The sequence below is a fragment of the Chionomys nivalis genome, chromosome 5, assembly GCF_950005125.1.
Source record: "Chionomys nivalis chromosome 5, mChiNiv1.1, whole genome shotgun sequence".
NCBI classification, from domain to species: domain Eukaryota; kingdom Metazoa; phylum Chordata; class Mammalia; order Rodentia; family Cricetidae; genus Chionomys; species Chionomys nivalis.
Genome location: NC_080090.1, coordinates 61786788 through 62832596, shown reverse-complemented (window position 1 = coordinate 62832596; position 1045809 = coordinate 61786788). Strand labels below are relative to the sequence as shown.

Sequence of the window (1045809 nt, the reverse complement as noted above, 5' to 3'; positions counted from 1 at the left end):
AGAAACCTTCCTACATGCCTTTAATCCCAGCCCTAGAAAGGATTATAAAATGGGAGGAGACTGTTCACAGTCTCAGTCTTATTCTGAGATTCCTGGAGGCAGGATCACCATTTTCGAACTGAGGTCGAGGTAAGAGCCAATGACTAGCTATTTTGCCTTTCTGACCTTCAGGTTGAACCCAATTTCTCTCTCTGAGTTTTTATTAATTGTGCTTCAGGTAAACATAAATATTTAGAAGGCAGAAGACAGTTTGACAGTGTTTACCAAAACAACAGTATTATTAAATTCCTACCTAGTACCTATGATTTCACCAGTTGTGGGATTTGACTGTATTTGCAATATGAGGCATGAATTCCCTCCTATGAAGTAGGTTTTAAAAAGTGGTCTATTATCCCCTATACCATTCATGCCAATATTGTACCAGTATGCACATCTGGCCTACCATGCTTGTATGCAGCATATAATATAGCATGAATTTTAGTTGGTCTTAATAATAAAAACTCAGAGTCAGATAAAGGGGTTAATATTGAAGATCAGAGAAGCAGAGCAGCCAGCCACTAGAGAGTTCTCTTACCTCTACCAATGCTCAGACTGAAGGGGCGATCCTGTCCTTAGTCTGTATCTCTAGACTGCATCTGTGTTCACCAAACCTCAGACTGTAATGAGCTCCTGTCTCCTCCCGCCTTGTATTTATCTCTCCACCCAATCATATCACTATTTTTACCTTCCTAGTGTCTGGATTAAAGGCATGGGATCCCACATGCTGGGATAACCTTTGGGTGAACTCTGTTTCTCTTTTAAACAGATTTAATCTTGTGTAGGTCAGGGGGCCCTTGAACTAACAGAGATCCCTCTGCCTCTGTCTCCTGAGTCCTGGGAATAAAGTTGTGTGCCACCACTCCCTGGCCTCTAGTGACTTAGCTCTGCACTCTGATCTACAGGCAAGTTTTATTTGTTAAAACACACACACACACACATTACTAGAATCCAGTGCTGGATAAGACCACTTCTCCTCTAGTGATCTACTTAGAACCTTTCCACACTAAGAAGCCAGCAGTAGGGGAAGTTTTCAGATCAGTTGTAATTTAATTTCTCTGCGTCCTACAACCAAAGTGTGTTCTGTTTATACTCAAGGTTTTCCAGATTGAATGAACACATAGACACACACACATACCTCCATACAATTATCTATCTATCTATCTTCTATCTATATGGATTTATTATTAAATAATAGTACAGTTGAAATAGTTTGACAACAGTTTCATGCACCCCAAAACTGAAGAACCCAGTAGTTGTTCAGAAGCTGGCTACTGCAGCAGTTTCAGTCTGCCACCAAAAGTTTGGAAGGTTCTTGAAGAACCATTGGTATCAATACATATTGGAAATCAGAAAAGCTGGTTGTAATATCACTGAAAGAATCAACAGCAACCACCACAGGGTAAATTAACTTGACAACAAAAAAAGTAAGTCACACAATCTTTATTCTTCCTTTTTTTTTTTTTTTTTAAATCTAGGATGGTACCACCAAAAGGTGCTGCAATCATTTGGGATGGATCTTCTCACATCAATCAAGGCAATCAGTGGAATCCTCATAGACATACCCGCAGGCTAACCTACTGCAGAAAATTCCTCAATGATGCATCCTGTTAAAGGGATTCAAAGTTGAAAGGATGGCAACTTCTACCCATGCAGGGCCTCTCTTGAAGCATTTTTTAAACTATAGTTTTAATTACCTTACAAAGTAGTGGATTTTCACAAGGCTTCCCAGAATTAGTTTTGGCTAATCATCTTCCATACCCCTCTCTTGGCCAATCTGTTTTTACTTATTTATTTGTAGTAAGAGGTACTGTGGCTAGACTTGGTCTTGTGAGCTGCTTGGGAAAGTTATGGAACTCTTAAGAAGTAGTGACTTCCTGGAAGAAACGAGTCGCTTGAGGTGGGCCTTGAGGGTTTTTATCCTGTCCTACTTCCTGTTCTTATTCTTCCTGAATGTGGATGCCATGTGACTGGGCAGCTCCTACTCCTATTCCCTGGCTTTCCTCACCATGATAGAATGGTCCTCTTGAACTGTGAGCCAGAATAAACCTTCCTTTAACTTGATTTAGTTGGTCATTTTGTTGCCATCATGTGGAAAATACCTAATAAAAGGGGCAGCAGTGAAAATCAGAGTAGGGGATCGTAGATGTCAGCCCTCCATCATGATGTGTCTTAGATACCAGACCTGACATTCTTTTCTAGAGCTGATGAACATCCCGTAGCAGAAACTGAGAAGAGGAGACATTATCAAAGTTCTTGGTACCTACAGGAACTGAGAGGATTAGTGCTGTCTTGCCCTTATCTAGAGGATCCGTGCTTCTTTTCCTACCCGAGGTAGAGTGAAAATTTGACCGGATATTGTGACGGAATTATCATATACATTCTGCAGGGCCAGTGTAGACACAGCAGCATGTAGTAGGAGATTTCTTCTGCACTTTACAGAGGGCAAGGCTGTAGCCCCCACAGTTCAGTGTTCAGGAACTGGGGGTGGGGTTCAGTCTCTCTATCAGACCTACTCTTATCTCTCTTCTGCATAGCCTTGCCCTTTCTGTTGATCCTTCACCCTGTTTCTCAAAAATTCTAAGTTCATGTTAGAGTTTGAGCTTTATCACCATCTTTTATCTTTCATCTTCCGTGTTTTAATCTCTTACCTTGGTAGCTCTGATCATTTTGTTTTCTAATCAGTTGACTTCTGCTGCCTCCGTTCTTTATTCCTACCTTTGTATGAAATGGTACTTGAGATGTTAAACCTTAGTTTTAACTTTTTCCTCATCCAGTTCTTCTTAAGTTATCCGCAACTTGTTTTAAAGCTTTCTGGCTTTGTGTTTATTTTTAACTCCACATTAGCATTTTTAAAAGCTCCCTTTGCTCTCCCACTATCTTCTTGTGTTTTAGTTGTTGCCTTATCTTTCATACGCTCTGCCATGAGTGGGGTCAAGGGGTACTGGAGGGATGGATGGGTACAGGGAGAACCCATCTCCAAAGGGGAAATTGAGATCTTCTCACACCCAGTTGCCCCATCTATGTATGTTTTCCATTTCTCTCAATGGAATTCTTAGCAGGGTTGAAGATGACTTTGCAAAGAATCTTGCTCCAGGAGACTTGGGAAGTGACTTATGGCTAGAATCTCCTAAGAATTCGAGTCCTGCTGTTCAGGCAGCCTGTTTTATTTTAGTGAGTGCTAGTTACAGCTCACATTACACACATCTTTGAGAAAGCCGTGTGTTGAAATACACAGTCTGCAAAGTTTACCTTGGTCTGTGACCAAATCATCTATCTAGTGTTCTTCCCTCGGCAGGCTGAATAGGGAACAAAGAGCTATGTCCCAAGAAGTCCTTGGGCCTGTCTAGGTAAGGAGTCGGGTAGGCAGAATGGAGAGGGCAGGGGAGGGAGTCTGCTAGCTACATCTGTCCCTTTACTTCCTGGAGGAGCTTGTGGGAAGAACCTATCTGAATATGTATATTACAATGCCACCTCTTTTCTTGTCATGAGAACCAAGAGATGCTGTCTATAGTAGAGATGATTATAGATATAATTTCTTAATGGGGCCAGATACACTCCCCGAGAGGTCCTTTCTAGTCAAGCTTTTTCTTTCTTCAGGTCTACACTCTCCCAAGAGGCCTGCCAGAGGTTGGTGTCTATGGATCCATTCACTTTCTGATTTGATAGATTCCCCAGCTTCCAGTGCCTCCCAATCTCCTGAAACCTACAGTGTTTAATGCTAGTATGGTTGAGGGTAGAGAGGTTTAATACTCTGCTTGAATATTCTTTTTTTTTGGTTTATTCAAAAAATTTATTGAACAGCTAAGGATACAAAGGTATTAAAACATGGTAAGAGATGAGGCATATGCACAAGTGTAGAAAGCAGTAAAGTTCTCTGCATCACAAGAGTGAAAGAAAAATGCTTTAGGAAAACAAGAGATTGCTTCCAGCGTGCAAGGGTGAATGGATGGCCAATCAGGAAAGGGGATTGAGATTAAATAGAAGACTTCAGTCTGGATTGTTGATGGTACTCAGTATGGACTATATTTGTTTCTCCTTTTCCTCTTTCCCCATCTTTGGGCTTAATTTACCAGTAGTGCCCAGGAATGTTCAATGCGCTTTTTCTATACTTGCTTGCATTTTTTGCCTTAAGGTCTTCTACAGAACTAGGTCCTTTTGGTGTTGTAGGGGTTTTTTCCTGTTTTTTGAAGGACTCTTGACCCTTTGATCTTGGTGTTGATGGTTTTAAGTCTTTTCCATTTTGGTTTGATTTTTGTGCATTTTTGGCTGGGGTATCTCGTACAGATTTCTTTTTTTTTTTTTTCGTACAGATTTCTTAACTGGAACTTTTTCTTCAGCTTCCTCATCATCAAAATCATCATCGTCATCATCTTCATCATCCTCATTATCCTCATCATCTTCATTATCATCCTCATCAAGTTTTACTTTTTTCTGTGGAACCTTGTTGCCACCTCCAGGAGCAGATCGCTTTCCAGCCATACTCAGCAGCTTTACATCCTCCTCATCTTCATCTTCTGACTCTGCATCTTCCTCTACAGCTACTAGATGCTGTCCACTAATGTGCACAGGCCCAGAACCGCACTTCAATCTCAAGACCACAGGAGGTATTACTTCAAATCCCCCAAGAGAAACTGTTGGTTGTACAGACATTTTCAAAGTTGCCAGTGTTACTTTAATTGGACTGCCTTCATAGTTCATTGCTTCTGCCTCTACGATGTGTAATTCGTCTTTTGCCCCAGCACCTAAACTAACCGTTCTTAGAGATAACTGGTGCTCATTCTCATCATTATCCACCTTAAAGTGATAATCTTTGTCGGCTTTTAGTTCACAACCGAAAAGGTAGTTCTGAGGCCTTAGAGGGCTCATGTCCATGTCCATGGAGTCTTCCATGAGGTGAAGGCACGTTCTTCGGTGGCAGAGAAGTCGGACGGAGGGTTCTGCCTGCTGCTCATCAGAAGAGGCACACAGGACGGAATTGGGCCAGGGACCTCTGCTTGAATATTCAAGGACAAGCAGGATGACTGAACCCCCTAACAAGTGCACACTAGTACCTCCTTCTTGTCACCTAAGCCAGTGGACCAGGGACATCCAACTTGAGGGATACTATATTTTTCATTTAGTTTGACAACTGCAACACATCAAAATGGGATTCTTTGTAGCAGCAGCTGGCAGAATTTTAGGATCCATTATATGCAGACTTTGGCTATTGAGGTGCAAGGAGGCCAAACAGTGTGTGAGGTTTAATACCTGTCTTTTGGGAACCTTATAACATAGCTAGTAATACAAGAACTATGAATAAAATAGTAACACAATTCAACTCACAAGATCCTTGCCTCCTGAGACACCCCCCGCTCCTTCATTTCACTAAAAAGCCACTCATGCTCGGGTAAGGATTCTAGGGGACTTTTTCTCAAGATAATCTGCCTTTCCTGACTTAGCTATCCCCCTCACTGAATCTCCAGCCTTTCTTGGCCATAGTTTTTGTCTTTTGCAATTTTTTCTTATTCTAATTATTTCTTTAGACGGCGAGCTACTGAACACGAGAGATGTGGCGAGTTCCCTGCTTTATTGCTAGAGAGGGCATGGATGCTTAACAAATCTTTAATTAATGACTCAGTGCACAATAGAGATAACATATGCTACATACTAAACACATAAAAGCAAATCCTGGAGGCATTTAAGGGGAAATAATGTGAATGCTTCATGGCCATGCAGAAGATCTGTAAAACTGGCAACATAGGAGTGACCTGGCAGTCTTAGGTGTCTGCTGAAGGCCCTTCCGCATCTCTTTCAGTATTATGTTGTCATAGAAGGTATGGGGGTTCTTGATCACAGAAAGTTGATGTGGGCTTGTTAACGTTCATCTGAAAGAGGCAGTGCTGTGTGCCTCTGTCTGCATCTCTGTGTCTCTTTCTTTTTCTGCATGTCCGTGTCTTCGTGTGTCAGTAGTAGCTGGACCAGTTGACTGCTTTCAGCCAATATCTTTTGCCATTTTCAGAAAGCAACCACAGGCAGCTGCCTATGAGCAACAGACAGGAGTGAATTATCACAATTCCCCAGCTTACACTTAGATAAAAGAGCCCTGACATATATGTAGATATGTGTGTGGAAATAGTGAGTGCAAATGACATAGAGAAACTTTCATAAACAAGCACAGTATAAAAGAGAAACCACCACCACAACAAAACATCAGGGGACAGCTAGGTCAGACTGCATAAACTGGCCACACTGAGGAGAGTGAGAGGATTGCCTAGAGCAAGCAGGACTCAGGAAGCCACAGTGCTATCTTATGTATATTACTTTTTAACTTCAACTATATTGAAGTCCATACCACATGGGTCCCTTGGAATCTAAAACAGGCCCTACTATAGTTCGGGTCTTGGGTGTCCCCTAGAAGCCCAATGTAGAAGGCTTTATCTCCAGAGTGATGCTCCTGGAAAGTGGTTGGTTGTAGTGGGCTGTGGGCAGGCCTGTTTTTCATCCTGCCCAGCTCCCGCATGGTTAGCTTTATACCCGAAATAACAACATATAAACTGTATTCATATAAACACTGCCTGGCCCATTATATCTAGCCTCTTATTGGCTAACTCTCATATCTTGATTAACCCATTTCTAATAATGTGTGTAGCACCACAAAGGGGTGGCTTACTGGGAAAGATTGAGCATGTCTGACCTGGTGGCTGGCTCCATGGCGGCTGACCCAGAGAGGAGAGGCATGGCGATTGCCTGACTTCCCTCTTCCTCCCAGCATTCTGTTCTGTCTACTCCATCCACCTAAGGGCTGGCCTATCAAATGGCCAAGGCAGTTTCTTTATTAACCAATGAAATCAACACAAAACAGAAGACCCTCCCACATCATTTCAATTGGTCCTTCAAGGAAGAGGAGGCCAGTCCTTGTGTCATAGAGGACTTGCCCTTGAAGGGAAATTTGCAACCCCAGGACTATTCTCTTCTTCTTCTTTGTTGTTTGTTTTGTTTTGTTTTTGCCATGAGGTTCGAAGTTTGCTTCACAGAGACTCTCTGCCATTGCTAACAGGCACTCTCTCACTAGCCAGTCATGAACAGGAAACTAAAACCACTGTCCAGCCTAACCTTCTCTCTTGATAAATTAATTCCCTCAAGCATTTCGTGATAATGACAGAAATCTGTCTAGCACTGGCACACAATATGCTTACCTCTGAAGAGAAAACGTGTGTGGCTACTCCACAGGGAAAAAGGCACAATATGAGCATCTGGTGGGGCTCACGCTGAGGAAGACCCCAGGCACAGTCCTAAATAGAAGGACGTTTTATTATGTGGGTTGTGGATAGGATTGGACAAAGGCTTTTTGCATGTCAGGCAGCTGCTCTGACACTGATCTGAGTTTTAAAGAAGACTAGGGACTGTGGTTCTGTGGAAGTAGGGAAAAGCATAGGGGGAAGGCAATTTCATGATTTCCATCCCAGACTCATTGCCTGGGGACCTTTAAGAACCATCAGTAGAAGGAGCACAGAAGAAATTCACTGCATATGGCTCCACTCCCAACTGCTGGACCTTGGGAGAAATCATTTGACTTCTACCTTATCTTATTCATCTTAAGAGGCTATTCCAGCCCTAATTGGCCTATGATTTTCAATAGTACTTTGATAAGAAAATGTGTAATGGAAGACATAAATTAATGATATGCTAAATTACACTATTGATGGCAATAATAGCTAAGATTTGTACATTGCTTTATACTTCGCAAAGTGTTTTTGCATGCATTATTTAAGTTGATCTTACTAAAGCCACTGAGATAAATATAATTAATGTATTCATGTTTTATGAACGAGGAAACAGCGACATAGAGCCTTGTCCTAAGGCCACCAGAGGAGAATGTTGTACAGCAAACATTCAGTCCCCCGCCCCCAACATCCTTGACCTCTTTGCTATGTGAGGACTTAAGGGCTACTTTGCTTATAACCAGCTCTGAATTCTTTCTGTGTTTGAGACAGGATTAGAGTTTTTATTTCCCAGATAATATTGTCCAGGACATTTCTTTAGTATTTGGTCTACTCCTTCATCCAACATTAATGATCAGTCACCCACCATGGGCAAGCATAAGGGCAGACACAGGGGTGAATGCCATGTGGACTTTGCTAAGGACACAGTGGAAAGAAGTAAGAACCATATACAACAATGCCCTGTGATGGTCACTCTCACTGTCAATTGATGAGGTCTAGAAGCGCATGACACCACCCTCTGAGCTGTGGGGTCCTAGACCGAAAGTGAAGTGAGAACAAGCATCTCTTCCCGATTCCTGAGTGGAGATGTGCTCAGGTTGCCTTGACTTCCCCCACCATGATGGGCTATAATTTTGGTTTCTGGGCCAACATAAACCTGTTTCTTTTATCAGGGTTTCCTCTCATAGCACCAGGAAAAGATGCTAACTCCTATCTCTGAAGCATAAGGGCAAGAGCATTGTGAAATCTTAAGTGTCTGTGGCTGTTTCATTTGGGGCTGGCATCATCTCGTTTCATTCCTGTATTTAACCTCCGTCAAGCAGATCAAAGGCAATCCTGGGCCAAGGCTCCAACTTCATGCTGCCAGACCGTTAGACTCAGAACACACTCATCCCTATCAGCATCTACAGAGTCATAACGTTCCTTTTCTGCTCATTCACTTAATGTGTACCACATGCATTCTATACGTCTTCTGCAGAAGCACCGTAATGGATACACAATCTTATCAAGCGAGTACCACAGGCAACATTTGTTATCCATTTGCAGCACTAGATCTCAACATGGTAGGCAGTCAATAAACGTTTGTTTGATTGATTAAGATTCCCAGATGGAGAATCCACATGGTTGGGAGGTACCAGAATGAATCTCCTACAAGTTCTTCCATTAAACAAGGAAAGAAAATTCAAGAGCACTATTAGTGCTTCCTTAGAGGGTTTCCATTTGATAAATGAAGTCAGTCTTCAGGCTTACCCTGTGATCCCTCAATCACAGGCTCTGAAGGCTTTAGCAACTGTGTGCCAAGTATACCTGCCCCCTGCTCTTGGGACAAACAGAATAACTGGACTCTTCAAAGTTGTCTTGTGCAATATATCTAGCTACCATGGAGAAGATGTTAAAAAGAATTTTTTTTTTTTTACAAAGATAAACATTCATTGCCGTTATTTTTACCTGCATCCTGTTTCTGGCTGTACTGCTTCCTTCTGAAGGGGCCTTGGCACATATGTTGCTTGTGAGTGCCAGTTTTCCCATCTGTAAAATAATCCCATCCTTGATCCTCCACTCACTGGGGTGTTTGGAAGCCCAGGGAGATAATGTCTGTGCTGTGCATGCTGGGTCTGGACAAAAAGCACTGTACAAGTAAAGACAGTCCCTCCTATTTATAGTGTACACAGTATCAGAAGCGTGTTTCATGCCCTGTCCCCTTTCTTGTCATTCCTAACCCCAAAGTCTCCCCTCTGCTTGTACCCAGAAGCACAATGGTTCAGATCTACCTGTAGTTGGCTTAATTGCCCAGACCCCTGTGAAATCTCATCTAGTTTCGCAGCCTGCCTTTCAGGACTTTGCAAGCTCTTCTCTTTATTGAGAAAAAGACATCACTCAGAATGGCAATTCGTGGATTCTTTTATTAGGTCAGCCTTTTCCTGAAGGGTCTCCTTGTCCCTTAAGCCATCTCCTCATCTAAAACTCACTTCACACTGTGATAGCTGGATGCAGAGACTCTCTTGCTTGGTTGCCTTGGCAACAATTTCTGTTTGCTTAGAGTGAAGTTTACTGTTTGGTTGTCATTGTTTTCCCCGCTGCCTCCTAGTACAAGAGTGGTAAATAAACTCTGAGGATGAGGCCAAAGAAAGGCAGTGGTCCAGAGTGACAGGAGCGGAAAGGGAAGGCCAGCGCACAGAACCTCTGCAAAGGCTGCCGTTGGGTCTTTGGTACCGGCAAAACAATGGATTATCTACCATAAGAAAGCTCTTACAATCTAGACACAATTTTCCATAATGATTTACAGGCAAATAAACATGACAAAGCACTCCCTGTGAGGACTGCCTGGGCTACAGTATCTTCTCAACCTAGGCCAAGCGGCCACACCCAGACTACTTCCCTTTTCCTCAGTGAGCATAGATGTTGTGTATTCACTGACATTTTCTGAGAATTCGCAGCACATTCTGGAACAAACTGTCCTAGGTGTTGTATGTATCCTATGTATCCTTAAGGAGCCAACATGATTCAAAACAGTTCAGGTAATCTTAGCACTCTTTGATTTGTATCTTTTCCCTGAGTTTGAAAGATTGGAGTGTTCTGACCTCGATCAGCTCCTAGGGCACAGCCCCTACACATGTGATTGTTTATTCTTTGTGCTGCATCCTAGTATAACTCACATCAGAGGGGAGATGATTTTGTTTGCACATCAACTACAATTTTTAAAAGGTTACATCATAGTTTTTCTTTGCCACTTCGTTCACCAAGTCTTTGTTGGACTCTTGATTATTTTTTGAGTGTTGTGAGAGGCACTAGAGTTTGCTAGAGAAGAAGGCAGTAGAAAATCTTTGCCCTCATGCATGCTTTCTTTCTCTTTGTCCTGTAGTCAATATAGGGCTCACATGAGTGCTTTCGGTGTTAGCAGAAACTAGACAGAGGCTACAGAGTTGCCACATTCAAGATTTACTCTAAATTATGCTATGGCCAGATAGGGCCTTTAGATGCCATTATTTTCAACCATTCATTTAAAGTGCCAGTTTCTCTTTTAAACATTCTATGAGGTAGTCACTACCTGCCATTGATCCTTCTGCCCTCCCTTGTGATCTAGCAACAGCTTTAATTCCAGAACATTCTTCAAGTCTGAGTCTGCCCACCCACATCTCTTGCTCTATAATGGTCTCTGAGCTGTTATTCCTGCTTCCATTCTTTTCTCCGTTTCTAATCCATTCTCCACACTGCTGACAGAGTGATCTTTTAAAAATGCAAATTGGATGATGTCTTCCGCACTTAACACCCTCCAAAGGCTACTCTGCACTTGGATTAAAACCATAACTCTCTACCCTCCCCTATAAATCCCTGACAAGCTTTACCCCACCCCCACCTCCCTGGCCTTACCTCCTTGACATCACAGGGGCAAAAAAGTTTGCTTATTCCGGTTACTGCTCCAACTACCACAAGCACACTAAGAACTCAGTTCCTTGGTAACAACCCTTTGTCCAATGTGTTCATGTTTTTTTATAAAAAGTGTCTTGCAGACTAGTCATCTGTAAACAATAATTGAATTTTTAAAAGCTAACGGTTTAGGGATGTAATGGTGGAGCACTTATGTAGCTCATGCAATGTCCTGGGTTCAATTCACAGTGCAGACAAAAAATAATTAGCATCCTAAGCCTCCTTACTATAATGGTCTCTACTGTCCATAGTATTTTAAGTATTTGTTTAGAGTCTGTTTCTAGACAAAAGCACTCACAATTCATTTAACCTTTTGACCTATGCTGGTTTTCAAATACTTTTCTCTCTTGTTTTCTTTTCTCTCAAAAAAAAAAAATTTACCTGTTTATCTAATTTCCTCTAAAAACATAGTGATTGGTTTAGTTATATATCACAGGCAGCTAGGAAATGCAGGAAGAGTCGATTAACAGAAAACATTTGGCTGGTGAGAAGGAAACTTGATCCAATGTTATAAAATGTTCATTGACCATTTACATGAAACTAGTTTAATGTCTGACCAATTAAACCCAATTAAAGGCTCTGTTCGGCCACGCCAAGAACACCTTCCACTGGATTGTATGCAATGAACCCACTGGATATTAGTAAGAGGAGTTTGCAGTGGATTCTGTGTTGTTGACTTTTCCTAGTGTGAGCTGGTGCTCAATAAATATGGTATCAAAATAATTATAATAAAATTATGCAAAAATATAAGAGCAGGTAATTAATGAAGAAGTATTTGAACTGTCAGTCGTGTCTTGAGCCCTAAAGGGAAAAAATAATAACCTGACAATATAAGTGAAATATGAGATCAACCAATTAATTAGTGGAATAATTTAATCTGATGCTCTGAAAGTAGGCCAATTAAAATGCACTGTTGCTATTTAACATTGATTAAGCAAGGTGCTAGATTCTGAACACAGTTTGAAAATAGACCTTATTCCTACCCTCAGGGAACTTAAAGCTAATTTGAGCAGCTGTCTATAAAAGGACAAAGGAACAGAAGGTGTGGTGTTGATTCATTTTCTGAAGCTCCTCTCTGAGGGCTGGGAAAGAGTAGGGAAGGGCTGTTCTCACTCTGGTTCCGTTCCACCCTTCTCAGCTCATTTGTGAGCTTTGTGTCTCTCAACTTTAGTGGTGTGTGTGTGTGTGGGGGGGGTCAAGCTAGGGCAGAAGAAATGATTAGAAAAAGAAAACCAACTTCCCTGAAATAAGAACTTTTCTACATTTGAGCTACTTGATGGGAAGGAAAATCCCAGCTATCATTAGGGTCATCAATAATTTGTTAGAAATAATTCATCATTTGCAAATGAAACCACAACAATAACAATAAGTACAAAACCAATCAAAACTGTCTTGCTTTCCAGTACACTTAAGGGAATGCCTGTACCCACTCTCAAACTTAATGATGATACAAGGATACATCTCAAAGCATCCCATTAACTGCTCATTTGACTTGGAGGAATTATGACCCCTGACATAAATAACAACAATCGAAATGCAGTTATAACTTGCAAAAATGTTCCTTAACCTCCCATCAGCCTTCTCCTTGTGAACTAATTAAGTTTTGTGGTCTCTGTTTCATCATCCATGTTCCCAATGCTTCCTGGGGTTTTGGTCAATGTGCTGATGCCTTAACTGTGTCCCTGAAAAGAACCCATTTCACTAGAACGAAATGCAGAAGAGAAACCTCCCTGTTTCTCTCTTCTGGATTTGATGTAAGTTGCTGGGGTGACCTTTGAGCTGCGTGGCTAAAAGTTTGAGTGGGCTGCATTGAGATTTCCTCTCTGTGATCTTGAGAGAGACCCTTAAAGCTCATAGAGAAGATGCTAGGGAGAACTGATTCTCTACAGGCACCAAGAAATTTCACAGGAGACTCTCAAGTCTCAGCACAGAGAAGCATCTTGCTTTCATTAGCATACTTGGTCATGTAAAAGGCCAAGTTAAGGATGGAGAGATGGCTCAGCATTTAAGAGCACTTGCTGCTCTTGATGAGGACCCGGGTTCAGTTCTCAGCACACTCATGGTGGCTTACAACTGTCTGTAATTCTAACTCCATGGGATCTGATGTTCTCCCCAGGTCTCTGCCAATACCAGGAAAGATAAAATGCACATAAGACATTTGAGAAAATACTTATATACATAAAATGAAAGCAACTCTTTTTTTTTATAGGGCAAACTAGATTACCATTTGTCAAAGCATGTTGTGGGATATATTGACACACTAGATTAAAGAGCTGGGTGTGGTGGTACACATCTGTAATCACAACATTAGGGGGGTTGAGGCATGAGGATCCTGAATTTGAGACTAGTCTGAGCTTCACTGTGAGAACCTGTCTCATAAAACTAAATAGAGTAAATAAATAAAACACTACTTCTGTGTTAATAACAAGATGCTAAATTATTGCGTCTAATCTCAAAAAACTATCAAACTCACCTACTAAAACTATTAATTGCTGCAAAGCAACAATGGTAATATTTGTCTTATACTTGAGTATCCATGACTCTAGGCTCACAAATGTTTCTCCCTAAACCAATCGCCCATCCTATAATTTGACTTGATGATGACACTAATAAAAACAATGAGTATTGTAGTTTCGCTTATCCATAGAGGGCGCCTTCCCTTTCAACCCCTTAGAGGATGCTTTAAACTGCACTCTAGATATAGTACAGTGCTGTGCGCTTCCTATTTGTCTTGCAGCATTGCCATATTGTACAGTTTCTCTCTACTTCAATGGTTTCAATAAACCTTGAGTGGTTTCAATAAGCCTTCAATGGTTTCAATAAACCTTCAATGGTTTCAATAAACCTTCAATGGTTTATACCCTAATACTACTTTTGCATATCTGTTTTTGATCAATCTCTATTCAATCAACAGTTAGTTGAACACAAGCATTCCAATAGCCATAATAGATCTGATTACTGAAACTGAAAATTAGTGGCTAAAGAGTGGGGAGCCAATAATTGTGGACATGGTAGACAAAGGGATTAATTATTTCCTAGACTGGTATAGCAGAATGATGTGAGATTGATATTATATTGGTCATAGCAACGATAAATTGAAAATATATTGTTTCTTCTAAAATGTTCTACTTAGTATTTTCAGACCTTGTTTGACTATGTATATTTGAAACATGATTCAAGAGTACCACTGTCATTAAGCTCTTTCAAAGCTAAATTCTCCCCATGTGTATTATTTCCTTCCATCGTGTGACCAAATACCTGACAAGAGCAACTTAAGAGTGGCAGACTTTCTTTTGGCTTACAGTTTAAGGAGACACAATTTAAGTCTGTCTCGGAAGGGAAGGCATGGTAGCAAGAGCATAAAGCAGTTGGCCCCATTGCCTCTACAATCAGGAAGCAGGAAGAAATGAATGCTAAAGTTCAGGTTGCTTCCTCCCATTTTTAAGTAATGGTGTATTGGTACTGTAAAGAGATGCACACATGTTTGCATGTGCATGTGAGGGTGAAAGGTAGATATTTGGAATCCTCATTCTCTATCTTATCTCTTGACATAGGATCTCCCAATAAACCTGGAGCTCACCAATTCATCCAGACTAGCTAGCTGGCCATCAACCCTGAGAACTCCAGCTGTCTCTAACTGCCCAGCACACTGAGATTATAGGTATGTGCTGCCATGCTCAGCTCTTCGTGTAGATTCCTGGCATCTCAACTCAGGTCTCTGTGCCTGCACAGCAGGCACTTAATGGTTTCACCAGCCCCTCAGTTTGCTCTGTTGTTTTGTTCAGTCTTTTACCCCAGCCGTTGGAATGCCACCACCCGCATTCAGCGTTGATCTCCTTTCCAGATGTATTTCCTGGGTGTTTCTAATCCAGTCAAGCTGGCCATAGAAACTAATCATTCTACCATGTGTTATTTTAAGAAACCCTCACAACCTACAGGGTAGGCCCTAAATTCAGACTCTATAGCAATAAATTGAACTCTAAAATGTAATGAAGTAATTGGCTCAAGTCTGTCTGGTATGAATTTGCTGGTAGGGTTCCTCTACGCTCTACTGTCTCCTTGGTGATAATGTCAGAGTATAAAGGCTACAGCGATTGCTTGGACATCTTCCTGAAGTCACATTAGTTCACACAGCCATTGTCTGCACTGGCTTTATCTTTCTTTTCACATATTGTATATATTTATGATATTATAACAATTTGCTGAAACTTGGGGTGTTGGTATTTCCATGGTGACCACTCTTCCCTGTCTGCACTCACATCTGTGCTGAGGCAATCACCTAATTAACTGGGTTCACTTATTTACCATATTCTATTACTTTCCTTGTCAGCTCAGTCTGAATAACAATGTGTGCCCCCACCTCTGCTGGAAAAGAAGAAATATAGGGAAGAAATGGAGTAGGTTTTTCTTTTTTCTTTTTTTCTTTTTTTTCTTTTTCTTTTTTTCTTTTTTTCTTTTTTTTGACAGTTGCAATGTATCACTTTCTTTGTCCTGAGGGCTAAAACAATATTTGAAATTGCAGCAAATTGGGATCCCTGGGCCAAATCCATCTTTCTCTGTAGAGCCTTTTCCTCCTTCTTAGAATTCTGTGGGGTCTCTCATTGTAGCGTTGCTAATCCACTGCCTGGTTCCTTCAAGTAAAACATACAGAAAACTCTCTTGAACTCCAGTCCCTAGCTCAGCAACTGTGGACCAAAGAGCATTAGGGAAACTGATTTTTTATTTGCCACTTCTGACTTTAATATTTACTACTTGAATGGGAAGGTCTAAGGCACCAATGACAAGGGACATGAATGTAATTTTCTGTGTCTTATGGGCTAGAATGAGAACATTGTTTTGATGTGTGAGTAAGGAAATAGTTTTGCATACACTGACCAAGACCTTTTCCCTTGGGTTTAACCTTGATTCCTTTGGCCATGTTAACCTAGGATATTCTAGGGGTTAAAGACAAGGCTTGCTTAATTATCATGGTACAGTCAGTTACCCACAGGAGTCAGGTCAGAAGCCTGTCCTCCTAACTCCTGCTCATCCTCTCTTGTTCTCACCATACTTAGGCTCTGAGCTAAATGACTGAGCTCAATGGCTTTAAAATGTATTTTTCCTAACTCTATTTTTTCCTAATATAAGCAAACATCAAAGGAAATAGGGGATGGTCTGGAATAGCCGGCACACCTGTCCACAGAGCAAGTGATAGAAAACTCAAGAGGAGCATGCAATTGGCTTGAGGAAGAGCCAAGGGCATCATGTTGACTGACATGGGCACACTCCTCCATGATATGGAGAGTTTCATAGACAGGGAAGCAGAGTAACATGGGAATTGCTTCAATCATGCAAGAACCCCCCCCTCTCTGTACACAGAACCCCAGCATTCACAAGGCAGGTCAGTTGTTTAAAGGGCCAAATTCCACCTGGTCCCTTTAACATTGATTCTTGAAATGCATATTCACCCAACTAATAGAAAGCTTGGTCTCTGCAAATGGAATTTACTCCAAAGTGTAAGGGTCTCTAAGTTGTTCAAAAAGTTTAAAAACCTTATATATAGCCTGTTGATTGATAATAGAAGTTCTAAAAAGTAGATGTCAGCGGAGAGGGCCGTTAAAATGCAGATGGTACAAGCGCCACCTGCAGCCTGACTCTCTGTCATTGATTATGATCGCTGTTGCCTTGTAAAGGCTGAGGTGGCTGGAGAAGACTCAGTACAGCCTCGATTCTTTGGTGTGGTAGTAGGGAAGGGGAAGACTCTAAGTCAGATGTTTATCACCAGAACAATGCGTGAGGTTGAATGATGCTTTTGTTATTATTAAATAAAGCTTCATTATTTTAAAACTATGCTTGACTGTATATGTAGGCCTTGATGTGGTCATTTGTCTCTGACTTTATCTTTACCTTTTCACTTTTTATTTTTGTGGTGCTCACCCGCCCACTCTTGTAGCTTTTTTCCTTAATGTAATTCCAAGAATGAAGCTTAAAAATAACGTGAAGGCTGTTGATTGCCAAGGAAGGCAGTCGCCTCTGCTTCTCTTATCTTAGAGACATGTTAATAAAACACCAGTGAGCTTTTTCATCTTCAATAACCAGCAAGAAATGTATAAATTAAAGAAATTGATTCCATGTCAGATAGGTAATATAAAATGGCGATACCATTATTATATTAAAATTTATATAGTTTAAATACATAATATATAACATATAAGATGTTTTTATTTAAAATATACATTATTTGGAAAACTTAGCTACATACTTTAAAAAATTGGATGCTAACTTTTAAAGGGCCTATAATGATAGTCCCTATGGTATATTTCAGAAGGTTAATTTTCTCCTCAGACTGTGGTAATCTGAACAAGAATATCTTAATATGACTCAGATGCTCACAGACAACTTCCATGTATTGAAAATTGGGTCTGAAATAGGATTCTGGACTGTCATTTTCATAAATTAGATGAATGCTATGCATGTAACTCCATTTTTAATAATTTTAAATCTAAATGAAAAATAAAACCTCAATGAATTTTTTCCATTAAAAAAGACATTGCTTATCTTCATCTGATTGCTTCACTTCAGCCCTCAGGCTTCACCCAGGCATCATGTCTTGACATTAGCCATATTGCTGTCCTTCCTTAATGCATTTTCTAGAGACAACAAAACAAAGCATATAGACGGGATAAGGCCAGATGTTGTCATGTGGAAACATGTAATTGCCTGGAAAGTCTCATCTTGTTTTTTAAAAAAACATCATAATTATTCTTTATAAAATTCAGAAAACTTGCTTTTATGCTTTTTTATTAGTATTTTAACTTTTGATAAAGGTCAAATGTTTATTTGTGAGGTTTGGGCTGAAATCACAGAACTGCTAAGTGGAAGATGAGTATCTCATGTTCTCCAAGGTAGACCTGGCTTCAGTCACTATGGAAATCAAACAAGGATGAATATAAAGAAGATATTACTTCTTGAAGAAGACATTTATACAAGGTGAACTTGAAGTGTTTGCTTTAACTCCATAGATGATTATTTCACTAAATGAAATGGCCAGAAAGCCTTTAAATTATGTACATTTTGTTGTAACCTCCTTGGGTAGCCTTCTCTAAAGAAAATTGAATTCTTCATACCTCCTGGGTACATGTGCTTTTGGATGCATGGCCTCAACGACATAAAACAAATTTCTGTATTATGTGCATATGTAATGCACATACTATCCACATTAAATCAAATTTATATTTGATTGTAGACTTCATATGATTTTTGCTTGAATATTCATTACAATTACTCTGGCAGATTTTAAACACACACACTTTTTTTTCAGTGTTTTTTCCCTTTTCTATTTTGGAAGATTATTTATTTGGTTGAGGTCACAAATAGTTTTATTTGAGGTCTGTATAAAGCCTGGGGATCCTGCTAGGTACCTTGTCAGACATTAACAGGCTTGGAGACTCTGTAGGATGGACATCTTCCTCATATTCAGCTTTGGATCCCCACTCCTGTTTCCCTGGTAACACACTAATTTTAAGGAAAGAGGAGGAGCCACAATTTCCTCTTCTTAATTGAAATATGATGAGAAAGGATGGAAGAAGAATTGTGTTTTTTCCCCTCTTTAGGGTTTCAAACACCACATGAAGGGGAGGAAAGGGAAGGGGCAAAGCTTTGTTGAAAACCATGGAGGATGGCTACTGTTGCCTGATAAATCACAGCTGGTTTATAAAGCATTTTTTTCTGAAGTTATTTTAATCTACTCTATTACATGATTTTTGGATCAAGGAATGGATTCTGAGTTGTGTCTCTGGCCCTAGAAAAAGATATGGTATTCTACAGTGCCCCAAATATTGTATATGATTACAAAAATATGCTATTATCCCTTCCCTTAAGACTTAACCAAGTGGATCAAAACTTCCTCAGGAAAGTTTTCAGTTCGAGAAACTTCCAGAAGTAGGATATAGGGCTAGGGATACTGCCTGTGAGTAAAGGTGCCATCAAGCCTGACGACCTGAGTTGGATCCCCAGGACCCACATAGTGGAAGGAGAGAACCAACTTACAGAAGTTTACTTTTCTCTGACTGCCAAACATGCACCATGGCCTGCAAGTAAGCATACACACACACACCTAAGCACCACCACCACCATCAATCGACCAATTAAATAAAAATTGTAATTCAAAAAAACCTTTTAAAAAGAATCATGGTACATCTGATGCTATGTTAAGAAGATGAGAAGGCTGGGCGGTGGTGGTGCAAATGCCTTTAATCCCAGTTAGGGAGGCAGAGGCAGGTGGATCTCTGTGAGTTCAAGGCCAGTCTGGTCTACAAGAGCTAGTTCCAGGACAGACCCCAAAGCTACAGAGAAACCCTATATTAAAAACCAAAATACATAAATAAATAAAACAAAAACAAATCCAAGATGAGAGGAATAGCTATTCCTTTAGATGTGTATGAGATACATACATACACCAGAAGCCTCTCACTTGACAGTTGCTTACAGATCCTTGCTGCTATGCCAGCCTGCATTCTGATGCTGCCCCTTTCTGACTCACTTTTTTAAGACACTGGTCCAAATCCTAAGACTGCCTAATCTGTTAACTCCAGGCATTTTCTTTCTCTTTCTCTGAAGACTCTCTCCCACCACATACAAGCAACTATTACAAGACTTCTGCTGCTTAGCCAGCCTGCTTTCTAGACTTCTACCTCCGAAAGCATGACATTGTCTTCCTCTTTTCCATCCTCTTCTTCTTGGCATCTCTACAGTCTCCAACTCACTTGTTCTGTTGTTTGTTTCTGCTCAGACTTTAATGTAATTGTCTCTGTGTTTTCTTCTGTCTATTTTAAATTATTTCATCTATAAGACTAAGAACCTATAAAAGAGACCTTTTGTTCTATGGCCACATCTATTCACTAAGCCTGAAGATTTCCATTTCTTTCCTGTTGGAGGAGAGAAGAATGATTCATACTGATGAAGCTGAATCACTTCTTCTATGCCTTCAATATTAGCCCTGGGGCCCAGAACAATCACATGGAGTCCACCATGGGATAGTAGAACTGAATTTGGTGGAAATATAAAGTGAGAATACCATGCTTTTGAACACCTCTGAGAAGTCATTTCTCAGAGGCAATCACACTTAAAATGAGCATCATGGGTGAATAGGGATTAACTAGATGTAAAGGGGTAGGTAGAGTTGACATTTCAAACAGAGAAATAGCTTTGGCAAAAACCCAACTGTCTCTAAGATGTGTCCTATGAAATATCTATACTTCTCTCAAAGACATTAGAGACTATGACATTCTTTTTTTTAATCCTCTTTTAAAATCAGTTTTTAGCTACAATATAGTTGCATTACCTCCCCCTGTACTTTCCTCCCTCCAACCTATCCCATGTTCCCTTTTACTTCATTCCCTTTCAAACTGATAGGATTACGTTACTTAATTATTGTTGTATCTAAATATATACATATATTCATAAATGTATAAATACAACCTTCTGAGTCTATTTAATATGGTTTTTGTGTACATGATCTCAAGGGTGATCACTTTTTATTAGATAACCAGTTAGTGGGCTCATGTCTGGGATAGACTAATTCTCCTCTCTCACAAGCCACTTTTGCCTGTAATTCTTCATCTACTGATGGGATCCCATGAAATTTCCACCTTCTGTGTTTGCATGTCTAAGTCTGTGTAAGATAGTGTTTCCTTCAAATGAAGGGAAGCTGCATTCACGATTCCACAACAGCATGGCTGCCTACAAAAGACCTGAGCAGTGATAGTATGGTGCTAATTTTAAGTGACAAGTGGACTGGGTTAAGGACATTCATGACTATAAGGCATCGTTTCTGATTATTATAGATAATTATGGGATTAGCATTTGAATCCATGGAATGAGTATAAAAAAACACTCTGTCACCTGTCAACTGTCCGGAAGCCTGGATAGAACAGATAGGCTTATAAAGGCAGAATCCTTCCTCCCTTCTAGAGCTGGGACACTTTTCTTCTGTCCCTTGAACATTGAACTCCAGAACTTGTTAATCACAAAGGCTGCGTTTCCTGATGAGTCACTTCTCATATCTGTGTCTATATAAATCTCTAGTGATATCTATGTCCACCTGCCTATTGATATCTATTAGTATATCCATATTCTTTTCAATTGTTTTTATTTCCTCTGGAGAACTCTAATGACTGGAGAGACTGGGTCAATTTTTTTCTTCCTAACTTCTTAGTTGTCTCTTTGCCACCTGTTATTTACTCCTGTAAATTACATGAAATTGGATGGAAGCCTCCAGGATCAGTCTTCTTTCATTCTTCTCCCTTTCTTTCTGTACTTTTCTATAAATTATAGGGTTTTTCACAGTTTCTTCCCATCACTCTGTGTAGAGCTCTCTCGTCAACCTCCAGGGTCAAACTCTCTTCTAAACCCAATGTTGTCCCCCTACCCTTTGAATCTCTAAACTAAACACATCAGTTCTTCCAAGATACTGGCTCTTTGTTCTGCTCCTTATGAAGGCTGATACCAAAAGACTTTTCTTGAAGGCTTTAGGTTTATGACTGTGAAGTCCTGCTTGCATTTTTTTCTCATTTGACCCATCTCACTGACTGTCTCACTTCTAACTACCTTTGGTTTTCCACTTCATTTCCAGTGAAATGGCTTTAGAGCTAGTCCCTCAACCCCTGTTCTCACCATCATAGACTAAAATTACAGAGTGCCCTTCGCCAGCCTCAGCGTTTCTCCTTGAAGACATAGAAACACCTGCTATCTGACAAAGAAGATTCCCAATGTTCAAGTGGCCTCTTACCATCCTTTTTTCTAGTGTTAAATCAGATACTTTTGTATGCATTTTGTCCCATTACAGTAGACTCATCTGCTTTCCACAGATACTCAGGACTTTGGAGCTCTGCTTCTTTGACTAGAAGCCATTGATTTCTCATTTAAAAAAATATATATATCAGAACTTACCCTTTAAGGCTCATGCTTAGGCTATCACCCTTTGCAGAGCCTCATCTTGGCTAGGACTCCTGCCTCCCATCATTCTACCTGCTTCTCTGCAAGTTATTAAAAAGGATTTTCTCTCTTCTGAATTAACACTTAATTTCTTAATTAGCCAACTTTTCTGTATTTCTATTTATAATCACATGTCACTTTCTCCATAGCTCTCAGGGCAATTACTGCACTTTGCATTGATTCCAGAGATGTTTCTTCATAAATATCCAGTGGATGAATGAGCACAGTCTTTATGGATTTTCTTCCTCTAACAAGTGTGCTTTCATATCTCAAAGTCAATTGAAAGAATATTACACATGGGGTGAATTTATGTTTGCTTGCAACAAGTTGTTTTCAAAGATAATTTGAAAGGGTGCTTATTTTTAGTGTGGAATTGCTGTTCATTATATAACTATAAAAAGATAAATGAAGCTGAAAGATAGGATCGTTTTTATGATATCTTCTTGTAGGATATTTGAGTCAAAATTCTGTATAATCAAGCAAAGGACATGCCATAGTCAACTCATAGCAATGACAACAACAATAATAATTTAATAATTGTATATTATTAAATTGAGGACCAAATATGTCCCAGATACTATTCCATACAATATACAGTCATTCTACCCTCACATTTTACAGTCACAAATTGAGGTTCAGAGAGATTAACTTCAATTATCTAAGTGCTCAAGCTTAATATTTGAAATTCATGCTTCAATTTTATTTCTCTAGATCAGAATGTACTCACTTCTGTACTTGCAAAGTATTTCCAGTTACTCACACTTTGTGTGATTCCAGGAGCCTCTAGTCTCCCTCTTTAACCTATTCCACTTTTGGACTGCCCACAATTTGACCTGTTTGTACATTCACTGTAGAATCCTAACGTTCCCCTTCCCAGACTTGGTGATCTTTGTTCCCAGAGATGCTAGAGGATGAAGTCATCAGCATACAGCTGAGAAGTCAGGGATTTTCCTCATGGTGACCCACTGTATGGTACTGCCCAGCAGTGCCTCCATGGGAAAGTACTGTGTATTTGCACAGCTCTGCCTGATCCCGGTGAACTAGGCATGGCTTCTGTTATTGATGTTGTCAATGTTGATTGGTACAATTCAAAGAAAACAATTGTCAGAAATTCTGCATTGTGTAGGACAAATGCCTGCATTTATCTGCTGTGATAATGGAAATAGGATTAGAGCCACTTCCTGAAATTGTGGAAGAATGTGGAGTTTAGAACCTAGCGATAGTGCTGAAGAGCCAGGTGAATTCCTAGTGTCAGGTTCCACGTTTGTGTGATGGGTGGGCGACGTGAGTGGGAGAGGCAGTAACTCCTGTTCAAAAGAAAGAGATGAAGACTGGAGGATACCCATGCCCAACAGGTGCCATCATTCTTATAATTAATATCCCAAGAAATTTCTTACCTCGAACAGAAGGAAGTCTTGGGACTACTATAACGCAATAGCACAATCCGGATGGCTTAAAACAACACAACTGGCTGTCACCCAGCACCTGCGCTGACAGGGTCACGCTGCCTTCCTTCTTACACAGACACTTGTCTTTGGATGTTCAGAGCCCAGTGGGACAGCTCAGAATGTTCTCCTCACCTCTGCATCCTTCACAATGATCCATCTTTCAAACCAAAGGGCATTGACGGGTTCTGAGGATTATAATGTGGACGTATTCAGAGGAGAAGGGAAATTCAGCCCAGTATTGCCCTGGAGGGTTGAGTAAGAGTTTGTGTTTGAACTCTCATTTTGGTTTCATATTCTCCCCTCTGGCTGTCAGTGTGGTCACTGCGCCATCCCATCTGTAAATGTTTTTGTACATTTCTACCTGCTCAAAGTCAGGAGGAGGAAGGCTGAGGAACTTAAGAGAAACTGCCTGAAATAATGGGAGAGGCAGGAGATGCGAATGTGGAAAGAACCTTGGTTCTACAGACAACATTGTCCCAATTCACAGTGCAAGACAAGACAGGTTACTTCACTATGGCCTATACAGAGATAATATTGGACCAGCTCAGGAGCTTTAAATTGATTGTAAGATGAATACAGCCTGTCCAAATGTTTCATTTGCGTTTCCTTTTAAAAATGCTAAATATTTAAAATTGGCAGATAACAAGTAAGTATATCCCTCCTTAAACATCGGATGCAGGAGCTACTGGACCCCTAGTGTCTTCAGATAACAGTGGGTTTTAGGGCAAGTGACCAATACTGATCGACTACAAATCCCCACAGGTCACAATCACCCATCTCAGCTATTGCATTATGGCCTGGAGGCTGGCTGTCAGCAGCCTTTTGTCATTGCACACTCCCAGTGGAAGAGAATTATTTGTGTCCCTGTGTCTGTGAGTAGCCTGACCCAGGTGAATGACATTTTCTACACCTGGTTGGATTCTTTCACTCACATGACTGGCTTGAGCCCTTAGAATTTGACTTTTGTGACCTTGAATCAAAACTTTAAGATCTCTGCACATCTCTGTGGATGCAGATTATCTAGCTGCCAGAAGGAAAGAATGGGGAGGGTGGCATATTGAAGACAGAAGCAACCCGAGGCTGCCAAAACTCTTCTTATGCCCATCCCCTCACATGGAACCATCCAGTTCCCGAATGTGTTATTGGGAATCCAGAATTTAGAAGGCAGGGTTCTGGCCACCCTCCTGCTTCTGTTCCCATCTTCTTCAGTCTCCAGATTCCCACCCTCATCTTTGTCTACTCTGCTTCAGAACATCCCACCCTTCAGTTCCTGTCACCAGGGCCCCTTCCTGCAGGTTTTGGCAGCATCCCCATAGTGCTTATGCCAGCAGCTTCCTGTCTTCCCAGACTGCCCTCTCTTTCCTGCACGATTTGTGATTTAGTTCTCCAGAGCTCTTTTAGAGGCCTGTCTACAAAGGAAGAAAACGAGAGGGCTAGGTAGCATACTGTCTTCAATCTGCTTCCTCTCAGAAGGGGTCTAAGCTACCTTTTTTTCTGCTGTAATCTGACAGAGAAAATAGTCTCTCTCTCTCTCTCTCTCTCTCTCTCTCTCTCTCTCTCTCTCTCTCTCTCTCTCTCTCTCTCTGTCTGTCTCAGTGGGAGCTTCCTATGGCATGTGCCCATTGCTTAGGGCCAAATTTGCCTTGATTTTCTTCAGGGAACCTGCCCACACCAATGCCCCTAGGCCCTGACCTTATTGTGACATGTGCATTGTGTACATTGTTCTCCTCTTCTCCTCGCCCAAGTCTCAAAGGGTGCAGAGTGATGCTGTCCATCTCTCCTTTTCTCTAACATTTTTTTTTCCTTTGGAGACAGGGTTTCTCTTTGTAACAGCCCTAGCTGTACTGGAACTCACTCTGTAGACCAGGCAGGCTTCAAACCCACAGAGATCCACTTGCCTCTGCCTCCTGAGTGCTGGGATTAAAGGCACCACACAGTCACCCCTAACAATTTACAGGGACTTAAAGCTCATCTGGGAGACACATAGCACTGCAATTAGTTGGCTGAAAAAATGCTAGTAGAGGGATAAGGTCTCTCACAAGCATAGGCTGCAACTCTTATTTTTATTTGGATATCTATTTCTATTTATTTTTTGGTGTTCCTGAACTTTCTTATTGGGCATCAAGCCAAGACACTTGGTTTGCTTGTTTGTTTGATTTTTAAATATATAGTCTACTGAAATTGATCTTCCTTTGTACCTTCAGCTTGTGAAGTTCAATTCAGCAAATGGCTGGTGGCATCTCCTTGGTGCCCTGGCTGCACTTATTATATTGTTTTGAGACAATAAAGCCTGGACTAACACCTGCTTTATAGTGAGGGTACACAGGAGCAGTGGGGAATCTTGCACAGCTCCGAGAGTGGGCAGAGGGAAGGGTGACATCCAGAGAAGCAGGCAGAAGTTGAAGCAGCGAAGGGTGAGGGGGGCAGGAAGTGATGCTCCCTCTAGTGATGATGTCACTCAGAAGGCTTTGAAAGATACTAAGGATGGGGGCTATTTGCCCTTCTTACACACACACACACATACACACACACAAACACACACATCTCTCTTTCCCTCTCTTATTTTCTTTATGACAGTCTCTCTATGTAGCTGAAGCTGGCTTTAAACCTGTGATAATCTTGTCTAAGCTTCCAATGCTTGGGAATTCAAACACAGGACATAGTGCCCATATCCAGACCTTGTTCATAAATATTCCTGTCAGGAATGGTCATTTCAAATTATGCCCTGTTATTCCTGTTTTTTTTTTTTCTTTTTTGGTCTCCACATTAGTGATGCCACAGTTAACCCAACTGCTTAACCCAGAAGTTCAGATCCCTCCCAGTGACTGCCACTTGCCTGTCTCCCCTGCCTGCTCTAGTCCCTTTTAAGTGTCAGCTCGGGTCCCACATCTACCTACCCTGGTCTGCTTTCTTTTTCACAGACTCTTCCTGACTAGTATTTCTCCTTTACATCCTGACTGGTATTTCTAATATTTCTCTTTTGTATCGCTCCTTTTTTTTTTTCTGCTACAGTTGCCAATCTGATTGCATTGCAAATCTCTCTGCTATCTTTAAAAATGACTTTCCAGCTTCCTACCCAATAAAATTCCAGTCTTTACCTTGCACAGTATATATGGTATCCTAAGTTTTTCTACTCTGTGATGCGTACAGTAAACCTTTGTATCCATAGCTTTACTTTACATGGGTTCAGTTATCTGCTACAACACATGATCTAAAAATGTTAACAAAAAGCTCCCTGACAAAAACAATCTATACTTTTTAAATTCTCCCTTGTGGCAAAGCCTGGCCTCATCCCTCTGTCTCATCCACTCCCCCTGATCCAGAGTAACCCCATGTTATCTGCCTCACAGCCTTTGAGCACATCATCAACTTCCAAATGTCTGCTGTTTGTGAAGTCTCACCTAAGTCTTTCTATTTGGTCCAGTGCAGGGTACTGGACCCCATCCACAGCATTTCCAGCATTTCCTATTGGCTGATAATTACCTGTACATTAACCATTTGCATGCAAGTCTGATTCTACTCCACTGGGGAAATGAGGGAAGAGCCAGGAGTTCATTTATTTTATTTTCTCTTGGGTTCAGCAAGTTGCCTAGAGCATAGTAGGCTTTCATCCAATGTGCTCATTGGCCAGGAAAATATTTCCGTGGTTTCTACTGTGGTATGTAATAGTTAAGGTCCTGGAGCATAGAAGTGAAAAATTATGGGAAAAAATTCTCTCCACTCTTGGAGTTTACATTGTGGCTAAGGGGTCAGAGAATAAATGAGTTAAAATGTAAGGAAATTTACCATAGCTACATATTGATAAATTCCAAGAGAGAGACAGAAGTCTACCAAGAGGAAAGGGTTGCAGAATATGTATGGAATGAATGAGCTGTTTCTTCCCCTAGGGGGCTTTATAAAATTCCAGGATAAGGAAAAAGAGGAATGCCCTTAATATGAATAAATTTTGGAGAAATTCAGAGATCTAGACCCCACACATTAAATTAGATTCAGTTTTGATCCATTCAGTGATATGACATCTTAAAAACCTATGGTCTATGAGTAAAGTATCCAAGCAGATGTTTACCTATATATAAAAAAGAAATGATTTTGTAAACTGATTTCATTGTCAAATTCTTACATTTTATACCTGACTCCTGGCATCTGAACCTGCACATTGCTTTCTGTCCGTAGGACTACATGTTTTGTTAGCTTTATTCTACTCTTTCATGAACTCTTGGGACCTATTCATTATAGGATCTTTCTCTGTCTCAGATAAAGTCCTATGATCTGTTATGGGGATAACAGATAAAAGATAGCTCAGGACCCAGGTAATGTGGCTTGTGTTGGGCTCTTTCCAGCATTAAACACACAGAATCATACACTTTCATGTACTCCGTTCACTAGAAAACACACCCCCATTCACTCATACACATACAGCCACACTTTACTCACATGTGCACACACTCTTACTCATGCACACTCACATACTCACTTCTCATATACCTACTGCGGTGGTTTGAAAGAAAATGGTCCCCAAGGGGAGTGACCTATCAGCAGGTGTGGCCTCGTTGGAGGAAGTGTGTCTCTGAGAGGTGGGCTTTGAGGTCTCTTTTTTCAAGCTTCCCTCAGTGTGACAGTCAGTCAACTTCTTGTTGCCTGCAAGATGCAGCACTCTTGGCTCCAGCACCATGGCTGCCTGCACGCTGCCATGCTCCTCTTCATGATCATAATGGCTGAACCTCTGAAACTGTAAACGAGCCACCCTCGATTAAATGTTTTCTTTATAAGAGTTGCCATGGTTATGGTGTCTCTTCACAGCAATGGTAAACTCTAAGATGCAGACACTCGTTTACTCACACACACTGTCACCCCTCTCTTTCATTCACATACACATGCACTCATACCCTCACACATACTAGTATCACACACACACACTCACATGTATGATGATCTCACATACACATATTCTCATTCATTTCTTACACAACAAACACTCTTGCATTGACTCATTTATATTCAGTAACATACTCAGAGTCATGCATACCTCTAATAGCATATTCTCTCAAACTTCATGAACAGCTCACTCATTCTCGTAAACAATAATGCATCCTTCTAATAGTGCCTTGCTGATACCTGGTTCTGTGGTCAGCCTTTGCAGAAAAACAACTGAGGCAGCCCCATCCCCAAAGCCAGCCTTTGCAACCATACTATCCTTCCTTGGACATTCTAGAAGGTATTGACTTAAGGACTGATCTTGGCTCAGAGATAAGTTTATCCAAAGTCGCTTTTAGGCTGTGTGTGCTTTCATTGCCTAGAAATCCAAGCCTTCTTCCTATGTGAACCACTGTGATGGGCTGAATGTTGCCAGTCACACCGCAAAACTCACATACTGAAATTTTAAGCCTGAATGCCTCCAAATGTGGCCTTATCTGGAAACAGGGCCCTTAGAGAGATGGTTAGAAGAAAATAAGGTCACACACACACACACACACACACACACACACACACACACACACATATATATATATATGAACCCTAATTCATTAAGAGTATTGTCCTCATAAGAAGAGACTAGACCCTGAATGAGAAGCTACAGATAGTTGATGACTTCTGAACAATGGGGGCAGTTTTCTTTAGGGAATGTAGGCTTAGGACTATGCCCCAGCGGATGGTCCCACACCCAGAAATATGAGGGTAGCACAGGCTGGACTAAATGGGTTATTAAAAAACAAGGACAAGAGGATATGAAATGGGATGTAGGGTGAGTTGGTAGGGTGGATCTGGGTAGAGCTGGGGGGGGAACTTAGGGCTAAATATTATCAAAATATGTTGTATGACATTCTTCAAGAATTAATAAAATATCTAAACAAACAAATAAAATAAATGAGAAAGAAGGAGAGAGTGGGAGGAGGACCGGGACATAAAGAACAGGTAAGCTAAGGCACAGGACACAAGAGTCCTTAGGAGGAACAGACCTTACTAACTCCTTCAGTTTGGGTTTCTTGCCTCCCAAATAGAAAGAAAATGGATTTATTTTGTTATACCACACATACAAGTCTGTGATGTCTTGTTATGGCTACCCAATACAGCTGCCTGATACTATGGCATTTATTTCTCTTTTCTCAAGTGTGGCTATTTGCCCTAATGCACAGACTTTGCCCCTCTCTTCTCTCAAAGCATCCCTGCTTTCTGTAACTATAGTATCTCACAGTGGCAGAACCCCCAGGCGAGTGGTTCATAGAACATATTCCCACTGGCACACTCTAAGGACTCTGGAGAATGACCATACTCTCTTACCTAGGGATGACTTTGTTCTACCTAGGGATGACTCTGTTCTCGCTGGATGGAGTATCCATTTTCAGGGTCACCCTTCATGTCTAGTGTCTTACTCATTGGGAGTGAGCAGCTCTTCAACTCTAAAAGGGCAAGAGCTTGTCTTTCCTCCCTCCCTCCCTCCCTTCCTCTTTTTTTTTTTTTTTTTTTTTAGGAGGAGGGTTTTTCTATGTACCAAGAATGGCTTAAAACTCACTGTCCTCCTCCCTATAGCCTCTGGGGTGCTGAAGCCACTCCTGAGAAAAGTACTCCCTCCTCCTCCCTCTCCTCTTTTTTTTCCTCCTCTCCTCCTCTTCCCCATCCTCCACATTCTCTGGTGCTAGAGGTTGAACCCAGAGCCCTGCACATGCTGGACAAGGTGTGAGCCTCATCTCCAAGCCAAGAGTCTTTTCAGTCCGACCAAGTGCCTTGTCTTTGATTACCTAGTGAATTTTTTGCATTGTTAGAGGTGCTATTGTCTGGTCAACTGAAAAACGAAATTACTCCAAATCAGAGAATTAATTAAAATAATTCTTACTATCATCACCAGGATCAAAATGGCGTTGATAGGTAAGATTGTTTTGCTCCCTCTGTGTGAAAGAGCCTTTTTCCCCCTTTCCATTATTTTTAAGCCTCAGTAAGTAGAAAAGTAGCAGGGCATTTCTGAAGAGGGCTGGTAAATTAAAAAAGAATGATAATTCATTATTCAATAATCAACTTCAACTGTGAAAGCAACACATTCTGCAGAGAACACAGAGCTGTGGGGGAAACACAAAGTCAGACCCTGCCCAGTGCATACCCTTTGGGGGTGAATCCTCTCCACAGAGACCTTATTAAGAGGAGAAAGATGGGGAGCCAGCATGGGGTACCACTTTTGCAGCCTCTCCACCTTTGTACAGAACATTAGCATGCAGAGCCGTTGTGCTATCAGCCTGTATTCGCATCTCTCCAAACTCCACTCCCAGATTAAAAATTACTGTCTAATTATCTGCCTGAAGGTTCCAGAATGGGGGCCCCTCTGCTAGGGCCTTCAAGTGTAGAAAAGGAGGACGTCTTTGAAAGAGGACAAACATACAGTGTAGCTTCTGTGTTGCTGGCTTGTCCTTCCTCTGTGCTCTCCCAGTAGGTAGACTCCTAAGACTGTCCTCTAGATTCCCAGCCCCTGCTATACACACCTCTCCCAGTCAGCCTGGGGAACATTAATGAGGGTGCCGCTGTGAGGGGATTTTCCAAGCACAGCTGAGAGCCGGCCAAATCAGACAACTTTAAGGGAATATCCTGGTTGAGACTGACCTGATCTGGTGCGTCTTTAAGTGAGACTAGACTCTTCCTGAAGATTTCAAAGTGAGAGGGGATTGAAGCCAGGGAAAATCTCCATGGCTGGCATAGAAGAGAGAGATCTTACATCGTAAGAAACAGGAGTGCGCCTAGGGTCTTATAGTTCCAACTACAGCCTACAAGGGAGCAGGGACCTCAGTCCTTCACTGTAAAGAACTGAATTCTGCCCCAACCATATGGGCACAAAAGAAGTGCAGGCAATCTAGGAATGAAAGCAGGCTGCCCAATATCCTGACTTTGGCTTGGAAAACTCTAAGGAAGGAACCTAGCTCTGACATGTCCAGACTTGGACTGCACAACTATGACTTGATAACCAGTTTTTTTTTTCCCTTTCCGTTGAGTTGTTTTTCTGTCTTGCTATAGTAAGCTGTTGGAGTTTGTGTGGATCCCTACAGCCATCTACAGAAGATCTAGGCCTTACACATAATCTGTATGGCAAAATGTTTCCTGGTGTGTAGCTTTCCTCTGGTTAACCCATGCTGGAAGGCCCCTGAAAGCAGCAACTGGGATGCCTTAGCTTTGAAATGGAGTACTATGGAGTGGTTGAGAGCACTGGAGTCAAATGGCATCCCTGCTACCTTGGACACAGCCGTCTGTAACTTCACTTTCTCTATTTCTAAGATAAACCTAATGACATCTATGTCTTGAAACTGTTCTGAGCACTAAGCGAAACAATCCACAGAAAGGATTTGGTACTTTACCCTGTCATGGAGTACACGATGAAAAACTTGCTATTTTCTTTCAGTCCACAAACACAGTGAGAAGCAACTTTGTGTGACTTGTGCCTGGTTAGGTTCTATATGATGTTCTCAGGGCCAATCCTATCTTACAATCTAGTTCTCAACACACCTTGGGTGATATTCATTGCATAGAAAAGTTCAGTGCCTGAGTGACTGAGAAAAGTTCTTAATGCTGAGAAGCATTAAAAAGTGAACTCTGAGCAGGTCTGGGTTCCCCAAGAGGCACCATGAGAGAATCTGGAAACTCTTTCTGCAAATTCAAATACATCATAGAAACTCCTGCTACAATAACAGGACAGAAGGAAGAATCATTCCTGGTCTTATTTGCTAATATGAACCATGGGAGACCCTAACTTAAATGCACGCCCCCAGGCAGGTGGAGGACCTGATGGGTATATACTTCATATGCACCCACATTATGGCTCTGTCAAATTATCTGTTTTGTGCATCAAAAATATCTCAAAATGAAGATCCTCAGATCATCAAGACAGTCTTTGAAGATTTTGTTGGTCAGGAATTAGTGTTGCCTGTTTATTCTGCTTTGTTATGCTTACTGACCTTGGTGGTCTCCAGATAGCATATGGGCTGTTCTGGAAATGTTCAAGACAGCTTTACTTTGCAGTCTGTCAAAAGTCAAGTCTACAGCCCAAGGCTCCTAGACATAACATTTCAGGAGACAAGGAAATAAAAATGGTTAGTTAGTTTGTACCTGGACCCTCAAACAAATTTGATACCACTTTGTATCTCAAATTCTAGTTGGTCTTAAGTAATCAAAACCCAGTCAGGTTGGGAGGTGGTGGCCACACCTTTAATTCTGGCACTGGGGAGGCAGAAGCCAGCAGATTTCTCTGAGTTTTGGGTCATCCTGGTCTACTTCCAGGTCAGGCTCCAAGGCTACAGAGAAACTCTGCCTCAAAACAACAGCAACAACAACAAAAAAGTCAGAGATAGAGGTTAAAGGTGATGATCAGAGAAACAGACAGTTGAGAGACCTTTTGCCTTTACAAATGCTCAGACCGAAGGGTCAATCCTCAGACTCCTAGATTCCATACTCCAGTCAATTTCTGTCTCTTCCCCTTTATATTACTCTCTCTACTCAACTATATCACTCCTGTCTCCTCCTCCCTCATGCTTGGATTAAAGGTGTGTGATTCCCAAACTCTGGGATTAAAGGTGTGAGCCACCACCACCTGGATCTGTTTCTGGATTAATCTTGTGTAGCCCAGGGTCTTGAGTTCTTGAGGTCCTGAGGTTAAAGGTGTGTGCCACCACTCACTGGCCTCTAGTGGCTTAGCTTTGTACTCTGATCTTCAGGCAAGCTTTATGTATTAAAATACAATTAAAACATCACTACACAATTTCCCTCATAGTGTATGAGACAAAATAATTATGAAGTCCACTCAGTCAAGAAGGTGGGTCACAGACCCACTTCTCAATGAGAAGAACGCTGTAGTATGTGTAATACCCCCCCCCCACCAGAGGCTAAGCAGAGTTGAGGAATATGGTTGTGCTTTGGAATATTCAATAGCTAAGGTCTCCAGTCTGGACAGTTTTGGGGTCTCTCAGTGTAGTAGGAGACCACTTGCTCATTTCCCAGCTGCCCAGACTCCCAAAATAACCACACAGAATTGTATTAATTAAATCACTGCTTGGCCCATTAGCTCTAGCTTCTTATTGGCTAACTCTTACACATTAATTTAGCCCATCTCCATTAATCTGTGTATCGCCATGTGGCAGTGGCTTACCGGTAAAGTTTTGGCATGTCTATCTCTGGCGATGGCTTCTTGGCTTCTCATTCTGCCCTTCTTTCTCCCAGCATTCAGTTTAGTTTTCCCTGCCCAGCTCTGTTCTACCCTATCAGGCCAAGCCAGTTTCTTTATTAGCCAATGGTATTCATAGCATACAGAAGGGAATCCCATATCATCCTAGCATAGAACTCAAAACACATTTTCTGGGATGGCAGCAGTTCGTGCCTGTCACATCTTCTTCCTTGTTTCACTTGCAGTCTGTTAAAAACTATACCGAGTATGTTTAGCTTGTTTGCCAACTCTTGCTCCCAAATAATCTTCCATAACACATTGCCTATCTGCACTGTGATTATGTTGACAGTTTCTAAGCTCCGACCTGGGAAGAACAAGGAAGTTAACAACTCAATCTAGCTGTTCAAACAGATGTGAAAACTGAGAATTGGAGAGATTAAGAGATAAGACAGAAGTACCATAGCTAGTTACTGGAAGAACCAAAGAGACTTTTAGGCTTCTTTCTTTTAATTTATCTAGTCTTCCCCAGGGAAGAGCACACCAACTGGTTATTGAAGATCAAATGGTCAGTCACGAAAATATACATATAAGTAGCATTATGCAGACTATATATTTATGTTGTATTTATGTATTTTTATATGTGTGTGTGTGCATACATACATGTGTGTAGGTAACAACTAGTGAATAAAAGAAGTCATGAATTTGAAATAGAACAAGAAGGCATATGTGGGAAGGTTTAGAGTTAGGAAAAAGTAGGGGGAAATGACGTAATTATAATATCAGAAATAAGTAAATAGTAAAAAAAGACTGTATTTTGAAATGTTATTTTTCTAGTTAGAAGTTCTATGAGATGTTTGGGAGAACAAGTAAGTCATAGCAGGACTGAAATATGCTTGGTTCCTCAGACCTCAGAGCACACCTACCCCAGGCTGGCTGGTGTCCAGCTTGTAGGTGGAGACCAATCTTGCTGGTCACTGGAAAAATCAAGTGCAATCTGTTGCTCCTACTAGGACCAGTTCCTAGAGGAGAAAATACATGGAGCTCTGAAGGAAGGACAAAGATGTGTGGAGGGTTGGATGTGAGTGTGCACAAGATGGGCTGGGATGGCAATGTTTCCCACTAGGAAAAGCAATCCGAGCAAAGGGCAATGGGATCACTGGGCGTCTTAGCCAGTGGTGTTACTGAAGGAAGATTCTCCCTTTGCTGAGGTTCTCAGGGCACCTTTTACAGACTAGTAGTTTCTTATATAACCCATGCTTTCTCGCATCTTCACACCTATACATATGCTCTGCCTTCTGTCTGGGGTATCCTCTCCCCAAAAGCTCTGCTAGAAACTTTAAACATGACCTGCCTTGATGAGATTGCCCAGGAATCAGAAGACACATGATCCAGGCTTTCTTTGGTTCACTTAAAAATATTACATTTATTTGTTAATTTGTGTACTTTGATTTACATGTGTGTGTCACAGCGTAAGTGTGGAAGTCCACAGGTAACTTTCAGAAATAAATTATTGGCTACTACTGTGTGGAACTCAGGGGTTGAACACAGGTCGGCCATACTTGGCAGTGAGCATCGTTTCCACTGAGCCATCTCAATGGCCCACTCACGCACCTGTTTTTTATTGTGTGTAAATAATATGACCTCAAACCTCCTAGTGTGCTTGCTGTAAGTAGTAACTATTTTTTATACACCTCTTTTTAATGTGTATTATCCAACTGTGTTATAGTAGTTTATTTTGATGTCAGTTCCTTGCTCAATTGGAGGCTACCTGATAGCTCATATTCCAAAGCACAGCACTGTAAATGTTTAAAATAAGTATTTGAGAAGGAATGCATGGGTTTATGAAAGGGACTATGTCTGCAGTGACCTATAATATGTTCCTTCTGAGGTTGGGGTAGGGGCTGGATGAGTCTATCTGTAACATTTTCTTTATTACTGTCTCAGATGAATTGGGATTAATTCAAATAGTAACCAAAATGAACTGAAAATATTGGGAGGGGGACTTAAATGGCAAAATTTCTTTAAAGAGTAGGATGGGCATAATATTGCATATGGTTCCTCCCAAAGCCGGTCTATGAAACTGTTATGTGAGTTATATTCATACCACTCCTTCCTGAGGTCCTAGACCATATAGTCTGGCTTTTTATAAAGGAAAACTTACAAAATCAGCAGTTGGCTTTTAATAATTTGGTTCATAAAGCATTTGAGAATCTTTGCTTAATATATAATTTATACTTTGGAGGAATATAATTACAAACTTTGACCAGGATTCCATGGAATATGCCTTGGCAGCCCCAGCCCCTGTTCTTGTGACAGTTATTTGCTTCATAGTAATTGACACTATCTCATCATAATCTCCTTCCACATATCAAATTTTTTTTGTATTGATTCCTGACTTTGGTCCGTGTAATGCAAGCTTTTAGTAAATCCACTCTGACCTTTTTCCAATTGTGATGCAGATTGTGGTTTTTTCCAATAGTTCTCCTAGGACTGACCAATTGTTTAATGCTGATATAGATCTGGTCTCCCAGAGGAATGAGTTTTCTAGGCAAAAGAAGGATGCGCTACTTGTCTGTCAGCAGGGAGGAAGGGTATCTGACGACTGGTACAGCCCTCCAGAGCTGCCTATCACTGCAGCCATGCCGCTATCATCATGCTGGTCTGGCTAAAAATAACTAGTAGTGAGGAGAGTGCGGGACTTGTATTGGTATCAAAGTTAAATTCCATAGTGTGTTTGAGCTTTAAACAGAGCCCAGAGACCCCCTGTTTGTGGTTTCTTTGCAGGCTCATTGGGCAAGGAACTTGGGTGATGTGTGGAAGGACTATAGCAGAAAATGAGACTTTGCATCTCTTATTAGCTGTGCATCTCTTTTTATGCTTCTGTAGCTTTGATTATTTAAGATCTAGTCCAATTTCTTCACCTATTGGATTCAACAGCGGAAGGGGGTTATCTACAAAATATGTCATTCAATTAGTAGGTGGCTGCGTTGACTGTAGAAACCCAAGAACTTCCACTAAAGACAAAGATGTAGCATGTATTCATATAAGACATTTTTTATAATTTACATAATAAAGACAAGAGCCTGGAATAGCGGTAACATATTAAGGTTTTCTGCTATACTTGAATTTCATATCCTGAAATTTAGGGTATATCCCTCCTGACTTCAATCTCAGTGTTCTCTATGAATTAGGGATAATATGACACTTGTCTTGCCCTCTTATATGTCATTTAACCTGGCTACAACTGATTGAAGTCGGGGTTGACTGGAAGCAAAATTGGACCCCATGCTATTGCGAGTCTACTTGCAATGTCATACCTTTGGTTGGAGGAAGAACTTGAAAATAGAGATACAGCCAGGCTCTGAGTACTTTATTTGGTCTCTATGGTGAATATGTTCCTCACAATTTGTGCTTTTGAATCCTAAATGGGAGATGTTTAAGCAACAAAGATTCTAGCTGAAGAATAAAGTAATACAATTCTATAAAGGATTTAGGGGAGTGACTTCTCTTTCTTTTTCACTTCCTTGCCTTTGTCGCTTCTGCCATGTTCTAATCACAGTTAGAAAGTTTTGTCAGATAGTAACACCTTGATCCAAAGTGTCTCAGACTCTAGAACTGCAAGCAAATTTACTGTTTATTATAAATTGTCTAGTTTCATGCATTCTCTTATAACAATGCAAAGACAGGCTAAAACATCTCCCACTTCAAATAGATTTTGTGAGATTCTTCAACAAGGAATTGGCATGGGGAATGGGTGTAGAGTAATGGTTAGTACCTATGCTTTCTTCAAGAGCTCATGTGACTAACACATGCTAATCCCTCTGCAGCTTCCAAAAGGATGGATTCTAGTTGCATTTTAGAAAAATGCAAAGAAGTGTGGCCAATGACACTAGTTATATGAAGGCTCTTCCCCCATACCTCTCTCTTCACTAGGACTGTATAAATGGAACAAATGCACTCTATATAACAGCAAACCTAGAAATCATTGGACGTAGTATTAAGGGGAAGTCAGGCAGTAAAGAATGGAAAGGAATAAAGTAGAAAAGGCATGAGGGGAGGAACTGATTGACAGTATATGTCTGTAGTGTTCCAGAGATCAAGGGGGCAGGGGTCTGAGAGTGAAACACAGCTTAAAGTTTATACCTATGTTGTTTATGAGCTGAGAATTTTTTCCATTTTATGCTTTTTCTTTTATTTATTTATTTATTTTTATTGTACTTGTTTATAATTTTCCTTATATTATATTCTTATATAATATAGAATATTCTCATATTCTTATTATTTATAGCCTTCTTTTTATCTTAGACAAAAAAGGGGGAAATGTAGTGATAGTTATTAGTGTTTTAATAATTAAAGATTGCCTGAAGATCAGAGTTCAAAACAGCCATACTAATCAGCCATACAGGCCAGTCAGTGGTGACACACACACCTTTAATTCCAGCAGCCACACTAGTTAGCCATACAGACCAGGCAGTGGGGGCCAAAACCTGTAATCCCAGTAGCCACATTAGTCATACAGGTTCAGTGGTAGCGGTGCACACCTTTAATCCCAACACCAGAAAGTTTGCTAGATGTTAATATTTAGTTATCAATAAGCAGCTGAATGTTGGTAAATGTTTGAAAGTGAGAGTAGCTAAAGCTTGCTAGACAAATGATGGCTCTATTTCAGAAAGCATATGTAGTGTAAAGCATTGTGGTATGAATAATAAAAACTGAGGGAGAGAGAGAATTTGGACTTCAAGCTGAGGATCAGAAAAACAAAGAAGCCAGCCACTAGCTGTTACCTCTACTTCAGACCAAGATGGGTGATCCTGCCTCCACAAATCCTCAGACTGAAACTGAGAGTACAATCTGTCTCCTCCAAGTTTTTCCATTTTAACGTTTGTGTGTGTGTGTGTGTGTGTGTGCGTGTGTGTATGCCCATAAGAAAATTCAGCAAAATTTAAATATACAACATTCATATATAAAGTTTTCTGCTCTATCAGAGCCATGCACACTGGCTTTCCTCTGAGGAGACTTTCAGTCTATAGTGGCAGATTGAGCAATTGCAACACAGACCATATGGTCCCCAGAGACGAAAATATTTACTGTGAATCTAGCCTCCACTAACAGATTATCTCCTGACCTCTGCTCTAGACAGTACCCCAGACATTGCTGTGTAAATCCCATTTAGCTTCTGAAACTTCTCCCAGGAGGAGGCACTTAGCAACTATTTAACACAACTTCTCCCTTCTGATCTGTCTAGGGCCAGTGATACAAAAACAGGTGCAGAAACACCCTTCCTGTCATTTCTCAGCTCTGCTTTGCCCCTCAGCGACCTGCACAGCCCCTGCACATCATATTGCTCCTTTTGGAAGCCAGCCTATGAGTTGAACAAAACATACATGAGCATTCATTTGAGCAGTCAAATGGGGACTGCATCCAAATTTTTGAAATATCATAGAAAAAAATGTTATATATGGAAATATGTGTGAAATGTGTTACAATGATTTCCATATCTCTCAAACTATACGCAGCACAAGCCATGTTTAGATAATTGAATGGGTATTAATCACAGTGTGATGTACAATATTATTAAACTTCACAATAATGAATGTTTCATATCACATGACTTCAATAGACTGGCTAAGTAATGGAATACATTTCTATCACTGCATTGAACATTGCTCTAGTTGACATAGCACATATCCCAGGAAGCACATACGACAAATTCATAGATGCACATTTTACCCAAAGGTATTTTTTTATCCTGTTCGCACTTCTGAAATGACTCTTGGACAAGAAACTAACATTAGCCAGACTAGAATTGTCTTTATTCCCACTACTTTCTACCAACTAGATCATTTTAATTAGGATCCTATGAGTTGGCATGTACACATACACACACACACACACACACACACACACACACACTTTTTGGTGGGGTCCGTGTGCTTACTTCTACATGACTGGTTGTATCCTTATTTATTCCCCAAGGAACTTGTTACATAATCCAAGCCAGGTTTTTAGCCCAGGGGAGTCTGGTTCAGTTGGAAGGACAGAAATTGAAAAGTGAGACAAAGCAATAAAATAGTTCTAAGACAGCCTAAAGAAGCTGCCTGAAGAGGTTGCAGGGGGCGGAGCATCCGGTCACTGAGAAAAGAAGAGGTGTGAGCAACTTAGGAAATAAAATCACTCCAGTGTTCCAATGTGGGTCTCTGTCTCTATCTCCATCCTTCGCCAGATGAAGGTTCTATGGTGATATGCAAGATATTCATCAGTATGGCTATAGGGTAGGGCCATTTCAGGTTCCCTATCCTCAGCTGCCCAAGGAACTAACTGGGGACATCGCCCTGGGCACCTGGGAGCTCCTCTAGGTTCAAGTCTCTTGCCATCTCTAAAATGGCTCCCTTAATTAAGATATATACTTCCCTGCTCCCATATCCACCCTTCCTTTATCCCAACCATCCCATTTCCCCAAGTTCTCCCCATCCTCCCCTTCTCACTTTTCTCTCCCCATCTCCCCTTACCCCCATCCCACCCCACCCCCAAGATCCCAATTTTTTGCCCTGCAATACATTGGAACACCAGAATGAGCTCCCAAGGTCCAAATGAGGAGCAGAAGGAGGGAGAACATGAGCAAGGAAGTCAGGACCATGAGGGGTGCACCCACCCACTGAGACAGTGGGGCTGATCTATTGGGAGCTCACCAAGACCAGCTGGACTGGGACTGAAAAAGCATGGGATAAAACCAGAATCTCTGAACATGGCCTACAATGAGGGCTGATGAGAAGCCAAGGACAATAGCACTGGGTTTTGATCCTACTTCATGTTCTGGCTTTGTGGGAGCCTAACCAGTTTGAATGCTCACCTTCCTAGACCTGGATGGAGGGGGAAGGACCTTGGACTTTCCACAGGGCAGGGAACCCTAACTGCTCTGCAGACTGGAGAGGGAGGGGGAGAGGAGTGGGGGGAGGGGGAAAGGAGTGGGAGGAGGAGGAGGGAAATGGGAGGCTGGGAGGAGGCACAAATTTTTTTTCAATAAAAAAATATAAAGAAAGAAAGAAAGAAAGAAAGAAAGAAAGAAAGAAAGAAAGAAAGAAAGAAAGAAAGGAAGAAAGAAAGAAAGAAAATAGAATCACAAAAATGCCTCCCTTGGATGAGAAAGGGAGATAGAAGAGATGGCAAATCGGTGCATTTGGAAAGAATGGGGCAAAGAAAGGCTGCCGGGATAGCTGTGGTTTGATGAACGTGGGATAATTGTGTGGCTCTGGTTTCTCTTTCAAGTTGGAGTCTGGGAGAACCATTGCAAACTAGAGTGTGTGCAAGAAGGTGGGTAGGCGGTGGAGAAAGAGCTTGTGAAGGAACATTCAAGCGAAGGCAAGAGAGAGAGCTAGGTTTGTATGCATGTACTGTGTGGGTGTTGCGAAGAAAAGAAAATAGAAGGGCAGGGCAACTGGGAAGGCCTCAATTGCTTGCTTCCTGTTTCTGTAGCCTTACCATAGCATCGTTTCCCCATCAGACTTTTTAATGGGCCATTGAGGTGAGCGTGTGGCTCTGTGCCATGTCAGGAGTGATTGTATCGAGGTGGACAGCCCTGGGGCTCCGCTTCTCCCCTGCAGTTCATCATGTCTGAATTAAAAAGGGAATTGTTTGGACAAGCCTGTTAAGTGAATGTTTTTCCAGCATTAGGAGGAGAGCTTAAGGAGCTCCCATTGGATGGAAACGGCATCTAAACCACCTCAGGCTGTGCTGGGAGGAAAATTTATGTAACAGCATTCACATAGCATCTCTCCTTTGCTTCTTTGGTTTCCTGCATTTAGATTGGTCCAAGGCATCTGCCCAAACCTCTGCTGTGGTTAAATGCACCCTGCATTCCTTTGCTAAACTGTCCACAGTGTGCAAGCTCTAATCAGGAGGTTCTGAGTGAGCATATGCTTCTCTCTCTCTCTCTCTCTCTCTCTCTCTCTCTCTCTGTGTGTGTGTGTGTGTGTGTGTGTGTGTGCATGCAAATGTTTACGATGCAAATAGAGAAGCCTAGTTAATGAGACTTCTTAGTAGCAATCACTATGAGAATGACTTTAAAAAAAATAATATGTTCCAGGTTTGCAATTGCTTATTTTTTTTCTAATGTATTTAGGAACTACACCAAACCACAGGAATCTCAACTTCTGGGATAGAGATTCCCAGTTATTCTATCTCAGGTTTGTTTCTAACCAAAAGCACCAGTCAAAAGAGAAGCATAGGGACCTGGGTATGCTTCCATTTCACAGGAAACAGAGTCGTGTCTTAAATACTGAACTGAGAAATAAGAAGACAGCTAGGAAAGGAGGCGAGACTAAGTTTCTCAACCGACTTGGGCAAAGTACTGGGATTCTTTTCTAACCCCTAGCCATCTTTTGTGAGGTTGTCTGCACAAACCAGCAGCAGGGAGGCCACAAGCTGCTGGAGAGAAATCTGCTCCACCAGTAGGGAAGGTAGGGCCAAGGAGGAGAGCAGTCATTGTCATGGCCAAAAGCATCCCTGGGTTCTGCCTGCCCCATTAACTCTCCAGAGGGAGGGCTGCTGCCTCAGCCAGTGCAGGTGTGAACACTCAAGCCATTGCTTGGAAAATTGGGCCCTGGAGGCAGGAGTTGCCAGCTGCTCAGTGATGGGCTCCGGTGCACTCCAAGTCCAGGCTTCACCCGGCATCTTTACCTGCTCCCTTTTCCAGCAGTGTGCTCAGCGCCCCGCTGCCGCCCTCTCCTTCCAACGCTTTGCAGTTTCCCATGTAATTTGCTTGTAACAAGCCTCATAAAGTTTCATCGCGCTTGCTAGGACTGCAGACCAGACAGACAAGTGGAATGAGCTGCTGTTTCTAGCAGGGAAGCATTAGGGTTCGTGTGCATCCCAGAGGGAACCGCTTGTCTAGGCTTTCTCAGAAATGGGAGGCAATTTGTCAGCCTTTGGACTTTCAAAGTAACATGCTAACAATGGGACATGGTGTCCTCTTCTTTGAATTCTATGGCTCACACGTCACTGGCATTCCCCAGCTCTCAGTCCTAGTGCTGGTAAATCATCAGAAAATAAAACTCTGGCTGTCATCTTGTCCTCTTGAACTGCTGGGCCCCACCAGTTTTTCAGACCTCTTCAGTCACTCTCTGTGCTTCCAACCTCCTGAATCCCTTCCTTGCCATGCTCACCATCCACCACCCCTTTCTTCTTTTCCTAGACTCTTTCTTATAGGTCCTCCCCCACCTCAGCATCCTTTGCACTTTGCTGTGTCTCTGCCATATGGATTATTTGCTTGGCATCTTGGTACATAGGCAGATGGACAGAGACCTGAGCAATGGAGCCGGCAATTTCCCCAGGTGAACTAAAAAGCCTAGTGCTTGATTCTTCCAATCCACCCAAGGTGCTTATCAATGTAATAAATATGTATAGCTCCATTATGTACCAATGCCTTGTTAGCACTGGGGCTAGATCTACTGAATTTCTTGCAATTCCTTGCCACAGCCATAATATTAGCACCTTTTTTTGACAAATAATATTATTGATGACTTCACTTGGTGGCTTATTATGTAATACCTCATATATTCTTTCAAGCAAATGCCTCTCTATTGCCTACCTGTTGGGGGAGTCCTCTTGTTCATTCCCGGTTGCTCTGACCTGAAATAACCATACAGAAATTGTATTAATTAAATCACTGCTTAGCCTATTAGCTCTAACTTCTTATTGGCTAGTGCTTACATCTTAATTTAACCCATTTCTATTAACCTGTATATCACCATGTGGCTGTGGCTTACCAGCAAGTTTCTGGCATGTCTGTCTGTTGCAGACAATTACATGGCTTCTCCCTGACTCTGCCTTCTTTCTCTCAGCATTCAGTTTAGTTTTCCCCTATTGCAGGCCAATGCATATTCTTTATTCATTAACCAATAAAAGCAACACATATACAGAAGGACTTCCCACACCATTTCCCCCTTTTCTGTTTAATTAAAAAAAAGATTTTAACTTTAACATAGTAAAATTACATACAACAAAACAGGTATCAAGCAAGAATTAAAACCTAACTAACATGACTACAAGCTTTACTATTATAGATGGCTCTCTATTAACCTATATTTCTTAATTATACATTACATTTTTAATGAACTGCACAAACACAATACCTTAATCAAGATCAGAAAAATACATATAGCAAAATTGACCTTAAATTTGTATCAATTGACCAAGATTCATACCAATGCAAATCTTTAGAGCATCTACCTTCTCTGTATTGTTCATTATGTTAAGAGTTTGCTTCAAAAACCCAAACTCCACAACATGAGGCTGGGCAATAGGCATATGTGGGCTGCCTCATGTTGTGGAGTTGTGAATGGACAGGAAGCTCATTTTTTAAATTGTTAGAACTAAGGCTTTTCCCTTGACATCATGTCTCAAAGTTCTCTGAGCTTTGGAATCACCTAGGAAATCTAGACATAATGAGGTCTGGGTTCCTTTTATGAGGGTTTTTATTCAATTGATACAGTGTGGCTTGGGGTCAAGATATTATCTAACTTTCTTCAAGTCATTATAAGACACAACAAAGGGGTGCTCTCTAGGGCACTTGTATACTGTCTTCTGCTGTTCTTGTGATGGCTTAAACATGAAGAAACCCAGATTCCTCTGTAATGCTGAACAACTGGGTCTCCTACATTCTCAATGTAGTGTGGAAAGCTTGGCATACTGATAGTATTTTATTTTTTAAGTTTTATTTTATAAAGCATTCTCTGCCCTAGGAAATTTTTTCTCCATTTTAGAACTTTCTACTTTGTAAACTACATATAGATACTAGGTTGCCTTCCAGAAGCCTTCTCTCCTTTCAAAGCCCAAATCTAGAAGACAAGCTTTGCCAAGCAGCAGGCATTCCATTGCCACCCCCTCCAACCTCCCAATCTGAAGGACTCAGACAGCAGATCTCACAGCCTTCAAAGGGAGATGCACACACCTACTCCCCATATATGCAGTGGCTGATATTAGTTATAATAGATGCAAAGTATTTGTCTTAGTTACTTTTGTTTTGCTATGATAAGACACAGTGACCTAAACAACTTAGAAAATTAAGTGTTTAGTTTGTGGGCTTATGGTTTTAGATGGCTAGAGTCCAAGATGTTGGAGCAAAGGAGTGGATACAGGAACAGTTGAAAGTTCACTGGTATTAGACAGAGAAAGAATACTGGGAATGGTGCAAGTCTTTGGTGTTAGACTTTTGAAATTTTGGAGCCACCCTGATTAACACACCTCGTCCAACAAGGCGGTACCCACTAATCCTTCCCCAACAGTTCTCCTTCTGGGACTAAGCATTCAAACATATGAGCTACATGGGGGCCATTTTTATTTAAACCACTACAACATCATTGGTAAACAAGGCATCTCATTCCAAATATCTTGGATGTAGTAAAATGTAAGGTATATTATCCCCACCTTTCACAATGCAGTTTGGAGAAAGAGAGAATAATTCAGTGTGTGATATATACTTTTGAGATTGACCATCCATTCAACCACGCATCCAATGAATCAGTTCAGTTGATATTTACTGAGCTCTTTTGTGTAGAGGCTGACACCAAGAACAGAGGTGGATAGAGCATAACCTCTGCCTGAAGAGATTTCAGTATAATGGGGCAGAAAGACCAGATGGATGAATGGGTGGACGAATGGAGGGATGAATGGAAAATAATCCATACACATGTGGACCGTTGTGATAGAGTACAGAGTGGAAGTTTCTCCCCAGTTGATGAGTAAGAAATGAGATGACTAGGGAGTGTTTTGGCAAGAAACTATGGTGACGAGTCAGGTTTGAGGCAAGGATTGGCCAGACAGATGAGCATGGGAGGTGCTATAGTACTCCCACAGACCTGCAGGTGATGTCGTGGCTGCAGAGTGGGAGTCAGAAAAGGCTTCATGGAACACTCAGAGAGGCCTGACCTTAAGTTTGGTTATTTCTCCTAGCCCTACTTTCAGGGAGGTGACTGTCCAGCTTTGCTAGATTGTCCTTTCTACCACTAGCCATTTGGACTGGGGGAGGGATGGCTTCAAAACAGCTGTCCAGACACTAGGTCAGATGCCAGGTGGCATGCTCCTATCTCCTTTAAAGACATTCCTGGGCCGAAGGTTCAAGAATGATTCCCCCATATTGTTGAACTTGTCGATAATAATGGCAATAATAATAATAATGGAAAAAGGGATGGTTTCCAGTGAACTGTTATACATCTTTGATAGCTATTGTTACAAACCCACTAATACCTTTTTAAACAAGAAGGACTCTCCATGAAAAAACAATAGAAAGAAAATAAAACCCATGTTCCTAGAGGCACCTGCCATCTGCCAGACTGGCTCTCTTTGGATGTCAGAGATGATCATGGATGAAATGTCCCATATGGGTTACTCCTTAAAATCCCCAGTTATTCTTCCACATGACCCTGCATCTCCAACAGTCATTTATTTTCCTGCATCTCTTTGCCAAAACCCACTCTAGAGATGGGGTCAGAAAAGACCCCCATGGAATATACCTATTTACTTTTTTTGACCTCATTACTGGCACCTCTGGAATTCCTAAGTTTTGTTTGCTGAAGGGTTCTGAGTGCTCACAAAGCTGATTTGCAGAGGCTCTGGGAATGCTATGGCCCACCTAGGATTAGATATTGCTGCCTCACTTCAGGATGTTTCTTTATAATGAGCACTCTGTTGAGAATTTTGGCAAAATAAAAGATTGCGTATTGTTTTTATGCACTTGCCTTATGTCCAATACAATGGAGACTTCAACTTCCATCACAACATGGTCATTTCCATTGTGGGAGATGGAAAAGGTGATTGAGCAGGGTTGAAGTTTATGACTGAGAAGAACCAGGTTCATGAAAATGGCAAAGACTTCCCAGACTTCCATGTCTCAGGACAGCAGGTAAAAGTACCCTATTTTCACAGGTGGGATAATTTCAATAATTTGCCCAAAATTACAAGGTTGGTAGTGGCGGTATGGCTTGCCTCAGGACTGTGCATATAGGGCAGCCTCCTAAATAATATCTGAGGATTTGAAATTCCATGTGCAAATTTAGCTGGGAAAAGAGAGGGACTCTCCTGATTAATTTGAGAGAGTGATTGATGAGGGATGTAAAATTTGATAAAGGGAATATTCAGTCACATTTGCAATGTGCTTTTCTTCCCTATGAAGCCTGTGTCAGCTCTTATCTCTTTGGCTGGAAGGACCAGTGAAATGAACAGAGCAGAGTTTTTTTGTAGATTTTTTTAGGTTAGGAAGCTGCAGCTAGGCAAGTAAGTCTCTTTAATGAATTAGTGATAGACTACCGGAAGAACCTAGGCTCCTGGCATCTCCATAAAAAGCCTTAACACTACATTTGTGCTTTGCAAGAGTCGACATGCTGCAAAATCAGTACAGATTGCCAGATGCCACCCCAAATCTACCATGCCAACATTTCTGAAAACAGACGATGGGAACTGGATTTTTGTACAAAACCATCTAGTGATTTTTCCTGGCAGTGTTTGTGATCCCTGGTACTAACTCTGTGTATGTAGGCATTTTGATTGTGTGGGTTACATGACCCACTTTCCCTCCATAAACTTTCTCTAGTCACTTGGTATTTTCCAGTCTAAAATAATGGTAGAAGAGGGAATTAAAAATGCCTCCCCCCAGCCGAGCGGTGGTGGCGCACGCCTTTAATCCCAGCACCCGGGAGGCAGAGACAGGCGGATCTCTGTGAGTTCGAGGCCAGCCTGGTCTACAAGAGCTAGTTCCAGGACAGGAACCAAAAGCTATGAGAAACCCTGTCTCGAAAATCAAAAAAAAAAAAAAGAAAAAAAAAAAAGAAAAAAGAAAAAAAAAAGCTCCCCCCCCCCCATTTTCTCTCAGTTCTATTACGCTTCATTATTAGGGGCTATTTTGGTATTCATTTATAGCTTTTCTTAACTCTGATTTTATTTATTTTCTTATCTTTAGTTATAAGATTATATCATCACCATTTCTTATGTATTAACAGTCCCTGTTATTTGAAGAGAATTCTATTTTTCTTCAGAATCCTCCACTGTCAGCAGAATGCTCTGTCCTCTTAGCATGATGGCCAGGGAATTATTTTAGACTACAGCAGTCCAGAGCTGCAGACCCCAAGGTAACATCACAGAGAAAATCCAAAGATTTCTTCCCTTCCCCTTCATGGCATATTTTGACTAAATAGGGTTAAAGATTCACATTGATTTCACTGAAGAATGGAAGTATCCATTTTCAATTTTTCCCTGTTGGCCTACAGCACAAAGATACCCCCTAAACTAAGAGTCAGCAAGCAAACACCCACCAAAGTCGAGCTTTTGAAATCACTGGTCAGGGTACACTGAGGATGCTGATCATTGACATCTTCGGCTTCTTTACTCATCACTGAATGGAGACAGCCTCTTGTGCTATGGAGCAAAGGCTGGTAGCAACCTCTTGCTTCCCCACCCTGTACCCTTGTCAGTTAACAAGAAAAAGCTGCTTTTCTTCCCCTGGTCTTTACCTCCTCCCCTCAAAACAAACACACAAACGGCCTTGTGACTTTAGGGATTTTTCCAAATCCCTGGGGATACTTTGGCAATGCTTCATCTGTTTATTTTCTCATGAGGAAACAGATCATAGAAATCTTCTGGAAAAATCCGAATGAAACCATTGGAAAGATGAGGTGAGGCATAGAGAAAGGGATGGAGATCTTTGACAGAATGTCTCTCCAGGCACCCCTACTGGGCGTCTTTGAAAGTCTATAAATATGTGGCCAGACGAGATTTAATCTTCAACCAAATTCAGTTTTTAAATACGGTCAACAAAACAAGTTATGGGCTAGTATTTATTATGTTTGGGTTATCTCTGTCTCTTTGTGTTTCTCTTCTTTCTTTGTAGCCAAAAAGAAAACGAGAAACCTACACATTTTGAAACAGAAAAATTAAAATCAAATCAAACCACTGAAGAAGGAGCTGAAGTCCTGTCCCTGCACAAGGTAGAAGCACTCAACAAAAAGACCTCAGCCATAGTACAGAGAGCACTGCTGTGAACATGTAAGATAGGCACACAGAGGAAGTATCTATGGGCAGGAAATATGTGCAGGCATGGTGTTTTATGACCAGTAGATGGCAAGTTTGTCTGGAAAGGCTGCTACAGATGTGAATAAATGCCACACACAATAGAAGGTCTTTGTCATTGCTGCTATTGTTGTTTCTAAACGAGCATTTCCTTACCCTAGGATTGGGACTGCCAGTGCATAAAATCTACAAAGAAAAACAAGTCATGCCTGGAAAAGGTATCAATAGCCATACCTTCTTCTGGCCAAGAATATGAGGGCTATAAGGAAGACACGCCAGAGACAGCCAAACCTGTTCTCTCATGGCCAGAAAACAAGTGTGGTTTGCAGGTGCCTTGGCCGGTGGCAGGCATTGACTCAGAGCTGTCCGTGTCTATTTTACTCACATACACTCTCTGATGGCAATAATCAAATATTCCTTCTTCTGCCCTTTCCTGCCTTGAGCGTGTATACCCAGGAGAGAGTCTAGGCATGCTTACTGGTTGAACAGAGCAGATATCCCTCCTACCATGGCAAGCCTCCTGAACTTGAAGATTCCCAAATAGACCTTCCACCTTGAAAGTCCTTTTTGTAAACTATGGTTAAACTCTCTTGACAGAAAAAGCTGGATATTTCAAAGGCAGTTTCTTCAAATTAAGATATTAATCAAAATCATCTAATCTACATTGCCTAGATTGTCAAATTCTATCTGGAAAACATAAGGAGAGTTTGTGGATTCCTTACATTGTAAATTGATGAGATATGATTCTCTATGGCCCCAGTGTATGTCCATATATGCATGTTTTAATGGAAATATGCTCAGGAGGGCTCCCCAAAGGCTGGCTTAACAACAAGGCATCTTTCTTGTCTGTCTCATTTCCTTTTGTGTCTTTCCTACTTCTCCCTCGTCTTTCTTCTTTACCTTCCACATTCTTGTTCAGAAGCTCATTCTCCCTGCTTAGACCTGACCTTTCCATTCCCAAGTATTGATCTCGCAAAGATTAACATTATACCTGAGCTTCTCCAAGCCTATCTTGAAATAAAGTGTTGATGGCTGTCAATGGCAGTTGATGTCCTTTCCAGATGGCATTTCTTTTTGAGTGGCTTTTTCTAATGTTTAGAATCTGTAGGACCATCAGTTGGGGATGCCAAGTGTGGGTCTAAGCCTCCACAGGCCCAATTCTAGTCATGGGTAGGAGGTCTTGTTTCTACAAGTCCCGAATTACAAGAATGCTCCTGTAGAAAGTGGTCCCTGTGTGCCATCCTTTCTTTCAAACCCAATTCATCAGTTGTGCCTGTGGCAATAGAGCTATGAGTTCAGTTCATCCCTGTAGAGAATCTAAAGACTGCACTCCATTTCCTCCAAAATGTCCACTAGTTCAGGTGATGCACAAGTGGATATGGTTGGTCACAAAACAGGACAGAGCTGACAGTGTTGCCCAGGACAGAGAAGAGGTCAGTGTGGATGACTATTCTGGAAGGCTAAGTCTGAAGTTAGCAAGAGAAAGGAAAAATGTTCCAAGCATAAGTAAAAACCAGAGCTAACCTAAAGCATTGCTAGGAGCCATCTCTAAGTTCTAAACGAGAGGCAGCCTTCTGAATGTTGCTTTTTTTTCCTCTTAAGGTCCTACAATTATGGTGGAAAATGCAGTTTGCGTACTCACAGGTGGTCAGTGGACAGTAGCAGTGGCATGAAAACCTGGTTCTGTAGATCCTTCACATGTAAATCTGGCCAACATTGGAAATGAATTGTTTTCAAGCATTGGCATGGCCATAGTCAAGTGCTTAATCCTTGGTGGGTCAAACACCTTTGCCCGTTCCACTCCTGTGTTTGCACTCACCTTGGGACAGCCATTCTCATCTGGTCATAGAAACCCTAAAAGAACACTAAAGGATTTTGGGAAGTCTGTAAAAAATGCTGGAGTGGAACAATGGCCTTTATCTTAATCATCTCAGGGACTTTGAGGCAGTATGGCATGCAATAGCTAAAGGCTTGATACGGTGTGGTATGCATTGGCTAAGGGCTTGGTGCAATATGGTATGCAAGAGCTAAGGGCTTGGTGCAGTATGGTATGCATTGGCTAAGGGCTTGGTGATGTGTGACATTCACAGCTAAGAACTTGGGGAAGTATAGAATTCACAGCTAAGGATTTGGTGCAGTATAGAATTCACAGCTAAGGGCTTTAGGGCAGTGTAGATTTCACAGCTAAGGGCTTTGGGGCAGTATAGAAGTCACAGCTAAGGGCTTTGGGGCAGTATAGAATTCATAGCTAAGGGCTTTGGGGCAGTATAGAATTTACAGCTAAGGGCTTTAGAGAAATATGGCGTTCACAGGTGTACGTCAGCAGCAGTGGTGTACTGCCTGGCTAAAACCCCAGTTCCAGCCCTTCACTGTTGAATTTGAATGAGTTACAGCAATACCTTCATGCCTTGCTTTTAATTTGTATTTTAAAACTAGAGGTGTTTGGGGCTAAAGCGACAGCTTAGAGATTAAAAGCTCTGGCTGATCTTCCGGAAGACCCTGCTCAGTTCCCAGCACCCACATGGCAGTGTACACTATCTGTAGCTCCAGTCCCAAGGATCCATCCTGGCCTTTGTGTGCATGTACCTGCATGTATGTGCTGCAGACATAAATACAGGCAAAAACCCATACATGTAAGTTAAGTAATGAAAGAATTAAAAAAAGAAACAAAAACTAGGAGTGATGGTGATGACAGTGTTCTCACAGGGCTGTCTGTTACAGAATAAATGAGATAATGCATGTTTGAAAGCAAGAGGAGTGTTCAGGTATGGCTTGAACACATATTAAATATCAAATTATGGTGGTAGTTATGCTCACAGTCATTCATGACAGATCTTGAAGGGAGCTCAGTTAAATATCATAAACTTACAAAAAAAAGAAGGAATCTGAATTTTCAAGACAAAAAGTCATCTGTTGGAGTTTACTGACTAGTAAGGTGGGTCTTTGTACCTCAAACCTCAACTCACAAAGGAAACATTTATCTTTCTTTTTTCTTTTCTTTTCTTTCTTTCTTTCTTTCTTTCTTTCTTTCTTTCTTTCTTTTTTTTTTTTTTTTGAAAAACCATCTCATGTAATCCAGAATGGCTTTAAACTCACAATGCAGCTGAGGTTAGCCTTGAACTGCCAACCTTCCTGTCTCTGCCACCCAACTACTAAAATCATAGTTATTTGCCACCGCACCCAGGTGGCATTTACATTCCTGTGTTGACTTCCCTGTTAGGGTAGCACGTTTGCTCACAGCACCTCAAAACAGCTTTCAGGCTTACCTCAAACGTGGGCGTCCCCCCCCACCCCGGAACAATTCTTGGTGAGCCCTGGGAAGAGGTGCTCCTGTCATGAGGTGAGGCAAGGGCTCAAGGAGGGCGCCTCCTAACAGTGAGCTGATGAATAGAAGGACCTCGGTGCTGTGGCAATGCAACGTTCCGTTATTAATTTGATGGCGTGTTAAATTAGCCATTTTTATGAGTAGCACAGGGAGTTCCTTCAGGGGTAGTTGCACTCACTGCTCAGGTCCCCAAAGACTGTAAGAGGATGCCTGGTCCTCTTTGCTGATGGGGAGCTAATGACTGCAGCGGGACACTAGGTTGACTGCAGTTCTTCTCTCCGGAACGATTCAGTCTGGCCTATAGGAAAGGATGCATCCTTATCTCAAGAGACTCTAAACCTCCCTTTCTCCTCTTCCTTAATTAGCCTACCTTCTACTTGGAGGTGTCCCCTTAGCTGGTGTGGGTGCCTGTGGGGACGTCGATTCCTTTAGAAATTCTGCTTTTCTGGAAGCGAGAGGGAGAAAAATATTTCAGTGGAATTCCACTATGGGAGATGGTACGTGTTGTCTGATAAATCATTGAGCCTGGTAGATGGGGCAGAAAATTTATGTTCTACTAAATAAGAGCCTGAGGTTAGGGACAGAAGTGCTTGGGAAAATAGAGAAATGGAAGAATAACTTTAGGGAATTTGCCAGGGGGCCCACGGCAGAACTGAGAAGAGGGCTCTGGCTAGTTGTAATTCTTTTCAGTTCTGCCATGGTGTGTATGGGGAAAAGTTGGTTTTCCTTGGGGCTCTTCGGTTAAATGTATTAACTAAACTTTCTCTAAAAAACAACAAACAAACAAAAACACTGAATGGTCCAATATTGACTTATAATCTGGTGAACTCAAAAAGATATTCTTCATGGTTGAGGAGAAAAAGGGAAGAAGCAAGTTTAAACAAAGATGGGGTGAGGCCATTACACAGTGCTAGTCCCCTTCGGTATCTACAATGCTTGGCCCTCTGTAGGATGGGTTCGTCCTTAGGCATTTCTAATTTCAGAAGCATTTGTCTCTTTTCCTCTTACTACATAGGTGTCATGGACTCAGTCATGCTTATGCAAATTCATTAGTCGATGCCTGGATCCCTAATGTGATGTTGTTTTGAGTTGGAATCCTTTTTGTGGTAATTAAGTTATGTGAGTTCGTAAGGGTGGAACCATAATCAAAGAGGGCAAGGGGAAGAGACAGACACCAGAACTCTCTGAGTCTTTACTCATACTTTGAAAAGCAAAACAGACAAATCATAATCAAATGAAAACAACCTGTAAGCTAAGAAGGAAGGCCCTACTGTAAACTGCCATGGTATCCTGTTTTCCCTGTGGACTTTAGCTTCCTGACTTCAGATCAGCAAGAGTGCACACATCTATAATCAAGACATCCAGTCTGGGGTATATCCATTTTGATTGCATACACAGTGAAGTGTACTGCCCCGTTGAAGGAATTCTCTCTTCCTCACAGTTGGGCAGATGATTTTTTTCCTAAATATTTTTCACTGTAAGAATTCTGTCTAAGCTGGTGCCCACTAGCATTCAGCAGAGGCACTTCCTTGTGTAAAAGTGTTTGACTAGTGGACAGAGATGTTTATCAAGTGTACCCCACATTTGCATCCAATGGAGGGCTACAGGGTGGACAGCAGCCAGCAGAGGACAGAGGTCCAGGCAGTTCCAAATGCACAGAGCAGACAGCAGCAGGGGAGGATGTGGAGGAAGGGGGCAGCTGTTGCTTTCTCATGCTTATGATCCAAGAGCCCATTCACAGCAGTGGCTGAAGAGTCAAGGTCTCAGGCTGCTGAGCTATTTTACAGTTCTCTTTTTTTCCTGGTTACTTGGGATCTTTCACATTCAGAGAGAGCGTGGTCTCCCCTCGAAGACCCTTCACCTGATTAAGCCAGGATAATCCATCCAGGATAATTTTCCCTTTGATTAGCTGGAAATCAACTGATTTGGAACTTAAATTACATCTGTACAATCCTTCACAGTAGTGCCTTCACTAGTGTTTGATTGGATAATTGAGAGGTACATGTACATATATGACAAATGACTGAAAAGCCCCTGGATACTCTAATACCCCTAAGCCTTCAAAGTCCTTTCAAGACAGGGACATACCAGAAGGGGGATTTGGGGATATCATTGGGGCTAGCCAATTTGACATATCACAAAGCCACCACACCATGAAATAATTCTGCTTTACTGTCATGGTTTTATTCCATAAAATATCTGGGGTCGGCCTGTCGAAACCAGAACAACAGTAACAACACTCCCCTGTGACACCCACAGAAAGACCTCCAGGCATCAGAAAATCGCATCCTCCCTTTCTTGCTATCTCTGTTGTTCTTGGGCTTATATTTATCTAGTCACCCTGTCAATCTTGGGTTCTGTTCACTGAAATGCCTAGAAAGGAGGAAAGGATTAAACTTATCTTGTGTCTTGCTTTGTTTGCTGTGATTCTTTCAACTATACTCTGGGACTGAATCTTTGCTTTACCATCCATGAGCTGTGGGAAGCTGGAAAAATCACTTGTTTTGTCCAATGCTCATGGAATAATTTCCCCCAAAGCCTCACTCCGCAGACTACACGAACAAATATAAAGTAACCTATGTTACCATCATGTCACAGGCTTTTGATAAATGATGGTGCGTTCTAGAAAGAGGGTTGTTTGTTTGTCTGTTTGTTTATTTATTTGGGTATAGACAGGTGTGGGTGGAAGTCAGAGGACAGATGGACAGTTCTCTCTGGCCATCATGTGGTTCCCTGGAACTGAACTCGGGTCATCAGCTTGACAGAAAGCCCCTCTGCCCTCTCAGCCATTTTACCAGCCCAATGACTCTACATCTCAATTGTTAGCAACATCAGTATCAACATCAATATCATTCACATCCCTTTGTCAAACTCTTTAAAGACAATTCCAGAATAAATTCTTTGTCCAGATCTAAAGTTACCCCAAATTAGAATTTATATTAACTGATGTGCTCTTCACCCCAAGTTTCCAGCTATTTTAAGATGTTTATTGAGGGAGCCTTCTGATATCTGCTCTTCATCATTTTCTGAGAAAGATTGCCTACAGCATTAGCAGCAGTAATGATAAATATAACAATGGTTAAAGAAAAAACCCACAAAATCTCAATGGGTGCTGAAGAAACCAATGACAATCTGAACGGCAGGAGAGAAAGATTCTTCTTCCCAATTAATGGGAAGCCAAGTCTAATTTGCTACCCGCATGGCACTTTTGAACCTGTCAAGGAGAAAAGAAACCAGTGGTGCTTCGTCTTGTCACTAGTCTTCATGGGGACGGCTGAGTAAAGCAAACGAAAATAGCATTCATTAAGGGAAAAAATAGAAAGCCCATGCCAGTTCCTATGTTCTTAAATGGAAATAGAGTCCATCACTGCCAGCAAGAGGTGGCTCAACGGGCCTTAGACCTGTGCACTCTGCAGATGCTGGAGAGTGAAGGTTTTCATAAACTCTCTTGAAAAGTTTAAATTGGAATGCATGGGCTCCTCCCGGGACTCATGAGTCAAGCGACATTCAAGACATCAGCAGACTTGTCTACTTCAGAATTCGAAGCCTGAAAAAATGCTCTAACATTGCAGGTGAATTCCAAGTAAATAACATGAAGATTTCCAAGTGAGGCTTTCTTGGATATCAAGAACAACAATAAAAATATTCATACAATCTAGCGTTATCACACTCCCTTGCAGATACACACACAGATCAAAACCAGAATGAAACAACTGTATAAACTTTAAAAAAAAATTAAATTATTTTCGTTTTTTATTTTAGGCGTACGTACATCTGTAAGTTTTATGTGTGCCTGGTTGGTGCCTGCAGAAGCCACAAAAGGGAGTTTGGGCCTCTGCAACTTCTGGAGTTACAGAAGGTTGTGGGCTGCAATTGAACTGGGAGTTGTGTTGGGAGTTGAACCTGGAGACTCTAGAAGAGCAGGGAGTGCTCTTAGTCCCACTTAGTCTTCTCTCCAGCCCACAAGCACCTTCCTGAGAATGGCTAGCTATAATCTGCAATGGTCTCCTGTTTGACTCACTTTGTGCTTTGCTTGCAATTAGGTACAGAGTCACTAGATGGCAGTACATCGCAGTTAAGCACAAAGCTAAAAGCAGGTGGAAGCTAAAGGAGGTGATAAATATACCTGAGGGCCCAGTACTGGAGATGCAGAGGCAGGATGACTGACTATGGGTTTGAGACCAGCTTTGACTGTATAGCAAGACCTAGTCTCAAATACACGTAAAACAGGCAGACAGACAGACAGAGGATAGCTTATTTACTTAACTTATATTTTGCAAACTTCTTATGTGCCTGGAACGTTCCAAGATGAAACCACTTGCATACTAGAACTTTTGCCTTAAGTGAAAATAAACATCTTTATTGCCACTTTCATATAGAAACCTTATGCTATCAACTTCTAATTTATTGATGATGCTCCTAATCAGAAAGAGCAAGCTCTTATAGATCGTTTCTCACAAATTATAGTAATCGAATTCTCATCTTATCCTCATTCCTTGATTAAAATTACCTCCTTCCTTTGTTGGGAACATTAATCCCATCACTGTGTGCTCTCCTGTACCGGGACATGGTGTTAGCCATGTTTGCCACAGGAGCCACTCTGGGGACTTTTCTTTGCTTTCAGGGTCCCAGGGGATTGTCTATCTTCACCCAGTTATTAGCATTGGATTTGGAATTGTGTGCTGTGGTACTGGACCAGCCATATGTCCTGTCTCTGCCCTCTCTCATCCCACCTTCAGCTCCATCTCAGATGAGCAGATGGGATTAATTAACCAGAGGCAAGGTTAATTCTTGGGCACTGGGGTGCCAAGAAATCCTCTTATCTCTGTGGGGATATTTCTTTTTAGGCCCTGTCTTAGTTTCTTTTTCTTGTTGCTTTAAGAAAATATCTTGACAGAAGCAAATTAAAGGGGAAATGGTTGATCTCAGCTCACAGGTCCATCACTGTGGGGAAGTCACCATGGCAGGAACTCCAGACAGCTGATTCTATCCCATTCATAGCCCAGGAGCAGAGACCGGAAGGAACGCTAGCCTTCAGTCTCCTCTCTCCCTTTCATGCAATTCAGGACTCATGCCCATGAAATGGTGCCATCAACAGTGGCTGATGTTCCCACCTCAGTTAAGATAATCAGGGCCATCCTCCAGAGGCATGCCCAGAGGCCTTTCTCCCAGGTGACTCTGGGAGAGTCTGTCAAGACAACAACACCAAAGGACTTCACACAGGATTTCAACTGAAGAGACTTTCTGCTCTGAGAACACCTGGAGCACAGGGTTCAGCAAGTTCTATTCTGAGCTGCGGAAGAAAGGAGTTGAAGAAAGACAGCGTCCTGGGTCTTGCCCACACATCTAGTTATTTGTGTCTGGAAACCCAACTTTTTTTTTTTTGAAATAATGGGGCAGCTTTCATTTGTCATTTAATACGCTGGGTCTCACTCTGCTCATTCTGAAGTCTCTGTCTTTCCCTGCTGCAGGCTAGGATGACACCAAAGAAGCGGCAGTCATGTGACAGAGCCTTGAGACCACATCCCTGGTATTTACAGGACTAGTCTCTGCCAGCCTCTTGTCTTCCCTCTCAGAAGTCCTTCAAGTTTCTGCCTTTCTGATCAATACTTTATTTGTGATCAGTGATTCGGGTTGCCTCTGGCAACAGTGCCTGCTTAAGCATACCGTCAGGCATGCCTTCTCCTTTTAAGAATTGTTTTCTATAGCCTGTGTCTGTTACCACACAACACTCTGTGGTAGCACTGATACTGAGGCTTAATGGGTACTAATAAATGAGAGACTGAAAGTGATTGTGTCAGGCACAACAGTCCCTAGAGAGACATTTTATTGAATCTAAGCATCCTTTATAGAATTAGTGCTCTCTCTCTCTCTCTCTCTCTCTCTCTCTCTCTCTCTCTCTCACTGTGTGTTGTTTGTGTAGGTGTGTATGTGCAAATGCGTACATCATTGGTTTAATACATGAGACAATATTTATGTTGCCTCTGTCTTCTACAGTATATAACATAATGAACCTGTACCTCAGCTTATAAGATACAAGAATGCGATTAAAATTAAGCCAGAATAAGAGAAGATTGCCCAGTATATTTGTCTTGCTACATTTTTCCTTTCTTTAGAAGTAGAGTACATACTAACTCAACTAGTAGTTGGGTTTTCCTAGCCTACCTGGTCATCACTAGATAGAACAGATGGGCCTATTTGTGTAGCAAGTCAAAATATCCCACACTTCCTCCTTATGTTACCGGACTTGCAAGGTCTATCCAAGGAAGTTAGTGTATGAAGAATACTTTTCATGAAGCCTAGAAAATGCTACTCGATTCTCTTCAGGAGGAAAGGCCAAAGAAAATGCTCCAAAGGAAGTATTTTCTAATTTGAAACACTATTTATCCTAGAGAGCTGCTTCTTTTATTTTCAAAGGCCCTTTACATTTCTCTTATGTAGAATGAATATACATACGACTATACATGTATATATGTATATAGCCATATGTTTATTAATGAAAGGATATGGATACATTCTGAGAAATTTTATCCTTAGAAATGTATCCAATTTTGTCTCTGTGTAACCAAGGTGAGTGTACCTACACAAGCCTACGAACTAGAGATCGGTCACTCAGTGTGATCAAGAATACAGGGAACATAAGTGTGTGTACTGTTTACAGAACATGTTTTCCATTGAAAGAGTATAAGCTAAAACCATGATAAAAGTACACAGCGGTAAACACATAAACCAATGACACAGACATTTGATATCTTTGGCAAGATAGCTGTACACAACCATATACATGATGTTTCCACATAATTGGCAGTGCAATAAGATTCTTATGTGAAAATCATTAGAGACATCTGAGTCGCTACATTACAGTGTTATGATGGCCATGGAATTACTAGGCAACAGACATTTTTCAGCTCCATTATAATCTTACAGGGTCACCATAATATATCTGGCTCATTGTTGACTGAAGAATAATTATACGGTGAATGCTGGCTGTCTACGAATGAGTCACCAAAGTAAATCATCCATTCACTTGAGACACAATTTTAGAAAAGCCAGAAAATGAACTACCTCTAGTTTCTTGTTTCGTTTTACCTAGGAATAACTTTGAACTACCAGGGGTCTCACTGGGCAAGGTTATTGGGACTGAGAGCCAACTCTCATGAGCATTTCTAAAGATTTTCTTTGTCTATTGTACTTGTCCTAGCCAGAACTTGTAAGACAGAGTACCACTGAAATGTGTGCTTTTATGAAAACTCCTACAACACTGTGATGCAATTTCATTTTTAAAGCCCCAAGAGACAACATGAAATTTATCCTATGACTATGGGTAAAAAACTCCTGGTGACCAACCAGACAGATGAGATTATTTCTAATAAAACATAAATGTAATGCTTTAATGGTCTCATGTAGTGTTTTCATGACTTTTAAAATCCTTCAAGGTATATAGATATTAACTTTTTAATGCAAAATAAAACCACAAAAGAAAAATGCTAGTAGAAAATGATTCCCAGATTGGAGATGTTAAGAGACAGTGGTATAGACTCCCTTGAGACAAAAGGAGGCTGAGTTACAAAAAATAAAATTGATTGTAGAGAGGAGGAAGTAGTAAAATGGGAATGACCTGAGATAGATTTGAATGGACAGGACTGGTAACTAAAATGGTCACTGGGTTTTACTAGACTCCAGATTCAGTCTGCGCTGAAGACTACTGCAGGGGAGAGAGAGGAGGAGATGAAGCTAAATGTGCAGGAGCCAGCAAGTATACTTGCTGGCCTGCAAATGGAAAGACCTGGCGCTGCCAATAAACTGTGATCAGGAGCCAACTGCTTAACAAGTGAACTAGAGGAGAATAATACTCATTGAACCATTTTCATTATTAGCCACAGAACTATCCCATGCTTTAAAACCAGAGCTAATCTCCTTTGGTAGAAAAATGTTAACTTCATTGGTTAATCAAAGCATTTCTTGAGGACTTACTGTGTACAAGGTATTATCCTAGATACTAGAGATTGATGGAGGTGGGTCATCTTTTTATCTGTTGTTTTATTGGTTAAGTAATAAACTGTCTTGGCCTCTGATAGGGTAGAATTTAGATAGGTGGAGTAAACAAAAGAGAATGCTGGGAGAAAGGAGCCGAGTCAAGGAGTCGCCATGATTTTCCCACTCTAGACAGACGCAGGTTAAGATCTTTTCTGGTAAGCCAACTCGTTATGCTACACAAAATATTAGAAATGGGTTAGATCAATATGTAAGAGCTAGCCAATAAGAGACTGGAACTAATGGGCCAGGCAGTGATTAAAAAAATACAGTTTTTATGTAATTATTTCAGGACATAAGCTAGCCATGCGGGCGGCTGGGTGCCGGGGACGCAGCCCCGCCGCTTCTTATTACAACCGAGTGGCGCCCAGCGTGGTAATAATTTGCTTTGGTATGGATTTGAAGGTCAATTTTGTTATATGTATATGCATATTTCTAATCTTGACTAAGGTATTGTGATTGTATAGTTCATTTAAAAATGTAATGTATATAGGTTGTTAATGGATAATCATCAATAATAATCAAGCTTGTAGTCATGTTAGTTAAATTTTCTAGATGTGCATAGATATATTTCAGCTAGATAGGCATTCTTCATATCTTTCAAAGACTGCAGAATATGGCATTTAATGTTTTAATAACTTAGGGCTTTTCATGATAATGAGACACGTCTGCTCCTGGCAGCACCAATCTACTTCAAGAGGAAGATGGGCACCGAAGAGGCTCCTTAAGGAGTTTGATAGCCATTTGGGCAAGAAACTGCTCTTGCCTGGACTGTTACATAAACTGGACACAGAGAACCCGCAAAAAGAGGACTGCTGAACTTGCCTAAAGGTGAGATGGCTTTTCGGGGTTCCTGACTCCTAAAAGAGTCTGCGAGACATTCTGCAGGACACAGCAAAAAATGACTAAACTGTCTTTAAAATTTCCTGCTTGATGAAAATGTCTGCTGGATACTATGGGCCTAAAGGCTAAAGATGGATGCCCCAACAGTACAAAAAAACTTTGGGTGATTGTCCAGGCAATGAGATGTCTCTGTCATTTCTAGAGTTTTGGATCTCTTGTTTACTTAGGTAATATTATATCCTTCTGGAGTCTTTGATAGAGTTAAAGAATGGATAGATAGTTATAGTTTTCCTTAGTAATGATAAAAGATAAAATAGATCTAAATATTGTAACTGTAATTCTTGCTTGATAACTGTTAACGCCTTTCTTTTTTGTTTAAACAGAAAAAGGGGAAATGATGGAGGTGGGTCATCTTTCTATCTGTTGTTTCATTGGTTAAGTAATAAACTGCCTTGGCCTCTGATAGGGTAGAATTTAGATAGGCGGAGTAAACAAAAGAGAATGCTGGGAGAAAGGAGCCAAGTCAAGGAGTCGTCATGATTCTCCCACTCCAGACAGACGCAGGTTAAGATCTTCCCTGGTAAGCCAACTCGTTATGCTACACAAAATATTAGAAATGGGTTAGATCAATATGTAAGAGCTAGCCAATAAGAGACTGGAACTAATGGGCCAGGCAGTGATTAAAAAAATACAGTTTCCATGTAATTATTTCAGGACATAAGCTAGCCATGCGGGCGGCTGGGTGCCGGGGACACAGCCCCGCCGCTCTTATTACTACAAGAGATATGGTCAGGACCATGACAAAATCCTTATCTCCAAATGACATTCATTGTAGAGGGAAATGCTGCCCACTATCATATAGTAAAGAGAGAACTGCAATAAGGATGTATACCATGAATGATTGCGTATAGATAACAAAGTAGAGGATATGATTGGGGTAATGCAGCATAAATGGGTCCCATCTAGAAGAAATGGTCAGGGAAGACCTCTCTGAGGAGATCATATATAAATTGGAATAGAATGGTAAAGAAACATTGAAGAATTGCAAGGCTGGGGATGAAATTTATGAAGGCCCGGTGAAGGCATCTGGTGAAACAGTGTGGCATGCTCTAGAAACTGCTCGTAGGTAGCCTATGTAGACACGCAAGTCATACCAGTGCAGTATGAGAGATAGCCTACAGTCAGAGATGAAAAGTCAACTTTATTGCTGAGAGTCAAAACAAACTAAAGGGAACGGCAGATGTCTTTGGGCAAATGGGTTTTTCCTCTCCAATGGGAGCTGTATCTGAAGTTTGGCAGCCACATGGAGAGGCAGTGAATGCATCCTCTCAGTGAGCAAACTGTCACTCAAAGGAAGATAAAGAGGAGACTGATCTACATGCACTCACGTTCTTGCTTCCAATACGACCTGAAATTCCCCATCATGGGACTCATTCTACTCCCCCAGGAAGGTGACGCAAACAGTGGCCCCATCACTGGGAAACTTGACGCCAAGACGTTCCAAAATAGCTCCCTGGGATTGTGCCTGGCTGCGTGTTAGAACAACAAAGAGCAGAAGGAATGGGAAAGATAGAGCAGTGGGATGGAAGCCATCTTGTCTCTGATGGGAGAAATCTCCTGAAATCCTCACTAGCACTTTCCCCCTTTGGATAGCTTCTAAGTTACTGTTCTATTGCTGTGAGTACCCGTCATGACCAAAGCAACCCATAGAAGAAGAATTTAATTGGGGGCTTGCTTACAGTTTCAGAAAATTAGTTCACGAACATCTTGTCAAAAAGTGTGGAGCCAGGCAGGCATGGTGCTAGAGCAATAGCTATGAGATATGTCTGACCCGTAGTTTTCAGACACTTGGGGGACTGGGCCTGGAGTGGGTATTTGAAACCTTAATGTCCATCCCTGGTGACAAACATCCTCCCACAAGGCTATACTTCCTAATTCTTCCCAAACAGTTCCAATTAACTCTGAATCAAGCATCCAAACATATGGGGGCTTTCTCATTCAGACCACTGCTGATGCAGACAACAAACAGTATCCAGTACTCGTCAGTGATTTTGACAGAGATGGATGAAGTAGAGTTTGGGTCACAGTTGGACCAGATTGGATTTACAAGGGGAAATGACATCCACTCAGGGTCTAAGCTAGTGTCTTAGCAACTCCCTAGGCACTATGAAAACCTTAACAGCTTTTTTCTATATCTATACCTCACATCTGGATCTATTACAGAAATGAACATCTTGTTCACTTCCTGATTCATAAGGATGAGAATCAAGTAGTTGTGGTGTTCAGATCAATGAGAAAAGTTATCTAGCCTCCATTTCACTTGGAAACTCTATCATCCTTCCCTAAATAGTGTTGTTGCTGAGAAAAACCTTACATAGGAAGACAGGAAGGAAGGCAGTCCCACTATGGGTAAAAACAGTCCCTGGGCCATTGGGAAAGAATCTGGGCTCACATAATGAAGCCTTGCTTATCCTGGTGTCTCCATCCCCAGAGCTCTATTATAGTGATTATAGGTTTTTTTTTTCTTTTTTTTTGGATTGTGTCCAGCAGAAGTGGGATTTCCCAGGCCAGACAAGCTGCAGCCCACTGATGGATGAGTTTCAAACCAGGCAGTCTAGCTACCATACTCTGGTAAGTGGTCTGAAGGAATTGAATTTGTCCAGTTACAAACAATTGGTTAAGGGGTTGAAAGATAGCTTAGTGGTTAAGGGCACTAAATGCCCTTCTAGATACCCAGGTTCTATTCCCAGCATTCACAAGGTAGTTCACAGTTATCTGTAACTCTAACCCTAGGGCATCTGACACCCTTTCCTGGCCTCCCCAGGGGATTTAACACCTTCTTCTGGCCTCTATCAGCACCCGAAATGCAGAACATCCATATCCATAAAGAAAATGAATAAATGATCTTTAAGGCACTGTTTAATACACACTAGCTAATGCCTTCAGAAGGATATTTATAATTCTTTTAAAAATTATTTCAATTTTGACTGGGTTTGCATAGTTCAATAGATTCAAAGAGTTCTATGTATTTTGCAATGAAATCCTTAATACTCTATCTCAAGCCTAGGTTCATACTCCCCACAGGCAATCACGTTCAATTATTTTAATCTTTCCTTTGGCAGTTACCTCAATAATTTTAAGTGGCATGCTTACACAGCTAGTTTTTCAATTTTAGGCATAATCTATTGATTACCCCACTAGCATTTGGCCATCTGATACACACACACACACACACACACACACACACACACACTCCTTCAGTCTCATTAATCACAATTTCTTTAGAGGTGGCTGTGCCTTGCTTTTGTTATTTTGAGAGTGAATGTAATAGGCTCACACTGCTGGGTCACAAGGAATACTGCTTTGGGTTTTCTAATTCAGTTTTTCATAAAGTTAGTTAATAATTTGCCTATTATTTCTTTTCCTTTAGCCAAGCAACTTTCTCAAAGTCACCTGCTCTCTCTATGTTCTCAGCACATCAGCGAATATACTGGTCTTCAGTCTCCTTGTCAAAGTCCTTCCCAGGGCCTTTATGTCTGTGGCCCAATGAGAGCATTGCTGAGGTCAGCTTCCCAGTCCTGCTCAGGGAGCTTCCTTTGTGGTCCTTGGGGTCCCTTACACTGACCTTTATTTTGGATTTCCTAATTTTCTAGACTTCATTTCTCCTTCCTTATCAATTTACTCCCAGGTCTTCCAGTAGTTTTCCAAAAAAGGGTGCATGAGTTGGTACTGAATTTCAGATAACCTCTGTATCTCCTCCTGGTAGACAGATCAGAGAAATACTTACCATCCTTCCGTTGTCTTCTCATGCATTGCTGAGAATGTGGGTTTGTTTGAAGCCCAGCAGTTTTTCAATGCTTTCTTTTCCCTTAGAGAAAACATTTGGCTTTTCCTCCGTTTCCGGCATCCACACACTTACTGCTACTGTATCCATGACTCATTACTCATTCATAATACTGTACAGATACAAAGTGTTTTGATTCTAGCAACTGGGAGCTATCAGGTTCTGAAATTTTTCTCTAAATTTTGTCTTAATATTTTTCTCTCCATGTATTTTCTGGTACTTTGGAGGGGGTTGTATTGTTCTTTATTTTTTAAAAATATATTCTTTCTTAGTTTCTCTGTGAACTACTTTCTCACTCTCTTTTTTTTTTCAGGAGTACGTCATCTGTCATTGTAGTTTTCACTCTGAATGTTTTCTTTTTGTGGTCTCTCTGTTTTGGAAAAGGAAAGCTTGTGTGGTGGTTGAGGTTGCATTCTGAGGGAGTAGCTTCCTTTGGTACAAACTGGAGCATCAATGTCTCTCTTCCTCTGTGACATTCAACATTATACTTAATCTCTATGGAGCTCAGTTTTCTAACTATAAAATGGGGATAATTGCTGTGCTCACTTTATATGGGCTTGTTCTATGGTCTCTAATAGTTTGATGGGTCTCGGGGCAGAGCCTTGCACGTACGAGTGGGCAGTCACATTAGCTGTGATTGTTATGTAGGCAATATCTTCTTTCATCTTTCTGAAGACGATAATTACAGAGTTTCTCTTGAAAATATTTTTCTCTTTTCTTCTTTGTCTCTGTACTTTTTGTTGTCTGTAGTTAGCTACTTGTTTGGGGCTCTTTTTTCCATGCTAAAGGCCTCCTGAAATAATTCACGCTAGAGTAAACAGTGAAAACATTTTTTTTGCGGTCTTATTTTGTTTGAGTTCAGGTTCTCATTCACATTCCAGGCTGCTTTGAACTCCCTGTATAGCTGAGGCTCACCTTGAACCTGATCCTGCTGCCCATAATTCCCAAGTACCCCTGCTCTCCTTCCAGGTATGGACCACAATAGCTCACAGTGAAAGTTAAAAGACTGGATGCTCCATGTTTGCCCCTGGCTTACTGGCAAATGGTTTCACTAAGAGTATTTTGTTTGCATTTTGGTGTAGTGTCTCAACACTGTAGATTTACTGCCTAAGGCTACAAACCTGGTAGCCAGAGTTCTTAGGGAGGGGTGGAGCAGGGGTAAGAGGTCCTGGAGTCCAGGACATCAACCCCACACAAACCCTCTGTTCAACAAATACTCCTGCTGCTCAATCTAGAGTTCTTCCTGCACTTCTTGTCTGATTTTCTACCAGGGTTTAGGCTGGCAACCACATGGGCCTGCAAACTTCTGTGCTTCATATAGATGTTTAACTGATCTTGTTTTCATCTCTACCTATACTCTCTTATTTAGGAGTATTTGTATTGCTCAGCCCTTTCTGGGCTTCTGAGGTACTGACCTGCTTCCTTCTAGACTTTTCCCCACTTCAAATTTCGGTTTGAGTGCTAATGCATGCTAAGTTCATTTCAAATTTGTTCATCTTCTTCTAGCGCCAGAATTCTGTATTCCTCTTTCATTTTTAATTTGTTCTTAAAAATTCCCACTCTTTTTATTTCTATTTGTTGGTGGATGCTGTGTTACCCATGGTCAGGGTCTGGGCCAAGTGCCTCCAGATTCATGTCCTCTTATTTAAAGAATTGAATTAAAGACTCACACAGATTGTAATGTAATAAGAAAATTTTATTCCGAACAAAATAGCACAGATCAGAAACAAATACATCATCAAGAGTGAGCCACATACGTGAGACTATTCAAAGGCCCTGATTATTGCTTGGGGCTTCCTTTTATGAGGTTCAAGAGAATGAGGAGTTTGGTTTCTAAGGAGACACTCCTAGCTCGGGTGTACCCATGTAGTATGGGTAGTTCTGTTTTGATTGATAAGTAGGAATGTGTAAGATTTTGCTTATTTTGTTTGTTTCTTCCCATCATTCATATGGTTTAATCATATGTAGTAGGAGGTTGCTTGTTCCTTCCTGGGCGCTCAGATCTGAAATAATCACACAGAAACTATATTATTTAAAATACTACTTGGCCAATGACTTTAGAAGACTCCTAGCAAGCTCTTACATATTAAATGAACCTATTTCTATTATTTTATACTTTACCATGAGGCTCATGACCTACCAGCAAGGTTCCAGCTCGTCTCTTTCCAGCAGCAGCTACATGGTATCTCACTGACTCTGCCTTCTTTCTCCCAGCATTCAGTTTAGTTTTCCCTACCTACCTCTATTCTGTCCTGCGCAGGCCCACTACAGTTTTTTTATTCATTAACCAATAAAAGCAACATATATACAAAAGGATTTTCCACACCAATCATATATGTGCCAAATTAGACATAGGTATAAGAAGGAAAATGGGAGATTATCCCCATAAGTTCACTCAAAGTACAGTTTGCCTTATTGTTGATGAACACAAAACAATTTCAGGTTGGACTGGTGCATCTCTCTTTTTTTTTTTTTTTTTTTTGGATATGTTCTGTGACATATAGGGTGTTGTCAAAGAACTGGTAGAGGAAGTGATTTGTTTTCATTATTTAAATCACGTTTACATACAGCTGACTGTGGAAAGGGGTCCAAGGCTGCTTACAGGTTGTTAGGTGCAGTGTTTGGTTGGAGAGAGTTGTATGCACACACTACAGGCAGGTAATGGTTGAGGTGGCCAAGTCATTGTTAGAAGAGAGTATGTGTATAGACAATGCCAAGTGAAGTTGTTGCTAATAATCTATTCCCTTTGCCCACTGGCCTCTTTCTGTTTGTTTATGTTCGTTTTAGCTTTGAAAGAAGAGCTTGCCATGTAGCCTAGGTTAGTCTAGAGTTCTCTGTGTAAATCTCGCTGGTCTCAAACTTACAGCAGGCTCTCTATGTCAGCATCTCTTGTGTAGGGTTCCAGCCACCATACTCAGTTTTGTTTGTTTGCAGTGCTGAAGACAGAATGCAAGGCCTCTTGGGTGCTATGTAAGCATATTGCTAACTGAACCACACCCAACTGCACATAGGTAGCTATTAAAGAAATCCCTTGTTGTATTGGTTAGTTTTTTGTTTTGTTTTGTTTTTGTTTGTTTGTTTTTGCCAACTTGACACAAACTTTGGGAAGAGGGAACCTTAACTAAGGAATCATCACCATCCCAGTGCCTGTAGGCTCTGTGGGGTATTTTCTTGATTAAAGATTGATGGAGAGAGAGCATCACATACTATGGGTCTTGCCACTTCTTGGCAGGTGGTCTTCGGTAGTATAAAAAAGCAGGCTGAGCAAGCCATGAGGAACAAACCTGTAAGAATCATCCCTCTGTGCTCTCTGTTTCAACCTCTGAGTCCTGCTCTCTGCTGTGCTGGAGTCCCTGCCCTGACTCCTCAGTGATGGACTGTAACGTGAAGTGCAAGCCAGAGAATTCCTTTCCTCTCCCAGGTTGCATCTGGTCAGGGTGTTTTTATCACAGCCATAGGAAGCAAACCAGAATAGTTGTCATTTCTAGGATTTGGGGGAGATGCAGGATGCCTTTAATCTGCCACGTTTTACGACATAGTTCTCTCTGGCTTTTCCAGAACTTCTGAGTTCTCTGTGTGGTGAGCCATAGATAATGGAGACCACAATCCAGGTAATTAATAAAGAGAAAGTGCTCTGGCAGGGTCAGCAGTCACAGTCCTGAACTTGGGGCTAGAGAGGTACTTCCTTGATCTACCAGCAGGTTCTTAGTGTGTGACTGCCAGCCAGGGAGGTGAGCAGGGTAGTTTCCCATGATCCTCCAAGGGCTGAACACTATTGGGTAGCTGAATTTTATTTAATTTTCTCCCAGGTGGAAATTTCAAATCTTGATGCTTCGTTTGAGGTTAAGGCATTCCAAACTGTAAGACTCTACACACACACAGAGGATGGTTATATTTTAGCCACTCCTCCTTTATGGCTCCCTTATATATCTGGATCCATTTACTTCACAGTGTCCAACAGATAAGGGCTTAAATTTATATTATTCTGGCCTTCTTCTCCAGCTTCTAAGCATACATTTCTCCATCCTTTACTACTGAAAGGAACATTGGTAATGGCACATAGTAGGTGTTCATTAAAATGTTGACTGAACTGAAGACGCAGAGCTACCTGGCCCTGGGATTGAACCCACCAGTCTTGATCTCTTCAGTTGCTAATTCTAGCCAGCTACACGCCATTAAGATAAGTCACTTCTGTAGCTGTGATGGTCCATTCTTTGCAGGCTCTGCACAGCCATAGGCTGACAATTGCTACATATATACATACAACTACCTTACATATCCACAGGCAGACCTGAGAAATGATGCCCCCAATAAGCGAGATTCTAGGCCCTATTACCATCTCTTGGGCCATGTGTTTAGCATCTTATATTTAATAAATAGAGCAGCAGAATCTGATTATACTGGGCCTGGTTCAACTCGATTGCCAGGGAAATAGAGTTAGAACCCTGAATTGTTTTTATGAATTGCAATGGGCAATTGGAATGCTTGTTCCATATGGCGCTGACTCTGTCTATAGACTGCACAGCCCATTCCCCATCAGATGGTCCCATTTGGGGTCAGTGATGATTGTGGGGAACAATGTGCGGAGGCAGGTGATCCCCAAGAGGGTCCATTAGATTTCAATCCTTTCTCCTCGATTGCTGCCCCACTGCAGACCAATGGGCTCTGGCACTGCTGGCCTAGCAGGCTCACATTTTTAATCGGCACACTGGTGTTCATAGGGCTGCCTCTATCTAGGGCTTTGGAAGGCAGAAACAAAGGCTGGAAGAGGATAAATGCCTCATATGAAGGTTAGTGGAGATTGTTTTCATGCTTCCAGAGGCAGAGGCGAGTTCTTTTATCTGCACCAGTTCACCTGCTTCCAGCTGTCATGGTTGCGAGCAGCATCCTCAAAGCTACCTTGTGCCCAGCCAGGCGGGAGGGGTCGCCTGCCGCTCAGCTTTCCGAGAGACATTTCCCCTCCCCTGACCACCCTGCCAACTCCCAAGAATACATCCTCCTTCCTCATCTCTGTTCCCTGGGTAGTGTTTGCTCTCCTCTGCTCCAGTGAGAGTAGGCGGCTCCCTCTCCCATCAGTTCATGGAAATTATAGAAACTTCCTTAAAGCTGTTCCTTGTGGCTCCCGGGTTCAGCCATTAAAAAGCAGCTCCTGCACTCTGGGGAAGAAGGTGGACTGTGTAAGCCTGAGGTCACTGAAAAAAATAGACTCCATTTAGATCCCCAGAACAGACACACACCTCGGGCAGCGCCCCTTGCTGAGGCTTTTGTGAATGCTTTGAGAGTCCGTTACAGGGAGGCTGGCTTTGGCACATTATGAATATCAATAGCTTCCCATGGCATTCTTCCTATCATAAAGCAGCATTCATACAATATTCACCAGTGTGGCGGAGACAATGAGTCGGCTCTCTCTGCGGCCCCTTTCCCTTCCTTGTCAAGAGGAATCAGCTCAGCGAGGAGCGTGGGCAGCCTAGCTTGAAGTAATTATTGCGAAACTGGGACTCTTGAACCGGCCCTCGGTGTTTGGGGCATGTGCGGTACTGCGCATGTGCCTCACGTGTCTTTCAAAGGTTCTGTCTTCTCTAAACGTACTTTCCATCATAGGGTTATCTTTTTGTGTCATGTTCTAAGTTTCTTTTCCAAGAATTATAGCCAGAATAACCTATAAAGGGACTTCTGAAATGTCATTGTGACCTCTTTGTTCAATGTCTAGGACATTGGTCCTTTGCCCTTTATAGAAAAACCACACACCGACCAGCTTGGATTGACAAATGCTCAGAAATCACAGAGCCTTCTTATTTATAGATGAAATTAAACTCTTTTGCTTGAGTGGTAAAGCCTTGATGGCCTACATCAGGCAAAAGGCAATAAAACAGACCAAGTACTCATCACTAGCTGCCTGTTCACGTGAAAGAGGTGTGTACCAATAATAACAATAGCAACAAGTAGGTATTAGGGAAGGGAGGCTGGAAATGAGGCTTGTAATAGCATGAGTCACTCCCATTAATGTACTTCCATGGCTCCAGCAGAACAAGGTGACGTGTTCCCGCCTGGATGGGAAGCCTGCTTGACCCTGGATCCTCTCCTATGTGGTCCTCAATTCGACACAGTTGCATGGTGAGGGTGAAGCCTCCTGGCAGGTGAAAGGAGGGGCAGAAGTCTCCTTACCACCAACCCATTCTTGTCTCTTGGACTAATGAATGAGTTTTGCCACTACAGCCAAGAGGTCATTATTCAGGTCTTGGTCATTTTACAAGGGCTGTCTGGTGTATAGACTTCTTGTCCAGATGGGTCTCATTCCCTGTGGAGAAGCCTGGAGGTATTCTAGTACAGTTTAGCATGTAGAGATTTACAGATGTTTTTTGGCAACATGGTAGTGGCTGGGACTAGCCAATGTAATTCCGGTAGTAGATCACAAATCAACTCTGTAAACACAAGCATGGTTTTCAGCTTTCTCTTATTTTGCTTCATTGTATGCTTTTCAGCTTTCCTCTTTTGTTATCCACTGACTTGAGGAAAATGTGCTTTAAATACTCTCTCTGTCTCATTGATGCTATAGGGATGCCAGAACAGGCTTTCAGCTTCTGGTTGGTCAGAACATTAGCAGAGAGCGTCTTTGTCCCCAAATCAACAGCATCAGCCCTAATAATTAGTAAAGAATTTCCCTTAGGCATCATTTTCCAAAGTAGATGCATGTATGTGAATTCTATTTTGCTATTAATGAGTCTTATGAGGGAAATATTGTTGGGGCCAAGCATGTTTGGGGAATGTTGTGATAAACAACTTGATTCTCAATCTCACTATTTTTCACTTCCTGTGGCTGCCGTTAAGACATATCAACCAGCTCTCTGTTTAATGCGGGGCTGGGAACATGGGTCAGCTGGTAGAAAGCTTGCCCAGACCTCACAAAGCTCCAAGTTCAATCCCCACCACCGTGTAAAAAAAAACATGATAACACATGCCTGTAATACCAGTATATGGAATGATTAGGAGACCCAAGAATTCAAGATCATCCTCCGCTACATGAGACTCACTTAGGCTACATGAGATCTTGTCTCAAAAATTCTTTCACAGTCAGGAAGGTCAGAAGGTTGAAACCAGCTTCATGTGCTTAAGTTGATGTGTGGGCAGGGCTGTGATCTCTCTGGGAGTTCCAGAGAACAACCCATTCTTCGCTTTTTTCCAAAGAAGAGGTTGTTTTGGTAGATGTCAACATTTTATAACATAGGGCCGCATCATACTGATCTTCAAGGACAGCCAGCATCTTTCCAGTCTCTATCTGTTACATTTTCTCTTTTCTTCCCTTCTGTCTGTACGAAAGTTCCTGCATGTGGTTTGGATCAGAGATGTCCACAGGGACGAGTATTGATTGCTTGGTGCAGTGGTGATCTGGGGTGATTGGATCATGAGGACTCTCGCCTCATCACCATGATAATCCACCGATGGATTAATGTCTGAATGGACCATCTCGACATAATGGAAGCTCTAATGTGGAGGGTCTGGCTGAAGGAACTAGGTCACTGGGACCATGCTCAATGATGAATTGTGGAGGTTGATCAATCCAGCTGCCCATATCCACATGGATTTGGAGTTTATTGCACCAATAAAAGTGACACTTTACTCTGGAGACGTTACCACCTAGCTGAAACATCAAAAACTATCAGAAATCTCACAGGATCACTTACACCACCTTCAATAGATGAAATCTCTCTAAGGAATGGTAAAATTAGGATAATATTAGGGATGTCAAACATTGGATCTGATTTCTGGCTCCCCTACATGTAAAGTAGGTAACCCCAGAGAAATAGTTTAACCTTTCCAAGAATCAGTTTCCTCATCTATGAAATAAGATATCCAGGAGCCCTACCTCATTGGGCTGTATGAAGGGTGCATGCAAAGTGGTTTTTTAAAAGGAGAACATTATATGACCTGGGGATTACTTTCATTCTGTGAACCCAAGTTAAAACAAAACAAAAAATCAACCCCTTTGGCTCACTATGGGTTTGGTGATAGATGGTTGTCTTTCTATTGAGAATCAAGTTGGTAATGCTCAGAAATGGCCCAGAGAAACACACTTGAGCTTTCTTCCCCACGGCTATGCTGCCTTACAGAGGTGTAGCGCATGTCCACTGAAGGTACCATGGATGAACTCCCCTCCAGCTCTCTGCACCCCTACTGATTTCTTCTCATAGTCATAAGACCTGGGCCTGAAGGGATCCTGATCTAGACCAGTTCACAAATGTTCATCTACGGCACAGCAGAGGGTCTCTTACATAAAAAGGAGCTGGGTATTCATCAGACTAGGTTGCTGGGCACCACCCTGGGGATTCAGCAAATTTGAGCTGGCACTGGGGAGTTAACATTTAACGTGGTTTTCTGGGTTGTATTATATAGTCAGTCCCTATACTGATCTAACTTCTGATGTCTTATACGACATATCACACCAAATGTGCTTTTTTATTAAAACAAAACAACAAAGCTCCCTGGAATTCTCTATGGAGAAGCGCTAGGTGCAGGGTGGTTTCCCAAGATGGCAGTGCTTCCAAGAACCTTGTTTGGACGGTTGCTGCTTGTACAAATATTTACTATTCACATACTTCTAATATGCAGTGTGCGTTCTCAGGTGCTCACTTGTCTTAACTGTCCCTCTCATTGAAAAACCTCTATCCCTCCTTTTTCTTTGGGTCAGTAGGGATTGGTATGGCTGGCCTTTCTGCCTTCCTGATGGCTTTTTGTCTTATGCTTTTTGTTTCCCAAAGACTATCTCAAAAGTCAGAGAAAAGATTTTCTTCCCTTAAATATGAAGAACTGGACATCTCAAAATCATAGACCATGCAGTTGGAAGGGGCCTGAGGGTCCCTAGTCCTCAGAAGTACAAGAAAGCATCACCTATTTTCTTCAATAAAAATAAAACTAGAGCTTTAAACCCTGAATGATTTTCTGAATTGCAAGACGCAAGTCTCTGTCTTCCATCTCCTTATTTCTTAAGTAATGTTTATTCAGAAAATCTTACTTTAAAATAATACATAGAGATATAAACGAAAGCAATGTTTTCCTACTTCAGAAATGCCACCCTTCATATATTCGCCTGCCTCGCTTGAGGAATGGCCTGGATTTGCTTTTCTTTTCTTTTTTTTTTCATTCTTTTTTGGCAGAGCTCATAATTACTTATTGACATCTGATATTCGCCAGTGTACACTTATAAATAAATATTACAAAGCTCCAAAGCAAGCCAGCCAATATCTACTAAGTGGCAGATGAGTAAAATGTTTACTCTACTTTTTTTTCCCCTGCTGCATTAGACCTCACTTTTTTTTTCAGAGCCTCTGGCCTGAACCCTGCTTCTGTGTCTCACTGCATTCCTCTGTCTGTGGCTCCCCAGTCCTTTGTCTTCAGGAGTCAGGTCCCTGGACAGTTCGGAAAGCGACTTTGTGTTCTTCGGGAGTGTGGGTACAGCCGCTGGGCATCCTGTTGCCCCTTGTCCTCTTGAATTCTACTCTTGGTATCCAAGAATGCTGGTGACCTATAGCAAGTCACTTACTGCCTGTGGTGGACTCACAGCTCTGATCAGTAGTCAGGAAACAGGACTGAGCCCAGAGTTTAAGGCTTCACTGAAAACAAAACTCTACCCTGTCTTTCTGTGCTCTTTCCCCCTCAATAAAGATCCTGCTTTCTTTAACTCATACTTGTCTGGAAATCAAAGAAGGGATGTGCGCTACCAGGGAAGGCCTCAAAGAGAGCATATGGGGACTCCTGTTCTCAGAGATTACGGGAATAGGATTAACAGGGTCTTCATGAGAGCAAAGGAGAGTCAGAAAGGGCAGGAGGACCTTAGCGTGTGTGTGTGTGTGTGTGTGTGTGAGAGAGAGAGAGAGAGAGAGAGAGAGAGAGAGAGAGAGATAGAGAGATAGAGAGAGAGAGAGGGAGAGAAAGAGGGAGGGAGGGAGGGAGGGAGGGAGGGAGGGAAGGAGGGAGGGAGGGAGGGAGGGAGGGTAGACCCAAGCAAAAAAGACTTTATTTGATGAGGTTGGTGGTCAATTTTATTCTTTCTCTTTTAAATTGCCGATACTTTCAAAACCAATTAATATCATGAATTTTCATTGCGTTGGTTGCAAATGTAAACATCCAAACCAGCCCCTTATGCTGTAAGTAGCTGGATGTAGAGCTCAGAGTATACCAAGATACTAACTGCTGGTGTGGGAAGAGGACGATGATGAAGTGCAGGACGTTCTGATTTCCCCTTTTCTACTCTATCACCAGAGAGTCCAAATAACTAGGAAAGTAGTTTATCTATCTGGTGTACAAATATTCAGCATCTAGGTCTGTCTCTCTACTAATTTAAATTGCTCTCCTGTCTCTCATCCTCCCAGCCCAGTGCCTGCCTGTTGGCTCCCCATTGCTTCTCTAACCCCAGGAGACCCTGGATTAGGGAGCTTTGTGCTCTATTTGCAAAACTAGGAACATGGGACTAGCCTAGGAGATCTGACACTTGCTGTTTGTCCCTAGATCATTCAAAGAACATTTGCATATTTCCCAAGGAGACAAGTCAGGAAGTCACCAGTGTCAGCTGCCACCTGCACCCGCCCAGGATAACTGGAGTGGAAGGACAAGTCTCATTGTGTCTCAGCTTCAGATTTATTCTGAAGCTGGGGAATAGGGGTGGAAGGGGAAAGTGCAGGGCAAAGGGAAGACAGATGAATGGCTAATGGAGGCTGAAGCTGCAGGATGAGAGAGAGTCCACACTAGACAGAGAGACCTATGGATTGATAGATTGAAGCAAGGATGTAAATGGCATAGTTTATTTAAGCTGTTTAGAGTCCCTCCTTGTTATCTACCCATCTGTTTATCTATCTGTCTTGAGAAGGGACTGGTAAGAAAGAAAATGGATGCCTTGAATATGCCTAAACCGGGACTGGTAGCCTTCTGGCATGCCAGATTTCAGGACAGTCAAGAACCTTGGAATAAGGACACATGACAGGCATTTCCCCGGGGGATTTTCGGCTTTTCCTGTGCTCCAAATAAAAGCTTGACTGGTGTCAGGACAGAGAAGATTACTCAGACATCAGCGAGCCTGTTCACCTGCCTCCCTGCTCCAGACCCCACCTCCAACCATCTGCAGCTGTGGTTGTTCGCCCCGCCCCCACCAGGTGGACAGCTGCCAATCTGCAGAGAGAGCAGGGCCCGGTACGAGCATATATTTTTATCTCCAAGACTTGTTTTAAATTCTAGTCAGGCTTCCAGTCTTGCAACAACAACAGGAGAAAGGAAGAGAAGGGAGGGAGAAGGAAAGGGAGGGAGGGAGAGAAGAGAGAGAGAGAGAGAGAGAGAGAGAGAGAGAGAGAGAGAGAGAGAGAGAGAGAGAGAGAGAATGCTCCTTCTGTTCTTGAAGGCTGAAGGCTGTCAGGTCTGCTTTATTGACAGCCTGGTCTCCAGATCCAGGAAGCCCAAGAGGACACGAAAGGCAGAGGAGAGGATCTTGGGTTGCGAGGTTGTGGCTGATTGCTACACAGTTATATAAGGTGCTGCCCTCAGTATCCCGGATGAATATAGACCCTGGAATAATTCAGCACACTTAAGAGTGGCATACAGGGTATGCTGGGGCATGTCCTCTGTGCAGTGAATCATCCTTCCTGGATAAAAAGGGGCAATAGGGTAGAAAGTCTGCTGTGCCATAGGGATGTCAGGCTGATGCCTCAGATGACCCTCCTCCATTGGAATTGGAGAAATTCCTTAGATTAGGGGATGAAGGGCAGAGAGATGAAGATAAAGATGTTCAGAGGCTTCCAGAGCTTGGGCCAGGTGCAGTGGAAGAGGGTTTCCAGCATCTGCACTTGCACACTAAGACTGCAGTAGACAGTAGACTCAAAGTAGCTGGCAGGTTTTCTGGGACACAGTGAGTCTCTCTCTTTCCGATCCACACATGCTGGCTTCCATGACCCTCCTCTCTCTCTCTCTCTCTCTCTCTCTCTCTCTCTGCTTTCTTCCTGCTAGTCTGAGATTCCCAGGTAAGAGATTTGTATGACTTTCAAAATAAATAACCTTGCAGGCAAATTGGAAGACAGCTGAGCTTAAGTCCACACCTGCCCCACGACTCATCATGTGACCTTGAATCCAACCTTCATTTCTTCTTTTTATGTGATCCCGAGTACTCAATCTTATCTCTCTGAGAAGAATATAATCTTGATTCCAGAAATCAAGCAGAGTGGTGCATATGGAACCTAGACACCCTACCCTTCTTGATTTCCCTTTATGTCCTTAACAGCCAGGACACAAAAGTCACCTCTAGTAGGTAGTCAGCAATTCTCACACCGAAGGAAGGAAGTCCAGGAATGGAGGAAGCAGGGAAGTGAAGTTTCTGTTTGCTCACAGACCACCTGGTCCCGACCACAGAACTATAGAATCAGAACCTCTCCTGGGGGAGCTGGAAATACACCTAGTAACTCCTGTCTCAAAATTGGGAAACTTTTTATCTAAGTAGAAAGACAGAGAGCACATAGTGTCTTGTGATAGTTTCAGGTGTAGGCTGTATATCATTACTGAATCCCTGGCATGAAAGAAAGTGTCTGACAAGCCAGGAGCCAATGCACAGGATAAACTGAGTGTTCCCTTGTGAATGACATATAGAGAGGATGTGGGTGCTGAAGACTCACTAATGAATACAGCATTATCCTTAACTCCCCCCCCCCCCAAAAAAAAAACGGCACAAAGATAATTTTAAGACATTGCTAAGCACAGCCATGGACTTCCAGGCAGGACATTTTGTAACATGGAAGACCATCCAAAGAGGTAGAACCTGAAGAGATGGGGTGAGCTAGACAAGCCAGACATTTAAGACACGTAATTCATATTGGCCTTCCCTCCTCCTCAAGTTTTGCCCCATAACTCCTGGCCTGCTTTACCTAGAACTTGCTGGAAGAGAAAAGATAAGAGAAAGGATTAGGGCCAGCTTTTAGAAGTTATCAGGTCTGAAGAGGTGAACAGGGAGAGTCTTCTGGGTAATTCTTAGGGAGAAAGGCATTTCAACGAGATGGGAAACATAAGTGAAGCAGAAGAACTAGAAACAATGTGTGCTTGAAGATTTATTCATACTTAGAGATGCCGAGAGTATAAAATTAAAAGTAGAGGGTTGGGAAATGTGGGGAGAGCAGAAAGGAAGTGTGGAAACACTGAGGAGTCATCTTAAAGACTCTGGAGCGTGTTCATCTGGCTGTGGGAAAGAGGAAGGTGATATGGACAATCAGTCCCCCAAGCAGAACACATTGGCTGATCCCTGGACAGCAGAGAATTCAAATTATATACATTGTGACTCACAAATGCAAGCTCTGTGTGTCATTTTGCAATTTGTAATAGCCCCATTAAAAAGATAAAAAGGAAAAATATATTTTTAATGTTATATTGTTTTGAATGCAGCATATCTAAAATGCCTGCATTAAAAGCATTTTAAATATAATCAGTATGACACATAACTTATTTATTGTCCTAAGTCTTTAAAATCCATTGTGTTATCTATGATTACAGCATATTTTAATTGGTTTAGTGACACTCCAAGTACCCATGGCCACTTGTGGCTAATAGCTATGACATTGAACACTGCATGGGTAAAAGAGAATTCAGAGGCTAAAATGGCGGCTGGTGTACATACATATGTATAAATGAGTATGGAGTGTGTGAGTGTGTGTGTGTAGGAACGGTGAAACATTTCTAATCCAGGGTATTGGTAATAAAGAGAAGAAGAAACATTTTCAAATGGTCAAGTATTCCATTGATTCTTCTTGTCTGAGATCAGTATACAGCATTTCCCTTCTTGGTTGATGTTTCCTTTCTTCAAGCTCACGTATAAGACAAAGCTAATCTAGGCTGGCTGGGGTTGAGCATTCGACAGTGTTCTCTCCATTACCCATGCTGTTTGCTCTCCTCAGAAAGAAGAACTTACCTTCAGCTAGGATGAGGTTGTGTTTAAAGTGCAAGGCACAGGCTATGGGCACTAAAGGGAGTGACGCACAGCAGCCCCACTGTTCTTGCCCAGGTGACTCTCTGATACCATGCAAGTGATGGGAAATGAGAACCTGACTGCCCTGGGGAACAAGGGGCAATGTGTGGAGCCTGTCAGGAGAGGCAGAACAGGAGAACTGCTGGCATTCCGGGCAGCAGCCACTCTTGACTATCAGCAGCCAGCAGTTGGCAGAAGCTTCAGATGATTGAGAATCGAACAGTTTAATTGGAGGGCCATAAACATCATGCTGTGCCAGGCTGGTATGTCTAAGTGCAAGGATGTCTTCCCAGAGCCCACGTTCCTTGATGTGCCCCTTCACATGGGGAGTGCCCCTAGCCAAACTCCAGGGTTCAGATCAGCAATTTCTGTTTCTTGGAAGAAAAAAAAAACCTATGCATTTCCAAGCAGATACCTGGCAAGCTTTGCAGTGTGCATCCCTTAGACTGAGGAGAGAGGCAGGGAGCAGGTGGGGAGGGTAGATAAGTCTCCTCTGCCCTATGTGAAGTCTTGTGGAAGTGACCAAAGAGTAACACAGAGGCAACAAATCTTACCCGAGTCAAGGGTCTCTGATCACAAGAAGTCCTGGCTGGCCTATCTGTTAAGCTCACCAAGGTGACTTTCAAATGGAAATTTGTTTATTTTTGAAATGATTATTCTGGATGGCTGAAGTTGCTGTATAGATGTAGAGAAGCTACAGAGTAATCAAGTAATGAGTGCCCAGAGCCAGAGAGAAGCAGAGCACTTGATGGTTCCCTTGGGTTTCCTCTGACTCACAGCCATTTGCTGCCTCTGTGTTAGTGTAAGCCAAATGCTGCACCAGACAACCCTGAATTCTACAGAAGTGACATTACAAGTGATCGTTTCCATCCCAGACTGGTGTGCAAGGATAGCTCTCTTCCAAGCAGAGATCCAAGGACCCTTATACCTTCTATATCATGCCTTTGACCTTGACTGACATTCATTTCTTAGCTCTTTCCTGGCTTCTCCAAGAGAGCAAGGTGAACAGCATGTGTGAGAGTCCATGATGTAGATCTGGAAGGGGCTGGAAAATCACATTTGCTCAGTTTTTTTGTCCAGAGCTCAGGCGCATGGTCCTAACTAACTCCAGAGGGCAAATGGAGATTTCCTATGTGCCAAAGAGAAACAGAGAGACGGTTTTGTTGAACTTTTGTCACCGTCATTCTCCGATTTTCTCCCTCCCTAGTGAGAAGAGGGTAGACTTTATGTCTTAGGACTTGACCCTGGAGGTGAAAGAGTCAGGAGACTACAAGACAGGGCAACAGTAATTAGAAGATAATGTCTGAAAGTCCCAAAGTGATTAATCATCAGGACAATGTCATAATCAAACTTGTAATGTCAAGAAAAAAATTTTCTTCTCTTGTATTACAGACATATTTAACCAGTTTGCCTCATGCATAACAAGTATAGCTTCCATACTGCCAACAGAACGGACTCTAGATTAATCTTACCAACCTGATTAGCCACTAGATTTTCCATTATGGCTCCTACTTGCTTGCTAAGTTAAGGTGTCATTTAAAGTGGTACCACAGTAGAAGAGTGCCTTGTTTTTGCTTTTAGAAGTAACTTTGCATATCCAGAACAAGCAGCACTATCTTCAGATTTATAAAGACTAGTGTGTGAGGAACCGTGAACCACAAGCAACAATACAGGTGGAAGGATAATAGAAATGACCGTCATGTTCATCCCTCTGACAAATACCTGACAAAAACTTAAAAGGGGAAAATAAACTTGTATTTGGCTTATAAATTCAGAATTTAAAGCCATAGTCCCTTGACCCTCTTTTTAGCAGGAGTAGCTAGCTGATGGTTACCTTGTAAAAACCAGGATGCAGACTTGGAGGGAAAGAAGGGGTTGGGGGTGATAAAAAGGATCCAGAAGAAAATATGCTCTTCAAAGCCATTCTTTCTAATGACCTACTTCAGCCAGGCCCAAGCACATTTATGAAGTCCGTTGTTTTATAATTCAAATCCCTCTCAATAGTGCTAGCAGTAGAGCAGCCATCCATACAAGAGCCTGTTGGGAACTACTTCCTATGCAAACCATTGAACTCTACCCCGGCTCCCCAAATGTTCATGCTAGTCTCAGTCCAGCAATGCATTCAGGCCATATGCTGATTATTATCATTATTGCTATTATTGCCACTGGAAACAAACTAGAGTCCCCTGGAAAGAGTCAATCTCAGCTGGGGAATTGCCTCTATCAGACTGGTCTAGAGGTATGTCTGTGAGGTATTTTCTTGATTGTTAATTGGTCTAGGAGGATCTTGGCCATTGTGGGCAGTGTCCTCCCCAGGTAAATGGGCCCAGGGTGTATAAGAATGGTAGATGAGCAAGCCAGGGGTAAGAAACCAGTAAACAGAATTCCTTCAAAGTCTGTGTTTCAGGTCTTGCCTTGAGTTCCTGCCTTGGCTTCTCTTGATGACAGACTAATTTGTAAGCCAAGTAAACCTTTCCTCCCTAAGCTGCTTTCGGCCACAGTGTTTTATTACAGTAACAAAGAAGCCAGCTAGAACAGTCCATTTCCAAGACCCCATGCTCTTAAGAGCTTCAACATTCTTCAAAATGTCAAGTCCAGAGTCTTTTTTTTTTTTTTTTGAGAATCAATTCAAACCCATACCTGTAAGCTGAAAAAAGGAGGGGTGTTAAAAAGGAGGAACCGAACCTAGTATGGCAAGCATTAAATCTTGTAGTTTCATGTCTGCCATCAGGAAAATTTGGAGCTTCCAAAGGCCTGGGCAAGCTCATCTCTACTGCCTTTCTGGTAGTGCCTGCACGCATTTTCTCTTCCAGACTAACTCTATTCATTGTGTGTGATTTGAAACAGCAGACATTCTAGTTCCCTGGCATCTCTAACTTCCCAGGGTCTCTGGTGCAGCACTCGTTTCAGGCTTAGCTTCATATAGAACCTATTCAGGAGCTGCTCACAGGAAATCTGACCCTATGGCATGTTAACTGCTTGCCAAGGTCTTCCATTAAAACCTGGGTGGAGGCCCCTGCAGCCTTGTAACACTTGCATTCTCTGTGTCTGAAAACCAAGCCGACTGTGTGTGATGCCGGGATTTGCTATCAGCTCATGCGGTAGCTAGACTCACTTTGGCCACTGACACAGTAACCCCTGAGCCCGGACAACTGGGCATGGTGGAACAAATCCTGGGAGCCCAGGTGTCCCTGTGGTGCTCTCTTCTCAAGGGAAAGGCCTCCACGTTAGTATATGCTTTTACTTCCTGGAGCCTGTGATGGCAGAAGGGTCTGGCCAGCTTCTAAGATGCTCTGGAGTCATATACCTTACTGTCCTGTCTCGGGGAACATCCAAAGCACAACAGACAATATGACCCATGTGGCTGAGGCAGAAGGGTGCCCTCTCCATGTCTGACACAGACACCCCTACCTTTCTGGAAGACCAACTGTTTACAGTCCATACTAGCATCTTACTAGAAATTGCCCTCGGTCGCAGTGAACTGGCTCCTCCAGAGGCACAGCTCCGCTTAAGGAGGCAGCCCTTACCAATGACTGCCTGACTGGTGGTATGAAAGCCCTCATCTCATTTGAGGACAACTCTAAAGGACTGACCATTCAGGCTCCATCACTGACCACAGACAGAGACAGCTCATGTCTTAGTTACAAACTCTGGACAAGTTAATTTCTCCTTCAACTTAAACCTGTCTTTGTGTGAATTTCTTTGCATGTAAATTTCCTTCTAAGAAATTCTTGATGCAAAAGTGGTTTTACCAACCTCATCATTAAAATGGAATTTTGTGCATGTGTGAATAGCTGGCTATCCATTGCTGCAGGAGGTGGAGGAGAGAAGCCTTTGTGTTGTATCAGTGCTAGAGTGAAATGCTAGGACATCATTAGGCCATCATTAGCATTTTACCAATGGTAGACTGATCTGAAACAGTGCTACCTGTGCCTGAAAGACACATAAGAAAAGATTATTATTAATATGGAGCTTGGTGATTTGTAGGAGATAAACAATGGTGGGCTAGAATGATTAATTCCCATTTTAAAGCAAAATGTGCAATTCAAGAGGCCTCCTCAGCAGCACTTAAGGAAACTCTAATACACTATCACCAAATATCAAAAAACCAGTAAGCTAGGCTCACCTAATCAGGAGAGTGTCTTTGTATAGGATTGAATCTTTGGCTTCAGTAAGCCTCTTCTGCCAGGTACATAGCCCTAATAGAAAAAGACAAGATTTGAAATGGGGTTGCAGCTAAGAGCTTTGATTGGCTGGGCTTTCACAAGTCCCTTCCACATCCTCTCTTCACTGTTAGAAGAATGTGGTAAACCACTTACTTAAAGAGAGAGCAGAAGCCACACACTGTTCGAGTCAACTTTTGCTTGCTTCAGGATCTATTTAGACTTAATTTGCTGATAGTTAGTCAACAAGAAAGAACAAATCACAGGACAACCAGTCTAGTGGCGTGCTGAATTCTGATGTGGAATGAGCAGTCATGTACCAAAGAACCTGCAGAGCAGAGATACTGCTAGGAGCTGGTAGTATATGAGACCAAATTCTGGAGTGATAGAGCAGGATGGGCAGAACACGAGATTAGATAGTTAGGAGTGTAGCATGAATTTAATTGGCTTTAATAATAAAAACCCAGAGTCAGATATTAAGGGGTGAGAGCTGACAGATCAGTGAAGCAGAGCATGCAAGTACTAGTTCTCCCCTCTCCATAATCCTCAGAACCAAGGGCCAAGATCCTGTCTCTACAAGTCCTCAGACTGCATGCCTTGAGCTTAGATCCGTGCTACATAGGAGTTTCTTTATACCAGGATAGTCTCTTTGGATATGATTTGATACCATAATCTAAAATTGGGAAATGCTACCAGCAAGTCACTGAAAGGTATCTTAGAATCCTCAAAATATATATTCACATGAAGATGTACCAGTACTGCCACAGAGGATGGTGATAGAAAAGAGCAAATGGTTCCAAGATGTTGAGCAGATGAAACATAAGACGAGAAACCTCACCAGATAGCCTATGACAGAGTCTGAGGAAGGGGAATTCCCAGTGTCAAAACAATGAGGAACGCATTGGAGAGAAGGACCAGCTCATTGGGGACTCTGCTCTTTAGAACAGAGCTGATGACAGAAAAGACTGATAATAGCAATTAACCCAATTTGAGAAAGCCCATAATAAAGATCTAAAGCTATAGACAGTGACACTTGGTTCTCAGAATCAACAGGATCACGACTGTGGCAATGAAGCCCTGTAAGGTCAGAAATTAGAGCACATCAAAGTTCAAATAGCATTTCCATAGGCCTGGTCGAGTGCTCTCTGACTTTCAAAGGCATCATTGGAGTTTGTTGTTGCCAGAAAAGTTTTAAATGAGCAGTCAAAGGAAATACTTTACAGTCTACAGAAGCGAGAGATGTCAAGAGTGTAGGAGAAGTCTTAAAGAATCTCTCAAATTAAAGTCCATATAACTTTGTAAGGTGTCCAGAATTGAGTCAGTTCTTACCCCTAGGATCCTGGAAGCAGAAGGAGACACTGATTTCAAATGAAAAGAAACTGTGCAAGTCCGAAGCAATTGTAGTCAGATGAAAGTCCTCCAGTCCTTCAAAAGGCAAAGCCCTTTTCTCAAGTGATAATAACATTTGGGAAAAGGAGTGCCAAGACTTCTGAAGGGTTGTTGGATATTGTGACAGAATTGATGATAATACTCAACTAGGGAGCCAATTTACATAATGCCCTATTAGAATAGGGCTGTGTAGGGCTATGGAATAAATGTAAACCTGGAATCTTAGATCTGCCTCCCAGTACATTCACTGTACTTATCCTATCTGATAGGTCATCCTATCTGATTGGCATAGTTGAATAGTTACTGGAACTTAGTGGAAATCTTCACATTGTGGGTAATAAAATAGTAGAGATGGCATGGAAGCCACTGAATCTTCGCTCCTACTCAAGAAGATAGTAGGTAAAAAGTCCTACCTGATTTATTTAGTTATTTTTGAAATATAGGGAAATCCTAGAGAAATGTGCTGATTGCCAGGATATAAAGAACGCAAAGGTGAAGGTTCCATTCAAACTGGACCATACAAAAAGAAAATGTATCACAACTGAATGAATCACTGCTTGAACAAATAGTGGCCCTAATTGCAGCTACTGTGCCAGAAGTGTTTCCCCTAAAATGGATTGATGACAGACTTCAGCATATACCAACAGGGGAGCTGCTGAATAAATTCATTTCCATCTCTATCAGAGAGATGGGCCAGAAGTAGTTCACGATTAGGTGAGCTGTAGGAGAGCACACAATAGTGTGAACTGGAGAAGGGTATTGCAACTGTAAATAGCAGAAGAGAGCACACAATAGTGTGATCTGGAGAAGGGTATTGCAACTTTAACACACAATAGTGTGAACTGGAAAAGAGGATTGCAATTCTTAGGGTAATAGTTTTTCCCTGTTATAACATTGCTGTAAAATCAACAGAGAGCCTGGTATTCCACAGCTGACAATTACTGTCCATTGCTGACAGTGCTGTGCTAAGAGGACCATAATAATAAGTTACAAATATTTTATAAGTCTTATGAAAATATGTATGCTCTAGAAGGTGGACATTGGGTCTTCAGCCTCAGCACACTAATGATTTTTTCAGTAGTGCTAGAGCACTCCAGCAATCCCTTCCAACATAACCTACACAGGATCGTATCTTATATCTCCCAATATGGATACAACAGCACAAAAATAATGATATTTTCAGATCCTGGGAGTCATGATGAATATACTGTGTTAGACATTACTATGGTAACCCATTTTCTAATAAACACAAAAAGCTGGAGGCTGGGGGAAAGGGAGGAAAGAGCTCAGTAGAATGACCAGGCTGTGGGCAAATGGTCAGGAACCTTGTGCCACATTATCAAGGAGAACCAACAGTACTGAAGGCATTTGTGTCTACCATATTTCTCATTGTTGTGACAGGATGCCTGGCAAGGCAACCAAAGGAAGAATTTATTGTGGTTCAGAGTTTGATGGTTCCTTCCATCACTGTAGAGCAAGCTTGGCAGGAATGTGAAGAAGCTAATAAGTTACATTGTGTCTGCCATCAAGAAACAGAGAGGTGAATGCTGCTGCTGCTTTATTTGCTTTCTCCTCTTTGTTTAGTACAAAGCTCCAGTCTGTATGATGGTACCTCTCATAGTAGGGGTGTGTTTTCCTATCTCAATTACACCTGTCTGGAAAAGCTTACAGAGATATGCCTAGAGATCTGTATCTTGGGTGATTTTAAACTAGCATCAAGTTTATAATCAACACCTCACAGCATCTATGGTAGGAAAAGATAATTGTTCTAGTTTGTTGTTGCTATGATAAATGCCATGGCCAAGGGCAACTTATGGATAAAAGGGTTTATGGCTATCTTTTACTTTTTAGTCTATCGTTGGGAAAAACCAAGGCAAGAATTCAAGGTGAGAACACGTTGTTAAACCTGTTGCTTGGAACTAACTAGAGACCACAATGGAATGTTACTGACTCTTCTTAATTTTCTTTTTTTCTAAATAGAGATGAGTTTTATATTTTAAATTGTTTTTATTGAGCTATATATTTTTCTCCACTCCTCTCCCTTCTTCTCCCCCTTTCTACCCTCTCCCATGATCCCCATACTCCTAATTTACTCTGGAGATCTTGTCTTTTTCTGCTTCCCGTGTAGATTAGATTCATGTATGTGTCTCTTGTTGTCTAGGTTCTCTGGAATTGTGAACTGTAGGCTGGTTTTTTTTTTTTTGCTTTATGTCTAAAAGACATTTATGAGTGAGTACATATTATATTTGTATTTCTGGATCACATCACTCAATGTGATGTTTTCTAGATCCATGCATTTGTCTGCAAATTTTAAAATGCCATTATTGTTTTTCACTGTGTAGTACTCCACTGTGTAAATGTACCACATTTTCCTTTTCCATTCTTTGGTGAAGGGTCATTTAAGTTGTTTCCAGGTTCTGGCCATGACAAATATTGTTGTTATGAACAAAGTTGAGTACATGACCTTGAATCAAATGAACCTAAGGAACAAGCTAGTGTAGCTATCCTAATATCTAACAAAGCAGACTTCAAGCTAAAATCAGTCGAAAGAGACAACGAAGGACATTTCATATTAGTCACAGGAAAAACCCATCAAGAGGAAATTTTAATACTCAACATCTATGCCCCCAATACAAGGGCATCCTCATATGTAAAAAGAAAACTACTAAAGCTTAAATCACACATTAAACCCAACACACTAATAGTGGGAGGCTTCAACACCCCACTCTCACCAGTGGACAGGTCTGCCATACAGAAAATTAACAGAGAAATAAGGGAACTAACAGATGTTATGACTCAAATGGACTTAATAGACACCTATAGAATATTCCATCCAAACATAAAAGAATATACCTTCTTCTCAGCACCTCATGGAACCTTCTCAAAAATTGACCACATACTAGGTAACAAAGCAAACCTCAACAGATACAAAAAAAAAGAAAAGAAAAGAAAGAAAGAAAGAAAGAAAGAAAGAAAGAAAGAAAGAACCCTAACCCTGTGTATCTTATTGGATCATCATGGCTTAAAGTTAGAATTCAACAGCAACACTAATTTCAAAAAGCTCCCACACATGGAAACTAATTTTCTTTTGTAACCCAGGTCCACTACAGTGCTTAGGAGTGGCATCACCCTCCATGATCTGAGTCCTCCTCCATCAGGCAGCAATCAAGAAAATGCTCTATAGATATTTCCACCAGCCAATCTGCTTGTGGCAGTTTCTCATTTGAATTCCCTCTTCCCAGGTATATGAAGCTGACAGCCAAAATTAGCTATGACAATTATGCCTAGAGTTTATATAAAATCCAGTAGAATTTCATTTAGAACACTTGTCAAAAATTGTCTACAAATTCATGTAGAACATTTGTCTTTTGAAGAAACCCCATGCTATTAAGAGAAAATAATTATTCATCAACTCTTAAAGTGCTACTGGACCTTGGCAAACACAGTGTTTCTGGCTATGAAACTATGAGCAACCTGCACTGCCTATTATTTGGTGATTTAAGTAAAAGCTACCGAATTATAAAGTGCACCAATCCACTCTAACATAGGCATGGTATATCCAAGATTGGACACAGTCAGGGCTAGAGAGCACAAGCAAGCTAAACAAGCAGGTAACACAGAATCCTATGCTATCTGTCACTAAAGTCCCTAACATTTTTCCTGTGGATCTAATCAACAGCTTAATGAGAAGACTTTAATGCCTAACTAACAGAGAAGTAAAATGGTCAAGCTTTACTTAAGGGTTTTTGATAGACTGTGATAAGTAAAACTTCTTTCTATTGGTCAAAGGTCTTATATGGGGTATAATTGGTCATCCACTTTGTGTAGAAAGAGCAGTGACCTAAGATAAAAATATACATGAATTTATAATACTGGTTAATACCCTGTCCTGTTAAGGACCCAGAAGGAGGATGACTCAATGATCAAAACATGAGAAATTCTGGGAAAGAGGCTTGTGAATGGAACTATGAAGCAAACAGGAAATGTCAAGATGTTTCAACTACATGTTAATGCTACCGAAGAGCGTCTTCCATAGAAGAGGCACTAAACCAAGAGGCAGAATGACTTGGTCAGCTAAAGAAAGCCAGTCTCTTTCACTGGCCTCCTTGGCACAAGGAATATGTAGACCAAATAGCCACAAGTGCAAGTATGGAAGTTGTGCACAGGTCTCATTTACTAAAATTGATCTAATCACTGCTGCCCCACAGTGTGGTCTTTCAAGACAGTCAAGAAAATTGAAGCTGTGTACAGCCTTTGAACAAGCACTGTGGATTATCGAGTAGTTTCACAATATTCTATATTAATTCTTGGAAACTTTCTGTGCATTCACACAATCCTGGCAGTGATTTTTCTATGATTATCTGACCCCCATAATAAAAAAATTTTCTCCTAGTAAATGCTTCTAGTGAAAGACTCAGAATGAAAACTCCTCCCTACTCTGACTCAAGGACAAAAGCATAATAGCTAAAAATGGGATTCCACAAAATAAAGAGGAGGGGAACGGTGTGTATGTATAAATGAAATATTGGATATATAAAATTATAACAAAATGAGTCTAATGAACAAGAAATAGCAACTTCAACAAGGTTGCTGGACATAAGATCAGCACACAAAAGTCATCTATAGTTCTATACACAAACAAAATACCTGAACTGCCTTAATTTTTCATAGAAACTGATAAGCTGAACCTAAAATATATTTTGAAATGTAAGTGACCCAAAATATTTAAAACACCTCGATAGAAAGAAAAACAGTCAGGGGCTCTAAAATTCTATATTCCAGAATATATTAAGTGCTACAACAGTAGCGAGTGTTCTGGCAAGAAGATAGACACATAGATCCATGAGGTAGAATTCATCATCCAGAAATCAAGCCATAACTTTATGCTCAGTCACTTTTGACATTTGTGCCCAGAAAATTCCATGGGAAAATTTTAATAAATGACACTGATAAAGCTGTATATCTCTATGCAAAATAATGAAGTTGACTCCTAGCTTATATTCTACAATGAAAGTATACACAAATAAATCAGAAGCTTGGAATAGATAGTCAAAACTATATTATTAGAAGAAAACATAGGCACATATTTGGTGACTGTGAATAAGGAACACATTTTCTAGAAATGAAGACAAATAACAGTTTGATTAGTAGGTAAATGGGTTTCATCAAAATTTAAAGCTTTTGTTCTCTAAATAGCAGCATTAAGAAAACAAAAATCTTATTCATTTAATAGGGAAAATATTTGTTAATCACGTATCTGATAAGGGAATCATATGTGGAGTACATAAAGAGCTCTTAAATTGAAACGTACTTAATTGCCTTTTTAAAATGGGAAAAATGTCTTGAAAGAAGAAAATGGTTAATAAGCACACACACACTCAGCATCATTAACCCTCAGGGAAATGCAAGGAAGACCTGCAATGAGTTACCTCTTGACATCCACTGGCATGGCTACATGAAAAGACAGAAGCCGGGGTTAGAAGGAATGTGCTGTGAGAGCATGAAAGGATGCAGATGCTTTGGAGCACAGTCTTACAGGTCCTCAAACTGTTAAACATGAAGATATCATGGTACCCAGCAAATCCACTTCAAGTATGTAGTCAGAAGAACTGAAATCCAATTTTGACACAAAAACATGTACATAATATTCATGGCAGAATTATATGCTAATAACCCAAAATGCAGAAAGCACCTAAATACCTGATGAATGAGTAAACAAAAAAATGCTACAACTGTTTAATGGATTATTATTTGATCTTACAAAGGAGTGACATTCTAATGTGTGTTACAACATAGATAAACATTGAAAATACTATACTAACTGAATGAAATCAGTCACAAAAGACCACATTTGTGTGAGTCCATTTACATGAAAATTTCTGAATAGAAAATTCCATTCAGATAGATTAAATGTTGGTTACCTAGGGTTGGGATTGAGCAGGAGTAGAGAGTGGCTGCTAATGTGTGTTGGTTGATCTTGATTGTCAGCTTGATTAAATTAAGAAGAAATTAGATTAGTAACGCTTGTGTGTGGGTATGTCTACAGGGGGACTTCCAGGGAGTATTAACTAAAGGGCAGAGACCTAGCCTTAATTGTGAGGCAAGCCACCTCATCTGTCTTGGTGAGCATTACCTGTCAACTTGACACAACTTAGAATTTCCTGGGAAGAGAATTATGTAGGTCAGACTGGCCTGTGGGACACCCTTGTGAGGAGATTGCCTTGGTTTTTAATTGATGCAGGAGGGCAAATCTGACTGTGGGTGGTACCATTCCCTAGGCAGATGGTCCTGAACTATATAAGAAAGTTAGGTAAGCATTTGCTGCCAGCAAGCAAGCTACATCTTCCATAGTTCCTGATGCATTTCATTAGTTGTGAACTGAATTCCTTGGTTGGTGGTGAAACTGTGTGGAATAGCAAGGAGGCCTGCTTTGAGATCCTGCTTTAAGAGTTCCTGTCTTGACTTTCTTCATAATGGGAAGTGACCTGGAATTGTAAGTCAAATAGATTTTTTTCTCCCTCAAGACTGCTTTTAGTTGGGGGTATTTGTCACTGTATCAGCTTTGGAAATAGAATAACACCCAGTGTGGTGAGGAACCTGGGCGGAATAAAAGGAAAAAGGAGAAAGGCAGGGAGTGTAGGCAGAATCTCTCCTAACTGCCTGGCTACCATGGGGTGAGCTACTCTGGCCTGTCACACCCTCCTTGCCGTGATGAACGGAAACTTCTGAAACCTTGAGCCCAAATGATCAGTTCTTCTCAGCTGGTTTGCTCATAGTATGCGGAAAACCGAGAAGTACTGCCGTGCTCAGCGTTTCTCCCTTGGGAGATAGAAATGTTCTGGAGGTAGTAGGTGAGGATCTGTGTACACTTTTCAAATAAAAATCATAAAACCACACACCTTTAGAAGATGAACTCTGTGAGTTATACGTGACTGAAACTGCTTTTACTGAGAGTGAAATGAAGATATGGATTCAGGAGCTTAGTGATGGAATGCAAATTCTCAGCAGACTTTCATTGTGTTGCTGAATACTATCCAGGGTGTATGTTTCACCCACTTGTTACCCAAGACCATCCAAAGTGGTCCAGCACCTCAAAGACTGAATGCTGAAGGAGATCCCCCAGCATCCACCACCTAGTACAATTCTCTCTACCGTTCTGTCTACCTGTATCTTGTGCTTTCACTATGACTGGAATAAACTCTGCTTCTCTCCTGTCTGTGCCTAGGAACCTTATAGCAGAACTGCTGCACCCTGGCTCCCATCACATAATTCAGCCAGGAATTGACTGCAATTTGGTGCTTGTGAGAAGTGCACTTAAGATGCATCATTGGAAGGAGGCAGTCTAATGGACATGTTAATTACCCATTCTCTTAGGGACTCCAAGCTCTATCATTGAAATAAGTTATATCATCAGAACAATGTCCCTGGGCCACATGACCTGGCTGGGCACAGACATTTTGGTGATGATTTATGCTGTAATACTATATTCGCTGCTTTTAGAGAAGGTCTATACAAGAAATAGCCATTTGAATGGCTTATTTGTGTCTTCTGAAACTGTAATAGGAGAGTTTTTCCATTATATTATCCAACGACCTTTATGTAAAGGCCCAGATGATAAACCCCTCTCTGTTTCCAGGAAGAAGTTTGCTTAGCAAGCGAGTCACATGAGTCCTCCATCAGTTTGTTTTTTCCTTTTCCATTCCTTACCCCCTTTCCCCTTCCTTCCTTTCAGTAATAGATACCATCTAACACAATAAAAACGATCCAAATGTATTGGGCATGTGTTATGAATCTGTCAATCATGTTTCCTGTCATTTGACTGACCATCACCATAACCTATGAATACACAGCTATTGCCCGTCTTTTATTTCTGTACAAGCTGAGGCTGCAGGAGAATGAATGATGTATCCAACTTTGCACACCTGTACAAGGCGCAGCTGGAACTGTCTGACTCTGGAAAGCAAGGTTCGTCCAGCTCCTGCCTTCCTGGAATTGCGAGTTTCTCCCCCACCTTCCTGAGTTTCATTCCCTCAGTCATCTGCAGACTTTTGAATTAAGGAAGTGTACACACTAAATCCATGTTTGCTTTATTTCCCACAGCTCCTAGCTGAAAATGCTCAATAAATAATCTTGATTGATTCGTTCTTCCAAGTTCTGGGAGCCTTGAAAGAATGACCCTTCATAAATCTTGGCCGTTGTTTCTATTAATGATGCAAGAGTGGTAATCGCGCAGGTTGGAGCTGAGAAGGACAGAACTGAAAGTAAGAATAATTCATTTCCTATTTCAGATTAGGTGCCTCGGAGGCTCTGGGTATATTCTAAGGCCTGGGGGCCTCTGGGTGCTCGCATATCGCTAGTGCGAGTTCAATCATCTCGTCTGATGTATGTTTCCATCAGTGATGGGTACTCCCCGGCCCTCTCCTCAGAAGATTGACTCTGATGGGCTTGGAGAAAAGACCTTTACTCAGTCAGCATGACTCAGCCAGTCCTTGGGGCTGCTTATCTGTAAACACACATTCATAAAGCAAGTCAGCTTGGAGACCTCAGAAGTTTCATTTATTCAAGTTCCCTTTGTTTCCTGTCACCTCACCCCCTGTCTCCTATTGGTGTATATAGGTCAGTTGTCAAGCTCTTAAACGGAGGAGAAATGAAGGGCCAGGAGAACACCAAGATTTTCACCCGTAAGCTTAGACCCAAAGGTGATGGATTCTTTTATTAGTTCCTGCATTTCCCCAGAGCCTTCTGGTTTAAATTCCTGAATATGACAGGGAAATGAGACACGCTTTCTGAAAGCATCCTTGGGAGTGTGATTCCTGGAGCAGCAGCAGCCTCACCCTGGGAGTTTGTTAGAAATGCAGAGTCCAAGCCCATGCCCTGTGAACCAGGATTTTGGGGGGAAGTGAAGAGCAAGAAGAGTCAGTTTCACACCACTGCTCTCTTTGCTTTTGTCCTTTTGGTTGTTTTTCAAGACAAGGTTTCACTGTGTAAGAGTCTGGCTGTCCTGGAACTTGCTGTGTAGACCTTGCTGGCCTTGAACTCACTGAGATCTGCCTGCCTCTGCTTCCCAGGTACTGGGATTGTGCCACCACCGTCTGGCTCACACCACTACACCCTTGAGGGTGCTCCTGTGAAAATGACTTACGTGTTTCTTGGTGAATGGAAGTGTACCAATGTGGTGCCTGCAGAGGGGCTCTCTACTGTGCTTTCTGTTTTCTAAAAAGGGATCAGGTGAAATAACTGGTGACCTGGGCCACTGCTCCTGTAGTTGATAGAAGAGTAGCAACTATTTTGTGAGTGTTTCTTTAAGGAGGTAGTTTTTAATTTTTCTGTGTTCTGACAATACTCCACACACTTCTACTGGAGAGTGACCCACTCTTGTTGAGTGTCCTCCATCACATGCACAACCTTATAAACATGTTCTGTAGGGTCTTGACAACCTGGCAATTAACATAGAGAGGACCTGTCAGTGATGACTAGACTAGACACTGTGGTTGAGATTGCGTTTAGGTGATTTGGGGGGATGTGTCTTCTTGAAATTTAAAGAGTGTAGAGCAAAACAATATTGGGAGATGTGGTTATTTGAAAGAAGATGGCCCCTAAAGGGAGTGGCATTATTGAGGGATGTGGCCTTGTCAGAGGAAGTGTGCCACTGTGGGGGCGGGCTTTGAGGTTTCCTATGCTCAGGATACCACCCAGTGAGTCAGCTCACTTCATGTTCCCTGTAAGCCAAAATGTAGCCAGCACCATGTCTGTCTGCACGCTGCCATGCTCTCTCCACAATGATGGTAATGGACAGAAACTCTGAAACTGTAAGTAAGTCACCCCAATTAAGTGCTTTCTTTATAAGAGTTGCTGTGGTTGTGATGTCTCTTCAGAGCAATAAAAACCCTAACTAAGACAGGAGATAAATGTTCAGGTAAAGAAAGTAGATGCAATGCAGTTGGGCTGTAGCCAAGAAGATGAAAATGAAGATCATTCAGATTGTAAACGTGGGTCCAAGATACAAATGCAGATTGGCTTGACTCAGAGGCTACGGAGTCTGCTGTGCTCACTGTTCTTCACACTGGCAAAGGATAACTTAGAAGAACCCTCAGAACCTGTATGGATAACTCTCTCTTCCAAGGGGGAGCAAGCTGAATGCTACAGATGTAAAAAAAATCTTAGCTTAATCACAGGACTGACTGGTGGCAGAACCATAGTGAAAAGTCAGAAGTAGTATATGTTCTGACAGACAACCATACCTTTCCAGCCCATCTGTCTTCTTTCTCAAGTGTAATGCTCATCTAAAGAGAATCGAACCTTTCCAGGAGTGTAGGCTCTCCTGGTGTCATTGGTTAAACACCAAAACCACTTGGTGCTTACTTTTTGTACTAAAGATAGCCTGCACTAGGGTATCACTTCATTGCTCTTCTCTGCTACTGTCCAAATCCAGTCCACACTGACAGTTCAAGGCTTTCATAAGCTAGTGGCTACCAATGCTTCTAGCATTCAAAAGAAAGATTTTGTGCAGACCCCAGAAGACTTCAGTGATAGTCAAAAATCTATAATTGATAATCAAGACTCATAGGGGCTCACAGAAACTGAAGCAACAGACACAGTCTGTGTATGACTTTGAACTAGATCCTCTGCATATACTATATGGTTGTGGAGCTTTGGGTTCTTATGGAACTCCCAAAGATGGGAATGAGGGTGTCTCTGACTCTTTTGCCGGCACCTGGGACCCTTTTCCTCCTACTGGGTTGCCATGTCCAGCCATGATATGAGGGTTTGTTCCCAGTCTTAGTGCATCTTGTTAGGCCAGTTTTGGTGGATATTCCTGGGAGGTCTGCTGTTTTTTATTTGAAGGGAAACAGAGAAGAAGTTGATCTGGGGGAGGTGGGGGTGCTGGGAGGAGTGGGTGGAGGGGAAAATACTGTCAGGATGTAATGTATGTAAGAAGAATAAAAGTTAAAAAAACTGTTTTAGATAGTTTACAGAAAATATAACTATCAAGAAATTATGGGCAAGATAATGTGATTACACACAGTGAGCTGATATGGCCATCAGGAGACTAGCATGGCCATTGCTCTGTCTATGTCCTTCATGGACACATGTCTACTCCATGTTTAATGTTTCCTAGGAATAAAATTCTGTTATTTATTCTTAGGACCAACAACAGGGAATGCCACTGAGGTACTACCATCTCTTAATGGTCTTTTTAGAATATTGTTTCCTTTGTCTGTTTCCACACGCCCAAGTCCTGAACTGGGCCTTGCTCACCCCTAAGACTTGGATGCCATTTACTGGCAGGGAGAAGCCAAGGAGGGACAGACGAGACAGCTGTGTCTAGCTCTGCTGACAGATACAAACTAGGCAGGCTCTTTACTCTCTCCAGTTCCCTTAGCCTCTTCCTCTTTATGTCACTAATGAATATATTAGGCTGGCAGTCCCCTACAAAGCTCCCCGTTCCAGCAGTACAGTCCTCTATCTTTCCATTGCCTAATTTGTAGGACTTACTTCTCCCAAGGGATATTTTAGCTTCCATGCAGAGCATAATGACAAAAGAAGACTTCTCTTAAAATTCAGGACAAACCTACCTGATGAAATTACAGACTTTAGGGCAGAACATCATGTAGGCAGAATATTCTGTCTGCTCGCAAGGCAGCTCTGCCTATCATGAACCACTGTTTTCATACTTTTGAAAGGAAGCCAAGAACAAGATCTGAATGATATGTGATACCCAGGATTGTGAGTTCATTTATGTTTTAGGCAGTTCATCACTGAGTACATTTATGGAGTACAGTATTATATTATTAGCAGCAGGTATTAAATATATTATTTAGTATTAGAGGTATTAGTCTCAAGCATTAGGGAAGATTAGCATTTGATGTATTAGTTCTTTGAGGTTACAATTAAGACTTGAATTCCTGACTTATTATCCAGTGCATGGTAGTAGCTGAATTATGGTTTAGTTTTAATTCCACAATGAGTTCACCAACATTGACAACCCAGTACTAATTAATGACAATTCTTTATTTGCAAATGTGTCTGAGAATAGGTAGCTCACATGTTTGGTTAATCATAGAATTTACAGGTGAAAACTTCAACATGGGCATTCCTTCGTTAATGAATTTCACAGCCTAGTGTTATGAAAAACTCTATGCTTAACTAAGCTTCAACCCTTTAAAGCTTCCTCTTAAGCAGTGGTTCTCAACCTTCTGAATGTTATGACCAATTAATATGGCTCCCAACCATGAAATTATTTCATTGCTACTTCGTAACTGTAACTCTGTTACCACTATGAATCATAATGTAAGTATCTGATATGCAGGACATTTAGTGTGTGACCCCCTCACAAAGGGGTCAAGACCCACAGATTGAGAACCACTGCTCTTAAGGGCCTTGGCCTACCCACTAAGTATGTCCCTTTCTTATTTCTTTCTGGATTCTGGGAGCAAAATTTTTGGTCTGCTGCTTTAACCCAAGCTCTTCTTCACTAGGCACTCCATGGCACTTCATCACAGTCCCAAAACAAAAGATTAGGCAAAGTATTAAAATGTCTACTGCCATATTTAATGTTCTTCCAGATTTCAATTATTGTTTCTCACACCTGAAGTCAAAGGGGCACTAATGCATTCAGTACACTCACCCTCACAGATAAAGCTTTCCACAGACAAGGAACGAACTCTCTGGAATAGATAACTACATTCCTAAAACCACAGCATCTCACACTATCAGACTTCCTAGAGATTCATCTCTCAAATAAGAATATCCTAGATGTCCTTCCTCTCTCAAATAAGAACATCCCTTCTGCCAACACTGTAGCCCATTTTGATCTCTGATTCAGGGACCCAGGCCTGAGGTTTCTTTGCCCTCAGCACACTGGTGGGATTGACCCAAGGGGTCAGTCTCTGTGTGCTGACTCACTTCCTACGGAGGCAATCATGTTCCGCTGCCAGGGCTCCACGCTGCTAACTTTATGTACAGTAGATTCCCAATTTCCCTCTTCCTACTCTGAGTTTTGCTATGCACAGCGGCTGACAATTTGCCACATAAAAAGTGTGCCCGTAATTTATGAGTGGAAGTTTCTGTCCACCCACTCCTCCAGCATGGAGACAGGATCATTTCGAGTGCTAAAAGCAGACTCCACTGCCTGCCTTACACCTCGCATAAAGCCCATCTTAGGCATATATCAAAGTCTTCCTGACATTTGCAACCCTCTTCTCCCCAAGCGTCCCCTCCTCTGGTACTTCTCAGCACTCCCATCGACGGAGATGTCATCTGCTTGTTCTGTTTCCCACAGCTGAGAAGCCTGGTATAAACCCCACTTAGCAAGCAACGGTTTGAACTAGGACTAGCTCGCCTAGAGCTGTTTTCACCCTCAATCCTCCCAGCACTCTGGGTTTAAAGCCTTCAGGGAGGTTGTGACTCAGGCCACTTACCTGCCATGGATTTGTTGTTGCTGTTGTCATTGATTAAAGGAAACATCAAATTCTTCTATACGCAACAATGGGCATACAAGACTCTTGGGTAGATGGGACCATTTTATTGTTGCGTCCCCTCTCGTTTTCCACTAAGATGTACCACAGCTACAGACTGAGATATTTAGTATCTCTGTGATTTGCTCTGAATAAAATTAAAGCTGTCATACTTACATATTGCACTTAGAACATAAACCATGTGGACAGAGAAGTGGTTGTCTGCATAATATGCTATGAAGTGGTCCCTTGCTGTTGTAAGGGAGGCTAAGCTGAGATGCATGTGTTGTCTGTCTGGTACATGTAGGTTGGGGAAGTGGCAGACAGAATGGAGAAGATGAATATCACATTTGTATCTTTGTCAATATCCTTAAAGAATGATCCCAGACCATATAATACATAGAACATGAGAGAGTCTCCTGCTGCCCCTAGGGACGGTGACAACAGAGCCTCTCTCAGCAGGTTCTGGGACTGCAGCTGCTTCTGAGTAGAAACTGCCAATCCTCTGACATGGATATCCTGTGCTGACTCTCTAAGGAAGTTCTGCTCCATTTTCATTTAATGTTTCTCCCTCCCTCTCCCCCTCCCCCTTTCTCTCTCTCTCTCTTACACACACACACACACACACACACACACACACACACACATTTCATACCTGAGTTAACACAGGCACAAATTAACACATACATACACTAATCAGCCAGCCTCCCACATCAATGTACATCATCTGTGGATACTCCTTTCAGACACAGGATGATGATGATAATAATACTGATAAACATTCACTCAATCCAAGGAACTATGTTTCTCTTTTCTCTCTCATTTTCCCACTAAAAAGGGTCTTTAAAATTCATTAAGTCAAGTAAAATTTTACTCAGAGGTTCATATGACTGGAGCAGGTTGACAAGAAAAACAATCACAAAATAAATATTTTTTGTTTTGTTGTTTTTTAAAAAAGAACATTTCCATATACATCATCTCTAACTTGACAAAACTGCTTCCTTGGACAGACAGGTGCTGTGGGAAGAGGGCTCTGGATGAACTGTGAGGGGCTCTTGGAACAAGTCAAAACTGTGAAACTGGGGGGGGGGCAAGAAAGTGAGGGAGCTGGCAGGAGGAAGAAGTGAGGGAGTGAGCAAGGAGGCTGTGGCCTGCCCTTAGTGTTGGCTCCTCTGCCGTAGCACTGCACACACTTTCTGAAGAAGTGGCATGGAAAGCCATCAGCCCATGGCCCCCCAGGGTGCAGGAAGGCAGTGTACAAAAAGTAAGAACCGATGCAGGGAGTCACAGAACAACAACATTTTAAGAAATCTGGTTAAAAAGAATACAAAAGTGACTCCACAGAGGGGAGGTCTCCCGCCCCTCCCACTCTTGTCCCCTCTTGCTGTCTTGGATGACAAAAATCACCTTGAAGCATTTTCACTTCGTTTCTTGTATGGTTTAGCTGGTTCTTTTTATCTCTTCCTTGGCTCTTCTTCAAATGCATTTGTTTTAGAGAGCACCAACTTTACAGACCCGAGGCTGCTGAGCTGTGGCCTCCTTGTGAGTCGGGGCGGGGAGGGGGTGTTGTATGCACTTGTGCACGTGTGCGGTGGCTGTTTCATTGTCTCTCGCCTGCTTCAGTTCAAGCCTTGAGCTCCCATCTCCCAGGTGCTGAAAGTCCCATAAAAGCACCCTGTTGGCACTGAGGTGAGGGCTCGGATTATCTTTGCACCCTGAATGTGTGGATCAACTCTCTGACCAGTGCTGGGGTAGTTCCCCCATTAGCTACAGAGTTTGCCTGTCTCATATTCGACAGGATTTGGCAGCTTGGAATTGAAAGCTCTCAGGGAGGATTGGATCCTGCCCACCTCGTTGTTGGCCAGCTTGAGCCTATGCCGGAGCAAGCAGGAGAAAAGGTCCAGTCGGACTTTGCCAGGTGGAGAGAGTTGATTGACCCGGTCTCTGAGCTCAATGAGTTGTAAGAGGGCAGAGTCCTGGGAACCTTGCGTATATGGGTAATCTAGCTGGAGAATTAGGTCTCGGATAGCATCCGGATCAAAGGGCAGGCTGTAGCCAAAGACCTGCAAGGTGTTGATTTTCATGTAGCCCAAGTTCTTGGAGGGATCCGTCATCTCCAGGGGCTCATAGTAGATTGTCTCGTTGGAGCTGTCATCCAGGGACTTGATTCGGCTCCTTAGGTAAACATGGACTGTTTCAAAGAAAGTCTTCCACCTGTTTCCCAATGTGATTGTCCAGTTTTGGCACTGGGCAGCTGCATCCACGTTAGTCCTTTCCCAGTCAGGAAAGTTGCCCTCATTGACAGGCATGAACCAGCTCTCGGAGTGGCTGCCCCCGAAGGGGTTGACGTAGATGGCCATGACAGGCTCCAGGGTGCTGTTCTTAGTGAGACAGATCTGCAGGGACAAGGCTAACATGACATGCACCAGCCCGGGCTTGTATTTGTTGCTCTTCAGAGTCAGCAGCATCCGCTTCCTCCAGGAAGGGTCAAACCAGCTGCCGAGGCGCATGTCGTTGCTGATGAAGATGGAGTGGACCTCAATGCGGCTGTCTCGCTTCTGCAGCAGGTACTTCAGCTCTAAGTCCTGCAGGTCTGTCTCCAGTCCCAGGAAGTTCTCCAGGGACTCAGCTACCTCGGGACGGCACAGTCCTTGGGCCAGCACATAGCCAGGGTTGCAGCTCCCGCAGCGAGTACTATTGTCTGAAGCACAGTGGGCGCACGCAGACCCTTCACCCAAGGCACATGGGATGGGGCCCTGGCAGGAAGATTGGTCATAGGGACAGGTGCAGCTGTGGCTCTGTTCCAGGAAGGTCCCGGGGAGGGTGCTTTCTCCACAGTAGAGAAGGGATTGGATTCGGTTCCACCAGAAAGACAGGGACCTAGAAGAGACAAAAGAAAGAAGTAAGAGGCAAAGGAAACTGCATCCCCTGTCTCCCTAGGAGTATCAGGACACCGACTAACAGATGGAGTGGAGGGGGCAGGGGCAAGGGAAAGATCACAGCAACAGGTTCCCTGAGTGGTGAAGACCTCGGAGCTCCACCAACTCAGTTAAGCCTGGAACTCTCTCTAGTGGACCAGCCAGGAAGATTTGACATCAGGCTTGTCCTGGAAACAGTCAGGCTAATTTCTTTCAAAACTGGAGGTTTTTCAGTGTCTTGAATCAAATCTAGTCTTTTAGTTTTCTCTGTAGCATAGATCTTTAACAGTTCACGGTCTTGCCAAGTTCATACCCAGCTGAAGGTCTCTCCTTTTCTGTTTTATCTTTCTTACAGGAAGACTTGAATTTTTTTTTTTTTTTTTGTGGGTTACTTTGGATTTCAACTTTTAACTACCTCTTCAAATTGGTTCTTTCCGATGTCTCCTTCAAAGGACGACTCCAGTCACTGTCTCATCACTGTGTTCTGATTTCACCTGTGGCAACTATCTGTATAAAATTGCTATTGGTTTATTGAGCGCTTATTCATAGCTGGCTTCCCTGGAAGTACAGCGAGAACAGGGGTTCTGTGCTGTCCACAAACACATTCTCACAGAGCAAGCTTGTTTCTTGTTCATGAGGGGCATTGAAAAATTAGTTGCTAAAAACAAAACAAAAACAAACAAAAACAAACCATTTTACTAACTCCTGCCAGTCTGTCTTCTCCACTCCTGCTTCCCGCCTTCCCTGAGGCTCAATTAGTGACATGGCTGGGCCTTTGCGACAGTAGCCACACTGCCCAGAGTCCTGTCTCACTACATATGCCAGGCATTCCTATCGTTTCCTGCATAAGCTGTCCAATACTTCTTAGGAGGTTTTCCTCTCCAGCCTCTGCCTCTTGGGAACTATCTCCTTTTTTAGGTTTTTATTCTTTTTTTAATTTATGTCCTTTTGATTGGTGTTCTACTTTCATCAGTTTCAGTGGCTAATAAGTCAGGATTTTAAATTTTTTATGTCTCTACATGTTTGCTAAATCTTTCCTTGTCACCCGTGTCCTCTATAGCTAAATAGCAGGGCATGGAATATAGGTTTATTACATTTTTAATGAAGGCATGTATGTATGAGTGAATAAGTAAGTGGATTCCTATCACAGTATACTCTTCTAGTCCCATTGGGAGAGGCCAGGCCTCAGCTTTCTTCCCACCTATGACTCAGACAAGTGATGAGAGCCACTTGTTTGAAACAATCGAGTGTGTTTATTTCTCATTATTTGCAGTTGGTATATGGGCTTGAACTCAAGCCTTTCCCTCACTAGAAGAATTACAAAACTGGAAAAGAATAAGTGAGAATTGGGGTGTTACTAGAATAGTATTTGAATCTACTATCATTTACATAAAAGTTACACAGGCTCCCTTAACTTCTTCAGACACAATGGATGATTGACTATGACAAAGGAGAGGGGCCAAGATCACAGAACCAGAATGGCTGAATGTGTCACCACTTTCTGTTCTTCTGTGTTGACCACAGCATCCTTCTTGGCTTTGGCAGCTCTGGCAGGAGGTGCTGTGCTCTGGATCTGAAGCCCGGGTACTCACCTCTCCTTGGGCAGGCGGAAACGGGGCTGCCGATGGCAGCGCTTGCAGAGATTGAAGAGGCGGCGGACAATCCGGTGCATCTTCTTTAACAGGACTTTCAGGCTGGCTCCCAGCTGTTGGTAGCGGTGCTGGACATTAGTGTCCATGAGCCAGTACTGGGAGATGGCTGTGGAGTTCAGGAATCGGTCACTGGGCAGCCTCTTCAGCAGGGCCTGGAATTCTTCTGTGGGCAAAAATACAAGATCTGAGCAGAAGCTATGGGAAGCCCTGGGAACACATATGGCTGGTTCCTTAGTCCCAGGGGCCCCTCAGAATCGTTGCATAAGAAACAGGCCTCACATCCACTGTACTAGCTTTGTAAATTACATATGGCATTATTGAAAAGTAATTAACATATCATAAAATGTAGCTCTAGTATTCTTTTCTTAAGAATTCATTCGTTTTTCAATTTTGGTTCTCGTGTGTGTGTGTGTGTACTCACTACATGTGTGTAGGGCCTATAGAGAACAGAAGAAGGAGGTAGGTCTCCTAGAGCTGTAATTTGAGGTGGTTGTGAATGATCCAACATGGTTTCAAGGACCAACGCAGGTCCTCTGGGAGAGCAGTGCATGCTCTTAACTACTGAGCCATCTCTCCAGCCCCAACTTCGGAGGGTTTTTTGTTTTGTTTTGCTTTGCTTTGCTTTGTTTTTTGTTCTTTGTTTTATTTTTATTTTATTTTATTTTTGAGACAGGTTTTCTCTGTGTAACAGTCCTAACAGCTATCCTGGAACTAACCCTTGTAAGCCAGACTGGCCTTGAACTCACATAGATCTGCCTGCTTCTGCCTGCTAAGTGCTGGGATTAAAGGCGTGCGACACCACTGCCCGACTCTTGTTTTTTGTTCTTATTCCAGTAAATCTTTGATTTTCAAAACAGATCTCTGCCACTTCTTGAATGGCTAGATATCCTGCTTTTACTCATAGCCTTGGGGTGTGTCTCTTTCCTTTTCTTTTCCTTGTAATTTACTCATGGAACTGCCTTCTTTTCTCATATAACATATCCTAATTGCTGTTTCTGTCATCTACTCCTCCCACCTCATCTCCTCCTCCCCTCTCATCCTGACCCACTTCCTTCCTTTCTCTCTTTGACCAAATTTCTTCAACAATACCAGGACTCTCCAGCAGAAGGTAAACAGGCTCAATGACAGGCAAATGTTGGCACAGAGAAGGTACTCTACCCAGTTCAGAAATCTTAGAAACATTTAATCTCTGTGCCTAGCCTCTCCCTCCACAGCCTACTCTCTGATTCTCTGACACAGTCTTGCTCTCTTGGGCTCCTGGTCACATAGGTATTCTTCCTTGTAGCTAATATAGAAACAACATGATATCTGCCTCCAAGCTCCAAATCTGCAGTCTTTTGAGGGTCCTGGGTATGGTTTGCTTTTTGAACTCATGCTCAGGTCTCTCTTCTCTGCTTTGCCTTGGGACCTGTCACCACCTCCCCACCTGGCAGAGGTCTATGACACTCTCACTTCTTCACCTGTAGAATCTCATAAAAGCAAAAGTTGTATTGTAGAACACATAGTACTACTACTAGCCCAATGCATCAGGCTGGGGACTAGAACTTGATTTTTTTTGAAATAGCTCCTTGCATTGACCTATTGCTATCACTCTTTTAAAGACGAGGGTATTATAGCATCGAAGAACTGGATGGTTAAACCAAAGCAAGAAAGTTAGTCAGTAATAGGGCAAGAAGCAAAACTATCCCTGCAGACCCTGGGTCTTTAGTTGACATTGATAATTAGTTATGTCAGCAAGAAACAACAGTTGGTCTGATTTCCACTGGGTACCAACATGACCATTTTATAGACTTCATATCTTCAGCAAATATTTATCAGGTGCAAGCATTGTGTTAGACACCGTGAAATCAGTAGTCAGAAGGACAGACAATAGTATTTCTTTGTACTCTCAATGATATTTATCTTAGCTTATTAAGGCCTTCACACAAACATCTAAGTTAGGCACTGTGATTATTTGCATGAAGAACAACACACCACTTAAGACTCTTGGTGACATATAATTATTCTTTCCTCGGACGTTTACAAACATAGTAAGTTGGGATCCACGTCAGATTCCTCATGTCCTGGGCCCTGGAAGCCTTTAGTCTTCGATGGGGAACAATTCTGAGCTAGTTGTCTTGCTTACCTGACTCTTCAAACTGCCTGTTGTGAGTGGCCCAGGAGTCTTGAATCTGCAGCAGGCTGTCTTCCATGGACTGAATGTCAGCATCAGGACAGTTGCATTCTGGGAAAGTGGGGCTGCACTTGCACCAGCAGTCATTCTCCCTGCAGACAAGTTCACCCTCAGAGCTGCAAGTGATGTAGCTAAGTGCTGCCGCCACAAACCGCTCACGCAGGTGTTCAGGAAGCAGCACCTGCAGGCCTGGGGAAAGCGTGAATCAAGGCATCACTGAGCAGAAGCAGCGGGACTCAGTTTCTCACACCCAAGGCTAGGGGAATCCAAACAGGGGTTTTGCTGACTGGTCCTGAGGCTGGTCACCCCCGGGTCGGATCCTGCTGAGCTGGTTGGAAGAGAGGGCTTTTCTACCCCTATGACAGATGGGGGAGGATCTGAATATGCAGATGAGGAACATCAAAGCCCAAGGCTTAGCCAAACTCCTCACATCAGCCAAATTGAGAGCGTGCATATCCTAAGAACAGCTTAGTGGCTGCTCATCAGCATTTCTAGGAGAGAAACAGGAAGATGTTTCAGATAAAATAAGAGCTTAAGGCCCTCCTGGGGGAGAAAGCGAGGCTTGAGGAGCTTGCTCTGCCTCTCCTAGCCATTCTTCTTAGAGTTTCCCCAATGTTGGCAGTAGACATGCTCAGACATTACTAAATGCTAACCTTCCTGGGCCTCGCAGTCCAGTCTGGATAGCTGAGAATGTTCTGGTTATGAGATAGGGATAGTTACTCTAGGTATACAGTGACCAGGTACTAAACTGATTACTTTCTATCTATAGTTGGTAGTGGCTCTCAGGGTCATCTCTATCCTAAAGGGTTGTTGCTGTTGTTTTATTTTGTCCCCTAAAACAATCTGGGCTCACATTCCTTATACTGTTACTGGTGGATCCTGATCTTCCTGCCTCTGCCCCGCCAAGGGCTGGGATTATCAGTGTGTGTCACCATGCCTAATTTCATTTTGAGGATTTTTTTGAAATGAGAAAATAAAAGCCAAAAGGCCACTGTGACCCACTGAAGTCGCAGCCCTAGTGTCAACCACAACCCTCGTTTCACCCGGTGATACTGCATACTTGGCTATGGCTGCCTACCCAGTATAATTTGACTCTTGTTTTTTGTTGTTGTTTGCTTTTTTTTCTGTTTTTGTTGTTTTGTTTCTGTTTTTTGGACACAGGGTTTCTCTGTCGTAGCCCTGACTGTACTAGAACTCGCTCTGCAGTTCAGGCTGACTTCGAAATCACAGTGATCAACCTGCTTCGACCTCCTGAGTGCTGGGATTAAAGGCCTGTACCATCACTGCCCAACTAATTTAACAGTTAAGAAAATATAAATGAAGGAGGGTAGACTGCGCCTCGAGATTGATCAGGCCATCAGGCCATCAGGCCCAGACACACACTGGCTTCAAGCCACAGGTAAGGTGACTGTTGGAAGCTTGCAAAGAGTGAAGAAAAGATAGTTATGGATTAAGGATGGATTTAGTGTAGGTCGGATCTTCAGGAGACTCTTCCAGCAGGGATATTGTTAGACTTTCTTCCAGGAGAATGAGAAGCCCCTTTCCTCAAATGCATGCTTTTGATTTCCACATCCATGACTTTGTCCTTGGCAGAAAAATCAGAATACTCACAGTGTGCATCCCAGCCTCAGAGGACCTCACACTGTACCTTGAAGTTGTCAGCAGCTCGGATATTTTCTGTTCTCACTTGAGGCCCACCTCCTACTCTCTCTGGCTACTAGATGTCCCTTTCCTGATTCTGTGCCCACATGGCCCTCGACAGTCCCCGCTCAGCACATACATGCCATCCACATGCTTGCTTTCAACGCAGCCTCTTCCAGTAATCTCCTTCCACCTCCCCACTGCCTCCCGCCTCTTCACCAGAACACTTCCCGTGGCTGTAAAGTAAGCGCCCTGAGCAATGTCTGTGTGAGTGATGGGCTCTAAAATTAAACAGCACAAACTATTCCAAATGAACCAGCAGGCATTGTGAACTTCACTCACCGCTGATTTCCAGACACAAATCCAGCTTGTACAGGGACAGGAGAAGAGAGATATCAGTTGTGTCGGGTATCTATTACTAGGTGTTTCACTCCTCTTATTGTATGTTTGTTAATTCCTAAAGCAAGATTAGTTGTCTCTGGCTCAGATTGCTTGAGATTTGTAATCGTAACTTCTGGGTGAGGGCTATTGATTTTGTGAGGCTGGGATTGTAATATCTTAAACGGAGGCTAATTCAGTTAGTGCTTAGGAAGAACGAAGTCTTCTGCTGCTGAATCTGTTTGCATAGCTCTTCTCTTAAAACATCTGAGAAACAGGTGGAATTAGATGTCTCTACTTCTCCCCCATTCTTTGGGCCTACAACAGTGGTTTTTGCTTTTTCTCTCTCCACTTTGCCCTTGCTGTCTCCAGTCCAAATGTTCCTGTTCATTCTTCTTAAATGCTGCTCCTGGCTTCGAGGTTCTTGGTTCTCATGGAAAAAGCACAGACAATGGAAAGCAAGCGACTCCTCTGCTGTGGTTACAGACCAGTGGACCCAAAGTTTGACCTAGAGGGAGTCTTATTAGTGAAGCCACAATTACTATGCAAAGGCTACTGGTTCCTTAGTGTGTCTTCCAGAACCAAAACCATCATTGGACTAGTTTACAAGGTTGTGTGTCTGATTCCTACAGGATCAGGTTTTGAAAAGGAACACATTGGAAGTTACTTAGATATTAAGTGGCAGGAGCAATGGATCATGGGTGTGGGGCTAGTCCTCTGATGTTCCTCATGCTCCCCCCCCCAAAAAAATACTGATGGAAAGTTGCTGCATGCAGGTCCTAAGATTTGTGAAGTTTCTTGTCTTAAGGAGGACTTAGCTGAGGCAGATAGGCATAAACTTAATGACCCAGACTCTACTTGTTAGGAACTGTGTACTCATTTCTATTCAAAATGCAATTGGCAGCCTAGGTCTTTTATCTGCACCTAGCAGATATATAGCAACACACCTAGCAAGTGTTAGCAACCTAGAACCCCCACCTGCAAAGAACTGCACGCACACCCTACAGTGAATGATGGAGTGCGTTTTCTTCCTCTTCACAGCCATCAAAGTTGCATTCTATTCAATTGTACTCCACTGTACCCAGGTATGAAGCTGGGGAAACCATGTGGCCTAGACTGGTTTTGAGCATATGTGTAATAAGGCAAAACTGTGTACCTAAGTGAATATTTAGGGAGAATCCATTACTTACTATCCTTTGCCTATGCATAATTGGATGCACATTTGATAAAAATCACATGTGTTATGGGAAGGAACATGCACAGTAGAAAAAATGGTTATGAGATTTAATCTGTGTATCTAAGTAGATAACCATCCAAACCATGTCCCTAATAACCAGCTCCTCCTAAAGGAAGGCTCATACAATAATGTGGGTCCTTGAGTACCTTCACGTATGAAGCCTGCTACCAATTCTGACGGTGTATTTCCGATTGGTGCTATTGATTTGCTTTGAATAAAGTTATTTTGCTCATTTGGTAAAATGTGAGTCCTTATTTCAGTACTCGAATACACCCATCCCAGACCCTGACCTACTCAAATGAGAAAATCAGATCTTTCCTTTCTTGGCAGGGATCCAGGCTTTCCACCAGGCCTTAGCAGCGGGAAGCTACCATGCAGCTGCTTACCCAGTAACTGTACTTTGTTCTCTGGACTCTGAACCAGGACAGAGCTGACTGAATCCAGGTTGTCATAGTTGCTGCAGCCCAGTGGACCAGTCCTGGTCTCTGTGACCTAGAGAAGAAGGGACAAGATATGGACTCAGAAAACAAGAGAAAGGTTTTTCTTTGCCCTGTCCTTCGAGCCATCCATGTGGAGACCCTGGATGTCCTACTCCTGACCAAAGAAACTGCATTTGTCTACCCTAGGAATGCAGAGTGACTTTGTTTCCATGTCCCAAGTCAGTGAACATTGTTTCTATGTGGCCGGTGATAAAAAGCTGCATGTGGTCACTAGGGCCTTTGAGAGGGGAGCCAACAAATGTGTAGCCAGGAAGTGGGGTATGGAGTGAGACCTTCAAGTTGGTGTCTGCCAGCTTGAAGGAGGCAAGGTGCCAGAGGTGGTTCCTGTGAGCCTGTGGGTGAGCCAGTTACATCTACTTGATGAGGTGCTCACAGGTTTGGGGGATCCCGAAGATGAAAAGCACAAGAGAAATATGAATGGTTATGAGTATTATTATTAGTATTAAACATTTAAGTCCACTTCAGCATCGAGATGTCCTTAGAGAAAATCAGCTATGGGATTACTGCATATTTCAGTAAGTATATTAAATATACATAAACTCTTACAGCCACATAGTATTCCAAACACCGTATTTTAAAATATTATAAAGTTGGCCCATCAGTTTTCCCTGATGTTTAAAGTATAAGATGAAAAATGGGGAGCTTTAAGTTCACTGAAATAATTATGTAATAAGAATGATGGGGACCCGAGGCCCTTTCTTCTCAAGAGCTCAAAGCCCTTGCCAACAATCAATCAACCAATCAAGGAGTATTTATTGAGCAGCCCCTGTTCAATTCTGCGCAATTCATCAAACATTCATAGAGTGCCTTCCTGGAGCTCTTGTGGGGCTCTACCTGGTACTGCTGACCTCCCTGTAGCTGCAGGCACCTGGGCACGGGAGCTGCAGTTTCGCATCCTTTCCTAAGAGGATGTGAGTCCCACCTGGTTCCCACGCTGGAGTCTCTGCAGAGGCAAGCTCACAGTTATTTTGCTTGCCATGATGTCACCAGCGGCTAGTGCAGTGCCTGGAATGTCGTAAGAAAGCAGTGAACCTGAGGATGTGTGAGATAAGTGTTCTAGTCTTTTCAGGAAGATAGGCGCAATGATGTGTAAGTTACACAATGAGCCATTTGAGGAGGTGGGGCAGGTAGATTACAAATGACAGAAAGATATCCGAGTTGTGACCAAAGGATGTGTCACAGGAAGCACATTCCCAGGCAGAGGGAGAACTAAAAGAACAGGGGAAACATCACTGACTCTTTAAAGATAAGTAGGGAGCAGAGAGTAGAGGAGTTAGGGAAATATGTTGTAAGAAGAAAAATTCAAAGAGAAAGAAAGTGGGATCTGCAGCACAGGCTTCAAAGTATATAGGTATGGGCCTGTCTCCTTAAGGAACCCAAAATGAACGGGACATCACAGAGGGACTCCTGTCTGCCTAAGCTTAGAAAATGCACAGAGAATAAAGCTGTCAAGTGGGAGATGGGACGATACCACAAACACTGGGAAAGGAGTCAGGGCTGATCTTGGGAGTTTAAATCAGCCTTGGAAAGTGAGTAGGGATTCAAGGGAACTTGTGAAAGTGTCTGGAAAAGAACAAAGAAGCAGCATCAGAAACAGTGTCTGAGAGCCAGCAAGACGCAGTCCAAAGGAGGACCAGGACCAGGACCACACCAGATGTAGGGTGATTCTCCAATGAAGCAAAATGCCAACGGTGATTTTAGGACCCAATCCACCCTCCCATTTTCCCAATAGAAAAACACAGTCCAGAGCATAGAGTGGCTCTGGATGACGAAATATTCCTAAAGATTGATTGATGATTGATTGATTTTGAGATAGGGTCTTACTGCTAGGCTGGCCTGTAAGTTATGATATGGCTCAGCCTGTCCTCATAACAATCCTCCTGCCTCACCCTCCTAAGTATCAGGATCACAGAACTGAGCCCATAATAATTAATTAGTTTAAATCAACATTGGAGCTTTCAGACTCTAGATCTGTGTCATTTCAATTCCTAGAAAACAGGTCAAAGGGTTGACACCACAAAAATGTCACCACTTTCTAGACAATAGTCTAAAGAGATCAGTTCATCTAATATGCTAGTGATCTGCTCTCCTCAGAAGTCTAACACTGGGAAAAAACAAAACAAAACAAAATGCAATGATGGGAAGTTAGTACTACTATCTGCTAGAGAAAGTCTCACTCAGCCCCTGTGCCTCCTCCCGGCACTTCTCACCACGCCCTCTAAACCTCTCTTTCCCATGGGCTGGGCCTCCATGTCCCCAGCTTCTCTTCCTAATATAAGTCAGCCATTTTGTCTATGCGCCCTCTTGGTCCATGCTCCCTCTTAGTTTTCTTGACCTCTTGCTGCTTGTGATCTCTTGGCCCTTAGCTTCCCCTACCCCCTTTCTCTCTTTCCCTCATTCTCCCCTCCCCACAATCTCGTTCAGTCTGCTGGCCTGGTTCAGTCTGGGCTCTTCCAGATGCCTCTGGCTGTTTTCTTTCTCATATCTACAATAAACCTTCTCAGACGCATCCAGGAGCCATCATGTCCTCAATTTTTCATTCACTATCTTTCTATAAGAGATTAAGAAAACAAGGTCTAGATAAGTTAAATGAGCAGCTCACTATTGCATGTATTTTACCCTAGGGGCTAGGATGAATTCAATACATTCCTGCAGTGCTTTATTCAGTTAGTGGCAACTCACAGATGAATGTCACAGTTCCTGTCTGTATGGCACTTGGAAACTTATGTTTCTAGAATCCCCGTGTTCTGGTGGATCTTCTTGGGCTGGCCTCTTTTCCCACGTGGACACTGTACACTGAATACGTCTTAGTGATCAGACTAGAATGGGAAGACAGAGCCAGGCTTACTTCAGGGCCAAGTCTCTCTTTTTGTAGTACTCCCCGTAAGAAGAGCCATGGCTAAGAACCAGCATGATTTAGTGGGACCTGTGTGAACGGATTGGGCTGAATGGCAGGTACAAGTGGATGCTATATCATTGAGAAACTAGTTTGTTCCTACCGCACGGTAAGCTGGCCACCAGTGTTGCTAAGTTGTATTCCGGATTTTCCATCTACCCACTCCTGAGTGGGTGACCCACCAACTAGCTTCAGACAGGGAGTGAGATAACAAGCTGTGTATAGGGAAGGACAGGCTAGGCCAGGGAATAGCCACAACAGAGGCATTCCTGTTCTTTTTGACTCCCAAGCCTTTTCCTACCCAGTACTCATCCATCTCCTTCCCACCATCATTTCTCCGTACTGAGGCTGACTGTAATCTTGTAATTTTTCCCCTCTTTCTCTGCTTGTTCAAATGCCAGTTCCGCAAGAAGACAATCAGTCAGGTAGGCCTCTGAGAAGAGGATCTTCCTTTTGTTGATTGTGGTGCAGGATGAGAAAAATGAGGAAATACCCTAGCATCGTACCCATGTCCTGATAGAGCGGAGAGTAGTAAGCCAGATCTTCATGAGGAAGGCTCGTTCAGACTTCACGAGATACCAAAGTCACTATTATTTTTATTTCTATTCTGTTCTGATACCACCCCCCCCCCCCATGGATAGGTGATGAGGTAGGAAGAAGAAAGGGACCTGGAAAGAGTCTCGAGTAGACACTGTCAGGAACTGACCTGGGTGAGCAGTACAGACTGATATACAGCCCTGTTCCCACACATGTGGTGGAGCCCTGTCTCTGAGGGCGAGTCAAGACAGTGCTGCAGATTTCTCTGCAGAGGGTCAGGCAGTTCCGGGAGGTTATTAAAAGGGCCCGTAGAGGTAACAGAAAGTGCAGTTCACTCAAGTGCACACATTTCAAAGAGTGCCTCAGATAAGCTTTCAGAAGAGGAAAATAATTGTGTGCTAATTGGTCTGTTGACAGAGACCATCCTGTCTTCAGAAAGCCCTGATGTCTCCCAGGTTCATTAGCGCATCCAATTTTCCATAATACCAGACTGTGAAAACCATCATTCCAGTGAGCCTATACTCCTCCCCCTTCTCTCCCTTCCAGATTGTTACTGCCCTACCTGGGGGAAGGGGGGGCACCTGTGATGCTAACAGCGGAGGAAAATGGGCCTCTAATGGTGAGCGATGGGGCTGAGCACGGAGAGCCCAGCGATGGTGTGTGTGCTTTAAAAGGCTTCGAAGTGAATCAGGGGCCGCAGACTGCTGCAGCTTTACCAACGCTTATTTTTTCCCCTTAGGATGGGCTATGATAAACTCCCTTTTTCTGCCTAGGGTCTGGCTGGCTTCTGACTGTCTTTGTTCAGTCATCTCACGGGCTTTTCAACCCCTCCACACCAGGTCCTTCCACAGCCTGTTCCCAAAGAGGTGAATTAAGTATAGCTATGAAAAAAGCCCTATCTCGTCTTTGTGGTGCTGATCCCTTCTAGGAAGTTATAGACAGTTGTATATGCATATAACCTTTTATGGTTTTCCTGTGGGTTGGATCATGTGGTGTCACCCCAACGTGACAGCAGAGTAGACAGGGACGGCGATCATCATCTTTACCATCAGGTAGAACATGAGTGTTGTAACTAATTGGCAGAGATGCCAGCCTTGCTAGCCAGTAGGCTTCCAGAGAATTTCTGGTGCTTTTGCCCTTACGTTGCCACAAGAAAAGGTCTGAAGGATCTGGCGGGATTGGGGGAGAGGAAGAATAGTTGTGGTTAGGGCAAAATGTGTTGAATTATCTGGAAATTGTTCAGAGTTTTAAAAGCAGAAGTAGTCATATTAGCTAAAAGTCCTGTGGGCAGGTGAGTTAAGGGACTGGTGACTTGGATTACGGAGGGGACAAATGGAGTTCCTCAAGGTCATAGACACAGCAAGCATGGGGCTGAAACCCAATTCCCGAGTACTCTTGCTCCACTTGGCTTGTTTGCCTCTAAGCTGTGTAGCCCAATTTCACCTCTCAAGCGTTTTATTGAACATCCTGCCCCATGCCAGATGCTGTAAAGGGACTTGGAGCGACGTGCATTCTGCAGAGTCCCTTCTGCTTAAAGACCTACTGTCACAGTGGGTATGGGGAGGAGGGAAACAGGCATGCAAACAGACAGAATGTAATGTGGCTAGTCCTACCTCGAAAGTGTGTGCCGAGCAGGGCAAGCCTTACGGCACAGAGTAATGTTTTCTTGTTCTCAAAGGAACGAACCAGAGCAGGAAGGGCACCTGTTTCTCCACGTTAACGCAAAGGAGTTATAAGGAAGAGTGAAAAGTAACCACAGGTTCGCTTCAGGCAGATGTGCTAGAGGATGCTTCTTTCATGAAGGCAGAGCAGGGCTCTCCTCTCACCCCATCCATCCCCACCCAGTGATACAGTAATGAATGGGATGGAGCCCAGCAAGACTTCTGCTAAGGCAGGCTCAGTAGAAGAAAGCAGATGGCAAGTGATATTGCACAGAGGACTGTTAGCTCTGAGGATGAGCTACAGGGCGCATCCTGGCTGCTGAACTATCCTATATGGGTCTATAAGCATTAATCATTTAGAGAGAAGGTAGACTCCACTGATGGCAATACTGCAGATCAAACCCAAGCAGGTGAACAGAGCTGTGAGAAGGGATACCAACCCAGCCCTTTGATCCTTAGTCTAGCAAAATGTCCTTGAAATCTATATGCCTCGCTGAAGTCTGGGAAGGGTGGAGATGGGAGAAAATATAAAACCATTCCTTTTTATACATAGTTTTCTGAGTTGTATCCTCCGTGCAGAACCCACTGTACTCCCAGAGAAAACCTTAGGTCAGGCAGTGCAGTGGGGATTGAATATTCATTTCACAGTCAGTGGGTCCTTGGAAGGGTTCCCAAAGAAGGTTTCCAAGGATAGTGGTCCCTCCTCTGAGGAGACAGGCAGTGGCTGTAACTCTGGGACCATCCACAGGGATTATAAGAGATAGGGCTTTAATACTGACCTGTCTTCCACTCCTCTATCGTAGACTTCACGGATATGTCTAGGAATCCATGCAGCGACTCTACCAACACTGCTGGGTGTATGAGTTGAATGTCAACTTTAAACTAGTTCTTTTTTTCTGAAAATAACTGAGAGTTATGTGAAGCTCCAAACAGTAAAAGGATCTGATTGTCAATAATTATAAAATTCAGCTAATTAATATCTAAGGATTAAGCCCATTCTTCTAGATATCAGGAATGAGGACTTGACCACAAATGAGGGTGTGGTCCCTGTACTGATGGCAGATAAAATAGAAACAGTAGTGGTTTAGAGACAGACAGAGAGACTTTACTCATTTGTTCATTTCTTCCTCCCTTCGTCATACGACATTTGTTTACTCATGACCGACAAGGTTGCAAGCTCTGTACTCGTCTAGGAAATGAAGGCTGAGTGAGACCCAGTTTCTCCTATAAGGCTCTCTGAGTTTCCTGTGTCCGTAATCACATTGGCTAGCACCTGTGGTTCAAATGACAAGCTCAGTAATGGAGGCACGCACTTGGAACCTTGAGGAGGAGCACTTCACTATGTTGGGAGTCAGGAAAAGCTTCACAGGAGGTCAGTTTTCTCAACTGAGCAAAGAGGGGAAGGAAGAGCCACTTGAGTCCACAGCCAGGCTCTGGGAATACAATAGAGAGCAAGTGGCAGGAAGGGATATATGAGAGGATAGCATGTTTTGATAACATTTGGTATTTGGGTGCGCCTGGGTTACATGATGTGAGTGGAAGGTAAAAAGCAGTTGGGCAGAGAGAGGACTGTTTAGAGATGAAAGTAGGAAGACAGCAGGAGCAGAACGTCAATGATTTTTTCTTAAGAACAATCAGCCCTTTCAAGCACCAACTGTGTTCTGCTCTGGGCAAACTGTCCATTTTCTTATTGAATATCACAGACTTTCTTCAAGGTTGAAAACTCTTCCAGTTATGTAATAGTTTTAGAGAGAGAGGAAAATGAAGTCCGAAGAAATTTGGTAACCTGTGCAACACCCAATCCGCACGCAGTGGTAGGACTTGAACTCTTGGAGAGGAGAATATAAAAGCATTATGGACGAAAATCAGGTACACATTGACAAGGACTTGGATTAGTGGACCAGAATTGGGGATGAAGGGAATTCACAGGCAAGGAGCAATGGTAGTGATGGATCAGCGGATCTAAGTTAGGGTGTGAGGGGAATGGGCTACTAGAAGGGAATGAGATCCTTGAACTGTTGATAAAGTGCCTGTCTGTCATTTCCTAGTAAGAATTTTGGGCTTCTTTTCCAAGCGTGACACAGCTCATACGAGACTGAGGGATGAGGGAAATCCTCCAAAGTTCTAATATCTTGGTAAAACTCTCTCCAGGCTACTTAGAGTCCCTTTCCATCACTTCGAGCTGCACTAGACACCAGCTTCATAAATGAACCTTTTCTTCTGCTAATGGAAACTCATCCCCCCTCTCCCAGATGTTCCCTCCCTCCAAACACCATACTCCTGTAATCTGCTACTTTTTCTCCAGTTAATTTCCACCATGCTCCCTGTGAGTCATGACGAGTCCTCAGCGACATCTCTCTAACCCCAAGCTCTTCTTAAGAGCCCACTTTACCTGTTTTGATTTAGCTCAGCTTCGCTTCCCCAGGGAGGGTTTCCTCTGCAGCCTTCTCTAGTGGCGGCTGCTTTCTTTCTCCCATCTCATACTCTTGAGCATGGAAGCGAGGCAGCTCCCTCACTGCAGCTCTTGCTTATTGTCAGGCTATCTCTGGCTCCTGGGAGCCAGGATCATGGTGCAATGCACCTCACTAGCCACCCCTTGATATTTATTTTCTTGCTATGCTTTTTGGCTCACTGAGCATTTATAGTAGTTGAACTTACTATTGTTACTAGCAGAAGTCTGTACCATTCTTACTGACTTCTGCATCCCATCTATAATACATATAATCATTTAACCTTTGCTTCTCTTAGATGCTTGGCTGCCTGGCCTTACCTCCTCACAGCTGTAACCTCATCTTTGTCACCACACCCACATTATGTCCTAGACTTTATCACAAGTTGCATTTCTTCTCTTACTGCAATACAAAAATCACATCATGCTTCCTCTGTCTCTACCCTGTAACATATCAGTTCTCAACCTGGGGTTTGAACAGCCCTTTCAACAGGGGTTGCATATCAGATATTCTGCATATCAGATACTTACAATAAGATTCATAACCATAACAAAATTAGTTATGAAGTAGCAATGAAAAATGGTTAGGAGTCACCACCTATAAGGGACTGTATTAAATGGTCACAACATTAGGAAGGTTGGGAACTATTTATCATCAAACTTAGACTTTCTATCTTGGGACTTGACCTACTTTTTATCATTCTTAGCTTCTTTTTTTTTTTTTCAGTGGTTGACTTAGAATCCTGAATCTACATTGTGTTCCTTGGTATATAATCTTAACTCCTTTGCCTTTTTCTTCTACCTTGTCCACACATGCACCTTGGTTAAATCCAACTGTCCATCTAGTGCATGCCTGCTGGTAGGTAGAACAATAAATGGAGCTGATAAAATGCACCCAACTATAGTGGCTCACGACATACTGTATTGCTGTGTGATAACCCTTCTAGATGCTGTGAGTGTGTGTTACTCTCATGGGTTGATATAAAAGCTGCTTTGGCCTATAGCAAAGCAGAATAAAGCTAGGTGGGGATGTCTATAGACCATTTTGATTTTATACTTAGAATTTTAAAACTTCAGAATTCCCCCAAAGTGTTATTACTCATCCATTAACATAGGACCCTTAGTAGAAATGTCCTACAGGATAATTTGAGCAGGGGGATTGGAGATTACAGCTATTGACATCACAGTAACTATGGGTCCCTTAAAGACATGCATGGGATCATGAGATTCTGTCATGATCTTGCTGGAATTCCTCCCTTGCCTTGTGCTAACATTTCTTTTTTGTGGCCATGCCAAGCAGCTCCAGCCTACTTCAGAACCTCATCTTGTGTAGTGTCTTCACAGTTCACTTCTCTGTCCTCACAGGACTCTCTCTGCACTTCAAAGGCTACTAAACTACTTCCTGACTCGGGGGGGGGGGGGGGGGCTTAGAACGAAGCATTTGGTTTGTTTTGGGTTGGTTTTTTTTTTTGTTTTTTTGTTTTGTTTTGTTTTGTTTTGTTTTGTTTTGTTTTGTTTTGTTTTGTTTAATTGAAACAGCCTTCCTCAGTCCTACGCAATCAGTCAATCATGGTTCAGGTCTCAAGCTCCCAGGACAAACCTTAAAGTGCTCCTCCTGAGCAACCTAACTAATGCTAGTTGCTCTCTCGCCAACCCTAGAAAACATAGACCTTGTCTTTAAATAGCTATCTGACATCTTCTCCTACTGAGTAGCTCAACCCCGGTAGGATGCAGTCACGCCTCTCTTTGACAACAGCAAATCAGTCTGCAGACTAGATGTTCCTTCAGAGGATGGGTGATGCGGCCCTTTGTAAGGCCTAGCTGAGATACCACCAGAAAGCAACTACTTCCCCTTGCTCAGTGTGGTCTGGCTGACCTGGAGCTAGTTGAGGATTCGGCTTCCCCTTTACCTTAATAGCCCCTGTGGCTATCTGGATATGGTGCAGTCTGCGCAGTGTGCTTTCTCTGTCAATGAAGTAGGAAGCCGCCAGCTGGTGCAGGGTTTCCAGGGACACAGCAGAGCTGTTCCCACTGCCCCCAACCACAGGGACACCTCCTGATGTTTCTGATTTTCTGCTCAGTTTCCTCTTGTCCACAAAAATGGTCAGGGACTCTTCCCCTATAACAAAAACATGAGCTTATTAGTGAGGTTGTCAGCTCCAACATCCCCGGCCATTAAGAACCTGTAGCCCTCGGGCAGGGCAGAGTGAGCTCAAAGAGAACACTGCCCCTGCTGCGGGCCTCTCCCCATCATTTCCACTCTGAGAGCTCTTTCCTCAGACTGTGCACAGGGTCACAGGCCTCCCTGCCTGGGAAGCCCTCCTTTGCCTAGCTCTTAAAACTTCCTAAAGCTCACTCCTCAGCAGCGTCTCCATTTAACATCCTTTATTGATCTGCATCACAGGCAATCTGCCTCCAAGGGGGAGACACAATTCTCCCCTCTCAAGTTGTTTATGAGAAGCCACATGGCTATTATTACTTCCAGGGAAAGGGCAAAAGCTTTGAGGCTCTGCCTCCTCCCTCTCCATCAAACACCCTCCCCCCCCACCACCACCACTACCACAGACCGGCAGCTGGCCCCAACCCCGGGGGAGCTGCATTTTTGTCCACTGCACACTTGACTAAATGTTATGATAAACCCTGCTTTCTTCTTCCCATAACTGGGAGAACTCTGCATCTTCAGGTCTTGTGATTCTGTCCAGAGTCCTGGCTCCATTGTGCACAGTCTGGTCCCCACCCCCATCCTACCAGAGGGAGAGCCACCAAATTGTTGGAATTGTGGTTTGGCTGCTCACCAGTTTATACAATAAGGGAGGAGGGGGTCAGTGAAGCAGTGAACATCTATTTCTGTGCCTATAGATCTGACATTTGTAGCCACAGTAAGAAGTGAAGTCCCTGGGTTAACTAGCTAGTCAAAATAAAAGTAGGAGCGCCCCCTGCTGGTAGATGCTTCGTAGACACCTGTATGTGCCCTCCCATCTCCTTCCTTACCCCTTACCCCCCTCCCCTCATGATGCCGCTTTTAAGAAAACAGAAATGTTCTAGGGTGGTTTCGGGTGCAGAGAATACACTGTTCTCCAATACACCAAGAAAAAATAGTTCTCCAGCAATAATAAGCCAAAAAGGAAAAAAAGATGCAGGGAGAATGATATTCAACAGATCATAAAAGCTATTTTCCGCAGTGGAACAGCCAGTTGGCTGGGACCGAGAATGCTGCTTACCTCCGAGAGTGGCAGAAAGTAAGAAATGGGTGCCGTACTTTTTGATGAGGTTTTCAGTAACCTGTTGCAGGTTGGGTCTCCTTCCGAGGAGGCGGATGTTGCGGACAAACTCTGGGGCGAGAGGCAGGGGCAAACTGAAGAAGTCTTTCCTTTCTAGGGCCAAGTTGTTCACTTTCCATCGGGCAAACTCCCTGCAGGGAAAGCCACCATATCTCAGAACAAGAAGTATGAAGCCTGAAATAGATAAGGTCATTTCTCCCCTTGAGGCCTCCCTCCTCAATATCCTTCTCGTAGGGTAGAGATTTCCAGCCTGAAAAGCTGATCTCCTCCAGAGCATCTCCCGCCCAGGTTTCCCACCCGACAGTGGTAGCTAAGTGTCTTCCCAAGGTAGTCGCCACGCCTCACAGAGAAGCGGAAGCAGCACCGGGCAGTGATCTGCAGAGGACTGATCGGGTCACAGCTGTTATACAGCTGGTGAGTTATACCATCCATTTTACTTCAGTTGCTCACTGCTGAAAACTGGGAAGCAGGTCTAGAGTTTTACTGTTTGGGACCCAGATCCCTTCACACCCCCCTTGGAGAGAATTACATTCCCCTACTTGTTTATGTGGTTCATATATATTGATAACCACATCAGAAATTAAAACTGAGAAGATTCAAGTTATCTCTCCAATATTACACTTGAAATTAACAGTAATAAAACCATTACATATAACCGAATCAATGCATTTCATGACAGTAGCTCTATATATTGAAACAAAGCAAATCTGACAGGAAGAGCATATTGCTTTGTGACTTTGTAAATCTTCCATATCTGCTTGACAGGATAGTTTCATTCTCATGTTTGTTTCTGCATCCAGAGTGTCATCATAATTGTGGACTCTTATGCTTGGAACCAAACTAAACTAAAGAGATGGCTGTTTCTTAAAAGTTACTTATAGAATGGTGCCTGAAGCCATATCGATAAACATTGTATTCTACTGCATTGAAAGCCAAAGTTTTATATTGTGTTTTGAACAGATCTTTCTGCCACACGTGATCAGGTAACAGCACACACTAGCCATCCTGGAAACATCTGTTCACTGAGATACACAGCTCTTTTAACCTCCTGGCACTTCATTCTAGAGTACTGAAACACCAGACTAGTAAATACTACCACCAAGTCCATCAGAAATATCTTTAAATATCAGGAAGCTGACTAGCTCATAATAATGATTATATTTTTTCTGGAACTTGAACTTTATGTGAAAACTAAAATTTTATTTTTGCTAATAAATAACATGTTTTTCTAGTTTTCATTTTTGCTAATAAATATCATCAGTTTAAAAGCTAGCTTGCTTTTTTTTTTTCAGAACGTGTCTGCCAAACACTTAAGTCTAAATAACTATAGCTTGTCTGGTGTTCTTGCTTTCAAGAAAAATAGGATTCTAGGAAGAAAGTTGCTTGCTCAGCCTGCAGCTCAACCACATGTGTGTTTTCCCTTGAGCTCACCGAGGTTCTTTAGTGGCCTCAGACATGCACTATGTCTGCTGCCCATCCCATCACATGAACATTAAAAAGACATGTCTCCAAGGTCAGCATTTAACACTATTGTTAAACTGTACTACTTTAGGACATTCTCAAGTGAGGCTGGCATATTCTGTCTCGCTTCCTCTTTCTGTTTGTGTGTAGGGCTGTCTGTTTAGTTCATTTGTATTATAATGAATGGCACATGATTACCAGATAGATACATTTGGGACAAGTATTTTCGTTCAAATTAACATATCAGTTTTTTTTTTTTCCCGCTCTCCAACTTTGAGAGCAAATGTCACAAGGGTCCCGAAAGGACCAAGAAGACCACATTTTAAGTAGCCTGTTTCAAAAGATGTCTGGGTTTCCTTATGGACACTTTCAGAAAAAAAAAACAAAAAAAACAAAAGAAACAGCTTTCCTGTCTCAGAAAACAGTAAGATATAAAGTCTTCACAGATCCCTTACCCATCCCAATCCTGCTCACTGTGAAAGTACATAACCTTGGTCTAACCTTCACTTCAAAGCCAAGAAGTGCGAGTGATGGACCTTCAGGAAATAAAATAGGTAAAAATAAATCAATGAAAAGCCATGCCTAATCTAAGCATGTAGAAGTCTCCCCCACCCCATCTAACTCAAGAGGCGCAGACATAGAGGAGGAGCGTATGTCAACCATCACTAGCCGAACAAAGAAAAATGGTGACTAATAATTCATGGCTTCAACTTAGTCTTTCAAATTTCTCATTGTGTGGCTTTATTTATTGAACGAGGCAAGTTAATAATAATATATCACCAGTTATTTCTTTTGTGCAGGAAATGCTAAACTTTAATTAAAGTACAGGGTATTTGTCAAAAGCATTTGCTATCCCAAATCCCACTGCAGGGTAGAGAACAGTTGCCTGATCTCATTTGTAGATGGCTGGATGGGAACCAGTATCCTCTCATTGGCTAGAGGATAATTACACTGATGAATCATAAAACCAGATTACTAAAAACAGAAACAAAATATAATCAAAAGAAAACCCCTAGGGTCGTCAAACCCAAGCTTTCTGCCTTGGGATGAGTTACACGTAGGCTGCATTAACTAATACTTTCTATCATGTATTGGCCCTAGATTTCAGGGTGAAGAGGAGACATTCTTCCATCTTCCACGATTTCTTACAACGGACCATGCCCATCACTTTCCTGGCCATCTCACCCAGGAGGCCTTCTTTCACTCTGCCTCCCATTTATGCCACCAGACTCATTACCACTGATATTATCTATTTTCTCTCCTTCTCCTCCCATTAGAACACAAACTCTGCCAGGGTAGGATTTTCTTCCCTGCTATTAACTGTCTCCAACAGTAGAGCCATCTTAACCATTCTTACAAGAGAATAACTGTATATCTTCAGCAAGGTTTTGTTGGGTAATTGAAGGAGACATTTCCCATGACCTTTAATATCATAGCTTTCCCATTCCACCAGTTTTCAAATTAATAGAAAATTTACTAAAAGATAATTATAAGAATATCACCTAGGAAGCAACAAGCAATTAGTGATTGATCTGATATGAAATGAAACATTTAAAATGTGCATGTATCAGGAAGTTAAGTTTTGTTTATAAAAGTATATGAGCATAATTTTGGACACTTAAAAATATAAATCAAACCAGGTATGATGGCCAATATCTGTAATCTCAATATTTAGAAGGCAGAGGAGGAAGATTGCTACAACCAGCGTGGTCTACCTAGGCCAGTCAGGATTACATAGACATAGACCCTGTCTCGAATAAAAAAACAAAACACTGCCAGAAAATTCTTTTGATTTTTCCTTTTATACTGTTTGAGTGCTCACACACTCTCTGCAGCAGACATGGACAACTCATGACTGTCCATTATCATCATTCAAAGCCCAGTGCATGAAAAAATCTCTCAGTTGAGACCCTTGTGCTTTACACTCAGATATTAATGATCAATATCCCCATTCCTCTACAGTGAATCCAGTCATTTCTACCACTCATTGTGTTAAAGATTGACCAAAAGAAAAACAAGCTCAGAGTTCTGCGCTTTTGCTCAGTTTGACATCAGCCGTGGAAAGTCTGTTTGATGCAAGTCAATAGCTAAAGACTATTCCACTTAAACGAGAAAACTGAAGCTCAGAAAGCTTAGTAATTGCCTAATGTCACACCACTAGAGAGCTGTGTTCTTTTATGCTGTTAGAAGTGGAGGAAAAGTTTGAGTATCATCTGCCTAGCTTCTCCAGATTATGATATATACTGAAGCAGGAGGATTACCACGGATTCCAGGGCAGGATAGGCGACAGTGTCGGATCTAGTCTCGAAAAGATGGGGAAAAAAGAAGAGGAGAGGGGTGGGAGAGAGGAGAGAGGGAGGGAAAGAGGCAGAAAAGAAAAGGAAGGAGGAGAAAAGAATGAAGGAAGTTGGGGGAGGGGATACTCTCTTTAGAGTCCCTGAGGCTGCTCGAAGCAGGGTAAATCAAGGAGTCCTGCTGTCTTAGCACATGACCTGCTGTTCTAAAGACTGAGAAAGCCTTCAACATATCTGCGATTCATTTGTGGCGGACCCATCTTCCAGCAGGCACCTTGGCTGAGGAGAACCTTGAAACAAAGATGTCATAGTTTTACCTAAAGGAATATAACCAGCTGGTAGCAGAACCTGAGCAAAAAGTTAGCACACTAAGCTTCCCAGCGTCATGTTGGTAATAGCAAAAAGTGAAACCCAGAAGTGTTAAGGGAGTAGCTTGGATGGAGTCACACAATTAGAGGGAGGAGAAGCTTAACCCTCAGTGCCAGTGGATAAGGTCAACACCACACTGCTTTCGAGAACTTTGTCTTCCTATGTGTCCCTGAAGTATGTATTCATGGCACTCCAATCCTTTCAGAAAGTTAGCTGTCTTCTAACGAAAACAGTGTCATTACTCAGAGCATTCCATTTCTTTAATTATCTACACAAAACACGAGTTTACTATATATTCAATATAGCGTACCTTTTATACAACGACAAAGCCTTTTCTGGATTTGCAGAAGAAATTGAGATTAAGAAGGAAATCAAGCTCACATACAAAGCATCATGGGAAGAATCCCAGACGAAGACTGGAGTCCAAGTTTCAGGGGTGCTCAGGAAATCATAACACAGAACAACAAATGACCTAGAAAAGTGACTGGCACTGTCTTAGAAAGCATTTTACGAGCAAACAATAAAAAATGATGTATAATATTTCATGAGCTCTTACCATGTGCTAAGCATTCCAAGTACCTTACAAGGGTTATCTATAAAATATCCCTATAAAGAGGAAAACAATTGTTTTCATCTTGTGGGTAGTGAAATGGAGGCAGGCTCTTTTAATTTACCCAGCTGGTAACGGCCAGCAGGTGGCAGAGTCAGAGCTGGAACATGGCTTGTTTAGACAGGACATTGCTTGACCACTGTGATCTTGTACCTCTGCCGGAGGAAAGCAAAGGGGTGGCCCTAAAACTGTGAGGGGAAGTATGGAGAGAGGAGGAGGAAGAGAGAGGTTTGCTGGAGAAATGATGTGTAAACGGTGTGTGTGTGTTTGTGACAAAATGTGAAGCCTTTTCCCGGAGAAGCTCCCTAGGTGAGCAATTTATTGAATGGAAACACATTAGCAAAACAGAGAAAACCAGCAAAAGTCGAGTCTGCTCCTGCAGTGGTGCATTGCTATGTCTTGGATGTTGCTTGGACCCATAGGGTTTGTTTGCTTGTCTTTTAACATGGTAGTCAGTTGGCAATGTTAAGCCGGGCGGTGGTGGCGCACGCCTGTAATCCCAGCACTCGGGAGGCAGAGGCAGGCGGATCTCTGTGAGTTCGAGGCCAGCCTGGTCTACAAAGGGAGTTCCAGGACAGGCTCCAAAGCTACAGAGAAACCCTGTCTTGAAAAACCACAAAAAAAAAAAAAAAAAAAGAAGTAATGGGAACTTTAAGAAGTGCGGGGTGGGGGAGGATAGTTCTCATGGGACTATGGGGAGTAGTCTGGGAAGTCTATAATGCAAAAGAATGTTCCTAGTCCCCCCTCCCCTTGACTGTCCCTTCTTATTTTGTTCAGTGATCTCTCCCTATTGGGTTAAGTTCCACCATGATACCATCCACCATGCAATGCAGTCACGTGGATCCCTACAAATTGCCAACAGCACCACACCCTTTGTGGTCCCTAACTGTGAACTCTATTAGCCTCCCTCCGTTGTGAAGCAGTCAGCGGCAGATGGCTTGTTATACTAATGGAATACTGACTAACACAGTACTAACTTAGAATTAGGTGCTAACTGCACAAAGTTCGGGTGCTAAGGCTTCAACCATGCACTTCCACTCCAGTCAGCTTCTTCCCAGACCTTGGGGGCCTTTATTGTTACAGCATATCTGCGTGACATCTGTGAAGAGAGTTTGAGCCAGATAGTAGTACTATAGGTTCGATAAGCACATTTAGATGCGGGTTCTTTTCAGCTTCTAAAAGCCTCAGAAGACAATACTGGACGGCAGCCTAAGCTAGCCAAAGAGTAAGTGTTCATTTCCAATTTTTCATTTAGCAGGGTTTTTTTTTTCCCAGTAATAAAATAATCAAGGCTTTTTTTTCCCCAAGAAAAGAATGTTTTCTATATATCAATTATATTAACACACAGTGCCTCAATTAAGTCATCATCTTTGTTTCAATTAAGACATCAAGTAAATCTCCATTTCAATTTAGCCATTTCTCCTAAAATCTTCTCCCACTGCGTCTGTTACATAGTAAACAGCCTGGGAAAGCAAACATTTCAGACAGCACTGTTAGTGCTATGGAAAGTTCTTTAGAACAGCAGAGGCCACTGCAGAAAAGCTTCCTGGTTTGAGCCAAAGGATGAACAGAGTTCTTGAAGACAGACTTCAAGAAAAAGGCATTCATATGCATTTCAAAAGCGTGCTTCAGTAGATGGTTATTATCGGTAGACGCTCTCTGTATTTTCCATCATTCGTTAGTGCAATCAGGACTACCTCTAAGTAAACAATATCTGTCCAAGTGCCAACTAATAGAAACATACAATCATCAATAACAATTAAGATAAAACTTATGAAAGGTGAACTCCGGATGGGAAGATGGCGTCAGTGTGTCATAACAGACACACATACCATGCACAGCTATGTGTTCAGACATATTTAGATATAAAGAAAAAAGAGAGGGATTCTAAAGTTATCACTGTTATTACTTTTGTCTGCTTCGCACTAATGACCTAGATTGCCAATAAATGATGGCCTACCCTCCCAGTTGTACAGTGATGATTGGACACGAGGGTAGGGAAACTTCCAGTCATGCCAACTTCAGGCAACAGAAGCTTCAGAAGGGATTGGACTGCGTCAGCTCTGAACCACCTCTGCCTTTTGAACCCTAAGGAGGTCGCCATTGATAATGTTAAATGACTACAGGCTGTTCTAATTCAAAAATTGTAAATAGAAAGTGGTGTCTCCAAGTTGTCACTGTTCTACAGCACTGTGTCCTGTGCGACACAAGGTCAACAACACATCTGCCAGCAAGAGCCTCCCTGCAGGGTCTCAAAGCGTCAGAAGATGAAAGATGCAGAGAGAGCACAGCTGGGGTCTTCCACCCAGGTGCTGTTTCCACTTAAGCACCACTTTTCAGGCTTGTAAACTGAGAGCATTGATCCAGCCCCGTGAAGAGCCATTCATTATGAAGGTTTCCTACTTGTGAAGTCCTAAGCGAGAGACATTTAAAAATAGAATGTATTGGATGGATAGGTGGGTAGGTAGGTAGCAAGATAGATGATAGATAGATAGATAGATAGATAGATAGATAGATAGATAGATGCATATATAATACATATATGCAAATAGAAAGATGGTAGATAAATGACAGATAAATAATAGAAGATAGGCAGGTGATAGATAGATAGATAGATAGAGAAACAGATGATAGACAGATAGACAGATGACAGATAGATAGATAGATAGATAGATAGATAGATAGATAGATAGATAGATAGATGATAGATGTTTAAAAGTTGAAATCTAGTAATAATGAATAGTAGTCTAAACTGTACATAGCTGTACTGAGACTTTATGCTAAGAACTACATTTTTTTTACTACTGATTTTCTAATGAATCTTTATCTTTCCACCTTTATTGGGAAAATATGCTCATCACATTACCACAGTTATCGATCTGGTTGTCATCTGAAAGTCACGTTCCACATATTCTGAGCTGGCACATCTCTGTGTGTGCATTCAGCACGGCACCCCTGCAGGCTTGGCAGCATCCTAGCCTAGAGTCAGTGCACCCCTGTGTGCTAGGAGCCATTTGTTCCTCCCGAGTAAGACTCAAGGAATCATCGCTGTTTCCAGCACAATCAACCAATCATCACCTGCTTACTCAGGCAACAGTTCTCAGAATAGGACTGGGACTCCCTGAGAGGTGGGGACTTAAGACAGCTGTAGAGCCCAGGATGCGTACCACCAAGCACCATCTTGTAGCTTGAAAATGTCCCACACAAAGGGGCTTAAATAATCACTATTGCTCCTTTCCATTTTGGACCCTGATAGTCTGTTTTCAGTAACCTCTCTTTGGGGAGGCATCGCCTAACTTCGATGCTCAAAGGGACTACTATGTTGTCAAGGGACTAAATTATTATTCTCCAAGTAGTTGCTATGAAATGGACCCTGATCATAAAAAAAAAATGTGCCTGGATTTCCTTGAAAAATGGAGAAAGATACAGAATAGGTTGCTGAATAAACTATTTAAGGACTTTGGAACAATGAAGAGGACTTAAGCCAAAATGAATGAATTTTGTCATCTTCCATGACTTTTATTAGTCTACTTAAACTGTCAACCAATGATTCTTCAGAATATTTCTCACATCTCAGCTGGTTCTGGATAAATGTAAATATTGGGTTCTCTTAGCTCACCTTTTGCTTAGAGAGATGTTTCTCTGGACAGTTTAAAGCTTGCCGGTTGGACATAGGAGGCTCAGTAAGAACCACTGAGTATTGCATCATTGACTTTCCCAAAGAGTTTCTGAGTAAGGCCTTCTCTTATTCCATTTCTATACCAATGTCCCGCATACCCAGGGTTCAATATGCCGTGTAGAAATACTATCATTTTTCTTTTTCCATAGGATCACAGTTTTAAGCTCAGAAAACTCACAGGAATGTATAGTTGGTTTTTTGTTTGGTTTTGTTTTGTTTTTACACTTTGGAGGCCCACCAGCCAGCTCCCAAATAATCACATGGAGGTTTATTCTTTCTTATTAATGCCTGGCCCTAGTTTGGCTTATTTCTAGTCAGCTTTTCATAAATTAAATTATCATGTCTAACCTTTGCCTCTGGGAATTTGTCTTTCTCTATTCTATATACCTTTCTCTAATTCTTACTCTGTGGCTTGATGTATATCCGGGTGACTGGCCACTTCTTTAATCAGTTCTTCATCTTCTCTTCCCAAATTTCTCTTCCTATTTATTCTCTTTGTCTGCAAGCCCTGCCTATCCTTTCTCTTCTCTAGCTATTGGCCATTTAGTTCTTTATTAGACAAATCAGAGGTTTTAGACAGGCAAAATAACACTGCTTCACAGAGTTAAACAAAGGCAGTATAAAAGAATGCAACACATATTTGCATCATTAAACATATATTCCACAGTTTAAACAAATGTAACATATCTTCAACTAATATTCCACCACAGAAATAGTCAAACCCAGCAAGGGCTTTGAGGGATTCCAGTTGTTCACCTCAGAGACTTGGCTAAGAATGTTTTAGATTCTCAAGATCAATATTTTAAGGGCATTGAGATCTATAAGTGTTTTGGCTCCTATACAGAGCAAAATACTTCTAGGCATATCATATCATCAAAAGATTTCTAGTTCAACAACAGATTACTATAATGTTCTTGGCTATTAGAGTTTATACTGCTATAATGAATGAGACATGATTAATCCAAGTCATAAAAAGAAATGATAATAACAATCGTAATTTCTTATATGGGTATAGTGAAATCTCTTAGTATTTTTCTTAAACTGCAAACAATTTTCATGAATGTTTAGCTGGTTTATTATAAAAACCTTGGAGGGGATAAAGGGGGTATTATTAATCAACTATTAACCTTTTACAAGTTAACAAGTAAGGACACTGGAAACTGAGAAAAGTGATTGGCCCCAAGTCTCCATCGATTAGCAGTTGAATTTGACTAGCTTCTGGGTCATGCTACTAATGATTTTATGTCTTTGGTGCCTGGCCTCAAACTCAGGTTCCAAACTCCACCATTGTCATCCTACCTAGACAATCCTTCTTGGTTCACTATTTTATATAGGAGGGATCCCTGGGCAATAAAGCTTTTATTTTGAAATCATTGGGTTAAATATGACCTCAGCCCCTACAACCTTGAAAGTACAAAAGCCGACATGAGGGTTGTACTTCCTTGATGTTCTAGTGCCCTGTCCTCACTGTCTGGAAGAACTCAAGAAGCCTGGCATGGAGGGAATTTAGCAGCCTGCTGTGCTCTCAAACAACGGCCCGTAAACAATGATTGGCCAATTTCATTCTAATCTTTTCAATTTTGCTCTAATTAAAATCAAGCTGCAGCTTTCAAACAGTTTAATTAAGGCTGATTGGAAGAGGTGGGGAAGGGAGAGTCAAGCTTAGAGGAGGAGGAAGAGATCACTGTTTGGTGAGTCACGCTGCCCTTTAGAGCTTGGAATGTGAAAAGGGCACCAGGCATGGCATGTCTGTGGAGTCAACACGAAATGCAATAGATTCTTTGCAGTGAAGGGTCAGTGAAATATAAGACCAAAAGGGACTGAACAGGATAGCGAATGCTGTTCAGGCCCAGAAACCCCATCTTTGCCTTGACCACTGAGCCTGCTCTTCTAAAGCTCGTCTGTTTACATGTGGGGAAAATGACCCTCCTCCTTATGGCTCCCCTCTTGTCGTGCTTGTTTCTCAGCAAGCCCACAGTCCATCCTAGTCTTCTCCCCAGCAGACTTCATCCTCAGCTTCCCATTAGCCATTTCACTTCAAGATAATTCCCACAGGCTGGAGTTCCTTCCAGTAGTCTTAAAATTTACTCATATTGAAATGAGGTAGGCCGTCTGCTATTGAGGTGCATTTGCTTTTCATACAGGATCTTTTTCTTTGGCCAACTATTAGTTCTTATAAGAATATACATATCTCTAGCCCTTGATGATTAACTTTTACTTCTTGCATTCAACATTGTCAATGCATTTCTTTCTAAACACCCTCAGATTGGTGTGTTCCGAGACAGCAAGAGTTCACTGGAGGCAGGTGACAGTACACTGACTGTGTCATCACCTTCATCTTCGCTCACATGCTCTTCATGAACATTAGCATGGGTCCAGTCTTCACTGGGCTTCTATGCCACCAGGAATGGGACTGGATGTTTTACATGCTTTAAAACCTTCGTGGAGATCGTACAAACGTCAGTATAGTAGACTGAGTCCTCAATCATGCCTGTTTTAGGTCCTCAATATATGACTCAGTAGAACCATTCATTTCTCAGGGTAGAACTTATTTCTCAGCCCCATATATTCAGACTGTGGTTGTATTACTTTGCTTTGGGAAAAAGAATGAAGGCATAAGAGACAGTGTGATCATTCCTGGATGATTCCTCAAGAGCCATTATCTATCATCTCTCTCTCAGCTACTCCTCTATCCTCTCTAGGAAAAATCACACTCTCAGGGTATTCTTCTAGTTCTGTTCTTTAAGCTTTGACCCTAAAATAAGCACCATTAGGAGACAGACCTAATGACTCCTTGCCCATCTTAAGCATGAGGCAAAGCTCTTGCAGTTGATACATACACATGATCTGAAGAAATGATCATTTTAACCTACTGAATATTGTTCTATTTTATATGCATAATAGTAGTAATTATTAAATAATACATATGAAGCATTTCAGTTCTATTTCATATCTGGACTAGCAGATAAGAATTTCAGTGTCTTTATCAAGGACACACAGTTTGCCAAGTGATGAAGTCTCTGTTCTTTCTAGTCTCCACCTTCCCATTATTCTTTCGCTTGACCACTGTATCATTTCTAAGGATAACTCATTATTGTATAACAGTGTCACTGAGAAATAAGTTCTGTCCTTATATGTGAGTGATTCTACTGAGCCATATCATTTTGTGTATCATTTCTAAAGATAAAGGCATGGATATGTAGCAGGGACTTTGTGATCACCCAGCACCCTATATCACCTTAAAGATCTAGCCTTTTTGTCATGAGACACACTGAAGGAAGGTCACCTATATCCTAATTTGTGAAGCCGACACTTTCAACATAAATTTGGGACTCTACATTCTACTTTCTTACATTCTACCCTTTGTGGAAGAGATTATAAATTTGCGCTATAGGCTATTTCCACTTTCTGTCTTGCACTCAGAGATGGCCAAGCCTCCCTGCTCCCCACACCCATGAGTTTCTCTTCATGCTTAGCTTTGTAACTGAATTCTACACAATAGATGGTCAGCACAGGCCTAGAGGACAAAACTCCTGTTCAGTTCTTTATGTGTTCTCTTTCCTCATCTACAAGGATCCAGAAGAAGGCTGGATGTCAGGCCTCAAGGAATGGCAAAGACGCTCAGGTCAAGAGTCTCAGCCCAGATTTGAAGTCCTCAAGCAATCTGTTTGAATCCTTCCTATAAATTATATTTTGGTGTGAATGAGCAGAAAAGGGTAGACTATCATGCTGTCAAGATTTGTGAGACTATTTGTTTCAACACTTAGCCTGCTCCATCTAATACTACCTGAATTATATCAGCCTGATTTTCCAACCAGGTGAAATATTGTCAAACTAGCATGGGCGGGTCTGGTTTTGGTGACTTGTATTATGTGTGCAGTCTGCATGGCCAAGCAGGTGGACCTTCACTTCTCAGCTCATCGGTTCTCTCTTCTAGCTTTTTGGATATACGTGGAAAATGGCATTGGTCTTGCGGCTCTGATGTGTGGGCTACTGGATCTTGTTGGGGAAGGTCTCCACAGTGAGAGCACCATAGCCATGAAGGATTTATTTTAAACTGTCCTATAACTATAAAATCAAAAGATTAACTCAGTCTACAGTTAAAGAGAGTAGTGCATAGATTTGAAGTGATAAATTTGATTTATGCTTGGATTTCCATACAGTAAAACAAGTTTGACAGCGGGAAACTACCTCTCCTCTCTTTGCTCTTTCTAAGAAAACCTCTCCACATTTCTCCTCACACATTTGTTTAGATTTACCACTCTGGTATTTTCCATATTTACCTCCCTCACACACATACACAAATACTAATCATCTATCTTGAAGTACAACAAATCTAATTTTAGTAATCTCTGAGTAATTAAAGTATTGCTATTCTACCAGATTTACTGTTGAGAAAATGAAGCTCAGGCATGCCAAAGCCACTTATACAATGCTACGCATCTATCAGAGCTGCAGCAGAAATTCAGGCAGCCTATTCGAGAGCCTAGAGTTTCCACCACTTCTGTAGGCTGCATCTAATTCAGTCCCACATGATCCAACTGCTACTGAATGGTTTTTGTCCTCTTTTTCTGTCTTTCTATGGTGTAGACATGGTGCTGAAAGAAGAAGGTGATATAAGATGTGTTCTTTGCCCAAAAGATCTCACAGACAAGTGACAAAAAAAAAAAAAAAAAAAGATAAGCACACAAAATTGTGAGGTCTATAACAGAAATAAGAAGGAGATGGGGAGTCTTGATAGAAGTAACCAACCCTCTGGCAAGAGTCAAAGTGGATTTGTTTGGAGGGTGTGCAGGAACTCAGCAGAAGATATGGCAATAGCTTTGCAGGAAAAGGACATGAGACACAGAAAGACATGTTGTCAAATAAGCCTCCTGTGCCTGGGTGGATCTCTAGCTATGCATTAGGGCTAGAGCAATGGGAATGAGAACTCTGGCTTGAATTTAGTACTTATTGACTATTGGTAGAAGAAGGAGTAGATGAAACTGAACCTGAACTTTATCCTTTGGGTCAGAGGGACCAATTGACAAGATAGAGTTCAGATGAAGACAAAAATGCAAGTGATCAGTGTTGAATCCAGGAGAAGGGAGAAGGCTGAAGCCGTATAGTTTGGACGGGGCAAGGTTAGAGCAGCGGCAGTCTCAGCAGTGGCATGGCTGCTCCTGTGAGGAAGGACCATAGGAGACACAGAAGTGCCGTAGGACAAGTTTTCTTCTGGTCATCGGTTTACCATTGAGATTAAGCCCAGGCATACAAAGTCAGAGCAAACTCGATGCAGGTGGGGATATTAGAGAAGCTGGAAAACAAAAGTCAGAACATTTTCCCTACATTGAACTTGAATAAAAACTTTCTAGATTCTTTCCTCATTTCTTTTCATATTTCCAACTCTGGCAGCTGTGATATTTCAGCTCCTAAGATACGACCCTGTGTCCAGATGTGTGCCTGTGACCTGGAGCCAGTGCTGCTCACCATCCAGAACTACAGAGAATGCTTGAAGAAGAGAAGTTGACTGTCAGAAGCTCTAACGTGGGCAACAAATACTGATCTGTGACAGTTTTAAGAACTCCGAAACAGCAAACAAGGATAGTCCCAGGGAACTAGAATTGGCTTAAAGAGGGAATCTTGTCAAAATAAATTCCATTTGTTTTCTTTAGGAAGAGAGATAAAACTTGTAGTGTTGAGGTAAAATAAACAAGAATGGTTTAGGAGAGGATGTGTGTGTTGGGAGAGGGAGGAGAAGACAGGAACCTCTGGGGGCGTGCTGAGAGCTGTGAGGAACATGGAATGTCTTAGGCTTAGCCCAGAGAAGAGAACACAGAGTCAAGAGCAGTCAGTGACATTACAGGGAGAAAAACAGATTCCATTTCAGAAAGATCTTCATAGCGTCTGAGAACTGAAGCAGGAGGATGGCCATGAGTTTGAGTTTCAGCATTGGCTTGATAGTGAGTTTCCCTCTACCTGGGCTGTGGAGTAGGGATCTCTCTGAGAAAGACAAGAGGAGGAAGAGAAAAGGATATTTAAAAAGAGAGAGGAAGGGTGGGGGAAACAGAAAAGAGAAAGGAAAGGAGGAAGGGAGAGAGAACATCATTATTTTTGGTTTTTTTTTTTTTTTTTTTTTTTTTTTAAGCTCCTGCTCAATGGAAATGGGCTTCGGTAAATCCCTGGGCTGGGAACTGCTCCAGCCAAGCCGTTTAACCACCATTGTGAGACTGTAGAACTGGTTGTCCGTGCTAGTTGGGAAATGAGTGATTTTGGAGTTTCCTTCTAATTCAGACATCCAAGTATTACTTAGTTCTTGTGGTGAGCTATTTCATGTCATCAGACTTCCTTGCTCACCCAGACACTCTCTGTGCACATTTGGCTCCTCGTCTCAGGCTCATAATCCCCATAGTCCTCAGTTCTAAGCTTCTGCTCTGGCTGTGACATTCAAGTGCCAGAATGCAAATGGCTTTTTTAGTTCTTGCAGAAACCAAAAACCATATTGTCAGCCTCAAGCCACTTTTTTTTCCTACAAAGTCACACATGCACGCGATTATTTCATGAACCAGGCCTACTCTGAAAGATTCTTACAGCCTCCTTACCTCCCCATGCCCCCTTAATCAAATTCATAATTTAGAATAAAGTAAGTTTGGTTTCCCTGCCAAAGTTTACCTCTGTTACTAATAAACCAATGATGTAGCCCATGGCAAGGGATCATTAGGTGTTTACACGCCTCTATGCATCCACAAGAAGTCATTCCCCAAAGAACGTTCTTTCCTGTCCTTCCTTCGTCACTAGCACGTCCCAGCTGAGACCCAGGCTCTCCTGACACACTAGGAAAATGAGAATACTCCCAGGCCCTGAGGTTGTAATGAACGCTCTGCCTGCACAGTGTTCTTCCCCTCAGAGCCTCCTGCCCAGGGAGTGAGACGTGGTGTCACTGGCATGAAAAGTTTGTTTTCTGCAGAGCTGGAGGAGAATAGGTAAATCTCTGGTTTGGGGGAGAGCCTGGTAGGAACGGGGTGATGGAATCATGGCACAGCAATGCCGCACATTATAAAACAGGCACAGGACTCCCAACCTAGGCCCCTCTCACTCTCCCATCTAACAGTACAGGGTAGTGTGGAAGTGATGTCAAGCAGGACTGTCTGAGCACATACTAGAAACCTTGTCTGTACCTAATAAAAAAAAAAAAAAACTTTTAAACCAAATTTGCAATTTCCCAAACAACAGAATATTTGCAGTATTGCAAGTTTCCTTTGGTTTTCTATAGATAGCCCTTGAAATACGAGATGCTTCCAAATGGACATGTATATTTGTAAATCAGTGTCTACCTGCTCCTAAAAGTTAGGACCAGGAATTTACTCAAATTTACTTACCATTGAATTTTTATAAGCCATTGCCAGTCAAGAAATAAGATATTGTATCTGGGAAATGACATTAAGGGCCCCTCCAGTAGAGGATCCGGTTTACAGAAATCCGATTTACACTGTATCCCGTGTGGAAAAATACAGTGGTGCGAAGCTCACACATACAGAACTTGCCGTGGGGAGACTGTTTCAGGAGAACCCAGCGTGGCTTCCTCTAGCTTGGAGTTCTCCAGTGCCTGAGTGCAGATGGGGAATTCTGGTGGAAAGTGAGGATTGCAGGAACTCAGGGTAGGACAAGCCACCTTACAGCCCTTGAGGCCTGTCTTCACTATGTCAAGAATCTACTGGGATGCTAACGGGAAGAGAGACTATATGTAGACATGGAAGAAGGCGGGGCATCATTTCTCTGGGAATATTAAGTATCCCTAGCTCAGATGATTTTTTTTAAACTGCACAATGATCATTGAATAGTCATGCCTCCTATGAGTACTGAAACTTCCTGGTGGCTGTGAGACAGCCTTTGAAGTTCAAGATCTTCACCCATTGTATGGGTGTACAAAGAGCACACCCTCATAGAATTCTTATTAGAAGGTTTTTAAGTAATGGATGTTGAATGTTGAGCTAGGGAGATGACTTGGTGGGTAAGAGTACCTGCTGGCTACACGGTGTGAGGAACTGAATTCAGATCTCAGCAACCACAGCAAATGTCAGGTGTGACTGCAAGTTTCTTGCATGTGACCCCAGAGCTGGAAGGTGACGAAAACAGGAAGATTATTGAGGATTCTTAGCCACCACCAGTTCAAAAAAAGAGTCATCTCCTGATAGAGTGGGAGATTGTATCTCAGGGAATAAGGCAGAAGGCAAGCAAAGATGCTCGATAGCTCTGGTCACAAGTGTGTGTAAACCCCACATGTAATGTGTACACCACACATGCATGCACAAATGTTGAATGTTTATATCAGCTCTTATTTATGAATACCATTAATATTAGTGAAGAGAGCATTCCTTGCTTTCTTTCTCTATGTTAAAAAAGAGTGCTAGGCTAGAGACAGAGCTCAGGCATTAAGGGCACTTTCTGTTCTTGCAGAAGGGCTAGAGTTGGGTTCCCAGCACCCATATTGTGGGGCACTCAACCACCTGTGACTGCTGTCCCAGAGGATCTGATGTCCTCTTATGGCCTCTGCAGGCACACATGTGTACACAGACAGAGGAGACAGAGACATGACTCATACACGTGCCTTTAAATTAAAAATAGATCTTTAAAACTGAGAAATAAAAATATTCAACCAGTTATGGTGGTCCTTGCAGAACCAGCAATTTTCTTTGCTCCTCACCCATTGCTTCCCACAGTAAGATCAGGAGACTGGAGAAATTCTGGGTGATCCTTGCGTAGCACAGGCTATGCAGTAAGCAATCTGCTCACCGATGCCTGCTGTCTTTGGGACACTCCAGCCTCCAGCAGTAGACAACCCTCTGACTCTCTCCCCCTCCTCACAGGCCACTCACATGCCCTCCTATATATGTCACTCATTGAGACCAGCTCCATTTCCCTTAAGAATGGGTCAACCCGTCAGCTGAATAAGTTAGTTCCAATTGTTTTTAGCTTATGACAGGGATGAGATGGGAAGTTAGAACCCCCCTCCATCTCACTCTGATGTCTAAACCTTGATCTACAAACTTGCCTTCTCCATCTTGTAGTATGTTCAGCTGTTTCTGATCCTGCAGAGGAAGCTGGGCAATTGACGCTGGAGTCAAACGCCTCTCACAGGCTCACAGGGGTCTTTTAGTGCACCACAGACCTTAGCCACACTGAACGGCTTTCATTTAGTGACCTTCCTGGAGGGCTGATCTCCCTGTGCTTGGACTGTACCCTCCCTCCATCCCCCCAGCATTTGTGACGTCAGCTCACTTAGATACTAAACAGGTGCCTCATGTTCAAAGGCCTTGTTGCGGGCCATTCTCCGTTCCAAGCTCTGTGTACTGAAATAATTTTCTGGTGGGAGATGTGGGAAGCTCTGAGATGGGAGAAACGCAGCAGATGCTGAATAAAGAAACAACAAAAAAAATGAGAATCTCTGACCCAGAAAAAGCTCATCTCTTGAAAGATGAAAAAAAAAAGAAAGAGAAGAAAAAGGAACACGTGACTAGCCAGTGTCCCTGTCTGCTTGTGTCTGTGTCGTGACAGTTTCTGGAGGCACTCTTCCTCCCTGCTCTAGAGTATCTGTAAGTAACAATTCATTCATGAATAAAATTAATTATTTCTTGAAGCAAAGATTTAATCTTTTCTCTGCCTGACTGACTCAAGATCTCTCTACTAAATCTTGTCTGAAAACGTAAGTGAGCCTGATCTCCCTCCTTGGCCACCCTGGTAGCTTTCCTCTCTTTGGTGTGTGTATGAGCAGTAGGCACTATAAATGCTAGACAAGAGTGCGGAGTCCAGATGACAATCGCGGTACTAGCACTTGACTTTCATCCTTTTTGAAACGGGGTCTCTTGTTGTTTCCTACCATAGACAGCAGGCTATGATCCAGGAGCTCCTGAGGGTTCTCCTGACTCCTATTTTCCCATGGAAGCTTTGGCATAGCAGAAACACCACTGAGCCCAGCTTTATGTATGTTCTGGGGAGTCATAGTCAAGACGTCCTCATGCTCCTATGGCAAGCACTTTACCACAGAACACTCTCTCCTCCCAAGTCTCCCCTCATTTCTTGCACATTTTCATTTTCATATTTTTTCTCTACTCTTAACTCAACTTGGATATGACCCTAAAAGGGATGGGTGTGTTTTGGATAACAGTCATTATGTTCTGGGAGGACTTGGGCCTGGCTTTCTAACTCAGTACCCATGAACCAGGTCTCTCTACCAGTCGTTCCGTGTTGTCTTCCTCTTAGATCTTGAGGAGCTATGTCTCAGTGTGTTTTCCAGTGTCTATTCTGTTACTCAAACTGCTCCTGATTCTCTAGAAATCGTTAAGATCCTATTTCTCTCTCTTTTGTACCCTGTTATAGTGCCTAGGATGCTTTTGACAAGAGATGCTCCATAGGTATTTGGGTAAAGACCTCATGAGCAAATGCGTGATGTGACAAGATTGCTTTCATCCATGCTTTAAGCACAAATGATGCTAGTTTTGCAGTTGAACACCTAGCATTATAGAACTTTAAAGAACTACTTGCTATTTTCTCACCAGGTAAGTACTGACAAACCATTTTTTCAAAGCAGAAACAGGAAGAATTTCATTTGGCATTATCTTCCTTGTTCACAGAAGTACTTTTAGTTTGTTTAATATACCCCCAATGTTATAAAATGGCTTGCCCCTACTTCTGAGAAATCTTTAAAATTGCACCCTATAAGAAAGCAGTGTCAAAAAGATACTTTGAGCATTTTTGAAGCAAATATGTAAGAACAAGAAGAGGAGGGCCATAGTCTTAGATGTCTTGACATTCATAGTTGCCACATGGGATTGGCTACCTGAGACCTAACCACTTGCACTCCCCAGGGTCTGTAACCCCACCCCATCAGTTCTCCCCTGCAGTTTCTCCAGCCCCCCACCAGGGATTGTCTAAGCATTCCATTTTACCAGTCCCCAAACCTATGCATGCCAAATAAAATCGAGCACTCTCTCCAAATGAACTCACCTAGAAATTCAATCCAGTCAAAAACTATGTCCCCTTATTTCATGGTTTGTTATTTCATGAAATCCAGTGAAACACTAAGCAGAGCTGTCTCTCTAAAATGTCTGTTGAAATACCAGTTGCTCTCCTCTGAACTTCGGGTTGTGTCTTTATAGTCTTGCTCCAAGAGAACAGTACACATTTTCAATTAGTCCTCAAATTTCAGGACTTTATATGGGTGTGCAATGCAGGTGTGGTAGGTTTTCACAACAGCAGACAGGAGTTTGCAAAAGAAGAACATGCTGAGGCTCAACTTCTAGACATTTCCAGAATAAAATTCCTTGATGTGCCAAAATGCCTTATGTTTTTTTTTTTTTTTTTTTTTTTTTTTGGTTTTTCGAGACAGGGTTTCTCTGTGGCTTTGGAGCCTGTCCTGGAACTAGCTCTGTAGACCAGGCTGGTCTCGAACTCACAGAGATCCGCCTGCCTCTGCCTCCCGAGTGCTGGGATTAAAGGCGTGCGCCACCATCGCCCGGCCAAAATGCCTTATGTTGTGTCTACAATCTAGATTAACATTGGTGTTGGAATGGTTATTCAGTTAGTCACCACCCCACTTTTAGTTACTGCAACTTCTAAACCATTTTGTTCAGTCTTTTCCTATGTCCTCATTCCTCTCATCTGAGAGTGTGTCTGTAACCATGACTGCAAACTCATCTTTGCCATATGCCTCAAACTGTGATCAGGGTTGAATCACAACACTAATTGATGGATATCCCTTTCCATCTTCTGTCTCAACAAGCTCCATGTAACCAAAATGTAAACCCAGTAATGATTTTGGAGATCAATCAGTTTTCTTGGGTTCTGGTCTTTTTCCAGAAATTTCTTTCTTGCCTATTTATGCTCCTGAGGCCATGGCTCCTTTGGGAGTCCTGTAGCAGCACGATAACACAAGCTTTCTCTATCTCACTTGCTGTAATGAAAGCCTAAGAAATCACTGGGATGGACCTAAGCAGACTGAGGTTGCCTTTGGTTGCCATTTATTTATGTGGATCGTGATCTCTTAATTGGCGATGGTGCCTCTCCCAAGGTTCGCTGTTTATCCAAATCAGTATTTGCTAGTCGCCGCGACGTGGTCTGGTTGATAAATCAGCTCTGGTGCTCCTCCTGTGATTGCATCCACAGCTGCTCTCTGCTCCTCACCTCCCCATCTCCCAGGAGACGCCCACAGGCTGCTCTGAGGCCCTGCAGCTTTCCTGCTTCTAAAGTTTTATTCCAAGCTGCTACAACTATTCTTATTAGTCCATGTGTCTTGGTACTAATGACTCCTAAATTTAACCTCCCTCAACTGCTATTCCCTTCCATTTGTAACAGTTTCTGTTCATACTCTCCACTGCAGATGCACCGTGAGGGACAGTGACCGTTTCTCCTCATCTATCCTAGTCATCCTTGCCCTTGGTTTTTTTTCGGGGATTGTGGAGGCCCAAAAATGTGAGCATATCTCCTCCTTGTCTGATGTTCAGTTTCAGCTTCCTCGAAGTTGTGAAGTTGTTGCCATTCCACTCTGACCCAAGGTCAGAGAGTTGGCACTTCCTTCTATTCCTTCAATGTTATTGTCTGTTTCTATCTCAAACAAAGGTCCCACCTAGATTTAGGTCAGAGAGTTCTGCTCTCTCAAGGTTATTGTCAACAGGTGTGGCTAATATCCAGACCTTATATTTCAGGTATAGATATGTTTCTACCTCAAACAAAAGTTTAAGAATCCAACTAAGTTCCTACTCCCTTAGGGAGATAGCAATGGATTCCACCCAGGGACTGGTTTGCCTACAGAATATTTTGGTCTAGGGTGTGAGCGTTACTTGTTTTGTTCTTGCAACAGAATGTTTAAGAATGTAGCCCACAACCTTCAACTGGTATGCTTATTTTCTTGTATCCTGTTAATGCAGTTTTCTATCTTACTCCTACCTTTTGGGGTCGGGGTATTTTAAGTAAATGGAAATTAAACGCAGGTGATTTTAGTTTTCACTGGAACTTTCTTCCAGGACTATCCTATGTTTTCTGTTTTATTATTTTCATTCGTGGCTTCATTGTCTTTACTACTTTTCTAATTTCCATGCCCCTACCCTAGTAAGTGGTATTTTTGTCAAAGCTGGTCTCTGACAGGGGATAAGGTGTTTGTATGCAAGCCCAAATTGGCCTTAAACTTGTGATCCTCCTGCCTCAGCCTCATGATTCTGGGATTACAGGGTGTGCCACCAGGCTAGGCTCTACAGCATGGTTATGGTCATTCTTGTTCTCTCAGCTCCACACACTGAGTGTGAACCGTGCTGTACTCCTCAAGCTTCGAGGCCGATTTGAAGCTTATTCAAATGCCAATTCTGATCCTGTGGGTCTGGGGAGAGACTCGAGGGGTCTGTCTTTTTAATAAACTGTCAGGAGATGCCAATGGGTCTAATCCACAAACAACACATTCAGATATGTAAATCAAATACTTGGTCCTTTCTGTCACCTTTTATTACCAGATCCCCCTTTGCATGCTGTTTGATTCCAAGCAGATTGTGTTTTTTCAGGGTTATCACTGTGCTTCCTGCTGGAAAGTTCCTGTCTTGTTCATTGTCACAACTACCACATGCTTGACTGCTACCTCTGTGTATCCTACATGAACTTGGTTTTGAGCTGTTTTCTTCTGAGAGTCTAGAAATTTGTGGAATTCTTCCAGAATACAATGTTCTCATCCGTCAATGCAATTATTTGTTTAATGGCTTGTTTTCTTTTCATCCCAGGCTTCCAATGTAACCTAGACCATTCCTGTTAAAAAAGAGTTAGGTGTGTGCAGAGGGGGTAAGGCCAACAGTCTGGGTTCACACCTGGCTTTGCTTTTCTCCCAACCATCATATTATGTTCAGTGTTCTGCATGATTTCCAACTTTCTCAATTTTAATATATTCTTTCTTAGTTTTAAGTGTTTTATCATAGAGGCTTGGATTTTTTCCAATCCCATGATTATCTCTCTATTAAAACTTTAATACAAAAAGAAATTAAAGAAAAAAAACTAGACTTCTCATTACTTTGATTTGTAGAAGAGAGAGAGAATGGAACATTACTGCTAGAGGGTTTCGAGAAACCATATTTACATTTGCATCATCTCAATTTAGGGGCCTGATTAGGTTGTGTGTTATGATGAAGATGCACTTAGCAGTCAACGGGAAGTGGCGTGGGCTAGAGTAATGAGCAGGAGACTTCAAGCCAGGAGCCCCAGTGCTATTTCTGGCTGTGAGTGGCTACCTCTCTGACCTTGAACAACTCTATCTCAATGCCAAAGACCCTAATAGGCTCGTTCTGCCTTATAGCACGGCTGTGAGACGTTAGGCACTTAAGTGTTTACTATAGAGGGACTATAAAGTGAGTCAAAGGTGAGGGCAGTTGGGGGGTCACAAATGGAACTAGAGACAGAATCTCTGTTCCTACAGTTGGTCTAAGAAGTCTTTCGAGAGATGGTGTCTAAGAAGTGGGACAATGGTTCAGATCATGTTTCTACGGGAGAAACAAATGCTGAGAGGTTAGTCAGTAGATTTTAAAGCTTTTAGGGAAAATACCAAGACCATCTTATCATTTATGAAGGCTTAACTGGATAGCACACACTCTTTTCCTAGCTGAACCACACCCAGGATCAGGGAGCTTGCAGTGCTCAGCCTCGGGAGGACATACCCGAGGATTGGTGCTCTGCTACCCCTGACTGCGGGAGCAAGACCTAAGCCTGTGATGTTTTAAAGTAGGCCAAAAGTCGCCTGCTCCCTCTAGCAGTCCTTGTGGTCAGTAAGAGTATTGTGAGAGGCGTCAATTGTTCTTCATTTGAGAGTCTCCCTCCTAAAGGATTAGATTGAGGGGTAAAGAGTAAAGTGCTTTAAAATAACAAACAGAGGAATTCTTCCATTTTGCATAGGTTTCCGCAGACTTCGTAACAATCACAGCTATGGTTCCTATCACATTTTACCATTTTTGCCCAGACTAATACTTACCGAAAACAACCTAATATCAATAAGTGATATTTATTAACCACTAGTTCAAGTACCTTGAATCAGCTAGCTTATTTAATTATATATCAGTCTTTAAGGTAGATACTGTTATTGCCTTCACTTTACAAATAATGATACTGGGAAATAAGGCCATTAATTACTTCACCTAACATTATATAGCTGGTAAATTTCAGTTCCACAACTAGAACCCAGGGCGTCTTGCTCTAGAGTCTTAACCCTTAAGCACCTATACTATAAATGCAATGTAACAGAATAAGCACCTTTCTCTGGAAGTCCATGAGTAGTGAGACTGAAATTATTCTGGAATGATTAGTGATCTCCTCAAATTGAGAGTTTAGTCTGATAGTTGACTAAGGGGTCAGGCGGGTTACTAGTAGGCTCTTGCTGCTCAAGCATCCGCAGCTAGCTGGCAAGGAAGGCCTCCGTTTTTGTGGTTGAGACAGTTGCCAAGCAACTCCACACCTTGCCTTCCAACCCCCTAGGGAAATCTTATTCCTTGCTATCAATTGATTCTCTCTTTATATAGAGAGCATAGACGGATACCACCTGATTTCAACATACCAAAAGCTCCCTTAAAGGATAAAATGAAAGACTCATTTTTCTTGAGACACAATAATTTTCCACAAAGCCTTTCTGACATTCTCTGTCAACTCTTTTCTTTTCAGCCCCTTTGAATAGTAGGGGAGAAATTTGGGTCCCCTACTAAAATTTTGGTGTATATTTTCCTGGTTTCCTGTGATCTGCTTTAGTCAGCATAAGCAAGGTCCTGAATTTTCCAGAGGCAATTGCTGTGGGATCCAAAAATAAGAGGGATAAAAAAGAATTCCCAATGGGATAATATAGAGTCCTACCAACATCTACAAAGGCAACATTGTTGCTTAGTCACTGAAGCCAAATCTCCCAGAAGGCTCCAGGAGCCGGGGTGTGTGACCATTCTTCTCTAGCCCCCTCCCTCGAAGGGTCACAAGTCAGAATGCTGCATTCCTTTTGGAATGACCAGTTACTGTTTCCCCAAGTACAAGTTCATGTGCAATAACTGACCCCAGAAAAACTGACCAGCACAAGTGTAAGAGCTTGTCACATTAAATGACCAGAAAACCATTACTACCTGATAGAGGGTTAATGGTGCAGAAGAGATTAGAGGCACTCCCCATGGAGCAGTTCTGAGCTGCTACCCAGGCATTAACTGGCTGCTAAGATATCCATACTTGGGTCTGGGGCTTAGAGATGGGGGAAGAAGATTCTTGGTAGATACCAAGAAGAGAAAAGGGAAGCAAACAAACAATGGCCTAGTCCTTCTCTTCCCCGTAGCTCTGTGAAGTTCATAGTGATATTAGGATTCCTGACTTGACTTTGATTCCAATACACTCAATAGAAATTATTTTTCTGAATAGAGTGCTTCAGTGAGGCTTGAATACACCAGATCACGGAAGATAAATTAGATCTCATTTTACTGGACTGGATGAATTCTCTGCCAAAATGAAGTTTTGTTTTTTTGTAATATGGATAAAAGATCCCCCCCCCCAATTTGCTTTATAGAAAATTTGTGGGGACATGTGCCTAGAGTCTTACATACTTATTTAAGGTTGAGTTAATGTTATCTCTGGTTCTTCTACTATTCTGTTTTTGTCTGAGCAGGTGTTAATTCAACCACCCCGAGCCTAAGTTATTTACTCTCTCCCTCAGTGATTTGGTGTGAATCTCTGCTATATTCATAGAAGAAATAAAGGACTAATCCCACTTAAACAAGGAATGTGAGCTGCAGTCTCTTCCAGAATCAGGCTGGCCTAAGAACAGTGCATAATTATGGCCAGCGAAGAGAGTTTGAAAAGTCCTGGTGTACCAGCATCTCAGCTGTCTGCTCTTGTTCCGTTGGTCTGTATCCAACTTTGAGAGTTGTAAACCACGTGATTGGGCCCCAGAAGCTTCTGTTCTCTTCCTACACCACAATCCCCCTATCCCTTGTTTCTCATACTCCATATTAGCCTAAACATGCTACAAAGTCTTGATAAATGTTAAAAAGAAAAAAAATCCCAGGAAAGTGATAACAAGTATTTCAAATTCTGTTCTGTAAACTCAGACTGTTGCATCTGACTATTTGGAAGCTAACCCTGTATGCTTGCTGCAAGTTGTATGACTCCTCTGGACCTCAGTTTCCTTATCACTAGAAATCGGGGGAATACTTAAAAGGAGATGACCCTCTTAAGTCAGGGAGGGGGCAGAGGTGAGGGTTCATGAGATGCTTCTGTCAACAGAGGCACTGATGACTTGAGTCCCACCCTGGATCGCACAAGGTGGCAGGAGAAAACTGAATCCTGGGAATGGTCCTCTGATTGCCACGTGAGCCTGAATCCTGGGAATGGTCCTCTGATTGCCACGTGAGCCTGAATCCTGGGAATGGTCCCATGATTGCCACGTGAGCACCATTTTATGTGTGAGGCTGGCCACACACACACACACACCCATGCATACACGCACACATGCATGTACAGAGAGAGAATTATAAAAACACAATCCAATTAATTAAGTGAAATTTTAAGTGCTAAGTCTAAAAGTATATTCATAGAACTAGAAACGCGTATGTCTAAAACGTGAGCAAATGTCTAGGTGCTAAAGCATGAATGATCTTCTGTTTCTGTTTCCCTTTTTGCTTTTCCATATTTTCTTCCTATCAATCTGCATTAAAACTGGTCTAGAAACTGAGTGTGGTGGCTCATACCTTTAATCCCAGCACTCAGAAGGCAGGGTTTGAGGCCAGCCCGGTCTACAAAGTGAGTTCATGAACAGCCAGAGAGACCCTGTTTTGAAAAACCTACATAAACAACAAACTAATTTAGAAAATAAATGTTTTTAAGTAGAGAGAGAAAAAAATAAGTGAAGCTCCCAAATGGCTGATGATGCTTGTAATGCTGAAAAGATCAGCAAGGAGAAAGAGAGAGAGAGGGCAGAGGGGCAAGGATGCCAAAGTGCAAAGGGAAATTTGAAACCAGAGATGTGCTTGTGTGAGCCCTAGCCTTGTCTGGTCAGTAGGTTGAGGAGCTTTCAACTTTTGCAGTGTGGTCTAGCACCCAGGAATGTGTGTTATTTCCACATCTTATGGACCAACTAGACACACCCATTTGCCTTTCACGTGGGATTGTTCCTAGAGACCAGCCTCTTCCCACGGCCAAAGTTAGTGGAGAATTTGTGTTGTCAAGGGTGAAGGTAAGTTTGACCCTAAGGCTGCAGGCTCCCCAGATCCCTGAGGCAATAGGGAAACTTTCCTTCCTTCATTTGCATGACTAAGTAATTACAACTCATAAAAGTCCCTAACCCATTAGTTAAAACAGGGCCCAGTATTTGACTCTGACCCACTGCAGCCTGGGCCACAGGCTGTCTGCAAGCCTTCTGATTTGTCCTCAATTTATAAGCAGAACAATCTATAAATAGAAACTGTTTTTCTAAGTCCCCAGGAGGCACCAGCAGGTTTTCTAGCTTGTGTGTGTTTTCTAAAAAAAAAAAAAAAAAAAAAAAAACGAAAAAGAACCAAACAAGTAAACAAAACAAAACATGGCACAGGTTTATTTCCCTGCCCAATGCCAATGTTTCTCCATATTTCACTTCTAGTTCAGCTTGAGAGCATTCTGATCAGTTTGAAGTTCAGGTGGTGCTCCATAGGTGCACACAGGTGCTCCGTAGGTGAGCTCCACTCACCTGTAGATCCTGTACCTGGTGGTGAACCCCTGCCGGTAACGCTCCATAAAATCAGCATACTCCTGGGCTCGGTGGAAGGGGCCTCGGTCTGTGAGCAGCCAGTCCAGGGGAGCCTGGGCAGCCGAGGAGGCATGCTGTTCCGGGACCACAGCGGCCACGGTAGCCGAGGCAGCCAGCACCCACCCGGGTACGCCAAGTGCTAGCAGGACTGCCCATGGGGCGGCCTCCGGCCAAAGCCCTCTAAACTGAGAGCTGCGCTGCCACCTCATGCTTCTCCCAGGCGGTTAGTGTCTTCATTCTCTCGCCACGCTCTCCCACTCCGTGCTGCTCCTCCAGGGCTCCAAACTAGAAAAGTACAAAGAGAGATGTGAGGTGGGTACGGGACCATATCCCATCTGAGAGCATCATACATAACTAGACGGTGAAATCCTCCCTGGTGATGGAACGCAACCGATGACCTAAGACGTTGACTGAGCGTTCAGTATGTATGATTTTATTTCTTTAAACACAAACTTAGGAAGAAACACCATGTCAGCATCTTACGGATGAGAAGAGGGGCCTCAGATTAAGACGGTGACTTCTGTCCTCACAGCTATGAAGAAGAAAGAACAGTTTGAGCTCAGAGGGTATGAATCCCAGCTCCATTCTTACCTGGGCTCCCTAAGTATCATCTGTCTCCCAGACATGTTCACCACATATTTCTGTGATTGTCTCATGGACTACGTGCTGCCTTCTGAAGCTTGGCACCAGGCTAGGAGCAGCCTTATGCTTTAAATGGAGGATTGTGGGAGAGAATAGTACTTTTACCCCTTGCTGCTCTGAAGCTGAGAAAACCTGAGCAAATCACTCTTTTCTCTGGATCCAAGATGGGTTCTAGAGAGAAACAATTGACTATGCAATAGCTAATACTCTTCTGAGATTGAACATCCAATCTATTCTTTGTTTGAAGGTGGTCCAGGGATAGAGTTGGAATGGGAGATCAGAGGAGAGTCCCACACAAGGAGTCCATGGGATGCCTTCTCTCCTCCCCAGGCAAGAGAGCCCCTCAGGAGTCACTCTGTGTCTCTTTCTTTCATCCTAGCTCAGCTACCAAGAATATGGAGCATGCCTGCAGACATCCTTCTTGAAGGAGTGAGTGAGGGTATTCCCTGCTTTCTCTGGGTTGGAGGATGCCAACAAGAAGGATGCTTCTGTCTTTCTTCATTCCTGGCTGCCTTGTGAGTCAGCACAGGCTTTGATTTCCAGGGTCTGCACTTTTTCTAAGGACAACTCGTCACCTTTATCAACCTCTAGATGCAAGGAATCATTCAGTACTGCCGGGTTTCCTGGAACTGCCGCCGTTTCTCCAATCTTTAATTTCTAGCCTGTGCTGTCACAGCTCTGTGCCTGTCTGCTCGCCAACAAAACTTCAGCGCGTGCCAGAACGACTTCCGACGCCCAGTACCTGTAATTCATAGCTTGATGATTGCCGCTGGCTGCCGAAACCCAGAGATAGGATGCCTGGCGGTGAGGCAGACATGGTAATTTTTTTTTTGTTTTTTTTTTTTTTTGTTTTTCGAGACAGGGTTTCTCTCTCCCGCAAGGGCAGGCAAAGAGGGCTTCATTACTCCATGCTCCCTTCCAGAGTCACCCCCAGGGCCTCTCTGGAATGTGTCAGCTCACTAAAGGGTCTGTTGGAGGTAAATGAGAATCCTGGAATTCCCAGCTCCAGAGTTATGCTGAGTCTGAGGTATAGAGGCCTCAGCACGGGTACAGGATGCTTTTCAGTGTCCCTGTATATAAGGACGGAAGGACAGAGGAAAGCCTGAGAATCTGGGCACTCAGATCTCCTTCTCCCTGGCAGCTGTTGATTTGAAGTTGGGTGCTGAAAGATACTCAGAAGCTGCCCCCACTATTAAAGTTTCTTATGTAGGCATTATAATTAAAAAGTTATATTATGATGGGAACCAGAGGAGTTAAGCTAGAAATATAGGCAAAATGTAAACACCCATCTGTCTTCTTGCCAAAGAATGTTACACTGTTTGGCGAGCCAGTGTAGGGGTAAGAGACTGTCCCCACTTAACTAGCCAGGGGACATACTTGTCCTTTCAGATCTTAAAACATGATAACCTTCCCATAATTAAAATAGTGATGCTAGTTCACAAAACTAGACAGGCTAACCAATGAAACAAGAGAGCTGAGTAATAACTCTTACACAGCAGTTAGTATATAAAAAACAAAGCCACCAGAGACTAATTGGGTAAAAAATGGAATATTTTGTATATAACATTGAGAACTTAGCGCCAGATGGATTAAAAAGTTAACTATAAAAAAGTAGAACCATAGAAGGAAAATCTCCAAGTGTTCAAGTTTTTTATAAGCTCCCATTACCAGGAAGAAAAGTGATTTAAAACTAAACAGAGGAATCATCCTCGCATGTGGCAATTTTTACACTGAAACAATTTGATGAGGAGGCCCAAAATATTTCTCATTTAATCATTCACATATTCATCCATTGAAGAAACATAAATGAGAACCCACAAGTGCCAGACATTATGCTAAGAACTGACAATGCACGAGCAGGTGCATATTGCCTTACCTGAAGCTCTACCATTAGTGATTTATTCCTTTTATAAAATATTGCTGTATTTCTTAAAGATGAACTGGTGGAGGGGTGAGAGGTTTGTTCATTTGGGAAACTGTGGTTCCTTGACAAAGGATTCCAACGCAATACACACAGTAAGGTAGAAGTTCACAACCACGGGTGGAAAGACACTCGGGAACCAGAGTTCTAGAGTGACTCCCCCAAAGCCCTATGCACTTCTGTGTAAGCCTTCTGTAATTCTGTTCCCTTGAGTGTGGGCAGGGCCTTGGAGTAAGATAAACCATTGGGCTCTATTAGTTGACTTTGAGTTAAAAAAGCAGATGAATGGAAAAGTTGAAAGTCCAGAAAGTCACTTAGATGATGGGTGCAAAGAAAGGCTTGTGAATTACTGTGAACAATATCCTAAGTGGGTCCGACCTAGTTGGGTGAGGCTTTAGCAAAAAAGAGTGATATAGATTGACCAAAAACAGAGCAAATGAACATTCTGTGAACTGCTTATTAATGTCATAGCAAGTAGCCAAAAATGACAACCCCCAGCCAGCAACTAGGAAGAAAGTGGGAGCTTCTATCATATAACTGTAAGGAAACAAACACTACGGTAGAAAAGGGCTTTGCACCCCATGAAGATCTGTTTCCATGTCCAGCACATTGATTTCAGACTGGTAAAAACTGGAGCAAAGGACCAATTACCTTATACCCACGCTTTTGAGTCACAAGGACTGTGAGCCAGGGCTGGAGAGACAGCCCAGACAGTGAAGTGCTTATATTGTAAGTACAAGGACCCGAGTGGTGTCCTTACAACCCGCTTAAAACAGCCACACAGAAAACCTAGAGCAGTAATGTGTGCTTGTAATCGGAGCACTGGGGGACAGGTGGATCCCTGGGGCTAGCTGGCAGGACAGCCTATTTCACATATTTCTGTGAAAGACCCTGTCTCAAGAGAAAAGAAAAAGAAAGAAAAGAAGGAAGAAAGGAGAAAGAAAGGAAGAAATAGAGGTGGAGGATGCCTGTTCTCTGTCCTCCACACACATGTGCAGACATGTGCATACATGTAGCAGTGTGAGCTGACAAATTTGTAGTGCTTTAGATGATGTTTGTTACACAGCAGTAGGAAAACAAAGCAAACACAAGCAGCTCCAGCAACTTCTAAGGATCTGGTGCTTCATGCTCCATAGAGCAAACCAAGAGGTTATGGGAGAAGAGGCCACCCTGGCAGCTTCTAGAACAGAGTAATATTAGTTGTCTTCCCCGACTGTGCCCTTACACTGTACCCTCCCTTGCCAAGTACACTGGTTCATCTAAGGCCATGTGTAAGTTTTCATCACCCTATCGAATGTATCGAATTAGCGCTTCTCAAACATGTGATGCAACAGATTCCATGTCCTTCAGCAAGGAGTCACTGTGAGATTGTGACAGGGTACAGCCTGGCCTAGCCACTTGACCTCTTGACAAGACTGGCTGCTGTGTATCCTATGCCATGATAGCCACCACCTCACCTGCCACATGAGGGTTTCCTAAGGACAGGTGAGCAACTACTGGAAAAAGTGTTTGGAGGAATCAGCCTGTGTTAAGCATGCTTCTTGTCATCGCTGTTTGTAATTATGCCTTTTCAGTGCTCACAATGAGCTGGAACCTGCCTGTTACAAGAATATCAGCTCGGGAATCAAATGATTTTGATTGCTGGGCCCTGTATGCTGAGCGCAGCAAGAATGCCTGAATTCAGGGCTTGCCGTTCCTCAGAAAAACCTGGCCTGGGAATCACATACTTTCCACTTCAGTGGTTTTTCTGGGGGATCTGAAGACTTTTTGACTATAAAGTCTCTTTTTAAGAAAGAAGATAGATCCTTAAGCAGGTTCCAAAACTTCCTCAAAAAAAAAAAAGGCAAGATAATTACTGCGTTGACAGTTGTATGAAAATCAGACTTTTGATGGGGAGCAGCTTTTTGGCCACTTCCTGTTTATTCTTCGCACTGATACCACTGGAGATTTTGTAACAGCAATCTGTCAAGCAAATCTGGACCGTGTAAATTCACAGTATCTGGTTCATCATTAATAAGTAGGAAGATGTAACAATTAGCGGCTTTCCCATCATGCTTTCTGCTTTCACCTGTCCAAAAGCTGACTGTGGGAGCAGATCTCCATGTTGCCTGTGAGGATGGTGACACAGGGGCCGTGCTGGCCCTTCATGAAAAGTGTTATGGATTTACCTGAGAAAATGAATAATTTTCTTTTTCTCCACACTTAAGGCCACTGTATACCCAGAACAGATACATTGGCTATGCATCAAAAGTTTAACAACCTGTAAGTTTTTCTTGGCTGAGCACATAAGCTCAAATCTGTCCTCCACCATCATGAATTAAATGCGTTGCAGTTCTGTCAATAGAGAAAATCGGGTAGAAGATGAGGTCACCTGAGAAGTGGGTGGTGCCATCTTCAAAATGTAAGACTCAGGTCACCACCACTCTGAGACTGTTACCTAGCTGGAAAGGCTCGGGTCTCTTTTGAGTTCTCTTGCCTTCAGCCACCATATCTGCTTGGCATTTCAGAAGAAGGTACACTCGTGATTTGTGGCACAGGCTGCTAATGTAAAGTCTTGGCAAATGAAGCAGACACAGGAAATGAATGAGAATTAGTGTGGGGCTGAGCACTCACCTGGGGTATGCGAGGCTCTGTGCTCAATCCTTAGCATTAAAAAGTGAACTATAAAAGACGGTTACTGAAGAGGAGGGCCTGCATCCTGGAGGGGTTAAGTGTATAGTTAAGCTATAGGTATAAGGGTAGTATTTTGACTAATACAACTGTAATGTTAAACAATTAGTAAATACCATACAAATTAGTTAATATGCATGTGATCACTACTGCGTATGAAGCATGAATAATAAAATTATCTCTTTAAGCAGAGGAGAAGAGGGAGGCTAAGAGCGGCTCCATGCAGTGTGAAGGGTGGCATGCTTCAGTCGCAGATCTAAGTCTGTGTGACTGTAACTGCACCAGTCCCATGACTTACAGTTATGCAAAGTACTTGCTTGTCACTTACAAGATATTGCCTGTAGGCAAGGCCCTTTCCTGTGGGAGCCCCACTTTAGCCATCAGTAAGATGATTTAGGAGCCAAGACAATCCGCAGAATACTGTTCCACATTGAAGTTCCGTAATCCTATGCAAATAGAGGGGGCACAAGCACAAGGAAGCCATGGTGCAGAGAGAGTAAAGCAGAAGAAAGATGAGGTATGAAGCAGAAAGTCTTGCCAGCTAGAGCAGTGACATTTCATAAAGTGATTAGTCAGTGACATTAAATAAGTTTTCAAGCCATTTAAGTGGTTAATTGGCCAACTCTGTTGAGGAGTTGTTTGCTTGAATAAATCCGAGGGTGTCAGTGCTAAAAAAAAAAAAAATCACGGAAGTGTTGTTTGTTCTTGTCATCCACAACATGTTGATGCAAAAACCTGTTTATCCTAGAAAGGAAGGGTAGACAGAAGTGACAGAACATTCCTACAGCCAGGGCCGCATGGAGGTAGGATGTTCTTGGCTCCCACAAAGGACTGGGTCCTTTCCTCTGTTGGGCCAACCATTGCTGTTTTCCCCAGAGGGTCAGCACAGACCATAAAGGTCTCCAGCTGTTCTTTATAGAACTCCAGTAGCTCCAGCATCCCTTCATTTGAATCCAGGCAGGTGTGATGTGGTGTCTTTTGCCACTTTCCTCCCTGGGCTCTGTGACACAGTCTCCACCTTCAACCCTAGGACTGGCATGAACCAAGGAAACTATATACATCTCCCACCAGTTAGACAGCAACTTCCAAAATGGGGATGAAGATATCCTCACTGCATAAAATCAGGTCAACAATATTAATAACTATTTATGCAGAGAGGAGCTAATCATAATTACTGTTTACTAAATGCTCTTACATTAATTCGAGACCTTTAAGAGGGGAGGCTGAGAGAGGCAAAGGGGCTCTCCGGAGGCTACTCTACAGAAGGCTACTCTATCAAAATCCAGATATTGTCACTTGGAGGCCTACAGCTCGCCTCTCCTTATTCTGCCTCACCCCTGTCTATCCAGCAGCCAATGGGTTATAAGCAATGTCTACACGTAAGAGCTGTACTTAGGGATGGGGAAAATCTGGTGAACACGGCAGATCCAGCTCTTCACTAGCCAGGAACGAAACACCAGACTTGAGGCTAGTGTCCTGAGCTTTCTAAGTCATCCCACAAACACAGCGGATGTGCGGATCATCCCAGTGACAAGTCCTTGTAGGCTTTATCCCATTCAGGCCCTGGATTCATAAACCTCTCTCTGGGACAACTAGCCCTTCATTAGTCAAGGACAGAGTCATCTGTCACTTACTAAGGCTTCATACTCATCTCCTGGGAGTCCTTGTCTCTTTCCTTGGTCCAGACAAGCTGACAGGCTGACCTGCAGCCTCTCATGGTAAAGCTGGGGTCGGAGAGTGTAGAGCAGGGAGGGCTCCTGAGCACTGCATCCTGTCCTGAGACCGAGAAGGCTCGCCAGAACAGATGGCGGCAGCCCTGCTAATCAAGTGGGTCTTATAATGAGGCGTTGTATGTTTTGAACCTTTAATCTCTGTACAGAACCCTTTTACTTCTCATTCAAGAAATCCTAGCAACTCCTATTGCCCCCTACAAACCAATCTGCCCTCTTCCTACAGGTTCTGAGACATCTCTGGGAGCCATTTCATAAAGGACTGGCTCCCAGAGCAGACTTCAAGAAAAAGAAACTGGAAGCTGGTCATGGTAGCATACACCTTCCACCCCAGCACTTAGGAGGCAGAAATAGGCAGATTTCTGTGACTATGAGGCTGTACCTGGTTTATATATGGAGTGCCAGGCCATTCAGGGCTACATAATAAGATCCTGTCTCAAAAAACAGAAAATCATTATAATATAGCAATGATACTTCATAAGGTTATGAAGACCTTAAAAGATTTGGAGACCTTAAAAGATATGACCTCTGGTGCGAGTGTGGTGATGGGGGAGCACACACTTATTTTTTACTATTGTATCACAATAGTAATACTAGTGTGAGAAACAGTTCATATACACCCTTTCACTAAATATGGCTTTGTTGTTGTTCAGTTGCTAGGTTTCTGGTTGTTCACAAGTGAGAAAATAGCACAGAGAAGCAGTCTTCTAAACTTTGTGTCTGCATCCCTCAGACTCAGAGGCGCCCCTCCCACAGTGCCTCACAGCTCTTACAGCAGAGGTCTTGAGTCTCAATCCAGGGAAGTAGTGCCCTCATTCTGAAGTTCCTCGAACCTGAAACTCTAGCTCTGTGCCCTGCCGCTGTGCTACTGCTGCCTGGCTTCCCTGTCAACAACTGTCTGTCATGCCTTGCAGACCCATTTCCTCCAAGGAGCTTCTTCAAGCGAGGGTCAGTGCTGATTACACACTTACTTGGCCTTTCTTCTGACCCAGCGACTGAGCAGCCAAGGCTGCTACACTCTACTCTCTATGTCTAAGGACAATGTGAGGAGTTTGAGGCACAGACTATCAATAGGGAAGGAAGTGCTGAGGGGCAGGGAATAACCATCAGCTGTAGTTCATTGCGTTTCAGCTTGGAAGCCCCTTCATCTGGCTCAGCTGATTAGAAGTCTGGCTACAGGAGGGGAAGGAATGCCTCCAGGCCCGACTGTTGGTTTAGGGATACCCAGGTCCAGTGCTGAAAACAGAGCTCGTTCTGCTCCTGCCTCACCTCTGTTAGAGATGAAGTGACGTCTTCCAAGTCTAAAGGCGTTGCAGCCCAGAGCTGTCACTAGAATCCCTCCATATGGGTTCAGTTATTGTTACTATGGATTGAGTGCTGGTCTAAACATGTGTCCTACATTAACTCAACCAAAGTTCACAAATCCGTGCAAGACTGGTGCTGGTTGGGAAGACCTCTGACCTAACAATGGCACAAATTACAGTGTTTGACTTTTCCGTGGTGCCGAGCAGCAGCAGCGAGGGGCAGCTTCCACTCAGATGCGTGATCACGGGAGGGAGCCGTCCATATCTACCCTGAACTTCGCTGGCAAGTTGTGATGTTCCTTTATTAGACATTCACATGTTACATTCATTTTCAATAATTTCAATTTACAGCAAGCTTATCTGAACATAATTCCATCAAAAGTGTTACATACATTTTACAGGGGAGAAAATTCAGAAGCTCAGTAAGTTTCTTCCAATTGAGTCCTACTGCTCTCTCGGTGACTATTGATGTAAAAGCTACAGTCTCCATACAGCAGCTGGAGATACAGGAGGTCAGACTAGACACCTGTAGGTCAAAGTCACTAAAACAGTTCTCCAAGCCAAGGGATAATCTAAACTCTGCAAGGGCAAAATCAGAGGAAGCTATCACTGCCCTTCCAGCTTGACTACAAAACTCAACACCTCCTGCTTCTTTGAAGCTGTTAATTTCTCTACAGATGGCCTCTCTGCATGGCCTCTGAGAGGATGGTGGTAATTCAGGTAGGGTTTCTCCAAAACAGTGGTTCTCAACCTTCCTAATGCTATGACCCTTTAGCACAGCTTCTCATGTTGTAGTGACCCCCCAACCATAAAATTATTTCACTGCTACTTTATAACTGTAATTTTGCTGTTATGAATTATTATATAAGTATCTGATATGCAGGATATCTGAATGTGACCCGTGTAGGGGTCATGACCCATAGGTTGAGAACCACTGCTCAAAAAACTTAAGGTCAAAGGTTGGAGAGATGGGTGAGCGGTTAAGAGCACTTTCAGCTTTGGCAGACTCTCCAGATCTTGGTCTCAGCACGCTATATCAGAAGACACACAATTGCCTCTAACCCCAGTTTCAAGGAACCCAATGCACTCTAGCCTCTACAGGAACTGAATACCCATAGTACACAGTAACTCATGCGTGAACATACACTTATACATACACATACACATTCATTAAAAAATACATTTTTCATTCATGCTCATTTCCCTAAGCCCAACTGAATATATACCTATCTTCCTGTTTCAGGTCCAATCTCAGCAAGGCTATGCAAGGAACAAGGGACTTACAATTCATGCTGGGCCCTATGTCTCCAGTTATATGTTCCTCTACTTCACATGTAGACAGTCTTCCAAGAACTGCCCACCCCCATGCCTCATTCTGAGCATCACTGGAGTTTGTCTCCTTGTATTCTGGTCAAAGGTTTAGGCTATTGTGACCAAAACTCCTGGAACAATGCCCTTTGACTCCACTCCTCCCTCTAGGCATATCCAACGACCTTCCCAGTATCCAATATGACTTTTCTACCCACCTCACACTTTTGCCAACTGTTGACTCCATATTTCAAGGAGAAGCACAGCCCCACTCTCTGTTTTTCCTTCCACAAGTGTAGATCCCATTGCTTAAGCCCCTCTTGATTTTCAGCAGAGCTTCTGGATACACACAGAGTAGCTGGAGGTCTGCAGAGCCAAAATAAACTCCAGCCAGGCACACAGAAATCTCTCATCACTATGTGGGTTGCAGTACTGAGGTGGGGCTGATATCAATTCTGACCTTCAGTCCTCAGTGCATCTCTCGCTATTGGCTTTCTGCCAGGCCTGTCATTGAATCTGAACTCTTAGCCCAGGACCTGCCCTACTTGGGCCTTGGCACGGACCAGAATGTAAAATGATAATGCCCTGAGCTGTGCCAAACAACACAGAGCTCTGAGATGCTAGAGATGCAGATGTGACCAGCAAACACATTGTTTCCGGAACTGTGTTTGTAAATATATGAGTTGCCTGACAGCTTGCAGAATTAAATATAGATGCTACATCACAAACTCGTGCTAAAATAAACTATATGCCGCTCAATGAATGTCAATAAGTACACCGAGGAAGAATCATTATCTCTTTTGGTAGCAGAGTCCAAGAAACCCATATAAGTCCTTTCCCTCTTCCTTCCACCTCCACCTTTCTCTTTTATTCCCTCACCCACCACCTTCACCTTCTCTCCACTTTCCCCTTTCCGACTGGTACTGATGTAAGGGGAGCTGTGGAGCGGGATGAATGGGAAAAGAGAATGCAATCAGTAAGCTTGCTGCAGAAGGAGGAGTGAATGTGGTAGCCAGGATGAATGAACTTGGAGTTTACTAGGAAGACTGGCGCCTTGCAGTTGAGGTACCCAAGTCTGAAGCAATGTCCTGGGTACCCCTGGTAATTCACCAACACCCACAGATGGGAAGTAGGTCTATCCATGCAGCAGTGTGAATCCCCTCTTTAATTCTTGAGCCAGACTCTTTTCTTTCCTTAGATAGGCATTTACAGACAACCAGATCTTATGTCTGAGCCCACCTGCTAAATAAGTAATAAGTTAACTGGAAATGGCTGTTCATACACGAAAATCAGTATCCCAGAAGAATTTCCAAGGGGTCTCATTCAGTAGTCAGTTGCAAAGGCTTATTGCTGTGCAATCTTGGGTGTGGATGAAAAAACCAAAAACAAACAAGACGAGCAAGCAAACACACAAATAAACACCTCTTCTTTGCCCAGATCCAGAAGACCCTGCTCTAGGCATTGGATCAAAAAGAAGAGTGTTTTCTATTTAAGACAACTTCTAAATTGTCCTGAGGATTTGTGCCAGCCATTTTGAATTTATGTAATTACTATGCCATTTCTATATTATTTGTTCGTTGTATTAGCTGTCAGTTTCTTTTTAAAAAAATTAGTTTGTGTGTGTGTGTGTGTGTGTGTGTGTGTATTCGAGTGCAGGTACACATGTGCTGTAGTGAACCTGTGGCATGTGGAGGGCAAAGGACAGCTCTGGGGAGTCAGCTCTCTCCTTCTACCATGGGTTCCCAGGATCAGATTGGGGTCACTAGACTGAAACAGCAGGTGGTTTGTTGTTGTTGTTGTTTTTAAACCAGCTGAACCATTTTAGTTCTTAAACATCAAATTCCTTTCCCATCAAAATGTGAAGCAAAGACTTAGACACATTGCAGCGATTTGGGCACTGCCTAGTGGCCCTTGAGCAAAACTGTTTAAGAGTCCCCAGTGGAGAACTGAAGTAATTCTGAAGAAATTTAACTTGGTTCTGACTCAGGCTGCTACAGCTTCGCTAAACTGTTGTGACAAGTGAGACCCTTTGTAAAATGTGGCATTCATCTTCCAATTTCCTTCTGTTTAGGGAAGTTAGGAAATATCGACCATCCATCCAACTAATACTTCTTTTGTTATAATTATTTCTGTTATCTTTTGTGATTGGTAAGTGGATCATTTACCCTTTCCCTCTCCTCCCTCCAAACCCTCCCTTATAATCCCCCTTGCTCTTTTTCAAATTCATGGCCTCTTTTGGCTCAGTTGTTAAAGGCTAGGCTCAAACCCAAATGATAATAAATGTTTTTTTAATGGAGAACATTCCATTTAGGGAGAATGTAAAACCAAAAGCAGAGGGAGGCAGCAAGGGCCAAGAGGCAGTGCTTCTGCAGAAGTTCTTGGAAAGAAGGCTGCAAATCCCTCCTGTAGCTGCCTTTGTCAAGTTCTATTGCCCTAAATCCTGTCAGGGAGCTGTACACTAAGGATTTGGACTTCTCACAACTCAATGATACTCAAGGCGTTCGCTTTCTGAACAAAAACTCAGATTCTCTTTTGCCTCATCGTAAATTATTTCTGTGAGTGTTGGTCCAAATCTCTGGAGAAAATTCATGAAGTAATTGATTAGGAATTTTAATGTACATTCAAAGATCATGTTTCTCAAATCTGTTGAAAACAAAATTTATGTAAGAAAAAGCCAGCCAATCCCTTACTCCGGTTGTTCTCAACTGAGGAGAGGGGACGGGAGTTTCCTTTCCTAGGGGCCTCGGGTGATGCTTTTGTTGGACTAGATGGAAAGGGTGTGTCTCATGCAGTGGGCTAAAAACACTGATTTATGTCAATGAATTCCAATGAGCCTGAACTCTGAAGTATTTCTGAAAAAATGTGAGGCCAACTTTTAAAGGAACTTTATTCCTACCTGCCAAGGGCCTAGTTTCTGATGTCCATGTCTTTGAATTCCACCTTTTCCCATTGCTACCTTAAGGCCTCTAGTTACCTGCTCAAAAGGTCCTCGATATCAGCAACAAAGATAATGAAAAAAAAATCTTCTTACTGAATACTTACTGTCTACTAGAAACTATGTGAAACAATTTTTTTTCATCGAGGTTTGATTAACCGTTGGGGAAAGTGAGCTACTTAAATAGCTAGACTTTTTTTTTTTAAACAACTTGCTTCCCTCTTTCATTTTATTATCCTAAGTCAGTCCGTCATTGGGCTGTTGGGAGGACAAGGACAACTCATACAGAATCTATCTAAAGCCACATGAATATAGTTGATTGAGGCAGAATCCCAGAGGAATAGCAACCTTATTACACACCATGGGGGTTAGATATACAGAAGAATATTGAAGAAGCAAGAGTCAATTTCTTTGACCAAAGAAGAGTGATGACTAGGGGATGGATGAAAGCTACAGAAGACTTATCGTTGAGTCTTTGGATTGCAGGTATGAGACCTAGCTTTAAATATATATAGGAAAATAGAGGTGTGGATAGATTGACAGATGAACTGATAGTTAGATATGTCAAATTGTACATGTATTTGTTTATGGATGAAATATAATATGATACTCTGGATTTGATTTTGGAATAGAAAGAAAGATGTTAGTCGAAAAACTTGTGAAATCTGGAACAGCTTGTACCAATGATAATGTTAATTTCCTTGGTTTTATTTTTATTTTGTCCTATTTTATCTTTGAGACATGATGGGCTCAAATTTGCTGTGTAGTTGAGGAGGATCTTGAATTTTTGACCCTCTTGTTTCTGCTTCCTGAGTGCTGGGGAACTTCCCGAGTTCAATTGTATTATGGCTGTACAATAGCGGAAGCTGGGTGGGGCACAGAAGACCCCTATGCTTTTTCTAACTTTTCTATGAGTCTAAACATTTTCTAAAATAGATTTCTTTGTTTTAGATTAAGGCACACATACACATTCATTTCTTGCCTTTAGAGCACCCTACCACACTCACTGGTTTCAAACTCCTGGTTTCTACGTGCTCTCTCTCCACTAAAAGGGATTAGAGGTCTCTGGAGAAGAGGATGAAGTGGTTAACGTATAGGAGGAGCCTGCAGCACTGCTTTGTGGTAGAAATGGTGGTGTGCTGGTACATTTTTAAGCAACCAGATCTGGAGGGAAAAAGTCGTTATGACATTTGCCAGTTTCCGTGATGTAAATACTCTTTTCCCATGCTTGATCCCAAGCTACCAACTGGATATGAAAGGCTTGCACATTTCCTGAAAAATAAGCCACACATTCTTTTTAAGTCATAGCTCCTGCACAAGCATGAGAAGCAAATTCTCAAAGAATAATAGGCACATGTCAAAATAACACAGAACTACCTTGAGAAGCCTGCTCCCATGACCTCCAGGACAAGATACGCGCAGGTGAAGGAGGTATAAGACCACGCTGTCTCCCGATCATCTATCTCATCTATCTTGTTGGTCAGTTTGTATGTAGAATGTAGAGATAGATAGGTAGACATGTAGATAGGTAGGTAGGTGGGAGATAGGTAAATAGTAGATGAAGAGGAGAAATATTTTTTATTTAATTTGCCAAATAAAAGATGAAGAAAAATACTGGATATAGAAAATCACTTTGTGAGCCGGGCGGTGGTGGCGCACGCCTTTAATCCCAGCACTTGGGAGGCAGAGGCAGGCAGATCTCTGAGAGTTTGAAGTCAGCCTGGTCTATAAGAGCTAGTTCTGAGTCAGGCACCAAAGCTACAGAGAAACAAGGGCAGTGCTAAGCCAAATTTATGAAAGTTGATCAGGTTGCTGGTGAGACGTTTTATAATTTTAAATTATCTCCCTCAGAGTCTAGACAGCAGTCACCATCACACTCCAGGGGTCAAAGTTTACATTATCAGTAATAAGACAAACACCTTGGGCCACCTGATAGGAGTCAATGAGATCATAGAGCCACCATGACATATTCTGACTAAGATACCTTTAAGAGGAATACTTAGACGTTTTTCATCTTGCTGCTTTAAGCATACAGACTTTGAATGGAGGGTGGTTCCGCAAAGTGAAGGATCAAATGTCCTGACTCCTGACCTTCAACATCCATTACCAGGTTAACCCAGCCCCCTTAAATTATGATGACCTCTGCTTCAGGACTGAGGTAGATAAATGTGGTACACAGCGGGGTGTCATCACTAGGCAAAGCTTCTTATGACGGGGAAGCCTCAGACAGATGTTAATTAGTTAGTTATTTTTATTATACAGGTCAGAACGAGGGGACAGGAAACATTGCTTCACAAATCTCTGTGACTTTTAAGCAAGTCTGAGTTATTTTCAATTCTTTCCTATATCGACAATAAGATGTACTACTCTCTTCCAGCTATCTTCACACAACTACATGTCAGAATGAACCAGAACATACCAACAAAAGGCTCGAACTCTCTAAAGGAAAATACTGTAAATGAATTTATGTGAATAGTTGTTATCAAATGCTGAAATTAGGGTTATTTTCTGTGATTTTGTATATTCCCACATTTCAAAGAGAAAAAAATACATTCTCTTTTATGATCAGAAGCAGGAATTTTTTCTAATTAAGAAAATAAAGGCGAGACAAGGATTCAGAGCGCTTGTCTGTCCTCATTTTGTCGTCTGTGGCACTCTTGGCAAGATGTGAGGCTAGCTGATCACACTGGAGAATCTCGGCCACCAACCTGAGCAGCTGCTCAGACAATCTTCCTCTGCAACCATTGTAGCAATCTCACACTTGTTTGCTCTACTTGTGTGAAGCAGATCTGTCTGGGTCTAGTGTAAACAAACAGAGACACTCCATCACACTCATTCACAAATATCTCTCCCTCGGCTAACACTGGGCCCCCACTGCCTTGATGTTCCGCCAACTCTACAGCCCTGAGCTTAGTCAGTCCTTGGCCGGGAGGCGCGTGGGGATACCCAGGCAGATCCTGGAAATGACACTGGTGACTCAGCAGGACACAGCTTCTGTTTCCTTCGTCCATCCCTACTCTGTACTAATGAGCTGCCCGGAGGCTATGGCTGCCCTCCTGACATCCCAGCTGGTGTGCTGGGCCATGGGAGCAATTACACATATGCCTTCTGTGCTTGTAGTCCCCAGAAATTTCAATTAAAGATGCTCTCAATTTTTTCCCTTTCTTTCTTCCTTCCCTTTTTTTTTTTTAATGTCTTCACTTAGAGCACACATTTCTACTACAGGCCACAGCATAAGGGAATTGTAGTTTCCTTGCACAACACTAGGAGGCATCACTCATGCTGTAGTCTATGTGACTGGCATTTGGTATTGCTGAGATGCACAGAACCTTTAAGTACACACAAGGGGCTCAATCACTTCCTTTCTTCTATCTCTCAGTCCTGAAAGTGGTAACACAGCTGTCTCTTGGTGAGGTAGTACATTTGCAAAGAAAAGGAAGCAAATACATTATAAAGAAATAATAAAGGTAAATTTGTCTGACCATGTACATATCTGGATGCCATTAGTACACCCCAAAAGTAGAGTCTCCTGAGGAAAGAGTTTGCTGGATTTGAACCTATGATGGTATAATGTAATAGTGGAAGAGGTGCCTTAGAGTAATATATGGTATCCTGACTTTAGCAACAAGGTACCACTTTTTTGAAGAGAAGTTAGCAACATTTGTCACCACTGGAGGGAGAGAGAATGGGGAGGAGTAATTAGCAGAATTCGTAAAATACTTACCTTTCCTTCAATTCTCATCTGTTGGATTCCCTCCCAATACAACCCCCCCCTCTCTCTTTCTCTCTCTCTCTCTCCCCAATTACCTCTGTATATTTCTCTTGAATTTACACTTATGTACCACTCTCTGCCACCCATCCTGCATCCCATAAACACCATGAAGCTCGACTTCCCTGAAACCAGTGGCCACTCCCTCATCGTCAAACCAGGGAGCTGTTTTACTATCTGTGGATAGTGTTCACTGAAAAATACGACTTACTTGGGAATGTGAGTCACCAGGCTTCATTCTTACTGCTTTAAATACACTGGGTCTTTTGATCTTTAATACAATTAAGGGCAATGTTTTCCAAAGTTGTTTTATTTTTATGATGAAATTGAGCTGCTCAGGGGAGGAGTCAGTTACCCTGAATATCAGTACTTTATCACCAGGGTGGACTATCTGGACCAAGAACCCAGATGGTATCCAATAGGTTTTATTCTCCTCAGTCCGCTTCTCCCAAGTCATTCTATGTTTCCGCAGCTCTTCTTGCATCTATAGTTCTGCCTTCTCTTGCCTCTCTCTCCAAATCCAGCATCCTTATGCACTTGATAGCCTTATGTCTGTCTGTATTGGAAGTCTGTTCTAAGTTAGTCCTGGAAATACCCTTGAGGGAGCAGGAAAATGAAAGCACCCCATAAAAACTGAATATTTCAGAGAAACATGGACACCATATCTGCAAGCTACACCTGACCAGGAAAGTTACCCTGTTTTGGAGTTCAGTGTGTGATTTTTAAGGAGTCAGATTATATAGCCAATTGACAGTAGATTTGGAATCATATTCTGTGCAAATCTTCTTTACTATAGCACAGGAACTCTTGCTTGAACACCATTTTCTCAAAAAAAAAAAAAAAGAAGAAGATTCTGATTTCTAACAAATACGAAAGAGACTTATCACTCACACAGAACTTCCACATGTCCACGCTCATGTACCTGTGCATTGTAGCCGTATTTATTGCCAGAGCTTCGCTTTCCCCCTTAAATGCTTCTTCATTTACCCTCCACCTTCTTCTTTAGACTCGAAGGTACCTCACAGTCTGTCCACACACAATCTTGTTTTCTTCTAAGTCCTTAGCCCCTTGGGCTCTGGGTAATATCTCTCTTCTTCTTTAGGGGCTATTTGCAGCAGGATATGAAGGCCATTAGTCAATCAATAACTCTTTATTTAGAAAAGGGGTGGGGAGGCAGGAACCTGGAGTTTTTAATTCAGATCTAGCAACTCCTGGGGCATTATTGGGAGCTGTCTAAAAATAAGCCTTTGAAAAGCATGATGCTGCAACCGTTGGAACTTTATAGCTTCCGAGCCATAAACAAGAGCAGTTTGCTGCAGTGGGAGCATTCACTGAATTCCCCTTCTCCTGTGGTTGTTGTGTCTTCCTCTAACTCTCTAACATCACAGGTATTAACTATTGCTTTGGGCTCTTTGTTTCTTTTGTTCCTGCCTCTTTTCTCTTTTCTCCACATGTCTCTTAGATATGGATTGAATTTCCAACCATCTGTGTTTCTATCCTTCACACCAAATATATCCACCAGTGTATGAAGCCCTGTATTAAAAGTCAATGCAGGCACACTGGGCATCTGTAATATGCCTTTTCTCTTGCCTGTTTACAAAAATGTTCCCTCAAGAGTCAGCATATGACCAAAGGCCTTTGTGCTTCCTATCAACTTTGGAGGACTTTGCATTGCTGTTTTACTACCCTTGGCCCAATTGTCTCCAATAGACAAGAGCAACACTGTTCTTCTGGCAAGTGTGTGAGCAAGGCAAGGGTTGTGACAGCATAGCTTTAAGGCCAATGTTACAGAATCTGAAATAATGTATGCAAGATTCAATTGTATGACATCAGGATTCTGCATCTACTTTCGTTTAGCAGGGCTACAATTATTTTGACTGTGAACATGAAGAGATAGTTACAAAGATGGTTGCTGACTGGTATTAGAAAAGGAATAATATCACAGCTTTCTATTTTCAAAGCACCTACTATTCTATTTCGAAGCATCATAACTCATTGCTGTTTAACAAATCACCCAAAGTCCCAGCAGCTGGAAACAATGGGAAAGGCTTACTATCTTTTTCACACCATCTTTGGGGTGGGGACTTTTGGAGTTCCTGGCTCTAGGTCTCTCATGGGATTGTAGTCCTGATGGGGTATAGCCATCTGAAATTTGATTGGGAAGGAAGGATTGCTGGATGAGGTGACACGGGTGCACTGTGGGAGCTGCAGTGACATTCAGGATCTAGCCTTGAAGTCATACTCCATCATTTCTGTTCCGTTTATTGTTTACAGAAACAAGTGATGTTCTGTTTCAAAGGGAACCACACAAAGGTGTGAGCATCAGAGAGTAAGCATCACTGAAGGACATCTTAAAGGCTAGCTACCATATATGGGGGTGATGTTATCAAGGGAAATATTTACCTGTCTCTCTGGTCACTGAGGGATGATTGTACTGAGTCTGGAGAAACTGACCTCATCTGTTCTGCTCATTCTAGACTTCTTTCTCTTTGACAGCTGTCTGCAAAAGGATGCGCACTCTTCCTTCTCTCTGTCATTCACCAAACAGCACAGAAAGCTCTGCCTCTGCTCTGCCATAAAAGGTCTCCAGGGTTTCAACAGGAAGCGTCATCTGTCTGGTCCTGATTTTGTTCTAGATCTAGGTCACACTCTGTGCTTGTTCTTTTTGGAGATGGAGCTCATCTTTACTTGTGTCTCATTTCTCGGGTGCATCTCCAATGTAGAGATGAAGAAGGGGCTGGTATTTGTTCAACTCCAGCATTACAAAATCTATTTATATTTTATTAAGTGATCTTTATAATAGGGGAAAGTTCAAAAAAACCTAAATGTCAAATAATATATGACTTGAGCGCATTATAGTATAGCCATACTATTCAGTACAATGCAATCATTTAAAGAATAGTCAATGATACAGAAAATCATCGAGGATATATGCATTTCAAGATACAGGTTATAAAACAGCATGTGTGCTATTATTATATTAAAAGTAATGAATATGTAACAAATCTCTCACCACTAAAAGCTGTATATATGTTTAGAAAAGTACTCTAATAGAAAAAAAAACACATTACACACTTATTACTTGTAATTCTTGTCATCAGCAAGTATATGAAGTAATTAAAATTCCCTTTATCTCACTTAATCTGTTTCCTCCAGATTTTCAATATTTCGCAGTCATTTCATTTTTTTTATGAGGCAAACATTCCACATCTTTGTTGAGGTTCAATTAAAAGTAGCTGGAGCTCCCTAGCACGCTTTATTACGGAGGGAGTCACATATTTTAGTAGCTGCTGCTCAACTGTATGAGTATATTTCCCATCATTGACTATCATCTCTAATTTGAAACTTTTTTTCTCCTGTCTTCTTGCCCAATATTTGCTGGTGTGTGTGTGTGGTCTGGTTTCTCTATGGCTACTTCTTACAGTCTCATACTGTATCAAATCAATAAGCGTTGCTCTTTCTTAGGGTTCTGCTCTTGTCACTCACTGTAACTTCTATCCTTAGACTTCTCCCACACCCATGACTTCAGAATGCAGTCAGAGTGTATGAATGCATGCTTTTAGCCCTGGCCTTTCTCCTGCTCTCAAATGAATTCTGTGTTACTTGATTGGGTGCCTGAAGTGGACATCTCAAATCATCTTCAAATTTAACATACCCCAACTCAGCTTCATGACATCAAGTGGTTTCCTGTCATAGTGAAGGGCAAACTAATCCATCTGTTCTTAAGGTTCTAAATCTTATGAATAGATCTGAACTATTTAGAAATATTTTTAAATATTTCCTTTCTTGGACCCTTCCCCATCAAACATTGTGGTTTTGAACATCCAGGACTGGGGTCTTGAGTAAGTATCTTTTTAAAGCTCCCTGATGTTTCTTAACAACTGGCACTGTTGAGTGCCGCTGATCTACTTCTTTGACAGAGACCCATTAATATTTCTGATATCTCCTTCCTCCTTGCCCCTTAAGTGCAGCTCATCACCAAGGTCCATCAATTTTTAACTTTAAAATGTTGCTCATATATGTCTACAATTCTACATACTTGTCTTACCTTATGCTGAACTCCTATTTCTCATCAAGACTTTGAGTGTGTTCTCTGTTCATCGGATCAGATCCAGGTCAGCCTCCTTGCTCCTTCTGCCACTGATTCCCTCTGAGGTGACCTCCCAAATTACTTGATCCTATTTTAGTTCCCTGTCCTTGAGTAACAAGTAAGACCTGTGACTTGCTTCTAACCAACACCGTATGACACAGATAACAAATGTCACTTACAATTACATTGCATACTCTAAGCCTCCATTTTAGCAGACTTGAGAGACAGAGACTCTTGCTTGTCTTGAAAAAGGCAACAACTTGGCACTGAATATCTGTGCCGAAGGTGATGTAACTTGTAATTGTAAGTGGACTCTAGGAGTCAAGGGAAGCCTCTGGCTGATAGTCTGGAAGAAGATGGAAACCTCAGAACTGTAACTAAAGGTTATAAATTCTGCCAATAACCTGAAAGAACTTGGACATGATTCTTCCCTAGCCCAGCTTTCAAGAGGAAATGAAACCTAGGCCATATACTGTGATTGCAGATAGCCCTGTGAGCGTTTGAGCAAAGATCTAGCTAAACCATGGACTCCTGACCCACAGAAACTACAAGATAATTAATGTGTGTTGGTTCAAGTCACTGTAAGTTCGGTGATTTGTTAAGCAGCTGTAAGAAGAATAATCCCCGCACCTATCAGTCATCTAATGACTGCCCACCACTGTATACACATTTATAAAAATCATTACAATGAATCCAGAGTTATGAACGGCCTCCCACTTGCTTGCTTCTCCAGCCTCGTATAGTTTACCTTGCTCTGCAAATCACCCACACAGATCTTCTTTAGGGGCCTCAGTGCTGACATTATCAATGTTCTGTTGTGTCGTTTGTCTCTTACTCAACCCACGGCTCTTAGTCCCAGAATCACTTCCTTAAGAAAGCCTTCCTTGAATCTCTCTGTCAGGGTTAAATTCTCAATTACAGCCTTTGACAATATATCTCTTTTACTCGTGGAGCTTGTTCATTGTGATTTTACATATCTGTTTGGATCACTGTTCTGTCAAAATCTGTCTTCCCTACTAGTTCTGTGAGTTGCAGAAAAGCTGCAACTTTATCTGCTTTGGCTCATCATTTTATTCTTAGGCCTTTAAATATTGACTAGTATATTAACAATGTCCCCAATTGTTTTATATCAGTGGAAAATAATTGGGTGTGGTTCATACTTCTTAGTACATACAAACTGGATGCCATCCCCTCCTAGCACATCCCAATTAGAACAGGGATATACAGTTGATCTCCAGTTCAGAATCAAGCGTAAAGCACCAGACAGAGTCTAGATGTTAGGAAATACTTCTTCTATCAGGCATTCAACATGTGCTGCTCTTCAGGCAAAGCGCTTCTAGTGATTACCGACTATATGTGAAACAGCACATTCTCATCTAGACTGCCGTGAGAACAATGCAAAACCTTTGACTTCCAAAGACAAGTAAATTCATCTCACAGCCTCATGGGGATACTGGAGAAGCAGTCTACCTTCTCTTTATTAAATAAACAGTCCCTTATGATACAACTGATGAATGTGAAATTGCCTGAAGAATCCTATCCAAGCCTATCCTAATTAAAAGAGACATTAGGAGAAAATAAACCACAGGCATAGATGTAGCATCATGAGTTTAGCTTTCTGCTTCTCCTGGATATCCACGTTCTATTCAACATCTTTTATTCTATGTGGCACTGTAAATGTCCTTTTTTTTATCCCATACTTATTCCACAAAATGTTGAGTAATTGCTCTTTGTTAAACACTAATTAACTATATCTTTATCCTATAATGCTTAAATTTTAGTAGAGAGTCCACAGAGAAAACATATCAGTAACTAAACGTGACTGCATCCAGTGGAAGCCATGAAAAGCAATACAGGGTAAAGAGACAGACGTCAGTGGGAGAGGGTGCTGTTATACAGAACGCTTAGCTACAAGTTATATTTGAGCAAAGATGTGAGGCGAGTGCGGAAGAGTCCCAAGAGGGGAGTTCAGTCGGAGGATCAGAATATGGCAACTCAAGGTAGGAATGAGTGCAAGGGGTACCACCTGCTCTGCTTGTCTCAAGAAGAACAGAGACCAGAGCACTGACAGGGAAAGTTGGAGTAGATAAGGTCATTTACTTAGAGGTGACCAGAATTTCTCAAGCGATGACCCCATAAGAATTTTAAGTTTGTGTCTAATCTGAGTGTGACATTGTGTAATAGAAGGCTGTCTCTGGCTGTTATTTTTGTGAGCAGATTCTAAGATGTCTGGAATGAAAATAGAAACCAGTTGCTGGTTCAGAACATTGGGTCAGACAAAAGCTGATGGTGTCGGGAACCGGCATGGCCGCTGGAAAGATGGGAAAGTGGAGTCACCACAGACGTTAGACACTGAGCCACTGGTGTCTGCTCAGAGAGTGCAGCCAGAGAAAGTGGTGAGGGCACGCTCTAGAGTTAGGTGATTTTTTTTTTTTTAAGGAGACATTTTTTTTTTCTCACCCTGCTTTTATAAGATATGAAAAAACTTCTCAGGACATGCCTGAATCTTAAATTTCTCAACCTAAATACAATTTTAAAATTAGAATGCTAAGAAGTTCTTTGCAGCCTGCAAATGCTCGCTGCCTTTTACATCTCTTCTGAAGAAGGCGGGGCAGGGCTTCATCTGTGCCAGGCTGGACTCCACCTGAATACAAAGGAGATCCACATCAGATGCTGTGAGTTACTAAATATGGGCATGAATCCTTAAAATAGCCTCTGTTCCAGCCTACCTGGGCACATGGGGGAGGTCTCAGCCCATCACACCTCATCTCTGAGACTTGAGCCTCAAAGAAGATGACCAAACACCAGCAGATAAGTATTCTCTATGTTAGTTTCGTGCTGGGCAACCTTGCCCTTAGCAAGTCACACTGAAAGTGCTCCGTGTCGGTGACCAAAGTTGGGAAGCCAAACCTACCACCCTACTACAAATAGGTCATTGATTTTCTTCAAATCTGGCCTACAATTCTTCTCCCTAAGAGAATTATCATGCTGCCAAGTCTAGAGGTTTCTAATTACAGTACTGGGGAGCAATAAGGCAGAATAAGGTGAAAGACCTTCCACTATTGCCCCGCCCCTGCCACCACATCCTCTTCCTTCAGTGAGCAAAACATCTCTAAGGATTATTTTTTTCCTTTCCTAAAATATTACCCCAGGGACAAAAATAGAATGCAACATCTATGTGAAGTTTGTTCAGTGTGTATCTACGAGGCCACATTTCTCTTCAGTATTGGTGGGAAGAGATCAGATACAAGGCGTGCCTCAGAGGAGAGGAAATAAAAATAAAACAGTCTTTCTTTCTTTTGTCTTTCATAAACCCGGAGTCCTAATTGCAAAATTCAAAGGGCATCTTGCAAGCCGACCCCCATCTTCCAGCAGCATGTGGTGCTGATGCAACTCTCTCTCTCTCTCTCTCTCTCTCTCTCTTTTTTTCTGAAACATATTGTTTTTATGTGTGGAGTTGTTGGGATGGGGAGAGATGCCTCCTCCATACACCCTCTGGTACCAGACACAGCACAAGGATGGTCTCAGTTCTTTTGTTCCTGAAGAAGAAGATGTGAGCAGGCAGCGCAGGTGAGAGAGAAAGCGACCATAGAAAGCAAATGCACACTCCAGATTGAAGGGCAGACACAGCTGAGCAGCGAGGGCCAAGGTCTGCCTCCTGTTGTTTAAACCACCTCATCGCCGGTGTTTGGGAATGACAGCCTGAGCAGACCAATACACATTTCCCCGGATTCCTTTAAGGGCAGCTTTGCACAGGAGGAGACCAGCAGAGAGGATGATTATTTGACACGGATTGGTCATAACCCAGGGGAAGAAAGAGAGTACACAATAGGAGAGAGGAAAGAGAGAACATGAATCTATCAGAGTGAATAGGATGGGGAAGGAGGAGGAGGGGAGTGTGAGCCCAGAGAGTGAGACAAGAACTAAAACAACCTTTCCACCATGTCTGTCCTCTCTCCCACCCTCCCCAACTCTTTCCATGCTCTCCTCCAAGGAATAGGTAGAGATAGATTTTTTTTTATTATTCTTATTGATTTTTATTGAGCTCTACATTTTTCTCTGCTCCACTCTCTGCCTCTCCCTTCCCCTTCAACTCTACCCCAAGGTCCCCATGCTCCCAATTTACTCAGGAGATCTTGTCTCTTTCTACTTCCCATGTAGATTAGATCTATGTATGTCTCTCTTAGTGTCGGCATTGTGAGATGGACATTCTTTACCCCCAATTCAGTCTGTTAAAATTACAACAATTAGATGCAGGGATATGTAGAGAGATGTAGCTACCCACAAAGTAGAGAAGTTTAGCAGTGGAAAGGGCAGGGATAACTTGCCCTTGATCGTTACTGGAAGTTCCGAGAGAGCTGACAATAACCTGCTGCAACTGACTTTGTTCTTTTTCCCAGACTCTCATCTTCCCTTTTATCCAGTCAGCTTGGCTACCTCACACTCAGCTGCAACCACTTTTATTGACTTCTCGGTGTCCCTAGAACTAACATTTGTTTTAACCCCAGCTCACCTGTGTCAGGAAGACCTGGAAAGACCATGAAGGGTGAAAGAAATGCTTCCTTGGGATTCTGGACTCCTCCGCGTCATTTCTTTGTCTAATCCTTGTCTGCCATCTGCCTTCTTCTGTCTGTCAATCATTTGAATGGGGCTAGACACCAGTCAAGCATATTCAGGTTTGCTCCCTTCTTCCCAAGGTTTATGAAATCACACAGTACTCTCTGTGACCCATTCAGCAATAGCTCCCAATTTTACATCTCAAACTAAGGGCTGTGCTCACATCTGAGCTCCAGAGCTGCATGCACATGAACCAGCATTATTGAATTTGCTGAAAAATTAAATAGCACCACATGCTCATTGCAATAAGTAAAACAATACAGAGGCTTAGGGGAGCTGCAATTATTTCTTCTTTTCCTCTCTGGTTTCACTAGGCTAAGTAAGGAATGTTAAGCATTTAATAAGTGTCTTTAAGCAACTGCTCCATGCACAGGAATGTGGATGTCTGCCTGCATATAATATATATGTAAACAAGCCTATGCAAATTTCCATAGGCATCACAATCCCAACACATCTTAGATCTAGAACCAAGCTTCTGTTATTTTAGTTCATTTTCTTTGCTTTGAACCTGGATCATGCTACAGCTTGGTAATTTATCAGTCTTATCTCCTCCTAAACAATATCATTGTATTCATATCCAGATTTTACCCCTTATAGCTGTTGTTCTAAAATGCAAATCTGATCTGTTTAACAATCTTCACTGGCTTCATTCGTACGATAAGTTTAGATCCTTTTTCTGTGCATAAGAGGGCTTCAAAAGCTGACTTCAATGTCTCGCTTAGTTCTTGTCTCACTCTCTCGGCTCACACTCCCCTCCTCCTCCTTCTCCATCCTATTCACTCTGATAGATCCATGTTCTCTCTTTCCTCTCTCCTATTGTGTACTCTCTTCCTTCCCCTGGGTTATGACCAATCAGTGTCAAACAATCATGTTCTCTGCAGTCTCCTGCTGTGCAAAGCTGCCCTTAGAAGAATCAAGGAAAATGTGTATTGGTCTGCCCAGACTGCCATTCCGAAATACTGTAAACTGGGTGGTTTAAACAACAGAACTAATTTTTTCACTCAGCTAATGATGAAGAAGTTCAAGGTCAGGATGCTCTTGGTCTCTGAAAGTTTACTTTTTACACAGGGCTGCTCATGGTGTCTCCTTCATATCACACAGAGGGAATAAAATTGATTCTTGTTTCTCTTCTTTGTCTTTCTCTGTGTCTGTTTATTTGTCTGTCTGTCTGTCTGACTGTCTATCATCTGTTTAGCTGTCTATTTGTCTACCTGCGTCTATTCATCATTTATCTGTCTATCTATCTATCTATCTGTCTGTCTGTCTGTCTGTCTGTCTATCATCTATCTATCCATCCATCTATCATCTATCTATCTGTCTATTTATCTATCTATCTCCTCTCTATTAGATTATGGATCCACCTTTCTGATCTCACTATTAATTATCTCCCAAAGATCCTAACTCCCAATACCTTTTGTGATAGTTATAATGTCAACCTGACAGGATCTAGAATCATCTAAAAGACAAAATCCTTCAGGCTCATCTGTGAAGGAGCTCCTACATTGCATCCATTCAGGTGGGAATTCCCACTCTAAACATGAGTGGCAGCATTCCATGGGCTGGGGTCCCAGATTGATTGAAAAGGGGAAAGTAAGCAAGGTGTCAGCGTTTATTTCTGCTCAGACTGTGGATATACTGTGACTAACTGCCTCACATTCCTGTTGCCATGCCTTCTCTGCCATGGTTGGCTCTACTCTCAAAAAGCGAGTCAAAATATCTTCCTTCCTCATGTTGTTTCCTGACAGATTTATTATCACAGCAGCAGGAAGATAGCTAGTGTACCTCTCATTGTGAGGTGAAGCTCCAGCATATGAACTGGGGAGGGGGAGGAAGGTCAATTCTATTATCTTCATCACGGTTCCTTCTCCTCTCCCAGAACAGATTTAAGAGTGGAGATTCCGAGACCCGCTACTCTAATTCGAATCCTCCTTCCACTGTTTAGTCCTTGAGTGATTTTGAGCAGATCACTTCAACAATTTGCTTTAGCTTTGCTTTTTGAGGGGATTTCAATGGTGTGTTCGCATCACAAGCAACACAAGGCCTTATTAAAATTCTGAAGACTACCTAAGGGCTTCCCAGTCAACAAGTCTGTGTTGAGACCTGAGAATTTACATTTCAAACAAGTTCCCAGGTGGTGGCGATGCTGTTGCTAGAGTGGCCCACCTTCAGAGAACCTTTTTCCTATGGAAAAATACCGGTATTCATTTCCTACATCTGTCATTGGAATGGTTACATGACTGTCAGGGCACAGTGCTCTGGGCAGGGGCTGACTCTGCCATTAATAATTGTAGAGTAAGTGTTGGGTATCATTATTATTCTCTGCCTGGAAAAATATTGCACATTTATCAACACTTACCTTAACTTCCAGTTTTCTGGAACAGGCTTCTGATATTCCCTGGGAGAGTTTTCAGCCTCTTTCCTACTGTCTCCTTACCCTATAAATCTCACCAGTATAGTCATAACTTTGCAACTTATATGCACACGTGCGTGTTCCGCTGGCTGAGCTTTAGGAGGAGAACTCCGTTTTTTATATTATATTTATGGAGCAGGCGGGGAGGGGGGTGCACAGTGGTGAATGGCTGCCCAGTGAACATATGTTGAATGAGGGAATGAGAGTACATGCAGGGCTGGCTAGACACATACCGACACCGTGACTGTCGTTTACATTTCTAGCTTGAGATGTTCCCTTTGAAACTATGCCAACACATCGGCCGGTCCTTAGACCAATCAATACAGAATCCCCATACCCAGGGCCTGAAGGGCACTAGAAGGATCAAAGTTCCTTAGGTGACTTTAAAATGTATGTGTGCGGGAATACTGAGCTGGGGAAATGCTAGCCATTAAAATGTGCGTCCCATTCAGCTTTATCAGTTGTGCTCTTCTTGACCATGAATTTGTTTCTCTTATCCCACTATAAATTGCCAGCTTCAAGCAGTTTCGTAAAGGGGTAAATAGAGAAATTAGCATTTGTAGAGCACTTTACAGTTTTCAAAGCACTTTGCTACTCGGTGTGTCATCAAAATCTTAAAATAACCCAGTGAGGAAGGTATCATTCTTTCCAGATGCTGTGAGGGAACAGCTCGGAGAGGGGGTCCACCCAGCCCTTTGCAAAGAAGCGACAGATCAGCAAAATGCCATCTGCCAGGCTTTTGTGCTCCTGGCCTCCCTGTTGTTGACAGTACTACCTACAGGCCTTGGATGCTCTTCTAGGACGTGGGCCCTGGATGTTCCCCTCCACTTGGCTCTCAGCATGCCTGGCTCCATGGCTGGTCGATGACTTCTCTTTTGCCCTTTGGCATCCAAGATTGGCTTGGCTCTTTGCCAGATGCTTTTCAGGAATGGATTCTCTCCTGCCTTGTGGGTGTTGGTGTTGATTTGATTTCATTTAAGCTTAGGGGAATTAAGTTACTTTCTTACAGCCACAAAGCCAGTGAATGGCAGGCCTGGGATTCAGACCCAGATGGAGAAAGGAACCACACAAGGGATCTAATGCTCTGAGACAGAGTGGATGCAGAAGAGGAAGAAAGACTCCGGAAAGGAAAGGAGAGCAAAGGGCTCGCATGTCACCCTTTTCAAGTCAGCCTGGGGCCACCACTGAGCTGTGGCCACAATCAGAAACAGTACATCAGGAAATGTTCTAGAATTGGAGCATCCAAAAGGAAAACTGTTTCTCAAAAGAGTCCCACAGATATACTGTTTTATTCTTGGGCTAAGCCAATGACTCAATAATACTTTTGGAAGTTCCTCCAAAACCAGAAACATATTTCTATAAATATAATTAATGATAGAAAATATTTGTCCTTTGATGAAATAATTTATGTTTAGATAAGAAATCATTTGGGACCAAACAGGATTAGTATAAAAGGGGACCGAATAGACGAGAAGGGCTTTTTTAGGAACTCCCTGAGCTGAAGAGTTTTCAGGGGAACCAAATATGCCAGTTTAAGACTGTATAGCCATAGGCCTGTCTATTTCTCTTGTCAAATAGTCTATTATCAATTGTTATTTGATAAAACAACTTGTTGAATAAGTGTAAATTGTTTTTATAATGCCCATAAGGTGAATTCTTAAAAACAAAGAAAAAAAGTTCAAAACTCCTTTTGAATGTCTTCCAAGAAAATGTCAAGTCCTTCCATGGCATTAGAAACTATTGCAAGGCACCAGCTAGTGCAAAGCATGACATGTGTAATTTGCATGCATGCACACATATTCACATCATGCAAGTACACACAGCATTGCCACTTTACACTACTATGTTTTTGTCCATATGCAACTATGTATGAGATGCTCTTACATCTAAGGAAAGAGAATTAAATATTCTTAGTCATGGGTAGCTGTTCAGGAAAAAGAAAAATGAAGGCTTATTAAAATCTAAAGGGGACAGCAAGAGATTAGATATGCTGAACGGTTAGATACAAGGTTTTTCCTGCAAATTACAAATGCATCTCATCCCTATTACTGACAGTAGGCAGATGAGTGATTCTTGTCTTTTCTAGTAATGTCATTCATTAAAACCAAATGTCCTTTTGAGGTTGAGTCTAGGACATCTCACAGCCCTAAATCTAGACTTGGGTACTCATGAAACACCTTAGTAGGGAAAATAGCATCTTTATCTCTCCCCTTTTGAAATTTAGATGAAAAAGCGTGAAAGGGAAATATCTTACTTAGGAGAGGGATTGGGACTAATAACATCTCATAGAGAAATATTTTAGGGTATTGAATGGAACATAAAATGTGCTTTTCCACATCTTACTGAAAAATGATGTTTGGAAAAACACACACACAAAATAAACATTAAACTTCATCTGCTTGTATACATTGAATAATGGTAAAAGATATAGTCTGTCAGTGTTATTGCCTTCTGCATGGAACAAATGATTACACAGGCAAACGTCTTGTGAGCATCATTAGCATCTTCTTTAAGTATCAATATTTTCTCTAGTATTAATTCCAGCATATCCATGATAATAGGTAAAAGTTGAGAGACATGATCTTGGACACAAGAGAGATGGATTCTAGTCGGAACTTTCGCCAATAATTAAATGTGTGGCCCTGAGCAAGTCATTTCTCTAAGCAAGTTTCTATCTGAACTTCAGTTCAATCAAGTGAATCTGAGTGAAAGGTGATGTCTGGGTCTCTGACACCATGGGCTCTGTAAATAGTGTCACCATGTGATGGGAAAGACCAGAGTAAAGCCACATTATTCTGCAAGAGCCCTTGGGGGTCTCTGCCATGAGGGTCTGTGCTGAGAATTCAGGGTACCCATTGGACACAGTCGACTTTGCTCTGTTGAGTTCTAACTGAGGGATGCTTTAGTGAGCATGGCTCAGGTTCAGAAGAGGGCACACATTTATTTCCTTCTTTATGTGAGGAGAGACAAATAAAAATTACGTTGAATAGCCCAACAAGAGGAAAGCAAGAATTTCATGCAGTTATCTGGTTCCTGAAGGTTCTTCTAATTGAATTACCACTGATGCCTGTTGGGCATTCCTGGCCATGTCCCCTGTAATTCCTCTGTGTATACTATAAATGCTGTTAATGTAAGGCCGATATTTGCTTTCAATATGATAACACAGATGATTCTATCTAATTGTCTCCCTAACCCCTCCCCCTCACAGACTGGGAAATGGCTTGAAATTGCTCAAATCCAGTCACTTATTACTCTGATCAAAACTGCTTTGGAAACCTAACCATGCCATTGGAGAGATTCAGGCCCTTCTCACCCATGCTATGGTTCTGGCTTCAGCCTATGAGATTGGTAAAAATGAACAATGATATTAAAAGCCCCATCACTTAGACAAACAAAGGAATGGTAGACAAAACCCCACCTCATTTCTTATGATTTTGCAGATGCAACATATCATGCTTCAGAGCTCAGGGAATTTCCTACCTACAAAGCCTCTCTACCCATGTAGGTAGCAGTTTGTTATTGTTGGGCATTCACATCTAGTGCGATAGGCTCATCCTACCGCCCATGCAACTTGGTTTCTATTTTTGGTCAAACCTTAGTTTTCCTTAACTTATTTAATCTTGAATATTTCTAAATCTAGTTTTTTGTTTTGTTTTGTTTTTCAGAGTATATTCTGATCTATTTTATGTTTTCAATTACTTGATAAGACATTCATCCTTGCATGTAGGCTGAACAAGGTAAAACCTGATCTATTTTGCCATTGTTCATGGCTACAATGGGTTACTCATGGGAAGGCATGGGGAAAATAAGTTTTAACTGTTCCTCAAATTTCATTTGCTCATGTTCTCATACACCACTATAAATAACGCAAAGTTGAACATAAGGTCTGGCCATTGGTCAGTGGTCATAATAAAAGTTGAAACTCAGTTGTATGAGGGATATGAGTGATGTTATTAATAAGACTAGAGCTAATATGGGTTCTGTTCCTTTCCAGAAACCAATAAATACACACAGGCAATGCAGCAACATGGATGGGGAGAGATAAGTTAGACTGGGTTTGGGAAAAGAAAGCTTTTACAGTTGGTCTCTGTAGTGTTACCTTTATTTCTGCAAATAATTTCCTTTCAGGACAGTACAGAATTGCAAGGTCCATTCATCCACTACAGAAAAACCCATCCATCTCCAGAGAAGTGAACCTCCACCTATACACTAAGAAGTGCGACCTGCCAAGTAAAGAGCCTATGTTCCTTGTCTATGCTGAAAAAAAAAAATCCATCTTCAAGGAATTCCAAATCACAACAGTCTTAACTTTGGCAGTTTGGTGAAGATTCTGAGGATTCAAAGACAGGAAGTAATAAGAGGAAATGAAGTTTGCAGGAGACTCTGATTATGTCTGCTGATGGTAGAGCAATTATTGGCATATTCGCTCCATTGTGAACATGAACATCATGCTCAAAAGTTGTTTCCCATTATTTTCATTACCCCAATTGATTGATGCCACTTTAAAAGCTATTTGGAAAAAATATGGTCCTTCACTGTAATCTTTTATCCTTTAATGTAAAGTTAAAACATGATATATGTTATAGAAAATGCTAGAAGAATGATATAATTAATTTCTATAACATCAAGTGATTTGATATTTGTAAATAGATCTCATCATTGAGCATTTGCAGCTTAAAACGTGAGGCTGAAAATTTGCAAAGGTTTGCTGCGTCCAGTGTGGGTGTTTTGTGTATACATGGGCAGTAAACAACGTATGAATCATATGATCAAGATTTGGGGGACTGATAGCTCATCGAGTCCTATGGTGCTGTTGTAGTTTGTTCTCATCCTCATATTTCCAGGGATTATATGTATGTAGTCTTAAGTAATACATTCTTCAGAGGACTAGAAGTAAGAGGCAGAGTTGGTCACTAAAAAGCCTTCCCAGCCCAAACCTGGTGAGCCTTAGAAAATTCAACCCAGAAATGGTCTTTGGGCAAATTATCACTTTTTCCATCAAGACACAAGTTTCAACAGGGCCTTCTAGCACCAAGATTTGGAGATTTATAAAGTACTGTTTTGTGAGTGAGAAGCCAATTGACTCAGCAATGCTTTCCTGAGCAGGAAAATGGTTTCTGGATCTTAATGGTTTCTGGACACTCCAGAGCCTTATGAAGGTGTTGGAGTAATTCTCTTGGCTGAGAAGGGGGATGGTGAGCTTTAATGCATTCATTTAAGAAGCTATGCTAAGAACAACTAGTATTTGTGAGCCGGGCAACAATGTGATGGGCAGAATTACTTCATTTAATCCTTACTATAACACACAAGGAAGACAGGATGATTATCTACATTCTCTACATGAGGAGCTTTCAATATATTAAGATGACTCAGCCATGATTCCAGAGCTAGTCAAGTTCAGGTGTAAAACCAGGCAATTTGACCTTAGAGTCTGTTCTTGTCAACTTATCATCTGGCCCTGTGTCTAGATCCACGTGGCATTCTGAGACCCCAAAGTTTACTTTCCATTTGTGAAATGAAGGTCCAGCAAAAGAGGAATTAACAGAAGGGGCCACTCTGCCTATAGCTGCTTCAAATGGGGATCTCCATGACTTTCTTTACCAATTCCCACCAGTGGAGAAAGGAGAGGAGCAAGCTTAGAGCCTGCCAACCTTGGCAGATGGTATGTAGGCTGCTTTGGAGACGGGAAGAGGGAGATTTTTGCTGGCTGACAAAGAACAAGGGAGAGAGATGAGAGAGAACTGTGACACAAGCAGAAAGAGCTGCACTTGAAATATATGTGGAAGAGAAAAAGAACGAGGGACAGAGACTGTTCTAGGCGACAGATGGGTAAATAGACTTGAAAAGACATTTTCTAAATGTCACATCACTTCAGTCTAGTGAGGAGAAGTGAGTGAGGAAAGACAAAACCAGAAAGAAGAGGAACAAGATCCTTTCCATGCTGTTTTCGCAGTGTGTCAATAGGGAGGTTGGAGAGCGGTTTCAGGGGTGGAGTTAAGGACTAACTAGATTCTGAAGGGAACCCACCCTAGTCATGCTAATTTGGAGGCAGCTGAGTAAAGCAGAAGTGATGAGGACTTTCTGAGGATGCTGCAGCTTTACCAGGTCCTACCCTTTGTCAGCTGAGTTCCAAGAAAGAGGGTAATAAGGTATGATGGGATTTCTGTTCAGTGGGCTCACATCCATGTAACAGCTCCAAGTAACATCCATGTTACCAAGCTCTAAGGACCATCTGAAATCTTATCTGAGAGCACTCGGGAGATATGATTAGTGCCCTACATAGTATTCTCTTTTCTCTTCCCCTCACAAACCTATCTTAAATTATTTATGCACATGACTTAAAGTTAAGATGGTTTATTCATGAGTTTGCCTTAGGAGACAGGAGATAGACAACCTGCTTTTGTGAGGGTCTCTCTGGAGAGTGACAGCAGTACAATGTGTTACTCCATCAGGCTCTTTCAGGACAAAACATCTCAATGTAGAGAGGCCTCTGTTTAAAATAATGATCAATGTTCCCTGGTTCCCAGTGGAGAAGCATTTATATAGAAGTGACCACTAGGGGTAAAAGATCAAAAGATTCCTCAGCATCAGACAGGGAGGGTGTGTGTGCAGGAGGAACGGTTAGTATCTCTGATTGTTCGGACCTGTAACTAGCTGGAAGGCAATTGACCATCCCAGAGCTAATTTGCCACTGTTGACTGGAGATCCTCTCTAGAAGAGCGTGTCAGCCAAATGAATCATACTGTCACCTCCCTATGACAGTCAAGGCACATGGATTTGGCCAGAGGAGAGATGTTCTGAAATCGATGCTGGGACATTGGTTGCTGACAGATTCAGTGACCTGAAGGACCATGTTGATAAACAGGGCTCACATTTCGGTTGACTGACTAGCAAAAGGATTTGATTGTATTATTTTAAAAAGTCAAAATCTTCCTTTTTGTTAGCATCTTTCCTAATAGTCTTCCATGATTTCTTTGGATCTGAGGTCAAATCTACCTAGAACTATGGTTTCCTTTAAAGCCAAGTTTCAACTGCAATTTAGAACTACATGAAGATATTTGAAATATTTTGTCGGTTTTAGGGCTATAGAAAAAGATCATTTGTTTCTCTCCATCACCTTCCCACATTTTGCCCCTTTTCCTTTCTTCCAGAACCTTTTGGAACTGCAGATTTTCCTACAGTTAGTGTGCACTTTGACTTGGGTTAGCATCGTTGAAAATAGCAAGCAAGCACAGCCTAAAGAAGGTGAGTGTTCTGTGAAAGCGGGCATGTGAACAGGGTGTTTTGCTCTAAATGTAGAGACTGTAGTTTTTGCTTTTAAATAATAACCTCCAGGAAAGATAGGTGAATTTACTTCCTGTAAACAATGAGTTTTTAACCTACATGCAGCACCAAGTCGGGAGCTCTGTGAGCGAACAGAAATGGAAGAGACAATACATGCTTTAAGCTCCCAAGGAGCTCGAAGTGAAACAGAAGGAGAAAGCTTCAGAAGGTAAGAGGCAGTCCACGAGAGGAATAGACATCACAGACAAGCATGGGCAGCCATTAGACAAAATCCACCAATTTTCCACTGTGTGGAAATTCAGATAACCAAATGGTTTGATTTCCAAACTTCTAGTCTTTGTACAAATGTCACCTTGTTGAGAACCAACCTAATTATAATAGAATCTTGCAGTACTCTTTGGAGCTCTAGTCTTTTCTGCTATATTGTTATCAAAGAATCTATTACCTTCTAATAACAAAAGTTATGTACTACATGTTCTGTTTATTGTCTGTCTTCCTACCACTGTCAACGTATAAGCTTCAACAGGACAGGAATTGTATTTTCATCTGCTTTGTTCGTATCTATTTTCCTAGCTCTGGGAGCCTCAGAGGAACTCAGTATGTAATTTTTGTTTTTATTATATAAACTTGGATTGAACAATATAGAATAAATATAGATATAGAGCTGAATAAGTCATGGTACTTGCTGTAAGGAACTTAGCAAATGATACTGACTACAAAGACACTAGTAATGACAGGGGTCATAGTTACTATTAATCAAACAAGAGCCAATCATTGTACTGCACTTACCCCACCTTCTAATTTAATTTTCACAATAACCCTCAGAGGAAGATGTTATTTCTGCTTTATTAATGAGAAAATGGGGTCTCAGAGTATGGATATTATATGTATATTACACACACACACATATATGTATTGTTGGTTCCAGGTTTTATATATATATATATATATTATTGATCCCAGGTAACAGAATTATAGTACTTTCTTGGAACTTTAACCTAAGACTCTTAGGATCCATGGACTGATTTTTAAATCTTTTTAATTATTTAACAAAACATATATTCTAGTAAAAAATGATTCTGCTAGTCCCTAAATATCCATCACTCAGCTTCAAGCAACAGTGATAAATCTGTGGCGAGCCCGGCACTCAGAGTTCACAGTTTTTACCACTTACAATGATCCATTGAGGATAATAGAAAACTGATCTTCCATGAGCGGAAAGAAGATAAAACCATGCACGAGAGATGTTGGGGAGCTCTTGTGAGGCTGAAGTCTCTCCCCCCCCCCTTTTTTGTGAGATGATGCTTTATGTTTCACATGAAACGGAGAGGAATGACAGGTTCTGTCCTCACCATGTCTGACTCTGAGTTCAGCACATGGAAGTGAGTCTCTTTCCAAAGGGAAACAGAAGGAGAACTCATCTGGGTATGTCTGCCTGTTTAGTTTGTGACAGAAGTGTCTGCTTGGTTTCTTCAATACCAGGGAGCTCCCAGACCAGAGAAACAAGTTCACAGTGGGAGACAAAGTAGCCAAGACAAGATCACATGTCTCTAACTGGACTTAGGAGTTGATAGCTGATGGTGGGCCAGCCAATCAGAAGTGCTGTAAACAGTTTCTATTAAAGTGTCAATTCAACGTATCCTGGCATGTGAAACTGTTGATCTAGAGGAACCACATAACTTGGGTGCAGCCATGCCGTGCTGAGAAGACTGATTCTCCAAAGACTCAAAGATTTAGCTGTTGAAACCTTTCTCTGAAGCCCCATCCTTGGAAAGTCAGTCATCTCTGTTTGCCACGCTGGAATACCTCCTGCAGTGACTGAGAATGGAGGGCCAGGTTGCTGTTGTTTTTATCAAGGTGCCAGGAGGATGACTAGATCATCCACTCAGTTTGGGATGTCATAGGCACAGGATTCTGTACCTAATAGCCCTCCATGAATCATCCGTGTCAGGTTGTTTTACTGAGCATACTTTGTGTTTAAGTGCAGCAAAATCTTTCAGAGGTTTCAAGGGTCATTATAATAATTTCTCTGATGGATGAAGGGCCACGATCACAGGTCTTCTGTCCAGAAGTATTGGGATGTCATGGTTCCTGGACAGGTTCTATCTGCCAGGAACTGTCATTCCTCGGTGGCCATAATTTCCAGGACCTTGCTCCCAGAAGAGCTGCCTGATAAAACAGTTAACAGAATAGGCTTTCCAGAGAGAACTCCCCATGTCCAAGTCCCACTGTGTCATTTGATAACTTCATGATCATTGGCATAGTATTAACCTTTCTGTGTCTTAGTTCCCTCTCATTGAAATGGGAATAATAAGAGTCTGACTCATTGTTCTGAGAATGAAGTGAGTTAATTCATAATTAAAAAGAGAGGATGGTGCCGGTAAATATCAAGCTCTTAACAAATCATGGCTGCTTACACAAACCCTTCTCCAGGCTATCCTTCATGGCTAGAGAATCTCCCAACTCCACATTCCCTCCTTAAAGTCAGTGGAGTAATACAGCTGACTTGCACTACCGCTCTTGTCCTGTAGGGGTTCCCTACTACTTTCCACATCAAATTCCTCAAGAGGTGTTTGGCAATAAACAAATGAAGGTTCTAAGATATACATGCAAGTATGTATACAGATATGTATGAACTATTTAGTTAATCAAGCCCCTTTCTTGTGGACAGCCATCCTTGGAGTGTGTCTGAGAAATGGTTGTTTGGGACACAATGACGTTCTTCCAACTTTTCTAACCGTGGAACCCTTCCCCATATGACATCTATTAACCAGCTGAGGGACCCTCAGTCTACTAACTAGAACCTGGGTGCAATTTTATCCAGCTAATCTAAAAAGGTGCTTTTCAACGTGTAGCCTTCCCATCATGAGCGTGTTACAATGTAGCTTTCTGCAATTCACATAAGACCTACGGAATCAGGGTCCTTGGAGAAAGCACCGAAGATGCTGCATTTTAATAAGCTCCCTGGGTGCACATTAAAATTTGAGAGCTTCTGCCTTGCAGGAAAACCTTCCCAAATTTTACACTTCTATAAATTTGAAGCTCTGAATATTGAATCCCCTCCATGGAAAGGACGCTAGATCGCTTTTCAGGAAGTCACTTTCACGAAAATGGGCGTGGTGAGATAAATAGTGAGATTTGTGCAATTTTTATTTTGTTCTGTTAATTTTGTAAATAAAGACGTCTTCCTAGTGACTGGTGTTGTGCCAGGAGGGAAGGGATAAGAAGGCAGACAAGCCTCAACTCCTGCCTTCAGAGTGCTTTGTCTGTAAATAGGTAACACACTGCTTAGCCCCTCACCTTCAGATCACTGTGGGGCATTGACAGAAGTCACCTTCATGATCAGGTCCACCAGGGGACAAGGGACTTACTCTGGAAGGCAAAATGCATCAGGAAAAAGTTCTCTCCTATTTGGTCTAGTCACAAATGAGCTACCAAGATATCGGCTTTCTCTGTTTTTTTGATATCTCGAGGAGGGAGGGAAAGCACAGTGGAGGACCAGAGGAAAGAGTCCAACAAAGAAAAGGATGAGAAATAAAGCTGAAAGGAAAGAAAACTTAATAACTAATGAGTTATGGGAAGAAAGAAAACCGACTGCTGACTCTGTTCACTTTAAGGTGAGAAATAACAGGATTAACGTGTCAAACTGCTGAGTCCTGAAGCCTGGCCATAAACCTCCAAGCTCTTTGCCTCAGTTTTTTTCTGCACTCACTAATTAAATCCTGTCTTGAAATATATACAATACAATAAAATAAAAGTTTTGAGTCCAGAAAACTAGACTGGACACCATCAGCCCATAAGGGGTTGGGCTTCTGACCAACGCACAGATTTATGTAGAACTACAGGAAGATCCCAAAGCACACTTAAAGCCGTGTCTAGGAGCCAAATATTGTACATTTTTCCAACAACAGAAATGACCAGAAAAAGGTCAGAAGCCCAAACCAGAGGTTCTAACCAATTTCACATCCCTTTCATTTGCTTCCCCTCTCTAGCCCGTAGCTTCATGAACTGTGTAATGTCTGGCACAGAAAGCTTGCTGTGTAGGTAGACTCCTCTCTCTTCTCACTCAGTTCATGAAAACACGGTGTCTGTGTTTCACTTCTGGTAGATGGTATTTTTATAACTTAATGTCTGACTCAGGTACCCGAGGCCACCATGAGTCCCTTTTCTGTATCCTTCCTCACTCTTACGCAGGGTAGGTTTGCCATAAACTAAGAATTTCACTGATGAAAACCCAGCAGATATTCTGGCCCTGTGTTCTTCTGTTGTTTGCCTGAGCAAAATCTATCATTACTCGATATGCATATGGCATATGTCAACTGTTTTAAAATTAGCCAATTTTCCTAAGCATAAAAATGGATTTTTGTCATATCACATGAACTGTATATCACAAAAACAAACCAGGTTTTGTTATGGCTTCTTTTTCCCCCTTTCCAAAATGCATTAAGTCTTTCTAACTCACTGCCAAATCCATTTCACTCACTGCATTTGTGAGATACATTTAAAGAAACCAAGCAGAGGGCAAAAATGATCTCATACAGTGCCATCATCTGGAGAGAAATCCAGTTCATTACCAAACCAACCACGCCTAGGAGGCTGGACTGCTGGTGAATCTTCTTAGTGATCAATAAATACAGCATTTGCATGCTGTTCTGCATGGAAACTTAAGATAGGAAAAAATCATAAAAATAAAAGTAGGATTAGGAACAGAGCTGTCACAGAGTGGGCATTCTTCAAACACTAGATATTATAGTATTAATTCTGCAATATTTCATGCTCTAAGCAATCCTGGGCTGTGAATTTTGCTACATCCATTTTATAGTTGTGTACACTGAGGCTTGTGAGGTAAAGGAGCTGGGCAAGAAAACATGATCATCGTCTAACAGAGGCTGCCCCAAATGTATTCTCCGGTTAGTGGTACCTGAGCCTCTTTTCCCATTGATAAAGGGCTTTCCCACAAGTAAATGAAATCTCATAAAGCATCTAGTTGAGACACTACCAGCGGTGTCAGCTCTTGCACCCCAGCTCTCTTCTCCTGATGAGGGTTGTGTAGATAGGTGTTGTCTTTAAGGAGTGTGTGTTGCAGAAGGTCTCTGTTGAGCAATTCTGTACAAGCATCCATGCAATGCCTTGAAATATTGCTAGAAGTGGCTATTATCCAGACAACCGTCTGTGCATTTTGAGGGGCTTGCAATACTTCTGGAAGGGGAAAAACGTGGGTCTTTCCCTCGGCCTAAAAAATCTGTGAATTTCTCCCTTGAAATGCTCCAGTGTTAACTGGGAGGGCAGCACATTAAGTCATTATCAGTCACTAATGCTTTAGTACAAATGAGTTCATCAGGATACTGCGAGGTGTGACAGGGCCAGAGGGAAACTATCGTCTTGATGGAGGTGGTAGGGAGGTGCTAAGAAGGGCAGCCTCTGGGTAGCCAAGGGGCTCAGCAGGAGCTGAGAAGGATGCTGCCTGGTGGGCACTAAAGAGCATGACTCAGGCAGGCAGGGAAGATAGGACCAAATCAACTTAGTTTTGGACAGGTTTGTTTTCACAAATGTAGCCAGCATTTCCCACTCCTCTAATACCCCCACACATGCACATGCACACACATGTGCCAGGCTCTGCCTTCTGAGCTTGCCAGAAGTGTACTTCATTTAAGGACAGCCACGTCTTCTAGATAAGCAAGAACCTTTCTTCCCTGCTTGGAGGCCAGGGGGGCTTGTAACACTGGCTTTTGCCTCTAGGGGTCTCCAGAGCCCTGAGGCTTCAGGAGAATGCTGACCTTACTCAGTGATTCCTGAGTCTCAAATCCCAAAGGACAAAGATTGCGGAAGAGGCACGGTGCTCAGGAAGCCTCTAAGGACCTATCACCCCACAGGAGCGCTGCTCATCACCTGCGCCCGTTCTTTGTCTGACAACATATTTATAGTATGCTAAGTGGCCCGATACAGCGAAGGGAGGCAGGAATGAGATGCCCCTGCTGTTCTTACCCACCTAGCGTTTCTATATCTCAAGGGGATTGCAAGGACTTCTCTGGCTCCTCACCCCACATCCTCGAATTAACTCAACTCCCAGGGCTACGAAGACTGAAGCTTCACTGGAATCTGTGCTCTCAGCCAGACCACCTCCGGTTCAGCACGGTGCACCCTGCACGAAGCTCCCAAGTGAGGAATGGAGCTGGATACCCTCAAACCACAACAGCCACTGGGCCTTGACCCTGATGAACAGGCTGCCCCTGGGCTAGGGGACCAAGAAGGAAAAGGCCAAGGCAGGGAATCCACAGCATGGATCTGTGAGGATAAGAATGCCTTGTGGAAACAAAAAGGTGAGGTGCAATCTCACTCCTGAAGCATGCTGGTCTACAGTAAGCAACTTGGAGGTAGGCTAATACTGTTTCCATCCCATAAAGAATCTTTAGGGGTTAGTGACCAAAGTCAGACACGCTAATCCATTCCACCCACCATTAAAATCCCAACCTTGCCAGGCATGGTGGGGGTGCCAGGCATACCTTTAATCTCAGCGCTTGGGGAAGCAGAGACTTGGGAGGATCTCTTTGAGCCCACCCTGGTCTACATAACAAATTCCAGGCCGGACTAGTCAGAGATACACACTGAGATCCCGTCTGAAAATCAACAAGCAGAAATTCCCAGTATCATTTTTCTCCTGCTGGTGAGGTTTCAGATCAGTGTCAAACAACTCTCCTTACTTGATTCTTCTCAGTTTCAAATTGAAAGCAGTGAGATGAACTTCCTGGGGTGGAGGGAGGAGGGTTGAAATCGAAGGAGACTGCACATGTATCGTAGTTAGTGTCTGGTACAGTTCCTGGCACACAGCAGGTGTTTATTCATAGACATTGAATTCCATGCATTTTCAATCATTGAGAATAAGAGAGAGCAGTAATTTGTCCTAGTCTCGCTGAATGTCACAGATGTGTCTGAGCTGGCAAAGGTCTAACATTTTATGATCCATTTTAATATGTCACCTATTATTTTAAACAAATGGCAAGTCTTGCTTTTTGAAGGATTTCTATAGTGCATGCTTTTCCATGTATTTTAAGGCATCTTTAAAGCTCCAAGGAGGTGCCTTGGGCAGAACTCTTGACAGAGGAAAGAAGCATGGGATGATCCAGCTCGGGGCACCCAGACCTGCTCCCGCTAGAGCCTTGCACATGTATACGCTGCATGTGTTAGGATTCTAGATAAAGGTTTGTTAATGAAAGTCCTCTGCTTTCCCAAAAGGTTAAAAATCTTTTGTAGTGCAGGAAACCTTTTCCCAAGCCCAAGGATACTCTTCTCTAATTTTGTTTTGAAAGCCTTGATCTTTTGAAAAAAACTGATACACACCTGTGTTCAGAAATGGTGGCACTTGAAATATTCAGCCTGCTGCACTAATTGCACGGTCTGTATAAAGCTTTGCGCTAGAAACTCTTGGTCTGGGTTTCTGTTTTGGTTTGTTTTGTCTGCTTTTGTACCCCCAGTGGTCCCATTTAGGTCTTCTTCTTACCATACATCAGCCCTGGTGGCCTGCTCCTGGGAATCCCTTGAGAGTCTAAGAGAATGCTTCCGTTCCACTTATAAAACAGCAGTTCAGATATTTGAGTAGCTCCTCTTACCTTGACCACCGAGATATTCTTTCTCTAGGACACAACTCAAGACAATGATACATTGCAAAATCTAATGTTTGAGCAAATGGCTTTTACATCTGATAGATTAAAGGTCATGTGAATTCTACCTCATCCAAGCTGGGAGGCCTTCAATGGGTTATTTAATCCTGGGAACTTCAATTGTCTTATCAGTAAACAGAAAATAACCCATTTTAGACGGTTTGTCATGTGATTAGAGGAGAAATTGACTGGAAAGCAATAGCTTGGGAGTTGGTACTTGGCAATGATTCTTAGGGAATACCTGGTTCCCTTCCCCCAGCAGAAGCTGAAGGTAGTACCAACTCTTAGCAGCCATGCCTGGGTCCCAGCTTTGCCCTCCGTGGAAGCTGGCATCTTACGAGTGCTCATATTTGGAGACACGGAAACAGTAGCGACGGTTTTCTGAATGTTTATTTCGAGGCAGGGACTTCGTGGCTATTTTCCATGCCTTGTCTCTGGTACTCAGGAGATGTTATCATTTCTATTTGTTAGGTGGGGATATTTGTAGCTTCATAAAGCTTATATAATCAAACTGATGTCACATAGCTGGCCAGGAACCAAAACAAGACTGAAGCTGGTCTGACCCGGAACCCAGAGTCTCTCCTCCCCTGACATCCTTCAGAGCTTCCCACTACATAAAGCAGAAAGCCTGGCGCAGTAATTAGAACCTGAATCTGAATGCTAGTTCCTTTGCACTTTCCTTTTTTCCTTTCCTTGATTTCAGTCTACAAAATAGGAACATCATGCATTTCATGAGGTAAGAATAAAAATTGAGAGATATTACAACCAAAAATTTTTGGACATTTCTTTTTACCATTTTAAGATGCATCTTAAATATTTATGAACCTGTTCAAACTAACTTGTACCTGCTCTCCATATCATTTCTTAAACTTTTAATTATAAAAATATCCCAAAGGGCCGGGCAGTGATGGCGCACGCCTTTAATCCCAGCATTCGGGAGGCAGAGGCAGGTGGATCTCTGTGTGTTCGAGGCCAGCCTGGTCTACAAGAGCTAGTTCCAGGACAGAAACCAAAAGCTACGGAGAAACCCTGAGAAACCCTGTCTCGAAAAAAAAAAAATCCCAAAGGAAAAAAAAAAACAAATACATAGATATATGGTATGGGCATGTGTGAAGATAAAAATCATGACCAAGCTGTCACTCAGCAATCTGCCTTCCCCTCTGCATGCCCCTCCTGGATCAAATTCCCATTTCTCCTCTAGTCTAATTCACTTTACGTCTCATTGAAAAGATATTTTGCATTTTCCCTTTTGCTTATATCTCTGGGTTGTCTCCAGCCTTTGTTGTACCTGTCACTTTACTAACGTTCTGAGTGAAACTTGGTTCACAGGACAGAAGTAAAATCAAGTGGTTTGTCAAAGCCATGGTGTGTGCATGTGTGTCTATGTGCACACACGAGCACGCATGCACTCATGCTCATATGTCATCTCTTTCTACCCTTGTCAAGAGCAGCAAGTTGTACACTCTATGAACCATGCCTTCACCCAAATTAACAGGAGGAAAAAATGGGCCCATGGAGGGGAGGCTGGAAGCATCTGGATGATTCACTACTCCCAAGATTACCTAGACTGAATCTGGCACTTCCAGGGTGAGGGTTGAGCCACATCAACAGGAACTCCAGTAACCCCAGTTTCTTCCTTTGATGCCAACTCACCCCTATCCTCAACCCAAATGCATCTTTATCTATCTTCCCAGAATACTACCCTGGTCGTGCTCTCCTATAATATTCTATTTTTTTCTCTTCCATTATCACTATCTGAAATTGTCTCATTTGTTTTTTTACCTATATGGTTATTTTTTCTGAAAACCATACTAAACCTATAGACTCAGAACCTAAACTTTGTGGAATACCAGCTCCCAAACATACTAACTGTGTGACCTTGAACTAGTGGGATGTTTTCTCTTTCTCTTTAAAAATTTTTTTTTGTATTTTTATTTATGTGTATGCATGTGTTTGTCTTTGCATATGTGTGTCATGTGTGTGCAGATGAACAAAGAGGACAGGAGAGGGTGTTAGATTTTCTGGTGCTGGAGTTACAAGCAGTTGTGAGCTGCCCAACATGGGTGCTGGGAACCAAGCTCAGGCCCTCTGGAAGAATAGCACACACTCTTAAACACAGAGTCATCTCTCCAGCCCTGGTCATCTCACTTCTCTGAAATTCCAATGGTGTGGGAAGTCCTTCTGTATATGTGTTGTTTTTATTGGTTAATGAATAAAGAAGTTGCTGTGGCTTGTTATAGGGCAGAGTAGAGCTAAGTGGGAAAACTAAACTGAATGCTGGGAGAAATAAGGTGGAGTCAATGAGAAGCCATGTAGTTACCACAGGAGACAGATGCCTCCACCAGAGCCTGCTAAAATTTTGCCAGTAGACCATGACCTCATGATGATGCACAGATTAATGGAGATGGGTTAGTTTAGGATATAGGAGCTAGCTAGAAATATGCTTAAGCTATTGACTAAACAGTATTGCAAATAATATAGTTTCTGTATAATTATTTCAGGTCTGAGCGTCTGAGAAAATGAACAAGCAGCCTCCGCCAACATTCCAATTTATTTTATAAGACAGAAAGGATAAACTTAGTGTAGAGGACCACTGTGATAAGTAAATGAGTTGATGCATAAAAGTCTTCAGTTCAGGGTCTGACACATAAAGGCTATAAAAGTGTTAACCATTATCAGCAATGCCCATATGAGCCTTAGTGCCACAATTTCCTTCAAGAATGGAGGTGCCTAGACGACAAGGCTTTGGTGACTGCTGGCCTCTGCTCAATCTATTATGCTGGAGGACAGGGCTTGCTTTCCAACAATATGCTCCCTGTATTCAATACTTCCCAAGAACTGTGTCTTAAAACCCCCATCTCAACCCCACTGTCCGAGTCACAGTACTAAATCATTACATTGTTGTGAATATAGTAAGAGAGAAGATTGGAGCAAGAGGTGTAGGAGTGTAGAGGAAGAGGCAATTAATTCTGTCCCAGAGTCTCAGAGAAGCCTTCACAGAGGAGACAACACCCCTCAGGAAGCAGAGGGAGGGCACTGCCAGAGAAGAAGATGACACTCTAAGAGCCAGAGTGCTGGGGCTCCACTGCAGGCTGCAGTGAAAAGGGTCAGATGAGGGGGCCACAGAGAGGCCAAGGACTAGCTCACGAAGGAGCTCTGTTTGTCAGGCTAAGAAATTTGGTTTTCATTCTGGTGCTCGTGGGGAGCCCAGGAGAATTGCAATGATCAGAGAGGCATAATCAAATTTACCATGTTGAAATATCACTCTGGCTGCAAGGAGGAAACAGACCTGGCCAGCCCTCTAGGCAAGAAAGGGAGAGCAAACGTAGGACCGTCCAGGCAAGAAGAGATGAGCATCTGACTTCAGAGTAGAAGGAGGGGTGACAAGGAGTACGGGGCTTCCAGAAATCACTAGAAGCACACCTTTCCCAGGGTTGCTGATAGATTGGATGTAGGAAGAGAGCAGTGTGAGAGAAAATAAAGGGTCAGTGTAATTCATCTTTTCATTTTGAGAGGGTTGTTGTTGTGGTGGTGGTGTGTGTGGTGTTGTAGGTATATGTGTATGTGGTGTGTACATGGAAGTGTAGGGGTATGCAGGCCCATGTGTTTACATGCAAAGGCTCAGAATAGGATGTCTAATATCTTCCTTCATTGCTCCCTGCCTTGTTGCCTTGAGACAGGATCTCTCACTCAACCAGAAGCTTATCATTTCAGACAGGCTGGCTGGTTTGTGAGGCCTCCACATTTACCTGCCTCCATTCCTTAATAGTGCATTTATAGATGTAAGTAGCTATGCTGGGTTGGTTTTGAAAGTTTGTTTTTGACATGGGTGCTGGGGATTTGAACTCAGGTCCTCAAACTTGCAAAGCAAGCTCTCTTACCCAAAGAAGCATCTCCCTAGCTGTTGTTTTGTGAAGCAGAGTCTTGCTAGCCTTCGCTGGCCTGAAGATCATTGTGTAGAAAAGGTTGGCCTTGAATTTCCATTGACCTTTTTGCCTCCCTATCTCCAGTGCCAGAATTACAGACGTGTTCCATTAAGTCCTGCTCCATATTTCTTTATCGTGTCTCTGGAGGTCTAACTGTGTCATTTACTGAAGCAGATATCCGAGGAAAGAAATGCCTATGAGTCTAGTTTGGGGTACTCAAACCATGAGGGTATCAAGCCAGAGATCTTTAGCAGGTAATGGGCATAACATTCGTTGAATGTCTACAATGTACTGGAGCTATATTTGGTATTCTGCCCTATTTCATATTGAGAACAAACCCCTAAGAAGGGGACACAATTGTGTTTATAGGTGCTGAGACAAGGCTGTGAGAGATAGTAATGTCTCTTTCATGTGGTTCATATTTAAGAACTGCCAGCAAGACTGAACAAATAACATATAAAGAGAAGGAGTAGAAAATAGAGTCATAAGGGTAATTTAAAGATAGATCATGGAAAACATAGGAAGAAGATAATATTTACCCTTGGGGTGTTGTGTGAATCAGGTGAAATATAGCTTGGGAAAACATTTTCACAATTGATAGATATGACAAGTTCTAGGCATGTCTAAACCTTATCTCAGTGACTAACAATGCCAACATAATATTGATGAAGGGGTTCTAGTATTCTAATCTGGTAATTAACAAATAAAATTTGATCCTTGTGTCTTCCCATTTTAATTGATAGTTTAATAAATAATCTTTAAAACATAGCAGTGGCTCTTTCCCTACTACACTAAAATACATTTGTTTCGAAAAAATGAAAAAGTCATGGGAGGAGAGGTCGTGTGGTATAGAGATAACAGAAAAGGGGACACTTTGGAAGAGACCCTGAAGGTCACTCAGCTATTTCTACTGCCACCACTTTAGAAGAAAAAGGAAGACGAAAAAGAAAAAGGCTGAAACCATGAGGCTTCTCACCAACTCGCTCTGGGTATGTGAGCTGAGAGCTGCATTGATTTGCAAAGGCTTCTGGGGGCTGAGTCACAGTAAGCTAGGTCCCTCCTCAAATAAATATAGGCCATGTAAGCTATTTGTGTTCCTTGCTTTTTACATTTCAGAAATACATGCCCACAGGCTCCCTCTGGGCTGCTCTTGACCTCTCCCTCCATGTTCTCTTTCTTTTTATGTCTCTGGCTCCTCCTGTCTCAAGTTTTGCCCTTCCCCCTCCCCCATTAACCTGCCACTGCTCCGCAGGGCCTGGCCTGCACAGTCTAAAAAAAATGCAAGGCCTGCCACAGAAAAATCTAGCTTTCTGGTATCTATATTAAAACTAAAAGAAATGAGCAAAACTAACAGGATTTTATTTAACCCAACATATCTGAAATGTTATATCATTTTAACCTAAAGTCAGTATAAAACTAGTGATATTTTTACATTGCTTTTGTTTGTACATGTGGGGTGTTTGCTCTTTGAAACAGGGTCTCCTACATCACTTTCAGGTCTCCTACTTTCTATATAGTAGAGGATGACCTTGAACTTCTGTCCCCCCTGCTTCCACCCTCTAAGTAGTAAGATTGAGAGGTGTGTATCACTGTGTCTGGTTTATGTGGTGCCAGGAATAAAAATCAGGGCTTTGGGCATGCTAGGCAAGCAATATTGCAATATTAACAACTAAGTCACGTACCCAGTCCCTTCTATGATGTTTTTTCAAAAGTAAATCTTTATAATCCAAGGTGTATTTTGCAATCCCAACATACCTTTCAAGAGCTCCTGAGCTACCTGTAGAGTTCTTTGGTAGATTTTTGCCTGTAATGGGTCCTCACTTTACCCAATTCAGCAACCCAAGTGTTTTAGCATTGCAAGGGAGTTTCAGAAAAATAAATGATGGGACTGGACCAGCCATTGAAGATCACAGGCTGTGGTGATGGTGTTCTACATTCCTCTGTATATCAGAGAGATAATTTGAAGAAAATCAACCTGCACCAGCATGTTCAGAGAAGACTAACCCACTGCAGCCTTCATAGCTGAGCCTTCTGACACTTCCCTTACAAACACAACAGGGTTTCCTCCAAAACTAGGAACCACATATTATGTGTCTTAGGCTCTACCTCAACCCCAAAACTTTCACTGGATGCTTCTGCAAGTAAACAGAGAAGATGCCTACTCACAGTCCAGCTACATGGTCATTGGCACAAGGATGCTGCTGATAGACAGACAAAGATGACAGCAGAGTTAAGAGTAGGGTCTTCAAGACAGAGAATGTCTCTTAAGATCTGATCCCTGATTGCACTCCTGGGTCAAAGTACAAAAAGAGACAGGGCTCCTAGAGAATTTTCTCCAGACCACACAGATGGTACGGTGTGAATTGTGGCAAGCCATTCCCTTCTCATTCCCAGTAGAGGCTCTCTATTCTAGGAATAGAGCCATTCATGCAGTGACATGCAGCCTGCATGATGCTCCAAACCAAGAGCAGACCAAGATTGCTGTGCTTGTGTCCTCTCACAAGACCTGTGCTGTTCTTGATCTTTTCTCTGGGAGAGAGGCCTTTTACTACGTGTGTATGTCTAGCTGGCTGTAGCCTTCTCCAGGTAGACAGCAGCAGCCCTTAGACTCCTCTTGGCATTGCTCAGGCTGACACCATGCCTCTCCCCCTTCCTCGCTCTGCTGAACAATCACAGGACCTCATGGTACAGCTGCAGGCAGTACCACTCCCCACTCCCTCCTGCTTTTTTGTGGTCTCCTCCTTTGTGACTGCCACAGCATATGTTTTATTAAAAGAGGAAGAGAAGAGGAGACAAGAGGTTATGTACATGGGCATGCTCAAGAATTTTAAGATTGAAAATCTTCTGCTCAATGCTAAATGCCTAAGGGCTTTGGCATTTTGCCGGCTCCAAGTAAACCCCAAGAGGAACATTTGGGTGGGGAAATAGGAATTGGAGGAAAATCAAAGCTCTCTCTTAAGAGATTCTGATTCTAAAATATAAGATTTTTCTCGTGTTCTCTTGAAATGTGCTTTCTCCACCATCCTTATTCAAATTTTCGGATGGGAAGTGAATGGGATCTCTGACATCAAGTAACAGTTTTCCCGTTGTGTAAGGATTAGAACAGAGTGTGGTTGGGAGGTCAGGTAACAGTTTTGATGCCTAATGAGATACCCAACTTCACAGCCCTCTGGGGGGGTCTTGGACCAACTTCTTGTAGGCTATACATGTTTAATATAATTGCCCCAGATATGTAGGACTTCCAGATTTCAAAAGGAGATGTGGCCCCAAAGAACCATGCAAACCATGACATTTCCAGCCTCTTACCTGTGCCACGGTGAGTTTCTCTACCAACTGGAACCCTTCATCCCCTCTGCCTGCCCAAAAATATTCCCCTCCAACTCTTGAAGCTCAATTCTAATTCTCCTTTCTTGGAATACTGATAGCTCTTATTATCAGTGCAGATCAATTGTCGATTAATAAGGTCAGGCTTTTGACTTCTTTTGTATTGAGCTTCTGTTTAGAGCTTACACCGTCATTTACCTCTGCCCAGACATAGGCCCGTTTTCCCAAGTAGACTACAAAATTACGGAAGACAAAGTTTTCGAAGGTTTTTGTCCCTCACTACCCAGACATACTGCCAGAGAAGGAGCCCCAGATGACACCACAGCCTCCCAGCCTTGGAAAGTATAAAGTAACCAAGTCAGAGCCCAGTCACTGAGATGAGACTATGCATTAGAGGAATCCCATAGGGACTGAGGCTGGCGAAGGAGCAGTAAGACCCAGACCCATCCATAACTTCCCCTACTGCTGTGTGACTGAGGAAAGACACATCTCCTCTTAGTGTGATCTGCTCTCCTCTTTCCAAACAGGATGCTGAAACCATTTAGCTCTGCATCTTAGACAAATGAGACAATAAGCCGTATGAGAATTAATTAGAGGACTTCTGTAAATCCTCCCAGCTCTTTGGGAAAGGAGGCCTTTATAAAATGGATGCAAAGACTTATTATTTGGGGGAAAGAATTGAGCCTCCAGAAAGAATACCATACTGCGTTTGTTTCAACACCAGTCAGGAACCTGAACACTGAACATTCCAGTCAACAGAAAGTGCCCACACATCTCCAGTGCCTTCAGATTACCTCTTGTTTGTGAGTGGAGAGGGATTCTGGAAAACCCTCTCAGAGGGATATATCTTAGGTGGTGCTCCCCAGGTGCTAACCTGTACCTTGGGGAAGGGGATCAGGAGGAACTGATGACGCAGGGATGTTCTATGCCCTATGGCTTAGCTCAGTAAACAACCTGTCAGGAGGCCAAATATGAACACTCAGAAGAGGATCCTGTCCTCAAGATCAAGAAGAAGAGAAGATGTTTCCTGTCCTCAACACCAGGCCAGCATAAGGAGGACAGATAGGGTCCTTTGGTCCTCCCCAGATTTTCCTTCCTTGATCTTCCTTGTTTCCACACTAGCACACACCACTCCATTCTGGGAGGAGAAAGTCAGCTCCATTTTTTGGTGAGGAGAGAGAAGTGAGAGTCAAGAATGCTACTGCCTTCCCCATGGCTACAGCCCAGCCAGCTGTCAACCCCTTTAAAACCAGCTGCTTCCCAGCACTGAAGACTCTGGGCAGATGTCTGCTCTCTTACCCTCAACACAGTAACTATGCTCTGCATCTTTGCAAATCCTCTCCTATTCCTCACAGAAGCCAAGCATGCACCTTTCCCCAAAGGAGGTGGCAGCTATGGTGCTGGTAAGATAGGATCACAGTGGCAGCATTGCTTGGTCATGCCCTCAGTGCTACAGAGCAGCTCAGTCCAGGTGAGAATGAAGTCCAGAGGGCCATGTCACAAACAAATAACATGCACACACTGTGTAAAACCAAGAGGGAAAGCACCAACTCCAGCATCACTTCAGCTGGTGCCTGATGTCATCAGACTGCCCCCCAGGGGATTTAGTAGAATTCTTTTGCTGCCTGGTTAATACTGGCACTGCCTATCTTCTAAGAGCGTGGACATGGGGTGAGGAAATGAATGGCAACAGCATGTACATGTTTAGGAAAAAAAACTGGGGAGATATATTTGACTCATAGCATACATTTAATTCTTCTGATTGGCCTAGGCTAACATACCACTGTCCCCGTGGAATAAGGTCGGATTATCTTTTATAATTGTTATTCTCTTAGCACATATGTGCCCACTCAAAGCAACCTACTCCCAGGACAGGGGAAAAGACACATGTGCTTCTTTACAGAGAGGTCTTCTCAACCATGTTACAGTGCATCCAGGTGATTGTTAGTTAATATTTGACTTTAGTCTATATACCCTGCCTGGATAAATATGTACCACGTAGAAGGACTGCTTGGTGAAAAGAGAACTCCTCTGGGCTAGCACATCAGTTCATAAGTTCAGCCTCCTGCTGGGCAGGAACACTTCAGGCATCCAAGGCCTGGGCAGGGGCTCGGCAGGCATGCTTAGTGTTTCTGTGAGCAGCTAGCTTCCTGCATTTCCTGCATACAGCTGTGAAAACGCACACACACACATGCCCCACAGCAACATTCAACCGTGTATGAACAGAGAGAGCAATCTGATAGATGGCATCAGCAGACCCTTCCCTCCAGCACAGCAGCACCCCCCCTCCAGTGTCTCCAGGGCACTAAGAGGATCGACCCAATCCATAGGGGCTTCTGCTATAACACTCAAGAGAAAGTATGGGGTTCACTCTTAGGAATTAGTTTTTGTCCCTGGTTACATGTTCATGGAAGAAACAGACTGGCCTCTCAATCATGCCACAGGGCTTTACGAACATGTGAACACAGATGTATTGTGCAACGCAATATCAGGTCTTTAGGGTCCTCTCCCAAACACGGTAAACCTCGTGCAGTTCTCTCCAGCATCACTAGGCAAGCAAAAGTCCTTGTCATTCTCTGCAATTATGGAGCCCGAATGAATTTTCCAAAGCTAATGGGAGTTGCACTAACTTTGAGGACTCAAACCAGGCAAAACCAATATAGGTCAGGCAGAGTGCCCAAGCTCTGTGAAGCCATGCGACACCAGGAGGCAAAACCGGAGTCAGCTTAAACCCAAAGTCCACTGCTAAGCTCCACCTGACAGAAACTAAGGGACGGAATGGGAATTATTCCTTTTGCTCGCAATTGCCAGACACCAGACAAGAGGGTTGGATGAGGACTCATCAAAATTACAACGAAAGGGGATACAGAAAATCCACGGCCCGGCGCCCCTGCACTGTTACCTTGAATCCTTGCAAAAGCCCTTCTTGCTGTATCAGCTGCTCCCCAAACCACCAAGGACTGCGAGGAGGCTCCTAAAAGATGCCCGATTTTTGTGCAACATCTCCAGTGGCAGCCTTCCAAAGTTTTTACTTCATGATTTCTTGTAGATCTTTCTCCTTTGGGGAAATGCGAAGCCTCCCCCCTCAGCTTGAGAGAGGGAACGGATGTCTCTTTTCAAATTCTCCTGCTCTGGGCTTTGCTGTTGCCGCCGCCGCCGCCGCCGCCGCCAACGTCGCCCTGGCGGTTAGACCACTAGCCTGCTGCCTTGCCGCGGAGCGGCGAGCATCCCAGGAACCCACAGCATCTGTGAAGTGGGATCAGTGCTAGGCTGGGTCGCACGCGGCGTGGGAGAGGTGAGGAAAGTGGGAAGGCAACTGAGGAGTTCCCTGTCCCTCGACCGAGGTGAAACCAAGATCTTGCCCTTTTTTTCCAACTCTAAAGAGACTCACCCGCCCTGTCATCCGAAATCTGTGCCTTGCACATGAGCAGAAACCGTTCCTCGGGCGTCTGGGCTCCTTCGGCTGCCTGAGGACCTGCCGGTGTCCTCGGAGCGCGCGGCAGGTGCATTTCCCAAGTCCTTCCGAATCCTCCGAGCTCAGCGGAGGAACTGCGGGATGAGCCGCGAACCGCTGGGCAGGCAGGTGGATTCCATGCTAAGGCTGCAGCTCGGCGCGTCCCCACTCTGACTCCGCGCTCCGTACCTAACCAGTGTCACCTGCAGACTCAGACACCAGATGAGTGTCTTAAGATAACAATGCTGCCCTGCCTGCCTCTCTCGTTCTTTTTTATGCACGTAGGTTAGCAGCCAATAGAACTCTGCGCCTCACTCTCTAGAGACGCCCATTGGCTGAGCAGCCTGGCAGGGGGAGGGTTCTGAGGCCTACCGGCAATCTCCTTTGGCAGGCTGGGGTACCAGCTCTGTTAACCCTCCCAGCTTTGCAGCAGTGACTTTTTCCCCCCTTTTCTTTCTTGCTTTCTTGTCCCCCCGCCCCTCCGGCGAGGATAAGGAAGAATTGGATAAATTCACGGCTGCATGTAAGGTTGGAAGTGAGGGTTAAAAAGTGTCAAAAAGCTGAGGAACAGGAAATAGACGGGGAACTAATTACATTTTCTTTAATCTTCTGGGTTACAATAATTTTGTCCCAGCCCATTTTGTTTGCTTGCTTAACCAGAACTCTCAGAGATGGGGACCCATTTGATCCATTTTCCTTCTAATTTGAGGTTTCATTTGGTTGTTCTGTTTTTCAAGCCTCCTGAATTACTTAATTAGAAGTGTACCCCCAAGTGAGAAATAGCGCGCGCGCCTACACACACACACACACACACACACACATCAAAGATACATGGGAAAGAGGGTGGCTAAAGACCGCGAGATTCTATAAGATGGCTAGGCAGAGTCTTAGAATCGCTGGACAGCTAAATTGAGACGCCTCACGCCCCCACCTCAGAACTGTTGGGACAACGGCAAAAAGAACTTGAGGAATCTGAGGGAGACATTTAAAATACCCTGAATGAGAGAGAGAGAGAGAGAGAGAGAGAGAGAGAGAGAGAGAGAGAGAGAGAGAGAGAGAGAGAGAGAGAGAGAATTGTTTTGCCTGTGATGTTTTCCTCCTGTGTGTCTCCTTTCACTGCAGTGGCTGTCAGGAAAAGGACTCGGTTTTTAAAGGAAGACTAGAGAAAGGAGAACAGGACTGTGCTTGTTTCTGTGAAGCAGGTGCTGTTGCTGAGCCTGTGTGAATCTGGGGTGGGGGTGGGGGCCTTGAGGGAGGGAGAAAGGAAGAGAAAGGAGGAAAGAATGAGGGATAGAAATATTAACTTTGAGTTGAAGGGTGTGAATAACATATTTTTGATATTCTAATAAACGTGTGAAACTGAAATACATTCTACTAACTGGTGAACTACACTAAATTTTGGCAAGAGCAGGGAAGAGTCATTGTTGAAGAAACAGCCACTTCAACATAAGAGCTGGAAGTTGAAACTGGCAAGGGGATGTGGGGGGATTCCCATTAAGTCGTGTGATGTGGGACTATATAGAGGGTAGTGGGAAAGAGAGAGAAGGGTCTGGATTTAGTTTCCTTGTGTTAAGAGCCACAGTAGAGGTCATTTTGTAAAAAAATGGAAAAAATTCAGAGTCCAGAGGTTTAATTGTGCCAAAGCAGTACATATTTGGGTTAGCTAAAAAGTGTCCATTAGCTAGATGTTCCGAATGAGTGAGGAAAGCTGAGAAATTGCATCTTGCCTGCAAACACTCATTCCTACATTCCTGATCCCCACTTGCTTCCTCTTCTGCATCCTAGGCAAGTTATTCTTCCTTCGTGCTGCAGGTGTCTAAGCTATAAAACATACCAGAGAATGGTGGTCCTGTGGAGTCCCCAGATCTTCAAATAGGAGAAAATATCTTACTAAAATGCTGAGGCTCTAACTGCTTCTGCAATGCAGAGCTGGTTGTCCCTGAGATTCCTAGAGACAGGGCCCACTGAACCTGTCCCAAGTAGGAACACAATAGAGGTCAGGGTTCTTGTGAAATGTTTTGCAGAAGAGATAAAGTGGATGAATGGTTGAATAGCTGTAACTCAAGTCACTGGAAAGAACAAAGTGCTAGAAACTCTGGGGGTGGGGGCATTGGCGCTGATCACATGAAAATAAAGGAACTTGGCTGTGTTTTTCTTCTGTGGTGTCTTAAACCACCCAATGATATTTTAATGACAAAAACACACATTAAAAACTCAACATGAGTTCATCTGAAGAATGTATATGCATTGATGTAGCCATTGTTCACATCATTTCCAACATTACAAGAAACAAACAATTGCTTCTTCTTAGTCAAAATCTTATACCCACCCAAAGAGAAATGGTAGCCTATTGCTCATTCCCAAAGGATGGTACTTGCTCTTAGATTCTGAAAATATAAAGTATTAGTGAGTAGAGTGGTCTGTGCCTTATATTTTTCACTCATTATTGTCCTTGATACAGGAAGCTGATGACTATCTGAGCTGGTTCCATATTTTAATCTATTATTATTAATGAACTTGCTCAGAATATTCCCATGTTTCGCTGATGGCACACACACATTATCATTTCTTCTGGGTAAACGTCAAGGAATATAAATCACTAAATTTACTCTTTACACTTACAATGGAGACACTTATGTGACGATTCAAAAGTCTACTTTCTGTCTGAAACAGTTACATACATAGTGACAATGGTGAAGGTATCACCATTAACTGATAACTAAATGTCTGAATGTGTGAGGCCCTTCACATATATAATCTCATTTCTTTTTCATGACCACCATACAAATTAAGCATTATTATTAGTTATCATTTTTATTAGTGTTATTGTTGTTTAAATGCTACAAAGAAACACATTGACTACAAGACACTGAATTCAGCATCTGCACTGAATATGGCTATGCATTTGTGTGTGTGTTTGTGTTCAGTGAACAGAGCTAAGAGAACAGGAAGTTTTGAAATTTCTCACTTCAACACAAGGCTGTAGGTTTATCTGAGGAGTTCAGACAACCTGAGGAATGGAGAGTACTGTATATTGTGTGAACAGAAGAGCACAGGAGGAGTGAAAATGGGAAATAGGCTTTATTTTCATTGGTGTGTATATGTGTGAACACATATTTGGGGGAGATGATCAAGGAATGAGATATAGCACAGTGAACAACAATCAAGGGGGATAAATAGTGTAAGAAATGGAAAATTCTTTAAATTTCCAAAGTACAGAAATTTGCAGAAAAGCTACAAAGGAAGAAAGAGTTCACGAATTTCCAGTAACTGGGTGCTTAGGTACAGAACTGGCTGATAAGAAAAGCAATCAAAAAGGCATTAAAGGAGTGAAAAGAGGCCACTGACATTTAAATATAGAACAGTGGACCTCAGGAGAAAATCCAAGCTTACAACTAACAAAACATGGTATTTTGTAGTTTTAAATAGTATAAATACTTGCATATATGTTGTCTATGGCATGGGATGTGAATACAGACACTTGAGCTTATTCTTTTCATAAAAAGCTAAAGACACACTTGGTTCAAATTCCCTCTCAAAGGAGAATATGAGGGAGGGAGGCCTTGAGACACATCTGTTGTGTTGCTATAGCATGTTGCCTCTACATGACAGTGAGGACGGAGACACACCCACATCTCCTCAGCCCACTGAAATGTAAAGCACTGCACAGGAGTCTGGTTTCTGTGAACTGCAATTTCTGTTCTCATCTCTAGGTATGAGATTGCATCCATGTGTATGGGAGCTAAGGCAAAATATGTTGTCCTTTTGTTCCTATAGCCTCTATTGATAAACTTCTTAAAAAGAAATCAAGATGTCAACATCTAACACTCCCAACTACAACACTGTAAGAAGACTCCATAGTAACTTATGGGAAGCCAACCCTACGGTGCTTCACTTGTGCTTTCTAACACAATACTTGCTCTTTTCAAAATCAAGAAGACTTAAAAAATTATAATAGGTTTCATACTATTCAAAAGTAGGCAGTTATTCTTTTGGGCCATGCTCTGATGAATGCTCAGGAAAGGATGGGTGCTTGGTGTTTGCTGAATGACTGCTGCTGTGTATGAAATATTGTTTTGTTTTAGTTGTACATATTTTTTTTAAAGATTGACCTCATCAAGCACTTGACTATTCTTTTGATCTTAGTTTCTTCATCTGTTGATGCATTTCTCTATGCTGGGGGAGAGGAAAAGATTTCATGGAGTCTGTACATCCTTCATCTCTCTTAGGGGCAGTAATGAAGATGGTTGGAAAGCCCACTAACTGATATATCTTTCACTAGTTCCCATTGATACGTGCTAATATACCTTTGCACTGATTTTTGGATACGTCAAGTTTAATCACAAGACATGCATCAATTTATGAATTCTTTTCTTTTTCTTTTTTCCTTTCATTCCTTAGTTGTGACCTTAAAAACATGTTGATTCAACTAGATTGAACTATTGAGTTAGATCAATCTTGTAGAATGCGGGCACATGTTTTGTCATTTAAAGGAAACACATTTGCATGTGTCAGTAGGTTACACCATGTAGATTGGGACAGCAATTGTTGCAAAGGTGGGATCCATATGAGAAGGTGATGAATTCCATTTCTAGAGTAGGAACTGAGCTAAGCACAGTCTTCGAGCCTCAGTGTTTGAATCCACACTGCACAGGTGTATGCCATACAGCATTTAATGGCAGCTGCCTGCTTTAGTGGAAGCAGAACTTACATTAACTCTGTCTGGGTGGTGGTGCTCTTGTTTGTAAGAATACTGTGTGTGTGGGGGGGTATTAAACATCTGCCCTGTTTTTCTGACAGAGCTTGGATTGATCTCCATCACAACCTGCGATATTCTTTTATTGCTTTCCCAGTGATTAGTGCTGCTGAGAAACTTTAATCTTGCATATCCTCTCTGCTCTATTCTATTTACTGGTTTTTAAATTAAATGCTTAATGTTTCTTTGAGCTAAGTCTGCTCTCCCTATCAATCACAGGATCACCATCATTTTTTATTACTTGTTTTACATAACGTTTGTGACAGAAACGAAATGCACGAGTAGCAAGTGAAAGTTCTATTTTGCTTAACAGTATGAGTTACATTGACTTCTTTCTCTGTTGTTCATCTTTTCTCGATTGCTCTTTCTTTATCAATATTACGAATGCTATCTTTAAATATTCTTCAGGGTTCACATTGGGTCAAAATGTATACGTGTGCATTTATTTCAACACCCTCTTAAATACAACAGACAAATCCAAGTAAGAAATTGTTTTTTCGAGGAAGAAACAGAAGAAGAAGAAGAAGAAGAAGAAGAAGAAGAAGAAGAAGAAGAAGAAGAAGAAGAAGAAGAAGAAAGAAGGGAAGCTACACTCACAAAACCCCAAAGACTGTATCTTTTTTTTTATCTAGAATAACACTCCTCGCCCCCCTTCACCTGCTTTGAAGAAGAGCCCTTTAAGGTGTGTGCCAGTGTGTGTCTTTTCCCAAGCCATTTGGGTGCTGCTGCCACAGGAGATATTTTTGCATTACAAAGACGCAGTTCTAAAAATGCAGAGCAGGTAGTTAAGAACCTGGGGGATGGAAAAGGCAGGAGCATCATCAGCCAGCTGGGGGGATGACCTGATTCCCTAGAATCCCCAGTCCTCTTCTTCTTTCCTCCCAACATCCTTCCTTCCCTTTTTCTCATCCCCCCCCCCCCCAACCTTCCTTTTCCCTTCCCCAGATAAGCAGCTCCGGGAAACAAAGAGCTGGGTTCTCCAGACCTCAGCGTTGGAACCTAGGGCTCTTTGAGAAGCATCTCATTTGGGGACCAGGGCTCTCGAGCTCTGTGTCCCCTCCCCAACCTCCCCCGCCTCCCTTGCTTGCTCGCTGCTCCCTCCCTGCTCGCTGCCTCCCCCATCATAGCAGCGCTGGGAGGAAGGCGGCCAGGGCTCAAGATGGCTTTAGCCAGGCTCTGCGCCCTGTTCGCCTGCTGCTGGGGGCCGGCTGCGGTGCTGGCCACAGCTGCCGGCGACGCGGATCCATCCAAGGAGCTGGAGTGCAAGCTCAAGAGCATCACTGTGTCGGCGCTGCCCTTCCTGCGCGAGAACGACCTGAGCATCATGCACAGTCCCTCGGCCTCCGAACCCAAGCTCCTCTTCTCTGTGCGCAATGACTTCCCGGGAGAAATGGTCGTAGTGGACGACCTAGAGAACACGGAGCTACCCTACTTCGTGCTGGGTGAGTCCCTGGAGAGGTCGAAGAGGCCGGAGGAGGCGCTGGACCGGCGCCCCCACCCCCCACTCGGCCCGCTCCACACATCCACTTGCTGCCGCCGCCTCCCTTCCCCCACACTACCTCCCTGGATCCGCCCCACTGCTGGACCTCTCTCCACACCCACTTGCAGGCCGGCACTTCGGCTTTAGTGCACCTGATGTCTCCCCAAATCCGATCGATCCGGAGACCCGACCCCCCTTCTCAGCTGCCTTGCCCCAAAAGAACAGGTTGCTGGAGTGTCTCTGAAACCTTCCTTAGCCTTGAGCTGGGAGTTTTCATTCAGGAACACATCAGTACAGCATCAGTTTCCAGTCCAACTCTCATAGGCCTCTCTCCCTGCTTACATGCCACATGCTTAGCTCTTGGCTTCACACGTTTGGGCACCTATAGTCACCCACCGCTATCTCCAGGCCTTAGGAATAGGAATTCTGTGGTCACCTTGCCAACACGTGAGTGCCTCACTGGAAGGGTTGATCATCCCTCATCCAAAAGCCTCCATCTGTCACCAGGGCTTTGATAGCCTTCCTTCCAAACAAGTTTCTTATGTGGCTGGAGTTCATCTTGGGAAGTTGTACTTCCATGCCTTAATCTTAACAACCTCCTTTTTCAGGCCCCTCCACATCTCCATGATGCTTTCACGTCTCTTGTTTAAGGAAATGGCCCAACTGTGTGGCCCAACTATTGCTATTGCTCTCCTCTGTTCTTGAAACTTCCTTAGGTGCAGATATCCGTGCACACAGAGCAGCTTCCCTCGGCAAGAGGCTTTTCTTGCCTTTGTTTGCAACTTTCCCATCCCTTTCTCCTAATTTCCTAACAGTCACCAAATCCCTTCAGATGCTGACTGAATTTTATGCCGCTTCGACTCCACCCTGTTTGTTTTCATTACCAGAATCTTGCAAAGCATCATAGGCTCATGTGACTTAGACAACATTTCCCTACTCCATCTGAAACTCTGTGTCTCTCCATGCTGCCCCCACCCAACTGTGCAGTCCATTTCTCCAGAATACAATATATGTAGTCTTACGATATGCTTCACATATTATAACTTTGTTCAGGAAAGGAGACAAGGATAACCATAATTCAGTCTCTAGATGCAGGAGGCAGGGGGGGGGGGGGGAGAGACCATGTCCAGAATGCTATTACATTTACTTAACATCCTGCAAACTCAAGTTCACTTTGCATGAATATGGTTCCCCACTGGCCATGTGTAGGTTGAAGCCGTAGGAGAAATTATAAGCTCTCTCCCTACCCTTCTTGCACAAAGATTCATCTTTATACCCAGAGCACTTAGGGAGTAGGTGAGGAAACCCTGGTTCCTCAACTCCAATGGAAAAGTAATTGAAAAAATTGCCTGGTCCTATGAAAAGTTCATTTACAGTTCCTGGAGTGCAACTCAGTTAATTCCATTGTAGCCAACCTACACACCTGAATGGGTTATTTTATTTTATTTTTTGCAGGAAAAATACCAATAACATAATAAAGACTGGGGGCTGGCTAGAAACAGAAACAGCGTGAATATGCTACTTGTTACGGCATTCAATTTGTGGAGTTTAGTGGATGTAAAGTTCGTGTTGAAGTCATGCTGATGGGCAAATACAATCTGTTCGTGATGCTTTGTAAAAGTGAATGTGGAGAATTATGTTTGTAAAGGGGTTGTTTGGGGTTCTGCGTGCAGTATTTACTGTTCATAAAGTTGGACATATGTGGATGAAAAGGGGAGGAGGTACTCAGAACTCCACTTCTCTTTTTGAAAAATCCCAAACCTGGGGCTGTGTACTGTGATATTCCCACATGAGCCCGATGTCCAAAACTCAGATGGTCAAGAATGAGTTTTCTGTGCCTTTGTACTGTAGCTGCCCACTGCAGTGCCCTGTTGGCGTTGCTATGGTAACTTACTGCACTAAGGCACAGGCACTTTCACTTCAGAACCAGAAAGTACAGGATTGTTCTCCAACCTCTTGGTCACCCAAATAGGCTCAGAGCCAGTGATTTGCTGGTGTCTGCCCCTTTTGGCCTGGGATTCCCAAAGGAATAGCATCTAAGAGAGAAGAATGGGAGGAGTTCGAATTCATGGAGGATGGACTGAAGAGCACATACATGTTCTTAAGGCTATGTTTTGTGGTCCCGACTGCTACAACTGAAGACGCACAGCAAGGGGCATAATAATCGGTGGTAGGTCTCTTCTCCCACGTCTCAGGAAGCAACTCTCCACCAGCCAGTAGTTCTGGGAATTCACGAAGTTTTTACTTCTTTGCTCTTTTTGCTACTATCAGGACCCAGAAGCTGACTAAAACATGCCTGGCCCATGTGCTCTCTAGTTAACAGGAACACAGACACTTGTGTGTTTGGATGGATGTCGAGAAACATAGGAATGCTGAGATTGTCTGAGAGATGAGCAGGCTCCGTGGAGGACGGACTTAGCAACACCTTGGCCAAAATCAGGTCCTGTCACTCATATAAAAAAATGAGAATAAATAACAAAAACAAATGTTGGCTTTTTTCCCCCCTGAGGATCAAATCAGACGTTTCTCATCCCAAATAAGGATCTTCCAAAAGTGATCTTGCCGCCAGCTTTTCAGGCCCCTTATCCTTTCAAATCAGCTGCAGTTTTCAGGATTCTTTTCAGATTTTGTACATGCCTCCTCCCTGGAGGGCTCTTTGTCCCCTGCCCATAGCTGTCCACTCATATGAATGTCACACTCATGTTACCTTTTTGTGAAGCTGTCCCTAGCACCTCCACAGACCACTGAAGCTGGAACACTTTGGTATCTCTTTGCAAAGACTAAAAATATATATATGTGTGTGTGTGTGTGTGTGTAATATATATATATATGTGTGTGTATACACATATATATGTATATATATGTGTGTGTATATATATTTATGTGTATGTATATATATATATGTGAATGGGATAAAAGGTATATTTATATTTGACTTGGCTTTGTCTAGGATAACTGAAAGTTCATGTGGAAAGGTTAAGATGATAATGGTGACCATGAATACATGGATATAGGAATGGCCTGGCTATGAATGGAGATTAGCTTGACTAGAGTGGGGCCTCCATAGAGGAACGCTGGGAAATGCATGTGGTTCTTAAGAGTAGGGCATGGCTTTCCACAGGTCAGGCAGGGAGGGTTGACTTGACACAGAAAGCAGTGATGCGTGGCTGCAGAGACTATCTCAGCTATCAGCCTGTCCATTTTACTTGTAATATCATCTCTTGTGATAGGGTAGAAGGAATCCTTGTCTCCTGTTCTTTGAGGTAGAAGTTCCAGACTACGGCACAAGGGTAAGATGGCACTTTAACTTATATCTACTTCAGCTCTCCAAAGCTTTGGATTGAAATATTTAAATTCAGCTCCTGTCATCTCTAGCTTTCCTGCCTTCCCGCAAATATGAATTTTATTGTGAATGATTGTCTTCCCTATGGTACTTGTCAGGCAACTCCAAGCCAGATAATCTACACCTCCGCTTTCAGGTGTGTTGTGAAGATTTTCTCAAGTATTGCAAAACAACTGTAATTTCTAACTAAAAATATTTGGGCATATAAGCCATAGTATCCTCTTGGGGGAATTCAAAGGTTTACTAAATTAATATCTCAACTGAAAATTCTTGTCTCGTCTTTCATAACAGAAGATATTCCTGCTTTGGGAGCACATTTGAATTTGGGATGGAGCTAATGTGAGGAGGGACGTCCAGCTTTGCTGTGCCGTGCATAGATGTGTTTATCACTCCCAAGGACATCTGAAGAGGATGTTCCTCTTCTCCAAACCCAACCCTTGAGCCTTTGCATGTACAGACCTTAGTGATAGAGCTAGTCCATATGCTTTTGTGTTTTGCAACAGCTGTTGTGGATTTCATAGAAGAAAGTATTCCTAAGGATAAATCAGTTAGCCTGGAGAGGTGTAGTAAGGCCCCACATACAAGATGCTGTCAAAAGTGTCTGGAGCAGTCCAGTGTGGTGGTTAAAAGAACCGGCTATGAAGGCAGGTCTGGTATCAGCCTCCGACATGCCACCCTTTCTAACAATAGAGAAAAGTGAAGATCATTGGAGATAAAGAGATTGCTCAGGGCCCCATTGTTAATCACGGATTGATCTGTCACTTAAACTTAGGACAGGTAATATGACATTCAGGCTTTTATCTATACCTTCTGCTGTATGCTTTAATTTTTTTTCAAAAATCTGTTCTTTTACACAGTTAGATAAAGGACTTCTGGCAATGAATAGGATAGAGAAAACACATTTCTCCTGCTTTGTACGGAGAAATCTTTTGTGTGTAAATGTCTTTTACGCAGCTTTATCCATTCAGTGAATCCTTACACAAGCCTTGATGCAGAAGGCGAACTCCATCAAGAAGCACCCAAGAAGTTTTATTTAGCTATGAAGAATTTGGTAGTCCTCATTTACAACCCTTTACTACTTGGAGGTATTTTATGGCATCCAGAGGTATGATGAACCTGCTGGGTGATGATGATGATAATATGTTTAATACTCTAAGTGCCCCCCTGAAAATGCAAATTAAGAATATGATAGGGGGGCACAAGGCCATGCAGAAACCCTGTGTGTATGGCTCCGGTTGGAAGCTTCTGATCTTTGTTATATGATCTTGTGCTTAGAATCCACTATCAGAGTCAAGTGAGCTATCCCGTAGTGAGTTACTAGCTTCATATACAACACTGGACAGCATTTCCTCCTTATATGTGGGCTTCGGATTAGCGGGAAGCAATTGAAATACTTCAGTGTCCCCAACTTGTTTTCACAGCTCTCTCCATCCTCCCCTGAAAGCGAAACTTTAAAACGTATTTCCTATATGTCTCTCGCTCTTCTGTACAGTGAACTTTAGGTTAACAATGAGCAAATTTATAGAGCGGCGACCTCATCTGAGACACGGTGGCATGAATGATGGCAATCTGAAGCTGGAATTTTCAGCACTTAAACAACACACACTTGCAGAACGTGCTAATTTATAGTATTGAGAGGGTTATTATTTACTGTTTCTCCACAGAAATGTAGATTTTTACATCAAAGGGGTTTTGAATGCAGGAATGATGAATTATACGATGCTTCAAGTGTTCTTCAAGATGTGCTGATACAGCTTAAATTCAAGACATTGGTGCTCATGAAAGAAAAATAAATACCAGCTTAATTTTTTTATTCCTCTTTGGAAGGAAGATTGAGTTCTTGTTTTATAAAGCAAAGTCATACACATACATATGAATGTACACACACACATTCCCTCCCTTGCTTCCTCCCTCTGTTGCTTTTTTCTTTTATTTCCCCCTCTCCTAGCTTTAAATATAATTGAACTTAAATGTCTAGGAGTTTCTCAGAGAAATGCCAGTTTATGAGGACAGAAATTTCAGTGAAGACATGTCAAATTTTAATTTCTTCACTTTTATACCATGTCCAGATAGATGCCTACAGACTGTACAGAAGTTCTATTTTAATCAAGTTAATCACCCAGGACAAGTTAGCCTATGACAGTTTCTAATGCATTACAATGACATCTATCACCATATTACTTTTATTACAAATAAGATAAACCTTAAAACCTTTATAAGAAAATCAAAATATCTGCTTGGACATTCATGAGGATTCTTTTCAAGGAACAAAATTCAAAAAAATTAAATTATTACAGATGGAAATCTAAACTAATGCTCTAACTCTTATCCAAGCAGGGTTGAAAATGTGCCCACCCAAAGTCCAAACCATTTCACAGCTAGCTATGTAGCATACAGCACAGAAAGTCTTCGGTTCATACGTAGGAACACTTGCAACAATGCTGCTGGTAACAGAAAAATCCGCACACACCATTAGACGAAAACTGGAAGTAAATATGGTGATACCTTCATCTAGTATGATATGATCTAGTCATTCTGTGTGAGGAAAGGTAAAGATGTGGTCAAATGTTCATGCAAAGAAAACACATAAAAAACAAAAGAAAAGTGGAGTCTCCTCTAGTATGAAAGATCTTAATGAGAAGGGGAAGAAAAAAGGGGAGTTTGAAGATGATGGCAGGACTTGATTTGGGGTTTTGTTTTGTTGTTTAGTTTTGAAAAACATGCTTCAGTGTTTAGAACAATTTTACATATATGAACATGCACTCCCTCCTCCTGTTAACCTTTATATTAGTATGGTTTTTTTTTTTTTTTTTTTTTTTTTTTTTTTTTTTTGTCACAGTTGAAGGACCTGCTTTTGCATTTCAGATCCCATCCACAACACTACATTGCATTTAGTTGTCCTGTTTCCTCAGATTTCTCTTATCAATGGTGGGTTCTCAGATTTGTTCTTAATGACCTTGACAGTGTAAGACTATTGCTCAGATATTTGTAGAATGTTCTTCCATTGGTATTGGCCTGGTCTTGCCCCAGTAATTAGAAGAGATGTGGGATTTGAGGATGAAGGTCTATCTTGTCATTTCTATCATACAATACCAACGTGACTGCTCACAGGTACTATTGATCTTGATGACCTGCTGTGAGGTCCCCTCTGTAAAGATTCACTTTTCTTCCCATTCTATACTTTACTCCAGCAGAACACATTGCTCACAGACCACACTGTGCTACCTATGGTCCACTTGTTGTATAGGCTTAGTATATAATTAGTATAAATTATTTAGAATCATTCTATATAAGAGAATTGTATTTTCTGTTTATTTATTTATTCAATTATTCATTCATAACAAATGCACTCATAAATTTTTATTTTATACTTGGGGTTTTAATTCAATACTATTGTATTGATTTTATTGTTCCAATTGCTTGTTCTAGCTTTACCTAAAAGGGAATTCTTTCAGTAGGCTTCTGGGTATCTCACATACTCCTGTTAGTGTGGAGTTTTGTTTTGAAGACTTTTTTACTTTTAGCCTATGTAAGTTTTTCTAGGTTTATTTATTCAGCCTATTCCACACCCTTACCTGACATAGTTCTGTTTCTCAGGAGCCCTGATTCTTTGTTCGAAAATGGTATTAGAAACCAAGATCTAGGCACCAGGAATTATTTTATGCACTGCACGGGTATCGTTGTTTCTACTCTGTCAACTGCTAGAACAAAGGAACAGGATGTGTGTGCTGACTCATACACACATGTATTCAGTGTTTCTGCATCTGTAGGTGTATTAAACTAAGCATCAGTTGATGCTGATGACTCTAACTCCATTCCACTCTCTGTACTAATAATGGCCTCACAAATCGTTCTACACTTCCCCTCCTGATTATCTCACTTCAATAATGAGAAACCTGGTTCTGATCATCTACCATGCAGTTATTTAAAATTTCCATTCCAGTGTGAAGCTTATAGAGGTTACCAGAACTTGCCTATCTTGACCCCCATGGGAAACGACTTCAGCAGCTGGAGCACAGTTTAGGGCACGGTTCCTTTTGCTTTAGTCTTAACCACTACCTATTTCCAAATTTGCTTGGGTCAGCACTTACCCCTCACTGCCTTCGGGGATACTGTTCATATATCTATCTTTGTTAGAGCTAGTATCTTTGCCACATTCTTCAGCCTATCTTAGGGTCCTCAAACCTCCTAAATGATTTCTTTTATTTTAATTTTATGGCATTTGAGTTGGCTCTTTGCACTCTAAAGTTACATGTCTTGATAGACGCAAATGTAAATGCCTCTTGTGTTTCTATTATGTGGTGATATATCCATGATTATGGGATTATACAAAATAATTTGATTAGCTTACAAAATACCTCAGCCTTTCTTCTTCCCATTGTTACTTCATTACCACCAGACTCTGGGCGGAACAGACTGGCTCTTCAGTTGAATCCAGGTGTATTTGTCTTCAGTGTCTTTCTTTGTCTCATAATTTTTCTTTGCATGTTCAGGAAGTTCTCTTGACTCCTAGAGGTGTTGATATGTTTGGCACACACATTTATTATCCTGGCAGGATTCTTGCCCTGATCCTGTGTGCTTACAACAGACAACAGGGCTAACAGTGATTCAGGAAACACTATTGCCTCCAAGTTTTGTCAAATAATTTTTTTATAGTACCCATTCCCTTGATGTCTGCCAACAGCATCCTTCTTGTAGATTTGTACAAAAGTGGTCAAAAGAACATGTCATATTTGTTAGACAGCTTAGTGAACATATATTGAGCATCTCCTTTAAAAAAAAATATCTTCAGCTGGGCAATGGTGGCACACACCTTTAATACCAGCACTTGAGAGGCAGAGGCAGGAGGATTTCCATGAGTTCCAGGGCAGCCTGGTGCACAAGAGCTAGTTCCAGGACAGCTAGGACTGTTACACAGAGAAACTCTGTCTCAAACAACAACAACAACAAAATGTCTTTGTTTTGTCAAGAAAGTGGTTCTGGCTGAAGGCTGCATACAAGGTTTTGTGTATTTACTTTCTTTTTGATTATTTGTGTTTATTTTTTGTGACCTCAATGCATAGGTTTATGTTAACAATATTCTCCAATTTATAGCTTAGTTTTATCTCAGGTGTATGTAAGCGACTCTCCTTCCAGGGGTTTATTAATTTATCTGGGCATTCATTTCACTTCATTTTGTTCCTAAATCCTAGTCACTCTTCCCCACAAAAAATATCTATTCTATATGTGTGGGTACATACCTGTGTGCAGAAGCTCAGGTGCTCCATGCAATATCATACTTGTGGGGGTCACAGGACAGCTTATGGAAATCATTTCTTTCCTACCACCTTGTGGGATCAAGGAGTTGGATTCAGCTCCTCAGACCTGTTTGCAAGTACCTCTACCTGCCAAGCCACTTAGCTGTTCCATAACTATCTATACAGTTTTATTTTTTATTTGTTTATTTATTTATTTATTTATTCATAGCCCATGTAGCTTGGAATGGTCTTGATTTTTTTTGATTTTTACTTTTTATTTTTTTTAATTAAATACACATTTAGTATATATCTTAGTGCCAAAACATATTTGCTTGACTTTGGAAAACATATGGTATTTCTTATGTGCCTGATGTAAATTAAGCATTGGCTTCAGGAACAGAGAGCACGCACAATCAATAGAGTTGGGCTAAAAACTATCCCACAGCTAATTCTCCAGCAGTGACTGGGGGAGGGGGTGAGCAACACCATCAATGCTATAGTGAGACACAGACACACAGGTCCATACAGGTGTTCCTTCTCAGTGACTAAGGTCACAACTAAGGTCCATACAGGTGTTCCTTCTCGGTGACTAAGGTCACAACTAAGGTCCATACAGGTGTTCCTTCTCGGTGACTAAGGTCACAACTAAGGTCCATACAGGTGTTCCTTCTCGGTGACTAAGGTCACAACTAAGGTCCATACAGGTGTTCCTTCTTGGTGACTAAGGTCACAACTAAGGTCCATACAGGTGTTCCTTCTTGGTGACTAAGGTCACAACTAAGGTCCATACAGGTGTTCCTTCTCAGTGACTAAGGTCACAGCTAAGGTCTATACAGGTATTCCTTCTCGGTGACTAAGGTCACAACTAAGGTCTATACAGGTGTTCCTTCTTGGTGACTAAGGTCTATGGATTTCTCTCATCTTCCACTTGTCTTAATATTTCAATTAAAGTTTATGTCACTTCGTTGGGATGTTTTATTATTATACACGTCTGTGAAAGGAAGATGGAATGGAAAGAGGCAGAATTCCCTGAAATCACAGAGCTAGTCAGATGTGCAGGTAGAATTAGACCCACACCCACAGATCTTGACCCATACCTGCATTTGAAAGTCGTTGACCCCTAGCTTCACCAACAGATAGCACGCGGGTGCTTCCTGAGTTGTCTGTTTAGGATTTGTATGTCATCTGTAGAGAGTGACCTATTGTCACAAGATGATAAGAAGAGTTAAATCAGCTAACAGAGAAGAGCACTTTGTCCAGACCTAAGTCACTGACAATAGATCAGTGTTAGTTCTCATATCCATTTCATCTCCCTGAATGACTTTATGGTTATGGAGTTCTGGTGGGTGTATGAACATAGAGACCAAGTAGCCAGATTAACAGTGTCTGGTATCAGTTAAGCACTGACTGTGTCAAGGTTCTGTGCTAGGTCTTGAACTTCTTACAAGCCTGCATCTACCTCATATGTACTTGCACTGTGGGTGTGCTTGACCACTCTCCTTTTTTATGTTCTCAGCACTATATTTATTAAGATTCAGCTGTGTTGTATGATTTTAGACCATTTCTGTCTAACAGTGTCTTCAGAAATAATGCTATTGTTTTATATATGCCTTATCCAGTTTGGTTAATCCTAATAGTATGTACCTCTTGAGAACTTCAAATGTGGGTAGCACAACAGAGTGACTAAATTTTAATTTTTAACATTTAATTTGCTAACTCTCAAATAAGTTTCTACATATACAACTTATCATATCTAGCAGTGCATATACAGAACACTGGTACCATCGTTCAAAGGATTTACAGATGCTGTAGAACACTCTGTTGTGGATATTGGCCACATTTTACCAATGATGGCTGACACCCAGATTGCCTTCTGCTGTCCACCGCTGAACACAATGTTGCAATTATCACCTCTGTGCCTATTTCCTATAGTATTTTTTGGGAAATTTTTATGTACCTTAATATGAGGAGAATTTCTGGTTCATAAAGATGATAAATATTTCACAAGTTTGTGCTTGAGTGGTTTATACCAGTCTGCACTCTCCTCAGCAATATATGAAGGTCTCTATATCTGTTCTGTATCTGTTATCATTACACAGTTCTGTAATAACTGTCACTCCACTAGACTGGCATTCCATTGCTAATCAGTTTGCATATTATTAATATTCAGATGCTTGGTAGAATATTGCTTTGTCTATAATATGAATTGTAAATATTTTACATGACTTTGTGTATTTTGCCTTTTATTGTATTTGTTTCGTTTGTTTGTTTTTGTGTGTGTGGGGTCTCATATAGCCTAGGCTGGCCTTTGTCTCCCAGGTTTTGGATTGATAAACTTCATCACCATTGCAGACCTTATCTTTTCATTTTGTTTCTGGGTTTTTAGAAAGATTTTAAAGTTATAAAATTAAAGCTATTAATTATTTCTTTTGGATTCTATTCTTTTTCCATGTCTTAGCTGGGAACGTTTTGTACACGTTAAGATTATAAAAGGATTCCTAAATTTTCTTTTAATACATAATGGTTATACTTTAAATTTAAATATGTGATAGATATTGAGCTTATTCTGGTATGTAGTATGACCTATAACCTTGTCCAGATGTGCTATGGTGAAGTAATGTTAGTTGTCCCTATAGTTAAGCAGATGTCTGTACCAGTCATTAAACAGCGACAGGTTTCCTTCTGGTTTGAGATGTCACCTTTACTATATACTCATTTGATAATTAGGTTAAATTGAATAAAAATTAGCATATTGCAGAAGAGTTGATTGCTTTTTTCCTTCATAAAGAGTGTTTTTAAAATTAATTTTTTTGATATTTATAGAGCTAATGATAGGATTTTTCTCTTTAGATTTTTTTGAGAAGTGAATTATATACATAGATTTCCTCATTTTGAATTGCTCTTGCATTTCTAAAACAGTCTTCACCTGGTAATAATTAATTGTTCCTTGAATATGAAATTGGATTTTGTTTGATAATGTTTCGTGGAGAGTACATCACATCACTAATTCTAAGTGAGGCTATTCTTAGGTTTTCTGACTGTGTAGCCTTTGTCAGAATTTAGTAGCAATTTTACATTTGCTCCATAAAAGTAATTGCTTCTTTTTTCAAGAACAATTTAAACAGCATTGAAATGATCTATGGTGCCTAAATCATTGCCTGGTGATAGGATGATTATAATGACCAAATTGTGAGTTAGTGACTTTGTTGGTGAGATAATGAACATGTAAGTAAGAGGTCTAAGTCAAAGGATGCTGGGATATATGAAGGGGTCATTGAACTTCCTGGTTTGGATGAGAAATTATTAGCTATAGCTTAAGAATCAAATAGTAGAAAGGATAAATCCAGAAGTCGGTCAAAGGATGGGAATGAATACATACTTTGGTGCCCATGTTTAAAGTGACAACACATAGTTGAAGGGACAGAAGATTAAACATGTACACCCTGGTAGAACCTAGTGAAATTTGTTTTTTATGCTTCTAGACTGCAGGTAAGATTGACATATCGTCTAGTTTCCTTGAGACTCTATTTTCACTGTAATCTGTATTCACTGTAATCTTCTGGCACACTGAAAGTCTGTACACTGTCTGTCTGTGGTCCTGACTGTGGCTTTGGATTTCCCTGCTTTTCTCTGAGAGTTGCTTTTTATCTACATATAAGTTACATTTGATTCATTCTTTAACCCATTTATTTTCTCTTCCTCTCTTTTCTGTGTCCTCCCTTTCCAGAGTTTCCTGAGTGGCTAAAATGGTGAATCTTGATTTCTAAATTGGCCTAGGAAATTAATAAAGCATGCATGAGTGTCTGTGTGTTTTCGGAGCTTACAGGATCATGGATATTGAGGCCTATGACCCAATCAATGGCTTGTTTCTTTGATGGGGTCAGAATTTAAGTGGACTGTTGTGAGATGGTGGAACTGTTAAAGGTGAGGTCTAGTTGCAAGAAGTACATTGGTGGGATATGCCTTTGAAGGCTGCATTTTATTCATTACTCCTTCTTATTATGTATTCCTCTTTGGTTCCTGGCTTACACTAGATGAGCAGCTTTTGTCCACCATATTTTCTTCCATATGTCTCTGCCTTGCCATGGTCCTAAAGCAATGGAGTGAACTATGTACTTAAACCACTGGAATTGTGACTGAATAAGCCCTTTTTCAACTTGTGTCTCTCATATATTTGTCATGGGACCAAGAGTACGATCAGCACAGTGACTGTTTTTTTAATCCTAGCACCAACCTGGGATATACTCTGATGGGACATCTTGCCAAAGGGCAGGGCATGTCTCCTCTGTACACTTCTCAGGTGTATCATGGGATGGATGGTTACTTCCTTTGCCACTCCATTGCATCTTTCACAGCATACATTCTCAGCATCAGGACCATGCATGGGCTCCAGAGTTCACGGAATGTAAAGTGAATATGCAAATATAAATTCTAAACATGGAGTTACTTCTTAAGTGAGATTTTTAAATGGGCCTGATAGTCTAGCTTTCTAAAAAAAAAAAAAAAAAAAAAAAAAAAAAAACAAAAAAAACCGAGGCTGTGTAAAAATAACTTAGAGGAGAAAAGATTACAGACCCTCAGGTAACAGTTCTAGGTCAGTGTTTAAGTTTGGATGGATTTTTTGCTTTTATCAATTGCTCAGAATCCTAAGACCCCTCCATCCTCTTCCTTTGCTCTCCTGCAGGCCAGAATCCTCTTCTTCCGCAAGGCAATTCAAGAATGAATGAATTTGCTGGAAGGGGAGGGCAGGTGTTTTCAGGATAACACTTCTGAAGAAAGTGAGGAAGTGTTGCACACATCCTTTCTACCTCCATAGCACACCTGGAAATGCAATGTTAGCTAGTGACTACATACTAGACTTAATTCAACAAGACAAAGGAAGGAGATGATGGGGGGGTGGAAAGGGGATATATTTTTTTGTAAACACTGCACATAAGGACACCACCAAAACAAAGAAGCAACCCTTAGCACACATACAATTCTGCTATCCTTACAAAACACACTTATTTGGGGGAGTTCACCCCTTCGGTTCTGTCACGTTCTGTCTCCCTTGCGGCCTCACTCATCAGCATCCACTACTCACCAGAGTTTGACACTGGTCCTAGTTTCTCTTTCAGTCTGTCTCTTGTCTTTATACAAGCTGTATTAGCTGTGCTGACCCAGCTTAACAAATCGTTCCTGAAAGGACAAGGTGGTAAATATTTTCAATCTTAGGCCACTTTGTCTCTACCACCACTCAATAGATCCTCATAGTGGAAGGGTATCCATAGATAGCAGGTAAATATAAAAGGTAAACGAATGACTGTGGCTATGTTCCATTAAAATTGTATTTAGAAAAACCAACAAAAGCACCACACATTATAGCTGTCCAGTCTTTCATGTAGACAGTACATCTAATGTCCCACTTATAATTCTCTGATGCTCCATATGGCACAGTTCCACATTCAGTTTCACATTATGTATACACATGACTGGTCCCACTCTTTTGATCCATATGTGTGTCTAGCTCTGATACTCTGCTGTGTCACAATTCCTGTTCCAGCCTTTCTTCTGCTCTCCTTCCACTCTGCCCCTCATTTGGTTCTTAGAAATTCAACAGTTCATTGACCACCTTGTATTTCCCATGTGCATTTGAATGCTCTGACGCCATCATTTCTTAATAAACAGTTTATCACTATATTCAGTTGTCTTGTTTGTCTTACTATAAAGCATCTGTGGCTCACATGAGCATATGAGAATCATCTCCCAAAATCTATGGGCATTTCTTCCAAGTCCAGAGCCAATGCTAGGTTTTGTATATGATTGTTCTTATTTGTGTGGATTCGAGGCATTATAATATGACTTCTGATCTCAGTTTGTTTCGAAAAGTTGCTTGTTAATAGTTTATTGACCTTGATGAACTTTCTCTCACATTTCACTAAGTGACTATGTCAGATTTTTGGTAAAATCATTAAGCTCACAGCTTAGTTACTATGTTTTTACACTTGCTAAGATCTTGTTTTATACTGCACCTAAAGTTTTATTAGGCACAAATGACCTTTGATTTCTCTGTAACTCCAACCTCTAAATGTATAAATTCTGTTTTCATTATTTCTCCCCCAATTTCTAGTACTTTCTGAGCAGATATTGAGTCCCATATGTGATGCTTGACTCTGACAATATAATCAGAAATAAAGGAGACATAACCCCGTCACAAAAGCAAGAATTCCATCTCTCTAGGGCCTCACTGTTTTTGCCATTCCTTTTTTCTAGATTTCCACTCTTTCCCCCCAGTCCCTCCTTTCTCTTATAAATATCCTCAGGTCTCTTTAACTACCCGCCTGTGTATACTCCTGGCCAGCATCGGTCTCCTAACGCCAACTCCAACACACTTCCACCCTCATCCTAGTAGCCCTTCACACTGTTGCTCTTCCTTGACGTGACAGGTATGGGTTTAATTGTTCATTGATAATAAGATAATTGCAACAGCTTCAGGCATCACATCATGTGGGACAATATTCAGAGGAAGAGTCAAGATTGATTTTGGTTCTTCTTTTGAAAGAAAGAGGCTGCATTTTCCCAGTAGACTGTGGAAGCCACTCCTTGCTACTTTTTGGTCTAGTAAATAGAACAGAACTGTGCCCGCATCCTTTGGATCAGCTTCTCTTCAGAATGATGCAGTAGCTAAGTCATCTCTGAAATAAATCAGGATCCATTCTGGAGCGGAAGTCACACTCTCAGGTAAAGTGGCTACCTCAAGATTACTCCTCCAACTCTGTCATTTGTGTCTTAACCTTGAATTGCTTCCATTCTTCTCTGTGTGGGGGAGTGGGATGGGGGATGCACATATGTTTGTGGTGTGTGAGTGCACATGTATAGTGTACTTCTGTATCTTAGGTGTGACCTCTTTCTCAAAACTTTCTGAGGCTCCTTGCTCTTCATGGCACTCCATGTCCACCTCTTTAGGAATGTTCTGTTTCTAAAATTGTCCTCTCCCTCTGATCACTCCATGAAGAGTCAGGCTTCTTACAGGAAGATAGTTTCTTAGCCGCGCACAGTGGTTCCTAAGTATGGTACTAGTGCTACTCAGGGCTTGATAAACAGTTCCAGGCCTTCCCTGACTTTATAGTGAGATGTTTTCTGAACAAACACCCAGGCAAACGCATTCTTAATGATCTCCGCACCCAGCTTCCAGCATGGTGCTCGTGTGGCCTGAAGTAGGTCGGTGTATCTGATCCTGGTTCCACTGATTGTCACCAGGCTAAGTCCAGAGAGGCCTCATGTCTAGTTCATAGAATCTCATAGGAATATGCCAGCCTCCCAGAGCTCTGGATGACCCTTTCCAGAAGCTCTTTGAAGTGAAATTGTTTCATCATAGTGTTAAGATATCACTGTGTTGTTTTTGTTGTTGTTGTTGTTGTTTTTCTGGGTTGATATTTATATTGATTGATGTGGTTGGAACCCCGGGGAAAGCTGCAGACACCTTAGCAGGAGGAAGAACAATCACATCAGCGGTTGTCGTAGGCGTTGTGTTTATCACCGTAGGCGTTGTGTTTATCACCGTACTCACTGCATAGATCCGGTGCTCTCTTAGGGATGACCGAAGTGAAGCAGCATAAACAATTGGTTTGTTAAGCATCGACCCTTGTGTGCTTGGCCTCTGCTAGCCTTCAAATGGAAACTGCGTATTTGCTACAATCTGCAGTGTGCTTCTGAGTCACGATCTGAGCTATCTGCCTTGCTCTCGTCACAGGTTTTATCTGAAGGAAAAGTAGACAGGCAAATTGTAGCTTTTCAAATGTATTTACCAAAGTTTTCCTTAAAAATGGATAAAAAGGGGCTTGGTTAAATAGCAAACACTAATGGTTTGGTTACCACTGCTCAGTTTCAGACTTTCAAGTGAACCATTAGGGTATTATAAACATGTGTGAAGGCCACAGTGACATCACAGGTTCCCTACACTGAAAGACTTTCCTGATGGAACCAGAAATATTACAGTGAGAATTAGTGAAGTGTTAACATGAAACAGGCTGACATTCAGAAAATCTATATAATAAGTATATTCTGCTCTTTTCCAAGGATTGCTTTGAAAGCATGCATGAATAAAGAAAGTATGTTCAGATTTCAAAATTGATGGTGGATTTTATATCAAGTGTGTATAGAAAGTTCAACTTCTGCTTTCAGCTCCCACACAGCCCCTCCCCACAAATTACTTTTTTAGCTTTGAAGTAGTTATCAAGGAAAAATAACCACAATCATTTATGATTTCACATCTGTTTTAAGCAGGATTATCTTTATAAAATTCAACCAAAATAACTTGGTGCTGTGTTTAGTACAGGAGCCGAGATGAGAATCCAACTGACTTCTACTAAGACACCATTTAAGGATTTTTTAAAAATGTATTTATATGTCTGTGTGTATGAGCACATGCATGTGGTTGCCTGTGGAGAGCAGAAGAGGGTATCAGATTCTCGGAATTGTTGCAAGTGGTTGTGAGCTGTCTGGTGCGGGTGCTGGGAACTGAACTCTAGAATCAAGAGCATCAAGAGTTATCTCTCCGGCTCCTAAGGCAGCACTTAAAAGCTTTGCAAAAATATGTTAGAAACTGCTATTTTAACAAAGCTTTGCTTTATAAATGTAATGATCGTTTGTAGAATCTATGGGTAATTTTGGCGTGTAGCAGGGTTGCTATTATTTTTTAGTGGAGCAGTGGATTTTTTTTTAACATATCATAGTTACGTCTTCACATATGGTACGCCTTGGTAGACACAGTCCACATGAACAGACACTCCCGGTGGGCCCTGTGAGATTAGGACTGGAAAGGATTGTAGAGACCGAGACTGTGAGAACTCCTGACCTGGTGCACAATGTCTTTCATGAGAATGCTACAGCACTTGGCTGACATCTTTAGTGTCACACTTCCCACGGATACGTGACTGTATGTGTTAGTATTTCCCAGCCTCTGAACCTAGTGTGCATGCATAGCGTCTGGTCAATGAGCAGAAGACTGATTGACTGACTGAATGGATGAATGAATGCCTGCCATCTCATTCTACTTCTAGTTCGGAACTTTTTATCTTTATTTTTTTTTTTCTTACTGAAGTATATGAGATTCCTGTGGTTCCTTTGGGGGTCCCCAATAATGTCTACCCACCACATATGCCATGCTTAGCTCAACCTCTTTCAGTCACGTGAGAATGTCCGTGGGACAGAAAGGAAAGGTGATTGGTTAAGAGTCTCAGCATCTGGGAACTTGAAGGGGCATTCAGAGGTACTTCTGGGTAGTCCCTTTCGTTGGGACTTTGGGGATACAGTGAGGCTGGAAGGCACACTATTATGGTTACCTAAAGGTCACCAGGGAGACCAGCTGAGAGACTGACATTTAAAGCAACTTTGGCTTATTTCCCTGGGGCCCTGATATTAAAGGAGATGGTGATGATTACTGTTCTCAGCTCCTGGAAGAGTTGGAGCTCTGCTAGAACAGGCACTCAAAATCCCAGGTATTTGTACCTTCATCCATCACCAGAGAAACAGTGGGAGAACAGATTCTTCCGGGACTAAATGTTACTCTAGAGATTAATCTGGTTCTTAAGTGTCAGGCTAGAGCTAGGCAAACCTGAGGACTGGACACTTAGAGATGGGGGATTTAAAATGTAAGGTGTTCTGAAGATCATAGATAGAACTTCCAAAACTTTTTAGTGACACACCTTTAGAAGTAATGAGTAAATGACAGGCTTCTTCATCCCACCGATTATCCCTAGGGTGGGTGGAGAAGAAATTCCTTACAAATTCGGAATCTGTAACATCCTCAGAAGGTGCAGCATAGCCTTGGGGAAATACTTTTCTAGTCTGGACCATTACTGTTGGGAAGGGATGAGGTCCCACTGAGCCCCGTGGTTTCCATAAATGAAGAAAGATATTACTGTAAATTTCCCAGCATTTGGAGACCGTCACTTCTTGACTGGATCAGATTGTAAGATATGGTGATTGGCGTCTAGGCCAGTGAGCCAGCTCTAAAAAGTATGGAGTTAAACTTGATTTCGAGTTAGCCTTATGTACTCAGGCAGCTTGACATAGAGATCCTATTCCTGAATTTCCTATGACGTCATCAACACAAGATAGAAATTGAAAACATAGTATCGTAATGAGCATACTTTTCACAGGGACTTGATAGAGTAGTAATAAACCATATGGCAAATGAATGGAAACGTTTACCTGTTTGTTTGTTCACTACTGGGTTGCCTAATAACTGCATCTCATTATTTTGAAGTGATGTTAGGCTTTCAGAAAGCTGCAACACACTACAGAGTATCACTAGGTATACCTATGTGTCTTTTATTCACCTCGTCTTCACATCTTGCCTACCTGTTTTATTACAATAATACTAAGTTGCCACAGGTATGAGAATACTTTAAATGGTATTCAGAGTATCTTTAAAAATATAACATTTAAACATATGTTAGAGAATACATATTATAAAAACAATAGGCCTAGTTACTTACTGATACACTCTTGCATTCTTATGAAGCTGAGACAAAAGGATGGTTTCTTTGAAGCCGGCCTGGACCACATTTTAAGGACCCAACTAGATTGACTAACAATATCAAGTCTATCATTTCATTGATTTTGTGTGTGTGTGTGTGTGTGTGTGCATGATACTAGAATTCAGTTTAAGAAAAAAAATAATTTAATGTATATTTTAATGGAAATGACTAATATTCGCCATGGCTAAATTTAATTATAAAAGTATTATCTGAATGACTGGTATTTTGGAGTTCTGTGTTGAAAGATATGCATGATTTAGATATTTGAAGAACGTACTTCCTAACCCCTTTCTACCTTGGAAGCAGCTCCCACGATGGATGCTTCCAGGACGATGGCTTCCCAGAACAGGCTTTTTGCTTCAGGGTAACACTTCCAAGTGATTTGCATTCTCCATCTAATAGGAGGATGGTGGTCAAACCTAGAATAATGTCCCTGCACACGGCCTGACTTCCCTGTAATTCTCACATTAGAATGTGGATTGATGATTATGGTGCTGATGATGGAAGTTAATGTTCTTCCAAAGACTGGACATTGACAACAACTTGGAAATGTTCATACTAGAGGGAGATTCAAGAGGGAAACGTAAATTATCCAGTTAATGGATTTTCCCCAATATAAATGCAAAAACTGCTTTAGTCTCCAAGTCACCATGTAAATCATGCTGCCTCACGGCAGTTTTACATCCTCTGAGTTCTATGCAGAGATGATTACTAAGAACACTGGAGCAGGATAACTGTGAGAACCGTGGATACCCACAGGGCCGTGCAGAAGTCTGGGAAGACTCTGCGGAAGTTGGAAGGGAATTTGCTGACATCCATCTTCTGAAGTTCACTGTTTTCTGTTCCCTCAGGAGTCAAAGTCACTTTAAATAATGTGTGCCTTGGCCGTGTGAGGTTCCCCTGCCTCAGAAATCTTGATTCACTGTGTGTGTCCTCACTGTTAGTGAATGTGAGCTTGGTGAGACATAGTGTTTCAGTCCTGGTCTCCCCAGTTTGATTGTCTCTAGAGAAGTAAGGAACTTCCAAGCCTAAATAATGACTCACAGAGCAAAAAAAAAAAAAAAAAAAAAAAAAAAGTTTTGGGTATTGTGGAATATGCTATGGGAATTGTTATTTTCTCCTCTTTTCTTGCTGAATTTGTGAATTCCCTGTACAGCATAGCATCATGGCAATCCTCCTGCCTCACTGCCTCCCAAGTGCTGCAGTTACAGGCATGAACTATCACTCCAAGCTTATTTTTTTTTTTGCTCCTTAAGCAGTGTTTGTTAATGAAGGTGTACTTAGTCCACCCAATTTTCAGATCCTCTTGGATTTGTCAATATATTTTTTATATGGAATCTTGATTGTGAAGAGTGGTGGTGATGTGTGTCTGACCAGGAGCCGCATTTGCTAGTCTTCTTGTGTTTCTTGTTTATATTGCCTGGATGTCCAATAAAGCCACATCTCAGGTGTTCTGAATTATTTTGCTTAGGTCCTGAGGCTCCCTGGAATAGCAGGATAAATACAATTTGCTTATAGCATCTGTGGCCTTCACATCCACAGTTTAGTCTACCCCAGATTGAAAACACTGAACACACATATCTGTACCAAACATGTATAAACATTTTTCCTTTGTCCTAGCCTTTAAACACTATCCTATAGCATAGTTATATTTTAATATTGTAATACCACTTGCACTCTTTAAGGCATTTTAAGTGATCAAGAATAATTTGAAGCATCTAGGAGGGTACGAGCAGGTTATATACAATGCCATGACACTTTTTAAAGGAACATGGGCAACTTCAAAGTGCTGTCTCTTCATGGATTCTGGAACCAACCTCCACAGATGCTGATGAGCAACTATATGCAATTTTATAAACATTACATCTATAAACTCTAGCTAACTTGGTGTTCGCCGCTGGCTTCTTGTTTATTTTTTTATTATTCCTCTATTTGTTGGATTTGCATACCATATAACAACTGCTGGTACTACAGGCATATTTTTAAAATATGTAATAGCAAAAATATGATAGCAATTTGATTATGGAGCTACATGTTGACCATCTTGTGTAGAATTTGAAAATTTGCTGGCAATTTGCAATTATTATTTTTATTGCCTCAAATAACAGTAAGCACAGAATAAATATGGCCAAAGGAGCCATCTTAGAGGATAGCTACATAGCCATTACAGCTGTGGTTCATAGTATAATGTTAATAACAGTTTTTATATTCAGGTAAAGACCAATGCCTCCTAGATGTGCGAGGGGCATTTATTCATGCTGAGAGAGAAGGCAGGACGTGTAGGAAGTACTTCATTTCATGTGGACTTTAGTCTGACACTTAACTACCCACTTGAGCAAGTTCATACAGCTACTTGAGATTGCGTAGCACAGAGCTCTGCCTTAGCTTTTGTGCCAGGATGGCATTTGCAAAAAATAGTTATTGTTGAGATCAAATGTACCTAATGAGTATCACTTTTCTCTTCTAACCAGCTTCAGAACTAACAAAAAGGCAGTGACATGAGCCAGCAGGTGGAAATGAACACACCACATTTTCCTGATAAAGCTAGGATACAAGGCCTTGATAGGGTCAAAAGGTTTGCTTAACATTTTGTCAAAATCAACTTCACCTCTACAGGTGTCAGGCCTGCTGGGAAACAGAGCTGGTGTTCACCCTTTACAAACTGCAGAGGCAGAATGGAGAAGCCTGTCCTTTAGGAGTGTAGACATTAAGAACAGAGAGGAGCAGGAGGGATGTGGGTGTGACTGACTCATCTTCTCCCCCACAGCCACCAATCAGATAGATTTCTCTTCTTCCCACAATGACCTTAATGGTACAGAGGTCCGTGGTGATACCAGTGCATCCAGAATAAGGAAGGCTCCACACAGGCTCAATGCTAACCCCTCCATGTGCAGGGTCCTAGGCTGAGTGCCATAGGTCCACGACTCACACAATCACTCCTACAATATTAGAAAGGTAAGTGTATTTTATTACTGTGTGAACTAAGGTTCATATGGTAAGCAGTTTCACCAAGAACACACAGCTAGCAAAGTGATGAGTAAAACTCAACTTCAGTCTGACTGACCCCCAAACCTCTGATGACCAGAGAAGAGTTGTGATCCTACAGGTCTTTGGATTTTTAGCCTTTACTTCCCCTTTCCATGTGATTGAATGTAATACCTTTTATTTTTATTTTTTTATTTTTATTTCATCATCTCCTTGAGAGGAAGACCCTTCTTGGCTTAGACGAGCAGACATACAAGGAATAGACAGTAAATTACACTTGACCAACACACAGTGGCATAACCAAATGAATCTAAATGTGGATGAAGTATAAGCACTTACCATAGAGATAACAGAGTGCACCCTGGATTTTGCCCAGACTATCTTTGTCTGTGAACCGCTAGGTGACAGATTATCTTTATTTTCTGTAAAGTGGTATAACAAGTCATATTATATTTAGAAGACTATTTCTTCCATTTATGTATCCATAAAACATTATATGATATTTCCTGTATGCCAGGAAAGTCGTAGACAAATTGGGGAATGTTCTGGTGGGACAGATGACACTGGTCATATGGTCCAGGACCACAATATCCTGCATATACCCATAAATGGAAAGCCACAAGATTATAATGTTTGGGGAGCCATGGTGGCTTCCAAGAAGAACCAGTTTTCATCACTGTAACATTCGTTTTACAAACACATGTTCACTGAATGGTGATATTCAGTATGGTGATAGACTCCACTCATCCATCCATGCATCCATGCATCCATCCATCCATGCATCCATGCATCCATCCATCCATCTATCCATCCTTCTAATCTTATATACATTTGATTCTCTGGTTGAGTTGTTATGGGTCTATATTTTAATATTCTATCTGATTGGGGTCAATTAGACACATTTTCTAGGTCAAAATGGTGGTGTTTGGGGGATGTTTTCACTCATTTCATAATAAAATGTCTTACCTTGTAGGTGATAACTAACCATAGACCTGCTACTGGACTTCCACTGTAGTCTGCCACTTTTAAAATCAGAATAGCAATTGCATTAGATGAATCCTTAAGCCCACCAGCACTTTGTATTTATTCCTAAGAGACTTTGTGACTTCTAATGCTGTCAGTCACTGCTTCGCATCTCAATTGTTTTAGGACTCTGTGGTACCCAAGAGCTCTGCGATTTGAGCTTCTGCTCACAACCTGTCTGCTCTCGTCCTGACTTGCTTTGCAACATGTCATTCTTTCTGGATCCTATGAAGTTCACAGGGAGTCCTTCTCTCTCATAAAGCCTCATCCACCATAATTGTCCTATCGTGTATTTGTCACCCCCTAAAACCTTCTGTTTCTGTTCTTGAATTTGCATAGTTTTATAATACTTAGCTTTTCATTTTGTCCCAAACTATACAGTCTTATAGAGTAGATACTGTTCCTTCTGTGTTTTTTGTAAGAGAACTTGCTCCTGCTAGAGCCCAGAACAGTATTATGCTCATCTCAGAAACTCAGTGGATAGTCACAGAAGAAATTAATGAGATTCACAAAATCCTGAGCTCTGTCTTGTTAACTTGTACCAGAAACGGCTTCCCAGTGGACTCTTCTTTCCTTCCTTGCTTTTCTCCATAACGGGGTGGAAAGAACAAAGGTTTTAGTGTCAGAGAATCTGCAACTTATTTTAAGCAGCCAGAGCCACCCAACTTCCATGTGAAGCGCTCTAACTTGAGTTTCTCCGTCTGCATAGGAGAGATAGCACTTTGTCCATAGACTGCAGGAAAGTGGCTTTGCAGGAAGCTGAGACAGGGTTTGGCAGCAAGAACATGTCCCTTCTTGCTCCTCTCTTGGCCTCCACTCAGGTTGCTTCCTCTCTTCTGCTTCCTCTCAGGTAGTTCCCAAGTGCCCTTTCTTTGTAGTTCAGTAATACCCTGATTAATGACGGTTTTTGAAGGAAGCCCAGCTTGGTGCAAACAGACTCACAAAAACCCCCTCTAAATCTTCTGAAGCGGAGCTGTCCGAGTGTATTAGCATGACAAAACCTCCTCAGGACACAGCTATTTGTCCAGTCCAGTTGAAGGTGGAGCCATGTTGGCTCAGCAAAATGACCAACTGTTCTAAATATATCTCTCCCACTTCAGCCTCTTCTCTTTGTAGCCTTTTTTCCCCCATTGCTTTGCCTCAGCACCCAGAGATTCCTCAATGGCTTCTTGTCCACCCTCACCACAAAAACTGGAGGATCTCATCACAGGAATGCTTTTTCACTCGCAGACTGTGGTTGAATGTGAATGAGTTTTAGCCTGCATAGTACCCACCCGGCACTTATATGTTAAGCCTTTTATTTCTGTGGGGAAATAAGAAGATTTATCCCCGTGATAAGTGATATCAGCATAAGAAGCAGAGAGATTGTATAGGGCAGGGAAATTCTACAGTCCCAATCTGCTCACTCTAAAGCTGACCTTGAATGGCAGCCAGATTTATTTAGGCTTTCTTAAGGTGAGAGGGTATATTAGCTCAGAAGGTTCAGCTGTCTCTTTCTTAATGGCTGGATTCCTTGCTCCCCTGGGACTTGTTGATCTGGGCTTGGTTTCTGAAGCTGGTTTTGGTTGCTGAGAGGTAAAATGACTACTCTGTCATCAGTAGCCCCTTGCAGCCTTTGGAGGACTCTGTTTTTGTCTTTGGCACCTTGAAGGCCCTTTTCCTCCTTGAGTGCTGGTCTCTTATCCTCACTCTAAAGTTTATCCTCATCATTTTCTCTTCTAAGACCTATAGATGCATGCTTTATGTTTCCCAATATACTAGATGCTTTTTTAAAGTTAACATTTCATTTCTAGGCATTCCATCCTATAAAAATCACCATAAATCACAGCAAACAGGCATTTTAGAGAGAACATTTATGTAAGACACAGAAGACCCAGGTTCAGTTCGACTTCACAGCAATTAGTCCTAAATGTTTACTAGACATAGCTTTGGGTATTTGTTATCCAAAGGCAAGCCTGAGCCTTCATTGACCTTCATGATTTGTGTTTCAACTCTGACTCAGGGTGACTGTGATTTTGGACAAGTCCATTTGTCCCTATGGACTTTGTGTATGATGCTGACACGGGGGTGGACACATCTTCTGCTGGCCATTTATGGATCTGTTTGGCTATGTAGCCTCTAGGAACTAGCCCTTCAAAGTAACATTTCCATTCTATAATTATTTTTCCTATCAGGGGTCTCCGAACTATTTTTCTCTTTTGCCTCATATCATTTCCATTTAGTTCACAATGCCTATGACTGAGAAAAAGCCTGTAAACATTCTATCAAGTGTGATTTTTCTAAACTAGGACCTATGATCTTTAGTAAGAGATGTTGCTGTATTAGAGGCAGCCTATTCTGCTTGGTTTCTCCCTTTGTGATCACGGTTTCTTCAGTTCTGCCTTGAGTCTTTCTTCTTTCTTCACCAATCCCATGGCTGGCATAGACTATCAACACATCTTTGCTCATTTCACCAATTTATGGAATTGTTTGGTTCTTGTGTTATGGAGCCAAATCTTCATAGCTCCAGAACCAGAGCTTAGATTAACAGTTCTCAGGAATGGAAGAAATCCAGGCTATGCTTTCCAAGGTGCCAACACCAGTACTTTCAAACTTGGGGGCAGCGGTAGTCAACCAGGTGATTTTTTTTTTGCCACCCACTCTACAGGCAAAGAATGTTTAGCAATGGTTAAGACATATATTGTAATGAACATCTAATAAGTAGACCAGCAATGGGTTGAACATCTTTAAATGCTCAGCTACTACAATAAAGAATGATTAGGTCTAAAACATGAAACAGTGCGAGATTGGGAAATCCTGGTCTAAGCATTTTTTTTAACCTTCAAAATAGAAACCTGAATGTTCATATCCATTCTACAGGATGTAGCATGGTTTTGCATGCCAAACAAAGATCTTATTATGATTTGACTAACCCCTAGGCAGGCGAAGATAGTCATGGTTCAGAACAGAATTTAGTTGTGTTGACATCTCACAGGCAAACCCTAGAAAATAAACAGATTGATCAAATCTCCAGTGCTGGTTTATATGATACATTGATACAGAGAATATTCTAAGGGGATATTTAGTCAAATGCCATAAAAAAGCCTTAGGACCTGGAAGCTGTCTAGTTGAGCTAAGTTCAAAATAGGTTGTTCCACATGAGAAGAGCCACGAAAACTCTAGCAATGACTCCTGAGGCCTTGCCTGATTGGTCTGTGCTGGGAGACAAGACTGAGTAGATACAACACTGAAAGAAGATGGAACTGAGTTTGGGGACAAACTTTAGCTATGTCACATCTTCTTCACAGCAATGGTGATGCTTCCTTTGGAAGTCACCGAGTCTCACATTCTCTTTGCTTTGTTTTATAATTCTCAAGTTAGAAATTCTCCATAGACCCTGGAAGAAATATTCTAGAACAACGCTGGTAAAACTTTAATGTGCTATGAATCACCTGCATATCCTGTGAAGAAAGCACTGTCTCCTTAGGTCCTTATGGGTGCGGTACCAAGATGTAGCATTTCTGACAAGCCGTAGGTGTTAGCTATGCCCTTGGGCCATGTGCATATCTTGAATGACAAAGTTTTCAAATGTTTAAGCCAAAAAGTATTCTTGAGGCCATTTAGCCCAAGCCTGTGTTTCATAAGGGGTGAATGGCTGCAGTCACAGGCAAAGCTTGGTGAGTTGACAGCCAGAATTGGTTCATCTCTACCCCCACCCTGACACCATACCCCACCCTCCATACCCCTCCATACTGCTCTGTGGCTTTTGGGAGTTTACACAGTGTTGATGGCCTGTGTCTTTCTCTTTCTGACAGTAAATGGACTGTGATACTTTTGAACTTTGTAGCTGGAGCAGGCCTTCTCCTCAAAGCTCCTGTCATTTGAATGTCAATAGCTACTGTACAACATGGCAGCATGGTTCATTGCTGTATGACGCCTTTAAGAAATGAACTTGAGTAATGCCTGAGGCTTGGATGGGTAGACCAAAGGCTGCCAGAAACTGGAGTTGGAGTACTGGTAGGATAGTCAGGTGCCATCTTTGTTTGATGAATGAATCCCTTTGAAAGGTCTTTCATCTTGGTTACGGATGAATTTCAAGACCCTTCTATTTTATTTAGGGCACTCTCAATGGGATGAGAGGCACAGAATTAATGGAAACTGTCATTCCTCATTGCTGAGAAACCAGGCAACAAAGCAAAAGTAGTGTCCCGTGGCAGCAGGCACAACTACCTACCTCCCCCGACCCTATGTTTAGCAAAAGTTCTTAGAATCCCATGAACAACACGTCTTCAATATTGTATTCAAAGACCGCAAGGAAAAGGAGGAAGGAGAAAGAGGAGACCTGTGCCTTCATTACCTCGACCAATTCATTATTCATCTGCTACAGTGCCTTCCCTGGCCTCTTGCTCCTCATCAGATTATTGCTATAACTAACTTCTTATAGGATGGTTATTAATGCATTTTTGCCACTTCTTTGCATTCTGTTGCAACATTTGACAAGGTTATTTTTTAAAACTTTGAGAGAAAAAAAAATCAATGTTTTAAGCTATAAAGACCCATTGTTTTTCACTGGAGTTTTCTTTGAAGATTTGTGTAGTCTTGGGACAATAAATTTTCTCCATATTCCTTTAAAGCATTAAATAGGATAGCTCTTCTCACTGTTCTTTGAATCATAGTAAGAGAGAAAAAGCAGCTTAGAGTTTGGCAGTCACTCCTGTGTGTGTGTGTGTGTGTGTGTGTGTGTGTGTGTGTGTGTAGCAGAGGGCGTGAGATGGGGGCTGTGAGTGTCGCTGGCTTAAATCAAGAACAAAAATCCAGAACCCTTGTGATTCTTCACTAGTGTGGTGAGGTTGATTCCAGAGTATATTAGGGCAGAGCTCCAGGGGTGGGAGACCAGCGTCCTCTAACAAGATCAGCACTGGGAGAGCTGATTAGGCCCCTGTGATGGAGCAGGAGTGGGTAATGAGTGGTGCAGAGGTCAGCTAGGTGCTGCTTCTTTGTGGGCCCGTGTTTCAGAAGCAAGGAGGCACTCAGTGAAATGAAAATGTAACCCACTTAGTGTTGATGAAATGACATTCTTAACGTCTGCAATCCATTACTAATCTGCGCATCTCAGGCTCCTTGGAAGCGCCGAGGCCAGCTGCGTACAAGGCATGATGAATTCTGCAGGTGTTAGCACAACAGATTGCGACTTGGGGATCCAGAGATCCGTGCCCTCTTTCCTGCCTCTGTTACGTCAGATAAATAAATGTATCCAGCACACACTCCTTGAGTGACTAATGTGCCCAAGCCGTGGTCCTAGGTAGGGAAGTTTAATCTCCTTGACATCTGATGTAAACATTAGCTGAATAAGTCAGAGCGTGAAGGAATATGAGTCAAGGCAGATGCATCGTGCTCCTACTCACAGAGCTTTCTTAAGCACAGTCTGCAGCAATTTAGATGTGTCCAAGGATCTTGCTTTTCCTTTTCTACTTCAAAACTAAAAATGAGCCGGAGTTACACAAGACTACCCTATGAACTTTACAGCCCCATCTTTTCTCATCTGTTTGTACACAGTAGAAACGATTACCTACAAATTACTGGTAGATGTTTAAGTGGAAAATCATTCTATTAGCTGGGTAGTAGGTGCTATAATAGCTTTAGTCTTTGATCTGATGGTATTAAATGTGCAAGCATTATTACTGAAAAGATACAGCCCCATCTCTGCCCTATCATTATGCTTTGGCCATTTTAATCCATCACTAGTTGTAGAGATGAAAGAGGCAAAGTGGGGTATTGGAATGCCATTCTAGCCCACCTGGCACAGGGACTTCGCATGAAAAAAAATGATTTCAACCTTTTAAAAATAAAATTTTCAGTTTTCTAAAGCGACATGATGCTGTGGAAGGGAAAAAGCTTGGGCAGTGCGTCAGGATAGAACTTGCTTTAAGTTCCATCATGGGCGGTCGTTACCCATTTTCTCTGAGCCCAATTTTTCTTTTGACCATCGGGAATTGAGAAAGAACATTCCTGCAGACATTGCTTAGTATTTCTTCTTATTCTGGTTATTCTTGGGTTGCTGCTTACTGACATCTTTGCAGAAACCTTAATTGGACACGATCCATCAAGATAAGTAACAACATCTGGGCACGACTCCGGGGTGTAAGAACCACTCTGAACGCTGTCTTCAAAAGGCTAAGTGAAACTATTTCTCCTGGAAAATAACCGCCTAAGCAAAGCCCTCCAGAAAGGGAGACTACCATCCTAGAACGATCACCCTTTTCTTTTTACCCCCTTCTCACTCTGGGTATGAATACCCATTCACACCCATGATTCTGCTTGGGAGCTGCATGAGCAAATGTGTGATTTCAGGTCTTCACTGAACAGCTTTGTTAGCTTCACACCTGCTAAACACAGGCTCTCTGCTGAGCAAGTTGGAGAAGCATACATCAAGGCAGGTACTAGGCGGCTCACAAGGCAGGTACTAGGCGGCTCGCAGAGGACTGCAGGAGTTTTGTTTATCTCAGGGTCTTCAGAGCCTGTGCCAGCTAGGGCCAAGCATGCATTTAGGCCTTGGTAGATTCAGGAATACTGTTTCTAGATTTCCATTGGGGTGCTACGTGGAAACTGTGACCTCGGTGCACAAATGAGAACCTGATGCTGATCTACAAATACTTTCTCCTGAGGGATAGGCTTAGGAGATATAAAGAATAAAACAGCATAAAACATAAAACATGTAGGCCTTAACCCGACAATCAAAGTCATGGACGTGGACGCCAGCTGCCATCACTCCTATCTGGTGACTTTGTTCGCTTTTTAGCCACCTCTACTTGGTAATTATCAAGTGCAAATAGAAGATTAGAAGATACTTGTGGGGAACTTGAAAGTGAAAGATAGTATCATCCCCATGAGTAGTGTATAAATGTGTGTGTATATATATGTATATATATATATATATACTCATATGTGATATTCATGTATGTATATGTGTGTGGATATATTTATGTGGAGGCCAGAGGTTAATATCAGATGTCTTTATCATTCTCTACCATATATATATATATATATATATATAGTATAATATAAAGTTTCTATCATATATATCTATATATTACGATGTGATATATGCATATGTATATATTTTCTCACTGAACCTGGAGCTCATCAATTCAGCACAAGTAACTATGCCGCAAGCTCTAAGAATCCTATTGTCTCTGCTTCCCTGGCCCTAGCAGTGCAAGGATTGCATGCTTGGCTTTTACATGACTGCTGGTGACCTGAAATCAAGAGCTCATGCTTGTGAGCCAATCACTTTCCAACCGAGCCAGCTCCTCTGCCTGGATGTTCTCAGTCAAGAGAAGAAGCACATTTTCTGTTTATGGGAAAAGAGTTGATTAGATTGGGGTTTGCTTTTTTATTTGCATGATTTTAGAAATACAATACTTTCCCACCTCCTAAAATCATAAATATTTGTACAAAAAATAAACAATAATATTTTTCTTCTTTTACTATTAGTTGTAACTACTTGAAATATTGTGGTATACAAAAATTAAAATATTGTTCTCACTTAAAACATTAATGTGGATAAATCCCCATATTGCCAGCACCTAAAAACAATGTCCCTTTATGAACTCTGGAAAAGTGGAATATGGGTACATACAGGTTTACTGCTAACTGCTCAGGGCTTTACAGAGTTAGGAAGCAGCATAATCTCTCAAAACTTATGAAGAAGATTTGCTTCACTGCCCCTGTCCAATAGAATAACAGTATTACTCCAACATGGGAATGTAATGTTCTACATGGTACTGCCATTTCTATTTCTCTACAATTGTAGCCAATGCTGTAGTGAACATCTTTGGTGCTGCAAACTTTTCTTTCTCTTAAATCTCTGGTTGTTTTCTTAAAACAGATTCCCAGAAGTACACTTACATACCCTATTTTAAAAAGTTATGATCGTTGTTTAAGTTCTTGGAACATATGGCCAAATGGCTTTCCAGAAAGGTAGTATTAATTTATATTTCCAGAGAAGTAGATGAACATATTTTGCTCCACCACAGGCAGACAGGAAACAAACATGGTAGCAAGGACCATTTACACAGCTCTATCCACCTGGAAGGACGGACAAGAAGAGCTTCAGGTGACTGGAGGGGAGGTATTTTTAATAGGGTCGAAAAGTCAAGGGTGTCATGCACTTTAATTAAAAAATCCAATAGGTGCACACTGAATCTCAGAATATAGGAGAAAAGCTTTAGAAAACTGAAAGGTAAAGCTTTCGTCTACTCCAGGGACCTAACAGCCAGCAACTGCAAACCTCAGAGAGAATGCTGCATGCCAAGAGCTAACAGTAACCTTGTCTGCCTTCACCACTCAATGTCAAGCACTTTAACATGGACCAGGCTCACACCAAACTCTCTAGGTGACACTAATCCCTGATTTAATTACCCTTGGCAGCCTGTGATGGACCTTAACAGGCTAGGGTCCCTAATGAGCTGCATCCCAGGGTTTTCGAACCTTGACTTGAAGGGTGTGGCCCTTACCTTGGCTAACTCTGTTAGGTGCATAAACCCTGCTTCCAGCTCGGAGACTGCAGTGCAAGGAGCAGGGCAGCATCCTGTGGCTTGCAGCGTGATGTTTCTGAGTGGGGAGCTGACGCTGAAACTTCTGGCACTATATCATTTTAAAAAGGGACCATGGAGACAATTTAAGAGTGTCAGCATGTCGTATCATCTTCTCTGCATACAGAGAGTGTTCTGGGGACACGGGTTATTTTTGTTGTGGGCTTTAAAGTCTCCTACTGATTTTTGCTGTGGCTGGAGTGAGGATGTATCTCCAACTGCTCTGGAGTGAGGGCCTGACCTTTTAATTAAGATTACACAGGACTATAAGAGCAACGTCTGATTTCACCTCATTTAAGATTGCTCCATTGAAAAAGAAGCTTTACAGGAAGGAACCACTGGAAAAGAAGTCAAAGAAATTTGAAAAACCAAGTTTATGAGCTAAAGTTTTCCCATGAATGAGATGCTATTCACAGATTCTATGACCTTGAGACAAAGCAATTCACCTTTTTATGAGCCTGTTTCATCTTCTGTGAAGTTCAATGGTGACACCACAGGGTCCTTGGTACCATTCAAAGATGGCATGGCACAGCTAACGCATCCTTGTGTACCGTGAATGTGATTCTCTCTTTCTCTTGCTTGCTTGCTCTCTTGCTCTCTCTCCCCCATTTCCCTCTGTCTTGCTGTTGCTGTTTTTCTGTTTATTATATATTTTTTCTGATTAGCTTTTCTCTGTGGAACATTTAGTTTGACTACTTCCAGACCTGGGAGCCGATGTCTAGGTTGACTTTGCAACAATCTTCACCTCTTCTTTTCACGCCTGGCTAACAGTGTCCTAGATCCGTGTTCCCGACTTGGAGATTACTCCAACTTGTGTAACCGCAAAACTTGTACATGTCTGGCTCTTACATTCTCAGCCCTTACACATGGTTTCCGGGAATTCTGACACTGTCAAAAACTATTTAGGCTTGCTCCCAGGTTATGATTAATCCCACTGGGTCTGGGAATGGATCTCGTTTGATAGACCGCATTCTTAGTGTATGTGGTATCCTGGGTTTGACCCCCAGAATTCCATAAACCTGCCATACTGATATGTGAGAGGCAATGTGGGACACATGAGACTCTGGATGGGGGGAGAGATTAATTTCTCTAGTTGTGAAATGAGGCATGATCCCTTAGTTATCTGAAGATGACATTCTTCTTAGAGCTCCTTGACATCTCTGACAGCTTTCGACAATCAGAGGCTTATTCCTCTTTCTTCTTAGATTAGTTGCACTTCTGTTTTGATTATTTATCATATCCACATTTCATGTCTTCCTCTCCTAGAATCCCCAGAGCAGAAGAACGTGGTTGCTCTACCTGGAGGTTAGTGCTGATCACAGACACACATGACTCCAGCAGTCTGTGCTACCAAGTTTTCATTCATCCCATAGAATGAAGCGGCTCTACCTTAGGTGCCCCCAAAGGGGAATAGTTTTCTGAACCTTTCGGATTCCAAGAACCTCAAACTGTTGAGATTACAGGAAAGAGAGATGGGTTGGAGGAGTAGCATCAAAGTCCCTAAGATGTTTCTTCTAGATTTATAACTGGGGAGTCGGTTACAGAACCTCATATTTGGTGCATATGCTCCTGAAGAGTCGTGCACCAACTTCAAAAACAGCAGTGGGTGTTAGATCTTCAAACTAAGGAAAATAATGTTTTTAAGATTGTGCTCTTGCTTTAAAGTAACTCATTCAGCTTTAAAAACAATCATATGTGGACAATTTGAGAGTGGCAAACTTAACTCTAAGGGTTTCTTAGTTCCTAGAATTTTGAGTCATTTTAACCAGTATGAAATATGGTTTGCAATCTTTGAACTTAGCCACCAAACGTCTACGGGCGTAGGATATGTCAGGGACATAATGAGAAAATCTGGGAGGAGTATAGCCTACAGATCTAAGGCATAATTTCCAAAGAGGCTTATGAAAAATAGAGAAATGGAGACTCTTTTGTTTTCATTTTTATTCAGTTCTTCCAAGTTATGAATCCTCTTTAGAAATATGTTATTTGCTAAAATTCATCTAGTAGTAGGTAAAATAATAAAATTATACAAGTAAAAACTTATATTTCCCACAGGGTTGTAATTAAGAAAAAAGTGAATCCCTTGAAAAAAATCTGCTATTATATTGAAGCCTACATTTGAATTATTATTATTTTATTTTATTAGACTGTGGTGACTGCTATACTAGGGCATTACAAGCTACTGTTTGTAGAGAAATCACATCTCTCTAGCATAAAGGTCATTTTCCCTTGGTGCATAAGTTGACATGAAAAATTACATCTACAGCTAACATTTATGTTTTGAATCATACGCGTACAGGATGCTGTTGACCTGACAAACTGTTTAAATAAATCATCAAAATGGGATGCCATCTATCCAGCACTTTTGAAGGAACTTGAAGTAGAATTGTAAAACCATAGGCCAAATATATCAGACACCCCAGGCTGGAGAAACTCATTTGATCGCTTATGCAAGTGTGCAAGGCAGCCGGGATACAGAATGGCTCTCTGGGCCTTCAGATCACTCCAGATCACTGATCACTCTTCGGTCCTTCTGCTTCAGGGGAGAGGTGAAATTCTCACAGAAAGAAGGACATTTGAATGCATGTGCATCTCAAACCATACTCAGAGTGGAAGGATCGGATAGTGGTTAGAGTCTGGACTTCATACCCACACAGACACAAAGGACGAAGTGTGCAAGGACTCCTTGATCACGCAGAAAGTCTGAGTGAGGGTAGAGGGCTGGAACACTGTGGCATAGATGATGAACTGGTTTAGATGGTGAAGAGAATAAATGGGTACTTCTTGGAATAAGACTCATTAACTATGAGGTCTTATGGAAACCACCACTTCATATATTTTTAATTTAACATTTTAATATTTCTGTAGGAGAGAGAATAATGAAATTCCTTTAGTGTGCCATTGACATTAAACTCTTCTACATATAGTCATGTTGAGCCAATAGAAATCAATTTTGTTACTCTAGAGAAAGTTAAATGAGAGTTGAAGGATATTTTTCTTTAGCAAAAATAAAATAAAATAAAACTTCCCCTTTTAAAATCAGATAAGCACTAGGTTTTTTTTTTTCTGTCTGTTACAGTATTTGCTCACTCTAGAATATTCCATGGTTCATGTTCTTTATTTGGCATGAAGCATATGCTGGCTTGAGACTGTTATTTACCCTTTTCCATGTATTTATACCTTGAATCATCAGTAATATTGACACATTCCTTCTGGGATTGCAAGAACCAGAGAGACCACTAGCTTCTCAACAAAATTTTGGTGACATTTTGATGTTTATTTTAGCTCAGGTTTGTAGTGATATTTCATTTGTCTTTTTAATAAATAAAGCTTGCCTGAAGACCAGAGAGTAAAACAGCCCCACTGGTCAGCTCTACAGGCCAGGAGATGGTGACACGCAACTTTAATTCCAATAGCCACACTAGTTTGCCATAGAAACCGGTGTAGTGGTGCACGCCTTTAATCCCAGCTAAAGGGAGAAATATAAGATGGGAGAAGACAGTTCTCAGACACAGGAATTCTGAGGATTCCCAGAGGCGATATCACCATTTCGGACTGAGGTAGAGGTAAGAGCCAGTGACTGTTTTGTTTCTCTGACCTTCCGGTTGAAACCTGGTATCTGTCTCTGGATTTTTATTAATCATGCTACACAGGTTTCTTGGAAAACAGAACTTGAGGCAAGGATTTGCTCTCACTGCTACAACCCCAAAGCAAGGACTTTAAGAGTGAAGAGAAACACATCCACAAGAGAAGAGCAGAATTTGAGCCTAGCTAACAACAGTGGCCACTGTTTCTGGATAACATCAAAAAGACTGAACAGGTCACTTAGCATGTACACTTAGTCTGTAATACAGACATTTTTAGATAGGACTAAGTTCCTAGAGATTTGGAGTAAAGAGAAAGACGTTTGCTTTTCTTCTGCTCCCTCCCTTCTTCCTGTTTCCTTTGGTTCTTACTATCTCCTTGGCTCTTCTGGATCATGTCATTTTACCTTGCAGGACCACTCAACAAGCCATATCTTAAGCTCTAAAGCACATTCCTAGGCAGAAATGCCATGATGGTTCATGTCAAGAAAACTTGAGCAAATAGTCTCAGAGTTGGGTCTTAGGTCAAGGGAATGAGATCATTCATATAAGTAAGATATCTCTGAAGAGATAATATTGACAATTATGATGGTGGTAGTAGGGATGATGACAATGATTTAAAGCAAGCAAGTAAGAAAACAAGCAAACAAACAAATAAATAATTCTACCAGTAAGCACCAAAGAAGGCCAATAGGGATCAACAAACAGGGGCTGGGATGTATGTAGATTAGGAGGCATATTGCTTGCCTAGTGTACACTAAGCCCTAGGTTCGATCCCTAGGACTGCACAAACGAAGGTTACCTCTAATTCCAGTGCTTGTGATGTAGAGACAAGAGGATAAGAAGCTCAAGATCATTTTCAGCTACATTATGAGTTTGAGGCCAGACTAAGCCATATGAAACTTGGTCAAAAAAAATGGGAGCAAATTTTAATGTAAGGATTGGATATAACTTGCTTGTAATAACTTGAAGTACTAGTAATAAGGGGCATACATTAGAGCATAAAAAGAGAGAATTAATTTAGGAGGAATGAAAAGGATCATTATTACTAAATATAGCAGGTAATAAACATGTGAAAAATTACCCTTAGACGTGATACTGGCAGAAAATACAAATTGGTTGAAGATTAATTTAGGTAAATTGTATTTTATGGAGCCATAAGCAGCTGCCATGAGATAACTAAGAGTATTTTGGGTACCAATTACTCTTTTAAGATTAAGGTCACAGAAGACCATAATGTCCACCAGCTATATGTTTGGTATCATTTTCAGTGACTGAAAGTTGCTCTGAATTGATTGATCATTGGTCTGAGGCAGTGCAGAGTCTTTTTGCATCCCTTTATTTATCATTAATACCCACAGTTCTTTCAGGGACTCCCCTCACCATGCCCAGGAAGGGAGGGAGCTGGGAATGTGTCAGAATTATTGTCACCACTTCTAGGTAAGCACCCAGCATTCCTAGGAAGAGATGATGTTCACATTAAGGACCACTCTGCCTCTGTCAATATTCAGTCTGTTAGCATTTAATTCCCCTCTGCAAACCAGGGAGGAATTAGATGGGCAATCAATCCACTTGATCTCTGCCTAGTCATTTGAAACACAAATATAAAATACATTAGTTTCATCACACTCATTCTGAACTCTAGTTCTTTGCCTAAATTAATCTCTGTTCTTGGATTCTCTCCTCTGTGTGTTTATCCAATCCATCCTCTGAAAGACTTAGGCCAATTCTCATCTCTCCATAAAGTCTTTACCCACTTCATTCTTTGTGGCCCTTTGCAGCTTTAAATCACTTGGCATTTATTGTTTTGCCATCAATATTCAGCTGTGTGCTGTGTTGAATTGGTTGCTAATTACTTTGTACATAGATGATGTCATCCTAACTCAATTTAAAACCCTGTTATGATCAGGAGTGAGATCTCACAGCCTGCTCACACTCTCAGCATCCAGTACCATGGCAGGCAGGCAGGCAGGCAGGCAGGCAGGCAGGCAGTCAGGCACTGAGTTGATGCTTGCTGAACACATCCTGAGTAATAAGCTTGCTTGTGATCGGAGCACAAGGGTTGGCATCACCCCGGCATGGCATAGCAGGCAGCTCTCTGTATTTCCAAGTGAAAATGCTTCCTCATTGCTTTGGGATAATGAAAGCAGTCCTTAATTTTCACCGAGAGTAATAAAAGTTATTGCACCTTTTAGTGGTGCTAACTTAACACCCTCCCCCCTCCTTCTCTATCTAAACATGCTGGTGAATCCTAAAGACTTCTTAATTGATAATAAAGAAAACTTAATCTCCCACCTGATTTAAAAAAGGCAATTTGGCAGCCATAGCTTTTTCCTTTGTTCCTCTGGACAGTGGCTTCTATGGTAGCTGTTAGTGAAAGGCTTTAGGCAATTTATATCAGATACAGAAATTCATCATTGCTAAGTTCATCCTCACTAAACCCGAAGGTGATACTCTCTTTAGCTAAAGCAATAACGGGCAGGCTCACACCTTCACTAAAGTTCTATTAGGGCTTCAGGGACCCTTGTTTTTTTTCCCCCCTCTGCTGATAAATTTGAGGGAAGAGTTTATGTGTAGTGGAGTGACACAGGCAAGTCTCTGGAAGAGTTGTTGGGGTCTTTTGGTCTCATATACACTATTGAACTTCTCTCAATCTCAGTTTAATTATCTTTCCAGTGCTTCTTATAAAGATGAAATGAAATGAAAATATTAATATGTAAAGTGTTTTGGCAAATGAGACTAGTAGGTGCTTTGTTGACAGGTTAAGAATCCTATTCGGTATTCTGAATTCTGGTCCTTGCTTCAAGCCTAGCACTGGAGAGGATGCTGAATTAGCACTTAATGCTTCTTAGAAGGAGAACCCTAGTCCTGATGGTAGGAAAAGACAAGGGCTCGGTGGGGAAGCAGCTCCCAAAGCCATTCGATATTCAGATGTGTGCCTGAAAGGCTTCCTCGAAACCTTCTCTATCAGAGAACAAGATTAACTGTCCTTAAATCAAACCTTTTACACAGCGTACCTGGTCCCTCCTAGGCAATATGGAAATAGACTTACCATTGTGGAATTTAATTCTGTTTCCTTTCCTCACTTTGCTGATGAGCCACTGAATTCTGCTTCACTGTCAATACTGAGCCTTCCCAAAAGCTTGGCCCTGCCAATTCTTTGCTGTGCCCTTGGCCAAGATGTAATTGGTTCATAGAGCCACGGTGGAGAAGATGCAGCTTGAAGTCACAGCTGCAGCAAGTAGAGAATGTCTTCTTTTAAGAACTGGGCATGCCAGCACAAAAAAGGATGATGCCTGTGTTCCCCTGGGGACCACTGGGCCTAGAGTAGGGAGCTGAAGTAGCCCACCTGCTGTTCTATCATGCATAGTCTGCCATCACCATCTTTGGGACCTTCAGTTAAGTTTGTGTGCTTTGGAGACTTGGTTGCCTGCCTCATCAGTGAAAAGGGGAAAAATCTACCTGCCCCATCTCCTCCATAGGCTCTGATGAAGCACAGATTTTTTTTTTAAAAAGAAAATGAATCATAAAAGGCATTAGATAGTAATTGGGTTTTAATTGTCATCAACAGGTGAAAATATTTCTTAGTTTGTTTTCCATAATTCTGAGAAAATGCCTTGGTTTTTAAAAGCAGTTTCAGTGAGAAAGGGTTGAATTGGCTCAGAATTCCAGGCTGTAGTTCATCCTTGCAAAGAAGTCAGAGAAGCAGGGACTTGAAGCAGCAGGTCATATCATATTCACAATCAAGAGCAGGAAGCAATGAACTAATACCTGCATGCTAGTACTGAGCCCCCTATCTCCACTCTTCTTCTTCAGCTCAGAATTCCTAGGAATGGTGTTACCCACAGCTGGCTTGTCTTCAGGTCTCACTTAACACAATCCCCCACAGACATGCCCACAGCTAGCCTAATCTACATAATCCTTTATCAAAAATCCCTTCGAAGGTGATTTCAGATTGTATCAAGTGACAATTATAAGGAGTCATCACAAGGTCCACTATGATGGCTCAGTTGTTAATGACACTTGCTGGCAAACTTGAAGACCTGAATTCAATCCCTGGGACCCTCAAGGTGGAAGGAGAGAGCCAGTTACTATCTCTAACCTCCTTATGCATGCTGTGCCTTGTACACAGGCCTCTGGCCTGCACGTGCACAGATTACATGCATACACATTCATAAGTAAAATAAATAAATAAACCCCAAGATGGTAACAATGTTCAATGTTATTGCTATTATTTCATGATATCCCGCCGTTTTTAAATGTGTACATGCAAGTGTGAGGGTATGCTTGTGTGTATTTGTACATATGGAGGTCAGATGTAAACCTTGGGTGTTGCCCTCAGAAACACTGTCCACTTCCTTTGAGACAGCGTTTCTCATTGGCCTGGAGCTCACCAATTAGGCTAGACTGGCTAGTGATTGCATCCCAGGGTTACTCCTGTCTTTGCCTCCCCAGCACTGACACTGCAGAGCATGCCACTGACCTGGCATTTTGTTGAGTCCTGGGGCTCCAACTGAAGTTCTCAGTTTTTGGGGCAAGTGCCGTACTGACTAAGATAACTAACTCTTCAGTCCTCCCAATTGTTTTTTTTTTTTTTTTTAAATAAATCCCTTGAGGTGTTTGTTGTTGTTCTTATTGTTCAAATTCCATCCCTATTTCTTGTTGACAGATGGAACGACAGTGTTCTATTCACTAGGGGGTTGCATGGGACCACTAGTGATGAATGCGTTGTAGGCAACACGCATTGGTTTCCTTGACTCCCTCCCTGTGTTTCTTCACTCCTAACTGGCAAGTGACACTGTGGTAAAACCTGCTTGTGGCTTCCAGTGAGGAAGGCAGGAGCAGCTGTGCTGGCATCCTCTGGAGGGCTGAGAGATGCCCTGGTCTTGGAGCTGGAGAATGGTACTTCAGTCAAAATAATCCCTAGAGAGAAAGAGATTGAGGGCTCCGGAAGGGGCAGTGCAGGAGTGATCTGATCCCAGCTCACCAGCTCAAGGACTCTTTTCTCTCAGTCTTTTCCGTAATTTATTGCAAGCAGTTGAGAAGACCTTTTAGATCCTGAATATTTCTGCCTCCAGTTCTTTGAAATAGGGAGAATGATTCCGGTCACCCCCCTTTTGGTAAGTCAGTGAGTCTGATGTGTTAGGTAATGTCTGGACAGAATGCTGTCCACTGTGAGGTAAGCAGTATGGAGTGGCCAGATGGGAAAACTGGGCAGTGATGTACCGAGCCGGGCCTCCAGAGTGGGTGTTAGTTCCAGGCTCTGAGCTGATTTTGGTGTTGTGGAACAATGCTAGGTGGGAGAAGGAAGAGAGAATGGAAGCGGCGCCGATCTTACTCCTTCACAATGTCTTGCATCAAGCACTTTTGACCTTGCGAGTTCAAACTCTGTCCTGCTGCCACCATCCAGCAGCAATCAAATATATTGTCTGAGTTGTCACTGCTCGGCTCCAGTGTCCCCAGGTAGCGCAGCTAATCAGGTTGACAGAAAGCAAAGACATTTTGTTGCGGGTGGCATCATGCTCTGCCTCTTGAAGAGAAGGAAAGACGGGGTTCATGTCACTTCTGATCCATGTCATCTCTGGTCATCCATGTTAACCTATAGGGTTTTCCCTCAGTCACTCAGCAGCATAGGGTTGACCTTCACTGTTACCTTATTGCATCTCATTTTCAAACCCCTTTCTCAAGAGAATAGGATTTGGCAACTAACAGTAGGGTTCATACCAATTATTCTTTTAACCCCATAACTCCAAAGTGCTCCAGATAGCCACAGCATTTTCTCCTTTCCACATTTATGCATTCTGCCTGAGCCAAGAGATGAAGCTGCCAGTTTTGCACTAAGTGGGTCAGGAGGGCTTCTCTTTTCTTGCGTCTTCTATCACCCTGCCTACCACAGCCCCTGACTGGCATGTTGCCATCAACTCAGCTGCCATCAGTGCTCCCATAGCTTAGGCTCTTGGTCCTGGGAACCTCAAATCCTGGCTAAACCTCTATCCTGCAAGCACCACAAATCTAAGATATGTGAGAGGAACGTAACAAGTAAACTCCACATAGGTCAATCTTCAGCAAGTCACGAAATTTAATATGGGAGCCCAAGGAAGGTTAGAGGGAGAGAAGAGAGGGGTGGTAGGAATGTGACTTTCAGGGGCTCACTTCTTGTGTGCACCAGGATGTTCCATCCCCTAATGTTTGCTCTAAACCTCATAAGGTGCAAAAAGGATACATAGTCATTATCTCTGCCCTTTATTTAAAAAGAGAAACCTCAGGTTCTTGATTGTAGCTTCTTCACCAAAGCACAGTCATCAACAGACAGACTTTTGCTCTAAAGTCACTTCTTTCCCAGATGAGATTGTTTGTTTGTTTTGTGTGTGTGTGTGTGTGTGTGTGTGCCTGCTGGCAAGCCACTTGAATGTTGCTCTGGACCCATCCTTGCATTTCCCTTCTGAGCAAACAGAAAATGGACTCTGTGTGTCACTTGTTCAAGGTCAAAGAGCTGATAAGAGGAGTAAGACTTTCTTCCTCATTTATGCTATGCCCTTCCTATAAGGCAGCCAGCACTCCCGGTCAGCCTTGATAGGACGCTGATGTTTGGGGATCCTGCCTCTGCGGTTTTTAAACTGCGAAGCCTTTAATTGTCTTCATAGAGTGCACATGTGCTTTACATGATGTTTGTGCACATGTGCTTTACATGATGTTTGTGCACATGTGCTTTACATGATGTTTGTGCACATGTGCTTTACATGATGCTTGTGGACATGTGCTTTACATGATGTTTGTGCACATGTGTTTTACATGATGTTTGTGGACATGTGCTTTACATGATGTTTGTGTACATGTGCTTTACATGATGTTTGTGCACATGTGCTTTACATGATGTTTGTGCACATGTGGTTTACATAATGTTTGTGCACATGTGCTTTACATGATGCTTGTGGACATGTGCTTTACATGATGTTTGTGCACATGTGTTTTACATGATGTTTGTGGACATGTGCTTTACATGATGTTTGTGGACATGTGCTTTACATGATGTTTGTGTACATTGTGCTTGACATGATGTTTGTGGCAAGAAAACAGCAGTGGAAGCCGAAGCCGATTAAAACAAAAACCAGCCCTGACTGGTGGAGCGTTTAGTCCACATCCTGGTTTCCCTGAGCTGACATTGCTCCGTGCTGTTGAGCAGCGCCCACTTCCTAGCTCCACCAGCACACAGTCTAAGCCACGTGTGATGGGATGAGCAGAAGAGACAGTGGCGCTGAATGAGTGAGGCTCAGTTCTGAAGTGGGGAGGCAAAGCCTCGCTGCGGATCCCTACCGGAGGGAAGGACTGTCTCCATGGGGCATAGCCTGAGTCTTGTTATCTGGTGGGCATCCCTTTTCTCGTGACTGAATGTGCCACCTGGATTTTTCCCATAGAACTCCAGCATTAATAGTAAAGCTGAGGCAAATATCAGCTTTGTCAGGAAGACGGAAACAGGCTGCATGAGTGAGATAGGACGGGTGAAAACTCATTACGGAAGAAAGTGCCGTCTTTCTTCAATGGAGGGCCCTCCTTGTGTCTGGGAGTCATGAATATTGCATCAAAAGAATAAGCTTATTTAAGCGAAGGGAAAAGAAACGAAGAAGCTGGGAGAATTAAATAACTCTAGGGAACTAGCCTCGGGAAAGGCTTTTCAGTTTGATTGTGGAAGTGAGTTACTGTCAGGTTTTGCCCTGGAATTTTAGCTTTGTGTGAATCAAGATCAAGAGAACCCTCTTGGGTTGCCTGAAGTCAGGAGAAAGCCTTTAGTGGTGATATGGTAGGCAGGGGTCCCCCCAAATCAGTGGGGCTTCTCCATCAACCTCCTCACTTTTTTTTATACTATTTTTATGTTAAAGCTTGCCAGTGATGCAGGGAAACGGGAGAACGCTTTCAGGGGAGTATTGTCGTAGCTCGGCATTTTAATATGGGTGCTCCTTGAATTAAAATTGACTTAGGTCCTGAAAAATCCACCCTAAGTTGGAAGTATCATAATTTGAAAATGCATTTAATACATCAGAACAGCACAGACAAGCAAGACAACACACAGTCCTTTTCTGCATGTGGAGGGAGAATCTATTGTTTTCCTTCATAATCTAAGGGCTGAGTGACAGCTATGGCTCATGGCTGGAACAGCATCACAGAGAGTTTTGTGCCATCTCCCACTAGCCTAAGGAAAGATGAGAATTCAAAATCTGAAGTGTCATTTCCTTCGACTGCATATTGTCTTCGCATTCTTACAAAATTAAAAAAAATCACAAGTTGGACTTGCGTAAATTGGGGACAATTTGTGTTTGAATGAAATATCAAGCAGTCATTTAACAAGCATGTTTTTTAGGGCCTGTCTGGTGTGGCTCATACCCAGGAGCTTTGTAGCACTCCCAAGCATGTGCTACATTGCTGTTGATTTTTTGTGCATAGCAGAGCAAATGACCACTAGCAAAATGCTGTTGCTAAGAATGAGGAAGGGGCAGTTGGCTGCATTCTTTATCAGATCCTGACACAGACCCTATGGGGGATTCTGTGACATGACACTGACTTTCCTGTGCGGAGATGTAGAGTGCTTGCAGTCTTCTTCCCAAACCTGCTTTTGTCAGACTAAGTGAATGCCTTTGCCTATATGCTGTCGTCAAGGAGAGGGAGGATGCTATGATGGTTAATATGGATTGTCATCCTTAAAGGTCTAAGAGTCAGCCAGGAGACACACCTCTAGCTGGGTCTGTAAGGGAGTTCCTCCACTGAGTTAAGTTAGGTAGGAAGACTCACCCTAAATGCTGATGGCACCGTCCACGGGCTGCAGTCCTGGCTTGAATTAAAGAGAGAAAGTAAGGTGAGCACCAGTGTTCATCGCTCCCTGCTCACTGAATGTAGGCACAGTGCAGCCACCTCATACACCTACTGCCATGCTATCCCTGCCATGATGGGCGATACCTTCAAACTGTGAGTCAAAATAAACCCTTCCTTCCTTACACTGCTTTTGCATGCACCAGGGAGGGGTTGTTTAACGGCAGCACCAAGAAAAATAAGTAATACATATGTCATCAAATATACTTGGGGCAGTTTTATGTGATGCTGAGAGTGAGGTAGAGAGGAAGAAAGAGCAATGTCACCGGCAGAACCAAAACCAAACAACAAAAAAAGGCAAAACTGGAAAGGGAGAGGAAGGAAACACAGAGGCATTAGACATAGCCCAAAACAAAACCTACACCGCTCCGTGTGGGCAAATCCATTCCAGGCATGGCATGGAGTTCCAAGAGAGCTGACTTCTGAGACTTAGCCCATTTCAACGTTCAAGTTCCTGGAAACGAAGAGAGACTTGGGAGGAAAGAAAGAAAGAAGGAGGAGGAACCAAAATATCCTTCAAATTTCTGCAGCTTCTTTTGAGTTGAGCAGGGCTCTTTAGCCAGAGCCTCCATCCAGAACCTTGTTACCATGGCAACCTACTTGCAGCCTACAAGGCTGTGACAGCCTACTCTGGAGTTAGTGCTGCTGAACCAGAAAATGTTACAGAAGAAGTTCAGTTTCCTGGTTTATTAACATGAAAAATATACATAAAGAGCTCAGGAGTAATCTGTGGATTCACTAGCAAATGCTGTTTTTCCCCCTTGGTAATAAAGAAAGATTCTGTGCATTTATTAACTATCTGCCTGACATCAGTAATGTGTTTTTTCTGGGGATTCTGGAGCGCATATGACAGAGTCCTTGGCATTTATGAATCTATGTCTGCAGTGGGGTTTTGATGAAATAACCCCGGGCAAAGGAACAAGGCACCGTGCCCTAAGATCTCACCACAGTGGATATGTGCAGTGCTTGGTGAACATAAAAGAGGGTGTTAGGAAGTCTTCCCAGGAAAGACGGCATCCAAGCACTAGCAAAGAGGACTGAGTAGGAGTTTCCGGGGTGGAGACTATAAGGAAAGAGGAATTCCTGTGGGGATAACTTCTACCCAGCAGAAAAGATACCCAATTATGCACTTTGTTCCGATATGTTTGTGGTTTTCTCTACCCAGCATATTTGGCTCTACCTTCAACCTTTACCCCCAGCTTCCAAAGGCTCTGCCTTCAGTGGTACTATGTTCACTTGATCTCAGGTTTGTGGACTGGTAACACTTTCCAAGCCTTAGTGGGCCTTAACCACTACATCTGCTTTGGGGCCAAATGCATTTCGAACACGGTGTGGAAATGTAATTTAAACATGGTGGTACGGGCGCCAGAGAGTGGTAGGGACTGATTTTTAAAGACAGCTTGTAATTAAATATTTTTCAAAAGACTTTTCTTTGGAGTACTTCCACCTTAAAAATCCCACCCCATTCATCTGCCTTTCCGTGAAATGACTTTTTAAAGGAGGGAGACACCTTCCCTGAACTCCCCGCCTCCATCAGGCTCCAAAGGATGCAGTGATTTGCATCCTGACACCAAGAATATAAAGATAAATTACTTCATTGAGAGCACTGGAGAGCAAGGCCCACCTCTGAAATGTTCGGCAGAGCCCCCTAGGATCAATGCCAGTCATCCGTACACTCTCCGTGCATATTAATTGGTGATAATTGGAAAATAACACCCATCATCCTTAAAGAAGAAAATCATTGAAACTGATTGAGAACTTTCATGCAGACTATATTTTTATCACTTAGATCCACTAAAGACTCAGACTGTCAACATCACAACTGACACTACTACTAATACAATAGTGGTATAGCTACCTATATTTAGTCATTCATTCATTCCTTCATTCTTTCAACAGTTGTATTGAACCGTGGTAGACATAAAGATAAAGAACAAATTCTGCTTTCGAGAATCTTACAAATGACTCTATATAGAAGAGAGGTCAGAGATGCATAGAGAAGCATCACACAAAGCAGAGTGATTATTAAGATAAATCAACATGTTGTAGGAACACAGAGAAGTCATTCATTTTGGTGAATGTCCAGAAAAGAAAAGCTGTACATACGAAGTAATATTTATATAGAATTTCAGAGAACAATGAGCATTTCTTTAGCTACTGAAGGGAAAATGTAGTCATAATTAACAAGGTCTACAATATCATGGAATAAAGGATAACAAGTATTTATTTGGGGGGGAACTCACAATAAGAGTCGAGAGCCATGGTTGTCAGTGGGCACTGGAAGCTGCAAACTAAACTCTGACCACCACCCAAGAGAGCGAGCTTGCATTTTGTCTGCATTTTTTAGTCCACACACCGCATCTCAGACCACGCTCTAATGAGCTGATACCCAAAAAAAGCTATTGACTGAATGAATTCTCATGGCAAGACTTGAAGAAAGGCTGGGGTAAAGGTTGGGTATCTTTGAGTGGCCTGGAGAATGGTCAAGGTCCAATGAGGGCTACAGTAGGCATTTTGGAATATTCTTAATGCCTTGCTAAGCAATTTGAACTTTGCTTGGAGGTAGGAGATGTTCAAAGTTGTTTAAAGGAGTTTGTATGATTATAGTTATTATATATACTCCTACTCAAGTATAATTTTCTGTAGCTGGGGGCTTTTGCCTACTTCATTCACTCCTGTATCTCAAGACTATTACCCCAATGACTAGCATGCAGTAGATTTTAATAGATAACTGCTGTGTGGGATTCCAGTGGGGGCTTTAGAATTGATTTCTGGTGATAATGTGAGATTAAGGAATCAGGAAGACTATCACAGTAGCTCAGGAGATTGCCTGAAGGTGGAGGTAGGGGTGACTGAAGACAGGAAAGGAAGACAGGTAGACAAAAGGGCAGAGATGTATGCTGGATGCCCTGATCCCTGATGAGTGTATATGGGACCCAGCATCCAATGTGCTTGTGAAAGTGAACAAGTCTCTGGCTGTCACTGACTCAAAACAGTGCCACAATGGAGCTGCAATAGAAAAGGTACTAAAAGGAAGAAAGTGGCTTTGCTTTGAGAAAGTCTAATTTGGGAAATTCATTTGGTTACTTACTTAAAGTAGAAATTGAGGAGATCTCTTTCGCGTGCCTCATTGAGACAGAAAGACTCAGTTCAGGATGTGGGAGTTAGCAGGGTGAAAGTAATCATTAAGATGAGGGGAGTGGGATGGACTGAGTGTCCTTGGGGAGTAAATGGCAAGATCACGAGGTCAGAAGGAAGAATCTGGGTAAGGCATGTATTTAATGGAAAACAAAATAGAAGCCTGAAAATGATAGGAGTGCTGGCTAGGTTTATGTCAACTTGACATGAGCTAGTTATCTGAAAGGAGAGAACTGCAATTGAGAAAATGCCTCCATAAAATCCAGCTACATTTTTTTTGATTAGAGATTGATGGGGAGGGCCCTTGGGGGGGCACCACTAGGCTGGTGGTCCTGGGTTTTATAAGAACACAGACTGAGTAAGCCAATAAGCAGCACCCCTCTGTGACTTCTGCATCAGCTCCGCATCCAGGTTCCTTTCCCGTTTGAATTCCTGACCTGACTTCCTTCAATGATGGACTACAATGTGGAAGCGTAAGGCAAATAAACCCTTTCCTTCTCAACGTGGTTCTGGTCATGGTGTTTCAACACTGTGATAGTGGCCAGAACTAAGACAATAGAAAAATCAGGGCAAAAGTTGGGACCTCAGTAGGTCAAAGGAGGAATTCTCTCATTTTAGATGTGACCAGAAGAATTGAGTTCAGCCAGAAGCAAGACAGGGTGAAGGCTGTCAGAGCCACTGTGTTGGGAGGCAGGTCACACTTGTAGTTTTGTTAGAATGAAGAGGCAGAAAGCATGAGGAATTACAAGTGTTGAATGAGAGAAAAGAACCTAATGTGAACTACATTTTTTAAGCAACTTGGGAAAAACAGAGGAAGAGTTAACTCAAGGGAGATCACAGTTGAAAAATGTAAACGTTTTTCATTTCATGGAGGAAAGAAAAGGGTATGTGTGTGAGATAACAGGAAGTGGTTGCATAAAGACTAATGGTGCACTCAGTTTTTCTGTAATAGAGCAAATAGTATTTGACACTGAGAAAAAGGGTCTTAGCTGAAACTTGCTTTTATCTGCATAAGGCAACACATTCAGGCACATTTATTTATTTATTTATTTTTCAGGCACATTTTTAACACACAGTGTCACACACAGTCAATCAAGATGATATCTAGTCTCACTAACATTGACCATTCTTGCAGCTTTATTTTGCCTGGGCTGTGATGTTATGAGGTCACAGAGGTAGCAAGAGTATGGAATATCTACACATGTTTCACAATTTGTCTTGGGGATGGCTGTGCAGCCCCAAGGTGAAGTCATATTAGAAAGAGGGGGAACACCATTGCTCTAAAATTCACATTTTATGAAAATGTTTGGGATCCTAGATGCTGAGGTCTGTTAGTTGGTGACTGGAAGTTCTCCATAGTTCTCCAGACGGTTCTCATGACAATTCATCATATCCACACTTTCCCATATTATAAAATGAAGTAAGTGTAGTAAGACGTTAAGGGAAAATGGAAGCTGTACTCTTTGTGTAGTGTCATGCAAGTTTTGTAGATTAAAGGCCACACAGAAATAGCTGCACAGAAGGGAAAGGATGCTGTGTTCCAGGATGTCTCAGAGTAGTTACCTATGGTGGTGAGATCATAGAATGCTGTGATTTCTTCTTCATATTTCTACATGTTTGTAAAGTGTATAACAATTCATAATTATCTTTATCAACATAAAACCTGGACTTAAATATTGCAACAGTAAAATTGTCCATATATTCTCTTGTACTGGTCTTTCTAGTGAGTAGAGTTTGGGGGCCTCATTTTCTAACTCCTGGAGGTTGAGTCTGTGTTTCCATCAAATACCTGAATTGCCTTTGGGAACCATTTTCTCTTCTAGATACCTCCTTGGGCTGAGATGGGTGATGGTGTGTCCCTCATTAGTTAGGCAAAGGAGAGGTTCCCTCTTTCTACTCCCCCTCCCTTTCTTTCTCTTCCTTCCTTGTTCCTACACCCACTGCTTCTGCTCCTGACTCCTAACCCTTTCGTTCTCCTTCTCTGGTTGTCATTGCTTCTGCTGATGCTCTATTTTGTGTATCATTAGTGAAAGGCACAAAGAATGAAGATAGGCAAAGCTCTTATTTTTGACTGTTGGTCTCCAAATCTTGATCTTAAATTTCATTTTAAAAGATTATATCTTGGTGATAATGAAAGTGTTTGCATCTTGACCATGGTGATGCATATACAAACCTGTGCATGAGTGTGTTCATGTGTGTGTGCTCACATGCGTGCACGTGCACACACACAGAGGAATTATTAGTAAAATGGTTGGATTTGTTGGTGTCTGTATCTCAGTTATAATATTGAACTATAATTTTACAAGATACAGAAAGAAAACTGGGTAAAGGGTATATTATGCTAATAAATTACTTATGGTAAATGCATATGAGTCCACTATAATTTTTAAACAAATGATGTTTAACTAAAGCACACACACACACACACACAAATCACACATACACACACACCAATGAAACAAAATAAAAACGAAAACCAGGATCCATTCACGTTATGTAAGAGCAATTGCCCATTTGGCTTTGATGGTAAAAATAGAATATTTAAAAACATCTATTATGGAATTATTATGTATTAGGCATTAGGGAAACTAGGTTCTTTGTATTTATTATTCCTTTTTAATCAATTCAGTAGCCCTCTGATAGGTATTATCATTGCCCTTGTTTGGATACTTAAGAAAATGGAGGCTCAAAAAGTTAAATAATTTACTTACGCCCACACAACTGGTAATTGCAGAATGAAGATGCAACCAGGCAGGTTGATTCCAGAATATGCATGTGTCAGCACATGACACACCTCTGTGTGCTGCCACATGTCATATTTTCCTTGGACAATGTAGCTCTGATGGGTACAGGTATTTTTACTCCTCCCTGACATCATTTTTTCACATTAATCATTGAAATTGTTTTAAATTTGTTTTCTCTAGTTAATGTTGTTCACATCCTGCTAAAATAAGACATAGAGATGTACCTCTTATTTTAGGAGACCACGGGTACTGTATTAAAATACATTTTATGAACCAGATGGTGGTGGTCCATGCCTTTAATCCCAGAACTCGAAAGGCAGAGGCAGGAGAATCTCTGTCTGAGGCCAGCCTGGTCTACAAGAGTTAGTTCCAGAACAGACTCCAAAGCTACAGAGAAACTCTCTCTCGACAAATCAACATATGTATAAATGATTATAAATATAGCATGTAGCTAATCTTAAGTCTATTCACCTCTCACTAGCTTAATGTTACTACGGTAGGTAAACTCACCATTATTACTATTTTCTTTTCTGAGCTATAATCGTCCCTGCTTACATAATTTGTATATCTTCCTATGAGTCATCGTTTACCTGGTTTGTATTTATAAGACTTACATTCTTATAAGGACCAGTTGAGCTTTCTTTTGGTGGGAGGCTCCTTCCCCACTTATTGTTTATTGCAGTTAGTTAGGGCTTGTCTATAGGATCTGTTCATCCAAGGCATTTCCTCTAACTTCAGTGAATCTTGTGACCCAGTTGAAAGACAGAGGACTGAAAACTACTAAGCTCTGTAAAACTCGGGTTTTAGAACAGGGGAACAGGTGCATGGGCATCATGTGGTCAGACCAGAGGGTTCAGACCAATGGCTGTCCTGGAGAGAGGAGACTGAAATAGTGAAAACCGAAATAAGTGTGCTCCTGTCTTAGCATGTCAACAAGTGTGCTCCCATCCTAGCATGTCAACAAGTGTGCTCCCGTCCTAGCATGTCAACAAGCGTGCTCCCGTCCTAGCACGTCAACAAGTGTGCTCCTGTCCTAGCATGTCAACAAGCGTGCTCCTGTCCTAGCATGTCAACAAGCGTGCTCCCGTCCTAGTGTGTCCATAGGAAGCAAATGGCAACAAAAGGCAAGGAGAAGAACAAGAGTGAGCCAATGGGATGATAGCACTGGATGGTAGTTTCTCCATAGCTCTTGTCATTTATGCTGTCTGTACAAAGTGAGCAGCTCCAGGATATGGACAACAACAGGTACCATCCAGATGGCTCTGATCCTAGGTTTCTAGACGACTTTAATCATGTAACTTGAAATTCTTACTAGAGGTGATATATTTCATTCTGGGGAGCAGTGTGGAAGCTGGAAACCACCTGAGATGTTCTGGATTGGAGCAAGCACAGTGGTTATGAGTTGCTGGCTCCCATGGTGAATTGACTGCCCTCATGCTGTTCCAAGCCTGCATTCCTTGAGATACTGAGGCAGTTTGAAGGCAAGATGCCAATCTCCTGCAGAGAGGGCTGGAAAGTCAGTAGGGTTGCTGACCTCATGCAGGTCTGCTGGGCACATGCTAACATGTCTTTTCCTGGAAACTTTGTTCAGGGATGGGAGAGAATTGGTTGGCTAGTTAAAGTTAGCACTACAAAGATGGTCTTGCAGGCAAAATCAAAGAGAATCTTTGCAACCAGTCACAGGGGAGAAAGGTCATTGTGGAGGGAGGAGCAGGAGATGATGTGGAAATAAAATAATGAGAAGAGCACCGGGCATGATAACAGGCAGACTCAAAGAAGTGGGGAGAGAAAAGGACTATTGGCTGCCCTGGGACTGTCTAAGCTGTGTGAAATGTGCAGATAAAATGAAGGATGGGCATCTTATTACAATTGGTATGTACACTGCATGCTTCTCTCTGCTAACTCCTTTTCTATACTAAACCCTTAAACTTGAGGGCTTTAGGGATGTGAGAAGAAGAAAGAGAGAGAGAGAGAGAGAAAGAGAGAGAGAGAGAGAAAGAGAGAGAGAGAGATGGCTATTTTGGTGGCAGCAAAATCCACTCAGTGTGGCACTATTGATTGGGAACAGGAAGCTTGACTTGAAATTGTTTCCCCCATCAGACCTCATTACTCACATCTTCCTTTGAGCGTGTCCCTATCTAATTGCTGCCTAGGTATCACGCTACACAACATGGATGAGAATGCAGTGTCCTTATGAACCTCCTGCCTGATTAATAACCTGGTCTCAACCAGGTGCTTGGAGGAGACACGGTAGGTAGGAGAGAGCAGTCCCGAAAACAGCTGGTGTGTGTGCCATCCGTACACCCCCTCATTCTTTGATGAGATGGATTCTTTCCACAAAAGCCACTGTCAGCTGCAAAAACATGGTAACAAGTAATTTTTTTTCTGCTGAAATAAAGCAATTACTGCAGAGTACGCAAACACCTAAGTGACCCCAATGGAAACCAGAGCAATTTTCTTTGAAGCTGCTTTCCAGTGAAACAGCACAGCATTCCCCAAAGCTGAATTCCAGACATTGAGGCGGGTTTCTTGCCTTCCAGAGAAGGAGACTGTCTGATAACTTGGAGAAGGAGTGAAGGGGATCTCTGGGTGGGAAGATGGGGAAGGAGTGGGTCAAAGGCCAGCTGGAGTACTGGAACCCTACAAAGGATTCCCAAACACCTCGGCTTCAAATTCCTGCAAATGGCCATCTCCTGTTCGTGCTGAAAGCTGCTGAGCCCTGTGGCCTCCCTGAAAGGTGTGCTCATGATCCCTTAAGGGCATCTGCTTCCTCGATGGTGACAGGACAAATCGGATTTCCACCTCACAGCAAGCAGTTGCGCTAGAGTCCGCTATGTCTCCAGCAGTTGTCTAAACGTCAGCAAAATTGAGACAAGGGCTTGAGATTACTCACGTGGTAGGAATACCATGACAGCTAATCCTGACTGTCACCTTCCTTGTATCACTAAGAGATGCCTGCCTATACATGCAGCTCAGTGAGTAGAGTGCTCGCCTATCGTGCACAGAGCCCAGGCTTTGACTCCCAGTACTGCATCCACTATCAACTAGGCAAAGTGGCTCTTGCCTGTCATCCTAGCATCTATGAGATTGAGACAGAAAAATCAGAGACTCAAGACTATCCAGTGCTATACAGGGAGTTCGAGACCAGTGTGGATTACATGAGACCCTATCTCAAAACGAAAATCAAAACAAATGCCTAGGAGATTAATGAAGCACACCTTTGGGTTGTGACTATGAGGGTGTCCCCAGATACAGCTAGGTTCTTAGAAGTCTGAATTCATAACATGACAGCTTTATTGGAAGATAGTAAGTGTGGAAGATGGGGCCCAGTTGGAGGAAGTAGATTTCCAGGCGCACATCCTTGGCGGTCATGTCACACCTTGGTCTTTTCCATGATCTCCCCTTTTTTCTGCTTCCTGACCACCACATCATAAACTGTCCTAACTTGCCCTGCCTGCCCTACCCTGTCCTTCACGCCATGTTGGGTGAACACTTCTGAAACTCTGAACCAAAATAAATAGTCGTTCCCTCCAAGTCATTGGTGCTACAATTATGCAAAGGTAACTATTACATGTACCTACATTTGAGATCAATCTAGATTTAAACCTTGGCTCCATTATTTAATAGTGTCAATCAAAAATTCTCAGTTTCCTGAGAATAGGTTTCTCTATTTTCATCTCATAACACCAGAGCTGATGTGAATTAGATAATGGAGTCAAGGTCCAGGCAAAAAGAGAAGCTTAATGAAGTTTAGTTTCTCTATCATTAAGCCATCTTGCTAGAGGGCCTTTGAATTAAATACTCTACCCCTGTCCCCAAAGAACAAGCTTTTGTAGAAATCAGTGTTTCCAAGAGTTATAGAAGGGCTACACAGAATTTCGCTTTACTCAATTGACCTTACCTCTCTTAAACTCAACTAGGCCTTCAGAGAAATATTTTTCTAAAATTATATCTGCTTCATAATTCAAAGCAAGACACTGGCTTATTTCTGAGTTGATTGAGCTCTTGTTAGAGGTATTCTGGAATCAGATTGTTTCCACTTTTTTTCTTCTTCAATGCAGAACATGACCAACTTCCTGAACTGTGAGTTTGAATGGTTGTGGATCCTGATTTTGGCTCTACTATTTACTGATATGTGGTTGGGGGCGTTGACTCAATCTCTCTGACTCTTGATTGTGTTATTTGGAAAATGGAGCTGATGAATCTGTGTTGTGGGTCATTGGTAAATTAAGTGAAAAGTTATGAAGGTATGGGCATGGGCTAGGTGCTCCATACATGATTATTTGATTCCTTCTTGCATCTAGAAATAACTTCAAGAATTTCCTGGGATAATTAGATTAATATTTATTCTAGAGCATCACTGGATAACTCAGATTTGCATAATTTGGGCACACACGTAACATTTGTCTATTATTCATTGGTTTTATACTTAAGGCTAATGTTATAACAGATACTCCAGTCAATATTCCAACAATATAAAGGTTTTCAGATGTATTTTAATGTGGTAATTGAAATGTTATCTGCTTTTACATTTAGGAAGTCATTCTAACTGACCTTTGTTTGATATTTTTTGATCTTTATAACTTCTTTTATAAAGCTTCTTATGGGTTTTCTGGTGTGGGAGATCTTTCTGTCTATGTGTTGCTTTTATTGGTTAATGACTAAACAAATTTGCTTGGCAATGATAGGGCAGAGAAAAGATAGGTGGGAAAAACTAAACTGAATGCTGAGAGAAAGAAGGCAAAGTTAGAGAGAAGCCATATTACCCTGCCAGAGACAGACACTGGAATTTTACCAAGTAAGCCACAGCTTCATGGCAATACACAGATTAATGAAGATCGGTTAATTTAAGATAAGAGTTGGCCAGAAATAAACTTAAGCTATTGGCCAGGCAGTATTACAAATAATATGGTTTCTGTGTGGTTATTTCTGGGTCTGGGTGGCCAGGAAACAAACAAGCAGCCTCCTACTACAAATTGGTGCTCCAACATGTGCTTGCTAAATCCACATAAAACCTGAGAAAGTTTGGAAAGGAATTCTAGACATACACACAAAAAGTTTAGCCACATTTTTTAAGCTTGCAGCTTGCCGCAGCTCCCTTAAGAGAGGTCTTTCTGATTCAGCAGTACCAAAACAACAACAACAACAACAAAGCCCACATGGTTTCAAACCAGTGGTTTCCTGGTTTGTCAGGATGAACTGCTCTGGCTGTTTTGGGAGGTTCAGCTATGGAACACTTGAAATGGGTTTTGTGGGCCCAGGTGCTTGTATGCCTGCTTGGGGCTAGGAGGAAGGTAGCTGAGACCATGCCCACAGCTCAGCACTCCCCCACCCACCCTAACCTGGGCAGGCAGCAGGATCAGGTCTTCTAGGTGTGTAGGAGTACACAGGCAGGAGAGCATGGTGGATTCCCACCACCATACACAGAGATATTTCCAGGCCATGCAATGCTCTGTATGCTATATTTAGCTATTACTCAGATAAAAAGGGTTTATGTGCTGCATGCTTATTCTCAGAGTTAAAGTGCTGGGCGCACCTTCCACCTGGCAGTACCAGAGCTGGTAATAATGGTATGCCCTCATATTAAAAGGTGGAGAGAGGTGGGCCAACTTCCAGAATCACTGAAACCAAGCTACTTACCAATTTAGAGGTGCTCCTGGTCAGAAAATAATTACGGATATGTAATATATGTAATAAAAACAGATTCAGACAGATATGGACCTCTAAATGGGTCACAATGTTGGATAAATATATGTAGGCTTGGGGGAGAAAAGAAAAAAGTATAAACAGTTATGAAAGGAAGTAAATGGTTTATTAAAAAAACAAAGTTTTTTAAAGAGACAGAGTACAGACAGTCATAGATTAAAAGGAGTAAAGAAAAATAAGCCATGTAAAATTCACAGAGGATTATGTATACTGTTGTTTTTTCTTTGAATTTTTTGGCTGTTAAAGAACTACATAATGAGAGACATTTCATTGTATGGACTGCTAAGTTAAACCAACATAAAGGTATCTTTACTTCAAAATTTGACTCTAATGATATGTTGCTTTGGAGAAGAGGTTCTGCTTCTGTTTCCATAGAAGATGAGAACCTGTGGTTTAATTCCAGACTAATGTGATTTGATGGACCAAGACCCCCAAAAGTTTCTGTGAACATGCCCAAAAATGCTTTGCCCAACAAACAGCAGAAAGGAGTTTGGAGAGAACTATACCCATATTCCCAAATATTGTTTATAAATGTTTGTTTACATTTAAAGGGGGATATGCTATAGAGATTTGCATTGGTATGGATCTTAGTTTATTGATAAAAACTTAAGGTCAATTTTTGTTATATGTATATTTTTGCTCTTGATTAAGTTATTGTGTTTGTGCAGCTCATTTTAAAATGTAATGTATAATTAATAAATACAGGTTAATAGATAATTATTGTAGTCATATTAGTTAGGTTTTCCAAATATATAGAAATACATCTACTCTGACAGCACCAATTACTTCAAAAGGAAGATGGGCTTGGGCTCCTTATGAAGTTTTTTTAGTCATTTGTGCAAGAAACTGCTCTTGTCTGGACTGCTTGATGAACTGGACATGCAAAAAGCACAGAGAAATGGCTGCTAAACTGGCCTAAAGGTGAGACAGTCCTTCAGGGTTTCTGTTTCATGAAAGATTCTGCCAGACATTCTGCAGGACACAGAAGAAAGTGACTGACAAACTTCCATTATAGGTGCAATTGTCTTTGAAATTTTCTGCTTCATGGAAAAGTTTGCCAGATACTATGGGCCTATAGGCTGAAGATGAATGACATAATGTTACAAAAGAACTTTGGGTGACTGTCCAGGCAGCAAGATGTCTCTGTCAACTCTAGAGTTTAGGAAGTTGCTTATAATGTACTTTCTGTTTACTTATGTAATATTATATCCTTCTGGAGTTTTTGATGGATATGAAGAAAATATAGTTATAGTTTTCCTTAGCAATGATAAAAGATAAGGTAGATATAAATGTTGTAACTGTAATTCTTGCTTGATACCTGTTTGGTTATATGTAATTTTACTATGTTAAAGTTAAAACCTTCCATTTTTTATTTAAACAGAAAAGGGAAAATGGTGTGGGAGGTCCTTCTGTCTATGTGTTGCTTTTGGTGGTTAATGAATAAAGAAACTGGCTTGGTCTGATAGGGCAGAGTAGAGATAGGTGGGGAAAACAAAACTGAACAGTGGGAGGAAGAAGGAAAAGTTAGAGAAAAGCCATGTAGCCCCACCAGAGACAGATGCTGGAACTTTACCCTGTAAGCCACAGCCTTGTGGTAATACACAGAATAATGGAGCTGGGTTAATTTAAGATAAGAGTTAACCAGAAATACACTTAAGCTATTGGCCAAACAGTATTTCAAATAATATAGTTTCCGTGTGGTTATTTTAGGCCTGACCGGCCAAGAAACAAACAAGCAGCCTCTTACGATAGTTTTTTTCTCTGTCTACATCTTATTATGGCCTTTGGCCAAAAGTAATAAAATTCTGACCTAGTCAAGTTCCTACTGATAATTTTTCCTTATGTCATATGTAGCTTGTTCATACTTATACATTGCCTCTGAGTTCTCAAAAGAATATGCTTTGGTGAGAAGGGATCAAACACTAAGAACTTTTCCTGGAAAAATAAGTTAGGGTAAATGGGAGAGGAAACGGTAAGTGGGGAAAGAATAAGAAGCAAATATTTAGATGCACAAGAGGAGAAAGGCCTCCAGCTTTGTGGAGGTGAAAAGCCAATGAGCTCGAGAAACTTTGCTGGGCCTTTTATTCTAATTTATTGAAAAAAGAAAGATGAGAGTTCCTCCCAGAACAGTAACTCAGCAGAAACAATTGCGTACTATTATGAGAGCCAAGACCCAAGAGAGACTGTCCCGCCTACTTTCTTCATCCTCATGCATGTTTCCACCTAGTTCCTCAGATAAGAACAATGTGTGAGGGAGGTATGAGGAGAATATTCTGCCGTCTCTTGATTCCAATCAGCATTCTAGTTTTGAACAGTTCCTAGTCAGAGAATGTGTCTTGAAATCTCATCTCAGTTCTGTGTTTCTTGTTCAGCACTTAATTTTATAGCTATTACCCTACCAAGGGCTGGATTTTAAAAGTACCAGCCTGGGGCATTCATGCAGTTGATGCAGTGTGTTGTTTGTCTTTTCCAGTGTTTGGGCATGTGTGTGAAAGTGTGATTTCTCCCCTTTAAACTGCTTTCAAGGTTTTATAAGATTCTTCAAACATCTAACAGTTTGTCACAAGGGTGACATCACTCATAAACCCATTCCCAGAAAGTATTTATATTCATACACTATTCCTTGGGCAAAAGTGTTTCCTGCATTTACCAGCTGATTTCCCACTTACTTTAAGTTGATTCTTTTTATTTGCGATATCATATTTGAAAGACCAATACTAATAATTGAAAGTGTTTCAGTTATCTCTATTCTTGATCTTAGTTTTATCAAGTTATGGGGCCTGAACATACATACAATAGATACATACCCTGAACATACATATATCTTCAAAGACATATACACAGTGTATATCAGATGTACCCTCTTCTTAAGGGTAAATACTATTCCATTGCATGTAACAATCACATTTTGTTTGCTTGTTCATCTTAAGAAGATAGAATTTGGGCTCCTTGCACCCTTGGTCATTGTGAATAGTGGTTGGAATAAGCTAACTGAGGTACATAAAAGAGAACAAAATGGCTTGGAAGGCAGAGAGAGTAAAAGTAAATCCATTGCAGGACAGGACAGACTTCAGTGCATATCAATCTATCCCTGTGTTCTAGATTCTATTTGAGAGGACCCAAACAGTCTTTATATAAATGATTCGTTCCCAGGTCGTGTTATTGGGTGTTTCTAGAGTCTTTGGGAAGTGGAACATTGCAGAAGGACCTTACATTGTTGAGAAAATGCCCATAAAGGAAAAGCTTCCATTATTTCTCTACTCCTTGCCTGAGATATGAGCAATTGCCACTACACATGTCCCTGCCTTGATGTGCCCCATCAGTCACTCTCACCCCAGTGAATTAATATAAGCATCATGATTTTGAGCCTCCAAAACTGTATAATAATTAAATTTCTTCTATTTATAAGTTAGTTGCGTCAGATATTCTATTGTAGTACCATGATTCTGAACAACACTAAAATCCATGTATAAATATGTGTGCAAGATTTAAAAAACATCTGAATTTCAGGTACAGCTTTAGCAGTTGCAGGTATTTAGATAGTAATGAAATCAAAGGAATGAATAAGATTGACTAGAGAAAACAGGCAGAATAAAAGGCAAGGGCTTTTTTCCGAGACCTAAAGAGCTCCAGTTTTGTGGCTTAGTAGAAGAAAATCAGCCAAAAAAGGAGGACAGAAACCATACAGTAAAATAGAAATGAGTACAATAAAGTGTGTAGTTATTCATTTCCATAGAAAACCTGGAAGAGAAAAGGAATACACTTAATTTATGTGTGTATTTGTATATACATATATATTTGCATACATGCATGCACACATATTTGCTCGCATTTGTGTTTGTGTGTGTGTGCACGTGTATACATTCACATACATACAACGATATGAGTGTCCTCAATGCTACTGAATTATACATAGCAGAAGTCAGCGGTATATTTTATGATATATGCACTTTACTACAGTAGAAAAAGGAAAGTTAGGGACTATGTTAAGAGATTGCACAGAATATAATGTGCCAAACCCAGAAAACGAAACACTCAACGATTGGAATGTTCTGAAAGGTCAAAGACCTGGAACAAGGCTATGACAACAAACAGAGAAGACTTAAGGGATAAAAATGAGTTTTAGAAAATACGTGAATAAAGTCAGGCCGATCTCTATGAGTTCGAGGCCAGCCTGGTCTATAAGATCTAGTTCTAGGACAGGCTCCAAAGCAACAGGGAAATCCCATCTCAATAAACAAAACAAAACAAAGACAAAAACAGAGAGAAAATAAGTGAAGAATACTACCTTTGACCCCAGCTCTCAAGTCAAGAGCTTCAGTGTATTTGAGTTTTTCTACCCTGTGTAGTCAGATGTGCTTGCATGTGTGCACTGCTAAAGGAATCCTTTTGGTCCTGATTTACAAGAAGAAGTTAGCTGAGGGAGACCTTTTCATGTCTTCTAGCTGCAAGGAAGGTTTTACACAGAGGGCAGGACTTTCTGGGGACCTTAAATGCTGGGTAAGTTAGAATACTTGAGAGTTGGATGTTAAATATAAGACTGTATGAAAAGACTCAAAGAAGTATGGTGGGAATGGCCTTGGTGGATGAGTAGTCATGATGCGTGGGCAGCTGCAGGAAAGCATCCTGTCTGATTGGTCTGGTCATGTTGACTGCTCATTGCATTGGACCTTCTGGAGTGGCATGTGTCACAGGCCATCTGCTAAAGGCATGCAGTGTAGTTAAACTGCTAGGTATACCTGAGATTCTGTGAGAATAGGGAGGAAAAATGATCAGATACAATTTTGGAAGTTTCTGGAAATGGAAGTTATGCAAAGAGAAGGGAAAACTGAACAAACAGTTGACCACGAAATGATGAATCTTACAGGGAAACCAGTGACATTTGATCAACTTACCCTTGATGGGGAAATGAAGGCAAGTGAAGGAAGGCGTCTTCTCTTCTAAGGCTGTTTCATGGATGAAGTCCAGTTGAGCATCAATGAGAATTGCTATTAACAATGCAAATAGCTGTTGAACCAAATGACACAGTCTGTAATGTCTCCTATTTAGGAGGCTGGGGCAGCGGGATTGCACACTCAGTGTTAGCCTGGAGTTCTGAGTAAATTCAAGACCAGCCTCAACAGTAAGCCCCTGTTTCAAAATTTGACAGAAGTCTGGAGATAAGATTCCAATATTAGGGTGCATGCGCAGTCCTATATTCATTTCTCAATACTGCAATCGAAACAAAACAAGTGATACATCATATAGATAATCTAGATGAAATTATATGAAAATTGAGTAGGGTTCCCAGTGTTGAAATTTAGGATCACATTACCAATAAAAAGGGAACTTCAGGTTTAGAACACATTTCCTATATTGGCTAGAATAGTCCCTTGGTCAAATTTATTGTAACTCTTGTGTGTGTGTGTGTGTTTCTTGCATGTCTCCTCTTCAACAACATGCTACTATGTTTCACTCTCCTTTCATTCTATGAATAAATAATTTTGTCTAAATCCATCAGTCAGTGTCCCTACAAACAGGTAATATACTTCTATTGCGTGTCATGGGGAAGTTTATGGAGGGACTATTAAAAAGACACCGGAAATCATAGTGTAACATATAAGGGATTAGACAGAAGGTGCTGCAGCCATCTTTAGGCCTGAGGGCAAAGGGGAAGGAGTTACTGAAATGCAAAGGCAGCAGGGGCCTTCAGAGAGAGAGAGCTGTGCTGTCCTTATGAGATATACCCAACCTGAGCCCAACCCACGAGATATCCCACTCTGTTATTCTGAAGCTCTCCTAAAACCTATTCAGAGTAAGCCAGATACCCAAGGAGCCATGCAGAATTCATAGGGCATCTTCCTTGAAAACTGAACAACATCATGGGAGAAGCGGATATTGGATCTGGAGCAGCAAGGAGAATGCCTGTGGGATTCCATGCAGTTCCCAGCTTGGCGGTTTCCACGTTCATCCTGAGTGGAATTTAAACTTTAATTTTCCATTTTCCTTGTTTTGATTTTATAACTAATGTGAACTTACTCATTCATTTAAATTTTTAAACAGCATGTATTTCATTGCTGGGCACGGCCTGCTTGTCTCAGCTTGAGCTATGGGTCATCTCTCAGAACCTCTCCTTGCACAACGTCCCCAGGAACCACCCATTTCCCATGCTGATTGGAGATCTGTACCTCTAGGGAGAGTCTTTACCTCTGACATGCTTCCAGGTGATGCCTATGCAGCTGGCCCACTGGCTGCCTTTGAAGAGCAAGGTCCTGAAAGTTGAAAGTGGTCATTAGATGGACTGCCAGCTGCCCCAAATTAGATAGGCGAGGCAGTGTGAGAGTCCCCCCACACACACACACTGCAAGGCTGACCATCTGTTACTTCATTATTTCTTGGCTTCACCACTAGATCCTAGGATTCAGGTGTGCTGGGCACTTCTCCGAGCCTCAAAATTCCTGCCTTCTATGTTTGATTTCATGCTGCTCTTCTCTCTGGATTTGTGAAGGAACGATGACTGCCAATTACCACGATTATCTTCTGGGAACAGTGGCCGATAAGTCCTGCTATCTGCCTCACCATTGCTGCCATGTGTTTGAACATCATTTCGCTTGATGCTTACCTGCGCCAGACAAGCTGATGATGTTTTGGCAAGCGGATCATTGAGTTTCAGGAAGTGGGGAGTTTATAATCATGGAGTGTGCTTCTCTTTAACCATGTAGACTCACATTTGAGAGGTCAAATTAGTGTATCTGTGTCCCTGTTGTTCAATAACAAAACTGTGGAATAACACAAAGAAAGTGACCTTTCAACCAGAACTCAAGCACCTGCAAATTTCGGGGGGGGGGGGACATCTACAGAAGGAGGATGAGCGTGTGTTTCCTTGAAGCTGTGCCAGTCAGCTATGGCAGAACTCTGAAAGCCAAGACCTGGGGAAGTTACGATGCAGGTGGGGAGACAGACTGTCTTTGTGATGATCATAGATACCACTGAACATAGGGTCTATAGGCAGAGACAGCAATCTGGCCAATGGAGTTGAGAATATTGGACGATGAAGAAGAGAAGAAGAATGTAGCTGATGAATTTTTGTCTTAAGCAACTAGGAAGAACAACATTTAAGATTAGAGGGGCTGGGGAGATGGCTCAGTGGTAAGAGTGCTTTGTGTTCAAGCACGAGGACCTGAATCAGGATCCCATCACCCACTTACAGAAGTCTAGTGTGGTCATGTACGCTCCTAGCTTTAGCACTATAGGGGATGGGTGCAGAAGGATCATGGGAATTTACTTACCACCCCTAGCTCCAGGTTCAGTGAGGGGTCGTGTCTCAGGGAATCAGGTAGAGAGTGATAGAGCAGAGTGTACAACATCCTTCTCTGGCCTCCAGTCCTGCATGCACAAGTTCAGGCACCAGTAAAGTCCTATGTGCACATACCATACACGTGCACATTCACAAACACATCAGCATACTCAGATACTTAAGATTAAAAAAAGAAATTGCTCCTTAAAAAGAAATCGCTCCTTTAATCTATATAATACATAAAACTATTTATGGGGTGCTTACAATATGGCCAGTTCTCTCCACATATCCTTCAGATCATCACACCTTCTGTGAAAAATGGCACAATGATGAAGAACACGGACTCTAAATAAGAATTCAATCTGGGGTGTGCCAATTCTGGAAACAGGGCCGGGAAGCTCTTGGTTGTACATGCTTCATACAGCGGAATGACTCAACAATCTCCTAGAGGTGTCTTCATGAATAGAACTGATCAATGAAAATTGCTGAGAACAATGCTAGAACATGCCACATTTTCAATCACTGCTCACAGTAATTATTATTATCATCTAATCAAGGTCTAGTTCCTGCATAAATATTTGGTTTACCCCACAAAGCTGCGTTGTTGTATCCAGCTTGGTGAAGATTTAGTTAACAATGGGATGGCCGACTTCCTTCTGCTGGGTGTATGTATGTAGCTTAACAGTGTTGAAATACATGCTGGATATTTCCCCATTATGTTCCCAGCACAATAAGCATCTGTCTTGAAAGGCATGCGGGAGACATGGTCTGGTAAGGCAGACATGGTAAGGCAGAGTGAGTCTTTCAGTACTCTGAGGGGAAAGGGAAGGCACAGTTAACGAGAAGGAAATCCATGCTTTTAATGACACACCAAGACACTATGTTTGTGCACAGTTCTCCTTAGAGAATAGAAAGAAACTAAGCCTTCTTAGGGAACCATTTGTCCTTGAATCTGGAAGGCGTTTCAGGTGAGTTCTGCGAGTCTCAAAAGGTAATTATTACCGAGTATCCAGTGTTACATCAAGTATTGGCTAAATCCCGCACAAGCATATTATTTAATCCTCTCTCAGTCTTTTGTGGTAGCTGAGTGTTGTCACATAATCCCCCATCAGTGAGGAAATGATGGGCCCAGCATTCCTACGTGACTCATGGTGCTCAAGAGCAAATGATGAAGCCGAGAGAGAACCATTGCTTTCCTCCTCAGCCAGTGAGTCTCCATTTTGTCTCTAAGTCTGGGCTCAGCTAAGCAGTCATAGAACAATAACATTGTGAGGAGAAACTCATTTCCAGATGATACTTGATGGAAGGTTGTGGTGATCAAGAAGGGATCAAGATAATGCTCAGAGAAGTCCGCCTGCACAGTTATAAAGCTGCGAAGGCTTGGGTTTCACCTCATCCAAATCTTTTCATCTGTAATATGAGGGAGGGTTTAGACCTCAAGGTCACCTGCACTTATTGTCTAAGCCAAGACAAGAACCCACTTCGAGACTGGCAGTCACGTCTACTGCTTTCTCCGAAGTGCCATTGCTAAAGCTAGGATTGAAAGTCTATTGTGGCCTTTCAGCAGGAAATAGTTAAACTGGGAAAATCGTGCTTGCTAATTATTGAAATCACTAACGGATGCAGAGACGCTGTTTGCTTGGTGAACATATGTGGAGAATATTAATCGCCAGCATATATTACTGGAGCTCCTCCTTACAGAGCTCTGCATCACAACGTAAACATGCAGCGCCCAAAAAAGCATGGCTGTGCCTTAATAGCAGTATGAATAAATTATTAAGGACTTTAATTTTCTGGAGTAATTTTATTAGCTTGATTTTTTTTAATCAATCCTTCTGTGGGCCTGTAATTAAAAGAATGTGTAGCAGCTTTTCATCCAGAAACTTTAGGAAATTACTAAAGAATGGTCACAGTTTAGACTAAAGTATATTTTCTGAGGACTGGGGTATAACTTGGTTGGTAGAGTGTCTGTATGTTAGGCATGATTCCCCAGGTTTGATCTATTGTCCTATATAAAATTCACTGTAGTGGTTCAAATATGCATTCCCAGCACCTGAGAAGCAGGAGCAGGATAATCAAAAGTATGAGGTCATCCTGAGTGACCAGCTTTAGGAAGAGAGAAAGACAGAGGAACTAAGGGCAGAGACGGAGTTTCAAGAAAGAAAGGGGAAGTTCTGTTTATTGAGGGACTCCTAATTGCTAAGAATTACTTTCAGTGGAGCAAACACTCTATTTGTAGTTGCTTAAATATCTAACAAACTTCTGGGGCCACCTGCATTAGAACATCGGCGGATACTGCCCCAAGAAGAACGCTGTATCAGTCACATCTAACAGAACCCTGGTGCATGGTAGGCAATCCACCAGTGCTTATTGAGTGCTGCCGCTCTCAAGGACATACTCTGCAATTCCAAAGCAGCACCATGGTTTGGATTTCCTACTGAATTGGCCCAAGGATCTGCTTAGAACTAATATACACTGTGGGTAACTGATGAGGGACCAGAGGACCCAGTTTAATGATCAAGGGCTCTCGTGTCAGCCAGACCTATATTTTAGTGATGGCTGTGTCGCCGGCTGTCTTAGGCAAGTTACTTTGTCACTTTGACCCTTATTTCTTTAAAAAATGATAATATGTGCTTTACAGGGTCTGGTTTGAGAAGTGTGTGATAAATATGTAAAACGACCTAACTCGGGGTCTGAGAGGCTGATTTTATTATCCACTTCTGCTTGACACCAGATGGAAGCCTTGGAGTGGAGAGTCACAAGATTGCATGCCAGCTATTAAGTTTGATTTATCTATTGTTTTTCCATATTTGCATAATCACTGGGTATCTTGGTAGCAGTATGTCCTAGTCTCCAGTCTCTGTTAAATCTAGTTTTAGATCAGAGGATATCGGCTTCTCCGTTGCTGCAGTCTCTCTCGGGTGTGACTTTAGAATATTCTGCCAACGCCCCACCTTTCAAGCCCTGTCAAAGAGACTCTACAAGACAAATATCTGTCCTGTCCCTGTGTTTGCAAAATCCTGGCTGAGTGTAGGTCTCCTCTACTTTGGCCAATTCACTGCAAGTTTTCTTTTCTTCTTAATTCAAGATCCATTCAATGCCTAAATATAGCATCACATTATCTGTTGGCCTTTGCATATCATTCGGAGTCAGGGAGTTACTCTCAGGCCTTCTTTATTAGGAACTGTGCACAGGTGAGGCCTGTAAAGCCCAAGGCCAGCCTGGTCCAGGACGCTGATGAGCACTGGGGGCCAGAGATATTTCATGGTGCTTTTTCAGCAATAAAGATTTTTAAGACGTGGGTGGGATCTTCTCATGGAGTCTCATGGCAGGAAGGCATTTTCATCCTTTTGTGTTATGGGGAAACTGAGTGGTGGGAAGCCAAAAGCTTATTTTTATTTTTATTTTTTTTATTTTTATCTTATAGGTAGGTATGTTTTACCTCTATGTATGTATGTGCACCACATGCATGCTTGGTGCCCTTGAAGTTGGACAAAAAAAGGTAATCTGAGTTTCTGGGACTGGATTTACAGTTGGTTGTGAGCCACCAGATATGGGTGCTAGGAACTCAACCTGGGCCCTCTGGAAGAACAGCCAGGGCTTTTGACTGCTGAGCCATCTTTCCAGTCCCTCAAACTTTCAAGACATAGCAACAACCCTTCTTCTGGGTTCAGCTTTGGAGGAAACCTATTCCTAGTATGAATTATGACCACTCAGGCAACACATGTGCCTTTCCAGTTTCTCTGATGCCTTTGGGGACCACAGGTTATTTTATTTTGTTTTCTCCCTAACTAAATATTGACCAGTTACATAGTGTTATGGATGAAGAGCGGGAGTTTGAGAGTTGATTCGACTCTTTAGAATGCTGCTTGTTCTTTTGAAGGACCAGGGTTTGATTCCCAGCATCTACAGGGCTGCTCACAAACACCTGTAACTCCAGACTCAGGCCATCTGATACCTTTCTCTGGCCTCTGTGGACACTACACACATGTGGTGCACAGACATACATGTAAGCAAAATACCCACACACATTAAATAAAATACAGAATTAGAGGGAGATAAGAGTGAAAAATGATTTTCCCTTGGGACTAAGAGAAGTCAGGCATGTTGAAAGTAGACAATTACAGCCTGGTTTTGGAGGTCTTTCATAGAGCACTCTTTAGAAAACTGGACTGAGTTGAGAACATGGCTTGGTCCATTGATGATAAATCCCACACTTCTACATATACACTGGCTCAGCTGTTGAAAACATTTGTTGTTTGGGAAAGATGCTGCTTTCTTTTCTGTGGCATTAGGAATACTCATAATGTTTACTGGCAAATAAAGCTGTTTTGGTGAATACCATCAACCTTGGTAGGAGAGTGTGTGGCAGACTTGAATAACCCCCAACTCGGCTTTCAATCCTTCTTCCCTTATTTAGTAACACTATAACTTATCCTAACGTTGTCTCTTGTCCCATAAACTGAGGCTACTCTACTAGTATATACCATGGAAAACTATTGTGAAGATTATATAAATGTTTGACGGTATTGTCAGCTCTTAAGAGATGTTTTAAAAGTCAATTCCCCTTCCGTTCCGCCTTTATTGAATCTTGAGGCAGGTTTCCATGTTCTTTCACAAGACCTTACAAAGGACAAATACCAATTAGTCCATGGCCCCAAATGATGTATGTTCCCGAATGTCTCTGATTGCTCCTTCTAATTAGTGGGACCTGTTTCAGGTACTGAACATTGCCAGCAATCTATTTGAAAATGACAGACATGAACCCACTCATTATCCTAATAGGTCCATTTTTAGTACATAAAAACTGAGACCTGATCTTGCCTGGGGCACAAAGAAGTGAGCACCTTGGTTCCTGCAGAAGAATGTGACATTTAATACATTGTGTTCTCATTTATGAGTCGGTGACCAGTTTCATAATCAAGGAAGAGAGAGTACCGGGACAGGAAGGGAAAGGCTGCCTGTGGGGGTTTTCAGTCTTTGCCATGGCAACAGGGTCGCTCTCCTACTAACTGATATCACTTACTGCTGTATTTCCAGAGGAAACATTTTTTTAGGACTTCAATTTTTTAAAATGTCATGTGCATACATTCATATAAATTCACACTTCATAAGCTTCGAGCTCAGTGGCTTTTACTAAAGGGCTCAAGTCAAGAAACTAAATCACTGGAATTGGTGAGATCCCTGCCGACCTGACTTCCATCCCCAGAATGCATATCAAGGTGGAAAGAGAGACCTAAGCAACTTTATGAAACTGTCTTCTAATCTCCACATGCATGCTTTCACACACAGGTCCACATGCACACATCATGCCCATGGCATAAACTCTTCTTCTTCTTCTTCTTCTTCTTCTTCTTCTTCTTCTTCTTCTTCTTCTTCTTCTTCTTCTTCTTCTTCTTCTTCTTCTTCTTCTTCTTCTTCTTCTTCTTCTCTCTCCTCCTCCTCCTCCTCCTCCTCCTCCTCCTCCTCCTCCTCCTTCTCCTCCTTCTCCTCCTCCTCCTTCTCCTCCCCCCTCCTCCTCCCCCTCCTCCCCCCCCTCCTCCTCTTCCTCCTTATCATTGCTTTAAAAAACAAGGCTATCAGTGCCTTTCCTCAGATCATTCTTGAGATTCCTTCTAGGGACCACTTCCAAGGTATCCACTGACTAAATTTTACTACCATAGATAATTTAATTAGGTTGCAAGTTCATATTCAGTGTGAACTTTATGGGGAGCTTGGCTTCTTTGACCTATGGCTCACGTAGGAATGTGTTCCTTACCGGAAACAGCTGTGCATGACCGCTGGAATGATACTTCACTCTGTGTACCCTACTGCAGATGACCAGTGTTTCCTGTCTGGGCTTGTTTTAACCAGGACTTCTGGGAACCTTCAGAAGTCTTTTGATCTAATATCTAAATACATTTAGTTAACTCTATACCAATAAGTGGGATGCGGGCTTGTGTGGGTACAAAGTTTTTTGTAGACACTGCCATAAACCTCACGAAGTCTAGGTAGTCATGTTTTTAAAGGAGAAAGTCCTGTTTGTGGTAACACCATGAAAAGACCCCAAACCAAGTTGTCATGAGGAATGTAGACATGGAGGTGTCTGCCTCAAGTGGTCCTCTATGTACCATTCCAGTGGACTTTCAACACTCACCCAGGTTCTATTCCTGTAGTTAGTATTCCTCAACCAATGCTAGGACTTTCTTCTCATAATCTCCTGAAGGCAAAGCAGTGCCTATGGAGGTGTCAGCCTTTCTCTGGATGTCAAAGCCTCAGATTGTTAACTTTTGTCCTACAAAAAAGATCCACTTTTTAAAATTGTCCAGCAGGGAATCAGGGTGGCTGTGGAAGAATTCCGCTCATACACGGTTTCTAAGCTATCTTTATCCTGCTTGTTCTGTTCTCAAAATGTAATACTAGGAGCTGTCACTTGTCTTAACCATTTTAATGAATGATATTTAGTTGCCCAAGGCTTATTTTAAGCAGAGTACATGGACTAATTTTTTTAATACAGAGAGAGATAGAAAGGAATAGATGCCTTGCCTTAACAAAGCGCTACTGAATGCCAGCTAACTGACCTCATTTTTTCTGTTTCCAGTACAGTGAAATTTCATTATCATCATCATCTGCCTTAACTAACTTTTATTATCTACCCATAAAGCACTGAAGGAGTCCATACCACAGTGCAGTGTGGTGGAACATGTGATAGAATTAGAATTAGGTGCTTGGAAATGAGGCCTGCCTGCCAATTAATTCCTAACTCTGTGTATTAGTCAGGGTTCTTTCAGGGAACAGAACTGATAGAATGAATATACATGTATATATTTATGCAATTCTAATAAATGAATATGTATGCCTTTCTAATTAATCTCATATTTAAATAAATCCAACATATATTTATTTAAATATGATGTATATGTTATACATGTATTATATGTATTTTATATTATATAACATATATTATATTATATGCAATTTGAGATATAAAATATGGCATATACTTAAATAGCTTACAGGTTATGGCCCAGCTAGCCCAACAATTGCTGTTTACCAATGGAAGTTCCAAGAATCCAGGAGCTGTTCAGTCCATAATGTTGGATGTCTCAGCTGGCCTTCAGTATATGCCAGAGTTCCCCAAAGATAGACTCTAATACCAGTGAAGGAATGGTCTTGCCAAAGAGAGTGGGAATAGAAGGGCAAGGAGAGCGAACTTCCTTCTTCCATGTCCTTTATATAGGCTGCCAACAGAAGGTGTAGCCCAGATTAAAGGTGTGTCTCCCACCATAAAAAATCCAGATTAAAAGTGTGTTTTCCCACTTCAAATGACTTAATCAAGAAAAAGTCTCTCACGGGTACGCCCAGCACTTGAATTTTAGTTACTCCAGATGTAGTCAAGTTTAGGTTAACATCCGAGAAAAGCATTCACGCTCTGAATCCATCATGAGTTCAGTTTAGTTTAGTGTTCATAACTTTACAAAGGAGAGGTTAAAGTTTCTGCTTTGATGTAAAAGTCTTTTGTTTTAAAATCTAAGCAAATTTTTTCCTGTATCTGAACATAAGATTTCCCTTTACAGTTTATAAAGGCAGGTGTAAGTGTCTCTGAGTTTTATGACCTACCTACATAAACAAATGGGAAAGTGTCTCCTAAGTGAATTAAGGCAAATGACAAAATGTCTCACACTTCCCTTGAGATTGGCCTTGCTCTATTTGTGAAAGAGGAAAGTGGAGGCATGGTAAGAAAAACCAGCGAGGCAAAATATTGACTTTTCCAGACCTCAGATATATTCTTAGCTTTTTACTGTTAATATTAATGTTTATTCATTCAGAAAATCCATTAAGCAACATCTATATGTCAGGCACTTATGCTAAGAAATATGGTAGCAGAAATCCTCAGTGAGTAAAAGTCTGTGGTTGTCTCTGTGTCTAAAAGATACAAGTGAACCAATATTGTATATGATTTTCCTTCCCCATGCATCAACAAAAGGAAAATAGTATGTGTTCACTGTAAAAAATTTTACTTGATTTTTTAACAACCTACAAAGATCATAAAATATAAGCTAGAACTTTCAAGAAAGATTACATGTTGATTTGTTCTTTTGCCTGCCTGTTTTCCCAGGAATATAATTATACCAGAAAAATCCTGGTAAGAAAGATGTTTTCAGAGGAAAAAGGGAGTACATAAAATCAGCTTTGGAGTTCTCTGGCATAACACTTCTTGATTAATTTTTAATTATAGAAGCATAAGAGATTATATCAAGTGTGTTGAGAATAGATATTGCTTAATGAGAATGTAGAGAATGTATGTTCTTCCACATTAAGATGTATGATTCACAGATTAAAGAGGGCCTTTTATGAAAGGGCACTTGGTCCTTCAGTGGGAGAAGCCTTCTGAGTTGAAATGACTGCTAACAGTGGCTTTGATTTGTTGCCCAAAGTGCACTTACAGGCTCATTTCACATTCATAGAAGTGATCTGGGCTCCTTCGTGACCTCTAAGAACCTAAATCAGACCAGGTCACTTAAGTGATCAGGGATGAGTAGATAGCCAGTTAGCCAGAGGTCATGGGAAGGGCATACTCATTTTTACTTTCTTCAAGCTCTGTACAGGGACTGCATTTCTTATAGTGGGCCAGGTGGAGTGAAGGAACAGAGAAGAATCAATTTTAAGAGATTATAGTCAATGATCTGGTCCTAAACCACTCCTCTATTTTGTTCTTCTATCCCTCTTCTGGATCCCAGATTTTCTTACTTCTTTTGCCAAGCCCCACCTCCTTATTCTTTAAGAACTGTCTCACATACCCTTCCCAGTTTTGAAAAGCCACACATACTGTGAATAGAAACTATGTGGCTGATTAAAGGGGCTCCCCACATGTCCCAGGGATATAAATGTTCATAAATAAGAAGAGCTGACAAACAGTCCTTGATAAGCTATGTCAGGCATTGTTTCATTTAATTTAACCTCCAGATCAAAGCTTTGGAATAAGTATATCTATTGCTATGATGATTTTTTTCTACTCACAGCCTGCTGTCCTTTACTATGTGAGGTCCCCCACACCAAAAGCCAATGCTTTGTCTCTCCAGGCACAAACTTGGTGCCTAACAATACAATAAATTCTGACATTAACTACGAGAAGCTAGCTTCCAAACTCAAAGCACCCCAAACTGTCTCTACTTTGCAGGCCAATTTCAGATCTTACCACCATCTTCTTGATTGGCCAGGAGTGGAAGACTTCTCACGGCCTCCTACTCAGGTTCAATAACTTTCTAGGATTCCACATAGAACTCAAAAAGCCACTTACATTTCTGATTACTATAAAGGATACAGCACAATAAAAATGATAAGCCAAAGGGACAAGAGCTAAGGCACAGAGAATGGGGAGCAAAGCTTCTGTGCCCTTTCCAGTTGCTCCTCTCTGCCAGTGTTTGCCAACCTAGGGCTCTGAATTCTGCCCTAGGTATTGGCATGGAGGTTCCATTGCATAAACAGGGATGACTAAATCATTGGCCACTGATGATTAATTCAGTCTCCAGTTCTCATCTTACTGGAGCTTTGTGGAGGAACTGAGGTCCCAGCCATTCAGTTACCTGTTTAGCTCCTCTGACCCATTCTGAAGCTCTCTGGGGTTCCATGCATAATTTCTTAGCAAAACACAGGTATGTTTGAAAGCATGAGTAAAAACAACAAAATGTTCCTTTCACCCCCTAATCAGTCAAGAAATTATAAGTGCCTTAGGACCCAGGGACAAAGGCAAAAGATGCACCGTTTCGTATAACAGTATACTTGTACTGTCACGGCAGCTACTGTGACATGTATAGATGGTGACATTTATACTTGGATTCACTAAATGAGTTGTATAGAGACCTGTAGATGGTAGAGTCTAAATCAGGTTCTAAGTCCGGAGTGTGTATGTGAGCTGGACATGTAAGGTTGAACCAGGTGGAAGAAAATAACGAGAGCACCCCTAAAAATGCACAGCATCTTCTTGGCAGGTGTAACTATGGATGAAATGATATAGGTTGAATAAACTTCATGGAAGCTGTGTCAAGTTAGGGGTAGAAATGAAGAAATAATTTGAAATCTCTGTGAGGGTTGGTGTGAACTGTATTTGTGACTTAGTCTATTTGGGTTGCTGTACCAAAATGTCATGTGCTAGATGACTTCTATACAACATAGATTTAGAAATTCCAAAATTAGGATATCTGTAAATTTGGTGTTTGCTGAGGGTCCATTTCCTGATTCATAGATATTTGCCTCTCACTGTGCTGATGTATGGCTACTTCTTGTTGTAAGCTTAGACTATGGAAAGGGGTCAGGGCAGCCTGTGCTAACCTCATTCCCGTGTTCCCACCCTGCCAACTAAGGGTTCCAACTCCGAGTCCTGATATCATCATTGTTGAGTGAGTTTCAGAGTATGAACTTGGGAGACATGAGCACTTAAACCACTGCAGCCTCTGTCTAGAAATTACCTGTAGAGGACCTGGGTGTTGAAGCAGACTTTGGATTTCTTGTATTCCTTTGTTTAAAAGGTTTCCAAATTGTCTTTCAAAGCTAACACCCCAAGAGAACATAAGAGTGTAAAAGGCCTTTTGTGGCAGACTAACCTTCAAGAAGGAGCAAGGAATAAAAGCCCAAAGCTTGTTCTTCTTCCAGAAGACTTTTTTTTATTAAAAATTTCTGCCTCCTCCCACCTCCCTTTTCCACCCCCCTCCCCCCACTCTTCCGCCCCTCCCCTCCCCTCCCCCTCCCTCTCCAGTCCAAAGAGCAGTCAGGGTTCCCTGCCTTGTGGGAAGTCCAAGGTCCTCCATGCTCCATCCAGGTCTAGGAAGGTGAGCATCCAAACAGGCTAGGCTCCCACAAAGCCAGTACATGCAGTAGGATCAAAATCCGGAAGACTTTTGAGGTGGGGAAATTTAGGGTTCCTCGTGATTCTCTACTAGCTTCAAGGCATACCAAAATCCTCCCCTAGCCTGCACCTTTTTTCCCTCTGCAAAACAACAACGACAACAACAACAAAAACCTTTGGGGATTTTTGAAAAGTATCCAATCTGTCATTTAGGGAAGAACAGCCATATTAACGATGGAAAATCTTACACTGTCTCTGTCTAAGCTCTTTCTCCATTTTGTCTTCAAAACATTACAAAGCTACAGTAACCAAAACAGTATGATACAATAAAATATGAGAATAGATCAATAGAGCAGAACAGAAAGCCCAGCTATAAACTCATTATCTGGTCAAATTATTTTCAACAAAGTTGCCAAAAAGTAATAGAATAGTCAGCAAATGGTGTTAGAAAAACCAGATAGCACTTATAAATAGATCCTTATGTTATATAAAAAAATGAACTAAAGATAAATTAAAGAGTAAACTGTAAGACTTGGAAATCAGAGGAGAAACTGCATGCTGGTGACAGCTTCCTAGTTATGACATCAGAAACATCAAACGAAACAACTTATGTTCATCAAAGGAAAAACCAACAGTGTGAAGTTTATCAAATTGGGACACTTGTGTGTAAGCTATTAACTTGATAAAGGGCTACTGTAAAAATATTTAAGGATGTGTGTGTGTGAGTGTGTGAGTGTGTGTATGTGTACGTATGTGTTTGTGATAGGCAGGATTTCCTTCTGTAGCCGATGCTGGCCTTGAACTTAAGTGCTCAGGAGATGGAGACAGAGAGATCCTGGGTCTTGCTGCTTGGTCAGTCAATCTGAATTGGTGAATGTTACTTAGCATATCCTGTGTCAAAAAATGAGTGCTTTAAAAAGACAGCCAACATTGACTTCCAGCATGCTCATATATGAATGTGTGTCTCTCCACATACATGGCAAAGTGGGAAGCAATTGAAAAGCACCCCACATTCATTTATGGCCTTTACCTGCATGAATACTAATAATACTCAAGGACATAGGAATAGGCACACACACATACATACATACATATATGCACAACAAATATAACCTAGCAATTCTATTTCTAGATATTTACTTACTATTTTTAAATATTCATTTATCCTTTATGTTGAAGGCATGTGCTTGTGAAAGTCAGAGGTCAATTGAGGGACAAGTTCCCTTCTTCCACCATGTGAGTTCTGGGGATCCAACTCAGTCATCCAGCTGGGCAAGCTCTCTTACCTGCTAAATCATATTGCTGCCAGTACTTCGGGATATTTATCTTAAAAATTGTAGGTAGTTCCCTGAAAAAAAATATGTATTCTCTTTTTCATTGTGTTGTCCTGTGTAATGGCAAATTCAAGTAAGTGTTCACTGATTGGGAAATGGACAAAGAAAAATGTAGTAGATAAATGCAATGTAATATTATTTAGTCATGTGTCACAACATGGACAGATCTTGAGGACACTGATGAAGGAATTTAAGTCAATCACAGAGGGCAAATACTGCATGAGTCTACTTATCTAATGTATCTAAAGTAGTTAAGTCACAGATGCTGAAAGTGGAATGCCAGTTTGCTGAAGCTCCAAGAGAGACAAACAGAAAATTGCTCAGTGAATGCAAGGCCCACATCATGTAAGATGGAAAGGGTCTGGAGAGTAATCTTCTGTACAGTAATTGTATATATAGTTAACATGATGTTCAAGAAGGAGCTGAGAGTCCTACATTTTGATCTGCAGACAACAGGAAGTAAACTGAGATACTGAGCATGACTTGAGCATATATAAGGTCTCAAAGTCCATCCCTGCTGTGACACACTTCCTCCAAGACCATACCTACCCCCAGTAAAGCCACACCTTCTAATAGTTCCATTCCATATAAGCTTATAGGGGCCAATTATATTCAAAGTACCACAAGTACCAAATAAAATCTTGTTCAATAAAAAAAGAACACTGCACAAAAAGTTGTTAAGAGGGTAGAGTATATGCTGTGTGGGGATTTTTGTTAAAAGAGTATGCCAGGCATGGTGGCGCACAACTATAATCTCAACATTTTGGGAGGCAGAGGCAGAAAGATCATGAGTTCTTGGTCAGTCTTAGATATATCAGGAGACCTGTCTCAAAAACTAAACAAACGAACAAACAAAAAACAAAAACAACAAAACAAAATCTCAAATCTGCAGCATTGAGAAGGCGAAGAGAACCAGACAGTCATGATTATGTAGATCTGACCTGGGCAAGCCCAGGGCTGGCAGCTGGAGAAAGAGCAATTGGATTATATTTGGGGATTGTTCAGGCACACAGGCTTCTCTTTATTTAAGATTTCCCTGTGCACATTTTTAGCGCATTATATTTCCCTAAGAGGCATCATGATACGGTGATTAAAACCATACAGTTTGGTATCAAGTAGATCTGTGTTTGAGTCCTGGCTCCTCTGATTATAAATTGATAATTTTTCTGGCTTCTCTGAGCTTTGATGATCTCATTTTTGCAGTAAAGAAAAATAACCATTTCAACTGAAAAGCTTAAATGGGATAACCTGTGTAGCAATCTTGGATGATAATGGTGAAGGTTATTTTTTATACACAGAAGCCATCCTGGTACTTGAGGCTGAAATGATTATCACTGTTATAGAAGTTGCTTGTAATTTCAGGCAAGGACATTTCCATAAGACAGGCTAGCTAGGGCATCAATGTCACCACCAGTATTTGGATGTAGATCTACACTGAAAAGGTAAACCTTAAAAACTACAATATATAACTAAATGCAAGACTTACCAGTTCCAGGTACCTGTATCTGTGTGCATGCTGTGTGCATGTATGTGCCTGTGCACATGTGTGTGTACTACTCCCTCATGATTGAAAATCATTTATTTTATGCAAATAAGAAAATGCTGAATTTATGAAAAAAAGATTGAACCGTTTCCTTGCCTTGGTTGATTTTTATTTAATCTTCACATAAAAATATACTCCTCATGCCATTTTGTGACTCTTCCAGGCCCTGGTCAGAGCAGAAGGCCCCCTTTGGAGTGTCTATCATAAGGGTGGGAATAGAGTCTTTCCTCTTCTCTATCATTGCTTTCTGGGCTGACTCTTTGGCAAAAAGCAGTGGCACTTGAGCCATTACCTCTTTAGACAGTGGTTCTTTTCCTCCTGGTCTACTAAATGAGAACAATATAATTGCTTGTGAAACTTGCAATTCATAGACGTTGGCAACAGTAGCATTGTTGGAAATAATTAATAGATGATTTCATTCTTAAATCATCAGGGGAAACCCTGCCTATGACAAAAATGTCATTGTTTTGGTGACTCTGAGGTGATGGATGTCACATATAGTCTCTTAGCACTGAGGGCTAAAGTAAGTAACTTTTGGACTTCAGCGAGTTTGGCAAGGTCTTTCATACTAGTGTTCCAGACAAACACAAGGAGGGCCACAACAGCAAGTCCAGCTAAGTAGATTCATAAGGGATTGAAATTTGAAAATGGAGTCTACTTATATTTTTAATTTACTCGGTCAATCAGTTAGTAAGCAAATACATTCAAACCATAACCATATGTCAGACCTTGTCTACTAGAAATGTACTAGCAACCAAAGAAGATGAAGCCACTGCCTTTGTGAGCTTCAAAGCCCAGTGTCACACAGAGTCCCTTAGTCTTTTGTTCGACATTGCTAAGACTGATTTCTGAAACAGTTTATAAAGTTGCAGCAATAATGGCAGTGTGCTATTAGCATAAGCACAGACATACACAAATGGAATAAAATTGGAAGTCCAGAAATAAACCTTACATTAATAGACAGTTCATTTTTGACAGGAGTGCCAAGGCAATTCAATGGGTGTAAAATAGTCTTTTCAGCAAGTGATTCTGGGACAAGTGCAAAATTGTCTATCATACACAAATCGTGAAGCTGGACCCTTGCTTTGTATTATGCATAAAAACTGAACAGATCAAATACCTATAGACAAGAGCTAAAATTATAAAACCATTAGAAGGAAATGTAGGTAGAATTTTCATGATCTTGGATTTGGTGATGAGTCCTGACTGTGCTGTCAAAAGTACAAACAGAAACAACAATACATCCAAAAATCATGAAGTCCACTTTGTGTTGGCCAACCACTGCTGCACATGCAGGCTGCCTTAGGTTGGGGTTGTGTCACCCCATTGTCCCTACTGAAAAAAACAACAATTTTCCTTCCTCAAGCATGAAGAGATTGGGAACTGGCAGAATTTGCTGGAGAAAAAATAAGATGAACAAAATTTATTGTATGAATATTTTTTATAAAACGAATTGGGACAACAACAAAATACACAAGCAACAGGCAAAGTCTAGACAAGTTTAGATTTCAACATTTGAGACATTTGTATTTCAAAGAATACCACCAGGAAGTAAAAATAGAACCCATGGAATAATAGAAAATATTTGTGAATCTTGTATCTGATCAAGGGTTGGTAATATAAACAAGCATTCTTGCAATTTAACAACAAAAGACAAATAATCCAATTAAAATTTGGGCAAAGATTTCTGTAACCATGTCTCAGTGGCAGATAGTCAAAGAATCAATACACATAAAAATATACAACAGGGGTAGTCATCAGAAAATGAAAATCAAACCACTTCATAGCTGCCAGGGTGACTCCAATGAGAAATGCAAACAACGATAGGTTCTGTGGAAGATAAGCTGAATCAAAGCCCTCACACATGAGTGACAGAAACTTGGAGACCAGTCTGTCAGTTTTTCAAAAGGTTAAATAGAGCCAGGCGGTGGTGGCGCACGCCTTTAATCCCAGCACTTGGGAGGCAGAGGCAGGCGGATCTCTGTGAGTTCGAGACCAGCCTGGTCTACAAGAGCTAGTTCCAGGACAGGCTCCAAAACCACAGAGAAACCCTGTCTCGAAAAACCAAAAAAAAAAAAAAAGTTAAATAGAATACTCACACAACAAGCCATTTAATTCAGATATGTACCCCAAAGAACTAAAAGTGTTTGTTCACATGAAACAATATATATATATATATATATATATACACACACATACACACATACATACATACATATATGTGTGCATGTATCTAGATCCTAGAGCTTTAGGCCTATATATGTATATTTTACATGTAACAACATCATTCTTTATATAAGAAAGAGACACAACCGAGCAACAACCAACAGTCATAATCTATTTCTAGATTATGCCGTTATTATATCGAAAACCAAGTGCTAATGTGTGCTACAGAGTAGATGTACCTTTAAAAACACTACACTAAATGAAAGGAAGACCAAGAGGGTACATGTTGTGTGATTATGATCTGTGCATAAAAGGCAAAGGTGCACACACAGGAAATGAATTACTAGTTACCCGGGATGGGCTGAGAGGAATGAGACCGTTAATGGGGATAAAGAAGAGGGAAATAGGAGGTGAAGAGTGGGATATTCATACACTCTACAGAGAAACCAGAGCAGTATTCTGGAACTAGACATAAATGATAACTGCACAGTGTTGCTTATCATCCAGTTGATTCTACATCTCATAAGAGGCAATTTATAGCATGTGACATGTCAATAAAAGGAGTGTGCATCAGAGCATAGGTGGCATGAAGCTGGCAAAGGCAATATTTGCATTAGATGCAAACATGGCAGTCGGTGTGCAGAAGACGTGTGGCTGATTGAAAAGATGGGCTGAATCCGACAGCATAAAATGTAGTCAGAATAAACAGAGACTCCCCAAACTGCATTCAATAAAAACAACAAATAACTGCTCTATTAACATAGTTCCTGGCTTTCCAGGGATCCTGAAGTGAGTCAATAGACTATCACAGTCTGAAAGGTTAATATGATGTTTGCAGCACTAATGGATGTATAGGTACTCCAATAAGGAATAAACAATTTGGGGGGAGTTAGTCGAGGGACACTCATAATTATGAGGTCAGTTCTGGTTGCTGTGTTGAGAAGCATCTAGATCAGTGTGTGAATCTAGTTCAAAAACATACTATATTTGTCTTTTTTTTTTCAAGGTCTATTCCCTGCCCCCATTTGGAGGCATTTCCTTTCGGCCACCAGTCCTGTTGCTTCTATATTACCTCATTATAATATAACCAACTCCCCCATGCGAGCTTTCCACTTGCCGTTTGTAAGCATTTAGTTTATCCCCCCCAACTGCACCCTCCCTCCCAACTGCACCCTTTCCAGGGAATGACATCTTTGAAATCAATGGTCGAGGAACTCCAAAGTGTGAAAGGATAAGAATCAATTGAATTAACTGTGTCTGGTAACACAAAGGTCTTGGAGTCACAAGAGCTAACATTAAGTATTTGAAAGTTTCCCGAAGCTGTGGGAAAGGGATAATGAATATGAGATTTGTGCATCAAGACCTCAGAGAAGAGGTTCTGTGAGTCAATGCAGCGAGCCTTTCTACCTAACTTCCTTTGACACATAGTCTTCTGCCCAAGATGAAAACCCAGCTGCTTTTTATTAGCACAGTGCTCAGGGCCAGTTCTGTGGAATTAACCCAAGGTGGATATCGTAGGTCTATGATCTTTCTAGCATTTTCTGGTTTTGAGACTTCATCACGATACTATGTCAAGCAGCAGTCTGATGACTCATTTATCCATTAGCTACAGTGACTCTAATGTGCTGAACACATAATAACATCCCATAGACCTGTTCAGATGCTTGCTTGCTAAAAGTGATTCTAAGAATACTAACAACCAAGTGATATTTTTAAAATTAATAATAAAAATTAATGATGCAATGAATATAAACTATGTATGATATACTAGATGTTTGACTAATGTTAGCGATCATTTCTATTAGAGAAGAGGGAATGCAAATGAATACAGCAAACATGCAAACATCCTTAGATGATTACCAGAATCCTATTCTGTTTGCATGTACATGTGTGTGTTACTGATTGTTGAGTTTGTGAGCCCTATTGTCTTAGAATATTATCATATGATAATTTGTGGATCATTGACTAGAGAGTAGTTTAAAACCAGCCTGAGCTACATGAAGAAATTTTGTCCATAAACAAACACTGTTCTATTGTTTCATTTCTTAAAATAAGCATGTTATAGTTTTAGGAAAACAATATGTATAATAGCTCTTCACAGAATCATCTCTCAGTAAAGTGGAAGTTTTTTCCAAGTAATTAAAATGGTGTTTCTTTGCTGGTGGATATTACAAAACCACAAACTTATCCCTTGTTAATATCCTGCCTTCTTACCATCATTGGCAAGGACAATGGCCACACTCAAGAAAGTTTCTGTCTCCTTTAATCCCAGCACTTGGGAGGCAGAGGCAGGCGGATCTCTGTGAGTTCGAGACCAGCCTGGTCTACAAGAGCTAGTTCCAGGACAGGCTCCAAAACCACAGAGAAACCCTGTCTCGAAAAACCAAAAAAAAAAAAAAAAAAAAAAAAAAAAAAAAAGAAAGTTTGTGTCAAATGTTACAACCCCTTCAAGTCCCTCCATATTTTGGGTTTATTTATCTGCTTCTCAAGATGAAGAAAAGTGCCTCTGTTTTCATTTTTGTGGGATGAAGAAGAAGAGAAAACTTGCCTGGGGCATAGGGATATGGCTCAGTTGTTAGAGTGTTTGCCTAGCATGACCCTGACCCTGGGTTCAATCCTCAGCACCGCATAAAACTGGTTGTAATAGTACTTGCTCATAATCCCATGAGGAGGTGTGAGAAGTTCAAGGTCATCCACGGCTATATAGTGAGTCTTAGGCAAGCCTGGGCTAAGCGAGACAGGAGGGGGCGGATTGATACTTAGAGGTGAATATTATTTGACTCTGGCAGCAGAAGTTGGCTTTGGTTTTCATTACCAGTGGTGGAAGTGGCAGGCAGACATCTCCGTGTGTCCTAAGAAGACTTCTGTTCTCTCTATGTGCCTGAGCAGATTTTCACTCCAATTCTGTCACAGTCAAGGGGGTCATTGCCTTGTCAAAACCCTGGCCTTTAGGCGTGTATTAAACTGAAACTCTCAGGCATGTGAGGTAGGTTTCTCATCACTCTTACCTGAGTAGCAGGTATAAAAGGGTTAGGGGATACTACCTTACAGGTACCTTCATTAATTCAGAACTCTTTCCAAACACTTAATCAAACCACGGGACCAGAGCCCCACACTGCTGGTGTGGAAATACAGCCATCACCTGAAGGAACCAATACCCCATGTAAGCCAACCACACTCAGAGACCCCTGAAGTCCAAACTGCAGTCTGTGAGATGAAAATTAAGGCTGCCTCTGACAGCAGCAGCAGGGACACACTTTATTTTTTCTTTTTTTCAGAGAAATGTAATTACCAGAGAAGGAGCTGGCCTCACAAGTGGGGATTAACACCCCCCAGTTCCTATAAACACCTTAGGCTCCCCCAAATGCTTTCAGCAAGATTTGGAGTTTTATGCTTCCATCCAAAAGTTGGCTCGGTGTGAAGCATGGCCGAGGACTTGCAGACCACAGGGACATTGATTCACAGCAACAAGGAGAAAGGATTTACGGGTATTTCTTGTAAACCTAGGCAGCCTGGGGGCAGAGGTGGGGATTAGAGGAGATTCACAAAGTATGAAGGTTGTAAAAGAGGCTGTGGTCACCTCTGAATAATAAATAATGTCCGGAGTCTTGCTGAAGGGGCAGAAATCAGCATATGGCTTGCTGAGTGCCTTGCTGAGGATAGCTAGCTATTCATAGCCAGCATCGCAGTTAGGACACTGGTTTCAGTTCCCAAGAGCACTGCTGAAAGACAAGTTCTTCATATAGTTACCTCTGCTGCGCAGCTCTTATTGGGAGTCTGGAAATGGAGGATTTTTGTTTCAGTGTGCTAGGCCTGGCAGCTATGTAAATAACTTCTCCTTCCTTTGGTGCTGAGTTCTTCATGAGTGGCATAATGACACTAGACCACCTTATATTGGTCCCCTTTTTCATCACTCTGAGCAAATACACAACAAGGAGCAATTAATGGGAATAAGGGCTTATGTTGGCTTTCGGTTTGAGACCCTACAGATAGAGAGACATCGCCATCATGACTGGGGAGTGTGGTGGGCGTGATTGGTCATACTTCATCACAAGAAACAAAGAAAGGTGGATGCTCGTGCTTGTCAGGCCCCTCCCTTTGCTCCTTTTATTCACACCAGACCACAGCCTATGAGATGGTGCCACCCACAGTTAGGGTAAGTCTTCTAACTTACGTTAAACCTCTCTAGAAGACACATCCCACATGTCCTCTAGATAAAAATCCAGTCAAACGGATAATAAATAATAACCTACACAAATTATGTTCTCCGGGATCCAAAGGATTCACCAATACCCTTCACTCTCTGGAAGGAAAGGAAAGGGTGGGTAATGATGGGACTAAAGGACCATTACCCCTGCTGGAATCAAAGACCACTTCTTTTATCTTGATCAACATAGTAAGCATCTCTCTTGAGTATTTCTTGTTAGAAAAAGTTGAAGATAGATGCATTTTAAGTTCTTTTCAACTATGCTATTTTATACCCTAGTAATAACATTGGCAACTTGACAAGCAGAACGCACAGAGCACATATATTAGTTATCATAAAGGTATCTAACAATCATATCCTCAAAATAATACATTTTATTCTTATTAAAATATTTATTCTTCTGAAACAATATAAAATTTCTAAATAATTTTTTAAAAAAAAATTGAAATCATTCGGAATTCTACCTTTGAGTGGCAGACTACAAGCATTAGTAAGCTGAACTCATATTGGCATGTTTAAAAGTTTAAAAAATAGTTTTGACTTGGTCAACTGAGTGGTACATTCCTCTAATTCCAAGACCTTGGGTTTTAGGCCAGCCTGGAACATACAGTGAGACCCTGTCTGTAAACAAGCAAATGGCTTAACTTTGTGAGTGCTTTGCTGTTATCAAATGTTCTTTGAACTTATGATGACTAATAGTTGATACTATTCCACCATATGCCCACAGAATCAATTATCAATCTGTTCTATGCATCTAAATGAATTCCAACTTTTGCTCATTCAATTTGAAGAATATTCTTAGAATAATTCATTTCCATAGTATGTGTGTGCCTGTATGTGTTTAAAATTTAATTATTGATATTGTTGTTGGATTAATTTGCTTGTTGAGTTTTAGATCATTGTTGTTTTTCCCCCTTTTTCAAAATTTTGGTTTATGATTAAATTTAGTTGGTAAGAGAAGGAAAATAAAAAGTAGAGATAGGGATTGTTTAGAAGGATTCAAAGTTATCAGATGGTGTCCAAGAAAGAAAGACAGACATTGAAGAGAGAGTACTTTTGATACTATAAAATATCGGGACATTGTACAGTCCAGTAATATTTAGGAAATCTTGCATAATATCAAATCATTTGCTTAAAATTTTCATTTTCCAAGAGCCATGAAATGCTGAAAATTGGCTATCTCTACCTATATAGTTATAGATAAATATAGCTATAGAAATAGATCCTCAAATTTGAGTGATTGGATAAGAACTATATGTATGAAATATGGAAGTACATACCTGCGATCCCACTTGGTAGGCCAGGGCAGGAGGTTGTGAGCCTAGTCATCTCTCCAGCCCTAGACCAGGGCAGGAGGAGAGAGAGAGACAGAGACAGAGACAGAGAGAGACAGAGAGAAGGAGGGAGGGAGGGAACAAGAGAGAGAGAGAACAAGAGAGAGAACAAGAGAGAGAGAGAAAGATCCTGTCTTAAACAACAAATCAACATAGTAAAGAAAATCAGAACCTAATGAATAATATATCCACCTGCTCTCTGAATTTTACCCCATCGCCAACTAACCCAATAGATTTGAACAAGTAGGGATCCTGATGAAGTAAGAAACTCACGAAAATTCTGGCCTTACTACTGAAGAAAGAGGAGAAAGTCAGGGAAGCTCACCTTCCTTTCATGCCTCCAGTATGTCTAGCACTGAGCTACAGAGGCTCCTTCTTGGCCTGCTCTCCCAGCTTTCCTGGGAGACAGGGTTTCTCCTTGCTGCTTTCTCTGCATTCTGAAGGCTGGGGATCTGAAGCTGAATCCATAAAGAGACCTGTCTAAGGATCATACGGCTATTAAGTGACAAAGTGAGATTTGGATTCATGCTGCATAGGTTCAGAAAATATGATTTTATCAAAGACCAAATGCTTCTACTCATCTGTATTTGAATAAAAAGAAAGAAAAATGCGTTATTACCCAAGACGTGTATGATAAACCAGAAGATAAGCAGAATACAAGGACACTTGTCAGGTTTAAAAAGAGGAATAAAACCTCAGTCCCCAAGGCATCATTTTATTTTTAAGATCTACTCCAACATACATAAGCAAGAACATTTCCTTATTATGTCTGAGATGTCCAGTAGCTAGAGAAATTCTTTTGTCTGAACAAAGACTCAATGACTAAGAGATGAAGGTCCAGAAATGATAATCAGCCTGTTGCATAGCATATAGGTAGTTAGGAAAAGTCATGCATTAAGAACCAAGATCATCTTTACTCAAATAAGACACATACTTGTAACTTCTACCATACTGTTTGGCACAAACTCCCATCGGTCATGCAATAAATGTTGTTCCATGTCCTGACCTTCTGTTATCCCTTCACCCCTCTACAGTCAAGCCTCTATTCATTCACCAATCATTCGCTGTGCTCAAGACATGCTTCCAAGGAGCTCCCAGCCCAGCTAGACATTCGCATTATCTACACCAGTGTTCTTCTACCCACACACTATATTACCTGGGGCAGAAGCAAAGACGAGTGGGCTTAGCAGTGAAGGCATGGATGAATACAGAAACTGAATTCACAGGCTCAAGTTTTGAACAGGTGGACGATTAATGAAAGGGAAAAAAAAGAAAGACACACGGAAAGTTAAAATTGAGGTCAGATGTATTTTTGGAGAAGATGGCGAGACTAACTTTTAGCATTATTTTAGAGCAAAGTGGAAGAAGCAGTGGAGAGGCCTGGATTAAAAGGCACCGTAACAGTACAAATTCTTTGGAGGTGGCGAACAAAGAGAGTATCAAGAGCACAGAATAAGAGCTAAGTGTGGGCAGAAGCGGAGCCACTCCCTTCTGACACGGAAAGGATACAAAACGAGACGTGAAGATACGAAAAATCTTAAACCACAGATGCTAACAGAACTCGTCTTTTCTATAGGTAGAAGTGTATTGGGAGAATAGTTTTGATCTTGAAGACAGCACCTGGGAACAGATTGTGCAAATTGGAGATTCTGGAGGAGGGTGAAAGCAGGGCTCACTGTAAGGCACCTCTGCCCGAGGATTTCCACAAACTCTTGGTACTCATGTAAGAGCCTTCTGTCTGGTGCAAGGATTTGGGTCCCACGATTGCAGGGAATCACTAGACAGTTCTCTTGCCTTTGTTTAGTATGACTGTTTGCCAACTTTCATCCCAGCTGGAGCTGTACCATCCTTAAGTACCTACCTGACGGGATTTCCTAAGGACAGCCACCATGAGAAGTTAACCTCTGTTTACTGGGGGGCCAGAGCAGTACTGTGTTTAGAATCAGAGGCAATGTATACAGTGCTCCAGCAGGAGAGGAGACATGCATTTGCAGGTGTTCTGAGGATCCTCCAGACAAAGCACTTTCCATCTTCATAGAAGGCAATACCAAAGGTACGGGTTTAAATCATGCAAGGGAAAATTAATTCTGAAAAGCAAAGACTGTCTGAGTGAGTCGGTGTAAATGTGTGGTGGAGAACAATTTAGAGGGGAGCGTAGAGCATCCATCTGTCTTCAGAGTCCTGCAGTCTTTGTGGTGAGAGGCAGGAGTACTTCCTGCAGGGGTGTGGTCCAGGGGGTGGGTGGATGTGCTTCTGCATTTAAAGTACAGTCTTGGAGTCCTGACCTCAGGGGTTCCTCACTAAGTGTAGTTGTCCACCTTGGGGGCTGGGCTGATAATGTAGGATTAGGGGTAGTTTGTTGAATCCCACTGCCTTCCATGGAAAAAACAAGAAGGTATGGGATATCTCTGTAGTTTGCTTGATTCATAAAGGCTCGAAGGTAATTATTCCAGAGACTAAAATCCTAATGCCTTGTCTCCACGTGGCACAGAGGATGCTCTAGGTAGCACAGTTTCTTCCCATTTCTACTCCACACTTGGAGCCCTTGGATTCTGATACCTAAAATCAACTCTTTCATTTTGAAAGATGAGATAAGGCATTTTATCCTCATGAAAGCAGATGGCTTGATTCATATAGAGAGTAAAGAATGACGCCTTGGGGCTTACAGACTATCCCCTTCAAAATTTTGAAAATCCTGAGAGCTGTCATGTCCTAATATTGGGTAGTTTTCGAAAGAGGACAATAGCTTGCTGGTGCTGAGTTTGTGTGTGATGAGCAATGAATTTTATAGTCTGCCTGGACAACCAGAAACATATGGCCCCAGACTCACATAATAAGGAAAATATACTGATCCATGGCTTGCTGCTGTCACCAGGTCACTAAACCTATTTCTTCAGATATAAAATGAGACTATCTTGCCTCTTGGTACAAATGTAATAAAATCTAGTAACGCAGCCATGAAAATAAGCACTGGCCCATAACCCAAGGGCTTAAGAAGTCAAGGCTAATGAGAAACGGGCAGTATACAAAAGCAATTGAATCTCCTGTCCTTTATCTTGGGTTTAATACAAATTTAGATGTATTTTCTCCAGAGACTATCTACATGTGACTGATTGGAGGAAGGATGTAGAGAAGTAGGAAATATGCACCGATAAGTGACACACATGTAAAACAGTAAAAAGGGAGAGGGCCAATGAGAGCGTTATGGCCCTAATAACTTCCGAGGTCTCCTAGCAAGTAATGAGATGCCGATACCCTGGACACAGTCTGCAGCAGTGGAGGTCCCTCCAGGATTGAAAGGGAGCCAGGAGTATTTCATGCAAAACCCTGGTGTTATTTTTCTGGCCTGTATTAAAAACATTTCCTCTGAACAACTGAGGTGTGGGACAGAAGTCCTTGCTATTGTGGCTCCTTTGAAGGCATGAGAAAGGCCACATCCTGGCATGGAGAGCTGCCCTGGTTCTCTTTTGCCTTTTCTTCTCCTGTAAAGTCCCCCTGCTGTACTCTTTGTGTGAGTGTCCTTATGACAGAAAGATCAAGGGGCCACTTCAGAGGAACTTAAGCTTCAAACTGCTTTTTCCAAAAATAACAAAGGTGGAAGGGAAGAAAAAGGCTGTGCAAGCGAGAGCCCATCCCAATTTATGAAAACACACTGAATGAGACATTTGTAGGTGAATGGAGCCGAAGAGAAAACAGCGCATCCTCTCCTTTAATCAAAGGAGAGAATGAGGACCAAGGAAACCTGCCCGATAAAGATCATGTTGGTTCAGCTGTTATTCTTGATTTCTAAATGTTATATAGTACACACCTGTGGGTAAATTCATCTAGTCCCTTGACTTCAAGTCACATAACTTGCATATACCTTGAGATAAGAGCTTTACCACATGCTCTGATCTATCTGTTTAGATGCCCAGGGGATAGTCTACCTGGATGTCCAACATGCAATTCAATATCAGCATATCCAAATCTCCACTTCTGCGCCTGAACCTCTGCTTCCTTGGTGGGTGAAAGGTGTAACCTACACCCTTCCCTTTTGGGTCCAATCCACATGCCTTCCCTTCCTGACAGCACACATGCACATGCCTTGACTTAATCTGCTGGTTCTTTCTTTCCAACTCCTACCTTTACCTTCTGCTTTCTATCGGCCAACACCATGCTTATTCTTAGCCGGACTCATCTGTACATTCTCACTCATGTTTCAGGATATTTGCACACTGTGTGATGGTGTATTGCTGTGATTATTGTAACAAAACACTGAACAGTTAATAGCTAGGCGGGGGTATAAGTGGGACTTCCAGGCAGAGAGAGAAATGAAGAGGAAGAATCTAGGGGTGTGAAGAGGCACAGAGAGGAAACAGGAGCCGCCATGTGGAAGAGAGGTAATGCAACATGGTAGTCTATAGAATAATGAAAATATGGGTTAATTTAAGTTATAAGAGCTAGTGGAACAAACCTAAGCCATTCATAATCAATACTGTCTCCATGTCATTATTTGGGAGTTAGCTGGTGGGACAGAAAAGGGCTTATTACATGCTCATTCATACCTTTTTTATGTACTTAAAAAAATCAAAATTCCAGCCTCATTTTGAGTTCCCTTTCTCTAAGCCCTGAAGTCAAGTTTCTTAGCACACATTTTGTTTTGTGTAATATGGACTCCAACATGTATTCTGTCTTCATACAGCCTAGCAACTACTGTCTCAGTGTTTCTCTGGGGGCTTTGCTTTAACTTTGGCACAGTGGTTATGCCTTAATCTATTGCTATTTTAGCCAGTAATTTCAATTCCTCCATTACATGACTGGTTCTCTGGAAGCAGCCGGGACAGTCAGGCTGCAGTCTGGTGGGAATTCTGTTCCCACAGACACCAGCTCTGTTGCTGCCACTAAAGGTAGCTTTAACTAAATCTCTATCACACTATTTATAATTAAGATTCAAAATTCAAAGGGTGGGATGAACACATACTACCTCAGAGAGGTTGAGTAGCAACTAGCTGACCTTCTCTCTTTGCTGGCATCTCCCCAAAAGCATGTTTTTCTGCTCTGCCAAAACAAAAACAAATAAACAAACAAAAAAAGCCACACCACTCAAAATCCTGCCCTGATACTTCTGGTGCATCTCTATCTCTCCCAGATGCCCTCTGATGCTCTATGATTACTTTTTGTCAACTAGTTGCTAACTCAGCCTCCTGATCCAAGGTTAATTTTATTTAATTAATGCAAAAGCAAACTTGAGGTTCACACTATGATTCAATATCACCCAACATTCCCCCCCTTTTGTCTAAATAAAAGGGAAAGTTTTTAACTCTAATGCAATAAAACTATATACAATAAGAACAATTATCAAGTAAGGATTACCTTCACAATGTCCAGTACATTTGTATTGGGCAAATTCAGGAAAACTATGCTATTATCTATCCTATCTTGATGAGTCCAAAATTTGGTACCTAATCCACTTTGTAGCCTAACTTGTTTTACCAACCCAAAACTATCTTTTTCGACCTCCAAAACATTTTTTTAAACAATTTAAGCCTTTATGTCTTTCCACCTTATACATTTTATACCTCTTTTGTGAGTTTCATTTCTGAATTTGGTAGCAAGGAAAACTGTAATTGTAACTCTCTCATCTTCAGCCCTGTTACAGATCCAAGAAGGATATAATATTACCTGAATGAAAAGGAAATGCAGAGCAAACAACTTCCAAATGTATAGAAATGACAGAGCAGCTGGCTGCCTGGATAGTTGCCCAAGGTACCTCTGTAATGTTGGTGCATCCATCTTTGGCCGACAGGTTGCGAATATCTGACAAACTTTTCTGTAAAGCGAGAATTTTGAAGGACTTTTCTTTTCTTGGCAAAGTTCAGCAGGGGCCTTATTTTGTATTGTGCTCATCCAATTTGGACAGCATCCTGTCAGCAGTTGAGGCAAGGGCAGTTTCTTGCCCAGTGGCTAACTTTGCCACAATAAAAACAAGCTCCGTATGGAGGTTCTTTAATGCCCATCATATTTTTTAAATAAATTGGTGCTGCCAGGAGCAGATGTGTCTCACTGTCATGAAAAGCCTAGGTTATTAAAACATCCTAAATGCCATATTCTATAGGTATCTGAAGTGTCTCAGGATCACCTATATATCTAAAATATATGTTTAACCTTGAAAACATACCTGATATGACCACAAGTTTGATTATTATAGGTAACTAACATCTAGTCTGTATTTCTAAATTACACATTACATTTTTATTTTTTTATTTTTTTATTATTTTTATTCTTTTTTAATTAAAATTTCCACCTGTCCCCGTTTCCCATTTCCCTCCCCCTCCTCCCAAATATTGCCCCCTCCCCCCACTCCCCTTTCCCTATCCCCACTCCTCTTCTCCTACATTACATTTTTAAATGAGCTACATAGCTACAATTCCTTAATGAAGAATAGAAAGATATATACAGTAAAACAAAAACAACCTTAAATTCATATCAGTATATCAAAATATATACCAATGTAAAATATTTGAGATTAATTGCTTTTTAATTTGAAGTAGACTCAACAATCTACTCTTTTATTCTATTCTTTCTGTATCCCCCCTTTTATTTTCAGAAAGAGATTGTTGAATCCAACCTTTTTTGCTTAGTTTCCTCCCTTATGATGACCAGTAACAATTTGGAGTCAACCCCCATAAACAATGACAAATATTTAGAACCCACTCATTGACCAGAAATCACCCACCCCAGCTCTTGGGAACATTGTAATTGTACTCTTACAATTAATTCCTGTTGTCTCAGGCAACAGCATCTTCTAGGAACCCTGAGAAAATTTAGATAATGATCAAGACCTGGAAAAATTAGCTGTAACATTTGTTGTTGAGTGTGTGTGTAATAAGACAATTCAGGGCTTATCTGAAGTACTGACTGGAGTAGTCTGTGTTTCTGGATCATCTCAGTGAACCAGCATTGTCCTGAGCAGTTTGTAGTTCAAAGCTTGTAGTTTGTTTGTCTTTTGTTCCATATCTTTGGGTGGTGTTTGTCAGCTGAATAGTGTTACCATATTCTGGTGGAATCATCACTGTGGGGCCCCATCATCCTTTTGGAGACTTCAGTGGTCACTATTAGGAATGGTCACAGTTCATTGCAGAAAACTTAAACATTTTAAATATCATATGCATCAGATCTCATACAGCTTAAAGGACCACAGTCTTAACTTAATTTCTAGTTACCAACTTCTGTCTCAAGCCCAAAATCATAGAGGAAGCTAGATTAAGCCTATTTCTAGAATTAGTTACTACACTATATGACCATTAATATCATGACAGAAAGTTTAATCTTAAAAATTTAGAGATAATATTTATATCTTAAGTTCAAAAGAATAAAAATAAAAACCAGGATTCTAAATTAGTGACAATAGAATAGTTTATTGATTTGGGTTGTCTTCTGTTCCATATCAGATAGATGGCTTTTCTGACATGAGACAGAGATTTTGGATTTTCCTTTAACAAGCATGCTTGGTTTTAAAGAAGGAAAGAGCCATGTTTCAGCTTCAAAGCCAGCTTTAACTTTTAATTGAATTGGGACCAGAAAAAGACAATTTATCTTCTATGTTTATAGAAAGCAGCAGCAAAATAAATAAATAAATAAATAAATAAATAAATAAATAAATAAAAACTTGGAAAGATTTGTGCAATTTCATGCTTTTATAAATGTGCTATACTATTGGGTCAAATTTACTCTTTTTTTTTTTTTTTCTAAGACAGAGTTTCTCTGTAGCTTTGGAGCCTGTCCTGGAACTAGCTCTTGTAGACCAGACTGGCCTCAAACTCACAGAAATTTACCTGCCTCTGCCTTCTGAGTGCTGGGATTAAAGGTGTGTGCTACCACTGCCCAGCTAAAATTTACTCTTTTTTTTTTTTTTTGAGACATTTTTCTCTGGAGGATTTTTTTCTTCTTCATCTTCAGATGTCTCATTCATCTAGTGGTCTTCAGATTCCTTAGTTAAATACTTTTATTCTCCCAGAAAGAAAAAAAAAACTCTTTCCCTACTCTAATTTTGGGGAATATATATATTAAGAAAAATGTTTTTTGGCAACAGAAAAAGTATTATCTTTTAATAAAATTATTTTATTTTTGTTTTTTTCATACCTGATCACATGAAAGGTATTTATTAGTCTTGGAAGTGAGTTTGGACTGAATGACCAAATTTTTTTGATGAACTACCACCTCTTCTAATCAAGAGTTCTCTCCTGCTTGAATGTAATATTTATCAATCTTAAAGGTATCCATAGCTTTTCTTCTCTTGTGGAAACAAATGCAGAATCTCTTCCTCAACCTAACACATATCCAGGTTTCTATTCTGAGGTCAACACATCTTTAAAATATATAGGCTAACTTAACTTAGCAGTTTCTTTTCTATTATTCAATGTCTCTTCATATCTGTTGCTCCCTTTCATTAGCATTTAAAACTTTAAAGTCAATAAAGCACTGTGTAATCTATGTCTGGCGGTCTTTATTACCCTTTTCTGTTTATTAAGCATATTCTTTAACATGCAATTAGATCTTTCTGTAACTGTTTGTCCTGTAGGAGTTTGTAGTAAACCTGTAACATAATGTGCAATAAAACTTTCATTTTACTAGAAACATATGCTGAAACATTGTCAATCTTACTTTGTAATAAGTCATAACAGCCATGACTTCTATTAAATGTGTAATTATAGGGTCAGCCTTTTCAGAACTTTAAGCAGTAGTTGCCCATTGAAATCCTAAATATGTCTCAATGATGTGGTGAACATATTTTAATTTTCCAAACTCTGAAAAATGAAACATATCCACTTGCCAAATTTCATTTTTGAATACTTTTTGGGTTATTTCTTGCATTTTATGAAGTTTGATTTTACAATAAATAAGTAGGACATTTCCTTATAATTTCTTTGACTTGTTGCCAAGTGATAGAAAAATCTTTCTTTAGATCTTTACTATTAACATGGCATTTCTTAAGAAATTCTGAGGTGTCCAGCATATTTCCTACCAATAGCTTGTCAATTTCATCATTACTTTGTGGTAAAGAGCCTGGTAGTCCTATATGGAATCTGATATGTGTTATATATAAAGTATGATTTTTATTTCTGATTACTTGTTGTAGTTAAATAAATAACAAAGTTAATTCTTAATTATTTGGTATAAGTTTACTGGTTTCAATATGTTAAACAACTTTTTCTGCATATTGAGAGTCAGCAACTATATTAAGATGGTCTGAAAATGTATAATGCCATGAAGAATAGCTTATTTTCCTGATTTCTGAACTAAATAATAAGGGTGGTAAGCCAATTTACTTAATTTTATTTTCCTAACTTATAACCTGCCTTTCCTGATTTATTTGCATCAGTATAGAATGTTAGGGGCTCCAAAAATTCGTGTTCCCCTTATTATATGAGGGAGAATCCAATAAGTTTTTTTTTTTTTTTTTTTTTTTTTTTTTTTTTATGAACTGAAGTCTTTTGCTTTTCAGGTATTTGTTCCTAATCTATCCCAAGAAATTACTTCAAGCTGTTTGCCAATGTTCATTTTCTCTCATAATGAGACAATTTCAGCTTTAGTAAAAGGTACCATAATTTCTGCTAGGCCTATTCCTGCCAATTAATGAAGTCTCAATTTTCCTTTCAGAATCAATACAGAAACATTTTCTATATAGGTCTTAAATTTTTCACTCTGTTTGTGAGGTAAAAATGTCTACTCCAAGATATTATCTTCTCTCTAAATAAGAATTCCTGTACTAGTAGAAAGTAAAATAACCAGAATACAATCAAGCTCTAGATTTAAGTGATCCACATGTGCATCCTATAATTTCTTTTCTACCAGAGCAAATTTTCTCTCAACCTCAGCTGATAGTTTTTTTGACTATTTAAGTCCTTATCATCATATAAAGTTTAAAATATATTACTTAGTTCTTGAGTTGTTAATCTGATTGTGAACCTTAGCCAATTAATATCGCTCAGCAATTTTTGAAAATCTTTAAGAGTTCATAATTGATCTTACTGGAGTTGTACTTTTTGTGGTGTGGTTGAATTTTCTACAAACCTATCTAATACCCTAAATAATTAATAGAATCTGTTATTTGTGTTTTTTTTCAGGAGCAATTTGTAATCCCCAACAAGCAAAATTCTCTGTACTTCGTCAAACATTATTTTTCTAAAATATATGTGTCTGAATCAGTAAATAAGATATCATTCATATAATGGGAAATTATAGATTGGGCAAACTGTTTATGAACTAGTACACAATATTAACATAAGATGGGGCTATTTAACATTCTTTGTAGAAGAATTTTCCGGTTGTACCTTTTAACAATCTGGGAATTATCATAAGTAGTCACTCTGAAGGAAAAATAATTCTCTATCGTGTTCTTGTAAAGGTATAGCAAAAAAAAAATAATCTTTTAAATCAATCACTACAATAGGTCATCCCTTAGGCAATAAAGAAGGTAAGGGAATTCCAGAATGTTAAGAGCCCATTGGCTGAATCACACTATTTATGGCTCTTAAATCTGTTAACATTCTCCATTTTACAGATTTTTTTTCTTTTTCTTTTTTTCGAGACAGGGTTTCTCTGTGGTTTTGGAGCCTGTCCTGGAACTAGCTCTTGTAGACTAGGCTGGTCTCGAACTCACAGAGAACCGCCTGCCTCTGCCTCCCAAGTGCTACAGATTATTTTTTTATAATAAGAAATATAGAAGAATTCCAAGTACTGGTCAATTAATTCTTCTATATGTTGAACATTTAACTGTTTCTGTACCAGCTGTTCTAATGCTTGTATTTTTTCTGATGTCAAAGCTCATTTTTCCATCCATACATAGTTCATAGTTAACCATTTTAAAGATAGGGCTGTTGGTACCTTTGAAGGATTAGTAGCTTTATGCCCTGCTTATGTACAATCAGAACAGTTGGTAGCCTTTAAATATTTTTCTCAGAAGTATATAATTACTTTACAATTTGTTTCTGACATTGGAGGAATGTTAATCTGTGTTTTTATTGCTACAACAAATCACCTCCCCATAAATTCATTGCTTTTAAACCACATATGATTTTAATTTTCCTATATGTCCTTTTGGTCCTATACACATGACTCATTTTATACTTTGTTTTACCTGAGATAGAGTTCCAGTCCCTAGAAGCTGAACATTTATCTCCTGAAGAGATCAATCTGAATGCTGTTGTGTAATATTATTTTCAGATGTGTTACCTTTGTCTATTCTGTGGAACATTTGTCTAATGACACAAAGATGTATTGTTTTCTTTTATGTTGCATTTGTTTAACTCTGTGATGTTGTGTTACTTTGCCAGTCTAAAACACCTGATTGGTTTAATAAAGTACTGCATGGCCAATAGTGAAGCAGGAGAAAGGATATGTGGGGCTGGAAGACAGAGAGAATAAATAGAAAGTAAAATCTTGGAAAAGAAGACCAAGGAGCAGGAAAAGAAATGAGAGAAGGACACAAGGAACCAGTCACCCAGCCACACAATTAGCCATGGAGTAAAAGTAAGATATACAGAAGTAAGGAAAGGAAATGCCCAGAGACAAAAAGTAGATTGGATAATTTAAGAAAAGCTGATTAGAAATAAGCCAAGCTAAGGCCAGGCCAAGCATTCCTAAGGAAAAAAAAATAAGCCTCCGTGTATTTATTTGGAATCTCGGTGGTGGGCCCCCAAAGAATAAAGAGCCAAAGTGTAAAAAAGTAAAAATCAACCAACAATAGGGTGTCAAGATTTTGGTAAAATTTTTACTTCTGTACCTTTGTCTACCAAACCTTTAATTTCAATATCATTTATTTGTACTTTTAGTTTGGTCTTTGATCATTTATAGAAGTTTGCCAAAATATTGCCTTAGAGTATCTTCTGATAGTATACTGAAGCTATTCTATCATCCTGAGCTGTATGGCTTTGAACATTAGGCATTAAGTCTTTTAATTGTTTGGTGGAATAATTTCCTCAATGCTAATATGGAATGCTTGAACCAAATTTGGCATCGGGCCTTAAAGAGGCCCCCTAAGGCATTTCCCAGTGACAAAGGATTGCTTTGTCTATCCCATGTTGATCTGCATTCATTAGTCCAATGCTGGCCTTTACCATACCTTCTGCATATTCCAGAAAGCTGGGACTTTTGTTTGGATTAGCTCTAGAAAAAACATTGTTCCCAGGAACACCTTGTCTGCAATTCCTTTTTATCTGGCCTAGTTTACTAGTTAATTTACTAGTTAAAATATCCAACTTTTTGATTTTTCTTAAAATTTTTAGAAATCACTTCTATCCAAGTATCATTAGTGTGACATCCAATATCAGCTGTATTTATCTGTGGGTGCTGATCTTGCCTTTAAAGACCTAATCACTCTTTTGAATGCTGAGCTAACATTTTCAAAAGCCAAAGATTCAATTAATATTTGTCTGACTTCTGGATATGTATTACTCTATTTATAGATATAAATTAAATCTTTGTAAAAAAATTACTGAAAGCTTCTTTGGGGCCTCGTATAATTTTACTAAATGAGTCAGTCCTCTTTCCTGATTCTTCAACACTGTCCCAAGCATTCAAAGCTACTCTAATTCAAAGCTGCTCTATAGAGTAGAACCAAGATGTGATCATCAAATATTGACTGTATTTGTAAATCAGCATACTGGCCCTCACTGAGGAGCTAGTCTTGGGAAATTTCCTTACCTCTTACCCTACTCTGTTGATCTATGATCCTAGCTTCCTCTCTTCACCATGTTTTCCATTGTAACTGAGAACCAGATTCCAATATTTCTGTAACTAAATCTTTCCAGTCTTGTGTAATACTGTTCTTAGTTGCCCATTAATTTAACATCTACTTCACATAGGGTGCATACCATATGAAAAGACTTCTTCCTTAAATCTCTTCAAATCTAACATTTCTACAGGATTCCAATTAACATCTGCATACACTTGTGGTACCTACCATCTGGTAGTCATTCTTACATAGTAACTGGATAAATTAAGATTGGTTTTCTGATAACCTTAAGCTGCTCCTCTTTAGTTTCATAATGCAGTGGTGTGGTAGGTTCTGCTCTCAATCCTCTGATTGTGTCTGGGTATTTTTCTTATCTTCATGAGTAGATCTTTCTAAAGCTTGTATCCTTTCATTAGTAAATCCTTCTAACATTTGTATCTTATCAGTCAAATATTTCTTAGTCTTTCTAAAGCTTATATCTTACCACTATCAAGTTTTTGTAAAGCTTCTACTTATCAATAGTAAGTTCTTCGAAGGGTTGTATCTTACAGTATAATTATCATATTTGGCACATTTTAAAAACTACTTTCTTAAGGAAAAATATTAATTATCAAACTGATAATAATTATGATCAAATTATTTCAATCCCAACTAAGACATTTATCCCCTCATTTAAATTTGCCATTTTCAAATTATCCATAGTATCACTATACAGGGTCCTAGCACCCTGCATTGTGATGTTCCCCATTCTATTTATTTATTTATTTATTCATTCATTCATTCATTCATTCATTCATTTATTTATTTATTTATTTATTATAGATTTCTGCCTCTTCTCCGCCACTGCTTCCCATTTCCCTCCCCCTCCCCCAATCAACTCCCCCTCCTTCAGCAGCCCAAAGAGCAGTCAGGGTTCCCTGTCTTGTGGGAAGTCCAAGGATCTCCCACCTCCTTCCAGGTCTAGTAAGGTGAGCATCCAAACAGCCTAGGCTCCCAGAAAGCCAGCATGTGCAGTAGGATCAAAACCCAGTGCCATTGTTTTTGATTTCTCAGCAGCCCTCATTGTCCGCTATGTTCAGCGAGTCCTGTTTTATCCCATGCTTTTTTTTAGACCCAGTCCAGCTGGCCTTGGTGAGTTCCCGATAGACCATCCCCATTGTCTCAGTGTGTGGGTACACCCCTTGCGGTCCTGAGTTCCTTGCTCGTGCTCTCTCTCCTTCTGCTCCTCATTTGGGCCTTGGGATTTCAGTCCGGTGCTCCAATGTGGGTCTCTGTCTCTGTCTCCTTTCCTTGCCTGATGAAGGTTAATATCCAGGATAATTATATGTTTTTCTTTGGGTTCACCAAGAGATGCCCTATCATACAAAAAAGTATATGCTCAGCTATGTTCATAGCAGCATTGTTTGTAATAGCCAGAACCTGGAAGCAACCTAGATGCCCTTCAATGGAAGAATGGATGCAGAAAGTATGGAATATATACATATTAGAGTACTACTCAGCAGTAAAAAACAATGACTTCTTGAATTTTACATGCAAATGGACAGAAATAGAAAACACTATCCTGAGTGAGGTAAGCCACACCCAAAAAGAGGAACATGGGATGTACTCACTCATAATGGGTTTCTAGCCATAAATAAAGGACATTGAGCCTATAATTCGTGATCCTAGAGAAACTAAATAAGAAGGTGAACCCAAAGAAAAACATATAGATGTTCCCCATTCTTAATGTGTGAAAGATTTTTCTTTTTAATATGTTTCAACTCTCTCCTAAAGGATGTCCCAAGTATCTCACAAAATCTCCTGACTTCACAATTTGTGCATTGTGGTGATATTTTGTTTGTGCTCTAACAAATAAAGCTTGTCTGAAGATCAAAATGGATCTTCTAGTGATGGAGCTAGCCACTAGTTAGCTATAGAGGTCAGGCAATAGTGGCACACACTTCTATTCCTACAGACAGACACCAGCTCTGTTGCTGTCACTAAAGATAGTTTTAACTAAATCTCTATTTAGAAATAAGACTTGGGATTCAAAGGCTGGGGTGGAAAACTGCTAGCTCAGAGAGGTTGAGCAGCAACTAGCTCACCTTCTTTCCTTGCTGGCATCTCCCCAAAAGCACATCCTTCTGTTCCACCAAAACAAAGAAAGGTCACACCACTCAAAATCCCTCTCAATTACTTCTGGTGTACCTCTCTATTGCCTCCAAATGCCTCCTAATGCTCTTGCCAGCTAGTTGCTAACAGCCTCCTGACTCAAAGTTATTTTACGTTAATTAATGCAAATGCAAATTCAGAGTTCGTAGTGCGATCAAATATCCCCCAACTGAGGGAAGTACTCCTCTTAATATATGACTGTGCTTCTTAGTCAAGAGTATGGCTGGAGTGCAGTCACTCATAATATCCCAGTATGAACCCATTTCCCTTTGCTTCTTGTGAACAGTACCTTTTTTTTTTAAGCCTTCTTTATGTCTTTTTCTTAGGGGAAACTGATCACCCTCCCCTCCTACTCTTCCTCCATTCTGTGTACATTCTTGACATAGGCCTTTGTTGCATTTATAATGAAGATTTTTTACTTGCTCAATCTTAAACATAAATTCTTTCTGGACAGACTTATCATGTCTGCAACTGTCATGCTTGATGTAGAATAGGACTCATGAAAAAATGTTTTCAAAACAATGAATGAATGAAAGTTGACAGTGCACATCAGTAACCAAGCAAGGAGTCATCTTTGTTCCAGCTCACATTTTTACTACTTTACCCCACTGGAGAAAGTCCATTTATTACGTCATTTTTGTTTGTTTTACAAAATATATCCTATTATCAGAGTGAAATTTTAGCAAGCACAAAAAAATTAAGAGTAAGAGTGGGTCTCTGGTGTGTAGAATTTATTATTTCTGTCTTCTGACTCAGTTGTATTTCATTTTCCAAAGACAAAATACAGAAAAGCACATGTGCTTGTCATTATCTATAGTTTACAAATGAAGCATCAGAGGCTCCTAGGTTAGCTAAGTGGCCTGGACGCACAGAGCTAGCAAACATCAGGGTTGAGAATCTAACCATGTCTGTCTGACTCTTAAAACTTGTCCTCTTTCCCCTTCACTGAACTTTCTTCCTGATTTCCCTAGGGACACAGAAAAGAATTAGGGACATAAAATCTCAACAAGTTTCACAAAAGACAGTAAGTAGTCTGTGATTTGGCCTGAAAGAGGTAGAATCTGTGAACTCCAGCCTGAATCCTGAAGCATGCTGTGGTTTTGAGAAAAGCAATTAACTTCTTATTTTTAAAATTTACTTTTATTACTGGATATGGCATTCTCAGGCACTTTTCATGAATTAAATGAAAAGAGTCACCATACTGTGCCATTTGCTATAGAAATCACTAGTGCTTAAAGTGCGCTTATTTCTACAAGCAACAAGTATCGGTCTAAAGGAAATAAGGAAATTGGCCTAATCAAAATCAAAATAGTAGGTAAACATTTGATTCTTGTTTTATGTAACTTTGAACAATCTTTGCTAATGTGTTTAAGTCTACTTTCATGTTTAGTAGTATTGAAAAAGCATTGAGGAACAAAGAGATGTTTTGTTGGTCTTGGGGAAGAGGGAGAGGAAACCTGAGTTTTGATTAACCAAGTTGATTTTCCCTTAGTTTAATATGTTTTAAAAGTTGGTATTTTATTGCTTGAGCATTGAATATGTAGATTTCAAAGCATCCATTGGATTGTAGCAGTTACTGATTGTTGACAGAACTTAAAATTTGATGTTCCTTTAAACAATGCAGAACATCTAAAATTAAATACACTGGGCACAGGAATTTCTCTAGGTTGCTTCTAAGTTAACCCTTCATGTAACCTTGAAGAAAGTAGTTGTTATATTTTAAAATATAACAACATTTAAACAGGGGTATGAAATTATACTATTGAATATTTGAAAAATGATGAAAGAATCTGTATATATGTAGTACATATGTCCTCAAGTTTTATGATGCCTGGGATATTGGATTTGATCTACAGATACCCTGAGACCATTCTTGATGATGTAGCAGAAAAAAACATAGAGAAGGGGGACATTAAAAGACACATGGGAAAGTGGAGACTGAGATTGGGTTTTCCTTTTCCTTAAATTTGTAACACTTTTTTTTTCTAAGCAGAGTTCCAAATTTTTAATATTTTTAAAAAAATATAGAAAGATTTAATTTCAATACTTACAGGCTAAAGTCTTAAATGAGAAAAAAAAGTTTAATTCTTTTATAATTACTCTTAGGATTGAGCAATGAGCAGTGTAAAAGACACCTGACATGGGCCAGGGCCTGCCTTCACCAATGGCTCCACACCCTAGGCCTTTTTCTGAGACCTGGGAAGGGTCATCGTGTTTTTTACTCCAATACTCTCTCAGACATTCAATCCAGTTCCCTTGTTTTATGTGAAACCTAACCTCTGTAAACCTAATATGATTTAGCCCTGCTTTCATTTCCTGAATCTTTGTGCTGCTTTTTCTTCCTGGATCTCATGCTCAATGCTGCCAGTTTCTCTGTCCCTGCAGGTGCAGACAAATTAGCATAAAGAGTAAGTTGCGAAATTGGAGAATAACAAATTTGATTTCAAAAGCCATTTCAGATTGAAGTCCATTTGGTGGCATTAGGAGCAAAACTAATAAACAAACCAGATTTTTTTCTCCTACTCAAATTGATTTTTTTTTTACATGACAGTGTCCCTTTAGGAATAGAATAGTTTATCAACTCCTGATTTTAGCTGTCATGTACCATGGTTTCTTTTGCCTCTTTTCTCATTATTGCTGACTGTTGTGTGGGTTAGCAAAGGAAAATCATTTCTTTAATAATAAAAGAAAATGCATTGGCTTTCCAGTGTCACTCTTGTCTGCTTGCTTTTATGACCTTAGAGATGTAGCATATTGTGGTATGATATTTCCACTGTCATAAGTCCCATTTTACAGATGGGAAAAAATATAAAAGGACAACAGGGCTGTGCACAGACTTCAAAGAATACAGCCGTGAAGAGATCTGGAGTCTGATTTACTGACTCAGAATCTAAACACACTTCTTAAGTGACTTCTTTCATCTAGAGTGACGAGTATTCATCAGGTATTTGGAATGGGAAATTCCTCTGCAAACTCTGGGAATGAATTCCGATGCTTCCACCGGGCTTGTGCTCACAGGGCAGTTCCCAGCTGTGTCCAGACAGTTCTGGGGAAGTGCTGGACCTGTGTTAGGATTGTTCTAGGCCTATCATGGGCCTATGCTGGTGTTGTGTTGGACCCATGGTGGACCTGTGCTGGACCCGTGATGGGTTTGTGACAGGCTTGTGCCAGGCCTGTGCAGGGCTTATACTGGGACTGTACTGGGCCTACATTAGGCCTCTTCTGGGTCTGTACTTGGCTTGTATCAGGCCTGTGTCAGACCTGTAATGGACCTATGCTGAACCTGTGTCAGGCCTGTGCCTGTACTGGGCCTGTTCAAAGGCTGTGTTGGACCTATTCTGGGCCATTGTAGCAGACTTTTTCTTGTGTGCCACCAATCAACTCCCAAATCATGACCCAGACTTAGTATTATTAATTATAAATGCTTAGCCTTATTTTATGTTTGTCCTACAAGGTCTTATAACTTATTTTAACCTGCTTCTTTTTATCTACATCTTGCCTTGGGGCTTTTTACCTTTCCTTCATTCTGTATGTCCTACTGTATATCTGTCTGTCTGGCAACAGCCTGACTGGCATCTCCCTCTCTTTCTTCCTCATGCTCTTGTCTTTCTCTCGTGAACCCAGATTCTTCTTCCTACTTATTCTCTCTGTCTGCCAGCCCCATCTATCCCTCTACCTAGCTACTGACCATTTAGTTTTTGAATAGACCAATCAATTGCCTTAGGCAGGCTAAGCAAGTACATCTTTACATTTAAATAAATGCAGCATAAAAAAATATAGCACATCTTTGCCTAAACTATGTTAAACATGTAGTCCACAACAGGCCTCTCCTGGGCCTGTGTTGTGCCCGCACTGGTCCTATACTGAGCTATATCAGGCCTGTACTGGATCTGTTCTGGGCCTTTGCTGGGCCTATATTGGTCCTGTGTTGTGCCTGTGCAGGACCTGTACAAGGTCTGTGCTGGGCCTTTACTGGGCCTATATATTGTGCCTATTCTTGGCCTATATTGTACCTGTTCTAGGCCTGTATTGGTTTTGTTCTTGACCCGTATTGATCCTGCACTGGCTGTTGTGATCAGTATATCTCTTAAGGGGAACATTCCACATCTTCAGAAAAGTGTCCATATTTTAGTGGAGTGGCTCCTGTAATTCCAAGTCAGCATCTCATTCATGTTTCTGGTTTCTGGAAATCCTTTCACAACGTACAGGTTCTGTTGCAGACATTGAACACACAAGAGTGAAGACCCAGGTGCCAAGGGCCTGTTAAGTTTCCAAGCAATGAGCTCTAGGACTGTAAAGTGTAGTTGGTTGGATTTTTGTTTGTTTGTTTGTTTGTCTTTGCTCTTTGGAGGCCGGCCAGTCAGCTCCCAAATAAATATGCACACAAGACTTATTCTTATTTAAGAATGTCCAGCTTTAGCTTGGATTGTTTATAGCCAACTTCTCTTAAATTATTTCATCTACCTTTTGACTCTGGGTTTTTATCTTTCTCTATTCTGTATACGGTTCTTTATTTTTCATACCGTGGCTTTCTGTGCAGCTGGGTGACTGGCCCCGGAGTCCTCCTCTCCTCCTTCTACTCCCCCTTCTTCTCTCTCCTTCTATTTATTCTTTCTGCCCGCCAGCCCCACCTATCCTCTTCTGCCTAGCTATTGGCTGTTCAGCTCTTTATTAGACCAATCAAGCATTTGGACAGGCAAAGTAACACAGCTTCACAAAGTTAAACAAATGCAACAAAAATGAATGCAACACATCTTTGCGTCTACAAACCAATATTCCACAACGTAAAAGAATATAACACCTCTTTAACTAATATTCCACAACAGTGCAGGCTCTGTAATAGACCATGGGGGTAGCCCCTTGCTGACTTACTGTCCTCCAATCCTTCCACATACCCACTCCTTTTCTCCCGACTTATTACCAGCACTTCCTTTCATGCCCTGAAGATTTCTCTATGTCAGCATTCTGGCGTACTCATGTTTCTCTATTTCCCCATCTTTCCAGCTTTAAGTGGCCCTTATGGCCCAGGCTCCCCATCTGTGCTTTTACTATGCATCTCTGGTGAGTTCTGCTTCTGCTGATTTATGCCTGATTTGTCCCATATTCTGTATTTCAAATTCCTAAGAGTGAGAATCTGATTAGCTCATCTTTTTGTGGCCAGCCATGCATCAGGTCATGGCACCATCTGTAGTTGGGTTACCTTGAGCAAGGAATCCACTGCTAGAGGGGTCAGAGAAAGGGCTCAGCAATGATTGACCGTCAGAGGAGCAGATGGCTCTCACCACAAGACAGTGAACTCGCATAAGGATAGACTCATCCAGTGCAGGGGTCTACCCATCTTTTCCTAACGCCGCCTAACTCTTCCCCATCCTGAAGTCATCTGGCAGCCTACAAGGCATGACTGGAAATTAACTTCTAGGACCCGAAATGCTTTTCAAGGTCAGAAAAGGAAAATAAAATCATTAAAGTGACCATGACTGCTGGATGCTGTGTTCAGAACTTTGCAAGTATCACTTCATTTCCTCCTCACAACCATCTCGTAAAACAAATACTGTAATCTTTAGTAGGTTTAAATCACACAAATATGGCCAAGCAAAAATTGTTTGAAGTAGAAAGGTTGGTGTTTAAGCAAGGTCTTTCTTACTCTTACAAAATAAACTCTCCTGGTAACTATTATCTTACACTAATATTGTCTTTACCTGTGTGGAATTTGATTGGCCTTGGATTTGCAATGGTCTACCACCCCAGAGCATTGCTGGGATAGTAGGAATCATTTTGTGGTTGTAAAGACTTTTCCACACCCATGGTAAAGGACACTTTGATGTCGGCATTATGGAGGTGTGGCGCTTCCATGAGTGGCTGCATCTTTAGTAGACATGAGCAATATTCCATGCAGGAGCCTTCCGTGGCTTCTATTAACACAGATCCGTCATTAATATGACAGATATGCACACCTGCAGACTTAATTGCTTCCATTTTCTCAAGTCACTGATAGGTTTATGGCCTGCCTCAATTCCAGTAAAACTAAAGCAATCTAGACTGGGGGGAAAAAGTCTCACTCCAATCAATCTCCTGAGCACAGCCAGTCTCCAACCTGATGGCAGGCTTTCTTTCTAGACAGGATAATTAAAGATGAAGAGCCAGTTACTTTTAAAATTCCTTCATCTTGGTTTTATCATTGGTAGCACAACCTCAGGAAACTTGAGACAGGAAACAGGTTTCCTTGCCTCATTCTTCTTGCAACTGACCTTCCATACAGGAAAAAGTATGCCGATTCTTTCTTTCTGGTTGCATCTCTAGAGACTGAGGCAGTACATGTTGGTGGGTTATTTCTGTGTTTGTGTGAGAGAGACATTTCCTATTGCAGTTTAGGGTCTCTCCCTTCAGAAGGAAAGTTCCAGAAAAGAGAAAACCAACAGTTATATTGGAAACTTTATTCTCCCACATCTGGGAAGCCCAACGATAACACAGAGTGGGTTGCTGGTGTTTCCTAAATGTCTGAGGAAAACCCTGTCCAAGAAAGCAAAGCTCTCTGGAGGAGTGCTTTGAATGAATGGACCCCTTTAAACAATCATTTAAAACCATCAAGGACTTAAACAAATCTATTAAGCTGTTAGATGACTATGCATGAAACAATGGTTGCTAAGTAGAAATTAATTGACAACAGTGTTTATCACCTCTAGGCATCTAATAAATCTTCTCAAGATATGGGCAAATAGTGCCAGTCTGAACACCCAACATTCTCTTATTCTTGTGAATGAGGGAAATGAGAAATGTAAATGATAGGATAAATTTTTCCAATTTTTACTGAAGAATCCATGAAATTTCAACAAATGTGTTAATATCTGACATAGAAGTATATGTGGCAATAATGATTGCTCTTAAGAATATCCCAAATCAAGAAAAGTTAATTACTAGTCCTGCATAAAGTACACTCAGGAATTTCAAAGGGCTTTAGAGGTAAATATGGGAGAAGTAAAGAGCTCACCTTTTACAGCAGATGACTCTGCCTGCCTCTGTTGATAGAAGGCCATTGAAATTGATAACTGACAATGCAGAGCAAAATATGCAAATATTTGAAACCCAATCAAGATGAACATGAGAGTAAGGAATGGGGGGTGGGGGGTGCTACCAGTGGGGATTTGAAGAGGAAATAAGTCTGAGTCATTGGTGATCTGTACCACAAATACTCATCAAGGGTGTCTACTTAGGTTTTCAAAATTATTCTTTTGACATCCATCCTCCTTAAATAATAAGTTACTGTGTGCATTCTTTTATCATTGCTCTGACAAAATACTTCACAAAAGCAACTTAAGAAAGAAGGCTTTACCTGGCCCACAGTTTCAGGATATGGTCCATTGCAATAAGATTTCTTTCTACCACTTGCTTCCCACACAGAGACTGATTATTAATTATGAAAGCTTGGCCTTAGCTTGGGATTGTTCTCAAGTAGCTCTTATAATTTTATCCATTTATATTAATCTACATTCTGCCATGTGATGTTACCCCATCTCTTTATTGACCATCCCATTTCCTCTGCATATTGGTTGCCACTCTACCTTTCTTCTTTGCATAGTTTCTTCTGTCTCCTGAATGTCCTGCCTAACCTCTTCCTGCCTAGCTATTGGCATTCAGCTCTTTATTTATTCAAACTAATCAGAAGGCACCTTGGCAAAGATATATCTTCACAGTGTAAGCAAATATTCCACAACAGTCCATCATGGCCAGTCACAAGCCCATGAGGCAAGCAGTTACATTGCATCTGCCCTGAAGACTCAGAGAGACCAATGCTAGTACTCTACTGTCTAAACGTCTTCCCATGTATTGTCTGGAAGCTTATCCTATCAGATAATGCCCCCAACACTCACAGGGAGCCTCTCTTTCCTCATGTAAACTCTTCTGGAAACCCCCTAACAAATACATCCGGAGATGCATCTGTTAGGTGATGAATGGCAAATTCAGTTGACAGTGGAGATCAACCATCACAATTCTGTATCTATGGGCATGGTACTTCTGGTTTTGAAAACAATTTAACTGCCAACCCTTAGCAACTTGATGCTACTTTGTATACTAACATGTCAGGTTGATGGAGACAGACTGTGAGACTATCAGATTCATCTGTGTGAGAAGGAAGAGAATGGTAGGTAGTATCACGCGATTCTCTTGTGTAACCATCATTAAGTTAACACTCTTCTGGACAAAGGCTTTCTGGAGTTCTGAAGTAGAAAAGATCTCTGCCATACCTCTGGTGACTTGGGACCATTGTCTAGAGTTCATTAAAACCATGGTCTGGAAATATCAACTCAATGCCCAAAAGGGAAAACAAAATACCAGTATGAAGGTGGGAAACACACAAGTACTCTATGTTTTGGAAAACCATACTGACTGTTTGCTACCCCAGGAATAAAGCAAGTTATTGTCAGCATCACTGAGGAAGTGCTTTGAAGATTTTCTGTGTGCATATTCATTTAGTAGCACCCTGAAGTGTATGCTTCTATTACTGCCACTTTTTAATGATAGAGAAACTGAGGCACAATGACTTCAGAGGTTCTACATGGAGAAACCTTACCTCAGACTCTTCTTTTCCATCATTAGAATCCTTCCTACTTCTGCAGCTTCTGATGCCTTCTTCTACTTCAGATCCACGGCTGACAGAGAAAGTGTGCCAAGGAGGCTGCTATGGTCATAGGAAGTAGTTTGGCTCAATGGACCTGGAGTCCAAAGCCTAGCTCACAGTTCATACAGCAGCCAAGCATGGGCAAAAACAATATGAATAAGAAAGATTAAGAACAGAATGTGACAGGGTTTATTACAGAATGTGACCTTGCCCTCTGTGTGGTCAACTGATAGAAGTCAAAACTTATTTGAAACTCAAGAACAAAGAGTCTGGCAAGGATGCAAGGAAGTGTACCTCCATTCTGCAGTTATTATTCCTAGGGGACTCATTTCCCAGGGTGGAGTATAATCAAAAGAGAGAGAGGGGTATGATAAACAAACCAAAAAGACACGGGATGCTTTATCAATGAAAGAGGCAGTGTTGCTGGGAAACAGAGCTTGACCTCAGCTTCAGGGTTGAAATGAGGGAAGATGAGTGTCAGAGGAGGCAGGGGACCACCCTCCCGGATGTGCCTTTCATCCATCGGATGGGAAGGAAACAGAGAAGCTGTCAGTGGTGTGTAGTTGCCTTTCAGTTCTTATCTCTGTGCCCTGTCCTGAACCTAATGATCCACTCATTTTAGCTGCCTTTCTTTTGTTCACACTCAGTCTTGTTTGATGAAATTCGCAGCTGTTTTCCTTTAAAGTGTGCTCTTCGACCGTAGAAATGGAAAAGCAGATACTTTTTGCTTTTAGTCTGGCAAACTTAAATGGCAGAGTTTTGAGAACAGCCTCAGATGAATGGAAAGGAGCTCTCAGGAAATGTTTATGAAAATGTAAGCATATTCAAACACACACACCACAGATAGTGACCAGGACTACCTGAGGGTGGAAGAACAAAGTGTATCTGAGAGACAGAGTCACAGCTGAATGCGACGTGGACAAAGACATTTGTGACAGTGGGAGCCAGCTGGGTGAAGCCAAGCTCCCTTTCATGTGCACTAAACACATTCTTCTTGGCTTTCAAACAGAGATTTGAGTCTTACTAGCCAGATATTTGGAGAACATTCTAACAGGTACTTTATGCATTCAATAGGGGTTACATTGCTCTCTTGATATCTCTCATATCAGAGGCTCACTCATATCTCCTCATTTAACACATACAGTTCTTGTCCTAGCCACCATTTCCCACTGCCAGGCCTGTAATGGGTGGGGTTTTGTTTGTTTGTTTGTTTTGTGGAGTGCTCGGAGAAAGAGGCTGAGACTAGGCAGTGCCCACTCTAAGTTACTTCTCATTGTAGAAAACAGTGGCATTCTGGCTAAGCCTTGCCCTGAAAGACTTTAAAAAGTGTGCTTATTCTTTATTTATTGTATGTGTACAAGTGGATGTCACAGGATACCTTTTGGAAGGTGAGATGCTCACTCCATCACGTGTGTTTCAGGGACAGAACTCCAGTCGCCAGGCTTGACAGTCGGTAGGTTACTCACTTAGCCTTCTCACCTGTTCAAGGCTTCATTCTTTGTACAGGGAAGAAGGTTTTTACAATAGACACAAGAGAGACTATTCGGAAGCTTTTGGGGGGAAGCCCAAAGCAGCTATGGCTACCTCTCTGGGGTAAAGAGAAGAGGGGCAGACTGGCAATGGGCAGAGGTAGCTCCCTGGAGTAGGCAGAATAGCAGGATCGGGGACAAACCTCATGGGTTATAAAGAACTGGTGACTGTAGAATAAGGGAAGAAATGCTAAGAACTGGAACAAGGTGGAAGATTAGGATAGCAGGGGAGGGGGCTTGTGGGCCTGTGGCTTTGGTAAGCATCATAGGTCCATGTCAGTAGGGAAGCAGATCTTCTGACAGATAGAGACCCATTTCACAGGCTCTTGAGGAATGATGGGAGTGAGCAGCAGCAGTCCATATGCATTTATGTATAAGAGATGATCTGAGAATTAACTTGAGTACTTGAGATTGAAATAAAGGAATCTGCCTTGGTCAGCAGTGAAGAAACATTGAGACTACTGGGAAACTCCAGTCAATAAAAACATTGTAACTCAAAACTTTATTGTTATTCAGTAATTTCTGGCTTGGAAATGCACAAAAGTGTCTGTGTATATTTCTGACATAGGGCCTTAAGATTAAGCAGTCAATATGGAGAGGGAACCCATACGGAGTAGGTTGTGACTTTCCCAGCCAGGCCTCACACCATTCACAGACCAGGTTGCCTTGAGTCCTTCTAAATCATCCACCCAGGAAGCACTAGACATTTAGATCAACGATTTCCATGGGGACATGTCTCTCAGGTCATTTACAGGTCATCTTGACCCTTTCCTCAGAGAGGCACTTACGCAAATCAGCCTGCAGAACTGGGCCAAGACAATGTCAAGAGTCTTTAGAACAGAAACTGCAAGCACTGACTAAGCAGATCTGATCCTCCACAGGGGCCAGGCATGGTGAAATCACATCCAATTGGCACACCATTTGCATATTAGTATGAAGTTAGTAGCAAAATTTTGGTCTCCGCTCTGCAGCCCCTACTTTTCAATACCTGAGTGTTTGCTACTGATGTGTCTTCTGAATATCCAGTTCTATTTTTTTTTTTCTGAAGTGCAAGAACCAGGCCTATGGTGTCAAGGGTAAACATGTGTTGTTTTGGTAGGCAGTCCAATTGAATGGGTAAGGGGTGTGCTGTGAGCTGGAAGACAAGGTTCCAGTCCTGTCATCCCATCCCATTAACTCTCTTCTTTGAGATGGTTGAGCCTCCTCTATGGATTCCTGGCTTCTAGTTCTATCAAACCCATCCCTCAGTCAGTTTATAAAGAGGGACTTATAAGAAGGGCTTTGTAAACTATAAGACAAAAGCCACAGTTATGGAGCTGAGTCTTCATGGCTTTCCTTTGGTCCTTTACTCTCTCAGTGAATAACACAACGATGGCACCTGATACAATGACAGCATCTCATGGCAAATGGAGATGGCAGGAGGGTAACACTGGAGAACGTGGCGTGAGAAGAGGCTTTCCCCCGCCTTTCCATAGAGGACAATGGTGCAGAGAGGAGAGCCCAGAGAAGCAAATGTGCCCAAACTGTGGATGCCAGCAGGCAACACTCATGTTCATGAAAGGAAGCTCATGTGGCTGGGGGAAGGAGATGAAAAGCCTCATTTCCAAAGAGAAGATGAGAACGGAATGTCTGTTGAGTGCAAAGGATCTTGGGATTTACAGTAAGAGGAGACTAGGCCAATAAGTCTTCGGAGTGGGACCTAGCATAAGACCAAAAGGACTCAACTGTTACTTGAACAGTCTCATTTCTGGTCTACTCCTCCCACTACCATGCTTCATCCACTTGGGAGGATATGCCCTTATTTTATTTTATTTTATTTTATTTTATTTTATTTTATTTTGAGACAGGGTCTCACCATGTAACCTTGGCTGAATCTCACTATGTAGACCAGGTTGGCTTCAAAATGCCGGAGATCTGCCTGCCTCTGTCTCCTGAGTACAGGGATTAAAAGTGGGTACCACAATACCCAGGAGGACCTTCACAATTAAGTCAGGATCATGTTGTCAAGTACCTGACATTCAACTCACTGCAATCTTACATGCCAGTTTTCAGTGGGCACTGATACCAGGGCATCCTTAGACACAAGTCCAATAACTGGGTCTTAAAGCAATGATAATATTGTTTGACTTCTGTCAGACACACAGAAAAAGTATTCCTTTTTCTAAATAGCACTTCCAGGAATGTGCCATTGCAACCTGGCCTATGTTCCTTAGTGGGAACTCAAGTTAGTCACAGACTTACAGTTTCTGGACTTATTAAGACTTTGAAGGCCCTGGAACCATTTAAAGGTACCACTTGTCTAATTCTGTCAAAGCTTATTGCTCAATTTTAATATTTCTATGAAAGGCACCAGTGATCACAACTATGATGATGGTGGTCTTTGTTGTCTGTTCAATGCCAGAAACTGCTAAACACCTGGTTTGCTTGTATCCTGAGACTGGGATTTGTAAAGCAAGAACCAGAATGATATTGAAAAGTGGCCTTAAAATCAGGAGATCTTGATTTTACCTTCTCCCCATTCCAGTGCCTACTAACTGAGTACATCTGGTATAGTGGGCTAACTTCTCTGGAACTCAAGTTCTTCACCTGTAAAGTAGGGAGATAAAATCTCACATTGAAGGGTCATCGAGGATTAAGACACGCATGAATACAGAGAGAGCTGTTCAGCACAGCCAACACCTGATAGGGATTTCATCACTTGTGGAGTTGAGTCATGGACAGTCAGAACAGAAATATAATTGAATGAGAACTAATTAGAAAGGGAAATGAATCAAGATAACTTAGCACAAGCAAGACACCTTTCCATACACTACTTAGAGATGATATTTTTCATCATCAACTCCCCTTTTCCAGCCACATTTTTTAAGAGAATTTTTTTCATTTATTTATTAACCCAGCTGCCGTTTCCCTTCCTCCTTTTCTCCAAGACCCCCCCTCCTTCTTTCTCTACCCCCTAATCCACTCCCCCTCCATTTTTGTTCAGGAAAGGGAGGCCCCCCATGAATACCAACAAAACATGGCATATCAAGTTTCAGTAAGACAAGTATTTCCCCGTTTATTAAGGCTGGGCAAGGCAACCCAGTATGAGTAATAGGATCTCAAAAGCCTATAAAAGAATCAGAGACAGTCCCTGTTCCCTCTGTTAGGAGTCACATAAGAGGACCAGGCTACACACTGTAACTTATATATAGAGGGCCTAGGTCAGTCCCGTGCAGGCTTCTTGGTTGTTGGCTCAGTCTCTGTGAGCCCAGGTGAGTTGATTCTGTGAGTTTTATTGTGGTGTCCTTGACCCCTCTGGCTCTTTAGTCCTTCCTCCTCTTCTTCTGACAGATTCCCTGAGCTCCATCTGATGTTTGGCTCTGAGTCTGCATCTGTTTCCATCAGTTGCTGGATGGAGCCTCTGAAGCCACAGAGACCTTGAAACAATCCGTGATATGAGAATTACAGCAGATACTAAAGACTTTGTTAGCAAATGTTCAGGAGCATCGGAGGGAGGGATTTGGGTACACAGGCTCTTGGTGAGTCTAGTGGGAAGTTTCCTTATAATTACCTTGCAACAAGTGTTCTGGGTTTCCAAAACCCAGGTGTCCTTATTGCTCCCAGTGCCACACAGCAGAGGAGCAACCCCCCACTCCCAAGACCCGTAAAGCTCAAATTAGAATTCCAGTGGAGAAACCTCAGGCTTCAAATGACTTAGTCTTCCCACAATGTATGAAACGATCTATAAATACATATTTTAACATCATGGAGTTTAAATATTATTACACATCTTACTTGATGTCAGATTTTGTTAAATGCATGTCGTTATCTCAATTTACAAAGGTCAGCCATGTGGCAGTGGAGAATAGAGCTAGATGTAAGTTTTAAAAAAAATCCCTTTTACCAGTACATCTGCAGCTCAGATAACCCAGTCCTTTTCAAAGAGCTTTGGGCTTTCTTTTCCCCCTTTTCAAATGAGATTTTAATGAGTATCATGTGGATAAACTCTTTACCGAGGTTTGAAAAGATCCAGAGAAACACTGTGGTAGGAACAAGTAAACCATTTTGGATGAAATCACAAGCCATTTGAATGCTTCTCATCTCTCTGGTTGTGTCAGAACCCTTTGGCTGCATCTTTCCCCCACAGGAATGTTTTTGTCTCCATGGCTAGGTAAACAGAATGTGCGTGAGGTTGCTCAATTGCTATTCATGCCAGCACCGAGTAGCATAGAGTGACCTACTTCCTGTAGCATCCATAGAAAGCTTCAGTGCTTTTCGTGGAAGCTGATTTAAAAAGCCACCCTCTGCTTCCCACAGCTCCCACCCACAACTATCCTCCGAGTTGGCATTCTGTGGACTACCCAGGCCCCCTATTTTCTTCCTTTTTCCATCTTTACTTCTGCATTGATTCATTTTATTCTTCCTTTGTCCATTCCTGGAAAAGAAATGGGTAGGTGGGCCGCTTTAAAGGAAGTTAACATTTCAGAGTTTTAGAGTATAGCATTTTCAGAGAATATCAGTTAGGGGTGTTAAGGCAGGTCAGGTGATGTTTTATCTAGCCTCTCTGCATATACATAATGTACTGAAGGTTAGTACCTGGCTGAAAGCCATTTGGAATGTGGAAGAGTCCCCGTGAGGGATCCTAGACTGAAATTAGACACTTCAGTCAACCCTTACTCTTTAGAAAGACAGACTTGATTGACACACAACTAAACCAAAGGCCACGAAGAAAGTCTAATTTGAAAATCTCTTGAGATTATTATCCAGTTGTCTTGCAGAAATGTAGCTAGCCTGCATCTGACTTGGTTCTGACTATCACCAAGTGTTGTGCTTGATTTTTGTAACATCATTGAGAGGTCAGAACTAGAGAGATCGTGGAGACTTCCGTCCCATCACCTGAGGACAAGGCCTATGAGATCCATAGAATTCATACCCTTGTCCAGTGGTCTGTGTGCCTTGTGATCCCATGTCTCATCCCCAGGCCAATGATCTACTGAGACCTTGTTTATTTCATGTGTGGTGAATGCCACTAAGCTGAAAACACAGACATTCAATGAGCTTCATCTAGTCATGGGTGAATTTGTGACTCCAAATCTCAGGAAATCAAGAGGGTTCTGGTTACCTGAGAAGAGAAATTCCTGTGTTTCTATTGGTAGCTGTCTGACGCTTTAAGCTGTCTTGATCTGAAGCTTTGCTTCAGATAGTGCTATAGCCATTGATGAAGTTTATTTGGAGGGAGAGGATCGAGAACAGGATAATAGAAAACATCTCTGTGGTGCCAGTGAATTGAATGCAGAAACAACAATAGGAGCTACATTCCTAACTAGTCTATGGACATCTTCACAAAAGAATTCTCTGGCTCTGGGATCTCACATTTTGTCCTCTTAGCTAAGCATTAGCAGGCACACACTCCATGCAAAGCATCAGCGCTCCTGGCATCTGGACTGAATTCAGGCCCAGCAGAGTGAGCAGTCTTATATGGTTCTCGGTCTCGGATGTGGGATCATTCCACATCAGAACTCCAAAGCAGCTGGTCCCTGTGGTGAGAGAGAGGTGCGCAGTACCTCAGCCCAGCTCAGCCCAAGGCCGGTCTCATCGCCTCGCGTCTCTTCACTTTGTCCTTTCTCTCTGCTTCCGTCTCCTCTGTCTGCCCCTCATCTTCCTTCACAGATGGCCAAGACACTAATGTGCTGCTGTCATTATGTTTATGAAACAAGTTGAGGTCTTTAGAGGCTGCTGTTCCAGAGACATTAAAGCCTGGTATCACGTTTGATACCAGGGTGGAGATTTGCAAGATAATTAGTGATCCCTGACTGTTATTAACCCCTGACTTAAGCAGGCGATTTCCTTACAAAGGTGTTGAAAGTTAATACCACGGTTAATAGTTTCAGTCAGAAGACCATAATGAAACCATGTGGAAAACTAGACCTACCATCAATATCTTTCAAGCACCAAAAGTAGGGAATGGAAAAGGAAAGTTAAAAAAAAAGGAATAAAAGGAAAGTAAAACGAAGTAGACTAGGTCTGTCATAGGCCCAGCTTTCCTAATATTTTTAATAGTTACTATCAGAAAGACAAGACACAACTGTTACATTTCGAGTTAGCTGGTTGGTTAACACTATTAATGATCTGACCTCAATATTATTTTATTTTTGTTTGCGTGTGCATATCTCTGGAGGTTAGGTATTGGATTTTCTCTTCTATCAAACTCTGCCTATTCCTCTGAGACAGTCTTCTGACCTGAAGCTCAGTGGGATTTTTGCTTTTGATGGTGAGCAAGCCTTTGTGATCCTACTGTTCCTGTACTCCCCTAGTGCTGGGATATAGGCCTGTGCCCACACTTGACTTTTGACAGTGGTGCTATGGTGATGATGCTTAGCAGCAAGTGCTGTGACCTACTGCATCACCTTCCCCCCGAAATTAATTTTTGTCACACAAGGAAACTCACAATGGCCCCTGGGATAACATATAGTGGAGGTGGAGCTCAGTTTTATTTTCAGAGACGTTCTCTTTTACATGAAATTATTTCACAAATAACATAAAGGCATTTGTAATGTCATAAAAAATAACCAATAAATCTAAGTAAGTGGGAGATGCCCCCATCCTCTGCCAGCAAGGACCTTGCTTAGTGGTGCATGCTACTACTGTTCCTTCAGTGGAGTTGACTCTTCCCTCATCTATTCTTGGGGGAGTCCCTCAGAAAGCATTTTAGATTTGTTTTCAAGAAAAGGTTGTGTGAAGACGAAACTAAGTTTGAAAATCTAAACAAGGCCTTTCAACAGGAAGAATGGCTGCCAGGGGTGTCAACATGAACCTTGAAAGATGACAGGATCAGTTCAGCAGGTGCCCTCCACATGAGGCCAAGCATGGACAAGTTAATGCCACCTCCTGCCTTGACCTCAGCAACCACACCACCTCATTACTACTCAGCAGAACTCAGCCGGAAACTCAGGCTTGCTAGCACTGAAAAGGGGTCCCAAGACACCCAGACTGTTCTAACATACTCTAAGCAATTTACCGAATTAAATGCTCCTTAAGAATTTTCCCAATTAAATTTATACTCCAATTGGAATTGTCTAGTTCATTGAAGGAGGGCATGACGGATCTGGTGCTCAGGAGAAGATTCTGATACTGACTTGATGTTTCTTGACAACTCAGATCAGGTCCTCTCAGCATGAGGACATGCACGAAGAAGGAAAAAGGCATGTGGAGAGTGAGGGCATGTTGTAACGCCAGGGGAACAATTTCTGCAACAAAGTTTTGAGTGTCCTGATGTAACCCCACAAAGAGACGACAAACTCTCAGCCCACAAGCTATCATTAGAGCAATGACTAAGGCTCATTAAAAGTGATATCATCTCACTCTGCCTTTTCCAACCCAAACTTTTCTCTCCTAGAACTTTCCCTGCCCAATGTCCCACCAGTACAGTTCTCTGGGGACATGCAGCATCAGTGGTCTCTCATAGGAACCAGATGTTTGCAGCAGTGTGATGAGGGTCTTCCTCAACAGACTGGGGTACAATGTGATGTTGGATGTATATCTTGAAGTCTTCTCAACCCATGTGGTTCAGATCTGAGAAGAGGTTTGACATTATTGGTGACATTAAATTTAACATGCTTTCTGGTGCCCATGTGATCATCAAAGTTATCAAGGACTCTTGAAGGTCATCTACATGGGTGCATCTTCCCAGAGACGAGGAAGCTCAGAGTTAGGAAGCTTGCTCAAAGTTCCTCAGATCATGGCCAGTCCTCCTGAGTCCCACTTCTCTATCTAGTCACTGAAGAACGCCATTCTCATTCCGAGTCTTGTTGATCATTAACTTGGTTCATGTTTCTGCCTAATAGAATTGGGAATCACTTTTCCCTCGCTGTGAACTCCTTAGGATGGCATTCAAGACTCTTACAAGTGCCATTAATCTGGATTCTGAGAGTAGGTCCTCAGAGGTTCTCCTCCATATCCCACACCCCTGCAGCTTAACTAGACCTCCTGTGATTCTGACCACGTGCATCATCCTTCTGTTCTCTTGCACATACTGTGGCCTTCAGCTACAAGTATCTTCCACTGTTTTCTTACTTCCCATCAGTGTTTACCCAGCCAAGTCTCACCCAACACGCAGCATTGCTGTCACTTAGCCCTGGCCCTATCTGAAATTTCTTCCTCTTGGAGAGTAGAAATACATGGTTTGATTTCTAACCATGACAAACATAATGTGCTCTTGGAATATTTGTTGTATACAAGAAGGAGTGGCGCTCTGCTTTCTTCGTATTGCAGGATTTGGGGAGATAATGAAGACATGAGGTTTGTAGGAACAAGGATAAACATGGAGAGAGATGGGACAGCCTTCCCTTTCTGGAGACCTCAGCCCTACTGTGTATTGAAAGGATCAGTGCTTGTGAGAACTACGGGACCTGTGACATCTGGAAATAACCATAAAGGGTTCTATTGGCATTTGTTTCATTTAGTAAATTGCCGCAAAGGTCCTGAGTGAGCCTCAGTGGCAATCTTCTGAGGCTTTGGATTGGAGTAACCATTTTATCACCTCCCCAGTAATATTCTTGGAGTCTCAAGACTGGCTTGGATTATAGTTCTTCTTGGGGGAGGGGCATTCACCAGCGTGTTTATGTTAATGTTCCAAGCTCAGATTTCAATCTTAATGGTGAAGAAGTTGGCAGAGCGTTTACTATGTCCTATTTGGTCTTTCATCAGCTGATCGAGCCAGATATAGCGTAAATATAAATACATTGCTAGTTTACCATTTGAGCTCTTTTATGTCAGATCCTATGAGGAGAGGGGAGAATGCCAAGTAAGAAATTATCATCTCGTAATTATCTTGAAACTAAGAATTGATAAATGCTCACGGCAGACATGGTGCCCTCTTTCCTTCCCCCCTTGCCCACCACAGTGAGCCAAGTCTGTGCAGAATCATGATATCACCATTCCCAGGAATGGGAATGTTTAACCCACAGAAGGGTTTAGAGGGTTAGCCTGGAAGCCACTGCCAGACTGTGCTAGCCTCACTGCCCCCATGGAGCGCTTTGTCAGAGTCCGTGCTGCTCCTCTTCTTTCTTTGCTACTACCATGCATAGTGCCGTGAAAAGCAACACCTGCCTCTTCATTGAAATATAGTAGCTGTTCATAGGTATAAAGTTTTTTGTGAGCTGATGAAGATGTTCTAGAATTAGACAGTGGGTGAGGGTTATACAACACGATGAATATACAAAATCTCACTAAATTAAAAGGTGACTTTATGGCATTTATATTGTATCTCAGTTTAAAAATAAGTCATGCAATACTGAGATCTGGAACAAAAGATTAGATTATTATAGCTGCTAAGGTCCTAAAACACCACATGGCCTTTGTCCTTTGTACTTTAGGGTATTCTCTTTCTTTGTGTATGTGTGTGTGTGTGTGTGTGTGTGCGCGCGCGCACGTGCACGCATACATGTGTGTGTATGTGTGTCTACATATTCTGAGGTCATGTTGTCTGCTTTGTGAAGGGAGTAGAGGGCATCTAATGGTTTCTCTGTCCCTGTCCTGTGTCAGGTTGGGTGACTTTGGTCCAGGTACTTCCTTATCTTTGCTAACTTGGTTAAAGCAGAGGTAATGAGTCTGACCTACTTGATGAAGATCTGCTGGGAAGCAAAATCTAGTTTGTGAAGTGATTTAAAGGGACAGGTGCTACGTCCTTTTGAATAGTTATAGAAGGGGCTGAGTGGCATCCAGACATCTGGGATAAATCTTAGACTAGGTGGAGATGGTTCTTGAAAAGAAGCTGGGCTTGATTACACCATAAATGCACTGGTGGGAAGTGGAATACTGATGGTTTTTATCTCTGCTGAGATAAATATAGACTTTGGTTCCCTGTGCAGTGGTCAACCAAGGGCTTGGGGAGGATATGTTTGTAGGGGAGGGTGCATTTGTATGGAGTTTTCTAGTATGTTGATAGATGAGAAAGTGTGAGTGGTGCCTGCAGGATGTACAGCCATGTTCCTGCAAGAGTCATTGATTATTGGGCCTGCACTCAATTTGTTGGACTCTTGCTGGTTTAAATGCTTACCTTCAGAGATGCATTCAAGGGTGTCTCCTCAATTCTGAATGTGGAAGACTCTTTAGAGGAATGGTGGATGTGGGAAACCAGTATTCCCACTCCCGGAAACAAATGCAGAAATGCCTTCTGAAACCCCAGTCTGAAATTCAAATCTTTTCTTCTCCATCTCTTTGCCTTCTAAATCTCCCTGAATTCTAGGCCAATCGTATGCAAGATCTCACATGATATACCAGCCTGACAGATGACAGAGCCTTTTAGGCAACAGAAAAGAAGGGCCAAGCATGAAGGGGGATTCTTTGTCGGCAGCTCTCCCTCACAATCTCAATGTACTCTTCTCCCTGGGGGGTGTACTGTTGAATGAGGGAGGCCATCATACCAGTGCCTTTCAGGGGTAGGCCAATGACTTGTGTCCCATACAGAACCTCAGTGACCTGCAGAGAAGACAAATGAATATGTCTGTTCCTTCCCCTTATCCTCCTTCGTTGGTTGCCTTTCCCTTTCCGATTAACCATGAGGCATCCTTTTCCTCAGAGAAGACCATTTCTTTATCTCCTTGCATGTTTTTCTGAGGTCAATTCCTCCACTCACAGTCCCACAAGGATTCATTATGCATATTCAGTCATGGCGGACTGCTTTAAAACATTGTGAAGGTCATCGCTTCAATTAGAACCTGAGTGCCTATCACAGGGCATGGTGCATAGTGCATGTCTGGTCTGTGACTATTAAATGAGTGGCTAAATCAATAAATAATATCAGTTCTTCCATAAATAGTCAAGGATAATTATAAATTCTATACATATTTAAAATTGCTTTCCTCTTTGTGGTTGTGATACTTGATGAGAAAATATTCTAAATGTGTCTATTAAATCTTTTTTATATCTATGTCATAATTTTTGGCTAAAGCTAATAAATTTTGAGAGAAGAAGCATGCCTTTTAAAAATGAAATTTTATAAAGTAATGATTTGTTAAAGTGTGTGTAGCAGAACACTGGTCCTCCTTTGGGGTTGTAGTAGTTGTTAAGGGGAACATGGTCTGAAGGTTAAGCAAAATCCTGGAAAAGGTAGATTAATCCATTTTCTCTATTATAAGATGCCTGATGTGATATCGCATAGGACTAAGAGAAAAGAGGGTATGTACCCAGGGTGTTCCTGCAGCAGGAGGTCGCTTTTTTGTTCCGGGCTGCTCAGCCCTGAAATAACCACACAGAAATTATATTATTTACAATACTGTTTGGCCAATAGCTTAAGCATATTTCTGGATAAGTCTTATATTTTCAATTAACCCATGTCCATTAACCTGTCTATCACCACGAGGCTGTGGCTTACCTGCCTCTGCTGTCTTTGGTGGGGCTGTATGGCTTCTCACTGACTCCACCTTCTTTCTCCCAGCATTCAGTTTACTTTTCCCCACCTAGGTAAGTTCTGCCTTGCTATAGGCCCAAGCAGTTTTTTTATTCATTAACCAATAAAAGCAGCACATAGTCAGAAGGACTTCCTACATCACCATAGCCTGTGCTACAGTAGAGAAGGCAACAGAGTTTGTAGGTGTTTTTCTATTGATGATAGCCTAGCTTTCATCCAAATCCCTGAGAAGTGAATGGGTGTTTATACCTGTGATCAGGGCCCAATTCACACCACTTTCTTCACACATCACATCTGCTTTGCAAAACTGAAGAGACAAACAAAAAAGAGTGAAAACACTTCTTTTCCTGTCATGAGAAGTGATCAAACATCTCCCATGGACTATGCAGCCTATGCATATGGCTTCAAAAACATGCCAGCAGCCCCAGTGGCTCTCCGTAACCTCCCAGGACTGCTCCATAAATGCCGGTTCTCTGCACAATAATTACTGACTCTCTCCTTGGTAGATTCATGGGCATCTAGGAGTAATTGCTGCAGAGCTCACACGTCCAGATTTACAAGAGGCAAACAACCTTGTATTTACCCCCGGGGATTATCAGGTGTTCATACTGTGCAATGTAAAGGATGCTATTGATCACAGAACGAGGGGGAGAACTTGAATTTTCACCTCAGTATTTATCTCACTGGGTGAGAGTCTGGCTCACTAGATTTATCATAGAAAGACCTGTGGGGGATAATTCTCCTCTTCTCTAGATCTCTTGTCCTCCTTGAGTTTCATAAGCAGCAATAAGTCTACCTGCAGTAAGAACCCTTTGTTGTCTGCAGACAGAATTGGTTTGTTGGTACCAGCAACCAGGACTATGGAGTCTTGATCTAGTACAAAATCTCACCCTGTAATTTTGGTGGTTTTTCTCCTCTAGAGATCTCAGGGAATACGGAGGACATCCCTCTGGTGCGCTGGAGGCAGCAATGGCTGGAGAACGGTACTTTGCTTTTTCACATCCATCACCAAGATGGCGCTCCAAGTCTTCCTGGACAAGACCCAACAGAAGAACCCCAACATGAGTCAGCAGAAGAGGAACTGAGGATCCTGCATATCTCAGTCATGGTAAGCGCAGGCTAGCCCCAGCCTTCTGGTCACACATAGCTTATGCTTACCTTGATATTAAGAGTCTTGGTGTCAGCACTATATTCGTAGGTTTCTTGCTGTGATAACAAAATATTGTAGGTGACGACTTACAAAGAAGCCTGCAGTTCTGGAGGTCAGGGGCAGGTATCTGTGTCAGTTCTTCTCTGGTGAGGACCTTCTCTGCTCTATCATAATGTGACAGATAGCTATGACAGGGACAAGTGTGGAAGTGGTCATGTCTTAAACATGTTGAAAGCCAGAGAGGCACTATAGTTCCCTCCTAAGGCATTCTGCTGATCAATAGGGGACTTTCCAGAGGATTTACCACCCCCCAATATTGACATTCTAGAGACCATGCTTCCAACCTAAGAGTCTTTCAGAGAAAGGGGACATTTATACCAACACAATAGATGTGGTTGTTTAAAATACAAATCATTGAACATGCTGATATGTAAACTTCTCATTTGTGGAGAATGCATCCACGTGGGCCATCAAAGTTGTAGTTATTTCTTTTTTCTTTATCTATTTAAAATTATTTTCACTTTATATACCCCAGTTTCCCCTCCCATACCTTTTTGCACCCCGACCTCCCCACATCCCAGTCCCCATCCACTCTGCAGAGGGGGTAAGGCCTCCCTTGGAGAGTCAATGAAGTCTGGCATACCAAACTGAGGCAGGACCAGGCCCCCAGACCCCTGGTATCAAGACTGAGTAAGGTATCCCACTATAGGGAATGGGCTTCAAAAAATAGGTCATGTACCTGGTCCCATTTCCAGCCCCCCTCCCAACAGAGGAGGACCTAATTTGGTCCATGCGGGTTCTCCATTAGTCCAGAGTTGGTGAGCTCCCATTAGTTTAGTCAACTGCCTCTGTGGTTTTCCCCATCATAATCTTGACCATGCCTTACTCATATGATCCCTCCTCTCTCTTTAACTGAACTCCAGGAGCTCAGTCCAGTCCTTTTCTGTAGATCACAGTTGAATCCATTTCTACAGCATCATTTTCCAACTGTCCTTCCTATGGAGGAGCATTTTGGTTTCTTGTTTGTTTGTTTGGTTTTGGTTTTTCACAGACTCTTTTGTATAACAGTCCTGGCTGTCCTGGAACTTGATTTGTAGACCAGGCTGGCCTTAAACACACTGAGACCCTCCTGCTTCTGCTTTGCCTCCCAAGTGTGGGGATTAAAGGTGTCTGTCACCACCGTCCAGTGATGGAGAAGCTTTTTCAAACCTGAGGTATTATCAGAAAGTCTTAGAAAAGAATTATTCAGTTAATATACTGGAATAAATTAAAATACTTACCCCATGAAGGTTTGTTGGATGATTGACTCTCTCAACTGTTTGTTACTACCAAATCTTCTGTCTTTTTCTCCCAACCACAAGAAATCAGCACCCTGGTTTCTCTTATCCATAATAAAGGGTATGCTAATAGATACTCTATATCCCAGTTCCAAAACTTCATCACCATCATCATGTCTATATGGAAATGTAAAGTCTCAAGAACATGGTAAAATTCTTCTTAGAGTACTAGGAACCTGAATTTAGGAACAACAATAAAAATAAATGCTTATAATGACAGGTTGTGAGGGGTGAGGGGTTTGGGGTAATATTTCATTTACTGGTGAATGCTTAGCAATAGAAGAATGTTTTTCACATGGCTAATGCATCATCAATATTTGTGCAGCAAATGTTACATTTTAAGTGGAGACAGAAAATGCCCATTTTATTCGACATGAATGTATTGGTGAGCCAATGCATTATCTGTTTATAAGAGGTTCTGAGAGTCGGTTGACATGTGACTGATTATACATGGGCTATGTGCTTAGGATCCTGCTATCTCAGTGCTAATATGCTCATATTAGCCCGGCCTAGGTCTTGGTCTAGTTTTAATTGTTCTCTTGCTCTGGTCTCATTACGTATTATTTAGTTCTACCCAGCACCACGTTAGCCTGACCTAGTGCAGAGAGCAGGGTAAGTTCTGCATGTTTTGTTACTGACGGCAACCATGAAAAAATTGGTACATTTTATATAGCTTGAAAATCTCCATTATCCAAAATTTAGGATGAAAAATTTCCCCATAAAAAACCTGGCCTATCTATATTAACCTAGTCATTCAAGTAGGCACTTGCACAGACAGACTCGATGTATACACATCTGACTGAACTTTTGTCTACTTAAAATAGCCATGAAGCTTCACTTTGGATTTTATGCTTTCATAATCAATTCCATTTTATGCCCATATCTACCCAGAAAACAAAGAAGAAATTTGTGGTAGAGTAAAAACAATAAAAGCAAATAGTTTCATATCCCCTTTTTATAACTCATCTCCCTGCATTCTGTCCATTGCAAGTTCTTTACAATAAAGTGAGTCTTATTTTTTAAGATACTGGTTTAAAATTTCTCAGAATATAAATCTTTCATTCCTTCTTCAGTCAGTGTCCTCATAGATAACTGGCATGATAGGTTACCTTCATGGACCAAGGCATGTTGTTTAAACTACAGGAAATGAGAAGCTCCAATGTCCAGGTAAGGCCATAAAGGAAGTGGGAGAAAGGAAGCTACTCTACCTCACAATTGAAATTAATCAGTCGACTCATGGTGGAGAGGAGTTATGGACCCTTAATCTAAATCTCTATGTTATGTCAGGGAAAGTCATCTTCTTCAGTGTGGTTATGGCTTCCAGAGAGTGGTGAGATCAAGCAGGCACCCTGTTAGTCAGGGACTACATCACCTTCACGTTTATAATACCATTTTCTTCCATCAACCCAGCTCCCCCTGACCTGTGCTCATAAGTGATTTTAGTTCTGTTTCTGTTTGATTCAAGTCAGTCACAAAGGGCTTGTCTTTGTCATACCAAAATTTTTAAAAATGCCAAGTAAAGAAAACCATATAAAACTTCAAGGATGAACATTTGGTGTGATTATGTCAGAACATCAGCCCCTGACTACCAGAGATTCAGACAGAGGCTATGTGAGAAGGGGCGTTTGGCAGGGGAAAGGATACAGGATAAAGAACTGGCCCAACGCAGCGTGCAGCTTGCTCTAGAGGCTGTGGCCACACAGTCAGTGCAGCTAGGCCCCTACCATCTATCCTTAGAATGCAGCATTCTAACCAGTGCTCCAGAATGCAACAATATGTGTGCATGCATGTTCATCAGTGGCTTTAAAGAGAGAAAGATGCTGATCAAGAATGCTTCAGGACTTTAGGTAATACATTGTGCTGTAGAAATCCCTGTGAGCTGCACTCCACAGTTAATGTCTCTGCTGAGAGCCCTGAGTGGGAATTAGGGGGCAGTTGACACTGGAATGAAGAAGAAACATCAGCCCCAGAGCTAGCTTTCAGATCTTTTTGATAATAAGTTTCTAGTTACACAATGTGGCCATCAGTCACCCATAATGTTCCAAATAAAATGGGTATTTCCTTCAGCTTCCTTTCCGTTTACTATATCTCCTTTTTAGGCAGGCTGGAGGAGTTGGAGGTACAAAGGGTACATGGGAAGGATGAGGCTGGCAAATGTGGTGCTTCCTTGAGCTTAGCCTTTTGGGTGTGGTCTGATCTCATCCCCATAAATACTTAAAAAGTCTTTGACCAAAAAAAAAATAAATAAATAAATAAAATAAAATAAAATAAAATCTTTCTTGGTCCATATCAAAAAAAAAATAAAAATAAAGTCTTTGACCTCAGCCTGGGAGTGGGATTTCAGAGTGCACAGTAGATAGCTGCCTTCCTGTCCAGCCGTGTGGGAAATAGCTCCTCAGTGGAGCTTACAGCACGCCTGTCCTCCCTGCTCTGCCCCTTTCCCATTCCACACACCACACCCCCCCACACACACACCACATACCACACACCACACACGCACACACCACACCCCCCCACACACACCACATACCACACACCACACACGCACACACCACACACGCACACACCACACACCATACCCCACACACCACACACGCACACAACACATACCACATACCACACACCACACACACACACGCACACATCACACATCCACACACCATACCCCACACACCCACATACCACACACCACACACCCATATACCACACACCCACACACCAATACACCACACACACAAATACACACCACACACACCCACATACCCACACACCCACATACCCACGCACACCCACACACCAAACACCCCCACACCACACACCCACATACCCCCACACCCCTCACACCACACACCGCACACCCACAACACCCACATACCACACACCACACACACATACCACACACGCACACACCACACGCCACACACCACACATGCACACACCACACACCACACACCCACACACGCTACCTTGCCATCCTCAGGCTGCTTCTCCAGAAACAGTTTCAAAGCCTGAAGTTGAGGATCTGCCCTCAGTTCAGGAATCAAGCCTGAGGGTATCCTGTTTGAAGAAGTCATTCCGAGAATCTCTGATGGCCTCTTCTGAAGAGACCGGGGATGGGTAGTTGTATTTTATTCACTTTATACCATAGCCTTTAGTGGTAACGTCGGCAGCTATGGGAGGCGTCTGAAGTAGTGGCCTGATAAATGTCAGAAGATAGTAAAACCTTTTGGCCAGTCATAGTTTTTGGACAGTGATCTGCACATGCATGATATCACCCCAGATCTCCTAGACAATAACAATACCAGAGCTATTTTTTATGAGCTCTAGTGATCATTAATGATGCACTTTTCAGACTGGTTCAAAATAGAATCATTTGGGAAAAAAAACTAATGCTATTATCAAAATATGAATATGCCCCACTTTTTATCTCCCATTAAGAAGTTTTATATTTAACAGTTTGGCAGGTAGTCCTAAATATTCCCAGAGTGTATGGAGGGAATGAGGGTTTGTGAACACCTGAATTTACATTTCTTCGTCTGTAGCCACTCTTTCCTCAGGTGTGCTGCCTTCATGCAGGGGCTGGTGCTACTGTCATATTTTGCTTTCACTACGTTTCATTTTAGACACAACATGTAAGGAATGATAGGCTGTCTAATAAAGGTATCTTTCGGTATCCTTCCGAGATGACATGAACGAGAACGTGCAAGTTGTCTCTCCTACTGTGCCATATATGAATCTGTCATCGGCTAAATCATAGGGCTTGAGCAAAACCAATACTCCAGCCAGGCGCTTGGCAATTTAAAACTTTGAAAAAGTTTCATTTTTCTTTCAATCACATCCTAAAATTTTTGAATTAGTTTTTCAAAAGAGTCACCATTTCTTCCTTGCGTTCAATAATTGGATTTCTCTTCTGAAATCTTACATTATTGCTTTGAGGGTCAAAGGATATATTTTAACCTCCTGCATGATTCAAACTGGCTGAAGAGATTTATTCCAAAATTTACAGCATAATTGACACTTAGAACCATGACAGCACAGAAGCATTAACTTTTGCAAACTCCTGAACAAGTGGTAACAGAATTGATGAATCAAAACTGAGTGTGAATTGTAAACCAAAAGAAAAAAAAAAAACCTTCAGCAACAAGGCAAATTGTTTATTCCACAGAAGACTAGATTTTGACACAATTTACATCAGATAGTCAGAAACTGTGCAAATTTAGATTTCTGCATGGTTCTTCTACTGATTTGTTGTACGATGCCCATTTTTCTTTTTAGAGTATGTAAAAAATATCTAATGGTGCATAATAGAATGTAAATGTATTGTCTCTATATTTCATGGTTGTAATTAAGGATAACAATGTTAATAGATTTCCTAAATGCACATAGATTGGTTAAATTTTTCACAACAACCAGCCTTCAGTTTTGTCTGTCTATCTGTCTATTGTCTGTGTAGTTTTTATTGGGTTAACTCCTACTGGAAGAGAATGTCTTTTGAACATTAGCTTTCTTGAGCACAATTTAAAATTTTGTGCCTGTGGTAAAATGTCTTTGGGTTTCTATGTGTCCTTCTGAATAGTCTATGGACAAGCCAGTCTGATGGAGGTGGGTCATTTTCTATCTGTTGTTTCATTGGTTAAGTAATAAAGAAACTGCCTTGGCCCCTTTAATAGGACAGAAAATTAGGTAGGCGGAGTAGACAGAACAGAATGCTGGGAGAAAGAAGCTGAGTCAGGGAGTCGCCATGATTCTCCCACTCCAGACAGACGCAGGTTAAGATCTTTCCTGGTAAGCCAGCTCGTGGTACTACACAGAATATTAGAAATGGGTTAGATCAATATGTAAGAGCTAGCCAATAAGAGACTGGAACTAATGGGCCAGGCAGTGATTAAAAGAATACAGTTTCCGTGTAATTATTTCGGGGCATAAGCTAGCCATGTGGGCGGCCGGGTGCGGGGGACGCAGCCCCGCCGCTCCTATTACAACAGAGTGGCACCCAACGTGCTAATGTTCCCAAATATGATTTATAAATGTTCTTTTACATTTAAAGGGGGATATGATATAGATATGAATAATTTGCTTTGGTGTGGATTTGAAGGTCAATTTTGTTATATGTATATGCATATTTCTAATCTTGATTAAGGTATTGTGACTATATAGTTCATTTAAAAATGTAATGTATATAGGTTGTTAATGGATAATCATCGATAATTGTCAAGCTTTTAGTCATGTTAGTTAGATTTTCTAGATGTGCATAGATATATTTCAGCTAGATAGGCATTCTTCAAATCTTTCAAAGACTACAGAATATGGCATTTAATGTTTTAATAATTTAGGGCTTTTTATGACAATGAGACACGTCTGCTCCTGGCAGCACCAATCTACTTCAAGAGGATGGTGGGCATTGAAGAGGCTCCTTATGGAGTTTGATAGCCATTTGGGCAAGAAACTGCTCTTGCCTGGACTGTTGCATAAACTGGACACAGAGAACCTTCAGAGAGAGGACTACTAAACTTGCCTAAAGGTGAGATGGTCTTTCGGGGTTCCTGACTCATAAAAGAGTCTGCAAGACATTCTGCAGGACACAGCAAAAAGTGACTGAACTGTCTTTGAAATTTCCTGCTTGATGAAAATGTCTGCTGGAAACTATGGGCCTGTAGGCTGAAGATGGATGCCCCAACGGTACAAAAAAACTTTGGTGACTGTCCAGGCAGCAAGATGTCTCTGTCATTTCTAGAGTTTTCTTATTTCTTGTTTACTTAGGTAATATTATATCCTTCTGGAGTCTTTGATGGAATTAAAAAATGGATAGATAGTTATAGTTTTCCTTAGTTATGATAAGAGATAAAATAGATATAAATATTGTAACTGTAATTCTTACTTGATAACTATTTTGTTATATGTAATCTTACTATGTTAAAATAAAAGCCATTTTTTGTTTAAACAGAAAAAGGGGAAATGATGGAGGTGGGTCATTTTCTATCTGTTGTTTCATTGGTTAAGTAATAAAGAAACTGCCTTGGCCCCTTTAATAGGACAGAAAATTAGGTAGGCGGAGTAGACAGAACAGAATGCTGGGAGAAAGAAGCTGAGTCAGGGAGTCGCCATGATTCTCCCACTCCAGACAGACGCAGGTTAAGATCTTTCCTGGTAAGCCAGCTCGTGGTACTACACAGAATATTAGAAATGGGTTAGATCAATATGTAAGAGCTAGCCAATAAGAGACTGGAACTAATGGGCCAGGCAGTGATTAAAAGAATACAGTTTCCGTGTAATTATTTCGGGGCATAAGCTAGCCATGCGGGCTGCTGGGTGCCGGGGACACAGCCCTGCCGCTCATATTACAACACCAGTCAGTCAGGGGTAAGCGCTGTCCAGGACCACTGTCCCTAGGTGTGTGAAATCAAGTATCCTCAGGTTCCTGTAGAAGCTGCCTGTCAGAATTCTCAGAGGCCTACAACCAACCCTTAACCCTGGGAGCATCACTTAACTGAAGGAGCAGAGTTCTCTTTTGAGAAAAATATCATAAATATCAAATCTGGGGTACAAAAAAAAACCCTGCTGGTACTACTAGAAAGTTCTGGAGTCTGTTAAATAGAGAAGGACATTTAAGAGAGGTCCATTCTGGAGAAGCAACCTTTGGGTCCCGTTAGTCCAAAACCTTCCCAGAGCCACCAGTGGATGGATCCTCTTTACAGGACTGCACAATGGCATTGTTTTGAGAGTCTCCATCCTAGCTCTTACTGTTCTTCTCAAGGCCATACAGTTATTCGACCATCATATGTCACTATGTTTGAAGATTGGGTTCTTTCATTTCTAGAACACAGGCACCTGGGATATAGGAGAATGGTCTCAAATGTGGAAATCATTGCCTTCAGGACCTTCAGGTATTGGCAGTGGCTGCTTGTTCATTCCCAGCTTCTCAGACCCCTGAAATAATCACACAGAAACTAAATTATTTGCAATACTGTTTGACCAATAGCTTAAGCATATTCTGGCTAACTCATATCTTAAATTAACCCATTTCTATTAATCTGTGTATTGCCATGTTTCTGAGGCTTACTGGCAAGATTCTGGTGCATCTGTCTCCTGTGGATGGCTACATGGCTTCTCAATGACTCTGCCTACTCTCTCCTCCTCTATCTACTTGAAACTCCCACCTTGTCCCATTCTGCCAAGCTACTTGCTGAAACAGCTTTATTTATTAACAAAAAAAAAAAAAAAGCAAAACATAGACAGAAAGACTACCCATAAATGGGCATGAGAGACAGGGCTGGATGCTTTTTTTTGTACCTTTGCCTTTAGCAAATTTACTGTAAAAATGTATTAGCAAATTCATTAATCAAAGTCATTTTACAGGTTTATGGTCAACCAATATTATTTTCGTCATTCAAATCAGGAGGCCCTATTTAAACAAGGCCAATCTTTTGATCTTCAAAAAACAAATGGAAATGCTTAGGTATGCATTATACCGCTGGGAAGGAAAGGACTGGAATAGCAAGTCAAAAACTCAACAGTCAGATCCTGTTTCATTTGCTTGCCATTCAAGGCTTCTGAGAAGTGTCTGGACTGACTTCCCGGTCATACCTGCCTCTGTCAGTGGCATCACTAGATGTTTTCCCTTCCATTAACAATATGGCAGGCAGTTTCTAAAGTAGTCAACAAACTCTCTAAAACAAATGTCTTTGCTCTGTTTGTTTGGAAGCCGGTTATGCAAAAACCTAAGAGGTACCAGGGTTCACAGAGAGTGTGGTCCAGACCTCAGTGAAGTTTGTCTTGCAGACTTCCCTCACCTGTCACCATGGAATGGTTCTTCTCCTGCCAAGAAGCGTTGGGCTCAGGTATGTGAGCTCCTTTGCAGATTCAGGGACTCATCCTTCCTGTTCCTACGCTGTCCTTCTCTGTGTCCCTTGTACTGGCAGAACTGGGCTACACTACACCTGCTCTTGATTTAAAGCTGGAGGCAGAGGCTTCTAATGCTGATTTTACTACTTCAGGAAAGACTTGCTGACCTTTCTGGAGGTTTCACTATTTCATCTGTAAGATGACTGCATCGGTGAGACTTTCTAGCATTAGAAAGTGGAGCTTCCCTTAGACTCTATCTGTGACAGAGTTTCCCTGCAGGCCTTCATATGGAGATGGGAGAGAACACTCTCCTGACTTTTTAAAACAATAGATTTTCCAAAGGCAGATTTCCACGGAGGGAAGCTGGAAGGTTGAAGCCCGGCTCCTTCACAACCGTTTCTACTGCTTTGTTCTATATGTTAGGTCACTCTCTGTTGCAGTTTTCTACATTCTGATGACTTTACATGTCTGAAGTTCCCTTTGCTCATCAAGGCACCTCATTGGTGACCTCTTCAGACACAGGTTTTCCGACTTTGTTTCCACTGTTTTCCTTTGCTCTAATTATAGCTCCTGGGAGTGAAGGGGGGGGGGGGTAGGCGGATCTCACCAGTTACCATAGTTCTTCTTCGTTCAAAGGTTTCATGTCATGTTAACCCATAGGTAGATGTAATCATGTTCTTCCATGTCTGCTGTGGTTAAGGAGGAGTGGACTTAGTGACACATTCCTGATCCTGGCACAGCTTGGAAATTATAAATATAAATATATATGTATATGCATACATACATACATAACAATGCTTTCACTGTTTATTTATTTGGCATGGTAAGCACACTAAGATCTTACTTGATGAGCTGTGAGGGGCATCAAAAGGTATTATAGGCACCATCACCATCACCAACTATCATCATTACCATCACTGTCTTCCAAATCTGGATTTGCCATTTGCTACATGCCAAGTATTATTTTAAATGATTTCCATGTATAAATATTTATCTCCTATTTTCAACACAACATTACACAATAAAAATGGTAACTTTCTGGTTTACCAGAATATGTGAGTAAGGAAAGGCAGGCTAAGTGTCTTATCTACTTCAACAGCTATTAATTTACTGATCCTGAATTTGAATTTGCATAGTTGACAGAGTCTATGCTCTATGTGAGCACATGTGTGTCTTTGCTGGTGTGTGCATTTGTGTGTGTGGATTAACACAGACAACATGCATATGGAGGTAAGTAGACAACCTTAGCATGTTGGTTCTCACTGTCCTCCTTGGCCTATCTTATGTTTGTCTGCAGATATACGGGCTAACAGGGCCATGCACTTCTGGGATGCCTTTGTCTTTGTCTCCCATGTCCCATTAGAAGCAGAGACATTTGTGCTATGTACCCAACATTTGCATGGATACTGGAAATTCCAACTCAGGCCCTCATATTTGTGAGGCACTTTTACCCAATAAGCGTCTCACTAGCCTTATAGTCTATGCTTGCAGAAGCACCCAATTCAGCTCTGTCCTAAAGGAAGTATTCAACCTGTATTTAGTATTTAAACATGTTCATTAGCAGCTTGTGTAGTTTTGTGGTCCTTTGTACTTTGTCATATTGAGTCTATGAGCACTAGGACCTACTGCCATGGGAGAGCACAGCTTTCTGAGGCTACACCAGGCAGCTGACCTCAGAAACTCAGATTCCGTTCAGCTCCACTAAACCCACCTGCTAACCTTGGCTCTTATACTGCACTGCCTCACAGCTGGCTTTGGACTTCTTGGCAGGGAAAGAAGAGACTGGTTGGGGAATTCCAACTCTGACATTGTTAAAGCTGTGTAGCGATAGACTCAGGTTTCTCCATATATATAATATCAGACTTTTGCGGGGAAGTTTTAGGAATCAGAAAGATCTCTTTCTAAGCGTTGCTGGCTTGCCAAAGATTTAAATAAATCATTGACTCATTCTCTCATTCCAATATTGATTCTTTCATTTAACAATATTTTTATGCTTCAGACTTTTTTTAGATAAAAAGTAGATAGAAATTGAATATGACAAGGTCCTGGTTTTACAGAACTTGAATCATTTTATTAATACTTGACATTTGAGGATGGCCCTGGGCAGACCTGACAGCCAGGTGAACCTTTCATTGTTTGTTTCTTCTCTCAGTTTTGCTGTATGTCCTAAACTTCAGCGAGACCCACCAGCTTCTCTATCTTTCCAGACACCAATGTAAATAAAAAATGGGTTAACTTCACAAAGATTTTGCTGCCTTTTTTACCATCTGGAATGTAGCTCACTTGACACAGAAACTGACAATAAACCTTCGAGTATTTGGTTTCCCCACATCCCTGAAGGTCCTTTCGAGAGCAGGAGTTGTATTCTTTATGGCGTTTAAGTCTCTTGCAGAAGACCATTGCTTGGTTCACAGAATGCATATGGATGCTTACAACCACCCGTGACTTTAGTTTCAGGCCATCCGAGGCTCTCTGCCTTCCTGGGGCACAAGTGTACATGTGGTGTGCATAAACTCTTACAAGCACACAAACACATATTCATAAAGTAAACCAACTTTAAAGCCAATGTTCAAAATAACAGTTGGTGCTTCCTTAGCCCTTGTTTGCTATCCACAGAATTTCACAAGAGCATTTTTTTGCTTAACAGCAATAATTTTCTGAAGAAATTTTGTGAAATAGGTGAAAATTACTCTGCGTTCCAGAGGTAAACACCAAGACTTAGGGAAAAGCCACATACACTTTGAGAAATGAAGGGAAGATTCAGGGTGCTTGTATTCAGATTCATTTTTGCTGCAAGATTCCTTGAGAGGCTAGCTTCAGGGCTGGCCTGGCATGTCCATATATCCAAGGTGTAAGGGAGTTTTATTTCTTTTGGCTAGCACAGCAGGAATTCTATACCTGATGAAGATTAGGAAGGTACATACGGCACTGAGCAAATCACCAATGTAGTATGATCTCCGAGTTACTTCAAAAGGTGAAGAGTAGCGCCGGACAGTGAGATCCGGGCTTCAAACCAAGACTGGGGCTGGCTATGAGAAAGCACTAGTCCTTGAGAAGCCTAATAGGCCTCTAAGTTCTACAGCACTGAATTTCAGTGACGTAGTTTATGCCAAGGGCTTCAACTATAAGAGAGACGGATTCAAACCATAATTCTATTACTTGCTAGATTTTCTAGTGACATTGTTGAAATTGCTTTATCTTTTAAAACTCTCTTTAGGGAAGGGATGGTAATAGATATTCTCAAGGGGCTGTTTTGATGATTACATAGGGGATTCTCAAAAAGCACTTCCTACAGTGCAAGGACTATTGGAAATGCCCAGTAAATATCAGCTAGGTAAACTCTCGGCATACTATGCAAACTGCCTGTAACAATTCTGTGTGCAAGTTGTTACCCAGGAGGCCACTACCTCAGGGAGCCATAAAAGCAGCTGGGTTCATAGCCACTCCCTCCAGAAGTCCTGGAGGATCTGTGCTTAGGGAAAAGATTGAGGCAATTAGGGCCATGAAGGCAACAGAATTGGTCGATTACAAACTATGGCATGTGTTCATGGATATCCAGGCCCTGATAGTCCTCTGCTTCATTGTTTACGTTTCCTAGCAGGTGTCCTAGCAGGTATCCTATGGTTTAGGCTGATAATCTCATCTCCAACTTGCCTAGAACTACTTCATTAGTGCACTTAATTTTTAATCAAGCCAAGTGATGTCATTATGGGAATTCCTTTTCTACCCAGGTATCCATGCATACGAAGGTTGTTATTCCTTCCATGCCCAATCAGGAGAAGAAGGCATACAATATGGCAATACTCATGGCTAACATTGTGGAAAAACTCAGAAATTTTGACTCCTGCTACTGTTGTCTCTCTCCAGACAATTCTGCTGCTTCCTCTTCCTTAGCCTATCAATCAATCAATTTGAGGATTTTCTTATAGACTTGAAGTAGCCTTTAAATCTGCTTGTAAACCCAAACTCTTGGGCTCTTCCTAGACACATAACAGACTTGAATATAGAAAATGGAGCCAGCTATAAATCCAGAGAGAGAACCCTTGCAGGGATAAATATTATCTAAGCTATGGGTCGTAGAAGGCAGTTGGTAAGCCTTTTCAGCTCTGAGGGCATGTAAGCTATCTCATCTGCTCAACTCTTGCCAAAGTACTTCCTAAACTACCATACAGAATAGATAAATAGATTGGCATGACTTTTTTTTCCAACAAAACTTTATTTACTAAAGCAAGCAGTGAGCCACATTAGGAACATAGGCTACAGTGCGTGAATTTGATCAAAGACATTCTCATCTTGTCTTTAGAACCCAAAGAGACTAAAATCTAACAACCTGTGGGGTAAGTGCTAAAGTTCCATCTTCACTGTGAAGAAATGACAACTCACTAGTTTAGTCAGTTCCCCATAAATTTATTTTAATTATTACTTAAGACATAGATTATTCTTGTGAGAAATTTAAGGCCATGTAGTAGTCACGAATTTAGAGGACCTCCAAGCTCCTTACTTATTCCTGTGAGATACTGGTGGATTCAGTCAAGACACACGTTGGTACGAATGGTACAATAAGCAGGATATTCAGTATATGAACACTACAATAGTATATACAGGGTATTCATTATATTCTATTTTTATTCTGCCTGGTTTCAACTTTGGTCCACGCAGTTGATGTTTATGAAATGTCAGGATATGTGGAAACACTCCTTCGGAGCAAAACACCATAAGGGTGTAACAATGAAAGTAGAACTATGCTCCCAAACACGATGTTATGATGAAGTAGTCTCGTGTGGGAAATGGTACAGGATGCTTTCAAAATCTACTGGTTTCTTGCATCCTCGCTGAGGCTCAGGGTAGACAAAGGCTTTCACACTTTGCCTGATAACATCAACTTCCCAGTACCAGCTGACATTTACTAGATGTCTTGCTTTTCTGAGACGATGATGTCAGTAGCTCCTCCTGAAGTCATGGAGGGAGCTGGTAGGGGCAGGTACTTTTAGTTGCTGCCATGCTATTTCTGACTCCTTCCACCCTGATACCTCTACCACCGAGGCTGACATCCTCAAATAGCCAGAGATGAGTCAAGTCGCTGACTAACTTGGCATGAATCAGATGTCGATTTGTCGATGCTGTACTGTGGCTGAAAGAACCAAGTGTTTTATTGAGTAGTAATTGGAACCTGCTAGTTCTCTTAGCCTCGGGGTCCCCAAACCCACATTTGGGACTTGTGGTGGCCTGTACTATAAACTCAAATACCATAAAGAAGTCAGGGAAGGATGGAAGGTGTGCATGGAAGATATAAGGGAGTTGCACATTCATTTTCTCCTGTGCTGTATCTTATCCAAGCTGCTGAAAGGAACTCAGACATACAAAAATTTGAGATTTGTAAGAGTGGACTTGTTAGGGTCTGGCATTTGTTGCTTTAGACACATTCTTTCAGAGTGCGCTAAGCTGTTGTACAGAACCAAACTGGAAGACTCTGTAGCCCAATAGTGATGTCAAAGCAGCCATCTTTTATTCACTTGCCTTTTTCTAAATGCCATACAGTGTACATATCCAAGTCACCAGTCCTGGATTTCAGACGGCTATGTTGGTCACAATTCTTCTCAATGTTAGGGCTCAGAGCCAAACTGTAACATTTGAGGCCTACATCCATGTAAGGCCTATTCCCTCTCCTTGGATACTACCTATGGTGAGGATAGGGAAATATCACCCCATCCAATGTGGGGCTGTGCTGGAAGCTTCCATGAGTACAGACCCAGCTCTTCTAGCATAACCTGTATTAGACTTGAATGACCTCAATGATGAGAAGAAACAGGTCGGTATGTCAAGCAGCTTGAGGTTAAGGCCAAAGAAATCCAAGATGAGGCTTAGTATCCCTTTTTATCAGCAGCCCCTGAAATTTAGGCAGGCCCCTCTGGGTTTTCATCTGAAAATGTGAACTTTGGTTGATACACGTTATGAAAACTAGAAGATTTTTAATGCCGTATTTTAATGTATTTTGTATAAACATTTTCCAAGTATTTTAATTTAAATTGACTGATATTTCAAGCTTAAGCTTATTTCATTCTTTATCTGAGATAAAATACCAATAAAAGCACAGGTTTGATGGTCTGGTTAATCATTTCCATGCAAATTAGAAATGATCTTTTATAACATTAATGATGAAATTAAAATGTTTTGCACTTTTACCAGACCTTGGTGTGCCAGGTACTAGGAACACACCGTTGGGCATTGTCCTCTGCCTTGGGATTTTCAGGTCAGATGACCTTGCGAGTAGCCTCAGGCTATCATATCCTGGTAGTAGGAAAGCGAAGGATGTGAGAGACACAGAAGTCCCTAGTTGGCATACTTGAAAGTAGTCTATGAAGAAATTTTCATCCCCTACAGCAACTTGGCTCCCCTTTTCCCATTCATGAACACGAGCAGCTTGGCTCTCCTTTTCCCATTCATGAACATGAAACAATAGTGTATGAGGAACTGAAATGGCGGGGTTGCATGGCTATGGGTGAGGTGGAAGGTAAAACAGTCTCTCTGGGAGGGAGGCAATTCTTCACTCTGTCTTTGGGAGAGGCTTGGTGACTGTGGTCTTTCCCCAGAGCATAGAGAAGTCTCTAGGCAAGTGTCAGTTCCTCACAGCCTCTCAACGGTCTCCGTAGAAGTTCCTCCAAGTTTTCTCACGGAAGTCCTCTGGATGGAGCAATCCTGGGACCCCCCCAAAGAAACAGATGATGGGGAAATCTCTCAGTCTCAGTTTCAGGGGACCCAGTAAAGAGGAAAATCTTGGGGGAGGTGGTGATCTTCGGAAGGAAAAGGGGGTAATTTGGGAATGTGGACTCAGACTTATGGAATAGCAGTGTCTGTTTCTGGTGGGTGGGAAGTTTCTAGACTCTCTTTCCAGGGACCCTCTATTTCTCGTTACAAATTCTGGAAAACACAGCCAAGATGGTCAGTCATGCATCCTAGGACATTCTAGGACATGACATTTCTTCTTCCTACTCCCTGTCCCCACTAGTCAAGAGGCATAGCAAGATTTTTTTTTTTTTTTGCCTGTTTGATCAAACTTGATGTTGCTGTTTATTTTCACCCCAACCATCTGATGGACAAAGCTAGACTAAGAAGTGGCCCTCTAAGCTCTTCCGTGGAGTACTGGAAGCACATCCTAAGGGCTGACTTTTGCATTCATATATTTTTTTTTTTTTTTGGTAAGGAGAACCTTACCCAGTTAGTACCATTCCAGGCCACTAGAGTTAGAGAAAGAAAAGCCCAAAGGACAAAGATGGTTATTTCATCTGAAAATCATCTACACAAATAAACAGTGCTTCCCCATTGCTCAGGGACTACTTCCTATTGATGTTTAGCCATCCAGGATTCCCCTTTCTGTGCCCACTGACTTCCTGTCCATGTGCCCATAATGGCTAATGGAGCCTCCTGTCTGCCCGTCTTTCACTTATCATGTTTTCCAGATGTTTCTAGAATCTCCCCCTTCTTTCCCTCTTTCCTACAGGTAGAAACCTTCATCTCTCCCTTGGGACAAAGCAAGGTCATTTGTTTCCTCCCTCTGACCTGTGTGGAAAATGTCCCTCTCCTCACCATGGTTCATAAACCCCAGCTCAAACAACATTCTCCTCAGGGCAAAACACCTTACAGAGTTCCCTCAGCTCAGAAGCTGAAGTCCAAGGATGGCTAGCCTTTCACAGCCTGACCACCTCCCTTCATAGCCACTTGTAATCTTTACCCTAGCCACCCTGAGTAGCTCACTCTGGCTTCCTGGACCTCCTGGCTGTTTAATACTCTCATGTTTTAGCCAGTGACAGCCTTTTGGCTCGCAATGATTTTTGTCCCTGAGTGGGGTCACTTCTCACTCTCTAAATTTCTCCTCACCTCTTGAATTACTCTAGGAAACTGTCCCTAACTCTCTCTTTTTCTCTGGGCTATGCTCACTCATGATAGACATTTCCTCATAGCTCTTATCTCTGCATGAAGATGTCTCTCATGAGAAGGTGCTCTTCCCTGGGAGGCATTATGCCTTCTGTATCTTAATTGAGCACCTGACCACCTAGCAAGAGACCACAAAGGACTTTGGTAAAGAGTGCACACTTGTGTGAGAAAGGCTGAATGAGTCTGACCATAAAAAACTAAAATTCAGAGAAACTGGATTGCTGAATGACTGAATTGCTGGTGCCTAGCCAGGGACTTCCTCTGTGCTAAGAGACCTTCAAAGGGATGATTTCATAATTCCTGCCTTCTTCTTTGGGTACTTGTGGCTTTCTTTCCTCATTGCACTCATGGAACTAGAACCTTAAGTAAAGACTGTTCCTCACACCAGAAGTGGGTCTCCATGAGGGCATATCTCCTCCATATTGTACGTATAATGTATCTCATGTAAATAAACATAGCGTTATCATCATAATTGAGTATAGGGATAACTTGTTTTATATAATACCTGCATACATGTATTTTAATTGATACAGAAATAAGTGACTAAAGGGTTTTCTGATGAGGACTCAGTTCTGGATAAGTCCTGGTGAGATCACATGATGTTATGTATTAAAGAGGCTCCCTCCAGACTCTGGCTGTCTGGAGAGTTCCTTGTCCAGCCTTTGGGGGGGGGGACAGCAATTCCTGGTCTCCTTGTCCTCTGCAGCTCTTTTCACACTTCTGCAGTCTGCAGCCACGGTGTCATGAAACCTGCTATGGCCCAATCAATTGTTAAGATGTGAAAAGGACATTTGATCCTAACAATAAGTAAAGTGTTGAAGTTTGTGACTGGCTTCTGTTTCCCATTAGAGTGGTGAATGACCTATAATAAGGTAAAGTTCCCACTCAACTCACATTCCACTGTGCTCTCTTAACTGAAAAAGAGAGAAAATACAGTATTATAGCAGCTACAAAGAGCATGAAACTTCCAGTGCCGCTGTGAGGTCTACCTAGCTTGTGACCCTCATCTGTCATAGTATATGGTGGCAGAGAAAACTGCTGGGCCTGACAGCATTTGGCCCTCTGCAAGCCAGACTTACTCCTTTCAGCTCCAGAATGGAGCTAGCAAGTCTCTCCAGTCACTGTAGAAACCAAAGCACGAGTATAACTAATTTTACAGAAATAAATACACATGATGTACTGATTTTAAAAATGAGAATTAGACCTTTAGTTTCTAAGAAAAGGGTCATTTAGAAAAGAAACTGTCCCTTTTACAATACATGTGATACAGGCTTCCATGGATAATTGGGTGCTAAATAGATATTAAAATTTTTGATGACAAATTTCTTTGACCTCTCTGGTGATGAGACTATTCACACAGAGCACCACAGACTGGGGCAGGAACAGTACGATTTGAATGCATGTCAATTAGTTTCACAGGGGAAAAAAATTGTGTCCACTGAGCGAGCCCTCAGCCGGCTCACAACTGCTTGCCAGTGGCACCAAGACGCATGTGCCAGAGTGAGGCTGGAGAAAGATAAAGTATTGAGCTTTCTGAAAGCACAATCCTCTTCCTAAACTGAGCATTGAATCCATGCGCCTGCTATTTGAACATCTTGTAGGTGAGAAAACTCTCGTCATACTCTAGCTGGTCCCTTCCCAGGAGGATGGAGAGACAAATTTGTGACCCTATGAGCCAGCCCAAGAGTCAGCGGGCTACTTGCCACAACGACAGGTACCCAGATGAGCGGACAAATGGTGCGGCAGGAAGGCTACTTGTGTTTTCTCAACCTCATAGAGACAATGGGGATCAGTTAACCAAACAGCTGTGCTCACCAGAGGCCTGCCCTGTGATGGATACTCTTCTAAAACAAGAGTTCTAGAAGGCATTTCAAAAGCGGTTCCTGCTTGCCAGTCAAGTCAGCACTATGATGTGAGGAACTCCAAATTATGGGTTCAGGATTTATTAATTAAATATATATATATATTATATTTTATATATATTTCAGAAGTTGGGAAATAACATTCTAGAGAGAAGAAGGACTTGTACTGGGTCTTCACAAAGTGGGAGGTGCTTAGGCCAATAGGAGGGAATGACAGTTTGGGTACAAAATCATGCTAGGAAATGCCAGGACAGACAAAGGGCAAAGTCTCAGAGATGGGCATAGATAATGACCCCAGACCCCATTATCCTCTCCCTCTTTCTCTCTCTGTTTCTCTCTTTTTCTTTCTCTATCTCTGTCTTTGTGTCGCTCTCTCTTTCTCATTGTCTCTCTGTATCTGTCTGCATCTGTCTCCCTCTCACACACACATACACATAAGTGTAATGTATTAAGAATAAAAGAAAAGAATAAGCCACAATTATTTAAAAAAGAAAAGAAAACTGAAGCTTCGTGAACACTGTGATCTAAATTAAAATTAATTCATGATGACACTACACATTGGCTGGGAATGGTGAGCTCAGGGTCGCCTGCCCCAGACACAGAATTAAACATTGGCCTGGCAGATGAGCTTCGTCTCATCAGTTGCCTTGGAAGCGAGAGTCTCTGCTGCTTTTTCTGTCATGTGATCAGCTCTGGCTGGATCAGGTTGACCCACGAATTCGCTCTGCATGATTGAGTCACTGATCAGTAAATTAAAATCCGACAAACAATGGCACAGTTGAGCCTTTTGTTGCCTCCCATGAGGGAGAGGGGGAAGAGCCAGGGCTCAGTTTCAAACTTCCCTTTGCCCTGGCCCATCTTTAGCTGGTAAGCATCAGGCTTATGCCCAAGGTCCTGATGTATGTAGCGGGCATCTGGCTGGGAACAAAGTGAGCCTCAGTCAGCTGGTGAAGAAAAGAAGCTTCTGTGGCAAGTTCTCTACCTCACTCCATCACCACTCCACCCCAGTCTAAATATCCACATCCACGAGAGGAAGCCTAAAAACCAAAAGGACAAAGTTGGCAGCAAGTGGCAAGGGTGGATGGGATACCAGGGAAGGAGGAGGCATGTTAGGGCAGTGGGGATTTATGTTTTGTTGTTATTTTTTCGCATTAATGATGAGAAGGGTTTGAAGACTTGGTTAATGACTTTGTAATTAGCTGAGGAAGATATGCGGCTGGTCCTGGAGCCGGTGGGTTAGCGAAGCCTGCTCTAGTGAGGATGTCAGCCTCTCGCTCGGATTGCCTTTACAAACCAATCTTCTTCTCCAGAGTTTGTGCTTGATTAGCTCCAGAGAAAAACTGAACATAAGACATTCTTTAAAGAGAGAAATAAGAACTGTGCCAGTTAGTACACAGCCCCAGAGGGGTACCTTTCCCTGTCAACCTCTTGCCTCCTCTACTCATGCTTAGAGCCTTAGGTGAAGGCTTGGAAGGGATCTTGGCACAAAATTCTCGGATTGTGACTGGGTGCCAGCATGTCCCCTAAGCCCTAAATTACCTCTCTCCTACCTTTGTTACAGTCTTCCATTCTATTGTGCATCTTTCCGGGAGGACAGGACTGAGCCCCAGCTGGATTGTGAAAAGGGATATGACAGTAAAGACTCGTTGTTCTCTCTAGGGTTTGGATTAAAACTGGGGGCTTGTGATTAAAGTTTAGAATGTTCTGGGTCAAATAACTTACAAGTTGGAAGCACCTCATGACCAGCAGTTAATGGCTTGTGTTGGGAGTGAGCGTTGCTATCCTTTGGATCCATACTGGATAGTTGTTACTGTCAGGTTGATACAACCCATAGTTACCCAGGAAGGAATTTCCATTGAGGAATTGCCCAGATCAGATTGGCCCGGGGCCATGTCTATGAGAAATCATTGTGATTGTTGATTAAAGTGGGAAGACCCAGCCAATGGTGAAAGAAACCATTCCTCAAAAAGCTGGCCCTGGCCTGTATACACATAGCTAACGGGGAGCAAACCACAGACCAAGCCTGTGAGCAGCATTTCTCTCTTGTTTCTGCTTCAGTTCCCACCTGAGCTCTTGACCTGACTTTTCTCTATGATCTGGAAGGGAACACCAAATAACCCCTCTCCTCCTCCGTCAAGGTGCTCTCCGTCATGATCGTGATGTTCACCATCGCAAATGAAAGTAAACTAGAACAGGGTCCTAATGCAAATTGTGACATTGAGGGTTTGGCTTTTATCCTCTGTGTCTACATCACTTGGAACTTGGAGGTTGTGTGGGGGGTGGTATCTGACAATAATGTAATTCCTAGTTTCCATCCATCTCTGTTGTACTGTAATACCATGCAATGGTCTACTGTTCCATGTAGGTCTCTAATTGCAGAATAAGAATTTACAGACAATAGAGACTCAAGTCTGTGTGCATGTATATTATGCCCTCAAGGAAATGGCTGAGTCTTTCTATCCTTGGATTTTTGAAGAGAGTTAATCTCTCTCTCTCTCTCTCTTTCTCTCTCTCCCCTCTCTCTTTTATGTGCGGATGTGAGCATGGATGTGCATAGCATGGATACTGAGATCAGAAGATAACTTTGGGTGTTGATCCTTAAGAGTTTCTATTTTGTGTTTGAAACAGCAAGTCTCATTGTCCTGGAACTTCTCCATGGCACCAGGATAGCAGGCGTTAGGGTTTCTTGGGATCGACCTGTCAGACATGTAGGCTTCCAGGGATCTAGCTCTCTCCTCCAAACATCTTGCCCTAGCTGGAATTATAGACATTACCTACTATATCCAGCTTTTTTTATGTGAGTTCTGGGCATCTGAATTCAAGTCCTATTGGGAAGCAAGCACTTTTCTCACTGAACTTTCTCCCAGCTTCATCACACTTTGAATACATCTGTCCCAGAACTCTTGATATCAATCTGCTCCCTCTATGTAAAGTGACCACCCTTGGTACAATTGAAATATTACTCTGTTATGTATTTATTCAGCCCAATGGTCAAACTTCACTGAAGGATATGGTGACATTTTGTTCAAGCAATATTGATAGTACCAAGTATTGACATGTGGAAATATTTGCTTGTATAGCCCCAAAGATTAGATGCCAAGGCAAGATAGTCAAGGGCTTAATTTAATGAAGAGAGAGTTGGACGACTAGGGCCCTTGCTATTGTGGAAGGTCTTTCCTCTTCTACATGGTCCTGTAGCTATATTGTTAAGGTGAGTGGTTAGGTTAGGTATTGGTTTGACTTTGTTTCTCCTGATAAACTTGTAGAAATTACTTAACTCTTTTAATCTTCTGTTTCTTCATTTGAAAAAAGTCAATAATTTTCAGTTCTGTTTATTGGTAATATTCAATCAAATAGTGAGTGAATTAAGCGTTGAGTCTGGCACATGGTAAGAATTTAACAAATACTATTATTACTATTAACTCCTTTTCTCCATCATACCACTAGTATGGGAAGATGACAGTATGTCCTTCTAATCACAAAACAAGACAGAAACTCAAAGAAGAATGAAGTACACTCAGTGAAGTTGTGATAAAACAATAAGAAGTATAAGAAAGGGTTTCTCCTTGAGGTTGTCATGAAACAAACCATCAGCTATGTAGACTCTTCTGTGTCACTGAATAATCTTTAATAAGAGAAGAACAGGGTCAGGGGGCTCTGAATAACCTAACTAGACCCTGGCACAGGAGACCTCATAACATCCATGATGATCAAGTTGTACCCTACCTGTGGGTCATGAAAATGACAAAGGCTGGACCCCATCTGAAAGGCCTTCCACCTATACCTTTTCTAGTCTCTCTGGGAAGCACAGTTTTGAATTTTTATGTTGGAAAAAATCAGATCTTTGGAGTTATAACTGGCTTCTCTAGTAACACTAAAGATTACAGACCAAATTCATGGAAATTTTAGCTTCAATTCTCAGCTGATGGTGTCACAGGCTGTTTTCTTCTGAAGTCGCTGGGATCCCCAGGTTATACTTTGCATATGGTCTGCCTCAATGTCTGGGTTTTAAAGCTACTGGTTAGTTTTTATCAGCCCCAGCCATTGCCCCCATAGCCATCCACTCTCTGAGGCTTTCTTTCCTCCCCTTGAACTGAGCTGCCTCACTTTAGAAGAAATAGAAGAAAAATATCAAATAATTCCATCTGATTGAAAGGAAAGAAGAATTCTAATAGTCATTACCAAAAAGTATCCACTGCCTCTTCTGTTACTTGTTCAATAATTCCTGTAATGTTGGGCCCTAATGGAGGAGATTATTATCATGATTTTATTTCATCAAGATCACCTAGTGCGTGGAAACAGGGAGGAAAGCGGAAAGGAGCATAGCCAAGAATAGGCATTGGGCATTAGCCAGCTGGAGATGTTTATTTATTGGCTTCATGCTTGGCTAGTGAAGTTTAGAAGGGCTGGTGCTCACAGCCCAGGGAGAAAGCCTGTCTCACGCTGCTCTGCCCATGGGCTGCTGAGACAGCGACCTGGAGTGCTTTTGCTTCTATGTGGATCTTTTAATCTCCCAGATTGGCTGTCATGCATAATACACACATTTATGCATGGGTGTGTGCACACAGCCACACAAATAGGTTCTATGCAGAGCTGTCCTTTTAATACCTGACACTGATTAGGGGTCACATCCATAATGACTGCCTCAATTGTATCATCGCTCATAAAATTGTTGAGTTTAAATCCAGGGGGATGTCAGGATGTCTCTGCCCGATTCCTCTCTGCCTATCTAGACATCGAGGCCAGTCATGGGGATGAGGGAGTCCACTGAGGTGGCCTTGGAGCTTAGAACAGAGCTGTGGTAAACTATTGCTTTTTCATCCTGGTCCACTCAGCCCCGCTCACTTTAGTAGCATTCTCATTAAGGCACAGGCAGGGAACTGAAGCTATTGAGGATCAGGAGCAGTTTAAGAAGAAATGCACCCCCACACACACACTGTGTTGCAGTTCAATGGCAAAGTCAGAGGTCTGAGTCAAGAAAACTCTCAGGAACCAAAAACGCTTCTCTAAAAAAAGAATTAAAGGAGGATACCCCTAAATAATCCAGGCTGACTCCTGCACACTAGTGTCCAGCCACTGCCCCTATTGGCTCCAGGATCTCATTAGATTAACCTCCTGAGTCTCATCAAGGACTTATAGACAAACATTCTAGATTCCAGAGGAAAGAGAGTGATCAAAGATAACTGTCTTGAAACTTTTAGACCTAGGAAAACAAAAATGAAGGAAACAAGAAAGAAGTTATAATGTGAAGTTGCCTTAGAGAAAAATCTGACCATAATCTCACTAAGTTAGAGGGGCCCTTAAGGATCACCCTGCCTACCTAGAAGGCTCTTCATGTCAGAGTCAGTCTTTTGTTTATGGGAGGTTTCTATTCTCTACCTTTGCCGGACAAATAGCATTTTCATGAGGCAGGATCTTCAGAACATTCCATCTCTTCCCTGAGAACTGGCTGCTGGGGACTAGAAGAGTGAGTAAGGGAATCTAGGGGTACCAAGGCAGCAAGCACCAGCAAAAGCTCCGTTTAGAGGCTAGCCAGGTGTGATGAAGCTTCCTTCTGTGGGGGAGTTGTACAATTCATGCCAGAAGACTCAGAACACATAACTCTTAATTAATATGGTGGCCCATGGCAACTGGAAAGCATTTCCAGGAGATTAAAAGCCCCAGAAAGGCCCCAAGAGAAGGTGATGTTCCTAATAACTTATAAATTGAACTTGCTGCTTAATATGTTTAAAGTGTTTCACTTGTCATCCACTTGGGAAGGAAATAGGCAAGGGATAATGGATTTCTCTTCACCAAGCACCACAGGAGAGAAAATCTGTCAGAGAAGATAACCAAGGGGTTTTCTTTCTAGATTGGGTAGCTTCCTCTGGCAGTAAAGGGATTCTCAAGGTCAAGAATATGCTACCATCCTAATGACATTAATTGACTTAAAAGATCTGACTTACCTTTGGGAAGGGAGATGTCTGTTTGTCAGCACTAAATGGAGTTGATGGTTGCTTCTGAATCAACATTATATCCTTGGTCTGTGGTTTTGGTTAATGGTTAGGAAGACATGACCAAGTTCTTTCTACCCTCTTAACTTCACATTATTTCCAGTTAGTCATGGGTCATGATTAGAACTGTCAAACAACTGATAACAAGAATTACTCCATTCCCTTTAGTTACCCCATGTTATAGAGGAAGGCAGATATCAGATTCAATGAGGCCATGATGTTACAGAGTGTTGTACAATGGGGGCAGAATTGTTATTTTATTGGGAACTATATTTGCTTGTTTTCTTGTTGCTATGGTCAAATATCTCACAAAGAATAGCTAAAGGGAAGAAGGCTTAATTTTGGTTTAGATTTCAAGGGGTCCAGTCTCCCATAGTAGAAAAGACTTGACAGCAGACGCTTGAAGCAAATGGTCACATTGCATCCTCAAACAGGAAGCAGGGGATGTATTGGAGGTGGTGGGCATATCAATATTAGTGCTTAGCTTGCATCCCCAGACTGTGGGGTGCTGCCATTCACGTTCAGGTTTGGTTTTCCTTCCCCATTTAAACCTTTCTGGAAATGCCCTTATAGACACACTAAGAGGTGTGTTTCCATGGTTATTCTAAGTCTAATCGAGTTAACAGATAAGTTTAATTATTACAGAGATCTTGATGCTAGTAATTTAGGCCAATTTTCTAGTTGACTAACAAAGCACAAGATCAGAAAGGCATTGAAACCATCTATCTAACTAACCATCCATCTATCTATCTATCTATCTATCTATCTATCTATCTATCTATCCATCCATCCATCCATCCATCCATCCATCCATCCATCCATCCATCCATCTATCCATCTATCTCATATTTGTCTGTCTATATCTGTCTGTCTGTCTATCTATCTATCTACCTACCTATCATCTTCTATTACCTATCTATCTGTTATCTAGCTATCATCTATCTATCATCTGTCATCTATCATTTATTTGTTTATTACCTATTGATTCCATCCATTCATTATCTGTCTGTCTGTCTGTCTGTCTGTCTGTCTATCATCTAAGCCATTCATTTGTTATCCTGGAAGTCTGATTCTGGATTAGAATGTGATTAGATGGCCCATGGACTTGCTAAATTTTCTCCTCTTGTCTGGTTCCTAGAAAAGCCAAAGGCAGATATGAGTTATTGTTGTCATATAAGAGTTATGTCACATAACAGTTATGAGTTATTGTTGGCCCTGATCTCCAGGCATTGTTAAGGAAAAACAGAGGACTAAATGTTCCTGTCTAATTCTTAATTTCTTCATCACTATCTAATTCCATTAGGGATGTAATTTGTGTCCAGTTGCCTTGAGGGATAATTAGCGATGTCTCAGATTCACTGTACTGTTACCACTCCACTGAGCTTTGAAATGCTAGCTGATTGATTGGCCATGGTCTCTTGACAGATGGTCACTAGAAACAAAATCTCAGCTTTTCCTCTTTTCTGCCAATGGCTCACACAACCCAGGTGATGCCCTGAAACTTCTGTGACATTTCATAGATCCAGACCTTTTTATTTTATGATTTATTGATCATGTGACACTGACCAGTGAAGGGTTTCACTGGCCTCTAGGTTCTCAGAGCCTCATTTCTTGTATAGCATATCTTTGCCTTTGTTGTTCCTTTTGTTCTAAAACTCTCTAGCTGTTTTTAGGACCCATAATCAGCCTGACTTTCTTTTATGCTTCCATTTACTTTTATTAGTTTGATTTTGTTCCCTGACTAAAATGTAAACTCCATTAGATTAGGAGCCCTACCTGTATTATTTCTTTAACAGTAATAACAGAAACCACTAGAAACACACATCCACAGAGCAGGTCTAGCAAACATCTATTGAATAGCTTAATAACAAATAAACGAGTTTCCTAAGTAGTCGGCTTGTATGAATTTAGCTTATAGGCACGTAGATATCTATGTATTGCAATGTACTACTCAAAGTTGATGAGCCCCATCTTCCTCTCTCTCTCTCTCTCTCTCTCTCTCTCTCTCTCTCTCTCTCTCTCTCTGTCTGTCTTCCCCCTTTCTCCGCTCATTTCTTCATTCTATAAGCAGTTATTGACTTTCTGCCTTATGCCAGGTACTGAAATCAACTTTAGAGCTATAAGAAATATGCCAGACATGACCACGACTTTCATTAAGTCTATACTAGATTAGAGGAGATGGACAAGCCAGTCAAAGGCGAAAGTACTTGTGGCTAATGTGGAAAGGTCTGTGGACAGAGCATTGATGCTGAACTGACTTTGAGAGTCAACTGAGGTGGGGGGCAGGAGCCAAGACCTAGGGTAAATACAGAGGGGGGTCTTGTGATTGAAGTAGAGAGTTAGGATGGACTCAAAATGGAGAGCTGACTAAAATTTTTCTGATTTGGGTAATTACCATCAATATTATAGAAAACACTGTTACGTAAAAATTATAAAATGTACAAAGTATTTGACAAACTTTACATTTCTCTCTCAGGTGAGGACCACAAATGTCAGTTTCATAATAGAATAAAGGTTTTTTTTCATTTATTTGATCTCTATTAAATCCAGTAGAAAGAAATGATTTATTGATTTTTAAAAGAAAAATATGTTTTTAAATGCCACTTATTTGCAAGATGTTTGTGAATAGATGCAGAGTCCACATATAGTTCCAGTATGATTGTATTTACAAACAACCATTCTGAGAAGAATCAATCAACTGCTCAGAAGCCTCATGGAAAGATAATAAAGTGCAAAATAATGCTATACCATGAAGTCGGTTGTTACTTATTTCCAGTGCTCAAAGTCTGCAACTTATTGTTCATCAACTGAATACAGATGCTTCCTAAGGTTTTGTTTTGGGTTTTCAATGCCATAAAATCTGAAGCGAAAACAAATACATTCTGAGCAGAGTGACTGAGTCCAGAAACACAAAGCTAGCCAAAGCTTTCCTTTCAAACTCCTGTACTTTCCCTGAATCTGGCTTTCTCTGAAGCCAGGTTGGAGAGTGTGTTCTTGCCCAGACTGTAGGTGGAAGTCTATCTAGACTCAGATGTCAGAGGGAGTTTGTTCGACACAAAATACTTTCATTTGCAGGAAGATAATAACCTTCGTCTTGCTTTTCTTCCTCATTTTATTAGCAGGAAATCCTCAGATGCCCTTGACCTAAGGTTTGAGTCATTTTTATATGCCACCTCTTTGAGAATCTTTGAAATAAATATCCTAAGACATCTGTGACTTCAGGTGTTAACTTTTCCATGTAGGTAGGAGAGCTAAAAATAACAGATATTCCAATGACCTGAACTTGTATGGGAATATAATGTAACTAAAGAGGCCAGTGGACTTCCAAGTTCTCATTGTGGAAGGACAGTTTATTTAGTTTTCTAGACATATGCCTTAATCTAATACAACAATCAGTTCTTTTTATTATGAAGGGGCTTTATACTTCTACTTGGTAGCTGACCATTGAATACAGCATGTAAGGACTTCAGACGAATTTATGCATAGTGTGCTTGTTATTATTGTCACAAAATCTTATTATGTAACACTACATACAAATACTGCATGACATTACATCTTGCATATTATTGTTTACATAATAATCTACAGTTAATTAGTAAGTCACAGCAAAGTGTTATAATACTTGTCACCAATTTGGGTTATGGGAGCAAAGAAATCATAGAAGAACTCGAGGCCTGAGAATCCTTTCCCCTATACTTGGAGCAAATTTGCCCCTGATGGCTGGAGCTTATCACTGGTAACCAGTTACTAGAGAGGACATCAGGAGTCACAACGTCTCCACAGAGGTAACGGTCTACTGAAGCAAGACTAGAGACACAAAATAGATAGATTTCAGACAAATTAAAATTAAATTTAAACAAATTAACACCTTGTTCCTTGCTTTCTACAAGTTATATGTTTTAGAAAAATAAATCAAAGATACTTTTGGTTGAGTGTCTGGACTCTAGTATATGGGAAGTTAATTATTATACTCGAACCTAAGAAATGGCCTCATGAGAAGAGCAGTTCGAGGATCTGCCGTCACCCACTCAGCTCCATCACTGTTTTTACTTCTCTGGACTTTGGCTTGCTCATCAGATGAATGGGTCGAACCTAGAGATTTTCAATGGGTCACTAAACTAAAAGACAACATGTATTTCTTTGTTAAAATTTAGTTAAATTTGAGAATCTAACAGCACTTTGCTGGCATGTGGTGACAGGTGCTATGAATAATCTTATTTAAATTCATTTATTATTTAAACAATCATATAAAATGTGCGAGGGCTGTGGGTTTGTTGCTGTCTGTGCTTCTACCAAACACAATAATCTTATATCTGGGTTCTTAGTAGTTACTTGGGAAACAGTCCCTTGTAATGATGCTTTTCAGACCTCTGGTCAGCTAGATATGTACTTGGGCTAGTTTCTTGTTTTCAGTTTGTGAAGTGAGGATGGATCTAGACACAGGCATCCACTTGTTTCTGTTCCATCCTTTGAACTTATGAGGGGTCAGAGAGCTTAAGTGTCCACGGGCACAGCTCATCATAGTGACTGCAGCCTAGGGATCTATCAGCTCTGGGGATGTAGTCTGGGATGTTGTACTCTATTGAGATAGCTTACAAGATAAAGAGCTTTCTGCACAAGAATGAAGACCTGAGTTCATGCCTGGCACCCACCGAGAATTCAGGCACTATGGTTCTCTATGGTGAGATTCTGTGACCCGACCCAGCATAGGGCAGGGCAAAGATAGAAGCATCCTGCGGGTTATCTATCCCAACAGTCTAGCAGAAACAAGAGCTTCAGGTTCAGTGATAGAGCCTATCTCAAAAATAAGGTGAGTGTCAAAAATGGAAGACACCCAGCATTGACTTCTGGCCTCCGCACATGCGTGCCGGCCGTGCACACATCCTGCTCCCCCGTACAAAGAACACAGGCTCTGAATTAGTCACTGGGGCTCCATCCTAGTCCTTCTAACCACACATTACATGACCTTGAACAAGTTATTTGACCTTCATGCCTCATTTTTTTTTCAAACAACAGTCAAGAAACTCTACCTCTGAGAGATAAAACTGTAGAGTTTTTTGAACAACTGTCTGATACCCAGCAAACACCCATTAATGAACAGCTGCTATTGTTTTATTATTGTGTGATATAGCAATGAATCTATGGGCTGGATTTTACTGTAACCCTGTTGTGACCATCTGTATGCATAATTAGTAAGGAAGGGTGGAGGAGCTCAGAAGGAACTGAGTGTGAGAGAGAAAGATGGTGGGTGTTTAAACCATTCCTCGGGGATTGATGTTTATGTCGCTTTTATGGCTCTTTAGGGAATAAAATTACCTCTGGCTTTCAGTGGCCTAATTCAATGTCTGACAACTTCTCTCAGTCGGGAAGTTATTCCTTCCGTGTGGCTTAATTACCTATTGTTACAGCTTCAGTTTGGGGTGAGAGAAAGGATAGCCCATCTGACTGTGCCATGAAGATGATTGACAGCTCTGCTGAAAACTACTGGGTCATACAGAGATGCTTACCATCAGTGGATTGCTTCAGGGCTTGGGTCTGTACAGTTGAGTAGAGTGTCCTCTAGGCAGGTTCTTTGATGTGTCCGGTAGTCACACAGTATGGAAAGCAGAGCAGGTAGCAGTTAGTAGGATCTCGAGTACTTGGTTTTGTACATCTATCCTGTGCAACTAGAACATGTCTACTCTGTCTGCATTTGCATGAGAGACTGCATCAGAAGAATGCATCCTCAAGACAAAGCAAGGAAAACTTGAAACTTGAAAAATTACATCCCCAACTAGCCTCAGGTCTTGGTCTGTTACTTAACAACGGACTCTACTGTGTGTTTTGCTACCTCCTCATGTGGCCTTTTTGAACACGGTAGTGTGTATGTGTGTGTACTTATATGCATATATGTAGGCAGATGGTGAGAAATTGAGGACAGCCAGTAAGATATGCTGGGAAACTGTACTCATAAATCCAGGAAAATAATCATTGTAAAACTGGAGAAAAGGGGGAACTTTGCATTTGTTTGGGGGAATATTCTTAAGCCATCTTCACATGGGTGGGCCCATAGGAAATGATAGGGACTTTTTAGCTCTATGAGATCCAGTAGGTTGACCGTGACTGGAACCAAGGTCAGGAGGAGAACCACTTGGTACACCTTTACTTAATGAAGTAGATTTGAAGGGATATTAACCTAAATAAAGGGGTGAGTGTGACTGGGTGCGGGAGGTTGATGTCTGTGGAGTGCTGTAGAGGAAAGAGCATGGGAGGTTCCTTCACCTCTTCAAACCCCACCTTGGGCTTGTCGCCCTGACAAGCTTGTTCAGCTCACTGAACACTGTATCCCGAATCCTCATCTCCAGTAGACAGCTAGTACTGCCCTGACTTGTAAGGACTGGCCTCTGAGGTGGTGGCCTCTGGAGTTTGGAAGGCTCATCAGGAACTCTTCCACCAACCTGACTCTAGGGTATAGTACCGGCCCTTTCTTCCAGGGGAGCAAACAAAACTGCATTCCTGCTGACTCCCTGCCCCGTATCATGTGCAAACCAGCAGGGTTTCTTCCCATAGCTCGTGATTAACTCTGGTGGGGGTAGACATGTCAATGGTTTTCCCTGTTAGGCCAGTTATTTTGGTGGAGACAGTTAAGGTCCCTCTGAGCTTGGTCCTGATGCTGCGGGATGTATTGTGCTGCACGCTTTACATTATTCCTTTGCTCAATTCTTAGCATCCACCATGAGCAGTTTCGTGGCAGCTTCATTGTACAGACAAGGAATCTGAGTTTTGGCATGGATAGGACTCATTGATTCATGGGTTCATTGTGAGACTCCATCTAAGATTGATTGTTTGGATATGAGATGAAACTCGATGCTGCTAAAAAAAAAAAAAAAAAAAAAAAAAAAAAAAAAAAAAGCCCCAAATCAGCTTTATGTGTAGCACATCTACAAAAACAAAACAAAACAAAACAAAAAAAACAAACAAAAACAAAACCTTTTTCCCCACGTCTCTAACTGAAAACCCAAAATCTCCATCTTCTCCAGCCTCTATCTCAAATACTTGCTAAGCCAGATGCAACTAGACTCATTGAAATGATGTACTAACCACACAGTTCCATTCTTCTCCCTCGTTAAACGCCAGTGTCCGCATGTTTTGTTGCTGAGGGATGCTTACTATAAGTGCTCAGTACATTTGATTGCATGAATTAATGAATGAGTGATAGACAGAGTTAGCAGATGCAGCAATAACACTGCAGAGTGCTCACCTCTCTTTGTGGAACTATCCGATGTCCTGTCTTTTCAGGGGGGCATGATCGCTTTGCTACTATCCATCTTGTGCCTGGTGATGATCCTGTATACTCGCAGGCGCTGGTGCAAGCGTCGCCGGGTGCCCCAGCCCCAGAAGAGTGCCAGTGCAGAGGCAGCCAATGAGATCCACTACATTCCGTCTGTGCTGATAGGCGGCCACGGGCGAGAAAGTTTGCGCAATGCCCGAGTGCAGGGTCACAACTCCAGTGGCACCCTGAGCATCCGGGAGACACCTATCCTGGATGGCTATGAGTATGACATCACAGACCTGCGTCACCATCTGCAGAGGGAGTGCATGAATGGAGGGGAGGACTTTGCCAGCCAGGTTACACGCACCTTGGACTCCCTTCAGGGCTGCAATGAGAAGTCTGGGATGGACCTCACACCAGGTAGGAATGGGGGAAGGGGTCGGCTCATTTAGTCCTTGTTCAGGTAGGCCAGCAAGCAGCTAACTAACAGATGTTATGTAGCAAAATGTACTGATGCCTTTCCTCAAGTGGGCGAAAATAACCTTTTGTATAGACTCCACCCCACCTGAGGAGCTATTAGCAATTAATGGCTCCTGGGAGAAGAAGAGCCAGTTTTCTTCATGAGTGTGAATCTGGTTGGTTGTTTTGCTCCTGTGGACAGTCCTACACTTATATGCATCTAAGCAAGCACCAACTGGACTTAATAAAAATTTCTATTAAGAGGACATTAAGTATGTGGGAGGACATAGGAGGAGTAGGAATGGGACATGCGGAGTGGGTCTGATCAAAATACATTGTACACATTTGTGAAATCCTCAGACTTACTAAAAAAAACACCTTGTTTTCTTAGACAACTGAGCTGGTTTTCTAATCCATAAAATAAGAAGTATAGTATTAGCGTAAGTTGGGTCCACTTCCTCTTCCACCCAGTACTGGGAGCAGAGAGATGCCTTTAGGTGTGGTAGAAGTGGTCTAGGGCCTCTAAGTGTATACTGGGAAGCCCCCTAGGAAGTGAGGCGGTGGCCTGGGAAACTAACCTGCCTTGACTTCTTTGTATATCACATATTTGCACAGACAACTTAATTCTTTAGTGATATAGAGGATCTTCAGCTACCAATTTCTTGTTTCCTTTTGTTTTTTTCTCTGTCTCCTAAGATGTGGGGCCTTGAGTCTTCTAATTACATGACTTTGCCCTGCTTCTGTGGTCTCTACACAGGATGCATTTTCTTCCAAAGAAAATGGAAGACTGCAATCAAAGCATCAGATCTTAGATGCTAGACATATCTATGGAGACAGTGGCTAGAAGAGCCTTGGCCCTAACCCAATAGAACAAGATCAGGGTCAAAAACATGCAGAGAGGGAGGAACAGTCTTTTATGATAGCCCACGTCTCTCCCTTTCAAACTGCTATGAATCAGTACATCTTGAAAGGGAACGCCTCACTAGTGATCCTTCAAGGCACTGCCCAGTACCTTCCTCTTTGAGGAAGACACATTTGATACTGCATACTGCTAAGGATGCACAGACTCTGGGAGAGGCGGCAAAGGTTAACATCACATAGTGGGACATGGAAATTCTACTTGGCATCTAGAAGATGACCTGTATCAATAATCATTTCTTACTACAACTTAAAGTCTGAGAACTTCAATTTCTGAGAACTTTGAAGTCTGAGACTAGAAAGGAGGAGTCTCCAACATGTATGATATTCCCCATAGCGCTGGGCAGAGTACCAAGGGCGTGGACTCAACATATGGTACTTGGGGGTTCAAATCTAAACTCCTTTAGGGAGCAGACAGACCACACAGATGTATGCAGTAGCTAGAGTTCAGTCATGAAGGAACAGTGAAGACCGAGATGAAAGAGGGGCCACCTTCTGCCTGAAGGCACATAGATTCTCTTTCTGCTAAAACCCTGTGCTGGTCAGAAGAAAAACCCTGCATTCTACATTTAGCCAAAGGCTGGCAAGCAGTGACATTATCAATACGGAATGAACTCAATTGGATTTCCAATTGTAATCCTCTTACTTCACTCCTCCCTTAACGCTGTAGCCCCTAGAAAGCAGAGAGGAGTGTCTTAGCTACCACCTGCCTCTCACTTTCTATGTTCCTTGTGTCAGTGCCCTGGGCCCATCTACTCAGCTCACGTGGGTTTTCTCACTTTCTTTCATGCTTTGCCTGTTCTCTTAAGGTTTTCTTCCCCCTTTGTCTTGACTTTTCCTTATATAGGAAGTGACAATGCCAAGCTGTCCCTGATGAACAAGTATAAAGATAATATCATAGCCACGAGCCCCGTGGATTCCAACCACCAGCAAGCCACTCTGCTCTCCCACACCTCCAGTAGCCAAAGAAAGAGGATCAACAACAAAGCAAGAGGTAGCCGTGTCCAGTTCTAACTGTCAAGGATGTGTTCCAAACTGTGGGTAGAGGCAAGGTCATTGAATCAGCTCCACATACTGCCACACATAGCTACAAAGGCACAGTCTTCTGGAGGCCAAATAAAAGCTACCTGCCACAAAATGTAAGAGTGGAGATCTTTTGATTAAACATCTTAATGAACATTAGTAGTTCCTAGGATCTAACTGAACAAGTGTGCAAAGATGTGTGTAAATGGTTGTTTACCACATTTAAACAAGCCGAAAATTGGAAAAGGTTTCGATGCCTACCAAGAGGGAACTGGTTAACTATCTGGCACATCTGCCTAATGTCCAGTGACTTAGCATGCAGCCATTTAAAATGACCGTATAGATCTTTATTTGTTAATATGGAAAGTTGCCCGCCCATCTACTCAATGGAGAAAATGAGATTATGATGAAGATATGGCACAATTCCATTCCAAGGGGAGATTAAAAGCTCTTTACCTGTTTCAGTATCAGAAAAAGAATGAGAATATATAGGTATATATTTATCAAATGATCAAAGTATTTGTCTATGATTTAGAGGGCTTGAAGGAATGTTCCCTGCTCGCATGGCTATTTACCATATTTATTCTTTTTGTATATATGTACATATTATGGAATCAGTGAAAACTCAGAGATAAAAATGTCTTTCTTGCTCTGATGTAATTCTGGTCTCCTGTTAACCTGAACAAAACATTTCCCTTCTTTTCTTCTCCACCCTTGACCTCTCCAAGTTCTTTTTGACAAGGAGATGTCAGACAAGCCCCTCATCACAGAACCATGTTCTGTGTGGAGACTGGAGTGCCATCAATTGCTCTCAAAACTGCTTGCTTCTCCAACCTAGACACTGAGAAGCCCTAGCCCCTCAGCTGCCTCTCCTAGATTGTCCATGGACCACTTTCATTTTTATTGACTTTCCAATTAGACCTCACCCTATGACTCTGCATTGCAAAAAGAGAAAATGTCTACTCTGATTCTCTATCCATTTCAGCTGGTTCCGCCTTCTTGAACCCTGAGGGGGACTCTGGCACTGAGGCAGAAAATGACCCGCAGCTGACCTTTTATACCGACCCCTCTCGGAGCCGGAGGCGCAGTCGAGGTAGGAATGATGGAGGGGGTGTGAGCGTGGTGCAGGTGGGGAAGGTGAGGACCATAGAGGGCTCTGTGCACTTGAGCCAGCATCACCAGGAAGAAGGCTTGGATTGCAGCAGGTGCTTGCTCCCAGGAAGAAAGAAGAGCCTAGAGTCCAGTGAGAGCGAGAATCATCTCTCCCAGATAATGGCACTCTCAAACAAGTTTCCAAGTTGTTTGAAAGGCTGTTTCTTGGTCAGAAGACTCTCAATTCCTTCTGGAAGACTCGGCAGTCATGTTTTGCTATTCAGAGAGACAAATAAAGTGGGTGAAGTTTGTTAAATGAGTAATCGGTGTACTCCTCATCAAGTCAGCTGCATTGGTCTTGGGATCAAGCTGGGATAGAAGGGCACAGCCAGTAAAGGAATTATCTAGGAGTTTTCTTTAACCTTTAAGTCTTTACTCAGTAGAATCTTGAGACCTAAGCTTCCAGACCCCTCATTTCTCCTGGCACAAGTTAAGGAAACTGATTTGTTCTTCTCATTGGCTTAGTTGTGCTTCTGTGCAGTCGCTGTATATTGCTGCAGACTCATCCTTAGTGACCTCAGAGATGACTCTCGGTGCTGTAGGCATCACTGTCCACTCCTCCTGGTGTTGCCATTACCTCTGAGTGCACTCTACAGCTGAACAACAATGAACCTCAGTTTCTACTTGCTATATGGTGTTGCATAAGGACACAGCTCCTCTGAGCATCCCTTCTCGCACAGACTGAATGACTTACTAGTAACTCATACATATGGCTTCTGTGAGAATTACATCCTTTATTTATTTTGGCAACTGATAAAGTACATGAAATCACCATTGCTACTTGCAGATCTTTCCCAATGTAGTCTACAGCTTTTATAGAACCCCATCTTGGACATATATTGAACAGACTCCCCTTGAGATACTGTGGAGAATACATAAATGGCATCAACAGTGTCCACTTTGTGTGGACAGACTCAGTAGCATTTCCAGCCAATACTTATTTAGTAGCTTTCAGAACATACACATTTTGTCTGAGTCCTACCTCTATTCAAACTCTCTTCACACAGAATACATTCTTCCCAGAAACCGCAAGAAAGAAGGCGTTTTCATTCTGTATTCCAAAGTCTGTAGGCTTCCCAATCTTTAACGTTTGAATTTTTCTTCCTATTTTTTTTTTTTCTGAAGAGCCAGTGGGGCTCTTAATTGTCTACCTGTAAATGTTTCCTTTTCCCTGAAGTGGGAGTGCAGGTGACAGTATCTCTGTCTCCCTTGATCCTCAAAACATTTTATAGAACAGACACACTGTATCAAAGTAGGCGTGTCTTACTCCACTAAAGACTTACTGGAGAAGCTCCTGGTGATGAGTTAGTTTCTTTACAGCATAAAATGATTTGTTTCTTTAAATTCCAAGCCTTTGTAATGCATCAACTATCTACTGCTATTAACTAAACTATAAGTGGCTCAGGGGCGGAGCAGTCCTAATTATTTTTTCAAAGTGCCTACTAAAGGATTTTACCTATAATGCATGTGTGTAAATGCCTGCTTAATTGGACTGGATACATCAATCAGACCAACAAATGCATCTTCTAACCTACCTCCTCTGGGTCAGCCTTTGTGATAGGTAGTGGAAACAAGAAAACATGGCACAATGATAAGGCTTCCTATAATAATATAAATAAATAAAATGAGTACTCAGAAGCGATAACACTTAATTCCACGTGGCAGCAATAGGAGGCAATAAAGAAGAATTAGAACTGAAATATAGGCAGTGCATAGGATGTCTTGAAAAAGAAGTCTTGGGTAAGAGCATTTCAGTAGAGGAATGCAGTACATAAAAAGCTTGGAGGACTCAAAGAAATGTGGTTGTCAAGGAAGTGAGGGAGATGGCAGCTCTAGCCAAGGTATAAACATAAACATAGAGGGAAGGTAGGGGTGAAGCCAGAGAAGAAGCTAACTACCAAAGCAAAGACCTGACAGGCTATTGCAATTGCGCTTGCTTCTGCAAATGAATAGAAAACCGTTGGAAAATTCAAAGGCAGGTAGGGATGCTAGATTGTGGGTTGATGATGCACACAGAGGAAAGGGACAAAAATATCTGTTTTAAGTTATTGCAATCACGGGAGAGCAGTGGCAAGTGCCTGCAAACAGGGATGACATTGTGTGCTAAGAGCTGTAACAGCAGGGTGCACTGAGGGCTACAGGAGCAGGGATGAGTGAGAATCTGTTCTTGAAGGTTTCAGGGAAGTGTTTTCGGGAAGTTATTGTTTGAACTGAGTCTGGAAGGGTAGGTGTGGACTGGGATGACAAGGTGACAAAATGGCCTTCTGTGGAAAGGAGATAATATGAGCAGAGTCACTGACATGGAAGGGATGGTCTGGTGAGAAAGCTGAGAAACAGCTTTACTATGATAAAGTCTAGGGTGCATGCTTGTGGGTGGTATAGAAAAGGAAGCTGAAAGATTGGCAGAATCCAGGAAACTGTGACCCTGTTGTGACGTCAAGTCTTGGACTGCTGTGTTAGCTTGTCAGTTGTACTATGTGGAGGTCTCCTCTTGAGGCAATAGAGATGCTAGCTGAGAGCCAGGGGTGTGTCTATGAGGGGGAGAGAGATACTCCCCAGAATCCTAAGGTAAGATGAGAGAATGGATATGAAAGTTTAAACAAAATGAAGACACACGCGCACACACACAAACACACACACAATTAAAGGCCTTGGCAGTGAGAAAGTGTGTCCTGTGAGCAGGCTGGGAGAGAGCTGGGCATAATGGAGTTGTTTGAATTGAGAACTGGACAATGGAAATAGGACAGGAAGCTGGGTTTTGAGAAACGTGACAGGTATAGTTTGGGATATGTGGTATTTCGGTGCCAGAAGGTATTGGCTATTGGTGGATCTGCTTCTGAGTCTGGGCTGGGTGGATCTTTAAATTTGAAGAAATGGACTCCACGCTGAAAAGATCCCAGTGTGAATAGCACCTTTCCAACTCACAAGAACCAGAGGTTATTCTCAGCCTCTGCATTTCATCCTCCCAAGAGCCTTCTCCAGTCCCTCGGGAGAGCCCACACACTGATAGATGGGTGGTCTGGAAACCCACACTCATCCCTGTGTTTCCTGAGAGCAGCAGTTTCAAAGGCTCTGTCCTTTATAGAGAGTTGGCTCTGAATTCACTCTGCAGCCTCTTATGACAGCTACTTCATGAAGCCTCAATTGTTATTCAATGATGTGAGCCCTGTAGAACTCTGAGCACAGGTACCTGACACATAATGACCATTTCGTAAGTGTTAGCTGTCACAATTAGGGCCTCTACTTGAGACTTATTTCCCTCTTCTGCAAAGTAGATAGTCCCTCTCCAGGCTCACAGGTGTGTATTATGAACAGACAAGGATTTACCAGAAAATAATGTACAAAGAAACTTAGCACAGTTTCCTCCCCTAACTGGACTTACATTACTATTAATAATAAATATTAACATAAATAAGAAAATTCCAGGAAAAACTATACATTCCATTGCCTTGCTTTCTTACCCTCCCACATGTATCCTGCCTCCAAGTGCCACCCCCTTCATCATCCCTCTGCTTGCCACCACTTCATCCAAGAGCAAGAGAAAATCCAGTCCCCTCAAATGAGCAAAGTAAGCTCTTCCATTTCCATTCCTTCCAGTGGTGTCTGGATGGAGGAGAGGATTCTGGTGTGAGAGCATCATTGCACACCATAGAAGTGGGGGAATTTCCTTCTGGAAGCCCGGGTTTACACTGTGGGAGCCAGGCCTTAGAGCACCCTCTACAAACAGCAACTGGATTGCACTACAGTGATTAAACTATTTTGCCTCCAAGAATTTTGAACTCAGCCAGGGAAGCAGAGGGAGAGATGTCCTCTTTGTGCCCTCTTGTGAGCCTGACCCAGTCATATTAGAGAGAATCTGCACTCAGCTCACCACTGCTGACCTTGAAAGCCACCAGGTGGCCAAGTTCACTTTCTCTTCAACAGGTGATGTCCCCAATGAAGCTTCCTGAAGTCACATAGCAGAGATATTTTCAGATGGCTGGGAGTTAGGTTAGCCAGACACGCTTGTTTGCCAGTAGAAGGCCGAGTCAGACCGTCAGTGCCGGGATTTTTACCACCGTGTCCTGTTTTTGTCTTGTTTTCAGTGGGCTCTCCCCGAAGTCCTGTGAATAAGACCACCCTGACCCTGATCAGCGTCACCAGCTGTGTGATTGGCCTCGTGTGCCCCTCTCACGTCAACTGTCCTCTTGTTGTCAAAATCACCCTTCATGTCCCCGAGCACCTGATCGCTGATGGTGAGCTCATTCCTCCGAGAAGGTGACAGCTTCTTCAGTTGGCAGTTTTCAGGCTGGGCAGAGGACAGACCAAACAAGGGCCACTGTCATGGGGAAGAGGGATGTGCTCCAAACAGGAAGGAAGTGGATACAGTTAGATTGTCCACCGATGACCCAAGAAATTGAGCTAATAACAAACTGAATGGGTCATCTCCGTTTCTCTACAACCATAGAAATGCAAAGCACACTGGCTACAGGTGGATAGATGCCACAGTCCTTTAGTGCTCGAGGAAGGAAAAGCTAACTAGAGGAGTCAAGGTGTATAAGGCTCAGCCATGCTTTGGTTTGCTTTGCCCAGGTGAGAGATTCTGAGAGTCCCTGAGTCATTTAAACCCAAAGCACCTAATTGACTTGTTAATGTCTGTTCTCTGGTTGCTGCGAGGCTGGAAACAGGTGGGGACATTCACAGCATCCGAGGACCTGCTATTTCAGGGCATGCCACGACAGACAGTGGGTCACTGTTACCTGACCCAGGGCCAATGCCTTGTGGCTAAGTCTGATGGAGCCATGCCACGGTCACCACAGAGCCACTCTATCCCTCTATCCCTGAGGAACACTCCAGCAATATGGGACGAGGCGCAGTAATAGGGGAGGATATAGCTGGAAGGTTTAATGTCTCTGGCCTCCCAGCAGTCATTGTGACAGCAGAACCTCCATCTGCCAATCCCTCGCACTAGTACTAATGGTAGGCAAGGACTGGTGAGTGTAATGGTCGTGGGTTAGACACGCTCATCTCTGATGACTTGCGCCCTATGTATTGTGTGTGCATCCGCAGACACGTTTCTTCTCTGTCACCCTGTAGGGAGCCGCTTCATCCTGCTGGAGGGAAGCCAGCTGGATGCCAGTGACTGGCTGAACCCTGCCCAAGTGATTCTCTTCTCGCAGCAGAACTCCAGTGGGCCCTGGGCCATGGACCTCTGTGCCCGGCGGCTCCTGGACCCTTGTGAACACCAATGTGACCCCGAAACTGGTAGGCGGGAGCACCGGGAAGCGGGTAACTGTCAGAGAGAGCATGCCTTTTGCAATCACTCCCTTGAAACTCAAATCATTTCTCTCAATTCCACTGCCCCCTTTCCATTTCATGAGTAGACCGCCCATGGATATCACCATGTGTTGAGCCACTGAGCGTAAAAACCTGCAATATTCTGGCAGGAGCCTGGACAAGATCTTAATTGCAGCCTTATTTTGGAAAAGACAGTTTGGAACAACCTCCATTGCCCATTTTGTCATTATCTACCTACTGGGACTAGCCATTTTATAATTGCAAAATTAATTCATGTTTATTATAAAAATAGTATAGAATGAAATTATAATCATCTGTATTTCTGTCTCCTAGATAAATCACTTTAAAACTTTTTATGTCCTTTCTTTCCATCACTAGCCAATGCATATTTTTAAAAAGATTTCCTGGAAGCATAGGAAGTCTAGCTGAGTTTTCCTGAATTTGTATCCTTAATATTCCATCATATGAGTTTTCCATAATCATAATCCTCAGTAACATTTTAATGGCCATTTGCTGTTGCATTGGGCATTTGTATCCCAGCTCATTTAAACAGTCTCATTACTTTAAAGTTAGAAGGCTCTCAATTTTTTGTTTTTATAAGTACTATTAAAACAAACCTCTCCACAAGGAAATGTAGGGCACATGGGACTTTATTTTTCTTCCAATGAATCTTAGAGATAGATCACTGCACAAAGGCTGTAGACGTGTTTAAGTGTGTTACTCCATCAAGCAAGACGGGGTAGTTCTGAGTAAGGCTCAGATTCAGGTGGTGTGAAGTGCGGCTGTGCCTTACCCAAGGAGCATGTGTGCTCGGGAGTCTGGGTCTCTATGCCAGAAAGATGTACACTTGCATGGCGGGAAAGGGTTTACTCTTCTGGTTATCGTGACAGAATATCTAACAGAAGCAACTTAGAGGAGAGAGGATCTATTTTGGTTTGTAGTTGAAGGGAACACAGTCCATTATGACAGGGAAGGCTTGGTATATGAGGTTTTGCCTGTGATGGAGGGGAGTGGTGGCGAGGCTAATTATATTTCTACCAGGAACAAGCTCTCACTGGAAGTGGAGCTAGCCTAGAACTTTTAAACCTCTTCTCTTATGGCCCTACACCTGCCAGCTAAACTTCCTGTCCAAAAGTTTCCGCAGCCTTCCACTGCCACCAACTGGGGACCGTGTATTTAAACACAGAAGCCTATAGACAAAATTTCACATGTAAACCATAATAAGAGGTTCATAAAGAGTGGCCTCTACACAAAGACCATTTTCAGGAACTAGAGTATCAACAGGTAGAATTTCCCTGGAGAAGTGGTATAATACTATGGAATAAAGGAAGGAGTCATGAGCTAAATCCTCAAGATCTTTGTCTACCATGTGTAACTCTGGGAGAGGCAGGGTGTTCAGCAAGGACTTTCTACAGATGTGGCCCAAGATACACAATGTGCATTTTTGGTACTTTATTATTAAATCTCTCTGAGAAAATATCAGGTAACTGTGACATCTAAAGTTCATGTTCTTAGGTTTTAAACTTATTTTACGTGGGCCCATGACAGAGATTCTAGGTCCCCATATGGAGGAGAAAGTACAGCACTTTCAACAGCTGATGTCTAAGACGGTGCTTACTCGCCGATCCTCCTACGCTGTCAAGGCAAACACCAAACCAAACAGATGGGCTGTGCACCGTGCCCAAAAGCTAACGTGCTTGGAAGAAATTAAAAAGAGCTTGTCTCAGAGGTGGGAACTCTCCATGAAGCAGAGCTGGCCTCTGGTACCCTTGTTCTCCAGCTGGTTAGGATTAGGAGGATTCGGGACAATCTTGGCTGTTAAACTCACTTCTGAGAGCAACGAGAACTTCAGAGAACCTTGCATGCTTCCTTTTTGCCTTGAAAGGAAATAAAAGGCCCAATGTTACACATGGAAAGGAGGGGACTGGGTGTTCTATGCTTGGGAGGGTTGGACACCAGCCACCTTCTTACCTTACCTAATGTTTGATTATCTGGGCCTAATTTGCCCAAAGTCCCTTTGCTACCTACAAGGAGAGTTTGTCTTGACCTTTCATGCAACCAAGCAGAAATAAGGTTATCGAAGGTAACATAATATGTCCAGATATGCCCACTCCAATAAGTATGTCATTCAGCTCTTTAGGAGTAACCTGTACTAAGCATTCATTTCTGATGGGTGTGCCAGGAAGTTGTTGTCTGTACCAAGGACGTCTTCCTGTCTACCCTTCAGCCCCTTCCAGATGTCGAAATTCTAATCCTTCCTACAAAATGACTTTGGGAAGCCCCTCCCTGCAAATGGTTTCCTGGTATCTGTGATAACCAATGAATTCCCAACTAAAAAGTCACAAGGGTACTAAAAATAGGAACCCAAGGCCTGCAGCAAAGCTAAGGTAGGACATCTCCATTTGGTGAGGCAGCTGAGAAACGATGCTGTGGAGCCTCTCGTTTTGATTAACGCTGGAATTGGAAAACCCCCTCCCGTGCTGCCTCTCTCTGCACATAGAATGATGTGGTCATCCCACACGCTCATCACTAAGAAACTTTATCGCCTCCCACACTCCATCCTAGAGCCTTTCTCCAAAGAGCTGAGTGTGAGAATTGGCTCCAAGTCAAGTCGACGTTATTTTTTGCAATCCTCCAGCTAGCTTACTTGGAAATGTCAGAGTGTTGGGACATGTGCTTTCCCAGCCGAGCTGAGGGGTCTGCCCATATGGATTCATAGGGCTGTGCAAATGCACTTGTGTATTTTTTTCACGCAGACACACGTACCCATAAACACACAAGCACACAAACACAGATGCTCAGGCACTGGGAAGGAGCACCCTTTGGTGCCTGGAGCTCCCCTTAGGCAGCCTTCCTAAAAGTGTCCCAAATCTACATGTGTATTTAGACATCATCTGCACAGGACTCCACAACACCAGGTGTGAGGGACAGAAACGTGGACTCACTCCACCAGATGCCCACATCCCCCTTCCCACAATCTGTAGGTGTGTAATGTTGCACGCCAAAGGAAGGTAAAATGGTAAATAGAACTGAGGTTGCCTCAGTTACAAAGGCAAGATTACCCTAGATTATCTGGGTGTCCCAATTAAATGACAATACTTCTCCAAAGTAGAAGGGAGAACAGGTCAAAGTACCATGATGAAAGAATGGTTCATCAAGGTATTGTAGACTTTGAAGATGAAGGACAAGTCATGAACCAGGTGTGCACGTAGCCCTTAGCAAGGGGAGAAGCAAGGAAGCAGATTCTTGCTCATAGCCTCTAGAAAGGAGCATAACTCTGTAGAGACTTACTCTGAAGGCACTTTGATCTTAGCCCCAGAGAACCCATATTAGTCCCCTCTGCCCTATACAGGCCTGACACAATGAATTGATATTGCTTTAGACACTTGAGTTTGAGATGGGGTACAAATACACCAAAGGAAGAACAAAAGAGCTAAAGGAGGGAAATGGGTTACGTTCCCCCTTCCTATATCCCCATCATGATCTCAGAACTCCTAAAGATGGGGGGGGGGCCTACGAAAGTACCAGGGCTATAGGAAACTTGCTGAATTATTTCAGTTCCAGCCTTCCTCTCCACTTACATTCTGACACCGTCTTACATGAGAGGGGCAGAGCTCAGAGACCAGCCTAGACAATAGTAAACTGTCACTGGCAAATGTTCTAATCATCCCAGACCTGGTTATGCACAGGTGAGCTTGAGAAAGTAGAGACAAGATGTTTGTGCCTGCCACCTGCAACTTCTCTGAGGACCGTGATCCTCTTCTAGCTGATACCAACTTTGACAGGTCAGTCCTAGGACCCGGGTACGAGAAGATCTAGGATGCTTTTAAGTTCGGTTCAGACTGCTGAGGACTTCACACAACAGACTGTGGTCCATCTCCCCGCCGCTTTGTAATGACAGGTGGGAAATTATCGTGGCAAGAAATCATGCTAGGCAGTGTTTATCAAGAGCTCATCATGTTGTCACCAAGCTTAGACAATCAAAACTCCTTCACAGTACTACAAAGTGACAGTATTTTTATCCTCACTTTAGAGTGGTGTTGCCCAACTGGCTTAACCACTGCCTAGTTAATAGCTCAGCTGAACTATAAGCTCAGGGTACACGCTATACCAGAATTCACAAATCTGGCCATTTTACGATGTTTCTCCTAATATTGCCCTTCTGGAAGGGAACCTAGATGGATTCTTAGGATTCTTCTCTTTCCTTCTGAGTGGCTGATGAGGCCTTTTGCAAACTGCCAGTCTTCTTGTCCACCCTGCCAGACTGGCCTCTCAGGAGCATCTCTGAGATAGTGACAAAGCCTTAAGGCTGTGGAGTGTGGTGTCTACTGGCTCCGATCTTAGGCTGACGTTTCCTATGAGTTCTAAGGGGAACACTTTGCAGTTGTTTGTTTTCAATTTGTCTGCTGGCGGCTGACTACCTAGCTGCATCGGCTTCCTCCCTGCTTGTTCCAAGCCTCTGCTCTGCCATGTGCACAGCAGCCAAGGCCGAGACACCTGCTTCACTTCTCAGCCACAGCAGTTCTGGCCACAGCCTCCATTGCCTTTTTTAAGCTTTGCAGTCTTTATTATTTATTTTAAATGTGTGCAAGGAGCACAGGCATACATGAAAACTCAAACTTGGCTGTTTTAGTATCTATCTAATATGTCTTCCCCAAATCCCTAGTTTCCCAGATTTTTCTATGGCCTATGGCCGACACGAACAGGTCAAAATGTATCACGCTGCTGAGGGGCACCGGCCAGGTTTCCAGACAACTCAGCCTCAGCTTCTTTGATTGTTTTGAGCCACTGTGTTCCCCCACCTCTGCACCCCATCTCTCTCTGTCTCAGGCATTTTTTAACCCAGTTAATCAGGAGAGCTCAGCCCCCATTTTGTTGCTATAACCTAGAGTGTACACTCATTCCCAGTTCATGTCTGTAGCTCCATCAAAACCTCATCTTCCTTCAGGGGGAACTTCAGCATGTTCCGAGTCTTCTCTCTCAGTTTCCTGGGGGTTGTTCAACCCTGGGCCTGCCCCTTTCCTGCTAACGCCCAGTGGTGGGGGATTATTAGGCAATTTGGTGTTATCCATGTCCAGACGAACATTTCTCTTTTTAGATAAGGGACAGCCAGTCCTATTTAATAAAAGCTAACCACTACTTGAAGCAGTGTAATGACTCAGGGCTTCTGGCCTTAATTTGGTTTTATAATAAAACAAACTGTGGTGAACACAGTCAACCCAAGGAACCCTTGCTTCAAGGCCTTTCTTAATTCTTAGATGAGGTTGTGTGACTCAGTTCTTCAACTGTAAAATGAGCAAAGGTTCTTCCTGTTCACCATGAAAGGCAGCTCAAGGTGTTTGTCCCCAAGGAACCAAGCAAAAGTAGGTATGGCTGTCTCTATCTTCTGCGCCAACATCTTGCAGTGGGCTTTCTTCCCTGACAGTGCTATCCACAGAATAGCTTCTGCAGCCGTTGTGATGTGTTACACTCTCCTTGCTGGGCACTTTTCCGTGGCCATGACATGTCTCTCTGTTGGATTCCTATGTACACCGCCACAGCGTCCGCGCCTCATGTGTTCCCTGCCATCTGTCACAGCAGATGCGGAGACTGTAACACTTCGGCTTAGGAGGGCATCCAACACCCTTGTGGGGTCTTTAAAATTCACAGCTAACAGTCGGAGTCTGTGCTTACACGAAACCCCTCTTAAAGTCAAGATTTAGCAGTTGGTTTCCATAGTAACTTTCCTCATCAAGACTGAACTCCTTGAAGTATAGATGGCCAAACTGGATTGAGGAGGAATAAAGAAGAGGGAAGTTTAGTGGATTCTAGAAATGAGGATCTGTTGAGAGGCAGATCTTGGAATATCCCCAAACTCTAGCCTGGTATGTTTGAAAATTCCCGATTCCCTGACTTTGGGTGGCATATGCCATTATGTGGAGAAAAGCTTTATCTGTTGTCAGCAGTATGTCCCCACATGGTAATAAGTGATGGAAGCCTCATGTGGAGATAATGACCACGAAAGCAATTTGAGAAGGTAAATGTACTACACAAATGGTAGGTATTTACGTCATTAGGAAAATAGGTCTCTGCTTGAACTTGGAGTTGTTACTGAATTTATTTTTACATGTTTTGTGGTAACCAAATACCAAATGTAGAAGAAGCTACTCCTTTATCGTTAATCCTTAATTCTAGACAAGGTGTCCAGCCTAGAGTATTCTTGTTCTACGTTTTTGTTTTTGAGTCAGAGTCTCTTACAGCCGGGGCTGGCCTTCAAATCACTCTATAGCTGAGGATGACCTTGAGCTTTTGAATCTCCTGCCTCTCCCTCCCTCGTGCTGGGATGACAGGCATTCTCTACCATGTCTAGTTTGTGTGATGCCCGGAATGAAACACAAGGTCTCGTGCATGTTGAACAAGTATTTGACCAATGAGCTGCATCCCCAGCTCCAGTTGAGACCATTCTGGAAATCAGATGTTGTGCTCAACACTCTCTTATGGTTACATCCTGTTTACTACTAACATTCTATTCAGGTCTAATTGGCAACAAGGACAATCAAAAGAGTGTATTTCCCACAGGAAAAAATTTGAGATTTCAACCTGTTAATTGATTATATATATAATCTTTATATTTGGGGGTGTTGTTATCTATAAATCAATTAAATTTTTAGTTGCTTTTTTCTTTCTGTGTATGTATGATATATCCTGTGTGTGCGCATGTATGCAGGTATGTCTTTGGGTGTGCATGTAGAGTCTGGAGATCCACTTCAGCTATCTTCTTTTAATGCTGTCTATACTTTTTTTTTAGTTGACACAGGGTCTCTAACTGAATCTGGAGTTTACCCCTTCTGGTAGAGTTCTCCAGTCTCACCTGTCTCCACCTAAGACCTACGGTTACAAGTACACAATGTTGTGCTGACTTATATATGGGTGCAGGGGATCCAAACTCAGGTCCTTATAGTTGAGCAATACAGACTCTACCGCTGAGCCGCATACTTAGGCTAAACATTTTAATGATTTAACTTTGAACCGTAATTTGATGGTTAGAATTGATTGCCAGCTTCACAAGACCTTCATACTTATGGAAGCATGTCTAGAGGGGTTATTTACAGTAACTTAGGTGAGAAGACCTGTCCTATATATAACAGTTACTGTCCCATGGGCTAGAGTCCCAGACTGCATACAAAGGGTGAAGACAGTGAGGACCAACATTTATCGTCCTTTGCTTCCTGCAGATGGCACCCTTCCTGCCACTGTGACGGACTGTACAAATGAGCCAAAGTCACCCAAAAATTGCCTTTGCCTAAAGTTTGTCACAACACAGGACAAGTCATTAATGCCCATAGTACCTATGAAAAGCCTACCTGTTTGAGGAGATTAACCTTATTCTTGCCCTGTATACTTTGCAGTTTAGGGTTTGTACTTTCTTTGAAATTCTTAAGGTATAAAGTCTAATTCTCTTATTATTTTGCCCTAGTACCTGCTTTTTTTTCTTTTTATTGTTTATTTATTTATTAAAGATTTCTGCCTTCTCCCCGCCACCACCTCCCATTTCCCTCCCCCTCCCCCATCAAGTCCCCCTCCCTCATCATCCCTAAGAGTAATCCGGGTTCCCTGCCCTGTGGGAAGTCCAAGGACCACCCACCTCCATCCAGGTCTAGTAAGGTGAGCATCCAAACTGCCTAGGCTCCCACAAAGCCAGTACGTGCAGTAGGATCAAAAACCCATTGCCAATGTTCTTGAGTTCTCAGTAGTCCTCATTGTCCATTATGTTCAGCAAGTCCCGTTTTATCCCATGCGTTTTCAGACCCAGGCCAGCTGGCCTTGGTGAGTTCCTGATAGAACATCCCCATTGTCTCAGTGTGTGGGTGCACCCCTCGCGGTCCTAAGTTCCTTGCTCCTGCTCTGTCTCCTGCTCATGATTTGGACCTTGAGATTTCAGTTCGGTGCTCCAATGTGGGTCTTTGTCTCTGTCTCCTTTCATCGCCTAAATGTTTTTCTTTGGGTTCACCTTCTTAATTAGCTTCTCTAGGACCACGCATAATAGGCTCAACGTCCCCTATTCATGGCTAGAAATCAAATATGAGTGAGTACATCCCATGTTCCTCTTTTTGGGTCTGGCTCACCTCACTCAGGATAGTGTTTTATACCTTTAAGATACCATCTTACACCTGTCAGAATGGCTAAAATAAAAAACACCAATGATAGCCTTTGCTGGAGAGGTTGTGGAGAAAAGGGTACACTGATCCATTGCTGGTGGGAATGCAAACTTGTGCAACCACTTTGGAAAACAGTGTGGCGGTTTCTCAGGAATTTCGGGATCCACCTACCCCTGGACCCAGCAATACCACTCTTGGGAATATACCCAAGAAATGCCCTAACATACAACAAAAGTATATGCTCAACTATGTTCATAGCAGCATTGTTTGTAATAGCCAGAACCTGGAAACAACCTAGATGCCCTTCAATAGAAGAATGGATGAAGAAAGTATGGAATATATACATATTAGAGTACTACTCAGCAGTAAAAAACAATGACTTCCTGAATTTTGCAGGCAAATGGACGGAAGTACCTGCTTTTTAAATCTTATTTTTCTTTCCTTTTATCAAAAGGTGGCCATTGTTGGCAGGTTTTTGTTATCACTAGCCACCCAATTTCAAGCCATATTTTCTGATGTTTCACTTTAATTTCCATGGTCATTTGTAGCTATAACCCAGTACCAGGGAAGGTAATAAATTTGGACCCAAAGTGGATCAGTAGGTTCCAATATAGCCTGTGATACTAAAGTCAGAATGTGTTGTACATGAAACAATGTACTGATCTTTAATACTCCTTAGATTTATCTAAAATTAAGAAGTTACCCATTTTCATTAGTCCACCAGTTGAGTGTTTTGGGGATGGGGGTCAAGTAACTATTATTTGGTATAGAGGCCCTGGGAGGCAATAGCTTCTAGTTTATCTCAAAATGCATGAGCTAAATTCTTTTTTTTTTTTTTTTTTTTTTTTTTTTTTTGATTTTCGAGACAGGGTTTCTCCGTAGCTTTTTGGTTCCTGTCCTGGAACTAGCTCTTGTAGACCAGGCTGGCCTCGAACTCCCAGAAATCCGCCTGCCTCTGCCTCCCGAGTGCTGGGACTAAAGGCTTGTGCCACTACCGCCCGGCATGAGCTAAATTCTTATACAAAAATTATCTTGCTCATACTGTTCAGACTCTTCTCCTCTAATATCAAATACATTCTGTTTTTTATTAAGTTTTATCTTCATAAAGAGGAAATAGCATTTAAAGCTGCTATTTTATTTATATCCATCTTGTTTCTCTTCCTTGAGAGATAAATAAACTGTATGTATATTGTCTCCTCAGGACTTGGTACCTTTGTAAATTTGTTATTTCCTAATTTCAGGAAATCACATTTTGTTATTTCACTGGTTATAAATTAAATAACCAGTCATTAGAAGATTAAAAGCAAATGCTTTAGTGTAACAAGTCACAGTGGCTCAGAGATAAGTACCGTCATATACAAAAACAGTCACATCAGGAAGCAATGGCTGCTGTCTTTAGGACTGGTACTCAACAGAACTATGGGTGCCAATCCTTTGGGAGGTCTCACGTTTGCTTCTTATTAACTGGATAAACGTCATGCAACCCTGCCTTGGCAAGGGTGAAACCCACAAAAAGGTAATCTTGTATGCAATTCCAGAAGCCTATTGGACCTCTTGGTATGCAAAAATAAAACTAACAACAACAATAACAACAACAAAACCTCCCTAAAACGAATGATGAGGAAGAGCAGGAAGATCCTGAGCTATGTAGGGTGTAGGTGATACTTGTTTACTACCTTCAAAAGATAACCAGGCATTTTTCACTAGAAAATGTAATTCCCACCAAAACAGAAGAGAAAAATTGCAACCTCCTTTATATGCCATGGCAGTTCTGTGGACTCAAAGCATGGCATGATGACAGTATCTCAAGTGACATCGTCATAGATTCATTTTTAAGAGGCTTACAAGTCTCATACCTTGTCCAAGGTGTGACTTCCCTTATCAGCATAATATAGTAACAACACTTAAGTTTCAGATTCTTAGAAAGACTTCACATGTGGAGACTTTAAACATGTACCCATCACTTGCTGATTGCCGTGTTATTAAGAAGACAAACATAAAATGTCCCCTTCCTCAAAGACGTGATGAACTTTGTGCATGCAGCACCTTCACACAAGTGTTTTGCAGATGTTAAGATCTCTCGAAGAATAAAATCATCATGCATTAGAAAATGGGGAGATTCGTTCATGAGAGCAGTGGCGAGGGGCATGTGTGACGCAGTGGGCTGCATTATATCACTTATGCTATTAACGAAGTCGGGACTTAATCTGATCATTTCAGATTGATTTTCTCAAGCATCGACACAGTAGTTGATTGGCGTGTGTTTCTCTTTTCTTCCTACCCTGATGCTAAGGGGAATGTCTGTGCTACGAAGGTTACATGAAGGATCCTGTCCACAAGCATCTTTGCATTCGGAACGAATGGGGAACAAACCAGGGGTAAGTGAGACAGCAAGTCCGCAGTTTCTATGTCACTGCTTTCTCTCGCAGGCACGATGGGAGGAACTGTGCACAAAGAAGTAGACTTCATGGGTGCTTGAATTCTGAACAGTCTGTAGTAAAAATGTCACTGTGCCTTTCCATAGTCATGTCATGCTGATGACGTCCATGCCATACATTACTCCATTTGTGAGTCAGGAGATGCTGCCTCTCACTCGCAGCCCTGCAGCCTCCAGCTGGGATCTGAAAATGAAACTGCCTTTCTCTTGCTTTCCACTCCACCTCCATCCACGAGAATTCCACAGGCAGAACTTAGCTGGTGATTTTGTTGGAGACGCGTGAAGCCATACAGATTCTGCTGTAGTTCTCTTGGAGCTTGATGAGTCCTTTGAGAGACTAACAGGCCAGCACTGTCAGCAGGCGTGACATATGAGACTCAGGAAGTGCTCTGTGCTGACGAAGAGTATTTGTGCCTGATCCCCAGTTGCCATTTCTTTTTATGACTTTTACGTTCTTGCAACTACATGTGACTGGGGAAACGTAGCTACTTTATCTATTGCCTATTATTATTATTATTATTATTTTGACTGTTTTTATTGTAATAAAACATAAATGTCATAAATTTACCAAGTTAATAGGTTTTAAGTCTATGATACAATGAAATTAAGTAAACATATATCATTAGAGAACCATCACCAATGTATGCCTTGTATTGTCACTTTTAAAAGGAATTTTTGTGACTTGTTTTGAATTCTGAGAGTTTGCTTTCTGCAGTTGGCAAATTGTGGCAAGGATCAATAAATGCTAACTATTAATAGCAATCAGTGGACTAGAGAAAATCAGATGGAATATCGAGGCAAAACTAGTTGGTAAGTTATTTCCTAGACTGAAAATCCCATGTTTTCAGCCTGACAAAGTGAAAAAAAAATTAACCAATGTCATTGCTGACATTCCCGTAGAGACTCTCACTCCTGGGTCCATGATCAACCCCTTCTATGTGATTCTGATGAACCAAACCTAGACTTGCCTGTGTAATTCTGACTTTCAAAGCAATAAATATGGTGACAAATGGGTGAGAGTTTGGAGAAGAGCAATAAAAGTGATTGAGGAGGCCGAGGGAGAGATTTATGATAAGGGGAGAGAAGAACTCAACTCCGATGACTTAGCCAGCCAATGACGAGTCAAGGTTTGATAGATGCCCATAGACATGGAAGAGGCCAAATGTTCAGGAACTGAGTGAAGTTGAGGGATAAGAACAAGTCAATGAAGTTAGGAAAAGAAAATCTGAGTCACAGGTCCGAAAAGCTAGGGAAGTCAACATAGTCTTATGTTCGTGAGAATAACAATTCTTGTGTTAGTGAGAATAAAGAATGACTTGATGGGAATGGAATCTGTGCTCTCAGCAGATAGGCAGCCCACAGGATTTTAAAGGAAAGTGTTTGGTGAGAGAGTAGAGGGCTTGGCTAATAGATGTCAAGTCAGGTATGAATATAGAACGACAGTCACTATTTAAATTCTTCATTGCTCCCTGACTCTCATCGCTGCCGAGTGGTTGGCACAGTTGCTGTGGAGCCAGCCCTTTAGCTTATGTGATGGCCGAGAATCTCAGCTGACCACAATTCTTACAGAGGAAAATGTTGTAAAAGGTGATGGATAACCACCTCTCTATCTCATAGCCTGCAATCTTGCCACTGAAGAAAACAACTACAAAATATCATTTCACGTTTGCTCTAAATGATCCAGCCTAGCCCTCTGCAGTGATTGGATTTGGTGGTTAATCGCTCAAGCCTCCCCGTCCCTAGCCTTGCAGACAAAGCGTGTGAGGATGGGCCTGACTTCACTTGGTAATTGCAAAGCCTTTGTTATTCCCTGTGGCTGGATGTAGAGACAGTCTTAGGATGCAGACAAGAGCCCCGGGGGAAATGGTAGAGGTCCCAGCACTGGTGTCATTTGGAACAAGACAGACTAAAGCACTGAGCTGCAGACTGACAAGAACATTAGCCCCAGGAAATAGACAAAGACACCCAATCTGTCATTTCCATCTCTAATTTCCATTATTCTATGATCTTCACTGTCTATGAGGTCTCATTGTGGACACTAATAAAATCATAGAATAACTATTAGGAGAAAAGAGAGGAGTGAGTATCTTGAGGACATTGGAACAGAAGTGATAAGCAGCTTGAATTTATATTTATAAAACAATGCCAGACAAATGGATGCATTTTTTTCTGCTGAAATAAAAAGATAAGTGAAAAGTAGAAGATGCCATGCATCATGATTTAAATCAGGGTACCGAACTAATGCCGTGTTTCTTTAGATGATTTTCCAAAAATTATTTGAGATTGGTTTGAATATAAAGAATGCCACTTGAGTTGAAAACTGACAGATTTCCAAATAATGATACATATTGGAGCGCTATGGGAAAAAAATCAATGATAAAGCTTATTTTCCTGGAGTTTTTATTTAATGTTCTAGATAGTGAAGGTGAGTAGCCAATATAAGGGGCACTGATATTTCCCTGCAAACATTCTGATGGGATCTATGTTAAGACTGACGTAGGTTCATTCTAGACAGAGAAACCAAATCCAGGTCTGGTAATAGTCTTTAGTGAGAAATTAAGGTTGCTATGCCAGGGGAAAGTGGCAGAAAGGCATTTGTGCCTTTCAGACAAGGGAGAATGTCGATAAAGGACATTCACAAAAAAAGTTTCAAATGGATGCTTCTGTAAAGCAGAGATGTCGCAGCTGAAACTTTATACAGCTGCAGGCTGCCTCTAATTCATACAGTTTTGTGTGTGTGTGTGTAAATATGTAGTGCCCATATGATAGTACAGTGTGTTAGTATGTGTGCACGAATGACCATTTGTTTATAGAGTGGCTCTCTTGTCTCTGTGTTCTACCATTTACTCTTCAGTTTAATCATATCTTCAGCAAATGTTCACCTCATTACTCTTCAGGTCTGCCTAGGAACAAGGTGGAGCGTATGTTCTGGGAGAACTAACAGTCCACATAGGAAGATGGGCATATAGTGAACAATTGCAAAGGTCAATGAAAGCATCCTTAAGGGGTGACTTAGGTAAGGTTGAAGAACTGGAATAGAGTTTCATGGAGAAGCCAGATTTTTTATCTGTTCTGTTTGATAGGTAGGGACATGAAGATCTTGAATTTCCAGGAATGGTAGAGAAGTAGCTCCATTTAGTTTAAAAGAGGTCTTGCTTACTGAAGCTTCAGGCACTACAACCCATTTACAGGATCCTAGACTTGTTAATAGAGGGTAGGTCCTTAAAGGAGTTGTGTATCCTCTTCCTACACAAGAAATTTGAGAACCCTTTATGATGAACTCAAATAACTGTACACACACACACAAATACACAAGCTCAAAACCTATTGATATCGTCTGCATTTTATTTATCTAGATTCTTCAAGAAAAAATATATTCCTGAAACTGTCCCAAAGACAAACAGAAAAGAATATCCAAGAATTAGAAAAGGCCTATTGTCTAAAGTCTATTAATGACTTGCATTGCAATAATCCTGGTGTCTTAGTCCTGCCAGCAATGCCCAGGAAATAGCTAACAAGTTGGGATGTTCATGTATTTATCTTCTCAGTAAAGTCAGCTGCTTTAGCTTGCACAGGTGAAGAGGTCCAGGTGAAAGAGTATAGGATCGTAGAATTCATTGCATAAGAAGAAAGTTTTCACTAAAAATAAAAATTCAGGAATATGTAAACAAAGTTGTGGATGACAGATTTCTAATGGTTTATTCAAAAAACATGGGGTGTTTGAGGTTATGTCCTTGGCCTTTGATGCTGGCAACAAAATCAAACATTCCTGTGTTAACACTCTGTATCAGTCAACCACGAGGGAGAGAACCCCGGGTTGAGGTGTCCTAACCAGTGCATAGTTACTGTGTCTTTTGTCTGTCCTGTGGGAATTTCCAGGTAACTCCTTGCCCTCCCGTAACCGTGGCTGCATGACACAGCTAGCGCCTCTTAGTCTGCATTTGATAGTTGTTTGCCAGGACAGCAAAGACAAATTGAAAATGTTCACAGACGAGAAATGAAAACAATAAATGAGAGTGGAAGAAACAGGAGAGATTGATTTACATGAGAATATCAGAGGAGAAAAGAGACACCCAAATTTATTTAGATACTTCGGAGTTATTAAGAAAGACCATAATAATGGCTTTTTGTTAAATTAAAAGTGTACTCAAGGGCCTCTAGATACATCTTTCAGAACACCACAATTAGATTAAATTCATGCTTTTGGAGATTCCTGGTAAATAATAGTCTGATTACTTATTCTGGCATCTCAGCTGCAGAGGGCAACACCAAGGAGATTCTCCAATAGAGAAATATAAACTAGCATTGGGCTTTAACGCTGAAGGGTAAAGACAGAGTGATAACTCATGAGGTGGGGCAAGGCCTGCAAGAGAAATGAGCAGGTGTTTTCCCGAGGATTTAAAAGCTGTTGTCAGGCATGACCCTGGTGGCAGAGTGCCTCCTCTCCCCATGGCTGCCTAGCGAGATGATACCTCTCACAGGACATCCTCAGATACTGACTCAATAACTCATATATGGTCCACACTGCCTTGAGATGGCCTCGTCATTGTCCCAGGTGCTTACGTTCTTCCGTTTCTGCAATGAATTCATTCTTATTTATCCAGTGGTTACTGCTTAGGCAGGAAATCCAATCTGATACAGACCAATGTCCTACAAAACCCCCACAAAATCCAGTGTGTGTGTGTGTCTGTGTGTGTGTGTCTGTGTGTGTGTGTACTTGTATGGATACATTTTATGTTCATATACACATGTGTGTACTTTCACGAGAAGGACAAAGATTGACATTTCTTTCTTAACACATTATTGTTTGAGATGGGGGCCTGTCACTGGAGGTCACCCACTGGTTGGCCAGCAAATCCTGGGGATCCACCTGTCTCCACTTCTCTGAAGCCAGGATTATAGATGTGCTCCCTAAAGGCCAGCCTTTGAGATAGGTTCTGTGGAGCTGAATCCAGGCACTCATGCCCTCAGTGTGCCGTGTCCTAAACAGTTTGTATAAAACCTCTCCACAGCTAGGCTAGAGGCCACTGTGTAGTTGTAAGTTCTTCCCGGGTTTGGGGCTCTGTCTGAATTTCTTTGATCAGCTATGAAACTCTTTGGAAAAGCCTTAGGTAAGAGTTATAGACCCTGATAACATAACATTTCCTGAACTTGGGGAACCTATTTCTAGCCCACCATCTGGTCTTTTTTTACCCCACTCCCTTGCTTATTTCTATGTCACCAAGGTCATTTACCTTCCCCCAACCCTGCAGATAAAACACACAGCACAGCCACCAGCTGCTGCCTTATCTTCAGTGCCCCCCTTCTGCCCTTCAGTCCAGACCTCATTGTCTGTGCCCAGTTCCTGTCACTGGCATGCCATTCACAAATGGGATTATTTTCCCATTAGCTTCTCGCCCCCATCTCTAACCGTTGTCACTAATTCCTAACAAAGGTTTCAATTAATTTAATTGACCATTTATTTGTTTTTCTTTTTTTCCCTCCCTTTCTGTTTTTGTTTGGCTTTGCCTTATCACTTGCCTCTGTCTGCCCTTCTTCCTTCAGGAGTCACAGCAATGCTGCTGCCATTCCCTCCTCATTTCAGAGCTAGAATAGCAGAGGGAAGCTCTTGGAATGAAGCCTAAACCTCCTGGTCCCTTCTCATCAGAAGCTGCCTGCAACCTGATTCCACTGGCAATCTGCAGGCCACCCCTCCCTGAATGAGCAAGCCAGAACTTGAAACTGGTCGTCCATGCCAGAATCTTCTCTATGGCTTAGTCGGCATATTCCCCCAAGCACCAGATGGTTTTGAAAACTCGGGACCTCACTCTTAAGGATTTTCTCAACTGAAAACACCTTTTATTTGACCAATTTTCATGGAAACTATTTGGTCAGTCACCTGAGTTTAGAGAGGTCCTTTGTCCTCTGCAGACAGACTTTCCAGGGCATCTGTGACAAACAGTATGTGCGTCTAATCTGCACAAAGGCCCCTTGTTAGCTGCTGCTGACTCTCGTGTCATTTTGGATAAAATCCTTGACTCCCTTCTTAGAAACAACACTCATAACCCTCTTGGTCACTTATAGATGACCTTAGAGCAAGATGTGACCAAGTGAGTGGCTCCTGCATACCTGTGCAGTCCATGGAGCAAGTACTCATGTATCATTTTGGAGCCCCATTTTTGACTTCTCCATTTCATGATTTCAATTTCATTGGTCTTGAAGAAGGTCCTGAGTCTATACATTATCTCTGTTGTTGTTTTGGTTTGGTTTTTAACAGGGATGTAATGTGTGTGTGTGTGTCTATGTGTGTTTGTGTGTGTTTCTGTGTGTGTGTGTGTCTGTGTATAAATATGGGTGCACATGCTTTTGTATGTGGAGCCCAGAGGACAACCTAGGATGTTATCTTCAAGAATACTGTCCCACTTCTTTGAGGCAGAATCCCTCACTGGCCTGGAGCCCTACTTAGTTTAGGCTAAACTGAATGGCTGGTAAACAAACTCCAGGGATCCTCGGGTCTCTATTCTCCAAGTGCTGGAACTAGAAGCACGAGCATTACAGCTAACGTTTTCATGTGGCTTCTGGGAATCAAACTCGGATCCCTCAGCTGGCAAGGCCATGCTTTATCAACTGGGCTGTCTCCTCAGCCTCTGAGTATGTAGTTTTGACACGTTCCCTCAAAAGACAGGGAAGCACAGCCAAAGTTAAGAAAACTTCCTAGGCAAGCAGCTTCCAGGTCCTCTGGTGAATGGGGACATCCTCTTCTCAACAGTCCATGCTTTTCCAGAGAAAAGAAAAGTGTGTTTGTGACTAAAAAGTTATTTTCATTTGCTGATTGGGAAGTGGAGAGCCCCAGAGGTGGAACAACTTATCTTAGACCACATAATTGGTGTCCGAGCTGTACAGCAACAACTGACTAGTGGAGATAAATCAATTGGATAAATATTTAAGAGAGAGGAATGAAAAGTGTGTAATATTCCAAGAGTCGGTTATTAGCGCTAGGTGGGTGGCAGACTTGCTTGTATTCATTTCCCTTCCCTAGGCAAGCAAACTCATCTTCATCGCCAGCTCTCCCCATTTGAGTGACAGGCGTCCACCTACAGCGCTGCCTACCCTCCACAGGAGGGGTGACACTCTGCTAGACTTCTGTCTCTGCCGAGTCCAGTCAAGGCACCATGAGACTTATTTTAAACAGTGCTGGAGGCGGGAATACTCATATTTCCTCCAACATGACCACCAGGGTGAAAAAAAATCAACCTCAATTTACCCTCCCATCTGCTCAAGAATGGAAGATAAATTGTTTCAATTTTATAGAAATGAATGTTTTATGTCTTGCCTATGCTTTCCAGCGAGTGTCCTGAATTCATATATTCTATTGAATGCATGGATGTTTTCCACTAAAAATGCTCCCTGAGTCCTCCGTTTCTGCGGGTTCCAGTTTCAGAATACCAGGCGGGTGAATGCTGTGATTTTTCTTCCCTTGGGGATTTGAGCTATTTATCTTTTTTTTTTTAATCAATAGAAAAAGAAATTCACTCATTATCTTCTGCTTAGAGAAACCCGCCATTACCATTTGTGTGTATTTCCTCCAATTTCATTTTCGGTGCATCAAAAGTTCTCGCTGCCACCTCCTTCCATCTGCATATTCTTTGTTCTTTCTCATAGTTTAACAATGAGTGTGCCTAACCTTTATAATCACAAAATGCAGGGAAGAGACTCAGCAGACTTCTACAACTAATCCTGTAGTGTGTTCTTTTTCTCAGACTTTTCCATAAGGTAGTTGGTCTCAATGTCTAATGGAATAGTCTCAGTTTTAACCTGTTTTAGTGGGCTAGAAGAAATACATGGCTTTTGAGTCTAGCAGTCAGGCCAAGAGTTTAGTACACACACCTCTGCAAGTCAGATTAATAACAGCAAGTAGTGTCTTACACATTCACGATAACATTTGGTGTACTACTTCAATTCTTCAAATGCTGAACAATTCTTCATGCAATGCTAATTAATTCATATCATTTATTGCATGTAAGACTATTGTGTAAAACTGTATCACCATGAGAGGCTGGAGAGATGGCTTAGTAAGTACAAGGACCTGAGTTCAAATCCAGCACTCACAAGGCACCTGGGCATGGCCATGTGTGTAGAGGATACAAACAGGATCCTCGGGGCTTACTGGCTGTCATACGATCTTCAGGTTCAGTGAGAGACCTATTTCAAAGAAATAAGACAGAGAATGATGGAGCAGGACACAAACATCACTCTCTGGTCTCCATAAACACCTGCGCACATTTTTTTACATATACCACGTACTTACACTCACACACACACACCTTCTTAAAATAGAAATCAATAAGCTCTGTGTGTGTGTGTGTGTGTGTGCGATATCTTAACAAAAGTCCTGCTTAATGTTTTTTAAGATATGGACAATTAGTGATATTTATACCACCTACAATTTCTGTGAAAACAATTTCCATAAAAGTAATCTTAAGGTTTATTCTTCCTAGACAAGTAGTTTTGATTCTTGCTCGGCCGCTCATGCTATAATCATTTTTCTAAGCTTTAAATGGTACATATAATTTTAAAAAATAGAAGATAAACATTTTGTCACAGCATAGCTAGTTTTGTGCTGAATCTTTTGTTTTGCTTCATATAAAAGAAGTGCATATGGCAGGAAAAAACTCTTAAAAATCAGCAAAAAGTAAAAAACAACAACAACAACAACAACAACAAAAATCCAGGTCACCTAAAATTCCTAAAATTTTATCCCCTGCAGTAAAGCAGTAAGCACACACACCCCAAAAAGTGTTTGTGTATATGTGTGTGTGTGTTATTGTTTGGAACTCAGTAGCCCATTGGTCAGCATCACTGAGGGATGAACAGAACACCTTGAACACTCATGCCCACATCCATGTTGTTTTCATCATATCATAGAGGAGTTCAATAACTGGAATCCCCTTTCCCTTCCCAGGTAGTGGTATTTTTATTCTTTTATTTAAAAATAAGAAATCAAGGTTTAACTCCATTGGTGAGCTCAGAGCAACAATACGAACAAATCTCCCACAACCCCTAGTTTAAGAACCTTTCCACAGGTTTTCCTCACTGAGATTAGTATGTTGACTTAAGGAGATGCAGCTAGAGCCAAGCTTGTCCCTTGTGCTTGGCTTTTGGACTTAAGACCTTTGCATTCTGGAGTCCCCAGACTTCTGTTGTAGAGGACCGTGACACCGCTGCATAAAACCTGAGGTTACATCAGCCCAATTAGCTCTAAAGTCACAAGTCTCCCATGGGGCTTCCCGGCACTGGTTCTTAGCATGACGTCATCCGCCCATCCATGCTGATATACAGCAAGTCCTCTTTTCTCTATAACCATGGGAAAATACTGGCTTGAAGAGGAGCCAGAGCTCTCTACTGTGAGACAGTCACCAGAGGGGACACCTTCGTCAGCTCTGGGAAATACCTATCTGAAGCTGAGTTGATGTGACCAGTGAACCATCCTACCTCCACATGCCTGCTGTTAAAGCATTGCGTCCTCCGCCCTTGCGGGCACAGGAGCCACACTTGTGATGATCACATTCATAGTAATCAAGTGGCCTCCACATGATCCTGGCAACCACCCTTCTAAGTACTTGTATTTGTTGCTTTTCCTGTAGTGGTGGCGACTCCATTTTTACTCTGATTCACCACTGGAAAGTATGGTCCCTTGCAGTGGAAATGTCAAAGCATAAGGTTACTGGTTGCATAGCACCCACATGTGGAAAGCAGAGAGAGATAAATGCTAGTGCTCAGCCAGCTTTCTCCTTTTTAATGCATCTTGGGACCCCGGTCCATAGGATGGCACCACTGTCATTCAAGATCGTCTTCCCACCTCAGTTAACGAAGTCTCTAAAATCCTTCAGTTACTTGTTCATCTCCTAGGTCATACTAGATCATGTGAAGTTGCCTATCCATACTAATACACTAGTAGAGGAGATTTAGTTCTTCCTTCAAAACTTTAAGCTAAGATTTTTGTCCACATTTTATAAGCAAGAATATAAAACCACATTTCCTACAGAAGACTTTGTTTGGTCAAAGACTTCAAGGGCAGTCGTTCCCAACAGTCTTAAGATGAAAGCAGGGATGAGGCTGAAATTTAGCTTTAGATTTCCAAAGACAGAGAGAGACTTCAAGAGTTGAGAGTAGTTTCAAACAGTAAGTCTGTGTTCTGAGTTGAGACTTTTTCAGAATGACATAACATCCTACAGAGGGTAACAAGTCACTAGAGGGACCTTGCTGGAGGCCTAAGCACAGTAAGTGCTGTTGGCTTCTGTCCAATTCAGGTAAAATGGCTCTTCAGCTAGATATATACTGAGGGCCCCTAGGCTGTGACTCTCTGTGGGGACAGGCATTTTTTGCTGAGTATTTTTGTGCTATTGTTAGTGTAAAATCATGGCCAGCATCCAGCCACAGTGACTCATCTTTGCAGAGGGCATGGCCAGCTATAGCAGGACTCCATCCAAAGGTCCACAGTTGCCCACTCCTGACACAAAGGAGAGCGAATGGAACGCTGGATCTGGTCTTTGCTATGGACAGTGTTCATAGCCCTTGCCCAGGGAGTCAGGAATGAGTAATGTGTTGTTCACATCTGAAAGACAGGCTTACCCATTTTACCCAGGTTACCTGCCTAGGGACCAGGCCATCTGGGACATACCCAGTTTTCTCTCTTGGATATTCTTAACGGACTCAACTCAGTTTTGCTCAAGCTATTTCCTGTCAACCAGCAAACTGCTTACGTCCTACCTACTTCGGTTAATATTTACTCACCCATTTTATTATTTTACTTTATGTGCTGGGAATTGAACTCAGAACTTCTTGCATGCTAGGCAAGTGCCTACCACTGAGCCCCATCCACAGCTCACACCCGTTCATATTTAACCTTTATGGGAGAGAGTATAATATACCAGAAGAAGCAGAGTTTGACAGACATAAGCTCAAGTCTTTCTTGTACTTAAAAGACCTTGGCTTTTGGCTAATTTTATGACTTTTATGAGCCTTGATTTCATTGTCTCTCCCAATAAAATAATAGTATCAATTTAATAAAGTTATCATAAGGATTATTGAGAAAACCCATATAAGATATGTTGCCCTCAGTGATCTTTATAAATACGTAAATTCTGGATCAGCCTACAGTGACTGTCCTCACCAATCCTGGTTAGCATTAGTTGTGACCTATTTTGTCCTTCTACGGCCTTTCACCAAATGATGCAATTTTAATGTCAAATGGGCAGGTGAGGCTAGCCAAATCTACCCCCAGAGTGTAAATTACACAATGGGAAAAATATTTTCTCGTGTATCATTGCATTGTCATATCCTAACATATGACAGGAGCATAGGAGGAACGCAGTCAATTTTTGCTAAATAAGTGAAAAGTGTGCCCGTCGTACGAAGTCCTCCCTGGGCAAAGGCAGTGACCGAGTTAGGATTATCAAGTTTTCATGTGGTTTGGGAAAGACATCATCAGACCTCTGTTTTCTAAAGGTAGCTACAGGTCTTATGTAAAACCTTATTAAATTTTAGCTTCCCTCAAGGAAGTGGTGAGTCACGTATCTAATTTTAGGGACAAGAGCAGGAGTGTATCAGCTGGATCACTGACAAATGCAGAAACTTCGAGGCAGAAGCCCACCTCAAGGTCATATTATCCAATGTGCCACTCTGTCTAGACGCCCTTCCAGCGGTCTTTGTAGCAGATGGGCTTCCCCCCACGGTCTGAACATTATTAGTGACGGGTACAATGGGATCTGACGAGGCAGCACATCCTATTGTCGCAATATGGATTCTTAAACAGATCTTTGAGCTGAATAAAAACGCATTTCCATGTGACTTTCACCTGTTCGGTCAGTTTTGTCCTTTATAATAAAAAGGAATGCACTTCCTTCCTTCTGTGCTTCACAGCCAATTCCTGTGGTAGCTTGATGTAGATTACAAAAATATGCTGAACTTTTGTCCAGTATAGGGTGGGTGCCTGAGAACAAATAACGTTGTCGGGTGTGGGCTGGCTGGATCTTAATTTTCGTGGTGTTTCAGATCATTGTGTACAGATAACTGCTTCCAAACTTTTCCCTCTCAAAATGCCCTAAATCTTCCAACTGTTCTCTCTCTTCCTCCGTGTGTGTGTGTGTGTGTGTGTGTGTGTGTGTGTGTGTGAGAGAGAGAGAGAGAGAGAGAGAACATGTGTATGTGGAGGCCAGAGTTCTGTATCAAGTGTTTTCCTCATTCTCTACCTTATTTATTTTTTTTACTCAGTCTCTCACTGAAACTGAAGTTCAGTAATTCTGCTAGGCTGGGTCCAGCTGGTGAGCATTAGGGAATGGGACTGTCTCTGCATCACCTGTGATGAGATTATAGATGTGCACTTGCTTTAAAACAAATCAGTTAGATTAGATTAGTTAGCAGTATATTCTTTAGTTTCTTTTTGAACTATAATTTTTATTCTTTGAAATTATATTATTACAGTATCCCAATTTCCTCTCCTATCCAATCTCTTCTATGTGACCTCCCACCCTGGTCTCTCTCAAATTCGTGAAATTCATGGCTTCTTTTTGCTATCTATTTTTAAATATATACTACAGTCCCTAAAATATTACTTCCATGAATATATTTTTAGGACTGACAGTTGGTATTGGATAACCAATAGAAGGACTCTTCCCCAGAGGAAACCATTTCTCAGCGTTCCTTCATTGCCTGCAGCTCTTTGTCTAGGCTTGAGGCCACCAACTGGAGTTTTCCCTGCTAGGTCCTGAGAGTGTTTGGAGCTGGGGGAAAAAAATCACCTGATGGAAATCTTGACTTTAACATAAAGAATTAAGCTGCTTCAGATGTCAACAAAGTACATTTGAAGAAATTGCAGTGCCCCTCGGTCCCTACAAGCAAGGAAGGGAGACCCTGTGTCAGGTGCAGCCTTCACAATGATGAACTATTCTGGTCGTTTATGCCTGGCCCCTGGTTTAGGATAACAGGCCATGTTTACTAAGTACTTCCTTGGTTACAGGCATTATGGGTAAGTGCTGTATGACTAAGCACACTAATTCCTCAGCAAGTTTCACAAGTGAGGAAGCTGGGACACAAGGGGACACATAACTAGCATGAGATCCCACGACAGGAGTGGAAGGAGGTGGGATGACCTCAGAAGTCTGGCCACAGGCTCTCCGTGAGGTCTGAGAATGACTGTGACCACCATGGAAGCATTCAGATAGGTTTCTCTCAGCAGCTCCTCCCAAAGTAGGCCCAGCATCCTTTGCAGCCCTAGGGAACCATATGGTCACACACCTTCACTTTTTTTCCAAGGCCAGCTCAAATAACTGCTCTACCATAAAACCTTCCCAGATCTGTGGTTGGAAGCTACCTCCATATTTGTTTGATCCAGGCTTGTGGCTTGTGTCCTGTGCTATCTTGTCTTGACGTCCTATTAATACAGCTTTTGGAACAAGGGCCAATTTTTGAAACTCTTTCTCAGCTATACTCAATGGGTGTTCAATAAAAAAGTAATGGTTTCTAGTGAGATTTCTAATATATGAGACACAGACTCACAGGACAGATGTTTATGTAAGGGTCATGAGGAGGGTCTGTCTTGACTTTCCTTGTAACACATCACTTTCTACTAGGGATTTCTTCTTTTCTACCCATCCTTTAATGATCCAGAAGCCCTCTGTGATCTAGTTCATTTCAGAGACAGGAAGCTTTAATCTATATAAAACTGAGTGAGAACATAAGAATTAAGATTCTACCAATCATCTGGGTCCAATTCCTGGCTCTACCCCTTATTAACTACTTTCTTCCCTTGAGCAAATCCTAGAGCTCTCTGCCTCTCCACTTCCTCTCCTATGAATTAGAGTCATTAATAGTAACTATTACACAGAGGCCCATTTAGAAGTGACGTCATCACTTAGTATTCACAGATGACTGGCTCCAGTAACCACTCCCAAACTCAAAACCCAAGAAGGCTTATGTTTCTGTTGCATTTGTGTTTGCCCTACGTACATCTTCTTATATTCTTTAAACTAAAACTAGCTTTCTTATAATAACTAAATACATTGTAAACACTCAGCCAACAGTTCTCTGCTCGTGTTGATTAGGAAACAGTGAGGAGGAAGAAGAGTCTGTGATGGTTCAGTACAGATGAAATTTTTTTCAGGTTGCAGAACCCGAAAGTTCACTGTAAATGGCAGAATCCTGGAAGGCAAATGTATATGACTCCTGTAGATGGTTGGTAACACCAGTGACAATAAACTTAGATGGTTCTTTTTTTCAGAATGAAGGGCTTTGGCTGGCAATAGATACAACACTTGGTAGGGAAATGGTTTTTAAAAAAGAGAGGCCTTGCTTCCACTGTTCAAAACATTTGAATTCCAGCTACTGTTTAACAGTCCATGGGCAGCCTGGGTTTAATTTAGTTTGGTGTTTTAACTTTTTTTTGCCCTCTGCTAGCCTCAAAGACACTCCTGTTCTTCAAAGCCTTGTATCATTCTTGCCCAAATTGTGCTTTGCACTGGGCAGGGGAGGGTGTTGTTGGACACAATATCCTAAACGTGGGCCTCTTGCCTAATTATTCTGCAGTCAGATGTTCCATGGAAGCCCCCTGCAAGGCAGATGCCCTCTTTGAAGTCATTAGTCTTCACAGCAGGGAGGGTACATCATCAAAGACTCTGTTTCCCAGAACCCCCTGCTGCACTCTTGTGCACGAGAGCATTGGGTGGGGAGGGGGAAGAGAGGAGCCTACACATTCATTAAGTCTACTGTTTTCTGGGCCCTGAATCACACAAATCCTTTAAACTGAAGCTCAGAGAGAAGGTTGATGATGCTATCTCAGAATTTCTCCCTATTCTTGCTATCTTCAACCAGTTTAGAAATTAAATTGACAATGGCCTGGAATATAAAAAGTAGGGCTTGGCTGGGGTTTGAATTGGTAACCTAAGGCACTGGCAGATGGGAGATAGGGGTTAACAAGAAAAAGAAATGCTTCCGAAGATGTAGATACTGAAAATGTGATTGATAATCACTATAAGCTGTGATGCTGGAAAACACCTCCCCCCCCCTCACACACACACACAGAGAGAGAGAGAGAGAGAGAGAGAGAGAGAGAGAGAGAGAGAGAGAGAGAGAGAGGATTAGTAGGATCCTAGTCTGCTTTTTGTTTTTAGCTTTATTGTTATTGTGTTTTGGTCGTTCTTGTTTATGATGTTCTTCTTTTTTATTCCTTGTTTGTTTGTTTACTGTTGTTTTGGTTCCCTTTTTTCTATGACTCTGAGTTTTATTTTTTATTTGTTGGGGACCTAGAGAGCATTTTTACTTCTAACTTCCCATTTCTTAAACCCCTTTGAAACTCTTTGACTATTGTGAATAAAATGATGCTTAACCCAATTACTTTTCTAAGACCATGTTTTAAATTTCTTCACAAATTTGGGCATTAGATTTCAGTGATGATATCTGAGGGCTCGAATCAAGCCAACCTACCCCGCTCTTTCTTTGGAAGGCACATGGTACTACTCTATCATAGACTTCTTAAGAGAAAGAGATTGGCATGGAGTCTGGGATGCCCACTCTAAGTTTATAGCATGGAGAACACCCCTAATCCCATGTGTTTATGCCATGGATCTCTCACATGTGTGTATAGGCTGATCCATATGACCACAGCTGTCCAAGAAGGAGCTTTTTCTCTCCTTGTGTCATTTGACAGGCTGTTATCTGGCTCCCACCTCCTTAATTATTCCCCATGTCCTTCCTCTGCAGGTGCCAAAAAGATTTATCATAAAGACCTACCCATTTTACACTCTGCCTCAAATTCACCAGTTGTCTCTACAGAAAAAAATGTGAAGCTGTCAAAGATGAGTTACAGATTTTTCTGTCCAAGCCCCTGTCAAGCTCTCCATCCTTTTTACTCCAATCACTCCCTGCCTCAGATGCTGTGGCAGCGAGTCTTTTGCAGAAGCTGTTTATGTCCCATGCTATGGGCACATCTTTACTACTTCTATAGGCAGATGTGTAGTGTTTTGGGAGTCTTCTCTTACTTCTCTCCATCTGGATACTCAAGCATCTTATTATCGTTTAAGTCTATATTGAAATGACCCTTTCCTCAGTGCTCACCAATGTTATCCAGTCTTGAAGAAGGCCTCTCCCTCTCCTGTTATTCTGCTATTCACATTAGTATCTGTGTTATTGGTTTCAAATGATAATTACAATAATCTGGCAACTATGATGATCTATGTGTCTATCTCCCCGTGCCTCTGCTATACAAAATTGCAAGTTCAGGGTTATGTAATTTTTCTTTTTATAACTCTGTGGTGTTTGCTGTCACATTCTTTACTGATTGTTGGAGGAGGGCCCTCTTGTTTGTCCCGGCTGCACAGAACCGAAATAACCACACAGAAATTGTATTGATTAAATCACTGCTTGGCCCATTCACTCTAACTTCTTATTGGCTAACTCTTATATCTTAATTTAAACCATTTCTATTAGTACATGTATCACCACGAGGTCATGGCCTACCAACAAAGTTCTACCACATCTATCTCTGGTGGCAGATCCATGGTGTCTCCTGACTCCACCCTTCTTTCTCCCAGCATTCAGTCCCATCTTTCCTGCCTACCTAAGTTCTGTCCTATCAACAGGCCAAAGCAGTTTCTTTATTCATTAACCAATCAAAGCAACACATAGATAGAAGGACCTCTCACACCATTTCCTTTTTTCTGTTTAAACAAAAAGGAAGGCTTTAACATAGTAAAATTCTAGCAAGAATTACAGTTATAATATTTATATCTACTTTATCTTTTATCATAACTAAGGAAAACTATAACTATAAATTCTTCACTCCATCAAAGACTCCAGAAGGATATAATATTACCTAAGTAAACAGGAAGTGCTTTTAAACACCTTCCAAAACTCTAGAATTGACAGAGATATCTCTCTGCCTGGACAGTCACCCAAAGTTCTTCTGTACCATAGGAGCATCCAATCTTCAACCTACAGGCTCATAGTATCCAAGAAGCAGGAAATTTCAAAGACAGGTCTGCCTATATTGCAGTTTGCCAGCCATTTTCTTCTTTATTCTGCAGAATGTCTCACAGACTCTTTCATGAAGCAGGAACCCCGAAGGATCATCTCACCTTTAGGCAAGTTCAGCAGTCATTTCTCTGTGGGTTCTGCATATCCACTTTTTACAGCATACCATGAAGCAGTTCAGGCAAGAGCAGTTTCTTGCCCAAATGGCTAACAAACTCCATAAGGAACCTCTTCTATGCCCATCTTTCTCTCGAGGTATATTGGTGCTGCCAGGAACAGATGTGTCTCACTGTCATGAAAAGTCCTAAGTTCTTAAACATTTTAAATACCATATTCTGTAGTCTTTGAGAGGTTTGAAGAATGCCTATCCATCTGAGATATATCTCTATACATCTAGAAAATCTAACTAACATAACTACAATTTTGACTATTATAGATGGTTATCTATTAACCTATATTACATTTTTAAATGAGCTACACAAACACAATACCCTATCCAAGATCAGAAATACATATACATATAACAAAATTGACCTTAAATTTGTATCAATAAACCAAGACTCATACCAATGAAAATTATTCATATCTATATCATATCCACTTAAAATGTAAACAGACATTTATAGACAATATTTGGGAATATGGGCGTAGTTTCATCCATACTGCTTCCTGGCACCAAATAGATGTTCATGGAGTGAATAAATGAATGGCTTCACTTGAGGTTAAGCATGCAAGTTCTAGCAAACCTTTGTATGATAACTAGTGTTTAATCCCTTTGTCACCTAAGGAGAAATCAGGGCTTTATGGTATGGCATTCTTTTATCAGTTAACTCATGTCTCTTCCAAGTGTCACTAAAATAGAATGTAACTATTGCTTATTCACTTAAAAAGTTCTGACTGGTGTCTCAGGTATTGTCTTGGGTAATTGGGAGAAAGAGATGGATATTAATAACTAACCATCATCTGGGGCTTATGGTATATGGTAGACCCTGTTCAAAGCTCTTAATTCACTTAGTCTCTACAACAAACTTGTAAGTAGGTGCTGTCAAGGTCCATCTGCATTTTTTAACTGGGTAAATTATTCTCAATTAATATTGGGGATACATCCCAATATATTTATTACATGCAGAAAGCACCATAGGTCAAAATATATTTAACCTCAATACTCAGGAAAATAAAATGGGAATGTTTTGAATGTAAGGTAAGCCTGGACTATATAATTAAACCCTGTAATCCTCCACATAGCCAAACATTCACTTAATACTCATGACCCTATGAGCTTAGTAGCACATCCCTGGAGAGTATTGCTTAGTCACCTGACAACTGTGTGGCTTGACTGGAGGCTTTGACTTTGTCATCATCACTAGAGAAAATCATATTTGGCATTACTACCTGGGTAAAAACTCAAAACTCAAACTTCCAAGTATATTTTCTACTCGTTGCATGCAATATCTAACCCCCCATACACTCATGTGCACTGTTAACCATCCTTTAAATGGAAAACTACTGTATGAAGTTGTCTTCCCCTAATGACCCTAGAAATGACTTATATATGAAGATGTGATTCCAGAGCAACAAACGTGAGAGCAAAGCAGCTAAGGTTGGCAAGAAGGAAAATCAAAAGCAAGGTGATACATTAGCTATCTAGCCAAAACCTCAGATGAAAATCATTTCGGATATATGCTCTGTAGTAAACACAGGCTTTTTAATGTATTTTTATGTTTAACAATATAGCATATAATGAGTCATTTATAAACAATAGAAGTCTACTTAACTCTAGAGGCTGGGAAGTCCCAGGGTGTTAGCATCTGGCAATGGCTACATGTAACATGACAGCGGAGGAGGCAACTACAAATAAGATAGCACAGATAAGCCAAATCACTTTTACAGGAAGCTGGCTATAGAGCAGTTCTTCTCAACCTGCGGATGGTGATCCCCCCTTGGGGACTCAACGCTTTCACAGGGGCCACCTAAGACTGTCAGAAAACACATATATTTACACTATGATCCATAACAGTAGTAAAATTAGTTGTGAAGTAGCAATGAAGATAATGTTATGGTCACCACAACATGAGAAACTGTATTAAAGGAAGGCTGAGAACCACTGCTCTCGATATAACTTACCCATTTCCTGTATAATACTCATACATAAGTCAAATATGTTTAGGTAGATAGACTCAATTCTGTTAAAATATAGATGAAGTTTCAGAATAAATTTTAAACCACAGCATGCCATCCCTGATCCTCACAAACCCGTGTTTTTCTTACCCACTAATAGATTCATTTCACCTGATAGCCCCAAATTCTCAATTCTTCCCAAAATAAAGTTCAAAGTCCAAAGTGCAGAGTTTCCTTTAAGCTAAATGTAGAAAACGCATAAGCATTATTCATCCTGAAGCACATTCCTTCTGGCTGTGAGCCCGTGATTTCAAATTTTTTGCTTCCAGAATTCAGTGGCAGGATAGGAACAGAGTTGGCATTTCTGTTCGAAAAGAAAGCAATAGGCAAGAAAATGGGATAACTGGTTCCAAGGAATCCTGAAACCTAACAGGGAAAACATTGAACCTTAGAGCAGAAAGGTGTCCTTTAACGCCATGTTTTACAACCGGACACCCTGGACTTGCCTCCTCACCTTCTCACAGTTCTGTCTAAGCCCTACTTCTCCAGGGTTGGCGTCTCATTCCTGTGGCCTCTCCTAGGCTGGCATTTCATGCTGGTATCTTTACCATTCTGGGGGTTTGAGTGTGGTCCCATCTCAACAGTTTCACTATGCAGGAGCTCCTTGCGGTGGCTCTACTTATTTGGCAAGTGTTTGTCAGGACATCCTCCCTGTCAGCATGCTTTGATTCTTACCTGGGATAACTACGTTCCTCTTGCTCTTACATCCTGAGAGCTTAAAGACCTATGAACATGTGCATTTTGCCAAGGTCTGCCAGTTCTATCTTCTAGACAACAGCCAGAGTGATACAGGTCAGTTGGTTCCTGGGGTCAGTGAAGCTGTGGCTTAGGAACACTGTGCCAGATTGGAGAGCACAGGAGGCTTCAGGCATTGAGCCCATAGAAGATCTCTAGATCATTTCTCCATCAACCATTCTATACTTCTAGATCTGTGGGCCTGTTAGGTCTATCTAGATCAGGTGGGGGGCTCTCAGTGCTTTAATCTCTTTGTCCTTGGACTTCCTTTATTTGGGGGCAGGTTTGCAGCACCAGTATTTTCTCCCATACATTTTGTTTAAAACTATCGCAAATCAGGTTCCAAATTCTACTAATCTGATTACATTTTAATTATACATCTTTAAAATATCTTTCTGTTCTTGATCTCACTATATGTGGCTAAAGTAACCATATTAAAGTAGCAGGTTGAATGCCTGAGAACCACGTATCCTGGTTTATCACTCCTAATTTTGCTTTTCATAAAGTTCCATCTGGGACATAGACACAGCTTTCTCAAGTTCTTGGCAAAGATGGCCTTCACACCATTTTTCCATAGCTTACCACCAGCCCCCTGCAGAGACCTTGTTCTGTTTGGATGTAGTTGACTCCACAGAGGCTCATGTGCTTGGAATTTTACCCCACTGTTGCAGCGCTGAAGTAGTGAAACTTTTTGGAGGTAGGAATTGTTGGGAGGTGGTCAGGTATTAAGGAAAGGAATCTTGCTGGTCTTTCAGGTTGACTATGACCTAAAAAGAGTAGGCTGTCATAGTGTGAGCCTCCCATGCATTTCTGTCTCTTCGGGACTAGTGCACATCTCGTAAGAATGACCTTCACTGTCTTGATCAACAATCCAGTCACAACTATTGAGTGACCTCCAATAGACTTTACTACAACTTTTATCTTACAAGTCCTCCTTCATCAGAATCACAACTAATATTGCAAGCAGGCAAGCATGGGGCTGCTCTGCATAGTCGTCACAATTCATCTGTGTTTTTACATTGTCTGTGTCCAAAGTCCCTTATTTCAAATGTTTAGTATATCAACGCCTGTTCTGTTCTTAGTCACTTTTCCACTGCCTTGACCGAATACCATAGACTACGTCACTTGTAAACCATGGAAGGTGTTTTTAGTTCTGGAACTGAGAAATCTAAAAACATATGCTAGCATCTGGAGTGGGACTATAGACTGTATCAGAGAGGAGGACAAGTGACCACATATGCTACAGCGAGAGAAGCAAAGCCAAGTCATATTTATAAAAACTCTTCTTACGATAACTTACCCATTCCTATAAGAAGATAAACGACCTTCATGAGCTAAGCCAGTGGTTCTCAACCCATGGGGTCTCGACCCCCTTGACAAACCTCTGTCTCTACAAAATATTTACAATATGGTTCACCAGAGTAGAAAAATTACAACTATGGAGTAAGAATAAAAATGGTTTTGTGGTTGGGGGCCACCACAGCATGAGGGACTGTATTAACATGTCACAGTTTTAGGAAGGTTGAGAACCACTGAGCTCAACACTTCTAAAGACCCCACTGTGTATAACCATCACAAAGATAAATACATTTCAACTTCAGTTTTGTAGGGAGTGTGGAAGCCATGGTAGAAGACTTGTGGAAATACGTACTTCTGAACAGTCCCACGCTTGGTAAAGGGTTGGCAGGAAGGGGGTGCTGATTAGTTTTTTTTTCTTGCCAGTCCCCTAAATTCATAGGAATTGTTAAATTCAAGTCCCGTGCACATCAGAGTACATGAAGCTGAGGTGTGTTCTCTCTCTCTCTCTCTCTCTCTCTCTCTGTATATATCTGGCTCTGTATTTCTGTATTTTTTTTCTCTCTGTATCTCTTCATCTCGTGATATCTCTCTTTTTCCTACACATAGACAGAGACCCCACACACGCATCTCACTTGTACATGAGTCTCTGACAGGGATCAGTCTCAAGTGAGGAAGTGAAGAATCTCTTCACACCTATGGGAAAATCCACAGTTGCCCCAGATCCAGGCATAACGTGCATAAAGTACAAGTTTATGAAACTTGGATACAGGGAAGTTGTGAAACCAATGAATGGATGAGCTGAATAAATTAGTATGAAGGAAACACCTGAACAGGGATATATATATATATATATATATATATATATATATATATATATGAATAGATACAATAGTCTTGCTGCACCCCATATACATTTAATAGAGCCCTAACACAGATGGAGAAAGGCTCAGCCTATGACAAATGGATCTAGAATCTAATAAAACCCCTATCAGCTTAGCTTGGGCCACTGGAGTCTATATCTGTAACACAGATACAGCTAAGTGTTGTAGAAGATGCATTTCTGGACAGAGAATGTCCTGGGGTAGCTACGAGATTTGGGGTGGGGAAAATGGAGCTTTGAATATAGATCATCCTGTTCCCAGTTACCTCTAAGTCATCCTACAAAACTTTTCCAGAATCCTCATTTTTATTCTGTCACCGCTGTCACAGTTTGAAAGACTCTTCCCTGGAGCACGACAGCACTTACACATGGCCGAATGGGAGCTCAGGCCGTTAGTCTTGTCGTTCTCTTCACAGGACTCTAAATATCTTACTGACGTGGACTATTCCTTTTTGGTTCTGGGCTATGCATGTGATACAGCCCTCTTGGTTGGTCATAGAGAGCAAGTGCTTGTACTGCTCTTCTTCAATTACTGGAACAAAATGTTGAGCTGGGTATTGTGGCTTATTCTTGTCATTCTACACGAGAGGCAGGGAGAGGAGGATTACTGTGAATCAACCCATGGCCAACCTGGGCTACAGAGACAACTGCCAAAGAAAACCCTTTCCTGCCCACACAGCTTAAAGAACATTGAGGAAGGGGAGAGAGGGTAAAGACTGTAGCGTCCAAAGGCTGAGGAAGAATGCTGCCCAATTGTCTTCTGGGCACTGTACTCATAAAGTCTCAGATAGCTGTGGTTGTCTGCCCAAAATGTCAACATCCCATCGTGGAGACAGGTGCTCACAACGGCCTGGACTTAGGTGAGAACATCTGTCAGTTGAGGATCGCTAGAGTAGAGATTGCCAGTTTTCTTCAGGGAAGTGGCCCCTGCTAGGTGGCCCATGCTACAGCGGGTGGCTCTACACTCATGAGCTTTGAACGGCACTCACTGGGTCTAATGAGTTTTTAAAAAGGAGGAAATGGAGTTGGGAGGGAGACGTGGCTGGAGGTGATCTAGAAGTTCAAAAAGGAGTGTGAGTAGATATGATCTGAATGCATTGTGTAAATGTACATAATTTTCAAAGAATAAGTAAGAAGAAACAAAAAAGAAAACAAAATCAGCAAACTAGATGACTTGAACATACACCAGAAATTATTTGTTCACAGTTTGAGAGGCCACAAGACCCAGGTTGGAGTGCTTTTTCAGTTAGCCATGTCTGACTTCCAGATGGATACACTCTCCTTGTCTTTACGGGGTAAGGAGCTGCGGGACCTCCCTTCCACTTCTTATAAGGACACCTGTCCTGATGAATAAGAGTTCCACCCTAATGTCCTCTTTCGTTTCGTCACCTCTTAACAAGCCCTTGCTATAGTATAACACAAAGAGACTTTGGGCTTTAGCATCTGAATTTTAGGTGAGGCACAATTCTTCCCACGGCAGTGCTGGGTAAGCATTAAATCAGAATAAACAACAGAGCCCATGGCTGCCTTGCTTCCGAAGGGTATAGTAACAGGAGTCTCTTTACCCTTCTGAGATATGCCCCCTTTAGCAGCCTCTACCCAAGTAACACTCAGGATAGACTGCAGGTGATCTCCATCTCTCAAGAGAGATAACAAATCCCAACGGGGCAGAAAGGGAGGTAGGTGTTTCTCTTGCTCATTGATCATGTACAAACCACTGGAGGGCTTTCTCATCTTCCTCTAGCCTGTTTCTTCATGTCAGTAGGCACACTGGACCCGTGGTGGGAGTCTCTAATGATATTCAAGGCAGAATTCTCATTCAAGATAGTTCTTTTAAAAATTTTTCATATATATATATATATGTGTGTATGTGTGTACATTATATTTGACACACTATATATAAAACCACACACACTATATATATGTAAGCACACATACGACAAAAATATATAAACACACATTATATTCATTATATGAAATATACAAGTAAAAACATATACATATACATATGCATACATACAGGCACACACACACATACCCCTTCAAGGCAGGGTGGCAGCCAGGACTTGACTTCTGAAATTTGTTCTGTGTCCTTGAGACCCATATTTTTAACACTATGGGGAAGGAAATGAAACTGGATGAGCTCAACGTTAATTCTGTCCCTTAGGTACAACTCCTATGCTGGGAAATATCGCCATTAGTAGCAAAAATAGCTGTTATTTGTTGGAGGCCTACTCTATCCATAGAAATAATTTTACCCATACTTTGCTTACATCCGTGATTCTCAACTTGTGGGTTATGACCCTTTGGGAGTTGAATGATCCTAACGCAGGGCTCACCCACGATCATCAAGAATCACAGATATTACATTGTGATTCATAACAGTAGAAAAATTACAACTATGGAGTAGCAATGAAAATAATTTTATGGTTGGGGGTCACCACAACATGAAGAACTGTATTAAGGGGTCACAGCATTAGGAAGGTTGAGAACCACTGTCTTACATCATTCCCTACACATGGGACACAACTGCCATTTTATAGGGCCATTGAGAGGTATTTTAGATTGTCAACCAAACAGCAGTGTCTGTCAGATGCTATATAGACTCTTGTGAATTTATGGCTATTGCTTTCTTTCTAATGGCTACTAAGTTGTAGATATAAATACTAACAGTAAATGAAACTTGTAAATATTTTCTTCAGCCTGAGGAAGCTGTGAAAATTGGAGAGTCACCTTGGAGAATCTCTTTTTACTTCTTGGAGCCCCTAAGAAGAGGAGTATTATCTCCAGAACTTTCCCCTGGGGTTGTCACCATCCGAAGGTCAAATAAATTATTACATGGCTCATAAAAGCACCTGAAGCCAAGACCTGAGCACAAGACTGGGAGGCTTTGAAACCCATCCCCCAGTGAGCTGCTCTTCTTCAGACTTAAGAAAGATCAGGTCTTAAGACTGCCAGAGCTAAAACAGGCTTCACACTAATCCAGCTGGTCGCACAGCTGATTAATGCTGAATTATCTGGGATCAGGTCCCCTGATGCCTGCTTGTGCATTTATTTCCCCTTCAATGAACTTTCTTTTCCCAGCTGCGGACAACCACTCATAATGGCTTCTACAGCTTTCACAGTCAGATGTAGAAATGTTTTATTACCTGAAGTACAGAAGAATGAGGGACGTCAGGAAAGAGTACCAACTAATTATAGGAGGACAGGCATTAGTTTACAGGGAGAGATGAAAAGAACAAACCATACTTACGAGATGTGTCCATGCTCTAGTAATAGCTGTATGATAGCAATGTCATGAGACAGGGCAGAAATATTTCTAAAGTAGCTACAGCCAGGAAATGGAATGAAAAAAAAAAACAAAAACAAAAATGCAGGCTGAGAATGTGAAGTTGATGTTTATTAGATGATGTGGGAAGTATGGCTGATGGATAAGGTCCTATGTAACATACCTAGGGTTGGGGGATGGGGACAGCTGATCTCTGGGAATTTTCCTAAGTCATTTCCATAGGCAGCTTCTGTAGCTCTTTAACCACCCGGCCCTTCACAGTCTTCTTTACTCTTGTTCTTCCCTATTCATTATGGCTACTTCAATCTCCTCTTTCTGTGTTTTCTTTTCCCTCTGCATTTTGCTGCCACCACCTCCTCACACTCACTCTTGGTTTCCTTTATCCCTCTGACTCTTCCTCCTCATCTTCCTCTTCCTGGGGTCTTTCTTGGTCCCTGGTCTATTCTGTGCCTCTGTTCTTCCACTCGCTCCCTCCAAAATAGAAGGTGAAATTTGCCACTCTGACAAAGAGAACAAAAGCTGAAAGTCCCTGCCAAAGTTACAAGGACAGCATTTTCTCTTTTTAGGGGATTTTAATTTTAAAATGAAAAAAGAAAAACAAAATCCATCCTCCTCCTCCTCCTCCTCCTCCTCCTTCCCTACCCCCTGCTGTGCTAGACCCACTGTGAGCCCCAGGGGAAGGCTGGGAGCATCCACAGAGGGACAGCCAGATAAAAAGCTTCTCCTTGGTTTAGATCACTTCTGCACCCATGTTCCCTCCCATCCTCGGCTCCTTTTGACTGTGTTTGTCGGGGATCCAGGCAGAAAATGGTAGCATTAGCATTTTTAATAAAGGAAACTGGAGGAAAGGGAGGCAGTTCAAGAAAGCTGAAGGAGGGAAGGAAGCCCAGATCCACTGACAGTCAACACTCCCTTTCAGAGCCAGAGAGAGCTCAAGGTGGGGGCAGGGGGAGGCAAGCGAGAGAAGCAGGAGTTTGGGGAAAGGATTCAGGCTGATATAATTGGAGTTTTGAGCACAGGCAGAAACAGTTGGGAGGTGGGAAATTGCTGTGCTGGATTGAGTTTGGCTCAACTTGATACTGAGGCCCAGCATTGTGAAGTGTTTTCTAATTTAGCCCATTTTCTCTGTCTTCCTGGAATGAGCCATTATTCGTCCATTACTGGCAGAAATCATGATCCAGGCTAACCCCTTCTTTTCTTCTCCCCTCTTCCTCTTCTCTGTCACTCTATAGGAAAGCAGAAGAAATACACTAGAGGCAGGGGACCACGTGTGCCCTTTATTTAAAAAGAGAAAGTGACCTGCAGAGACCTGGCGTGGCTGGCCCTCTCTTCCCCCTTCCACTTTTCAGAGGTTACCAATGCAAAACTTTAATGGAGCTGCTAGGCTTGTGTTTTGTGTGTTTGGCCATTGTACCTTTGCAGGATGAAGCTTAATTGGCTCTTTTCCTACCACTGAAAGAGACGAAAAATATCGCCATGCAGAGGTTACTGTTCTCCAAAGAAAGTGGCAGTGATTAGATCTAATGCCTTTGACAGCTGGATAAAAAGTTGCTAAATAAGAATAAATTGAATGCCTAAGTCTGGAGTTGTTCAGAAGGTAACACAAACCGCAAACACCAAAATGAACCATCCTGTCACACACAGAATTCTTCCATCACACTTAATAACCCTGTGTGAGGCAGAAGAGTGGCAAATGTATTTCACTTTCTTAAACTCCATTCTGCCAGAGATCAGGACAAGTCAAAACTGGGTGAACGGTAAATACTCTCTTTTATTTCTTCTTTGACCTGGGTTTCAGCCTATTAAATACTTAAGACCTCTTCCCTGGCGCAGTGCCAACTGGGTAATTGCAGACATCCCATACACTTAGACTTGATGCTAATCCCATTGTGCAAAGCCCTGCAGCTTTAACAAGAGAGGGACTGCCACAGTCAGTGTGCCTTACACGTGGAACAGATCATTTTAGCCTCATTTGAACAGACAATAGAATGTGCATGTTTGTATAAATACTTAGTTTCATCTCGCCTATAATCCTAGTACTGAATTTGGATATTTTTTTTATCAGAGAGCTACTCTGCCTGCCCTTGCTCTTGCAGTGATGACCTGGTGCAGGTACTAAGCATATAAATGTTAAAAAAAAAATACAACTTAAAAAAATATGTAAGAACCTTAAATCAGAATACTTTTTTTTAAAAAAGTAGGGAGCAACAAATAGCTCTTAGGTTCCATCAAGGAATAAATACCACCTCTGAGCTCAGGATCCAAAAGTAGAATTAGCATCAGTTGGATACTTTGAAGCACATTTAGGTTTGGATAGGGTGTGGGTTTAGACCCAGAGCCAAGTTTCTTTGAAGGAGTGAGAAATTCATTTGGAAGTTTCTTTGTTACTATATCTAGGGCTACAGATGTATTTTTTTTCTCATTTCTATTAATTTGCATATGTACCTTGACCTCCTTCCATTCCTATAGCAATGCAGGTTTACACATTTGAGGATCAGAAGGTACCTGTTTTCCATGACATACTCTGCATCTCCTTTCTTCTCCTAGAGGCTTCGCAGGGTCATCGGCTTCCTTCCATTACCAGACTACATTATTTCCCCGATGTTCTCCTTCATCCCAGAGTCTTGACTCTAGTCCATATGCTTGTTGCCAAAGGGTTGTCTGCAATCATCATCTCTCTTCTTATTTTTATGCCACCATCTCTAACTGCCTCTGGATATCTCTTCGTGGATTTGCTATAAGTATCTAAAATTAACCTGTCCAGAATGCAACATGAAGTCTACTCCCACATGGCTCTCTGCTCCAACTCTCATCATCCTGGCCGGTATAAACAGTGTCATCTACCCTGCCTTCTCCCAGATGGGAAATCTGGGGATAAGTCCTCCTTATTCCCCCCCAGATACCCTACCCACCTTCTCATTCACATTACTCACCAGATCATATTGGAAATGTCTCTGGAGACTAGTTGCTTCTTTTCTTTGCCAAGTTGATGCCCCCCTCCTTGCCCCAAGACAATACTCAAGTATCCTTAGACATTAGTAATGTCTTTCTAACTGCCCTCATGGTTATTGCACACACCTCTGAAAGAGAAGAGGGAAGGAGGCTGTAAGGGGATCTCATCTGGGAAGTGGAGGTGTTTCTGGTAGGGCAGAGTGGCAGGGGTAAGCTGTGGAATGTGCACACTTCTTCAGGGAAGGTCGATGATTGTGTTGTGTGATCTCACCGGAAAGGCAAGAGGGCAAGGAGAGAAAAAGAAAAAGTTTGGATTCCAAGCTAGTAGCTTGGATTGTATCAAATGGGAACTGGGAAGCCGAAAGAGCTGGGTATTAGGTGGTTGATGATCGGATAAGAGGAGCGGATTTAGATAGGTGTCTCTTAACTACTGGCCTCAGGCCAAATCTGATTTCCCATCTGTTTTTATAAAGTTGTCCCATTAACACACTGATACCCACTCATTTAGGTACTATCTAGGCTGCTTCCATGATACAGTGTCAATGTCATGTGGCTGTAACACACATTACAGGACCTACAAAGCTAACTGCATTCATGGTGGACCTTTTAACAGAAAAGGCTTGGCAACCCCTGCATCATATGAGAACCTCTCAACCTCAGAACTACTGGTATCTGTTATGGGGATATCTTGTCATTGGTATGATGTACTCCAATGCCCCGGCATTCATTCACTAGGTATATGTAGCAGCCAACATCCAAGCTGTGATGATCAAAAGTGTCCGCAGGCTCCCCAAGTCAGGAGAAGCCTAGATACCACCCCTTGTGCTCTCTCTCTCTCTCTCTCTCTCTCTCTCTCTCTCTCTCCCTCTCCCTCTCCCTCTCCCTCTCCCTCTCCCTCTCCCTCTCCCTCTCCCTCTCTCTCTCTCTCTCTCTCTCTCTCTCTCTCTCTCTCTCTCTCACACACACACACACACACACACACACGGAATCAATGTAGGTATCTGTTGACACAGGGGAATGACAGGCATAAAGATAACAGCATGTCCACAGTGCTGCCCATGTCCCTGCCCCTGGGGGTCATGTTACATGCTTTAACTTCTTCAATTTTGTCCACAATCCTATGAGGCAGATGCTGTCCCATCATTACTTTCCAATGAGGTTAACATGGTTATAATTGTACACACAAGGGAATGAGACAAGGAGCTAATATTTTCTCAAGGTCAGCTGGCAAACGAGTCAAATCTATGTTCTCAACTCTCTACCTAACATATGTGTCCGCGAAACTCTCCTGATTGACGACAGAGGGAATTTGATGTGCTTTTGATGGTGCAGTGGCTATGAAGCTATAGAAAATAAGACACTGTGGGCTAACCTCTTCTCCCCATTTCAGAACCATTTCTGTTTTATTCTAACCACAGAGAGCTAGAGCATCTCACTAGGTGCTACCCTATGCATACCTCTATTCCTGTCCTGTAACAGTCAGATATAATGTGGGTTGCTAAGATGGTTGCTTTTCTCTGTGTTAATGTTGCTTATTGATTTACCAAAATTTAAAAGTAGTGACCTCTAATGCTCCTTCCTACCATGAAGTGTATTAGAACTCTTTTCTGGCATAGAGCCAGCTTAATTTTCTACCTGGACTTTAACATCACTTCTGGCGTCTTCCTGGTTAGTTTCTGTCCAGCAAGTATGTGTATTGTGAAGGGAAGTAAGAGCAAGATGAACCTGGAAGACAACCATAAAGGGAGACACTCCTTGGGGGGGGGGGCAAGAGAGTGAATGTGGGAATCAGCTTCAGAGGCAGACCTACCAGGGCTCAGCCACCACCACAACTGACCTGTCATTCCCTTTCTCTGCTCACAACCTTCGGAACTTAACGGGGATTTCTTGTGAGTAGTAGGGATGACTGGTCACCTCTACAGCAAGAAAATGCTCCATTTTTTCCCTTTGAAAAATAACCTGGACAGGAGAGAGAGCAAAATAGCAAGGACTAAAGATTATGGTTTGAAAATAAGTTTATCCATGAGGTAGAGAGCAAGGATCTAGTAGGGCTAATGGGGCCAGAAGGACAAAATAGAGTGCTTCACGCATGTTCAGAGGAAGGTATTCAGTACTGGACACAGGAAGCAGGTGTAGTTGAGGGAATGAAGCTTGCACGCTGTTGTGGAATATTATTTGACTGTGCAAAGATGTGTTACATTTGTTAATGCTGCATTTGTTTAATAATGTAAGGATGTGTGTTTAATTATGTGAAGATGAGTTGCATTTGTTTTACCTTGCTGCCTAAGGCACCTGATCGGTCTAATAAGAAGCTGACCATCCAAGAGCTGGGCAGAAGAGGGATAGGTGAGGATGGCAGGCAGAGAATAAATAGGAGGACTCTAGGCTCCAAAGAAAAAGAACTAGAGAGAACAGGGAAAAAATGAGGGAAGCCCTTGGAGCCAGCCAGGCAGCCTCACTGGAGGAAGCCTGAAAGCCACCAGACAATCACTGAAACAAGCCCGAAAGTAAAATATACAGAAAGAAAAAGGGAAAAAGCCTGATACAAAAGGTAGGTGAAGAGACACAGGTTAATTTAAGTTAAAAGAGCTAGTCAGAAATGAGCCTGAGCTAGGCCAAGCATTCATAACTAACAAGAAGTCTCCATGTCATGATTTGCGAGCTGGTTGGTCTCCCCTCCCCCCCAGTCAAAAAAAAAATTACCTGGTAGAGTTCACCTGTTGCTTTGGCTTTGGGCTAGTATCTAAGGCATCAAGGCGCCCACTTCCTTTGTAACAACAAGCTACAAATATGTGTGTGTGTGTGGGGGGGATAATGGAAGCTCAATCTTGTTGTTCAGACCTTCCCGATTCGCTCATTCTAGCCCAGAGTCCTTGTTTGATCAGCCTAACTTCTTTTTAACAGTACAGTGACTGCTAAGAGCAGGGAACAGAGAGAAGGAAGACAAAACTTCAGTGACCTTGAGGACTGAAATGGTGGGAAAATAGAATGGGTATGGGAACAGGTACAGAGCAGAGCAGTGGGTGGCTAGCAGGGCTAAGGTTATAGCAGTGCTCAGAGAGACCATCAATAGTGGGGGGAAGAGCAAAGAGGGGGTGGGGACACATGCTGAGCTGACACAGGTAAGTGGAGACGGATCTGGTGTCTCTGAATTTTTTTTCCTTGCCCTAGCATAGACTATCTGTGCTATCTAGATCTTATTTGGCTTGAGAAAAGGGAACATGGAAGAGTTGATATAATCAGAACAGGCAAGTCTCCCATGGATGGACAGGTGTGTGCAGAAAAAAAGCCATCGTATTTGAAGAAGAAGATGAGTACTTGCAGGAGACAGAGGCAGCGAGCTGCTTCTTCACGTGGCCTAACGCAGGGTGTAAGGAGGAATGAGAGAGGCATGGGTGAAGGCGGTAAGTCAGGCTGCAGGGGCAAACTTGCATAGGGGCAATTCCTGCAGAGTTCAGTCAAGAGCATGCGTGGTGAGGAGCATGAGCACAGATTCGGCACTGAAAGAGAAATGAACAGTAACTGGTACCTCGGTGGGGGAGTGGGGGTGGGGTGGGGGGATCTTGGAGCTAGGATGGGTTTCAAAATTGTTTCTAATGGTGCCAGACAACTAGACCTTTGCCTTCGCCTTTGCCTCCCACATTGACTTCTCATTGAATGTGAAATTCTCTGAGAAGCAGGTCACTGCTAGGCTAAGCAACTCTCTTCTGCTAAAGGCAAGCCACAGAGATAGTGTGGTGGTATTCAGTCTCCTGTCATACTCCTAGCCTGAGAATACTGAGGATGCGGACGGTGTGTCTGTGGTAGTCCAGAGTCCAAGAACAGAATGGTCCAGTAAGAATATGTGTGTTCTCATTACTCCTTGGCTTATGTGCCAAAATTTGAGGCATGCGAGTCTCATCTGACTGCAGATGAGGACATGTTATACAGACTCAATAGGATCTGTGTGTACAGGAGTGGGCTGAGGAGATGGTGTCACGGAGGCCTGTGTGAATCTCATTTAGAATGTACCAGTCTGACCAATTATAGACTTCGTGATATAAGCATAGGGAATTCAGTGACAGGCTGGAGAGTACACAGGTGAGAGGATGGTTAGTTATAGGAGCCCTTGGAGATGTGTAGACTAGAGAAGAAGTAGAAGGAAGTATTCAAACAAATGTAGCAAGAGCATGAGGCTGGCTGGCTTTGCCCCAGAAAGGAAAGCTGACACTCATGAGAATGGTGCATATTTCAGCTGAGATGCTTTTAAACGAGCCAGGCACAGTGGCACACACTTGCAATCCCAGCACTGTCTCGAAGAAAAGAAGGGAAGAATGCTAAACACCATAACACCGTCTCAAAATAGAATGCTTTGCACCAGGAAGCACGGTCTCCCGCCCTTTGGCACTGAGAATGAAGCTCACATTGGGTGCACGTGGCAGTGGGTTCGTCATGAGACATGTATGAGCTATGTCCAACCTCGCGACAGTGCGACACGACATTGTCATCTGCAAAGTTCGTGCTTGAGAACCACACACGAGGACTACAGAAAAGATCACGAAAAGTCTTGCAATATTTTAAGCAGGCTTCTGATTTGCGCTGGGTTGCATCTGTAGCTGTCCTTGGCTGCAAGCAGCCCACGGGCTGCATGTTGGACATGCCTGCCAGAAGTCTAAGCTTTAGCACTGTATGATCTCACAGAGAAATCCAGGCTTCCTTTGGAGACTATAATAATCTCAACACTCCCCCAAAGAGCCCAGTCTCTGAACGTTTTCTGTGTGATGGCGCCCTGTTCGCCTGATAAAGCAACGACTTTGCTTTCCAGTGGTTGTAATGGAGGCAAAGTCTGTCCATCCCTTCGGAGTGGTACTTACCATCCCCTGTCACTCAAATCGGAGAGCGAGAAAAATCCAAAGCCAGTCACTTCAGAATGGCACTTTCAAACTGTTCCATTCTTGTTACTGTCTGTCCTGAACAATGACAGCCTCTGCTTTTTGTTGCTGGCTACTGAACCCGTGGTGTGGAGAGAGAGAGAGTAAGGCCCTGTGTTGGAGGATGCTAAAAGCCCATAGAAATGGCAAAGCACTCCCAGTGTCCGTGAGGCAGGAGGGCAGGCTCTGCCACCGCTGTCTCTTTCTCTGTCTTGCCTCTGGCTGGGCTGTTACAATTGCTGCACTTCCACAAATCTCCGCTCTCAGTCAGTCAGCTTGACAGAATGGATTAGGCTCCAGCCAGAACATTCGACAGGAGCACAGCCCAACGGTGGCAATCCCAGCAGCTGTCATTTGTAGGAGTGAAATGGAGACTGGTGGGAGATGTGTGAGGGACAGCCACGGGGATCTGAAACCTTTTATTAGTCCGGAAACCTGAAGCTGCCCACCACTGCGCCCAAGTCCAAGGTCAGAGTAAATACTTTCTAAGTTTCAGAAAGAGAGGGAGAAGGAGAGAGAGAGAAAGAGAAACAGAGAGAGACAGAGAGCACTGCACAGGGAGACTGTGGTGTGAGAGGCAGAAAACAAATGTTGAGGTGATGGGCAAGTTGCCTTCAGGGGGAAAGAAAGGTCTCTACAAGAAAGCATCCCCAAACCCCCAAACAGAAAAAGTTAAGACGAGAACAACTTAGTATGTGTGAGCTTTAACTATGTCTGTGACCATTCTTCAAAGGAAAGATAAGGGCAGCAAGTGCAGAATGAGTTAATGCTGCCAAAAGGATTAAGTGGAATAAAAATGTGTTTACTAATATACAAGGGAAAGGCAACACTTGAGGAAAATAGGCCCACAAATAAGTAAAAGGGATTGAAATCTGCTGCCAGTTTAACAAGACGAGAAGTCTGAATTATGTTTTCCTATCTGCCTTTTACATGAAAAATAACAAGAAGACACCAGTGGGGGTGACAGGGACAGCACAGGGAGTCCTCTGGGCTCTGCACAACTCGCAGGTGACCTGAGCTGAATCCTGAACTTGGCATGCATGCTGTTCACTGTCCTGCCTCTGTCCGGCCTCACCCCAGGCCCTGGTCTCCCAGGACCCCCATACATCTATCCTGTTGATCCGTATACTTTGGCCAACCTAACCCCATCATCAATCATCCTCAAGTTTGTCCCCTGAGGGGGTTGGAGCCCTCCTTTGATCATTAGAAGTCATACCCTAGCATCATCACTGCTGTCTTCCTCCCCATTAGGAACACTGGGCAAGTCCATTCTGTTTTCCAGTCTAGCCACGTTCAGGGGATCCCACCTTAGTGCTCACCTTTGGATTTCTTTTCCTGTCCATGTCTTCACCCTCCCTGCCTCCTCCCCCATTGCCTACTTCCCTGGGTTTTGCATAAATACATGCATACATACTCAACCCACAAACTCCTCAAGGCCCAGACCTTACTTCTCCAAGTGTACCTGGTTCCATGCTTGAAGTTGATTGACTATTCTTAACTTCACTTTAAAATCTTGGGGAAATGAAAATAAGTCTGTGTCTACACCTCTTCTAGGGCACACTAAGTCAGACATTTCCGGGTGTGTCAGGATCCCAGGTAGTTTAGGAGCCAGTGATTCATTGTTAAAGCCACTAATACTGTGATCCTTAAACTACCCTCCTGTATCAGCAGGGTCAATAGGACTGCAGACCTTACTAGAAATGCAGGTTCTTTAGCTCACTTCCAACCTACTGACTCAGAAGTTCTGAGGTGGGAGCCCCAAATTTCCACTTTAATAAGCCCTTCGGGTGACCTGGATGCATGCTGAAATTAGAAATTCACTACTTGACTAGAGGCTTGCCAAGAAGCAGTCACTGAATTGAAGTATTCAGCCCAATTCCTCTGACCCTTATGGAGCAGGGCCTCATTACTTCAAGAATTAGTGCCATTAATAAAGCCACACCTTTGGGATCTTGCTGTCTGTCTTCCTACATCTTTCCACACAGGCCCCACCTAAGTCGCAGGGCTTTTCTGTGTCTAAGGAAATTCAGAGGCGCTAACACGTGCTTATCCTACCACTGAGCCTTGGGGCGTGGCCCGTTTAGAGTTTTCCTTTTCTGACCAGATGGGGTACACTCGGTCCTCTTCGTCTGTTCTGCTCACCTGCCCTTTCCAGTCTCGCCTTTGTTGGCTGCCTCTTTTGTTATTATCATACCTTTCAATTTTCTAGATCACAATTTGAGACCTTTTTGATTTACCACAACGTAAGCCCAGATCTTCACTTTCTGTCTCTCACTAACTCATTGCTATCAACTTCAAAAAAAAATTTTCAAACTCCACCTATCAGAATCTGAACTCTTAATTGGAGCATGTTGCGCCTTTGAATCCCCCAACAAAGAGGACCAAGCCGCCACACCCTCGGGCTCCCTCCAGAAACCTGATCACCCAGGCTCCTCCCTCTTCCCCATTCTCAAGATTCATCCATCACCCATTCTATAGATTCTACTTCCTCAACATCAAGCTGAGTTGAACTACCCCCTTCTTCTCTGCTCCCTCTCTCAGCACCCCCACTTGAGCCTCCAACGGTTCCTCTCTACTTCTCAATCAGGCTTCCTTTTGCCTGTATTTTATAACCAGTATTTTTCGCTAGAAACAAATCTAGCTCCCTATGCTTGAACCACAAACTACTCACTACTGCTGGGCCCACCGTGATGGCAACATCGTGGCTGCTGAGGAAATCTCTGTAACTACCTAGAATGCTTTCTCCCTGTCTATAATGCATCACTCCAACACACTTGAAACAAACTAATTGAAGATTATCCTTCAATTTGGAATCCCTGCCCTTCTTCTGCAAAGCATTCTGTGACCCTGTTCCCAGTAGTTGCTTTTCTTCTTTGTGGCTGTCACTTCCCAAAAATCTCTCCACTGAATACACTTTACCTTGTATGTGAACTCTCTGAAGGTTCTGTGAGAAAGTGCCACAAACTGGGTATCTTAAAACAACAGAAGTGTTTTAGAGTGGCAGAGCCATGCTACCTCATGAAGGGTCCCTCCTGCTTCTCCCAGCTTCTGGGGAAGGCACTCTTTGCCTTCAAAAGGCTTACTCATTTTAGTCATTGCCTTCATCATTGCATAACTGGACATCTCTTGATGTGTGTCCATGTCTTTATATAGTACCAAGTTCTTGTATGGCAGGGGGCTCACTTTATACGAATCTCACCATCTCTCACCCAATCACATCCACAGAGACCTCACTTCCAAGTAAGTTTGTGTTCTAAGCTATAGCAGGTATACAAATTTCAACACAGCATATCTTTCAGCTTTGGAACCCCGGAGCTCTCCATGGTCTCCCCAGATTCTGTTTGTTCCATCCCACCCTCCCCAAACTCCACACCTGAACATGCTTTCTCATTGTCCACTGGGTAACTTTCCCTTTACCGACTCCATTGCTCCCTCAACCAACCCAGGCCACGTTTCTATATTTTTAAAGTATATTTGCGGTAACCCCCAAATCTTTGTTCCCTTTATCTTCTGCTACCTCTGTCTGGCATATCTCAAGCATGGTCTGCAGTGACTTTCTTCTTATTCCTCTGCTCTGGAACTTTCTAGAGCTAAGCAAACCCTGTAGAAGTGAGCCATCTGTATTCAGTCTAAGTGTATGCAGAAGCTCACACCAGTTTTACAGAGTTATTTCTTACCATGTGGCAAAAATCCTTCCGGTCTCCTCTGGCATTGTGTTATGCTCCTGTTCCTCAACTTCCCCTAGTCTCAGATCTAACACCCTGGTCGGAGTTCCTTCATCTCCTTTTCACTTTTGGCTCTCCTTCTCTTCACCCTCCCCTACTCAACTATGTGTTCAGGGTGATGAATAGTTCTCTTCACCAGCTGGATTCTTCAACCTCTTCATTTCTGTAGCCATTTTTGTATCTTCTGTTATTCCCAGTCATCCTCTAACCCTTATCCAAATGTCAGATGAGTCCTTGATCATTTAATACTTCCCCAGGTTACTTTCATTACCTTTATTTCCTAAGGAAAATGCACACATCTATTGGTTTTGTCTTTTTAATCAGTTTCTTGATGAATCATGTTGACGCTGGAGTTAAAATGCTTCCTGAAACTTAACACTCAAATTGTAATCTGTTTTCTTTTTGCTCCATACCCCACATTCATAAAAAATGCTCTATTATCACAATTTACAATCACTCAAATAATTAAGTGTAGTTTTTCTTTCTGTATTCTCCCCTCACCAACTCCAGGGACTTTGACTGTGTACTAAGTTTCACTACAGGCCACAGCCACAACGATGGATAGACACTGAGGTGGCTGCACTCCAATGATTAAGAATATAGTTGTACTGGCTGGTTTTGTGTGTCAACTTGACAAAAACTAGAGTTATCGGGGAAGAAGGGGCCTCAGTTGAGGAAATGCTTCCATAAAATCAAACTGTAAAGCATGTTCTCCATTACTGATTAGTGGGGGAGGGCCCAGCCCATGGTGGGTGGTGCCATCCCTGAGCTGGTGGTCCTGGGTTCTGTAAGAAGGCAGAATGAGCAAGCCATGGGAAGCAAGCCAGTAAGCAGCTCCCCTCTATGGCCTCGGTTTGAGTTCCTGTCCTGACTTTCTCCAGCAATGAATGGCAGTATGCAAGAGTAAAACAAACCCTTGCCCCACAACTTGCTGTTTGGTCATGGTGTTTTGTTGCAGCAATAGAAACCCTAACTAAGATAAGTGTGAAATCACTAGAGATCAAACAAACAAAACTAAAAATACCATAAGGACTCACAGTGAAAACTACAGGGAATTTTATAGACAAGGAGGAGATAGGGAGGAAACAGCTGACTTGAAGTTTGGGAGTCAGGACACTGAGTGGTGAGATACGCCAGCCAGGCCAGGGATGACCGGAGCTTTCCAAACCTGGAAGGGGCTGGAGAAAAACAACATGAACCTCTCTAGGAACTGTAAGCTACCATGGTAGGAGATAAAAGTGAGAGGTAAGGTTGGCCAGTGGGCAGGATGACATCTTGCAGGAACCCAAATGATTTGAGTATCAATTTAAAGAAGGGAAGTTCTGCAATCTCCCAGCCCAGAGCTTAGTTTTTGCCAAATCACGGAGGCTCTTCTTTACTGACCATGGCCCTTTCGGGCACCTCGCTTAGCTCACTAAACCCTGAAACAATACTCGACTGCCCTTGTCTCTGTTACTTCCCTGTCATAAGAGCACAAAGCCCATATCAGCAGCTGAATATATTTGAATGAACAAATAAATGATCTTTTCTCATTTCTCTTCTCCATGAATTTTGGCAATATAGTCTCCCTGAAGTTCAGTGAGCTTGACTGCAAAATGGGAGCATGGAGTGACTAGTTACCATATTTTGTTGTGACTATGTCCTCTCTTCTGTGGCTTTTATTTTCAACACCAGACTCCACCTCTGCTCTTGCCTCTCTGGTCTGTTTTTTCTACTTTTCTAGCTACGTGCTGCTCTATTCTATGCCTGTGCCCCACAAAGTCATCCTCTGGAACTATTGACTTTAGCCACGGCAGAATCTCTGTCCTGGAGACCACCTTAAACTAGCCCTATTCCTCAGTTGCTGCCTTGAGCAATCTCGGAGACAGAGACTATGCCCTGGGAGGCAAGGTCTCTCTTAGAGTCACATCTATCACCAAGTTCATCCATATTTTTCATCTTGGTTGCACAATGTCAGCGATTACTTTATATCTGAGTTTTAATCCATGTGTCCTGCTTTCCGAGATGCAGAGTCCTCTGCTCAGAATCTGTTCTAGCACTCTACTTGTCTCAAAAGTAGAGATTCACTTTCTGGTACCATCACCATATACCTGTATAATTTACTCCCCCACCTCTTAACGGCACCTATGTTACATTGATGACTGCTCCCTTAGTTGCTTCTGGTGCCCCTTCATGTCTTTGTCCTCACTGTTCCTTCTGTAGCACGTCATCTCTCCTCTCTGTACCACAAATATCTAGGTTCAGCTCATTCTCCAAAGTGTACCTAAACCGGCTCTTCCTGCATGAGTCTTTTCGTTTTCTATGACCTTTGAACTGGATATAATCGTTTCTTCCTCTGAGCCCATTCGCTACCATTTCACTTAGAGTATCTCATTCTTCCAAGGATCTGAGTGCTGTTCTAACCTCATTAACCCTGCCAGTTTGCCCATCTCCTCTGTTCTCTTGCTGAACAGGGTGGCAGGAATTCTCAAAAGCTATAGAATGGGCTCTGACTTCCTGGAGTCGAGACTAGAACCCTGGCTCAATCACATTAGCTGCAAGTTTGGGCTAATGTTATGTAGCTTTCCTCAGCCTAACTTTCACCATACATTAAGTGGGACCAACACAGTAGCTGTTCTCTATGGCTCTTAATGAGAGCTGATATAATAAATGTGAAGCACTTGCTCAGTGATTATTAGTTACCACACAATAAATCGTGGCTTTTGCTTGTTCATTCATAACAGTTGACAAACTAAATGCCATGGTTTGTTTACTTGTCATCTTTATCCCATCGGACCATGATCCAGGACAAGGGCCCGGCCTTTTATCTGTGCCCCAGAAATCTCCACAGTGACTGCTCATCAGAGGTACATAATAGATGCTTGGGGAATGATTTAGTGCATTAATGAAGTCCTCGATGGCAAATAATGCCTATTAATCATTTCAATGTCCCTTGACAATGTTTAGCAAAGTGTTTTTACGTGGCAATTGGTTAATTAATATTTTCAAGTAAATAAATAAATGAACAAATGGATGAACAGTTCAATTAAAAGCAAAGCTTGCTAAATATATATTGAATTGAAATAAATTGGTAGATAGGGGAGGACTTTGGGAAAATAGTAAAATACAAATTATGTTCCTTGACAGATATTTTATTCCTTTCTCGCTTATTTACATGATTAACCACAGTAACACAGTGATCTGTGCCTCCCACTGTAAATTTTGTGCCCTTATTCATCTACCTTCTCTTCAGGTAGTACTATTTACTTGCCTAACTTCCCACAGGAACTTAATACATGCATCTGTGGAGAAGTAGAAAGCCCCAGGTCTGTGGCTTCTCTCATACTAGGAGGTCACATTCTGCCACGGGTAGATGTTGAACCATTTTACTTGTATCGCAGTGAATTTATGCAGACCCATTGCCAAGTTCTTATCTTGTTCATTTGTGATTAAAGTTGGATGTCAGGGACACACAGCAGACTATGTAGAGAAAGCGAGACTAACAAGCTTTTAGAAAGATTGAACTTGAGACCCTGGTTGCATTAGCCCAGAATACAAACCTATTGAGCCTCTAGATGCAGAATCCATGGACAAAAGGTGGGAGCAAACTTTAATTCAGAAAATGACAACAGCTCTACTTCAGGCATTGTCCTGAAATTTCTACTTATTCATTCATTTGATCTTCTTACAGTTCCCTGAGAAATAGTTTTTGACTATTATCATCTGTCCACAAAAATGGGGGAGTCCTGGAAGGGCAAAATTTCTACTTGTATCAGGTTTCTGTGGCTGGCAAACTGTGGCTGCCAAGGTTCTCAAATCTAGACCTTGGATTTGAATAGCGTTTGTCTTACTCCAGAGCCCCAGACAACGCAGGGGCTATATCGCAAGACCTTTAAGGGTGGCTTTTCTGAATGACTGTAGGCCTGATGGTGGTCTGCAAAGAGCCTGCACCTAGCTGGCTATGCTTTGCATTAATGCATTCTTATTTACAGCACTTGCCAAGAGGGGAAGAGAAAAACAGCTCAGCAGTTCTAAATCCCACCAGTTATCCAGCCGCCAAGCCCCACAAGAAATAGCATATCTGTGCAATATGAATCATGTGAGTTCTGTGACTGTATGTGTGACTTAGGTCACATCTGTATGGCTGTATGTAAACAAATGCACTTGTGGATGTGTTCATACATGTAGAACAACATCAGTTTTGTATACTGCTGTGTGGTGGTTTGATCAAGGACCATAGACTCATATATATATGAATGTTTGGCTCATTAGACAGTGGCATAGTTGACAGGGATCAGGAGGTGTGGCCTTATTAGAGGAGGTGTGTCACTAAGGGATAGTAGGCATTGGGGTTTCAGATGTTCAAGTCCGATGTCTCTCTCCCTCCTGCTGCCTGCAGATCTAGATGTAGAACTCTCAGTTCCTCCAGCACTATGCTTGCCTGCATGCTGCCATGCGTCCTGCCATGCTGATAATGGGTCTCTGAAACTATAACTAAGTCCCAATTAAACGCTTTCCTTAATGAGAATTGTCATGGTCATGGTGTCTCTTCACAGCAATGAACACTGACTAAGACATACTGAATTAATGGATATATTGATCTACAGAAATCAAAATGTATGACAGGTTTTTATAAAAAATAATCTATATTACATATGACAGTAACAAGATTTGGGATATCTTAGTTTACCAATCAAGAACTCAATATGCGCTCCTCCTCAGTATCATTCATTATCAATATCATATAAATGAGTTTCATTGAGTTCTCAGGATGCAATATTATTTCTGCTTTAATGGCAGTTATATTTTGTAAAACACCAATATATAAAGGTTGGCTGAAAGATCAGTAATTCTCTGAAGTGCCTACTTTAGAATCATCTGCTTTACTTTCCAAAATAATTGTATCTGGCCCAACCCTAGATGTGTAGAATAAGAGAACCCAAAATTTGGAATCCTTACAGTTATATCAGGGTAAATCTGATGTACCCTAAAGTTTGGTAAATGTTTTGGTAAGTGTCACTTTTGAGTGTCGTAGAGATAAAGGAGATTCTGTGTTCATGTGGGGGAGAGAATATTTCAAAAGGACCTGAGAAATAAGTGATTGCAATACTATTGTGCCATCTGACCTTTTCCTAGAAAAGACAGACCAAGGAAAATGGGCATGTTCCTGTGGATTGAAGACAACTTCTGCTCAAATGGATGGTCTCCACTTAGAGAGCCACACCAACGGTTATTCATCATTCCTGGATTTAGACCCAAGGCCATGTTTATACATTTTCTCCTGTAGTTTTCATTTCATGATAGTGAGGATGAAGAGAACAGCCATGGCAGCAAGTAGAGCATGTGGTACATGATAACCCTCACCTCTGCCCCTTACTATCTATCTACACAACCATGAGCAACTGAGTGAACCTTACTAGATCTGCTTGCCTCTGCATAGTGGCTACACAGCTGAGATGCTTGCTCTGTAGGAGGCTGTGAGATTTACATGGATGCCTCTGAGTGTGGTGCTTGCCTGACACATGATAAGTATTCAATAAATAGCAGCTAGTATTACCAGCCTCTTCTGACTCATTCAAGACTATTTTTTTCTCCCTTTGCCTTAAACAATTCTGAATCCCAAAATATTCAAGAGAACTTCAAGGCCAACTTTCCCCATCTGAGGACACAAGAACTTAGCCTCTGCCTTATATGATGTTTCTTAACTCAAAGATCATGTCGAATTTCTCCCTGCAAGTCAAGTGCTAGGAATCAAAGCAGTAGTGTCTTCTGTGTTGTTGGAGCTCACTTCCTATGTTCTCCAACTTGCTATTTTTGAACAAAAATAAACCAAGAGTGAATTTTAATTTTGTTCATGTGTATATTTTTGTTTATTGCTACCTTGGTGGGGAGGGAGAGATCAAAGTTGGATCCCAGGATCCCAAAAATCTAAGGGGTAAAGTAAATTTTCTTCCGTGCTGCATTTTCAAAATCATTTTATATACTTCCAAAAATGTCTTCTGGGAAAACCTCATTTTAAGGGGTGGAAGACGACTCAGGGGGCAATGTGTCTGCTCTGCAAGCTTGGTGATCTGAGCTCAGATCCCCAGAGTCCACACAAATGCCTGATGCATGGCAGGGACATCTGTGATCCCAGTGCTTCTGAGACGAGAAGGACGGGGAGATAGCTTTCCAGAAGCTTCTGGGTGGACTAGTTTTGTGCATTCAGCAGTGAGCAGGTGAACGAGAGGCACCTTGTTTAATCCAGGTGGAAGATGAGGACCGACTCCTGAGGATTTCCTCTTATTCCTATATTAGTGTTGTGACGCACGTGTGCCTGTGGTCTCACATAGGGCACACACATGCACACGCATCATTCACACAATGCAAAGATTCAAAATTTCGTTTTAACATTTACAACCATAATTTTAACCATAATACTTAAAATTTATTTATCCCAGAGTTATAGGAAGTTACTTGCACATCTTTGAAGGAAATCCGTTCACAGTGTGCGGTTGATGACATAGGCGCTATTATGGAGGAGACAATCAAGTCACACTCAGGCAGGGATGTGGCAGTTTCTCACTGCTCCATCTTTAAATAAAATAATTTATGTAAAGCATATTCATGTTCACACATAAAATATAGAATGGAAACTACTGCAAAAAGTTGAATTAAAATTAAACCCCAGATTCTTAATGATTTGAAATTTATTTATGAATGCTTCATTCATCAATATCAATGGTACAGAAGAAGACAGTGGGGGCTCTGTGGTGTTCTTTCTTTGCTTGAGGTCATAGGACCTGGAGAGAGTTTGGATTATAGGCTCCATTTGGGGCTTCTGCCTTAAGTCCATTGCCTGTACAATGCCAAGGGTGAACTGATATGCCTGGCAGTCAGAAACATAAACTTCCTATGCCTCAATATCATCAGGAGGCCAAGCAATAGTCAAAGAATGGGCAATGGGTGGGTGTGATGGGGGGAGTTTTGAATCTGAGTGCCTTTTTTTTATTTTTGGCTCGGTTGCATAGAGAGAGGATATTAGCTAGAGGATGAAGGGTCAAGTGTCAGAGGTTCAGGGAGAAAGAAAGTGTTAACTAGTGGTCTAGAGAGAGGGAAGTTGAATGGACAAAGTTAATGTAACTTGAGCAGTGGGAAGTATTCAGAGCACACTGGAAGTTAGCAGGCAGGGATTTACAATGAAACCAACAGTATGTTTGCCAGCTGCTTTCTCTTGTGTGACATTGAAATGGAGCCACATGATCATGGGTTTAACCAGTGTTGAAGGGTTGCAGAAAAGTGTGTGGAGGCAATGTAGGGATGTTGGGACTGAGGTCAACATGACAAGGAAGTGTTGCAGTAACTAATGACAGAATTTAGTCTTAGTTTATAGAAATAGAGTATATGGTATGATATGGGTGGAGGTCAGGGAAATGGTGGATGAAAGGACTCTCTAAATCAGGACAGTAGAATATTGTCAGACGTTAGAAATGAGGCAAGAAGGCAAAGGATGAGGATTGGATACTGGAATTTTTGAACGCAAAACCAGTGGTGGATTTCAGAGATTGACAAGTAAGGATGTGATTGTGGGAACAAAGGCAACAGACAAGATCACTGGGGAGGTGTCTCGAATGTTGTCCTAGTTAAGGTTTCTATGATGGTACACCATGACCAAAATCAACTTGGGGAGGAAAGGGTTTTGTTTTGTTTTGCTTGTTTGTTTGTTTCGTTTTGTTTTGGCTTGAATGTCCACATCATAATTCCTTTATTGAAGGAAGTCAGGACAGAAACTCAAACAAGGCTGGAGCCTGGAGGCAGGAGCTGATGCAGAGGCCACAGAGGGGTGCTGCTTACTGGCTTGCTCAACATGGCTTCCTCAGTCTGCTTTCCTGTAGAAACAAGAACCAGCAGACCAGGAGTAGTATCACCTGCAATAGGCTGGGCCCTCTTCATCAATTAATAATTAAGAAAATTCTCTACAGCCTGTATCCCAATCTTGTAGAGGCATTTTTCTTAATAGAAGCTGCCTCCTCTCTGATACGCTAGCTTGTGTCAAGTTGACATAAAACTAGCCAGCATAAGCACTGAAAGGACCACCTTAGTGAATACTGAGATAACTAAAAATAATAGAAACCTTGGCCAGAACAAAGATCCAGACTGTGAGGGACGACAGGAAGTGGGAGGTGGTGTGGCATGGCTGTAGCGAGGTGGAGAGGTGGGTAGAATGGCCTGATTTGAAGTAATGGACTCTCTAAAGTCATGGAGTTAACAGTTGATGAAACCTGGCTCTAAAACTCCTTAGTCTAGCTGCTGAGCCAAGCTCCTAACTACTTTGCTAGTTACTGATAACCATGTTATTTTACATATCAAAACTAATAATTAATGTGTTTACCTGTGAATAAACATTGAACAATGGTTGTAGTCTCGTGAACATTTAATTTTATAGCCCATGAGATTTACATGTTATAAGATAACAAGTTTATAAATCATACCATCATCACAATTTATTTTTATATATGAAATTAGAAAAGCATTCTTTATTCACCAAATGGAAATGTGAACTATAATGGATCGCAAATAGTACTATTAAGTTTATTCTACGTAGCCGGGCGGTGGTGGCGCACGCCTTTAATCCCAGCACTCGGGAGGCAGAGGCAGGTGGATCTCTGTGAGTTCGAGACCATCCGGGTCTACAAGAGTTAGTTCCAGGACAGGAACCAAAGCCACAGAGAAACCCTGTCTTGAAAAACAAAAAAAAAAAAAAACAAAAAAAAACAAAAAAAAAATTTATTCTACGTGTCATAAGCTGTACAAAAGATGTGTTTCTTGACAACCAAGCACTAACGTGTCCCACACAAATCGATTCCTTGCTAATACGGTAAGGTTTTATCCACGTATTTTATTTTTTCCATCAAAATATTCTAACACTCACTAAATTCAACAACCATTGCATTTGCTGACCTTGCTGACTAGTACCATCAATCCATGACTACTAACTTCAAATGGGCTCTGAAATTGTCCAGTGACTGACATCTGTACATTTCGTAGATGCTTAGACAAGGTTGTGAAAATCCAGTGATGTATTGAGGTCATGCAGTTCAATAACTATCTCACTCAGGACTAAGGCCAGGTCTGTCCAACACTCAATCATTTGTGTGATGTGGTGGCCACCAAGGACATAACAGCTATCATGACCTTTACAGATGGTGAGGGTGACATGTTATCTGAGTCCTTAATACATTTATTATTGTTTTAGATTCTGTGAAGAAAAAACCTTGAATTTTAGGAACTTGTTCTTAATCTAAATATAAATAGTATACAATATACTGTATAGTATTAGTCATCTACAGCACACAATGATGACAGTTGGGGTGCACTATTTACTAGTTCAAACACTGTTAGTACTCCCTAATGGTACAAATTAAGCATAACATAACTTGGGGAAAGGCAGGATTCTAGGTACAAAGTATCTGCAAAGACCCTGAGGCTATAATGGATCACATACATACTTTGGGTGCTATTAACCATTATTATCTTTATTACTTTGGATGATGACTCTAATCTACCCACCATTCCCTTTTGATGCCCTTCACAATAAAGTCCATCATCTGATATTCTAGCAAAGGCTTTGATCTCTGCTTCCAGTGCCCTGTTTCTATTCAATAGAAAATCTGAGTCAGCACTCAGACATATAAAGGGTCCCACACTAATCCCTTTGTGCAATAGTCCCCACACATAGCAGACTGGTCATACAGGGTTTCTTCTTACTCATTTCCATCCTACTTACACAGGAGAGGAAATATCAAAGTAACCAGAAACAAGGCCAAACAGCCAGTCAAGTTCACAGCCAACTCACCTGTGGCCCAACACATCCTTGGGACTGGGAGGGAGGGGGCTGGGGAGGGCGGAGATAGAATTGTGAACAGAAGCTGAAAGCTGAGAAGGTGTCAGTGCTGAAAGAAGAGCAAATAGGCTGTGGATATTGCCTAATACCTAAAGAGAAAAAGAAAGGCATCAAAAAGATGCTAATATTTTTGCATTGCGTACTTCCGTGTATACCCTTCTGGCTACCATGCCACCATTCCAGTGAGTTCTGTGGCGGCTCACTTTCTGCTCCTGTCTGAAGCAATGACTCTAAGACAGTTTGCAGAGTTGTCCTGAGCAGGCCTACATGGAGGCCATCTGAGGCTGCTTAGATGGGAGGGGAAGGTTTTAGGGCCTTCATTTGTCAGCATAAAAATCATGCAACAAGTTAAAAAAGAAAGTTACATTCTGACTTTGGATTCTGCCCATTTTCCTGACCCAAGACAATGCAGGTGTATCGCCCAGCGCAGCACAAAGAATGGTTGCACAGCCAAGAGGAAACAAGAGATTAAGCGCTCCTTCTATGGCAGGTCATGAATCATATGCGGTCTGACACTCCCTGTAGGTTCCAAGATGGTATAGTACACAGTCCTGCTGGAGGCATCGGAAGAGTAGAAACTGAGGTTAAAATGTTTGGTTTGATTAACAGTGCCCACAGTCTCCCAACTTTCACCCTGAAGAACCAATATGACTTGTAACCTGCTTAGATGCCTGTGTCCTGGACCACAGTCTGATCGAGCGGCCTAGGATATGCCAAGCAATTGTTCTATAGTTATCAGTTCAATAATGACAGAGAACACATGCTCTTCAGAGAATACGGAGACTTGAGCTGTGGCTGCTGAAGGCATCCCCACCCTCTGTACTTTAGCAATGCGGGGAAGACAAAGTTCATGGTGTGAACAGTAAAGAAAGGAGAGGGACATTTCTAGCAGCCTGTGTACCTCTGGCTTCCAGCCTCAAGAGGCAGCTCTGCTCTGAGCTGGGATGGGCTTGCTTGCGTTGAGACCAGCACATTTTTACTTTTTCAAAATTCCTCAAGGAGGTCTAACAACAGAAACCTTTCCATTTGGGGTTGGTCCCAGATCTTCAGCTTCAGAGTATTTTTGGTTTTTATATCTACTTCCTCTTCACTTCCTGCTATTCTTGAATCACGATGTAGCCACCCCAATGCTGTAAGCCAAGATCCCCATTATTCCAGGCCTTGCCAAACATGCAGCCTTCTCTTCTCTGGATGGCTCAGCCAGTATGAAGCCTGCTTCCTGTAACTCCACCCTTCTTCCCTGTTAACACTTTCTACCGTTTATCTAAACAAACACGTGCTTGTTCAGAGATAGATTCCTTGAAGGGCAAGAATTTTCTTATTTTATTTCCCTTGCTTAGCACCACATTTAACACACAATAGACCTCCAGAAATATTTGGTAAATGAATCAAATTAGAATCCCTATCTTTGGCAGATCATCCCTGATTAATGGGGAAAAAAATAAAAATGTTTCTCTTTTTCCTTTGCTAGTAAGATCTGCAGCTCCCTGAAATGTTTAGCAATTTTAAGATGTTCTCTTCCCTGTGTCTTGGTGATTAGTGTCAATACTGAGTAGTTAGCTCCCCTAGGTATGGGATCGGGGACAGGGACTTGGATTTCCCATGCTCACAACGTCTCCTCTCCTACAAACTCAAATGTGTCTGCAATCTGAGTTATAGCCTGTGCTGGCATCACATTGTACCTTAAGGCAAGACACGCCTTCCTATATGACAGTGGTTTCCAACCTTCCTAATACTGCAACCCTTTCATATCATTCCTCATGTTGTGGTGACCCCCATCCATAAAATTATTTTGTTGCTGCCTTAGAGCTGTAATTTTGCCACTGTTATAAATCGTAATGTAAATAAATATCTGATATACAGAATGTCTGATATGCCACCCAGTGGGCTCATGATCCACATGTTCTGTTGAGAACCCTGCACTATATATTGAGAAATCACTCCTTATTAGAAGATTTACATTTGATCCAGGTAATTAGCAAATTCAACATATTTAATAACAGATTCTATGACACTCATTCAATGCTAGGCACTGTTCAGAGCATGTAATTATATGAACTAGTTCCTCCTCGTAGCAACCTTGCCAGGCAGACACAGTTACTGCCTTTGGCCTCATTTCATAGATGAGAACGTAAGAATACAGAAAGACTAAGAAACTTGTCCAGGGCCATTATAGGGATTGCCGGTGTCCTGGAATTCACATCAGTCAGACTCCCTCCAGAACCTATGTCCCAAACACTCTACCCTCCTGCCCATACATGTGAAGTGTATCCATATACTGCATATCTGACTCCGCCTTGTATGAGCTGCTTTTGCTTTTGAATGAGTCAAGAGTTTGAGGCCTCTTCTACTTTCACTGAGAAACATACAGATACCTGCTCAAGTGTCTCCAAGCTCACTGATTCATTGCCTGTGTCTTGAAGATAGACCTGTGTGTGTGTGTGTGTGTGTGTGAGAGAGAGAGAGAGAGAGAGAGAGAGAGAGAGAGAGAGAGAGAAAGAGAGAGTGAGAGAGAGAGAGAGAGAGAGAGAGATAGAGAGATCCTATGCAATTTGTATTCCCATTGTAATCAAATCAGTCCTGCCATTTGCCTCCTCAAAATGTATTTTCAAACAACTTAGGAACCATGCCAAGAATCCCTTCAATCCCAGATTGTAACAGTTTTGAACCTAGAGATAACTTGAAGGTGAAATGTGTGTTACCTAAAATTATTAAAAATAATAAGTGAAGATGATACTGCCCCCAAAGAAAAGACGAAATAAGCATGTCTCTTTTTCTTTATTTTTAATTGTTCTAGTGTTTAGAATCAGTTGAGTCATTTTCTCATAAATTTGGATATTTTACTGAATGATTCATATTTTGTATTGCTCAGGAGACATCACTTAATGTTCAACCAAACAAAAGCAAATTCAAATGCTACTCTGTATCCATATATGATGAAAGGAACAAGCACATAGATGACATCTGGTGGGGGAGTTGTTGCTTTGGTGAGGGGGCTGTTCACATTACAGTATTTGGATACTTTTGAAAACTTGGAGATTTCTAAATTGAATCCTAGGAAGAAAGTATTTATAAATAGTAAGCATAAAAATTAGCACATTTGTACTGTCTTATCCCTTATATAGGCCTAATAGCCAATACTTCCTCTTGTTGCAGAGCACGGACTCTCCTGAAGCTTTCATAGTTTAACTAATTGGGTTAAGTTGGTGGTTCCTAATTTGATTTAGCCCAACACCCCATCTGATAGCAACCATTTAAAAGATCTCTTGTACTGTTCATAAATAATACAAGCTGTGCATACAAAATTCCACAAGTAAATAGAATGTGTCAGTGGTAATTAAGTGAGAAATAGCCAAGTCATTTGTAGTGGTATAATAACTGCTTGTAACATGTAAATATTGTATTATGGCACAAAAAAGTGCCACTACAGATATTTGTACATAATGCAATTTACTTTGTGTGAGGCATAATAGATCTGTGATTTATAATAAAAGCAGTGGAGACTGATGAAGATATGCTGTATTGCATTTAAGTATAATGGTATACTTCAGTAATTCTGACATTTCAGAGGCAGAGGCAGGAGGATCAAGATGTTGAAGTTACCTTCAGCTATGAAGTGAGTTTAAGGCCAGCCTAGGCTACATTAAACCCTATCTCAAAAAAATAACAAAACAAAATAAGCTCAAACCAATATCTGTTGTATTGATGAATCAGTGATTATACAATGTATAATTTCCCCTCGATCTTCATAATAGCTATGCACCTGAGACGTAGTAAAGCTGTACAGGCTACCTTGTGTTTATATAAAAATGGAGTTAGTATTTGGGCTCAGATTTATAAAGTTTTTAAACACTTGAACAAATGGCCTTATCATATTCAAAATCTTGCAAGACACGGGGACATTTTGTGCTGTGCAGAACAATCCTGGGCACTGCAGTATTTCAGCTATTCTATTGCTACCATTTAAATGCCAGTGCTGTTCAGCTACCAATGTGTCACTCGAGAAGAATCCTTTACATGTCCCTCAATTCTGTCTCCCCGATGATAAGCCTTGCACTGGCAACCAGAGCATTAATGACTAATACTAGATTTAGCCCCAAATAATAATTATAACATATTCTCTGATTTTTGTAGACCTCAGGAAACAAGGAATGGCCAAAATAAAAGCTTAGTAATTGGATTAATTATGAGACTATTCCATAATTATGCCCCATAATTGAAAGAATAAGTTCACCTAGTGTACACAACAGCTCAGTACTTAGCTAAAGTTCTAGGCTTTACTCAGACTTGTTGGAATGAATAGTTCATTTGGAGTTTCCATGGATAAACTAGTAAAAAGATACACATTGTTTAAAAGAGATCTTTTTCTACTTTCTAGAATGCTTGCAGTACCCAGATGTTTGCTAGCAGGGAGGAGTTGATAGTTACTTGAAAAGAACTAATTACTTCAGTTTGTATGAGCGGCATTAAAAATATTTGGATACATTTGGAATATCTCAAACACTAAGGATCCTCATCATTTTGAGTAGGGAGACTCTGACCTATGATCCTTGACTTAAAAATTTGCTAAATTTTCATAAGGGTCTGTAAAGTTGTTGTTATTATCTATCTATCTATCTATCTAACTAGCTATCATCTACTTTGCAAATAAGGAGGTTGAGTCAACAAGGCAAACTATCTGCCTTACTCAAACGGTTGGCTCAGTAGCAGAGCAGGCTTTGAATACAGAAATGCCTAGTTTCAAAGAATTTGACTTTTTTAAGATATCATGTCCCCCATCTGTCTTCAGTAAGGCAGACATAGGTTTTTATGAATGTACTATAGAAAGATTGTAAATTATGTCTGAGTCCCATCTTACTGTGTATAGCAGCAATGTCATGTCTTATCAATTTCTGCTTTGTTGGTAATTCAGTTATTTTTTTAATACTAACTTTGTCCTTGGTCCCTTTCCTGGGTTCAAGGTTGTACATGCACTCACATGTATGAGCTTCTTGAGGGCAAGGAATATGTGCTCTTCATCTTTGGGTCTTTGGAACCTAGCAGAGTAGCTGAGTGGACTTTAATTGAATAATGTTTCTCCTTTTAGGCCTTGGCCTTACACAATATTTCAGCGAGGCTTTGACCTGGTGTTGGGAGAGCAGCCTTCTGATAAAATATTCAGGTAAGTTCACATCCAGGGATGTGCTTTTATATGTCTATAAGTCCCGGTGCTCCTTGGCCCACTGACCATTTCTAGGGTTAAACACAGGAAACACTTGGGTTTGTTCTGTCTACTTAGAACAAATATGTTTGACCCAAATCATACCCAGGGACAACATGGAGGGCTGTAAAGTCAGACAGGTTCTGTTTGGGTCCAATTCCATTCCTTGCCAGCTCAGTGAGCTTCAGTAATGTGTTGAAACTCTCAGAGCCTCCAGTCTCCCCGTTTGTTAAATAGGGCTGCAATATATGCCTGGCTAGATTAGAGTGAGGGATATATGAGATAATACAGGGAAAGTCCCCAGCACAGAATCTGGCACAGCACAGGCAATTAATGTCAGGTTCTGCCTTTCCTCTTTACATCTAATTTGCACATTCCTTATAGAGTCTTGAGTTGTTCAAAATTAATCTCTCCCGCCCCTGCCTCCCTCTATTCTAAACCCTACCTTATTATTATTTTCTTTTATCTATTACCCTCCTGATCAAATTTGATGATTCTAACCCCTCCCAATTTCTACCTGCATATCTGGTAATAGCACACATTACAAAGGCTCACGAGCAAAGGGGAAATTTGGGTGCCAGCCATGAACTATTGAATTTTCGTAAAATTTAATTCGCACCAGGCCCTTTCTGGAACATAAGCTTATTTCCAATCTAAGATTTTATTGTTCATTCCCGTAGTCAGTTTGTCCTTCCCTCAGCATGCATTTCCATGTACTTACTCAGAGCCAGAGCCTGTGCTTGGCCTGCTAGCACGGTCTTTGTCTTATTCCTGAGCAAGCCCACTTTTGGAGGACGTGGACAGACATTCACAGGTGGATGTTGTCAAAGAATGAGCTCAGTTACTGAATGACTTTGCTGGAAAGAAGCTGAGCGGTGGAGAACAGGTGGAGAGCTTGCTTTCCTTGTTCCTGTAGTCATGCGGTTGCCTGAGACTCACTTATTTCTAACTTCTCGAACCCGTTTCCCTATCAGTCACACCTTGCTTTGCTGTTGACTTTTGCCCCTGCACCACCCTCTTGAGCCCACTAGCACACACGTGTGCTGTTCCTCCTCGTGACTTAGGATGGACACAGCTGTAGTTCATATTTACATGATCACTTCCTCAAATGGCCTCTGCTTGCCCGTCAGTCTCCTGAATGTCTTTCTTAGAACAGGTTGGGTAAAGTTAACGATGCTGGCTGTAGGCTGCACTTGAAATACTTGTAGTCTAATAGAAATCAGCAATATTCCTTATACTTAAATTTTCTAACAATGATTTTTATTTGGATGACTTTTTCCCTATTTTCTTGATGTTCAACTGCCAGGATCATTGAAGGTTTCTCTCTCTTTCTTTCTTTCTTTCTTTCTTTCTTTCTTTCTTTCTTTCTTTCGTTCTTTCTTCTTTCTTTCTTTCTTTCTTTCTTTCTTTCTTTTCTTTGTTCTTTTTTCCTTTTTTAAAAAAAAAAACAACCACCACCACAACAACAAAACCAAGGTGATAGGGAATCATGAGAAATTTTGTTGATAGCATAAATAAGTTCTCTGTTTCCTACAAATTGTAACTTAATAGAAAAAAAAAAGGTTTTGGTCAAATCTCTGTAAAAGTAGAACTTGCATATGAAAATATGTTTCATCTCCACAAGCATCATTTTTTCCAAGCCTGTTGGCTGACAGGCGAATGTGATAGCCATACACTATTACAGAGGGAGCAGGTGTGGTGTTTAATCCATAACTTCACCGCCTCAGGAGCCAGTGTGGTGATCAATATGCTATTAACAATTTTGGTACCTAATATGACAATAACTCTTTTCTCAAATGAATACCATGGGTTGCGCTTCGTGTATTTGGGACACTTTTAAATTAAAGTCACTCTGGCATCTAAGTCAACCATTTACCAATGGAAATTCTGAGAAAAGTTTGATCTGGTCAGTGATGAAAATTGGTTATTTATTTGCTGTTGTACTGATTCATGATTTTTATCATGAATCAGTTCCAAGCCACTGCATATTTCTCTAGCATGTGGAATAGCTTTCAAATCTTTTTACCACTGAATGTTAACAGTCAGCTATGAAATAAGCTGCTCTTCTCCTGTGGAATTTTCCTTTCATGGTCAAATATGGCTTCTACTCTATCCAATTCACTGCATCCAGTATTTTCTCAAACTTTATCTTTCAGCCAGATTGCATCTTTCCCTCCTAATATAAACATTGAACATTTCCATGGTCCACACCAGGTTTCCAGATCTGTCGTCTCTTGAACATCCATCATTCCAAAGCACTATTTCAGATGTTGTAGGTATGACCTTGATGGGCTTGATGAAGGAAGTCCCTGTCCTTAAGTTTGCAGACTTGCCCAAGAGGTGGTCTTTTATCTGTGGCCCTATGTGATAATCCCTAGGCTTTGTAAAGACTAATGCACCCAGCACAAACCAACTCAAAAGTACTTGGACTTGTACCCAGGGAATGAATACTTTCCAAAGACATTATGGAAAATTTTATCTACATACATGATTGATAAACACTGCTATAAAGCTTCTGTACTGTTTCACAATGAATGACTATGGTAGTTCATTGTCAATTAATTTACCTCAGATTTATTTTTAACTTGGCATTTTTCTTTTGAATGAGATGGTTACCTTCTTGAAGAAAGAAATGGTTCCATAGATTGGTTTATACATTTGATATAGTCTTGAAGATTTGGCAGGTAAGTATAGAGGGTCATTTTAGGTATCTCCCGAGCCCTTGAAATTAGACAAGAAAAGGCTATGGGTGGTGAACTCAACTTTGAAAAACAGCAATCCCAAGCTAGATGCAAAAGGGCACTGGTTCACTCAGCTGTGCTTTTTTACCAAAGACAAAGACATTCTTATGATACCCCATTGTGAAGATCCACCCATTCCACTGGACTCTCTGGTGCCAAGTATGAGTGCAGGATACGTGTGTGTGTGTGTGTGTGTGTGTGTGTCTATGACCTTCCCTTCAAGTGTTTACCTTGATCCCTGAGAAAAATATTTTGCCCTAGAAAAACCTGGCCTGGGGAAGAGTGAAGACACCAGGTCAAGAGCTCTCATGTTTTCCCACATTCCATTTTGCACCAGGCTAGAGAGACCACAGAATTACTCTGTCCAGTACTGACTAATGAATGTTTGCCTCTGGACAGAAATTTCTAGCCAGGCTTCAATGGGATTGTGCAGCAAAGAGCTGAGTCCTCAACAGCAGTAGTCACCATCAGCTGTCTCTAAAGAAGGCCCAACGTGGGAGAGCATTCCAGATGCTCGCTCAAGCTTCCCTTGGGTGGTGTTTTTAAAGGCATCCCTGACAAATTTGCATGAATGAGGGACAGATGAGACTTCAGGACACAGATTTTTTTCTAACAGTTTAGACTATATTTGGTTTTTGGAGTTGTTCAGTAGATTTTGTGTATGAAAGAAAGTTTTAGAATTTCATAAGCACCAGCCAGCATGGGCTTTCAAGTCTCAGGGATCCATATTTGACCAACTCCATATTTCTTTTCTATAAAGGTTGACCTTTCAGAGGTCACTGATATCCTTATGGTATTAGACAGTGGATTTGTAAACCGGGGCCAAAGAAATCACTGGAGAAGGCCTTCGTGAGGATAAATGAGTAACTCTGCCAACTGCCTGTCCTTTTGAGTTCTCAATAAGTGTTAGATTCATACCACATCTAACTGGCCTTCCGTTATAGGGTTTCACCTTGACTCTACCAAGACTGAAGGAGACTACATTGCTTTACTTGCTAACTAATATAGTTATTTTCTCATGAAAACTACATCATGGTTGTTAGATCCATCCATACTCAAACTTTAGCTCACATTCTGTTTGCCATGAATAATTAGCTTCGCCAATGTATTCATTAAATTTGTACCTCCTGGGTATGTCACCCAGATGCCATTGAAAATGAAGGAAACAAAATATTCTGTTGGTTAGTTAGTAGCTATTTATTGGGTGACATTTTTGGTCTGGGAATTCTGTTAAATGCCCTCTGCTACCCAAGAATGCACATTCTCCTTAGAGACGATGAACCCAGAAAAAGGACAGGCACAATTCAATACATGAATTGCAGAGATTATGTAATGTGGAAAACAGAATGTCACTTGCTTGGCCTCAGTGTGGAAGACCAAGCTTCTGGAAGGACCTTCTGGAAGGTTTTGTAACTGTAAATGAGTGTTTAAGTGAGTCAGCTGAGATGAAGAAAAGAGGACATAAAATCCAGAAATAAATAATAATAGAAGCAAGAGTATTGTGATTAAAAGTGTAGAAGGATGTTAGGAACCATAGTCATATGACATGGAGGGGGCAGAAGTATGAAGCAGGGAAGATGGGATCAGAATGACAACTTCAAAACTTTGAACTTTGCATGCATGGGAATATGTCAAATAGTTCCAGTTGGCATAAGTTATAGATGGCTTTTTCTTAGGACCACTGTGAGATGGTTGGGCAGGAATTCCATAAAAATAACTAACCATCTCAAATGTACTAGAACTGACAACTATTTCCTAAAACCTGTTACGTTACCCAAGTAAAAGTATAATTTTAACCAAAATAGAAAACAATGGTCAATGTCCAATGAACCACAGAATCCTGATACCATTCAAACTTGTGGTAATTTTCTGAAACAGTACATGTTAATGTTGTCCTTGTTCAAGCTGACTAGTATAAGTGAACACCTCAAGAATGTCCTCTATGACATCATACAGTCTGAAGATTATTGTTGTGGGATATTGGTACACTGTGTGAAGATATATTGCTATAATTTGTTTAATAAAGAGTTAAATGGTTAATAGCTAGGCAGGAAGAAGTTAGGTGAGATTCCCAGGGACAGAGAGGACTCTGGGAGAAGAGAGGTGGGGAGACACTAGGAGTTGCAGAGAAGGCAGGACATGCAGGAGGAAAGGTAACAGCCACAAGACATGTAGCAGAATGTAGATTAATATAAATGAGTTAACACAAGTTATACGAGCCAGTTAGGAACAAACCTAAGCTAAGGCCAAGGTTTCATAATTAATAAAAGTTTCTGTGTAATTATTTGGAGCAGGTGGGACAGAGAAAGTCTCTTTACATACTTTCTTGTACCAAGTGTCAGCTGCTCAAGTGCTTGGCTATATATAGCAGGACTTTAAAATAGCCATGCCTTTCTTTGTATGCTGGCCCTACCTGAGACTACTTTCTCAGGCCCTATGTGGATATTGAGCCCTGGTGTGGGAGAATTGTCTGTATTTTCTCAACCATCTTTTAAATAAATGCTGATTGGCCAGGCAGGAAGTATAGGTGGGTCAAGCAGACAAGAAGTAGAGGCGGGGCAATGAGAACAGGAGAATTCTGGGAAGAAGGAAGCTCATTCCCTCCAGTCCTGCCCAGACCACTAAAGAAGTAGGATGTGACCTGCCCTGCTGAAAAAGGCACTGAGCCATGTGGGTAACATAGATAAGAATAATGGGTAATATAAGCTACAAGAGTTAATAAGTAGCCTGAGCTAATGGGCCAATTAGTTTTATAACAATGTAGACTCTCTGTGTGAATTTCATTGGGGGCTTACTGGCTGGGGGAACCCGGCAGGACAGAAACCCCAACAAGCAGCCCCTCATGTTATAGAACCCTACATTGGGTGCCATATATAAGGGGTCCTTTTCTCTCCCACCAGCTCCCAAATAATGACACAGAGACTTTTTATTAATTATGAAAGCATGGTCTGTATCTTAGGCTTGTTCTTAGCTATTTCTTTTTTAAAAAGACTTTATTTATTATGTATACATATATACATACATATATATATATATATATATATATATATTCTCAGTATTCTATCTGCATGTATGCCTGCAGGCCAGAAGAGGGCACCAGGTCTCATTACAGATGGTTGTGAGCCACCATGTGGTTGCTGGGAATTGAACTCAGGACCTTTGGAAGAGCAGGCAATGAATGCTCTTAACCACTGAGCCATCTCTCCAGCCCTTAGTTATTTCTTATAACTTAAGTTAACCCATTATATTAATCAATGTTCTGCCACATGGCTCATGATTGTTACCTCTCCTCCTGTACATCCTGTTTGCTCTGAATCTCCTGGTGTCTCCACACTTCTCTTCTTCCAGAGTCTTCACTCTCCTTAGAAGTCCCACCTAACCTCTTACTGCCTGGCTACTGACCATTCAGTTATTTATTAAATCAACCACAGAAATATACTTTCCCACACTGTAAAATATTCCACAACAGGTCATATATTAAAATCCACATTTAATTTTAAGTCCCAGATTCAGTGCACCTTGAAAAAAAATCATTCCTGGATCAACCTGTTATTACTATATTACCAGACGTGTGTGTGTGTGTGTGTGTGTGTGTGTGTGTGAGAGAGAGAGAGAGAGAGAGAGATACTGCTATGCCTTCAATAAATATTCCTGGTAGCCGGGCGGTGGTGGCGCACGCCTTTAATCCCAGCACTTGGGAGGCAGAGGCAGGCGGATCTCTCTGAGTTCGAGGCCAGCCTGGTCTAGAAGAGCTAGTTCCAGGACAGACTCCAAAACCACAGAGAAACCCTGTCTCGAAAAACCAAAAAAATAAATAAATAAATAAATAAAATAAAAAATTAAATAAATAAATAAATAAATAAATAAATAAATAAATATTCCTGGTTGTTTTCTTAATGAATACAGCAATAGCCTTTTGTAGTCTCCCAGCACCACCAAGTCATGGTCTTGCCTACTACCTCACATTCCTAGAAGCAGGAAGATCTAAGAGCATTCTACAGAGGGAGAGACATCTCAGATCATGACCAGGAATTCAGAGGATTCAAAGGAGTAGAGTACTAAGAAACAGAGAGCAGAAATGGGAGAAATATCTACCAAATCAGGCGACATCAGACTTCCACAGAGATGTACCCCTTTCCCAGAATCCCCTGTAGAGATACTAGAACCTGCCTTCTTCTCTTTTAGCAATTCTGATGGCAAGGACTGTCATTCAGGTCATGGGAAGGAATGACATAGCTGAGCATTTCCAGTCTGTAGAATTGTCTGTGGCTAACATTCTTGGGCTGATGACACACTTAATAAATATATACATATATACAGCATCAGTCTGATTTCCTGACATCTCAGGCATGCCAGAGATGGGAGAAGACTGTGTGGGCTAGAGAAGCGAGGAGCAAGGCTCTGAAATGTGGCTGTGACCAGCATGCTGATGGTGCTGGTGCAGCGTTCTGCTTAATTGCACTTATCCTTCCATTGTTCCTCCCTCCACATCAGGTTGGGAGGAGACACTAAGCTGCCACCACCTTGTGATATTCCACCCACATTGGCTTTTATCCATCCCACTATTTTTTTTTACTGTGAATACAGAACATTTTAATGTCTTTGAGATGAAATGAATGAATAAATAAACAAATAATCTCTCCTTGTTTCCTTAAGCTCTCCCTTGAAATGCTGATTGATTCTTTTATTCCTTTTAGCTCTTGTTATAAGAATAAATAAAAAAAAAGAGTCTTCCCTGCATCCCATGGGTTATCATTGTTAGCTCAGGGTGTGGGTAGGAGTTCAGAAAATAAATCTGGGCCTGTTTTGTTCATTTGTTCTCATTTGTACATCTCTTTCTTTGCTCACCCCTGGAGGCTCCTAACTTCAGTCACTTCTATTCCTGTTATACAGAAGCCAGAAAAGGAAACCTTTTTCCTGTCTTTTCCTTTTCAGGGCTCCCCCAAGTAGGGAGAAACCCTGGCTGCCACTTCAGGTTCACAGTCACGGGATGAGGATGGGGGCGGCCAATATCCCTTCTCAATTAAACTGCTTCCAATTTCCATATGACTTAACACAAAGGAGGATCAGCTTTAAACCTGGAAAATCTGAAACCCACTTTTTATGACTTGATAAAAACCACTCACTTCTGATATCTGGTGAATGGGTACCATAATCAGATCTTCTGTTCTTTGGCCCCATGAGTTGGATGAGGCCTCTCTGTCTTCCCCTGGCTCAGTCATGCTGTCCATGCCAGACAATTTCAATTGCTTCACCTGTCTGAAGAGCACTGCAAGGATGGGGAAGATGAGAAAGGAGCAAGCAAGGACAGAATTACAGATCCCCTGGTGTAATTCCTGTGCTGTATCAAGACTACTTTATGTGTAGGTCCCTGTAGTCACCTGGTTTGTGGGTATCTGCAGAGTCTTCAGGAAGGCTGAAGAGGAAGCAGCTAGCAACAGAATGCTGGTGGGCAGTTATGCTCAGCTATAACATCTGGTGTGTGTGTGTGTGTCCACCCAGATTTACCTACACTCTTGGGGAAGGCATGTGGTTGCCCCTCAGCAAAAGCTTCGTGATTCCACCAGCTGAACTGGCCATAAATCCATCAGCAAAGTGTAAGACCGACATGACTGTGATGGAAGATGCTGTGGAGGTCAGGTGAGTCTCACTTCGGGGTGGCTTAGGAGGTAGAATGACAAGCTACCTGAAGCTACCATAAATGGGGGGAGGGGACATAGAACAAGCTGAAGTTGGCAAACTGCCTTTAAGTTCCCCATATATACACAGCCAGGATCTGCTATTTATCTGGGTCAATATTGCATAACCCAAGGCTCATTCACTGGAAGAGGACATAAAATCAGAGTTTGTAAGCACTTCCCACAAACCTCAAGGACTGACAGGCAATAAAATGTTAATATCCATGCCTACATTCATATCTCCTTCTTTGACCAGGCATTATAACATTGGCTCACTTCCCAGATATGGTGAATGCCCATGATTTGTTAACTCAAGGCTTTGAGCATGGCTAATCTTCAATTTTTATAAAAGAGTAAGACCAGAAAAAGCAGATCAGATTGGAAGACAAAAAGTAAGAACACTTGTTGCTTTTGGAATCCCTTGATTCCTCCATTGCTTCTTCATGCAGAGAGGAGCTGATGACATCATCATCCTTTGACAGCCTGGAAGTTCTCTTAGACTCCTTTGGGCCAGTGCGTGATTGCAGCAAAGATAACGGAGGCTGCAGTAAGAATTTCCGCTGCATTTCAGATCGCAAGCTGGACTCTACTGGTTGTGTGGTATGTCCATTCTTCTATCCTATAGGTTCCTCTATGGAGTGGGGATAACATATAATACAATCGTACAGAATAAAATATGTGTGGTAGCCACGTGTGACCACCATCTAGCCTAAATTAAGAATTTTTCTCTTGATAGGAACAAAGAGTTAATCAGTCCATCAAGAAATACCCAAAGAGCATTACTAGGTGTTCTAGATCTTTCTAGAAAAACCTCCAGACTTTCCAATCTTACAAGATAGTTGGTAAAAGCTATTTGAAAACTAATCAATTGCTTCCACAATTGTTGTTGGCTCCAAGACTAATAGTAAGTTTTAGGAGAAACCCACCTACAGCTAGGGATATGTAAAGAATAAGTTATGCTCGAAATGGTAGAGAAAAACGTAAACAAAAATGGCATCAGAGGTGAGAGAGATGCTCAGCTGTTAAAGGTTAAGGATGGCAACAATAACAACAAAAAGACCCAAGTTTAGCTCTTAGTGCTCATGCTCACCTCCCCAGCTTCCTCTCTAAAGACAGGCATCTCTGCCTTTAGAGTTGGAAGTAGACCTTGTCTCCAGAATGAGTTCTAGGCTATCCAGGACTATATAAATCCTACATATTGTGGTCAATTGGAACTTACATTAAGGAAATCCTGCTTCTCTAAAAAGTGGGTCTCTGTTTGGTTTTGCTTTTTGTTTTTATGTCTATAAACTTAGATAGTTTAAAAACAGATAATATTGTTAACCAGTAAGACCTTTGGGGCTAGGATTACTCTGCTATCTCCCAGGTTATAGAAATGAAGACGGTTCTGTACCAGGAAGGTAAATGGAGACAGGAGCTGATGGAACCAGCAGGCTGGTTCCTTTCTATTGGCCATTGCTGTTTCCACTGACACAGTCATCTGTTTTTAGTTCTACCTTCTTTAGAGATTTGGAGGAGAGAATCATGAACTATTCAGGAAGTTAGAGGGGCTTGGTCAGGGAAGGATGGCAGGGAAGATGTTCAAAGTGAGAACAGAGGAGGAAGGGAACATTCATTGAGACAGGTAGTCTGCAATAATGGCCTGGGGGAAAGGACTGGGAACTTGGAGCCTGGGAGTGGCTATGGTGCCCCATTTAACTTCCCATTCTGACAGCTGTGATGTGGGAGGGGACCCAGAGCACAGGAAAACTGTGAGGATGCTGAGCCAACACCATCTTTCACCCTCCTTCTTACCCAGCTCTGAGCATCTGTTCCATTCAGGAATCTGTTAGGTCTCCATGATGAATGCCTAACTGGTGTCCAGGGTGTAGTCTCCAAGCTGGTACCAACTAAGCTGCAGGCGACAGGGGTCTGACTTATATCAGAAAGAAGTGGACATGAAGAAAAGCAAAGGAAAGATACATGGCAGACAGGAGAATCTGGCAGATACCCAAAGAGAACAAAGAACAGCGGGACTCTTGGGGAAATACAAAGGAAAGCACTTGTTAGTTCATGGCTTCCACAGGCAATGATGCCCATCATCGCTCTCCTTCTTTGGCCAGTTCCACATACCTGAGTTTCCCAGGTGACAATCTCACTGCTCAAATGAACTCCATGATGAGATACTTTTGTTTTTCTCTTTTACCATCCTGCATGCTTCTCTTTACCCCGATTTTAATCTTCTATTCCTTATTATTTTCTGGGGTCATTTTAAGTACTGAAATTTGTGGACATAAGTGCACCTATGTGATCCTTCTTTGCCTACCGTTATCCACCCACATGAGATTTGAACGTTCATATGCAAGAATTAACTCTCCCCTTCTTGCTACTACTTCTTATCAGGACCCTTCCTCCAGGGTGGGAGTTACCTGTCAGGTGCCTTCTGTTGGCCACGCTTGGCCTTTCACTTGGCATGTAGCTGTGCTTGCTGATGGAGTCCTATAGTTTCCACGTTGTGATCTGTGAGACGGAGCTAGCAGGAATAGTTCTGATGAATATGCATCTGCAGAATTGGAGCCACTGCAGAAAGTCACCCAATTATACCAGTACTGTATTAGCATAATTCTTTGAAGTCACTATTCCACGTGGCTCCCAGAGGGAAAGGGGCCAAGCCGATTGGCAGACACATCCCATTCACTGTTTCTCATTGGCTATGAAGCATATGATCACTAAACCGAAGGATAGAGTATGTGAGAGCTCATTACGAGGCTTGTGACCCTACTGAAAAGATGACTAGGGATCTGACTTTGAGCCTGACCCAACTCTACTTGGCATCTGTATTGTCTCAAAGTCCTGGTGTGTTAGTAGAGTGGTCTTTCATCTGGAGGTGGGCCAGAGGCAAAGATAATCAGTACCCTCTGCAATTTGAAAATTGACACGCCTCTACATAAAGACCCTTATTTTCAGTCTTTTGTGTGTTGAATGGAAAGACTTCCCAGCAAATACATATTTTTATGAAAGGAGAAGAGCATGAGAAACCAAAGTATGCTGGACCTTTAGGAACCTGGAAGGAGTCAGAGATAATGGACTTTGAAGAAGACACAGCTGTGTGTTTTCTAATTTAACTCAAACCAGACAGGTAAGATTCAAGTTATGTCCGCGCCATCTGCTCAAAGAATTTTAGAATGAATTCTCTCTAGGAAGGCTCTTTCAGCTATGCATCAACTCCCAGGGGTTAATTGCCTCCAGGTAATTACCCTGTTGTTTATATAGTCTCCAAGAACAGGAACCCAATGCCTCTGAAAGGTCGAGCCTTGTGCAAACCTTAGCATACCATTACAAAAATGCAACTCCTCTCTATTAACTGGGGACTGTGAAAACTTCCAGAAAATTCCCAGAGCATAAGGTTGCCCCCCCCACACACTACTGATGACCAGGCCTTATTCATTGTGCTCAAAGTTTCCTCCACCAGACACCTTCGAATTGCTGCTGGAACAAATCACACTGATTTCAGTGACTTAAAGCTCTATGAATGTATTATATTACAATTCTACTTGCAAATCCAGGGTGGGGTTATTACTGATCTAAAATTAAGGCATGGTCAGGGCTGTCTTCCTTTCTGGAGGTCCTAAACAGAACCGATTCCTCTACCTTTTTCAGTCTAGAGTCCATTAACTTTCCTCAGGTCAAGGCTCTATTGCTTTACCTCTAACTAAAGCTAGAGAGACTGTATTTTTTTTAACCATCATTCTGCAGTATATATCTCTTCCATTCTGTGTCCCTCTTTCACTTTTAATAACTCCCTGTGATTACATCAAGCCAATCTAAATAATCCAAGATAATCCTCTCATCTAAACATCCTTGATTTAATCCTATCTGTAAAGTCTTTTTCTCCATGTAAGGCTAGATATACTCTTACATTTATACGATTGTGTTACAAACAAATTTGAATGAACCATTCATGAGTCATGGCAGTGGAAATTGAGTAGACTTAGCAGACAGAACTCCAACCCGCCCCACCCCAGCCCCAGTTTTCCTGAGGGCTTCCATATCAACTATTATAGTGTGTGTGTGTGTGTGTGTGTGTCTGCATTTATGCCTTCATGTAGAGGCCAAAGAGAAACATCAATTGTCTTTCTTAATCACTTCCTACCTTATTCTTTAAGATGAGATCTGTCACTAAACCTAGATCTCAAGAATTCAGTGAGACCACCTTGACGAAAGCTACAAAGCCCCAGAGATCCTTATGTGTATATCTCCCTGGTGGTGAGATTACAGACATCCATATAGACCAGGTCTGTATTTCTATGCGTGTTGAGAATGTAAACTCACATCCTCGTGCTTGGGTAGCAATCACTTTACTGTCGGATCACTCCTGCCAACCCCCTTCATTCTCATGAAGCCTCCCTGCTGAGGTTCAACATAAAATGTGCCGTGAGAGTTAGACAATTACTACCACTGCTATACCAAAAGTAAAGGAAATGGGAAATTCTCATCTGCAGACTCACACCCATGCTGAAAATGCCCAACAAATGCTTTTGCTTTGTAAGACATTGAAATAGACTGGATAAGTAGAGTAAGTAGACCATGGCCATGAAAGGAGCAGGGTCAATAGCCTTTCATTCTTGTATGTGAAACTCATGACCTTCCCTGCCAGACCTAATGGCTGCTGAGCTGCTCAGCGACTCTGACACCCTTCCTCTGTGTGCTGTCCACGATGGTTTCCCATAACATGTGTCATTTTACCATTGCTAGAAAACAAATGTACAGGGGCCTTACGGATGAGCATCTCTTCTTCTCTCTGTAGGACAATAAGTAAATGAATACACTTCAGAGATTTCTAGAGAAAGTGGGGCAGGAAACCACAGCAGCCTGCAATATAAATTTAACTCCATCACGCTTTTTCCCCTTTGGAGAAGTCCTGCATGTCTTGGATCAGCATGTCAAGAAATTGTGGAAATCATCACTTGCAAAAAGAGTGAGATTGTCACATAGTAAAACAGAACCCATTTCCAGTATAAAATGTGGTCACATGTCTTATGAATCATCCAAGTTCACTGAGGCAAGCTCAAGTGCTGATCTCTGTCCCTCTTCTCCCAGGGGACATGAATAAGCGCATGTGTCCAGAACTCATAGCCATCTGCCAACAAAGTGTCTACTTTGTTATCTGGAATTGAGATATCTGTGGCCTCCAATTTAGTCTCCTAAGTAATTAATCAACCAAAACTCATTGATAGAAAAAGAGGGGAAAGGATGGCAAAGAAAAGGATTTGATGGGGGAAAATCATTTTAATCTCATTAGCAAATTATGCCTTGGACCAGTAATGAGTCAAGAAGTCATGAACACCTCATGGAAAGATGATTAACCTTGTGTATTTTAGGGGTCACTGAAGTATGAGCTCATTTATTAGACCTTCCTGGTGGGGGAGGACAATGGCTGTAATAAATGGACTTTTTAAGTCTGTACTTCATAAAGTCCCTGGGATTGATACATATAACCTACGCAAAGTGGGGTTAATATATGACCTTGGGGCTCTCTCCTGTGCAAGTGGTTCTCATTCAATGACCAAGTGGAAGGATTATCCACAGCCAGAAAGAGAGAATACCCAAGACTTGCCAACAGAAAATGCAACTTCTATAGACAAAACTCCTCAGACCCCGTGACTGGGAACATACCTACTTCTGGAAGCAGGACCACAGCTGGTTGCAGACTCTTTATGTTCAGATAAAGATTTTGAAGAAACCTGAAATTTAAATGAATTACACAGGGAAGACACGTGAAAAACCAAATTGATTCCATAGATGCCTGAATGATTACCTCCCTAGGGAATGGTTGTTCCGGATAAGAGCTATGAAGAAATCTCAGTTTTTCATTTCAACATTGTTTTTTCTTGAAAATATTTCTAAAATGCTCTGAACTGCCGCCCCAGTTAGTTACAGTACAATAAAGATAATTGCATCCTTCTCAGTGACTGGGGATCTTGTTTTGCCTTCAAGGTCATCACTCCAGACAGCTTGCCGTGTTTTGTGCTAAAATAGTTCCACTAATAACATGGTGTGTGTGTGTGTGTGTGTGTGTGTGTGTAAAGAGGGACATAAGAATAATATTAGGATAAATCTATAAGTCCATAATTCATCCAAGAATATGCATCAGAAATTACTTCACATAGTCAAATAGCAGATCTACAAGATTGCTTTACATTGTTGATGCATTGCCTTTATTTCTTCCAAGGAATCCAGATTTTATCACAGGTGCACAGCAAAATGTCAGAAACACACACAAGCTTTGGTGTCAGACAGATCTAGGCCCAGAGTTTGTTTCTGCCATTTCCCACCATGGCAGCCTTAAACAAGGTTGTTTTTCTGAGCTACCAATAAAATGGAGACAATAAAGTGTACCTGTGTTGTTGGGACTACAGAAAATGGACACAGATAAAAATGGACCACAAAAAAAATTGCCTAATTCAGTACAGCTATGGCTAGTAATTTAGCTTTACTTAGAAGAACAAAACTCCAAAGTAGACAAAACAGCAGACACCGTCTTCTCTCCAAATCTCTGAAGAGAATCTGATATCAGGTGGTCAAGTAGGAACAGCTATGGTCGTTTTGGCATTAGGGCCAGGCCAGATGTGACTATGCCAGGACGAGGCATTCTGAAACAAAACCGGCTCCTGTTTCATTCAGTGAAGTCTTTGTCAAAAGTTGTGCATGATGGAGAACTCTGAAAAACAGCAGGTGGCTGAGGAGCTGGTGCGTCCTGGCTAGGGACTGATAGAGTTATCTGGTGTGAGGGTTGAAATTATGTTAAGTTGGATTGACAGGACAACTGGCTTTTTCTCTCTTGGTGGCTTTGTCAAAGGAAGGAGGGGAGAACAACTCCTGCCCACCAGTACAAGACATTTAATTCCAACAACACTGTGTGTTTCCATACCCAAACCATGTCTGGGCAGTCACATGGTGCCTAAGCCAGCCCCCTCTGGTGACACATCTGGCCTAACAGCTGGGTGGCCACAGATCTTAATGGGGGGAGGGACTAACAGATTGTGGGGTGCAATCCTCAGCTTCTTCATTTGCTTGTTTGCCATTCTGGAGAACATCTGGACGTACACAGCAGGGGGTAGCCCTTGGAATTGCCTTTAAACGCTGCCACCTTCCAACTTTCCATCTGCCTTCTTGGGGAGAGGGTATGGACCAAGCTGAGGGCCTGGCAGGTTGGTGGGGGGCATTTGTTTGGGAAATTGCACAATTGGTGTCAATAAACAGTGTATATCCTGCTGTGGTTGTTGACTGGAGAAGGAGGTGGGAGGAGAGGTGGCTTTTCAGAGACACATCTGCCTAAGCACTAATCTCTGTGCTGAGCCAAGGTGTCTGGCAGAAGAGAGAGAGGACAAGCCAGGCTGTAGGGAGTGAAGGGAGATGAGGTCACACTGCCAAGTTTCAGAAGTTTGGTTTGGGTTTTGAAGGAGTGTCTTGCAAGAGATAGATAGATAGATAGATGATAGATAGATAGATAGATAGATAGATAGATAGATAGATAGATGATAGATAGACAGATTATAGACTGGTGATAGATATATAGATAGATGATAGATACATAAATAGCTAGATACATCATAGCTACCTAGATAATAAATAGATTGATAGATGAATTAATAGATGATTGATAGGTTGGTAATAGATATATGATAGATAGATAAGAGATAGATAGATAGATGATAGATAGATAGATAGATAATAGATATATGATAGATAGATAGATAGATAGATAGATAGATAGATGATAGATAGACAGATTATAGACTGGTGATAGATATATAGATAGATGATAGATACATAAATAGCTAGATACATCATAGCTACCTAGATAATAAATAGATTGATAGATGAATTAATAGATGATTGATAGGTTGGTAATAGATATATGATAGATAGATAAGAGATAGATAGATAGATGATAGATAGATAGATAATAGATATATGATAGATAGATAGATAGACAGACAGACAGACAGACAGACAGACAGACAGACAGATAGATAGATAGATAGGATAAAATAAAATATAATCATTAAATTCCTGAATTTGGGAACCAAATCTGGACATACTCTCAGCTCTGCCCCGCTCTAGATGCTTGAGTCTGGCCTTCATGTGCGCCCTCTTCCCAGCCTGTTAGAATCAGTGTTAATATTAATGCATGACGTCTTCACACGAGCACAAGGATTCAGGTGACAAAACTTAAAACATAATTTAAAAAGTAAAAACAGGATTTTAGAGATTCTAGTGCACTATCAGGGGTTGCCTTGTCCTTGAATAAGGATAACACAGGAAGTTGTAAGAAAAGGGATCAGGGACTCAGTTTCCAGTGACTAGGTCTGTCACTCAAAGTCCCAGTGTGACATAGGAGATGATAGGGCCACTGAATGAGGATGCCACAGATGGCCCACCAGGGATCCAAGTGTGGACCGTCTTGAAACAGCTGTGATTCTGGGAGTTCCACACTCTGTGCCTCAGTTTCCCTATGTGGATTACACGTCTCACCTCACGGACTGTTCTGGAGGTTGGTGTCTTAGGGTTTTTTATGGCTGTGAAGAGACACCATGACCACGTCAACGCTTATAAAGAAACATTTAATTGGAGCAGGTGGGGGCTTACTAACAGCATATCATCATATCGGGGGGCACAGTGGTGTGCAGGCAGATGTGGTGCTGGAGCTGAGAGCCCTACATCTTGACTGAGAGGCAACAGGAAGTTGATTGGCTGTCACACTGAAACTTGAGAAAAGAGGCCCACCTCCACAGAGACACACTTCCTTCAATAAGGCCACACCTCCTAAAAGTGCCACTCCCTTTGGGGGCCATTTTCTTTCAAACCACCATAGTTGGACTAGACAATGAGGTAGACCTCTTGCTGGGGTCTGTAAAGGTGTTGCTGGGGCTCATCTTGCTCCATGATCTTTACCAGGATCTGAGGTTTCTATGATTTCATCCTTTGCCGTCCTCCTTAGGAAGTTGACTGGGGACAATTAGGACAGAAGAGCAAATGTTCCCATTAAGACCAGCTGGCCAAATTCAACACAGCCTCAGTGGGTGCTTGCGTAGCAGGTGTTGTGGGCTAGGTGGCTTCCAAGGGGAATCTTTGAGACAGCAAGGTGATGAGCCCAGGATTTCCCAATGTGAGAGACATCACACTCCTCTCCAAGGCTGTAGGAAAGTCTCCTTCCAGACTCAGACTGGAAGCCCTGGCTCACTCCATTTCCCCAGTGTCGCCAGCTGGTACCAACATTGATAAAGTGCCCTTTTAATGTGAGTTCAAACAGCACCGCTGCTCTCCCTCGTCCCCAGGAATCCCTGCTTAATGCATTTTAAATCCTGGCCCATCACTTCTTCTCTTCTGCCAGCCTGAGGTCCAATAGGGAAGCAGCACTCTCCCCTGTCTTGCCACATAGCTCCATGCCAGTCTGCTCAGAGCCAGAGGCTTAATGCAAATGTGTGTGAGTTTGTGCCCAGACAGAAACAGAAAGATGTCAAAAAAAAATAAATAAATAAATAAATAAATAAAAGGCCTTTTGCTTTTAAAAGGAGACAAAAAGGCAAAAGGAAATCCATAGATTATTTTCCAGGGGTAATAGTTCCACATGGAGCGTGTCAGCGACTGTGCTTAGGTCTTCTGTTTTACCCACTTGTACGGATGCTTTCTGGTTGTGCCAGTGCCCGTCAGGACTCAGCCCTATGAAGGACAGCTCAGGCTGCTATGACCGCCACATCGGCGTGGATTGCTCTGATGGTTTCAACGGAGGCTGCGAACAGCTGTGTCTCCAGCAGATGGCGCCTTTTCCAGATGACCCCACCTTGTACAACATCCTCATGTTCTGCGGGTGAGTGAGCATCAAGGGACATTTGGGGCTGCAACCCCAGTAGGTCCTTGTGAATGGACTGGTCACTCCTAAACCCTAAGGAGAGAACCGGTAGCACTTCGATAGTCTAATTTAGAGGAACCTTACGGCAAGATAATCCGGTGACCCCAGAAATACAACCTCTGGCTTACCCGAAAGGAACAATTAACCACATGGTTTACGTATATTGTTGCCCAATTAAACAAAGACGTTCCAAGCTTTGCCTTCGAGGAACTGTGTTAATGATGTGTTTTTTGACGGAAACTGTTCCCGCGGTCCAAAACCTGAGAAACTAGAAGGAGGGGAAGGAGTGTTGTTTTGTTTTGGTTTTTGTTTTTTTTTTTTTTTTGTTTTTTTTTTAAATAAAAGAAAGCTTCAGGTTCTGCTTGCAAAGTACCCGTATTTTGCAAAGCCCTCCCTCCTTCCACTAAGTCCTTAATTAGTTCCTCTTGGTTTAACGCTTTTCCTGGATCAGCTCTCCCCCACCCATGTGAGAGAACAGGTTGGGCAACGCCACCCCTATCCCGTTTCACAGGTGAGAAAAGGAATGACCTGTGAGGTGATCCATCTCCCTTGAGACTGGAAAGTTAGTGAATGGGAAGATTAGGAGCAGAATCCAGGCCCTTTCTGACTTTTGAAAAGCTCTGCAGTTTTCTCAAAATTTAAATTTGTATCGCTGATTGAAATAATATTTAAAGCCATTTTCATGCTATATTTATCAAGTAAATAAAGATTTAGCCAATTTTGTTATGCCCATAGATTGCTTGCCTATCTTTTGCTCCCTTCCTACCCTCCCTGCTTCTGCCCCCCACTGTCCCACCCAACCCTGTTGCTGCAAGTCAGTTGGGTGCTCACACATCACACTAACCACTAGGCTGCCAAAGAAAGTAGCTTTTAAGTTCGTGTCTTCGAGACTCTCACCATCTAATAAGCTTGCAATGAAAATCAATGTTTATAGTCATAAAACTATGTTAGGGGCTTACTAAAAGCCGGTGCCTGCTGAGTAACCATGAAAAGATTTCTAGTGCCCTTGTAATGTTATTTTATTGTATTTTATCTCATTTCTTTGCAATTGAGCAATTTTCGTATTTAGTTTCTTGTAAAATCCCATTCCATAAATAGAAGCTTGCTCTAAATTTTAATGTTCTCTATAATGTGACCATTAAGGGTGACCCACTTCAATTAATGAAAGTGCAGACTCAGTCAAAGTCACATCCTTTTTTCTTAACTGTATATACATTTCATCACCCGCTTGTGCAGAGAACCTAGTTAGGTGTTAGATACAAGGGGAACAACAGGATGTACAGCCTGATCTCCCTCCCCTCAAATAAAAACAAAAAAAGGTTTGCTGTGCAATATTTTGACAGAAGAATGAGAAATGGAGACAGACAGACAGACAGACAGATAGTTGTCAAGATGTTCAAGATGGACTGATACAGAATCAGTTTTAGCTTCCACCACCCAGACTCTGATTTATGTGGCTAGAAGAAGGAATCATTCAAGGTCTTGTCCCAGACCTCTTCTGAGTCATGGAGGCAGTCCTCTATGGGTCTTGAACCAAACCCATCCCTGGACAAAAGCCATGACCTCTCACTGGACTTTCTTTCTAGTTTTGGTTAGAAATAGGTACATGCTGATTAGTGTTACCCAAGGCACTATCTATAAGTCGTCCAGGTCCATTCTGATTTGAGGTTCTTGCACAGAGAGCAAATCACATGCAGTTAAAATGTTCCATTCACACCCGTTCACACCCCTGTATAAATGGGAAATGGAAATGGGGAGGATTAGCAGTTAAGGTTGCTTGCCCATGGTCCTCATTTGCACCTCCGCTAATAATAATAGCAGCATTCAGCCAGCAGTAGCTCTAAATTCGGCATGGTGTAAGTTCTATAGATTCAATATACGAATTAATTTCCTCAACACTCTAGTAGAACAGCTACTCCTCACACCCTTCCTGCAGTTTTGGAAACAAAATCTCACCAGAGTTTCATCAGCCATTCCAGAGTTACACAGTTAAGGACAGCATTCACGTTGCTATAGCATTAGGTCTCACTTTTTAAAACTATGATCCTTTGTTCCTCTATAAAGGACTGAAGCTTTTAACTTATCACAGTTACTACAGATAGTGATAATTGATGTGTTCAGTATCATAATCATCTTACAATTTTAAACTTGTTCTATTTTTAAGCAGGGAAAGAAATCTTTTTTTAAAAAAAAACAATGACAACCTTATTAAAGAATTAAGTCTTACTTGAGTTAGCAAAAGTATCTTACTCATAAAATAACTACAAACAAAGTCCAATTAATGACTTATGAGTCACTGACCCATGATTACGAAATTAGTATTACTCTCCCATTAGAGCAACACAATGAGGAAAGCGCCCAGGAGGCGATTGCTGGTTTATGGAGCACACAGTATTCACACTGTGCCCTGGTATCTATTTAGTTTAGGATGTCAACCCTGGGTGGAGGGGCGTTTGTATGAGTGGCTGGTTTGTTTGTATGTACTCAAACAGAACATAGCTAGACAATCATCAATCTTCCTCATTTCTTAGTCGACTTGCCACAGGACCAGATTAGAGAGTTATTAATTTTTTAAGCACACTGTCATTCTTCTGCTGCCTAATTAGACTACAAACAAACGCGAACACTCACAGAATATTCTCGAGAAAAATGCTGGCATACCTTCTACTTCCTTGTGTTAACTCAGTTATACGCTGATCTCTAATTCCTACATTTAGAAATCAGAGGGCTAGGAAAGGCGGGTAGTCTGAGTCCAAATTATCATCTAAGGGAAAATAAATCATATGATATGGTCATGATGGAAAGTGACTCCATTTATAGATGGAAAAACACCTGATTTTTAAGAGACCCACATTGAATTGGATTATTCCTAATTCGGGTCATCTAACATTTCTCCAGCAACATTGCTCCCACATTTGATGCGCTGATTTGCCTGGATGACTCACCGACAAACAACTTAATTTGAGTTCTCTCCTCCATTAGGTGTATCGAAGACTACAAGCTTGGGGTGGATGGACGGTCTTGCCAACTTGTCACGGAGACCTGCCCAGAGGGCGGTGACTGTGCAGAAAGCAGAGAGGTCTCCATGAACCAGACTCTCTTTGGGGAAATGTTCTTTGGTTACAACAACCAGTCCAAGGAAGTAGCTGCTGGACAGGTGCTAAAAGGAACATTCAGGTGAACTTCATATGCGTAGAGCTGACTTTTCAGGAGTCTTAGTAGCTTCCTCTCTGAAGAGCCTTATTCTCAGCATGTTGTTTATCTTGGATCAGGATGAAAGTGATATACATAAAAAGGCAGATTGTGTTCTTGCCCATAATCCTGTTCAAGTCTACACTCTGCCTTCAAGAATCCAAGAAGCATGCCGGGTATATGGTAAAACCTTAAACAAAATCTTACCTTCAGCATTTCACATTGAAACCAACCCAAAATGTACAAAGTTCCCTTTGACTTCCAAATCTTAAGACCTGGCTCGTGAGTGGATCTAGAATGGCCGTCCTCAGAGCATGCTCAAGAGTCTTGGATCTTGCTGGAACTTCAGGGAGTACTGAGGTCCTACCTATTAGAAAGCTAAATTTCTTTCTTATATTTCAAGTAAAACAACATGTTGTAATAAGTTGGATTCAGTTGTGAGAATCCAGTTGTCTTCTCTTAAGTCAGACATTTAAAAATAGAAAATAATGCCCTTTTCTAAGACAGACTGATACTTAATGTGTTTATTGGTACTTTAATAGGAATTGTTAAATTTTCTCTTTGAATTTCTAACATGGTAAATATTAACGTTTATGATCATGGCCAAGTATTTGGGACATTTAATTATTTTGATGATTATAAAGCACCCCTGAGGACAAAACCTTTTGAACCATTTATTTAGAAAAATCTGTGAGAGATTCTCCATTTGACCCACGTATATTTTCTTCATTGTGCTATTTGAAATTTCTTAGAAGCTATCAAAATTTGCTTTCCATGAGATGATGATGATTATGACAATGGTGATGTCAGTCAGTATTCTAACATAAAACACAGCCTGGTAGCAATTTAAGCCTATGTTCTTAGGAACAAATTGGAGGCAAATTTTCAAGGTAGTTCTTATACCAAGCTCCTGTTTCTGTCATGGCCAAAAGACTTTGCAAGAATTTTCCATTTTCATCAACGGAATTGGGTTTCCAGGGCAATAAATGTGAAATCAGAATTGATCTTGTGATAGCCAGAGCCTTCTCTGTGTTCTACGCATGCAACTCAGCATGTTGTTATCTTTAGAGGGGAAGTCAGAATGGAAACCTGGTGTGGGGGGAAACGTTCTCTACCCTGATTACAGACTTTTCCAGTTGATTAAGCATCTCTATGCTGCCTTTACTTCCCTTATGCATAAGCCTTACTCATGTCATATGTACCAAATGAGTCTCAAGGTGAGGCATGACTTTTGGACCAGAAAGACCTTTGGCACTGTGTGTTGAAATATGGACTGCATGCCAAGGAGTTCCATGGACACTCGGAAAACAATGGTCTGCTCTGTTTCTAGACAAAACAACTTTGCTCGTGGTTTAGACCAGCAACTGCCAGATGGTCTTGTGGTTGCCACTGTCCCACTGGAGAACCAGTGTCTAGAGGAAATCTCGGAGCCCACCCCTGACCCTGACTTTCTGACTGGTAAGTGTGCCTTCCCTTATGCAGCCAAACCCATAGTTTCTTAAAATCGTGGCACTCGTTTACTACGCTCATTTTATTTCTAAGTGAGTTGTTTCACTAAAGCGTGAACAATTGGTTATAAAACAAACTATTATTAGGATTAATTATTAGTAAAATTGTCAATATTCTCATATGATTACTACACAATGGCTGTGATTATTTCTCTTGCTAAATTTTATAGAAATTCTTAGGGGGTTGGGGGAATGCCACATGAATGTATATGCATCTGGGGTTTTGGTTGGGTTAGAGGTATGTAGGCCGTGGAGGCAGAGAGAAGATGGAGCACACCTATCCCCTAAATATGTAATAATAGTGTAGTTGAGTTCCCTGCAAAGAACTTCTGGAGCAGTGAGATAAGACAGAGGCTTATGGAGTTTTGTTGTCCAGTGACCCTGTGTTTGAATCTAGCTCTGTTGCCTGAGATCCTCTTGATTCCTCCTCGTGCGAGGAGGACAGTAAACCCTGCCTCTCTATTCTTCATTCCATGGTTCCTTCTCTTGACCTATACAGGACAGAGATGTAGCTTCACTAGCAGAGGTGGGGCCCAGAGGGTAGGCTGTTTCTTTCTGGGCCTTGGCTTCTGGACAGATCCTCTATGAGCTAAGAAGGGGCTTCAGGAACCCCGTAAACCCTAGAAATCAGTAACTTGGGATTTGGCATCACTTACTAGAGCAATATGCACAAGCTCAATTTCATTGATGATGCTTGTTTCTTCATTATCCCTCTACTTAATCATTCTGTCTTTCTTATTGTATACTTTCTGCCTCTTTTCCTCCATTTTTTAATGAATTGTTGAACAAAAGCCTTCAACAGACACCAGGAGTTAAAGAAGCATAGTAATTATTAGCGTGGGCCTAGAGCCTGGCAGCTGGGATCTGCTCCTCACTGGTCTAAGTTCCAAACAAGCTACTTAACTTCTCTGTGCTTTGGTTTCTTTTACCTTAAAAAAAAATGTGTGTTATAACATTGTCTTCCACATAAAATTTATATGAGATACAACACTAATGTATGTGACTCCTAACGCATTGTGGCATTTGTGTTTGTTAATTAAATAAATTCACCAATGAAAAGTACTGTTCTGCATGTGCAACCTGTGGCTGTATGCGGAGGTAAGTGTTACCTAGCACAAACCGATAAGCTTACTTAAAACACCACAAGATATTTTGATGGTTTTGTTTCCTTCCTTCCTCCCTCCCTTCCTTCCTTCCTTCCTTCCTTCCTTCCTTCCTTCCTTCCTTCCTTCCTTCCTTCTGTCTTCCTTCTTTCCCTTTAGTGATGAGGAATGAGCAGGCCTGCTTTTCGTCCCACCTGGCTTCCGCATGGTTAGCTTTACACCCAAAATAACAACACACAAATTGTATTCATTTAAACACTGCCTGGCCCATTAGTTTCACCCTATTATTGGATAACTCTCACATCTTAATTAACCCATTTCTAATAATCTGTGTAGCACCACAAGATGGTGGCTTACCGGGAAAGATTCAGCATGTCTGACCTGGCAGCTGGCTCCATGGCGCCTGCCTCACTGCCTTCTTCCTCCCAGAATCTGTTCTGTCTACTCCACCTATCTAAATCCTTCCCTATCAAAAAGCCAAGGCAGTTTCTTTATTAACCAATGAAAGTAACAAATAGACAGATGAACCCTCCTCCATCACCTCCCTCCCTCCCTCCCTCTTTCTTTCTTCTTTCTTTCTTTCTTTCTTTCTTTCTTTCTTTCTTTCTTTCTTTCTTGTATCCTGTTTCTTGAGCATGAGCTTTGTAGATGATGATGTTGTTTCTCAACAATGTCATGTCTCAATATTAAAAGTTTGGCCACATCTTCTATGTGTCTTCTCTATAGCAGAAAAGGAAACAATGTAAAATAATAAAGAAAAATAGATACATTGTGGGCCTTCAAAGAATCTTTTCGAATAAAAAATCAGTTGTCTGTGGAAAGCTCTAACTACACACACACACACACACACACACACACACACACAGTATTAACATGTAGACTCAGGAGTGCTTCCTAAGAAAGCATAGGTCTCCGATATCACTTCCATTTTGTTTACTAAGAAGCACCCCCTCTCTCCCTCTCTCCCTCCCCCCCCCTCTCTCTTTCTCTCTCTCTCTCTCTCTCTCTCTCTCTCTCTCTCTCTCTCTCTCTCTCTCCCTTTTCCTGTGTGTGTGTGTGTGTGTATGTGTACATTTAAAAATAAGGCTTGGGGGCTGGCACCTACAAACAAGAAAAGGTCCATGTTTCTAATGAGCTGCTTGTTTAAAGACCCACCAGCCACACCCAACATCTGTGGTTCAGTTTTGAAGGGAAGATTGTCCAGCACTGACCAGGGTAGGAGGATGCCTAGAGCAGCCTAGGATGATGCCAGCAGCATTTCGGGAGTGAGGGAGATAGAGCTGAGACATCAGAAGCACCTGTACTTGAATCCACATCTTTGAGATAAGGAAAATCTTCAATTATGTTCTTTGCCACAACAGAATTAAATTTACCCGCTATGTTCCTGGTGCCCTCCTCATGTGCCTTAAAGTTTAAAATGACAAGTTGAGGTCCTTCTAATCTGCCTGATTCCCAGATAGAGTGAAAGTTTCCTGACCTGGTAGCTATTTTATCCAGTTTTTAACCTGTTTGGGGTAAGCAGAGCTTGTTATTCCCAGTTAGTGTCTTTTTGTGATATAAGCTAAAGGAAACTCTCTTGCTTGTGTCTTTAACCCAGAATCACTAGAAGGACTGAGAAAGAAGTGACTGACCAAATGCCTTCCATCTTCTCTGGCCAGTCCTGGTAACACTTTAGTGATAACTTTCCGTGCAGTGGCACAGTGAATCACGCGTCCTGTCACACTCTGTGTTGTTATGGGCCATAATCCTCACGAGCCTACAAGCTTGAAGGGTTTTAGAGCTAAAGTGATCTTCAAAATTTTCTGTCTCAGCATTTCTAAGCATTTTTTTTGCTTTGTTATTTTTTTTTTCATAAAAAAAATCCAAGTTCTCTTCATAAAGCAGTTCTGACTTCAGATATGTTCGGGAAAACTGCATGTGGCTTTTTCCTCTCAGTAATTCCCACCACCTTAATATGAGAAAACCTGCAGGCAAGAAATCCCTTCCACTTTATTTAACCCAGCAATTCCCAACTCTATTTAACTAGAGAATCCTTTGCACGCAGACCATCTGGCGGAATTATTAAATACCGCACTGGAAATGCTGATTTATAAATCCTCCTCGGCCGCATCAGAATAACAGTTAAGCTTCCCAGGTCACTCCGTTGTCACAGGTTGCATGGAAGTGAAGAAAGGCCAGCCAATGAAAACAGCCAACAGCTATCTATTCCAGGCTGCTGACAGCAAGAACAGAGCAGCTATCGTGTCATTTTGGCACCATCTCAAAGGCAGAATGGAAAGTAGGAAATCTTCATGATGAGAAAAGGGCAAGGTCACAGGTGGGGTTGCCAGCTGTTGACTTGGGAATACTGTAGGAAAGCTGACTAGAACCTTTGTCACTGGCTACGGGGATGCATTAGATACTCAATCTTTAATAAGATCCCTGGTGTTTGGATGACATCGTTGTGGGGACAACCATTAGGCTTTTGGGGCAGTGTGCTAGGAAGGGTTTGGCTTCCACACCCTGGCTTGTGGGTTTTAGGTTGGCTTCCTGGATGGGTCAATAGAGATAGTGGGCTGATGGGATAGTTTTCTAAGTAGCTGCTGTAGATTTGGGGTAGAGTTCTGCTTTCATATTGTTCTGTCTTCTGTCCATTTGTACACTCTTTCAATTTCCCACCTTCCTCTGTCTTTCTCTTCTAGTACCTTCTCTCTCCTCCCCTTCTCTTTTCAGATTATACACAGGTATGTTTGGCAACTCTGTCCTCAAGCATAGGTTAAAAATATAAAATAAAAAACAACATCCATTCTCAAGGAAACATAGCCAGAGACATTTTGTTTGGGAAAAGAATCCATTTGGTATAAATGTGTTCGAAGATGATAATAGAATAAACCTGACTGCATGTCAAGGACACACTGAGAAGGAAACATGACTCGGCTAGAATTATGTACTTTATCCTTCCTTTGTAACTAAGGGAAGAATTACCTGTAAGTAGGTAGAAGCAGACACTTTCCAAGTGTTAACCATTATGTAACCACTCTTCTGACTGCAATGAGGCCTAAGAATAGTCACTGGAATTGTGTTTGGCTGTTAAATACCCAAGTCTAGGTAACTCATCCTGGGTAAAGGTGAGACACCATTATGCCTCCTGTCTCCAAACATCCAGGCCTCTTACTTAGTCTTAGATTCTCCGTGTTGTTCTGAAATAAAGTCTATAAAGTCACAGCAATATATCAGTTAAGAAATGTCAAGTTTACATATGTATGGGTGATGAGAGGGGGATGAGGAGGGAAGGAGGGAGGGAAGAAGGAAGGGAGGGAGAAGAGAAAGATGATAATGTCACACCGACATGCATGCACATGCTTCTTTATTTTCCTCAAAAAGGGATTTATGCTCATGATTTTACTCTACTCTCACCACCTACCTGTATAGTAATTGGGATAAATGCACTCAGCCCCACTTTTCAGATGTGAAAACAGAAATGCTTGCATTGCTTGCCTAAAGTCATTTGTACAGCTACTTGAAATCACAGAATTGAAAAGGAAACCCAAAGATAATTCAGCCAGGGCTCTGATTTTGCAGATTAAACACCCAGGAACCAAAATATCCCATAGCCAGGTAGCCAGACAGAGGCTACTGGGGTTGTGTGAGAGAAAAGTGACAGACATTTAAAATACTTTTCTTTCTGAAACTTCCAGCTGTGCAAACACTGCGGAGCCCAGGTCGCCTGGCTTCTGCTCTACTTTTACCCGACTAGGACACAGTTCAGTTAAAGGGATCCAACAGTACTCCATCCCCTGCCCCCGCCCTGTCATGTGTTGAAGATCTTTACTTGTTTTATAAATAGGTATTTTCAGATAGCAACAGAATGGATGTGCGAATGTGGACACTGTATTCGAATGACTTTCCACTGCCATACTGTGCTAATGAACTGTGCCTTTAAGATAATGAAGTCTTGAGGCTGGAGAGATGGCTCAGAGGTTAAGAGCATTCCCTGTTCTTCCAAAGGTCCTGATTCAATTCCCAGCAACCACATGGTGGCTCACAACCATCTGTAGAGGGGTCTGGTGCCCTCTTCTGGCCTGCAGGCATACACACAGACAGAATATTGTATACATTGTATACATAATAAATAAATAAATATTTTTTTTAAAAAAAAGATAATGAAGTCTTCCATTTGTTAAGTTTGAGTTTCATTTGTGTGCCTCGGTCAAAAGCCAAGTGTGCAGTCGTATGGCTGTCATCACAGAGCTCATACCTTGAAAGATGAACACTTAAAGGGAACCAGTGAAAAATCTCTTTATCACATGAAGCTTCTCTTGATTACCTGAGCTAAAATTTAAGCAATTGCTTCACCAAGCAACTTTTCTTGACCTTTCTTCTTTTTACCTTACCAATAATTATTCCCATATGATTCACACAGAAATGTAAATTTGGTAATTACTCGCCTAATTTTGATCAGAGTTGACAACAGCTAATTAATCCTGCCCACTCTTCATTCAGTTTTGGTATTAAGTTCGTTGATTTAGTTTCAAAAAGCAAAACCAAAAGGGTGGAAGAATTGACTGTGTTTGTCTGTTCCATTGCCCTATTTGTGCACCCACAGTCTATACATCCTGTATAATATATATACACTTCCTTTTTGTACTGTGCATGTGCACATATATGCACATGTATAAGTGCACATAAACATTTCTGTAGTGTATATGCATATATGATGTGTGTATATATAAAATGTTAGACACAGAAATGAAGCTAAAATTGTTTGTTTTTTCAAACTTTAGAAGTATTTATTTTATTTCCTGTGGCTGATTTATGTTGTTTCTGTAGAATTATATAGTTATAGAATTGACTGGAATTCAAATAGGGGAACTCTTTCAGCTCTTAAGGAAGAGCAGGCCATTGAGAATGTGCAAAGGCCCTAAGGAGGCATGTGCTGAGAGGACCTTGGGCAACAGACTTAGCTTCTCAGAACTTGGATTTTCTCATAAGGAAAGGTGAACCTTAGATGTGTATCCTATTGCCTGCCATAGAGGTGGCACTCGCTGTTTGGCTGTCACTACCCTCTAATGACTTAGCTACCCTAGCAGTGTCCTTTCTGGTAAAGGAGAAATAAGCATTATCAGCCTCAGGATAATTAAAGTGTAAATACCAAATATAAATCAGTTAACTGAGTCAGAAAAATCAATGTTACAGAATGTGTTGGCTGAGTCTATTGCTACAAATATTAAAGAGACTAAAAATCAGGCCTTACAGTAAGTCTAGAGTTGACTATAAATGTATTGTTTGGCTGTTACAACAGAATGAGTAAGGAGCCTGGTTCTGGGTTCAGGTGCATTTGGGACACCACCCTCTTTTGCCTAGTCTCTTGGGGACTTTGCATATAAGCACTTAGGGTCTCTGTGTCTTCACTTGGCAAATGCAGATGTTAACACCTATAGCACAAGGATCAAACGGCTTAACATATACAAAGTACTTAGCAAAATGCCTGACAGAGAGCAAGAATTCGATAGGCGATGGTTGTTACAGCTAGGCTTCCAGTCTCTTCATCAAAGAGCACTTCCTAATTTCCTCACCACTACATCCTTAGCTTAATTGAACTGGGTCATGCTTTTCAACCTGGGACTTGCAAGTCAGCCTCACACGCTGACCTTTTGTCTCCTCTGTCCCCAGGGATGGTGAACTTCAGTGAAGTGTCTGGATACCCTGTACTACAGCACTGGAAGGTTCGGTCTGTGATGTACCACATCAAGCTCAATCAAGCAGCCATCTCTCAGGGTGAGCAAACACTACAGCAAGCCCCCGCCTCTGCCCTCCCCCAGGCCTGGGGATCCTTCAGCTCAGTATTGCAAAAGCAGCCTAGCACACAGCCACTGCATGAGCCACACAACCAACGCACTCAGATTCACTCTTCAGGGTGAATGGATAGGAAGAGATTCTTTTTAAAGCACAGATTAAATTGGAAGGGGTATCCTATACTATAGAAGAGGCAAGGCTGAAACCAATGAAAATATCGTTTTTCCTGGGGTTATCCAATATTACCAGAGTATTTTTTAAAAGTAGACTTTTAATGAATTGTCAGAAAAAAAAACATTTTAAAGAACAAAACATGATTGAAAGATTTCACATGTTGAAAATCTGAAGAAAAAGGAGCTAGAAGGAGGGAAGAAGGAAAAAAAGGAAACAACATATTTCCTAAACAGTGTAATAGAAAGCAACAGACAAATATATCTTTAACTACATATAATAGTATGTATTGTTTAGAATGTAATAATATGTAGAAATATATATATATATATTAATAATTTAAGGAGTGGTGACTTCTAAACTTATTTAGGGTCTTAGAGTCAGCAAACAGAAGGTGGAGTCTCAGGGTCTATACTCATAAAACAAAAATACTGCTTCATGAATTGGAAAAGATTAGAGATCTAGAACATTCTTGTTGGACACAACATTACTGCAAACTTTTTAGAACATTTCCACAGTGTCCAAAAGATCTAAAAATTTGACTTTTTTATTTGACAGGTTTCTTAGTGAGAAGGGACTGGAATGAGGACTGTGCTGAAGGAAATCTCAAAAACTGGTTATGTAGAAAATGAAGCCACTCTTCACTCTCAGAAACCACGACAATGGGAGTTATCCACCCACAGATTCAGTTTGCACCTAGCATAGATGTTGGGCATTGCAGGGGTCGATCACTCAGGTGTTTCTATTGCCAGGGGCCTATCAAAGTGACAAAATGTTGTCATAAGTGATGTGGACCCTAGTACTTAACATCTCATGATTGTGTTAGACTCCACCTTGCCCTGAGAAGACACAGATGTTTAGAAAGGAGAACTGAACAGAGCTGGCCAGATAAAGTATTAGATTCAGGAAAGTTTACTATAGACCATTTCTCCCATGAGTCTTAAAGAATGACAGAAGCCATAAAGACGTTTGGCTTGGATGACGAATGAGGAGGCTTACGGAGTCCTTCTTCTATTCATCATTTGCCTGTTCCTTTACCATTGGTTTTTCTCAAATAAAATATGAGCATTGTTTCCGTGACCTTTCTAACCTCTTCCCTTCCATTATCTTTCACTACCCAGTTCTTAGTCAACATGTTTTGCAAACAGTCTTGGTTCCTGTATTCCTTAGTTTTCTCATTGCTCTGACAGAATACCTGACCCGGATAACTTAGGGAGGGAAGCATTTATTTTGGCTCACATCCATGGTAGAGAAAGTGTGGTGGCAGGATTAGGAAGAAGAGAGGTGAATGCTGGTGTTCAACTGGCGTTTCTTTTGTACTCTGTCCAATATCCCCGCCCATGGAACAGTACCGCCCAGAATTAGGATGTATCTTCCTACCTTGTCTCAGATGATTATTCTATGGCTGTGATAAAATACCATGACCAAAACAACTCTAGGAGGAAACAGGTTTTTTATTTATCTTATAATTTCCCATTAACAGTCTGTCACTGAAGGAAGTTGAAACAGGAACTCCAGGGAGGAACTGAAGCAGAAGTCATGAAGGAAAGCCACGTACTAATTTGATCCTTGATGGCTTTCTCATACCATTTTCTTATACAACTCAAACCTTCCTGCCTAGGCTTGACACCACCCACAGTGGGCTAGGTCATCCCAAATCAACCATTAATCAAGAAAATGCCCAACAAACTTGCCTATAGGCAAATCTTCTGAAGACATTCTCTCAATTAGTATTTTTTCTTCTTCTTTATATCTAGGTTTGTGTCAGGTTGATAGTGTTAGCCATCACAGTCTCTACCCACGAGATATATTTTATTTTATGACCCCGTGCTTCATACACCCACATCCATACAATACATATACCATAAAACAATACTTCATCTTATGATGTAGAATGTTCCTTGCTAGTATTTATGTTTCTATTTTAGACTATGCTATTCTCTTTCTATTTTTAAAATGCTATTAATTAAACTGACTAAATTGATTTAATGTCATGCACTGCAGTTTTAGGGGACACAAAGCCATTTACTTAATGATGGCAGGAGTCATGATTTACACTCCTCTGCTTAACTTGCCTAAAACTAACAACACAATCAACATCCTTGAAAGGATACCTACTTAGGAACAGAAACTTGTATTTCAGTTAAACAGAAACATCATATTATTCCTAGCTAGCTCTCAAACATCGCTTGAGGTCACATGGTCACATTTGGGACCAGGTTGCCTAGGAATCCATGTACCTAATCTCTGAGTTCCCATCCATGTATGTTTACTCCTGGTTGATGTTCTCCCACAGCCTTCAGCAATGCGCTCCACTCCTTGGATGGGGCCACATCTCGTGCAGATTTCGTGGCCTTCTTGGATCAGTTTGGCAACCATTACATCCAGGAAGCTGTCTATGGTTTTGAGGAATCCTGTTCTATATGGTACCCAAACAAGCAAGTTCAACGGCGACTCTGGCTGGAATATGAAGATATCAGTAAAGGTGAGTGGGTGGCTCAGTGGCAAATTGTACACCTGTGCAAGTCCTTCTGGCCCACCAGCAATCCATAAAAGATTAATTCATAGTTCCCCCAATTCTGAGGGCTTATCTGTGAAATTTCCAAGGTCAGGTTGCTACTCAAATCTGAAAATGAGGATATTAGATGATGAACGATGACACCACAAGTATGTGTTCATTGTGCTAGTTACTATAGAGTTTTATACTATATATACTATATAATGTACCAACCACTGAAGGGTGACAGATGCCATCCATGCTGCTGCTATGAAGTAGGAGGGAAGGAAGAGAGGGTTCCATTCCATTTACCCACAGCAACACCAACACACTGCCTCACGAGAATGACAGACTAAGTCCCTTCTCATTCTAGCTTGCACTATACTTAGGTTTATTTTCCATTTTCCCTATTGATTTGTCTTTTGAAGAACTGTCATAAGTGTTGGGTGGCAGACTTAAAAATAAATCTTTGTTCCCCCTATCTGAGCAGCAGGTGACTGACCGGAAGTCCCTTTGCTGTACAGTAGTGGTACCATCTTAAGTATTTTTAATCATATCAAGACGGATTTAGCATTGCCATTCTCGGACTTCTTCCTGATCCAATCTGCATGGTATTCTGTTGAGAGCTAGTTATGGATGTGCAAGCTGCTAACTTTGGGGAAGTCTTGAAATGACACAGTGAAATTCAAGAAATGGGACATCTTATCGATTATGAATCAAAACTTTCTTTGAGACTAGAGCCCCTTTGCCATCAGCAGTGCTACCGAAAGAATAATTATGTCTGTAACCTGAGTGTTCTTGTTTCTGGGAGCTCCATACAACCCCCCAATTGCCTTGTTCAACTGGATGCAGAATTATGATGGCTTCCCTCTGGCTGGCTTCTTTCTTCAAGACTCAGGGATTAATCTCTGAGTCACAGTGGCTGTAGGAATATTTTCCTAAACCAGAGTCCTCCAAAGTCATAGAGGCTTCAACCTCAGGCTTCTCAAACTTTGGAATCTGAACAATATTCTGAATGCAATTTGCCAAGAGAACAGTGTAATGTAGATAAGATCAGTTCCAGCTGGCGAAACTCTCTGAAGTCTCTGTTCCAGAGCCCAGGGACTGTATCACAAGGCTGAATCCTTTGCTCTTCCCACCTGCCAGGGGCTCAGGGATTGCCAAGGCCTGGGATTTCTGGGAGATGAATGCTTGACCTTGCTCCAAGCTTCTGACTCTACATGATGCTTCTCTCCAGACACAATACTGTCCTTAAAGAGAAACTGAGCCCAGTAGGGAGATTTGTTAAAGCCTTGGCATTGCCCCTTGCTTCCCATGATGGGAAGCCTCTTTTGCCACTGAGGATGCAGCTTTGCCACAATCCAACTGTTGACTTGAGTTTAAAGAAATATGATCAATGTAGCTCCCTGCTTGATATTTACATTTAAAGGTATTTAATTATTTTAGCTTACTTCAGCTATGCCTAACTTGCAAGATGTTGTGGGGGGCCACTGCCCATGTTCACCCTGTGCCCCCCGCCCCATTCTTGAGACTTCTCTGGAAGCTACAGGATTCATCTGTTTTGTCATTTGTTTGGGTTCTTAATTTTTTTGGTTGTGAGCCCAGCCTTTAGTGGCTGAGCCATCCCTCCAGACCTGGCTTCTTAATTTTAAACTGGGGTATTGATCTTCCTTCACTCTAGAACACAGTCATTTGTTACCATTCCTGTTGTTGCTGTTGTTTCTTGCAGTTGTTGCCAGTGGTGACAGTGATGGTTGTCACAGGTATAAAAGCCCTTCTGGCATGGACATGAGCATTCGGCGTTACTCACATGTGACTGATGATAACTTAGAGATGCGTGTTTTAGGCCGGATCTTAGAGGGCGGCTCTTCATGCAGTAGTTTTTACTTCTCATGATGCCATTTTGGACCAAATATCTCTAAGTGAATCTTTTGGAAACCCGTGGGAAATAATATGCCTCCATTTCTTATATCTAAAATTAAAGTTGATTACTTTCTTTTCCTTTCTTCTCCCTTTGTTTCTCCTTTTCTCAAAAAAGAAGAACACAATTATAAATAGACTTTCCAGTAGCCTTTGTCCCCATATAAAAGTCTCTAAAGAAGCCTGTGTCTCATCTCATCATCCTTTACTCTTGAGCCCAGAAAACAGGACGGTCTTCCGTTTCAGACCAACCTCTCCGCCTGTGTTTTAGCTGCAGCTGTCTTGGTCCACCTTACCTCTTGCTTGTTAATTATGTCCTTTTAAGCGTTTACAATCTCTGCAGCCACTGAATTCTCCCTTTCCTAATGCTGAGTCTTTGAAATCTCATCTTCTCATGAATGTGAGCCCCCTGCATTTTAACCACTGTTTACTTTAAATACATTCTCAATAAATTTCTTAAGAGTTTTCGTGTCATTCTTCTGCTTCCTCTCATTGACTTCATTTCCACTCTTTGTTATTTTTTAACAGCACTGGAGGAGGAGAAAATCAAGGACTTTTTAATCAGTGTCACTAGCATTTATTCTATGACCACTCCATCTATCTTATCTATAGATTTTTCTATCATCATACCTCTACTTAAAACTCGTCTCTTCCCATGATGTTCCTATTGCTGTTCTGTTCATATTCTCTTCCTATGTCTTTAACCTTTAGTTTTATCCTCTTTGCCCTCACCCCTTTAAAGGAATCATTTGCTTATATAAGAATCATGCAAAGCTTTCGGTTTTTGGAAGATTTGTTTTTTCCTTCCTCCCTTTTTCCCTCCCTCCTTCTCTCAATCTCTCACTCTTTCTCTCTCTCTCTCTCCCTCCCTCCCTCAAACCCCCCTTGTCTCTCCTTATCTCTGTCCCTCTCTCTCTCTCTCTCTCTCTCTCTCTCTCTCTCTCTCTCTCTCTCTGTGTGTGTGTGTGTGTGTGTGTGTGTGTGTGTGTGTGTTTGGGGGTGGAGCAGAGGTGTGACCGTGCCCAAAGTGTCAAAGAGAGCTTCAGATTGTCTGGAGCAGGAGTTGCTGGTGGTTGTGAGCCACCAGATTTGGATGCTAGGCACTGAGCTCCAATCCTCTGGAAGAGCAGCAGATGCTCTTACCCACTGAGTCACCTTTCCAGCCTCACTTCATCTTTGCTATTGCTTCCCTCTTTGCCCATGTTGGGTGAGTTCCATCTGGATCATCAGCTCCCACCCCAGAATCATTCCTTTCCTCCAAGAATCGGCACTTCATTGCCACTGAATATTCAAGTCAAGATTAATACCTATGTTTTCTCTAGATGCCCCAGTGACCAACATCTGGCTTCCCTGTGGCCACTAGATTCTGAACCCATTTAAAGCACAAAAATTAAAGTGGAGAAAGTCTTGGTACTTCTGATCCTTTGCACTCAACCATATGAAGTTCTGACCTCTTCCCCACCTAGATATTTTCTCAACACAGGCCTCCTCTTTTGCATTTCCTCAAGGCTGAGTTTACAATATCAATTGGTATGGCAATAATTCAGATAGAAGAGAATAAAGGGGGCGGGGAGAGAAAGAGTGAGAGGCTGGTATATACTGTGCTCTAATAGCAGAAATTAAGTCCTGATATACATTTCACAGTAGAGTGAATATAATTAACTGTAGTGTTATCATATTCTCAACAGCTAGAAGAGAACATTTGAGTGTATTCATCTTGAATAAGTGATCAAAATTTAAGGTGATGGATATACTAATCACCTTGCTTTGATTATCGCATCAAACATACATCAGGCACATACATAATATGCATCAGTCAACACATCATGCTGTATCCATAAATCTGTATGGCTTCTATATCAATAAGAACACCATTTAAGTGGTTTCCTCCTGTAGCTCCTTTGCTTCTGTTTCCTGCCATCTCACTGCATTCTAAAAGGCACCATCTGTTACCTTTTAAAAATGCAATTTAGTGGCATTGCTCCTCAGCTTGATGCCGTGTGCTTATTGGATCCTGCTGTTTCAGCACGAGAAGTACAGCTTCCCTCCCTGTATCAGGTTCCCGTGGCTGCTGTAAGAAATGACACAGTCCTGACACCTTAACATAAATTCACCCTCTTCTAGTTCTGGGAGGCAGCAGTCCAGATCCAGGCTCAGTGGGCTGAGCAGGAGCTTCCTCTGGTCCAAGCTCTCCCTGGTTGGCACTGAAGTTCTTCAGGCCTGAATAGCACATCAACCCAACCTTGACCATCATTCTGGATCTCCCAAGCACTTGACAAGAACTAACTAGAGGGACCCCATTCTCACAAGGCCTCCCTGACTCCAGGCACAGTTCTTGACAGCCCGTTTCCTGCTTCCTGCTTCCATCGGGCTTTGTGGATTCTCTGAAGCGTTCTTCACGTGCCCCTGTGCTGTCATTTCCATGTGGGATTGTCTCCCATAACGATGGCCTTGGCAGCACTAACTATTTTTAATTTCAAGTATATTTGTTTAAAATAGTCAAAGTGCATAAAACAGAATAAAATGAGAAACAAATCCTTTCCCTAACCTTATTTCCTGGTATTCTACTCACCAGAGGCAAGAAGACAGTCATTACTTCCAGCTTATTGTCTGTAGCAGGCTTTCTTTTGGGCCACCATCCAGCTCCCAAATCATGACACGGAAACTTATTATTAGTGAATGCTCGGCCTTATCTTATGGTTGTCCCACTAGCTCTTATAATATATTGTATATAGCTCTCATATATCTGTTTATCTTCACCTATGTTTTTACTCTTGGGGCTTTTATGTCCTACTCCAGGGTTGCTAGCTAGCAGTTGCGCATGGCCCCAGACATTTTCCTCTCTGTCTCCCTCATTCTCTTCTCCTTTCTCTAGTATTCCTCCTACTTAATCTCCTTTCCTGACAATCCATCTATCCCACTACTGTCTAGCTATTGGCCATTCAGCTTTTTATTAGACCAATCAGGTGCCTTAGGCAGGCAAGGTGAAACACTGACACATCTTTACATAATTAAATAAATGCAGCACAAACAAATGCACATATCTTTACATAAACAAATTCAACATAAGCAAATGTAACACATCTTTGCCTAGTTAAAGTAATATTCCACAACAACTGTCTATACATCTGGAGTTTCTATTCCTCACCATTATAAATGAACAAATCTAGATAGATATATGCCTATCTAAATATGGATACATATGGAGAGGGATATCTCTCTCTCTCTCTCTCTCTCTCTCATATATATATATATATATATATTCACACACATACACATGTAAATAATATGTAGAGAAAATACATATGAAATCTCAAATTCACTTTATATAGAAGAGCAAATTGTCTGGTTGTTTGCTCCAAGATTAATTAATGGTAAGTATAAAAGAATTTTGTTGTTTTGTACTGAGAACTTCCATATTTTTTAACTACAACAAGCATGCACCTTTTATATAATAAATTCTTCTAAAGTTAAAACATATTTTCTGAGAAGTTATCTGTGTGAAAACTCATAAAATGAGCCTACAGAAGCAAGACACATAACATTTCTACACATAGCTCAGTTTTGGCATGGCTGTGACCTCAGCACCTGAGAAGTGGAGACCGAGAAGTGGAGACGGGAGGATTAGAGGTTCAAGGTCATCCTCAGCTACCCAGAAAGTTTAAAGTCAGCCTTAAAGTTTATGTAAGACTCTGAATGAAAAACATAAAATAACATCCCTCAAAAAAGAAAAGGGATAAAAAAATCAAAAACAAAAACAAACCTAAACATTGGCCAGAAGTCAGGGAGGAAATACAAAACGTTGCAACCACATTTTATTAGTTTCTAAGTCCTCACCCCCATGGGAGTGTCTGGTATACAATTAGCTCCCTCCTTCTGGTCAAAGAATGAGCCTTTTACCTTCCCTCACTTCAGAAGAAACAGAAAAAAAAAATCTATACATCTGTAAGCCTCAGAAAAATGATCAAGAAACAGTGCTTCTTCCTCAAATAAATCCTGCACAGACTTAACCTTAATCCCCTACTCACACACTAAGGCAGCTCCTTTCTTTTATTTTCTAATGCTGTGCTCAGGACGGGTTCCCCCAGGCCTTTCTTTCCTCCTGTTTCATTTCCAATATCACTCGTTGTGACCTTTGACCGTTGCCTTCCTGACCAGTGCTTTTGCTGCACGTCTGGCTGGGGCATCAAGGCTGAGGAGCTCTAATAAGCAAGGGTGTGCTCCCTGCTGTGACTGCTAGTCCACCATGCACACTGGGATCTATTCAGCTGCCTCCCACCCCTGGGGAAAGTTGAGCTCGCTGCCTGTCTTCATCTTCCTCTGCGACTCAGCTGAGAGTTGGTCCCATCCTGTGATCTCTAGTTCTAAGTCATCAGCAGTTAGATTAGAGACAAAGAAAGGAGAGATCCACCTATGTGGCATCATATCCCCACCACTTAGGATCTGACTTTTCCTTGTTCTACCGCTTTGCTTTTGTGTGTCTTGGTCTTGGACAGATTCAACTGGTCCCTTTCCCAGGATAACGGACCTGCTACAACTGTCACAAAAGCAGCCACTGCCTCAGTGCTTAGCCTGTAGTACTGGTCAGCTGAGGTCTAGGCTCATTTATTTCAGCCGGGTATGGTTTTCAGGTTAACTTCCCAGATTGCAACTCACACCTTAAAAATGTGACCAGGTTAAAGAGACACAAATTTACAGAAATCCGATGAAAAGTACATCATTAAATTTTCTGCAATGTTTTGTTTTATGACCCTTGGGTTGCAAACCAGCTCCAAAGACTCTTTCTGTATATATTTGCAACAACAAAGTTAGCACTCAAGTAGCAAAGCAATTATGGTGGTGTGTGGCTATTTTCTCTAAATGATTCATTTAGTCATTCGGCAAATGTGTTGCTAAGGATCTGTTACATGTAAAGCCCTGCAGTAAGTGGAGAAGGGACAAGGAGAATTATGCTATTCTGTGGCATCAGAGGTTTGAAGAAGGAGCTGCCAGAGCTAAGCATGGCTTTGCCATAGGCAGAGCTTTTACAAGAGGCTAAGCTTTCTGAAACATTTCTGTGAGTTTGAAGCTTTGGTTCCCTAGGTTCTGATGCAATGGTCTAGAGTACACTGGATCTATAGGTTAAGGTAGTCAGAATAATATTCCCCAAAATGACCGTTTAGAATGCTTTTTCTAAATCAAATAATGTGCTATGCACATAACATAGATTTTCTCATTTAATTTTCAAGCAGACGTAAGTCCCACCCTCCCCAGCATGTAAAAAGAAAATCTTGCAGAACTTCAATAATTTGCATGTAGTCATAGAACCAATGAGTAGTAAGTCAGGATTAGAAGACATGACTACAGGGTCAGGGAGATAGTTGAGTTGATAAAGCACTTTCAAACAAGTGTGAAGACCAGAGTTCAATCCTCAGAACCCATATTTTAAAATATAAAAACAAAATTAGAAAAAGAGCAGGATGTGATGGCACATGCATGTCATCTTATTGCTGTACAGGATGAACAAAAGCTCTAGAGCTTGCTGGTCAACTAGCCTAACGAGCTGCTGCCTTGCTGGCCAGTAAAGACTTGGAAGACAAGGAAAATGGCATCCAAAGTTGACCTGTGGCCCCAAACACACATAATGTGTCCGCACACGTGCACATACACCCACACATACACCCACATACATACATACATACATACACACACAGAGAGAGAGAGAGAGAGAGAGAGAGAGAGAGAGAGAGAGAGAGAGAGAGAGAGAGAGAGAATCTAATCACTGACATATACTGGAAATGACTTCATGCATTTTACCTAAAAGTACACAACACTAAAAAAGGATTTAAGGTAGGGTCAGAAAATTCCTGAAGCCAGAACATTGATCTAAGATCAGTCCTCCAGAGCCAGATGCCCAGCCTTGTTAGGTACATGGTGGATGTACTGTCAATCCCTTTCAATTTTCTAGATTTGGGTAGTTTGTTTTAGAAGTTTTTTCCTCATGATCTCCAGTATTAGCAGTTCCCCAAACCCAGCAAAGATTCTCAAAATTTAATGTGCACATGTGTAACATGAAGAGCGGGCTACTTGTTGGGGTTTATGTCCTGCCCAGTTCCCACAGCCGGTAGCCCCCAAAGAAAATCACACAGAGAGTCTACATTAGGTTATAAACTGATTGGCCCATTAGCTCAGGCTTTGTATTAGCTCTTATAACTTACATTAACCCATTATTCTTATCGATGTTAGCCACCTCAGTACCTTTTTCAGTGGTGCAGGTCACATCTTGCTTCTTCTGTGGTCTGGGCAGGACTGCAGAAAGAGCTTCCTTCTTCCCAGAATACTCCTGTTTTATTGCCCCACCTCTACTTCGTGTCTGTTTTTCTTGCCTATACTTCCTGCCTGGCTACCGGTCAATCAGCGTTTATTTAAAATATAATTGACAGAATCTAGAATTGTCCTGCACCACACATGCATTGCATAGGATCTCATTGAGATGGAAAGTGACTCAGTAAATATGGGTGGGGCCTCAGATGCTGGATTTCTAGCAAGCTCCCAGAGGTTACCAAAGCTGCTCATCCCAGAAACACATTGTGTATACTTTCTCAAAGATCAATAGGCAGAATCTTCTTTCACCATCTTACACAGCAAACTTCAGCCCTGCTACCCTCCAGGGTTCTCTCCCAGCGTTCTTTCTACAAAGTAGTGGTGCAAGCTATAGGGCCTAACCTTGGACAGAGAGTTTCCTCTGCTTAAGCCTTTGGCTATGGGGCTTGTGTGCAAAAGCAGCTGGTTTGCAACACTGGATTGTTTTAAGCACCTTGACATTGATAGGAACTATAAATATACAACAGCCAGGATTAGAGGCGCTTAGCTTAGTACCTAGGTTACACGGTCTTCTTCCTACTGTCTCACGAAAACTCGGTGTAGATTGCTTGAAACCATACTGCAGAAAGATGGCCTTCTTTATTTCTTCTTTTCTTCCCTCTCTGGGAACCATAGATTGTCAAAGAATTTAATATTTTAAACTGGACAGCATTTTGGTTCATAACTCTGGTGTCTAGATCTGGCAATAGGAAAGCAGCCTGTTTTTCATGAAGTCTTGTAATTGATTTGCTGTTGTATTAGCTACTGATCTCGGACTGTGACCAAGTCTGACAAAGGCAGGTTCAGAAGGGGTTTATTTGGGCCTGGCATTTCAGATGATATGAAGGGAAGGTATAGTGGCAGGGGCAGGAAGTAGCCAGTCCCATTGTGTCCACAGTCAGGAAGTAGAAGCAAGATCAATGTTGGTGCCCAGTTCACGTTCCCCTTATTACTTTTGCTACCCCAGCCAATGAAATGCTATCACACATCCAGGGTGAGCTTTCCCACCCTGACTATCCTAATCTAGATGACTCATCACAGACATACCCAGTGGTTTGTTTATTTTTTTAATGTTTTAATGCCTTCAAACTGACCATCAAGATTAGCCACTAGAATTGTATTCTGGGTCATTTTCAGTTTCTACAAATATGTAAATGATTTTGCAGCTTGGTTGATTAGTCCCTAAGAATGGGATTGGGGTTTAGCCTTCTATTTCTTCAGTAGCTTCTCTCTGTTTAGATGTTGTGTATATGATAAATGATTCAGAAGAAAAAATCTACCGTTATGGAGTTTGTATCCTAGAGAGGAAAGAAAATAAGCAAGCAGTAACTGAATGAAAGCAATCATCTTGCACAGAAATAGACGCTATGAAGAAGCTACAAGTAGATGATGTACATGAGGCTGACTAGAAAATTGGGGATAGGTGAAGCTGGCAGGCACCGAGAATCACCCAGCGATGATGGTGAGGGCTGAGTCTAAGTTGACACCTGGAAGATAAGATGGAGGTGGCCCTATAACGACTTACATGGAGGAGCTGGAGATATGGCTGAGTGGTTAGAAGCACTTGCTCCTTTTGCAGAGGAGCACAGTTTCCTTCTCGGCACCCACATCATGTCTCAACCATCTGTAACTCCAGGGCCAGGGAACCATTGCTTTCTTCTGGCCCCTGAGGCACCGCAGGCATGCTCTTCATATGCAGGAAAGGCATTCGTGCACATAAAAAATTTTAAAATATTTTTTGAAGACCTGAGGGGAAAATAATATAGACAGATGCAACAACAGTCATATACCCTTCCTTATTTGTAAAACTCCTAGAATAATGCAGTGCATATTAGGAGTGTAGTCATTAATATTGATTGTCAATATGATAAGACCTAAAATCCTTCAGGACCATACCAGTGAGGTATTTCTAGATTCTACTAATCAAGATAGGGAAACCCACTCTAAATGAGGGGGTACATTTCTACTGGTTGGGGTTCTGGACTGAATAGAAAGTACAAAGCCAGCTGAGCATCAGCTTTTATTTTTTTCTGCTTTCTGACTCTGTGGCCATCAGTCCCCTCAAGGTCCCCCCACTCCATGACCTCCCTACCACGATGAACTGTGCACTCAAACTGTGAGCCAAACAGAACTTCTTTTATTAAGTTGCTTTAGCCATGTGTTTTTGTCTCAGCAGCACATAAAGCAGCTAACACCAGGAGGTAACCAAAAAGTACTGGGCTTTGAAGCAGCCCAACTGTGGGGAGGAGGGAAGGCTGGATTCTGGGATGCCATAGAAAGAAAAGAAACTCTGCTTATGGCCAAGTTTATTCTATTCACTAGATTCAGCCATGTAAAATGTGGAAAATTTGTTTGCTCTATTTAATTTTACCCAGCATATATCACTGGGCTGGAAATAAGGTATAGACCCAGGAGAAAAATGCATCTGGCTAGAAGCTTAACAATACAAGGCAGCTATTTATGTGGCTTCTTGTCTTGATTAAGTTTTGGGATGAATCCTGCAACTAATTAACTCCAGAGGAATTATGTGAGAGGAAAAAGAAATCACAAGATAAAGTGTGATTTGAGGGGAGACTGCGTCAAAGGGCAGAGCCTGAACTTTGGCATCCCTTGGTTCTTCACATCTCTGAGATGAGCACTGTTTCCCCAGCCTGACAAGCTCATCTTCCTCTGTAGCAACATGTGGAGGTGAAGTGCACTGGAATGGGGTGCAGAGCCGGGTTCTTTTGTCTCGGCTGAGCTATTATCCAGCCAGCTTGACCTTGAGGAAATTACCTAACCCTCTTCAAAATAATTTTCTTGTCTCTATAATAACAAACTTGAAATTAGATTACACTTAAGAGTTTCTACTACTTCTAATGTTCTGTGACTCTCTCTATAAACTCGGCAAATGATTTCTATTTCTGATAACATAATGCAACATTTAATAATGCCTGACTCAAGGCTAAATAGGTTAATTCAACAGATACTGCAATAGGAGTTTAATGGAGTTGCTTGCAGCAAAGGTTTAGTGTCTGACAGAATTACATCAGATTTTTTTATTACATGTGGCTGTTGAGACATTGGCTTACTGGTTGTGGGACTCAGTCTCCGTGTCTGTGAGATAGGGATATTAATGTACGCTACAAAGTAGTTGAAGAAATGAATTCAAGTTCCACATGTAAAGCAACATATCTGGTGTTTTGGGTTTGGTGCGCCACGGCTTAGATTCCTACTATTCCTTCTATTGGTCTCAACATTTTCCTGAAACATAACACTCCTCTCCCCACTTTTGAACAAAATAGCTGCTGATAAAAACTGTTAAAGGGACTTCAGAAAGGGAGGGTTTTACTTTCTTCCCCCAAACAAATGATGTCTATTTTACAAGTAACAAATCGCCTATGAAACAGACTCCTGGGAAGGCAGATCAAACCTGTATCACACAGAAGAAGGTCTTTCAGAGGACTGGGTGTGAATGCCCACTGGAAAAGGATGCCCAGGGCAGCCCTGTGAGGAGCAGCAGGGGGTGCTGCTGCCTTTGAACTGCTTAGAAACTGTAAGAGCATCCTCCTAGCAGAAACTGCTGGGGAAAGTGCAGAGGTACCAACCTTCCCTTTTGAAAAACAAACAAAAAAATCTTTGTATTTGTTGTTTTAAACTAGCATACAAAGTAATGGGTTCATTATGTCATTTTAATCCATTCTTTGTTCGTTAGTCTTGACTTCTTACTTCCTCTCCTGTGCCCCTTTCCCGCTTCCTCCTGGCCCCCTTCCACCCTACCTCTTCTGTACATATGTCAAATCACATATTTTCTGTCACCTTCTTTTCCTCCTTAAAGTTTCTCTTTCCCCTACTATGATCCAATTTTCAGCATTACAGCACACCCCCCATACACATGAACATGCGTGCATGCATGTGCGCATTCACACAAACATATATATATATATATATATATATATATATATATATATTAAAATCTTGGGTGCACATGAGAGAAAACACATAGTATTCATCTTTCTGAGTCAAGCTTATTTTTCTTGACATAATGATATCTAATTCTATTTGTTTCCCTGCAGATGTCATGATTATATTTTCTTTCCAGATGAACAAAATTCCATTGTATATATGTACCCCATTTTCTTTGTTCAGCTGTTTGTTGATAGACATCTATTTCTTGACTATTATGAAGAAAGCAATAAACGTGGATATAGAAGTCTCTCTGTGGTGGGGCACAAAGTCCTTTGGGGAAATAGCCAAGAGTGGTAGAGCCGGATTATATGGTGGGGTTCTGCTTTAAAATGTCTGAGAAATTCCCTTACTGGTGGCTGCAGTTTCTGTTCCTAGTATCAGTGAATGACGCTTATTTCCTCACGTCCTCGCCAGCATTAACTTGTCCTTTGTTCTTTTGATGCTTGCTATTTTGTTGTGATTGAGATGAAATCTCAGTGTAGTTTTTTTTTTTCTTTTTTCTTCCTTGCTGTCTAAGGATCCTACCCTTTTTCCTGGGATTCATGGTCTATTGTCTGGTTCCACAGGGTACACACAAAGACAGACAAGGTTTAGCTGTGTTCCAGAGGTGAGACTCCAGCCTTGTTACCTCCCCCAGTTGAAGCAGACATGGACACTGTCAGCTTAAGGATTGCTTCTTAGTCATCATGCCGTTTTGTTCAGTTTGTACATTTTCCTCATTCCATTTAAAATCCCACTTTAGAGGAACATTTTTGCATTTTGAAAAGCATCTGGAAGTCCGTGATTGCTGAAAGGTGGGGTCCTGTCTCCATGTCTCTAAATTCTTCTCCCTCCTCAGCCCCATGTCTTTCAATGTGCCAGCATATGTGTAGTGTTTAGCAAGCACTCAAACATTATATAAAACCATAGTTTTCATCCTCATTTTCTAAGAAAACTGGGAGGATATTAAAAGATCATCTCCAAACACCTCCCCAGCCCTAGCTCTGCCCTTCCACGCTACAGAGACAGCTTGACCCAAGAACCTACCCTCGTCTCAGATTGCCCAGCTGGTATCAGCACATGTGGGACTTGGCATGGTGATGGGAGGCTTGGGCGGGTAATGTCCTGTCTGTGAATTTGGAATTAAAAGAGCAGGTTAGGTGTGAAAATAGAGTCAAGTAATATGATTTGAGATTAGAATGACCATCAAGAACAGGTTAGGTTCACTTCTGACCCCCAAATTGTGATTGCTGTTCTGAGTTTGGGTTACCAACCAGTATTCAGTACTGTAGGGAATCAGCAGAAGCTTTTTCTTCCTCCATGCCTTTTTCTTTTTTATTTTTCTGTTCTTTTCTTTTGGTTGTAATTACTTTTTAACTTTGTGTTTTGAGACAGGATTTCTCTGTGCAACCCAGACTGACTCCTGTCTTCTTACTCCTGTCTCACAGGTCCTGTGATTTCAAGGTCACACAGGTCGCTCAACACTCAGAATGCTGAAGGCAGTTTCACTGGTACCCAGCTAAAGCATGACGTAATTAAAAAGGAGTACACAGCTCCACTAAGTCAAATTACCAGGGGAAACCCACTTAGGTGTTTTTCCCAGGCAGGGCAAGTATTCACTCCATTGATTTAAAATGTATGAGTCTTCAATTTAGAGCAATGAAAAACAAAACAAAACAAAAACTGGGGAGCTGATTTTTTTTAAGGCGCGGCAAAACTGAAGGAAAAAAAAGCAGAAACGTGTAACTCTCCAGCTCAATGTTTCAAAAGTTCTGCCTGTCAAAGCGTGTGTTTTGGAGATTAAGTGTGAGCGCCAGCAGCAGAAGGAAACAGTGTTTGAGTGGGCAAGCTGACAGGCACATTCCCTTGGCATTTCCCCCTCTCTGTGGGGTTTGGTGGTCTCATACTTATACTGTCACTGTGTGTGAGCCTCCACTGCCCAAGCTGGTAGCCGTGCTCCCTCCTGTCAGTCTGTCCATTACTGTGGTAATTGGCTCTGTGACTACTGATGGGTTGGGGGCCTTTAGGGGTTACGCGTTTTTGTTCAGTCTGTTTTGCTCCTCTTCTTAGAGAACAGGCATCGTCCCATTCCCTGAAGCCCTCCCTACCCTTGAGATGTTGTCTTAGATCCTGCTTGCAGTGGGCTCATGCTGGGCATTGACCATAGTAACGGGATGGGGGTAATCAGGAAACAGCTCTCTGAATTCTTCTGCAGAGCTATGCTGGAAGGGATAGGTCGATCTTTGAAACTGTCTTCAGCGTCTTCCCCAAGGGGCATCAGCGTATTGGGGTTCATACAGATCATGGACCTTGTACTTGCTGGGCTGGCAGAGGTCACTGAGACCCACAGATAAACAAAACAAAATTTAAAAGTAAAGAAAACAAAACAATGGAATTGGCCTTTCTTTTCAAATTTTTTTGAAGTCCTCCAGTGCACAGTTACTGAGTGTCTAATCCTTGCTTGAAGAGTTACCAAGCCTCTAATAAGTGGCTACTGGGCAAACAGCACTGTATGTATTGTATGTAGGAGAGAAGAGATCATTACTCTGGTGGAGATGGAGGCCATGGAAGAAATATGTTATAAAGAAGTAAACAAACAGCAGAAGATTATGGGTTTTGAATGAGCTGTGGGAGTAATGAATAAGGTGAGGCTGCCCACAATAGAACACATCAGGAAAGGCCCAGCTGAGTAATTGTACACGCCAAGCTGTGTAAGATAAGCTAGGTAGGGGAAAGGCTTCCCTGGGAGTGGGGGTGGGGGCTTTACAAAGACCAGGTAAGATGAGGAAATGTGAGCAAGGGAACGTGGAATGGCTGAGGATGGACAGATAGATTTAGTCCCAGTGAGAACGTTAGGCGGGAGGTCATATGTGTGTCTCCAGATCTCCACTGCACTGGACAGAAGGACTTAGGAGAAGGGGTGCTGGCACAGAGACAGTGCCAGCAGTGTGGCTGGCACAGGGACAGCTGTAAGTGTCTCACTTACTGAAGTATCCGGCAGTGGAGGGAGAAAACCAAAAAGAGATCTAGGTTTATTCTTAAGAAAGTAGTTGCTAGAGAAACTTGGCTATAGGGTGAGTTTGGGAGGAAGGAGCAAGGGAAAAGGATGTAGACATAGGCTCTGGATACTTGTTTAAGTAACTGATTTTCTGAAAGAACCATGTAGTAATTGGGAGTGATGGTACCCAGCAGGAGGAGAGGACCAAAAGAGCAGAGGCGTCCAAATGCAGAGACAACAAACTTTAGAGTGGCAAGTTTGGAACTCAGAGGAGGTCAGAGCTCCAAACACAAATCTGCGTTGTCTGAAGCTTTGGCCTCTAGGGGTAGATAAGAGAGAAAAAGAATAGACCCAGGACTCAACTCTAGGGTGCCCTGGTTAGTGGCAAGTGGAAAAAGTGGGTGGGCGACAAGGGGAATTGTAGAGGGGAGGACAGGAGCTAGAGGCGTGTGGGAGACCGGTAACGAAGGGTGTGAGCAGCTATGTCTTTCTCACTCAGAAATAATAATAAAACTACTAAGGCAGCCTGGATTGCCTGTCATAAGAGAACAATGAATTTAGTATCATAACTGTGAAAGCCCGAAGATGCAGTTATAATGAAGTACATAAGCAGAAATCTGAAATTATTGGTGTTTTTTCATATCTACTGCATCTCTTACAGCCTTACGATGTGAGAAAACAAGTCACATCTTAAGATCCCGTTCGGTGAAGGGCGTATGTAAATGGTGCTCACTCGCAGAGGTGCAGTTTTGATTAGAACTCCTAAAGGGTAGCAGATCACAGCTCTGTCCCTTGAGATGGCACAAGGGTAAGTGGATTCTATGCATACTGGCAGAAGAGTCACTTCCAGGTCAGGACGGCACCCACAAACCCAGTGTGTTTACACTGTGACTCTGCCCTCTTCTTCGACCGGCAACCTAGCATCCCGCCCCCTAGCAACCTAGTGTCCGTCCCCAGCTGTAAAAGGGAAGGCCCGTGAGTGGAGACCCCGGCCTGTGGTCACACAGAGAGGAGAACTGAAACCGGGGCCGAGTGGATTACCTGCCATTACCTGCTCTCAAAGAACCACACATTGGTTTCCACTCGTGCCCCACACGTGCCTATTGTCCAGGCATTTCTCTTCATTTCTGGATCTGCCTGGATGTGGCTGCCCTCTCCTGAGGGTGCCAGACCAGTCATGACCATCTCCTTGACAGTAGTGCTGCTGCTGGTAAATATTAAAATGATAACAGAAAAGAAGAAACTTTTACTCTGCTCAGTTCTCACCTTGTCACCTCACTTATGCACTCCGTAAATACCTATGCTAAGGGTGGGGAGGCCAGACCTGCGTGAAATGCTGGGGGTTCCGGTGCACTGATAATAAAAGGTAGGCAAAAGTTGTTCACAAGGTAGCTAGGCAGTAACCAATAAACAAGAAGTGACAAGTAAGTGAGAAGGGTGAAAAGAGAAAACTCAACAAGCAGGATATGATCTAGAAAAACAGACACTGCCTGAACTGAGGGATGGGGGTAAAGGTATTCAGTGTTGCTAACCCCAGGAAGGGTATCTAAACTGCACCCAGATCCAGGCTGACTCGAGAACTAGGACATGAAGATGGAGCACACAGAGCCTGAAGTGAGGTGCAGGGGCCAGGTTTATGAGTCATTCAGCAGCATCTTCTTATCTGGTCTTTGTCCTTCTGCTATTTTAAAAATACTGACAGATTTTTAGCCAGAAAGCATGCACTCTGAGTGTGCTTTAGAAAGACACAACTAATAACAGCCTGGGGCATGGTTGGAGGATGAAGAACCATCCAAGAACATTGGAGTAGACCTGGTAGGAACTGCTGAGGTAAAGGGAAAAGAAATGTTCAATGGGCTGTGGGGTGGCAGTAGTTGAGGGAATTTTGCCAGGTTGTGAGGCTTTCTGGGTATGAAGGGCCATAGCGGAGCATAACATAGAAAATTACCCAGGAAGACCTAAATGAAACCCAGGAGAACTTCCCAAGCCACCATGTAGTAAGATGGCAAGGACATTAAGCTAATTGATAGGATTTTGATATGTGATTTTTCTGGATAGCAGAACTGTGCTCTATGACAGCTTACTTCTGGATGCAGAAGAGGTTGGTGATGATGAAGGCAGTGGCCTAGCTAGCCTTTTCAATTGAGCCAGCAGTACAATGTCTGAGAGGAAAGCCTAGACCGAGGAACTGCCTAGATCAGATTGGCCTATAGGAATGTCTTGATTATTAATTTATCCAGAAAAGTCTAGACCACTGTGGGTATTACCATCCTTAAATGGATTGTCCTGAACTATATAAGAACGCTAGATAAGCATGAACCTTCCAGGGAGCCAGAAACACACAGAGATAGACAGAGGGAGAGAGACAGAGGGAGGCAGAAAGAGAAAGGGACAGACACGCATGCACCACGCACACAAACACGAGAGAGAGAGAGAGAGAGAGAGAGAGAGAGAGAGAGAGAGAGAGAGAGAGAGAGAGAGAGAGAGAGAGAGAAAGAAAGAAAGAAAGAACCAGCAACCAACTTTACTATGTGATTTCTGCCTCTGGATTCACAACTCCGGGTTCCTGCCTTGACTTCCTTCAATGATGGATTGTGACCTTAAATTTTAAGTCCAATAAACCCTTAACCCCTGAGTCACTTTTGTGTTTTATCATAGCAACAAAAAAGGACCTAGAGCAGGCAGCAACCTCATCTTCTGGGTTGGGGAGGGAAGGGGGAGACCATCTTTGCTGGTCTCCTGAGCTTCAGGCATATCTTTGTGAGGTAGACAGGAGAAACAGGAAACTGGTGTGCTCATCTAGATCCTAATCTCATTAGCTACCAGTGCTGTGGCCGAAATCCCAAGCAGCAATCCCTTGAACCTAGCCCATGACTCTATTCTAACACATCATTGAGCCCTGGTCAGACTCATCTGGTCTGGGGCATGGGAAAAAGATCAGCAAAAATGTTTTGAAAGCTCTGGTTTCCAGTATCAGGTTACTGCAATCCCTGTAGTAAAAATTCTATTCTAGTGCCCCCCCAAAGCCATTTGGGGAGAGATGAATTGGGGGTGTGGGTGAGACATTGAGAATGAGTAAGGGAAAATCCAGGTTTGTAAAGTGTGCCACGTCTTTCCTGCAGGAGCCAGCAGTCATGTTTAATTCTTGCTATTCTGAGCAGATGTTTCTTTGTTATCTTTTAATTGGTTTTTATTCTAAATTTAACACTAAACGTTTCTTGATGGTAGCAACTGGGAGAACTAGCCTGGTGCATGTCAATTCCAGGAATGCACAAGAAAGACATCAGGACCTTTCCTATGCCCCCCTTCTCCTCCCCACATCACAGCAGCCTGCATTAGAAGCAGGAGACTGCTCATCGTGGCCTTTCCTGCCTGTGTTGTCATGTTTATAGATGTCAGATTCTAGGGAACAAAGGGAGGGGAGTAATCTAAAACCCGAATGATACCCCCGGAAGCCTTGTAGAACTGCAGGTGCATGCCAATAGATTGGAAGCTGCTATCAGCAGGCTCACGGTGCATGAAATCCAGCATCCCAGGCAAGGTCTTCAGAAAGTGGTGAAAACGATTCAGAAAAATTGGGTAATCAGATGTTCTGGAATCAGCTGTGGAAGTCTGATACTGAAGATCTCGTACGTCTATAATGTGGACAGAAGTGTTAAGCTGGAATGCAGGAGCTGTAGTTAGATTCCTAGTGCCTGTATAATCTTCAAACAGAAGGCCAAACTCCCGAATCCTCAGAATTTCCATCTACAAAAGGGAATAATGAAAATACTGTATGCTGGAATGGTCACGAGTCCGGTAGAGCCCTGGGCCATGGTGGGTTCTGAATAAGGAGACTATTGGGACTTTTCTGAAGTATGTTTTGTAGTACATTGGCTCAACAAGGTGTTCTTCAAGAGTTGAGCCCAGTGCTCAAATTATTTTTGGCTGACACCAACCACATGCTGTTTTTCCTCCTACGAGATTTTAATACATATTAGGAAGCTAAAAGCTTTTAAAAGATTTATGAGATTTGAAGATTTACAAGCTTAACTTTGACACAAGCTACCTCACCATCAAAGCAAGAAAACCTGGTGTTTGCCTGTTTATTGGTTTAAATAATGCTTTTAAGATATTCTAGGCAAAAGAACCTTCTGACGTCGTGTAAACAAAAGTTCTAGGAACCTACTTCAAAACATTCTGAGACTTTGTTGTTATGCAGCCTCAAAGTAAGTGAGATCTATCACTCTTCAACTGCGGCATGGAATCCTCTTGTTTCCCCTGAAATAGTCCCTTGGTTTGCCTTTCATCTGTCCCACACAGCCACTATGCTAACTATGCTAGCCTAACTGGTTTCTCAGTCCCTCAAACCTTTGTGGGCTGCCATCGGGGTGCTACCCCCTCTTGTCTTCTTCAGTCTCCCTGTCAGGCTTGCTTAGCTTCTAGCGAGTCTAGCAAGTGTTTTTCCCCCAACTGTTGCTTCAGACAATACTACATTATTGGGCTGGCTCTTCAGGAGCCCGTTTCCTGGCTGGTAGTGTATATTCAATGCTTGTTCTTTTCCAAGTAGCACGGCTGTGTCACAGAGTTAAATGAACTTCTGTGGTATCCCCTCTCTTTGTGTTTTTTTCTTTACTTCCTTCTTCTGTGAGGATACACTCTTCCCTAATTACCTCAGGAGCCCCCACTCACTCTACCAAACAGTCCTCCACCAATCCCTGAGGGCCCTCCAGTCCTCACTCACTCTCTTATTCCTTACACCTTCAGTTGCTGCCATATAAGTTAGGGCTGATTATATACCCTGGAGTCAGACCTGGGCATAAGTTCAACTGTTTCAATATTAACCTTGAAGTTTCAAGCAGAGAATCAACAGTGACGTGTTTTATTGGGAGAATATGAAATCTCTGTGCCCCTCTGTGCTCCGGAAGGAATACCCTTTTCTCTGATACTATAAGGACTCAGTTAGGACACCCATGTTTACCTTGATAAGGTTGCCAGGCTCTGGCCTATCTTCAGGATGGGCTAGAGAGCAAGCTGGCCTCAGATCTTCCATCCAGGCAGAAAATTTCCAAATGTATTATTTCTAGCTTTGTTTACTTCCTTCTATAAAAGTAAAATGTCTTCCCGTGTAACTTGAGCAACATCCAGACTCCATCTCACTGTGGAAATGGTTTTCTTCCCTATACGATAACAGTATCATGGCACTTTTACCTTGGTGATAATCCTTTAGAATAAATCTTTGATTATTAGTCCAAAACTATTTTTTATTTGATAGAATATATACTGGGACATAGAAAATATTCAATGAAGAGAATCTGGCATTATTTTACTATTATGCGTTTGTTGGTCTTGTATCCTAAGTATATTATGTTTCTTTGAGGAAAGGTGATTTACTGCCTGTACTCAGGGCCTAGCCCAGAGCTGGACAGGGCTGATCTTTAATAGATCTGTTAACTGATGAGTCCGTCGGTGTCACCAAAAAGCTGAGAGCTCAAGGTGAGCCTACATTTGTGAAAAGCCCACAGCCAGTTGAAAAGATAGTTTACCTCTGTTCAGAGAAAGAAAATGATCCAAGAAGGCTGGAGACCACCACTGGGCAATCGTACCAGAAGATGGAGAGAACATGGGAGTTTTTGCTTTTCCTCCATCTCCTCTAGTTGTGAGATTGATTTTAAACAAGAGAAAGTAAAGAAGCCATGCAAGAGGGAATTGTGGCTCACATGGAGAGAAAAAGAAAGAGCTGAGTTAGTAACTTAGACCATCTTCGAGCATAGTCTTCACCTGCAGGGTTAGACAACCTTCAAAGTACGGTTTCCGGCCCACCATGGGAGATGGAAGACTTTGGAACATATATTGGAAACTTACTTCTTTCCCTTCAAATATGGGAGAAGGTAATATTCTGGAGACAGATGTTAGTGAGTGTTACATCATCCCTGGTGTGACTTGTTAAGGAGAGAACGTGGTGAGCTCAGGATTCCGAATGACACCAATAAGCGAGCATTACCACTGTAAAATAAATGCAGTCTTGGTTAAAAGAACTTTTGGATTTTGAAATACCTCTGGGGGAAAATCCACTCACTGTGCCATCTCCCTGTGTTCCCTGACCATTATAAGGAGGCAATGTGTCCCAGGAGTTTGTGCAAGCAAGGCCTTTGAAACCTGTGTGACCTAAGATCTCTAAGGTTTACCTGGAAGTCTGGAAAATGGAAGTGGTAAGAATTATCTTGTTGAATGGTGTGCGGGGCCCCTTTTGCTCTGTCCTGGCTGCCCACCTGCTTACACCCAAAATAATCACACAGAAATTGTATTAATTAAATCACTGCCTGGCCCATTATTTCTAACCTCTTATTGGCTAACTCTCACATCTTGATTTAACCCATTTCTACCAATCTGTGTAACACCACGAGGTCATGGCTTACTGGGAAAGATTCTAACCAGCGTTAGTCTCAGGCAGGAGCTTAATGGCATCTGCCATTCTGCTCTTCTTTCCAGCATTCAGTTCTGTCTACTCCACCTACCTAAGTTTGGCCCTATCAAAAGGCCAAGGCAGTTTCTTTATTCAACCAATGAAAGCAACACATAGACAGAAGGACCTCCTACACCATTATCTCGTAGAGAAAGTCTAAGAATTAAGTGAGATTAGGTATAATAAAGCCTTTTTTTGTAGCAAAACGTCATTGGAGGAGAGGGTGATACCAAACTATGACCCATAGACAGGTATGGTCTGTTGCTTGTTTTTAAATGGCCCATGGACTAAGAATAGAATCTGCCTTTTTGAAAGTTGTAAAATAGAAATTAAAAAGGGAACACATTTGGCAACATGTACACACTGTGAGGTTTTAGGATATGTAAAGTAAGGATTTATCAGAACAAACACATTCTTTCAAATAACGTCTATAGCTGGTTTTGTAGTACATGGATACTCTGGAGTCATTATCACACAGACCAAGTGGCCCACAAAGCCTAAAGCATTTTCAGAATAGTCCTTTACAGAAAGAATATGTCCCCTCATGCCACAGATGACAGTAAGACTGTCCTAAAGGATACTGGTGTCCCTTGAGGCCTTTTTCAGAAACTGTTCCTCCATTGCTCCTCTCTCACTCCAAACACTCTGATGGGATCTACCCCTTACACAATCATCTTTTAAAATGATGATTTATATTTCTTTGTATGCCTTAGCTCTTCTGGGAGATAAGATACTCTTTGAATGTGGGGATTACACATAATTCATTTTGGGATATCCAAAAGACTCACACAGTACCTTGTAAATAGACATTCAATAACTTTGTATTTGCTCTATTGAATTGAGTTGAGTTCCAGTTTTGGGTCTTGTGACTTTTGCCTGATGTCACAAAACTTTCTGATAAAAAGCAAGTCCTAGAAGGCCGACAAAAGAATCACAAGAAGGACCTAAATGATGTATTCATAGGGAAAAAACTGGTTGTGGTTTTGAGAGGGAGACTTAAACGGAAAGCAACATTTTAGTCTTTCTTCTCTTACATGCCTCTGGAACTTGGAAATATTGTGAGTTTTCTTATCAGCCCTTCTAAGAAGGCCCTGCTCTTCCAGCTCTGTCAACACCGTTTAATTTGCTGGCACTATGGTATTTTTCTGGGGATGTGTGTGTACACAGAGAAGCAGGCATTGCATTGTGTACGTTCATTTGCTTGACACCACAGCATAGCAAAGGCAGTATCTGAATAGTCCTGCAGTAGGCTTGTTACTGTAAGAATGAAAATTAAATACAAAATCCTATGGCTGAAAGCTTTGGAACTACATAAAATTTGTGGCTTAATGTAGCTGAGTGTACGTCTCTGTAGGTTTCTGATTTCAGGTGTAGATGGGTAACGATATCCCCCAGGTTTTACTGTTACCTAGAAGGGCAGGCACTTTTTTTTTTCATTTTTCTGTGAAAACAAAAGATAATCTAGAAATCTGAACAGTTCCTTAGTGCTGACAGCTAGGTATTATGAATAGTTATTTAAGAGACAAAATGGATGTCCTTAAAAGCTGCCATTTATACACCATCTACCCTGCATCAGCATCATGCAACTATGGCTACATTTCAGGGAGAATTCTTTGTAACTGAGAGGAATGGATTTTAGGAGCACAGCTCAATCTCACTCTACTTGTACAGTATTTTTATTTGAGATAAAGCTCAGCATGGCCAATAGCTCTCCCCTTCACTTTAATGCTGATTAATAGACAATTTCTAGAGATATTGGTTCCCAGGTTTGCAGGTGCCCTGGGGAGCAAAAGCCTCTTGGTACTCTAAACAAACACGCCTACAAGAGGGCTGCCCAAGAGGACACCATTAGTCAGCTCAGCAATTCTTTTGTTGTAGCTCTCTCTTCCTCTCCCCCTTCTTTCCCCATTCCTCCTCTTTTTCCTTTTCCTCCTCCTCCCCTCCCCTCTCTCTGTCTCAGTGTATGGTATATAAACATGCATGAGTGCAGGTACACACATCTATGAACATGCATGCTGAGGTCAGATGAGGATATCACAGCCATATTCATTTGAGACAGGGTATTCTCATAAAACCTAATCTAACTGTTGGCCAACAAGCCCAAGAAATTCTTTGGTCTCTGTCTCCCATGATGCTTGTGTTGTAGGTGAACATACTTGGCCATACTCTGTTTTATATGTGGTTGCTGAAATTGGAATTCAGGCCCTCATGCTATTTCAGCAAATACTCTGATACACTGATTCATGTGTTTTGTTTTATGTTGTGCATTCAAATTTACCTGGCAGACTATTACCACAACATTTTACATCATCCTTTCCTTCCCTTGTTCCCATCTTATGTGGCTCTGTGCCTCTGGTAGGAAAACCAGAACAGCTGGGCCCATATTCTAGCTCCAATACCTCCTGTCATCGGCAGACACACAGCTGGATTCTCCAGCTACATTTTTGAGGTCAAGTTGTAGAACCCTTGCTCAATTCTACTTTCAGCCTGTGGCTCCGTCTTTAGGTCCTTTCAATGTGGGGACTTTTTACCACATTATTATATAAGAACAGATATCACAGATACCCTCCCAATCCTACATGGAGATTAAGTTCAAAGATCCCAGAGAATCTGGCCTTCTCAAAGACCATGGCGGCCCATGCCTACAGATCCTGGGAGCTTCTGCTGATGGACAGAGCTTTGTGTCTTTCTTTCTGTCTGACTCAATGTACATTTGCTCCCTTGGTTGTTGCTGCTTCTTGGTCAACCTTCTTTCAAGGGAGTTAGATGTATAAGGAAAAGCATTGGTTCTTTTTTCCAACAAAATGCTGGAGGTAGACTATTTATAAAGATGGTTATTTGTCTCAAATTTTTGTTAGCTTCTGCTTGGGTCTGGTGAAGAACTCCAGGTAAGTGACATCATAATGCCTGGGAGTACCAGCAAAGGTGGAGGACACAGCACCAAATAAGAGGCCAAAGAGGCTGGGGAGTATCCAAGCTGGTTCTTGAATAAGAAGCCCCTGATTCATGAAAATCGGCTCAAGGGTCTTATAGGAGCTACTTAAATCACATCCTGCAGTAGTTCCCCCCACGGACACAAAGATCTATCCCTTAAAGGCCCCAATCACCTTTTAATGTTTCCATATAAAGGACTGAGCATATGAACCTTTGGAGCACACAACTCATACCTCATTCAAACCCAGAGACCTGTGTAGAAAGGCTTAAATGGGCAAGTAACAAGATGACTCCCTTACTGGTTGTATTAGCTGCCACCTTGGTCCTGTTCTATTAATAACAACAACAGCCTTCACTTCCCTTGGAAGAAGACTGGATGGGAACTACACAGCTATATTGTTTAAAATTTGTAATAGTTTCACATTTACTATTGTTATAAGAATTCCAAGAAGTAACATAAAGTCACAGTACCTTGTTGGACCTAATGACAGTTTTTCCTTCAGCTATCTGAACGAGAAGATCTAATACTTTTCTCTGTTAGCATGTGCTCCCACTAAAGCCTGTAGGAAGGGAACCTGTGACATCAGCTGCTCCTCCTATTGTTATCTGTGCTCATCTTACTGGATAGCTGTCTACAGTGGTGCTGCCTTCTCTCATTTTCTATTAGAACTTATCCCTCTTATATCTCTCTTTTTCCCTTTTCCTCTCTTCCCACCCTTAGAGAAGATGTCGCTGTGTAGCCCAGACTGTCATCACACTCCATGTGTTGCTGAGGCTGGCCTTGAACCTGAGATCCTTCTGCCTCGACCTCTGAGGACTTGGATTGCAGGCATGTACTCTGTATGTGTCACCAGAGTGTCTTCTTCATGGGAAGATGAATTTATGCAATTCAGTAGATTTCTTCTTCAGTTAGGAATCTAGAATATTTCTGACTTAATTTGTAGCCAATTAGAACAGACAGCACAGCATTTCTCTTGGAAAATCCAAGAAGCAAATTAACTACTGTATCTGACACAGTCTGCGGCTTGTGGCAACAACCTAGTCAGACCTTCAGATCCAGCACAACCTCCTGGTTGTGGAGAACCTCTGGTTTCTTCCGGAACAGTTCAGTCCAAGGTCATCGGAGCTGAAATAAGTGGCTTTGAAACTTGCCCTCTGGCACTTTTTGGGGCTCTGCATAAATGCTTAAAGAAGAGCTTCATAAAAAATGGAATTTTAATTTTCATCAAATAATAATCTCCTGAAAGCCAAAAAACTCTACCCCACAAGTTCACCTTTTATTTGTTATAAATGTTTATAAGAGTTTTTAAAGGCATTATGGCAGTATTTAATAAAATACCACTCTTGTGTGGAGTGGTGAGTTTCAACATGTTACTTGAAGCCTGCCTCAGTCATTACCCAAGAGGTTCCTGATAAGATGCAGGTTCCTGAATCCACTAATTTGCAAAAAATGAGCTTAAATTTAGCTTTTAAAGGGGCCTCATTCTGAAATGAGCACGATGCTCTGACAACTCTGACAAGTGGCTCACTATTTTCTACATGAGTAGCATGTCTGGTTAAGAGCTTGCAGTCTCCAAGGCTTTCTATCCTACTTCATTCAAGCTGAAAATATTATTACAAAATTCACTCTTGGGAGTTTGGTGTCTTCCCTTGGCCCATCTTCCCTGGTGGCATAGGTTTCAGCGCTTCTCTCTGGGTGCCCCAAAGCATCTCCCAGTACTACAAGCTCACATCACTGTCACGTTCCTGTCCACTCTGTGTGCCTAGAGACACTGCAAAATGAGCTTTATTTCTTTCACCTTCTGGCATTTTTCTCACAAGCACCGAGACCCATTTCTGGCACCAAGCAGGTACTCAGTGAAATCCAAAGCACAGCAAACTCGCCTAGCTCTGGTTTTCTGTCTCGGGTCTGAGGTGCGCGCTCTGGAAATTCGCAGAAAACATGTGATCTCATTTCTAGGGGACAACCCATCAGATGTCTAAAGAAAGGGATGCTAGGCCTCACTGTATCCACTAAACCCATCTCCTTCAGCTGTTGTTTGTGGGATCATCTCTCCTAGTGTCTTGCAGTTCCCACTACCTCCCCCAGGGTGAATGCGACTCTGCACTTGATCCAACAAAAGCTGCATCAACTCCCAACGAACATTTGTCATGGCGGCATGGCCCTCCATCACCCCCATCACCACAATCTCTTAACATGCTACCATACCTATCTGCGGACTTAGCATCCATGCAGTCTGCATAATTAGCCTCCTTGGCTCCTACCATTTGACTGCTACCACCATTTACATGTGGTACTGAGGACCAGTCTGAGGCTCTTGACTCTCTGCTGGCTTGGCTCATAGCCTTGAGAACTTTGTTAAGGCTGAGAGGCAGCCACAGGGACCAGAGAACCTGAGAACAGGACGCAGGTCACCAAGAGGTGAAAAGAGCCTGGTCCACTCAGCACATTTTAGAACTCAAGAAAAGAGGACCAAGAGGTGAGATGGTTGTGCAGAATCTCAAATCACTACCAATAGTCACAGTGTATTTCAGCTCGTGGCTCCAGCAGGCAAGGAAGCGGCGTAAATTTCAGCGAAGCAGAGCTAACTGGTAACGGACTTTAAGTTCTGTCATATATAGTTAATTTGCAGAATAAATTGGTCAGGGCAGCAAAAGGATTTAACATCCAAATTCATTTGAAAAACAGAAGCTAGATGAGTATCCAGAGGAAAATGGAGACCGTTACAACATTCCCTTGCCGGCTGGAGTAGTATTATTATTGAATAATATTTTTATTAAAAATTTCTAGACCATTTGGTAGTTAAGGATATTTATAACCAGTCTCTGCAGCATCTTGATGAAGCTTTGAATATCGCACCACGGATCTGAGTTCACTCCAGAGACTCCACCTGCCTCTAACTCACGTTAGCTGTCCTCACCTATACTCCGCACGCTCCACGTGCAGCCGGGCTCTTAGAATGTGAAACCAGGGCAATCCACACTACTGTCTCAGGGTTGCTGTATTTCAGAACTCTCCAAGGGTTCCCTGCCCTGTGCACCTGTCCAAGTTTAAAGAGAGATAGAGAGGCAGAAACACACAGGGGAGGAGTCAGCGAGGGATCAAGAGGCAGGGATCCTCCAAAGTGCAGCCGCATCAGGAAGAAGCTGAGCTGGAAAGCCAAAGGGAGGCATGCAGGTCCCTGCCTGAGAAGGATGCTGTACTGTGGGTAAAGGAAAGCATCCCATTCTAAAGCTGGGTGGGTCCTCAGCATTAACTGGGGAGGAAGCTGGAGGTTCCCTTTCATCAACAGGATCATGATTCTCTCTTCTTCTCTGGGTCATGTGTTTTTCTTCCATCCCCTGCTCTGGGCTAGTGTTCTGACAGTTTTCTTGACTCTTCCTTGGGAAGGGCCCAGAAGTTGGGAAAATGCTTGCCCTGGGAGTACAACAGGGGTATCTCTTTGTTTTCTCAACTTATCCTCCCACACGAGAGAAATGGGAACGGGGAGCCTACATCTGCACCTCCAGACAAGCGCATGGGAGGCTCTCTCCTGGTGGCCAGCTGAACTGGCCTACCCATTCTCTTGTCTTCCTGCTAATGGAGATGTGAAAATAGCAAATCCCGCAGGTGTTCCTCATTTTCGCCTCTCTCCTAGCCCTGTCTCCCTCCCCACTCCCTCTCATCCATGCCACTCTGTGTGTAGTGAAGCAGCAGGAATAATCCAGCCCAGCTCTGCACATCCTGAGGGCTGTGACTCTGAATTTCTATGTCAGGTTTATTTTGACATTGACAAGAAGCTGCATGCAGCAGCTGCTGGACACCAGGAGGCTGAAGGAGTCAGAGAGGCTTGTTTCCTTTGCCCAATGCTTGTGAGGCAAGGGAGGAAGCCAAGAGGTGGCCAGTGCCCAAATAGCCAGCAAAAGAAACATCACTAATTCTGCATCATGGGATTTAACTTATAGTGTAAAAAGCAGGGACACAGTGCTAGGTTGACTAGAATCCGTGCCTCATCATGTTAACTGATTTGGAAATAGTCTTTGCAAGAGGATATGCATTATGGTGACATGATCATGAACTCAATATAGATAGCTCCTATATCCAAAGGCTAGCTAGTATATAAGAGAAAGCAGCGGATTTGGTCACAGACTCACAGAGAAGAGTCATGTGACAACCAAGGCTAAGACTGGAGTGACAACTTTGCAAGGCAAGCAATGCCTTCAAGCACTGGGATCTTCTCGAAGTTAGGAAGAAGCAACGGTGGCCATTTCTCTAGAACCTTCCAAGGGAACATGGTTCTAACTGCACCTTCAGTTTTGACCTTTGTTTTCCAGAACTGGAGTGATAATTTTGTAAATGCGGCCTTAGGAAACTGAGATTCAAAAGCCGGGGAGAGCAAACCTAGGTGATGAGCTCTGGCTTGCACGAAAGACATTCAGAAATTAAAGCAATGAGAGTCTGGGTGGCAACTGAAAAGCAGCTTTGTAGAACCTTGAAGCTTCCATTCCTATTATCTCACAGAGCTCCACAAAAATCTCATAATCCAGTCAAGACCAATATTGTTCTCGCAGCACATCAGTACTGGACTCCAGACAAGTCCCTTCTGTGGGAGTGAGACAGGAGCCACAAAACCAAGTGCAGCTGCCCATCTCTCCTGTGTACGTCTATTCACACTTCCAGCAGAATTACTTCTCTGAGGGAGGGATTAGAGGAGAAAAATGGAAGGGGAAGGGGAAGGGGATAGGGGATGGGGGATGGGGGAGGGGGAGGGGGAAGGGGGAAGGGGGAAGGGAAGGGAAGGGAAGGGAAGGGAAGGGAAGGGAAGGGAAGGGAAGGGAAGGGAAGGGAAGAAGAAGGGAAGGGAAGGGAGACACTGTTTCAGGAGACTTGAGGTCTGAGTGACTATGATTTCAGCCCAATCTCCCGAATTCCCATTCCCACGTGGGCATTTGGCAAACCCTTTTGGATAATCTGGTTAGGACTTGGATTCTCTGGCATTGCTCTTGTGGTAAATCTTAATGAAAATTTAGCCTATTCTTTGAGGGCTTTAGGCAGAAGGTGGATGTAATTCCTGTTGCTCCTTTCTACCCTTTCTACTCCTATGCATTTGTTGACTGGAACACTCTCAAGTGTGGGACACTGAGCATGCTCCATGACAGTGCAACGCAGCCTATGTCAGCTTCCTGTACACTGGGGACTAACAGCATAGCCGAGTCTGTCTTTGCCGGCAAAGTCTTAAGGGCTTCCCAGCAATTCTTGTATTTGAACCTTACTCCTCCTGAGATGTGTGGGTTGTGCAGAGATGATCTCCAGAAATTCTCAAAGAGTCGCCGATAGCTGAGTTAGCTTGACTTGTATTTCTTCTTGACACAGAGATTGCGATTTAGAAGGAGGGTGTGGCTGGGTCAGAGATTCATTGCAAAGGCTGTTTTGGTGTTTGTTTTTTTATAGTTCTTTGGTAGATTCTGTTACTGTAAAATTTCATTGAGTGAACTTTGAACCCAATGTCATTGTCATTGACCAAAGAAGGTATATGGGATGCTTGCTGAATTAAGACCATTTATTACTGAATTCTCTGTCCTCATGCCAAGGCCGACTAACAAACAGCTTTTGGCAAAGACTAAGTATTGTACCTACACCAAATCTCAATTTAACATGAACCAAATTAGCCAGGGACCTCAAACAGACTGCTATTTGTTAGAAAACAAGCCTTCGATGAGGGGATTATGTTAAGAAAGTATAACATTGTGTTATCTATCAATTTTTAAAAGCCATTGGGGCATTGATGCCATTTTATTTCTGTCTCTTCCAACTTTCAAATATGCATAGTCATAATTGATGAACAGAATCCTCACCTGGAGGCACCTTGGGGAAAGGTTTAATTCTGCTTGGTAGGCAATGCTTTATGAAACAGGCAGGAAATTGGAACACTGTGTTTTTAGAAAAGAAAGATGTCAACAAGGACTGCAGAAAAAGTACACATTTTTCTGGTTAAGAGTCAAATAAACCAAAACCCACTTCTAAAGATGTCTTTCCTTGGCCACCCCAGCTATGGACACTTTGTGAGGTGGTCAGTGGGAACCTGGTGACAGGCACTCCACTATGCCCTTGGGTGCTGCTCTCCAGGGACTGGCTGCAGGGTCTGATTATAGCAAAGACCCACTCTTTCTAGAAATTTCCTAAAGAGATTACCAAAGGACCAAGTCTAAAATGTACAACATTAATGTTAGAACAAAAGAAAGAATATACCCTGAAGAAAGAATCATTTTTGAATTTATTTGTAAGAAAGGACAAGAATATAAACTCTTTCTTGTTGGGACTGCTTTCTGAATACATTGGTCATATGGGAGCCAATGATTTCCACTAGTTAGTTCAACAAGAAGATTGCTTACTTGGAGCTACAGGGTATTGATGGATGTGAGGCTCTGAACCTGGAGTGGTTTCTTTTTTTTTTTTTGGTTTTTTTCGAGACAGGGTTTCTCTGTGGTTTTGGAGCCTGTCCTGGAACTAGCTCTTGTAGACCAGGCTGGTCTCGAACTCACAGAGATCTGCCTGCCTCTGCCTCCTGAGTGCTGGGTGGAGTGGTTTCTATGTGCAGGCTGAGACTGGACAACTGGAGAAGGTGCAGGTTTCCAGGTATCACCCTCCTTATGACAATCCTTAGAGTCCAGCTCCCTCTTTGCAGGTAGGACGCACATGTGAGGCCAGAGTCCCAGTCTGCCCACAATGGCTCTGTTCCCCAGATCTATCCAGAACTCCCTTCCCCTCCCCCATTGGTATCTTCCTTTCCATCCATTCTGCTGGCCTGGGTTATCAGTCCTGATCTTTTCTCTACTTGAAGGCATTATTTGAAATAACTTCCCCAGGTTTTCTAACCACAGAAAACCACTGTCCTTCAGCACCAGAGCTGGCTCTTCTGGATATTCCCTTTCTCAAGTCTAAATCCTTGCCTTCCCAGCGATTAACTACTCAATGACCACATCGGTGGCCTACAGTTTAAAATTTTGCAGAATGAAATCTCTACACTATTTCTACTACCCAAGTTGTTGAATCCAAGCTGTCTCTGAATAATTCTTCATGCCTGAAAGTAGTGGAAGCCACTCTATTTCAGACAAATCTAGAGCATTTTAAAAGAACCTAGACTTCGAGTGGAGTAAGGCTGGGCTGTTTAGTTAGCAATTGAAGAGGACAGAGTATATTCAATTTATATATACATTTTATTATTCGACAAACACTTTTGTCATTCAATATATACATTTCTAATGAATTGTTGAGTTGTTGCATATTGAGTGAGTACTGTAGGGTGTTATATTGGAGGGTAAGGCATAACTTTGTCCCTAGTGGCACTCAGCATGTGACAGTGATGGTTGCAGGTAGAGCAAGGTAAGTGAATAAGCATGGTCAGAGTAAGTACATTGAGCGTACACTCACTGTGTCCTGAGGACTGCTCAAGATGGACTTTGTGAGTTGCCAATTTGTTTGGTTTGGTTTTGGTGTTTTGAACCAGATTCTTGAAGTCATCACATAGCCAAGGATGACCCTGAACTTCTGATCTTCCTGCCTCTGCCTCCCAAGTGCTGGGATTACAGGCATGGTCACTACACCATGTAGTGTAGGTTTGTTGGTGAAGAATCAATCAGTATGGACATTTCCACTTTACACACAAGGAAATGTAGACTCTAGAAGGCTATGAAACCTGTCCTAAGTCAGACAGCTGATATGAGGTAAAGTAGAAACCCAACCTAGGCAATCTAAAGAGTAAGTTTTTAGACTGTCAATTCTCTTATGTGGTATTGAACATGGAAGAAAGGATATGGGTTGCAAAGAGAAAGCAATTTAATATTAAATGAATGTTTGGGAAGATTGAGAGGGAGCAAGGGAAGGAAGCAGGGGTGGGGAGGGACAGTATTTCAATGGCTGGGGGATCACCTGTCCCCTCTGTTTAGCTGGGATGTTCAAGAAAGAAAGAGGCTTCCAAGAGACTGTGGAGGAGATGGTGACCACACTTAGGAGAACCCTTTCATGTAATGTGTATAAGTGGACATCCTAACAGGTATGTAAGGCTTTGTTACTTATGGGAGAGACCTTGGCTGGAGTCACAGAGTCAACTGCTCCCCCAGTAATGCCTCACTTGCACTTTCTACTTGATTCTCGGGGAACTTAGCAGGGGACAGGAGAGCTGTTTGGCAAAGGCTTTGCTTTTACTCTTTAAGCTTGACATTTCATAGCCATTCACAAGTAGGCTTGGAGCGTAGGATAATTACCTCAGGATGCAGATATGGATGTAGATACTGGTGATAGATCGAGATACAGGCAGAGGCACGCGCAGATACAGATGATAGATTAAACCAGACAAAGGAACTTCAGAGGTGAAAAAGACACATTTGCTGACTACAGAACACTACTACCTCCCCTCTGGCATAGTCAGAAGTGCTCAGTGTATGTTCTACCTCCCGTCCCCTAGTTAAGATTTGAGTCCCAGAGAATGTGTGATCATGGTGTGACTGGCGATTCAGTTCTAACCCCAAGGAGCTTGTTTTAGGATTGTGAATGGCATTGCAGGTTGGATTCCTCTACTTGGAAGGCATGAGTTGAGGGAGATGTGCATCAGAGAACCTAGAATCACGGCTCTCGCAGTAGATGGGGTGAAGGCTGGGGTGGGCTCTGGCACACTGGCTGTAGGCAGGCGGACTTCCAGTGCATCTTGCTGAGCTGTGCTTTTCTTGCCCACCTCAACCTTCTTCCCGTGCATCCCATGCTCTCCCCCCGAAGCTGTGATCCGATTAGTTTGCATTTTATTTCTTTGCCGCCTAATGAACTGCCTGTGTAGTTCTGGCTGTTCTGTCATCAGCATCTCTTTGCCGTGGGCACCAACTCAAGAGAGAGATTCTTAAGCAGGCCTCAGGATCCTACAGGGATTGTACCAATTTACTTCATAACAAGCAATTCACCTTCGCGACCTGTCAGCTCACACAAGCGGCGCGGACCCTGCCTAAGAATGGGCTGGTCACTTTCATCATCCTAATGTCTTCCTGAATTTAGGTGGGTAGCTATGTACATGCCTAAGGCCATGGGCTCATACACGGTGAGGTTCTGAGCATTGAAGATGCCAATATTCTCATGCCACGGTATTCTATTGGGGAAACTCATCCACTGTGTGCTGGAGGATACAGATTTAGCCTAAAGCAAATGGCACTTATTTATAGCAAACTGTATTTGCAAAATGCTTTGCAGTTTGAGGTTGTTAACTACATTCCAGGTTGAATATTCCTCTGCTTGTAAGAGAGCTAAGTGTCACAGTCGAACACAAGGACCTTCCCTGTGGTGAGGGCCCACACAGGTACTCTTGGTCAGAGGGCACACTTGCCAACCAGCATCTTCCAAGACCTTAACTGTAGATTGTTTCTTTTGTTCAAAGGCCATGTGTTTACTGAAGTAGATACTTCTTTTCCTAAGAAGCATCATAGTGCTTCAGATTCCAGGAGTGTCTCTACCTAGGTGCCAGAGGATGGAGAAAATTGACAAGAACTGTAATAGGAGTGGCCAATAGAAAGAGGGGACCACTGGGTCATAGGAAATAAAGTGCCTTTCCTTCTTCCCACCTTCCCACCAACAAAGAGCAGAGTCTCCTGAAGAGCTTGGGATCTGAATGATTCATTCGTTTGCAGTCAATGGTGGCACTCTCTTTGGGGTAAGGGAGATTTATGTGGCCTTTCACCAATGGACTCCATCATTTTAAGGAGTATTTCCCAATTGTATCTTTAACTGCACATAGAAAATGCATTTTCTCTTTGAAAAATCTCCCTCACACACATGTCTGTTCTTGGCTGGAGGCTGGATAGATGGCTTTTGGGAACTCACTGTTCATTGCTTCTGTATAAATCCAGCCTCTCTCTAGACAGCTTCATCTCATGTGAGCACGGGGCCAGCAAGACACACTGGCCTTGGCTTCTAGCAAGGACCTTGCATGTGGACCTGATTTGGGAGGGAATAGACAGAGGAGGAAGAAGCGAAAAGAGCATTGATGGTCCCTATCATCTCTTCCTACATCCTTTTCTCAGCCATTGTTCTGTAGTCTTTAATCTTGTAAGTTTGAAAGGTGGATAGATATTGACAGGGATTAACTGCATCTTGATTTTAATTGGCATTGCCAGAAGACAGCAGCAAGGGGAGTGGCCCCTCATGTTTACAGCATTTACAAGCTTTAATGATGCCAAGCTGAGCTGGAGGGCAAGGAAGTTAACTCCATACAGGGCACGCGTGTTACAGTGCCCCCTGGTGGTTTCTTCAGTACAATTCATCTAAATAGTAACCCAGGAAAGCTCGTTTCAAGGAGAAAAGAAAGGTTGCTTTCTTCCTTTGAAATATCTTTTACTCAAAAGTAAAGCTATTGAGAGAAGTTTCTTTTTAAATTCTCTCTTATGAGTTTTCTTTCAATTATCCTGTCATTATCACCCGTTTCTCTTATTTTTCTCCTTAAGCTATAACGTATATAATTTGTAATCGTTTTGCTTCTTGGTTTTTTATTGTGTGTAAGGAAAAGGAGCCATAAAATTCTTGAGATACCTACACCTTACTTAGGGTTCTGAATATTAATTTTTCCAGACGTGGTCCCACAGCACAGAAGGTAATCATTTTAGATCTGCTACCGCCATCTAGTGGCCATATTGTAGATTTCCAGGAGTACAGAATGGATTCTCAAGGTTGTGGCTTGGTAGGGAAATGCTTCTGATGATGATGTGATTAAAAACCAAAGATGGAAAAGTTTTCCGCATCCTAAAGACTTTTCACAGACATCAAGTTATACCCAAACACCTTACTACACCTCCGCTTACTTTGACCTAGTCATTCTGCAGTCTGAAGAAGACAGGAGGTCAGATCTTGGCTAGTCTGTGGCTTTTTGGATACTCCTAGTGATGCTTTCTCAGCCTAGGACAAAGGGTGGAACCAAGACTGAGCTTCAGAAGCCTAAACATTTGGAAAGGTGAACCTGTGGGTGAAGTGATTTGGTATTGGTTAGTCTAGGCTCTAGCCAATGCCATTATCCTTGACTTTTGCTGTGTGTGCAGTTGTCCAGTTCTTCTGCAATCCAGGAGGAACTGGAGCTCAATCCTGGATCTATGATTCAGTGAAATGCAAGAGTTAAATAGATGGAGTCCCGTGTTAAAAGTGTCTCATCCACACAGTGATGGAATTCATTTGGGAACCAAGAACATTGGGAACCCTGCCATGTCCCCATATGGGTCCATGTTACACAGCAAGCAAGAGATAGGATGGGGGAGCCCCCTACACCAGGAGGGGAGAACATTTGCTTTTCTAAGCCAATGAGTCATAGCTCCAAATCACCTCTGGGAACCGCTTTGCGAAGCCTTTCAACCAGTTCACCCTGTGTCCCATCAAGTATGACATTCTTAATGTGCCCACAGGAAACCAGAACATTCTGTGTGTCCCCACCATCTCCAAAGGCACAGCAGTCTCTCCAAAATCATTTCCTGCTTGGGACACCAACTGTCAGAAATAGCTTAAGAAATCTGGAGGGTTCTGTCCACGGGCTCCTTTACAGATAATGAGTTAAATGGGTGATCGTGGGGACTGAAGGAACAAAGAGCAAATGGGGCTTTCGTGTGTGGGGAACAAACAATTATTCTCTAGTAGGCATTTTTCATGTTTGTCACCAAAAATAGATCAAGAGCCTGTGCAGCTAATGGCTATGTGGCAAACAACGGTGAAAATCTTTTGGAAAAAGCCAAACTTCCCTCTGCATGATCAACACATGGGGCTAGTAAGACAGCTGAGAAATGCTGACTTTGCTCTGTGACTTAAACACTTTGGATTGAGACACTCCTGGGGTCAAATACCAAATCTCACAAAGGTGTGTGTGACCTTGATGATACTCTCATTTCCTGATATGTAGACATGGGTATAATTAGGCTATCTGTGATGCTAATGTCACGGTCAAAGGAGATCTTAGATCAACCCCAATGTCAGAGGAAGAATCCACAAATTTCAGCTGGAATTATGACCAATGATGGGAGCTTCATGTATGTTGGAAACCATAGGTGTGTTTCCAAAACATTTTGTCATTCATTCATTTAATACTGGTAGAGGTAGGTGGTATGAAGGAAGCCAAGAACGGTCACTTTGTTGTCATCTGAGTTCTTGGCAATGGATGTACCACAGACATATCCCTCTGGGTGGACCAGTGGAGCCAACGATTCTCAGAAAAGCAACCACCCATTCTCATTCTTGAAAGGCCATTTCCAACTCTGTGTCACTGGGAAGATCTGCGCCCCTAACTAAGTGGAATAACAAAAATCACAATTTGACTTCCTCAGTGGCGCTTTCTAACTTCTCAGTGTTAGACCTCAGAACGCAGGAGCCACCGAGTCATGGCCATCCCTGCTATCTTGCCTCCCTCACCATTCTTTTTCTTTTGTGTCTGGCAGGCAACTCCCCATCTGATGAGTCGGAGGAGCGGGAAAGGGAGCCCAAGGTGCTGACATTCCCAGAATACATCGCTAGCCTGTCAGACTCTGGCACCAAGCGTATGGCAGCTGGAGTCCGAATGGAGTGCCAGAGCAAGGGACGATGTCCTTCATCTTGTCCTTTGTGTCATGTGACGTCCAGCCTTGAAACCCCTGCCGAGCCAGTCCTGCTTGAAGTGACCAGAGCATCCCCCATCTATGAACTGGTGACCAATAACCAAACTCAGAGGGTAAGAGGGCTGAGACACTTGGCTCTGGAAGGTAACGAAAACAGAACTTGCTCTGCACTGCAATCGAGAGTGGAGCATCTTTTTATTAAACTAAGAGGGGCACCTAAATTTGCATGTTTGCATATGAAGTCAAATCAAGTAATACATTCCAGAATACCCATGGTGATGTGATTTAGGAGTCAGAACCAAGCAAAGAAGATGGGAAGATGGGAAGGAGTAGGAAAGGTACATGATTGGCAATCACCAAACTCATTGTGATACCCTTTCCCAAGGGGGCATGGTTAGGAAGACAACCATCTCTGTCTGCCCCTGGAGGAGATTCAGGGGCTCCCCTAACTGATCTCTCAGCCTAGAACCCGCTGCACCTAGAATAGAAGGGCCATGTCAGGTACACATCCCAGATGAAGGAAGGATCTAACAGCCTCAAACTGGAAGGATCCGGTACCCCAATCATCACAGACTTTCAGGACGAAACACCACATTCCTGTCCATCTTTCCATGTTTTATCATGCTGGAAGGCCCTAATATTTCCCAGTCATCCTTTCTCTGTCTTTATTGTCTTTACTTCTCTGTTCCTAGAGATCTTAGGAGAACATGAGTGAGTCCTTAAGAATCAGGTATCCCCATAGGAGGTGCAGAGAGACTGACAGCTCGTTCTTTAGCCCCCTTACCTCCTCCAAAGTACAGGCCAGAGTAAGCAAACACACAGACAGACACGGGCCTTGCCAAACTTGAAATTGAAGGCTCCTGGAGTGAGGTTTCTAAGCTTATCTGCGAGGCAGCTGGGGAGTGAGCTGCAGCAGTGAGCTGCTCGCTTTCCTGACTGCCAGGGATGCCCATCCAGGTGGGGTGATAATTGCTTCCTTTTTTCTCTTTCAAGAGACACCTGGTGTGTCCCAGTTGGCTTCATAGGTGTTGCTCAGACCCACAGGAGGGATTTTGCATGTGTGTTTCTCTCACCTACCCGCCTCTTCCATAGATATTTCAATGAGTGTTTGAAAATACAGGTTTTTTATCACAGGAACAAAAAGACAAATGGTTCCTGCTGGCCTACAGATTTATCCTGAGTCTAAAACAGATGGTTATGGGATTGTGGAAAGAGGGTCAGGAGAGAGGGACTTGAAGAAAGGAGGATGGGGACACTCAAAGGTGTGCTGAAGTCACTGGACAACCAAAGGTGTGCCAGTGTTAACACAGCGGCTACCCTACCCTTGTCCACTTAACATTTTACTGCCTCGGGTTGCTGTGGCTGACGACCAAATACTTGCTGTGTCATCAATCTGGGTACAGTGAGGTCTGGGCTAAGCAGGACCATCCTGTGGATTGGGGTGCACAGAGGTACAGACAGAGAAGAGCTCAGTGAGACACAAGGGCCTTGGGGCTGTCAATCAAAACCGGGATGCCTAAGGAAGTTGACTTCGATGGCCTCATTTTCCCTACCCCAGTTTCCACAAAGGAGTGGGAAGACCCTGTCTCTCTGGCCCTGTGTTAAACATTTCAGTTTCTAAATGCTGACAAGCTGGTCTGAGATGGAGTTTTCTCACTATCGGGGGAATTTCCTCTTTTCTTTCTGTGACACTGTCTACCTTCGTCACCCCCTCTTTAACTCTGTCTTTCCTTCTCAGTTTTACTTTCCAAAAGCTGGGGAGAGGGTGGACAGGGGCTCAACATGACACTGGCAACTCTGTGGGGTTTTTCATCTTCCCCTCTAATATGTGGGTTCATTTTCTATTTGTCCCCTTTGGCCTATTGTCCCTGTGTTGGACTCGATAACCTCTGATGCCACACTTCAATAAAATCTTTGTGATAAACAAATAGGTTCAGCCAACAAACGTTAGCTCATTTCCTTGTATCACAAATCCATACCACTTATGTTCCCATCTCATTAATTGGCACAAGAGTCCTTGTCATGCTTTGTATCTTTTCTGTTATCATAAGCAACAGGTATATCCTGAGACCCCCATCACAGCCTAACTCTTCACTGCAATCAAACATTTTATTGCAGCAATCTTCCTGTTGGTCCTTTTATTAAAACCCCTGGAATTGCTGTACAATATGGACTTCTGGCCATATTGCATCAAGGTAATTTAATGATTCCTCAGATTGAGAGCAATTTAGAGTCCTTAGCACATCGTTGCAAAGCATGATGCAATTCATCTTCACTTGAAAGGTTAGATTGTTAGTACTATATAGTCCAGAATTTAACTTTTGGGCCTCCTCAAACACAGGACATTTTCTTTCATGAATTCAGCCATTCAGAATTCTGAGTCTCTGTCCCAGGAATGTACTCTGTCACATTTAAGCCTCTGAAGAATTCCTGCTATCCTGCTATGTTTCAACTCAAACATCACTAGCTCTCAAGGTCCCTTCCTTCATGATCCTGGTCCAACTCAGACCCCTTCATGGAACTTCCACTGTATGTATACACATGTTATAGCATGCGTCCCCTATGATCATACTTGTTTGGCTATTTATTTCACTCCAGACTATGAGAAATGTTGTGTCTTCTACAGAATGCCTGGGTTGGTACATGGATGATGCTCTACTACATAAACAAATGAACCGATGAATAAATGAATGAAATATTCTGTTGATAAACCTGAATTGAAATTCATATTTTTCTTTCTTAATAAAAACAATAGCCAACATTGAATTTTTCTACACTCTATTAAATTTGCTAACAAGTATGTATCCCCCAGGAAGTGCATGGACTAGCAAATTGCAAATACTTAATAAAGTGGAATGTTCCTTTCTCTTCCTTTCCAAGGAAGTCCAAGGGGTTGCATTTTGATTCTTTTTTTCTATTGTTTATTAGTCAACTTTTCATCACTGTGACAAAATAACTGGAATAATCAACATAAAAGAAAGGAATATCTCAGTTCTGCAGATTTAGCCCATGGTTGCCCAGCTCCAAGGATGTGGGCCTATGGCAAGGTAGAAGATCATGATAGTAGGTGTGTGTGCCAAGGGAGCCTTCTCACCTCACTCTAGCTGGGAAGCAAAAAGAACTCATGAAGAATACATCACGACTAATATATAACTTTCAAACGCAAGTCCTGGTGTCCCATGTCTTCCTATTGGAGCTCACATCCCATTATCATTAGGTTAGGTATCAATCAATATACTAATAGATGAATGAAATCAGTGTCGTTTTTCACCTCTCAATGGTATCATCACCTTGGACCAAGCCTCCAGTACAGAACATTTCATATCCAAACCACAACATCGCCTCATCCAACCTGTTGCAGTTCGATGTATCCCAGAATTCGGAGACACAGAGAGTCTCACGGAGTGGTGTCGACCAAAGGTGGAGAGTTAAAACTCCTGAAGAACTGGCATTTAAAATAATTGTATCATGTATATCTTGATATATTTTTATATTAAAAATCTCATCATGTTCCATGTTTAAAACATTATACTGGTTTATCATTGTTCTTAGATGGAACCTCTCCTTGCAGATAGACTGTCTGTAATCCAGCCCTACATCCTGGGCACTTGAAAAGAACTTCTTTGTCCTAACTACGTCTCTTATAGACAGACTGGTATTTGTAGTTGGCTTTAGGAGTCCAGTTTCAGTAAGGGTCCAATCTTCTTAATGTTAGATTTTCTACCTATATTACTATGATTTTTGTGGCCAGATAACTTTTAAAAAGATAAACCCAATAATATGTATAAATACAATTTCATGTGTTTCAGTGTGACATTTCCACACAAGCTTGCATTGTACTTAGTCCACATTCACCCTCCATTCTGTCTTTCTTTCTCTTCCTCCCTCATGCCTTTCCCCTTCCTTAGCATTTCCTCTTTGATTTTCAGGCCATTTCTCTTGGAATATCCATATATGAGAAAAACATACACCTGTGTTTTCATCTTGTTTGTTTCCCGTCATATGCTGTCCTCCAGCTCCAGCCATTCCCCCTGTTGCCGTTTGCAGCCTCCTGCTGCTGTGTGCATCCATGGGACCCCACCTTCTCGTGGAGATCGCCGCCACACCATTGTGGAATTCGGATATTTACATGAATCCAGTTTGCTTGTTTATTATCTGGCTGCAACATTTATGCAGGCAGAGGCCATGTTGCCTTCTTTTGCGTCATTGCGTCCTTCATGCTTAGCACAGGAAGTGGCCCCTTGTAGATGGTTATCAAATAGTTGTTGACTGAAGACACCATCAAACAGAAGGTACAACTTTATTTTATTCTGTCTGCCTCAAAGAGCCTGTTTTCGTAGTTTTAAAAAGTTCGCCCTTGGGTTTGAATTTCAGTCAGAAAAGCACAAAATGAATGACTTGCTGGTGGCCTCAATGCTGATTAAGGGTACGTAAGGGAAGGAGCCTAAGAAGTTCCGTGAGCCACGCAGAGCTCAGTCCCTGGCACTGCCCCACACGCTAGCCTGCGATCCTGAGCAAGTACCTAACTCTCACTCCCAGAGTCCTTCACTGTAATTCATTAGTACCATCTATCTGAGAGTTAGTATCCAAAGGGTTCTTATTAATTAGAAACTATGCAAATCATAACTGTGATTGGAAATCATTTCCTGCTTCTCAGAGACTCTTGGGAGTCTTGGGAGGAAGTCAGTTGACCCTTAGTTCTAGCTCATAACCTTGAGTAACCAATGTTAAACTCTGAAAGAATGGGACATACATGATGATTCTTTATATAGCTATTTATGGAGTCAAATCCATCTCCCCTTCCTTTCTTCCCCTCTCCATCCATTCCCCTCCCCAACTTACTTCTTTTCCTCATGATTGTTTAGTCTGTTTTTTCAATCTACAGGACAGCTGTTCCCCCTTCCCCTAACTTACCAGTGTGGACAAAAGGGACTGATTCAGAGGGGAGAAAATCATTAGAAAGCCGAGGCTGAAGCTGTGCCATGCCTCAGAGATACGGCTCTGAGCTCAGCTGACTTAGAACCTTCACCCTTGGATTAATTATCTGAGTTGAGGGAGCAGAGCCCTCTGAGAGGCTACCATTCTCTCAAGATTTGCTCTCTCACCAGAGAATTGCCCCTGCCATGAGTGTTGTTGCCTCTTGGGTTGGATTTCATCCTTGTTTTGTTTTGTTTTGTTTTTCTGCAGAAAACCTCTCCATGAACTTACTTTATGTAAAGAGCTATGCAAGACTGTAGGGTGTTTATATATATATATATATATATATATATATATATATATATATATATATGGTTCTATGTGAGCCTCAACTCTGTCATTCAAAAACAATAATGTGTACCAGGTGTGAAGCATATATTATGTCACTTGGAATAGACTGTTCATTTAATTGTCACAACATCCCTACTAGGAAAGTGATATTTTTATCATCAAGGAAACTGAGTATATGTAACTTGTCCAAGGTCACAGGCAATGATTGACAAAACTGAGGTTCTCATCCCCAGAAGACTGATGTAGGCTCAGAAATTAGCCTTTATAATCCACAGCTTCTCCCAGTCACACTCTAAGGAAAATGCTTGATGTCTAATCACAACACAAAGCAGGACCACATACGTATTCAAATTGGATTACAAAACAGGCTGAGAGACCATGAAGGACTAGGGCAGGATGAACAGGGCAGGTATGGGTGCAGAGAGAGGCATTCGAAGAAGAGGGAAGTATAGCAAAGACAGCCCTCCCAGAAGTGTGTGGTAAGACATCCCTGTTACTGGAGCCCACAGTAGGAGGTGTGAAAGAGAGTAGAGAGGGGAAGGCAGAGGGTGGAAGCTGACTTACTTTCAAAGCGAAAAACCTCATTTATTTATTTATTGCAAATGGAGTCTGCACTTTTGTCTCCCAGCTACCCAGACCCAAATAATCACACACAAAACTGTATTAATTACAAGACTGTTCAGCCAAGTGGTTAGCTGTTTTTCTTTTCTGATCTTCATGTTGAACCCCAATATCTGTCTCTGGGTTTTTATTAATCATGTTACAATTTATTTTTATGTATTTATTTAGAGACAAGATTTCTAGCCAGGGCAGGCCTCAAACTTGTATCTAACTGACCTCTAACTTCTGATCCTCCTGCTTCCAAGTGCTGGGATTATAGGCATGTGTCATCACCCTCGGTTTGTAAGGTGACAACTCTAAACTATAGAGATGAGCTATCACTCTAACAGGACAGTGACACCCCAGATATCCTACAGGGCTGCGGTTATCCTAGAGTCCATCTTCTGCAACACAGTTTCAGGCTAAAGAATGGTGATATTGTGTTGATACAGCCTTTTCTCTGGAAGTGATTTAGGACCACATAGAACCCTGATGCTAGATCTCTTGGTGATGACCATCTAGCCATGGTTTCCTAACACTTACTCTTTGTTTTGTTTGTTTGTTCAGCTCTTACAGGAGGCCACCATGAGCTCTCTCTGGTGTTCAGGGACTGGAGATGTCATCGAAGACTGGTGTCGATGCGACTCCACTGCTTTTGGAGCGGATGGCCTCCCTACCTGTGCGCCCCTCCCACAGCCTGTGTATGGTTCCTTTTCCATGTCCCTCTCCTGCATGAATGCCTCAGCACCATTATACAATAATAGAATTAAGTAGACATTAGTCTCCAAGTAATAGCCCGAGTGCTGGGGACTGGAAAGAAGAATGTGGTACAGTTCCTGCCGCTGGAAACTTTCGGTATACTAGAAGGAGCAGGCACCCACGCCATTTGATGGAAGTTGTGTGACAAAGCTCACACTTTTAAAATGTGAATAGCTGTTCATTGAGCCTGCATTTGGGCAACAGTAAAGACTCTGTGGAGCACATAGCTATTAAATGTCTTCCATATGGAGGACAAAGCAAGACAACATGGTTAGAGAGTCATACAAATAGACATATGGTTGCTGTGGGAGATTTAGAAGTCTATAGTGAGGGCTTAGTGGGCCCCAAAACTCTATTGTGTCTCAAAGACAATGTAGGTTCTAGGCATTACATGGGGTAGGTAAATGCTCTCATCACCACACTGCCAACTAAGGGACCAGGAGATGGCTTCAAGAGGATTGAATTTTTCCAAAATTGGACAGCAAGAAGCAGGTCATGGCTGAGAGCAACTGTAGAACAAGAAAGCACACAATTGAAATGATTTTAGATAGAGCCAACAAGGCAAGATGTCTGCTTACTGTGAGAATGAACCATAGCTGAGAAGGGACCCATTAGGAGGTATGTAGAGTTGAGGAGAAGACCAATCCCATTTGAGCTTGTCCTCGAGCTATTGAGAAATAATTGTGTAGATGTACAGAGAGGCAGGTGGATCTCTGTAAAGGAAATAAAACCTAGCAATAATGAGATTTCAACCAATCTCAGAAAAATGGTAGTTAGAGTCATAGCTCTGAGCATGGGTGCTCGCTTAGCAACATACACTATGCAGGGCAGAGGCCTGGGATGGACATAAGAAAACGTCTGTCTTTAAGGATGGCATGAGGCACTCCAGAGGTGGCTGAGAATGAACACATCTGTTCCTAATCCCTCATGGGAAGCTTAAACAGAACTGACCAAGATGAGGAGCCAGGACCCAATGCAGGAATTCAGGTTATCCTATAATAAGATGCCTTCCACAGTGGTTAAGGCACACAATGTCATTTCTGTGAAACAGTGTTGGTAGGACAAGGTGGTGGCACATGACCCCATGGATTCATAAGTTCAGGAAAGCCCAAAGTGAGAGTCAAGACCTTCAGCAGCTAGAGTACTAGTTACAAAGAACACTGGACCATAGGCAGAAATTTGCAGATGGAGGCTGCCCTCTGATCTTCAGGTAAAGCTGATATTACAGAGCAGACCCAAAGAAGAAAAAACTGAGGAAGAAGGTAATTTTTACTGACAGATCATCAGTGGAAGCCAATTTACTCTCTGTGAAGGTGCCTTTAAATACTCCAGCCATTGGCTTCTTGCCCCTTGTAGCTGTAACTTGGATATTTGAATCAAAATAAAAACAAGTTCCTAATTAGTAAAAAGCCATATCATATGATAGAAAGGGAGCCACTAAGAGAGTCTGTGCTGTTAGACCAATTTAACAGGTAAGAAAGCTACCCAATAACACGAAACCATCAAATGGAGGGACACAAGATCCAGCCACTATATCTGAGGCTGATTGCATATAAACACGCATTAATTAAATGTGATAACTAAGGATCAAGCTGAGCTGGGTATTGTACCTGAGAAACATCTATTAAAACTTTTCCTGTCAGTAACAGATCTTAGTTTTTTGCACTTTAATTGGAAGTTGGAAATAGAAATGTACTCTACTTTTACATAAATCCACGTAAATCATACACACTCCTATTTCTCAATAGGGGTTGGCCTTAGCTCCTATTTCACAGAATCGGAGTTCTCAGAAAGCTTAGTTACTAACTTAAGCTTCCTAATGGTTTTTTTTCCCTTCAAAATAGCATTCTGCATATGAGTCTAATTAATGAATTTGTCAATATCCGCACTGTTTTGGGTCTCTTCCATCGTAATGTCATATGCGAGCTATGCACTCCTTCATAGTAGCCACTAACAGATGACCATGTGTTTCCTATTATTTTTCTACTAGCTAAACTGCTTCCTATTCCCCAAACAGCATCCCTTGATTTCATGCTAAAGTTTTATCACTTGCATTATTGTGTGTTTCTGATACTCATTAAATTACATAAAAGAAGGCCTGGAATGGTTTCCGTACCACTGCATAGCCCTGGAAAAGCAACAAACACGATGATGGATTTGTTGAGTTGAAACTGAACGTTGCAGGTTGTTTGGTGTGATTCAGCTCTGCTCTTCTCGTCCTGTGGTCTTGAGGCCATGAGGGGTACCTGCAAGCCTGCTAGGAGGTGGGAAGGCTAGGGCTGCAAATATTTTTTGAGATGGAGAGACCAAGGACAGTGAAGTGTGTGAATGCTAGGGATATTGGGAGAGAGGAAAGCTAGAGTGAGCAGAAACTGGGAAAACCCTCACAGTTTAGTGGTTGGAGAGAAAAGAGGAATTGGAAGCATGAAGGTAACATGAGCCATCTACAGAAGTTAGAACAAGGAAGTAAATGGATAGCTCTCAGATGGTCAGGAGATCCACACCAGTGAGCATCAGCATCGATTGCTGACTCTCGGTAATATGCAGTGAAGTGTGAGCTAACAGGGCAAAGCAGGAGTTAAAAGACAGCTTGAAAAGAATAAAGTGACTGCGAACTGAAACTAGAGAAAAATTGGGACTGAAACAGGAGTTCAGGTCCCAAGCAACAGGCTCGGAACATCACCCTAAAGAGAATGTGGCGTGCGGCAACTTTCACCTTCGAGTCTCACTTCTAAGTTGAGCCTTTCTGAGGTTCTGTCAGAAGATGGGCTGGAGAAGGAGACATAACAGAACAAGGACAGGGGAGCAGGGCCTGCCAGATCCTGGGGGTTATGGAACTTAAACTAGCTGTGCCTTTATCAACACAAGATTCTCTTGAACGCCACCTTCAGTGGGCTTTGAAGTGCACATTGCACAACGTTTGCTTAGTATTCCCCAAGAGAAAAGCCAGAAATGAGATTTCCAACTATATAAAAGTATCAGTAAAGCCCAATTACCAAACACATGTACTATGTAGACTTTTACCCATTTGTTCATTCGAGAGATGCAAATATAAAGCACCCAAATCTTCGGGAACTTCAGCACCTAGTGAGGGAGACCAGTCCTCAGAGAGAGTTTGTACTGTGGCAATTGAGATGGTAGTTAAAGCGTGACGCAGGTCCCAGCTGGGTCCCCATTTCACCTTCCTTCTCTTGTGCACTCAGGCTGAGACTTTCCACGGTACACGAACCCAGCAGCACCCTCGTGGTCCTGGAGTGGGAACATTCGGAGCCACCCATTGGAGTTCAGATTGTAGATTACCTGATCCGTCAAGAGAAAGTCACGGACCGGATGGACCATTCCAAAGTCGAGACAGGTGAGCATAGTCTCTATCCCCTGCCTAGTCTTCTTCAAAGGGAGACAAAGTGAAAGAAGAGAAGAATGCTCTTCCTTGTGGCACTGCTTCAGGCTCCCGGTATTTCAGGGCAGCACATGGGCGCAGAAAAGAAAGAGCTACTGCCTCTTCTAGGCAGCAGCCATCTTGTCCATTTAAGAGTTTTTGCATGGTGAGCAGCTGACAGTCTTGTTTTCATTTTGCTTTTCTTTTATTTATAAAAGAGGTGTCCATTTCATTGCCTCTAGGCACACTCACAAGCAACAACAACATAGTACACTACTTATCCTAGCCCACAATTAAGAAACAATTCTCTGCTAACCACTGCCATGATTACAGAAAAAAAAATTCCTTTGCTAATAACCCCCTCTAGGCAAAGGCATGTACAAACAGATGCTCTTGATCCATGACTTGTCCTAAAGCAAACTGACTTTTGTCAAGGCCTGAGAGAAAAGGAAAGCCTTACATGAGTAGAAAGAACCCACAGAAATAAAAGTCCCATGCCTTACTTCTCTGCTACCTACACATAGGAAAAGCCAACATAAATAATCCTAAGGCTTTCACATAAAATATGGTCTTCCGTGGGGATGAAGATGTCCACAATCTACAAGCTTCTAGTGAATTTGGGATTGAGGCTTGGAGAAACATTTTTGGCGCATGGAAAGCTCTCCATTGCTGTTTCTGGGGCTCTTCCCTTGGTGTGTACAGGTATTGGTAAGGTATGTTAGGGCCCAGGGACCAGCCCATCTGTTCTCTATTAATCTCAAGGTGTTTCATGGGAAAAGTCACAGATGTGGCATGTGCATTTTGCCTTAGTAGTCCTTGGGCTAACTCTGGACAAATGACGCTCAGCTGATTGACTAACAGTGTAACAGTCAGAAAAAAAGGAAACAAACAAACAACAACAACAACAACAAAAACCACCCCAAACCAAGGTCTTTTTGTCCACTGGGAATTTAAGAAGTTTCAGCAAGCTCTCAGAGCATTTCTCATTGCCGGAATATCTCTGTTTTTCATACTTTCCCCATCCCTGTTCATTTGTGCAGAAACAGTGCTGAGCTTTGTAGATGACATCATCTCTGGAGCGAAAGCTCCCTGTGCCATGCCATCTCAGGTGCCAGACAAGCAGCTCACCACCATTTCTCTCATCATCCGATGCCTGGAACCTGACACCATTTACATGTGAGTAGGTGCATCTTAATGATTCCTTATCCAGAAAGTTCTGCGATCTTTGCTGGCTCCCTTCATTGCCTAGGTTCCTTCAGAGATGCACCAAGAGATTTTTAGCCTCTGCAGTCAAATTTCAATAGACATTATGAAAACATTTCCTGAAGAAGTCTTGTCATCAAAGGCTTTACAATATACGAACGACACACATAAACAGATAAATGGAACCCAAGTCAGAATGGAATACGTGTTAGTTAGAAGGTGAGGGACGTGTTGGAAAGAAAGAAGGAAGTGGTTTATTCTAAGTAGAGTTGGTGTCTAGATTCTAAATTTGATTGTATAGAATCCAGTAGCTACTGTGAAGTGGAAAAGGCACACTAGGTTAGAAACCCCCAAGCAAAGGTAGAGAGGCATGAAGGGGAACAGCGGGTGTCCAATAGGTCTGAAGCAGGTGGTGAGTAAACGGAAACGGAAGAAAATGAGCCTGGAACACTAGAGTGAAAGATGTATGTCAGAGAAAAAACATTTTTTTAAAAAAAAGGAGGACAATGCCAAAAACTATGTGTAAGAAAGCTATCTCTAGTGGTTCTGAAATAATTTATAGAGTTTAGATGCTGGTCAGCATTTTTCTTCAAAGAAAATGGAGTAAATTATATCACCATGCTTGGAATATCCCTGTGTTCTCTGTGAACTCTTCCCATCTCTTCCTGAGCTCTGGGAACAAATGTAAAATATTTGTGAGCAAAGACATAAAAGATGCCAAAAGAGGAGACTCAGCGATAGAATCTAAGTCATGATGGAAAAATTCAGGGTCTAACGCAGAATTCATAGTGATACAGTTCGGAAGCGTTTTGACCCCATCAGTATGAAAAACATCTAACAGTTTACAGATGAGGTCACGGGCATGGAGTCAAGGTTTCCAGAATAAATCATCCCCACTTCCACTCTTAGGGAGTTCAAAGATAGAAAGTACTAGAAGTCTGAGTGCCATTGGTTGTAATGAGCTTAGATATTTAGCTGTGCATCTTTCATGTAGAAGTAAGAAATGTAACTCGGGGATGTGCAGGATGAAAGGGAAATACATAAAGACAAATGGGATCTGACAATCTGGACTGGATGCACACAGAAAGATGGCAGTGCCAATACCAGTGACTATCTGTCTGTTCTTTGGACCAAGGATGACATGATCCATAAAAGCGCTCTTGATAGTGGACAGCTGTGGCCCTACAGAGTAAGGGTTCGTGACAAAGGAACATACATCTGAAGGCCAGAAATCTGCTTTCAAAAGTCTCATAATGTGACTCACATGATCATTTGTAGTGAGGGTGCACTAACACCTATCAGTCTGTCCTACCTGTTAATTAGGAAGTCAAAAGTTCTAGGGGAACAAGAGGTGGGTAAGACTATCCTTCAGAAAGACTCTAACCAAGTCTAGGACCTTCCTCGAGTTGGCTGATTTGGCCTTGTTTCCTGGTCAAAGACCCGAGAACTAAGATCCTCTCCCACATTCAGCATCCTTGGTAATAGGGTTCCCCTCCTATGTTTTGTAAATCATCTCCTTCCTGTCAATGTTGATTACAGGAGTGGGAGAGACAGCGTAAAGGACAGCCGGTTTCCACTAGGTGGCAGTGCAGATCGCTGGAAAACCTAGCTGAACCTTAGCTGTAACTTCATAACCCCCAGTGGGGGAGCCAGTTCTTGCTTTAGCAAGACGATGTTCCTAGATCCTGACAGAATAACCTGGAGCAGCCTGAACACAAGACCCAGTGTGTGGGGAGAAAGTGAGGTGCGCTAGAAGCCACACTATTCCTCTTTGTTGATGAGCGAGGAATCATTGTACTTCCATCCCTGGGGCAAAGAAAGCATCCAGCAAACCTGGTTTTGTGCCTAACCATAAAGCGACTTTAAATATGACCCTTAATTTCCCTGCACTTGGTTTTTCTTCACTATAGATTAAGAGAAAGGAACCAATCACATATGGATAGGTGGTCCTATGGGACTAGACTTATTCCTGTTCCATAACTGAAGAAATTGAGGTTCAGTAGAATTAACTAACTTCCCCAGAATCACACAATAGGGATATACATAATGGTTAGGAGCTGAAGCAGGGTTTGTCTTTTTCCACACACTCGGTCTTACTGCCTGGCCACCCCAGTTTATTCTGCCAGGATCTAGGAGAATTATCCTGAATGCAAGAGCTGGTCCCCATGGGAGATTATGAGGTTACATCTGAATTTCAGCTTTCTTTGTCATATATTTCATTTAATGCCACGTGAGAAGCATTCTGACAATGGACCGAGTGGCACAAACACAGTTAAGGACCGCCTTAAAGTGTACAGGATCCAACATCTTCGTTTTAGGGTAGGTACTGCCCCTCCTACTACCGTCTCACCGCAATGCCTGCCGGGAGGAGAGACCTGCGTTTCTGAGCACATTACAGCAGACAGATGATAGAGAAGCGTGTCTGAGGCAGAGGATCAACAAAGCCTCTTGGCGGCAGGAGGGAAACAGAAAAGCAGCAGGCAATGCAGCCAGCCCCTGATAGGCTTACCGTCTTCCTTAGCATTAGGCCCCAGACCTTTAAGGCCCCTACTCGGGGCCTGAGCCAGTCTGTGTCAGTTCCCACGCACACATGCCTCCGCCCGTGTCATCACCACGTCGCTAACTACGCATTGAGAGGTCCCAGGCTGCAGCTGGGGAGCGATCCCAGAAGCCTTGGAAGAAGCAGTAAACGGACTTACACATGAGCCCGCTGGATCTAGAGCCAGACTTATCTCCTCTGTCAGTAATTCCAGCTAACCCTCTTGCTGTCTTTTGAGAGTGTTATGGCGAGCGGGATGAAAACGCCAATAACAAACAGAGAAGGCCTTCTTGACATGCCAGCACGCGGCATTTCCACAAGAAAATGTGGCAAGTGTTCCCCAACCTTCAGTAGTCAAACACCCTGGCTGCTCTCTCCCTCTCTGGGGGCTTGGGGAGGGTGGACCTCGGGGAAGGGCTGGACCTGCTGAGGAATAGTTCTTAAGGTCAAGCTCTGTCTGTACTTGGAAGGTTGTGCGAGGCATTTCCTTTCCGAGTATCTGCCTTGTATTAAAAATAAAATGTGTTGCTGAATAATCAGAATTTAGCAGCTTGCATTTCACACTAACGGCCTTTCAAAGTACGTAATACTGAACGCCAACAGGGGCATCTTTGTCCCAACTCAGGATCAGACACGATGTAGCTGGATGTATAGCAAGACGAGATAGGAAGGAGCACTGCCTGGAGTATGCACTAGCTGGAGGTTGGTGACTCATTCCACCCAGGACCTGAAAGACAGGCTCCATCTGGCAGTCAGTTTGGTACCCAAGGAATAGGCTATTATAGTCCAGAGAAACGTAAGAATTAAGGGTCCAGGATTAAATTATGATGGGCTGCAAATAGTGGCTCCAGCCGTAAAGTTGAGGTTGGAGCCTTCAGCTTACTGGCAGGTGGCAGTAGCCTAACCTGGAGTTGTAGGGCTGAAGGAAGAGGAACTGCTACCTGTGAGGAACCTAGGGGAACAGGGACCACACCCAGGCCAGCCTGGAGTGTCAGCCTGCAAGGATCAGGACTTTGCATCTCCTAGCTCTCCCGAGAGCAGCTGTTAGAACCGATGAAGTCGGCAGCAGAGAGCAAACCTTGGAGACCAAGCAGAAGAAAAAAAAAAGACCCCACTTCCCTTAAAAGGGCCTCAGAGTCCCAAAATATAGATTGGTTCTCTACTGAATCCCAGGGATTTCTAATGAAACATACTATTAGAGGTCCCAGAGAACATGGCTTAGCATGGGAATCACATACACCATGAGGTGGAAGATTGCATGGGGGTACCCGTGCTACCTCTAGGTCTACCCTTCAGAACCATAGTTAAATGTGCTATGAGACTGGGTTAAAAAAATGAGCTCAGAAATGAATCTGGTTCCAAAAAGCTCAGGTATACCATTTACAGGTTTGGGGGTCTGGGGAAAAATTCTAGAAACAGGACCAAGAAGCTAATGAGGCAATGAGTCCAATGAGAGGCTTATCATGGCTGCCAGGACTAGGGTGGGGATAAGGAGTGTCAGTGCAGCCCAGGCTCCCTCCAGGATGGCGTGGCAGGAGAAAGGTGACAAGATGCTCAGTTTGGACTCAAGGCGCATGTGGTGGGAGAGGGCCTTTGGTGCTGGCTCTACCGAGCAAGGCCATTGAGCAAGGCTTAGGAGCAGGGCACGAGATAAACATGTGGGGTGCTCTGAACCCTCTCTGTTGATGAGAAAGCTGGATGCTTGGTCCTGGTCCACCAGCTGAGAAGGTCCTTTAGGCACAACAGCTCTGGGCCGACCCCTGTTTTTGGAGTTAAGCAGGCTGTCATATTTTAGGTCTAACTAGACCAGGGATCTTGCTAAGGTGAAGCCTACCTATGTGAGGCCTTGTGGCATTGACATGAGGCAGGGGAGGGAAGAGAAAGGTTTGTGGCATCTTGGGGCATGCAGGCCCTTGCTCTCCCTATCCTCTGTGCTTCTGAGTGAGGAAGAAACGGTGGGCTTGAGGTCATATCTCTTTGAACACCATGTTTTTGGAAGAATAATTAGGTAGCATAATAAATAAATAAATAATTTGGAAAGAAAGAAAAGAAAAAAAGAAAACGAGCCACTTGGAAGTCACAGGCTTGGTAAAGCACAGGTTTCTAGTTCCTGTATCAGAGAACTAGAGAATTTCCAGCAATGGTGCTGATGTTGCTGGCCTGGGGGTTCCATGTGGAGATGAAGTGCCTTTTTCACTATGTTACTTTCTATGAGACATCTCTCAAGGTAGTACATTCCAACCACAGACCACAGGAACCAGCCAAAGGCTTCGTGCCACTGCTCTCTCCCCATAGTGCTAGATTCGAGCAGTAAGTGTACCAGCCTCCTATTTAGACACCTGGGCCTCCAGACAGAGCTGCTCAATCCCCACCCCCAGACATTTCCTTATAATAATGTTACTCTCCTACCTCTCTGCAAGGTTTACCCTCTGGGGAGTGGACAACACAGGGCGACGCTCCAGGCCAAGTGATGTGATTGTGAAGACGCCATGTCCTGTGGTGGATGATGTCAAAGCCCAAGGTAAGGGACACTGAGGTTAGCAATGTCTACACATGATTGCCCAACTAGCTACCCTTGCCATGCTAAGGAACCGGTAGCCAAAGGACTACACAACATGACCTGGAGTTTGACAGGAAGGAAGAATCCAGGCTCAAGGTAGAAGCGTGGGCTTTCTGCCAGTACTGCTGGGCCTTGTGCTCCGGCAGAGGGTTTCACTGTGTTCGGTTATCCCATATAGTTCGTCAGGCAGGAGTCAGCAACAGACACTGAAAAAGTCCCCAGGCAAGTAGGTGCTTAGGTCCATGCAAAAGTACCTGTCATCTCTGCCCTCAAGGATGGACCACTTGCTCTTTGTGGGGTTTGTACATCTGAAAGTCTGCTCTGAACTAAAGCATACAGGGCTGCAGACTTGGAATTATGCGTCATCAACCCCTCCTCCAGTGCACCTAAGTCTGTAACTCCATACTTTGAAGTGATTATGTGCCGGTTCTTCAATGTAAGCTCCCTCACTGGCCTTGGTCCTGGGCCACTAGGAAGTTTTTCCTCAGTCCTCTTCCAGCACACACCAGATGCTGCCTGGCTGGTCTTGGCATCATCCCCTGCTCTAAAGTGTTCACATCTCTGCAGGCAGAATTTCTCAGTTACACTTCCTACTTCTTGGGACTCCAGAACCAGTTCAGGTGATACTATAAGCCCCCTAACGTCTACTAGGCAGAACTGAAACTGAAACCTTTTTATCAGCAGAGACACTGAACACTTTGGTTCCACGGATTTCAATCAGGGATAGACCATGGCTGAGTTAATTGTCTGCTGCCCCTCACTATCCTACATATAGTTCTTGGCTATGCATATATCATCTTGACCAAGAGGGGCATAGTCCCAGAATGCCACAGGGCGAGAGCCTGATGATGGCAATCATTTGGAAAAGAGTGATTTAGATCTACTTCACTTTGTCTAACTTTTGTAGAGCAAGCCAGCAGGATTTTATCAGAAAGTGAAATGACAGCTCCTTGCAACAGGGATGGGGTCCCCCAAATGGGCTGCCCACCTAGCTCTGCCTTGATTTAAACCACTGACCTTTTAATACTGTACAACTTTGGGAAATGTTATTTGTAGTTAATCATATTGGCATGTTATGCACACAGCATTTTCAAAGACATCTAACCGTAATAAAATACGTTCTAATAACAATCCCTTAATGGGCTGCCATTATTCTTATGACATGAATATTTAAAAGGCCGCTTGGGACATAAGTGGGTGACCCTGTCTACTTTTTCAGCACCTTCTTGCCAACTCTCCACTACCATATCAATCTCTTCATTCTGGTCCTACTACCTTCCTCAATACCACTTATACAGGTCTCACTTCTATTATAGGGTCATTGCACATGTTCGGCCCTATTACTTCAAATGTGCTGTACCTTTCCAAATGGCTAACTCAGCTCAGCATGGAAACTCAGATCAAGTGCCCCCTTCTTCACTGTTATGCGCCCTCACAGTACTATGCTTCTGATTTGTAAAATATTTCTTTCCGTTTTTATAAAGATGTGCTTAGTTTCTTTTGACCTCCCTAGCCAATGAGTGTCATGAAGGCCTGAGGCAAGTCCCCCTTTCTGCACTGCATGTCCCCAATATCTAGGAGACAGTATAGTTGACTGGCAGCTCACATAAGAACTCAGCTTTGGAGCCAACAGCCTAAGTTCAGACTCCTGATCCACCATCTACCTACTAGATCTTGCACGGGTTCCTTTATCTCATGCCTCAGTTTACTCAAATGTGAAATGGGGAAAATGGTACCCCCAATGTGAAGGGTCTAGCGAGGATTGAATACAATCATTAACTTAAAAGAATAAAAGCAAAACTGTGCTTAGTACATAGTAAATATTAAAGAAATGTGTTAGGAATAAGTTATTGGTAACCAAGCATGAAGCCTGATAGTTCTCTGATAGAAACTCAATATTCTATATATGAAACAATGAACACAAAACTGTCCTTGTTTTACATATGATGAAATTGAAATTCCAAGTAAATCAGATGCCTGAGGTTACAAAGAGTCTAACCGAACCCACATACCCAGCCCGTATTTGATCCCAATTCCCATTTATTTTTATAATGTTATTATGACAAACAGAGAGTGTTATTAGGTGAAAGACTCAACAGGACATCGTCTCGGCAAGCTGGTGGAGAAAGGGGCTACTGTAAAAGAAAAAGAGCAGAATTCTCCCTTTTAGGGCCATACCCAATGGGACACAGTGTAAGAAGAGAAACCCACACGTATGTGGCAGGTGGACGTCTCCCTAATGGGAGAGGAGCTGGCTTACAGGATCTGAGCCTTGAAGGTCTCTTAAACTTCATGAAGGTAAAAACAGAGTCTGGGTCACACACCTCAAGATGAGAGCCTGTCTGGGGGATCCATAGCACCTCCAGGCTATGTCTAAGAAGGTGCTTTACTGTCTGGTGTTCACTGGTGTCTAGGGAGAGACAAAAGCTACTGTGGAGCTGCTAGCTGAGGAGAAAGCAGCAAGGAGGAGATGAACAGGAGAAATGACGATTAGCATGACATCTTCTATGGGGCACGTGGTAGAGAGTAGCTAGCTCCTTCTCTGGAGGGCTCCCACCTGTCAGTTCTAGTACAGGATGTCTGAATGAGTTCTCTGCCCACTTTTGCTTTCTGACGAAAGAACTGAAGGTGCAAGAAGACAATTTAGTGCAGATGGAATAAAATTGCAGTCCCAGGTCCTGTTACCCTTCAGCCAGGAAAGAGTCCTGCTCAGAGCAAGCCTGGAGATTAATGAGTTAGACTAATTGAGGGCGTCCTTGCAAATTAATATAGTCCTTCCAAAGAAAACCCCATATGCTTTCTCTCCACAAACCCATATGGTGATCATAAATATAACTCATTTGGGTATTGGCTTAAAGCGAAGGACAGACAGGAATTTGACCCAGAGTGTGACATCAGCTCCCAGACACTATCCCTCATGTGGGTGTTTATCCAAAGCTAGCTAGATACATTCTAAGAAGAGCTTTACCACTCCAGCTACTGTGTAAGTGTGTTTCTACTGTCCGCTTACTGGAACCAGCCTCCTGGAGCTGAAGCAAGCATTTCCTCGGGAGGAGTTAAACCTTGTCTGGTGTGAAGGTTGTGTCATGATGTCCTGCAAGTTCACCATGGAATCTCACCAAGGAAAGGCTGGCTCTTGTCCTCTGTTCCCCCAGCAGCTGCCCTCCTTTCTGGTTGATACACAAATGCACCCATTCCTTTATTTGATTCTCCCACAGGTGTGTTTGTCTCCTGGAATTTGTCACCAAACAGACATTTATCTGCTGCTAGTATTGGACTCAGAATCAATTTTCAAGAATTTTATAGTCAATTTCATGGATTTATGAGCCCTTTCAACAAATATTTAGTCCTTGCTTGAGTCTGCTATAGGCATCAGGAGCAAAAACACTATACCTTTATAGATACATCAGCGGGGGCCACAGACAACAGCAACAAAATGGTAAAATATACATCTCAAATGATGATACCTATCATGGAGATAAAAATGGGGCATGGTAGAGAATAGGCAGAGGCCAGAATTGGGGAAAGTAAGTGAAGAAGGAAGTCACACAAATGTCTTTGAAAGAATCATTTCCGAAAGTAGCAGGGTAGGCCTCGAGGATGTTTGAAGAAGAGAAAGTAAAGGCTTGTGATTCTTGTGTGGGGTGGGGAATGGAGGAGGAGACTCATGGATAGGGGTTCCCAGGGGCTCTGGGAAGATTTAGTAGTGTCTAGTCAGTAATCGGAAGGAACTGAGTCTGGCATTGTGATGGGATGCCCCAGAGGACTTGGAACAAAAGAATGACATCATTAGACTTGATGTTTTAGAGGTCATTCTTACTGCTGTGATGAGAACAGACTCAAAACATTATAAAGTGGAAATATATGGGCATAGCAGTTGATAGGCAATGGGCTGCTGTTTATAACAGGGTCACTATTGGACAGTTGCTAAAAGGTGATTGGCTCCTCAATATGCTAATGGAAGAACCAAAAAGGATTTATTTCTCCATAGGTTATATGTGGAACATGGCAGAAGGAACAGTCATGTTAACAGTCTTATTTGGTTGAAAGGTTGTGATTTGCCCTGGAAAATTCCAGAAGTGCGGGCTTGCAAAAATATGATAGAAGAGAGACTGGGAGAAAAAGAAAACTAATGTGAGTTGGTTTGGATATCAGGTAGAGAAGAAAAAGGGTTGAGAGGAATCCTGGAGTGAATGGAGAAGCCAAAAACACTCAGGTGTTTGTTGTTGTTGTTGTTGTTGTTGTTGTTTTTTCCATTGAAGAATGGGCTGAGTACCACTACAAAACACAGAAACTGCAGGGTGAGGTTGTGTTCTGTTCACAGTATGTGATTTTAAGATTTGCAGTTTTAAAGGCGGAGCAGTTCTCAGGGACAGTGATTCATAGCTGAATGTCTTAAGGGGGCCTCTTTCAAAGTGGCAAAGCCACCCTTCATGGAAGCGGCATAGAGATGAACCAGAAGCTCTTCAGTGGATGTAAGCTAGTGGTCAGGGAATGAGTGGGAGGAAATTTAAACTAGGAGAGTTTTGGAAATGAAGTCTGCTTAACACGTGTGTGAGGGAGAGGACATTGCTTCAGTTGATTCTTAGGAACTAAAGGACCATTCTCTTCAAGGACGTGGGAGAAGGATATATATGTCCTGGAGAAGGCTTCAGAAAAGACAAAAAGAAGGAAGGAAGGAAGGAAGGAAGGAAGGAAGGAAGGAAGGAAGGAAGGAAGGAAGGAAGGAAGGAAGGAAGGAAGGAAGGAAGGAAGAGTATATACCCTAGTTGGGGGCAAAGAGAAGAGTTATTGCTTTGTGATAACTTCTGCCACAGAGAAAAGTAAGGAAAGATTCGAGTGAACGGGTTTGTGTACAGCATTGGTCTTTAAAATGTGGTACCTAGATCAACAGCCTCAGAATTACCCTGGAGCTTGTCAGAAATAGGTATTTTCTGATTGGGCTCCAAACCAGACACTCCAGTGAGAAACAACAGTCATGGCAATGGAAATGATGCTTCCTATGTGATGATCACTGGTAATAGCAGAAGCACAGGAAAGCTTGATCGGGGAGCATATATAGAGCCAGAGAGAGAAAACAGGATCTTGCAATATATGTAGTTCTAAGAAGGACAAAGATACCAGGCTAGCTGAGATTGCTTGGAATAGTATCATTCATTACTTCAGTGTGGGGCTGGGGTTGGGGTTGCTGGTGGCTCCTGAGAAATGCTAAGTGATAAATTAGGATCTCTCGTCCGGGTACCATTTCTATGAAGCCAGGAAAACCATCAATGAAAGCTACCAATGTTTTCCACTGCTCCTAATTCAGGTAAAAGTGCAGCTCTTACTGGGGGATGAGAAAACTCACTTGTGCCTCTGAAGTTACTATCTCCTAATCATACTGTTTTCCCCGGTTTCCTGGGCTGCTGTGTTTCCTGTTTTCTTTCTTTGTCTTGGCATCAAAGAAAACATGATCTATTGAGAAATTGGCAGTAAAAACAAAAATACTATTTCTCCCTCCTTTCCCCTTCATTCACCTGCTTCTGTATGCACCTGCTCATTTGGTGTCTGCTGTAATCTGGGAGCCTTGGTGCTGGGACTTCCGGTCTCTGTATGTTCTTCAAAAGATATTACACAGCTCACGCCCACTTCTCATCAGAATCTAATCCCAGTGCCCATCGTGTCATTGAGATCTGGTGCAGACACCCCACTTAAACTGGCAAAGTTCTCAATACTCCCATGCTTCCCATTCATGTTTTCTTTCCTCACCTCTAACACATTTCATTTTCTTTATTTAGGATGCTTTGTTGCTTACTCGACTATCTCCCACCACAACACTGCAAATGCAGAGTGAGGATTTTCACCAGATTCTCTCAGTTATCTGGTTCCCAAGCACATTTGCTTAACATTTCAGGATTTGTTAAGTATTCATTAACAATTTTATAAAATCAATGAATAAATATAAAGATACTGTGGGCAGATATTACACTAAATCAAAGTTTTGCATTCAGGAAAACTTTTATTCTCATGATAATCTTGGGAAGTGTGTCTTGCTATCAATTATTGGAAAAACAGGAAAACTAAGACCCAAAGGGTTAAGTAATGTATCCAAGGCCAATACACAGGAACTCGAGTCTATTTAAAACTCTGATGGCTGCTGCTAGTTATGCCTTTGAGTCTAATGGCTTCAGCCCAACCCTGTTATTTTATCTCACTGTCCAAGAGATCTCAGATCCCTTCTAGCAAGCCAGCCTCCCTTTCTTGCAATGATACTATGTTTCCAACCTCCCAGCAATCTTCTCACCTGCTCTTCACTGTTCCTAACTCATGCATATTAAAGAGAAGGGGGACTTGAACTTGTCATGGATAACTGAAGACTTCTGTGAAGCTCAAAGCTAAGTAAAATAATAATTTAAACTACCTGCATTCTTTGGATAGTTGAACTCTTACAATCTATAAAAACTAATGAAGTAAAAAATGTCTCAAAAATTAATTAATAAAAAAGAATTGTTAAAGGAAAAATGTCTCAGTTCTCTCAGGGGAGATGGAGGAGACAGATGTGATCATGTTCTGGAGTTTAAGCAGAGGTTTTTCTGAGTGTAAGATCCTGTTTACTGATAGGCTTTTAATCCTCTTCAGTTAGATTATCTTGGTTTTAGCAGATTGGTAGTGGAACTTGGTTTTGCCCACAGGATGCAGATGTTGGCTTGCTCAACTAAACATGACGTTACGAGAGCGAAGCGTGCCCCAGGAATCACCACCACTGCCATGGCTATGTCTCAGCAGTAAACATGTAGAACCTGGAATCTGACACGTTATCTCCCACTGCAAGAAACATAATTTGGTATCAGTGCATCAGACAAAGAGGAATTCCAAATCACCCTATCTAAGTTGGAGTCTGAGCACCAGTGGTTTTCTTTCCCGAACCATTCTTGGCTTAGCAAAACATGCCCTGCCTTCCAAACAATACAAGTCAGTCATCAGAACTGGCCCACTGTTTACTACCTCCAGAAAATCCCCCACTCCCTGCCACACATACAAGGACTTTCTGCCCACATGTGCTCTATTAGAGATAGTTTCCCCAAGATACTGCCTCTTACACCTTACACTATTTAAATGCACAGATGCAAAGTAGCAACGGCAAGGGGACAATCCAGAAGCCTCATTGCTGCCCACCATAGCAATGTGACCTCTGGTTGGTAACCTCTAACCTTGTCCATCTCTTAATCTCATTTGTTGAGATGCATAAATCTGCAGTGAGGGGTGTGAGGATGTGAAGTTCTTAGCCTAGTAAAAGAATAAACCTTTATTAATAATGAGATATCATGGGACTTCAGTTTCTAAATTGATCTCTTTTTTATTTAAAAGTCTCATTACAGCTGCCTGAGAATTTTAACAACCTGAGAATCTAATTGAATTTCTGAAGGAGAAGAATGGGCAGTGCTGCTGAGTGTGCTGCCTGTAGGTTTTGTTTCTAGGGTTAGTGCGAACCGGCATGGAAGAGGGCTCATTTAGAAACCCTGTTACCAAGTAGATTCAAGCTATGCTCAAACTTAGGAGCTCTATTATTTTAGCTAACAATTCTGATCAGCGCTTTTATCTGGCACTGTACAGCTTCTAAGGTTATCAGGAAAGTAAGGTCTAGCTCCCGTCCTCAAAATAATCAGTGTGACGTGGAGGCCAGCATTGATTTTAATCATTCTACCCACAACACCTTCTGGTGGATCTGACATTTACCAAGATTCTGAAATTCACCTGGTGTGAGCACAAGGAGTCCTGTGCTGTGATTGGCTAATGGGGTCAAGTAGGCATCATTCTGATTTTCTCACCCAAGAACTCAGTTTCTTCAACTCCAGAGTTAGCACACCCAAGGGAAAGCATTGCTCATCTGCTCTCGGATGTTAAGAAGAACATGCGAAAAGCATATCTTTTCTGATGGCCATATTGAGAAAACATGTAATGATAAAACTCTTCGGATTATAAAATAAAAAAATGTTAAGGCTATGCAAAGCTGTAACTGCTTGAGCATGTCACTGAACTCAGTCTTAGCCATGGAAACTTTTGAGGCAGATACACCACAGGTATAAATTAAACTGAATGCTTACTCATTTGGGATAGTATAGTATTCTAGCTTGAGTTTCTGGATGTATACAGATTCTCATGTTACCTTTATGTTGGGCCTATCTGGTTCCAGCAAACGTTTAGTATTCCAAAGTCAATGCCTCTCTGAATTCGTCTCTTGACTCAGAAATATTATCTGATGGTGCCTCACTTTATCTCTGAGCCAAAGCCTTCCTTCTGCCTGTGGCCTGAGTTTCCCCAGTGCTTTTTAAAGGAGCTACAGGCTGCATTCCTGCTGCCCAGCTCCCAGCCGCCTGGCTAGCTTATGCCCCTGAAATAACAACACACAAGTTGTATTCATTTAAACACTGCCTGGCCCATTAGTTCTAGCCTCTTCTTGGCTAACTCTCATATCTATCTTGCTTAATCCATTTCTAATAATGTGTGTAGCACCATGAGATGGTGTCTTACCGGGAAAGATTCAGCATGTCTGACCTGGCAGCTAGCTCCACAACATCTGTGACCCAGAGAGGAGAGGCATGGTGATTGCCTAACTTCCCTTCTTCCCAGCATTCTGTTCTGCTTACTCCACCTACCTAATTTTCTGTCCTATCAAAGGCCAAGGCAGTCTCTTTATTAACCAATAAAAGTAGAAGGCCCACCTACATCACTTTTTTTTTTTTTTTTTTTTTTTTTTTGATTTTCGAGACAGGGTTTCTCTGTAGCTTTTGGTTCCTGTCCTGGAACTAGCTCTTCTAGACCAGGCTGGCCTCGAACTCACAGAGATCCGCCTGCCTCTGCCTCCCGAGTGCTGGGATTAAAGGCGTGCACCACCACCGCCCAGCTACCTACATCACTTTTTAAAGAACCACTTGGTACCCAAGTAAATGCTACGTACATGTATAAGTTTTCATGTCAGTGTCTCATAGGAGTAAACTCCAACCAGTCTTACATGGAAGCACTTGGACCAATCTTTAATGGGAACTGAACATTAAGTCTTTATTCCTCCCACTGTATGGTTCAGAAGTGGCTCGGGAACTTCAAACATCCTGTCCTGCAAAATATAACATTTGGGTTCCCAGGAAGGCATTACCAGCTTCCTGACATAATTCTTTATATTTTCTCTCATTTCTTGCCTCATTTGCCTTTATCCCCAGACTTATTTCTCTGGGATTGCACTTTCCAATCTAGCATGAATATATTAGCTTTTGCCTTAGGTTATTATTATTATTTTTTTTCAGTAAGCCTTGGTAAGACAAAAAGTATGGCAGCTGAAATTGACCTTAGAGGTGTATTAGTCAAAGGCATTTAATTTATTAAAAAGAGAACTGAAACCCAATGGCACAGAGGTAGAGTAAATTACACAAATCAATCTCATACTTTAGGGTCAGTGTTTTAAAATAACACCATGAATGCATAAATAAATATGCATGTATTTATTTTCTGGCACATATAAATATATGCACATATATTGCATATGATTATTCATATATAATTAATGGCTGAATACTATGTAATGATATTTTGATAAGTAATGGACCACATATACCACAGTGGTCCCATGAGCCTATAATGAAGCCACAGATTTCCTATGCACAGTAATGATGTAGCAGTCCTGATGTAAGAGCAAAATGTATTTTCACAGGCTTGTGGTGCTGATGTAAACAAATCTATTGTGTTGCCAGTCATATAACACACACAATTGTGTGCACCTAGTAATATTGACCCTGATAATGAACAACTATCACTGGTTTATGTATTTACTCTTCTACATATAAAACTATGTAGTACTCCACTTAGAAAATACTTTATTGAAAATAGCACACTGGGCCGGGCGGTGGTGGCACACGCCTTTAATCCCAGCACTCGGGAGGCAGAGGCAGGCGGATCTCTGTGAGTTCGAGGCCAGCCTGGTCTAGAAGAGGTAGTTCCAGGACAGGCACCAAAAACTACAGAGAAACCCTGTCTCGAAGAAAAAAAAAAAAAAAAAGAATAAAGAAAGAAAAAAAAAGAAAATAGCACACTATTTCACAGCAGCAGCCTTGTACATCTGTGTCTACCCTGTCTCTTGATTGAGTCCTTCCTGCTCCTGTTTTAATCTTGTAGTGTTCATCACAATTCCAGGAACAACAGTTATGCCTTGAGTATATCACATGTCCTACGTGTTAATAGACAGCGCTGTCTATTTTGTGTTGGTGCACTCTATATAATCTCTGCACAGAGTTGAAATCTTCTAATGATGCATTTCCCAAAGCACAACTGGACTTGCCTTTTCTTCCCTCCTCAGAAATAGCAGACAAAATCTACAATCTCTTCAATGGCTACACCAGTGGCAAGGAGCAACAGACTGCCTACAACACCCTTCTGGATCTGGGTTCCCCCACTTTGCATCGAGTTCTCTACCACTATAACCAGCACTACGAGAGTTTTGGGGAATTCACCTGGCGGTGTGAGGATGAATTAGGTCCCAGGTACTCATAGAATTGTGCATTCTCTTTTCAACCCTCTATGGAGTCTTGTGTGTCTCTTATGCTGTTGTACTGTTTCCTGGAAGTTGTAGAGACTTTCTGAGGGATCTCGGATGCTCGGAGAACTAAGTGACATGTTTTACACAGCCCAGGGCATGCAGAATGATTTGGAATCAGCTCTTTTGAAGCAGGTTGAGTCATAATTCACATCCCGAGCCTTTGTTCCTGTTCTTGATCCCACTGATACAGAATTCCAGATTCTAAATTTACAGGGAATCAAACCTCAGTCTTGTGAAAGGAAATTAAAAGTTTTACTAAGGAGGTCATCACGGATCATCCAGTGCACATGAATGTTACCTATAGGATGCAGACTTTTGCATGTTCTTTCAAGATGGTGTTAGAGAAGATGAGGCCTCCATTAAGGTGACATGGTATTTTCCCATTTACTTCTGACCCAATCCTGCCCCTTCCTAATGCCCAATATAAACTGTTTTTAGGTCATGAAGCTCAGCTAGAATTCCCGGAAAGTAGGAAGTGCAGAGTGTAGAGAGATAGCACTTCCTGTCTTAGACTGTTTATTATGTCCATATATTGAGATAGTAGATTTTCCTGGAAATTCTGTAATTCTTAGACATAATAAAGAGGTGGGTTGCATAAAATTTAGTACCATAAATCACTCAAGAACTTGGGGAAAAATGAAGATAGGACAAAGGCTGTGAGAATGGGGAAAATAAAGTGAAAGCAAAAGAAAGGGAGGACAGGGTGTGGTGGAAGGTGGGGGACAGAAGGAGATAGAGAGAGACATGGGGGAGCAGGAAAAGGAGGGTGGGAGAGAGTGGAAGAGGAGGCAAAGTGAGGGAAACTGATGCTGTATCCCTGCCCACCCCACAATTCTTAAACAATTCTCATACTTTAGTCAACAGGCAAAGCAGTGTTGCCCAGAAGTCATCTCATCCCAGCTTCTGACATCTGAGGACACTCACCTCAGTAGTTAGAAAGTTCCCCAGAAGACCATTGTTCAGGACATCCCCCCCTTTCTCTCTTCTCTCTCTCTCTCTCTCTCTCTCTCTCTCTCTCTCTCTCTCTCTCTCTCTCTCTCTCTCTCTCTCTCTCCCCGTTCATGCATGCAGGTATACTGGTGTGCTGGTTGTATGTGTGTGTGTACACCTAAGTAATACATGTGTGCAGGTACACTGGTGTGCTGGTGTGTGTGGGTATGGTTGAAGGCCAGGGTCCGCTTTGGGTACTGCCTCCTGTCTCTGTGTCTATGGATGTGGGGTTATAATAGCATCCCATCTCAGGGTTCTGGTTTCTGAGAACTGCACTAACATCTGCCTGGCAAGCACTTTGTTGACTGAGCCATCTTCCCAAGCTCTACTTTATTATTTTAGGAGGAAGTAGACAATTCAGGTTATTCTTCCTGAAATAAAACAATTGTTTGTATAAAGTCAGGCAGGATCTAGCTACACTCTGTAAGTTTACCTGTAATTTACAAGGAATGATAGACTTTGAACAAGCAAATCTTCAAATGTCTAAGAGAAATATGTAGGGGGCAGTTAACCTATCTGCCTTGGATTTTTTAAAGATAAATTCTGACTTAGGATGTAGAAAAGTACTAAGTAATGTCCTTCATACTCTAGACCCTATAACTACCTTTGGCCAAATTATTGCTCACACATGTCATACTCTCCTCTAGCTACCTCCTCCTCTTCCACTCTTTCCTTTTTTTCTTTTTCTTCTGCTCCTAGTGCCCCTCTTTTCCTTTCTTCCTTTCTTTAATCTGAGATTTATTCATTATACACACACGGTTCTTTGTTAGGGAGCAGAAATGCCACAATTTGAATGGCACTAGCATTGCAAATTTTATTGTTACTTCTAAGGGTATTTGAGTCTTTAAAATTTCTCTTTTGTGACTCAAGATTCAGAAGGAAGATTGGTTAAAGCAGAAAGCGAGCAGGGGAGGATATGGGGATGCCACTGTGAAGCAATGCTGCCGACTGTTGACTGTGCACCCTCTTCTCCACACTCTCCTCCCAAGGGCTCGCATGGGCAATACTGGTCTTTCACAAATACATAGTAGAAAACATTGTGTTATTCCATTAGTCCATGGAAACAAAGTCTTAGTTGTTAATGTCAGGAGTCTCAGAGAGAGCCACAGGAAAGGAAAAGTTCACAGCCTTCAGGGACATCAACTCACTCCAGGATTAATTGTGAGAATGAATAAAGATGGGTCTGTGGGAACACACTTCCTGTTAGCAAACAGAAAGGGTTCCCACTGTTCTGGTAGAGTTATTAAAACCTGAGGCTTCCAGACTGAGCTGAGGTTGCAAACACTGACTGAGGACAACAGTGTTGCACCATTGCTAACAAAGAAGGCTGCTGCCTCTGAGATGCTCAAGATCAGACCCAAAGTAATTATTATTTAAAGAACAATCAGTGAGCAATGAAAACAGCAACAAAGACTCCATAGACTAATTCAATTCACTCTTTTGAAAGGCTACTGGGTTGTGCTCCTTCTGTTTCCGGAAGATGATGAGATGTTGTTCTCATTCCTTCTTCATACCCCACCCCCACTTCTTTCAACTCCTCAGAAGGCTAGCTAATGATAGCACACAAAAGAAGGTTTAAGAGGAAAGGGCCACCAAAACCCTGAACCTGCCTGACCAAACTAGAGGAACCGATCGGGAAAGTTCAGGTCATCCAGAGAGACTCCTTAGTCAGATGACAGTGTTCGTTTGAGTTCCTCCTACCTACCATCATTGGAGAAAATACAACTTCGTTTTAGTGAGATTACACTGCTCTTCGTCCCTTGACTTTGCTGCTTGAAGTTTGACATCTTTACTCCAACACCAGCTTAACCCTCCTTCCTCCTGTCAACTTAGGAATGCAGTGATATCACTGTCCCCCTACCCCCGACAACACACTCGCTGCCCAGATGAGGAAGAATTAAATGGGTGTAGTTATGCTTTGAAATGTTTCCTATAGAAGAGATTCAGGAAAATTCACATTTGTGTAAGGAGTTGTTGATTAAAGCAGAAAAGAGATCATTCTTCACAAGAAAAGTTTTTCAGCTTAGCAGTGAGTTAATACTGCAAGGGATTCTGTTCTGCAAGCTTTCTACTTTGCATTTTGAGCCTTTCATGAGCTTGTTCCAGTAGGAGAATCATCTTCATGGCTTCCTGGCCACTTATATCTTTGAAAAGTAGAAAAGAAGCACAACCAAGTGAGAAAAATCCCTTGTCCTAGGTGGTTAGAAAGAAAACCAACATGGCCCCAGAACCGGCTTCCAGGTATCCTTTATCTCTGACACCAGGAAAAAGGACACAGCAGTCACCCCAGTGCTAGCTGTTTCACTAGGCTGTGCTAGCCATTTCACCAGGCGGTGCTAGCCATTTCACCAGGCGGTGCTAGCCATTTCACCAGGCGGTGCTAGCCATTTCACCAGGCGGTGCTAGCCATTTCACCAGGCGGTGCTAGCCATTTCACCAGGCGGTGCTAGCCATTTCACCAGGCGGTGCTAGCCATTTCACCAGGCGGTGCTAGCCATTTCACCAGGCGGTGCTAGCCATTTCACCAAGTGGTGCTAGCCATTTCACCAGGCGGTGCTAACCATTTCACCAGGCAGTGCTAGCCATTTCACCAGGCTGTGTGTCAGATGTTCCCACATACTGAGACAGCAGTATTGTCAAATGTGTGCAATTCTGGGCAATCTTGCTCTCCTCTCCTTCTGCTCCAGGGATCCTCGATGGCTCAGGTGCCCTCTCACCCACTCCCTTGCTTGTTTACTCAGTGGTGTTTGGTAGCAACAGCAATGGCCTTGTGGCTTTAGGAAGGAGATGAAGAAGCGGAGCGTGAGCTCCCCTGAAGGTTAATTAGGTGGTGTGTGCACCTGGGCGTCCGCTCTGTCCAAAATATGCTCCTGGGTCAGTGTGAGCCAGAGCCCCATTGTCCTCGGGCTTATTGTACCATAATTCCCTCAGCACAGACATAATTGGTTACATCAGATACCCCTTTCATTCCACTATATTGACTGTTTTTTTTTTTTAATCAATTCAAATTTAGCCTTGAAAGGAGAAATTCTCAGGCAAGTACATTACTTGTCATTTAGTGATGATAAATTACTGGTTTTGGTTGTGAGCCTAGCCTTTAACGGCTGAGCCATCTCTCCAGCCCAAATTACTGGTTTTATAAAACATTGATTTGATTTCTTTCAAGACTACAGACTCCATGATTTAAAAAGTTATATATCCCCACTAAAATATTAGTTATTTATTTTCTCAGCTTTATTTATTTCTTTCCTGGCTGCATTTGTTACTTCCATTTCTCACTTGTGCCTACATCGCTTCGCCTGCCCAGGCCTTGCACTCATTCATTCATTCATTCATTCATTCACTGGACAGACAAGCATGAAGGATCTGCTGTGCTAAGTGGAAAAGAATGGGAGAGGATGGAGCAGAATGGTCAGCTCTACCCTGTTAAAGTCAAGAGTCTAGCCCTGGCAGTAATTTTTCTCTTCTGGCTGTCTCTTTTTGGCATGTCTGTTTCCTGACCAAAGCGTCCTTTCTCTTTGGCCTGTAGGAAAGCAGGCCTCATCCTTTCTCAGCTTGGAGACCTGAGCAGCTGGTGCAATGGACTGCTTCAGGAGCCCAAGATAACCCTGCGGCGCACTACACTCAAGTACCTGGGCTGCCGGTACAGTGAGATCAAGCCCTATGGACTGGACTGGTCCGAGCTCAGCCGGGACCTCAGGAAGACCTGTGAGGAACAGACCTTGAGCGTCCCCTACAATGACTATGGGGACAGCAAGGACATCTAGCGCCGTGGGGCCCGGGAGTCGCTGCCAAAATAAAGCAGGAGAGAAGAGGGGGACACCTGGGTGGGTTTGTGGATTTTTAGACATTTTTTTAATGGGACATCCAAAGCTCCACAGGTACCTTCTAAACCAGGAAGAGAGTAACCTTTGCTCCCTGCAGGACTTGTCCAGTGTGATAAACCTCCATCTGCATGGTCGCTCAACCTGACAGACAGTAGCTTCATGCAGCACCATTTTGTTTCCTTAGAAGATTACCTTGAAACTCATTTTGGCATTTATTTGCTTCAGTCACTTGTTTTTCTTCAAGAAATTCACTGGGATGCTTTAGCGCTCCATCCTGCTGCCCACGAAAGGTCAAAGGCGGAGGTGCTTCTATTAGAGTTCCCAGTGGCAGCTGGGAACGGAAGTGAAAGCATAAATCTTCACCTGCCTGGTGCCCCAGCTCTGGCATTTCTTAGGAAGCCTTGGAATGCTGGGAGCCCAGGCATGCGCTGAAGAAGATAATGAGGTGGCCCATGCGTGTTTCTCATGGGTTTTCACCCAGGCTCCCTTGTTGCTATCTCCAGACCTCACAGGTGAACCCAGGTTCTGCTAGGGGTCCAGCCTTGCTGAGTTTTAGGTCTTCCCTTCTTCATGTTCAGCTAGGACCAGAATTGCTGATAGATTTCCATCCTTTATTCTAAACAACATGATCTTTGAGAGGCAGTGCGATACCGCCTGCCAAATCTAGGTCTAGAGAGGGCTACCTGCAAAACTACTCGGCAGACCCCTTTGCAGGAAATAAGTGGAGTTTGTTTAAAAATATTTATACTCTCTGAACCTACCAACAGAGACCTAAGAGCCTTGATTCTGTTTGGTCCTGAGCTTGATTGATGTTTGGTTTCATCCGGGAATGAGATTCTTTCCTGTCAGTGTTTCAGCGAACTATAGCTCTTATCAATCTGAAAAGTGCTTCTCTCCACGCTCCCCTTACTAAATTTTCTGAATCACATTGTAATTTTTGACAGTCCTTTCTCCGATGTCAATCAGCTGACTTCTGACCAGAGCATCTGGTGATCACGCTCAGTAGGGACTGAGGTCCCGTTTGCACTCACTGCCCGAGAGTGGGATGGTGACTCAGCTATCAGGAAGACTAGCTTCGTGGGTCCCGGTCGACTAGCAATGACCCAATGTAATTCAGCCAGCTTGCCTTCCCTGGAACTCTCCCTATGGAAACACATGACATGGGTCTGGAAGGCTCCACAGTGCGGTCACCAAGCCTTATTCATGTTGTCCAGTTAGGAATAATGACAGACAACATTGATTAGCTGCTCTGTGATGGGCACTACTCTAAACATTTTACTGAATTCTCAACCTCCTAAGGAAAGATCTATTCTTTTCTACCTTTTAGTGATGAGCAATGAAGGCAGGAAGGTAACTCAGTGTTCCCCAGGTCCCTCATACACTGTATGTCCTGAGCTATGGGATGAGCTCAGTGTCTCCAGAGCACAGGACTTTAACCACGCTGTGTTGCCTAAAGCACACAACTGTCCAACCAAGCACTAAGCTCCACAGGGAACCCACCCAGAGCTTTACCTTCCTAAGGAACCACGTACAGATGTGCCCCTCACGCAACAGGAAGGGAGAGTGCCAAAGTACACCCATAGCCTTTAGAGTTGGGGTGCATTTGGTGCCCTCAGCTTGGCAGCACCCTGGCTTCCCCATCTAAGTGGGGAGGATTTATCATGTTCATTTTTCCTCACAGATTCCCTAACTTTTAGAACAAAGTAAAAATGGAAACTTGACTGTCTCACCCACTGCCAGTATACGAGCTTTAGTAAAAGGGCATCCAAGGGCAATCTGTTCACCATTGCCAGATAAGAGGATGCTATGGACCCGTATGCTAGGGTGTGTACATCTCCTTACTGCTGTTTCTTTCTTTCCATTCTTCTCTTTAACTCTCTGATGAAAATGGTGTCTTGATTTTGAACAGAAGGATAATGAGGCTGCCGATGCCGTCCAGCCCTGTTGGAGATAGGAGCTTATAGACTCAGGAGGGAAGACAAGGAGTGGTGTTAAGATTATGACTCTGACCAGGTGGTGGTGGCGCACGCCTTTAATCCCAGCACTTGGGAGGCTGAGGCAGAAGGATCTATGTTGAGTTCAAGGCCAGTCGGGTCTACAAGAGCTAGTTCCAGGACAGGCTCCAAAGCTACAGAGAAACCCTGTCTCGAAAAACAAAACAAAACAAAAACAACAAAAAGATTATTACTCTGTTGCCTCCCCCATTCTGTTTTACTCCAGGCACACCCTCCTCCTCTCTTTTATCCTTATGCTCTTCTCTCCAAAGCCCTTCCACCTCCTACATGAATCCGTTACCATCTCTCTCTTTCTCCTCCTTTGCTTACCCTTGACTGCCTATTCTTTCAGCCTGCTTTTATGTTCTCCTCTCTTCAAATGTATGACCAGGTATACACACCCTCACTCCCACACACTACGTACGCAACTCCTATGACTGGTGCAATGTAATTTTGAGTTTAAAAGTTCAACATGAATGGGTTAGGGGTAGTCTTGAGATGGTTATAGATGTAGCTGGAGGACTTTTGCCTTCAGAAAGATAAGGATTACACACTGCCAGTCATTCTCAGTTCTTGCCTGGAGGAATTCTCTAGAAAAGCTAATGCAATCGAGCCAGTATTAAACCTCATTTCCAAGCTGCCAAACAGGTCTTAAGGGAGCCACTTCCATCCACCTAAATGCCTCCAGTTCCTTGTCAAACTGGGACCTCTATTGTTTCCTCTTGAATGCACACAAACCACTGTATAGCATCAGAACCTTAACTGAGTGTGCAATTGTTTCTCTTGAAGTTTGGTCCGTTCGTTATTTTTAATTAACTGCACTCCTTGATATTCAAATGTTCTATTAAAAAGTTAAGTGTGAAAAACACTGCACTACTGTAGAAGGAAGAGATGGTACAATGTGACCAACTTCAACTATAACAGTGTTGTTTAAGAGAATTATTGTACGATTATGAGAAGCGAAGTAATCGAGTCAATAATAAACAAAGCTGTCCGCAGGTGTTGAGTGTGTGGATATTGCCTCATGTCGTCCCATCAACTGAGCTATCACGGTGGCCTGCCGGTGAATTAAAGTTCTAAGTGTTATAATTCATATTCCAGATACCTAGGCTTTGAAGCCATCATCTTAACTAGAAAATAAAATGGTTTCCACAGACAATGATAAGCCTATGTTTATGTGGTAGTGATTTTGATCCTCTGTCCCCTCCTCCAAGAAAGCAGAAGTAGAATGTCTTTGCAGCATATTTGCCGTCTTCCAGACACAGAGTCACAAACCTCCTCTGCCAAAGCATGGCCTTCCACATTGAACCTGTCCTTACAAGGGGAAGATAGGCTGACACACAGCCTAAGATGAAAAGGGAAAAAAATGTTGCAAAAGGCTACCCCAAATCCCTCCTTGTGTTTAGTAAAGTCATTTGAGATTTGCTGGATGTTATGAGACACCTTCTGGTGGGTAAACTCAAATACCTAATCTCTTTTTTCTACTCTACAGTGTGACTTTAAATGTTTCTTGTCTGCCACCAAAACACATGATTCACTTCAACTCGTCAATAATCAGAGGTTAAGAGTCTGGGTTTAATATATTCTCTGAAAAGCGATGATCAAAGTCCTAGGCCCTGCCTAGGCAGGCATGGTTAAGAGAAGACACAGACTGGAGCAGGGTTCTATTTTGGTCACACACACTTCCACACCCCTTCCATCTAAATGTTCTTCTGCCTCTGCCCTCCAGTCTGGGCAGATTTATGACTGTTTTGGTCAATAGGTTATAACGGAAGTGACAGTTTGTGACTTCTGCATCAGAGTCAAAAAAGGCTTTGGGATTTTGACCTTCTCTGGAGCTCCTGCTCTTGAAGCCGTCTGCAATCACATAAAAAACCCAAGACTTGGAGCTGGAGCAATGACTCAGCAGCTAAGAGCACTTCCTCTTCTCACAGAGGACCTGGGCTCAGCTTCTAGCACCCACAGAGCAGCTCTTAACCATCCATAACTACAGTTCCCAGGGGACCTGACACCCTCTTCTGGCCGCTGCAGGCCCATACAAATATGTTCAGACAAAGACTTCTTACACATATCATAAAAATAAATAAATTTTTTTAATAAATGAAAGACTGCCAAGAAGTAGGTGGACTTCCCATGATGAGAAGGCTATATGCTAGCTCTTGGGCTCATAGTACCCACTAGGACAATTTTGTTGAGAACTCACAAATGAAATAGCCTGGTACCTGTAGGACTAGTCCCCCTACTTATTGCATAGGACCACCAGCCTCTGTCAAAGTGAGAATCCCATTGTCCAGCCTACCTAGAATTCTTGACACTTGTCCCAATTATATAAGATGGTCAATGGTTGTATCCTGTGGATTAAAGAAATCAAATGAACACTAAGGTGTCTATTTGATCTGCTCAGTGACCAGCATACAGGTAAGACTGTTCTGGGTGTAAATTCATCTCAGAAAGGAGAGGGAACTGTGAAAGTAGGATGTTCTTCTTATTGATGGGCAGAGTCTGTGATCCATGAAAGGACTACCAAAAGAAAGATGGACACTGTACCCCAGGGCTTCTAGGAAAATACCTCAAAATATACATGGTAGCACTGTTAGAGAGGAGACATTATTTTAGGGTCAGAAAATGAGAAAAGAACCTCCCACAAGGAGTGAAAAATAGTACTGAATGAAAAGGGGTACTTTTAAGTTATTTTGTTTGTGTGTCCTTTTGCATTTGGAACTTTGTGGAAATGGATGTGTTAATCCACACTTCCTGTGTGCCAGGTCCTATGCTAAGTTCCTAATATGCTTCAGTGTTCATCACAAATTAATACTTAAGAAAGAGAGAGAAAGCAGTTACATGGAAGTATAGCCATCTCTACCAATACCTACATGACTCTGATCTAATATTATACTGCTTCTACACATTACATTCATATTTCAGTAAATATGAATTGCTGAGTTGTTTTCTTCATATGTCATACTGATAAGTTTCCCATGGTATATAACTTCCCAAACAACTACGCACATGCAAGCAACTCTTATTAAACTCCCTGGATCACACACTAAATGAAGACATGAAGGTAGGAGGGGGCTCTTGTTGGTAAGAAGAAGATTGTTAGGATATGCAGGGTGATGAGAGAGGAATGGAGAGTGAGATGACCAAAATTCATGGTGTGTGTGTGTGTGTATACAAAAGTTCAAGGTTTAAAAGAAGAAATAAAAAAATTAATTTCGAGGGTCATAAGCCTATTTTCACAGTCTGAGCATGCTGTTTGGTTTTATTTTAGATTTTCTTTTTAACCACATGAGGGTACTACAAAGCTACAGAAATATTATTCTAGCTCTGTGCATATCTTTGTGGGTCTTTTGACTCTATTTCCTTCCCATGTATGCAGAGTCCTGTCAATACTTGGAAGAGACCTCAGAGGATAAAAGCCTTCAGGACAGCAGAGATTGAGACCCAGAATCCAGCTCTGATGTTGATAAGCGCAACAACCAGCCCTGTGTCCACCATGAACTCCTATTATTACTAGTATTACTAGTCCATGTAGACTAATTAGGTAGTAGTTCCATTTCAAATAAAGCCCCAACATCGTATGGAAATTACTCTGAGTTCATGTGGGAATCTGGGACTTGTTTCACTTCTGTACCCATCCAAATTGAGAAAAAAAAGAAACGTCGTGTTCCGGAGTTTTGCAATGTGGGCCCTGCAATTAACTGCTTTCCTTACAGATGGACAGGTTTTGACATCACATTTCTTCACCAACGCTGACTTTTGTTAGTGTCTATGATATACTCACCCACATGGGGTAGAAATTAATGTAATTCATTCCTTATTACCTTTCTTACCAAGAGAATCCTGGCCGTACTCTGTGCCTAATAAACAAGGGCAAGTTTCTTTGTTTCGAATGATTAAAATGTCAAGAGACCCTGAGGCTGTTGTCCGAAGAGTCACACTCTTCTCTGACTTACTCTCCAGACAGGAAACATCCTCAAACCATGCCCTTGTGGTGTCCCAGGACTCAACTTCATAAGGATGAAACTAAGGTCAAAACAAGTCTCGTTTGGAAACCATTGCTGGACCTTCTCTGCTCTATTCTTTGGCACACAATGGACTCCTAATAATGACATTTCTAGACTCTCTGACCTTTGTGCCTCCACTGGAACATGGGATGTATTTGTAGATGCTTAGAGGACAGGTAGAGACACCAAGCTGGGATGCTTCCTCTACCTGGATGGTGTCTCCAGAACTTCTTTAGTGGCCCCTGTCTCTTGTGTGTCCCCTGAGTCTGTAAAGTAGGAGCTTCTCTGGATATTGCCATACCTAAGGTTGTCTTACCATTCCTTACGTTCCCTTTTCATTAGTTCAATCTTTCTAGTTGGTGCCACAGTTCAGAATTCCTCTATGTAAGTACTTAAAACAATTTCTGTTTCCTTTTCTGGGTCTTAACTATTGCATACTTTATTGAAAGATAATTATTTACATAGTATTTGACATAAGACTTTCAAAACTCCTCAAGTTCTTGGAGACCATCTTGAAGATTGAGTTTTGATGACAAAGAAGTTTAGATTTATGTGAACTCTAAAAGAAAGAAGTTTGCAGTTCAGGACTGAATTGAATCAGGAGTTTGGACAAATGAACTGCTTCCTGAACAATAGGGTTGAAGATCATGGAGCTTGTGAATCAGCTCCTGGTCAGGAAAAGTGAGATCTGTTAGTTAGTGTCTGGGAACAGGAGATATGGTAACTCAGAGGATGTGTGCCACGTGAGTGCCTGTCCTAGTTACAGAAATGGAATTGGCAAAGAATAGGTGAAACTGTATATACACAGGGAAATCAATGACATATGAATCATATTTTATAAATATCTTTGGACAAAACTAAACTGAACATAAACTCATTGTTTATTGATAAACATAGATAAAGGGAAACAGAATGAGAACAAATAACTCACTTCTGAGATCTTTCGGTCTCACTGATACATGATTAAAGCCCCCGAACTTTACTTAGGTTTTCTGTTTGTCTGTCTGTCTGTTTGGGGGCAGGGTCATAGTAGAACTCACTATGTGAACCAGGCTAGTTTTGAACTCACATAGATCTGCCTGCCTCTGCCTATTGAGTGCTAGGAATAAGGGAATAAAGGCAGACACCACCATGTCTGCCTTACTTAGGTTTTCTGTACTACCATTTTCATTTCTAAAACTGAATTTTAAAGCATATGAATAGTATAATTTTACTATAATGAACATCACAAAATAAAGCATTTCAAAGCCTCCATTTTTGATGAGTGAGCAATGCATCAGTTAAACTTCAATTTAGGTCTGAAAAGTAAGAATTAGGTGTAAGAAATTAGTTAAAATATACTGCAGACAGAAAAGTACAGCAGAGCTATTAGAGACTGAGATAGCGCATGAATATTCACGATAGCTACAGGAACCAGGATCATCCCTTAGTCTGGAAGCCCAGGGACAAGGTGGAAGTCTCAGTAACCAGAGCCTCTCAAGGAAGAAAGACAGTTCCTTAGTGCTGGAACTATGCTCGGAAACGATGAGGCTGACTCATTGAGGACACAGATCTTAGGGACTGAACATATTGCTACTGCCATGGTAAAGAGCCCTTGGTGTAGTAAGCTGACTGGGGCATCTAGCTCACAGGCAAGATCAGTCTCTTTCCCTCCTCTTCCTTCCCGTGTCCCTCTAGTGCACCTGTTGACAAAAACCTGCCCTGGGACCTACTAACAATAAGGAAGCAAAGCTTGCAGCCTCTCAACAGGAGAAGCATGGAGAGCAAAAACATGAATCCAGACACGATAGCTGACTAACTGTTGTAAGCAACTTGAAGACTGCACAGGGTGACACCTTTGAAAGGATGTGACACAATGCTGGACGCATGCCAAGTACTCAACAATGTTGGTGCTTTCTGGTCCCCTTCACTGTGTCTCAGACTTCAAAGTGGTTTGTACTTTCCTGGGCGTCTTCCCTTGACAACATGGTTGGACAGCAAGAAAACATGTCCCAATTTCACATTATGTATGCTCTTTTTTGTGCCAAAGGTCCTGTTCAGATTTTGACATTGAACTTCCCTGAAGAGGTTTTACCACGTTACACAAAGCATCTTTCTAGAAAATAATTTTCAAGATTATAATATAATTACATCATTTCTATCTACCTTCCCCCTCCCAAACTTCTCATTTTCCCCATTCTGTTTCAATATCATGACTTCTTTTTTTTAACTGTTGTTACATGTGTGTATGTATGTGTGTGTGTGGTATATAAATATATATCCCTAAATATATAAAGCATCTTTTCATCTTTTGTTGCTGAAGATTCTATTGTGTTTAATCACAACTAATATTAATTGATCCCCCATCAGTTATTAGCACCACGGGAGCACTTTTCATGGTTTCTCTTGTCTCACTACCAACATGTGACCACAGCTCTCTCTATTTTTCAGGTGAGAGCACTTAGCATTGGTATGCCACTTTCCCAGTGTAACAGAGTTGCTAACTATGTCACCCTGCAGGCTGCCATGGGTTCACTTGTATGTATCCTTCCCCTTTATATTTGTACAATGTGATGAGATAGAATCAAAATGACAGTGAACTGAGGCTTTTGTTTGCTTGGTTTGGTTTAGGAGGTGTGGGAGACACACAGTTTTATATGCAGCAAAACTTGCAGTCTTCCAAACAATGAACCGAATCATCTTTATAACTCTGTCTTCCTGTTTCTTCTAGGTCTTTAGCACAGTGCATTGCTGCCATGGAGACGGTCCAATAGTGAGGCATTGTCAAGGCTTTTGGTACTAAGTCTTTACTGAAAATAAAGAACTCCAGAACTCCTCTTGTCTCTGATCTCACTGTGTTCTAACCTAAGAGTCGAGGTACATCCATCATCCCCACTATCTGGCCTGACCTTACTTGCACATAAACCATCCAGCTGCTTGGAGATCTAGTCCCTAATAGGGCAGAAACATTCTAACACACCCATTTTGATATCTTATGTGTACATCACGATGATCTTTGACTACAGCTCAGTTGCACTTCAGACCTCCAGCCTTCCAAACAGTCTTACTCTTGGGCACTGGACCGGGAAAGACTCTTTGATCCTCATCCTGTACCCTCTGTGTCCCTTGGCAACTAATGAGGGATTGGAGGACGCCTACAACAGAGGTGTTGGTGATGGAGCTGACTGGAGTAAGGCAAGGAGGGGGAACATAAGGGAAGGGGATTTGGTTGCTATAGCAAAGCAGCAAACACTTAGAGGAAGAGGGTGTGGCCCAGGACTTAATGATGTGCTGTTGGGTTTGAGCAGTAACTGGAATGTCTGAGCTGAGCTGTACTCCTTGCCACAAAGCTTGAGGCCAGGCCACCAGCAGGAACTGCCTGTACCTCTCTGGAATGCTCAACATGAAGGCAGGAGTGGAAAAGGCCAGCAGGCCTCCCAGGTGTGGATTTTCCTACTGCTCACCACAGAAGGGAGCCCTCCCCAAAGAAATCTGGAAAACTCTTCAAAGAGCCAGAAGAGACTTGATGGATAAATTATTTCTTTCCCTCCAAACTCTGAGTCTGACATTCTTCAGACTGTGAAGAAACACTTTGGAAGTCTTTCCCTCTACATGTTCACCTCCGTTAGTAGCTTTGCTTTCTGTCTTCTGAGAAAAGGCATTTCTACTGTGGAATAGAATTGTCATCTCAAGGCCCTTGAAGTTTGGTCAAAAATGTGTATTGTCAATGGGAACATAGATGGCACTGGCTTGAAATAACCAGAAAAGGCAAGGCTACAAATACAGTGAAGGACTAAAGCTGACATGATGTAGAGAACTGGAATTACAGAATACAAGAAAGGCTGGCTCACAGACAAGGTCAAGACATGTATTAGAGGGTGGGAGAGATGGCTCAGAGGTTGAGAGCACTGACTGCTCTTCCAGAGGTCCTGAGTTCAATTCCCAGCAATCACATGGTGGCTCACAACCATCTGTAATGGGGTCTGGTTCCCTCTTCTGGCCTGCAGGGATACACACAGACAGCATATTGTATACATAATAAATAAATAAATCTTAAAAAAGAAGAAGATATGTATTAGAAGCCCAGTGGTGAGACGAAGCACTCACCAGCTAGGAGGTACATGGCAAACCTAATGAGAGTTCATTAAACAGTGAAGTTGCCATGTACATATGCACAAACATGCGTGAGTCTGAGAACAGACATGACCAGAATCTGACCTCACTTTCATTTCAGTTCTTGCCACCTCATATTCCTTTTCTACACTGGTTTCTTCTAACCATAAGCCTTGAGTTCTTATAAAAACTATAGCATGAATAGAAACTAAAATATCAAGATGACATTTCGGGTACATCTGAAATGCTTTTCAGATGGTGTAGGATACTTCCTTAAGACAAAGCACAGAAATTGCTTTTTAAAAAATAAGCATCAACAAGTATCTCTTGTCCGTAAGTATTTATTAAATTCTAGCTGTAGTAGGTGAAAGGAAATTGTACAGACACTTTATGTGCCAAGTGCAATCAAGAGTTATTTTCATACAACCCATGTGAATGTGCACAACAGACCAACAAATTTACATTCATTCCTCACTTGACACATGAGCACTGGAAGAGTCAGTTGTCCTGCTCAAGGCCTCCTTGAGCTAAGAGGACAACAAGGCCTTTATATAAACACTCTCCTCTGTGAATGAGCAAACTTGAATTCAGGATGCCCACAGCAGATTACTTTTAGGGAGTCAAGGACTAAAAAGTACAAATACCTTGGCAACAGTGGGCACATTTATAACTAGAGAAATTTCTGCTACTCTTTCTGCCCCACTGATGCCTTTGCTTCTCTTCACTTCATGGTGTCAATCATTGAACACCAAAAGTATCCATGAACAAGGGTTGTTCGTTAATGGATGCTGTCTAGGGCTAGTGCCCTTCTGAAATACCTTGTCAATTACATTTTCCTCCTGACATATTTTTTTTAAATGAATGTTGTTCCTCATGTGACACTTGGACTTAAGATCACATTCTAATGATTTAATCTGGGACGATAGATTTAGATGGAGTCTAACTTAAAACACAGCCCGAAACTCATAGAACATTATCTTAATTAAATTTTATGCCATTTATATGTATATTAAAGAAGCAAGGATAATCTCACTTAGTTTATTAGAATGACATACACTGTAGGAAAATTAAACACATTGGAATTCAAAATGTAGCTACTCACCACATCTACCACCCTACTAGCATCTTTCTTCCTGCACCAGGGACATTTCTGTTCACCCATGGTAATATATTTATGAGAATGATTTGTGAAGCTGTCAGGCTTCTTAGACTGTAAATCTTGCCAGATCAACAGTTGCTAATTCTTTTGTATCCTGTTGGCTACACATTATTACCCGAATTGAGCATGTATTTGTGTTACCTGGGCCAAAGCCTGCCTCAGTGTTACAACAAATGATGAGCCCCGAATTCAGTAGTAATTGAGTTATTGACTCATCTCCATACTATATGGTAAACCACACAGTGCTCTGTGTTAGCCTGGTGCTAACATCCCAGTATGAGCGATTGTTAAAGAGCCAGTCATGCTTATCACTCAATTTACCCTGTCTTACTCATGCCAATCCCAAATATACAAACAACAGAACTGATTTGCCTTTGGTCTCATGTGCATAAAATAAGGGTTGGTGATAGATTCAGCACACTTCAGTGTTTCACTGGGCAGGACACTACCGAAGGCAAAACCAGAGATCCTAAAAAATGAATGTATTAGTATTTCTAGGACTGCCATGGAGAGGTATGAGATTCATGCTGCTAAAGACTGCCTGGTCCAGGAGGTGAATGCATTTGGAAATTTACTGTTGCTAACTGGAATTTGAAGTAGCGGTCTCTGACACTGGTTTGCTTTTACTCAAATGGAGAGATGTGTCTTTTGAATTCTCATGAAGACATCAAAACACTTAGCAGCTCTCTAACTTCACCAGCCATCGAAGAGTTCACCGCTGATACTGGGGAAAGACAAGAGCACATCTGAAAACAGCATCAGCTAAATATATTGATTATTCAGAGGGCAAGAAGGGACCATAGAAGCAAAAATCTCATCAAATAGGGCTGTGCTGATTATTTTGTTGTTGTCATCCATTTAACACACAGGAGTCATCTGGAAAAATGAAATCTCAGCTGAGAAAAATGCCTCCACCTGTCTGTAAACAAAATGCCCTTGTAGGCCATTCTCTTGATTAAGTATTGATGTAGGAGTTATCATTTCTAGGCAGGTAGGCTTTGGTTGTATGAAAAAGTCAAGCTCAGTGTGCCATGGAGAGCAAGTCAGTAAGCACAATTTGTCCATTTGTCCATGGTCTCTGTTTCAGTTCAGTTATTGCCTCCAGTTTCCTTGTTTGACTTCCTGCCATGACTTCCTTCATGATAGACTGTAAGTTTTATGATTAAATGAGCCCTTTCTTCCTCAAGTTGTTTTTGGGTCAAGTTTTGTTTTTAATGGCACAGAAAGCAGATAGGACAAGGGAGACAAGCATGGCTTCATGGGACGAGACTTGGGAGAAGCAGCCAAGGAAGGAAGCGCAAGGAGGAAGAGAAAATGAGTTGAGGTGAGGGAATGGCTGAGCTTGGCAGTCAGTGGAGGTCCAGGCACTGATGAAGTATCTGATCAATAGGGCCACAGAGCTTGGGGCCAGGCCACCAGCAGGGACTTCGAAACTCTCTGGAATGTAATGAGTATTTAGTCAGAAGCAGTGAGAGCCCAGGGTCAAAGGTCAGCTGTGATTTAAGACTAATTTACCATTAATCTGAGGCAATAGGCTTGTTTCCTCGAGCCACAGAACTCCCTGATGCCGTATTTTAAAGCATAATATGGACTGGGTGTGTACCTGAATGAGATGTTTAGAGAAGGAACAGGAGAATGGAACTTGATTGCAGACGTCACTGTGTCCATTCTGGCCAGAGCAAAGTCAGTGTGAGAGTAGGCCAGGTAAAAAGAAGGATGATGAATGCGAAAAGAAGTAGTGATATTTTATTGTGTATAAGCATGGCTTGTGTAAGCACAGGACAAACAATACAGGAAGGACATTCACTCTGGGCGAAATCCAGATTCATTCTCACAGCTAAGGGGGTGCTATGAGACCCACTTCCACTTTCTACACCACTGACTTCTGTAACCCTATCTCTGTCCCTCATTGTGCTCCAACTCGGCAGATTTCATGTCTCTTCTTTACGCAGAGGAAGTTCTTTCCCACCGCATGCCTGCTGTTTCCTGTGCTCAGCTGACTCATTGCCCCCCACCCCCCAGTGTTCACTTGGCCTGATCATTCACTTCCTTTACATCTTCAGGAAGCATTCAGGTGCCCTCGCTCTGGCCCTGGCCACTCATTAACCTCTTGCCACACTTTCCTGTCTTCAGGTGTTCTTCCTCTGAGTGGAATGGCTGCTCTTAGGTGGTGAGCTGCCACTGCTTCCGGCCATACACTCTATGGTTCTGTTGACAGGGCACCTCATCAATTTATGAACTATTACAGCACTCAACCAATCTCCTCATCTGGTCTCCTTTCCTCTCCACATACTCCTCTCCCCAACTCAAAGGTTCTGTTTCACGAAGATTTGCCTCATCCTCTTATTTGATGCCATGTATTGTTTCTATGACCCCTTCCTGCTATCTCTCTATAGTATGTTGTCTCCTTCAGCTGTTTGCTAAGTTCCTTGAGGACAGAAACTTGATTCCTGTGTTTGGCTTTCTTTTCCTCACCAACTTATCCTAGTGTCTAGAGCATTGTAGGTATTCAACAAAAGCACACTGTGGTGGTTTGAAAGAAAACCACCCCCAAAGGGAATGACACTAGTAGGAGGTGTGGCTTTGTTGGAGTAGGTGTGGCCTTGTTAGAGAAAGTGTGCCACTGTGGAGGTGGGCTTTGAGATCTCATGTATGCTCAGGACATACCCTGTATCTCAGTTCATTTCCTGTTGCCTGCAAGATATAAAACTCTCAACTACCTCTCCAGTATCATGCTTACCGGCATGCAACCAAGTCCTACCATAATGAAAATGAACTAAACCTCTGAACTATAAAGTGAGATACCACAATTAAATGTTTTTTTTATAAGAGTTGCCATAGTCATGCTGTCTCTTAACAGCAATAGAGAAACCCTAACTAAGATGTAAGTTGTTACTAGGAATGGAGTGTTGCTATAATAGGCTTGCGCATGTTTTTGTTTGGAGTAATACGTACTTTAGTACTTAGAGTTAAAAAAGCAGTGGAATGCTTTAAGCACAGCCTAATGGCCATATTAGTAGGAACATAAAAGAAAACAGTTCTTAGTGACAGTGTCCTTTGCTTTACAGAAGCTTCTTAGTCTCAGGAGGTCCCATTTATTCAATGTTGCCCTTAATGTCTGTGCTGCTGGGGTTGTACGTAGGAAGTGGTCTCCTGTGCCCATGTGTTGTAGAGTACTTCCCACTTTATCTTCTATCAGGTTCAGTGTGTTCGGACTGATATTGAGGTCTTTAATCCATTTGAACTAAGACAGAAAGGCAACCCACTGACTGGGAGAAGATCTTCACCAACCCCTCAACTGACAAAGGTCTGATCTCCAAAATATATAAAGAACTCAAGAAACTAGACCGTAAAAGGCTAATCAACCCAATTATAAAATGGGGCAATGAGCTGAACAGAGAATTCTCAACAGAAGAAGTTCAAATGGCCAAAAGACACTTGAGGTCTTGCTCAACTTCCTTAGCGATCAGGGAAATGCAAATCAAGACAACTTTATGATACCATCTTACACCTGTCAGAATGGCTAAAATAAAAAACACCAATGATAGCCTTTGCTGGAGAGGTTGTGGAGAATGGGGTACACTTATCCATTGCTGGTGGGACTGCAAACTTGTGCAACCACTTTGGAAAGCAGTGTGGCGGCTTCTCAGGAAATTCTGGATCAACTTACCCCTGGACACAGCAATACCACTCTTGGGAATATACCCAAGAGATGCCCTATCATACAACAAAAGTATATGCTCAATTATGTTCATAGCAGCATTGTTTGTAATAGCCAGAACCTGGAAACAACCGAGATGCCCTTCAATGGAAGAATGGATGAAGAAAGTATGGAATATATACATATTAGAGTACTACTCAGCAGTAAAAAACAATGACTTCTTGAATTTTGCAGGCAAATGGATGGAAATAGAAAACACTATCCTGAGTGAGATGAGCCAGACCCAAAAAGAGGAACATGGGATGTACTCACTCATATTTGGTTTCTAGCCATAAATAAAGGACATTGAGCCTATAATTCGTGATCCTAGAGAAGCTAAATAAGAAGGTGAACCCAAAGAAAAACATATAGACATCCTCCTGGATATTAACCTTCATCAAGCGATGAAAGGAGACAGAGACAGAGTCCCACATTGGAGCACCAGACTACAACCCCAAGGTCCAAACCAGGAGCAGAAGGAGAGAGAGCACGAGCAAGGAACTCAGGGCCATGAGGGGTGCACCCACATACTGAGACAATGGGGATGTCCTTTCGGGAACTCACCAAGGCCAGCTGGACTGGGTCTGAAAAAGCATGGGATAAAACCGGACTCACTGAACATAGCGGACAATGAAGACTGCTGAGAAGTCAAGAACAATGGCAATGGGTTTTGATCCTACTGTACATACTGGCTTTGTGGGAGCCTAGGCTGTTTGGATGTTCACCTTAATAGACCTGGAAGAAGGTGGGAGGTCCTTGGACTCCCCACAGGGCAGGGAACCCTGACTGCTCTTAGGGCTGATGAGAGAGGGGGAGTTGATTAGGGGAGGGATATGGGAGGTGGTGGGCAGAGAAGAGACAGAAATCTTTAATAAATAAATAAATTAATTAAAAAAAAAAACAGTTCTGAAGGTGATTTGAACTGTAGTGAACTGGCTCAAGAGGGATTTTAGTCTGTTGCCTAGAGACTGTTCTTATGATATTTTGGGGGAACAAAGTGTCAACCTTTGTGCCTTTGTCCAAAGAGTTTGCTTGATGCTAAAGTGAAGAGTTATGGATTAATTCCATTGGCAGAGGAAATCTCAAAACAACTCAGTATAGACTTTGCTGTATGGTTATTAATGGTAACTCTAATGAAGATATATAATGAAAAAGAGTAAGCTGAGCAGGGTAAATGGCAAATGTAAATTTTAAGGAGAAAAAGAGTACCTGGAAGTGGAATGGAGCTAAGCTCGTGTTCAAGGAGATAAAGAGAATAAGAAATGAAACAAAGGGGGTGGTGGCCTCAAGATCCTACCCAGCTAAGTTTCCAACTTATGAAAAAAAAATTAAAGAAAATCTTAGAGCTAGTTTTGGTGGTACATATCTTTAATTCCAGTACTTTAAAGGCAGAGGCTGACGCATCTCTGAGTTTAAAGCCAATATAGAGCAAGTTCAAGGACAACCAAACTCGGGCAGTGAAGGTAACCATGGAAAACAGAAAACTGGTGACAATGTAATTGAACAATGGGGTCATGTCCCAGCCCCAGCAAGCAACAGAACTTGGCAGCTTCAGCCACACGGTTCTGGTTTTAGAGTCAAGGAGTTACTAAGGAAAGATGCTGAGGTCGGACATGTGTCAGGGGTGTTCCTGAATGGAAGCCTAGAGAGGCCATTGAGTAGAGCTGTGGAGCTGAAGCCTGGATTGCCTTGAAGAACTCAAGATGTTGGAGATGCCAAGGACGTGGGATAACTGCCAAGGAAAGCTGCTAAGAGGGAGTAGAAGCAGCCCAAGGGAAAGAAGTGTGCTGCAGTCAACAAAGCTGAAAGGAGTTGGCGACCTGAAGAGCAATTTGACATCAGACATGGAGATGCACAGTTTAGAGACTGCCCTGTTTTCGGTCTTGCTTTAGTCCAGTATTTTCTCCCTCTACTCCCTTCCCTAAGTTTTGGAATAGTAATGTATATCCTGTGGCATTACATGTTGGAAGCATGTGATCTGCCTTTTTATTTTAATTTTATAGGGGACTATAGTTAAGAGATTACATAAATCTCATTAGACTTTTAAATAAGTCTGAGACTTTTATAAACTATGGGGACTTTTGAAGTTGGACTGAAGGCATTTTGCATTATATGTTTATAAGCCTTTAGAGGCCATGGAGCAAAATGTGGGGGTTTGAAAGAAAATGGCCCCCAAAGGAAGTGGCAGTACCGGAGATGTAACCTTACTGAAGTAAGTATAGTCTTGTTGGAGGAAGTGTGCCATTGTGGAATGTTGTGAAAGTGTGCCATTTGAGGTCGTATATATGTTCAAGCCACGCCCAGTATCTCAGCTCACTTCATGCTGTCTGCAACAAATAGACCTCTCGGCTACCTCTCCAATGCCGTGGCTGCCTTCCTGCTGCCATATCCCACCATGATGATAATGGACTGAACCTCTGAACTGTAAGAGAGCCACAAATGTGTTCTTTCTTAAGAGTTGCTGTGGTCCTGGTGTCTCTTCGCAGCAATAGATACCCTAAGACAAGACCGAATACAACAATGATATTCTAAGCAATGTTGTAAGCACTGATTCCTCTAAGCCAGAGAAGGTTATAATACAAAATACATGGCACTGGGAGGCAGTGAGCTTCATAATGGGAGACCAACTCAGAATGAGGTCAGACAGATTCTCTAAAAAGGAATGACAGTGTAGAGGAGGGTCCTTGGTGTTACTCTCGGGTCTGAGAACCCACAAAACAGAACACTGATTTCTAGGGAAATGAAGTGTTCTAGAGAAGCAGGGTTTGTTAATATACAGGCTATAGAAACAGACTGCTGGGTCCAATTCTGGTTCTGCCAATTGCAGGCTTGACAACCTTGGTCTTTCTGTGGACCAGGTCTTGGTCTTTCTGTAGACCAGATCTTGGTCTTTCTGTACCTCTCTGAGTAGCTCTCATGTCTATTATTATCTCTGAGTAGCTCTCATGTTTCCATTACTCATCTAGTGATGCTGTCTCCTTATCTAGTAAACATTGTATAAAGATGTCATGGAAAGCACAGCTTAGCATAGGATCGGTTTTTACTGTTTAGTTTCTCATTGGAGGCTTATCTGTGCCCAATGTCTCCTTACATCGGTCATGAGATGTAAGTAACATGATTTAAAACTTCACGCCCAGGGCATAGATGTAACCGTGAAAGAGCACTTGCCTGGCAGGTGTGAGGTGCTGGCTTCAATCTCCAGGACTATGTTGGGTAGTTTTATGTCAACTTAACATATGCTAAAGTCGTTTGAGAGGATTCCCTCCTCAATTAAGAAAATACCACCATAGGACTAGGCTGTAGGCAAGCCTATAAGGTATTTTCTTAATTAGTGATATTGATCAGGGTGAAGGCCCAGTTCATTGTGGGTGGTGCCATGCTTGGGCTGGTGGTCCTGGGTTTTATGAGAAAGCAGGCTATGCCCACCCTGGGGACTTAGCCAGGAAGCACACCTCCCCCCCTCCCCCAAGGCCTCTGCATCAGCTCCTACCTCCAAGTTCCAACACTGCTTGAGTTCCTGTCCTGGCTTCGGTAATGAACTACAATATGGAAATGGACGTCAAACAAGCCCTTCCTTCCCAACCTGCTTTTGTCCTGATGCTTCATGACAGCAATAGAAATGCTAAGTACTGTCAAAAATAAAACAAAACAGCACACAAGGAAAATGCTTGAAAAGAAGTGGAATGGTAAGTATAGCATTCTACAACTGTATATTCCAGCAAGGTATCCACTAGGTACACATTTAACCACTCACATTTAATGGATTGGCACAAAGTAATGTACAAGATAAATTTCTTCTGTCTCATTAGTCATATTTCAAATACCAGATCGCAAGATGTGTGTGGTGGTTGATGCACTGAGTAACTCAAATACAGAACATTGTGGAAATCTGCACCGGATAGGGTTATTTTATAAAATATTTAATGATCCAATCTCTTGACTTTTGAAGAAAACTACCAGTTTTTTTGTGACATAACTAATGCAATTTTCTAGGTAGATTCCATTTGCATTTACGAGTCCAGTTTTCCAATTCCTAAGAAGTTCCCTTTAGCCTGTTTCCCCCTTCTCAGTGGTAAGCTTTACCATGGTTACCCTACAAATCCAATTTGCTTCTCCCTGGATCAGTGGGCTAGAACATCTCCTGGTCCAGCTACCCAGGAGTCAGCATATGCTCTCCCTCTCCTAAGCATAGAGCTAATGATGGCACACTTCCCAGTGGTCCCCTAAGGTCAGACTCCCAGGATGCTTGAGGGTTTGAAAGTCTTTAGAAAGCAGTTTCCTGAGCTTCTGTACTTTCCAAATTCTGAGACAGTAGACTACACTCACTGTCTCTAACACATGCTCTTTAATCCTGCTTGCCTGGCACTGCAAGTATTGGGCATTCAGTAAAGTGATGGTCAGAAAGAGTAATTAGATGTTTATCTAGTGGGGGTTGGAGGTAGAATTCAAACTACTGTTTGCCTGACTTTCCATCTTTGCAGGACACGAGAAAATCATCCTTGCCCCCAGCTTCTCAAGGACAGAATTCCAGTTAAAGTGGAGAAGATAGAAGTAGTGTTTCTCAGTGAAGATCTCTTGGATATTTTGTGTGGCTATTGATTCATCACCAACAGAGTCAATTCTTTGAAGTCATTTATGTCCTAACAATTTGGCTTACCCTCTAGATCAATTGTGATATCAGGGCATTTTGTAGTTTTGACAGAGTTTCTGTGAGATTTAAATGCGTTACTTGTATGTTTACAAACATTTAAAGGCAAAAACATGTAGGTTACTTAGTGGAGAGAAAAAGCAGATTGATACACTGTGCGTAGCTGGGTAGTAATGACAATGTCAGCACTCTCTCTTTATTTGTTTTTATTTGTATTCAAATAAATGTCTTTGATGTGAACAAGGACAAAGAAGAGGAGGCTCAACTATATTAAATTATCCTTAGAAGGAAATTTGATTGTGAAAACAGCAAATTGCAGTTCCTCAGAACTATCTTGCAGAGCTTAGAGGTTTTTTAAAAACATATTTGTTGGTAACGTTACACAGATAGTAACGGACCGCATCCTAGCCTTGCCACACTAGTTCTTATGAATGTTTAACAATGTTGCCTAAAGATGGAGTAGCAGGGTCAAGAAAAACAAAACTAAAAATGACCATCAGTAAGGAAGTGCACGAAATAGACCCGTGCACTGATCACCAGACTGGATTCTCATGGGAAATCACCAGCTTGACAGACTCTCTAAACCAAGGCTCTTTGTATGCAGGAGTAATGTGCAAAGAGACACACAGAAAGTTTATTGGCACAGATCATTACAAGTACATGATCCTTTAAAAACTATCAGAGAGTGGGAATCAGTGGTATTCTTTTTAAATTTGTTTTTCACAAATACATTGTGGTCATCCCTCATTCCTACCCACCTGACTCTGTACTCTTTCTCCTCTGTCTCCCTTGATCTCTCTCTGTCCCTGTCTTTCTGTCTCTCACACAAAATATGAAAATCAAATGAAGTGATTTAAAAAGAAATATGATTCAGGGGCTGGGAAGAGAGCTGAGTGTATTAAATACTTACATCATAAGCACAAGGGCCTGAGAGCCACCCTCCAGGAATGGTGGTGCACATTTGTAAGCCCAGCACTGGGGAGATGGAGATAAGTGGATACCTCAGATGCACTGAGCAGAAAGTAGCCTAACCCATTGCACAAGTTCCAGGACAGAGAGATACTCTGTCTTAAAAGGAAAATGTGGATAGTGCTTGAGGAACAATATCCAAGGCTGTCCTCTGGCCTCCACATGCACATACATACATGTATGCCAACATATGTGTGTCTACTCACATGCATGAATACATGTGCATCCACATATGCATGTACAAACACACACACACACACACACACACACACACACACGTGACCGAACACCGGGTCCGGAGATTCTTTGGAGCACTTTTGAAGTGTAAAGCATTCTGCTTACCTTTTCCATCCCTAGGGCATCTCATCACCTGCAAGGCCGGAAAAGAAAAGCAGGTCTCTTGCTCAGGTCTCTCAGCTTATGGATGAGTTATCATGTCATTTTAATTTGTCAGTCAATGAAAACCAGAGCTCTAAAGTTTCTGTCCAGGACTTTCCCTGGGGAAACTATTAAGAAGAATGCAATCTTGCCAGCTATTTCTGTCCAGCTGTCCAAACTGGCATGTTCAAGGGCATCTGCTTACACTCAGGGCCTGGCATGAGAAGAGGGTCAATGGAGGGTACTCAAGGAGGATTTCCTACCATTTGACATGGACTACAGCAGGAGAGAAGAAAGACTAGGAAAACCACAGTGAGTACCTTCAAGTACAAACAAATGAAAAACTGTGAACTTTCCCATTGCAGTAGGCTCTGGGCTCACTCTTGGGTCTACTGAGTCGCATATGGCATAACAGAAAACACTTTACATTTAAGAGCAAAGCCCAAGACAAAACAAAAACTGGAGTCTGATTCCAATGTGCAGCTTAGTATACACACTTCAGATTTCTAATAATCTCCCCGTCGTGCAATTTCCTCACTTGTGAACTAGCAAAGCAAAAGTGATCTAGCCTCTCACCCAGTTAGCAAAAATGACATGAAGGCACCTTGCAAGTTACTGCAGAAAATTCCAGGTAATAATTTCTTTTATTATTTCCCACAACCCAAGATTATGTTTCCAGCTATTTTTTCCTCATGTCTTCCCTAGTGTTCAGTAGGTGGGACGGCTATCCATGTGGCTTTCCCAACTATGCCTAGCATAAGCAGAGAATTTAGCCTGTTGATCCCAGGTGCAGAAGCCTCCTCCAGGTAGCTAAACACAGGCTTTATATGAAATTTCAAGCTAATTATCTCTCTGATTATCAAGGAAAGTTTGTAAAAAGAGCAAATTAAAATTCTTGTTCCAAAACTTGCTCTCCTAACTCCCCTTTCCCTCTGAGATGACAGTGTCCCAGACAGAGGTAGCAGCAACACCTCAAACACTTCCCCACCTCCTCCTTTCTCTAGTTATTTTCTCCTTGTACTTCTGCATCCCCCAAACCAGGCTTGAAGCTGGTTTAGTTGTGTGATCTGGGAGAACTTTGTTCTCCAGACTGGGGGCTCGTGTTCTCATCTGTGAAGCATGTGATTTTCAGACTCCCCCCCTTTAAATAAGATTGTGTTAACCAAATGCCTGGTTCATATTAATTTAGTACTCACTTTCAGCTAAACTGCATGCCTCATTGATGTCCAATAATGGACAGTCTTTCCCGTCACTATCTCTGCATCTTTCCTTCTCTTCTCTACTCCCTCCTCTGCTTCTGCCTATCAAACCACAGGCAACCTTTACCAAGCACCCATCAAAGGCCATCTCCGGTTAGTCCCAGAGGTGACGCTTATCACTTCTGAAATGTAAATGATTCTTGAACAGTATTTCCCAGCTCACAAGGCATTTGGCATTATTGTCACACACCCTACCTTTGTAAATGTCATCTCTTCTTGTGGGCTTTTGTGTTTATCTCTCTTTCATAACCTATTTATATAACACATAGTTTTCAAGTGACTGAGGGGTATGATCAGCCAATAAAGGAATTGTGGATCTGGTTGAGGCCAATGAAAAGTGACTCAGAAATAAATCATTTAAACCAAGAATAAGACACCAAACACACTTCATATTTTGTGTGCTGATTTTTTAATGAACATTTTATAATCTTATAAAATAACTGGTGGTAGCTGTTTTACATTACAATACAGTAGATCAGCTCCTTTCACTGTGTTCCAATCATACCATCCCCTTGGGTGCTAACTGACACACTCAACAGCAATCACGCAGAATAGATGAACTGTCAAGACCAATGCCTTTTTATGTTGGAAAGGGAAGGGAAGAACCAAGGAGACTCTTCACTCACTGCTTCCTCTGCCTGAATCTGCACATTGTCCTTGCTGATCTCTTTCCTGTCTCTGCGATTGAAGACTGCCACATTAGCCACTGAAGTCAGCCACCCCTTGGCCACGTGGGCCTCAGACTTCTAGTTATTAGGAACAAGAAGAAACGGAGTAGTGAAACTGGAACAAAGATCCAGACAGAGGAGCCTCTGCAAAGGGTCCTGGATGACATTATGGATGTGTAAGAGAAACAAGATGCAGACAAACACATGGGGACATGAGTGAGTTGTCTCTGGGATCTATGATCATTTTCTTTATTAGGGACTTGTGTTGCTCCAAACACTGAAGCTCGGGGACAAAGTCTAGACAAGACTGCTGCTGCTGTGTCTAGTTGATTATGGCTAAGTGGCCTTCAGGCTGAGGAGATTTTTATACACCACAGAAGCAGTCCTCTTGCCTTCCCAGGGCATGGTGAATGTTGCCAAGGGAAAAACAAAATATCTCCAAATGAAGTATGGAGTGGAAATGCCCTCTCTGCTACTTTTAATGAACTTAACAAAGAGGCTGAGCGTGGACATACATTGGTGAGCACTGTATGCTCATCTGTACTCACGGGGCCACAGCCTTTCTGGCAGGGCTATGTCCAGGATAGCTATTACCCTGTCTCTAGCTCTGTCTCATCTGTCATGATTGCCCAAGGCATTCTAGAATTTGGATGTTTCTCCAAGAGAACAATTTTATAGTGTGTGCATGGGTGTGTGTGTGTGTGTGTGTGTATTTAGTAGAGAATCTAACTTTTCTATCATTTTTTTCTATTTTAAATTTATCAGGATCCAAAAATACATGAGTTGTCTCTTCTGACTGAGTGCACTAAGTGAGACCCAGACAGTGAACAGTATTTAAGCAACAGTGTACCTTGTAACTAGGAATAGAGGCAATAAAGGAATTTTGGATTAATAAACTCTGGTCTTCTCTATCTCAATGACTCTGTCGTCCTTATTCGACTTACCCATAGGTAAGCATGTGTACATTGCTACATCCACAATCATTGCAGAATATTGTTCTTCTCGTGTATAGCAGGGATGATGTGCTGATGATGGTTAATAATGTTGACTTTCTCCTTTTATAGATCAAATGCTTCAGTGATAATGAAGAATAGGGAGAACACAAGGAGAGGCTGTGGAGATACCAGAGATGGCTTCAAGTTTTGTCTGCTCTTAGTCTCCACTGAAGAAAAAATTAGGGGGAGACAGAGCTCAGAGCCTTTGTAAGAGGACAAGACCAATGTTAAACAGGAAAAACTAACTTCCTAGGTCTGATCCAGAAACTGTTATAAGAACACAGAGCTAGATCAGATCTCATAGGGAAATGTGAGCCCAAGATGGGTGAAAACAGAAGAGTTAATATGACTGATTTGTGTGCAGTCCATATAGCTATTGAATGTGATTGATTTGTGTGTAGTTCATACAGCTACTGAATGTGACTGATTTGTGTGCAGTCCATATAGCTATCGAATGTGATTGATTTGTGTGTAGTTCATACAGCTATTGAATGTGACTGATTTGTGTGCAGTCCATATAGCTATCGAGTGTTATTGATTTGGGTGTAGTCCATATAGCTATCAAATGTGATTGATGTGGGTGTAGTCCATACAGCTACTGAACAAGAAATGGCAAAGATAACAACATGGACCCTAAATAGTTGAAATTCTTCTTTCTCCCCACAGAGTGTCACCCTCGCTCCACATGTTCTCAGGCTCCCTTCCTGGGTTGCTGCAAACTTTAGGTGCTGCCACTTGAATACCATTTATCTTGTTGCTCAGAAGATCACTCCAGCCTCCTCTGGAGCCTTGGGACAGGGACTTCCTCACTCATTCTGTCCTCTTATCCCCCACCCTGCTTTAATCCTGACCCCCCAACCTCTCTGACAGTCTTGACGCGTCCACCCTTTTCGATTCTTTCATCGCCTGTTACCTTTTCCTTACTGTGTTTACAAAGCCTTTGCTTTTCTCAGAAAGTCAAGAGCTGGTGATGTGGCTGTGAATGACGGCCAGACGTTGGGACTTCCAACAAGGAGAGACATCAACCAGCCAAGTATGAAGAGGGTGTAAGTTCCTGTAAAGCCTGGTGTTCGGAGAATGAGCCCTAATACGAGACTGCCTGGCGCAGCTACGCTTGGACTAGGCGCACGAAGGAGTGGAAAAGACTGTGGACTTCACCAACTCTAATAGAGTTCTGAGAAGGGGAGGTTTGTGTGTTCCTTTTGCTGATACTTAGAAACCATTGTCTGCTTCTACTAGACCGCTGCCAAATGGGTTCCCATTTGTAACTTTCCATGCCTCTTGCTCTTAGCATGCCAAATCTACCTCCCTTCAGCAGGCCCAGCTCCCAGGTCATAAAATGATGCTCAGCTCACAGGCCATGATCCAGAATTGCATTTCATCTTTCTTCTGCCTGCCAAACTGCCAATCCTGATCAATAGAAGGAGGGCAAAAGGACCTTTCTCTCCTCAAAGCTTCAGTATCCATCTGGACATGAACTTCACAGCAGCATGTGTGGAACAATGAATAACTTTTAGCTTAGTAAACAGCAAAATATATAATATATTTATATAATTATGTTTAAATACTTACAAAGACATAGCTAACTGCATTACTTAAGAGAGACTACTCAAAAGAAAGGCAAAGGGTCAGTTTAGAGGAGATGAAGCCCTGAAAGATGACAGTCCATCTAAAATGGGGATTAACGGAGTGTCCCTGGCAGCTTACCTTCTAATATTCTGATGGTGTTTTACACGCTGGGTGGGGTTGAGCCGCTGACAGCGTGCAGAGTGGGGAAGAGAGTGAGAGCTGAGAAAAGGGTGAAGCAGAGGACAAACGGGAAAGAGGGATCCTGCCTGTCACCTTTTTCCTTCCTTTTTTAATCAACTATTTTCTTTTACAGACTCTTTCACCTATAATTCCTCCCTGCTTGGCCTACGTAATGCATTAATTGGCACCCACAAACATTCTCTTGCATGTCTTAATGACTCTCCATTCTAGGCTCTCCTTCAGTCATGGGACCTGGATTGTTCATTCATCCTTTGCATCCTGCGGTGGGAGCCTCTCTCTTAGTCTGCCTCCAGGGTAGAGAGGGTGGGCTCTGGTCCTAGAGTTACTGATTTTCTTCTGCCTTAGGGTCTCGGCAGGTGCACTCATCCTGGTCACAGTCCGCAGCAAATGGAATGACCTAGGGGAATGAACAGGAAGTTGAAATCATTAAGTTGTGTGTGGTGTGTGTGTATGCCAAGCTTCAAATTATCAATTGCCTTTAATTTCCCTCACTTGGTCCTCCAAAGAAGCATAAGATTGGGGGTTCATATCAAAGATCAGTAATTAACACCGGGCCGTCTTATGATATCATTTTAGGCAAGGGAATCCGTCACTGCTTCCCTTTCTTCATCTATAAGGTGAGAAGACATTAGTTCCACCCTCCAGAAAACATCTTCATTCTTGGGCTAAATGGATGGTGGAACAAATTTATACCTTGTTACACATCTATAACTGTTGTTGGCATAATTCCTAACATTACTGACAACGCCTAGTTTGATTGTTTCTGTTGCTATTGCAATCCTCCTAGATGGAAAGATGAATGTCAGCACATCTCCTTGTGAGGACCACTACAACTGACTTCACTCAGAGCAATGGCTGCCACACGGGAAGCCTAGAATCCCTAAATGTTCCATGTTTCTGACTTTGTGCTCTTGGGGCAGTGGGATAATCCCTGGGATCTTCATATGCATGAACATTTGCCTTTCTTGAGCCTAAGATAAACCCTGGGGTGGTGAGACATTACAACTCCCTACCCTCTGTGTGTGAGACTGTTAGATCTCCCATTTCAGAGATGACACAGAAAAGCTGCTTTTGTTCATGCTTGTACTGTTACCAACAGATAAGCAATTCCTTTAATTAGAATCAAATTAGAATCAAAGACAATGGCCACTACTGAGCCATGAGAGTGGTAAATACCTTTTGGGTACTCATAATTAAATGAGATAACCACCATGTCACATATCTGGGTTTAGTGATTGCATATCTAGATTGGAGAACGGGTGAGATTGTTTGCACATATGAAATAAAACATGATGTAGGAGTCAGCAGAGATGTGATGTGCCTTTATAATCTCAGCTTTACTGTATGCTGGCCCAGGTTTTCACAGTATGAAACCAAGAGAGTTAAACAACTTCTTCCAAGGTGGCCATGCCTCCCTGAATATAGATAGACTTTTTGAGTAGCTATTTCCACAAGTAAGAATAGAAAATAACCAGCCCGATTTCTGCCTTCTTGTCAAAGTTCCTAATTTGTTTCTCTTAGCTCAAGACTGGTAAGTTGTCAGGGAAAGAGAGGGCCAAATTTGTTGATGATGCATTGAGTCTGTGAGCACTCTGTGTTGTCACCTCGTTTATATGTAATGTTGAACATAGTGCCTGGCACATAGTGAGCAGAGGGGCCAGAACCTGTCTGTGGTACTCTAGTCTGTGTACAGCTCATCATGTCTTTATTGTGGAGATAATACAGAGAAGAAAATAACACCAGGGTATCTCCAATTGAATTTACCAACTAGCTTCAAATATCACCAGAGCACTTGCATTTTTTACTCATAACATTGTAAAATTTCAGCTCACTCAGTTTTACAGATGTAAGGAGCTTATCTATTAATTTAACAGAGCCAAGAGTAACAGGGACAAAGGGTATCAGACAAAGGGATGCTGCAGATCTGCTCAAGAGAGTGGTTCAGGTAGCTCCTATAATTATATCCCTATGATGTACTTGTAGTAGAGCAAAGGTAAGTAATAACTGGGAAGTTTTTTCCACTGGTCATCTAGAACTTTTAAGAGAAGGAAGACATTCTCTGGTCTGGGCAATGATAGGCAGGCAGGAGACTTTCAGCAACAAAAGCCATTGCTGTCCCAATGGGTCACTGTATTGGTAAGATGTATTCACTACCCCTTTTCCTAATCAACTAATCTCCTTATCACTCCAGAAACTCCTTACTCATTGCCATTCCCTCTTAACGACTGTACCATGAAGGAGAGCTAGCCAGAGCCCCACTAATTCCCAGAGCCACACGACCTTTCCACCCACCCCATGTGCTCTCACTTACCTTCTTGGAGGACAGTGTGGACGAGCAGCAGTCTCCCCCGTCGTAGCGGCAATAGGCCCGGTTATTGATAGTGTCACACCAACCATCTGCTTGGAAAGGCTGGGAAGAGATGGGGTCAGTGTCCTGTGTAGCTCCCCTCCCCTCAACTCCCCTCTAACCTACTCCAACCCAATTCGCAAAATACCCAAGAGACTGGCGATGAACACCCAGAAGGCAGAATACATTCTCAAGTACTTGAAAAGCCTTGAGAAAAGCTTTGTTCCCAAGGCACTGTCTACATTCCTGTCTAGCACCTGTTTCTGGCCCAGTCTAAGTTCTGTTTCTATCATTAAGCTTTCTGCTCAGTTGCATTACTTTCTGGTAATAACAAATCTTTATAGTATTATATGATACTTCCACATTTTAATTCTGTCTTTTGTTAGAAAATGCCTGTGTTCTGAGCAACGTCAGCTCTATCAGTGAGAAGACAGAATTGTGAATAGAGAAGAATCTCCTAGCTCACATAGCCAGGGTCAGGTAAAGCTAGGCATTATTCACCACATACCTTGCCTTTACTACTTCCCTTCATTTTAGGCCCTTCTCCAAAGCCTGACACTTAGAGGCCCTAGAAAGTCCTCAACTTCTGTGATGGCATTTATGTTGTCTGCCCAAGGTGAAAGTGGTCCGAGGTTAAGAACACCAGAGTGGGAACAAAAAATATTCCCACATGTTCAGCAAGGTACCCGATGCACGGCACTTAGACACGGCATCTGAGCAGGGAGTTGAACTGTTTCCATACACTCCTGTTAGTGCTGTCAGTTAACAGGAACCAAAATGGGAAATGGGCCCAGACTAAACCAGAGTCAATGGACTGTTTCACCCCAAAAGGGAATGTGTGATAAGAACAGCAACCAGTAGCTAAAAAAACACTTCAGCCAACCAATGCATTGCTTCTCCAGATAGTTACCTCTTGAGGGAAATAAACTGCACAACATCCAAGGGGGTCTATCAGCCAGCCTAACTGCACTGAAACCCTGGCTTATCCTCTCCCGTTCCTGTCCAAATGTAAACTCATAGGAAACATGTCATGGTCAAGCTCTTTGATTGACAGAACTTTGGCATTCAGAGATCACCAATCAGTTACAGGTGAAGATCGCTTCCTCTCTCCAACCTTCCTTAAATGTCAGCTATGAAGATTATTCCATACTCCACCATGCTTTGATAAAATAGATCACTCAATTCAGTAATGACCATGAAATAAAGTTTGGCAAATGAGTTACATCAGAACAAGTTTATCCAAGGCATTACTTCAGTGTTTTGATTTATTCTATGGGGTCCTGAGGTCATTTGAACATCTCATCCCAGATGTATACCCTTTTGCCAACCACTGGATAGAAGCTACTTGTAGGGGAGGCCTCAACAGCTGTCGCACAGCTGTACAGCAATGTCAGCTGAGAGCAGGAAGGGACACGAATTCTGTTTGCAACACAGACCTCTCTGTGAGAACAAAGACCCAGAGGTGAACATTTGTCTTTCTCAGTAGAACCAGTTGCTTTGGCTCCAGGAAGCTTGAGATAACTATATGAGCAGGCACGGGGGAGCAGATCCATCTTTTAAGAACCCTCCGGCTCCTCTTCCTTTTTTCGAGTGTTTCGAGAATAATTTACTCACCCAGTACTAAGCTCTGTTACTCTTCCTCCAACCTTTCCTAATTAATTGGCCACACTTGGTCAGCTTCTTTTTACTGTCTATATAATTGTTATGATTATGAAAACGCACAGATCTCTCCACTTCCCGTGCATATATTTGCATGCTCTTCAGAATGGAGGGAATGGTAAGGCTGGAGATGTTTTCCTTTTTCAATAAAACTTATATTTTCTGCATGCATGTATGTGCATTTATGTGTGTGCTAGTGCATCCGTACACATGTGTGCACGCTTGTGGAGATGAGAGGCCAACTTTAGCTTTCATTATACAGGTTCTACCTGTGTTTTGGTTGTTTTGAGATGAGGTCTAAACCTCATCAAGTAGACTAGGCCAGAGAACCTTAGAGAGCTATCTATTTCTGCCTGCCCTGCACTATGATTAGAAGTGTGTAACAAAATCCAGGTTGGTTTTTGTTGTTGTTGTTGTTTGTTTTTAACAGGGGTTCTGGGATCAAATTCAGATCCTTATGCTTGTAAGATAAGAACATCACAAACAGAGCCATTTCCCCAGTCTATATTTTCGAATAATTTTAGGAAAAAAATCAGGGTAATTGTAACATCTTTACCATGGATAGTTTCTCATCTCAAGAACATAAGAGATTACATGATGAAGCAGTCACAGCCTAGGTGTCCTTCCCTAGGCCTCACTGGGTTTCTCTTGCAATGATCCCCAAATGATTTCTAAAGGCTTTTTGATTTTTACTCCTAAAGGGTCATGGGGAGAAGAAAGAATTTCTAAGAAGAGGGTAGACATATAGAGAAATTTTGGAAGGACTCATGGGTTTAATATATTATCTACCTATTAGAATTAATTGTTCTTTCCCTAATGTGCCAACCACTCCACCCTCAACCAACAAAATCTCCTATGGCAATATGTGCCAAGGAAGACTGACAGTTTGAAGCCAAAGCTAAAAAGGAAAGAGCAGGAAAGGAAAAAAGACTAATTGATCCAAAATTTGAAAACATTCAAAGACTGGATTTGGAGTAGATTTTTGCTGCAACAGTTGAATAAGTCAGACTCAGTACACTCCTCTCTCAAGACTATTCCTCAAGAGAGGGTATTTGGATGATTTTGGTCCTGTGCACAAGGATACATTTCCCCACCTGTATGTATGCTTCATTTACACCATAAGGTGTGCCCTGTAAGTGTATTTTTTAAACACTTGAAGTTTATTTCATAGAGGTCACTTTTTGATTCTCATTTTAATCATGCTGACAATGAAAAAAGATCTATAAAATGCATCTACTTATACAACACAAAATCGTCAATAAGAACATTAGTTCTTCTCAATGTTCAGGAAGATTCATTTCCTTACTAAGTAAGCATTCTATTGTACACACACACACACACACACACAATTTCAGCTGTTATTTAGCATTGAGACAGAAATCCAAGCCTTTAGATCATAGCTAAAGTAAACTCATTAATCCAAGACTGTTGGAGCTGTTCTTCTTATGACACTTTCCCTTTATTGTTGTAGGAGACTGTTTGTTCCCAGCTGCTCAGCTCCGAAATAACTACATACATTATTTGCAATATTGTTTGGCCAATAGCTTAAGCATTTTACTAGCTGGCTCTTACATCTAGAATTAAACCATTTCTATTAGCTTTTATTTTGACATGAGGCTTGTGACCTACTTTCCCTTCTGGTGGCTACATGGCATCTCCTGACTCTTCCTTCTTTTTCCCAGCATTCAGTTTAGTTTTCCCTGCCTAGCTCTACTTTGCCCTATCACAACAGACCAAGCCAACTTCTTTATTCATTAACCAATAAAAGCAACACATATACAGAAGGACTTCCCACAAAAGGCTTATCTTGCTGACCTCTTAGTGGTAGCTGTATTGTAAGGTGAGATGACCAGATAAATCATAAATGAGAATACACTTGGAACACACACCAGTCTATTCTGTCTGTATAGCTTTGGATATTTCACTAAAATAATTACAATTTCTTCTTCATTAGTGCAATTATTATAGGAGGCTCCTTGTACACAGAATGAGTTGTTATTCTCACTGTGTCCAAAGATATTTATTGTTTTGCAGCTCTTCCCCCCAAAGACTGAGCCACAAAGATGGTGGCTCTATTGTCTGTGACTGTAGTGTAGTTATTTAGACAACCAGCCAACATTCTTGATTCTATACCTATATATGCAGGGTCTCTCTATCTCTATATACATAAACATATGTATGTTTATGTATATATAAACTATACCTATATTGCAGGACCACTACACATATACATACATACATATACATATATTATACATTTGTGTGTGTGTGTGTGTAAGATAAATGTAGTGAAAACATGGCTCCCCCTCTTGGGGAAGGCCACTGTTAGTAGTCTCAGTCTGATGGGCTAGCCCAGTGCTGGAATCAAAATCTAAATGTGGATAAGAAATAATTAGATTTAGATTTAGGAATGAGAGGATCTACTTGTTGGGGCCTTCTGCTATATCCTCAATGGATAATAATGTTGGACTAGATGATTCTACAGGAAGGAAGAGTCTGAAAGAACTATGAAAGGAGAAAAAGACAGCAATAGAGGAGGCCTATCAGGTAGCCACAGAGCCCACCTACAAGAGAGTACCAAAAACTTTGATTGGTAGGCTAGCAACACAGTCCTTGTGTGAACAAGACCAAGAACTGTTTTCTTCTGCAGTTTCCAGTAGAACCTAAGACCACAACTATGTTGTAGGAAAGCAATTCCGACCACCATCATGCTCTGGTAATATAAAGGTTGGGATCTCAACCAGAAGGGACTCTCCCTCTGGGAACCTTGGGGTATGAATTCCTGTTTGATTACAAGGATGACTTAAACCAGGAGTAGGCATTAAAGCTTGGCTTCATGTCAAGCACTCTTTTTCTCTGTATGTCATTTTTGAACAAGCTTTCCTGTTACTCAGATGAGAAATCAGAGCACCCATTTGCTAACACTCTCTAGAATGTGTTGGAACTCCAAAGACACCTTTTTCCAGGCAAGCTATGATGAAACATCCACACAAAGCTCCACATAGTAGACTGGTCTGTGGACCAAGTTGCCCCACCCACTTGCTCTTCAATAATGATGACATTTTGCTTCGTTCTCAGCCTCACCTTGTACTATATGGCTTCAATACCTGTAAACTCCCAGATCAAGTAAATCTACAGTTGCTATTAGACTATATTAAGATGTGAGACTTTTAAGATGGAATTGGGCCTTGGGAGATCTGTCCTCACAAATGGATGAATGCTAGTGTCTCAACAGAGAGTTCATTGTAAAAGGGGAGATTGGCTTGCCTTCTTTCCCTTTCCATAGCCACCTTGTCTCTCTCCTTCCCCCATTTATAACCTACCTTTCACCATCAGATGAAAATTTGACCTTAAATGTCTTTAGACTCCAAAAATGGGATTATGGATTGATATTCATTAGAAATTGTTCAGGTTTAAGTAGTGTTTTTCAACAGCACAAATAACTCAGGACACTTCAGCTATGTCCTCTGTATCCATAAGGCCTGGATTTTACATGCAACATCTTTAAAGGACAGAAAATGGGGAGTCCCATTCCAAATCTTCCCTTATGATCGTGTACACAAAGTTTAGAAGGCCTTTGATACCTTTCATGCATGTATATTGTGAGAACTCCACTTGATTGTCAATAAGATAATCAGTCCCATAAATTGGTTATGATAAAGACCAAAGGTAAAGACATGAATGAGTGGAGTTATAGAAAAGTGTGTGGTTCCTGTAACTAATATAATCTAGCAAACTCTCTGTTGGGTACATACTGAAAGGAACAGGGAAAAAGGTTTTAGTTTCATTTAGTTTAGTTTAGTTTTGCTTTTAATAAGGGCCGTAGGAAATCCCAGGGATAGATGTAGTCTTAAAGACTACTTAGTGTAAAATGTGCACTTTGCAAATGAAATGGGGCTGTAAGAAGTAAACTGTGTTTTAGAGAGATGGCTTAGTCAGTATTGCACATGCTGTGCAATCACAGGACCTGAGTTTGGTTACCAGCACCCATGGGAAAAACAAATGGTGCCTCCTAGTGTAATCCCAGCACTAAGAAGACAGAGACAGAAGGATCTAGAAGGTGTTGCTCAGCTAGTCTACTTGAATTAAGGAGCTTATGGCTCAGAGAGAGACCATGTCTCACAAAACAATTAGAGAGTGATTGGGGAAGACATTGAGCACTAACCGATGGCCTCCACATGCAATTGCACACAACCACATGTGCATATGTACCCACACACATGTACATACACACATATTAGCTTCCTTTAGTATCTCTACAAAAGGAGCTGAGGTGTGCACTGATATAAAATAAACCCAGTATCCCACACAGAAAGGAAGAAAGCATCATAGTTGTGAGTTTTCATGGGTTCCTATGTCTTTGCCTCTATTCTGTTTCTCAGTTGTAGACTAAGGTTTATCCCAAATAAGTGCCCTAGCGCTTTAGTTTCCCTGAGACTTGGCGCTTGCTGGTCCATTTTTCCTGAAGATAGCTATCCCCAGGAGGAAGCACTGGTGTGTTCCAATCATATCAACAGAAGCATTGCATTCTGGGCGTCAGGTGCTAAATCTAAGCAGTTTGGTGTTACCCTGTGGTCATCAGAGGCAATGAGGAAAGGAAGGCACTCTTGTCTTCCAGTGCTCACCCCTTGGTGTGAGAGAAGGCATGTCACAGCTGTGGGGTTACAATACTCTTGGAAATGGGATATTAAAATGAATATCTTAGAAACTTTTAGCTACATCTTTCTCTGGAATCTCTTATCTGGCTTTCTGAATCCCCAGTTCTTCCTGACTTAGAGCTACTATGGCATGTTTTATGTATGTACGACATGAAACTTCACACTCTGGATTTTGAGCAAAGGCTTAGGATCTTATAACCTTTCTAGGTCCCAGCCTCTAGTTCAATCTAGACATAGTACTTTCTCAACAAATAAATTTATATGATGATTCCTCTGTTTAAAAGTGAGAGGCTAACTTCATTTGTCTACTTTATGAACAGATCCCTCCTTTTCACTATTCCTCTACTGAGAGGACCTTTGGTAGAAAAGTTGCTTTATCTCAAATGCTACAGAAAGACCCTGTCTCAAACAAAACAAAAGAAAACGAAAAAGAAATGTTGCTTTATGAGATTCACATCATTTATTCATGTTTACATTTATAGTACATCTTTAAAAATATTGATAGGCATCAATTATATTAGTATATTAATATTGTAATATACTAGAAATTCTATTGTATATTAACAATGATATGCATCAATTTCTGCAGGTAAAAGTCAAATAAAGAATATGTAAACTCTATGTATAAACCACCTAAAATGAAGGGGGGAATTAGGAAGGGTGGGAAGTATGAGTGAGGCAGGAGAATGAGGGAAAGGAAATGTGGAGGGGCAGCCAAACTTAAGTGTGTAAGAAAATATAACTAATCAAAAATTAAAGAAAAATTAAAAAAGAAAAATCTTTCACAACTAAGATTTTAAGAAAGGAAGAAAAATTCTCCAGGGAACAAAAGAGAAAGAAAATGAAAACTGCAACAGAAAGACAGAAAATTATGAACATATTAGGGGTGACTGCGACGAGGTCACAGGTCTTTGCAAAGTGTGGAGGAATCACTGACACTGTCAATGTTCTGCTAAGAGTGCTCATGAGGAATGTAAAGAATGACACAGCCATAGCTGACATTGCACAGTGTGCCTTACATGGAAGACTTGGGGTCTGGTCCTGCTTATTAGATTTGAAGTCTTCATAACTCTGACTCAAGCTTTTGCTAAATTCATGAATAACTAAGATGCCAAGAACCTCTAGATTTTCAGCTTAAAGGAACAGCATGTCGAAGGCCAGGGCTCAATTCTATCATCAGTAAGCAAGAAGCAGTTGTAAGAAATTCATGAACAGACACATTCTGTTGGCTATCAGAGGGATGCTGACATGGGCTCTAGTCATTTTAGTCTTTAGTCTTTTCAGACCTGGGGAGTGGATTTAGGGCTTTCTACATTTAGGAAATCACTCTACCACTGAACTGTACCCACTGCCCTTTTTCCTAACAGTCTTGCTAAGTGGTGTACTTGAACTCACTCAGTAGCCCTGTTTAGCCACCCCAATGACTAAGATCATAGGTCTGTGCCACCATGCCTGGCTTGGGGTCTAGTCTTCTAGTCTCCAATGTATTGATGTTTCATGTGTAGTTTTATGGACTCTCTATAAGACCTCCAAGTTCTCCAGATGCAATCTACCAGACCTACAGTGAAGGTAAATATGCCCTTTTACAAGGACTGAAAGAAAGCCTTAACATAATCTGTTTACTTATACCTGACATCAGGAACAGAGAAACTTCTGAGAAATGCCTAAGAAATCAATATCCATTGAGAAAAGTAGTTTAAATAAATTGAAATAAAAGAAGGAAAACAAGCAAAATAAGGACACATGACTTCCTTCCTTCTCTGCAATGTCTCATCTCCTTCAAGGACCCAGAGCTCTAACCCTCCTGTCACAGAAAACATAAAGACTGTGGAGCCTGCAAGAAGACAATGAATACAGATACCATGTTATAAATGCTCAGAGTCCTGCCTTGCTCCCCCCTCCCCCTGGCTCGCTATATTCTGCACAAGTCACTGTGCTATAAATGATAGCACCTTTGCTTGAACACGGAATGCCAGTGCCCACCCCACAGATTACTGTATAGCGTAGATGAACCAATGGAACCAGAATGATTAAGAGTTTTATACCCATAACAAACTCTAAGCAACTCAGTTTCATGAATCTAGGAGAGGATACCACCATGTAGGCCTCAGAGGCTCATGAATGAGCTTTCTGCATCAAGGTCCTGGTAAACAAAACCCCAAGATTCTACTAACAACACCTTTGGGATAAATCACAGTTGTTCCTATCTTTGACAATTTCTTGCCCCTTCACCTTCACTACATACAGAAGGATCTGAGTTGCGGTGGAGTGAGGGTCAGGTATATGGGAAATTAGTTTGGAATATGTAAAACCAAAAGAGGAAAGCCTGCCTTGGCTCTACAAATCCTCAAAACATAACAGTAACCTGGGTATCTCAGTCATCACAGGCTCCTCTTCTCTGATAGTAAGAATGAATGCCTTGGGACACTAGGAACAAAATGGCAGAAAAACAATCTTAATTGAGAGGGAAGGCAAAAAAAAAAAAAAGCAGAAATCAAAACAGTCCAACTCATTAGTTCATAAAGGCAAATCTGAAGAAGGCCCATGGGAGTCCCCTTTCAGAATTCAACAAACATCAGCTTAGTCTGATGCATAGGTGCTAATGCACTAGACATCGGGTAGATGATATAAGAGAATAGAGAGCTCAGGTAGAGCACACTGGTGAAGCAATCACTTAGCATCCTAGAGGCTTTGGCCTGATCCCCCAAAACCCAGTGGGAGGAAGATAGAGAGGAGAGTAACCTGGAAGTACTCCTGCTTGTGTGATCCCCATAGAACTGGATTCTTCTGTGTACTTCTGACCTTGAGACACAGGGTCACCAACGAACTAAGGAGGAAACCGGGAAGTCCCTGAACAAACAACTGTTAAGTCATTGCTCTTTTAAAGAAGAAAGTCAAATACCCTGCAGCAAAGTTTGTCAGGAGAGTGTGCAGGCCACTTGTCTCACTGAAGTTGTGAAAATAAGAAACCCCATGAGCAGGAACAGCCAGTTCACCCAGGCCTGTTTCGGTATTCATTTTTGGACACAGACTTGGGTTGTATCACTAAGATAAGTACTCTTGACCCAAGCAATGTTTGTTGCTTGCAGTTTATTTCCCAGTACCCACCTCCACTGTAGTTCTGGGAAATCCCTCAAATTCACATGAGTATACATACATAGATACATAAATTAAAAAAAAAAAATCTTTAGGTCAGGCAGTGATGGCGCATGCCTTTAATCCAAACACTAGGTGGCAAAGGCAGGCGAATCTGAATTCAAGGCCAGCCTGGAACAGAATGAGTTCCAGGACAGCCAGGGCTGCACAGAATAATCCTGACTCCGAAAACAAAAGAAGAAAAAAAAATTAAACAGCATTCACAATGTTGTGTGCATCAATTAGGGAGGACATAGTTGGTGTGCAACCAGATTTTAGGCATAACTGATAGCAATCTAGACTAGACTAGGGTTACATGGGAACAAATGCACCAGAGAAAGGGAAGTCACAGGGAAGGCAAGGAGCTGATGGGTGAAAACTTGCTTGTTATTTTTTATGGTTTTGGGACATGGAATTGGTTTTAGATACCTAGATTGCCCAAGGAGGAGTTCTGAGTGATGGTGGGGTATGTAGGTGGCATAAAGTGAGCTGGAAGTGGAGAACTCGGTATTCTCAGAGTCTGCAAGTATATGCCACATAGTTTGGTAATAAATAGGAGTCACATAATATTTTGTCTTCAGGTGTGGCCTCTAGGTGGGAAAAGATTCACCCATATCTCTATCCCCAACTAACAATAGCTACTATCGTGGCTCTCAACAGAAATGTGGATGGAAAGTTTGCAGTAGTGCTGTGGCTCGGACAGGATTTTATGGAGGGATGTGCATCTCTGTCTGTACCTATCATGGTGGCTTAATGTAACCTTCTAGGTATAGGCAGGCTCCCAATAGGCTCTTTAAGACAACAGACTAAATGACTCAGGAAAAATAGCAGAATTTCAGGCCACTGTGAGCATCATGCTATGTGGGATTGGACCTTGGAGTGCCTTACCCTGGTCACCTCAGTAGATGGCTACTCCCTCAGTTCCTCCTCTCTGTGTCTCCATCAGCTGCCCTGACAGGCCATTCCCTCTATGAATAGAACATTTATTGCTCAGTTTCCAATCTTTGGGAGCTTGCATTCTCATAGGAGGTGAGGGCATGGAATAAAAAGAAGCAGCTCTGGGGCAGAGATAGAAATCCTGCAGAGAGAGAAAGGAAAGCACAGAATGTGACCCTAGACTCTAGGGCCTAGAGAGTCTGGGTAAGTTGTTGGGGTTCAGTGAAGCTCTGGAGCTTACTCCTCCCTCTGCCTCTGGCTTCTGGCTCCTTGGCTAGTCTACAGCTCATGGGAGGTAGAGGCAGGCTGAGCTGGCCACCAGAGTGTTACACCACAGCGCCAACATAGATGCTCATCCCTGCCCCCTACAATACACACACTCATGCCAGGGAGCTCGGCATTTCTTGGCTATCCAAGCCGGCCCATGGAAGATGACTGGGAATGCAGACTGTGGGAGGAAATGACAATATTCATTGTTTGGATTAAATATTATTTTTGGCTCTCCTGCTGTTTGCTGAGTGTCTACTTTTTTCATTTCCCATTCTCTCTCATTCTGTTCTTCTCTGCCCTTCCTCCCTTCCTCTCTCTCTCTTTCTCAGCAGTTAAGCCCATGAAGAAAGGTTAGAGGGAAAAGTGGAGACTCCTAAGATAAAGATGTTTAGGGAAAAACCACAGTAGGTGAGAAAAACTTGTCAAGGCAGTGGTTCGCTCTGAATGGGACCCCACTTAGTTTTTTTTTGAGTTTTCTAGTAGTAGAACCCACAGATTATTCTCTTTTTTGTATATACGCTATATGTGCATGAGTAAGCAAATGTGTATATGTAAGTGCTTGTACTCATATATACAAACTCATCTATGGTACACATATATGACACAGCACAGATATTCCCATTCACATCTGTGAGACACATACTATATAATTACTAACACAAAATTATGACATAGATATATAACATATGCACCCATACACATAGGTATAATTCCTCTAGATGCCTCAGATACAAGTAAACAAACCTAAAGATCAAACTATCTGTATAAAACACAAAGTTCTTCTCTATGCACCAAAGGCTATTTTTAACTTTCATGTGGTGCCTGCTGTGTCTGCTAAACTGTATGCACATGAATCCTTACCATAACCGAATATGGCTGATGGCACTATTATACATATTTTAAAATCAAAAACTTTCAGGACTTGAACTATCAGAGAATGTGACTGACAAGAGCCCACAGAGCCACTGTCTGAGGTGCAGGCCCGTCAGGCTCACAATACCTCCAACACTGTGATTACTTTGCTCAAGCATTCTTCACTCCTCTTTTCACTATTTCATATCTAGTCCAGTCCCTCAGCAAGGTCATCAGTATTGGCAGCCCCCTTCTGTTTCAGGAGAGAGCAATGTCATGGAAATATGTAAGAAATGTATCTTATCAGTTATTGAATGTCTGGCTGGAGGGATGACTCAGCAGTTATTAGTGTTTCCTGTTCTCGTAGAGGACTTGGATTCGGTTCCCAGCACCTACATCAGAATTCTTACAACAACTTGTAACTCTAATCCTTGATAATCAGATGTTCTCTTCTAGCCTATTTGGGCACTGCACACACCAAGGTACATGTATAAACAGGTAGGTATACACACATACACATCAATAAAATGCTAAATACAAATTTTAAACTTTAAAGAGATACTAAATGCCAAAACATTTATTATGAGCCAAGTGTAAGACTCAGAGCTAGGATTCTGTCACATCTAATATATACATTTTGTTCATCTCCTATATGTTTTTTTATCATAGCATGTTTTACATATAACAAAGTTATTGTCTTAAGGAGGCTCCTGTTGCTTGATCATATAATAAGGAAGAATATGAGAATCACCTGAGACAACAGAAAATAAATTAGAAGAAAATGAAGAGAATTCCCTGAGCCATCAATAGCACCACTAATTTTGGCGTCAACAATGGGAAAAGGTGGGAAATGTTATATTTAGAAGAGCTTTAAGGAGTCTATGGGTTTAGACTTAACCTTTGAAGAATGAATAAGAGTTGAGCAGAGAGCTAAAGAGAAGCATCCTAGTAGGAAAACTAAAGATCAGCCAAGATTTGAGATGGAAAAAAAGAAAAGAAAAGATGTATCTGTGGTTTTCTGCTTCAAGAATTAATGATCCAAGTTTGGAACTGTGTCAACATCTCTATCCAGAGGAATTTGGTCCATATCCTGAAGACAACAGAGAACAACTGGAAGGTTTTGCGAGCAGAAGAGCATGACAAAGCTGTCCTTTCTAGGGTGGATTCGAGGACAGTACCGAGAGTGTTTGGGAGAGAACTGGGGGCACACTGAGCCTGGAGAGGTTCAACTCTCACAGCCTGGGCTGAGGAAGACAGACCAAGCACTTGTAATGTGGGTAGATAAAAGCAAGCAGAAGTGGTGTGCTGGAGGGAGATTGCCAGTAATAGCCGAGTGCTTAGATCTGAGGAGAAGATTGGTGGAGATAAAGGTTTATAACATTCTGCCTATTTGAATCACGATATGTTTTTCTTAAACAATTTGCTCACTGAAAGCCCAGCTAGAAAGAATCCTCCTTGCCACCCTCCAGGGACTGAGTCATGGGACTCACAGTCCAATCAGGCAGCCAAGCCTGTCCTCACTGACAATAAGAAGCTGTATACATGTTACTTTCCTGTGTAAACACAGGTCTAGAGGGGCCCAGAACACTTTCTGTTCAGCCCAATCTCTGCCAGCCTTTCTCCACAACTTAAACACAACTACTTTATGATCTCCTGGGAATATCCAGGTCCAGTTAAGTTGAAGAATGGCAAGAGGGATGGGTCATGTTTATTCTAGAATACTTTCTTGCCAACACTCTTGTTTCCTTTAACTCAGTCTAGTTTTTAAGTTCTTGTGTATCTGAACAATTCAATTTGTGTGGTTAATTGCTGTGGTTCTCATTCTGAACCTGTCACGCCATCCTGGCTTGTCAGCTGACTCTTCTGTTCTCTGTTAATTGGTCTGTCTATCCCATTTCACTTTCACTCATATGGAACCTATTCTTTGTGAAAGTGTCTTGTTTACATTCTCTTTATCTACGGGAAGCATGTCTGTGTATCTTATCCACTCATCCACTGATCAGTCGCATCTGTTTCGCTCCATGTTCTTTGCTCTCTGAGTACTGCTAGGCAGAGTTCCTTGACATACCTCCTCTACCCGGTCTTCCTTGGGCTCAAAGCTTACAAAGCCAAGGGAGCTGGCCTTAACAGGTGGTGGTCAGCAGCCTACACTCACCTTTTAGTGCCTTTCTCCTTCCTACTTGATGTCATGTATGTGTTTCTCTGGTTTTAATCATTTTTAAAAAAAATTATTTATTATGCATATAATATTCTGTTAACATATATTCACCAGAAGAGGGCACCAGATCTCATTACAGATGGTTGTGAGCCTCCATGTGGTTGCTGGGAATTGAACTCAGGACCTCTGGAAGAGCAGCTAGTGCTCTTAACCTTTGAGCCATCTCTCTAGCCCTTTGGTTTTAATCTTATCAAGCAGTTTATGTTAGAATAAGAATGAGTTCACTTACTGGTTCTACATTTGCTACCTCTGGAGCTAATTGCATGGTCAGCCATCCATTTCCTCATTCATAAAACAGTAATGGCTACATAAAAAAATAAGTGCACCTGATATGCAATACAATCAATAATACCATTATTGTAATACTTGGGATGAGAAGCTTTCTTTGTTGCTATTTTCTGAGCACATGATAATCCTGAAGACTGAATCCTGACAGTTAGTTCCTTGTCTGTGAAAGTAGAGAACAGTCACCCACCCCTAGGGTGGCTTCTCAATCATTTATTACTCTTCCTGTCTCTTTACATTCTGTCATCCAAGGATCTTACCTTAGCAACAGGACAATAGAACAACAATATAGGAAATGGCCTCAATACTAGCAAGATACCTCCATAATATCAGAAACACCCAGTTTCATAGCCAGCTCACTCTACTGTTAAGAGCGGATGCTCAGCTGCAGTGTGTCAATGTTTATCCAGCCACTTATTGTTTCTTCCCCCATCCCCACCTTCATGCTGCTCTGACCTCTCTGAAGACCCTCATTATCCTACCATAGTATCTGTATATACTCAGCCTTCGGAAAGCAGCTGACACCCTGGAGACCAAAGACTACAAGGTATCTGCAACTAAATAAAATATAAGATGATCTACACAGAGAAATGAATATTTACAGAAGAAATGAGAACAAACACAACCTTCTCAGAATAACCCAATGGAGCTGAGGTCTTTTTAAAAATTGGAAATCCCAGTTAGCTTGCTCCTGTATGTGTGAGAGAGAGAGAGAGAAAGACAGAGTAAGAGAGTAACCATGAGCTAAAGCATGTTATTTAGTCAATTTATTGAAGTTTTTACTTATTTATCAGCCCTTCCACATTTCCAGCACTTCTCTCTAAAGAGAGGATGCATGAAAAGGTGTGAAAGGTGGGAACAAAGACGATGGTTCAATGACTAAAAATGTTTGCTGCATGAGCACAAGATCTGAGCTGGAATCCCCGGTGCTCAGGTAGAAACCCAGGTGTGGTCACAAGAGCCTGTAAGTCCCGTATTATGAGGTGCAGAGGCAGAAGGATGGCTTGGACTTGTTGATATTCCTAATGGTTCCCTGCCTATAGTAACTTTTGGACAGGTAGTTTCCATGTTCAGTGAGAAACACTGTTCCAAAGAAATGAGGTGGAAAATGATAAAGCAAGATACTGACACTTCCTCTGGTCTCCAAGCATATGTACATGTGGCTAAAGATATACTGTATACATATGATAGGGAGAGAGAGAGAGAGAGAGAGAGAGAGAGAGAGAGAGAGAGAGAGAGAAGGAAAAAGAGGAGGGAGGAAGAGGAGGAGGTGAAGAAGGAGGAGGGAGAAGGAGAAGAGACCTACAGGAAGAAAGTCTCAGAGGGTAAAAAGACCCATGCCTTCTGGTATTCAGGTTCAAGTTTGTCTGGACAGATCTGGCCATCAGGATGGACACAGAGTACATGATATCAGAGCAGATGAGACATGAACAACACAGGAAGGTGTAGGCACTCACATTTTAGCTACAGTATCCTCAAGGTCACAGGAGGCTCCAAAGACGGAGATGATTCTTGGAAATCAAATAACATTTCAGTCATGCATCACCAAGTTTAATATTTCCCACATTAGAAGACTTTGGTTGAATCTAATCTCATTTTTAATTAGTCCTCATATCACCCAGTGAGGCAGATTAATATGATCATTCATATTCCACTGATGGGGAAAATGAAACAAAAGGCCATGCTCCAAGGTCACTTGGGAAATGAGCAGTAGAGGTGAAAATTGAACAAATTGAACTTAAACATTACAGCAGCAAGGGAGAGGACACTGAGAATAGGCTTCATCTATGTTGGTTCAAGCTTCTTCATGTCTGTATGATATAGACTCCATTTCCTATCAGGTTTCTGTAATCTAAAAATAAAATACTAACTCTAGTTCAGAACCCCAATATTCCACATTTAGTAAGTAGGGACATTTATCAAAGGATGACAAGAGCAACTAGCTAAAATGGGCATTACTAATCCAAAAGTGAATATTAACACCCATCAAAATTGATATTACATTCTGTTGCAAATATAGAAGATAATTCATGCCTCTTACCCTCTAGAAGCTGGCCTACCTGAATGTTCAAAATAGGTGCAGCAAAAAAAAGCACACATCTCCAGCTGAATAGGCAGGAGCCAGGACGTTTTACTCTCCTTTAGCCAGTAAAAGCTAAATCCCATTACAATAGTGCTGTATTACAGTATTAGGTGATGCTAGCTCTAGAATGCCTATAGATAATGACTGTTGCAGACACGTAATTCTCTTTAGTAAAATGATGTAGTATTTGTACATCTGCATATATTTTCTTGTAGACTTTAAATCATCAATATCTTATTGCAATTCCTAATAAAATGCAAGTGATATAAAAATAGTTGTGCTGTATGGTTCAGTGAATCACGACAAGGAAAGAGCCTGCACGTGATAATCACAGATGAAGTATTGTGTGAAGCATCTTCTCTGCACCATTAGGTGAAGCCATGTTGTAAAGCTCCTGGGTATGGATGATCAACTGCAGTGTTTTATTAGAAAGGCCATCTAAGGGCTAGTGAGATGGCTCAGAGGTTAAGAGCACTGGTTGCTTTTCCAGAGATCCTGAGTTCAATTCCCAGCAACAACATGGTGACTCACAACCTTCTAAAATGAGATCCAATGCCCTCTTCTGGTGTACAGACAGAACACTGTGTACATAATAATTAAATCTTTAAAAAAAAAAAAGAGAGAGAGAGAGAAAAAGAAAAAGAAAGACCTTCTAAGACTGAAAGTCAGACAATATTGGGGGGTGCACATCAAAGATAGACCTTTACTCTAATTATTACAACCTTTAATCAGGTGAAAATGGCATGGAGGAAAGCATTGCAACCAACAAAACGAATCCTAGAAACGACACTAAGTCTTTCATCCAAAAGAAGCCACATTAGTTCAGAACGGAACTACAGACCTGGTCAAGTGTCTGAACAACTGAAGAGTTTTGCTTTTAGCATACCAATTGGACCAGATTTAAATATATACAAAACCATAAAGCCTGCAAGTAGCATGGTGTCAAAAATCACTATCAGTGTGGATGAAGAGGGATCCTTACGTATGAAGAACTTTGGTCTGGTTGAGTTCTACCAAGAGAAAGAAGACTGAAAAAAAAGTGAAAAAAGTGGCTCAGATTTCCCAAAAGAAATGTTCTTCAGTGTTCCCTTTATATGACCAAAGGGGATAAAGAGAAGGGAGGGGCTTTCAAGACAGCCAATGCTGGAGCCAAGAACCATAAAGAACAATCCACATCTACTGGATGCTACACGAGGGAATGATCACAAATTACTACCAAAGGAGCCATCCTTGCTCTCACAGCACAGGCCTTTTGTAACTTCTGCTTGACAGATTTCAGAATTGCTATGGATCAGTGACTTTTATGTGAGTCTCATTACTCTCCTTGAATGGGAATGTTTATTGCATTTGTCTCTTTCTGCTCCACTTTGTGCCTAGGCTGAGTGAGACGTGGAGAGTCTGTGATTTTACTGTGTGGGACTCCAGAATTAGGAAAGTTACATCACAACCTGCTATAAAATTCAGATTCAGAATTCAAACCTGATGGTCAACTTCTACTGTGTCTTGGGGTGAAGCGCACTGTGTAGAAAAATATAATCAACGAATTTTGACAAGAAAGACTGACTACAGTTCATTTTATTTTCCTTTTCTTTGTCCTGACTCCACGGTTAAAAAGTCTAATTCCTCCTCCGACCTTTCGGCCTAAGCGCAGAATTTATTTAAACCAATGGGAGATGAACGTATGTGACACAATGCACTCAACAAAACTTTTCAGCTGGGTGAGCAGCACTTCCTTTCTATCCCAAGACGTCTCAGGGAGATGTGAAGGTAGCTGCTGAGCCTGAAGCCCTAAGCCTGGGTCCCTGAGGCAGAGAACTAAGGCAAAGCCACATTATCCAACCTTCAGAAGCATAAGCAACAATGGCATTTTGTTACTAAAAACACAGATATTAGTGGATTATTTACTATGCACCTTTTTAACAGGAAATGTCTACGTGTCATTTCCTGTCATCTCTTTGAATTCCCATATGTTCCAACGTATCCTTCAGATCCATTTCAAATGGTTTCTGTCTATAAGTCCTTCATCAAGTGACTAAGTTAATTTTTTGCTTTATTCTTTATTCTTGTCTCATCTGTTTGTAATACTACCTTTAGAATAGCCATCTGATTTTCAAAGATCTCTACTGGATACAATGTGCTGAGAAATTGTAGGCCTCCTTGGTAATCTCAGCACATAACATGCACTCATAAAATATAATTTCGAGGGAAGAAATTAATAAATGCTTTTGAAGGAGGTGACCACAGTTTTGTAACCATGGAAAGAAGCTATGCTGTATTGTAAATCTTTGTCATTGAGAAGGGGGACAAAAATTTGGACATTGTAAAATGGTAAGAGGTTTATATAAAAAAAGACAGAAAAAAAATCTTTGGTATGTGTGTTGGAATTTGGAGCCCTGCTTTCTGTAGCTAAACTTAGAGAAGTGGGAAGATCCTTCTCATGCACGAAGCATTGTACATTCCTGGGTTAGAACATGTTTTCTTTGGGAGTTGTTGTGGTTCCTTTCTTTCTTTCTCTTCTTTTCTTTTTTCTTTCTTTTCTTTTTTTTTCCAGCATTGGAACCGTTGGATGTTTACAATAACAACAACAATAAAAGCACAAGGCTGGCGCAGTCTGAATCAGGGGAGACTTTATAAATGTACTGGGGGGTAGGAAGTGGAGGAAGAGGGTGGGGCAGAGGGAGGGGGGCAAAAGAAAAACCGTGGTTGCCAGGAGTCGAAATGAAGAAAATGCCATGTGTGCCACGTGGCTGGCACTGTGGGTAGTGACATCTGTTCTCGATGAGGATCCCCAGGCTCCGCAGATGTGTGTACATGTGCGCGTGTAAGGAAACACTAAGCCCTGTGCTGTAGAAAACCTGCTGTTGGCTCTGGCCTCACTAGTCTGAAATGTTGTCTCAGTGGCAGCCTCTCACCATGGGTTAGGTCTCCAGGCGACTTATTCTTGCAAAGTATATTGGATGCTAAGACGGGCTGTGGTAAACAAACCCGAGAGAAGCCATGAAGACCTTCTGACACATTAGACTCTTTCCCCTGCTGAGTTTGCATGGGCTGCTCTTAAATAGGAGAGGAAAGGATGTATAAGGTTGAAGAGATCAGAGATGACAGACTGGGAAAATAATGACTCAGGGTCACTAGGTTTTGCAACGTGCCAGGCAACAAGTCTATGTTTGCCAAGTAGACGCATAGCTTTTATTGGGTTTGGATGAGTTTTCAGAGCCTTGTGCTCCTCTTCTGACTACTCTCTTTGGGGAAGTGCAGGCAAAGCAAAGGGCAGGTATCCTCTGCAAAAGGAGGCACTCTTCTAGGGAGCGGCTAAAGGAAGGTAGCCTCTAACTGCTGGGCTGGTGTTGGAAAGCTGCTGAGAAGCTTCAGGTTTGAGTGGTTAAGGCCATTAATCAAGGATCTAATATCCAACTGTCTGCCCAAACATGAGAGGTACAGCCAAAGACATACATGAGTAGGGCAAAGCTGCTCGCCTGAAAGAAACCAGACTGAGTTAGAAGCACTCCATAGGACATGCCTTTCGTCTCCTAACATGCACCCTGCTTTGTTGGTGGTACCCACCCCTTGGTAGCACATAGAATATATGTCATCTGCAGAGTTGATATGTCTCTCCACCTGAGCTTGTGTCAGAAGGCCTTTCACACATGGGTGGTGGCTAATATAACAATCTTCTACACAGGTGCAGTAGTTTAATATTAACGAACACTTTCACAGAGTGAGATTTCATTTAAGGGTCAAAGGGGTTTTATACATCAAGCAAGGGAGATTTTTTTTTTGTCCTCTTTCTGCGCTCAATAACTTTATGAGGCCAGGAAAAGAAAGGCACTATGAGTTGCTTAGTCTTCTTTCTCTGGTTCACAAAGAGTCTTCCAAGAGCTGAAAGAACACTGGAAGTCCAAATTTCATCTACCCCCAAAGTCACACTACAGAAAGATACTGACCATAGGCTTAACAAAAAGGAATTGTGTAGAAGGCTCTCTCAAATGAGTCATAAAGTTGAGGGATTCCTGGTAATTTTCTCATTTATGTGTCAGTAATGTGTTCCTTTTACCAAAAATGCCAAACTAGGTTTTAATCCTTATTCAACCTCTGCTTCTCTCTTCAATCCGTGATGCTCTTCACTTCTTACTTAACTCATTAGCTGAAAAATGATGAATGTGTACTATCCGCCATTCTCTAGATCACTGTCCTAATAACTCAGGGTTTGGCAGCGAATACAATAAATATTTAGTCCCAGGAGTTTCTAGTGGAGAAAGGAAGATAGAAAAACATAAATATATAGTAAATGAGGAAGCAACAATTCTACTAAGAAATGGTGTCCGTGTAAAGAAATCAAGAGTGCTATATGTTAGGGAATGGGTAGTTAGAGAAAGAAGGAGGGAAATTGTGACTTTCAATCAAATGATCAGAGAGACAATATTTGGAGGAGAAAATGCAAGCTGCTATAAAGACGATAAAGAATCCCAATTTTCCTCTGGTGATGTGAATATCGTGGAGTTATTAACAACACAACCCAGAGATACCTTGGGAAAGAACCCTCAACTAAAGAACTGCTTCCAGCACATCTGCTTATAGCCATGTCTGTGAAAGACTGTCTTGATCAACGATTGCTGGATTGTGGGGCAGCCCGCTGCAGGTGGTATCAACCTTAATCTGCTGGGTTGGGCTCTATAATAATGATAACAGAGCACGAGTCAGAGAACAAGCCAGTAAGCAGAATTTCTCTATGGTTCTTGCTTCCGTTGCTGCTTGAGTTCCTTCATTGATTTCCCTCCATGATGGACTGTGACCTGGAAGTGTAAGCAAAATAAGCCCTTTCCCCTTTAAGCTACTTCTGGGTATGGTGTTCTCACAGCAATAGAAAACAAACTTCAACAGTGGTGGGATTTGCTGTGAATGGGCTTGCATTTTAGTAATATGTCCGGGAGACTGATTAAAACGTATTGCTGTGTGGCAGACGTAGGAGTCTGCCCAGCCATGAAATGTTGCACTGATGAAGCTGATGATGATGGTTTACACCAGGGCGGCAGAGGTGGTGAGAGTCAGAGGGCTATTTTGTGGATGTATTAGTATAATAATTAGAGTCTTATATAGGATGACTGAGAGAACTGTATGTGACAGAAAGAGAAAAATTAAAGTAACATGAAGGTTTTGCTGGGAGCAACTAGATAAAAGAACTTGCCATGAACAGAAATAGGAAACTACACAGAAAAATACCATGAGTTCTTGGAAACTATCTGAGACCCTACAGACCTGGCTTGTAGTTGTTTTAACTTTCTTCCCACTTGACTCAGAGGCGATGGTATTGTAATTCCTCCTACCTACTCCCTCTTTACGGTGGGTCCTCAGGTTCTCAACTACACCATCATCCAAGCCCTAATATTCCAAGTCTCTTCTGTGGAAAGTCTTCCCACAGACACAACTTTTCATTCAGATCCCTACCACTTGTGTTTTGGGAAGTAATGCTTTTTATTTGCTTCGTTCTATTTTTTATTTGTCAATTCATTGCTTCCCCCAAACTCTGCTGTTAGCAGACTCGCTGAGGTTTCAGGTAATGCATAAACCTAAGGGGCTCTTGCTAACATTCAATTTGTTTATCTGTTCTGATGCATTTGACATCAGCCCCATGTACGATACCCCAAACCTTCCTCCCCTCCTTTTTTTAATAAAGACCACCTGTCTAAAAACACTCTCTTAACCATTTCATGTGTTACCTTTGATCTGTTTTACTTCCTACATTCTTGATTTTCACTTGCCCTGCCCTCCAGCCTCCTTCCCCCTCCCCTCTTCATTCGTATTCCCTTGCAGGAGCTCATCCCCTATCTACTGTCAATTGTCATCCTCATTTTCTGGATCTCTCAGCACAAGTCACTGTATTCTTAACTTCAGATTTTTATTTCGAGTTTTCCTGAACTCATTCTGAGATCAAGCCACTCTCCTCTGCTTCCTTTTCTTTACAGAGTTTAATAGCAATAGACCTCCATATATCTGACAGTCGTACTATTTCTTTCTGTCTGGATTTCTGATGTCCAATCTTGACCCTCATCATCTATCTCTTGAAAGAGTCTCCTAACCCTTGTCCCCTCCCACCCCCACAAGCTTTCCACCTTCTGTCCCCCCTCCCCGTGAGCTTTATATCTAACAGTGTATCATCTGATCTTGTCACTTCTTGGTGGGGGAAATGTGTGAGACTCTACTATGTTTTAGAATAAAGTCTGTATCTCATGACCCTTCCTAACTTGGTCCCATCTCTTGGTTGTGCCCAGGCCTCCATATGTACATAGTCTAGTAAATCTATGATTATCTCAGACCCCAGTGCTTTCCACTCATATTCTTCTGCTGCCTGTGGGCTTTGTGCTTTGTCTCCTACTGGAGAAAATGTCCTATCCTTCCAAGCTCCATGTAAGTGGCAATTTCTAAGAAATCCTTTGCCAAGAACCTGCTTCTGGCTTGATCCACATCTACAGCAACCTTTTCTCCTTACTCTGGGGGACTTTGAACCTACTTCGGCATCAGGATGAGCAGTGATTCTGAGTAAGTAGGGCCTTGACTTATGCATCCTTATGTCCTTAGGGTCTAATACCCTACACAGACAGTCCATCACCCTTGGCGCTCCTTACCTAAACTTAATTCTGGAATTATTCAACTTGAACAGCTTCTGCTTGGTTCTAGGCAGAAATATGAATTTAGCAGTAAAAGATAAGAAGAATGACAAACTCTGGGCCCTCTCTCTGCCTGCTGCCTCCTCTTCCCCCCATGGGCATCAGCTCTTCTGAAAGGAAGCGTTACAGTGTAAGTGGTCACTAAGTGTCTGCTATATCAAGGCTTAGAACTGAAAATTTGAGAATTACTAGAATCATTTTTAAATTTGTTCCTTCTAGAAGTTTCACTAAAATGATAGTACAGGGATAACAAAGTTCAAACACTCAAGGAAAGAAAAAAAACTACGAAGACATTGGCAGGTGACAGCAAACTTAACATTTAGGAAACCAGAAAAGAAATGGATGGCTAATAACAGGTTCAAGAAAGCAGAAAGCCAAATGTTCAGAATGTCATGAGTCCAGAAAGTTCAGGTGCCTGTGAAGGCAGGAACATGCTTGTGCACATTTGTGGCCTGTGGGAGCAGGGACAGTCATGTGCATGGTCACATGTACATGTGATGGTGTCTGATCTAACTGCCTCCGTTTAATAGGAACTCTGCACTGGGCTAAGTCAAATAATCAAACTTCATAAGAGAAGAAATGGACTTTGAGTATGTGCAGAAGAAATTAATGAGAAGCAGGAGGAAAAAAAAGCATGATAGGGAAGGTTCAGGGAGAGCCTGGGAGTACTAACGGCTGTTCAAACTTACTACATTATTTCTTATATAAAATTAAAATTAGTCAAAATGTGAGAAATATGTATAATTAATATGGTTGGGGCTAAAATTGAAACATATTAGTTAAGATTTGAAATATATAACTACAAATGCTATTTATTGCAATTTGTAAATATGTTATCAGCTTAGAAGTGTCAGCTTTTTTTTTCTTTTTTCTTTCTTTTTTTGTCTTCACTTTTTTTGCTGGATTAGTCAAAAGAGAAGATATATAAACACTAGTATAATTATATGGAATTTATATACTTAAAACAATTTATATATTTAAAATAAAGTATAAGAAATTTAATAGGTTTCCATTTTTAATAGAATTATCTATTAAAAATCAACATTTAATAAAATGTTCAGTATAAAGATGTCTATTTTATTAGGATGAGATAGAAATTAAGTTACATGAATTTTCGGGGGAAACATACAAATGATCATTAACAAAAGGGTTATGCCAATTACATTGTTAGTCGATTTTGAAATGATCAATGTCTCATAGGATCGTTTCAATGGCTGTGTTTGTGTCTTAGTTGGGATGCATTAAAAGACATTTTAAGGCACAGCTCTTGACCTAGCAAAGTCCCAGTGAAAACAAGAGAGGGTAGAGCTGTTTCCTGATCATTCTGAGACCAGAAGCAGAGGAAAGCTGTGGCAGGGGAAAGAAAAGAAGACTCACTTCTGTTGATGACCATTTTAGAGATGAGGACTGTCAATCACCTGCCACTGCAATGCTGCTCCGACCCTTTAAAGCCGTTCCTAGTGTTGTGGTGACCCCCTCCCTAACCAACAGTATTTTCGTTACGACTTCATAACTGTAATTGTGCTCCTGTTGTGAATTGTCACATAAACATCCGATGGGCAGGAGCTATGATGTGCGACCCCCAGGTTGAGAACCACTGTGCTAACCTGTAACCCTGGTTAAGAAACAGCCAGGCAATGGAGGGAAAGTATAGAGTATATTAGACAAAGGGCAAAGTGAGAGACAGAAAGAAGGGAAATCCATGCTGTAAAAATAACGAGCTGAGTGGGAAATGGGCCCACCCAGGAGGCCCAGGGACAAAAGAAACAAAACACAGCCAGATAGAAAGCCCACCAGGCTGGCAGAGCGCAGATCTGGGAGAGTTTTAGACAAGCGTAAACTCTCGTGCGTGATGTTAACCTAAATGAGGTTTTACAATTTGCAAGGTTATGCTTTGAATGTTTTCCTCTTCTGAAAAGCAGGGAGAACAACAACAACAATGGTTTTAGCTTACAAAGTGAAAACCTAGTCCTAATTAACGTTTGGAGTCTGAGTTTCGGAGATTCCAGCTGGGGACTCTGAAGTTGAGCCCTGAACCGAATGGGACTCTGGACAAGCCCAAAGACATGCCTGGATTTCCAGGCTGGTACAGAGATTGCACAAAACTGGCGGAGAAACTCACAAACAAATCTCTTGAGGGGATTGGAATTTGGCAGCTAGGAAGCCTGGAAGACAGCTCCAGCTCAAGCTAATTTCCAATTCCTCTCTGGATTTTAACACGTCTAACACATCTTTAGATTTAGAGCTGCGAGGACCGACAGTGTTCCAACCAGAGAGTAGTGGCTGTCGCCGGCTTCTAGGACACTGCCTTCTCAACCCAAACAATCTCGCTTTATAATTCCCTTCCTCTCATGGATCCTAACAGACTTAGTAACAACTTGAACGAAGCCTGGAGGATGTGTCTTCAGAGAAAAGGGAACGATTAGTATATCTGGTTTTGAACACCCCCCAAAAAAATAATAATAATAAAAATAAAAAAATAAAAATAAAAAAAATTGGCAAAGAGAAATTTTGATTGCTGGCTATTAGTTGAATAACAACATGTAAATAAACGGGAGATTAGAGATGCTAACTCCATTATCATGCAGTGGAGCTGTCTTAAAATGGAGTAAAGTGCCCGATCTTGTATCAGAAACACAATTTACTTTTCTCTCTTTAATGAGGAATTCATCAGGACAGACTCCAGTGAGAGAGCTCTACAAAAGATCGGGAGCAATTCCCTGTGTCTTTTTCTAAGTCCCTACTAGACTATTTTAATACTAACAAGCCTTTGGCATTTGTTACCAGTAATTGTGCTACTGGTGATGAAAAGCACATTACTGAAGAATGGTAAGAGGGATAAATCTCAGAGATAAGAATGCTTGAGATGGGGAAACAGTTGAACAGAGGAATAAAAATGAGCGAGGTTGTTTTTACCATTATTTTTCCATGCTATACCAGAAGACCTTAGATCTAAGTATGCAACCCCCCCTAGGGTGTTCGGTAGGAGTGACTGCTGGACCTTGGCCTCAATCTCTGAGTGGAAGGAGGCTTCCTGAGACACTAACAGGCTCCCAGCTAAGGCTGCTGTCAACACATTCCCTGTGCCTCTTGGAGTCCTTCATCTAGATAAGTGGTTCTCAACCTTCCTAATGCTGTGACCCATTAACACAGTTCCTCTCAAAACCATAAAATTATTTTTGCTGCTAATTCATAACTGCTATTTTGTTACTGTTTTGAAACTGAACATAAGTATTTGATATACAGAATACCTGATATTCAATCCCCAAAGGCGTTTTGACCCAGAGGTTGAGAACTGCTAATCTAGAGAGAAAACTCCCTTCTTGCTTTCCTGGAGGTGAGTAGAAGCCTGCTTCCACTTCTGCTGCCTTAAGGGATGTGGGCCCTGGGCATTCACACCTTTTAGAACAGAGTCTGCACTGAGAATGAGGTTTTAGCCATTCACAGTTGATGGAGGAAGGTCATTGGCTAATAAAGAAACTGCCTTGGCCCATTTGATTGGCCAGCCTTTAGGTGGGTGGAATGAACAGAATAGAATGCTGGGAGGAAGAGGAAGTGAGCTGGGATGCCATAGCTCTGCTCCCCAGGGCAGACGCAGTGAAGCTCCGACCCAGGATGGACGTAGGCTAGAATCTTCCTGGTAAGAGCACCTCAAGGTGCCACACACATTAATAGAAATGGGCCAAGCAGTGTTTAAAAGAATACAGTTTGTGTGTTGTTATTTCGGGGCATAAGCTAGCCAGGCAACTGGGAGCTGGGTGGCAGGAACGCAGCCCGCAGCTCTAACTACACACAGTGGCTCCTCAGGAAAAATTGAAACACACACACACACCACACACATACACACACATGTACATGCTTCATCCCATCCTGGAAAACAGGAAGATAGTCTAACAAGGAAAATAACTTCCCTAGCAAAAGAGTCCACAGGATGGAAAAGCCCATGATTCATCTCAGACAGGCTAACCTGTATTTCTCCTTCTCTCTCTTCTGAGATTCTGTCCTTCTGTGTTTGTATACAGGCATTGTATTCGTCCAAATAAAACTCAGCCCCCAAATTTGTGCTCATAAGTCAAATTTCAGCTACTCTCTACCTTTCATGGTAGTATATCTTTTTATGCTTTTTCCTTAACAAGGAAAAAAATAGTGCAATAAAATTCAGTTTTCATGCTTTTTTCTTCTTCCTTGTTGGCCCATTTGTCCCATGGAGTTACACACAGTGCCTGAGAGTGATCACAAAGCACAAATAGCAGGCACAGCTAATAGGATTACCATCTGGGATATAAATAATAAAAGAGAAGAAGACCAAGGCCCAAGACAATGGAAGGAGAAAGAATCTAAGGAATGCAGTGGCAAATGGAATGAGTTAATGATGGAAGCATTGTTGCTATTCACTACTAGAGGTATAAAAGCAGTACCTGCATCCTACCTACATTTCAGTAATGCAGCCACTCTGATGAAACTCAATTTGTCCCCAGGGTCTTGTTTTTCCACTCCTAATTCCCTTTTACATAATTCCTATAGAGAATACATTTAGGGCCGTGACAGATAAAAATATCTCACTGGCTACTTTAAAAAAAACATAGATATATTTACATTTAAGCCACAACGTGCTAGATTTACAGAGAAATGAAATACCAAGCCATCTTTGGTGTTTGAGACAGGAGAAAATATTTCACCCCGTCAAAAAGAGGAGAAATACAGGCCTTTAAAACTCTGGAAAGACTAGCATGCTTTTAAACACTTCTCTTTATAACCTTGTATAAAGGTTAACACTTCCAGTTTATTCCTGGACAGATTTGCTTTAAATAGTTCACTCAGTATTTATGTCCATTATTTCTGTGCTGTTAGGCTCTCATGAGGGTGACCCTTAATTTTTCTATGAAATATTTAATGAATAAAAGTATTTATTACTTAAGCCATTTTCCTCCTTAGTCTATGCTTAATGATAACCCATTTATTTGGATTTCCCCTCAAAGGTATCGATAGCTAGATTTTTTTATGTCATTCTTGTTACCCTTGTGATCTGCACTTTCTGATAGCTCTGGAGGCTATACCCAAAGAGAAAATAGGATCAGATCAATGGTAAGAGAGTGATAAAATAGGAAAACTCCCAAGTTTTCTGCTTTCACTCACACTTATTTGAGTGGTGGTTTAAAAGTAGAGGCATCTTGCTCTCTACTCCAAGATAAATGACAGTTTTGGAGAGATTTGTCTTTGTTTTTGTTTTAAGACAATTATTATTTTCAAGCAATTTAGCCCTTTCTGTATTATAAGCATTGTAACCTTGACACCCTATGCCAGTGTTTCTGCCTTACAAGTATTGTAACCTTGACATTCTCTGCCAATGTTTTTAAGTTCTAATCCTGACCTTTTTCAACTATATTATGAGTAATTTCTTCATTTGTTCGAGAACTCCCAGAAGGTACATCCTTTTATTCCAAGATGTGAGCTAAATGTGATGTCTACAACCATCTGCTCGTGAAGGAACAAGCCTGACCTTGTGCTTGCTACATGGAGCTGAAGACCATCTGAAGGAGAAGTACCTGGGGTATTTTGTAAAAAAACAAATTCTTGAACAGCTTGCCAAGACTGATATAAAATTTTAAAAAAAGAAAAAGAACCCTGGAGTCTCGATTTTAAACAATATTGCCATGTACTCCTAAGACGGCTTTTAAAGGAGGTCCCAAATGAAAGCATTGCCAGGAAAGTGTCTGTTGGAGGCATGGCTGCACACCCTGCCTATTGCCCTGCTTGGGCCCCCTTTCAGCAGAGTTTCCAGTGATGATGCACAACACATCCGTAGACTGAAGCAACGTAGCTGCTAAATCGAAGAAGGGCTTTTTTGTCTCCTTGACCAATTGTTTTGTCATGCAATGTGACATCAGCCAAGGAGATTATGTTCCTTTTCTTTCATCCTGGCCAAATTTCTCCCATCTCAATATATTTATGTGTGTGTGTGTGTGTGTGTGTGTGTGCTTGGTTCATAGATGTTACCCCTTACCACCTTTGTAAGAATAATAGTTTGAAAAGGAACAACCATCACACTGAATAGCAGAAGCTGGTCGCTGCTAGTAATAAATGAAGTTTGGTCAATCCTTATCATATATTGCTTACTAACAAACAGTAGGTTCATAAAGATTCTTTTTTTATCTTCCAACTCCCATATCGTGGTGTCATAGACTAAGTTTTCTCTTGTAAGTCAATGCCAGGATAGAAACATTAAATAAAACATATAGCTAGCTCTCTTTGGACTTATGACAAGGAAGAGTAGGATCTACAAGTTGTCATATGTAATAAAAAAAATCTTATAAATAAGAAGTCAAGAAAAAACAAATCTGCAGGAGACAATCATTGATGGCTGCAGTGAGGACCCAGATCTATGTATGTAATATGCAAAATGCACTCCAAAAGTGGCTTTGTTGTTTGTTACTCTTGAGTGATTCTGCTGAGGTGAGCCCCATTATATATTTGCAAGGATGTGTCTCCATTTTTCTTCTGAATCTTGATTCTGACAATTATTGTTATACATTTTATCTGTCTAATTTCAAAACCATGGAAACTTAAATTTAGAGAAGTTAATGAAATTACCCAAGAATCAGTGAGAAAGACCAGAACCAAGCTTGTCTCTGCCTCCCAGACATCCCCTTTCTCCTATGTCATGCATCTTCCTACAGTTCCAGAGCCTTCAGATTCCACTCCTCAAGTAGTTTTCATTCTTTTCTTCCCCGTCTGCTCCAGTTCAACCTTCTCTTTCACTGGGTTGTCTCACTGAGGGTTGATTCAATTGTTTCCACTTTAAGATTCCCAAGTCTAGGTTCTACCTCCATTCCTCCACTCCATTCTTCAGAAGAGCAATGATGATACTATACTAGGTTGGTGTACATAAAAGACAACATGACACTGATCAGATCACACTTCTTCAAACTTGGGGATTTGGAGACAGCTTGACACTTAGACCTATTGGCCAAGCATGAAATAATTTTCTAGGTGGCATGGTGGGCATTTACAAGGGCAAGAATAAGAATTTATAGAAGGCCAGTTAAGGTTCAGAGAGATGTTTTGAGGCACCAAGCAACTTTCAAAGTCTTTAGAATGCCCCCAAGAGCATGAATTGAGCATAGTTACCCCTAGTTGCCTGTAGTATCATTCCTTAGGGAATCACTACTAACATCATTTTGCAATTTATACAATTCCTTACCATTGGTCATTTCACCTGAAAGAGCAGGATAGCTGCTGTGCATAGCTAACAAGTGTAGTCAGAATTTAATTTTCATGTGTGTATGTGTGTGTGTGTTTCCCTGACATACATTTTAGGTCAGAGGACAACTTACAGTGTTGGTTCTTGCCTTGCCCTGCCTTGAGGCAGGGTCTCTTTGTTGTTCACATTGCACATACCAGGATAGAAGACCCACAAGCTTCCAGAAAGTTTTCTTCCTCTGCCTCTCAGCACCGTAGGAGCACTGGAATTCCTAACATGTGCTTTCATGCCCTGATTTATATGAATTCTGGGGATTGGAACTTGGATCCTCACATTCACATGGTAAATGCTTACCCAATGAACCATCTCCTCAGCCCCACACCTGAGTATTCAACTCTACAGGAGGCAGCAAAGACTTAAAGATCAGACACTATTCCAATCTAGAGACTGAAGGAAGATTGGGATGACCTTACACAGATACATGGCTACAACAAATGCAAAGCCAAGCAGCAGGCCAAGTTCAATGAGCTGAAATAAAGGTGAACTCATTAAATCAAGTTTAATGAAGGACATGCAGGAAAACGATAGATAAATATGAGTCCTTATTTCCTCCATGCATTCCCAGAGAGCTGGTTTTCATTTAAGTCACAGGCTCTCATTCTGTGGGTCACTACCCCTTTGGGGGTTTGAATGACCCTTTTGCAAGGGTTGCATATCAGATATCCTGCATATGAACATTTGCATGACAATTTATAACCAAAGAAACATACATTTATGATGTATCAATGAAACAATTTTATGAGGAACTCTATTAAAGGGTCACAGCATTAGGGAGGTTGAGAACCACTTTTTTTTAAGTGGACCTAGGACTGTGAACTTGGATAGAACTGAAAAAAATAGCTCTTTGTGAAAGAAAAAGAAAGAAATAGGTAAAAGAATGATCAGAAAAAGAGATGGGATGGAAAAGAGAGAAAGGGAGATAAAGGGGAGACGGGAAGGAGGAAGGGATAAAGAAAAGAGGAAAGGGATCTGTTTTAAACATATTTATAGTATCTGATATCAAAAAATTCAAAGGTATGATAAAAGAATCACTTCAATTTATTACTACACAATGTGAGAAAAATATTTTTGCCATTCTATTCCTTTCTCTCTTGCTCCAATCACTCATTTCCCTCTCCATTCTTTCTTTATACACATGGAATTTTATTGAATAAGGACTTAACTGAATAAACATTTTTTTTTCTACATATTTATTATAAAACATTTGTATGGAGTGCTCTTACAAGCTGTAAATAAATTGATTTATACTTTCAATCAATAAGTTGAGTTCCGGCTACTATAGATATTATGTTGAGTAGCTAATGCATGACAATGCAAAAAACAATGTTTTCAACTTGCAGGTAGGCACAATATGCAAGACCTCAGAAAACCTACATTTCTCCTAAGATGATAAGTGGAAAAAAGAGGTATCAGAGTAGTTATATACTTTATCTGAGATTAGGGGATGGGGGGGTTAGGTAGGACCTGGGTATTAAATGATCCACGTAGAAGTGTCTGGGAAACACACTGAAGGATTTGTATTAGCATAATGTACAGACTCATCTCAATGGTACTGTTAACAGCAGGGCAACAGTGGATCCCACTGTGATGAGTCCTAAGCCAGTGGGAAGGTTAGCAGCATCCTGGGTTTCTACCCATTAGATACCAGCAGCTCCCTCCACTCACTTATGGGTGAAACCAAAACTGTCTTTGGGTATTGCCAAATGGTGAAGTGTGGGGTATAAGATTGATCTCAGCTCAAAATCCCTGGTTTAGGGGAACATAAACAGGAATGCAATTAAATATAAATGAAAGTACCAGGTATGAAATAATATGGGACAACACTGCTACATCTGAAGAGGAAAAATGGGGAGGATTTTTGTTTGTTTGATTAATTGACTGTTTGGTCATTTGTGCATGTGTGTCTGTGTGTGTGTGACAGGATCTCTCTATGTAGTCTTGACTGTCCTAGAGTTCCTATGTAGATCAGACTGTTCTTGAACTTACAGAGATCCTTCTGGTTTTACTCTCAAGTAGTAGGATTAAAGGCATGTGCCACCACACCTGGCGTGAGTAAGGTTTATTATGTATAAGACATTGGCTGATTTCACCACCCATGGCCTCTCATTTATCTTCACAACTGTATGATAAATGTTACATGAAAACTATTTTGAAAAATCCTATTAAGCCTCAGTTGAGGGTAGTGAGGCACAAACGTAACAGCATTTGTCCAAAGTCACCCAGCAAGTGGAACGGTTTCTAATCCTAAAAGTGAAGTCAGAGTGCGAAGCTCATGTACATCTTAAAATACCATATGACATAAAGCTTTGCATGTTGGGGTACAACCTAGGGACAAGAAGAGACACGGGTCTGCAAGAGAAAGGTGTGTTTACACATACCCACTTATTATAGACAGAAGTATGGAAATGCCAGGGACTCCCTAGGATGATTTAGGAGAAAAATGGACAATAAGCTAATACCAGAGTAGCAGTGGAGGGTGTGAAGGCAATTGTTGGGCGCAGGTCTGGGAGGCAGAAGAACAATTAGAAATCTACGATAGCAACTCATTTGAGGAAACTGGTTAGACTCCAGCTAAGAGGACAAGAGGAAGAGTAAAGAAATAGCGTGACTCACAGAATGATCTGACGACAAAACTGATCTAGTGACTGATTGGATACAATAGTCAACTGTCTCCGTGTGATCTGTGATGTACACATCTCAATGACTCTCCATGGGAACTTCCTGTTTTCTTTTGCTCACTTTTTTCCCAGCTTCAGGGTTCATACCTAACTGTGTTAAGATCATATGAACAGCATTGCCCCTAGTTTAGGCTTTGATCATTGGACAAGTATTAACAGGGTAGCTAACACATTGCAAACAATGACACCACCATAAGAATGCATTATGGATCAGCCAGGCACAACATACGGTACTTTGTGAGTTGTCAACAACACCTTGAAATAGTCTTGTCGGTCACTTGCTACTTCAGATGCAGACTCTGAAGTTCACAGCACTAGCTGACCAGAAATTGAATCCTGAGTTGTCTGCCTTCTAAACATTTCCTCTAGCCAGCTTACCATTTTTTTTTCATTTATGACTCATGAAATAAAATAGAAAAATACAAAAAAAAACTTAGGTCAAGAAGGCCAAGTGCAAGAAGCAACTAGAAAAATAGAATTTGAAGATGAATAAACCTAGGCTACAGATCTCCAGTGTACCTGCCTTCCACTGGAGACAGTGTCAGTACGAGTCATAAGGAGATGGAGTTGCTTTGAGAGGTTTTGTCGATGGCTTGGTTGCTTTAGAGGAATTCCTGAAGGTGCCTCTTAAGAATCTGAGATGCACAGAATGGTAGAGGGTGGATGATAAGAGTGGTACAGAGGAGAGAAATGATGCCAGTAAGTTACTTTTTTGGCACTGATGCGCTGCAGGCTGGAGACAATGAGGCAGTGGGCTGAGGCTACTGCCTTGAGTCACTAGGAGAAATAATGCATTAGGCGCACTTGCCCAAGGCTGAGTGGCTCCAGGGGACAGTTGAGACTAATATTTAGTACTGGATTGAAAAATGGATGTCCATCTAGATTATGGGTCACAATGTATTTAATTTCAGTACTTTGTGCTTCGCAAAATTTCTCACCCAGAAGGCTCTCTGTTTCTTGCCTCTGGGTCTGTTTTCCTTCTATCTGCCTTTGATGCTATCATGTTTAGCCTTTTCCAGGAAAGTATTAAGAACTGGCCAAATCACATCAGGAACTTGCCAGTTTCACCATCTTTTTTTCTTCCTGGTTCCCATCTTCCCTCTCTGCATTTCTCACTGCTTGTGTCTCCAGGGACATTCTCTTTTCTCTCCTGTGCTGTATCCTTCCTATGGGTCCTGCCAACTCCGCTTTTCTTTGCTTTTCCCTCCTCTCTTTAGATGGACTTTCTTCTCCCTTGCTTTTGTCAAAAGAACAAAAACCAAAGACCTCTCCTAGCCAGGAGAAGCTGGAAATAACAGTATAGACTTCACATAGTAGTGTATGGCAATCAGAATGTAAATAATGCTGTATAGAATTACATCTGAGGCTGAGATGGCTTGGTCAGAGATTTCTATGTAAGCGTGAATGCCTGAGTTCAGATCCCTGGCACACATTAAAAAACCATGTGTGGTACCTGTAATCCCTGCTTCTAGGAAGCAGAGAGAGGAGAATAGCTGAAGTGGGTTGGCCAGACAGCATAATCAGCTAACTTGAGGTTCAGTGAGATACCCTGTCTCCAAAAGTAAAGTGCAAAGTTGAGGAAGACATTCAATATTAGTCTCTGTCCTGCATCTGTATGTGTAGCCAGATGCATATGAATACACACATACGCTACTTCCCAACAGACATACTTACACACACACACACACAGAGGGGGAATGTAATTATTTCTGGATAAAGAAAGATTCAATATGGGATGCCCAGAGAAGGAACTTTCTAGTCTCCTCCCAGGGGTTGGGATAGTGAGGCTTAGACTTCCACAGTGACCTTCAGAATCCCTTGCTGGTTAAAATACAGATTGCTGCCCCTTCCCCCATGCACTTTCTAATGTAGTGGGTGTAGGGTTGACCTAAGAAGGTGTGATCTACTGAGTCCCCAGATGATGACAAAGACACTAGTCAGGGGCCACACAGAGCCACTGAACTGTCCATCAGACGGTCTGGGTTTGGTTGTGCATGATAGCAGTGGGGGAAGGGAAGCAACCAGGGAGAAGAGAGCTTTGTTTCTGGTGGCATCCTCAAAGAGAACACAGCTACCTAGGAAGCTCTGACTAATAGGTCAGTCTGGAGGGAAGGCTTGGGTGCAGAGCAGGGGAAAGGACAAGCGTGGAAAGCTCTGTATCGTAACCTTCTGAAAAGCACTAAAGCCAGCCTCAGACCCTGACATCCACCCTCGTACTTAGGATGATGCATAGAAGCAGCAGAAGGGAACTCTCAGGATCTGTTTGATCTCTGTCCAGCTCCCTAAGCCCTCTGTCTGTTTATCTCCCTCTTTCCCTGGCCTCCTCTCTCCCCATCACCCCCTGCCCAGTGGATGATTCACTGCCTCCCCTTGCTTCCCCACCCCACCCCACCACCATCTGTTTTTCTAATGATGGCAGAAGATGAGCTGTTCTGTTGGCCCCGCACCATAACCCAGCACACTCCACGCTAGCATTAGCCCTCGTGCATACTCAGAATGCTGTTTTATGGGTATCTTTCCCCCGCTAAGTTTCCTCTTTTCTCTTAAACCCCACCCTTTCTCTGGTCTCATGTGGATCCCAGTTTCCCAGAACTAGATCAAGTGACTCCGAGATACCGAATAGGAGATTAACATGCATGCCTGCATGCAGGTTGGGTATGCCTGAAGAGATTGTTGGAAATCAATGGCCGTTAAAGGCGCTCTCTTTAGCACACTCCAAAGAGCCAAAAATATCTGGGCAGTGCTGCAAAGTGGCTTATTAACTTCCAAAGAGAGGTTTGGATGAAGAAATCTGCAGTGGCGTGTGGAAAGTGGAGAAACCACGAGTAACAGGAGTCCTGAGAGAATGGGTGCTGTTGACATGACCACGGCCACTGAGAGGGGTAGCAAACCCTTTCAGGGCGGACAAAGTATGGGTGTTGACTGTCTATAGGAAAATGTCCACCCTAGCTTTCTCTTCCCTGATATCTAGAGCCTGCAGGTTGCTCCCCTACAGAGATTGCTCCTACTAAGATTAGCTAAGCCTGTTCCCTTGATCCAACTGTTTATCCTCAACTCAGCTTCCTTGTACAGTTGCAATAGCCCCGCCTCTTTGTTATATAATCAACTCTATATAATAAACACACGAAGTCTCTCTGTGTGTTACAGCATTTCCACAGAGATCCTCGCCCATCTGATGCCGTTTTTTGTGCCTCCATGTATCTGCCTGTCTATCTGTTTGTCTTTTCTTCATGCTTTCTCCAACCTCAGTCAGGCCTTTCCCTAGATCCAGGCATGCTGGGCAGAACAGTACCTAGATTAGAATATGTGTATTTGTCACAGCTGTTCCCAGGATTGGAGGACTTGCATAAATGGGCTACGTATGTATTGTTCTTCTCAGTGTCAACAGTGCTTAAGTCAACTCTCTAGGCAATGATCTGATTCAGTCTAGTCTCCTCTTTGTCAGGTTAAAAAGTCATTGTGCCAGCAGTGACCATTGAAAGGGAAATCCACTGTGGAGGAGGATGATCGGATTTCTTGATATAGTGAAGATCTAGGTCAGAGCACTCCATGGTGCAATATACGTCTACCTAGAAAGTTGCTTAGACACCTCTATGACCTTGCAGTTGATGCAAAGGAGGGGAGCCTCGGAAAGGTGACCACGGGGAAGAAGTGAACCACATGCTCGCTAGAGTAACATCTGCTTGAGTAATATCTGTTTTGAGATTGTACCTGCTATTCAAGTTCCCTAATTATAGCCCAAACTTCCAGATATTCTTGTTTTGTAAGAAAAAAGTTTTGCACAATAATTTTATATTTGTTTTAATTTGTAATATGTATATGTGCGATATTATATGACTCTCAATTTTAAACCAAGCCTGGTGGCCCCTACCTATGGATAATTCTGCCACTCAGGAGGCTGAGGTGAAAGGATTACCCCAAGGTCTAGTCTGGGCTGTTGTGACTGCAGTGTAATACCTTGTCTGCATAAATGCACACAGACACACAGACACACACAAACTCAATTTTACACACACACACACACACACACACACACTCACCAAAGTTGATTTTAAGCACTGTGCTGGCTGAACAAAATTGTCTACAGTAAAATCCTTATTTAACTAATTCCAACCAAGGCCTAGTTACAGAATCCCAAAAACCATAAATAATTCTGGATCGCTTTTTAAATGATTGAAGATTTTACTAAAATAAAACTGAGTTCAGAAATCCTAAATTCTGTAAATCTGAGATTAGGAGGTAGGTGCATTTAAGAAACAAGTAAGGAAGGAAAGAGGGATCAGGAAAAACAGGGCCTTGAACTGGAGAAACTCACATCATACCTCACATGATGGAATACAGTGGACCAGGGAAGGGTCTGGGTGCCACTTGCGCCGGCCAGTACACACGATGCTCTAGAACAGAAACACGAAAAACAGAGACATTAGGTCTATGGGAGACATGGTCAGTTCTGTGTTTGACCCACAAGCAACTCTGCTGCTTTGAAGGCAAGCGTCCTCTCCATGTGCCTGGCAAGCATCTGGTCTTTCTCACGGAAGCCACTAACCCTGCTGGGTAGTGTGAAGACAGAAGAAACTCTCCAAGTGGGAACTTGGTGCCACCTTCATCTTCTTGTTCCTTCCCTAAGGTATCAGACCTTTCAGAGTACTGAAGGTGTTATTTGAAAAGGCAATTACAACACAATGAGTGCAATCTGTTCTTAGGCAGAAGACTAAAATTTTAAGTAATTTATAAGAAATTATTACATGGCTATGTCTGAAGAGCCATGACTTAAAGAAATTCTTTTTCCTAGAATTCTTGAATGCATAGCACTTTAAGAGCCAAAGCTAACCCTGTAAGCCCCACCTGCCCAAGGGCAAGGTAAGTTTCCAGAAGGCTGAGAACTGCAGTTCTTGAGGAATAACTTGCCTCATGTTCACTGCCCTCAACAAATCTGTTTGAATGACTAACGGATGTGCTCAATCACATATAGGTGGGAAGTGTACAGACAGGAAATACATTGAGATGTATGTTTGCCCCTGATTGGACTTCATGGGAAATGTAATGAATTATGGGTTTTGCTTTTTTAAAGTCCTACAAAGTGTGACTCATGACCATTGCCTGGGAATCTCAGAATGAACCTGACTAGAGTCCATCCTGGTCAGTATTTAGTTAAAGCTTGCTTCGAATGTGGCTCAAAATTGTGGAACTGGTGTTAACAAGTACGCAATTGCTTGCGTGCACTTTTAACTTATTTGATCTAGCCTATATGGATAGCCAATTTTGTTATTTTCATCCCTTTCGCTATGTATATGCAAAATCCTTTCATATGTGCAAATTTAAGATAAATTCATCACAGTAAGATTGACAATACTCACTGATCTTTAAATGCTAATTCAGTTCTCAGAGCAGTTTAGACTGCCATTCCTCCTTAAGCTGTGTATGTTGCTAAAAGTGGGTAATATGTCTGTTGTACCCATCCTAGAAGCCAAATCCTTGAGAGAAAGGGCCGGTCTCCCCAACTTATTCCTTATGTCAACTTTCAGGCAGCTGATACATTATAAGCAATGGACAACTTCTAAAGGCGATTCTGGGCCCCTAGGCCTAGAAGAGAATCGAATTGGCTTCTCACCAGGTGCTCACACTGATCTGTCCGACTCACTGCCCCCACCCCCACCCCAGTTCACTTCCTTCTTGCAGTTTCTGGGTAACACTTGCAATTGTCTTTGTATCAGGGACCAATAGCTCCACCTCACCATGTAAGATAAGCATGCCCTTACAGGTAAGTGCTGTGTTTGTGGGTGGATGACTTTCATAAGCCAGGAGATTCAGGAGAAACCTGGGGGCCCAGCGTTGCATTTAACAGTTGTCCAGTGCTTGTAATGTCACCTGCCTGAAAGTTGACATAAAGAATGGGACAGGAAGACCGGGCCTTTGTCTCACGGATTTGGCATCTAGGATGGGTACAACAGACATACTACCCACTTTTAGCAACATACACAGATTAACGAGGTACGGTAGTCTGAACTACTCTGAAAACTGAGTTAGCATTTAAAGGTCAGTGAGTATTGTCAGTCTCACTATGATGGATTTATCTTACATTTGCACATATGAAAGGATTTCACATATACTTAGTTATAGCAAAAGAAATGAAAATAACAGAATTGCTTTTGGACGTATGATAGGTTAAAGAGCAAGGAGCAAATGATAATGAGAAGGGAGGATGAGACCATATACTGAGAAGTCAGAGCTCCCACACAGCAAGACCTCTTTATCCCCGCCCCGTGCTTCTCTTTTCCTTTAAACTATTCTGATTACTGAAAGCACCACTAGTTTTTTCAGGATTAATTTGAGAAAGCAAATCAAAATAAAGATAAAAAGCTTTGACGTCACTAAGCTACTGAAGGGCTGGGGAGCTGACAGGGATCACGGATAGTCTTACAAACGGTCCTTCCAAATCCGTCCCTTGGGGAAGCCTTGCTAGCTCGCACCTGACTATTTCATAATTATGATCATGCTTTTAAGATGGAGGGGAAAGAATTGTCCAGTCTGGGAAGTAGGAATCTATGAAGCAGAATAATGGGGGTGGGGTGGAGAATGAGACGCAATGGTAGATGCCTTGTGCTTAGGAAGGAATCACTTTCAAATGCAATTTAGGGAAACGTAGTTCCAGCCAAACAATTGCTGCATTGTGTTAAAAACAAATCAGCTCATAAAATGAGTTCTGCATCTTTCCATGTTAAAATATAGATTTTCCCATTTTGAAGTCAAGCTATCACAAACCACCCTCATGAAGGGGCAGATGAAGATAACCATAAATAGTTCACCTCACCCCTTCATAAGATTTTAGAAAAACAGAGCTCAAAGAAGTGTTCCTGTTAAATCGGATGGGACTTGAACATATGAACGGGTGAGTGAGAAATTAAGGAATGAATGAATGAGTGAATGAATGAATGAATGAATGAACAAATGCCTTCCTATCCAGACCTTACTGGCAGTGGTTTCTTGGGTTTTGAGGCAGTCTCCTTCCACCATGTAACCCACACCAGCTTCAGACTTATGATCCTCCTGTCTCTTGAGCACTGTAGTCATAGGGTGTCTCACCATGTCCCGATAGAAGGGTGAATTTGAAAGCATGGTGTTGGGACCTTACTTGGTGTAGTGGGGAGCTGCGGGCCTCTTCCCACAGCCCGGCTCATGGCTGCCTGGCTAGCTTATGCCCCAAAATAGCGACACACAAACTGTATTCTTTTAAACACTGCTTGGCCCATTTCTATTCATGTGTGTAGCACCCCAAGGAGCGCTTACCGGGAAGATTCTAGCCTACGTCCATCCTGGGTCAGAGCTTCATCACATCTGCTCTGGAGAGGAGAGCATGGCATCTGTCTCTCAGAGGAGCTGCCCTGCATCTGAGCTCACTTCCTCTTCCTCCCAGCATTCTATTCTGTTTACTCCACCCACCTAAAGGCTGGCCAATCAAATGGGCCAAAGCAGTTTCTTTATTAGCCAATGACCTTCCTCCATCATTGCTTCCATCCTGCAGGTTCTCTGCCTTCCTACACTGTGTTCTTTCTATGATCATACAGGATATAATGCTTGGATGAAGGGTGAGGTGTCAACCTACTTTGAGGACCCTTTCTGCTCAGTGTGAAGTTGGGATAGCATGTCAAATGTAGGAAAAAGAAAGAAATCAAGAGAAGAAAACATGGAGACTTGAAAATGGCAACATACTCCTGGTCTGGAGAAGTGTGTCCCACACTCTCAGCAACTTGGAGATGTTGGACTTTTAGGAAATAAAGGCAGATGTCAGGAGACAGCAGTAGCTGTTCCTGGGAGTCAGGACGTGAACCATGGTATCAACACTGACTCAGCACAAAGCACCCTACCTCTCCACTGCCCAGTCATCATGTCAAAGACCCAGAATGTCAAAGACCCAGAATGTCTACCTGGGAATTTCATACTCTGGCGTACTGTCTCTTACAGGAAACGTGTTCTTGTAAAACTGAAACAGAATAGTGTGGTGGTGGCGGTGGCGGCGGTGGTGGTGTGTGTGTGTGTATTATCACTCTGTCCTATGAATCAAGAGGTTTTGAACAAGCATGTGATCAAACCGGACTTTCTGAATGTGACTGCCAATGGCGGCAGACTGAGAAGCCATCGATAATGGCACTGGGACCTGTTTCTACTGCATGTACTGGCTTTTTAAGACCCTAGTCTATTTGGATGCTCACCTTCCTAGACGTGGATGGAAGGGGTAGGGCCTTGGACTTCCCACAGGGCAGGGTTCCCTGCCCTCTCTTAAGGAGGGAGGGGGAGGGAAGAGGGTGAGTGGAGAAGTGGGAGGAGAATGGGAGGAGGGGAGGAAGTGTAAATTTTTAAATGGAAAAAAAAAAGAAATGACTTTCTTAGTCAAAGTTGGTACAATAGGAAGTATTGAAGAGGCATTGATTCTCTATTTTTCCAAGCCATGTTTGTAACAGGATAAAGAAAGAAGAGCAAACGATTCAGATATTTATCTACATATACACACACACTCATGAGCAAACCGTGAAACAATGTTTTCTTGTTCTATGGAGCTAAGTGGCACAATTTTCACAGAGGTGGAGGAAATTTTAAAAGGGTAAATTTATACTAAACAAATTAAAATATCACTTAAACTTAAGACTTATGTGATGGAAACTGTGCTGGGTGTTTCGTGTGTGTGTGTGTGTTTAACTTTTATAAGAACACTACAGGATAAGTAGTATTTCCTTCACGATGAAAGGGAGCGCCCAGAAGCTTTGAGTGCAAATCACCTTCCTCTCTCTCAGTTGTTTCTTAGGGGTATTTTTCATCAAAACTCCCAGACAATGTAGATTTTAGGAAATTGTTTCTTTAATAAAATGTATAGTATTCTGAATCTCAGCCATCATTTGCAGGAATACAAACCAACTGGCCCTCTGGAGAACAGTAACTAACTCTAGAGAAGAGTAAATAGCCATCCGAAAGCATGCCTCACTGTTCTTTAAGAGCAAAACCAAACTCCAAATTCTATCCCACAGAAAGAAAAGCAGTGTTAGAGGAAAATGTTTCTCTTTCGATGAATTTTCTCCAGGTTTCATGATAAGGGAAGGAAATGTGGATATTGGTATTTTTCATGGTTGAAAAGAATAGCCTATTTTCTGTTTCACGGCAAAACTATCCCAAGCAGATAGCTAGAGGGGAAAAGACTGCCGTGGTTGTGGTGATACAGGTACTGGCACACAATTTAGAGTCAAAGACCTTGTTTAAGTGTGGTCTACAAAGTGAGTTCTAGGATAGTCTGTTACACAGAGAGATTCTATCTTGGAAAAAAACAAAAAACAGAAAGCAAAACAAAAGAAAAAGAAGAGTAAGAAGGAGGAGGAGGAGGAAAAGGAGGAGGAGGAGGAGGAGGAGGAGGAAGAAGAAGAAGAAGAAGAAGAAGAAGAAGAAGAAGAAGAAGAAGAAGAAGAAGAAGAAGAAGAAGAAGAAGAAGAAGACTGCTTAGACATTTTCTTCACTTGACTTAATTTTGGGTATATTATCAAGCAATGCCTATGTATATGTAAAGTAGAGATAATAAAGTCTTTCTAAGATTATTAATTTGTGATGAGATTCAGATTATATACAGAAAACATATTTATATACATAATTACATATGTGTAGTTACATATATAATCTGAATCATATATATGTATATATATGTATATGTGTGTGTTTCGTAATAGTAGTAGTGGTGGTGGTAGTAGTGGACATACACAGGGGTTTGGAAACAAAGTATTATTCAAATATAAGTTATCACTCTTGTTACAAAGAATGAAGTCATTTGAAGCAGAATTTAGAAGGATATCATTTAGTTCTTTACTCTGTGGTCTCATTGGATGCAAAATGATTTGAAATATGATAGACAGCAGAGATTTCCATTACAGAGATGAGAATTATTTATCAAACAATTGAACTATACTCAAAGTAGGTGTTCTTGAACTTTTAGTATTTATGCTGCAATTATTTGTTTTCCACAGCATCATGACACCCATCTCAAGATTTCCACTACTGCATCTGTGTCACAAAACACTGTGATGGGACACATATCCCCTAATCATAAAGAGCAGGGAAGTCTTACAACAGATGATAAGGAGTGGGCACAAGCAAATGAAGCTTTCTTGCTTGGCAACTGATTGAGAAAGACTATTAGGGACCAATCAATTTAAACTCTATTCATATGGTTCTCCTCTGATTCTGAGATAACCCATGGAGATGTCAATGATCTTCATTTACTTGAAGAATTAGAAACCTAGAACAATGAGCAGATTGTCTGAGGCCATTCTTCTGGTGACTAGCAGAATTCAGGTGAGTGAGTTCAGCTTTACGAGAAACAAAAACATTTTCAGGGCTGGATAGCTCAGCAGTTAAGAATGTTTTCTGACCTTACAGAGAACCAGCACTCAGTTCCAAGTACCCACACCTGACAGCTCACAACCACACATAAGTCTAGTTCCAGGGGACCCAATGTTGTCCTCCAGGCCCTGTATGCACTCTTACACACCTAGCATATATATATATATATATATATATATATATATATATATATATATATATATATATATATGCATGTGTGTGTGTATACACATATATATACATATGCACATGAATGCAAATCAAATCTTTAAAAACTATATTTTTTAATGCCTAGACTGCAGGGTTTCAGTGTTGCTTAAATATCACATAAAAACAACTTGTGTCCAAAACTAAAAATTTACTAATCAGACTATAATTATGACAAATGCAAAATAAGAATGATACTGTTCAATGTGCTGGCTTAAAATGTTCTGCATTTCCTTGGCCAGAGTTAACTCCACATTAACAAGGATGTGTTTACCCATAGCAGCAAGAAGCTTCTCAGATTTGGCTTGTGTGCGGAGAAAATATTTGTTTCTCAAGAAGAAAGTGGTATTCTAACAATTCTTTACTCATACAGCCAATGCTTTAAAGATGCTTGAGAGCACCAGGTACTGAACAGGGCATCAGGCACCCAAACATGGACGAAATGCATTAGGACCTCTCTAAGTAAATAATGGTCCTCCTAAAGGATAGAGCAGGAAAGGGAGGCTTCATCAAGAGAGCAAATGGTTCTCTACTCTGGAAAGAGTCTGTCTCTGTAACAGTTTCCTGGATGTCTTCTGGAAGACAATGACACCTAATAATCGCTGCCTCGCAGGCATTCCCAAAGAACTTCTGTCATAAACCAAACCATTCCTCACACTGCATTAAACAATGTTTCTGAATGCCAAATCAGCATCTTTCACAACAAAACAAAATCAAAACTAAGTAGCAATCTACTAATTAACAGTAAATATCACATTGGGGCTCAAGCCAGTGAGGTAAAGAAGAAACTTAAGAAGGATTTATGGCCTGGTGGTGGAGCACATCTTTAATCCCAGCACTTGGGAAGCAGAGGCAGGCGGATCTCTGTGAGTTCGTAGACAACCTGGTCAATAGTGTGAGTTTCAGGACAGGCTCCAAAGCCACACAGAGAAACTCTGTCTTGGAAAAACAAAACAAGAACAAAAACTAAACAACAACAACAACAAAACAATAAAACCCCCCAAAACAAAACAAAACAAAAATGATTTATGAACAAAATGTATAGATTCAGAACCCACGCCTTAGCAAATTTTTAGCAAGTGTTTTTCAAGGATTTAATTGAAGAGTCTAAAGCAGGCATATCCCATTCCACCTTCATTCTGAGAAACTACAACTCATAGCAAAATATTCACCATTCAACTCTTGACTTTTGTTTTCATTTCTTTTGTTCATTTTCACAAATAGCAATTGAACACTTAGCATTTTCTAGATACCACTTTGAGAACCTAGGTATTAAACAATGGACTAAAGAGATATTACTTCTCAGTTTATTCCAATTGCAGAAATATATATGCAAAATTCTAATGGGGATGTTATCTGGAGGACCTATGTCCTGGGAGCTACAATGCTTAAAACTAGGAGGAATGCACAACTTAAGGCTCAGAGGACAGTGGCCATGAAGATGGTGAAGCTTTTATTCTGTTGACGTTAATCTCAAGTGTGGTAGGTTCTCGGGAGGAAAAACGGTTTGGAAGAGGCTCTGAGAAGGGAGGACAGCCATCCCTCAACACAAACACTAAGACATGAGCAGTGAGAGAAAGAGAGTGTCGAGCCTTCGGGAAGGCGTGATGTCAGGGAGGACCAGTTTTCAAGTGGGAGAGAGAGCAAATGGGGTTTCCAGAGAAGATGTCAAAGGTAGATCAGATTTTGCTGATGACTATGAAGAGGACCCAGGGGAAGAATTTCAGGGTTTAGAAAGAGGGGGGACAGGGGAAACTGAATCCAATTCTCATCATGTCTGCTACCTGCCTTCTCCCCAAGTGAAGGTTTACTTGGACCTTTTCTAATATAGTCTTCCTCCTTCCTCCTCTTACCATCTTATGTTTCCTCAGTTTATCCTCACGTTTCCTGCCTTGTTTTCATTATTCACTTTCTTCCTCATTGCTTATATCTCTGAGCCTTATTTCTACCTTCCCTTTTAAATGGAATCCCCCCACCCCAGTCACTTTTCTTCTTTTCTTATCTCATAGTTTGTCCTTGATTATGGGAATCATTCGCAGGGATATTTGATAGCAGGATATTTGGAGAACATCTAATGTTCTGCCAGTTGAGTCTTGGTTGGCAGCCTCTGGACTTACAATGCACAAAACTGACCCTTCCCTCACCTGGACTTTGACAGGTTCCATCCAGTGCTCCAAAGTGTCAGTAGTCACGTTCTCCGGCAGCAGCACAGGATCACTAGGGGGGATGACGCATGATGGAGAACACACTGCACCTGAAGGAATGGAAGTGTATAGCAGAGCCATGGACCTCCCAGACCACACTCGTTTTCAATGCTTGCTTAGTCTACATGAAAGAAGTCTATACTATAGATTATAACATCATAGTAGTTATAGGCAGGGTTGACTTCTGCCCCTTGCGTACCTGTAGGGTACTGTTACATAAGGACATAAAGAGCCAGTGTGACAAACTAACTCCTTTCTCCGTGTGCCACCTCCTCTGCCTGATCCACTATGTTCTCTCCTCAGGAATTGATACATCTCTGAGCCATTCAACAATTAAAAGATTGATTTCTGGTTTAGCAGATTGCCACATCCCCAAATCAGAGCTAGTCAAACTCTGTATTGATTGACAGATGCCTTGTTAGTGTATTTAATATCATTCTGATCTCCCAATAGCTTATATTGATAGCTCCTGTTACCTTGTAGCTTCAATACAAGGAGGAAATGGTGCAGAGGTTACTATATTACCCCAGGGCTTATCCTATTCTGCCAGTTGCATGCTAAAGATCATTACCTACACAACCAAGAAACTTATTTGAGTAAGGGAGGAAACAGCCAAAAGAAGCAGAGATTTTGGTCTCTCAAAGAAAAATCTTGTCCTGTTTGCTTACATGGCAGACCCAAGTGCCTCTTCCTCAAAGCCTAGTCAAATGAAACTCATTTTTTCCTACAATGTAAGTAGTCTCTAACTTTCTTTTCATTTCTTATTGTCTGTGTCTTTAGGTAAATAATACATTATTTTTAGGAGCCAACATATATGTATAATAAAATAAATAAAAATCAGAAGTTTTGAGGGTGAGAATCTGCTTATGAAACACCACTGAAGAGACACCTGAGATCCCTGATAATCCAGCTCTTTGTGTACTATGATCAGCACAAGACATTATAATACAAATAATACTTAGAACACAGTGAAGAATCAATTCAGAGATGACTGGGTTTTCAATTAATTCATATTGCGCACATTTATATCACACGGGTTAGACTCTCCCAAGAAATTTTCAGGTCTATGTAATTCAGAATTTAGATACAATCTCATAAGGTTTCACATTACAAATCTTTTCTGTGATGTGTAGGGCCAGTTTAGACAAAGTTGGCTCAACCTTACTCCAAGTGGCTCTGGCCCGGAACAACTTAACTGCAATTACTTAAGTGCTTGCCCACAGGCTCTGGAACCCAGTCCTGTGTAGAGAAAGACTGAGGAATGACGTGAGTGGTGCCGCCTCAAGTAATCCTGCCCACACCAACAGGTAATATAGGAGCCCAGCACCATGGGGTGGGATGCAGCTGATCATTGCTTTCAGGGCTACAGATCCAGCCATAGCTACATGCTTAGTCTCAAAGCAAAGTAGGCAACATGAGCAGATGTCCTGGGCTTACCGATCCCATATCCCTGTCCACACTTATACTCCACAGAATTCAGCTCTGAAGTGGGTGGCGGGCATTCTCCTTGCAGGTTTTCACACAACTTGAATTCCTGGGTCCACAGCCCCTCTTTAGTGCAGAGGATGGGAGTCTAGAACATCAAAGATAAGAAACACCACTATTGTTGTTTTGATAATTTCATGGTAAGAAGGGGGAAAGTGGTCTGGTTAGTGACAATATCCTTTAACTTCTGGATCTTGGGCTAAACAAGGATTAAAGCAATAAGTTGAGTAAAAAAATGGCAAAAGAAGGAGGAGGAGGAAGAAAAAGAAGAAAGGAAGGACTGGAGGAAAGAATGAAGAACTAACAGTACAACCCAAGACAATATCTTGCTGTTGCCACGTGAAGGAATCATGAACAACTTCTCCATTCGTGAAACTTACTATCATTATATTCTCCTTCAGCAATGAGGATACAATAAACTGACCAGAGACGTATATTCTGATCTATTTTGAGAAAAGTCCCACAGATGGTGTGGCTTTTACCAAAATTTGTACATATTATCACACCAGTGTTGCCTGTGGTAAATTCCCAGAGAGGTTTTGTATAGTGAAAGCAATTAACAATTTTCCTGAAGGTTTGTTTTTTTCCTTTCTACTGAAACACACATATTATTGCTGCTTTCACCCTGCTTGAAGTCTGTTCCCTTTCTCCACATGTCTGCTGCCTGGTATAACTCTTGGCTCACCGCCCCCCACCAACACCACCAATCAATGTATACTCTACTTGGTTGGAACAAAGAGAAAACTAATAGCTATAAACCCCAAGGGGAGAACTAGAGATTTATCAATAACTCTGCCTTTGTCTGGAAAACTCTGTGCTTTCTTAATTAGTCAGTTCACATAGGCATGTCTGATGTCTTCGGATCTCATTTTGTGGTCCATTCCTTTCACATCAGTTCTGCAATATTATATTGAATACTGAACACTAAGTTCAAGTTATGCCAAGGGAGCAGGGAAGGCCATTGATCTTTGTCTCCAAAGTCTGCTTGACTTCCTGTCTCATGTATGTGTCTGGGATACTTGAAAAAGTGTCTCCAACAAAGCTTGAGTTTAGTCACACAATCATGATAAGACTGTGGTTTTTAGTTCAGACTTGTGCCAGAATCCTAGGGAGGGGACTAGTCAAACAGCACTTTAATAAGCTTTGCTGAATAATTCGTGTTTTTGTTTGGGGCTCTGTTCTACTATAAAAGAGGTTCACGACTCTTGCATTCCTACTCGTTAGGTCAGTGCACTCATGAGAGTTGACTGTGCTGCCAAATCTGCATCCTAGACTGGCATGAAAAGGGCCCTGGTACCCTATTCACTGGTGCCTTCTCCTTATCCCAAAGAGAACTGAATTTGGAAGGGAATGCTCCAAAACACCAGTTCTCTTTGGAACTCTCTATGGAAAAATATCAGTGCCTCTCTTTAAACCCCGCTGCTTAAGGACCTGCCTGCTGCATTCCTTTCAGCTTTTCTTCCCAGTATTCATGTCATGGCAATGATCATGGAGAAGAAAGCAGAGTCCCATCCTAATGAGGTTCACAGAGTCTTCCTTACCCTTTCCATTTCCTGGTTGCAGTTGAGCACACATTGGCTGTCCAGTTTGAAGCCATCGGTACACTCATACATGCCTTCGAACACAGGAGAAGGAGGCTCGCACACCACTGGGCTGCAGCTCCTCTGTTCCCAGGTTCCATCGTCCAGGCATTGTATCTTCAGGAACTTACTAATGAGACATGAAAACGAACAGCCCATCAGAGAAGACTGGACCCTCAGAAAGATATGATAAATATTAGCATAGGGGAACAGTGACATGCTCAGTGGGTAAAGTTGCCAAGCCTGAGTTGAATCCCTGGAACCTACATGCTGGAAGGAGAGAAATGACTTCCAAAGTTGTCCTGTGACCCCCACACATGCCATGTCATATGTATGGGACCACGCATCATACACACACACACACACACACACTGGAAATAAAAAAGGGCAGGGCAATTAGTTCTATTTAGCCAAATGTCCCATTGTGGCTCATTAAGCCAAAACTAGCGGTGTTTATGGACTGAGAGTGGTGGGAGGTCTTGCACATTTTACTTACTCCTCCCAGGAGAGCTGATAAATAGCATAGCAACTAGATTGTTGATGGGCACAGTCTCACATCTGAGCCCAGTGAGAGATGCTGTATAGTCAGAGTACGACAGAGCTGTCAGACACTCGGGACGCACTGGATATAACGTGAAGATCACCTGTTGTGTGGTGATGTAGTGACTGAAATTGGTAATGCTCATTGTTATTACCTCTTCGAGGAGAAAGAGTCCAGCAATGTATTTGTCTAGAACAGAGGTCCACCTGACCTTCAAAGGACAGTCTCTCCACTGACATCACTATGGCTGCTTTGTTTGTTTACAAGTTCATTTTTCTTGGAATATGTTCATAGCTTTCATCAGATTCGTGAGCTGATGTGACTCAGTACGGTCCTGGAAGAACCGGCCCTCCATCTCATGTCCAGACATGGCCCCTGAGCAGAGACTGTGCTCGAGAGGGACAGAAACGAAAACACCAGGTTCTTGGTACTGCCGATTCCGTCCCACTCCCCACTGACTCATTGCAGCCAGGAGGTGCTTTCCAGCTTGGCTGTTTTCACATACCTACTTCTGATTCACAAAACTCGCGGTTACAGATAAGCTTGTCATTGAAAATACAAATAAGCCTTTGGCCACTGGCTCTCTCTACGATGTAGCTGGTGGTTTTAAGTTGCTTGCTTTCGTGTGTGAGTGTGTGTGTGTGTGTGTGTGTGTGTGTGCGCACGCGCGCGCACGTGCAAGTACGTTTTGAGGCAGGGTCTCATGTAATCCGAGCTAGCCTCTTAGCATCTGAGGGTGACTCTAAACTAATGGATCCTCTTATCAACATTTCCCAACTGCTTGGGCTTACAGGCTTATGCTACATGCCCAGAACATTAAAATGATGTTTTCTAGTGTCATGATATCATTTTAACACTTAAGATCTGTGCATCATCCCATATATGCTTTTAACCATCATAAAATGCCTTCTCTGTGCTTGTAATATTCTTCCATTTTCTACCAGAGGAACATAGATCACCCTGGTATATGCAGAAGTCAGGTTTTTCCACTGGGGTGGAAACTTGCAGAAGGCACCAGCTGTTTCATTTTATTGTTTTCAATTTTTAGGATGCAGTATTTAGCCTATATTTGGAACAAAGAAAATAAATACTTTATTTTTAAACCACTGATTTGCAATGAACAACATCAGGTACATTGCAAGATTCCTAACAAGATTCCAAACAAATCAATCGACTCATCATAGCTCTAAGAATAAAACTCTGCTTTTATCTCAGCTATAGAGAAAAAAGAACTCACTGTGATGTTAAGTCCTTTTCCCAGGATCTTACACCACTGGATGCATTTGCTTTCAAACAATTTGAATAACATATTTTTAATACTATCTCCTTAGATGGCCGTGTGTTACACAAGGATCTCACTAGCATAGGTTAGTGGTGTCAATTGTGAAGCTCTATGCTAATGAAAGAGCAGGCTATGTATTATTTAGTACATCTTCTCCGCAAAGATAATACTTAAAGATGGCTTCCAAAATTGTTTTCTAGCAAAGGGTTTGCAGTTCATTTTCCTGTAATGAGGCTCCTTTGAAATCTCCCTTAAATTCAGCATGTGTTCTTCCTTTACTCTGCAGATTTTAAATTCTCCTGGGGAACTCTCCCACTTCCACATTCAAGACCCTTCCCATAGCTCTGCTGAACTGACATTTCCCAAATGGAGAGAGCCAGCGACACCACTGACACCAAGAGGGAGGCAAAGCTGTACAACCCTTGCCTGTCAGCACGGTTGCAAAGGAAAACCCTTGCTTGGCCAGGATGATAATATTTTTACTTCATGTGGTATTTTTCTTTTTCTCTGAGTTGGTTTGAAATAGTTTAACCATGGAAACAGTCTCCCCTTTCCTTGCCCGGAGTGAGGAATCATTCAAGAATGTCGAGTTCATGCATTTCCTTGCCAGTTTAATAACCTCAGAGGTGAGAGTAGACAGATTAAACTTGCCTGGGGAAGAGTGAGTTCGGGTATTTGGGGTTGTACCCACACACTATGACAGAGCCTGGGCTGCAAACCGGCAACAGGAAGAGATGAGGACTGATGTGTGGTAGCAAGAGAAGAAACACAGTTGAGAGTGCAGTCCCTGGACTGGGCAAGCATGAGGGGGAGGCCGGGAGCATCGTCGTTTCCTAGGCAACCGGGGTCCCTTCATAACAGTCCTTTCCTACACTTCTCCCAGTTTCATGAGTTCTCCTTCCTCGTGCTTTTTCTTTCCTTTGGAAAGCAGATGATTTTATGTAGCTGTGTTAGTTCCTTTTCTCATGCCTGTGACCAAGCACCTGACAGAGAGCATCTTAAAGGAGGGAGATTCCGACAACAATCCAGCGGTGTGTAGTCTGCCACGGCAGGGAAGGAGTAAGCAGAGGACCAAGGCTGTGCGTGGTGCATATATGGCCACAGATCAGGAGCAGAGAAAGGGGAATACTGGCTCTCTGCGGACTTTTCCCTTTTCCTCTTTTTATTCATCCTAGTCTCCATCCCGGGGCATGGTGCCGTATACATTTGAGGAGTGTCTTTCTTTCAAGCTTTTCCTCAGTTAAATTTCTCTGAAAATACTCAGAGATATATGCAAAGCTGTGCCTCATTAATGCTCTATGTGCTTCTTAATCCAACCAAATAGACCACACAAGTGAAGCATTACTGCAGCCATCTCCTGGGTTTCTGTTTGTTTGGTTTTCAGGTCCTGTACCTCTACATCAGATGATACCGGTAAGGCCCCACCTGCAGACCACTTCCAAAGCATTCACCAGGTTCCCCGTGGCCCAGTGGTGTGAGACGTTTTGATCTGCTGATCGCGCTTACATGTGGATTCACAGTTAATGGCCTGAGTCTTCAGCGTCATGGTATGGAGCTTGTGTGCCATGGGGCCCTTCTGGCCATTTTGTTACATTCCAAAGACACATGATTATATCAGAAAATAAGAATTCCTTGGATTAGTTCTAGCTCCATAAAACTTGGCTTCTTTCTAAGGCCTGTCTGAGGGGGCTGAGACTTAGAACATTCTTCCTAGTCTGCTTTATTCAGTTACTATTGTACACAAAATGATTGTTCTTTCTCCAGCTCCCCAGTCTATGTCAAAACTTTAATCCTCAGTGTGATTACACTAGGAAGGAGGGCATTGGAGGGATAATGAAGGCATAAGATGGCACCCTCATGATGGGACTAGTGCCCTTAGACAAAGGGGCATAAACGCTCCCCTGCCTTGTCTACACTCTTCCCTATGAGGACACAGCAGAAAGGAGAATATTTGCATATGGGGAAACCTGCTTTCAGAGAAGACTTCTACCAAATTCTGTCATCAAGAAGTGCGAGGCATGAATGCCGGTTAGCTGAGACACTCAGTCTATTGTACAGTTACTGCGACCCCCAAGACCACAGCACCTCTGTGACATGATCTGGATAATTGCTTCTGCGTGTCTCCTGACGTGGGGATATCACATACTGACCTCTCACTCTAATAGGATTACTCTTGGGGGGGGGGGGCGTTACTCTTAATGGTCCGCTTCCTTCAGGCAATGTGTGCAAACCAGGAGCCAAGAAACTCCTTGAAGTCATGGTAGGAAGGGATTCACGTTTCAAGGAATGATAGCTGTAAGCACTGAACCAAATCATGCAGACAGGTCCTTGTCAAGACAGGATCCAAGACTTCCTGGAAACCTCCTTCCACTTTTTTCTGCATAACATCTTCTGCTCACATCTATCTCCTCTCTGTAGTATCTTCATGTCGCTGGGTAAAGGAAGGTAAAGGCATTGTCTTTTATAGGAAACTAATACTAGTGACCAAGTAGGTGACTTTACTGATGTCCATAGAGTAAGAGAGTTACCAGCTAAAGACAGAGTAGATTCTGAAGTTTTCAAGCTCTAAGACAACACCCCAACCATTAGACAAATGGGTTTCCAATGAAATTTGTAGGAAAACTTATCACAATCAAGTAAGAGATCTTTTGAAAACCTAGATTACCTGACCATCTGAACTAAATTTCCTGGAACTGGCCAAGGACAATACCTTCCTTCTCTCCCTATTCTCCCTCTTGCTTCCACTCCCCCTCCCCTTTTTTTCTGCAGTGCTTTGGATCAAACACAGAGCCTTCTGTATGTCAAACATGAACTCTATCATTGAACTAGATCTCTCAGTCTGACTCTGTATTTTAAAATCCTGCCTATATTTTTTTAAAATGCAATGAGGCTGGCAAATGCCTACAATTTCTTCTCCTTCCCATGCTAGTAAAAGTAAGCCATAAATACAAGAAAAGGAGAGGAAGGACATTCACCTAAGAAGCCTGCAGCCCTCCCATCTGGTCTCGGCTGAGCACCCAGCTTTTTGGCAAGGGTTGTTAGCCGGGTAATCTTGTTCTCTATCCCTTACTTTGTAAATGACATCATGAGGAGCTGGGGTTAGACTAAGGTTTGTATTTATTTTCTTTCTAACTTCCCCAGACAAATCACCACAATTTCCAAGTTGAAAGGTGCCTTTTCCCAATTTCCAGAGCGTGTGGTACCCACCTACTGTCGAAACCCCAGCTGTACCTTTTCTCCTTCTTACACTCCTGCCAGAAATAAAGAGCCTGTAATCAAAACTTGGCTGCACGTTTGATTGATGTTGCTCGAGGCACACACGAGTCTACCCCCATTTTTCTACCACCACCGAAGGCTTTTTCAAAAGTCATATTTATGTTCCCTTGGAGAAAAGTGAGAGTATAGTTTCTGGGTCCAAGAGAATTAGCATATCTTTGCCAGTCCAGGGCATCTGTTGTCTACAGTGGGGAGTCCCTCAGAAATAATAACAACAGAAAGAGATATGGAAAAGTGAGGAACTAGTCCGTGCATGGTAAGGACTCTTATTCCTTAGTTCTTGGTTACCACATCTCTGCATGTATTCAGAATTCCTCCACACAACGAATGACATCACTATCTACTTTGTTGATCCAACTTGAAACACAGGAGACATCGTTGGTTGCACTCTCTCAATCTTCTATTTCCCCCAGCCCCATCTGGTCTCACACCGTCCATCAGCAAGCCCTGTGAGGTCCTTCATGCAGGTATTCCTGGAGCTTTTCCCAGTTCCTCAGCATCTCTGTAGACCCAAAGCCACTCTCTTGTATTTCAGCAACATGTTCCACTTTTCTGTACCCTTTCATACCCTGTCAGCAAGTACTAATTAGAGGAAATTTTTATAAACATGAATAAATTACGTTGTATCATTTCCTGTGCAAAGCATTTCATTTGTTTCTGGCCACAAAACAAAATATTTGAATTCATTAAAGTCCAAATGCTTCCTATTAGCCTGCAAGGTCCTGTATTACATGCCTGCATTCTCTTTGGTACCATGCACCCCACTAGTCATGTTTTTAAATGCACTCATCTACTCTGGGGTGAGAACTATAAGTACAGCATAAGATCATTGCTGCCACGGGGACTCAGATGCCACTCTTCCACCTTGTGGTGCTGTTCTTCTAATTGGATCCCTCTCTTCCTATCTTTGAACAGTTTTATCACCAAGAGAGCCTTCTGTCACTTTAAGAGCCAGCATCCTTGCTGTGTTCACAGAGTGCATGCTCTGTAATTATCTTGTTTATTTTCTATTTGTTTATTAATATACTTGCTTCTGTGATGTCTGTTTACTCCTATCTGGGCCTTATTTGCCATGATATCTTCAATACCCAGCATTATGTCTGGTTCATATTAGGTGTTAATAGGTTTTTGTTCAAGAGATGTGTGAATATTTACTTTATAGCTGAAATGCCATTAGCAATTCCATTAATTAACTTGGTATTATTACACTGATCAATGTATTGTGATGACCGAACACTAATGCCCATATTGCAATCTGAAAGGCCCTATGGTCCTGCAAAGGAGCAGATAAAGGAATTAATTTCTTACTTGTGTATTTGCCATTGACCTATGCTAAATAGGAAATGTAAGCGGAGAAGGCAATTACATTGTTTCTATTGCAGAACAATACCCAAAGTATTAATTGGTTCGATTTTGTTGCATGACACATGCTCAGTTTTCAAACTGAGTTACATAGACTAGATTCTTTCTTCAGAATACTCTAGGTCCTCACTACCCACAGAGTGGTACCTAGAACAGCAGTATTACAATCAGAATATGGAAGCTTGTTACTAATAAATACAAGGATATATCCCAGATTGACTCAATAAGAATCTAAATTTCTCCAAGCTATTCCTATGCATCTTAAAGTTAAAGAAGAGAAGATCAAGGGCACTTTGAGAGATACAGCAACCCCACCCCAAAGAATATTATAGCAATTCCAAACTCCACACCAGTTTTCATTTTAACAAACTGCAGGCCTGGCTTCTCAAGCCAATATCCTTAAAGCGGAGCAGGCTGACTTCAGTTGTGACCAATCCACAGCTGATCACAGTTGCTCTGTCCTGTGTAATATCAGACCTCCAGATGTCCTGTCCCAGAGAAGAAATAGAACCACTAGTATCGTTCACTTAGATGTATTGGCTTTGGCAAGTGTTTCTTCTCTGAGTAAAAAACAAACGAGAGTGTCTTTTATTAAGTACTCCCAGGTAAAGTGGAGCCTCTGTCAGCATAAAGATCCTAGTAAAGCCTAGACATGGGTGAACTGTTTATTCTGTGTCAAGGCCTAATGCTGCGCTTCTGTCTTTGCTAATAGCTTAGGTCCCCAGGCTGGTAGGTGCAGGAACACCCTCTCCATGAGCCAGAACATCTTCAAGCTTATGATAACTTCTCCATCCTTTCTCACTAGATCCCTCAGCATTTCTAATTTTTAAGTTCAATGGTACTTAATCTTTCTTTTCTGTTATGTTTCTGGCCCACTTTGCTACATCTGATGGAATTTTTCATGTAGAACATGCTTGGTTTATTTCCCCAAACTTGAGATGTCTCATGTTATTTAAATATAAATGCACACAATTATTACAGTTATTCAGATTCCTCATATCTGTTCCCATTTAAGAATGTCTGAAGAGGGGGCTGGAGAGATGGCTCAGTGGTTAAGAGCATTGCCTGCTCTTCCAAAGGTCCTGAGTTCAATTCCCAGCAACCACATGGTGGCTCACAACCATCTGTAAAGAGGTCTGGCACCCTCTTCTGGCCTTCAGACAAACACACAGACAGAATATTGTATAATATATATATATATATATATATATATATATATATATATATATATATATAAAGAATGTCTGAAGAACTAGAAATCACACTGAAAGGTAAGGATAATGAAACCTAAAACATGGAAACATTTAGTAGGAACCTCTCGTCTTTACCATTTTTGCATCATCTACCTGTATATTCAATGTTCATTTCCACATCATTGAGCATCATAATATATAACATTGGGTCCCACAGTTTGGTATGGTAATAATGCCAGAATACTAATTTACAGGAGCCCTGTCTTGCTCACTACTCTATTGCTGTAAAGAGACACCATGACCAAGGCAACTCTTACAAAAAGAATCATTTAATTGGGTGTTTGCTTGCAGTCTCAGAGGCTTAGTCCATTTTCGTCATCATAGGGAGCATGGTAGTATACAAGCATACAGACAGGCATTGGAGCAGTAACTGAGACCTTCACATTTTGATTCATAGGCAGAGAGAAAGAAAGAGAGAGAGAGACAGAGAGAGAGACTAGAACTTATGTGGGTTTTTGAAACCTCAAAGCTGCCCGCACCCAGTGACCCACTTCCTCCAACAAAGCCACACCTCCTAATCTTTCAAATTCCGTAAAAGAGTTCCACTCCCTGGTAAATAATCATTCAAATATATGAGCCCACAGGTGCCATTATTATTCAAACTAATAGCCCCAAGAGGAAGCTACCAGGAGACATGATGTATATAAAGAAAGAAATGTTTTGAGGTAGGTTTGCTTGATCCAGAAAGAGAAGGATAGGTAGACTAAAGGAACATGCATGAAAGATCCAAGAGGTATTGATGGAGAGAATCTACAACCACTAATTTGCCAAACCAGCATAATTCCTAGCAAAAATATATAAGCAGATAAGCATAGTCTTCACCCATCATCAAGGAACCTTCCTTTGCACCAAATAGAAAACCACAACTAAGCAAAATACAAAGTTGTAGAACCCACTATCTCATCACTAACCTTTAGGGAACATTGCAGAAGAGAGAAAGAAAATTGTAAGAGCCAGAGGAACTGGGAATTTACGGTGAGATTGGGTATTCTAGTGATATCAGGAGCTGCAGCCATAAACTCTCACCAGCATGACTGCTCCAATATAAATTGAACAACCAGAACATGCCAAATGAGACAGAGAGAAGTCCATGAGGCATGAGCCCTACATAGAGAACTGCAGGCAATGGAGGAAGGCTGGGAATGGGGAAGGTGGCCTTTCCCAGGGAAGAGCAAAGAGCTCATCTACTAGATGCCCAGTGGCAAATGGTCATCCCTGAAAACATATGTAGGTAGTATTATAGAGACTGATCAGATTCTACTCATGAGTGTGGTGTGTGTGTGTGCGTGTGTGTGTTGTGTATGTGGTGTATATGTGTGCAATAATAATTAGTGAAAAAATAAGCCATAAATTTGAAAAAGAATAGTGAGTATTCAGAGGGAGCAAAGGGAAGGAAAAAATATAATTAAATTATCTCAAAGTAAAAAAAAAAATCCCAGAGGTAGAAAGATGAATCGTAAGTGATCTTGGCTAGTTATAAGAGAAGCATGCCTCCCTCTTTCTTCTCTTTCTCTCTCCCTCTCCCTCCTTCCCTTCCCCCTCTCTTTCTCCATCTATCTGTCTATCCATCCATACATCCATACCTATATACATGTATACATACATAACTCAGATAATGGGGAAAGCCTGCTGTGAGTCCAAGAAGACTTTTTTTTTTCAGGAATGATAAAAAACTGTATATACTCATTTATTGCTAATTATTTTATCTTCAAAAGTTTTAGTACAAATCTTCTTCAGACTCCTCCTGGCATCTCTATAGGTCTGCCTCTGTCAGTCTGTCTGTTCAACTACAGACAGGGGTGACAGTAAATACTCATAATAAATAGGTACTTTCAAAACACGGCCACACCTTTTCCTGGGGCTTCACCTGATGAGCCACTTTCTGTCATTCTTGCTCCTTCAGAAAGTAAAGGGCTTTTGACAATCCCTTGTCTAGAAGCCATAGCAGCAATAAGATCTGAGTTACTAATGTGTAACATGAGCATCTGGGAAGCCATAGGTACCTGTGGATTGGAAGGTGGACAGGAACGCCTATGCATGCCACTTGCCTGTTCTATCATGCCTGGATATGGATGAGAGGAGAGAGCTAGTTAACACTCTCTGTGACAGATATTTTCCATGTAAGAAGCAAGAGTTGGAATTCATTGAGATAGAAGACAACTTCCTGAACAGAACAGCAATAGCACAGGCACAGAGGTCGACAATTGATAAAATTCATGAAACTGAAAAGCTTCTGTAAGGTAAAGGATATCAACAATAGTACAAAATGGCAGCCTACAGAATGGGAAAAGATTTTCACCAACTCCACATCTGACAGAGGGATAATATTGAAAATATGTAAAGAACTCCAAAAACTAGACACCAACAAACCAAATAATCCAATTTTAAAAATAGGGTATCAATTTAAACAGAGAATCTCACATGGCTGAGAAACTCTAAAGAAATGCTTCACATCCTTAGCCATCAGGGAAATGCAAATCAAAATGTCTTTGAGATTCCATCTTATGCCTGTCGGAATTACTAAGATCAAAAACATAAGTGATAGCTCATGCTGGTGAGGATGTAGAGGAAGGAGAACACTCCTCCATTGCTGGTGGGAGTGCAAAATTGTACAGCCACTTTGGAAATCAATATGGAAATTCTTCAGAAAATTGAAACTTGATGGGCCTCAAGACCTATACTACTCCTGGGCATATACCCAAAGGATGCTACATCCTACAAAAAGATATGAACCATGTTCATAGCAACTTTATTTATAATAGCCAGTGTAGCATGAATTCTAATTGAACCGAGTAGAATTCACTCTACAAGCCGGCAATTGGATACAACCTGTAAGTCCTTCAACCAAAGAATGAATAAAAAAAATGTGGTATATGTACATAATTCTCAGCTGTTAAATAAAAAGATATCATGAAATTTGAAGGCACATGGGTGGAGCTAGAAAAAAATCATCCTAATTGAGATATTGCAGTCCCAGAAAGACAAATATGGCATGTTCTCACCTATAAGTGGGTATTAGCAGTTAAATAAAGAATAATCATGCTACAATCCACAGACCCAGAGAGGCTAAATAACAATGAGAGCTCAAGGGGGGATTCATGGACCTCCCAGTGAAGGGTAAATAGAATTTATTTCACAGGTGGACTGGGGGCAGGTGGAACAAAAGCAGGAGGGATGGGGGTAGAGGGAGAGAGGACTGGAAGAGATTACTGGAATTAGTAATTAAAGGGGCATTTGGGGGACAATGTAAAAATCTAGTGCAATGGACACTCACTAGAAGCTATAAGGGTGACCCTAAAGTAGATTCCTGATATTGGGGGATATGGAGCCTGAACCTGCCATCTTCTGTAACCAGGCAAGGTTTCTAGTGCAGGAATTGGGACATCAACCCAGCCACACAACCTTTGACCTTTGTCCTGTCTGCAGGATGTTCTGGGTAAGGGTATGACAGAACTTGTGGGAGTGGCCAACCAATGACTGGGTCAACGTGAGCCCCATGCCATGAGAGGAAGACCATGCCTGACACTGTGTGGATGCCCAGGAACCAAACACTGGACAGCCCAGACCTAAGATTGAACCAAACATGACTGACAAAAAAGAGAAAGGTCAATGAAATGATTCTTAATGATATTCTGCTATACTCTAGCCCAATCATCTTCAAAGAGGCTTTATCCAACAACTGATGGGAACGGATGCAAAGACCCACATGCAAACATTAGGCAGAATCAAGGAAAAAAGGGAGGAATGACTATAGAAGCCAGAGGGGTCAAGGACATGATAAAAACATGGCCCACAGAATCAACTAAGTGGGGATTATAGAGGCTTACATGCTCTGAAGGGACAATCATTGATTCTATATGGGTCTGGGCTAGGTCTTCTGCTTACACATTATGGTTGTGTAGCTGAGTTTTCTTGTGGGACTCCTAACAGCGGGAGTGGTGTTGTCTCTGACTCTTTTGACTACTCTTGGAACCCTTTACCTCCTACTGGATTGCCTCACACAGCCTTGATAGGAGGGCGTGTGCTTCGTCTTATTGTAACTTGTTATGCCATATTCAATTGATATCCCTGGGATGCCTTCTCTTTTCTGAAAGAAAACAGAGGGGGAGTAGGTCTGGAGGAAAGGCGAAAGGGACTGGGAGGAGAGCAGGGAGGTGAAAATTATCAGGACGTAATATATGAGAGAAAATTCTTTTTAAAAAGGCAAGAGGTGGACAATTCAGTCACAGTGGCCTCCAGGATGCACTGAATGATCACTGTCACTAAGTGTGACAGAATGAGTCAAAACAGAGGCTATAGAAGCAGATAACTAGTGTCAAAACTGCAGCTTTGGTTCTTAATAAGCCTCTGACCTGAAATCAGTTACTTTGCCTCTCTTGTTCTCAGTTTTTCTGTTTGAAAAAAACGGAGATCACACGTTTCTCCCATTATTTTAAGAAACCACATAACACAATGAAGAGTATCTGCTAAGTGGCCCAAATGACTAGCAAGTGCTAATGACCTAAGTGTGTGTATATGTCCACAATCCACTCAGTATTCTAACCATACTTAATTCTTCATATTTTTGTCCCACCCAGAATCCCCTAGGGGACCATTCATGAATCAGTCTGGCCTGCCCTGACCCCAGTTGTTAGAGAACAAGGCAAGGTCACTACCAAAATGCTCACCCACCCGAAGTAAGAGTTAGTAGGGCCAGAAAAGCAATCAGGACAAGCCAAAGACAGATGAGAAACAACACTGGGGTATGAAGTTGCATGTCGCTGAAAGTCTCACTGCTTTATCTGTTAAAAGTAAGCACTGTTTATACTTAATTTTTGCAATTAATAGAAAAATTGGCAGTTGATACAGAACAGCAAACTTTACAGTAAGATGCCCCTTGCTTGGGACTAAGGTCACAGGGACATTTACAAGTCCAGCAAGTATTCTTGTAAGCAAAAGCCGAAGCATCAGCTGCCAGTCCTGTAAATCCTGAGGCAGGAGTTGGCCCATGCCCAGGTGTGTATTTGAGTGGCCAAGGCTTACAGCAGAGGTTCAGTCACTTTGAAGCCAAAAGAAGCTGTAATAAATTAGTTTAAGGCTCACATGATACTACAATGGCAAGAGAATTGAGGATTCTAAGGATAAACTTTGAATGTATTTACTATAAACACCAATTATAAAGCCAGACAAAGACTTAATGGAAAGAAAACAAATTTCTATGTCTTACAGATGCACGAGTGTACACAGAGATTACAGTGCTGTTCTTACTTGGAAAAGTAAAAACAGCTAGCACGTGCGCGCGCACACACACACACACACGCACATACAGAAAGAGAGAGAGAGTTATAACCTATTCTCTTGTATATGCAATGTTATGACATATTGTTTATACATCAGATATATTACTGTTTTGAAAGGTTGTAAATCTAGCATATTTAAGGAATTTTAATATTGTTTCTCTTCACATTGGCAGTTTATTGGTCAAGTTTTCCTATCGCATATCATGGTAGAATAAAATTTGTTGAAGCTCAAGCTATTGGCTCACAAAGATGTAGAAAGTCAAATATAACTCAGGGTAAGACCTCCATGCCATGCCATGGCCCCTCTTCCTCCAGGCCAGACTGATTTTATGCTACACTAATTTTGAAGTCTGACCAGCACTCTATTACTATTTAATTCCCACTTACTTTCTCCCATATGCAATTTTATTGTTTCATGCTTCACTTTCTTGTCATGAAGCCTGCAGAGAAGGTTCTGGTTAGGGGAGGGAAATGTATAGTTTTAGCTCAACAAACTTTATTTCAGTGTGTGTTTCTTATAAAGATAGGAAAATGCACCTTCCCTCCTAGTTACTGAAGAACTGTCTCTAGAAAGACAATTCCAATCTTTTTGGCCTCTAGGCTGTTTTGGGGGGATATAGAAACTATAGAAGGAAAAGAATGGTCACTGATTAAATACCAAACATCTAAAAAAACCTCCTTTTTAAAAAATAGTATTCTCATTTAACACCTCAGCAGGGCATCTTAATTATCAAGAATTACTGTCTTAGGGAAACCAGGATGTTGGTGGTCATAGTGATGACAGAGATGATGACAGGTGGTAGAAATAATGATGACAGTGGAGATGACAGTCATATGGTAGTCGTGATAGTGACAACAGAGGTGGTGGTGGTGGTGGTGGTGGTTATAATGGTGGCTGTAATGATGGTGGTAATAGTTGATCCAGTGGTGACCATGGTAACAGAGAAGCTGTGGGAGTAGTGATGATGAGTGCAAATAGCAGAAGGCATTGCTATGCCAGGAAAATATAACCAGAAACTGTGTCAGCTTTTTGTCTTTAATCATTTCATCTTTGCAATACTTTCCAATGTTCCTGTTGATTCTATCTTGTGATTTAGAATAGTGATAGTCTACTCTAACAATAGTAGGGTGGTACACTGTTCAAGTAAAAAAAAAACAAACTACTAAGCAAGCAGCGTTGCCATTCAAGATTAAGTCTCACCAGGCCCACGCCCTGTCATGAGGTAAAACTTGACTGCAGAAACATCTGTTAGTAGTTTTGACTCAATGATCTTCTTCAACACTCTTAGGGTTCTCGTAAGTCTACAAATCTAAAAAGAAAAATATTCTAGCATTCCATTTTCAAGTGACATCTACATCCAGTCCTTTGGGTTGTGAATGAGGAATGACCAACCAAACCCAGCTAACAATGATTTGATATGGGATTCCCCTCTGTATGCTGTAAATATGTTTTATTACATTGGTTAATAAAGAAGCTGTTTAAGCTTTGGCTGTTCATTCAGACTAAGTTCTTTGGGAATTACTGTAAGATTACCCAAAGTATTTTATACTAAATTCATGTAATACAGTACTTGTGTTTATAATAAACCTTGAATTTTTGGTATTAACAAACTATACATTACTTTTCTTGATGGTAGTATACCAAGGTCTTAGCTCATCATATTTGCTCTACTGACAGGAAACAGAATGTAAACTTTTAGCACTAGAAATAATTTAGAAGTTTATTTTACAAACATGAAAAAAGAGACCAGAAAAAAATGAAGGTCTTTGCTCATGATTAAAAATAATTTAGAAGTTTATTTTACAAACATGAAAAAAGAGACCAGAAAAAAATGAAGGTCTTTGCTCGTGATTAAAAATATTATCGGGTTCGAGGCCAGCCTGGTCTACAAAGGGAGTTCCAGGACAGGCTCCAAAGCTACAGAGAAACCCTGTCTCAAAAAAAAAAAAAAATTATCGGGCCAGAGCATAGTGTTAAAATGGCTTTAATCTCAATCTGGCCATTTATTGGCCAAATGACCACATAACTTTCAGTCTGTTTTGCTTTTGTAATGGGAGATAATAATATACAACATCCACATATAATAGATAATATGTAATATATCTAATGCACATATATATCAATTTATATACTATGTTAACACAAGACATTGTACTAGCATTTCATAATAAATCTATTATTGTCATGAGAAATATATGGAGTGAAGTAGCCAAAATTCTTAGTTCTCATAGCACATAGCAAGGAATCATTATCACCTCCATGGTTCTTATCCAAATAACAGAAGAGTTCCCTGAACTTAACTGTTTCATTTGCTGCTATACCAAGTGGTTGGTCTTTCTTTGTATATAGAGAAGGCTCAAATACATACCTAGCTTCTACCTCCCCTCAGGTTCTTCCCACAGGTCAGACTGGACAATGCACCATTGAAGGTGTTCACTACCACCCAACATAAGCAATCACAATGTGAAGTCTACAGTCTCTATCTTCAGTTGTGTTTGTAGAACATGTGTGTGTGTGTGTATGTGTGTGTGTGAGCACTTTGGAAAAGTTGAAATCATGAGAAATACCCACATAGGCTGGCGATTTACTACTACTTTGAGAAGATCTGACTTCTACACTACCTTATGGACATATGTTGATGAATGATGGATAAGAGAGACTGCCAAGCAAAGTTAGAAGGCCAGAATGATCTAAAATTAAGTTAATTAGGACCTCTAATGAGGTTAACCTAATCTCCACACAGAAGGATAGCGTGTAATGAGAAAAAAGCGCCCGTGGGAGTAAAAGAGAATGGAGACTATAATATGGTCTTTGGTTAAAATATAATGCAGACACATTTATTTTAGCTTTCCTGGAAGTCACGTTAATGAAACAGCAGAGAAGTGATTAATGGTGGTATGAAGGTGGAAGAAATGGCTAGACAAAGATGAAAAGAGTATAAAATCGTGTGGATTATCCACTGCAAAATGGTGATAAGTCCTAAGACTTTGTAATCATTACTTATTTATGGGATTACAATTCTATTTATATTTTCTTTATTATCTTTAAAAATATGTAATATAAGAATTAAATGCAAAAGTCCACCATGTAAAAGGAAAATGCATTTTTTTAAAGATATGGGTTGTTCATCTACTTATTTATTGCCAAAATTCCACCGTGCATATTGTTCTAACAAGGGCAATGTTTCTCGTAGGTCAGTGCACAATGAATACCAAATGAAATCAAGGAAATTTTCAAAACTTTAGTGCCTAGATCACACACCCAGAAATTCTGGTATATAGATGTGCCTTGATTTACGGGGAAGCAAATTGTTAATAACTTGCTGTTAATTGACTAATGAGACAGCACAAGACACCACAGAGTCCTATGTGCTGTGTAGGCTTCAGGGTCCACCAGCATCACAGGGCAGAGAGATGTGCAGATTCCAAATGATTTATTGTAGACTGTCCTTTGTGCTTTTAGGTCATTGAAGAACCAGGCAGAGGGAAGAAACTGGGGAAGGAAACTGAGAAGAGATAGAAAGAAAGAAGAAAAATTGGGGCAAGAGGTCAATGGAGCTGAAAAAGAAGGGTTTCAGGAAACAGTGTGTGGCTATTGTGTCCTAACATGAAACCTGCTTAATCTTTAGAAGTGTTTAATATTTTTTTGTTTGTTGCTTTTGTTTTTATTTTGGCCTTTTGTCTTATTTTCTTTGCTTTTTGTAGAACTAATGTAATGTTCAGGATGCCTTTGAACTTGCTATTTAGCTAAGGATGGCTTTGAACTCCTGATCATCTGGCCTTCACCTCATAAGTACTGGAGATTTCAGGAAAGTGCTACTATTCATGGCTTTTGATTCTGTCTTTGAGGTGTCACTGCCCAGGTATGGTTTCTGGGTCTTTATTATTAAATAACAAGGCACAGAGCAGAATGGAGTGAAATTACAGCAGAGGGAAGTCCAGAAGCCGGAGTCAGCCCTTGGCTGTGTTTCTTTTGTAAGATTATATCTCACACAATCAAGAAGGGAATACATTCAGCTGAAATTTATATAGTTGTTTCTTTCTTTAAAAAAAAATAATAACAGACCAGCACTTGGGAGACTGAGGTGGAAGGATTGCTCTGAGTTTAAAGTAAGCCTGGGCTATAGAGTATGGCCTTGTCTCAAAAGTCCAAAGCAAAATAAATAAATAAGAAATATGAAGCAACACCTAGCATAGTGTATGCACTGAGCTTCATAACATATAGAAAGTTTTCAGTACATTGTCCAAACAAGGCCATAGAAATGATGTGTCCCCTTCCCATTGTGAATACAAAACTGAAGATGTGTGGATATACTAGATTGCTCACTACCATGCAAACCTGAGTCCTCCAGCAGCTGTGCCCAATTGCCCCTGCCCCACCCCGACACTACTTCATACAACTACGTAAAATCACCCTGTGTGTATTTTCTTGGAGTTGTGTTTCCTGCCTGCTTTTCTCAGTTCCTTCTCTTCTAAAGTTTACGTCCTCAGAAGAATTTTAGGGCCCCATCTGTCCAGCTTTGGGCTTCTTCCACACAAGTAAAAACAAGGCGGACATAGTTCACTGGGTAAACATAAGTGGCAGGCGACAGTGATTTATGCTCACCTTGCAAACTTCTGATTACCAATTCGTCGCCTGCTATATAAACAGGTGTAAACTAAGATTTAATCAGTTTACACAGCATGGTAAATAATTTAATCTCTCCTTAGCAGGGTGCTTGCAAACATAAATGTTCAAGACCAAACTGATGGTGACGTTCTGGTCTAAGTGTCCACTTTCTCAGCCAGAAAAACTGCGCCCACAGATGCGTCTCAAGTACCCCTGCCCAGGGATAGGAATGTGGGAGGCAGAAAATCCAGAATCCCCCATGGAAACCTCATTTTCCCGACATAAAGCTTAGCTAGGAGCTCAGAGAAATGGCTGTCATCTCTCTTCACTTAACTCTCCCATCCTCAAATGTTCTGTTCTTTCTTCTCCACTGCGCACGTCAGCCATCTCTCCACTCTTTAGTCATTTCTGAGCACATTGTCCTGCCACTTCCCTGCCACCCTCATACAAAGCTCACGGAAGAAGAAGCAGAACGATGGAAATAGCAATGGAGATAGCTAAAGGCGTCGCATTCTGTTAAAAAAAAAAACTTACTAAGTCTTGTTTAATGCATACTTGTTCAAGAAGCCCCTTCATCAATTCTGTAGGTGGTTGTTTATTAACCCATTTTCCAGTTCAGATAATTGAGGCAGAGAAAGAAACTACATATGTAATAAACACCCCGGGCCTCAGCGAAGTGCATCTCCATGGGCCTCAGTTTTGAGTTATTCTGATAAAATTGTGCAGGCATTGAGCTGGGCTCAGACAGCCTAAATAATATTCAGGAGGCTCATCATTTTAACTCTAAGGAAAATGACAAACCAGTTTCCCCCATAAAAGCACCTACATGAGCCTATGGAATCTCTCATGTGAGACAGTGCCTTTATAGGAAACACCTGGACCCCGGTCTGCCTTGATGGAAGAGTGTGTCTGTGTAGGTATAGAGAAATTACACAGAAGAAACAAACACAATAAACAGTGGGTATCCCAGAAAGAAAGGATCTGCAATTTGCTATGAGGGAAGAGAGCACGGCGCAAGGCAAGGAAACCATGAGATCAAATCCATAACACTTACTTCCTTCCTTGGCTCTCTGTGCTCTCCATCACATAGTAGCCCGGCTTGCACTCATATCTGCAGATGGTGCCCACATCATGGCTGCCCTCTAGGCAACGCGGCAGAAGCAAATTGGCATTTGGAATAACTGGAGGAGCATCACATTCCAACTTGCAGTAGACTTCAGGGAGAGACCAGAGTCCATCTTCCAGACAGGTCAGCCACGGGCTCAGTCCTGACTCCAGGAAAGAGAATCACGTGATGCTCAGAACAGAGAGCACATGGACAAAGAACAAAAACCTAGGTAACGAACAGATGCACTGACTCTCAAGTGCCATTATTCCTTATTGGGCAGCGTCTCTAAAATCTCCCATCAAATGCTAACCGTGTCTGTTCTTACTTTACAGCTTAGTGAGGTCTCACATACCATAGCACCACATAAAGATACCCTAGTCTCAATGGAAGAAGAGCTGTCCATCAAATCATTGCCTCTCTTCCTATTTACAAGTAGCAAATATACAGCAATAATAGCAATATGAGTGGTATTAAAACAGTGACAGTTGGCACTTTAATGGTGATTAAATACCAGGCACTATTCTAAGAGTTCTGCTTGTGTGAATTCATGTAAATTCCAAACAACAAACAAATAGATTTTGGCTATCCCCTACCAGGGAGATAAGGAAATGCTGTCTATCCAAAAGCAGCCTGGATTTGAGAGAGGGGGTCCAGATACAGAGTTCTGAGCTTGAATACCCTACCACGTGACTCTCTACAATCTGGTTTCTCCCACGGTAAACTAGCCTGCCAATCTACTAAACCGCATCTGTGAGTTTAAGACTGAGGGGTCCACCTAGGTGACGAGTCACTGTGTGGCATACTGAAGGCTGAGAGGTCTAGAAAAAGAGCATGTGGTTGTCATTTAGAGCCTGGTCCAGCACCTCTTCATCTCAAGTAATCACAGCCACAACCCGAGATACATTGTGTTACTGTGTTCTCCTAATTTACAAGATAAAAGAAAGCATATCTACTACAGGATGTCTATGGGTATTAAAACTTAATAACGTGTACCTCTGTTGTTAATGTTATCAGGACAATTATGCGTATTGGTTTATTCTGAGAATGCACATAAAAACAAGAAACAAAGACTAAGTTTCATTCATTATTAATGACACCCAAATCCAGGACATCTCTACACAGTTCAGGAACAATAACAACAACAACAACAATCGTGGTATCTGAGGGAACTTTGTGTTATCTGAAGAGGATGTCAGAGAATTTCGAAGCAGACATGAGTGAAAGAACAGTACAAAAGTCCCCCTACAGAGTGAGGGAATGAAAGGGGTTCACATTCAGTTCCCTTGTTGGCCCAACGATACCTTGGAGTTTGGCTGGTGGGACGCACGAGATGGAACAGCGTTTCAGGAAGTCAGTACCCTCCGAGCAGGAGAAGTTTGCATAGTTCACCAAGGATGCTTCAGGGACACCACAGTCAACGCGCATGCAGTTCACATCCTTGTCCCAGTAGCCCGAGGAACAAGTGAGGAGAATCTCTCTCTAGAAACAGAATTTCCTTCTGTCAACGTCACATAGAATGACTATCAATCAGATTTGCTTCCTAGCTTTGGAATAGTCCCACTGGTCATTTGTGTGACCATTCTGCTTTTGTCCTTTCCTGTGGCTCACTGCTTGGGGCGGGGGGGAGGGATGCTGATGGGGAGAGCCTGTTTGTACCAGGAAGTCACTGGGGCACTGCTCTTCCAAGCCATGTCTTTGGGCTGCCTTTTCCTCACTCTGACCTATCTATTTTCAGTCTCTATCCAACCTGCCCTAGAACTAGGACCTCAAGCCTCCTACTGGTGCTTGAATGCTTGCCCTAGGACCTGGGGACAAACTGGAGAGGATAAGAGAAAAGAAAGTCCTAGGAGCTTATTCTCCCTGTCCCCCCGAAGGGTTGGCTTGGCTGCAGACTGACTCATCCAGTGGATGTCTTCTCTACCTTGTTCTGGTCTTTGATCCTGTGAGATCTGCCGTTCCACAGACCCAACTTTTCAGGCTTATGGGTGAGAGCAGAGCCCCTTCGCTCTGGGCTATTACACATGGCACAGCATATGCTTCTTTCCTGCCTACAGCTTTTAAAGACATCTATTTATAAACTTCTCTTATATTACCTACTTTGGAGCAAGGTGCCATGAATCCAACACTAGAGTGAACTACAGAGTAAGATCTTCTCTCAAAAACTCAAAGTAAAATATTACGAAATAAAGGGTAACATCTTGCATAGTATATGCACTGACTTTCATAACTGATAAAAATTCTTTTAGTACATTGCTTAACTTTCTTTTTTTTCTATTTACTTTTTTTAATTTATTTTTTTAAAAAGAAAACAAACTATCTTTTTTCATTATACATACCAATCCAAATTCTCACTCCCTCTCCTCCCATTCACTCCACATACCCTCCCATTCTACCCCTATCCACTTCTCAGAGAGGATAAGGCACATTGCTTTGGGGAAGGTATAAGGCTATCCCTACTATATCTAGGCTGAGCAAGGTAACCATTCAAAGAGAATAGGTTCCCAAAAATCTAGTACATGCAGTAGGGATAAATCTTAGTGCCACTGCCAGTGACCCCTCAGTCTGCCTCAGCCATGCAACTGTCAACCACATTCAGAGGGACTATTTTGGTCCTATGCTTGTTTGTTTACAGTCCGGCTGGAGTTGGTGAGCTCCCGTTAGCTCAGGTAGACTGTTTTAGTGGGTATCCCCATCATGGTCTTGACCTCTTTGCTCATATTCTCATTACTCCCACTGTGCTCTGGTGCTGGTTTCGGCCTCTGTTTCCATCATTTATTGGATGATGGTCCTATGGTGATATTTTAGATATTCATCACTCATTGCTTAACTTTCATACTCAAAATAATCCTTTCCATTTTGGATACAAACAGTAAAACACATGGATATTGATTAGATTTGCTCATTACCGTGCAAAGAAGTTAGATAGCAACTGTTTCCTACTGGCACCCTTACTAATAAACATACTGATTGATACTAAAAATATCCACCTGTGTCAAGAATAGTGCACAGTACCCAAGAGAGTTAATACACAAAGGTGCTTCTATCCAACCTGTGGTAAGTGGAAGTAAGTCTAGCCATGTTTCCAAACTTGCCATTTCAGTGGGCAGGCCTAGAGTGCATTCATTGCCTTTATATAAATGAGAAAATATGCATGGAGTACCCAGAAGGGCCTGGTCCTGCACCAACAAGATGCTTGTACCCAAGGAGCCAGCAAGAGGGACGGCCACCCTCAGGCAAAAAAAAAAAAAAAAAAATTCCAACCAACCAAACAAACCAAAACAACAACAACAACAAAAAAACCCTTGACATGAGTACTGGACTTGAAAGAGTATCGGGACTTTTGAACCGCTTAGGGGAGATGGGAGAAGGCATCCAGCCAGGTATGAGATGAACAGGCACTTAGTGACTGTGGAACTCGTGGCTTATTTGGAAAAAACAAGGATCTGGCCATGGGAATAAAGATCAAAGACAGCAGAAGCGTTTCTATGATGAAACTGCAGTCATCCCATCAGGTGACCACACTGGCACACAAGCCAAAGGTCCAATGACGGCTGAAGGCACCTATCACCCCTGACACTACATCTCAGCTTAGTGCTTTTCTCTGCTTCCCAGTGCGCTCCTGTTGCCAGCCAGAAGGATCCAAGTCAAAGCCAGACACATTTTTTCTATTTAGCTTCAGTTCTCATGTCAACAGAAAGCAAATATCCCCACTGTCTTGTGATCATGAGCCTGGATTGTACAATTTCCTGCATGGGGCCAGAGTCGGGTGACAGTGACTGGTCAGCTGCAGAGCGCCATTGCTAACTCCACCATGTGTTTGGAAAATACGATCTCCCATCCTCCTTCTAACCAGGTTCTTCTCACACTTAGCACAGTTGGGAGGTCTGGTTCAAACTGCAGCAAACCACAAATCATTTAAAGACTGTCTCTAAACTCCATGTGTAATGCCTGGCTTTTCTCTTGGCTTTTTGAGTATTGCCTATTTTGTTTTAAATTTGTCCAACTTTAGTGCGTGACAAACACAGCCTTTCTTCTCTGCTCTTCTTGACCTACCACATACATGTATTTAGTTCCTAACTTGTTGAGTTGTTTCTGTGTGTTTTCCGCATGAAGTATCTTTGCCTGAGTTAAAAACAGGTGACAGGAGATCTTTCTAAACAAGGAATTTGATGCCTCAAGCTTCATTAAAACTGTCTCTGTATAGGTGATTTCATGAGACTTTCTCAAATTCATAATTGTGTCTTTAAATTCTGACCATGTCGAAGAAAGTGAAACTCTTCCATGGGTTCACAAACTGTTAAGGAATCAATTGGCAGAAAACTGAAATATTACCATTTTGCAAACAATTAATGCCTGACTAGCAATGGTGTGCCTATTCTTTTCCACTATCATGCATATTTCTGTCTCTCCCTTCAAGCATAATTGCAGTTTACCTTGTATATACTTCCACTATCTCATAATGTCATCCTGTTTCCCAATGGTTCGTTTATACTTAAAACTCCCCTGTTGAGTGCGGCAAACTTTCTCAAGGGGAGATGTGAAACTAATACAAGAAGTTTAGCTATGAGAGCACCCAACACCTATCATTCCACCTGAAGCTTAAAAGAATGTTCATCATCCATTGTAATAACTCAAGTTCAATACTTTTGTTTGGAATAGCTGCAAATGCAGAAGCAAATTTAAAGGGATTATTTTATTTTGGTTGTTCTAACTGTTGTACATCTAAAATATCATGAAGGCAAAAATTTTGCCTAGGTCTGTATCTTGAACCATGATCTTCATTAACACATTCTACTCTCTCCAGGCGACCCAAAATCCTGGAAATTGTGCAGTTGAAATGTGGGGAGGGGTATATAAAAACTCAGAACCATGATGCAATCCTGTCTTGGTTGCAGATTTAATGGTTTGGGGTGCAATTTTGTTATATTCCTCCCACAATCCTGAAAGGGAATCGGGAAAGCAGGAGGCTGACATTGAACCTCAGACAAGTTGACGGCAATCTGTTTTGCTATGAATTATGAGCAAGTCTACTTTGAGACATTGTCATCTGTGAAGAAGACAAATTGAGGGAACACTGAATAAGCACTCAAATCTACTGTCCACACAGTGAATATATTAACACCTTAAGGAATCAGTTTCATATGTTTGGACAGCTTAAATTTGGTATTTCCATGTTTCCCTTTGCTTTCATCGAGATCACAGTTTTTGTTCTTGAGGATTTAAGAATTCCCACCCTTCCCAGTCTAATGAGAAAGAAGAGGTTAGAGAGCTTCCCGCCCTAGGAATTCTTTCCTTCTGATTCTCAGCTTTCAACTTACCTGCATGTTCCTGAGGTACTGCCCACTGCTGGTCTGAAGTACATACCCCCTTTGACAAGTGATGGCACACTTCATGTGACCTGGGCCACTGGAGGTACAATTTACCATGTCTGCATGGTCAAGTTGCAATGGTGTACATCTTCCCTGTTCTCCACATGATCGTTGGGCACAGCTGGAGACAATAGAAATGGAAACATCTTAGGGTAAACCTAAATGACAACAATATACATATCTGAACAATACACCTACACAGCAGGATGATTTTCTTCATAGTCCAAGTGTGACTCATCACTTTCTTCCATCTGCCTATGAACTATGAAGCATGATAAACTTAAAACAGGACAGCTAACTTTCTGTGGCCCTTCTAGGGGAGACAGTGATGATGGGGTGAGGTAGACAATGGGTTCCCAAGGTTCTAGATACTCTCAGAAACTAATTGATCGGGGAATGATGCTCAAAACATTAAATAGCAACATTTCTAGGTCCCAAGCAATCAGAATAGACCCAGAACAAATCTCAAAAATTGATCTTGGAGACCCCTGGTTTCATCAGGCATTGGTCCTTTAGATAACTAATCACAAGAAAGTCCCAGAGTCACTGTGTGAAGAGGTTGAGTATCTGAGATCACAGACTGGTTGACATGAAATATTTTGACTATGGGTACATACCACTGAAGAGTGGCACAGGCTAAGGAAACCTACCAGTATGAATTGAATCCCCATCACATGTCAGACACTCTCCTTAGCAGAGAATTGCTTCTTAGAACAGTAGCCAGAGAGATACATAAACTCTCCAGGGTTCAAGGAGATTGTAGAACCTGGACTATAATAGGAGCAATGATGCAAGAAAGAGTGGGACAAGAAGAGTATAGCCTCCAGACATAGAGGAAACACATTTAACAAAATCATTAGCTCCAGAATTCAGTCCTGGCTCCAGAATTTAATGCTTGAATGATACGGAGTGAGAAATTCACACCCTGACATTTCAGTTTCTTCCCTTATAGGAGAAGATTTATAGGGTACACATTTTACAAGGTTGATAGTGTTGCCAGGTCAACCCCTTTGCTGTCCTACTGCCAAAGGGTCAATCCCATCTCAGTATCTGTTTCTTATCAGGCTCCCTTATTTTTCATTTCTCTCACTTCCACACTTTTTTCAGTTAAATGAAATTTCTGAAAGTCCTTCCTTTTCCAAGAAGCAACCCTCCCCCATTTACTTTCTTCCTTCAAATCTCGTGTGAAAGTATAAAAATAACTGCCTTCTAATAATTTATTTGACCTTGTTATACATGCACTTTCTTGTTCTTAAGTTGCTTAGTTACTTATCCATTTACCCACAAGACAATTATCTGATTGTGTCCTTGATCTCACAACTGAACTTTGAAGTTCTTGAAGAGCAATACTTATTCTTGCCCAATTTTAAATAACCATATTCTTGACTATAGTAACCACAATGAAAACTTATTTTATTAGATTTGTTCCTATTTCGGATAACAAAGCTAATCAATGTTACTAAAATGTAAAATGTATTAAATCACATAAGAGAAAATTATCCTATTACAATTCAACCATTCTGTCACAATCACTCAATCACTCATTCACCAATAAACACAAAGTATAATAGTCCCCAAGACCTTAGCATAACTGATGCCATGATAGAGGAACCATTCTGACCAGCATGTAGACCACTAACACTTCCTCCAACAGGGATAAGGACCTAATACATCCAAGACCTAATTCATAATACCAGGATCTAGATAAGTTCCTAAATGGACTGTCCTTACTGTTTGGCTTCTATAGTTTTACTTCTCACTGACTTTCTTGCTAACAAAGGTGTATCAACTAGGACATGGTTTTTTTTTTTTTTTTTTTTTTTTGTACATAAAAGACAAGGAATGATAAGATCAGGGCTGTATGATTTGAGCAAGTTCCCCATGCAGCCAAGAGTTGGTAAAACAGACTTTCTATTCAGCAAGAGTATCTGTGCTCCAGTGGAATTATCTCACAACAGCATCAACAAAGAATATTCTTTTCATGACATTGAACTGCACACGGGTGGTTTCACAAAGACAAAGTCTCTAGTAAGAGAGACTAACATTCTATTTTCTTACTCTTGATGCTCTTGCCAGCAGTGACAATCATTAGAGAAAGTAGCTATCATCATCACCAATGATGAGCTCTACTTGTCCTTGGTTTGTATTAGTGGTTGATGACTTTATCAAATAATTAGATAAAAGTGTAAGAATGTAAAAAATGAAGTGCCATTAAATATGTACATAGGTCCAACTGTATTTGAGACTTTATTCCAAAAGCAATAGTAGCCCCTAAAAGAGGCAGATTTGATCTGACTGTGATAAATGATATCCCTAATGGATAGGATTTAAACATTATTCTATTGACTCTCATTTCTTTTGTGCATGCCTGAGATGGTGGAAGAAGTGGAGATGCATGATGGGAAGGGATCTTTTTGCTGTCTTAACCCATAGTTATTCTCTAGATGATATAACATCCATGCAACCCAAAGAAATAAAAGAACACATAAGCTGAGGTAATCAGGATCATTAATGAGTCTGTGTGAATTCCCCAGATCCAATGCTGACCAGAGGGTATGTGATATAAGGAATGAGGCTGTGTCTGAGTCTTTACTCAACATCTGGATAAGGTAGTAAAAACTTGACCATCCATGGGATGAGCTCAGAATATGTCCTCTATAACATCAACGAACTACCAATCCATAAATGCTACATGTTATTCATCTCCAAACCACTGTATCATCCTCAGCATGTTGAGCAGGAAGGGCTAGAAAAGGGTCTTTAACTCTCTGTGTAATGTCAGCTGATTGCCAAGGAACTTGTATGAAAGGGCACATACTATTAAAGTGACTTTATCAATGAGCCCACATCATCATGAAGGACAAGCACCAAAAGCTAGCACTGTGCGTGAGGTTCTTTCCATCAATATGGCTAGGACCACATTTCTTGTTGGTGTTATGAGCATCTAGCACCAGGAGTGTATCCAGAATTTTCATCAGAGCAGAGCACAAGGAACACACAAAAGGGAAAGGTGTCATGAAGTAAGACCATGAGTGGGGGCAGGGGAGCAAACACAAACCTGTTTATGAAGTGAAAAACGGTTTCATGGCAGCTGCCGCAAATTCCTTCACTAGCTTATATTTCCATTTACTTCCTTTTAAAAGAATTTGTTTTATGAGGATGGTGTTTGTCAGGTCGTTAGCTTCTGATGGCATCTGGTACCAATTGGACTTGTCTCCGTTGCACCCCAATCCCAAACCCTCTTTGGGGTTTCTCTTCCACTACAAACACTGCCTTCTGGGTGAGTTTGTTGTGCTCACTATCATCACACCTTGCTACATTCTCCTTTCTCCTAATGTGACCTTGCTTCTTGTAGCATGAAGACAGTGCTAATAGCTCAGATAGCTCATCTTAAAATGTCTCAAATGCTTTCTTCTGTTGGTCTCTGGAAAAGGTTGATGTAGGTGGCAAAAGTGATGCTTTGCAATGAAGTGAGGCTGGGAAGGCGGGAGACGATATTTATCTTGGTTTGACATACAAGGAAACTAAAGCTATTTGGAGACTGGCTAGAGGCCACACATAGAGTCAGAGGAAAATCTCCATCCCCTAGGCCTCCTTCCTAGGCCAACTTAGACCATGAGGCCTTAAGGATGAAGTTGCACTCCTGTTATTTTCTTTCCAATCAGGAAAGAGTAGCACTGGCTCCATGAACCAAAGGGTTCCTTAGTAGGCAATAGGTGGGATGCATAGAATATTTATTGGTTCATTTGAGTTTTCAACAGTAGTTTTTCAAATGTGGTAAATCAAGACTGCAGTGTTTGTCCAGGTGCTGTCTGCAAAAATCCCCTAAGTATGCTTCCCCATTGGCAATGTCTCCTTTCTCTCCCAGCTACTTTTTCAGATCTCTCTATACCTCATCACAATGTCTTCTCAGGCGGGGATATGATGAGATCAGCCAAATGAAAGTTTTAAGTTTTAAGTCAAATGACTGAATTTTTCAATATTGAATTTCAAGTCAATGGGTCCTTAGAAATCACACCATGGACATGGCCACCTACCCATTATTCTGGCTTTATTTTATTTTATTTTTTTCTCTTTCTCTCTCTCTCCATTTTCTGAGAAGTCACTACATCTTTTATCTGGTTCTGATTCTAAAAACCATTATGTTGAAAGAACTGAAACGAAGATATTGGATTCAGGAATCCCAATTAAAAGAACCATTTTAACCCCAGTCTACATTCTTGTTGGACAGAATTAACTCCAAAGCCCTCCACACTCTGCCCAAACAATCTCCCACTATATCATTTCCCCTCAAGTGACTGGACATGCAAATGATGCCCTGGGGTGAGAAACCTCTGCTACCATGATCCCAAAAAAGATTGGTCCTCTGCTCTGGGATGCAGGCTCTCATTGTAGCTGCGTCACAGGCTCATGTAGCTTTTGAGCCATGTTTATTTCCATGTCTGATGACTGGAGTGATTTCTATTTTTTCCGGTGGTGTGTCAAATGGTTATCTGTTTTGTTTTGTTTTGTTTTGTTTTGTTTTCTGAGGCAGGGTCTCATTCTGTAGTCCGGGCAGGATTTGATTTAAAATCTTTCTGCACCTCCTGCCTCTTCATCTCTATGCTAGGATTACAAGTATGTACCACTATGCGCAGCTGCTTCATGTTTTCCTACCCACCAGGAGTCAGTAACGGTCTGGGTACTTATAGACTAACAGAAAGTCTGACAAATTCTAGAGGCCTAGACTGCATGAAATCAAAACTGACTCCAAAACGATAAATAGATTTCACTGCTGAATCATTATGCTTTAATGATTATTACAAAGAAGCCTCAGAGTACGCCAAAAACATATCCTCCAGTTCTGACAAAAAAAAAAAAAGAATACATTTGAAGAGGGAAATGAATCATGACTACTCCTTATGAATTCAAGGCTCCTTCAGAGATAATTTTATCATTACATTGACTTGACCTTAAGGAATGACTAAAATTTGGAAGGGCTAAATACATGTCCTCGGGAGTTACTTCCGAGGCTTTATAGACAGAGAAATGGAGCAATGTAAAGAAAGCATGGAGGAAACCATGATTTCTGCTGTCACTGTACAGTGTGAATAACACTCTATGTCTGGATCTCTTCCATTCTGACCAGCGGATTTAGAGAAATCTGTGTTAAAAGGAATCAACATCTGTCCCTGAAGACAGCTTTATGGGGAAGCTCTTTCATTGGTGAGTGACAAACAGGTCGAGGTTGTGACCAGAGGATGGGTATTCTCTGCAGATAGATTAGCCAGACCCACACACAAGCTTGCCATGAACTGCAGCCCATAGGATGCCAAAGCAGATACTGCTTGTTAGTTTTTCAATTGTTGAGGGCACGGTAGGGATGTTGTCCTTGTTTCCAGGCCAGGTTCACATTGTGAAAGCCCAAGGGTTCCTGGTAGATGAGGAAGTCATGGCTATCTACCTGCAGTCAACAAACAGCGTTGGTCCAATGCTCAGTACTGGCTCACCTTGAAGGAGCCAATCAAAAGCAGTACTGAAACCCCGGTTCCCACATATTGAGCAGAGGAAAGTTTGTGTGCTAACTGTGGAATGGCATATACCTCCTACTAGAAAATCAGGTTTTGCTAAAACTGAAATGGATCTGAAAGATAAATCAACCCAAATCCCTCATTGTAGAAATGGGGAAACTGAACTCCAAAGGAATGGTGTGTGATACTCCAGGATGTCCTGCGGTCCTTGTATCATAATAGAAGAACAAAAAAATCTCATTAATATTTATCCAAACTCAAAATCAGGCTGACCTCAGTTCATGAATTTTCCTAAAGTCAATATCCTACCCTCAATGAGGCACCCAGAAGAGTCAGACCACAATGTTTCTCTTTTCCTAGAATCAATACTCAAAGAAACTGTCTGGTATCCATATCACATTCTTCGAGAAAGAGCCCCGAATGGTAGAGAAAGCGGTAGACCCTGTCATCTGCATTCTCAGCTTGGTTTGCCCCCTGACATCTATGACCCTGGGTAAATCTCTTAGCCATTCTGGCTTTCCATCGGCAAATTTGTAAAATAACAGGGTTGAAATAGGTTCCACTGAAGGTTCTGCCAGCATTAGCATGGTATTTAATTTCACAGATGAGGTGATGGTGGTATTGGGGTGGGAGACCAGAAAACTCAGGAACAGACAGGATGTGGTAGGGAATGCAAGAAAGAGCTTGTCATAATCTTTCTTGTCTAGAAGAAATCTTGTGCTTAAGTCCCACTTCATGAGTTGTTTAGTTAAATAACCTGGTGCAATGCATCTACCCAAGACGCGGTGCTATCGACTAAGCAGCAAACCCAGAACGCTCCCTAGAGGGCCTCATTTAAGGCTAAACAGTAAGGGAGGATCAGATGCCCCTCCGCGCTGCTTTATTGATTCTTATTGAAATAAGAGTGTGTAGGCTAAGAAGGAATGTATGCTTGGGATTTGGCATCAAACAGGAGTAGAGTGTAGGAAAAGGACTGGTGGAGACAGAGTGTTCATTCATCTGTTCCCGGCCATCTGCAAAAACAAATGCAACAATAGCAGCCATTCTTAGAGAGTATGTGAGTTCCCAACCTGTGTCCTTCTCACCTCTGGCTTCATTTGTTTTCCGGGATAGGAACCAGGTTAAATGCAGAATATATTTCTAACAGCCTTCTCCGGAAAAAACTCCTTCTGCTACTTTGAAGTATTTTATGGCAGGATCATACCAACTGGAAAGGGGAAATTGATTCAAAGTTTCTGGTCCCTGAAGATTCTCATCTGAGCAAAATAGCAATCTTAGTAGCAGTTCTAGCTTCTCAGCCACATGACAGAAAAATGACTAGTTACTGCCCCCAGTAGACTTCCCCAGCCCTGCATTCTGAGAAAGAGAAGTTTGCCTGTGACCCCTTAAGTCTCAACACTGACTCTGGCTCTCTGTTTCAGTCCACTCGTCCCGCCAGGCCGAGTCATTGCTTCCTAGAATGTGACCTATTTGTAAGATTAGAAGGAGACTCCGGTGGCCCCAGCACTTGGTAATTCATTTTATTCATTTCTAATTCTGGGCACAGATTTTACCATGTCTGGCCGTAACACCAGAAGTCCCATCCAAATGCCCCTGTCCTTCTAAAAAGAAACAGATTTGCATCAAGCGGCCAAAAGTGCTCCCTTTCAAAAGCCCTGTCTCACCAAGTTTCAAAATTCATGATTTTCATGTGGATTATAAAATATGCAGAATACCAAAGAGGGAGTCAAAATAATCTAATTACCGACTAGTAGGCAGACTGCACCCTAGCACCTGCCCATCTGAAATAGCCACAAGATTTCTAGCTACATTCCCAAAACAATTTCCAAAGGCTGTAGCTCTCTCCGCATGGGGCATTTCCTAATGAGGAATGATTTACTGGAGCTCTGCAAGTGATTGCTTTGTTGATGACTTCCCTGCCCTTGGATAGCAATTAAACTATTAAAGCAGGAGCGACAGCCACCCAGCCCTATTCACAAGGCGAGCCTGGGCACCGTGACACACGTGGAACTAAGTGAGGAGCAACACTGACCGTGTCACTACTAGAAAGGAACCTACAAAGCAAGAAGACACGAGCATCTTAGCTTGGCTGTGACCTATGTATAAGCTATGGGCAAATGGAGACCTAAAGCCATCAATGGGTCCTCAACAAGAAGAGGAACACAAAACACAGGCTGAGCCCTTCAGGACTCCTGCTCTTCCACTCCACACTTTCCAGAGTCCACAACAGACTCTTCCTATGTAGCTCAGAACCTGCTAGTCTTTAATTGGCATCACATTTGTACTATTATTTTCTGGTTTTTTAATATTTATAAGACTTGAGCTTTGCAATATTAATAACTCACTTGTGTGGGGAGGTAAAAACAGAATGGAGTGATCTGTAAAGAATGGGGTTATGTTGTAAAGCTAGATGATGCGGCCCAACTTGAAAGATCTCGGCCTGCGCACCTCAGATTTGCTTCTACTTCCACATTCAGACTTTCTAGACCTCTGTGATTCTGGCTGAGCAAAAATCTACATCAGGCCAGAGGATCATTCCAACCAAAACCTATGCACGAACGTGTTAACTGTGTCTGCCTAGTTGATACAGAACTCTAGAAATGTCGGCTTGCTTTTCTTCTCTGTACTTTCTCCACAGCCACCATGAAAACCAGCCATACCAAGACTAGTGTTGGGTAAAGCGCTGAGGCATTGGTGGGATTTTCAGCTCACCCCCCCTTTCCCCACAATCTTTCAATGCTTTTCATCTTTCAGCAGAACTTGCAAATGCCTCCACTAAAGGATGTTCCACCAAGGCTCTCCTCAATATTTTGCATTAGCAAGATCTGAAGGAGAATGTGTGTTGTATAAAACATGCTCGCTTCTGATACATGGTTGCTTTCTATTTTAAAGAGACCATTGGGGATTGTCAGGACTTCATGAAAATAATTCCTAGTGGCTGACTCTCAGACACCATGATGAACCACTATGAACTTCGTTTCAAAGGCACTGCTTCGATGTCAGTCTCTTCTTGGTGTTTGAATCAAGCCTTGCTATCTCTTTGCTGCAAGATACATGCCAATCAAATCTTAGCTTTTCATTGAGAGCTGTCACCTAAGTTATCCTTAGAACATACCCTACCACCAACGATCTCCTACAGTTGTGTGTTAATTGTAATAAAAACTATTCAAAAATAGTCTTATCTACATGCTGGGAAGCTCCCAAATGAGAACCATGCACATGACCTTTTGCTTTTCTGTATTACTCCATTAGAAAAGGCAGTCAAAAAGACTCAGATAGCTTGCTGTGGCTCCCAGTATGGACTCCTGTCCACCCAGCCATTTCTCATTGTCCAGGGGACCCAGAATTTTCTCTAGTGGGTTCTCATCCTTCCTTCTTATTTTATGGGCAAATCATTCTGGGAAAAGAAAGTTGGGCAAGAAATCTAGGGAACAATTGAGTGGATATAATTCTTTCCTTGCTCAAAAGAAACTGGGCAGAAACAAAAACAAATTCAACGTTAATTTGCTAAACTGCTTTGGGGAAGAAGATAATCAAATGAGTAGAAATGCAATACATATTTCATTTCTATAGTGCCTTTCCCAGCAGGAAAGGGGATCATTTCCCATCACCCTGGAGCACTAAAAGGGAAGCCTCTGCTAAAACTAAAAGATGAGGAGCCAAGGAATAAGCAAACAATTTAGCTTCAGCCCCCAAGCAAAGGGGGAAAGAGGAGCCCTCTGTTCCATGCAGCTATCAAGAGAGAGGGAATATACAGCTTCTGCAGAGATGGGCAGAGGAAGGACAGGCACAGTGAGGTCTTGGGATCCGATACAGCCTAAGGAGGAAGGGCAAAGGCTGGCGTTTCAAATCTCAGCTTCAAAGATGGACAGTAGAGACTAATAGAAGGAGCAGGGAGGGTTCCAGGGGACAAGAAAGCATGAAGCGTCATGGTGGATGATAGAACTAGAGGGATCCTGTTGAGACTGAACACTGAATGAGCTCAGCTTGGGCTGCCCAGCCTTGGATTAGGACGCTGAGGCCCTATGAATTGTCCCCTGTCCTACCAGTAACCACTGAGCCTCTACATCTTCTAAACAGAAAACACAGCCACTTCCCCTAAACATTCTCTGTGGATCATTGAAGTCATTGAAACAAGGTCTATGGAAAAACTGCTTCTTTCTTTCTGGTCTTTTTCTTCCAATCCCAAATCCCATGTCTGTGGTGCATTCTGCAATAAAAGAGGACAGTGACACATAGATAACCCTTATGTGATTTATGTGACTGCAATCAGCAGGCCAATCTTTTTGAGAAGAGCTTTTAGGCTAAGGTTTCTTTTGTGTCATGATCACAGAGAGGACGCTAAAAGGGGATCTGAAGAGGCTGGACAACCGATGACTGCACTGGCAAGAGTGTTAATTCTCCATGTTTCCAGAGTCTGTGAACATAAACAGAAAGCTGTGTGATTTTGTGGTGGGTGGTCATTACTTTATCTCCTTGATTCTTTATCTTACAGACCCTACCTTGAGAGACAAAAACCCCAAAGGTACAAGACTACACAAAAGCAACAAAGGGGGCTCACGCACAATATGTGTACATACACTCGTAGGTCTCTAATTGGATCCTGAGGTGATCAAACCAAATCGAACATGTATTAGTCCCTCATTAGTCTTTTCTTTAAAACTAACTGATTCTCAAGACACTGTAGAATGGTCAGCCCTATATACCATGTCTTCTCCTTTCAAGGTTCAAAGATCATTACAGAAGAGGGGGTGAAAAGAATGTAAGAGCCAGAGGTGGAGGAGGAACTACAAGCAAACTGCATCTTCTGGGTACAGTAGGGCAGCGACACACGAACACACAGCAATTGTGATGGCATACACAAGACATATATGCACGTCCAACACAGACCAAATTCAGCATAGAGATAGGAAGTGGACATGAAGCCTCACCACGAGTCAAGGAACTGTTGTCAATTTTAGCTTCTAGGAGAGGGAGAGACAGGTTTCTCTAAGAGTATAGTCTCCAGTAAGTTGATCATACTCCAGTAGAAAGATACATATCCAAGAATATTTAGGCAGCACAGATTGGTCTTGGTGATGTTTAAAACAAAAGGACACAAAGTTGGGCGGATAGAGAAGAGGCAATGCATCTGAAAAGAGTCATGGGGGGAGAGTGAATGTGATCAAAATACAAATGAAATTTTAAAAAAAAACAATAAAAATGGATACATATGTTTACAAAATTAAACATATGTTTGGACACATACTTCAGAAATTGCCTGCTTTACAGCCACACAAAAAGCATGTGGTAGGTTCTTATAGTAGCTTCCTTCATAACTGCCAAAAGTTGGAAGCAAATAAGATATCCTTCAACTGGCCCACAGAATAAGGTGGGAGGCCATCCAACGCCCTTCTCTGGCCTCCACACACTCACATAGGTATATGCACCCATCCTCACACATGTACATACTAACACACACAAACATGAGAGAGAGAGAGAGAGAGAGAGAGAGAGAGAGAAGAGAGACAGAAAAAGAGAAAAGAGAGAGAAAAAAAAGTCAATTAATTAAAAAATTTAGAAAGAATAAACCCAATATAAAATACAGCATCTGGGTAATGATGCTGTTGCAATATGGGTTCTTCAGTTTTAACAAAAGGACTATTCCGATGCTGACTGGGGATAATGGGAACTATTATGCCTATGTGGGGGTTAGGGACACTCTGGAAATCTTTGTACTTGCCTTTCAACTTTGTTATGAACATAAAACTAATCAAAAATATCTTTTAATATTATCAATGCTCTTCTGAAAGGCACAATTATTTAAACAGTTAAATCATTTTAAAATTAGTTTTATAGTTCAATGCACATTACATTAACCTTTTCTGAAAGATTGCTTTGCATAAATGTGAAACACTGTCATCCATCATTATGAAAAGAATAAAAGCAAAGATATAATTTAAATAATAACCAAAAAACTTTTCCATGTTTGAATTTTTATATAACTTCATTATTTTCCAGGAAAAAAAATGCCCGATATCATTGATTTAATTTCACTTTGATGAATATGTTAACACTTCCATTCAAACCACAGAGAAGGTGGCTCCGGAGCAAGCTGAGAAATAGAGAGAAGTGAGCTTGTAAATAAATTCTGGGCAGGGGCCATTTATAAAATAGATCTGTTATTATCAGCCAGCAGAGTTGAGAGAAACATACAAATGGGTGGGCAGCTCAGACAATCTACCTTCCCGCCAGTCACTAGGGCTGAACTATGGCAAGAACTTTCTTCCCAAGACACTGCTCTTCCAAAATGTTCCCTCTACTTCTTCCCACGTGCTAATTCCTCATGAAGCCCTTCAGTTTAACCAGTCCAACAGGCTGAAATCTCATGGCTGTCACATGTGGCTCTGTCAGGATGTTCAACACTTAGGTACTTAGAGTTATAGTGCCTATGAGCATATTAGCCTAGACCAGATTAACGCTGTTGTGGGTATTGTTCCTGCCTTCTGCATCCATGCTCTTGTGGAGGTCTCTCAGTAGGAGTACTGTTGGGACTAGTGACTTTCTTCTAACCACTTAACATGCCACTTCTGTTATTATGTTAGTATGATTGGGATATCTTTCTTCTCTCTCTCTCTCTCTCTCTCTCTCTCTCTCTCTCTGTGTGTGTGTGTGTGTGTGTGTATGTGTGTGTGCACTGCATGAACATGAATGTTCCGGTATGCACACTTGTGTGTGTGCACACACACTGGGAGGTAAGAGGTAATTTTAGTTGTCATCCTCTATCATTCTCTGCCTTATTGTCTAATATAGATTCTTCCACTGAATCATAATCTTACCAATTTGTCTATGCTGACTGTCCAAGAAACTCTTGAGATCCACATCCAATGTCTTTACCTACAATGTTGAGGTTGCAGGCACACGAATTCATACCTGACATTTTACATGGGTGCTGGGGATTCAAACTCGGGTCCTTGTGATTTCCTAGCAAGCTCTCTTACATACTGAGACACCTCCCAAGCCATTTAAGGTCTTATTACTGACAGATTGTCTCATACTAGATTTGAAGAAATAGATGCCATGTATGAGCTGTCCCCTGAAGTGCCACACATGATTGTAGTAGTATAATAGTTCCACAGAAGAAAAACTATGGATACCATCAAAATTGATAAAGACTCAATTTGAACAAGAGACATCTCTTAATTAGAAGAGGTGATAGTTCATCAAACAGCATGGCCATTTAATCAAAACTAACATATAAAACTAACAAATGCTTTTTATTTGATCAGATATAACCTGGCAAAAGAAAATCTCTATAAAATTAGGGTTGGAGAAGGGTTCTGCTTCTGTCTTTTTACGAGAATAAGGTTTTCCAGCTAAGGAATCTGAAGACCATTGGGCAAATGAGACATCTGAAGAAAAAGGAGAAATCATCCAGAAAAATAAATGTCTCAAGAAAAAGAATAAATTGGCCTATTGGTATATTATATTTCCAACAGGATAAAATTTCACAAATTTTCCCTAATGTCTGTGTCTGTTATTCTCTACAGACATATAATGCAAATGACCTTTTTGTAGTCCCAGTTCAGTTAAAGATTAAAGCTGGGTTTGGAGTTGGAGGTGGTGCTTTCCTTCTCTAAACTCAAGCATGTTTATTAAAGTAAAATCCAAAATCTCTGTCTCAGTGTAGAAGAGCTGCCTAATATGGGACAGAAGAAAAACATATATTTAAGGACTACTTTGTTGCCATTAATATCATAATCCTTTGGTTTTATATTAACTCTTTAACAGCTTTTATTAAGGTATAAAATTTATAAGATTAATATATATATATATATATCCTGAACTTTTTGTCATGATATTAATGGTCATATAGAATACTAACTAATTCTAGAAAAAAGTTTCATCTACCTTTTTGTACATAGTTTTGGGTTTGCGTCTCTATCAGTTTTCTGTAGTGAACCATGCCATGCCTAACAGAGACCTTTGAAGTCTCCAAAAGGAAGATGGGACCCCACAACAATGATCCCTCTAGGGCTATGGTAACACCACTAAACTGAAAAACATCACCTAAAGATCTGCATTTGAACTACAAACTGCTCAGAACCATTTTGAAGTGGCTAGCTGAGAACAATTCGATGATTCAGTCTCAGAGACTACTCTAGCCAGGACTTGAGACAAGCCCTGTATTTTCTCATTACACAGAGACTGGACAACAAATGATAAAGCTACCTCTCCCGAGACTTGACAATTAACCCAAATTTTTCTTTTCAGAATTCCCTAAAGATGCTGTTGTCCTAGACACCAGTAAAAAATTTAAGAATATGATACCCACATTCCCAAGAGGTACAGTGGGTAGTTTTGGGTCATTCAATGTGTTATGGATATTTGTCATTCTTTAAGGGGAGCTGGTTACAAGTTGTTATTGGTTATGGCTGGGAGGAAAGTTGAACAAAGGAGATGAGATTCAGAATTCTTGTTTTGAAAAGAAAAAAGGGGATACAGATATGATAGGATAAAAGGGTAGATTATTGAATCTACTCTGAAAAGAAAAAGGGAGGCTATAGATACGATGAAATAAAAAGGTAGAGTATTGAATCTACTTAAAAAAGCAACTACTAATTTTAAATATTTTACATTGGATTGGATTTTTGTATACTATATACAAATTTTGTATATTGATACAAAATTGAGATCAATTTTGTTAAAACATACTGTATATACATTTCTAATATTCTTCAAGGTATTGTACCTATACAGTTCATTTAACAGTATAATACAAATTTCTATCTATCAAAAGTTATTATTACCAACTATTTAGGATAATACATCTATTACAGTCAAACTTGTAGCCACATTAGGTATGTTTTCAATATTTTAAATAGATAGGTCATCTTCAAGCACTTCAGAGATCCACAGAATATGGCATTGAAGATGTTTTAATAACATAGGTTCTTTATTTATGACAATGAGACATATCTGCTCCTGGTAACACCAATATACTTCAAAGAAGATGGACAAAAAAAAAAAAGTAAGCCAATAATGCTCTTGACTTGACTGCTGACAGTATACTGTCCTAATTGGACAAGTAGGACACAAAAGAAAGTGATTGTCAAACATTGTCAAGACAATGTGGGGCAGCCCTTCAAAATATTCTGCTTTACAGAAAAGTCTTTTGAATATTCTAGGCCTTGTAGGAGGAACTTTGGGTAAGTGACCAGGCAGGGAATGTTTCTGTAATTTCTCAAATTTTTTGAAAGTCACTTGCTTGTACTTTCTGCTTACTCAGTTAATATTATTTCCTTCTTGGATCTCTGAGGGAGCTGAAGGCTACATAGTTATAGTTACAGTTTTCCTTGTTTACCAGACTCAAAAAAGATACTCACTGAGGTGTAAAGTGTAAAAGGTTGAGAGACATTAAAAGATAATTTTATAATGCAAATTAGAATAGAAAATGAATTAGGTACAACCTTTTGGATTTATAAGATAGGATAGATATGGACTATTTTATCTGAATTTGTCAAATGCAAATGTACTAGATATTGCTGATGTGTTTATTGCTTGTATATATTGTATATAGTTATTGTACTTATTGTATATAGTGTTTCCTATATTAGTTATAGACTTTCTTTTTATTTTAGACAAAATTATAGTATAGTATTTGTGTTTTAATAATAAATAAAGCTTTCCTGAAGATCAGAATGCGAAGTAGCCACTCTAGTCAGTCATACAGGCCAAACAGTGGTGGCACACACCTTTAATCCCAGCAGCCACACTACTTAACCATAGAAGTCAGGCAGTGATGGTACATGACCTTTATCCCAGCACTAGAGAGGAATATAAGACAAGAGGAGACAGGTCTCAGTTCAGTCTGTCTGAGCATTCATGGAGGCAAAATTGCCCATTTGGGTCTGATGTAGAGATAAGAGCCAGTGGCTGGTTGCTTTGCTTTTCTGATCTTCAGCATAAACCCCAGCCAGTATCTGTCTCTGGGTTTTTATTATTTGCACCCACACATGATGACTTTGTGACAAGGAAGTAGAATGCATGGAGGCTCCCATCAGACAGTGTTCTGGAATCAGGTGCCAACAATGGGAAGCACTGGTATCATCTTTCCCTGTCAAGTCAACAGACAAGAACTTATTTCTGGCTGATATCTCATCACAGCCTCTAAGAGGAATTATCTAAGCATGGTGTAGCGATCTAACTCACAGAAACTGTGAGGCTAACAATGTACTAGTATAAACTGTGGTAGTAATACCTTAGACAGCGATAGGAAACTGACGCATGAGCTAGGCTTTCGAAACCACACTTCCTCTTCCCACATTCCTGCAAATTTTATAGCCAAGAATGGGGTATTCTTTATCAGATTTTTCTCTTCTTTAAGAAGGTAAGTTTTTTTTTTTTTTGATTGGGCTAGAATTCTATAGTGCCTGGGTCAAAACTTCTCTTTTCCCAGTAATCTTCAATTCCCTTCATGTTATCTGTAAAATTTTTCTGATCTGGATTATACAATCACTAGATATCCCCTGAAGCCCAAAGAATCTTTTTAGCTTCCTCTTAGTGGCCTGGTCCTCCAAACATTTCCAACTAACTGCATTGCATGGAGCAGTCCTTGACATTACATCACTTCCTCAAAATAACATGCCCAATTATGTCAGGGCACCCAAAGGAGTCCTCTCTGATTATTCTGAGGCCCCTGAAAATTACATTAAATCAAATATGCTTTCAAAGATGGTACCAGATTTCTTGACAATTAGTAGAAATAATTGGTCATTCCTCTTTGTAAATCTTTCCTGATTCAAAATGAATTACATAGATCCTAGTCTTAGTTTTACTTATTTGAAATAAGGTCTTTGTAAGGCATATACTTCAATTTTCAATGAAAAAATGATTTCTGGCATATTTTGACACCTAAAATATTCTGGAAGATGAATATTCTCTCTTTATACATCCATACATGTATAGACATGCGTATGTCCCAGAGTGAACAATTATGCTCACCATAAAAAGGAACTCAATCGGCAGATTGATTCATATTAAGCTTTTCAGCTTTAAGCTTGAAGCAACAGTTCTTTTAATTGGAGTATTGAAATAGACATATACAAACACATATACATATATTCAACGTGCCAGTCCTGAACTGTTACAGAAAGCATTACTACAGTTTTTAAAATGATAAAAGGATGAAAATATAAATAACTTTATCTATTACTTATCTATCTATCATTCATATGCTGAATAGTCAAGAAATAGACAAAATAACTCGGGTTCCCACATGCATATTTATTTGAAAAAATAAAGACCTGATTCAATTTTATATTAGAATATTTGTTCTTGATAAATGATAGTTTGAGTTCACTATAATTTTGTCAGTATCTATTTCTTGTTTTCTATCTCACTCAGAATGTGTACTCTTTTTTCTTTTTGAGACAGAGTTTCACTGTGTACTGCTGGCTTTTTTGGAATTCCCTCTGTAGACCAGACTGGCTTCGAACTCAGAGATCCACCTACCTCTGCCTCCTAAGTGCTGGGATTAAAGGTGTGCACCACAACTGCCAGGCTCAGAATGTGTACTTTTATTACTAAATAAGTTAATGAGGTTTTAATCCTTTATATTTGCCTTGGGTTTATATTGAAAGCATCAAAAGATTAAAATATACAGTTCTAGTTAGTTCAATCTACTTAGAAGTTACATTGAAAATGGTCATCATATTAAAGCCAATAACCTGAAGGGAATTTTGTCTCAAATGAAAAGTAGAGAGAATTTTTGTTTTTTACTTTTGGCTTTTTTTTTTTTTGCTTTTGTTGTTATTGTTGTTGTATTTGTGGTTCTTTGACGTTCTTTTTTCTGCCAAAAATTACTGTTTCACTGCTCAGTTGCAAAGAGATGCATCATTGCCTTAGTTTGATACCAGACCTGGACTATGAATATTCTCTTTTACTAGCAAGCTTGACAAGATGTTTTCTTCAGGAGAGAACACTAAAACATAGTTCAGGACGAAGGGACTTACCTCTTCCCTATTATATGATATCCTTTCTCTAATTCCTCTGTGCTCTATGGGTAGCAATGTGTGGGACAGCCCAGAGTGCTCACCACTCAGGACGTTATGTTAATACTCTGCGCACCTCAGCTAGCTTCCTTCAACTTTCCATGGACCCCTACGGGGGCTTCCCATTAAAATCTGTCATTTCCCAGGGGAAACCTTCCAGAATCCAAAAGAATCTTGATGATATCTTTTCAACAAGTCTTAGCAAGTCCTCAGGATGCAGCTTAGTAACAGACTACCTTCCCTGGCACTAGTATGCAATGTAAGGAAGTCTCTGGTTTCCAGAACCATCCTGGAGAATTTTAGCTAGCTTCTCTGAATCCTTTGTGCTTCAGCTCTATCTTCTGCCATGACAAACAAATCTCAGTTTGAATGGGGACCCTTTCCTAAATTCGTTACTTCCTTAGATATCCTGCCGCCAGTCATAAAACTGCTTCTTTTATCCAGAGTTCTTCTTGACCCTCAGGACTTGGTAACTATGTTAAACTGTCCCTGTTTTAATCACTACAACATGGATGGACCTAATGGATACAGAATGATACCAGTAATGACACCAGAAGACAAATCCACATAGATGCAGCTTAGGGATCGGTTTGGTTGTTCTCCTGGGCTCCAGGGCCATGCTGACCACCTTGTCAACAGGAATACAATATAATGGTTTGAATGCTGATGTCCCACACAGGTTCATGCATTTGAACACTTGGTCTCCTATTGGTGACACTGCTTGGGGAGTCTTATTGAAAGAAGTATGCCATTAGTAATGAGTCTTTTTTAAAGGCTTGCACCACTTGTAGTTTATTCTTCTATTTAATGTTTATGGGTCAAGATACGAGCTCCCAGCACCCTGTTCTTGTTGCCATGATTGCCACTTGCTGCCATGTTTCTAATCCACCATCATAGACTTTGATCCCTCTGGAACCATATGCCAACAACAACAGCAACAACAACAAAACCCATCTCTTCTTTTTTCCTTGTCTATGGTGTTTTATCACAGCAACCAATAAGTAACTAATCTATTCCCCATGGCATGGAATGGCATCACAGTATACCAAGCCTTCATTGTGGTAAAAAGTTGACCCAAACTGGTGGTTTTGTTTGTTTGTTTGGTTTTGGCTTTTCGAGACATGGTTTCTTTGTGTAACTTTGGTGCCTGTCCTAGAACTAGCTCTTGTAGGCCAGGCTGTCCTTGAACTCACAGAGATCTGCCTGCCTCTGCCTCCCAAATGCTGGGATTAAAGGTGTGTGCCACCACCGTCCAGTTCAAACTGGTGCTTTGAGGACCTAAGTGGATGTTCTATGTATGAATCTTAGGCACCCATGACTAGGCATGTCACAACAGAAAAATAAAAAGAGGGCACAAAGAACTCAGAAGGAGAAACCCCTCCCTCACACGTTCAGAAAACATGGTTCTAACTGGCAAAGGACAAATACTAACGAAATACAGATGTGGTTCTACAGTGTAAGCAGTGAGAGTAGATCTAGAGAGGAGAACCAACAGACTACCACAAAATAAATAAAAATAAAGGTGGGAAATACTGAGACAGCTTCCATGGGTACTGCTTCAACTTGGTGTCACCATGTCCTACAAACTCTATCAACATCGCTTTCAGTCATGCAACAAGATACTATAAAGCATTGTCCCAGCTTCCTGTTGAAATAGCAACAACACAGGAGAATGTGAAAGTCTTGTTAATAACCCAAACCAAAACTAGAGTAATTGGGCATATCCTCTCGGTCAAAGCACAAGCTGGAATTCAATGCGGAAACATCATTGGCAGTTAAAGCATATACTTCTTGTTTTGTCGTTGTTTTGCTCGGCTTTGTTTTTTAGGGAAGAAGTCGATAAGAACTGTATTAAAGGAAAAACCACATTTTTTTTTCTTTTTTTTTTTTTTTTTTTTTTTTTTTTTTGGTTTTTTGAGACAGGGTTTCTCTGTGGCTTTGGAGCCTGTCCTGGAACTCCCTTTGTAGACCAGGCTGGCCTCGAACTCACAGAGATCCACCTGCCTCTGCCTCCCGAGTGCTGGGATTAAAGGCGTGCGCCACCACCGCCCGGCAAAACCACATTTTTTTTCATTCTTTTGCATTTTCTGCTCTACTGGAAGAGGTGAAGAGAGCTAAGGATACAGGGCAATGGCTGAGCACTTGCCTGGCATGAGCTAGGCTCTGGTTCAATGTCAAAAGCCACAAAAACATACAAAAGAAACCAGAAAGGGTTAAAAGAGTTAAACAAGTCATCTTTTATTTCTTACCTGCCCTGCCCTAAAGACAAGATAACTGAGTGCTGCTTTCTATTAATCAGAGATCTGTTCTTTGCCCATCGTACACATCAACAACACCCTCTATTTGCGTAGGTCAAACCTCCAGGTATTGAAGTTCAAAGACGTCATAGTAAGTGGAGGCGTTAAACCACTGGCGGATGCCTTTGAATGCTGGGGAATAAATGGTCTAAAGGCAAGATACTATAGCTTCCTAAAGGCAACTCGAGGCTTAAGTTCAGTAGATGATTTTCAGAATAAAATCTTGGCATGCGTTGACATAGTACTACTGTCTTTGTAAACAGTACAATGAAGCAATGAGCCCTGGGCTTATTGGCAGTGAAGATAAAGAAAGGTTGAAAATGAAAGAGAGACAAATATTTATCAAACAAACGCAAACAGAGTGAAAACAGGAACGGAAATTTTAATTCCAGACAAAGTAGATTTCAAAGCCAAAAGCAGGAGAACCAAAAGGTTTGGCAGGAGGTAGGGGCTTAACAAAGACCAAACGGTCCTAAGAAGCCACACACCTAATTATGAAACATCAAATTAGAGAGAGCAAACACTGCTGGAAAGTCAAGGAAAACAGAAAGAAGAGTAGTTGTTTGGAAGATTTGTACTAACTTGTCACCTAATGTAGGACAAGTGGAGAGAGAAACCTAGGCAAGCTGAAGGGAATGTCCAAGCTGCAGAGAAATAAACAGGGTTTTCAATGCTGTCATCAATGTTAGCCCATGACTTTGGAAATGGTATGCTTTATCTCCAGACTTTCAGTACGGGGGATCCTGAGGATATGCTGTCATGTAATATCAGAGGGATTGCAATAATTTTTTCTACTGTATCCATGTTACTTGAAGAACAAATGTCCCACTGTAAGGGAAGTACCATGCTCAACAGCGATTTCTGCTTATTGGTAAATTTTCCTAGTGCTCACCTCGTGAATTTCCAAAGTTCTGATCCTCAACATTTTAATCCACTCATATAGACAGCAGAACAATGCCAACTCCCTTTATGTGAACAAAAAGATGGTTTTGTTTCCTAAAGTCATTTACACAGTCTAAATGAAAGACTTGGGGTCATCTGATTCTCATGCACATGACAGGCTACATGAGACTTTTCTCTAAGAGCTGAAAGGAGTAGGAGAACAAGAGTGGTCTGAATGCTTACTGATAGTTCATAGCCCAAAGAGGGCTATAGCTAAGCCTCAAGACTTATGGGCTCCGGATCCTTAGAGGAAGATGGAAGAGTCAGAGTCTGGGCAGCCAGCATAATGTGAAATGAGACTAAGAGACATCAAGCCAGCAGGCATTCCCTCTCCCTACTTTTGCATCTTCCTTTCTTCCTTCCTTCCTAAACCTTTGCATTATCTAAAGCATTCCCAATGCTTTAATTCTTCATTGCATTTTCACTTGATTATACTTCATCCTGGAATCATGTAGACAGCTTTACAGTAGATTTTTTTTAACTTGGATGTGTTGTAGACATGACAGACTTAACTTGATCCAACTATAAAATCTCGAGGTCTTTTACCAACTTTGTCTATGACCTTGACTTCTATTCCAAACAAACAGTACAACTGTTCACCTAGAAGAAAACCCAAGTGGCCCATATGTCTTCATTTAAAATATTCTTTCTTCTGCCTCTATCTTCCCACTGCTGGGATTACAGGCCTGTGCTACCATGTCCTGTATATGGAGTGCTAGAGATAAAACTTGGACTTATTGATGCTAGGCCAGCACTATATCAGGCAAACTACATTCCACATTCACCCTATTGTTGATTCTTTAAAAATGTAACAAGTATTTTCTTTGCTTTCCAATGATGTTTCTTAATTTAACTCCACTACACATTATGCCATCAGATTCTTAGTGCTAAACTCAGGTTTTTATTTTGATAAGAGTTTTTATGGTTTGTTTTTCTGTACTGTTGGTTTTTCAGTGGGATACAGAGAAACAATTACTTTGTACATGGAAAAAATATTAAATGTCACCATTGAGCCAGACTTTGGATTTTTGGATTTCAACTGAGATTCGATGCATCAATTGAGTTGAATAAAGCTATAGTGTAAAAGAGCCAGGTTATGGATCATTAATAGTCAAATACAAAATAGGTGACACATCTTATATTCTAGGCATCTATCAGCTCTCCCCTATCCATGTAAGTACTAATGGAATTTAGGTCATGAGGAGAAAGAAGGAGGTAGCTAGAAATTCCTTTGATGATAGTTAGAATTTGAGGGTTTCATGTAATAGGGTATCTACACATACAGCAATGATTGATGTAATTCTGCCACCAAAGCCTTCTATTTTATAAGTGCATAAGAATTTAAAATATATTCATGATAAAAAAATACATGAGACTCTTTAGGTTTCCTGTGTATAAAAATTTACTATATCATACTGGCTGCGAAGGAAAAGCCAATTTCCATGGCTCCTGTCAGTCACATGTGGTTTGGAAATGTTTATGCATTCCAGATGTACTCAGTGTAAACTAGAGAATCATATCCTATTTCCACTGGCTTGCGTGCATGCATATAAAACTTGTTTTTCTCACAGTGCCACATGAAAATACATGGAGAACGAGCCTCAGTGATCACAATTAATTAACTTCCTTCTTGAACTTTCACAGCTATGATGCTAAAGGCAATTCTGGTCCTTCATGTTTACAGAGACTGTAACTTGTGCTCTGTAGCTTTTCTTGTTCAATTCTGTTCCATAGAGCATGGCAAACCAAATGCTGGGTAACGTCAGTTTCTCTTACCTCCTGTGTATGGGGCACTCTGCTAGGGACTAACAACACTCAGCAGGACTTCCCCTGCAGGGAGCCCCGAGTTCAGTGTGAAAGTGCACCCAGTAAACAGATCATTCCCACAAAATGTGGTGGCCCCTTTTGTACAGCTCACGTTATATATTATGACCTATGGAAACAGTGAAGAAGTTGGACAGAGCTTCACAGAACGGGCATCCTGATGACTAAGTTTGAGATGTCAAGGGCTGGACAGCATTCCAAAGAGTAGGAACATTGTGTGCACAGACTCATCGAGAGCACATGATTCAAGGACCAGGAAGAAATGCTGTGTGGCTTCAGGGCAGACATAGAGCCAATCCAGAAGATAATTTGAAAATACATGAGGAAGAGTTGAGGATTATGAAAGATTATATTTGAATCATATGCATTTGTGTTAAGGTTTGAGGGTATCTTCTCACTAAGAAGACATAAAAACCATGGATGAGCGAGCTAATGACACAATGTCCAACATCCAGACTGTCTCTTGTTGTGTGCTGCTTCCTGACACTTAACACAGTACCTGGAATCTAGTTAATGCTCAATTAACACTAGCCATAATCACTGTAAATGGTACATAGACTCTCAGATGTCCCCAAGGATTTGTATCTTTTTACAAACTCTCTCCTTGATTACCAGCTAGACTTGTTGACCAATTTTTGGTACATGAAATATGTTAGAAGTGGTGAGCTGTCACTCGCGTCATTAGATTATAAAAATGATGTGGCTTCCCTCTTGGGAAATTTCTGTAATATTTCCCACCTCTGGGCCTCTTTTTCTCTTGGATCATTAGCTATCATGTGTAAGACACTCAAAGAGTTTATGGGGAGTCTTACATGAAGCAAACTGACTCACACTAGCATGGGATGGCCCATTTTTCATATCTATTGGGGTTTATCTTCTGAGGCTAGCAGTCGCCACAGCAATGGACTTTGAAGTGAATCTCCCAACTTCCTTTGAACCCTCTCTGAAGAGAGCCTAAGCCTAAAACACCTCTCTGAAGTGCATCTAGATTTATCACCTACACAAACCGTGCCATATCAAAATGTTGATTCATTACATTTTGGTATGGTTTACTATCCAGCAATAGAAAAACAGTGTATTCTACTGGCATTATCTACTCTGTAATGATCTCAGGTATGGTTCGTGGTATACCTGGAAGGGATATGCAGGTACTGAAGGGCTGTCTAATAGGCCAAAGCATGGGAAACACAGACTCAAGAATGGCAAAAGTGGCACCAACAGGTTTTGCATTTTACCCTTCTCTCCCTTGCTAAAAACCATTAGATTACATTCCAAAAGCTAGCCCCCAAGGTCCATTCCCTTGTTTGGCCACTGATTCATTCCTAAGACAAAACGCCAAGGTCCAACAATGAAATCTCAGTATTTGACTCACGCATCCAATGAGGATTTACCATCTCACTAGCACAGACTTCTCAATTTTCTCGTTAAAAAACCACTCCTGAGAACAATTTTAAAAAATGCCTGCTCTTGCTGCTGCTACTGTTGCTTGCTGTCTGCTTTTGCATCTCCCCCATCCTGCTTGTTCCCCTATGGGGGCTAATCAGTCTCCTTTGTGCTGAGGACTTGATGTCTGGATGTGTCCTGTACCAACTCTTGGGGGACCAACCTCTCTTATAGGTACTGTATGAGATGATGGAACATTGCTTGGAACCCCAGCTTTTGTGACTAGGTTCTGAATCACCTAGCAGGTGGTCCTACTTCTCTCTCTGAGGAAATGCGTCTGTTACCGTTTGGTTCCACTGACCTATTAGACTACTGATAGAATCATTCTATCCATACTGCAGCACAGATTGTTTAAATCAAAGTGTTCCCTACCTCCAAAGGTAGGTATAGGAATACTCTGAAGTATAACCCTTCTTCTAGCTGCTGAAAAGGATCCAGGGACCCTCATCTGTCTCAATGATGAAAATCACAAATGTCCGCAGAAAGATACATGCAGTTCATATATTCCCAATGTCCATATGTGACCCTAAACGATTATGTGACATGCCGCCTTAGCAAGCACTTCTTAAATTTTCTGTATACACTGTCCAGGTGGGAACAAGTGGATAAATATAGATTGCTTGAGGAACATTGAGTTTTTGGCACAAAACATTTGGCAGTTTATATAACAATGTTGATTTGAAGTCAGTGCCTTTATATGTAAAAAAGATGTTAAGACTGTGTAAAGATGTTAATATTTACAAAAAAAGAAAATGTTATACTCAACTAAGGAAAGAAAAAAATCTGAAAATCCAAATTTGACTTCTATGTTATTTTTTGCTTGATTCTTCAGTCTTTTTTGGTAGTTCTTAAATCCTCTTCAGCTAATGATTAAGCAACTGCTATACAGCACTATGAGCCTAAATAGCAGCAGTATGTTATAGTCATAGGGAATTGGGAGAAAGGGAGATGAGATGTTAGAAGCTAGCTCTGTACCTCTGTCCCTGATGGTTTTGCTCTGGGATGCAGTTACTGGGAGCTGAAGAACTGGTGTGGGAGGATGTCCTTAGAGCCACTGCTGAGATACCCACCAATGGGGATGACAAATTCAGCAGCACAGAGAAGGTGTGGTGGGGGTAGACATTCGCATGGTGGCTCACATTGATAACTAGTGGATTATGTTGACACGACAGTTCATAGGCTCCTGTGGAGAAATAAGGTGATAAACACTGTGCTGAGCCATTAACTTAGAACCATGTATCACCTGTTTATCCTTTCTCTATGTAACATGCAAGGCCACAAACATTTCAGAGGTCAACATCAGAATGATTCCTAGGTCTACTGGAATAACCCTAAGTGACTCTAAAGAAATAATTCTCAACTCACCAAGCGAGTGGTTGATTCCACTGACATCAACCAGGTAGATGGTCACTGTTGGCTGCTGATGCTTCCCAGGGGCCAGGCCATCAGATGCCAAGAAAAGGAAAAGTGCTGCTGCAACTCCTGGTCTAGCAAAACACACCTAGGTATAAGCACATGCACCGTGAGCAATAGGTTTCCACAGGCAATTGAGGAATATGCCCATCTTATCTCTGTCATTCTTGAGCACTTATTCTTTGAACGTAAGAACCTTGTTCTCCTTTGCAATGGAAAACATGGAGGAAGCACAGCAGCAACCAAGGTGACAGCAAACAGCAAGATGAGGCCCCTGAGATGGAAGATCCTTGGTAGCTGCTGAGCATCCTTTCTCGAAACCGTGCCGTTCTGCTGTTTTATTCATTACAGTTTGTTTGCTTGTTTTTTTGAGACAAATTCTCATGTAGATCAGGCCACACTCAAATTCACTATTTTCCCAAAGATGATATGGAATTCCTGATTATCCTGCCTCCACACTTCAAGTACTGGGATTACAAGTGTGAAATACTATGCCTGGCTTGGAGTTGTCTTTTTTAATTTCTCAAGAGAGCACTGGTAGAGGTAATAATCCTCTATATACTAATCAATACTTCTTCTACATTAAAGGGAGAGAAATAGACAGAATGACTAATGAACCAACATCCGTAAAAAGCTAGTTTCTTCTGATCTGTCCCAAGATGAGACTAGGTATCAGTTATCCTCCCAGTCTCCCTGCCTCCTGCCTCTATTCTCAGATCCTCTCATTTACCAGGAAACCTATGATGCTGGCAGAGAGGCTCTAATGGTTTGAATGAGAATGGCCTCACAGGCTCATATATTTGGATGCTTATTTACCAGATTGGGAGGTGTGGCGTTGTTGGAGAAAATATATGAAACGTGACATATATGTATATATGTATATGCGTGTATGTGCGTGCGGGGGTGGGGGGTGCGTGCGCAACGTGCTCAATCTGTGTAATGTTACTCGTATGTATGTCTTCAGGGATATCCGCTGTGGCTTTTTCTTGGGTTCTTGGGTGTGATGTCGTCCCAGTATAGACCATAGTACATCTAATTGGCAGGGACCTCCTCTGGAGTGGGGAAAAGACTGAAAACATGTTTTCCATTTTAACAAGAATTCTTGTTGTCCACAGACTTGAGTTTCCTGAGGCCTGGCAGCACGCTTCCAGGGCTCACTGGCATTGCTGTCTTAATTAGAGTGATTTAACGATTTTCAGTGGTCCAGGCAGGACAGCTCTCCCTTCGTCCTTCCCACCTTTGCAGGAAATTCCAGCCACACTCCCTTCACACAGTGTCTCCCTTACTCTTTCTTCATTTCCCTTCTTTGAAGTAATAAATATTCCTTCAGAACTTCAAAAACATCCAGTCGCACAAGTTACAGCTTCTAAAATGAAAATGAAGTCTTCTATCCCTGGATGGCCAAGGGCTAGACATAAAACCATCCCAAGGAAACCAAGAGTCTAACTCAGAGCTCTTGACCCCAGTAGCAAATGACATCAAAGCCTCCTGGGACCTCCCCATAGCCTTTTCCTTTCCATGTACCACAACAGAGACCTGAGACTGGAAGACAGCTCATTTCCTCAGCCAGAAACAAGAAGGCCTCAGAACCCGAGAGTGGGGTGGCTTCAGCGAAACATAGAGCATCTCAGTCTTCCACCCATCCCAAACTAGGTAGCAGAGGTAGGATTTATGGTGGGTGTGGGCTTTTCTGTCCTGAGGGTCCATACCCAAACCTTCTAATGCTGTTTGCATCTCTTAACAACATAGACTTCTGTTCTGTGGCAGTTTGAATACCAAGTCACTGTGAAACTTCAAGCTTGTTCCAATGGCAGTGCCTCCGTGCCATGCTCAGAACGGGGAGGTCACAGCAGCATTTCCAGGCCACAGCTTAAGCAGGAAAACCACAGGTGAGACTTATAAGGGGCACACAGGCAGAGAACTTTGGGTTACACAGGCAGAGAGATGGGGTGATTGGTTCCTGGGAGGCTGCATCTTGGACATTTCCCCCTCACAGAGACACAGGAAAGATAGGTGAGCTTAATTTTTAAATGGAGCCCGAGTATATCTCACAGCAGCAATTACGAGCATAGAAAGCACATGTTTTACCTCACAACTATTTGCACATCAATAGCAGAGGTCAGTCTGAATCTCTACATATAAGAATTATCTATCTGAGTTCACATAAGAAGAAAGCAAGATTCACTGGAGAGATGAAGTGAGACAGACATGGAGAGAGACGGAGATATGGAGAGAAACTGAGATTCTCTGACAGAGAAAGAGAACCTGGCAGATGCCCTGCGTTTGCCTCTTAGATACGCCTTTGCTAGCTATATAAACATAAGCAATCTACCTCTGTCTGAAGCTGAGGTTCCTCATTCCCAAAGATAGTAATAGAGATTACTTATATCATATGGATACAAGGTAGATCAAGTGATATCAAACAAAAGCAGACAAGATAACACTTATGAACATTAAGGACTCAAAGTTCAACCATTCTTATTTCGCCAAAGAAATACACCTCATTCAGTTTATGCAATGGGCACAAAAACAGAAGGAATAAAAAATTAAAGTTAAATATATATTTTACAGAAAATTGTGTTCTTCTAAATGTACAATCCAAAAATATTCGATGTGCTTTTATAAACTGACCCGCAGGAATGTGAACTGATTCTCCATATTTGTTTGGGTTCCATAGGCATCCTCAGTGTTTGAGTTCTTGATAGATTCTGCATAGATCACGTGCCATGCATGAGCTCTATACAACTAATTGAACTTGGCTCTTGCAAAGATGAAAAGCAACAGCTAAATTTCAGAAAGAAGCCGGCATCTTTGAGAAATATGAACAATTTTGAAATGTAAAGATCGCTTTCAAAGCAGAGAAAGGTGAAAAGAATTTGTCACAAAGAACATTGAAGCAATGAGAAAACAAAATAGAGAGAGCATCAGCAGGTACACGGGCAGATGGGATCATGACAGAGAGGCCAGAAGGTGGATGATGTGAGGTAAGGAGATGGACGATTAATAGTGCAGAGAGAGGTGGTAGAGCAAGACAGAGACCACCACAAAGGAGATGGGTTCTACAATTCTCTCTCTCTCTCTCTCTCTCTCTCTCTCTCTCTCTCTCTTGAATTTTTGAGACAGGGTTTCTCTAGCTTTGGAGCCTGTCCTGAAACTAGCTTTTATAGACCAGGCTTACAGAGATCTGCCTGACTCTGCCTCCCAAGTGTTGAGATTAAAGGCGTGTGCCACCACCGCCCAGAGGGTTCTACAATTCTAATTAGAGATGGTGTCTCTTGATCTTAACACTACTATTGGCTGAAACCATGTGCGCTTTTGTAGGTGAAAATTCTCAAACATTCATGACTTCAGGTGAGTGATTCTAAGGATTTTGTCATCAGAAGATTTGGCAAGGCAGAGATTAGCTCCGAGTTGCAAATGATCTTTCCTGGAGCTTGTGTCTAATCGAGGAAGGGGCTTAGTTGATGACTAGACTCTAGACAGTGAGTTTTCCAGACTTTTGAGCCCGTTACACTCCATCCTCATGTCTAGGCTCCTCTTCCTTTTGGTATTGATCAGACTCTAGATGAGGTCCCACTTTATTCCTCTACAGAGCTATAAACTATAACCACAGTGAATTTATACACTGCCGTCTCTATAAGAGTTGGAGTACCTTATCATTATGTGTAATTGCTCCCATGGCTCCCACAGTTCTTGGTTAGACTTTCAAAAATGTAAGCTTTGGCAAGCTTATGAAAGAAGCTAAGATCTGCTCAGATGACCAGTGTAATTCCATCTAGATCGTCTCCTCAAGTTCATTTTAGACAAGGCCAAGTCTGTGAAGACTGGGCTAGACAGACTTATGGTGTTTCAAAGGAGAAACAGGAAGGGACAGAACCACATCTGTAGCAGTTGCTGCCACAGTGTGGCTCCCACATCACCTCCTTCATTACTGTGACACTCACTACAAAGTAATGTCTCTCTAGAAACTGTCCCTTTGGTGACCTCCTCATACAGGGCCATGCCACTTTCTTGGAGAATGAGTGGGAAGGGCAGGAAGGTCATGTCAAGCAACATTTGCTAATGCTGAGTAATAGAGTGAGGTTTCTCTGAAGGGTCTTCCCAGCTTTTACATGATTCTGACCCTATTTTCAGGCCACTCCCACGGACTAATCCTAGTTCCCCAGCACACTGACACCAACAAGGGTCCTCAGCAGACTTCCTACATATAGATTTTCATCTCAAACTCTGAATCCCAGGGAACATCCCACCAAAGATAAAGCCTGAATGTAAGGAAAGGGGTCACAGGATATAGATAGAAACAGTCCTTATGGAATCCAGATAGAAATAGTCCTCTTGGGCCGGGCGGTGGTTGCGCACGCCTTTAATCCCAGCACTCGGGAGGCAGAGGCAGGCGGATCTCTGTGAATTTGAGGCCAGCCTGGTCTACAAGAGCTAGTTCCAGGACAGGAACCAAAAAAAGGTACGGAGAAACCCTGTCTCGAAAATCCAAAAAAAAAGAGAAAGAAATAGACCTCTTGGAAACTGAAACGAGAGAAGGAATGGGAGCATGGGCCAGGTGGCAAGTGTTCATTCTTCATTAGAAACAATGGATTTCCCAGATATTTACAGAGCTTAGTTTGTAAGGTTGCGCTGCTTGCAACAAGCACATGTTTTCCTATAAAAACAGTTGAATTCTAGATTAGCAACAATTAAATAGAAAAGGGGAAATAAAGTTTTGCCCTCTAGAGATAAACAGGAAGGTGGGATTTCCCTTTTAGAGCACTAGCTTAGCTTTCGAAGGAAGTGAAAATCATACACACATAGTCATCTTTGTTCTTTTGGGATCCCTAAGGCATGCAGGAATCCACACAACTGAAAAGTTTCTTCTAAAGACAAGTATTTTTCATAAATTTCCATTATACACAGAGAAGTAATTCCAATGCACTTGAGGAAACTGTCCTATTAAGCACAAAATCCTGTTAGTGAGTTTCCACTTGCTGAACTGGTAGTAGATTTGAACCATTCTGATCATCAACTGTTTCACTGTTGAGATAACAATCCTCTTTAGCAGCAATTTTCAGACTTCAACGTACAAACAAGCTGCAGAGGACATGGCTACAATGTAAATAACATGGATGCAAGCTGCAGGGGAACTGGTCACAGGCAAATCCTCAGATAGTAGAACTGAGGCTCCACCTTTCTAACAAGGTTTCTGGGAACAAGCATACTTCCTGGGCTGAGGCTTTGACAATACCCTCTGATGGCTTTGTCCTCACCCTTGGCCATTAGCAGCCCAGGGTTAGACTATCGTTTGTCCTAGTTACCTCCTTTAAAAAAATTCACTATCAAGTTTACATGTATGTGCAGGTTGGAAGCAAGTATGTAAATACATCTTTTAAAGGAAATTTCAAAAGAAACCTGATACCCAGAGAGATGGCATGTTTCCAGAATTTACTTGTTGGAGTAAGTAATAGCAGAGGTTACAATTCATTCTCTGTAGTGCTCGTCTTCTTCCAATTCCTAAAGCACCTACTAATCTATTGTTCTATCTCTAGTGTAGACTGAAAAGCCAGATCACTAGTAAATGTTCCCACATACTCATTTAGAATCATATGAGCTTTACTTTAACCAAATATTCAAAGTAGTATTCAGCCCCAGTGCCTTATATACATGTACTTTTTACTTTTGGTCAAACAATGAAATATGCACAGCTTCCAGGATAGTTGAAATAATTTCCAAATAACAAATTAGCATCTGACTGGCTTTTAAAAAGGCTGAAGACTTGTCATATGTCACAAAACCAACCAACAAGGATACAGGATGTATGCTTAACTTTAAATATCTGACATACAATAAATTTTGTGTTTTCGTATGCCCAAACAATACATGAAAATATTGATGTTAAATATTAGTCGCTGCTTAACTAAAACCTAAATTCAACTAGAAAGTTCATTTTTTCCCCCAGCTCAGTGTTAGGAAGATAAATGCCCTTAACTAGGCTTGTCTGTGGTGACCGTTTCATAGTGTATCAAAATATTTCAGGGTATTCTGTGAGTATAATCAAACTGTATTTGTCAGTAACTTAAAAACAAGAATTTATCAAACTGAAATTAAAGACTGTACTATAAGCAGAAGAAAAAATAAAAAGAAAAAGAACAAGTAATCAGGAACACAAAACCAAAGCGAGAAGGATGAACGAATTTTGTAGATATGTGTGTAGCTAGAGAGAGAAAACTAAGAATAATTGACATTTTTGACAAATTAATGCAGAGTAAGAATTCTTATTATGGATTGGCTCTTAATTCCTAAATGAATAAAAACTTTCCATTTAGGGATTTACTAATAAAACATAGGGCCAAAGGGAGGAGAAAAAAACACCCTCTATTAATATCCTAGCTGGCACAATAAAAAGTTCTTATGCTCTGAAAAATCAATGATGTAAACAAATACAATTATAAAAAGTCTAAGGTTATAAAATCAAGTCATAAAATATTACAAAATTCTTAGAATCAGGGCTGGAGAGATGGCTCAGTGGTTAAGAGCATTGCCTGCTCTTCCAAAGGTCCTGAATTCAATTCCCAGCAACCACATGGTGGCTCACAACCATCTGTAAAGAGATCTGGCGCCCTCTTCTGGCCTTCAGACAAACACACAGACAGAATATTGTATACATAATAAATAAGTATTTAAAAAAAATTCTTAGAATCAAATGGGAACAAGAGGTCTATACATCAAGATTTATGGGATTTATGGGACACAATTAAAGTAGTAATTATAAATAGAAAGAAAAATTACCCACCACCAAAATAAAATAACCAAGCGTCGGAAACCTAAAGTCAGAAAATCAGTGTAAGTCCAGAGAATCAAGGCAGAAAAAAAGTGATAGCAATAAAAAAGAGGTCAATGAAGTAGAGAAAAGATGCATAAGAAGTAAGTTGAGCGAGACAGAGTACTGTCCCTGAAGACTCCAGAAGGGTGGACAGATCTCACATGTAACTAAGGCAATGTCCAAAAATATGTATCTCTAAAAGCATGGTAAGTATGGCCAGAAGTGGAAAAGCAATAAAAGCACAGTAGGAACAGGAATCCAGCACTACATTTGAATATGTAGAATAAATCAGTAATTTCCCAGAAACATCCAATAACCCAAAGAGGGAAAAGAAATGAAACATGGAACATATTTTTAAAATTCAAAAAAATCAAATCATAATTAAAATTCTTCCACCAAATAAGCCCTGAACAGAGGTTCTTTTGCTATCTTTTGTTTTTGTTTTTAGGTGTGTTCTTGTGAATTTTGAGGGAAGAAGTAATCCTAGTTTTACACAGTTTCCAAACATAAGAAATGGGGGAAAATCATACTACCACTTTCATTAGCAAACTGAATATTCAAAAGGAAATATATAAATGAATTCCATATACAAATGTAATTATACATGTCAAAAATAAAACCTGCCAATAAAATGTCATGTAAAACCAACATCTAAAATTCCTTCACAAGAAAAAGATTATTTTGATGTCTCAAACATTGTCTATTTGGTTCAACAGAACAGTGACACAAAGGGGAGAATCACAAGGCTACATTTTGAATTTTATACAGAAAAAATAAATGTTTCATGAGTAATGAACTTCAACTTTTAAGACAAATGTGCAAAAAATGGTGAAGGTGAATATGTACAGCCAACTTAAATTCATAATAATGCAGATAGTGAGTTGGTGTAATGAACAGGAAAACAGACCAATTAAACACAATGTAAGATTGCAAAACAGACCTAGGAGTTGGTATACACCTGGTGCCATGCTATAAAACCAGACAAGAATGAACACTTTAATGAATACCATTAAAGAAATTGGCTTGTCACATTTCTTTAAAAGTAGTATGTATCATACACTATATGCAAAAAAAAAAACAAAACAAGTATGCTAAAAGGCGACAGTCTGAAAGGCAAAACTAAAACTCTAACATAAGAAAATGAAAAATATTGTTCTAACCAGAAGGAGAAAAATGAATGAATTCACCTATACTGTGAACTGAAGAGAAAACACTAAAGGATCAGCAATTATTGCATAATGGGATGGTCTACTTCACGATAGTAAGGAAAAATTTAAAAACTGGCAAAAGTAAGAAATCTGTTTATTCCACTTGGGGTGGACTAACCTGGGGTGAATGATAGGTCCAGGCCACAGGACTCATTCACACTGTCTGGTAATTGCTCAGCAGAGATGTGATGTGGGAGTCCCCTCTGCGTGCTGTGATTACCATTAATGAATAAAGAAAGTGCCTTGGCCTGTTGATAGGGCAGAACTTAGGTAGACAGGGAAAACCAGACTGAATGCTGGTAGAAGTAAGATGGAGAGAGATGTCATGATCCAATGCCAGAGATAGACGTGCTGAAACTTTGCTGGTAGGCCACAACCTTGTGGTGATATACAGATTAATAGAAATGGGTTAAATTAAGAGCTAGTTCCAGGACAGGCACCAAAAACTACAGGGAAACCCTGTCTTGAAGATAAAACAAAAAACAAAAACAAACAACAACAACAACAACAAAAAAAGATGTAGAAGTTAACCAAAAAAAAGCTAGAGCTAATGGGCTAAGCAGTGTTTTAATTAATATAGTTTCTGTTTGGTTATTTTGGTTCTGGGTGGCCAGGATAAATAAGTGGCCTCCTTTTATAGAGATGAAGCCTGTGTTTGCATGTTTGCTAACATCCCTATGCACATTCCTCAAATACCTGGCCCATTCATCTATCCACACTCTTCATTTATAAATCACTATTGCTGTGGTATATTGGTCTATACCCTGTCAATTATATTTTAAATAAATGCTGATTGGCCAGTAGCCAGGGAAGTATAGGTGGACAACCAGACAGGAAATAGAGGTGGGTCAATGAGAACAGGAGAATTCTGGGAAGAGGACGCAGTCCTGGCCCAGACACAGAAGAAGCAGGATGTGACTGTCCCACTGAAAAAGGTACTGAGCCATGTGGTTAACATATACTAGAATAATGGGCTAATATAAGTCATAAGAGTTAATAAGAAGCCTGAGCTAATGGGCCAATCAGTTTATAGTTAATGTAAACTTCTGTGTTATTTCTTTGGGACTTAATGATTATGGGAACCGGGCAGGACAAAAACCCAACAACACACTATAATTGATGTATTTTGCTATTTGAAGAAAAAAAAAAAAACATGAAATTCAGCATTGTAATTCTTCACCGCAGATCTTTGTGTTTTTAAATGAAGATTACATGAACTTTCAAGATTTAGTGTGAGAATTGTATGAGCTTCTCTCTCCCTGCAGAACAAGTCCACACTCATGTAGTCAAGCTGTCCCACCGTGTTATCTAGTGCTCTTCTTCACATAGTTCTTTCCTATTTCTTTTCATATTTACTACTAATTATTTTGTCACTTTCACTTCATAAGATGTTTTCTTCAGATATAGCTTTTATTGGGAGCTGTTGAAATTCAGAAACACACTCATTTCTTCTTAATCTCTTAAAAACCGGTGTTACATGAAATTATTTTTTAGGTTGTTCTTGCGTGTTGATTCAATCTGAAAGAAAATGAAATTTTCCTCTTCCATGTTTTACGTTTAGCTTCTTTCATATCTCATAAAGTATAAAGGAAGAGTCTAACTTCACTGAATTCATGTCTAGAGAAAAGAAACTAATAATAATTTAGTAGAAAATACTGGATCATTTTCTATTCCACTTATTTTTCTGTTCATTTTAATTTTTACTTTTGCTTATCTTGTAATTTTTCTAATGACATAAGGGAGGAACTTCGATTAATAATTTTATATCTTTTTAAATATTGCATGGATTTTTTTCTTTTTTTTTTTTTTTTTTTTTTGGTTTTTCGAGACAGGGTTTCTCTGTGGCTTTGGAGCCTGTCCTGGAACTAGCTCTTGTAGACCAGGCTGGTCTCAAACTCACAGAGATCCGCCTACCTCTGCCTCCCAAGTGCTGGGATTAAAGGCGTGCGCCACCACCGCCTGGCTATTGCATGGATTTTTAAAGATATAAATTTCCCTGCAAGCATTAACCTTCAAAATTCACACAGTTGCCAGTACCATTCCACTCAAAATGTTTACTAATCTCCATCAAAAGGTCTTTTTTGACTTATGGATTGAGTTTTTTTTTTTAATGATTTTGTTTTTGTTTATTGAGACAGAATCTCCCTTAAAATGGCCTGACACCTAGCTGAGACATGTTGTCTTACACCAATAATCCCAGTACTCGGGAGACAGAAACAACATATCTGGCTGACCCACAGATTATTTAGTAATATTATTTAATTGCAAAAAACAACTGTGGATTTTAAAGATAATTTGTTATTCCCATTTATCTTAGTGTTACTGAGGTTAAAAAACTCTACTCTGTATGATTTTAATCATAAATATATTGATACTTGTTTTATAGTGTTCTAGTTTGGAGAATACTATGTATTATTTTCAGTTATTGAGTATAATGTTTCTATAAATATCAATTAGATTACAATATTTGATAATTATTTTGAAATCTTACGTATTTGTCCTGATTTGTTTTTAATCTTTTTATTGTATAAATTATTAAGGAGGTGATGAAAATTTCAGCTATAATGAATTATAAGTATGGCAGTGTCTCCATCAGGTCTGTCAAATTCTCAGTTCACTTATTTTGAGGATAAAATATTAAGTACTTAATTTTCTTACAATGTTGCCAGTCTTCTTCACAAATTCAACACTTATCATTTTATTATCACAATACATAATTATTTTGTGCTTATAATTTTTCATGCTTTTAATTTTCATCTCCTTATTTTATATTTAAAGTGTGTGTATTGTAAACAGTATATAATTTAAAAATTATAATCTGTATTTTCATGACTTTCTGAAACAACTTCTACTTAATAAAAGAAATTACTTAGTTGGATTTAAGTGCATCCATCTTGGCTTTTGTTTTCCTCTTTGGTAAATCTTGTTGGTTCTTGGTTTCTTTTTCTCTGCCTTCTTGTTGATGAATTAAGTAATTTTTATTCCATTTCGTCTTTTGACATTTTACCTACAACTATTTGTATATATGTGTACTTTCCTGATTGCGCTAAAGATTATAAGGTACATATCTAACTTGATCCAGTCTTTATTCAAAAACATCACTATCTCAAGGTTAATGTAGCAGGATTTTGCATTCACCATGGCTTAGTCCTTTGGGATAACATGGAGTGTTCTTATGACCTTATCAATGATGTATAGTTTCTCTTTTTATCCACTCATTTTTCTTTCCTTGCTGTCCCACAGAAACTGATTTCTAAGCCACTGTCTAATAAATCTCCTGAACACTGAATTCTATCTTGGCGTTTGCTTTCTAGAGAGTCCATATGGCAAATCAAAGAATAGCTGTGGATTTTTTTCCACCATTGGAAACCCCCTTTGATGTGATTTTCACTCAGACTCTAGCCAGTCAGTCTTTTCAGTCTTTCCAAGATGAAGTGCTTGCCTCAATCTCTGGCTTCTGCCACCTCTTCTTTGCCAGCACATCACAAGTCACAATCCTTGTCCACTTTTGTCCTGTGTCCTGAGTACATCGAATACTCCCAAATGGTGAGCTCTAACGCCATATCGCCAAACATTTTTGAACAGCAAAAGGAGGCTTTTTTTTCCCAGCTTGAGACATAGATTCAGGAGTACACATTGCTTCTCTCAAAAGCTCTTGATAGTTGACAAGACAGACAATTGTTAAACAGAAATAGAACAGTGAAGTATGCAGACATTACGGAAGATGAGCACACTGAGGAGAAAGTGGGACTGTGGTATCTAGGGATTGGGAGCAAAAGTCATGAAAGACTCTGATTTGTAATGAAAACAATCCTTGAGTTAGATCTTCAGGGGGAATTGTGCATTTATTGGAGAGACAAAGAAGAGGAGTCGTTACCAGAGAAGGAAAATTATAAACCTTCTGTCTGGAAGTTATAGATATATGAAAATTCTGGCAAGTTCTTATACTGAAAACATTCTGTCACAAGCAAAAAGAGTAAAGCTGTATGTGCATGTGCATGGAGAGATATGGAAGGTGAGAATAACAGGAAAATCCAGCTTAGGAGATAAAGCTCATGAGCTCTATACCACAAACTAATGCTCATGATAAAACTAAGCTAAACATCTCATGTTTAATCAGGACATTTTAAGTCCATGTTGTATTTTATTGAATTTGTAGCACTTGTTTAGGATACTCTGTTTCCACGATATGAGTGCAAATGCTACCACTGCCATATATGTAACTACAGGCCGAAAATGGTAATTCATTCATTCTCTAGTTTTCCCAATATACAAATACATTGTTCATATGGGACAGTGCTTATTATGTAGACTCAAAAGTAGATGTTGGGATGGGAAATATGGCTCAGTCATGAACGTGTTTGCTGAACAAACATGAGGACTTGAATTTGGATCCCCTGGACCTATGTGAAGAGCTGGGTATGTCAGTGCACATCTGTAATTCAGTCTCAGAGGAAAGAGAGAAACCCTGGAACTCACTGGCCAGCAAGAAGCCTAGTTGAACTGGTGAGCTCAGGTCTAGTTAGGGACTCTATATAAACAAATTAATGTGAAGAGGGACTGAAGAGGACATGCTGACACTAACCAATATATGGTCTCCACATACATAAGCACACGCATGCATGTGCACTTACATATATGAGCATACACACGGACATGTATACACATAGAGACATATATGTGCATTTTGTCATGTGTAAGACTTTTAAACTTGATTGTCAAGTTGCTTGGATTGAGGAACTTAGATTAAAACAGGCCACTGCATTTGTCTGTGAGAATTTTTCCACCGAGGACTGACTGAGAAGAAAAGACTTGCCCTGAACTGGAATTACATCGTCCCATGTGCTGGAGCACTAAGAGTCTCAAAGGCAAAGCAGGAGGAGGCTGGCACATAGACATTCTCCCTCTGCTTCCTGACTGTGTGTGAACTGTTCTACCACCCTCTCCATCTGCTCCAAGATGGACTCAAACCTTTGAATCTAGATCCAAAATGAACTCTTCTTCCATTAGACTGTTTACATCAAGCATTCTGTCACAGTAGCAAAAGCTTGAATAACGTGGTGCTGAAATAAGATAAACAGTCATGGATATCTTTAGTAGTAACTTAGAAACGTGGTGTAGAGCAGGGGTTAGCACATTGCAGTCTGTGGGCCAATCCTGACCCACTTCCTATTTCCATATGGCTGTGATTTAAGACACACATTTCAAATAGCTGAAGATAAAAACAAATATAATATGAAAAGTATGTAAAATTAGAAGTTTTGTTTAAAAAAAAACAATTTATACTTTCTACCTTCATAGTAATAGCCATGTAAAACAGTTATGATATGGATTGTGGTCAATAAACCTGAAGTATTTTATAACTGGTTCTTCATAGAAACTGTATTTAACTCCTATTATGGAAAGAGAACACCACAGTCTTTGGTATGTACTGGATTTGAATTATAATCCTATCTATACTTTTACCAGTTACACCATTTAAATGCTTAGCATCTCTGAATTCTAAAATAATCATTTAAAAGTGTGTATAATAAATACTATGTGGAACAGATTACAGTTTAACAAGTGTGTTTTTCCCTGTTTGCATGGTGTTAGAGGTACTCATTTGAAATCTAACCAATTAAATACACATTGCATGTTCTTAGAGACTCATGTTCAGTGTTTAGCTAGTTGATACCAAACAAAGAAAGGAAATAAATTATGGTGAACAGGCTTTAGGCTTGTGCAGAAAAAATTTCCAGGCAGTGGTCCATGGTTTATAGCTGATGTGAAGACTCTGGTTTTTAAGATACTGTGAACATGCGGTGGTTTCTGTTAGGGTTGCTAACCAGTCCAGCCTAAGTGAGATCATTTCAAACTGGAGACACTTCAGAGCCACAGAAACAAACATGAGCATACGATTTTGCATATGGTGTCTAGCTCCCTAGGAACCAAACAAGTGTCTATGGAGTGTCTGCATCTCAAATGGTTCTATTTGTTTCCTACATTACTTAGATTCAAAGCCCTTTCTTAAAGAAACCACGCTTTCTGTGACTCACCTGCTCCTGCATGTAAGTTTACAAAATGCACTGATTTAATCCTCTCACCCAGATTCACTGATACACAGTCTCTCAAAACTTTAGAAGAACTGCAATCAAACAAGGGAGGGCACCTTTCGTTCATCTCCACTTGTATTCTTGCTTTCTTTCTATTGCTTCTCTGCTCTATGCATTACCAGTGATCAGTTCTGGGTTTGGCATACTACAGGTGCTTAATAAATGCTGGTGGAATGAGTAACAGAGTTCGGGGGGAGGGATTCATGAGATTATTGCCAAGATGTGAGCATATGGTTTCCTAACTACCATTTTATCCTTTAGTGGTGTAGAAAAAGCACTTCAAATCGTGGATGATTTCTTCATCTGTGAAATAGAAAACATCTCTCCTGTCACTCACAGAGATATGTGAGAATACCAGCAAAAAGCATAAGAATATGCATTGTATAAACCATATATGACTTTAAAATGTGTTTCTCATTGTAAACAATATAGACGACTTATATTATATACTCTGTGAAAAAAATTCTTCTGTTCTTGTTCTATTGGCTGAAGATTAGAATAAAGAAAATCAAGAGAATATTACCTCAGTAAAACTGGCTAAAATGACAGAACTTTTATTTTGGCAAGTAGCACGTAAGTGAATGAAAGATTTTGGAAATAAGTTTTCAAAACTAATGTTTTCCAGTACTGTTGTTTTTCACTTATGCAATAAATTTGTCTCTGATTCACTGCATACAAATCATATCTGTGTATCAAATCAAGATTAAATTATACTAAAATGAAGAGTAAAGGGCCAGAAATTCTGCCGTGCTTGGAAAATGTTTTGTTTAATGTAGCTTATTTTCAAAATACTCTTCCTAATTTACTTGGTACCATATGGGTTCATGAAATCAAATTTTACTAGACACTTTATACACTAATATAACCTTTGATTTGATTTTGTTGTATAATATGGAGGTTCTTCTTCTAGATTAGCTGTTGAGAAGGACTAGGCTACAAACCTAAACTACAAGAGGCAGCTAACTGATGGGTATTAACAGTTTCAGGTTGGTATTTCTGCTTCTGGATATAATTGAGTAGCTTATAGTCAAAAATGAAGTTTGCTCTAGCAAGATGACTTTAAAAATGCAAATTAAGTAAGATGAAGATGATGTTTGAGAACAAACAAATCTGTCAGGACTCAAGACTCAACATCTCCAAAGGAAATAAATCACATTAAATGAAATCAGACATTCTGTGCCTCAGAAATAGTCTTAATATCCAAAGCAGTGCAAAGTAAGAGTATAAATGAAGCAAAGACTGTCCAGAGACAGGCTCAAACCCTGAGGGTCCTTGGCAGGCACATACTGCTGAGGCCATGGAAGTTAGAGACTTTCAAAGTAGAGGGCCCAATTTAAGCTTTGCAAGGGGAATTTCTTAGAACAAAGAAAAAAAACTGAAGAAATTAGATTAGTACTCACAGAAATAAGAACAGAGGTTCTAGTCTTTCAAATTGTTTACTTAATTGAGGTAATATTTCCTGAATTTTTATACATATTCCAATAAAGGTATCTCAAAATAAAGACAGTGTCAGTCAATATCTCTTCAAGGTGTTCAGCACCTGATGTTCAGTTAACGTTTCACTCATTGGGATAGAAGAGAAAATCCAGTGAGTGAGAAAAGATCGCCCGCACAAAACAGTTCTGGTCACTAAAGAGACTGATGGTTTCAAGTACCATTAAAGTGGTTCTGATAAGTATGTTTTAAAATACACTGTAAGAAGGAGTATGTCAAAGAACATAGGAATATACAAAGATTAAATAAACATTACTAGAGATAAAAACACACTTTTTAGTTAAGAAGATAATTTATAAGAAAGATATAGGAATTTGAAGAAATATGGCAATTTCCAATGTGCATACTACAAATGATGGTCATTAATTCGTTTAACTAAAACTACTGACTCACCAATGTGACTCAAGTCAAGTTGATACAATATATTAATAGCAACTGAATAAACATTTCACTGCCAATCTTGAAACAACCAAAAAACTCCACATTAGTAATATGTTTGAATTTTGACCAATTGACTAATCCCATCATTGCTAAAGTCATGACTTTAATGTGGCTTAATAATGTTAATCTCTTAGTGACTAGAACTATTTCATATTGATGAAACATTTCCTCTTCACACTCACTGCATCAATGAAGCTTTGATTTGGGTTACACACACAATGCACATGGGATTTCAACTTTTCCCTAGTGACAAACACATGTGAAAATCTGCCAGGATGGATAATCAAAAGAAGAAGTCAACAAGATGAAAATGCAGCACAGAAACATGATAATGCTGGAAGCGAAGCCTGACCAGTGGACAAATGGTGTTATGGAAGAAGAAACCAGCTCTAAGAATGGTGGGGGTTCAAGAATGCAGACTCGCAGGCAGAGGACAACAGTGGAATGAAGTTGTCCCCCCAAAGTAGGGAATGTAGCTTTGACCAAAAGAACAAGACTTCCTAAAGGAGCCATTATCAAGAAAAAAGTTCATACTAAAGAGCCTCACTGGGCGGAGAAACCCTGTCTCGAAAAATCCAAAAAAAAAAAAATCCAAAAAAAAGAAAAGAGCCTCACTGGGATATTTCATGTCACCAAAGAGTGAGGAATACTTTTCAGGAACTGGTCTATGGTTATCACTATAAGCAAGGCATAAAAAATTCACCAAGTCATAAAAACACACCAGCTCTGTCATAGAAGTCACATAAGAAAAAGGCAAGCAAGGGTAAAACTACCTTGGTATCTTTGAAGCTTTTGCAAAGAAGTGTAACACATTGATCTTCTATATTGCCAATGTTCTAAGTAGTAGTGAACCAGAGACAAAAGGCAGCTCTATTACTTTTACTTTCCCACATATGCATAACTAAAATGGAAGAGCATTTGAAGTGACAAGAAATGTTTTAAGGGTCATGAAGCAACCATAATCTCCTTATTGATTATTTCTCACTTTGTATAATCATTGTGTGATCTCACAATACTATATAAAGTGAGGACTATCTCTATGTGGGGGTGGGTAGAGAGGACAAAAGTCAATTATCAAAACATCATTTTAAGTTACCAGAAAAAGAAACACAAGTTAAAAGCGTAGTTGTAGCTCAATGGTTGAACACTTGTCTAGAATATTCACAACCATGAAGACAAACAACAAAAATGAAGAAAATAATGAAAAATTAAACTTTACAGATTTTGATTTGTTTTATGAAAAGAAAAGTGAAAAATTATAGGAAATGATAAACCCTAGCAAGACTAAAACACTAATAGCTGATTATAAAATTCATATAAAATTTAAAATATAATAATCGAGATAGCCAATATATTCTGAAAGAAAATGGAGAGTCTTTAAGACTTACACTACATGATTTTAAGATTGAATAAAATGTTTAGTTCTTAAAAATGTACTAATATTCCCCAAAACATATAATCTAGTAGAGCAAAATGCAGAATTAATAAATAAAAGATAGAGTCAACACACAAGCCTGTCAACAACATGCATACTGCTGCTGGTTCTGACAAAAGTGATGTGCAGCAAAGAGGATCTAAGTTGGATTAGATTGGTTCTGGATCTACTGAACACCCACGGGGCAGACTGTGAGTCTACCTCACATGATGCTTGTGAAACCTTGATATCCCTTACCAGCACCACATAAGCTGTTTGTGGTGTTGCAAACCTGTCATCCTAACACTTGGGAGGTGGAGTAGGAAGATCAGGAGCTCAGGCTCAGAGTTTGAGGACAGCCTGGGCTGCATGAGACCCTATCTCAAGTAACAAATTCGCAAAAGAAATCTGTGTCAATAGAAGCAAAACTACAAGATATGTTTGTGATGCAACACACAAAAAAGCCTTGTGACAGTGACATTAAAAGCCCTATTCCTTGATTTCTATGGCAATTATGGTATTTGAACTACCCATTTCTAATTTTGCATGTCATGGTACATGTTATTTCCCTAGAGTGATAACTTGTGTAGAAGTCCAAACTTCAAAGAAAGTCAATTTTAAATAAATTTAAGATGTAAATACTTTGAGGTAACAGAAGGAAAAACTCTAATAAAACAGTCAAATGTCCCATTTTACCCATACACATGCACACAAATGTATCCCTATTTACAGGTTTTACAAATAGATATTTGGCTCACTTACTTCGAGCCAAATCTCATTGTCTTTCTGCAGGCTATCTTCAGACCGCTCACTGCCTTCATTCTGGGCTCTCTTCAAACTGAAGACACAGGGAAACCATCCAGAAAGTAGATAGTGGGGGGATGAGTCTGGATGATGCGTAGTACAATTCTGAAAAGCAATTTCAGTCCCAAATTAAGTCTGGAGTGCAGGAGGTAAATAAAATCGGACGATCTCTAGCACAGAGCCGACTTTTCTACCTAACGACCAGCCCACAGTTAGATACAGAATTCAGAAGTTAGATGTAGGAAAACCCAAATTCATGTAGAAGAATTTCTCAAGGCTGTAACCCTCAAGATGTATCTTGGGAGACGGTTGAAGGGGAGGGGAAACACAGGGAGGCGAGCAGAGAAAAATGTAGAGCTCAATAAAAATCAATTTTCAAAAAAAGATGTATCTTCCTAGGGTAGAAAACACACAGGACAACTCTCTGCCCACCATCAGCATGGAGTCTTGCCCAAAGAATTATTCTGGCGTACTTCAGTGGACTGATCCAATAATTCATTTCACAAGTCTTTTCAGGATGATGTTTAGGTCCTTATCAATCAGCGTCAACTGGCCTAAGAGGGAGGCTACTGAGTCACACAGACTGGGAGCCCTTGGCTGGTTAGAAACCCCAAGAAGCAGAATTTCAGGAAATGTCTCCTCCTTCACTTAGAGAAGACATTTAGGCTAGACTAAAAGCCACTTCAGAGAGCTGTCGTGAACGCAGAATCGCCAACTTTCCTGGCTTTTTGTCACTGGGCACCAGAATTCTAAGGAGAAAGAAGCCAAGACTTGGCAAAGAGAGTGTGGCACAAGAGGCTAGTGGCCTCATTGTATCTTGCCCATCACCTTTTTATTAACGAACGCCAACTTTGTTCAAAGTTATCCAGTTATGTAAATGTTCATTTCCTCAAGATTAGCCACAAATAGGGGTGATTAAGAAGACCAGAAGACAGATGAAAATCTATAGTATGGAGCTTCCAGAAAATTTGCTTTTTTTCACAATAATCATGAGTGAACACTCAGTTGACATACATCAACTTCCCTTTGACCTGCTTTCTTCTTCTCTTAAAAGCTGGTTGCAAGATTCCGGGAGCCTAACTCAGTGTCAGAACATTTGCTGACTGTGCAAGGCTCTGAAAACCCACTAACACACACACACAATGCTGACTTCATGCTTACAGAGACAGCAACCATGTTCACAGCAAGAAAAAGAAAACTACAAAAAAGAAATGGAATCTAGACACTTGCATCTTTGATAAGACACCCGAAGACAGGCACCTTGATTAGCTTCCTCTACCCACTCAGAAAGGCTTCCTCAAAGCAGGGGTTTAAAATATACTTATTTCATCCTGGCCTACAATACTCAGAGGGCTGCTAGCTTTTACTTCTGTAGACATCTTGCCCATTGTTACAATGGATGGAAGAGTCTATTTGGCAATGAAGGCATCTGGAATGGTACCCAAAGAATCAACTGCCCTTCATCTTGTCTTTAGCATTCAACCTCTGTTCAACAATGCTATTAGAATAGCCACTTAGAGTCTTCCCAAGATCTCCCACTATGTTGGCAGATGGTCAGCGGAAAAGAGTTACCTGATTTACTAACTACTTACTTTGGCATTCCTTCAGTACTAACTTAAATCAAGTCACACTTTTACATTTTATATATATTTAAAATTTCAATTAACTCTACACTGGCCTGTTAAATGTAAAAGATAGTAACAAATAAAAATCCATAGTGGTCAAGTGACTTGCCCATAGTCATGTAATAACAATAATACTAGTGAATCCAGCAGTCCAATTCAAACTTTCTGATTTCTTGTTGCTGCTTTTGATCATTTTACACTAAATCATCCAACACATAGAGCCCAAATATAGTTTGTAACAGCTGCAAGTCTATGCAAGTTTTGAGATGCTTGGATATGCCTTGAGTTATTGAATAAAAGTTGTTGAGATCAAGTAGTGTTTTTTATGATTTTATGATTAATCTAGGTTTTCAGCTAACACTATCTTGTTCTTGTTGGGGAATATTATTTTCAGGTGTGTGACTTTTGTTTACGCTGCATTTATTAACTGTGAAGCTGTGATTCTTTGCCTGATTATTAGACACCTGATGGTCTAACAGAGCGATAAGCAGCCAAAGAAGAAAGTATAAGTGGGGCTAGCAGGCAGAGCATAAAAGGAAAAACAAGGCGAGAAAGAAGAGCCACAGAATGAGGAGAGGAAGATGTCAGCATCCAGACACCTAGCTACACAGCAAGCCATGGAGAAAGAAGGAAAAAAGGTCTACAGAAATAGAGAAAGATAAAAAACCCAGAGGCAAAAGGTAATTGGGATAATTTAAGACAAAAAAAACTGGCAAGAAACAAGCCACATTAAGGCTGGGCATTCGTAAGTAATAATAAGCCTCCCTGTGTGATTTATTTGGGAGCTGGATGGTGGGCACCCCCGAAAAAAGCCAAAAGAGTAAACATCCCACAACATGTTCTGATCTCAGTGAGGGCAAAATTGAATGCTAACATCTTGACTAAAATGTAAGATCCCTAAACACTGAGGGCCAGCCGGGACTCCATTACAATCTGTCTTCACTTACCATTGAATGAGGTTCTCCTGTTACTAGAGAAGCAGGACACTTCTTCTTGTCTTCGTGGTAGGAATATGCCTGGGTAGCCCACTGGTCCAAGTGTCCTTCAGGAGTATGGAGGCCACAGTCTATGACGCTGGTTTCCTTCTCAAAAGGTTCACAAATCCCATCTCCCTCATACCTGTAGCAAAGGCTTGGCTCTCCTGCCAAGAAATACGTATGACATTTGAGGGATTTTTTTATATGTCTTTGGAGAAATGTAGTATGGTTGTTGCTACCAATTATTCTTTAGTCCAGTCAAGACAATCCTGTGATGACCAGGGTGCACAGTACTCACCAAAACATCAACCACCAAATTATGATTTTTTTAAAAAATTACTCTTACCACTGAGACATTTTTCTCTGAGCACATAACTGCTCAGAAACTGTAAGAAACTGTGCTGCAAAGACTCCAGGTCTTATAGGCATCAGGTCTCTCAGCTTAGGGCAACCATGAGGTTTGTAGCTTTGTTGTTATTATTATTGCTTGTTTTATAAATGAGATAGGCAAGTCTAAATGAGTTTGTGTGACTTGAGAAGTGACCCTCACAAACTGTGGGGCTTGGTTTGAGTGAGACTTAGACAATCTAGGCCCATGCCTCTTTCAGCCTTGTACCCTGTATCACCTATACTGAAACAGAGCAGACAAACAAAACAGGAATATTTGCGGGCAACTATTGGAGGTGGAAGATGAGTTTGGATATGCTGGGAAAGTCCCATTCATCCACCCAGGGCAGTTCCTACTAGGTGAACAGCATTGCTACTTTGTGACTGGCTTCCTTCCTTGTAGAAAGCTTAGGTACATTTATAAAACCATCTATGAAATTCTACCAAAGTGTAGGACAATTAGTGTTAATAGCACAACCCAAATTTCTCATTTCTACTTAAAGAAACAGGACACTGAAATAGAATCATGATTCAAAACAAATCCACACTATCCAGCACTGACTCAGTAAAACCATTTCTAAGATTTATTATTCTTATAACATGCTTTTTCATTTTTTCTTCTTCACAGAAACCCCATGAGAATATCCTGGTAGTTTGTCAGCCTCTCACCAATATAGTTATTATTTTCCTTAATAACTGCTTCATATGTAAGACCCTTCCGTGGTAAAACTACTGCTTCATGCCAGTGTAAGCCATCTTCTACAGGACATGGTTCTAAACTCATTTAAGGCTTTCATCTGTAGTCTATCAAATTTATGGCACCCTCACCTTCTCAGCATGTGTGCACTTGAAACAACGTTCCCAGCAGAGCAAGCTCTCTCTCTCTCTGCCTTTGTTATTATTTATGACAATGATATGCATAGATAATATATTTTCTATCTATAACGCAGGAACTGCTCCTTTTTATTTCTTGTTTATTTTCTTTTAGCCACAGAACAAAAAAAATATGTATTTTTTCAATTCCACAAGAAAATAATAGAACAATTTAAAATTGCGTTTCAATGGTTCCTTCCAATCTAATATTTTGAAAAGCAACGGGGTAAAATCATACACTCTCATATGATAAATGTATTCATCGCAAAGGATGTCTAATAGTGGAATATACCACATCAATTTAATCCAGTCAATAACTTAAACATAAGCTTAAATATAGTACTTAAGTATAGTTAAAGAAATTGGGATATAGTCTTACTGGTGTTAGAGGCTGAGAAAATATGAGTCGAAGGATCAAATGTGATAGGAACAGCATGAATGCTGTTCTTAAGTTAAAAGCTACTCGAGCTGCATTGGAGAAGGTACGGTGTTCGGAGAATGTGTGTTTATTTTCAGTATGTGACCACTGTGTGGCTACCAAGAAGAAATGATACAAACAGAGGTGGCATTAACAAATACTTGTGCACAAAAGAGGGGGTCGATTGGTTCAGTGCACTCCACATAGCCAGACCACATCTGGGGGATTGGATTCCTTTCTGGGCATCGACCAAACAAAGCGTGCCAGGTTGGGGTAAATAGGAAAGGTCTGGAAACCTAATCACATGCGGGGATGTTTGGATTGGAAAGAAGAATAGTGAAGAGGCATTTCAAATATCTGAATGGCAGTCAAATAAAACAGGAAAGAATGTATCCTCTGAAGTGCCTGAGCAAGAAAACCTCACTTGATTGAAGAGAAAGAAAGTGAAGTTTCAGGGCCGGCTTGGCAGGGGCCTTGTGTGCCTCTAGATGAGTCACTAAGATGGTCTGAGACTCAGTTTACAAACTGAAAACTGGGAGAAAGAAAGTTTTAACAGGTAAGAGCACTGTTAAATAGAATTGTCTGTTTCGAGTACATTTTTCATTGCCAGAATTACGTGAGCAAAAGCTGCGTGCCCATATGTCAGGACTGGGTAGAAGAGACATCTCTAAAAGTGAAGCTGGACTCTAAGTCACTCCTGCCCTGTACACCTGGGAGGGAAATATCTAGCAGATGTGAGTATTCCACAAGCCCTAAATATAAAATGTGATACTACTTAATACATGGTACAGAGTGGATGGGTGGATAGCTAGACAGACGGACAGATAGGTGATATGAAGATTCTGTGGCTCAGCTTTGGCTATGGAGGGTAGAAGCATCTGTATGTTTATGTAGTAGTTGGCACCATGATAAGTTTTACGCACTGTGATACACTACAGTGTCTTAAGAATTAAGGTCCCTGAAGTTGTTTTAAATGCACTGCTACTTAAAACAACTTTGGTGTGGGGGATCTACTCTAGACAGTATCTCAGTGCACGGGAAGGGAAGTAGTCTACCTCTGAAGCACCTGTTCACGGATGCGTTCATCACAACGAGGGCGAGTCTTGTGTGCTACCTCTCACGCCAAGGGTTTAGATATGAAGTCATCTAGTTATAACTGATAACCACTCATTTCCCCAGGACAGAAAACACCAGGACCCCCTGCTGGCCTCTATGATCTCACCTATTAAACACAGACACCAAAAGATATCTTGTTTCTACTAGGGCTTAGATTATTTCCTGACCCTAATTTGTATGTAGAATCTACATTATTGCTTGTTTATCTGGCATGTTGGCATATGTGTGAGGACTCAAGAGAATGTCCTGGTAATATCAAGCTAGGGACCAGTACAATCTGTTTAGCATGAAATTCTAGATCTGCGTGCCTTTGGCTCAAATTCTACCTAGCACTTTCAGGTAAGTAAATGAAAAGAAGTCACTTAAGCCTTTTGTGCCTCCAATTAGTTTCTTCATGGTTAAAGTGAGAAAGTAATGACTATATATGTAGTATTTGGTGTTATGGCTTTATCTGTAAGCCACAAGACACTAAGAATTCACACAACAATACACTGATATATTTCTAAACATAAGACATAACCCTTTGGACTCACCCACGCAGTTGAAGCCTTCCTCCAGTGCACACACTCTGGAGCACCCGTCTCCATTCAACAGGTCTCCATCGTCACACGTTTCTCCAATACTCCTAGAAATATACATTTAGGCACACATAAAATGATGTTTCTCTCTCAGATATCATTAATCCATTTAAGCTCCTCATTGTGCTTTAAAAATTGAAAGTTGTACAAAAAGCAAATAGTTAATGATTTACAGAAAACATTAAAAATAAATATTTAAAGTAGATGGGAGTTTAGCAAAATGGTAGATTAGTTAGGTCAGTGGGTTGTAGGAATTCCTAGAAATCAAGTGTATTGTGGAATAGGAACATCTGGGAGAACCTTGTGGGAGACTCAAGAGTGTGCCTGGCAGGATCTTCACCAGAACTGTGACAAGTGGGGGGTTGGAAAAAGCTGGTTTGTAGCTTTCAATTTTACTTAATTTATTTATTAGCTCTAGTAATTTATCAAAACAGTAGCATTACGATATGGTAATAACTAATTATAGGAAATAGAAATCAAAAAATGATCCATTTACAATGTAAATTATAAAACATGGATGAAGGCAGTAGAGTAGCACAACATATACAAACATACACACACACATACACAAAAGGTTAATATGTAATCTTGAAATCCCACTCCTGGTTATATCCAAAAGAAATCTAATTAGTAAATCAAAGAGACACATGTACTACAATGTTCACTGTAGCATTATTCAAAATAGCTAAGAGATGGAAACCACCTAAGTGTCAGTCACCTGGTGGACGGAGAAAAATAATGTAACATATATATTATAGAATATTATACTGCCTCAAAGGAAAATGAAATTCAGTTGTTTGGGACAGCATGCATAGAACTGAAAATCATTATGTTGAGAAAATTAAGTAGCCACACGAAGAGAAGTATCCTGTGATCTTGTTCATATTGTGGATTTATAAAGTTGATCTCAGACACAGTTGAAAGTAGAATGGTGGCTAACAGAAATTGAGGAGACCAGAGAAAAGGGAGTGACGAGGAAAGGTTTGTTGATGTGTTCTGAATTATAATTATATAGGAGCAAGTCCTGGCATGCTTTCACTCAATGAACTGACTAAAACAAACATGTGTAGAAAATTCAAGAAGCTAGTAAAGAGAATTTGAAATGTTTTTACTGGAAGAGTGTGATATATGAAGAGATGGATATGTTTAACCTGTTTAAATATCATACAATGTAACAAAAACATCACATGGGATTGTGTGCAATTTTAACTGTTTTAACATAAAAGAATTTAATACATTTAATTAAAAACCACTGGCAATTTTAAACAGTAGCTGATTTTCCTGAGAACAGAGGAACACAATACTCTAGAGACAAATAGAACATCCCAAGTCAGCCTTGGATACACAAAAAGACCCCCCGCCTTCACAAAACAAAGCCAACAAAACAGAAATAGTTAATTGGTGAGGTCTGCTAATCTGCACCATTTTATTTTCTATTCATTTTATCATTTTTTTCATTTAGTCATTTTCCTTTATGCAGATGAAGTTATAAAAGTCAGAATTTTGTGGAGTTGAATCTCTTGTTTACATAAAACTAAAAGCTTCAAGAAGCATGGCTTGTGGCTGTCTTCAATGGTGCAACCAGGGTTCAAGTTAGGGTCTTTATTTCCTGCTACCACCTAGTGGCAGATACCATATATTACAGGGAAAGTGAAAAATGTCATTTAAAAAAAATCTTTTTTTATTTTACATATCAATTCCAAGTGTCATTTTTGATCATTAGTTGATGAGGAAATGTGGATTAAGGTACGTAAGTTAGTCTACAATGGGATTTCTTTCATAAAGCCTGTTATGGAAACAAACAAACAAAAAACCCTGCAGGTGAAACTCCCATGAAAAAAATAAGATTTGGCTACTGTAAAGTGGTTACAACTTACGTATTTTCTTCTTTACTTTTCAATATGTTCAATAGTTCCATATACAGAGAAATTTGGAATCCTAAAAGGTTGTCAGACCCAGGATATCACAAATAGCTCCAATCATTATTCAAAGGTAACTAACTATGTGGATGGATTAAGGATGAGTTAGACATGAGAATGTTTATAAATAAATTAAAACTATGGTACAGATGCAAAAACATGGTAATCATATTTTAAGATGTTGTCAGATGAAACTGGAGACAGGAAAAAAACATAGGAAACATAGTTGAAGAAATTATGGGGGGATGGTAGTGGGGTTGAGTAATGGAATACTAGCCCAATTTATGGAAAGCCTGTTTTCAATCCTCAGAACTGGAAAAAAAAAGAGTTTTAAAAAATTTCACATTCCTTTTCTCCCCAAACTACACTATACATACATATGATACATCTATGTCATAGAATTTTGAATGATCTTTTTAAGATTTATTTCTAACTAACATGCATGTTTTGCCAGGAGTATGTCTGTGCACCTAATACCCATAGAGGCCTAAAGAGAGTGTCAGATCCCCTGGAACTGAAGTTAAAAACAGCTGTGAGCCACCTTATGGGTTCTGGGACTTGAACCCAGGTCCTCTGGAAGAGTATCTAGTGCTCTTAACCACTGAGCCATCTCTCTAGCCCCTTTACATTCTTTTCATACAAAGGCAATATGGTTCATCTTAGGTGCCTAATCAATTGTGGGATATTTGGGAAGTATTTCAAAACACAATTCTTAGTTTACTCATGTGTGGAGAGAGGATTGGTCTACATGAGCAGTTCTCAACCTCTGGGCCACAACCTCTTTGGGTGTCTAATGATCCTATCATAGGAGTTGCCTAAGACCATCAGGAAACACAGATATTTATATTACGATTCATTACAGTAGCAAAATTACACTTATTAAGTAGCAACAAAAATAATTTTATGGTTGGGGGTCAGCTCACCATGAGGAACTATATTAAAGGGCCACAGCATTAGGAAGGTAGAGAACCCCTGGTCTACACTGATTCTTCCCTGTCTGGGTGGAGAACTACTGGTCTACACTGGTGTTTTCCTTCTGGATGGAGAACCACTGGTCTACACTGATGTTTCCCTGTCTGGCTTTTAGGACATAGTCTTGGAAAGAGACAACTTTATAATTTTATTTTGAAGAAAATTTAAGCAATTAACATAAGCAGATTGCATATCATCCATACAATTTTGAAATTTCTAATAGTCACCTAAAAAGTAAAAGAAACAGATAACATTAGCTGCTATTTCATCCAACTGAGGGTACTTAAAACATTACCATTTGAATTTTTAATCAATGGAAAATGATTGATGCGACATGTAATATTCCTTTTGTATCCCAAACACCTGAAATCTACTGCATTTAAAATTCATTTTCACTTCAATCTCACTTCAAATACTTGACCTTTACTTCAATTTTGTATTCATAGTCGAACAAGTCAATTCATCTATCCAAGTTGTCCCAAACTTTCAAGCTATACTTCAAGGGTTTCCAGCAACTAAATTGAGTTTCAGTTTGAAAACTGAATTGCCTTAAATTACATTAAAATAATCATTGCACATCGTATTTGCATTCACCATGTTTTGAAGTCTCGAGTGTTGCATGGCTAGGACAGTAGGGGACAGCATGTCTTGAGAAAGTCAACTTCTGAATGAGCACTGGTCAAAATTTTAGGGCCTTGCCCAGTGTTTAGCTTGATAGTCTTCTATCTAGAACCTAGTGGGTTAAACAATTTGCCTGACTCCTATTTGTTTTGTGTTTTGGGGTGTTGAAGCATAGCTGGGATTCAGAAATGTCTTCCCTTGGACAACAGCACTGATTAGACAGCCAAGGAATGCAAACAGAAGCTTAAGAAGTACATTTAAGCATGGAACTTTGTGAGACCCAGTGGCAGAGAACTGTGGCCCCTAGCTGAGCTGCTTCAAGGGACAGCAGTAAACATGGCTGTCAAATTAGGAAGATGGCCCCAAACTACACTCTGCTACATATGACTAGGCAAATGTTATCACCTTGTGGTAGCCACAGTTGGAGAGTGGAACAAGAAGAGAGCTATCATGCTGAGGATGATTACGGAGGAGTGAGGACGCATGAGTGAGGTTTCCCTATTTAGGTGAATTCTGCTGTGTTCATCTGGGAAAGAATATTTAGTGTTTATACTTTAGTGTGATGGAATAGGACTATACCATAGCTTGAGGATCTCAGAAGACCAAGATAAACAACGTTCAGTGATCACTAGTCAGATGGAGTCCCATAAAAGGATACAGAATTGAGCATATATTTTCCTGGTCACTAAAAATTGGGCCATCTTCATAAGATGTGGAATTTGTCAATGCATCATACTTTGCCTCCTAGATCCCCACTTCCAGCAGCTTTATATAAGGGTAGCTAGATAAGAACTGACCAGCTGTCCTGGGTTTCCTGGAACTGGATATGGCAGTGCTGAACTTGGACAAGTTCCAGACAAACCACTTTCCTTGTCTGATAACACAGGTCAATAAAACAGGGATCAAAGGATGTTTAAGGAACCGAAGGAATCATTCCACACTTCCCTTGGTGATGTTTACAGAAATTTGCACAGTAAGTGGAGTATCTCCCTTCCCACCAATCACACTCACTTTGTAAAACTGAGCAAACAGACATTGATCTAAATTCTATCCTCCTTCAGCATTATTTAATTATTATCTATATTAATTCCTTCCCTACCTCACTGCCCTGCAGTTCCTCACTGGTGCCTTAAGGGGGCCCCAGAGAATCAGTCCTAATAGCTTACCACTCTGAGGACCAGTGCTGAATAAAAGTGGGTACCCTTCAAACTATGCAGAGGCGCCGGTGACTGCTCAAGACCCCAGATTTTGGGATTTTTCCATATGACTCATGCAGTTCCTTGCAGCCTTGTATCAAATGGAGGGTGGAGCCTCTTTGAGCAGCTGAGCACAACCCAGCGCACAGGACTCACCTTGTCACCTTCCCATCTCCACAGTAAGGGCCTCCGTGAATGTGCCTCAGAGGAGGTGAAGCTTCTCCAACTTCCCCTGCAGCTTCAGCTTGAACTTGGTACTGATACATCTGCCCAGGTGTGACCTCCCTGTAGAAACCAATGAGTTTGTGACAGTCACATCTGCAAAGTGGCATGCCCTGGGTCCTTTGTAGTTAGTTCACATGAGTTTAAGGAAAGTAGTATGAGAAACAAAATTTGAGACATGCCAATTGCCTGAAACAAAGATCAGGGTTCAATCCTATGAGCAGCCCCATGTTTGCGTAGATGCTCATTTCTATTGCCCCATATGTTCTATGTTAGTAAATGTATTTGTAATTGTTTGGTGAGTTAACATTTAAGGTAACAGTCCATGAGAACCTAGGAGGATGGCGTGCAGTGTTTTCAACCACGGTAACATAGGGCAATTTTTGAAAAGCCAGTAATCTATATTTTTAAAGTAACCAAACTAAGTGAAGTTGAGAATTTCAGTGTGTAGGCTCAGTCAAGTTTCCTTTCAGACTTGCTGATCCCAACTTTCTTAAATGAGAACTCTTGCATTGAAAATGCTGCACCAAGAATTTCATAGAAGAACACAAGAGTATAGCTCATCGCTCATGGAAGGGGTAAAAATTCCCAGTTAGAGACATATTAAATTGATCTTTATCTCCAAATACCAAGAATGGAGATGGTACAGTTGACCTGAGAGATGGAAGGAATTTATCATACTCTCTGGTCTGTATTAAGTGGGAAGCGTTGAGACAAGACATTTATTTAGTAGGAAAGGGGCTCGTGAATGGAGCTGCTTGTTTCAAAGATAAATTCTGCCTCATCTTAATTTTGTCCAGTGCTTGCCCTGATTGGAAAAGTATCCCCCAACTCAAGATAGGAAACATGTATTTAGGAGGACACGATCTCAAAGAATATTGAGGCTGCCATGAGTGGCCAGTGTGACTCTCCTGCCCAGACTCTCTTTTCTTTAACAGACTCTTTAAAACAACCACAGAGCCACCACCCACAATCTGATGCAGCAAATAGGAAATGTCTCGGGGTTTCCAAAATACCTTTCAAATCATCTGTATTGGCTTTTAGGTATTTTAATAGGAAAAACACCTAAATATTAAAGACTCTTAAATTTCCAAATTAGTTTTCCCTTTTGAGAAAGGAACCCTCTCTGCAGAATGCCAGCTGCTGTTTCTAAAGCAAACCCAATTTTATCCCAATCAATGCTGGTGGTTGGTTTCCTTTTTGGGTGGTTTCTTCTTGTCCAACCATGCTTAAACGTCTTATGCATCTCTGTGGCTGGGAAAAGGATTAGACGGAAATATTATTGTGTATTTACTCTTCTTATGGGGAGAACATGGCAGCAGGTACCCCAGGCCTCCCATGCCCTGAGTCTGTGAAAGGTAGTGTCCTGAAGATGAAGTCAGTTGAAAACGGAGTTTGAATCCTGGGACTTCCATCTACTAGCTCCCTAACTAAGGGTAATAAGCCTTGGTTTTCTGTCTACAAAAAAGGATATTATTGACCTTAAACATTTGTATGTGGCTATAATTATATTACAAACATCATATCAACTGCCTGGCTACAGATGTAAAATCATGCTGGTTTTTCTTTCTAATTTGTCTCATTATTTGCTTTCCAGTTATGTTTATTTTTAACCACTTTTCAATCTTCTGATGGCAAAGATGCAAACAACCACGAAAAGAAAAATGTACTGGAGCATGAACTGGACATTTGGAAGCTTTATAGGCTTTATAGCTGTGGAGGGTTACTGAACGTCTACCTCAGCCAGGATGCACACATCTAGGGTCTGTGTGATGGCTGCCTCTCCTTTTGAAGAAAGGAAGTCCATTATTTGAATGTGAAACTTTTCATGTAACTTCACGGAACATTATCAAGAGTCGTTTCCAGATGAGACTTGAAAAGGACAAGTGATGTGGAATTTGCCCTTCCTGTTTCAAGGACCACTCCTGGAAACAGCCATTCATCTATGAGCAGCCCACGATCAGGACTGAGTGTGAGGGAGAGGGTCCTCACATTCCCAGTCATGTCAGGTGCCTCAGCAAGGGCCCAAGTATGTGTATGATGTCATCCTGGGATGAAGCAAACAATCAAGAGGAAATTACCCAGCCCATGCATAGAACAATGTATTAAAGATTTTTATTGTAATCTGATCATTTCTAAGATGGCAAAAATCACCTAATAGGATCCCCTCTGATAAAACGTTATTGTACCCTGCTGTGCCCTCTAGGAAGTCTCTAAGAAGACTATGAAGTAGGGTGATTTGCCTTTGGTTATACCGGCATCTAAGATAGGCACGCAATTCTTACATTAGACTGTCTCCTCAACACTGAGCACCCTGTTCCAGGAGCACAGCAGAACTCACTAAATGTTGAAAGAAAGACATTAAGTAAATTAAATGGAAACTAGAAACCAAAGAAAGAAGAAAGGGAGAAGGAGAATAAGAAAAGGAAGGAAACATGGACATAAATATGGATAAATCATGATGCTGTGTTTAGCATCTGAGAGACCTGTGACCTTTTAGTGTAGCTATGGAAGAACTGGCTATAACTTGGAAATTATGAGAGCCATGCTATATTATTGGAAAGCTCCAAGAAGGAATCTAGGATAGAATTGCTCAAGACAGAAAAGGTCATTCTGATCAACTTTAGTATCAATACCAATAGGTCAAGCTGAAAGCCCTTATACACTAGCTTCTCCATCAGCCTAATGATGACTTTAGCAGTCATAGTACTTGCTTTCCCTTTCCCTTTTCTGGGAAATATTTTCTCTAAAAGCATACATATCAGAATATTAAAAAGCAGAAGCAGAGACAAGCAAATTGAAGACAAGTTCCTGGAAGTCCCATGGTTTTGGAGATTCTGCTTCCCAACTTACATGTCTGTGAACTTCCTGTGCGGGTGTGTCACCACCATGGGCAGGCCACTGGAAAAAGGAGGCTCTCGGAGTACCTGATAGCTCACAGGCCTGCATCCAGAGCACAGGGAGCTATGGGGCTGAGAAGTCAGGAGAGCAGCATCAATTTCCATTCGTTCATCAAAGGTGTAGACTTTCACTCCCAAGACCTTCCCATCCACATGGAGTTTGATGGTGAGTGGCGTGTCACAAAAAGTGTTCAAGGGACCGAGGTGTACAGATTCCTTGAGTTCTAGCAAGATCTCTATGTCAAAGAGTGCCTGGGAAGAGTTCATGGAGAGGTAAGTGACCCAGAGTGTGAGGGTATCAGCTTGGACCGGGTGTTGGAAAAGCAGCTCCAAGCTGCAGCCTTCTGCTGGGCAGGGCACAGTCATATTCATGTGGTACAGGTGGAGCTCAGGACTCCAAGCCTGCAAGCTAGGCTCACAGGGCTGATCCACGTCAGGAGGCCCTAGGGAGATGAGAGAAAAGATACATCAGAAATAACCATTAAAAGAATGAGAAAGAACAGGCCATCTCAGCAGTCAGAAGATAAAGGGAAACTTCAGAATTCTTACAGAAAGCTCGTCACTTTGTGGATTTTCTCTTAAGTGCTCTCTTTTGAAAAGATTTATATATAACCAGTCTTGTCAATCACCTCTACCCAGCTTTTTTCTTGAGGGTCTTTCACTTGAATAACTAACTATGAGCCCAAGGTGACATTAGGTGGTCATTACAGATTCATAGATCATTATTGTTCTGTTTTCCTTGTCACAATCAGGACTGAAAATTATTTCAAATCAACTTTTTCTAATACACATTTCTCAGCAGTTTTGTGGATCTTAATACCTACGGGGGGGATATCTAGAAAATGATAGTTAGGTAGGTTTCAAAAATGATGGTGAAGAGTCAGGCATAATAAACCCTCTCCTTTAATCCCAGAACTTGGGAGGCAGAAGCAGGTGGATCTCTGAGTTTAAGGCCATGATGGCCTACAGAATTATTTCTAGGACAGCCAGGGCTACACAAAGAAACCCTGTCTTGAAAAAATTAACTATAACAATAAACAACAGCAACACAACAAACCCATCCATCAACCAACCAAACAAAAATAGGGGAAAGCCGAAGTCAAGGCCTTTCTTGAGAAAGGCTAGGAGCCATGTCCACAGCACTTTCTGCACTGGCACGGAAAAGCCTGCTGTTCGACTTTGTCTTCTAGATCCTGATATGCATATGTGAGTGAGTATGTGACTGTTCGAGAATTTAGGGGAGGGACAGGAAATGAAATAACGAAAAACATCTTCTCCCTTCTAGAGCCTAGCTTAGATCACATTCAAAGCACAACCAGTACCAGTGATTAATAGACTCATAAAATAGCATAGATGAGAACGATCCGTGTGGAACACCTAGTCCACCCTGCCCCCACCCAGACTTGCTCAGCCAGCCCATGAGTGTGCTCTGCAATGTGTTCTCTATTACTCTCTGATAAAGAGGAGTAAGCACTTAGCTTGCAGCATCATGCACCAAAGCTGCTTCGGGGACTAAGAGGCACATGCAATATTTCTGGCCCTAGTTCACCCTGAGGTTACTCTTGAGAAGGGCTGACTTCTCAGTCCGTCTGTGTTAAGTCTTCCCATCCTTACAGCCATGGGACATTCATATTACACCAATAGAGGACACTCAGCATGCAGAAGCACCAACAGTGTTTCCAAGACCCTGGAGATCTTCAGCAAACCCTCCCTTGACCATGTGCAAAAACACACAAACATATACCACTGCTTCATCCAATACCCATGCTCAGTGACCACAAAAATATTAATGAAAAAAATCCATGGTACTTTACCCACAGCCTCCTCTGGAGTCCAGTAACCTGAAGAGTCACACACCCGCCCTGAGGAAGCCTTGTACACATACTGATGAAATGTCCCATCTTCAGTACAGGCATCACACGTACTGTCAGGGGCCCTGTGAAGAGGAAGCATGAAAAGGGAGTGTTCTTACGTTGAACTAGGGAAAAGAAACCAGGAAGACTCTGGGGAAGAAAGGTGTCACTGGTGAATCAGACCCAGGGGGACAAGAGGACACAATTATCATTGCAATCCATGTCCTTCTTCTGCACAAGCCATGAGAAACCTCAAGGTCAGAAAAGAAGAAAGTTGAACAGGGTCATGAAGAAGCCTCTGAGATGCAAGGGACCTCTTATCCCAGAATCATTAACCAAAAAACAAGCATATTTTCCTGAGCCATATAAACCCCCTTTCTATGGCAAGAAAGGCACAGAATAAATATACCTGCCTGCTAAAACAATGGGATTCAGGGTAAATTCACTATCTATGTGTTCTGGCTCTTTTAATCCCCTACTTTTACTTACAGGCATAAAGTAGAATGTGGAGGGTAATACCCCTTGATTCTCCATTGCCCGCAGCAATGGATCATAATTCTTACCAGCACTGGGTGGCATTACAGACTACCTCCAGCCTTACCTCCTGCAGTTTCTTCATACACTTTATATTTCTAGCTCAAGTTCCATCACACTATGATGAAAATTCACCATGCTCTTCACAGCACACGTGTTCTTACAATGATCCAACAGGCTTTTCAAGCATCCTTGCTTTGCAAACTCCTACTTTACATATTCAAATGTGGCCTTTGCGGGGGAGGGGGTGCTTAGCCTTGCTCCTCTGAGACTCTGGCCCCTGCTTCTCTGTACACACCCCTATAGTTGTCCACTTTCTCAGGACACTGCTGTGTCATGCTGCAAATTGACAGCCATCCTCTTTTGACTCCTGGGTCTGTGAGTGTATCTGGGCCTGCCTGCTCAATTCTTACTGTGTCTTTAAGAATGAGAACATGACTGGCTTCAGCAATCCCTCTGGAGATGTCTATGAGATGATTCAGTCTATGAAAAGGTTTTACAAGCATCACACTTGGAGTAACCAGACTATGTAGAGATAACTATACTGAGTAACAAAGCCAACTGTTTTCTGAGCATTCTCTCTCCTCTCTCTCTCTCTCTCTCTCTCTCTCTCTCTCTCTCTCTCTCTCTCTCTCTCAGAATGTTTTCAGAAGCCCCCTTGTGAACAACATATCTGAAATGCTAACCTAAAAGCAAGGCAGTATCCCAACAGAACGTATGAATCTTACACTAGAAAAACCATTTTATTACCCAATGGCAATAATACTGACAGGAAGCACCTTACATAACCCGGCCTTGTGTTTTTCACAACTTCTTTCTAACCCTTGTGATGACACCATGCTTACAAATGGGAAGATTGGAACTCAGAAAGCTTGAAGTCAGTTGCCCAAAGTCACAGGCTCCTTAATCCCTTTGAGCAAGTTCCCAAATAGCACCTCGTTAGTGTTCGGTATTTTGGCAACTAAAGGGTGTAGTTAAGACCCACCCCTTGATTCTATCAGTGCTCTTTCTAACGTGAACACAATTCCAAACCACATTTTCCTGATGCACTTGCCCTTCCGGGGCTGTTGCAGAGTGCGTAGCTGGGGCTCTTCTCTGACATACGGATTCCAAATACCTACAAGGGTGGAGTAAACATAACTCTAGGCATGACACAAATTGCTGGGCATGTGACGTGAGTCTCTCCAACACACGTGCTAGGAGGCCTCAAAACTAGCCCACCTAGGTGGGAAGTGGAAGCAAAGTACACTCTTTTCTGCCAGCAGACTCTCAGCAAGCCAGGTCTGATGTCTGCTTTATCGTAAGATTTGTACCAGAGAGAGAATTGAAAGATTAAATTGTTTACACGTGTTACATAAACTGATGTAAAACTCGGGTTTGCATGTACCAACACAGGACGGTCCTGCCAGAGCTACACAAGGTCACACTTGCAGGAAGATGACTCTCAGACACATTGCGTAGATGCGTGCCGAATCACTGAAGGGGCCCATGGGAACCTGGGTGCTGATAACGGTGCAAACTATTCTGTAGTGCTGGGAGTGAGGAATGATGTCATGACTAAGTGCGAGTCACGAAATGAAGCTTTCAAGAAACTGTGACTATCGCTTTGAAAAATAATCCACTGGCTTTATTGTGTCTCATCTCTCCTTATCTGCCCCCACTTCCAGGCTTTCATTAAATCCAAAGTGTGTGAGGACATGCTCCAGGGCCATTCGTTCCTTAGCTGGACCCAGATACTCATAGTGAAGTGTTGTTCGAAGAAGAGTCACTGTCCTGTGGGCCCACTGTCCTGTCCTGTCCTGTGAGTATGTGGACAACACAAACTGGACCTAATGGGTTATTTTTAACTAGTAAAGACACTAAATTGAGAAAAATGAAAGAGTAGATGTCTACCTGCTAAATGGGAAAGAAAGCTTAAAATTCAAAGCGTTCATCTGTTTGTGCTCCTCGTTGCTGGGTTTCCCCCAGAATCACCTGTTGTAGGGTCTTGAAAGAGCCCTGTGTGTTTTTCACTCACAGGGAGGGGTAGTGCTCACTGTGAGGACTACACAAGGCAGCTGAAGCCAGATATCTCACAGTGTCCCTATGTTACAGGAGTAAAAAGAAAGGTGCTCTCCTGTTAGTTAGCATCTGGGTATAGGCTTCCATAGAGCCACATCTACATGGCTCAAAGGAACCTTTTCAGTTCAACCGTATGCCCCATTGTCAACATCAGATCCCTCTCTGTCTCTCTCTTTCTCTGTCTGTCTCTGTCTCTCTGTCTCTGTCTCTCTCTCTCTGTCTCTGTCTCTCTCTCTCTCTCTCTCTCTCTCGTTTTAATAAAGAATTCCCGAGATTTAGTTCTGTAAGTAAACAAAAGAAGAATGACAGCTGGCTTCATTTTCTTCAGTGAGTATGTATTAAGTGTCTACAGTGGCAGTCCCGGGGGGGGGGGGAATACAAAAGCGCTAGTTGCCAGTAGAGGGGGCAAGTAAGAACAGAGAGTAACCACTCCAGACAGTGGCCCTCAGGCTGAGCACAGGGTTCACCCAGAGGCAGAGCCAGCAGCAGAAATGCTGAGCTGAGTTTGTACACTCCCACACTTTCTCTTTCCACCCGAGAACTGACTAAAGAAACACGGTCTGCTTCCCTTTCCCCAGTCACCACTGTCCAAGGAGCAAGCCTTACCCTGCAGAGGAACAGCTGGAATAAACACACATGATGAGCCTCTGGCTCCCATGAGACACCCTTAGCGTTGCTAAGGAGCTGAGCCCAGAGAAGACGCAGGAGGTGTCCCTGGACAGCCATGTACACGTTTACATCCCAATAGGCATTCCCCTCATTTTATAGATTTTCCCTTTTTGGAAATGATTCCAAGACAGTGGAGCACCCCTCTCACCTGTCATAGACCACCCCACTAATAGGAGGCAGCCAGTGGATAGTGAGCGATGTGTGGTTTTGCCCAATAACCATGGGTGGAATGGGAATGGGTGTAGGCTTTCTGCTTTCACTCCATTGCTGGTATACAAGGTCCAAATAGCAATGCATCCGGGCCACCTGGTTAGGGGTGAAGCTGTTGGTACATTCATCATCTGTGGAGACAAAAGAGGATGCGAAGGCTGAACCTGTACCAGAGTCTAAAGGCAGGGCAAAAGTCTCACTCCATTCTCACTATTCCTAGCACCCCACATCTTGCATTTATTAGACTCAGAAAACATTACACTCGGTAAAGAAATCCTTTCTTCTCTACAAAGTCGGGTGAGGGAGAGGAAAAGCAGAGACATAGAATTTGCTTCTTTCCAAAGCAATCTCATTACTATATTCTTGGATGAGACTCTACTCATGAAGTCACAGGATTGTCTGAAGACAGTGGTTCGCAACCTTCCTAATGTCGTGACCCTTTCATACAGTTCCTCATGTTGTGGTGACCCTAACCATAAATTGTTTGCTTTGCTACTCTATAACTGTAATTCTTACTACTGTTATGAATAGTAATGTAAAGAACTGATAGGCAGGGTATCTGATATGCGACCACCACACAGCTGGAGAGCCACTGTCCTGGACTGACAGTTGCATACTGAGCCCACCACAAGATGGCAGTGTTTCAGCAGAGGGTCTCTTCACCCTGTGACCATGCCCTAGGAGTATTCACTGGAGCTACTCAGTGGAGCAGAAGCCGAAATGTCAAGGAAACTTCAGGGATGGGAATGATGGCCCCAGTCTTTCTTTCAGAGTCAGCAAAATCAGTGTATTCATTATTCAAGCCATATAATTGAACAGGAGTGTTCTTCATTTCACGGGCTTTTCTATTTAGAGTAGACCAAAAACCCTGCATCTGCTTCTCAAACTGTCTCTGCCACACTTAAAGATGGAACTTAAGGAGGTTCTGTTCCTGGATGCTGCATCTCCAAGGCCACCTAGTCCTGGCTAAGGGCAACAGAGCTGTTGATGCTTATAAACTCAATTCATTCTTCTCTACAATGAAATTTGGAGGGAAACATCTTAAGAGGCCATAGAGAGACCCAGCTAGCTCATTGCTCTCTCTTACCTGCAAAGCCATGAGCAGGGGCTGGTATTTGGCTTTTGGTAAAGCATGGAACTAAAATTAACATTCCTTCATCCAATCAAATTAGTTGTCAATATTAATTATAATTATGCCCATTATTAAAAGAATACTTAGTGTTACTTTTTGCCAGAAATACACTGGTAAGGTGGATGATCCAGGAGATATCCCCCCAAAAGGACAAGACTACACAATACAGTTTTCCTCAGGGCCAACAATGTACCCTTTTTAAATATATATATATATATATATATATATATATATATATATATATATATATTGGGTTACAGTACATCAGTACATGAAGGGTAAGCTAGAAATCAATGTTGTGCTCATAAAAGAGAATCTGATTTTTTGTACAGTGTAAGATAAAAGGTTTCTATCACTTAAATTAATCAAGTCAATTTGTTAACTATCTGTAAAAGTACTGAAGGGACATCTACACCCAAAGACCTGTGACTTATCACTGTCAGACTAGACAGTCTTCAGGGAAATGCCTCAATGAAAGTGATCATGTTGTAAAACCTGGAAGAGATCTCAAGGGGATTGTTGTTACTTGGTCCCATTTTAACTATGCATGATACAAATGTATCTCACTTTCAAACTCTAATGGAAGAGAATCCACTCAACAAGACCGCAATATCTCAGCATTTTTGTCAAATCCTTCAAACACATGGAAAATAAAGGACTATCCAACACAAATATTCTTCTGTGACATGAACCTCCCTGGCTCCCTTTAACTACATACACCCTACTAATTCCTAACGACACTTACATGACCTTAAGACAAAACAAAAGCATCAAGTCTGCAGTAATACCTGTGTAGCTCATGTAGTTACTGAATGGAGCCCCTGGGAAGTGGGTGAGACCGCAGATGTCGTTCGCTGGCTCTGGGTCCCGGCACAGCCTACTCTTGGGTGTAGGCGCGGTGTCAGCACACAGGTCTCCTGTCTCCATAGATGGCACTGTCTCTCTGCAGGGGTCATCACAGGATTCTTTTTCACTGACTCCTTTGAATACATGGTAGAGTCCCAGGACATGTCCCACCTCATGGATCATGGTGTTGGTGTGGCCCAGCATGCCGTAATAGGCTGGATTGAGGACAACACCACCTGAAACAGAAGGTTTGGGAAACATCTTTGAGAAAGAGATGAATGGCAGGCCTCCTTAGTCATTCTTTGACAAAAACCCCAAATAGTCCATCTCAGCCTCTATAAAAAGTCTATAACTAACTTGGTGGTATCTAACAATGTTCTTGCCTCTTTCTACAGACACCCGCAGAACTAATCAGTAAACATTGCTCTAACATCTGCCATGGGTCATTATAGACCTAGTGACCAGAAATATCTGTATGAGAGGGACAAGATTCTCAGCTCTCCGTGTACATTAAGTCACCCTGAGAAGTGAAAAATGAAGTTATAAATGCTAACCTCAACAAATAAATATAAATATTTTGGAGTAGAGTTTTTAAAAGTTAGGGTAGAGAGTCATTATTATCAGCAAAAACTCATGAAGTTGGGATCCAGAGAGAAGCAGCCAGAGAGGTACCAAGCTCTTCTACATTCTAGCTGTCATTACCCATCTGGTCTCCTAGAACTCAACTTCACTCCCTGTAAAGCGGGGGTAATAACACTAACATCGGTGTGCTTTTGAAGTATTTGGGAGCTGTGGCTATGACTCGGTCAGTAAATGTTTAATCTGTGAGTATGAGGGTCTACATTCAGGTCCCCCTCACCCTTAAAAGAGAAATAGATAGGTGCAGCAGCAGTGTTAGGAACGTAGAGATGGGAAATCCTCGAGGCTTGTTGGCCAACTAGTCTAGCAGAAGTGAGTTTCAGGTTAGATAAGATATTCTGCCCCAAAACCTTAGGTAAAGAATGATTGAGGAGGATATCAACATCAATCTCTGGCTTCTATACATGATGTGGACACACACACACACAGCAAATAAAATAAAAATGTTTGATGTACTTTAGCTGTTTAACAAATGAATTGAAATAATTACTTGTCCACAACTGTCCACAAATGTAGAGAAAAACTGACCATGAAGTATTCAACCTCATGTGAAATATCTATAACAATACCTAAGGCTCAGGGGACATCTTGAAAGAAAGAACAGAAAAACTGTAAGAGCCAGAGGACCTGAACAACTGCTGCAATATAGTGTCTTCTTCAAAAGCTAGGGGAGCTGCAGCCATGAAATCTAAACATTATGGTTGCCTAAACAAGACCTGTAAAATGATAACATCAGTTGACATGCCAACACTGGTGGGGGAAATTTCATGGAACTTTACCCCTAGATGGAAAGGTACAGGCAATTGGTAACTTCTTAGAGAGTGAGAATCCATCTTCCTCAGGGATGAGTCTTCTAACTGACTATTCAATACCAACTATTCAACTCTGATAACATATGCATAGGAACAACAATAAATGAAGTCAGATGGTTGTATTATGTTTTTATATGTATTATTGTGTGTACATTTTTTGAAGAACTTTGCTTCTACATTCACCGCTCCTACTCTCAGGAAACTAGCAATACTTCCCACTCATCTTACTCCATTTTTCTAGGACACCAAGGCAGGTGTTTCAGAGAACAGGAAATCACTCTGAATTGAATTTAAATGAGAAGATTGTTGAGTGGCCTAACTTCTACCTGCCCTCCTTATTAAAGGTCATTCCCTGCTTCTCTTCTTTTCCCATTTCTAACACTTGACTTGGCTTCCTTCTTTAGACCTCAAAATTGTCAGACTAAGTATAGTCTCTAGTACCTGAGAAAAAGAATATCAAGAGACCTGGGTCAGTCTTCCGGGGTTGAGAGTCACCCTTTGCTACAGTCTCAGACTGGCTCTGGGATCATGTCTTAGTGTAATTTCAAGACTTGTTTTGTCCCCAACAGTAAAGTTTTCTCTGTACCGATGGTCTTCCAGAGACGGCTGTGAGAAGAGACTGCTAATTTGTTTCCAACTGTCCATACCCAAATAATCACACAGAAACAATATTACAACACTGCTTAGCCAATATCTTAGGTGTATTCCTACCTAGCTCTTATATCTTAAGATACAAGATATCCACTCTTAATATATCCATTCCTATTAATCTGTGCATCACTAGGAGGCTGTGGCTTACTAGGAAGGTTCTGGTAGAGTCTTTCTTCTTTGGCAGCTACATGGCATCTTTTTGACTCCACCTACTCTCATATGTGTGTGTGTGTTAGGATTTCTTGCCTGGCTTTATTCTGCTAAGCCATTGGTCAAAACAGCTTTATTTATCAACCAATAAAAGCAACACATATACAGAAAGAGATCCCACATCAGATGACCAGTATTCTGGCAATGCAACCTGCCTTTCTTTTGCCATACTCTGTGAATGGTAAGTATTAAAATGATGTAGATGGCAATGGGTCCAATAAATGACAGGACCCAGGAGAAACTGAAACAACAGTGTGAATGGACGAGGAAAGTTTTAAAAACATTAACATTTTTGCCTAAGTCTTCATTATTTTTCCTTAAGTTGCTATCATTATAGAATGCCAAAGTCTCCTGCATATCTTAGCTTACTAGGAGGTAAACAACATAATTTTGAAAGCAAAGAAGTAGAAGAAACTTTCCTGGGTGTGGGTTCCCTGGGTCTGTGTCACTTGAGTCTTGAAGGGACTATGGTCTCACCAGTATGATAAATTAACTGAAGACCATCATCTTTACCTTCACAGTGCCAACATACCCACCACCACATTAACCTAGAGAAGACCCACAAGTTAAGGAAAGAAGATAAAAGATAAGTGTTGGGAATGTGTAGATGACAGTAGCTTCAATAAAGCTGATCACCCTATCTTTTGAGTATCAAAATTGAAGAATGGTTTATGCAATCAGATAGCAGATGGATGGATTTTCCCTTTTCTAGAGGTGAATTTCTGAGTAAGTGTCCTAGAGAAGAGTGGCTGGATAGAAAGGACGTGACGCTAAATGGAGGCAAGGGTAACAAAAGAGACAAAATGACACCTAAGTCACCCGAGTGACTGCAAGCCTGTGACCCTGTGAGGAGAATGAAGAGGCTTTCTTGGGTGATCAACATCACCTGGTGACTAAGGACAAAATAGATCATGGTCCCTCTGCAGTCAGGATGCATGAAGCCCCAAGTGAAAGGAGACTCAACTGAATAAATTTCTACTTTTCACTAAGTATGCAAAAGAGAAATTAAGGCTAATCTTGGATTCCGTTTATATGTGCTGAATGTTTGCATGCGTGCACTGAAAACTGAACTTGGTGCAGGGCTGGTATGATCAAACTTGAAAATGTGGCACAGAATGAATGGAGCTCTCTGCATTTAGCAACTGGTGAGCATATGTGGCACAGCTGTTCCTTTATGGGCTCACAGGAGGAGTACAGATGTGCCTACCAGAAAGGCCTTTCAGCTTTGATTACGGGGAACAAGCTAAAACAATAAGACAGAGCTGTTGTGTGGTCTTAGGGATGTTGCAGAAAAAGAAAAGGGAGAGAGAAGTTGCTGATGAAATGACAAATCTCAACCATGGAAAGTCAGGCTTCCGGAGTGATGTATGTTCCCAAGTTCTCACTGGTTTTCCCCAGACCCAACAACATTAGACCGCCGAAGGAGCTCTGGGTAAAAAGAAAAACTCCTAAAGCCATTTCATTTAAAAAGAAACTTAGCAATTGGAGTAAAGGGCACTGGTTGAAATGGCTTTTAAGTGGTTCTGTAAAAATTTTAGGCCTGGATGTTACATGCTTATAAATCAGAGAGATGAGGGCTGCTCCGTAGGTATCTATAAAATCATTTCCAGTTACTAGCTACCATATACTTTCCCCCCAAAATACTCTCCACAATAAAGGAAAAAATTGTAAAAATGTGCCTTAGAGTCCAAAGAAGGGGTGTTCTGGGGAAAGGTGGGGGAAGAAAATGACAAGAGTGGGCAAATAGACAAAGGGAGAAAACTAAATGAAGACAGTGGGAACAGAGAAGAATGTAATGGGATCAGGAAAGAGATGTAGACCTTTACAGTACCAGCGAATCACTACACATCTCTCAGACTTTTAGTGCCTTCTTGGTTCTGCAGCTTGCATTCTCATTGGATGGAAGTCTTTGTTCCGGACAAGACTGAATAAACACTGTGTGTTTAAGATGTAGATGAAGATATTACAGAATGTGGTGTCATTTTTATTTGCCTGCGTGCCCTTTCTGCTACACCTATTTATCCCCAGTTGTCATGCACTGGGGGCTATTCATGGGAGAAAAATAATATAATGAGTCTAGATTGCAGATGTTGTTTGCAAGGGACTGGAAAGGTAACAAGCTTTCCCTTGCAAGACGCTAAGCATGAACTGAGCATCATTTCTCTGCCAGACATTGTGTGTGTGTGTGTTTTAATCAAGGATTCAACAATTGCTAAACTACATTTTAAAAGAGAATGCCTTTTCAAGTCTTTACACTAAAAATGATTATTAACATTTTTTGGTTGTGAGCCTAACCTTTAACAGCTGAGTCATCTCTCCTGACATCAGATAGAGGGAGGGAGGAAGGAAGAGAGAGACAGAGACAGACAGAGACAGAGACAGAGAGAGACAGAGACAGAAAAAGACAGAGAGAGAGACAGAGAGAGAGAGAGAGAGAGAGAGAGAGAGAGAGAGAGAGAGAGAGAGAGAGAGAAATACTCAACCCTAAATGGGAAATTGGGATGTTTCCATCAAATTCTTCCCCTCAAAGCTTAGTTAACCTTGTAGAAAAGAAGCAAAAAGAATGTAAGAGCCAGAGCCAGAGTAGTTGGAGGATACTAGGAAAACAAGAACTCTAAATCAACTGAGAAAAGCTCATATGAACTCACAGAAACAGAAGAAGCAAGCATGGGGCCTGTACCAGTCTGCACCAGGTTCTCTGTGTATATATTATGACTTTCAGTTTAGTGTCTTTGAGACTTCAGAGTATGTGAACAAGTGGGTCTCTGTCTCTTGTGCTTTTTCTTGGTCTTTTTTCCTTCTTTTGGTTTGTCTTGCCCAACTTCAATGAGAAGGTTTTTGTTTTATCTATTATGTTTTATTCTGTTATATTTTGTTGTTATCTCTGAGAATTCTGTTCTTTTCTAATTAGAAAGGGAGTAGATCTGGATTGGAGGGGATATGGGGGAAGAACTGGGAAGATTAGAGGGAGGTAAAACTAATCAGGATATATTATATGAGAAATGACTCTATTTTCAATAAAAGAAGGAAAAGATAATTATATATTCCACACACATGTAAGTGTTTAAACTCTTAGGGTCCTTGAACATCAGGTTATGAAATACTAGGGGAAATCTATCCAACATCTTTTGTTCTCATTATGTCCCAGGCAGGGACCATTTCCCTCAAACTTTCCTGTATTGCTTGCCCTGTTCTGTGACTTAGGAAGGAAGCTACCTTTGATCTTATACACAGCTCTCCCACTGTAAGTAACTGGACCTCTACAAACATACTCCGTTGCTTTAAAAAAAAAAAAGAGTCAATATCTTTCCATGGCATTAAAGACATCTCAGTTAAAGGTGAGGTAGAAAATCTAGGGAACAGCTATAAGGACAAACACAGACACAGTATATCCACTCTGACTGTGAACACTAAGTTTTATCAAGCCCCTTTGATAGGCCAGGTAATTTTTCAGTTATTACCACATTTTATATGCAAGGAAACCTAGAAATAGAAGGAAACATTCTTGTCTGTGAAGTCAAAGGCTCCTCCATCACTCAAAACATTTTTTTCCTACAGGTCACGGTGTTTGGGCTCATTTTAAATCTCTACTCTTGAAACTCTCATGATCTAGATGCAAGGTACTTGGGTCTCACTCATGTTGGGGTGCATCACTGCTAATCTCCTCAGAACAGTCTATAGAAGACACTGGCACACAGCCCTCTGAAGCCTATAACACAGCAGCAGACTCCCCTAGCAAGGCAAGAATGCTACTCAAATATTATCTCTCAGCAGTGGGAGTGTGTGTTAACCACAGTGGCTTCTCAGAAAGAGTCTCTCTCCTTTGCTTTCTTACACATTCCTAAGGTGTCTTTCCCCCTTTGTGGAGGCAGGTTTGGAGAAACCCCAAAATCAATGCCTCCCAAACCAATCTGGCTTCCTATCTGATCCAACTTTTGCTATACTTTCTGCCTTGACACAACCATCCACAAAGTCAAACAGAACTTCTGCTTCCTCGTCTATTTCTTTTATTTATTTATGTATTCATTTATTTATTTACTTACTTACTTATTGAAATTATAATATAATTACAACATTTCTTCCTGTCTAAACTCTCCCGTCTGTCCCTTGCTGCTGTCCTTTAAATAATGACCTCTTTTTTTTTTTACAAATTGTTATTGTACATACAGATACGTATGTATACATACACATATACATATTCCTAAATTAACCTTTTAGTCTGTATTCTGTTACTAGTACGTAGTGCATGTTTTCAGGGATGGTCATTTGACACTGGATGACCAACTGGTGTGCTCTTCCCTGTGGAAGAACACGTCTTCCAGTCCTAGCTCTTCTCAGGCATGAGAGTTCTTTGTATAGTGCTGACACCTCCAAGGCCTCTCCCCCATCCACTCTGGCATGCTCATTGGGGTCATCCTTGTTCATTTCACATCTGGGCAGCCATAATAGTGGGACTTTATAGAAAATATTTCTCAATATGCCAAGGAAAATAAATCAAGCAATACAATCGATAATTTAACATGTTAAATTACAATAATATTGACTACCCACCCACATACAGAAGAGCTAATCTTGGTGTATGGAGCCATACTTATCTTGTTGAAATATATTTTTCTGTGTGTTTGTATTCACTAATGATCAAACAATGTAATTTCTGTATAATTATAGAAAGTAACCATTTGAAATAGCAAGTAGACTGGAAAAAACATGCCCAGCACTTCATAATTAAAGTGAGTTATCAGTGCTGTGCTACTTGCTACTAATTTAATGTGGATTAAATTTTTTCATGTTGCTCTAAGAACATGTGAAAAAGCACGGAAATTTCTGTAAATCTTTGTGAGTACACAAAAAGAAAGTTTGGAAAGCATTGCCGGAGCCAGGTAGAGTTCATCCCACCTCTTCTAAGCATGGCCAGGATTTGCCCGCTGTCCATCAAGACATTTCACAGTTTTCCTCTGAGGGGTATTCACCCATTGTCTGCCAGGCAAACACCAGCCCTATCTGCCCTTCAGTTCTCACTTTAGTTATCAGCTCTCTGGGAATACCACCCACGATGCTTTCAGAAGAGTTTGGCACTTTCTCTCAATGGGCTTGTCTAGCACTCGGTGTTGCTCTATGACACAAGAGCAAGAGCATGCGTTACATGTCTGTCCCCCACTGGTGCTATGTTCTGTCCTTGTGTTCTTCTATTTCTGTATTGCCGCAAAACAGACTCACCAGTTGCTCTCTGAATGAATGTGTGCATGCACACATGCATGAATGAAGGGCTGTGTTTTTATTAATGGCAAAGCTGGACGAACCTTTAGGCTTCCCACAGAGTGGAAGTGTTGGGGGCTGTGGACCCCCAGACCCTGAATTTTCTGTAAACAATTTGCTTGCAGTTGCTCTGAGAGAAATAACTTGTTTTCCTGTGTTTGCAACTGATCTGAGCACAAGACAGGAGAATGATTCTGGTGGCTGCAACTGAAAGATCCCAAGATCTGGGGCGTGGCCTGAGTACAACAGATGCTGCCCCTGAACAAGATAAAGTTGGCATTCTTGGCATTCTTGTTTCAAGGATGACCCGCGTCCCCAAGTCTCTGCCTCTGTGTGTGTGTTTTTAAATCTCCAGCCTAGTTCCCAGCTCACATACCTTTCCGAAGTACAAGCGGATGGTATATGAAAGTGTTGGTCATCAGAAACTGCATTTGTTTTTTCAACATTAAGGCTGGTGTGCTAATGTGCAGGTCACTCAGATCACCTTAAACACTGTTGCAAACTGAGACAAACATAATCCTACCTAGACTCTTGGGGAAACTATTCAGAAAATCTGCCATGTCTTCCTCTATCAGGTCATACCAACTGTCTGCCCTGGTATGTTCTTTTTAAATCACAATTATAATTGAACGGGAAACAATAAAAATATACACAAGCAATTTATACTCAATCAGAGCTGTGAACTAGTCAGCCTGTGTTTTGGAATGCACATTGAAAAACCATATTTCAGAAAAGCACTCTTGTTCCTCCAAGTTTTAGGAACAAAATAGAAATACCTGTAGCTGCTTTTGCAACTCATTGTGAGTCAAAATTTCAGGCAATAAATTACAAGCATCGGAAATGTTATTCCCCACCAACTTATCTACCCGTCCCTCTGTCTGAGAGCATCCACAGAACAGATCCTGTGTGCCCAGTTTTCTCTTTATGTGTAGATGTTACAGACAAATTATTACACCTGTGTGTGTACATGTGCATGTGCAGTTCTCTGTTAGCTCATCACATATATACAATCATATAACTACTACCACATTCAAAATACAGAGCCAGCACCATTAAAACCCTCCTCCTTGGTAGGCATGGTAGCGCATGCCTTTAATCCCAGCACCACAAACTCTTTCTGTAAGTTAGATTGGCCTCAAACTCAGAGATCCACCTGCCTCCACCTTCCAAGTGTTGGTATTAAAGGTGTGTGCTACCACCTAGCAGGGTAATCTCATAATCATAAGAAATTTGCAGATTATTCAGGATGGCTGTGTCATTCTCAGTTTTCCACTAGCAAGTATGGCAGACCCATCATTGCTAGAGCCTCACTAGCATGTAGTATTACTATGGTAAGTTTTCATTTTAGTTCTTTAGATCATTGTGTAGTAATACCTCATTATAGTCTTAACTTGCATTTTTCTAACCATTAAAGAGGTGAAACTTTATTTATTGTCATTATTCTTTATCTCTGCATATTCCTTATACAATGTCTGTTTTTATCTTACTATTGAGTTTTGGGATATGTGTGTTCGAAATAGAAGTCATTTTCCAGATGTGTGCTTTTTATTATTTTATACAAACCTGTGCTTTATGCATATTAGCAGACTCTTTGTCAGCCAAAGATTTTTTTTTATATTGCTGAAATCTAACTGGTGAGTTCTTATTTTTCTAAACCATGCTTTTGGTATGCACTTTTTGCTTAGTCCTGTTCCAGTGATTTTTGCGTATATTTTCTACTAGGTGTTCTGTATTTTCTACCCTTGACTTAATTTCTCTCCTAATTACAAAGTTCAGACTAAGGCTTATTTTCAGTTCCCTGTGGGTAGACAGCTGCTCAAATAATTGAAAATAATTATTGTCTGTTAAAGCTATATGCAGTTCTGCTGCCCTGGAACTCACTCTGTAGGCCAGGCTGGCCTTGAATTCACAGTGATCTATCTGCCTTGCTTTGCTCACTGAGTGCTGTGTGCACCATCACGCCCAGTCCACCACTTTCATTTTTTTTAATGATACAATAAATTTCCTCTGTCATTGTTTTTACTGACAAGTTCCTCTTTTGAGAAACTTATCAATTACTTCTCCTATGACTTGTTTTTTCTTTTCTAAACCTTTTGCTCTATTAAATTTTTTCTAATGGAAATAGAAATTTATTTTCAATTGGAAATAGTAAATTTATTTTCTGTCTTGATTTTAATACTTCCCTATGCCTTCCTTCTTTGAGATTAATTTGCTATATTTTGCTGTCTTGATATGCAGACTTTCTTCTTTTCTAATAAACAAAGCTGTAAGTTTCCCTTGCTTATGTCTCCATATGCACAATTTTGTATAACATGTTGTTATAATCATTTTATTTAAAACAGCTTCCTGTTAGCACTATAATTTGGCCTATGGTTAATTAGATGTATATTGCTTAATTTCTAAATACTCAGGGAGGTTCCTCTTTTATTGCCTTATTATTTAAGTTTTAGCTTATTTATAATGAGATGAGAAAGAAAAGCTTTATGATTTCCATCCTCTGAAATTACCCTGTGGTCATGAACTCCTTTGATAAGTTTTCCACAGCATGTGAAAAGATCATGTGTTCTGCTCTATGTAAATACACAGTCTGATTCTGATAATTCAATCAAAGTTTTAATTATATCTGTCAAATCTCTTTATGTCTACTGAATATTTATTTATCATATCTTTTCTTAGAAAATTACTTAAAACCACTAGCCAGGACTGTAGAATTGTCTGTTTATATAGATGAATATTTTTTTCATGGCATGTTAATGATCAAATCCAAATTCATCACAATTACTTCTTCTAATTGAATTTACTCCTTTATAAAACTAGCCTTATTTATTTCTGATACTACCATCTAACAGTGTACTTCATCTGATATCAGAATACTGTTTTCCTTTGGATTAGTATTTACATGGAATTTATTTTACTTCCCTTGCCTTCCCTTTAACCATTGGTGTTCTTATATTTAACATTTGTCTCTTTCTTTAGAACATCAGGTGATATGGTTTACTGTGAGTTTGACAACCTTTTAGTCTGAACTTGGGCCTAAAGTCCATTCAATGTTTAGTGTAGTCACTATATTTGGTTTTCTTTTTCAGAGGTTTCTTTCTTTTAGATATTTTAAATTCTGCGTGCGTGTGTTTGTGTGTGTGTGTGTGTGTGTGTGTGTGTGTGTGTGTGCTCGCGCACATAGTTATCTGCAATGAGTGTGGGTACCCACAGAGTCCAGGAGAGGATGTCAGAATCCCAGGAGCTGGAGCTACAGGTTGTTGATGGTACTAGACGTGAGTGCTGGAAACTGGACTGGGTCCTCTGCAGTGGAGCAGCCTGCATTCTTAACCTCTGAGCCATGACTCCAGCTTCACTTTGTTCACTCATTGTTATCTTACTAATCAACCAATCTTTAGACAGAAAATATTCTATACATTACAACATGGCTTTTAATGTCATACCTAAATTGATGTGTAAAATCAGTGCTTTTTCTGAACAAAGAGAAATGGGGGTCTTTAAATGCTTTAATTTCCTGTCCTGCTTTTTTGCCTTTTGTAATATTTTTGTTATATTTTAATTCTACATGTATATAAAGGTAAAGGCATTGCTGTATCACCCTGAATCTCTCTATGAGTGAAAGATAGAGCCCCCTGAATCCTTCTTCTAGACTTGTATGACTGTTGTGAGCCCATTCTTATTCAGACCCAATGCAGTTATCAGTAGTGGCTGAAAGTTCATGAATGCATTGTGATCTTTCATTTAACTTTTTATTTGGTGATACAAGCTCTATAAGTAGCCCAGACTTGCCTTTGAAATGTGATCATTTTGAACCAATATCCTTAGTAATTAGTAAAGGCCCATGCCATCAGGAGTGGCCTATCTCTAGATTATAGAGTCAGTTTAGAGCATTTAATTTATTTATCACCTCTTAGTTTTTCCTCTGAAATATTTTTATAGACTTACCCAACTGTCATTCTCAACCTAAAGCAGTTCATTCACTGACTACGTATTTCTTGCCCCCCCCAACTCACTTTCACAAACCCTTCTCAAATATCCTTGCTTTTATCCATCATAGTTCATGTCACTTACCCAAGTGACTGACGGCTTCTTTGTCCCAAGGCCATGTAGCAGCACCCGCAAGTTCCTCCCGAACTGAGCTGGCAAAGTAGACGTTGAGGAAATGAGTACTGTTGAGGTGCAAGGCCTCCTTCAGCTCCTTCACGCTCATGTACGCTCTGGGGAGCAAGCACAAAGAGAGAACGTCACACCAGAGGGCAGATGATGGCAGGGACTGATTTGATTATTATCATGGTGTTTCCAGTTGCCATAAGGACACAAGTATACATTTGAGATACCTTTGCCATTAAGTAAAATCCCACTGCTTTGAAAACACACAATATCTGCATGAAGCCTCTATGTTGACTTTATTCTCATTTCTTCAATTTCACTAGAATTATTTCTTCAAGATAAACACACTGATGCTGATAGTTCTTTGCTTTGAGAGTTATGCCCTGGATGGTGAAGAAATCCATGAACCTCTGGGCCTTGCATAGGTGTCTCCAGGCTGCCTGGTCCTAATGATGGCAGGAAGTTCAGTTATGTATGTTTCAGAATATGTTTATAACAACCATAATTATTTAAAAGAAAAAGTGAAAAAGTGACAAGGAAACAAGTTTAAGAAGTAAAAGTTAAAAGAGTTTTGAGGATAGAAGACATCATAAAGCTCCTGTAAATGATAGTGTTATTAATTTCTCTTTTGTGTCCCTTAATCAATAGAATTAAATCCCCCTCTCTACTCCTACATCTTTATGATAATAATGGGTTATCCAACTGATGCCCATACTGGACAGTTTTATGTCAATCTGACAAAAAAATACCAGAAAGAACCTCAATTAATAAAATGACTCCATAAGATTCAGCTGTAGGCAAGACTGTAGAGCATTTTCTTAATTAGTAATAGATGGGAATGGTGCCAGGCCACTGTGGGTGGTGCAAGCTCTGGGCTCACAGTCTGGGTTCTGTAAGTGGGCTGAGTGAATCATGAGGAGCAAGCACTCCTCCATGGCTTCTGGATCAGCTCCTGCCTCCAGGTCCCTGCTTTGAGTTCCTGCCCGGCTGCATGTGACGATGAGTTGTGATACAGAAGTATGAGCAAACTAAATCCTTTCCCCCCAAGTTGCTTTTGGCCATGGTATTTCATCACAACAATAGAAACCCTAACCAAGACACTGCCTTCAGATCACTAAACAATATTATATATGTATTTGCACACAGAATTGAAGGTCTGTTAAAACATGACTCCCCAAACATCATAGATTATTGATGTAGCTCTTAGTTGTTATTCAGGGGTAGAATGTAGTTCCCTATTAATGAAGGCACCACACACCTATGATATACAACTTGGAAGAGTCAAGTTGAATCTGCACTGAAAGCCTCTTCCCTCTGGTCTAGCTTCCATGGTTCCAGAATACTATGCAAACTGCCAAGGAAATGAAGCAATTAAACTAATGGTTCTTGACCTTCCTAATGCTGTGGCAATTTAATACAGTTCTTCATGTTGTGGTGATCCCCAACTATAAAAATTATTTTTGTTGCTACTTCATAATTGCAATTTTGTTACTGTTATTAATTATAATATAATATCTATGTTTTCTGATGGTCTTGAGTGATCTCTGTGAAAGGGTCATTCAACCCCCATGGGAACATGACACACAAGTTGAGAGTCACTGAATTAAATAGCCCTACCAAGCTGCAACATTGCAGCAACTACCAGCATGGCAAGATATACAAAATGGCACAAGAAGAGTCACTTAAATATCAGTGGCAATCAACAGCTGTCTAATGGACTTCCAGAGGGAAATTATTCTTAGTACTGGAAATTTAGCGAGCTTCCCTGGGGCTGGTAAGTTCATAGATTAGAAAAGAATCTACTACCACCATGTTCTAGCTCATAAAAACTCCTTACGATGTCCTAAATTTTATTTTTATACCCATAGATAAGTGTAGCTACCATTTTTGTCAAAGCAGTTCCTCGTTACAGTGAATGGAGTCCATCCCCCAAACCACAATTGATCACAATGCAGAGATTAATGCATGGCATAGGCCAGTTCCAAGGCATGCATGTACATCACAACTCCTGCATTTAGAGATCAAAGGACACTACAGAAGAGAGGAATGGAAATACTTTAAGAGGCAGAGCCAAAGGGAGTTAATGTGATAATGTGTCTCCTAGAAATGTCAGAAAAGCTACACACATAAAGACTTATCAATATGGCTGACTAAATATGACCAGAACAAGGATGACACAAATAGACATGTCAACATGGGCAAGCGTCAGGGGTAGGGTAGGCAGAAACTCACTAGGTTTCAACCATTATATAAAGAACTACAAGCAACTTAGGATGGCTGAGAGCAAGAGAAATAGTCTTCCCTGGGGAAGGGCACACCAATCCAATACCAAATGGACAGATTTGAAAACATACATACAAGCAACATTATACACAATGAGCATGTTGTAATTATGTAATTTAAGGAGGAGAAACTAAGCCAGAACTCAGTAGTCCTTAAACTTAATATGTACTTCCTACAGTGGTCATGTTGTGCCATCCCCCAAAGAGAAAGAGCTAAAGTCAACTTTTCACAGCTAAAACCAGGCAGACATAGGTTTTGAAATTCTTTAGGACTGTGTTTCATGGCTGCTATTCTACTAGACAAGCCCATAGGCATTCAAAACTCCCAACTCACATTAGGACAGCATGTTCTTTCTTCTATTGTTTGCAATGCTTCCAGCCATGCTCCTCACACCATTTATTTAACCCATGTGTAGAATGTGCTGGCAAGAAACACTCAGAAAATGGAAATCCCAAAAGATAATTTTTTGTATTTCTTGGAACAGAACTAAAACAAGGAATGAAAGCAAAGAAATAAAAAAGGTCTTGCTGTAGACCTTAAGATGCTTTGGAGAATGGGGTTTTTTTAAATAGTGCTTTCACACCCTTTCAATATCTTGGAAAAATAGTTTTCAGCTACAAGACATCATCCAGGCTCCATGAGGTGGTGTTGGATGTGATCAGAGGGATATTCCTTCAGCTGCTTTCCTGGAGACGCAATAATTTGGGCTCTTGCCTGGTTTTCCCTGGACTTAGTCATATTTCCTTTGTTTTTCTTGTTTATTAAAATAATTGCATTATGTTTTTACTGATGGTTGAGGTGATGATGACATCATATAAATCTTTCATGTGGCAATGTTTCAGTAAGTGGGGGGTGTGGAAGAAGAGAAGAAACTAGAGAAGGAGTGGGAAGGGTAGGATTAAAAACAACCTACAAAAAGAAGAGGGTACCCAGAATAAGTTCTTGCTCTGATCCCCTTTTGGGTTTCCTGTCAAAACTGGGACATGTGAACAATTTGCTCTCTTTCTTACTTATTCACTTTGCCTAAATTCCCCTATTCCTGGCATGAATTCCTTGGGCTATCTGTGTGTTACTGGCCTATCTTCCATTTGCCAGTCTTGGCCACCACCCATCTGTCCTAGCACAACCCAACAGTTCTATTCATTTCTCCTGAGCATTCTCCAAAAAGCCTCTTTCCCCTCCAGCAGGAGCATCAGGGGTTGGTTGTACTCATCTCCCTTTCTTCCTTGCCTAATTCTTTCCCGCTCATAAATTACTCTTCCAAATGTGAATGTTGATGTCATGCTAACGGCAAACGGGGTGTCGTAACTCAGATTCCCGCACTCCACAGAAATATAGATAAAGGTCAGTAAGTCTAAGGAATAATAGATTTTTAAAAATCTAGAAACAGTTGGAAACAGCCCCTAATTGAACTGATAAGAGAAACACTTTACTGGAAAGACTGTTGTCCTGATCTACATCTAAACCAAAGAGAGTCAAAGTGTGGAAGTCAGTGTGCCTGTTTCCTATGTATGATGCTTGTTTTCTATAGCATGTACAACAATTTAAAAGTTCCTCAGTGCTAACAAAGATAAATGTCTTAGCTTCTGGACTAACTAATGTGCCCAGGACTTGACTCAGACTTAAGGATCTATCCCTGGATGTAGTTCATAAATTCAAAGCTGAATGTGACCTAAAAGCCTACTTTGTAAGGACTAACCTCCCAGTACTAGAAGGTGCTATGCAAACGTCAAAGGAAGAAGACTTTTACCCAGTTATATGCTTATGAGTTGCAAAAATGACCAATGCATCACAATATCCCTAATGGTGCAATAGTGGCACGAGTACCTCGTTGGTAACCAACAGCTCTCCGATTGGACTTAAGGCTCACTCAACAAGAGGAAATTCTTGTCTGGTACAAGAAAGCTAACCAACTCCCTGGGGCTAGTGGTCAGGGTTGTTGGAGGAAAACCTACAACAACCACTTTACTAAACTAGCACAATTCTTAGCTACATTTTAAATATTTCTTCTTACACCCACAGATAAATATAGGTCTCACACTTCATCAAAGAATCTTCTTTTTTTGCGACAGATGGAGACCATTACAGAAAACCACAAATAACTAAAATGCAGAGAGAAAGTGATCATGTGGTACCCAGCCCACAACCCCTGCACTTAAAGCTTGGGGAATCATAGAAAAAAAGGAGGCTGAAAGAGTGTAAGACACAGAGGCACAGGAAAATGGTTTTGAGATTGTGTCTAGAAATATCAGAGAAGAAACAGCCATGTAGAGACATCAACATTGCTGCTTCAACAATACCTAAATAAGGATGACACCAATAGACTAACATGGAAGGAGGAAATCTCACAGGGCTCTAAGCTTAGACAAGGAACTAGAGGCAACAACAGAATGCTAAAAACCAGAGAAATAGTCTTTCCCAGGGAAGATCCCACACACATACACTGGCTATCTGATACCAAATAGTCAGCTCTGAAAACATTTACCTACAAGTAATATTATACAGACTGAGAAAATTCTATTTATATATTTAGAATATATATTATAGGAACATATATATATTATAGAACATGTACACATATATTTTTATTTATATATCAAAAATTAAAGATAAAGAGGCCATGAATTTGAAAGGGGGGATAAATCGGAGTGTTAGGAAGGAGGGAAGGGAAGTAGGAAAGTTATACAGTTATACAATTATACCTAATTAAATACATTTTAAGGAGCTAAATGAACTTAATATTTGAAAGAAAGTAAAATGATGTAATTACAAGAAAATACAAAAGGTTCATAAATCAATCTGAACTGTGTGTTAAAAAAAGATAAACTGCATTTACTTGCTTGGTTTCTGCCAGAATCTACCTTTACCTATATTCTCCATGCTCTAGATAAAGACATCTCACAGGTGAGGCAGTGCAAGCCAGCAATCCCAGCTCTTGAGAAGCAGAAGCAGGAGAATCTCAAGTTTGAGGCCTTCCTGAGCTACATACATTATAAGAAACTGACATATTAAGAAGCAAAATATGAAGATAGAGCAGACAACTGTTCACAGCCTCTCTTCCCACAGTCAGCGTGAACCTCTCTGGAAGAGGACTTCACACAGCACAGAAGAAAATCTCCATCCAGGAATAAAACACAAATGTCCCAAAGTCTCTCAGACAATCGTCTTGAGAAAGAACTTGTGCAAATCATGGATTTGGGTTTGTAGATAAGTCCAAACCTTCCTGTCATTCAGTCTTCTCCTGGGACATTTAGGCCCTTGAAGTATCAACTAGCATTTCCCCAGCAAACTAGCACAATTACTGTGAGTTTTCTGTCCTGTCAAGTTTCTTCTGTTCTTAGGTACCCATCATGGCAACCGCATCTTTTTCTCATTTTTTCATGACCTCATCTCCTGCTACTCTACAATCAGGGGGTGGGGACAACATCTGGATCAGTCTTCCCTTCTCTTCATGCTAGGGAATATCAACATTTATATGAAACATCCACAGAAAACAAGGTATAATTCTTGACTTCCTCTCCCCTCATGGCATCGCTCCATTCTCCTTTGGCTATCCTTTCCCATTACCTCCTTTTTTTAGATTATTTAAAAAAAAAGTTCACCTTATCTAAATCATTCACCTCTTTATACTTTCATTTGTTTGTAAATGTCCCCTCTCTAGGAGTATTCATACTTTAATATTCCAACTTGTCCTAATATAGCCAATATTTTATTCAATGGACTTAGTAGTTGATCATACCTTTTCCTTTGATAGTAGGATGGAGGTCACTCATGAACTCCATCACACCCACATGCACCCACACCCACACTTAAACTAATTTTCTACCTCACTGATGTTGATTCACTTTGAGCCCACAGGATGAGGCTTTCTGAGTAAACTATATGACGTGGGATTCCCCTCTGTATGCTATGAATATAATTGGTTAATAAAGAAACTGCTTTGGGCCTATTGCAGAGCTATAGGGGAACAGAGCTAGGTGAGGGAAACTAAAGTGAATGCTGGGAGAAAGAAGGCAGAGTCAGAGAGAAGCCATCTAGTCCCACTAAAGCAGGGTGGAATTTTACCCGGTAAGCCACAGCCACTTGGCAATACACAGATTACTAGAAATGGGTTAAATTCAAGATGTAAGAGTTAGCCAATAAGAAGCTAGAGCTAATGGGCCAAGCAGTGGTTTAATTAATACAGAATCTGTGTGGTTATTTTGGGGCTAAGCGGCCAGGAACCAACAAGTGGCCTTCTCCTCCAACAACTATAGCTAACACCCTTTCTTTTGCCTTCTTCCTTTCCAATTCAAATTTCCTAAGAATAGTATTTATTCATCTTCCATTCACCCATGTACCCAATAATTTAATTATAACTGGCTCTCATCTATATCAGAATTGCTTTTTTTAAAGTTGTCAATGGCATCTTTATTTCCTCCCCACAATACTGAAAATAAATCCAGCACTGTGGTATTGGAACCCCTTGTTGCATTTTGTATTGCTGCTTCTGCTTTAAGCCCTCCCCTTCATTTACTTGATAGCAATGTATTTTCTTCTCCTTCCTCCTGTTTTCTGACCAATCTCCCTTCTGTCTCCATGGTGTGGTGTAGGAGATTCTTCTGTCTATGTGTTGCTTTCATTGGTTGAATAAAGACACTGCCTTGGCCTTTTGATAGGGCAGCACTTAGGTAGGTGGAGTAAACAGAACTGAATGCTGAGAAGAAGGACAGAAGGCAGAAGCCATGAATCTCCTGCCTGAGATGGATGTAGGTTAGAATCTTGCCAGTAAGTCACAATCTCGTAACGGTACACGGATTAGAAATGGGTTAATCAAGATATAAGAGTTAGCCAATAAGAGGCTAGAGATAATGGGCCAGGCAGTGTTTAAATGAATACAATTTCTATGTGGTTATTTCAGGTGTAAGCTAGCTGGGCGGCTAGGACGAAACAAAGGGCAACCTTCCTCATATTACAGTGGTGATTTCCTTTTCCTGCTTCTAACCCTTCCCAATTATTCTGCCCATACTTCACTCACTCTCCCTGTTATCTTTGGAAACTCTATACTCTTAAGCTTTCAAGCACCACCAATGTCAAGATGATTCCCACATTATCTGTTTAGCTGCTCATATATTTCCTCCCAAGGTTCATAGCAATGCATTCCTCTAGAAAGTGGGCATCTAGCCTTAGTTTACCCACAGACATCTTGGAAGCAGCATATCAATGTGGAAAGTAACTCTTTAATAGCGCAAAAGAAATAAATGCGTCTAAACTAGTGGAGGCACTGTTGGGGAAGTTGTACCTTTAGGAGGTGTAGTCTTGTAAGAATTAGAGGACTGGGGACAGGAATTCAAATCTAAGGACATTATTTTCTCTGTGTGTGGATTTGCCAGAAGGTTGTATTTTTGATTACATACAAAAGATGTGGGTAATCTGGCTTAAGAGTGACTTAAATTCTTACCCTACTCTCAATATCCAATAATTTAGAGAGTGAAAAAACACACACACAAGTGTGTGAAAGCAGTGTGTCATGTGCTGGTGTGGGGCAGGCAGAGACCAAAAAACAAAAAAAAAGCAAAAAAGAAAATAGACTAACAAACAGACAGACAGACAAACACACATACTCACACACACACACACACACAAAACCAATGACCATTGAATGGTGGATCCCTGGTAAAATCTGGCATTCCACAAGACAAGAATCTTAGGTCACTTGCCATATAGGTACTAGGAAAGGCTCATCTTTTCTCAGTAACCAACACCAATAGGCATAACAAACCATTTTTAAAAGACTGCTGCCCAATATAGATTCTCTAGAGGAGAAGATTCTTCCCTGCAGGTTGTAGTCTGAGAAGCCATGGCAAGCATTATGGAACTGCCATCTGAATCCATGAAGAATACCTCTAACTAGAAGTGGAAAACCCTGAGTCAGAACGACATGTTCCACACCGTGGAAAGCTTTGACCCACAGTCCCAAGTGAGTCTTAGTAGCTCCCAGAAAATGGGTAAGCACTGGCAAGTTCTTAAACATACCAGGTCAGTTACTGACATCCTTTGCCAGTCCCTAGAGGTGGAAATCACCTTAACTGTAATACTCACTGCCAAGACCATAAACTACACACCCTGTGGTTGTAAGGCAAATCCCCAAAGATCAACACAAACCATCTGCTCTCCTTGGAAGACAATCTGAACCCATACACACTCAAGTGACCATACAGATAGTGTGTACCTGTGCACACATGAATGACTACATAGATAGTCTGTATCTGCTCATATGTGTGAGATTGCCATGCAGAGACAGTCTGAATTTTTACACACACACAGTAACCAAATACAGACATCTCTACATCTATGCACAAATGATGTGGCTTGGATGTAAAATGCCTCCATAGGCACACGTGTTTGAGGCGCTGTCGGGGAAGTTGTAGAACCTTTAGGAGGTGGAGTCTTGTAAGAATTAGAGGACTGGGGACAGGAATTCAAGTTTATAGCTCAATCCTGCTTCTTGCTCACTCCCTGCTTCCAGATTACCAAAGTGTTATGACTGTCAGGCTCTTGTTCCTTCCGCCATGCCTTCCTGCCGGAACTATAAATAAAAGTAAGCTCTTTCTTAAATTTCTTCTTGTTGGGCATTTGATCACAGCAATGAAAAAAGTAACTAATGCAACACACAAGAAACATCATGGAGGATTCTGGTTCTGTGCACATGTGAAAGACTGCCATTCAGTTACTACCCACTCATAGAATATCTACGCTTGTGCACACATGAGTGACCTCATAGAGACATTCTGCACTTGTGAATATGCAAGTCACCACGTAGAGACAGGCTATTTTTATGTGGATATTTGAATGACATTAAGGACAATTAGAACCTGAGCATTCATGAATGACTACATAGAGACAGTATGTGCTAGTACACATGTTAATGACTATAAAGTCTTCAGTTTTGTATACACAGGATCTGCACAGAAGCGGCAGTCTGTACCTATATGCAAATGAAACCCTGCTACATAGAGACAGACTGTATCTATACATATGGAAGTGACCACACAAAGACAGTCTATGCCTATTAACACTGGAGTAACCTCATAGAGACAATCTGTCCCTGTGTGCAAGTGAATCACCTCACTGATGTCTAGGTACATAGCAATAATCATTTAGAGACAGTCTGTCTCTGTGAATATGCTAATGACTTCATAGAGACAGACAGTCTGTACCTATGCACATAGAAGGGGCATCCACAGACAATCTGCATTTTCACACTTGATAGTGAGCTCATAGATGTAATCTGCACTAGCAAACTGAACAGGTAACTCTCAAGTGATAAAGTAAAAACTAGCCAATAAACAAAAATATTCAACATATTTCACCAGCAGGGAAATAAAAATTAAAGCAGCACTGAGGTCTGGGAAGTTGCCCAATCAGTAAAATGCTTGCCTCAAATCATAGGGACCTGTGTTCAGTTTCTAGAATCCATATAAAATAAAGCTGGTAATATGGTTTGTGTTTGTAATCCTAGTACTCAACAGGCAGATTCCTGACCAGCCAATCATGCCTACAGGAGATATACTCCTCCTAGAAGCCGTAGGTGCCAAATAAAAAGCCCAATACCATGGGTGACATACCCCCCTCCAGCTGTTGGTATGGGTGTCCCAGAGACCCTCAAAGAATTACACATTGTTACTATTGGTCTTGGTTGCTGCAATAACTTGTTAATAAGACACCACATAGTATCACAGTCACACTCCTTCCCAACCCCCAAGGGCCCAGAGAATATATTAAAGAGTAGTAGGCAGAAATACGGTAAATTTTAGAAGTCAGAAAGGAACAGTATAAAACTATGTCTTCTGACAGGAGCATGGCAACCACGAACTCTCTCCAGCATGAAGGAGAGAAGGCTCCAAGGACCGATCCCTCGGTTAGATGGTTGCTAGGAGAGTGCTGGGTTTCTTTAGAAATGCCTTCCCTGGTAGGTCTCCATGCTCCAGTGAACAACCCTAAGCCCATGCCTAATAGGCAGCACAATTTGGACCAAGCATGTTATAAAGAAAAAAAGAAAAAGAACATAGAGTTACAGGTTAGGAGGTTGAGAGGTTTGGGATGGACCTAGGAGGAGTTGGGGGAAGAATGGGGTGAGTGTATGATAAAAATACATTTGCAACTTGATATGCCATGTTTTGATTGATATGCCTCGGAGGCCTGCCCCTTTCTGAAGGAAAAGGAAAGGGGAGTGGATTTGGGGGAGAAAGGAGGTGGTTGGGTTGGGGGGAACTGGGAGGAGAGAAGGAAGGGGGAACTTCTGTCAGGATGTAATATATGAAACAAAAATAAACAAATAAATAATTGCATACTTGCACAAAATTGTCAAATTAATAATAAAAATACTTTAAAAATTAAGAAACGATAAAGTGGTATAATAACTTGATTGTCTGTTTTTCTCGCTAAATAAAAATACCTGGTAACATGGGATGATTGCAATTCTCTGATGGAAGAAACTGACAATATTTACAATAGCCAAGACTGGTAACAAGAGACTAGATTTCTAGTACATTTCCAAAGAGAAGGTATGACTTTAGAGCCGGGAACTCTCTAGGAGAAAGTAGCTCTTTGTAAGTGGAAGAGTAAATCTTAAAAATCAATTTTGTCTTAGATCATCCCAACAAAGCTGGAGAGTAGATTAAAATATCAAAAGAGAAAAAGAGTCAAGTGTTAGACAGAAACTCCTGGACTAAATTTAATAAGAATACATGTAGACTTTGGAAAGAAAGAGCTCATAAAACTATAAAAAAAAATAAGGTCAAAAATAAGGCCAGGAACTAGTATAAACATGAAAAAATGTAGCGTGACAAATCTTAAAATTTTTATTTCTTAGAATATTAATTAAAATGCAAAAAAATATAATGAGAAAGCAAAAACATAAAACTTCTGAACTCTTGAAAGTATGCGTTGTTACCAATGTAAATAATCATTAAAGTATATTCAACAATCCGTTAATCTGATGTCCATTTATTTGCTTTTAACTAACAAAAATCACAATTAATTTTGTCCCAAGTATATGTAATATACTCTCTACATAATTTCCCATGTAAAGCTCACAGTGACTTTATGAGGTTAGCACAATAATTTCACTTTACAGATAAGAAATATATTAAGATAAGGCTTGTGGAAATTTAATGTTACCCCAAAACATTTAAATGCAAATATCTCTTACTATAAAGCATGCTCTCTTCTAATCTTAATATTTTTATTATTATCTGTGAGTCACTCACTATGTTAGGTCCTGATGATGAACTATATAATACATTATTATATAATATGTAAAATATATATTATATTTTCAAGAAGCTTAATATACCATGACAATCATGTAAATAAATCACTAAAATGCACAGTAATTGGCACCATACTAAGTATGCGCACACAATTACATGCAGGAATGTAGGATGAAGTAAACCTTGCTTGGAGAGTGGAATGTTGGTAAAGGATGGTAGAGGGTGGTACATGTTATGAATTAGCTTGAGCTTTTTTCTCCTCCAACCTCCTTCTTGATATGGGTTTCCACTCTGTATGCTGTGAATATGTTTTATTACCATTGGGTAGTAAAGAAGTTGTTTTGGTCTATGGCAGGACAGAATATAGCTAGGTGGGGAAACTAAACCGAATGCAGGGAGAAAAAGGGCAGGAGTCAGGCAGATGCCATGTGGCTGCTAAAGGAGAAAGATACCAGAACCTTACCAGTAAGTCGCAGCTTAATATAAATGGGTTAATTTGGAATATAAGAGCTTGCCAGGAGGTGGTGGCACATGCCTTTAATCCCAGCACTTGGGAGGCAGAAACAGGCAGATCTCTGTGATTTCAAGACCAGCCTGGTCTCCAAGAGTTAATTCCAGGACAGGCTCCAAAGCTACAGAGAAATCCTGTCTCCAAAAACCAAAAAAAAAAAAAAAAAAAAAAAAGAAAGAAAGAAAGAAAGAAAGAAAGAAAGAAAGAAAAAGAAAAAGACCTAGCTAGGAATATGCCTGAGCCATTGGCCAAACAGTGTTGTAATTAATATAGCTTTTTGGATGTCTGGGAAACCAAAGTACAGCTTCTATTCATACCTTCTAGTGTGTCCCAATGTCCTGTAGATCATAAGTGGTAAATTTGGTACTTGTCTGCTTTATTTTTATGTAGGGGTGTCAAAGGGGTGCAGATTCTACCAATACCAATCACCATGACCATTGTTAGAGCTAGAAGAAAGGCAGGGGTTGAAGGCCTTATCTTAATCTCTCTATCTGAAAATATTTAGGACAGTAGTATTCTGAAATCTTCTACCAACAGTGTAGTACCTGAGATCCAAGTTTTAAAACAAACACACTTACTGCCTGGATCTAGTAGACATAGCATGACTTGTTGATGCCAAGAGTATCTTTCTGAGTTTTTGACAGCAGTTGGAGAGTGTGTTTTTGGAACAAGTACTAGCAGATATCCAGGGTGCCCTCCCTATCTGTGTCCTGAGCAGCAGCTCTAAGCATACACCAGCTTCCACAGATCTCGAAGCACTGATATTCCTGATGCCCAACCGGAACTCCAGCATCGCATGCTTTTCAAAAATGTCTTAAGTGACACAATTTTTGCTTATAATTCCTTGTTGCTGCTGCTGCTGCTGCAATGCTTACAGTGGTTTCTGATTTCTATAATCTTGACTAACTCAGAGATTATATTTCAGCTAATTTGCTCTCAAGGTAGAAAAGTCAAAGGAGACATATTCAGTTCCTATGGTCACATGACTAAAGGGAACTAGAAACCCTAGTTAGTAGAAGAAATAGTTCAAGATCTACATTTCAATGAGTTAGTTTCCCAAATCCAAAAAGACCCACTTTAATGACTTTGCAATCAACTCTACCCTTTGTTGCTGATGGAGTGGAAGACGGCAAAATGTTTTAACTTCCTGTAGCCAGAAAAGGAAAGACTTAAATATTACTATTCAGAAAAGAAAATGACAGTTTTGAGAAAGGTTTTCATAATATTGTGTTATATATATTCTTACATAAGCGAAAAGTGATTCCTGGGAGAAACATACCTGTGTTGGCCAGGAAAACAATCTGCATGTTTCTTCCATTTCTTTGTTTGTTTTGATTATTATGTTAGATCTTCTGAAGCAAGCAAATTCTTTGGAAGATATTAGGTCTTAAGCCGTGAGGGCATTGTGCTGGTTAATTCAATATAAATTAGAAGCAGGAATCTCAACTAAGAAAATACCACCACATTGGCCTGTGGGAAATCCTGTGCTACATTTTCTTAATTGAATATTGATAGGAGAGGGTCCAGCTCACAGTGGGTAGTGCTGCCACTGGACTGGTGGTCTTGAATGCAGTAAGAAAGCATGCTGGGAAACCATGAAAGGTAAGCTATTATACAGCGTTCCAGCTTGGCTTCTGCTTCAGCTCCTGCCTCCCGGTTCCTGCCCTGACTGACAAGACTATGGTATGGAAACAAGTGTAAGCAAATCAGTATTTTCTGTCCTAAGTGGCTTTTCATCACCATGGGTTTTGTTGTTTTGCTTTACTTTGCTTTGCTTTGCTTTGTTTTTGGTTGGTTGGTTGGTTGGTCAGTCGGTCGGTTGGTTTTTAAGAGACAGAGTTTCTCTGTGTAAAAACTCTGACTATATTGGAACTTGTTCTGTAGACTCTCAGAGATCCACTTGCCTCTTTCACCTGAAGGCTGGGGCAAAAGGTGTGTGACACCACTGCCTGACCCTTGTCACCATGCTTTATCACAGTTATAAGAACCCTAACTAAGACAGCATTTGATAAATGTCTCATGAGATCTGCATAAGAATGAAGGAAAATGTGGATAATTATAGATTTATAAACACTTGTACCAAATATTGGGACAACCCTATAAGGGGGCAGTTTCCTTTCCCCCAGAGAACAAAGCAACTAGATGCCATCTTAGAAGCTTAATAACCCTCACTGGAAAAGAAATATAACATCAGGTTTGGAAGCGGACTCTCTAGATACCAGAACTGAATAAAAATAATTTTCTCTATTGTCTTTTAATAAATTAACCAGCCCTGAGCATTTTGTTTAGCAGCACAAACATATTATTTGCACAATATAATTGCATTTAAATAGAAGTGTACATGCATGCTAATGTAGATGATATATTTCTAGAAGAAGATAAAATAGAAAGAAGGATTTGAAGAAATACTCTGCACACTTGTGTATTTTATTTGTTTAATGTTGAGCAGTTTCTAAAAATTTCTCTAAAACAAATAAAATGAGGCAATAAAAATAAATAAAATATTGTATGTGTATGTGGGGTGTGTGTATACTGGTGCATGCATGTGTATGTACATATATGTCGGGGAATTTATGTGTTGTATGTGTATGTATTCTTTCTTCTATTACTGGGACAGAGCTCTCAGAAGGCAAACATCCTGCCTTTCTCAATGAATAAATTGAGAAAATTATTTTCAATAGTGGCCAATGGTTTGTAAGTACTAGTTGATGGCACTAATGGTATAGACGACCTTCAAATGAAAATGGAAAATGCTTCATCCTTTCTCCCACTCCCCAGCACACAGATATTGTCCACTATAAAATATCCTCGAAATCACAGCATTCAGTCAAATTTCAAAGAGTTTGAACTTTCAGAGCAGGACCTGCTCCCTCTGGTAGACAGCAAAGGATAAGTACATGCAAAGACACCCCCAATTTCTGTCTTGGACAACTGTTTCTATGGTGACTAAGGGTGAAAATACTCTACACTGATAAACGTTTGGGTCTGGGAAGGAATGGGCAGTATAATTGCACAGACCTCACGCTGAATTTAAAACTATGAAGCTTCCCCCAGGATAAACAGTCCTTGTGGGTAACTGGAGCGTGGACAATGCATTCCAGCTAATGATGAAAACCCATGCAGTCACTTGTTGTTGTAGTTATTCTCAGTGTCATTTTGTTCTCCTCCTGAAGCTCGTTCCCCTCTGTAGAGCTTCTGAAATGTGTTTCTTCAAATCCGATTTTCTGGCAAACCATTATTCTACAAGTACATCACACACACTCTTACGCACAGACACATATACACTTCGTGGAAGTCAGATGTTTTTAAAAATGCAAACATGTCAAATTAAACTCTCAGCTTCCAGTTTTACTGAAACAACAGAAAGAAATGAGCTCTGTAAGAAAACCAATAACCAAAACCAAGTTACACATTAACTTTATAAATCAAGCAGCACACTTCATTCAGAAAGAATTTGTTGAATGGTGGCATATGAGGCATTATGTTCACTAGCTGAGATTCAGGGCTGAGCAACCCAGCCGGCATGTCTGCCTTCATAGAACCTGGGCTCTGACAACAGAGCCAATAAGAAAGAGGGTTTAGCAGGCACTCCACTAGGAAAAATAACCAATGCCATAGGATGCCAAGAGCAGGAACATCTAAATAGGATTTGAGGGATTAGCGATGTTTTCATGGGATTAATTAAGCAATTGAAAAGGGGTGTCTTATAGTATGAAGTGCCAACGGAAGAAGAAGTAGCCCTTGTCTGAAGACCTGGCATGGAGAGGAATTAGCTGATAAGAGTTATGAGGAACTGGAAAGGGTGATGCTAAAATGACTGACGGCCCTCAGGTCCTGGAGGTCTTGCATGTCATGTTACAATGTTTATTGCTTCAGGGGGCTGGAGAGCTGGCTCAGTGGTTAAGAACACTGACTGCTCTTCCAGAGGACCTGGATTCAATTCCCAGCACCCACATGGTGCCTTATACCTCTCTGTAACTCGAGCTCTGAGGCTCTAACACCCTCGCATAGACATACATGAGGTAAAACACCAATGATCATAGAACAGAATTGAGATTGCTTTTTAGAGAGACCACCCTTGAGAAAAATGTAGAGAATAAGTTCAGAGATGCAAAACATGAAGTGATGCAGATGACAAGAAAGTTATGATTGGTTTTGAGGTGTATTTATAAAACAGAACTAATGGGAATTGCTAACTGATTAGATGAGGCAGAGTGAGAAAGTGAAATTTATAATGATTCTTTAAGATGGATGTGGTGGCACTGCTTGCCAGTGCCCAGGAAGCTGAGTCAGGAACATCCGAGTTCATGGCCAGCCCCGACTACACAGTGAGACTTAGTTAAAAACATTTCTCCCTGAGTTTATATTGGAATAGCTCTGTAACACAGATGTTATAATTTAGAGACAGTTTGAGGACCCTGAGATGACCAAATTAGAAATCTGTATTAGAGAAATATATACATAGTTCTGAATCCCTGAAATAGTCCTGAACTTAGAGAACATTAAAATTTAAATTATAATGAAAGGTATGAAATGAATGAGGTAGTCAACATTGCCTTCCCAATGGCTAGATGCTCATACAGCATATGTTTAGGGAAATAGAAGAGGCAGAGATTGAAGCAGAATGAGACAGAGAAGAGAGAGAGATTGACCTAAAAAAAAATCTCTGAATCATGTAATCTGAAAATTAATTTTAAAAAAGCAATGCTAATTTTTCTGTTTCTGTTTTCAACCTTTGAATTACACATTATGAAATGCAGAGGAAATCTTTTCAGTAACGTAAAAGAGCCCAGTTTGGCTGAAAGGAAGGTACACAGGATGAACAGAAGAGACCCAGGATGATTGCTTGGGAACAGTGAATTTTCAAGAGTCGGGAGAAGCTGGCAGAGAGGCCTGAGGCTGAGTAAAGAGGAGGCAGGGAGATATCCAGCAGTGCTGACTCCTTCAGTGTCGAGGAAGAAGATTATTCCAAATGTTCCTGGCAGTCGAAATAAAAGAACAGAAAAGTGTCTATCGGGAGTAGAAGTAAAGAGAAGATTGGTAGCTTTGACATAAGTAATTTTGAAACAACAGTTGAGACAAAAAGCAGACTGAAGTTGGTTAGAGAGTAGTGGGGTGGCATGGGGGCATGCTGACGGAAGTGGCTGGCACAGATGAGAATCTTGACCTTGAAGGAAGATGCTGAAGGGAAGGAGAGATAAACCAGGGTGGAGGGGAGGATGGAAAGTTGCTCTCATAGACCTAAGCATGACAGCATTGCCTGGGGAGAAAGAAGCCAGAAAGCCTGGTGATGAAAAACGACAAAAGAATAGAGATAATCGAGAAGATTTGACACAGAAGCCAGGAAGTGAGACCCACCTCACGCAGGTGGGTGAGGCTGGTGCACAACACACCCGGAGGGCCCTGTCCCCAGTTGCTCTCAGTGCCAATCATTAACAGTTGCGCTGTCTTTGTCAAATTCCCCGAGCCAAGCAGCTAGCAACTGGAACACGAGAGATGTTTGCCTCCTCCCAGAAGCAGCTTGTAGCCACTGACTCACTAACAAAAGGGTACAAAAAGCCGATCTCTTTGCCCGAGACTTAGGCTCCATCCATGTTGCAACCCATGCTTCTGAACTCACAGAGACTGGCGAGGTTAGACCCCAACTGAAATTGCATCCTTGCTTGGGCCCTTGCCATGGCTTATCCTGTTGCCTTCACTGCTGTGTGGTAAAAAGAACCTCTCAGTAAATCATATGAGCCCAAAGCCCTGACTCAGGCTTCACATGTTGGACACAGAAGAACACGTGTCATGCCCATGCACTAGAGGAGGAGGGGAAGAGGTGGTGGACAGAGACGGTTTTAAGAAGAAATGTTCCTCTGGTTTATGCTGCATCCTTAATGGAGTAGAAGGTGAGGGGTCTCCTAGGGATGAGGAGTGAGGTTAGAGGCATAGAGATCTCCATTTATAAAAGCATGAAACACAGGAGAATAAGCTCGCAGAGGACACAGGGCCATTTAGTATGGCTAAGACCAGAGTGGATTTGTGAATTAATAGCCCCATGCTTACGTAGCTGTTTATAAATTCCGCTGGAAAGCCGCTGAGAACTCGTGTCATTACTAGCTGTACCGCTCTGAGACACTCATTACCACTAAACCCTGGTATGATTTAAATTATCCCCAGTGGGCTCATGTGTTGAACACTCAGTCCCCAGCTTGTGGAACTCTTTGGGATTTTTAGGAGATGGGGTCTGGCTGGCAGAAGTAGGTCAGTAAGGAAAGGCCTTTGAAGGATATGCCAGCCTTTGGTGCTAGCCTGCTCTCTGCTTTCCTAGTCCAGACCATGTGAACAGCCACCACCTTATGCTCTTGCAGCTATGGACAGAGCTGTTCCACACCACCTCTTCCTTGCCACAAGGTCTGAAACCTCACTGAGGCTGTGAACAAAATACTTACTCTTACAAAGACCCACCCCACAACCATGCTCATGAACATCTAATTGGAAGCCCGAGAAGAGAATGGTCCTAAACTCCTTTCTTCTTTTTCAGTTCCACATCTGGTCACCAAATCCAGTAAGATCTACATTCTGAGAAAATCTAGATTTTCTACCCCCAGCCATGCACTCTACTGTTTCACACTCATACCTGCTTCCACAGGTTTGTCACTGGCCCATTTCCAGCCTTTGCCTATGCTCTTCAGTTTCCTTCATGGAGATATAATCAACTCATTTTTATTCTTCAAATATTTCTGATAGTGTTGGGATAAAGTTAAATGACTTAAAACGTCAGGGCCTTGCAGTATCTGAGTCCAAGATACCTGTTTAGCTTCTTCCCTGGTCATTATTCCTTCTACATCGCATCCTACAGCTCAGTTCCTATGCTCTGTTCACTCCTGATTCAATAAAACTGAGCACATGTGTCCTATGCCGAGATCGATGGCATTCAGTGAGGTTTTCCTTCTAACTGTTCGTTTGTCAAAAATTAGTGTAAGACTGGAAGGGTGGGTCACCAGGTAATGGTACTTGGTGCCAATCCTAATGACTTGAGTTCAGTCCCCAGAACCTACAGGACAGAAAGAGAGAACCGATTCACACAAGCTGTCCTTTGGTGTCCCATGGAATATGCACATTCACCACCCACACGTGAGTGCATGAGCACATGCACACACACATACACAAATACTATTAAATAATAAATAAATAGATAGAAAGACAAGGTTTTTGTTTTTGTGGGGTTTTGGGGTTTTCTTTTCGAGTTAGTGTAGATATCATCGCTTTCCAGGAGAGTTTGTTTGATGTCAGCTCCAACGTCGGCATCTACATTTGGTCGCAGTCCTTGATAAGCACTGAGCACTGTGCCCTCCAGAACAACGCTTACCACAGTGAGTGGGCGGCTCTAGACACCTCTCTCTAAACACAGGACATCTCGCCTAATTATAGGCAAGGTGTTTCTTACAATAAGTCCTTAAAGGGGGTTACAATAGTTCCAGTGTAATATTATGGACTGTAACACAGAAAGTAGTCATTTTGCAGTTATATTTGACCCCCTTTGTTGGAACAATTTGTGCAAAGGTGAGAAAATGGGTATTTAAGAAGATACTCATCATTCAGATACACAGGCACAAGTTCTTTTGGGCATAAGAAGATGAAAAACACAAAGCCATGGTACTCAGAGCTTGTGGTGGCTTTCTGATTGATCTTACAAGTTCCCCAAAAGTTTCTTGAACCAGCAACAGACACTCATTTGTCACTGTCATTAAGGGACAGAGGACCCTCCGGCACACTTCCTTCCCTACTAAGTTTTTATAGGTTCATGAAGTCCATGGAGACATTTAGTAGCCATGCTACCTGGTGGAAGGGAAATTTTCTATTGGCCTTTTGCACTGTCATTTGTAAACTCCAACTCTCCCAGAGCCTTTCTAGAGCCTGGTAGCCACCAGAAAAATTCTAACCACCTGAACGTTCTAAGAGTTATGGTGGTCAGGATTCTACAGGCGTGCGCAGAGGCAACCCCAGCAGCCTGCCCACTCGCTCCCCTCTTCCTGACTTGTGTCTCCTCTGAGAGTTGGGCCCCAGAAAGCACACCTTCTAGCCACTCTTTTTATTTCCTTTTCTAGAAGGTTCGGGTTCACACTCTACCAGCGAGCACATTTCCTTCTTCAGCCCTTTCCTCTCTTCTGCCTGACTTTAGTGTTGGGAAGCCATCTGAGGATCATTTGCTGGCTGAGCGCTCATACACAGACTACGGCCTTGTGATGACTCAGGCTCTTGCGGTCTCGCTGTGTTTACCATGGGTATTCAATTCCAGCTGGATTTCCCTTTCCCCTGGAAACCTACGGCTAAGCTATTTCTCCATTTTTCTCTTTTCATGCCACATACCCTTTCACCACCAGTGTATTCTAAAAGAGAGATGTGTGTGTGTATGTGTGTGTGTGTGTGTGTGTGTGTGTGTATTTGTCTTGACAAGGAGAGTGAAATCTATAGTCCAAATGCAGCCTGCAGCTACCTTTTGTATATCCTATAAACTACTATTGAGTTTTATATTCTGTAAAGTTATATATAAAAAAAAACACAAAGAAGAAAATGCTTTATGTGGCCCACAAACCCATAAATTCTAAACACTTATTATCTAACCACTTACAAGAAAATGACAGAATTGGGTTCAATACTGAGGTATGTGTCTTTGAGCATGGATCTAGGTTCAGTCAGATAGGATTCATAGTTCAGCTCTGCCATGTTGAGCTCTGTGACCTTGATACATCTGTCACACAAAATAATAACTAAGTCCCGAATGGTGGGAGCAAAATGGCATGTTACTTTGTGGTTGGTGGTGGTGGTGGTGCTTTTGTTTTTCAGGACAGGGTTTCTCTGTAGCTTTGGAGCCTGTCTTGGAACTAGCTCTTGTAGACCAAGCTGGCCTTGAACTCACAGAGATCTGCCTGCCTCTGCCCCCCATCCCTTGAGTGCTGGGATTAAAGGCATGTGTCACCACTGCCTGGCTGTATGTTATTTAACATACTTTGTGTGCACCTAAGAAAGACAGAGGAAACAATAGCTCTCTTGGTTAAATTTTTATTGAATGAGGTCTAATACACTTTTTATGTGTATATGAGAAAATATAATACCCCGTAAAATCAAGCCATTTTCAGACCAGTAGGTGAGCCAAGTCTTTTAACTACCCTGTGTGGCCGGGGGGGGGGGGGGGGGCGATGGGGAAACAGTGCCATAGCCATGATTCTTTCTGTATTAGAGGTAAGAAAATGCTCTTGTATATGGTTCAACAATGTCATGGTGAGAGGATTAACCAAAAGTAATTTTCTTTTTTTATTGTTTTAATTTTTTTTTGTTTTTTTTTTTTTTTTTTTTTGGTATTGAGACAGGACCCCACTCTCTAACCCAGGCTGGTCTAATCTTAGTTTCTTTTGCCTTGCTTCCCAGTACTGGAATTACAGGCATGAGCCGTTACATCTACCACAATTTTCTTTCCAACTTGGGAGCCACCTTTTCCCTTCCACTTTGATCATCATCACAAATATAGGTTCCCCGACTGAAGCACACCTACTTTACCTATTTATTGATGTCATCTCCATCCCCGTTACTCCAGTGCCACTGATATGCTTGTCCCTTACCCAGTCTATAGTAGTGATCTCCTGTCTTCTGCCCATGGTTTAATCTTCCTCAGGCATTATTAAGTATGTGCAGAAATGATGCAGCTAAGCCTTGAATCTGACCAGGTAGGGTCTTCCCTACAACCGTATCCCTTGTCCCTCTCTCACTTGGGCTTCTGCTTCCAGAAACATCAAGTGGTTTATAGTCAGCCTCTCAAACACAACTATGGTTTTTTTGTCCCTTGACTTCTGTTGTCCTTCCTATATAGCTCCTTCTCTTTTTCTTATAAAAATTCTACATGCATATCATCAACAATTTAGAACACACAAGAGAATTTTGTAATGTTTATTCACACATTCTAAATCCTTGGAGATTCTTATTTCTGACATTTGTTATTTATTTCTATTGTTTACTGTCTATACTACACAAAATAATTTATATGATTAGACATGTTATTTCTTTGAATCTAGACTTGCTGGTATTTTACCATTTTCTTATTCACATGAAATGTTTAACTCAACCAAATACATAATCAATTGTCCATGTCAGTTATTAGCATTTAACAAGCCAAACAGCATAGAATTATAACATACCTTCTTTGGACTTTTTTTTTATTGTTTGTTTATTTATTTATTAAAGATTTCTGCCTTCTCCCCGCCACCACCTCCCATTTCCCTCCCCCTCCCCCATCAAGTCCCCCTCCCTCATCACCCCTAAGAGTAATCCGGGTTCCCTGCCCTGTGGGAAGTCCAAGGACCACCCACCTCCATCCAAGTCTAGTAAGGTGAGCGTCCAAACTGCCTAGGCTCCCAGACCCACATTGGAGCACCGGATTGAAATCTCAAGGTCCAAATCATGAGCAGAAGGAGAGAGAGCACGAGCAAGGAACTTAGGACCGCGAGGGGTGCACCCACACACTGAGACAATGGGGATGTTCTATCAGGAACTCACCAAGGCCAGCTGGCCTGGGTCTGAAAAAGCATGGGATAAAACCGGACTTGCTGAACATAATGGACTTTTTTTTTTCTGAAACAGTTTCTCATGTTATCCCAGTTGGTCTGGAGCTCACTATGTAGACCAAATTCAGAGATATGTCTGCCTCTGCCTCTGCTCCTAAGTGCTGAAATTAAGGGTGTGCACCACCATGACCAGCAATATCTACTTTTTTAAGGCAAGGTCTTGTCTTCTAGAATTACTCAAATCCATTCTTATAGAAGAAAAGGTAACTTAGGTTCTTCCCAGGAAAACAAATCATTCATAATGAAAAGGAAATTCTAAGGATAGGAAATCTTCCTACTTCACAATTTTGTCTACATTTGCTTGTGGAAAAACAATGTTGATTTGGTTACTGCTTCAGAGGCAATTCTAGGAGTTAGAGGGACATTTGAGCTGGCTCTGATGTAAAACTGTGCCTTCATCATGGCACTCCGACACCTTTCCAGGTTCTGCTACATATGCTCAAGTGAGTCTGATTCCCATCACCAAGAGGCCTAATCTCCAGTACTGTAATGAATTTACTCAGTTTTATGAAAAATAAGTTTTCTAAGACTCATCTCCTGGAAAAAAAGATCAGATGAAAAAGATACCTCTCCTGACTAATTACAAATGCAGATTATTGCAAATTCTGAGACCTCCCGTCAAAAAAAAAAATAAATAAAATTCTGGTGGCTGGAGAGATGGCTCAGAGGAATAGAGCACTGGCTGCTCTTCCAGAGGTCCTGAGTTCAATTTCCAGCAACCACATGGTGGCTCACAGCCATCTGTAATAAGATCTGGTGTCCTCTTCCGTAGTGCAGGATACATGAAGGAAGAAACCTATATACATAATAAATAAAAATCTTTAAAAAAAATTCTAAAATATGTTTAGATTTCTAAGGGCATGACATGAGTGGTGCTCAATATTTCAGCTCTGAATTTAAATGACCTAGGTCTATCTGGGCTTCATCATTTTCTCCTTTAATGACTTGGGGGCATTATATAATAGCTAATCATCAGTTTCCTGATTAGTGAAATGATCATGGTTCTTTTTTTAGAAATGAACATGAAATAATTTTAAATAGTTAGCATGATCAAGGGGGCAGTGAGATTTTTCCGTGGTAAAGGCACCTGCTGCCAAGCCTATTGACCCGAGTTTGATCCCCAGGACTGACTCGGTGGAAGGAGAGAACCAGCTCCTTCAAGTTATCCTACAACCTCCACATGCCTGCCTCGAAACGTGTCCTCCCTTCCCCACAGATACCCTCCATACCCCCAAACAATAAACAAAGCACAATAAAAAGCATAATCCTAGTGCCAAATTCCTAAAATTGACAAATGAGATGAGATCATGTAGAGTGAGCATGTGACAGAACACCAAATACATAGAAAAGAACTGCTTAATCATCATCAGAAAATGTTACTTCATATTGACTTAAAATCCAGTGAAATGGATTTTCACAATGTGATCTAAACTTCTTTTCAGATAAATAGGAAAGGAAAGGCGATAAAAAGCATTCATTGTTTTCAAAAGCCACGGAAAGCACATTGTTTTAGAAGAGTGACTCTCTCATTTTTAAGCACAAAGCAATGACTGGATTAGGGTTGTAATGCCTGCTCTTCACTGTAGAGCTCCACAGTCAAAGGGCTAAGATGTGCAGACAGAGGCAATGGGCCTGCGGTGAAGCTGTGGGGCCATGGTTTTCTGTCTAAGAGGTGTCCTGGGGCCGAATTTAGGCTTTGTTGTCTTCTACTGTTCTAGCTCTGTCTGCATTTGGAATGAAATGTGGGGTCAAGAAACAATAATTAACAGAAAATAACAGCATACAGAAGAAAAGACGAATGAGTTCATTCTAGCTTTTTAACCTGGCCCTTGTCCCAAAGACACTCTTGACAAGGTAAACAGATGGGTGGATGAGTCCTCTTGAGTCCTCTGTTTAGCCTCATTCTTTATTTAAAAATAAAAAATAAAAGACATAGCATTTCCAACTCCAGGTTCTACTAGCTAAGTATCTTTGACATTCAGCGTTTCTATTTGCCTCTCCTACACACACACACACACACACACACACATTCTTAGAACCTAGATTTATTTTTAGGCTAAAAAGATTGGGTGTCCCAGATCAATGCTTCTGAGAAGACTTTCTAGAACAGTTTCCTTGCCAGATATAAAAAGGCAGTTGTATTATTTATTAGAGGAATTTTCAGAAAGTTCTTACTGCTTTTTAACCAGAAAGAGCAAAAAAAGGAAGAAAGAAAAGAATCTTGTTTTGATCCAACACTGCACTTGGCACCTTGGAATTTGCAGGGTCTACAGTTTCTTAGTTCCCCAGCCTGTTTGTCTGCAGTGTGCCATGGAGGAGGGTTCAAGTTCGCTGGCATGAAATCTTCTCTCTTCCCTATGAAAATACAATTCTTTTCCCTTAAATAATGGGGAGATTGAGCCAAAAAAGAAAAAAACCAAACCTCAAACAATACCTTCGTTTAATGGCTCTAATGGTTCTACTGGGGCCTGCCAACGAAAATTGTTTCAGAGAACCTTAAAAAAATAACCTGCCAAATCTCTACCTATTACTGCCTGTTCCCTGCCACTGAAAGTGCTCCCCCCCCTTTCCATTTTGGCTATTTTCAAAAGGTATGTGTAAAAATCCAAAGAATCTTATCTCTTCAATATGTATTACCTATGAGGTATAGATATGTATTTAGCTTTCTTGAGTATGGCAAAGATTTTTTAATTCAAAGGCCGGGAAATACATTTACAGTATTATGGTACTTTATAAAAAGTAGGATCATGTATTTGAAAAGATGCATGTTCTGAAAAGTTGAGTCAGTTTCCATTACTAAAGATACAAGCATGCTTGAATTTGCATTTCAATTTCTTTCAAAATAATAATAGGAGGAACTTACTATTTTCTAGCAGTGGGCAAGGCACTTGGGAAGACACTGAAATTTTTAAGATACTTAACTAAAAAGAAAAGTTATTCACTCCAAAAATAATTAACAAGTTACCGCACCCTCTCTTTTCCCAATGGGAAAAAAAGGGTCATGGTGACCTTTGTGAGCAGGCCTAAAGCAGGGGTTGAAGATTCAGGAGAAAAAAGAAGAAAACTGAAAAGACAAAGAGGGGGGACAAGAAGATAAGTTGAGAAAAGAATCAAATTATACTAAAAGGACAGAAATTAAAATGTTCTTAGTAAGACAGAGCTGTCAATTACTGACTCAAGACCATATTGTCTACCAAGACCATTCTTATTAATCTTTGTTGAAGAAATGGCTAAACTCAGAATCACAGCCCACTCCTCTTCAAATTCCTTCAAAAATTATATAAATGCTGTCATTATGTTTTTTTCTTCTGATATAATTTTCTTGAGACAGGATCTCACTATGCAAACCTAGATAACCTCCGTTTCTCTGTGTTGACCAAGCTTGCTTCAAACTCATAGAGATCTGTCTATCTCTGCCTCCTAAGTGCTGGGATTGCAACTGAGTGGCACAATACTGGAATCTTATTAACAATATAAGAGTCTCCTGGCTCTACTACACTGCACACAGCATACAAAGCAGCTACGTTAGCACTCCCCGTGGCTCAGGACCATCTTCATGACAAGTACTATGACCTCATGGAATCTGTCTCACTGATTCAATGACTGTCAAGGCAGGGAAGGAACAGATATTTGTTTATGTTGGTTTCTATACTGGTGAAAGTGGAGGATCCCAAGCATGACAGAAGTTTGAGCCTGAATCACAGCTCATATGCTGCTTGACCCTTGAGTCCATTGTGCATTTTACGGCAGATTATTTTTTTAAGAATTAATTGTTGGTCTTGTCAATATCATCTTAAAATTTAAACACATCTCTTCATTGTCTAGTAACTATTCATAAAATCTTCAGCTTGATGTCACAATGAATGATCTTTACTTCCACCTCCAGCAAGTGCTCTGATCTAATGGACACTACTTCCTATGGAAAATTTATTCAAGTTTCATCCATGCAGCTCTTCCTGCCTGTCATATTGGAGCACCTTTGCCTTTACCAAATTGACTAATGGATTTTTACCTCCTTCAGAAAGATAGCTTAATTTCTACTTCCTCTTTCCAGTAACCAATTCCCACAGTGAAATCACTTACTTCATGTTAAACACATGATATCTACCTTATTCTGTGTTAGCACTTGGGACTAACTCCCCTACTACACTGTGAGTTCATTGCCTACAGGTCCTACTGTGTTGTGTCTCCCACAAAGAAGCTAAGTGTTAAAAGGTTGTAATCAAAATTTATATTATTTTATAAGTGAACGAACCAAGTTCTTTCTGTGCCAGAAATATGCCACTTATTAAACCAGAGATTTCCAACATTTCCATCACAAGCATCTCTGAGATGGTTAAAATAAATCTGAGTAGAGTTCAGAGACAAGAATTTTTTAAACTAATGTGGTTGCTAACTATTCTGGTTGACAATGAAACCTGCTAGGGAAGAATCCACAAAACTGTGATGGAAATAACTTGACTTGGTGATCTTAAATGATCCCAAACGAGCTCAAGCCTTACGTGAAAAATCAGTTCAGTAATTCAACAGAAGTTCCCATCAGTTAACCATGTTAACACAATCAAAATTGTTTTCCCAAAGTACTCCCACCCCAGACTTTCTATCCAATTGGTTACTCTACAGTGACTGACAGATTTTCGCAGCATTTTTGAGAAAACATTAGCTCAGAGAGATTTGACAGATGTTTCAATTTAGAGGTTATCCAAGTCCAGCGCTGAAATCTAGTCCTGGCTTCCTGCACTGGTAGCTGGGCAACCTTAATCTAAGCCACTTTCACTCACAAACCTCAGTTTCTCTAATTCAGAAGCAAATCCAAACCCAAAGTCAATACTTCTTAGAATCCTCAAATAATCACTATAAAAGGAAAAAGTTCCAAGACACATTCTCTGTTAATTTATGACTGTCATTTTACTGCTGGGCTTTGTTGATAGAGCCCATTTCAAAAGTTTAATAATACGATGCACTCCCAGGAAGCCATTGGATGTATATGTCACAGAGGGGCAAGAGAGAGTTAACACATAGATGTGTCATATTATTTAATATGATTCTCTGGTTTCAGAACTGATGACAAACTTCATCTGGCATTCCAGGATCCACAGATTCTGGGTCTCCAGGATTCATTCCTGGTAGTGTTAGGTTAACTCGGGGCATTTGGCAGTGCCACGAGAGGTGCTGTGAGTAACATCAGTTTTGCAACTTCATTTGTCATATAATTAAATTATTATATAATGAAAACTATGTACCACACAATAAAATGTTCATTCTCATGCTGCGGTGCAGTATACTTAGGCATAAAACAACCACAAGGGAAGATTGGAAATGACATGGAAAGGTCAGTCTTAAAATTATTTTAATTCATTTAGAAAAAAACAATAAAAAGAAGAACAAACCCAGGAAGAATTAATTTCTAAACCAAAGGGACTAAGGAAAGTTGAGTGAAAAACAGGAAATTAAGCGAGAAGAAAACAAATAGTGGGTCAGGGAAACAGAGAGAGAACCTTAAAGATGGGGCTCTTGATAGAATTTCTCTCTGAGTTGTAGAAAGCTGTTGATGGAGAATTGTTAACATCTGCTGCTATTCTAAGCCAACCAGTCAAACCTGAGAACTAATGGCATCACTTAGACACCCTGGATTTCGGAGGGTTACTATAGGGAAATGTTTTCAAACACTGCATCTAACTCAGAATTAAATTATGAAATGAATTTAGTGGGTTGCTAAGCAACATGTATTTTTGAAAAGAACATATAAAGTGCAAGTGTGCACCATGAGCTGTTATGTATTGTTTCCAGAAACATCTGGGAAACCCACACCCTTAAGCACACACACACACACTGTGTTTACATAAAAAAAAAAATTTTTTAACTAAGGGTTTGGATTGGTTTTAAAGATTGAAAGCTTTTGCATCCAAGAACAAGTTTTCTTCTTAAATTCTCCTGTCCTCTTGATTACTCCTTGTTTTCTGACTGCCTTCTAACACATGGCATTGTCTCAAAGCTGGGTTCTTGAGTAGAAATAGGAAACGTCTATCTCTGAACTGAATTTTTTTCTGCCTCAAACACCTGTTGTCAGCTGTGTGTGTGCAGGAGAATGGCTATTCGGCATTTCCGAAACCAATGTATCTACAGCAAAAATCACTGTGACCCGATTTCTATATAATGCTTTTGTAATCTACAAAATCTACAGTTTCTTCACTCTTCAAATGTGAAACACAGAGTCACCTTACAACAAATACAGCAATGTCTATTCACTATAATAGTTCTTGGTACTTGGAAGTTATTTAAGGACAACTAACAATCCCCTACCCTCTGGAGCCAAATCCTTCACTGTAGTCCCAAATTTCTACAAGATGTGATTCTTCTCTAGGACCCAAATTCTTGTAATAACTCTGCAATCCTGGATCCTTCTTGAGCCCCTGTAACTGACTGCACCCTTTTAATCTTATCAGATCCAACATGCTCCAAAACCTCTCTGCCCTCCATCCTCTCCAAAGCTGGCATCATTTCATTTCAAGACTGAGCTACCTCGGCAGCTTCCATTTATGGACCTACACTAAGATTCTGCCAGTAGCTCATTCACCTCAAATGTCACTGCTGTTCTCCAAGACGCCTCTGGTGACTAGCCAGACACCTGGGGCAAATTACTCACCTCTCTCTATCAGTGCCTTTGTGTGTAAAAATAGAGATCGTGTGTTCTTAATGCACTGTGAAGATTAATGTAAAACACTTAGGTCAAGACCTAGTACAAACTTAGTGCACGGTGCCGTCTTTCCTTGTTTTCTTTCTTTGTCTCCTTCCTTTTTCTTCTTCATCTCCTTTCTTCTTCTTCTTCTTCTTCTTCTTCTTCTTCTTCTTCTTCTTCTTCTTCTTCTTCTTCTTCTTCTTCTTCTTCTTCTTCTTCTCCTTCTCCTTCTCCTTCTCCTTCTCCTTCTCCTTCTCCTTCTCCTTCTCCTTCTTCTCTCCTTCTTCTTCTTCTTCTTCTTCTTCTTCTTGTATCATCTCTTATCTTGTCTTCTTTTTATTCTTATCTCCTTCTTCCCTATGTTCATCTTATTGATTAATATTAGCCATGCAGTCTCATATATTTTTTAAATTATTTTATTTTTATGTGAATGGGTGTTTTGTCAGCATGTGTATGCACTATGCATGTGCAGTGCCCAAAGAGGCCTCTGTGTGTGTGTGTGTGCATTTGTGTGTGTAGCACACAGAGTCTATTTGTGCTGCCCATATAAGCATATATGACCCATCTTCTCAAGCATGGTCAATCTACAAGGACCACCCACTAAGAAATATGACTCTCCATTTCCTAGAAGTCATCCATCAAATATCAATAGGTATTCAGCTAGAAGAGAGCTCTCTATCCCTCCCTCATCCATTGCATGCCTGGTTGTTTGCCTCTGAATAAGATTCTGCTGCACTGATATCATATTTTGTTTTGTATCCCTGTACTCCTTTGAGAGATTCTTTGCTTCTAAGCTGCTGGCATGATCAGTTCTATAGATTTTCTTCCACCTCTGCTTTTTTCCAATTTTTTTCAAACATCGCTTTTCCAACTCATCATTGAACTGTCTGGTTTTAACATTCACCGGGTTTTCCCTGAAGAACACATCCAGATCTACTATGTCAACTCTTAAAATGTTCTCAATGACTCCAAGTCCACATGTGGATTCTTCAGGTTGGAAACACATATTCAACTTTCTTCCAGACCTTGAAAACTGAATGTATTGCTGAGCGTTTCAAACTGATTTCTTTTGTGTGCCAACTGCCCTCTTCCATACTTCCGTACAGTTATGGGAACTTGTGTCTAACATGCCATTTCCTAGAGCATACACCCTGGGAATCTCCTCCTCTACTTACCCATTTTCTCTCAGCCCCCTAAGCCTGGACAGTTCTCAGGGCTCTTCAAATACCAGACTCCATTTCACCACTTCTTTTGCTACTTCTTTCTGTTAAACATTTGTCATTTCTTCCATTAATTACCAAAATTATCTCTACAATAAACTCCAGCAACGTATTCTCCTCTCTTCTATAGAATGCTAATCTCATCATATCATCTAGTTAAATAATCTCCAGTGCCTCCCTTACCTGCTTAACACCCCACATTCTTAATTATCCTTGTTTAAGCCTCTAGAATTGTCAGTAACTTTCCCCCAAATATGCCCTGTGCTCCAGCTTCACCTTTTGACTGACATTTAGCACCTCTAAGCTTCTCTGTCTGCCTAATAGGAGTAAACAACTCCTCACGGCTCAGCAATTACCATTTACAGAATAGTTTCCTTACTTTGCTGTCTAACATACCTAACTCTCATTTGTAAAATCAATCTAGTGACAGATCAGTGACACTGGGAGAACCTGCCTCCCAATGAACCTTGTGTCCCTGAATGCCTAGCACATTAGTTAGCATGACTTTTCTCTTTGAAGATGTTTTAATAATTCTACATCTTTCATTACTCACAAAGCCATTTCTCTTCTTCCTAGTGGTACACTTGACAGCCATACAGGCACTTTCCCGATGTAAACTACACATTATATTATGATGTCAGGCATATGGAATAATAATTACTGCTGGTCCCAATGCCCTTTTTTGATGATTGAAAATGATAGATGTTCAATACACACTTGTTTGGTTAGAGAATAAATTGATGAAAGTCCCTATTATAAGGCTACCATATGCCACAGACTTGATCACTGGCCTTGTACCTGCATCATTTTCCATATTCTCCTTCTCTTAGTCACCAGTGAATACCCTGAGCCTATGCAGAATTCTAACCCAGGCTAATTCACACACAGACTACTCGAGGCTCCAAAATTCTAAACCCATCTTGATGTCTGAAGCTCTGACAGACCCATCTGTTGCCTTTGCCACCCACCAACCTATACATTTGGTATCTCTAGACACCAGAGTTTTCCGTCATCACTGTGGTCACCCACGTGGATACTCCATTATTTAATATCTCAATCTGTCACTAAATGACAAAGGTTATATTTTCTCTTAGTGGTGCAAAAATTATGTATGATGTGCTGAAATTAGAAAAATAATGTTCTAACTATGAAATTTCAGAAGCTCTCCATCTGATGGGGGAGCCACCTTTTGACATACTAAGCTGTTCTTGACAACTCTGAAGCCATCCCACCTGTGTGAATGCCTATACCCACCTACTCATGAGGAAGCTGGCTGTGATCCTGTGTAGAGCCTCCTGTTAACATCAGAGAGAGTTACTGAAGAACATGCTTCTGTCTGGGAAAAGCACTAAACTCCAACAGATGGGGGTCGGGTTGGTCTGTTTACAGCAGTTCTTGATTGATTTTTTTTCCTTTGCTGGTGGAGGCCTTAAGTTTTATGGACAACATAAATCGCAGCTTCAGCCTGGGATTCCATATTCAGCTCTTAACGTGAAAGACCTGTCAGATGTAATACGTCTTGGTACAGAAAAGAAGATTGAATTTTATCTGTAAGCAAAGCCCTTTAAAAATAGGAGATTGCAAATCTTTATTCAACACTAGGAGACAGTTTCAATTCAGGATGATAAACCAAATGAAAAGGCAAATGCAGAAATATATTTTTAAAAGAAAGCTTAAAGCCCAGCCTACATAGGCCCTTCATATCTATTTCTATTTCGCCTTGGCTTATCAACCAGGGATAAATCTGTCCTTGCTTATGGTTAAGAGATAGCAAAATGCTATAGTCATAAATAGTGGCAAAATAAAACATCTAAACACAAAAGGATTGAGCTCTCTATTTTCTCATATTTCTCCATACGTTCAATTAGTCAGCTGCATCAGTTAGAGTAGAATTCATATCCTATATCTTTAATATCACTCCTACTGCCTCTCTGCTCCAAGGATAAAATGGCAAACATAAGGACAATAATGCCCTATCAGTCAAATGCCATCCAATCTAGAGTCTCCATAGTCAGTCTACCATGTGTCCACCCACGGCGAATTCTGAACTGGGAAATCTCTAGGACATGAAGATAACCGAGCCACTGAATCTGTCATTATTCAATTTCTCCCTTTGCATGGACTCACTACCTTTTTCTGCTCTTCTTCCTTTATACTCAGTTGGCAAAAGCCCAAATCTAATTAAATCAAGTTTGTTTAAAAATCATCCACACTCATGTAGGTTATGGTGACCAGAGCAAAATATAAATATTCTGTCAGAACTCGAATTAAAGACATGGTTCTTAGTCTTAAGTAGCTCCCTTAACTATCCAGATCTTCCTCCTTTCTCCAGGTCAGTTCATTTCTCATCTGCATTTATGATCGTTTCACAGTTCCATTTTTGTTCTTCCTTTGCCCCCACAGCCCTGAGCTCTACTAACCACAGAAGCCCCTTTCACAAGGAAATGAAACCGAGAGGAACATTCAGACAAGCCCTCATGGCTAGACTCGACCTTCCAGTCCCACTACACAAGAGCCTCTACTCTGTTTCTTCTGCTCTGCGAATGAACTGGAAAGACTCCAAAGCCAGCTCCTGTGGTAGCCTGCACTTCTGCTCTATCACGTAGCTGAAGATAGCTCTCAGCAATTCCTCCCAAAGCTGATTAAACTGTAAAATGACAGTTTTCCGTTTCCTTGAGTATTCCTTTATAAGAAAAAATCTAGTATATAACAAATAATTGACTTTTAACAGGGTGGGAAGATGGTTCAGGCAGTAAACTGCTTTCTGCACAATCATGATGACATGGGTTTGGATTCCTCTTAGAACCACATAAAAAAAAAAAAAAACCAAGTGGCAGGCATGATGCATACCTGTGAAAGAAAGCACTGAGTGTAGGGGCAGAGAGGGACAGATGCTTGAAGTTCATGGATTACTCAGCCTAGATAACCTAGTAGGTTTCAACTCTAGTGAGAAATTTCGTCTCAATAGATAGAGGAAGATATGCATGTACGATCAAACATGAGCAAACACATGTGTACATGCACACACATGGTTATTAAATAAGTATTTAGGTAAGATTATAAAACAATGTTTCAATATGGCTTTTCCAATCATCCTTACCACTATTTATCTCTCCTTGTTCCCTCTCTATGTGTTGCTCTCGCTCCCCTCCAGTTAAAAATCAACTCACTTTTTTTTCCATTTCCCCCCTCAGAGCAAGTGTGTCCTATTATTGATCTCCCTTGTGCTCCTTCTCCTCTTCTCTTCTCATGGTCCCTGTCTACTTTCCTGACTTCTGCAATTACTACAAATTATATACACACATTGAAAAATTGTCTTTAATCCCAGCACTCGGGAGGCAGAGGCAGGTGGATCACTGTGAGTTCAAGGTCTACAAAGCAAGGTCTAAAAGGTAGGGCTGTTACACAGAAAAACACTGTCTCAGAAAAACAAATTTTGAGCTAGAATCCCCAAATAAGAGACAGCACAGAGATCTTATCTTTCTGGATCTGGGTTACCTCATTCAGTATAATAATTTCAATTTACCAGCAAATTTTATGATTTCATTATTAATTCATTCTCTTTACAGCTGAATAAAACTTCATCATACATATGTATCACATTTCATTATCCATTTATCAGTTATCCATTTATCAAGACATCTAGGCTGTTTCCATTTCCTGGCTATTGTAAATATAGCAGCAATGAGTATGGCTGAGCAAGTATCTTTGTAGCATATAGTTACACCCCCATGACTATCTGTGGCTGGAATGGCCATCACCTAGAAGAGAAGTTACTACTGCCAGTTTTCTAAGACAGTATCATTTATAACAGCATTCAAAATACTTATAAAAAGTATTCACTGAAAGGCTTAGCTCCCAACTTCTTTTTGAAGTAAATGAAGAGACCATTGCACAGATTCACGGCTAGTTAAAATGCACAAACAACTTGACCACCGCATTCCCAGGCCCAACTGATCCATTGGCAACACAACCTTTATACCTAAGGATCAGAAAAATATCATAGAAAAGCAAGGCTGAAAGACTATGAGATTCTAGGACACCTATTGTGTGATAGTGTCCTTCACATGTAACTTGGAAGCTATACTCAAGAAATATCAAAAATATGGTCATCTAAGTAAGACTTCTACAATCATAAGACCGGAGACATGTCAATAGGGATCAGAGCAACACCGCAAGGCCTACTCCTAGATAAAGAGCTCCAAGTCGTCAACAACTGTGAAAAAGGGAAAATCTACCCTTCTCTAGAATGAGCCCTCAGTTAGGTTATCCAATATCAAGTGATCATTCTAAACACATATACAAGCAACACCAAAGGAACTCAGTAGGTAGCATACATATACATGTGTATGTAACAATTTAAAAGAAGAGGTCATGAATTTGAGCTGGAGTTAGGGAACACATGAAGAGCCAAGAGCAGAAGGATGGGTGAAAATGATGTACCAGTACTCATGTATGAAATTTTCCAAAAACACTAAAACTTTAAGTGGAAAAAATAGGTAAAGATCTGTCAAGGAAAGACATACATGCTGGTCTTTGACCTGCACATGCAAGCCCACATACATGTGCACCTGAATGCACACATCCACAGACTCACTGTAGTAAGCACATGTGCTAACAACACCACACACTCTTGCAAAATCCCACTTCAAAATAAAAATAGGAAGCTTAAAATAAAAATAATTCATTTTAAAATAATGGAAGTAACACTTACACCTTGATTGGTTTTGGTTTTGGTTTTTTGGGTCTTTTTTAGAATTACATCTAAACAGAATTATGTGTATTAAATCATTAAATCAGAAAGAACCTAGATATAGTGCTAAGATCTTTAGTTCCAAATCAGAGACCTACGTCTAGTCATTTTTTTCTTGCGCAATTCACTGAGTTCTTTCATCTTGGATTGAAGACAGAAGTCTTTACTGTTCCATCTAATGCTCATATTCTTATCTAAAAGACTATTCTCTTAGTCTATGTTTTAAGGTATAAATAAATAGGTTAATGAAATTATTTTTATAACTGGTTCAATGATAGCAATTTTTATTTGATTCCAAATCAGAGAGCAGACTTGAACATCACCAGAGATCAAACCTGTAGCTGAAGTTTGCTGAGGAATTAACAAGCAACTGCACAGTGCTGGTTGTGCCAGTCTTGGGTACTACCTGCAGCTCCTCCCCTTACCACTTCACCTCCATCCTGAGGTTCAGGCAAGTGACTCGGCTTCTGTTCTGAAGAATTCTCATCTGTTTCCATTTTTTTCTGAATAGTGCCCATAGACTTTTCCCTATAATCTCCCCCCAAATCATGGCACTATAATAAATATAAACAGTAGAAATGTCTACAGAATGATACAAACACACACCCAGGCCCCATGGTACAATCTTGACTATGCAGTAGGCTAAAACAGGAGGATAGCTCCAGCCCAGGCTGCAGAATGAAGCTCTCTCTCAAACGCATATAAAAATAAAAAAAAAAGTTTATTGCTCAGTGGTAGAGTGCCTGCCAAGCATGTGTTAGGCCCTGGGTTCAGTCCCCCGTATTGAGAAAAGACAAAACAGCAAGGGAAGTTTCGAAAGGGGAGTTGAAAGAATCATTGCAACCAGTTTTCTTAATTTACCGAGAAGGAAAGAGAGTTAGCAAGAAGAAACAACTTCTTCGAAAGCATAAATATTAGAGAATAAAAAAGAAGCCCAAGACATTGGGAAAACAATGAGTTCTGTGTCTTCTGTGGATGCTGAGAGATGAGAGCAGAGCGGTAGATAAGGGGGAAATCGAGACTAACTCCTGCACTAATAAAAATGTGGCAAAGTTGGCATGCTTTTAAAGTATTCCGGATATAAAAATGATGAAGTAACTAGTCAGAAACAAAGCAACGCGTTCCGCAACTTGGGAATTAGTGTGGGTTCATTCACCCCCATAATTTACAAGGCTTGGTTTCAAGGAATTCTAAGGTTCTTTAGCACGACCAAATACCAGCCACACCATGGCCTTGTTCACGAGCTGGAGCAGGTGAAGCACTTGCCCCACTGCACAGGGATTAGATGGGCTCAGATCACAGAGAAAAGGGAAGACTACAGGAGCTATTCAGCAACAATGAGTGGATGTACTTAATTTGCATTAAAAACAAACAGATCCTTTGGGGAAAGTGCCTAGACTTATATGGGCTCCCTTCTATTTCTCTGATTTCAGGACAGATGTCTCTTCTTCCTCTGTAGAAAAGGCAGCTGGTCAGTGAACGAGGTCCTCAACACAGGCAGTCAGTCCCAGGTGAAATAAGGACTAGCTGATTTTTTGGCCCAACCATTATGAAGTTTGGCTGGAGCCCTTCCTGGCACTGCTGAAGTTTACAATGTTCACTTCAATGGCCTCCTGACTGCCAAACCTCTTCACTGCCCAGCAATCCCTGTGGCCAACAGTGAATCATCAGAGACACGCAGGGACCTGCTCACCTCTCTGAATTAGAGGCACGCTGACTCAACCAGCTGAAATAACTGTTCAGAATAGAGTGGAAGGCGGAAACACATTGAGGCAGAAAGTAAGAAGAAATATTGTAATTCTTGGGATGAAAGTCGAATTGTTATAGTTTCAGGGAAAAAGTACTTAGAGATAATAATTTATTCAGTGACTTTCCTTACCATTGACTCTGATCTCAATGTTTGTGTTCCTCCAAAACTCCTATGTTGAAATGTCACCCTAGTGTCATAGCAAGAAGAAATGGGGGTTCTTGGAAAGTGAGTCACAAGGACTCTGTCTTCCTCTGTGCTCTATCATGAATACAATAGACGGCCTTCTAAATAGGATGCTCATAATCTGCATGTTCCCTCCACACCCGAGGGCAGAGAAGATGCCATATATGAGAAATGTGACCAGACACTAAACATGTCAGCATTTTGATCTTACTCACTCTGGTCTCTAGAATTATGAGCAATAAGTATTTGGTAGCTATTAATTTTTCAAGTCTATTTTATTATTTTTAACAACCCCACTGGACTAAGATACCACTTTCCCTCGTCTTAATTCTCTTCATCTTAAATTGGTATCTCTGGAACTTATGAAAATGCAGGATTCTCTATATATTATACCAATCATACCAACATGCTGGACCAAGTCTTCAGCTGTGTCCAAGCCAACATCCCAAACACTAATGAAATCTTGTCTTTCTATGACTTAAACATCACCTAGATAATAATGATGATGGCAATTGCTTCAACTACCTGAAGGGAAGTAGCTGTTAAGTGAGCTCTGAAAGTAATTACTGGCCTAATCCCACTCGTGTCCACAGAGACAATAGAAGTCACTCTAAGTCTCCTTAGATCACAGTGTTTACATATATACTTTAGAACACTTTATTTAGTATACTGACTGAGTATGTACTTCTGGGAATCAGGGTGTACTCTATGTAAAATCACCTAGTATCCCAGAAGTAATACAAACTGGAGGTTAACTGTAGCTACTTCACCCTCATGGGCTTTGTGGGCACTCCTTCCTCAACTTGAGTGTGAGCCTAATTCCCTGGGCCATCAGTGACAACACTACAAGGGCTTTCTGCTGCTTGCTTGTTCCATCCTGACTCTTTCAACCCCTTCAGTCCTAAGAGAAAAGAAAAACCATGGAGTCCTTTAAGTGTAAGTATAACTGACTAACAAGAACACTATGAAGGCGTTGTCAAGTGATGATAAACACGAATAAAGCTCGCGCTGAACACGCCTAACAATTTGTAGAAAGGGGCTCTTAATTATTATCCTTTAAGAGGCTGCAAAGAGAGGAGTTTCCTGGCGTGGGGAGGTGGTGTGTTTACTAGAGGCAGTTACTACAACAGACAGCCCATTGACCCAGCTCAGCTCCTTGGTAATAGAGCAGGTGCCTCATGGGACTTGCCTAAGCCAAAGGAAAAAAATCATTGCCGTCAACTGGTCCTTTGCAGCCCTTTGAATAGTATTTTAATCTTTACTCCAAAATAAATTCACTTGTCAAGAACAAGAAATAACTGGATTGTGTCTCGTTTTTTTTCAGGTTGTTTTTAATACAAGACTCAGTGTGGTAAATTACTTGCAAGACTGATGTTTGACTGTGGAGTGCATGTTACAGCTAAGAGAAGTGGCAGCCATTCTAGACATCGGGTTAAGAAGGCGGGGTGGAAACAGGAATGCCTCAGAACATCAGCTTTGGCCATTAGGCAGGATGTCTTTGTGTCCATCAATGTGCCCAAGGCCTCATCTTGGATCCTTAATGAACCTACCATCTCTCTTGATGTTTGGTTTGCCTCCATCCATTGTGATACAAGCTTGTTAAGTTTTTTTTTTTTTTAAAAAAAAAATAATAAAATAGCTTCTCAGTCAGGATATTTTGCAAGACCTCAAATAGCTTTCAATCAAAAATTACCAGATGGACTTAACATGAGAGCATAGATTGGGCTGCTAGCATTTCTATGAAGCAACACTTCTCGCTGTTGCAAAGAGCCTCCGAATGCCCTCATCCTCCAGCAGCTCCTCTTTCCTGTCAGCCACCTGCCTCCTTCCAGCTGCGGCTCCTCTGTGGAATCTCTCTACCTTGTCATTGCTGGTGTTTCCCTATCTGGAGGCTACGGCGCCTCTGCCGTAGAGCACATAAAGATGCTATTTTGAGTTTAGTAGGAAAACACAGAGGATAAATCAGGTTAACGGCTATCGTAAGACAATGTATGTGAAGTCTATTCGTAGCCAGTCTTTTCTAAGAATGTTGGCTTACGGAGTAAACTTCTGTAAATTGAATCTCCCTTCCAGTGTCCTCCCACTGACTTCTGTTGCCTAAAGAGGCTTGACAAGGCTGACATTAGCTTGAATTCTCAAAGATGAATTGGGTAAATCCATTCCCAAGAGTAACTTCCTATCAAAAGTAGCATTCTCATAAATATGACAGTAAAAATCTTCTAGGAACATATGCTAAGCCCACCCTTAGCAGGAATCATTTCTTTGAGTAGACGAGCCTGCTGTATAACCTGATACATATCAGATAAAATGGCTCCTCTATGGAAATAGTCATTAAGTCTCAGTACCCACTCTCTCTGTTGGGATCAACAGATTCCACTATTTTAAAAAATGCTTTGTCAACCCATCTTCTTGTGCTCAGTTACATATCATACTGGCCAAAATTGACTGGATCAGGGTGGGTATGTGCTTTCTGTACCCACTGCAAGGAGATGCTGTTTGATCCCCAAGCCAGCTATTCCTTCCTGGGCCACATCTATGGCGACGAGAGTCACCCATTTGGGCTTTCCCAGGACTCTTGTTACCCAGGTTGACAGGCAGTTCTGTGTTGTATTCTTATTCTGAGTCAGTCTTCATATGTTCTTCTAATGGTCCTGCTTTTTTTCTCCTTCTCCAGAATCATACACTCCACTAAAAAAAATTATAGTATGTAAAATTGGTACACTACAGAAACAGAACGACACATGGGGCAAGGTGATGCTAAGAAAGCCACTGTTCACAACTTTTCCGAGTCTCCCAAATAGCTTTGAGATGAGAGAGCTAAGAAGAAACACATATAAAACTGAGACACTAAAGCAGAGAGTTGTATCTAGGGGTTTAGCCTCAGGTCTAATTCCTTGAGTGGTTAGGTTCTGTGAGAAGCCAGCAAAAGTCTACTGAGCTAGCTCTGGGTCTTAGATAGCTTCCGAATTGACAAAAGAAAATGAAAAGGGCAAAGAAGATGTGCTGCAAGGTCCACCTATGAGAGCTTTTCATCTCAATCCAAGTAGGCTACTTGATTTTCCGGGGCTCCCCTAGAAATTGTAGAATTTAGCCCTCAACAGTTTCTAGCGGCTGCTTTCGGAATCCCTCTCTTTTACAGCAGTCTTTCATACTCAGGAAGACTAATAAAGAGGGTAGTGTGGACGAAAGCTTCCTCCCTCAGTTCCTACCTTGTGAGGAGCCCCATGCCTAGCAGCACATGCAAGGAACAGTTGCTTGTTTTTATCAGAATCACCCAGGTGAAGTCTGCCTGCCAGCACTTTAGGAACTGCATCCTCCCCAATCCTTCTGTCCAGTCTCACAGAATGATGTCTGTCATTCCTGAAGTTGAAACCCCTCCCACCTCTCTCCACAGCTGGGCTAGTCTCCTGATTATCAATTCTTCCTGAAAATTCTCCCAGTATAAAAATGTGCCAACTGTTTTTGAGAGGTTAAAGACACAGAGTATCCTTTTGCTGTGTTTACAAGCAGAATACAAACTTGTTTTTGTTTTTTTGGGTTTTTTTGTTTTGTTTTGTTTTTGTTTTTATTTTCGAACAAGGGTTTTGTTGAAAATGCTTCCCAATACACTGGATTGCTTTCTCTGTGTAGCTCCAAGGTACATTTCTGCCCAAGGTGGTTCTCTATGCCAACTATTGCCTTGAGTAGTTCTGTGTTTTCATCTCTTAGGCATGGAAAACAGTGAATTTATCCTATCTTCCACTCTATGTAAGCTTTGAGAAAGTCAGAGCTAACTTAGAGCCTAGGTCTAAGCACCTGACGTGTGTGAATCATTTAGGATCCTGTGTTTACCACTGAGTCACTCCTTTTTAGTCTGTCCTTGTTTTCCCCCAGTTCCCTTCTTTCTACTCATGCTTCTTAGTTTATTTCTTTGGGCTACTAGAACATAAATTCAGGGCCTCATACATGCCAGGCAAGCACTCTATCAGAGCTACATCCCCAGACCTTATGATTCTTATTTTAAAATGTGGCACCATATAAAAATATTTTAAAAGCTGCTTTAAGTTCTACCTGCAATAAAGTGTGATATAACCAATACCTGATGAATAAAAATTTCTTCCAGAGAGCCACTTATTGAGAAATATGCATGCAAAATACATAAGGCTGAAACCATGGAATTCCAAATATACAAGGTAAAACTAAGATGTGCACTAACATGTGTCTTAGAGGGGTCCTTCTGTATTAGTTTAAATTTCACTACTGCCAACTGAAACAATATCATTCACAATATCATTGCCTTAAAGTGCTGTGCTAGCTTCCCAGGAAGATCACTAGTGCAATACCATCTTTAGTCTGCAAGCCTATCATAACAACCTCTGGTCTTGGGCTGCCTAAAAGACGAGTAGGTGACATTATGTATTTTCTGACTAATGATCTATGATGATATAGAAAGTAGCAGAATAGTAGAATTGGGGATGGTGAGGCCTTTCATTGCATTTAAATCTACAAAAAAAAAGTAGATCAAACTATTTGTTGTAATAAGAGCAGCGGGGCTGCGTCCCGGGCACCCGGCCGCCCGCATAGCTAGCTTATGCCCCAAAATTATTACACCGGAATTGTATTCTTTTAATCACTGCCTGGCCCATTAATTCCAGTCTCTTATTGGCTAGCTCTTACATATTGATCTAACCCATTTCTAATATTCTGTGTAGTACCACGAGCTGGCTTACCAGGAATGATCTTAACCTGCGTCTGTCTGGAGTGGGAGAATCATGGCGACTCCCTGACTCAGCTTCTTTCTCCCAGCATTCTGTTCTGTTTACTCCACCCACCTAAGGGTTGGCCTATCAAATGGACCAAAGCAGTTTCTTTGTTAATTAACCAATGAAAGCAACAGATTAGAAAGAGATCACTCCCACATCAACTATTGAACAGAATGATTAGATATAATTACAAAACACATTTAAGTAAACATTCCAGATTGCACTCGGAGTCAGATTGAGCAGTTGTCCTAATGTTACACTATGAAGGCCACATAGTGTTGTCCCGGTTTCATAGTTGATGGTTAGACCACTGGATGTACATCAGTTATTATGATTCTATCTTTTGGCTACACTGCATGCCTTTGCTAACTTTTGCTCTCCCCTGTGCTCCTCCTTAAACTCTCTTTGCTGATCTCTACTTGTCGTTCAAGAGCAACACAAATCTCATCTCACTTCAAGGTGACTCTTTCCAGTTGGGAAGCATTGATCATTGAATGATTCTTAGAATGAATAATGTGATGACCAAGTTTAGAGTCAAATTGGGATTGAAGAGAGATGGGAAGCAAAAAGGCATCAAAAATTACCATAGAAATTAAGACCTAGGAACCTTGGGTGATCAGAGGGAGCCCCTGGCGTTATTCTACTCAGATCTGAAGTTGTATGCATTTATGTCTGTCCCATAGAAACAGGAAAGGGTCATAGCTGTAGTGACTGCTCTAATGTCTAAATCATAGTAGGCATTCCGTAATGTTTGTCATAAACTGAATGAATTAATGGAAGATAGATGGGTTTAAAGAAGTGAAAGGGGGGCCATTGTGACTCTTTTTAAAATCCCTTTTATACTGGCTCCCCAAACTAGAAAGAAGGACATTAAGCTCCATAGTTGAAGGAGATCAGGGTCATTTTAGCATCTTGATTATCACCATTCTCCCTCAAGCCTTGGATATGTTTCAGGGTGTTGATGTTCCTCATAAAACCTGCTGCCCAAAAATGGGTACAGACTCCAGACAGACCCTGACCAGGAGATGCCTAGAGGGAGCATTTCTTCCAGTAATCTGGATAATCTGCCCTTAACAGAGCCTAGGACTGTTGGCGTATTTTTAGTGCCACATCGTCCTTTTACATGCGGACGGCTATTTTCACATCCATTGCTACATAGATCTTGACTGTCTTGACTTAGATATTTTTATAGCCCAAGCTCTTAAGTTCATCATGTACATCTCCATGATTCTGTGTTGAGCCCATTTGATTGGTTTAGAGTAATTCTGAATCCCTCTCCTTGCCTTCATTCTCATTGCCCTGACCTCCACCCCTTACCACACTTGGCAATATTCATGTGGAAACTCTTACTTGTGCCAAGTACACCGCACACACAGGCTTTTCTGAATAGTAACATTTTTATAACCATGGTGGAAAGAAGATACTCATTGTGCTTGGCTTTTCACTTTAGCATTCAGCCTTTGAGGAGAGAGCTAGGGCACAGATACTCCCATGGCTGGGGGTGAGCAAGGTACTCTGACTTCTGCTTTATAATAAATGTCTAATACCCCGTAAGGCACAATCCCTGGCAGATTCCACACTGTAAAGGATAGCTTCTTTATATTTATTTTTCAGTTACCCAGTTGATGTCTCTTTGAGGATATATCTCTCTCTCCAACCTCACCATGCAATGTTTCTCCAAACATTTTTCATAAGTGAAATAATCGCAATTTATGGAACATCCTTAACAGGCATTTTCTTACTTGAATTTCACAATATTACTTTGCATGAGACAGGACAGTTAAGTACTTCTTTCTACACCCTCCTCTAATATTCTACTGCTTTAAGGGACTATCACTCAAACTCTATCAGTGGTCCCCCATCTACTGGAGGAAGACAGCTACAATCTACTCTGTGTTCCCATCAGCACTACTTGGCCTCTCTCTACCAATGAATTCTATTCCAGTCCTACAAGATTCTTCCTTCTCCCTTTGCCTGGAATAACTCTCAGAGACTCTAGCTTGCAGCCTGGCTTGTTTTGAGCATTTGCTATATCGGTGTCTTTTCAGTAGGGCGCCCCACAGACACCCTCCATGTTTCTTCCACAGCAAGCGTTCTCTGTCTCCCTTGTTCTCCTAAATATCTTGCCCCAGGTCTGAACATATACACATACCATGTACACAATTGTTTATTTGCTGACTGTTTCTCCTCATACTAGACTAGAGGCTCTGAGAAGGAAGAGGACTCATTATCCATGATTTTTAGAAAACCCACCATTCCCAACCAGGAGGAGGTACTCAACAAAGATTTGTTGGACATAAATTAATAGGAAAGCAGTTGATCAGACAATCATGTGTCCAGATGAGAGTGACAACTGGAGCCAAATATTTTCATGTCTGATTTTCCAGTTCTTTTTGTTGTGACACAATAGTTTTCCTAGACATTTTCAACCTGTCACACTTCCTGCCCAGAAGCTAACTAACACACCTTAATGACTTCAGCCCCACCAGTCTACCACATTCAGCCTACATACCACCCTGGGTATATTTCCTGAACAGGCACTCAAATAACCAGTGACTTGAGATGTCCCTTTCAGGTTTAAAAATGGGGGTACGGGCATTTGAAAACCCAAAGCCTTAGTATTAGCTTCTTTGAAAAAAGCCACAACTAGTCAATAATAGCAAAACCAAATTAAAATTTAAATGTCTTGTCAAGATGGAAGGAAATTAAAGGGAATGTCCAAGACATAAAGTAAAATAGAATGTAATAAATACATAAAGAAAAATCAAAGAAGGAAGGAAGGAAGGAAGGAAGGAAGGAAGGAAGGAAGGAAAGAAAGAAAGAAAGAAAGAAAGAAAGAAAGAAAGAAAGAAAGAAAGAAAGAAAAGCCTATTGACTTCCTGGAGGGACCTGGAATTTCAAGTACCCACAAAGTTCAATTTGATAACAATATAGGACTCTTGGATACAACACAAAATAAAATGTAGGGTTTATCAAAGTAAGACATTTGATAAGAGAGACTCACATAAAAGCCAGAACTCCAAAAGACTACATTTTCAATATAGTCCCTAAAAATTAAAAAGTCCTTCTTTAATAAGGGACTCAAAACAAATTTTATGTCTCTTGGTTGTGAGCCAATAAACAAAGATAAAATACCCCCTGAAAATTTGAATCTACAAACTAATCCTCTGAGATTTTCATGTCAATTCTAATACCCTGCAGCCTTTCAAAAGTATAGTCTGTGTTAATATATTTTAAAATGGTTTTATATTGCCATGTCCATAATACATCTGCCAAAGGTAAATGGGTATATCTACAATGTAAGAAAATGGGTTTAGAATAAAAATAATCTCAAGGCAGTGTGAAGAAACAAAATCCATGAAGAAGAGTAAGCAGTAACAACAAGAACCCAATCAGATTGTATAAAAATTAAAAGAAAGAGGTGTGATGTTTTAACTGGATCTTTTGAGATAAGATATAGATTCATATATAAGCGATATTACAGAGCAATCCTGCATATACTTTATCCATGTTCCATTGATAATAGCATCTTGACAAACCATAAAGTAATATCTCAACCAAAGGGCCTGAATTCCATCCCTAGAACCCACTCATGTAAGGGTAAAAGGGGAGAAACTCCTCCACAAAGTTATCCTCTGACCTCCTCTTGGATGCTTTGACATACACACCCATATATCTCTGGTACACACACACACACACACACAGAGAGAGAGAGAGAGAGAGAGAGAGAGAGAGAGAGAGAGAGAGAAACAAATAATATTTATAAGATAGCAAGTTAGCCAAGCCTGAAGGAAGGAACAAATAGACAATATACCCAACAACATTTACTCAAATCTCATGAAGAAAGGCAAAGACACAGAAACATTATCCGGATATAGAGACTGGATATGAGGATACATGCCCATAATCCAGGAAGACATAAGAAGTTGTAAACTGGAAGCTAGCCTGAGCCACATAATGAGACTTTGTCTAAAAATCAAAAGGAAGACCTAGAGAGAGAGAAACAGAGAGATTGTGGGTAAGAGCTGGAGGAAGGGAGGGTGAGTAGAGTAACTGATATTTAATAGTAGGTCCAGGAAAATGAGGAGGATGTATTTGAATAACTATGGTTCACAACCTCCCTGAGCTGATGACGGCATGAGTGCTCAGATTTGATGACAGCAAACCTCAAGTAGAATTTAAAAAAGTAAAGATCACAACAAACATGTAAAATTATAGTGTATCAAAGAGACAAATTTTCTCAAAACACAGCTGAAGAGAAAAAGCAGAATAAACACAAATCAATAACAATTAGTCAATTTGTAAGATCACTAGGAGTTGGAAAGGGATACCTTAATAAGAGTAAACACTCAATCTGAGCGTTTACACCTAACAAAGTTATCTTTGAAAAAGTTTGATAAAGATGCTTTGTGGAAGCAATAGTCTTAAGACTAGAAAACAATTAACAAAAGAAATTTTTAATGATATTTTCTAGATATAAGAAAACTGATCTCACGACATGAAGATGGCTCAAAGGGGAGAGGTGCTTGTGGCCTGAGCCTGATGACCTGAGCTGAGAATCAGCTCCACCAAGTTGTCCTCTGGCCTCCACATGTGTATGTGCCATAGCATGTGTGCATACATAGTGCACACACACACAGTTAAAATAGAATAATATTTTAAAATGTTTTCTCTAAAGGAAAATCTATAACTCAAGTTAGATGGTAACTACTGAAACTAATGCATAATAAAACAGAGGTCTCTTTCTCTATATGTTTTCTATGGCACTACACTGTGTCTTGTGCAACTCCCTAAGCCAAACTTCTAACAACTGTTAGGTCTAACTTTTTCACTTTTTGCCTTTCTCTCTCTTGTCTGTGAAACTGCCCTTCCCAACATCTCTTTTCACAGTGACCTTATCATTTTTATATGTGACAATATGTACCTTGACTTACATCTTAGCCTTTCCATAATATCTCCTATATTCTACTCTTCATGTCTTATAGAACTCACTTCCTTCATAAAGTCCTTCTGTTGTGATTCCATTCCCTTTCCTTCATTTCCTCATATACATCCCGTGTAAGGATTATATAATTAAAATTAATGCATACTCATTATTTCTAGCTGTTAGGGACATGACACCCCCTCCATTATAGCATTGTCTCTGAAGTCAGTTGGGTTCCTGTTCTGTCGCTTCATGATGGTCGTTGCTTCACTGTTTAAATCTCATTCTTACATAGAAAACATGGGAAATTTAAATATTCAATTCTTAAATGCTGCTGTCATCATTAAATACAATAATCATTATAAAATGTAGTTCTGTTCCAACAATAAAATTAATGATTTTGCATTCTAAATAATGGGGTCCTGAGAACACAACTGTTATGCATGTTCTATGGTTATCACAGACAACCAGGAAAACCTAAGCAAAAATAAAATAAAATAAAAATGACTATGCTTGTCTAAAATAAAAGATAATAAAACAGCCGACTTTACCCAGAATGTTGAATCAGTTGGTAGAAGACTATAGTCCTGGAGCCCCTAAGCAGCCTTCCCAACTATTTGTCTTTTGGTCACAGTTGATAGAAACAAAGGCTGACAGAAATCTGTGACTTTGGCCTCACACACAAAAATGAGTTGGGTCAATTCTCACTTACTGTCTGAAGAATTTGAACCAAAATATTTCGAAAAATTGAAGCAATTAGTAGTAGGAAATGAATCTAAAAGAAAAGACCCAAATAGATAAAACAGGAGCCACAGCAAACTGAAGAAACGTTTATAAAGCTGTAGGGAGCAGAAACTATGGTGGTCTAGTGGATTGTTAACAAGACACAAGTGTCAAGAGTGGTGAGCTGTCCGAACAAAATGCTACTGCTGCAAGTCATAACATCTCAGAACCTGTATTCCTCACCAAAATCTTCATGAATTCTATGCAATTGCACAATAAGTCTAGTGCCTTTGGTTCAGTATATCACTGATGATTAATCACAAAAGCCTAAGACTTTTAAAAACAGTCTTGACTAATCTGTGACATCATTTCTAAGAGGTTCTATTCAGAACAGTTCTATGTATGCTGAGTGCCTTGTATCTCCTATCGAAATCTGTTCTCACTCGCCATCCCCTCCAAAGAAAATTCGTCTGATTTCCTGGTGCTGTAGCTGACTATTATTTCTCTTTTGGCTAAAATGTATGTCTCAAGCTTTCAGCATACTAGGACTCCAGTTAACCAAATAATGAGTTGGTTAACAAAATGGCTTTAAGCCATTCTCTCCACAAGTACCTTTTAAGTTATTTTGCTTGCCCCTAAATGTGGCAATTCTACCTGTGATGAGATAAATAGAAAAGGTTAATAAAATTAATAAAGCTGTCATCAACACCGAGTAATATTTGTTGCCTTTGAATCTCTACTCCACTGTCATTTACCCCATATAGGCTTTTCATTTATGTGTGTGTGTGTGTGTGTGTGTGTATGTGTGTATGCTGGTTTTATATATATATATATGTGTGTGTGTGTGTGTGTCTGTGTGTATACATATGATATGTTACATGTATATATGTGACATATATTTTATATATAATCACTTCATTTTTACTATACTAACCAAGTAATTTTTTGTTCCAAGAACTATGAACAAAGAATCAAAAGTCTTGTGTAAGAGACAGGCAACATGGGATAATTATAGTATACTATGATGAATATATAGTAGGACAAACATTTATAGTAAATATTTTAGATATTGTGGGCCATCTGGTCTCTTTGTAACTATACAAGTCTACCACATGAAAGCAGCCCATAGATAATATACAAACAAGCGGGTATGGCTGTGTTCCAATAAAACTTTGTTTATGTAATCATAGTTGGCCAAATTTAGTTCACTGATCACAGTTTGCCAACCACTGTACTAGAGTAAGAACATGACTTTCCAACAATTATTTATTGAATATTTAGTTTCTTCTTTTTTTGTTCTAGGTTCTAGGGTACAATAGTAACCAACCATGTGAAAAGTCCTTCATCATGGAATTTGCTTTCCACTGGAGAAGATCGACATTAAGGAAAATGAACCAAGTAACAGGCTAGTGATAAATTCTAAAAAGAAAACTCCAACAGGAACAAAACAAGGAAAACTCAGGGGAGTATGTGAAGTTTTATATGGAGCCACCAAAGAAGACCTCATCCGAAGGTGACATTGAAAAATCACCAGGAAAAGAAAGGGTGAAAGATAACCGCACATAAATCTGGAGGAGAGCATTCCAGAGGAGCGAAAAACAGCAGAAAGCCCCTGCTGAAGGAGTGTAACCAGCAGGTCTAAGGACAGGGAGAAAGGCCATGTTGCTAGGATTTAATTGGGTGGTAGGTACAGAAAGAAGTGAAGCCCCTAATGTGACAGTGTGAGATCAGGGAGGTCCCATAAAGCAGAGTGGCATTGTTCCATAACCTTGACTCCTTGTGAGCTGAGGGGCTACTGTAGAAGGGTCACACAATCTCAATTATGATCTCAGAAATACTCTGCCGTATTAAAAATAGACCTCAGGCCGGGCGGTGGTGGCGCACGCCTTTAATCCCAGCACTTGGGAGGCAGAGGTAGGCGGATCTCTGTGAGTTCGAGACCAGCCTGGTCTACAAGAGCTAGTTCCAGAACAGGCTCCAAAGCCACAGAGAAACCCTATCTCGAAAAACCAAAAATAAATAAATAAATAAATGAATAAATAAATAAATAAATAAATATGAAAATAGACCTCGGGTAGAAGGAAGAACAAGAACAAAAGAACACGGGACCAGTTTGGAAGCCTTTGCAATGACTGAAGGAAAGCACAAACTGGCCAGGAGATGGTAGTCAATACTGAGCAGATGAGAAACAAGTGCAATTAAAAGGTCATATTCCAGGACAAGAAAGCTTCCCAGGAATGAAGATGTGGTACCTTTTAGAAGTCAAGCCTAGGTTAGAATTAGCTATCCAAGTATTGAGCTTGAGAAACCAGGTCCACAACTGTTAGAAGAAGTCCTAGATGACAAGGGAAAGAAAGCGCGCAACTCAAAAATGCAATTGGTCACCAGCTTCCTCCAGGGGGAGGTACTAAGATTAAACAGCCTCAGAAAGAGCCCTGGAGCAAAAGTAACTCTGTGTTCTACCCACTGCCTAATCTGTATCTCTGACATCATGAGAACACGGGTCTGGATTAGGGAAAAACAAGATTTCATATAGACAGACAGACAGACAGACAGACAGACAGACAGACAGATAGACAGATAGACAGATAGACAGATAGACAGATAGACAGATAGACAGATAGACAGATAGACAGATAGACAGATAGATAGATAGATAGATAGATAGATAGATAGATAGATAGATAGATAGATAGATAGATAGATAGACAGAGATATAGAGTCATTAAAGAAAGGTACAGACAAAGTTTCTAGAGAAAAAAACAGAAAGAAGGAAAGCATAAGTATGCAGCTGTCTTTATGCTTACATTCTAGGAAGAGATCTTGAAATGACATCAGATCAGCAGAGAAGAAGAGGCAGCTGGCCAAGGGACCAGAGCTGCACCCCAACTCCTAGGAAAACACCCAACTACCTTGAACGACTTGGATGCGGTTGGAGACTGGGGTCTCTCAACATTTTTCCTAAGAGGAAATATTTGTAACCCAGACAGACCGCATGGCTCAGCCACAAGTCTGTATACTGAGCCAAGAAATAACCACAAAGGGAGAAAAACAGTCTCTCTTCTCACACCTGGAGAGAAAATGTCCTTAGCCAGGTGAAGAGAAAAGCTGGATTTTATTTACTCTAAGACAATTTTTATTGCAACTGTGGAAAATTCTCCTGTAGGGGAATAAACAGGAGAGGTTTCTGTTCTACGTAAATTGCCCAAGCTTATCTTTTTCTCTCTCTAATTCTCCTCATCAGGTGACACTGGCGGAGAAGCTGAGATGTCCCTTTAGTTTGTTCAATTCAAATGCGGTGAAGTGGAAAGACTGAGGGTTTTTTTTTTTTCTGTTCAGTTTTAACGCCCTTCCCTTGGTTTCTTCTCTCCCTGCCCTCTTCTACCCCCTTACACTTATTTTCCCCTGATTTTTTTTTTTTTTTTGGATTCAGGGAACTTTGAATCTTGACTTCAAAAGAAACGTATAATGAAGACTGGCTGATGTTTAACAGACCCATCACTGCAGGAGCCCAGCTCCACCATTCCTTTGGCTCCAAAGTCACAGTGTGTGGGTGAGCAAATCCCAGGGAAGTCCCAGCATACAAGTTGGTGCGGCAGCAGTTTCTCCACCCATGCCCTTTGATATCATGTGCAGTAGCCCTCCTGACCCAAGATGCCCCATTCCCATGGTACAATTCACATACCACATGCGTTTTGCCCTGACCGTGCTGACACCTCTCGGTCCGCATAGTAGCGTTCCATGCACAGTCCTCTGCCCTTAAACAAAACTTAGGGAATGGAGCAGAGAACAGAGTGGGGAGCACAAAAGGTGTTTGCTAGCACAAACTTCAGAACACACATGGCTGGTTTCCCACTACCTGCTCCCTAGAAAAGTCTAACACTAAGTGGCCAAATGCTTGCTTCAACAGGACTCTGCCATTTGATTATACTTAATGATTATTCTCCTCAACAACAGTATTAAGAATCTGAGACACGGAATCAAAAGGGGAAACAAGAACACAGTTCCACAATGGACTGCATACTTAATGCAACTCCTGTGAAAAGGAGCAAATCAGATAGATAGAAAGCAAGTACAGAAGCCGAGAAATGATGTTAGAAAGGAAAATGATAAAAGCAGTGACCAAAGGGAACTGAAAGATTCAAACGGCCAGGGAAACTTGAGTTTACTTTCAGGCACAGGGATGTTCTTTGCTTAACTCCCTAAGTGAATGGTCGGCGATAATTATGATTGAACTGGTGTGGGCGCTCAACCCCTTCTCTCCTGCATCTCTTGAGGACTCTCTAAAGACAATGAGGAAGCAGAAGTGGATATCTGGCTTAGCTTTCCTTAGCCACAGCCAAGTTCCTCTATCTCACTAATTCTGATCCACTGGCTGGGTCATATATCTATAACTCATATCTCCTCTGACCAGTCCCAATCCTTATAAACGCTTTCTCTTTGATAGCCCCATCTGGGCTACAGATGTTTGATGCTGGATTCCATGGACTCTCTCCTCCTCCCAGAGTCTTTGAGAAAGGAACTACTTTGGCCTACATTTCTGACTTCTCAATGGGAGTGGTGGGAAAGTTTAATAGGATTTGGAAAGCAAGAACAATCATCAAACATCAATCACCAATTACCAATGAATGTTGCTCTGTGGTCTATCTATAGATCTGAGCCCATTCTCCCACTACCCACCCCCCAAACTGTGAGTTCCTAAATAGATGGACTCTGTGCCTGATATAATCACTCTTTCAATAAGTGTCTGGCAAAGCCTTTGTTGAAGTTGGATCCTTTAAGAGTCAGAAAATAATGGGACTGTGAGATTGAGCTCTGTGATATAATCGTAATATCAAGAGTGTTGTACATGGCTAATTTAATTCAGAAGTGGCCACTCACTTTACCAACCCCCAAAACCTCATAGAAACCCAGAGATCAGGGTCCCCTATGAATCAAAGTTCTTTCAAATGATCCAATCCATGGCACAGAAAGGCACTATTTATAAGCCTTGTTGTTTTTCATGCTTCAGCCTGTATTTAAATCAAGAGAATTTAGATACAAATTTTAAGTCCTCCAGTAAGTTGCTAGCTCTTTCCTTTAGGGATTCTTTTATTTGTCCTTCTGCCTAGTTTAATGCTTCTGATATTCCATAAGGACACTGTCTCAGTTTTTTCCGCAACAATAAAAAATAATTCAATGTTTTAATAACCAAAATTCAGCACAAAGAGCATAAGATAGAAGATAAAGGAAAACTTCACACATAGATTAAGTATGAGGGGATTGAAAGAGAAAAAAACCCTTACCTGTCACCATGTATTTGGGGCTTCATCTTTCAAAAGGGGAAATTTGGGAACAATTAAACATAAATAGAGATTTTAAATTATGTTCCCTACTGTGAGAACAAGCACTAGACTTTTGAAACAAATCACCAGCATGAAGAAGAGAGACAAGAAATGTTTTAAATCTTATTTTCATAAAACAAAAACAAAACCTTACAACAAAAAAAGGCTGGCTAAAAATGATAGTGCAGATGATAACAGAACACACTACATTTCCATTAGACCCAAGTTTGGTTCCTAGAACCCATATTGGTGGTTCACAACCGCTTCTAACTCCAGCTCCAGGAGATCCAATACCTCTATCCTCCACAGATACCTGCACATATATACACATATTCATACATAGACACACACAGAGAACAACATTTAAAATAATAAACCCAAATCTTTAAACAACTAAAATCTTAAATAAAATAAACATACTAAAGTTAGATTTTTTAAAATTTATCTTGAAAATTTTAAGTTGTCTGAAGAAATAGAAGATAATTGCTTCTCTTTGAGTGAAGATCAAGTGTAGTATATGTTGTGGAATATTATTTTAAGGTGTGTTACATTTGTTTATGCTGTGGAACATTTGTTTAATGATGTGAAGATGTGTTGCATTCTTTTTTGTTGCATTTGTTTAACTCTGTGAAACTGGGTTACTTTGCCTGTCTAAAACACCTGATTGGTCTAATAATGAGCTGAATGACCAATAGCTAAGAGGGAAAAAGGGTAGGCAGGACTGACAGGAGGAGAGAATAAAAAGGAGGAGAGCTCTGAGATGATAAGACCTAGGAAAAAGAAGGAAGGAGAGGAGGATATCAGGGGTCAGCCACCCAGTTACATAGCAAGCCACGGAGTAAGAAGTAAAGAAAGGTATAGAGAAAGGTAAAGACCAGAAGCAAAAGATCGACTGGATAATTTAAGAAAAAACAGCTAGAAACAAGTCAAACTAAGACTGGGCAATTATAAGAAAGAATAAATCATCAGTCTTATTAGAGGGGAAGGACAATTCAGATGTCCTCTCCACTCTTGCTTAGGGTCTTAGCAGGGGTCATCCTTGAGGATTCCTGGGAATTCCCTAGTGCCAGGTCTCTCGCTAGCCCCATAATGGCTCCCTCAATCAAGATATCTCTTTTCTCGCTTTCCCTCTCTGTCCTTCCTCATCTCGGTCAACTCATTCCTTCACATTCTCCTTCCCTCTTCCCTTCTCCCCACCCTTCCCTTTCTGCTATCCTTTCTACCCGCCCCCATGCTCCCAATTTTCCTCTGGAGATCTTGTCTATTTCCCCTTCACACACAGAAGCTTCATCCAGCAACTAATGGAAGCAGATGCAGAGATCCGCAGCTACAACTGGGCTGAGATCCCAGAGTCCAGTCGAACAACAGGAGGAGCGATAAGATGAGCAAAGGGGTCAAGACCATGATGAGGATACCCACAGAAACAGCTGACCTGAGCTAGTGAGAGCTTGCTGACTCCGGACTGACAGCAGGAAACCTGCATAGGACCAAACTAGGCCCTCTGGATGTTACAGTTGTGTCACATGCACACACAGTGTGAATTAAATATTTTTAACAATCAAGAATGTTCAAATATTCAAAACTTGGAGTATTGCTTCGTGGCAGGCTGGTGCTTAGCGTAATCAAGGCACTGGATTTAATGTTTCTAATAGTATAAACAATCTCCTTTAGTTATACAAGGCAAATATTGTATGTGGGCATCATAGGTCTGGATAATAAAAGGAATGAGATGTATTTCCATAGCAACTCTGAGACCATGGGGAAATAAGTTATTAAGACCCAGATATGGGTAATGCAGCCAAAATTCATAGAGCTAAAGGGCCATTCTGAAGATAAAGTTGCCCAGACACCCTGAAAGACTGTTAACTGGGACTTCGATGAGGGCTCCTGGTATGGTTGGAATCTGGTCTGTTGTCTGCCAAAGTCTCCTACGGTAAAGCACTAGTTGCTAACTGATAGAATTTTTGGAAGTGATGGATCATGAGAGGAGAGCCCTGAGCTCAAGAATGGATTGATCGACTAATAGACGCCTCATTTACTGTCTTTATTGGGAGGTCATAGAGACTTCAAAGGCAGGGTTTACTGAGGGGCGAGTCACCAGCACATACTGTTAAAGTGCCCATCTTGTCTCCTAGCACCGCTCAGACTTTCTCTGCTTCCTGGCTTTCATGAAGTAACAGCTTTCCTCTGCTGTGTAGAGGTCTCACCGTAGGTCCTCATACATGAACTGAAACTTCTGAGACTATGAGTTAAAAGAAAAAAAAGTATGATTCCTCTTTTAAATCACTTCCCTCAAGTATTTGTCACAGCAACGAAGAGTCTGACCAACAAGTCCTTCAAAGGTCAGGGTAGTGCTACAGGAAGTGACAGCAGAGGTAGGAAGTCAAGTCTAGTGGAAGGTCCTCAAATCGCCAGGAATGTGCTCTTAGTGGGGACTGCAGGACCCTGGCCTCTTCCTCCTCTTCTCTTGCTTCCTGAAGCATGAAGCAAACAGTTTGCTCCTGCCACCGAGGGCTGCTTTTTCCACCAGGCCTACCCAGACTGGGACTGGTGCATCCAGATGATGAGGCCTAATAAGCTCACTTCAAATACATCATTTTACTGACAAAAAATTGACTAACTCACCAACTTGCTAGCTCAAGACAGTGGCTTTTTCACGGAACTAGGAGACTGAGAAATACTTCCCTTTCTCTCTGAGGAATCCCACGTTTCTTCTTGGGGATCCTTTGGGCTCCTCTGGTAGAAGTTCTCCAGCTCCTCAGTGCCTCCTCTGCCCTGTGCAAGTTTCGTGGGAGTTTGGCTCCACTCCACAGACCTTGAGCTCTGTGAGAGCTATACCTGATGAGGCATTTCCAAATCCTCAACTACCTCACACACCTAGCGCTTCCACGAAACCCAGTAAAGCCTAGGAGGGAAGAACATTTTATCTGGAGGCTGTATGAAACCTCTTTGTCTCCAGGATGCCAAAGAGTAGTGCCGCATCAGAAACGCGTATGTAAGAAGAGAATTCCAAACCCTAGTTCCTTACCTCTTGGGTGAGTCCGGGTCAAAGCAAGTCTTGCGGACATCAGTCACTTCAGGATCGCAGCAGTCCCCATCATCAAAATCATTCAGCATGTTGTTGCACTCCACATGACAGAGTCCATCTCTGCGATTCCAGGAGTAGCAGCGGCCCTGAAGGCGGCAATCGCCCCCATCGTAGCCGGTGAGTGGATGCTCACACTCGGAGTCACAGTGGTCATTGCCAATCTTGCTGGGCTCACAGTTAACGAGCACGACCCGGTGGCGCAGGGTGGAGTTGTGGACCCGGTGGACACTCAGCTGCCAGCTGATGTTGTAGCGACTAAAGGCCTCATTCAGTGCCACGTGCTGCCGGCGGATTTGGTCATCACTCACAGTGGGATGCAGCCCCTCATCATCACAGATGTTCACCACCTGGTAGCGAATCACTTTCTCTCCCCGAAGGGACCCATGCTTATTGTACTGGGAGATCAGTTCCACATTGTCACAAGCTGTTTGCCCACAAAGTGGGGGCTGCAAAGGGGACAGAATCTCAGGCTGTGACTCAGAGTCCTGGAGAACCTCAAGTCGGGGATAGGTCTCATCTCTAAAGGGAGCCCACTGTTCCTTCAGAGGGTCAAAAGTGGCTGTCAGGATCAAGGTAGTCAATTCATCTGCTCCACTTGGGTGCTGGGGACTGTGCTGGAGGTGGGCTTGTAAGAGAGCAGTTGACCAGATGGCCAGTGTACCCAGATATCCACGGAAATAATGCCCATCTTCTGAGCTGTCCCCTCCCAGGAGTAGAGAGCGGCAGGATGCCATGAAAGGGCTGTTGAGTGGACCAGACTGGTCAGGACTGCTAGCCACTCGAGTGCCATCCACATACAGAGATATATGCTGTCCATCATAAGTGGCTGCAACGTGAGTCCATGTGCCTGGCTGGTAGCGACTGTGGCCGGTCACAATTGTAGCTTTCTTCACCCGGTCAGTGCGAAGAGAAAAGAAGAAGCGAGCATCTCTCCTCCCCTTGTCCTTCCCTGAGTGGATCCCCAGGGCCCAGCCCTTGTCATTGGCTGTGTGGGAGCAGTTATCAAACACACCTGGGAAAGAAGGAAAAGTTGTAGGGAGAAAGACCAGATACAAAGGGAGTGGAGAAAAGGAGAGGAAAGTCTGTGTAAATAGCAAGAACCTAGGTTTTCAGTTCCCCACACTGGCTGCCTGCCCATACTCCCATATCAGATACTATGACAGCGTTTGTCCACCAAAACAAACAAACAAAAAAGAAAAGCAAGACAATCCCATTCAATTTAGCTCTTTCTGGTATTTTAAAATAACCAAGGTAGAAGCCAGGAGGTAGAGTTCCAACACAGATGATGATAACCCTTCGCTGTGAATATCCTCCATGCTCAGGGACTCTGAGAGCCTCCTTCCCTAGACTGACTCTAGGGTCTTTTCACTTCCTCAGAAGCCCCGAGGACAGTCACAGTTTCTGAGACCGAAAAGACCATCATTCATTTTCTCCCTTGAACACTGAAATGATGCTTCTCGTGAGGAAAATAAGGCACTTGTAATATCCAAATATCTTTCCGAGCCCACTGCTCCTCTAGTACAATAGTCAACAACAAAGAACAGCTATTTCCCAGACAATACAAAATAACAGTGGTCCCATGGGGCCAAGCCTCAAAATTGAGAAAGTCAGTTAGGAGAATGGCCATTTTCTATCCAGTGATTTCTATCACAGAACACAAACAGGACTCCCCCAATAAATGAGATCCTTACATGCAATGCCCCCACTACCCGGCTCAGAACAAGCACTAGACCAATAAATTCACTAGAATAAATAATAGCAGAGATACCTGTGGATACTAACTCTGAAAATGGGGGCAGCAAGGAGCATTAGGGACATGGTGGGAGAGCCGCAGATGGAAACGAACCCTCAGGCGGAGGGAGTGCTTGGGTCCCAGCATGGCACTTGGGTTAAGGCCCATCTCCTGCTTAGGAGCTTCTTCTTGCGTATCCTAAGGCAATGGTTCTCAACCTGTGGGTCAGGACCATTTTGGCAAACTTCTATCTCCAAAAATATTTACATTACGATTCATAATCATTGCCAAATTACAATCATGAAGAGTACCAAAAATAATCTTATGGTTGGGAGTCACCACAACATATTAAAGGATCACGGGATGTGGAAGATTGAGAACCACTACTCTAAGGAGCATCTTTATTAATAAACTACAATGAAAGCATTACATTTCAATGATACAACACAGCATGATAAACGTTCTACATTGATGAATGACCGATAGAGATCTGGTGCCTGAGAATAAAATGAGTGTTGTTCCCTCCTGGACTACCAGACAATCATTTTATCTATTCCCTGAATTCCTGTATAATCTAAGCCAACATTATTTGTTTGTGGATGGTATAGATTTATTAGCAAAAGGCTTCTCATTCTTTTTCCTTTTTGATTAATTCTTTGAGAATTTTATGTAATATCACTTTTATCATATGCATCCCTTCCTCCAACTCCTCCCAGAACACCCCCTTCTCCATCTGCCCTACTTTGTGTCCTCACTGAGGAAAACACAATGATTCCAATTTGGGAGAGCATGTTTTCTTTACGGTTTCCACTTTCATGGCAGAATGTCTTCTCCTGTCCCTGACATAAAATAACTTGAAATTTGAGGGACAAATGTATTCTAAACAATATAGTGCTTTGTCAACTGAATAGTTAAACGTTGAAGAATGATAATTGCATATTAATTATAATATAAGATAGTAAAGAATAATAATCAAATTTTGAAGAATGGGTAATGACTAATTACAGTCCAATTCCAACTTGTCAATATGAGTTTTTGATTTTTTTTTTTTGCTTTATTTTCTGGTTTTGTTTTTTACTTTTATTCTTCTATTAAGAGAGTCTAAGAACTATTTCTCTAAAAATCCTTACATCAGATGGATTTTCATAAAGAAGACAAACTTACTATGACCAATACTAAGTTCCCTGCTTCATCGTTTCTTCTACTTTACATTCTGAAAAGTACAGTATTACCTTAATTATGTCCAATCTCTGTCCTGTGAACAAAAGTGCCACATTATTTAGTATGAGTACCATAGACTCACTGATAACTCAGCTATATGCTGATTTATTTTTAAAAAAAATTTGAAAGACTGTGTTACAAACAGCTGCCTACACAGGTATGTGTAAAGGATTGGAGCATAGATATTTTAGATAATTTTTAATAAATTGTTAATTAAATTCAGTGGCAATTTTTTTTTTTTTTTGAAAACATCAATCTACCATCCTCGGAACACTATTTGATCAACAGTGCAGTAATTATTTCTACTTAGTTGTCTCACCGGAAGCTATAAAGTTCTCAAGTTACTAATTTTCAGTATTTGCTAATTTCTGTAGTGCAAATTACACCCACAGCGCTACTTTTAGGCTGCTAATATGATGTCACTGCACATGGTATTGGGAAGAGAGGTGCACACTTGGCTCTGCTGAACCAGTAGGAGACAGTTCCAAGAGCTCCAGACGGAAAAGGAACATGGATCTAAGCGGCCAAATGTCTCCCTCTCTTTCCCTCTGACTGAAGTAGACTCAGCTGCGTTGCAGATGATGTGAATTTCTGTCGTTTGAAGGGGGTAAATATTGCCTCCCATCTAGGTCTTGAGCGATTGGATGTCTACCTGTGCGCCAGTCATACCTGTGAATCTGTCCATTCCAAGCCTGCTCTGTATGGCCCTTTAATTATAAGCTGGAACTGCAGGGCAGCCTGGCACAGCTCCCCATGTGCCCTTAGGAATGACTCCCAGCCCTTTTCAGTTGACCCCATGAAGCAGAAACACGATAAATTTTGTTTCACGGAGGAAAAAAATGACAGAATCACCATGTTGAGGACACGTCTCTCTCCTCTCAGTGTAGCACAGAGGATGGCAGAACCAGCATGAGCGGAGCCAACACAGTATACGTGGTAAAACTCAGAGCTTGTGCAACAGTGGGATTTTATAACTTTGGATGTACATGTGATAGAAACAAACACATTATAACTGGTGTTTATTCATCAAAGCCACATTCTTGGGAAGAACAGAGGGACCAGATCGTGAATATGATTTATGAAGTCACTCAGCAACAAAATGAACTCTGATAGCCCATGGTTAGAAAAATCAGTTCAAGTGATGTAACTCAAAGGGTGGCGGTGGGATTGAAGCCAAACATTTGAATCACATCCTCTTAAAACTTAGATAATAATTTTCCAGCGCTCCCTTCCAATTGCACTTTGTTATATATCGATGTTTACTAAATTTACACATGGTTAAACACCTTATGTTATATTAAACTGAGTTTTTAAGGGGATAAAGTAAATTCGGGAAGTAGATCTATATCTTGTTCATTGTGTTTATGTTCTGAACTCTCAAAACAATATATTTAGAAGCTGTGGTGATTTTAATAGGTCATATACTCAAGTGTCTTCAAGAAAAAAATTGCTTCCAATTCTCTACTACTATTAATTACTAGCATTTGAAATTAATACAGTCAGTTACCCTTAGGGAAAATGTCCTTCTCTCAAACTAAATTAGCCCCAGAGCAATATGAACAGTTCTAATAAAAATGTGAGCCTCAGAGCTAGAGTGTTGTGAGTAACTGGTTAGTCGGAAAAATTTCAGCACAGTCCCTGTATAGACATTACCCTGATTCTTTGAATGTTTTGAATCCTTTCTTTATGCTTAGGAGAGCTGCTCTTTATGCCAAAATGCAATAAAAGAAACTTGAGCTACCTTTTACTAAGGTTTTCCTGCGTTCTAACCATGGTTCATATACCATCCCTATTAATGTACCACAAATGTAGGCTCCGAATTGAAATATTCTTCCCTGAAGACCAAAAACTGAGCACTGAAAGATGGGGAAAATGATTCAGTCTCTCTCTCTCATCTAGCAAGTGCCAAAAACAGAGATCGAAACCAAGTCTATTCAACCAAGACTCCCATATTCTTTCGATTACAGTAAAATACTTCAAATCTTTTTATTTTTTTTTTAATGTTATTGCTTGGAAGCAAAAAGAACGACATGGGCTAACAAATGCGGGATTAATAGATTTACAGGTTGCCTTTTTTTTTCCCCCGTGCTGCCTGGAAAATGCACAGGCCCAAATCCACACCTGGAAATAGTTTGAAGGAGGAAAGCCAGTGACCAGCAAGGTCATCAGCCAGAACCCCCATTGACAGGCAGACTTGCTGAATATTTGCCAACATTTCCTGGTGGTCCACAGGTTTATCTGTGATAAATAGTTACCAAGTCTTAAGGACCCAAGGCCGAGCAAGGAGACTTGTGCTGTTGCATCCAGAACTGTGGCCACAGAGAAGAGTGCTGAGGAAAGGTATTGCAAAGGACAAGAAAGTGACTTCACCACAGTGGCTTCCATTATTTCACAATTAAATCTGCAATGGTGAAAGAGAAGCCCAGACTTGAAGAAAATGAAACTAGGAAGCCCCTCTAAGAGCTGTCTCCACCTCTTCAGTCCAGTGGCTGTCTCCCTTCTCTCCCAGTCTGTCATCTCCCTCTAGGAATCTTCTGTCATTCGCTTTGACTAAGACCAGACAGAGATGAAAAATTCACACTGGCTCCCAATGAGGAAGAAAACTGTCATCTAGGAATTGTAAATGTCAACGACAATCAAAAGGAAAGAAATAGAAAACTAACCTGCTGACATTCAGGAAGCCATTGTCTTTCTAATTCTGATTTGACAGCAATAGTAAAGGTAGCATCCTGTGTCCTTTACATCCATAAAACAGAAAACCTGTCCGTATTTCTGGAATATTAAGCCAACTTTTTTCAATGTTGAGACAAATGAAGATGTTGTGTTCCTTGTGATGGGGCTACATAGGCCCAATGCTGAGGAAGAAGCTGTGTTCATTCTCCTGGATCTCCCCAGTTAAGCATACCTCATAGGCGTGCTATTTTTCTAACAACATCCCCACTATGAACCCAGAACCATGAATTGTGTTATATCCATCACATTATCTGAACTATTGCCCATCTATTGAGAGGCCCTTCAAAAATTACCTTAAGTTTCATCTAGCTTGGGAAGTCCTCAATCTTGATCATCCTCACTGAAGTAGGCAGCCTGTTAAGTCTTGTTGTATTGCTATTTTTATAAATCTATTCATCTAGGTCATTTGGGACTTCACTGATAAAAAGGGGATTTTTGGCTGAGATATCTGAATTTCCCACAGGGTCACGAAATGGTGGGATTTTGTTTTTCACCCTATCTACTCTACTACTGACATCTAACTGAGCTGTGGAAGTCCTGACTGGCAGAAAGCATATTTCCACCAGGCCCCCAATAACCCTGAAGTTGCATGTGGTGCATAGGAATGAACAGAGGGAAGCAAAAGAGCTCAGGCATGCCCCTTGCTGTGCAACTAGTTGTTGACTTTCCCCAGTATGTTCGATGTGCTTTTCCCGAGCCGTTCTATAACGAGCTGCTTTCTTTTAGAGCCTACACAGTTGGAAGACAGTACATATGATGAAACTTTTTGAGAGCTTTTCTTAGGCAAAGCCTCCCCTAGAGACTTCATCCATGACAGATTCTCACAGAGGAGTTCACTAAACAACAAGTTAGAGAGGCAGGGGGAAGGTGAGGTCTGGGCAGAAATGATGCTCTTGGCAAGAACTCGGATGAGGAGCCTAACTTCCAAGAAATCCCCATGGCAGCGTTTTTGCTCCACACCTCTGGGGGATTAAAATCAGGATCGAGAGTCCTGCTTCTCAGAGAAGCTTCATCAGCTTCCAGGAAGGTAAGGCTTCAATCAACAAAACAGAAGAGTCATGCACGGTGTCATCAACTCTGGGAACTGCAAAAACATGCCGTATGGTGCAAGTTTGTTTTTAGGAGGGAAATGGAAAAAAGCACGGGGGAACGGGTGGGGGGCAGTTTAGGTCATGATCATAAATCAACCTAATAGAAGGCAAGGTCGTTTCTCAGGGTATTGTGCCTGGGTCTACCCCACACTTGTACATGACGCCTTCTGCAGAACTACTTCCTCAACATCCATCACCCTCTCTTCATCACACACACACAGTAGAGAGATTGCAGAAGGGCAAAAAGGACAAGGAGGACAAAGAAAAAGGCTATCTATCCATCAAAAGAGCAGTCAACCTGGCAGATACAGGACTATGTGAGCAGGAAGATGGGTAGAAAGGAAAACAGAGGGAGCCCAAGGAGGTGTTTTCCAGCTGTTCTAGATAACTTTCTTTCAAGACAGGATCAGGCACAGCTTTTCATCTCTGAGTCCGACGTTTTACAAATTACAGCACAGAGTTGGGGAAAGTCCCCTGGGGACCACCTCACTAGCATCTTTCCGGCAAACATTTCAACCTCTCTTTCCAGAACACTTTTCATTTTAGTCACGCTCTCAACACAGACATGGATGAGAGAAGTCAGGAAGGGTGATTTCCCTGACGCTCCACAGGCCACCCAGGCATACAGTGGGAGTCCACCAGGCAAGTTTGCACAGACAGGAGAAGCAAATAATGATGGTGTGGAATATAAGAACCTAAATAAGGAGAATAAGTGTTGATTAATTTTGCATAGGGCTGAAAATTCATCAAGTGAATATAATACATATATAATGGAAGCAAGCACTAATCCATGGAGGCCAGAGTTGCTATCAGAGTAATCAAATTACAGTTGTAATGTGCCTTGCTGAAAAATGGCCAGTGCCTTCATAGTTTCCAGGGCATCCCTAGAATATCCCTACCTCATTCCAAGAGCCCTACATGTCCCCCAACAAGCCTTGGAGACCAAGAAATGACCAAGAAGGGCCAGGTCATCAGTCAGCTAAAAACAAGGTTACTTAGCAATTGTGTGTGTGTGTGTGTGTGTGTGTGTGTGTGTGTGTTTGAAAAAGCAGCCTATGAAGTAGAGCAACTGGATCAGGCAAAGAGTAACACCACAACCCTGAGCAACATGAGATGGTACCGCTTACCTTAGCTTCCAGGTCCATAAAATGGAGATAATACAGTAGTACTGACTTATAGCATGAGTGAGAGAATGAAAAACACTAACACTTGTAGAACTATTAAGAATGATCAGCACTCATTAAGAAGTCTGTGTTGTATCCATGGTTAAGGTCATTATTTTAGCACATGGAGGTCCATCTCTTCAAGAAACTTACAAGTTCCCTGGGAGCTGACAAGCCTTCCTTAGAGTTTCCCTGTTTCCCATCGTATCAAGGCCTGAATCTTGCCCATGGTAGGAATAAGTAAGTCATTACTAGCTTGGATCCACAGAAGGTTTTTAGCAGAGTTGTCAACGGCATCCTCCCAACTAAAAACATGTCACACAACAACTCTGTTTTCTCTAATTAAAACATAGTATTTAATCTTTCACCCTCTACAGCTCACTCCCACAGAGGGAGTAGCTACTCATCTGACCTAGCAGGGCTCTGTCCCAAAGGCAGGGGATATAAGGAGGCATGTTGACTTTCACCTCCTCTTCCTTTAACTACTGGGGACAGTGAAGAGTAAAGAGCCCTTCTCATCCTTGTCCCCTCTAACTCATCTGGGTAGCTTCCTCCAGACTCAGTGCTTTGCCAGATACCATCCATCATCTCAGTATATTTGAGCAATACTAAATTGTTTTTCCTCACATAAGCAAATAGCAGAAGTTTAATAAGTATTGTAGTATTCCTTATGTGTAGTCTTTGCTACCAAGAAGGGTTTGAGGGAGAAGGGAAAGAAAGTCTGAGCAATTTAAAACCCGGGGAATTCTGTTTGTTTGCTTATTTATTTATCTGCTTATTTATTGGCAGATATTATATGTGCCTTTCAGAACAAAGAGTATGAAAGTTCCTGAGCCTCGGTGAACTATGCTGATTCTCTGTAGCTAAGGAATTCCCTTAGAGCTAGTCAATGGCTTGAAGTTGACTGCCTAGGGTTTACACAGTGAGCCTCTATAGTGAGGAGAGGGGTGGAGCAACCTGCTGTTTCTCATCACAGGTTGAAAGCTGTCTGCAGCGTGCTTTCCAATCAAGTTGATCTCTCCCCTTAACAAAAATGGGAAGGCCAGTAGTACAGCATAATTCTTCCCCAAAAGCAGAAGGCAAGAGACGCAAATTCTGAGGGAGGCAAAGTCATACACAAGAGAGCATCTGGAATAGGGCAAGCATTCATCCTGACATAATACCGTGGCCTCCAGAGCCCATTAATCCTCAGAGAGAAACAGACACACGCATTCCCCTTTCTCCACCTTCCTCTACCTCCACCTCCCACGAACTCTTTCCTAATACCTGAGAAACAACTCCAATTCCAATTTCCTATTGTTTCATTTCTCCATCAAATAAATGACTTTGAGAAGTCTCTCAGGAGTTTGTTTAGCAGTGCCTTTTAGTGGAGTCAATTTACAGAATCAGTACCACCCTAGGACATCTTAAACAGTAGTCCGTACATGTTCAGTGGTTCTGCAGTACATGAGTTAAAGCAAGCTTGGAGGAAAGACTTTGCCTTGAAAATAACCTACCACTATTGGTCAGACGACAATAGACTCTGCAGAGCAAGTTTTCTTAATCTGATACATTAATTGCTCTTGTAACATAAATCATTTGCCCAGTGGCTACTATAATCATTCAGTTATACATACTATCTGGGCTTACCTAGAATACCTAATTTTCATGCCTCTGCCACGCAGTCACAAGTCACCTAAGAGGCCTCTGCTTTCAAGGAACAAAGCACTGAGATACAGCCCACTCAGGACCACATACCCGAAGGCTATGCCCGTCAGACCTAAATTTTCATAGTGGTTTTGTGTATCTGTACAACTGTGTCAGACAGCCAGGGCTTATGTTCTCAAATTGAACCCAGGTGAGTCTGCAGAGGCCTGTCTTCAAAGAGCATTCTCTTAGCTCAGACCTCTGAGTAAACCCCTGCCTGGAATTATTCTGACTGCTTGGTCTCTGAGGAAACAGGACAAAGGAAAATATGTGATCATCTAATGAACTGATAGTTAGGGTTAAATAAGGACTAAAACCATCTTTTAAAAAAATAGAAAAGAAAAGAAAATCATATCTTACTAAAAAAATCTTCCTAAAATCTTTTCTTCTACTTTGCAATGAGAAATTTAAATTAAACAGAAGCAGCCAGGAAGAGCTGAAATGAAACCAAATTAGAAGCTGTCGCCGTTTGACTCTAGAAAAAATGTCTTTCCCTGTATGTGCCTCACTAGGCTGCTGTTTTCACAGACAAATGTCTAGAATCTTCATCTCTCAGTATCCCAGCTGGTTTTCTCTATCCACACCTGAGAGTGTGGATATAGCTATAGAAAGAGGAAAGGTTGTTCCAAGTGCTAATGAAGGATTTTAGTGATTAGATTTCTTTTTCAGTCTCATAATTGCATCCTTCTATTTGCCTAAAAGGCAGAGTAAGAAAACCATGAGCTGTTTAAGGATACTGTTTGTCCAGGACTCAGGTAATTGAGGTTCCACTGCTAATAAGTCCATGAACTGTGTGGATGTGCAGGCAGCAAGTGTTCAAGCCAAAGGAGTTTTTAGGCACTAGCATGCGTAAGGAAGGCCATGAGGAAGAGAAGCAAAGAAGGAAGACCCAGAGAGCCTAGCTAGCAGAGTTCTCTGCACCACCAAAGATGAAAGAGCCACCAGCACTGGTCAGGGACTTCCTGCAAAGTAAGTATAACTCCAAATTCATGGTTTGTTCAATGTAATCACTATTATTATGTTGACAGAGGTTTCTGTCCTACCAAGTCCCATAGTCATTCAGTCCCAAAGAAACACACAGAGGTCTACATTAATTATAAACTGGTTGGCCTAGTAGCTCAGGCTTTCTTATTAACTAATTTTTACATCTTAAATTAGCCTCTAATTCTTATCTGTGTTAGCCATGTGGTTTGATACCTTTATCAGTGTGGTATTCTCATTTTGCTTCTTCTGTAGCTGGTGATGATTGCAGACTGTGTCTTTCCTATTCCCAGAATTCTCCTGTTCTGATCGTCCCGCTTATACTTCCTGCCTGGTTGCCCCACCTACGCTTCCTGCCTTGTTACTGGCCAATCGGTGTTTTATTAAAATACAAGTAACACATCTTTACAGGGTACAAGACCATTGTCCCACAGCATTCTTAGAGAAAAATTACTGTGGCTCCAATTTTGGAGGTGAGGGATTTTGCATTGTGAGTAATGGACTCAAAACTAGAAGTCCAAACCCCAGAGATGGTGATGCTTCTCAACAGTTAGAGGTAATAAACTTCACAGGAGGAGGAATCATAGGCAGTACATTTACAGGAGGGCAAGGAACAGGTAGACTATGTGGAGAAGAAAGAAAGAACTCCCAAATAGCCCATAACTCTGAGATATTCTTCCTATTGAGTAGTCAGAAGAGACCAAGCTCTATGTCTACAAGGTCCAGAGTATTCTCTAACTATTCATTAAAACAAGATACCCACTCTATCCCAGGATCTGCCCTGAGCCTGGGTGACACAGGAATAACTGAGATCCAGAAATGTCTAGATTTGCTAATGAGAGACCAGAAGGCACACCTGCTGAGTAGACCTGCTGGGACTATGACTTGGAACTCTGAGGAATGTTGCGGGCTAGTAGAAGGCAGGGTCAGGAAGAAGCATGTTGGAAGAACTGCCAAGAACAGAAGGGAACAGCTGCCTCCCTTTTCAGGGTCTGAGCTACACACTGCCATATAACACTGCTCATTTCCTAGAAATGCTGAAAGCAGAGAGGCAAAGAGACAAAGAGGGTGAGGCTACCATTTCAGGCCTCTCCTCGGTCATGGCCTACCCCTGGCTGAGTTCAGGCCAATCATACCCTACGCTCTGTCCAAGGGCCCATTAAGACCACCACACCCAAGGAGGGATCTTGCTCCAAATTACCTCTAGCTTCAGGATTGATGCCATGGGCTGGATAATAAGGATTATAGGGATATTCTATTATACAATTATTTCAAATTATTAATGTGCCTTGAAACAAACATTGTCTAAGATAGACGGTTGCTATGGTTCATGTTTATAAGTATTCTGTGTGAAGCAGGGGGGATAAAAAGTATTGAATGCCTACTTTGTGTTAAATAAACATCTGCTGAATAAAAGAAGTAGTGAGCGAGTGAACGAAAAAAATAAACTGAGCTAGGAGCTGCCTCTGATTCTACATTATATTAAATTAAAATGATTTCAATGTCACACATAGTAGCTCAGCCTGTGTGGATGGGGCCTTCACTGACACAGAAAATGGAAGAGGGCAAGAGGTTAAAGAGAGAGGAAGGGTTGCCTCTGAGGCAGGATCTCAAGATCAAACTTCAGCTCTGTCTGCCACAGGTGGGTGACCTTGGCTCTGTGTACTCTGACTAGATTCTCAGCTCAGCACGCACTAGCTACATGCCACCAGGCAGTGTCCTATTTCTTTCTGAGCTCTCCACTTTCTGTTCTGCCATTCACATCGTCCTGAAGACCTCTTGAGTTGCACAGTCTAAACTGTAGTGCATGACACAAAGTCAGCCTTATGGAAGTTGCCAAGGAAACATCACTGTGATAACCCCTTGCAATAATTGAGTCCACCTTTGCACACTTTACATTTATGTCTATTTATCTCCTATTAGTCCCCTATGTTTATACTGTCTCTCACTTGAGATCACTAGTTCTTTAACATTTTGCCCTGAGTCTTGGATCTCCTGTAAATGGAGATTGCTCATTCATTTTCCAGCCGCCCACACCCAAATAATCTCACAGAAACTATATCAATTACAACACTGTTTGGCCTATTATCTCAGGCTTCTTATTAACTAACTCTTATATCTTAAATTAACCCATTCCTATTATTTTATATTTTGCCATGAGGCTCATGGTTTGTTACCTCTTGCTTCTTGGGCAACTACATGGCATCTGCCTCCTTTGGCAGCTACATGGCATCTCCTTGACTCTGCCTACTCTCAATATGTATCTCTTGCAGCCTGGCTATATTCTTCCCCACCGAAGGCCAAAGCAGCATTATTCATTAACCAAAAAGAACAACACATATACAGAAGGACATCCCATATCACCTTCTTTAACATCCTTCTGTGTGCCTTCATTCCCCTCTTCTCATCAACAACTCTACTAACTAGAATGTTTCTTCTATCCAACTGGAGTGAAACAATTTTCCGTACACTAGTCTATAACTCCCACCTGCTGAGTCCCAGCCCCCAGACCCTGGTGGATTTCTTGGCACCTTGTGTCATCTGACACTATCTTTCACTTTTTCCCTAGTTTTGCCACCAGTCAGACCTGACTCTGCTTATGACTCATCCTCACACAGCTAGTCATGGCCATGATAAAGATTATAATCATTTATAAAAGCCTCTCCTCAGACTGTGAGCATCTTGTAGGCACAACCCTTAGTTAGTCTTAATTCTCTAACAGAGGGCATAATGTCCGATACTTCACCGAATAGAAGCTTAATAAGTGTTGAGCAAACGAATGAATGAACATGCATAATACGAAACTCCTTTCATAACCTGCCCAGGATGCACAAGTACTTGGGTGAAGGAGAGAAAACGTTAAGTTAGTGCCTAAAGGATGGAAGGCCTGATCAGTGTTTCAAAGCTCTGTGACTTCACCTCCAAACTAGCAATGAGCCACAACTACTGCCCTTGCTATCCCAACTGGTTGTCATGGCAATGCTTCAACTTCAAAATGCTCTGAAGCCTTGGCTTCCCGTTGCTGTATTGTATATTTGAGAAGAACCACTTTTCTCCACCAGTGACTTCTGAGTCATAGAGAAAACGGTTTTTGTTTGCCCTGAGTTTTATTTCCTGGTTGTTTTCTTTCTTTTTAAAGTAAGATTGTTTTAAAGCAGGTAGCAAACACAGGAAGGGAAGAATGTTGTTATTTGGGGGGACACATACTTGGCCAAGAAATATCCTCTCTGCCAGGGACAAGAGTAAGGGTGCATGTGATGTGAACAGAAACAAATCCAATGAGGCCCTGGAGAAACCTAGCTCCATGCCCTCATGGGCAGAGGCATGAGATTTATGTACTTATTTGTGACATCAGGAACTCAAGCTCCTGAACCTGCAGGGTGCATGGCCTCGGGATCCAAATGAAGGTGTTGCCTTCTCCTTAATAAATGCCAAATAAGGTGTTTATTTGGCCTCTGCAAGGTCTGAACTAAAACAGGAAAGAGAGGGAGCCAGACCTCCTGGCATACACATTCTGAATGAATCAGATGGCCAGTCCCAGAGGAACAAGAAAAAGCGCATAAGAAAGGAAGCAAGAGGCGAGGAAGGACAACGTGTGGCTGGTTACAGGCAAACAGACGGGTTTGCTTGTTCTACCAAAGGTGATTCCCATTTTAGAGCTCTGCCTCTGTCATTCTTAGCAACCTGTGTTACATGCTTGAAAGGACACCCAAAGGCCTCTGGGGTTCCCATCTAGTCCTTGTGTAATGGGAGAGATCAAACCCCACAGGGACATGCCCCGAGGGCCCACCATGCTGCCTGAATTCAGAAGCCTCACTCAATGCATTGTGCATCCGAGGTCAAACAGCCCTACAAGAGCCTTTAACCTTAACAAGGTTGGAGGACTGAAGAGAGAAAAGGCAATAACACATCAGCTACTAAGGAAGAAGGAGTGAAGCAATGGGATGATCACCCTGTCATGCTCAGAGGAAATCCATCTGCCAACGACCCCACACTAGACAATTAGATGATTCAAAAGTCTTGGATCTAAAGTTACAAGACTTTATGCCAATCCCTAACCAGACTGGGCTCAAGCACCCAACTAGCACAAAACCAGGGGAATGTGTTGTAAGGGAGCCCTATCAGCTCTATCTTCCTGTTTCCTTTCCTTGATGATGCTTCAGAATCTAATGCCCTGTGATTCCTGAGTGGCTTAGTGTTCTCCATAAGCCTGTTGTTTGGAGTTCACCAGGTGGAACACAATAGAATGTGATGGATTAGCGCGGATCATGGAATGAGAAAACGAGGCCAGAAAAATATAGAATAAGCATGGTCTTCCGGAAGAACCCTCTATACCAAAGCTCTGCAAACAATTACTGAGGAGCAAAGCCCAGCATGACACTTGCTTTGATAAAGTTTTATTGGAGCACAGCCGAGCAGTGTGGTTGTGCATCAGCTGCGGTGATGAGCACTTACTGGGAGCAGAGCTTAGGAGTTGCATCATAAGCTGTATGGCCTACAGAGCCTGAACTACTTAGCATCTGGTCTTTTTCAGAAAAAGCCTGCCACCCACGACCCTCTGTTCACAAATGTGGAGTTTGGTTTACCAGTCCCCAGGAGCAGCCGCAACAGTCCTAAAGGAGCTTGTGAGACATTCAGAGTCCCAGGCTTCCCCAATAAACAGAACCCAAATCTGCATTTGGGGAGCAGAATATAAGAGCAGATGCCCAAATGGGGTTAAATATGCAAAGATTTTGTTAGATTAAAAAACTCTGAAATAAAATACGGAAAGAGCTAGAAAAAGCAGGGAGAGCCACCAGCCTGTGGTGTTAGCCTGACCCTAGGAAGAGGAGAGAAGAAGGAAGCCATCTAAGAGTGTTCTGGGAGGCCTTTGATGATACCTGGGCCAGAATCAACTGTACGAGGATCTGGTCTTCCCTTATCCTTGCCCCTTCAGGGAGGGATGGTCTCCATACAAACACAGTCCATGGTCAAAGAGCTCCCTGTGTTGGGTCCCTGAAAAACATACTCCCTCTGCATCTGCTTTTAGGTGTACCCCAGCTGGCCTCTGTGCATACTGAAGTCCATGCAGCGATGCTCTAGAGCAGTTATTGGCACACTTCCCACTTCAGTGATGAAGGGCCAGACCATACATATTTTAGGCTTTCCAGGCTGTGCGGTCTCTGTCACAAACACTAAACTCTGTCATTCACCGTGGAAGCAGCCACAAGGAACACATAATCAAATGAGCGTGGTGTGCCTGATCAGACTTCATTTATGGAAACAGCTTCAGCTTTGGAGATGATGTGGCTCATAGGCCATAATATGTCAGCCCTTGATCTATAGATGAGGATGAAACTCCCTTTAAAAAAAACTATTTTTGCTCATATGAGATAGATGGAGCACCTCTATTGAAGGCAAGTGGGCAACCTTGTGCTGAGCCCTTTCCTTCAGCTGCTCTTCAGACACTCTGTAAGCAGCAACAGCAGAACATCACAGCTGTCGCCATGGATCCCCACAAAAAGCCTCCAGTTCTAGAAAGTTCTTCTCATCCCAATGGGAATTCAATTGTCTAAACCAAGTTTACTCTACAAACATAATTTCTAGAATTATTTGATTTTAACATTCCAGTAGGTGTTCGGGGATGACAAATATTAGTTGACTATGCATATTGTTCCTAGGGGATGTTCAGTTGATAGGAATGAGAGCCATGCCTAACTAATAAGGCAAGAAGCAATGTGCAGTCCAGAAAAGCACTCAAGAAGATCTATAGAAGGAGATGAGACAGAGGGAGAGACACAGAGAGAAAGGCCACTCTACACATATCACCAGTGAGGCTCCTAGGGATGAGGGTACCAGAATGAGCCTGTCAAAGGTGAACATGAGAGGTCAGAGTTGCCACTCAAACCAAACAACATCCACATGCTTCTCCCCAGGAGCCATAGAGTCTCACAATGAAAACTCTAAAGCAAAGATGTTAAGTCACAACCATCAGGTCTTATGCTTCCTTTATGCATCTCCTGGTCACTAGAGAGGGCAGGGCCACCACAGGTGACAACCATGGACCCTCACATGAACAGCTCGGGTGCCAGAAAAATTTCCACTACAAACTTCCCTAGGAATCGGAGTCCTGATCCAGAAGTTGGATCTGAGAGGAACAGGGTGGGTCCCCGGGGTCTAGTGAGGACAAACACTCGGCAGGACAGAGACCCCTGTCTTCAGTGAAGCTCTGGGAAAGAGGCAGATGCTGCTCCTTGCCTATGTGAGTCTTTAGGATCAACGGGGCCTCCTTGTATTCCCCTCCATCCATGCCCTCATGCCTTCTCCAAAGCCCTGCATGCCCAATGATCAAGAACTCTTTACCCTAAAATGTCATCCCATACACATCACTCGCCCAGAAAAGCTAGCAACAGGTACTGAAGAGGGACGCGATGTCAGCAGTCTCTGACTATGAGGAAACTCTGATAAATGTGTACATTTTTTTCTATTAAGTAAGCATAAATCTCATGCGATATTCAATAAGGCTTATGACTCAGAAAAATAAACATTTTAGCACCATTGCCCAACTGATCTGAAATAGTGCTGCTCAAAAAAAAAATCAGATGAAACTTTTTAATGAAATAAACTGATTCTTTTGGACTTTTTAGTCTACCATTTTTATCTTGAGACATATTGTGAAGAAAAAAATACTTACAGTCATTCCTGTTTCATAGATTATAAAATTAAATTCCTAAGGAATTTATGTTAATATCTCTGCTGAGAAAAAATTAGAATTAAATTAGAAATTAATTTAATTTGGATGTCTCCTGCTAAATACCTTTAATGTCTCTGGTAAGTATACAAGTCCCACAGCCAAATCTTGTGTTGGGCAGTTTATCTACACAACTTATTGGAAACACTTCTCTCTTCAGGGAGTCTCCTTATTTGTCTTTTGTGTGGGAATTTTTTTTGTATGGAATCATATATATATGTAACTCTATTTTTCCTTTGATTTTTTCAACTTGAGAAAAGCATAGCTCAGAAGAAAAAAAAGAAGAAGAAGCTGGATGGATTACCAGAGAGGATTGTCCCGTTCCGTGTTAAAGAAAGATTCGATTCCAAGTCTCTCTATCCCCAGGCTCTACACTGGGACATATTGTAAAGTTTGGGCACTCAGCGGACCAACACTTGCCTTCATGTCAAGGATAGCTTCTCAGACATCTTTGTATTCCCCCTCAATGATTTGCCACACTTCGCATGGCAAGGCACTCAATAAATATTTGTTGGATTAAGAATTCTGGGCTTGGGCTCCAACCTACCATGGACTTAATGACTCAGTGTCTTGTAGCTCAGAGCTGCAGGTGGTTACTCAGCTGGGCGACTTCAGGGAACATTTGAAATCAATTATGGGTGCGGAGGAACCTATTAAAATGTTCTCTTTTGTGTATGTTGGGGTTCAAGGAGAGGAAAGGAAGTTGAAGGGGCGGGAAAGACTCAGATGGTTTCAGAGTTGGGTACTGGACCTTAAGGAATCCACACTAGGATAGAACAGAAGACAGCTTATTCAACCACTAAATTCTAATGGCCCAACCTAATGGGCTCCTAACCTCAGGCTTCTCCTAGCTTTCCACAGAGCCTCAGTGTGCCAGACCTTTAACTGGCTACCTTTGTGAAGAACCCCACCACGGAGCAGTCCTCTCTCCGCTGCCACAGGTCAGCTCCAGCTGTGGGAAACAGGCAACTTCAGAAGTTCGACGTTTAAGAAAGCCCAGAGGGTGGCCAGGAGGGGTCCTCAACACGTGAAGTTTGCATGCCCTGCGTTGCCCTCAACCCGCATGAAAAGCATTCTTGCAACTCATTCTGGAGTCTGACTTGTTTCAGAAGAATGCGGGAACTTAGAGTGCAGGGAGAGGGTAATTCTAGCTGATTTTGTTTTCTTCACATCTTGCTAGAACTACAAGTTAGTCACAACTCTCAAGAAAGCTGCTTAAGCTATTCCAGACAGGCCTTTCAAAAAAAAAAAAAAAAAAAAAAAAAGACTTATATGAAGTGGACCCCGAGGGATGCCTACCAACAACATTTTGGGAGAAGGTGATTAAATTACAGCCCAGAGGCTGGGACAGGACAGCCCTCAAGGAAATGAGAAACATTCCCCCACTTTGTGGCTTCCGAGTCTCCTGAGCATGAGACAAGACTGCCACCTAGTGCTCTATGTTGGAACTCTTCCCTAAGGCTCCACAGCTGTGGGTAGGGGCTTCTGCCGTGACTGGTGTTGACTAAATTATTTGAGGTCTCTGCTGAGGAGAAAATACCCCAAGCATTGTAGGTAGAGGATTTAGAAGCTGGTTTGAGTTAAGTAGGCGGAACTTGAGGTTTGAAAGCTGTCGGCAGAGTGTGAGCCAAGCCTTGCAGCTTGCTGGCCCACCCTCAGAGGAGCAACAGAAGTACAGCTACAGGCTTGTGTGTGTATCTCCCAGAAATCTGATTCTACCTTGTCACTCTGTGTAGCTCAAGTTCCACCATACTAGGATCAAATAGTGACCGGCTTGAAGGCTCATGCCATTAGAAGAAAGAAAGAAAAAATGAATTGTTGAGAGATGTGTGTAAATGCATGCAAAGTAGAGACTCTTACTACTGAGAATTTGACTTGGCAACCTCATGGTCATTAGCTGTGCTGTTCACAGGTGAAATAACAGCATTTAAAACAATGAGTGGACCTGGATGCTAAGTTCTCAGCAGCTCGCTTGCTGAGCCCGAAGAATAGAGACCTTGTTGTTAACCCATAGGCTCTTACCGTAAGGCTTCCGGGGATAATTTGGACCATGCACAAGTCTGAAGAAAGACAGAGGATGGAAGACGGGGCAGACAGGTCTGGTTGTCCTCTACACTCCACCTTCTAGAAGCCGACTTAAGAGAGAAGTCCCCGAATACCACAGGAGCCAGTTAGATTTGAGGAAAAGGAAACTTTGGAAGCTAAGTTGCTGAAGAAGATTTCCTGCCCAATTTCACATGCTTAGAGGCTAAGAGGGTTCTGGGGGGCTCGGAAAGACTCTGGAAGTATTCTGTGGTGGTATGGAGACAGTTGCTGGTGATAGGCAGGCAAGGCAGGGAGGCACATGGAGATGAGCATATACATGCCAGAGGGGAGGCCAAGAATCCTGGTCCAGGAGTCAAATCTTAAATCACTCTCCTTGAAGAGTATGAGACAGGACTGGAGAGGTAAATGCAGAGGTTAGGTACCATGTTCCTGTTTTCCAGGATTGGACTTTAATAACCCCGAGCAACAACCCCTCAGAACCTCCCACATATATTCCTTTTGGATCCTCTTACTCTTCCCAGCCAGGGAACTGATTCCAGGTCTCTATGTTTCTGCTGCAGGAGGAAGCATAGTCAGAGCCGTGGGCCTCCATCTAGACTGCAAGCACGCAGTCTCCCTGGCAGATGGGCACTAGGAAGCCAGACTAGGCAGCAGGAAGATGTCATCTGGGGGAAACTGTGAAGCTGCCAGCTCCGATCAGATAATCATCTCATTATTTCTTCCATTTTGGCCCCAGAATAAGGATTTCCGTCTTATTCTTTCTCTGCCCCCACCTAGTTACAGCCTGGCCCCTTCTCTCACCCCCTCTCCCACCCAAAACTAAAATAAAGCAAAGCCACATGACCGGAGAGTGCTCAGTGTCTGGGAATCCCAGATTCCAAATAAGAAATCACAGCCAAAGAGGGGGAGACAGAGTGTCCACAAGGATGTTCCAGCGACACCCCACTGGAGGAGGCTCCTGCCCTCCAGATTTTTTGCCTAGTCTGCAACTCATTTGGAGGCACTCGGCAACCTGAGTGGGATTTGTTTGTTTGTTTGTTTTGCTTTGTTTGAGGAGCTAGGAATTCAGGAATTCTGGTGGTTTTTTTCTCCCTAGCCTGTCTCTGACATGAACCTCCTTGCCTCAGTGTCTCCATCAATGGAATGGAACTGACAAACAGGAAAGGGGATTTGACTAATCCAAATTAGTGCCATTATTTTTTTCTGATAAGCATCTGATGGTTTTTTAGTCAGGGTATGAACTAACTGGTCACATTGTCACATTCTCTTGCATTCATATCATTACATTTTGTGCTTATTGCCCCCACTCTCTTTTGGCGGAATGTCTAAAAGAATAATGAAAAACCAAAGGATAAAATATACAGTCAAATCCCTCCCTCACCCCTTGCCAGAAATCAACCTCTCACAGCAAGAAGTCCAAACCAAGCCCTTTTCTTTGTCCTTCTAGGTGTTTCTCTGTTAATCAAAATAAACACAGGTAACAAGCCCAAGCCGGTGTCTCTGGTTAACATTATAGAGTTGGACATGATAAATAACACTTACATAGTTAGGTCTTCATATAACAACCACCAGGGATAGAAGTCAGGACCCTGGCCTGGAAGAGCCCATCTTTCCCAGTAGATCTGTTGGGGTGAAGCAAAGGGGACCCCAGGACATGGAACAGGTGCTGCCTTCCTCCCTAGCTCCCGGATGGCAGCCTTGTTCCCGTGCTCTTTGGACCCAGCTGGGCATTACTCACTGCTACTGCCCTTGTACTGTCACCTGCCTTCCAGAGGTGCCTGAGCATCCCATGCTAGATTATGACAAGCAGGGTGTGACTCCCTTTCCTCCTTGACAAAGAATCCAAGTCCGTTCCCTTTAAAAGGGGGGACAAGCTAAGCTGAGGTCTCCTAAGTGCAAGCACAGTGTATAGAACTCCAAGAGATCGATAGCGGTAATGATGTCGTGGGTAGGAGACATCTTTTCTCTGATGGTGCCTGAGGTACTTCTGCTCTGATAAATAAACCCCACACCCACACAGCCCCTCTGGCCAAGCCTTCCTAGCTTATCTGCTTTATCCTGTTCCCCTTCTTGTGCTCTATGTCTACCCGCAACTGAAATGGAGCCGGCCACACACCCCCAGGACCTGAGAAAGCCCAGGAGTAGAGTGGGACATTACCTGCAATGATGGCTGGGTTGTTCTGTCCTCCCTCTGGTCTCACCCAGGCTTCCACTGTGAACGCCTCCCGGGGAATCTCAGCCAGCACTTCTGGACGCAGCAGCAGCCGCTCCCTCTTCCCAGAGAAGTACAGTACAGGCAATCCTTCTTGAGGGTTAAAGGTCTCTGCTCCCCAGGCAGAGCCCCCTCCACCATTTTGGATGATGCCCTCCAATGGACTGTCACTAACTCCGTGCTTGAGGGGGTTCTTAGACCAGAGCTGGAAATCTAGAGGGTCATTCTGGGGGTCTCTGGTCCTATCTTCTGCCTGCCTCTTCAGCAATTGGCGAGGAAGCCTAGACCTGGCCTGGCTCTTCCTCTGGGTCTCTGCTGTGGGTCTTTTCTGGTACGCAAAGGTGGCGATGGTGGAGGCAGCAGTTTCTGAGCTTCCCCGAGTCTCAGGCTCACCTAGAGCCTCCTTGGATCCTCCGTTGCCAAGATAAGTGTCATCATCTCTCAGCAACTCTGATTGCCCAATAGGACCATCCCCTACCCACAGGGCAGCGGGCGGCTCAGGCTCCCTCCTCACTCCTGCTGGGTTCTCAGTCAGGTCTCGGGGAACCACACTTGGAGCCTGTCTCTCCATGCCTGGTTGACTCCATCCTCCATACTGGGTTCGCTTCTTCCCCATAGCATAGGGCCTTGGGTAGCTTTGGGGTCGGTTTGGGTAGACCCCAAAGAGATGATGCTGAGGAGCAGTTCTGGGTCTTCGAATCTTAGACCCCAGCCAACAGTGTTCCCCTTCCAACACCTGGTTCAGTTGTCCCCTCTGGGCCAGGAATTTTTTGCGTGTCCAGCCCAGCTCCGAGTTGGTGGTACTGAATGCCCACCCAGCCAGGACCACTAGGCTGACTCTCAGGACCTTCCAACACATCATATCTCCCTCAGCTGGTTCCTCAGAACCAGAGGTCAGCTTCTGGGTCCCACACAAGAATGACAGGAAGAAGAGGAAAAAGACAGCCAGCCGTGGATTTGAAGTCACCAGGGAAACTATTCACAAACCAAACTTTTTCAAGTAGCCCCAAAAATATGTCCCACCTGGCTACCTGTCCTGGGAATTCAGCCAGCCCCCTGTGGCTTCTGTCCCTCTGGCTGCCCTGCCAGGCTTTCTCCTGCCTTCTCCCTTGACCTCTCTTCTTGCTTGATTCCAGTCCTTCAGAATGAAGTTAACTGTTCTTACTTTGAAATTCCTCCCAGAGACCTCAGGCTTCCTTTTCTTCTTTCAGGCACGCCTCTCCTCACTAATACTACAAGACTATGTATGACGTAAGCCAAATTCTCTCAAAAGCACAGCACTCTAGCTGCTCATTCAATATAATCTTATTCTCGAATGTTCTCTTCTGCCTCTTCTTCCTTCCCTAGGAGTTAGAGTCTCCTTTTGAGGCCATCACCCAAAACATATTCAACTTAAAGTAAATTGCTAGGTAAACAAAACAACAAAACTTTTAGATTGAGACACAATTTGATGCTCGTTATCTAAAAATGCAAAAATAATCTGGGGGCATAAAAATCTATGCTGGTACTTAACTTCCACTCTTCAGATGTCCTCAGCCAGGTGTCCATGCAGCTTCCAGTCTGCCTGGGTAGGTGAGCACTCCCTCAGCTTGGCGCTCAGGGCTGTTGACTATTGAAGAGAGGTTTTTATCCCGATCCAACTTGTTGGTATGCTGCAAGTCTCTGTAAAGTTCTCTGGCTGCCAGTCTGCTGCTCTCTTGACCAAATGAGGCTGAGAACCCTTGATTTCACCTTCTGGGAGCCTGGTGGGTCCCTGGAAAGATGAATAAAAAGAGCAATATGAACCACATACAGGTCAAGGAACCCGTTCCCTCCTGTTCTCCTGCTCCCTTTCTCTCCCTCTCTCTCCCTTTCTCTCCCTCTCTCTGCCTGTAATTATCTTCCTGCTTTTTTTTTTCATTTAAAGACAATGATGATGTCAAAGCTAATAAGTTTGGTGCATCACTCCACCTACTCCCTGTCCCCTCCTTCCTCCTGAGTTCCCCCACCCCCACCTCTCAGAGGCACAGGGGACAGATGCTCCTCTTGGTTTCCCCAGTAAACATCTCAGGCTTTCTCTCTCAGCAGCCGCAGCCTACACAATCAATAGAAAACAATCAATACTGTTTTGGAGTGTGCCTTTCTGTGTGTAACCTCTCTCTTTCTCTCTCTCTCTCTCTCACAAACACACACACACACATTCAGACACACACACACACACACACACACTTTGAATGGACCTGGTCAATAAACACACACTAGTCTTTTGGGGACCATTCACATCTCTTTCTTTTGATTTATCACAAGCCTCATTTTTTTTTCTTATTTTACTCTATCATTTCAGATTTAAAAGGACAATACCAGAATCTACTTCCTATTGGACACTGGAGAAAAGGAGAAATCAATCACCCTGCCGTGAGAAGCACTAAATGGAAACACCATGCACTCCTAGCACAGAGACAGTCTTTTTTCTCTCAGAAGTTTCTCAGCCTAAAGTTAGTAAAAGTCACCATATGCCGAGTGAACAAATAAACAAATGAGGTGCTCAAAATAAGTAATTTACACAAATGAACAGCTAAACTGAGGCAGCTATTTTTTTAATTGATTTGAAATGAATGGGCAAGATAGGCGAAGTGAACACTGTGAGTTTAACCTCTGCCTTGTTTGCCTAGGTGTGAGATGCCAGCTTTCTCACAGGGTTTCCATCCCCTATAGGAACATGCACGTGCACAGAGCACACAGACAGACACATGGACACACGCAGAGAACAGATCTGAAATCCAGACACAGGCATGCTGGCCCACAGGTAGTATAAAATAGGTACCAACAGGCACTGAATCTTTCTCTCAAGCAATAAGAAAAATCACTTACACTTTCAAAATCACTGCTTCAGCTGCTCATAACTAAATCACACAGTCCACATGCTCTGGAGTAAGACCATGGTGCTTCCTTCGTCATGCGGCTCCTTATCTTTCTGAACTCCTCTACTCCAGTTGAGCACTGACCTAGCTGCTTTAGAGATGCGGGGTCCTGTGCACCCTGCTTCCCCATGTAGCATGGAATAGAGCCTCCAAGCAAGTCCCCAAAGAAGCTCCCAGCTCAGGCACGTGGATGTTGCTGAGCAGATACCCCTTGGTCCTCGATTGTCCCTTTTTCTAGATCACTTCCCTAGCTCCCTTCACTTTCCTGACTCAGTTTTCCCCCCTTGAAGCAGATCAAGAATAGAAATTGAGACTGGGGGCGGGGAATAAAGAAAGCCAGAAAAGCAGAGGAGAGGAGGAGGGAGGGAGGGAGCCAGGGAAGAAAAAGAGACAGAGACAGACAGAGAGAAAGGGGGACAGAGAGAGAAAGAGGAGAGAGAGAGAAAGAGAGAGAGAGAGAGAGAGAGAGAGGGAGAGAGAGAGGGGATATCAGGAAGAGGTGGCTTAGCTTAAGAGAAAAGAAGAGAATCAGGTAAGAAAAAAAGTCATCCCCCCCTTGCCACCCCAAGGATCCTCAGAAAAACATCTCCTACCATTCATTTCAGGAAAGGGGGTAGCACATCAGGGAAGGGTTCCGCCTGCTTGTCTCCCCCTTTGAGTGTGTGGGTGATCTTGCATCCCCTATAGGACTCTCCTGGCTCTGAGCTGCTAGTAATCCATTCATAAGGTTTCAAGAGGCAACACAAAACTCAATCTTCCAGTTTAGTTTCTCTCTCCCCCCTCCATTCCTTTGCTCACCACTCTCCTTCAGCTCTTGGCAGTCCAAAGTTTAAAAAAAAAATGTTGAACCATTTCTGTGTTTTCCTCCTGTTGTAACTTTGGCTGTGACATCATAACCCTGCCCACCAACACCCCACCTCTCTCCCTTTCCATCCCCCCTCATCAGCCCCATGCCCCCAAACACTCCCCCCACCCACAAAGAAGAAGGTCTCCTGTCAGCTCCAATGTGTGAAAACACAAAGCTCCTGGAAGGTGCCCCCTCCTTCCCCTCGGTGCCCCTCCTGCCTCCCCCTCCCTGCCTTACCCACCGCTCAGCCCGGCTCTCCAGGCTTTTAACAATGATCCCATCTGTTTGACATGTGCGGAAAGGTGGGCTGGATTCAAATAATCTGTCAAGTGAATCGGATCAAAAACACAGCCACCCCCCTCCTCAATTCCATCACACACACTCACACAGACACTCATACCCCAAACCGGAGCAAAAGTGTGAGAGAAGTCAGACTTACACAGCACCCACCCTTGATGCCAGGGAGACAGACACCAAACATGCCAAAGGAAAGCCCAAATTTATACATATATAAATTCTGTTGCTTATTTGTTTATGAAAGACACCCACACCCCAAGTCTTCAAGCCCTCTCCCTCAAACCCTGCCACTCCGCAAAGTGCACAGATTTGAAAGCTGGTAGAATCTGTTTTGAAATCTCCAACGAGAGGGTTTTCCCCCCTTTTTTTTTACTCCAAAGCACTATCTGTGGCGATCAGACTCAAGCAGGGTTGCCAGCAAATGCAGGAGGCCCCTTCTAGGGTACAGGCTTTCAAACCAGCGAAGCTACAGGGAATGAATCTAAGGACACACAGCAGGGGCTGGCTGAATTCATTTTATTTTGACGGGGTAGTTGGGGGAGGAATATCATTTCTGAAATGCCCAAGGAATGAAAGGAGAGGATATGGATTTCCTAAACAGTTCTTGCAGGAGGAGCCGTGTCTTGGTTTGCAGGTAAATCTAGAAGGCAAGAAATTGGAGCTGTCTGTATAAAGGAGGACGAGAGAGGACAGAGAGGGAGGGCAGGGAAAGAGGAAGAAAGGAAAGGGAGAGGAACAAGGAGAAGGGATGGGGAGATGGGGAAGGAGAGAAGGAAGAAAGGATGAAAGGCAGTTGGGGGGCAGAGAAAAGAGGAGAAGAAGGGAGAGAAGAAAGCAAAGGGAAAGGGAAGGGAGGAAGGTGAGGAGGAGGGGGGACAGAAGGAGAAAGAAGTGAACTGGAAGAGGGAGGGCAGGAGGGTTGGAAAAGAGGAATCTGGGAGGACGAAGGACTGGGAGAGAGAGGTGGGGAACACAAGAGGGGAGGATGAAACAGGGAGGAGGAAAGTGAGGGAGGGGAGGGAAGGACATGAAAGATGGAGACCAGAAAGGCAGTTAGATCCCTGCTGAATTCACACAACAAGATCCCAGAGGCAGGTGAAGAAGACACTGGAAAATGGGGCCGGAAAAACAAAGGACACACAGTGGAGAGACTGTCTCAGGGACAGGGCACATTTTTAAAAACCAGAGTCCAACGTTGTCTCCTTAAAGAAGCTCTTATTCACCACTCGTGCTGACAGTTTCTCCTCACTTGCCACCACCTCAGCTTTTTTCCTTCACCTTTGTGGTCCTAGCATACCATCCCCCCTCCACCAGAAAATTCTAATACCCACCCTCAAAACAAAACAAAACAAAAATAGGAAAAAAAAAGAAAAAGAAACAAAACACCTTTAGGAACTCCTCCCTTTGTTCTATCCACTAGGGGTTCTGGGTCCTCTTATCTAGACTAGGCTCTGCAATACTTCATCTTGAGACAAATTGTTTCCTTCAGATGGCAGGGGAGCTTGTGTTCAGTGCCACAGTGGGGCTGGTCTCTTCCCATCCGCGCTGTCATCATTAATACTAGGAGGCTCTGAGCAGAGGGAAGAGCCGATCTAAGCTGGCATCCAGAGCATTAACAGAGAAAGAGAGAGAAAGAGACCCTTAATATGGTCAGTGATCCTCTTTGACTTCCTAATTCCAAAATCTGAGGGAAAGGCTCAGCTGGGAGCTGGCCAAGAAGCGTAGTAATAAAAACCTCCTAGAGCACAACCAAATGCAGCGTCTATATATAGGAGCTGGGTCTGTTTTAGCTACTTGCAGTCTAAAATGACACCCGGAAACAAACATTTCAGCAATATGTTTATTGGAATCCTCTTCAGCTGGTCCTGGAAGGAGTGAGCAGCTCAGAAAGACTTCACTAGAAGGTTGAAAATTGTTGCTTTCTGCTCTTCTGACTTCAAGGTTCAAAGATGGGGGGGTCAGTGACACTACCCTTCACAGGGCAGCAGGGGCTTCTGACGGGGTGACTTGCTAGGAGGCCCTCTTTTTCACAGATGAGGCAAAGACACACTTAGTAGCAGGGTCAAGTGTTGCACCTAGTCCCCCCTCCCCCGCCCTCCTCTGCTGTTATTTTTCCTTAGTGTGTGCCCCTGTCTTTGCCTGTCTTACTGGTCGACCAGGCAAATGTTATGAAATCAGAGGGGAGAATTGAAGATTGACTTCCCCCTGCCTTGCTCCATTCACATCTAGGCAAATTTTTACAGCTAGGCATTGTCTATCGGCCATACATGTTCTGTAGTTCAGAATCACACAGCATTCAGATGGGAATGCTGAGCTAGAGCTCACTCCCCTTCCTGTACCTTCTGAGCCAATGGAAGCCCTATCTTCTCGTAAAATTGTGAGGTGCCCCATATACTAAATAATCCTATTTTCCCACCACAATACAATGTCTTATGAAGTATCAGTGATGTAAATGATTTTGTTTTGAAAATTGCCTTCATGAAAATAGATCAAGGAACTCCACACAAAGGTTACCTTTCCCAGCATCCTCAGGAAGTAGTATGACAGATGCAGCATGCCAGGGGTCTAGATTCTCCAGTGACAGTTCCTATTGGGTAAGAGCTTTAGAGAGGAATTGAGCCTTGGAACCAGCATCTAGGGCCTATTAGGTGATGGAGACTCCAAAAGTAATGTTGGGTCCTTCTCAGTTCACCAGACAAAGGCTTTACATGGTTTATGCTCCCAATAGACTCGCCGTTTCATCTTTAACAGGTGATAGCCTAACAAAAATGATGACATTTGAAAAGTGGCTTCTCTTTCCACCTAACCACATGTGTGTGCATTCTTTCTTCCTACCTGCTTTGTGCCCATTTTACATATTAGGACCCTGAGGATAAAAAGGTTAAGCCACAAATGTGCAGACTGCAAAAACACATCCAGGACAAATCACAACTATACTATGCCAAATGAAAAAAGCCAGACCCAACAGGCTATGCACACTGTAGGGTTCTGGAAGGCAAGACTCAGGAGAGAGAGAAGAGGTAAGTGGTTGCTGGGAGCTAAGGAATAGGGAGAAAGGAATGCAAAGGCTGCAGAGCAGTTGGGAGTCAAGGCCTCTTCTCTATCTTGAATGTAGTGATGAAGCATGAGTGCATACATTTATTAAAACTCAAAGCTCGTGCACTGCAAAGGCTGATGGATCTTAGTTACACCTCAGTAATGGGAGGGAATGGAGCAGGTGGTAGAACCCATGTTTTCTCGATATCCTGAAGGTGGCAAAGACCAAAATGGGGGGTATGCTTTAGTCACACTCAAGTGCCCTGCTTTGCCTCAACTTCCCCTGACATTCTGACATAGACTCTACAGGGACCCTGTGAAAGCAGACTGCTTAGAACAGATATCTGACTTACAGTCATCACTTCACTAACCCACAGATTCAGTAAACCAAAGAAGCAAATTCCAAATGAGCACCACCCAGTGACTGTGGTCCTGCTCTGCCACGGAATAGCTGTCTAGCCTTGGGCACATTAATGAGCTAGGAACTATCTGTATTAAGAGATTGAAGGAAAAGACCACTAAGTCCCTATTAACTCACACCCAAGATCCTAGAATTTTTCAATCCAATATTTTTCTAAGGTTCTGTCTCCCCAGTTCTGTGTGTGTGAGAGAGAGAGAGTGACCAGTTCCTAAAGTTATTTCAGATACCAACTGAGTTACATTAGCAGTGAGCACCTGCAGCCTTTGTTTTAGTTCTTTTTTTTATTAATTAATTTATTTAATTATTAAAGATTTCTGCCTCTTCCCCGCCACCACCTCCCATTCCCTCCCCCTCCCCCAATCAAGTCTTCCTTCCTCCTCAGCCCAAAGAGCAAGCAGGTTTCTCTGCCCTGTGGGAGGTCCAAGGACCACCCACCTCCATCCAGGTATATTAAGGTGAGCATCCAAACTACCTGGGCTCCCACAAAGCCATTACGTGCAATAGGATCAAAAACTCATTGCCATTGTTCTTCAGTTCTCAGTAGTCCTCATTGTCCATTATGTTCAGCGAGACCGGTTTTGTCCCATGCTTTTTCAGACCCCGGCCAGCTGGCCTTGGTGAGTTCCCGATAGAACATCCCCATTGCCTCAGTGTGTGGGTGCACCCCTCACGGTCCTGAGTTCCTTGCTCGTGCTCACTCTCCTTCTGCTCCTCCTTTGGATCGTGAGACTTCAGTCCAGTGCTCCAATGTTGGTCTCTGTCTCTGTCTTCTTTCATCGCCTGATGAAGGTTAATATTCAGGGGGATGCTTATATGTTTTTCTTTGGGTTCACCTTCTTATTTAGCTTCTCTAGAATCACGAATTATAGTCTCAATGTCCTTTATTTATGGCTAGAAACCAAATATGAGTGAGTACATCCCATGTTCCTCTTTTTGGGTATGGCTTACCTCACTCAGGATAGTGTTTTCAATTTCCATCCATTTGTATGCAAAATTCAAGAAGTCATTGTTTTTTACTGCTGAGTAGTATTCTAATATGTATATATTCCATACTTTCTTCATCCATTCTTCCATTGAAGGACATCTAGGTTGTTTCCAGGTTCTGGCTATTACAAACAATGCTGCTATGAACATAGTTGAGCATATACTTTTGTTGTATGTTTGGGCATCTCTTGGGTATATTCCCAATAGTGGTATTGCTGGGTCGAGAGGTAGGTTGAACCCGACTTTCCTGAGAAACCGCCACACTGCTTTCCAAAGTGGTTGCACAAGTTTGCATTCCCACCAGCAATGGATGAGAGTGCCCCTTTCTCCACAACCTCTCCAGCAGAGGCTATCATTGGTGTTTTTGATTTTAGCCATTCTGACCGGTGTAAGATGGTATCTTAATGTTGTCTTGATTTGCATTTCCCTGATTGCTAAGGAAGTTGAGCACGATCTTAAGTGTCTTTTGGCCATTTGAACTTCTTCTGTTGAAAAGTCTCTGTTCAGCTCAGTGCCCCATTTTATAATTGGATTGATTAACCTTTTACGGTCTAATTTCTTGAGTTCTTTGTATATTTTGGATATCAGACCTTTGTCAGTTGCGGGGTTGGTGAAGATCTTCTCCCAGTCAGTGGGTTGCCTTTCTGTCTTAGTGACAGTGTCCTTTGCTTTACAGAAGCTTCTCAGTCTCAGGAGGTCCCATTTATTCAATGATGTCCTTAGTGTTTGTGCTGCTGGGGTTATACGTAGGAAGTGTTCTCCTGTGCCCATGTGTTGTAGAGTACTTCCCACTTTCTCTTCTATCAGGTTCAGTGTGTTTGGACTGATATTGAGGTCTTTAATCCATTTGGACTTGAGTTTTGTGCATGGTGATAGATATGGATCTATTTTCATTCTTCTACAGATTGACTTCCAGTTTTGCCAGCACAATTTGTTGAAGATGCTCTCTTTTTTCCATTGTATACTTTTAGCTCCTTTATCGAAAATCAGGTGTTCATAGGTTTGTGGGCTAAAGTCAGGGTCTTCTATTCTATTCCATTGGTCGACTTCTCTGTTTTTATGCCAGTACCAAGCCGTTTTCAGTACTGTAGCTCTGTAATAGAGTTTGAAGTCAGGGATGGTAATGCCTCCAGACGATCCTTTATTGTATAAGATTGTTTTGGCTATCCTGAGTTTTTTGCTTTTCCATATAAAGTTGATTATTGTCTTCTCCAGATCTGTGAAGAATTTTGATGGGATTTTGATGGGGATTGCATTGAATCTATAGATTGCGTTTGGTAGAATTGCCACTTTTACTATGTTGATCCTCCCAATCCAAGAGCAAGGGAGGTCCTTCCATTTTCTGGTGTCCTCTTCAATTTCTTTCTTCAAAGACTTAAAGTTCTTGCCAAATAGATCTTTCACTTCCTTGGTCAGAGTTACCCCAAGGTATTTTATGCTATTTGTGGCTATTGTGAAAGGTGATGCTTCTCTGATTTCCCTCTCTGCTTCCTTATCCTTAGTGTATAGGAAGGCAACTGATTTTTTGGAGTTGATTTTGTATCCTGCCACATTACCAAAGGTGTTTATCAGCTGTAGGAGTTCTTTGGTAGAGTTTTTGGGGTCGCTTATGTATACTATCATATCATCTGCAAATAATGAAAGCTTAACTTCTTCCTTTCCAATATGGATCCCCTTGATCCCCTTATGTTGTCTTATTGCTATTGCTAGAACTTCAAGCACTATATTGAAGAGGTATGGAGAGAGTGGACATCCTTGTCGTGTTCCTGATTTTAGTGGGATGGCTTTGAGTTTTTCTCCATTTAATTTAATGTTAGCTGTCGGCTTGCTGTAAATAGCTTTTATTATATTTAGGTATGACCCTTGTATCCCTAATCTCTCTAAGACCTTTATCATAAAGGAGTGTTGAATTTTGTCGAATGCTTTTTCAGCATCTAATGAAATGATCATATGGTTTTTTTCTTTCAGTTTATTTATATGGTTGATTACATTGATAGATTTGCGTATGTTGAACCAGCCCTGCATCTCTGGAATGAAGCCTACTTGATCATAATGGATAACTTTTCTAATGTGTTCTTGGATTCGGTTTGCCAGTATTTTATTGAGAATTTTTGCGTCGATGTTCATGAGTGAGATAGGCCTGTAATTCTCTTTCTTGGTTGGGTCTTTGTGTGGTTTTGGTATCAGGGTAACTGTAGCTTCATAAAAGGAATTTGGCAATGACTCTTCTGTTTCTATATTGTGAAATACATTAAGAAGTATAGGTATTAGCTCTTCTTGGAAGTTCTGGTAGAATTCTGCATTGAAACCATCTGGTCCTGGGCTTTTTTTGGAAGGGAGATTTTTGATAACTGTTTCTAATTCTTCGCGACTAACAGGTCTATTTAGATCGTTCACCTGGTCTTGGTTTAGGTTTGGTATATGGTACTTATCTAAAAAAGTGTCCATTTCTTTTGCATTTTCCAGTTTTGTGGCATACAGGCTTTTGTAGTAAGATCTAATGATTCTCTGAATTTCCTCTGTGTCTGTGGTTATGTCCCCCTTTTCATTTCTGATCTTATTTATTTGCGTGTTCTCTCTCTGTCGTTTAATTAGTTTGGATAGGGGTTTGTCAATCTTGTTGATTTTCTCCAAGAACCAACTTTTTGTTTCATTGATTCTTTGGACTGTTTTCTGTGTTTCTATTTTGTTGATTTCTGCCCTCAGTTTGATTATTTCCAGTCTTCTACTCCTCCTGGGCGCGTCTGCTTCTTTTTTTTCTAGAGCTTTCAGGTGTGCGGTTAAGTCCCCAATGTATGCTTTTTCCGTTTTCTTTAAGTGGGCACTTAGTGCTATGAACTTTCCTCTTAGCACTGCTTTCATCGTGTCCCATAGGTTTGAGTATGTTGTCTCTTTGTTTTCATTAAATTCAAGGAAGACTTTAATTTCTTTCTTAATTTCTTCCTTGACCCAGGTGTGGTTCAGTAGTTGACTGTTCAGTTTCCATGAGTTTGTCAGCTTTCTGGGGGTAGCATTGTTGGTGGCTTCTAACTTTAATCCGTGGTGATCTGATAAGACACAGGTGGACACTGATATTTTTTTGTATCTGTGGAGGTTTCCTTTGTTTCCAAGTATGTGGTCAATTTTCGAGAAGGTTCCATGAGCTGCAGAGAAGAAGGTGTATTCTTTCCTATTTGGGTGGAGTGTTCTATAGATGTCTGTTAAGTCCATTTGATTCATTACCTCCAACAATTCTCTTAATTCTCTATTAGTTTTCTGTCTGATTGACCTGTCCATTGGTGAGAGAGGTGTGTTGAAGTCTCCTACTACTAGTGTGTGTGATTTGATGTCAGCCTTGAGTTTTAGCAATATTTCTTTTACATAAGTGGGTGTTTTATATTAGGGGCATAGATATTCAGGATTGAGACTTCATCCTGCTGAATCGTTCCTGTTATGAGTATAAAGTGTCCCTGTCGATCTCTTCTGATTGATTTTAGTTTGAAGTCAGTTTTGTTAGAAATTAGTATGGCCACACCTGCTTTTTTCTTAGGACCATTTGCTTGAAAAACCTTTTCCCAACCCTTTACTCTGAGTAGATGCCTGTCTTTGTGGTTGAGATGAGTTTCTTGCAAACAGCAGACTGTTGGATCCTGTTTTCGTATCCAATCTCTTAGCCTGTGCATTTTTATTGGTGAATTGAGACCATTAATATTAAGTGATATTAATGACCAGTGGTTGTTAACTCCCGTTATTCTTACTGCTTTTGGTAGAAGAGTTTGTGTGTCTCCCTTCTTTGAGTTGTGCTGTTGAAGGGTCGCTAGATGCCTGGGTTATTGTAGGCAGTGTTGGCAATGTTGGATTCCTTGGGTTGTGATTTTCCTTCTATTACTTTCTGTAGGGCTGGATTTGTGGCAACGTATTGTTTAAATTTGTTCTTATCCTGGAATGTCTTGTTTTCTCCATTGATAGTGAACGATAGCTTGGCTGGGTATAGTAGTTTGGGTTTGCATCCATGGTCTCTTAGTTTCTGTAGTACCTCTATCCAGGACCTTCTGGCTTTCATGGTTTCCATAGAGAAGTCAGGTGTAAGTCTGATTGGTTTACCTTTATAAGTTACTTGGCCTTTTTCCTTTGCAGCTCTTAATATTCTTTCTTTAATCTGTATATTTTGTGTTTTGATTATTATATGGCGAGGGGACTTTTTTTTGATCCAGTCTGTTTGGTGTTCTGTATGTTTCTTGAATATTCAAAGGAATATCTTTCTTTATGTTGGGGAAGTTTTCTTCCATAATTTTGTTAAAAATGTTTTCTGGACCTTTGAGCTGTGCCTCTTCTTCTTCTATCCCTATTATTCTTAGGTTTGGTCTTTTTATTGTGTCCCATATTTCCTGAATGTTTTGTGATGAGAATTTGTTGGTTTTGGTGTTTTCTTTGATCAGTCCGTTTATTTTCTCTATGTTGTCTTCAGAATCTGAGATTCTTTCTTCTATCTCTTGTATTCTACTGATTATGCTTGTTTCTGTAGTCTCTGCTCATTGACCTATATTTGCCATATCCAGCTGGTCCTCAGTTTGTGTTTTCTTCCTTGCTTCCATTTCAGTTTTCAATTCTTGGACTGTTTCCATTACCTGTTTGATCGTTTTTTCTTGGCTTCCCAGGGTATCATTTACGTATTTACTCATTTCTTCAAACTTTTTGTTATACTTCTCATCCATTTCTATGAGGGCGTTTTTTACATGTTGTTTAAGGGACTCTATTGCTTTCAAAAAGTCAGTTTTTTCCTCTTCTCCTGTGTCAGGGTGTTCAAGTCCTTGTGTTGTAAGATCATTGGGTTCTGGTGTTTTCATGTTGTTTTTCAGATTGTTGGGTGAATTCTTGCCTTGGCGTCTGCCCATCTCCTCTTACCGATGCTATCTATTGGGTTTGATTTAATTGTAGCGGGGCAATCTGCTCTCAGTGCAGGCTTCACTGTTTCTTGCCCGCACTATCCTGCATCCAGTGCCTCTGCCGCCCGGGCCTGCCTGCCGGTGCCTCCGCCGCCCGGAACTGTCTGTGCGCCGGTGCTTCCGCCGCCTAGGCCTGCCTGCCGGTGCCTCCGCCACCTGGGCCTGCCTGCGCGCCGGTGCTTCCGCCGCCTAGGCCTGCCTGCCGGTGCCTCCGCCACCCGGGCCTGCCTGCACGCCGGTGCCTCTGCCGCCCGGACTTGCCTGCGTGCTGGTGCCTCCGCCGCCCGGGCCTGCCTGCGCACCGGTGCTTCCGCCGCCTAGCTGTTTTAGTTCTTAAAGAAAGATACATATTCAACTATAATGGCATTAAAAGACTACTATGTATAAACAGAGATAGCATGTAGAGAGTTTCAGTGATTAGCTATTTAAGATGTTCTGTGCATACATGCCATTGTTCCATATTTACCAAATCAAATATTAAAAAGAGAGTATTTGTCATTAAAATATTTAAATAAGAAAGGTTTTTAAAATCGGTACTGTGCCTCAATTTATATTTTGATAAATCCACATGTAAGGTATTAACAATAATAAAAGCTAATATTTATTAAAATATACCAGGCAATGTGTGGATTTATGTGTGTATGTCAGTTAATTTAATCTTCACAACACTTTTGTGAGATTACTGCTGCTATCCCCATTTTCAAATGAAGACTAGCAGCATTTTCTGAGCATATGCTACTTGCTCAATGTAACATCATTATAGATCTACTATGAAGCCTGCATAAATTATCTCACTTAATCGATCAACTAACTGCTGAGGTACTTGTTTGGTAACTTTTCCTGGCAAGACATAAACAAATATCTACTCATCCCAGATCATCAATAGAATAAAGTACCAGTTCCATCCAGGTCCAGCACGTTAAACTAAGTTTATCCTGTTTTGTTACAGTAGCATGGGTGACTCTAAAGAAGCTACACCATTCCCTCCCAAACAACCTTGTACCTCCCATCAAGACTTGTGAAGCTAGGGGCTGGAGAGAATACAGGTTAGAATCTCAGGTGAAGCTTGGATGGCTGTCTCCCTCGCATATACTTTTAAGAAGGAATGTTTAATTTGGTACTGTACCTAAATCCTAAGATATTGGTACATTTATCAAGATAAAAGTTCCCTTTTTGTTACCAGAGACTGTAGTCAGATGGTTCTCTCCTCCCCACCAGCTCCTAAACTGAACTCCTAAACTGACTTGGAGGCTAAATATGAATTATAAATACTCAGCCAATAGCTTAGGCTTGTTAATAGCTAACTCTTATGCTTAAATTAACCCCTATCTCTATTTATACTCTGCCACGTGGTGGTACCTTTATTATCATGGCACATTCGTCTACTGCTCCCTCTGCATCTTGCTGGTGACCCTCTCTCTACCCTTCTCCTTCCATCATCCTTAGTTTGGTCACCCTGCCTAGACTTCCTGCCTGGCTACTGACTAATCATGATTTTATTAAACCAAATCAAGCAACATATCTTTACAATATACAAGAGGATTGTTTCACAGCATTTCCCCATTTTTGTCTAGTTTAAAAGGAAGGTTTTAACTTTAACATAGGAAGATGATATACAACAGAAACAGTTACCAAGTACGAATTACAGTTACAATATCCAGTCTATTTGTATTTGGCAAAATTAGATTAAAATATTATTGATCTTATCTTTGTGAATTGGAAGTTTTGTACTTAATTTATCTTTTATTATAACTAAAGAAAACCTACATCTGGTTTTAAACTCCATCAAAGACCCCAGAAGGGTGAAATGTTGCCTAACAACAGGGATATCTCACTGCCTGGACAATCACCTACAGTTCCCTCTGTAACACTGGGGCATCCCACTCTGATCTACAGGCCTAACATATCTGACAAACATTCCTGTGAATCAGGGAATTTTAAAGGACTGTCTTATCTTGTCTTTGCAAAGTTCAACAGTTGCCTTTTTTGTATCCTGCTGGTACAGTTTGAACAGTAACTGTCAGTAATTGAGGCAATGGCAATTTCTTTGACCATGTAACTTTCGTTTTCAATAAAGAAAACAAACTCCACATGGAGTTTCTTCATGCCAGGAGCAGATATGTCTCAGTGTCGAGTAAAGTTTAAGTTCTTTAAACATTTTAAATGTCATATTCTATAGGTCTTTGAAGTGTTTGAAGATTGTTGAAGATTGCCTATCTGAAATATATCTCTCTGTGTATGATCTTGAAAACATACCTAACATGACTATAAGTTTGCTATTATAGATTAGTTTTAAAGAGAAAAAATCACCTTTTCTTTGCTCATCTTCCTGTTGAAGAGACTGGATCCTTTCCCAGCAGACTACAACCAGGACCTGAGGACAGGCATGCAGACCATGGGGTACTCCCTAAGCTTCCCAGCAGACTTATGGACAGAGAAAAAGCAACTATTCAGATACCAAATGGTTATCTGTTCTTTATTTCTTTTTCTAACATCAAGTACAGCCTGATGAGACCTCACGTGAAAGAAACCATGGCCACATCCAAAATGTTCTATAACTTCCTGCCCAGCATGGGAATCCTGAAAATGGAACAGGCTCTAGGCAGAAAACCAGAGCCTGGAAGGCAGGAGTTCTGATATTCAAAACCTCTCATTGTGGGAAGCACTTTACCTGCTGAGTGGAAAGAAAGAGGTGGCCTGATTCTTAACCACTTCAGCTTGAAAGTGAAACAGTTGGGAACAAATAACAACATTACCTGGACATCAAAGAGCTGGAAATGAAATTCCTTGTTGGTCACAACTTAAATACAATTCTATCCTTGGAATAGTAGTAAAACTCGGGAACAATCAATGTCTATTATGACAGGCATCTTCTTTGTTGCCATTTCCTCAGGATGTGACTCTGGAGATGGAAGGAGAAAGGAGAGGAAGTCCTCACTGGACACAAGGTCCAATAGACTTTAGACAATTTCTCAAATAAGTCAAAATTGAGACACACCAAATGTTAGAAAGATTCTGGGTCCACAGGAAGTTTCCAAAAAGGAGAAGCTCAGATAATGTTGGAAAGTGGAGCCCAATAAAAAATAACAATGTAATAAAATGCCATGTGAAAATCTGGTACTTGATAAACTACTTTAAAATATAAAAATTTAAAAATACATAAAATGAATAGAGGTTCCCTGCACTTTTACATAAGCTGCTCTCAGAAGTCAGAGGATTAGATATTAATTAAAAAATTCCAACATCAGTTATGGGCTACGTAGGCAGCTCTCTGAGGATCCCAGAAAAATATAGGCTACTGGTACTGCTTTTGGCCACCCACAAGAACTAGATGGCAAGAACCTATTGTAGAATATATGTTCTGGACACAGGGCATCAGGCTAGACCTGGGTGGATACATCTTCCCTGTTAGCTAGCCCTACATAGTTCTGAAAGATATAGTGATATTTTATTTATGTTTTATAAATAAAGCTTACCTGAAGACCAAAAAGTAAAACTAAGCCATTAGAGGCCAGGCAGTGGCGTCACATACCTTAAATCCCAGGATTTAAGAGATAGAGGCAGATGGATCTCTGTGAGTTCAAGGCCACCCTGGGCTACACAAGATCAATGCAGAAACAGAGCCAGGTGGTGGTGGCTCAGACCTTTAATCCCAGTACTAGGGAGTCACATGCCTTTAACCCCAGCACTAGAGAGGAATGTAAGGTAGATGAGACAGGAACTTGTTCTCTTTCAATCTGATCACTTCTTAGAGGTAAGAGCTCTCTCATGGCTTGGCTGTTTTGCTTTCCTGATTTTCAGTTTGTACCCCAATATCTGTCTCTGGGATTTTATTATTAGTGCTACAAGAAGGAGCAATGCAGGCTGCTGGGAGCAAAAGAGCAGCAGCAGTCTCATTCAGCCATAGACCCTGATGCAACATCAATGACTGGCCAAACAAGAAATGTCCACTGGTGGACTAGTGACACAGTTGACACAAATGGAACCAGTCCCTTTCTGACTGGATTCACCATGCGAATCCACAGGAGGAAATAATCCAGGTATGATACTGTAAGCTGTAAGATACTGGTTGGAAGTCAATGGCTAAGAAGTCATAGGCCCTATTAGGGAAGCTTTCAGTGTTTTTTTCCTAAATGGGCATGATGTGCCCATCAAATTTCCTACTGTATAAACATATTTATGCCTATAAGTCAGTGCTGTTGTCAACTTTGGTCAGAAAGTTTATTTTTGCAGTGGGTAATGGTAACTGCAGAGGCTCATGACTACTCAAATGGAAGTTCAAGGCTCAATCGTGAATGAGACAGCAGCATCACCCTTTCCAAGGCTCAGGGGATTTCACAGAAGAAAGGGTATAAGGAATATTAAGAGTCAGAGGAAAATGGTATATAACACTGACTTCTGGGCATGACATGCTCTTTGCACTCTCAAACTCACAAATTGTGATTGCCCACACAAGATTAGAGACACAAGCATACTTTCATGAAGAGGGAAGGAGTTCACAAGCCCCACCTCTCCCCGATGATTTATACACAGGTAATGACTGTTAGGGAAGGAGAAGCATTTTCTTTAGTGCTGTGGTCAGAGGTGACACATCCGACTATAAACAATCTTTCACTAATGTTCCTGTAAAACACTCTAATGAAACTCTAAAAATTCTAAAAGATGTGAAAGTAGGAAGGGTTGGAAAGAGGGAAGGGATCCGTGGGAGTAGGAGCAGGAAAGAGAGATTAACAAGGTGACTATGATCCAAACACATTATCTATACGTAAGAATGTGTTATAATGAAAAGGAGAAAAGAAAAAGAAAGAGAGACAGGTGTAAAATATTCAAAGAGTAGTATGGGCATTTTTCTTTGTACAAAATTGATCTTTCATTTAAGGGTTAATAAATTATCTGAGCATGCAATATTTAGCTCATAACCAGAAACTTTCCAAATGTAGGTTGTTGGAAGTCTGTAGTGTGGATGACTAAAATACCAGGGACATTTTCATCAATAGCCTGACTTTCCAAAATGGAATATGACTCTTGATAAAATCCATAAACAAATCAGAAGAGACTTTTGTTTTCATAACATGGCACCCGAATATTTTAGAAATGTGAAAAATAAAAAGCAAACTTTGCATGAAATTTCTATTTAAAATAGAGCTGGCACCTAGGCACAGCCACTAAAAAGAGTTTTATACCTGCACTTGTGTCTGGAAGGAGGAAGATGCGTGACATGAGTACCAATCAGAGTGCAGGAAAACTTTGATGGAATGACCGATGAACTACAGGGATATACTGCATCCACAGAGACTACCAAAGACCATAACACCACACATCCTTTATTGCTTTCTAAAAAAATCCTTAGGGATAGTTCTCCATGGAGAACAACTCATCTAAACTAAAGCAAGAATGTCATGCATGTATTTTTGGTTGAACCTTCATCCTTGTAAGACAGTCCATAGACCTGTTTGAGTCACAACTCTGAGACTTTGGTACAAAGGCTACTGGTAGTTGTTTCAGTGGCAATTGGCGAAAGTGGAAATTGTGAAGCTTGCTCTTTTCCTAGACTAGTGACACACAGTATTAGTGATATATACAACTTGCTTTTGATGTTGGGCTGTGACATTCAGAACATAATTACAAAGATAAACAGCAAACATCCTATAGAAGACTAGCTAAAAAGATGGGGTAGGGTTATAATTTGACTATATTTTTTGCTGGTTTTGGATAGTTTGTTATGTGTTTTAGTTACTGGGCCATTGTTGTATTTGTACTTTATGTACACTTTCTCCAAGTATGTAACTTCTGAGTTTATACTAAATCAGATCTTCAACAATGGAAAAGGTTTTTTTGAATTGATAAACAAAAATTTTTCTTTAATTGATCTTTAAAAATATGATGTTAGATTGTCTTGTGTTGTTTGTTGGCAGACAGTTAATCACTAGGGAGCCCACCTGGGCTTTAAACTTGCAATCCTGCTGCCTCGGTCTCCCAGAAGTTGGGATTATAAGCATGGCCACTGTGTAGGTTTAGAAAGGATATATTTAATGTATTTGTTTTGTTATCTCATTGTAAATAAGGAAATATCTGTATCTGTTCTTATGGTGCTGCCCAAATTCACATTCAGAAAATAATGAGGATTCTAGTCATGCTTTCAATGGTTTATAGTCGTAGGACTGAACTACATAAGACCAATAGTGTCTGGGCTATGTGTGTCTGGTATACCCCCACAGATGCACAGAGAACACCTTTCTACCGAGTGGTCATCTATCTAAGTGTCATTCTTATTAAGTGGCATATCACTCCATTCCTCTGAATTTCCTCTGTATATATATTGTTCTGGATAGCTTCCACTGTCATTGGTTGTAGGCATGCTTCTAGAGCATTTTCTTAATTAGTGATTGATGGGGAAGGCTCAGGCAATTGTATGTTGTGCCATCCCTGGGCTGGTGGTACTGGAATCTATTAAAAAGGAGGCTAAGCAAGCTATGAGGAGTAAGTCAGTATGCAGCAGCCCTCTATATCCTGTGCATCAGCTCCTGGCTTCAGGCCCCTGCCCTTTTTCAAATCCTGTCCCGACTTCCTTTGATGACAAATGAGGAAGTGTTAGCAAAATAAACTCTGTCTCCCTCAATTTGCTTTTGGTCAAAAAGTTACATCACAGCAAGAGTAACCCTAACTAGGACAGAAATAAGTCATACCTATCAAAACTCAAATCATGTCAGCCCCCATGCCAAGTAGGTGGTTTCATATTTTTACTGAAAAAGGTCAACTAAAAGAATCATTGCTAACACAGGCACTGAGCAGTTCCTAAGCTAAGCAGAAAGACTTTAGAAGCCTTGGTGGTGGTAGTTGCTGCTGGATGCAGGTGTTTTTCCATATAATCCCAGACGCACTCTGTTGATGGTATTTAGGTTCTCACTTCCCTTGGCCTGCGCGAATGAGTCCGCTGCCCTGAATATGTGGCTCAGATTTCAGAGAATGTGTTGAGCCTATCTTAATTACTATTTCAGCAACGTCTGGACTTCTCAACTAGGTCTGCAGTGAAGAGTTGAACCATACCATGACCTTTCTTCACCTCCAGGAAATAAAGCACAACACAATCTAAGACAGTCTTGGTACTCTTATCACAGTAGAGTAGAGCAGTGACATACAAAACGTCCCCCAGACTGCTTCATGTACATGTTTGGAAGAAAGCTATGCACACAAAAGAACCATAAAAGATTGTTACTGCCTCTTCAAATGTCTGAATGAAATACCAGTAGATGCCAAGGACAAAGCAGCAAACACTCCAAACAGTGATTGGGATTTTCCAGGAAGACCAAATAATTTTGAACAGGGTGTTGTTGCTGTTCGACACTTCTCTTTTGAAAATTGTTAAAATTAAAAACATAATTATATGTTTTTTGATACCTTTCTTACTTTCAACCCCTTCCATGCCCTCCTTTTTTGTTTTTATTTTTACTATTGTGACATACACACATATATATGTGTACGTGTGTGTATGCAAACATATAAATATAACCTGCTGAGTCTATTTAGTGCTGTGCTGAGAGCTTCCATGGGGGTATTCAACAGGTGACAACTGGTGTTCAACAGGCTGACACACCAGAGGTGTGATTCCCTGTTCTGGTCACTGGCAGTGGAAACTGGTTGTTTTCTCTAGGGATGAGGCCTTGTGAGATTTTCCCTTCCATGTTAATGTATCTGTTGGTATTGTTCTGTTGAAGTGCCAAGGGTGTAGCTACCTTGTCATTTCTAGGAGACAGCAGCAAATTTCCTCATCATCAGATTCTCAGTCTTTCTGCCTCCCTTTCCATGGTGTTCTATGAACCTTGGGTGTTGGGGTTATATTCATGGAGCTGGACACCCCATAATCAGCTGTTCTCTACATTTTGACCCATTGTGGCTTTCTGTAATGATTTCCTCTGTAGCCAGGAGAAGCTTCTTTGACAAGAAGTGAGAGCTACACCTAATCTACTGGTGAAAGAGAATTTAGGATGCAATTAGGAATTGTACTGGTTTAGGACGGTGTCAGTAGGATCTTGTCCTCTAAGAACCATGACCTCACTAGGCACTGGTAGCTGACTGTTTCTAGCACAGGCCATGCTTCCCCTCCTCTTAGGGAAATTTAAGGTCCATTAGACAGCTGTTGGTCAACAAGACGTAAGTGATAATATCGAACACTTAAGGATCTCTTTCCATGCTGGTCATCGCTGTGGTTCATAGACATCACAGCTGGCTAGGAATAGTGATTACTGTTCTTCCTTGGCAGCTTGCATGACAGATTCCAGTACTGTGAGAGGGTCCTTGGGGCAGACGCTTTCAGGTCAGATTGAGCTTAAATCCCATGTACAAAACATGAGGTGTCTTCAGCAAAATGGACTTGGCTCCAACTTCTGGGAAGCAACTAAGGTAAAGGAAATAATGTATATTATTTTGGAGTTCTCTTGGACTCCCCTGACAATAAGGTTTCTAGTGAAATCTATGAGGTTTCAACAGAAAGGCATATATGAGGAAGGAATGTCACTTTACTCAAGCTTCAGTATGACATTTATTACAGTCTTCCCAGTGACCCTGAAAGCCAGCCTCGGTCAGAGACTGTTAGTATCTATGTATTCTCAGAAAGTTAAGTTATAGAACCAGAGAAAATATTCCCATAGGGACAAAACAGTTTTAAAGAGAAGCAAATCACCTTTTCTTTGCTCATCTTCCTGTTGAAGAGACTGGATTCTTTCCCAGCAGACTGCAATCAGGACCTGAGGACAGGCATACAGGCCATGGGATACTCCCGAAGCTTCCCAGCAGACTTATGGACAGAGAAAAAGCAACTATTCAGATACCAAATGGTTATCTGTTCTTCATTTCTTTTTCTAACATCAGGTACAGCCTGATGAGACCTCACGTGAAAAAAACCATGGCCACATCCAAAGTGATCCATAACTTCCTGCCCAGCATGGGACTCCTGATAATGGAACAGACTATAGACAGAAATTCAATAGATTGGCAGGCAAGAGATCTGATATTCAAAACCTCTCATTGTTACTGTGGGAAGCAGAAATATTCACTTTCTGATGCACAAACCTATCTGAAAGTCCAAAGTGTATCTATCATCTTTAAGTGTTAAGAAAATCCCACTGACTTTCACCTAGTGTCATGAATTTTATTATGGAGTCCTCTCTTCCCAGAGATCTTCCTTGTGTATGAATGTGAGCTATTTGAGTGCATGGAACTTACTCATTCATCTTTGTGTCCCTAAATCTTAATATAGAGCTTGAGCACCAAGCAGAAGTGACATAAGCTTTTATAGAACTGAAGAGACCTAGAGCCTACATGATAGAGATAGACTGTGCTACAGATCTGGCTATTGTGATCTGAGCTTTATTTAATTTTCTTAAGCTCACTCTCAGCTCAATCTCACTCGATCTCAGTCCCACAAAGCACTGAGCCCCACTCATGCCCTATACTCTGTACAAAACATGGCAGATTCATACGACAGCTAAAGTGACATAGGCATGAGCCATGTAAATTCCAAAGTCTGGATGATCTCCACCTGTCTAGTAGAAAGAGCAGTTCAGCATTGGATCTGAAAGGATTTTGTGGGAAGAGTTTCCAGAAGGACAAGACAGACTTTTTCTGGACACCTGGCAAACTTGAATTCCAGTCGCACTCAGTACAGGAGTCTGGCGCCCAAGCCAAAGCATTAACATGGAAGGAAAAGGAAAAGGACTCAAAGATGTCTGAAGTTGCCTCAAGAATCTGAGGGATAATCTGTAAAGGTTATGTCCACAGTCATAATTTTACCAAAGTTTTTAAACTTGTGAGGCCAGGCAAAAACAGGCTGTGAGACTTTTAGTACCAGAATCTCAGTTGGCCTCTCTTATGAGTCTGCCTTTCAAAGAACTGTGAATGGGCAGCTGGCAACAAGGTTTATAGGTGGCTGGAATTAGTGAAAGGTTGTCCGGTAGTGTGGTTAAGGGACTTTGGAAAGAGATACCCTGAGTGTGGATTCTGTAGAGAGCATCTGGGCCACCATGTGTGGCAAAACACAAGGGATGATACTGAGAAAAGCAAGGTGATCCACAAGAGGAAGGGAGAGAGTCTGTAAGCTTCCTTTCACTTCTCCTCTCGAAGAGAAATAACTAGTGTTTGTTCAGAGAGAAATATACATAGCTTTGGTCTCAGAAAAAAATTGTATGTTTGAACACACGCCTGGGTGTGGGAGACACATCTAGCACTGCCACTTACTACCATTGTGACTGTGGCCCTACCTTCTTACGGTATGGGCTCACACACTTTGGAAAGGATTAAATAAGATGAGTGTGTAGGAAGGAGGTCACTAGTTAGTTCCCAGTCACTTAGCCCCAAAATAATCACACAAAACTGTATTGACTAAATCACTGCTTGGCCCATTAGCTCTAGCTTCTTACTGGCTAACTCTTACATATTAATTTAATCCATTTCTATTAATCTGTATATGGCCACATGGCTGTAACCTACTGGCTAAAGTTTTGGCATCTGTCTCTGGCAGGGATACATGGCTTCTTTCTCTCTCTCTGTCCTTCTTTCTCCCAGCATTCAGCCTAGCTTTCCCTGCCTATCTATGTTCTGCCCTATCAACAGGCCCAAAGCAGCTTTTTTATTTATCAATGATAATCACAGCATACAGAGGGAAAACCCACATCGTGAGTGAGAAGCCCAGGTTCATTGTGGACACTTAGCACAACTGGTGCCATATGAGTAGTGGGTTCTAGGGATCTTACAGCTCTAACGAATATGTGGATCAAGGTGGGGGGGAGAAGCAGTTCTGCCACTCTGACCTGTGTAAATAGAAGAGAGGGAGGTCAGAAATGCTGAGACCAAAACAAGATCCAGAACACTTGGAGTCACAAAGGTGAGATGGTGAGTATAAAGAATTGAGGCAAGTCTCTGTCAAAGCTTCAGGAGGAAAGGGAAGAAAGAAGGTGGTAAAAATAAAGGAAAACAAGAAAGGGAGGAAAACAGGCATGTTGTAGAATATTACTTTAACTATGTAAAGATGTGGTTGCTTTTGTTTATGCAGTATCTGGTTAATTATGTAAAGATAAGTTATTGTTTCACCTTGCCCGCCTAAGACACCAGATTGGTCTAAAAAACCTGAATGGCCAATAGCTAGACAGAGTCAAGGCTGGTAGGCAGAGAGAAAAAGGAAGCCAGCCAGTCAGACGTGAAGAAAACAGGAAAACAGAATGAATAGTATGTAGATGAGGTAAATGAGCCTTGGAGCAGCACAGAGATTAATAAAAATGAGTTTATGATGTAGGAGGTCCTTCTGTATATGTGTTGCTTTTACTGGTTAATGAATAAAGAAGCTAATTGAGCCTATGACAGGGCAGAATAGAACTAGGTAGGGAAACTAAACTGAATGTTGGGAAAAAGTAGGCAGAGTCAGAGAGACTCTGTGCAATTGCCAAAAGAGACAGACACCCATAGAAACCTTACCAGTAAACCACAAGCCTTGTGGCAAAATATAAAATAATGGGAATCAGTTAACTCAAGATGTAAGAGCTAATCAATAAGAAGCCTGAGCTAATAAGCCAAGCAGTGTTTTAATTAATGCAGTTTCTGTGTGATTATTTTGGAAATGATCAAGGAGCCTCTGCCTACAGGTTAATTTTTGTTTTGTTTTTATTTTTAAATAGCAAGAGACAAGCCTAAACTAAGGTTGCGCATTCCTAACTAAAAATAAGTTTCTGTCTCATGATTTGGGACTTGCAATCTGAGAAAGCCTGCTACTTTGGTGTTCCAACATGGGACCTGAATTTCAACATGGCTCAAGGAAACTGGGGAAAAAATTAAAGATATATAGCTTTTAAAAAGGCTTTTCCATATTGAAAGCACTTGAAACACTTGTGCAGCTTGCACGTTAAATAGAATAGCAAGCTAAGTAAAAGCACATGCCACAGTACAGGCATCAACTTCTTAGAGTTGGGGTAGTTGAATGAAGCTTTTGTTAGATAAAGCTCCCAGTTAAACACAGCTCTCAACCAGGCCTGCAGGCTTACAGTTTGACTCTCATGACTGAGGAATGAGCAAAGCCAGTCACCAGAGCTGCAGCAGAGGGGCTAGCTACCACTTAGCAGTTTAAGGCTTGGCTCATGCACTAGAAAAGGATAGCAACACACAGTAAAGATAGGTCCAGGTTACAATGTGTGAAAGCTTAAGGAAGAAAAGAAAATGGTATAGGCAGTCATAGAAAAAAATAAATGGTTTACAGATTAAAGGGAGTCTGGATCTTGTATGGTATTGTATTGACTTTGAAGTTTTTGAATGCTGATAAGTGCATAACAGCCCCAGAGAGACATTGGATTATAAAAGAAATTGCTGAATTAAACCAGCCTAGATACATTAGGGATGATTTAACTTTAAGATGGAATTCAGAAAATGTATTGCACTGGGGAAGAGGTTATACACTTTTTCCACAGTAAATGAAAAGTTATGGGTTTCTTAAAGGTTAATATAGATTAGGTCTGATTGGAGGAGACCTCCTGGAAATCATAGCTACAAACATAAAGAAATAAACCAAGAAAAACTATAAGACAGTTGATGTATAGAGTGATCCCTCTGTGTGGGAATAGTTCTCAGACTGGACTACAAATGTTACAAACTTGACCATGGTTGTAACATTTGTAGTCCAGTCTCAGAACTATTCTCACACAGATGGATCAACTTTGAACAACAGGAAAGCAGTCTAGAGAACATAATGCCAAACCAGACTGTTTTCATTACTAGAGCTCTATAGTAGGGTATGAAGTCAGGGATGGCGATGCTTTCAAAAGTTTCTTTATTGTACTGGATTGCTTTGGCTACCTGGGTTTTTTGTTTTTCCATATGAAGTTGAGTATTGTTCTTTTGAGGTCTGTGAAAAATTTTCTGGGATTTTGATGGTCATTGCATTGAATCTGTAGGTTGCTATTGGTAAGGTTGTCATTTTTACTATGTTAATTATAACTACCCAAGAGCATGGGAGTCTTTCCATTTTCTGGTGTCTTCTTCAATTTCTTTCTTCAAAGATTTAAAGTTTTTGTCATACAGGTCTTTCACTTGTTTGGTTTGAGTTCAATGTCCACACAGGCGCACACAGGACACAGGAGCTGGCAGGATGATCACCATGGAAGAGACCATCACTGTGCTGGGCAGAGAGAAAGCTCATTGCTGTCCAGGAATTCAATTACAGAGGAAAGACAGATTGTATGCAAGTTACTCTGAACTGGATCGATCAAACTCTAGAAAGATAACAAGTTTGTCCATCTGCCAAGTTAGCTGCAAAAACCAGCTCTGCTAGGAGAACTTACTTTCGTTTCAGAAAAGCAAGGAGTACTGGCAAAAGTTGCAGAGTTTTTCATTTTTATACTATTAACTATTTTGTGCAACTAATCTTCATTATTTTTAGGTCTTAAGCTTGCTTAGGTTTTATGATGGTTTTATTGGTTTAGTTCTTGGGCTTGATTAGGTTTTATGATTTACCACTTTCCTGCCGGTTCCCATTCTCTTCTCTCATTTTCTTCCCTTCCTCAGCACGTGGACTTTTCTCTCATTCCAACTCTTCTTTTCCCTTTCCTCATTCTTTGAAAATTCTTAATTGTAATGCCTTTATCTTTAATATTATTTAAATGTCATTCATCATAACAGTAGCTTAGGTCTTTTTGCCCTAGCCTTATTGGAGATGTAATTAAAGTGCCCATTTACTTTTTATTGCATCTTAGTTCATTTGCTAGATTTGTGTCCTGTCATTTACTGCTGCTTTCATCTCCCCTCTAAGTAGTAGTGGGGAACGTAAGCCAAAGTGAGGACTACCCACTACAGGACTGATATAAAATAAAACAAAGGGAAAACTACAAAAATAAAAGTGAAAGATACATCCATCTTGACACACATAAAAAAAAACACAACATAGAAACACAAAAAGTATGAACAAGTAAGTCGCTGTAGCACATTCCAAATTCCATAATTCTCCAAAAACTGAAAACAAAAGTAATAAAATACCTGAAATGTCAAAAGAGAAATTCAAAGTTCTGCTTTAACTTCAGTCAATAACTCTAAAGAGGGCCGAAACAAGTCTAGTAATACAATAAGGAAATCCATTTAGAACCTAGATTATTTAAAAGTCAGCAGAATCAAGAAGAAATGCAGCACCACAGAGGAAGGATTCTGCAAGGAAATTGAAATTCTGACAAAGAAACAAAAAGAAATCATGGAAACAAAAGCCAATCAGCCAAGTAAAAGGCACCGTTGGAAGCATCAATGGCATACTGGATCAAGTGGATTAAAGTGTAACAACTATGGAAGACAAGACCAAGGAGCCATTGCATTTAGACAACAATAAAAAAAAAATAATGAATCATGACCCTGACAATCAATAATTCTGTGGCACAGTGAAGAAACAAACCCAAATAATCCATGGAGTGAAAGAAAGGGATAAGGAACAAAAGAAATAAATAAATAAATCATTAAACACAAAGAAAAAACAATGAAATGAAAGAAGAAAAATCTCATAAGTCTATATAAAAATAAGAACAAACAAATACAGGAGTCATTTAGAACCTCAAAAAGACATGTCAAAAAGAGATTCTCTCCAACACATTCATTGTTAAATAATATTTATATATGACAACAGATATCTCAGTGATACCATAAATGTTGGAAAAGAATGAAATTATATATATTTTGATTCTGAATATAAATAACTACTAGAAAAGATCATTACATCTAAGAAATATATATTTTTAATTTATGGATAAACTAAACTAATTCAGTATTAGAGAAGATGCCTTAAGGGATGCTACTTACAGAAAGGAAAGATAATCAGAATGCAACAGCAGGAAAAAGCATAAGTCTCAAGAACTGAATAGATTAACAATGAAAACTAGGAAAGAATTAAACCTGTCTGACCCAGTAAGTCAGGAATCTCATGAATAAATAGGGGATAAAGGAAAAATAGAGTATGAGAACAAACAAAGACAACAATCAACAAAATTTTAAAAACTAGAAAATATTAGCCTTGATATTAAAATAGTCTTAAATGTTAATTGTCTGAACTCCTTAATTAAAAGGGATCCAACACTAGACAAAGAACTACAGACAACTAGGGAACACCGAGAGTGGGGAAACAGCTTTCTCCAGAGAAAGAGTACATTAATTGATTATCCAACACCAAATAGTCATCCCTGAAATAATATACATACAAGTAACATTAAGGCTGAGAAGGTCAAATTTATATATCTCACTATGTATGTAACATTATATGTGTGTGTGTCAATAATTTAAGAAAAATTATCCATGAATTTGAGAGTGAGCAAGGAGAGTACATGGGACAGGTTGAAGGAAGGTGTCTTAGTCAGGGTTTCTATTGCTGTGACAAAACACCTTGACCTAAAAGCAAGTTGGGGAGGAGTTTATTTGACTTACACTCAGCATTGCTCTCCATCACTGAAGGAAGTCAGGACAGGACTCAAGCAGGTCAGGATCCTGGAAGTAGGAGATGATGTAGAGACCAGGCCATGGAGAAAAGCAGCTTTTACTGGCTTGCTTCCCATGGCTTGCTCGACCAGCCCTCTTACAGAACCCAGGACCAGCAGACCAGGGATGGCACCATCCACCATGGGCTGGAGCCTCCCTCATTGATGGCTAAGTGAGAAAATGCCTTTCAGTCGGATCACGAAGGCATTGCCTCAGCTGAGACTCCTTCCTCCCATGACTCTAGCTTGAGTCAAGTTGACTCAAAAAAGAAAAAAAGCAGCTAGGAGAGAAGGAAAAGAAAGGAAGGAGGGGGGAATTATATAGGTACATTTTATTTTCAAAAAATAACGTATTTAAGAGGTAGACTAGCTGATTGGATTAAAAATACAAGATCCTGATATTTGTTGATAGCAAGATATATCTCACTAAAAAAGAAACAAACTAAAAGTCAAAGAATGCAATAATATATGCCAATGAATTTGAAGCAGGAAAAAAGAATCAATAACCATTTTTATATCTGACAGGTTTATATCAATTTATATCAATCCAAAATTAGTCAAAGGGGAAAGAGGGTTACTGAAAAATAATAAAGAAAGCAATTCATCAAGAAAATATAACATTTATAAATATATATTCACCAACTGTTTATACAACTAGTTTCATAAACTTAATACTACTGGAGATAAATGGGTCTATAGGTCTAGATTCAATAACAAACAGTGGGCCAATTTAATATTCTACTCCTACCAATTGACAGCTTACCCAGTCAAAAAATAAAATAATAAAGAAATGATAGGCTTAAACTACTTCATGAACAAAACAAATTTAACAAATATTAACAAAATATTCTATTCAATGGCTGCACAATACAATACATTATTCTCATCTGTGGAGATCTCTAAAATATGCTACAGTCTGGGTCACAACTCATATCTAAGAAAATAGAAAACACTATAGATAATACCATATGTATGTATGTATGTATGTATGTATGTGTGTGTGTGTGTGTGTATTCCCCCGAGGAGGTGTACCATTCCTGAAAGTACTGCAATACCAGGTCAATGCATGGAGTGGACAGAGCAAGCTCCTATTCCAACTCCTATTTCCAAAAATCCATTTAATATATTGTCCTCAGACAGAGGACGTATCAGATATTAAACTAATAAGAACAGATACTATACTTGATCTTAGCCAAAAGATTGAGAAGCGATGATAATACCTTACATTTTATACTATCATAATGGAATAAAACTAGAAGTTAATGACAATAGAAGCCACAGAAACTACACAAACACTGAAGATTAAGTAATATACTCAAGTAATTAGTGGTTCACTGAAGAAACTGTGGGAAAAATAAAATGACTTCTAGAATTAAATAAAAACAGCAACATAGTCCACAATGACCTTTGGGAGTCTAATGAGAAGCATCATAGCTTGGAAAGCCTGTATCTAAAAATCAGAGACAGTTCATACAAACAAGCTAATGGTGAACTTCAATATCTTAGAAGTATGAGAAAACTCGGAACTAGTAGACAGAAATAAGTAAAGGATATCAGAATAGAAATTAATGAAATGGATACTACATTAGAAATTCAAAATAATAATTAAAAAACAAAAATTGGTTCTACTTTGGTAGAAAGTAGAAAGACACAAATTAATAAAATTAGAGATTAAAACTACATCACTGCTGGGCAAGGTGGCACATGCCTTTAATTCCAGCACTCAAGAGGCAGAAGCAGGCAGATCTCTGTGAGTTTGAGACTTGTGTGGTCTACAGAACAAGTTCCAGTGTACCTAGGGCTAGACAGAGAAACCCTATCTCAACACCCACCCACCCCAGGCAAAAAAAAAAAAACAACTTACATCACCACTAATGCTAATGAAAGTAAGGTAAGTATTTAGCAATAAAGACCCATGTTCCAATAAACTAGGAAATCTAGAAGAAATGGATAAATTTTTCAAAACACAAGACTTACTCTTACTAAAACAGGAGTATGCAGACAGTTTAAATAGGCTAATGAACAATAAAATTGAACCAGAAATGAAGTCTGTCAACTTAAATAAGCCTAGGGCCAAGGGAACTCACTGATCAATTCTACCAGGTACTTAACAACAATAATACTTAAATTATTCCATAAACTATTTTTAAAAAGTAAAACTGGGAAATTTATTTTATAAAGTCAATATTCCCCTAATGACAAAACTAGAAACACAATAACAAAAAGAAAAAAGAAAAAACCCTGGGGAGGAAACCCTTTATATCACCCTATAGTTTGTACTCTTATCACGGGGGAAGCCAAGGCAGGAACTGAAGTGTAGGCCATGGAGGAACACTACTTCCTGGCTTGTTCTCCATACCTTGCTCAGTCTGCTTTCACACATTACCCAGAACTACATGTCCAGAAGTTATACCGACCACAGTAAGACATCAAACATTATTCAAGTAAATGTCCACACAGGTTTGTCTATTGGTCAATCTAACGTAGTTATATCCTCAATTAAAGTTCCCTCTTCCCAGATGACCCTGACTTGGCTTAACTTGGAAACAACAACAAAAACAGGATATTTGCAGAACACCTTTTTAATGAGAGTAGACACAGAAAATTTTTCAAAAAAATATTTGCAAACAAAATTCAAAAATGCTTTTGGAAAATTATACACCATGACCAAGTTGACTTCATTTTTAGGAATGCAAGCATAGTTCAACATATACCAATCAATGAGTGTGCTATAGCACATAAACAGACTCAAATCACAAAAGAACTAAAACTCACATCATCTCAGGTATATAAATATAATATATATAATAAAATATCTAAATATAATACATAATAATATATATATTACCCCTATGTCTGAAGTAGAGTAAAATTTTCCCATTCTATAGGCTCTGCTAATAGTTTTTTCTGCCATGAAAGAGTTTTTTAATTTCATATAATTCTGTTTGTCTATTTCTGAGACTATTCCGCAAACTTGGGGTTCTACTTATGAATTTTTTGTCTGTGCATATATCCAGAAGTATTTCCCTACATTTTCCTTTAGCAGTTTCAATGTTTTCCATTTTAAGTTAAGGTTTTTAACCCAAGTTTAAATTGGCTTTGTATAGAGTAAAGAGATTCATATCTACCTCCATTCTTCTGCAGGGAGATATCCAGTTTTGCCAGGAAAATTAAATGAAAAGGCTGTCTTTTCTCCAGTGTATATTTCTAAAACACTTATAACAGTTGGGTAGCCATACCATGTGTTTCCTTCTGGGCCTCTGTCGCATTCCGTTGCTCTACACATCTCTGTTTGCGCCAGGACTACACTTGGTCACTGTTGTGCTTGGTACAGTAGGAGACCAGGAAACGTAATTCTCTGGCTGTGTTTTCTGCTTATACTTGCTTTGTGTATTCATGGACTTTGGGATGTAAATAAAATTTTTGGATTTTTTTTCTGATTCTGTAAAGCATAATATATGATTTCTTTAATGTGATTTAGAGCTCAGTTTGCAAGGTTTGGTTTGTTTGTTTAGATTTTTGCATCTGTTTATCAATGAAATAGATCTATAGTTTTCTTTCTTGTTGTGTCTTTATCTTGCTTTTGTATCAGTGCCATACTGTCTTTAGAGAATACATTTTCTTAAGAGAATGAAATTATATCGTTTACGGGAAAATGAATGTAATTGGTGATCACCATGCTAGCAAACTAAGTCAGTCTCTCCAAGACAAATACTTTGTACTTTTCCTCATATGAGGCACCAGGACTTGCACATGCTGTAATTTGGGGAGTCCCTTCATGGTTTTTAGTTGGTACAGAGGAAATCGGTGTCCCTTCTTGGGGGATTCTTAGTCTTACTAACAAAATAATTTAAGAATGGGTTCAAATGGAAGTACAAGGATCATTTTATTTATTGGAGTTCAAAAGAAAGCATCCCATATCCGGCATGCTATACAGAAGCTCAGAGCTGTCTGAAGCAGGAGAATGGGATGGAGAGGGGGGAAAGCAAGACGACATGGAGGTCAGACTCAAGTTGACTAGTAGACACAAGCAGGTAGAAGACATTAGGCAAAGACTACAGAAGCCCAAAATGTTGGGAAAACATGGAGAATTAAGGAAAGCATGCTTAGGGAAAAGAAGACCGAAAGAAAAAAAGGAGAAGTTATTCTAAATAATTCAGAAAATCAGCCAGACTTGCCAAGTCGCATGCCTGTGGCCCAGTAAGCTACTGCAGTAGGGCAGGGATTCAGGGAAGGAGAAGTACAATGACTCATTAGAATTTTCCTACCTATCTCTTTAGTATGGCTTAAGGTGAGCCTACCTTCTTTTCTCAGCCAAGTGCTTGATCCTGCCCATTTACTCTTAGGTCTCCATCCAGGCCAGAGATTCTATTCTCTTGACCAGAATGAGTTTTTCTAAATGGATCTTTATTGCTACCGTAACATCAACATACGCAAATGTGCTGTGGGAGCTCCTTCAGCCAATAGCCTTTAAGATACCATGCCCATGAGCACAATGTAGGAAGAGAAAAAGAGCAAAGAGGAAGGAGACTAGGAAGCAGCAATATAACATGTAAACGTGGTCAAAGTACATGAGACCCTTGACTGAAAATGTCATTTTATACCTATCACTTTGTGCTGTGGCACAGTCTTCATACACTGTAAATATGTATTATTCTCATTGGTTAATAAAGAGCTGACTGGCCTATAGTGATTGGGCAGGACAGCCGAACTAGGAAGATGCTGGGAAAAAGAAGGGCACAGTCTGAGGAGACGCCGTGAGATTCAGAACAATCAGGATAGGAAGTACGTGCATGAGGTAAATGAACTTCGGGGCAGCTCATAGATGAATAGAAATTGGTTGGTTTAAGTTATAAGAACTAGCTAAAAACCAAGCTTAAGCTGTTGGTGGCGTATTTATTATTAATAGTAAGTCTCTGTGCATCCCCCCCCAAAAAAAAAAAACTCCACCTACAGCTTTGCACAGTGAATAAATGCAAATACAAAACTAAAACAAAATGCCCTTGTTACATTTCAAAGAAAAGAAAGAACCTAGGTTGCAACACACACACCACGTGAGTGAACCTCACGACAACCATTGGTGCTTGACAAAGTTCCAGCATTTCAACTTTGTGGATCATAGTTCTCCAGGACCCCTTTACTTCCATTTTTAATGAATCCCACTTTATGCCTTTCCCTTTGGGAAATTTTGCTTGGGCTTTGGTGAAGGATAAAAATGTGTACAATCGTAGTTTCTTTAAACAAAATAGTTTTTTGGAAAAAGTCCCCATTACTGTACGCTCACATAGCTGATAACTCTGCTTACTTCCATGCACGTTAGTACCAAGCTGCTAGAAAATTAAGATACCATATGTTTGATAAATAAGGTATATTTGATAATCAAGATTTATAAATTCATAAGGTCGACTAGGGTTCACAGTAGTGTTTGTCTAGCTTCGTCCTTGCTCACTTTAAACTTTAGCTATTTGGATAAACCAAGGCATACAAAAAAACTGCAATATTCTATAATGGAGTATCTGATTCTCGAGAAAATCCTTATCCCAAGGTCAGGCATTTAGACAAGTCCCCAATTCCTCAGGAGCTTAAAGAAAATTCCTGTTTGCTAAGAAAGGGGAGAAATTCTTATCTCTGGCAAGAGGAACTAGCAGCCCTTCCGTTAACATGTGACCGGTGCCTATTGTCATCTCAAGCCCCCTCCCAGTTCACACATCTCCTTTTCCCATTTAATCCTGTGTGCAATGGTATAGTTTAAAAGATGCATTCTTTTTCCAATAAATGTTCAGGCAGTGAGGAACCTACCTAACTCCATTTTGAAGGAAGGAGCCAGTATGTTGTATTTTTAAAAATAAGTTTCTATTTATTGGGAGAGTTGAACTCTCTGTTTTCTAGAACCTGACATTCTCCAACCCATAATCTTGATTTGTTTTTGAGAATACCCTTACCATTTCTGGCCCTCTCTAACCCTCCCAGCTCTCTCCCTATTCACATAGTGACCATATGATGTTTTTAAAGATTTTTGTGTGTGTGTGTGTGCCTCCTTTCTAGAAAAAATACTAGTGATTTTACTCCTTAAAAAGGACCCCAAGAAAGCTGGGCAGTGGTGGTGCATGCCTTTAATCAGAGGCAGGTGGATCTCTGTGAGTTCCAGGCCAGCCTGGTCTACAGAGAGAGTTCCAGGACAACCAGAGCTTCATAGTGAAACACTTTTTTTCTCAAGGGAAAAAAAAGGTGGGGGGTGGATTTGGGGCTACTCTTTTAGCCTACTTAGGAGTCAGTCACTGGGCATCCCGATATAAAAATCAAGCTCACTTCAAATTTGACCCAAATTATGGCAACGGTCTTATTCTCACAGTTGGGATTAACAGCAGCCATCCCAGTTCATCCTCAGAACTTGTCAGCCCCACACCTCACTCCACACACAGTCCAAACATCATCTTTGGGATGTGAACCTCCACTGAAGCTGGTTTCCAGCATGCACACACACACGCACACACAAACAAACACACACACACACTTTTCTTAAATATATGTTCCCACTAAGCCCATCACTATCTATAAAATCAGAGTGGTCACTATCATTCTCTTGCAGGGTTTTAGACAAAGCAAACTATGTGACATGAACAGAGTTTAGCAGTATTCCTGTACACTTGATCTGTTTGCTTGTTGTTGTCTATTGACGAAAGCAATTACAGGCTTATACACTGTTTCTCTTGGTCCTGTGCCCAGCTTAAACTGTTTTAGGAAGAGAAGTAGGGTTAGATGAGTGATATCAATCACCATGGCTGAGGGCTTTCTGGATCAGCAGTGTTAACCAAATCACCAACAAGTTAGCAAATCTCATCCACAGCATCAGGGTTCCTGAGCCAACCTGTGTGCTAACTTCAGCACCTTGAGCTTGTCTAGCCAAGATCAGTAAAGTCAGGTGTTCATTCCATGGCTCCTAGTAAGGATTTGTTCAAGGTGAAATCCTTACGTAGCTTTAGTTTCCTTATTGTATCATTTGATTGTGGGGAATGCTCTGATGGATGTCATTTTTGTCATTATTACAGTTATAATCATCCTTTGAACGCAAACACAGAAAGGCTTGCTCAGGCTAGTTATCCACCTATCCATTTCCCAGAGAAAGGAAAGAAGAGATGAAGGAAGTGATCCTTCAGAAAGTTTTGCTTTGTTTTTTTGACAGACTGTTGTTAATGATGCTTTTATTTTTCCTGTGCTGGTGGTGCTGTGACAGTGTAACCTCACAGGCAGTCACAGTGAATTGCTAATTAGTTTAATTAGTGAAGAATCCTCCCATCAACTTCTGGGTTCTCACAGGCATTTTTGGTATGAACCCCTAACAAAGCATTTATGGGAGACCCTGTCAAAATCAAAGATGTGGGGAGGAAAGTGTCCCCAGGGCTTCCTGCCTTTTCTTTCAAATATTAACAGGCTCTATTTACTCCCTGCCAGGTACTGTGGCATGTTCTGCATTGCTGCAGTATTGCTTGGCATGTTGGCATTGCAAAAAAAAAAAAATCCGAAAGGCATAACATATGAGAGAACCCACAGAAATAACATAAACTCTGCCCAAGCCATGGGTTCATACCATGACAGCTGGGATTAAAATCCCAAACCACTGTGACACATTCTCATAACTGCTACAGATGCTATTTCCTCCTCTCCTAACTGGCAAGCTCAGCCGGACTCCCTGTCAAAGCTTGCTCTTCAAAGAAACCCAATACGAGCGAGCTCTTGCACCTCTTTAGATCACTGGGTTTCTTTCCTTGGGTTGCTTGCTTGCTGTGTCTATACCCTAGAAGTAGTTTAACTGTAAAGGGAGAGAGAGTCAAGAAGAGTACACAAAACCAGGTTGGGATTTCTTCATTTAGCCCTTAGGAGAATTAAATCAAGAATTCAGAAAAATTAGGCAGAAAAATGAGCTTCCTGGATATAGTGTGCGTGTGCACATATGTGCGTGGGTGCATGCGTGTGTGTCTGTGTGTTTGTGTGTGTGTGTGTGTGTGTGTGTGTGTGTACGTACATGCACGGGGAGGCCAGAGGACAATCTCAACTGTCATCTTTAGGAATTAGTAACATCTTTAGAGTCTCCTTCTGACCTGGAGCTTACCAATTAGGTTAAACTGGCTGGCCAGACAACCCCAGTGAGCCACCTGTCTGTACCACATCAATACTGGACAGGAAGCAGGGCGCCACAGCCAGTATTGCTGTGTGAGTTCTGCGGATCGTGCTAACATCCTCATGTTTGCAAAGCGAACACTTCACTGAAAGACCCAGCTCCCCGGTGTTTGGGATCTTGTTCTTTCTCTCTTGTTGCTCTGCCCCCTCAGACCATACTTGGACCTCATGGTTCAAGGTGGCTACTTGAGTCACAACAGTCACACCCGTGTTTTAGCCAGTAGTGTGGAGGGAAATGGAAGGAGCCACGCTTCTTTGTGAACGCTTTTGTCGTGCACTGTTCTCCAGTTCTTTATTTCCTCCTTCCCATGCCTCTCTACCCAGTGCCTAGCTGATGAATTCCTCTCCACACTTTGGGATCATATTACATGGCTCTCTGATTCTTTTTTTTCTCTTTTAAACACTGCTTGGCCCATTATATCTAGCCTCTTCTCAGCTAACTCTCGCACCTTGACTAGGCCATTTCTAATAATGTATGTAGCACCCCAAGGTGCGCTTACCGGGAAGATTCTAGCCTATGTCCATCCTGGGTCGGAGCTTCATCGCATCTGCCCCAGAGAGGAGAACTATCGAGTCTCAGCTCACTTCCTCTTCCTCCCAGCATTCTGTTCTGTTTACTCCACCCACCTATGTTCTAACCTATGAGGGCCAAGCAGTTTCTTTATTTTTTAAGCAATGACCTTCCTCCATCATTTCCCCTTTTTCTGTTTAAACAAAAAAAAGAAAGGCTTTAACTTTAACATAGCAAAATTACATATAACAAAACAGTTATCAAGTAAAAATTACGATATTTACATCTATTTTATCTTTATCATAACTAAGGAAAACTATAACTATAACTAACTATTCTTCAACTCCATCAAAGACTCGACAAGGATACAATATTTCCTAAACAAACAAGAAATAAGCAACTTCCAAACTCTAGAAATGACAGAGACATCTCACTGCCTGGACAGTCACCCAAAGTTTCTCTGTACCATTGGGGCATCCATCTTCGGCCTACAGGCCCATGGTATCCAGCAGACATTTCCATGAAGCAGGAAAATTCAAAGGCAGTTCAGTCACTATCTGCTGTGTCCTGCAGAATGTCTCGCAGACTCTTTCATGAATCAGGAACCACGAAAGATCATCTCACCTTTAGGCAAGTTCAGCAGTTCTCTCTCTGAGGGTTCTCTGTGTCCAGTTTATGCAATAGTCCAGGCAAGAGCAGTTTCTTGTCCAAATGGCTATCAAACTCCATAAGGATCCTCTTCGATGCCCATCTTCTTCTTGAAGTAGATTGGTGCTGCCAGGAGCAGGCTGTCTCATTGTCATGAAAAACTCTAAGTTATTAAAACATTAAATGTCCTATTCTATAGTATCCAAAAGATATAAAGAATGACTATCTGAAATATATCTATGCACATCTAGAAAATCTAACTAACATAACTACAAGCTTGACTATTATCAATGATTATCCATTAACAACCTATATATATTACATTTTTAAATGAACTACACAATCACAATACCTTAATCAAGATCAGAAATACATATACATATAACAAAATTGACCCTAAATTTATATCAATAAAGTCAAATCCATACTGATGCAAATTATTCATATCTATATCATATCCCCCTTTAAATGTAAAAGAACATTTATAAACAGTATTTGGGAATATGGGCGCAGTTATTTCTCTCCAAACTGCTTCATGCTGAATGGGGATGCTGTTATTCAGGCCTTTCATGGTATAACCTGTCTGCTAGGTTCATCTCAGTCGGCAGTTGAGCAAAGTAATTTTTTGAGGGTGTTCACAGCAACTTTTCGGGAGGGTGTGGTTCATCATACCATATTGGGAAGATTCTAGTTTACATCCATCCTGGGTTGGAGCTTCATCGCATCTGCCGCTCTCTGATTCTTGATAGAGACTGGAGCATGAGGGACATGAGAAAGACCCATTGGCATCTTCTTGTATCCGGTTTAGCAAGGTATATAGTAATTATCAAAGAACAAATGATTCCCATCCTAATTATTTGCTAAGCATCTCTGCTTTTCTTTCCAAACCCTCCGGATACCACACATTGATAAGTTTACAGTTCAATCATTTGCCTACAACAAATTTTCACAAGTTTCCATTTACTAGTTCAGTGTGCCTGCCCATGAAAGGGGAGCTCCGATTTGTCCAAGCACAGATCTCTTATATATACATTTCAGATAACTCCAGATTGATGTTAAAATGGGCTAGCCTGAACTTAGTATTCCCCCAGTAAAATGATGCCCTTCTCAAGGTAAATTTGCTGTTTAAATCATCAGCCATTTCATATGTCTAAGGTTTTTCTTTTTCTCTTATCTCTAGGCAACCTGAGAATCACATTTTGTTCCCTCCCAGTTCTAAGCAGCATCTCAATGATTCTTCCAACCTTGGCAGCTCTGAGCTGCTGTCTAGATAAGAGTACGACAGGCTGTGTGGATTCTCAAGCTTGAGGAGAGATCAGCAGTAACAGAGAGTGAGCATACTGCCCTCAGAGAGGACTCAGAACTCAGCAGTCTGCCAGGAGTCTGACATTAGGGTCCAAGGAAACAAGAGGAGAGCCTACAGGTGTCAAAGCAAAAAGAAACTGGTAAAATAAGTTTAAGTACTAGATTTAATGAGCTGAAACATATAATTGAAATTTTATATAAACTAATCTGCTAAGATTTCATCATTTCTAAATGTTATTAGTGTTTTTTAATTATTCATGAGATTTTTTTTTTATTTTATTTTATTTTTTTACTTTCCCAGACAGGGTTTTGCTGTAGTGTTGGAGCCTGTCCTGGAACTAACTCTTGTAGACCAGACTCCAACTCACAGAGATCTGCCTGCCTCTGCCTCCCACGTGCTGGGATTACAGGTGTGCACCATCACTGCCTGGCTCATGAAATATTTTGCATATTCATATTCATTTTTACCTACTAGTTCTCTGGTATCTAGTGTGTGTTTTGTACTTTTAGGAAGCCTGTACTGGCACTAGCTGTGTTTCCAAGCTCAGTAGCTACATGCAGTGTGAGCTTTGTTAGGTAGCACAAGACTGGATGTTTTCTGGACCAGGTGTGGACCACAGAGCAGCACCATCAGTCCCACCTGGCATCTTGTTGAGCTTGTCAAATCTCAGAGAGTTCCTCTGACTCATAGTCTTCATTTTTTTATTAATTAATTTATTTATTTAATTATTAAAGATTTCTGCCTCTTCCCCACCACCACCTCCCATTCCCCCCTCCCCCAATCAAGTCTTCCTCCCTCCTCAGCCCAAAGAGCAAGCAGGTTTCCCTGCCCTGTGGGAGGTCCAAGGACCACCCACCTCCATCCAGGTCTATTAAGGTGAGCATCCAAACTACCTAGGCTCCCACAAAGCCATTACATGCAATAGGATCAAGAACCCATTGCCATTGTTCTTCAGTTCTCAGTAGTCCTCATTGTCCGTTATGTTCAGCGAGACCGGTTTTGTCCCATGCTTTTTCAGACCCCGGCCAGCTGGCCTTGGTGAGTTCCCGATAGAACATCCCCATTGCCTCAGTGTGTGGGTGCACCCCTCACGGTCCTGAGTTCCTTGCTCGTGCTCTCTCTCCTTCTGCTCCTCCTTTGGATCGTGAGACTTCAGTCCAGTGCTCCAATGTTGGTCTCTGTCTCTGTCTTCTTTCATCGCCTGATGAAGGTTAATATTCAGGAGGATGCTTATATGTTTTTCTTTGGGTTCACCTTCTTATTTAGCTTCTCTAGTCTTCATTTTTAAGGAGATATTTAAGCAATGAATACATTCGAGTTTGAGACAGGATCAAATAGGTGAAAGCAGAGGACCTTGGGAGAGACTTTTAAGTGACAAATGCTGATGGAAGCATAAACCTGGCTGCAGAAATGGCACCAGAGGGTGGAAAATGGCCTAACTTTTCTCTAGCTGTTGGCTCAAAAATAAATAAAATTTTTAAAAAAATAAAAAAGACAGAAAGGCAACAAAATTACGGTCAAATACCAAATTGCTCTAAATGGAATGGTTTAAAGAAACAGCACTTGCCTCAGCTCTGCTCCAGTAGCTGACTGAAGAGACCGATGCCTTAGGCTCAGCTTTGACAAAATGTGTTAAGACGTGGGTTGCTATGACCTAGCTCTTCGCCAAGCAGAGGCTCTGGACAGAGCCACAGTGAAGGTTTCAAAAAGAACTGCTGCCCATCTTTGCAGTCTGCCAAGGGACATAAAGTCCTCACCATCTGACTCATATCTTTGGACCTAAGCAATATTTCCTGAAAATATTTCCCTGAAAACATGCAAAGCTGATCCTTGGAGAGGGTGACTAATGCAGGCTTGCCCACGCCATATTGAAATTTTCTTTGTAGGACACATGCAGGAAGAATGGAGTGGAAAACAAAGGTTTTGACAGAATTAGCAGAAGGTTGGATGTCTGAAGAAAACAGACGTAGGCCTAAGGGTAGGCAAGAGGGAGGGGCAGGAAATGATAACAGTAAAGGGTAAACCATGACCCTCCCATCATCCTGGACCATCTACATGGATGTGTCCTTTTCTTGGGGGATGCTAGCCTGGCAGAGAAGCTTCTAGTCCAGTCGTGTCTAGAGAGGGGCTGTTCCCGTGTGTGGAACTGAGTGATTACATTGGTACATGCCGTGTCTGGAATGAGGTGGGTGATGCTGCATGGATCCATTGCCATGTGGGTAGAGGAAGCCGGATGACCTTTCGGGATCCTGCCCTGATTAGAGGTGAGTAGCCAGGCTCTGCACGTAGGACTTCCTCTAGTACACATTTGTCACCCATGAACAGAAGGAGAATCAAACAAACACTGTTTGAGCAGGTGCCCTTTCCCGAATGAAATTGCGTGTGTTGTTTTTAATATCTCTTGTCCATCTGTTTTAGTTGTTTCCTCTGGCCCGGTTTGGAAGGCTCCGTCACATTACCTGGGCACAGATTTGACCATGCAGTCACCTTCGCAGAGATGCAGGGACGTGCTTGGCTTCCCTAATACACAAACCCCAGGAAGTATAAATAGAAATGTTGCTTTTATTTGTAGACTTAATGCGTATGGGGAAGCTGGCTCAGAGGCATAAAAGCTTACCTCTTCCAATTCACTGAACTTTGGGGCCATAATTCTTGCAGTTCAGAAAATTAAATAGAGGTCAGCAATTTATGCCTAAGGTACCGGAGGTAGAGAGTAGGAGCAGGGCTATTAAACCCAGCAAATGTGCTTGTGTGTTTTCAATTTTCTCTTGTGTTTCTGCCGGGGTCTTCCACAACCAAATTGCTGCTGCTTTATGGACTGAAAAACCTCAGAGTGAGAGACAGCTTCTCTTCAGCTTTGCTGCCAAAATGTCAGGCCAGACCTGGAGCTCAGGGCAGCTTTGACAACAGGAATATTCTAGGGAGCCACATTCCTGAGACAGAGATTTGCTATCAGTAAGAGAGGCCATCAGCCAGGGCCCAAAGGTACCAGGTGCCAACTCATGCCCAAGATGAGTTCTATCACAAGGTAGTAAGGACTGTTCAGTTTGGCCCTGTTCATACATTTGAACTGATCTGTGAACTAGTCCCGTTTCACTGGGGGAAAGACGGTCTGGAGATTAAAGAGAACGCTGACAAAGTCTTTCATCAAGAGTCAGATTTCCATTGATGACTATGCATCAGAGACCTCAGCACGTCATCGTAAGGGGCCCCACGAATGCTAGAAAGAGCTGAATTACTCTCTCTTACAAACATTATGCAATGGCCAGTTTCCTTGAGAAACCAAATTGGAAATCTAGACATTGTGGTGAACCTAGAAACGGGCAAATACCACTCTCAGAAAATATTGGCACTGTGCCTACAATAGGTTTCCAATAAATATTGATTGACTCTGTGATGATAATTCCAGGATTGTGGCCCTCTTTATGGAGGTAAATATTCTAAATAGTCTAGTGCCCAGACAGCCTTTTCTCAGATTGCACCCTTTTGGAGGGCATCATGTGCCTGACAGCCTTAGTCTTTGATACCATATGCCAAAAATCACTGAACACCCCACAGGAGGCAGTTGGACGCCCTTACATTGAGATTAATGCATAGCTACTGGAAGTACGCAGAATCCAGGTTAGACCTGCTTCCCCACCTACTGCTAAGAACTGTGTTGATGTCAATACCCTTGCTTGTATCAAAAGAACTCCATGTTTGCTTGGCAAACAATTCAATACAAATTAGAACATTCAGTTCAAGTTTTGTCTGGAGGTCTCATGTAGACAGAGCTAAAACTTTGGTTGTTCTTCATGAACCACCAAGGCAGCCTGAGATATTAGGCCTAATGGGATTTTCATGTGGTCAGAGAACTGAGTCTCCCAGTATAAATGTACAAAAATGGCAAGAAAAGGGGGAAGAATGTGCCCACTTCCTTAGCCCATTAAAACGCCAAGTCCTTGTTCTTAGTCCATTTTCCATATCAATACAATGCCAGTCTGTGAGAATCCCGTGAAATGCATGCCTCTAATGTGCAGTAGTGTAATTTTTCAGCTCATACAGTTTACAAAGAAATGAAGAACCAGAAAGTTGAAATGGCTTGTTCAAGACCGCAAATCCATTTCTTGGAACTCTCCAAGTCTCGGTCTCTTTCCGCCACACAATCTAAGGGTAAATGGGCATCTTCAACATATTTTCCAAGATGCACTGATTTAGAAAAGATGCCTTGTTTTATTGTCAACTTAGCAATAATTTTAAATGTATACTCACGTGTTCTCTAGGTATCCTATATCTACACTTTTTTTTGTTGTTGTTGCTAGGGATCAAATTCATGTATTCTACCACTGAGCTATATACCCTAAGCCCCCACTAGATTTCAAAACACTGATGTCAGTTTCCTGGTCCAGGTCAGTAAAACAGGAGCTGAAGATGATATGATGGTGAGCTTTAGTCATCCTTTTTTGTATTCAGTGTTTTGTTTCTTTGTGGCTCTTGCTGTATTTCTTATGGGCCTTACCCTGTTGAATATGTTATGTGGGTAATATGGCTAGTATACTGTATATTTCCTAAGTTGTAGATGGCTCTTAAGCTTCACAGATCCAGTGGCTTCTGAATTCAGACAGAGTCTGAGGTTCAAAGAAAACATGAAATTTTACTTCTTTTACTTGAGATTGTGGGTGGTAGTCCTAGCCATTTCAAGTCACTGGAGGTTTTGTACCTCCCATGACGAGGGGCATAGAAGCAGGAGCCATAAGGCATCCAATTCATGTCTTAGAAACAGGCAGTCTCTGAGTAGGACTGAAATCTCAGTCTTATCTTTATTTATGGCTATGCCTCATGTCCTCTTGCAGAATACGAAAAAGAATTTCCAGAATATGTGTGAAGTAATATGGTTAAGGTTATTTTAGCCAATCCTAGTGCATCTAGCTTTGGGATTGCTCCAGGCCATTGGTATTACGTTTCCTGACATCAGTGGAAATATTAGAGAAGAAACTAAATAAACATGGTACAGATGGCAGAAATCTGGGAAAATACCTTGGGATTAAGGTGCAGGGAGAAGCAACATGGATGAAGCATGCAGATTTGAAAAGATGAGCATCCATTTTGAAGGATTTGGGAGGGAAAAAACCGGTGATGGATCACCTTGCCAAGAAATGATCTTCAGTCTGAAAACAGAATTAGTCTGAAAACAAAACCACTTTTTCTCCAGGTATTTTATTAGGTGGAGAATGTCATGTTGAAGCACATTTGGAAGGGGTATACGTGGTAGAGAGGCAAAGCTGGCCTCTCCTCTCCAGGACCAGTAGAACTCCTCCTCCTCCCACCATTCCCACCTCCAACCCAAGAGAGAAGGTGCCGTGCAACCTTACATACTGTCATCCCAAGCAGCCGAGAGTTCAGATCCAGAACATGGTCTCTGGCTGCCTCCATCCATTACCAGGAGGCTGGAAAGAGCTTAAGGAACCCTTAAGCCACAGTGATCTGTGACCTGGTTAAAGGTAAGACAGCCTGGGCTCTGACTCCTAAGATGTTCAGGCACACTCCCGCTGCTTGCTGAACCCCTTTACTGCTGTTTTCCATCATGATTCTCATCAAAAGCAGGCCAACAAATTAGCCTTTGCCCCATCTCCAAATCACAGCCTGAAGAGAAGCCAAAAGTCTTCCTTCATCCCTTAATCCCCTCCACTGCAAATCAACAAGTATCTATAGAGTACCTACTATGCATTTTCCTGTGCTAGGTTAACTTAGAAGCTGTAACACAAAGTGTGTGTATGATCTGTTTCCTCCCATGAGGAACCTAGAAACACAGTAAATAGAATTGAGTTACTGTGGCAGTAACTGAAAATGGAATATGTTTACATTCAGTCAATCAGAAGAAGGAAGGAGCAAGGAAGACATTGCTAGGACTTTAGGAGGACACGTGTGATGGATGGTTAATTTAATTATCAATTTAACTAGATCAAGACTTAGCTGGGAGGCCAGTACAGTGCACCTCTCAGTGTATCCATGATGGCCTTTCCCAAGAAGCCTAGTTCATGAAGGTTCTTGCCTAATCAATGGTTTGTTGATAGATTATTGGAATACACTGAAACTGTGGAGGTGGGGCCTGATTAGAAGAAGTAGGTCACCTTTACAGGGTATATCCTGTGTCTGGATCCTTCCTGTATTCTCTCATTTTTCTGCTTCCAGTCCCTTGTCAGATAAGAAGTACCTTCCACATGGTACTAGCAGCATGACATTCTGTCTCACATTGGGGCCAGAAACAGGTTAAATGACCATGGACTAAACCTTCTGGAAGCATGAGTTAAAACATCCACCTTGAGTAACTTATTGGGTAATTTGCTCTCATGAAGTCACTGACTAACAAAGCTGTCTTGGTAGGACAGAGAATGACAGAGAGAAACAGCAGAGGTAGAAACGTGTGAGGTATCCCCTCTTGACTGAAGATTGGGAAACATGAAGGAGATCATAAAACTTAAGTATGAAATCAGAAGGGCTTTGTCATATTGAAACTTTCAGTCTGGAGGGAAGAAAAACTAAGTATAGATGAATTTAATTAATCAGATGAAATAATGAATGAAGAAGAAAGTGTCCAAATATACCCAAATGGACAAATCATTTTGCTTTTTTAATTTTTATGTAAAATTTTTTATAAAGCCTATTTTTTATTATATTTCCCATCCTTCAACTTCATGTAGATTCTACCCATTTCCCTACACACCAAGCTTCATGCTCCCTCTCTCCATCTCTCTCTGTCTCTTTCTCTCTCTCTCTCTCTCTCTCTCTCTCTCTCTCTCTCTCTTTCTCTCTCTCTCACTCACACACATATGTACACAAAAAAACAAGCAAATGAACAAAATAATAATAATAAACAAATCACAAAACAAATTAAAAAAAAAAACACTGAGTCCACTATGTGGTTGCCAACTACTCCTGAGCATAGGGCCTGGCTTGGACTATGGTTGATACACCAGAGACATAGCCATAGAGAACTCTGATTTCCCCTTTGTCAGCAGGCTTTTATTGCAAAAAGCTTCTTAGTTAGGGATGGGACTTGGTGTCTGCCTCTCCTTCTCAGTGCTGGCTGGGACTATGGTTTGAACCTGTAGAGGTCCTGTGTGTGCTGCCACAGTCTCTGTAGTTTATATGTGCATCAGTCCAGTCATGTCTGGAAGACACTGCTTCCTTGGAGTCACCCACCATCTCTGGCTCTTAGAATCTTTCTGTTTCTTCCACATAGTTCCCTGAGCCTTGAAGGGGGGTGTAACAGGAGAAGGCCTGCTTGTCCATCCCGGCCACCCAGCTAGCTTAGCCCCAAAATAACCAAACAGAAATTGTATTAATTAAATCACTGCTTGGCCCATTATCTCTAGCCTCTTATTGGCTAACTCTCACATCCTGATTTAACCCATTTCTATTAATCTGTATATCACCATGTGGCAGTGGCTTACCCGCTAAGTTTCAGCAGCATGTCTTACTCTGGTGACGGATCCATGGCATCTCTCTCTGACTCTGCTTTCTTCCTCCCAGAATTCAGTTCCTTCTTCCCCCCTACCTAAGTTCTGCCCTATCAACAGGCCCAAAGCAGTTTCTTTATTAACCAATGAAAGCAACACAAAGACAGAAGGCCCTCCTACACCAGGGAAGGGGTCTGACAAAGACGTCCCATTTAGGACTGAGTTCTTCAAAGTCTTTATTCTCTACACATTGTCCAATTCTGGGTCTCTGTGTTAATTCTTATCTACTGTAAGAGTCAGTCTGATGAAGGTTGAACAGCACACTGATCTATGGGTACGTCATGAGGAGTTATTTTATTGCTGTGTTTTTTTGTTTTTGTTTTTGTTTTAGCAATATTATACTAGAAGGTTTTCCCTAGGCTCAATACCAATCTAGTCTCAGGGACTTGGTTACTTTAGCAGTACCAGATTTCATCTCACCGAGTGGCCGTCCAATCAAAAAGTGGTTGGTTACTAACCACCAATCACTTTCCTTTCAATTCATTGTTCCTTCCAGGAGAAATAAAAACTAACATTTAGACTAAAGAGACCTATACTAGAGAGTCCTGCACTTATTTAGATGTGGACCTCTGGGCTAGTCGGCAGTAGTTAATAGAAAATCTACTTACCTCCTTGGGTGTAAGAAATGCTCTGCTGTCCTCTCTTAACAAAATGTATTAGCTCTGTCTCTGGAGCAGCACCAAGAAGCAAGATGCTTTATGTTTAGAAGGGAAAGAGACGAGTGGTTGAGCTACCCTCCACAATGGGGATCAAATTTGTCAGGTGTTGCAGCTCTGTGAATATGGGAAGAGTTTCTGTCTTAGTTTCCTGTCCGTTGTTGTGATAAGCACCATGACTCGAAACAACCTGGGGAAAGAAAGGACTGGTTCTGCTGCTACTGCATCGTGGGGTGTGTGTGGGGGAGGGGGTGTCCTGGAGGAACTTAAGACAGACGGAACTGAAGCAGCAACCACCTGGGATCACTGCCTTGCCTTCCTGCACATACTCAGCCAGCCATCTTGCCCTTTTCAGATTATTTTTCTATTTTCTGTGTATGGGTACTTTTTTCATGCATGTATGTCTGCACACCACACACATGCCTGGTGCGCATAGAGGCCAAAAGAGTATGTCAGATTCCCTGGAACTGTAGTTACATACATCTTATGGCTATTGGGTATTGAACCTGAGCCCTCTGGAAGGGCAGCCATCTCTCCAGGCCTCAGCCCCAGCCTTGTTATACCACTCAAGATCACCTTCCGTGGCATCATCCAGAGCAGACTGAGCTCTTCCATTCCAGTCATTAATTAAGGCAGTGTCCCACAGATGTGCACACAGGCCAATCTGACTGAAGCAACTATTCAGTTAAGGTCGCTTCTTTCTAACTAGCTTTAGTTTGTATCTCATTGACCAAAGCCTGACCAAAGCTAACAAGTACAGGTTCCGTTCCTTAGGTTGTTCAGGAGACCTAGCTCTTTTGCATTTTAGTATTCACAAACTTCACATTCAAATGTGAACGTTTCTGCTTCCTCCAGGCCAGGCACAGAATTCTGATTTTTTCATGGGGGCTCTTCAGATATTGCAGTAGAGTAGCCAACTGTCTGAGTTCATTCAGGACTCATGCTTCTGACATGAAATGAAAAAGTGGGAAGGCCCAGGGATTAACTGAATGAGTTGGTTACCTATGATGAAAGAGGAAACAAGAAATAAGTAACTTAAAAATTACTCAGATGAAAACAATCTTGATAAAACTCAGTTTCCTCAATGCCCAATGTGTGGATTAGGATTCAAACCTCAAAAAATCACAATGTCAGATGACTGCATCAATGCTCTCACGTACAACATACCACAGAGTTCATGACTCAAGGTAGCCAGAGTGGCATCTCCCAGTTTTTTTGGACTTGCTACTTGAAGCTACAAACCGTTCCTCTTTGAAAGTCCCTTCAACATCTGCTACATTCTAACTACATTTCTGAAAATTTAGAATAAAAATGTACTATGAAGTGTCACAGTCAGGTTCTTTTATGTATTCCCTCTCATGTTCTCCCATCTCACAACGGGAGAATCTTTAGCAAGAGAAGCTATTAGGTCAGGTCACACAGTGAGGCAGAGAGAAATAGGTTCATTGATACCGACTGTAAACACATTGGTATTGAGTATCCTGTGTCTTCCCTCCTGCCGGTTACTGTGAAAGACTTCTTCCCTTTGTCCGGTGGTTTGTGGCTCTCAAATCAAAAGCAGGCATTACAAATGCTGAAACTGTGAATGGAAGACAGGGCTCATTGGTGAGCAGAGGCTTGCTGTTACATAAAATCACCTAGAAACTTCTTAATCAGTAAGTTCTTAGTATAGGACTGTCTCACAAGGATCCATATAATCTTCAGAAACCTTCTCACTCCTGACAAATTCATTATATGTTGCTCTTCCATCTTGTGTGTCTCTTTCATCTACTATATTTAGCCTGTAGATGAGAGAAAGAACAATATAAAACATTACATAGGGACTTCCTAACAAACTAAGTTTGGAAGGACAATGTGGGACCCCTTTTTCCATGGTCTATTCTAGTTATGTGGCCATGCCTAGCTACAAAGATGTTAGTAAAGGTAATGCAAGTGTGCCCATTTGAGAACATGGCAGTGGAGTTTTGAGAATAAATAGATAGCACATTTGATTCATGTTGAATGTTAAAATGATATGAATAATTTAAGAATTTCATGTGGAATGGTCATAGAGGTAAAAATTGGCAGACTAATGGGATTCCTTTCAGACACGAAGGGATTGAGAAGACACCAAAGTAGCATTGCTGCCAACAATGGGATTACTCTATAGCCCTTGCTGAACTGTAACCCCTTTAACAAGAGAGTTCATGTCTCATTCATATTGTAATATCTTGGGTTTATATTAAAGTTATCCCTCTCAAAATTAAAGAGATAGATGAATTTATAAATAAAACAGATAACTCATCAACTCTTGCCTGTCACTTAAAAATGAAAAAGAAAATCAACCATTTGAGCCCAGATAATTTTGTTGTTGTTGTTGTTGTTAGAAATTTCTCAAGTGTCAGCATCTTGCCAAAGAAGATAAATAACATTCAACTGGTGTTGAATCCAGCTTAGAATGTATAGAGGCTCAAGCCTGTTGGTCTCAAGTTTGTAATATTTTATTAGGAGCAGAGATAACCTAATTGTCTCTAGACTCCCAGAAGGGTTCAATTTTCTGTGTGATGAATAATTAAGAGATATGTAGCAACAACCAAAGGGAGTGGTTCTGTCTGGACTAGAGAGTAGAAACCTTCTGATAGATGAGGAAAAGGGGATGGGGGAGTGGAAAGAGGCTGCCATTAGTCAAGATAACAGCAACAGTTAGATTCTGCTAGCCTTAGATTTCATAAAACAATGCCAAGGACCATCAGCCAACTCAGTAACTCCCGGGAACAGTTTCATTTGCCTGTGCCTTGAATAAGGTATCTGGAAGTGGTGATTCACTAAGAGCTACCCATGGAGAGACAGCTACGGTTACAACTAGACAGTCATAGGAACAGGAAGTTCACACATGGGAAGCCTTGCCTAGTGGGTTGGGCACAGTGAAAGAGACACTTCTTGTCAGGACATGATGCTGCATTTGAGCCTATGAAGCTGCCCACCTATGTCGCCAGTTTGCCAGAGTCTTCAAGGAATCTCTGTCTCTGTATCTAGCAAAAGTAGCTGATGTGGGATGAAGGCCTGTGCTGGAAAAGTCGAATACTCTCCCTTCTTCATGGGGACAGGAGCTGGTGTGAAATTACATACACAAGAGCACCTAGCAGGGATGTTTACAATCTTCATGGAAGACAGAACAGGTCCGATACAGAGTCATGTCAAGCCCAGCTTTGTTGTGTGTGATTTTGATTCTTCTCTTCACTCACTCAGCATACACAGGCACAGGCACACATGAGAGAGAGGGAGGGAGAGGGAGGGTTACAGAGACATTCTAGGTGTCTCTGTAAGAACCTATAATGATTTGAGTAGGAAAGAAATAAAGACAAGCCAAGTGATGGTGGTGCACACCTTTAAACCCAGCATTTAGAAAGCAGAGGGAGGTGGATCTTTTTGAGTTTGAGACCAGCCTGGGTAAAAAGCAAGCTCCAGAATAACCAGAGCTATTACACAGAGAAACTCTGTCTTGAAAAACAAACAACAACAACAAAAAATTAAGACACCACAATGTTATTACTGTATCAGGCAGCGGCTTAATTGTTCTTGGACAGGAACTGTCCTGAGTAACATGCCTCATACGTTGTTTAAGATGGAATAGAAGACACTAAGCATAATAAATAGACAGCTGTTCTTTGGAGAAAACAAGAGAAATTTGTTTCTTTACTACTGAGAGAGAAAAGCCATGGCATAGGATGAGGCTCAGCTGATACCTGGTGAGTTTTTGTTTACGCCTCAGCAGCAAGGCAATTAGAAACATTTGAAAATGAGGGTAGTTTTAGGTTCAACTTGAAGTTCATTTTTGCTATACTTTTAAATCTTGGCCAAACTTCCTCACTGAATCCGCTAACGGCATGGATCACTATTTTTACATCCAGAACTTGTGGGAAGTAAAGGCAGGCTTCAGTTCCATGTTTAAGGTGCTATTTGAAACAATGACACCATCTGTAGAAGTAGAAGGCAAGAATCTGGATCTAGGGTTAATAAGGAGAAAAGAATTATTCTAGACCTGAAAATTTTGGGGATTCTTTCACAGGATATAAACTGGAGGTTCATGTACATCACCTAAGGGCAATACAATGCTGGGAGCATCAACACACATGATCCGGACAGCTGTAGTGCATGCCTGCTCATTAGTGTGGTGTCTCGGGGTCTCACTTTATCTCCCATCCAAGTGTCTGAAAGTCTTTTCTGACATTTCCTGGGATCCTTCTCGTAGTCCAGAATATAAACTAACAGCCACCTCTTGACTGCCCTGCCTTCTTCCTTCCAGACTTGCCCTGTGAAAGTGGCCTTGTTATTGCCACCTGAAGTGATTTTCACCTCAAGGATAGTTTTCAGAGGATGCCTCCGTTCCCTGTCCAAAGTGTCAACCCAGCTAAATTGTGTGTTCCAAGATGTGAAGAATCTAGACATTTTGATTATCTATCGCTGTATAAGAAAATGTCTCAAAACACAATTACTGAAAGTGACAATTGTGAATCTTTTGTGTTGACTCTTTCTTTATTTGGTATTGTCAGGTCCAAAAGAAACTCCAATTCCCCAAACTCCAAATGGCAACCCAAATAATCAGAATGAGCTCAGCCTGGCCTATAGGAGAATTCTAGTCGTTGGATGAAACCTAGCATTCCTCAGGAATCTGTAAAGCCTGCTCCCCTCTACCAAAGGTAGCCATGTCCCTTACCTCTGGCAGAAGAGACACATGGCTATCTGTGATGCCTATCAGCATATCAAAGCTCATGGGGTATCACAAATACCTGTTATACATTTCAAAGTTCATGCTAGCCTCCAAGTCCTTCTCACCTCCTCCCCTACCCTAAACTTCCTCCAGTTCATGGGATTCAACTATTATTTCTCTTTATAACCCTGTTCTTGCTATGTTCTCTCTCTCTCTCTCTCTCTCTCTCTCTCTCTCTCTCTCTCTCTCCACACACACACACACACACACACACACACACGCTCCTGCTTCTCTCGCCACGTTTTCTCTATTCTCTATCCCCTGCTGTTCTTCCCTTTCTTGTAGACAGCCCTGGTCATGTCCAATCTGCTGGCCATGTTCAATCAATTTCTTTCTCTCTGGACTCTGGACTCTTTCAGATGCCTCTGGATGTTTTCTCTCTCTCTCTCTCTCTCTCTCTCTCTCTCTCTCTCTCTCTCTCTCATCTAAAATAAAAACCTTCCCCTTAACCATACCATGGAATGGTCATTTTGTCAATTAATGTAGATATTAAATATGGCACTAGAAGAATCAGCATGCCCTTGGTTACAGTGGTTGACAGTACTGACAAGCTAGCTGTGAGTTCAGTTAGGGCTGTTGGCTTGAATTTTACAATGTGGTTTCTTGGGCTTCCTCACAATATGGTAACCAAGTCCCCAGATGGAACATTGTAAGGAAGATGAAATCAAAAGGTGAAGATCTTCAAGCCAGGCCCCTGGAGGTATATGACACTATTTGCTGCAGACTATTGGTGAAATCCCAGAGGAAGGAAAGAGAACTCTACTTCTTGAAGGGGGAAAAATGAAAAAAGAAGAAAGGCAGAAGTGTAAAGAAAGGAAAAAACACATATGTACATATGCATGCATTCTTTTTTTTTGGGGCGGGGGGGGTTCAATACAGCTTTGGAGTCTGTCCTGGAACTAGCTCTTGTAGACCATGCTGGTCTTGAACTCACAGAGATCAGCCTGCCTCTGCCTCCTGAGTGCTGGGATTAAAGACATGCACCACCATGAACCAGCCAGCATGCATGTGTTCTTACAGTGAACTACAGGGCGTGTCTCTACTGCCAGTCCCTTGAAAAGAGAATGTCTTATAAGAACCACTTGGTGTGTTTCCATTGGCAACTCTCTAAACCTTAAAAACAAGTTGAGGAGAGTCTGGTTACAGAACCAGCCTGCCAAATCAACCTTCTCTGCCAAGCAGTCTCCTTCCCAAACTCTCTTTTCAACTCCCCATATTTCCTGTGACTCTTCCATTTATCACTCATGTGTCTCTTTGAAACTCTGACCTCATTGGTTTACTCTGAAAAGCATGAGTTCACCAAAAGCAGAAAGGTAAGAATGTGCCCTCTTTTACAAAAGACTATGACTCATCTCTGCTACTTCTCCAACAGTGAGACCTATGTGACGAGATCTCCAGTGTCAGTAATAACCATATATTCTTGAAAGCTGTCCAGTTCTAATCCTAGCTCAACAGTCCTGTTTGGGGATGTGTAGCTTAACAAAATGAATTTGGAATACTCTTAGATAGTTTTCAGAGAGTCAAGTTTTCCAACTGAACTTAATTGAATCAGCTCTAGAACTTTCTGGTAATTTTGAGATATAAGAAAGTAAAACCTTTTCCCCAGATGTAATTTCAGACTGAAAAAGTCTTATATGTATCTAAGACTAGCAATAGGTCTAGAGATGTAGCAACTAGAAGACGGAATTAGATGAAGAAGAATGAAACATTTCTAATTTCCACCTTGACCTAGTCTACAGTAAGACAGACTCCATTTAGGATGCAAATGCATGAGTTTCTTCCTGACCCCTCTCCCAGTGACCAGATTCTAACCTCATTAGCTGCTGAGACTCTGCCTAAGAGTAGTCATTGCTTGAGCAAGTTGAATGAGAGATAAGATATAGTTGTCTGGTGCCAAGCTTCATTTCTACTCTTTATAGACGAGCCAAAGGGATAAGGAAAGAATCTCTCCCAGCTGTAGCTGCCAGCCAACCATTGACCGTCAGCTTGGCTATCTGTTATGGATATTATAAAGGAAAAGAGCCAGTCGGCAAGTGAGAGTGGCTTGTGATAAATCACCATCTTGTCTTATATTGATTAATTGCAATTCATTATCCAGACAGGTGATGGGCATTCATGTTTCTCCCACTCTCCAGAGATTACCAACAGGGAAATCTTACAAACACCTCAGTAAGTAAACAAGAGAAACTCAAGACACTGAACGGTATATATACTGTTAAATGTGTTGTTGTTGTTGTTATTTTAAAATTGGTGTTTGCTATCGTCTCATGAAGAAGCCAGTTTCTAGTTCAAACTACTTTGGACCTTCCTCTGGAAGACACAAAAGCAAAAGCCATGTTTACCAGCCTCCTTTTTTCTGTCCCTCTCTGTGTCCCAATCTTTTTGTTCAATTCATGTTCAGGCTCCTTCTTCTCCACAAGTCTGCACTGACACCAGAGCTCACTGATGGCCATTTGTTCTCTGAGTACTTGGAAGATGGTACTTCCCCCCCTGATGTTGAGGTTACTTGTGTATGTGCCTCTCAAGACGAAAGGCTGAGCAGACAGACTTATGTCTTGTGCTGCTTTGTGTCATGTCTGCCACATGGAAGGCACTGAGCCTACACTGAATGGAACTGAATGGATATTAATATACTACTGTATTATTTAGCATCTTTATTTTTCTCTAGGTTTCTCAGAATGGTGAAACTGTAGCTCAGCTTGCCATTGAAACCTTAGAAGGAAGAAGAATCTCAGCTTTCATCTCCCTCTGGGAAGGAATTTTAATAAATCCAGATCATCCACATCATCTACTGAGGAAGATTTCTGTGAACTGAGTGAGTATCCATTCTGGAACTCAGTCTCAGTGCTTGATGGGATCAACTTATGCCTTCCCTTACTAATTCTTTACGTACATACTTCTGCGCAATGCAAACAGTGTGCCAGATTACAGATGATTTTTGAGCTTATTAGTCTTGAAAACTCCCACCAGAGTTTTTCTAAACCATACATACCCTGGATATATATCAAAGGCTTAGAATTAATTTTAAGTGCACTTAAAAAGATGATTTCCTGAAACAGACAAGATCGCCTGACAAAATTGAGAGCATGGGGGTAGGGGAAGAAAGTAGGATGAAAGGGAAAGAGGAGGGGGAAGGGGAGGTGTGAGAAGAACTTGAAGTAATGGGATAGTCGTGATGGACGAAGGGCAGAGATGAGAGTAAGGAAAGAGATATCTTGATTGAGGGAGCCATTATAGGGTTAGCAAGAAACCTGGCTCTAGAGAAATTCCCAGGAATACAAGGATTACCCCAGCTAAGACACTAAGCAATAGAGGAGAGGGGACCCAATCTTTACTTGCCCTGTACTCAAACTGATGAATATCTTAAATATCACCATAGAACCTTCATCCAGTAACTGTTGGAAACAGAGGCAGAGACCTGCATCAGAGCACTGGACTGAGCTCCCAAAGTCCAGTTGAAGAGTGGAAGGAATGAGAATATGAGCAAAGAGGTCAAGACGATGATGAGTTCACCCACTGAAACAGTCTGCCTGAGCTAATGGGAGCTCACCAACACCAGCAAGACTTGGAAGGAACAAGCATAGGACCAAACTAGTTCCTCTGAATGTGGTTGACAGTTGCATGGCTGGGGCAGACTAAGGGGCCACTGGCAATGGCACTAGAATTTATCTCTACTACATGTATTGGTTTTTGGGGACCCTTATTCTCTTTGGATGGATACCTTGCTCAGCCTAGATAAAATAGGGAGGGTCTTGGGCATTCCACAGAGCAGTGTACCTTTCCCTCTCTGAGGACTAGATGGGGTGGGGTGGGAGGGTATGTGGAGAGAATGGGAGGAGGAAAGGGAGTGGGAACTTAGATTGGTATGTATAATGAAAAAAAAAAGATAGTTTGTTTTCTTTTTTAAATAAATAAATATAAAAAAGTCATTTGGAACAAAAAATGATTTCCTGCTTATAATTTTTCCATAGTTGCCAGCGTCAAACTTCAAGGACAGGGTAAGTTCTGGAGTCTTCAGGTGATTCTCCCTTTTCCATCTTACAAGTTTTCCAAAACTGAAGATGATCAGACAAGATATCCAAGTATTATTGACAATTGCCTTTGATCCAATGGACACTATCACTTCTTCACACTTGAGCTGAACATTTTGACCCAGCTCAGGGATGCTCCCGTGATTATAGAAATGCACACTACATGGTGTTCCTAATCTCCTCGAGGGAATATATAAACTTAGACATTTAGCCAGATACCTTAGGAAAGCCTCCAGATTGCTAATCACAAGATCATTAAAAACCTGAGAACACCTTATTTAATAAACAAAATGTGGTACTTGGATAGGTGGGTAGTCATGAAGCTACCCAGAACATCAGCACCCCACCCCACTTCTAGGTCTCTAATAGAAGAGCTAGGCTAGTTACTGAGTTCTGCTTTGTCCTCTGAGGCTAGCTACCCACAACCAATCGTCTGCATCACACACTCTCCCTGGCTTCCTCTCGAGGGGTCATATCAAGGTAATTCTAACCCTACTAAGGTCTGCCCTCCTATTTTCTTTCTCCGTCTGCCCTGGAATTCTCAGCTCTTCTCAGTTTATAGCTCCTTCCACCACGGTGAGCAGTCACCCTTCAACTTTTAAATGTTTTCTTTGTGGTAACAGGTACCATAGAAAGGCACCTGACTTCCTTGTTTCCCAAGGTGAGTAATTCTGAGGTGACCTGAAAAGTCAAGGCAGCTTCCTCACTCACCAACCTGGAGAAGGGGAGCCCCTGGCCTGGCCTGGCCTGGCCTGGCTTACTCAATTGTTTGTAATTGAATCAGTTCTCATATTAGTCACTGGCTTTAGTTTCACAGTCGGAGATGAATTGTGTCAGCCATTCGCAAACACCTCTGGCTTAAGAAGAGCTGTCATGGATATCTCGTCCTTTGGTAGTTTTCTTTTAATATTTATAAACACAGAAGTATTTTTCTCTCCTCCACTTGAAATGTATATATTCATTCATTAAAAGGCATTGACGGTGCTGAGGTAATGGCCTGTCGACAGATTTATACTAGGAACTATCTCACTGCCTGCGGGCCTGCGCATTTTAATATAATTAAAAAGGCTTCTGTTTGGAATCTTAGCTAATTAATATTCATGCTTCGCTCCTTCCACCTGCCTCTCCCTATTTGCTGTCTTTTAGTACATTGATTGTGGCCCAATTAATGCCACCACTAGTCAAAGCAAGGCAGGAAGGGGAAAAAAGTAGAAATGCCACCATAACGCTGTCTTCTTAATGAAAGAACATTTTAACTAGTGGAAATTTTTCCCTAGTTTTTGAGGACAGTTAAGGAGGAGGCTCTATGCATATGGGGATTCGGTAAGGTTAGAGAAATTGAATGAAGAATTTAGCTTAAATCAGTCACATTTTGAAATTGTACTAATCTTAAAGACATTCTCAAGTTGTACTTGTGCTGAAAACACAGCACAAAAACTTGAAACTGCAGGGAACAGACATGTTTTAAAGAAATAAAGCTGAAAGCAGCTGTAGCAGGGGTCTATATCCAGAATCTAAGAAAAGTCATTCACACAAACGAATGTGATTCACCTACAAGGGGCCTTTGAAAACCAATCAGATTTCTAGAGCTAGGTCACATGGTCATTGTTACTCATTTCTACTGTTCTAGAAAGAACAAAAATATATTTACTCCAGTTCTTCAGGCTAGGAAATCTAGACTTGGTGCCTGGTGAGGTTGTCCTCTCTGCTTCCCTGATGGTGCCTTGCTGATATAACCCCTAGAGTGGCCAAACATCCTCACATGGCTGAAAAGACAGTAGAGCCCAGCTGGCCTCTTCAATCCCTTTCTAATTCCATTCATGAAAGCAGGATCTCATGGATTCATCATCTGGGAAGATCCCACTGTTTTCTTTGTTGTTTGTTTCCTTCTTCAAAACAGGAACTCAATCTGTAGCCCAGTCTAACCTGAAACTTACTGTGTAACCCAGGCTGGCTTGGAACTCATAGCAATCCTTCAGTCTCAGTCTCCTTAATACTGGGATTACAGACGTGAGCCACCGCCCACCTAACAGCTCATGCCTAGTACTAATGTTTGAAGGTGAGATTTCAACATGAATTTTGGAGAGACACAAACAATGACACCATATCAATCATTGGTCCTCTGCCTCCAAATGGAAAATGTTTTCCTGAAGAAGAAAACGCTAAGGAGAGAGGGAGCAGGGTGATGAGGACATCTTTATTTTAACTGCCTTTATGTATGTGACAGGCTGCTACAAAGGGGAGAGCTGAGCTGTCTTTGAGTTCCAGGGGCAAAATGGGAATCTGGGAATCCTTTTAAAAAAAAAAAAAAGACACTTGACACTCAATAGCTTGTTGAGGGTTGTTCTAAACTGGGAAAAGGAGGAAAGTCTTTAGGGCTCTGCTTCCACCTGAAGAGTTCTTTCTAAGCTCAAGTGTCTTAAGAGCACATTGTCATGGGAACTAGAATTATTAGAGAAAGTCAACAAAAAGAATCCCTCACATCCAGACTCATTCAATTTGGTCAGCTTATATTGGGTCTCATTCATGGAATGGACTCTGTAGCCTCCTTCAGAGGATGCTGGCAAGGACTAAAACAAATCCTCGAAGAACAAGGTTCAATAAACTCTAAGTGCACTTACTGTGGAACAAAATGCAGAAGGCACAGCTAGTCTGTGTCTCAGGAGGGAGGATTTTTCAGAAAGAAAAAGAGGGTAACATAGATTCACTTCCTTTGCCAGAAAAAAAAGAGTAAAAAGTCGGGGGAGGGGGGGCTAATGGATTTTCTTACATCTCTAATCCTGTCTCACCGAGCGCACTAAGTATTAATAATGGAACAAAAAGAGTTTACAGAAGCAAGATAAAAATACACCAGCCAGCACCGGATTTATGCGACAGGTGCGTACTTTGTCCTGGCAATGAGTCACTGGCTCAGGATCCGCTCAGGTTCAGCAGGAAGTGAATGGACCGGCCTCGGCTTCATAGTCCTCCCACCGTTCTCTACTGCGGGTCCCATTGTCAGCTTCAGGCTCTTGATGTTCGAAGAGTCTGGCTAGTTGGTCTTCCTGGATGAGATCATATAGGGACTGCATTGCCGACAAGCAGAAGACTCTTTTAATTTTCCAATTCACAAATTCTCACTCATCGTTGAGGCCACTTCAAGTGTCCTTCCTTCTGAAAATGTATCCCTGTCACCCTAGCCAGAACTGACAACTCTGTACTTAGATCCTATATTTTTACTGTTCCCAAGCCCTTCTCTCACAGTGATAATGAAGATGACGTTTGCTAGCTGCCACTGAATAAATGGAACTGGTTGGAGAATTTTAATCTTTTCATTTTGTTTATTTTTTAAATGCACGATAGTGGGTCGCACAAGACCATTTTCATACAGGCATACAAATGAACACTCCCGTTTTACAAGTCAAGAAACCGGGATAAGATTAAGGAAATGTTTGTAGAATTAGTAACTGGATCAGGTGATAGGAGAAGCTCAGATCTTCCAACTCCCATCAAATTGTGATCTCCTGTCTCAACACCAAAGCTGTATTTTATATTTTGATACCTGTCTCATGAAGCGAGAAGGAGGGAGGTGGAGAAGAGGTAGGTAAGACAAAAGGAAGAACCAGATAACGGCTTTAAAATTGAACAATAAAAGAAGATTATATTACTCAAAAATTTTGGAAAATATAGTCAATAAGTCATTCAACAGTCTAGAGAAGATAAGTGAGGAAAACAAGTGAAGAAAAAGTCTGTTTTGGAAGAGTTCTCTCCCAGAGAGGGGCAGAACGAATCAGCTCATAGTTGTATAGGCAAACCACACGCAAGCATCAATCACATATACTAGTCTGCATTTCAAATCCTGAGAAGCAAAAGAGACAACAGTATAAGGTTCTGTCCTTCACATGATGTGTCATTACCAAAGAAAGGTTGAGCCTTCATGTCAAAATCCATCAATCTCTTGAAAAATATCTAGTAAGACCGAAACTCAATCTAAAATCTAAAACATTGTTTTATGAACTGGTTATTGTACCTATTATATTCCTTTTGTTAAGATATACAAAGTTGGAAGATGAATAAATATATTTTTAAATATTTCCAATCACTTTAATCAAGTGCAGTATATCTCACTGTTAAAGTACATATTAGCACTTACAAAGTCTTAGTTTGGATTCTCAGAACAAAAAAAAAAATGGAGATATTATTTAAATTAACCTTATTGAACAATGATTTCTACACACTAAAATGCCCATTTTAAGTTTATAATTTAATATTTTTACAAGAAGACTATATGCAGGTTGAGTATCCCTAATCTCAAAGCTTAAAAGCTGAATTTCCTCAAAAGATGAAACATTTCGAGCAATTACATATCATAAGCTAAAAAAAAAAAACCCAAAATCCCAAACTTAGGAAAGGAAATTTTGAATAGGACTCCATTTTCTCAGAACTAAAGGCCAAATATCGACAAATGGGTCCTCATAAAACTGAAAAGAAAACAATCAGCCAATTGAAAAAGGACCCAAAAAACTGGAGAGATTCTTTGTGAGCTATGCTTCTCGTGAGGGAATATCTAGAATATATAAAGAAGTCAAGAAACAAATGATCTGCTTTTATTTTTTAAAGTGGACTAGGGATCTGAACAGAGAATTTTCAAATGAAGAATTAAAAATGGCTAAGAAATGTCTCAAAAGATGCATAGTCCTTCACAATTACAGAAATCCAAAATAAAACAAGGTTGAGATTTTTGGCTAAGATCAACAAAATAACCAACAACAAAGGCTGCCCAAGATATGGGAAATCTGGGTCCTCATTCATGAGATTGAAAACTACTCATTCATGAGATTGAAAACTACTTCCACCGCTCTGGAAATCAGTGTGGACAATTTCAAAAAGGTAAAAATAAATCTACTATATGACTACTCCTTGGCGTTGCCCAAAGGATTCAACGTTCTCCACAGATATTTGCTTTCTCACAGTAGCTAGGAAGTGAAAATGACATAAGTGTCCTTCAAATGATGAATGGAAATGAAACTGTGTCACATATATACACTGGAATGCTCCTCAGCTGTGAGGAAAGATGAAATTGGAAAAATTATAGTTAAATGAATGGCACTAATATGTGTGGGGGAGTGAATAATTTAGATCCAGATGTTCTTTTGTATCTGTGGCTCATTGGTCCAAATTTTTCAATTTGAGTATATAACTTGGAGTAGCCATAGAAATCAGAAAATTAAAAAGGGCTATGGAGGTGGGAGAGTGTAAGAGAGGAGAATAGCCTGGGACAGGTGATACGGAAGGGAAGGGGGTGTTATAAGAATACAGTGAAAAGTCAGACATTTCTTCTCAGCAGCTTCCTGGGAGCATTAACAAGTGCTGGAAAGCACCGGGCTCAGCTACTCAGGCTTGAAGGTCTTAACACTAGAGTGTGACCCTTCCTTGGCCACATCATCAGAGTGGGGAAGAACAAGACAAAGACCATGTTCAGAGCATCAGAAGAATTTCAAGAGGTTCTCTCTGCTCAGAAGACAATATGAAATTCAGAAGGCACTGCCTCATTTTGGAGTCCAACGTAAAATTCTCAGTGGGACCAGACAGAAGGTTTAGAATTAAGGAGGTCAAAGCAGAACCACATTTAGAGAGCCTAAGAAGAACATCATCAAGAAAAATGGGCTCCGTGTGTCAGAGAAGAGTAGAGCTTGGCACGCTTCCTGCAAAGTCTGGAGTGAATGGTTTTATGTAGGGCGGGGCCTCGTGTGAGTGAAGCAGTCTCTTTGTGCACAAACTTTATGGGGACCTCAAAAGCATCCATCAAGATAAACAATATTTCAGCACATCAAAATGTTTAATTCAGCAAGTAATGTACGATGAGCAAATGTCAACATTTTAAATAAAGTTACCTTACCCTGGGCTTGCGTGATCCATTTAGCTCTACTTCTGACCCTGGCTCCAATAAAAGTTTGTAGAAACAGGAAAACAAACAACAAGAATCCCTATGCCTGACCTCACAGGACAGTCACAGTTAAAATGCAAATCAGTAAACATATCCCATAAAATTACCTTCTGACTAAGTGAATATGATACACACGAAACAATCATGAATTTGCATGATTACACTTTAGTGCAACCTCAAGACGTCTCATGTACATGTAAACATGCCAAAACCTCAATTTAAAAAAAGTTCTGAAATATCTGGGGGCCCAAGCATTTTGAGTTAAAAGATCCTTAAGTCTACGCATCTACACAGATACCAGTGTAGCCAACGCATGACACAGTTTCTATCGTCCTGAAAACTATTCTTGCTCATTTTAGGCAATCCCTCTACCTCCTCTTCCAGATGACCAATGACCTGCATTTTTTTTTGTTATAGAAGCGTTTTTATCTGGTCTTGACGTTCTTATAAATGAAATAACAATGCATGAATTTTTTTATGCCTGGTTCCTTCCACTTCCGTGCCTTTGGGTTTGTTTTACTTAGGGTTTCTGTTGCTACAACAAAACACCATGACCAAAGGGAACTTGGGGAGGAAGCTTGCAATCCATCATGGATGGAAGTAAGGACAGGAACATGGAGCTAGGAACTGAAGCAGAAGCCATGGAGGAATGCTGCTTACTGATTGGCTCCAGAAGGGTTGTTCAGCCTGCTTTCTTACAGCACCCAAGACCCACCAGCCCAAGAGCGGCACTGTCCACAGTAAGCTGGGCTCTCCCACATCAGTCAGCAATAAAGCAAATGCACCACAGGTTTGATTTAATGAGTTGAGGGAGAAGGAGTAAAGTGACTGGAAGCCTGGTTCATGATAAAAAAGAGCCTATTCTGTTAAATGTATTTACACTCTGACTATTCTTTAGGTTGCTTCATTGGAGAATTTTGTTATCTGCCAATGATTTTACCAACAGTGTGTCATAGAGAGTAAATCCAGAAATCTAGAGATTTAATCAATAGTGAACATTTCAATGTCATATCTAGAAGTCCTTCACAGTTTTCAGACATCAACCTTACAGTGAAGCAATGTATGAAATGAAACTTGCAATTGACTTGCTTTCCTCTCGCATAGAGAAGCTTAGCTCCTATGCTTAGTATTTATATGTGTGATTCCTCCCCTGCAGTGTGTCAATTCCCTACCTCTACTCCTCCTCAATAAACAAAACTGCCTCAAAGGCAGGGTTCGATGTCCTAAGGAGGCATCCTATAGCACCTCCTACCTATGCAAGAAAGTAGAGAGAACATTCTGGAGTGCCAAAAGTCAATTTCTTGTTCAAACTTTACAATGAAACAGACTCCTTTCTCCAAACTTCTACATCATGCTACTGAAGTCACAGCCTCATTACTGGAGACTAAGTTGAATCACACCCCATAACATGAAACACACTAAGAGTTCTTGAGTTCTGAGGGCAGAAAGTTTCAGTTATGCCTATGTATGTTTTAAATCTTTGATAGATACTGAGCGTCTCTTGAGACTCCTTGTAATAAAGGAGACAAAAGATTGGCCACCCAAACATACCCACATCCTTTCCCTGAAGTCTGCCTGTGTGATGTGTTATAGGACAAATTACAAAAGTGAATTAGGATATGTGGGAATGAAAGTCACAAATGGAATTAGCATCGATGATTGGCTGACCTCCGAAAGGAGAGATTCCCCCCTGAAACAGCCAGGCGACCCAGTGTCATCAAAGTGTTCTCTAAAGTGGAAATGGGAGACTGAAGTGGAGTCACTGTCAGGGTGGTGAAATCCGAGACAGACTTGACTAGCCACTGCTGCCTGGGAAACTGGACATGGAATGCCAGCCAAGGAATGTGAGTAACCTCTAGAAGCTAGAATAGCTAAAATCACTGATTGTCCCCAAAGCCTCCAGAAGTAGCACGACCATCCCAAATCTTAATTTTAACCCAGGTTAGACCAGGTTAGACCCGTAAGAACCGTGTTGGACTTCTGGCCTATAGAATAATGATGTAATAACTTTGTGTTCCTATCACTCACTAAATTTAAAGTAACTGATCTCAGCAGCAATAGGAAAGTGCACAGTAAGTTCAGTCCCCAGTGTTTAGCTGTATAAAACAGTGGAGTCTCATGCTCAGGACATAAATCCCTTCTATTTGGAGGCTTGGGAGAAAAGCTTGTGGCTTCGACTCTACAGGAAGCTGTCTTTGGTTCCTTTTCTCACAGCTGTGATAAAATACCCGAGAAGAGTCACTCAAGGAAAGACATTTGTGTTGCCTAATTTTTGAGGGCCCATCATTGTGGTGAGACTCAGCTGCAAATGTGGCTGCAGCTGTCAAAACAGGAGGGTGAAAGAGTCTGAAGCAACTGATCACCATGCATTTTGCCCCAAAGCAACGAGCAATGACTCCAGCTTGGTTTCTCTTGATTTCCTTTTGATGCAATCTCAGTCCTCAGCCATTGGATGGTTCCAGCCCCACTCAAGAAAAGTCTTCCCTCCTCAGCTAAACTTCTCTAAAATTTCCCCCACAGACATGCCCAGAAGGATGGGTGCCATCTAGCTGAATCTGAATCAGATCGTGTTGACAGTGAAGCGTAACCCTCATGTACCTGATCATTCCTTCAAAACAGTTAAATACGGGAAACATCCAAGCCACATAACTAGCATCACGAGATCCACTGATAAGTAATGTTTTGATTCAATATGAAGTAAGTGGTTTAAAAATTATCAATTTAGTTTGCAAAGCCACACACAAGCTTTCTATTATATCACTAATCTACCTTTACCAGATAAGATGGGAATGTTACCTTACTACTTCCCTGACACCACCTGAAATATATGCTAGTATTCTCTGTCACCTGCAAGTTTGATCAAAGACATTATTTGGTTTAGAGAAGTAAAGACACTTCTAAGAAAAATGCACATAAGCTTAGTTGGTACCATCCAACAACACAAATCCTTAGAAAACTGAAGCCGTAATTGACCATTCCAATTTCACTAATTATTTCCGTGAAGGGGGGGGTCTAGATAGATAGCCTATCAGAATGGCTGAAAATATAACTAACCCATCTCCATTGTCATGACTATGTAACAGCTGCACTGCATCAAATGCCACATATAGACTCCACTAATGTCACTTAAGTTTAAAGACATGTGGTCTGTAACACTGCCTGAGGCATCTCCACTCTGTTCCAATAGCCGGGAACAAATTGACTTCTGAAAGGGTGACAGAGACAGCTAACGTGTCTTAAAATCAGAAACTTGAGAAAAACCGAAAAATAAAACTTCCAAGGTTTTTCTTCTTTATTAATAGTTCATCCCTAAAATCAATAATCAGCATCAGTCCTGCTTTTACTTTCTTAAGAAAACTGCATAAAGATTTAACAGAGTAGTACCCTCGAAGTTACATTATTACGTTAGTTTGTGTTGCTCACTTTTTCCCTCCTGAATCCACAGGAGATGGTCTTTTATTAGCAACTTTAAAGTCGAACCACAACGCATTAATTTTATAAATGAGATGTTGGCGTCACTATCACAAAAGGTTCAGAGAGAGGCTGAAGAGTGTGGCATCACCATGGCGACCTGCTGGGATGGGAGCACCCAAGGGCAATGGACCACAGGAAACCCATTAGAAAGCTCTCCTCTGGAGACACATCATGGGTTTTTACTCAGCCACTTAAGGGAGGATCAGGGCCACAAAGTCAAGGAAGCAATCACTCTTCTTAGACTATTGCAAAGAATGACATGCAGTCTCCCAGCTCTTCCCCGGCCCATCACACTGGCATAACCTTGAGAAAGGTTTCCCTCATTTTTGACTGGAAAATGACGATAGCGAGATGTAAAGGTTGTGGGACAGAGCAGCTCATTGTTGGCTTGTTTCCTTCCATTTTAAAATGTGATGGATTTTACTTCATCAGTTTGGATCAAGAAGAGAGTTTGAATCTGGGGTATGTGAGAAAGTAAACTGAGGGAGGGAACGGGAATGAAGAGGGATGGGACAACTTCACCTAGTGGAGTTATATGGTAATAATAAATTTCTTTACCAAAAAAAATGTGTAATTATATTTACCTTTCAAAATTGTAAGAACTGAACATTAAGGAGGACAACAGGAAAAAATTGGGAGATACCTACTAGCAGCTATGAACTTTTCACAGACAGCAAAAAATTAAGAATATTCCCACCAACTATGAGAATTTGCCTTCAAGTTTCTATTTTAACTCTGAGGTTGAGTGTGTTTGTGAAGTTCTTTATATGTACATGTTGTGGTTTACAATTGGAAGCAAGGGAAGTTGATGAAAGGTGGTCAATGCTAACCCAGCTGTATCCTAGGTATTCCTGTAGTCAAGGAAACCACTGTGCTCAGACTATAAGACGAGTGTTTGAAGTGAGCCACTTCAGGATGATCACTCAAGCACACACAAGGCAGATATGCTGGACATCTGCCTGACATGTATGGCTGACATTAACAGTAACCATGTGTAGATTTACTATGTTTGTTATCACATACATAGACTTGGGGAAACTGGTATTGAATCATTAACAAAGACTAACTCTGGTATGAATTTGCTATGGTTTATTTAATTGGATGACAATGTAATTTACCTTTAAACTCATTCAGAAATGTAAATTTGTGTTGTTGGTCAAAAGAGATTTGTGATAAAGAGGCCTAATTGCAGTTACTACCTTAAAGCAATAAAATGCATGAAAATCAAATGTGAAGTGTTAACTAGTTATATATAACTATAACCATAATATATGTGTGTGTGTATATGGTTATACATATAGTTTTTAAAGTTTTATATATATATGGATATTTAACTTTTAAAACTGTTATCTTTAAAAAGGTTTTAGAAATAAATTGTATCAGAAACTGAAAAACATCATTATAATTTTTCTTTTGTTTAGGTATAAAAATTACTAATTTTTTATTGTTATTGAAGGTTCTTTTGTTACTTTTGAAATATAAATACCTGGAAATGGAACATATGTAGGAAAGAAATCACATTTCAGGGATGGAAAAGAAAACAAAATAACTAGAAGACATTTATTTTTACTGAATTAATTAAGTTCAAACTTCTACATGTTTGCGTATTTCTACGTGAGAATTTTTTTAAAGTGTCGCCTCTACTTTGATATAAACATGTTTATTTGCTCATGTGACTCTAAATACAAATACTCACTTAGGAGTCTGGTTTCTTATTAAATTGCAAAGAGCTGTAAATATTTCAAACTTAGAGCAGGGTGTTCTCATTTATTATTGAAAGAACATGGTGATCTCCAGATACATACATACACAGCGAAAGCCATCACAAAATCGGGTCCAGGGAAATGTTGCAAGCAGTTGTTCAGTTACCACAAGCTAGAAGAGGGACAGTGACCTTCTCACAAACTCAAAAGGTCGCTGACCACACAATAAATTAAAACATGAGTTGACAATTGTCCAGAAAGGATGGACTATGATAAGGCCGGCTTTCAGTGAGCTTCATTCCTCACGATGGGTCTTTTGGCCAGCCTCAGAACAATTTGTGTGGCTACAGGAGAGCTGATGGTGGCTGCTGTCTACCACTGTCCTCCCTCTCAAAGTGCACGGCAGAGCTGAGATATATACCAAGCCTTGGGATCACATATCTACTCCATGGGAATAGAGATGCAAGCAATTGAACAGGCCTGTCCTTTTCATTGTGAGAACATATTTAAATGTCCTCCAGTCTCAGAGCTCTCACCGCTTACTTATAATGTATGTAATGAATTTCCACTCGGACAATTCAGGGTTCTTAGAATAAGTTTGATACAGAATCCTGAAAGATAGAGATTGAAGCCATTATTATCTGCTCTCAGACTAGTAACCTGCCCCAAAACTCTGGTCAGTTAAGTTAAACCATCCTTTGTTGCTAACTTACTGTCCGTTATAAGCAAAGATTAGGAAATATGATTGAAGTCACTTCAGTATATAACTGTTTTCCAAAATTATGCAGTCCTGAACAAATTACTGTGCACTAGGAACCACAGGAAGCTCATGACCTGCCCCAGTGAGGGCAAGTTTCCCATTTAGCTACACAGTTATTTGTCCTGTCTAGCACATCACCTTAGCTCATGACCTGCCCCAGTGAGGGCAAGTTTCCCATTTAGCTACACAGTTATTTGTCCTGTCTAGCACATCACCTTAGAGTATTCCAATATGCCTACTAGGATTTTCTTCATTGCCATTGGGATGAAGGCAATATATGACAACACTAGAAGAAAAATTAAAAAGAAAAAAAAAGCGAACAAGGCAAGGAAGAAAGGTGGGAGGAAGGAAAGAATGGGTAAAGGGGGGAAGGAAACAAAAGGAAATAACATGAGTGATGTCTCCTCTAACTAAAGCAGGGGTTCAGTCTATGTGTGAGGCACTGGGGACTCAGAGATGCCACTTGTCCTGTTTCCTTGTGACTATTCTACTTCTCTCTTTGTGACATTTATCACTGACAGGCAATTCTCGCAAGCAAGGATTATCATCTACAAATTCAGATTTATGTCCTACATGCTCCCATCTCAGAAACAAAACTTGCACATTCTGATTAGAAAAGTCGTGGGCAGGACCTATAGAGATGAGTTAGTGGTCAAGTGCTATTATTGCTTATTAAAAGGACCTAAGTTCAGTTCCACAGGATCCGATACCCTCTTCTCACCTCCATGGGCATGCATACATACTTGTAGGCAAAGCAAACGAACACATAAAGTAGAAGCAAATAAATCATTAAAAAGATGAAGGGAGGGAGGGAAGAAGGGAGCGAAAAAGGGAGGGAGGGAAAAGGGAGGGAGGGAGGAAAGACTTAATTGTTTTGGCTTGTGACAGGTACTTACTCTGTAATGAATCAGTGTAGTTCAGAAGAGGTCTCAAGAGCAGCAAACAGCTCCTAAAGAAGGGCAAATCAGCGAGCAAGGGGTATGCTCAGAAACAATGAACCATGCTAACCAGACAGACTAGAAAATGCCCACCCTCTCCACCCAACTTACATGGTTTTCCAGATTCAGAAAGCACCCGTAGAACTGAAGAATTGCCAGGGAATAATAGAAGACCATGCTTCCAACTCCCTGTCAATTCTGAATACATTGTTTTAATAAAGACTTGGAGTGGTTGGAGTTGCTTAATTGTTTCAGAATGCTTGCTGACTAATCATGAGGACCAGAGTTCAGACCCCAGCACTGACATTACAAGTTGACCATCCCACAAACACAATTCCAGCTTCTAGGGATCTGCTGCCCTCTTCTGGCCTCCACATATACATGCACACAAATGGACCAATCAATTAACTAATAATTACTTTCAAAGAGATCTAGACATATTAACAATGTCCAGAAGGGAGAGAGAGAGAGGACTTGAAGGAATTGAAACCTATCTTTAAAACAATTACAGCTAAAGACAAGGTAGATTTTAAGTACTGAAAAATCTTTTGTGTCAAAGATAAAGCATATTCGTTCCAGACCGCTTATTTCTAGGGTACAAACATAAATACATAACACAGGACATAGGAAGGTAACATAAGGGAATGAAGTCAGCCAGATGACAAGAGAACAACACTACATGCCTGATAGTCGACGGTCAGTGACATTCATTCACAGAAAGAGGAACTCTCTGGGTAGTGCAGGGCTCTGGAGAACTGGAGAGCTTAGGCTCTCTGCAAAGGAAGCGGCCCCACCCAGGACTAAGTGCTGCCCTGTGGGAATCCTGGTACAGCCTTTCGAGATCCTCTTGTTCAATGAGGGCCAGAAACTCTTATTTTTATTCAAAATCTCTGAGTTTCTTCAATGTTGCCTTATTAATTTTTGAAAAAAAAATATACCACATGGGCCAAGCAAAACACAGTTTTGGAAGGGCTCACCATAGGGCCTCAGTTTGAAGTCTCTGAACAAAACTGGAACTGGTAGCACAAGTTCTTGATCACATTTCCACCCCTTGGTATGTGTGTGTGTATGTTCATACATTGTGTGTATACGTGTGTATGTGTGTGTGTGCGTGCACGTAACTATAGCTCTTCAGTCATGATGTAGTAGATGCTTTCTGAGATTGTGAGTGTGCTGCCATTAGAATCCCGAGTCTAGAAGCCAACAGTTGTCATTATGGGATATTGTAGAGAATGAAGACATACCTGCTGACTCTGGTCAGTAAGTTTGAAAGAAACTCAAAATATATTAGGCTCTGAAAAAGCTTCTAATGCAAAAGATGATACATGAAAGCAGTAAAATATAATTGAAATTTTCTCAGTAATGAAATTAAAACAGCACATTGTTTCCAAGTACAGGCATGAACACATGGTGTTCATGTTCAAGGTGTACATGTTGCATGTTCTGCCAATGGAATATTAATCTCTTCTAGAGTCGGGGTGGGGGTTTCGTGGCCCTTGTTTATTTCTGTTAGGAATGAAGGGAGCATGGTATAGAGGGTAAAATGTCTTTGCTCTGGTCTTTGCTGTTATTCACAAGTCATGTGACCAAAGAGAGGTCATATTCTTCAATCCCCAAGCAACTTGAATCACCTTGGAAATTCAGAAAGGTTAAAATAGCATTCTGCACTTTCCCTTCCTCACATGCTTGCTTGCTTGATTTCTTCATATCCTGCCCAACAATAAAGTCTGCCTTTCTCTAAGTGAAGGCACATTTGCCCACCACCAGCAGGGATCTGTGAGATAGCATTGGGAAAAAGGAGCTCTGCAGAACACTTGCCATCCATATAGAAGAAGAGAGTAAGGCTTCCCATTGAAATCTAAGGTGATGAAGTGCCCAGAATAAGGTAAGGTCTGTGGCTGAATCTTCTAAAGATATCCCTAGGTAACGGGAAGGCTAAACCAAAACTCAGAAATTTTTCTAAAGAGACTAGATACATCTCAAAACAATCTTTTTGCATTGTTGTCTGTAAGACTTTGGACCAAGAGAAAAGGTTTCATCTTCTGGTTACAAATGTGTCCTTCAACTTCCAAGTGAAGTCAACAGTTCTGTATCTAATCACATGCATCTGTCAAACTCTATGATAACTTCAGATATATTTATATAAGGAGGAAGGTAAGCAAGACCTATATAAAAAAGAGTTTTGAAACAGATGTGACTGATGACTTGTGTTTGGATCCCAGCACTCAGGAGGAGGAAGCAGGATTCTGAGCTAGCCTAGGCTACAGAGTCACCCTGCCTCAAAACAAGCAGCTGCGAAACTTCCCTAACACCGCCAATGCATAGCCTGAATATAATTTAAAAATAAAATAAAAGGAAAAGAACAGGGACCAAAGAGAAGTTCACTGCAGAGGACAATTAACGGTCAGTGTAAACCCAGTTAGTTTATTTATTTATTATAAAATTAGTTTTCAAAATTCATGTCCCTTAGTGCTGAAAAATGTCAGTAGTAAAATGCTTATTTACTAGTCTGGGAAGTTAGTATACCATTTCCCACATTAGAAAATCCTGACTGACTGGGGGTGGGGAGGCAGGTGGGGTGCACCTCACAGACAATGAGGACCATGCAAACAGCTCTCCGCAGGATCTTATATCAAGCCTCAGTGAGACTGCCCCACTATCAACAAATATTATTCAACTTATAACTAATTAATGATAAATAATACGTACATTTGAACTAAGAGGCAGTTTAGCAGAGTGAATAACAGCTCCTCATCTTGAGCCAGATGGCCTGGATTCAAACCCCAGACCCACAGCTTCCAACTGGTAAGTGCCTTCACTTCTCCATCATCTCATTTACAAAAGAATAAGCCCGGGCAGAAGCTCATGGGGAGGACTGACTAATTTAATAGACAGTGACTGCACATGGTGAGCGCTATGTAACTGAGACCTGTCCTTTCTGTCTTCTAGAATTCCTTTTCCCGGTAGAACGCCACTAAGCGACTTCCTCTGTCCAGACAACGGATACTTGCAGTATTTACTATAGCAGTGGCAGGAAGCTGACGTCCTGCAGCCAGCGCATCCTCAAGAGCAAAGTCCAAATTGAAAGGAAGTAATCAAGGTAGATCTCCTTCACCTGTCTAATTAAGGATGTAAATTACAGAATGAGGAGACTTTACAGGGAGACACCCCTAAATCTGAAATTTGCTGCTACCCACTCAGGTAGCTTAGGCATATCTACTTTAAATTTGTTTCTGTCTTACGTTTCTGTATTAGTTGGTGTTTCTGATTTGTGTTTGGGGTTGAGGCTGAGTTCCCAAAGGGGAGCAAGAAAGTTAAGAATGAGGAGGTCATGTTATCGGAGGGCCGGTAGGACAGAGCTCCGAAGTGAGCCCTGTGCCAGCTCTCATATGTCCGTAGCCCAGGCCAAAATCTGCCCTCAGTTATGCATTCACAGCTTCCATTGACGTCAGTAAGAACTGTGCTCATGTAACAGGAGGCACAATTTGGCTCTTTGATTTTAATAGAATTAAATGCCAAACGCTTTTCTGATGCAGGTTGCAAAGTTAAATCCCCACGGGTTAGAAAGAAATGCAACAGAATACTGTTCTGTTGGCAATCTCATCTGTTGCACAGGCCATGTAATTAAGTGAATACCAAATTTCTCAAGCCTAACTTGGAAGCCCTTAACACTATTGTGCCTGTGTGCTGTGTGTGGCCTCTCATTGCAGAGAGATCTTCAAATGTGATTCCAAGATTTATTCTGGAGCTTCAGATACAATTCTAACTCACGACTATGATTTCTTGTCAGTTGTACAGTTCTGTTTCTAGTAAGGACATTCATTCACAATGATGCTAACACAAGCTCAGGGTGCCAAGCAGACTCCACACCCCAGCTTAGATGATTGGTACATTAATGTAATGAAATCAAGGGGCTTAGTATTCTTATGGTACTTGGATTTGGTTTCTGTCTAATTTATGCTCAGACATATCCATAGCTTTGTCTTAATATTTGTGTGGTTTCTAAAGTCTAATTTCATTTTGGACAATGATGTTAACACTTGGGTCTCCCAGACCTGAGCATCTGGTACTAAGAGTCCAAGTAGGGAAACACAAGCCAATTGCAATATTGAGTCAGACCAACGACAAAAAGAAAAAGTACCCCAACTGAGATGAAACATCTTGTTTCTGGTTCCTTAATCAGCTGCTCAGACTTCTCCGCTTTGGGTCTAGATCTCTGTGGTGTTTGGAGCGTAAGCAGATGGATGCCTCATTCTAACTTATGCTGCCAGCCTCTCTACAGGAGACAAGGCCTGCTGGAGCCATCTGAGATGGGTCTCATTTCTCACTTACCCTTAAGGGAGAAATGGATTGTATTAGCGGTAAATTTGGAACTAAGAACAAAATATGTTGAATCTAGCCCTTCTCTATTCCTCCTCATTCTATGGGCATGGTCCTGACTTCAGAAAATAGGAATTCACCTTTGCTTCTACACAATGGATTTTACCCCAAAAAGGGAACTAATACTGCCTGTAACTGGGAACTGGGGAACCTATTTTGTTCAGATCAGTGTCCATGGATTCAACACATCTACATTATCCTGAGGGCTTTAGAGGCAATAAAACTGATGTCTTGCTACCTATCAGCACAACAATGTAGTAAACTGAGGTTGAGTAAGAAATCATCAGCTTATTCTTGAAATAAGATTAAAACAAAACAAAATAAAACAAACAATAAAAAGCCAGTGTGAGAGCATCTAGAAATGACAGAGAATAATAGCAGATGGGAAGGGTTTAAAAGTGGTCTGCCCTTGAAAACAGGGAGTGGAGGTACAATAGAGCAGGACAGAGGGTGACTGTCCTCACTCTAATCCAGGGTTTAAGCCTGTTTCGATAGTCACTAAGCAATTCATAATTTTCCACTTCGTTGTATTATGGAACCAAACACATTAGAGGAGATTCTTATCCAGTATTTCTCAAGTCACAGTAACAATTGCTTGTTATGTCATGAAATAAATTTATTTAGTGTAACCAATCTTTCTGTTTGTTTTGAGATAAGGTTTCTCTGTGTAAGAGTTCTAAATGTCCTGGAATTAGCTTTTGTAGACCAGGCTGGCCTCGAACTCACAGAGATCCGCCTGCCTCTGCCTCCTGAGTGCTAGGAGTGAAGGCATGTGCCACCACCGCCTGGTTTGTAACCAACTTTTCTTAATAAAACACGTTGATAAGTAAGATAAAATAGATTAGAGGGTATATGCTCTAGTTTACAATATTCCGGAAATCCTTTCTATTGTGAAGTCATCATAATAATTTTTGAAATCTATATTGTTTTCAAATATGCTACTCAACCTTCAAACTGTAATTCAGTCCCTGGAACCATAACTTACTCTGTCTACCAAGCCAAGTAGTTATAAATGAGGTCATGCAAATGCTGTGAAAACCGTAAGACTCAACCTATGTTTATCTCGTTGCCATGATTAGTTTTATTACTGCTACTGCAATGTCATGAGAAACATAACCTATCCGATGTTCAAATCTATACAGCTCTTCAACATCAAAGAAAGCGGCTCCAGCCAACCTGGGAGGTCAGAGGTCAGAGATTAGTCAAGCTTATAATGAAAGAAATTTTCAACAGAGAACACCTTAGCACTCCTGGGAAAGTAATGATTATAACATGTCACGGAGTTATATAAGCTGGAACCCAGATTTAGCTTTGCCACTGAGAATATGATATGGGAAAAGTTAATTAATTTCTCTCAGCCTCAGAATAACACCACTATTGTCTTCAAAAACAACGATTATTGTTGTAGTTTCTGCATATATAAAAGGAAACAGAAGTCATCACTTTTCTTGGAGAACCTGTAGTGCCATTCGGAGATAGAAATCTTGCCTAGGCTAAGAAGAGGGAGAAGAGACAAAAAAGATTGTGTTTAAGGTCCTCTTCATAACCTATGTGAGGTCCTGGGAGATCTGTACTAGTCCCTGTATTTCCACCTCTGCTCTCTTGCTCTCTTGTCTTATAGAGATAGTCTTTTTTTGCAAATTTTTACACCTTGCAATTTCCCAGTCATGTGACCCACTGGCATTGTTACAGGGTTCTATTACTGGTGTTCAAGAGCATCTGTGTGAAGAGTCTCTATTCAGCTGTATTAGGAAAGTACTAGATTGAGAGGACAGAAGACCTCTGCTCATCTCCAGTTCTATCGCTGTCTCACAGAAGCATTGCTGAGTCATCTCATCTTTCTCTATTTGCCTCCCTCAATAAAATCAAAGGAATAAAAGCAGAAAAGTGTGCAGTAGGTGCACACTGTGTCTGTCTATTTTCATCTAAAAATAGCAAGAACAAAAACAATGAATTTAGTATTGAGAACCCTGACGTTGGGGTGGACCATAGGGTCCTGCCAAATATGTGACTATGAACCATGGTAGTCAGTGGTCTGGTTCCTTCAAACTTGTCCCATCGTAGCGCAGGGTTCTTGCTAACAAACATTGAACAGTGATGGAGCCTCTGATTCCTTGCTCTTAACAGGCTTCTCTGAGCTTTGGCAACTTCAGAGAAACACGAACCCTCACAATTCATGGATTCTGAAGGACTAATAGAGACTTTCTGCATCCCTGGACAGAGAATATGAACACAAGTGAAATATTTGGAAAAATACATAGCAATAAACAAGTACCAAATTATGTCACACAGACTATGGGTTACCTTGGTTATGACTCTCTGTACCATACACATATAACTGGGGATAGTTTGTTTGAGAAGATGGAGGCATTTTATAAAACTCCCTATAATCAGAAGACCTTTTCCATTCGCCAGCCACAGCCCAGATTCCTCCACCATCAAGCTATCTGACAACTAAACAGCTAGCATCTCTTTAGCATCTATCACTCTTTTGAGTTGATGCTTCTCATTTATTACTAAAGGATTTGTGAGCGCAAACATATTCATCTTAAAATGAATACATTTATCAAACCTTTTGCATGATAGACAATGGAACCTTTGTCCTGACATCATGACAGAGGAAAGAGTACCATTGGTGGAAGAGGTGAACCAAAGGAAAAGGACCAGACACTCAAAGGATTTACTCTAAAAGCAATATAACCTACGTAGTGCCTATTTTGACAATAGGTGCACTCTTTTTCCTAGAGTGTGGCCCAGTTAACATGATGCAAGGCAAAGAGAGAGCTATCACCTAAAACCATTTATAAATTCACTTAATAATTTTGGCAAATATTTGTTGAATATATGCTGTGTGCTAGGCCCCTTCATACAATCTGTAGGTGCATGATTGAAGGAAAAATCAGTCACTGCTTTTAAGGAATTAATAGTTTAGTTGAAGAAAAATATATACAAACTAATATGGGTCATTTAATGCCATAAATGCTATGATCAAAGCAAGGTTCAGATTATAAATAGAGCACCAATGGACTTGAGGCTGGGCCAACTTTTGACATTAAAAATATTTTAAATGCAGAAGTATAAACCAAATAAACCCTTTCCTCCCCGCAAAAATATTTTAAATAGTGGTATATATTTAAACTACAAAGAAAATATGACTATATGATCTGCCCTCAGTAGAGAGGATAGACAGAAACGCTTATACATACAGTAAGAGACCTTCCCCCACATCTGCAGTTTCTGTCATGGGACCCCAAAAGATGTAGAAGCACTGCCAATCTTAGGCATTTACCTGCCAAATGTGTCACCAGCCTTTCTAGAGATCCAAGGGGATTAATATGGTAACGTCTCCAAAGTATGTTAATTCTGAGTGAAAGCTACTTTCTATAAAGTATTCATAAAGGATATTTGGCTCAAGGCTCTGGAGACGACAGCCCTTGGGATGCATCAATATGCATTAGAATCCCATATGTTCCAGAAGGGGTGATGTTAATACCAATGTTATTTGAACTCAAATCCCTTCCCATGGATGATCATGAAATCAATTAACCTGCTTAGGATATGTTATTTTAATGATAGAGATTAAAATGAAACAGAATAGAAATATTAGAACAGACTACCCACAGTATTGGTGACTATTGCTTTGTGAAACTGAGGTTTCCATTACATTTGTGAGTCTGGATGGTTGTGTTTCTATGTGTGCAGACATCACACAAACACATCTGGTCATAATGTAAAATGTCACCACCTTGTCCAGAGGAAAGTATTGAGATCCCGAGAAGTAAAAAAATACTTGTCCAGATATATTCAGTTTATTGGTGTTGGGGTTAAACTAGAACCTGGTGTTTTAGCTAAAACTAAATTTCCCACCAAATCCTAGCATAATTCGCACTGCTCTCCCATGAGGAGGAAGGGGATGATAGAAGGTGGAAGCAAGAGAGACAAGGAGAGAGACTTGGTTGTTTAAATAAAAATGGCCCCCATTGGCTCATATATTTAAATGCTTCCTCAGGTACCACTTGAGAAGGATTAGGAGGTGTGGCCTTGTTAGAGGAAGTGTGTCACTGAGAGCAGGCTTTGAGGTTTCAAAAGCCCAAGGCAGGCCCAGTGCCTCTCTCTTCCTGAAACCTGCAGATCTGGACATAGAACTCTCAGCTATTCCTCCAGCACCATGACTGCCTGCAAACCTTGCTCCCGACCATGGTGACAATGGACTAAACCTCTGAATCTGTAAGCAAGCCCCAATTAAATGTTTTCCTTTATAAAAGTTGCTATGGTCATGGTGTCTCTTCACAGGAATAGAACACTGACCAAGACAGAGTGGATAGAGGAAATGAACCTTGGAGACTCCTTTTCAGCCTTACTAGACTGATCCTGACCTAAAATGACCATGTTCCATTTACAAGAGTAGAAATAACTGGAACTGTTTATAAAGTACTTACTATGAACTTTACACCATGCTAGGAGCTTCACACCTCTGCCCTGTATAGAGAAGACAGTCTTATCATTCCAAGTGTCCAGGCAAGGAAACAACCTCAGAATTAGGTGATGACTCAAAGTCATAAAGCTATCCAAGGGTTGAGTTAAACTTGAACTCAATTATTGTAAAATCACTCCTTTAAAGTTTTCATTATACCTCTGCTTCTAGAGGCTCCCATATTTTGACCATGTTTTCTCTATATGAACTTTTGTTAATTGTGTAAATCATGCATGCTAGTATGTATACAAATATGTATGTGTATATCTATTACTTATATAGTATATATATATATATATGAATAGCTGATATATATAAAAGCACTAGCTTACATACCCTACATGTCAATTCACATATTATAGGTTAAAACTATACATTTATGATAATACAAATGTAATCATTTATACTCTCCTGTTCTATTTAAGTATCAGAGAAGATCTATAGAGCTCACTGACTCTGGAGATGAGGATGGCCTGGGTATATTTATATCCACTTGTGATAGCTGGAGAAAGAGCACTGTGGTATAGTGCTGAAAAGAATAAAGGCAATAATAACATAAGGAATAAAAACCTCCAAAGATACCTTTACTGATCATTCATAAGATAGGAGTTAAGAGCAACACTGTCCACTTTTTCGACACCTATGCCTAAACCAACTCCATTGTTTTTGTTGAATTGAAAAGTGAAGTGTGTGTGTGTGTGTGTGTGTGTGTGTGTGTGTGTGTGTTAGTGCATGGGGGTCAAAGGACAACCTCAGATTTTGATCTTTGCCTCCATGTTTGAGGCCAGATCTCTTTATTTCTTGCCCCTGCAATACCAGGCTAGCTGGCCAGCAAGCCTCAGGGAATTCTCTTGTCTCTTCCTTCTGACTCACTGTAGGAGCACTGGGATTCTAGACACTGATGTGGAGGTGATGGGGAGCCTCCTTCAGCTAATGACTTTTAAGAGGCTGGACCATGTTGGGGCATGACTTTTGGGTACCCAGAGAAAACCGCAGACCCTGCCAGCTTTCGCTTTCTTCTCCCCGTGCTCCACACCTTGAGGTTGAACCCCCATTCCTGTTCTGTGAGTTTTCCCCTTAATAAAGAAAGGCCTTAGAATGCACCACTTTAGAGTCAGCTTGGGATTATTTGCTTTGCGTTTTCCTCCTCTTTCATGCATTCAGCTTCAAGACGCACTCTTCAGTACCTGGCTGAACATGAGCTCTGGGATCTAAACTCAAGGCCTCTGTTTAAGTGGCATGAGCTTTACACGCTGACCATCTCCCCAGCTCTCCTCTTTCAGTTCAGAATATCGAGGATGAACACCACCATTCTTGCCCCCATATATTTCATACCCACTTCTCTTTTTTTTTTATAACATCCCTGTGTTATTTACATATATCTGATCCCCACTTGGATCTGAAACTCCTTGAGGGCAGGAACACTATTTTATTCCTTTGGCAGCCCAGTCCGTACCAGGTCCTAGAACCAGCCCTTCCATGTACTTCCACTTTATAAGTGCTTATTAGAACTGAAATGATGAACTCCTGGGGAAAGAACCCATCCTAATCATCTCACCAGGCCTGGCTCCTGAAGTATAGAGCTGGCTATGCTCGTTCTGGACTATTGGCCCTAGCTACGGCCACCCCAAGGGCTGTTTCTTGTTTGTTTCTTTATGCTTCTCTGTGCTTTGACACAAATGGAGTTACAGCAACTGAAAACAGATACTGAAAATTGGAAACAATAATAAACAATTCTCGTTTCTAGGTTTTCTCATAACCAGACTTCTAATCATTGCTCATAATGCTTGCTTTAGAAGCTCACCAACTTGCTTCTTAGATTCTGGCTACCTGGTATGGCTATCATGGGCATAATGCACAGTTCTAGAGACATCAATTTAGCCATCAGCTCTTTCAGAAGTCAGGGCTACGTGGTAACGAGGCAGCCTGGGAATGAAAGTTGGTGAGGCAGAGACTTGTAAGCTGCAGGCTTTCAGAATACTACCAGTGTTGGCCGGAGCCCTCCACAAAGGGAATGTACTTCAAAAGGATCTACATAAATACTCGTCTCTAAAATAATATATAACTTCCATTGATTTCCCTCTCATTTCTAACTTCCCACAATGCATCACCCCTGCAATCCCCAAATTTCTTCCCTTTGCTCAGTCACCTCTCAAAACTTGATCACCCTTTGCAGATAAGCTCCTAAGCCATCTTTGAATTTTAACCTTTCTCTGAAGTTTCAAGAAAATAGAATATCATCAACAATAAAAACTATATACCTTTCCTAAGAAATCAAAAAATAAATGCGAGATATCAATCACAAACGCTGTCACAGGGATGAAGGGCACCTCCGGTGGACTTCTGAGTAATGGGTAAAGAAAGACTGGAAGACACTAACAGAATATTCCAAAAAATGGGACAACAACAAATATGATGTACATAATGGGAATATCAGAATAGAAGGGAAAGAGTAAGGAACAGGAAACTCATTTGATCAAATAAGACTGAAAATGTCTCCAAATTGCTTTCAGATGCCAAACCACAGACTGAGGAAGGTCAGGAAACAAACACTAAGCAGAGAAAAGCCAGAAAACCTAGAGTTAAGGGTATCATTTACAAACTATAGAAAATCAAAGACATTTAAAAAAAATTCCTGAAAGACGTTGGAGGAAAGAATGTTTTTTGTACAGAGAACTGTATCCAACATTTCAAAGAAACTGCACCCGTAAGATGGTAGGGTGAAGCCTTTAAATATGAAGACTAAAAGGCCAAAGTGGTGCATCTAAGAAGAAGACAACACCACAGTTCAGGTGACAGGGAAGGGTGGCTTGGAGCAGGAAGCAAGCAGGAAGCGGGGCACGGCCGCTGTACAGTTCTGGGCACCACACTCTGTGTAGAACCAAGGGGACCGCTGCCAGGTGACATGTTGGCACCGGAGCTCGTCTCTAGTGCTTCAGCCTGAACAGCCACAAAGGTAGAACTACGGTTACTAACAAGTGAGCTTGGCTTGGCACCACCGACTGAGGCCCGACAGGGTGGGAGGCCTTTGCCTCAGTAGCTCTCCTGGGCCAGCTGCAGCCCATACCCTCCAGCGCCTGCTCATGTCTGTCAATTTTCTCCACCACTGGCAGTCTTCCCTTGCCTGGGGCAGCCTGGGCTCCTTCAGAGAGATCTAAACCTCAGCTGGGGCCAGGGAAGGGTTCCTTCCTTGTTCATTCCCCCTCAGCGCTGAATGTAGTTGCTTGCTCATTTATTACTTCTCTGTCCTTTAGAGTCCTCTTTTACCCCCTCTCTCTTAACCACTTTTTGCTATTGCACAAGGGCGCTAATAAGAACAATGCACTGGCATAAAACAATTCTTCATATTGTGTGTTTTCTGTTCAAATCACTGCTGTGGTTTCTGATTGGACCTTAATTGATCCAACCAGGGAGAGTTAAAAAGCAGCAGCAAAAAGACAGTCAGCGGAGCACAAAGGCAAAGAGGTATGGAAGAATTCAATCCACATAGAAAGGATGTTTGTTGTAGGATGACTGGAGTGGCCCCTGTGACAAGTGGCTTTGACCGCCATTGAAAAGGAAGAGGAAGAAGTGACTGATGTACTCAGCAACATGGAAAACATTCGGGAGCCTTGGGAGGTCATGTGTTAGTAATAACAGCCCAGGACCTTGGTATAGATGCCTTGGTTTCCTTAATATGTCACGTATCCTCTTCTCCCATCACGTGGAATTTGGACAGATTTAGCCTCTGGGCTTTATGTGACACCTAGGCTTGGCCAGAATGCCACAGCCACTGGTCCCTGTGATTTCAAGGCTGAACGTGTAAGAAAGACACATTGGCCCCGTAAGATTTGCTCTTAAGATTTGCTGGCCTCAGGAAATGGAAATCCTTCCCTATTAGACAGAAAGCTGAGGCGATGCTGGCAGTCACCTTGATATCACAGAGAGCCTTGTGACATTTGTGTAAGCCCTCAGAGCTAGGTTAGCCTGAAGCTGTCCCTGGGCTCTTTAGTAACCTTGTTTCTTTTCATGCCAATCAATTTAATATTCATCACTTACAACCATGAAGCAAAATATCACATCGGTTGGTGACTATGAAGGGTAAAATAATTGAGAAATTACGTGACTTGCCAAGTCTCCATGACCAAGCTACATCCAGTCCTCCCAACTCTGACCAAGAACTGCTCTACTGTCTGGCCCTCCTCTGATGAACACAGTCACATTGTTATGACAGCACCTGTACATATCACTTCTTAAAGCTGTCTTACGGAATTTAAGAAAGAAAGGATTGGGACTAGAAGGGTTTTCTGGATTGTGTTGAATGGTTTTTCTTTTTCCATGTGACACAAGACATTAATAGCAAAGAAAAGACAACTTCTAAGTCCTCAAGCAGTTGTACATACAGTAAAACTCCTTATTCTAATCTTATGAAAACAGAAAAGACACATCCATCCTGGTTCAGGGTTTGAATAACTTAAATCACTGCCTTAATTCCTCATTTAACCCCAAGTACTATAATGAAAATTGATTTGTCCTCCCTTAGTTCAGCTGAAAACAAAAAGCTAATTGGACCACTAGTGACTCCAGCACTGGTAGCTGGGGAAATTGGCCTCTTCGGTGAGGTTTTACATGTAAAACCTTATTTGCCTTCTGGAAACCTTGCTCTGGCCACACTGGATGTTCCTGTTTCGATATAAATTTAGATCCCTGTGAGGTGAAAAGGGAGTCTGCCTCAAAGCCACCACATGCCATCACCTCAGAACAATATGTGAACCCCCAAATCAGGAAGATGGCATGACTGCTGCTGAAAATGTGTGTGTGTGTGTGTGTGTGTGTGTGTACGTGTGTTTTAAAATCTCGGTGCTTAAATCAACCAATGAAATATTTATGAGGTCTAAAGTAGTGGGCAAGCTAACGACCTTCTTATGGGAATATCAATATTCTTGGAGCCAGTCTTAATCCAATACTCAGAAAGCTTCTCTTCCCCTTCATCACGTAGGATTCAGATTTATTTTGAGAAACCCTCCACCCATTCGGAAGCCTTCCCTATTAATGGGGTAGGTGGTGATAGATGGGAGGTAACAAGGAGAAGGTGTAGTGCGGTGCAGAGGCGGGGGCTCGCCCGAACAGTCACAGGTCCAGCCAGGAGAGCTGTGTAGTACAGCTGCTCTAGTAAGTCTGAGAATGTGTGCCCCATCCAGGGACGGTCTTGCTGTTTTCGTCTGCTCTACAATTCCAGGTGTGTACATAGGATTTTCCTTCCTGGCAAGAGCCTGAGTGAGGGGTAGGAAGAGGGAGAAGGGGAGGTCCTAACCAGTATCATGGAAGGAAATTGCTGCTGGAGAAAAAAAAATATTTTCCTTCATCCATTCTCTGTTGTCTGGGTGTTCCTTGCGAGGGTGTGACGAGGGCAGGAAGAGTGTCCTCAGAGGCAGATCCAGGTCCAATGCTTAACAAATGTCCCCTGGCCCACCAGGCCCCTCCAGCTCCTGCACTTCACTGCCCACCATCCAGGGACCCGCCTGTAAGGTGAGATAGAATTCTGCATTCTCCGTCCCTTCCTCAGCCTCTCAGTTCAGACTGCCAAAAATGGGGCCAGTTCAGAGGGTGGTTTCCTGATGTGGGTACCAGTCCCTCAGGACTGAAATAAAGCCTGCCAACTCATTCCAGGTCTGCCCGCCCAGGAGCCATGAAGCAACCCTCTCCCCAGGGCAGCTCTGTGTTCTCAGAGTACAGTCTGCCCTTTTGGGTGCCCCAGGAGCCTGGGAGGCATAGAGACTTCTTGGAGACGTTACCCAAGGCAGTACTGCCAAGCTAAGCTGGAAACTAAGGAGGCCTAGTTACAGGTTGAGAGAGGTAGGTGTGGGCAGGAGGGCTGGGGAGACAGTTGCCCACTTCATGCTCCTCCCTCGTCTGTTGGCATCTCTCCAGTGGGAACTGGTGGGCACCAGCTCCAGAGGTTAGGCCTCAGAGGTTGTCTGTCTGCTGGAAATCCTACCTACAGCCAGGGGAAGACGGACAGAGGCCCCTAGCCAAAGACACTTCCCTGAGTTTTTCTCTTCTACAAGCTAAATCTTCACATCCAAACTTAGGAAAGTAATTTTTAATTTTCTATGCTTTAAATGGGATGTTCCTTAAATGTAGGGGATTCAGCACTGACTGTCAACCAGGACATTGCATTTTGTCTTGCTTGATGAGACTTCCTGACCGCTGTACTTGCAGAAGGAAGCACCTTTCAGTGATAAGAGAGTCAGGTAGGTGTCCAGTCCTTCTCTACAGAACCCTTAGCCATACTAGATCTTGAACAACTTGAGTTAACCAACAGTAAATGAAAAAGTACAATGAATGACGAGGGCAGAAGAGGCTATTTGTTATACTTTGCTGAGCTAGTCCACTCTACGCTACTCAGGAGAAATCCTAGGAGTGTTTCTAGCAGTTATACATCAATTCTTATTTGCTCATCTCTTCTCAAGCGATGCTAAAGGATTCATGTTTGCTAGTCTGACAAGGACAGAGTCTGCTGTACAATTACAACCACAGTCACAAAGGTCCAAGAATACCCATCACCTCCCTTTGTTGTGACTCTGCTAAGTCCTTAGAAGGTGCTACACGACACCACTTTTCCACCCAAACCAGCTGGTTCCGAGCGAGGTGGTTCTAATGCTGCTGTCCCAGAATCTGCATTGCTTTAATTAGTTTGCTAGCTGTGTGATCTGTGAGAAATTACTAGTCCTCTCCTGGGTCTCATGTGCCTTATCCTCAAATAAGGAACAATGAACACAATAGGAACTCTCCCATAGATTGCTATAATTGAGTTGTTATGTTGAAATGTTTTGCAAAACATACTAAGAGTTACAGTTGTTAGCTAATAAATACTGTGCTGCAATTAGCATTATTAATGGCTCCAAAATGAAGCTGAATAGAATTCAAGTCTTCACAGAGAAAATACCCTCATTAGTTGAGAAATGTGAAGATGATTGGAGCATCCAGTATAATGACCTCATCTTTAGATCTCATCTCATCCCAACTTAATCCCACCTCATCAAAAAAAAAAAAAAAGGGTCAGAAAAGCCCGACTCCAGTGGCATAAATGAGCGGTCATATAAAAGTGCTTGTATACAATGTGATATAAATATGCAATCACAAATAAAGGACATGGGTCCTCTGAGACCAGCTTGGAGGGGGGGGGGCGACTGATTCAACAGACTCAGCAAAATGACTCTTTAGGTTGAACCCCATTGGCAACGCGAGCATGGGGAGAATGGTCAGTCCACACACGTGGCACCGAAGCGATCCTGAAGGTTAAGCTCAGGTTCGTGTCCATTGTCTCTGAGCTAACGGAGGGAAAAATAAGTTCACCGTGTGAATCCGTATGTGGGATTCAAGGTGACTCAGAAAGCTGCAGGAAGGGTGTATGGCACCCTGCCAAGACTTTATGTTCTTTGCTTTCATCTTCATAACATCCCTATTGGTATTTTTCTCCACGTTTTCCTGATAAAGCAACTGAGGTCCAAAAGTTAAGGAACTTGACCCAAAGCAAACATTAATTGCTTTTCTCATCACCGTGGCCAAATCCATGACAAGAGGCGACCTGAAAGGGAGATGTGTTCTGCTTGTGATTTCAGAGGACAGTCCACCATGGAGGGGAACATCCAGCAGCAGGAACACGTGGCTGCTGGCTCATATCTCCACAGACTGGAAGGCTGAGGCGGAATAGGAAACAGGATCCAATGTAAACCTCAGGCTCTTCTCCCAGAAGGGCCTTCCTCCAAAGATACCACAACATCCCAGAAAGAGCACCACCATAAGGGGGCCGTACTCAAACACATCAGTCAGGCACAAAACCTCTTATATGTAAACTATGACGGAACACACTAGTAATTAACTGAGCCGGGGACGTCATGAGCGCTACTAGACTCCTGATTGGAGCTTCTCAGTACTCTCCATTGGCTGGCCAATGAACACTTAGGGGATGCCTGTCTCCAACTCCTACTCCCAGGGTGGAGACTACAAGTGCCCTCAACATGCCTGGTTTTTCATACAGGTTTTAGGGATCAAATTCGGGCCACATGCCCACCAGGTGAGCACTTTAATATCCGAGCGGTCTTCTAGTCAGCAGGCTAGAAGTTTTGAAACCACATTTCACTTACTATCACCAGGTAACTCAGATATTGAAGTAATGAGAAAATCAACATAAATGGCACCTGGGGGGGTGGATTATAATTCTGTGGATGGGGCCCAGAGTCCTATATGTGCTGGACAAATGCTCTACCACTGACCTATACTCTCAGCTTCTTTTTAGACTTTTTCTTTTGAGACAGAGTTTAGCCAAATTGTCCATATTGGCTGATCTTGACCTGGCCTTAAACCAACCAGGCAGCCCTTGAAGTTGTAACCCTCTTGCCATGGTGTCTGTAGTGCTGGGTATATAGGCCTGTACCACCAGGGTTGGTTAGAGGCCTTTCTTGAGGCTAGATTTTCAATATTTTCTCTTCTGTATTTAGGGTGTTGGGCTGGTTATCAGAAAAGACACTATGAGCTTGAGAAATGATCTGTTTTCTAGAGCAGGTTTTACGCTAGAAACTTTTAAAGTTGGGGCATCGAATAGTCGCCTGGCCTTAGAAAATCCAGTATTCCACTAATTTTGAAAATTTTTATCTGTCTACTTTGTCTACTGATTTCTCTATGTCATTTCTACTGTGGGTTTTAATTTGATATTAAACTTTGTTTGCTTTGATTTTGAGACAAGGTCTCATGCAGCCCAGACTGACTTGAAACATCCTACATAGTTAAAGCTGCACTCAAGCTCCTCCTGTATTCACCTCCTAAGTGCTGGGCTTGCAGGCATGCACCCCCACCCCAGCCCTTTAACATTTTATTTAATTGTTCAAACTTTCCAAATTCAGTGGCTGTGATTCTTTCCATCCTCCCCAACCCATCTCCTTCTTCCATCCTCCAAGACACAACATGAAAGAACATACTAAAACCGTGGATCTCTATTAAAAGAAAGGAAAGATGTTGGGTTATTTTCTTAGCCAAATAAAGATATTATTGGATAGCCCTTTTCAACCATTTACCTTGTCTGGTGGGATTTTTAGAAAGTAAATATAGCTGACCAATTTGTCCCATTTCCATTCTGAAGAACTCCATAAGGACAGGAAACTCCCTAGCCAGGGTTATTTCTGGATATCAGGGGGACCACGGAGCATGACAGCACATGGGGTTCTTTCTCCTTGCTGAAAGAAGTAAGCACCTCACTGCAGTGTCGATCTTTCTCCTGTAAGGATGCTCTGAGGCCAGTAACAACGGATGCTGGGCCAAGCACCGAAAATCTGGGCTTTTCATTTTCAGTAACACTCCATTAAAAACTCCTCACCTATACTAGGCTTTTAGTTATTTTTGAGCCAACTCATACACATGCATCTGTAATCATTCATCCATTCGACAAATATTTATTGAGCACCTACTCGATGCCAGCCCAGAGCTAATGACAGTGTGACTTTCTCACCATATGAAACAACTTGTGCGTGTTTTAAATGAGCCATGTGCCTCAGGAAAAATCCTACAGCGTGCTATTCAAGCATTGCATTTTATATAGTTTTATTCCATGGTAGTTTTCAACATGGAAAATATAGAAAACAAAATATCTTTTAATGCCATCAAAGGAGCATGACTCATTTTCATTGGATCATATTTTCTTTCTCACATTTCTGTGCTTAGAGTTATAGCTATGTGTTCATATTGCACATAGGATTTTCTGTCCTGCTTGTTTTACTATCAACACAAAACATGTTGTTTCCCACTGTAAAATCTTGAGTCTCGGAAGCACAGTGGTTTGCATGGTGTTGGCAGGTCAGAGTGCTCCCTATAGCAGTCAGATGTCTACTCTTTTTTACTTCAATACGATGTTCATAAAAACATGCATTCTACTTCTCTCAGAGCATTTGTGCATGAATTTATTCCCAGAAACATCCAAATAGCTTTCTAGATAACTGTTCACCAATCCATCACATATCAAAAGAAGATTGTGGACATGGTTTAAGTTGAAATTAGCTGACTGATTCCCCCCTCTAGTCTCTCCATACTGAGGCAGTTGAACATGGGACATAATCAGAAGTAGGGAAAACAAAATGAGATGCAAGAATGAGCGAAAGTCCTCCAGAGATGCTTTCTAAGAAGTTGTACCAATAGAAATGTGCATGAAAAGAGGCTATATATAAGGAATCATGGGCTAAAACATCAGTGAGACCCAGTTGTCTGTCTGTTGGAATAGCCAATAACACAGACAGCACCAAGTGCTGGAGAAGATTGTGCCAATGGAAACTCTCATTCATCCATAATGGGAACTCAGTGGTGTGGCTACTTCAAAAAAATAATTTGGCAGTTTCTTAGAAAAGTAAATATATTTTCTATATATCCTAGCAAATGGTATATACTCAAAAGCATTGAAAACATATCCAGACAAAAACCTGAATAAGCAGATGGATAAATATAATCTGTAGTACATCCAGACAATGGAATACTGTGTAGCTCTAAAAACACATAGAAGAGAGTTAAATCTATGTTATTAAGTTAAATAAACTATTCTGGAAAAAATCTATATATTTCATTATTATAATTCAACATTCGTATATAAGCAAAACTATAGAGACAGTGAAATATAAATGGTTATCAGGAATTGAGGGATAAAAGGTATGAATTCTGTGGCTAGAATAGTTTAAAGAAGATTGGAAAAACTATTCAGTATGATGCTGTAATAGCGGACACAAACCAAGCATTTGTCAATACCTGGAGATTATGTAGACCTGTGTGCCCTGATTGATAATGCCAGTGCTCTTAACCTCTGAGCCATTTCTCCAGCCCTAGATAATAGTTTTAAAGTAGTGTTTCCCATTTGATTCCTGGAGAAGAAATGGCAGATTATAGGTGTGGAGCAAGAAATACACATGGTAAGCCTCAAATGTTGTCATATCAAACAGTAAGAAAGCTATGAGACATGTCAAGGTCATGGTCAAAAGGATTCACATGCCACCAGTAAAAGAGACTCAAAGATGGAGACAGTGAAGTGCCTGCCACAAAAGCATAAGACCTGAGTTTGCATCTCCAGAACCCACGTAAAATGAAGAGTGTAGCAGTGGGTACCTGTAACCCCAGCCCTAGGAGGGTGGAGACAGGAAGATGCCTGGATAGCCTAGCTGAACATATTGACTTCAGGTTCAATGAGTGACCCATGTCTCAAGAAAGAAAGAAAGAAAGAAAGAAAGAAAGAAAGAAAGAAAGAAAGAAAGAAAGAAAGAAAGAAAGAAAGAAAGAAAGAAAGAAAGAAAGAAAGAAACAAAGAAAGAAACAAAGAAAGAAACAAAGAAAGAAACAAAGAAAGAAAGGGGGAGGGAGAAAAGAAAGAAAAGATGGAAGGAAGGAAGGAAAGGGAAGAAAAGAAAGAAAGAAAAATAAGAATGACTAGGGAAAGAGACCTGATGGCAACCTCTGATCTCAACATATACATGAACATGCATCTGCTTGTACATGTATGTGCACACAACCACATGAACACATAATATACCATACATACAACACACACACACATATACAGGATGACACATATTAAGATGCATGGTGATGACCACAATGTCCTGAAATGTACCAAACATGTTGAACAGATATGTATACACAAGGATAGAAAATAACTAAAATAATTGGTGGAGGATGATGAGGAATATTCATTACTTTGAAAACAAAAAGAATCTTGATTTACCATGGCTTTCCTCAAAAGTTATGCACTGATTAATAGAACAACAGATGAGAAGTGTCTTTTGATAGAAACTCTCAGCTAATAAATAAATTTATTAATATTGAATTATAATATTCCAGGAACTGAGGAGATGTCTCAGGCAGTAAAGTGCTTGCCATGTAAGTATGTGGCCCTGAGTCCCAATCCAACACACCCACATGGTCATGCGTGGTTACATTCCTAGCACTGGGCATGCAGAGGCATGAGGACCCCTAAGGCTTGCTGACCAGTCAACTTACGCAAATCAGCAAGCTTGAGATTCAGTGAGAGACTCTGTCTCAAAAAAACAAAGGAGACATCCAACATTGACCTCTGGCCTCTCCATGTACGTATGCATTGTTGTGGAATATTAATTTAAGATATGTTACATTTGTTTACATTGTGAAATATTTGTTTAATAATGCAAAGATGTATTGCATTCTTTTATGTTGCATTTGTTTAACTCTGTGAAGCTGTGGTACTGTGCCTGTCTAAAACACCTGATGGTCTAATAAAGAGCAGAACAGCCAATAGCAAGGCAGGGGAAAGGATAGGCAGGACTGGCAGGCAGAGAGAAGAAACAGAAGGAGAAATCTGGAAGGAGGAGATAGAGGAGCAAGAGAACAAGGAGAGGAGGACACAAGGGGCCAGCCACACAGGCACACAGCAAGCCATGGAGTAAGAGTTTTAAAAAAAAAAAAAAAAGTATACAGAAATAGAGAAAGATAAAAGCCCAGAGGCAAAAGACAGGATAATTTTTAAAAAGCTAGCTAGAAACAAGCCAAGCTAAGACCGGGCATCCATAAGAAAGAAAAAGACTCTGTGTATATATTTATTTAAGAGCTGGGTGACAGGCCCCCCCAAAGAGTCAAAAGAGTAAAAAGCAACCAACAGCATACACATGTGTATGCAAACATACACACATATATGCAAATATCTATACCATACATCCAAGTAAGATTTTAATTTTTTAGAGTCATAGTATTCTACAGTCCATAAGAAACTAGTGGATCTAGGCAAAGAGCACCAACAGCTGCCACAAGTGCAGAGAAAGAAGACATCATTGTGTGCTCCCCAGTGCTCTACCTGATGTCTGGTGAGAGGATTGACCCTGAGTCTCTTCTAGCCTAGAATTCTGATACTGGTGCACTAGAAATAAAGAGCATCAATGTCAGGGAATGTGTTGAACCACACCTGACATGACACTCAGCAGCACCAAACTACAGAAAATGTTATGTCAAATCCATTCTTCTGCAAGCTAAATAGTACAAAAATTATGGAGTGAAAACTATAGGTCTAAAGAGATCTTAAAGTAAAGATATGTCAAAGATTTAAGAATGGACAAAACCAAATTACATTATTTAAGTCTGCCACTTGGATTGTAAAAACGCGAAAATAAGCAGAAATGAATTCTACATGAATCAGTAGAGTAGTTTACAAGGTAGGGGAGGCTACTGAAATGCAACCAGGTTCACCAAGGGCTTAGCTAAGTTCACAGAGGGCTCCCCACTTGCCTGATAAACTCTGTCACATCCTGGGTGATTGCATCTAAAGAGGCTAGGAAATTAAACATAATAGAGAGATAGAAAGAGGGAGACGGGGGAGAGTGAGAGAGAAAGGGAGGAAGGGAAACAAAGAGGCAGACACAGAGAGACAGAGAGAATTGGAGGAGGTTTAGGAAGGTGGATTAGCCTGAACAGGGTCTCAAAAGGTAGGGCAAAGGAGAGTTGGAATGAAAATCAATTCATACAGAGGAAATACTCCCTACAGAAGCTGGGCTCCAGTACTTGGGAGCACCTTAAATCCCTCTTGCTAAGCAATCAAGTTCAACTTCCATCATCACCTTCCTCCATTTGACTGACTTCCCACTGCTCAAAGGGGTTCTCTCTGGACCAAATAACAGTCACTTCCTTTCTCATGTTTTTCATGTGAAGCTGTAATCTCTGCCCCCAAAGGAGTGCTATATTCACAAGCTATCTGTCAGCAAACGCTGAAGACCTAGACCCTAGAGTTTGCACCCCCCCATATTCTGCTGGGGTGCTACACAACTCAAGAATCCCATGGGGACTTCGAACTCAACCACAGGGCCAACTATTCCTCTCTTTCAATCCAAAGTTTAAAAAAAAAATTAACTGACCCAAAGCAGTGGTCCCCAGATTAGAAACTAGATCCAGCCTCGATTAGGGAAGACGCCACTCGGAGAAGGCTGGCGCAAGGCTGATAAGCGCAAAACATTCTTGGAATTGTGTTGTTTTAAACATGATCATGTTTTTATTTCGCATTTTTGTTACTTCTTGTCCATTTTTATCAGGGGTTGACTATTGCTCTGAATTTCTTTTTCGTTCTCTTTGGAGACACTGAATTTTTCTTCAGGCAAGTGCTGCTTACTCAATGCTGATGTACTTGCTCTCTCCAGGAGGATGCCATGTCGCCTGGGGTCAGCCTCCCTTCTCACAGGCCAGTCTCACATAAGCATTTACCTTGTCTAGAAGTTGGCTCCTTAAGTCTTAAGTTGCGATAGTAACCGAACATTGGTAGTGAACGCTTTGGCAACAGAAGATTTCACAATATGCAACAACCAAGAGTTAATTCAAAATCAAATACATGTTTCTGGACATTCTCTCCTGTGTTGCATGATGTGACTTCCGTGCAGCCTTGGTTCCGAATGTACCCTCTTCACTCTTTGCACTGCACATGGAGTTACTCTCATCCCCAGACAACCTGCGGGAAAGAGACACAAGGTTCTTACTTGTTATGAATGGCAGTATTTCCACTATGCGGGTTTTCTGTATGTCTGTTTTTGTTTTTCGAGACAGGGTTTCTCAGTAGCTATGGAGCCAGTCCTGGAACCTGCTCTGTAGACTAGGCTGGCCTTGAACTCACGGAGATCCACCTGCCTCCGACTCCCAAGTGCTGGGATTAAAAGCATGTGTCATCACTGTCCAGCAGTAAACTGTGCATACAGTTTTCTATTCTTATACAGACATAGGATTTTAATTGTGAAAGGATTTTTAATATTTTTCTACCATCATCCCTTATCCTATGTCAAGTTAATATATCTTTGGATCATATTGTGTTGGCTGTTTGATTTTTTAAATTACTGCTGGAATCACTGATTTGAATTTAATTAGAAGTTCTTGAAGTGGGCCGGGTGGTGGTGGTGCACACCTACTCCTGTAATCCCAGCATTTGAGATTACAAGAGGCAGGCAGATCTCAGTGAGTTTGAGGCCAGCCTGAACTAGAAAGTGAGTTGCAGGACAGACAGGACTGTTACACAGAGAAACTCTGTCTTAAAAAACAAAAAACAAAAACAGACAAAAAAAAATTCCTTAAGTGAATTTTGGCTTAGACATGGACAGAATTTCTAATATTTTCTGAAATGACTCTAAACAAGTTTCTGCCATGTTCTACTATATATTTATATGAAACTTAAATCTCAGAATTAAATATTATAAAAATAAAAGCATTGGCCAGCTCTGTGAACCTACAAGGATGCTCTGTTTTACAGTATCAAATATTAAACTGCAATTTAATTATTTGTATAAAATAATCATATGCATGCATCATATTAGTATGCTTGATTTGTCATCAATAAATGGCAGAATCATATGCATGCCAAAATACTTTTAAAATAAATTCTTCTGTGATTTATTGTTATAGATATTTAATTTGCATACTATTTTATGCACCTAAGTACCTAGGGTCATATAAAAAGTTCTCAAGTCAAATGGGTAGTGCTGCTACCTTCATCACAGTAGCTGGGCTTTAAACTACCAGTGGCCCAGCCATTCAGGTCCTAGCCTGGGGATTCTGTTTCTCCAAACTATGACTCTGTTGCTGCCACTAAAGGAAGCTTTAACTAAATCTCTAGCATTCTAATAAAACTTGAGAATCAAAGGCTTGGGTGAAAACCTGCATGCTCAGAGAGTTAGAGTAACAACTGGCTTTCTAGGTTTGCCTAGTTAAACAAATATTCCACAACATTTCCCCCTTTTGTCTAAATAAAAAGGTTTTAACTTTAAAGTAGTAAAACTATATGCAATAAGAACAGTTATCAAGTAATGGAGTTATATTTACAACATCCAGTCTCTTTGCATTTGGCAAATTTTCAAAAATTCTCTATTATCTATCATATCTTGATGAGTAGAAAGCTCTGTAACTAGTTTACCTTCTATTGTAACTAAAGAAAACTCTAACTATCTTGTCTTCAATTCTTCAGAGACCCCAGAAGTATATACTATTATCTGAGAAAACACAAAGTGCAGAGCAAGCAATTTCCAAAACTATAGAAACAACAGAGATGTCTCGCTGCCTCAACAGTCACCCAAGTTTCCTCTGCAACACTGAGACATTCATCTTTGGCCTACAGGCCTTGAATATCTGGCAGACTTTTCTGTGAAGTTAGGACTTTTAAGGACTGCCACACCTTGTTTTGGCAGAGTTCAGTAGTTGCTTTCCTTTGTGCCCTTCTTGTCCAGTTTGTACAGCATACTGTCAGCAGTTGAGGCAATGACAGTTTCTTGCACAGATGGCCGGCTTTGCTATATTGAAAGCATATTGATGGGTTCTTCAATACCCATCATCCTTTTATAAGGTAGATTGGTGCTGCCAGGAGCATATGTGTCTCACTGTCATGAAAACCCATGTTAACAAAAACTTTTAAATGTCATATTCTGTAGGTCTTTCAAATGTTTGAAGACCATCTATCTATTGAAAATTTATCTCTGTATGATCTTGAAAACACACCTAACATAACAAAAAGTTTGATTGTTATATATGACTAACTATTAACCTAAATTTCTTAATTATCCTAAATGGTTCATAATAATCACTTTCAAGGACTAGAACTTTACCCTACATTTTTAAATGAATTGCATAGGTGAAATACCTTAAACAAGAATATAAACACATATACAGTGTATTATAACAATTACAACCTTAAATTTAAATCAATATACAGAAAGTCCCTTAAATAAGAGTAGACACACACACATATTTATTTTAACAAAAATAACCTCAAATTTGCATCAATATACAAAAATCTATACCAATGTAAAATATTTGAGATTAATGGTTACTTTTTAGTTTAAAATAATATTTAGTAATCTATACTTTTATCCTATTATTCCTATACCCCCTATTTCTTTTTAGAAAAGATACATGAATCTAATCTCTCTTGCTTAGTTTCTTTCCTTACTATGATCAATAACAATTTGTGACCAACACCCCCCCACAAAATGATGAAAAACATCTATAACCCACTGAATGACCAAGAATTACCGACCCCACCTATTGGAAATGTTAGTTTCATTTCCTTAAAATTACTTCCTATTGTCTGTGGTGACAGATCTTTAGGATACCCTGAGAAAATTGAGATAATGGTCAAGTCCTAGGAAAACTAACTATAATATTTTCTATCCAGGCTCTGTATAATAGTGTAGCATTAGGGCCTGCTTGTTGGGGTTTATATCCTGCCCAGTTCCCACAGCCAGTAAGCCCCCAAAGAAAATTACACAGAGAGTCTACATCAGGTTAAAAACTGATTGGCCCATTAGCTCAGGCTTCTTATTAGCTCTTGTAATTTATATTAACCCATTATCCTTTTCTTTGTTAGCCATGTGGCTCAGTACCTTTTTCAGTGGGGCAGATCACATCCTGCTTCTGCAGTGGTCTAGGCAGGAGTGGGAGGAATGGGCTTCTTCCTTCCAAGAATTCTCCTGTTCTCATTGCCCCACCACAACTTCCTGTCTCCTTGACCTGCCTATACTTCCTGCCTAGCCAATCAGCGTTTATTTAAAACATGATTGACAGAATACAGACAATTCTCCGGCACCACTTCCCCTTCTTTTTTTGTAACATGTGGGCCAGCTTGTTGGGGTTTCTGTCCCACTTTTTCCCCCAGCCATTTAGTACCAGAGAAAAATCACACAGAGAGTCTACATTACTTATAAACTGATTGGTCCATTAACTCAGGCTTCTTATTAGCTCTTGTAGCTCATATTAACCCATTATTCTTATCTATGTTAGCCACATGGCTCAGTACCTTTCTCAGCAGGGCAGGTCACATCTTGCTTCTTCCATGGTCTGGGAAGGACTGGGAGAAATGGGCTTCCTCCTTCCTAGAATTCTCCTGTTCTCATCGCCCCATCTCTACTTCCTGTCTAGTTGACCTGCCTATACTTCCTGCCTGGCCAATCAGCATTTATTTAAAACATGATTGACAGAATACAGACAATTCTCCCTCACCATAGTAGGAAAATTCAAGGCTTATCTGAAGCCATGGCTAGAGCAGTTTGTAAGTCTGGACCCTCTTAGCTATTAGCTTTTAAGTTATCCTGAGAAATTTTAGTCTGAAACTGATCTTTGGGTGGTGTTTGTCAGCTTCATGGCATTGCCAAAATCTAGATGGAATCATCATTGTGGGGCCCCATCATCTTTTTAGAGACTTCAAATGTCAGTGTTAAGAATAGTTGCAGTTCACTTCAGAAAACTTAAACATTGCAATTGTCATATGCAGCAGATCTCAGAAATGCTAAAGGACCACAATCCATTAAGCATATCCAGGGTGTACAAACTTAATTCCTAGTTACCTGCTTCAAACTCAAATTTGAAATAATGTACAAGAAGCTAGATGAATTCTATTTCTAGAATTAGTATGTCTATCAATATCACAACAGAAAGTTTAAATATATGCATATATATATATATATATATATATATATATATATTCTTAAAATTGTAGAGCTAATGTTTATACCTTAGATATTAGTAACAATATAACAGTTCCTAATTTTTGGTTTTCTTCTGTCTCATACCAGGTGACTTTTCTGACATGATACAGAGATTTTGGATTTTCTTAACAAATAGGCTTGGATTTAGAGACAGAGAGAGCCACAGTCCAACTCCAAAGCCAGCTTTGACTTTTAATTGAAATGGGACCACAGAAATACAATTTGCCTTTTATGTTTGCAAAAAGCAACAGAAACTATTTTGGAGAGGTTATGAAATTTTGTCCTGTTAGAAATGTGCTATACCATTAGGTCAGTTTTACTCTTTTTCTTGGGACATTTTCTTGGAATAATTTGTCCTTCTTCACATGTCTCATTTGTCCAGTGGTTTTTATATTACTTAATTGGATGCTTTCATTCTCCTGGAAAAACAAAACCATGTCACAACCCTAACTTTAGGAAGTTCTTTTTCTGTCAGATTATATATTTGCTAAGACAAAATGTTTTGTGGCAGTAGAAAAAGCATTGTCTTTTACTAGTAAGTTGTTTTTCATACCTAATCAAATAAAAGATATTTTAATAATCAAGCTGTTTTATGAACTGTTGCTTCTCCTAATGAAGAAGTCTCTCCAGTTTAAATCTAATCTTTACCAATCTTGCCAGTATCCATAGCTTTTCTTCTCCTATGAAAACAAAAGAAAAACCTCTTCCCCAATAAAACACATATCCTGGTTTCCATTCTGTGGTTAACACATTTTTAAAATATATAGACCTATTTAATTGAGTAGGTTTTTTTCTGTTATTCAATGTCCCTCTGCAGCTGTTCTTAGACATATTTAATACAGCAGGGTTTTTTTATTATTCTACATCCTCTGCAGCTGTTGTTCCTTTTTCATTAGCATTAAAAAAAATTTAAAGTCAATAAAGCACTGTATAATTTATCTCTAAGGGAATTTGTTACCCCTTTGTGTTTATTAAGCATATCTTTTAAAGTATAATTAGATCTTTCTATAACTGCTTGTCCTGGATGATTGCATGATATATTTATAATATGTTTTATGTTCTAATATACACAAAACTATTTCATTTTACTAGAGACAAATGCTGGAGCATTATCAGTCTTAATTTGTATAGGTATCCCCATAACAGCCATGACTTCTAATAAATGTGTAGTAACAAAATCAGCATTTTCAGAACTTAAAGCAGTGACCCATTGAAATCTTAAATATGCAACTATAGCATGTTTCACATATTTTAATTTCTCAAACTTTGCAAAATGAAACACATCTACTTGTGAAATGCATTTCTTTGAGTACATTTCAGGTTATTTTTTTCATGTAATAGAGTGTGATTACACACAAAGAACAAATAAGATGTTGTCTTATAATTTCCTTGGATTGTTCTGAGTGGTAAAAAAAAATCTTTTTGCAATCCTTTACTGTTAACATGGTTTTTCTTCTGAAATTATGAGGCTTCTTTCCTACCAATAGCTGATTAATTCATCATTACCTTCTATTAAAGGGCCTGGGAGACTCATATGGGATCTGATATGTGTTATATACAAAGGATAATTTCTATTTCTGGTTATTTGTTGTAATTGAATCAATAGCAAAGTTAATTCTGAATCATCTGGAATAAGTTCAGCAGTTTCAATATGTAAAATAACTCTTTCTACATATTGAAAGTCAATAACTATATAAGAGGCTCTGAACATCAAATAGTACCATGAAAATAGTACATAATTCTGATTTCTGAACTGAATCATAAGGATTTTGAGCCACTTTATTTATTTTTCCTGATTTATAACCTACTTTTGCTGATTCATTTGTACTGGTATAGATTGTAGGGGCTCTAGAAATTGGGGTACTTGTATTATATGAGGGAGAATCTAATTAGTTCTTTTTATAAATCAAAGTCTTGATACCCTCTGAAACTGTCTACCTGAGCTAATGGGAGCTCACCAACTCTCGCCGGACATGGAAGGAACCAAGATAAGACCAAACTGGGCCTTTGGATGTGGGTGACAGTTTTATGGCTGGGGAAGACTGTGGAACCCTGGCAGTGGGACCAGGATTTATCCCTAATGCTTGTATTGGCTTTTTGGAACCTATTCTCTTTGGAGGAATACCTTGCTAAGGTGGGGGGGGCTTAGTCCTTCCTGAAAGCAATGTGCCTTACCCTCTCCAAGGAGTGGGTGGAGAGTGGTGTGGGGGGAGGTGGAGGAAATGGAAGGAGGGGAGATGGTGGAAATTGGGATTGGTATATAAAATGAAAGAAATAAAGATTTTTTTTAATTAAAAAACCAAAGTCTCTTGCTTTGGGGATATTTGCTAACAATCTCTCCCAAAAAATTACTGTAAGCTCCTTGCCAATTTTTATTTTCTGCTCACAAGGGGGCAATTTTGGCATAGATAAAAGGCACCACAATTTCTGCTGGATCTATTCTTGTTAAACGATAAAGTCTCAATTTTACTTTCAGAATCAATTCAGAACATTTCTCTATATAGGTCTTTACTTTTTTACTATGTTTATGTGTTAAAAATATTCATTTTAAGACATTATCTTCTCTCTACATAAGAATTCTTATGGGAGAATGAGTATAAGGCAAAGCAACTAAAATACAATCAAATTTTGGATTCATATGATCCACATCATGTGCATCTTATGATTTCTTTTCTACCAGAGCCAATTCTATCTCACTCTCAGATGATAATTTTTTGGACTATTTAAGTTCTTATCATCTTGTAAGTTTTGAAATAAATTACTTAGTTCTTTAGCTGTTGTTCTAATTGCAGGCCATAGCCAATTGACATCTCCCAGCAATTTTTGAAAAATCATTAAGAGTTCATAATTGATCTCTCCAGATTTGTATACTTTCTGTGGTTGTGCTTTCTATAAATCTATCTTTTATCCAAAAAAAAATAGAATGTCCTCTTTGTGTTTTTTTCAGAAGCAATTTGTTATTCTTAGCAAGGCAAATTTTTCTTTACTTATTCAAAAATTTTTTCTAAAGTATCTGTGTCTGAATAAACAAATAAGATATCATCCATATAATGGCAAATTATAGATTGAGGAAACTATTTATGAATTATGTCTAATAACTGTTGCACAAAATATTGACAAAAGGTGGGAGAATCTTCCAATGATATCGTTTAATAGGGTGAGAATTATTAATAAGTAGGCACTATGAAGGCAAACTTTTCTCTATCCTGTTCTTGTAAAGGTATAGTTTTTAAAAAAGCAGTCTCAGTCTGTTAAAAGATACCATTGGAAGATTCTCCCACAAAGAATGTTAAACAGCCCCACCTTATATCAAAAAAGCCCTGAAGTAGAGTATATCCCTTTGGCCTTCCTGCATTTTCTATATAGAAAGGATAGGAACAAAGTGTAGTTGGACAGAAACACCATCCCTGGGAATCTAAAGAAAGGAAGGTAATGGTGAGACATTTCATGCCTTAATTGTACCTTCAATGGCAGAAAATGAATGGAAATATAGGCACACCCAGGCTAAGAGAGAAGTTAGCACAAGCAGATAAATCTCAAGTCCCTGATTCCTCACTTAATCCTGTGGTGGTATGGAGTTCCTGGCAAGCCTGGATCTCTATATTGAGCCAGGATATAGGTATTAGAGAAATTGTGATTATTTACTCACTACTGTGAACTTCAGTTAACATCTGTTTGACAGAATTTAAAATCTCAACTTTGTTTCATGTCATAAAAAATTCTAGCATGTTTTCAGGGTAGCATTTTGGAGGATAAAAATCCCTTCATTAAACCTGGGGCATTTCTACCATGTAGTTGCCAGCTTCCTTCACAGAACTATGTAAGAAGGATCAACATACAACAGAAGAAATTGAGCTGTGTGCTCATACATCTGCAATGTATCCTGCAGGCTGTGGAAAGGCTTCTATTGCAACCCAGATTACAGACACTCTTGTACTATCATTTGTCTAATCATTGTGACAAAATACCTTGTGGTACCTGAACTATGGGATGGTACATGAGCTGGAAACTAAGCTAGAGACTTAAAAGCACACACTCACAGACAGAGACATGGGGAGGGACACAGGTCATTCTTGATACAAGAGTGCCAAGAATGCCCACTTTATTGTGCTCAGGGGCAGCTTATATAGAGCTCTGGTCATGCCCCAGCTCTTGGGCTCTTTCAGCTGCAGACTCATCAGAACCCACTCTCTTGCCATCAGGGTCTTGTGCTCAGAGCAGCTGCAGCCTGCTCAGAGCAGAGGAAAACAAGTTGTTTATAAGAAATTCAGGGTCGGATGGTCGACAGTTCCCACCATATCCCCCTTTTCTATATAATTATGGGAGTGGCACAAATATGATAACAATAAATTGGAAAATGCCCTAGTGACCATGCTCATTCTACATATTCAATACCGGTACCAGCTACAAGATAGTCACAGCAGCCATCTGGCTGATGGCAATCCAGAGCAGCCACAAAGGAGGCTGCAGTGGTGACAATAGCAGCCACCCACAGTGATCCCATAGTCTCTGCTGGGATGACTCCACCAGGTCGAACATCAACTGGGCTTGGCCAATGCACCTTCCAAAGCCTGCTGCTTGCATGCCTTGGGTGTGCAGAGCCAGGAACTGCAGAGCTGGGAACCACAGCCACCTCTGGGCCTCTCTGTGTGCACTTACAACAGTCGGCTGCATCCCTCACAAAGCTCTGTTCTAGCCACCACCTCTCTGATCATGGGAATTCCAGGAAGCAGGCCCATGCTCAGGAACACAGAGGGACCCAAGCTTGCTGCTTACATCCTGCAAGCCACTCATCAGGCCCACAATGGAAAACAGCCCCACTTAAAATCATCTAAGGAATTTGGGCATATCTCTCTCTCTCCAGACTCCTTCTTGCTGTTTGGGAGCACTGTATCTTTGGGGGTATTTACAGCAACATTTCAGGGGGTCTTGGTTCATAAAATCATATTAGCCTTAAATGATTCCACAGGCTCTCATCTTCTGTGAAAACAGAAACAGAACCTCTTTTCCAAATCAACATATCCTTAGGCCCATATTTTAAAGACAAGATACCATTTTTTTAGCAGTTCCCAGAATCAAATGTCTTTCTCCAGTCAAAAAAAAAAAAAAGAAAAAGAAAAGAAAACACAATATACATAATCCAAATTCTCTGTTCACATTCCATCTTTTTATGGCTTACAATCTATCTATACTCTGTCTCTTTAAAGACTTACTCAAACACACACAACACACATACCCATCTTTAATCCACCCTCACTTTTCCCAAGGGTGATCTTGCTGAGTGCCTCCACTTGTAAAACTATACTGGTTCCATTCCATGCTCTCTTGACACAAGAACGCATGACTCACATATCCTCAACAATACCTCACAAGAAGCAACTTAAGTTTGGAGAGGTTTATTTCAGCTCATAGTTTGAGAATACACAGATAGCATGGCACAGCTTGGGAGCAGCTCCTAACTATAGTGGGTAAGAATGACACAGCTAGTTACAGGAGGAGAGACCCAGGCCAAAAGTGGGACCAGAACATACAACCCTCTTAGCCTACCCTTAAGTCCCAAGATGAGATCAAGGTCCTCAAACCCCAAAGATTCTATAATCTCCAAAAAAGTGTAAACAACTAAAGATTAGCTATTCAGACACATGAGCCTGTTGTTCACATTCAAACCATAACAAACTTGGACATCTGAGGACATGTGAATTATTTTGGGGCTCTTCTGCATACAGGAGTTGAGAGGAGTGACTAGTTTAAAGACATCCAGGGCATTTAGTTTAAAGCATGTCCTCCAAAGTAGTAGCATTTGGACCAGTTCCCAAGAAATAGTACAATTGGAGCTGAAGAGACAGCTCAGTTGCAAAAGTGCTTGCTGCTCTTGCAGAGAACCAGAGTTCAGTACACAGCACATACTCTGCCTGTCTGTAGGCTGTCTCTTTAGTTTTCCATTTGCTTAGGTGTGCAGAGCCCTTCAGTTCACTGTCATCCTGTGTGTCTATTCTTGCTGTTGTATCTATTATTGTTTATACTTCTAAATCCTTATATAGGAAGTCGCTGTCAGAAACAGTGTCATCAGGCTTTTTCCTATGATTTCTTCTACTAATTTTATAGCTTCCAGTCTAACATTTTGTTGTAAGAATTTTTGACCTGGGGCCAGAGGGACTAGGCAACATCTACTCCTCATCTCTGCAAAGTTCAATTCCACCAGAGTTCGTCTGTGGGAACCAATAAGTTTATTAGGGTTACTTTCAAACAGTGGATGAAGGGTTACAGGAAGGAACATAAGTGACCTTAAACTGGCCTCACTGGGAGGTCTGCACACCTTAGGGGTGAGGGCTTTCCCCCAGCTATAAATGTTTCTATTCGTGATGATTTTTTGGATGTAGTGTAAGAAAAAGATCTAGCTAGTTCTCAAATGGATACTCAGTTTCCTAAAATGATTCATTAAAGATTCTTTCTTTCTTCATCATGTGTTTTTGGTTCCTTTGTTGAAAATCAGTTCATTGTAAATATTTGGGTTTATTTTTTATTTTTTTTTTTGTCCTGTTCTCTTGACTGATTTGAGAGTGCCTGTTTTAAGGCTACTATCATATTACTTTGATTACAATTGTTTTATAACACATTTTGAAATCAAGTAATGTTATTCTTTGCTTTGTTAAGTATTATTTCAGCTATTTGGGATAGACTCCAATTCTGTACAAATTGTAAAACTATTTCTATGAAAAGTCACACTGGAATTTTGATAGAAACTGTACTATATCTGTTGATAGCTTCGAGATGAGCAAACATTTTCTTTTTTATATATTTTATTTTGTTTATTGAAAAAAAATTTTCCGCCTCCTCCCCGCCTCCCATTTCCCTCCCCCTCCTCCCGCCCCTCTCCCCCTCCCCCCACTCCTCTTCTCCTCCCTCTCCAGTCCCAGGAGCAGTCAGGGTTCCCTGCCCTGTGGAAAGTCCAAGGTCCTCCCCCCTCCATCCAGATCTAGGAAGGTGAACATCCAAACTGGCTAGGCTCCCACAAAGCCAGAACCTGAAGTAGGATCAAAACCCCGTGCCATTGTCCTTGGCCTCTCGTCAGCTCTCATTGTCCGCCATGTTCAGAGAGTCCGGTTTTATCCCATGCTTTTTCGGTCACAGTCCAGCTAGCCTTGGTGAGCTCCCAATAGATCAGCCCCACTGTCTCAGTGGGTGGGTGCACCCCTCGTGGTCCTGACTTCGTTGTACATGTTCTCCCTCCTTCTGCTCCTCATTAGGACCTTGGGAGCTCAGTCCGGTGCTCCAGTGTGGGTCTCTGTATCTATCTCCATCCATCGCTAGATGAAAGTTCTATGGTGATATGCAAGATATTCATCACTATGGCTATAGAATAGGTTCATTTCAGGTTCCCTATCCTCAGGTGCCCAAGGAACTAACTGGGGACATTGCCCTGGGCATCTGGTAGCCACTCCAAGTTCAAGTCTCTTGCCAACCCTTAGGTGGCTCCCTTAACTAAGATATGAGTTTCCCTGCTCCCCTATCCAACCTTCCTATATCCCCAGTCATCCCGTTTCCCCGAGTTCCCCTCATCCTCTCCTTCACACTTTTCTCTCTCCATCTCCCCTTACCCACATCCCACCCTACCCCCAAGATTCCAATTTTTTGCCCGGCAATCTTGTCTATTTCCCATAGCCAGGAGGATAACTATATGTTTTTCCTTGGGTTTGCCCTCTTGTTTAGCTTCTTTAGGACCACAAATTATAGACTCAGTGGCCCCCTATCCATGGCATTTAATTCTTGCAGTTCATAAGCATGGCAGTCTTTAATTTTGTATGTCTTCTTCAATTTTTTTCGTTGCTGTTTGAGATCAGAAAGTAGAAGACAGTTTGCAGTCTTGTGTTTATTTTAACATTACTCATAATAGCTTTATAAATAGATATAAAATAATCCTGTGTCCATCAATATATGAATGATCTATGGATGGTGGTAGCACACGCCTTTAATCCCAGCACTAGGGAGGCAGAGGCAGGTGGATCTCTGGGTTCAATACCACCCTGGTCTACAGAGTGTGTTACAGGACAATCAGGACTACACAAATATTTTGCTGTCATAAGATAAAATAAAAGTATGGCCAAGGACAATCTGATAGAGGTATATAGCAATGCACAATGAAATATTATATAACTTTAAAAAGCAAGGAAGCTGTCGTTTTCAACAACATACAGGGAACAGCAGAGTATTTTGCTAAGTGCAATAAGCCAGCTGCAAAAAGATACTTGCTACATGATCTCATGTATAGGGTTAATCTGAAAAATAGTTGAACCTGAAGAAATAGAGATGAGTAAACCGTTTTCCAAGGCTGAGTAACAGCAAGTGGGCAGAAAAAAAACGGAAGCAGTTAAGTAAAGGCTACAATGTTTCAGTTACACTGGAAGACTGGATTTTAGCTATCTATTGCACTGTGTGGTGACCACAGTTAATAATGAAATATTATATATTTCAAAATTTCTAAAATATATTTTAACACTTCTACCACATAAAAATGATATATTGGTGAAGTGATGAATATTTTGATTAGCATGACTGAATCTTTCTCTAACATATACACAGATCAAAACATCTCATAATATCCCCACAAATATACACAATTATATGTCAATTAAAAATAAAATAGAATAAAAGCTTGGGGAGAAACAACCAAGAATGGAAAAGAGAAAACCCGCAGCTTTTTGGGTTGCCTCCAGGATGGCTGGACCTCAGCAATGCCTCAGAAATGTAGAACACAATATAGGATTTCTAAACAAAACAGATGAGCCTAACACCAAAATTTCACTGTATAGTCCCCAGCTAAGGTTGCCCTTAGCTCTGCAAGCTACTGCTCTCACTCTGTGATGTAAGGACTGTTAGCTTCCCCACATCACTAGTTCTCTTCACCTTGACTTGAAATTTAGCCTGTGCTGTAGCAAATAGGTGGGGCCATTTCCAGTGACATCACAAAGCTCATTGTTGGTGTCTGTATTTGGAAAACCTGAGGGTCCTCTCCTGTGCAGAGGCTCAAGCAGAGGCACACTTCATCTCTGAGCATTTTCCTGGTTTCTACAACCCCTATAAACTTCCTTCTCTGACCCCTATGAGAACCCTATGAAAGTTATGCAGGGTCCTTTTTATCATACCAGTTGGAACTTAACCTCATTTGGTCTCACATAACACACTATTAATGGGATAACATACTTGACCTAGGAATGCCTGAATGTACCCAGAAGTAGTGCACATTAGACTAGCATTTCAAGGGCCTCAGCTCGACATACAATCTAACTTGATATTTTACCACTAGCCTCAGAGTAGTAGAGTCAAAATCGACATTACCCAGTTAGTTAAACCTCTTTCCAAATACATGAAGCCCCTTTCTCTCATCTGCCGGTTTCAGTCGTGGTGGTAATCCTGGTCACAGGACTTGCACACTCTTTGTAGAAAATCATTCCAATAAGAGCGCAACACCAAACTTCTATATAAAGCTTTCTATGTAAGAAATAATTCTCCAATGAAGTCGTAATTAGAATGGTAGTTATCCCAGGCTAATGGTGAAGGTAGAAACTAATGGAAAGAGGAGACATGCACAAAGTCAAATTTAGAAGGAGGAAATTTTACTGTTTTATTACACAGCACGGTGACCACAGTGGACAACAATGGATATTTTTGTGCTGCATAAAGCTTCATGGATTGAATGTTTAAGAATAGCTTAGAGATCATTCTTACTGTTCTCATCTCCCAAAGGCATTTGACGTGATAGCCAAGCTAATTTGTTTGTTTTCCCATGTAAATATGGAGGTTTATGAAAAAGTCTCTCACTGCTAATGAAAGCAAACAGTATATGAATTGCTTCTGTTTGTTGAAATTTATCTTAAGAAAATGATAAAAGAATCCAGGCAATGGTGGCACACGCCTTTAAATTAATCCCTGCACTCAGAAGGCAGAGACAGGTGGACCTCTGTGAGTTCGAGGGCACCCTGGTCTACGGAGTGAGTTCCAAGACAGGCTCCAAAACTTCAAAGAAACACTGTCTCAAAAAATAATAATAATAATAAGAGAAAAAGAAAATGATGAACGAAGCAAATGAATGAATGAAGAAAGAAAATAAGAAACCGTATCTTGGTACACTTTTGTAATTTGAAGTGAAAAGGAAAGATTATGAAAATTCTTGTTTATTTGTATTGGTTTAAAAAATGGCCCCCAAAGGAAGTAGCACTATTAGGAGGTGTGGCCTTGGAGGGAGTGTGTCACTGTGGGGGTGGGCTTTGAAATCTTTTTCTCAAGCTTCATGCAGTGTGACAGTCAGTCGACTTCCTGCTGCCTGCAAGATGTAGGACTCTCAGCTCCACGTCGCTTGCACGCAGCCATGCTCCCCACCTCTGAAACTGTAAGCCAGCCCCCTCAATTAAATGTTTTCCTACTAAAAGTTGTTGCTGTGGTCATGGTATCTCTTCACAGCAATAGAAACCCAAACTAAGACAGCATTCTAATTTTGTTTTAAAATAAGCAGTGAAAACTGAAACCATCTTTGGATCCCATCATGCTGAGATAAGCACCGAATATCAGTGATGCAGATGAGTGGTACATGTGAGTCATGCATGTGAGAGGTACGTATGAGTCATGCATGTGAGTGGCACATGTGAGTGGTACATGTAAGTCATGCATGTGCGTGACACATGTAAGTAATGCATGTGAGTGGTGTGAGTGGTACATGTAAGTCATGCATGTGAGTGACACATGTAAGTGATGCATGTGAGTGGTACATGTAAGTCATGCATGTGAGTGGCACATGTGAGTGATGCATGTGAGTTACACATGTGATTTGTGCATGTGGGTGGCACATGTGAATCATGAATGTGATACATGTGAGTAAAGCTAATGAGTGTCACATGTGAGCAATACGTATGAGTGTCACATGTGAATCATGAATGTGAGTCATGCATGTGAGTGATGCATGTGAGTGGCACATGTGAGTGATCCATATGAGTGATGCGTGTGTTTCTACATATTTCTAATTTTCTTTAGTACTTTTAAAACAAGAAAGTTATCTGTGTTATTTGTGGTGCATTATAGTGAACGAGTTCTAATGAAACATCTATGCCTCCAGTTAGGAGACTATACAGAAAGCAAGCGCCAGCATCTGGTATATTCTTTTGGCAGGGCAGGTAGAAGTTAGGGAAGATTTTATTGAGGAAACTGCTGTGGTGCGCTGGAGAGATGGACCAGCAGTTAAGAATATGTGCTATTTCAGTTGTGTTCACAATGCCCACCGTGGACAGCTCACTATGGCTGGCAATTCCAGCTCCGAGGCGCCCAGTACCTTCTTCTGGCCTCCATGTAAGCCTTCATCATCATATGTACTGAACTTATACACATAAATCCACACTTGTACATGTACAATACACAAAATTCAAATACAAAAATAAAAAAGGTAAGGAAAAGGCTGTTTCTTTTCATCTTTGTAACTCTTGCACCTAACCCAGAGTGGAGTTCGTAATTTATGGGACCCAACAGAGAAGGAAAATTCAGAATGTTTTGCTGTGGACATATGACAAATTTCAAGACAGTAGCAGTAGCAACTAACCCAACACAGACCTCTTCCACATGTAGTCCTGCACTACAAGAGAAACCCCATGTCCCCAGAGCTGGCACTGAGCCCACACACTGAAGTGCTCAATACTTATTTGTTGCACAGAAAGAAAGGATAAGTAGATAGGAGGTTACCAAATACAACTTTCCCCCATTTTGTCTATTGGCCAAGCTAGATTTTACAAGATTGGAAGTGAGAGGGCATGAAAACGAAGTCACACTTCGAGGAATTTTCCAGACTTTATTCAGATAGTATGCCACTGTTGTCCTCATCAACATGCCTATTAAATCCACAGTCTCTATATCTGACCAGGACAACATGATCCATCTCCTTATGTAAGATGTAAACAGGATCTCTTCTGTCTGTTCCAATAAGACAGTTGGCTTTGCCTAGGGTATCCTCCCTTCTGGACTTTTTCTCTCCAGCCCACTTCTCTTGTAGCTCTCTAAGCTCAGCAGTAGAACTTTGCCTGCCTGTCCTTCCCTTCTCTCACCCCACACATCCGCCCTCAGTACATGCCAGCCAAGTAGACATGGAGCATAAGAAGGTGTTTGCAGAGGAGGTGAATAACCTTACCCTTCTTTCTCCTCAGACCTGGCTAGGGCCAGGAGAACTGTCTACCTGTTCATAGAAGCCACCATAATGTTAGAGAAAACAAGGCATCAAGGAATGTCATTAGGAAGCAAAGAAGATGATTTGCTTGCTGCAATGTTTGACTGGAGAACCAGTTTTTAAGGAGTATTGGACGGGGAGTATGAAGCCCAGGAAAGTTGCCTGCCTGAGATGCCAGAGTTACCCATAATCCTTCAGATGAAAGAATTCAAGAAATCTAATATCCCATCACACCAGTCAAGTTAGCAGAGCCTACTCTCTCCTCTATGGGCAGGCACATCATCACATTATTACATTATCACAATTGTGGTAATGCTAACCCCATGCACAGAGCATTTTGTTCCTTTTAAACCTCGGCCACGTGTCACATCCTTTGTGGTCCTCATAAGGACTTACAATACAAGGCAGGACAGTATTAAAACTTCACTTTATGCTTTAGGAGAATGAATGACTAACCCAAGGTCAGAATCTTAGCAAATCTTGGGTCTGAGACACAAAGTTCCCTGAGTTAGGTCCAATGGCTCTTTGCACATTGCTGGGGTTGAGGCTTGATCTTGACAGTTTCCAAGTAATGGTGGTCCACTAAAGATGAGGATGTAAACAGGAAGGAAGAAGGGATAAAGGCAACTCTAAGGAAATCAATTTCTGAGCATTTTTCCATTCACAGTTAAGATAAATAGCATGCCATTAGTTCAAACAAGAGAACTGTTTCTGTTTGGAATAAAAAGGTTGTTTTGTTTATTTTTGCTTAATTTTGATGTTTTCTGGTCCCATAATTTTAATACTGGGCATTGAACTCAAGGTCTCATACACATGAGACAAGCGCTCTACTGTTAAGCTGTGTACCCAGCCCATAGGGACATCTTGCAAACCAGATATTGAAGCTGTGCCTAAAAATATAAAATTGTTTCTTGATGCATGCCTATCCTTCTCACAAAGATGCTACAAATACAAGCACAGAAAACTTGGAGGAACCCTTGCTCTCAGCTTTGTCTCCAGGACACAGGTGGCATGGGAAGTGCAGAGCCAGTGCTGTTTATGGAAGGAAGGGAGGTGGGGCAGAAAGATCTTTCTTTAGAAATATAGAATATCTTTCTATATTTCATCAATTATCTAACTGCATCTTTAGAAGTCACGATTTTCCTCTCTGCTGTGGTTAGAATCTTCTGGTGCTTACTGAGGGTCACTGGGATGCTGGGAGTGTCCTAGAATGCCACCACTGGGGTTCTTTTTCTTTCTCCCTTCTTTCATCATGAGGTAGACAGTTTTTCCCCATTATGCAGACTCCCACAATGAGCTGCCTCATCAGTAACTTTTAAAACAACAGGGACAACTGATCATGAGTGGGAATCTCCAAAAATATGAGATAAAGAACTCCTCTCTGTAAGTCAATTGTCTGAAGTAATTTGATAGTTACAGAAAGTTGGCCAGTGCCCTTGCAGAGTATGCATTTTCATCATCAGAACGCATGTGTTCCTGAGCGAATATGTCATCTCTCCTGATTCTGGCCCCTTAAAGGGCTCTTCTGTCACTCACCATAATAGGAAGATTGCTGTCATCACTTCTCAGACAGAGCCAATTGCATCTTTTCCTCCAAAAGTTTTTGTGAGTGTGAGTGATGAGTAGACAGAGGCCATGGAGTCAGGTCAACAAAGGAAGCAACTAAGCTGTAAAATTGTATCTAGAACTCATCATGTCATTTGTAGGCTCACGCACCCAGAAAGGTGGTACATCCTAAGCAAGAATTGAGAGCTGGCACATCTCAGGCCTGGGTACCCATGTTAGAGCTGGAGTAAAAAGGGTAGGTGTGACTGTGGCCCAACGAGGTCAAACAACCACCGCAACACAAGCACTTCCTGAGATTAATGAAGCATAGAAAAGAATAACACCTCAAACCATTAACCCCAGCCATCCATAAAGCCTCAGAAATTGCATAGCAGAGTGCCTGCTCCTGATATATTAAGATAAAAATACATTTTTTTAAAGTCTATGGATTTTCCATAATGCACAGAAATATCACTGGTGCCTTGTGGGACTTTCCACAGACCAAGTACCTCAGTTCAGGTTACTTTCTTGCCACCTGCCTTCTCTTGTGCCTTTGCTCCTAAACTGTAAGAGAGAGAGACAGAGACAGAGAGAGAGACAGATAGAGAGACAGAGAGAGAGACAGAGAGAGACAGACAGACAGAGAATATCCCAACCAGTCTGTAAGAATCGTGGCTTGGAACAGTATGCTATGAAGGTGAATTCAGTGGGCAGAAAGATGAGAAGGGAATTTTAGGAAAGACCACCTTTTAGGTACAAGAATCCTAAAAAACTACTTTGACATTGAAAGCCCAGAAAGGAAAAGAAATTATTATATGACAAGGTGGGAGTTCCTGGACCATTTTTAGGCCATTATCAGCCCTGCTCCAAATGGTCTGGCATAGTCAATGAACCCAGCAGAGCCTTGGGCAATGGAATCCAACACAGGTATTAATGACAGAAATAGGGAAGGTCAATAATGATGGGGGTACAAGGGTGAAAGAAGTGGGGAAACATGGGGTCATAGCTGGAGTAGGGGGAGTCAAGGCAGTTAGCCAAAGAACATGAAGGGCAGGAGTGGGCAGGAAATACTGAGTCTCCGATGTCCTTAGCCCATGAGTTCTTTCTCCTAGAACATGCACAAGTAGAGGGAGTTAAAGACAAACATGGGCCAGAAGAGAAGACAAAGCAAAGAGGAAAGAAATGAAGGTCAAGGGGTTTAGCAAGAAGAACAGAAGATTTGCTTTTGGCAGTTGCTGGACATGGAAGTTCTTGGGGGCCCCACCAACTATTAGATTACCCTTTGGAAAAAAATCTCCTCAATGACTCAACTTCTCTCCTAAGAGAGTCTCTCTTGAGGTCAGAAAGTCACTGTGGGGAATAAAGAGTTAATGTTTGAATGCCTCAAAGAGACTCTGGAGAAAATCGTTCTATTCTCAGTGTGAGGGATTTCCATTATAAGAAAAAAACAATCTGTAGATTGACAAAACTAAATGGGCCCTCCATCACATAACCGTAATCCTCTTCAGCATACAAAAGTCCAAAAATAAAGACCAGATGTCTTCAAATTGCTGACGCTGTTTGAGCTGGTTCCACTCGCTCCCGATGATTGCTAAACCAAGCTTCCCTGGACGCAGGGTTGTGGATTTCCATCATTGTATTATTGGTGTTTTGGCCACAATTTTCTCGTTCACATATACGAGCATCCTTCTGACCTCCTTGGGTCTGGGATGGAGTTTTCCACTCCACACAGGATGCTCCTGCAGAAGCTCTCCCTGCAGCCTCTTCCAACACAGAAGTGGCAGCATCCCATTAGCAGCTGCTTAGCACAGGGAGGCCTCCACTGTGACTTGTTCGGAATCTGGTGCCCCCATCAAAACTTTGTGGGGGATTCTTCTCCAGGCCAGCTCTCCCAGCAACCATCTCACCCTGCCCTCAAAACCCTGAGCTGCACTTGAAGCCCACAGCTTTGTATCCACAAGCTACATGGTGGTTCCCTCATTTCCTTCCGACCCACCCTCTATGTCTTTTTCTCTATTAGGTTTCAAACAGTGTTATTGGTGCTAACGTGTTTACTGGCTTATTCTTGTGTCTCCCTCCCCTCTGTTTGCCCTGCTAATTCTTTGTTATATACTCTCTCTCTCTCTCTCTCTCTCTCTCTCTCTCTCTCTCTCTCTCTCTGTCTTTCTCTCTTGCTCTTTCTGTCTCTCCTATTTCTTACAGGTCATACGTTGATGTCAGTACATAGGGCATTTTAGTGAAAAACATTATAATACAGCTAACTTACATGGGGGTTCTTTGGCATAGAGTTGATTTTTGGTTTTTAGTAATGTGGGGTTTTTGTTTTGCTTTGGTTTAGTCTGGACTGGGTTGGGTTTTGAGACAATATTTCACTATTTAACTGAGGCTGGTCTGGAATTCAAGATCCTCCTCCCGCCTTGGCCCTTTTAGTGCTGGAATTACAGCATCCATCCCTCTTGGCTTGAGTGTCTAATTCAACAAAAGGAAGAGAGCTGGGGTGTACTTCAATGACAGAGGCTTCGTCTAGCATGTGCAAGGCCCTGGGTTCAGCTTCCAGAACCACAAAGTGTGAGTCTGTATGTGTGAGCATGTGTGCATGTGTGTGTGCATGTGTGTGTGTGTATTCAATTGTACAGCACTACAATTCAGATGTGAAGACATGTGCAGAGATACAGTGGACACCTTCTTGAATATGTCCTTAGAATATTATGATCACATTTTTTAAATCTTTGACCTTCATCCTACTTGTATGTTTGCAGAATTTACTTCACAGTGGAACAGAGACCATATGTTAGCAGCTGTGTTGTGTAGGGACTTTTGTGCCCTCTAAGAATACATTTGATTTGGGTTCAAACACCAGAAAGAAGTGTTAGATATAATTGGAATACCCCTTTAGGAAGTAGACTCAATACAGTCTGCATAAGCTAATGAAGACAGCTCAAGCTTGCACAATCCTGAATATTTTAGGAACTCCCATACTGAAGGTTATGACAAAGACAGAAGCGCTGGTTTTAAGCCAACAATTTTAGATAATAGAAAACTGATTTCAAACAACTTGTTTGCTTTATAAACTAAAATAGAAATTGCTTCTTGTCTGACCCCAGAAGCAAAGCCGCCGGCCTCACATTGTCTTTTGTTCAAGGGTGGTTTGTAAACGAGATACACTTCCACTCTTCTTCCAACAGAGAGGCCAGCAGAAGCACCATCATGTCAGGTTCAGGAGCTTTGGGTTTCATGACACTCCCAGGCAGGAGGAGACTGGCATTATGCATAGGATTTACCCACACACATCACATGGGCATGTTCTAGACTGCTCATATTCCTGACAATCTGATCCTCAGAGGCACTTTAAAAACTTTAATCTCAATTATAATTTTTTAAACTAAAATAGAGAGTTGGGTTGATCATATACTCTTTGTTTCATAACCCATTGTCACTATCACTCTTCACAAGGCTCTCTCGGTGGAACATTTTATTGGCATGTAGTCATTGTACATACTATTGTGTTCTCTTTTAAACTGATCCCACTTCCATTTCCCTCAGTCCCTCTGACTTTATCCCCCTTCCTCCTATCTAAATCTGCTGTGTTAATGTGTCTGATATATTCGTATGATATGTTATATGCATCTGAGTATACACAGTTACCATTAAAAGTCATCATACAGTGTATGTTCATGATTTTGATGGATTGAATTGATGCTGGGCTGAGCATTCTATGGTGAACTTCTTTTTTTTACTTCCTTCTCTTTTTTCTCTTTCTACATTCATGACTCTAATCACCTGCCTCCATGAACAATGCCCCTGTGATCAGACATGTATATGTCCCTTCTGATTATATGTGGATCACTTATCTGGGGTATGTTCTCATACCTGGGGCTCCCAGACTATACATAGTGCTTACTACAGACACCTCTTTAGCCGGCGACTGCCAGATTATTCTCTGGAGTGGGTCCACTGAGGTGTGTTTTGCCAGCAGAGTTCAAGAGTTCTAGTACCTCCTGGTTCTCACCACCATGTCTTAGATTAAATAAAACACAGGGTCTTGCACACAAAGCAACCACTCTGCCTCTGAATTAAGTCCTCAGTCCTTCTCTTACTATTTATAACCTTTCCATTCTAATAAGTGCGAACAATATTTCATTGTTATTTTCATTCAATTTCTTAGTTTGAGTGAATGTTCACGTACTTGCTGGTCATTCAATATCCCTCTGTGAATTTCTTATTCCCACTCGCAGTCATTATTTTATTGAGATATCAATCACTAATTACTGTTTTATAGTCAGTCTATTGACTTGGTCTACTTTTACTGAAAAGGAATCCTCCTTTTGGCTGTAACTAAATACCTGAGCTGGTTGCTGTGTGAATGGTACTTCAAACAGCCTTACTTACCCCAAGCTCACAAATTTCCAGGAGCTTTTATGTTCCTGTCTAATTCATGTCTAATTCTGCTAGGATGTTATTAGCTTCTTCTAAGAATCTATGTTTTCTCTGAATTATACCAATTTTCCTACGCAATATTCAAATAACCCATTGACATATATTTGTGGCACAGCGCTATCTTGTATGAGGTGAGGTCCATAGATAAACATGGTCTACTTTCAATTCTTTTACACAATTACATGGAATTTAATTCTTTTACACAATTCCCTTATTCTTCTTGTGTTACATAGTTTTTGCTACTGTGTGCGCTTGTGGTTTTGTGGTTATGATTTTCTGTCTGATAGAGTGACTTCTCCCTGAATCATCATCTTTTTAAAATTTGACATAGCAGTTCAAGGGCATTTTTTTAATCCTTAGAAATTGTAGGATTACCCTTGGGTAACTTATTACAGTTCTGTGACCTTGAGAGACCACCTGACTTCTTTATTCTTTTCCCTCCTGCTTGTGTATGACCCTAACCCTTTATGCATACTAACCCTTTGAGTCAACTATTTTTGTGTTTAATTTAATAAGAAGTCCAGCTCTAAACATTGTAAGAAAATACTCCTAATGCAGCAGCAAGCAGTCAACTAATGCCATGGACTCTTTCCCTCTTCTTGGGACTACTTTCCTTAGGGTCAGTGTCCACCTCACCCAGACGTTCTCCAGGAACAAGTCTACGGCATTTCTTGCTTTCTAACATCCTACACAGAAGGAAGCTACTCCTCCTGTATCGGATCCAAATACGGACCCATATCCCTCCTTATTACCTTGTCTTATCCTGAAACATGGCATTCGAGAGACAACACAAGTGACCAGCTGATAGAGGGTTCTGCCTAGCAGGGCCTGTGTCTCTTTGTCTGCCTGACCCTTGACCAGCCAGTCCCCATCTGACATGGGCTAAGGGCCAAGGAATCACTTGGGGAGAAAACTTGGACTGCCACCTCCAGAAGAGAGAGCAGCTGCAGAGTAAGTCAGCTGTCCACTGATGACAAGGCATTGCACTATTTACTTCCACCTGGGTCCTCCTACTAGAAGAAAAAGCTCCACGAGGGCAGACTGCATGACTCTTCATCTTTGGTACCCCCCTTTCTAATCAATACAGTCATAGAGAAAGCATTCAGGAAACACTTATTGTGTGTGGTTAAGGGAAGAGGTATAAGGATTTCCACAACTAGAGCTGGATTTCATGAAGTAAAAGAGGAAAGAGAGGCTGCAGGAATGGCTCCAAGGACAAAGTATATGTTTTGCAAGCATGAGGACCAGACTTTGGATCCCAGAAACCCACTTAAAAAAAAAAGCTGCTTGTAATCTCAAGACTTTAGACATGAAGATAGAGAATCCTCACACCAAAGTGGCTAATTAAGCCAGCCAGAATTTACAGACTCTGAGTTCAGTGAGACCCTGCCTCAATAAAAGTGGAGAACAATTAGAAAAAACACCTGATGTCAACTATTGTTTCCACATGCATATACAAATACACACATGTATATGCACATTCAAACACACATACACACACACGTATACACATTTAAACACACACATGACATACATACAGATTTTTAAAGGAAAAGGGGGGCCGGAGAGATGGCTGTGCTGTTAAGAGAACTCACTGCTCGTGTAGATTTAGACTGGGTTCCCAGGACCCACATTCTGTAACTCTAGATTCAGGAGATTTGACACCCTCCCCTGACCTCCTGTGCATCAGGCATGCATGCAATACACATATGTACGCCGCAGGCAAAATACTAAGACACATAAAATAAAAACAATGTTATTTTTAAAATGGAAGAAGAAGAAACATCTACTTCATCATACCTGTTACATCAGGATTTAATAAGCCAAGACATCAATCTCAGAAATGGAGTCAAAATTTCTCTGCCACATTAACATGAAAAGTTGAGTTAATTCTACCACCTTTTCCAATATCCTGAACTCCTGCTCTAGTGGTATCAATAATATAAAGTCTTAGTTCCTGTCTTAACCCTGATATTTATTAGCTATCAGCCTCACTGAAGGACTGAGAGCCACAATTTCATTTCCAGCCCATGAGGATTTGTAGAATTTGTAGAGTTGTTATATTGATTTAAAATTAAGAATCTAAAGATCTCAGCCTACATTTCTTTAGTCCCAGGTACTAAGGAGCCTGAGGCAGGATTGTAAGTTCTAAGTCAGTCTGGGCAATACAGTGACACACTGTCTCAGACACGAACACTTCAGCCAGTGTCAGGGACTGTGCTGCAGGAGAATGACAGCAGCAAGGGCTACCGGTTAGTCTTCTCTGATGGCCCAGGCAAGGTTCTTGGACTCTAAAGAAACAAAGCAAGCAAGGTCTCGTCTCTCAAGTTTCTCAGAATCTTATAGGAAGTAGAAATTATTTGGAAAGCAATAACACTAAACCATAAGCATAATGCATGGTTAAGGAGGTAGAGAGTGTTACATACACTGTAACACTTATCTAGTCCATGATGAGCAGAGAAGGTATCCCAAAGGTTGCAATATATTTTTTATATAAAACAAATAAGAATTAGCAAAGCTGAAGGTGAGCATGTTTAAAAAGGAATCGATTTCAACTAGAGAACTGGGTAGTGGGATGCTCAGAACTGAGAAAGAACATGGCACATTCATGATAAGCAATTGTTAGTGGTTCTTTTTTGTTTGTTTGTTTGTTTGTTTTTGAGACTGGGTTTTTCTGTAGCTTTGAGTCTGTCTTGGAACTAGCTCTTGTAGACCAGGCCGGCCTTGAACTCACAAAGATCTGCCTGCTGCCGCTTGCTGAGATTAAAAGCATGTGCCACTACCACCCAGCCTTGTTAGTGGTTCTTAATAAATGCCATTTTCTATAAGTGTGACTACTGCTATAGCAATGGTTTTAATAATACTGTCTGCTAACTCTTACTGTTTCCTAAAAGTAAATCCTTAAAACAACATTACTACTATGTACAAGAACATATATTCTAAGGCTGGAGAGATAGAGATAGCCCAGTAACTGAGGCACTCTTTAGAGGCCTTGAGTTCAGTTCCTAGTCCATGATGAGCAGGAAAAGCATGCCAAAGATTGCAATATAATTTTTATATAAAACTAAACAAATGAGTAAGAATTAGCAAAGTTGAAGGTGAGTATAACCAGCTCCAGAAGATCCAATACCCTTTTCTGACCTCCATGAGTACCCCAGACATGTGGCATACATACACATACATACATACATACATACATACATACATACATACATACACATACACACAGGTAAAAACAACACAAATAGCTTTTGAGTAATACATATTACATGATCTTCTAGCTGGAAAAGTACACTTTCTTTAGCCTTAAAGAATCCTTAAAAAGGATCTGCTGAAGTCCAGATCTAGGAAAATTGTTAAGACTCTGAGTTCTAAAGGGAAGTTGGGAACCAATGAAGAGGTCTCGGAAGAGGGTGTGACCTTCTGCCGTGATACAATGAGCTTCAGAGAAGTTTTCAGGTAAAAGTAGGCATTCATAAGAAAAAAGAGAGGCAACAAGGGTAGAGAAGCAAATAGAACATGGGAATGGCTTTGTGTTTTTCTATTTTTGTTTTCTTGTTTTGTTTTGGCTGATGATCCTAACTTAATCATTAGAGATTTTATACTTACTGTATATATACTATGTCCCAGAAGTAGGTGAAAGTGTTATGTGTCAGTTTATTGGTTTTTGACAAAAGAGAAGTATTAATCTCCATATATTAGGCATCAATAAGAAAGGGTTTGTTTTTGTTTTTAAGGCACATATGGTGGCACATGTCTATAATCCTAATATTCAGAACTAGAAGTAACAGTATGGAAAGTTCAAGGCCATCCTTAGCTACATAGTAAGTATGAGGCCAGTCTGGGTTACACAAGATTCTTCTTTAAAAATCCACTTTAAAAAAAAAATTTCTTGCAAAAATAAATTAATGCTTACCACCTCCCTTCTCAATGGACTTATTACAAAGTCATCTAAAATCATGCATGGGCAAAAGGGCATAGCCCAGTGAGGAGCAGCAGTGTTGCTAACTTATGGGAATGCTTAAACTTTTAGCTTTAGTTTTTGTACTATTTGAATTTTTCTTTTTAATTTGGATTGTGTAGATAGGTTTACTGTGAGCTAGCCACCAGCTCCAAAAAGTAATAGCAATGCCTTTCCTAGGTAACATTTCATAGGTTGTAGTTTGAAAAGCAATAACATAATAAGATGAAATTGACCACTCCTTTGTTTATGCTTTTTTGCCAGTGTATAGTATATATATGCAGGAAAATGCCTGAGTCTGTAAAGCTTAATGAATTTTCACAAACTAAATGAGCAAACTGAGTCTAATTGCCACAGCAGGAGGCTTCTTAGTGTTCCTGTCTAATAACTGCACATACACACACAGCCCAAGAATTAAAACTCTACTGACTTCTAACACCATAGATTAGTTTAGCCTGTTTTTGTGTTTTAAATGAATGGACTCATACTGTGTGAGTTCTTTTGTGCTTGGCTTCATTTGCGCAACCTTATTTGTTGAGACTCATCCGTGTCATTGCATTTAGGTGTAAATCATTGACTCTAATTGCTGTATATTATTCCATTGTGTAAAAATGCCGTGATTTATTTATCCTTTCTACTGTCAATGGCATTAGTGTTGTTTCCAGGATTTGGCTATTATGAAAAATATTACTATAAGCATTTTTGTACCCGTGCTTGCTGTGTTCCTCTGAGGTGTATACCTAGAAGTTCAAATTTGCACTTGATAAATCCAAGCACCTCAGTACTTCCACACCTGATCCCTGCCCCTTGCACTTTTTACCTGTGGTTTTGCACCCTCCACCCTAGTCGTGTTAATGAGAAACTTGTAGAGAACTACCTGCTTTCACCTAACTCTTTTGCTGACGGTAGGTCCCTGAATCACATTAATTTTCTGGGGTCCCCAGAAGTATTTTTCATTCCTGAACATGTTCCAAACATATCATCTTCATTCCAGAGAGGTTTTTCAAAGGGCAAATTGGGGGCATTTCTACTCTGTGATCCAGAGTTGGTTTTGGTAGGAGGTGGTTTCCACAAAGTCAAAAGCAACTACAAAGGGGCCTTTGCAAGAGATAGAGATTGGATGAGCACTACCCCACTTTCCACACACACCACAGCAGAAGTCCCAGGAGGGCCATTAGAACAGGGATTGGCCGTTACCCCTTACATCCTACCAAGAAGCCTTCTTGACAGTCTCTAAGTAGAGTGTAAATCACAGCTCTGCTGGGCTTTGAAAATCTATCTTTTCTTGCTAATCACGTTGTTCTGAGGGGTGGGTGAGGGATGGAGAAATCCCAGCACACTTTGCGAGTCCACAAACAAGTTCCAGACAATGGTTCCTGCCCTTGCCAAAGTTGTGGTGCAGTTTTTTAACAAGTTCATTGGGACGAATTCTTTTTAACTGTATTTTACTGGTTAGCTCCTTGAAGTTACTGTTGGGTACCTCTGGGTGGAGTCCCCAACCCTCAGCATTCTTCTAAGCGGCTATGGACGCAGGAAAGAGGGCAGTCTGGCCTGCCCGTGGCCTCAGCAAGGTGCCCCTGGCTCAGAACTAGCAACCCTACACAGGACTTAAGCGGGAAGCCTTCCCTAGACATGCAAACAAGATCTGTTCGATAATCGAGGTTTTCATCAGAGAAACAGGAAGTGTTGGGCTTAAACCAGCCCCTCCCAAAGTTCCTACACCGAAATTTTGATTGGTTTTCTCATGAACATAAAGATAAAATGGGTGGGGGGAGATAACTCTTTGACCTATCAAAACTCCACTTCTGAAGACACCACCATTTCCTTTACATTAGTCTGATTTAAAAAAAAAAAAATACATGTACAATATTTTTATTCTAGGGCCACATTTTCAGGTCCCCTAAAAATTGCCAGGCTGGGGTGTTTGTGGGTGACTTTCTGAATGGAATTTTGTTCACAGACAGAGGGAGACAAGAAATAGTAAAATAAGAACAAAACAACAAACCACAAAACTCACCTTTTCACAAAACAGTAACACCAACTGTAGCTTCATAGAAATAAACTAGACTTCGTGCTTGCTCTCCTCCACCCTTCCACAAGCAGCATTTTATTGTACTTATTATTCTGTTATTATATTAAGCTAATGCAATTAACCTCTTTCTCGGCTCTTCATGCCTTCCAAAACTAATTTAAATTCCTTGCCATCCCTGTCGTTAACCAGAACAATAAATAGAGAGCCTGCTTAAACTCTTTCTCAACCCAACTTTGCTTATCTTCAAGAAGAGAATGTTTGTAGCTCACAGACCTTAGGGACTAGACCAGAGGACACCTGTTAAGTACAAAATGTGCCACCTACATGACCTCAAATCCACCACAGATCCCACCATCATACCATTTACAGGCTAGGTGGCACACACCTCAGCATCATGACAGTTGGTAAGCCGTGACATGACCTATAACCAGGAAGAGCTATGAAGGACCAGAAAGAGACAGCGTCATATTTCTTTCAAAGTCTCCAACCATTGCTAGAAAATATGACTATTCTTCCACTTAGTCACTACATTCTCTCCTCCCGAGCCCATCATTTCTTTCTCCTATATTTGTGGCTTAGTGTTGTGTGATGTTTTACCCCTTTGCATTTTTGAGGAGCCCACCACTCAGCTCCGAAATAAATCACACACAGACACTTATTCTTGGTAATGAATGTCTGGCCTTAGCTTGGCTTCTTTCCTGTCTGCTTTTCTTAACTTTAAATTATTTCGACTACCTTTTGCCTCTGGACTTTTATTTTTCTCTATTTCTGCATACCTTTATTTCTTTCTCCGTGGCTTGCTGTACAGCTGGATATCTGGCCCCTGATGTCCTCCTCTCCTTCTTCTCTTGCTCCTCCTTCTCCTCGGTTTTTCTCCTATTTATCATCTCTGCCTGCCAACCCCACCTACCCTTGATCCTGCCTCGCTATTGGCTGTTCATCTCTTTATTAGACCATCAGGTGTTTTAGACAGGCACAGTAACACAGCTTCACAGAGTTAAACAAATGTAGCGTAAACAAAAGTCACACACCTTAAAATAATATTCCCCAACAACTTAGCCAACCAAATGGGTGGCCAAGTTGGTTAGTTAATTTTCAAACCTGGACTTTACTTTCCCATTCTCTGGAATGGAATTAACATTTCATTTTGTTTTTAACTTCCTGCTTTTTGTTTGTTTTTATTTTTGACACCAACAATGAATAGGAAAAGATCCCTTTTGTGTGAGCTTCTTCCTTATGGTCACAGGGTGAAAAGGGACTTCCTTTACTTTAAGACTCTTTATTCAGTCCTAAGAACATTTCCTTTTTTCTTGCAATCTCCTCTCCTAAACATTTCTTCTACTTGAACTAAGTTTATTTTCTTTGTACTTTTGTCTCACTGATGTGTTTTATCTTCGTGCATATCTTGTCTGAAAATCAAATAGTCTGTTGCCTACATGTCAACCTTCTATATGTATATAGTTCCTGTTCATGAATCATCCAGAATAATGGTCCTGAGTCTTCTGGTCTCCTGGAGAACAGTGGCTTAACTCATTGCCGAGTATCCTGAAGAGGATGCCAAGCTCCCCTTCAAACTCAAATGTGGTAGAAACATGCTGTTTATACCAATAAGAACCTGGAAAGAGTCTTTTTTTTTTTTTTTTTTTTTTTTGATTTTTCGAGACAAGGTTTCTCCGTAGCTTTTTGGTTCCTGTCCTGGCACTAGCTCTTGTAGACCAGGCTGGCCTCGAGCTCACAGAGATCCGCCTGCCTCTGCCTCCCTAGTGCTGGGATTAAAGGCGTGCACCACCACCACCCAGCTTGGGAAGAGTCTTTATAGTTCCATAGCACAGCCTTCCTCAAAGATTTTTCCAGCTCCTTTTCTTTGTTCACAGTAAAGGCATAAGGGCCATTTATTATTTCCATGTTCTTGCAAACAATGGCAAAAGCAGGTAAAGGAAGTTGACCAACCAGCCACCTGAAAAACAAAAGCTCACGTCACCAAACCCTCCTGAGCTAGACTCTTTATTTTCAACAAAAATTCTTTAAGGCAATAGGCACATTCCATGAATATTTCATATTACCACAAAATATGATAGCATCCACTGCAATGTATGCTTTACAAAGACATCCGAAGAATGTAAGTTCTTGAACCTCACAACAATGCTTCAAGGAGGAAGAGAAACAATAGCAAAGATGTTTCGTAAAGAAGGAGATGAGACAAATCTATGTAGCCCATGCTAGGCTTCTGGATCCTAGTTGGGATTTTTTCCATGATTTTTAAAGGGGAATTAAATAAATATATACAGGTGTGTTTATTAAATAAGCCTGGCATAACACCTGAAATTTTATCATTAGATACATGGGTTAAATATTCTATTCCTAAATATAAAATGTAAAGCTGTGAGAATTCCCTATAGAGTAAATAGTAGAGGCAAAGAAACGTGATCCTGAACCAGGTCTTTGTTGAAATACTAATGAAAACAATATCCTTAAAGAACAAGGCATATGTCTTGTCTTTGTGACTTGTTAATCTGTGGTCTTGTGCAAATTACCTGATACAACAGCTTCCTCATCTCTACGGGAGTTAAAACTTCCAAATGATATAAAGGATTGAAACTGTAAGGCTGGTGTGCTCTGGAAACCTTGAATCTGCTCATTAAACCAGGAAAGCTTTTTGGTATTACCATACTTCAAACAGCAGCTGATGAAAAATGCAAGAGTGTCGAAGAAAGTGAATACAAAGCACTAAAAACTCAACTCAGTGAAATAAAGCATGCTTCCTACTGCGGTGGTTTGAATGAGCATGGCCCCCACAGGCTCCTCTATTTGGATGCTTGGACCCCAGTTGATAGAGACTTTTGGGAAGGATTGGGGGCTATGGCCTTTTTGGAGAAGCTGTATCACTGGGACTGGGCTTTGTCATTCCTAGTTAGCTCTTTGCCTTGTGTTTCTAGAGTGAGATGTGAGCTTTCAGTTCCTGCTCCAACGTCGTGCTTGCCAGTCTGCTGTCAGGCTCACCATCATGATGGCCGGGGATTCACCCTCTGAAACCAGGAGCCCTCATAAACTTTATTCCATAAACCACCTTGGCCCTGGTGTTTTAACACCACAATGGAAAAGTAACCTTGACATCTACCAACACAAAATAAACTTTCTCAAAGATACAAATTTTATGAATACATCTGGGAAACCAAAGAACTATCTGGTCAGTTGCTAAGTGAGAGCTGATCTAGATCCAAACCTCTTCTGTAAATATCCACAGCCCCTCTTCCTGCCCACTATTGCTTGGATATCCCATACCGCCAAATTCAGTCTTCAGATTCTTTCATTCGGGCTCTCTCGGCAGGTCTTCATGAAAAAAGAAATAGAAAGCAAAAAAAGGAGTAAGATCTTATTTTTTTTCTTTTATTTATTTTTTATTCTTTTTTAATTAAAATTTCCACCTGCTCCCCGTTTCCCATTTCCCTCCCCTCCTCCCAAATATTGCCCCCTCCCCCCACTCCCCTCCCCCTATCCCCACTCCTCTTCTCCTCCCCCCACACCATTCCCCCTCCCTCTCGATACTGAAGAGCAGTCCAAATTCTCTGCCCTGCGGGAAGACGAAGGTCTTCTATCTACGTCCAGGAAGGTGAGCTTCTAAACAGGCTAAGCTCCCACAAAGCCAGTTCATGTATTAGGATTGAAACCTAGTGCCATTGTCCTTGGCTTCTCATCAGTCTTCTACCTCATTGACACCTAAACGGGTCCAGTTTCCTCCTCCAAAAAAAGATTCTGTCCAAAAACAAAAAAACAAAAAACCACCACATTATGCATATACAAGCAAAACGAACTGTGGAGAAGAGTAAGTGGGAGTTGGATAATTCAGGTCATGGAGACAATAGGTTCTTTCAAGAAAGAGAAAGAAATCTTTTCAAAAAAAGAAGCCAGATTTAAGAGTCTGTACAATGGCATCAGCTAGAGTCCCTTTCTTTAAACATAAACAGATGTATAACATCCACCAGTCCTCCAATACAGTAATACAGTTCAAATACCTAAAGGCAGAATGTGGATGGATGGTCATGAGAAAGTATTATTTTAAAAAACCCCATTGTTCAAAGACCTTTAGTAAAGATAATCAAATTCATTCTTTCAATTAAAGAATGTGTATTTAATGTCTCCTCAGAGCCCAGCCATGTAGGAAGTGCCAGGGTGTTTACAGAAACAGGAGACCAGGCACTGGAGGAACACACTGGCTAATAGAAGACATGATAACAGAAAATTAATGGTATTGTCGGGAGGGAGCAAGGACGGGAGGAAAGAAAAGAATAAGAGGAAAATGAAAGGGTATCATGGGGGGAAATGCCTAAATCTCCCTGGGGAATTCTAGAATGGCTTTAGTGTATGGCATGAATTACTAGTAACATTAGTGATGATCATTATTATTGTAGATAAGTCTGAGATAAATATGAACAACTTAGATCAAGTGCATCAAATAATCCCTTCTGAAGTTACATGCTTCTCACATGATGGGAGATGCCAGAAACAGGCCATGAAAATTTTGTCAGGTGATTTTTCAATCACAGGAAGGTCACTCTAAACAGGACATCTGACAAAGCTGCAAGATAGTGGAACTGTACCTTGCTAGTAATTTAACTTCCATGGGCTTGTGAAATTCTTAAAGAGACGCTTAAAACAAGAGAACATTAGAACTAGAAAACACAGGGCAGACACGTAGCTGAACACCCCACTCCTTGCTGACACATCCCCTCCGTTCCCTGTGCACCTGATTGGTTGGTAACTTGAAGGCCAAACCTATGTTTTCCTCATTTTATAACATTAGACCTTAAAGCATACCAAACAAGTATCATGGGCTTAATGTTTTCTGAGACACGAAACTAAATGACTCTTCCTCCATTCCCTTTTTTATAAAGGCATAAACTGAGGTTTTGAAGCACTGAAAGTTAAAACGAAAGTTAGTAGTAACACAAAGATAGAAGCCAGGTCCTTGAAGCTCAGTGTACTCTGTTGGTCATCATGTCCTAGTGCACAGCGGCAATGAGTCCTCAACCAATGGAGTGAGTGCAGAGGGTGTTTGGAATACATATTATTTTCTCACACCTTCTGCTGGGTACACCAACTTCATATTCATGCCAAAGGAATAGAACTCGGAAATCTGACCAACATTTTTAGACCACTGTTAGATGTTAATGATCATTAAAACCTTCAATAATACCTCTGACATTATCCCAAGATTCTTTTTTGAAAAATTACGTCTCATGTGGAGTAAGAGGAACACTCATCCATTGCTGGTGGGATGCAAACTTGTGCAACTGCTTTGGAAATCAGTGTGGTGGTTTCTCAGGAAATTCGGGATCAACCTACCCCAGGATCCAGCAATACCACTCTTGGGAATATACCCAAGAGATGCTCTATCATACTACAAAAGCATTTGTTCAACTATGTTCATAGCAGCATTATTTATAATAGCCAGAACCTGGAAACAACCTAGATGCCCCTCAACAGAAGAATGGATAAAGAAAGTGTGGAATATGTACACATTAGAGTACTACTCAGTGGTAAAAAACAATGACATCTTGAGTTTTGCATGCAAATGGATGGAAATAGAAAACACTATACTGAGTGAGGTAACCCAGACTTAAAAAGATGAATATAGTATGTACTCACTCATAAGTGGATTCTAGCCATAAATAAAGGACATTGAACCTATAATATGAGATCCTAGAGAAGCTAAATAAGAAGGTGATCCCAAAGAAAAACATAAAGTTATCATCCTGATATTGGAAGGAGACAAGATTGCCAGGCAAAAATTGGAAACTTGGGGGTGGGGATGGGGTGGGACTAAGGGGAAATGGGGAGAAAAAAGTGAGAAGGAGAGGATGGGGAAAGCTTGGGGGAATGGGACGATTGGGATGGAGGCAGGGTGGATATGGGAGTAGAGAAGTTTATATCTTAATTAAGGGAGCCATTTTAGGGTCGGCGAGAGACTTGACTCTAGAGGTGTTCCCAGGTGTCCATGGAGATGTCCCCAGCTAGATCCTTGGGCAGCTGAGGAGAGGGAGCCTGAAATGGTCCTATCCTATAGCCATACTAATGAATATCTTGCATATCACCATAGAAACTTCATTTGACGATGGATGAAGCTAGAGACAGAGACCCATATTGGAGCACTGGACTGAGATCCTAAGGTCCAAATGAGGAGCAGGAGGGAGAACATGAGCAAGGAAGTTAGGACCGCGAGGGGTGCACCCACCCACTGAGACGGTGGGGCTGATCTAATGGGAGATCACCAAGGCCAGCAGGATCATGGAGCATGTGATCAAACCAGACTCCCTGAACGTGGCTGACAAGGAGGGCTGACTGAGAAGCCAAGGACAATGGCACTGGGTTTTGATCCTACTGCGTGTAATGACTTTGTGGGAGCCTAGTCTGTTTGGATGCTCACCTTCCTAGTCCTGGATGGAGGGGGGAGGACCTTGGACTTCCCACAGGGCAGGGAACCCCGACTGCTAATTGGACTGGAGAGGGAGGGGAAGGGGGATGGGGGAAGCTGGAGGGAAATGGGAGGAGGGGAGACGGTGGAGATTTTAATTAAATAATAAAAATAAATAAATAAAAAATAATAAAAAATTACCTCTCTCCTTCTCTTTGTCTCTCGCTCCATGTGTGTGTGTGTGTGTGTCCTTTCTCCTCTGTACAGGCACATAATCACATGTGTACATTTGATCAAAGGTCAACCTCAGATGTCATTCAGGTATCATCTCCCCTTTTTTCTTTCTTTTTTCTTTTTTTTAGATTTATTTATTTATTTTGTTTACAGTGTTCTGTTTGCATGTGTGCCTGCAGGCCAGAAGAGGGCACCAGATTTCATAACAGATGGTTGTGAGCGACCATGTGGTTGCTGGGAATTGAACTTAGGACCTCTGGAAGAGCAATCAGTGCTCTTAACCTCTGAGCCATCTCACCAGTCCCTCCCCCCTTTTTTGAGACAAGGTCTCTCTCTGGCCTGAACTTTGTTCATTCTGTTAGGCTGGTGGACCACTGAGCCCCAGAGATCTACTCTCTCTCTGCCCTCTGCACTGGCATTTCAAACATTCTCACAAGAAGATTTTACAGGGCTGGAGAGATGGCTCAGCGGTTAAGAGCACTGCCTGTTCTTCCAAAGGTCCTGAGTTCAATTCCCAGCTACCACATGGTGGCTCACAACCATCTGTAATGAGGTCTGGTGCCCTCTTCTGGCCTTCAGGCATACAATCAGACAGAATACTGTATAAATAATAAATAAATAAATATTTTTTTTAAAAAAAAAAGATTTTACAGATAGGAAATAAACCCAGGTGTTTCTATTGTTGTTGCTTTTTGTTGCTGTTGGCTTTAGTTTCTTTTGGGGTTGTTGTTGTTGTTGTTGTTGTTGTTGTTGTTTATGAGGGCTCTAGGAATCAAATTCAGATTACAAGCACTTTATTGACTAAGCCATCTCCCTAGCCCAATTGTCCCAAGGTTTTATACCTGCTTAAGGCAACTGAACATCCATCCGATACAGAAGATGAGGACAGACCACAGACATTCCCCCATGGTATTCCCACTTTCCACTGTAAATCATCAACTGAATTCTTTCCTAGTACAAAAATGATATTACTATCCTTCAAATAACACTCACATGGTGTCAGGAGCCATGTCCCCCCAAAATTATTATAGGAATCACCGCCATGAGGAGTTTTGCAGAGAGCTCAACTTCCCAATTGTATTGAGAATAGTCTTATTGACAAAGCCTATCCCACACCCAAATTAGCTGTTAATAGAGAGCTATCTGTTAGCGGAACCCGCCTCACATTTCCAAACTATCTAGAGAACTAGGTGTGTCAACTTGTGACTTCCTGACCAAGGAATCATGACCTGACCAATCGTAACCTCTTGGCCTACATGACGGGCGTGGACCACGTGGCAAGGTCCCGTACCCCACCCCCCAAGCTCCTCATCCAGGGGCTATATAAGTTGTAACCATGACTCTAATAAATGGAGGCTTCGACAAATATGCTTAGCCTCATTCCTCTTATCATCCGATGTCTTTCAGGTGGTACCTCTCCGTGACCCTGGAATAACTGACCAGCCAGGCGGGTTACAGACCCTAGACAGAGTAACCCATCGAGGCGGCTACAGTGGCGCCCGAACCAGTGACTTGGAGCACGGCTAACTATCCGGACGACGACACGCAGTCCCAGGACAACAAGAAGAAAAAGAAGATTCTGCAGCTGTAGAACTCAGACAGATATGCAGGATGAGGTAGGCGCAGGATCACTGTCGTCCAATTAGACATGGGACAATCGCTCTCAAAGGAAGAGAAATTCATAAAGGAATTTAAGCAATCACTCAGGGTAAGAGGAGTAAGAGTGAAAAAAAAAGAGATTTAGTTGCATTTTTCTGTTTTATAGATGAAATATGCCCCTGATTAGTTTTAACAGGCCCAGAAATACACCCTATTCTCCGTGTCTTCCTTAGTCAGCCAAAAAGGACTCCGCAGCCACCGCCCTATGCTCTGACTGCTCCTGATAGCATGCCTTTGATTCAGGAATTGTTTAATTCAAAAGCCGCCCTTAAGGCGCAAATGGAAGGTCTCAAACAAGTCCTTGCATTGCAGCATGAACTCTCAGACCTCTCCTCTCAGATTCGGGACTTACAATTCACTATGGAAAAAGGCAGGATTTTAGACAAACGGGCAAACTCTAGATTTAATTGTAAAATGGCCTATCCAGTTGTCGGAGCTAGACAAGCGAAAGCTGCTGAGCCCCACCCTGATTCCACAGAAGACCCCCTAGGGCTAGAGAGCCTGTGTCTTAGCCTCCTGCCACATGGAGCAGAGGCTACCAGACAGGTTTGTTATAAGGAGGCCTGAACTCAGAAAGTTACAGCTTCAGGACAATAAAAGGAGATAAATGTGATTCTTTTCCATTCTAAAATCTTGCTTCTTGGTCAAAAATCTTTAGTTTGTAGGCATATAAATTTATATCTAAGGTAGATTAATTTCAGTAGTGCGGTTCTGTAGAAAAGTTTTAAAATCAAAGATTGTGATACATTCAGAGGATTTTTAAAATTGTTTAGGATATCCTGAGTTTTTATTTCTTTCTTATAAAGTTGAGGATTGTTCTTTCGAGTTCTGTAAGAAGTTTTGCTATAATTTTAATGAACATTTACATTAAATCTGTAGATGAGTTCTGTGAGAAATGTTGGTATAATTTTAATGAACATTTACACTGAATCTGTAGATTGCTTTCAGTGAAATTGTCATTTTTGCTGTTTCTTCTACTTTCCCAAGAAAATAGGAGATCTTTTTATTTTCTAATGTCTTAAATTTTTTCTTGAAAGAGTTAAAGTTCTTATCATACAAGTTTTTTCATTTGTACAGCTCACTCTTGGGTGGGAGTCATATTGTCTCAGCTTGTGGTCCTTTCCTGCTGCCAGGTGGACTGCTGAGACTCAGGCCTCAGGCCTCTCACTAAATTTATCAAGGACCAGAGTTATACTCTAACAAGTGATAATGGTTAAAAATAAAAAAAAAAATTTCGCCTTCACAATCAGAGGTAACAGGACTCTAACTTCTGTCCTGCTTGCTTAAATTTACTCCAAGATATTTTGTGGTATTCATGGATATTTAAAAGGATGATGTCTCATTTATCCTAGATGTAAAAGAGATATATTTGGGTTTTCAGATTCTGGCTATGATAAAGTAGTTCTGCTATAAACATAGCTGAGCACATGTTTTTATGGTCAAACCACTTTTGTATTTAGGCCCAACAGGTGTATTGATAGGTTTTAAGGTAGATATTTGCCTAATTTTTAAAAATGGCCATAATGAGGGATTCCCAATGCTGGGAAGACTCTCACTCAGGTCTCGGGAGGGCACAGCCCCCCCAGTGACTTGGAGGAGACCGTCCTTGCTTCAATCACACTAGGCTTTGGTTAATAAGATGGTACGGGGGCCCATTGCACTGGGGCTGAAGCTCATGGCCCACGTGGGGAAAGAGTTCGGCCTCTAGTGACCTGGAGAGGAAATTTTTGGAAAAGAGACCACAGCCCTGTGGTCTAGGAGGGTCATAAAAATTCCAAAAATCCAGTGATGGTCGCAGGGGGGCAGCTCCCAGCCTCTCGGGACCACTCCCAGGGTCATAATGGGTTGGTTCCTAGAGCAGTGTGATGATAATCACAGGGAAAAAACTCCCTGTTTCAGGATTGTTATCAGGATTGCAGTCTGGTTTTGTCTTCAGCTGGTTCCTAGGGCAGGGTCACTAAACAGGCTAGCCCTAGATTTTTTATTCTTCTCTTCCTGCTGGGGAAGTCTGGATTTATCCAGGTTTTTCAATACTAGGTATGATCCAGGAGTGACTGTGCCAGTATGCACTTCCAGCAATGAAGTTTTTTCCTTACCCACATTTTCTTAAGCATAAATTGTTAGCAATAATTTTAAATCTTGGTCATTTTACAAGGATAAAATAAAATCTCAGAGTTTTAATTTGCATTTCTCTGATGGCTAAAGGATGTTATGTTTAAGCATTTTTTTTAAACTGTCTCTCAGTCATTTTTAAGTTCGTCTGTTGAGAGTTTTCAGTTTAGGTCTGTAACAAATATTTTTATTGGATTAAATTTTTTTTTTTTTTTTCGGTTTTTCGAGACAGGGTTTCTCTGTGGTTTTGGAGCCTGTCCTGGAACTAGCTCTTGTAGACCAGGCTGGCCTCGAACTCACAGAGATCCGCCTGCCTCTGCCTCCCGAGTGCTGGGATTAAAGGCGTGCGCCACCACCGCCTGGCTGGATTAAATTTTTTAATAACTAATTTCCAGAGTTATTCATATGTTTTTAAAATGGGTTTATGATAAGTAAGGATCTTTTCCCATTCTATAGTCTTGTTATACAAAAGTTTCTCACTTCAGGAGATATAATTTATGGTTTCTCCAAATGTTTGTGCCACTGAGGCTGTGTTTAAGGTGTGGCAAATTGTACTTCAAAAGTTTTTTCTCTATGAGGTTCAACATAATTTTTATATGCTGAGGCCTTTGACTCATTTGAACTTAAGTTTTGTACATGGAGATGGATATGGATCTATTTTTATTCTTCTACATGGTGGTGTCTAATGAGGCCAATATCATTAGTTAAAATGCTTCCTTTTTCCATTTTCCTATCTGCGGGGCAGACTTGCAACTTAAGAGAATAGCTTATAAGCTTTTAATTAGATATTCAATGGTTAAAGCTCTAGTTATAATATTCTTATGGGAGACCTTGAGCCGATAGGTAAAATTCTTACAAAAAAAAAAAACAGTTTCCAATAAAGAGCTTAGAAAGCTGCCAAGCAGGTACTCAAGCAAGTAAAATATAAATCAACAGGTACAATATATTAATTATAATACAGCTATGGCAAGTGTGTATATTAAATGTAAAACTTGTTCTACAACAGTTTTATAAAAAATGCTGTTTATGGCTAAACCTTCCCAGTTTTGCCAGTTAAGATATTAAATTCTTAATTTAGAACAGTAGCCTGTCTAGTACAAAAGGGCAGGATAAAATCTGGGAGATGGTTTAACAGAATATTGACTATGATCAATGTTTCTTATATTAAACAATAGATTCATTGATAATTTTAAGATTGATTCCTGGATAAATTGCGTTTGCTCAATTCAAAGGTCAAAACAATAATCTTTTCCCAGATGATCATTGCTACAATTCACATACCTGTATTTTACTAATGTTATAGCTAAAAATCCCTTAAAGGATTTTATGCTAAATTTTACAAATGGCCCTTCCAATGGAAGAACTGCATATATGGTTAATAATTAATAAAAAGAAATTATGGAGCGTACCAAGGCTCCTTGAAAGCAACTTATAACAGTTACACACAGATCCTGATGCAAACAGATCCAGCATGATGACACCAAGCTGACCTTTACTAAGGCAAGGTAAAAAAGCCCTTGCAATGCATTATGAAAAAACCCTACCTATATATATTTGGGGTCGAGGAGATGTTTATGCTTTTTTCACAGAAAATAAAAGCTGGACCTGATGTCGTGGCTGCAGACACCACACAGAGGACTTCCAGAGGCGATTGGAGAGGATTGCTTGGTCTGGTCTTCCCTGCCCCCAAGGAGAGGAGTGCCTGATAACAGAACCTGCTACACCATTCTGCAGGATGTCATGCTGCCTTTAGAGGGTCCAGGGAGACCTGAGATAATTGCCAGGATGTGCTTCAGATAGCTGACTCCAGTTCACCTCACCCAGGAAGCCCACCTGCCCTGAAGCACAAATGCTATGCTGCTTCTGCAGTCTGCATTCTGTTTGCTTTGGAGCTAAGGTGCAGACTAAACATCTGACTGTTTTAAACTTTGGGACACAAAACTCATTTTAATTAAAATACTAACCCCTCTTTACTTAAGAAGGGGGAAGACTGGGGTTCTGACTGTTGCTCAGAGACTGGAACTGGTGATATTTGATAACAAAATGTCTGTCAATGTATGTATTCTTACTGGAATTGACTTAATGATATTTGTAACTGCTTATAGATGTTGGAAAAAGTTTGACACATGCTGTAAAATGCTTGGGTTTAATGCATATGTCAAAAATTTTAGATTTTGATCCCTTTTACATTGCCCTAATTTTTGGCAGGCAGCACTCATAATCTTATTGTGGAGTAGGCATTTAGGAAGGAGGATATACCTTAGGCCAGACTAAGGGTGAATACTGGGTTTGGAAAACGCCCTTTCTTCTTGTCTGGAAGATGGAGCTATTGGTGCCCAAATTATATCATTATATCTTTTATTTGAGGAGCTACTCATAGTCTTTTCATTAATGATAGACTCAGGGGCCCAATGACGGGAGTTAGTGTGGACCCTCGCCTGAACAGCACACCATACAGAGGTTGTAGAAACCGGCTCAACATGGCATGGTGCCAGGCACGAGGATCACCCTCCACATGGCCTAAGACAGGGTACCTTGTGGTCAAAGACCTACTTACTTTAGGTCTTGCTAGATACCTTTTATTTGAGGACCTCCAAGGAATTAATGCTACTTATAAGGCACCCCTCTGTTCCCAGGAGAGATAAATTGCTCCACCATTCAAGAGGAGGGTCCCCCCTTGTCCCAGTCCCTTCCCATTTAGATCTGACACCAGGGTTGGACTCTGACTTGGTGCCCTCCACTTGATAGATGCCTGCCTTTATAAAAGGAAGGGGGATATGTCCGGAGCCATGTCCCCCCAAAATTATTATAGGAATCACCGCCGTGAGGAGTTTTGCAGAGAGCCCCACTTCCCAATTGTATTATTGTATTGTAAGAGAATAGTCTTATTGACAAAGCCTATCCCACACCCAAATTAACTGTTAATAAAGAGCTATCTGTTAGCAGAACCCGCCTCACATTCCAAACTATCTAGAGAACTAGGTGTGTCAACTTGTGACTTCCTGACCAAGGAATCATGACCTGACCAATCGTAACCTCTTGGCCTACATGACGGGCGTGGACCATGTGGCAAGGTCCTGTGCCCCAGCCTCCCAAGCTCCTCATCCAGGGGCTATATAAGTTGTAACCATGACTCTAATAAACGGAGGCTTCGACAAATATGCTTAGCCTCAATCCTCTTATCAGCCGATGTCTTTCAGGTGGTACCTCTCCGTGACCCTGGAATAACTGACCAGCCAGGCCGGTTACAGACCCTAGACAGTGTAACCCGTCAAGGCGGTCTACAACATGGCACTTCTCCACCTAATTAGTGAGCAGCTCCAGTTCACATCTAACAGTTTAGTCCACTGACGCATTTGTTCCTCTAAGCAGTGGAGGGTCTTCTTGGGCTAGTACTGTTTTTATTAATGCATATTTTATTTAAGTTATTATTATCATTACTATTATTAGTGAGTGTGTGTGCATGCACATGTGTGTATAATGTGTAGTGGGTATGTGCACTGACCATGACACATGTATGTCAGAGAACAACTTTGGGAACTCAGTTTTCTCTTTCCAACTTTAATGTGGGTTCTGGGGATCAAACTCAGACCACCAGACTTGTGCAGCAAGTGCTTCTCCCCACCGAGCCATCTCACAGGCCCTCTTGCTATGTGTCTTGTACTGTGGTGTTGACAATGTCGATGATAATTTTTATTTTCTGGATGGCTTTCATTACAGTTGATGGCATCTAACACTAAGAACTGTGCACAGAAAGGTATGGTGGCTTGGGAACCAAGCTTCAAAGAGTTTTATAAAGGAAAAATGTCAAATAATGGTTATTGCTCTCTGTCTGCCTTCTAATCTCCATGGAGCAGGGGTGTTACTCTCATTTTCCCAATAAGAAACCAACCCCACATTCATCCAGCTAATGAAGTGTGCAACTGGGAGTCTGGTCCATGATTTTAGGCTCCACATTGACGAGAAACTTTGCTGACGAGAGGGAGGATAAAGTTAACCATCAAAATGCACCACATGCCAATTAAATTCCCCCCTTGCAAGTCAGCAGAAGCACTAGCCTCAAAAAAAATGGAATTAAACTATTTTTGAAAATAGATTTCTTTGTTTCAAACTCACTCTTCATATAGGGATACCATTCCAAACCTAGCAAAGTATAAATTTTAGTCACTCGTGGCTTAGCAGGAAGAGAAAACAACTAAAAGTAATTTAAAAGCAAGTAGACCAAGTACATAGAAAAATATTTTCACTTCAGTTTCTGTGGAAATAAATTCAGAAAAATAAAACCATGAGTATACCTTAGAAGGTTCTGGAATTCATTTTTCAGGATCTAACGTTAAATTATAAGTGCACTTGACTGAAAGCCAAATGCTTCCAACTATGGCTATACCTTCTAGAGCAGTGAGTGCTTCTCAACCTTCTTAATGCTGTGTGTAGCGCCTGCACTATGGGACTGTATGTGATCCGGGAACTAGGCTGAAGACTTAAAAACATACACACACAGAGACAGAGAGGCAGGGACACTGGTCATCCTTGAATGCCAACTTTATTATGCTCCAGGGAAGCTTATATAGGGATCCTTAACTGATAGCCACGCCCCAGCTCCTGGAATTTTCAGCTGTAAAACCCACCAGAATTCACTCCCCTGCCATCAGGAACTCATGAGGGTCTCGCATTCAGAGCTGCTGCAGGCACAGGTGTTTTGCTCAGTTCACTCCAGCAGGCAAATGGTCTGAGGCAGACAAAGAAAGTCAAGGGGCCAGGGGTCTGCAGCCCTCATCAGCTGTTGAAAGACCTGGATAAATCCAGACCCCCCCCCCCCATAGCCAAAAATCTAAGCAGAAAGAGAAGAATCAGGAATCTAGGATTAGCTGGTTCAGTGACTGTGATTCAGGAACTAGCTGAAGATAAAGTTAGATTGTAATCTTGAGAATGATCTTGAGAGGCAGGGAGCTGTCCTCTTGTGATTTTCTATGACACCCTCCCTGCCCCTTTTGGATTATTGGGCTGTGGTTTCTTCCTATAAAAACCTCTTCTCCAAGTCACTTGGGGTCGAACTCTTCCCCTGCGTGGGTTATGAGTCTCGGCCCCAGTGCACTGGTTCCCGTCTTATCGATTAAAGCTTCGTGTGATTGCAGTAAGGATGGTCTCTCGTGAGTTACTGGGGGGGTCGTGTTATCCCGAGACTTGAGTGAGAGTCTCCCCAGCACTGGGGGTCTTTCACTGTGACTCTTTAATACAGTTCTTCATATTGTGGCGATCCCCAAGACTAAAATTATATCGTTGCTTCTTCCTAACTATAATTTTGCTACTGTTATGAATCATAATATAAATAAATATCTGTGCTTTCCAATGGTCTTAGGAAACCCCTGTGAAAGGGTTGTTCCATATCCTAGGGGGTCGTGACCTACAAGTTGAGAACCATTGTTCTAGCGTTTTGCAACTGGCTATAGAGGTGCACAGTATTGATGGCAAAGCAATACTTTACCCGGAAAACTACCCTAAGGTATTGGGCTTCAGCAGTGTTCAGCACTGGATTTCTTCGCTCTGATATGAGAATTTGTATTTGAATCTTAAAATTATTTCACTGTGTCATGTGGTGACCCATTTGTGAACATGCAATCTAATATTCTTACCCAATAAGCAGACACTCTGCAAGAAACTTGTCTGTGGGCCCATATTTCATACAAAATATTTACAGGCAGGCTCTCTGGCCATGCTTAATTTCTGAGGCAGCTGCAATCCTGCAAAACAAGCTAGCCCTCTGACAAAGGCCAGGATGTATGGCTCCTTCTCCTTTGTTAAAATGTAGATGGCCTGGGGAGAGGTGTTGTTTCCAAAGCTGGTGACTTAAGTTGCAGGTGTGTTGGTAGCCCATGTCCCCTGGAATGAGAATATTAATGAGTATCCATCTTGGTTTACCTGATAAAAGGTGTTTTGTATAATAAATGCGGGTAGATCTTCAGGATGGATGAAGCCTGAAATGCCCTTCCGAGATGGCGGGTGTGAACTGTGTCTTTTTATTTCACGTGCCTCCATACCGGTCCAGTTAGGGAAAAATAGTTTCTATGTTGGGGCTACAGGCCCTGACACTTTTTCCAGCAAAACTCATTTTGTTTTTGATTCATCAAAGCTATCAAAGCATCTCCTCAGATTTGTCAAATTTTCCAGGATTATACAGACCTCAAATATTCAATTATCCAGAAAACAATCAACAACTGGCAATAAAAACAAACAAATCTATATACGAATTAAGTGAACATTTTCTAATCAATCAAACATAATCTACCAATTATATACAGAGAACATTAATACTATAATCTCATTGTTTTGATTTAGTTTATTATTTGTGATTTAATTATCAGGTAGAAATAGATAAATATGTAATATAGAAAATGAAACAGGGATGTTTAAGATAGAAACCACAGCTCTTCCTTTGAGGGAATATACTTATTTAATAGGAGATATTAGGTAGCTTTGGGAGAAACTATAAAACAAGTGAATGCATTGTGAGAAATGTCACCGCACTTTGATAGGGATTTGATCCTATTTACTGTAATCAGATTGCCTCCAGCCAAGTGAAAAATATCACTTTTAAGTCTTGACTGAATTAGTAGTGACATTAATATCTACTTGCTTGAAAAACACCAAAAATCTTCTAAGAGGTCAGACTCTATTTTTTAAAAAAATCAATGTTCTTGGGGGCTAGAATGATGGCTCAGCAGTTAAGAGCATCTGTTGCTCATGTACAGGACCAGATTCAGTTCCCAGCGCCCATATGGTGACTTGACCATTGTTCCAAGAGATCTGAGGCTCTTTTCTGACCTCGACAGGCACCAGATATACACCTGATACACTTATATACATGTATATCATGTTAATAGTTAAATAAATAAAATAAAAGTCTATATGAAAATATATTTTGAGAGAACAGACATTCTTTCCACGATCTGTTAGCCCCTCCTCTTTGGTTAACTTCTTTTCTTTTTTTTCTTTTTTTTTTTTCTTTTTTTGGTTTTTCAAGACAGGGTTTCTCTGTGGCTTTGGAGCCTGTCCTGGAACTAGCTCTTGTAGACCAGGCTGGTCTCAAACTCACAGAGATTCACCTGCCTCTGCCTCCCGAGTGCTGGGATTAAAGGCGTGCGCCACCACCACCCGGCTTAGTTAACTTATTTTCTGCCTGGTTTTCTTAGTTACATGTTTTTAGCTTCATTGCGGTGATGAAATATTCTGATGAAAAGTAATGCATGGAAGAAATGGTTTATTTTAGCACAAATTCCAAGTTCTAGTCCATCATGGTGAGGAAGTAAATGCAGGAAATTTGGTTATAACGTTTCATCACAGCAATAGTAACCCAAGACACGCGCGTGCACAGCCAAGACAGAATAAATGCATGCATGGTTAGTATTCAACTGGCATATTTTTACTTGCATACCCTTTAGGGTACCCTACCTAGAGAATGGCATCTCTCACAGTAGATTGGCTCAAGTAGGCTAGTAGGCTAGCTGTTCCTACATCAGTGAAAGTAATGAAGAGCATCTCCCACAGATACGCCCATAGCCCAACCTACACTACACAATCCCTCACCAAGACCCTCTTTTAAGATGATCCTGGTTATCACCTTTGTGGATCAGAACTAACCATCGCACTATCATATTCCTCTCTTTTTTCTCTTCTCTCCCTCCCATCCTCTTTTTAATTCTGCCAAGTTCTTAGGCCCTCAGTTATGTCTAATCTGTGAGATCTGACTTCCCTGAACTTCTCCCCCTTTGACTGTATTTATCCCACTTTCTTATCATGATTATGATATAGGTAGGTATCCATGGCACTGACAGACGGCTCAATGGCCTTCTACATCCTGGTCTTCCTTTCGCATTCCCTGGTCCTGAGATCTGGTCATTCTTGAAATTAGCGCTGTTGCAAGTCTTCTTCTCAACACATAGTTAACTCCTAAAGCAAAGACCTAAAAAGGAAATTGCAGAAGAAATGTTTAGGATTCTATAGGAATTATGAGGAACAATAAATTTGTTCCTGTCAGGAGCCATTTCCCCCAAAAAAAAATTATTATAGGGATCATTGCCCTGAGAAGTTTGCAGAGGGCTCCACTTCCCAATTGTATTAAGAATTGTTTTATTGACAAAGTGATGGAAGTGGGTCTTGTATTAATCTGTTGCTTTCATTGGTTAATTAATAAAGAAACTGCCTAGGCCAATTTGATAGGCCAACCCTTAGGTGGGTGGAGTAGACAGAACAGAATGCTGGGAGAAAGAAGCCGAGTCAGTGATTCTCCCACTCCAGACAGACGCAGGTTAAGATCTTTCCTGGTAAGCCAGCTCATGGTGCTACATAGAATATTAGAAATGGGTTAGATCAATATGTAAGAGCTAGCCAATAAGAGGCTGGAACTAATGGGCCAGGCAGTGATTAAAAGAATACAGTTTCCGTGTAATTATTTCGGGGCATAAAGCTAGCTGTGTGGGTGCCGGGGACGCAGCCCCGTTGCTCTTATTACAACAACAAAGCCTATCCCACACCCAAATTGTCTGTTAATAGAGAGCTATCTGTTAGCAGAACCCGCCTCACACTCTAACTATCTAGAGAACTAGGTGTGTCAACTTGTGAACTCCTGGCAGAGGAATCGTGACCTGACCGATCGTAACCTCTTGGCCTACATGACGGGTGTGGACCACGTGGCAAGGTCCCGTGCCCCAGCCCCCCAAGCTCCTCATCCAGAGGCTATATAAGCTGCAACCATGACTCTAATAAACAGAGGCTTTGACAAATCTGCCTAGCCTCCTTCCTCTCATCAGCCCATGTCTTTCAGGTGGTACCTCTCCGTGACCCTGGAATAACTGACCAGCCAGGCGGGTTACAGACCCTAGACAGAGTGACCCACCAAGGCAGTCTACATGTTCCAATTCCAATTGTTTAAACAGAGATAGCAGAACTAAATTATCATTATATCAGCAAAATGTTTGAGTTATTAGAACATCTTCGTAGGAGGATTCATCTGCACTGAACCATGAAAAGGATCAAAATTAGCAAATATAACACCCCCCAAACAAAAATGTATATTGTATAAAAGGAGCTATTTTCTAAGACTCTAATCTTTCAAATATACATGCATACATATATATATATATATATATATATATATATATATATATAATAGCATAAAATCCAATACCTATCTGTTAAGATAAATTTAAGAGTGTAAATATCTAAATTTTGTATTTATTAAAAAATAAAATCACCTCTCATCTAATCTTTCTTGTTAGGGAGTCCTCTGGCTTGTTTGTCAGATACTTTGAAGAACTCTGGGTGATGGAGCAGAAGATACAGAAATTAAACAGATATCTCTGAAAACTCCCTTACAGGTGAGAGGACAGACTCAGAAAGGTGGCTGCAATGCACAATGATGAATGTCACGACAGAGGTGAGCTCCAGATTCTGTGGGAACCTGCATAAATAAGGAAAAGAACTGCTTATCCGGATAAATGAGCAAGTGTAGGTTATCAGATGTCACCAGGTATGAAGGCACAGAGATACCACAGTGGGAAAGCAGAAGAGGTGGACAATGGGTAAACAGTGAAAGTTGCTATACAAACCAATGCAAAGTTTGTACCCTTGAAGCAGCTGGGAGCCACTCCAGTAGACTGAGTAGCAATATTACGATTTGCATTTAGAAAGACTTCACTTTGGCAACCGTGAGAAGAGTGGGTTGAAAGGGTAATAGAAAAAGCATCTATGTGTCTGCAGTGGAGGAGCATGACAGAATGGCACAAACCAAGCCCAGGGCCATACCAAACGCTGAGAGCAAGAAGGAGAAAGGGTATGTATGGTATGACAGCAACAAGCTGGGTTACAACCTCTGATCAAGCCCCAGGTAAAGTCACACCTGCCTCTCAACTACATGTGACCGCCAGGAATATAGTTCATAATGTTGATAGTTCTAAGGTCCTACCAGAGCCAGCACTGTATGAGTTTCCATTTCTAACTCCCCTTTACATGCTGATCGGACAGTTGATGGCTAACATTTCTTCCATGCTCACAGAATAACTTCAGCTATGTACTTCAAAAATCTAGAAATATTAAAGACTGTTTTAGGTCCCATTTTTCTACCTGCACCATTAATCTGAAGCTTACTAAAATAACATACAACTATAGGGATGAAGATTACAAATGATGAGGGTCTAAAGTTTACACTCTAAACCAAGGTGGACAAAGTGTGCAAAGGGAACAGACTGGATTGGAGTGGCATAAAAAAAAACCTAGTTGGAGCCATAGAGAGTGGACACCACAGAAGGCCGACTTTACTGTACTGGTTGTCTTCCTGAGATCACCTTTGAATAGAAACCGTGGTAGAAACTTTCTAGTTAATCAATTACTACAAGCAAGAAGATAAAGTACTTCCTCTAGAAGACTATAAATAGGGAACACTATAATAATAATAATAATAATAATAATAATAATAACAATGGGGAGAGGGGCACAGATGCCACTACACAGGGGTTTTTTGTTGTTGTTGGTGGTGGTGGTGGTTTTGTTTTTGTTTTTGTTTTTAGCCTTTCTATCTTTGGCTTTCTACTCTGTTTAAAGCACTCACACGATGGCCTGACATTTGAGCTATAAATCAGCTTATGAGTACTCACACCACCACGTTCCTTGTGAGATGCATGATGGGTTTACAATACACTCACTGTTGTGTTTTGCACTTTGATACATGCTGAGTTAAAAAGTTTAGTTTACCAAGGTGGTAAATCTATTACAGGCCAACTATATTCTCCCAATATTTTCTGGGTACAAAGTGAACCTTACAATTGCTACTAAGACTGGTTCAGCGGAGGGGGGCATCCTAATAGGACTCTTGTGAGGCATTTTGATTAATCCAAATGATGGAAAATTCTGTACTGGCCTTCAGAGGTCATACGAAGAAATGCATATGTCTCAACCCTGGAAACGAATCATCTACATTCCAACAGCAAACTTTTTTTGGAAATGTCATCCCTCAGAGGAGTTCATGCCAAACCCAATTAAAGTCATGGCAATAAAGAGTGTAGAAAGACAACGTAACTAGCTAGAAAGAACCATTGAGTGTTAGAACTAATCTAGTCTAACTCCCGTGCTTATAGCTGGGGAAACTGGGGTCTAAGAGATAAAGCTACAGATTATTTTCAGCATTAACAGGACAGTCTCTAGATCTCCTATCTGCAAGTTCACCCACCTCTCCATTATACATTATCCTTCATGGAAGTGGGAAGTTGTGTGCAGAAATGTTTTTTGGCTGAGATTCAGATATGTTTCCATGTGGAATAAGGCACCCTCCTGTCCAGAGGTCATCTGTGTGTACCGTGCTATCCAGAGTAACTGCAGTGGAATGTTTGTAGACACTTAGATAAGAATCTAACAGCATCCCCTTAGTGGTATGGAGCCTGAGACCCCCAGGGAAAGGACTTGAACTGCATCCATAATTGAAGTCTAGACAAATACAGACATTTCTGACAGATTGGGGAAGTCTCATGGGAAACTATGCTCTAAAAAGTTACAACCAAGCCACCAAAGGAAAAGTTCCTCTAAGTGGGATGGAGTCAGAAAGGACAGAATTAGAACTGAGGACTGATTGTAGGAAAGGGAGAAGTTATTCTGGGTATAATATGAGGCTATCTTTAAAACACTGCCCATACAACCCAACCAATCTCCAGGGATGTCTATGTATTCAGGGCAGAAGAGAGTTGCTTAAAAACAAACACATGAAAGAAATGAATCTCTCAATTATACCTGCATTTCTGAGGAAAAAATGACCTCCAACAAGGGCCAGATGGTAACCAAGGAAGATTTTACTACCAAAGAGCCAAGTTGTTCAGTTAAGGTATCCCTCTGCAGGTACAAGACAAGAGAAGGGAATCATAATCACCCATCAGCAAAATCCTCAGAGAGAGAGGATGGGCAGAGAGAGAGAATGCCTTTGACCAGTAGGAAAAATAATCCTATCAATGCGGGTGGAGGGTGAAAACAGATCACTCTCTACCAAGACGTTTGTGACAAGTGTTATAGCCATATGAAGTCAGGAGATACATCTACAATAGAGGGCAGCAGTGCCCTGAGAGATCAACAGCAAAGCAAAGCTGGGAGTAGACAGCATGTTTTAACACATAAGCATGGTAACTGGAACAGACAGGCTAACTCACTGTAGGCGCTTTCCTCCCTGTCACATTGTATTCACTAAACAGTTTGTTTTATACTTGAAAAGAGTGTGTATGTGTGTGTGTGCATGTGTGTGTGTGTGCATGTGCAAGGTATATTAAAACAAGACTTCTTAGATAGCTTGCACATGGGGAGTCCACTTGACATCATATGTATGCAAATTTATGCAAATATAAACCACACAGACCACAGAGATTAGTCTATAACAAGTCATATCAAAGTCCCTATCTTATAGAAAAAAAAATGGTACTGCAATGTTTCTCCAGAACTGTCAGAAATTAATACAAGAGGATAAGCTTTGCACCCCTTGGACTCTCTCCAAGGAAGAAATGTCAGTTTGGTTGAGATGATATTCAGGAGAGAAGATCTTTGGCAAAGGACCTCACTATCAGTTGATGTGGGAGTCCCCTCTATTTCCTGTGGTTACCATTAATGAAAAGAAACTGCCTTGGCCTGTTGATAGGGCAGAACTTAGGTAGGTGGGGAAAAACTGGACTGAATGCTGGGAGGATGAAGGCAGAGTGAGAGAGACGCCATGGAGCCACCAGAGTCAGACATGCCGAATCTTTGCCGGAGTCAGACATGCCGAATCTTTGCCGGTAAGTCACTGCCACATGGTGTTATATAGATTAATAGAAATGGGTTAAATTAACATAAGAGTTAGCCAATAAGAAGCTAAAGCTAATGGGCCAAGCAGTGTTTTAATTAATATAGTTTCTGTGTGGTTATTTTGGTTCTGAGTGGCCAGGACATCTAGTAGCTCCTCCTTCTACAATCAGAAGCCAACTCCTAACAACTGGAACAGTGATAGTTTTAGTCCTCAAAGAAGGATGGAGTCAGGGTACCACAGTGTGTACCATGATCTACTAAATAAATAAATAAAAGCAACTATGAATTATATGTGAGAAACTAAATTTTTCTGAGGTTTCCTAAAACCATGGAAGTAAAGATAAGAGTGAGGTCCAACCACTGGACAGATGAATATTAACTATCAGCAGACTAAAGAAAAACTGTTAAAATAATATTACAAACTCTACAAATAAATGAGGTTTTGGAGCATCCAGGCTCCAATAACACTTGAGAGCTAATGGTTTAAATCCAACTAAAAATCATATAGATTCTGTGAGAGTGCAAATCTTACTTCTCTGATACTACTGAATGAAAAAATAAAAGTCAACAACTGTATTGTGTATTAATGAACATGTGATTCATCTGTCTTCTTGTCGACTGCCTTGACGGGTTACTCTGTCTAGGGTCTGTAACCCGCCTGGCTGGTCAGTTATTCCAGGGTCACGGAGAGGTACCACCTGAAAGGCATGGGCCGATAAGAGGAAGAAGGCCAAGCATAGTTCTTGTCAAAGCCTCCGTTTATTAGAGTCATAGTTACAGCTTATATAGCCCCTGGGTGAGGAGCTTCGTGGGCTGGGGCACGGGATCTTGCCACGTGGTCCACGCCCGTCACGTAGGCCAAGAGGTTACGATCGGTCAGGTCACGATTCCTTGGTCAGGAAGTCACAAGTTGACACACCTAGTTCGCTAGATAGTTTGGAATGTGAGGCGGGTTCCGTTAACAGATAACTCTCTATTAACAGTTAATTTGGGTGTGGGATAGGCTTTGTCAATAAGACTATTCTCAATACAATTGGGAAGTGGAGCCCTCCGTAAAACTCCTCACGGCGGTGATTCCTATAATAATTTTGGGGGGACATGGCTCCTGACATCTTCTAGCTCAGACATCTATCTAGCAATAAAATTTCATGTTAAATGTTATTCCACATAATAGCTTCTTCGTGGATTTAATTGAACTCTTTCAGGAACGCCCAGAACAAAAGTCCTAGAAGCTAAATTGGAGAATACAGTTTATGTTCCATACAAATTGGGGTCCCTATTTTGTTATGCAATATATGCCTTTAAACTAGAGACTGTCCGGCGCTGTCCCCCCCATCTGAAGGGAAAGTCTGTCTGTCTGACTCACTAATCTGATAAAGGAAGCTGCATATGATAACATGTTTATAAATAAATGTGGCTCAGATGCTAAGACATCAGACTAGTCTCCTCCATAATGAAGTAAACAATCAAAATGGGCTGGAAATGCGTATAGGAGTACATACTTTATCAAACTTCTGATTCCTTCCAGGAAGAAAGGTACACAATTAACTAGCAAGCCTGTTTGTCTTAGTTACTGTCCTGTTACTGGCAAGGGGTACCATGATCGAGGCAATTTAAAAAGGAAGTCATTTAATTAGGGGCTTGCTTATAGTTTCAGAGGACTGGCTCATTATCCTCTTAGTGGCAGCAAGCAGGCAGGTGGGCAGCATGGGGCTGAAAAAGTAGCTGAGAGCTTTATATCCTGATCTACAGGCAGCGGGCAAAGACATAGACATAGATAGGTTTGGTCTTTGAAACCCCAAATCCCCACTCCCAGTGACACACCTCCTCCATTAAGGCCACACCTCCTAAACCCTTTCCAAACAGTTCATTAACTGGGGACTAAGCACGCAACTATTTGAGCCTATAGGAGCCGTTGTAATTCAAACCACCACATCTACTCTCTGGTCCACAAAGGCTTGTAGCCATGTCATAATGCAAACTACATTTAGTCCAATTTCAAAAGGCCCTATAGTCTTTCACAGTCTCAACACTGTTTAGAAATCCAAAGATAAATCCCCTGATCTGAAAGCCCCTATAAAATCTAAAGTGAAAAGCAGATCGCATACTTCCACCATACAATGGCTCATAATATACATTACCATTCCAATAGGGAGGAGAAGGAACAGAGTGAGAAAATACTGGACCAAGGCAAGTCCGTAACCCAGCAGAGCAAACTCCAAACTCTGCATCTCCATGTCAAAGTGCCTCCAGATCTCTAACTCCATTTGGCTTTGTTGACTAAAACCCACTTCTCTCTCTTGGGTTGGTTCTACACCCTGTTAGTAGCTTTCTTTGGCATTTATCTCATGGCTCTGGCATCTCCAGCATCTTGGGGGCTTCCAAGGTAATTCAGGCTTCAACTTCACAGCTTCACACAATGGCCTCTCTAGACCTTCGTGCAGGAATGACCCTGCTTAAAAGTTAGCCTTAGTGGCTTTCCTTAATTACACAGAAAGCTTCCATAACTCCTTTCCTGTGTTCTTCTACATTCTGAATTCAGAACCACATGGCAGAAATCTGCCAAGTTCTTTGACCTGCGTGAGAGGAAACCTGCCCTGCCCCTATTCCATTTCAGATCGGGACTTTAAGTTTTTATCTCCTTGAGCACAGGACTTGACTCCACCATTCTATTCCCTGGTGTGTCTTTTCTCCTCAAACTACATTTTGTGTTCTTTTTGCACTGCTTGCTCGTTTTCATTGTAGATCTGCATAAGAGTGATTACTAACAGCCACGTGTCACAGCCTATACCAAGCTGTCTTGATGTCTCCTCTGCCAATACCATTAATCTAAAAATCTTTAATTTAGCCAATGGCAAATTTTTAGAACAAGGGCAAAAGTTACCACATTCTTTGCCAAAATATCATAGGAAAGGTCTCTAGGCCAGTTCCTTACTCTTCCCCTCCAAAATCTCTTGCCCTGGCCCCCTACAATCCACATTATCCTTAGCACCACTGTCTTCTATTCTGCTGCTAGGATAGTCCAGTAAGTCCTGTTTAAAGTGTTCAACTGCTGTTGTAATCCAGCATCCCCAAATCTTCCATATTACTCCAAATAACAGTATGGTTAGGCCTGTCACGCAGTATCCTATTTCTGGTAACAACTTCTGTCTTGGTTACTGTTCTGTTGCTGTGAAAAAACACCATGACCAAGGCAATTTGCAAAGAAAGGCGTGTAATTAGGGACTTGCTTACAGTTTCAGAGGGTTAGCCCATTATCATCATGATGGGGAGTGTGGTGACAGGCAGGCAGGCAGGCATGATGCTCAGGAAGCCGCTAATAACTTTACATCCTGATCCACAGGCAGCAGGCTGAGAGACACTCAGCCTGGCGTGGGTTTTTGAAACCTCAAAGCCCACTCCCAGTGACAAACCTCTTCCAAGGCCACACCTCCTAACAGTACCACTCCCTATGGGTCTATGGGGGGCATTTTCTTTCAAACCACAGCATGCTTTTGAAACCCCTAAAGCTATTTGTTTAATAATTCATTCTAAATGTTTAATAGAACATTCTAAAATGTTACAGCTATATTTCCTCTGCTGGACAAAAGGAAATCTGCTGTTTATCTGAGATGCGGCTGAACTACCACAGGTTAAGGTACCACTTACTGTTAGCATCCAGACACAGCTTATAATATATTCTTAGATCCTCATATATTAAGCTTTTCTATCTTTACATAAGCAAACCTTAAAGCACCTATTTCTTTATGATCATGTTCATGGCATCGCCATAACACTCAGGAGAAATCTGTTTTGTGAGTTTGACTATTTTTTGAGTCTGATAACAAGGTAGCTTGTGCCTAGGCTTAGTATTAGCTCTAAGAGAGTGACCTGAGTTTTCACACAGAGAACGGAGAAGGCAGTTGAAGCCTTGATTCCTGCTTTTATGCTGGCAAAGCTACCAGTCATCAAAGAGCATCAGAATCCTGAGAAGATTAAATTTTCCCTGATAAATAAAATAAATTTTATTTATTTAGTAATAATAAATTTAATAATAATAAATAAAATAAATTTAATAATTTAATTAGCAATTAAAATGGCAGAGACTTATTTCCTTGGCTACCTAGACAGTCACCCCGGGTCCTCCATGGTCACTGAGGGCAGAGGTCTCAGGGCAACATCCACCTTACAACTGGAAGAGGTAGGCCTGCAAGGTCCCAGAAGATCCACAAGCTTTGGTAGAGTAAAGAGTCATGGGAGGACCAACCTATCCTTGTCTTAGGCAACTAGAGGCAATCGATTCCCCAGTGTCCTGTTATCCACAGTCTGAAGAAGGTTTTGCAGCAATTGAGGAGAACGGTAGTTTTGCCCAGTGGCTAGCGCTGCCACTGATGAAGCAAGTTCCGATGAAGGGTCTCAGTACCCACCTGTATTCTTTGGAGGAAATGGGGGTGGTGTCAGGAGATGGCATGTCTCTCTATTACAAAAAGCCTTTTAATTAAACGTTTTAAATATCATATTCTGCAGATCTCTGAACGTTCGAGGACTGTCTATTGGGTATATCTAAGTAGACAAACTTTATTAGCAGCGCTGCTAGGCAGGAAAGAGCGACCCCCACTGGATACTGGCGTGACTGTGGCTGTGGCAGAGGCAGCAGGAGGGAGGGAGGAGGGAGCAAATAGAGATAGAACAAACATAAGAACAAGACAGGGTTTTTCTCTAAACTTAACCTTGTCCTGTGCTCTGCCAACATCTTGCCAGGTCCAAGAGACACCAGACAGTTCTACATAGCATGGACAGCAGTGAAACAACCGTATACCCCGGGATGTGGCCAACACCCAACTTTCTCAGGTCCCCCAAAGATAGTCGATGCCCCCAGGTCAGCAGGAAGCAGTCTCAAGATCTCAATACCCTCCCTCCCTTAACTTGCCATGCCTAACTCCTCCCCTTGTTAATAGATAAAGGACGGAAGAATGCTAGCATCCAGGCACACCTAGCCCTGCCCCTTGGGGACCTGGCAGACTGTGTCACCCCTTTGCACATGGCAAGCAGTACCCTGCTCTGTATGTAAGCACAGAAGGCCCCTTTAGAGACAAGCTCCACCCACTCCTCTGAAGAGGCAGGCCACCAGTCTTACCCTACATGCTTTAACATGCGCATGGACAGACCTGTCCTGGTTAGCTAAGAGAATCATCACTGGAGTTTCTCATGTGTGAAATCTCTATTTCCATTACAAAATGAGGTATTGCCTTTCTTTGAGTTTTGGCAATGCTCTGTACTATGACTTGAAAATATTCCCCAAAGCTCATGGGTTGCAAACTTGATCCACAACGTAGTGATGCTAGCAAGTAGGGCCTGATGACAGATGATTAGACTAGGAGGGAAAGTCAACAGATTCTTTTTTCAGATTTAGTTGTTTGTATGTCTTTTCTTTCTTTCTTCTTTTTTTTTTTTTTTCTCTTTTTCGAGGCAGGGTTTCTCTGTGTTACCCTGGCTGTCCTGGAACTTACACCATAGACCAGGTCAGCCTCAAATTGACAGAGATCTGCCTGCCTCTGCCTCCCAAGTGCTGAAATTAAAGGCATGTGTCATCATGGCCTGGCTGTATTGTTTTGGGTTTTTTTTCCTTTTTATGTGCATGTCTTTGTATGAATTTATACCCCGTATATATGGGTGCCTGTAGAAGCAAAAAGAAGATATTAGGCTCCCTGGAACTCACTATGAAGGCCAAGCTGGTCTGCATTTTATTGATGCTCCTGTCCCCGTCCCGTGTCCCCTGCCTCCTGCCCCACCCTAGCCCCAATCTCTGCTATAGTGCTGGTGCTGCACTCAAAGGCATGCAACACCACACCCAGCATCATTTTCAATACTCACTAGGCATATTTCAAACTTGTACAGAAGAACCTGGATTTCAAAGCCTGAGTGTTTAAAAGCACAAAAGCATTATTGAGCAATGAAATGGTGTTTCCTTCTTTCAAACCACAGCTTTAGAGAACTGAAATAGATGGTGCAATGGTCACTCTTCATCAGTTCTCTGGGATCCAGAAACACTGCAGAAACAAATCTCTGGCCATGTCCGAGAGGGTGGTACAATTCCTTGGGCTGGGATCCCAGGCTGAGTAAAAAAAAAGAGAAAACGGGCCTAAGCATCAGTGTTCCCCATTTACTTTGCTTCCTGACTGTGGGCACAGTGTGACCATCCTCCTCCTGCTGCCATTCCTCCGCTACTGTGGTGGACTGTATCCCCTAGAACTGCAAGCCAAATGAAGCCTTCCTTTCCTAAGTTGCTTTTGTTGGGCATTTGATCTTAATAATGAGAAAAGTAAGCAATATATGTATGTGGCTTGTTGGAACCCAAGAAACATGCACTAGCTAATTAAGAATAGAGGCAAACTTTTTCTACATGAAAAAAAAAAACAAAACAAAACAACAAAAACAAAACCCTAGAGCTGATGCTAACCTAACGATGAAAACCTCAGAACTTTTCCACTAGACTGGGAACAAGGCAAAATGTACCTGCTTACCTCTGCTTTTTACCATCATGCTAGAAGTTCTGACTGATTTAAAAAGATAGTTAAAGGAAATTAAATGTATATTGATTGGGAATTTAAAACTTAAACTATCTTTGTTTGCAAATGATGTTATAGTCTATGTAGAAATCAGAAAGCTGCTGCTTCTGGATCTAGTGAATGATTAGGGAAAATTGCAAGATTGGTACTGGACTTTGAAGTGTAAAACAGTATACCATTTATATCAGCACCTAAAAATTTAATCCCTGGATATATATATATATATCCAGGGATTAAATTATATATATAATAATTTATATAATAATCATATATAATATTTATAATTATAATATATAATTATATATTATATATAATTATAATTATATATAATATAATATATAATTATATATAACTATAATTATATATAATAATTATATATAATATATATAATAATTATATATATATAATTACAAAATTCTTTTTTTTTTTTTTTTTTTTTTTTTGGTTTTTTGAGACAGGGTTTCTCTGTGGTTTTGGAGCCTGTCCTGGAACTAGCTCTTGTAGACCAGGCTGGTCTCGAACTCACAAAGATCCGCCTGCCTCTGCCTCCCAAGTGCTGGGATTAAAGGCGTGCGCCACCACCGCCCGGCTTACAAAATTCTAATTAGCAAAGAATGAAACCACAAGAAGATATTGCACATTCATGGACAGAGGACTCAATATTATCAAGGTATCACTGCTTCCCTACCTTATTTGCAAATTCAACACAACTCCCTTCAAAAATTACAAGTTATTATATAGATATCAGTGTGAAGGGCTGGTCTAAAGTTAGATAGAGCAGCAGAAGACTTCAAATAGCCAACAGAATATTAAAAGGAAGACTAACATCACTCAAATCAAGATTTACCATGAAGTTATAGTAATAGAGATAATACAGTATTGGCAGAAGAATAATCAGATAGATTCACGTAACTATAGCCAATTGATCATTGGCAAAGAAGGTAGAAAAATGATTTACAAAACATAGCCTTTAAGTTGCTGGATTTGGGGGTTGAAGAGAGTCAGTTTTCTTTAAGGATGTGGTCCCTAGTAGGTTGATCTTGCTTCAATGGATGCCCCATGCTTAGGAGTCTGGAGGACTCAGATTGGACTTGATGGGTTTAAAAAAAAAAGGAAGACACAAAATTGGTGGAGGTATGAAGTGAACCTGGGAGGAGTTGGAGAAAGGTCAATATAATGTCAATATAATCAAAATTTGTTGTATACACTCATAGATAATTTAAAGTATTATATCTTAATAGATTATCTTAACCAGTTGTAGTGACCCGTACCTCTAATACCTCTACCCAGGAAGCTGAGGTATGGGGAGTGCCCATCACTTGAAAGACAGTTTAAGCTGTAGATCGGTCTTGGCTACAGATTAAGAACCCATCTCAAACAAAGGAAATTTTAAAAGAAAGTCTTTAAAAGAAATGGTGTTTGAGTAAAGTAACTTTCAAACTAAACATCAAATGAATTTGAATACAAACATCACACAAGCGTTAATTTTAAAAGGTACCACAGACCTACATGTAGAATACTAAACTCTAATGCCTCCATATGATATAGGAAGAAACAGATTATTTAGATACAGTGATGGGTTACAGATGAAGGAAAGAATTAAAAGCTGGATGTCATGAAAATTAACTTTTTTACTCTGCCAAAAAAAAAAATACTTCCAAAAAAATGAAAAGACAAGTCAAACCATGAGTAAGTATTTTAAAGTTTCTTATGAAAAGAAATATTATGTGTCTGGTGATATATTGTCTCCAGTAGGCACAATGGGTGAGTAAACTGTGGAATATCCATATGTGAGCATCATTTGGTACCTGAAATATGAAATATGATGCCATGAAGAGACATGAAATAAATTTCAAATGCATTTTACTAAGTGAAAGGAGCGACTGGGAAGACCTTACTTACTGCATGGTTTTAGCCACATGAAATTCCAGTAAGAGCAAATCCGTGTTTGCTATGGACTAGGCTAAAAGAAGGGACATAGGTGATCAGAGCACTTTCATGATGGATATATATCATCATGAGTGAGCCTTAATTTAAATACTTGAGATAACAATACAATACTATATAGGTCCATCAATTATAGCAAACGTACCACTCTGAAGAGACTGTAAATAATGGGTGACATGGTTCAAATATGTTTTCCAAAAGACACATGTTGTAAACTTAATCTCCAGTGCACAGGGTTGTAGAACAATCAGGCCATGAGATTGCGAATAGATTATTGCCACCACAGCAGCAAGCAATCACTAAAGGGTTTATTACAACAGGTGCTCACTTTCTGCCTCTACCTGGCTGACCCTGTCTGTCACTTTGTCTCTGTTTTTCTCTCTCTCTGTCTTTCTGTCTCTCTCTCCCTCCTTCCCTATGCCCTTTCCTCTCCTCTTCCCTCCCTCTCCCTCCCACTTCCATTGTGGCACGGTACAACAAGAATGCCATCACCAGATGCCAGCCCCTTGATCCTGAACTTCCAACATCCAGAACCACAAGAAGTAAATGTTTCTGCTGATTATGCATTAGCCTGTCTGTGGCATTTTGCAACCACTGCACAAAATGAACTAAGGCAGTATAGGAGGGCATACCATGTGCAGGTAGAAAACAGGGGGCTCTGTCCTTTACAATGTGACTACAATCCAGTATAATCTACTTCTGTCAAGACCTCTAAGTGCATCTGCAAAGTCCATTTTATCATGCAACGTAATATAAGCACAGGCTCCTGGAATTAGACTGGGAGCACATTGGGGAATGAGGATATTATTCTATCTACCATACAAACAAATTCTCGCAAACAAATATATTATTCTATCTACTACACATCTCGAAACAAGTTCTCATGTACAAATGCATCATAAAATTAAGTGTAAAAAATAGTCACAAACACAAAGAGAAAAAATGAGGCAGCAGCAGAGACAGAATAAAAGCAGCAGACGCAGCAAAGCCAGAAAGGCTTTGCAGGATCTGACAGAGGAAAATAGCAGGGCATCTAAGAGCGAGGAGCACAGCTCTCCAGAAGCAGCCCCCACACAAATTCCAATCCTAGAAACTCGCCGGAAATGGAGCAGCTTGAGAACAGCAGCTGAACTAGACCATCTCAGTAAGCACAAGCAGGCCAGGGCAGGGCACGAAGGGGCCAGTTCTTATGAAGCTAAAAGACTCCTAAAACTGAATGCCTGACAAAGAGGAGACACCACTTAGAGTCTATTCAAGTGGAGCCAGAGGGCTGCAGCTGTAAGAGGAAGAGCTCGGAAAGTCTAAGGCCCTCTATTAGTCACGTTGTGGAAACAACAGAACAGGAAGTTGGTGAGCCAAGACGTTTGAAAAGGCGACTCAGCCCAGCCCCACCATTCTGAAAATACCCCAAACTCATTTCTCTTAAAGTGAGCCACAAGCAAGGATTGTGGTCCAATTCCATAAAATGTTATACTTTTTTTTTTAAAGAAAAAGGGAAATAAAGAGTAGAATAAAATCCTTCCAGCAACAAAAGCTCTGTAAAAGGTCATGCCTATAAAACACAAGAAAACTATAAACTAATATTTCTAAATGAGCTAGAAATCAATTAAGAAAATAATGGCAGCATTAAGAGAACAGCATATATCATAATTACCGGACTTAAAAAAGAGAACATAGAAATCAGAAAAGGATTAGAAATGAAAGAATTTATAATTTCAGTAATTAATGCTACTACAGCTCAAGATAGGCAGAAAGTACCCCATGAGTTCCCATCTGCATATTAATCATGGAACCAAAGCAAAAATGGCCCCAAAGGGGTAGAAGCCTCTTGGGGGAATAGTTCTTGGGACTTCTGGGGCGTGGCTCTGGTTCTCACCAGTCAACATGGAGAGCTCAACACATTGCAGATTTAGTATTGCACTCACAAGATTTTTGTCATGCTCTTGGAGAAAAATCAACTCTATAATAAATGTTGCTCTGTTTCTACAAAGTAATTCAATAAAAATGATATGAGATCAAACTGTTCTGAAGAAATTAAATTGAGTCACAAAACAAGAGTTAATACTACTTATAATTATATAAAAAGCCCACCATACAACAAAGTAATCTTAACACCCTATCTGCCATCCATACAAATTTTCTAGGAAGATACAAGAGAGAAATGCAGTCCATGATGGAGGGAGGAATGAGGTAAACTTGACCCAACAATTATAAAGAATTAATAAGGACACTAAAGTAATTACTATCCAGGGCTGTGTTGGAATTATACTACACAGGCTTATACAGCCAATGGTTCAGATATCCATAATTATTGAGAAGTTTACAAACCAATTTCTTAATATAGTCATCTCTTAAAAATTAAATAAACATACAGTTAGCTTATATTTAGAGGAAAGGTACTATATACTAAGACTCATCATCTACTGGTTATTTTTTGCTTTATTTTAGTGTAACCTGTGTTCCTGGGATTATTTATCATTATTCTATTACACGATGATAATCCTGTATAATCATTTGTGCTGCCATTGTGCATATCTTCCCAATATACATTTACTGATAATTGGTAGTTTAAAAATACTTACCAAAGGATCATCTGAAGTAAATATGATAAGTCAAGATTATTTTTTCCCAGAAAGGGAGACCTTAAACATTTTCTAGCATACTAAAACATATAATATTCTTTGTTCATGAAACTAAAGGCATCACAGATTGTGTTAAGTGGAGATGCAGAAAGTCTAAACTATAAAGCTTCTAGAGAAGAATATGAGCTAAAGACTACACAAGATGAATTTTAAAATGAACTTCAAAGGAAACATAGGTGAGCTAGAAAACCAATCACTAGAAATTAGGCAAAATAAAGCACATAGAGTAGAGATTTTTCAAACAAGGGTTCAGAGGCTCTTTTGGCACGTAATTAAAGTCTCCAGGTAACATAAAAAGCAAGAAATACTTTTGAAATTAACACAAATGAAAGAAATACTTTTGAATAATCATCTAGAATTTGCCCAGATTTACTAAAAATGAAAACTACATATCACAGAATCCCAATGAAAAAGTACATGAAAAGGTAAGAAAACTAAATGAAAGTATATGCTAAAGAAATTGCTTAAATCCATGAGGAGTCAAAGTCCTAAAACACTTTTAAAAAGCCATCGAGAGGAACAGAACGTCATCAGAACAACGTAAGCCCAACAATAGGAGAAGAACATGGTTAAAAAATTGGAACCACTTTCAATCTAGAGTCCTGTATAAAGTAAAAGGATAGTTTGAAGACCAGGTGATATAACGATATTCAAGAATTAAAAGGTCTAAGAATAATAATGAGATAATAAAAATGATAATCAAAAACAAATTAAAAAATAAGGAAATTTAATAAAAATGCAAAGTTTTGATTGGGCAGTGGTAGTGTACTCCTTTAATTCCAGCACTTGGGAGGCAGAAACAGGGACTTGGAAGGCCAGCCTGGTCTACAGAGTGAGTTCCAGAACATCCAGGGTTACACAGAGAAACGCTGTCTCAGACAAACAAACAAACAAACAAAACCCCAAAGATTTTTTAAAGAATTAAAATATTAGAAATGGTAACCATTTGAGTAAATATAAAAGGTTACCTTTAACCTTATTTAAATTCCTTTAAAACATCATTAAAGATTTAAGCTTTAAAAAGCAGTATATCAAAAAAAACTTATATACAGAAATGAAACATGTAAAATAATAGCAAAATTCTTTAGAAGGGGATGGGAATATACAGTTATGATGTTCTTACAATCTGTAAATTGTGATATACTTCCATTTGAAGGGAAACAGTTATAACTTAAAGGAATGTTCTGTAAATATGAACCAATTTCAAAGGAAGATGAGGGATGGGAAGAAAAGAGGAAAGGGGAAAGAAGAATAGAAAAGAAACAGAAAAGTGATATTATTGATAAAAAACTATCAAGGAAGATTAAATATAATCATAAACCACAACCAATGAAAAAGATGACAGAAAAGGAAACATAAATCAAATTTTGTTTCATTATACAACACGACATCAGCTCATACCCAACTACCTTAGTAATCATAATTGTGAACTGTATAAGTAACTCAAAGCAGAGAAAATTATTAACAATTTGATTTTAAAAATCAGACCCAATATTCAAACAAAAAGAATTTGCTTTAAGAGCAAAACCACAAGTAAATTTAAAAATAAAAGAATCAAAGGGGGAAATGGGAGAAGCTAATACTGATAAAAGAAAGCTGGAATGACTGGCTACATTAATATCACACAATGTCGTTTTCAGAGGAAAAAGTTCATTTCAATCATTGAGAGATCATTTTATCAAATGGGTATAACAATTTAAATGATTATGTTAATAATACAGCTTTAAAGTAAACATGGTGAGCTATATAGAACCACAAACCAGACAGAGATTTTAACACCCATGCATTAATAACGAATTTGAAATGCAGCAAGGAAATCTACAACTCTATAATAGACTCAAATAAAACTTGAGCCAACATGACCTAATTGACGTTTAGAAGTTGCTCCAGTCACGGCTAGAGAGATGGCTCAGTAGTTGAGAGGATTTGCTGCCCTTGAGAAGTACTGGGTTTTACCCTTGGTAACTCCAGTGTTATCATCTCTGACACTCTCTTCTGGCCTCTGCAGGAACCAAACATGCATGTAGAGCACAGCTATACATGCAGGTGAAACACCCATGGGCATACAATAAAGATTTTTTCAAAAGGGAAGATGCTTCAAACAGCTTCACATATGTTCTATGTATATCCAGTGGTACAAATGATATTTACATACATACTAACCTAAGCTTAATGAAATTAAGAGGTTTTCAATCTTACAAAATATGCTTCAAACCACAACAGAACTAAATTAGAAGTGAAACACAGAAACTATATAACGTAAAATTATGCAACAGAAAATATATCTAAACAAACTATGAACTAAAGAAGACATTAAAAAGGGACTTAATATGTTTTTAGCTTTTAATAGTGGAAAAAAACTTTAAGCTTATACGATGCAATCAAGCAGGGATACTTTTATAGAAATGAGTACCTTCATTATAAAATATCAAAGTTTAGATTAAATGATCTCATTTTCTAGTCCAGCATGTTATACTGTAAGGAAAAGAAAAAACCCATTCAACTAATAAAATATAAATAATAAAATATGGAATGAAAACTACTGAAATAAATAAGAGAAAAGTCATTATTAAATAAAAGAGTAGCTCAGGATAATAAGTAAAATTTACAAACATTTACTCAGACTGTTAAATAAAATAAGAATAAAGTGGAAAAATTCTTAATGTTAGAGATGCTAGAAATGTTATAAATAACTTAGCAGCATTAAGTTTCACAGAATACGGGCTGGAGAGATGGTTCAGTGGTTAAGAACACTAACTGATTTTCCAAAGGACCTGGGTTCAATTCCCAGTACCCAAATGGCAGCTAAAAACCGTCTGTGACTTCGGTTCTCGGGAATCCAATACCCTCACTAAAACATACATGTAGGTAAAATACCAAAGCATAATAAAAGTAAATAAATTCTTTAAAAAAAATAGATAAATAGCCGGGCGGTGGTGGCGCACGCCTTTAATCCCAGCACTTGGGAGGCAGAGGCAGGTGGATCTCTGTGAGTTCGAGACCAGCCTGGTCTACAAGAGCTAGTTCCAGGACAGGCTCCAAAACCACAGAGAAACCCTGTCTCGAAAAACCAAAAAAAAAAAAAAAAAAAAATAGATAAATAAAAAATTTCTTAAAAAGTTTCACAGGAGAGATCTACAGAGTACTTTCTTGGAAAGCACAAACTTAAGGTTCACTTAAGAAGTAATAAAAATTTAGATATTACATGTTTATTTTTAGAGTCATCTTTATGACTTGTAGATAATTTTATTTTTTGAGAATTTTTATAATATCTTTTGATCATATCTACCCCTCCACAAACTTCTCCAATATGCACTCCCCTTCTCTACATTCCAGAGTTTGTGTCCTCTTTTTTATCCAATAGAAGACGACACTTCTTAGAACACAAGGGACAAACAGGACTTAATGGGTGTTATTAAAAAAAAAAGAAGAAGAAGAAGAAGTCAGGTGGTGGTGGCGCACGCCTTTAATCCCAGCACTTGGGAGGCAGAGGCAGGTGGATCTCTGTGAGTTCGAGACCAGCCTGGTCTACAAGAGCTAGTTCCAGGACAGGCACCAAAACCACAGAGAAACCCTGTCTCGAAAAAACAAAAACAAAAGAAACAAAAAAAAAAACAAAAAAGAAAGACATGCTAATTTCTTTCTTCCTTTCTTTCTTTCTTTCTTTCTTTCTTTCTTTCTTTCTTTCTTTCTTTCTTTCTTTCTTTCTTTCTTTCTTTTTTCAAGACAAGATTTCTCTGTATAACAGTTCCGGCTCACTCTGTAGCCCAGGCTGGCCTCGAACTCACAGAGATCCTCCTGCCTCTTCCTCCTGAGTCCTGGGATTAAAGGCATGTACCCATACTGCCTGGCTGCCAATTAAAAATTTTAATCTGTACCTTAAAATCATTTCACTGAAGAAATTCCAGCCCACATCCTCTACCGGTAGATTTTAGCAGGCTTTCTCGAACTGTCAGCCCACTTTCTTGAACTCCATCATAACATGGAGACATATTATTAGTTGTGAATACTGCGCCTTATCTTATGCCTGTCCCACTAGCTCTGATAACTTAATTTACCGGTTTCTCTTCGCTTATGTTTGTCTCAGGGCTTTTTACCTTTCTTTCACTCTGTATGTCCTACTTTCCTGCTTTCTCCATGTCTGACTAACAGGCAGCCTCCCTCTCTTCCTCCCTCATTCACGCCTAAACGTCTGGTCTGGGTTATATAGGGAAGAGTTCTGGGAGAAGGGCAGCCCAGCCCCTGGGCTGGAGGATTCAGGGTAGAGGCCAGGGTATGTGACTCATACTCTGTATCAGGTAGGTAAGAACAGGCAGCCAAGTTTGCTTTGATATGCTACACAAGTACCTCAGTTTTCTGTCCTGGGTTTGAAATCTAACACTCACCACTTGGTGCAGCCTCATATTAGAATTTCTGGACATTTCAATTCGACAAGAAAACAATACAACATGTCCACATTAGAAATGAAATATGAAAAAATGACTTCAATAATTATAATAAAATTCTAACTGTAAAAAATACATAGCAAAACAGACGCATGCAATAGATTCATAAAGCAAGCAGAAAAATGGAGAGATAAATCATAGTTTTCAGAATTAATTACATGGAAGAATGCTGTGGAATGAAGATATTCAGAACTTCTCTAAATATGTCTTGTTTTATGGATTCAACTTTGGGATCATGCACATAGTTGCAAGAAATTTCAAAAACTCATTTCCAAAAATGTAAAAAGAAAATGAAATTAAAAACCTAAATATGTATCTAGCTAGTCACGTAACCACACGAAGGGGAGGGGAAGAGAATGCAAATCACACTGTTGGTGGAAAGGTTAGTGGGATGGGTCTGGCTGGCGTGTCTGTGTTATGGGAGAGAGTAAATGAGTAACTATGTGCTAGCCAGTCATTCCTGGTGCAATCTAAACATTCTCAGAAATATTTAAAGCACTGAGCTTCCTACAGCCACATAACTCAAGGGAATCCAATCATTGTCATTCAAATGCTAAAGAAATGCCAAGACTGGTTAGTCTGGAGAACTAGGGAACATTAAGTTACATTTGGTTTCTAAGGAAATGTGAATTTAATATCTTTGGAGGCTTGTTTGTTTTTTGTTTTGTTTGGGTTTTTTATGGAAATGGAATATTAGTTGAAATAAGAGAGTACTTGTATGTTCATTGAAAAGTTAAGTTCCACTTCTTCTGGCTTCTACAGTTTAACAATAGGAGACTTGCTGAAGTTAAAAATAGTGTAGTAGAGGGCCAGGAATACACAGCCTGTCCAAGAACTGGATCGGTTAAATCTGACTGACCGAGCACTGCTGAATTGTGTAAGCCCTAGGTTCCCTAGGAGCGTTCCAGCTCCGCCACAGTTCAAGGAAGAGTGTTACGCTACCACCAATGGGCAACTCTTACATTTCAGCGGTTTGATTAGTAAATAGACCAACACATCAGCAAATTTCTAACTTCACTAAAAAGATGTACATACTGTAATAATATAATATATATTAATTAATTACATCTCAAAACTCTAGAACCAGACTACTACAGAACACTGGCACCAGTTTGTTTATCTAGAAGAAAATGTAATGGAGACTATATCATTAAAGGGAAGAACTACAATAAAAATTGCAGGCCTGGAATGCCTTAACAATACCAATTTACCACAAGAGTCCAACACTGAAGACCATGTTTGCCAGACATGGAATTCCTGAAAGGATTATCTTTGACAACGAGCCGCAGTGCTGCTCGAAAGAATTTCCACATGTTGCCAAAAAGATCAAATGTTTGAACACTGCATAGTCAGTCCACATGATCACAGAGCCAGACCCTAGCCCAGGAGGAGCGGTGAAAAGTCAAAGAATGAAACTCTCAAACACATCGGACCAAACTGAGACAAATGATAAAGGCCCCTGCCTCAGCCTCAGACTATTTGCAGCAAGGAATGCTTTGTGGGCAGCTTTCTGTTCTCTTCCCCTGGTTATTACAGCCTCAGCATCTTCCCCAGCACTGTGGTCTATGCTTGGAATGTAGAGGCTCACAGCAGCGACTCTCCCCTCACACAAAAACGGGAGGAGTGAACAAAAACAGAGCAGTAAGGAACTTACACAACCTAGCCTCTGGTCTGGCCTAACCTCTGGGCTTCATTGATTCTATGCTTGACAGCATGCATTGAAACAGAAGTTATTCCTGATGGTGTTCACTTAGATTTAAGGTGTCACCATCCTTGGCTTCCTAAGAATATCCTAGAAAAAAGAACTTTTTAAATTAGTTCTACCATAATTGGGACTCTAATATGGACCTAGAGTTGTGTTGATGGGCATAGTCCTGCCTCAGTCAGGGCTTTTCCAGTGACAGGAGACAGAAATCATTCAAGATATCTTAAGGGAAAAAAAACCATGCATTACATAGATTGTAAGAGTGTATCATGGAAGCTGGAGGCCAGCAATACATTTGACTCCCCCAGTTAGGTCTTGGAAAGATATTGAGGAATCAAGGCATACTGTTGACTTATCTCTAAGTTTCTGTAGACCCTGTTTTTTCCCTCTACCTGACTCATAGCAAATGATGACTGTATGTAGAAGCCAGTCACCAACATGACGCCTAGGAATTGCCACATCTTCATACTCATAAAGTTGTAGCTCCTTGTATCTGGAGGATTAAGTGTGTGATGGACCCTGAAATTCACAGCTAACCCAGAAAAACAAAAAACATAATAATATATACCTTCCAAGAATAGGGTAAAAATAAGAGCTTTGCAAACAATGTTTTCTTTTATTTAATCTAACTAAAACCAGCTCCAATACTATGACTTGAACCATTGGAGACACCTATGACAGCAAGAAACTGACTGATCCCTCGGTTCAGTAGCCCATGAAGAATTTCTGTCAACAAGGACAGTGAACTTAAGAATGGATTGTGCCTCAACTAAGCTTTCTGATTAGATGAGGCACTAGCCAGAAATGTGTTGGCGGGTTTGAGGGAGACCTTGAAACAGAGATAGCAAACTAAGCAACACTTTGATTCTGTACCCACAAAAATTATGGTAGTGTTTGTTGTTCAAAGCCATTAAGTTCTGGAGTAATTCTATGAGCAGATAACTAGTACAGCTAACTATAATAAATACCTAGGATCTGGAAATGGCTTTGGAACTGGGCAGTGGATCGAGATCAAAAGAATTGGGAAGACCACGAGAGAAAGCCTAAATTACTCTAAGTGTATTTTTTAGGAGAAATCTGGATTTGGATAAACCTCCTGGTGAAGTCTTAAAAGAAGAAGAAGGAGGAGGAGGAGGAGGAGGAGGAGGAGGAGGAGGAGGAGGAGGAGGAGGAGGAGGAGGAGGAGAAGAAGAAGAAGAAGAAGAAGAAGAAGAAGAAGAAGAAGAAGAAGAAGAAGAAGAAGAAGAAGAAGAAGAAGAAGAAGAAGAAGAAGAAGAAGTAGTAGTAGTTAGGAACAGTGGGTTATCTTTAAAACAAATGTGTTTTCTTACTTGAGCGAGGAAAGAAAGTTAGAAGAAAGGGTGAGTAAGCATCAAGGTCTCCGCACTGTGGAACACTATGATTGAACATTGTCAGGTTAATAGCGTCTCATTCTCCTCTGCGGCAGGAAAGTTTTCTGACTGGTAAACAGTCCATACATTTAGAACAAAGGCTCTAGTGAGTGACGTGTTTAAAGGGAAAGAGCGGAGCTGATGGAAGACTGGGCAAAGCTTTGGTTTAAAAAAAAAAAAGAGGAGATTAAAAACTAGAGATGTTTCAGAGAAAACCTCATTCACAAAGAACTAGATAGGTCTGAGGATATGACCCAGTGACTGACAGCATTTGCAGTGCAAGCCGGATGGGTTGAGCACCAATCCTATAACCTACATAAAAAGCCAGGTGCACTGGAGGATAGCTGTCATCCTAGTACCCCTGCAGCAAGATGAGGGACGGGGCAGTCAGCCGGAAGATTGCAGGCCACACAGCCTGGAGGGAGCAACACAGAGACAAGAGAAACCCAGTCTCAACAAGATGGGAGGAGAGAAGCAACACCCCAAAAGTTTCCTGACTCCAACACATGCAATGCTTTCATTAAAACACAGCAAATAAACAAATACGATAATCTGATTACTTAAAACACTCATTCATACGTGGGGTTTTGAGAGTGAGATTTAAAAGCCAGAGAGACCTTCCAAGAACTAGTGCTTGCAAACTGAGAATCTGCTGAGACAGCAGACAAAAGCTGAATGAGTGGAAGCTGCACATACATCATACGTTAGCTGCACAACCATGTTCAGCACCGAAACATGTCACTAAAGCATTTCTCACCCAATGGTTTGCTATAACCCTATTTTCCCATACCCTGGGCACCCCAAAGTGATAGTATAACCTTCCATTACAAGCCATAGCAGCAACCACTACTGCTTATTGTATCCTAGAGAAGGCCTGATCAAGGCCCAAAGACTGAGATCAGCACCGTTGGTACACAGTGTCATTTAATCCTCACAATCATCATAAAATGTGGACACTGTTAATCTCTTTAGTCTGCAGAAGAGGAAATTCATTTGAGGCTGAGAAATATTTACAGAACTTGCCCAAGGAAATTTTGTAAGTATTCCATAGCTGGAAGATGAAAGCAATGACATTCAGCTAATTTCAAAGTCCATGACTACATTATGAGATAGACTTCAATGGAATCTCTTTTGCTAAGAACTGATACTGTAGGGCCCACCCGTGACAAGCTCAATAGAGGCCTGAGTCTCAATAGTTTACCCTAAGGAAATACCTGGTTCCAAGAACAGAAACTGAGACTACCCAGGCACCACCCAGGAACAGACCATCCAAAGGGAATTCCTAACCTTACAACCATTGTAGATAAGATCACCTGTCAGCACACACCCATTGCTTTTCAACAGGACACCTCTAGACAAATGTTAGCCAGTCAGGGTCCTGAACCTTAGAAATCCCTCACCCTAACCTGCCCCAACTGAGCTCAGAGCTCTCCAATTATGCCAATATGTTGGACACACAGAATCCGAGTGTGAACCTGAAGAAGAATAAAGACTGCATTTATATACAGGATTCGGTCTCCTAGTTGGTTTTGGGGGACTCTGTGATCTGGGCCTAACAATACCATTGAACTTTGCTTACATTATCTCATTAGATTGTCAGGATAGTCCCTAAGGTAGTCGTCCATTTTAAAAAGGAATCAGATTGAATGCGGCGATCACCAGGCCATTGTGTCCATTTACCCTCAGGCTGTAATCAAGGACTGTTTCAGACATCAACATGTGCAAAATGAACGCTTAATAAAAAGCAAGCTTTGGAGACAATGTGGCTCATGATGACCTTAATTGATGAACAATGTACAAATATCATACAGGGGATCCTTGTTTTGGCAAATACTGAACTCATGGTAAGGTTGTTCTTTTTCTTCTTCATTTCAGAGGTAAAAAGAAACCTTTCCCCATTCCTTTCCTATTTGCACGGCCACTAGAGAAGTCAGTGAATTTCAGACAGGAACGGAGCAGAGATGCGGCTGCCCGGGTGCAGTAGAAGGTGAAAACTAGCAGAGACACTATTGTGTTTATGTTTTTCTAGGTTGACATCCGAGGTGATTATTCTTGTCTGTGTTTACATGTTCCGTTCATCTGTTTCAACTAGACAGACTTTTATTGATATTATTGATGGTCACCATAACAACAAGCATGTAAATACACTTTGACTATGAAATTATGACAAGTATTTGGTTGATCACACTCCGTAAATTGCATCAGTGGGATGCTCCCCAGAGGTGAAAGGAAATGGAACAGAACATCATCCAGGGATGCTTGCTTTGATCTCATCAGGGAAATTTACATGGCAATTACTCCTGAAAAGGTTCCTTTCTCAGGGCTTCCTCTGGAATTTGGGAGCTGTTTGACCACTGGAGAAAGGCCAGGAGCCAGAAGACTTCTCCTAAACTGTAATTAGCATTTGGAGCTCACATCCTATAGCTGCATTGCGCTTTTCTTCCTGCCCTTAGTCTCTGCAACTCTCAGGATGTTAATATGGCAAAGTCAAACATTGCAGGTTAGGGGAACTCCCTCTACTGTTTGCAAACATGGCTTCTTAGTTGACATTCTTTTGGATGAAAGATATATGTTAATTTTATCTTGGATATTATAAAATGATGAAAAGAAACAAGATGGTAAATATGAAAGACACATGGTTGAATTTTTGCCAGTGAAGAATCTGGGTTCTTCTTTAAAGTATATGGTGTCTGAGGGGCTTCTCAATAGCTGGGATTCTTTTTTTTGTTTTTTTTTTTTGTTTTTTTTTTTTTTGATTTTTTGCGATAAGGTTTCTCGGTAGTTTTTGGTTCCTGTCCTGGAACTAGCTCTTGTAGACCAGGCTGGCCTCGAACTCACAGAGATCCGCCTGCCTCTGCCTCCCGAGTGCTGGGATTAAAGGCGTGCGCCACCACCGCCCGGCTAATAGCTGGAATTCTTAATTTGAAACCTAAGAAAGCCCAGGACAAAACTACTTTAAGATATGAATATGGAAAATTCATTTCATCTAAATATACTTTATTTTTCCCAACTATAAAATAAGGTATTGAGAGTTTTAACTCTCTTGCCTTAATCCATAATCAATAGAAGGAAGTGAACAAAATTTTTTTTCAAAAACTACAGAGATGTCAGTGGTGTCTGACCTTAGAACACTGACTCCAGAGAGACAGGAAATGTAAGTTCCCTTGGCTAAACACCCGAACATTCATGACCTCAACTGCTCAGTTTCTGCCTAGAGGCCCCTGTCATGTCAAGGCAATAGCATGCCATTTAACAAATTGGTTCCCTAAATGTGTCTAAGTGATTCCCAGGACATAGCTTATACCTTGGAAATAGACTCAATATGTACTGAACAAGCAATTTTACAACTCCCAGTACACAACTACACGTTTAGGATAAAACACAATCAGTGAAACAGTTTTATTATGAGGATTACAATCTCAACACAGTGAAGACACCAGACAGACGCAGCTCATCCAATGTATCAATTGAGAAAGGAGTGAGAGAAGTTGAAAAAACGCACCATAGTTGTAATTACTCGTGTAGCCATTCCTCTTCCAGTAAGAGATGAACAGCCATTGGGTTTTAAGTCATTCATTATTTATTCTCTCTCTGAGAGAGAGAGAGAGAGAGAGAGAGAGAGAGAGAGAGAGAGAGAGGTGGAGTGCTACACGAATTACAGATTAGTGCAGCTGTACTCAAGTTTCACTCCTCCCCCTCACTGAATAAAAATGGAAGAAGCAACCATCATCTATCTCCTCCTTCAAAGTAGCAAAGGCAGTCCTTGCTCCATAGTTCATTTCATCCCGACTACCAAAGCCAAAGCCACTTCACCCAATGAGCTGCCGGAGCATACGATCTTCATGCCCAGGAAACCAAGAGAGCAGCTGCAAAGCGATGAGACTGCAGATAACCCATCACTTCTTTGGCTGCCTTCGGGAAGGCACGTGACTCAGCTGAATTGTGTCCCCGGGACCTGATGACCTCGCTTGAAAATAGCACCTCCATAGATGTAACCAAATTAAGACGAAGATATTCTGGATTAATGTGGGCCCTGATCCAGCAACTGCTGTCCTTATAAGAAGAGGAAACTTAGACGGAGTCACACAAGAACACTGTGTGATGACAAACACTGAGATTAGAACGTTGCATCTGAACGCCAAGGAATGCCAAGAATTCCTGGCAACCAGAGGAGCTGGGAAACCGGCTTGGAGCACACACTTTTACACAAAGAACCAATCTGTCTTCCACCTTGACTTCCAGCTTCTGGCCTCCAAACCTGTAACAACCTCTGGTTATGGCCATCTGTTCCAGCTACCCTAGGATACACAAAACAAAATAGCTTAGGGGTGCTGCTGGACTCCTGGAACCTCAATGCTGTCTCCTTACTGCCCTCACTTCGTTCTGTATTGCTTGCACGCCTATTATTCTCCACACCACTACCAAAGATTTAAGCTAAAATTCCAGTGCTTCAGTGGCTGCCCTGTCGCTTGTTCAAGCTGGAAGCAGACCTGTGAAACATTGCCAGCTGGGGACACACACTGATCTTTACAACTTCCTCTCCTATAGCACGAGCTGTACTTATTGTCTCTTAAAACTACTGGTTTAAAAAGTTTATTGGTGATTTCATAAAAAAAAAAAAATGTGATCGTGGTCAATGTTTAACCCCAAGCACACCCTTTATAATAATATAGTATTCTAAATATAGTACTTTCATAAATTTTCAAGTTGTTTCAGTAAAATATCAAACTCGAGGGATTGTAGCAATCCCAGAATTTATAGATAGTTGGATGGATGTTAGATGACCTGGGAACCCACAGAATACAGCTAAACCTGAGGAAAAAGCAGTCTCATAGAAGATCAGTCCTAGCTGGGAAACTTCCAGGCCTAAGGGTGAACCTACCACTTGTTTTCCTACCTGGACATAGTACCAAACAATTGCCCTTTGAGCTTGTGTCTGACTACTAATAACTTAGTACAGCTCTCAGACTTCATCAGAGAAGCTTCTTTGTGCAATGAGCGGAGGTTAGTGTAAGTCACAACTAGTTAAAGTACAGGGAGTAAGTCAGTGGCATGCTTATCTACAAATGGGACATCTCTAAGACATCCCTCCCCAAGACTCAGCCAGGAGGCAATGACAACAAAACAGACAAAACAAAAAGTAAGAACCAAAAGTCCAAAAAGCAGTGTCTTCTGGACATACCAGAGCCACTTCACCCATGAACCCACAGCAGCTATGGTTACCTGCATAACAGATCTGCACAAGATCCAGCTAGTCAGCATCCCAGCATGGAGTGGGAAAGGCTTCATGAGTTCCCACTCCTAACTGAGGTGCTATGGACAGCTGATGGGTTCTGAGTTTTCTTTAAGGGTGTGGCTTCTGATAGTTGGCCTTTCTTTAACCATACTCCAGAGAATGGGCTCACACCTAGTTTATATGGGCAACACAAATTCATACCAGTAAGTTATCTTTGTAAAGGCATGAAGTAGGGAAGGGTAAGAGACATGGGTGTCTGTGAGGAGTTGAGGATGAATATAATCAACATTGCATGAAATTCTCAAAGAATTAATGTAAATATTCTTTTTCAAAAGATCCTTCCTTTACCTTGAGTCTCATAACCAGATGGACTCCCTGATTCCTACTGTCTACCTCTCCTACAGCTGGTATAAAATTCTCTGTGTTATTTTTGCCTCAAGAATCCTCCTGAACAATTAGCCAAGGCCATGTGAGTGTTACTAACCTCTTCTGCAATTGCAGGGCCAGCATTTGACCCCATCCTGGCCACTGCCAGTCTATCTCCTCTAGTTGCTTTAGGATTAGGCAAATGATTCCAGTAAGTCCAATGAGATCAGTTAACAAAACAAACAAACCTCTTTACGTTAGGGTTGTTTAACTGATAAGGTATAAAATCACAGGTGCTTGACTTTGCCTTAGATCTGTCAAGGACAGGCTATCAAGGCAAAGAAACAAGAGCTGAAAAATATAGCCCCATTGAAAAAACTTGTTGAAACTCTAAATACTGCTCTGTTTAAAAACCAGAAATGACTTCCAAACTGAGTCATATTGACCAGTGAATTCTCTCTTCTGAGTGACATGGTTTAAATCTTCTGCCATTTGAAATCAAAGGAATCCTGACAATAGACCTTCCTCCCAAAGCTTCCCATGGCTCTCATTTCTGTCATCATACTCTAATTGTTGATTTGTTATCACAACCTCTAGACTGTGAGCTTAGAATAGTGACTATGTGTAATGAACATGCAATGTCTATCATGGGTGCAAATTGGTCCCCAACTATTGGTGCTATTTTGGGATGTAATGGGAAAATTTTTTGAGGTGGGGCCTAGTTAGAAGAAGTAGGTCATTTGGGGTTGTATCACTGAGACTATTTCTTGCCCTGGCTCTTTTGTATATTACTCTTCCCCCCACACACACACACACACACTCTGTCCCCGTCCTTCACGAGTTGAATGCCTTCCACCTCATCACAGTCCCATTCCCGTGATGCTCTTCCCAGACACACAGGGCCAAGCAACTAAACTTGTGACGCCATGAACCCAAGTAAATCCTTCCTCCTTTAAGCTGTTTTTGCCAAGTATTTGATCCCAGGGATTATAAAATGAATACAATGTTGCATTTGTCTTTAATGTCTTCAGTGTCTACCTCAGTACAGATTTTCAGAACAAAGGTTGCATAGCTAACCTACTTCTTTCATAAGTGTTCATTTCTTCTCTTATGGCCTTTCCCCTCTCTCAGTTTTACACCCAAAATAACCTCATTTGCAGATAACACAAAAGAAAGTCTACAAGTTAAAGGGATCAATTGTAGTTCTGATTCTGTTTATTCCCCACAGACATGTAGCTTAAGTTGGATTTTGTAATTTCTTTTTGTCCTTAGCTTCTTCATACGTAAATTAATATCTGAAGATCCTCTAAAGAAAAACTTTGCCGACTTTATTCCCTGCTAAATTATTAACTATAAACTAAGGGGCTTTGTAGAACATATCTTGGAACTATTGCAGATGGTTCCTAAAACTGAAAAAACAAAACAAAAACCTTAATACTAAAAAGATGACACTACAAAGGTGGAGTGAGCCGTTTAGAGATATACTTAAAGGAGGCGCCTATTTCAGTGGCTCTCTATCACACCATCCTTGAGATTGGCTACTGAAATTACTATTAGAGAGATACAGGACAGGAAAGAGGGAATGCCATCCCAGGTCTGTTCAATAAGGCTGCTATCCCCTCTTGAATTCAAACCACAAACCAGAACTTGCCCCAAATCCACCTACTAGTTAAACATCTGATTCCATGGCATTGATATTGTGGCCCAAGCCCCAAAGGAAAGTATGTGTTAGGAACTCAATGAAGAGTAAGGCAGTGTCTCCCAACTCTAACCAAAAAAAGTAAAGCCTAGAACTACTGTCCACCTGGCAGGTTGTCACAGGCCTCTAGCTTTATATCAACAGCATCTTTTTATTCTAAGTATATGATCTGAAGCTTTTTTTTACTGTAGGTCAAATACTCCTTCCATGAAAAGCTACGGCAGACCTTCGAGGGAGAAGCCCTTGAAAAGCACACATGTGGTGAATGTGATATCTCCAGTGTTCGCCTGTCCACTCAGACTGAGTCCTGTTAGAGCATAAAGACAGTGAACCTTGACTGGAAGAGGGTCACTTTTGCTCCAGCCAAAGTCAAGCCCATGACTGGAGCAGCAGTCAAAGGTAGAGAGTTATTGCTCTGGAATAGAAAGTTTGTTTAACTAAGTAGAGATGTGTGACATTTGTAGTGTTGCAGAACAATTGTTTACCTAAGTAAAGATGTGTTGCATTTACTTATCCTGCATTTGTTTAACTATGTAAAGATGGGTTGCTTTTTCACATTGTCTGCCTAAGTTTCTTGATTGGTCTAATAAAAATCTGAGTGGCCAATAGCTAGGCACAGGAGGGATAGACAGGGTTGGTGGGCAGAGAGAATAAGTGGGAGGGGGGATCTAGGCTGGAGAGAGAAAGAGGGAGAAAACAAGGGGGACTCCTGGGCCCAGCCAGACAGGCAGCCACTGGCCAGACACAGAGGAAGCAGGAAAGCAGGATATACAAAATTAAAGGAAGGTAAAAAGCCCCGAGGAAAAACATAGTTGAAGAGGAACAGGTTAATATAAGTTGTATGAGCTAGTGGCTAAACTAAGGTCAAACATTCATAATTAATGATAAGTTTCCATATCATTATTTGGGAGCTGGACAGAAAAAAGCCTGCTACAAATGGTCACAATTATTCGGTCCTAGATGATCCTGCTGTCCACTATAGTATTAGAAACTGGCTATAAAGATGTGGGAAGGAGTGGAGGGAATGAAAGCAAGGGAGAGTTTCCTGTTAAAAGTTTCTGGGTCAAATCATGTTTTCTGAAAAAGAACAAATGATACTGAAGTGAGGCCTCCAAGGATGAAGCAGAGGCCGTGCAGAAGACTACATGTAAGAAAACGACTCCAAAACTCCAGGTAGAAAAGTCTGCTCTCCCTAAAAGTCCCCCATCACCCAGGACCTTGGATGCTCCACCCAACCTATTAAGATACCAAATGTTGTCAAAAAAACTTCAGTATCAAGAACAGGTTAACTCTTTGTATATTGATGGTCAATGGAACCTGCTAGATCATAAAGCATTACAGGCTATTGCCAATACATTCAGTTTCCTACTGAACTCGATGGTAAGACTCCATTTCTAAGGATGCCACACACCAGACTCATAGAACACAGAGAAATCATGGTGGTATTCACTTCATCCCCAACAGCTAGCTTTCACTGTACTGGAAGATGATATCCACACTATTAGATGGGAAAAGTAATTATGGTTCTCACCCACCTGTAAATTCTGGCCTGACAGGATATGCCCACTAGTGCAATGGTGACACAAACATTATGTGAGTTACCAACCACTTTCTAATCGCATCTAAGACTTCTTTATGAGATGGAACCCACTCCTGACACTGTTAACAAACATGTTAACATATAAGTTAATATAACAGCCAAGAATATGAAGCTAGATAGGTCATAGGCCCCAGAAGAGAACCTAATACTATTATTATGCTAAATGGACTTAGCAATAAAGTGACTTATAATGACTTAATGCTATAGCTGTAGTATTGAATATTTCTCAACCCACAAGCTTCTTGTAGTAGATGACAGCTAATATAGAGATCCTCAACTGTTTAATATGCATAGAATAAGAGACTATGCTGTATTCAGCTACTCATCTCTAAATGGGGTATAAGCATCATATTTGTTCCCTTCGAGACTCCAGGAACTTTGCAGAGGACAGGGCAGAAAGACTGTGAGAACCAGAGTTGAAATATGACTTCAAGAAAACAATACTTTCTAAATGCAATGGGGTAGCTGCACATATGAACTCACACCAACTATGACAGCAAGATAGTACAAGACGTGTGCAAGCTAATGATAGACAAACTCAGCATAGAGCAGTGGAGGTAGATATAAAATCCCACCACTATCTGAAGTGCCATTGGCATTTTATAGCCGCTGAAAGAGGAAGAGTCAGCTTTCCTTAGTGATGAGATCCCTGGTAGGTTGATCAGGGCAGACCCCACTCCCAAGAATAGTTGGACAACATAAGCTTGAGACAAAGAAGAAGGAGGAAGAGGAGGAGGAAGTAAAAAAATGAGAGAGAAAGGAAGGAAGGGAGGGATGGATAGATGGAGGGAGGGAGGAAGGAAGGAAGCAAAAGAAAGTAAGCTCAAAGTTGAATGGCTAAGGTGAGTGGAGGAAAGGATGGATATGCCAGGAATGGGGGAGGAGGAATGTGATCAAAATACATTTTAAAATTCTCAAAAACTTATTAAAATTATTTTAAAAAGAATTCTAGCCCCTTGGTTTAATACCTAAAGTTTTGTTTTAGTGAAGGTGTTCCTAGGAACAGAAGCATCCTGTAAGCTGCAGACCGGAGCTCCGATTTGAGCTTTTCTCCTGGATTTATGCCATCACTAGATGGTCTGTGCTACTATTGTGAATTTTAATGTCACTGTGTTAGTCTTATACCAACTTGACACACAAACTAGAGTTATCTGAAAGGAGGGAACCTTAACTGAGAAATGCCTCCCAGATTCAGCTATAAGGCTTTTTCTTAATTATTGATTGGTGGGGAAGGCCCTGCCTGTTATGGGCGGTTCCATCCCTGGGCTGGAAGTTCTTGGTTCTATAAGAAAGCAGGCTGAGAAAGCATAAAGGAACACGCCAGTAAGCTGCACTCCTCCATGGCTTATGCATCAGCTCCTGCTTCCAGGTCCCTGCCCTGCTTGAGTTCCTGTCCTGACTTCTTTTGATGGTGACCAGACATATGGAAGTGTAAGCCAAATAAACCCTTTCCTTCCCAAGTTGTTTTGGTCATGGTGTTTCATCACAGCAATAGAAACCCTAACTAAGACAGTCACTAATATGCTGATGATCACCCACCTATATGCCTCAGCTTTTTTTTCCCTCCAGAAACTATTTTAGAAAATGTTGATAAAATTGTCTCAGTTATCAGTATTGTTTCTAAATGTGGTCAATATGAGCTGCTTTAATCACAAGGTGAATGAGGTCTTGTCCCTTGCGGAAATAACTTTGGTAACAGAAGAAAGCCAGGAAAGAAGGCACAAAACAAGTGTGAGAGTAATGAATGAATATGTTCAGCAACAGAAACATTATACTAATAAATTTGAAGAAAAAAACAACCCATGATCTATCAAGGTGAAATTTAAAATATATATATATATATATATATATATATATATATATATATATATATATATATATCCCTTTAAGAGCAGCACCAACAAGATAACTCAGAATCATTTCTGGGCAATCCCTATACTTTGTGAACTACAGCTTTCGTTAGAATCACAGGAAATTCTTATTCCACCTCTGAACATCTGAAAGCCCTTGTTTCTGAGCTGTTTGGATCTCTTTCTTTCTTCCTACGTCCAGTATAAACTGAGATTATTTCCGATGTGCCTCTCTGACGCAGCTATGTGGAGCTATGTCGTCATCGTGCTTTGCAGACGTTAGTCTAAGACAGCCCAGCTCTTGACATGCTGCCTCCTGCCTCTGAGGGAAGAATCGCTGGGAAAGAAACCAGCAGCACCTTCACTGGGGGACAAGGATTATCAAATCTCTCTTGAGGTAAGAGCACCCTCTGGTGGTAGATGTATGTATGCACTGTGCTCTGGCACCTCCATCTCAAACTAGATTCAATTCCCAAGACTTCCCAGATGGAAACTATTTCAGGATCTCTCTTGGTAGCAAAATGATCTAATGAACTCCAACTTATTATGTCTGGATTCAAAGTTTTGTGCTACTGTTAACTCATGAGTAAATTTAATCTAATTATCTTTCTGAACCATTTTTAAATAAATAGGAAAAAAATGCCAAATTTGGGATCAAAGAAATAACAATATTTGCTATTTAGTAAAGCAAGATTAAGTATTATATTAATTACAGCAAAATATTCCACTGTGGTTTGCCAGCCACATACATATTTCATATCCAAGGACAAAGTTCTTCATTTTATATATATTATATTATACTATATTGTGTTTCATTATGTTCCTGGTAGCCTGTTCATATTTTGTATACTACTCCTTTAAATTTTTACCAATAAGTTTGGAGTAAATATCTGCCCTTGAACTTCATATAGGTATCTATGGCTTCATGTCTATTTTATCTACTAAAGCTCTCTGCCTGTGGTCTCTTTCCCAAAACCATCGTCCAGAGACCTGTGTTCACAAAGCCATTTCCTAATTTTGGATTCAAGGACAACTTCTCGTGACCTTGATCATAAATCTACAAAACCCGAAGGTGGCATGAACAAGCATATCTTCCACAGAATAGCCAAAGTCTACTTGGTTTCCTTCCATGTCGTCCATTCTGGCGCTCTTTAGGTTTGTGTCATCTCTTTCGTGCATGAAGTGATGCCTGTTGGGGATACAGCTTTCATCTTCTGGTCCCTGTCTGTCTCTCCTACTTAATTCTGTACTACATAGTCTATATATCCAATATATTGATTGTATTTGCACAAAGCAAGCTCATTGCTCCTTCTTAAAATCAAACACTCTACATCAGCATCATTGCCTCCTAGGGTTTTGGTCCCTCCTTCCCACCTCAAAATCTAGGGTCAGGATACTTCTCCCTATGAAATGCAATGACTGTGGCTCTCATAAAAATGTATTGCATTTTATTCTAAATGCTTTTTCTTTGTATCTTTTTCTCCACTGCCTTACATAATACTTGGCATTCAGTAGACACTCAGTATAACTTAGCAAAGAAATACTGACTCCTGTGTCACCAAATTCAAAGGTCACCTCTTGGTCTAATCTTTCTTACTTTTTCAGCAGCACTAATCAGCTGTTACTTTCTGCTCACCTGGCTTTCATGACACCACACACATGTGATTTCCTCTCAATTCGGTCTCCTCTGCCAGAATTCTGTACACTGAAGTGCTCAGGGTGTTGAGTTTAAGCTCTCTCTGATCTTGTGGATTTAAATGTCACCAATATGTTAATGATTATGACTTGTGTATCTCTACCTCTTATTTTCCCCAAATCCTAGATTTACATAATAGATAACTAAACTATCATGTCACATGTTGTTAGTTTCTAAATATTAGTGTCCAGCTAAAATTCATGTGTTGGAACCTAATGCCCAAAGTGATAGTATGAAGAATTTGGTCTTCTGCAAAGTGATGACATCATGAGAGCTCTGCTCTCATGAAGGACATTAGTGCCCTTAAAAATAAAAATAGAAAAGTATCCTCTCCCTTTCATTATGTGAAGATGCAGAAAGCGCCATCTTGGAAGCAGAGAGCAAGTCTTTGAAGTTATCTGGCAATTGACCCTTGCTTGATCTTGGATCTCTCAATCTCCAGAACTTTGAGAAAAAAATCTATGGTGTTTATAAACAGATACACCAAGATATTTTGTTATAGCATCCCCCTGAAGAATAAGGCACACATGGATCAGTATCCTATATTTTATTTTCCCACTGCCAATTTACTCTTGTTTCTGGCTTTTCATTTTTAACAAACAGCCTCCAAATTCACCCAGATATTTATACAAAATTCAGCAAATTTCCTCAAGCTTCCTCTTTTATTTTCTGATTTCATCACCACGCCCCATTAATTCCGTTTACCATTGTCACAATCCTTGCCACTCCTTGTCCCTCCATGACTGTTGCATTTTCCTAAGCCATCGCATCTCCAACATATCCTTCTAGTCAGCATTTAACCTGATCTTTCTCCCTCCCATCTTCTGTCTGTACAGCACTGAGAGTGTACTTCGAAAGCCATGAGTAATAAAAGGTGTGAGAATTCATTTGATCCCTTGACATGGTCCCCTTCAGGTTTACCGGTATGACATGATTCATTTAAAATTAATAAATATTTTGGTTTAGAGGCCATATGAAATTTTACTTATCCCACAATTTAATTTTTATTAATTAATTTGAATTTCCAAACATGTATACAATGTATCTAAATAATGTCTATTCCTCACACTCCCCTGGAACTGTCCCAAGGACCTCTTACTACATCTCCCTGACAACTTAATGTCCTATTTTTATATTTACTCATTTATTTAACCAACTGAGTACTGTTAATGCTACCTGTAAGCACATGGTCATAGAAGAAGTGACAGTGGCCACATTCCTAAAGAAAAGCCACTCTCCCTCTCTAAACAGTCATTAACTGCCAATAGCTCTTTAGGTAAGGGGAGGTTCAGGAGACCCTCCCAATCCATACTGGAATTTTTATCTGCATTGATCTCATTCAGGTCTTAGGTAAGCATCATAACTGCTGTGAATTCATATGTGTAGGCAGCATTTCACAGCACTCCTCTCCACCCTCCAGTTCTTACATTCTTGTCTGTTAGATTTCTGAGCTTTGCGGCAGTGGCAGGAAATGGTATAAATGTCCCATTTACAGCTGAACACTTATAGTCATTTATTCTCAGCAATCTGAACAGCAATGTCTCCCTGGTTAACCACTACCCACTGCAATGAGAAGCATCTCTGTCCAAGTCTGGAAGCAGCATAAATCTATAGATATAAAGACAAAGGTTGAGAGTGTAGTTTGACAACATGGCCATTTAGAAAATTAACATCAAATAGATTTTCTTCCAGGGCCTATGACTTTCCTGACTAGGGTTTGTGGCTATGTTTAGAGTATCAAACATGAATTTTTTTCTACGCAGCAAGCCTCAAATCCAATTAAGAGAGTGGTTGGTTACCCCTGTGTACAGTCTTGCACCATTTGCTTCTTCTTGCCTGGGAGGTCAGTACTGTATCATGAAGATAAGATCATTCATTTTCCCCCAGGCAGCCTCCGTAGAACCATCCAGCACTATGAAAGCTAGCCAGCTGGGACAGTGTCCTTGTCATTCAAGACTGATTTCTCTGTGTCCTACAATTAAAGTATTTGATGTCTTCATCTTAAGGTCTTACCTTCTAGTCATGATTGGCAACCATCTGATAGCCTATCTAGTCATTTTGCTCTTGGGATCCTCTGTCTCCATCTTCCAAGTCCGGGAACACAGGCAGTACACTGACCCCCCCACACACACATGTATGTAACTCTTTGAGATCTGAACTCTAGCACTCATGTTTATAGAGCGAACATTTTAACTACTGAACCCTTTCCAGCCCTTTGTCCCATTTTTACTCACTAGTTTTAGCAACATGTTTCTTGTCTAAGTCAGTTGTTCCTCTCATAGACGCCAGTGACAGTTGTTAAAGCCATCATTCCTTCTATGCTTACTCAGCAGCTTGCTTGCACAAGAACTTTTGCTTCCCCCTGTTATCTTTTTTGTGTATCCATAGGGACTTCCCAATCTCTGATTCATTCAGTAGGTTAGAACAATATATCACTATTATGATTTATTTTGATTCCTAACTTGTTCTAGATTTGGTCCTTCTTTTCTGTCATTCTTTGAGAATTTTTTCTTTCTAGTATATATGCACATGTCCAAAACTTTGAAAACAAAGTTCTTCATTTATTTTCTGCTTTTGCTGATACTGCCCTAGAGACCATCATTTCTTCAAAAAGAAGGTAATATTTAGAAATCAAGATCTGGGAGAGAGGATACTGGAGAATTGCTATTTCCATTTCCTTCCAGTGAACAGAACTGGAACACATATTATGTGTACAAGTTAACATGCATATGTAAACAAATGCTGCCTCATACATACACTATCTTACAAACTTACCAAGACCTCTAATTCCCATTCAGCATCACAGAGGTCCATTCATCATAGCCCTGACCAGTTCTGTATATTTTTATTCATTCTATTGCAGTGGAAAAATAAAATAAGCAAACAAACCCACTTTCTCAGACTCTCATTTTTGACCCTCCTGAACTTTTCAGGTATGACTCACGCTGATCAGAACCCTGATCACTATTTGTGCCTGTCTACCACTGTCTACCATTGTCTACCACTGTCTACCACTGTCTACCACTGTCTACCACTGTCTACCACTGTCTACCACTGTCTACCACTGTCTACCACTGTCTACCACTCCTGTTTTGTATTCTCACTCATGTCCCCACATTTTAATTTTCTAAACAATTATTGTTTTCATTTTTACCTTACTAGACTATAAGGGTATCTCTACCCTAGTATGAAGTTTTCTTTTATCTATTTATTTATTTATTTATTTATTTATTTATTTTTAAAAAAAAAATTTCCGCCTCCTTCCCACCTCCCATTTCCCTCCCCCTCCTCCCGCCCCTCTCCCCCTCTCCTCTTCTCCTCCCTCTCCAGTCCCAAGAGCAGTCAGGGTTCCCTGCCCTGTGGAAAGTCCAAGGTCCTCCCCCCTCCATCCAGGTCTAGGAAGGTGAACATCCAAACTGGCTAGGCTCCCACAAAGCCAGAACATGACGTAGGATCAAAACCCCGTGCCATTGTCCTTGGCCTCTCATCAGCTCTCATTGTCCGCCATGTTCAGAGAGTCTGGTTTTATCCCATGCTTTTTCAGTCACAGTCCAGCTGGCCTTGGTGAGCTCCCAATATATCAGCCCCACTGTCTCAGTGGGTGGGTGCACCCCTCGTGGTCCTGACTTCCTTGCTCATGTTCTCCCTCCTTCTGCTCCTCAATGGGACCTTGGGAGCTCAGTCCGGTGCTCCAGTGTGGGTCTCTGTCTCTATCTCCATCCATAGCTAGATGAAGGTTCTATGGTGATATGCAAGATATTCATCACTATGGCTATAGGATAGGGTCATTTCAGGTTCCCTATCCTCAGGTGCCCAAGGAACTAACTGGGGACATTGCCCTGGGCACCTGGTAGCCACTCCAGGTTCAAGTCTCTTGCCAACCCTTAGGTGGCTCCATGCAAACTTGTGCAACCACTTTGGAAATCAGTGTGGCGATTTCTCAGGAAATTTGGGATCAACCTACCCCTGGACCCAGCAATACCACTCTTGGGAATATACCCAAGAGATGCCCTATCATGTGACAAAAGCATTTGTTCAACCGTGTTCATAGCAACATTATTTGTAATAGCCAGAACCTGGAAGCAACCTAGATGCCCTTCAATGGAAGAATGGATGAAGAAAGTGTGGAATATATACACATTAGAGTACTACTCTGCGGTAAAAAACAATGACTTCTCGAATTTTGCATGCAAATGGATGGAAATAGAAAACACTATCCTAAGTGAGGTAACCCAGACCCAAAAAGAAGATCATGGGATGTACTCACTCATAATTGGTTTCTAGCCATAGATAGGGGCCACTGAGTCTATAATTTGTGATCCTAAAGAAGCTAAATAAGAGGGTGAACCCAAGGAAAAACATATAGTTATCCTCCTGGCTATGGGAAGTAGACAAGATTGCCGGGCAAAAAATTGGAATCTTGGGGGTGGGGTGGGATGGGGGTAAGGGGATATGGGGAGAGAAAAGTGAGAAGGAGAGGATGGGGGGATCTTGGGGATACGGGATGATTGGGGATAAAGGAAGTTTGGATAGGGGAGCAGGGAAGCACATATCTTAGTATGAAGTTTTCTGTATGGTGTGTCCTTACTATGTATTTGGTGGATGCATGACTTAACTTATACATATGTATGTTGCGTAGCAGAATTCTGGAGCTAGTATTAGTTGGGAAATGGTGGAAGAAAGAGGGATGGCAAGTCAGCATTAATTCACATTAACATAGCTCTAGAACTCTAAACTCTAGGAGGATGACTGGGGCTGCTTCTATGAGTCTATTTTATAAAAAGATTATGATGAAAAAAATTTCCAGAGAAGAAAATAATGCCTCATTTGAAAAAGAAATTAGAGAAAGAAAAAGAAAGCCAGGAGTATTGGTGCATATCTATAACCCCAGTACTTGGGGAACTACAGTGCTCTGGATGACCATAAATTCAAGGTCAGCCTGGGATACACAGTGAGAACCAGTTATAAAAGGGAAAAAGAAAGGTGTGAGGGAGAAGGGTGTATGAGAGAGAGAAATATCAGACAAAAATGAGAAGAGGAGGAGAAATGAGGAGGAGAAGGAGGAGGAGGAAGAGAGAAGGAAAAGGAGAAGAAAAAAGATGAGGAAAGAGTAGAAAAAAGACCTGAGCCCGAGTAAAAATTAAAAAGAGCAAACTGAAAACACATGGTAGCCTGTTCTGCCAGGTACCTGAGATGACAGAGATCCAAACGGACCTTATCTTTGAAAACAAAGACACACTCATAGGCATTGTAATTTTCTAATTACAAAACCATAACCTATTGAAGATGACAAGAACTTAGTTATCAGACATGGCTGCTTTTATCCTCCTAGCAAAAAGAATGGGTGATTATTTTTAGTAGTTATATAAATTATGAAAAGTCTCAAGAAACTACAGGAAATAAGAAGGGTGTTTTTAATAGAAATGCAGCATGAATGAAGCAAAAAAAAAAGTTCAGTCATTCTGCAACTTCGAGACCCTGGTATTCCAGAATCCTTTCAAACAGCTGATATACCCATGACTCAAGTTGGAGGAACACTGCATTTATTGAAATTATTGTGGTAATTGAAAAGTTATTATCCAGCACATTTCAGAAAAGTGGGTCTTTGATTTATAATTAAACTGTCTGCATGATTTCCAGAGGACCTAATGGAGAGTTCTGTAGCTCTGCACAGTGCTAGCAACTATGAATTGGTTCCTGAGTCTCAGGAAAGTTATGATCTACTGATACTCATTTGCATCTAGCTATTTCTTCATCTAGATGTGGGGTTGCAGTGTTGATGTAAAGTTTCTAAAGTATAAATATTCCCACCATGATGGATTTCAAGATATTATTATTATAAAGTATCCAGGGAGTCGGTTGTTTGCAAGTTGATGAAAGCAATCTCCAGCCATGTCCCACCCATCATTGTTCTTTGTTCTTCACCTGGTTTTTTTTGTTCAAAATATGTACTATAAAATTGCTAGTGTATGCCAAGAGTCATAATTAAGGTCACTTTCTGTTTGCTTTCAGTCAGAAGATAAAAGGCATATAACTCCTCTTCCCATCTTATAATTTGCCTCTAATCTTTGTGTTGTAAAGTATAATACAATCTTCACTGATCAGCAAAGATGGTTTCATTCCCAGCTGACAAAGTTGTTTTTGCCAGGGTGGTGTTCTACCCCCTTTACACTACATGTATCATGCACATTAATATCATATGCCAACATGGAAACAGTGTGTTTCATAGTTTTAGATGTGATAGATTAATAAGTAGTTAAAGGTTTCTCAAGAGGTGCTTTTAGCAATTATCCTTCTTAGACTCAACATTTTTCTTTAAAGCATCCACATGTGTGTATTGGAGTTATTTGACATTTTCACTGAAAAGGCCAGACTTGGGTGTGTAAGAAAACCGTGTGGAGGGTGAGGGTGTGTGTACACATGCTAACACAATGTTACTAAATTCCTGAAGTTCTTAAAACTAAAATAAACAGAATCGCAAACAATCTACTATCTGATTATCCCTGACTTTTGTAATGTTCTACAATTTCTAAAGAACTTTTAAATGCTATTTGTCTTCTTGGAATCTTTTGACAATACATCCTGGAATTCCAAGATGAAATGCCCCTCTGCTTCCATAGTCCACAATCCTGGCAAAAATATCATCTCAAATAACATTAAGAAAATACTAAGAACCTAAAATGTTTGAAAGATGGAGGGAAAAAATGAATCAGGTAACTATTCATTTTAAATCCAGCTTTAGTGCCACAGGATCAATCATATTTAAGGAGGATATCTTAAAATGAATATTTAAATTTGCCTAAATAGTATGAATTGCTTCATCATACACAAAAGAATGACCCAGCTGGGTGGTGCGCATAGTTTATTGACACAGCAAAACGAGGAAAACAATTTGGAAATGTGACATAGACTCCTAGAATATGCTCAGATTATGACTGTACTAGTATTAGAAACTTGATAAATTCTCGAATCACCTGGGAGATTGACTTATGGGCATCCATGTGGGGACTGTCTTGATGACATTAATTGGGGTAAGAAGATTTGCCTACTATGGAAGACATCATTTCCTAGACAGAGGATCCTGGACCATATAAGAGTGGAAAAAGTGAACTGTACATTCATTGGTCTCTTTTTACTATAATGCAATGGGATCAGCTGCTTCAAGTTCCTCCCACTGTCATATCCATGCCATGATAGTCTATAACCTGAAACTGTTAGCTGAATAAACCTCTTCTCCTATAAATTGATTTTTAAAGATACTTTATTATAGCGACAGAAAAGAAACTAAGACAATAGAATAAATGATGATAAATAAACTAAGCCAGGCAGTGGTGGTGCACGTCTTTAATTCCGGCACTCAAGAGGCTGAGGTAGGGGGATATCTGTGAGTTTGAGGCCAGCCTGGTTTACAAGAACTAGTTCCAGGACAGCTAGTGTTGTTAAAAGAGAAACCCTGGAGAGAGAGAGAGAGAGAGAGAGAGAGAGAGAGAGAGAGAGAGAGAGAGAAGAGTTCATATCTAGCTCAATGGTACCTATCTGTGCATACTAATCTCCTAAATTGTCTTGTGGCAGAAATAGAGGTTCTTGAACAAGGGAAAGAGATGGATGGGAGGTGACTTGGCCTCAAACTACAAATGCGAAAAACAAAAAAATGGTGCTCAGAATTCTCTGAGGTGGAGTCATGACTAACAAAGACTTTTGAAAGCCAGATTTCCCATACAGCATTTTAACTAACCAATAGCACTTCAACATCTGCCTCGAAGGTTGCATAATTTGAATGTTAGTTTTAAAACAAATATTCTCAGAAATCTGGTTCAGGTAAAATGATTCAGAGAGGCACACAAGCTTTTCTTGCTTTCTGTGATAATAAGGTATTGTTGAGAAGATAATTTTATTTTTTAAAATAATAAACCATAATAGGATATAAATGGAACTTCAGAAAAGGCAAGTCGGTTATGACAGCATTTAAGAACATAAAGTAGATCTTAGTCTTGAAGGGCAACCAGCCTTAGCTGAATAGGATGGGGTGGGGTCAAGGACAGACGTTGAGGCAAATAGGAGCAACCATGTAAGGTAGAGGTAAAACTGGGCAGTGGATACTTCAGGGACCTTTAAGTCAACCAAAGAGTAGGCAACAGACTTACTTTTCAACTAATGGTTAGAACACAGATAGCAAACACGTTCTGAAAGTGATACATCTTTTTCTGCCTGCTTCAGCATAAAAGCTTGGTCATATCTTCATGGAAAAGAGAATCGTGGCTAAAAATAAAACAAACTATGGAATAGATTTAAAAAAAAGCTTCTAGCTATTTTATTATAGAAACATCATACAAAGGAGGAGAGAATATTGGAAACTGTGTTTCACTTAACAGGTCAGTTGAAAAGAGAGCCCTGAGAGGAAGGAAAGGTCAGAGAGTGATGGTTATGATATCAACAACAAGCATTTATCATGTCTACAATATTCCAGGAATCGTGTCTTATCTGCGTTATTTCATTTTACCCTCAAACTATTTATTATTAGACAGAATCATTGGTAACAAATACAACAGCATCAACTCAAAACAGCTTAGCAACAAAGAGAATGCTGTCACCAAACTGAAAATCCCAAGAGTAGGTATTCCTGGCTTCAGAAAAGGCTGGATCCATGGAATCAAATGACATTATCAGGATGCTGTCATTGTTTTTATTTCTCTGCTCTAGCTGTTGGCTCCATTCAGACCGTCACTCCTGGCATAGGTAGGGAAATTAACTACTGGAGGCTTCGAGCCTACACACTTCCCATGGTAGGTGGAAGGCAACATTCTCTATTGTTCTCTTGCCTCTGCTCGCTTCCCTTGATCTTCCCCTTGTCTCTTCCCAATGATAGAAGGATTCTTAGTGGGCCTACTATGTTCTATATGGCACAGTGAGGTAAGATACTCTGAGGGTCACCCCCTCATTTTCACCATAGGTATGTAAGAGACTGGAAGACTTGCAGTCCCCATGGGAGCTCTCAGTGGAATGCCAGGGCATGTCAATCCTGGGGAATACCAACCCTACCCCTATTCAGCATGGAGAAAATTAAAACCTGATAGGGATACATCTGAAACCAAGGTTTGGATGAGAGCAGTCCATTGTTAAGTCAATGGAGTGCCAGGCTGAGAAACTTCTGGAAAGAATTAGGCTTGAGCTTCACTGGAACAGTTCGGAATCTACGAGACAAGTCCTGGGGAACATATATGTTACTATCCTTAGGTGATTCTCATGTCTAACCAGTCTGGAGAAACCTCTTCCTAAGGACTGGTATCCTGTTAATACTAACTCTAGGTTACATAAAGTCTTTTCAGCCCCTTACCGTCCAGTACGTAATGCTGAACATATGCAGATGAGGGAGGGAGGCATGCATGGGATCACACCTCACTTGAATGCCTCCCCCACTCATCTGCACATGGTCCCATCTTGGTGGCTGCAGTCCCTGGTGTATCGCTTGACACAATAAACATTCAACACATAGTAGTTAAACTTAATTGGTATATCTATCTGTTTGTTTGTTTGTTTGTTTGTTTTTATATAACCCTTGCCAGGAAAAAGATTCATAGGGAAAAACAATGAAACTCTCTACTTGTAGTATGGTAGCAGCGACACAGCTATGGAGACAGGAGGAGGTTGGATAGCACTCCACTGTCCACATTTCTGAATAATAATAATAATAATAATAACAACAACAATAATAAAAGAAATGTGGGTGGAGGGGTACTCAGGAGGTAAGATTACCATAAATGACTTTCCCAATTAACATAACCCTTCAAGCCAGCTCTTCAGCTCCTATTCTGCCAAGTTCCTTAATTATGACATCCCTATTCCCCAATTAAAAGCTAATTAAGCTTGTCAGCGTCTTTGCAGAATATTAACTGTTTTATTCTATAAGAAGTGAAGCTTTATTAACTCGGAGTCCTTTGTGGAAAAGCAGTCTATTTTAAGGACTTCCTGACGCCTCACTTCATTTTGCCACATCACACTAAATAATACCTTCAAGCTGAAGAAAAGTTGATTACCTTTATGCCAGCCGAAGGATGGTGATTAAAGCAGGACATGGTAGCTGTTGGTTTTGTATGCTTTGGGCAATTTTTGTTCTTTCCTATAAAACAAGCGAAGCCCTCAGGCATTAATACTCCTCCTGACCCCGCATGCCTCATCTCTGTTTGAATATGGAGGTAGATAAAGGGTAACTAAGTTTTCCTATTTAATCGACTCCTTCTAGAAATTGTTCATTTTCCACTTCCTTGGGAATTCCCTTTACACTCTACCTTCCCTGACACTAATCCCCATCCTGGCATAGGTCGGGCTTGTGAATGTTTATGAGCCAGCCTGCTACAGCCTCCTGGCACAAGCCCAGAGCATCTGTTCTTTCTCTGCCCTTCTCCTGACATTCAGTGCCCACTCCCTGCTGGACTTTGGCATTTTTTCCCCTTCAGAAGGTTTCTAGGCATTCTGTGTCTGAAAAAAAAAAATCACCTGCTTTACAGTCTGCCAGTTAGTTTGTTTCCAGAAAAACAGCTGGGCACTAAACGGTGTTGCAGCAACTCAATTGGGCTGTTAGACCAAGGAAACATTTGCTAAAATGGTCCTTTGTGTGAACTCCAAAGGGTGGTGAGCACTTACATTCCTTTTTTAAATCATAGTGGGTTTTTTCATCCACAGTTATTGTTCACTTACACTTTCAGTAGCCATAGACGAAAATGCAAAAATCTAATTAGAATCTGAGAAAAACTTTCTCCTGCACCAGAGGTAAGGTTTCCCTCATGAATGTGATGCTCAGCTCCACGTTCTCTCCATCCCTCGACCACTGATGCTACTGCCACTGTTCTAGGATTTCAGACTTGATGATTTAGAAATCCTTTGCTTTCTTTGCTTATAATTCTTTAGGGGTCAAAATATTTCATCCTTGTTTATCAGATAACTTTATGTGTTCATAAAATCTAATTTCAATAGGCTTTGAATGCCAGCAAGGGAATCCAATCCACTATTTCTAGCACTACCACATGAGCAAATGTGCATAAATATAAACGTGTCTTCCTACTTGCTCTCCACACTGTGATCCTGCCCATATCCTTAAGGAAGGTGTTGGACCTCTGTAGTGGGGAGCTGTGGGCTGTGTTCCTGCCGCCCCAGCTCCTGGTCCCCTTGCTAGCTTATGCCCTGAAGTAACAACACACAAACTGTATTCTTTTAAACACCGCTTGGCCCATTATATCTAGCCTCTTCTTGGCTAACTCTCACACCTGGAATAGCATACATAATGTATGTAGCACCCCAAGGTGTGCTTACCAGGAAGATTCTAGCCTACGCCCATCCTGGGTCGGAGCTTCATCGCGTCTGCCCTGGGGAGCAGCTGCATGGCATCTGTCTCTCAGAGGAGCTGCCCTGCATCTAAGCTCACTTCCTCTTCCTCCCAGTATTCTGTTCTGTTTACTCCACCCACCTAAAGGCTGGCCAATCAAATGGGCCAAGGCAGTTTCTTTATTAGCCAATGACCTTCCTCCATCAGACCTCCAGAAGCAAGAAGGGAAAATGCAAGGGCTTGTTTGCTCAACGTTCCTTTTCAGACTTTTCTTCTTCAGTTCCGTTTTCTTTCTTCTGAATCATAGCCTTTGGTATTTCTTCCAGTGAGTTCCCATGCTGATGTAGGAGGGTCTCTGTCTCTGTGTTACTTTCAGTGGTTAATAAAGAAACTGCCTTGGCCTTTTGATAGGCCATCCCTTAAGTGGGTGGAGTACACAGAACAGAATTCTGGGAGGAAGAAAGCAGAGTCAGGCAACCGCCATGAAGCTCCGGCCCAAGATGGATGTGGGTTAGAATCTTCCTGGTAAGCCACGACCCCATGGTGATACACATATTACTAGATATGGGTTAAAGCAAGATATGAGAGTTAGCCAAGAAGAGGCTAGATATAATGGGCCAGGCCGTGTTTAAATGAATACAGTTTGTGTGTTTTTATTTCCAGGGCTAAGCTAGCCATGCAGGAGCCAGGCAGGACAAAAAGCAGGCCTGCTCACCTCATCACTACACCATGCTCTTAATTCTTTCTATTATTTTGTCTGAATGTGTCTTACTTTGTTTTGTTTTGAAGTGTGATTTGTTGCTGAGAGTTTGTCTGGCTATAGGATCTAGGCTGACAATGTCCTCCGTGCAGAACTTAATCTGCCTGTCTCCTAACATCTATTCTTGCCTCTTCAAAGGTCTTCAGCCAGAAGAGCCTGATGGTATCCACCTTTAATCCAAACTCAGGAAGCAGAGGCAAAATACTGCTATGAATTCGAGGCTAACCTCTCTTGTATTGAGTTTCTGGTTAATCAGATCAATACAGTGAGAGATCCTGTCTCAAATTCTAAAACATCTTGAAGTCTTCAGTCAGCCAAACCAGTTTTCCCTTGGTAGTAACTTGTACTATTGCTAAAGTTACTTTTACTATACTTTGACTTTCTGTAGCTTCACTAAAATATGTCTATATGTAGATTTACTTTACTTATTCTGACAAAAAAACTGGTGCTTCTGCTGTGTTAGGATTCAGTGTTTTGTTTGTTTGTTTGTTTGTTTGTTTGTTTGTTTTAAATGGTGCTGGACTACCATCTTGAATATTACCTCTTCATCATTTTCTTTTCCTTTCTTGATAAAATTCATAGTAGATGTTTCAGCTTCTCATAGCCTTAGTATCTCAGGATGTTTCATATTTTCCAATATTTTAATTTTTTGAAGTGCTTTCCAAATGAGTATACAGTTTTATTTCCTAGTTCACCTTCTGTCTTAGCTACAACTAATGTTTAATTTACCTATTCATTTCAATGTCGATGTGATTCATTCTAAAAGTCCATATTTTATTTAAAACAGATTTTTTTCATACAATATATTCTGGGTATTGTTTCCCCTCCTTAACTTCTCCAAGTTTCTCTCTACCTCCCTTCCCATCTATATCCAGGTCTTTCTATCTCTCATTAGAGAACAAACAGGCTGGCTTTATGTCCAGCCACACTGAACCTCATTGAAGAGAAAGTGGGAAGTGCACTTGAATGCATTGGCACGGAGAACCACTTCCTAAATATAACCCCAGCAGTACAGACAGTGAAAGAAACAATTAATAAATTGGGACCTCCTGAAACTGAAAAGCTTCTGTAAAGCAAAGGACATAGTCAACAAGACAAAATGACAGCCTACAGAATGGGAATAGATCTTCACTAACCCCACATCAGACAGAGGGTTGAGCTCCAAAATATACAAAGACCTCAAGAAATTGGTCATCAAAAGAACAAATAATTCAATAAAAAAAAATGGAGTAGAGACCTAAACAGAGAACTCTCAACAGAGGAATCTAAAATGGCTAAAAGACACTAAGGAAATGTTCCACATCCTTAATCATCAGAGAAATGCAAATCAAAACAACCCTGAGATTTCATCTTACACCTGTAAGAATGGCCAAGATCAAAAACACTGATGACAACTTATACTGGAGAGGTTGTGGGGTAAAAAGAACATTCCTGCTTTGCTAGTGGGAATGCAAGCTGGTATAGCCCCTTTGGATGTCAGTGTGATGATTTCTCAGAAAATTAGGAAACAACCTTCCTCAAGATCCAGTAATACCACTTTTGGGTATATATCCAAAGGATGCTCAATTGTGGCACAAGGACATGTGCTCAACCATGTTCACAGCAGCATTATTTGTCATAGCCAAAACCTGGAAACAACCTAAATGCCCCTTGACCGAAGAATGGATAAGGAAAATGTGGTATATTTATACAATGGAGTACTACACAGCAGAAAAAAATAATGACATCTTGAATTTTGCAGAAAAAAATGGATGGAGCTAGAAAACAACATTTTGAGTGAAGTAACCCAGACCCCAAAAAACAATTATCACATGAACTCATTCATAAGTGGTTTTTAAACATAAAGCAAGGAAAACCAGCCCACAAATCACAATTCCAGAGAACCTGGATAAAAATGAGGACCCTAAGAGAGACGTACATGGATCTAATCTACATGGGAAGTAGAAAAAGACAAGATCTCCTGAGTAAACTGGGAACATGGAGACCTCGGGAGAGCATCCAAGACAAATTATTTATTATAGAGGAAATGTATCACAATACAATAAAAGCCATATGTGACACACCCACAGCTGACACTTTACTCAATTATCAAAAGTTGAGAGCTTTTTCTCTAAGATTAAGACAAAAATGCATGCTTAGGAGCTTTTTTTTTTTCCCTTTAAGGGAACGAACCGAGTTTCTCCTTGTCTGCAGTTCTTTAGCCATTTAACCAACTTATTTGAGGAAAACTACTAAAGTAGACTCAACGCTATCTTAAGAGACTGACGAATACTAAAAATAATAGGAAAATTACTGTAATGCTGGCGGGCAATCATCTTATTCCATTTGAAATTCCAAACATAATATTTGTTTTTCCTATAATCCATTATAAACTCACATTTGGCCAGCCCACCATGACCTTCTCTTCTTCCTGTGTCTAGCAAGCCATGCCTCTTCCAATTCTTTATTTATCACTCCTTTATCTTCTGGTGGTTGAACTAGAATAAATGTTTACATTGTGCCCCATACAAGTAAAAGATATCTCACATACCTGCCTAAGATATCTGCGAAGCATATTAATTTGGGTAGTAAGAACATTTTAATATAAAATTCCATTACTTTGATTAATAATACTATCTTTGTTTTATATATCAGTCACAGAAATAGCACAATAAATTTTATTTAAATATGTATACATAGTCGTACATCATTCAAAATGTTGCTAAGTATCTTACAGGTGATGTAAAAATACATATGTCATCTAAGAATTTTAGAAGTTTTTTGTGCCTATTTCTCTGAAAAGTTGCTCAGGGAAATTCTATTAAAGTCATCTGTGTAAACAGAGTTATGCTGAACATTGCAAAGAAGCCAGTCTGAGAATCAAGTTCCAGCCTGCAGACTGCTGATGGACGGAGCCGCCTCAGGCAATTCTTGTGTTCTCTCTGAACCTCTTTCTTCACTTCCAATGAAACCTTTGAAGCTCTAATACTCTAAGCATGAATGGCACTCCCAATTTCAGCTGCATCCTGGGATTTTAAGGCACTGTCGTTGTATTGTGCTCACATGGCTTCCGGGCCAGTGAAGCACTTGCGATTCTCTTTATATGCATAGGCAACAGACATCTGGATAGGGCCCAGGTTGTGACCCTGTTGAACTGTGGCAGCGCAGCCTGCTCTTGGTGTAGGAAAAACCCTGTAGGAATGACAACAACCACACCTATTTGGAAATGAATAATCAAGTATCACAGCATTCCTAAGTATCAAACAATGCAGGGTCCAAAGCATCATTTAGAAACCCTCTCTCCACATACCTATCAGTTTTCAGGTAGGAAAGCATCGCTACAGCAGGCTGAAGACCGAAGAGATGGGTTCAGGTCTGAAAGAAGAAAGGTTTGTGAAAGCAGACTAGACTTCCCAAATAGGCTACAGGGTCAGTGTCAGGGGTTCAACAGTCATAGAAATGAAAATATAAAGTAGCAACTATATGTCCACAAGCTTTAGGGTCTACAAACAATTTACACCTCTGTTATTTCTGAGCCTCGGAACACAGAAAGCTGACACTTGGAAGGTTACATGGCTTGCTCGGGGTCAGCTAATGAGGGTGTGAAAGAGCCATCCCTAAACACCAGCTTCATTGATTGATTGCCCAGACTTGGTTCTCCTCCCATTAAAGAGTCTAATTACCAAGAAACAAAGCAGAGAAGTGTATCTTCCCACAGTCTCTGGCTGTGTGATGATCACTGTGGAAAGAGTTAATCCAAGTGGCAATGTCTTCCCAGCTAACCATGTAACCACGTATTCAAATCTAATAGTAACACAATAATTGCATTGATTTTTTAGGAAATTCCTGAACAAGAAATCAGTCACCAAAATTCTCTCTCTCTCCTTCCTCCCCCTCCCCCTTTCTCTCTCACTGTCTATCTCCCTCTCCCTCTTCCTCTCCTCCTGGACCCCTAAAATAGCTCATTACACCTCCATTTTCTGCAGCTACAAAGGGATATCAGAGATTAGAAAATACAAAAGGAAAGACATTTACTTTGGTTAGAGGTGGAACCAGAGGCTGGAAGTCAAAGTTCAAGTGACCACTTGGCTGGCAAATCAGAACATGTCAGAAAGGGGTAAGGGCACATGGACTCAGGCAAAAGAGGTAAAACACTGGGTCTTGTCCTTGCACTGAAACAGCCTGTTCCATAGTAACCAATTTGGCTCCTTAAGAACAAAATGAGGGGGCTAGAGAGATGGCTCAATGGTTAAGAGCATTGGCTCCTCTTCCAGAGGTCTTGAGTTCAATTCCCAGCAACCATATGGTGGCTTACAACCATCTGCAATGAAATCTGATGTCCACTTCTGGCATGCAGGCTGATGCATGCCAGATACATAATAAATACATAATAAACAAATCTTTAAAAAAAAAAAAAAAGAAAAGAACAAGATGAATCCTTCTAAAAGCCCTAACCAGCTCTTACAATTCCCACTGCCTCTAGATGGTGTTGCAGTGGAAAATAATGCTCCACCACATGAATTCCTGGAGACATAAATACTCAAACCATACCAACTACACAGATAATATTAATACAAAGTGATATGAATGGTGGTTCACACAGACAAATCACTTAGATGAGTTTTTTGGGTGGGAGGAGTTATGGGGAGTATCAGGGACTCATCATGTAACTCTGGCTTGCCTGGAACTTGCTATGTAGACCAAGCAGACCTTAAACTCACAGAGATCCTCATGGTTTTGCCTAAGTGCTGGATTAAAAGAATGCACCACTGTACTTAGTCTATGAACAATGTTGATACAACATTTTCCACGGTATAAATACTAATATTTTCTTATACTGATAGTAAGGAATTGTAATATAGTGGCTGATGAACTAGGTAGGCTCAATGGTGGTATTACAGGTTCAAGGTTGGGCAGTGGTGGAGCATGCCTTTAATCCCCAACACTCGGAGGCAGAGAGGTAGGTCAATCTCAGTGAGTTCGAGGCCAGCATGATCTACAAAAAGAGTTCCTGGACAGGCTCCAAAGAAACAGAGAAACCCCAGGTCTTGAAAAACAAAACCCAAAAAAACCCCAAAAGTTCAAATCAGGTTTTGTTTACTAGCTGTATAACCATGAGACGCAGTCCTCATTTACATAATCTAGATAAAATTGTATCATTATGCATCCAAAAGGCTAAGAGAATTAAACTTAAATGTTATTATAGTGATAAAGGGCTTAAAACTGTACTCAGCGCAGAGAAGGCTGACAGTAACCACTAGGAGTCACAGTTATATAATGGACATCGCATTGTTGACTTTTTTTTTTTTTTTTTAAATCCAAAATGTGTTTATTGGGATGGTTCCCACTCATCTCGAATCTGGTGCTTTTCAGTGCTGCTTCCTCCTGAAGGAGCATCCTTCTGTCAGTCTTGCTTTCCCGCCTGTAGGCTGACAGAGGACAGTGGAGCAGCCGACACACAGGACTACCGTCTGTGCATGGCTAAAGACCGTGGTGATTTTATAGCATCCTGGGCACTTCACATCCATAAAGTAGGAATTGGGGCTCTGCACCAGGTGCTTTTTCTTGTGTTTCCTCGTTTCCTCCTCTGGAGAGGGATGAAGGAGATCCTTTGCAAGAGTCATGTTCTCGTAGGGAGGTCGTCACCGCCGGAAAGGGCACATTGTTGACTTTTTACACGTGAGAAACAGAGATTCCTGGAGGTCAGTGATTCTCCAGCAGCCCAAAGGCTTTAAGCTTTATGTCTGCTGAAATCAATTAAAGAGTATATGATGTCAGACTGAGATCAAAAGCAAGAAGCAGGGATGGGAGGGAGCAAAGAAGGCTTGCTGGCTGGGAAGGGCTTTTGAAGAGAAGACAGTACCAGGCTGAATGTTGCAGTTTCACGTGTCCACAGTATTTACCAAGAGAACTCTCTAATACAGCCTCTTTACCTTAAGTGGCTTGGCTCTACCCTAAAGTGTAACACATAGAGAAGGATCAAATAAATGGAAAGCCGTACTTTAGGACCTTTATTAAGGCAGCTTAAGAATGAGGCCTGTTATACCTTTATCTCTACCACTAGGCATAATAAAGCTGTTTGAGAGCATAACAATCGTATGGACATGATTTTCCTGAGGGGCATGGTGGCTCATGCCCTTAATGGCAGCACTTGGGAGGCAGAGGCAGGTGGATCACACAGTGGAGGCTCCCTGCCAGACCCCAGATTCTTTATTGGGGGAAGAAAAGTTAAAGTGACTGCCTTCTGACTCCAGCAGAAAAACAGCAGCAAAGGACCTCACAAGTCTAATTTTTAAGAAAAGGGTGAGGTCTGTGTTAGGACGGGCTAGGATGCAGTGGTGTATTTTGATGCTAATTAGGTAAACCAAAGGGAGCTTTTGATTGCTGTGCTTTGGTAGTGAGCCTCAGGAATGAGTCTGGCACAAGAAAAGTGTCCAAATAAAGGACGAGACCTTGGTGGCTAGCTTTAGAGATGGAATCCATGGTTCACAAGGGAGAGGGAATTGGGGAGAGCAAGATCTGCCAGTGCCATATTTGCCAGGCCCAGGACTGCTAGGACCCTGCAGATCTCTGTGAGTTCAAGACCAGCCTGTGGTACGTAACAAGATCCAAGATAGCCAGGATTACATAGAAATACTCTGTTTCAACAAACAAACAAAGAAAAGAAAAAAGGAAAGTAGGAAAGAAAGAAGGAAGGAAGGAAAGAAGGAAGGAAGGAAGGAAGGAAGGAAGGAAGGAAGGAAGGAAGGAAGAGAGAAAGGAAGGTCCGTCCCTAGCTGGTCATAAGAAAACATTCAACTCATCTATAATAATGGTCCAGTTGTTGTTATTGTTGGCATTGTTATTCATTCTGTAAAGATGAATTCCTTATTCATTGATACACTGGCTTTGCTTGGGCTTTACCATGTAAGTTGTTATGACAATGTCTCTTATTCTGAATCCCTTTTCTTATTGCTTCAAAACATTGTGGACAGCTGCACATACCACCTTGAGGTCTTGTTTGTTTACTTTTGTTTGCTTATTTTAACAAGACTAATATAAATTCAGGCAACTCAATTTACTTCACAGAAGCCCAGACACAGCCATAAGATTAATATGGAGAGCCAATTGGTTAACAAAGACCAAGACACTTTTTTTCTCCACTGTACCATTCCCAAGATAATCTGTTTCTAGTCCTAACTTGCAAATCTGCTAGCCAGATGTCCCTACCCCAGAAACCACTTCTTTACTCAGCATTATCCAAGACAGGAGGAGGAGGCTTTCTTCTCTCATGCTCCTGTCTGCATCCAGTGAGGGCTGCATTGCTTTGAGCCTTGTCAGAGACCTCCAAATTCCCTTCTAGCCAGACCACATGCTGGTCCCTGCACCAAACACACAGAGCAAGACAGGATTGCTGTAGCTGCATTAATGAGGCCAAGAGCATTGCTACCTAGAAAAGCAAGGGCTATCTGTGGAGAGTGAGTGCTGGCTATTGAGTAAGCCAAGTGTTTACTACAAACACTTTCTGACCAGATGACAAGAGGCTTAAGAAGTTTGTGCTCAGAAAGAATGTGACATTCTTCCATGACAATAAAGAATACCCCAAAATTTTAATGAGATATATATTGCTTATCCACTAGAAAATTGTTTGAATCAAGATGCCAACAAAAGTCAAATGATCCATCCACTACTCCTTGGCATTTTTTAATTTTATAAATCTTCTTTAAAATATGCTCTTCACAGAGCACACCAGTCAACTGCCCATCACCAGTTAGTTGGTCAGCCCTAAAAACACATACAAGTAACATTATGCAGACTGAGCAGGTTGTATTTAGGAACATATATATACATACCTGGACTTAAAAATATGTAACAACAATTAATTTTAAAAAGGCCATACATTTCAAAGAGAGCAAATAGGAGTATGGGAAGATTTGGATGGAAGAAAGGGAAGGAGGAATGGTGTTTTTATAACCTCAAAAAGAAAAAAATATTAAATGCCAAGTTTTTAAAAACTAGACTTTCTTGTGAGTATTTTATGGGGATTTAAAAATATATTTCTTTATCCTTTAAGTGTTTCATACATGCATAAATATGTTTCAATCATGATCATTGTGAGGATTTTTGCAGCCAAAGCATTAAAAACTCCATTTAGGCAAATACAGAATCTAACAGACTTTATCTTATTGTTTTTGCTAAGTGGTCACGGGGACTGATTTGAGTCCAGTGCAACATAGGACCACTGCTAAAAAACCATGAAGTTTTGAGAACTCAGAGATGCTTAGAACAGATTCTGAGATTGTTTCACATAAATGTACAGCAAGCGAAAGTATGAACTTGTAGAGTGAAATGTCATGAACTTTTCACAGAACTTCTAAGGAAGGAATCAAAGCTACCTCAAGATTCCAGGAATTCCCAAGAAGTACTGGAAAGTCTCAGGCCCTTCAGTCTTGATTTCCTGAATTCACTTTGGGAGTCAATCTAAAGAAACTTTGGTAAGCTCTCAAAGAATGTGATCTATCACTGAGGTGATGCTGAGCTGCATGCCTGCCAAATAACTATTCTAGGAAGCAAAAGACTAGAATGACCCAGAAGGCCTTCAAAGAACTGTTGACAGGAACAATAGGGAGTTACTATAGCCACTGGAAAATACTTCAGTGAGTCGTCATACACAAAACAACAGACAAAATGCTTACCACAAGCTGGGGGTACTAGTGTCCCTCATTGCTGAGGTCTATGGCCCACAGAAGCTGACACCAAAACAAGTTGTTGTTGTGTTGTTTTTTGTTGCTCACCCCCCCCTTCTTCTTCCTCCTTCTTCGCCCCCACCCCCACCTGTAATCAATCTACCACTGAATTATATCCCAAGTCCTGGGGACAGAACTTCTAGAAAGGCGGTGCTCAGACCTTCCTATGGAACTGCTATTGGTTTACTATTCAAGGCTGAAAATCCCATGCCCTAATTGGATAGACTATTACTCAAAAGTATATCCTTCTTTATCATTAATTCAGGGCGTCAAGACACCAGTCACCGAATGATACTGTCAAGAACAGAACAACATGAGTTTTTAATAGAGGATTTAGACTTTAATTATGGCTTTTAATGCTATCTATGACTTTGGATTGATCCTTCCAATTCTTTGGGAGTTTGGATGATTTAATGAATTAATATATATGAAAATTTTATACCATATAAAACAACAGAGAAATTAAAAATGATGTCATCATATTTCCAGGCTATCCCTTAATAAATAGAACAATTCATAAATTTTCACAAGGAAAGCTAATGGGAACATAGCCCCAGAAAATCTGGATGTGAACACAAGTCAGTTTGGGAAATATTTAAAAGGAACCCAGAGCAAAGGAAGAGATATGGAGAATAAAAGCTTGGTTAATGCATAGAATAAGATTTAAACTTGAGATGATAAATCCTAGGGCATTTACATAAATGTGAACGCTTCACCAGGGGAAAATGCTGAAATCCAATTTCATCTCAAACAAGCAAGAAAAACACCTGAAATGAATTTTCAGAAGAAAATCTAAGCATAAAATGCCTATGCTTATATCCCATTGTCTTAGTCCCTTCTCGAGTTCTCCCAGAAAAGCAGAAGGCAGCAGGATTTCAGCAACAGGGATAGGATACATCCCAAAATGAAATCATAGCTGTGTTGAGCTGGGACACCCTTTTGCTACAGATTGAAGCTTGCCAGGCAGCCGTGCCCCCTCTGGCCCGTCACCACCAGTCTCCTGGATTTCCTGCTCACAGCTGCACAGAGGAAATGTCTCACTGTCTCCCTTGCCTTGGGCACTGTCTCCTGTTTGGGCCATTCCGGGTGCTCCTGACAGGCTCCGTATGACTCCCCACTGCTCTGACATCTGGGACTCCAAACCATTCAGTGTACTGTCAACAGAGTCTTACTTTAGAGGGGAAAGAATTGAAAAGTGAAAGAAACCAAATCCTATCTAAGAGGAAACAGAGAACCGGACTTGTTTTCCTAACAGAGTTTTCCATGCCCTGTGTGTTGATGCTATAATTAGAAGGTGTGTTGTAGAGAGGGTGTTACAATCACCCTCTAAGAATCTTGTTTTTGTAATTCTGAATATAACATATGATATTAATTTGGGGAAAGTGGAAAACAGGAAAGCAGCTACATCACACGGAGCACTGCAGTGCGGTGTGGTGCGGCTTTAGAAGCAAGAAGAATAGCTTTCAAAAATGTCTGCGAATGTTTCCAAGCATGAGAGTGATGAAATTGTTTAGCTCCAGTGCACATTAACTCATGCCTAGACAATTGCAATGGACTGAATTGATTCTCCAGCTTCCCGGTGTTTCCCTCCTCTGAGCCAATCTCCAGAACAAGTGCTGATGCTCGTAATTATGATCATGCCTTTTCCCTGATCAAAACCATGCTCTAGTCCCCTCGTCACCTGGGTACCTGACACTTAATCGATTTTGCAGATGATACCTCCTCCCAGACAGTGTTAGAAAATGTTGAGGAACAATTTTCAGTGATCCCCATGACAAAGAACAGGCTTTTAAAAGGCTGAAATCGGAAATATACTCTAAAATGACAAAAATCCAGCCACCCAAAATATCAGTAGCCTACCCATTGGGAAACAGCTGGCATTTTCTACTGCAGTTTGTGTTCCTTCCTCTCGCAAGCAACACACCAGCTCCTCTGGCCAGTCTCACTTCTAACCCCGTGTCTGTGTTTACCCTAAACTCTGAGCTGAAATGACATTCCCAGTCACCAATCTTTTCTGTTCTCAATCTCTCAAAACAGAGAATAAACAACATCTGTCCTCATGCCGCTATTAATTTCTCCCAATTCTGCGTTCTCAAGTCACTTTGTTTAGTCTTCAAATCTAATACTTATTGCATTATCCTATTATTATTCTATTATCCTATTATTCTTCACTATAAAAAATACCCATTACTTAAGAGTAGCTTTACATATCTGTTGTGGTTTGAATAAGAATGGCCCCATAGATTCATATATTTGAAGACTAAGGGAGTGGCGTTAGGAGGAGGAAGTGTGTCACTCACTGGGGGTGGACTTCGCAGTTTCAGAAGCTCAAGCCAGGCCCAGTGTCTCACTGCCTTCCTGCTGCCTGGAGATCCAGATGTAGAACTCTCAGCTCCTTTTCCAGTACCATGTCTGCCTGGTGCTACCATGATTCCCACCATGATCTACCACGATAATAATGGACGAAACCTCTGAGCTGTAAGCCAGCCCCAAGGAAACGTTTGTGTTCCTTTTTAAGAGCTGTTGTGGTCATGGTGTCTCTTCACAGCAATAAAAATCCTAAGATGATACCCAACATGCACCTCTCTTTTAATGCTTTGTATTTTATAAATTTGCAAATTTAGCTTAATTATTCTTGCTGTTCCATCGAGACACAGACTTGCTTCAAACTCTCCATCCTCCTGCTTCAGCTTCCCAACTTCTAGGATTACAGAAGTGCACTACCATGCCCAACTTAAACTCTCATTTGTAAAAACTTTTTTTCCTATTAAACATATGTCATACATTCCACTTTTTTAAAAAAGACTTAGTGAATTCATAAATTATTTTATGTTATTTATAGGGAAATTTTATTTGGATCAAAGGATTTTTAATAAGATGGATGATCCTAACAGGGCTAAACCCATACAAGAGAAACAGCCAAAATTCATTAGTTTTCCAGAAGAAAAGGAGAAAAAAGGGAAAATGTAATTTTTGGTGTTTCCCAGTGAGATCTTTGTGTACACGTAACTTCCCAAGTAACTAAACTTTACAAATGTCACTTGAACTTAATTCAACTTTCAAAAAAAATCTTTTTAAGTCACCTTTGGACTGGGATGAAACATGGAAAATTTCAACTCAAAGTAAGTTTCTTTTTTTCTAGGAAGTTGAGAGCAAATGAAAACAAGTATTGGTGGGGACGTTTTACCACCTCTGCAGTAGAAGGGGTCACTACCAGCCATACTTGTTGATGAGATATTTGACAAGAAGCCTGTTTGCAGAAATGCAGCCTGCGACTTTATTTGCTAGAGATTTCATCCGTAAAGATTTTCTTTTCCAGTTACAGAGTTCTCCCAAGAGGGACGTTGCTGCCTTTTGGAAACCTGTGAAATATTGGCCAGTCTTGCCCTGTTTACCATGGAAACTTGTGCTTGGATAGAATTACAGCGTATGACCTGGTACAAGCATAGATGGATGTTTGATGCCTGCTATTTTCTCTTCACATTGATTTGAAAATTATAAATCACAGGACCAGATGAAATAACTTTGATCTTTCCAGTTCATTCGTTCATCGTGGCATAAGGTCATACCTGCACAGACTTGAAAACACACTGGCAGATGGCAGAACATATGCCGTGATGAAATTTATGTATTCAGTTCTGATTAATCTACCTAAGTTTCCTGAAAAAGGGAAAAGACTTACTCTAAGCACGGAGCACTGAATGCCTGCCCAACTGTTGCTTTCTTGATAAAAATGATCTGAAATATCACATAGCTTTGAGACAGCATTGACAGGTTTGTTTGTGCTTTGTTTTTATAAAAAGAAACCAAATAGCTCTGCTTTCCTTCAGATATTATCTGCTCTCTTGTAAATAACACATAGAACATCTCACTCAGGATTCTGTGAGAAATTTGCTTTTATGTCTTTGGGAAACAGTTAACAGATCAGTCCAGGACCTCATTGCTGCCTGCCCAGGTTGCTGCAATAGTTTCTAACTATCCCTGAGATAGCCATCCTTTCCATGGTTTGAACTTATTCACCTTCAGCTCCTGGGTCATTTTCTCCAGAAACAAATCTATCTGGCCACATCTAGAGAAGGTGACCTTTGTAAGTATTCTGGTAACACAGCTAGTAGTCATCACATATCAACCTGTACTTTCTGCTATCATAAATGCTCCAAAAGACAACTTTCTTAACTAATTTTTCTATTCTGAAAAAAGTAAAATAAGGGAGGAAGGCTTTGGTTTGGCTCCAAGCTTGAGGTGTATCCCACAGGCAGGGCAGTCAAGGAAGCAGGAGGTTACAATGTTTGGTACATTGCATCTGCAATCAGACACAAGAAAGTGATGACTGCATCTTCACAGTTTTCTTCCTCCTTTCTATATCATCCAAGATCCTAACCCAGAGAATGGTGCCATCCACAGTGGGCAGATTCTCTCACTTCAGTTAACCTTATTAAGATAATAAACCACAGACATGCCTAAAGGCCAGACAATTCAACATGATATCAAGTTATCAATTGAGATTCATCATCATAGCTATTTTATCTGGAGTTATTCTCTCTCTCTCTCTCTCTCTCTCTCTCTCTCTCTCTCTCTCTCTCTCTCTCTCATATGTATGTGTAATCAATAAGTCTTTCAAACATGATTCACCTTTGAGTTTTGTTTGTTTGGTTGACTGATTGATTTGAGACAGGGTATGTAGCTTTGGCTGACCTGAAAATTGCTATTTAGACCTAGATGGCCTCAAACTCAGAGATCCATTGCCTCTACTTCCCAAGTACTGGGATCAAAGATGTATTCTTCCAAGCCAGCAATTTGTATATTCTTTTAAAAGGGTCTCTCACTGCCCTGAAGCTTACCCATTTAGGCTAGGCTTATTGGCCAGGAAGTCCCAGAGATCCATCTGTGTTGCCCACAGTCCTGGAATAACACACACTACCGTGCCTTGGCTTATATGTGCATTGTAAGGATTGAACTCAAGTCCTCATGCTGATATAGGCAATCACTTTATCAATAGGGTTGTCTCCCCAGTTCCCTTTTCTGGGGCTTAAAAATACCCTCTCAGTAGAGATATTCAAAATTTGATCAAATGAAAGGATGCCAATGACTCATAATCATTTTTCCCTTTCTATAATTTTTGGACAGCAAATAGATTTCAAAACCAAGTTGAATTCAATGAAAGCTTTAGACAAACTATGCAGAATTAAAGAATGATGCAAGTCATTTAGAGCTTAGTATTCATTGACCCTGGAAGTCATCCTTTCAACTTGTATAACCCTCTGCACTCCACACACTTACTGAATAACCCATAGCATCCAAAATAAAAATTCAGCCTTAGCTTATAACCAATAAATCTGCCTCCAGTTGTCTCACAGACTGGTGATTTTGAGAGTAAAATAATTTTAGCTCACTTAAATATGGAAGAATTAACAAATTTATTTTGTAAAATAGTTGTTAACTTTAATCAGCCATGGATTTTGCATGCTTAGTTATGAAAGAAACTGAAGAGAGAGTTTGAGAATTGTCACTATGAAAAGAGTTTAAGAGTTATCACTATTATTTCTCTTCTTGCTTCAAAGAACCCACTCAGTCTTTCTGACGACATAAAACCTGGCTTTGACTTGATATTATCTGACATCTGCCACCCAATCCTCTTAGATGGAGTCAGTGTTTGACATCAGCATTCGATGTGGAACCAAACTCAGTAGAGTGTAATAGACATTGTAGTCACAGAATCCACCCTCCCCATGCCAGCACATAAGATGTGTGTCAATGTCCAATCAGTGTCAAATTGCTTACCCAACAGGAGACTCTGGAGAACAATCAGGTAATGCTGAAGAGGCTACTCACCCACAGGAACCCACACTGCCCAATGTACTTCTCTTAGGTCAGGGTTAGTGTGATGTTCAATTGTAGTAAGACTTTTCTACTTTTTGCTTCAAAGAGAAACCCTTTCACCCTTTCTGTCTTTTATGAGATACATTTCATTTCCTCACAGCATTTATACTTTAAGACCTTAATTCCCAATGTGGTTCTATTTGACGATATCATAGTCTAAGGATGAAATTAGTGAGATGGCACAGATGTGATGGATACTGATCCAGTAGGCTTAGTTAGTATTATTACAAGGGATACCAGAGAGATATACCAAATTAACACTCACACATACACACACACACACACACACACACACACACACACATGTATACATGCACACATGCATAGTGCAAGAAAAGAAAACATGACTCAAGATGTAACCCTCTACAGTCCAGGAAAAGACTGAGAATTTGAGTTCCTGCCTTGGCTTCCCTCAGTGAGGGCTTGTGATCATGAAATTGTCCTTCCCTAAGTTACTTTTGCTTAAGATATTTTACTGCAGTAGCAAAAGTCTTGAGACAACTTGGTGTGTGTGCTTCACTGTACCTATACCTCTCTGAAGTTATGCAATTGATCTGTTCACCATTTATCCTTTGCTTCTCAAAGTGTATTTCCCACAAGAGCAAACATTTTTTTCTTTTTATAGTACGGGGCTCCAGGGTCTAGAGCAGTGTTTGTCAAATGCCAGGTGTTTTGTACATATTTATGAAATGAATGAACTGTTGCACATAAATAGATGAGCTTTATTGCCTCTGTGGGAAGGCCTTTGGAGTTTCCTCCACCTAAAATACCCTCACTCTCCCCCGCTATTCATTTTCATGGACAGCTACAATGTGTAGCATTAAGACCTTAGTTTGAGTTTTCAGTAGAACACTTAGGCTCCCTTCCCACACAGGAAGACACTTAAGGACAGACTCACCACTAAATATTTGTGTTTACAAACAGACACACACACTCACACACAGCATTTAATGAATATCTATGACTTTTATAAATTAGAGCAATGCACCATTCAAGTTCACTACACAATTTTACCCTAGCTACATTTTGCCAGGGGAAGAGGGTCTACCATTTGGTTAGCGGCATGGAATGATGGGAAAAAGGTATAAGTTACAAGCGTTCAATACACACAGAAGTAGCTCGAGTTGTAGAATTGTGTAATCTCTGATGCATATTCCAATTGCTAGATAGTATTACCTTGCTAGAGCCTAAACTGAGATTTGATTTCATCATATTAAGCCTACTTTAATAGTTTCTGGGACATATCTAAGACTCCATAAGGTGTTCCAGAGGGAATTTGGGGAAAGAGGACAAAAAGAGCAAAATCCTCAGTCTTCAGTAAACACTTTCAGAAGCATCCTGTTTCTGATTTTCTGTCAGGCTGACCTCTGCTATGCCTACCTGGAGAATCAGGCCAGAGCAGTCAAATACAGTTTGTGAGGTGGGAGGAGAGATGCTTGTGTGAAGCTCGCTAGCTGATGGGTACCTTGTCAGGCCCTCTAGTACCACTCTATTCTTCCCCAAATTTTCTTCTCAGCCCCATCTCTGCACACACTCACTCTTCAGTGACCTGTTCAGCATACCTTCTAAAATTCTCTTTACTTGTAATGCCAACAAACTGGATTATAAAAGCACTTGCATTTATCTTGGGCTTTTCCGTCTGTAGTTGGACTTTCTTTGGGACTCCCAGTTCCCAAATAATGACACGGAGACTTCTTATTAATTATGAAAATGTTACCCCAGCTTAGGCTTTTCCCCAACTAGTTCTTATAATTTAAATTAACCCATTTATATTAATCTACATTCTGACACATGGCTCATTAACTTTCATCCATATTGTACATCTGACTTTGTGCCTCAGATTTTTCCTAGAATCTCTCTCTCTCTCTTTCTCTTTCTCTCTTTCTCTCTTTCTCTCTCTCTCTCTCTCTCTCTCTCTCTCTCTCTCTCTCTCTCTCTCTCTCTTTTTCCAGAAGTTCCTCCTATCCTCTCCTGCTTAACAGGTCATTCAACTCTTTATTAAGCCAATCAGAAGGTGCCTTGGCAAAGACACATCTTCACAGTGTACAAAAAGATTATCCCACAAGACCCTGCTGTGTAAGAGTTACCCTATATTTAGGAGAGAGACAGGCCTGTGAACTGACTTGTGAATTGTTTTCTGGGGATGCTGAGTGTGACTACCTCCAAATACTGTTTAGAGCACCCTATCCAAATGAAACAGAAGTTACAAACAAGTGGAAAACACAGGATAGACTTCTTTTAGCCACAATCCCTACTCAAAGCACACAGGTGGGAAGTATTTTGCTTGGTATCAGGGAATTCAACACAAATATTTAGTGTAGATTATATAATGATATTTAGCCCTTGCTATTTTGTATTTCATTAGTACTTATTATGTGTCAGGAACTGCTGAAAGTCCTTTTTATATATGAATCATTTAAACTTACGGAAGCGTGAAGTGGAAGGTCACAAATAAGGAAATCTTGCTAATCCACAATAATGTGCAGGAGCTGGTAAGGCCGTAAATCAACACAGGTTGACGTTCCAGCTGAGAGTAGTACCTGTACTGTCGCGTAAAAAAGTATCCTATGACCCCAACATAGGAAGCCACCAAAAACCATCTAGAAAATTCATACATTAGAGTGGACAAATCAAATTCCTAGAAGTGGCAGTAAATACTGCAATTATGGGTTTCCTTTGGTTGTTTTTAAGAGGCCACTAAGAATGCGTTTCCCAAGGGAAAAGATAGTGTCAAGCAAGTGGGAAGATGTGAAACACCAAGATACATTGCAATTAGACACCACTGAACCAAGGTTGCAGCAAAAGTGCCAGAGGTGTTGTGAAGATAGCATTGCTCTTCAAAGCCGTTCATCTCTTAGAAATGAGGCCTATATCCGTGGCCAGTATGAAAATCTCTCAGACACTATAAGGTGCCATAATCAGTAAACGACAGAGTGGGGCTCTACCACTAAATCTTTTCTTCAGTGGTTTTCAGCCTTACTGCAACCCTTTAATACAGTTCCTCATGATGTGGTGCCTCCCAATCATAAATTATTTCATTGCTACTTCATAACGGCAATTTTGCTGCTGTTATGAACTGTAATGTAAATATCTGCTATGCAGGATATGTGACTCCTGTGAAAGGGCTGTTAAACCCCCAAAGGGTTGAGAACCACCAGCCTTCTTGTCTTTACTCTAAATTGAGTTATTTCCTATTTTTTCCTTTTCCCTTCTTTCTCCCCATTGCAGCAATGTATGTGATAACGAAGGGCAGTCTATAAGACAGTGTTGCATGAGGCAGCCATGGGCTAGATTGATGAATCCCACTGTATACTATTATTCACTTAGCAGAATCCGCCAACAATATGGAGATTTCAAGTAGCCAGTTCTAGGAGATAGGTGACGTGAAAACTAATGCTTTGCGCTTAAGAAAGCCACAAAAGTGATTATTATTAAATAAATAATTTTCAACTATTTCAGCAACAGAAAAGGTCACAGCTGTCACTATAATTTTCACTGATTATACTTAGTGACAAATAACAAGTAGCAAATGTTTATGTTAGCAATCAAGTAATAAATGAAAAGAACTGTCAGTCCTATTACATACAGATTTAGTATTACAGTCAATGAGATAATCACATGAATGTACGTTTTTCGTCTTTCGCATACTTAGTAGTTCACATGAGTGATGTGTGTGTGTGTGTGTGTGTGTTTGTATGTATAGCCTAAGTACTATTTTTCACATTACAACTTTAATTTCATTAGGACTGATTTAGTTTTAGAAAAGGTAAAAAAATCCAAAATTAAAAACTGAATAAAGCATGCAAATGAGCACCAAAAATATAAGCACATAATGAGTCATCTAGAAGCAATATTCGGATGCTTCGGTTGGAGAAGTGTAAAATATTTAACCTCCTCTTCAAATACCTACAACATTAGCATATGAATTACTAACAAAGATTACATTTAAGGCTTTTTTAACATTTGTAGCCTTAAAGCTTCACCAAAGATAGTGCTTTAGCATTATTATGATGTTTAGCATTATTATTAGTTATAACATATAGACTAATAAAATTATAAAAACAATCAAAAAATAATGCACTATCATATATCTGTTTATAAAATAATTTTTAAGTCTTAACAATGCTGAGTTATATGACGTTACAAATAAAACAGCATACATATATCAGAAATTACTTGAATTAAATGTGTGATGGTGTAAAATATTCTGGAGAATACAAATGTATTTCCTTCATACAATCATCTGTTCACTCAATAAACATTTATTATTTACAAAACACCATATCATCTGTTATTATACAAACTTTTAACCGGTATTAGTATATTGTTTTTTGAAACTTTATAAACTTTATTATTTAAAAAATCTTGCAAATAAATAAAAACATCACATTGCAAAATTAACCAGACCCAAAGTCTATTCAACTGCATAAATTTCTATGTAGTTAGAATAAATATGATGACTATTCTTGGTTGCCAACTTGACTACAAGTGGAATTAACTAAAATACAATAGCAGAGGGCCCACCTGCAAGGATTTTAGCTTAATTTGAAATAGAAAGACTCACTTCGAATCCAGATCTTTGAGGCAAGAAGACACAAGCCTTTAATCTGGGCTATACCTTCTGCTGGACCCCTATAGAAGGACTTGGAAAAAGGAAGACTTTGCTGTTTGTCTGTTTGCCCTTGCCTTGGCAGGAAGTCCATTCTTTTATTAGATTGATGATTGTCTTAGAGCCTCCTCTTTTGAGATTCTGGTGTATACTGTAGACCAGTTGAGACATTCAGTCTCGTAGGCTGAGCAACTACTGGATTATTGAACACAGTCAGCATTGTTGGATTAACTAGATTGCAGCCCTTAAGTCATTCTAATAAATTCTCTTTCTAGATAGATGATAGATAGATAGATAGATAGATAGATAGATAGATGATAGATAGATGATAGATAGATAGATAGATAGATAGATAGATAGAGATTTATCCTCCAAATTCTGTTACTCTAGAAACTCCTAACTAATACAATAGGCATTGACACTGTTTATCATAATCACAATAGACATGGTTAGCTTTCATTTATATAAGCATTGTGTGTGTGTGTGTGTGTGTGTGTGCATGAAATGAAAAACTCTTGAAAAATACTATAGAGTTTTTTTTTTTTCAATATGTTGTCCTTGGAGTTTATCTTTATTTACGGAAAAATCTACCTTGGTTACCGAAGAGGAAGACAGTTACTGTGCTGCACTTGCATTTTTTTCTCTCAGAATGATTTTTCTGTTTCAAAGGAGATTTGAAAGTAGGACATAAAGGAGCCTGGAAATTGCATTTTTTGAGACTTTTGTAAGAGTTCCACTGATGAATTAGGCTGAAGGCTCTTAAACCTTCTTGCTTTGTCTTCCACATGATGCACCCTTTCCTCTTCAGGACTTGCAGCTGCTGTTCTGTCCACAGGAGTGTCTTGCCCTGAATACATGTCTAAATTTGCTCCTCTCTAACGTGAGGCTCTGTTCCGATATCATTTCCCCAGGCAGGGCAGCCCTCTGTCACTCCCCATTCTTTCCTGCTCCAGCAGACTATTGTGTGACTCTGCTTTAGGCCAACATGCTGAAATAATGAATAAATTCACAGACGATCAGCTCAGCATGAAGATGCCTCCATGACACAGATCCTGAAGCAAATTGTAGCATTACTCATCCTTGCACAGCAATAAAGATTCTATTTCCAGACATAATGACATTTACTGGCTTAGAAATTATTTTCATCTTCATATTAAAGAATATTATTTTCATTAAAAAACTTTTGGAAGTCTGATGACATTTGTCAATTCTGTTTGAAAGTCAAGTACGATGAGCTGTTGTTTCCCCTCATGCACAGTATAAGTGGGATTTGAAGTAATAAGACCTGATTTGTGATCTCAGGTTTGCAACCAACTAGCAGTGGGGGCAAACTGAAGCCATGCTCATTGAGACTATACCAGATGCCTTATATACAACCCAAGGGACACATGCCACTTATGTTCCTTAAATATTCTATCATTTGATGTTGATAACAAACTTCTATTTCCCCTATGCATTTTGTCTACAGACAAAAACATTGTACTGAAGGAAGCAGGCAAAAACACCTTATTCTAAGCACTGCCATTTTGACTTCAGACTACATTTTACCTGTAGGGTGAAGTAAAGTTCAGGTTCCCAAGCCCCAGGGGAGCTGAGAACTTTCCAATGGTTGATCAGTCCCCTCCTTAGACAATATTAACAATCTCTTATATCCCTTAGTTCTCTAAGACATTATGGCTGTGCCTAACAACAGAAGGACATATGAATCTGATTGGTTGCACTGAAGGACTTACAAACTATGTCAGTTGACAATGATAGAACACATAAGAAAAGTCCCAATCTTTGACTCCTGATCGATGAAAAATGTAACTGTAACTTGGCAACAAATGCTTGTGATTTTTGTGCTTATAAACCCCACTTCTGTCCCTGCTCGGGGTTGTCAGAAGAAGCAAGTCTACTGAATCCTTGTCCTGTAGCCCTGATCGATCATTTATGTGGTAATTTAGTAAGATTTTTGTAACCCATAGAAGTTGTCTCTCGCCTTCTTTGTGATACGATGGACTGAATGTAACAGTACATGAATGTTCAGAAAACACAGCTAATAGTAGCCAATAAATGTGTAAATAATCTAAATATCCTTGAATGGATAAGTAAAATATGGTAAGACCTGGAGAGAAGGTTCAATGATTAAAAGCACCCACCACTCTTTCAGTGGGTCTGAGATCAGTTCTCAGCACTAATTTTTGGGTTGCTTACAAGTGGTAACTCCAGCTCCAGAGGGAACAAGCACCCCTGGATTCTGTAGGATCCTGAAATCACATGGACATAAACCCCCCTACACACACATATACACATAATTAAAATAATTTTTAAAAAGAAAAATATGGTAAAGCTATATAATTGAATATTATTCATCCATAAAATGGAATGAATTTCTAATATATGCTATGACACACAGGAAATTTGAAAATATGTTAAGTAAAAGAAATGAAGTACTGAAAGTCACATACCATATTATTTATCATAAACATGTACAGATGGAAGCCTGTAGTGATGAGGCAAGCAGGCCTGCTTTTCGTCCCGCTCGGCTCCCACACAGCTAGCTTTACACCAGAAATAACAACACACAAATTGTATTCATTTAAACACTGCCTGGCCCATTATATCTAGCCTCTTCTTGACTAACTCTCATATCTTGATTAACCCATTATTACTAATGTGTGTAGCACCACGAGGTGGTGGCTTACCAGGAAGATTCTAACCTGCATCCATCTCAGAGAGGAGAGGTATGGTGTCTGTCTCATTGCCTTCTTCCTCCCAGCATTCTGTTCTGTCTTCCCCACCTACCTATGTTCTGACCTATCAGGCCAAGCAGTTTTTTTTATTAATTAACCAATGAAAGCAACAGATAGATAGAAGACCCACCGACGTCAGAATATAGTAATACAATCTATTAAAAAAAATAGACTATGTGTTCTTTTTTAAACCTTTTGAGTCCATTCAATGTTGCCAGTAAGGAAATGGGCATTGGGTCATCTACTATAGCACAGGCACCTGAAAAAAAATTGAGTCTTCCCTAGCAGCAATTAATTGCCAATAGCTCTTTAGCTAAGGGTGTTACTTCATGAGTACCCCCTCCCACATCAATACTGACATTTTTGCTATGTAGTATTGTTCATGCAGTAGCAACCACTGTGAGTTCATATGTGCAATAACCTTGTCGAGCAGAAACACTTTCACAGCAGCCCTCGACTGCCCCTGGCTTTTTATCAGCCTCCTCTTCTACGATGTGCCATGATCCCTGGAAGAAAGGGAGGAATTCAGATGTCCCACTTAGGCCCGAGTAAGTCTCTTATTCCCTGCACTTTGGCTAGTGTATACATTTATATTAATTAATGTCTATGGCAAAAACAAGATTCTCTGATGAGGGTTGAGAAATATACTTATTTATGGGTGTAAGATAATTATAACAATTGGCCAAATAGTGTGGTAGGTTCTCTCCTATGACCCAGGATCTACCAAGCCTCAGGTTCTTGGCCAAGTTAACAGTACCAGGCGTGAATTCCACCTTGCAGAACCGGCCTTAAATACAGTCAGAATGCAGTTGGTTACTCCCAAAATATATTTGCCATCATTGCACCTATGGACATATCTTGCCAGGCCAGACATTATTTTATCTCAAAGGGTCATTGCTTGAGAAGACTTTTGATTGCTTTTTCTCACAAAACCATGTACAGAAACTTCCAACAGCATTAAAGCAGCCAGTGAGAAAGAAGATTCCAAATCAATAGGAACTTGATTTCTCAATTGTCCTATGACTCAAATCTGTGGTGTCTTTAGCAGTATGATCTTATCATCAAGTTTTGGGAGGTAACTAAGAGCAATGGTGATAGCTTGTATAGTTTAGGTGTCCATTGTACTTTACTTATTAATAACTCAAATAAGGTAGCCCATGGATTGGTGGGTTTAATATTTCAGAAATGGCCATTCTATCAAGAACAACCTACAGATGCACTGCAATCTCTATGAAAATCCCAATGCAATTCTTCACAGAAATTGAAAAAATATTAAAATTCATATGGAAACATAAAAGACCCAGGATAGGCAAACAATACTAAGCAATGAAAACATCACTAGATGAAGCATCATCCCTGATATCAAATTATACTACTGAGCCATAGTAATATAAACAGCATAGTTCTGGCACAAATACAGAAAAGTGGTCAACTGGATAGAATTAAGTTTGATATATAATTCTGCATTCCTAGAGCCACCTTATTTTTTACAAAAAAAGCTAAATATATAAATTGGAGAAAAGACAATATGTTCAATAAATTTTCTCAGAAAACTAAATAGCTGTGTGTAAAAGAAACTAGATCCTTATCTCTTACTCCACACAAAATTCTACTCCAAATGACTAAATATAACCCTGAATCTACCTAAGAAGAAAGTAGGGAGTATGCTTCAAATATAGGCACAGGTAAGGAAATAATGTGCTCTTTCACTGAGCACATTATGTATCAGATACAGCGATAAGTAACCAAGACACAGTGTCATTACTGTCCATTTGAAGTCAGTGTCCACAGCCCAGGGCAGTTGAACATCTTTTCCATGCTCACACCATCAGTTTACTAGCAGACTTGAGAATCAGATCCAGGTCTTCCTACCTTTAAAACCCACATATGAGCATATAAGAAGGAACATCTCTTTGTTCTTTGCTTTCAAACTCAATCAGTAAAATGTCACCAGACCCCAAGAGACTTTTAATAAAAGTAATATTCTTTAATATAAGGAGAAAATAGTTTCCAAACCAGTAAATGTAATTATATCTGGAAATAGACTCCTTTTTTTGATGTTTAAGGATGACTAATGCTACAATTTGTCTCAAGATGTTTGTGTCATGGGACCATCTTAATACTGCATTGCTACACATGGAATATTTTCTGTAATTTCAAATGCAATTATCTGAAAGAGATTCATGCCAAGTTGTATGAAACACAAAATGCCAAAAGTATTTTAAAATGTTTAAAACTATCCATTTATTATGTTAATACTATGTAGCGTCTCTGTCTGATTCATTTTAAAACATATTCTCTTACAAAACATGAATTCATTAAATCTTTAACCCTTAAATTACAATTTCAAGCAGAAGTTTTAAAGCTTCATTAACTAGGATACCTTGAGCTTATTATTTTTCATAGTTCAATGACTAAAAATAAGTAGGTAATATATTTTATAAATGCATAAAGAATGATGTTATTGAATTCTTTTTCACCAAAGAACACAGCTAGTTGTTCTTAGAACACAATTTATCTTTGAAATTTTATTATATTATTTTGTAGCAAATAATCTAATATATAAGAATAACAGCTCTTTTTTCAGACTCATCAGGTTGTATTTATACACATGTGTGTGTATGTGTGTGTATGTGTGAATAATAACCAAAGTGAAAGAGGACATGTATTAGAGAGGGAATGGGTGGCAAGTGAGAACTGGGCTGAGGGAATATGGAAAGGGTTGGAGAGAGTAAAGGGAAAGAGGGACAATTTAATTATATTGTAATTAAAATAAAAATCTGTAGAAAATTAAGACATGCCCATATAAACAAAAGTTGGGAGTGTTTCTATATAATCTACCTGTCAGACAATAGATTCTAAAGGATCCATTAAGACTGAAATAAAAATGAGATTATAGAGAAAGTGTGAATCATTCCTCAAAAGAACAATGCTAAGCCTAAACTCACACAGGCAATATATAAGCCAGTATTATTTTATCAGTATTTGGAATTCCTTTTTTTCTAAGTAATTTTCATAAAGTAATAATTATAAAATTATTCTGAAGACATGGAATATAAGGATTTAATTTTTAAGAAAAAGAATATAGAGGGTAAAGAGATAAGTCTGCGTCAGAGTCACTGCATACTGTTAAAACTCACCTACTAACAATTAGAATTTTCCAAACATTTTACCATAAAACTTCTAGAAATGGAACAAGAGTAACAGTGCTTAGACTTACCAATTACCTGTGTATTTGGTATGTTTCTATATTTCTAAGTGAGGGTTTTGAAATGTAAGATAGTTTTTACATAACAACATGACCCACAGCAGGAGTCATCTAAGAGCGAAACAGCCAGATAAAGACTGACTTCACCCTTTTCTCTATTTTCATGTGTACTTGAATCAACTCCCTCTACTCCTTACCTGGAAATTTTTCTCTCTGGAGATATATTTCAAAGGTGAACTTATTATGCAAGACTGAGGGAAAAGCAAGATTGCTGTGGGACAATGGTCTGTATCCTGTCAATTATATTTTAAATAAATGCTGATTGGCCAATAGCCAGGCAGGAAGTATAGGTGGGACAACCAGACAGGAAGTAGGGGTGGGTCAATGGGAACAGGAGAATTCTGGGAAGAAGTAAGCAGATTTGGCAGTCCTGTACCAGCCACAGAAGAAGCAAGATGTTACTGCCTCACTGAATAAGGTACCAAGCCACGTGGCTAGCATAGGCAAGAATAATGGGCTAATGTAAGTTGAAGAGTTAATAAGAAGCCTAAGATACTGGGAGAATCAGTTTTGTAACTGATGTAGACCTCTGTGTGATTTCTTTGGGACTTAACAACTGCAGGAACCCGGCAAGACAGAAAACCTCAGTCAACACAAGATTAGGGTAAAATTAGGGTAAAACCTTGTAGACCCCAGAACCTATTTCTTATCACCATGAATGCTTACTCAACTGGAACATGAAGCACAAAAGCTTGATCACAACCACAAAGACATCAGCATCTTTGAGATGCTTTATGAAGTGCTTTATTTAGAGAACAAGGTCATTCTGGAAAAGGTCAGCATGATGATTCCTCTCCTGGACACCTGAAAATGATCAGTAATATTAAAAACAATTTACTATTTCTATTTTAAAATAAAAATAAATAGCACATGACAGGAGAGAAAAAACTTCAACTAGGACATGATGTAGGAGTGTCTTCTATCTATCTGTTGCTTTCATTGGTTACTTAATAAAGAAAACTACTTGGCCTGATATGTCAACATAGGTAGGCAGGGAAGACAGAACAGAATGCTGGGAAGAAGGCATTGAGGCAGATGCCATAGCTCTCCTCTCTGAGATGGATGCAGGTTAGAATCTTCCCGGTAAGCCACCACCTTGTGATGCTACACACATTAATAGAAATGGGTTAATCAAGATGTGAGAATTAGCCAAGAAGAGGCTAGATATAATGGACCAGGCAGTGTTTAAATGAATACAATTTGTGTGTTGTTATTTCAGGTGGAAAGCTAGCTGTGTGGGAGCCAGGTGGGATGAAAATCAGGCCTGCTCGCTCATAACACTACAAGGACAGAACAGGGACCTCTTCCTTACTCCAGCTCAATTACACCTCTCTGTATTTTCCCCCTGTTATCTCATGAGTTATATGCATGCATGCACACATGCACATTCCCACATGCATGCACACATACACATACACACACACGTTTTAAAGCTATTTTTCTGGTTCCTTTGCTTTACAAATGGAGAAATACAACTTCTCTGTGTTTTGGAGAATGTGTCTACTTTATTTTTAAAAGATGTGCTTGTTTCCCTAATCCTGAACATTTTGGTTATCTAACTTCCCATACCAAATGACGCTGTGATTTTTTGTGTACACTTATCTTCAATTTTGTGGATGTATGCTTACTGAATTTTTGAAATTGGTATTCCTGGATAAGCAGCTTTTTGTATGGCTAGTTTAGAAGATTTATTAGAAGGCTTCCTACAGGATAATCAAGAATAAGTCATACAAGCTGGGGATGAAAATCTGCCTTTTCCCATATCCCCATTAACAATATTGTATTATCTAACATCTTAATCCTATGCAACAATCATATGTGTGGGAAATGATCTCTTCTTTGTATGTTTTCTTTGCTATCATATGCATTTCTTTAATTTTGGATAAAAGTGAACATAAGGTCATATATGTATAATCCAGTTAAACTATTTTTGTCTGAAAAGAACCTATTTATACTACTGACTAATTTTCACTTTGTGGCATGTCCTTTTATAAATTTGTTTTTCTGTGCTAAGAACTGAATATTGCATGAAAAAAATATATTTGCAATTTTCTAGTTTTTAGTTAATTTTGCTTAGAGTATTACTTTATGTTTCTTTCCATTAAAATACAGCTTTTTACATGTATGTTTTCTTTCTTCTTTGGTATTTTTGAAATCTTATTTAGAAAGACTTACTTATACCTAAATTGGTATTTTTAAAATTTGCATACTTTTCATGAATTATTTATGTTTATTTTTTCATGTTCCAAACTACATTTAATATTCTTTTTTTATTATTTATTTATTATGTATACAATATTCTGTCTGTGTGTATGTCTGCAGGCCAGAAGAGGGCACCAGACCTCATTATCAATGGTTGTGAGCTACCATGTGGTTGCCAGGAATTGAACTCAGGACCTTTGGAAGAGCAGGCAATGCTCTTAACCACTAAGCCATCTCTCCAGCCCCTACATTTAATATTCTTTAGGAGAGTTTCTTTGTGGCACCAAAGAGAGTATTTGAAAGCTTTTATTTGTTGTGAACTCTAACAATCGAAATCATACTGGGATTATTCTCTGGAGGTTTGAGAGGTGTCAACTCTGAGAGGTGTCAGGTGTCAACCTCTGAACTTGGCATTTCTTGTTTCTTACTCATGTGTGATTTGTTGTGTCTATAGTGTGCTCTGTATGTGTGCATCTCCTCCTAGACAGACAGCTTCATGGTCTTAGCAACTTTTGCCTTCCAGTAAGCCACATGCAGCCTTTTCAGAATGTCTAAATTACAGACATGAGGAAAGGTATATGTGCCAGGTTTGTGACATTGGAATGAAATATTGGACACAGGCTACTTATGAAATAACAAAGGATTTTATATTGACTCGTGGTTCTGAAGGCTCAAGTCCAAGATCAAGTCTATCTGTTGATTTGGGATACTGTCCAGGACACTTACTAGACCAAACACTCATGTCTGAAATCAGAAAGAAAAAGGAAGACTGAGACATCAAGGTCATTTAATTCCCTTCCAGGCCTAGGCCCCAATGATTTGAGGACCACTCACTCAGTGCATCTTGGGGGTCCACTAGAAGTCTATAGAGCACCACTGCAGGGATCAACATTCACATGGGCTTTGAGTGGATATTCAGCACCCAAATTATAGCGAAAGAGAAGGGAGCTTTCCAAGAACTTGGGTAACCTATGTCCTTCAGTAATCTATGTTGGAAAATGGTCTGTATTCTGTCAATTATGTTTTAAATAAATGCTGATTGTCCAGTAGCCAGGCAGGAAGTATAGGCGGGAGTACTAGACAGGAAGTAGAGATGAGTCAATGAGAACAAGAGAATTCTGGGAAAAAGGAAGCCCATTCCTCTGCAGTCCTGACCCTGCCACAGAAGAAACAAGATGTGACTGCCTCACTGAAAAAGGTACTGAGCCATGTGGCTGGGATGATTGTCTATATTCTGTCAATCATGTTTTAAATAAACACTCATTGGCCAGGCAGGAAATATAGGTGGAAAAACCAGACAGGAAGTAGAAATGATATAATGAGAACAGGAGAATTTTGGGAAAGAGGAACTTGATTCCTCCCCCACTCCTGCCCAGACCACCGAAGCAGTAGGATGTGATCTACCCCACTGAAAAAAGGTACTGAGCCACATGGCTAACATAGATCAGAAAAATGGGTTAATCAAGATGTGAGAGTTAGCCAGTGAGAGGCTAGAGCTAATGGGTCAATCAGCTTATAATTTATGGAGACCTATGTGTGATTTTATTTGGGGCTAAACAGTTGTGGGGTACCTGGCGGGACAAAAACCCCAATAGCAAACAAGCAGCCACCCCTTCATGTTACACATTCCTCTGCAGTCCTGACCCTGCCACAGAAGAAATAAGATGTGACTGCCTCATTGAAAAAGGTACTGAGCCATGTGGCTAACACAGAGAAGAATAATGGGCTAATATAAGTTATAAGAGTTAATAAGAAGCCTGAGCTAATGGTCCAATCAGTTAATAACTAATGTAGACCTCTGTGTGATTTCTTTGGGACTTAACAATTGTGGAAACCAGGCAGTACAAAAATCCTGACAACAAATGGCGCCCAATGTGTAGACGACTGCATCCACATAAAATCTGAGAGAACTTGGGAAGTTATTCTAGATTAAAAAAAAAAAGAATAGAGTTAAGCACAGCTTCTTTTTTTTTTTTTTTTTTGGTTTTTTTCGAGACAGGGTTTCTCTGTGGCTTTGGAGCCTGTCCTGGAACTAGCTCCGTAGACCAGGCTGGTCTCGAACTCACAGAGATCCGCCTGCCTTGGCCTCCCGAGTGCTGGGATTAAAGGCGTGCGCCACATCGCCCGGCCTAAGCACAGCTTCTTGATAGCAGCACTTTCTCCAGTGGGCTCTGTTTGCTAAAGGCAAGTGTTCTCATTTAAAAGTCTTCCTGACTCAGCTTTAGCTGTAAAACCTTGCAGCTCTTTTAAAGAGGTCCTGTCATGAATGGTGTTGATGAAAAGCCGACCGCATGCTTTTTGGTTGTGGCATGGACCTTGAAATGACATTGAGTCATGGAAATAAACTTGGTTACAGCTGTTACTTCTGCTATGAGGCTGGAATCTCAGAAAGCTAAAGAATGGGCTATATTCAGCTGTCAAAGCCACATCTTTAATCCTACCCATATTGCTTAGCAAATTAAAGACTCATGTGGTCAGAAAAAGAGAGATACAGTAAAGAGAGATCCAAAGATGAAGAAAACCTCTAAATGGTTTACAGTGTGTTAAAATTATATGCGGGTTTGAAAGAGAAAAGAAAAAGGTTAAAGTCCTTAAAAGATAAAAGAAAGAAGGAGATAGTTGGGTGTGGTGGTACACACCTTTAATCCCAACACTTGGGAGACAGAGGCAGACAGACCTCTGAGAGTTCAAGGTGTGCTGGCACATGCCTTTAATCCCAGTACTTGGGAGGCAGAGGCAAGTAGATCTCTGTGAGTTCAAGGATAGCCTGATTTACAGAGTGAGTTCCAAGACAAAGATACACAGAGAAACCTGTCTCAAAAAGCCACAAAAATTAAAAGTAAAAATAAAAGAAATAGAGGTTAAAATAAAGCCATGTAAAGATGAAAAATACACAGAGAGTCAGGATACTGTATGCTATTATGCTGTCTTTGAATTATTTGAATGCTGAGGAAGGAGCACCAGCTGACAGAAGATATTTGTTTATAAATGCTGCTGAATTAATCCAAGATAGGTACTTTGAAAATACCTTGACTTCAAAATTGAAGTCAAAAGGTATGTTACTTTGGAGAAGAGGTTTTGCTTTTGTTTCCACAGGAAATGAGAGGCTGTGGATCATTCTGAGTTAAGAAAAATCCGGTTTGATCAAAAGAAACCACCTGAGAAATCTCTGGTAGGAACAGATGGCCCAGATGTCAGAGATTCAGAACAGATTCAAGATGCTGCCTGAGATGATCAAGCCTCACAGGATAGTCCAATCAGGACTTGATCATAATTCTAAATTTTCCTTAGGTCCCCATAAGATTATCAGTGCCCCCAACCAGCAGGAAGTAGCCTGGAAAACTACACCCACATTCCCCAAATCTGGACTATGGATATTTTCCTTTGTTTAAAATAAAAGAGGGAGAAGTGGTGTGAGAGAATGGTCTGTATGCTGTCTATTATATTTTAAATAAATGCTGATGGGCCAGTAGCCAGGCAGGAAGTATAAGTGGACCACCAGACAGTAAGTAGAGGTGGTCAGTGAGAACAGGAGAATTCTGGGAAGGAGGAAGCCCATTCCTCTGCAGTCCTGACCCTGCCACAGAAGAAGCAAGATGTGACTGCCTCGCTGAAAAAGGTACTGAGCCATGTGGCTAACACAGACAAGAAAAATGGACTAATGTAAGTTATAAGAGTTAATAAGAAGCCTGAGCTAATGGTCCAATCAGTTTATAATTAATGTAGACTTCTGTGTGATTTCTTTGGGACTTAATGATTGTGGAAACCAGGCAGTACAGAAACCCCGACAACAAATCTACCTTATATCTAGGAGTGGCTATCTGTTTAAACTACTATTTGCGTGGTTTGAGTCCTTTTATTCCCTACTACCTATTAATTGCTGAATTTTGTCCACTCTCAATTCACAATTTGAACTGAAATACAAACCCCAAGTACTTCAGAATGTGACTATTTGGGGGAACTAGGATCATTGAAAAATTAAATGAAGTCATTAATATGGTTCATTCGTCTTAAAAGAACAAATTGGAACATAAGCACAGATAGAAGGAAAGCCATATGAAGAACAGAAAGAAAATGGTATAAAAACACCAGAGAGAAAACAGACAGGTAGAAACCACAGAGAAGAACCTTAGAAGAAGGAAGTCCTGCCAACACTCAGGTATTGGCATTATAGCTTCTAGAATTGTGAAAAAAATTAAATTTATTTATGCAAATATTCCAATTTGTAGCACTTTATGATGTAGCAGAGCTAGAAAATTAGTATGTCACCCAATCCTTGATGATTCTAACCAGTTACTATAGACAAAACCTTTAAACTTGCCTAGATCCAACTACTGTGTAGCTTCTGCCTCATGGTTGGACTCTGATCAACTCTGACTTGCTTTATATACATATTGTATTTCTTAGCAATTTTAACTCTATTTTTCACTAACTTTAACATTATATCCTATTTTTCATTTTTTTCCTCAAAGTTGTCAGCTAGAGACCCCATTGCTTTTTCCTGTTACATATAATCTTGAAATAGTTTTTATTTTCTGCATGATTCCAGTTCATTTTTTTATCTCTTTATATTCTCTTAAATTACTTTAAAACTGGTATCTCTTCAGGTTTTCTTAGTTTACCATGTATAATTTTATAGATACCATGGCTGTGTTTATTTGAAATGCTAAACTCTAGCTTAGTACTACTAACTTCTGATGTGTACCCATTGGCAGTCTTAGTACTTGCTGCATGTAAGCTCTAGCCTTGGGCATTTCTATATAATTATTTCTGAGGCTTTAATTTGCTGAAAAGGTTCCAAAGTGCATGGAAATAACAAGCAATTTCTACAACCAACAGTTTGTTATCTAAGAAAACACCCACCTGGGTATTCTACAAAGAATTTCTAGGTTGTAGTATGCTATGTTCCCTGCAAATGGGATGCTATTTATATAGCCAAGTCATTTGCTAATTCATTTCAATGATCCGCAGATAAAAAGTGAAATATCACTTGCTTTCACTCCTTTATCAGGCCATAGCACACCCCCTTCTTCATGAAATGTGGCTATGTTTTCAAATCCTTTCATTCGTCTTGCCTCCACTGCAATTCTATAAAAATAGAACAAAGTTTAGTTTCTTCCTAAGTCTCCCTATTTTTCATGACTTTGTAATTCCAGTTAAGAGTATTATTTGAGCTGGCTGTGGTGGCAAACACCTGCAATCTCCAATATCAAGAAGCTGAAGGAGGAAGAGTGCAAGTTCAAGGCCACCATGGACTACATGATAAGATCCCAGTCTCACAGCAAAGGTATGTCAAAGTCCTTCGAATCTGAGCTGTGTATTTTGAAAAACTTGAAATTTGTTCCCTTTCTCTCTAACATTATATTTATATAAAACAGAGAAATTCTTAGACTACATTTTCTAGTGTCTTAAGATTTATGTTCAACTTGATTTCAGACATGAGAAAAGGGTAAAACTACTTTTGCCATCTTTAACCACATTCTTTTATAATCAGCAAGTTGAACTGTCTCTGGCATCTCACGTTATCTAGCCATAACTGAGCATGCTAAGAATTCACATGTGCTGTCTCCCAATGCCACGGGCTATATCTGATCAACTCTTTAGCACAGAAACTAGATTTAGTCTCAAAATCCTTCTCACTCTTGTTTTCCAGACACCACTGCCAATCAATCAAAGTCATTTCATGGCAAGAAAATCATTTGCCATACTGTGTCTCCATTCATGATTCTTGCATAAGTAAGTAATTTACTTGTGAAATCCCTCCTATCTTCAAATAGAGCCACTTGTCAAGTTGATTTTAGGGAGATCTTTCCAGTGACAACCATAGTGAATCATCTTTGTTAATGTTTAGACTCTCCAACGTGCAGCTTGATTAATAGCCTTGATTTCCAACATGATCCATGGTGGAACAAATTTCAAAAGTGTCACTGCTAAAGTATAGACATAGATCAGGGAAATTCAAGAGAGGAACACTACTGATGGTGGCCCCAAGGCACCAACTTTTGCAAAACTTTCGTAGATCATTAAAGTTTTAGCTAGAATTTACAATCTTCAGATGGGTGGAACAAGTCACAGACTTCATATTTATTTGGTGCTGCCTAAATTTAGCTAAACTCTGGCTTTGGATTTATAGCCTTGTTTTCTGAAAGAAAAAAAATCATATGTTTTGCAACACCATCCATGAAAATCATCTACAAATTTTGTATCTATTCTCTTTTCATATATAATTTAAGAATAAGTTCATTAGAAAGTTATATCTGGGTCCTGTCAAGAAGGCTCAGTGATTGAGAGTAATTACTGTTCTTCCAGAGGTTCCTGATTCAGATCTCAGGACCCACATGGCAGTTAACAACCACCTATAACTCCAGTTTCAGGGGATCCAGTGCCATCTTCTGGCTTCCTGGAGCACAGCACCCACAAGGTACACATGTCTAGAGTAAGACTCACGTACACTTTTACAGTTTGTTTTATTTAGGAGAGGTGTTTTTATTTGTTTGTTTGTTTGTTTGTTTGTTTGTGGTTCAACAAACACCCTAAAGTCCTAGAACATATCACAGAGGTCACAGCCACACACTAGAACAAAGAACTACACTATTCTTTCATTCGTGTTCATGGCTAATACACACTAGAGTGCCTCCTATGTGTCAGGGACTCTTCTAAAGCCACATGTAACACACGCATACATAGCAAAGCAGTTGCCTCCACAGATGAAAACTCTTTCCCTACTGATGCTTTCTTTCTAATGAACAACTGTAGACGACTGGGAACTCAGCTCCCCAGTCATTCCTAAGACATGATCAAGAATACACACTGAAGTGCAGGAATTTGCATTTTTATTACAGTGTTCTAAATTCATTCCCTAACTCTTGATTTGGGAGGGTGTCAGAGCCCACAGATGTGGATGTGTTCCACCCTGACTAAGGGTCAGAGAGTTCCTCCAAGGTTACTGACAGGAGGTTTGACTTAAGGTACTAGTAATAGGATGTCTTGTCCTAGGGTGCGGTTACTTGGTATTTTGGGTATTAAGAGTTATTTACTTTGTTTGTTTCTTGTTTGTATCATGATAAAGAAGTCTTGCCTTCTTCCCCTGCTTTTGAATTCAGGTATTTAAAGATCATGAGAAATAAACACAAGCAATTTCAGTATTCACTGGATTGCCTTCCCAACTCTGTCTTGTGACTCTATCTTTTCTTTTGTATCTCTTTTTTTTTCCTGCCTAACATTCTAATCCAGATGCCACTACCCTGGGATGTATAAACCCATCAAGCCTGGACCTGACAGAAGGGAAGCTTCCCTCTTACCTCAAGTCCATTAAAGGGGGTTGCAGAAGAACTCTTGAAAGGTAGTGTGCATTCTCCAGAATTTGTGGGGCACAGAGTTAACCATCACTGAGTAACAATGATGTGGGAGGTGATACATGCTGTGAATATGTTTTATTGCCATTGGTTAATAAAGAAGCTGATTTTGGCCAATGGCTTAACAGAGTAAAGACAGGCTGAAAGAGATATGTACAGAGAGTAGGTGGAGTCAGAGAGAATCCATGTAGTCGCCACCAGAGACAGATGCGCCGGAACCTTGCTGGTAAAGCATAGCCACATGGCGATACACAGATTAATAAAAATGGGTTCATTTAAGATATAAGAGTTATCCAGAAATACACTTAAGCTATTGGCCAAACAGTATTGCACATAATATAGTTTCTGTGTAATAATTTCAGGTTGGAGTGGCCAGGAACAAACAGTCTCTGACAACATAGCAAAGCAAGGAAAGTATAGTTTGATCTGCCTAGAGAAAAAAGGGGATTATCAGTAGTAAATTTAACATATATTGAAAGCAAGGTCTCTTTTCCAATAAGCAGACACTAGCCCCGTAGAAAGGTGAAGGGTGATAAGTGAGTTGGTCCATTGGTGATTGGTTACAGTGAAAGCTCCTGCCACAAATGAGGCACTCTCAGTTCCTAGAGGTCGAAGGCTGTAGAGAGCCAAGTAGAATAGAAGGGTGCCACATGGAAGCAACATGACTCAGTCAGAAACTTCAGGTCAGGTTCTCAGGGAGACAGTCTCTCCACAGAAGGAATATAACACCGAGCCTTAGAGTCCTCCGTAGCCATACAACACCATCACTTGCTGACAGCAACACAGTCCAGATGGGGTTTTCTTTTCATTCCTTCCCTCTTCTGGGTTAATATTAAAGCGCCTGCAGCAGCAGCTATTCGGTGGAAAACAAAATAAGCTGGGAAATGTCACATCTGCAGAGACCCTCCGTACTTCATCTCTCAACTCTCCCAAGCCTAAGGGGAAAAATTTAAACTGAATAAAATTTTGGACTTTTGATTTATGTCTATATTGTCTTTTTTATTATTTAATGAGACAAAAAAGAAGCCTTGGAATATGCCTGAAGTCCCATCATAGGGGCTAGAAAGAACAAGAAATAACCTGTGGGCTGTGGATAGCTCAGTGGTAGAGCATTTCCTAGTATGCTTGAGGCTCTGGGTGTAATCCCCAATACCACACACACACACACACACACACACACCACATGCGCTCACACACCACATACATACACACACACACCACATGCACACACACACCACATACACACACACACCACATGCACAGAAAGTTAGAGTGCTTCATGATTTTCCTAAATTCATCTAGTAAACCACTTAAGTAAATTCAGTTTGTGGAAAGGAAAAAGAAACACACAGGCAGGCTCTGAGTTTGGCTTACTAGGAGAGAACAAAGTGTCAAAACTGGAAATTTTCAATATAAAATGTGAAATTATACTTCCTTAGCCAATTTCTTAAAAAATGTGCAGGTAAGAGATTAGAAATATATAGAAAAGGTATGTATATCCTCTTATCAGGCCTCATTTGTAGGATTTTATACCATTCACTCTGGTTCTTCCTACCACCTAGCCTCAGAATGAAGAGGCTGTAAGAGGAGAAGTAAAAGATCTCAGACAAATCATTGCTTTCCTTCGCGTCTACAGCTGGGTGGAAGAGAAAGCCTGTATAAAGAAAGGTTCAACTGTGATCAAACAAAGTTTCTACCACCTGTGTACTTGGATTCAAAGCTCATGAAAATTAAGAGATAATGAGTCACACATTAAACACAGATGAATTTTTAGATCAGCATGCCCCTGCAGCACAGACCCAGGGATATTTAAGATGGGTCTTGCCTTATCATAGAATCGTTCTGAACTTGTGAAGGACAGCTATGAGGCCGAGAGCATGAAGAATGTCATTGAGATGCCCTACCTTTAGAAAGGAAAATGAAAGCATAACTTAAAAACTGATAGCTGGAGCCGGGCGGTGGTGGCGCACGCCTTTAATCCCAGCACTCGGGAGGCAGAGGCAGGTGGATCTCTGTGAGTTCGACACCAGCCTGGTCTACAAGAGCTATTTCCAGGACAGGCTCCAAAACCACAGAGAAACCCTGTCTCGAAAAAACCAAAAAAAAAAAAAAAAAAAAAAAAAACCAAAAAAACCGATAGCTGGGTCAGCTTAACTTCAGTACCTGAAAAAAACCAAACATGCCCCTCGTTTCATTAGTGGTCCCGTGAGAGAAAAGCCAGTGGGGCTTTGTGAAGGATTAATAAGTCAGACATATATAACTCATTCCATGACAATCCGCCAGACATCCTTGATGGAAAGGGAAGGAAACAGACTTTAATCCTAGCCTTGAAGGATACACTCGACTCGAAAATATAGCTGGCAAATATCTTCAAAAGTGTCACTATGTGCGTTTTCAACTTACTAGAAAGCAGAATAGCAGCCTTTCTATCCCACCTTCTCTGCTGAAGAAGGATGCTTGAGTCCTAAACATATGGCGATGGTAACAAAAGAAAAGGATGAGTGGGAAAGGGCATCTTCCATCAAACTGTTAAAAAACAGGAGGATATAATTCATTCTGCAAGTGAAGAAAGCAAACTACGAATGGATTTGTAAGTGGACTTAAACAATGAGAAGCTAGGGGTGTGGCTCCCGGGAAAAAATTAGAAAGGCTCAGCGGATTAAAAACAAAAGCAAGCTAGTTGGGTAAAACTACAACTGGGTGGACAAAAATAGAATTCATGGGCCCCAAGTTAAATTCTTCACACAAAGACAACAGATTTAATCCCTGTAACTGGACTCTCAAGAGGACAGGAATGGAGTATAGGATCCCAATGACTCAAAACTGTTTTGACTTGGGGACAAAGGGGAACCACAGGGACCTAGGAGTTCTCAAGGGGATTACACAAGAGAGAGACAGACTGTTTTATAGTTTCAAAACTTCCCACAAATGTTCTCCTAACTAAAACATGTCTTCGCTGTGATAATACAACCATGCCATGGTCTCCTCCACAACTGGAAGTCAGTTTTTTTTTCCTTAAGTAATTGAGCAACAGGAAAAGATAAAATTATGAATGTTCTTTGCTCCAAATTTCCATCAACAACTCATGACAGCCTTTTACCACCTCCATTGCCAGTACTTACTGGGCATGCCACTAATTTCTGAAGCCTGCAGCGTGTCAACTAATCTTTCTATTGGCTTTAAGACCTTGCTAGTCACCCAACTGAATACTATGTGAGAACTCCTCAACCCCAGTGACAACTGCTAATCTTTCCCTTCAGTTTACACATTAACGCAGCTTTACATGGCTGGAATTTATTATAGAACATTATCTTACCTAAAGATTAACTAAATCTGTGTGTATATATAACACTCTTTATTGATTCACTGCATTGAATATTTTTTAAACTTCTGTTTTCTCAACTTTGGACACTAAACAAGAACAAGTTTAAATAAAAATTTAATATATGACTTTATAGTAACTATTCTACAAACCTCATGAGTTTTATGTACATTAATGTTTTACCTCCATATATGTATACAGACCACATGCATTAGTCATAGAGAGGGGGGAGCAATATTATGAGCAAAGGGGTCAAGATCATGGTGGGGAAACCCATATAAACAACTGACCCAAGCTAGTGGGAGCTCACTGACTCTGAACTGGCAGCTGGGGAACCTGCATAGAGCCAAACTAGGTCCTCTGAATGAGGGTGACAGCTGTGTGGCTCGGGCAGTTTGTGGGGCCACTGACTGTGGAAACAGGATTTATTCCTAGTGCATGAATTAGCTTTTTTGAGCCCATTCCCAATGGAGGGATACCTTGCTTAGCCTAGATATAGGCAGGAAGACCTTGGTCCTGCCTCAAGTGATGTTCCAGACTTTTGTTGACTCCCCATGGGGGGCTGGAGAGATGGCTCAGTGCTTAAGAGCATTGCCTGCTCTTCCAAAGGTCCTGAGTTCAATTCCCGGCAACCACATGGTGGCTCATAACCATCTGTAATGAGGTCTGGTGCCTCTTCTGGCCTGCAGACATACACACAGACAGAATATTGTATACATAATAAATAAATAAATATTTTTTAAAAATATTTAAAAAAAAGAAGTGGGAGAACCTTGGTCTTCCCGCAGGGCAGGGAATTTGGACTGCTCTTCAGTATCGAGAGGGAGGGGGAATGGAGTCAGGGGAGGGGGAGAAGAGTGGGGATAGGGGGAGGGGAGTGGGGGAGGGGGCAATGTGTGGGAGGAGGGGGAGGGAAATGGGAAATGGGGAGGAGGCCGGAATTTTAATTAAAAAAGAATAAAAATAAAACACGATATGCTACAGCTCAATCAAAAAAAAAAAGAAAGAACTAAAAGAAGATTTCAATAAATAGAAAGGTATGCTACGTCTACAAAGTAAGTACTTTATTGTCAGAATGTCAACTCCCTGTTCCATCTAGAAGCACAATAGTCTCAGTAGATGTCCAAGCAAGACTTTTTAGGGTTACTTCTAAAGTTCACACAAAAATTTATATGAAATGGTAATAGAACTGCCAAGAAATCTCTGAACACAAGGAAGTTTTAAAGAATCTCAAATCTATAATAAAAAAAAAAGAAAGAAAAGGAAAGGAAAGGAAATGACCACTCCTGGGTATGATGGAGGAGAAAGTTTACTGAAGATAAAAGAGAGAGCATAGGTAGAGGTAAGGTCATCTGGGAGAGTCCAGAGTGGAGTGGACATGACCAGACTGAGCAGGACCATGTGGGAGAGAGGGAGGGCAATGGAGAAGGGAAAGAGAAGAACCAGGTGTGGCTGCCAGGAGGGTAAAAGATAAAAAAAAAAAAAAAATGGGCAGGCAACTGAAATGCCTGCAATATATAGAGACAAACCTCTTGGGGAAGGGCAGCTCAGCTGGAGAGTTCAGGATAGGGGACAGGGTATGCCAGCCATACCCTATAACAGGTAGGATCTGAGGGATTGTTGGAAGAACATGGGGACCACGTCCACTTTGATATGTTAAAAAAGGCACCTCAGTCTTTCCCCCCGCCAGGTTTGAAACTTAACAATAATAAATCAGAACAGTTTGATACTGGCAAAAGGAACTTGTCATGAGAAGAAAGTGTTATGACCCTATCCTATGAAGGATACTAGAATCAGGAAATCATTCTAGTTCATCCACAACCTCAGACATGTGAGTGAAATCCTGAGGACATTTCCCTGTGCCAACCATCCACTGCAATCACAGATGAGCCCAGCAAAGCACAGCAGAAGCAGCAAGTAGAAAAGGCTAGTAAACCTTGTCCATTCACAGGTTGAATTATTGTTATTTTAGTGTTTTTATCCAACAATAGAAATTTGGCATAACAGTAAATTTTGAGGTGTTCTCTCTCTCTCTGTCTCTCTCTCTCTGTCTCTCTCTCTGTCTCTCTCTCTCTGTCTCTCTCTCTCTCATTTTTTTATACAGCAACTCATAACTTAGGCTATCTTCAAACTCCCTATGTAGCCCAGGGTAATCTTGGACTCCTGATCTTTCTGTTTTCACCATCACCCAATGCTGGGATTATATGTGTGCAGCACCGTATCTGGCAAGACAGGATCTCTATATTGTCCAAACTGTCCTTGAACTCACTGTGCCACTCAGCCTGGGCTCTAATTCATGGATTCTCCTGCCTTAACTGATTATTTAGCTTGGATGATAGGACTACATCACTGTGCCAGGTTAGTACTACTATAATTCTAACATCTAATGAGAGCGGTTGAAATATACAAGCGAAAGCAACATGAGATAGTGGTGATCTTATCCAGTAGTGTTCAAATTGCTTACTCCTGCAAATTAAAAAAAAAAAAAAAAAGTGTGCTCATGTGAATACACTACCCAGGGCCTTTGAAGGCATGTGTGATAAGATCAGTTCTGAAGTTTCATTCAAGGTAAGTCTGTCTCTGTTAAACATCACAGTTAATGTGGAAACATTAACAATTTACTCTTTTAAAGTCATATGAAATAAACGAATTGCTGTGAATCTTAGGGTGCTGTGAATCTTAGTACTAAACATCTTGCTTAATAAACTAGTAATTTTATTTTATTTTAATGCTTCTTAGGTATCATAAACTACACTAAGTATTTCAAATAGTTATTTAATTAATTACATCATTAAACTATTTGCAGTCATTGAGACATGGAGAACATGTGATCACAAATTTTGCTAATGAAGGGGTGGGATTCAATTATCTCCTAGGCAGTAAGAGAGTCCTAAGAAAAATTTCTAGTCTCTTATACACTATTTGCTCCAGGAAGTATTGTCCAAAGTGACCTAAAGACAGAGACTTGTGTTTAGATGTTGACCCTCTAAAACTGTCTGGCTTTGGCTTTAAAAACAGGATCACTAATGGCCACAATCTGGACACCTGTATAGCAGTTTGTTTTTTCTGCCCAGAATTATTTAGGAACCATAGTGCAATGACCTTGTGATGAACATGTGGGACCTTGTGTCATCTTCTATACTATGATACCTTTCTTTTGTGAGAAAAAAAATAAAAACTTCAAAAAGCTGTAATGGGTGCTTGGTAGCATGTGTGACATTCCTTCTTTCATGACCTGAAGTTTGAGGACCTAAAAGAAATTATTTACCTTCAAATACAATGAGTAAAACACCTTAGAGAAAACCATCGGGGCACTTATGTATAAATATGAGCTAGCAGGAATAACTAAGGCAAAGATTCCACCATCATGTTATCTTACATCATAGGGAATGTAGCTCTGGGAGACACATGTGGAGGATCTACCTCCAGAAGTAAAGCCATGGCTACCTACTTAATCTGAGGCTATAAGGGTGCATGGGTAGATGATTCTACCATGCAGCAATTGTCTTCTGGGGAATCTCATCAATAACACAGATTCATCTATATCACCAAGCTCAATCTAATTTTACCCCGTGGTCTAATCAATAAAAGCAGCATGAGCAACACTAAGAATCAGGGTCACACACTACTAGAATAGCCAATGTGTTTATCAGTCCCCTACTAACCCTGCAGATGAGGATGATGAACCACAGGGCAACCCCCAGGAGAGTCTACAGCCTCTTTCTGCACCTACAGAATCTGCAATGAGAGGAGAGCCCTTGATGAAGCCCACTATCCCCAGAGTATGTCGGTGAAAGGAGTCTCTTCCACATTAGGCAGTCCAATGTGTGACCCCTGCCTCTTTCTGTGACAAAATCTGGAACTTGTAAGAACACACCAAATGTCTAATCAAATTTATCTCAGGACAACATTGTGTCTCAAAATCAGAAAAAAAATGGACACATTACTCAGAAAGCAGTGGAATTTGTCAAACACCCTGTGTAAGGAGCAGATTTAAGAATACAAAACAAGAATATGGAAAGGTCAAGTTACACTCCATACACTTTATATGAAAAAAGAAGGTCCTGAACTCCATGAAGTCCTACAGAATGGTGCCAGAGATGGCATATATGGAAGGTGACTAGGTAGAAGGCACAGTTTAGTCGGCACCTGATCAGCAATAACATGCCACTGTAAATGCGTAACACACCCAGCCCAGAGGATACTACATAGAGGAAGATGAAGTTTTACAAACTGTTGGGGTGCTCTCTGGATGAATTCCAAATCAAAAGTCTATCCAGCATACCCATCTCATAGAATAGCCTTATAGACAAAGTAACTGGTGGCCTTAGTATAAGGTATAGCCTGGGGCCATCTAGGGGACCAGAGAAGCTAATAAGCCACAGCTGGAGATTGTACTCCCTGTGTAAATGGCAGGGCATTATGAAATTCTTTTTTAGGGTGGGGAAATTTTCTTCTGCCTGCCCTTTCTGTCTCTTCCTTCCATGTCTGTAGGAAGAGGAAGCGCTTCTTGAAAATCGCTCGCATTTCTTTTTCCATTTTGCTGTAAAATAGATGATAAAGAAAGATGTCCCATATATTTTGATCTTTTCTGCCTTCTGTGAATAGAATTAGGGCTGCACCTGCTCCAGTCTGAGAAATACGTAGTAATGTAATATTTGTAATTAATCTGAAACATGGAGCCTCCACAGAGAATCCTAAGAAGCCTAAGAACAGCCATGCCCAGGGGCTTGCTTCGTGCTTGTATTAATGGGCAAACACTGTAAAGTGGCGTGGAAAAGGTAGGGAAGGGTGTACCAAACTCAAGGAAGGTCTGTGTAAGCACAGCAGGCTGTGAGAAGCTTTGTACATACCGTTCTGAGAGAGTATTTGTCACACTGGAGCAAGTAACACTGCCAGTGTAGAAATAGGTGGCACGTTTACAGCATGAAATTGTCCTTGCGATGCTTAGACCCTCAGGCAATAGAAGCGTGTGAATAGCTAGGCTTCAGTGGATAGCATATGATCTTTCTTGTTTGCTTATTTTAATATGAAACCAGTTATTTTCCAGGTGATTTACCATTTTATGTATTCCTAACACCAGTGAATGAGGAACTTGGTTATTACACATCTTTCCCAACTGTTGGTGCTGTCACTACTTAATATTGTAGCTTCTCAGGCATATATGCAGGATACTTTTTGTATAGTTTTATGTTAACTTGACACAAGCTACAGTCACGGGAGAGGAGAGAAACTCTATTAAGAAAATGCCTCCATAAGATCAGGCTGTAGGCAAGCCTATAAGGCATTTTCTTAATTAGTGATCAATGAGCAAGGGCCCAAACCATTGTGGGTAGTGCCATCCCTGGGCAAGTAGTCCTAGGTTCTACAAGAAAGCAGGCTGAGCAAGCAAGGAGCAAGTCAGTAAGCAGCACCCCTTCATGGCTGCATCAGCTCCTGCCTCCAGGTTCCTGACATGCTTGAGTTCCTGTTCTGACTTCCTTCAGTGATGAACAGCAATATGGAAGTGTGCACCAAATAAACCCTTTCTTCCCCAAATTGCTTTGGTCATACTGTTTTATCACAAACTAAGACATCTTAGTTGCTTTTATTAAATTAAATTTAATTCGACATCTTTAATAGCTAAAGGTTTTGAATGTGTTTTCATGAGGCAATGTGGTAATTATATATTGTCTAGGAACAAATGACTGTTCATACGCTTTGCCCATTTCAAGACACTGATTTTGTTCTATAGCCTTTTCCTTTTTTTTTTCTGATTACTTATTGAGTTCCTCTATTTTAAATGCTACACAGGAAAAAATCATACGGCTTTCAGGAAGGGTAAATTCCAATGTAAACAGACATCACTGTTAGAAAGTAATTTAAATTCTGCAAAATTCCAGTTTAAATTGTGTAAAAATCATAGACTTTTACTGCTAGATGATACTTTTCCATCACTGAGTGGAGCCTCTAAAATCATGGGTCAAAATAAGACCTTTCTCCCTTTATACTAATCATCAAAGCATTTTATTGTCAACTTAAGCTGTTTGATGACTATTTTCTCCAAACATGGGTTCTCTCAAAATGTCATCATTTAATACAGAGCTACCACTTGGTCTGACTACAGCCATGTTGGTTCTGAGTAACCGAGGTATACTCCCCCGTCTCCCACATATGCACATAGTTTCATAGTATACTGTAAATATTGTTGGAAAGTTATGTGGTGCTTTTTGAACTGGTGCCATCATCGCCAAGAATGTACAAGTACATTTTGGCTTGAACAAAAGTCACCTTTATTCTATGATGCAGACTTTGACTTCTGTCCAAGATGCAGGAATCCACTGGTCTTGGTTTCAGGCTTGACTTCACTTCTGACAGTTTAGCTCCAATACTGTGTGTCTGTTGGTTATTTTACACCAGATGCTACAGTTGAAATATCAAATGTTGAACAATAGCCCAGGTGTTAAATGCTTAGTGTGGCACCAGGAGATGGGGGTTGGTGGGAGTACTTAGGCCACCAGAAGTAAGCCCTTAAAGGACTCTATTCTCTCTGTTTCCTGACTACGATCTGAGTAGGTTTGCTTTATCCTGTGTTCTCTCCTTGACATAGTACCACAATAAAGAACCAAAAGCATGGGTCCACCGATGAACCCCAAGAACTGGAGTCTCTACATCATTAAGTCAAAATAGACATTTTCTTTAACCAATAAATCTATTTTCTCTGTAATATCTTCAATGCCTAAGATTCTTTCTTCCATCTTTTGTATTCTGTAGGTTATGCTTGCATCTATAGTTCATTTGTAACGATTGTTCTGTCTCTTTAAGAGACAAGCCACGCCCACTCCCTGCCTGCAGCCTCAGACCCCCACTTTCTTCCTTCCTGTCCCCTCTTTTGTAGAGGCAGCCTCTCCCTCTCTTCCTCTTTCTCTTCTCTCTCTCTCTCTCCCTCTTCTCCCCTTTTGCCTTTCCCTCTATAACCCATCTAATAAATGTCTAACTTTACTTTGTATGGTATGTTTATCCATCTCTCTTGCCCCCTGGCCGCAGTCACATGGAGACCTGTCACATGGAGACCTGCCACATGGTCTCACGTGCCATCCCTGCTTGGGACTCCGGCAGCTCACAGCAAACCCATCTGCATGGTGTGCCTATCTGTCTGCCCTTTGTCCACCTGCCACCCACATGGCTAGCCGCCGGGGATGCCAAAGGGACCAGCCACTTTTGGAGACCTGCTGTGTGGTGTGCCTGGGCCCTGCCCGGGACTGGCTGCTCTGGGGACCCACTGCCCCCTGCCTGCCAGGCAGCTCGCAAATTCATAACACTGTTCATTTACCCTTATTTTCTGTTTCCATAATTCCCTCAGTTTGTATTTTTTTTATCGCCTCTATTTCAATTTTCAAGTTTTGAACTTTCTGTCACACATTTGATTTTTTTTTTCATTTGATTGTTTTTATTTGACTTTCTTTAAGGGATTTATTTGATTTCTTCCAAATTTTTGTTTGTCTTTTCTTCAAATTTTTAAAGGAATTTCTAATTTCTTCTCTTAGGTCCCCTATCAACTTTGTACAGCTATTTTTAAGGTTGTTTTCTTCTGCTTCATCTGTGTTGGGATGTTCAGGTCTTGCTGTTATAGAACCACTAGGTCCTAGTAGTACCATATTGCTCTTGATGTTATTGAATGTGTTTTTACATTGCCATCTACCCATCTGGGTTAGGGATCATTACAGGTGTTGATTCTTGTGAAGTCTTTGTTTAATGGGTCTTTTGTTGCTTTATTGTCTGTTTCCTTCATTGTCTTTTGGCCTGAGTGGCCAAGGATTCAGGTGATTGGCTAGTTGTCAGATCAAGTAAGGTTGTCTCAGCTGAGGTTTGTGAGGGTTTGGATGTCTAGATCTAGCCTATTGTCTGGTTCTTCTGGCTGGTGTGGGCTTTACTTGTACCTATGGGGTCGGTTCTTGCAACTGGTGTGGATTATGCCTATGTATTCCATTCTTCGAACTGGTATAGGTTTTGCTTGTGCCTGTTCTTTCTACTGGAGCAGGATCTGCTGTTTCTGGAGAGGGCTCTTTTGAAGGGAGGCTGATCTTCCAATTGATATAGGTGGTGCTTGTGCCTCTAGGGGCTGCTGATCTTGCAGGGGATAGTTGGCCAAAGGGAGGATGATGGGTTCAGTGGGTTTGGCAGAGTGGGTCTCATAGGTTAGAGTGTCCAATGGGTGGCAGAAGTGGTAGAGCAGCCTGCCAGCAGGATTCTTACAAGTTGGCTGCCTGAGGCACTAGACAGGAGGAGGAAGAGTACAGAATATGCTCTGGGGTTTAGGGCCTAGAAATTGGGACAATTTAGGTGGGAGACCAACCACTGACCACTTCTTTCAATTGGTGCAGGAGGTACTTGTGTCTCTAGGGATTGTTGATCTTGCCAGGGATGCCTGTTTAGGGGGAGGGTGATGGGTTCCTCTGTATACTCACTTTAAAAAATAATTAAGAATATACCTATTGAAAAAGACAATGTGACAAATATGCTAATACTTGAAGATTTTGCTCTATGATGCATAAGTCCAGGTATGAGAAGTCATGCCTCAGTAGATGGTAATGTATGTTTAAGGACCATGGCTATGGAGACAACTACATTATACATTCTTTCCCAACGCTGATCATTTCAGAAGCCACCCAGCAGTTAGTCCTCAGCAAACAAGTGATCGGGGCCACTTTTCTCCTTGCTGTGACAAAATGCCTGACAGAAGCAAATCAAGGAAAAATGGGTTTATTCTGGTTCAAAGTTTGCAGATACATTCCATCATTATGGAGAAAAGGAGCAGCAGACCTATAAGGCACCAGATCACACTGTATCTACAGGAAGCATAGAGAAATGATGCTGATGCCCAGTTCACCTTCACTTTTGATTCAGTCCAGGACCCCAGTACCTGGAACGGTGCTGTCCATATTTAGGGTGTGCCATTCCACTTTACTTGATCCAATCCAGACATGCCCAGAGGTTAGTCTCATATAGGTGATTCTAGATGGTGCCGAGCTGACAATCAAACATTAACCATTATACCAAGGGATAGGAACAGAAAAGGAAGGGAGGAAATAAACACTAGATATTTACCCCAAGGGAAACGGGATTGAGAAGTAGTTTTTTTTTTCCAGAATGACTAGTACCCTTAAAAATATGTCTTCAAGTTATTTTTACTAGTAGGAGGAAGTAAGAAATTTTAAGCTAGTCAAGCTAAATTATAGAAAGTTCTATTTTCCTGCATGAGTCATCATGTATGAATTTCAAACCTTCTGAAAATGCAAATCATGTTATGTCACTTCCTCATGGAAAGCCAGCGGCCTCCCACTCTCATAGAGAACCTCAAAGTCCTTTGGCTAAATTTAATAGTTTTATTGCTCTTTATTTTTATTAACATTTTAACATACAAAGCAAGTGGTTTTACTATATCTTTATATACACATATATTTCATTCTGATTAACTGCCCTTACTACCCTCCTCAATCCCTCTTCTTCCTGCCTCCTTTCTATATCTCAAATTTCCTCTTGTACTTTTATGACATATACATTATATTACCTCTCTTGTTTCCTCCTCCCTTCTCTCTTTAGGCTCCTCCCTTCCCTCTTATAGTCAGTCTCCTTTCTACTTTGATAGGATCTATCTGTCTACCTATCTATCTATCCACCATCTATCTATATTATACATAAGAAAAACAGTGTGATATTTGTCTTCCCAAGTCTGCTTTTTCATTTAACATAATTTTTCAGTTCCATCTGTTTTCATTCTTCTTACAGTTAAATAAAATTCCATTATTATGTGTGCCACATTTTCTTTATAAAAAGGTATATTCTTATATTAATTTTTAAAGTTGATGCACAGAGTAATGTATTTCACTATGGTGTTTTCACACGTATATGTTTCATAAGATTCCCACCATGCTGGTATATTACTATTAAATAAACTTGCAAACCTTACTTGGATTTTCACCAGTTTCTCAACTAATATACTTTTTCTACTCCAGAATGCAACCCAAGATACCACATTGCATTTGAGCTATCACATTCTAAATGTCACACACACAATACTCTTTAAGATAAGAATAAGGACAGAGGCAAGACCTAGTAGGTAAGAACACTTGCTTGCAGATGACCTGAGTTCAATTACCACCACCCACATGGCAGTTAAAAACTATCTGTAACTAACGTTAGTTCCAGAGAATCTGATGCACTGTTCTGACTTCCACAGGCACCAGGCCTGAATATGCTTTGTATACATACATGCATGCAAATATTCATACTCATAAAGATAAGTCTTAGAAAGAAAAAGAGGAAGCTGGGCGGTGGTGGCTCCCACCCTTAATCCTAGCACTTGGGTGGTGGTGGCAAGGGGGAATCTTTGAGTTCAAGGCCACCCTGGTCTAAAGAGCAAGTGAGTTCTAGGACAAAACTACTCAGTGAAACCTTGCCTGGAAAACAAAAAAACAAAAAAATTGAGGGAGGGAGAAGAAGAGAAGGGAAGAGGGGGAGGACAAGAAAGAAAGGGAAGAAGAAAAGGAAGGAAGAGGGGGGTAGGCTACACAGAGAGAGACATTTATAAAGGTAAATTGATCTGTATTTAAAGAAGACATAGTAATTGTAAAAATATGGGAACTTTAAAACTGATAAAGAAAATTTTGTGTTAAAGAGATTAGGCAAATCTACAATCAGAAGTGGAAAGATTCATTTTATTTTATTAAATTGACAAAAATCTGTAAGTATAAAGACTACCTTTAAAAATTATGAGAACCTTAACCTAATAGGTTTTTAAAGAACAATTTGGAACTGTTCTGCCCTAGTGATCAAAACAAAAACAAAACCTGTTTTTAAAAGAACACAAAGTCATAGCAAAGCTGTCCCTCAGAGCTTCAAGAGTGCTGGAGGAATGCTCAAACAACAGCAGTGAGAATGTAGAACCACCAAACCTATTCTACAGGAAATATTAAAAGATATCCTTCAAATGGAAGGAGATATTAAAAAATAAGTCTGGAATGCATAATATTCACCAGAAAGACTATGTAGGTAAATTCAGAGTTCTCTATGATTATAAATGGGGAGTAAGATTTATAATTTTTGTATTTAGACTAAAAAATGAAATAATTTAAAATAGTAACTCTATTCATATGTTAAAATCAGTAGACAAAAAAATGTAAAAAATGGAACATAATATTTAAAACATGGGAAAGAATACAGTGAAACGGTAGTGTTTTTAAATAGTATTTTCTCTATTTACCCTCATTGTTAAATTGCAATCATTTCATTTTTGTAGTAGGAAAAATACATATTTATAATTAGCCAGCTAGACTCAATTTAGATGATCTCTCTCTCTCTCTCTTTTTTTTTTTTTTTTTTTTGCAATACCTAAACCATTATAAGCAGGAGAGAGTCAAATGCATGCCTTCTTTCTAACAGACCTGATCAGCTGTTGGCTTTGCTCCTGTCAAGGTAATGGAGTTTGCTGATTACCCAGCTGGCTTGATCCGGTGTTTATTAGTCTTACTATTCACAATTAACTATTCACAATACTATTCACAATAAACACAAATATATTTTCTTTTTTGTTTGTTTGTTTTTTTTGGATTTTTCGAGACAGGGTTTCTCCACAGCTTTTGGTTCCTGTCCTGGAACTAGCTCTTGTAGACCAGGCTGGCCTCGAACTCACAGAGATCCGCCTGCCTCTGCCTCCCGAGTGCTGGGATTAAAGGCCACCACCGCCTGGCTTTTTTTTTCCGAATTAATTATGCATGCAGACATGCAGACGTCACATTCATACACAGCACACAGACAGAGCACAGAGACATTCAGACACAGTCACACACAGCACACATTCACACAGTATATACAGACTTACCTGGGACTCGAACCGGCGACCTCGGGCTCTGCGGGCTGCGCTCCAGTCCTCTCAGTCAGCTCTCCGACCGTTACAAATATAGTTTCTTAATGGCTGACTCAGTGTTCAAGAGGAACTTAGTGGTCTATCAGTCACAGGGGTCAAGCTTATTTCTCCTGAATGAACAATTCCATAAGTGTTTGGGCTTCCTCCGCCCGGGCAGTGTCTTTAACTGATAGAAGGTGAGTAACATGGATTTTCTTTTTATGGCTGTGGGGTCAGTGGCAGAGCTCTTTCTTGCAAGCGGGTAGGGAGGGCATCATAGAAAATTCCGAAAATACCAGTGATGATCACAAAACAGGCAACTCCCTGTTTCTCAAGATTATTCTCAAGATTACAATCTAACTTTATTTTTAGCTAGTTCCTGAAACAGAGTCACTAAACCGGCTAATCCTAGATTTCTGATTCTTCCCTCCTTGCTTAGATTTTTGACTCTATTTTTTTTCTGCTGGGGGGGGGTCTGGATTTATCCAGGTCTTTCACTTACAAAGAAAACACGAGAACAAAACAAAAAAGTAAATAGATGCTTTTCAAAATCTCTTTTTCAAAGAGATTTTTAAAAACTAAGAAATCCTTTCATTGATTAAGATAAAAGAAACTGGTGAGATGGTGCATATCTCGAATGACAGTACTCAGGAGGCTGAGGCAGGGGAATGCAACGTAGACTCTATAGCAATACCTGTCTGTTGTGGAATATTCCTTTATACTGTGTGAAGATGTGTCACTCTAGTTAGTTTAATAAAAAAGCTGAATGACCAATAGCTAGACAGGATTTTCAGGCAGAGAACAGTGGGAAGAAGAAAGACAGAGTCAGAGTCACCAGCCAGACATGGGATGACCAAGATGAGCATAATGAAGATGAGGTAAGGAGTTCATGGAAGAATGTAGATTAAAAAAATGTGAATTAATTTAAGTTATAAGAGCTAGTTAGAAACAAGCCTAAGCTAAGACCAAACTTTTATAATTAATAATAAGTATCAGTGTCATTTTTGGTTATCTGGCAACCCAAAAAGAAAAGTCTGTCTATGCCTGTCAGGCAAGTAATGAAGAGTGAACACAAGGAAGAATAATTAAACAAATAGCTGTCTTGGGATTTCAGTTGCTGTGAAGAGATAACATTACCACAGCAACTTTTATAAAGGAAAACATTTAACTGGGTAGATTACAGTTTCAGAGGTTTAGTCCATTGTCATCACGGTGAGATATGGTGACATACAGGCAAACATGGTGCTGGAGAAGGGGCTGAGAATTAATACATCTACATGAGAGTTAATAGAAATTATCTTGGCTGATCTGAGACACTGGTCATAGCTTGAGCATTAGAAATCTCAAAGCCTGTCTCCACAGTGACACACATCCTCCAACAAGGCCATACCTACTTCAAAGTCACACCTCCTAATAGTGCCACTCCCTGTGAGTTAATGGGGCCCATTACATTCAGACTATCATAATAAAAAAGATGGAAAAAGAAATACTTGAAATAATACCACAGAAACTAAACGGCATATTGGAGAATACTCTAAGTATCTAGATGCAAACAAACTTGACAGCATTGAGGATACAGACAAGTCCTTGGGCACATCTAACTTTACCAATATTGAACCACAGTGAAATATAAAACTCTAACACCTCACTAGTAAGAAATTAGATTCAATTGCAAAACAAAACAAGAACAACAATAAAACAACCCAGAGCCTTCCATCAAACAAATCCTGCTGATTTCGAATAAATATTTAGAGAAAAATAAGAATTTTTCTTAAAAAATGTTAAGAGGAGACAATTCTCCTAATCTGGTTCTATGAGGTTGCATAAATATCAAAGCCAAGGAAATGCAGGTACACACACACGCACACACAGGGTACAGACTAATATCTCTGATGAACAAAGACACAAATTTTCTCAACAAAACATTAGCAAATATACTATAAAAGCGCCTTTAAAAGATTATCACCATGACTAAACAGGTTTCATTCAGTGATGCAAGAATGATCCAATACATACAAATCTGTTATTTACCATATTAACAGAATTTAAGACAAATAACATGAAGATCTCAGCAGACGCAGGAAAATCATTTCATAAAATTTGACATGCTTGCAGTAGCAAGGTCCAAGACCTTAGTAGGCTCAGACCTTAGCACAACTGACTCCATGTTGAAAGTACCCTCCCAGCTGTAAAACTCAGCACATGGACAGTGGCACCTGCTGAAAGCTAAAACAAAGGCCTAATCTATCAAAGCCCATAGTTCTGGGAAAGTCTCATGATGTACTAACTTCGTTTTTTAACTTCTGTAGTTGATCAGCGATACTCTAGAATTCCAAATACACAGCGTGGTCTCTGGCTGACTAATACATACTTTCTGTTGACTTAAACCCATGTCCAAGCAGTCTTCTCTGATGGATACCTGTATTGGCTGGTTTTGTGTGTCAGCTTGACCCAAGCTAGAGTCATCAAAGGAAGGAGCTTCAGTTGAGGAAATGCTTGATGAGATTCAATTGTAAGGCACTTTCTCAATTAGTCATCAATGGGGGAGGGCCCAGCCCATTGGTTCTATAAGATGTGGGTTGAGCAAGCCATGGGAAGGAAACAAGCCAGTGAGAAGCACCCTCTATGAACTTTGTATCAACTCCTGTCTCCGGGACCATACCTTGTTTGAGTTCCTGTCCTGACTTCTTCAGTGATGAACAGCAATGCTTAAGTGTAAGCCTAATAAACCCTTTCCTCCCCAACTTGCTTTTTGGTCATGGTGTTTTGCCATAGCAATAGAAACCAAAACTAAGACATTACCCCTTAACACTTTCCATAATAAAAGCTCTGTACAACCTAAGAAGGGAGATCTCCTGTAGGTCTGTGTCTAACATCAAACTGAGGAAAAGCTGAAAGCTTTCTAAGTTCATGCCCTTTTTTACCATTTTGGTTTTCTGTTTTTCAAGACAGGTTTCTCTGTATAACAGCCCTGCCTAATCTGGAACTCTCTTTATAGACCAGGCTGACCTCAAACATACAGAGATCTGTTTGCCTCTGCCTTCCAAGTGCTGGTGTTAAAGGTGTGTGCAACCATTGCACAACCACTGCCCAACCTCACTCCTTTTTTTTCTTTTGTCAGTAGACCATCGAAAATTGTAGTCAGAGCAATAATAAAAAGAAGGAAGTAGAGAAAATCCAAATGAGAAAGAAGGCAGCAAAATAGCCAGCATTTATGACAGATCCCAAGGGCTTTGGGGTCAAGGTATCATCAGCACAGAGTGATCAAGGGCCTAGATCGTTCTTAACTCACGCTTTGTCCTCATTCCCATGCTAGCAGTCATTTAAGTCCTTAGCACATCTTCGGCATAGCAGTACCACGGACACCCACACATGTTCCTTTGATATTATTAGAACATTACAGTTCATTCTCTCCTCCACCTACTGCATCACGATGTCCACATTTATAAATGATTACTTTCTAGCAACCAAAAATTCTCCAGTTACTGTCTGAAATTAATGAACTTGGCTTTCCTGCCATCTTCCCTCTGGAAACCATGAAATAATCTTCATCATTCTTGATTAAATGAATGGATAAAATATAGTTTATTCTGGCCGGGCGGTGGTGGCACACGCCTTTAATCCCAGCACTTGGGAGGCAGAGGCAGGCAGATCTCTGTGAGTTCGAGACCAGCCTGGTCTACAAGAGCTAGTTCCAGGACAGGCTCCAAAACCACAGAGAAACCCTGTCTCGAAAAAGCAAAAAAATAAATAAATAAATAAATAAATAATATATATATATATAGTTTATTCTGAACCAAATATGAACAACTACAGCCCAGGAACATGGATTTAAGTTGTTAAGAATAACACATTATATCATGGAAGAGTTTTTATAAACACAGAACAACAAATAAATAAAATAAAAACCATGGGTCCTTGAATTTATCAAATACATCGGTGGGGATCTCAGGCAGGAAGGTTACAAGGAAGCAGAGAAGGCTCTGCTACATATTTCAGGTATTATCATATGACACTATTAGCCTTTGGGTTGATAGAAGCTAGTAGTTTGCTAAGTTAATATAATCTAAAAGTTTTACCCAATAGCTACAAATATGTTAATTTGGTCAAATCTCAGAGATTTAATATATGCCTACTAAGGAGACCAACAGGCCAGTGAGATGGCCCTGCAGACCAAAACATGGAGTCTATCCCTGGATCCCACATGTTGGAAACAGAGAATGGAGCTCCACAGTTATCCTCTGAGCTACAAACGTGCACTGTGGCATGCATTCACACAAGCAAATGTGATATACTTTTAAAAGAGGACTGAAGACAGACCAGGATAATTTTGGCTCTTGATCTCTAATATTCCACTTCTCTGTGATGGCTTACATCTAGAAGACCTGTGAATAAGAGGCAGAGGCAAGAGAACTTGGCTATACAGTGATGTCCTGTTTCAAAATACAAACAAACAAAACCTCCCTATTCAAAAAAATTAGGAAGAAAAGCTATTAGCAGCAAAAAAAAAAAAAGAATAAAGAGAATACAACAATTTTATCAAAGAAACCACGACTACCAAGAAGAAATTATAATAATGGACCTATGTATAAATCAAACCATATAGGCTTTGAGGCAAAAAAATCAGAATCACCAAAAGAAGAAATTCAGGCAAAATTTAGTTTCTAAAAGCTAATATTTCAAGCATATACAATTTCAATAAGACTATGCAAAAACATTAAAAACACAATGCTGGTAACGTACAATATTACATTTAATGCACTTTCAGCTAGGATGCAAAAGATGTCCAATGATTCCAAGAAATTGGTGTGCACAAGAAAAATTCTGTAATTATAATGTAATAATTTGAAATTAAAAATAAAAAGATTATGTAATATGCCCCAAATCATGTTTATAAATTATGAATAACTGATACATTAAAAGAAGAAATAAAAATGGAATGCATGACATAACTAAAACAGTAAACACAGAACACGCTACACATGCAGTATACACATAAATGTGTACACTGCAAGCACTGGAGCAATGTTAAGCCTATTTTGCACTGTGACTAGGAAGAATGACAATAGGCAAATGATACTTCTAGAACATGAATAACAGATAAGTCCAAACAATGTTGGCATTGTTTCATTTTTAATTTCTTTGAAAACTTATTTATGTGTTAGTGGTTACACACATGTGTTTGCACCATGTGTGTGTACCTGACTCTTGCAAAAGAATCAATAGAAGCCCTGGAACTGGAGTTACAGGTGGTTGTGAGCCACTGAAGTGATAGAAACTGGACTCCAGTCCTCTTCAAGAGCAGTAAATTCTCATAACCATGAGCTAGCTATTTCTCCAGCCCCAAACATAGATTTAAGATGAGTCCTAATGACATTCTGCTATATTCATATATCAGTGCCTTGCTCAGCCATCATCAGAGAAGCTTCCTCCTGCCAATAGAAACATAAACAGAGATCCACAACCAGACAATTACATAGAGTGAGAGACCTTGGAACACTCAGTCCTGAATGGGATGTCTCTATCAAATCCCTTCCCTCAGGACTCAGGAAACCCCAAGGAAGAGGAGGCTGAAAAAAAGTATAAGAGCCTGAGGGAACGGAGGGCACTAAGAAAACAAGGAAAAAAGAGAAGAAAATGCATGGAAAAAAAACTGCGCAAGTGGAAATTAAACAAGGAAACAGCTGCTCAGAATACAGAAATTAGACATTAGTCACTGAATATATTTGTCAAAATGACCCACTTAGAAAAAGTGAGTTAAAAAAAGTCTCTGGCAGTACCCTAGTTACTTTTGTATTGCCACGAAGAGACACCATAACCAAGGCAACTTATAGAAGAAAGTATTTAATTGGGGACTTGTTTACAGTTACAGAGGGTAAGTCCATGGCTATCAAGGTGGGGAAGCATGGCAGGCAAGCGGACAAGCATGGCGCTAGAGCAGTAGCTGAGGGTTTACTTTGATCCATAAGCAGGAGGAAGGGAGGGAGGGAGGGTGGAGAGGGAGAAAGGGAGGGAGGGAGAGATGGGGGGAGAGAAATAGGGAGGGAGGGAGAGAGGGGGAGGGAAATAGGGAGGGAGGGAGGGAGGGAGGGAGGGGGAGAGAGAGAGAGAGAGAGAGAGAGAGAGACTAATGACTTGGGCTTTTGAAACCTCCAAGCCTAATCCTGATGTCAACCCCCTCCAACAAGGTCATAGCTCCTAATCCTTCCCAAAACAGTCCAGCAACTAGGAAAAACACTCAAATATTTTAGCTTATGGGGGCCATTCTCATTAAACCACAACTGTGGAGAAGGGTTTTATGACCCAACATCGCCTTTTATCAATTGTCTTGCTTGTTCTTTTAACTAAAATTCATTATTTTATCAATGTTATCAAGCATTATAAGTAAAATAAACATAGCAATAAAATTTTGTGAAAGGCTCACAATAAAATACAGAATTAATGGAGGTTTAAAAAAATATGAGCAATATTCCACCCAACAACTCCAGCAGAAGCCCCATGCTCTACCAGGGGCTACTCTAGTATCCAGAACCCAGAGCCCCCCAGCTCTATCAGAGGCCATGCCAATATATAGAACCACAGAAGCTGTGCCAGCTCCCAGAACCCCAGAGGCAACACTGCCACCCAAAACCCTGGGGGTAAACAGACCATGAAAACCCCAGCAGAATCACCCTGTTGTATGGATGGCCTTGAGTACCAGCCTCAGTACCCCCTCAGAGATGGGTGTTTACAGCAGGCAAGGATCTGAGGGGGAGGGGAACTAACTTAAATATGCTACCTCTGCATTTTCTTTATTTTTCTTGAGAGGGGAGAAAGTGAATGAAAGGGGGCACTGAGGAGAGGAAGGATAAGGGGGGAAAGGAGAAGAAAGAAGGAGAGTAAGAGTAAGGGCTGATCTCCACAGGGTTTCTAGTTTTTACGTTGTTGGAAAATTCCATAGGCAAGGACAGTGATAATATGCATATCAAAACCACAAAAAGGGCAGGTAGAACCTGACAAAGTCGTACTCTGCAACAGGTGACCCGAGCCAGGAAAGAGCCAGCGGTCAAGGGGAAGTAGCTGACATTCCAAACCATTAGATAAAGTTACTAAACAGCCCTGAATCCTGGACTTACCTGTTCTCTTCATCTGATCTCTTTTGTGATAACCAGCTTTGGGGCCAGTCAGATTTGTTTGTTAGCAAAGGTGGGGCATGCTGCCTTTCTGCTCAGGGCCTGTCTTCTATAAAAATTTCTATGTGGTCTGTTAGCAGGTAATTTTGTGGGATTGACTCTATGTAAATTTGACTGTTAGAACAAAGAGTGAATGTTATCGCTCTAAGACCTCTTGGTGTGGAAGAATGGAGCAAGGTCATTCTCTTGCCTGTGCAGAGGTTACACTGCTGAGGTGTTCTGAGAATGAATCCCATTTTGAAGGGAAGAATCATGGCTACACAGGTTTTTACAGATATGAGAGCAACTTTTCCAAAAGACAAGTGCTCCTGCAGCTCTGTAAAACGGGTGATTCCATGTGGTTGTGTACACACTTCCTGTGGATCTATCGGTCTGTCAGCTGTGCATTCAATGTATAGTCTTGTGGGCTCCAACACTGCTGGACCTGACTCACTGGTCCACTGACTCACTGGTCACCAGAACCACAAGCCACTTAGGCCAAAAGACCAGAAAGGAAACAGAAACCAGTGTTTTAAAAATAAAATCCATCTAGCTATACGCTCCAACCTTCTACAGCAATTGCTCAGTTGTCTTTTCACAAACAACTTCTCAGAACCAAGGGATCTGGTAAAAGCTAAACCAAAAGGCGAGGCTTTTTGGTGTTATTGCTTTGTGAATAAAGTGGCTGTCCTTTGCTGCAGATTTTTTCGCTTAGCTGACTTCTCTTCTGTTACACATTTGGGAATTAACTCCCTAGTTCAGAACAGTTTCTCACTGCCAGGCTTTGATCTTTTCTCTTAGGTAAATGCAGAGATCTGCCTTCCTGCAGTTATCTTTATCCAGTAGGCATTTGGTCAGTGCTTAGGGCCCAGGCATAGTGCATCCCATCTAGGATAGTCACAGATATCCAAGGACCTAGCCCAAACTGCTGCAATGGTTTTACCTCACTCAAAAGATTCCGAACTCCTTATACTCACCTTCACCTCAGTTTACTGCTGATTTTAGTTCAGGTTCCTCAAGGACAGCAGAAGAGATAATTAACTTCTACTCAGAGAAAGACCCACAACACCGACCACGCAATGGCTGATAACAGCATAGGCCCGAACTGATAATTTAGAGACTTGGGTCTCTTCTTTGCTTAGAGCAGTAAATCTAACTCTAGTCCTAGGCCCATTAGAAACTTCAGCATCTGGTGTATGTGCTATCTGATCAATTGCTATTAGTTTTCCCCAGGTTGCCTGGTTATCTGGTAGCCTCTATGCATACTGGAATAAAAGAAGCAGCCTGCTGATTTAAACAATCTGTGCTCTACTCATAATTTTACTGAAAACAAAACTTTTAGCTCTTTTATCTACCACCTAAAAATGTAGTGTAGTTACTGGGGGTCGAACTCCTCCCCTGCATGGGTTGTGATTCTCGGCCCCAGTCCACTGGTTCCTGGCTTATCAAATAAACTTTGTGTGATTGCAGCAAGGATGGTCTCTCTTGAGTTATTGGTGGTGGAGCGGGGTCGTGTTATCCCGGGACTTGAGTGAGAGTCTCCCCACACTGGGGGTCTTTCAAAGGTACTAGAAGAAAAACTCCCAACCCAAGGAGGTCAACTATACCTAGGTGAACAATGGAGTATTACACAACAGATAAAAATAATGACATTTTGAATTTTGCAGGCAAATGGATGGCTGAAAAAAACCCCAGCATTTTGAGTGAGGTAATCCAGACCCAGAAAGATAATTATCACATGTACTCACTCATAAGTGTATTTTAAACATAAAGCAAAGAAAACCAGCCTACAAGTCACAATCCCAGAGAACCTAGACAACAATGAGGACTTTAAGAGAGACATACATAGATCTAATCTAAATGGGAAGTAGAAAAAGACAAGCTCTCCTGAGTAATTTGGGAGCATGGGGACCATGGGAGAGGGTTGAAGGGGAGGGGAGAGGAAGGGAGGGGAGTAGAGATAAATGTGTATTCGATAAAATAAATTAAAAAGACTTCGCATACCAAATATTTCAATCTTCAGCAGTGGCTTCTTTTTGCTCTACCTGGATAGGAGTTACGGCTAGTGAGGAGTTTTCTAAGGCTCCTGTTGGTTAGCTTCTATTTCCCTCGACCTTGGACAGCAGTGGGTAGTGACAGTGGGCAGGCGGGAGCAGCAGTAGTTTGAACATTTCACTACTATCACTCCACTCCTGTGTAGGCCATGGTACCTGGACTCTGAGCCCTGCATGTGCTAATAGCTTCTGGTAGGCCTAGGAAATGTGGACTCCTTAGACACTGTCATTGGCTAGCATTTCAGTTTCATGGCCTAGGTATAGAGATTCTGCTATTTTTGTTACTGATAGTTGTGGCCTTGCTGTTCCACCTCTTTTCTGACAGTCTCAATGTGTTTATTCCTCTCTCTTTTTGTCTGATGCTTGGCTCACTCTTGTCTCCCTCTCTCCACAGCAACAATGGCCGTTCTCCCTTTGCGGCAACCCTTTTCAATAAAGCCTCTTTGTATTAGGTCCAAATTTGTGTTTATTATACATTATCACCAGTTATTTCCTTTAGTATCTTTTATCCTGCAATATCATGAATGCAAAGGACCTTAGTTAATATTCAGGAAAATGTAATAAAATATGCACAAGGCAAATTGTTGCTGTTCTAGCCAAGGTTGCTGCAGACCAGGTAACCACCAGCCAATTAGCCCTGTCACTGAGTACAGGTACTTAAGAGAGTCCAAGATCTTAAGGATCTCCCAGCTAAGCTCAGTAGAGACAGCCAGACTGCACAGTCTTGAACCGAGTAAGATGCTGTTTAAATCTGTAGACCCAACATTGTTTGTCATATAGCAATAAACCCATGAGTCACAAACTTAACACATGAATGAGAGAGTTAATAAATGAACAAAAAATATCAACCTGAAGGAGGCAGGAAGGGCTTCCAAGGAGAAAGACAAATATAGATCTATGGGAGGATTCCAAATCGGAGTGCTACTAGATGTGGTTGGAGGTGATAGACAGGATGTGAACAGATAAGAAGAAAATATGTCTCTGGGGTAGATTTTTACTGTAGAGATGTTACAGACTGTATTAAATGACATCAGCCACCAAAAATACAAGTCATGATATTCAGAGGATAATATTGAGTTCTCTGAGTCATGTATTCACTTTATACTTAAAATATATTTGTGAAGTTGTAAAGCCAGAAATACACAGAAAGTTGATTAGTCTCTAAAATAAATAGCAAAATATATTAACTAAACATCCATCCAGGAAGCATATGTTGACAGCATCCTCTATGAGTCAGGTGCTTTACCAGATACCAGGAATAGAACTGAAGACAGTCATCACATTCATGAGTCTGACAGTCTAGTTGAAAAGTACTGGCAATTACAATGATAAGTACAAGGGTGTCAGTAAAGAAGTTTACTGCCTACATAACTATAGATTTTAGGCTAATGTTGCTATCAGGCCTGGCTAACTTCAGGGCTAAAATTATATAGTCAGTATTTTATGTCCAGTCATTCCTTCACTGTTTCATCTATGCTAGTCTTACTCTTAGGTCCACATGGTAACTGGATGGCACCAAGGTAGTGGCAGCACCAGCTAGTCCCTATCTGATACATCATGTTCCCAATTCAACAGCAAAGCCAAACTTCCTTTCTTAGCTCTTTCAGCAGAAGCTCCTCTTTTTTGAGCTGTTTCCCCGTCTTTGAAGCATTCTTTGACAAAAATACTCAGAATGGAATTCACTAGTTAGCTTAAGATTGGATTGTATATGAAATGTCCCCTGTGTCTTGGTTAGGGTTTCTATTGCTGTGATAAAATGCCATGACCAAAAAGAAAGTTAGGAACGAATGGATTTATTTGACTTACAGTCCCTCAGCACTGTTTCTTGAAGGAGGTCAGGACAGGACCTCAAACAGGGCAGGGAACTGGAGGCAGGAGCTGATGTAGAGGTCGTGGAGGAATGCTGCTTACTGGATTGCTTCCATTGGCTTACTGTGCCTGCTTTCTTGTAGAACCCAGGACTACCAACCCAGGGATGGCCCCACCCACAATGGGCTGGGCCCTTTCCCATTGATCACTAATTGAGAAAATGCTTTTTGAGAAAATGCTTTTAATCCCAGCAATCAGGATGAAGAGGCAGGTGGATCTCTGTGAGTTCAACACCAGTCTGGTCTACAAGAGCTAATTCCATGACAGGTTACAAAGCTACAGAGAAACCCTTTTCAAAAAACAAAAAAGAAAGAAAAAAGTAAAAGAATGAACCCTGAGTTATGAATGAATTTATTACCTTGTGTGGTGCTTAATCTGACCTGCTTTTATTGCTATGATAAAACACACTGACCAAAACCTGCTTAGAGATGGCAGGATTTATCACAGTGCATTATCAAGGGAAACCAGAGCAAGAGCGCAAGGCAGGAACTGAAACAGACACTATGGAAGAATAACACTTGCAGGCTTGCTCCCCATGACTTGCTTTTTTATACACTACAGTAATACCCACCCAGGTTAGTGCCATTCACATTAGGCTGAGCCTACCTATATCAATCATTTACCAAGAAAATGCACAGACTTGTGTATAGGCCATTCCAATGGAGGAATTTTCTCAGTTGAGGTTCCTTCTTCCCACATGACTTTACCTTGAGTAAAGTTGACAAAAAACTAGCCAGAACAATCTTCACTGTCAATTTGACTTGGTTTAGAATCATCTAGGTGACACACTCCTGGGAATGTTGGTGAGAATGTTTAGAGGGGGTGGATCAAACTGGAGAGTAGATCCACCCATAGCTGGGGACACGGACTGAAGAAAGAAGAAAATGAGAACACAAACTGAAAACGAGCATTGAGTTCTTTCTGCTTCCTGACTACAGACTCAATGTGATCAGCAGGCTTGTGCTCCTACCGCCATGTTTCCTCTGCCATGATGGGATGTGCCCTCCTAAGCTATGAGTCTACATAAACTCTTCTTAAGTTGCTTCTGTCTTTTTCTATAGCAATGAGAAAGGAGCTAATATACCAGGTGAGAAGTATGCTCCTACAGATGCCAGTATATAATGAAGTAATATATCTTACAGTAGAGGTCTTTGTTTCATCCAATTTTGTGGGTTTTGACATAGGCATACCATTCTCATATCTACAAATAAAGTATAAATTAGAAAGTTTCACTGCCCTAAAAGCCTCTCATGATACACCTAGTAAATAACTTCTTCCTTCTCTAAATAACTGGCAAATACCAAATTTAATATCTTTGTTGTCTGTTTATAAGTAGTACTAGTCAAAGAACAAGTAGTCCCCTAGACGTCCCTTGCCTCAATATCCCTTATACTGTCTAACAGTAAGAAAATGTGAACTTCTGTTCTAACAACTTGAACTAACAGATAATTTTCTTGAATCTAGAGGCAGATTATCCCAAAGTGCTCGTGGGTGACATAGCCATACAGCTTTTTTGTTTTGTGAGGCTCTGATGAATAATTCATCTGAAGCAAGACTGTTGTTTTACAATGTTAGACTTGTGATATACCATGGGAAAAACAGAAAAGCAACACACACACACACACACACACAGTAACTGACATTGCCCTGGATGCCAATACTTAATTGGATCTTCAATACAGAATTCCATTTGTAATTTCTTCAGTCTTTAGCAACATCTAGTAATATCTTAGCAAACATTAAGTGCCCAAGAGTAACATGGTATCATACAACGAAGAATAACTGGTACATAATAATCTTAGTAACTGATTCAAGCAATTAAAAACCAAGATTTTCTTTTGTATCAGTTGAGGTAAGGTTAAACACAGATGGTGTGAGAAGTCCTTCTGTCTACGTGTTGCTTTTATTGGATAATGAATAAAGAAACTGTCTTGGCCTGTGATAGGGCAGAAGAACAGGGATAGGTAGGGAAAACTAAAGTGAATTCTGGAAGGAAGAAGGGTAGAGTCAGAGAGTAGCCATGGGGCCACCGGAGATAGATGCTGGGAACTTTAACCAGTAAGCCACAGCCACGTGGCAGTACACAGATTAATAGAAATCAGTTAAATTAATATGTAAGAGTTAGCCAATAAGAAGCTAGAGCTAATAGGCCAAGCAGTGATTTAATGAATACAGTTTCTGTGTGGTTATTTCAGTTCTGGGCAGCCGGGACAAACAAGCCACCTCCTTGCAACACAGATGATTCTGCTCAGCCAGCAATGCTCAGTCACTGAATATAGGGTGGGGTGTCAAAAATTTTGCCCAACAGGATCACTGCTTTGACCTAATTTTTTCAAAATAAAGATGAGATTCTATCAGTTTCTGCCATCTTATCTCAAGTTGGTAAGTGCAAAAGCAGTTGATAAACTGGTTTAATGACAGATACCCAGGGTGTGGTGGGGACAGATTCCTTGTGTGAAAAAAAGAAACACCTGCTGTATCTGCCAACTCAGAATAAGAATAGTAGAACTGTTACATTGCTGGGTGTGGTGGCCCACACCTTCAATCCCAGCACTCCAGAGGCGGAGGCAGATGGGTCTCTGTGAGTTCCAGGCCAGTCTGGTCTACAGAGTGAGTTCCAAGACAGCCAGGACTACACAAAGAAACCCTGTCTTACCAACCCTCCTCCTCCCAAAACAGTACAACAACAACAAATCCTGTTACATTAATGCAGTAAATAGGAAGAATGTTTGTCCTCACCGAGACTAAACAGAGCGGACCAAACGGTGAGCAACCAGCCCCCCAGCTGGATAGCCCAGTCTCTAGGCCTTAGAGTCCCCCTGGGAAAACCCTAAGCCCCCTCTGCCCCAAACCCACATATCCCTGGTGACTTCAGATTCCCTTAAAGAAATGGAGGGGGCTGGAGAGATGGCTCAGTGGTTAAGAGCACTGGTTGTTCTTCCAGAGGTCCTGAGTTCAATTCCCAGCAACCACATGGTGGCTCACAACCATCTATAATGAGATCTGGTGCCCTCTTCTGGTGTGCGGGCATACATAGAGGCAGAATGTTGTGTACATAATAAATAAATCTTTAAAAAAAAAAAAAGAAAAAAGAAATGGAGGAAAAGACCAACAAAAATACTCGAAGAAATAACAAATTTCTTAAAGAAAGTCAAGTAAAAACAATTAAACAGGTGAAGCAAACAGTTCAAGACTTAAAAATTGAAATAGAGGCAATAAATAAAATACAAACTGAGGGAATTCTGGAAATGAAACATATGAGTTATTGAACAGGAACTACTGATGCAAGCATAACCAACAAAATACAAAATATGGAAGAGAAGATCTCAGGCACTGAAGATATTATAGAGGAAATAGATTCATTGATTAAAGAAAATGTTAAATCCAATAAATTCTTTTTTTTTTTTTTTTTTTTGGTTTTTCGAGACAGGGTTTCTCTGTGGTTTTGGAGCCTGTCCTAGAACTAGCTCTTGTAGACCAGGCTGGTCTCGAACTCACAGAGATCCACCTGCCTCTGCCTCCCAAGTGCTGGGATTAAAGGCGTGCGCCACCACCGCCTGGCAAATCCAATAAATTCTTAGCACAAAACATCCAGGAAGTCTGGAATACCATGAAAAGACCAAACCTAAGAGTATTAGGTATAGAACAAAGAAAAAGGCACAGGAAATATATTCAACAAAATCATAGAATAAAACTTTCCCAACCTAAAAAAGGATATGCCTATAAAGGTAAAAGAAGCTTACAGAACATCAAGTAGACTGGACCAAAAGAAAAGTCCCCCCACCATATAATAACCCAAACACTAAAATACAGAATAAAGAAAGAATATTAAGGGCTGCAGAGGGAAAAATAGCCAAGTAACAAATAAAGACAGACCTATCAGAATTATACCCAACTTCTCAAAGGAAACAATTAAAGCTATAACTTCCTGGACAGATGTTTTGCAGACACTAAGAAACCATGGATGCCATCCCAGATTACTATACCCAGCAAAGCTTTCAATCACCATAGATGGAGAAAACAAGATATTCTATGACAAAATCATATTTAAACAATACCTATCCACACATCCAGCCTTACAGAAAGTACTAGAAGTAAAACTCCAATTCAAAAAAATTACCTGCACCCATAACAACATAGGCAACAGATAACCTCATACCAGCAAACCCCAAAGAAGGGAAACACACAAAAACTACCACTGAAAAATAACAAGAATTAATTACTAGTCATCAATATCTCTTAATATCAATGGACTCAATTCATCTATAAAAGCGCATGCAATCAGAATGGATATGAAAACAGGATCCATCTTTCTGCTACATACAAGAAATACACCTCAACCTCAAGGACAGACATTACCTCAGAGAAAAGAGTTGGGAATAGTTTTTCCAATCAAATGGACATGAGAAATAAGCAGGTGTAGCTATCTTAATATCTAACAAAATAAACTTCAAACTAAAATCAATCAAAAGAGATGGAGAAGGACACTACATAATCATCATGGGAGAAATCCATCATGATGAAGTCTCAATTCTGAACATCTATACTCCAGATACAAGAGCACCCACATATGTAAAAGAAACATTACTAGGCCGGGCGGTGGTGGCACACGCCTTTAATCCCAGCACTCGGGAGGCAGAGGCAGGCGGATCTCTGTGATTTCGAGGCCAGCCTGGTCTACAAAGGGAGTTCCAGGACAGGCTCCAAAGCTACAGAGAAACTCTGTCTCAAAAAAACAAAAACAAACAAACAAACAAAAAAACAAACAACAACAACAAAAAAGAAACATTACTAAAGCTTAAATCACAATCAAAACCCACACACTAACAGTAGGAGACTTCAATAACCCACTCTCACCAGTGAACAGGTCTGCCAGACAGAAAGTTAACAGAGAAATAAGAGAACTAACAGATGTCATGATTCAAATGGACTTAACAGCCATCTATAGAACATTTCATCCAAACACAAAGGAATATACCTTCTTCTCAACTCCTCACACAATCTTCTCTAAAACTGACCACATACTCAGTAACAAAGCAAGTCTCAACAGATACAAAAAAATTGGAATAACCCCCTGTACCTTATCAGGTCACCATGGCTTAAAGTTAGAATTCAACAACAACACTAATTGCAAAAAGCCTACAAAGTCATAAAAATTGAACAATGCTTAGTTGAATCACCCCTGGGTCAAGGAAGAAAGAAAGAAAGAAAAAAAGAAAGAAAGAAAGAAAGAAAGAAAGAAAGAAAGAAAGAAAGAAAGAAGGAAATAGAGGGGAGAGGGAGAGAGGGAGGGGAGGAAAGAGGGAGGGAGGGGGAGAGAGAGAGAGATTAAAGACTTATTAAAAGTCAATGGAAATTAATCCACAACCTACCCAAATCTTTGGGGCACTGTGAAAGAAGTGCTAAGAGGAAATCTCATAGTACTAAGTGCCCACATAAAGAATTTGGAGAAATCTCACACTAGCAACTTACCTGAAAGCTCTAGAACAAAAAGAAGCAGACTCATGCAGGAGGAGTATATGGCAAGAAATAATAAAATTGAGAGCTGAAATCAATAAAATAGAAACAAGAAAACTATACAAAGAATCAATGAAACAAAAGAGTTTGTTCTTTGAGAAAATCAACAAGACAGACAAACACTTATCCAAACTAACCAAATGGCAGAGAGAGAATATCTAAATTAACAAAATCAGAAATGAAAAGGGGCATATAATGACACCGAGGAAATCCAGAGAATCATTAGGTCATACTTCAAAAACCTGTACTCCACAAAATTGTAAAATCTAAAAGAAATGAACAATTTTCTGGATAGGTACCACATATCAGAACTAAATCAAGACCAGATAAACAACTTAAACAGACCTATAACCCCTAAGAAAATAGAAGCAGTCACCAAAAGTCTCCCCACCCCCCCAAAAAATCCCAGGATCAGATGGTTTCTGCATAGAATTCTACCAGTACTTCAAAGAAGAGCTAATACCTATAACCCTCAAATTGTTCTGCATAATAGAAGGAACACTGCCAAACTTTTTATGAGTCTATAATTACCCTGATACCCAAACCACACAAGGACTCACCTAAGAAAGAGAATTACAGACCAGTCTCCCTCATGAACATTGATGCAAAAATACCCAATAAAATACTGGCACACAGCCGGGCGATGGTGGCGCACACCTTTAATCCCAGCACTCGGGAGGCAGAGACAGGCGGATCTCTGGGAGTTCGAGACCAACCTGGTCTACAGAGCTAGTTCCAGGACAGGCTCCAAAGCCACAGAGAAACCCTGTCTCGAAAAACCAAAAAAAAATAAAAAAATAAAAATAAATAAATAAAATAAAATAAAATACTGGCACACGGCTGGGCAGTGGTGGTGTGGCCTTTAATCCTAGCGTAGTAATAGGAGCGGCAGGCTACGTTCCTGTTACCTGGCAGCCGGCACGGCCAGCTTTATACCCAAAATAATTACACGGAAACTGTATTCTTTTAAACACTGCCTGGCCCATTAGTTCTAGCCTCTTATTGGCTAATTCTCACATCTTGCTTTAACCCATTTTTAATAATCTGTGTAGTACCACAAGTTGTGGCTTACCAGGAAAGATCTTAACCTGCATCTGCGTCAGGTGGGAGAATCATGGCGACTCCTCACTTGGCTTCTTTCTCCCAGCATTCTGTTCAGTCTACTCCGCCAACTTAATTTTCTGTCCTATTAAAGGGCCAAGGCAGTTTCTTTATTTAACCAATGAAATTAACACAAAACAGAAGACTCTCCCCCATCATCCTAGCACTGGGGAGGTAGAGGCAGGTGGATCTCTGTGAGTTCGAGGTCAGCCTGGTCTACAAGAGCTAGTTCCAGGACAGGCATAAAAACTACACAGAGAGCTGGGCGGTGGTGGCGCACGCCTTTAATCCCAGCACTTGGGAGGCAGAGGCAGGCGGATCTCTGTGAGTTCGAGACCAGCCTGGTCTACAGGAGCTAGTTCCAGGACAGGCTCCAAAGCCACAGAGAAACCCTGTCTCGAAAAAACCAAAAAAAAAAAAAAAACCAAAAAAAAAAAAAAAAAACTACACAGAGAAACCCTGTCTCAAAAAGAAAAACAAACAGACAAGCAAACAAATACTAGCAAACTAAATCCAAGAACTTATCAAAAAAAAAAAAATCGTTCACCATAATCAAGTTGGTTTCATCCCAGAAATGCAGGGATGGTTCAATATACGAAGATCTGTCAATGTAATCCACCATATAAATAAACTGAAAGAAAAAAATAAGATATAGTATCATCCCATTAGATGATGAAAAAGCCTTTGACAAAATCCAACACCCCTTCATCATAAGGGTTCTGGAGAGAACAGAGATACAAGGAACGTATCCAAACATAATAAAAACAATATACAACAAGCTGACAGCCAACATCAAATTAAATGTAGAGAAATTCAAAGAAATTCTACTAAAATTAGAAACAAAACAAGGCTCTCCACTCTCTCCATATCTATTCAATATAGTACTCAAAGTTCTAGCTAGAGCAATAAGACAACAAAGGGAGATCAAGGGAATACAAACTGGAAAGGAAGAAGTCCACATCTTCGTATGTTGAACCATCCCTGCATTTCTGGGATGAAACCAACTTGATTATGGTGGATGATTTTTTTTTGATATGTTCTTGGATTTAGTTTGCCAGTATTTGTTTGCTTGTCTGTCTGTCTGTTTTTCTATTTGCAGATGATATGATAGTATACATAAGTGACCTCAAAAATTCTACCAGGGAAGTCCTACATCTGTCAAACACCCTCAGTAATGTGGCAGGATACAAGATCCACTCAAAAAATTAAGTAGCCCTCCTATATACAAATGTTAAAAGGGCCAAGAAAGAGATCAGAGAAACATCACCCTTTACAATAGTCACAAATAACATAAAATATCTTGGGGTAACACTAACTAAAGAAGTGAAAGACCTATTTGATAAGAATTTTTAGTCTTTGAACAAGGAAACTAAAGAAGATATCACAAAATGGAAAGAACTCCCATGCTCTTGGACAGATAGGATCAACACAATAAAAATGGCAATCTTACCAAAAGCAGTCTACAATTTTAATGCAACCCCCATCAAAATTCCAACAAAATTCTTCAAAGACCTTGAAAGAACAGCACTCAAGTTTATATGGAAAACAAAAAACCCAGTATAGCCAAAACAATTCTGTACAATAATGGAACTTCTGGAGGCATCACAATCCCTGACATCGAGCTCTGTTATAGAGCTAGATATTGAAAACAGCTTGTTATAGGTGTAAAAACCAAGTGGACCAATGAAGTCCAATCGAAGATCCTGATATTGATCCACACTCCTATGAACACCTGATTTTTGACAAAGAAGCTAAAATTCTACAATGAGAAAAAAAGTATTTCCAAAAAAATGGTGCTGGCATAATTAGATGTCAACATGTAGAAAAATACAAATAGACCCATATCTATCACCCTGCACAAACCTCAAGTCCAAATGGATCAAAGACCTCAGCATAAATTCAGTTACACTGAACTTCATAGAAGAGAAGTGAGAAGTAACCTAGAACACATGGGCACAGGAAATCAGTTCCTATATATAACACACCAGTAGCACAGACACTGAGAGCAACAATAAATAAATGGAACTTTCTGAAACTGAGACGTTTCTTTCTTTTTTTTTTTTTTTTTTTTTTTTGGTTTTTCGAGACAGGGTTTCTCTGTAACTTTGGTGCCTGTACTGGAACTAGTTCTTGTAGACCAGGCTGGCCTCGAACTCCCAGAGATCCGCCTGTCTCTGCCTCCCGAGTGCTGGGATTAAAGGCGTGCGCCACCACCGCCTGGCTGAGAAGTTTCTTTAAGGCAAAAAGACACAATAAATAAGACAAAATAGTAGCCAGCTGGATGGGAAAAGATCCTCTCCAAATCCATTTAAGACAGAAGACTAATCTCCAAAATATATAAAGAACTGAAAAAAAAAACTAGACATTAAAATACCAAATAATCCAATTTAAAAAGGGGGTACAGCTCTAAACAAAAAATTTTCAGCAGAAGACTCTCAAATGGCCAAAAGATACTTAAGGAAATGCTCAACATCCTTCACCATCAGGAAAATGCAAATCAAAATGACTCTTACATACCATCTTATATCATTCATGATAGCTAAAAATCAAAAACACCAATGATAGCTTGTGCTGGAGAGGATGTGGGGTAAAGGGAACACTCATCCATTGCTGGTGGGAGTGCAAACTTGTCCAGCCACCTTAGAAATCAGTATGGTGGTTTCTCAGAAAATTGGGAATCAATCTACCTCAAGACCCAGCAATACCATTTTGGGGCATATACTCAAAGGATGCAAACTCATACCACAGGGACATTTGCTCAACTATGTTCATAGCGGCATTATTCATAACAGCCAGAACCTAGAAACAACCTAGATGGCCCTCAACTGAAGAATGGATAAAGAAAAATGTGGTACATTCACACAATGAAGTGGTTAAAAACAATGGCATCTTAAAATTTGCAGGAAAATGGGTGAAACTAGAAAAGTACATTCTGAATGAGGTACCCAGACCCAGAAACATGGTATGTACTCACTCATAAGTGGATAATAGACATAAAGCAAATGATAACCAGCCTATCGTCCATGACTCCAGAGAAGGTAGGTAACAAGGAGAACCCTAAGAGAAGAACCCTTGGGAAGGGGAAATAGACAAGAACCCCTGAGAAAATGTGGAGCATGGCAGGGGAGCAAGAAGGGAGGGCAGAAGTGAAGTGGGAAAGGAAAAAGGAAGGAGGGAGAACATGAAGGAAAAGGATGGCCAGAGAAGGGGGGAAGGACAGAGAGGGAGAACGAGGAAAGAGATACTTTAATTGAGGGAGCTATTATGGAGCTAGCAAGAAACCTGGCACTAGAAAAATTCCCAGGAATCCACGGGATGACTTGAGCTAAGACCCTAAGCAATAGTGGAGAGAGTATCTGAACTGGCCTTCCCCTGTAATCAGATCGATAATTACCTTAACTGTCACCATAGAAACTTCATCCAGGGCTGGAGAGATGGCTCAGAGGTTAAGAGCACTGACTGCTCTTCCGGAGGTCCTGAGTTCGATTCCCAGCAACCACATGGTGGCTCACAACCATCTGTAATGAGATCTGGTGCCCTCTTCTGGCCTGAGGGCATACATGGAAGCTGAACACTGTGTACATAAT

General features: G+C 41.2%; 4 protein-coding genes, 1 non-coding gene and 1 pseudogene across 6 annotated transcripts; 1 reads left to right on the top strand and 5 right to left on the bottom strand.

Annotated features, from left to right (window-relative positions):
• Nucleotides 1–3875: 3875 nt before the first annotated feature.
• Nucleotides 3876–4980, bottom strand: LOC130874755 (nucleophosmin-like; annotated as a pseudogene).
• Nucleotides 4981–98471: 93491 nt separating this feature from the next.
• On the bottom strand, nt 98472–199575 carry Brinp2 (BMP/retinoic acid inducible neural specific 2). The gene is made up of 8 exons (XM_057770435.1): nt 198793–199575; nt 146243–146587; nt 119085–119275; nt 117774–117982; nt 108207–108312; nt 104517–104753; nt 102332–102554; nt 98472–100701 (listed from the first exon to the last, which is right to left on the bottom strand). The coding sequence occupies exons 2-8, from the start codon at nt 146509–146511 to the stop codon at nt 99585–99587; spliced, it is 2352 nt and encodes a 783-aa protein (XP_057626418.1). The 5' UTR covers nt 146512–146587; nt 198793–199575; the 3' UTR covers nt 98472–99584.
• A 5471-nt stretch (nt 199576–205046) lies between these two features.
• Nucleotides 205047–535733, top strand: Astn1 (astrotactin 1). 2 transcript variants are annotated; one of them, XM_057769941.1, is made up of 23 exons: nt 205047–205542; nt 327305–327492; nt 359779–360172; nt 361977–362123; nt 363138–363245; nt 367390–367539; nt 368381–368548; nt 379013–379097; nt 431077–431151; nt 439434–439571; nt 440059–440209; nt 449296–449462; nt 452487–452681; nt 454027–454154; nt 460960–461064; nt 463550–463738; nt 500743–501011; nt 507334–507467; nt 510729–510880; nt 511945–512080; nt 517067–517167; nt 527534–527717; nt 532293–535733. In XM_057769941.1, exons 1-23 carry the CDS (start codon nt 205260–205262, stop codon nt 532528–532530), a joined length of 3885 nt encoding a protein of 1294 aa, XP_057625924.1. In that variant the 5' UTR covers nt 205047–205259; the 3' UTR covers nt 532531–535733. The 2 variants fall into 2 exon arrangements, with proteins under 2 accessions (XP_057625924.1, XP_057625923.1); XM_057769940.1 differs by having other exon boundaries at nt 368381–368572.
• A 22232-nt stretch (nt 535734–557965) lies between these two features.
• On the bottom strand, nt 557966–788215 carry Pappa2 (pappalysin 2). Its single transcript, XM_057770373.1, has 22 exons — nt 787300–788215; nt 765699–766770; nt 709682–709827; nt 697988–698281; nt 696006–696198; nt 692555–692676; nt 690694–691183; nt 687775–687903; nt 682866–682957; nt 679509–679702; nt 676895–677041; nt 658622–658757; nt 658232–658439; nt 633158–633329; nt 629141–629318; nt 627786–627999; nt 609091–609259; nt 607502–607637; nt 606005–606114; nt 597599–597670; nt 560541–560639; nt 557966–558626 (listed from the first exon to the last, which is right to left on the bottom strand). The coding sequence occupies exons 1-22, from the start codon at nt 788213–788215 to the stop codon at nt 558552–558554; spliced, it is 5364 nt and encodes a 1787-aa protein (XP_057626356.1). The 3' UTR covers nt 557966–558551.
• A 29051-nt stretch (nt 788216–817266) lies between these two features.
• On the bottom strand, nt 817267–817457 carry LOC130875263 (U2 spliceosomal RNA). The gene has a single exon (XR_009057195.1). It is a non-coding gene; the product is annotated as a U2 spliceosomal RNA (small nuclear RNA).
• A 162414-nt stretch (nt 817458–979871) lies between these two features.
• Nucleotides 979872–980173, bottom strand: LOC130874836 (40S ribosomal protein S27-like). The gene has a single exon (XM_057770359.1). The coding sequence runs from the start codon at nt 980171–980173 to the stop codon at nt 979919–979921; it is 255 nt and encodes an 84-aa protein (XP_057626342.1). The 3' UTR covers nt 979872–979918.
• Between the last annotated feature and the right edge of the window lie 65636 nt (nt 980174–1045809).

Coding starts and splice junctions, on each gene's coding strand:
- Pappa2 (XM_057770373.1), bottom strand. CDS start 788,215: ATGATGTGTTGGAAGGTCCTGAGAGTCAGCCTAGTGGTCCTGGCTGGG. Junction 696,199..697,987: donor TAACTACATGAGCTACACAG/GTATTACTGCAG, acceptor TTGTCTCCACAG/ATGATGAATGTACCAACAGC. Junction 558,627..560,540: donor CCACACTGTCCTCCAAGAAG/GTAAGTGAGAGC, acceptor TCATTCCCCTAG/GTCATTCCATTTGCTGCGGA.
- Brinp2 (XM_057770435.1), bottom strand. CDS start 146,511: ATGAGGTGGCAGCGCAGCTCTCAGTTTAGAGGGCTTTGGCCGGAGGCC. Junction 108,313..117,773: donor TAGCCACAGGGGCTATTAAG/GTAAAGGGGAAG, acceptor CTTCTTCTCTAG/GTCACAGAGACCAGGACTGG. Junction 104,754..108,206: donor GAACAAAGTACAGTTACTGG/GTAAGCAGCTGC, acceptor CGCTTTCCCCAG/GCCTGCAGGTGCTGCTTCCT.
- LOC130874836 (XM_057770359.1), bottom strand. CDS start 980,173: ATGACTCTTGCAAAGGATCTCCTTCATCCCTCTCCAGAGGAGGAAACG.
- Astn1 (XM_057769940.1), top strand. CDS start 205,260: ATGGCTTTAGCCAGGCTCTGCGCCCTGTTCGCCTGCTGCTGGGGGCCG. Junction 501,012..507,333: donor CCAATAACCAAACTCAGAGG/GTAAGAGGGCTG, acceptor TTGTTTGTTCAG/CTCTTACAGGAGGCCACCAT. Junction 512,081..517,066: donor GAACCTGACACCATTTACAT/GTGAGTAGGTGC, acceptor CCTCTCTGCAAG/GTTTACCCTCTGGGGAGTGG.